We start from the raw sequence: 1,153,433 nt of genomic DNA, 5'->3' as shown, positions 1-1,153,433 counted from the left end.
GGGACAGTAGCAGAGCAGCAGTCTGACTTCCTGCTGTGGCTGAGTTTTCCTAGCAAGAGGTGTTCCAAGGTGACTTCTTTTTTTTTTTTAAGTTTTTATTTTTATTTTCCAAAGTTAAAGACAGTGAGATACATGCAATCTATATTGTCAATACAGAAAAAGGAGGGCTATGCTCTTCATTTAATACATTTGGTTCCCTGTTTCAATCCCCTTTGTATTATTTTCTTAAATAGTTCAGGTAAGGGCCCCATTGTTCTTGAAAGGCCTCTTCTGTTTTTCCGTTAATTATCAGTGTCAGTTTAGCCATCTTGGCAAAGTCAGCTAGTTTATTCAGCCAGTCTTCTGTCGAGGGTAGTTCTTGCGTTTTCCATTTCTTGGCCAATTCTAGTCTTGCTGCCGTCGTCGCGTAGAAGAAGAAGCCCAAGGTGACTTCTTGTTGCCTACCTCAGGTTAGTAGCAACCCTGGGCTTCCTTGGTGGTCTCCCATTCCAATGCTGACCAGGGCCAACCCTGCTTAACTTCCTGAAGAAAACTACAACTTCAGAAGGTGGGCTGCTGAGCTCCTTCCCCTCCTCAGACACTGTCTTTCCCAGGCTCCACCTCTGATCTCTAGGAATTTCTTAACCCAGGGTTGGCAACCCTTCCCCAAAAGTCTCCATCTTTGGGAGGCTGGAAATGCCTACTCCTGACCATGGGATTTTCCATTGTTTGCCTGCCTGCCCCCCCCCTCTCTGTAATTCTCCCTAATGAATACTCAAAGTGGCTTTACAAATGCCTTATACAAAGAACTTATATATTTTTCTAGACTAATATGTGGCTGCTTCACAACAACCAAAAAAGAAGTGTAGGCAATATAGTGTGTTTTCATTTTGCAGTAACACCAGGAAAGGCACTAGAGATGTGGCCTGAGAGCCAAGGTGGTGGTAGCCTGCAAAGGTTTGGGAACCACTGGCCTAAAACATCCTTGGTAAGTATCTGTCCAGCCACTGCTTGAAGACTGCGAGTGAGGGGGAGCTCTCCACTTCCTTGGGCAGACAATTCCACTGCTGAACTACTCTGACTGTGCATTCCCTCCTCCCCGATGTCTAGTCAGTACTATCCTACACATAGTTTAAACCCAGCACTTCGAGTCCTATCCTCTGCTGCCAACAGGAACCTTTCCCTGCCCTCCTCTAAGTGGCAACCTTTTGCATTCTTACAGTAATATCAGATCATTTATCCAAGAAGAAATGTTTAGGCTGGTGCTCAAGAAAGAAGAAGGAGTGCTTTCATAATTATGACTGCAAGGTTTACAGAATTAAAGGCATATAAGAACCAACTCCTCCTCCTCCTCCTCCTCCTCCTAATATGTACAGTGTTGAATGTATTTTTATAGTTAACAATGTACTATCAACTTCTGCTCAATGAAACTGACCTAAGCCAATGACCCCTTATTCATCCCCATCTTACTTGTTCCTCACATCCCCTAAAAGGATGCAACCAGGCTACGATATGTCGGTGCATGGTTTGCTTAAGACTTCCTCGTATCAGTTTCTGGTATGCTGATCAGCAGCCTAGACAGCAAGGTGTCATTTTGCAAATGTACATAAATAGTGGAATTGGATATTTTTGTGTTTTATGGAAGCCAAACATTGATTCTTCTGCCTTTCAGTTCAACGCCTACATATACATTTCTGAATTTTAAAATGCCAATACAAAAAATGGGACAACCGCAGTATTGCACACACAGGAGAGGAAGGAAGAATGCAAAGTCAGGTTTCAAAATGAGACAAACACTAAGACCGAAACTTCATTCTACAATCATTGAGATATAAATAAGCTTCATATAATATTGATTCAAATGTGGTAACCATTTAAAAATATATAATTTACTTGTCTTTATTTTTTCAAAGTATGTCCCATGTTATATTTTTCATAGTTCTGTTAGCAAAAATTAGGAAACACAATTTACTCTTGAAACAGATAACTTGCTGGGGAAAGTTGTCTTCATCATTGCCTCATGTGATGCTGCTAAAAATGCCTCTTTTACTATGAACTGGTGATTAGAAGTCACAGTTTTGTGTGGGGCAGGAATATACTCTATTATTTCTGATGTATCAGCAGTATTTATTTCTCTTTTTCTACCTGTTTTACATCTCAAGGAGAAATCCCACATTCTATCTCGCGTATCTTCGGCAGACCTAGGTGTAAACTGATCCGGAGTGACCCTACCTTTATTGTGCGATATCTTAGAGTGCTTTTAACCCTCAATATTTAAAGGCTCTTCTGAATCTGGGCTCTCCTCTGTGGTAGAGGACCCATGATTGGCCACAGGTGGTCATGTGACAACCTTGCCTTAAAGGAGAAGCCCCTAATTTCTCTCAACTTCTGTCTTGGATTTTTTTTCTGCCTTCTTCGATCCCCCCCCCCCCTTCAAGAAAAGAAAGGATTTTTTCCTTCCTCCACTGACTTCTTTGATCCTGTCCCCCCTTCAAGAAAACAAAGAAAGAGTCTCCATTTGCCTCCCCCTTCTTCTGAACTACCCTAACCATGTGTTTCCTGTTTCAATGGCGGGGGGGAGAGGAAGACTCGAGTTCAAATTGATCTAAATTCAACAGGATTGACAATGGAATAAACAAAGTAAGTGCAGACTCTGCCGTAGCCTTCCAATCAAGAACCCAGGCTTGGTGTCTCACAATGAGGAGAGTGCCTCATAGGGGCGTAGCTCGCTCTGGGCCACTGGCAGGACAAGAAATAGGGTGAATCACCTCCAGGGCCACTGCTGCTGACAACTGGGTCAAAACCAAACTCATACCCAGTTGACAGCAGCACAGAAGAAAATATATACCTTGCTTGGCTCAACAAATATCTTGAGTTAGCCCTGATCAACAAATTAAAAGATGTCAAGTTTGATAGTTAGAAAAGACTCTTGCTTAACACTTGAGAAACTGCCCTACTATTAGAGGTCATAGAGCTGGATTAAATGGGCTAGTGGACTAAAATCTGTATAAGGCAGATACAATGAAATGGCACCTAGCACTGCAGAGAAATAACCTCTAATCTGGAGAATGTGTTTGATTCCCCACTCCTCCATGTGCAGCCAACTGTGTGACCTTGAGCCAATCACAGTTCTTTCAGAGCTTGCTTAGCTCCACCTACCTCATAGGTTATCTGTTGTGGGAAGAGAAAGGAAGGGAAGGTGACTGTAAGTCACCCTGAGACTCCTTTGAGTTGTGAAAAGCAGGGTATAAAAACCAAGCCTTTTTCTGGGTGCCCTGGACTTTGAGAATCTCAGAGAAAGAAGGATGTAGAAATATTTTAAATATATAAATAACTGGCAGTCACTGTTAACAGGAAGTAACTGACAAGACAATGGAGCAGAACCCATTTTGCCACAATGGTTTCATGTCTTTCCAAAGACCAATCTAGGTGATAACCAACTATGAGTAGTTTCTATATAAGTCTTGCCAAGATAATGTAAATGGGGACTATATAACAACTTGACTTGTGTGGCTTTAGCGCACACACGAGTCAGTAATAAACTGCTACAACTGAAGGGTGACACAATTGTAGAAAAGAGAAAGAAAACTATTTTATTGTAAATTGGTAAAAGGGTTTCTTTCTGTTTAGAATGTGAAAACTTTTTGAACTTGAAAGTTAATTGGCCTCAGGGCTATAGTCATGTTCTGATTAAAATCTGTAGAAGAAAGAAAGATACAATCCACCATCATTTGCATCTAATTTTGTGGCTCAAAATGTCAGTTACTGAACATCAAAAGTTTGAGAAATTTGGCTTAGACTCAGTGTAGAATTACTGTTTTGCTTTTAAAAGAAAAATTATTCCAACCATTTTGGCAATAAATAAGGCCTATAGGCCTATGTTTTCTGTTGAAACAGACTCGTATCACCTTACATCTGCAGATCCATTTTGTACCCTTTTATGGCTAGATGGACAGGAAACTGTTAATCTCTGCAGGATGAAAATATCCAAAATCAAAAATCTACAAGCATGAATTAAAATCAATAAGTGGAACGGCTAAAAAACTGTACTAAACATAAGTCGGTATTTTGTTGCTCCTTAATTTCTTTCTCCCTTTTTGCAATGAAATATTTTTTACCAATATCTTATAAAGTGAAATTCAAGAGAAATGTTATAGGCTCTCTATAGCTACAAAACCACAATGCAGCAGAGAGACTATGTGTGGAAACATACACACCAAACAACTTGGAATGAAGTAACAAGGAAAGTGTGAACAGACTGCAATTTTAGATTTAATGATTTTTCCTCATTATTGAAACACCATATTAAGCAGGACCCAGATAAATGGTTCCATAGGAAAAAACACACATACCTTTTTGGGGGGGTGAGGGTGGTTAAGATTTACATTTCCTTTGCCAGCATTGGTAGCTGTGAGGAAACAAAAGTATGCATAGGAAGCTATACAGGGAGGCTGGGCCCCATTCAATATATGTACTTACATTGAAAAAAATCTGCTCTGCAAAGAGAGAAGCATTAGAAAAGTAATAATAGTGCTAGTCTGCATCATTAATATAACTTGTTGGGAAGCACAGGGTTTTGTTTTTTTAAATCTCTCTTTTATATCTTCCTCTGGCAAGCTGCCCATATAGATTCTGTAATTAGCTACGAATCTTTGCAGATAAGCTGGAATGTGCTTTTTTCCAAAAAGCATTATAATTAATAATAGAAGAGCCATGTGTTAAATACAGCTGTTGATTGCCAAGTGAAGGCTAGGAGGTTAATTGATGAAACTTTCAGGATATATGCAAGATAATTATTTGACAACGAGGAAAGTTTGAACTTCGATGTAACTGGTGAACAACTGATTGCATCGTGTATTTCACTAGCATGCTGATTATTGTACTGACAAAACATCTGCTATAATATATTGGTGGTATTGCAAACAATGGGGATGTGTGTATTCCTACAAGAATGAATGAAAAATAAACCAGTATGATTTTCAGATTTAGGTGGAACATTGAAACTCTGGGGTTCCCAAAGCAATCTGCCATTTCTTAGAGGTAGTTCTGTGATGGGAAGAGGGTCAGTCTGAGTTTTTTATACAGTCTGAGGGACAGGGGGGACATGGACACAGAGAAATCCACATCAGCCTCCCTGAAGCTGCACAGAGCGGCTGTCAAATGGAGAGGAAACACTGAGGTCCCTTTGTTTCTCCTCCCCCATTCTAAGCCGCAGCCTCCTCCTACAGTGTGGGCTCAGATCAGGGAATCAAGGAGACATCAGTGCTTCCCCTATGCCAGTCCGAGCTACAGCTGCCTCCAATGGCATAGCTCAGTTCGGGGAAGCAAGGGAACCTTGGCACTTCCCCTTCCGCAATCCCAGCCGCAGCAATCTCCTGCAGCGTAGGCTTGGATCAGGGAAGCAAAGGGACCTCAGCACATCCCCTACCCCAGCCACAGCCACTGATACCTCCTGAGATGTGGGATCATATCGGAGAAGGAAGAGCATCTCAGTGCTCCCTCTCCCCCAATCCCGGCTGCAGCCGCCTCTTGTGGCATGGGCTCCTATTGGGGAAACAAGGAAACACCACTTTTTCCTGTTGTATAAATGTGTTTGGGTGAAATGGCACAAGATAATAACCCACCTTTTTGTATCCCTTCTTGTGTGTTATAACACAATTGGGATGATTTTTAAAAAAACACAAAATTATTTCAGACTTGTTGCCATCCTAGTTCAAAGGCAACAAAATGGCACTGGCAGATGATTGGTTGTTTTTGTCACGTGACAAAGATGTACAAGTTAAAAGAGAAGACTGCCTCGGCTTCAGTGCAGAAAGAAATGGTGGTTCGATTTGGGGGCAAAAAGAAGGGAAAGAGGGGCAAACACTCTCAACGTGGAACTCAGAAACAGTCCAGGGTGCAATCCCAAACCTTAAAAAGAGGAATCATTGTGAAATGAGAGCTGGGTGACTCCTCAGTGCAGAAACCGTCTGAGCTAAACAAGAGAATAAGTATCCATTTGGAGGAAAATATAAAATTGTCTGGGTCAACCCTGAGTCTGTTGCAAAAGATGAATACAAAGCCAAAAAACTGCCTAATACTTTCTGCACTAGATTCATTAACAGGAATGCCACTCCTTGTTGACTTATAACACTGGTCAACTGAAACATCTTTCCACCATCTCATTCTTTTTTTTCTTTTCCTGATGAAAAGCATAATGCAAACTATCCATAGAAGGTGGATTGCTGGGTGTAGGCAGATATATATGATCTGAAAATAGAAGCAGCTGATCCAATGACCGGTATTTCCTATAAGCAGAGTCACTGTCTCTGTGTTGTGTCTTCTTATCTGTTGCCATGGATTTCTCACCTCTACTGGCTTAATATTTAACTTTTCCAGCTCATTAGGCAGAAAAGTATTGTATGGTACCGGTCAACATTGTGATACAAAGTATGCTTGTGTAGGAATGGTAAAATATTTTCTTCCATCTGTTCTCTCATTTCCATTGGATTCAGTTTCTTGAAGTGGAAATATGTCAAGTTCCCAGAGCAGATGAGAATGTCTCCCTAACATCTTTGTCCTCATTGGACCACATCACTCCCAGTCAGTACCATATGATGTGCACCCCATCTCTTGGATTGTCATCACTGGCTATCTTATGAGGGTCTTCGTGTTTGCTTTTCTTCCTCATCATTTAAACAAATATGCTATGATCCCACTAGAGGCAGAAGTGACCATTCCATAGCAAACAACTGCAAAAAAAGAAGAAGAAAATAAACAGTTTTTGTACTGTGTTTAGTGATGCTTACTGTGAGCAGAGGTTGAGAACTCCGTAAGAAGCTTCTGATAGCTCATGGTCACTGCACTAGTTCATTGGCTGCAGCATGGCATCACAGCACATAGTCACATGAACAATTTGTTGCCTTTTTCTATGTTCCGTCAACAGCACGCCAAGCCTAGGGCACTTTTATTTATTTTAAATAAATAAAAATCAGATAAAACAAGTAAAATTTGAACATAAAGATAAAATCAATAACCTATAATATCACAGATAGAATTGCTGCTAGCATCCACAGTAATAACTGAGGTTAATAGCAATTCCAGACAGTAAGGTATTAAATGTAGGGAAGAATTGGAGGGAAAGGACAGAAGGAAGGACAGGAAGGAGGCTCAGAATCTTGATGCAGCTATTTTCTGGCTTGCCTGAACCTACCATAAGACTGGGAAAAGAGCTCCGTCTTACAGGCTCTGTGGGACTTAGCAAGTTTGGAGAGGGTCCTGATCTCCCTCAGGAGCTCATTCCACCAGGCAGAAGCCAGATCCAAAAAGGCTGTGACTCTGGTTGAATCAGATGTATTTCCTTGGGGCCAGGGATCCTTAGCAGATTGTTGTTTCTATATCAAAGTGCTCTCTGAGGAATGTATTCAGAGAGGTGGTCCCTCAGATACGCAGGGACAAGACCATGTAAGGCCTTAAAGGTTAAAACCAAAACCTTGAATCTATCTCGAATTCATCCGCAAGCCAATGCAACTGCCACAACACCAGCCTTTTGTTTAGGGAGAAGATTTTCCTCAAAATTTCTAAAAGCTCTCAAGAGTGTTTGTCATCATCGTCATCATCATCATCATCATCATCTATTGTCACAGTCAGATATTTACCTGGTTAATGGTGTTCTGCATTTCAAGACCCATCTACATTCTTGGGAATTGCAGGTATTCTCAGGATTAGTACAGTTCCAAACAATGCTGTCTTCTGCAGCTGAGCTGGTATTCTTTGCTGAATGCCCAGAATGTCCAGGAGCTCTTGATGTTTCTCTGCACTGCTCCAAAGACTCCAATTGACAAGTGGCATGATGGTCACTATTCATATTTCATGGTCTTCTCCTGCTCTTTTTTTTCTATTCTTTTGTCTCCTGGGATTACAGCGTCAATTATCTAAACTCTGTTTTTACCCCCCCCCCCCACACACACACACACATAAAATTGTGATATCATGGTTATTATGCTCCAGGTGTTTATCTGTGTGCAAACAGAGGTCCCAAAGATTTTTTTATTTCATCATTCTCCATAATCTTGTCTGGTTTGCATTCCCATGATTTTCTGACTGATGGTAAGATCTACTTTTTGAAAAGATTCCAAGACAACTTCTTTATAGTCAGTCTGAGTAACTTTAATGCAAGCATTGACCATGAATTGATTTTTGCTATATATTCCCTGTCATATAAAAAGATTATAGTCTGACGAAGAGTGCTTGCACTCGAAAGCTCATGCCCTGAATAAATCTTTGTTGGTCTTCAAGGTGCTACTGGACTCTGATTTTATTGTGCTACTTCAGACCAACATGGCTACCTCTTTGAATCTATCCTTATAAAGTGAATGGGACACGTATGAATACCTGCAGGTTCCACTTCTGCCGTCTTTGTGAGCTGCAAACTTCCTAACCAGAACAACTGTTTTTCATTCCTTCATCCTTGAAAGGCCCAACTACTACAACAGCCTCATCCTTGCTGCATAACAATTGGCAAAGTTTAAATACAGAAATGTGTTAAGCACTAGCTGCTTTTATATATATACCTTCATATATATGAAGGTAAAGATAAAGGTATCCCCTGTGCAAGCACTGGGTCATGTCTGACCCTTGGGGTGACACCCTCTAGCGTGTGTGTGTGTGTGTGTACACACACACACACACATACATGTAAAGAGGAGAAACAACATTGTAGGTTAGAGCGGAGAGATACCATCCTAATGGTTTATCAGAATAATTGTGGTGCTTCTGGAGGCAATCAGGGAGGAAGTATGCTTCAAGGAGCCAGAAATCTCCGAGTCAATCAGGACACTGGAGATTATTTGAAGAATACTAGGAGGCTCCTTATCTAAATATACAAACTGCACATCTCCTTCAATGCCCCCTGTAGGATATTCTTCATATATGCTGTTAAATTATGCACACTACAGATCTTGCATATTCCGACAACAACTGCTCTGCTAGGCAGGCAATCAAAATGTGTGGATCACTCACAAATCATATCAATTAGTCATCAATAAATGTTATAAAAGAATCTTACCCTTTGATGTTCATCTAAGGAATTCTTAGTGACACTAACATCTGCCAATCAGTTGAATCTGCAGCATCTTCATGCATATGTTTTGCAAAAACTCTGTGCAAACTGGTTCAGAGCACTCAAAAATCATATCACTCCATCATGAATAAAAGTGGTGTTTCAACAAAATCCTACCCTTTGATGTTCATCTAAGTAGACCTTCATGATGATAAGGGCTGCCAATCAATTTGAATCATCAGTAATTTTTTTGTATTTGCAATTTTAGTAAAACCTGCTTAAAGTGGTTTGGCAAGCAATTGCTGCTGGTTAACATGAACCAAACAGACTGAATGCTCACAACTGATAGATGTCTTCAAACATGGTAAGTTCAACTAACTAATATGTCTGCAGTGAAATTTGCAGCATCCCTAGTCATGTGTAGTGCAGACTGAGCCCACAGAGGGTTCTGAAGAGGAGGAAACTCTTAAATGTTATTACTAAGGAAATAGTGTTTATCACTGAAGCTCTCAAGTAATAACTATATGGTGTCTCATTATAAAATAAAAACCTGTACCCACCAACCTGCACTCACATTTTAACAATGCCATCTTAAACAGACTTTTGCCCTTCTAAGTCCATTGACTTCAACTGACTTAAAAGGGTGTGATTCTTCTACGGATGGCACTCATATGTAGATGAGTGTGTGGGGGGGGGGATGACTGATATTCAATACTTTGGAGGCACAGTTGACCAAGATGTTTCCCCCCCAAAAAAATCCCAGTGACATATAGAAGACAGCCTTGCTGAATCAGACTAGTGGTCCATCTAGACCAATATCTTGTCCCACATATTGACTATCCACTAATTCAAGCAATTATCCCAGTGGTCAAGCCTGGAATTTTTACACAGGGTGGTGAGTACAACTACAAAGTGACTGCCACAGGAAGTTGAGCCTGTCATAAAATGTCTGATGCAGGAGGGAGAACCAACTGCAAAATCTCAGAGGACTTTTCTGCAGTAACTAAAAACTTGGCAGCAGCACCCATAAAGCTCCACGGAATTTTATTACTTTCAAACTAAAGTCTCCTGATTCAAGTGCAGTGCCAAGTGTGCTCCCTGTTGGTGCATGTTTTGTGAATCCTGAGAAAAGGTGAGTTCCCCCCTCCTCTGGGGAGAGAATTCACAGAATTCACAGAGATGCAGCACTGGTTGGATCTCAAACAACATCATTTTGAGACAGGATTCAGTAGAAGGAGCTCAAAAGTCACACTGGCTTCTTCCACTGATTCCTGCCTCAAAATGATGTTGTTCGAGAGCCAACCAATGCAGCATCTCTGTCCACTCCAATTCCTCCACACCCTGCTGTATTTTTAATTTTTTAACAGAATTGTGTTAGAATGCGGTTCCAAAGTAGCATGAATACAGAACACACACTGCCTCCCCATCTCCCCTTCAGCAAGACTGAACATTCAGCATAACGCTCTTTGTCAATTTCATGAAGAGAAAGGGAGCTGTGGTCAGATTCAGGCAGGGGCCTCCCATGGCTTTCCCCAAGTACAAAAAAACCTTCTTTGTTTTACAACATAGGGACATCCTAATGTAATAATTTTTTAAAATAATAACATGCACTATATTAAGGGGAGGTGGGAGGAAATTGATCATACAGGATGCTTGCCTGAAGCTGCACACTTAAAATAGAGGTCCAATCAGGCACCATTTTTCCCAAGCTGCTTTTCAATTTGCATTACTCCCATAAAGGCTTTGGGGGAGGGGGATGAGCCACACAATATATGGAAAAGGGTAACACTTGGGCACTTTTCCCATGGGAGGGGAAGAGAGGCTGATGACGAGAGCAAGACATGAGAACAAGTTTGGGGGGGATTATGCCATTACGTTATTGCACATGCTCAGATTTTTTTTTTTAGGGGAAGGGAGGCAAGGCAGGAGCCAGGAATGCCTACTCTCCTGACAGAAGTGTAAAATGAAAGCCGCAAATGGACTCCTGGAAGACGCCAGAGAAACCCACAAATGTAGAATGCCAGGCACAATGCCAGGGTCGGCACCAGAAGTCAATGCAGCGAGAACACACCAGCAAATAACAACTGCAGAAAAAGCCAGACAGTGAGGTTATGCATAATTCTTATAGTAATTATTCAACATTTTGGGACAGAATAACAGAATACCTTTAAAATGAACTTGTTTTAAAATAGCTTCTTGCATACTGTCAAGGACTCCTCTGGCAGCTCATCTGAGGAGGGAAAAGAGTTTCTGGAAGAAAGAGCTCAGACCAGCAGTCAGCTGAAACACCTGCAATTGGGGATGCCTTGGATACTGACAATCTACAGCTGGAAAATAGGAATAGACCAGTGACTCAGAGCATTCAGAATGCTCAACCTCCATGATCCAGCACTGCAGGAAAACACTTAAAGAAGTTTTGCATGAGAAAAGGAGATCTGTGATGTGAACCTGGAGGCTTTTGACCTTGCACTGGATCTCATAGAATCATAGAATCATAGAATCATAGAATCCTAGAGTTGGAAGGGGCCATACAGGCCATCTAGTCCAACCCCCTGCTCAACGCAGGATTAGCCCTAAGCATCCTATAGCATCCAAGAAAAGTGTGTATCCAACCTTTGCTTGAATGTAGTCTCATGACTACATATCTGGAATTCATCTGCCTGACTTATCCTGCCTGCCAATTCCTGCGCTGAATTTACAAGGCTTCCTCCTGGGCACTGCTGCTTGGCTCTGATTACCCGGTATGAGTACAGGACTCTGACTCTGTGATGTTTGGCTGCAGGAGCCCAGGTTCCCATTCCTCCCTTGGACTCAGATGTTGTCTAGCTAGATCTCATCCCTGAACCAGCTATGTGCCATAGACACACCCCACCAGCACACTTATTAAAAAGCAAGGGTGTAATAGTACCTTAAAGACTAACAACATTTGTAGCAGGGGATGAGCTTTCATGAGTCACTGCTCACTTCTTCAGGTACTGCTCATACTCTGCCACCAATTTTAGTAGTTTTTTAACTGCTACTGGACTCTTGCTCTTTTTTACAGACAGACTAATATGGCTACCCATATTGCAGACACACAGTTTACCTTGTGCATTGCTGCAAATCAGAACAAAATCAGAAGTCCTGCTGGGCAGAAGCCTTGCCTTACACCACTCAGTTTCTAAAAACATTGCGGGTTACCAGAAAAGTGTCTGCAGATGGCATGGCGCCCACACACTTCACACTGGGTTCCCCAAGATCATTTTTCCTCTTCTCTTGATAAATTTCAATGGAATTGATTTTTAATTAGATTTATTACCAGTTTGTTGAGCACCTTGATGTGAACTGGGAAACAAAGTCTGCTAATTATCCAGAGTCCTGCTTCTTTCTGATCAGCCCAGCCAGCAATTTCATTGACCAAATGATGGAAGAACCTATAAGAGGCTCAACCATACTCAAGTTAATATTGACCAACAGATAAGAGCTGGTGGATGGGGTAAAGGAGGGGGACTCTGGGTGGGGATGTGACCACTAGAATGCCTTTTGAGATGGACGTTTGTAGGAAGTGTATAGTCAGATGTGTATGTCCTTTATAAGGCAGTATTCAATAAAGTCAGAGACATGATAAGTATCATCCAGTGGACAAGAATGCTGGAAGAGAAAGGAGCAAATGATGGGTGGGCTATTGCATGCTCAAGTCATGACTATTCTGGAAATATGGAAACATGATAGGGGATCCAAGAGGCCTATTTGGATGAACAGAGACCTTCAGGAAGAGCTAAGGAAGCATAAGGAAATTTTCAAGAAATGGAAGGAAGGACAGACATCTGAGGATAGTATCTGCAGGTTACAAGACATTGTATGTCTTGGAGGACTGGAGATGTGCCAGAAGACTGGAGAGAGTGAATATTAGCTCTGGCATGCATCCCATTTCTCCAGGGAGGGTGAAGGGAACTGCTCTGTGTGAAGATGAACTGTAATTCATGTTCATTCCCATCATCTCCTGCCTGGAGGGTGGTATCTGTATGCTAGAGATCTCTGCCTCCTTTCCCTGCTTCATTGAAGTTCCCATTTCCATCTTCTCCATGGCCTGAGGAGGTGGGGGTTTGAGTTGGAGGCTCCAAACATTCAGTGTAGCTTGAAGACCCTCTTCTCTAAGGACTCCCCAAGTTTCAAAAGGATTGGACTGGGGGGAGGGTCCAAAAGAGGGTGTTCCCAAATCCAGCCCCATTGTATCCAATGGAGCAAGACAAAAACAGAGAGTCTATTTTCCCATCAATGGGGCTGGATGGGTACACCACAGAGCAGTTCCCTTCACAGAGCAGTGGACAAACACATCTATACCCTAGCAAGGCCTATCTGTGTGACTACACACATGCCAACAGCTCGGAAGCACACTGCCTGACCAGCCCATCATGAAGTCTGGTGTGCAAAAAGACAATCCATTTGCCCTGGGCAAACCTCAAGAAAGAGGGGTGTCTTCCTTCTCCTCTCTCAGCAGGATCAGTGCTTACACCAACCCTCATTGCCCCAGTGGAGGAGCTCTGGGGGGCTTGAGCTCTGTATCCATACTCCCATCATCACAGGCTCTCCTATCCATGCTTCTTTGGGTGCCCCTAGAATTGGACTCCCTGGTCCAAACATCTTGAGAACAGCATTCTGAAGCCACACAAAGTTTGGAGCCTCTAACTCAACTCCCCACCCTCCCAGGCCTCAGAGAATGCAGAAATGGGAAGATGCCCATCGACTTTAATGGCACCATTGACTTTAATGGCCAGAATGTTTCACTCATGTCCAAATCCCATTTCGAGCAGCCATGTTCCAGCCACTGAAAACATTGGCAATTCTTGTTTCATACCATTTTGTGCCTGAAACAAGCCTGTTTGGGGTCATTTTCAGTCAGAAAGCTCCAAAACACACGTGCCTAATTGATCCTGTATTGAGCAGGGTGTTGGACTAGATGGCCTGTATGGCCCTTTCCAATTCTATGCATGTATAATTCTATAAAACATTCTAAAAATACAGTATTAACTTCTTCCCCTCTGCCTTCCTAGTAGTATATTTATTCTGTCCTGCTACTATCCAGAGCTAGAACGTATGCTAATTGTACCCATTCTGTAGTCACTCCATGACTATCAATTACTTGTTTGATTCATTGCACATAAAGACCCCTTAATGGTCTTGAACTTCATATCTGCTTGCTCTGCCACAACAATTCAAGTCATCTGAGCAAAACCTTCTAAAAATGCCACTCTGCAAATGGATAAAATCATTGTGGTCACCTTGTGAAATGCCCTGCCTGAGGAGGTCAGAAAGGCACCGGCACTTCTGTTATTCTGCAGACTATGTAAAACAATTGCGCAGGAGGGCATTTTTACAAAGGCCATAGGGCTTTGGAATGGTTCAGGATGGTCATTTTATGAAAGGAATAGGATTATAGTCAGTACAACTGTGTAGGGTATTAATTTCAGTGAGAAAGACAAACTATAAAGTAAGTAAAATAAAATGTATCACATCCTCTTCTGAAGTTATTTGATTCTGCAATGGCAGCTGCTGGGTGGGGCACGCTCTTCCTCCCAGTCCAGGAAAAAATCCTTCTTCCCTCTCAGGATATTATAGATGAGCCAGGTTGCCTCAGGTTTTATTCCAGCTGTGTCTTTGCTTACTCAAATGACCCATAATTGTGCCATATCGAAATAATGTTGCAATGTGACTATGTGATGCAAATCCCAATTAGACTGTGCCATTTATATTCTGCATCATTTGTAAGATTGTAAGATTTGTAAGACTGTCACTCTCAAAAAGGTGGCCTAATATTTCTTGCAGAATTCCCCTTTATTTTTATTTAATATTTGAGAAGGTATACTGAAAAGGATGCACACAAACACACAATTCAACATATAAACAAGGAGGAAGGTATTTATGACTAAGAGAGCTTCTGCATGATAGATGCAGTGAGGAGACAATTAAAGGGCACTTCGCATTGCCCCAAAACATTATTTGGAAGATAATGTACTAATTAACATAGCAGTGTAGAATTAAATGATTAAGGCCCTAAGCCATGAAAAGTGTTACCTGCACAAATTCTACTCATTTCATCTGGAATTATTTTAAGAGAGCAGTTAGGAGCTCTAAATCAAACAATGCAAGATCTAATTCTCATTGATTGCAATGGGAGATTTAAAGACATGCTTAAGTGTTCCATTGAAATCAATGGGGCTTAAATGGTGGCTGAAAATTACATTCAAATGTACCTCAATCCAGATTTATGAGCCATCAGGTCATCAGCCTTGTGCAGCAAATCCCCCAAGAGATTGGTAAAGCTTCTGTTTATGCTGTCTGGGAACAAGAAGGTTGCCAATGCAGGCTTGGTAGATTACAAATGGCACAATTTTAAATAACCACTGAACAAAGGAAGGAAATCACCAAGTCGGTTTCTCTTATACTATGATAAAGGTAAGCCCTTAGGGCATCTTTACATCAGACTTCCAGTTTTTGTTCTAAGCAATACTTCCAATTGTTGGAAGAGTTTAAATATGCAAAGAGGTTCCTTTTACATGTGCCAGCTACTGACTGCAGTTCAGAGGGTGCCCTCCTGCCTCAGGTGACACCAGCAGCTCCAAATCATCCCCCAATGTTGCCTTTAGCTTTGCCCTTCAGTGTCTAGTCCAGATTTGGGGGGGGGGGTATTCCCTTCTGGCATTCCCTTCAAGGGTTTTCTTGCAGGGGAGTCTGTTTCTTTGATGATGGCTTGGCTAGTCATCTGGCAGGCTGCAGTGGAGGCCATCAAATGCAGCACATGCTGTTGCCAGTGCATCCCCTCCCCTTTCCTCTTCTTATGCTTTGTGCCTGTGTGTGTGAATGTTATGCTCAAAATTATGTTCAAAATCCTACAAGCTAGGCTCCAGCAATATGTTGACCGAGAACTTCCAGAAGTACAGACAGGATTTCGAAGAGGCAGAGAAACTAGAGATCAAATTGCCAACATACGCTGGATCGTGGAGAAAGCTAGGGAGCCCCAGAAGAACATCTGCTTCTGCTTCATTGACTATGCTAAAGCCTTTTTGTGTGGAACACAACAAATTGTGGCAAGTTCTTAAAGAGATGGGAATACCAGAGCATCTTATTTGTCTCTTGAGAAACTTATATGCAGGTCAAGAAGCAACAGTGAGAACTGAACATGGAATCACGGATTGGTTCAAAATTGAGAAAGGAGTTCAGCAAGGCTGTATACTGTCATCTTGCCTATTTAACTTGTATGCAGAGCACATCATGAGAAAGGTGGGATTAGAGGAGTCACAAATTGGGATCAAGATTGCAGGGAGAAATATCAACAACCTCAGATATGCAGATGATACCACTCTAATGGCAGAAATTGAAGAGGAACTAAAGAGCCTCTTGATGCGGGTGAAGGAGGAGAGTGCAAAAGTTGGCTTGAAACTCAACATCAAGAAAACAAAGATCATGGCATCCGGCCCTCTCAATTCCTGGCAAATAGATGGGGAAGAAATGGAGATAGTGACAGATTTTATTTTTCTGGGCTCCAAGATCACTGCAGATGGGGACTGCAGCAAAGAAATTAAAAGACGCTTGCTCCTGGGGAGGAAAGCTATGGCAAATCTAGACAATATCCTAAAAAGCAGAGACATCACTCTGCCAACAAAAGTTCGTTTAGTCAAGGCTATGGTATTCCCAGTTGCAATGTATAGCTGCGAAAGTTGGACCATAAGGAAGGCCGAGCATCAAAGAATTGAGGCTTTTGAACTCTGGTGCTGGAGAAGATTCTTGTGAGTCCCTTGGACTGCAAGGCGAACAAACCGGTCAGTCCTAGAGGAGATCAGCCCTGACTGCTCCTTATAAGGCCAGATCCTGAAGATGAAACTTAAATACTTTGGCCACCTCATAAGAAGGAAGGACTCCCTGGAGAAGAGCCTAATGCTGGGAGCGATTGAGGGCAAAAGAAGAAGGGGACGACAGAGAATGAGGTGTCTGGATGGAGTCACTGAAGCAATAGGTGCAAACTTAAATGGACTCCGGGGAATGGTAGAGGACAGGAAGGCCTGGAGGATCATTGTCCATGGGGTCGTGATGGGTCGGACATGACTTCGCACCTAACAAACAAACAAGTGTGAATGTAGTAAAATGGATAGCAAAGAGATTAGGAGTGGAGGGAAACCCTTAACTTTTCCCTTAACTTTCAATTCCTACGAGCTGCAATAAAGAAGTTGGGTTCTGCAATGCCTGTGAGTACATAGATTTATTCTCCTCCCTCCAATTACAAAAGTGAAACTCTGGGATTCTTCTGGGGTCTTAGCTGAAACCCAGCTTTCCTGTAGAGCTCCCTCCCAATCCCCACACTTTTGTATTTGGAAGCTGGAGCAGCTTCTGCTGGGGCCCGGCTTGGACATGTGCTAGAAGTATGGATGTTTTGTATGTTTTGCAAGTCCAGGTGTTGCTGAGGTGAAAGGGGAGCGCCTAAAGAAGGGGTGGGGGGAGGACTTCTTACAAAATGAAGGATGTAAAGCCCATCTTCTGCAACATTGCAATGAACAGGTTTATCAGTGCTGTGGCAAGCCCAGGGTCACCCAGCTGGCTGCATGTGGGGAAGCAGGGAATCAAACCCAGCTTGCCAGATTAGAAGATGGTGCTCCTAATCACTATACCAAGCTGGCTCTCCCAGCTTGTAAATACAAGGCTGGAAAGAACATGGAATGGATCTGTAATAGTATTTCTATAGGTGGGGAACTTGCAAGGACCCCAATGATGGAACCAATTTGAGAATTACATATATTGATGTTTTTGTGTGACTAAATGCAACACAATCAAAGATCAAAATTAACTATTGCTAAGTCACATGGTTCACATTGGAAATCTTAGACGTGCTCAACTCTTTTGTTCCAACTTGTAAGACTGACAACATTTAGCTTTGCCTACTGAATATTGTTTGAAGTTTTCTGTGATTCTATCCTTGTGAGAGGCTGCTTGGTATAGTGGTTAGGAATGTGGACTTCTAATCTGGCAAACTGGGTTTGATTCTGTGCTCCCCCATGTAGAACCAGCTGGGTGACCTTGGACTCACCACAGCATTGATAAAGCTGTTCTGACCGAGCAGTAATATCAGGGCTGTCTCAGCCTCACCTACCTCTCAGGATGTCTGCTGTGGGGAGAGGAAACAGAAAGCAAATGTAAGCATCCTTTGGGTATAGAAAAGCCACACATAAGAACCAACTCTTCTTCAAAAGTAAAAGGTGAACAACCTACCTCCAACACTGATGCTGTGCAATGCCAAGTTGATGAACAACACAGCCTCCACTTTGCAAGCCTATTTTACAGAGCAGGGGGTGGACCTGGCATGTATGATTGAAATCTGGACCAGGGAAGGTAAAACAGTCACCCTTAAAGAACTAGCCCCTGCTGGATTCTCCATCCACCATCAGTCAAGGACTGTGGGACGGGGAGGGAGAGTAGCAATCTTAATCTGTGAGAATTTCTCCTTCAGGACCCTCCCTACACTATCAATTGCAGGAATTGAAAGTGTTGGCCTTGGGTGGTACAACCAAGAGCATGTTCATCTGGCTGATGTTCCACCCACCCAATGCACCTCCAGAGGCCCTGCCTGCTGGAGGTGCATTGGAGGCAGTCACTGCCTGGACACTACAGTTCCCTAGATTATTAATTCTGGAGGACTTTAACATCCATGCAGAGATGCTGTCCTCTGAAAATGGAACAGATCTAATGTCAGCCATGGCAACACTAGGGTCTCGCAATTCGATGTTGGCCCTACCTACCAAGCAGGTTACACCCTGGACCTCATTTTTGGTGCAGAGTTGAACATGGATCCAATCATGACTAATGCATTTCATGGTTGGACCACTATGCTCTGAAGACCCAGCTCAGTATGCCACCTTCCTCCCAGTTGGGCATCGAGCAGATTTTAGCTTGCCCATGGAGAATTATGGTTCCATTTGGATTCCTGAACATTCTGTGGAGCCCAAGCCTTCCAGTACTTCTCTTAATGGACTGGTCAGTGACTGGCACAACAGAATGCTCGCCACCATCAATAAGAGAGCTCCCTAATGTCCTCTCCTCCCCTGCATCAAACAGACTCCCTGGTATATTGAGGAGCTCCACAGGAAGAAACAGGGACTGAGATAACTAGAGTGAGTTTGGAGGAAGATACATAACAAAGAATCAAGAACATCCTATCAAATGCACATGAAAGCCTATGGGTGGTGAAGTCAGTAAAACACCATTTTTACTTGAATAACATCATGTCTGCAGACTCATGCCCAGCACAATTACTGAGGATAGTTCGATCTCTCACTGCCCTGGTTATTCAGATCAGATGATCAGTGGATAGGAGGCCCTTTGAGGGAAATTGTGAACCTCTCCCTAGCATCGGGAGAATTCCCCGAGGGCTTAAGGAGGCAGTGGTTCACCCTTTACTGAAAAAACCATCACTGGACCTGCGAGACCCTGCCAACTACCACTTGGTTTCACATCTTGTGTTTTTGAGTAAGGTAGTGGAGCGGGTCACAGCGGATGAGCTCCTAACATTCTTGAAGGAAACTTCGTCCCTTGATACATATCAGTCTGGCTTCAGTCCTGGCCAATCAGGTATCAGCTGTGAAGCACTTGCAAGTTATTTTGCAGACAAAGTTTTGACTCTCCGCCATGAACTCCCTCCAACCTTAGATACAGAAAGTGAACTAGAGGCCTCTTGGCCATCTCTGGATAGAACATTGAGTTACTTCAGATTATCCTTATCAGCTGAAGTGGACAGGATGCTAGGTGTAATGAGGCCAGCATTATGCCCACTAGACCCATGCCCATCATGTCTCCTAAAAACAAATGACATAAGAATCGGGGGGCCCTTTGGGAAATAATCATCCTCTCCCTCTCAATAAGAGAATTCCCGGACCAAAAGAAGCAGTGATGCGCCCATTGTTGAAAAAACCATCTCTAGGCCCATAGCAGCCTAACAACTACCGAACTGTCTCACAGCATTTCTGGGTAAGTTGATTGATTCCCATAATTCCACAGGGCCTGCAAAAGGGAGCTCTTCCACCAGGCATTTAGTTGAGGCTGACCAACCCAACATCATCTGCTAGTTCCCCTCCCCAGACACCCCCTTACATGACCTGAACCAAACTGACCTCCTTAGGGGCTCTTGTTAAAGTTGTTCTTGTTATAGTTGTTGTTCAATTGAATCTGAGTAAAACTCTGCTACATTTGGAACCACTGTTGTGATTGCTGTTGATGTGTTGTGTTGCAATTGTGATGTATGGCCTTGACATTTTATTTAAACCGCCCTGAACCTTATGGGAGGGCGGTATAGAAATCCAAGAAATAAAATATAAATAAATAAATAAAATAAAAACAAAATAATGAAAGGAATATTTTGGCCCCTTCCCAATCAGCTGTTTAACATGACTGAGTTAAAATAAAGATTTCACAAGATTTTCAGGTAAATGAATATAAGTTCTTATCAGAAACTTGGCATTCAATGACTGGGCAAAAATACGAAAGGTTGCATGCGTCAGGAGTAGAAAAAGAGACCATCTGGACTATATAAAATCTTGTGCCAGCAGGGCCTTGGGCGCAGTGTGGTGAAAGAAACAAATTAACTGAATGACACATTAAGTGGGGGGAGAGATGCATTTCACTTCTGTGTAAGATTTTGTTCTGGGTTACCTGTGCAGTAGGGATGGAGTTTGTAGGCTGTGTTACTGAAGAAAAATTGTAATAGCTGAAAGAAGTAATGCAGTGGTCAGTAAAACATAAATTGTCATTCTCATAATACTGGATTCAATTTTTTTGTGAATAGGTTTTAAAATAGACATGTACTCTCATACAGATTGTACGTATAGTACTGATTTTGTAATAAAGTTTGCCACAATTTCTCTTAACTGAATGGAATATCTGCTCAAAAATATCAATTATATGTCATTCTTTAGAACCCACAAAGCTACAGTTTTGCCTACTGAAGGACAAGCTAAGGCCATATTCTAACAAGGCTAAAGCCCTTGCTATTTCAAGATAACTAAAGCTACCTAGGCTAATGCCATAGTCTTGATCTCAAAGGCTAAAAACATTTGCCTGTATATTATTGTGTACTGTCAGCAGTGAAGCAAGACAATTCCAGTAACTGGCAGTGGAAAGAGGATGTGGTACAGGGAAGACAGTTAGAAAGCTAAGACAGATGAGAAAAGGGGAACTGGAAAGTCTCCATTGCCAGGCTAAGAATTATGGCTAATAAAGAGCGGCAAAGACTTACCTATAGCCGCCATTGACGTGGCGGAGGAGCGGGCGGCGGAAAGGCACGCTGGGGGGAGGTCCTATGGTGGCAGAAAAGGCGGGCACTGCACAAGAACAGCGCAACCGCACCGTTGGCGCCTGGGCGGGGGCTCGGGGTGCTTTATAAGGCACCACGTGGAGGAGCCCTGCCTCTTGGCGCCAGGCTTGACGCCCGAGCAGCTTCCCTCCCACCCACCCTGTTTTGTTGGTGGTTAAGCTTATGTCTATATGGCCACTGGATGATGTCTATATATTGCATTTTGTCACAGCTGGCGGTTTTGGCATGGGATGGAGCCTGTTTGGGGGGAGTTTGGTCTGCGCATCAGACTCCCCAGGTTGGGGACCTCCCTACGAGGTGGCAGGTCTGCGAGCAGGGCCAACCCAGCTGGGGAGGCTTGGGGCTCGCAGGGCCAGGTAGCCTGGGGTGGGACCAAGAAGGAGGTGGGCACCTCTCCTTGGCACCCCAGGGCTTACAGTGCTGGGTGGCCTGGGGTGGGGCCGAGGGAAGTGTGCGCTTCCTGTTGGCACCCCAGGTGGACACTTCCCTATGGTGGGAATCCAGCTGCAAGGGGACCCGCGTTCCTGGTGGGGGAACCGGGTGGGCCCCAGGGTGCCGCTGCCTCTTCCCGTGGGTAGAATCCCAGCAGCAAGGAGACATGTGTTCCTAGTGAGGATCTGGAAGGGCTCCAGGGTGCTGCTGGGGTCTGGGTTCTTGTGGTCTTCTGACTGCAAGTTAGGCTCCCTCTCCCATGCCATGCCAACACTCCTGTGGAGTATTAATAAAGCTGTGGCCTTGTTTAAGCCAACTTAAATGTGTGCGTGTCTTTCTTGAGCCCAAAATGCCCTCCTGCAAGTCAATGGGAAGAGTTAGGGCATTTCCGCATGCCATACATGTAGCTTAATGCTTACCTGACCCCTTCTGACCCCTTCACTATATTCTGACCCCTTCACATGATGTTGCCCACATCCAGCATCTAGCATGCTGACTGTACACTACAAAAGTGCTTATCTGGGAGTCCCAAAAAGTAGATTCACCACCCTAAAAAGTACTAGCTTACAGAGAGCAACCAGCAGGCAACCAGCAGAAAAAAGGTATGGAGGCCCAAATGTGCTAAAATCTGCAATGTCCTTGCTCCCACTTCCCTCTCCCTTGTTCCCAGGGAGGGGAATTACTTTTTAAAAAATGGCAGACTTCCTGGAGCAACAAATAGGCAGACACGTGTGTAGGCAATGCTAGTAATAAAAGAATATTTCATTCAACAAAGCATGGCTCTTGAAAGTTTTCTCTCCCCCGCAAAATCAGGAATGATATTAATTTACAAATTTATAATTTATAAAAGGACTCAGCTGCCTCAGCTTTAGTGCCCATGAAAGTCAGTGGTGCCATAGATTGTAATGGGAATTTTATTGAATTTTGCCGAATCAGGCCCTTCGTGCACAAGCCTACTCGTGATCCCATAAGGGGTGGTGTTCAAAAGCATTATGCATCTATGATTATATGCATAGGCATTGTAATGGAGAAGTATGATTTTTAAAAGAAATGAACAGGCATCGCGGGACATTTAAATTCTGCCAGAATATGGAGAAAGGAGATCTGTTGCCTGAACTGATTGACTGGTGGAAGTGCAACGCCTTTAAGGCACGGTGCTCTCTTTCACCTCTTCCAGCAACAGGTGAGGAGGATAAGGCATGCAAAAAGAAGGCAGACCAAGGTGAGAGAGCAAAAAGATGAGGAGGGCAGGGGGCATGCAATATAATGTTGCACTTTGTCATTCCACGGGCATGACACTATTTTTACTAATGTGCAGAAATGCCCTTAATTTCTACAAAATCAATTGGGTAACAACATATCTAACGTAAAACTTATATCATGAGTCTGCACAGATTCAATGTGATATGATTCACTGAAAAGCATAATAAACCAATGCTTGTGTCAGTCAAGTGGACCCCTTGGGTTCTTGCTGCCTGAAGGCCCCTTCATTCTGAATAAAGTCCTGCCTGCTTTCAGAATCTACCTGTTCTGTCCTTGACTCAGTGCTAAGCAGAAGAAAAGAATTTCAAGCTGGTGATGGCAAAGTGATTTATTCCAGTGAAAACAATGTTCAAAACAATTTCAAAACAGATTCCTAGGTATGGTCCATTTTTGATGTCTTCATCAGTGATATTCTCAATATTGTTAATAACTGAATCTTCCCTAAGTGTATTCTTTTGGGAGATGAAATTATAGAAAATATCTTAGTCTCTGGTAATATTTTGCTTTGTGTAGTTCAATACCAAAATGGTCATGCAATATCCAAATTTGTAGGGGACTACTAATATGAATATCACAGTGTGTAATCACTCTTCAGCAGTGACCCAGTGCTGGCAGACAAAGCAATCAACCCCATTGGTGTACTGTCCACTATCACTGTGTTACTAATTTTCAGTTTTATTTCAATGTAAAATACAATGTAATTTTGTATGTAGATGGTCATTTTTTTCTGACCAACTTATATTTTAGGAATTAATTTTATGTGTGTATTAATAGATTTTTATGATTTTAGTACAGATTGCAGAAAACAAAAACAAATTACAGAATAAGGAACAAAGAACAGATATCTTATATCACTTACTATTTCTATTTATATCACTTACTAGTTCCACTTAATATTTCTGGTAAGGCCTAGGAGGAGGAGCTGGTCTCATGGCTTAAGTACCACACAATGCTTGATACCCACTTGGTGGCTGTCCTGCCCGTGAGAGCCTCCTCCTCCAACCAGCTTGCCTGTCTGTCCAGTGGCCATCCAGTTGCCTTCCGACCCCCACACCTGATCACCCCTCCTCCTTCCACTTCTTTCTGAGGCTCAGAGTCTGCAGAGTCCCTACTTCATGAGAGCTGCCCCAGCCGGTGAGTTTCCTGCCTTGGGGCCTCCACCCTGCAGCCTTTCCAGGTCCTGTGGGGAGGGAGAGGACATTTGCAGAGTTCTTCCACCAACCCCCAATCTAGCACCCATTGAGTTCCTGAATGCAATGGGATTTGTCCCTAGTTGCTTTATAAGATTGCACACTTATTAATAGTATTAATATTAATGTTATTATTTTTTAACTTCTCCATCTCCCATATTGTCAAACATTAACCATAAACTGTACATTCCATTCTTATTATATCATACATATCTTTTATCATATTCACGGCTACATTTACATTCTTTAATCTTTCAGAACCACAGGTCATCCAATCCTTTCATTCTTTTTTCTGTAAGAAATCAATTAAAGATTTCCATTGCATCATAAATGAAGTTGTTTTTTTTCTCTAACCATAGCTGTTAAGTTAGGCTGTTTGGGGTTCTAATAGTTTAACAATCCAGTCTCCTATTGTAGACAAATTTGTAGTTTTCCAATTCTAAGCATATTGAAGTCTTCCAGACTTTACAATGTTTCTAAAGAAGATACCATGATGAATTTTCAGATCATATCAATTATGTCCAACAGGAATGCTTCTGATCTCAGTTCTGTATTAGTCTTTTAAATCATTTGCATGAAAATATGTATTTGTGTTCAAAATTTCCAAGCTCTACTATACCACATATTTGTTTGTTTGTTTGTTTGTTTGGATTTTTATACTGCCCATTCTTTACGGCTCTGGTCTGAAACTATGTTCCTGGTTGCTGCTCATATTTCCAACTATTGTGGTATATTTTATTCAATTTCTCTGGTGTCATACAAAACATCATTTTGTAAAAGTTTTATACTTTAGGAATTATTTATTCCTTCTTTCCCTTATGGAATTTAAGGATTTATAGATTTGGCTTCTCAACCATTGTTATACCAAACACTTAAAAGCAAATTCCCTGCTCCAAAAAATTGATTGTGTGCAAAGGTTCCATCATTCATATCAAACAAAAAGAACATGTGTATGAGTGGTAATTGGCAATGACAGGTCACTGGAAATACCATGTTCAGAAGCAGTATAACTCTGCGTGTTAGGCACTGAGATCAAACCCTCTTGGCTGTCAAACCAATGGCTGTCATCTTCACATATTAGTTGTCAGATCGAAGAGGTATCTAATCAGCTGCTCCTAGGCTGCCCCAGCCTAGAAGGGCTGGTATAAATGGACCTTGGATTAATCCAGTAAATCAATTCTTACATTCCACCTGTTGCAATCATGAAATGGCCTTCTTTGTAGAAGTAAATGGGCAGCCCACATATACAGGACTCTGTGTGCAATCTGAAATGTGCAAAAGACTTAGAGTGGAGTTAGCATTCTAATATGTATGCAGGAAATATGTCAAGATGCCCCTAATACCATCCTCAGGCCAATCTTAATTCCATGTGTATGGCCTTCAGTAATGTATTTGTACCATTTTTTGCTTTTAAAAAATCACAATTACATCTTGAACACTGGTGAACTACTATTGGTTGTCATAGAGATAGTCTTCTCATTTATAATCAAGATATGGCAAAATCATTTCATGCGATGAGGGATGAGAGTTGTGGCCTAGGATCACTGTATAGTCCATAAACACCTAAGTTTCTTTAAATGAAACCAAATCTTCTGGACCTGATTAATTGTATCCAAGGGTACTAAAAGAACTTGTAATTTCTGAGCCTCTGTCCATTATTTTTGACAATTCTTGAAGAACAGGTGAGGTGCCAGAAGATTGGAGGTGGGCAAATGTTGTCCCCATCTTCAAGAAGGAAGGAAAGCAGGGTCCAGGTAACTACTGACTCGTCAGCTTGACATCTATAGCTGGCAAAATTTTAGAACAAATCATCAAAACAGTTGGTCCTTGAACAGCTAGAGTGGATGACTACAATTACTAAGAGTCTGCATGGCTTTCTCAGGAACAAGTCATGTCAGACTAACCTTATCTCTTTTTTGAGAAAGTTACTCACTTGCTAGATCTGGGGAATGCTGTGATCGTTGTTTATCTTGATTTCAGTAAAGCTTTTGATAAGGTATTGCATGATAGGGCTAATCCTGTGTTAAGCAAGGGGTTGGACTAGATGGCCTGTATGGCCCCTTCCAACTCTATGATTCTATGATTCTATGATTCTATGATATTATTATTGGTAGGTTGGTAAAATGTGTTATGTATCCTATTACTGTTAGGTGGATCAAGAACTAGTTGACAGATCGCACCCAAAGGTTGCTTGTAAACAGTTCATCATCTTCTTGGAGAGAAGTGACAAGTGGAGTGCCTAAGGGATCTGTCCTGGGCCCTGTGTTATTCAACATAATCATAAATGATTTGGATGAAGGTATAAAAGGGGTGCTTATTAAATTTGCAGATGATACTATACTGGGAAAGGTAGCAAACACAGCAGAAGACAGAATCAGGATACAGGATGATCGTGACAGGCTAGAAAACTGGGCTAAAAGGAATAAAATGAATTTTAATAGTGAAAAATGTAAAGTTCTACATTTAGATAGGAAAAATCAAATGCATTAGTATAGGATGGGTGAGACTTGTCTTGGCAGTAGTACATGTGAAAAGGATATGGGGGGTCCTAGTAGAACATGAGTCAGCAGTGTGACTTGGTAGGTAAAAAGGCAAATGGGATTTTGGACTGTATTAAAAAAAGTAAAGTGCCAGATCATGTGAGATGATATTACCACTTTACTCCGCTCTGGCTAGACCTTACTTGGAGTACTTTGTTCAGTTTTGGGCACCACAAATGAAGAAAGATGTAGAGAAACTGGAGCATGTCCAGAGGAAGGCTACAAAGATGGTTAGAGGTTTGGAGACCAAGAAGTATAAGGAAAGGTTGAAGGAGCTTTGTCTGTTTAGCCTGGAGAGAAGACAACTAAGAGGTGATATGATAACCATCTTCAAATGTGTGAAGGGCTGTCATATAGAAGATGGAGCAGAGTTGTTTTCTGCTGCCCTAGTAGGTCAGACCAGAACCAATGGGTTGAAATTAATTCAAATGAATTTTCGGCTAAACATCCGGAAGAAGTTCGTTATAGTTAGAGTGGTTCCTCAGTGGAAAAGGCTTCCTGAGGAGGTGGTGAGTTCTCCTTCTTTGGAAATTTTCAAGCAGAGGATAGTCATCTGACAGAAATGCTGATTTTATGAACATAGGCAGATTGTGAGTGTGTGGACAGGAAGGGATGAGACATTATTTGTCTCTTGTGGCCCTTCATTGCATACCCAGGGAAATGCTAATTGCTGCTGTGGGATGGTAGGTGAATTTCCTCCAGACCAGGCTAGATTCTGGTGATTTTAGGTGTGTGTGGGGATCAGAGATGGCAGCCCAACCCTGAGCTGAGGTAAGTTCCAGGACATGGCTGGAAAGGGAGGGATCACCCCCCAGCTGCCCACTTTGTTAAAAGACAATCACAAGTCAGAAGAGAGGAGGAGGAGCACTGAAAAGAGAGCAGAAGGGCAGCACCAGCTGGGAGGAAGTGCTGGTCATAAACAAGGTTGCACGCCTACCTCCACCTGAGGAAGCACACAGAAACCAGGGGAGATAGTTGGAAATCATAAGCTGAAAGCTTCAGAAACTGGCTGGGAGCCAGCTCAGAAAGAGCCAGCAAGAGTAAGGAGAAGTATGGCTCTCAAGAAAATCTTAAAAGCACTCTGTGATGGCCTGTCCCGGCTGGGCTGGAACTGAAGGCTATTTTCCTGGGGAGGCCTGGAGATGCTGTCTGGGCTTGGCCTTGTGCTGGCCTTGGAACTGGTGGAGTTCCTGGCTGTGGTGTTATCAGTCCTGGCTGGAGGCCAACAGCACAGTGCAGGAATGTTACACAGTTTCAGCCAGGAGATGGAATCTTTAGACCGCCCGTGGCGCCGCGGGCGCCACGGACTAAATAAAAGGCTAAGGGGTTCTAGGGCGGGATGTGTCCGTGATGAGGAAGGGTCTGGATTGGACCCTTCCTCTGGACAGACAATCGGAGGGACCAATTGGCAGGCGTGCAGCGCCTGCCGATTGGTCCCTCCGATTCCCAGCCCCAGCAACTGCACTTGCTCCCTTTGCCGGTGCACTTGCTCCCTTTGCGGCGGAGCGCAGCTGCCGGGGGCTCCCTGCCTGCCGGCTTGACGCAGTTCGCCGTGTCAGGCTGCCAACCGAGCGAGCCCGGGACCCCCGCCGAGCCACAGCACCATCCCGCGCCACCTGCAAAAGGGAACCGCGGCGGCCTCCCTCCTTTCCTCCCTCGCTGCGCTCTTGGCCCACGTGCGGCGCCGGCGGGCTGGCTGGCTCACAGGCTGTGTGCCGCTCCACCTGGCCGGTTCGAGGCGGAGAGCTCCCGCGCCACCAGTCGGGACGGGCAGCGAAGGAAGCCGCTGGGAGCCGCCACCGCCACCGCGAAAGGACGCAGACAAGCGGGGAGACGAGCTGCGTTGGAGCCCACAGGGACGGCCGTCTGGCCAAGCGTGGCGTGGCTCGCTTCCCCGGGGACCCTCCAGCCCGGCCGCCTGGCGCGCTTCGGTGAGCGATCCTCTCCGCCCGCAAAGCGCCTCCCGATCCGCCCCCCTCTGCGCTCCGAAACAGCCCGCCGCCCGCCACCATTACCTGCAAGCCTTGCAAGGCCGCAGGTCACCGATGCCGCTACCAACACATCGCCCCCCGTCCCAGCCAGCCAGCAGCGGCCAGCGGGGGATGCTTCGGGACCGCCACCGGCACTGACATGACCCACCACGGAGCGCCAGCCGCCCAGCTCCCATGACGCCGGCTGAGGCTGCTCCCGCCTGCCGCGCATACGCAGGACGCCCCGCTGCCGCCCATCAGTACTCGCCCACCGGACCCGCCCACCAGCAGCGGCCGGTGGAGGATGCTTCGGGGCACCCGGCGGCGCCGGCGGCGCACTCCACCACGCGGCCCAAGCTGCCCACCTCCAGCGCCGCCACATGCAGCCGCTCATGCCTGCCACCCAAGCGCCGCCCGCGCCGCCGCCCACCGGACACAGCCTGAGTGCCCAGCCAGCTTCCCAGCCACAGCCCGTCTACTTCCTCCTGCCCTCCAGCTTGCTCGCCACTCGCCCCCCAGGACACCAGGTAGGCCGCGAGGTCCCACCCCTCCCGGATGACCCCGGACTTTCAAAGCCCCGCCGCACAGCCCTGACGCCCTCATCGCGCGCCCTGCTAGTGGCCGCTGCATTTTGCCTGCAGCGGGCTTATTTTCTAGTACACACATAATCCAGGCAGTCTTTTGCCAGTCAGAATAGATAGAAGGTAAGTTGGTACATGGTCCAAAATCAAGAGGGAGGCGACAAGGCAGTGTAGTCATAAGACGGTCCTAGGGTTGATATAGGCAGCAGTCACTGAAGAATTCAGATCAGGACCATGCAGAAGATCAGGTGGGACAAGTATCCAGATATACACGTGTGAGTTAGGCAGCAGGCTCACTCATTATACCCAGACTAAGCACTCAGTGCCTCAGCCTCAAATAGGCATGGCCAGAGCATGAGGACAGCATCTACAAGGAGGGAAGCTAGGTCTTTCAGTACTCATCCTTCAAGGACTCAGATACATCAGGTAGCAAGCAGCCAGCTGGGCACTTAGGTCTCAGCCCCTCCACCATTGCTTGAGAGGTTCATTACTCCCCCATGTCTCCCTCCTGTTCAAGGCTTCTTAGCTGGTGCTCGGCTGAGGCACCTCTTCCTTCTCCGCCTCATCATCAGCCTCAGGCACAGGAGCAAGCTGAGAGAAGTAGCAAGGTCTGGTGATCTCTGGTGGCCATCCAGCCACTGGGCAATTGGGGCACAGAGCGGTGACGCAGCACAAGAGCAAGGAGCATCTGATGGGCCCAGAGGCCAAGGAGGAACCTGGTAGGGATTATGGTTGCAAATTGAGCAAAGGGCCCTCTTGTCTGAGGCTATGGATGTCTGTAATAAGATGTTTTAATAGTTTCATTGTGTTGAGGTTTAGTTTTGCTTTTATACTTTTGGGCAAACATAGGACAGTAAAGATTTACTTCTTAAATACCATGCATTCCAAATTAATATCAATGAATGACACATCCCATTTACTGAAAGTTTGATCCTACAGTTTTCCTAAAACGTCTATCATGGTATTCTTGCTTGTACCTTTGCAGACTAATCAATATATCCTTTTTCTTGCCATTCTGTCTTTCAATCCATTTGCACAGATGCTGGGATACTGTTTGCTTACCTGTAATTTATTTGAGGCATATAGCTGAAGCAACTGTGGCATAACAGTTATTGTGCCTTGCTTGCTGGTTTCCGAGAAACATCTTACTGGCCACTATGACAACTTAGATGATGGGCTAGTTAGACAATTGGTCTGAACTTTCCTATTGTGTTCTGCTTCATTGTATATGATAGTGAGGAGGGGTGGCAAGGATCTAATTCTGCAAAAATATATTAATTTCTTATCTCTCTCTTCTTTGACAGCTGACTAAAGAACTCTGCTACACAAAGTTTCTACTGATAAATTTCAGGCAGTATGCATCTGCCTGTCAAGTATTATATTTAGATGTTAGACTTTAATCTGTTTACCCTTCTATTTCCATGAATCAATGTAGCAGCAATTAAATACCTTGTCTACAAGGCAATCATCTATATATAGCCAGTGAAAACCAAGGTAATAAAAGGTCACCTGCTGTAGCTGGTACTCTAGCTTGTTTAGAGAAGTCTCTCTAATTGGAACTCTACTGTTGGAGTGTTCACACTTCATCCCACGAAGAATAACAGTATGAACAACTCAGAGGTTGACCTGGCTAATTTTAGGGATGCTACTGAATTTTACAGCCCCAATTTTCTGGTTCTAAGATTGATTCCAAGAGTGTTTTCATGCCATTTTCTGTTTCCTTCTGCTGCACCTGTGTGGAATTTAAACATTATTTTGCTAAATGGAATATAACATGTAAATAGTGTAAGCATTTATAAAAACTGCATAAAACATAATCATTAAAACAAATCAGGAACACCAGCACTTAAATTAAAAAATTAAAAAGCTAATAATGACAGTAGCTATAAACAATGAAAAGGACATATTTATATATTGTCAAATACGGTACTTTTAAAATAAGGATTTATTTTTAAGTATCATGTCTAATTTCCTAAGAAGTTAAGAGATTATCATATTTATATCTTCAGGGTAATAATATTGCATGGACAGTCCAGAATCATTGGTAACCATTAGGATTTTGCCACTGTTTTCAGAAATACATAGACTGCATCCTTAGGCCATGATCTGTCATGCAGTTAGAATGCTTCACACATGACATGTATCCCACATAAATATCAATTCTATGGAAGAAGCATCAGAGCTCAATCCATACCAGTTGGGCTTTCATCCTGGCCATGGGGTGGAGATGGTATTATTCACCTTGACAGATGACCTACAGCACCAGTCAGATAGGGGCAGTTCAGCTGTTCTCGTGAAGTTAGACCTGCAGGGGCAGACTAGGAAGCTCTTGCCCAGTCTGGCTGGGGTGAAGCTTAACATCTTGCCCTTTGCCAGGAACCTGGGCATAACCCTTGACACCTTCTTTTCAATAGAGGTGCAGGTCACTAATGTAGCCCACATGGCATTTTTAAATCTTAGCCAGGCAAAACTACTACAGACCAACCTGTCCCCAGAGCACCTAGCCATGGTGATCCATGCAACTGTCACCTCCAGGATTGATTTCTGTAACTCGCTCTATGTAGGCCTTTCCTTGTCCTTGACCTGGAAATTGCAGCTGGTGCAAAATGCAGCTACTAGGGTCCCTACTGGAACACCTCGGAGGGCCCATATCCAGCAAGTGCTGAGGCAGCTGCATTGGTTACCAGTTACAGCCTGGATCAAGTTCAAGGTTTTGGTTTTAACCTTTGAGGCTCTTCACATTCCGGAACCCACATATATGAGGGACTGCCTGTCACTTTAAGCCCCCCACAGTGCCTTGTGTTCTGTGCTTACAAATTTGCTAATGCTTCCTAGATCACAGAAGGTACACCTGGCCTCAACCAGGGCCAGGGCCTATTCAGTCCGGGCCCCAACCTGATGAATGAGCTCCTGGATGAGCTGAAGGCCCTGCAGGAACTTTCTTGGTTCTGCAGAGCTTGCAAGACAGAGCTCTTCCGCCAGGTCTTTGGTTGAGTCCAGTGCAAGAATGATCTAGGGCTCCTTTTCATTCAACAGCAGGTCTCCCCGGACACCTGAGATGGTGCATGGGAAGTTGTGGAGCAGGTAGGGGTGGGTTTTTAGTTCACCACCAAGCTATTGTAGGTTTAATGTTGGGTTTTACTGTTGTAACCCACTGCACGATGGTTCTTCCGATAGTGGTGGGTAAGAAACCCAAGTAATAAATAAAAAACAATATGATGAAAACACACATTGAATGTGTACAAAATCCCAATCAGCAATGCATTCCTCTTCCAAAGTGACCTTACTGTAAATACACAGTATATGCAGTATCTTGTTTAGAACAGGGTTTTTTCTTTATTAAAAATATTTTTTATTTCAAACAACTTAACAAAATGAATTCCAACATACATAAAATCAAATAGAATTTATTTGCAAAAATTATGAACTTTTCTAGAACATTGGAAAATTAGTAATATAAGTGAGAAAGCTACAAGTACTCCCCCCTCTCCTACTAATTCCTTTCCTTTCCCTGAAATCCCTTACAGCAGGCTTACTCAACCAGGGTTTCATGAAATCCTGGGGTTTCTTGACAGCCCTGGAAGGGTTTCCCGAATGAGTAGGCGTTAATTTTTTATATACATATATATTTAAATTGTTAAACATTTATTGGGGGATATGACCATATTTGTTCATGTCATGAATATCCTCCCCTCCCAAATGGTCAATGATGGGCCTGGAGTGGGTGGGAAGCGGAGGGGCCCCAGGTGGGCATATAAACAGTTGTGTTTCCCAACCATATTCTGCCCTATTATGCCACTTCTGGGTTTCTTGAAGCCAGGGGTTTCTCAACAGTAAAAAAGATAAGAAAGGCTGCCCTACAGTCTCTCCCTTTTTCTTGCCTGAAGAATCATAGAATCATAGAGTTGGAAGGGGCCACACAGGCCATCTAGTCCAACCCCCTGCTCCTAAAGCATCCAAGAAAAGTGTATATCCAACTTTTGCTTGAAGACTGCCAGTGAAGAAGAAGAAGAAGAGTTGGTTCTTATATGTGGCTTTTCACTACCTGAAGGAATTTCAAAGACATTTGTCTTCCCTTTCCTCTCCCCACAACAGACACCCTGTGGGGTGGGTGAGGCTGAGAGAGCCCTGATATCACTGCCCGGTCAGAACAGTTTTATCAGTGCCGTGGTGAGCCCAAGGTCATCCAGCTGGCTGCATGTGGAGAAGCAGGGAATCAAATTTGGTTTGCCAGATCAGAAGTCCGCACTCCTAACCACTACACCAAGCTGACTCTTGAGAGTGTGTGACTGGCCTAAGGCTACCCAGCAAGGTCCCATGGCAAAGTGTGGGTTTGAAACTGGGTCTCTCATATTTCAATCCAGCATTCTAATCATGGACAATAAAGCTACCCTTCTATACCCCTTTGCAACATTATGAGCAGTTTAAATATATAATTCTGTGTTTAATGGTTTAATGCTTAACATTAAATTTAATATTAATTAATTAAAATTTTAATTTATATATATTTTATATTATTGTAATCCACCCTGAGTTTCTGAAGAAATGGTGGAATATACATTCCAGTATAAATAATGAAGAAGAAGAAGAAGAAGGAGAAGGAGAAGGAGAAGGAGAAGGAGAAGGAGAAGGAGAAGGAGAAGGAGAAGGAGAAGGAGAAGGAGAAGGAGAAGGAGAGTTGGTTCTTATATGCCGCTTTTCCCTACCTGAAGGAGGCTCAAAGCGGCTTACAGTCGCCTTCCCTTTCCTCTCTCCACAACAGACACCCTGTGAGGTGGGTGAGGCTGAGAGAGCCCTGATATCACTGCTCGGTCAGAACAGTTTTATCAATGCTGTGGCGAGCCCAAGGTCACCTAGCTGGTTGCATGTGGGGGAGCGCAGAATCGAACCCGGCATGCCAGATTAGAAGTCCGCACTCCTAACCACTACACCAAACTGGCTCTCTAATAAATTAGTAAAAATAAATAGCTTTAAAAAATAAGACTAGAATGGGGAAGGGAATATGCAGATCTGCATTGTGAAAAGCCAGAGCCTGTTAATGTTAAAATAAGATTATAGCTGACATGCAGCATGGTTGCCAAGGCTCTTTCAAATGTCTTGCATAGGAATTACTTCTAGGTTCACTGGTACAGGATGCTCTATACAACTTGACATCTTTAGGAGCAAGGAATTAGATTCTCCTTAACATACAATATGGCACTTTATACTCACAAGTAGAGTCATATTAATGTCTAGTCTAGTTCCTTACAATTCAGATGATACCTAGCCTGGAGAAGCAAAGGTGATTGATGTTGATCTAAAAAGGCTGCATTTTGGAGAAGGAAATGAAAGGTGAGATTATTGTGCTTTTCAAGTATCTAGTTAGCGTGAGCTTCCACCACGCACAAAAAGTACTAATTAAATGCATGCTTCCAGCAACAGTGTTCAGCAAGTGATCCTTTTTAGACTAAATCTAAAGAGCTATGTTTCCACTGCTATTGGCAACATGTAAAAGGCCATAGATATGATTATCTTAAAGATGTGACAGACCTGTTATCAGTAGCCCTTTCTTTTCTCTTTAAATAGCCCAAAATGAGAAGAATGCATGGTTAAAACAACAAAGTGGCAGGTAGGCCAGTTTTCTTCGTTGAATGATTGGAATCAACTATATAAAGTGCTTAAATGTGGATATGAGATTTTATTACAGTCACTAATTTCTTAGAATCCTAGAGTTGGAAGGGACCTCCAGGGTATCTAGTCCAACCCCCTACACAATGCAGGAACTCACAACTACCTGTCTACCCACAGTAATCCCAATTTTGTGCCCAAGCTATCCCTCCATCAAAAATCTCTAGAATCCAGCCTGGCTTGGAGGAAATTCACCTACGACTCCACAGTGGCGCTCAGCAATTCCCTGAGTATGCAAGGAAGGGCCACAAGAGACAAACACTGGAACATCCCTTCCTGCCCACCCACTCACAATCTGCCTAAGTCCATAAAAATCAGCATTTCTGTCAGATGACTATCTAGCCTCTGCTTAAAAACTTCCAAAGAAAAACCAAAGGAAGTCTGTTGCTTTAAAACTACTAAACCACTAAAATAACTACGATTGCTTTAAAACAACAGTCACATGGTCAGCAAATAACCACATTTAAGAATTAATAACTAGCTGATATAATGATTCAAAACATAGTTTGGACCATTAACTTCCCTCAGTAGGTTACCAGTCCCCCAGAAAATATTTTTTGTTCTAATCAGCATTGCTGTGTTCTTCTGGATTACTGACCTTAGATTCACAAGTGGCCATGAATACAACATATCAACTGCTGTAATAGATCAACTCCTACTAGTTTAGAGCATGCTTTGCATTTCAAAATTATTCAAAGAATGAAGAACATGAATATAGGTTGTGAAATGTAACACTGGTTTGGATTTGTTGTTGCAAACAAGAAAGATGCCTGTACTCATATATAAGGTTGTGTTGATGTGTTGATTTATCTGGTGATAAAAGAGAATCCAAACAGGTTTCAAGAGGAGCTGCAAATGTCTTCTTTTAAAGACAGGTGCATAGGAAAGGGGGAGAGAACCATAGAGCGCATGGGCAGCATTCCTGTGTACATCTAATGTTTCTTCTCAGACATAATTTAGGTATTTAGTACAAGAATTTAAAACAAGTGTGGCCTCACCATTAACACTGGCCACTAGATTGCAGCTCTGGAGGCATGAGAGGATAGAGAGCCAGCCAGCTGTGGGAGGCCCTACATGGGAGCAGAACTGATCTTGGGCACCACAAATCTGGCATGGCCAACCCCACACCATGGGGGGACCTAGGAGCACTGCGCTCAGCCCTTCCTATTTAAGAGGCTGGGCCTATATGCTCAGGCTCTTCCTCTCAGTGGTTCAACAGCCAAGCTTCCCATCTGCCCGCCCTTTAATTTCCTTCATCTCAGCGTCTTAGTTGCCATTAGTGCCCTCATGCTTTGCATATTGCTTTGTGTCTTAAAATCTTGTCACAGCTGGTGGTCTGGGCATGGGTGGAGCTGTTTGGGGGGCAGTTCTTGTCTGCACACTGAACATGCCCATCATGGGGCCCTCCATAAGAGGCTGTGTGGATGTGGAGCCAAGGTCCTGCCTCAGCCAGAGCAGCCTGGGTGGCATGCATTTCCAGGTGGCAGAGGATTGCCACTTAAAGGCTTGTACCTGCAGTGTACCTAAGTGCCTGCTACCTCCCGGGATTGATCTCAGCTGGCCAGGGGTGAATTATGCTCTAGGCAGACTGAGGGCCTTGGCTGCATAGGGAGGCTACTAAGATAGGTGCTTCCTGACAGTTCACTTACCACTGGATGGCAGCTCCACCCATGCCACTCTATGTCCTGCTTGGGTATATAATAAAGCTGTAGCCTTATTTATTCCACAGACCACATTTGAGTACTCTTCATCAGCCTCCTCCATGCCCTCCCCTAACACTTATTCTATTGACTCTGCAATATTCTCTCCTCCCTGCCTCCCCTAGATTTCCCTTCGAAGAGTAAAGGCTTTATTAGACAGTTTTAAAAAAACTGGCATTTCTGAGCTATACTTGGAATGCTTTCTAAACAAACTCCTGTGAAACCTCCATGTGTGCATGGAGATGCTGCGGGTGCATCCCTGGGGATCACTGCCAGGGTGTTCTTTTAAGAGGAGACACACTTGAAATGGAATATCCTATTTTAACACTGATGGGCACTACGAAGCAAAATGTCTTCTGCTTTGAGGTATTCTCTTACCTGGAAATGTGCTTCATTGCTGCATAGAGGGGATAAGGAGGAGAAGAATCCATTCTCCGGTTTCATGCTGTCTGTGGAAGTCATTTTACAGTTAGCCTTGTGATCTTTTGTAAGAACCTGATACAGCTTTTCTTTGCACAGAGGGTATTCTAAAGGTTACAGTAGCAGAGAAGTAGTTTTGCTAGAAGTATGCTGTACAGAATAACCTTCTCTTTGCTTGTGCAGGCTTGTCCACATCACATAGATTTTTCAAAGCACACTATGAAACCTCTGAAACTATCAAAGGTATGAGCATCACAGAAACAAAAGCCACTTGCTTTTCTCTGAACTGCTGAAGAACCAGAATAGCATCTGCAGTGAAGGTCCCATGTCACCTTGTTCCAGTTATTTTATCATACCGTCTTTGCACAATGCTACCTCATTCCTGCTACATCTCTTCATGTTCTATCTTGCTGGCACAGCACCTGTAGTAGAACATAAGGACTTTGAAGCACTATTGCCATCTGTCAGTTATTACAAAGTTTTGGCTTCACCATTCCTCATGCTTGGCCACAGGGGTGATACTGGTTCATGTCAATAGCCGTGACAGGCAGAGATGACTAGACAAGGACACTGCTAAATCAGATTCAACTGGACCATATGTCATTTAAGGAAACTGTCACTGATATGATCTAGTGCTCCAGATGAATCTTCCAGTAGAAGTTTTAAACAGGAACATGGAAATATACCACTAAAAATAGATAAGAAAGGGGAAAAAATCTTTGAGATAAAAATGAATTTTCTGGACTCTTTCAGCACAATCCAGCAAAATTTAAGCATACCTAAGAAGCATTGACGTTGATGACCGAAGCATGCTGCTAAGCTTCTAAATCCTATTAAATTCAGGGAAATGAAGCACTCCACTTTTTCTCTGGGTTGTGCTCTTTGACCAGAGAACAGGCCTAGTTTAGGAAAGAAAGAAATCTAGTATTAATCAGTCTCTTAACCTATAGCATGAGAAATTCTGCAGTAATGGCAAATCGATATTATTGACATGGGGCATGGCTCTCTTGCCACTTGACAACTCTGCAGCAGTTTTCCAGTGTAGGTATTTACATCTTGAGAAAGGCAGGTTTATTGGGGGGGGCGAGGGGGGTTTACTGGCCAATCATTCCATCAAAATTTGTGAGTTTAGCTACTAGTGACAGATGTATATGCTATGCCCAAAGCATAGCTTGTAAAGAACAGATATAGGCTGGGAACAGGCAGGCAGACACAAAATGTTTTTCTTTTGACAGAATAAAAAACTATAGGTCATGTCACATTTCCAAAAGATGATGTTCCTGCCAAAGAAAAATAAGGATTTATATTTCAGAGTTGACAGTGCTATGACAGAACCATCATGCAGTCTAATTTGTTTTGCTCAGGTATTACAAATGCATACAGGTTAAGGGACAATCTAGTCAAATCAGGGACAGGGTCACAGGGAGAAACAGCCACACGAAGGAACCTGGCTGTGTGTCCCTGTGTTCATTCTAGCCTCCCTTGACTTGTGCTGTCTAACTGAATCCGGGAACAAAACCAAAGACTAACTTCTATACAAAACTTATTATTCATAACATCTGGATGTTGAAGCCTCCAGGGTAACTTCCTATAAGTGTAGTACACAAAAAGTAAATGAAACGCCAGCTTTATTTGGAAAGAAAAGGAAGAAATGGGATCAGAATGCAGCATGGATAGAAACAAAAATGAATGCTCCTAAGGGCACAAACCTATACTCAAGAAGTCAAACAGGAAAATCAAAACTACTAGTGCCCAGTGCTAAAGCCGGGGTAGGGTGGGGGTGGGGTTCAAAATTTACAAAGTCATCTTAAGTTGGCATTGGTCACATGACTCTGGATAACCAAAAATCAGAAATCACAACCTCTTGGCATATACTATACTAGAGCTTCAAAGAAACAACCAACACAGTTTTCTAAAAGAAACTTTTACAAAACATCATATTGGAACTAAATTACCCACTCAATGAGGTCAAGAAACAGATCAACAGACTTCCAAGCTTGGGTGGAGACAGATGGGACTAGCAACAAGTCTCTTTTAATTACTCAGAATAATAGAATCATAGAGTTGGAAGGGGCCATACAGGCCATCTAGTCCAACCCCCTGCTCAACACAGGATCATCCCAAAGCATCCTAAAGCATCCAAGAAAAGTGTGTATCCAACCTTTGCTTGAAGATTGCCAGTGAGGGGGAGGTCACCACCTCCTTAGGCAGCCTATTCCACTGCTGAACTGCTCTGACTGTAAAAAAATTTTTCCTGATATCTAGCCTATATCGTTGGACTTGTAGTTTAAACCCATTACTTCGTGTCCTTTCCTCTGCAGCCAACGGAAACAGCATCCTGCCCTCCTCCAAATGACAACCTTTCAAATACTTAAAGAGGGCTATCATGTCCCCTCTAAGCCTCCTTTTCTCCAGGCTGAACATTCCCAAGTCCCTCAACCTATCTTCATAGGGCTTGGTCCCTTGGCCCCAGATCATTCTCGTCGCTCTCCTCTGTACCCTTTCAATTTTATCTACGTCCTTCTTGAAGTGAGGCCTCCAGAACTGCACACAAATAATATCTAGGTCCTTCTTGAAGTGAGGCCTCCTCACTTACATGATTTTTTACATTCCACTTCATTCTGCCATTCATCATAGCTGCAGCAGTTATACTTCACCTACTCTTCCTTCATGAAACAGGATCTTCTAACCCAACAGGACTTAACTCAAATACAGACAAAGTCCCATTCCACCCATACTACACACATAAAGACCTACTAGGAGTTACAATTTTAATCACATCGATACTACTACTAGTTCTCTTCACCCCGACAATACTAAGCGACCCAGAAAACTTTACCCCAGCCAACCCACTAATAACCCCACCCCACATTATACCAGAGTGATACTTCCTTTTCGCCTATGCAATCCTACGCTCTATCCCTAACAAGTTAGGAGGAGTCCTGGCCCTAGCACTCTCTGTCTTTATCCTACTAATTATCCCAACACTACACACAGCTAAACAGCAAAGCAGTTATTTCCGACCGCTCACTCAAGTCGTCCTGTAATTCCTAGCAGTTAATATTACTATCTTGACATGAATCGGCGGACAGCCAGTAGAAGCTCCATTTATCCTGATTGGACAACTAGCAACTACTGCCTATTTCACTACACTACTTATCCTACTTCCACTAACAGCGAAACTAGAAAATAAACTAATCAACTGATAGTCCTGCATAGCTTAACTATCAAAGCACCGGTTTTGTAACCCGAAGATGGAACTTACTCCTCAGGACATCAAAAAAGGGGGCTTAGGCTCCCCCTCTCTAGTCCCCAAAACTAGTATTTTTACTAAACTATTTTTTGTACTAGGACATACACCTACTAGCCCCATGAATAGTATAGGGTACATTATATTAATGCTCTAGGACATACTATGAATATCATGCGTACATCTACTAGCCCCATGAATATTATAGGGTGCATTATATTAATGCTCTAGGACATACTATGTATATCGTGCATATATAGAACCTGCATGTACCTATGTGCTCCTGTTTTATGAAACAGCCAATGTGCTTCCACTTTCTAAATGAAACCAGCGACTGGTACCTGAACGAATGCGAAATTTCACATTCTTCTGTACATGTATTTATTTAGTCAATATATTGATAGTCTGCCTTTCTCACTGAGATTCAAATGAATTACACAGTGTAAGTTGATATAATTAATATGATGAGACATCTAGTAAGCAAGGTACTAGAATTTCAGATTAAAGAAATTTGAACATGCGTAAAGTTTTAGACATGGCACAGATTGTTGTTGTTGTTGTTGTTGTTGTTGTTGTATGGCTTAGCATAGCCAGGAGATCCTGTTTGGCTGCCAGGCTAGAGATGTTTGGTGGTGGATCCAAGCGGGCAGCCATGTTGGTCTGAAGCAGCAGAACAAATTTAGAATCCAGTGGCACTGTATCGGAAGAAGTGTATGTGCACACAAAAGCTCATGCCTTGAATAAAAGTTTGTTGCTCTTAAAGGTGCCACTGGGTCATAACAAACAAACAAACAAACAAACAATCTGGCAGTTTGCAGTTGCCTGCCTCCATCAGGTTGAGAGAAATGTGACTGGTCCAGGGTTCCATCCAGCAGACTTCATAGCACAAGTAGGCATTTGAACCCAGATCTTGTAGTTGACACTTTAACCACTATACCACACTGGTTCCGTCATAATGCAGAATGCCATTCTAATGTAGAAAAATGATCGTACTGCAATAGGGGAAAATCCCAGTGCAGTGACAGTATAATAATACATAAGCCAACAGATAATATGTCCTATACCCAGTGGCATATTTCACAATCCCTTTCCCTTTACGAGGCATCTTTCTGAACCAGCCTCTTGTAGTTATGGAGATGCCTTCCTGAACAATTTTGTTTTACATATTGTGCAGAATGACAGAAGCAACAGAGCCATCCTCCTAACCACAGGCAGGCTTTCCACAAGGAAAGGGCTACAACAGAGAATACACATGTGAGGGCAGTTGTTGATCTTGTCCATTTGCAGAAGGCTCTGAATAGCTGTGTGAAGCTGTCATTGGTGGAACATGGGAATAGAGGTGGACTGGCAGATATGAGGTTCCATGAGAATTGCACACTTGCATGTAAAATGAGAAATCATTTACACTGCACGAGGACTCGACGTGTGTTTCACTGTAACTTATGAACAGAGATACCTGTTAAACAAAGATGGAATTAGTGGTGTGGCAACGATAAACCGGGAGCTTCTGGCATTCTGCAAAGCTTGCAAAATAGAGCTCTTTCACCAGGTCTATGGTTGAGGATGGGCAGCTAGGTAGATCTGGGCCCCTCCCATACAAGCAGCTGTGGCAAATTCCATTGGCACCCTCTTCCCTCCTCCCTCCCTCAGATACTGGCTTATGTTAGTGTTGGGTGAGTTTTTACTGCTGTATCTTAAATCTTTAAAAAAATCTTTAAAATCTTTTTTAAAAACCCATTTTTAATGGGTTTTTAATAGGATTGTCGGACAATTGTAACCCACTGTAAGCCTTCGAGGAGCGGTGGACTATAAATTGAATAAATAAACAAACCAAAATAGACAAATACAAAAAGGAAGCTTCACATGCGCACATTCCTCAGAAGACAGCCAGGGTAGAAACTACAAAGGGGGAAGCTTCTGGTACTCAGAAAAGATGGCACTGCTCAAGGTAGCTGATGAAAGCTTAAAAGCCAGGTAACAAAAGATGCATTTCATGACACTTGTAGCTCAAACCAAAAACCAGTCCTGACCGGTATGATTTTATAGGAGTCACTGGCCCAGCATTGCCCTGTGTATCTGTGATCAGGTGTCTTTTTTACTTTTTACATCCTACACTTTCTTTGGACAGAACAGTGAGACCCAAGAGAGGTGGGTTTTGGAGGCAGCCAGCAGAGCTGAATGGCAACAAGACCTGATACCATGTTGAATTGCCAGTGCATTTTATTTAGGCTGATGATGAGCCATCCTTTCTTGTTCTCCGAATCTTTCACAGCAGACTATTTTTTATCCTTTGGAAAATTCTATGTGACCTTTACATGAACTTTCACCAACCCTTCTCTGAGATGGCTGCCATATTATTTTAGATACTTGTCCATATGGCTCATCTTCATTATGTGTTTACAAATCATGCAGCAAAACGTCTTCCAAGAGGTGAGGTTTCAGTTACATGTTTTCCAAACTTACCAGGAAAGCAATCCATTTAAACCAGAAATGTTTAATGGCCCAGCAGCAGGAGCCATGATGCAAAAGTACATACAAAGGGCTGTAATTTCTCTGAAGCTGGAAATGAACGACCATCTTTAAGGGAAACAGGACCCTTTCAGCTGAATTGCTTTTCTTAGGTCTTTATTTGACAGTGCAGAAAAGAACCAAACATGATATGTGCAAGGTCAGTTGCAAAGAAATACTTGTAGTTCAATCCTATACATTCTTACATTCTTCTAACTGCATTGAAGGCAATGGTCTAATATGGACATAACATTGTTAAAACTGCATTGTTAATCATAGGCACTTTTTAGTTGTAACTAATAATGCTATTTAAATCTCGTAATTATTAAACATTCAGTGGATCTCAGATATTTACACCCCCCCCCAGTTTCTAATAACTTTAAACATCCACAAAACAGTATGCTTATAATTATAACATTATCTTTCCCTTTTCTTCTCTCTTTTGCTTCTTACAAGCAAACACAGAATTGGGAATAGATAGACTTAACTATTTTTGGTTCCTCTTTATGAAAAGACTGCCATAAGATGAGTATTAACAGTAGTAACAGTTGATACTAATAAAATCAAGGTGACTGTAGTAAAGTGGTAATCTATCAACTAACTGTTCTAAAACTTCAAAGAAATTAAATCAAACTTGTGCGTGGTTACACAAGCATGCAAGAAAAGCTATATTGAATCAGGCCAGTGGTCCATCCAGGGCCTTATGATACTGGCTGATTTGTTTCCAATACTGTTCTTAACAATTCCCAGGAGAGTATTGGCTGTTATGACTCAGATTGAACCTCATTTGCAGCATTGATGCCCATTTGCCCAGCCTTGATAGGTCCCTCTGGAGCTCCTCACAGGCCTTCATGGCCCGGAACTACTTGGTGCCATCCCCAAGCTTAGCAATTTCACAAGCTTAGCAATTTTATATTAAACTTGTTTGTGTGTGTGTGTGCATGCACATATGTGTCACTACTATCTCTTTGCAGATCTTCTAAAGTCACCTGTTTATTCCCTTGCTCCAGGCACTGTGTCAGTGAAGCTGGGACACTTTGTCATTGAAGCGGGGACTGCTACCTTGCAAAGTTCATGATCTAGTTAAGGCTTAATGGTTAATTATCTACGAAACACCTAGTAATTGTGCATCGAATAATATGTATCAATGATGGTTTGGAATTAAGACTCAGGATTTTAATACAACTCTGATGACAGCCTTAAAAGAAACATGACGACCTGCTGTAGACACTATTATTGTACAACTTTTCAAGTCCGCATCTGTCTGAATCAGATGAGCCATGATCCAAATTGGTTGACTACCTAAGGGATCCCCAGTGAACAAACTTCAACACAGTGCTTTTATCCTGATTTCTGGTCTTGTACATTTCATATATATGACTTAAGGGTTAAACTCTGTCAGCATAGAAGCTTTGCCGGGGGCTGCAAGGGCTTAGTTAAGTTTCCTTTGCTAGAGTCTCTCCCAGGTCCTATATAAAATGTGACTGTATTAGCTGAAATGTATGCCTTAGATCAGTTGCCCAGAAGCAGTCATCCATTAACTGCTATTGAGTGGAGGTCAGTCCCTGTGAGGTCTGCCTTAGTGTCCTATAGCCCCATCCTTGTCTAATTAGAACTCAACAACCCAGCATGATTTCTTCAGCACATTTCCATCAGGGTTGCTGGATGAAGTCAAACATAATTTATGCTAATGCTGTAGCTTTAGTGACAACTTATCTAATGCATCTCATGCTCAATTGTTGGACAACATTGCTTCATCAGTCTCCTGAGCAATTGGACACAGTGAACCACTTTTTTGGAGTGTACACACATGATTGGTTCAGTGGCTTCTGCTATGCAAATGCTTGGATGATGAAACATGGAAATATAGATAAAGATGCAGATAACCAAACCCAATTATGCTGCATTGTTTTCACGCTATTGACTTCAGCACTTATAATTGTTTTTCAGTCATAAATTATACATGATAAAGGCCAACATGAACATGAATTATACCGTGTCATGTTGCTCTTGCATGCTTCGAAACTGGTTTGTCAGCATTTCTCATAAACAGTAGCTGTATCAAGGTATCATATGGAATGAGGCTTTTCCTACTTTTTAAAGTTAAAAAGCCTGTTTTAGGATTTTGAAACCAATAGCTCTGAGCAAACAGTACTGCAAAGTTTTTTTAATGCTATAATCACTCCAGTCTTATTTTAGCAACAGCAATGTTTACATTAATCATGTCTATATTCAAAGACAAAAGTAGATTATATGAATGAAGTTAGGTCTCTTGCCATACAGAAAGTGTAGTAATTATGGAAAGTAAGCATGTTTGATGTTCACTAGACAAATAGCTGGTAACTTGAGTATTTGAGTTGCTATCCTCAGTTTTAAAATCATAGTGCCTGTGACTCTCAGTATGCTAGCTATTCTAGATAAATGAAGTGCAGACATTTGATCTAATGCATGTGCATTTCAACAAAATTTGCCTTTTCTTTAAAGCATTCAGGAACTGACAATGAATCATTTCCCCTATTCTGATTTCTGTTTATATATGGCCACTTCAGAAATTAATGTTCCATTTCTTCCCAGCACACTTAGATGACTTTTTGCCATCTTGACAGTATGAGATCTATAGTAGAAAAAGAAAAACACAGCCCCTTAGCTACTAAGCCAACAAACACACAAATATAACAAATGGGCCACTTCAATATGATTAGAATTAGGTGTCCAAGTTGCATGTTTAATTGTGTTTTGATAGTTGCAGGGCTCTATTCAAGTCTCTAGAAAGTAGGGAAATCGCTGTCCGTGTCAGCAGGTATTTGAAAGTGAATTTAGCTGTTGCTTAACCATTTCTATCAGTATTATTTTTCAATACATACACTTTCCTTTTCACTCCTTTCTCCTCAGATTTGAAGTTGACATGTCATTGTCCCAAATAGACTGTCATCTGGTTGAAAGCAGACTGAATATAAAGCCTACCCTAGTTTTCTTTTCCAACACACACTGCAGTTTTATTGCAAAAAGGATGATACACTCTGTATGTTTGCCTTATTCAAATTTTTAGTGCTCTAAAGGGATTCAGTGAGTCAAATAACAGAGCTCACAATTCATTTTCATCCATTGCAGCAAGTACTTAAGTTCGAACATTCAAAATAATCTCAAATATTAGTTCCAACCCGTCTACCTGATAGCCAGTGTGGCGTAGTGGTTAAGAGTGGCAGACTCGAATCTGGAGAACTGCACTACGCCAAATGCAGCCATCTGGGCCAGTCACAGTTCTCTCAGAGCTCACGCAGCCCCAGCTACTTCACAGGGTGACTGTTGTGGAGAGAAGGAGGGAAAGTAATTGTAAGCTGCTTTGTGATCCCTTTGAGTAGTGAAAGAAAACCTCTTCTCACCTTGCAGGTTCTGACTAAAAGATATCATGGCTAGTAGTCAGTAATAAAAAAAATAACTCCTCCTCCTCCTCCTCCTCCTCTTCTTCCTCTTCCTGTGATACCAGGACCGTATCATTGCATTGCATAATTCTTTCTGATCCTGGAACAGTCCAGTTGTTTTCCTCTTGCTATAAACTGATTAAAAGATTTGTGTGCTGGCACTGCTAACCTTAGAAGACTACAATACACTTTAAAAAAAATCTCTTTTTCCATATTATTCTACTAGTTTCCATTTTGTATATACACATACGGAAGTCTTTTTTGTTGCCTGACATTGTTACATATAGGCATCTATAACCAAATCATTGCACAATCCTCCCACTGATTCACAAAAATAAGCTCACATAGCTGAATCATACTTACTGCATTGCTTGCTTGTTTATTCCCTGCTGCCCTGTAATTGAAATAAAACAACTAAAACTGTTCTGTTGCCAGAAAAATTAGTCTGTACCACTATGGAGAATAGTGATTCATAACCTTGACCATTTCTGCATGGAGGCAGAAAATGCGCACTGCCTTCTGCTTGCAGAAGTGTGATGGTAAACCATGTGTTTGGCCACTTCATGACTGAAGTTCCCTCCTGCGGAATCCAACTGCCTCATTGGGCCTTTTCCCTTCCCAACAAAACAGCAGAGAAGCTGGAAGCATGGACAACCCGCACTACCCCTCCACTCCTTGGGTTGTCAATCAAAAAAAAGCCACCAATCCCCTCTCAGCAGTTGTTTGGGGGACTCAAGTGCCCCACCCAAAATTCCCAAAATTATTATTTAAAAAAAAAAACAGAAACATCTGCATTGCAATGGGGACCTGCTGCAGCAATAAAACATCCCCCTTGATTTCTTTTAGGAATTCTTTTTATGGTGGTCTTGATTAATGTTTCAGTACCTGTATTCTACCTAGTGACACTTGCTGATTGGCAGAGCGGAACTCCATACTCTGACCACTCCCCAAGTGACCTTCAGGAATCTTCCTCACAGCACACCTACCCACCATCTCCCTTGTTCTTAGAGAGGGGTCATTTCAGGCATCTGTGGAAATGGAGGATCACAGGGTGATGGCCATGCTGGCTCAGGTGGGTGCCATCATCAACCTGATCTCTGCCGCCTTGATGGCCATTGAGCAGGAAAAACACATTACCTAAGGTGCATGCTCCATAGTAGGCACCAGGGGATAGTGTGCTGGCCCTTCTCCAAGGGTTCCCAGCACTGCCAGTACATCCAGATCTCCCTAAGGGCAAGGCAAGCCGCCAGGCATCTGTGGTTCAAGCTTACCATGTTGTGCTTTCCAAAACAAATTTGGGTGAAGAGAAGCACTGACTGGTGGGAGAACTTGTTCCTGTCTGCAAGGAGTGATGACCAGTGGATCTCAAACTTCAGGATAACCCAAGGGACCTTTGAGGAATTGGTCTCCACACTCCGAGGGAGGCTGAAGCAGCAGACCACTGACATGTATTGACCCATCCCAATAGCGAAGAGGGTGGCCACACCTCTCTGGTACCTGGTAAACAGCATCCTGTACAGACTGGTCTCTGAGCAATTTGGACTCAACACCAGTGGGAGAAGTTGAACATGGGCTGGCATTTCCCTCCCCAGATGAAGAGGTTGAGTAGGTTGGTGACCCAGTAGCAGGTGAAGTGGAAGAGGATGTCCCTGATGACCTCTCCCATAGCCTAGGTATGTGCCCGTCATGTTCCACTACCTGTCCAGTGAACCTTTCTGGTGGCTCCCACCACAATGAGTGGAGCTATTGTGTATAGGGGCTCACTTTGACAAGTGTCTCCCTCTGATGCAGGCCACATCTTGCCACCCCAGGAGGAACAGGTGCAGCAGATGGGGAATGGGGTGAGCAACCTGTATTGGACACATTTGTGGAGGAGCTCCTACAGGCTAGTGCTAGGCTGCAAGAACTTACCATGTCAGCCAGTAAGTGACATCTCACCATGGGGGGAAGTCCCAGGGTTGTGGATGCTCTGTGGGCATGGGGATTAAGTGGATGTGTCAATTCAATGCACTTCCTCCCACCCCCACAGTGCTTGCCCAAAATGAGAGGCTGGAGGCCCAGGAGTGTTGGAGGAGGAGGGCAGGGAGGCTACTCTGGCTGCATACCCAAAACTCAGAGAGGAGAATGTGAGGTTCCAGTGGACTGAATCTCGCATGGGGATGGAGAGGGAGGGGAAATAGAAAATAAAATCCCATAAAAAACATTAAAACGTAATTAAAACACAATATCACAATGGCGGATAATAAATATACAACCCACTCCCCTCCCTCCATCCAGCAAAGGTCTATTACTCTCTATCTGGAAGTGAGGGACTTAGGATTGCCTGGCAATGACTCCCACCATGTTGTGTAGCACATTGTGTGGGATATATACCCCTGGGCCCCTCATGGCATGTTGCCCACTCATTCCTCTTGGCCAGAGTTGCAGGCTGCTCCTCTTGAGGCACTGGTAGGATGTAATCTGGAGAATTAAAAGTAGTGAGAAATTAGAAGCAGTTCACAGAAAGCAATATGGAGCACAATCAAAGTTGTGTCAAGTCTTCCATTCAAATCAAAGACTTCCCCAGAACAGTGAATCCTCCATTGTACACCTTCTGCCTTGTGATAGGAAGACCAGGAGAACCAACATCACTTTCCCCCATTGAGGAAAGGCAGTGGGCACCAGTACCTACCTAACTGGGTGGCTGAGGAGTCACTGACCTCCAAGTCCTCTCTACGTGGTGACATCTCCTGAGAATCAGGCAGGGCTGGCTCCAGGGGAGGATGTGCTGTGAATAGTAAGCAGAGATTGTGGCCAGCATGCCAGATTACTTCCCTGGCCTGGCATCTGGACACACAGAGGTGAGGAAGGATAGGAAACATGAGGGGGACAGTCTCAGGTGACCAACTGCACACCTTGAAATGGAGGAGCCTCAATTGGCAAGGGACTTCTCTGAAAGCCTGCCCAGTTTAAATGCTGCAATGCAGCCATCTATAGCTGCAGGGGAGATTTAAGGGCCCACCACCCCAATCCTGATCCAGCCATACCTGACTCACCTGAATGTATAGGCATAGAGCATCGAGGGCCCTGGATGTTCTCTGTCCTGATTTGCACCAGATCCAGGGTGAAGAACTCGGCACTGGGGTCCCTCTCTATGGTGGCAGGTTACTGTGGAAACTTGTGGCAAGTCAGGGGTACTTTCTCCATGGTTGCAGCCACAGGCAGAAACTCATGCAGCTGCTTCTGGCTGGACTCTTGCATGCCTTGCTTCCTCACCTTTAAATTACGAGCTACACATTTGGGGTGAGTGCTTCCATTCCCCTCCCCATAGATCTCCTGCAGCTCACTGAAGTATGGGCAAGTCCCCTGGGTTACTCCAGAGCCTTTATTGTAGGTTACCACCCGGTGGTACTCCTGGTGGAGGCTTTTGGTCTTTGTATGGCACTCCACTCTCAAACGGATGTAGTCATAAGCCCTCATCTGCCTGACTACATTCTTGAAGCCCTCGCAGTTCCTATGTGGGCTATTCAGAGCCTTATGGACCTTCACATCTGAGAAGATAGCCAGGAGGTCTCTTACTTCATTGTCCTTCCATGATGGACTCCTTGTGCGGAGGAAGCGGAGGAAGCCGATGAGGGCAGCTCTTCACTTGAAAGTGCCAGCAGGCTGTGAAAGTAATCTTTCTGTTCCCACCTCACTCTGCCCAAGGGGAATCTAGACTTTTGATAGGCTTGAGAGTCTTGCTGGCCATAGTGATTGGGCCCCAAAGATCATGCAATTGCATTCTTTGTTCCCAGCAACATTTCTCCCCTCAATGGAGCACGCAGCTGCTGCCATTTCAGGGAACCAAAGCAATGTGTCCGCATAATTACAACCATTGAAGTCAAAAAGCCTGTCTGTTCAGAATAAAAATCCAGAATACTGACACCATGCTAATAAGATGTCTCCAACGTAAAATGTCCCCCCATCCCCATTCATCGCCTCCCACCAGAAGAAAAAGACATGACTGTGTCTTAGATGAGGTGGTTGGCCACTCCCAATCTATAAATGCGCACTTTGAAGAGAACATGACAGTACATTCATTTTATTTCCACTGGTACACGGGCACATAGGTTTGCATTCACGTAGCAATGCCGACTGCTCCATTTTAAAATTTATTTGATCCAGAAATGGGGAGAAGAACATGGGTGCAAGGGTGGGCACAAAACTACCAAAATTGTTGTGTGTTTTTCCTTTCAGACAGGCTTGCCCTGGTTTGCACCCCATTTTGCACCACAACAAGAAAGGGGGAGTGGATTTATGCACTTTCCCTCATCACTAAGCAAACTGGATGAAACCTTTCGCCAACCCCTGCACACACGTGGGTTGCTGCTGATGTCATGAGGAAGCAGCAATAAAACCTGAGAGCAATGAGAGGCTGTGCAGGGGCAAATTCCTTGTACGGAAATGGTTCCTCAATCCACTGCTACCCACCACGTACTTCATACTATCACTGAATGCTCCCCCAGCCATCTCAGGATGGGGGTAAATAATATAAAAGAACTTTTCTTCGGCAGCTGTCAGTCATGGTGGGAGAAGGGACTGCTTAAATCCTAAATGCACATCCACATGTGATGCTACAAGTTCCAGTGTTTCATGCTCCTCCCTTACAACCACATAGAGGAGTTGCAATTCCAACTGGAAAATATATGATACCCGAGCTGCCATGTTTACTGTAGAATCCTTGTCTTGTGACTCTGCTATGTTGCCCATTGTTGTTGGTTGAATTTTTTAGATTGACTGTTTTAGATTCAGTGGTTGTCTGTAAGGGTAGAAGAAGTCATGTACCAGTCAAGGCATATGAGAAACAGATGTCCTGGAGCTGGGCTATGCCTTGCCTTAACAGGATAGTAGAGGGACCCAGGAGCCACACTGACAGCCAGACTGCTGCAAATGAAGCACTGTTCGCTCCAGTGATGCTGCAGCCAGGACAGGCCCACAGATGGTGAGGCCAGACCTCATCAGCCAGACCAGCCAAGAAAGGGATGGCCCAGCAAGGGATTGGTAGCAGAAGGCTTGTTCTGGCAGTAAGCCATAGGCAGGGAGAATCCAGCTGAGCTTTTGGGGTTGCTCATACTGTCCTGCAGGACTTCTTGGTTGAGGGGAGGGCAGAAGAAGCAAAGGAGGCTGGGGTCTTTTCAATATGCTGGTTGGGGAAGATGGTGCTATCTTTCTTTGGTGTACTTGAGAGTCATGGCCAGCACACGGGAGGAGGAATCAGGTGGTGCAACAATCCTCTCCTTGTTTATTTATTATTTGTCTATTCTCGGATTTCTATTCTGCCCTACCTTTAGGAACCCAGGGCCACAGCAAGAAGTGGAAGGGGATATCATAACAGATTGTCCAAGAGGCGCTACATACTGCATAGGAGAGTTAAAAAAACAAAAACAACAAAACTCCTCACCTCAGTGTGACAAGTTGTAACTGCTGACATTTCCTCTTCTATGCAGCTATTACAAATTCAGTAGCTTTGTTGCCTTCAGTGTCTGCTCACCTCTCTGGCAGACTGAATCTGCCCAGAGCTTAACCGGCTCCACGGCTGCTGTGTCAGGAAGCTGATTCCGGGGCATCAGAAAATACAAAGGCTCAAAAGCAACCTTTATATGACATTAATTGTTTGTTTATTTATTTATTTCCTGTATTTATATACCGTCCTCCCCTGAGGCTCAGGGCAGTTTACATATAATGTAGAACAGTACAACGAACTTAGATTTTTCATCATGTATGGATAACCACAACAATAAGAATTAACTGTAACAGTGCAAACAGGTCCAGGGGCAGAACACATGAATGTGTTTCTGGGAGGGAGGGAGGGAGGGAGGGAGGGAGCAGGGGCCCTGTAGATGTTGCTGGTTCTGCTCGGCCTCAAAGTATGCATTGCGCATAAGTGGGAATTGAACAAATGCTGTCTGTCACAAAATGGGCCGTCAGATGTGAGATTGTTACAGTCATGAGAAATGTAATGGAACAGGTCATATAGCAAGAGGTTTCCCGAAAAGAAAGGTGAGTGAATAGGGGTAAAAGGAAAGGGCTGTAATGACTGCTGTTTGGATTGAAAAGGTCCCATTGAGTCAGGCTGCTGCCTCTTCCTGCCCAAACTACCAAAGAATTCCTCTATGAAACCAATTTATTTTTCTCATTCAGGCCTGCAGTTAAAATGACGTACGCAGCAGTCCATCAATAGTGGCTGGTAATAAACGGGAAAGGCAAGGCAGAAATGGCTCTGATTTCTTAAGAGAATGACTACAATGGCAGACAAGGCAAGTTCTGGTGTGCTGTGCTCTGAGTGCTATAGAAAGGCCACCCTGCCCTTCACAACCTCCTCTCCACCCAGCAAATATTAATGCTGACTGGCAAGCAGACAAGCAACGTGATCAAACACCTCCTATGATGTGCCAAGTAGCAGGCATTGCTCCATGCTTGTTGCTATTCTGCTTCCTATGCAGGATTTTATTTTAAAAAAATCAAATGTCATTTGTTTGACTCTGGCTGGGCTGTTATTTCACATCTTAGTTGTGACTCTTTTTTCATCTCCCATGTATCGAGTGCATTTCTAGCGGCAACAACAAGCAAGCCTGCTGGGGAGCAGCATGAGAGAGCACAGTGTGAGGCAAGTTTCCACATAGCAGCCTGTAACGGGGTCCCCGGGGGCCTGGCCCTGAGCATATTGGGACTCTCTTGCAAGGTAGAGTTTCCCGCAAAGCAACAGCTCACCCTTTAAAATGGGTAAACAGACTGAGGGGGAAATCTCTGCCATTTACATTCAGTCGCTCCTCGGAAATCTACATATTGCTCATGAAAACCCCCTATCAGCTAAGTAAATAGCAGCACTACATATTGCCTTTAGATGTTATTTGCCCTTTAAAAAGTGTATTTCCATTGCTTCCCTCCCAATTTAATTGGTTTCTGTGTGTGTGTGTGTTCTGCATCTCTCAGTCTCTTTCTCTGTCTGTGCACACATATGTGTATACAAACATCAACATTACATACAGTCGTTTGGGTGTCGGCGGGTTATGTATTTTTCATTCACAGTGGAGGCAGTTCACTTCAGACAACAGTAGCTGACTCCTGCTGATTAGGTGGCGAGGAGCCAGGACACATTCATTTCTGCAACGGCTTAAAAAAAGAGAGTAGTAAATCCTGCTAAAAACAGCAGCAGGGGTAGAGTAGCATTTGGAAGCAGGATAACCTGCGGAGATATCGGCACTGTCCTCTGGATGACATTCATATCCAGGATGGAAATCTGTCATGTTCAGAAGATGATTTACAGTTAAGCAATTGAGAGAGGGAGACAGCATGACACGGTGCCCAGAGAGGAGGTACATTTCATTTTTGTAAAAATTTTAAAAAGCTACCCGCATTTATAACTAGGAAACAAAGCATGGCCATTTACATTTGGGCACTATGAAATGAATACTCTGCACAACCAATTTTCTAGGCTTTAATGGGGATGCACATGACAGAACTCCAAGAAAATAGTTGTGAAGCATTCAGATTTATGTTTAGTCAGTGGGAGACAGCATGCTTAGCATGTAGGTCCTTCCAGGTTCTCTCTAATGACCCCACTGGAGTTTGCTAGGACTAGGCTTCAGTTTTGCATGCTCAACTGCTGCAATCCAACTCTCAGCTATGGCTTGAGAGTTCTTCTCCAGCTTATATTATAATCAGACCTCCTCCTTCCCTGGCCTGCTGACCTGTTCCCTTCTCCCGTTGCCTGGTGGTGACAGGGGAGGCCAGCAGCAGCAAGATCTCTCTGCAGGTCTCTGAGGATGGCCTCCCTCCCTCAGATCAGTTTCTTATATTCTGCCACAGCAGTCAGTATCCCACATGCAAGGAGCCCTGGGAAACTCAATGCCTGAGTCAGTTAGAGAACTGTGTTTCCAGCTTTCCTAGTTTACTAGGCTGTCTGATGCCTGGGATGCTGCTATTGCAGTATTCTAGGTGCCAGAGAAAGAGGGAGGGGGAGAATGCGCAGAGGCCTCCACAGAGGAGTCTTGCTTCCATCAGATGTTCGAAGAAACAGGAGGGGACTGTAGGACAAGGTTCAATGACTCACTGGGGACAGAGAGATGGCAGGAGCTGAGGCAGGGTTACCTGCGCTCTGTATGATCGGGTTTCTAAGTTCACAGCTTGGCTCAGAAGATATTGAACTACTTCTGACTATGTGGTGGTGGTGGGGGGGGGATAGGTTTGCCAACCCAGATTCTAAATGAAGCTAAGCAGAGTTTGTCCATTATTAGTTCAATCCTTGGCATTTTTAAGAAAAAAAGGTTGCAGATAATAGGGCTGGGAAAGATCTCTGTTTGAAACATGAAGAGACAAAAATTGACCTCTGATGAAGATCTATTTGATCGAAGCATGTTAGGTCAAGGTAAAAAAAATATTTGGCATTATCAGTGTACATACTTAGATGTTTTGTGTGACAAATAAACATTATTTTATGGTTTTAAAACGTCTGAGCTCCTATAATAAACAGTTTATATTTTTCTAAAATTGATTTTATCCCCATGGGGAAAGGCTACAGGAAGCTTCTTGAGAGGATTCTAATGTAAAGAACAGGTGTTGAGAGCCATCGATATACTGTTGTTATAGTATCGAACTAAGATCTGAGAAACTCAGATTGAATTCTTACTCTGCCATGGAGTTTTGCTGCAAGATCTTTGGTTGCTCAAAGAGCTGCAGACCCCACTCAGCTAAGAACTTCAATAGGCTGCATAAGAGGGTACCACTTTCTGCTGTTATTCTGCATCAAAAAAAATCAGAGGCTTTTGACCCTTGCCACTCACCGTCATAGAATCATAGAATCATAGAATCATAGAGTTGGAAGGGGCCATACAGGCCATCTAGTCCAACCCCCTGCTCAACGCAGGATTAGCCCTAAGCATCCTAAAGCATCCAAGAAAAGTGTGTATCCAACCTTTGCTTGAAGACTTCCAGTGAGGGGGAGCTCACCACCTCCTTAGCCAGCCTATTCCACTGCTGAACTACTCTGACTGTGAAAAACTTTTTCCTGATATCTAGCCTATATCGTTGTACTTGAAGTTTAAACCCATTACTGCGTGTCCTCTCCTCTGCAGCCAGCAGAAACAGCATCCTGCCCTCCTCCAAGTGACAACCTTTCAAATACTTAAAGAGGGCTATCATGTCCCCTCTCAACCTCCTTTTCTCCAGGCTGAACATTCCCAAGTCCCTCAACCTATCTTCATAGGGCTTGGTCCCTTGGCCCCAGATCATCTTCGTCGCTCTCCTCTGTACCCTTTCAATTTTATCTATGTCCTTCTTGAAGTGAGGCCTCCAGAACTGCACACAGTACTCCAGGTGTGGTCTGACCAGTGCCGTATACAATGGGACTATGACATCTTGTGATTTTGATGTGATGCCTCTGTTGATACAGCCCAAAATGGCATTTGCCTTTTTTACCGCTGCATCACACTGCCTGCTCATGTTTAGTTTACAATCCACAAGTACCCCAAGGTCTCGTTCACACACAGTGCTACCTAGAAGCGTATCCCCCATCCAGTAGGCATGCTTTTCATTTTTCTGACCCAGATGCAGAACTTTACACTTATCTTTATTAAATTGCATCTTGTTCTCATTTGCCCATTTTTCCATTGTGTTCAGATCTCGTTGAACTCTATCTCTATCTTCCGGAGTATTTGCCAGTCCTCCCAATTTGGTCCTCAACCACTGAAGGCATACATGCCCTTAAAAGGCCCAAGGTGTCCACTCTTCACTCCCAACTTACTTCAAATGGTGTCCCCTGCTTCATGGTGCTGCACTGTTCTCATTTATGAAGCTACACCTCTAGCTGAGTATACTCAGGCCCATTCCACAAAAGGACCAATGTTGCCAATTGGTTTCACAAAGCAATAACGCTATTTTAAATAGTGGAATCTTGGTGTTCCGCATATCTTCATTTGTAGTGGAATCCAGTAGCGTTTCTTTCATTCCCCACCGGTTTCCGGTCTCGCAGGAATCGCTAGAAAGGAAGCGATTTTTTCTGTGCTTGTTCCCGTCCCTGGCCGTCAATCAAATGAACAGCCAATGGGCGGTTGTTATCATGCTATCAAAAAGCCCCTTTCCTTTTAAGTACAGTTTTAAAAACACACACACACAAGTTTCAACGAATATGCCTTGATTCTTCCTAACGTAGAGACCCATCTGCTGGTGAGTCATCGTTACCACGCTCCCCCGAGTGGAACCCCCCCCCACCCGCACAGGCGCGATTTTTGGCCGAAATTAAAGGGAACTGGCAAACAGGGGGCTGTGTTGTGCTTGGGGACTTAGGGGAGCTTTAAAGCACTTCTGTGGAGGGACTGCAGCCGGAGAAGCCTCGCTGGGTGAATAAAGCCTCGCTGGTTCGTTGCTTTCCCTGCTCGCTCCGAGGGGAAAAAATGGTGATCGCTTCGCCGGAAGTTCGGAGGAGAGCCAGGGGGAGGGACTTTGTTGCAACCGCTACATTGAGAATGCACAGGTCTTTTTCGCAAGTGTTGCAGGTTGTTGGCAGGAGTGTAGCGATTTTCTGAGTGTGAACCCACTTTTCTGGATTCTTCGGAAATCGCTACAACGAAGCGATTTTCATGCTAGTGTTGCAGGAGTGTTGCAGATTGCTCACGACGTCATGCGGTACATAGTTTTAGTGGTGAAAACAAAATGCAAGACTAGTGCTATATTAAAGTCATGCGGAATGGACCTCATACTTACCCTGTTCCTTCCTTCCATTTCCTCCTCTTTGGCGCGTCTACCCCGGGGCTTGCCCAGCGTCTTAAAGCCCCGCCGCCGCCTTAAAAACGCTGGGCAAGCCCCGGGGAAGGTGCTCCGCGGCTCCAGGAGCCGCGGAGCGCCTTCCCCGGGGCTTGCCCAGCGTCTTAAAGCCCCCCACCGCCTTAAAAACGCTGGGCAAGCCCCGGGGAAGGCGCTCCCCGGGGCTTGGCCAGCGTCTTAAAGCCCTCCCCTCGCCTTTAAAATGCTCGCCAAGCCCTGGGGCCTGGGGAACATTTTGCTACATGAGCGTGAGGGGAAGCAAACCCTCCCCTAGGGCCCGCTGTATTTTTTTGACAGCGGGCTCTACTGCTAGTTATATTATATTATATTATATTATATTATATTATATTATATTATATTATATTATATTATATTATATTATATTATATTATATTATATTATATTATATTATATTATATTATATTATATTATATTATATTATATTATATTATATTATATTATATTATATATTATTTATTTCTTCCTAGAGGAGACTATTAATTTTCCAGAAAGAAAGGAAGAACCCTGTTCCCTCCTACCTCAGCAATTAGCAATAAAGCCCTGGTTGCTGAGCAGCAAACAGATGGCAACCTCCATCTCTGATCATCCAACTCTACTCTCCCCAGAGCCTAGGTTTCTGCATTCCCTTTTAAGGGATTGTGCCCATTAGGCCTCACATTGGTGAGACTGGGCAGCTCTGATGGAAGTACAGACCACAGTCATCCAAACCAAAAGTTCAGGCAGAAATGGGCAGGGTCATATCCTAACAGCTGGCACTGCCTACTTGTACTTTTCCTTCCATGTTATGGCCAGTGAAGCTGTGAGATTTACAGTGACACCAAGGGAGAGGTGATAAGATGGAGGTCCATTCCGCACAAGTTTAATGTAGCAGAAGGGTTGCAAATTGTAATCGCTACTAATATGCAGTTATGCACGATGTCATACACAATCTGCCACACTCCTGAAACAGTCCTACTAAAAGCACTTCGTTGTAGTGCTTCCAGGGAAATCCCAAAAAGTGATTCACCCTTTGGAAAGCGCTACACTCTTGCAAACAATCTGCAACAGTTTCGAAAAAGTTCTGTGCGTTACCATTGTTGCAGTTTCAGCAAAGTCCCTCCCCCTGGCTCTCTCCTCTGAACTTCCAGTGAAGCGATCACCATTTTTTTTTCTCGGAGCGAGTGAAGAGCAATGAGCCGGCGAGCCTTCATTCACCCAGCGAGGCTTCTCAGGCTGCAGTCCCTCCACAGAACTGCTTTAAAGCTCCCCTCAAGTCACCAAGCACAACACAGTCCCGTTTGCAAGTTCCCTTTATTTTCGGCCGAAAATCGCACCCGTGCACGGGGGGGGGGGGTTTCACTCGGGGGAGTGTGGCAACGATGAAACGGCAGCTCACATGCCAGCTGCCAGCTAGATGGGTCTCTACGTTAGGAAGAAGCAAGGAATCAAGGAATCAAGGCATATTCGTTGCAACGTGTGTTTTTCTTTTTTAAAAAAACCTATTCTTAAAGGGAAATGGGCTTTTCCGGAGCTTGGTAACAACCGCCCATTTGCTGCTCGTTTGATTGACGGCCAGGGGCGGGACAAAGCATGAAAAAAACCGCTTCCTTTCTAGCAATTTTTAGCGAGACCGGAAACCTGTGGGAAATGATTGAAATGCAACTGGATTCCACTACAAAGGCAGGTATGCGTTACGCTGAATTCCACTATTTTAAATTCCGTTTTTTCTTTCCGTAAGCAATTTGATACATTGATCCTTGTGCGGAATGGGCCAGAGAGTTTCACCATACATGGCTCCATATTCCGGTCTCTCCCCTTCCCTCCCTGCCGCCCCTCCCCCCCATATTAGGCTGTGTTAGCCTCAGTTATTTACTTATTTTTAGATATTATTTATTAGATTGTATTTATTGCAGAATTTTTATTTTTGTATTAACAAAAAAAAAATTTCCCTAAAAAGCACAACCTGGTGAAACAACTTTACAAGTAAAGTTAAGGTGGCCTAGTAGTGACTGAAGTTCCTTCCATGTATATATTTTAACTGCCTATGACCTTGGAGAGCAGAGCAATGAGATTGGTAAGATTCTCCTCTGGGAGGCTAGAAGTGCCATGTACTTAATCCAGTTGTCAACTATGTGGCCAGGTCCTCAGTCTTCTCCCGTGCAAGTGGGCCTTCTACCACAGCCGCAAGGGCTTGAAAAGTAGGCTGGCACATGCTGATGAGCTGGTGTGGCCCACAAATAAAAAAATCACCCATGTAGTGAGTAATGTGTGCACAGCCTGTGCAGTCCTTAACTGCCCATTCCAGGAAAGTGTTGAAGGTTTTGAGCACCACACAACAATGGAGCACTCCATGGACATGGCCTTATCAATATATTAGCTATTACCAAATTTAAATCCCAGCAAGCTGAAATCCCCAAGGTGAATGGGCAGCAAGCTGAAGGCTGACTGGATATCTATTTGGCCAACAGCACCTCAGGGCCACAGGACCTAATTAGGTTAACTGCATGATCAAAAGGAACTTAATACAGAAAGTATAACTAATGTGCAACAGTGTCTTTAACCAAGGCCCCTTTGAGGTAGGGTAGGTGATTAATTAAATGGAATTCACAAGGGGCTTTCTTTGAAACAACACCCAGAGGGGAAACCCAGAGATTAGGAAACAGGAGCGCAACAAATTGGGCCAGCTACCCTACCTGCCTGGCAATTTTTAGTGACCTTACGGGCAATTGTGTCCAAAAGCTCCCTAACATTGTAAATTAGCACAGCCCATCAGGAACTTTCAAACAGTATACAGATAAACCCTTCTTGTAGATATTTGGTTGCAACCTTCTTAAGGTTATTTATATAACATAGGTGCCAAAGACCTGAGGCAAACAGGGGTTATCACCCGGTGCATGTTCAAAAACTGAAACCTTTTAGGGCTTTTTGGATGAAAAAGAGGCTTTGAATTGGCAGCCCCCAACATTCTTTCTTTCTTGCCCTACACTAGAGTAAGGGCTAGATCCCTGAAAAGGCTGTTGTGTGCTGCCTCCTCGGAGCCAAGATGGCCTGGGGTAGAAGCCAAAGCATAAATCACAGCAGTGATCATTGGGGGTGGGGGGGTTGGCACCTGCCTTGATTTTATTCCCAGAAAACCCACCAGATTAAGGCATGTTTGAACAGGGTTTTTCCTTTGCTAGAGTCAGGCTGGGGCTTTATATGTGGGACAACAATTACCAGCTAAATTTTATAATTGAGGCAGTCCCAACAGGAATGCTTGCTGTGTGATACCTATTTTCAAAACGCCTCATCATATTCAATAGCAGGGGCATCACCCACCAACCATCCAGCCTTGAGGATATTCCCTATGTGATTAGCAAGGTGTCAGCCACACTCTGGATATGCAGAAGCAACCCCATGAGCCAGTTTTGAATAGAGCACTCCATGCTGTCTCTGGTGGACACTTTTTCCTCTTGCTTGGGGCCTGCTTTGTCAGAATTACCCTTTGGTTTGAGAAGTGGGGGAATCCCCAAAATATTAACCAACATCCTGCTCATGAAGCTTTCATAATAAATGGATACCAGGAGGGTCCTCAAAATGAGATACTGAAGGGAAACCCTGGTGCCAGGGTGATGCTTACTGGCCCACATATTGCCAGGATTGGACATCCCACCCTGCATCTGCACACTCAAGGAGGAAGCCCAGGAATAATAGCCTCTTTCCAATATTTTCCATCTAAATGTGCCAAGTCCTCATTAGAGGATGACTCAACCGGAAATGCCCTGCTACAGGACACTGACTTCCAAGAATTTTTCCACTTGGCCTGCTTGAGTCCCTATGGTGGGGGCTCTTAGCTGTGGTTTCCCTAGAAGCACTGTATGAGGTTTTCTTCTCTTCCCATGAGCAGGGGCAGTGGAAGACCCTGGTGAGTTTGCATAGAAATCCAGGTGGTCCATCTGCTCTGATAATTGTAGCCACATCTGTGATATGTCCTGTAAGATAGCAATATTGTAAACTAAAGTGGGCAGCAAGAAGGCTGGTGTAAGTTCATTTCCCCTGTGGTGGCCTGTGGCATATCCCCATTTTGGGTGGGATCATTGTTCCCTGGAGCATGACTATCACCACGTGGCCAAAGAGGAGGCCTGTGATTTTCCCTCAGTGGCTTAGTTGAGTTGGCTACAACAGGCTGGGAACAAGCCTTTTTAGGAGGGAGACTTCCTAGGAGGCATGACCAAACAAAAATATATATTGATGATGATAGCTATTCAGTTGAGTCTGACTCTTGGCTCTGCCGCCATAATTTCTGATCCTGCACCACTTCTTTTAGCTGTATAATGTTCTGGCTGGTGTTCATTTTGATCACATCTAACCACCGTGCCCTTTATTGGCCTCGTTTCCTTTTTCCATTGAGCAATCCTAGCACAATTGCTTTTTCCATTGATTTGGACTGCATGATATGACCAAAGTAAGTGAGCCAGAGTTTTGTAATTTTGCGTACCAATGATATATCAGACTTTATGCACTGTGTTTATGACTTTTGCTGTCCATGGAACCTTCTCCAACACCAGAGTTCAACTGAATTGATTCTTCTTTTGTCCGATTTTTTCATCATCCAACTTTCACATCCATAAATGGCTATTGGAAATATGATAGCTCTAACTAATCTGCATTTGGTAGTCAGGCTTACATCCTTGGTTTTCCATGTTTGGTTCAAGCTGATCATTGCTGAGCGACACAGAGCAATTCGATGTTTTATTTCCATACTGCAATCACCACTCATATCAATTTGTGATCTAAGAAAATGAATTCTTGAACGCATTCGATCTCTTCACCATCAATTGTCATTGTGACATGTATGTTTTTTGCAGTGGTCGTTATTTTTGTCTTTTTAGCATTTAAGAAAAGGCCAAATTTCTTGTTTACTTCATTGCCCTTTATAATCAGCTGTTTTAGGCCTTCCTTAATTTCTGATAGGAGGGTAGTGTCATCAGCATACCAAAGATTATTTATACTCCTTGCTCCAACAATGCCCCCTGCAGGTGCCCTAGTTCTATCACAGATGTACTGTGTATGGGGGGACAACTCCAAATTAAACACAAACCCTAAGATATAAGGTTGTGCAATAACTAACAATGCAACCATTGTATTTGTAACAAATCACTGCTGCTTTATGAAATGTGAATTATTAAATGCTATCAAACAACAAACAAGATCATTTACCAGAATACCAAACACACCCACTCCAGTCATGTCAGTTTATGCAGCAGGACAATCCATGCAGCTAACCTCACCTCCACAGCTTGTGAGGCTGCAAGCCATGCTTCCCTGGCTTTGCCCACCTCCCAGACTGCAATGAGTATCTCCCAGTGAATCAGCGCTATATTTCTGGCTTTGGGTTCCTCCTTCCTTATCTCATAAGCACTTCTTGGATTGTCTACTGTTTCCCACAAAAGTCTGTTTGCTATCTCCTGTGGTCATCTCAGAGTTGGTAGCTGCTGGCAGACCCCAGAAACTGACAGATCAGAGTGCATTTTGTTTGCAAACCATATGTTGTGTAATCCCAAAATATGGTAATGGACAGAATTCAGTGCACAATTATGTTTGCCTACAATGCATGCATAAATGCTCAGTGGGAGAACAAGTAACAATGTGCTGGACTATAGCCAGCTATGTAGAACAACTCAACTGCATTTCTTGAATACTACATTAGGTATTTTTTTTAACAGAAAGCAATTTTTTATTTCAAATGTTCAGTATTGGAAAATATTAATGAAACGGCCAAACAGATGGCAGCTGGTGAGTTATTTTTAAACTATACTGTATTGGCACTTTGTATTTTGTATTCAGGGTATCAGATGCTGACATTCAGTACAGAGTACTTTTATGTATTGATTATAGCACCTTTAAGACCAACAAAGTTCCATTCAAGATATAAGCTTCTGCATTCAAGTACATTTCTTCAGATATCTCAATACACATGCCAAGTCACTCAGGAATCATTTATATGCAGAAACTTAACTTGTGGGGTGTCGGAGGGAAACCTTTGGGCTCACATTCAGTTCCCACTTCTGTTGTTTATTCCTTTACCAGGGGCAAAGCCCACTGCAAGTGGAAATATAACAGGTGCAGCTCTGTCTGTGAGAAGGGCCAGCTCCTGCAGTGCCCCAGAGTGGGTCCAACCCTCCTTCTCCTGCTCCCCAGTGGGCAGGAAGCCTAGGGCAGAGTGGAGGTCGCAGTTGCCACTGCAGGGCTGGCAAGCGGGCCTGGTGGTTTTCCCTCCCCCCTGCTCCCCCTGGTCTTGGCAGGGCACAGAAGATGGGGTAGCTGCTGCAGGGCTGGTGAGGGGGCCTGGTAGGTTTCCCCTCACCCCACCTCCCATCTCAGGCAGGCAAGTGTAGAGGCTGTGATCACTGCTGCAGGTCTGGTGAGCAGGTTTGGTGGCTTCCCTCCTACCCCTGCTCTTTGGCAGGTGCAGAGGCCATGCTTCCTGCTGAAGGGCTGATGAGCAGACCTGGTGGCTTTCCCCCCACATCACCCCCAGTCACAGGTGGGCACAGAAAATGCACTCACCTCTGCAAGGATAGCAAGTGGGTCTAGTCTCTTTCCTTCCCCACCCCCATCCGGCCACTCTCTGGAGGCTGGGAGGGTGAGGGACAGGACTCACCCAGCCTGGAGTAAGGCCACAGGCTGTCAGACCATTCCGCAGCTGAGAGAGCCCTTCCTTCCCTCCCTCTCTTCCTCCCACCCATCCTGCCACTCTCTGAAGACTGGGAGGGCAGGGGAGATCACTTGCCCAGTGAGGCAAAGAATGAGGTTGTGCTGTCAGTCTGTTAGGCCACCCTCTCTCTATTATATGTATGGCTGAGAATTGTGCCTGCATATGAAAACTTATACCCAGAATTAAACTTAGTTGGTCTTAAAGGTGCCCTGGAATCAAATTTTGGTCTGCTCCAACATGGCTATATACATGAATCTTGCACCATAGAAACTTTCATGGATTTGGTTTGCTTGGTGCTATCTATGCAAATATTTCATGGAATGAAGTATATTTCATGGAATGTGCAGTATATATATAGTAACAAAGTTAACAAATGTATATACATATTTCATAACCGCATAAAATGTCATGGACTATATGTTGGGATCCAAAGTGTAAGCTTTTTTCTTCCTTCCCTCAGGATAGAGGACACATTCTGCCCCCAGACTTGGAACAAAGGTGACAATTCCTGCCATGCAGCAGCTCCCACGGAACTTCCCTCCCTTTAAGATCCTGAGCGTGGGTCCATGATTACACCCTTACCCTTTAAAATCTCATCTGCCCTCGAGGAGCTTCCATCCTCCAGGCATCCAAAATATAACTGGTCTTCAGACATCAGTTCCCCTGCAGGAAGTGGCAGCTGCCAAGGACAGACTCTGTGGAACTGCATCCCTGCTTGTGAACAGCTAGAATGAATTCTGCCTCTATGGAAATGTACCTTTGCACAAGAGCAGGCACCGGGAACAAATACTGTGAGAGCCAAGATTGAGAAGACCAGTGACCTGTAATAATATTTATCAAAACTGCCTGAGTAAATGGAATATCTGGTTGATAATGAATGGAGAAGAAATTAGAACAGTTAATATCAAATGAGGAAGTTTCCAAGGAGACTCACTATTACTGCTGCTTTTTGTCAGTGCCCTAATACCACTCACAATCATTCCCAACAATACAAGACTAGGTTATAAGCTTTCAAAGACAGGCCCAATGATTTAATATGTATTGTATATATGGATGACTTGAAAACATGGAAAATCATCGTCAGAGACTGATTCTTTACTAAATACAGCTTGAATATGGAATTTGGCCTTGACAAATGTGCAGCATTAGCACTGAACAGAGGAAAGTTCATTGAACAAGAAGAAATCAACATGCCCAACAACAATATCAAGACACAGAGCTTTGAAGAAAACTACAAATCTTGGGAGTTTGGAAGCTAACAGCATCAAATATACACTTATTAAGAAAAATACAGCCAAGGAGCATTACCAATAAGTTAAAAAAATATATTGTGAACAAAATTAAATGGAGGCAACATGATCAAGGTAGTTAATACATGGGAAGTCCCAGTTTTAAGATACATGGCTGGCATTATCAATTGGAAACAAGCTGAATTAGAAGCAATAAATCACAAACCTCACAGGATAATGACAATGCATTATCTTCTACACCCTGGAAGTGATGCTGATCATCTTTACTTACCAAGGCTGGTGACCTTGGACCAGCCACATACTCTCACCCTAACCTATCTCACAGTCTTGATAGTGAGACAGATAAAATGGAGGAGATGACAACAATGTAAGCTGCTTGGGGTCCTTGCTAAGAAGGAAGGAAGGAAGGGAAGGGAAGAAGGAAGGAAAGAGTTCAAAGCAAAAAAAAAAAATCTATAAGCAGCTTCTAGTCATTTTTGTTTTGAATCACTTTTCCCTAAGAGTCAAAACAGAAAAGACACTCCAAAATCCATGAATAAATTGTAACTTGCTTTCATTGCTAAAAGTAACCCAGAAGGGGGGGGGGGGGCAGGTAGATTTCATGTGGAGTCATGGCACAGGGGAAGCAGTAGCGGTTCAGTTTTTTCCCTTGTGCCATTTTCAAACTTTCAATGGCCTGTGGGGAGCTGTGTGCCCCACTGTGGGAAGCAACAGTTTCCCTGTGCATAGACTGTATGTTTTCCCCAATGGAACAATTAGCAGTTCTGGGACAGGGAACATTTGAAGTCAGGAAAACCATGTATGGGGGAGGGGAGAGTTATACTCAGTCTCTCCTTGTTGTGTGATTTCCAGTTTGAATCCCCACTGTGTGAACTGATCAATAAGAAACCTGCAGGAGATTGGTTTCTGCCCTGACTGGTGCTAGGTTGGCAAAATGTGGACCTAAAAACAAAAATCGCATCTATTTCTGCTTGCCTTTCTATTTCTCTACCAGCTGTAATGATATACTGTTCCATGAGATTCTGGCTGAAGAGCTTAAAAGTTGCAAGTTTTTAGGTTGCCTTCTGGAAGCCTTCAACTTCCATTCCCAACAATGGTCTTTGAAAATCCCTTGAATATCCTTTTATCCTGTCTTTCTCCCAAGGAGCTCACAGCAGCATACCTGTTACAAGGCTTATCATCTTTGGGCTGCAGCCTGATATTCCAAGACAGAGAAGTTGATTACATGCTGATCAGTTCCCCTGATAGCACCAAAGGCTGCTTAAGAGGGAATAAAAAATCCACTGCCAATGAATAAACAGACAATCCAGCACTGTATGGCCTACTATGCACGGCCGCTGAAATGGCGGCATGGAGAACACAGAGGAGGAAGAAGCAAAGCAAACCGCTTACGCACGGGACGGAACGCAACGGCGGCAAAACCCAGGGTATCCGATTATGCACGTGGCTACTCCAGAGCCGCTTCTGGTCAAAGGAAGCTAACACGGCTTTTTCGGCGGCATACGTTGACTCTGCGCCCAGTTGCCGCCTGCAGCGTGCATAATTGGTGATTTTAGCCGCCGCCATTCCACCCCGAATGCGGACCTTCCACTCCATACATAATGGGCCTATGTATGCACCACATAATTTGGGATTAATGTGGAGGGCTAGATTTTGGTAGCTCTATGTAGTCACAGGGTGTCTCACCAATAATTGCCATTACATTCCCAGTGTCCAATGATGCCTCAGTTTACATATAAGAGCACTATGGGGCAGGGACGGATGAGAAACATTCTCAAAGCATGCCAACCCCTACCTGCCTAGCCTGGTCCCATCACCAGCTTCATCCACACAGTAAGCAAAGAGGGGAGCTGGAAGAAAAGGAAAGAAAAGTGCATAACAAAAACTGAATGGAGGAAAAATCATAAAACAAGTGAAACAGTTTTTAAAAATTTAAATGAATCCCAAAGCTCCTAGGCTCTCTGGTGAAGAGGAATTCTTTCTGGAATGGCAAAGGAATTAAGCAAGGTCTGATAAGTTCAGCGGTAGAAGGCCTAACAGATGTGGATCTACTATAGATATGAATCTCCTTGCACCATGTTTACTTTCCAGCTTCAATGAGGTCTTAATAACCCTGAAGGTATACAGAAGCCATTAAGGCCTAAGCATTATTTCTTTGAGCCTGATAAAACTTGTAGCAAAAGTTCTCTAGCACACAAATGATCCATTAAATAAATTGTCTATATAATTTCTGAAATAACATAAATAGAACATATCCTGGTAAATGCTTGACAGCCTGGTCTGGGATCTGTTGAACAAATTTCATTATCAAGGGTTGCCAGTCCCTGGAGATTTGGGCTGTGGCTTGAGGAGGGCAGGGTTTCTGGAGTCCTCAGCAGGCATAATGCCATAGAGTCCATCCTCCAAAGCAGCCCCTTTCTTCAGGGGACCCTATTGCTGTCATCTGGAGACCAATTTTAATTCCAGAAGAGCTCCAGGTTCCACCTAGAAGTTGGCATATCTGAGCCATGCAAAGCATTGGTACATGTGCATCAGATGCCTCACAGGTCTCCATCCTGAAAAATAATAATGTGAGAAAGCTGAGATTTCTGGGCTCCTGAAACACACATGATATTGTCATGATGAATGGAGATGCTAGATGTGTCTGACGGGTTCAATTAAGCAGCCCAAAACTAGCTTGGTGTAGTGGTTTGGAGTGCTGACTTCTAATCTGGCGAGCCGGATTTGATTCCTCGCTCCTCCTCCACATGCAACCAGCTGGGTGCCCTTGGGCTCACCACAGCACTGATAAAGCTGACCGAGCAGCAATATCAGGGTGCTTGTTGTAGGGTGAGGAAAGGGAAGGCAAATCTAAGCCGCTTTGAGACTCCTTTGGGTATATATGAACTAACTCTTCTTCTTCTTCTTCTTCTTCTTCTTTAGTGATTTTTAAAAAGCTATGCTTTTACTGTGCACATAGAAAACACAACAGCATTGCTTTACCCTGTGTTTATTTCCAGATAAAATATAATGAAGACATGTCTTTAAAAAAGAATTTATTCAGATGGCAATTTTCTTTTGAAATACATGATACTAACTTTATTTACTGTTATGGTCAAGACAGCAGGAACATCTGTATAGCATGAAATAGAATTCTAAAAAGCCACAATATACTGCGAAATTATTTGATAGAAATGGGAGAAGGTCCTATTGAAAAATATCCATAAAGGACAGTTTCTAAACATGACCGTATTTTTGGTGGGGTTTTTTTTAAAGAGAGACAAACCACTGTTTATCAAGGTGGCACCAATGAGCAATAAATACTCAGTGTTTTGATACTTCCTAAGACTAAAACAACCAAATGTTTTTAAAGATCAGTTCTAAGCCCCAAATGCTGTCTCCTCTGTTATGCTAACATGGTGCCAACCTTGCTAGATGGTATCCTATGTTAGATCAGAAAAGAAATGTCAAAAATAAATAAATAAGAATATCTGGCCTCAGAGAACAGGCAGTTTCCACTGCTTGTCCCTGAGACTCTGATCCTGCACAGAAAAAGGGATAATGATTGCTAACAGTGGCAATGATTAGGGAGGCTGGTAGCCACCTAAAAAAAAATATGTTTGTGTTCCATTTCCTCACTCATGTGTGGGGTTATCCTGGCATGAAATTGTAGTGATACACTGCCAGTTTACCTCCAGATGGGAGCACTGTTCTGCACTATGTGCTGGGCTGCTAGGTGGATTAATAATTGTTGAGCCAATACAGTGCAGGTGTAGCACAGCCTTTCTCAATCTTTTTATTATTGAGAAACCTCTGAAAAAGTCTTCAGACTTCAAGAAACTCTGCCATGTCATCTCCCTGCCATGTCCCAGAATATGTGACATCACCCTTATACTCCCACCAGATGTGACATCACACTCTGTCACTCACCCCCCCCCCATGCCACTAACAGCCCAGTGGCCTACTCCACTGGCCCAGGAATGGGGTTGGGGTGGGCATCCTCTGCACCATTGCCCCCTGCCACCCACCCTCCAGAGAAGATAAGTTAATATGGGAGCACTTACCTACCGGGACTGCAGTCGCTACCTCATGTAAGAAGCTTCAGCCTCAATAAGAATTTTTATGGCAGGGGCCCCTCCCCTTTCTCGCCCATCCAGGCCCATCCTTAACCATTTGGGAGGAGGGAGGATTGACATAATGATATATATAGTCAAATCACCTGCTAATTTTAAATATATATATATAAAATATTAATTAACTCCGACTCAATTGGCAAACCCCTTCCAGGACTGTTGAGAAACCCCTGTTGAGAAAGCCTGGTGTAGAGGAATGACATGTACTTACCTGCATATAGTACGTTGTCCTTGCCTGTGTAGTGTAGTGGTTAAGAGTGGCGACTCTAATCTGGGAAACTAGGTTTGATTCTCTGCTCCTCCACATGCAGCCAGCTGAGTGACCTTGGACTAAAAGTTCTGTTAGAGCTATTATTTCAGAGCAGTTCTGTCAGAGCTCTCTCAGTCCCACCTACCTCACAGGGTATCTGTTGTGGGGAGAGGAGGGGAAGGTGATTGATTGTGAGCCACTCTGAGACTCGTTTGGAGAGTGAACGCAGGGTATAGAAACTAGCTCTTCTTCTTGAATTCTTCTTGAATTTCTAGCTGCTACACTGCTAACTTTAGTTTACCAGCTGTATTCAGAGGTGGAAAACCTGTTGGAGTTCTCAGCAGAGTAGTGTGAGCAATGTGTTGAAACATTTGTTCTCACCACTGGCTGTCTAGGAAAAGTGCCACTTTTTTCGGGGGGGGGGAGGGCAAAGTGGCTACTAGAGTAACCATCACCAAAGTGTCTCCATTTTTTAATTAATTTCCATTTGTTGTAGGTATAATACCTCAAGTCCTACTGTTTTTAGAAAATTTAAGTAATGATACATATAAATATGTACAGCTTAATTACTAAATAAAATTCTAAAACAAAATATATCTATAATTATCTTTGATTAAAGACAGACAGGTAAATTTACATAATCTGTTCCATACATCTGAAAGAAAATTACCAGATAAGTTGAATGATTGTTAAATTCTCATTTTGGGGGGTAATGCAGATACCAATGTTTGTTTTAAATGTGGTTGACATGGGGCCAGAGAGATGTACCCCCATGCTGCAGGTCCTATAATCTAAGAATTGGGTTTCCTGATTGAGACTGTTTCCGCACTATGAATCTGCCCCTGGAGAGCCTTTCGTTTCTCTTGGGTTTTAGAGCCCCTGAGGCTGTCCAGGGGCTGGCTTGAGTTTTGCCCAGATTTGCCTCATGATGAGGGAAATCGCAAAAAGTGGATTTGCCACTTTTTATCTCGCATCCCATCAGTGAGCAACCAGAGGCAACCCTGTAAGGAGGGGGAAAGGCACGAGAGTCTTGGCAGCATTGTCCCGCCCTCACACCCACCTGTCTCTTCCTGGTTCCTGACTATATGTGCAACAAGGTGTACAAGCATCTGTGCACATGCGAAATGGCAAATTAAAAATAATTTCAAAATTACAGTAGTACACATAGTGAACATTTATACATTCCAGTGTAAATAAGATGAATTTACAGCCATCTTCTCATTTAATGCTTAGAACTTGCAAAGCTTTGTTTTACGATGGCTATGGCAATACCTATGCATTGCTCTGACACGACATGAAATGGTGGCAGCCGCGTGCTCCATAGAGGTGAGAAACATTTCCTAGGACAAAGAAAGCCAACACATGATCCTTGTGCCCAATCAACGTGTCCCGCGAGGCTCTCAATCCAAACAGAAGTTGAGAATCCCCTTGGGTGGAGTGAGGTGTGAAGAGAGAAGAGCCTACAAGCTCTGCTTGCTGGTCATTTTCTGCAAGCAGCTGCCCAGCCAAGATGGATTGCAACTTGCAGGCTTCAGCCTTCTCCTCAGCCTCGCAGACTGCTTCCTTCCCCTTGACCTCTCAGGCTTCTTCCCTGCCCTCTACCACTGGCACGATGGGACCCACATGGAAAGACAAGGTAAGAGACCGCCTAGTCATCTTTGCTGATGGGAGGGTCCAGGAAGCTATCAACTGGGAGGTTTTCGAGGAGGTGGCGAAGCAGATGAGGGCTCCTGGGCACAACCAGACAGGGCTTGAATGCCGGACAAAGACCAAGAGCCTCAGGCAGAAGTTATTTCATTGTGTGAACCACAACAAGGTCTCCAGAGCAGCACCAGTGACTTGCTCTTACTTCAATGAGCTCCAGGGCATCTAAAGAGCAGGGGATGGCACCAGTCACCACAAATGTGTGGTTTGCAGCCTGAAGTTAAATGTCAGGAAGTAGGGTTGGGTCCTTTGGCATCCGAGGTGGCCGTTTGTGCCCGAAGCAGCCAGTGCCGCCCTCAGGAAGGTAGGAGGGGGAGGCCTGGGCATCGGCATGCCAGCAGGCACACACAAGCAGGTGCAGAGCTCTGTGCCTGCATGCGTGCATCCACCGGTGTGTCAACATCCACACCTCCCCACACCTATCAGGAAGACTGCCACCAAAGAAAGCAGCCAACAGCAGCCAGAGGACATGGATGAGGAGCCCTGAAAGCCCTGAGAGCCACCATGGAGTCAAGCTGCCTTGGAGAGTTCATCAACCATGGCTGTTGGTGCTTGACATCTCTCATTGCAGGTAAGCTGGGAGCCCCAGGGTCAGAATTGGTGTGTCCAGACCCTTTGACAGATGCCCAGTGTCCCTATGTGGCTTCATTGCTGGGTTGAGAGGGGACACTGAAGGAGGAGCCCCTGCCCGTCCGGGGTTCCTCCATCTCCAGCCCTGCCATGGAAGGGCTAATCTCTGCAGCAGGAATAGGCCTGCTGATAGGCAGAGGCAGGTGCTGAGTGGCAACATGAAGAGCATTGGTGGGGATAATTATATTCACTGACCCTCCCCCTTTTCCCCTTTATTCAGGCGCTAACTCAGGAGAGGAGACAGAAGAGGAGGCTGCTGAGCATCACCTGGAGCAGCCTCTTGGTGGGCAGTTGGCCAAGGAGTGGCTGTAGAGGGAAAGGAGGAGGCAGAGGTGCATCTCCCTCCTCACTGCCCTGGGGTACAGACTCCTGGAGCAGGGGGAAGAGAACATATGCCAGGCCAGGGCTCTGGGGGAGGCAATGGTCCAACAAGAAAGAGAGCTCTTCACCAGGTGCCAGGAGAACAACAGAGAGTAGGCCAGGTCGGACAGGGAGGTCTTCAGTGCCTGCATGAAGGCGAGCAACAGTCCTTATGGGGGCTGTCAAGTCCCTCAACAGGATGGGGAGAGAATGTTTTACCATGTGGTGGGGGGGGGAGGGAGAACTCCAACCCTACCACTCTGGAGCACCCCACAGCATCTGCTGGCACCCTCATGTTGCAACACTGTTGTGGTTTCCTAGCAACAGGCACTGGAGTTTTTCTTTTCTCAAAACTACAAGTATTTTTCCTATCACTTGGGGAGTGATATCATTTCCTATCACTTGGGGAGTTAAACCACTCCAGGTGGGTTTTTTTTTTTTTAAGATTTCAGGTTTTTATGTAAACCTGGGGTTTATCTTAGGTTTGTAGAAAGATCTGTCTTGTTTGTTCATGGCCCCAATTTAAGTACCCACAGTAGGGGCCATGTTGAGAATTAAATATATTAATGTGAACGAATGTAGATTTAGCTATGGCTATCTTGGAAGAAGATTGGGGAGGGGGACAGCATTTTTGTTCCCACTGAAATCAGTGTGAGAGTTTATAGTTACACCAGTGCTTCTACTGGCATAATATTAAATTGATGGGCATAGATTCCAGACAGAGAGGGTTAGTTAAACATCTAAGCCCCTCTCCCAGCATGCTCCACTGCAGCCCATTTTTGGCCCCTGCCCAATACATCCACACTGTCACCAGTTTTCCTCCATGACATCTGGCATATTGGTATACTGGATAAGAACAGTATCCTCTAATCTAGATAGTGGGTTTGATTCCCCACTCTCCCACATGCCTCACCTGTTGTTATTATTATTAAAATAATAATAATTAATAATAATAATAATAAATGTATATACCACCCTTCCATATTGGCTCAGAGTGGTATACATCAGTAAGAATAATAAGTAAATTAATTAATTAATATTAAAGCATAAAAACATTTTAAATTGCATCGCATAATTAAATTTTCATTCAGCAGGGTCATCAGTATAGTCACAATTATTTTTAACATAGAAACATATTTGATGTTCTCCATGGAGGTTTTCTGCTGGGTAGCCAATTTGATGTTACCCCCAATAGACAGCTTCAGAGGTTATCTGTTGTGGGGAGAGGAAGTGTAGGCAATTGTAAGCTGCTTCGAGACTACTTTTGGTAGTAAAAAGCGGGATACAAAAAGCCTCTGTATTTGGCCCAGTGTGGCAAACATTACCTCTCTGAGACATTTCAGATTGGGAAAACATCACCAAAAAAAAAAAGAGGATTAAAGTTCTCTTCCATTCCTGCCCCCAAAGTCCCAATCTTCAATGGAATTCTGCACACCTGATGTTTAAAAGCAATGTTTAGGAGTTTTATATTTGGAACTCCCAGCATCTTGTCTGATTTTGCCCTAAGTCAATATATATGTCAAGCACATTACATTTCACTGATACAAGAAAATGTACATAAACCAGAAATGACAGTTCTGAAGCCCAAAGACAATGAGTGGACCTTTGAGGATGGACAATGCAGGCTTACATGGTTCTTTCATGAAGTCATGCCACTCTTAAGTGAACAATTAACGGAACATGACAACAGTCTAGAGAAAGATGACAATGACTGTGATGTGGAGAGACAAGCTCATGAAACAATTTAACTTGTCAAATGATGGCAATAATGACCAAGGGTCCTCATAATATAACAATAAAAGCCCTTTGCCTTTGTAGTAAAGTCAGTGTAAACCTTTGTTTATTAAACGTTGCTAATATTTCATTATCCATTTGAGAGTTACTGTTAGAACTAAATATACTTAGTTATTACTATGTCCATGTGCATTTTCCAATGAAACATAATGTTTGCCCAAAGAGTTAGAATCTGAATTCTAAATTCTCTTCCTGTAAGAAAGAGGCCGTATAATAATGATAATGATAATTGTTATTGTTATTATTATTGTTGTTGTTGTTATAGGAATAAAGCCCATTGTAGTGAGAATACAATGGGTGCTAGCAGGCGGCGCGGCTTTCTGTGGGGTGCTGGCAGGGGTCCGGGGAAGCGGCCTTGTAGCAGCAGGGCGAAGTAAGCGAGGGGTCCCGGAGGCAGAGCGAGGAAGAGGCGAGGAAAGGTGGCGAAAGGGAGGACAGCGTAGAGGGCAGCGTGAGGTGTACCTGAGGGAGCAGCCATCTTGGGGTGCAGGCGGTGGCCCGGCGGCATCCTCGTTGTGCCGTTGGGCGGCAGGAGGACGTGCGAAGGGAGGCCTTGCCGTGTTGGGGCGGCTCGTCACCGGCATCCTCGTGCTGGCAGCCAGCTTGGTGCGTGGGCGGTGGCCCGTCTTCTCCCTCGTCGTCTGTGCGGCCATCTTGTAGTCCGGGGCGGCAGCGAAGTGTAGGAGAGGAGGGGAAGCGGGTAAGGGGGGCTAGTCGGGGGCGTGGGGGCGTCGGCGGCGGTTAAGCTCGGGGACAGCGGAGAGGTACAAGTGGGGTGGGGGGTGGGGGGAAAGTGTGGGCACAGCGGCAGCCGTGGCAGAACGTTGGGGATCGGGGTGGAGGACAGGGATGGGTGTCCGGGGTATGGGTGGGAAGGGTGGGTTCGTCGCAGGGCGGGCAGGTGGAGGACAATCGCGCACGGTTGGCAAAGAAGGGCATTCCGTGGGTGGAGGGAAAGCGATGTTCCCAAAGCCCAGGGAAGTGGGGCGAGGCTCCTCCCTGGCGGCCATCCGTGCAGGATGGCAGCTCAGGTGGAGTGGAGTCTGTGACGCGGCGGCTGGGAGATGGGCCAAGTGTCCAACAGGAAGGCACGCTTTGCGCGCCTCCCAATTGGACACTTGGTCCTGGATTGCCACTCAGGGGAGCGAATCAGGAGCCGCAAAGTGGCTCCTGATTCGCTCCTCCGAGTTTTTATCCCGGACTGAGCCTGCCCTAACTCCTCCCCAACAGCCCTTACTCCTTTATTTAATCCGCTCCGCAGGAGTGGATTAAAGATTAAGAATGGTCATGGTCATATTTGACTGGTAGATGGTGTTCTGCGATTCAAGATCTAGCCAAGTTCTTGGGAATGCCAGATGTATCTTCACAGGATTCTTGCCTTTCCATTGTCTTCTGAAACTGAGATCATGGTATTTGCACAATGCCCAGAATAACCAGGTGTTTCTTGACACTTCTAGACACTGTTCCAAGGGTGCCAGTGATAACTGGCACAATGGTAACCTTTTTGTCCCAGAGACAGTTTAACTCTATTTGTAGCTCCTGGTATTTCTCAAGACCATTTTTCCCCCCAAAATAACTGGTTTTCCAGTAGCTGATCAGTTCCCTGCTCTGGTGGCTTTAAATAAGATCCTGCTCCCAGTAGCATATTAGGCTCACTGAGAAGTGTGTTTGCCTAAACTGAATGGTGTGCACCCTCCACCAGGAACTTGGGTGTGATCCGAGATGCTTCCCACTCAATGGAGGCTCAGGTCATAAGAGTAGCACAGCTGACATTGTACCATCTTCACCAAGCCAAACTAGTAGCCTATTTGGCCCCGGAACACCTAGCCACAGTGATCATGACCGTCACCTCTAGACTGGACTTCTGCCACTCGCTCTACACAGGCCTTCCCTTAACCTTGTTCCAGAAGCTACAGCTAGTTCAGAATACAATGGCCAGGGTCCTCACAGCAACACCATGGAGGTCCCACCTCTGGCCCATTTTCCAATAAAAGCTCTGGTTACCAGTCAAATTCCAGATCAGGATTAAGGTTCTGATAATCACCCTCAAGGCTATATGCAGTCTGGGACCAGTATACCTGAGGGACTGCCTCTCTGCCTACACCCCTCAAAGAGCTTTGTACTCTGCCACCTCCAACTGGCTAGTGATTCCTGGCCCCAAGGAAGCCTGTTTGACCTCAACCGGGGCCAGAGCCCCTTCTCTGTTTAGGCCCTCAGTTGGTGTAATGAGCTCCTACAGGAGATCAGTGTCCTACCAGAACTAAAACAATTCTGCAAGGCCTGCACAAGGGAGCTCTTCTACCAGGCATTTTTTTGAAGTAGATCAAAACTAACAACATCGACTGGGCCCCTGAACCTCCCTCCCATGAAACCATATGCCTGACTTACTAAACATGGGTCTGTTAGATTCTTATTCTGTTAGAATTTTATTCTCTGTTTATTGCTACTATTATTATTGTTACTACAGTGCCTGATGTTCATTCCTGTTCCTTACTTTTCATGTGAACTACTCTGAGCCTCAGGGGAGGACGGTATATAAATGGAAGGAAGGAAGGAAGGAAGGAAGGAAGGAAGGAAGGAAGGAAGGAAGGAAGGAAGGAAGGAAGGAATATAACTAGTGTTGTTGTTGTTAAGTGCCAAGTTGTTTCTGACCCATCGCAACCCCATGGACAATGATCCTCCAGGCCTTCCTGTCCTCTACCATTCCCCGGAGTCCATTTAAGTTTGCACCTACTGCTTCAGCGACTCCATCCAGCCACCTCATTCTCTGTCGTCTCCTTCTTCTTTTGCCCTCAATCGCTCCCAGCATTAGGCTTTCAGGGAGTCCATCCTTCTCATGAGGTGGCCAAAGTATTTAAGTTTTAATATAACTAGTAGCAATATAACTAGTAGCAATTTGAAAATGGGGCTATAGAAGGATGGGAGGGCCAGCTGGAACACCCTTCTCTGCAGGAGCCCTCTAGTCCCTTGCCTCCTGCTGCTGCCTTGGTATGTGTGGCCTAGTATGCTGGCTGAGCCACTCTACTCTGCAGGAGCACTGCAGCTCCTCATACTTTCAGCTCTGCTCCTGTAGAGCAGGGTGGGCCAGCCAGTGAGGTTGCTGGTCATAAGAAAGCAAAGACAGGAGGTCAGAGGGTGAAGGGCAGGAGGGTCCTGCAAAGCAGGGCAGCCCAGTCACAGAGCTGGTAGATCATGACCGGCCAGCCTTCTGCATCCCATGGCAAGTAGGGGGGCTCGGAGCACAATGGCCCAACCAGGTGAACTGGACCACCTGAGCCGATGCTGGGCCTGTGGCAGAGTGCGACCAGCCTCCTCTTCCACCACCTTCCAAGTGCTGGGAAGTGGCATGGAGGAAGATGATAGGTCCTCAATGGGCAACCACATTCTCCCTTCTGGGGATATGTCTCCTACTGAGGGCCAGTCATTGGAAGGATGGTAATCTTTTTTTATATTTGGTATAATGATGTCTTAAACATAATGCGGGTCAATGCAAAGAACTATTTTCTTATAAGAATATCAAAGTATTCTGAGGTATCATCATACCTCTAGGAGAAATTTAAAGAAAAGCACCAGCACACAAACTGAATCTGGAAACTGCAGCCCCATGTAGAACATATTAGTCTAGCCTCAAGATTACTGTAGCACGATTCAATATAACCTGGTCAGCTATGCTGAAGATTTCCCATGCAAGTTGAAACTAGAATAAAGCAACTTTCCCACTTGTATTCTAACTGGAGGGAACAATCTAACAAAAACTTTTAACTGATTCTGCCAGAGATAGGCTAACTCTGTCAATAGTAGGGAGCGTAATGCCTCCTGCATAAGCATAATCTCCATCTTGTCTGGATTCACCTCCAGCTTCTTTTGGCAAAATCCACTTGACAATGGCAGTTGGCTAAGGAGTTAACATATCAATGACACACAATTCCAAGGCTGTGGATGATCTCACAGAGAGATTTCATAAATAAAGAAATTGTGAGAGAGTACTGAGCCCTGTAGCACCCCGCAGGATAAATCCAAGGAAACTGATTCTAAATCTTCCATCATTATCCTTTATATTTTAAGGAAATCTAAATTATGCTTTTATATTTTAAATTTTACAAAATATTGGATTATATTGTTTTACCTGTTGTAACCTGCCCTGAACCTATGGGGAAGGGGAGACTAAAAGTATGATTATAAATTAATTAATTTAAATATTTCATATTACATTTTCAAAGTATATTCTTCCAAATAAATGTTATGTGAAATGGTAAACAGAGATTTTAAGCAGCATGCAAGTTCTTGTTTGCCTCACCACCACAGAAGCAGATCCAAAGCAATAATAACTTTATACACAAATATTCAAAGAAGCTAATATAAGCACATTTTACTAAACAATCTGATATCTGACAGATAAGCTTGCGAGGTCACCACTGGGGATAAAGTATCCCCCACCCTGGGGCCTTTCTCCTGCTGCTGATCACCTGACTGGCAGGGGGACTTACTGGCAGCAAAGAAAGTGCTAGCCACTATCACAAACAGCAACACTAATAGTGGAGTCTCATGGATAGTCATTCTTATACTGGACGATTCCAAATCAATCTTCGGATCCATCATACAAATCCTCATATTTGTTGGGGAACACGACAAAGACTTTGTTTCATACTTGCAATGAGAATTTTATGTCTCCCAGACACACACTGACTTTGTCCTGTTTCTACGAGAGCATGCAAGGGGTAGTGACCGTTGCTTGTCTCCTTCTCTCTGTTCTTTGCCTGTCTGCAAACCCCCCACAGAGAAGCTAATGGCACTCTTGAGAAATTTGACTGTAGCAAGTAACATGATTTTTACAACAGACCAGGTCCATGGGGCAGACAGCAAACACTAAAAGAGTGTGATGGGGTGGCTAAAACCATCTCACCATGCATGTTGTGATCACAAACAGAAGACAGCTGATACTTGTCTGAAAGGCATACAACTCCCACTACACATGTGATACAAAGTTGTCATGTTGCAATATGTACACAAAAGCCATTTAATCACTACTCATCTGGGAGTATGAGTCGACCACATTCTAAAGCAGGTGCTCCCCCGCCTTTCCCCTATATCATGCCTTAATGTACTTGGCCACAAACTATTCCCAGCTTTACAGAGAAAGCAGGAACTAGTCACTTCCATCGACCTGGGGGTGGCATTCTCACATGGTTACTGTGCCTGAAAAAGTGGACAAATTCTGGACACCTACCCCTGTCTAAAACAGCCTGCTTTCTTTCTACCCCCCCCCCCAAGTCCTTGGGCGTGACAAGGAGGCATGAACAACTGACATCACTTCTGAAGCCTGAAAAATATTTCAGGGGCTCCTCCATGTTCAAGAGGTTGAAAAGGGCTGCTGTAAAGACACTAATTAAAATGGAAGGGTTGTAAGAAAAGGAGAGAGACTGCCAAGTGAAAACTATGTTTCTGAAGAAGGGAAATCTAATCCATGAATGTTTGTTAGACTTTTTTAAATTTAGTCTTTCAGTTTCACAAGATTTCTGCTTAAGGTAGTTTTGCTAGCATGGTTGAACATTTGGGAAAGACATCACAGAACTTTCCAGAGTTGTCCTTGTGGGAGGGCCTGCCTCGAAACAGGCTCTCCTGGAAACTCCCTACATACAGTCCTGGAGTGGTGGACAGCACAAAACAGTATGACCCTTGGCTGTTATATACCACCTAGTTGACTAGGACATTCAATCGAACAAACATGCTCTCAGAGGTATTTCTGCCTAATATCGATCACTGGACTAGTTCGGAAGCTTGTATTTGGTAATATTTGGCTCTGTTGGCAAACATCAATGATGTTCCCTACAAGTAGGGGCCAAGCCTACTTCTTTAATGAAATAAGCCAGGGGAGAACCCATTTGCTAGTGGCAATAAACTCAAATTAATCTGTATTCTCTCTTTGCCTGCCAGTGCTGCAGCCTGCAGCTTTGTTTGGAGCAACCTAATTGTATTCAGACAAGAGTGTTCTACAGATTGAACTGTACATACTCCAATTAGCTTGAAGCCTCATAGGAAGAAATATGCAGCATGACATGAAATTAGGACCACCGCTCTGTGTCAGGAAATAGTGAGATAATAACACAAGTCATCACGGTGTTTGTCAATTCTGTGGTCTGGTGTCTGGATGCAGTGCTCCTAAAATTGGGACAAAGAGCCAGATGAGAGACTGTCTCAGAAACGAGTTATGAAAAGCCTGTTGATTTGAGACAGTTCGAGTTATTTTGAAGAAGGCATTGTGCTGAAGCAAAGGTATGCTCTCTATTTTTTAAACTAAACAGTATTTTGTTGTTAGACCTTCAACTTCTCAATCACAATGTTATGAAATTTGCAGTGTTGCATGATTAAAGGAAAAGCCAATAGATTAAATGACATTGGAAAACAAATGTGGCCTTCAGGTGCCTGGGTAGAATCTTCCCTTTCTGACTCTTCACCTTATGTACAGTATGAGATCTGTCTTTTGATGTATGCCGTGCTTCAGGAGAAGGATGTATTCCATTGCTTCTCCCAAGCCACTAGTGTAGGCATGATGCTGGACTGGATGGATGGCCCATAGTAACAATGCTACTAATCACTACCACACACTGTCTGAGAAGAACAGTGTGAGATCTTTCTTAATGCCCCTGTCCTTTTTGTATCTGCTTTAATGGCATTTCTCTCACAGATATGTGGACTAAGGGAATTTGGTTAAAACTTCTGTCCACTTGTGAAATTTACTGGCTGGCCTTGAATAAGCCAGCATAGCCTAAACAGCAGAGGTAACAGTCAATATTCAGTCTTCTGTTGTGTTCAAATATTTCTGCTTATCTTTTTTTAAAATAAACTTTGTTTGTTAGCCTTTTAATAATGCAAAAAGAAAAAGTTACAAATGCTCATCCTTGTTTTCATAGTGATATGGTATGATAGTGTTGGATGGGATTTCCAGGGTCATCTAGTCTAACCCCTTGTAGAATACAGGAAACTCACAACTACCTGCCTACTCACAGTGGTCCCAATTTCATGCCCAGATGATGCTCCCTCAAAAAAAAGAAAAGAAAAACAGAATCCCTGGCCAGTTAAGCCTGTAAGAAATTCGCCTCCTGAATCGAAAGTGGCAATCGGCATTTCCCTGGGCATGCAAGAGAGACCACAAAAGCCAAGTAGCAACACAATCCCTTCTGCCCACCCACTTACAATCTGCCTAAGTTCACAGAATCCACATTTATGTCAGATGGCTATCTAGCCTCTGCTTTAAAACATACAAAGAAGGAGAACCTCCCAAGGAAGCCTGTTCCACTGAGGAACTGTCCTAAGTGTCCAGAGGAGGGCAACAAAGATGGTGAGGGGTTTGGAGACCAAGACATATGAGGAAAGGTTGGGGGGGCTTGGTCTGTTTAGCCTGGAGAGGAGACGACTGAGAGGGGATCTGATAACCATCTTCAAGTATTTAAAAGGCTGCCATATGGAGGATGGAGCAAAATTGCTCTCTCTTGCTCCAGAGGGACAGACCAGAACAAATGGGATGAAATTAATTCAAAAGAAATTCCATCTAAACACTCGGAAGAAGTTCCTGACAGTTAGAGTGGTTTCTCAGTGGAACAGGCTTCCTTGGGAGGTGGTGGGTTCTCCATCTTTGGAAATTTTTTAATAGAGGCTAGATAGCCATCTGATGAAGAAGCTGATTCTGTGAAGGCAAAGGGGTGTCAGGTTACAGTAGATGTGATTGGGATGTGAGTGTGCTGCATAGTGCATGGGGTTGGACTAGATGACCCATGAGGTGCCTTCCAACTCTATTATTCTATCATTCTATGAAGTGTCAGGAACTTCTTCCAGATGTTTAGCCAAAATTCATTTCAACCCATTGGTTCTGTTCTGACCTTCTAGACCAACAGAAAAAACTCTGCTCCATTCTCTATATCAGTGGTCCGCAACCTTTTTCAGCCTGCGGACTGGGGGGGAGGGTAATCTGGTCGCCGCACATGCGCGGCAGCCCATGCACAAATGTGCATGCATGGCAGGTCCGTGCATGCACGTTTGCGCCATGTGCGACCGCAAATGTGCATGCGCTGCAATTTTGCACATGCGTGGCAGGTGCAGACGTGCATGTGCGGACCTGCCACGCATGCGCATTTGCGCCAGCGGCCGCACTTCCCTCTCCCCCCCCCAAAAGAAGCTTGCCGTGTTGCAAGCTAATCGGCCACTTTGGCGGCCGATTTGCTTGTGGCCTGGGAAGTTTCTCACTGCGGGGGGGGGGGGAGGGAGCTGCAGCCCGGTGCCGGGGCCTTTGCGGCCCAGCACCGGGCAGCGGCCCAGTGGTTGGGAACCACTGCTCTATATGACATCCTTTCAGGTACCTGACGATGACTATCAAACTATGTGGAGAATGATATCGGTTAGATAACAGGAAACATTTTTTCACAGTCATAGTATTTCAGCAGTGGAATCAATGGCCTAAGGAGGTGGTGAGCTCCCCCTCATTGAAAGTCTTCAAATAGCAGCTGGACAGATACATATCCTGAATGCTTTAGGCCGACCTGCAATGAACAGGGCTAAATGGCTTGTATGACTCCTTCCAGCTCTATGGTTCTATGATTCTATCACCTCTTAGTCATCTTCTCTCCAGGCTAAACAGACCAAACTCCCTGAACCTTTCCTCATATAACTTGGTCTCCAAACCCCACACCGTCTTCATTGCCTTCCTCTGGATGTCCTCCAATTTATCTACATCCTTCTTCAATTTTGGTACCCAAAACTGAACACAGTACTCGAAATGAGGTCTAACCCGAATAGAATAAAGCAGTACCATCATCCCCACAAGATCTTGACACTATACTTCTTTTGATACAGCCCAAAATCCCATTTGTCTTTTTAGCCACTGTCATACTGCTGAGTCAAGTTCAGTGTATGGTTCACTAAGATCCCTAGATCCTTTTCACACATACTAGTGCCAAACAAGTCTCACCCATCCTATAGAGATGCAGTTAATTTTTCCTACCTAAATGTAGAACTTTACATTTATCATTATTGAAATTTGTTTTCTTCATTTAAGCCCAGTTTTCCAGCCTGTCAATATCTTCCTGTATCCTGATCCTGACTTCTGCTGTGTTTGCTACTCCTTCCAGTTTAATATCATCTGCAAATTTAATAAGTACCTCCTCTATTCCTCCAACCAAATCATTTATAAATATGTCAAACAACATAGAGACAGATCCCTGAGGCACTTCACTCATCACTCATCTCCAAGAGTATGACAAACCATTAACAAGCACCCTTTGGGGGTAATTTGTCAACCAATTATTGAGCCACCTAACAGTAATAGAATCCATGCCACATTTTACCTACTTGCTAAAAAGAATATCATTGGAATCTTAGCAGAAGGTCACACATAATATAAGCAGGTTTTATAACAATTACCATAGTTAAAAGACCATCTTTTAATCCTAGAAACTTCACTTTATAGCAAGACAATTAAACTCAAAACATTGTAAACATTGTAAACATTGTAAACATGTGGCTGCATCCTGCTCCAAATCATGATTTCAGTTTCCCATAATACCGGATTTTTAAATGTAATTTTTATTGCCTAATCATAGAATCATAGGGTTGGAAGGGGCCATATAGGCCATCTAGTCCAACCCCCTGCTCAACGCAGGATCCGCCCAAAGCATCCTAAAGCATCCAAGAAAAGTGTGTATCCAACCTTTGCTTGAAGACTGCCAGTGCTAATGCAGCATGTATACTAAAGATAAAATCTTAAGCACAATTGTTTGGTAATTCGGTTTCTCACTCTGCAAGAGTTGTGAAAGGTAGGTTAGGCTGAGAAAGAATCACTGGCCTGAGGTCATCCTGTAATCTTCATGATCAGATCAGGAATTGAACCAAGGTCTCTACAGTCCATCACTCTGACCACATCAATATGATGGCTCCAGTCTATGCTAGATGACCAGAACTGGAATGAACAGTGAATTGATTTGTTTCTTATTTCATTCATGCTATTCATATGCATTTTTAAAAAGTTATTCAGTCACCCATTTTCCCTGTTTGGGTGGGAGGGAATAAGTGTTTTCTGTGCCCATACACTCTTTTAAACCTTTCCATTTGTTCCTCCCATCTTCTTTTCTTTCTTCATTCACTAATGTTTGGTTGTTTTGTGCCTTCTTCCCCCCCCCCCCCAAACTGTTCACTTTTTAAGCACCAAACCAATCTTGCTTTGCAGCTTTGGATCTGTTACTGAAAGCCAAATGCTGCATTCTCATACTAATTGTAAGATGAAATAGTGATGAATCTGTGTTCAGAAACAGGAAACCACAACATGTGTTACTTTTAAAATCTGGTCTCTTAACAGGGAAGGACACTGTTGGAATCTATCTAGTATTTATAACTGGCAGCTGCCTCAAACCCTGAACAGCATTTTCTCTGGCTGTTGTCAAACATGTTTGATGACTTGCCATACAGGAAGCTTGGAGGAGGAACAGTCACTTAACCCTCTGCCAGCCCTGCAGAAGCAAGTTTATACACTGAAAGGAGAATCCATCTTAGTTGGCTAGTCAGTAATCCTGTTAATTTTTGTCCTGAATTTGATAAGAGTCTATAATTGGAACACATGCTGTCTTTCTCTCACACAAGCCTGCAATAGGGAAACACATTATTTACAACACTGCCTTTTTCAAGACAATTTCAGACAGTCTGCTGGAATTAAACATACTAAGCACCCACCCTGTTTGTAAACTTTAACTGTACTCATATTTTCCACTAAAGAAGAGTTACAAATAGTTCCTTGGCTTCTGCCCAAGAAGAAAAAAGGCATGGTAGATGGTTTGTTTACATTCTGATAATGCAGCTTGACCCTATGCATATTTATTTAGAAACAAGTCCAATTGAGTTCAGTGTGAATTACTCCCGTTATTGCCCACAGGACTGCAGCCCTGGTAGCAAACCTTCTGCTCCGATGCCTTGGCCAATTAACATGCAACAGTAGCACATCACAAACATGTATACTCAGAAGTAAATCCCCTTGAGTTCAATTGGACACTCCCTAGTAAATGCACTTAAGACAGTAGTCTTAGTAATTAGCATCTGTGTCAATTTTTTTAAAACTATTTTACAATGCTATCTTATGTGGAATTATTCCAGTTTATAAGTTCACTGAAGTCAATAGTCACTGCACAAGATTTCAGTGTCAGGAGCATGGAGGTTTTCATACTCTGTAATGGTGGTGCTTGTATAGTTTAATATCCTATCTGAAAGTCATCATTCTAGTCTTGATCTGAAGAAGAAGAGTGGGTTTTTATATCCTGCTTTTCACTACCCGAAGGAGCCTCAAAGCAGCTTAAAAATGTCTTCCCTTCTTCTCCCCACAACAGACACCCTGCGAGGTAGGTGGGACTGAGAAAGCTCTGACAGAACTGCTTTGTGAGAACAGCTCTAACAGGACGGTGGGTCGCCATAGGTCACCCAGCTGGCTGCATGTGGAGGAGTGGGGAATCAAAGCCAGCTCTCGAGATTAGAAGCCACTGCTCTTAACCAGTATACCAAGCTGGTTCTGATTTTATCTTTAATGGAACACAGAAAAGGAGGATATGGTCATTAAGAAAACATAGACAATCTTGTAGAGTGCCATATTTTGAGGGGTACAAAAAACACAATAGATACATTCTTGACTTAAAGGGGCACTTGGTGTTAACTGGCTTCAATTCTGATCTTTTAAAGCTGCCACAATGCAACATCCATGGCCTTTGAAGAGATTGCCTATTTTTATTTTCAAGTTGTTCATTTTCAATAGCCAGTTACTAAAACATCTAGACTTGTCACATTTCTCTCTATTGAATGGGGGTAGGGGTGCCAAAGTTGTAGTTTGCCTAGGACAGAAAAAGAAACAAACAAAATACCCTTGAACTAGCAGCAGATACCTAGTTCATTAAGAATCTACTTCCGCAAACAGAATGCTTCACAATGCCTTTTCATAGGGTTGCTAGATCATCCCTGATCACTGGTGAGGGTAGGTTTGCTAGCTCCAGGTCGGGAAAGCTATAGATCATATCTAATTAAGACTGTAGACCTAAGCACAGATGCATTTAAACCAAGGGAAGTTTCACCTAAACTGATGGATCCCATGAGAAAGGAAACTTAACCTAGATTGATTTGCCCAACCAACAAATGAAGCTGATCCAGGGTTGGATGCCTCCTAGGGTCATTTGTCAAGAGATCTGGAAGCAAAAGAAGGTGTGTGATGTAACTCTGAGACAGTCTCAGTAGGGCAGGGAACCAGTGCTGACAGGGCCAGTAAGCTGCCACCAGAATAAAATTTGACCTCGAATCATAGAAACATAGAATCATAGAGTTGGAAGGGGGCATACAGGCCATCTAATCCAACCCCCTGCTCAACGCAGGATCAGCCCAAAGCATCCTAAAGCATCCAATAAAAGTGTGTATCCAACCTTTGCTTGAAGACTGCCAGTGAGGGGGAGCTCACCACCTCCTTAGGCAGCCAATTCCACTGCTGAACTACTCTGACTGTGAAATTTTTTTTCCTGATATCTAGCCTATATCGTTGTACTTGTAGTTTAAACCCATTACTGCACGTCCTTTCCTCTGCAGCCAACAGAAACAGCATCCTGCCCTCCTCCAAGTGACAACCTTTCAAATACTTAAAGAAGGCTATCATGTCTCCTCTCAACCTCCTTTTCTCCAGGCTGAACATTCCCAAGTTCCTCAACCTATCTTCATAGGGCTTGGTCCCTTGGCCCCAGATCATCCTCGTCGCTCTCCCCGGTACCCTTTCAATTTTATCTACATCCTTCTTGAAGTGAGGCCTCCAGAACTGCACACAGTACTCCAGGTGTGGTCTGACCAGTGCCGTATACAATGGGACTATGACATCTTGTGATTTTGATGTGATGCCTCTGTTGATACAGCCCAAAATGGCACTATATGTTCCCCAACCTGAAAGGGACAGATCTGTTGTGATAGAAATGTACTCAGGGAACTCAGAAGGGCCCAATAACTCTAATTACTGATCTGGGGCTTTGGAGTTCCTCTGTGAGCATCTCAATATAGGGGAGGACACTATCCCATAGGAAACACTGGTACCCTGCATTAACAGGGAACTGTAATCCTCTCCAAGCCCATTTTAAGTATTTGCGGGGCACGTAGCACCAGAGCCTAGCAGAGCACAACTGGTGCTGTTCTTTGTTCGGCACAAGTAACAATGGGGCACCCTTCCCAGGGATAGTTTGGAACTTTGGAAGCAACTGATGCCTTCACTTTGCTGAAAACGTTCACTAGTCTTATCCTGAACTCTAAACTCCCTTAGAATAAAAAAGAAAACCACCTAATATTTTAAATTCTTTGAGGACTGTAATTCCAGTTCCAAAGCATTAAGGGATCCTTTTACATGTGCCAGCTACTGACTGCAGTTCAGAGGGTGCCCTCCTGCCTCAGGTGACACCAGCAGCTCCAAGCTCTCCACAGCCACACACACACACACACACACCGTGCTGCCTTCAGCTTTGCCCTTCAGTAGCTATTCAAGATTGGGTGAGGGATCTGGCATTTCCGTCAAGGGTTTTCGTGCAGGGGGAGTCTGTTTCTTTAGGGGTGGGTTGCCTTGTCACTTGGGAGGCTCCTGTGGAGGCCATCTAGCACAGCACATGCTGCCTCCAGAGCATCCCCCCCCCCCATTCCTCCTCTTGTGCTTTGTGCCTGTATGTGTGAAATAGTAAAATGGATATCAAACAGTTAATGGATAGCAAAGAGATTGGGAATGAAGGGAAACCCCACGAATTTGTTCTTTTTCCTTAGCTTTCAGTTCCTTTGGGTTGCAATTAAAATTTGTATTCTGCAGCTCCTGTGGGTACGTAGATTTATTGCCCTCCCTCTGATTACAAAAGTGAACCTCTGGGATTCTTCTTCTGGAATCTTAGCTGAAACCAGGCTTTCTTGTGGGACTGAGGTAAAAAGGTAGCATCTAAAGATGGGGGGGGGGGGAGATGGGGGACATGAACTTCTTGCAAAGGGAAGGCTGCAAAGCCCACCTTCTGCAATATTGCAATGAACAAATCCCTTCAAAGTGTTTAATGGGATGGAATCCAAAAACTGCCCCAGATCTGGCCAGCTGACACACCCCCTCCCCACTGCCTCTTCCTCTCTAACTCCTCTGCTGCTTGATGATCCAATGAGGCTCCTTGACTCAGTTGAAGCCAATGGGGCAGCAGAGCGCCAGATATACACACGTAAGCTTTCTGCATGTGCGCTCTCTGGCAAGCTGTCTGTCACTCAATTCAGGGGCTTTGCGAGCAAAGCAACCTTGAGGCGAGAGGCCTGTAGCATGTACTATCCTATATCATTTTAAGGTGGCATTATACTCCTATTTTGTTTAGCTCAAATAAAACTGATGTTTATTTTTTTATATATCTGCAAATATTTGTTGTGTGCAAAGTTCAATATAAGAGGAGATTGCATTGTGGTATCCATTGTTGGTCTAGATAATTTTGGCCAACATGCTGGAAATGAAGGCTGCCTTCACTTCAATGTGGTTTACACTAATAGAGATAATCCATGATCTGAACTACTGGAGCACCAGAAACAAGGGTACAATTAAAGATTTCAGCAGGACAGGTGGAGAAAGATTTCAGAGGACATGATTTACCACCGTGTCTAAAGTCCTGCTTTTGAGTACATTCATTTTTTTTAAACTGCCATGGTTCTCCATGTGCATTTTTTGCATGGTTAGCTGCTTAATCAAATTTCCACATTCAATTATTTATAACAATAATTGGTTTGTCATGTGGCCACAGATGGAGGTGCTCCTAACAAGTACTCACAGGGAGTGCCTAAGCAGAGTTACGTATATCCTTCTAGGTCCATTAAAAGTCAACAGGCTAAGAAGTATGTAACTCTGGTTAGGACTCTGAAATGGGTTAGAGAGGACTTATACCCAGCCCTAGACGTCCTAAATGGCACCAGTGACTAAAAGAAATCTCAGTCTGTTACATCCATTATAGTGTAGTGCTGTTTCCCTGAGGAACTGATGGAATATCCATCATTGGTACTCTCTAAGCTAATTTCGTCAAAACAATGGAATACCAACAATCTGGTGGCAACATGCATGAATGAATAAGCTGCTTCTCTCCAAACTGATTAATTAGAGTATTGGAAATATAGGAACGTTAGCAGAATAAGATGAATAGCTATAATACATTTTGCCTCTCCTTTGACACTCCCATCTTTTTTTTTTTTTTTTAAATCTTATTTCTGCTTTCAAGGAACTTGTATGAAACGCTGGGTTTAGAACAGATGGCTGCTTGTATTGCATAAATCTAGTATTTTAATTATCTTATCACTTTATATTATACTAAAAGTATTTTATTTATTCTAATTATATTTTAGACCCAGCACTACTAGTTACCTCAAAATCAAATGCAAAATCACAGAAGAAAACAATGGAAGAGGGAAGTGAGACAGCTAGAGTGCGTGTGGCAGAAAACCCATGATGAAGTAGCAAGAACATCTTATCACTCACTTATGAGGGCATATGAGATGGCAGTGAAGGTGTCGAAATGGGAATTTTTCACTGCTGAAATCACATCCGCTAGCTCTCACCCAGCAAACTATTTAGGGTAGTTTGATCTCTTACCGCAAGGGCGCCAAATGATAGGAAACTGGATTTGAGCTGTGAGGCATTATTGAGTTTTTTTGCGGGTGAAGTCCTGTTGCTCTGCCAAGACCTTCTTGCTGTGTTTGATACACCATGTGAACTGGGAGCTCCATGGACATTGTGGGAGATGTTGTTTGGTAGCTTCACGTGGCTTTCTTTAACTGAAGTGGACAAATTGCTGAGGTCAGCGAAGGCAACCACTTGCCTCCTTGATCCCTGTCCGTTGTGGTTACTCAAATCAGGTGACCGTCGGATAGGAGGTCACTTGAGGGACATTGTCAACCTCTCCCTGACATTGGAAGAGTTCCCCAAGGGTCTTAAGGAGGCAGTGGTCCACCCTCTTCTGAAAAAAACCTTGCTGGATCCACTGGACCCTGCCAGCTACCGCCCGGTATCGCATCTAGCATTCCTGGGAAAGGTGATTGAAAGAGCTGCTGCAGACCAGCTCCTGGCATTCTTGGAGGAAACTTCAGCTCTTGATCCATACCAGTCAGGTTTCTGCCATGGCCACAGGGTGGAGACTGCACTGGTCGCCCTGACAGATGATCTCTGGTGCCAGCTAGATTGTGGCGGTTTGGCTATCCTCATGCTTTTAGACCTCTCAGCAGCGTTTGATGTTGGTGATCACAAATTGCTAGCCCACCGCCTTGCCAGCATGGGGACTAGGGAGATGGCCTTGCAATGGCTCATCTTCTTTCTCCAGAACTGGATGCAGAGAGTTGCAGTGGGAGAAGAGTTGTCTGCCCCTTTGTGCTCCCTTGTAGTGTGCAGCAGGGGGGGGGATACTCTCCCACACACTTTTTAACATCTATTTGTGTCCTCTGGCACAGCTTGCCAGGTGTTTTGGACTGGGTTGTCATCAGTATGCAGATGACACCCAACTCTATCTCCTGATGGATGGCCTCCTCCCAGGAAACATTTGCCACTTGTTTGGAAGCAGTGTCTGGATGGCTCAGGAAGAGTGGCCTGAAACTTAACCCCTCCAAGATGGAAGTCCTTTGGCTGGGCATGCTCTCATGAATGGGACAGGTCTCATAATGGAATAGCTGTGTTGTAACTGTAAAGATTTCATGGAGTACATACAAACTCAGCTTCTTCAAACTTAAAAACATTTGCCAGCAGTAAGTGTTTTGATTAATATTTCCTTGAGTCACTACAGCTAAATAGAATATCTTGAGGGGTAGGATTTGACCCAGAGGCCAGCAACCCCACCAATCATATTGGTTCTCATGTCCATTTACAATATTTACCTACCCTTATAAGGAATGTACCAAAGTCAGGTACCAGTGGGAGAACAAGTGAAAACCAGTGGAAGCAATAGATAAAGGTGCAAGGAGAAGGGATTCATGAGAAAGGTTGCAGGGACTTGATTGGCTTGAGAAGTTGAAGGAACTTATGTATGTACTAGGTTCGCAGCCCGTTGGTCAGAACCTGCTTTGAAAGGCCCCCCTTCCCACCGTGGCCACCCAGAACACCTGGCGGCCCAGCAAGGCGGTAGGCATGCTGGGCGAGCACAGGGAATCCATCCCCGGCCCCTCCCCATGGGTATATGAGATGGCAAGGTGGCGGGTGTGCTTGGTGAGCCCCGTGGAAGCCATCCGTGGCCTGCTCCCTGCCGGCGAGCCCGCGGCTTCCCTGGGGCCCACTGAGCACACCTACTGCCTCTACGAGGTGGCAGGTGTGCTTGGCAGGCCCCTTGGAAGCCCCCTGTGGGGAGGGAAGACGGGTCAGCCTCCTGGCTGGCTAGAACTCTGTCCTGTCCTGGTGAGGGCCCGCCCACTCTTCGCTTTGCGCCTTCCGATTGGGCTCTCACCCAACTGGCTAGAACTCTGGCCTGTCTTGGTGAGGGCCCGCCCACTCTCCGCCCACCAGGCCCTTAACGAAATATGATACCGCTCACCGAGCGGTTACAGATGAAGATCATCTAATGATCGGTGTCATGGCCCCATCTCCAGAGGGTGCCTCTGCACCACTGCCTGAGCTCATTCTGCCAGCTAACTCAGAGGAAGAAGTGGAGGAGCTGGAGCAAAGCAGCAGGGTGCTGCTTAGAGAGGCAAGTCCTGATAGGGAGCCACCACCAGGTTCCAGCCAGACAAGCACCATACCCTCTGCACCAGCATTACCTCAGCCTGTAGCAACACCCCTGAACAGCCCAGACTAATCTCCAGAGCGCAGGAGGGAATGCAGGAGGACAATGTTGGCAACACGCAGGCAAAGTGCTCGGCTTAGACTACAGCAACAGGCTAGGTTGGGCTCAGGTGGGGCTCATTCATAGGAGGAAGGCTGAGTGCCAGGTGCAGCCACTTGGTGTGACAGCTCAGCTTGTTCTTAAGCACAGCAGAAGTGCTTCCCAGTGTGGCTGCAACTTTGTGCACATGTCCACCCGTTGCCTTGACTGGTTTCCTGCTCCCCAACGCTTTGGCGAAGCTCTGTTTGACTGATTCCCAGCTTGACCTTGGTAAAGATAAATGACAACTCTTTCGGTTCTCCTTTGGACTTCGTCAGCTAACAATTCCTGATAAGACCTGGACTGCACTTTTGACTACTCTCTGGTACGCGCTTTGAACTTGCTTGACTCGGTAACCGTGCTTGCCCGTGCACTAACCCTGCATGTGCCTGGCTAGGGCAGCACAACAGGGAACTATACTGATTGTGGCTCTTAATTTTCCCCTTGTTCATAAATTGAATATGTTAAGAAAATAAAATATTGCTTAAAATTATTATAAGCCATCTGTTAGATTCAACATGTAAATTCTGGGACTATCATTTGGAGTGAGAATTTAGGGAGGCATTGCAAATTATCTATGAGAAGATATTTTTAGAGTTGCAGAATATCCTCCTACACTGCTAGGGAAGCCTGTCAAAAGCACTTTCTGATTTGTTCTGATGGTCCAATTCATGGTTGTTTGCAGTAATGATATTTATTGACCAAAGGGGGTGGTGGAGGTTCTTGGCAATAGTCTCCGCTGATGTGAGATTAAAAATGCATCACATCTTCCTGCAAAGTTTTCTGAAAGTTACAAATGGTGTGCCCTCTCCTCAAGAAGCCATCCCTGGACCCACATGACTTTGCAAGCTACCGCCCAGTAGCGCATTTAGTGTTCCTGGGTAAGGTGGTAGAAAGGGCTGCGGCAGACCAGCTCCTAGTGTTCCTGGAAGATACTTCGGCACTCGATCCATACTAGTCTGGCTTCCACCCTGGTCATGGGGTGGAGACTGTGTTAGTCTCCTTGTTGGATGACCTCCGTCAACAGTTTGACCGAGGTGGCTCTGCTGTGCTAGTTCTTTTAGATCTGTTGGCCGCGTTTGACGTGGTCGATCACAAGCTGCTAGCGAGCCGCCTCGCCAGTACGGGGATAAGGGGTATAGCATTACGCTGGATACGCTCCTTCCTCCAAAACCGGACACAGAGGGTAGCCGTAGGAGAGGAAGTATCAGGCCCTTACCGGCTCCCTTGTGGGGTCCCACAGGGCTCGGTGCTCTCTCCTACATTATTTATCTTTATGCGCCCTCTGGCTCAACTGGTACGGAGCTATGGGCTGGGTTGCCACCAGTACGCTGATGACACCCAGCTCTTTCTCCTCATGGGTGGCCACCCGGCCTCCCCCCCAGATCCATTTGCCAGATGTTTGGAAGCCGTAGCTGGATGGCTCGAGCAGAGTCGCCTGAAACTGAAACTCCACCCCTCCAAGATGGAGGTTCTGTGGTTGGGCCGTAGGGGGGCAGATCAGGAAGCGCGCTTACCCTTTCTGGCCGGGATGCAACTTAATATCGTGCCTCAGGCCAGGAATTTAGGGGTGACCATTGATGCCTCACTAACACTCGAGACACAGATTAAACAGGTAGCTAGCCGGGCATTTTTCTATCTTCACTAGGCTCGGCTACTAGCACCCTATCTGTCCTCTGAACATCTGGCCACAGTGATCCATGCGACGGTCACCTCTAGACTAGATTTCTGTAACTCGCTCTACACCAGCCTGCCTCTGGGCTTGATCTGGAAACTGCAACTCATCCAAAATGCGGCTGCTAGAGTCCTCACAGCTACACCATGGATGGCTCACATCCAGCCAGTTCTGAGGCAGCTGCATTGGTTACCGGTCGCCTTCCGGATCAGGTTCAAGGTTTTGGTTTTGACCTTCAAGGCCATCCGTGGTCTAGGCCCAGCATATATGAGGGACCGCCTTTCACCCTATATCCCCCGCAGGGCTTTACGCTCTGCGGGGGCTAACCTATTGGTCGTTCCCGGCCCCAAGGAAGCACGCCTGGCCTCGACCAGGGCCAGGGCCTTTTTGGTCCTGGCCCCAACCTGGTGGAATGAGCTCCCAGAAGAGCTGAGGGCCCTGCGGGAATTACCAGCATTCCTCAGGGCCTGTAAGACGGAGCTCTTCCACCAGGCTTATAACTGAGGCCGGGCGGAAAGAAGATCAGCCCCCCCCTCACAAACTGGTGGTAGAGAGTGTCACCCCCCTCCTGTAGTTGAGGATGCGGAGACCAAATGAGCAGATTACACCATTGCTGTTGCCATTACTGTAAATTATCGGATCTTATTGTTATTTTATGGTTTTAGGGGACGAGGTTATGTAAGCCGCCTCAAGCCTTCGGGGGGAGGCGGGGTATAAATATAATAATAATAATAATAATAATAATAATAATAATAATAATAATAATAATAATAATAATAGAGAAGAAAGGATGAAATACAAATAATATCAGGATAAATAGTAAGAATCAATGTATTTATTATATTTTTATCCTGCCTTTCCTCCAAAGAGCATAGGGCAGCATAAATGGTTCTCCCCTCCAACCTTTTATCCTCCTCAAAAGATTGTGAACTAGGTTAGGCTGAAAAAGTGAATGGTCTAGGGTTGAATCTTTACCACGCGGGAAGCTCTGTGCCATGCTGCCTCCTGGTGTTTGTTCCACCTCTTCCCATTCCCACATGGGGGAACATTTGGCCCACTACACCCCATCTCTAATAGGAGGAGGGTGGGTGCACTTGATAGAAAGGAAAAGGGAGGGAATGGGGAAGTTTTAGGGAAGGGATATATGGCCTGAAATCCTTGGCTTCAGTTCTGGAGAGGTCCAAGGAGCAGACCTTGGAGACAGCTAAGCAAGGGGGTCCAAAATGTAAAGTTTTAATCTCATTGTCTAGTTTACTTTGGCTGTCAAACTTTGACGGGGGAAGTGTGAAAAATGCTTTGATTAGGCTATTGTGAGCCAAATCTGCATGGGCACAAAGAGCCTGGGTGAGGCAACATGATTAATGTACTTTAATTAGGCCAAATTGAGCCAGATCTGCATTGACATAGAAGTTTGGATGTGTCAAGATGGTTCCTGAAACAGGATGGAGCATAAATTAATACTCCATCCTGTGCCCTTCTTGATTTAGAAAAGAAAAGAAAAGAAAAGAAAAGAAAAGAAAAGAAAAGAAAAGAAAAGAAAAGAAAAGAAAAGAAAAGAAAAGAAAAGAACTAGCCAGTCTCTAATGTAATAGCAACTCCATGTGCTGGGCAGAAACCTCTGGGATATGCCAGATTATTCCAGTGTTGAAAAGTCTCTGGTTATTGAGAATGAAGTGAAATCTTATTGCTATTATAAGAACCCAGAGCTATGGGTGGAATGCTGAATAGGACTAATTCACATGACTTGCCAGATCATGATTAGTTTACTATATTCTATCTGGTTTGGCTGTTTACATCTGTTTGGATTCTGGCATGCCCCTGGTGAAATGGTCACCTGATTCCTCTGTTTCTGGTATAAACAAAGGCTCAGCATGCTGCTGCTTGGCAGAAATTATTATGTATTTTTGCTGTGATATTGAATGGAATTATTGCTTTTTACAGTGTTTTTGGATGACTGCTTTACCTAGAACATGTTAGCTGCCCCCAAACTTCGGTAAGGCCATTTCCACATTAGGAAACATTGTTTCAGCCTCGCTATGGATTCCCTTCGGATGCTGTAAGTCGACTTTAAGCTTTCTACATTTGAGCTTTCCTCCCCTCATTTCCTAGGCTGAAATTTGCAGTATGCTTTTTGCATCTGAGTCTGATGGAGGCAGCCTCCCATCATGCTTTGCTCCCTTCCCTTTTTCAGTTTTCTCCTGCACAACATAGTTCCTCCTCACATCTTTCCTTTCATTGTACCCTGTAATTTCCTCATTCTGTGCCCTTGATTGCCTTCCCCATTTCATCCCAAGTATACTGTTTGTTTATTTTTTTTAAATGTGAGTTATCACGTTACAACACTGCTGCAGGAAGACTGCTGCTATTTTTTATTGCTAGAAATAGCGTTGTAACCCATGTGTTTTTTTTTAAGTCAGATTTTTGGGATGGAGAGGAAGGAGGGAGGGTTTTTGACAAACAATTCAAATGGTGGGTGCGGGAAAAAACTCAAATGCATGCATTTCTCCATTGGGCAGCCTCAAATCAGATTGCACCATGACCAATGAAATCGCTATAACAGAGAATTTCCAAAATGTTTGCTAAATCAGAGGGCTATTTGAGTCTGCGCGTGGAAAGTGAATTTCAATGGAGAAATGGATGGAAAAATTGGTCCTTTAAAAATGCAAATCTGAACGATATCGCTAGTGTAGAAACAGTCTGAGAAAGGGGTAGCCTATAAATCCAATACACAATAATTAATTAGTTAATAATTTTGTGATGCCAACACACTCTTTTCCTCCTATGTCATAGCAGAACCCAGGTGTCTTTATGAGACTCTCCTGATTTCAGGTACTCATGACACTTCTGTAGTAAAAGGTGGTACCTATTAAAATAAACTAAGTCCAAAATAAGATGGGGATCCTATTAACCAAGGGAGTCCCTCACAGCACAGTGAACTAGAAGCCAGTGCATATGAAATGACACACAAAATTGTACTGGGAAGCTGCTATTCAAGTCCTATGCAGTGGATAAAACTAAAGAGCTCACCAATGCTTACTATGCTGTGCTGAAGAGGATGAGTACAAGAACTAATTCACATGACCTGTCAGATCATGATTAGTTTACTATATTCTATCTGGTTTGGCTGTTTATGTCAGTTTGGATTCTGGCATGCCCCTGGTGAAATGGTCATCTGATTCCTCTGTGTCTGGTATAAACAAAGATTCAGCATGCTGCTGCTTGACAGAAATTATTACTCATTTTTTGCTGTGATATTGAATGGAATTTGTGCTTATGACAGTGTTTTTGGATGACTGCTTTACCAAGAGCATACTCGAATCCAGGCAGATGAAAATGTCAGCCTAGAAAGAGAAGAAGTGGCTGGCAACATGCCCCAAAGGTTGTGTGAATTAGCCCTGAGAGCACCCCTAATTATCAAACTATTGTCAAGTTCAATCAATCTCTCAAGACTGCAGTAGAAACAGTGCAAGATAAACCCATGTAAGCAAATTTTCAGGAAGCTAGTTCCGGGGCTCATCCAGAGGGCTCAAGGCTAGGAGACTGATAGCATAAAGAAAATTAGATACAATTGATCCTGGGGTCGGTTTAGTGTTACAACTAGGAATGTGTAATGTACGCCTGAGAGTCCCCCATTCAAATTTTACCTTAGCCTGGAATTTACTAGGAAACCTTAAACACATAACCATCTCCCAGCCCTGTATCACCACAACGAGGTTACCGATACTGACATAGGTCAGATAACCATGTGTTACCATGTGTTAATTGTATCCTCCCTGTTTTCTGTAAACCGCCCTGACCTCTCAGGGAGGGCAGTAAACAAACAAACAAACAAACAAACAAATAAATAAATGTAAATTGAAGCTTTCAAATACTATATTTAGAACAAGGTACATGATAAGAATTGTAAACATTATATAGTCTAAATCATTACACACTAGAGAAGCTAAGGATTCTTCATGTTCTTCCAAATAATACTGAAAACCTAGCTAGCCTTCTAATTGGGGCTATAGTAGTTGGCATTTGGTGGAACTCACACATTCTCTAAGGACAGAGTAATGAATACACAATAAATGCTTTTCATGACCAACAGAATCTTCCATAACCCCCTCACCAAGCCCAAATATATGCATGTTGTATGTTAATCTACATACTGTTAGTATAAAACAGATTCTCTCAACCAGGGTTTTGTGAAACCCTGTGGTTTCTTGAAAGCCCAGGAAGGGTTACCCAAATGAATGGAAGTTAATTATTTTTAACATATTTTTAAAATTTGTTAAACATTTATTGGGTGATATGACTGTATATGGTCATGTTGATCCCCTCCCCTCCCAAAGTGTCCAATGATGGGTTTGGGATGGGTGGGAAGGTGAAGTGACCTGGTGGGCATGTCCACAGCTATTCTTCCCAACCATATTCTGCATGATGGCACCACTTCTGAGGTTTCTCAAAGCTTGAATAATGTTTAAGGAGTTTAAAAAAGTGGTAAAAAAGTTGAGGAAGGCTGGTATAAGCTAAATAAAAACTGCTATTTTTAAAGATAGATTTTACTTATAATGGATCTTCTTTAGTATAGCTTTTATAAAAAGCATAACTCTTAAAAGACACTATCATATTTGCAACTATTAAAACTAAATTGGAGTACTTGGGATAACTTAAGCTTCATAAGAATAAAAATGAAAAATCCACACTGATACAAGACAAAATTAGATTGACACACTCAAGTGGATAGCCATGTTGGTCTGAAGTAGCACAACAAAATTTTAGTCCAATAGCACCTTTAGGACCAACACAAAATTGTTCAAGGCGTGAGCTTTTATGTGCAATGCATTGTCTCAGGAAGTGTGCATACACACAAAAGCTCACACCTTGAATAAATCTTTGTTGGTCTTAGGGGTGCCATTGGACTGAAATTTAGTTTGACACTGTTAGATATGTCATGTTGAAGGAGTTTGGGTTTTAACATTTTGAGGACATCAGCAGTAATTGATCTTTTAATCAGAATTTGTAATATTTTAAAACCAAGCTCTCATTTTTTTTAATGTCATAACCAATCAAATTTAGGGCAAATCAGTGTCCCAGGTGGGATGTGGCACTCACAGGCCAATCATGGCTATATCCATTGCCAGCATCGACAGTGTATGCTAAAGCCCACCCCTGATGTGAAAGAACTGTGTATGTTTTTCTCACACATCAAATTTCACATCTCAGTAGAGTGGAGAATGGCAGCTTTATTGCTTAATGGTGATGGATGCTAAACTCTCACAGAAGCCAAGGGACAATTTGCTAACTCTGTACATAGATATTCCCCCTCTCTTTGCTAATAACAAGTCAGTGGACATCAAAGATGATTTTTTGGAATTTTTGCATGGAAAAGTATTGTGTTCTGGAGCAGGGGTAGTCAACCTGTGGTCCTCCAGATGTTCATGGAATACAATTCCCATGGGAATTGTAGTCCTTGAACATCTGGAGGATCACAGGTTGACTACCCCTGTTCTAGAGGGTGATAGAAAAGTATGGGTTGTTGGTGTGTAATACTTGTGACCAATGCTATGATAATAGTTCCACAGAAGTGGAAGACATTTTTCTAAGGGGGGGGGGTATGATCGCGTTTTCTTTGTACCATTTTCTTACAGCTGGAATCTTGGTGCATGGTACAGAGAGTTCTGGTAAGGAATTTTTTGTAATATTCCATTGCATTTATTTATGGGGGGAGGAATATTTTGAAATGTCCCTATAGTATTTGCCAGAAGCTCTGTCTCAGACATCATGGAATGCTACATGTTAAAAAAAATAAAATAATAAACTATTTTAAAAATAATACACATGTATAAATCCAACACTGGAAGATTTGGCTTGTGATGTTTGAGTATTAAATTAGCAATATAAAAGATGTAACACTTGGTTTAAAAAACTGAATGATACATTTCACAGTATTAAAATACTTCCTCCCCACTCCTTGTATTAGTTTTCTTTCATCCGGTGTTGAATGATAAAATTAAGTTCCCTTCTCTCTGTCATAAGGTTCCACGAGAAAATCTCCAGTATGTTGAGTTGTTTAGTTACTTAAGCTTTCTGGAATGCCCCCCAAGGAGGAATAATTCCCCCCAAAGGAAGAATATTCCACCACATGTCATATGTGGTGTTCAGCTGTTCCCTGACTCCCTGACTCTTCAAGTAGGTGGTGGGTTGGTTGCCACTTTCTCTTGGTACTTGTAATTTAATTATTGGTTTTAGGAGTTTTAGGGGATTGTATTGTTTCTTAACTTGTAATCCGCCACGAGCCGGCATTGCCGAGAGTGGCAGATAAGAAATCCAATAATGATGATGATGATGATGATGAAACTTTTCTGCAGACTCTTAGACCAAAGCTCCTCCAGAACAATATTTGTATTGCTTTTACACAAATGATGCCAATTTTATTGACTCCTGCTCCAAATAAAATGTACATTTCTACCAGGTATAGCTACTTGCACCCTACGTCTCAGAACCTGACCCAGCCTCTGTGATCCATACAGCAGTAACCTCCAGATTAGACTTCTGTAACTCATTCTACATGGGACTGCCCTTGAGAACTCTCCAGAAATTCCAACTGGTCCAGAATTCAGCAGCTCAGGTCCTTATGAGGACCCAGGGGAGAGCACACATTACGCCTGTCCTTTCCCAAGCAAACTGACTCCAAGTTGGAGACCAAAACATCCAAAGCCCTAAACAGACTGGGACACATGTATATGCAGCTGCCTGAAATAAATCAGGCAACCTACCATTGCTTAGGTGGGGGACACTGGAGCAAAAAGAAGACCAGCTTGTTCCTGCATCAAAGAAATTTCTCAGGAACAAGCTGCCATGACACCTGGGACAGGTGTGAAACAGGGGTGGGGCATGCTGCACAGGTCAGCTATTTAAGAAGGTCAGCTCAGGTGAGCGGCCTCTTGCTTTTTCCCACACTACTGGAGACTTTTTGCCAGACTCCACCTGCTTACCTTTTAGGTGAGCATGTGTCTGCTAATTCGGATGCATCTCTTGCGCTGCAAGATCATCGCCAACTTCCTCCACTTCTAGCAAGCACATGCCTGCTTAGTTGGATTCATCCGTTGTGCTGCATATTCATCAGTAGCTCCCTCCATTTAAAAGCAAAAAAGAGTGAGCCTGCCTTTCTTATTTGGGGGAAACCTCTTTTGTGTGATGGCTTCCTCAAAGGTGCAGACAGGGAGGGAAAGTAGACAGAAGGCTGGAAGTTCTGATGCACTGGACAGGGGTGAGGTGCTTGAGGTTGGAATCATGCTCATCTCCATCAGGAACATGGGCCACACGATGTGCAACACATCTAAGAGGAGGCAAAAAGTCATGAGTTTGCAGAGACTGGTGGCTTTGCCTTCTGCTCCCGTGGTGCCGGTGCCCTTAAGTGGGATGAAGTACTGGGATAAAGATGAGCTCATAGAATCATAGAATCATAGAATCATAGAATCATAGAATCATAGAATCATAGAGTTGGAAGGGGCCATACAGGCCATCTAGTCCAACCCTCTGCTCAACGCAGGATCAGCCCAAAGCATCCTAAAGCATCCAAGAAAAGTGTATATCCAGCCTTTGCTTGAAGACTGCCAGTGAGGGGGAGTTCACCACCTCCTTAGGCAGCCTATTCCACTGCTGAACTACTCTGAACTACTCTGACTTTCTGGCTGGCTCTCAGAGTGTGTTTGAAAAGGCAATGGTGTCTCTCATGGAGTGGGCTCAATTGTGGGCCACAAAAGCTCCCATATGGAGCTCAATCTTCTGGGAGTCACTCTTGGGAACACTCCAAGAGGATCCACAGGTTCTTTGTCTTAGACCTGGGGTCCTGTTGAATCTAAGGTCCATATCCTAATTGGCTGTGGGCCAGGGGACTGTGGGCTGGGTGGGCCTTCAGTCTCGCCTTTTTTGGATTCTATGCCTAGGATTGGGACCCTGTTTTTGTGTGCAGGTGGTGCAGGGCTTGTGTTAGCCGCTCCTCCAGTGATAAGTCCCCTGAGACCAGGCATGTATCAAGGGTGCCTCATCACCACTATCATTTTTATCCAACTCATCCTCCAATAACTGCCTCTCTCCATATGTCTCACAGAATAGATTTAACCTCCAGAATAGATTTTTGTAACTAGTTCTATGTGGGCCTACCCTTGTCCTTGATCCGGAGACTCTAGCTGGTGCAAAACACAGCTGCTAGGGTCTTCACAGAAACTTCATGGAGGGCACATATCCAGCCGGTGCTGAGGCAACTGCACTGACTGCCAGTTGCAGTTCAGATCCGATTCAAGGTTCTGGTTTTAACCTTCAAGGCCTTACACGGGTTGGGACGCACATATGTGAGGGACCGCCTATCACTCTATGCTCCTCACAGGGCCCTATGCTTTGCGGGTGACAATTTATTGGTTGTTCCTGGCCCCAGGGAAGCATGCCTGGCCTCGAACAGGGCCAGGGCTTTGTCAGTCTGGCCCTGATGTGGTGGAATGAGCTCCCGGGTGAGCTGTGGGCCCTGTGGGACCTTGCGGTATTCTGCAGGGCTTGCAAAATGGAGCTCTTCCACCAGGTCTGTGGTTGAGGCTGGAGGAGTCCCTCCTTCCTTTCCCCTCTAAAGGTATGGATGGGCGGGGGGATGGGGGTGTTCTGCCATATTGTCTGTTTTAATGTATTTTGTGTCCATTTTAGTGGGGCTTTGATGGGCTTTTAATTGGATGTTCTGTAACCCGCCACAAGCTGGTTCTGGAGTGGTGGGTAATAAATTGAATAATAATAACAGAGAACCTTAACATCCATCCAGTAGTAAGAATTTACTTAGGGTCTCTGGTCCAAACAAGTAAAAATGACCTTAACTAGGGCCAGAGCTATTTTGGCTCTGACCCCAGACTGGTGGAATGTTTTGCCTGTTGAGATCAGGATCCAATGGGATCTCAAACAATTCTGTAGGGCCTGTGAGACAGAGCTGTTCCACCAGACGTATGGCTGAGACTAGGAAATAAGACTAATCAGATGCTGCCCTCCCTAATTATCTGGAATCTCCATCTGGAAATCCATCCATCAAAACATGAAAATTCCTTCAGCACAATGACACCTTTGGGATTTCAGTTTTAATTGTAAATAAGAGGCTTATTTTTAAAAAAAATCTAGATCAACTAATATATATATTGATTGTTTTGACTTGTTTATGCTACTTTGAATGTTTAAGACTTGTTACTTCCCTGGGCCACACAGGGAAGGGTGGGCTACACAAATAAAGTTGCTGTTGTTGTTAAAATAATGAAAGGCATATATTCTTCTTTCTGGTTTTATATTGAAGTAATGCAAAAAACTAAGAAAATTTTATTTATTTAGTCTATGCCCCACCCCTCCCTTCTAATCCCCTACTTGAGGAGGGCAGGGATGTTCTGCTGGCTCTCCCTCTCTCCTGGAACTCCAGACCCTGTGGTCTGACCCTATGGAGTCCTACCCAGACACCTTCGCTCACCCCAGGATATGCATATCCCACTGGACGGGTTGTTGGCAGTGGTCCCAGGCAAAGAGTAAGCAAATAGAAATGGGAGTGGCTGAAGGAGAAAAGATAGGGCCCAAAGGGAGGGACGAAAAGGAAAGAATGTGATGAGAACCCAAGTATAAAGGGAGCCCATTTGTACTTTATCGCCCAGGGCCCAAGCAAATCTGGAACCTGCCTGACTACAGTAAATAAGAAATGTTTTTGTATCCTGGCATTCCATATAGACATGTTTTTAAAGCCTTTTCAGTGGCATGCATTTCTGGAGGCCACTATTGCTGGCATGATGATTCCCTACATAATAATAACAGGACATGTAGTAAGAAGTATATACACATTGCAGCATTAGACAGAAGCTGTTTTCTACATTGCTGGGGAGAAAAAGGAAATTGTGATAAAGGGTTGTTTTTAGTTACAACAGTGGGTGAAAAGGACACAAAATGTGAAATCTGATCAGGCAATACTAAATCCTCACATTTCAGTTTGGACACACACAATATTATATTTTAATGGACTTGATAGTATGCACATTGCCCGTCAGAATTACAAAACTCTTCATCTGAAGATGGCAGAAAAGAAAACATTAGTAACAATGCCATCCTAAACATAGTTACAACCTTCTAAGTCTATTGAAATTAATGGGCTGTTAACTCTGTTTAGGATAGCAATGAAACAATATAATGCTAAGAACACTCCCATGGGAGTAACCACACTTAATAGACCTTAATGAGATTCTGAGTAGACCTGCTTAGGAGTGTTCTTTTCAATAATAAGATATCCCTTAGTGAAACAGCACTGATGTGTTTTTTATTTAAGATGGCCTTAAACCTGTAAAATATATTACTGTGTCCAATCTACAGAATCTTAATTAGAATTTGATCACAGATTTCAGACTGTACTTCAGAAGAGATGTCAGTCTTACTTTGGAATACAAGACAACAGACACCTTGAAGGAAATATAGCCAGAGAGAAAGGCAGTTGCCCATTTGAGGTTTCATGCTATGCTGACTGCAGTTTGCCATGGTTGATTCCTGCATGTCCCTACATCTGATCATCTTTGTATTTGTGACATGGAGGCAACTGAAAACAGTATTCATTATATTTTGGACTGTATTCTGTATAACAACCCGAGAACTAAATACATTAAGAAACTTTTGCCCACTATTTGGGGCATATTAAAATCTGAGTTTTTAATCCTGTTGTTATCAGATATCGATCCACATATCTTTTGTTTTGCTTTTGCTGCTAAGAAAATTAGGTCTAACTATGTAAACAAATTATGTTGTCCTAATAGTTTTAACTCTGACTCTGTATCTATTAGTCAATTTTAGTCTTGTGATATTCAAATTTAACTTTTATTTCATCTTATTTTTTGTATACACTGTAGATTTGACAGCATTGTGATGGTCAATGGTTAATAAAACAAAAAATCTATCTACTATGGAACACAAGACAAGAGACACCTTTTAAGAAAATATAGCCAGACAGATGTACGCTTCTGTTGCTTCATTTCGGTAGAAGTAAACCTATTTTCAAAAAAATCTGAGTACGCAACATCCTATGTGGCATGATAAACATTTTGAAAACTTTTAACAAAGAAAATATCACTTTAATGATCCTAGGTTGCACTAATTAAATATGTGAAAAAGGGATTTCTTTCCTGCTTTGTTACACTGAATTCCATTTGCTGTTTAGTTTGCCTATTTACACAGTGAAATTACCTGTCTGAAGAGTTCAGGAAAATTCCTACTCTCCTGGCTTTCTACAAACTATCAAAAATTGAGTTATTTAATATGTCTTTTCTATGCAAGCAATAGGACAGTTCTGTGCAAAATAGTACAGTTTCCTGGGTCCATTCCATACACATTGGATAATGCTCTTTCAGTATGCTTTTGCAGTTGGATTTTCTTGTGCAGAACAAGATAATCTACTTCTAAAGTGCATTATCCAATGTTTGCATAATGGGCCCTGGATTAATTATTAAGGTCTATGGTCTATACTACTGTGCATAGTTTTCTGTAAATTATATTTCCAGGGGAGTAGGGCTAACCAGTGCCACATGTATGTTTATCTTTCTCCAACTAGGTGGAAAACATGGGTGCATGCTTGTCGTGTGGACCTCATGGCTCTCAGGGAGTGGGGTTGTTCCCTTGAGGCTAAGGTTGTCAACTGGGAAAAGCTGAAGCAAAGAAACAGAATTGGAGGACAGAACTTACCAGAACAGACCCAGTCCTGTGCTGACAGCTTTTCTGCTGTTGCAGAGAGAGTTTTGAGGCTTCAGTCTGAGGAGGAGGGAAGTGATCCCTTAGAAGGGTCCCCTTCCTTTGGCAATGTACTGATATTCTCTTGTACCAAAGGTACCCTTGGAAGACTGGGGGGAGATGGGTAAGAGTTTATACTTCTTCTACTGAGAAGGTGCTACTGGGCAATTGCTACTGGGAAACAGTGTCTCCCCTATCCACAAGTCCCCATGGAACTTCTGTGCTCCCTCTTCTGTTTCCCCAATTTCCATGCCATTGGTCTCAAATTTGCTTTGTTGTGATGGTCTTGGAAAGATTGCATCAAGACCAAAGTGTATCCATATGGCAGGGGAAAGTCTACATCCTCCCAGTCCCATCCAAGAAGAGTTGTTTTTTATATCTTGCTTTTCACTTCCCAAAGGAATCACAGAGTGGCTTATAATCACCTTCTCTTCCCCTCCCCACAACAGACACCCTGTGAGGTAGGTGAGGCTGAGAGAACTCTTGAGAGAAACTGCTCTGTGAGAACAGTTTCTAACAGGACTGTTATTACCCCAAGGTCACCCAACATGTGGAGGTGCAGGGAATCAAATCCAGCTTGTTTCATTAGAAGCTGCTGATCTTAACCACTACATCATGCTGTACAAATTGCAATTGCCTTAAAAAGATGATGAAGCTACAAGAACATCTTATCGCACGCTTATGAGGGTGTATGAGATGGCGGTGAAAGTGGAAAAATGGGATTTTTTTGCCACGGAAATCGCGTCCGCAAGCTCTCACACAGCCCAATTATTTCGGGTAGTTAGGTCGCTTACCGCCCTTGATGGGCACCAAAATGTTAGTCAATTGGAACTTGGCTGTGAGGCATTAGCGAGCTATTTTGCAGACAAAGTCTTGTCACTCTGCCGCAACCTTCCTGCTACAATTAATACAGTTAATGAACTGGAGGCCTGTTGGCCGTCTTTGGCAGTGAGGTTTGATGGCTTCAGACGGCTCTCTTCTTCCAAAGTGGACAAGTTGCTGGGGTCAGTCAGGGTGACCACCTGCCCCCTTGATCCCTGTCCTTCATGGCTCCTGAAGGGAGGGGGCTAGGGGATAGGAGGCCAGCTCAGGGACATCATTAACCTCTCCCTGGGTTCTGGGGAGTTCCCTGAGCGGCTGAAGGAGGCAGTCGTTCTCCCTCTCCTGAAAAAACTAATGCTGGAGCCGCAGGACCCTGCCAGCTACTGCCCAGTGTCGCATTTGGCATTCCTGGGTAAGGTGCTGGAAAGTGGCGGACCAGCTCCTGGCATTCTTGGAAGAAACTTTGGCACTCGATCCATATCCGTCTGGCTTCCATCCTGGCCACGGGGTAGAGACAGTGTTGGTCACCCTACTGGATGACCTCTGTCGCCAGCTGGATAGAGGTGGGTCAGCCATGCTGGTTCTTTTGAACCTGACGGTGGCTTTTGACATTGTGGACCATGAACTGCTGGTCCACCGCCTCGCCAGCAAGGGGATAGGGGGCACAGCCTTGCGCTGGATACGCTCCTTTCTCCAGAACCAGAACCAGAGGGTGGCAGTGGGGGATGAGTTCTCGCATCCCTATAGACTTCCTTGTGGGGTCCCACAGGGTGCGGTTCTCTCCTCCACATTGTTCAACATCTTTATGCGCCCTCTGGCACAGCTGGCGCAGAGCTTTGGACTGGGTTGCCATCAGTACACTGATGCCACCCAGCTCTATCGCCTTATGGACGGCCATCCTGACTCTCTCCCAGAACCATTTTCCAAGTGTTGGAAGCGGTGACTGAATGGTTCAAGCAGAGGCACCTGAATCTCAACCCCTCCAAGACGGAGATCCTGTGGTTGGGAAGTAGGGGGCGGGATTAGGAAGTACGTTTACCCACCCAGGCAGGAGCGCAACTTACCATCCTGCCCCAGGCCAGGAATTTGGGTGTGACCATTGATGCTTCCCTGACTATGGAGGCACAGGTCAAAAGAGTAGCGGGTCAGGCAACCTAAAAGCACTTACTTATCCTAAAAAATGGATTTAGAAACATGTGATCTGTTAGGAATTAATGGTTGTAATTTTTTTTCAATGAAAATAATTAGGGGAAGCATTTCCTCATAGAGCTATCAGAGTACTTGTTAGGAAAAAAAACCCATTTCACAGTGCATGTCTACTAATTAATTTGTTATCAGCCTAGACTTTGATAAGCATTCTGAAAATTCTGCAAAGATCAAACAAATTTTCTGTTCCCAGGAGTAGCTTTTTATTGAGGTCCAGGTGAAATTACTGCATACATTTCAGCTGCCTTTTGGAATTCTAGTACAAATAGCAATAAGATTTTAAATGTCAGATACTGTATTTGCAAAAATTCACATTTAGCTAAATTTAAATTAGTTCCCTAATACATGCATACAGAAACTTCAGCAGTGCCTTTTCCTATTTATATTAGTTTGCAATCTAGTACTTCTCTAACCGTGTTATTCAGAAGGATATAAATGTGTTTTTTTTTCATAGAAAAGTATTCTCATCTTGGAAAGTCATTTCAGAGTCCAAAAGGTATAAGGCCAGGGGGAGTGAGACAAGTATTCTCTAGGTGAGCCATGTCTCCCAAAATAAAGACTAACTGAATAATACCTGCTTTTTGACATTAGGAAGAGATGCTTTTCTGGAATTTATTCCAGTTGCAGAACTTGAAGAAGAGCAGCCCAGATTCACCCGGGTGGCTTTTGCTGTTGCGGGGGATTTGCGGCATGAGGCGGACTCCTGCTCGTAAGCTCCAGCTGCGGTTTCCCCAGAGCGTGAGCAAGGGAATCACCACTTTCCTTTATAAGGGAGTGCCGAGCAAAAGTCTGCCTCTTCCCTACTTTGCTGCCTGGCCCTTATGAACTGTCCTGCCCACCCAATATGTTTTGGTTTGCTTTGTTAATTGTTATGAGTTAACGAGGTTTCCTTGTTTCAATCATTGTCACAGCTTGTGGGATTAGGCATGGGAAGTATTGTTAGGGGATGGCCAAAGGCTTGCGCGTTGACCTCCCCAGGGTGTAGGGGCACCCATAAGGGGTTGCGTGAATGTGGAGCCATGAGGCACTCTCACATCGCTGTGTGTGTGTGTGTGTGTGTGTGTGTGTGTGTGTGTAAGAGTTGGTTCGCAATTTCCAGCGGGATTTGGAGCCTGACAGAGGCTGACGCCCCTCGGGCTCCATTTGGAACTGCCTTGCTTAAGATAGCAGGCCTTGTGGGTCCTGGGTGCTTGTCGGGCTCACCAGCAAGACTGGGATAGCAGCCTGATGTCTGACTGCCTTGTGGTTGGATGGCCACTAGTTGGCAGACGTCCTTCCCATGCAATGCCTCACTCCACTGAATAAAGCTGTGGTCATTTTATGCCAAATATTGGTGTCTGAGTCCTTATTGTGACACGTAGAATATCCCTCTGCCTAAACAATTCACTTTAGAATGTACCATTAAAGTATACATGACCACTTTAAGATTATATTACTTTGTATACTGCAGAGAATGATATAACAGTGATAATGGGGTTTCCCCCAAAATCTAATACATTATGATCTTATTTGTTAATCATACTGAATATATTTTGCTTTTTGCCTCATCAGCAATTGGATTGCTATCCAGAAAAGCATGCTTATGAACAATATATAGAGCTTCCAGATTGTTTCTAATGGATGAATTTCCCACCATTTTATATTGAGACAGCTTTTGCTATGTTTTGTCCTATACTGTTTTTTTTAATGTTAGGAGAAGAGGGGCAGGGTGTCATTTTATACTGCTTTTTATATAGTTTTAAAGTGTTTACTAAGTTCTGAGAATGTTACTTAGAGCAAGGTGCTAACAGTATTTAGGAAACAATAGGAAAGAATGCTCACTTTTTGGTTCTAATACACATTTTAAAAGAATCAAGTACAGGCAGAAAGGTAGAAATTAAACTTAGATGTAATTGAAGGCACAGTGGTAGAACTAGTAGCTTTGCTTGGTGTAGATGGTAAAATTCCAGCTGTGATACTCTACTGATCTAAGCCTCCATAGATAAGAGGGAGTTGAAGATCATGTCCAAATTCCTAGCAGACTGTGCAGCTGTAAACTGGACAACATCTAAGGTGGGCAAGTGTGCAAACATCTGAGGGGGTGAGCCTAGTTGGCCATCTATTAGGATGTAGAGTTGGGTGTCACTAGCATATTGGTGGCACCCTGGACCAGCAGGGCAAGAGGGCACATAATGATGTTGAGTAGTGTGGGGGACAGAACTATGCCCTGTGGGATCCCATAAGGGAACTTGCAGCAACTCTCGGTCCATGGCCCTGGAAAAAGGAGATCAGCCATTGAATAGCTGTCCCCCAAATTTCAGGATCAGTAAGATGGTAAGCCAGAAGCTCATGGTTTACTATGTCAAACACTGCCACGAGATCTAACAACACAAACAAAGCTGATCTGCCCTGATCCAGCTAGCATCAGAAGTCATTCATTCATTAGGGAGACCAAAACTGTCTTCACTCCATGGTCGGGCTAGAAGATGAACTGGTAAGGACTGAGGACTGAAGCTTCATCTGGGTATACTAGACGTTGGTCCATGGTGGCCTTTTCAATCACCTTCCCCAGAAATGCAAGATGTGAACCAGGGAGGTTGTTGGCCAGATCTTGCAGATCCAACTATGGTTTATTCAGTAATGGCTGAACCACTGCCTCCTTCAGCTTCTCCAAGAACACTCCTGTTGATAGGGAGAGATTTAGAATCCCAGAGGGCGGCCTCTATCCTCTCGTCACTCGCCCTGAGCAACCAAGAAGGTCAAGTGGGTTCAGCAACCTATCTACTTCGTAAATCTAGGGTGTGGTCCAATTGATGGGTAGCACTGGCAACAAATATTGAAAGCCCTATCATCACCATGGACAACACCAGGTCTGAACCTGAACAGAAGTTGGGAGGTACATGTGGACACTGAAGTCCCACAGAACGACTGAGAATGTGGGGGGCCAAGCTCTTCTAAGGTGACCATTTTGCCTTTTCTCACCTGAGTCTCAGTCATGCATACCAGGTCTACCTCATGCTCTGCAAAATATGCCTGCAGAGGACTTGTTGGTCGACCTGGTGTTACACAACATCAGTGTCGCAGATGGGTTTACTCTCCTAGCCTCCATTCCCACATCCCTGGAGTTTGGCCACAGTGCTTGCTTACTTAATTAGAAAATACTAAACATGTATATGTCCATTATTATATTAGTTTGCTTACTGGACAGAAAGGGAAAATACTGGACTTCCCAATTTAAAACTGAATACCTGGCAATCCTACCCTTATGAAGTCAGTTCAGTTAAATCCCATGAAGTCTTGCAAGAACTAGCAGTTTTGAGAGCACATGGAGAGGGGCATCTTGGGCTGCATCTTTGGCCTCTGTCCCCCTGCCATTGTCCTGGATGGACTAAGCTGCCAGCAGCCACTGACAATTATTGAAGTGGAGTCTTAAAGGACCTATGCTGTGTTGTTGCTGTTGTCCTGGTGGGCTTCCCTTTTGCTTGCATGCTGAAGTACCAGTAGAGCATCCTGTGGCTACTGGGTAAGGTGAGGAAAAGATCTTGCAACAAAAGTAGTCCTGTTTCTTGACAGAAATTGACAAGGAAAAAAATGTAATGAAATAAGCACTCTCATTGCATTGCTTCCGGGATTGTATATCCTTGGCTTCGTTTGTTTTTTAGGTTCCCTCCAAATTATTATTTTTTTGGTAACTAGAGGTGGTGAGGCTTCAGATTACCTGGATATCTGCCTCCTCAGTCCTTGGATGTTTTACACCATAGTACTTTTTCTGCATAAAAAGGGTCTGGAATTTTAATCTGTCTAAACTGTATGTCCCTTTGGCCCTAATTCCAGATTTGGGATATGCAGGAAACAGGTTTTACAGAGATTATTCACTGGTAAGTAAATAGCATTTTGCCCATGTTCAGAGGCACACATTGCTTCATGAAGAAAAACTGCAGCAAGATGGCATGCAATGAATTACTAAAGACAGATACCAGGCTTGGTAAGGCTGGACGGTCATTTTTGTTCTTCTACCCACTGCCCAGCCCAATATCTTCCTGAGGCAAATTTTCCGTTTCAGACCTATCACTAGAGAGGTCATGCAGATCTTCTTCTCAGTGCTTTCACTTGTCACAGCTGACATTACGAGGTTGAGAGGAAGCAAGCAAAAAAAGGGGGGGCAAGTAATAAAAGATCATGAAACAGGACAGGGACGATCTTGTGAACTATCCTGCAAATTCATCTCCTTTGTGGGGCACTAGATGGAATCATGCATGTGTATTCTTTTTTCATATTTGTCAGGAAAAGCCTGGAGACTTATTTTTATAAAATGACATAAAAGCTAGGTAGGCAGAAGGGTAGTGTATTTCTCAGAGGGCCATGCCTCCTCAGGCCTTCCTATAGTAAAGGGCTTGGAGCTGGATGGATGAGCTAGCAAAACTTCCGCAATGTAAAAGTAATGTGTAAGTTACCCTCCACTGAGGTTTTTCCTTCATGGTGTACATAATGTAAAATAAAATAATTTATAACACTACAAGGAAAGTAAAAGAATTCAAAATGATACATAGTTCCACTGTGTTTATTCTTAAATACAGATGCTCTCCATTACATGACAGATACAAAGAAATCATCTTTTTTATGGAGAACTAACCAAAGTGCTGGGTCTGAGTCAGAATAAGAACAAAGGCAGTGCATTTTTTTACTGAAGGATCCTCAGACTCAGAATGTGCTTTCTCAGTTAATCCACTAGAGCCTGCATTTATTGACCTTCAGGTTATATTGCACAGCTCATCTCCTTCCCAGACTTTCCTGTAGCCAAAAGGCTGCATTAAAAACAGCGCATTTCAGAGTATCATTGAGTTGTAAGGAAGATTAATATTTGGTCCACTTTGCTTATTTGTTCCATTTCAGTGCACATGCTTGAAGAATAAAGTAAAACAATGTTGAAAATGTTGAAAATTTTTTTTACAACCCTATAAGGGGGGGGGGGTTCTCTTCTTTCACCATTTGCTTAAGAGCTTGATTCAATGATCTGTTTCTCAGTGTTATCAGAATAAAATCAGGCTACTGTTACCAGTGTACAGATCTACCATTTCTTGCTCAGGCAAATGGAGAAGGTCAGACACTCCAGAATCATCATGCTGGGCCTGTGGGTATGGGGAATCTTTTCACTGCACAGCATTAGACTTTGCCACTCATCATCTGTGCATGGTGTGTGCACGCAGTGAAATATTTCCATATTGGCTGTTACAAGTACGAAGATCAACAATACAAGTTTTCATGCTTGATTTCTGAATGGGAAACTCATGTCTGAAGAAGCTTTTAGACCCATACCACTCTAAAGCAGGAGTTTTTATGAACAATACTAGTATAAAAGACCACTGCAATCAGGAATACAGCGGGCGCTAGTGGAGTAGTAGAGGGGGGAGACAGGCAGAGAGAAAGAACGATACAGATAGAAAGAAAGACAGAGAGAAAGACAGGAAAGAGGGAAGGAAGGAAAGAAGGAAGAAAAGAAAGGCAACCCCCTCCTCGCCTTTCTTGTCAGTTTGCAATGGTGCCATGGCCAAGACCCGGCTCCTGCCAGTGGCGCCATCGCAAAATGAAAGTGCGGGGGGGGGGGAAAGCGTCCCTCCTCCCCCTGGACCAAGGGGGAATGGAAGGACCCCTCTCCATCTGCAAGGCGGCATGAGGGCTTCCCGGTCCAATGAGAATGGAGGCCCCCAACCCCACGGCACTTACATGTGTCCTGGGGAGTGTCCAAGGGTAAACTGCTGGCAATGCCGGCTGAAAGCTCCTGGCAAAGTGCATCCAAATTGGGTGCTGCCTCAGACAGGCCACACCCACTCTCCATTCACTTAGCCCTTAGTGAGTTATTTTGACAGCGAACCCACTGCTAAAGATAGTGTGTTATTTTCTTGATGTATTTATGGCTACTGAAGACTGGAGTATGAATCAACCATCCCTTCTCACCATTTCATAATTTTTTTTCTCCATAATATAAAATATATGAAAAGGTTCATTCTCTTTCATCATTTCAAATATGCAACCACTTACCTGAGTGAGCTTCCTAGGCCTTGTTAAGGCCAAATATACTTCCTTGGGGCCAGGAACCACCAACCAGTTTGAATTTACAGAGTGGAATGCTCTTTGGGTGACATCCAGTGATAGACTTATTTTCCTTGAATTTGTCCAGTCTTTTTTCAAATCCTCCAAGCTAGTGTCCATTACTACATCAATTGGCAGTGAATTTCAGAAGTAAATTATTCTAATTTATCCATGTCACACATTATCTTAACCTAACTTCTCTCAAAGAATTGTGATGATGAATATAAGCTGCCCTGTGCTTTTTGTAGGAAAAGTGTGATACAAATGTATTTATTTATTTATGGCATGTGTGTAATATGTCCAGGAGATCCTAAGATTACCTAGCTGCCAGGCAAGAGATATTTGGATGTGGTTTGTCATAGCCTACCCTCACATCATGACCCTTGGAGTTTGCCCTTCAAGTCCTAGCCAAGGCCAACACTGCTTAGCTCCTAAGATCTGATGAGATCGGGCTTCCTGGGCTATCCAGGTCAAATTTGCAAATATAATAAAGATGCTTGAAATAGAGGTATTCATATACTTAACGTACTAGGTATTCCTAGTCCTAACTACTTTTAATATCAAGGAGGCCCCACTCATTTCAAGAACTTCCTTTGGGCAGGAGTGCATGGCACCTTAAAGACTTACAAAGTTATTGTAGTAAGAGATACTTCATAAAATATATATGAAGACCTACATTCATTTATATATTTGAGATAATATTGTCAAGATACAAACTGGTGTGATTGACAGGTTATTAGCTTGCGTGCATTTGGAGGCAAACAAGTTAGCAAAAAAATCTGCATTTACTTGCAAGGTATTATTTCTGCAGTTGAGTTATAGCAAAGCTTATATTCCAAAGGTCTTTGATGAGGTTTAATGTAACCTCCAGTTAAACGTTCATGAAATATAATGAAGATTAATGAACAAAAATTATTTGACAAAAACAGAGCCAAAAGTAACTGTCACCACAGTTATGATAACAATAATTAATTTTAAGGGGATTCTATATTCCAATAATCCATTTATATACTGAAAACATAGTCTCCCTGTCCACTGAAATGATGCACAAAGAGGTTCACAAAACAAAAGTTTGAAAAACTCCAGTCAATTACAAGCTATAACTAAAATAAACTTTAAAAAATCCCTAAGACAGCAAATAAACCAAAACTGCAGCTAACATAGCAACAGCAACTTAAAGCAAATGGTAACACTTTAAAATTTAAGCATTCTTCTGACAATCACAGGCATATGGCAATGAGCGGAGACTACTCAATCATTTACATGTGCTCTGAATCTGCTTGGGAATCTAGTTTAAGGGGCATTAGTTACATTAGTTTTATTGTAAATGTTTTAATCTTTTAAAATTTGTATGTCATTTTAATGTTGTTACCTGCTTTCAATGATGCAGAAAGGCAGGATATAAATAAACATTATTATTATTGCTTTGCAGGCATTCACTTTAATATTGCATTAGGTTCTAATACTGAATTAGTTGGATATTATGTTGGATTTTAAATTCAAAATTGCAAATGTTAAAACCTCAGAGGAGAAGCAGCCTTAAACTTATTGTGTCTGATGTCCATAAAGTTGGAAGATGCGACCTGTGTGATGTCTCTTGCATCTTCTCCTGCAGGAGAAGATTGCTTACCATAGTGTCAGAGAGATAAGTAGGAACACTGACCACTCACCCGTCTGTTTGATGCTGTCCCTTTAAGAATAGACTTATGCTCTCTGGAACAACTTCCTGTTGTCTGCTTTCTCTTTCTCTCCGTCTTATCTGGATGAAGTAAGTTGGGTTTAGAGATGCCTCCTGAATGAAGTTTTCTAATAAATGGCTGTTATATTATTTAATAGCACAATGAGAGTCTCTACATTGTTTTGTTTTATGAGGTCTGCGTGCATTCAGTAAGCAAAGCTGTGCATATTAGTTCAATTAAGCTCTCTCCTAACATGGATATTGCAGACCCATACCTCAGATCCTACCATTCAATATCCATCACATAATAGGGAGGTGGAAAGGCAAAATTCCAGATCAGACTCAAGGTTCTGGTAATTACCTTTAAGGCCATACATAGTCTGGGCCCAATGTACCTGAGGGATCGTCTATCCACTTACACCCCCCAAAGAGTCTTACGCTCCAGCACCTCCAACTTTATAGTGATCCCCGGCCCCAGGGAAACTCACTTGACCTCAACTAGGGCCAGAGCTTTCTCTATCCTGGCCCCCACCTAGTGGAACAAGCTCCCAGAGGAGATGAGGGCCCTGACAGAATTTAAACAGTTCTTCAGGGCCTGCAAAAGGGAGCTCCTCCACCAGGCATTTGGTTGAGGTCAGCCTGAACCACCATTTCCCACGGGCCCTCCCCCTGAGCCTCCTTCCCATGGCACCCACTACATTTCTGCCTAACCCACTTGGCTATCCGGCTATCAAAAAGCATTATTTTAATGTTCTTTATGTTTTTCTACTGTTCTATGTTGTTTGTTATCATTTTATTATTGTAAAAATAAATTACCTATATTGTTTCAGTTTTATACACACACACACACACACATGCTGGGTAACGGATGATTGATTTATTATAGAGTACCTATGCATATCACCATGCAAACTTTGTCAGGGGAATCTATAAAAATACAATTTTACATTTCATACAGATAATAGAAAGAGCACTTAAGAAAAGTTATACCAAAGTTATTAAAATAGTATTGTAAATATAGGATTAAAATTATTTTCAAATATAGATACCATTTGGTCAATAGACAATGTAAGATAAATCCTACATTGGACATGCAACAAGACCATGAAAATATAATATATAAAGTAAATACCAGAACATTCAACTAGTATCCACAGCAATTAGATTCTTGTACAGTATACACCGATTTTACACATGCAGCAATTAGCTGAGCAAGTCCAAGATCAGAGTTTAATCCATGAGGGGTCAAGGTATGCAACCTTGAAGTCCATTCCATTCCTATTTCAGCAAGACTTTTTGATTATGATCATAAAATTCATATATCCCCCCAAATCTGAAGTCAGGAGGGTCCTTGTTCTTTTTCTATAAAATGCTTTATAAAGGTGCACCAATTATTTTCTGAATTATGTTGCTCCTATGTTCTATATATCTTTAATTTTCTAGAGGACTTCCCTATATATATTTTATTGCAAGGATATCTGATGGCGTATCAAAGTATCAAAGTTATTGTTGAAGTGCTGTTCTAATTGTTCCAGTTGGTGTGTTGTTGTTATTGTTATACTGTTATATTGATTTTGATAGTGTTCTATGTAAATGTTCCAAAATGTTTTATGTAAACCACCCAGAGCTGTAGGGAAGGGCGGTATAACAATTGAAACAAACAAACAAACAAACAAAAATATATACAACCATTTCTGAATTGCATGTTGTGAAGTTATTCAGAACATATTCTATTTTGTCATTGATTAAACTTTTCATATTTTGAGTTAAGTTACATTATTTGTTGTATCTATATTTAAAATGACCTTTGGGCTAACCTGCACCTTTGTAGATTTATGGGAATAAAAGTGTTGCTATGGACCAATTTGTCTTTTAAATTGGGTGTTCTTTTAAAAGAGATTGTTTTTTATCACAAAGCAGAACATAATACACCATATTTCAGTTTTATATATGCTGCTTTCAAATTATATTCTGATCATATAGCAGAGTTACACACAGGAAACATATCATCATCATATATCATCCTTATCCATCCATGGTTCCTCTATATATTTGTGAAACAGCCTGGGGGGGGGGGTGGAACGTGTCTGGGTGTCTGAGTTGGAATAGGGCCCTGCCCCTACAGCTCCTGCCATCCCTCCTTGGATGCTAGCTACGTTCCTTTCAGACACGCCAGAGACACAGAGAGAGACACAGAGCCCTGCCAGACCTGAACACGAGCCCTCATTCCCTCCTATCGCTCCTGCTGCAAGGGAGGCAGAGAGAACACAGAGAGAGCTGCCCCAAGCTGCTGACCAGTCCTGCTTCCCTCCTAATAACGAGCCCTAATTACCTGCTATGGCTCCTGCTGCCATGGAGAGACAGAGAGAGAGCTGCCCCTGCTGCGACGGAGGGAGAATGACAGAGAGAGCTGCCCCAAACAGCACACCAGCCCTGCTTTACTCTTACAAACCAACCCCGATTACCTGCTGTGCCTCTTGCTGTGAGGCAAACTGAGAGACACACAGGGAGAGGGGAAGAAAGAGACACACAGAGAGATCTGCACCTCCGGTGTCTCCTGGGTCCTAGCACCCATTGCATTCCTGGTGGCAATGGGCTTTCTTGCTAGTATATATATAATAAAATATGTGATGGGTACTTCCACTGATGTACCAGCCCTCTGACTGGCCCTCACTGAGAGAGGCCCCCTGAGGGCCACTCAGAGGGGCTGGCATGCTGTCAGGAAGCACAGGGAGCCTCTGATTAGCCCTCACTGGGAGGGTCCTCCCCCACTGTGGGCCAATCAGGAGCTCTTCCCCAGCCCTCTCTGCCGCGACCAGCACACCTCCACTGCACCACTGCTAAATTGTGGCAGCCTCTGCTGTGGGGTCTCACAGTCCTCCCTGGCCTCCCATCCACTGTCACAGAGTCCTGCACTCCTTCCTGGCCTCCCTGCCTCCATGCAGGATCAGGAGCACTGATAGCCTCCACTGTGGGAGCCCACCATCCTGCCCTGCTTCTGAGCTGACTTGCAGTGCCAGGAGTGCCGTTGGCTTCCACCACGGCCCTCCCACACCCATGGCCCTCTTGGTTTCTGGGGCAGGGAGTGGGAAACCGCACGCATACCCTGCCACTCCTGCTGACCTCCAGAGAAGCAACTCAGGAACTGCTTTACCCCCAATCTGCACACACATTGCCTTCCTGGATACCAAGAGAGCTGGGGGAGCACCAGACCCCCCCCTACCCATTTTTTAAAGTTGCTTCCCTACTAGTAATAATATAAAATATGTAACCATTGATACAATGGGAATACACACTGATTGGGCAATCCCCCTAAATGCTAAAAATTCAATCCACCTCATCACAGCTGGGGAGAGTTCATAGAGCTCCATCACATCTTCTGGAAAAGCACAACAGTATTCTATTAGTGGATAAATGTCTGATTCCCTTAAAATTCCCGGTCTGTACTTCAACAACTCAAATGGCTTCCAATTGAATTCTGGATCAGGCTTAAGGTTTTGGTTCTTACCTTCAAAGCCATACGAAGTCTGGGCCCAGTATACCTAAGAGACCATCTCTCCGCTTATAGCCCCAAAAGAGTATTATGCTCTGCCAATGCCAACTGGCTAGTGATCCCTGGCCCCAAAGAAGCATGTCGGTCTTCAACGAGGGCCAGAACCTTTTCTGTCCTGGCCACCACCTGGTGGAACCAGCTCCCTGAAGAGATCAGGGCCCTCTCTGAACTCCCAAAATTCTGCAGGGCCTGCAAAAGGGAGCTCCTCAACCAGGCATTTGCCTGAGACTGTCAAAAAGTCTCCCCTCAGACATCCCTCCATGGCCTGAACCAGTCTGTCCTCTCTGGGGGCTTTGGCTGGGTTCCATTCCTGTTGTATTGTTTATGATCACTGAAATTGCATTATTGGATTGTTGTTGTTGCTGCATTTGTTTATGTTATGTATTAATTTGTTCCATGTATCCCCCATGTTGTATGTAAACCTCCCTGAGCCATATGGAAGGGCGGTATAGAAATCAAATCAAATCAAATCAAATCAATCAATCAATATAAATATAAATTTAAAAACTTGTATGAAGGCCCATCCTTAACTGATATCAACTATGGCAAATGCTTATTAGCTTTGTCATGTCCTACAAGAGTAGTTGTCTCATGTACTTAATAAGTGGAGCTTGCTGTCCTTAGTAAAGACTCCTTAGTAAACAGTGGCAATGTAAGGATTCAGTACTTCATACACTTAAGGTGCACCATACACCTCTGGATGGATTAAATAATATATTTTATTGATTTTGGTTTCCCAAAATAACACGGCATAGCTCAGATGCTCAGTTTTTCTTAAACTGCTTAATGAGCTCATGATCTACTGTTCCTTTGTTCTGTGAGCACGAAGCAGCTCACACTGATCTTGGCCACTCAAAAGGACATCCAGCCAGTTAACCCCTTCTAGCAATATGCTGTACACAGCTTATCTTCCTGACATTTTTCATAGCCAACAGTATCCTTACTGACTATGGCACAAATGCATCGTTTGTCAAGAACGCTCTTGTGGTAATACATTTCAGTTGTTAAGTACTGATTGTATGTATATGTGTGTGTGTGTGTGTGTGTGTGTGTGTGTGTGTGAGTAAAGTGTCATCAAGCCACAGACTTATGGTGAAACCAGCAAGCGGGTTTAAATAAAAGTGATTAAGCTTAAGTGGTTTCCCATTGTTTCCCTCTGCAGAGTCTTCCTCTGAGTTCTCCTATAGAATCACTGACTCTGCTTAGCTTCTGAAATCTAACAAGATAAGGCTATACAATGCCATTCTATATCGCAAGTACTGATCATAGATGGTGACATACTTAGCCTATTTGGTGCCTGGGGCAGGTGGATGATCAAGGCTTGGTGACATTAGGTTGGGGCTCAAACCCCATAGCTACCATGAGTAATGTGTGCCCACTCCCGGGCCCACCTGTCACTTAACTTCCTGCTGCCTTCCCTGTGCGTGGTGGCAAATACATGCTGTGGACTGCTGTGGGGCTAGTGCTGCTGCTGCAGCAGTATGGCTGCAGGAGTGAGTAGAGGCGACCTTCACAGGCTCCTCTGCACAGCAGCAGGCGGGCATCAGCGGTGAATGTTGTGGGCATGGGTGGAGGCACTTGGGCCCCCCTGTGGGCCTTCCATGTGCACAGCAGGCCCTTGCCAGTGGTGGGCATGGGTTGCAGCCTCCGTGGCTCCCTCCTGTGCCCCCCAATCAAATGGCACCTTGGGCACGTGTCCTGGCTGCCACACACTAGATATGCTTCTGCATATAGATAATGATAAGGTGAACTAGCTCTTCCATGATGTTTTGATGTATAAAGTTCAATATTATTTTCACATGTAAAATGGAGAACAGTAATAACAGTTTAGGAATTGTAAACTAAGGAGCTACTGGTTTACTGTTTCAGTTCATGTTCAGCTGCTGTGCTGCAATTTCCATATTTGTGATCAGGAACTCCTGCTGCTTTCTTTACCCAACTCACAACTGAGTCTCTGGTTGCTATGTGACTTCATTTCATTAATATCCTGTCCTTGTATCATTTTCTAGTTTGTATTACTTGCAGTCACAACTTTAATGCGGCACCATAATATATATTATTAATATTACACAGAAATTCCATTGGTATTTGTTTTATGGAAGACTATTGTTGCAATATGTCAACATACACTGACATATGCCATTAGACAGTTCCAGTGAAATGTGTTGCAATTGCAGTGAGAATAATAGAAATGCTGGAGTCTCTTTTTACTATGTTAGTTGTCATTTACAATAAATCACTGATGAATTATTACCTGGAATTGTACAATTTGTGTGAAATAAGATGAATATTGCAACAGGTGCCTTTGAAATCAAGCACTATAACCATTTAGACACAGATTAATCAGAGAATTGTGCTATATATTTGCTTATTCCATTACAGCCTTTTTTGGCAGATATATCACATTGATTATGACAATTTTGATATTTAATGAAGATGTATCACATTTATTATCTATGTACAATTCTGGGGCCATAAGGAACTGTGTAGAAGGAAGAGGTTAGAAGTTGGCCTCAAATGGCACGAGACTGCTGACTTCAAGGCTGTCCTCAGACCCTAGCTGTGGGAAGCCTACAGGATGGACAAGAATCAGAACACAATGAAACAACCCAGGAAGTTTGGATATCCCAAGCTCCCTGCAAGGTGGTCTGCCACCACTACTGAATAGTTCCTTAATCTCTAAAACCAAGTGGCAGCTCTGAAGACTATCAGGGACTTTCAATCTAGAGCAGAGAGACCCAAACAGACTAAAGGTAAAGTGGCAAAGAAAAGGCACAGGGTTCTCACTAGGCTTGTTCAAGAAACAGACAACTTGTAAACATTGTTTTGATTTTATGAAAGGTGTGCAAAGGTAAATTTAATACTAACAGTGAGTAAATAAAAATGTTGTTTAATATATCTGGTAAGCACAATGTACTTATGAGCAATTGCAAGTGAATTGCAGAGTTCAGACGCATAAAGAATTCAAAGTCCAAAGTTTCAAACTGGTCAAACCCAATAGATTCAGCTCAAGAGGGTAAGACAAGGCAAATAAGACCCATAGGTCAGACAAGACAGGTAAAACAAAGGCATATTACAAATTACAAAACTCCTTATGGATAAGTCCCACATGGGATTTTCAAAACAAAACCAATGACATCAATTTGCCAATTAATTAATAATACCAATGGGATTCCTAAAGCTAGGGTGGAAGACTTTAGAGAAAACCGATCAAAACTTAGGTAGAAAATGCTGATATTATTAGAGTTTAACTCAGCAACAGGTCTGTTCTCATAACAATTAATGGCTTGCATCTGGGAGAACATCTTCAGTCGTAGGAAGCTCATTTTCTTAATTTAAAAAATTACAATTAATATTTTTCTTGCCTATCTAAGAAGGCCTTCTCTTGTAGGGACAGGCATGAATCAGTTAATGGCCCTAAATTCCTCATGAATTTGGTCAGTTTGTAACCCCCTGAACATTTCCAGGACCTTTTCAACTTAGTAGTGGAGCAGGATAATCTGCACATTTAAATGGTTCCATTTTGCTTCCTCCTTTCCAAATGGTGCACCTATCTGCTCTGAAAAAGCTGCAAAAGGGCGGGAAGTGAAACAGAGGGTATAAGTGGCTGCCAGTCATGAGCAGCCCTGTCAACTCTTAGATTTAAATGGCTCCAAGCAATTTCAGCAATGTTTCACTTCACTCTGTTGGGAAGAGGGAGAGGAAGCGAAACGGACTGGCCCAAAATGGTTGGTTCGTTTATGAGCTTTTGGTTCAGTTTGGTTTGGGAATTTTCCAGTTTGTGCTCATCTTTATTCCAAAGCCTTTCTATTCTCTGTGAGGGGCCCCATTTTACTTCCCTACTGATCAGTGCTCAACCAAGAAGTTACGGTTATTAGAAAGCACAGAGGACTTCCAGGGGGCATCCCATATCCCCTCCCATGCTATTCCTCTATCCCTTTCCTGAAAGCCCCCATAGTTTCTTCCCCTTTGCTGCTTTCTTCTCTCCTTACCACCTAACAGCCAAGTTAAGTTTAGCAGCCCCCCTCCACAGATTTACCTCCCCTTAGCAGCCTTTACTTGGAAAAAGTGTGGCCAAGTTTAAGATGCAGCTGGGCCCAAATACATAGTGAGGATCCCACAAGCACATGCAAGGAGTAACCTCACTTTCCTTTGTAGCTCTCTCCCCACACTGTTTCCTGGAGCTGCTGTCTGCTTCTTTTTCCTTGGAAACTGTCTTTGCTCATTTCTAGACCAAAAAGTGCTACTGGACTCTGGTTTTATTGTGCTACTTCAGACCAACATAACTACCCATTTGAATCTTCCTGCAGGTAAGTTTTCTTTCCTTGTAGCCTTCTTTTCTAGCAGTTCTTCCTCCCCCTACTTCCCAGCTGGGCCTAGTTCCAGTCTGGGGGAAGGGAGGCCACCCCACCCACTGCAACCCCACTTTTAAATTCAGCTGGGCTGGCAGTGGTGCCAGGCCCAAATGTGGCTGTTCTTTCAAACAGCAAAGAATGGCCTTGGGAATGGGGAAGAAATAAATAATTTGAGAATTATGTTTGCACATTTTCCCTTCCAAGGCATCATATACTGTGGGGAACTAGAGGAATTAAACTTCCTGTCTCCTTCCCTTGCTCCATCCTTAACTGATTCACAATTGCTCACAGATTAAGGGCTCAACTAGACAGTAGCTGTGACATGACATGGCATCTCATAGCAGGACAATCAGGCCAGCCCTACAGTCATTTTGGCTTCAGAAAACAGTGCAGGAGAGAAGGTTGAAGCCATCCCTCCTCCTACAACAGTACTTGTCAGTCCAATCCAACTCAACAGCACTTGGGGATGTTAGTATTGTCTATTACTTGATCTCTAACTTGTAAGGTGCCTGGGAAAAGAACTAGAATTCTCCATCATTCCAGGTTCCAATGCTTTTAAATTTGACAGGCTTCAAGCTAGTCTCTATTTGCACATTAAATTGCCATAAAATCAAGGACAAGGATATATATATATATATATAAAGGTGTGGTATGTGGTGAACTTATTGCACTTGAATTCACAATCATATCATCAATTGTGAATTGATTTCTGGGCCAGTTCAGTCTCAAATGCCACCCAAGACCAACCACCATTGCACCCCACCCCCCCTCCATTGCCACCACTGCCTCTTTGCAGGAACCAGAACAGCATCTTCCTTGTTCTCTCCACAAGGCTTCTTCCTTTTGTGAGAGATGCCCACCATTTCGGGTTGTCTGGGCAATCAGAATGGTGGCTGAAGTTTCACAAATGAAATCTTATGACTGTTCAAGACAACTTTTAGGACTTGTGTGATATATGTGGTCCTTTTAAAGAGGTCTTGTGTATTGAGGATGTGGTGCTCTGGCTTCCAGGTTAAGGGAGAGTGAGATTGAGAAGACATAGGCAGGTGGGACAGACAGCTGACAATGATCGAATGGGCCCTTGCCTGGTCCAATCCACCATCTGGAGCTACTGTCTCAGTTCGCCTTGTGTAGAGCTGGTCCTGATTAATTTAAACTAGATGTTATGTCTTCATCTGACTGCCCAGGACAGGATACAATAATCAAGCAACAAAATTATCTCTGGCAAATGGAAAGGCAAAGATAAAACTACGTGGAATTTATGTGGAATGTGAAATTTAGAAGCTAAGTTACTGCACCCAGCTTTCCATATTCAGGATTCTTAAACAATTCTTATACAACAATCTTTCTTTGTCTTCTTCTGTATGTGTATAAATAAACTGGATTACTAGAAGAGTAACTTATATCATTTGGAAAACGTACTTCCTCAAAATCTGGAGAACACAGTACCAGTTTTGGGGAAACCAGACTCTTTTGGAAGAGGATTCATATAACACTGAGTTCATCTGTTGTACATTTTGATAACTGACATTTTAATGTGATAAAATCAACTCTCAAACAGGTAATATAACTGCAACTTTCAAACTCAACTTTCTTCTAGACAATTGGGGATTATTTTTAAGAAGTGTAAAATTGAATGATACAACCCTCACAACTGATAAAGGAATAAAGTATCTCAATTGGGGAGGGACATACTGAAGGGCATATCTGGACCCTGCTGAAGATAGTGGCAAAACTTCTATTATCTTTTCCTGGGGACAGGACAGGATCTAGATCCCCTGAAGAAGCTGTCCTTGTCAATTGCAAGCTGGCCAAAGCTGATATTTAGTGGAACACAGACTTAGCAAGCAGAACTCAATGGACTATGTGAACAAAAGGAAAGGAAACAGAGTACTGTGCATTTTTAGACTGTAGGAAGGAAATTAATTAAGTCCTTGCACTGGCCAAAAGAAGATTAGGATAAGCAGAAAAATAAATTACTCCTTCTAACATTGATAGAATTACAGGAATGGTCAGAGTCAAACCTCAGGGAATTCATTGCAAAGGCAATCAAGCTTAAATACTGGAGAAAACACTAAAAATAAGGAAGGCATTGAATAAAGATTTGAATATAAACATGCTGTCCATTTCTTCACGCTGGCCCATGTACTATCATCAGAAAAGGACTTTGGGGACTGGGGGGAGAGGACAGTAAGTCCTCACTGTTCTGGCAATTGAGTTAAAAACAAGGCACCTAAATAGGATGCCCATGAAGCAAATATACCTTTGGACTAGGCCATTCACCAGGCTCTTCTTATACTTTTAAAATTTTCCAGTGTATCCAGAAAATGCTCTCCCATTTTATCTCCTTCCATTGCTAATTTTGGCGCATGATGAACAATTACCAATAATTTCAGATTCAGAGATTAGAGAGGCTGTACAGGTTGTGTGAACTAACTGTATGTACATCAATGGGAGGGGATTAAGATCAGTGAGGCCTTTTAGCAGCCAGAATCTCAAGAAAAGTGAGCTACTTTCCTGCCCCTCTCTTAAACTTCAGGTGTTTTGTTTTCAGAATAAATGTTGTAATTTGCAAAACAAGTTCAATTTAAACCCCCACCCCCTCTTAGATGTGATGGCAAACCATTGTCACAATACCAGTGTTATCCTGGGCTCAAGAAATGAAGTCGCTGTTGTGCTACTGTTTCACTGCAGTTTATGATACTCTGTGAGGTACTATAAATAAACAGCAGTACCAGTCTATGATGTCATATCCACACTGACTCCTTGACATGCTCATGGCATAGAGTAACACTGAGATTGTGATGGCTTACATAGCAAGCATTGTCTTGTAATGTTTTGCCAGTGCAGTAGCTCTTGGTAAATCCTATTTTTTAAAGCTGATGAAATGTACTACAGAATTATGAAGCTTTAACATTATGTCATGCAAGTATATAAATTATATAGGTCTAAGAATAACACCTTCCTGTAAAATATACAGTGTTGGCCTACATTGGGTACACCACTGACAGTCCACTGCTAGACTGATTTTGTATAAGGCAGCTTCATGTGAGCTTCATAGAACCATTCTTGACTTTCATTGGCTAATGTACCCTTATTTCTAGGGTTCTGTAGGGTGCAACTAAAGCTGTTTTCCTAGGCAAACTTATCTGAGAACAAGCCCCACTACAGGACATACTTTTGAATATGTATGCCTTGGACTATGACATTCTCTAGATTGGGAACTACTAAGAAGTTTGAGAATGGACGAACCAGAAATGGTGGAAGCTATTTTTCCCTGATAATTTGACAGGGCTTAACTTTTGCAAAGACTTTTCACCAGCTCACGTTGAGGTAAACATGTTCTGCTCTTATGCTAGCAAGGGTGGGGAGTAGTGTGTTTTTATGCTTTATTTGTGTGCTGTCTTTTGCATCTTCTTAAATATTTTTCTGAGTCCATGCAAGCTTTGCCTGATTCAAAGCGGCATCTACACTATCCCCTTTAAGCCACGAACCACTTGGTCTCATGCTTTAAAAGAAGTTTAATTTTATTAGCAGCTGGGTTAGGAGCCCCAATGACTTAGGATAAAAGTACCTGGCCACCTCCTTGGCCCATTTGGTGTCTACACCAATGTGTCAGATGGCATTTTGAGAGGAGGCTTGGGAGTGGGGATGCCCCATTTGTGGAATTCTCTTTTCTTGGAAGTTTTCCAAGCACATAATAAAATAATACATTTTTATTTGTATCCCACTCTTCCACAACACTCAGGGCAGGTAACAGCATTAAAACAACATCTATAGCAGTGGTCCCCAACCTTTTTATCACTGGGGACCGGTCAACTTGACAATTTTACTGAGGTCCGGGGGGGGGGGGGTAATCTTTTGCCGAGGGATGTCATCGCTGCTGCCAGAGCCTCTGCTCTGCTTGCTTTTCTGCCGGCGCCCCTGACTTCCCGCCGCCCACTGGGGGGTCCTAACAGCAGCAGCTGCGCAGTGCCACACCTAGGGGGAGCCCCAGCCATGGCGGCCGCTGGAGAACACCAAAGGTGAGCCAGCAGCAGAATGGCAGGGCAGCCCCCGAGGCAGCAGCCGGGGAGGAGGACGAGGAGGAGCAGTGACCCGGTACCAACTGATCCACGGACTGGTACCGGTCCCTAGACCGGGGGTTGGGCACCACTGATCTATAGTATAGATTCTAGTTCAAGAAGTTTTTATTTGCCCAATGTTTTTTCTCGGTCTTTCCTTCCTGATAATATTTTGAGTACTTTAAAAAAATTGGCTAATGTATATTTGATCATTTGTCTCATCATAACTATGTACTATTTTGGAATGTTTGCATATGTATTGCTTTTGCTGTAACTATGCTGATATGTTTTGTTTTCAATTGGCACTTTTCTAGGTTGGATTCTGTGTTTACTGGTGCTTAGTTATCACGATGGTTGACTGTTTTTATATTTTCATTTTTGCTCTGGTATTTAGTGTGAACTGCTTGTCTGTTTTAGCAGAAAAAATATAAGAAACAAGAAATAGTATTACAGGGTTAAAAATGGCTACGTAGTGTTCATAAATTCAGATGTCAGTTACAACAAGACAGTTCAACAAGACCATAAACCAATGCAGTATTAAGTATACTTGAAAACCACTTGTTTAAACCCATATAAATTGGATTGTGACCTGTCTCCAAAGTCACTTGAGTGTAGAAGAAAAGTTTTGGAAGCATAAGCCTCAGCCATATCACAGACTGAAGGTCTTGCTTTAAATCATGAGAATAAGGCAGACACTAGCTGGAATGTATATTCCATTTTTCTTCCAAATTCTTTCTAAATTAACAGCATCCATACAGACACAAGGGTATTTGAAATGTACTTCATGCAGACTATGCATATTTATTTGGAATCCTACTGTGTTTGCTTACTCCAAGATTCTGTGTCTGCTTAGGCTGTTTGTACTCACAAAATGGGTCTAACAATAATTTTGAATCATCCCTACAGAAATGTCTAATGCTATTCTTGTTTGTCATAGAAACAAGTATCATTAGTCATTCCTATCATTTAATCTTCATATTCCTGCTTTACATTAAACAACAAAATACTTTTACTAATTTACATACAGATCGATCTCAAGCTGAGCCAAATATTCCCCCTTGACATCAGATGGTGTTGCCAATAAACATAATGGAACTGTACCATTCTCAATAACTTTTGCAGTACTTTTCAATGTACAAAGATGTTACACAAGTGTTCAATCTTTCTCAGGTTAGGTATCTGGAGACAACGACTCTGATAAGGCTAAGGAAAATGCCATAGGTAAAATTGTTTTAAACTTAGGTCTCTCACTTCCAAGACCTCTCTTCCACATTCTCTTATTTTGCTTCACAGTAGCAGGGATCCATGGTGGGGGGATTATTTTGGCATTAGCACTACATCTGTCTTCACTGCTTCCTACAGAAGACTTCCCTCGACTTTTATATAATACATCTTTTGAAAAAGAAACTTCCAAAACGATATCCTTTCAAACAAACACCAGTGACACCATTTATTTGGTTTGCATTGCTTCTTTTAGTCCAGTTGGCTCACTGAACCTAAAGGGTAAAAAGTGGTGGTGATAGAGGGAAAGAGATACATATTTCCTCTCCTGCACAAGTTTTGAGGCAAGACCTCCCCTGTGAGGGCTGTTCTGTGCATACTTGATTCACTCCCCTCGCCCCTCCCCCCCATCAGTTTTATAAATTACCAGGATCTCGCTTAAAACCACCACTGTTGCCTCTAGCACACAACTGGCATGATGAAACAGAATACACTAAATCAACCGTGGCGGCGGCGGCATCTATACCCAGAAATCTTCAGATTATCAGTGAAACTGACTGAAATTCTTGGAATGCCTGTAGTTCGAAGGATGTGTAGCTCCAATCCTGCCGAAAAGCAGCGCGACGCTCAGCACTGTTTACAAACCATGCAGTCCGAAAGCCTATGCATCCCCCCTTTTTTTAATCCCCTGGAGATTAAATCCCACTCTGCACGCAAATAAGCGGGTACAGGATCGCACACCCGCAACTCCCTGTCTACCCCACCGACCAGGTCTAGGTATTCAAGAGGAGGAGGAAGCGAGTGAGCAAGGGGGGCAAAAGCAGTGACATCCGGGTGCCGCTGCGAAGGCCTGGGAGCGCGCATGCTCCACGCTACTCACTCCGGCTTGCCGCCACCACCACTGCCACCAGTTTAAGGAGGCAGCAGCAGCAGCAGCAGCAGCAGCTGCCACAGCGGCGGCGAAGAGGAGGACGGCGGCGGTGCCGCCTTCTCGCGGCCAGGGCTGTGTTTCCGCGCCGTCAGGCATGGGCATGGAAGCCGCCGTAGCAGCCCTGCAAGAGGATGGCCGTGGGGGCGTGTGACAGGCGGCGGCACCTCCTCAGCCAGCGCCACCCCCAAGTGCCGCCGGTGACACTCCCGGGGCAGGAGCCGCACTGAGCCGGAGCCGCGGCTGGGGGAGGCGCCCTCCGCTCGTCAGTGCCCGGCGGGGGGATTGTTGCAGCGGCGTCCGAAGCACCGAGGCCCGGAGAGACCGAGCAGAGGGGCTCCTGGGGGCACATGGCGGGATGACAGCGGCTGCTCCCGCTATGCCAGACTGGCAGGGAAGGAAAGGGGTGGGCAGCTGAGGCTGGCGTCGCTGGCCCTTCAGGGTCCGTAGCCGCTCGGAGAGAACTGTGTGTGCCTGTGTGTGTGTGTGTGGCGGTGGAGGGAAGAGCTCCGGAGCCCCGCGGGGAGGCAGACACAGACTCGGCTCGCTCGCTAGACACGCAGCAGCGGGAGGCGGGGGCAGGGCCTGAGCCAGTGGCGAAGCCGGCCCCGCCAGGGCGAAGGAGGGCTCGGGCCAGCAGGCGCAGTGAGGCAGAGCAGAAGGAGAAGCCTGCGGGAGCCTGGGAAAGGTTGCTCGAGGCCTCCCAGGAGCCCTGAGGAAGGGGGGCGGCGGCGGCGGCAGAGATACCGGTAGGGGGTTTGCCAGCGCTGAAGCGGTCTTCCCCCCGGCTTTGCTCACTTGCTTGAGCGCGCCACAGGAGAAGGAGGAAGCGGTGTCACTGCGTTAATCCCTCTGTATATTTATTTACTTCTTGCTCCCTCCCTCCGTTCCCTTCCTGTCAGGCTCTTTCCTCTTCCTTTACGAGGTCCACTCCCTCCCTTACCTGAGAAGGGTGTCTGGCTCTCGGAGGCGCCTAGCAGCCTCTCGCCAATTGTTATTATATATATATATCTTCTTTATATATATATATATATATATATATATATATATTTAAAAACATGATTGTTATCGCTTTTGGATGAAGAGGAAAGGGAGCCCCCTCCTCCCCCCTGGCCGGCGCACGCACCGCTCTCTGCCTCGCCAGCCTCCTTCCCTCGCTCTGCTGTGGTTTGTTTGAGGTGTGTGAGAGAGAGGGAGAGAGGGAGAGAGGGCGGGAGCAGGAGCCACGGCAAAAGGGGGGGCGGCGGCGGCGGCGGCGGCGGGGGGGAGGAGGGGAGAACAGGGTGCGCCTCCGAGGAGACCATGAGGAAATTTAACATCAGGAAGGTGTTGGACGGCCTGACAGCGGGCTCGTCGTCGTCCTCTTCGGCTTCCTCTTCCTCGCAACAGCAGCAGGCTGCGAACCGGGAAAACGACATCCTCGAGACCCTCCAGTCTGAGCATTTCCAACTCTGCAAGGTGAATGCTGCAGCCGTTAACAGCCGGTTGGGAAGAAATGGGGAAGGGGGGGGGCAGAGAGGAGTGATGATGATGATGTAGCCATGATGGGTTCTGCAGGCTCTAGACTTCTAGGCTTTTAAAGCTGTCAATTCGCGTAATGTTCTCTCTTTCCCCTCCCCCCTCCAATTTTTGTACTAAGCGGTAGTTGGTGATGACGCTATGAAAGACTTTAGGCTTTTATTAATACATAATAATACGGCTTTATTTATTTTTTTACTAAAACGATTTTTTTTGCATTATGGGATGTTCTGTGATATATGTTTATAATTTTTCTGGGGTGGTGATGGTGGAGGACTGAATTCCGGGAATACAATGATGGACTGAACAGAGATAAAAGCCGATTTTGATAGGATCAGGGGATAAGGCACTAAAGCCTCTGCATTTTTGGGTGGTATGGGCTTTCTGTGGGCATTTAATTCCCCCCTTCAGTTCATGAAGTAGACATTAGGAATATCACTTTTTAAAGGATGTAATGTGAGTGGGAGGAAGACTTATAATAATAATAATGTCCATATTCAGATGAGGTACAATAAATGCAGTCAAAGAGTAAATTCTAAAAGGATGATGCAGCGAATTAATGCACCAGCTGTGCCAAGTTGAAAAGCAAAATGATGTGCATGTTGATTCTCATTTCTACCTGTACAACACCTGTGGCCTAAACTGAGCTTAACATGCTTGTAGGTTGGCAGCTTTCTAAATATCTGAAGGTGGGAGTGGGTATGAAGCTCCTTGTTGCCTAATGGATATCCTTGTTTAATAGTAATACAGGTATCTCCCCCATTATTAGTTAGAAGAATGGAAGGATAAAATATGACCCATGTATTTTATCAGAAAAAGTGGCTTTATATATGAGGTTTTGCTACACACATATTTCCAATGTCGCAAAATACTGAATTAGATATTTATTTCTCTAAGGCGCACTTGAGATCAAAGTTAAGTAGTTAAATTTGTCTTGTTAAATTCTGTGACTCACATTTTAAAACAAAAAAGGCTTCCATTTCCACTTCATAGTTGCAGAATACTGTGTGTGTATAAGAGGTTTCTTAAAAGCTGCGATGGAGTAGCAGGTTTATGTCATCAACGGCCTGTTTCAAAGAAATAGCAATGACTCTCTAAAGAGCCATTTTCATAATTAGTGGTCATTTAATTTACATGACTGGTTGTATCATCACATTTCCCAGTGACTCTTGGATTTTAATTCACATATATCCTGACCATAGCTGTTTAGAGGGGAAAATTTCTGATTAGGCTACAAATACATTACCTGTGAGAGATGAATGAGTGAATTGTTTTGTTCACAAATAAGGATCAAATTGAAGTTTCATTTAATATTTTCATTGAGGTTTGAATAAATTCTGCATCTAATTGTTTCTCTGATAACGCCAATTTAAAGTTTGATACTCTCTTGAAAACTTAAGAATAATTTGCATGAAACCACTTTGCTAATATGCTCTTTTGATTCTGTTTTTTGCCTGTTGCCTGATCACCATTGCTTTACTGCTCTGACTTGCCAGACTGTACGCCATGGTTTCCCTTATCAGCCTTCGTCCTTGGCTTTTGATCCCGTTCAGAAGATACTGGCCATTGGGACTCAGACTGGAGCTTTAAGGCTGTATCCTTTCTTATTATGTTCTTAAAAGCAAATTACAAAGAAGACTGCCCTTGTCTACTTTGAAATATTGGAGTTACTGAGATAAAACACCCTGGAACTCAGGTATGCGTTTGGATGGAGAAAAAACTTGTACTTTTGTCTAGGTTTCTGTAGTGTTCTGGGAAATCGTACTAGTTGTTTATCTGTACATGAGTATAAACTGATTAGTGATCTGTAAGGTATATTTGGAATACTGTATTTTTAGGGAGCATAATGCAATTAGGTTAATGCTCTATCCTGAGACCTAAATAAACTTTTTGTGTTTGTTATTTTTATAATGCTATCCTTCTTGTTTCAAACAAATAATGTTTTGGCTACAAAATAATGTCTGCATAACATTAAAAAAAATATGTGGAAACACAATTTGAATTATCTTCTGTTTAGGAGAAAGCAGAGTTTCTATCATGCATTTAGCTAAACAGGTGTTTTTATTACAAATCATTAGGATGACTGGAAGTAAAAGATAGCTGTGTTAATGCTGGTTCATGCTACTGCTGTACAAAACATGAAATGGATTGTGTGCCTTTATGAATGTTGAAAACAATGGTAAACATCATTCATTTTTTGTAGTCATCTAATTTATTCAAAAATATTTGAACTGGAGGCTGAAGGTGAGAGAACAGAAATACCCTATAGTGTTGCTACAAGTATGGATGAAATGTTTATTTTCAAGTTGTTTGGAACTAGGAATATTTGTGGCACTTTCTATTTTCTATTCATTGAAATATTGCTATAAGGGTTTAAGGTTATGTATATAATTGGTTTGATGTAGTGGAAAAACATAGGTGAGCTTGTGAATAGGGATAATTTGAGAACTGTCTAATAAATGGTGCTATTTGGTTAATAGAAGCTGGTGGTAATAAAGTTAATAGAAGCTGGTGTCTAATAAATGGTGCTATTTGGTTAATAGAAGCTGGTGGTAAGGTTATAAGAAAAGCAGTTCATTTGGAGCTATGGAGGAAAGAAATAATATGCAGTGATACTGTCTTGTCTTGCGGAAAGACCTACAAACATAGAGTTTGCAAGTGCATGCAGACTGGCCTGAATATAATGTTCAAATCATATTGAGTAAACATGAATAGAATTGGACTATGTAACTAGCATGAAATGTAAGTATTAAAATGTGTTCTTGTTGAGCCTATTCCTAAAGAGTATTTAATTCTGCACCTTGTTAGTTGCCACTTTATGGTCCCAGTACTTTATTTTCTTTATAGTGTACTGAATTTTACATTTGTCTCACATTACTAGTTTGGAGGAGCTGCCATACCCTGTCGTTTTTCTGTCATAAGTATAGTGCTTTCTCTCTTTCTTGTATATTTAATAGACCTTGCTCCTTGTTTACTCTGGCAAAATAATGCATTTGCCTAATGGGGAGAGTAGCCATGAAGTTTAACTGCTTTAAAAAAAATTTTGTACTGAGGAATGGTTGATGTGTTAAAGTTGTTGTTTGATCACAGTGCAAAGCAATCTTTAATTAAGCCTGTTTTTGAAAATTCTCCTTTTATATTAGCATTGTTTTCATTGCAAGATAATTTGTTCCCTTCTAAAGAGAGGATGACTGAAATTTGCATGTGTCTAAAAGTGTCCTCAGGTCACAGATTACTTATGGCAGTCCTATAGGGTTTTCAAGGCAAGAGAGGGATGAAGGTGGTTTGCCATTGCTTCATTCTTCATAGCAAACCTAGATCTTCCTGGTGGTCTCTCATCCAGATGTTAACCAGGGTTCACCCTGCTTAACTTCTGAAATCTGATGAGATAAGACTAGTCTGGGCCATCTAGGTCAGGGCCATCATGACATATAACTGAAATATAGGGGGCTTATCAGTAAGGGAGAACTGGTGGGGATCGGTATTTGAGGATGAAGTGAGGCAACATGTAACCTGCCTGCTGTAAGCTCTGCTACTGGACCTTGAAATATTCTACACTCTGTTTATTGTCAGACTTTGCTCCATTGGACACAAAGTGTCACACTGCAAAGTGTTACACTGCACATTCTAGTAGTTAGTGCTTATGGTTTGCTCTGATGGCTGAAGAAGAGATGTACAGATAGGTGTCATAGGTACTTATAAAGATAGTAAGCACTAATGCCATCCATATATGCAGAAAAATAGTTGTATTCTTTGCGAGGAGTCCTTCTATGCTTTCTAGATCCACTTAAATGACATATTGTAAGAGAACATGTTCAGATTTGGGACTTCGTTTTGTAAGTGATGGAAAGGAGTCTTGACATCTCAGCTACATTACTAAGATAAGGGGCATACAGCAAATCTACTAAATAAAAACCTGTCAAGAACTTTCTGCAAGAAGGCTCACAACTCTGTAGGAAGCCTGGTGTAGCTGCTTATTTTCCCAGATCCCTAAAGGAAGGAAGAGAATGAAAAACAGAAGTTGAAAGAGAACACTAATGTTCTTGCAATCCTCCCCTTTTCTAAATTCAAAACTAAAGACTGCATGGAATGATCAAAACATGTTCCTGTTTTTCAGATATCTGGGCTGTGTGCATGTATGTAACTGTTCATGCTCTAGGGTTGCCAGGTCCCTCCAAGCAAGCAGTGGGGGATGGGAAGGGGACTTACCAGGAGCAGCAGGAAGGCCCATCCAACTGAAGTGATGTCTCTACATCACTGCCCATGTGACCTGAATGTGATGTTGCCACTTCTGGGATGCTGCACCAATGCTGTGGTATTTGGGCAAAACCCCATGGTATATTTGGCTTCTAAACTGTGTTGGTTTATGCTGTCTCTTCCAGAATAGATTCATCAATGTTTTTTGGACAGGTAGTCTAGTCAGTTTGTTCCATAAGTGATCCTCCATGTCAAAAGTGCCTCAAGCATTTCAAGTGACATAGCAGTTCTTCCTTGTGTCGTTTTGGTTGAAAATCAAACCAGTCTTTCCCAACATGTTCCAAATCAGGCTGCTTGCTCAGTAGTGTACTGCAGGTAACCCACCGTGCTTTTAAAACGTTGCTACAGCTTGGTGTAGTGGTTGAGCAGCAGCTTCTAATCTGGGGTGCCGGGTTTGATTCCTTGCTTCTCCACGTGCAGCCAGTTGGATGACTTTGGACTCATCACAGCTGTGATAGTGTTGTTCTCACAGAGCTGTAATATCAGGGTTCTCTTAGCCCAACTTACCACAAAGGGTGCCTGTTTTGGGGAGGGGAAGAGAAGGATACAGTAAACCACTTTGAGACTCTTTCTGGTAGAGAAAAGTGGGGTGTAAGCAACCAACTCTTATACTTTTCCATCTCCCAAATCTTGATCAGTTTTCTTAGTTTTGAGCATTACCGAAATATATGCTTTTTTTGAATCTTCATGTAGCAACAAACATTCTCATTGCCAACAGACAAATCTTTTACCACCATCTTAGGTAAGTCGGCTCAGAAATAAGATTCCCTAAGGTCATTGATGCTTATTCCTGGACAATTATGAGTAGGAATCACCTTTAACACCTGAATCTGAAATAAGTTCCACATGTATTCCTTGGTTCACTGCACAAGGAAAAAAAATAAATGTGTACTCCCCCCCATCCCCAAGCTATTATTATCTTTATATCCAAGTTGTTCAAACTTTCAAGAATCTATACTAGAATTGCTACCTCTTTTCCTGGTTGTGCCTAATACTACTTGCTTACTGTGTCACAAAATCCTCACTTCCATACTTTTCATATGCTTCATGTTGATATTCTCTAGTTTGGGGAATCTGTTTTGTTGAACTATGGATCCAACACATAGCCGAACCATCTTCCATAATCCTTAGATGTCATCTGTGCCATAGTGGGTTCGATTTACTAGAACAGTTTGTGGGAAGTGTTAGCAAAACAGAGTTTCCCTTTTCCTCAAGCATCCTGCTTTGTCCTAAGGCTCCTTTCTGATAATTGACTGAGGAGAATATGCAGCATGATGGGGGTAGGGTGGTGAAATGAAGAAAAATTGCCTATTTTTCTCTTCTGGAGATGCAAGTTGTAACCAAAAGAATTTTTAAAAGGTGAAATTTTATTTGATTTACTTCATTAATTTTGGGGAAAATAGTGGGCTGCTTGGGGAAGTGGAAAGCAGGTAAAGATCACATCCGTAAACTCCTAAGAAACTTTCCAGTAATCCTGATGCAGTATTTTTCTAGTTTGTTAGAATTAATCTTTCATTCACACACGTCCTTAAGCATCAAAAATATGGTGCAGTAGTTAAATTAAATGTTTATCATAGCTGTAAGCAAAAAGGGGTTGGCAGGGAAAAAGTGTAGTCATTCAGAGTCCTTGGTTCTGTTTTTTGGGGCAAAGTCTAGTGTTTCTTTCATTTCTAAGCCTTAGTCTTAACAACAGATGCAGCAACGGATTTTGATAGAAGATGACAGTAGTATTATTATCTGATTGGCAGAACTGGGTGAGAGTATTAAGCAGTAGAACTCAGATTTGGCCCAGTTAGTAAACATTAAGTGATGCATCATCCCATGCATAAGGAAGTGCATCAAACTCTGCTGTTGGTGACAATGATAGTAGATTCCATGTATGGATTAAAAAAAGTATACATGAGTGACCATTTTCATATGGTCTTTGCCTTGCAAAGACAGCACTGTTACAGAATAACTCTTTTAAAGCTTCCCACGAAATGCTAATTTGTAACCAAGAAGGGTTTTAACTTGGCAAGTGAGGTCAGTCTAATTTGCAGGGTAATCAGAGTATTTATCTTCCTTTTATTCTGTGGGAATTGAACTATCTCTTTCACATTGTATCCTTCTTTCTAGAGTTTCCCCATTGTATTAATAGTTTACTGATAGGAGGCATTCTGGAGGCTTTGCAACGTGATCTTGATTGTCCTCATTGTAGTCCATGTCTGTCTTCATGTTTATGGATATTTGTGGTTCTTGAACCACTGTAAGCTTCAGTGTCCTTAAACTTCCTTCTTGGACTGTCTTTACTCTCAGTAATTTATAATAGTACTGTGGCTGTCTGCCATGATTAGAGATCTATTGAGGATTTAGTGGTATTGATACCAGTAATTTTAAAAGTGAAGTTAAACTTCAGTCATCATCTACTTAGCCATTAGGGTCATCACAGGATATTTACTGTTCGCTCTTAGTGTTACTTTGTTCATTCTGAGACACATGTTGTAGTAAACCAGTCATTCTAATTAACTAGCTTACATTTGTACTTTAGTGATCTATATTATCATACTTAGACAGTGCTCTTTATAAAGTAATTCAGGTATTCAAGGATGGGAGTCTAGCTCAGCAGAAAAACCTCTGGTTGGCATGCAGAAAGACCCAGCTTCAGTGCCCAGCATCTCCGGTTTAAAAAGCAGTGAAAATCCTCTACTTGAAACCCTGGGAAACTGCTGCCAGTCTTAGTAGACAACAGTGATCTTGATGGACCAAAGGTCTGATTCAGCATAACGAAGTGTCTTGTGTAAGTGTGATCTTGATGTGCAGTCTCCCTTTGGAAGAACCTCTGGTATCTTCCTTTCATCATTGCCATTCATTCTGCCACTGAATTTTAGTACTATCAAGATTCTCTTTGGTATTTGAACACAAACCTACAAGGGTTCCCATATACTTAAAACTGTTTGGATCTCACAGGCATAGTACCATAGATCAGTGGTTCTCAACCTTCTTAATGTTACGACCCTTTCATACAGTTCCTCATGTTGTGATGACCCCCAACAATAAAATTATGCAAGTGTTCTTTCACAGGAATTTAACCAAAGCTGACCAATGGCATGAAGATCCATTGTTCATGATTGTGTATAAATTGTTTTTTTTATTCTGGGTATCTCAGTTCTGCCTCTTGTCCCACCATACCGATCTTCCTCTTTTCTGCCTGCAGGAGGAGTGGCCATATTGGTGGCAGCGTCCTCCCCCCCAGCCAAGCTGCTCACCCTGCAGCGACCCCTGTGAAAGGGTCGTTCGACCCCCAGGTTGAGAACCACTGCCATAGATTAATCATAGAGTTTTATGGGGCCATACAGGTCATCTAGTCCAACCCCCTGCTCAATGCAATCCAACCCCCTGCTAAAGCATCCATTAAATGATGATTCTATGATTTTCATATGATGGTATCTTTATAATACTCTCTTGCTAATTCTCTCTAAATCATACAGTTGGCAGTCAGGTGTGTTATATATTTGAATGTCTAAGTGAATCAGCACTTATGTTTCACTTGGTTGCATGTTACGTTGAATCTGTTGTTTAATTTCTGTATTAGCTTTACTTGTTGCTGCTATGTTTTAGTAAAATTGTTAGTTGCCAATTTGGCCTTGTGTGAGAGTATTCATGGAATATTTTGCTATCATTGCAAATAGGGTTGCCAGCTCAGGATTGGGAAATATTGGGGGTAGAGCTGAGAGTGGTTGGGATTCGGGGGCTGGGAGGGACCTGGGTGTTGTATAATGCAATGTAGTCCACCCACCAAAACAGCCATTTTCTCAAGAGAAAATGATTTTATTAGTCTGGAGAAGACCTGTAATTCCAGGGGATCCCCAGGTCCAATCTGGGGATTCATATCTCTAATTGCAGATATCCTCCAGCATGGATCCTACCATTCCACTGACAAAAATTTGGAGCCTTCCTGTAACTAAAGTGACTTTTCTTTCAATGAAAACCCACTTAAATCAAGGGAAGATTGGATCCACACTGTTCAGAAACAAAATATTTTCATTTGCTTTAAATTCATTTAAAGCTTTTAAAACACAAAACAATGTCTTCTGACAGTTCTGTTTTGTATACAATACAAATGTGAGCCAAATACTTCTGTTGTTCTGGGATAGCTGATTGATCTCATTTCAGATTGCTCACATTTGCTTCTCTAGAACTTTTAAAAATGACTCTATTCTGCCATCAGTTCACTGCATGGGCAGCCTGTGGTCCCATGACAGTGGCTTTATAGATAATTACTCTAGAAAGCTTGTTTCTTAAATGCAAACTTGCTTTATTTGCAAATTCTAACAACTGTAACTAAAATTTAAGCCAGTCCTGGAAATAGCTGCCAGTTGTGAACAGCGGGGTCATACCAACAGAAGGCACTTTGGCCTTCAGATTGTCTGAATCAGGTATAGTATTAATCAGCATGTTCCTGAAAAGGCTCACAGTTGCTTATCAATGTAGCTGAGTTTATTTTAGATAATAGCCATTTATTTATTGAAAAATAAAACAAAACCGATGATTAAAGAAATATAGCCTATTTCTGGCACAGTGGAGTAAATCTTATAAACATAGTATTTGGTAATAGGGTATTTTCCACATGAGGACAGACTTCTGTAGTTTTCCCACTGCACTTGTGACTGGTGATACGGTATATTATTGGGGCTTCTGTATGGCAGCCTTCCCTGCTTCAGTCCCCCGGCAAAAGTCCATCCTCACCATGGATGTTCAGGTGGCTTTTTTAAATGGCAGTTGCATATCATAATAATTGTCTATCAGATACTATGAAATTGGAACTTGCAATTTTAAAAAAGCCACTAGCCCTTTATATCGCAAACATGTGTCTTTCCCCTTATGTCTCCACAGTGAAAGGAAATAGATTTTTTTTAAGAGGGCATTCAGAGGACCTGATACAGTTACAACATATGTAGATAGAACAATATTCACTTGCCAGTTAAAAAAACTGAAAAAAGCTAATCAAAGTCCTGTAGTCTCATGCAAAAGAACAAATGTTGTCCAAAGAATAAAAGTGGCTTTTCTTCACCAGAAATGGTGTCTTTAAAAAACTGAACAAACACTGGAATTTTTAGAGCTCTGGTTAAAGGTAAAGCACCAAGTCATGTCTGACCCTTGAGGTGACGCCCTCTAGCGTTTTCTTGGCAGACTCAATATGGGGTGGTTTGCCAGTGCCTTCCCCAGTCATTACCGTTTACCCCCCAGCAAGCTGGGTACTCATTTTACCGACCTCGGAAGGATGGAAGGCTGAGTCAACCTTGAGCCGGCTGCTGGGATTGAACTCCCAGCCTCATGGGCAGAGCTTTCAGACTGCATTTCTGCTGCCTTACCACGCTGTGCCACAAGAGGCTCTTTTCATAATAGCTCTGGTTACAAGGTGACAATAAACCCATTAAAAGGAAATGTGTTTTCCCACATTTTAATTATTTTAATTGTTTTTGTTTGTTCTGTACTGGTGTACTCTTGCAGAAAGGCAAAGTAAAACATTATTCAGAGGAGAAAAATACAATGGGATTCAGCTGCAGAATCTGCTATTTGACATCTAAATTCTGCTTGGTGGAAGACAAATGGAGGAGGACCTATGGGATAATGTACCCATGGGATAACAGCTAAGTGGAATCTGCTCATTTTTCTTCTGTTAGTATGAGATCTATAAAGATGAACTGGAATACTTGCTAGAGTATGGGGCAGTAGCTACAATGTTGGCTTTTACTAAAGAGGCTTGGATTCAATTTTTTTTTTACTTCTTCCTCCCCAATGAAATTCACTAGGTCAATTGTATTTGAAGATTCTGATATTTCAATTTAAAGGGGAGGAGAGAACCATGCAAGCTCTAGTGAAGGCTAGGTTATAAATAATATTGTATTCTGCATTGTTAAAGCTTCATGAAATATCTATATTTGGTTTTTGTCAGGAAGAGAGCAGGCAGGAATAGAGCACTGCCAGTATAATCCTAGATTTGGATCTGGCCAGATTTTTTCCTTAACCCCACCCAGTTCCCCTCTGCACTACAGCCTCCAGTGATACGGTTTTTGTATAACCTCTGAAGTGTTCGAAAGGAACCCCTCTTTTTCATGATCTAATCCATTGCTCTTCCTAACTTTAGAAGTGTGCTTATGCAAAATGATTTTTTAATGTGATGATTGGCTTTGCATCTTCTAAATGTCTATATTTGATAATATGGAATGGTCTAGAATTCCACACACCACTGGGAACTACTTCTGTTGATGCAGATTAGGGATTGCGGGTATTATTTTGAATGACTGCTCAAAGTACTATGTTCCAAGTGCTGTGTATTTAAACTAACAGAAACCCAATTTTGATGTGAAAATATAACTTATTAGGAATATATATGCCTTGGAGAAGAAGCTGAGAAAAGTCTCCCAACAGCAATCTTCTGCAGCAATATGCTCCAAATACAGTGGAATGTTTAGGAAGCTCTCTTTTGTTAAAGCACAGGATAATTCACATTCTGTGTATTAGTTATAAACATACGTGCCCTGTTTCTAAAATAATGCTGACACTCAGGCGTATTCATTTAAATAAGCATGTGCAGGTCCTATAGTTTCCCTCTGAAGCATTCCTAGATACTTCCTAGACAAAAGCTAAGCTAGAAGATGCAATATAATTTGAGGTGGGGCTGAGGAGTTAAAGATGCTATGCAGGAGTGAATTGTGTTAAAAAAATAATAACTGAAAGGGGAGGTCTTCACAAATACTGGGATTGAAGACAAGAAAAGAGACTATAATTGGAAACAAACGTTTAGATTAGATGGAGGTTGATGCTTGTTCCATTGAGAGAAAGGCACATGGAGGCCAAAAGAAGAGTGATTATGCCTTGCCTTTGTATTGATTTCTACAGTCTGTGTCCCTTTTTAACAATCTAAACCCGAGTGGCTATGAAGGGCAAGTATCCCATTGCATTTAGAATCTTGCATGAAACCAGATTTTTCAGGAGCTCTAAGCCTTCTTTTGGATTGTTTCTGAAGCTATCTGAAAAGGCTGGGAAGGCTTTAAAAACTAACTGGTTTATGCCAAACTGCTAATGGGATTGCTAGCTTCGTGAATCACTGCCTACAAAACTTTGTCCATAATTTCTTTTATGTGTGTTCTCCTCCTTATGGTTTTTCCTGTGAGCAAATGAATAATGCATTTTGGTTTATGTAGAAACTCAGTTATTCTTTATTTATGACAACCTTATTCTGTTAGTCCTAGAAAATCTTGATCTAACTTTGGTATGCAAGTAATAATTGATCTATTCATAGTGTAACATAGTGAAACTAGATTTTACAATACTTACAATTAGCACAATGTAAGAGCCTCTTGTGGTGCAGAGTGGTAAGGCAGCGAAAATGCTGTCTGAAGCTGTCTGTCCATGAGGTTGGGAGTTCAATCCCAGCAGCTGGCTCAAGGTTGACTCAGCCTTCCATCCTTCCGAAGTCGGTAAAATGAGTACCCAGCTTGCTGGGGGGTAAACGGTAATGACTGGGGAAGGCACTGGCAAACCACCCCGTATTGAGTCTGCCATGAAAACGCTAGAGGGCGTCACCCCAAGGGTCAGATATGACCTGGTGCTTGCACAGGGGATACCTTTACTTTTACCTTTTTTAAATATTTTTTTTCCATCAGGAGTCTTTTGAGAAACCTTATAAGGAGGTCTCTTTAAATTCCTGACTTTGTTATTTTGGTTAAGGTTGATAGGAATTATATCCAATGAGCTGTTACTTTATAACTTTTATAAAGGAGTTATGAATTATGGATATGGTTGTGTCATTCTCAAGGCTGGTCCAAGGCTGCTTAGCCTAACAGTTACATTTTTTATTTCTGGAAAGATTGTACATTTTATTGAAAGTGGCTAAGATTCTGGGTATTAAAAGATATTTGTGCATCATTGGAAACTGTCCCTACAACAAGCAAGTCTCTTTAAATTACTGACTTTGTTCTTTGGTGCAGGGTGATAGGAATTATATCCAATGAGCTGTTACTTTATAACTTTCTTAAAGGAGTCGTGGATGTGGTTGCTTCACTCTCAAGGATGATATGAGGCTGCTTAGCCTAACAATTAGTTATACTTTTCCTTGCTCGAAAGAATATGCATTTTATTGAAAGTGGCTAAGTTCCTGCGTGTTGAAAGATATCTGTGCATCACTGGAAATTATAATGTTTTTCATGCTTTTCTTTGATTCCCTTTATGAGTGATGCCTGTAAAGGCATCTCTCTGTAGTATACTGAGGTGCTCTGTGTTATGCTGCCTCCTTGCCTTCCTTATTTTTGTTGCCACCAAAAGATCTCACCTTAGTATTCTTAGTGAGACCCAAAGAACAGGATGATGTAGCAGTATATGGTAGATTGGCAGAATAATCAGCACTTGGGGGTGGCTCTGAGGTAAAGGGATATCCTTTACTCTAAAGTAAAGTGTTGTTTTTTGTAAACATGATTAGAATTTATGTGTGTGGTTAATAAGCTTAATGGTTCCAGAAAAGTACAATAGCATTATAGTTCCTTAAATAGATCTAGCCATGCAAGCTTATTTTCTCACTTGCCACTCAGGCCAACAAAGTACACAAAGCTTTACTTCCCACCTTGCCACACAAACTAATAACTTCCAAACAAAGCACAATTTCTCTCATACTCTATAGCACCTCACTTAATATCCTTCCTCCCCACACACAGTGTGTCCATGTGTGGGGAGGAAGGATATTGAGTGAGGTGCTTCACAGTATGAGAGAAATCATGTTTTGCTTGGAAGTTATTGGAATAGAGTACTGCTACCATCCAATCATAGAGCACTTCAATCATGTATCCAGCCCCCTTTCTTATTCTACAACCCTACATTTTAGATCATTGTAACATGCATTTAAAACTCCACATTAAAACATAAAAATAGAACATACTGTTGTTTACATAGCAAAATGCCACAGGAATGATGTCCTGGTACTGACATTTTCAAGTGCATGAAAGGGTTTTAATGAAAAATGACCAATAGATGATTTGTGGATAAATACATGAATGTTTCTATGAACATATATGTTTCTATGGCCTTGCCTGAGTTCATTCTAATCCTTTTGTGTGGTAATTTGGTTTAAACAGGCTATGAGAATGAATGAAGGATCAAGGTGTTTATTCTATTATGTTCTCCAACTCTGATGTTCTCTCTTTATAGTTTACTTGATTCACACTAATCAGTACTGTGTGTGTAATATACACCTGATTGGGGAAAACAACTATAACTCTGCTAAAGAGCCAACTTGATGTAATGGTTAAGAGTGGTGGCTTCTAACCTGGAGAGCCAGGTTTGATTCCCCACTCCTCACGGTCCTGTCAGAGCTGTTCTCACAGAGCAGTTTCGGTCAGAGTTCTCTCAGCCTCACCTACCTCACAGGGTGTTTATTGTGGGGAGAGGAAAGGGATAAGCCCCTTTGAGACTCCTTCGGGTAGTGAAAAGCAGGGTATAAAAACCAACTCTTCAGATAGTTCATCTGTTCTTAATTTAGCAAGGCCATACTTTCTGTTATGCAAAAGGTGGTGAGGGGAAATGCCTGCTAAGATGCTTAGCAGGAGTCTTAATGTCTGAAGGCTATCAGTTTCAAGACAAAAATGTATTTGCTTTATTCTATGCTGTAGTCCTGCTGACCTTTCATTATTTGTCGCATGAGATGATTGTGCATTTTCTGTATTTGACAAGTCATGTTGATTTAACTTAAACAGAAGATGCTGCATAAGCAAGTATCGCTTATCTACAAATAGATAGATGAAATGTATCAGTATATACTTGCATGAGGAATCAATATATCCTTGTGGATAAACCGGTTTGTGCCACTGCATGTTGTGGTGCAACTTGTAATAGTTTCTAATAATGTCTTTGGTCAAGCAGTTCACCTATTTAATTTTCCTGTTTCTTAATTAAGGCTACAGTAGTACATGTTGTACATGTATCTGTGCTGGGGTCAAGGTCAGAGAAGTTTGAATCCCCACTCTAACATGGATGCCTGTCACTGTTGTTCAGCCTGGTTTACCTCACAGGGTTACCAATAGATAAAGTGGAGGAGGCAGAATGATGACAGTTGCTTGGGTCTTTTTTGGGGACATAATAAATATGCATAACAAAATTAACTTAATTTTGTTTAGTAAACTACATACTTGCAAATGAATGCCATTGGCCAGTGATATTTATTTTTATTAAGCCCTTATACTGGCACTAAGCTATAAGGAAAAGACCAGATCTTGTCTCTTCCTTAAATTAAATTGAAATTTAATCTTCTTCAAATTTAAAATTATTTAAAAAATTAATTCAATAGGGGGAAGAATTAGTAAAGAGGAGGGAGGAGTTAGTAAGGACTTAAAATATGGGAAGAAGGTTTGTGGACGTGAAGTAGTTAGTGATAACACAGGAAGAGATAGAAGTTAGTTGGATGTGGACTACAGTGGTTAGTGAATAGAGAGGAGATGTAGAAAGTTCAGCAGGAATTGCGAAGTATTGGGAGGGTACATTAGGAATTGAGGGATAAGGATCATTGGAACTTTGGATTATTCTTGGGCAATTGATAGTGATGTCTAACTTTTGTGCACAATCCCAGACTCTTTTTAGAGGCAGAGATGAACGTGGGGGCGGGCCTATTGGGGTCAGATATCCCAACCATTGGGGGATATGGCCGATATAGTGGTGGGAGGAGGCTAGACAAGAGAAAGCGCGGGAGATATGGATATGTTTGCAACCCTTCTAACCTCCAACTCATCCCTTGATACACAGTGGAGGCTAGGGTTTATAACCTGACTCTGATGTTGGGCAACGCCAGGTCAATCAACAACAAGGCCTTTACTCTGCAAGCTTACTTTGCAGAGTATGACGTGGACCTTGATGGAGGGCATCAATATATTAGCCAATTGAATATGTGAGGCAATTGTGAGCTTTTTTGCCGATAAATGTCGATAATCCGCTGTGATCTCTCCCAACTACTGAAACAGAAAGGGAACTAAAGGCCCCTTGGCTTCCTTTGAAAGGAATATTTGATGGCTTCAGCCAGCTTATGCTGACCAAAGTGGATAGGTTGTTAGCTTCGGTAAGGCCAGCCATGTGTCCTCTGGAACTCTGTCCCTCATGGCTCCTTAAAAGGATAGGAGGCTCCCTTTGGGAAATAATTAACCAATGGGAGAGTTCCCAGGAGGGCTTAAGGAGGCAGTGGTTTGTCCCTTGTTGAAAAAAAAATCCCTGGACCCATGCAACCAGCCTACTGCTGTCATTTCTTGGAAAGATGGTTGAAAGGGCTGCTGTGGGCCAGTTATTGGCATACCTAGAGGAAGCTTCAGTTTTAAATCTGTTTTGGTCTGGCTTCCTGTGGGGTGGAGACAGCATTGGTTGCCCTGATGGATGACTTCCAACAAAAGCTGGATCGAGGCTGGTCAGTGTTGCTCATGATGTTCGACCTCACAGCAGCATTAGACATAGTCAGCCATGAGATTTCGGCTCACCACCTTGCTGACACAGGGATACAGGGTACAGCTCTACAGTGTCTTATCGCCTTTCTCCAAGGCCATGGATAGAAGGTTACACTTGGGGAGAACGTACCATTCTGCTCCCAACTGCCTTGTGGAGTTTCACAGGACGCAGTCCTCTCCCCAACTCTATTTAACATCTTTATGCACCCTCTTGCTCAGCTCATGAGAAGGTGTGGACTGGAGTGTCATCACTACTGGAGTGTTATCACTCCCAGTTCTACCTCCTGGTGCATGGCCACCCAGAACCAGCCCCATAGTAATTCACAAAATGTCTGGAAGCAGTGGTGGAATGGATTAAGTAGAGTTGCCTGAAACTCAACCCTTCAAAAACAGAGGTCCTGTAACTGGGTAGGAAAGGTCTGTATGCGGAAGTGCGATTACCCAGCCTTCATGGGGTGCAGTTTATACCTATGCAGTTAGCCAGAAATCTGGATGTGATCTTTGATGCCTTCCTTACTATGGAGGTGCAGATTATGAGAGTAGCGCAGCTGGCATTTTCCATCTTCATCAGGCTAAACTACTAGCACCCTGTTTGGCCCTGGAACACCTACCCATTCAATGGTCAGCTCTAGATTGGATTTCTGTAATTCGCTATATGTTGGCCTTCCCCCTGGAAACTACAGTTGGTCCAGAATACACCTGCCCAGGACTTCACAGGAACACCTTGGAGAGCCCACATCTGGCCCATGCTTTGGCAGCTGCACTGCCTTCTGATTGAATTCCAGTTCAAGTTTAAGGCTTTGGTACTTACCTTCATTGCCATCTGCAGTCTGGGTCCGGCATACCTGAGGGACCACCTCTCTGTCCCCTGAATTCGCTGTGTGAATTCAGACTCATTGGTGGTCCTTGGACCCAAGGAAGCATGTTTGGCCTCAACCACGGCCAGGACATTTTCAGTTCTGACCCCTTCTTGGTGGAATGAGCTCATGGAGGAGATTGGGGCCCTGTCGGAGGTGATAACAGTTCCTCAGGGCCTGCAAAATGGAGTTCTTCCACAAAGCTTTTTGTTGGGGCCAATGACTTGATAACATCTATGGCCCTCCCCTGCAAACTACTCCTACAGAGAAAGATCTAGTTTAGAGTCTTATGAGGCTTTTATTTTGATATGCTAATTATGTTTTATTACATTTTTATACTGTTATTGTGATATAATTATGCGGATTTTAAATTGCTGGGGCAAATTGGGAAGACAGTATAGAAATAATAATAACAATAACAACAACAGTAATAAATATTATTATTATTTCTTAGGATCTAAAAATATTGATATGGACATAGAATGGTAAGTAGGGCTGCTCTACTTGTTCTCATGGAAGAAGTTGTTAGCACAGCTGAATTTCTGAATAGCTACTTAGAAGATTGAGCTATGTTTTCAAGCTGTTGCATAGAATTGACTAACCTTTGGAACCATAGCCAACAGGTTGACATTGTTATAGTTAGTGTTACAATTGTTATAGAAAAAGTTACTGAACTGTTATTGAAGCCACTGTTCTGTTATATTTGTTTGAATTATTGAATTATACTGTATTATTCCTATTATATGTAAACCGCCCTGAGCTGCAAGGGAGGATGGTATATAAATATAATAGTAATAATAATATCTGCTGTTTGTACCTCGTTCAGAGCTCTTGTTACTACATCCTTGCAAAGAACAAAACTTTTATTATCTTCCCAAATGTTTGTGGATGGTGGTGATAGTAATACCATGGTAGGAATAGCTGTAGCAATTATCAAAAAGTTCCTTTCAAACATCCGAATTGAGGGAGGGAGAATGAGCAATGCTTCCTTACCACACTGTCTTGGGAACATTGCAGAACAGTGTGAAATACATATAGATCTGATTAGATAATTTCTGAGATTCCTTATATTTCAACATCAGTGAGACCTTGTATCCCTAAACCATTACCCATTTAAAACTGCAGCACCCTAATAAATTAACTTTTGAAACAAATTGTTTAATTTGCCCATCACGCAAAAATTGATGCAGAACTGCATAAGCAATGCAAATGGATTTGGGGCTTTCTCTATGTCTTTTGGCATTATTTTTCAGATTTTGAGGGCTATTCTTGTCATCCATAACTGTAAACTGGAATGCAATATGTATAACTAAAGGAATTCCCATATATGGTGCAATATAGGGATTGCTTGTGAAATTGCATAAAGCACATTGTAATACTTTTGCGTGAAACTAAATGTGACTCAATTCATATGTACTTCAAAGTAATGAAATCTTGTAGTAACTGTAGTGAATATAAATGGTGAAGGACAGAAGAGAGATGAATTTTGCTAACATAACAATGTTGAGATTTAATTTAATTAGTCATCTCTTGTGTATAAGCAAGCCTATAGAACTAAATATTTTAAAAGGTGTTTTGGGTAACTTTTCTGTAACTTTTTATATTTTTTATAATTTATATATTTTAGAATACTCATATTAGAAGTTTGTGGTAGATTTTTAATTTCTCTTTTCTTTTTCCCCGCTTTGCAAGCATAGCAGAGTTTGCATAAAGACAGTAAACCAACATTCCTATAGTTTCACTATGTAACACCTGAGCTAAAGGGAAGAAGAATCATTCAGTCAGAGTTTATCTGATAGAAGAGGTGGGATGGGCAATTTGATTCTCTACTCTATGCTCACTATAACGTTCTGGTTTGTGTGGCTGTTTATAGGAGGTTGTTGCAAGACTGTGAATAAACTTTCCTGGGATTAAAAGGACTACTGGGATGAGGAAATGGAGCAAAGATTCCTAGCTGTCTATAACCTCCATTGACAGATTATATCAGTGGAGATATTAGAGTGTTATTATTGAAGACAAACTCTTAATTTGAACTTGACCTGCTGGCTATATTTGTGGTGCAAATTTGCATCAACACTGTGACACCTAAGAAATGCTGAGTAAATACCTGTAATAAGAAGTGTGTTATTGAAAAACACACACAAGCAGCTTTTGGGCAAGTTCTTTTTGCTTTCGAATGATTCTACTGTGCATTGACTATAATCAGTAGGGAATACACCCTTACATTTGGGGACTAGAGATTACATCAATCTTTGTTTTTATGTTTTAACTAGGGGCAAAGCCCATTGTATCCAAGAATACAACAGGCGCTAGAGCTTGGCAATGGGAAGAGGAAGGGGAAGAGTTGTCCAGTCTGTAAGGGCATGGGGTTGAATGTGTGTGTTGTGTGGGAGGTTGTGGTGGCATGGTGGCAAATGAGGGCATGGGTGTGGTGATACGGGTGTCAAGAATCTGTGGTTTGCAATGTTTGTTGAGTGTGGGAGAGGACTGACCTTTGGGAATTGTGGCATAGTGGTTACAGATAAGCTTTCCAGATAAGCTTCATATATGTGAAGGGAAAATCAGATGGAGACTCTTCTTAGGGGAAGATTACATGGCAACCAATTCTTCCCAGTGTCTGTGGCCTAATTCACACAGGAAGGGAAATGTGTCATTAGGCCACAGACACCAAAATGTCCCCCGCCCTAATACACACGGGGTAGTCACAGTACACAGGTGTCCACTCTGTTCCTTCTGTCTCCATTTTTTCACTGTTGATAAAATGTTATGTGCCCACATGCTTCTTTTATGGTTGCTCTTTAGAAGAAGAACTGGATTTTTGTACCCTGTTGTTTACTACCCAAAGGAGTCTCAAAGCGGTTTACAAACATCTTTTCCCTTCGTCTCCCCACAACAGACAACCTGTGAAGGATGTGGGGCTGTGAGAGGTCTGAGAGAACTGGAATGGGCTGCAGTGACCCAGCAGGCCTCAGGTGTCTCAAAGCATTCTCTCAAAGCATTTTCCAATCGTCTTCCCTTCCTCTCCCCATAGCAGACTCCCCATGAAGGAGGTGGGGTAGAGAACCTCACATGTAAGCTGGCAACCCTAAGAGGAAGTCTCTCTATGCACAGCAGTATTGACCTTAGTAAGGTTTTTTATACTGGTTTTTTATTTGCCAGGCCAAGGTTGGAAAAAAGAACACAGTTCGCATGTGTCTCCAGCCATTTACTTGTTCACTATTTACAGTTTCAGGCTCTAAATATTTATTTAGATCTTCCTGCACTTTCCAGACTCACAGGACTGATGCTGGTCTGTCTGTCTGCCCACCAGAATACAAACAGTTGCTGGTAAAGGCTGGCCATAGCCCATAGCCCAGGAGGGACACACTTACACCACTGCCTCCCAACTGCAGGGATAAAGTGGCTCCTTTAAAGTCTGGACTCTGAGGCATTGTATGATTTTGAAGTCCCACCTCCAAACCTCCAGAAATATTTCCAACCCAGGAGTAGCCAACCTCCAGGTGGGGCCTGGAGAGCTCCTGGAATTACAGCTCACCTGCAGAGTATAAAGATCTGTTCCACAGGCAGAAATGGCTACTTTGGATAGGGCTGTTGTAGAGAAGAAACATTTAAAGGCTACCACACAGGTTGTTGTTGAATTGAAAGATTTGAGGCCTACTGCACTGGGTTGTTGTGCAGATGAAACAGGAGACAAAAGAACCTCCAGAACAGCATCCAGTTTCGTCTGCAGAGTAACGCTGTGCAGTAGGCCTCAAACCTGCAGAGAGTTGTGAAGAAGAAATACACATGGCTTGGCTGTGTCTAACCCCCGGCCAGATCAGTATTTTAAGTGAGAAGGGGCTTTTCTGTGGCTTCCCTGTCAGCGAACTGTTTGGCAGAAGGGGAAAGTCCCCCTCCCTCAAAAGGCTCCCCTGCATTGCTCTCTGAAGGAAAATGCCTCCCTCCCCTCAGTCAGGGCCTGTCAGAGGCTCCTTCGCAGCAGGCCTGAAGGGAGGGGGAGGGGGAGCACTCTGCAGCCTCCTGCCAGCTCTGTCAGGGTTCTGAGGCAATTTGCAGTTGGACATGACAGTTAGGATAGCCTTGGAGTGAAAAGAGCTGGCACAGCCTGTCCAAACCTCCGTTCTCATCCCCCTTGACAGCCCTACTGACCTCCACTCCCTGCGGTTGTCAGGAGCTGACTGGCAGAGATGTTTCCAGATTGCCCCGGGCTGGGTGGGCGGGTCAGGAGGCGCGAACTCTGGTCTGTCCTCAACCAGATTGGTTCTGCCCACTGTCCGCCCACTTAGGCCTTAGCCTTTTATGTTTATACAGCGAGAGCTATATAAAGATTATATTATTATATATAAAATATATATGATTCAGTGAAATGCTTAGGACATATGGAATGCTTAGGACATTTTGGTGCTAAGTAGAAAAGCATGTTGCTAGGATAGTCAGGACAGTATATGGAAATTTACGTGGTAAGATCAAGCTATGAAGCTTCCATGAGGGTCCAAGGTTAACTAATTAAATTTTGCATGCCTGACAGATTCAGTTGTCATAAATTTAGTTGGAAATATAATGTAATAACTATGATCCCTTTGAATAGGAAATCAAATCAATTTCTACATAGTTCAGTTAGATTTGTAACACTGTTGCCTGGTTTCTTCTTGCTTCTTGGTGTAGTGGTTAAAAGTGGCAGCTTCTAATCTGGCAAGTTGGGTTTGATTCCCCTCCTCCACCTGCAGCCAGCTGGGTGACATTGGGCTAGTCACAGTCCTGTTAGAAGCTGTTGTCACAAAGTAGTTTCTCTCTGATCTCTCAGCCTCACCTACCTCCATTGTGGGGAGGGGAAGGGAAGAAAATTGCATGCCATTTTGAGATTCCTTTCGGCATTGAAAAGTGAAGTATATAAACCAATGCTTCTTTTTCATGAGCCATGTGTGCAAGACCCAGTTCTGTTCATTTGAGGAAATAAAACTTAACATTGCTAAAAAAGAAAGATACTCCTACTTGAAGGTTGTTCTCAAATAAATGGATTGAGTATTATAACATCAACTTAGTAGTTGAGCCGAGAAGACAAAGAAAGTGAAAATATTCCCTCACTCCGTTGGTTTGCTGTTATATAGGTGCAGCTGTATATTGCTGTTTAAGTGAAACTGTATCAGTATTTTAATAAATAAAAAAGCCTGCTGTTAAACTCATGCTCTCCAGGATACTCTAACTAAAAGCCCTGTCCTCCTGTGACTACGGGTGTCTCTCACTGGGGTAAATGGGTTGTTCTATATGGCAGTGTTCCCCAACCTTTTTGAGGCTGGGGACTGGCAGGTCATCAGGCCGCGCCTGTGCAGACCACGCCCGCGCAGCAGGCCGCGCCCACGGGCCATGCCCGCACATCGGGCCACGCCCGCACGGGCCGCGCATGCGCAATGCATGGCCTGGCCCTGATTCCTTCTCCCCGCCCTCCCGCAGTAAGAAGTTTCCCAGGCCACAAGCTTGTGGTCTGGGAAGTTTTTTACTGTGGGGGGGGCAGGGAGAGGGAGCCGCGGCCCGGCGCCATGGCCTTTGCGGCCCGGCACCGGGCCGCGGCCCGCAGGTTGGGGACCACTGCTATATGGGACATAGAATTTGTGTTCTGGAAGTATTCTGTAGCCTTGTCCTGGCTGTCTGGTATGACAGCAAGGCATGTTGGGTTTATGAAAATGTATGGTTTGGTTCAGTGACAGTTTTGGTGGCCACACCTCTGCCAAGATGTGGAAGTTTACATTTGGGGTTGTCCTTTGTGTGCTACTACCAAGCAACAAATTGGGAAGCCACAAGGTCCCCTGAAGTCCTTAGAGACACCCCCTCCCCCAATGCCAGTGGATTGTGATATCCATGGACTTAATCACCAATCTCCCCCTGAGTAGCAGAATTATGGTGATTTGGGTGGTGGTAGATCTTTCAAAGCAAACCCATTTTGCACCTTGTGCCACATTGCCCACTGCTCAGCGCCTGGTGAAGATGTTTGAGCAACACACATGTCTCCATTCCTTTCCTGATAAGATAAGCTCTCCTTGTGAGGCCCAGTTTATTGTGAAGTTCTGGGGGGGTGTGTGCTCAAGTTGGTGGGGGTCAGCCAGTATCTCAGCCAGGCTAACTTCCCCACCACCAATGGACAAATGGAGCAAGTAAATTGGATCCTGGATCAGTATTTCCACTGCTTCATCAACTATCAGCAGGATTATTCGGTTATGATGCTCCCCCTGGCCAAATATGCATACAGTAATGCCCCTGGCATCTCCCCCTTTAAGGTTATCTATGGCTATACGTTATAACACTGGAGCCCCCACCTGTGGCCTTGACTATGCCCCTTCAGGGGTGGACAAGTAGGTGGCTAAAGTGTGGGAGTCATGGGAGGGAGTGGTTGAGTCCCTGAAGGGTGCCAAAATATCCTACAAGAAATGGTCAAACTGGAAATGGTCTTCCAAACCCGAGTTTCAGGCAGAGGACATGGTGTTCATTTCTTCAAAGCATCTGAAAAACTGGTACCCCAGCAAAAAGCTTAAACAATTGCTATGGTTAATGACGTGGCTGCCCAGGGGGATTAGCCCTCTTTTTGTAAGGTCCACCCCATTTTTCATGCCAGGCTCCTGAAGAAAGCCATGGCCCCCAATAAGTGGCATCTGAAGAATCTTCCTCCTCCCATCATGGCGGGGAAGGACGGCCGCTATGAACTTTCTGACATTCTGGACTTGAGCATGTATAGTGGGCGTTTGAAGTATTTGGTTTCTTGGAAAGGCTTTTCTGACTTTACATGTTATTGGGTAGATGCAGAGGATGTCTCTGCTGCTCGGCTGACTTGCAGTTTTCACGAGGCTTACCCTGGAAAGCTTTGCCCTCAGCCTTCATGATCTGGTATCCGTGAGACGCATGATTGTGCAGAATATATTTGGGAAGTATGGCTGTGTACATACCCATCTGTGGCCCCTTCCCTTCTTACCCAATCGAGGCCCATCATTGGTCACTTGGGGAGGAGTGGATAGGTCAGCATGACTGTGTATGTTTATGTATATATATATATATACACACACACACACATATCGTATTTGCCGGCATATAAGACGACTGGGCGTATAAGACGACCCCCCAACATTCCCACTCAAAATACAGTACTATGGGCCACTGGGTAGCTATGTCTATCCCAACTGAAGTGCACCCGGTGTATAGGATGACCCCCCCACTTGGAGGCATGTTTTTCAGGGGGGAAAAGTAGTCTTATATGCCAGCAAATACTGTGTGTGTGTGTGTGTATATACACATACACACACACATACATACACACACACTAGAAATTAAGCCTGCTGTAAACACAATACAGCAGGCGCTAGCCCCCACATCCCTCGGGTCGCAGCCATTCCCAGGCGGGCGGCCAGGGTGATCGGTGGCTCTCTGAGCCGGTGATCGCCCTGTCTGGCCAGCTGGGAAGGACCCCCCCCCCCCGGGCAGCCGCCTTTCCCAGCTAGCCGGGCAGGGCGATCGGCAGCTCTCAGAGCCGGCTCTCTTCCCCCCTACCCGGGCAGGTGAGGAACCTGCTTTGGAGCTGGGGAAGAGTCAGGGTCAGGGCGCTTCCCTCCCCACCTCCCGGCCAAGGCCCGCCCCTACCTGCTGTGTCGGCGGATAGGCGGGTAATGGTGGCCATGGGCGGATCATGCCTTTGTGCCTCCGATTGTCTGTCCGGCAGAAGGGTTCAAAGGGCACCCTTCCTCATCCCAGACAGGGCCCACCCTAAGGGCCCTTACTCTTTTATTCATCCCGATCCCGCGGAGTGGTTAAAAATAAATTAACTCCCACCCATTTGGGAAACCCTTCCAAGGTGATCAAGAAACCCCAGGGTTTCATGAAACCCTGGTTCAGAAAGCCTGCTATAGACATATATAACTCATGAATTCAAAATTCATTTCTGCACCTAAACTTACACCTAATGTTCATGATGGGAGCATGTAGAAATTTCATTGCTTCTCCACTGTTGCATGTTTTCTGTTGTTCTTTTTACCAGACCATTCCCTTTTTGTTGACTTTTTAATCTCTCCCTCAAACCATTGTGACTCATATACCCAAAGACTGAATAGCAAATAATTTATTGGGGCAAGGTAGCATAGATGCATCAGTTTGCAGCTTCCTTTCAAGCATGGGTATACTTGCAATTCTGTTTGCAGAAAACTAAAACATTTATAACTTTAATTCCATAACTGTCTGAAATATTGCAATATTATATACTAAGTAAGTTATAAATGATGTATTTTATGTTTGGGCTTGATAGATCAGTAAGTGTTGCATACATTTAAATTTCCCCTGTAACTTTAAAATTTCAAAATTTTACATCTCTATCCCACATGCACACCCAATTTTGATATAACTTGATACAAGTTCATCAGTGAAAGATTTGTGGTCAGTAACTTAATTTTAATGGTAGAATTATTACATTTCAGTGAACAGGATTCTTTTTTTGTCCTTAGTTTGCTTTGACCTAAATTTTAAAATCTGATTATATTCTTAGACTTTATTGCTTACGTTACAATTATTTTTTTTGCCCATTGATGTTTTCTTTAAACCTACCAATGTATATAAGAGTTGAATTACTGAAGTCATCTTTGATACATTTTATGAAAAAATACTAATGGAAAAGCCTATTTTAAAAATGGGCAGGAGACAGGGTGTACCCCCTGGCATCACTCTCCCTGTGGGTGCATTGTAGAACATGGAGACAGGGGTTTCTTCACTGACCGCCAGTGGGCCTGAGTCCAGGCAAAGTGGTAGGGCTGTGGCGGAGGATGTGGAGGACCTTTCAGCCCCCTGTGCTGCAATAACATTGTGGAGAGGGGTGGGATGGCAATGGGGCATGCGGGCATCCTTCCACACTGCTCACAGTCACGTCAGCATCAGAGGGGTCATCATGCCCACCCTAATGCTCCCCATGGCAAGGACAGCATGGAGAGTTGGGGAAGTGGGCGCAGAGAGTGCAGGCTGGCTGTACTGCTGTTGCCGATGGAGAGGATGCAGGCGAGAAATGGAGGGCCATGCTCGTTGCCATGGGGGGGCAGGATGGGATGATCTGGCCATCTGCGGTGGACGTGGAAGGGGCCTCGCAGCCCCTGCTGACGTCAAGGAGGTAGGGCAGGTTCACTGGAGGCGGAGGAAGCAGCTGACATTCTCAGCTGCCATGGGCCAGGAGGAGGTGGCAGATACCAGTGCTGGGTACACAGAGAAGATGGCTAGTCCACACAGCTCTTGGCATCAGTAAGGAGGCATGCTGGTTGGTCATGGAGCCATACAACTTTCCTCCTGCTGGTTCTGCATGCTTCAAGTGGGAGGAGGAGGGAGTAGGGAAGACCCTCTGACTGGCTCTCAGTGGATGAGGGCCTCCCAGTGAGGGTCAATGAGAGGCCTTCCTGTGCTTCTGCACACCAGCCCCTCTGAGGAATACTTCCCCCCCCCAAGGGCCTAACTGAGGGCTGGCACGTTGTCAGAAGTACCCTTCAAATTTTATGATGATGATAATTTACATTAAATGTACAGCTTGATGCTAAGTAGTTCAATGAAAATTTATAATAGTTCAGTATGGCTTTTAAGACATAAACATTGTTTTAACAACAGCATATATGAAAGTTCAGAAGTGAATGGGTAGCCTCTGCAATATCAAATCGAATTTTGTATATAGTCTAAAGTTTAGGACTTACACTCTTGATTTGTGCCATTGCAAAGATTGTCCTGAACACAATAAAATATTCTTTTCATATACCCGCTTTCTTGTTTTTATTTAAGAACAATTTAAGCATATCAGAACTATTATACATTCAAACATCATGGAAGCTGGAAATTGAATGGCATTAATTTCCTTTGTTGATTCTCTGCATATTGTCCACATTTGGTGTGATATTTTCATAACCTGGTTGGCAACTGTATATGCTAAAATAGTTTTGTATCTAATAAGTATAAAAAGTGTGGTTTATAGTGTTGGTTCCAGTGATCTGCAGACAAACATAGATGGACTTAGCACAGTTCCTGTTCAAGATCTTTTGCAACGTCTAGCTCTTTCCTCCTTGTGTATGATAGTTCTCAGAAACTGATTGCTCAGTGTGTTGCGGAAGTGAAGATACAATATATTTCACTTAATACTGGTATCTATTATGGCCTTTAGATTTGTGTTAATTCAGCAATCATTTTGTTAAAGTTGTTGTTTCAGTTTCATTTAAACTGATTCCATCTGTGGAGAATTTCATAGTATAAGCAATGGTGCACTATAAAGAAGAGGCGTGCACTTCAAGAAATCTTGTTTTTATTTAGTTTTAGAAAGGGCATATTTTTATTATCTTTTAAAGAATGTCAAAACTGTTGTGGAAATATGCTGGAGACATTATTCTGTTTCAGGAGTATTGGCACTTTAAATCATGCACTGGGAAATAAACACTAATTTTGAGGGATCAGAATTGCACAACTCCCAAGGCACCAGGAATGGCTTTAACTTTTGGGTTGTGGCACTGATATTGCTGTGGACCTTTAAACCTTAAATTCCTGGGTGGTAGACCTGATCTCTGAGTGCTGCCACTCTCTGGTATCAACAAGTGGTAGACCTGGCATCCAGACTTGGAGGCTAGCTCTCCCACCCACTAACAGTAGAAGTTTGAAGTGATGTGGCATAACAGCTTGTTTTTAATACTGTGGTCTGGTTTTAAGTAATCTCAAACAGAACACTGAAGCAGTCTAGAAATATAAATAAAAGCCATGGTGGCGGGAGCTAAATTAGCTGTCTCCCTCAAAGGCAATAGGAGATGTGAGGGAGAGATTATTTACATGCTAGCTGAGCTGTTGCAAAAATTCAAATGGGTAGCCATGTAGGTCTGAAGTAGCACAATAAAATCAGAGTGCAGTAGGACCTTTACGACCAACAAAGATTTATTCAAGGCGTGAGCTTTCGAAAGCTCACGCCTTGAATAAATCTTCGTTGGTCTTAAAGGTGCTACTGCACTCTGATTTTACTGTGGCATCAATGTCACTGTGGCCCTTTAAGCAAGCCTTTAAACTTCCACTGTTTTCATTGGGCAGTCCAAAGCATGATAGATATGGTGTCCAGGCCACAGCCCATTATTCCCATATCGGATAATGAACTTTCCAGGCATTTTAGAAAATACATGCACATAGGAAAATCCAGCTGCAAAAGCACATTGAAAGTGCATTATCCAACATGTGCATAATAATTTACCAACCTGTAATTCTTCAAACAGTATTTAAAGGCTTACAGCCACATCAGTGCCATATTCTTTCTCCCTCTTCCCATAATGCTCTGCCTTTTGCTGTATTCCATAGATCCAAACATTCTTTATCTTCAAGAGGAAAAAATGTTGAGATTGCTTTTTGTTTGTTTGGGGTATCTATTCAGCCTAATTTGGGCATCATTTCAGTTTGTGAATATCCAAATGCGCAGAAATACTATATAACACATCTACAATAAAAACTGGGATTTCTGTTTTTCAGTTATTGCATGACTGGGTATGAAATATTCTGCAAATAATTTCTCATGCCTTCAGTCTCTATATTTAAGTATCAACATATGGGGGCCATGTTAGGAACTGGGTATATTGATGCAAAACTGTGTTTCCATTGGCAACTCTTATTCCTTAATGAAATTAATAATAGTTTTGGTCGGCCAGGAGTTGAATGCTACTGCCAGCATGACAGTGGAGCAGCTGTAATCCAGCTTCAGTTCCTGATAAATGAGGTTAGTGAGTTTATCACACACAGTGCTACTTTGTCAAATTTGTCAACTTTGTGTTTTGAATTAAAGTATTTAAAACTTGGGACGACAACTTATTTATGCAGTTGGCTACATTAGAAATGTGTTTTAGTGGCCACTGAATGGCCATGTGCTTTGCAAAAATGACTTTTGGCGGGAGGAAATAGAAATCATTGGTAACCAATTGTACAATGAGTTGTAGAATATTTATTTTTACATATTATGGACCTAATGAGCTACGGCCCACTATTGATCCGTGGATCATCGGTAGGATCTAGTTGCCATGACAGAAAAGGATAATTTATATAGTATTACTATTTATAGTTTTATGGCAGTGAAATATTGTTCTTTTGAGAGATAAAACTGAGTACATTTTAAATTCTCTTGAAAACCTTTATGTTCTTATAAGGGAGCCCTTGTGAGTGCCTTGGCTGATGATACCTTGCACTTATGGAACCTGCGTCAGAAGAGGCCTGCTATACTGCACTCCCTAAAATTCAACAGAGAAAGGTAAGAATTGGTTGTTTCATCTTAAACAGTGTTACTCAAATATTGCACAAGAAGTGCTTATTCTAATGAAAAAGTATAAAACAAACTTTCAATGAACAGAAAATACTTTGATCATGTACTTTCTTGACTGCAACCTGTATTTGTACATTGCACAAATAATGTGCATACTGAGAAAAATGTAGAATGTGGTATAAGGACTAGATCAGGCTTTCTTGTTTTGTGAAAGACTGGAGTTTCTTGACAGTCTAGAAAGGGTTTCCTGAATGGGTTGGAGTTAATTAATTTTTTATGTATTTTAAAAACATTTATTGGGTGATATGACCATATATGGTCATGTCAACTCTTCCCCAAAGGGCCAGTGATGGGCCTGGAGGATGTGGATAGGGTGGGTCTGTAAAGAGTCATGTTTCCCAACTATATTCTGCACAATCATGCCACTTCGGGGTTTTTTCAAAGCCTGAAGAATGTTTCAGTGGTTTTTTAATGATAAAAAGGTGAGAAAGGCTGAACTACCGTATATACTTGCATATAAGCCGAGTTTTCCAGCACAGTTTTTAGCACTAAAAAGACCTCCTCGGCTTATACACGGGTAATTGATTAACAGCCTGCTACCGGCCAGTCAATCATAGCATTGCATTTGCAAGCTGAGCTCTTTGCACGTGAGCTAGTTGCTCCCAGTTAACCTTTGCCTTCTGCAAAGATCTTAAAAGCTAAGCTATTTGCAAGTGAGCTAATTGCTCCCAGGCAACCATTGCCTTCTGCAAAGATCTTGAAAGCTCCCCTCCTCCCCTCTGGCCGCTTGTAGGACATAACTGGTTTGACTGAGGAATTCTGATATTTCTTCCCCTTCTTTTCCTAATCACTTCTTCCAAACTATTCTTTGGTTTCTGTGGGTAGGGTGGGTTTTGGGGTGCTTTGGGGTGTACTGTTTCTTTCTCCTAGTGTTTTTTTCTTCTATTATCTGAGGGGCAGCATTGTTTGCCTTTTCTTCTTGGGGTTTCTTTTAAAAGTTCATTTTTACAGTTCTTTCTTTCAGTTTTCAGTTTTACAGTTCTTTATTTCAGTATTTTGTTCTGGGGGGGGGGGCTACTATAGCTCCCAGTTTGGTAGCTGTTGTACTTGTTGTAGTAGGTTGCCAACTTCGGGTACTGTTCTGCTCTGGTTTGTTGGCCTGGGGGGGCACTATTTGGTTCTTCTGTCAGAGCTGTTCTCACAGACAATCCCTGACAATCAGAAGCAGAATGAATAAAGTGAGCAAAAATATTAAAATATGTAATTTATGCAGAATTGAGTTTTTAAAGATACGAGTCTGATTTTTTTTAATGGTATGCAGAATCCTATTAAATCAGCTTTCACAGTCATACTTAGGTTATCTCTTTTACCAACTCTGGTTCTTGGAGAGGCCATGGCTCAGTGAAAGAGCATATCCTAGGAATGTAGAATATCCTTGGTTCAAATTCCTGCATCTCCAGCTAGGAGGATCACATATAGATGATATGGAAGACTTTTCTCTGACAGTCTGATTTACAGTCTGAATAGACAATATTGGTCTTGATGGGCTGTTTGTCTGATTCAGTATAAGGCAGATTCTTGTGTTCTCCGGTCTGTTCATAGGAGCTAAGACGATTTATGGGACTTAAGATAGGATGTCTGATTAAGTATACTGGAGTCATTAGGAAGGTGGGATTGTAAACTGTGTATCATCCTGGTTGAACTGACATTTGATTTACTTGTGGTACGTGGACATAATTCATAAAAGTTTTCAACAGAATGCAGTTGATTTTTATGTAGATTCAAATAAGTTGTTGTCATTATATTAATACAAGATTCTTGAAGTAGTTTACTATACTTTGAGATTAACATAATTTGACCATAATTGAAACTAGTATCTGGAATATCCAGTGCTAAAATTGTTGTTTGGTTACACCTCTGTATTATGTGGCAAATTATCAGTGTGAGAACACAATATGTTTGGGTACAATATGCAGTTTTAACAAAACAGAAGTCTACTAAAATGAACGGTTAAAAATCTAAGACTTGTCAAACAGAACATGGATCTTGATTACTAGATTAGAACAGTGTGATAATCCCCTTATTCTGAATGTTAAAATAGTCTGAGTATTTGAATACTTTTTAAAACTTGAAAATATTTTTAAACTTGTTGCCCTGAACTTTTCAGTATCCTTCACAAAAAATTCACAAAATTTAGTAACTTCTTATATTCTACTGCATAGCTGCCAATAGGATATAAACTTGGAATGCTAAAGTGGTGGGAGAAACGAGTTGCCCTGGAGGCTGATGAAGTTGGCAAATTATATTGTGATTTCACGTGATGTTTATGTTTGGTCTGAGGAGGTGCCAAAAGGGAACCATTGTTTTGTGGATCCATAGTGAGTCTTAGCCATGCTCTTTTGTAAAGAAAAGTAGAGACACTGGTATGAAAAAATACTGAAAGAAAAATGACACATGATCATTAATTCTTTGTACGTTTTAATAATTAAAGCACTCTTCACTGTGCAGTCGGTGTTTCCATAAGTTACTGGAATGTTAAATTTAAGATATTAAGTACAAAATCTTTTTGATATTCAAGATTGTTAAAGAAAAAATTGAGAATAAATAATATTTTAAGTTCAAGGTTTTTGTTTTAACAGAACATCAAATTTGAGTTAATGCAGCTCTCTTGTGTATAAACAGGTGAGCTCAGTTCAGACTAAATGATATTTTTGACTGGTGGCTGAAACTTCCACAAGTCATGCAAACTGTATTATAGTTGCTTTTGTATCTTTCGTTTACCATCTACTCAGCATTTATGTTTCTTCCAGAAATGAGGCAGTAGTTGTAGTTGGTTGTTGTTGTTAGGTGCGAAGTCGTGTCCGACCCATCGCGACCCCATGGACAATGATCCTCCAGGCCTTCCTGTCCTCTACCATTCCCCAGAGTCCATTTAAGTTTGCACCTACTGCTTCAGTGACTCCATCCAGCCACCTCACTCTCTGTCATCCCCTTCTTCTTTTGCCCTCGATCGCTCCCAGCATTAGGCTCTTCTCCAGGGAGTCCTTCCTTCTCATGAGGTGGCCAAAGTATTTGAGTTTCATCTTCAGGATCTGGCCTTCTAAGGAGCAGTCAGGGCTGATCTCCTCTAGGACTGACCGGTTTGTTCGCCTTGCAGTCCAAGAGACTCACAAGAGTCTTCTCCAGCACCAGAGTTCGAAAGTTTCAATTCATTGACGCTCAGCCTTCCTTATGGTCCAGCTTTCGCAGCCATACGTTGCAACTGGGAATACCATAGCCTTGACTAAACGCACTTTTGTTGGCAGGGTGATGTCTCTGCTTTTTAGGATGCTGTCTAGGTTTGCCATAGCTTTCCTCCCCAGGAGCAAGCGTCTTTTAATTTCTTTGCTGCAGTCCCCATCTGCAGTGATCTTGGAGCCCAGGAAAATAAAATCTGTCACTATCATTTCTTCCCCATCTATTTGCCAGGAACTGAGAGAGCCGGATGCCATGATCTTTGTTTTCTTGATGTTGAGTTTCAAGCCAACTTTTGCACTCTCCTCCTTCACCCGCATCAACAGGCTCTATAGTTCCTCTTCACTTTCTGCCATTAGAGTGGTATCATCTGCATATCTGAGGTTGTTGATATTTCTCCCTGCAATCTTGATCCCAATTTGTGACTCCTCTAATCCCACCTTTCTCATGATGTGCTCCATATACAGCCTTGCCAAACTTCTTTCTCAATTTTGAACCAATCAGTGATTCCATATTCAGTTTTCACTGTTGCTTCTTGACCTGCATATAAGTTTTTCAAGAGACAATAAGATGCTCTGGTATTCCCATCTCTTTAAGAACTTGCCACAGTCTGTTGTGCTCCACACAATCAAAGGCTTTAGCATAGTCAATGAAGCAGAAGTAGATGTTCTTCTGGAACTCCCTAGCTTTCTCCATGATCCAGCGTATGTTGGCAATTTGATCTCTAGTTCCTCTTCCTTTTCAAAATCCTGCCTGTTGTAGTTACGGTTTGTTAATTCAGACATCATGCCAAACCATAGTTATGGCTAAGGAATTTGGTATGATGTTTGCTTTTGCTGAGTAATGTTTCTTAGTGAATGTGATTGTGTTTAATACCTAAGTTTCAGATATTCCCTAAATTGTTGCCTAAGATGCAGTTTTATACATGTTTATATTTCCAAACTCCTTCAACAGCTTTGTTGATAGAAGAGGGGTGATTATGTCTGATTTCCACTGTCTCACTGCAGAGTTAGGATGTTAATGGATTCTTGTACTCATGAGTCCTGTGTTCAGCTATTTATGGTCAAAAGTTGCTGCTGGGGAAACGGAAATGCAGGGGAGATCTGCATTCAGTAAGCTGACGGGATTCACAGTGTTAAAATACAAACTTTACTAAGGTAGTCTGTAATATCCTCACCTGGTTTAAGTCTGAAAACAAGACCATTTGAAATCCAGAGATAATATTGACCAGTTGGCCAAGAGTGTTAAGAGCACTAGCTGCAGTTCTATTGAAACGGTGTAATGTCAACTGGTTTGTTTCATAATGATAAAAAATGTACACATTCTGACCTATTAGGTAGATGTGTTTCTGTCTTCAATGTAAAACTTCAGAAGAAGTTGTTTGGGGTGATGAGAACCAGGGAGGATTATAAGGTGCTTTTGAGAGATCTGTTGAGGCTGGATGAGTGGGCATCAGTGTGGCAAAGTAAGTTCAACATGGGCAAATTAAAAGTAATGTCATTGAAGCAAAACATATGTTGCTGGGGTCTGAACATTGACCAGGACAGAGATCTTGGATTTGCTATAGATAACACAATGAAGATGTTAATTCAGTGTGCAACTATAATTAAAAAGGTAAATGCAATGCTGAGGATTATTAGGAAGGAGATTGAAAACAAATCAGTCAGTCTCATATTGCCCCTGCATAAATTTATGGTATGGCCTCATTTGCAATGCTGTCAAAAAGATATTATACATTGGAAGAGCTGAAGAAAATTGTAACTGAAATGATTAAGAATCCAGTGGTCAGAAAAACTTAAGGAGATGGGAGTTCAAAAGGGATGGGAGTTTCTTCAAAGTGAAATACTGAAGGCACAATCATAAACAGTTTCCTTGAGAAGGAAAAATGGGAGGAGCCCTTATGGCTCCATAAACAGCTTTCAAAAGATTTGAGTAATAATAAAGACTCATTTAGGAAATGGAAGGAGGACCTTATAACCAAGGACAAATATAAGCAAATAACTGATGCTTGTAGGGAGAGTGTTATAGAAGCTAAAGCTCTGTATGAGCTTAGGCTAAGGAGAAATGCTAAACACAACAAAAAAAGATTCTTTAGTTATGTTCAAAGTAAGGAAAAAAGTAAGGACATGGCAGGACCATTGCAGGGGCAAGAAAGTGAAATTGTAGCAGGTGATGGAGAGATGGCTTAACTGCTCAATGCTTCTCAGACTTCTCCTGTAAGGGAAATCATGCTCAGCATAGCATAATCATATCACGTGATGAAGGATGGGAGTTGCAGCCTAGGATCACTGTAGGGGTAGTCCGTAAATACCTAGTTTCTTTAAATGAAACTAAGTTGTCTGGGTCAGATGAATTGCATACAAGGATACTCAAAGAGCTTGTGGATGTAATTTCTGAACTTCTGAGAACAAGTGAAATGCCAGATGATTGAATGTGGACAAATGTTGTCCCCATCTTCAAGACGTAAAAAGAGGAGGATCCGGGTAACTACCAAATTGTCAGCTTGATGTCTATAGATGGCAAAATTTTAGAACAAATCATCAGGCGATCCTTAATTAGCTAGAGCAGATGGCTGTAATTACTAAGTCAGCATGGCTTTCTCAAGAACAAGTCATGACAGACTAAGTATCTCTTTTTTTTTGGGGGGGGGGGAAGTTACTGCCTTGCTGGATCAGGGGAATTGTTGTTGTTGTTTCCCACCACTCCCAAGGCTGGCTTGTGGCAGGTTACGAATGTCCAATGAAATACAGTGAATACAGTTTACTTTGATTTCAATAAAGTTTTTGACAAGGTTCCACTTGACATTCTTGTTGACAAGTTGGTAAAATGTGGTATAGATCCTATTACCAAAGGCTGCTTGTTAATGGTTAGTCATCTTCTTGGAAAAGAGTGATAAGTGGAATGCCTCAGGGATTGGTCCTCAGCTCTGTGTTGTTCAACATATTCATAAATGATCTGGATTATTTGCAGGTTATTAAGTTTGAAGATGATACTAAACTGGGAAGGGTAGAAAACACAACAGAAGACAAAATCAGAATACAGGATGATCTTGACAGACTGGAAAACAAAGAAGTATAGTGTCAAGATCATGTGGGGATGATGGTACTGCTTTATTCTACTCGGGTTAGACCTCATTTCGAGTACTGTGTTCAGTTTTGGGTACCAAAATTGAAGAAGGATGTAGACAAACTGGAGGACATCCAGAGGACGGCAATGAAGACGGTGTGGGGTTTGGAGACCAAGTTATATGAGGAAAGGTTCAGGGAGTTTGGTCTGTTTAGCCTGAAGAGAAGATGAGTAAGAGGTGATAGAATCATAAAAGGAAGGAGTTGGAAGGAGCCATACAAGCCATTTAGTCCAACCCCCTGTTCAATGCAGGTCGGGCTAAAGCATCCAGGATAGGTATCTGTCCAGCCTGTATTGGAAGACTTTCAGTGAAGGAGAGCTCACCACCTCCTTAGGCCATTGATTCCACTGCTGAACTACTATGACTGCGAAAAAAATGTTTCCTGGTATCTAGCCGATATCATTCTCCACATAGTTTGATAGTCATCGTCAAGTACTTGAAATAATGTCATATAGAGAATGGAGCAGAGTTTTCTGTAGGGTCAGACCAGAACTACTGAGATGAAATTAATTGAAAAGAATTTTGGCTAAACATCTGGAAGAAGTTCCTGACAGTTAGGGCAGTTCCTCAGTGACACAGGCTTCCTTGGGAGGTGGTAGGTTCTCCTTCTTTATAAGTTTTTAAGCCAAGGCTAGATAGCAATCTGAAAAAAATGCTGATTCTGTGAATTTAGGCAGATTGTGAGTGGGTGGGCAGAAGGAATTGTGTTGCTGCTTGGCTCTTGTGGCCCTTTCTTGAATGGCCAGAGATATGCCATTGCCACTTTGGTGTTGGGAGACAAATTTCTTCCAGGCTTGACTGGCCAGTGAAATTGGGGTCACTGTGGTAGACAGGTAGTTGTGAATTTTCTGCATTCTGCAAGGGATTGAACTAGATGACCCCGGAAGTCCCTTCCAACTCTATGATTCTAGAAGGTGGAGAAAGAAGTCTCCTGTAGTTGGTGCATAACTGCCAGGTGTCATCTTTTTGGCAAACAGCACCAATGCTGCCAGGCTGGACCTCACTGGCCAGATGAATTCCTGGGTGAGGATTTTGTCAATGAACTGCCAGATCCCTACCATTTCATTTGGGCTTAAGGGGTACAGCCTGGCCATTGGCAGTGGCTCTCCTTGTTTCAGTTCTATAGAACAGTCCAACTTGTGATAGGGGGTACCTTATCACATTCCTTCTCTTCAAAAACCTCACTCCCTATAACCATAGGAAGCATGGCTAACCCCTCCCCATGTGGCCCCATGGCTGGCAGAGTGACTTCCTTGGTGTGGGCAGGACCTGCTGCCCCTGTACAGCAGTGACCTTGGAATTCTGGGTTACGAAACGATAGGACCTGGATTCTCCAGTCCACCCCAGCATTATGTTGTCCAACCAGTTCAGCCCCAGCATGAGTGGGATCACTATCACCAATGCCACCCAATGTCTAATTCCATGGGTTCTGTTTGGTGGATCACCACTCCACCCCTGCTGGATTCCCATCCCTTTGGGCAAAAGCCCTTAGGGCTTCCAGCTCCTGGACCGTGGCCAGTTCAATATAGTCCATTTGCACCTGGGATCTGAGTTCCTGTGCAACCATAACCTGAGCCCTTGGTGGGCATTCCCCAAAGGCGCTGGAACTAGGATTAGGGGGAAGGAGGCATTCACCAGAGTTGCGTCTGTGTCCCATTGAGGGCCCTGCCACTGGGCGCTTCTCACAGCAAGTCACTGCTTTTTCCTGGAAAGTGGCTTGTTTTCTTCCTCCGAGAATTCATCAGGGGTGACTTAGGCATTGAATTCCAAGGCCAGGCCAGGAGCACTTTGGCAGGGTGGGTTCTTGACTTGCGCTGACTTTTTCCTTCAAGTGTGCAACAACTATTTGCTATTTAAAAATTATGAAACTATATATACGATCAGAATTTTTTGGCCACTTTGGTTTTCGGTGCACTGCTTCTTAAATATTTGGCCATCTACAGTTGCCTTTAGTTATAGGATATTTAAAACTAAAACATATTTTTTTTGTTATCTTGGCTGTTGGGATACTAAAGATGAGTTCAGACACTTGTAAAATTACACTATGTGCAACATTTAATTTTGAATTATCTCCTGCTTTTCTTCTCGACCAGGAACTAAAGTGGTATACACTCCCCTCCCCTTTGCTTTATCCTCACAACTACTACTTGTGAGGAACATTAGGCTGAGAGAAGATAACTGGTTCAAGGATACAAAGCAAGCTTCATTGACAGAGTTGAAGGTTCACACCTATTATAGTTACAACTGCACATTTATGATACTGCATGTTGACAAATAGCAACTAAGAAGCAGAAATGATTTTATTGACTAAAATACTACTTCCTTTGTGCAATTCAGAGCCTGGTTTTGGATTGCTTCATGTGGATGGGGTTTCTGACAGCTGAGCTATTTTATAATTTTATTTGAGGAAAAGAATAAGCTAGGGAATTCTGAATTAACTTCTGAGTTTTCTGGCACATTAATTTGATCTTATGTTTTGTGGTATATCAAAAGTGCCAGACCTTGGAATTCCAATCTGATCTGTGTCTGTCTGCTTTGTATGTATGCGTGTGTGTTTGGTTGGTTGGTTGGTTGTTTAGGCTGCTGCTTCAAGCAGCTATCTCACAGCAGCTAACAACATGCATAAAAATTACAGTATCAAATCAATCAAATATTCAGTTAACCCCCTCCTCGTCCACCATCTCACCACCCTCAACTCCCCCCCTCCAGCCACCAATTTCCTGTTGACTGCATCCAGGGTGATTTAACAATGGCAGGGCACTGGAGGCGGGACTAGATCATCTTCCATTTGGCCTTAATCAAATGCCTGGTGGAAGAGCTCCATCTTGCAGGCCCTGTGGAACTCAGTTTCACTTGGGCCCTCAGCTATTGTGGTTGTTCATTCCACCAGACAAGAGCTGGAGCCAGGTGCAACTCATGAGGGCCAGGGCTTTCCCTACACTAGATACTTCCTAAATTATGATACTACATGTGGGGGATCCATATGGACTTGTAGGAAGGTATCTCATTTTTCCTGTACTGATTCCACTGTTTCATAGCCTATTCCCCTTTCTTGTTTCCTTTTCTCATTTCCAGGCACCAGCCAACCTACCATTATCTGCCCGTTTTCAGCTTTCTCTCCTTCCCCAGCAGCAGCAGCAGCAGCAGCTACTGCTGCTGCTGCTATTATTATTATTATTATTATTATTATTATTATTATTATTATTATTATTATTATTATTATTATTATTGGATTTATTACCCACCACTCCCAGACAAGCTGGCTCATTGCAGGTTACATATAAAATACAAATCATAATACAATTTCCAATTAAACCCCCCATTAAAACCCTCATAAAATTAGAGAAAAATACAAAACCCATATGGCAGAAATAATGCAGAGCGAGTTACGAAAATCAGTTCTGGAGGTGACTGTCACATAGATTACCATGGCTAAATGTTCAGGGGATAGGTAGGGTGTTAGTAGCCAAGCTTGGTGAAGATGGAAGAATGCCTGGCGGCTTACTGTCTTAACCAAAGAGAGAATGCAAGTGGATAGTTTTGCTTCTTGACTAGAACTCAGTGTTTTGAGATTTCATAATAAAGCATTTTTAGGGGACAAATGCTGTTTAATTGTTATGCATTACGCAAAGTTTTACAGATCATGATAAAGGTTTTGCCTAAGTAGCTTTGACAGTTTTATCAAAGGAGACATATGGCCTACAACTAGCAAAGGATTTCCTTTGCGAGAATCTGCAAATTGTCTCTCAAGTGACCTTGTTTCACTATTAATACATTTACGTAAGTAATTATGCAAATTGCATCTAAGCTCAATAGGAGTTTAGTAATGTTAGCCTGGATTAGTGCTACACCATGGCAGCTCTTTTTGAACTCTTTGTCCTTTGTACAGGTTTTCTAGTCAGGGCCATGCTCAGGAACACCAAGATAACTTGTCTTTCATCTAAATGTGAAGGTGGTGGGTAATACTTGGAACCCGGTATTTTATTCGCTTGCTGTTTCTGTGTCACCATAATGAAAAATTAGATAAATGTTGAATGATATGTCTTGTTCATCACAACTAGAACTCTGAAACGAAAGAAACGAAATATTTCCAGTATTTTAATTGCGAAGGGATTGCCCATTGTGCTGTAAAAGAGCACTAGTTTCTCTTTTTTTGATAATTTTAGTAAAGAATGTTTTGATAAATATAAACACTAAATTATGTTTCTTACTTGCTTTGGATTCATACTTGTTTTGGATTCTCTCAGTTGTTGTTTCATGTCTTGTTTCATGTAGTTAAAACAGGGAGACCTAATATAATTGTCATTGTTCCTGACTAGTATTTTAGTAATGACACTACTACTTACATGTTTGCATTTAGTAGAAATACATATTCTTATCCTTCTCCATGTATATAAAAATAAAAACTGTCCTGGGAATGAGATTTGGGTACATATCTTTAATTGAGTCCTGTTTGGGAAAAGCTGGCTTTTAAATGCCATAAATAAAATTATATGTGGATCCCTGTTGAAAATTATAAACTTATCTTTCTGGTTGGCTTCTTTCAGGTTATTTGTGTTTAACATTGAGGTGTGTGTACAAAATAGTTTTCAAATAACTGTTCAGTATAGATGAAGTATGAAATTGCCCTGACAAAATGAAGGTAAAGTATAACTGATTAAGATCACCTGAACAAATACATGGAGTATAAATGACTGTGAAAAAGATAAACATCCCACTTTGTGTGCCAGGTTTCAATGGAAAAGAGATACACAAGCAATGTCTATATAACTATGGAATCTGCATATCCCATTTTACTATGTTCTACCTAGCAAGTATTAAGTTAGTCATTTCAAATTACCCCAACTAAGGAGACTTTTTTGTCTTCCGGTCCTTTCCCCCATCCAATAAATGTATTACATAATATTCCCAGGCTTCCTCCCCTTTGCTGCTTATGTTTAGTTTTTCTAGCAAGTAGTCATTGTAACAACTAAATAGTATGTGCTGCAAGCCTTCCTGTGTTCAATACCCCAACTTATAGTAAGTGTAGAGGCTGTAGAACAAATTCTGGGGACCTGAGCCTGCCTATATCCAGAAAGGTATTTCTTCTGTTTCCTTCAACTTCCTAGTAAGCATGAATCAAGAAAAGCAGTTTTCTGGGTGAAAACAGATCACAAATACAGATATTTGAAAAGTCTCCCTCCCTTTTAACACATAATTAAAAATACAGATCATAAAAGGGGAAAAATTCCTAACAGCAGTTGAACTTAGATAAATGAGCTGTTCTCTTAACTTATGAAGTTGGGAGAAAATATCTTTATCTTACTTTTTTCAGCCAACCCATAAGAGTGTTTTTATGTTGCTTCTTTCTCTGATCTTCACAAAGATGTTAAATTTCTCCCATCTGTCACATTATACATCTCCCACCTATTGGAAATTTGGATATCTTTTACTTATACAACCTGCTTTATAATTTTTTTTCTGAGTAGTTCATTTCCCCAATTTGGATCATTTCCCCAACTATTTTCATAGCAGTTGTTCTGCCTTGAGAGTCACTTTTCAAGGAAGTATTTGAACATAAGCAGGGTACAAATTTCACTGCAGATAGGGACAGCAGCAAAGAAATTAAAAGATGCTCTTGCTCCTGGGGAGGAAAGCTATGGCAAATCTAGACAGCATCCTAAAAAGCAGAGATATCACCCTGCCAACAAAAGTGCATCTAGTCAAGGCTATGGGTGTTTCCGCACAAGGACCAATGTTGCCAATTGGTTCCACAAAGTGGAAATGCTATTTTAAATAGTGGAATCTTGGTGTTACGCATACCTGCATTTGTTGTGGAATCCAGTAGCGTTTCATTCGTTCCCCACAGGTTTCTGGTCTCGTAGGAATCGCTAGAAAGGAAGCAATTTTTTCTGTGCTTGGTCCCGCCCCTGGCTGTCAATCAAACAAAGCCAATGGGCGGTTGTTATCATGCTCCGGAAAAGCCCCTTTCCCTTTAAGCAGAGGCTTAAAAAAAACACGTTGCAACGAATATGTGTTGATTTGTTGTAACGGAGAGATCCATCTAGCTGGCATGTGAGCTGGTGATTCATCATTACCATTACTTTTTGGAGGGTGAATCCACTTTTCCCAATTTCCCTAGAAGCGCTACAACGAATCGCTTTTCACTGAACTGTTGCTGGTGTGTTGCAGATTGTGTGCAACGTCTTGCGGAACTGCAAATTAGTAGTGTTTACAATATGAAAGCCTTCTGCTACATTAAACTCGTGTGGAATAGCCCTATGTTATTCCCAGTTGCAATGTATGGCTACAAAAGTTGGACCATAAAGTGGAAGGGAGGGGGGGAGTTGAGCTGCCATTCTTGCCATGCCGGCAATATTGGCAATGTTATTATTGTTTTATGGGGTTTTAATGGGGAATTGCGATATTGTTACCCGCCACGAGCCGCAAGGGAGTGGCGGGCTATAAATCTAATAATAATAATAATAATAATAATAATAAAGAAGGCCGAGCGTCAAAGAATTGAGGCTTTTGAACTCGGGTGCTGGAGAAGACTCTTGCGAGTCCCTTGGACTGCAAGGCGAACAAACCGGTCAGTCCTAGAGGAGATCAGCCCTGACTGCTCCTTAGAAGGCCAGATCCTGAAGATGAAACTCAAATACTTTGGCCACCTCATGAGAAGGAAGGACTCCCTGGAGAAGAGCCTAATGCCGGGAGCGATTGAGGGCAAAAGAAGAAGGGGACGACAGAGAATGAGGTGGCTGGATGGAGTCACTGAAGCAGTAGGTGCAAACTTAAATGGACTCCGGGGAATGGTAGAGGACAGGAAGGCCTGGAGGATCATTGTCCATGGAGTCGACAACGACTTCGCACCTAACAACAACAACAAGGGTACAAATTAGAAAATTTCCTGAATAATTATGGGTTTGAAAGGTTACATAAACATGAATCCATTTCACCTACTTCATGTCATCATCATATATAAGGTTAGCTAAAGATAGATTTTTTGTTAGACAATTGATTTTTTGTTAGACAATTAAATTGTCTGAGAATAGATTATATAAAAAGTGAATTTCACCTATATTTCGTGGCTGGAATTAATGACTTGGGGGAGAATTAAATAGGTGTGGGTATATGTGAGATAATCCTTCATGATTTTGCCATTTGGATTTTGGATTTAGAGAAGTTGTCTTTAATTCCATTTTTAATATGTTCTCTTACAGGATAACATTTTGCCATCTGCCTTTCCAAAGTAAATGGCTATATGTGGGCACTGAAAGAGGAAATATACACATTGTCAATGTGGAGTCCTTCACTCTCTCAGGCTATGTCATCATGTGGAATAAAGCCATTGAACTGTAAGTTTAGCTTTGGTCAAATGAAATACATTTCTTTTGGACATTATTTTCTTATTTCCTAAGGTGCTCATTATTGATTTTTGTGTAGGAGAGTGAGAGCAATAAATATGTGTTAACTTGTTTTTATTGTAGTAAACCCTTACATACTGACTTGTTGAAGTATATATCTGTATACAATTATGCCAGTGGCCATTACAAAGATATATACAATATTGGAATAGGTTGGGGATTACATTTAGTGAAAGAGATACATTAGTCATATGTCATTATATCAAATCAGTTTCACAATGCTAGTAGAATAATTTTGTAGGCAGAATTTACTATATAGTTTGGTGAAAGCTATTTAATACAAAGTAGACTGTTCAGCCACACCCTGTATGTAGCTACTTATTACCTTGCCAAGTGTATTTAGGTCAGGATGTTTCTTTTTCTTTTTCTTTTCTTTTTTGTTTTTGTTTTTGGTGTAGACTTTAAGTTTCTGAATGTTCTGAATGATCAAGAAAAAAATTTTCTGTCACACACCTCTCCTGACATCCAGAAATCTAATCAGATTGCCAGTTTTATGGCTGAGTATGGATGGATTATGCTACTATTAAAACTAGATTGTTCCACAGTGTATGAATATGAAGAATTAAAACAGCCGTTACAATTGTACTTTGTAAATATCTCCTGTCCATCAGGGTCTTCCTGAAAATATTGTGAGTTTGAGTTTGATTACTGCTTTTACTACTCCTTTCATGGCTAGTCCCCCACTTATAAAGTGTCTTCTTGAAATGTATATTAGATAAGATGCAGCTAGTACCTGTTATGACACTTTAAGAATCTAGCCTCTGTATCTAATATATTGTGAAAGCCATTAAAGGGATCCATGGCAAGCAGGAATTGTCTCCTTTGTACTTCCTGTATAGAATACTTGTGATGGAATTAATGGCTGCCTTTGTCTCTATGATATTGTGTCTGATTTTGCTACAAGTATTTAAGGAGTCCAGAAAATAATGGGGGGAAATCCTAGCTATTGGCCCAGCTAAAGAAGTTCTAAGAACCATCGTAAACGTGTCAGTCCTGTGCATCTTTAGTACAAGATTAGTATGTTTACAAAGTTGTCATGCTGAATAACATACTGGTATAGCTTTTTCAGAGTATTGGATCAGAGAAATTTTCCAGTTCTTTGTTTTTAATTTGTTAAGGTTCAGTGTTTTATAAAATTATAACAGTTTATGCCATTGCAGAAAGTGCAAAAGCAGGATTATAGCTGAACATCAAGAAGACAAAAATAATGACTACTGGGGAATTATACATCTTTAAGAGTGGCAGTGGAATGATTGAAATTGTTCAGAATGTTCTTCCTTGGCTCATTCAACAGCCAAAATAATGGAACCAAGAAATCAGAAGGAGATTGAGATTAGGAAGGGCTAGATAAGATTCAGTGTAAGGATGTGTTGCTGGTAACCAAAATAATTCATACTGTGGTATTCCTTGTAACTATGTCTGAGTCAGACAGCTGGGCAATGAAGAAAGCTGTCACTGAGGACAGTTTTATGAGTTTTATGGATTCTGTTATCCTCCAAAAAGACAAATAAGTAGGTTCTAGATCAAGTCAAGCCTAAACTCTCCCTAGAAGCTGAAATAACTGGACTACTCTGATCGCATTAAAAGAATCACTGAAAAAGACAATAATGCCAGGAAAAGTTGAAGGAATTCGGAAAAGAGGAAACCAACATTATATGAGTTGAGTCAATAAAGGAAGCCACTGCTTTCAGTTTGCATGAGCTGAGCAAGGATGTTAATGACAGCAAGTTTTGGAGGTCAGAAGCAACCTGATGGCATTTAACACACACATATGTAGGATGCTTGATATAATAAACCTTTGGCTTGTCTTATTTGAGGGATGTTGTATTGATTGCTTCTTAAATCTGGTAAAAATTTAAATCCTGTCCAACATATTGGACTTTCAGAGCACTTTGCCGTAATAGCTCGTTGCCTGAAAATGCAGGTACTTTATCTTTGACTTCTTGTTTCAGTGCTGACATTCCATTTCCAGTACTTTATAAGAGTTCTTTTTTACCTATTATGAAGCAGGTACTGGAGTGTCAATAGAATTCAGATGCACATCTATAAAGAATACTCAACACAACCAGCTGACTGGTTGGATGTGTATCAGTTTCAAAGATGATGCAACTGGATTTCTACCAGTACAAATACCTTAACGCTATTAATTTTTATAGACACAAGATTTTCTTAACTCATTAAATATCTTTTTTTTGTGATTTATTATGACAATTTATCAAAGTGTAACACTACCATACTGTGAATCAGTCCTCTCCATTAACCAGCAGTGATAATTAATCAACAAATGTTATAATTTTAGTTTTAGTTTTAGTAAATATAAATTATTTGACTTATCACAATGAATGAGCAAACAGAAGGTATTTTTCTAAAACCAGGCGATTTTTCTAACGAGTTTGATCGCATGATGTGTCCAAAGTAAGTGAGCTTTAGCCATAATATTAGAAGGGAAGATATTATGGCTAAAGCTCACTTACTTTGGACACATCATGCGATCAAACTCGTTAGAAAAATCATTAATGCTCAGCATGGTCAATAGCAAAAGGAAACGTGGTCAGTAGCCAAAGGATCAGCTGGTTCGACATGATCAAAGCTGACACAGGGATGACCATGAACCAACTAGAAGGTCATTGACAGAGATGCATGGTGGAAAGTTTCTTCCAAAAGCGCCAGGAGCTGGTCCACCATGCCCCTTTCAACTACTTTGCCCAGGAACTCAAGATGTGAGACTGGGTGGTAGCTGGTGGGTTCCCACAGGTCTAGAGATGGCTTCTTCAGAAGAGGGCAAACCACTGATGCCTTGAGCCACTGAGGGAACTCTCCCTTTGATAGGGAGAGGTTCACAATCTTCCTCAGTAGGTTCACTATCCATCAGTTGCCCAACTTGAGCAGCCATGACAGAAAGGGAGCAAGGGCGCAAGTGGTTGCCCTCACTGACCTTAGCAATTTGTCCACTTTGGATATAGAGAGTCATTTGAAGCCATCAAAATCAATACCCCATGATGGCCATGGAGCTTCCAGTTCACATTCTGTATCAACCTAAACAGGCTAGTTTCTCCCTACATTATGAACACTCATAATTGTCAGAATTCTTTTCATTTGATCTAGTTGGTAGTTTTTGGCAAGAAGTTGGACAAGGTAGCCTTGCGCAAATATCATAAATCTTCACCAGTTTCCTTTAACTCCAGCAATTCCTTCTGACAAAACTGATTTCTAGGGTTGAGGAACCTGTCTGGAGTAATAGCCATATAGATTAGTAGGCTTCACTAACAAAGGGGAAGAGGTTAAAGCACTTCTGTATTTTATCAGGAAGCTATGCTGATAGTTCCCATGACCCTGCATATTTGTTTCTTGGGGTTGGAAGGGACCGTTGGTAGAAAGTGAAAACAGGGAAAATCTGTGATTGTCACTTGACAGATCACTGGGCCCAGCGCTCAGTCTAGCTGTGTGGCATGTTGCTGATTGAATCATGACTGAGTATATGGGAAGCTCTAGTTGTGTCTGTGGCCTGGGTCTTCTAGGCAGCAGATGAGGTGGTAAATCTGTATTGTGCTATAGGCACATTTGTCAAAAAGTGTTTCTGTTTTCAAAAGCCTCCATTAGAATTACAGAATCATAGAGTTGGCAGGAATCTCCAGGTTTTTGTGCACATTTCTCCCACAAGCACAAAAAAGGCTTGAAGTTGTGATGAGTTTCTCACTGCATATACCATTGGACCAATAAATAGTGTCTGACTATTTCTAAGACAAAATCTCTCTACTTATGACCCCTTTGTTCATTCAGTTAATTCACATAAAGCAGGAACAGGCACAAGCATGCAGGCTCTGCATCATTGTTGGCTGATTAGTATCGCACGTACATATAGAAGACACAAATCACCTATGCTCCCTCATCATTATTGCAGAGTCTTCAGATATTTTTCATCACAGGTTAAGCACACATGGTGAAGATAAAAGCTTACATGAATAGATATCTAGGCTTACAAGCTGGTGATCATATGGTAGCAAGAGCTGGGGCTGTCATCCTTATAGCTGTTCCTCTTTTCCATATGTTGACTGAATGCATATTCAGGGGTTATATGTAGAAGGCTAGAGTGAGTAGATTGCATATTACTTTGTCATGCAACCTGGAATTCAGGAGGTGCGTCCAGGGCCCAGTCTATGACCCTTTGCTCATTAATCCAGACCTCTCATTGCCCTCAAACATACATACACTTTACCTGGATATCTACCTCCCTTTACACCATCTGAACATATAATTAAAATGGTAAAAGTGTGCTGGGAGGAGTTGGGACTCATCGCCTACCAATCAGGCAGGCTGTCTTGGCTGTTCCAACCGTGATGGGCCATCCATCCAATGAATGACCAATCAGGAGGGATGCCCCTCTCCTGGCCACATACCCCTCCAACTTCTTCCATCTGGAAGAAGTACCAGCCTAGTAAGTGGGATCTAGGCAGTGGGCCTGGGACTGCAGGTCTGTTGGGGGAGGGAAGGCGCCCTCACCAGTACTTGCTCCTGCCCCGAGCAGCCCCAACCTCGGCCTTGCCAGACCTCGGCAGGGCTGCCTGGGGCAGGGAGAGCCTAGCATCCATTGTATTTTTGGATTCAACAGGCTTTTTTGCTAGTCTGGAAATAATCCCATGAACCTGTACCATCCATTCCTCTGATTCAGGCATTTGTCTGGACATCTGAACACATATTAGTACATCTTTTATTTTCTGATCTAGATGCTGTTTTTGTAAATTTGTCCCAACCTGCACTTTTGCTAACTCCAAATTGTCGGTGTGCAGTAGCGAAGCCAGCATGGTGTAGTGGCTAGGAATGTGGACTTCTAATCTGGCGAGCTGGGTTTGTTTCTGCGTTCCCCCAAATGCAACAAGCTGGATGACCTTGAGCTCACCACAGCACTGATAAAGCTGTTCTGCCCAAGCAGTAGTATCAGGGCTCTCTCAGCCTTACCTACCTCACAGGGTGTCTGTTGTGGGGAGAGGAAAGGGAAGGTGAATGTAAGCCGCTTTGAGACTCCTTCGGGTAGAGAAAAGTGGCATATAAGAACCAACTCTTCTTCTATTATTGACACATGAAATTTGCCCCTGCTTTTCTTTCCTTTTTTAGAATTATTTGATGCCCAGTTGCTTAGATCCCTGGCTTTGGAATTGAAACTTGGGTTGGACCTGCGTGGATCGGTAGTTGTAGCAAGTGCTGTCTTCACTGTCTTGCTTTACCTTTAGCCACTTCTTATTGAATAGGCTAACATTTTAGGTGTGTGAATATTTGAAGGAGCTGGGTATGGTGTCTGATATATGGTATTACTGTGAATTCTTTATATTATTTTTATATATGCTTGGAGTGTACTTATCTCCCTAAGTTTTTTTTTTTTTTTTGGACTGTCCAAATTCTCATTATTCGATCTAGCTGACTACTTATCACTTTAAGGACCTTTTTAGCCACTACGTATGCAGCTTCTGGGGACTGGGGGTATTTCTTTAAACTTGATATAGTTCTGCTGTCTGCTCTTTTTAGTTGAGGATACAGAGGCAGTGGAGTCTGCTGCTCCTTTGCACACTAAGTATGAATTTGGGCATAGATTGGAAAGTGAGCCCCGTTTACACTGACACATGTCTTCTGACCGTACATAGTAATGGGTCATTTTTGTGCCATTTGTTGCATGGAACAGAATTTGTCTCACGTTTAAATGATGGTACTGTGCTCTTGAGGGCTGCTTTATACACTGGGAATCTGTATCTTCTACAGTAGGAGTATATTTTAAGCTTATTCACAATTAAGGAAACATTGGTTAACATTTGCTTTTGTTAGTTGCAAGGAACATTCAATCAATAAATGCTTTCATTTATAGACCTCATAAAATTCCCTTACTGGACATATTCTGTTCTCTTTAATAATTCTGGGCTTTTTCTTTACATAGGGACCAATGTCAAAAAAATTGAAAACTCATTTTTGTGATACAGCCGTGTATATATTATAGTAACTGTTACTGTTAATATAATTAATATTTTGATTTATTGTGAATAGATAATGTTTCTATTTTCAGGTCATCCAAGTCTCATCCAGGACCTGTTGTCCATATTAGTGACAATCCAATGGATGAAGGCAAGGTATGATAATTCTGAAACAAGTTAAATAGAAAAATAAATTAAACAACCCTTTAGCGTGTCATCAGTTTTTGGAGTTATAATATTGCAATTAAAACTTTTGAAATAATAACTTGTAAAAAGGGAATTAACAGGGTTGTGTCTGTGAAAAATAATTATATTTAGAAATATAAAACGATAGCAAGTGACACACCACAATTATGTAATCGTGTGTGTGCATGTATGTGTGCATGCAGTCAAAAATTCATCTAAGAGAACATGTGATCTGCATGTGTAAAGCTAGGGAGAAAGCAGTTTGGGTGACTGAACAGAAAAATATCGGGCAGAGAAAAAGTTAATTATTTCTCTACCTTGTTTCTGTTTCACTGTAAGTTCATCTTCCTGGAATTTCATTGTTCTTAAAAAACAGTCACAGCCAACTTATGGCAAACCCGTTATATGTTTGAGGCAAGAGTCTAACATAGTCTACCAAGAGTCTAACATTTCCTTCTTCTGTATAGCAACTCTTGAATTCCTAGTGGTCTCTTTCCAAATGCTTACTACAGTCAACCATTCTTTGCTTAGGAAATCTGACTAGCCATGTGCAAAGCCCCCCCCCTCCCAAAAATAGAAACCCCACATTTTGGGGACTGTTTTAGATTCAGTTCAAATCCAAAGCACCTGAATTGCACTCCTCTTGCTCAGATTTAGCTGGATTGATTCGGCACCATTAAAGTCAATGGACCCATTAAAGTCAACAGGAAAATTTTCCTTTCCATCTATTCTGTAGCACGAGGAGGGTAGAAGTTTGAATTAGAGGCACCAAATTTACAATGTAGCTGAGGTAGCCTCTCCTCCCAAGAACCCCCTAATTTAAAAAAAAAATCGATGAAGGGATCCAATTCCATGGGCACCCAAAGAGCGTGCTCCCATCTGACCTCCATAGTATCTATTGGTGAGGAAAAAAAGATTAATCTTCATTACTTTTATGCAGTCCCACTATGCTGAGGAGCTAGTGAGTTTTTCTCATAGAATTTACCTCCCAGGAGTGCTACCCCTCCACTTTCTGAGGAGGATAGTCACGTGATAAGGGCGGGGCTAGCACTCCTCTCTCAGTCCTTTTTTTGCCGCTGTTGAGAAAGGACATTGTACAACAAGCTGTTACTTCTCTACTTACTTCAGAAAATTTCAGGAACAACTATTGTCAAGCTACACACAAAAACACACATTGCATCCTCCTGACTTCATACTGGTCCAAACAGAAATGGATGCTGGTAAGGGGGCACATTATCTCCCTTTCAAGCATACCAGTTCTGTCCGTAGGTCCACATCTCCACCCAGATGTAGGTCATCTATCCCTAGCAGCTTGGCTGATTTTACCAGACACTCATTGCTAACTGAGGTCTTGGAAGTGATTTATAGCAGCCTGGAAACCATCATAAAATTGTGCTACCAGAATAAATGGAAATGTTTCCAAATTTGGTTTCAGAATCGAAGGTTGGACCCAGTCTCCTGCAACTTCAGTTTGAATACCTGCTTTGTTTAAAACATGTAGTTTTATCTACCATGTCTGTGAAGGTGCATTTGGCAGCTATTTTGCCTGTTCATTAACCTATTGCTGGGGGGGTTGGTGTTTGCTTCCCAGGAAGCGAAGAAATTTATGAAAGGGTTACTGAACATGTATCCCCCTACCATTCCCCCAATACTTCAATGGCGCTTATCCCTGGTTCTTTCCATGTTTATACATAAACCCTTTGAACTATTGGCTATCATATACTTGATGTTTGTTTATTATAAGACTTTTTTTTTAGTAGCTATTGCATCTGCTCAGAGAGTCAGTGAATTAGCTCTCAAGTGAACCTACCTTCACACAATTCCACTTAGGGTCATACTTCACCCATCCATGGGCTCTACCCAAGGTAGTCTCCAGATACTATTTGGGGCAGTCCATCTTCCTACATGTTTTCTTATCTATTCCATCCTCAGACCAGGAATGTCACTATCTTGGTTTAGTCGTTAGAGCGGTGACATCCAGTTTGGTGAGCTGGGTTTGATTCCCTGCTCCCCCACATAAGGTCAGCTGTGGGAACTTGGCCTCCTCACACCACTGATAGAGCTGTTCTAACCATGCAGTAATATCAGGGCTCTCTCAGTCTCATCTACCTCACAGGGTGTCTGTTGTGAGGAGAGGGGAAGGTGATTGTAAGCCACTTTTAGACACCTAGTAGAGAAAAGTGGCATATAAAAACCAGCTCTTCTTCCTTACATACCATGGCTGTTCAGCAAGCACTGCTCTTCTACCTAGAAAGAGTCAAACAATTCAGAGTTGACAACCATCTCTCTATGTGTTTCAAGGGTCCCAACAAGAGAAGAAAGGCTTCCCCACAGGTATTCTCTTGGTGTATAGTATCTGCAATTCAGGTAGCAAATACCCAAGCTAAGGCTACATTTTTGGTTGGTCTTCCACTTGGTGATATCTGCAAGGCTGTTACATGGTCAATGCTTTCAACATTTATAAAATATTACTCTTGACATCAACTCGATAAGTGAAGCTGCAGTAGGGAAAGTGATGTTACCGTAATTCTTCTAACTATGCCTACACTAGGGTTGGGTGCTTTGGATGCTGAAGTGCCCAATACTAGCCTACACCCTCCTACATGGTGAGTGATCTTGCTATTCTTCTCTGTGGATCTGCACAGAAGCCACCAAGGTGAAAACAGGATTGCACTTAATTGTAACTGTTGTTCACTGAGTAGTCTTCTGTGCAGGCACACATCCCTCCCTCTTGCTGTGGGCTCTGTGAATTATTCTATGGATTCAGTAGACCAGTGGCAGGATAGGAGAACTGAGGGAGGAGTGCTAGCTCCTCTGTCATCATTTTGTGCAAGAAATTTCCCATCCTCCTCTGAGAGGGGAGGGGTAGCACTCCTGGAAGCTGAATTAAACGTTTAAAGCTTGCTAGCTTCTCTCTATGGCAGGCCTGAGGAAACGTAGACCCCATGTGTTCCTGAACAGAAGATCATTCAGTGATCAACAGTTACACGTACTTGCAACCCTGTGTTTTCTGTTCTTGACTCACCTTTGGAAACAATGGAGGTTAAATGGGGAACCCTCTTTGGATGCCTGTAGAATTGGTCACATGGTCCAATAATTTTGAAACTTGGGGGTTCTTTTGAGGGAGACGCTCTTGCAGTACCCACCTAGAACAAAGAATAGACAGGAAAGGAAAGTCCCTTTAAGCTGCCCAATCTCCACATGTATGGTTTGCGCCTGAATTGCTGCTTGGCCATTTGACCAAGGCTACTTCGGGCAGCTTAACTTCAGGGAAAGGTTGATTCAGACTGGATTAGTTCAGAAAGTGTCCGAATCAAGATTGATTCAGGTACTATATCCAAACAGAACTGCACATGGTTAGAGCTAACAAGATTAGCCTAGTCTGAGCCATCCAGGTCAGAGCTCCAAATAGCTGCATGTACAGCCATTTTTCTTAAATAACAACTTACCCTGCCACATGACAATTTTCTTTCAAACTGTAGAGACCTTCAAAAGCACTTTGTGAAATAGCAGACTCATGTCTGCTGTTTTGCAGTTTAAAGGAATAGAAAAAGCTTGGAGTAGCTTTTTGCATTCTTGTTATAATAAATAAGTATTTACAGTTATTGCTTGTAAGGAGTGTGGGTGTTTCGAAATATTTTCTGCAATTTGGTGTATCACTATTGAGAGTATGTAGGAGTTACTTTTGTAAGGTTCCTAGTACAGGCTCTTCTAGAATATACTTTCTTTATATGCAAGAGGCCTTTGTAAAAAATGTAACAGCCCATATAATGGAAAAGGATTGTAGTCTATGGCAATGATTATTATAGGCAACATCTTGCTTTTATTGCATTATTTTATACCTTGCAACGCAAGGTATGCATTGGTATGCCTTGCGTTAGTTTGTTTGCTTTGTTCCCTGGTTCTGTAAACCCTGATCCTATTGCAGTGTCTGTTGGTTGTCTTATGCTTTCTGTTATCACTGCTATCTCCTATAATCTGCCTTGATTCTCAGCAAGAAGCTCCCTTGTGTGTGTAAAACCAGTCTAGTCTCATCCCTCACATACTGTTTTCTGCACACAGGTTATGTATTATGTGCAACAGAATTTATATATACAATAGTGTACCAGTAGACAGTTTACATTTTCTGGGATGTATTGAAACAAGTGCTTTTTATGCACATCTGATTTGGCTGTTTAATCTTCTTTGCCCTTGTTAGCAGCAAGTGAATAATTTAGCACTAAAACTAAATCTTAATCCAATTGTGAGGTGAAAGTACTGCAGATGACGCTTAGTGCTCTAAGATGAAAAGTAAACAGACCAGGATAGGGAAGAGGATAGTGGAGCACCAGATGTGCACCGATCAACTATGCAGATCAGCTTCTGCCATATTTGGAACTCTTCAGAGTAATAAATCAAATTATACCTTGTAAACTATCTGGAAAATCCAGTTTCATACATGGAATCTAGGTGTGGCTTGTAAACAAATGTTAAGTGGCAGCAGCATACTTTGTATTGGCTTTTAGTGCTAGTATTTTACATGATTATATTTACATCACTGTTGAGATAGTGGGGGGAGACTCCCAGGTAAGACAGAAATGTCATGTGTTACACATACGTACACACATACCAATAAGTAAGTAAAATGCCAAGCAGTTGTTCACAAACTTCATATTTTGGCATGGAGAACTTCCCATCTTGCTGTGTCCTACCTCTGAAGATACCAGCCACAGTTACTAGCAAAACATCAGTGACTAAAACTAGCAGACCATAGCCACACAACCCTGAAAACCCACAACAACCAGATTGACTCTGGCCATGAAAGCCTTCAACAATTCATTTTGATTAGTTTAATTTTCAAAAAAGGAGAAATATGGTGGTAGCTTGTATAATTACTAATGCTAAAGGTAAAGGTATCCCTTGTGCAAACACTGGGTCATGTCTGACTCTTGGGGTGACGCCCTCTAGCGTTTTCATGGCACACTCAATACAGGGTGGTTTGCCAGTGCCTTCCCCAGTCATTACCGTTTACCCCTCAGCAAGCTGGGTACTCATTTTACCGACCTCGGAAGGATGGAAGGCTGAGTCAACCTTGAGCCGGATGCTGGGATTGAACTCCCAGCCTCATGGTCAGAGCTTTCAGACTGCACGTCTGCTGCCTTACCACTCTGCGCCACAAGAGACCCTAATGCTGAGTCCATGAGAATTAGGAGAAAACTTAAGTTTGTTTCTGTTTTACTTTGTCATGTGTCCAGGCTCTGTAAATTCCCTAGCTTCAGCATATAAAAATGAGATCTCTCATTTCATCGTGTGTCTCACTGTGCAGCCCCACATTGGGACTGTGCATGCACAGGCCAGCTGCGGAACATTTTTTCTAGCCTAAAAGCTCCAAAGGAGGCACTCACTGATCTGATCACACATGTGCAGGCTTCCCTACTGATCAGGTCACCTGACTTAAGGGCTGAGCACTCCCATCCCTCAGTTACTTTTTTGCTGCAGCAAAGAGTGGGTGTATTTTTAGTTGCTCCAGCTAGTTGCAGACTTTGTTTTTTCTTTTCTTGAGATGGCTTCCAAAATTGTCTTTAAGAAATGTTGTCCGTGTGCGGTGAAAATGCTACACTCTGACGAGCATGATAGATGCCCCCTATACTTGGGAGAAGGATTTAACATCTCCTTGTGTCCCGTGTGCCAAAAATTTGCCTACCCAGACTCCTGCCACTAGTCAGTCAGAGCAGAGGTCCATGTTGGAGCCTTTGTTAAAGAAGGTTTGCAAGTTGAAACATAAGGAGAAGTCAGATCACAAGAGGACCACTGCTTTATCTTAACCAGTAGGCATTTCTGTATGAGTACCACCCATAGTACTAGCTACACCTCTACCACATACAGTTCCTGTAAATGCCTGTGTGCTGGATGAAAAAGCCAGAGTTGAACCCAGTGATTCGAAGACTAGCATCCCAATCCCCCTGTTCTCAATCAGCAAGCTATGGGAGACTGGAACAACACGATTTGAGATTATGAGTTCATGCTGACTGTTGACTTTGGTGAGGACCTCTCAGTTCTGGGATTGATCCACACCCAATATGAAGACAGAAGACAAACTGTCAGATCCTGTCAGAGACAGTTGAGAATCTGCCTCAGATCTCTCCAATGATGACACTATTGCTGAACCAGCCTCAGTGTTGCCAAGTGAAGAAACAAGAGAAAAGGTTGAAAATCTCTCATTTGAGAAAACAAATTTATTTGTCCATTCTACGGACAAGTTCTTGTTGACACTTAAAAAGAACAGATAATCCGATCGCTACGTCAACTCCTTTGGTAGTCAAAATTTTTCAGGTTCCTATAGACTCTGACATCAAACTCCATCATCTTTCCAGTATCCTTCTAGATAGCACCAGGGGACTTTTCATAGGCAGAAGCACCAGCAATGCCGAAGACCACCAGCACAAGCCCCCCAACAGGGAATCTCAGGCCTCCTCTCAAAAATTCTGATTCATAGAACCAAGAGGCACTCCAGAATGCAGTTCCAGGACAGGCTTTCCCATTTTGTTGCCACTTGTTACGAACTTGTGGTACGTTTGATCATCTATTCCAGTTACAAATTTCAGTTTAATTCAGTTCATGTATTAGAAGATTGTTTGCCAATGATAACCTGTTCCCTAACTTGGCTCTCCAGCTTCAGGATCCCCTTTCTAAAGGGGCTATGGAGCCTGTTCCTGAAGATTTGAACTTGTTCGTTTTTTGTTTGAGATATTTCTTAGTGGATAAAAAGGATGGATATTTACATCCTGTTTTGGTCCCTGTGGTTTAAATAAATGCTTAATGATTTAAACATTCCATGTGGAACTTTCCCATGGAACTTGATTTGTGGTTTTAGACCTTAAAGGTGTCTATTTCTGTATTTCTATCCATAGGCACTATAAAAATTTTCTTAGGTTAAGTTACGGGCACCAGATTTTCCAAAACTCAGTCCTTCCCTTTGGTCTGGCCATGGCCCTCCTCAATCTTCACTAAATGCATGGCAGTAGTAGTGGCTGACTTCAGACTGCACCTCAGACATACCCATATTTAGAAGACTGGTTCCTGGTGGGTGCCTCTCCTGGCAAACTTTCAGAGCAAGTTCAGTTTACACTTGCCCTTTGTGACAAGTTGGGTTTGATTGTTAACCTAGTTGACATGATTAGAACCGACCCAATCAGCTGATTTTATTGGTGCCTTGTTCAATTCAGTTCAGGATCAGTTATTCCTTCTTCCAACCTGAGTCAAGTCAATCCAGATCATGGTTTGGTCGTTTCTTTGGAACTGATGGCAGTCAGCATCTTCCATACAGTGTCGCCTGGGCCTCGGCCTCTCCGCCATGAGCCCTCACACCTGTTTATGTATGAAATCACTTCAGCAGTGGTTTTTTCAAGTGTTTGAGCCCTTTTAGCATCAGCCCTACTGTCATTTTGCAGCCCCAAGGTTAATCCTGAGATTCCTATACTAGTGGTTGAATGCAGCCCATTTGTTGGTTGGTATCCCATTTGGCCAGTGGTCACCTAGGATCATCCTCATCATGGATGCCTCCTTGGAGGGCTGGGGTGTACATTGTGAAGGAAGAGAGTCCCAAGGCCATTGGTTACCACATTAGTCTTTTGAGCATATAAATTTGCTTGACTTAAGAGCAGTTCGTTTAGCCTTAACAGATTTGGGCAAGAGAAGAAACTTTTATGAAACACTATGCATTGGATCTTCAGACTATAGATGATACACATTTTGGGACCGCAGTGCTTCACTCACTGTTCAAATGAGGGACTCTACACCCTTTCTTCAGGTATATCAGCTTGCTATGATCTGAATGTGGGCTGCACAGCAAGACAGACGATGAAATGAGAGTTGCTTACCTGTAACTGTTGTTCATTGACGTCTTGTGTGCAGACACACATTCCCTCTCTTCCTACCCTGTTGGGAGCCCTCAATTGTTGTTCGAAATTTTTAAAACTTATTTGGGTTTATGATGGCAGTGGAAACTGAGGGATGAGGGCAGGTGACCTGATGGGCAGGAATGTCAGCGCATGCATGATCAGGTCGGCAGGCACCACCTTCGGAACTTTTAATTTAGAAAAAATGTTCCGCAGCTGGCCTGTGCACACAATGTGTGTCAACGTACAAGATGTTGATGAACAACACTTACAGGCAATCAATACGGTTTTTGCAATGCTAGAGTATTGTTAGGAATAGTATATTGTGCTTAGGTGGTTATCCTCAGCACTTCTATACTAAGGCAGCAAACCTAGAATTAGGCCACATATTTTGAAGTGACTTTATTCAAAGATTAATATTTTCTGTGTTTTTTCTTTTTATTTATTTATTTTTAAATGTATTTAATTTTTTTTAACACAGAAATTGACAACATACACAAAACCGCCACCCTGAAACTTCAATTAGCTATTTCAGTTGTTTATTTCTTTTACCTAACCTACTATGACAACTCAACTCCTTTAGCTCTAGTCCCTGGCGTCTAATACATCAGTAGTCTACACATATTACAATACGGAACATTTGTCAGATAATTCATCAGATCAAGCCAAATTATAATCTTCCTTCTTTTCCCCCTTTAAGTACTTTAATGTTGTTAGTTAATTTTTCCAAAAACATAACCTGCTTTAACTTATTTTGCCAGTTATCCACTGAAATGCTTTCTGCATTCTTCCAATTTGTGGCAATCACCATCCTGGCTGCTGCAATAAGAAAATTTACCATAATTTTGTGTTTACACTGAGTGTTACCATCCATGAGCATATTAAGTGGAGGAAATTGAACTGAAGGCATTAATTTCTCTTTTATATTTTTTCCAATTTCTATAAAAATTATTTCTAAAACAATGTTTTTACAGGGCATTCCCATCACATGTGAATAATATTTTCTTTTTACAGCTGCTGATTGGTTTTGAATCTGGAACAGTAGCATTATGGGACCTCAAGTCAAAGAAGGCAGATTACAGATACACACATGATGAGGTAAGAGAAATCAAGCTGCTTTTTTCTTTGTTCGTGCTATCATAATTACATTGACATGATTGGAATGAATGCAGTTTAGTTTCAGAAATACAATCTTAACCTGACATTTGGGCTCTAAAGGCCCACTAAATGATTATGGTAAGAAACCTAATATTTGTGTGTCAGTAACTTGTAGAGCCTCTTGTGTAGCCTCTTGTGTAGAGCCTTCTGTGGCGCAAACCGGTAAGGCAGCAGACTTGCAGTCTGAAAGCTCTGCCCATGAGGCTGGGAGTTCAATCCCAGCAGCCGGCTCAAGGTTGACTCAGCCTTCCATCCTTCCAAGGTCAGTAAAATGAGTACCCAGCTTGCTGGGGGGTAAACGGTAATGACTGGGGAAGGCACTGGCAAACCACCCCGTATTGAGTCTGCCATGAAAACGCTAGAGGGCGTCACCCCAAGGGTCAGGCATGACTCGGTGCTTGCACAGGGGATACCTTTACCTTTACCTTGCTCATGTTTATATAAAATATATGAGACTGAGAATACAGTTCTCTCAGACAGCTTGCTCTGCAGCTGTTCTAGAATCAGTGAAAGAGGGAAGTGAGTACAAATTTTCCAAGTTCTTCTCCTTTGTATCTGTCAGTGTTACATAGAATTTTGTCCTTAATGCTTTTTCCAACCCTTAGCAGTTCTTTGTGGCCCCAGGCTGCTGGATTGGGAGAGAAAAGAAAGATCTCCTTCTGGTTCATATGACCCAGGACTATGTTTGGTGCTTGCTGCAATACATTGTGATGTGTATTGGTGCTGGCCATATGCCATAAACCCATAACCATATATGCTTAATAGACCTTGAACCACTTCCATTCCTGTTTATGATGGGAAATACACATATTTGTATTATCTTAAATTACTTATTTATGCATCTCTTGTGATTGTGAACTCATAGCTGAAGAATTCCTGGAGTATTAGCAGTCGTGCTCGGGGAAGGGAATGACCTCAGCAGGATATAATGCCATATAGTCCACCCCCAAAGCAGTCATTTTCTTCAGGGGAACTGATTATTCTAGTTTGCAGATCACTTGTAATTCTGGGAGATATCCAGGCCCCTCCATCCTCCCCAGAAGGTGGCAGCCGTAGCACCTCTTCAGTAATACCATGTTCCGTCTTCTTATTCCAAATATACCTTGGGCAAATCACATGTACTCAGTCTAACCTACCTTACAATGGTTTTTTTTGGGCGGGGGGATAACATGGAAGAAGAGAGAATGTTATAAACTTTAGTGAGTCTCCATTGGGGAGAAAAATGGGAATAAATGGGATTTATTTAAATAAATAAATCACACTTTCCAAACAAGTCATACCAGTGAAATAGTCACAGATTCAAGTAATCCATGATGTAAATCTCACAGCTTTTGATTGCCAGGAAAACTGGCACTTTCTTTTCTATATGCTTCTAAATCCTCAGAGAAGATTGCACAAACAGTGATTCAGGTATTTCCCAATCCCAGCTCCTATTTCTGATGTATTTGGGACACTTTAATTCTTCCCACAGATTTGGAAAAGGGTCACGCATAATGAGTCTTTGAAATTTCCCCTCAGTGGTTCATATAAAAAGGGTGGAAGTCACAGTTGACGTTGTGTCTTTTCTGTGGAAAAGCACCTTCTCTGGCTATAATTGTTAAGAGATTTTGTTTGGGAATCAGGATTCTCATGTTCAAAATTGAGAAGGGAGGAAACTGATGCAAAAGTGATATAGCCATATAGTAGTATATCTTCATATTTCTGTCATCATACATTCTTCAGTATTCATTTAGTTGCAAGATACAACACTTTATGCACTTTACAGTTAAAGTCTTGTGATGGGGACCATTGCTAAGACTGCTTTTAAATTATCCTTCCCATGTAAAAATTAAAAAAAGTATGTTTTAATGACTTTGCCACTTTTCTTATGTTCTAATCCAAATGTATATCTCTTGATCATGAATGTCCCACTTAACATAGTCATTCTAAGTTGCAATAGTAAGCAAGCTGCGGAGGATTGTTCTTGGAGAATATGAGGTTGACTGGATTCCAGGGAGCTGTATAATACTTAGACACTGCTTTAAATGTCATTCTACCAGACAGCTAATAGAACTGTGAAGTAGATGCTTATCCTTAGTAATTGATAGGATGACCTCTGTCAGTGGTCAAAAACAGATGTAGAAGTGTTGCTTAAAGCACGTCCAAACAGATTAGGCTTCTTTAAGGCTGTGCACCAAGCTGTATTCCCCTCTGTAATTCTGTATACAAAGTGCTGTGCAGTTGAATTGTTTTTAGTTAATTTTGGGTCATTGCTTAATGACTGAAGTACATTCTCTTCACAGAGATCCATTTGATAAATCGTTATCGTTGTTTGCTCAATTTGGAACATTGTACTGAAATTATATAGTTATAATAGAGTTATAACTGTATATGGGATTGGTTTGGAAGGCTGCTTGCGACCAGCTTGTCAACTGAATTCATATCCTTTTAGGATAATGAAGCCATGGATTAACTGTATATTTATTATTACTTGAATGTTGAGTGAGACAGATATTACTCTCATTGTTGTATCTATCACATTTTATTTCTTTTCTTCCTTCTCTCTTGTCCCGTTAATCCCTACAACTAGGGATGCTCAGAGTTGTCTTATTTCAGCTCAGGTCCCATTTGCTGAATTTTTTAAAATGATGACATTTATTTCAGCCTGTTCATGGCTGTCTGGTGGGTTGTTTCCCTGTACTCCTGGATATTTGGCAACTGTGGCCACCATTTCCCCTGTATTTCCAATTGAAATTGGTAATTGTAATGTTTAAATTGGTAATTCTAATGTTGAAAGCCCCCTCATGGATGCTGCACACCTTAATGTTGTGAGGGGGGTTGTTGGCCATGGAAGGATTTCCTGAATAGGTGGGTGTTAATTAATTTTGTAATTCATGTTTTAAATTTGTTAAACATTTATTGGGTGATATGACCATATATGATTATATTGATCCCCCCCCCACCCAAAATGGCCAATGATGGGCCTGGAGGGGATGGGGAGGGGCCCTCAGTGGGCATGTATGCAGCTATGCTTCCCAACTATATTCTGCACCACACCACTTCTGAGGTTTCTCAAAGCCTGAAGAATATTTAATGGGTTTCTTAATGATACAAAAGTTGAGAAAGGCTGTTGTAAGGAGTTTAAACTTTCTCAATTGACTGTACTCCTAATAAAGTTACTGAAGGATAGTTACTCAGCTAGTCACAGCTGAGAACTAGACTAAGATGCATCCACCCCCTTCAAGAATCAACAGCCACATCAGCAGAAGAAAATGGACAGTTCTGATGGGTGTTGGAGGAATTCTTGAAGGATAGCTATGGAGCAGTAACAGTAGTATAAGGTGACACTGGTGGAGGATCAGTCATAGATAAAGACAGTGACCCTTCAGCTAGCCATGGATAGTACTGCATTGTACTGCATAGAAGAAGGCAATGGTAATCCACTTTGTACCTAGTCTTGATGAAAGATCCAAATTCAAAAAGTTACACTGCTGGAAGACAGGACCTCCAGATCAGATAGTATAAGTAGTACCACTTCTGATAATCTCATACTTTGAAAACCCTATGATGAGACAATACAAAATGAAGAAAAATATAATGGATGGCACTCAATTACCTACTGGGGAAGAGCAGAGGACAAGTACGAATAATGCTATTCTTAATGAAGCAATAATATTAAAACCAAAAGAACATTCAGTCATTGATGTGAATGGATACAAAAGGAATGTCCAATGCTGTTTGATTCCTTTACTGGGAACAAGGAATGTAAGAAGTATAAATCAAGGTAAGCTTAGAATTGTTAAATGAAAATAATTAAAGTGGACTAAATTAGGACATTTTTAATCAAAAAAATTCAAAGTGTTTTACTGGGGAAATGGCAAACACAGAAGAAATGGATTCACCTGAATAGTGAGGCAAGATGTCTCACAAGCCATCAGGGGCTATAATATCAGTCAGACATCATGGAAAGCCTATCAAAATAGCCATCATTCAAGTTTATGTCCCAGCTACAGATTATGAAGATCAAGAAATTGAATACTTCTATGCAAGTGTCCAGGAAGAAATTGACCACACTCCTAAACAAGATGTTCTGATAATCATAGGTGACTGGAACACGAAAGTGAGGAAAACCAGAATAAAACATTGTTGGGAAATCTGGGCTGGAAGCATGAAATGAAGCAGAAGAACAACTTACAGAATTCTGTGAAGACAACAATTTGTTCATGTTGACCACATTTCAGGGAGTCAACCAAATGATTGTCTATGTGGACATTGCCAGATGGCCAATGTGAAAATCAGATAGGTTACATAATTTGAAACCGACCAGAAGCTTATTGTACTGCAGTTCATGGATTGTTAATTTCAACAATTAGAATCATGCTGACAAAATTTACCAAATTTACCAAAATTTACCAAAACATTCATAGTGCAATAGTGCCATAGTGCATAGTGCCAAAGTGCAATCTAAACTACATTTCTGAAGTTTAAAGACCATGTAAAGAACAGGTTTGCATTACTAACGTAAAGTGAGCAGAAATCAGTAGAATTAGAGATTGAACCCAGAAAGAATGCACAAAAACTATTCTTGTAGCCAAAAGAAATGAAAAGCCTTGATTGATGACTGACGAACCCTTAAAATGACTAAAGACAGATGAGAAGCAAAAGTTAAAGGTGGCAAAAATAGAACTAGAAATCTAAATGCAGCATCCCAATGACTTCTGGTTCCATAGATTATAACAATGATCATTGACAGTGTGGATTGTGAAAAGCTGTGGTTGGTTTTAAAGAAATGCATGTGCCACAACTTCTGATTGTTTTGATGCACAACCTGTACTCTAGACAAAAGGTTACTGTTAAGGCAGCAAGTGAACAAACAGAATGGTTTCCTTTCTGCAGAGGTGTCGAACTGGGATGTATTTTATCTCCCTATCTTTTCAATCTATATACAGAACATATCATAAGGAAAGCTGGATTAGATTTAGATGAAATTGGAGTGAAAATTGGTGGAAAGCACAGTAAAGTTTGAGATTTAATTATTATTTAAACTTCTATTCCACCCTCTCTTAACAGACTGCAGATGCAGATGACACCATAATATTGGCAGAAAATAGTGAAGAAACAACAGTGAATGAAGTTAAACAGAAAGTGCCAAAACAGGATTACAGCTGACCATCAAGACAACAAAAGTAATAACTACTGAGAAATTAAACAACTTTAAAGTTCATGATAAAGAAATTGAAGATGTTCAACATTTTATGCTCCTTGCCTCAATCAACATCAAAAAACAAGACGGCAATCAGGAAATCAGAAGGAGATTGAGAAGGTGCTATTAACGATCAGCTGGCAACCAAGATCAATATAATTCATATTATAGTGTTCTCCATTACTAAGTATGAGTCTGAAAGCTAGACAGTGAAGGCAGCTCCAATTCCAAAGTTTCAAAGAACTTTCAAGCTACTAACTATAGTTAGAAGTATGACACAGGACATGGCCACGAACAAGAGAAGTCTGAGACAGTAAACTGAAAAGCCACTACATGAAAGGAAAAAAGTGATACATTTGAAATGTGGTGTTGGAGAGTTTTACATATACTATGGACTGTCAAAAAGATAAATAAGCCTGAACTCTCTGCCTAAAAAACGAAACCAAAAAAATCCTTCTTTGGTCACATTCTGGGAAGACACCAGTCACTGTAAAAGACAGTAATGCTAGGAAAAGTTGGATTGATTAAATAAAAGGAAGCCTTAGTTTGCAAGACCTGAACAAGGCTGTTAGTGATAAGACATTTTGGAGGTCATTAATTCATAGTGTCACAATGACTAAGAAGCAACTTGATGGCACTTAACACACTGAATTACTGACGTCTGGGACCAACATTCTATTTCCATGATGTCTGAATTCCAGCTTTTTAAAAATGTCTCATTTTCTTATGAGAGCTGTAAAAGTGAAATTGAGGTGTACATCCTTATCCATGGTTATATATTATATAATCTATATATTTGTGAAACAGCCTGAGGGGTGGAACGTGTTCGGCTGTCCAAGTTGGAATAGGGCAATGCTGGCTGCACCCTGATTGGCCCTGCCCCTGCAGCTCACAACCTCTGTCCATGAACTGTAGCCTCGTTGCTTTCAGACATGCCTCAGTGCTTGGAGCCAGCAGCAGGTAAGGGGAGGGGGCCCTGGGCAAAGGGTAATAGTGGAGGGCCTGCTAACGAGGGCCTCCTGGCCTTCTATGCAGGACCTACTAATAAGGGCTTCTTGGCCTGCTAGGCTGGGCCTGTTAATGAGGGCCTCCAGTCCTGCTGACTGCCTGCGAAGGAGCCCCCACCTGCCCCACTTGATCTGGCTGTGAGCTGTGGCCCAAAGCCACCTTAAGCTGCCTGGCCAGGGGAGGGGACCCTTTCAAGGCCTGTTCATAGGAACGGGCTTTGAAGCTCGTTTCCTTTATAATTCTGGAAGGAAAAAGGCTAGAGAGCTTTTAAAATAAAAGTTGGGACTTCAGGAATCATGACCATTAGAACATTAGTACATAATTCCAACAGTTGCAATTACCAATTCTTTCAAAAAGCTCTCCAGTGCCATGCCATGTAAGAATGCAGATTTTCTGAGTTGAATACAGCCATGGACATTAAATCATTCAGAAATCATATAAGACCATAATAAATAAATGTTGTGTTAAAAATGTTGAAGCCTGTCTAATCAGTCCTCACTAATGCTAGTGGCTCTTGATCTGTTTGGATTTGCAGTGCTCAGCTAAAAAAATAAAATCTGATTTAAGCTTGTTTGGCAAGAGAATTAATTGTTCAGTGTGAACCAAAGAGATCAGATGATTGATGGGCATCTGATCTTTATCTTTGAACATAAGTTTGACTATAGAACATCCTTGATCCAGCATTTGCAGCATCCATATTTGTAACAGTCTGGTGAGGTGATTATGGTGAGAAAAGGTTACTAACCCAAGGTCATCCAGTTTGCTTCACAATGAGGGAGAATTTGAATCTGAGACCTCCAGGTCTTAAACTGATACTAACTGTGCACCAGAAATATGCCCTTTGTTAACACTCTAAATGGCTCATCAGGTTTATATCCCCTTGTTAGCTGCAACCCCACAATTCTAAAGTAATTTTAGGAGATACAAATGGACAGCTAGTTGGGGATCCATGGGACAAAATGTAGGGCAATTTATTAAAAAATTGATCTAAAAGTAACAGCACTTTGTAGAGGAGAAGTAGACATAATAGCCTGTTCTCAACCTGAAAGTTTATGAGACAAAATAGTGACTGAGATTATAGTTAAGGACACATTAATCTTTAAATTGTCAATATTATTTAACAAAAACACTACATTGTATAAAATTAGTACACAGAGCAAAACTTTAGGGAATAATTGATATGATTTTATTACTGTTATTTCTTCATGAGGATACAGAAGACCATATCCTATTTTAGGAAAGAGAGATAAGATAGCACATAAAAATGCAGGTTAGTCTATGGAACTGTAATTTATATTCTGAAACTGGTTCTATATCAATGTAAATATATTTTTGTAATACTCATTTGGTGCATAATACCAGACAACCCTATTGTAAACTAGAGCAGTAAAATAAAACCTTACAGCTGATATTTATTAGGGTGTATGTGACTTTTACTATTGGATTTGGTGTAGAAGATTTGGTGTCCCTGTTCTCTACCAAAGGAACTGCCTTTGAACTTAAAATTGTTATCAAAACACAAGCCCAATGTAACTGTATTGAAACTATTATGGCTACCAAGAAAGTAAATAATACTCAGCTTGTTTTAACCAAATGTCACCTAAAGATGGAAAACAGTTGGTAGTTTTTATAAAGATACTTCGCTGGTAGCCATGGTAACTCCAAAACAAGGAGCATATTAGATACTTAAGGCAGCATTCAGTAAAAGAGAGAAAATATTTTCCTTTTTTAGGGCATCTCATGACAAGAGTCTTCAGTCCACTCAGGAGGCAGATGCCTATTTTTGGTGTGTGATGTCACTAATATGGCCTTCTGCAGTACCCCAAGACTGGAATTTGTCCTACACCCAAAGGTTAGTGAGTAATACTAGGTTAGGAATTCATAGTACTGAAATAAATCTTTAGTATCCTGATCAAAGCATATATGCAGTTCTCAGGATTAGATTTTTCCAAAAGTTTTTTCCAATTTATATATTTGAAAGAGATAAGTGGAAAAAATGAATTTAATTATGAGTCCATGTAATACAAGTTGGAGTTTGCTCTAGTATTGTACAGAATTTTAAAAGACAGCAAAAAGTAACTATTCATGTAGTGTACCTCTTATCTGAAGCTCTCATGAGTTTAATAAGTAAAATTAAGTTGGCAGATGCTAAAATATTCAGGCCCACAATCCTAAAATAATGTATAATTTACTAGATATGGGTTAGGAAATAGGAACAAAATTTAGGTGATTATTCTCAACTTGAATAATTTTCAGTAAGAAATGAAGAGGAGGGGGCTGTGAAGATATGGAGAAGGCAAAGTACATTTCTTTACTAGCTTATCTTGGGTTCCAGCTCACTGTCTCCTTCTAGAGCTGCCAGCCAGCTCCTCTTTGTGTTAGCTGCCTGACCACTACCAATTTTTATATACAGTTTTTTTATTGCTATGATAACGCCAAATACTGTCTGAAATCTAGCAGTTTGCTTTCTGAATGTCTGTGTCACTGGTAAAGTTTTAGGAGATTAATCCTAAAATTAGTCTTCCTTCTGAAAGTCATAATTTTTAGCAAAGCTGGAGATTTTCTTACATTTACAGAGCCTTACATCAAGATTGAGACTGGCTCCCTTGAGTGAATATGGTTATCCATATAGGGAAAAGCACATTGCTATTATATATCAGAAGATATCTGGAGAGGTGCTATTTATAAATAGCGAGCATAACATATAAGACTAGCACAGAAATGAATATTTTGAAAAAAAATTAAGGTTGTATTTAAGGAATACTGACGGATACACTTTCCGTGTGGGTGGGTGGTATGAAAAGTCTTAGTTTTTGGTGGAGAAAGATACCCTTATTGATTTTCAGTTGATGTGACCATCAGCAGATAGCAGAAATCAGTTGTAAGTTGGATTCTTCTGATCTCTCGGACTGCTTTGTTTGCCACATCTCTGCAAGGCAGATTTGGGGAGAAGAGAATCAGAAGTTCATATGATTGCTCTTTTTCCCCTCCTTATCCCAAATTGTCATCTTGGGCTGCAGCTGAAGCTGTAGGACTTGGATGAGAAGAACATAATTTTTTTTTCTTCACCTAAAACAGTTTGGGAGGTGAAAAGATGAGTAATCTGTTTTTATCCTTGGCATTCCTAGCTGAATGCTTGGAGTGTGGGTGGAGAATAGGACTAGATATCCTTCACAACTGACTGAGCTTGGAGTGATCTGCTTCTGTTCTCTGAAAAACCAAACTGTAAGGTTGTGGTCTGAGGGTCGAAGAAGGGAATAACTTCTCCACCTCCCCCCATTTTGACTAAAGAAAATAGAAGTTAATCATTCCTGTTCTCTTCATAGCTTAGGTCACCAACTCATTTTGTCAGGGCCATTCCGCACCGGGATCCATGTAGCAAATTGTTTGCTGAACATAAAATCGCCATTTTAAATAGTGGAATTCGTCGTTATGCATACCTGCCTTTGTAGTGGAATACAGTTGTGTTTCTATCGTTTCCCACAGGGTTCCGGTCTCGGCAAAAATCGCTAGAAAGGAAGCGCTATTGCTGAGCTGTGTCCCACCCCTGGCCGTCAAGCAGCCAATGGGCGGCCGTTATCATGCTCCCAAACAGCCCCTTTCCCTTTAAGGAAGGTTTTTTTTTAAAAAAAACACCCGTTGCAATGAATACGCGTTGATTCGTTGTAACGGAGAGACCCATCCAGCTAGTAGGTGATGTTTGAGCTGCCGTTTCATTGTTGCCACGCTCCCCCCCGAGTGAACCCCCCCCATCACGGGCGTGATTTTTGGCCGAAAACAGTGTGAAAAATAAAGTGAAAATAAACCAGCAAATGGGCCTCTGTGTTGCTTGTGCTTTGTGACTTTAAACAGAGGGACTGCAGCCGGGGAAGCCTCACTGGGTAAACGAAGGCTTGCTGGTGCGTTGATCTCCGCTCGCTCGGAGAAAAAAAAATGGCGATCGCTTAGCCGGAAGATCAGAGGAGAGAGCCAGGGGGAGGGACTTTGCAGAAACTGCAACAACGGTAACGCAAAGAACTTTCCCGCTAGTGTTGCAGATTGGTTGCAGGAGTGTAGCGCTTTCCGGAGGGTGAATCCACTTTTTGGGATTTCCCTGAAAGCGCTACAACGAAGCGCTTTTTGCGGATCGGTTTCAGGAGTATTGCAGATTGTCAACGACGTTGTGCATAACGGCAAAACTGTAGCGATTTCAATTAGTAACCATTGTGCTATTTTGGACGAATGCGGAACGGCCCTCAGTTTTGAGTGGAGAGGGGAAATGTTTCTTTCATTTCCACCCCAAACTGAACTACAGTGAGCAGCAGATTGGGCCTAAATCAGCTTGGGCAGCAGAGGGGCACAGAGGGGTAAAGAAGCTGATCTCTCCCCACTGCGGACTTCTCCTTGGCTTCCTGCCTTGCTAGAACAGAGAGAGAAGAAGTGGAAAACAGATGGGGAAGCTCAACTGAGAGCTGACATGATGTTAGCCTCCATACGTCTTGCTAGGTCCCTTGCAAGGCAAGGGACAGGAAAGAAATTTGGGAAGCTATTTCTGTTCAGCAGCTATTCAAGTTTGTTCAGGAGCTGAACAGGCTCAGTGGTCAGCTCACAACTCTGGAACAGCTGAACACAGTTTGGTTATGGAATATGTTCACCTTAAAATTTATACAGTCTAGAATTATTCTACTGTTAAGTTGCTAGATATTTTTTGTTTTCCTTATAAATGTCTTTTCCTCTAGTAAAGCTTTCTTAAAATATCAGCAAGGAATTTAGCATATGATTATATAACTAAGTTGTAATTTGCATGTCATAATTCAGAAATAAATGATATCAGAAAGAATTGGAAAGCTATCTGCACATTATGTATATAACTAGATATTAAGCCCGCTGTGGCCAAAATACAGTGAGCCGTAGCATGATGGATGGGTGGAGGGATGGGGTGAAGGAAGGAGGAAAAGGAGAAAGAGAGACAGAAAGATAGAAAGAAAGGGAGGAAGATAGAGACAGAAGAAGAGGGAGAGAAACAGGTAGCCAGAAAGAGGCAGATGGAAGAGAGGGAGGAAGGGAGAAAGGGAAAAACAAAGGGAATGCTGGGAGGAAGGGAAGGAGAAAGGGAATGCTGGGAGGAAGGGAGGAACAGAGTAAGGTAGGTGGCCTTGGGACCTTCTGCTGGGCCCAGGGGCAGGCTTGGCTGCCCCAGGGCCCGGCAGAAGCCTCGGGACGGGGGCGGTGGGCTCTGCGGCCTACTGCCGGGCCTAAGAGTAGGCTCGGCTGCTCCAGGGCCTGGCAGAAGGCTCGGGACGGGGGCGGTGGGCTCCGCGGCCTATTGTCAGGCCTAGGAGCAGGCTCGGCTGCTCCAGGGCCTGGTAGAAGGCTCGGGACGGGGGCGGTGGGCTCCGCGGCCTACTGCCGGGCCTAAGAGTAGGCTCGGCTGCTCCAGGGCCTGGCAGAAGGCTCGGGACGGGGGCGGTGGGCTCCGCGGCCTATTGTCAGGCCTAGGAGCAGGCTCGGCTGCTCCAGGGCCTGGTAGAAGGCTCGGGACGGGGGCGGTGGGCTCCGCGGCCTACTGTCAGGCCTAGGAGCAGTCTCGGCTGCTCCAGGGCCTGGCAGAAGGCTCGGGACTTTGGGAGTGGGCTTTGTGGCCTTCTGGCGGGCCCAAGGGCAGGCGAGCCTGCCCCAGGGCCGGGCAGAAGGCTCCCTGGGCGAGGGGAAGCCAGCCGGAGAACTTACCGCTGGGGAAGGCTTCTTCCTCTGAGCGGCAACTCCCCGGTCGGCCCAGGCGAGGCTGGGCCAACCAGCCAATGGGGAGCCGCTCTTTGCGTGGCTCACCATTGGCTGCTTGGCCCCTGAGTGACACTCGGAGGGCCCAATTAGGAGCTGCGAAGCGTCTCCTGATTGGGCCCTCCAAGTTTTTATCACGGACAGGGCCCGCCCTAACTCCTCCCCACTTGCCCTTACTCCTTTATTCCTCCCGCTCCTCCGGAGCGGGGGGGAGGTTTAAAGATAGCAGAATTGTGAAATTAATTTTACAGGCTAGAAGAATCATAGAATGAAGTACATTGGAGGTCCAAAATAGCGTCCCAGACCACTATAAGAATTACATAAATATTTTATCAACACTGTAGGCAAATAAACCATACTTAGCCACAAAAAAGTTGGTATACGAAGAAGAATAAGAATTGTTTTTTATAATGATGACTAGAGGCAAAATCAGTTGCACCCAGAAATACAATGGGCACTAGCACATACATCTGCACTGTGACCTTCTTGGGTTCTACTCCCCCCCCCCCACACACACACACACTAGTGCAATCGTGAGATCCAGTTTGGTAAAGTAGTTAAAGAGAAACAGACTCAAATCTCAAGAGATGGGTTTCATTCCTGACTCCTCCTCTATATGCAGCCATCTGAGTTGCCAACCACCAGGTGGGGGCCTGGAGACCTTCAGGAATAAAAGGGCCAGCTAGTTCTGGGAGCGGCAGCATGTAAATCAGATAAACTGATCTCCAAGAAAGAAGGAGAACTGATAAGGAAGGGAGGGAGGGAGGGACAGAAAAACAATGTCCAGGCGGGGACTTTGGGGTAGCCGAAAATACTTACCTCGAAACGAAGGAGGCCAAAGGGGACTGTCAGCGGTCATCGCCGAGCGACGGCCGAACAATGGGCAAAGGATGATGCTGCGAAAGAGAACAACACAGGCGTGATGAGTTGAGTGTGGAGAGAGTCGATGTCAGGCGAAACCAGCTGAGCGTAGAAACAGTCGAAGGCAAATTTGAGGACCTGCCCGGACTTCAAACAGGACGTGGAGAGAAGACGGAAGACAAGGGCCGTAGAAGGGACTGGCTGGGGGAGAAAGGGAACGGGGCCGATACTTACCTACGGGAAAGGGTTGGTCAAATGATGGCGCTGCCTCCGCGGGGAAGGGCCAGGCCACGCATACGCCAGCCTCATAGTAGAGGCGGAGACAGGACGCTGAGAAAAGGGCTGGAATGTGGAAGGATGTGGGAAACGCCCAAGACCGGAAGTGGGGTAGGAATGGGCGGGGTTTTTTGAAAGGTTGGAGGGGTGGAGCCGGAGAGATATAAGGACGGCTTGAGAGAAAGCTGGTGTGGAGAGCTGGAGAGACGCAGACACAGAGCAGAGACGGGGTTGAAGAGTTGTGGACGGTGAATAAAGCAAACTTACCTGAGCTCATGTTCCGTTGTGGTGGTGTTGTCGGGCGTAGCAAGCAGGAAACCTGGAAAAGAGAGAAGAAGAAGGGTTAACCTATGGAGAAGTAAGGGGGCCTTTCACAAACAAAGAAAGGAAGGAGGAGAGGGAGATATGAAGGGAGAAAGAGAGAGAGGAAGGAAAGAAGAAAAGAAAGGGAGAGATAGAGTGGTAGAGAGAGAGAGAAACAAAGAGGAAAAAGAAAGATAGAGAAAGATAAAGAGGGAGAAGGAGAAAGCAAGAGAAAGGAAGGAAAGACAATAAAGAAGGGAAAGGGAGAAAGAGAAACAGACAGAAGGGAGGGAGAGGGAAGGGAGGAAGAAAGGTGGGCATCCGAAGCGTCCATTTGTGCCCGAAGCAGCCAGCAACTCGGGGGGAAGGGGAGACGTGGCCGGTGGCGTGCTGGTGGGCGCACACACACAGGTACAGAGCTCTGCACCTGCGTGTTTGTACCTGCTTGCGTGCCGCCACCCACGCTTCCCCCCCGCGCCGTGGTGTTAGATGCTTCGGGTGCAAACGGCCTCTTTGGACATTGAAGCGCCCAATCCTAGTAACCACAGTACTTACCTTCCCATCCAACCACACATATTCCAAAGGCCAGACTGGGCAGGTCATGAAGGGGTGGGTTGCCACCTTCCTGCCCCCCCTTCTCTGAAAGGTCAGAATGGCTGGGGAAGGCCCTGGGGGTGGGCTGCCTCCATCCTACCCCCATCCTACATCTTCCATAGGCCAGGCTGGGTGGGATAGGCCATGGGTTATGGGTAGGTTGCCTCTTTCCCAGATACCCCCACGTCTCTCAAAGGCCAGACTGCCTGGGGTCTGTTTTCTACTTCTTCCTGGGACCTGGGGGGGTGGGGGTTTCAGTTACAGCCTCCAAACATTCAGGGTAGCTCCAGGAGGCTCTTTCCTCCCTAAATTTCACAATGATTGGACCACAGTGCCCACGTTCAGGGGTTCTGAAAGAGGGTACCCCCATCTTCTCCATTCTATCCAATGGGATGGACTCTCCCGATGCTATCCACTACTTCACACTGTCTCTCAGTTTTACCTTTTTCCTAACCCCTAGCAGCCTCTCCCTAGAAAAAATCTGACGAGGTGCAAAGGTAGTGAGATCAGTTAGAAATTGGATTCCAACAATAGCAAGGTGCTCTTAAATGGTAGCCACTTCCAGCCCCATCCAAATCAAACAATTTGAGTAGAGGCTGCTGCTGAGCCTCAGCAAACTGTGTGGCATCAAGCCATAGCTACCACTGCATCTTGATGAATTTTGCAAATTGCATGGCAGCTGCAGGGTATGTTCCTAAGGAGTTCTCCACCCAAAGTCTGAGAAAGGAAAGAAGCAGCAGATTGCCCTGGAATTACTCCTGCATCCTTCCTTGCCTTTTATTCACAGAAACCAAGTCCTGAAGGCTAGTAATAATATTATAGTTACCTAGCAATTCCCATAGCAACCACCGATATCTTAGAGGGCAACTATTTCTTAAATATATTGTTCTTTACATTCCATGTGAACTGCCCTGAGCCTCAGGGGAGGGCAGTATACAAATGTAATAAATAAACAAATAATACAAGTGCAGGTGCTGCTTCTTTTATTTTTCAGGTTCTAATTTCTAACTTTTTAGATTGCAATTTTTTCTGCATATCTGGGGTGTTTCTCAGATTTGTCAGACCTGTCTTGTTTGTTCATGGCTCCAAGCTCTGACTTTTAGTAACCATAGAGGTAAGGTATGTGGTGTTAATTTTATAACTAACTCAATAAGGTTCTCTGGCAAAGCAGAGTTCATGGCTAAGCAATGTTGTATTATTATGTTAACATTTTAAGTAAAACTAGTCCTTGCAACAGAGCAGCAGATTGGGCATAAACAACTGCTAAGTGGAACAGTATTGCAGATTTAAACATATAATACCTCTGTTAAACTAATCATTCAACAACCCTTTCATCTCACTCTAACTCACCAAATATTAACTCCAGCTCCTCAAACCACAGTTTCTATTGACTGGTTCAAAGTACCACTCACATTGCTTTTTTGGTTGCTGGAGTAGTTTTCACTGCTACATCTGTGACAGGATTGTTTTTAATTGTGTCTATTAATATTATGAATAAATTGTAATTTTTTTCCATGTACAGGCAATCCATTCTGTAGCTTGGCACCATGAAGGAAAGCAATTTATTTGTAGTCATTCAGATGGCACTTTGACTATATGGAATGTAAAGAATCCTACCAAGCCATTGCAGACAATCACTCCGCATGGTAAGTGCAAACCAATTTGTAAGCAGGGCAGAGCATTTGTTTTCAGTGCAGTGTTCCAACTCTTCACAGATGCCAGCCTCTCCGGCTGGGGGACTGTCTTCAACTAGAAAACAGTTCAGGGGGTTTGGTCTGAGAGGGTGAGGACTCTCCCAATCGATGTTTTAGTGCTTTGGACAATTTGCATAGGCCTCCTACATTTCAGGGACATTATTTTTCAGTCCAACCTATTAGTAAGGACGGACAATATAGCAGCAAGTGCCTACCTAAACAATCAGGGCAGCTCGAGATCAATGGCTCTCCGCAGGGAGACCAAGCTGGTTCTCTCTTGGGCAGAGACCAACTTAAGCTCAGTCTGGGCAAAACATGTCAGGGGTGTTCTGAATGTCCAAGTGGACTGACTTAGTTGCCAACAGATATTGGGTGGGGAGTGGTCCCTCAATCCTCAGGTATTTCAATTGATAACAGAGTGGTTGGAAGTACCAGTCGTGGACCTGTTCATAACTCACCTGAACAGACAGGTGGACTGGTTCAATTCGAGGTTCTTCCATCTGCGGACAGAACTGACGGATGCTCTGAACTCACCTTAGCCTCCAGGCCTCCTTTATGCCTTTTCCCGATTGCTGTTATTCTACAGGTACTCAGATGGATCCAACTCCTACAAGTGGAGGTAATTCTTGTAACACCCAGGTGGCCACGCAAACCTTGGTATTCTACAATTCTACAGTTGACTGCTAGCCAACCCCTCACACTTCCAGTCACTCCAGACTTGCTGTGTCAGGGACACATTTGGAACCCTCGACCACAGTGGTACTGTCTGACCACATGGTGATTGAGAGGGAAGGCTAGAGGTTATTCCTCAGAGGTAGTCAATATTATGTTGGAATCCAGAAGGGCATCCACTGCCAGACTTTATAACTGCACCTGGAAGACATTTGTCCGATGGTGCAGAAGAAAGCATGGACCTAGAATCCGTCAATTTAGTACTGGATTTCTTAGCAGAGGGTCATTCTAGAGGTCTTTGCTCATCCACCTTGCGCAGGCAAGTGGCTGCTCTTGCCATGGTTATTCAAACACTTCAGGGGTTCCCTTTGGCTAGACCCCCCCACATATCTAGATTCCTTAAGGAGACAGCTACAAGGGATCCTCCCGATCATTACCACTTTCCAACGTGGAGACTGCACACAGCACTCTCAGCTTTAACAAGGGTACCTTTTGAACCAATTCAATCCATTCCATTAAGGTTCCTTAGAATGAAAATGCTGTTCTTGGTGGCTATCACATCGGCCCACAGGGTCTCTGAACTTGGAGCTCTGTCTACCAAGAAGGAGCTATGCATCTTTCATAAGGATAAGGTGGTTCTCAGGATGGACCCATCCTTTATTCCTAAGGTTAATACTCCTTTTCACACTAGTCAAGAAATAGTTTTACCTTCCTTTTGTCCTAACCCAGTCCTTCCTAAGGAAAAAGAGTAGTACACACTAGGTGTGCAAAGGTTTCTGAAGGCCTTTTTGATTAGGACTGAGGGTCTGAGGAAGTCAGAATCTATTTTCATATCCATTTTCTCCCCCAGGCTGGGAAAGCATCTGTCTAAACTGGCGATTGGCAGGTATCTCAAAGCTTGTATAATTGAAGTCCACAAGGCGCAGGGTTGCCCAGTTACACAGGGTATCCCAGCTCATTCAGTTAGGTCAGTGACGACTAATGCGGCCTTTAGTAATAGGGTCTCGGTGGAGGACATTTGTAAGGCTGCTAATTGGTCTTCCATTTCTACATTTGTGAAACACTATAAATTGAATGCCTATAGCTCTGCTGCTGCAGCATATGGCAGAAGGGTTCTCCAACATATTCTGGAAGTGGATGGAGATGTCCTGCCTGGAGTTTGACCATTGCTCTGGGAATTCCCAGCAAGATGCCCTCTGCATCAGAAAGAAAACGACCATTGATTACTTACTGAAAAGGGTCCTTCTCTTTTGAGGTAAAGAGGGCATCTTGTCCCTCCCAGTATATCTCCGTTTTATGTGCAGAATCAGTATTCCTTTGAATTACAATTGTTGGTTAGTTCAGAGCACAGCCTAGCACCTTTTATTCTCAAATATTCAACTTTCTGCTTCTCCTGCCTGATATTTCTGCATGTTCAGAGTGTTGCTTTGTGCATGTTCTTTATCTTGTTACTTGAGAGTTTTCCCTTCAGCTCTCTAAATATAAAACTGGCTAGTTGGAGGGTTCTTCCCCTTAAGGAAACAGGAAGTTGTAGAAGCTTTGTCCTGCCTTCCTTAAAAAATATCATAACAATTATCAGTATTAATAGAATAATATGATAGTGGTAAACATTATGATGGTTAGAGATAAGGTTTAGAAGAACTTAGCCTTTTCATAAGACTCAACAACATAACTTTGGATAAATTGGGTTATAGATTGCATGGCAGGAGGACATGGTTCGAGGCCTTGAAGGATAATGCTGACACAATCTTTTGGGAATAATTATTGGTCACAGCTTTTTTGGCAAACAGGCACAGAATGTTGGCACAGCATGGGTGGATCCTGCCATCTTGTGGTCAGCAGCCACAAAGCCTTGCCTGGAGTCATTGAGCTATCCCATCTTTGTTTGAAAAAGAGCTCCAATTCCTGCTGGCTTGAACCTTGAGGGTGGCAGGCACTAGGGAACCCATGTGGGTGCAGGCTTCTACCTGGTTCTCCCTGCCACCCGGAGATGTGAGCCAGCCGGGCAACCCCTGGCTGGGGATGCTGCTATGGCTCACCATCCACACAGCCTCTTGTGAAGGCCCCTGCTATGGGGGAGTTCAGTGCAATTGCTTGGTCTCTCCCCAAAAGGATTCTTCCCAATAGGCAGGAACTGTCACTGAGTGAGGCCCAAGACATGCTCCTGCCAATACTCCTAAGGCTACAGTGCACCAGACCTTGCTCCGCTTGCCACTTCCAACCAGCAAGCAGATGATCCAGGCCTCATGGCAACGAAGCATCTCAAAAACTGATGAGTACCCCATACCTAAAACAGAAACAGGGCTGGCATGCATCAGAAGTATGCATAATGGCTCTTAGCCATGCCATTCCAGTTGCCCAAGGATCTAATGCCACCACTCAGACTTCTGCATGGCCACCCCTCTCCCTCAGGTCAGGCACATCCGCACCCCTCTGGACATGCCACTTCATTGACTTAGGCCACAACCCAGGGTCTTCAAAACACCCCTGCCTAGCCTCCAGGGAGCCCTAGAAGCATTACAGTGGGCTTGAACTCGTGAGCTAACAAGTCCAAATCCCAAGTGGACAGCAATGACAGCTGGTGTATCCATGAGAAACATGCACAGTGGCTGTGGCGAAGAAGCCAGCCCTTCTCATGCCATGCTAACCAGACTGCCCCAGGATCCTGAAGGCCAGCTGGGTGAAGGCAGGCCTCCAGGGTCTATGTGTAAAGCTGCCAGGGATTTACCACTTCAGAAGATGCATAGAGACCAAGATAAAACCTTCTCAGGAGAGAGTACTCCAGTAACACATAGTGAACTTCTGTTCATTTCTGTGTGAAGCTCTGCTGCCTCGGTGATGTGATAGGCCTCTCAAAGACTCAACCCTGACAGTCATGTCACCAACAGGTCAGTTTTTTTCACCAATATTGTTGATCAATGTTCTTTTTGTTTTTATGTGGCTTCATGGTTTTTATTGTAAATCGCCATGAGCCGGCTGAGTTCAGGAGTGATGGTTGATAAATACATGTATAAATAAATAAAAATAAACAAACAAGTATGAAGATTGCAACAGCAGGCTGAAATGGAAGCCTTAGCTGAAACATAGTTCTAGAAGAGATGTCCATCTCCTGCTGCACTGGCATGAATACATGACATACAGGCATTCCCCCCCCAGTCTAAGATTAGTGTCCCTACCAGGTCTGGTATAGATTCACTGGCCCAGTAAATGATAAAGTGCCCTGCTAGTTAGATCACCTAAGATCCATGCCTGGTGTTGCCATATGATGTGCAGAAGCTGGCCACACCCTCCAAAGGGTGTGGGGTGGCACTAATTAGGAAGGAGAGTATCCCCCAGTTCATGTGTGAGGAAGCCTAGCTGTGTGCTGCCCACCCACAGAATGCAGGTGGGCAGCTGGAATACCCCTAGAACATGAGCCCTTGTAGAGTTATCATCTTTCAACCAGCGGGTGCTGTGCACAAGACACATCCTCAGGAGCTTCCACTTGACTGCATCAACCCTGTTGGTAGGCCTGGACTGGGCAGGTTCCTGCATGGACAGTGCTACCCCTCAGCTGCCCTATGGACAGAGCAAAGAAAGAAGTAGTTTCCTTTTAAAACAAGTAGTTTCCTTTTAAAACAAACTTATATCACCCTAAGCCAGCTTGGGTCCCCTAAATCAGTGGTCCCCAACCCGCGGGCCGCAGCCTGGTGCCGGGCCGCGAAGGCCTTGGCGCTGGGCAGCGGCTCCTTCCCTCCCCCCCTGAAGCGAGAAGCTCGCCAGGCCGTGAGCAATTCGGCCGCCAAAGCGGCCAAAGCGGCCAATTAGCTCGCGGCCTGGCAAGCTTCTTATTTCGGGAGGGGAGGGAAGAGAAGCTTGCCGAGCCTCAAGCTAATCGGCCGCTTTAGCAGCCGATTTGCTGGCGGCCCGGAGGGGCCGGGAGGGGAAGCCGCGGCTGCCGGCATGGCGGCGGCGCAAACGCACATGCGCAGACTGCCGTGCACGTGCGTTTGCGCCCCTGCTGGGCACAAACGTGCGTGCACGGCAGTCTGTGCATGCGCATTTGCGCTGGGCCCCCGGGCCGCCCTCTCCCCCCACTACGCCTCAGCGGTCCGCAGCGGGCAAAAGCTTGCGGACCGCTGCCCTAAATGGACCTGCTGCCATGAGAATATGATCTAGTAGAGAAAGAAAAGAATCATAGGGAGTTGTTGGGGACACTGGTAGTCATCACATGGCCTGGTTGCCATGTACTCAGGGAGTTAGGGTATAAAATAAATAATATAAACTGGTGACTAGAGAAAACATAATGTACTGTTCCGCTGTTCCTGTGAACTGTCAGGTTCCCAAGCATCACACACCGGAGGTGACTCTGCTGAATGGGATCCTGCACCCAAGTAGCCTTAGCTGCTGCCAGTGCTCCCATAATCCTCTAGGTAGCTGTCCAGGGGGTATTATGCACAATCTGGTTTTCACCAGTCTGTTCATTGTCCCTTTTAAATCATCCTTTTAAAATTTCCCATTTATGCATGTGCTCTGATAATGCCACTTTGGCACATGCTGCTGGCAGGGCCTCATGGGAATTGTAATTCATGGACATGGAGACCTCAACAAGAAATTTCCATGTAAATTTCCATGGGGGCACACAGCCTTTTGAGTGCCATCACTACAACCTTTCCCTCACAGAGATATGCTGTTCCTCATAGAGAGTGCACCTTGGCACAGGGGGGAAGATGAAAACACGCTAACATTAATGCATGCAAAAACAGGCTTCTCCAACACCATCGTAAAAGAAAAGTCATAGTAAAGCTAGTTCCAAATACTGTGTGGAAACCCCACAGAAACGGCGTCCTCACCACTGTTAGGGAGGAGGACAATACAGAATAAAAAATAACTGTGGTGAGTTTTCCATGGCAAAACCATGCAGAATAAAAAGAGATGTCTTTTTTTTTACAAGGTGTCTTGCCATTCATAATTCCCCCAGGTGGTAGCCTTACTATGGGATCCCTCCTAGTGAAACTGTGACATGGAAACCACTATGCTGATGCTGTTATCTGCAATAAACCCTGCTAAAAGTGACATGTTAGCCAGCCAACCCCATAAGACAAAATTGAGCTCACCCAGTTCAAGATGTTCATAGATTTACTGGTGCCTGTAATACCATGCCATGTAATACCATGTAATACCATGTAATACCATGCTGAAAATGAGGTGTTAAAGCCTGAGTGTTGCAGATCCATGAGCTGCTCTTAGCTCCTTGCTATGAGAGTATGTAATAGAAAATAAGAAATCATGATGTATACCATTCTGCCGTAGAGTACTAGGAGACACCAGCACCTGGGATCTGGATCTACCCTGGTGTTGGGGAAGAAAGCCTCCAGGTCACTGCAGATCCATAGCAATCCCACAGAGCTCCCTCAGACTCCTGTGGAAGCATTACATCCAACTGGAGGGAAGTGAAAATGAGGTTTTAAATGGCTGGCACCCATTTAAAAAATCCATTTCACTTCCTCACTTCCACATGAAGGGAAACAAAATAGAGATTTTAAATGGCTGCCAGCCATTTCGGTCTCAGAGCGGACAAGTGCGCTCTTTGCTGTGAGGCTGAAGTGGCTGGCAGCATTTTGGTGTTCTGTTTCCCTTCCCCCCATTTCTTGGCAGCTTCGTTTTGGGGCTTCTGGGTCATTTTGGTTTGGAGGTTTGTTTTGGAAACACCCTGAAGCAAACCAGAATTTTCTGGTTTGTGCCCCTCACTAAAGAGCTTTTAAGCCTAATGAAGCAAGATCTCTAGACAGGAGACATCTCCTCTTCCATCCCTTTGTTGGAACATTTATTGGGTATTTTTTATGGTTTCTCACTTTGTTCCTTTTTATATTTACTTTGAAATAAATTATATCTAGTTACCCACAGCTAGAGTGCACAGGACTACTTCTATTCCAGAAAAAATAACTATTTGTGTCAAATTCTGTTTGAATCCTTAAGTTTGTAATACATACGTTTTATAACTGATGATGATAATATTCCTAAGGTTTTGATGTGGTGTTCTAGATCAAAAATTATGTTTAAATGTAAATAAGAAAATCTTTTGTTTTAGGGAAGCAGGTGAAAGATGGAAAGAAGCCAGAGCCTTGTAAACCTATTCTTAAAGTGGAATATAAAACAACAAGAGTTGGGTAAGAGCCATGATTCTATTTTTTTTATTTCTATTGTGGTTGCTTTCAGTAAATAAAAAAATACTTTCATATCTTATTTTTCATACGGACAAAGATATCTACACTGTAAAGATTTCACTTGTTATAATGAAAAGGCAACTAAAATTACAGTAGTGCTTGTAATACAATGTTATACAACCTAGATTACTGTTTCTAAAAATAAAATGGGTGGTGCTGTGCCAGTTAGTAGGGTTGCAAAATGTGGTATCCAAAAATAGATGGTGGAAATTCTGCTTAGCAGGTTAGTCTGTTATACAGGAAAATATTGTTTGTTATTTTTGTTACTGTACCCTTCTTTTGGGCCAGATTGGCTGCCAAAGTGTGTTACAACTAAAATTTGTAACCCTATACACAATGTAAGTAATGCCAACAATTTTTGTTAGTGAAGAATTCTTTCAGATGGAGCAGTTGTATCTCTCACAAAAAATGAATATTTCTTCTGTTGTTTTTGGTAAGATCTGTTGTTGATCTATTGGAAATAGATAAAAGATTATTAAATGGTGCCACTTTTGCTTCCACTGCAAATATTTCATTTCTGATATTCTTCCAAAACCAGTTATACTGGTACTGGTCTTCCCTATCTATACAATTGTCTTGATCAGTTTATGAATTCAGTATAGGTGAAGTTAAATAAAAATAGGAAAACATCAGTGTTGATTAAATTAACTGGACTGAGTAACTGATATCTTGAAATGTAGGGAGGCTGGGGTTTGGAGTTGGAGATGCAAACCTCACAGCATCCAACCCAAATCCCACTTTCTCCTTTAGTCAAAACATTTAATGACATTGTTGTCTCATAACATTGTCTTCCTTCATAATGTGTTTGGGTGAGGAAAATAATTGCTGTTGAAAGCATTTGACCACCAGAATAATTATCTTCCCACCACTGAATTCAAAGAAAGCAAAAGCATTAAAAGCTTAAAGTATCTGAGAATAGGGAGAGGGGAGATGCCATTAATTTCCAGTATATGTCCCCAGTTACTCCTAAACACTTCCTTGTAGCACTGAGGGATGAAGCTTGAAAAAGGAGAAGAAAAACTGTCCTTGGCGCTGTCAAGAGGCACTGTAGGCCTCCAGACAAAGATTCCATTGGGGCCTCCCTGTATGACGTTGAGGCACAATTGATATAATAACAAAACAAATCACTTGCATTCCTGAAGTGCACTGTACATTACATATAGATAAAGCACCAAATACCTGGGAAGTATACCTCTTTGAATGAAATGAGGCTTCAGACTCTCTCAAAAAGTATTCAGCAGAAAAAACAGACTTCAAAATATTTCTATTCCTCCAAAACAAACAAAAAAAATCAACCTCATGCCAGTATTCTTGTACAACATATTATTCAACCTTTGTGTAAAGCCCTAAACAGGCTGGGTCCATCATACTTGTGGGATCACCTCTCCCTGTAGTTCTCTGAAAGAGCTTTTATCTGCAGATGAAAATCTGTTCAGGATATGCAGCCCCAAGGAGATCAGATTGGCCTCAACAAGGGCTTTTTTCAGCCCTGGTCTGGTAGAATGTTCTACTAAATGAGATCAGAGTCCTATGGGTCTTTTTTTGATTCCACAGGAGTTGAAAAAATGAAACTGTTCCACCAGGCCTATGGTTGAGACTGAAATAACATCTGAAAGTGCTGCCCTCCCTGCTGGAAATACCCCAAATTAAACTAAATTTACTCTAACTAAAGGGTCTTAAGATCCTCCTCCTGCCCCTTTTTTCAAGACAGAGAAAATTCAGCAATACTTTGTAATAGCTTACTGTTTTTAATTATTTAACTAAATTTTATATTTTATCCTATATTTGCATTTTGTTTTGTTGTAACCTGTTTACACTGTTTTGGTAGATCATGTCAACTGTGAACTAGGCTGTTTAAAATAACAGAAGCTTGCTGCTGTACTGTTGGATGTTTTAACTTCCCAGCCAGAATAATTATGATAAAGAATGAGATCAAAATTTGAAAATAAAAAGTGTGTGGGTGGGTCTTGTCTTGGCTCAGTAATAGCTTGGCAGCACCTCAGGATAGGCAAGAATTACTGTAGTTTGCCTCAGCCTCTGATGACTTCCACATGATTTCTGCTTTAGCTTCAATGCTGTTAGAAAGAATGGTTTTTTCATGGTACATATGTGTACCTCCCAGGGGTTCTCTGGTCTTGCAAACCTGCTTGCTCTGAAGTTTTGGGAAACATTACAATAAAGCCTGGATGGCTGCTGTTTGGGTGGGAAAACATCAGATTCAGGTCTCGTTCACACACAGTGTTACCTAGAAGCGTATCCCCCATCCAGTAGGCATGCTTTTCATTTTTCTGACACTGATGCAGAACTTTACACTTATCTTTATTAAATTGCATCATGTTCTCATTTGCCCATTTTTCCATTGTGTTCAGATCTCGTTGAACTCTGTCTCTATCTTCCAGAGTATTTGCCAGTCCTCCCAACTTGGTGTCATCTGCAAACTTGATGAGTAGTCCCTCCACCCCCTCATCTAGATCATTAATAAATACGTTAAAAAGTACTGGGCCGAGCCCCGAGCCCTGAGGTACCCCGCTACTCACCTCTCTCCAGTCTGATGAAACACCATTGACAACAACTCTTTGAGTGCGGTTCTCTAACCAATGCCCTATCCACCTGACTATCTGAAAATCCAGATTGCAGTCCTTCAACTTATCGATCAGAACATCATGGGGAACCTTGTCAAAAGCTTTACTAAAATCCAAGTAAATGACATCAACCGAATTTCCATGATCCAGCAAACCTGTTACTTGGTCAAAAAAGGAAACTAGATTGGTCTGGCAAGACCTGTTGGGGACAAATCCATGCTGACTTCCTTGGATCACCAAATTGTCCTCCAGATGTTTGCAGATCGCTCCCTTTAATATCTGCTCCATTATCTTCCCCACAACAGAGGTCAGACTCACTGGTCTGTAGTTTCCCGGGTCATCCTTCCTCCCTTTTTTGAAGATTGGAATAATGTTTGCTCTCTTCCAGTCCTCCAGGACATCTCCAGTCCTTAAAGAGGTCCTGAAGATGATGGACAAGGGTTGTGCAAGTTCTCTGGAAACTCTCGGGTGCATTTCATCCAGCCCAGGGGATTTGAGCACTCTCGGGTGCATTTCATCCAGCCCAGGGGATTTGAACTCATCCAGTGCAACTAAATGCCTCTCGACAACCTCTCTATCCATGTTAACCTGCCACCCAGACACTATCTCTTGGCTACTGCCACCCAGACACTATCTCTTGGCTACTGCCATCTCTAGATGTGCCTAAACCCTTTGACCTGTGGGAAAAAACAGATGTAAAATAGGCACTAAGCCTTTCTGCTTTCTTTGCATCTTCCGTTAGAGTTTGTCCATCCGCACCCAACAGTGGGCCTATTGCCTCCTTTACTTTACGTTTGCTCCTCACATAACTGAAAAGTCTTGTTACAATGGGCTTCCCTGGCCAATCTTAGCTCACTCTCAGCTTTGAAATTTCTGATGATTGATCTACAGTGCCTAGTAACCTGTAGGTACTCTGCTTTAGAGCTCTGTCCTTCCCTCCATTTCCTGAACATTTTCCTTTTCTTTCTTAGTTCCTCTTGAAGTTCTCTGTTCATCCAAACAGGCTTCTTAGAGCTCCTGCAGTGTTTTCGCCTTTCTGGGATAGTCATTGATTGAGCATGCAATAGCTCTTGTTTGAGTACTGGCCACCCTTCACATGCTCCCTTCCCTTCCAGCATTCTCGTCCATGGTATGACACTCATCATGTCTCTGAGTTTATTAAAGTTTGCCCTACGAAAATCCAACATCCGCGTCTGGCTACAAGCTTCCTTGGCTCCCCATCTCAAAAGGAATTCTATGAGGACATGGTCACTTCCCCCTAGGGTCCCCACCTCCTTCACCTCATCCACCAACTCTTGCCTGTTGGTCAGTATTAAGTCCAGTATGGCTGAACCTCTTGTGGGTTCATCTACCATTTGATAAATGAAATTGTCAGCCAGGCAGGTCAGAAACTTGCATGACTGAGGACGCTTCGCAGAGTTTGTTTCCCACCACACATCTGGAAAATTGAAGTCACCCATGATGACAAGGTCCTGCTACTTGGATATTTTCTCAAGCTGCTCACAAAGTGCAGCATCCACATCCTCTCGTTGGTCAGGCGGTCGGTAGTAGACACCAACCACCACACTGTTTGTTTTCCCCTCGCTTATTTTCACCCAGATGCTTTCCACTGTAGACATGCTCTCCTTCACTAGCATTTCCTGACAGGTAAGCCCTTTCCTCACATACAGTGCCACTCCTCCACCTCTTTGATCTGTTCTGTTTTTTCTGAACAGTTCATATCCATCCACCATTACATTCCAGTCATGAGAATCATTCCACCAAGTTTCTGTGATGCCAACTAGATCATACATTTCCATCAGCATGAGAAGTTCCAGCTCTTCATTCTTGTTGCCCGTGCTTCGGGCGTTAGTATAAAGACATCTGAATCCTTTTACTTTTGGTTCCCTATGAGCTGGCCTTGCCGGTTGGGCTGCCCCTGATCGTTCTCCTTCCTTACACTCCCCATGTTGATCGTCTCCTTCCCCTTGTGGCTTCAGTTCAAAGCTCTCCTGATGAATCTCCCCAGGTTCCTGCCAAACACATTCTTCCCCAGCTTTGATAAGTGCAGTCCATCAGGTGCTAGTAGGCCTTCCTCAAGAAAGCCTATCCCATGGTCCCAGAAACCAAATCTCTCCTGCCGGCACCAACTACGCAACCACTGATTCACCTCCATTATCTTCCTCTCCCGACACATTCCTCTTCCCTTGACAGGCAAGATTGAAGAGAATACCACTTGTGCCCCCATTTGCTTGAGCTTCCTCCCCAGATCTTGATAGTCTTTTTTAATAGGAGCGATGGTATTCAGGGACATGTCATTCGTTCCCACATGGACCATCACAAATGGGTAGTGATCTGTAGATTTGAGGAGTTTGGGCAGCCATTCTGAAACGTCTTTAATTTTCGCTCCTGGCAAGCAACACACCTCTTGGGTTAGGGGGTCGGGCCCAGCTACATGGCGATCCATTCCCCTTAGCAGGGAGTCTCCAATTACCAGTACTCTCCTTTTTTTTTTCTTCTCAACTCCATTTCCTTCTATCCCCGTGGCCTCTTCACTTAGACTTTGTTTTGGGACCTCTTCCCTTGTTGACCCTTGCACCTCCTCTGCAAGGGTCTGAAATCTATTCTGGAGCTCCAAAGGTCCCGAGAACCGTCACGCTCTACACCGTTGAGTCTTTTTCCGAACTGTCTGCAGAGGCTCCGTAGTGAGGTCAATCTCCTTATCCTCTTCAGGACTGGTTGTATCCTCTTTATTCCGAGTTGCATGGCTGTGGTCTATGAACTCCTCCCCTTTCTTACTTTAGGTCAGGGTAATAATACTGTCTTCTAATCCCCTAATCCTTTCCTCCAAAAGTCTTACCAGTTTACACTTGAGGCAGATGAAGTCCATCTTGTCTTCTGGGAGGAGGGCAATCATGTCACACTCACTGCAGATGATGGGATGAGTGTCCTGGAGGTCCATTGTAAGTTCTAGGCAGTGCAAGTACTAGGGAAATATAATCTACTGATTCTAATTACTCGGCCAAGAACCCCAGGCTAAGTTCAAGGTTTTGGTTCTGAGGGACCGCTTGTCTCCTAATGCCCTCCATAGGGCTGTTTGTTCTGCAGGTTTGAATCTGAAGAAGAGTTGGTTCTTCTGTGCCATTTTTCTCTACCCTAAGGAGTCTCAAAGGCTTATTATGCACGGCCGCTGAAATGGCGGCATGGAGAATGTAGAGGAGGAAGAAGTGAAGCAAACAGCTTACGCATGGGACGGAACGCAACGGTGGCAAAACCCAGAGTATCCAATTATGCACGCGGCTACTCGGAGCCGCTTCTGGTTGCACCCTGGTCCTGGGAACCTCCACTTTATTTCGCATGTCGCTAATGTGGCTTTTTCAGTGGCATACGTTGACTCTGTGCCCGGTTGCCGCCTGCAGCATGCATAATTGGTGATTTTAGCCGCCGCCATTCCACCCCAAATGTGAACCTTCCACTCCGTGCATAATGGGCCAAAGTGGCTCACAATCTCCTTCCCTTTCCTCTCCCCACAACAGACACCCTGTAAGGTAGGTGAGGCTGAGAGGGCCCTGATATTACTGCTAGGTCAGAACACTGTATTAGTGCTGTGCTGAGCCCAAGGTCATGGTTGCATGTGGGGTATCATGAAATCAAACCCAGCTCACCAGATTAGAAGTCCGCACTCCTAACCACTACACCAAATTGCTGGTTGTTCCCGGCCCTCAGGAGGTGTGCCTGGCCTTGACCAGGATTAGGGCTTTTTTGGTCCTGGCCCCGACCTGGTGGAATGAGCTCCCAGAAGAGCTGAGGGCCCCGACAAAGCTGTTTCACTTCCATAGGGCCTGTAAGATGGAGCTTTTCTGCCTAATATTTGTTTGAGAACAGGCTAAGGAAGATCAGATGCCTCCCTACAGAGGCCCATGTGCTGCTCCATCTGAGCACTTACCTCTCCGGGAGTGGCAGTTTGCTGCTGTCATTGGGGGTGGAAGAGAGGGAGGCTGTAGATGGGGTTTTGCTGTGGGTTCCAACTGCCCCCCCTCTTCCCACCTCCCTCTATGAGATTTTTATTGGGGGAATGGATAGTGTTTTGAATTGTTTTTTCCGCTGTACCTCTTTTTTGTATTGTGATTACTGGATCTATGTGGTTTTTTGTCTGGGGTTTTAATGGGGGAGTTATTGAGGATTTTATTCAGACTATTGTAAACCGCCATGAGCCACTTGGGAGTGGTGAGTAATAAATTGAGATGATGATGATGATGATGATGATGATGATGATGATGATGATATTGGAATATGTCTTTTTATTGACTGATTTGTTTTATGGATTTTATTGTAAACTGCCACAAGCTGGCAGGATCGGGAATGGCGGTTAATAAGTACGAAGATGGATGGAGGAATAGATGGATTTTACTGAAAGACAGAAATTCAGACATCCCAATAGACACATGCTGTGTAATTTTTCCCCATCCCCCCATTTCATTCCAGATTGTCTCTACTTTTGGCCTCACTTTGAAAATATCTGTCAAAATAATGTTTTACAGTTTCAGCAGTTTTACACATTTAAAAGTGTACAGATGAGATGGGACCACACAATATTAAATTTACCATTAAATCAGAATTCAGGCAAAAAGATGAGTTTGCTGGACTAGAACTAAGGAGGCCCAAGTTCAAATCTCCATTTACCATGGGATTTATTTGGTGACTTTGGGTCAATCACATTTTCTGAACTTTACCTACCACTCTGAGCTGCTTTAACAACAAAAAAGAAGAACAGAGGATATAAAAATTGTGACGTAATAATATGCCATCTTCTGATTCCATGGTTAAGTAGTCGATGAGAAAAATTTCCATTTTACTTTTGAAATGAAACTTGGATGTCTTATGACAATATAACCGACTAACAACATTTCTCAGGAGGCCTTCACATCTACATATCTAGATAACTTCTCTGAATTAGATGTGTCAAATAGAGGAAGAATTGGTTCTTATATGCTGCTTTTCTTTACCTGAAGGAGTCTCAAAGTGACTTACATCCGCCTTCCCTTTCCTCTCCTCACAACAGACAACCTGTGAGGGAGGTGAGGCTAAGAGAGCCCAGATATTACTGCTCGGACAGAACAGCTCTATCAGTTCTGTGACGAGTCTACGGTCACCCAGCTGGCTGCCTGTGAGGGAGTGGGGAATCAAACCCAGCTGGCCAGATTAGAAGCTGCGTCTCTTAACCACTATACCAAGCTGTCTTTGCTGAGCTTGTAATGAACAGGCAGCTTTTAATTTTGTTTCTATTTAATAATTTTTTAGATAAACACATTGATATGTTTTAATTGTGCATTAGTTCATCTTCATAGTCTCTGTGCTGGCACAAATAGGACCATGCTTGTGCAGGGACTCTACAGAGATCTATTTTGTAAAGCTTTCTAGACCATCTGGAGAACTCAGCCTCTCCCTTTACAGTCCGGTTCTTTCTCACCGAGCCAACACATGATGAAATTAAGTGTGTGCTCCTTCCCTCAGTTCGTTCTTCTCTACCATGAAGATTAGACATCTTTGCTTTCTTTCTCTTTGCAGGTTTTTTCTCTAGTGATTTGTTCCTTTTCTTCATTCTTCTTCACTTCATCCTGCTCCATTCCTACAAATGGGGATAAGAAGGAGGACTTGATTTTTGAGCTATGGCTCTATTTAAAAAATGTGTCAAATGCATGCTAAGAAAGTCTCAGTTGTACAACCATGCTTGCTGCCTCCTATTCCTGAATGAGGCCCACAACATTTCTGCCTGCTCTATTTGCAAGCAGTTCACTCCAAAGGCTTGCTTGAATTAGACTTTGGGAAAAGACTTTAGCAGCTTCAAGCAAAGATCAAAACCCTTCTATGGAGCCGTAACCCCTGGACTCATTCCCCCCTCCCTTTGGGGTCAATGCTGTCAAGATGACTGTTGTAACCAGAGCCACTATTGGCTCCAAAGAAATCCTTGGTGGCACGCAGTACCTCAGAACCACCACTGTAACAGAAAATAATTGAAATCAAAGCATAAGACTTCTGATCCCTCTGCCACCCAAACAGGAGCACATCCCATCCCACACTTAGCAAACCTGGATCCCCTCTCTCCAGGAGGGTTACTGTCTCCTTCCAATGCTCCCCAGTTTCCCCTGGAAACGGAAGTTTCCTCAGATAAGCAGTGTTGTAGAACTCCAGGAAACTCTCTGGCCCTTGCAGTATTGGAGACCATGACCTCTGCAATGGTTCTAGTATGCTCTACCATCCATGCACTGGCCTATTCAGTGGAAGCAATAGCTACCAATTTCTGTGGAACAGAGCTCCCAGCCATCCCATACTCCCCCATTAGCTCTATTTGCTATGGATCTGAGTCTCTTAGAATTGGATGTGGAGAAGCTTCCATCCTTCGGTGGTACTGGTGCTTCCTCAGAACTGTCACCTGATGAATGTATCACACATCTGTTGCCTGTTTTCCCAATGGAGGACCTCAGTCTCTATTCTGAACAACTGATTTGAATGGCTAAATTTCTTAATATCAACGTAATTCATTTGGAACCGACTTCATCTTACCACATTTTGAAGGTTCTTTACCCATCAAACACATGCTTAATTGCTTTCCTAATGGTACAGAGATATTTGGACAAGCCAAAACCTGTTATCCTCACTGCCAAGAAAATTGACCACATAAACAATGTTTTAGGGGAAGACTGTGATTTCCTTTTTGCCCACCCCCCCTGCTAACCCAATCAGGACAGAGATCATCCTAGCCAAGCAACACTGTGGGCTTCATTCTTCATCATTTCACTGAGAAGGATGTAAGCTTTGATGGCCTTGGCTGCAAGATCTACACATCACTGGCCCTAACTTGACACAGGGCAAACTTTTATGGGGTGCTAGCAGATATTCCTATGGGAAACAATGACTACATTTGATTCATTCATTCCCAGAATCCACTCCCAGAATCACTCCAAGAACACAGGTGGAGGGCTTCAAGCTTGGGAAGCAGCAACTAAATGCCACATGACATATCACAGACTCATGCAATACATCCGTCGCTTCCTCTATAGTCCAGCAATACCACTCCTGGCTCCATTGCACCAACCTTTCCAATGATACTAAGGTGAGAATTGAGGATGCCCCCTTTGAGGGAAGGAATCTATTTAGCTCCCAGACAGATGGTATCCTAAGCTGGATGAAAAATAATAAGATCACTGCAAGGTCCCTGGCCATTACTGGTTTGCCCACCCAGACCCACAAATCTTGCTATTACGTGAGACACATGACTCACTCACAGTCATTGCAATTCTATTAGTACCAGCCTTCCTACTTTAATTCTTTGTTGCACCCTTTGTTTCAGGAGGATGACAATGACAGGTTTGTGGTAAATATCCTATCCTGGACCTAAGTTCTTGATTCTTAAATTTCTCATGACCAAATTTTAGACCACATTTGCCAGAATTGTCCTTAAAGATGCTTTCCATGTTATCTGAACACCCCAGATCCAGGAAGTTTCTTGGTTTCCAGTGTGGCCCTGTCTACTACCAGTATGCTGCTCTTCCCTTTGGCTTCACCAGTGCCCTCAGGGTATTTACCAAGTTCACGTCTGCAATAATTCCTCACCTATGCTTAAGGGGTTGCATTGTCTACCTCTACTTGAATTATTGGCTTTTTTCCTGGTGCCCCAGAGGGTTAAAATTAATTCAAAAGAATTTTCAGCTAAACATCCAGAAGAAATTCTTGACAGTTTCTTACTGTTTTTAATTTTTTTTTCTTCCTGAAGAACCTTTCATCATTTTGTTAGGTGACTTGACATATGGCACTGTAGGAAGACATTTCCCACTCGATCCTAGAGCTCACTTAGCCAGGTCTCAATCTTCCTCTGCAGCCTTCCTTCATAGCATCACTTTGGACGGTCACTGGTCCTCCCTGTCAACATTCATCAAGCATTGTGCAATTGATGCTGATTCCAGATGGAATGCAGCTGTGGTGAAAGTGGTTCTTCAGTCCTTATTTTTCTGAGAATCCCACTCCCACCTCATTCCAAAAAGTCAGCTTTCTATTCTCCCATGTGGGACTGCAAAGAAGCCACACAGATGAAAACAAGATTGCACTTACCTACAACAATTGTTAATAGAGTGGTCTTCTGCGCAAGCACACATCCTTCCCTCCTTCCCCCAAGGTGAAATCATTTTGCTTTTGAGGTCCTTCCATGGAGATAAGAAAGGACTGACTGAAGGAGTACTCACCTCATCCCATCACATGTCTGCTGTGCAGGAAGGAGCTGGCCCACGAGGGGAGGAGGCTGAGCTCTCTGAACATTGTAGAGAGCTTTAGGAAAGAGATCTCTGTGGAAACCTGCACAAGCATGGTCCCACAGAAGACCACTTGATGATCAACTTTTATATGTAAGTGCAACCTTGTTTGAAATTAATTAATTTGAATGAGGCCCTGAATATAACAAGTTTCTTATTAATTGTTCCAATACATATATTAGTGCTCCTGTTTTGTTTCTTAATATCAAGTAGTTAGACAGTAAAAGTAATACTGCAAAATAAAAAATCACATCCACCCTTCTTACTGTTTATTTTTCTTTCCAGAGAACCTTTCATCATTTTGTCAGGTGGCTTGTCATATGACACTGTAGGAAGAAGACCCTGTTTAACAGTCATGCATGGAAAGAGCACTGCTGTTTTAGAGATGGATTATTCAATAGTTGATTTTCTAACCCTCTGCGAAACTCCATACCCTAATGGTAGGTTCTGAGAAGATTCATTATATCTTTTGGGCGAGTTCATATTAATTCCATGCTACTACTGTTATGGAATTCTGTGTCTTTATTTTATGAATGGCAAACCTTAGTCCAATCTAGATATGCAGCCAAGTCAGTTTCAGGGATCTGGAGCATGCCACTGGATGTTGTGTACTTTCTTATCTTTATGGCTTCTGTGCAGTCTCACATCGGACTGCGTATGCACAGACTGGTCACAGAGAGGAATTCTACAGATTTCTAGAACTTTCTAAGCTTTAGAGAGCGTTCATCTCTGTCCCATCTGGAGTTGATGTTTCCCACATGAACCAGCATATGAGTAGGAGGGAGGAGCAGTCTTCCCTGAGTTTTCTCTTTGCTGCCCTAAGGAGATCTGTGTCTGTGAACTGTTTCCTAGCTTTCTGTGGTTCTTCTGAGTGCTTTGAGCATGGCCTTATTTTTAAAAATGTTTAGACTGACCCAGTCTGATGAGCACTCTTTGTGCTTGCTCTGCTTGGTGAAGTTGCACTGCCTGAAAGCACTGCCACCAGTCTGCACCCAAGGCAAAGCACGAGAGGGAATTCTGGCTGAAGGAAGGCCTTTGGGAAAAGGCACTAGGAGCCCAAGTGCAACAGCTTGAAAAATGTCAGACTCCCATGGAAAAATAAACCCAAACACCTTCCTTGGTGTTAGTGCCCTCCTCAGTTTCAGATCTGACCACCAAGAAGGCTCTGAAGACATCATCAGTGCCAAGGTGCACATCATTACTGTCAGCCAAGGGAAAAAAAGAAGGCCAAAAACTTTTGCACTCAACACTGACCACTGTTGCTGTTGAGAGGTTTGCTGTCCCCTTGGCACCAAATCACCTCTCTGCCATTGATCCAGTCACTGATTTCATCAGAATCAGTAAGGCAGGAATCAAGGCACAGAATAACCTCACCATTACTAAGGATAAGGGGAATGCTATCTTCATTATAGGATGAGGTTTTCAAAGTATTGGGTCCATCTCTGGCTTCATCTCCTTCATATTTAAAAGTGTTGAGACCACTGACACTGGACTTATTCTCCCAGTACTCACAGTGAGGACCCCCTCAACCCCTGGTTCCCATGGTATTGTCTCAGCTGGATTTCATGGTCTCAGCTGTTTCAGTGAGACATGCTTCCAAGGCCACCTGTTTCTGAGAGGCATCATCTGCCCCACCATCAATGAGCCCAACATCCAGTGTTTCCCTTGGAATAGTTGGACTCAGACTCTGAGGAATCAGCATTACACAGATCTAATGTCCAAAGTCCTCCTCCCCCTTCCTACACCAAATTATGCTTTGCGGTACTACTCTCAAATTATATTCCGAATGACTCATTTGAATGGCTAAACTCCTGGATCTTGATGTGGACCCCACAGATCCAAAACTTTTGAATCTGTTCTTAAGGAATAACATGGTACCTGTTGCCTTCCTTATGCTCCATGGCCTTTTGGGCATGGCCCTTGGCATCTGATCAAAACCAGCATCCATCCCTGCTGCTGCCCTGAAGCTAGAGAACCTCTAAAGGGTTAAAGATGGCAGATGTGGCATAACACCCCCCCCCCAACAAACTCTATAGTGGTGGAGGTCCTCCCTCTAAGCAAAGGGTGGGAGCTCATGCATCACTCCTTGACAAGGAGGGGCATAAGATGGATTCCTATAGGAAGGAAGATATATAAATCTGGTGCTATGGGCCTTTGAGTGACCAATTTTACCAGATGTTCCTCTGGGAGTAGATGGGGCAATATCTGAGTCCTCTCTTTTATTCTTATTTCACACAAGTCCCGGCGCGTTTCGCCTTACAGACGACTCTATATAAGTCCAATTTGGATATTTTATTGCCATATTGGTTTCCCAGTGTGCCTGTATTTTTCTATATTTGTTTCTTCACTAGGACCCAACCCTCCATTATTTTTGCTTCTGCATATTTGGGTAATGAAAACTCTATGGACAGTTCCAAAAGGCAAAATGATATGACGGTGGAAGATGAGCCCCTCAGGTCAGAAGGTGTCCAATATGCTACTAGGGATGAGCAGACGGCTAGTATGAGTAGCACCAGAATGAATGAAGCTACTGGGACAAAGCCGAAAGGACGCTCAGTTGTGGAGGGAACTGGAGGTGAAAAGACAGTCCAATGCTGTAAAGACTTTTATTCCATAGGAACCTGGAACGTCAGATCCATGAATCAAGCCAAGCTGGGCATGGTCAAACAAAAGATGACAAGACTGAACATTGACATTTTAGGAATGAGTAAACTCAAATGGACAGGAACGGGTGAATTTAATTCAGATGACCATCAGGTATACTACTGTGGGCAAGAATCTCTCAGAAGAAATGGAGTAGCCTTCATAATCAATAAAAGAGTAGGAAAAGCAGTATTGGGATACAATCCCCAAAATGACAGAATGATCTCAGTTTGAATCCAAGGCAAACCATTCAACATCACAGTAATCCAGGTCTATGCCCTAACCACTGCTGCTGAAGAGGATGAAGTTGACCAGTTCTATGAAGCCCTACAACACCTTCTGGAAGCAACGCCAAAAAATGATGTGCTTATCATCATGGGGGATTGGAATGCTAAAGTAGGAGGCCAAAAGATAACCGGGATGACAGGCAAGTTTGGCCTTGGAGTACAAAATGAAGCAGGGCACCGGCTGGTAGAATTTTGTCAAGAGAATACAATAGCCATAACATACACTCTTTTCCAACAACCCAAGAGACAACTCTGCACATGGACAACACCAGACGGTCAACACAGAAATCAGATTGACTATGTGCTCTGCAGCCAAAGATGGAGAAGTTCTATATGAAGAAGAAGAAGAGTTGGTTCTTATATGCTGCTTTTCCCTACCCGAAGGAGGCTCAAAGCGGCTTACAGTCGCCTTCACATTCCTCTCCCCACAACAGACACCATGTGGGGTGGGTGAGGCTGAGAGAGCCCTGATATCACTGCTCGGTCAGAACAATTTTATCAGTGCCGTGGTGAGCCCAAGGTCACCCAGCTGGATGCATGTGGGGGAGCGCAGAATCGAACCCGGCTCGCCAGATTAGAAGTCCGCACTCCTAACCACTACACCAAACTGGCTCTATAGTCAGTAAAAACAAGACCAGGAGCCAATTGTGGTTCAGATCATCAGCTTCTTGTTACAAAATTTAAGCTTAAATTGAAGAAAGTAGGGAAAAGGACTAGGCCAGTAGTCCCCAACCTTTATTAGGCTGGGGACCGGCAGGGCATTGGGCCGCGCCCGCAGGGACAGCGCGGGCCACGCCCACGAGCCGCGCCCGGCTGCGCCCGCGGGCCGCACCCGCGAATCGGGCCGCGCCCGCGGATCGGGCCGCACGGGCGCGGCCCGGCCCTGATTCCCTCTCCCCGCCCTCCCCGCAGTAAGAAGCTTCCCAGGCCGCAAGCTTGCGGCCTGGGAAGTTTTTTCCTGCTGGGGGGGCGGGGAGAGGGAGCCGCGGCCCGGGGCCATGGCCCGCAGGTTGGGGACCACTGGACTAGGCCACTCAGGTATGAACTAAATCATATCCCTGACGAATATACAGTAGAGGTAACAAATAGATTTAAGGACTTAGATCTGATAGACAGAGTGCCTGAAGAACTATGGACGAAGGTTTGCAACATTGTACAAGAGGTAGCAACAAAAACCATCCCAAAGAAAAAGAAATGCAAGAAAGCACAATGGCTCTCTGAGGATGCTTTATAAATAACTGAGGAGAGAAGGGAAGTGAAAGGCAAGGAAGAAAGAGAAAGATACACCCAACTGAACACAGAGTTCCAGAGAATAGCTAGAAGAGATAAGAATGCCTTCTTAAATGAACAGTGCAAACAAATAGAAGAAAACAATAGAATAGGGAGGACCAGAGATCTCTTCAAGAAAATTGGAGATACGAAGAGACCGTTTTATGCAAAGATGGGTATGATAAAGGACCAAAATGGCAGAGACCTAACAGAAGCAGAAGAGATTTTTAAAAGGTGGCAAAATTAAACAGAAGAACTACACAAGAGTGAGCTTAACATCCCTGGTAATCACAATGGGGTAGTCACTGACCTGGAGCCAGACATCCTGGATTGTGAAGTCAAATGGGCCTTAAGAAGTCTGAGCAACAATAAAGCTAGTGGAGATGATGGAATTCCAGTTGAATTATTCAAAATCTTAAAAGATGATGCAGTAAAAGTGCCACACTCAATATGCCAGCAAATTTGGAAAACTCAACAGTGGACACAGGATTGGAAAAGTTTAGTTTACATTCCAATCCCAAAGAAGGGCAATGCCAAATAATGTTCAATCTACCGCACTATTACACCATTTCTCATGCTAGCAAAGTTATGCTCAAAATCATACAAGCTAGGCTCCAGCAATATGTGGACCGAGAACTTCCAGAAGTACAGGCAGGATTTCGAAGAGGCAGAGGAACTAGAGATCAAATTGCCAGCATGTGCTGGATCATGGAGAAAGCTAGGGAGTTCCAGAAAAATATCTACTTCTGCTTCATTGATTATGCTAAAGCCTTTGATTATATGGAGCACAACAAATTGTGGCAAGTTCTTAAAGAGATGGGAATACCAGAGCATCTTATCTGTCTCTTGAGAAACCTATATTCAGGTCAAAAAGCAACAGTGAGAACCGGGCATGGAATCACGGATTGGTTCAAAATTGAGAAAGGAGTTTGGCAAGGCTGTATACTGTCGCCTTGTCCATTTAACTTGTATGCGGAACACATCATGAGAAAGGTGGGGTTAGATGAGTCACAAATTGGAAATAAGATTGCAGGGAGAAATATCAACAACCTCAGATATGCAGAGGTTAAGACTCTAATAGTAGAACGCAAAGAGGAACTAAAGAGCCTCTTGATACAGGTGAAGGAGGAGAGTGCAGAAGTTGGCTTGAAACTCAGCATCAAGAAAACTAAGATCATGGCATCTGGCCCGCTCAATTCCTGGCAAATAGATGGGGAAAAAATATGGAAGTAGTGACAGATTTTATTTTCCTGGACTCCAAGATCACTGCAGATGGGGACTGCAGCCAAGAAATTAAAAGACGCTTGCTCCTGGGGAGGAAAGCTATGGCAAATCTAGACAGCATCCTAAAAAGCAAAGACATCACTCTGCTAACAAAAGTGCATCTAGTCAAGGATATGGTCTTCCTAGTTGCAATGTATGGCTGTGAAAGTTGTACCATAAGGAAGGCCAAGCATCAAAGAATTGAGGCTTTTGAACACTGGTGCTGGAGAAGACTCCTGTGAGTCCCTTGGACTGCAAGGCGAACAAACCAGTCAGTCCTAGAGATCAGCCCTGACTGCTCCTTAGAAAGCCAGATCCTGAAAGTGAAACTCAAATACTTTGGCCACCTCATGAGAAGGAAGGACTCCCTGCAGAAGAGCCTAATGCTGGGAGCGATTGAGGCCAAAAGAAGAAGGGGACGACAGAGAATGAGGTGGCTGGATGGAGTCACTGAAGCAGTCGATGCAAACTTAAATGGACTCGGGGGAACGGTAGAGGACAGGAAGGCATGGAGGATCATTGTCCATGGGGTCGTGATGGGTCGGACACGACTTTGCACCCAACGGCAACAACAACAACAACAACATGCATTCAGGGCCTTTTCCTCATGTTGGTGAAAAAAAGATTGCTCCCTCTCTCCTCATTATGTGTGGCTTTGAGCTGGAAATGCTGGCTCCAGGTGGGAGGGGAGACCTCTTTAAAGCTCAGGAAGCTCTAGAAATCTGTAGAACGTCTCTTTAAGTCCCATATAGTCCCATGTATGCTTGCACAGAAGACCACTCTTCAAAAATCAGTTACATGTAAGTGGAACTATGTTATCTGTTCTGTCTTTTTCACAAATATCCCGATCTTAAATGTTGCTTGTTACTGTGACCACTCAATGTTAAAATGAAACTAATCCAAAATACATCTTGAGAAGCTGCCTCAGTTGGTGGTGGCTTCATTGTTGAAACAATGCAAAGTAGGGCAGGGTTGATTTGTGCATGAAAAGGGAATGTCCAGTTTCTACAGCTTACTCCATCTTCCTAAAACCCGAACGAGACCCATATTTTACAGTCACACAATTGACTACCAATTAGTCCCAGGCTCAGTTCAAGGGACCGGTTATCACCTAAAGTCTTGGACCCTCATACTTGCAAGAAACTCACCTGCTGTGGTCTGCTGTGACACACCACAGTGGGGTAAGATTGGCAACTGCCCATTCACATACATTCCCTGTGGTGACTCTCAACTTGTGGAACAGCCTGCCTGAGAAGGTCAGTAAGGCTCTCACACTCATCATTTCACACAATGCTCAAAATAGAAATATTACAGAGGGCATTTTTATAGAATATGGCCTCCCTCTGCTTCCCGTCATCTCATGTTCTTCTCCAGCTATGCTGGTTACTCCCCATACTTCAAGAGACTCCCACCATTGGCTCTGAATTGGTTCTGAATAGAATGGCCAGGGGAGCTAAGGGAGAACAGCAATGTGTCAGTTTTAAACGTTTATATTTTAAAGATGTTTTTAGCTATAGTTATATGTTGTAAGCTGTGCCAAACATCCTTGTGGGGAAAGGGCGACCTATACATGTAATAATAATAAATAATAATAATAAATAATAAAAATAGCAGAATGGAACAATCCAGGAGAATACCTTTCTATTGGGACAGGACTGTAGTCTAGTCTATTGCAGTGGTCTACTGCATTGTCTTCTAGTTCTGTGTTGTTTGCAGTAAATCTTGCCTTAGACAGATTTTGTCCACATGGTTCATTTTTATAATTAAAAAAAAAATTCCAAGAAGAAATAGGCAAATAGAAAATGGGGGGGGGGGGAGATAAAAGAAAAGGCTGTACATAAAAATTTAAGGACTATGGTACATTATATATTTTGTAATAATATAATATTTTTGAATCCTAATCCTATGGCATTGTTTGTTGGATGTCTGCTTTTGTACCAACACTAGCCAAAGCATCACAAAATCATGATCATAAGCTTTGCCAGACTGGATGTTTAGATACACACTAACCCCCAAAGAAGGTGCCCTCATCCTCCATTGCTTCCAATGGATTAAAGTAAAACCAGAGAAACTGTGCAGAAGAAACTAAAGGAGGGGCATTTTGTAAGCCCAGCAGAACCATGCTATGTATATCCAGAAGTGTGAATGCAATCACAGCAGAACTCCTTGTAGCAATGCCAGCTCGACAGCACTGATGTGGAACTCAGAATCAAAGTCTAAGCAAACAAGGATTGAAAACCCAGCAGAATCAGTGCAATGTGCAGAGGCTAACAAACCTAGCACCATTGTTGCAAGCCAGCTGATGTCAAGCACAGGATCACAGTCCAAGCAGGGGGGGGGGTGTTGGAAGTCCAGCAGAACCAGCACATCCAATGCATTCTGTTCAAAATATTAACAAAGTTTTGCTACTGTACTATTCTTAAATACATTCTGTCATCAAGCAGGATAGTGATGAGAAGGTTTTTAGAGCAAGAACTGAAAGGGGAGGGGCAGGAAAGTTAGGTGAAAGGAGAGAAAAAGGAATGAAAAATATGTGGGGGAAAAGGAGAGAATGATAGAATCATAGAGTTGGAAGGGACCATACAGGTCATCTAATCCAACCCCCTGCTCAACGCAGGATCAGCCCAAAGCATCCTAAAGCGTCCAAGAAAAGTGTGTATCCAACCTTTGCTTGAAGACTGCCAGTGCGGGGGAGTTCACCACCTCCTTAGGCAGCCTATTCCACTGCTGAACTACTCTGACTGTGAAATTTTTCCCCCTGATATCTAGCCTATATCGTTGTACTTGTAGTTTAAACCCATTACTGCGTGTCCTTTCCTCTGCAGCCAGTGGAACAGCATCCTGCCCTCCTCCAAATGACAACCTTTCAAATACTTAAAGACGGCTATCATGTCCCCTCTCAACCTCCTTTTCTCCAGGCTGAACATTCCCAAGTCCCTCAACCTATCTTCATAGGGCTTGGTCCCTTGGCCCCAGATCATCCTCGTCGCTCTCCTCTGTACCCTTTCAATTTTATCTACGTCCTTCTTGAAGTCAGGCCTCCAGAACTGCACACAGTACTCCAGGTGTGGTCTGACCAGTGCCGTATACAATGGGACTATGACATCTTGTGATTTTGATGTGATGCCCCTGTTGATACAGCCCAAAATGGCATTCGCCTTTTTTACCGCTGCATCACACTGCCTGCTCATGTTTAGTTTACAATCCACAAGTATCCCAAGGTCTCATTCACACACAGTGTTACCTAGAAGCGTATCCCCCATCCAGTAGGCATGCTTTTCATTTTTCTGACACTGATGCAGAACTTTACACTTATCTTTATTAAATTGCATCTTGTTCTCATTTGCCCATTTTCCCATTGTGTTCAGATCTCGTTGAACTCTGTCTCTATCTTCTGGAGTATTTGCCAGTCTTCCCAATTTGGTGTCGTCTGCAAACTTGATGAGTAGTCCTTCCACCCCCTCATCTAGATCATTAATAAATATGTTAAAAAGTACCAGACCGAGCCCCGAGCCCTGAAGTACCCCGCTACTCACCTCCCTCCAGTCTGATGAAACACCATTGACAACAACTCTTTGAGTGCGGTTCTCTAACCAATTTCCTATCTACCTAACTATCTGAAAATCCAGATTGCAGTCCTTCAATTTATCCATCAGAACATCATGGGGAACCGTGTCAAAAGCTTTACTAAATTCCAAGAAAACGACATCAACCGTATTTCCACAATCCAGCAAACCTGTCACCTGGAAACCAGGTTGGTCTGACAGGACCTCTTGGAGACAAATCCATGCTGACTTCCTTGGATCACCAAATTGTCCTCCAGATGTTTGCAGATCGTTCCCTTTAATATCTGCTCCATTATTTTACCCACAACAGAGGTCAGACTCACTGGTCTATAGTTTCCCGGGTCATCCTTCCTCCCTTTTTTGAAGTTCGGAATAACGTTTGTTCTCTTCCAGTCCTCCGGGACATCTCCAGTCCTTACAGAGGTCCCGAAGATGATGGACAAGGGAAAGTTCTTTGAGCACTCTCGGGTGCATTTCATCCAGCCCAGGGGATTTGAACTCATCCAGTGCAGCTAAATGCCTCTCAACAACCTCTCTGTCCATGTCAACCTGCCACCCAGACATTATCTTTTGGCTACTGCCATCTCTATATGTGCCTAAACCCTTTGACCTGCGGGAAAAAACAGATGTAAAATAGTCGCTGAGCCTTTCTGCTTTCTCTGCATCCTCCGTTAGGGTTTGTCCTTCCGCACCCAACAGTGGGCCTATTGCCTCCTTTACGTTTGCTCCTCACATAACTGAAAAATCTTTTCTTGTTACAGTGAGCTTCCCTGGCCAATCTTAGCTCACTCTCAGCTTTGGCCTTTCTGATGATTGATCTACAGTGCCTAGTAACCTGTAGGTACTCTTCTTTAGAGCTCTGTCCTTCCCTCCATTTCCTGAACATTTTCCTTTTCTTTCTTAGTTCCTCTTGAAGTTCTCTGTTCATCCGAATAGGCTTCTTAGAGCTCCTGCAGTGTTTTAGTCTTTCTGGGATAGTCATGGATTGAGCATGCAATAGCTCTTGTTTGAGTAGCGCCCACCCTTCACATGCTCCCTTCCCTTCCAGCATTCTCGTCCATGGTATGACACTCATCATGTCTCTGAGTTTATTAAAGTTTGCCCTACGAAAATCCAACATCCGCGTCTGGCTACAAGCTTCCTTGCCTCCCTATCTCAAAAGGAATTCTATGAGGACACGGTCACTTCCCCCTAGAATCCCCACCTCCTTCACCTCATCCACCAGCTCTTGCCTGAGAAACTGAGAAACTATCTTGCTGCAGCACCCTACCAACTGCTTTGAAAGATCTGGCTGAGCTGGGTACAAGGAAAGGAAGAAAGAAAGGCTAGATAGAGTATTGGAAAAAAATGACCTGCAGCTTGGCAATTACTGTAGCAACTATCATTGTGCTGACTCAGCTATTGTTAAGCTAATTTGCTTTAGTCATGAAACAAGGGAAGTTTAACCATCCTAGAGTGTTTTTTGCTGCACTCAGACTCCCTTGTGCCCCTATTGGTTGCAATGAGAACTGCATTTCAAAAAGGAAAGGAAAAATGTTTGTCTGGCTTCAAAATGCTGGCTTCAAGGGTCTCCTTCAAAGCCCTTCCTCAAGTAATGCCTGTGGTGAACCACACCTTGCACCCTGCCCTTGGTATGATTTAGGTAAATAGTGTTTATGGCATCCAGAGGATGATTAAGGGAATCCACATGACACAGGAAAGGACAGAGAAGCGCTATAAGTTTTTTGGCTACTTGTGATTCTTCAATATTTTTTGAGTATCATAGAAAAGTAGCACCGTCATTTGAAAGCAGTAAGTTGTCTTTGGAGTTTCACAGAAAATAAATGCAGGCTATATATTAAAAAGAGAAAAAGAAATTTTCTTGACAGAAGACACTGTAGAAGCTCAATCTGCAGTAATGAGAGGATTCACACATTATAAAATCCATGTGATTGTCATAAGGACTTTGGATCCTGGAGTTGCCTGCTCAAGTGTACACTGGCCAGTTGGCTTTGGGATCATGGTCACAGTGGAAAAGGAACTTAAACCTTTCCCCCCTGCACTGCTTTCTGGCCCTGAAGCAACCCTTAGGAGCCAGTGTTTTCCATATTGGAAACTTGTTTAAAAATGAAGGCTATGCATAACAGAGCAAATAGTTTCTCCCTGGGTTCAAAAATGGTACAACAATGCAAAACCGTGAGTCCATTCAGTGTGTTTATTATCCAAATCAAGTCTACAAGTGCATGTATGTTGACAGATCACATGTCTGTCAGTTGGGCTTCATGAGGTGTGCATTGGCCTTAATCAGATCAGACTCTGCTAAATGCAAAAGATCATAGGCTTCATTGAGGTATACTGGCAATAAAAATACTATTTAGCAGATCTCTGTTAAAACCACAATGAAAATGTTTTTAGTAGCCTTTTCTCGTAAAACTTTTTGGAGCTTTCTATGTAAGAGCTCCTGCTTTCTATTCCGTTAAATGGGTTTTATTGTTATTGTTTTCCCCCCTGAGTTTTTCAACATTTGCCATGGACAACTTCATCTAAAACAATATCTTGGATGCCATATTTTTACTACTTAAATGCCTATACTGGTTTGTTGCATGTAACTTCAAAAAAATACAAAGTAATAGATTTATATTTAGCAAAAGCCACTTAAATATTGTTTCTTCCTTTTTTTAGATTTCCAAGAGCCATATGCAGTGGTTGTCCTTCTAGAAAAAGATTTAGTTCTTATTGATCTTGCACAAAATGGGTAAGAATTTAGGATATAATGGAATTTCATGCTGGGGTCTCTGTTCCATACGTGCTGTTATATATATAGTTCCATGAATGTTGTTGTCAAAAACTCTGAGTCTTCTATTGTATTCTTGCTTGATACTGGCCTGCTGAACCCATTTTAAAATACTGCTAAAAGAACAGGTGAAGAGTGTCTTTAATTTTGTTGTTACTTTTCTGGATTGAAGAATTTTGAATACATTCCTACCCCCTTCTACCCAGCCATAGGACCTCTGTTTTAGAGGGGTGAATTTCAGGCGACTCTGCTCAAGCCATCTAGCCACTGCTTCCATACATCTGGCAAATGGTTCCGGCGGGAGTCTGTTTGTCTATCCATAAGGACATCACACACAACTGTTCTCTAGAGTTTTAGAGAGTAACCCTACTCAGAACCATGCTCGTGTCTTTTCAGTGGGTTTTACTTCCAGAAAATTATTTGTAGGATTGCACTCTTATTGAATGAATTCTTTATGGAATGTATTAACTATATTACACTGAAGTGCTTTGTTTCTTTCATATATTTGTACAGTGTGTATTGGCCACGCTCAGTAGGTTAGATAACCTGGACAAGGCCAACCATTTCTTCATTCTTGTATTCCAAGAAAATTGTACTAAAAACATAAACTAATATTTCAATAGTGCATTGTACATATTTAGAGTTTTTTCCTTGTCTGTTTAAAGTATAATTTGCATCTAGTTACTAAACTTTGTATTAATTCTGTTTATGTTTTCATGGTGGTGAGATAACCTTAGTCTAGAAAATAATTTAAAATTTAAATAAAATTGCCCTAATTTTTACTCTCTTTTGTTTAAGGTATCCTATATTTGAGAATCCTTATCCCTTGAGTATACATGAATCTCCAGTCACCTGTTGTGAATACTTTGCTGATTGTCCAGTAGACCTTATTCCAGCACTTTATTCAGCTGGGGCTCGTCAGAAGCGTCAAGGATATAGTAAAAAGGTACTAAGAGGAATTAAAATTCTTACTCCATAATAGTTATGTTAAGCATTATTTAATTTAATCTATTGGTTTGTTTACTTAGGAATGGCCTATCAATGGGGGAAACTGGGGTTTGGTTACCCAGAGTTACCCAGAGATCATTATTACTGGGTAAGTAGCAAGATAACTTTAAATGGTGACAGTTCTGATTTGATGGTTTAACTGTTGTATTGAATTTTATTTTTATTGATTTATAGAATTTTAGCCTCTTCAGACAGAGCAAATTTTGAAAAATAGTCTACACATTTATAAATAGAATATTTTTTTAGTTTTCTGTATTTTATTATCTGTTCAATAAATAATGTTCCCAGCATTTACTTTGATTCTTCAAGCATCAAGCATTGATGTCCATGAACTTGAAAGCATGTAACTCTGCATAGTGTCTCTGGTCCATAAAAATATATTCTAAATTCAAAACAGTTTCAGTAAGAGATCCTTTTACATTCTTTGTATTGTCAGAAAGAAAAATGCCACAAAATTTGGTTATGTTTATGTTCATGAGACATGAAGCAGCCTTGTACCAAATCAAATCTTTGGTCCATCAGGACCACTATTCTCAACACAAACTGGTAATGGCTCTCCAAAGCTTTAAGTATAGGTACTCCATATCGGTGGTCCCCAACCACCGGGCCGTGGCTGGTGCCGGGCCGTGAAGGCCCTGGCACTGGGCCACGGCTCCCTCTCCCCGCCCCCCCCCGCAGTAAGAAACTTCCCAGGCCGCAAGCTTGAGGCCCGGCAAGCTTCTTACTGTGGGAGGGGGGGGAGAGGGAAGCAGGGCCGTGCCGCGCATGTTCGTTTTTGGCTGCGCATGGCGCATGCATGCATGCGCGGCATGCACGGCTGGGCAAGCGCCCTCCCTGCTGCCGCCGGTCCCCAGCCTGAAAAACGTTGGGGACCACTGCTCCATATGATCTGCTACTTGATCCTTGAACCCTGAGGGAAGGCACAGTATAATTGTTTTAATAAATAAATTTTAACTAGAGATGCAGGGAACTGAACTTGGAAACCTTTGCATGTCAAGCAGATACCCTACCACTAGGACATAGCCCCTTTGTTGAAGTACATAGGGCTGGTTCAGTTATCAGTTGCTCACCTTTAGTACTGTGAAACAAAATAAACATATTGTATTCCAGTACACAGTTTAATGGTATTTTACGGAGGGAAAGAAATGTGACATTTATCCCATATTTACTATGGCAAAAGATGATCTTTAGAATGCATGTTAAAGAAGATCTCAAGTGTAGTGTTTTAATCCTGTCAAAGTTATCATTGACTTTTACTGATGAAAATAAAGCATTGACTAGCAACAATGTGAAACTCTTGTGGATGTGAAATATCTCTGTATTCATGTTGTACCTCAGGACTCACTGCATTATTCAAGACCGTCTTGAGATTTTGTTTTATTTAGAGAATTCATTTGCTGTCTCTCCAAAGACCTGCTCAGAGGAACTTATAAGTAAAAACGGTACCATAAAATCATAAAAATAGTATAACCTATTTATTAAAATAAGTCAGAGCAGAAAAACACCCTAATGCTACCCTCTGTCCACGATTCCAGAGAAAGGAGATCAGCCATTGAAGGGCGGTCCCTCTGATCCCAGCATCTTCAAGGCAGTGAGCTAAAAGCACATGGTTGGCCGTGTCAAATGCTGATGAAAAATCTAGTAATATAAGCAGTGACGTCCTGCCCCAGTCCAACTGGCGACAGAGGTCATCCATCAGGGCAACTAGTGCTAGCTCTACCCCATGGCCAGGCCAGAAACCTGACTGGGATTGGTCTAGGACCAAAGCTTCTTCCAAGTATACCGATAGTTGGACTGTGGCAGCTTTTTCAAGCATCTTCCCCAGGAACACTAAGTGCAAGATGGAGCGGTAGTTGGATGGCTGTTGGGGGTCCAGGGAAGGTTTTTTGAATAGTAGGTGAACAACTGCCTCTTTTAGTCCCTCCGGGAATTCTCCTGCTGAAAGGGAGAGGTTGATTATCTCCCGGAGGGGGGTTACTATTCTTGTGCCTGATGTTTTTAGTATCCATGATGGACATAGATCTAGAGAGCAGGTGGTTGGTTTCACTGCCTTTAGCAACTTTAGCATAGATCATCATGGCCAGTCTGTGCTTTCTGAGAAATGGCCATAGCTGGCATAACAGTCAAAATGAATAAAGGCACGACATGAAACAGAGGAGCACAAAGCCGTCAGCTATATCCTTCAGCACATTCCCAAGCTATGAAGCTGCTCCAGGACAGACCAATTCTTTAGTCCTCAAGTGATTTTGTCATTGACCAATGGTATGTTTTTCTTGTTTAGGCTGTTTATTGTCTGTCTTCCATCCCATTTACCTTCTCTAAGCACCTATTCATGTCCTTCATACACAAACCTCGTTCAGATGATAGGGCAATAAAAAGCAGGGCATCATCAGCATATTGAGGGACTGCTTATCTCCAGTCAATCTATCCCATCTGAGGCTTGAGAAACATGATGGACAATCAGCCTGTAAAGTGAACATACAACTTACAAAAATAAAGATTTAGTCAAGGTGTTCACATTTAGAATAAGAAAAAAAATGAAAAACTTAAAATCTATTGTTTTAAATAATTTTGCCGGTGATATAACAATGCTAGGAAACAAATGAACTACATAGGGATATTTTAAATATTGGTTTAATCTGGGACTATTGCTTTCTATTTCTAAGAATAGTTTTTAAAACTCTTCTGTTTCATAGGCATGCAGATGGTTCAATCAAGTTTTGGGATGCTTCTGCAAGTGAGTATTTTGCCAAGTTTTGTAAGGTTCTTATAGAAAACACTGTCTAAGCATATTTGCTAGTATAAACGTATTGTGTTATTAGTATTGTGTCATCATTCCACTTCATTAACATGATTGTTAAAATCTTAAACCAGCTAATATTAGTGGTATTGACAGCTGTTCAAATCAATTTGATTTAAGTCAGAACTTTTCCCATTAATGTTATTAGGATGTAATGACAACCAATTTTAATAGAATTGGAGCAAAAAAAAAAAAAGTGGAGAGCACTAGGAGATAGCCAGTTTGGTGTAATTAGAGGTCATGAACAACGCTTGTGAAAGTTCTTATTTTTCATTTTTTCATGCAACCTAAAAAAAAGCATACACCTTTAAAGATAAATTTAAGCTATACAATCTAAGCTATACAATTTATTTTACTGATTTAAATTAAAGCTATACAATTTATTTTACTGATAATCGAGAATTAAGGCTGTGATCTTTCTGTGGAAGTAGAGGTTGAAAAATTCCCATGTGTCTGTGGCCCTTTGAACTGTAGCTGAAATGTAAAATTACCAGGACCCAGAGGATTAGTACAGTATTCTGCATATGTACCCCAGAGGAATGGGAAGGCGACTGTAAGCCGCTTTGAGCCTCCTTCGGGTAGGGAAAAGCGGCATATAAGAACCAACTCTTCTTCTTCTTCTTCTACCCAAACTCTGCTTGATCACATTCTTGATACACTGTCCCTGAGGGATAAGGAGAACCTTTTGGAGGGCTGGATATAGGTATTGTAAATAAATTATATGTTACAAAAAGCATGCAGTGATATAGGAACAATCTCTGAAGCTTATACTTGTTCAGAAGTGCTTTTCAGACATGGGACGCCTTGGATTCTTCAGGGGGGGACCAAACTGTAGCTCTTCAGATGTTCATGGACTACGATTACCATGAACCCCTGCAGCATGGTGCTGGAAGGGGCTCAGGGAAATTGTAGTCCATGGACACCTGGGAAGTCTCAGTTTGGCCACTCCTGCAATAGAGAATGAATTGTACATAGTGTATAACATTCACTCAGCACTGTTAGAACTATAGTATAAAGGGAGAGGGGATTTTCCAAACAATGGTACATATTTGTTCAATAATTATTTTTGCTTATTTCTAGTAACACTGCAAGTGCTATACAAGCTAAAAACATCTAAAGTCTTTGAAAAGTCAAAAAATAAAGATGACAGACCAAGCACAGACATTGTAGATGAAGACCCCTATGCCATTCAGATCATTTCATGGTGCCCAGAAAGTAGAATGCTTTGTGTAGCTGGAGTTTCTGCACATGTCATTGTTTACAGATTCAGTAAACAAGAAATTACAACAGAAATTATTCCAGTAAGTGGCATTTTACTTATTTATTTATTATTTACATTTATATCCTGCCCCTATCAAACTGTTCGTCTCATGGGGGTTTACAGGTGTTTAATATATTGGGTAAAAGCTCTGAACGTAGACAATAATCGCACATTCTGATGACTCCCCCCATCATCTTTGCAGACACCAGCTTTGCCTCCTAAGCTATTTTTGAAGTTTTACTGATCTCCCAAGAACCATATTTCATGAGATTCAGTGATCAATGTGTAGTTGTTGCTTCCCCCTTTACGAAAACTTACATATCCATAAGTCTTCTCGAATTATGAACAGTTGGATATTGTAGGCTATAATCTGATGTATGCTTTACTTGGTAAAAACCATCAAAATCAGTAGAACTTCTTTATAACAAATATAGTTTTAAACTAATTTGAAGGTGTGTTGAGCAAGTTACAATTTTCTTGACTTAGTCATATTAGAAACTAGCTCTTCTTTGAAGCTTCATTTGAAACATTTTTTCTAATGGTCTTTTATGAAGACTTTGTGCAATTTGCAAGAATTGTTCTCTGTTTTGTTCTGTGTTCCTTGATTAGGTTATAAGTTAGTTCACTTACTTCCTGGTTTAGTTTGTCCTTTTCTCTTTCTGACTCTTGCCTGCTGTTGCTTTGCTGGCTCTCTGCCAGAGCTGCATAGTGATTTGATACTGGTATTTTGTTAAGGTGGGAGTCTTTATTTGGAAAATAATCATCAATCTTCTTTTGTTTGCTGGCTGGCAATAACTCTTCCTCCTTAGAGTCGCCATTTCTTCTTCGTTTGTTTCCACCCGTCTTTATCATTTTAATGACGACTTTACTAAGCAGCCACAAAAAAAATACTATGTTCCAATAATTGTGCCTAGTTTCAGGTGTGCCAAAACAAGGTTTGAAGATGTAACTTCTTGTCTGTGAGTTCTAATTAAGGAGGGTTGGGATGTTGCTATGTTCCACAGCTGGACGGGACGAGGCGAAATCACAAGCTGTTTGCTGATTTTTGTGTGCTGGCAGATTACCTCAAGAACCGCACACCAATTAAGACTCCCAGATGACCATTACAGTAGCATGAAAGAGAAGTTCCTTGATTAGGAAACAGGGAGAGTAACAGAGAACTTTAGGATTTAAAACAGAGACCACCTTGATTACACTATTTCATAGTGGTCATCAAGAGTTAAAAAGGGAAGTGTTTGAGCACAATTTGATATTAGAGAATATCATTTTCTTCTGGACCACCTGAGATAATTGAAAGTTTGGTCATTTTCCAGTGCTCTTATTCCTGTCGTGTAAGTTGCTGCAAGAGGGCAGCACTGGATCACTTCATCTGTATAGCCCAGAGTTTCGTGAAACCCTGGGGTTTCTTTACAGCACTGAAAGGGTTTCTTGAATTAGTGGAAGTTAATTAATTGTTAATATATTTTTCAAATTTGTTAAACATTTATCGGTTGATTTAATCATATATGGTCATGTTGACCCGTTTCCTCCCTCCCAAAATTGCCAATGATGGGCCTGGAGAAGGGTGGAAAGGGTAGGGTCCCTAGGTTAGCATGTACACAGCTATGCTTCCCAACCATGTGGAGACATGACTAGATTTTTAGATCCAAAGAAGGATAGATCTAGAAATCATAAATGTAAGAAATTACAAAAAATGTATTTGGAAATGTTGAAATTAGAAGGTACCTGGAGGATCAAACATCCAAAAGGTATAGATTTCACTTTTTTTTCCTGATAGACATTCACATATTCAAGGATAGAAAATTCTGACAATGAATCTAGATAAAGTAGCTATTCAACTGAAAATGTTTGCAGACCATAACTTTATAGAAGTAGTTTGGCAATGCAACAGAAAACCAAGAATAAGGTGGAGAATGAATTATGCTCTTCTACTAAAAGATGAGTTCAAACAGCTGATTCCAAAACAAAAGATTGATTATTATGTTGGATTCATGTTATTATTTCAGTTAGAAACAGAAGAAAAGCAAGAGAGAAAATGTATGATTAAGTGGAAGCAGAATTTTAGAGAGCAAATACCTATACACTTATGGGAACAGTTATGGGGAAAAGAAATTAAGTTCAGAGCCAGTCAGACATTAAGAGAAAATTGGTATAAAATGATTTCCAGTTATTTTACCCCCCAAGGATCTTGATAAAGTAGATAAAAATGCAAAGTAAAATGTTGGAAATGCCAAGATTTAGACTGAACATTTTAACATGTAGTAGATGTGAAAAAAGAAGAATGATATTGATAGGAAATGCATTTAAAATGCAGAATATATTAAAACTTCAATTCACTATGGAAGCTAAGAATATGCTATTAGGAATATTGCCTAACAAATTACCAAAAAATTTGCCCAGCCTCTCATTGTTAGAAGGTTTTAATGCTGCTGCTTCACGATAACAGCAGCAACCCATAGCTTTCCAGGAGTTGGTGTGAGTTTTCGTCCCTGTTTCCCGCAACAAGGGAAAGCGGATAAATCAGCTTCCCCTTTCTTATTGCAGCACATGAGGCAAATACCAGGGCAAGCATGTCTGTAAGAGGAAACGTGCAACAGTCCCAGTTGCATTTTGCCCGCCCTCGCAATCACCCTCCCCTCTCCATTTCTGGAATGCAAAGTTGTTGTTGTTTTTTTAATGGCACGGTCCACGTTGCTACAGGAATGCAAACCGACATACCCTTGTATCTGTGGAAATAAAATGTACTGTCATGTTCTCTTCAGTGTGCACAGTATAATATTGGGAGCAGCCAGTAGCCCTATCTTTAAAAAAAAACATACCTGGCTTTGTTTTCTGGTGGGAGGACATCAACAGGGAAAGAGGGATGTGTATGTTATGAAGCAGACCTCTCCCTATTAGCATGGCGTCTGTGTTCTGTTTTTTATTCTGCATTGTGAACACACAAGACATTTTTTTTTTACTTCAATGGCTGTAGCTATGCAGACACATAGCTTTGGTTGTCTAAAATGGTGGCCACTGCATACTCCATGGAGGAGAGAAATGTTGGCAAGCAAAACGAATGAATGAATGATCCTCAGGGTCCCATCACCGTGGCCAGCATAATTCTCAAACCTACCAGACATAGCAAGATTCTCATAAAGAAATCAAGGAGAAGGTTGTGTTGTTGTGGTGGGTCCCTGTAGCAATGTGGAAGTTTAATTTTATTTTAAAATAATTTTGGGACTCAAGTAGGATGTTTGTGTCCCCAAAACCGCCGCTGTGAGGGGATTGGTGGCTTATGTTGATTGACAACCTGTGAAGTGGGGCGAAACCAGTGGGTTGTTCATGCTTCTGGCTTCTCCACCACTTTGTTGGGAAGGGAAAAGTCACAAGAAGATGGTGGGATAAGTGTCCCGTCAGGAAGCAGCCAAATGCGCAATTTACTATCGCACTTTTACAAGCAAGAGGTGGCGCACATTGTCCACCTTTGTGCAGATACAGTCTGGGTGACACATCTGCTCTATATGCAAGAGGATAACCATGTTGATATGAAGTAGTGCAACAAAATTTGATTCCAATGGCACCTTAAAGACCAACAAAGATCTATTTGAGGAAGTGCACATGCATACAAAAGCTGACATCTTGACTAAATCTTTGTTGGTCTTAAATGTGCCATTGGACTCAAATTTTGTTGCACATCTGCTCTAGATTCCTTTGTATCAGGATGAGTTATGGCACAGAAACTGCACTGGTAACATGTGCAGATGCTGATCCTTGCACTGTGCAGATGCTGTGCAGATGCTGATCCTTGCACAATATCTTGAATTTCCCCTTAAGCTGTAAAACTGCCAAGAACTATTGGTACCAACTTTAAGTAGCCATCTTAAATTCTCCAGCACTTGTATTATTCAGGAGAACAAGAAAAATTATCATGGATGATGAAGCTTCGGGCCCAGCAGATTGAGCTATTCCAGTCTTCTTATGCTGCTGAATGATAATTGTTATCTCAAATTGTTATCTGTATTTTTATGCATAGAATAATATAATTCAGCTTTTAAATTTTCCTACCTAAATTATGATATACTGGCATAGCTTGGGATCCAAGTGGCATGATTTGTTGTTATTAGCTACTCTAGGATTCTGTATGATTTTGTTTCACTTCACTGTTACTTACAGATGCTTGAAGTAAGACTCTTGTATGAAGTAAACTATATAGAATCTCCTGATCCTGAACAAGTGCCGCCATTGCCTACTCCAGGCACAGGTTCCAATCCTCAATCCATTGTTCCCCAGTCTCATCCATCCACTAGTAGCAGCTCATCTGATGGGCTTCGGGATAATGTCCCATGTTTAAAGTAAGTATATATATATATATATATAGTACACTTCTAAAGTTGTATCTTGCTTTAATAGACTATTTAAACTGGTTTATGCAGTGCCTTTAATGCTTTTGGATACCACTTTGGGACTGTGAGTTGGAACCTGGCATTCTGCTCAGTTTCCTGTGGAAACTTCCTCCAGCAGAAGGAACCTTATGCTCAGATGGATAGGATCCATCCTACAGTGATCTATATTTTTTCGTAGTATGTGGTATTACACAGCTGCAGTCAGACTGGGGTAACAATACATGAAGTTCTAGGACTATTGGACTACTGAAAATTGATCAGATCCAGATGACATACACCAGTGGATTCATTAGGATCTCAAATGTGTCTCAAATGTTAACTGTTCTATGAGCTAGGATATGTAATGTTGCTAAAATCACTTTATCTAGAACAGGAAAGGAAAGTGGAAATGTCACACTGATTCTTAAAAAAGGACTTTAGAGTATCTACAACATAGCCTAACATCTAACAAATATGGAGATCACAGGTAGATAGATCCAGGAGGGCCCTTGCTGATCAGACCTGTGACTGCCTAACTATTATAGCAGAATTTAAGTATAAATGAGTCCTACCAGGTGTTTAGAGTTCCAAGCTCGGATGTAAAGACACAGGGTAAATCAGGTGGCACCGACGATAATACAAGCAACTCAAACAAGCTCCAGGAGTTAATTAGAAAAGAAAATGCGTAGGAGAGCCTCTAGAAACGCTGCTACTGCTCCGTCGCCATCTTGCCTAACTATTAGCAATTCTAAAGGAAAGGGATTTTTAAAGGATATACCTTTTTTATTTTACTGTGAAGAACCAGCTTTTGATTAATAAAACTGAGTGGGAATTAAAGGAATTGATTGGGAATTTAAATCCTTTCACCCTGTGCCATGCCATCTAAATTGAAGCCGTTGCATGCATAATTTACCTTATGGTGTTGGAGAACCAGGCTTGATTCCCTACTCTTCCAGATGCAGCCAGCTGGGGTGACCTTGGTCTGGCCACAGTTCTCTCAGAGCTCTCTCACCTACCTCACAGGGTATCTGTTGTAGGAAGAGGAAGGGTAGGTCATCTTCAGATAATAAAAAGTGGGTAAAAAAACAGCTCTTCTTCTTTAACAGATGTCATGTCTGTCAATTTAGAATTCAGAAGGCTCATCAATTATCTTCTGAAGTAAACCTGTAAAGCTCACAGCTGCACTCATTTCTGTTAACAAATATAAAACATACCCTTAGTTAGCTTAATAAAATCTTATTAAGTTTCACCAGATTCTCATGAGGATGAATAGAGGGCAAAATGGTCATATTGCATATATAAAAAGTAATAAGCATATATTACATTTATGTTTCAGAGTTAAAAACTCTTCCCTGAAAGAGTCTCCAGGCTATCAGATTGAACTGGTTATTCAGTTAGTGTGGGTGAGTGGAGAACCTCCTCAGCAGATAACTAGCCTTGCAATCAACTCTGCCTATGGCTTGTAAGTAGATTCTATATTACATTGTATCTTTCAAAAAATATTGTCCTTTTAACAGAGGTTGTTTACAATGATTAAAAAACAACTGAATCTGTAGTATTTGGATGAGGCATTTGTATCCACTATAGCAAATAACTGCTGTAAACAGCCTTGCACACAGTTGGTCAAAATGTGCTTAAATCATGTCTTAGCTTTTTGCTCCACTCCATTGTAGCCTTTCCTGGAAACCCTTTTTTCAGTCACAATAATACCGAATATATACATTAGGTGGGAAATCAGTCAACTCTAAACAGTGTAAATCTGCTTAGGCTTGTACATATGACTTCAAATGTTTTCAGAGTGTGGAGGAGATAGTGATGGAAGATTGTCCTATGATCCCATTGTATAGATGCAGAAATGTACTCATGAGTACAGGAAGGTGCTTTATACTGAATTAGACAGTTGATTTACAATTTTCGGTAGTATTTACTCAGTCTTGCAGCAATTTCCCAGGTTTTGGAGCTACCAGATCATGTACCATAGTTTAACACCACAAACATAGGCAAGCATAACTCAGAAGGCCAGCTGTTGCAGCTGCACAGCTACAAAGCCATAATCTTGGTCTGATGGAGTCAGAGGTTTGCAGTTTAATGAAGATAAGCATCAAATTGAGTTATGTACTCAGCAGCCTTTAGTAAAGCAAATTGTTTTTTAATGCAGAATTTGTGTGTGAGTTTAGTTTGTATTCTTAAGGATTTGTTACAGACTTATTAGATAACTATTTTTAAAAGTTCTGTGGTGGTCAGTTATTAATTAATATAAGAATATATTTGTGCTAGCAACCTTCACTGGAATTATATTCTTCTCAACAAATGTTCTTTCAGAGTAGTTTTTGGCAACTGTAATGGTATTGCAATGGTTGATTACCTACAAAAGACTACGCTGTTAAACCTTGGCACCATTGAATTGTATGGTTCTAATGATCCGTATAGGAGGGAGCCTCGATCTCCACGTAAAAGCAGACAACCTTCTGGAGGTAAGATTCCAGCACTGTAAAGTTTAGCAGCAGAAGTTATACTGCTATACAATCAGATAAGTGGCAAATTGGGACAATTATAAACATCTAGATTTTTCTTTGAAAACAAGGGCTATATGTGTTTAGCACTGTCATTCTCTAGTTTTCTGATTTTCTTTTTGTAGAAGACCTCTCTAATCTGATGATGGTAGGTCAGTTTTCTTGTTTGTAAACATGCACAATGACTGCTGTTCTGGGGCAGTTGTCATTATCTTCTGTGGTCCATCACCCTTTGTTCCTGCTTAGTATTCTGTATTTGGTTTTCCAATTAATTATTTGTACTACATTATTGGCTCTGCATTATTGGTATGGATAGAAATGGCTTGCTATTCCATCTAGTCCTTTCTTCATTTGAGGATTTTTACTTTTATGGATGCTAAATTTATGGTATTTCATCCATGTAACCTTTCTCTATTGAGATAATTTTTTTTAACTAGCTACTTTGCTTTCTCATTCAGCATCCCCCTACCTTTTTTGGACACACTTTGCAGCATGATGCATTCAATGTATTGCAGCATATACTGACAAGCAAGTGCAGTTATTCAAATGAAGCAGTGTTTGGGAGGAGTGAGTGAGAACTAAAGGTCAAAATTTTGAACAGAGGAAGTGCATATAAATATAAACAAGCAATTTTATACAACAGCTCTTGTTACCCAAATGTTTCACAGGTGTTTGTAGTGGTAAATAAATGCAAATAGGAAGATGTGCCCCAGGGAATCAGTCACAGATTGCTGTGTTGCCAGATCATACTCACAATAACAGTCATCGGAGAAACACCTGTGTCACCAGGCTGATGCACAGTTTGTAAAACGTCTTTGTGCTGGGGTGGTGAGAGACAAAAATGAGATCAGTCATGCCAACAGTGCTTTCCTGAGCCAACCTAAAGCAAGATCATACATCTTGTTGGAGGTTCATGACAGAGTATCAAAAATAGCTCGGTAGGCAGAGTTATACACATTCAACCAGGATCTCTTTAAGTAACATAAAGGCTATTTTGTGACTGTAAAACCTAATTTATGACTATAGAAAATACAGAAGCTTTGGCTTTTTACATGTTCTGTTCTTCAGTATTATAAATAGTTCCACTAAAAATGTCAGGTTAATGGGTGGGATTCTGCTGATGCTGACAGTTCTGGTTTGGTCCTGTGTCACTAGGGCAGTCTTCCATTGCCAAATTTGAATGTTGTAATAACTTGTAGACCCAAATAAAAAAGTATTCTATCTCCATACCAGTTATAAGAAGGAATTCGGTTAAAATGGAATTTCTTGGTGATAAGTGAATGCAGCCATAGTGTGCAAATTGTGCAGCAATTGTTTGTGTCCAAACTTGGTGTCTATGTCTTTCCTTTCTCGTTGCTTCATTAAGGCATGCTGGCTGTGGCTTCTTGTATGTGTGGCTTTTCTAACTTATATTCAGAGTTTGTGAAAAATCTTCGCACCTCTTATATAAGTAAGTCATCTCATAACAGCTAATAATGTGTCTATATTAATTTGGGGTTGATTATGTTTTTGTTCATTCTGAAATTTTGTTTTACACTAGCCTGTTATTTTAAGTTTGTCACTAATAATCAGTGGTAGAAAGTGATTATGTTTTTTGTCAAGTTAAGTACTTTTATATAAAATGCCATTAGTATAAGATCCTGACTACAGTACAAACTTTAATCTATTTTTTAAGTAAAAGTGGACTGTAACATTGATAATTAATGAAATTAAAGCCTCTTTGCTACCAGCTCTTTATTCCATATATGGAAAGTGTACACTTGCAGAAGAGTGAGTAAATTTTTTATTGCTGGTTCCCATCTGTTTTTTTTCATCCATCACAAATTTTTATCGAGGTTTACCGAAGTTTTGTTTAAACATAATGGCATGTAATATTACTTCATATACTGTAGATCCACATGACTTAAACAGTCTAATTAGTTCAAACATTGTAATAGATTTTTCCTTGCACTTAGTGCAGCTCTTAGGCTATGACAAATGCAGAGCCATAACTGAGGAAACCTTTTAAATAGCTGAAATGTCTTGCTTTAATCCCTGGAAGCTGGTATATGTGATTCTTCTACATAAGTTTTGTATAGTTGCTTAACAGCTGGATGATAGCTACAATTTAAAGTGCAATCCCAAGAACACTTTTTCTGGAATAAATGCCCTTTGAATAAACCTGAGTAGGCGTCTAAGTAAACTTACTTAGAGTTACTATCTAATAGTGCAGTCCTCAAATCAGCTACTTAGAATTCCAATAAGGTTTATTTCAGTGGAGCTTTCTACAAGGATAAGAGCCTCCGCCGCCCTAAGAGCCCAGTGGCCATTGCGGAGGCGAGGAGGCTCCCTGGACAAAGGATCCTGATGCTACGGGAGTGTGTCAGGTCGGGGAACGCCCGAACAATGCACGCAACACCTGAGGGAGGTGGGGCAGGGCGGCGGGCATAAAGAGGGGCCACTTGAACCATGTGGCCTCTTTCTCCACCACACTTGTTGCAGGCAGGCCTGCTAAGGGCCTCCACCCCCCCCCCTTCCTTAGAGACTGCCGCCTGCAGGCTGCATCAGAGAGGGGGCAGTGGTGGATCCACCCCTCACCGTGGGTGTGCTGACACTCATGGCTGGAGTTGTATATATGTTTAATAAAAGCTGTGGCCCTGTTTGCCAAAAGATTAAAGTCTCATGTCTGTCTTTGGGAAGGATTGTACTGGCTGTTTGCCTCTGTCATAACAGGAAGAGCTGAGAAGTTGCTGAGTGCCCAAAGTGGTTTGATACTAAGCACATGACTTGTAGTTTGTATAGTCAGGTCACTTAACTTTGGTAATCTGATGTCAGAAGTGGCAGATTTATTACTTGTATACCACTTCAAAGCAAACGCTCTTAAGGATATATTAGTAGCTCTATGGGTTTCTGGTGCTCCAAAATAAAATCTGATGCTGTACAGGGTTCTGACATTTACAAATGTTAATGTAACAAATTCCTCTACATCAGTCTGGCAGATGTAGCCAAAGTTACACCTCTTATCCTACTAGGTTGTTTCTTGATATCTATCAGTTGGCCTGGATTATTTCTGAACCAAACAAGGATATTAATGTATTCATTAATTGTGCAAACCTGATGAAGTAGCCTGCAGCATACACTACTAACACAAAATACTTTCCAGCCTAGTGAAGTGTCTTTTGCTAATGGTACCTAGAGCAGTTTGATCTTTTGTCCAGATTTTTCATTAGTTTTTTCTAAGCTTGAACAACATACCTTTTGTCATTGCTTTTATGGCTTCTCGTTGCTTTTATTTCGTTGCTTTTATGGCTTCTCGTGAATAAATTGCTTTGCAGTGCACTGGAAAATGTGCTATTCCTGTGCATTCTCAGATTTTATCAGGTATTTCTATACCTTACACAAGTTAAACTTCATAGCTATTTTTAATGCAGTATTAAATGCTGTGCTTACATTACATTTGTTATACAGTATATCCTGTATAAAATGTTGAACCTGCCCCTTTGCAGATTGATATATCCGTGGAATAAGAATATTCTCAACTAGAGGATATTATTGTGCAGACTTGAGGAATTCCAACTTTGCAGAAAATTGAGAGGGGTAAAAAAAAGAAGCTTAAATCCCAGTTGAAAGGGGAAGTTTTTGTGCATAAACAGAGAGCCTAATGGAGCATTCCATTAAAGGTGGGCTAAATGTAAGTTGGATATGAGAAAGAGCCACTGCTGCATGTGACAGGCAGAGAGGACTGTTTGGCAGGGAAGAGGAGGGGAGAGCCAGAGATAATGCTGTATTGAACCAGGCAAGCAGATGTAGCAGTGCTGTGAGTGGGTGGACTGGTTGGCAAGTGGGAAGCTCACCATTAAATAAAAAGGAGGAGATTCTCTCCCATGAATCCCATGGGTTTTCACTTGTCATTATATCTAATTCTCAACATAGAGCTAGCTGCCAATTCCTAAATCTGGAGGTTGGATCCATGTACCAAAAAAGGATATTGTCATGCACTTCTGGGGAGGGGGTCTAGATTTACAGAATGTATAAACATTTAGGAAAAAATATATTTCTTTAAGGCTTTTAACCAAATTTATTTAAATTGTTTGTTGTACACTGCCTTGAGCTGAATGGGAAGGCAGTATATAAATTAAATTATTAATATTAGTAGTAGTCGTAGTAGTATTTTATCCCTCACTTCCTAAGCAGAGGAATGTTTTCTGAGGTGAAGGTTCTCTGAGCAGACAACATTCATATTTATTTTTTGTTTGTTTGTTTGTTTGACTTTTATCCTGCAACTCCCAGACATGCTGGCTCATGGCGAATCACAATGTATAAATATAAAACCCATAAAATACAATAAAACAGATAAAAACAACACAGATGAACACATAATTCCATATTAGGCCCTAGTCTCCGATCTTTTGTTCCTAATTAGATTTAAATTGGGGGTGATGGTAAGGTCCCTTCCAGATTGTACAAGGATGGGGAAGGACCCACTGTTATCACCCGGTATTCAGCCTGGCCTCAACCAAAAGCTTGGTGGAAGAGGTCCATTTTCCAGGCCCTGCAGAACCCAGAGAGTTCTGACAGGGCCTTCAACTTTTCTGGGAGCTCATTCCACCAGGCAGGGACCAGGACTGAAAAGGTTGAGGCCAGGCATGCTTCCTGGGGGCCCAAGACCCTCAACAGATTCATACCTGCAGAGCAAAGTGCCCTGCGGAGGGCATAAGGTGACAACTTTTCCCACAGATAGGTAGAACCCAAACCGTGTATAACTTTAAAGGTCAGAACCAATACCTTGAACTTGATTCAGAAACAGACGAGTAACCAGTGCAGTTGTTTCAGCAATGACTGGACATGGTTCCTCCAAGATGACCCAGTGAGGACCCTTGTCGCCGGATTTTGTACCAGCTGTCATTTCCGAGTCAGGGACAAGGATAGACCTGTGTCGAGTGAGTTACAGAAGTCTAATCTGGAGGTGTTTCGAGGACAGGTAGGGCACTAGTAACCGTACTTGGTGCAGATGGAAAAACGGCAACCAGGCTACTTTCGTAATCAGAGCCTCCATAGATAAAGAGGCATCAAAAATCACGCTCAAATTCTTGCAGATGTAAGTTGCACCCCATCCTGGCTCCTTCAACCCAGCCACAGGACCTCTGTCTTGGAGGGGTTGAGTTTCAGAGGGCTCTGCCTGATTCATCCAGCCACAGCTTCCAAACAACTGGCAAAGGTATCTGGAGGGAGATCCAGCTGGCCGTCCATCAGGAGATAAAGCTGGGTGTCATCTGCATACTGGTGACACTCCTGCCCATAACTCCTGACCAGCTGAGTCAGAGGGTGCATATAGATATTGAAAGGTTCTTTCCCCACCACAACCCTGTATGACCAGTTCGTAAGAAAGGATGTCAGCCATTTCAAGGCTGTTCTTCTTAATCCCTGTGTCCTCTTGGTGGCGTGCCATTAACTCATGAATGACCACATCAAATGCAGCTAATAGATCTAATAAAATTAGTATGGCTGATCCGCCCCGGTCCAGCTGGTGTCAATCATCCATCAGAGCAACCAGCACAGTGTTCACCCAGTGGTCCAGATGGAAGCCAGACTAGTATGGGTCAAGGGCTGAAGTTTCTTTCAAAAATGCCAGGAGCTGGTCCGCTGTGGCCCTCTCAACCACTTTGCCAAGGAACACAAGATGTGACACTGGGTGGTAGTTAGCAGGGTCCCGTGGGTCCAGCAATGGTTTCTTCAGTAAGGGACGAACCACAGCTGCCTTAAGCTCCTGTGTGAATTCTCCCGATAAAAGGGAGAGGTTCGCAATCTCCCTCAGGGCTTCGTATCCACCTATTGCTGCCCTTCAACAGCCATAATGGGCAGGGATCTAAGGGGCAGGTGGTTGCGTTCACTGACTGTAGGAATTTGTCCACTTCGGTTAAAGAGAGCCATCTGATGCCATCAACCGTATCCCTTGCAGTGGCCACGAAGCTGCCAGTTCACAATCTGTATCAATCGTGGCAGTAAGGTCACGGTGGAGCAACAAAATTTTATCCAACAAAAAGCTTGCTAATGCCTCACAGTGTAAGTCCAATTTACTACTATTTGGGCGCCCTACCTCGAGGGCAGTAAGTGATCAAACTACCCTAAACAATTGTGCCAGGCAAGAGCTTGTGGATGGAATTTCTGCAGTGAAGAAATCATGCTTCACCACTTTCACAGCCATCTCTTACACCTTCATAAGCAAGCAGTAAGATGTTCTTGCTGCCTCATCACAAGTCTTCCGCCACACCTGCTGTAGCCATCTCACTTCCCTCTTCCTTTCCTGAAGCTCCTGGGAGTACCAAGAAGCCTGTCTGAGGCAAGAGTGAAGAGGGCATCTAGGAGCTTCAGGATAGCAATAGCAGTCATCAGGTGGGACTGCCAGACCTCCACCAAGGCTGTTAATGAGATGCTGGAAGGCATCGGGTCCTGCAGAGCAGTGGTCCCCAACCTTTTTATCACTGGGGACCAGTCAACACTTGACAATTTTACTGAGGCCCGGGGGAAGGATAGTCTTTTGCTGAGGGATGTCGCTGCCACCTGAGCCCCTGCTCTACTTGCTTTCCCACCGGCGCCCCTGACTTCCCACTGCCTGCTGGGGGGGTACTGCCAGCAGCAGCTGCACGGTACCATGCTGAGGGGGAGCCCCAGCCATGGCGGCTGCTGGAGAGCACCAAGGGTGAGCTAGTGGCAGGGCAGCCCCCGAGGCAGCAGCTGGGGAGGAGGATGAGGAGGAGCCGTGGCCCGGTACCAACTGATCCCCGGACCGGGGGTTGGGGACCACTGCTGCAGAGCATTCAGGAATCTCTCAGATTCCATAAGTCTCTGTGGTCAGACCAAAATACATCTGTCACCGAATGGGGAGGGGGTGGTAACCTCAGTCGGGTCTTCAAGGCATGGTGGTCTGACCATGGGATGGTGTTGTTTGCCACCAGATCTAACTTTACCCCTGCACCAAAGATCAGATCAAGGCCAACCTGATGGGTGGGACCAGCAACAAATTGCAAGAACCCTACTGTACCCATGCCTGACATTAGATCCAGGCCATGTCCTGGGGACAATGAGTCTGCATGAATATGGAAGTCTCCCCAGAATCAGAAGTCTAGGGAACTGCAATGCCCAGGCAGCTGCCGCTTCCAGGAGCCCTGACAGGGCATCCTGGGGTGAAATGGGTGAATGATACACCACCCAAATGGGCACATACTCGACCGATTCCCACCCTAGGCTGACACACTCAATCCCCACAATCGATGTTGCCAGTAGAGCCCTGAAGGGATTAGTCTCCTGAACCAGGACCATCACCACCTTTCTCCTACCATGGAGTTGAGGCTGATGCAGGACCAAAACCCCAGGCTGCACTAGATCTTTCAGGGCAAGGGGAGGGGAGGGGAGGGCATTGGTTTTTCATCTCTTCTTGTCATGTGTCACTGCCAGTGGTGGAGGTAGAGTTGCTCCTCCTTTGCGTGTGAGGCAAGAAGCTGTTGGTGACAATATTGCATATAGGCAGGAGAGTGAGAGTGGAAGCTGTCATGCATTAATGCATGAATAAGGCAGCATTAGTTGTACAGCAGGTAGTCAGATTGAACAATGAATGAGTGACTCAGCAAGGGAACAAGGTGGAGACAAAAAGCTTGGCATTCTTATGGGGTTGTTGTTTATACAGCTCTGGCAACAAATGGTAGTAGAATCATGGGATGTTTAATTGTGGGTAGATATGTCAGCAATTGCAAGCTTAAATGGACTCCGGGGAATGTTAGAGGATAAGAAGGCCTAGAGGATCATTGTCCATGGGGTCGCGATGGATCAGACACGACTTCGCAACTAACAACAACAATGTAAGCGATACACATTGAAGGAATATTATTTCACTCAAAGAATAACATTCTGTTGCAGGAGAAATGTGATTTTTCTTTCTATCCCATGGATTCTTAATTTATCTGTAAGGGAGTACCTAGGCACTAACATGGTTTCATTCTTTAAGGTAATCTATTCTTCATATTAGTTGACCCTATTACACACATTTCTTTGTTTAGAAAACTTTCTTCACGTGTTCGAAAGTGTTCTCAGCAATAAAATGAAACCAAGCATACAGTAAAAACATTTTTTAAAAACCCATAGCAATAATAACAGCTAATAAAAGCAATCTAGAACAAAATCATACCACATAAAAAACATACAGTCTTTCTAATGAGGTGTTGGACCTCTGATTGGTGCACACTGGGGAACATGCCCCCAATAGGGTTACGGGACTGCCCCACTGATGGCCAATCAGAGGCTCTTCCCCGCAACCGTCCTCCTCGATGCCACTTCTGGCACTCGGCGTGAGTGCCAGAACCAGCAGGAGATAGGTTGGTGAGCCATGTATGCATGCTTCACAATGCCCATGCCATGCTCCCTGCCCTCCTCACTGCTGGGCTGTTCATGCATCCCACCATGGCCATGCTGCATTCTCAAGCGTCCTGGCTCCTGGGAAAGCTGGGGGGGGGGGCTGTCTCCCCTCACTCCACCATGTCAGCCCGGGTGGCCCACCTCACTGACAGGCCTGCCGTGGTCTGCGAGGGACCCTCCAACCTCCATTTGCCTTTCTTCAGCCCATTTTTAAAATGGGCTTTCATCCTAGTAGTATATAAAACATAGTTTAAAAGGACATTGACAAAACATTTCTGTATCTAAGAGTAGGCCATAAAACATCTGAAAGGTAAAGTCCCATAGTTAACAGTTTGGCTAAAAAGAAATGTTCTGGTGCCAATAGGAAAGTAATTCTCAAGGGAGATGGCATTACAGAGATGAAGTGCCACCTCCAAAAAAGCCTTGTCTCTGGTGCCAACCTTGTCTTACAGCCAGGGCACAGATAGCAGGGCTGGAGAACAGAGTCTCAGTTGGTAGGGTGAACAATATGAGACTGGCTGTTCCCCTCTCCCTTCAGAAACTCTGTACACTAACACACAACTACTGAGAGGAGGTAGACAGCTCTCTAAAGGAAAACGGCCTCAGTGACTCCCGGAGAGAAAGAAGAATAAATAGCAGTCTCCATAGCTCCTTAAGTATTGATGAAACAAATCATATGGTACAGGAAATCTCATAGACTTTGAAATGCCACAAGACTCCTTTTTGTACTTTCTGCAGCATACTAATATGGCTATCCCTCTGAAATCTATAAGTTGCCAAAGGAAATAAGACAAAGATGCCAAACTTCTTTGGAAGAAGTCCATATGATGAGCAAAAATTGTATGGAGTATTCAGCAGTGCTTACAGTTACTGCAAATGAACAGTGTTCAGCTCTGTGTGCCCCAAAGGAAAGAACATAGCATTAGAATTGAAGCAGGGAATTGTAGAGCCCCTCTTTTCATATACAGTCTCATGTCAGTCACTGTCGCAACTCACTAAGCGAAAATTTTGGCGTGCTTCAGCCCAAAGCTCACGGTTTGCTCGTTCTTGGTTTGCAGTTTTTGCCCTGTTCCATGATTAGCTGGCTCTTTGAGTTTCTATGCTGTTCTTCCTATTGCTGCTTTTCCTGCTTCTCCTCCTGCTTTTAGGTTGAGAGACTTCTTTAAAAAGGAAGTTAAAGATGGCAGTAGAGATATTGTTGCACATGGTAGGAATACGTCCCCCCACTATTTAGCTCTTTTGGCAGGTTTAGCAGGTTTTTGCAGTGCTTCAAAACTCTGCTAAAATATGCTTGACTAGACCAATCATTTCCAGCAGAGGGTCCCTGGACCCCCAGGGGTCCACAGGGAGTCTGGAAGTGGTCTGTGGCCTTTCCCCTCCTGCCTTAATGGACACAGCTCTAAGTGCTGCAAAGTTGGCAGGCTCGCTGGGCTTTCCATCATTCTTGGCTGGTGCTTTCCCATTGGTAAGTTTGCAATTCAAGGTCTCTTGGGACTTGTAGCTCCCTTGTTCTTCCCAGTAGCAGTTTATTCTATGTAGCACATGCTATCAACCCCACAATTTTAGGAGCCTTGCATGCTACTTTCCCAGCAAAGCCCCTGAATTGGATGACAGGCAACCTGCCAGTGAGCATAGGTGCAGTGAGCTTGCATGCATACTTCTGGTGCTGAAAGGACCTGGATGTGGCAGTGTACTCTGCCCTACCGCCTTCAACTCAGGCAAGGAGCCATGCTGCCTGGTCAAGTAGCAGAGAGAGGTGAGTGACTACCAGAGAAGGTGATGGCAGCAGAATGGGAGTGAGTTGGATGGCCAGATTCAGGGCAGGGTGTGTGTGTATATGTGTGAGTGAGAGAGGGAGAAAATCAGTGGTTGGGGCTGTCTCAGGTTCTGGCATCGCTCCCCCCATGCCCAGGATCATGCTTCAGATGTGTGGGGGTATTAAATGCAGGTAGCAAGACCACTTGCAGGATGCTTTCCCCTTCCCATGCTGGGCACAAAAGGATTCCATTGATCTGATCTGAGAGCTCACAGCATGCCTCCGCATCTCTCCCCCACACTATGCTCTTTGCTGGGAGGAGTGGGGGAAGTGAGGTGGAGGTGTAACTGCCTATAAATTTTTTTCTCCCTGCCCCCAAATACAGGGGCAGCATGGCATCTGGGAAGGATCAGTGCTTCTAAAACAACCCCCACCCACAAAAGAAAACCCTGGAAAAGCACACCAGAGGGGAGCCAGTGGGCGGTGTGAGCAACGTATCCAAGGTCCATCCAGTCCAAAACTGTCACACAGAGCCCAAAACCCAGGTACCAACAGGCGATCCATCAGCAGGGCCAGAACTCCAGCAGCTATCCCATTGTGCTCCCACCTAAGCACCAAGAATACAGAGCATCATTGCCCTATCCATAAGATCATAAGAGAAGCCATGTTGGATCAGGTCAAAGGCCCAGCCAGTCACACAGAGGCCAAAATCCAGGTACAATAAGGTCTACCAGCAGGGCAGGAACTGTAGTAGCCCTTCCACTGTGGCCCCCCAAGCAGCAGGTATACAGAGTATCACTGCCCCAAACATCAGACCATAAGAGAAGACATATTGTGTCAGGCCAGTGGCCCACTCAGTCCAACACTTTGTGTCACACAATGCCCAAATCCCAGAAGTCATCAGTAGGTTCCCCAGTAGGGCTAGAACTCCAGACCCCATTGATCCGTTTCCAGCACATAGCCTCTGGGGACTTGCAGTTCATGGTGCCTTCCCTGTGCAGCAAACGGGCCTTTGAGATTTGACTTCTGTGTGACACAGAGTGGCAGATTGGATGGGTCACTGGCCTGGACCAACATGGCATCTTTTTTGTTCTCATGACTAGGGCAGTGATGCTCTTATTCTTGGGGACAACATAGTGTGGGCTTATGGAATTCTGGCCCTGCTGATGAACCTCTTGATGATCCCTGGGATTTGGTGACTCTGTGACTGATGCAACATGGCCTCTCTCATGTGCTTATGGCTAGCTGACCATCTGGTGAATATTACCATTCAGGAACAGGGCTGGCTTCTGCAAGGCTATGCTGCAGGGAGACAAGGAAGAAGAAGCTGTGGCCAGGCTTTAGGCTTCTGGCAGAAGGAGGATGCCTTATTCTACCTCAGAGAGTTCCAACTCCCTCACTCAGGCTTCACCCACAGCCTCTCACATCAACCTCAGGCACCTTTTCCCTGAAGAAGAGCTAACAGTCAGCCAGCCCAGAGTGCAGTTATTGTTCTGTTCTTGGAGCCAAGTTTGTACTTCTTTGAGATCTTCAGGCTCCTTGGAGACTGGCATCTCTAGCAATGTCAATAAGACAAATATAGGTGGGGGTGGAGTGGGTCTAATGGACATGTCAGTTCTGGTGACACAGGAAGAGAGGAAGAGGCTTGGCAACCCTGCTTCCTGTGATGTGGGAGTGGTCTGGGGATGTCACATCTGGTAGGAGTGTCTGGGTGATGTCACTTCTGGTGACATGACTTCTGAGGATGTGGCCACCTGTGGTCCTTGAAGCCTGAAGAATATTTCAGGGGGTCCTCCACAGTAAAAGGCAGAAAAAACTCTGGACTGTACCATAATGTAGGACAAACTTTATGGCCTGGATCCTACGAATCTACTCAATAAAACCTGAAGACTTCCTCAGAAACCTTCCAAAAAATTAAGTAGCTCTTAAGATGACTAAGTAGCTCTTAAGATGACAAAGAGGTGATTTGATAGCCATCGTCAAATACTTGAAGGGCTGTCACATAGAGGATGGAGAAGATATACACAGAAATTGCTGTTTCAGGTGATTACTATGATTTCCTGGAATAGTATTAAGCATCTGGGATTGTTAGTGAAACAAAAGTACCCTTTCCAAAGAAATCCAGGTTGCTTTCAGGTGCTGTTAGGTAGCTACAGAATGTGCTTGTGTTAGCAATGACATTTATTTCTATCACCTGGATCCTTGCAATAGAGGAGCACAAAGCACTTCCAACCAATAACTTTTGGCAACAAGCTGCACTTGTAGAGAGCTGCACTTCTCCCCCCCGCCTTTCATTTGTGGGATGCAGCCCTGCCAAGGACTGAGTTTGATGTCGGAGTCAGGAGTGAGACCCACAGCCTCTGATTGCTTCTCTGTGGGGGCCAGTGGATTCAAACAGCCTAGCCACAGCCCAATTGGCCAGCTAGCAGTAGGATCCTCCAGGGATTCAATCAGTTTAAACATTCATGTAACTGTAACCAATCACCTGCAGCTGTGGGTGATATACTTTTATGTAGATATTGGGAGGCGGGTTGTTGTGGGGTATTTCAGTGCAGTCGTGGTACTATTTGTATCATGTTCTGGCACCAATCAAGAGCTGCAACGATTCCAGTGTCTGTATGTTTCTGAACTCACAGGTTCAACAAGAACCTTTTTGTTCTTTGGATAGAGAGTCGGGGCAGCTTGTTCAGGGGCATATGGAATTTGCCCCTGTTGTCCAATTTGCTTGAAACTCAGACAGGTGGCATTCCTCTGCAATTTTGGCTTTCATTTCATTGAAAACCTGCCTCTGAACAGACACTCATGGGGCATAATTATGAGCTATAAGAGTAGGGAAATATAGACAACATTTTTGTGTGTGTGTGGGGTGGGGGGTTAATGCCATGGATGGCTGGATCTCTTCCACTGCTGATTGACTGCTGTTGGTAGGAATCATTTAAGAGAACTCAGTATTGAGAAGTATCTACTTTGGGGGTCTGTTCACTATAAAATGGGCAGAAGTTCTTCAGATTAAAGGGAGGAATGTGTTATGTGGAAATTTGATGCCATTATCTTTATAAACAGCTGCCCAGACTCTCATATATATTTCCCATTGAAAACAATGGTCATAAACTCTGGAACCACACACATTTGAATCATGAATCAATAGTGTCCTATCCAGAAACGAGCAGTCATGGTAAAAAAAAAAAAAACCCACACACTCCAAAGCCTGGATCTGAAGTCATAATAAATATTTTGCCAGTTCACACCCCTAGCATAAATCATTGGGTCACTGCCTAAGGCATGCCAACTTCAGCTCTCAAAGGAAAAACAAACCGAACTATAACTAGCAGTTTATGTCTTCTTTTCTCAGGTATACCATTTTGTGCTCTTAGATGGGCCATAGTAGCAATAGAAAGAAAGAGGATCAGATTGGAGCAGTCATGATAGTGCTCAAGATAGAATCATAGAATCATATAGAATCATAGAGTTGGAAGGGGCCATACAGGCCATCTAGTCCAACCCCCTGCTCAACGCAGGATCATCCCAAAGCATCCTAAAGCATCCAAGAAAAGTGTGCATCCAACCTTTGCTTGAAGACTGCCAGTGAGGGGGAGCTCACCACCTCCTTAGGCAGCTTATTCCACTGCTGAACTACTCTGACTGAATATTTTTTCCTGATATCTAGCTTATATCATTGTACTTGTAGTTTAAACCCATTACTGCATGTCCTCTCCTCTGCAGCCAACAGAAACAGCATCCTGCCCTCCTCCAAGTGACAACCTTTCAAATACTTAAAGACGGCTATCATGTCCCCTCTCAACATCCTTTTCTCCAGCTGAACATTCCCAAGTCCCTCAACCTATCTTCATAGGGCTTGGTGTCTTGGCCCCAGATCATCTTTGTCGCTCTCCTCTGTACCCTTTCAATTTTATCTACGTCCTTCTTGAAGTGAGGCCTCCAGAACTGCACACAGTACTCCAAGTGTGGTCTGACCAGTGCCGTATACAATGGGACTATGACATCTTGTGATTTTGATGTGATGCCCCTGTTGATACAGCCCAAAATGGCATTCGCCTTTTTTACTACTGCATCACACTGCCTGCTCATGTTTAGTTTACAATCCACAAGTACCCCAAGGTCTCGTTCACACACAGTGTTAGCTAGAAGCATATCCCCCATCCAGTAGGCATGCTTTTCATTTTTCTGACCCAGATGCAGAACTTTACACTTATCTTTATTAAATTGCATCTTGTTTTCATTTGCCCATTTTTCCATTGTGTTCAGATACTCTTCTTTAGAGCTCTGTCCTTCCCTCCATTTCCTGAACATCTCCCTTTTCTTTCTTAGTTCCTCTTGAAGTTCTCTGTTCATCCAAATAGGCTTCTTAGAGCTCCTGCAGTGTTTTCATCTTTCTGGGATAGTCATGGATTGAGCATGCAATAGCTCTTGTTTGAGTACCGCCCACCCTTCACATGCTCCCTTCCCTTCCAGCATTCTCGTCCATGGTATGATATTCATCATGTCTCTGAGTTTATTAAAGTTTGCCCTATGAAAATCCAACATCCGCGTCTGGCTACAAGCTTCCTTGGCTCCCCATCTCAAAAGGAATTCTCTGAGGACATGGTCACTTCCCCCTAGGGTCCCCACCTCATTCACCTCATCTACCACCTATACTTTGTATCACTTTTTAATTTGGGTTTTGCCCTTAAGCCAAAAACTGTATTTCATTTAAGATTTATAACCTCTGATATCCAATACAGTTCAGCGTAGGGTAAGGTGACCAGATTTTAACATTGGTAAAGCGGGACACCATTGACTGGGGGGGTCTTGATAAAAAATTTGGTCTGTATGGAGCAACAAAAAGTTTCATTGAACGCATAGAACGCAAAAAATAGTATTGTAATATATATACAAATTGTACTTATGTTGAAACTATATATATATATATATATATATATATATATATATATATATATATATATATATATATATATATATATATATATATATATATATATATATATATATATATATATATATATATATATATATATTTATTTATTTAATTTCAACATAAGTACAATTTGCCAGGTATCCCCAGATGTCTGTCCAAAAGTGGGACAATCTGATCACCTTAGTGTAGGGGTCCATTACAGTACTAATGATTTGTATTTTTTGAGGGGGATCTGGCTGCAACATCTGTAACCCTATTGATCACCAGAGTTAATTCAGCTGATTTGTATTTTATATTGATGGTAGTAGCTGGCAAGTAGATTATATGGGTGGTCTGTTTCTTTAAAGATAAATGTTTACATCATAAGTTCCCTGGGGGCACAAATGTAGGCTTCAGCAATAATGAAATATTTTGTGCTTAATTTTACAAGTTAAATTTGGATATCATATTCAGCAAACAGATGGTATGTCTGAACCTTCCTGCCTCCATTCCTTTGATTGCAGCCACTAAACTTCCTGGAGGACAAGACGCTCAAAGACAGCATGAAGGGAAAATCTGGGTGTACAGTGGGAGGGAGGAGTCAACAAAACCCGCTGCTTCATCTGTTGTTGGAAAATGACCATAGATTAACCCTATAGTTTTGGCTTGTTTTTTAAATGTTGGGAATGGGGTTTGCACTTTGTAGTCTAATCATTTTTGTAATAGGTCATTCTTTAAATTATAATATTTAGTTATCTCATATATACTGATACTCGTTACTACCTTTGTAACATGCATCATTTTTCTTCTGAATCTCTGAAGTACAATTTTAAAAATCACATGTATAAATTTACTATCACTCCAAAACCTATAGTGGAAATTTACTATCACACATAACATTTACAATCCCTGCATTTTCCTAATTTTGGAATTTTAATCATCCTACTATGTTTAATATTACAGCAAAAATTTCACTGTTTATCAAATCTGTTCTCTCCTCCCAAAAAGCCCAGTGGAAGGTATACTTAGCGTTTAGTGATACAAATTCTTAACAGCCATCTTTTTTAAAAAACCACTAAAATAATTCCATATTTTACAGCTGGTCTTTGCGACATTAATGAAGGCACTACAGTACAAGAAGATCGTTGCAAGTCGCCCACCTCAGGTAATTAACTGTTTGCATAAACATTTTAAAACTAGATTGTGCTTTGAAACATTTTGACACAGGGTCTTCTTCTGTGTTTTCACTGTGATTTATTTATAGTCCTGCTTGAGCTGGCTTAAAAATAAAAACAAGACCATCTTGTTCTTACTGTTTATAATGCTACTAAAGGTTACAATGGATTTCTGAATGCGCAGTTTTAACGTGGTTATACTCCTGAAAACAGAGCTAATTGTAGCTCTTTCACAATAGGTAGTGATGACACTGGATCTAATGTGGATGTGTTTAAAATATCACAATTTCTTAAATTGTGAGGCCTGTGGCTGCCTTTTCCATCAACACTGTGGTTCTTCCAGGGACCCCGTTCCTCAGCTGATCTTGCAGATGGCGTCCTGCAATATTCTGTCTTTTTTGTCCTATTCATATTAATGTCCAGGGTTGCTGATCACCAAGCATGAAGAGTTCTATAATGAAATTACTTTGTATGTAGTAGGGAATATCTTGATTATTTGTTACAAATTTCATCTGGAGTATAAAGTCCATCCATCCATTCTTGCAGATTTATTGTTCATTGTGTTTATAAACTGCCTTTCCAATAGACATTTTAGTGCAAAGCATTATATTTAAGAAAATAATATTCTTATTTCTTTAAATTCCCAGATTAAGGGAAGATATTATTTACTGTAAAAACATAGATCATATTTTTGTTAGTTTTAATTGCAAATATAAATTTATAAAGTCATTTTTCCCTCTGATACTTCTTTTAATGCTTGGGGCATTTTATTTAATGGGAGATTTTGTAGAAAGGGCTGTTTTTCATGTATTAATTAATTTTTATAGTAAAATGTTACATTACATAAATTTCTAAAAAATAACACTGACTAATAAAATAACACTGACTAAGTGACCTGAAAGTTTAATAAAATTAAAGGAATATGGAATATGTTTTGGCAAATTGATGTCAATTTAATGTTCTTGATTAGAGAACTGTCTAGGTCTTACTATTGCTGGTAATCTCTATAGCTGCTAACTACCTTGAGTCTGTGTATTCATGGAAGAAGGCTCACCCATATATCAGGACTCGATTATTCACCTGGATAGTGCCTGGCTGATATTTCTGTGACTGGACAGAGCTCATACAATGGTCTGGCTTGCAACTATATATATGCAGTGTTCTTTCAAGTGACCTTTTTGTGCCTAGAGACTTCTAGGCTTCTGGCTGCATCCATAGTGGTTGTACATGCCAAACATCACATGAGATCTCTTCAGGCTTGGTAGAACTGCATCCTGAGCCCACTGCAAAACTCCTTTCAACACTGTTTGCAGAAGTCTAATATAGCAGATATAATTTATTTATTTATGCATGCTTTGATTTATAACCTGCCACTCTTAACAATGTCATCTCGTGGTGGCTCACAATATAAAATCACAATACAAAATGCCCACAGAACTCCCCTTAAAACATTAAAACTAACAGTAAAATACCAAATATCAATAATCTCAAGATGACGGTATAACTCTAACAGGCCCAGAGACCAAACTCCACTGTCCCAGCCAAGCTGATGACATGGCTCCAAAATGATGGAATGTGAGGGTTCTATCATCAATGCCAACCAGCAGCTTCAAAGTAGGGCGGTACCCACTGATCAAACTTTGGTCACCCCCCCCCCCCAGCCTCAACCAAATGCCTGGCGGAAGAGCTCCGTCTTGCAGGCCCTGCAGAAACTGGATAGCTCCATCAGGGCTCTCAGCTCTTCCAGGAGCTAATTCCACCAGGTTGGGGCCAAAGCCCAAAAACTTCTGGCCCTGGACGAGGCCAGGCAGATGTCCTGGGGTCCCGGGACAACCAGCAAATTCATACCTGCAGAGTGAAGAGCCCTGCAGGGGGCATAGGTAGATAAGCAGTCCCTCAGATAGGTAGGACACAGGCCGCGTATAGCCTTAAATGTTAAAACCAAAACCTTGAACTTGATCTGGAAGTAAACCGGTAACCAATGGAGCTGCTGCAGCACTGGCTGGATGTGGGTCCTCCAAGATGTCCTAGTGAGGACCCTTGCAGCTGCATTTTGTAATATCAAAGCTAAGAGTAGGCCTGCATAGAGCGAGTTACAGAAGTCTAGCCTGGAAGTGACAGTTGCATGGATCACTGTGACCAAGTGTTCTAAGGACAGGTAGGACGCTAGTAACTGTGCTTGGTGCAGGTGGAAAAATGTTGTCTTCAACAGAGCCCTTTACGACCACCACCACTGGGTGTCCGTAACAAAAAATGCCTCTAGGTAGAGATGAGGTGCAGGCTACAACTACTACATTGTCTATGGCTGCAAAAGAAAAATGCTTCTGGTAGTTCACATATCACTCTGTGCTTTTCTCCTAAAGCTGCAGGACAAAGTGGCAGCCAAGTAATCTGTCAGCAAGCAAAATGACACAGCATCAGTAATTCTGTTTTGTCTCACCTGCACCTTCTGAGATGCATCTGTTACCTTGCATGCAATATTACATTTTGCTAATTAAGACAATACTGTTGCAGACTCCAATCACCAAAGGATAAGGACTCATGCCTTTCTGCAGGTCTCTTATCTCCACTATTCAATAGATGGGCATGCAGCAGCATAGGAACAGCAATTCACTCCATAGTTGATGACTTTCCAGTCAATTGAATGATACAGCTTTTTTATATCTTCCACTTATCAGCAAGGTGGTCAGCAAAAGTTCAGATTTGGTTCATGAACTAGCCTTCTGATTTATATAAATTCATGGTTTGATTCATAGGTCAAAACAAAAAGGAGAAAATATCCTGACCCAAGTCAAGACCCCCCCCCAAAAAAAGTGTCAAAATAAGGAAAATGTGTTCAAGCCTCTATGTTGTAAAATGTAATGTAAAACTGAATATTAATATTTATTAAAATTAAAAACCCAAGGCTTTAAATATAGCCTCATTACAATCCAAGTGTACATTCATACTAATGCCTCCACTGACCATAGTTCAACCACAAACCAAATTACAAAAACGTGGTTCATGCTCATCCCTAGTTAGGAGTACACTGCCATTTGATCTCAACAGGATAGCCCCACTCCAGGAAACACTCTGCCAATTCATTGTGTTATTGACAAGCAACAAAAAGTCTCTTTACAGCACATCAATCGCCGCATGTTTAACCATAATGAAGACCTGCTACAAGCTGGTTTGTAAGCCACTGCCCTAGACTAGATCCTTGTATCATTGAAACAATAAAATATATTACTAAACTGATAGCTCAAGGATTTCTTGAACCAGAATCAGTTCCTTGATAAATCAAGTTTCTGTGAACCTTTACACAACTGAAAATAAGCTTTCTTGTATTTCATGTTATTCTTCTTTATTATTTAGTTTGTATATTTGTAAACATGCTGTAGAAGAGCGAGAAATCTGAAGCACATAAGAGGATTTAAGAGTTATGCATGCTTAACTCTAGATTGTCTTACATAGTTGCTAGGAATAAAGGGCAGTCATTGCTATATTTAAAAACCATAGCTTATAAATAATTCTAATCACTGTTTTGAACAGATTTTATCAGGTTCTTCCAAGAGTCAGGTTTTTCCACTGCAATTATTTTCAACATTGTTTTTGGGAGAATGGAAAATGTTTTCCATTATTCCCTTTATTCCATGACTTCATATCTCCAGTTATCCATTATGGACCACCCTTCTCTTTTTACCATATCAATGAACATGCTAGTTTTTGTTTATCTTCCTGATGGTTTGTACAGTTCCCTCACAGGAACTGTATGTGTGCAGGCCAGCAGCAGAGATAAGGAATTCATTTTTCTTCTAGTGCAAGGTGCTATCTTCTCTCTTCCAGACTTTTCCCCTACCTTCCAGCACAAAATAGTTTTAATATGTAAATTGATATTGTAAACTGGCCTGAGCACACTTGCAGGAAGGGGCAGTCTAGAAATCAATTTTTAAATGAAATAAATAAGACAGAAAAGGGGAAAAAATACCTCATTTTTTGCCCACATGGTCTTTTCCTTGTTGCATATGATTTGTGTGTTTTTCTTTTCCTGCCAGCCTCAAGGAACAAAAAGATTTTTTTATGTGCATGAAATGTGAGGAAATATGGCTGAGGCTGATCATCATTCCCTTTGTCTTTTATGTTTGGATGATGATGATGTCTATGATACCACTTGATGCCCAGCTTGTAAGTAAATTATTCCAAAGGCAAGGAACAATAGGCTGTTGTGCATTTTCTCACTTTTAAAATCCATTATTTGGTGTGTGTGAAAATACCCTAAAGATGGTCCTGTAGGAGGACGTGTTAGTAGACTCTAAAGGGAACACTTGGTTATCCATCTGTGTGCTAGCTTCAGCAGCAGAAAAACAGTTCTGAGAAATTCAGAAACCTGGAAAAAATTAATATCATACAGCTGTTTGGTATTTGGGAATACCAATACTAATATTTTGGGAGAGGAAGATCCAATGTACCCAAAGCCAAAAAATAACGTTGTTATTTACACAACCTCCTCAACAGTCTGATCTTGGAGAACATTTCTACAGCTGCTCTAAGAATTCTTTGCCTGATCCCTCTAAAGTGCTGCACTTATTATGATGAGTGGGTGCCTCAGTTAAATGCCAGGCTGTGCTTCCATGATTCCCTGGGGTATGACCCCTATCACAGGGAGAATATGATCAATACTGTGGTATTCTGTATTTTGGACATAAGCCTCATCACTTTGCAAAATTACATGGTTCCAAACCAATTGGTGTCGCAGGTCCAGTGTCCTACATCAACAGCCCAGTGCTTGGTGTGTGGCTGCAAGACATCAAAACCTACTTTATTATACTCTAAGGAGGTCAGAGACTTGGATTCAGAATTTGAAATGTCTCAAAATGAGAGATTTCGACCGTTTATACACTGGGAAATTCACTGCCCCATCTTCCATGCAGGAGCACAAATCCGGGGCAGATGAGGTGCACCGGGCCAAATGCTCCCCTGTGTGGGTGCAGGAAGAGGTCGGCCAACCTGCCACAACTAAAACTCCAGCCTGCAGCCTGGCATGAAACTTCCAGTGCATAAAGGGTCTTCCTCAGAGCTATTACCAGATGGTGCAGGGATGGAGTCTTCTCTGAGTTTTGAACTGAGATCAAACACCGAACATGTTCTGCATGGCTAAATCGGATCTGATATTAAAGGCCTTATGTCCAGAACCAATGTGTCCGGTAGTATTTCTTATACAACATGAATGTAATTCCAGAGCCCAGGGCTGATCTAGCTTCAGTTACTCCTATAGTTGGGAAAATAGAACCTATGTACAAAAGTGGTTGGACTGCATAGTCACCACAAAGATTAAAACATAGTTGTGCTTAGCTATAATTGATGTTCATCAGGTGGTGGGCTGTGTAGTCACACACCTCTCCCTTCCAGCAGTGAGCTCCTCTTTTTCTATGGTTATATATTCTTTGGCAGTATCTCTAGAAATTGAAGGATGGGTGCAAGCAGCCTACTTTATCACTTGCCAGTGCTGAGAAAAACCCTGGGGGTGGCATGAGAGTGCTTTGTGCTAGAAGAAAAATTAGTTCCTTATTTCTGTGGTTGGCCTGCATGCACACGGACAGTTCTCATGTATGACTGAACAATCTACTATTTGATGAACATCAGTTACAGGTAAGTGCAATCTGGTTTTTATCAGGATATATTGCATTTGGAAGCCAGCTTCTTGCTCAGTAGAATAAAATGCCCTTTATAGATACTAGGATAATACCACTGTATTCACACTGTATTTAATACAATACCACTGAATTCACACAAAGCAAACAATCACAAAAAAATAAGGCACAGTTTTTGAATCCAAAACTTCATCAGCATACAGAATACAGAAGTTGAGTACAAAATAGAGGGAGTTGTTTGGATACATGTGGGAGGAGTCCAAATTCTGCAGATTGTAACTTTTTAATATGGATACAGGGAGGTGTTACAGACTAATTAGATCACATGATGATGGTTGGAAGATGGATTTCAATATGTATGAGAGACTCCTAGGTTGGAAAAGGATGAGAAAGCAAAAAATTATAAAGGAAGGAGTCCCTTCCCTTTGATATACTGCTGTTTTATTTATTTTCAAAGGGAGACTATAAATTGGCATATTGGAAAACCTGAGATTGATTTGGATAGCTTTAAAATCTGTTAAAGAAATAATACATATTATTTGCATATTAGTTGTAAAATAATATAAGAATTGCCCTATTCAAAGTTGTAATCCAGTCCAGCACATTTTCCCCTGAACTGATCAATCAGGTTTTCCTGATAAATCTTAAGCAAAACAAGATAAGAAAAATCATGCCCAATTGTTTGCCCATGACAACTGGTAAGCAAAGGAATGCTGTTTCTGTGCATGGTAAAGGACAAAATTCTACTAGCTATAATTTCTAATAGTAATCTACTCCCATTTGTAGTCCCATTTTGCTTTTAGCTGGTTTGTGAGGTTGAAGACATGAGGCAATGACTAATAGTCATTTCCCCTTCATATTCTCCTTCCTGTGAATATTTCAAAAGCAGGTGAAATGTTAATACAGCAAAGCAGGGATCTCTTTAGAGGAAAAGTGACACTGTACAGGTGAAACAAAGCGCATTTATTTAGTGTTTTCCCTATGAAATAGATTAATCATATGAAAATTATCAAAATTTGAATTATCATTAAGTCTCTTAAAGCTAATTTGGTCCCTTAAACCAGTGGTCCCCAACCTTTCTGAGGCTGGGGACTGGCAGGGCATCAGGCCGCGCCCGCGCGGGCCACGCCTGCACATCAGGGCCACGCATGCGCTATGCGCGGCCCGGCCCTGATTCCCTCTCCCCACTCTCCCGCAGTAAGAAGCTTCCCGGGCCGCAAGCTTGCGGCCTGGGAAGTTTTTTACTGCGGGGGGGGCGGGGAGAGGGAGCCGTGGCCCGGCGCCATGGCCTTCACGGCCCGGCACCGGACCGCGGCCTGCAGGTTGGGGACCACTGCCTTAAACTTTTTAATTAAATGGACAAGTACATTCTTAGCACAACACATTATGTTTCCAAAAGTCAGAAGTAAATATTCTCTGGCGTTTCTTCCTGGTTGCATTATCTTCACTAGAAAATGGTGAGATTAGGATTCACAGTGTGAAAGCAAACCATGTACTGCTGTTTATGGTGATGCCCCATAGATATGGAAGAGTCAGATATCTATCTGTGTACAGGTAGATGTGGCCATGACACTCTGAGGGTGTCAAATTGGAAAGTAGAGGAAAGGATTTCTGCTGACAGAAATTCTTTATTTTTTGACTAACAAAAAGGATTTAATTGATTAATTATGATTACTATCTGAAGTTTTTTGTTGATTGTAGTTGAGGATGGTGCTATCATGGTATATTTTTTATTTTGGAATTTAGATTTCATCCTATCTTCAGAAACCAGTTACATCCATAGCATCTTATTAAATGCAGTGATCTATCATAATTCTTCATGTTTATGTTTTGTATGCATTCCTTTTGTGTAAATATCCATTTTCTATGTCTATTTCATTTTTGTTTTCACTCATGTAGGTTCTGGTTCTCCCATCAATTCTGATGATGATCAAAAAATGAATAATTTTATAGAAAAGGGTACAGTATTTTTATTTTTAAGAGAATATTCTTTTCATTAGTTCATCTTTTAGTATACTATAGATTGACATTTTGTATCAAAATATTATTTGCAGTGAAGACCAAAAGCAGAAAGTTTTCCAAGATGGTAGCCAGTGATATAGGTAGGAACTAGAAAATTATCCTTTCCTCCTTATCCAGTAACTTACTGTACACAGTGCTTAACCCAGCGGTGAAACAAGGCCAGCTGCATTGCATTCTTTGTTAAATTAACATTCTCCTAACCAATGTGGTGATCCTTTGGGCTGCTTCTCTGCAAATATACTAGACTCAATGATTAACACGCTCAAGCAGACTGGGGTTTTAATTTTCTCTAATTGTATATATGTATCCCTCGATAAAGGGTTTGAGTTCTATGGCATTTAAAGGGTTCAATCCTGTATGCAAATAGATTTTAACACTTAAAGAACCTTGTTTTGCTAAAGTGAATTATGAGAGATTTTTACTTACTAGGAAAAAACATTCACAAAAAACATTTATTCATAATATATCTGTATTAGTAGTGTTCCTAACTAACCTATGGTGCTTGAAAAGTTCAAAATGATTTGTTGAACATATGCAAATTTGCAGTGTATGCACAAAGTGGATTGAATCCTTCTATGGCAAGAACATAAATTTGGTGGATGATGAATTAATACATAGAACACTAAGGAATTTCTTGCTTGGTTATCGTTAATCTGTTAGAATATAATATTTGTTGTAGAAATTAGATTTTGTTGATGTTTTTCTGTTTACCGCTACTGTTAGGAATACACGTTAACATTTCCTATAGATGTAAAAATATATATTTACAAAATAATGGTGGCCTGTTTCCCTATTGGCTTGGCTTATTTACAGCATGTTATGTAATAAAGCAATATTTTCTTGATCACATTTCTGCTTTAATAATCCTCATTTAATTTGCCACCATATTGTAAGTGTCAAAAGACATTTTGTACATTTAGTTGTAAATATAAAATTTATCAACAGGCTTGGTAATTTAAAGCTATAGTAAAGGACTTACAGGAAAATGTTGTGTTTGTGCACTATTGATTTTTATGAGCCTAGAGCTAAGCAGAGTATCTATAATAATTCGTATTACAACAGGCATTTCAAGGACCTTACCTTTAAATTTAAATTAGGCCATGTAGATCATTAACCTCCTAGAATTGTACTTCATATAAATCTGTAATGAATAAAAACATGCTTCAGTACCCAAAGCAATTAGACTAATTAATGTTATACCACACATAAATACATTATCTTAGATCATTAAGACCAATTCATATTATCAGTCTGTTGTGATTCCCATTTCTTTCTGATGGGATCCCATTGTACTCTGGTAACTTTGGATACAGTCATATGGGCTGGAGAATGATATGGGAAATTTTCCACTACCAGGATCACTAGCTCACAGGGAGACTAGGAACTAACATGAATACTTCTCCAGTGAAGTCTGTTCCATATGGTTTAGTAATTCCACTGTTAACAGAACAGTGAAGGATTCAGATGCAAAGGACTAGCATTCATGCTGTTTTGTTATGATGTGGGACTGAAGACATTAAGAAAGTAAAAGATAATCAAACTGAAAACTTGCCATGTAGTAAGTATAGTCTTCTACTGTGGAGGAGGATAATTACTCCAATAGGACCTGAAGTCAGGGTTTAGCACCAATGTTCTTTCTCCTGTGGTGAGAGGGAATCCCACTCAGTTCACTTTCCGCCTCACCATGAAAATCAGTGTGTTACGGAAGTTCTGATAGTAATTTACCATTTTATCCTCTTATTTCTTGACACAAACATCCTAGAACTCACCAAATCCAATGTTAAGAGAATAAAAGAACCTATATCTAGCATCAACCTTATTTTCCACTTCCTCTTTCCATTTAAAGACTATTGGAAATTAGTGACTTTTTAGGGAAAGGCCAGATAAATAAGTTTTACTCTCCTTACTCCCATTAGTTTTTGATTCTGAAATGAAAAGAGAGTGGGTACTCTACTGGTGAAAAAAATCCATGTCAGGGCTTGTCAAGAAATGCCATGCAGCAATCAGCACAACAACCACAAGTCATAAAACAAGTTTCACCCCTTTAATTACTGCAGAGGTCTCTTTGGATTGCAAACAAAACAGAGTCTTTAATAGGACTATTTCACAGCATCCTAATTAATCTCACTTCATCTGAAGTTATCAACACAGCAGTTGATGCCAAGCAACTCCATGTGGGCCAGTTTCATCTTTTCTAGGTTACATGTATCCTGTCCTCCGAGCAGCACTAGATCAGAGACCACATCCAAAGAGATTATTCCAGAGAATTTACAAGTATTTCTTCAAGGAGGCATATTCCATTTCCAAAGTCAAGCTAACTAAAACAACACCAATCAGCCCTGGACATTATTAAGCACCCAAGAAACATAATGTATCATTTATTAGAACACTTCTATGTCACCTCTCCATTGAAACAGCTCACTGGTATTAGGGGCTGGAAGCTGCTTAAGCCTTTGCGTCTTTCAAGTTTTCTACAGTTTCAAATGTCTTGACCTTACTGAAGGGATTCTCTCTATTTTGGGAGGCAGGTAGTTTGAGATAAGCCCCTCTTCCAGATCCAGTGGGATAAGTCATGTGTAGTAAGTCCAATGTTCAATCTTCTTGATTTCAAATCATGCACGGATAACATTTGAGTAATATGTACTGCTCATGTTTCCAGCGTGATACATTCTGATAAAAGGGAATTGGGGCATGTACTGTTAAGTTAAAGCTACTTACTGCTTTAGCTCTGTAGTTTGGGAATTATAACTGATAATAGATTCACATAGGGTTGCCAGACCCCTTGGTCCAAGTGGGAGTCCTCCAGAGCTAGCCCCCCCCCAGCAATCAGCTGGCTGGCAGGGAGGGACCTATCTTGAAAAATAGGGACATTTTTCCTACCTACAATGATGTGCCTGATGTGCCCATGTGATCCAGAAGTGACACTATCCTTTCTAGGATCTTGGGGTGATATACTGGTATTTGGGCAAAACCGATGGTAGAAGCCAAATTTACCACAGAGCTTTTTGCCCAGAAGATTGTCCCGGCATCCCAGGAGTGGTAGCATCACTTCTGGGCCACATGAGCAGTAACAGACACATAGTTGAATGGGCCTCTCTGCTGTTCCATCACATTATCTACCAGCTGCCAGGAGGGATCTGGCAACCCTAGATCTACATGAGCCATCAAATGTTTCCAAGAGTAGATTAAATGACACTAAAAAGCTAAAAAGAAGTGGAATGGTATAGTATAGCCTGATCTTGTTGGCACTTAGAAGTTAAGAATGATTGAGAGATAAGAACACCGAGGAAGATTTTGCCGAGGAAGACAATGGCAAACCATTTCTGTTTAATCACTTGACTTAAAAACCCTATGAGGTTGTCATAACTTGGCTGTGTCTTGATGGCACCTTTACACACAGAGAGAAAGCTAGTAGTTTACTACAAACGTTGTATGACTTCCAGAACAACTGAGCAATATTTTGTAGTCTTCTGCATGAAATGCCACCACAAGGTTTAGTGAAGTATTATTTCTATCGTACTCTCCACTCAAAGATGAAATCTTGTCATTGTTAATCCTCACCAACAACAAGGAAGATATGAATTCTGTAGTCTTCTCAGCATGCACTAGCTCCAAGCAAAACCAGTTTCCCTAACTGCAGAGTAAGAGTTGGACTAAATGCAAAACAAAAATATCACAATGGGATACAAATGACTGCACCTCCTGTACAACAGTGAGAGAAAACATCAGACACCTGTAAGAGGTCAGATGGCTTTCTACATGTGATGCAATTTGACAGAGGAGAAATATCTCCTTTTCCATCTTTACCACTACAGACTACTGTATAGTTGCTAAAGTGGTCTGTATGCCATTCTCCAATTATATTTAGCACACTTGTTGTTATTTGCATTCTAACAGTCTTTTATGATATCTCAACAATCCTGATGTCTCAGCAGTTCTCTTTTGTGCTGAAAAGGGCATGTGTGGAAAAGAATTGTTTAGGATTATTTTTGTCTAATAACTATTAGTACCAACTCCACTTTTGTGCAGTGTACAGTCTGTATCAGAGACGATAACTTAAAAGTACTTATATTTTTTCACAGGTAGATGATGCAAATAGGAAAGTGTATGAAATACAAATTATCATTTCTCTTCTGGAAAACTTGTCAATTATTACAAAATTGTATGGCAAGCTCTAGGTTCAAGACAAATTTTTTGGTTTATCTATAGGCTATTTTGGAAGGAATTAAAGTAGCTAAGTGTGCCATACTATTGTTGTTGATGTAACTGATGAACGCTTTGTTTATATTTGCCCATCCAGCTAACCAAGCACCATTGACTGGGTCAAAGTGACAATTCTGCTGTGAAAGAACCACTCCACTTATTTGATATTTTAAATGATATTTTATTCAGCATTGTGACAGCTGATTTTTGCTAGGCTTGTGCAAATGAGAAATGGGTACCAAGATAACTGGGGGATATTCCTCAATTTAGATTTTAGCACTAAACAGATATACAGAGTTTGTGTATATAAACAAATTATTAATAACTGATGTTTAGAAAATACAAGAAAGCAATCTCAAGGACTTGAATTCAAGCTTCTCCCAAGAGAGATGAGAGTAGAGCCAATCAACACCTGCAAAAAGCAGGAGATAGAAAGCCTAAAGGTAAGGGAGCCCATGGAGGATCTTCGTTGATCTCTAATGTCTCATGTAACTTTCTACAACATTAGAAGAGTAGCTGGATACTGTGTGTTTGTAGGCTGCTGAATGAGGGTTGGTTATACTAAACCCATGTTAAAGCTCCTCTATACTAAATTGTGGAAACTAGTTGCATCTTTTTCTTGCATACTTAGTCTACTCTATGGAAACTTGTGATTCTCTCTCCCCTTTTAGCTCTCAAGTCACAGGTGACTTATGGCAACCCCATCAGGTTTTCAAGGCAAGGACTATTCAGAGGTGGTTTGACATTGCTGGCCTCTGTGTCACAACCCTGGACTTTGGGTGCTTTCCACTCCAAATACTAACCGGGATTGACCTTGCCTAGCTTCTGAGATATAACAATATCAGTTTGGGCTATCCAGGTCAGGCCATCCCCATTCCTAGTCTAGAATGTTTAGATTGTTATACTAGAATTTTATGTCTAATTTTAATAGTACTTTCTGTTAAGAAGATAGTATTCTGAAAAGTCATATATAGTACATTTGTTCTGCCTTTGGATTTAAAATGGAAGATAGAGAGCCTTGTTGCCTCCATAGTGCAATATTGTTTGCTGCAGTACAGGCAAAGCTGCAAAGAATAAGATAGGATAATTGACATTATTGATCAGAGCCTGGATAACTTGTAACTCACAAAGCTGAACTCAGCCTCTATGAACACTCTCTCTCTCTCTCTCTCTCTCTCTCTCTCTCTCTCTCTTTCACACACACACATTATATTTACAAATCCTAGACAGGCCATGTTTAACTTGAGTGAAAACAATGCAGGCCATGCTTAGGAGGAAAGGGGGAGTGTCATGGATACGATAGAATAAAATTTGAGTCCAAGTAGCACCTTAAAGATCAACAGAAATTTTCCAAAATATAAGCTTTTGTGAGTCAAGGTTTACTTTGTTATATGTAGGATATATATATGGTACTGTCTTTGAATTTCCCATATGCTGTGTCCACTTGGTTTGGTTTCTTTGTATGTTTACTGATATATTCAGATTCTAATACACTAAGACATTACTTTCTTTTCATTTTCTTTATAAATGATGATATGTGTTGAATAATAATGCAAGTCCATAATAATACTTACTAACATAATATAATCCAGTGGTTTTGATGCACATGCTTAGACTGCCTGCTCACAGATAAGAGTTGTTAGTGGGATTGCTGTTTAAATTACTCCTGTTTTATGATCTATATAGGGTAGTGATACCAAATGGTATATGTTTAGATTGTCTATAATGTCTGAATCCACCAAGATCCCTGTTGAGTATAATCTTCTGGGTGAAACAAATGATATATTAAATATTGAATAATGGTCTTAATTTAAAAAAAAATAATTTCTGTTCCGCTTCACTTAATGTGGCCTGGAACTCTGTTGTTTTGGGGTTTCAGTGTTGCAAGGTCAAATTCCCTCACAACACATTGTGTTTTACTGTGCTTACTGTCACAGCCATGGGCAGATATAGTCTTTTCCTACCAGATTATAACCTGTGCTTTTAAAACAGGTTAAAACCTGTGTGATGCCTTCAGGCTCATCTGATCTGTTTATTCTTGCTGTAAATAGCTACAGTATTTGCAGGCGTATAAGACTACTTTACCCCCTGAAAAACATGCCTCCATGTGGGGGGGTCGTCCTATACGCCAGGTGCACTTCAGTTGGGATAGACATAGCTGCCCATAGTGGCCCATAGTACTGTATTTTGAGTGGAAATGTTGGGGGTCGTATTATACGCCCAGACGTCTTATACGCCGGCAAATACGGTATTTGCTGGTGAATTTATGCTGCCTTCCCTATAATCCAGTGGCTGAATACTGAATGAGACAATATAATCAAAATGATGCATTATTTATTTGGTTATTTTATTTATTTATTTATCTTTATTTTTATATACCGCTACTCCCAGAGATGTTGGCTTGTGGCCGTTTACATATAATGAATAAAATTACAGTATTTGCTGGCGTATAAGACTACTTTTCCCCCCTGAAAAACATGCCTCCAAGTGGTGGGGTTGTCCTATACGCTGGGTGCACTTGTTGGGATAGACATAGCTGCCCGTAGTGGTCCGTAGTACTGTAATGTAATGTAACAAACTCTATATTTTGAGTGGAAATGTTGGGGGGGGGTCGTCTTATACACCCAGTCATCTTATATGCCGGCAAATACGGTATATAAAATTATTATAAAGTGCTAATTGAGGTTTATGGAGTGTCATTTGTGATTTATTACTATGGCAGTTATTTATCAATTACTTTTAATAAAAATACATTTAAAAGATGATTGCAAAAATAAATTGCAATTTGCATCTGAATCTGTTTCTCCCCATCTGCTCATTGAATCAATATTTGATGTACGGGACTTCTAATGGATTGTCTGAGCTTCTCCCATCTCCACCCAATCCTGTATCCTTGGAGTCAAAATAATTGTTCAATTGACATAGATTGATGCTTCACAGTCTTGAAATTCAGAGATCATTGGGGAATAAACACATTCAGGTATTTACTAAGGTTTCCTAGTGTGTAGAAGTGTGATGCTGGAGAGGCAAATATCTGTATGGTTCCTGGCTACACATTTCCACAGCTTGCAGATCATTAGAAATACACACCCAGAGATCTTGTCTCTAATATGACATAGGGAGATTCATTTGCAATGAGAGGGGTGAATTATTACATGATGGCTCACATAAAGAAATGTGATTCTTAACAGTATTGAGAATGCAATTGAGTATTTTATTTTAAATTGAAGTACAATTACAAGTTAACCACTGGTTAGTCATTATAGGTTACAATTGAAACTCAGATTGTATTGCAACTCTGTAGAAATTTAACACTTTGAAATTTCTGTTTTGAATAAGAATCTTAGTTTAAGAATCTTAAAAATGAATTGAATATTTGATTTTAAACTTTCTAAATAAAATGAAATTTTATTGAATGTTGATCAGTATAACATGATATTTGCATATGTTTTCTCTGTGCTTTGTGCTTAAATTTACTGTAAGGCATTTAAATAAGCATTTGTTACTAAACCCCACAATAACATTGTTTTTCAGCAAAAATGTCTAGAAAATTAAGCTTACCAACTGAACTGAAGCCTGAGTTAGGTAAGTTTTTTTGTATCTGATAATGATATTTAGAATGTTGGAAGGCTGTTGAGAGGGGAGAAATATGCACCATTAACATCTTGACTTTGACCTTTAACCCCTCATTAGGAAAAGATGCTGTCTTCCATTATCAAGTGCCAGGATTTGTTTATAGTTGTAATACATATTTACAAATTGTTTTGGCCTTGTGTTGCTGCTCTTAAAAGCTTGGAGAACCTCATATAAAGGAAGAATATGTTTTTGTGCCTAGGTTGCTAAAAGAAAATAAGAACTCTGTATGACAAGGAAGAATAGTAAAATGAAATTTTATTTGGCTTAGATAATTGAACTGGAGAGTTCTCATCCTGTAAAGCACACATGAAAGGTACATACAAACTGAAACCCAGAGGCAGAATTCAAAAAGGTCATACTCAGTCCCTAATATCCATTAGTTATATTTATTTTATTTATTTATTTATAGTTACATTTATTTGCCACTCACTCTCCAGGGACTCAGGGTGGCTCACAACAGAACAAATTATATAAACAGAATAAAACACAGATCTAGGAATTTAAATTAAATTAATAGATTTTAAAATATTAAAACTAGAAATTAAGCACTAAATTGCCCGATTCTCTCTATCATGTGAGAGAAGGCAGAGGGGAAGTTCACAAGAACCCTATAACTTGAGTCTAACTTGGTAGGTTTCTGGCAGTTAGGCCCACAGTATTAGATGTTGTTTCAACCTCAAGCATAGGCCTGGCAGAACAGATCTGTCCTACAAGCCCTTCAGAACTGATAAAGGTCATGCAGTTTTCCAATCTCATTTGGCAGAATATTCCACCAGACCGGGACTCTAGTTGAGGCCAATTTTATCTCCTTGGGGCTGGAGAGTCGGGTTGTAGCAATCCAAGCCAGCCCACTCATAGGATTTCCATCTTGGCTGGATTTAACTTCAGCCAACTCCACGTGAGCCAGTCTGCCACAGTGACCAAACATTTGGCCAGAGAGACTGAGTTACAGTAGATCAGGGATTCCCAACTAGGGGTCCGTGGATGGAAGTCCATGGGAGCTCTGAAGTGGTGTGTTATGGGGAACGGGTGGGGGGGGGGGTCTGGACTGCCTTCTCAGTTCCTACTCTTCTTTTTGGTGTACATGAGGCAGAGCCACCATAATAGTAGTAAGGGCAGGGCGAGGGAGCAAAAGGAGAACTAAGAGTGTGAGTAATGATGTCACTTCTGGGAGTGTGGCCAGGGGTGTGGCCAGTTGACATCACTTCCAAGGCTCCTTGAACTCTGAAAAACTATTTCAGGGGTTGCTCCACAGTCAAAAGGTTCAAAAAGGCTAGATGGTTGTCCATCAATAGATATATGCTGCTGACACCCAAAACTCTGGATTAGTTGGGCAAGGGAATGCATATAGATCTTAAACAACATTGGGGAGAGGATAGCTCCCTGCAGAACCCCACATATTAGGGCATGTCACTGGGAAGTGCTCTCCCCTGATGTCACCCTGTGTCCCTGAACCTGGAGGGAATATTGCAGCCATTTAAGGGTAGTACCATGAATACCCACATTGGCTAGGCAGTGGGTTGACTGTGTCATAGTTGACATGCCAAATGCCACTGCTACATCTAGTAATAACAGAGGTGCTGACCTTCCTAGATACAATTTTCTCCAGAGATCATCTTTGAGGGCACCCAGAGTCATCCACCCTATCGCCAGGTAGGTTAACAGTCAAATCATAGTAGACCAATGAGATTTTGTCCACAAAAAGGATTGCAAATGCCTCACAGCTAGAGTCCAATATTTAAATTTTGTATGCTCCTGTAGCTAGGGACTTCAGGAATCTAATAGTTTAAAAAATAGTGCTAGGCATGAGCTGGTGGAGGCCTGTTTGAGGCAGCAGAAGGAAGAGCAGAGTCCAGGACAGCGCTTCCTGCCATCACCCTGAAAACCCTGCCAAGGCCTAGGCAGCGGAGCAGAGTCCTCGCCAGGGCTTCCCACCACCATGGTGAGAATGCTTGCTGAAGCCTGCAGAGGCCTCAACATGCCTTTTCAGGAAGATGTGGAGTCCCTACCGGAACTTCCTCTACCCTAACCCATAAATGCCCACCCAGGCCTCTCCAGACCTCGGCTTGCATCCCCAAGGTGGGAGGGGGGCCTCCAATGCCTGTTTTTAAATATAAGGGTAGGTTTGCTGGTAGTTAATATTTCAAGTTCTGGTGTTAGAATTAGATTTCAAGCTTTCTTTTTAAGAATTAACCATGTTCGGTAAAGAATTACTGGGTCATTTTGATCACCATTTCAATTAACGCTGTCTGAATATTATTTGTAAAATGCCCCAAGCTCATCCAGTAGGTACACTTGTTATCTTCCTCACGGGATGAGCATTGTATTTTTCTATTTGGTCATTTTTAACCCATTTCCCCCCCCCCTGCTTAATGTGGGCTCAAAGTGGCTTTGCAAGGTTTTTTTTTTTTAGAAAACCCACACACATACAACAATAATCAGTTTCACAAAACTCAAGTTATCAAACAATGAAACAATCAGCTACCAATAAGGTAGCACCAATAAGATAGAAAGTGGACTGCATTATGTAGTAAGTAACAGCTCTCCTCTTGATGGAACCAGTCTCTTTTTTAAACAGGCTGGCAGCCAATCCTTTTCTTCTTGCCATGAAGCAGCTTATTTTTATGCTTCTATGATCTGTATGATTGGTGGAACAGGCAGTAACAGTTCTGCCCTTTATGGAAGCAGTTTTTCTCCTCAAGTAGGCATGCAAACACTCACCTCCTCACTCACCATTGCCCAGGTATAGAGGGTAGAGGTGGCTAATGCTAAGTAGGCCTCTCTACCCCAACAACATAGGCCCATAAATAGATCCAGCTTAGTGCCTTGATATTCATGATATATCTCAGGCTCTTTGGCCATCACAAAATTTTGAAACAGTGTATTAAAGACTTAATAAATAGCTCATTCTCTTTCTATTGGATTTTTTTAAAACAATGCATTTATTTAAAAATCTATAGTAAAAATAATACATTTCATCACATTGAACATCATCACAGCATTAGGAAGAAGCTCAGAACATATGAGCAATAATGTATCATGTAACAACTGAACTGAGGAGTCATTTCTAACATTACATGGCACTTGAATTGTACATGTTTCTTTTTTTTTTATAATGATTTTTTTTATTTTCATAAAGATAGAAATATAATCATCATTTGAGAATATACGACCCCACATTGACTCCACAGTGATATAAACTTTTGCCCAAAACTCTAAGAGCCATGAGTCTAAGAGCCATCCACATTTCCACTACATTAAAAAAAAAGGCCTGTTTAGATATACAAAAGAAAAGTTATTATTAATCAACTTACTTGTGAGATCGTAGACCTCACATTAACTGCTTGATACAATCTAAGAGCTATCCTAGCAGATATTTCTAGGTTTGAGTTAGATGCTTAACATTAAACATTTCTTATAGCACAGTATGAGTTTTGGCCCTGTATCAATACCCTGATGAAGGGAGAGGAAAGTAGGGCTTTGCCTTAAAGATGTACAAAGAAAAAAAAATCACAAAAGGATTTCATAATTTCTCCTCATCCTTAATACAGATACATCTACAAACCATTTATACTTGACCCATTCTAAGAGCCATCCTGACAGGTATAAGTTGAGAGCTTTGCATTTTCTACAGATCAATATGAGCTTTGGCCCTATAACAATACACCAATAAAAAAAAATAATAATAAGGGGGGAAAGCCCCATTTTATATTTCCAACGCTAACGATTATATTACCTATATGCCTACTAAGAAAAAGAAACAAGAGAGAAAAAAGGCACTGCTTCCCCTTTTTCATAAAAATAGCAATGTAGGATACAGTATATGTTGTTAATACAGGGAATAATAAGATTTCCAGGTTTAGATTAAATGCTTAACATTAAACATAGAACAATATAAGCTTTCAGTCTTCTATAGCTTCTCCTTATCCTTGGTTCTGATACATCTACAAAACAATTTATGCTTGACCCATTCTAAGAACCATCCTGACAGATATATTTTCAGATTTAAGTTGAAAGCTTAACATTAAACATTTTCTACAAGTCAGTGTAGGCTTTAGTCCTAGGACAATACCCTAATAGAAGAAAGAAAAAATAAGGGGGGGGAACCCCATTTTACATTTTCAGCACTAATGATTATATTACCTATATGCCTACAAAAGAAAAGAGACAAAAAAAAAACAAGAGAGAAAGAGACACTGCTTCCCCTTTTTCATAAAAATGGAAATATAGAATACAGTATAACATTAAACATAAAACAATATGAGCTTTCGGTCTTCTTAAGGGGGTCTCATCTCGAGGCTTGCTACATCTTGTCGTTCCCGTAAAATTATATTCTGTCCCATTGGCCTTTGGCGTAGAAAGTGCAGTTGTACTCTTTCCCGCAGAATATGCATCGATAAATCTTGAGGCCGTTGCACCTCCTGGACTCCAGTATCAATACAATTTTCCCCCCAGAGAGATCCTTTAAATCGGTTACTTTCACTGCAGATCCATATTTCTTTTGATTGATTTTTATACACTGTTGCTTTGAGATGGCTGTATGTCTTTTTAAAAAGGGTGTCCTTATCTGGGCTGCAGAACTCCGGCATCCCATTTTCCGTCTCCAGAATTTCAGATTTCTCTTCTACTGTTGGTTTTCCACCTTGTTTAGAGCTGTCATCAGCCACTGTTATTGATCCATTATTCCTGTTAAAGACGTCTTCCTTGGCATCTTGGATCTCCTTGAAGATATGAATTTCAGATTTCTCTTCTGCTGTTGGTTTTCCACCTTGTTTAAAGCTGTCATCAGTCACTGTTATTGATCCATCATTCCTATTGAAGACTTCTTCCTTGCCATCTTGGATCTCCTTGGAGATATTTTTGATCAATCCATCTAAAAATACTTTGTAATCTTGGGTTTGTATCTCTATTAGATGAGCCAATCTTTTTAACATAGACATGATTTTGACTTTAAAAAAACCCGGCCCCAAACAATTTTACAAGTGGCCAGTAGAGGTCCTCTGTTTTATCCTCTAATGTTCCGGCACAGGCATGTGACGTATTGAAGGCAGAGATTCTCGTGCTGGCACAGAGTTCTTGTGAGATTTTCCCATTCACAGCTTATCTTATCTTCGAAAACCAAAACAATTACAATAAGAGCTTTTGCCAATTAATTCGAGTTGATTTGAGTCCTTCTTCTGCTTAGTTAGGAGAATTAGCCTGCCTCTTAACGAGGTGGCTTCGGGCAGAGCAGAGTAAGAGGAGGGGGGAAACAAAGGGCTTTGATGCAGGAAGAGAGACGGAGAAAAAAAAAAGCGAGAGATACTTGCAGTAAATGATGTTTTGGAACTCAGCCGATGTCCTCCCCTCAATTCAAAGCGTTCATTTGTGGTAAATCATCATGTAGGGTTGAAGCAGATACTTTAAGATTAAAGAAAGAAAAGAAAGTCCAAGGTAGAAAATGGCAGTCGTCCTCTGGACCTGGAACGCTGACAGCCTATAATCCAGGGAGATATACTCCCTAAAGGATTGGAGACGGCCCCAAGAACTTCCTGGGTAGAAAGGTGAGGTGGGGTTTGCGTACCCCTCCTCTTTTCTGCCAATTGCTTGCACAATTGACCCCTGTCAGGCTTCAGAGATAGCAGAGCAGATGCCCTGCCACCCTCTCAGGACGACATCTTTAGCCACACCCATTGTACATGTTTCTTAATCTTTCTCATTCACATCTTTAAGTTGACAGCTAATAACTTTTAAAATGCATTGTACAAAACAGCTTTAATATTAGTGAAGTTAATTTTTAGAGATACCATGTAGTGAAACATTTTTTGCTAGGTGGTAAGTGTGGGCTGTAAAACTATTACATATGTCTATTAATATTAAAATTTTTCAGATGTAAGAGACAACTCATTCAGCAGATCTAGGAGTTCCAGTGTGACCAGCATTGATAAAGAATCTCGAGAGGCAATTTCAGCTCTTCACTTCTGTGAGACTTTCACACGGAAAGCTGATACAGCTCCCTCACCGTGCTTGTGGGTTGGGACAACTTTGGGCACAGTTCTAGTCATTGCCTTGAATTTACCCCCAGGAGGAGAGCAAAGATTATTACAACCTGTAATTGTATCCCCCAGTGGTATGTATTATATAACCAATATACAACAGTTATTTCATAAAATAAAACCCATAATATGAGCCAACTGGGAAGGGCTGGCTATAAAAATTATTACTATTGTGGTTGTTATTTTTACATGTATTTGTAATTCTTAAATGTGTTGTACTGTTATTAGATTTAAGTATAATAATATGCATAAGTATAGCCAGAATTATTGAGCAATAAAATACTGTGTTCACATAAAGTTTGGCCAGAATAGTTAAAATACTTATTTGGGGCGTCTCCTGCTAAACCAGATAATATATTCACCATGTTATTTTTCAATCTGAACCAGATCTAAATTCAGTATGACATTCTGTTAAGCTATATTTACATTTTATATTATACAGAATTAGGATATGTAAAATAAATATATCTTATTTGTTTATATTATTTGTTGTCCACTTTCTAGCTGAGACTCCAGATGGATTACCTAGCGTGAATCAATACAGTCAATAGGATGAGGAGGCATATAATAATGTAATATGACTTGTATTTCAGAAATCTGAATCAAAGCATAGAGTATTAGATGTTTTAAGCAGTGAAAGAAACATCATTGGGTAAATAGAAATATAGTACAATGAGAGCAAAATAAAATTTTCGAAAGCAGACAGGCAGGCAGTTGTTGATCTGTCCCATTTGCAAAGTGACACCAGTAGAAGGTCCTGTTCAGATGAGTGAAGGTATTATGGAGGGGCATAGGAGGAAAGGTCTAAGACCATGAAGGACTTTGTATGTGATGGCCAGTACCTTGAACTGAACCTAGTAACTATTGGGCATCCAACAGAGTGATTGCAGATTGGAATGAATGCCCAAATTACATAAATTACATTGCAATCCTAAACAGAGCTCTACTCTTTTAAACTCAATTACTTTAATGAACTTGAATGCTATAATCTTTCTAGGATTGCCTTGCTTGTGTTTTAAATTAGTTTATAAAACAAACTGACAATGCAAATTATGCTTAAATTTCAGAAATACAGCATCTCTGTAAAATGTTACATTTAAACAGCTGCATTGAAAGACACATTCTTCATGAGCTATGCGATCTCTAATCAGTGTCCAAATGCATTATGCTTCATTTAAATGCCTCTGTAAGCTTGAGTAAAAGGTCATTTTGAGAAGCTGTACATCAATGGGGATTGTTCAACATTACATTTTCAATAGCTATCTGAAATTCTTCTTGAAAAAAAACTATTATAAATGATTATGACTTTGATACAATATTTTTTTTCTTCATTGATTTTAAGATTCAAAACCGAGGTTTATGCAATTACGCAATTTTGTGATATGAGATAGCTATCTGAGTCATTGTGAAGTAACATAGCATCCCCAAACTATGAGGTATATTTTAGTTTGTAATGAATCACTATTTAATTCCCATTTCCAAGAACATTTGTTAGAAATAGATCCTGGTGAATCTGAAGGAGCAAACCAAAGATTGAATCCAGTTGCACTCTTAAACCGAACTGTTTAATCCAAGGCATAAACTTTCCTGTGGATGCATACTTCTTCAGATTCAGTGAAATGGAAGTTACCAGTCCATACATTTAGGTAGAGTGTGAACATTAAATCGGAATACAACATAATGAACATGTTGATTCAAGGACAAAACAGGAATACCCAGCCTAGTTTATATGGTTACTATTTGTTTGATTTCATTTGGGGGGGGGAGTGAAATTAGATATAGATATAGATATAGATATAGATATAGATATAGATATAGATATAGATATAGATATAGATATAGATATAACTTGTCCAAGTTAGGACAAGGTCAAGAAAGAAAAATGAAACTGATATTCTTATTAGAGATGCTATTTAAACTTTAGAGGGCTGTTTTTTATAAATGATTTTATTACAGAAATGTACTTTTTATGGCTTCTCCAGTTTGATCTTTGTTTAACACTACAGATGGGTCCCTTACATGTACTTTTCAGACAGTTCAGGAATAGTGCATGAATATATGAAACATGTGCTACTGAAATCATTCATTTAAATGCATACACAAGTTCTTTTAAAATTAGTACTGAATCTAATGATGGAGTAAAATAGATCTCAGAATAGCTGCAAAATATTCCTGACCAACCAGAATCGAATTGAAGAGAAATTTAGTAATGTTCTCAACTTCTGTATCTTAGGAACCATACTGAGACTTAAAGGAGCAATCCTAAGAATGGCTTTTCTGGATACTACAGGATCATTAGTTCCACCAGCATATGAAGCCTGGAGAGAACCCAATGTTCTTGAAGACAAGGATGAAAAGGATAAGTCAAAAAAACGACGGCCTGTCTCTGTGTCTCCGTCATCCTCTCAGGAAATCAGTGAAAATCAATATGCAGTGATATGTTCTGAAAAACAAGCAAAAGTTATTTCACTGCCTTCACAGAACTGTACTTATAAGCAAAATATAACAGAGACTTCATTTGTCCTTCGTGGGGACATAGTGGCACTGAGCAATGGTATCTGCCTTGCTTGTTTCTGTGCCAATGGACACATAATGACGTTTAGGTAAGGCATTAAATGCTAGAAGGAAAAGTCCTTCTAGCATACATGTATTTGCTGGAAATGGATTACTCTATCTAGAGTCCTGGAAAACAAATCAAATGTATCTAGATGAATAAGAGCACAACTACTTAACAAAAATTACCTTGAGGAGTGGCTTTTAATATGATCTTTTAGATACTTAAACTGTAGGTGTATGACTAATTATTTTGATTATAGTCTGCTTTTCTTACTTTGATGAGCAAGGTTTATTTCCTTCATATGCAGCCTAAACTCTGCTGTATGTAAGCCAATCCAGTTTATGTGATCTAATGCAATTGCATGATAGTAAAACCCAATATTGTCCTTTCTTCATTGCATGCAATTTCATTATTTTGGCTTTGATTTGCATGTTCTTTGGATTGTACTCCATAACTGTTAAAGTCAGTTTTATTTTGATATGCTCTTTGCCACTGGCACCAAAAAACAGTTTGTGCTAAGCTTAGTTCAGGCTCCAAATAATGGCTTGAGCTTCCAAAAATTTGGGCAAACTGTAGTTTAGAATTTTTTGCTTGCTTTCATTTTCTTTCCATTCAGGAGTGCAGTTGCTTTTGAGCAATAGCTACAGCTTTTGATTGCCAATTGAGATGTTTTGTTGAACAACCATTAGCACAAATTTTGATTTGCAAATCCATTTCAAATTTGGTTTCTAATTCTACTTTGTGGAAGTAGACTATCTGAAACAATGCTTTTAGAGTTCAGACATCAAACTAAAGCATGGTTAAGCTTCCTTAACTGTATTTTGGCGTGATGTCTGATGCCATAATGGTTTGGATGCACACTCCTATCTATGTAGTTCAAGCAATCCCCGTTCCTGCTACAGTCATAGGTGTGGACATGCATATACCTGAATCACTACTAAGTTTTAGGATAATAGTTGTGGTGCCAAAGAAGAATTAATTCCATCTTTAATACTCCATTAAAAAACTTCCTAGGAAGTCACTAAATATATTTCTGATGTGTCTTCCTTATTTATATCCAGAATGTCATCAACATAATTCAGTACATAAATGTAATTGACATCTTGCTTACTTTAAGCAAACATTATTGCTCATTGTTTCCCTACTTTGTGGCAGTCTGCAGCCTACCTCTGGTGTGTTTTCTACAGTAACCAAAATATTGTGATGCAATGCAGTTTGATTGATATTGTGTTCCTTATAAAATCATACTCTTTATCTTACCACAAGGAACAGTTGCTTAGTAATTCCTTTTATGCACTATGTCCAATGAAGTATAATACCAGGATTTAGTGGGCACAATTTTCTATTATTTTTCAGTACTGCCATCTACTTTAAATATTTCAATGTAGTGTTCATCTGTTAGGAGACAGACTGCTCCTGTCTTTCCTTAGATGTAGTTTTGGAACATTTATAAATGTTACCCCAGTTTTATGTGCCATAGAAATGTTATGGGGGAATCCCAAATACTGCATCACTACTTCCACATGCCCAGTGCAGTTTGGGACATGAATCCACTTAATATATAAACATTGAGGCTTTAGTCCTGGCAAGCAGATTCAGCAGTTACCATGGCCAGCAACAAGGAAACCAAAGTTTTTCTCCTTTTCCATCCAATATCCTAAAAAATATATAAACCAAAAACCCCAGACATATTCAATGTGATTTAATTCCCATTCCTAGAGACTTTTATATACTGCTTGGACAATAAATCACTGTTGATTTTTAGACTGTTATTATGTTCAAATTCCAAACATTTTAGATTGTTAACATAAATTAACAACAGAAGTCACTATGTATTTTTGCTTGTCAAGCAGGCTGAATTTCTATGGCAAGGGACCTAGAGGAAACTCTGGTCTTAATGTCAGCCTAAAAAGATAAAGAGAAGAGAGCTTACTGCACTGTATCAAGTTAAAAAACAACAATGATAAGAACTTTTATTTCATGTTAACAATCTTTTAATTCTATTCTCAAGTTTGCCAAGTTTAAGGCCGCTGTTGGATGTTTATTACTTGCCACTTACCAATATGCGAATAGCCAGAACATTTTGCTTCACCAACAACGGGCAGGCATTGTACCTTGTCTCACCTACAGAAATTCAGAGAATCACCTACAGTCAAGAAACATGTGAAAATCTACAGGTAAAGTCTGAAATACTGCATTCCTTTTTAGTGATGATAGAGAAGACAAACTATTTTATTCATCTAGAAGACAAACTATTTCATTTTGTGACTGTGATCATAGCGTATCTAGACATACAGATTGAATAGGTACAGAATAGGTTTATCTGGATAGCATAGAAAGCAGATATCTGGAAAAGCTATATTTACTTTAAAATGTATTTGTATAGCAGGAAAGCAGATATAGTGGCCTACAAAGAGGAGGCTCACACTGAGGTACTTCTTTGGCATAAATAAGTCCACAGCTTTATTAACCTCCAGCAGGAGCTTTGGTGCAGTATGGGAAGGATCCACTCTCTTATGGTCAGCAGACTGCAAACAAACCAGTATTCAAGTGGTGACCCAGACCTGCCAAGAGCACACAGTCTCGTATGGAGCCTGGCTCCCCCAGACAGCTGGATTCCCCCAAGGGCATTCAATGGGAGAACCCCACAGGCGTGAGCCTCTTATTCGGTTCCCCCTACCACCTGGAAATGCGAACCTGCTTCCTCCCCCCCCAGCAGGAGTTGTGCTGCAGCAGCTGGAAGCCCCCATGATGGCAAGTCTGGTGCGCAGACAGACTGGCCCCCAAAGGATCTGCCCCATGCACTAAAACAGTCCAGGAGGGGAAAAGAGGCTGGATGCCTTGTGCACAATCCCTATAAGGGTACTCAGGCTGCAGCCTCCCTGCCCCCCCCCGCCCAATAAGGATCATGCTGCTGCATTGGTTGCCCAGTGCCCCTGGGCAGCCCCAGCATGTCCTGCACTCCTTCCTACAGCACCCCATCTTCTCCTGCAGAATGACGTGCCTCCGTTGCTGCAATCTGATAGCCTTTTTAATGTTGTGGCTGCGTTTGCATAGCAGGAGGGCAGATACAGAGGCCTACAAAGAGGACGCTCACACCGAGGTACTTTTTTTGGTATAAATAAGCATCAGCACAGCGTATTCTGTGGCCCTGGGTGCCTCCTCTGCTGCAATCTGGCAGCCTTTGTTAATGTCACAGCTGCGTTTGCCTAAAATTATAGATAATCACAAACTATATTCAGTTTGGTGGAAACAAAAAGTTTATAAGCTCCTGATTTGGCTTCTGAGAGGAAAGTAGAATCAGGATAAACCTGTGAGCAATGCACTTTTTAGTTTTTACAGAAAATTCTTTCCCATTTTGACCAGCATCATCAATTATAATAATCAGTGAGAAGAAGTGAACAAGTTGACACTCTACCTTGTATTAAGCTTCAGAGTACTGGCAACCATTTGTCCAGGTGGCTGGTTGTATTGTCCAAGTATTGGTTCTGCAGTTAACAGCTCATGTTCAAGTTCATTCAGTTTCTGCAGTTCACCAGTGCTGAATTGTGTGGACAGTGAATTATTAGATCTTAAATACATGTGAGAATTTCTCAAAAACTCTTTTATCTTTTGATGTGAAATCCAAATATAATTTTGGGGGATGGCTGAAAATGATTTTTTCCCATTTGTCTAAAGGAAATGTTAGGTGAACTCTTCACACCAGTAGAAACACCAGAGGCACCAAATAGGGGATTTTTCAAAGGCTTGTTTGGTGGTGGAGCACAGTCACTTGACAGAGAAGAACTTTGTAAGTTGTAGCATTTAAAAATAAGTATAGTTTCATGTGAAAAAGTGAGATAATATAATTCAAATCGTAAAACTGAGCATGCAAAAGAATAAATACCAAAATTGTATGTGATTATGGGGATCATTTTTGAAAAAGCAACCACATTGGGGGTGGATTGGGGACAGGAATTAAGGGTTAGTCCTTTCCTACCCTCTCAAATAATTTCTCTAATCTATTAACTTCTTTAAGTCACATGTGGGGAAAATGTTTATATGTTGTAAACTTGTCATTTTTCCTTCTTAAGCTTAAAGCAGCAGGGGTAGTCACTTCTTATCATGAAAAAAGATTTAACCCCCAGACATGTACTATGTCTTGCTTAGAAACACATGCCTGGAAGAGCCATTTATTAACTCCATATGTTTGTATGGCTTGGGCTCATCATGCACAGACATCTTACTACAGATTTTCAGAGCAGTAAACCTGTAATCCAAATTCTGTGCCTGCCTTATGCACCATTCTTTTTCCTCCAATGTATTTATTCTGCAGCTACAATTTTAAAATCACAATTTTCTCAATTGGGGTTGAATGTCCCTTGTGATGCTGGGAGTTGTCCAAAATTTTTTAAACAAATTATGCAATTGTCCTATCGCAACTGCACTCTTCTTCAAAATGAATCAGTCCACAGTGATTCCCAAGCAGAAGGTCCATGTGACTCAACTGCCATTTTATTAGATTTCCAGAGACTGTCCAAATGCGCCCCCCCCAATTTTGTTCACTAGAGCAACAAAGGGGGGGGGGGAAACCCAGAGCTTTAGGCTTCCCATTCCCCCCTCTCTTTAAATCTCATGTAACGTTAATTCAATATTGACACACACAGCTTTATGTTGATTAGGCAGCACTATTTTTTTTTTTTTTGCACTGGGGATGCTACCATTGATTGCCCTTTCAAGTCAATACCAGCAGGAAACAAAATCTTTTAAACTTTCCCTCACCATTTTAATTTTTTTTATTCAGCAGTCCAAAATTAGTGATAGTTTCATAATGCTGAATTCATGCCACTTGTCAAAAAATCTTTAAAATTAAAACAACAAGGTAATAGAGCTTGTACACCATTGTAAGGCGGAGGATGACAGAAGGTGCAGAGTGGGCGGAATTACCCTTGATATGTACAGGAAGTGACCTCGAGGGGTTGCAAAATTGTGGGGTGGACAAAAGAAATCTGTACGCTTTTTAATTACCTCCTGCTTGAAAGTGAAACTAGGGGGAAATTGGCACAAAAGCACTCTCAAAAAACCTAAGGTAACAGTGCACAGAAAGCAAACTGAGTACTAAAGAAAGGGGACGTAGGTATAGAATGATAAAGAAAAGCTGATGGACATGCATGGTAAAAGCAAGGGAAAGATTCATGCATAATAGGAGTTGGTCTAGAAGCTACTGCAGCACTTTCTCTGTGATTACTGGTAATTAATTAGAGTTACGCATTATTGGATCAAATATTTTTTATAGTATTCATGACCATTTCTAGCAAAATCCACATACTTGCACTTACCATTATACATATTTCCTGAGTACCAGCTGGCTCTAGTCCATTGGATTTACTTAATTTAGGTTCACCTAGCTTTGCATAGGATTAGACTGCTAAACCATAGTTCAATTATATACTAAGCATACTTTAAATCGTACATTGAAAGCCCAGAAATATGATCCCTTAAGTAATTCAAAAACATGGGTTGGATCCAGTGATCCAACACCAGAAGGCACTGGTATTTGCAGATATTCCACATATTATCCCTTCCTCCAAGCAGTGCTTTCTAGTGCCATGAAAATTTATTCTGAGGATTGCAGGACTCATATTGACTAATAGCCATGTGGGAGACTGCAGTGCGGATGGGGAAGGAGGCAAAATTGCCCTGCCTTGCCTTTTCAGTCAGCACAGCTCCAAGATTTAACCTCCTCTCCTCTACAATTTCTGAATGGCTGTTATTCTGTTGGGATCTTACAAACCCAATGATAATTTTTTCCAGGGTCAGAAAGAACTGCTTGGGAAAGGTGGGATCTGTGGATTGTTTATTATTTACCATATTTGCCGGCGTTTAAGACGACTGGGCGTATAAGACGACCCCCCCAACATTTCCAAAATATTCAAAATATGCACTATGGGCAACTATGTCTATCCCAACTGAAGTGCACCCGGCGTATAAGACGACCCCCCCCTACTTGGAGGCATGTTTTTCAGGGGGGGGGGGAAGTAGTCTTATACGCCAGCAAATACTGTACTTATTTCATTTATACCTAGTTTCCCCCAGTGACCAAAGTGGCTTATGTTGTTGTCTTCTCTATTTTATCCTCACAACAGTGCTGTGACATAAATTAGCATGAGAGGGTGTGAATATTCACATCAGAAGGGGTATTCAAACTTGGGCTGGATTAATTCCACATTAAATCTGGAAAATACATTCATTTCAGTCAATTTTATAAAGTATCCAGACAGTATTATTGTGTCATTTCATCATGTTCTGTTTTTTCCCCATCATTTTTTCAGGCTGATTTTTAAAAATAGCAATTGCCGTGCCACCAGTCTGTAAGAGGACTAACAATGTGTTATTGAGGTTTCCCTGCGCTGTTGTTCCTTAAATCTTCATCTTTCTCTCTATTTCAGTTTCTTAGTTTAATTAATTGTCTCTTTGGAGTGTTGTGGTATCCTGCATAAACCCTTAATTGATCCTTGTCAGGGGCATTATTAATTTTCTTAATTGCATCATTACAGAATTACAATCATAAAAAATTACTAAACAATATGATTTACTCAGAGAGAAATTTAGTAATTAAAGCATCTTTGCCTCTCCCCCAAGGGAATGTTGTACAAGTGATCAGGAACCAAATAATTAAGCACAGTGAAGCAGAAGTGGCTATGGAATGAAAATGAGTAACAGTCTCTAAAGAACTACTATGACCAGTAGGACTTTTGCTAATGGGATTTCCCCCCAAGTATAACCAAAAGTAGGATCTTCTGTGTGAGGATCAATGTTGCCAGATTTTTAAGAGGAACATCGTACTTTCTGGAAGCACCATCTCAGTTCTACTTGTAGCTGCTTGTGTGAAAGCAATATTCAGTAGCACAAAAGATCACAGTATGGAAGCAAATGAAAGAGAGCTGCACCAATACAGAATCAATGATGAGAAGAAAAACCAGGAGTCCTTCAGGAAACAAACCTGTCACCCAAAGATCCCTGGAGGACTCACATGCAACTTCGTTAGGGGATCTGTAAGGCTGTATTGTTCATGTGACTATATACCTAGTGATGATGGCTATCTGTTCTAGAGTCTTGTCCTTCTGGGAACACAGAGATGGTTGTGTTACAGATCCTCTGACAGATTTGCACGTGAAACATATAGGGATCTTTGAGGGAAAATAATATTTATTTTCCTGCTGCGCCATTGTTTTTCCTTCTTTCCCTTAATTCTGCATAGAATGGAAACATTTTTTTTCTTTTAGAAAAAAAATCATTTGGCTACAATTGGTATACTTTGCCCCATCACAATGCATGCATCTTTCCCCCCATTCTATAGCCTCTATGGCCAAATACATTTAGCAACAATAACCTCTGTGTCCATTTTTTATAAGCCTTTAGATTAGGACATCAAATTCAAATTTAAAAACCTTTCATGGAATATAAAGATAACGTCTACATAGAAATAATTAATTAGTAATTAACAACGATTACATAGTCTAAGATAAAACAAATAAATGAAGTAAAATAAGTAATAACCAATTATATTTCAACTTCTAACCCTCTGAAACCAAAGGAAAGTTGGGTCAGCCATCTTTTTGTGGCCATGCTTACATACATTTTTCTATCATATGATGGATATTTTTTCTAATTCATTATAAATTCTACAAGAAATGCAGGTCAAGCTTATTGGTCACTACTTATTGGTCACTACTTCTTTTGGCTCGATGTCTCTGTTGAGGATGTATTTGTCAGGGATAACTCATAGATGGTATGAGGTCATTGGCCCCAACTTGGGGGAAGAGCTCCATCTTGCAGGCCCTGCGCATCTGTGTCAACTCCAACAGGGCCCGGATCTCCTCTGGGAGTTCATTTCACCAGACTGAGAGGTCGAACCTACCAAGAGAGTATGTTATTGTTGTTATATTGATACTGATACTGTTCCATGTAAATGTTCCAAAATGTTTTCTGTAAACCGTCCAGAGCCGTAGGGAAGGGCGGTATAAACATCTAAATAAATAAATAATAAATAAGTGTAATAAATGTTACCTGAGTTTCAAACACTCTTGATTAAGCACATGTATTTGATAAGAATTCATCAATTAGTTTTATCACTAAAATGTGTTCTATTTTCCAAGTTACTAGTTAACAGTTTTTAATCGTTATATTTGGGGGTTATTTTCCTGTCTCACGACCAGTTGGAGAATCGGCTGCTGGAAAGGCATCAAGGAGCCTTGCTCAGCACATTCCAGGACCTGGTGGCATCGAAGGGGTCAAAGGAGCAGCCTCTGGAATTGTTTGTGAATTAGCACGAGCAAGGCTAGCATTAGATGAAAGAGGACAGAAGTTGGGAGAACTTGAGGAACGAACAGCAGCTATGTTAGCCAGTGCTGATTCTTTCTCCAAGCATGCTCATGAGGTAAGTCATTCTAGGGTATCTTCCTGTGTCTTTACTATAGAGAAATTTAGCTGTAAGGTTCCCTCCCTTTCGTTTTCTCACATAAACTTGTATCTGGTAGCATGGGAATTGATTCTGTGGGGAACTATTCCACGTGAGGGGAGTGAGTTGCATGGAGGGCTGGCTTTCTGATGCAGGCTTGTGGAGTGCTGGTCATATGTGAAAGATATTAACTGGATTTTATATTGTTGTGGGAAGAGGGCAAGAAAGCTTATTAAGTATTGGCTTATATTCATGTGTTTGTGTGCCTGTAATCTCACACATTTAACTCTTCATTACTTTTGTAATGACATTATTTCTATAATGGGTTACATACCTATTCTTTAAGATGGGCAGCCATGTTGTTTGAAGCGGCAGAATAAAGTTTGAGTTCAGTGACACCTTTAAGACCAACAAAGTTTTATTCAAGGTATAAGTTTCTGTGTGATGAAGTATGCATGTACACAAAAGCTTATCCTTATCCATGGTTCCTCTATATATTTGTGAAACAGCCTGGGGAGTGGGACATATCCGGCTGTCTAAGTTGGTGCTGACAGCGACACAGAGGCCCATTATGCACGGCCGCCAAAACGGCGATTTCGGGTCACATGGAAAACGTGGAGGGGGAAGACGCGAAGCAAAGCACTTATGCATGGGACGCAACGGTGGCAAAACCCAGAGTGACCGATTATGCATGCAGCGACCCTGGCGTCGCTTCTGGTTGCGCCCCGGTCACCCGGAAGCTGCGCTTTCTTCCGCGTTTCACTAACGCAGCTTTTTTGGCGGCATGCACCGAATCTGCGGCCGGTTGCAGCCGGCTTCGTGCGTTATCGGTGATTTTAGTCGCCGCCATTCCACCCCGAATGCGCGCTATCCCCCCCGTGCAAAATGGGCAAGAGAGAGCCGCCCCTGCTGCAACAGAGGGAGAGAGAGACAGAGAGAGCTACCCCAAACTGCACATCAGCCCTCCTTCTCTCCTAAGAACAAGCCCTAATTACCTGCTATGCCTCCTGCTGCGAGGCACACCAAGACATGTGGGGAGAGGGAGAGAGAGAAACACACCCACATAGAGAGATCTTCACCTCCCGGTGTCCCCTGGGTCCTAGCGCCCATTGCATTCCTGCTTGCAATGGGCTTTCTTGCTAGTACCTTGAATAAAATTTCATTGGTCTTAAAGATGCCACTGAACTCAAACTTTATTCTTACCTATTCTTTAATATGTTTGCTCTTTCACAGAATTAAACTGTTCTGTATACACAGTCATATGCATGACTGAGTTGTATTTCTTATGTTTTGTTTATAGATGATGCTGAAATGCAAAGATAAGAAATGGTACCAGTTCTGACAACGCATTTCCAAATGCATCTATATAACTTTACCTTGAAGAAAAAATCTCCTTTCCATTCACTTCTGCAGGACCAGCAGAATTGGAAGGGTGTCAGCCAATGGATACTGTTGTTTCCTAGCACAAATTATATACTGTTTTACCTCAGTCACACAGCTTTAACTGAGGATCATTATATTTAAAACTGACACCTGCACAGTCACACAATGTGGGAGTTCATCTTACCTGTGGGCTGACTGGGAGCCTGGGAACTGAGCTGGTAACAAAGAAAAAGTGGTGGACAAAAGGGAAAATTGGTATCACAGGATGAGCAGGGGCAATGCAGGATCTGTCCTGTGTTAATATTCATATGCCAAAAGTTTTTGTGCTATTGTTGTTGCTGCCAGTGTTTCACCCTCCCATGGGAGGTTGCAATAAATCAGGGGTCCAAGAGCTAGAATAAAGTTATTCATTTTACGGGACTATCAGTAGCTGATCTAACCTACCCTCCTTAGAGCACGACATTATAGTTGTTCCTGGAAATGACTTATTTCTCTACCACCTCTCTGATCTGACAAGCTGGAAGTGTGTGAGCTCCCTCCTGAATCTTTACATAGATAACATGCACATAGTCTTTTCTTGGACCCCTGATCTAGTATTCTTGTCTTTGCATCATCATACTATGTCAAGTGCAAAACAAGACGATAAGTTACTTTTACGTTGTTTAAAAAAAGGTGAATTATATGATTGAACTGCACATCATGCTGGAAATTTGTGTTTATGGCTGTGTAGTGTGAAAAGTAAAAACATTTATTACAATGAGAAAAAAAACTATTTGTCATCTTTCAGCCAGTTATTTTTATTTCCCTGCCAATACTGTCGGGTCAGTTTCCTAAAATATTTTAATTGGTTATCAGTTTAGTTCATGTTGTGCATTTTCTTTTGTGTGCTTAACAGAATGTATTTGTACAATCAATTAAAATCAGTCATTTATAGCTAGTTTATGAGCCCAGCCAGAACTGAAGCGCCATATGAAATGGTTTAGAGTTCCAGCATTATTGAACAATGAATTTCTTATAAATTCCTTAAGATTAGAAATCCCTAAAGAAATTTGTCCAAACTAATCCAGTTCAAAGAATTTTCACTAAGTCAAAACTCTCAGTGAAAAAATGGCCACCAGAATTCTTTGCACACTTAACCTGGAAGTAATTTCTCTTGATCAGAACGGGACTTTTCTTCCATGTAAGTGTCTGTAAGTTCACTACATGAACCTCAAAATGAAGCTAGTAGGAATGACTTTTTCCCCTAAAACATAACAAAAAATGGAACCAGTGTTGGTATCACTTCAGGAATTTGTAGATTGCTACTTAGATTCTTGTGAGAAAATGGATTTATGATGTGCCAAATTTAAGCAGTATATTTTAGCTAATAAAGGTCATAATGTCATAAGAGCAAATGGATTTATTTTTTAAAAATTAGGAAAATGCATAATAAAGATCCTTATTGATATATATTAAGCTGGAAATAGTGACTAACTTGCTATCATTCACAAACAGCCTTAATTAGTGTAAGGTTTATTAGTGAGCAAGAATCAGTGTACTTTCAGAGGTTTGAGGGAATTTTTTTCTTCAACCTTGACTGTGCTGTGCACACATTGAGTGAGCACAGCCTGCAGGTTGGTACAAATATGTTGGTGTTCATTGGTGTGGCAAATCAAGATCTTAATGCTCCTCCAAACAATTTGATTTGAGCATAACTCTATGTGTTTGTGTGTGTGTGCATAGTTCAATAAAGGCTGAAAAAGTTAATTGGTCATGCATAGTGCAGTCTTTTAAATTAATTTTCTTTATATATAAATGTGTTTAGGGTCAGTTTTAAAACCCTTTGAACCTTAGTAAGGCTCTACAATAGCTTGGGTACAAGCAAAAGTTGCTTCTAGGGATGGTACTACATGCAGCTGCAGAAATATTTGAATATGCTTGTCAGGGTTGTTAGATCTTGTTATGGATACTCCATATCCAAACTCCTGTGTAGTAGATATTTTCCATGGGATCCAGTTGACTACATGGGAAGCAGACTCAGATATTTCTGCAAACATATGAAGCCCCTGCCTACAGAAATAATTTTGGACAGTAGTCAAAATACTGCAGCAACAAATGAATTAGGTTTAAGGCAGCTTGCTAAGGGGCTACAATTATTAACTGCTTTTCTTCTTTCTGATGCTTGAAATTATCTAGGTTTTTTATGTAGAATTATCTGAGTTGCATTTAGGTATATGTGAATATATTGAATGAGACACATAGGCCAAATAGTGAAAAAATAACTGATGCAACATTAAAATGCCAATAGTAATACAAGGATTTTCATCATGGTGACACAAATGATCTTCCCAGGAAACTTCTATGTGCATTAGCAGATTTGGTTTCATTGCTAATTTAAATCCAAGGCATATAATCCAGTCAGAGTTAAGGCCCATTGAACTAGCTCAAGTTCAGTAAGTCCTTTTTGCTGAGTTTTCCTTCAGAAAAAAAATTTTAGTGGAAGGGACTCATTGCATCCAAGCCACAAATTTCAATGTAAGACATTAAAGTATGTGCTTAATCCTCTCACTGACATCCAATGGGTTTCATTGGGCTGACCGTTGCCCAACATTTATTAAATTTGCATTTGTAGTTAGAAGCACATTGTGGTAGTATTTTTAAAAACAGGGTGAGGGGGGATCTCCCTTTCCCCAATGAGTTAAAAAATTCAGAAGAGAGTTGCCCTCTATAGAAATGTCCAGAAAGTACTGGCAGCAGTGTTTCTTCCTGTGGGAAATTCTGGCAATGGTGTGTTCCTTGTGAAAGATGAAATATCATTTTGAAATTAAGAGTTGTGAGACTAAGTTGCTTAGCCCTGCAAATATCTGAAACTATGGCTTATGATGAAAAACAAGAGAATGAGGCTCATACCAACGCAAAAGTGTTGGGGCACATCTATGACAGTTTCCCAAATGAGTGTATGTTTTCACATTTCATAAATAAATGAACTTATTTGCCTATGAAAATATTTCTTTAATAGTTCTTGAAAATAGTTCTTTAGTCAATTCATATATCATCTGACCAATTTTACCAGCTCTTCAACAGTGTCAATTCCAGAGAATCAGGGCAGAGCTGTACTAGTAGAGACTACAAAATTTCTAGAGATCTTATATGTTTAATATTATGGGGAAATTACCAGTATTCTTTTCATTTTAATTTGATTGTTCAGATCTGTTCAGGGATAAGGCTGTGTACAGATAATAGCTTTTAGAGGGCTGTAGAATGTGTTTAATCCCCTGATACATGTTCGTTTTTTTTAAAGCCAACCATAGTACCTATAGGTTTTTCTTACTGTTGTGCTGAATTTTCTCAGGGTTCAATTTGTGGTGAGAAATACAGTAATTCAGGGAGAGGTAAATTTCCCCAAAGCCCCTTCTAAATCTTATTTGTTTTCATCCCTGGTCACCTGCTAATTTAGCTCTTTTCTGTTGGCCTTTTCTGTTCTGTGAATTGTGATGGTATCTTGAATTCAATCAAGTTTGGCTAAATTATGGCAAAGGGAAAGGAAGCTATTCAGTGTGAGGATATTTGTTTACCCTTTTGTTACATATACTTTCATTTTCTAGGAAGGCAATTATCAGGATTGTGAACAGTCTGCTGGGAAAATTCTAACACTTGGAAAGAGTGTTGTTGTTTCAGGGGACAACACTTTTACCTGCTTTTGGGTGCCACTATCAACCCCCCCCCCTCAAAAAAAGAGATAAAAATATAATGGGATGATCTTTGCAAACTAAGATGTTTGCAAAATATCTTCTCCCCAACCTCCTATCTCTGCTGAGATTTTTCTAGCTTTTAAAACCGTACCATAGAAAAACCTCATGAACAATCCCTCAGGCATTACGAGTGCTGCTGCAGTACACACATTTTGGTCAGGTGCTCTGATCACTTACTGGCTAATTGTGCGATGAATAATTTCTGTTTCTCACACTCACACCCCAATACCTAGATCACTTTAGGAACTGTTATTGAACGTTTTATTTAGTACATCAAAGGACAGAATCCACATATGCTCATTTAGCCTTTTAAAAGAGTGTGGTGTAATTTCCTTAGTGATGTGCCTAGATCAGAAGCAGCTTGTGTTTCTTATTAATTCCACCACTTCCTTTACTTGAATGGGATTAGGGGAACAGAATGATGAAAACAGTGAGAACAAGCTCACTCCCAAGAAGGCCCCCTCCTTCCCCAATTGTATAGCTATCAAGTTGCTGATACTGGGCTAATGCTCTGTCCTGTCTTCAGAGAAAAAAGCATCTGTACACAGCCTAAATGAACTTTTTTAATATTGATAAAATGCAAATGAACTGCTGCTGTTTGTCTTTCATGTAATGTTACCAAGTTTATTATAAACTGAAGATATGTTTCTTTAGTTTGGAAAACTGCCAAATTATAACTTCTGAATGTTATTTTATGTATATATTTTGTGTATTTCAAGTAAGTCCAAAAGTTTGACACCATCAGCATTTCCAAAAAAAAAATCATTTTCTCACATTAGATATCAAGTATACTAAGCTGATTTTACATCTGTATATCTTGTATTATTTTGTTAAACTTTTTTGCTTGAGGTATGCCTCATGAGACAATTTTACATTAGAAAGCTATAGCCAAAGGTATTGCTTTGATGCAGTGACTCTTCCTTTCCTTTTCTTTTTTTGCTTTCTACAGCACTGATCTAATATGAAATATAAACTTGAATTTATTTTCCCTGCACTTTAACAGTGCAATGGTATGCAGTTACTCCAGTATAAAAATCATTGTTTTCAGTGGGCTTAAACTGGAGTAACACTGTATAGGATTGCAACCTTGAATCATTTTACATATATTTACAGTTTAAATTAATCTGTACATAAGAAGTATAATATAACAAACTGAAACAAACATCTGTGCATCTTCTGATGCACATATAGATTGGTTGTAGACGGGGATTTTCCTACTTCATTCCAGTTAAAGTAACAGAGCTAGATCTGCTTCTTCAGGGAAACGTAAGTGTAAACTGGAGCTCTGGGACAAAAACAGATCATTCATCAGGGCAATTCAGCTTTAGCACTCTAGATAATTTCTCTGCCTTTTTATTATTATTTTTTAATTGATGAAATTCTTTCAAATTTGTTTAATAATCACACAAACTGCAATCTAGTCTACAATAAAGTGCTGTTTAGTTCTATGGAAATCATGAGGGTAAAGCACCGAAGTTGTGGCTGGATTGCAACCAGAGTTATATTTATACATAATGCTCTAAGAATTTACTTTATCAAAATTTGTATATGTAAAGTCTGTCCTTTCATTTAAATAAAATTGGTGTTATGAAAGAAAATGTGTACATTACATTATAATTTTAGAAATATCAAAGCAAGATAAATTGCAGATTAGCCATCTTGATTTAGCTTTAAAAAATTGCAGAAATTAACCTAAAACATTCTTATTACCAAATTTAAGTAAATGCTCATAGGGGACCGTAAAATATGTTTTACACACATAACATATAAAATAGAAAACATTTTGGATTAATTGCAGTTTATTGACAGATATTTACATAACTTTTTTTAAATGAGAATAAAAATTCTAGATTTTCAGGTGCTCAGCATTTTAAAGTAAATTTCCAAAATTAATGTTTCATGTATTTTTGTCAATTTAAAAGCTTTCTTTTTGTATTTTGAAACTGGTTTTTACATATTTTATACCCACTGATTGTTGTTCTCAGAATTTTTTTTAATGCATATTCTTGTGGCTGGAGAAGCATCCTAGTATTGTTCTGTATATGACATGACTTCACTTGCAGGCTAGTTTGAAAAAAAATTCCCATTAGTTGTAGCTGCACTTGTACCCTCCATTCAGAATATGTTTTCTGCAGTTTGCGAATTTTAATTTCCTATGAATGTTAGTGATCTAGCTGCCTGACATACACACAAACAAATGAATTATGGACAGAAAATATGGGGAAACAAATTCTACTACATGTGAATTATCTGAACACAACCATTGTTCAACATACATTGAAAACCAAATCTAGAAAAATGTCTAGATTCTGTTCATCTTGTGTTTTAAGAAAGTTGTGTTTGAAAGTTCACAGTTGTATATAATTTTTATTTATCCAAGTAATTTGAGCTATGGTGTTTATTATAAAAATCAAATATTCCACTGAATCAATATTGCTGTTTAATGGCAAGCATTCTAATTTATATTTCTGATTTCAAATAATTGATTCTTCTTGTCCATTAATATTTTTAAGTACAAGGTTGATTTCAAATAAAAAGTCATGTCATCATCCATGGAATATCTATTGATAATGGGTAATGCAAAATGGGAAATTTCAGTACTTAAACCACCCCTTTTAAAACGTGTAAATAAGCTGTATGTTAATTTAGACTCATGCACCACGATTCATATTGGTTAGAACTAGAATCATGCTGCTTTCTTATCATGCTGCTGTTTCATTGTACAAACATTGCAGGGGGGAAATGAAGAACATCAGTAAATGTTTCTAACTTTACTCATTGGGTAAGCATGCTTGATATAGAACTTCTAGCTTATATGTATCTTAGTCTTGGTATGTGTGTGTCCTTCATACTATTTTTTCCTCATTTCCAGTTACTTAATTACAGTCTTGCGGAGCCCCACTACATGTTCTGAAGATGAAACTTGGAAATACATTTTAGGATAGGGTTGCAAATTCATCTGTCTACAAATATCATTTCATAATAACACAAACCATACCATTACAAATGAAAATGTTAGATTGTGTAGTTATTTTACTTAATGTACTTGATCCTAAATTATGTCACAAACATTAAGATTAAGTATGGAATATTTTTGTAAATAAAAATACCCGTGCAGCTGGTATTTTAAAAGGAAAAAAATGTACTATAATGTTTCAGAAAAAAATGTTCATATGTGTATATGAATGTGTCATTATGCTGAAGGGCTCTGATTGGGCAAAATAAACTATTCAATTCTCTCCTGAAACAAAACAAACCTAGTTTTTGTTTCATATATCAGCTTCTCCCTAATATGAGTTATAATAGGGGAGGGGGTCTTGCTGCCTTTCTTTGTGTGACAGGACACACATTGATAGTTGGATGCTTTTTAGACCCAGAAGTTTAATGTGTACAATTGATTTAGAGTTCTTAATCAAGGCTCTTTAATGTGGTTGTTTCTAAAGCCAGATTGTTAGTGGTGGCTTCAACCCATGAGCACAAGATCATTGTCTTCCTATTAAGAGTTTTAACCCACATTTTTCATTACCTGTTTTGACACAGGGGTGATGGGGGGGGGGGTTGGGTGGCAATTTTGAATGGTCTAACATGCTTTCCCAGGAGCCACTCTTCTTTTTCATGTTTTCCCCCCTTTGGTTGTTTTCCTGCCTTTTGTGTGTGTGTGTATTCCATCAAGAGCCTCTTGTGGCGCAGAGTGGTAAGGCAGCAGAAATGCTGTCTGAAGCTGTCTGCCCATGAGGCTGGGAGTTCAGTCCCAGCAGCCGGCTCAAGGTTGACTCAGCCTTCCATCCTTCCAAGGTCAGTAAAATGAGTACCCAGCTTGCTGGGGGGTAAAACGGTAATGACTGGGGAAGGGAATGGCAAACCACCCTGTATTGAGTCTGCCATGAATACGGTAGAGGGCGTCACTCCAAGGGTCAGACATGACTCGGTGCTTGCACAGGGGATACCTTTACCTTATTCCATCATATCAATATACCACTATTTTTAGATATGTGTTGTCTCTCTCACACACAAATACTCCCTCCAGCGAGTGTTCAATTCTGGCTTCTGTGGTGTTGATGAAATTTCTTCCACACTTATCCTCACTGTATTTCTAATTACCTACTTGTTAATAGTAGGGTTTTACTCTTTTACACTTCTCCAGTGAGTCATCCCACATGCTGATATGCATCCCTAAATTTCCATCCAGTTAAAGGATAGATCAGCAATAAAAGATTATGGTTTGTTGATTTAATTGGATGGCCCAGGCTAGCCCACTCATGTTAAATCTCATAAGCTGAGCAGGATCAACCCTAGTTAGTACTTGGATGGAAGATCATCAAGGAAATATCAGGTTGCAGAGTCTAGTACTGGCAAACCACCACTGAATGTCTCTTGCCTTGAAAACCCTATGGGGTATCCACAAGTCTGGTACGACTTAAGGGCAAAAAAACCCAGTTCTCTTTAAATTGGATCACCATCCAATGGGTTCATCTTCTTTTAATCATGTTGCAACAGTATACAGCCAACAAGGCACAAAGGATGTGGAGGAGAAACTTTCATCTTTATAAATTAGAACAAAGTTTTAGCAAAACAAAAAGATGAGTGCTGCAGAAAAATGTGCCATCTGAAAGCTACAGATGGATTTCCTGGCTTTCTGAAAAGAAACATTCTTGCCTCACTTGAACAACACAAAGGGCAGAAAGAGATACAAACTGTGGTAAGGTTGCAGTGTGAAAGGGACCTTAATTTTTCATGTTTCATGTATATTCTTCCTTATTGAGATTCAAGGTGGATGACTCCATTATAAACAATGCAATATGAACAGTATAATAGCAAGCAATACAATATAATGGATTACACAATTGGAGATCAATGCAGTAGAACTGTATATTACATAAATACAGCAAGGAATCTAATTATGCCATTATAATGTTTCCCCGGTTGCCTGTTTTTTACTCTTAGTCTGAGCAGTCCTTCTTTGTTTCGCTGTCTGACATACCCAGTTTAAATATCTATAGATATGAGCTGACCCAGTTCATTTGTATATGTCTGATAAGGGCATATGAGAGGCTGATGGTAATTCAAAACAAGCTGCTTTATTATACTTTTGAAGAAGAAATGGTCAGGTAGGTATCAGGTTTGGAAGTTGGCAGATGAACAGGCAACAGGAACGGGGTAATTGTATCTAATTATAAATGTTGTTAGGTGCAAAGTCGTGTCTGACCCATCGTGACCCCATGGACAATGATCTTCCATGCCTTCCTGTCCTGTACCATTCATCAAAGTCCATTTAAGTTTGCACCAACTGCTTCAGTGACTCCATCCAGCCACCTTATTCTCTGTCGTCCCCTTCTTCTTTTGCCTTCAATCGCTCCCAGCATTAGGCTCTTCTCCAGGGAGTCTTTCCTTCTCTTGAAGGCCCATTATGCACGGCCACCGAAACGGCGATTTCGGGTCACATGGAAAATGCGGAGGGGGAAGAAACGAAGCAAACCGCTTATGCACAGGACTGGATGCAACGGCGGCAAAACCCAGAGTAACCGATTATGCACGCAGCAACCCCGGCACTGCTTTCGGTCACCCGGAAGCTGCGCTTTCTTCCGCATTTCGCTGACGCGGCTTTTTCAGCAGCATGCACCAAATCTGCGGCCGGTTGCAGCCAGCACCGTGCGTTATCGGTGATTTTAGTCGCCGCCATTCCACCCCGAATGTGCATTATTCCTTCCGTGTATAATGGGTCGAAGTGGCCAAAATATTTGAGTTTCATCTTATAAATAGTTTGTCACAGTAAGGAAGCATACAAACATCTTTAAATTGGTGGAGAGAGCTCTCTTTGCATTTATTGCTTAAGTAAACAGGCATAAGCAAAATTTCTTACACCTGTGAAGGGCAGACAAGTTCCAATTTTACTTCCCTTCACCCATTTAACTTCCCTCAGGGAGGACTATATGTCCCACTACTCTAATTCAGGATCCTCAATCCTTTAATTCTGTTTAACTGGACTTCAATGTAGTAACTGCCTCTCTTTAACTACCACTCTCAACTGTAGAACTGCATTCGAAACTCCCATCAATCAAGATTCTTAAATCAGGTTAGAGTATTTACTGTCATTTACATGTCACCCTTTTTCTCATGGTTTCAGGGGAGGTTCTTGCAAACTTTCCCCATGCTGTGGGGTATACTAGGTGTTGCATGACATCATTTTAAATTCCAGCAGGTCAAACTTCTGATATATAACTACCGTATATACTTGCATATAAGCCAATTTTTCCAGCACTGTTTTTAGTACTTAAAAGACCTCCTTGGCTTATACGCGGGTAATTGATTAACAGCCTGCCCCCAGCCAGCCATTCACAGCACTGCATCTGCAACCTGAGCAAGTGAGCTAGTGGCCTCCAGTTAACTTTTGCCTTCTGCAAAGATCTTAAAAACTAAGCTCTTTGCAAGTGAGCTAGTGGCTTCCAGTTAACCTTTGCCTTCTGCAAAGATCTTGAAAGCTTACTCTGCCAGCTTGTAGAACATCAATGGTTTGACTGAGGGATTCTGATATTTCCCTCCCTTCTTTTCCTAAATTACTTCTTCCAAACTATTCTTTTAGTTTCTGGGGGTGGGGTGAGGTGGGTTTTGGGGGTGCTTTGGGATTTACTGTTTTTTCAGTGTTTCTTCTTTTATCTGAGGGGCAGCATTGTTTGCCTTTTCTTCTTGGGGTTGTGTTTCTTTTAAAAGTTCATTTTTATAGTTCTTTCTTTTTGTGTTTTGTTCTGGGGGGCACTGTAGCCCCCAGTTTGGTAGCTGTTGTACTTGTAGTAGGTTACCAACTTTGGGTACTATTGTTCTGCTCTGGTTTGCTGGTCTGGAGGGCACTATTTGGTTCTTCTGTCAGAGCTGTTCTCACAGAGCAGTGCTCTCTCAGGTTGTCTGGCATCAAGAAAAGAAGGGAAGGCAATTGTAAGACGCTTTGAGACTCCTTTGGTTAGTGAAAAGTGGGGTACAAAAACCCAGAAGCTATTCATCCTCTTGACTTTTTTGTATTTGTTGGGAGGGAGGCTGGATGGAAAAGCCTGTGATGATTGAGCATGGATTAAGCGCTTAGGCCATCCTGTAAATTTACCAGTAGCCTGCTGCATTTCCCATCCTCGGCTTATATGAGAGTCAATAAGTTTGCCCAGATTTTGTGATAAAATTAAGCACCTCGGCTTATATGCGGGTTGGTTTATATGCGAGTATATACGGCATATAAAATTGACACCACCGGTTTATAATTTTACAATCTGTACCTTCAGATATTTTTGGATATTGTATTGGCTAGGACATTATATTTCCCTCTTACATGCACAATGTAAAAGTTAAAGGTAAAGGTATCCCCTGTGCAAGCACCGGGTCATGTCTGACCCTTGGGGTGACGCCCTCTAGCGTTTTCATGGCAGACTCAATACGGGGTGGTTTGCCAGTGCCTTCCCCAGTCATTACCGTTTACCCCCCAGCAAGCTGGGCACTCATTTTACCGACCTCGGAAGGATGGAAGGCTGAGTCAACCTTAAGCCGGCTGCTGGGATTGGACTCCCAGCCTTATGGGCAAAGCTTTCAGACTGCTGCCTTACCACTCTGCGCCACAAGAGGCTCTCTGTAAAAGTTAAAATCCTGTAATAGAAACAGGTAGAAACCTCAGATCTACACTGACCAAATAGTTTACAATTTTAAAAGGTCCTTGTCCCACTTCATCCAGGGATGTAATCTGGGAATTTTATTGAGTAATACATAATTGTCAATATGTCTTTATTCCCACAATGAATTGCTCTAAATATGGGCCCTACAATAGGTTTTCCAGTTTTTAAGAATGTTCCAGCCACAAGTGGAATGGGTCCTTTTATTTTGTCCTAAGTGTTGCCCACCAGCAGCACATTTTCTCCTCATAAACACTCTATCGGGGTGGCCGAATTGTGGCTCTCCAGATGTCCATGCACTATAATTACCATGAACCCCTGCTCTATACAGTCTCTGGTCCATGACTGTAGACAAACAAGGCTTTTCTACTGTTACCTCTTGGGAGGAGGCCTCAGATTGTTGCCAAAACTCCTGTAAAGGTTCATCTTTCCTTTGTTCAGGTAGAAAGTGTACAGCATCAAAGTTTCAGGTTCATTCACACTTGGTTCTACCTGAATGGTCTGAGTTGCTGCAGTCTATTTATGTAGTAATTTCTCTAGCTTCTGGCAGGCAATTCTGAAGCTTGAATTTGAGGCCTATTCTGGGTCAATACATTAACTAATCTGGTTTGTGAGGCCAAGTCATTTCCTAAAAGTATTGTTGTTGTTGTTAGGTGCAAAATCGTGTCTGACCCATTGCGACCCCATGGACAATGATCCTCCAGGCCTTCCTGTCCTCTACCACTCCCCGGAGTCCATATATGTTCACAGCCACTGCTTCAGTGACTCCATCCAGACACCTCATTCTCTGTTGTCCCCTTCTTCTTTTGCCCTCAATCGGTCCCAGCATTAGGCTCTTCTCCAGGGAGTCCTTCCTTCTCATGAGGTGGCCAAAGTATTTGAGTTTCACCTTCCTGATCTGGCCTTCTAAGGAGCAGGCAGGGCTGATGTCCTCTAGGACTGACCGGTTTGTTTGCCTTGCAATCCAAGGGACTCGCAAGAGTCTTCTCCAGCACCAGAGTTCAAAAGCCTCAATTCTTTGATGCTCGGCCTTCCTTATGGTCCAACTTTCACAGCCATACATTGCAACTGGGAATACCATAGCCTTGACTAAACGCACTTTTGTTGGCAGGGTGATGTCTCTACTTTTTAGGATGCTCTCTAGATTTGCCATAGCTTTCCTCCCCAGGAGCAAGCGTCTTTTAATTTCTTTGCTGCAGTCCCCATCTGCAGTGATCTTGGAGCCCAGGAAAATAAAATCTGTCACTATCTCCATTTCTTCCCCATCTGTTTGCCAGGAATTGAGCGGGCTGAATGCCATGATCTTCGTGTTCTTGATGTTGAGTTTCAAGCCAACTTTTGCACTCTCCTCCTTCACCCGCATCAACAGGCTCTTTAGTTCCTCTTCACTTTCTGCCATTAGAGTGGTATCATCTGCATATCTGAGGTTGTTGATATTTCTCCCTGCAATCCTGATCCCAATTTGTGACTCTCTAACCCCGCCTTTCTCATGATGTGCTCCGCATACAAGTTCAATAGGCAAGGCGACAGAGTATACAGCCTTGCCAAACTCCTTTCTCAATTTTGAACCAATCAGTGATTCCATGCCCAGTTCTCACTGTTGCTTCTTGACCAAGACACAAATAAGATGCTCTGGTATTCCCATCTCTTTAAGAACTTGCCACAATTTGTTGTGCTCCACACAATCAAAGGCTTTAGCATAATCAATGAAGCAGAAGTAGACATTCTTCTGGAACTCCCTAGCTTTCTCCATGATCCAGCGTATGTTGGCAATTTGATCTCTAGTTCCTCTGCCTCTTCGAAATCCTGCCTGTACTTCTGGAAGTTCTCGGTCCTAAAAGTCTAAAGGTAAAGGTATCCTCCGTGCAAGCACCGAGTCATGTCTGACCCTTGGGGTGATGCCCTCCAGCGTTTTCATGGCAGACTCAATACGGGGTGGTTTGCTAGTGCCTTCCCCAGTCATTACCGTTTACCCCCCAGCAAGCTTAGGCACTGACAAATCTCCCCACGTTCTGATTAACCACCTTCCCTGGAAACCTTTGTATTTGACTGGTATTTCAGCTAAGTCTCCATCAAATTCTGGGCCACTCACTTATTTTTATATGTTTTGATGATAGGAAAGTACTGCTTTTTCTTCACATGAGTCCCAACCTCTCCCAAACTTATATATTTAGAGACCATCTGTACTATCAAATTCTGGGAACAAACAAATGATATTGGACATCTTCACATTATACTTGAAAGTTCCTAGAGAGCTGGTCAACAGGTGACTGAAGCAGATCAATCTTCTGCCTGAACTAGTATGTCAGTTTAGTTTTTAACTGCATAGCAGGGAAGGAATGTTCTGTGTTTATTACATTTGTAGCCTATTTTTCTTTCATCCTGCACCTCAAGATAACTTTCATAAAGTTGGCAAGAATTTTCCAATTCAGAATAACCGGATCCAGACCTGTAAGGTGTCAACATACCATATGCTTTTACCAATACAGTAGAATTTGTTGCATGTGTTACAAAATGTGCCATCAGCTGAAGTTCAGTTCATACAAGTTCCTTTACTGGAATGTACCATTACAAAACATTATGCAGCCACCAATTTGAACCCCCCCACACACACTTTTGTGCTGTTGGTAGCCTTTTGGTATCATATGTTACCATGATACTGTGGCTGGGAAAGCCTGCTCTAAGCTACTACTTGTCTCTTAGAGGAGGTCTGTTGGCCAAGTGATGCAACTACCAGTCAGTTTGGCGTAGTGGTTAGGAGTGCAGATTTCTAATCTGGCAAGCTGGGTTTGATTCTGCGCTCCCCCAGGTGGAACCAGCTGGGCTCACCACAGCATTGATCAAGCTGATCATACTGTTTCAGATTCAGCCAGAAATGATTCCAGCCAAATCTGAACTGCACGAATATCCCTTTACTTTTTTGGGTTAAGCCTAATCTAGTAGGATGAATCTGAAACGTTGTATGAGGTTTTTAGCCATCTTCAAGTATTTAAAAGGCTGCCATATAGAGAATGGGGCAGAGTTGTTTTCTCTTGCTCTAGAGGTATGGACCAGAACCAATGGGATGAAATTAATTCAAAAGAAATTCCATCTCAACATCCAGAAGAAGTTCCTGACAGAGCGGTTTCTCAGTGGAACAGGCTTCCTCGGGAGGTGGTGGGTTCTCCATCTTTGGAAATTTTTAAACAGAGGCAGGATAGCCATCTGATGGAGAGGCTGATTCTGTGAAGATTCAAGGGGGTTGCAGGTTACAGTGGATGAGCGATAGGGTTGTGAGTGTCCTATATGGTCAGGGGGTTGGACTAGATGACCCAGGAGATCCCTTCCAACTCTATGATTCTATGAATGGTGCAGATGCATCAGTTGTTGCTTAGTCATATAAAAATAAAATATTGCATTCCATAATTTCCTGTATCTTCTATGAAGCAGCATAATCTTTTAATATATCTTCAGTCTTAGTCCTACTTCTGAGATCATGATTAGAAGTTGCTGGAATAAACAGTGCATGTAAGTAAAGTCCCCATATATCATAGCCTGTAAATCTATCAACCTCCAAAATATATCTTGAAGAACATTTGCTAAACCCTCAGATTCATGGCTGAACAAGAATATGCTTCTATGCCTGTAATCCATTCATTCATACTTACTAAAAGACTAATCTCCATGGCAACGTTAGACTTATTTCAGAGGCTCAGCTTGTCACTGTAGCTGATCCTTTCATATTTCTGTTTACTGTTTTGAAGTTTTATTTTGGTAACATACCTCACAAATTTGTTTTGAGAAGCAGGGTAAAAATATTTTAAATAATAATAATAACCCTTAATTTCACTTCAGAGACGTCTGCTGAGTATCCATGGACATGTAGTATTGATTTATCTAGGTATTCTTTAAAGGATTACTAGCAGTTTTGCCTTGAAAATCACTCCTGGAGATACAGTATGTAAGGTTGGCAGCTAGTCTACTGCATAGCTAGAAGAAGAGTTGGTTCTTATATGCCGCTTTTCTCTACCCGAAAGAGGCTCAAAACGGCTTACAGTCACCTTCCCTTTCCTCTCCCCACAACAGACACCCTGTGAGGGAGGTGAAGCTGAGAGAGTCCCGATATTACTGCTCAGTCATGTGTACCTATCAGAGTGGGGAATGGACACATGGCGTTATGGGATTTGTGATGGTTTACAGGTTAGCTGTAGGTGTAAGAGCATTAGTGGGAGTGGGGAGATGCTTTGCTCTGTGGCAGTTTTGAGTATCAGGATGGATCCTTTTGGAGGAAGGCCATGCTTGCATCCCCACCTCTCCTGCATTTTGGGAACTCTCTTTGAAGGGTTCTTGGGATAGAGCCATTTAGCTGCATGCCCAGCCAGGTGCTGCTAGCTAGCTTCCAACACCAGGGGCAAAGGGACCATGTGAAGGCTGGTACCCACATGGACTCCAAGTTTTGCCACTCCATAGTCTTATCTTCCAGCAGGGGGTGTGGTTATTGGATAGCAGGGAGTGCCTGATGTTGGATCTATCCCCATGCTGTGCCAGTCCTCCTTCGACTATCCTTATCCATTGTTGTTCCTCTATATATTTGTGAAATAGCCTAGGGGGTGGGACATGTCCGACTGTCCAAGTTGGAATATGGCCAATCAGGGTGCAGGCAGCTTTGCCATGATTGGCCCTGCCCCTGCAACTCCCGCCCTCCATTCCCAGACTCTAGCCTCTTTGCTCTCAGACGCCTCAGTGCCTGGAGCCAGCAGCAGGTAAGGGGAGAGGGCCCTGGGCAAAGGATCGTGGTGGAGGGCTTGCTAACGAGAGCCTCTTGGCCTGCTAGGCTGGGCATACTGACGAGAGCCTCCCAGCCTGCTGACCACCTGCTAAGGAGCTCTGTTTGGGCCCTGCTAATGAGCAGCCCAGCCCCTGCCCGCCCCACTTGATCTGGCTGCGAGCTGTGGCCCAAAGCCACCTTAGGCTGGCCACGGGCCAGGGAAGGGGACCCTTTCAAGGCCCGTTCTTAGGAACGGGCTTTGAAGCTAGTATTCAATAAAGCTGTGTCTATGTGTTCACCAAAAGTCTAAGTCTCCATGTGGTTTCCTTCTGCTGTATCATATCCTATTCTCCCTGAGCCTGAAAATAGCTTTCCTGTTTTAGCAAGCTTTTGAGAACGGCTGGATCAAATTGTTCTACTATAATGTACTGTTCTAAGATTCTGAAGACAGTGAAGTTGGGTTCAGTCCAAGGAGTTTAGAGGTTTTGATTTTACAATTTTGTATTTATGTTGGATAACATTGGGGCTTTAAAAGGGTGCGTGTGTGAATTCAGTTTCCTTCTTTCAATGAAAGCAAAATTACAGAGACATGGATTGGTTTTGAACAGTGGGAAAAAAACATCTACACAGTCATTGTTTAAAAGATTCTAAAATCATTTATAAAAGAAAGTCCTAGCACTGTCTCTAAAAACCAGAAAAGAGCCTTAAAACCATATTGCAAATTGGTTACCTTTTATTTTCCTAAATTTCCATCCTAATTTTTTGTGGGCTAAATACACCTTGTGCAACACATTTATTTTTGTTTCTCCATCCTCCTATAAAATAGGTAAGGAGGATTTGTTATTATATTAAACTGTACTTGTAACAAAATTGAAGTCCAACTACCCACCTGAATTTATAATGTGCAAGTGCAATTAATATTTTTGCCACAAGATGGCAATACTACATCACATTTTACTTCTTGGGCTCTACATGAGCAATTTGTGCATCATGAATTGCCATCCTCCTAATCCTTCAGAAAAGAAGACTCTATGGATTCATTTCCTGCAGTGTTTTCAATGCCACCCTGGATATTTACACTGAATTACTTTTGTTACCCTGCCCACCCTGAAGAAAGCAGCAGGCAGCAACTCTTGCAAGTTCAGCCACGGCAAAAGAGATGCCATGAGCAGCCTCGAACGATCCTGACATAATCAAGGCAGATGACAAAGATGTGACATACTGTCATTATGGACACTAGAATATATACAGGAGGCTGAGAGGCCTCTTTAGTGGTGCCACATTTCACTAACTATGATCTTCAGGCAGGAACAAATTTGTATGGAAAACTCCAGAAAACACAGCAATACACAATCTACTACTTCAAAATTCACACATCTGGCAACCCAGGATGCCCCATTGTCCCTTTGAGGGGTCTGGTTCGTGGACACCACCCCCAGGCCCTCTGCCATCAGTTCCCAATTACTTGTGTGATACTACTGACTTGAGGAAGCTAATCCATTGGCAGTCTCCCAAATATACCATTTTACCTGTTACGTATGTTGGCTCTACATATAGACACCCCCACAATGTTAGACTACAAGCCACCAGGAACAGTATCCCTGACTGTTCCACAGCAAACATTACTATCAAGCTCTGCCATTTTGCGTCACCTAAAGTTATACATCTGACCACCTTGAAATATCTTTAGACTACTGGATTATCCATGAGTACTTACACAGCACCAAAATCTGCAAACTGCTTCATGGCCAATGTAGTGCAGAAATTCCACATTACTTACTAAGTCCTCCCCTGTACCTGAGATTTATCCATGGCAATTTTATCTTTTGGCTACATAGAACGGAAGCTCAGTCCACAAAACTTGTATATTTTCTAGATTTCACTATACAATAACACACAAGAAACCCTTTATATTAGAAACTCTCTGAGCACCATGCAGCCGCACATTTCAGCTAACACCTAAAGCCTACCAAACAATCCATTGTCTACAATCAAGTACTATGAACTATCTTAAAAAAGGACTCTCACCACCAAAGAAGGGGAAAAAAGCAGACAGACAAATCCTGCTATCACCTCCATTAAGACTGGGCTAAAGGAAATAACAGAACATCCCAGTGTATTATCCTGTCATGGACAATGGTATTTTTCTCACACTGACATTGCACAGTAGGTCTTTTCTTGCTTACAGGTGTCACTTTGGCCCCCAATTGTGCCCCCTGGTACAAAACAAAATAGATTTCAGACCCTAATTCCATGTAGTTTGGAATCAGATACCATCACTTCTGCTGAAATAGCAGTGATACAACAGAAGCATCTTTAACCCGCTCCTAGCGGAGCGGATTAAATAATTCGGTAAGGGCCCCCAGGGCAGGCCCTGTCCGTGATGAGGAAGGGTGCCCATAGGCCCCTTCCTCTGGACTGAAAATCGGCTCGCAATTGGTCCCTTGGCGCAGGACTGACTAATCGGGAGGCGCTTTGCCCCCCTTCCACCTTGCCGATTGCGCCCCGCCGCCGCCATTACCGCATTGCCCTTCCAGCCGCGCGGTTGCTACATCACCGCCCAATCACTCAGGGCTGCCCGTCATCATCCTCACCTGGCCTCCAGCCACCTCCAGATTTACATGCGCCCAGGGATGGCCGCCTGCCGTCGTCCTTGCGCCGCCTCCAGCCGCGCCCACAAAGCCTTAACAGCTGGCTCCTCGCCTGCTCCATCTCCTCCTCTGCCAATGCTATGGTACGCCACGCCGCGGGGAGGGTGTTTTGACATTTGACATGACTGGACGAGCCGCTCCTCGCCTTCCGGCCCTGTCCCGCCACGACCTGCGCGACTCCCTTGCCCTGCTAGCGCCCGCTGCATTCAGCCTGCAGTGGGCTTAATTACGAGTCTGTAAATACTTGGAAAGGACCTCTTAATGTCAAAACAAAACTGTTGTTCGGAGGAGCAGCTGGTTCAAATGGTCCCTGCATCCAGATACCTCCATCTGTGTTTGGCTTTATAGAATACTGTGGTGTTGAGAAAAGCATAGTTGCTGGACTTTTGATATTATTTTGAGATTATTATTCCAGTAGCTTCAGAAGATTATGCAAATTAAGTTGAAAGAACACAGATGTGGTTATATCAGCTATGCCAACTGAGTTAAGGTAAACAGCTGTTGAAATACCAAGGGCCATTTCGCACGGCTTCAAAATAGCACAATGGTTGCTAATTGAAAACGCTACTAATTTGCCTTAACGCACGACGTCGCAGACAATCTGCAACACTCCTGAAACCAATCAGCAAAAAGCGCTTCGTTGTAGCGCTTTCAGGGGAATCCAGAAAAGTGGATTCACCCTCCGGATAGCGATACACTCCTGCAACCAATCTGCAACACTAGCGCTAAAGACCTGTGCGTTACCATTGTTGCGGGTTCTTCAAAGTCCCTCCTCCTGAGCCTGTCCTCCAAACTTCCGGCGAAGCGATCGCCATTTTTTTTTCTCCGAGCGAGCGGGGATAAACGCACCAGCGAGCCTCTTTCTGTTTAGAGGCTTCCCTGGCTTCAGTCCTTCACCTTTAGTCACTAAGCACAAACCACATAAAAGCCCGTTTGCTGAAATAAAGTCCCTTTATTTTTTACACATTAATTCAGCCGAAAATCAGGCCCGTGAGAGGGGGGGGGATTTTTTTTTTATCACTCGAGGCAGCGTGCCAACAATCATACAATCAAACGACAGCTCACATTAGGCAGCTGGATGGGTCTCTCCGTTGCAACGAATCTACCTAGATTCGTTGCTATGGGTCTGGGTTTTTTAAAAAAAAAACTTTCTTAAAGGGAAAGGGGCTGTTTGGGAGCATGCTAATGGCTGCCCATTGGCTGCTTGACGGCCAGGGGCGGGACGAGCTTGGCAATAGCGCTTCCTTTCTAGCGATTTCTGCCGAGACCGGAAGCCTGTGGGAAATGCTAAAAAACGCAACTGATTCCACTACAAAGGCAGGTATGCATAACGACGAATTCCACTATTTTAAATGGCGATTTTTCATTCCGCAAACAATTTGCAACAAAGATCCCCGTGCGAAAAGGCCCCAAGAGAAGGCTATAGGTCCCTGACATAATAGAAACTACTGCTATAGGCAACCAGACTGTACAGGAACAGGCCCCGTACAGAAACAGGACACCCAGAACTGTTTGCAGACACAACTGTGCTGTATGGAGATATCCTTCCTTGGTCCCCAGCATGAAAATTTTCATTTGATACCCCCACAATGCACTGCTGATTGCCAAGGAAGCAGAAAGCCCCTGTGACTCAGAAGCATCCCCAGAACTCTGATTAAAAAAAACAGTATTATAATAGAAGCAACAGGTGCTAGCAGCGGGAGCCCATGATGGCCACACCGACGCCCTACCTGGCTTCTAGTCCTTAGGAGTCAGAAGTTAAGAGACCCATAGAATAGCTGATATGCATTAAATTTGTTCTCAGGTTTGCAACCTTCTGTTGCAATGCATAGAGGTTTATGGTTCATCATTTGGTTATGCTTATTCACTGCCTGTTTCTGTTTTGTGTAGTAGTATACATTTTTCTAAAGTTTCTTCGTAACTTCTACCATTTATTAATACAGAATGTATTTGATTCAATTTGCTCATGCAGTGTATTCTGCTACAGTGCCTTCTAATAAACTGTGTGATTTGTATCAGTAACAACATGGAGTCTGTGTCTCTTGTACCCACAGGGGTGGTATGAAGCTGTCATGGCAGAGGCTTTCTGCTTTTAAGGAGACCTAATTAATAACAGACAGTCCCAACCCAAAGCAATGTTTCACTTGCATCCCAGTCATGAATTTTAGAGACACACAGAGACTGTGGAACACCCCTAGATGCCAACTTCGTACTCACATACACTCAAGCAAAAGGATCACACAATCTAAAAATAACGCCTTGGGCTCATTTCCATGTTCATCATATAATGTACTATATTCCATCACCTATCAGTAATCTCCCTTGGACAATTACTACTATTATCTCCATTGGACAAAGAGGTCAGTCCCTATGCAAAAGAATGACTAGACAAAATTAAATCCCTCCATTTTCAGAAAACTGTGGGTGAACATTTTAATCTTCGATAGCATTCTGAGGCTATTCTAAAAGTTGTTTTTCTCCTAGGCCCATTATGCACGGCCACCGAAACAGCGATTTCGGATCACATGGAAAACGCGGAGGGGTAAGAAGCGAAGCAAACCGCTTATGCATGGGACAGGACGCAACAGCGGCAAAACCCAGAGTAACCGATTATGCACGCAGCGACCCCGGTACCGCTTCTGGTTGCGCCCCGGTCACCCGGAATCTGCGCTTTCTTCCACGTTTCACTAACGCGGCTTTTTCGGCAGCATGCACTAAATCTGTGGCCGGTTGCAGCCGGCACCGTGCATTATCAGTGATTTTAGTCGCTACCATTCCACCCCGAATGTGCGTTATTCCCCCATGCATCCTACAAGGGGGTCCTACAAGGGATTTTCAAAGGGAGAATCAGGTTAAAGACTATCCTTCCCCATTGCAGCTTTAACATGGACTTAGGCTTCATTATGTCTTCTGTGCAGCCAGGAGATAATGGGGGGGGGGGAATGCAGAGGTCCTGCTATACAGTCCCTTGGGCTGCTTTTAAAAGATCTCTCTACGTTATAAAAGGTAAAGGTCAAGGTACCCCCTGTGCAAACACCGAGTCATGTCTGACCCTTGGGGTGATGCCCTCTAGTGTTTTCATGGCAGACTCAATACGGGGTGGTTTGCCAGTGCCTTCCCCAGTCATTACCGTTTACCCCCCAGCAATCTGGGTATTCATTTTACTGACCTCGGAAGGATGGAAGGCTGAGCCGGCTGCTGGGATCGAACTCCCAGCCTCATGGTCAGAGCTACAGACAGCATGTCAGCTGCTTTTCCATCCTGCACCACAACACATAATGCTTTAGGATGCTTTGGGCTGATCCTGCGTTGAGCAGGGGGTTGGACTAGATGGCCTCTATGGCCCCTTCCAACTCTATGATTCTAGGTAATACTTCCCAGTAATTCAGGAACTTTGAACCCAGGTATGTTTGGCACTCATGACCACATAACAAGTCTGCCCTGGATTTTGGAAAAGTCATGGGAATATCAGAAGGATGTCTACATCTGCTTTATTAAGGTGACCAGATTATCCCACTTTTGGAGGGACATCTGGGGGCACCTGGCAAATTGTACTTACGTTGCAAGTAAGAAATATATATTACAATACTATTTTTGCGTTCTATGAAAAATGTTGTTGCTCTATATAGACCAAATTTTTAATCAAGAACTCCCTCCCCCCGGTCAATGGTGTCCCACTTTACCAATGTTAAAATCTGGTCACTTTAGCTACAGGAGAGCTTTTGATTTTGTAGATTACAACAAATTATGGAAAGCCCTGAAAAATTTGGGGGTGACATTGCATCTGATCAAACTGATGCAGTCAATCTACAAACCAAGAAGTCAGTGTATGTACATCATTTGGTGACACTGACTGGTTCAAATAGAGAAAGGAGTGTGTTCTTTCCCCCTTAATTTGTATACTGAGATCATTATGAGAGAGGCTGAACTCAAAGAATCAAACACTGGAATTAAGACTGGAGGAAGGAATATAAATAATCTTCAGTATGCTGATGACAATACCCCCCTGCCAGAAACTAAGGAGGGCCTAGAACAACTGATTACAAAGGTCAATGAAGTAAGAAATTTTTTTGGCCTTTTCTTAAACACTAAAAAGACAAAAATAATGACTGAAAAAAAACCCAGACATGTCACAATAACAACTGATAGGAAGGGATCAAATGCATTTAAGAATTCATTTTTCTTGGATCACAAATCGATGTGAGTGGTGATTGCAGTATGGAAATAAAACATCATATTGCTCTGGGTCGCTCAGCAATGATGAGCTTGCACCAAACATGGAAAAGCAAGGACATAAACCTGACTACCAAATGTAGATTAGTTTGAACTATCATATTTCCAATAGCCACAAGTTGGATGATGAAAAAAATGGACACAAAGAGAATTGATTCATTTGAACTCTGATCTCAGAGAAGGAGTCTGTGGATTCCATAGACAGTAAAAGTCACAAACAAGGAAATAAAGTCTGATTTACCACTGGTAGGCAAAATCACAAATCTCTTGCTCATTTACTTTGGCCATATCATACAATCCAATTAAATGGAGAAAGCAATTATGCTAGGATTGGTCAGTGGTAAAAGGAAACTGGCTAACAAATAATGTGGTGATTAGATACCATCAAAATGGACATCGGCCATAACATACAACTAAAACAAGTGGTGCAAGATTTAAAATTGTGGTGACAGTTGAGCCATAGGATTGCCGGAGTCAGATTTGACTGAACAGCTAACAGCATCATTTCCCCAGACAAATTCAACAGTATCTGTTTGGGAAGACCCATAGGTTCCAACCCACCCGGAGTCAACAATGCTACCATTCCTCCTTCAACTCTCAGGCCCAATCTAAATGCCAACAGCCTAAGCAAAGGGAACAACAGGAATCAATCTCCAAGGGGTCCCTCACCTAAAGCAAGGGCAAGGGCTTCTTAATGACTAGAGATATTCCCACAGTTTTGTGATAGAACTGAGGGAAGGGTGCTCCCTCCACCCCTCAACACAGAATCATTTGGGTGGGAACAGAGCTTGAAGCTCTGGTGTGCCAAGGTGAGGGGGAACATTCAGCTGTACATTTTAGAAGTATTTAGAAAATTCCTCCATGGTAGGCCTGCTTTGAATCAGTCCTGCACTAGGCATGGACAATTAGATTTGATTCGGCTGAACAATACCCAGATCAGACCAGATTTGTGCATGAATCAGCTGGATTGAATCTGAATCTCCATTCTGCCACTAGTTTAAATGGCCAAATAGAGCCGGTATGATTCGCTGAATTGTGATTCAGCACGAAATGGACAAGTTGTTTAACATTTAAAAGGAAACAAGAAGAGAAAGGGAAACACTCTTACATTTCTCACTCTTGCTTTCCCAGCTTTCTTGGACGGGAGGCACCCTTAGTGGGAGCTTAGCCGATCATTTTTGCAAATGCCCTGCAATGAGGACTTGCAGCATGCAAAGCTTTTTACATCTCTAAGCCCAATTTTGAGGGAAGGAGGAAGCTTTGGGGGAAGTTTTCAGCCAATAGGCATTGTGCTTGGGGGGGGGGCTGCCCTTGGCCAATCACTGTAGGTTTTTCCATTCTGAAACCCTTCTATGCATGGTCAAAGTGTATAAAAGGAAGGGACTTACTTGACCCCATCGTTTGCCTGCTGAGCTGCTCTAATGGAGAGGAGACTTGCTGCATCTTACTACCAGAGATTTTGTTTGCCGGCTGACAGTGCGGTGCAATGGTTAAGAGTGGCTTTCTCTAATCTGGAGTACCAGGTTTGATTCCACAGTCCTCCACCTGCGTGCAATTAGTCACAGTTTTCACCTCCCTCACAGGTGCCTGTTGTGGGGAGAGGAAGGTGATTATAAGCTGCTTTGACTCTCTCTGAGACCAGCTCTTCTTCTGAGGTTGACTGCTGGAGGATCCTTCCTGATTTCACAGATTGTTATAGTGGTTTGGTGTTTTCAGTTTATTGATTAGGTTACCTGCTTTTTGAATACTAGCTTGCAGCTGTGGTTTAAGGGGGGAGGAGCACTTTAGGTTTAGTAATGTTGCTTAAATAGGCTTTAGACCAAAAGGGACTCTTGTAGACATTTTAGTTATTTTTAATAAAACTTCAGGATAGCACTCTAGTTTAGGCTGCATTGTTAGGAATCAAAAAAGAAGAGGTAACTTTAAAATTGGGTAGAGTCAAATAGATTTTAAAAATAGGCTGTGCATCTTTTCCATTGAAAACTAGCTTTTTAAAAAGGGATTTAAAATACTTGGTCAACTTAGTATTTCAAATTCTAGGGAGAGAGTGATCCCCAGAGCCCAGAACAGACAAAAAGGAGAAAATCCGCATTGATTTGAATGGCACCATTTGTTTCAATGGTGCCAAATCAATTTGGACACATCCAAATCAATTGGGACAAACCAATACTATACTGTGGGTGATTCAGACAAATCAAAATTAGTCTGATTCACCTTTTCCTTGCACATGCCTAATCTGCACATAAGACACTCAATGAATATCAGGTACAGGTAAATATAGCCTTACCAATTGTAGTTTATTTTTATTTATTATATATATCTACCCCACTTGTCTCCATGGGTAAAGGCAGCTATAAGCACTAATCTAATGCATATCCCACCCGTTACATATGCCAGTTTGTTAAGCTATACCATTACGATTACTCTACTCTTGTACTAGATTTTGTTACTTCTGTTTTACCTATTTAACAATTGCCCCCCGCCCCAGACTGACAAGTCAGGAGCCGCGCCATGCCTCTCGACCCACCCACACCTCCACACCCCACAATGTTTGCTGCCTTCGTCCAACTGCCGGGAACATGCCAGGTAGGTGCCTGGGTGGGGGAGCCTCCTGTGCAGGCCTCGGAGCTCTGAGGCTCATGTGGAAGCCAGGGGACCACCAGGAAGGGGGCGGCCGGGGAAGGCTTCCCGTGGGCCTTGGAGCATGCTTCAAGGCGCGCAAGGAGGGGGGCAGGTGGTGGGTGCTTATGGATGGGCTTTGAAGCCTAGTATATTATAAATTGTGGCCAAAAGGACACTAGCAAACTCAAGTTCACTAGGGTTAAACTATTTTAGTTCACTAAATTAAAGTCTTTTATGTCAGTAGTGGGCAAAAAAGGAAAATTATTGTATATTTTAATCCTGACTCCAAACAGATTGGTGCTCTAGAAACTTTCACCTCTTTCTCTTATATAGTGCAGCCTCATCTGACTCATCCTGGGATCCTGGCTTAGGGGGAAAGAAGGCTAGCAACACACCTGGGGAACCTCTACTGGTGCTGTTGAGGGATCGATGTACACTGATAGGGTACATGTCGGTTTCCACAACAGGGCAAATAGCATCTCCCCTGGGTCATTTCAAGTTGGAAAAATGGCATTGGAGACAGCCTCCTCTCCCTGTAAGCCATGGCCTTGACCCAGATCAGGCTCTGGAAACTGAATTCCTTTTCAGGCACTTGCAGCAAGAGCATAATAGAAAGCTCTGGTGGTGGACTGAGATTGTTCTCCCAGTGTGGGACACGACATGCCAACCCTTTATTTAGAAGTTTCCACACAATGACATGCTCTTTCCAAGCATGACTTGAAGGGCACCAGGGGTTTTCCTTTTAAACTGGAGCAAACAAAGTTGCTATTTGCTCTGATGTAGTGCTTGCTACAAGCAAAGCCTCCACATGAAAGCTCTCTACTTTCAATCTGGAGTGGTACAGAGTTTATCACTGTCTTCATAATGGCAATAGTTGTGCCCCCCTCCCAGTGCTGTAACAGGGTTTAAATAAACAACAGCTGAAGCTCAGCTGTTGCTGGGAGGGGAGGCTGCCGGACTGTGGGAGCCAGGTGGCAGCCTGTTTCAAGTTAATGCTTCTGTACCAACCTAATGAGCAGGAATGAGTACAGAGGAGTGGTGCCAGCCTGGGGGGGGGGAGGGTTGATGGGGTAAATGAAAGCCCTCCCTGTGCAACTCATTCACTCTGCTGCTTGCCCACTGGCGGCAGCTTCTCCTAACCCTGTGTGAGAGCAGCTCCAGACTTAACATTTGGTTTTGCAACACAATTAACATTCCAGAGGACATCCCTCTTTAGCACAACTCATTGTTTGTCAAAGTAATGGCATGGTGCTGGCAAGAACACAGGGTACACTTCAGCAGAACATTGCAACACACATATGAAGGGTTATTGGAATGGAGGAATGGCCTCCCACACTGAAGAATGTTCCAGACCAGACAGGCAATTTCTGCTGATACCCACTTCCTGCTGCAGACTGCCCTCAGGATCCCTCAGAATCCCCCCATTCCATAGAAGCAGCCTTTCAGGGAGATTAGTGGGCTGCTGGGGTACTAGGGAGGCAGAACAGTTCTATTTTGCCACTGGAAAATTTATTCCGGATCCAACCTACAGTGAGGAGTTATTATGTATGACAAGGAAAAGGAAAGAAAACAAAATAATTCCTGCCACAGCAATTTTTGTTTTCCAGATAAAAAGAAAATAGGACTTTTGAGTTCATAATAAATAATTTCATTGTTGTGAAACATATTGATTTAGTACAGGCCAAACGTCTCTCCCAAGAGATACTGCTTTCAGAAAAATAATTTGAGGTGCAGCTAGTTATGGGAGCAAAGAAGAACGTTATCTTCAAACTATCCATGGCGATAATCATCTAAGCCATGATTCTCAAGACCACTTTTGTGTAAACTACAGTGAGTATTTTATGTGTTTGGTGTGAATTGTGAAGAACGAATTTAAAAGGTTATAATCTATGCTTGGGTGAAAATACGTCTCCATGGGACTAACTTCTGAGTAAACATGTATAGGATTAGGACACCAAGTAGAATCATACCTTCATACCTACAGTTAACAGACAGCCAAATTTATTGAAATAGTTATGTTTAACGAAACTTAATTGTCAATAGTAATTTATTTAGCAGGTGGTACCTTTACATCCCATTTGCACCAGTCCGGCAATAAAAAATTAGCCCAAATTAATCCAGCTACTCTGAACCATGCTTCATCCTAAAATATTCTCTAAGGCATCCTCTTCACATAGGTTTTAAAGAGTCTCCTGCAAATCTTTCCATCTTTAACACCTTTTTGCTTTTAACAGGTCTTTAGAGTTCCATTAAACATCCAGCACTAATTAAATAGTGTTGTCAAATTATGCCAAGCACTTTCCTGAAAACTAAAAGCATCTAATTAGTTAAACTAGAGATTACATCTATTAATGATAATTTCAAGTAAACAGTGGCTTAATGTGCCATAATGTGACAATTTTAAAAGATCTGATGAAAGTCTGGTTTCCCTTTCCCTGCTGCTGCACTGAAGGTAGATACCATTGCAATATATTCATGACTTGCAGCATTGAAAGTGTAAATGCTTCTCCTGGAGGAAAAAAGGAATTAAGTGTGGCTGTCAAACTATCCCTTTAAAAAATTCCTGTTGAGATGCTACTGTGCTACTTTTGTCTTCTCACCTACCAGTATTCAGAATTTTTTATTCCTAATTTGGGGTGCGGCTAGTAGGTTAAAAATAATTAAGGCTGTTTCCCTGAGGCATGTTTTTATAGCAACACAGTTTTAGACTGTGAAAAAGTCTAAAAATCTGAGCCAGCCCCCAGGACAGTTTAGTTTAAACAGAACCACAACAAAATCAGAGTCCAGTAGCACCTTTTAGACCAACAAAGATTTATTCAGGGTGTGAGCTTTCGAGTGCAAGCACTTTTCAGCTCACACCCTGAATAAATCTTTGTTCATCTTAAAGGTGCTACTGGACTCTGATTTCATTGTGCTACTTTAGACCAACACTGCTACCCATTTGAATTTAAACAGAACCAGTTTATATGGAGTGAAACTGATCAAATCATTTTCAGAAGTGATACTAGCAGGGACTTGTAGTGTTTGGGTTTCTTTTTCTCTTTTGGGCTTTAACAGCATTTCCTCCTTGATGAAAGCTACGGAATTTATTGTGGCATTTCATACGATTCATGAAGTTCATCCTCAATCAGGAGATACACATGGGCACGGGGGGGGGGGGATGTTGTAAACAGTGTGGGCATAAGGAAATAAAATGCAATGTGAAAGGCTGTAAAATTTCTCTGCAAGTTTCAAGTAGTGACGTTTTTATACCATCTGTAGCTGGTGGTTACACAGGATTCCCAGAAATTCTAAGGTTATGAAAGGACTTTTAAGTGAGATATGATTCCACTGCCTTCACTGAGGACTAATGATACACTGTCACATTTCCTGATTAATTCTAAAATTCAGCACCTTCATACTTAAGACTTTTTTGTTGATGTTTTGTTGAAAAATTATGGCTTTAAGTCAGCAGTAGAACAGAAAAAGTTTTCCAATGTGTTATGAGTGGGTACATCATATTAAAATAATGCCTGTCTCACACACAAGCCTTGGGTGGCAGACCAGAAGTACAAAGTTAATGGAATAGGTATATTTTATGGAAAGCATTTGCCGTATTTTTAAAAATAATTCTACAATTTAAAAAATGTTATCATGGCTGCTTTTCAGCTCTCCATGATTATAATTTGCCTTGAACATTGCTAAGGTATTATTTACTAAATAAATACATTTAAATCTAGAGGTATTATTTACTAAATAAATACATTTAAATCTAGAGGTATTATTTACTAAATAAATACATTTAAATCTATCAGTAATGTTTTTAGCTATACAAATGTATCTTCGTAATACAGTGTAGCTGCATAGCTTTGTATAAATGTCCACAAAACAGCTTTGTATTATTCAATATACTAGTTTATTCTATATACTAGGGGCCAATCTCACTGTATTCAAGAATACAACGGGCGCTAGATTAAGGAGGATGGAGTAGAAGAACTCTGCAGATGCCTCCCACCCCCACCCCCACCTGAAAAGGCTGCAGGCAGCTGTTATGGACCTCACCGGCAGGGACAGCTCTCTCATACAACAGGGATCTGCAGCCTCCAAGCCTCAGAGGGAAGTGGAAGGAGGAGGGGGTGGTCAGGGGTGGGGGGGACAGAAGGTAATTAGCTGGCCACTGGACAGACAGGCAAGCCGGTTGGAGGTGGAGGCACTCAGGAGCTGCCCTGAGTGGGTGTTAAGTGCTGAGTGGCACTAAATCCATGAGACACGCTCCTCCTCCAAGGCCTTAACAGAAATATTAAGTGGAACATATCAGCTTCCTCAACCCTCAATTTAGTGGAATGCTATCAGAAACAGTAGGTCAAATATACATATATTACCAATTTGATAACTGTTGCTGTAATTTGTTAACCTGAATGTGTATTGTCAGTCTCATTCACTTTGTGATAGGAAGAGTGGGTGAACGTGAGAACTCATAATTGCCTATATGTGTGGATCAGCCACAGTGAATGTTTGAATCTTCCTCAACATTTATTTATTTATTTTTGGATATATATCGTGCCACTTCTCCAGAGACTCATGGTGGCTTACAAAATAAAACTTCATAGATTAATAAAACCCCAATAACACCCCCTAACTAACCCTCCAAGAATGGCAGACAGAAAATACCCTCTATCTCCTGAGCAGACTAACCTAGGGGTGGGATGCAAAGATGTAAATGCCCAGCCTGAGGAGGGGCCACATTGATCTTATCACTGGTCCCAAGAGCTCCCCAAGACCTAGAGGAAAAGCTCCATTTTACAGGCCCTTTGGAACTGTGATAGCTCCATCAAGGCCCTCATCTCTCTCGGGAGCTCATTCCACCAGGTCTGGGCCTTGGCCCTCATAGAGGTCAGGTGTACTTCATTAAGTCCAGGAATTAGTTTGCATTTGTTTTCTGCTGGTCAGGTTGATCTATTGGTTTTCAGCTCTGCAGAACAATTCCAGCAACACACCAGGGACAATTTAAGTAATCAGTATCTTAGACCCCCTGCTTTGGAAAAATAAAAGTTTATGCCGAAGGGCAAAGTAATAGGTGCCCAATAGAATTTAATTTATATTATGCTTCAGTCAATTTACTCTAGTATATCCTCCAGAATGCAGCAGGGACTGAAATTGCTTTTTGGATATTAGCATAGCTGAATATGTAAAGTAGATACAATCACACTGGTCCAGCAAGTGCACATACTGAAAGCGTAAGAACTGCAGGACGCTACAGGTTTCTAAGAAGTGTATCCATTGGCACTAGGACTTAAGGAGCCCAATAGATTCTGCCTCTAGTGCAAATGATTTATTCCTTTACTATAAATTACTCATTAATATTTAATTTGACTGATAGTAACAAAATGAAGAAATGGGAGACAAATTTTTATATTGTATCTTTAGAAGAGCAATATTTGATATGAAAAATAGCACTTAAAATTTAATACTGGTAGAAATAAGAAATAAATTTTAAGTGATGTTTCAGTTGTATCATCAATATATATAATTCTCAACATGGCTACACCTGGGGATACCTAAAGACTGGCCCCATGAACAGCTGAGACAGATCTTTCTAGAAGCCTGAAAAACACCCTAAGTTTGCAAGAAAATTAGGAATCTAAAAACCTGAAAAATTGAAGTTAAAATCCCCAAATAATGGAAGTAGTGCCTACAGTTTTAAGAAATACATACCCTTGGTGTGTTGCTAGGCAACCACAACAGTATTGTTAGCATTCAAACTTTTGTTTCAAGGATATTTTGGCCTCTGAAGGCCTGGTAGCAACCACTTAGCAACTTCAAACCATACAAAATGCCTGATTCATCCAGGCCCAGCAGCTACCCTAAAATGGCTAGTTTGATGCAGTGGTATGACTTTCAGATTAAGTTCTCTAAGACCCAGGTTTGAATTACCACTCTGCTATGGAACCTCATGGGCAGGTCACATGTGCTCAATTTTATCTTACAGGGTTGCTGTGCAGATAAAAGGAGAAGAGAATGATGTAAGCTGATTTGGGTCTTCAACATGGAGAAAGGTGGAGTATTAATGAAATAAATGAAATAGCTGAAGAACGGGAACTGATAAAAGTTAGGTTGGTTGATGTGTGTGAAGGAAAGAACAATGCAGGGAAAAGTGAGGATATGTGGGTTTCTGGTAGAATGGAAATAAAAAAAATACTAAGTGCTCCCCTTGAAGTCCTTGTTGGGTCTCCACCATGCAACTGGGCCTAGTTCAGAGGCCAACACTGTGATAAATGGGCCATTGTTTCCCCAGGTAGTGGCTGCCAAAAGGAGAGATGGAGGGAAGGCTGAAGAAAGGAAGGCAGATAAAGGGGAGACTGAAAATGGTAGGTAGGTTGGCAGGTGGGAAGGAGAGAAGGAAGGAGAAAAGATGTGATATGAAGGCTTTCAGAATAAAGAATGAGGAAATAGTGGGGGGCAGGATGAGATGTCTCACTGAAGTCCTTATAGGTCTCCTGTTTGTTTTAATCTATCAGCCAACACATGTTTATAGACATTGATGTGTATTAATGTCCACAAACTGACTTGCTTATCTTTTGGAGCTGTATTTATATTCAATTTATATAAATAAATATAACGTTGGCCTATTATCACAGTATTGGCCTCTGTCCTGAGCCCAGTTGCATGGTGGGGTACCGACAAGGAATTTTTTTTGGGGGGGGAGACTTAATATTTCCTCTTTCAATTCTACCAGCATTATATATATACTAGCAGAAAAGCCCATTGTATAAAAAAATCTAATGGGTGATAGCCTTCCATGCCCCCGGCCCAGGCAGCCCTGCCAAGGTCAGGGTGGGGCTGCTTGGGGGGCGGGGAGTGCTGGAGGGGCCCCCTTCTTCCCCCTGACACAGGCAGCCCCAGCAAGGCCTGACGAGGCCACAGCGGGGCTGCTTAGGGCAGGGGGAGCGATGGCAGGGCCTCCCTCCACCCTGACCTGGGGGGTCCCAGGCCCTTCCCTCCCAGCTCATGTTCACTGGCTGCCTTACCTCTTGCAGTCAGTCCAGTAGAGTGGGCTAGAACTTCTTCCATGTGGAAGATATTGGAGGGGGATGCAGCCAGGGGTGGGACAGCCTACATGGTTGGCTGTTCATTGGATGGAAAGCCAATCAGGTAGGCAATGAGTCCCAACTCCTCCCACCACCTTTATTTATGTAAGTTAATATAATGAGACCATTGAATGCAATTGTCTGGAGCTTGTCTGGGAGTTATCTATATGCAGATAACACCCAGATCTCCATCCAGAATTCCCAATGTGCCCATCTTAATTCTGAACTGCTGCTTTAAGTTAGTGCTCAGGTAGCTGAGGCAGAACAAACAAAAGCTGAATCTAGACAAGACACAGGGCCATTCCGCACTCGTCCAAAATAGCACAATGGTTACAAATTGAAATCGCTACAGTTTTGCCATCCGGCCCTCTCAATTCCTGGCAAATAGATGGGGAAGAAATGGAGATAGTGACAGATTTTATTTTCCTGGGCTCCAAGATCACTGCAGATGGAGACTGCAGCAAAGAAATTAAAAGACGCTTGCTCCTGGGGAGGAAAGCTATGGCAAATCTAGACAGCATCCTAAAAAGCAGAGACATCACCCTGCCAACAAAAGTGCGTTTAGTCAAGGCTATGGTATTCCCAGTTGCAATGTATGGCTGCGAAAGTTGGACCATAAGGAAGGCCGAGTGTCAAAGAATTGAGGCTTTTGAACTCTGGTGCTGGAGAAGACTCTTGCGAGTCCCTTGGACTGCAAGGCGAACAAACCGGTCAGTCCTAGAGGAGATCAACCCTGACTGCTCTTTAGAAGGCCAGATCCTGAAGATGAAACTCAAATACTTTGGCCACCTCATGAGAAGGAAGGACTCCCTGGAGAAGAGCCTAATGCTGGGAGCGATCGAGGGCAAAAGAAGAAGGGGACGACAGAGAATGAGGTGGCTGGATGGAGTCACTGAAGCAGTAGGTGCAAACTTAAATGGACTCCGGGGAATGGTAGAGGACAGGAAGGCCTGGAGGATCATTGTCCATGGGGTCGCGATGGGTCGGACACGACTTCGCACATAACAACAACAACAACAACAACAGTTTTGCCATTATGCACAACGTCGTTGACAATCTGCAACACTCCTGAAACTGATCTGCAAAAAGCGCTTCGTTGTAGCGCTTTCAGGGAAATCCCAAAAAGTGGATTCACCCTCCGGAAAGCGCTACACTCCTGCAACCAATCTGCAACACTAGCGAAAAAGTTCTGTGCATTACCATTGTTGCGGTTTCTGCAAAGTCCCTCCCCCTGGCTCTCTCCTCTGATCTTCCGGCGAAGCGATCGCCATTTTTTTTTCTCCGAGCGAGCAGAGATCAACACACCGGCAAGCTTTCGTTTACCCAGCGAGACTTCCCCAGCTGCAGTCCCTCTGTTTAAAGTCACCAAGCACAAGCAACACAGAGGCCCGTTTGCTGGTTTATTTTCCCTTTATTTTTCACACTATTTTTGGCCAAAAATCGCGCCCACTCGGGGGAGCGTGGCAATGATGAAACGGCAGCTCAAACACCACCTGCTAGCTGGATGGGTCTCTGTTGCAACGAATCAACGCAGATTTGTTGCAACGTGTGTGTTTTAAAAAACCTTCCTTAAAGGGAAAGAGGCTGTTTGGGAGCATGATAACGGCCGCCCACTGGCTGCTTGATGGCCAGGGGCGGGACACAGCTCGGCAATATCGCTTCCTGGCTAGCGATTTTTGCTGAGACCGGAAACCTGTGGGAAATGATAGAAACGCAACTGGATTCCACTACAAAGGCAGTATGCATAATGACCAATTCCACTATTTAAAATGGCGATTTTTCGTTCCGCAACCAATTTGCAACATGGATCCCGGTGCGGAATGGCCCACAGATAATGCTGCTGGGAAGGCTGATGTTCTAGAAGGGCTGAATCCACTTGTTCCAAATTAAATGATGTTGGCTTTTTCAGAGTGTGCTAGGGGCTCGGGATGCTCATGGACCTTTGCTTGATTATTTGAAAAGTAGCTTTGCATAGTGACCAAGAGGGCCTTATGTCAGTTGCATCTGATTCACAAACTGTCTCATTACCTAAACTCCACTTATCTGGCCATGCTGATCCATATTTCTGCAACTTCATGAAGTGTGTTTTTTGTGGCACTTCCCTTAAACCCAACCCAGATACACTACTCGTCCAGAATGTGGCAGCCCAACTATTATTAGGGGCTATCTGCTGAGGATGTTTGTTGGCCATTTTGAAAAGGCTGCATTGGCTGCCACTCTGTTTCTAGTTCTACTCAGTGTGCTGGTTATGACCTTTAAGCTCTACCTGACCTAGGACCCACATATCTGAAGGATTACCACATGTCCCTGTGCACCAACTATAATTGTGAGGTAGCCAGTTGTGGCAAAGCTGGTGCTAACCAAAGCTTGGGCCTTTCTCATTGTGGTTCCTGCTTTGTAGAATGGACTCCCTGAGGAGGTGAGGGAGCCCCCTTCTTGGAGATCTTGCCAGGGCTTCTGAAGGAAGTTGTTCAGCAGGCACCTTTTTTTTTGTGGGAGGAGGGGTTAGGACTTGGAATTTTATTTTTGGTTTCCACTGAAAATGATTTTAACTATTATGAACTTTCTTGAATCGCAAGGAGAGGTGGGATATAAATGTTTTAATAAATAATAAATACAAAATAAATGCAAGCTATGCCCCAAACCTCTGCATTAGTTAGACACCTAATCAGTGTATGTCTCTAACTTTACAAGTGTTTGTGGCTCTACCATTACACAACAGTGGGATTAAAGTCCCAAAACTGCAAAATGCCAACATGTTCTCACCTGTTGCCTTTTAGGATTGCTGTAAAAATGAAGCAGAGGGTGGACGTGGGAGCAAAATAAAAACAAGGTTACCGTGATATCTCACACAATAGGAAGTCTAAGCTAATCTTCCTGACACATAGTATTTTTTTTAATGTCCAGGGGATTTGTTTTTGTTTGTTTAAGAGCCCCAATTGCAGGTGGAAGTGATACAGCCAATCACTCCAGTGACCTTTAAAAATGAGCTCTAGTCCTGTATGTGTCCACAGCAGCCAATTGTACTTATATGTTAGCTTCATGAAGGAAGTGCTATATTCATATCCCTTGGTTTAAATGCATGCATGTTCCATTTTCTACACAGTTTTCAGCCCCCCCCCCCCCAAAGAACTGCAAAGCCGTCTTACTGGGCGGATAAAGTCTATTTGGAAAAGAAAGCCAGGCAGTTTCTGCAGAGATCGTCAGAGGGCGCAGCGAATCCAAGATGGGAAGAGAAAGATTTGTGCTAAAGAACTGTAGGGACGGAGCGGAGGGCCAGAAGTGATGCCACTACTGCTTGCTTTTTATTTCTCTGCCTACTGGTCCAGAGAGGACTTTGACATTAACAGCTGAAGACCACCTCGGCTTTTATGAGTCTCGCTCTGCATCCTCTAAAAGCCTTCCTATACGGACACTCACACACCCCGCTGCCAATCCGCTTACTCCTCCCCCACAGAGAGGTATTTTCCAGACCACCCCCACCCCCACCCCCACCCCCACCCCCACCCCCACCCCCACCCAGGGTGCAGCATCCTCTGGCGGATTCCCTGCAGATGCTGTTGGCCTTGAAACTCCTATTCTTTGCATGGGGGTGGAGGGTGGGGGAAGGAAGCAGCCAAGTCACACCTTGCAGTTTGTGCTTTCAAGGACGGGAAAGGTGTGGCTTCACATGAGTTTTCCAGAGGAGGATAAAATCATGCCGGAAGAACTAGAGCGAAGTTAGAAACACAAAGCGATTCACAAGGACAGACCGGGGCAAGGACCAAGAACCGGCTAGAGAGAAAAGAGGCGCCCCCAGGTCTTCTCCTTGCCGGCCGCACACTGGGGGAGGGCGCACAGACAGGTGACCCTCTACGCGGCGGCAGCCTAGCGCGCGTGCTTCCCCCCCCCCCCCATCTGATCCTGCACATTTAGCTCCTTGGAGAGAAGTTAAGATGATTAAAGGAGAGGCACAGAAGCCAGGGGAAATGTGCTCTTCTCGCGCCTCCCCTCCCCCGGCCACTGAGGGGAAACCCCTTTTCCCTGAGGCGTGATGAGGCAGGTGGGATTATTCCCTGCGAGAAAAGCGGGAGGCAGCAAAACTGTTGGATGACCGGGCTTGGCTCGCCCCAGCGGCAAGCGCCCGCTCATCGCCGCCTGCTGCTCCCGGCAAGTGCCTCTCACGGAGCCGGGGCAATAGGAGTTACTGGGCGGACTCGAGGAGGGAAGGCTGAAGCGAGCGAGAACGGCCAGGTCAGGCGGAGGCAGGCGCGGGTGTTGCGCACACAGGCGAGCGCCAGGCAGGCAGGCAGGCAGGCAATCAAGCAAGCGTGTGGAAGTCCTCCCTCCTTCATTAACATGGTGCTGGATTAAAATCCCGGCGCGCGCGCCCACAGCGCAGCGCTCCGTCAACTGATGCATCGCGAAGAGGGAACGAAGCAAGGCAAGCCGCGGGGGAGCCGAGTGAAGCCGGGGCGGCAGCAGGAGACGGGAGATGTGGCGATGGGGCCAGAGGAGAGATGGCCGCTGGAGTGACCGCTCCTGAGGGGGCAGAGGCGAAGAGGGGCTGAGCCAGCGGTCCCCGTTTGCTGCAGCTTTGGGATTTAATTTTCGCTCTCCCCAGGCGAAGGTGCGGGACTGACCGTGGGTTTCTCTGTTGATTTCGCTCCCACGGGCTTCTTTGGCATCCGACGAGCTGCGGTTTGTGCGTGTGCGTAAAAAGTTGCAGTTTCTTCCTAATTCTCCCGCCCGTCCCCCAGCCTTAATTGCGCTGGGATTTTGCTGCCGGGGGCTCCTGTTGCCCCCGAGGAGCTGCAGGGTGTGCGTGTGTGTGAAAAGTTGCAGTTTCTTCCTAATTCTCCCGCTCGTCCCCCGGCCTTTCTTCCGTCATGTGTGCCAACATCGTCTACGAGTGGCTGAAGACCCTGAAGCTGTCTCAGTACGCCGAGTCCTTTGTGGATAATGGTTATGACGACCTGGAAGTGTGCAAGCAAATTGGAGACCCGGATCTGGATGCTATTGGGGTCTCCGTGCCACAGCATCGGCGGCGGATCCATGAAGCTGTCCAAAGGCTCAGGGAGGAGGATGAAACCACAGCTGGGCTTTACTTCACCTTGGAACCTCAGCAGCAGGACTCCCCTTCGCCAGAAATCTACACCAGTCACCTGGTGGAGCAGTACGAGGCCAAAACTTGGAGGGAGCCACCTGCTCAGCATCTTCATGGGAAAGTAGTAACTCGCAACAAGGAGCCAGTTACTTATCCCAAACTCCGACTGAAAATAATGATTAGGGATAAACTCCTCCGAGATGGAATCAACCTTAGCAAGCCTCCTTACTCCAACAAGGTAAGGTGATATTTCTTTCTTGAGTCCTCCCTACTCCAAGACTTGGGTTGAGGAGAATGATACATCCTAAATAGATAAAGTTTTGCAAAGATGCTCTAGAACTCTTCTGTATAGTCACAGGTTGGAGTTTGCTTGTTCTGAATTTCTCTGCAGTCAAGGCATCTTCTTTCTCCCCCAAGGGCTTTCCTCCTTTGCCACCCTGACAGGTGCAAGGCTAGGTGCACACACAGTTCCCTTCTATAGGGCTCAGCAACTGTGGCATGGGTGTAGGGAGAGTGCTTGTGTTGCTCCTGCTGATTTGGCACACCAGTTAACTGCCTTCTGTAGCACTCAGTGGCCTTGTTGGTGTGGACTTTGGAAGTGTGACTTTGTCTTGCCACTGTGCTGTTTTGGGTGTGTTCTGATGGTGGTGGCAATAATTGCTGTGATAAGTGAGGGCAGAATATGTCTTCCACAGTGAGTTAAAGTTTGGAGTCTTGACTGCAAAGCTTGTTTTCAGTGTAGATCATTTTCTCCACGAACGCTATGCCTTTTCCACATTGGTCGAGTGACTTTTGGTGCCTAGTGCTGGAACATTTGTGAAACAGTATGACATCTTAATGATAACACTGATTTCTGTCTTACTATTTTCATTTAAGTCTTGGAGGACAGGGAGGCATCTGTGAAGAAATTATGCTCTCTGAAAAGCCCTTGAAAAATTTTGCCTTAATTCCATGATCCACTGGCTATGGTAGAATACAAATAGTGCTAGAGGTGTGAAATTACTGCAGGAAATTAAAAGCAGTACAGGAAAAATCTGTTTGGGTTTTTGAATTTTGGAAGGTCACTTCTGGGGAAAAAAACGTAATGTCAAATAGAAGTAACTATGGAAACAAGATAAACGTTTTACTGAGAAATTTCAGTTGTTCCTTAACTGAATGCTAGATTACAACCTGATATAGCTCATGATGTTTATACCGCCCTGAGCCTCAGTGGAGGGCAGTATAGAAATGAAATAAATAAGAACAAAATAAATTCCTACTAAATGCACTTGGTCAAGTGTGTGTGTGTAGGATCCCAACCCAAGTGTCATGGCCTTTGTGCTTTCTCTCATGAGGAAAGATGTCATCATCAGGTGTCCAGAAGAATCTTTATAGTGAGAGCCAATACCTGCGTTAATGAGTTTTTAAAATAAGAAATGCCAAGCACAAGCAACTTTTCCACCCAGTTCAGTAATTGCCTTGAATTCTTAGTCTTCATGCTTTTACAAGAGGAGCAGTAGACAACAGCTTAATGGGGTTTTCTGATTATCAGAGTAGCATTGTAGAGAAATTTCAGACTAATTTATTTTCACTGCAGAATTGGTTTATATGGATGACAGGTGGAATTGGTGTCTGTAATCTGGTAACTGTAATGTAATTCAATAATGGTCTCAGCTTTTCATAGATGGGCTTTGAGCTCACAGGAAAATATTTCACAGTCACAGTGGGCACAGTGGATGATGACTGGCCAGCATGCAGCAAAAACAGTTCTAAATGCAAATAGATGATGAATGCATTTGGAAGTAAAAATGTGTAGGAAATAATACACTGTCAACCTATCAAACAGTGATATAATCCTAGCAGTTTTATGTTGTGAAAGTTGTGGATTTTTTAAAAAGGTGTTAAATAAGGGTCATATTGACTGCCAAATATGCATCAAAACAAATACATATATATAAAATATAAATAACCAAACTTCCTAAATAAGAAAGTTCTCAAAGAGAGGAAATTTTGCAAATATTTATGAAATTGAGCCAGAATACTTGTGTGTCTATGCCTGTTTCTAATAGGAACTGGATATCATAATATAAAACGATGCAATGGTCTGAGAGCAAAGATTTTTCTTTCATACCATGTAAAGTATTGCAAATATTGGTTTTGTCAGGGAGTAGCTACTGGCAGCGGCAATAATGCTCATTCAGTGGACTGAGAGCTTAATATGTATTGGCAAAGAATGTGAAATCTTCCATCCTCTTCAAATAAATCATCTTCTGAACAAATTAACAGTAACCTACTATAACACCATTTTTTTAAAGGCATATTTACTGTACATGGCTTTATGGTTTTAAACAACCCTCCAGCCCAGTTTACAAAAAGAAACACAACCTTCCTCTTGCATTCAGTTTTCAGAGAGGTACAGAAACTGTCTACTTCCTTGATGACAATTTGCTGTTTGCTATGACTAGAGAGTATAAAGACATTTACAGGTCAGATTTGTATTTTTCAAGTGAATGTCTCATACGCTAATTTCCTGCAATGATGATGATAAATCACTGTGACATATTTGGACAACATCCAGAAAATTAGAGAAACGTTGTTGTTGCTTCTTTAAAATGTTATTTACATTTTCCTACGGAGAACACTGAACTTACAATATTAGTAATTCATTTTTCATTTATGCAAGATGTCTAATTATGTTGCTCTGGTAACTAAACCAAGGTATGTTTTGCATATGAGCAGGGTATGTTAGCATGCTGAACATAAATTGAGGTGCTTTGATATCTCTTCAACTTCTGATTTTTTTTTTGTTTGTTTGCAGTAATAATGGATAATAATGCTTAACAGGGCACATTCCAAGTGTTCAAAGCTCTCTCTCAGCAATCCCTACCGGGTCACATGTTAATGAGACCCCGATTGCCCATATATAGCAGATAGTTGTTTTCTCCATGCTGTTGTTTTTTAAGTGTAGTGAGGCATCTATAATTGGGGAGGAATTTTCCTTATTGATGCCTGAATCACAAACAGCATGACAGACAATTTGAAGCCATAAAGGGACAAGGTAAAACAACAAGATCAGTAGGGGTCAAAGCAGGTGAGGGAATAATGTGCCTGAGACTAGGTATAAGGACAGGGCAGGTTACACTGTCAGCTGATGGGAGTAACTACCTAAACCCACTGGAAGGTAAGCAGAAGAAAGGGGCAGCCCTGGACTGAAGAATGGTTTAGCTAGGAAGCATGATTTTTTTTGTGGTGGTGGTGGAGGAAGATCAGGATCCACCATTCTCGCAAGCATTGGAAACCATAGCAACATTATCACTAGTCACAGATTGGTATAGAGAGGCCTAAGAAGATGTTACACCATATGGATCTAGGCTGAGGAATCTGTCCATGCCCACTGACTGAGAGCTAGAAAGACTGTGGTGAAAGTGCTGGGAACCGGGGAACAAGGCACATATAACATGTCTAAAGTCCATTGTTCATTACCTGTCTGCAGTTATCTTCCAAAGAGAGTTAGTAAAAATTCTCCACATAATATGCATCTGAGATTCATTATAGTTTGACCCAGTCAGTGGACGTGGGCAGATTCCTCAGCCGAGATTCATACGATATAACATCTTTCTAGGCCACTTGGATTAATTGGGTTAATGCCTGTTGCTAATCATCCTAGCATCCCTTGTTCTTTGTTCTTCCTCTAAGTCATATAGCCTGTTTGGTTATTGTACCTGGATGGATGGTGTAGGGGTATTGGGTACTGCGAACAGCCTACCCCTTACCCCTGGAAGAGCAAAACTGTCCAGACAGTGGGCGATCTTTGAAGCCTCATCTCAGTAAGACTGCTAACTTTAAAGCTCCTGAGGTTAGTGCATTTTTCTATGCTTTTGTTATTGATTCTTTTTACCAACATATGTAGGATCTGGGATACACATGTATAAAACAAAATTTATAGACATCATTTGTGAGAAAACTTTCTCTGAACTTTTTGAAAAGGCTACTGTTTTTCCAAAATTGTTAAGGAACATATTTGATACCTTGAAATGCAAATAATGTTACATTCATGGGAATTAAGAAATTAGTTAAATGTGTAGGTAACTTCTAATTAAAATATCATTAGAACATCTCTCTACTAGAAGTACCCAAAAGTGTTGCCAACTGAACCATTCTTGCTGAACTTGGTCAGCAACTTTTGGCCTTAAAAGCATGGCTACTTGACCTTTCAGTGTTGGCTGAGAATCCATTTCTCTGCCACTTTGGGCAGCTTATTAAGTGATCTATTAAGTGATTCTTATGTCTCGAGCTGGTACAACAGAATTTTTACTCATACTGAAAAGTATTGGGTTAGGCATTGTTTGGCTTTTGGGTTTGAGTGTAACAGACATACTAAAGTTAATTTTGCAAAGATTGGAGGACATAGAAACTCAAATGTTGTTCTCTAGTCCATACAACACTTGCTCCCCCCCCCCTGGGATATTTTCTCAAAATACAAAACTTGCCATCATACTATTTTTACTGGACTCCCACATATCTAGGAGGGACCCTCTTACTAGCAAGAATCATAGAATCATAGCCCTCTTACTAGCAAGAGTAAACTCACCTCTAATATGACTTGGGGGAAGGTTTCACAAAATATCTGCATCTGAAAGTTACTGCTTACATGGCCGTGAAGTCTCGGATGCTCTAATGCATATTGTGTTGGATTACCCAGCTCTTCCAGCCCAGTGAGCTGCTATTCATTGCTGTTTGGCAGATCTATAAAGTGCAGTTCCAAATCCCTCCTTATAAAATCATTGTTACCTGAACAAGATCCTTCAAAACTTGCCAGGTTTGCGGGAATATGCTGAAAACAAATAACCAATGGGTGTTGAAGCAGAAATGTGGCTTTGTATAAATTTTCTTCGATATTGGGTTTTTGTTCTCTCTGGATTGTGGTTTGTTATGCCAATAAAGGTTTCTGATACCCATATATCATTAAAACATCTAAAATTACTGTTTCCCTAAAAAATTCTGGAGACCTGTGCATAACCACAGTAAAAACAAAGAATATAGATATAAGTAACACAGAATTACAGCTAAGAGGAAAATCTCCCCAGAAGTTTAAACAACAAATGTTTAAACCCTGCATATCAGCATAAACTAGCTGCTGAGGAAATAAGAAATAGGTATTTTCTAGGATTAGGATGTGGCTTCTTTTAATTCAGTGAGCATGGCTCTGTTGGCCTCAGGGACAGATAGATAAATTTAATGGAACCTGTTTTCTCTGTTCTGTTGGGCTTTTATGTGGCATCAGATTCAGGCTGTGACTGAAATCTGTTTTGGCTGAGTCATTAGGTTGATAGAGGTACTTGCCTCAGAGGCACTGAGTGGGCCCAGAATGTATTACCAGATTTTCAGTTACAGCTGTGGTCACTTTTTAATGCCAAATTATGGCACAAACATTTCAAGAAACAAATTAGGGGAATAAGGATTCTGCTTCAGCGGCATGTGAATTAAATGGAAACGAGTGTCTCTTTTTCTACCACAGTGTAGAAAATATGGGAGACAAAGTACCCATATTAAAGAAGATGGGAACAAGTCTCAGCCATTTAGGTATGCTGAGCTCAATTTTATTTTAGACCATACTGGACTATATTGTATTGAATACTATTAATAATAGGAATGTGCCCAATGTAATGAATTATTAATTATACAGCTAATAAAGAATTACCAGAATGGCTGACACTAAATCCCATTAACACTAAATGAAAATGGGAGTTTATAATGTTAAGTATAAGGATATCAGGGTTGCATAACTGTGGGACGTGTCAAGAGGAATTAGGCATTCTATTTATCTCACATTTGGACTAACTGGTATCTAATAGTTCAGTGAAATTTCATTACTGCTGGTAATTGAAATAAATGACCTGACCTGACCCATACTTTAGGGACTTTATTCAATTTTTCTTCCATGGAGAATTGTGTAGAGTACTATTGAAGCAAAATAAAACAATTAAAACACACATATAAACATTAAATAAACTCATCTCTGTTAAGTTTATTTGCTTGGCTTCAATAAACATATTAATGGAGATTTCTGCATTTATTAAAGACACATCCTATAGATATATGAGCTGTGAAACATGCATAAGGGAGAATTTACTTGCATTCACATTGTTCACAAATGGTTATGATAGCTTTGAAAGTACCCACAGCAGACTTTTGTAAGTCATAAACCTTGAAATACATGCAAACAGAAAAAAGGGAAAGAAATGCTGGCCCTTCAGGCATCTGCATTTCCAGACCACCATATTCAACTAAAAGTCAACTAATAGTATCTATATCAGGTGTGTTGCAAATAAAAAGTTTGAGATTCTATATAAGGAATTTCATGTCTCTGCATAGGATTGTACTGTAAGCAGCTCTGTTCCTTCAGTTTAGCTTCTGTATTTTATTAAGCCTAGCACCTTTCTCTCAGGATGTATGATGACTAACAGGGTACCAGCAGAAGCTGATCTTATCTTCCCAAACTAGTGCTTGCATGCTGTTTATAGTTCCATTAGCAGCAAAGCCTGTTGTATATGACAATACAATGGGACAGACCTCGGGGAGCAACTTGTGGGGCTGTCAAAGCGGCAGTAGGGAGCCCTCCCCTCCCGCCACTCCCCACAAAGCTCCTGCCGAAGCCTGCAGGGCGCGAGGGGGAAATGCAGTCAGGGACCCCTCCCCTCCTGCTGCCACCAGCAATGTGCCTGCCAAAACCTGCATTTGGTGGGCGGAGGGGAAGCACCCTGCCCCTGCTGCCACAGACCAGCTGAAGCCCCCCAGGGAGCTCGACAGACATTTGGTGATGCAGGATGGGAAGGGCCAGTGGTCAATTTAACATCAGCCTGAATTCCCTAATTTTGTTTGAATGAAAACTGGCACAGGTTTTCTGTATAAATGACAACAATGAAGTTTAAAAGGGCATTAAAAGGCTGAAAAATAAACAACAAAGGCAGGAAGCTTGTAAAGAAAATAGGCAGAATGAAAACAGAACAAATATGTTTAAAGACAAATGGAAACTGATAGGTTTTATATCTGTAATGTTATTTTGGAAGGGATGAAGTATAACCTGATCTCACTGCCAGGGAAGATTCTGCAGAAGGCAATAGCAAACTACCTCTGCTTTTCCCTTGTCTTGAAAGCCCCTTGCCAGGGTCTCTATAGGTCTACTGCAATTCAAATGCACTTTACACACATAGGTATGGGGATACCGGTCTGTATTGACAATGTGAGCCTGTGGCCATCATCATCATCATCCTCACCCTCCTCCTCCTCGAAAACTGATATCACCTGGATTCCATTTTGACAGAAGTCCTACAGAATAAAGAAATAAGGAAAACTACAAAAAAGGACACTTTTCTTTCTTTTATGAATATATTTATTGTATTGCCATTGGATAGGTCTGTTCCTGTCCCTTCATCTGCAAACCACCAGTCTATGCCAACCCCCCTATGTCTTTGCCAACCCCCCTCATAGTCACTGTTTGAAAAACACAAACCCATTGGATGGTGGTGGCAGCACGGCCAGCCACTCTGCTACATTGGCTATGCCAGTACTAGCTGAGCTGCTGTTGGAGGAGGTGGGAGCGGAAAAAATCTTTCTCCACCTTCATTGGCATTCCCACACCCTATTTAACCTCAGCCTCCTAGCCCCTCCCCCTAGCCATTTCCTTTCTGTTTCTTGACAGCTTTGATTACACGTGCCACACTGAGTAGCCTCCTGCCTTCCCTTCCATTACCAGTTGCTCATGGGCTGGATAAGAGCTTGCATTTCCATCCTGTGGTCCACATGTTTGACACCCCTGCATTATACTTCCCCTGAGAAATGCCGAGAGATACGTACACTGTTGAAACTACTAAGGACCACAGTGAAAGTTCTAGGTGACTTGATACCAGTGATTTGTTGGGCCCTGCATTAAGCCTTTATTAAAAGTGCAGGACATTTATCCCAGGCTGTTGGCAACCCTACTGCACATAGAACTGTAAATGTTATACATGCTAATAAGATATATGCATACATTTCAAAATATGGCACCTAAGAAAACACGCAGTTTCCCCTTCCTCTTACTATTCCCTTCCAAGAGTAAGGACATTATCACATCAAGAAAGGACTGTTTTAAAGATCAAACTACTCTGGATGGATTAAGAAGAAATTGAAATATTTTCTTTGCAAATTATGAAATTACCTCTGTTTCATGCCAAGAGAGAGCTGTAAAATTGAATTCAGTTGAATCTCCCCATTAACTGAAGACCTCTAAAAAAATTCTGAATCTCTATAGAAACTTTAAAGTATGAGGCAGATACGTTGTTCCAGTTTCCAAGGTCAAATTGGTGCTTGCATTTGTAGCAAGAGGTATAATAAAATCCACAGGAGCTAGTTTTTCCTCAAGAACAAAATGATCAAAAGGCACAATAGTATCTTGAAGAATAATTATGTTAGCCAGACATATCCGCTATTCTGATTCCATTTTAGAAAAATCTCTCTTTCTCTGCACATGTTTCCAATAGAGTTTATGAATGCTTTTGAATACATCTAAACATTGAACATGAGGATGCTGTTGACATGAGAGCTGCAGTTTCTTGTATTAACATAATTTTACCTGTTCTTATGTAAGCTATATCTTATGCATGAAGAAAGGTTGGGGAGCTTGGTCTGTTTAGCCTGGAGAGGAGATGACTAAGAGGGGATTTAATAACCATCTTCAAGTATTTTAAAAGGCTGCCATATCGAGGATGGAGAAGAGTTGTTTTCTCTTTCCCCAGAGGGACAGACCAGAATCAATGGGATGAAATTAATTCAAAAGAAATTCCGTCTCAACATCCGGAAGAAGTTCCTGACAGAGAGGTTTCTCAGTGGAACAGGCTTCCTCGGGAGGTGGTGGGTTCTCCATCATTGGAAATTTTTAAACAGAGGCTAGATAGCCATCTGATGAAGAGGCTGATTCTGTGAAGGCAAAGGGGTGGCAGGTTACAGTGGATGAGTGATTGGGATGTGAGTGTCCTGCATAATGCAGGGGGTTGGACTAGATGACCCAAGAGGTCCCTTCCAACTCTTATTCTATGATTCTAGTTACCGTATTTGCCGGCGTATAAGACGGCTTTTTTCCTCTGAAAAACATGCCTCCAAGTGGGGGGGCCGTCTTATACGCCGGGTGCTCTTCTGGCGAGCAGCAAGCGGCGGCGAGCGGCGGTGGGCGGCGGCGAGCGGCGAGCGGCTCCCCCCCACTGGGTGAGCTGCGCCGGCGGGCGGGGAGCGGCGAGCGGGGAGCAGCGGCGGGGAGCGGCGAGCGGCTCCCCCCCACTGGGTGAGCTGCGCCGGCGGGCGGCAAGCGGCGAGCGGCGGCGGGGAGCGGCGAGCGGCGGCGAGCGGCGGCGAGCGGCTCCCCCCCACTGGGTGAGCAGCGCCGCGGGTGGCGGCGAGCGGCGAGCGGCAGGCAGCGAGCGGCTCCCCCCCCCCACTGGGCTCACTCAATATTTTGAGTTGAAATGTTGGGGGGTCGTCTTATACGCCCAGTCGCCTTGTACGCCGACAAATACGGTAGGTTCATTGCTTGGGGGTGCTCCTAGACTGGGTCCTTGTGAGGACAGTATGCTGCCTTGCACTTACACAAACACATCAAAGGTCAGGGGAAGATGACAACTCCTGACAATATATCTTTATCGATACTGCCCAGTGACATTCCTGGTCAGATTTCTGATAACATTAAGATAGCCTTGCATTTTTTGCACCTGGCGGTGATAGCAGCAATCTGGTCCTTGCTAGCTTGTCTTAATTGCTCCGACTCTGATACATCAAATAATTTTGCACAAGTGTAAGATATTTTTGTAGAGACATAGGACTCCTGGAATATGCTCATCTCCCAGATATGGGAGACGACTATGAGAAACAAGGCTTTTTTCCTCTGAACACTGTCACACTGCTTTTTTACTTGCCTTGCTACCTTATACCATTGTAGCCTTAAAATGACTTTTAATATACCTTTCTACAAACACTTGGCTCTCGTGTGATTCTTTTGGCTCTCAACATCCTGTGTAACTCACAAAAGGGGCTATTAGAGCTTAAGCTCTTCCCTGTTGTAATAGGAGGGCTTGAAAATCCTCACAGTCCTCTTGTTGGATAAACGAGTGGCAGTGGTGGCTAGAGATGCTTTTCAGCAGTTTCGAGTGGTGAGCCTTTCTGGGCAGAAAAGATCATGCTTTATGGAAGGTTTAGGATGCTTTGGGCTGATCCTGCATTGAGCAGGGGGTTGGACTAGATGGCCTGTATGGCCCCTTCCAACTCTATGATTCTATGGTGCCTACCCTGGTAACATCTTGATTAGATTACTGCAGTGCACAACATGGAACTGCCCTTAAAGACTAAAAATGCTGTTGCCAAAGTGTTGACTGCAGTGGGCAGGAGGGAAACATTTCCCTCCAGTTTTGTTCCGAGTACACTGGCTTCCATTTTGCTTCTAGGCTCAATTGAAGGTGCTTTAAAGACCTGTATGGCTGGGACCAGCATACCTTAAGGATTTCCTTCTTTTGTACAAACATACCTGCTGATTCTCGGAGGTTCTTCTTTGGTTGTCCCCACCAACTGAGGCAGAATGGGTGATGATCGAACAAAGAGCCTTCCCTGCCAGGATACTAAAACTTTGGAACTCCCTCCTCCCCAGAGAGATTCATTTGTCTCCCTCTGTGATTGTCTTTTACCAGCAGGTGAAGACATTTTTGTTTTGTCTGGCATACACCCGGTAATGGTTATTGGACCTCCTTCTATTGTTGCTTATGGGGTTTTAATTGAATTTTATAATTTTAATTGTATTTAAATTACATAACTGTTTTAATGCTTTTTTTTTGCTGCCGTGTGGAAAGGATCAGGTGGAAGGGCAACATTAAAAAGTTTTAAATAAATAAATATACTCCAAGTTATGTATTGGACTTCAATAAATGGTAATTCCTATATATACTATAGAATATTTTCAGGATTTTTGTTTAAATATAAATATTTTTGGTAACATTATTAAAGAGTTCTATTTTACATATTATAAACTTTAACATAGTACCAGAATATGGTGGTAATCCTACCCACTGTGACTGTATGACAGCATTTTCATCCAAGTAACACATCTTCTTTTGTTTACTACAGAATTTGTTTTATACCTTCGACTTTTTTCCTGTCTCCCATATGACAAAGATTAAAATACGTATGATGTCGTAGCAGATGGTGCAGCATTTTGCAACTCTTTCTAAAGTACTGGGTATGCTTATAGGAAATTAAGACAAGTTATACTTCTACATTTCATAAATATGCCAAATCATATAATTGTATATGCTATCCAAATTATAAGTGATGCATTTTATGCTATGAAATCAGTAAATAAAGCTTGGGTTTGGTAGGAATGTAATCATGACATAGATATCAGTCCCCCCATGCCTTAATCCTGGAAGTTTTACATCTTATTAATGGGGACTTAGTTGGGTTCTGTGTTTAGAGAATTAAAATGCTAAATAAGAGAATATGTAAAGGTATATAGTCTAAAAATAAAAGCCTGGTAATTATGTCCTTGATTCCACAGGGTAATTTTCCCCCTCCAGATAATATTCGTATCTTAAAGCAGGAAGGGAGGATGTCATTATTATTTCAGTTTGAATCTTTTTAGCAAGGGACATATTTCTTCATGTGGAATATTCAGAATAACTAAATACAGAGAAATCAGCTCAAATATACTTGATTTACATCTCTAGTTATGTTTTTGTAAAGTAAATGATGTCCACTAGCAGACTGGTTGAAGAAATCTTTGGTAGGATTGTCTTTCCAGTTCTCTGAAGTCTATTAGGGACCAAAGGTGAAATCTTGGATGAAAGATCTGCCCATTGTAAATCTTTGCATGTAATTCATATTAAATGATATATTGCAATTCAATAGCTACATAGCAAAAAACAAAACAAAACAAAAACACCACACTATTTGAAGGAACTTGTCTCCTATAGTTTGGGCTGATTTCACACTAAAGAAAATTATGCAAAACTCAAATGGGGCCAGAACTATTTCTGGAGAAGATCCAATATTTCCTGCTTTCTGTACGTGTTTCAGCGATAAAATAAGATGAGTGTAGTATGTCTTATGATCATTGTCTAGTCTGTGATCCCTTACATCCCTAGAGGCCTCTAAGAAAGGTGCAGGATTGTTCTCACATAATACTGCCCAAATGGAAATATCTCTGTATTTCACATTAATGCTCTGATTATAAATACATTTACTCAGAAGTAAGTTACACTGATTTCAATCCAAGTATGCCTGTTAAGGATTTGCAGCCTTTATTAAAATGCTAATTTAAGATTCAATTAATTTTTTCATTTAGTTCTAGCCTCTAGGTGCTGCGAAAATTGCAAGGGGCTATATGAATAGAGATTTATAATAGAAAAGCATAGCAAAAGATTCTTTCAGAGGCAAAGATTACTTTGAACTGCTGCATGACAGAAGTTCCAGAGGAAAAGTCTTTTCTGAGAATGGACATGCAGTAATACAATGCTTCAGCTGTGGGCATCAGCCTGTTATGCAGCTGCCAACTATAAGTGCATCCTTAGCAAAACCTGCAAATTGATTCTGTAAAAAATCAGATGGCTCAAGTGAGCCACTCAAAGCACCTCAGAGCAATGAGGGAAAGGAAGCACATAAGGTAACCCTGGAAACCAGTGAAAACTTTCCAGGTGAAAGGGAAAGGTGAAGGATAAAGGAAGATGAAGGATCTTTTAAAAGCCATCTTAGTGTGGTTTCCCACCTGTGTGCAGATGTTTCTTTCCATGATGTGCAGCTTTTCCACTGCATTTTTTTCCTAAAAATCGGTATCTTCATAAAGCAATCTGCATAAAGATCATGTAGGCAGTGTTGTATCATGCATCTAGTCAGATTTGGCTATGAGACAGTGATACCTTTGTTGCCCTTGAACTGTTGGGAAAGTTTCAGGCTCTAAAAGTTCTGATCCTTCTTGGCAAATACTAAGCAGCAGTAAGTAGAAGCAATGGGTGGGAAATCTGAATAGCTGGTGTAATGGAGTTTGAGCCAGAGATTAGATGAATTTAGGAGAAGTGGGCTCCTGTTTCTTGAGTCCTTTCCAAACACCTATCTTGCTTGTTGTTTGTGTTCAAATGGTTTCCCACTTTGCTGATGTTATTCTTCATATTTTCTTCCAGTAGTACCTGAAGCACCTAGCGAAACATCTGGAACTATTTGACTCATGGTACCAAATGGTTTATCAGCAAGGTGAACCTCTTGCTCATAAACCATTCAGTACATTGTACCTGAGATTCAGTCAGCACCCATATAAACAGTATGATTGGGAATGGGAATCTGCCAGGGCCCTTTGCCAGCTGGAGTAGTTTTCTGGGTGAACATTTTCCTGCTCTTTCCCCCCTGTAGCACTGCCAATGTTTCTACCACAGTACAACCTCTTCTTCCAGTGTGGTTCACATAGTCCTACCCAAGTATAATCTGTTTTGAAGTCAGTTACTTAAGACTAACCTCTTAAAATATAATGGACTGTTTTCATTAATATCTGGTGAAACTTGACCGTCATCTTTTCAGTTATTAACCATCTGACATGTAATCTATTGGGCCTTGTTATAAAAAATGTAGTCTGGATGTCTTCTTCTGTCTTTTAAACTGCGGCACAAAACTTCAGCAATGATGTGGGACACTGAATGGAAATCAAACTTGCTCACTCATGTTAAACATAAGCCTAGATACAAATCAACCAGATTATTTGTGCACTTCTAGTTTATCAAAACATGAAAATGTAATACAGTTTCTGCTGCCACAACCACTTTGAAAGACAAAGTAAATGTTTTCAAAGTCATATCTACGCAGCCACAAGTCCCAGTATCAAAATAACTTTGAATATTGGTAAGTGAATTTATGTATTTCAATTACAGCTTGTACTGCATCATAATTCCAGGTTTATATGCTATGAAGCTCAGTGTTTTTGATTTTAATGGGTCTTGAGCAGTAACCATAAAAGTGATTCAGAATGCAGCTAGTAATTATAGATATTAGCTGTTGCTTTTGCATTAAAAGTGATGATGAGTTATGTTTTTAAAAACATGTGACCTATGGTTGTAGTAACAGTATTTTTTTTGAAAGTACAGTGCTTATTTAGTTACGGTCAACTGATTTAAAGTTTAAGAGGTACACATTAGAAAGCTATAAAATTATTTATTCTTTAATAGGCAATAAATTGGAGACAGATGCTATATTAATTACAATCTTGCATATTAGATAATACAAATGTATGCTTTTGCAAGTCCTTTTGTTATTTGAAATTAATTGAAAATGAAAAGATGGATTTGTAACAACCAGGATGATATGCACCATATTCTTCTATGATTTTTTCCCATTTTTAAAATGCTAACATTGACCCAAACAATATTTTTATGACAAGTTTGTTTTTGTGGGTTTATAGTCCTTACCCCTCATTATTCCAGAATTTTGGATATTTGAAATTAATGTAGTAAACTTTAATAATCTATTGTATCTTTAAAAGGCCTATCAACTGCCATATGCTGAATATGGGCTAACATGAATAAGATTTTTACAAGATATTGGGTGAGCTCAGATTGCTTCCATGTTCTAGCAAATAGAATGTTATACTATCAGAAGACATGGGATGCCACCATAACAGATCTTTCAGCTCATTAGGAGATGATCACAAGCATAACAGTTAACACTAGCAAGATTTCACTAGTGCAAAGGTTTGGAGCCTGATGGGGGAAAACAGAAGTTATGGTTCACTGTTTACTCATGGTAGCAACATAAAATAATATGTGTGACTGCATTGGCATGTAGAATACCTGTCACTGGGTACCATTTTTGCTGCTAGCACCTGGAGCACCCCACTGAACATATGGAACTATTTGGCCTCTCTCTGCCAGCAAAAAAGGTACCCAAAGGAGTACATGATGGGATGTCGGGAAGCAATGAGGAAGAATGACACGGAGAAGGATTTCCTGCGAAAGACCTCTCGAACAGAGGGGGATCCTTTATTTATACATACACGTAAATCATTTCAAATAATCCCGCGAGGTAGCATGGAGCAAACTGATAGGCTTCAAGTAATCCTGTGAGGTAGCGTGGAGCAAACTGATAGGCTTAAAGTAATCTTTTTTACATATAAGGCAATTGCTGTGCTGTAGTATCCTGATTGGTCTAGGTTAGATGCAGAGGTGCAGCCTTAGAGAGCGTGGTTTGCCAACGCCCTCAGGCCGAATCTCTACATCTCCCCCTTTTTTGTTTTAAGGCAATGATAAGCCCGATACATGTTTCGGCGCTGAAAAGTTTCATGGGATTGGCAACACATTACCCATATTTTATCACTGTGATTTTTGGGTGTCCGATTATGAAATGCCGAATTTTTTGCATGACAACAAAAACAGACACCTGGCATTGTGTGCTGATATCGAAATTGTTGAAAGCGCTTAACTTGTGAAAAGTTCCCCGCAAATAACTTTGATTTGTCTACATTTTGTAATTCAGCCAGCACCATCTCAGGTGAATTAAAGGGAGTGGGGATAAATGACATAGAAGCTACCGACAGAGGGGATTCATAGATTAAAGACACATTTTTCCCATGAAATTGAAACATATAAGCAGCATGGCGGACCCAGTGGTTAGGCGCAGACATATAATGCGGAGTGGCAACCCCACTTGGTAAAAACCCACACATACAACATAACCAAATAACAACAGAATTAAAATGTAAGGCTGTTATAACAGCAGCAAGAAAGTTTTCCAGAGTTTCTGGAAGTCCTTGGTCCTTGAGTTGCTGCTCGGCTTGATCAGACAGACCCTTTATTGCACCCCAAGTCACTGGGGGGTTTGGATGTCTTCCCTCCCCGTTTTCTCTTGACCACGGGCTCCATCTCCTGCAGCTGCAGGTTGAACTGAGGAATTGGGTTGCTTAACCCCTGATGCCAACCATTAAGTGCAGGGCGGACACAACAAGCAGGAACCCACCCAGAGGGAAGGGCAACTGCTGCGTAGCCCCAGCCCCAGGTAATCAATGGGACTGGCCCGTACCACCTCGGGTCTGGTAAACGACGGTATTGATCCTGGGGCCGAGGAAGAGGGACGTCAGTCTGGAAATGATGCTGAGTCCTAGCTAAAAATTGAGAATTAAAAGAAATAAGATTAAGATGATTTAGAGTAAACAAAGTACTTGAAAGCAGGGATTCCTTGTCTAAAAGGGAAATCCCAATTCCCCCTTTTTGTTTTAGTTTGTCGAGCATGCGTTTCAGGGTCCCATTGGCACGCTCTACAATAGCTTGACCCGTGGAATTATAGGGAATTCCAAAGACATGTTTGATGTTCCATTGCACACAAAATTGAGCGAATGCTGTGGAGCAATAAGCGGGACCATTATCGGTTTTGAGCGCGGAAGGAGTGCCCATGACCGCCATTGCACGGGTAAGGTGAGCGCGCACATGCTTCTGTGTTTCCCCTTTTTGAGGGGAGGCATATATATAACCAGAATACGTATCAACACAAACATGAACATATTTCCACGGAGAAAACGGGGGAAATTGTGTAACATCCATCTGCCAGATTTGGTTGGCCCCGTACCCACGGGGGCTCACACCAATGGAGGGGTGAGACGCCTGATTAGCGCATAGTGGACATTAGCTTGTACTTCTGCCAAAGGAAGGTGGAATTCCTTGTCTAATGCCTTTGCATTTTGATGATGCAAGGCATGACTCTCAATTGGAGACTGAACAACAAATGAAACAAGAGAATCAGCTCAAGCATTTCCTTCAGTGAGAAAGCCAGGAAAAGGCTTTTCACATGAGCTACATACATTGGAGCTGTTCACTGTTACAGTGATTTTTGTACAGCTAAAAACACACTTAATAGTTGTTCATCACATACTGGAGACAAATATGAATATTCAATTACAGATAAAAGATTACAGAGATACAAACTATCAGAATTTAAATTAAATTAAATTAAATAGTTGAGACTCAGAAAGACCAGGGCCAACACTGCTGCTGCCAGTTCCAACCGGTGGCTGATTATCTGCGGACCTGTAAACTTACTGTACCATATACCATCTGGTTGTTGCCAGGTTAAGACTCCTGGTGAGGGAGATCCATCGGTAAACACCGTTAGGCCATCTACTGGGACATCAGTAATAACCCTTTTCAAAGAAAATGACAACTGAAAACGTTAGAAACAAGATAGAGCAAATACTCATTTGGAAGGAAACCTGGAGGCTTAGAGCTTTCATAGTGATCAAACATTTGACCAATCAAATTCAAAGAACAGAAAGGACTCCATGAGTCATCTCATCTGTTGAGGGCTGGAATGGCTGGAGCGCCAAGAGAGAGAGCTAATCTCCACATATTCCTGTGACAAAACAAACAATTGACCTGTGAAAGATTAGGGCTGTCTGATATAAATCAGGTAGCCTGAGTTAAAACAAAATGTAGGTCCTCCTTTAAATAGACAACCCAAAAAGAATTTGACCAAAAGAAAAAATTCTAACTGCTAATTACACATTAAAAATTGATGTAATAAAAACTGTGGACACATTCCCCAAAGAGGTTCTGTGCCTTGTTTTTACCCAAAAGGTAGCAAAACATAAAATAAAGACAAAAGGATTTTGTCTTATATAAAAATTTCTACCTCCATCGTAGCCAGGCATTTCACTGACCTATAAATATTACGCAGCTAGACAGCTCTGACTGATAAAGCTCTATTGAGGCATAGCAGCGTTTCAGTGAGCATACTTCCTAACTGCTGACCAAAAATTTTAAGACAGAACTCCACTCCCCCCCTTCTTCCTTGAAGCGGGGGTCAGGAAACAAAAGCTAGAGTTCTTCCTGGGCTGTAAACAAAGGATCATTCCTGTGCTACGGAAAACCTTTTAGTTGTGTAGATTAGTGGGTGATAGGTAAGAAAGCAAGATAAGTTTCTAACTAAGCTCCTAGCGTAGGAACTGGAAAAAGAGAGCCTGATTCCAAATCGCTAAACAGCACTCCTGCTACTGCAGCTGGAGGCTCTATCAATTACAGCCAAATGTTAAATTTTAAAATTTCTTTAGGTGGCTAATCATCAAACCCATGAAAACATCCTTTGATACATTTTATAAGCCAATTGAAAACAACTGAGAAGATCCTTTCTCAGGCTGCCACCCATCTAACCTCAGATGGTGAGGGTGCTCGAGCAAGTACCCTAAAATACTAATGCAGATTGTGGTTTAATGCATATCACTTCTAAAAATGCTTGCTTATAAGAACAAGACCATATAAATCTGTAGAGAGATGGAAAAAACCTGTTCTACAAAATCTTTCCAAAGCACGTTGTAGAAGAGAAGAAAGCTGAAAAACTAGAGAAAATACATACTTTGTAAGAGGAACAGAAATTTTAATAAGGTCAGTTACTAAGAATTAGTGATCCCTGATAAAGATCGTTGCAAGCATCTGGAGAATGTACAATATTTCCGAGGGCTTTACCCTGAGTCAAAAGAAGCTTGGTAGTCACCTATGCCAAAATCCCAGTGAGATTTTATCATGCTTGCAATATCTGGATCACGGCCCAAATCCTGAATAATGCATCTATTTTCTGAAATACAGTTTTCTTTAGCTAATTTCTTGAGCAATTCAGCTTGGGCTTCCTGATTATTAATCTGTGCCTCTGTAAGGTGCTTGATGAAATCAAGAAAGAATTCAGAGACTTTCTGCCTAACATTAGTGATCCCCTCTATCATTCCTTGAAAATAAGAGGATTGTAAACCATTTTCCTTTATAGCCTTGTTCAACTCACGCAGAATTGAATAGGGAATGGCTTCCCACGTTAACGGGATCTGCCTGTTTTCCTCTTCCCCACGTGGTTCCCCCCTCGTTAAAGGAAAGAACGCTGGGGTTTCTCCCTCCCAGTCCTCAGAGAGATCGAGCTGACCGGCCTGACGGGCAGCTTGAATCGCGTTAACGATCTGGGAGTGGCCCCCAGTCCTTAATGGCTGCGAGGCGACAGGTTTGGGAGTGGTCGGTGTAACGGCCACTGGTAAGAGAGTGGGATAGGGAAGGGGTGAAGGTGCAATATCTTTCAATAGCAGATTTCCAGCTTCTGGATTCATGACTTCCAGCTCTTTGTGTACTTTCTGCCATGTCAATAAGATCAGCATGGGAGCATGGGGCTCTGCCTTTAACTCCCTCCCTATTTTTTCCCAGTCTCCTAGTCTTCTGGTCCCCGCTAAAGGGTACCACGGGCACTGGCAAGATACTTCTTGTATCAGTTCCCGGAGGTCCTTCACCGAAATCGCCTCTCCTGTGCACTGTCTCACTGCCTGTTGCAATTCGTCAGCATGCTTTACCTGTTCCTTAGACAATGATTCCCCCATACTCACCAGGGAGCCGTAGCTGATCGTGCACGAAGACTCTTTTTCTGGTCGCGGTGAGCACAGGGTCTGGAATCACGTCGGGCTCAACCACTTGTCGGGAAGCAATGAGGAAGAATGACATGGAGAAGGATTTCCTGCGAAAGACCTCTCGAACAGAGGGGGATCCTTTATTTATACATACACGTAAATCATTTCAAATAATCCCGCGAGGTAGCGTGGAGCAAACTGATAGGCTTCAAGTAATCCTGTGAGGTAGCGTGGAGCAAACTGATAGGCTTAAAGTAATCCTTTTTACATATAAGGCAATTGCTGTGCTGTAGTATCCTGATTGGTCTAGGTTAGATGCAGAGGTGCAGCCTTAGAGAGCGTGGTTTGCCAACGCCCTCAGGCCGAATCTCTACAATGGGATGTCCAATCGGCAGTGACAGGAGCTGCCCCAGCTTCCATGCTGGGAGTGCCCAGCTGCCCATAGCTCCACTCCCCAATGGGGAGACAGAAAAAACAGTGGAGTCCTTCTGCTTCCACACACACAGACATTCTATGGGTTTGCCTGCTTGCAGTGACAGTCATCCACACCCACTCCATCTGAGGGTCTGGCAGTCCGCTCAGCAGCAGCTGATGGTACCCACTAAGCCTCAGATGGTCCCCTCATGCATGGAGGGGACCATATTTTGCTTGGTCCCAGAGTGGGCAGTATTCTGGGGACCCATCTTGGACTTTTGCCCAGGGCCTCAGAATCACTAAGACCAACCCTCAGTACACAGCAAATATTTCAAAGTACACATCACACCTACATCACTATTGCATGTTTCCATTGCTGCTATCATTGCAGCCATCCTCTCATCTAGCTGCTGGGTCTCTTGCAGACATAGCCCATATTGTGTCCTACTAAAGGAGAGAATCCCTGATACTACACTGACATGTGCTTATCCCCTAATGTTAAATTAGTGCCGATGCCCCTGGCATTCTTCCCATTTGTCCTTGGATGATAGTGCCATCACATTCATATCCATAGTTGGTCCCTGAGTAACAATGGAAAGATGGCACTGCTGGGCCTGTTCTCGTGAAAGGCTTCAGTTTGGAGAGGGAAAGGAAAGGAAGAAGGAAAGGCCTGACCAGCACAAATCTGCTTTGTCAGGTTTGATGTACAACTAGTGTAAATGCAAGCCTGGTGCTGCACCTTGCTTCCCAATAGCAACATCTTCAGCAATGCATATGTATAGAGCCATTACACAGAGGACTGGATCCAGCACAAAATTCCACTTACTCTAGAGCTCTTCTGCAGGTGGAAATGAAAGGAAAAGACCATGGTAGCCACTTGTACTAAATCAACCTTATTATATTTCCACTTGCTCGAGATACTGTGCAGCTAGTTTCTGAGCACAATTTACAATCACCTTCCCTTCCTCTCCTCATAACAAACACCCTGTGAGGGAGGTAGAGTGAGAGAGCTCTGAGAGAAATGGGACTACTTGAAGGTCACCCGGCCGGCTGCCTGTGGGGAATCAAACCTGGCTCTCCAGGTTAGAGTCCGCTGTTCTTTAACTGTTGGCCCACAACGGCTCTCAGAGACAAATGCTAGAGTTACTCTTCTCCCTCCCCCAGCTGTTTCATCCTGCCAAAACAGGTCCAACATTAAAATATTTGGCAAGGAATCATCAAATCACCCCCAACCAGGGGGATTTCCCCTCAGAATTCCCACAGCACACGGGGGCCAGGCCTTAGAGGGCTCTCTCTCCGATTGGCTGACTCTCCTTTCCCCACATTCTCATTGGCTCTGGTCGCCATCTGTTGTAGGGACCCTCACTAGCATCCAGGGTTTTAAAGGGCCCTTCAAGCTTCTTAGGCGCACGTTGAGAATGGACCATTTTTATTCTATTGAGGCCACTTCTTTGGATGGCTCCTTACTGGGCAGTCCTTCTGTGTAGGAAGCATGAAAAAATTAGACCCCAGAAAGTTCAAGGGGACGAGAAGGGCCAGAAGTACAGACGGTGGGGATTATGAAAAGTCCATATTTTATCAGGAAAAGTACAGAGAATATTTGCTAACGTATCACAAAACTTGCTGACATCTTTGTTAGAACAGCTTTGGATCTCTAATGGCCCCTGAGACCTGGTTTGTGCTCGCAGAACAGGCGGGAGAGCCCTGAGTGAGGAGAATAGATTAGTCCAACCCGAAGGGCCGCAAACAACCCTGGTAGCTCACTCACCAGGCACCTGCCAGCTCAGTCAGCGGTCTGAGGCAAAGTGAGTGAAGTTGTCGGACTTAACGGTTAGGGGCAGGAGATGCAGTATTTTGGGGTGGGCAGTAACTCAGGTGGCAGGAGGACATAGGCAGGAGCAAAAGGTCATTGTGAGGCGGTCATTAGGCCTTTTATTATAGTTACAGATAATAAACTCTTATTCTTCCTGAATGTTTTTTTTTCACTTATGGAAAAGAAATATCATAATCTAGTATTTTCTTTGTATCTCATTAGACAGTTCCTCTGAAGAATGTCTGTTCATGTATAACCAGCAAATTGTGTCGCTTTTTGTCAATGATGATGCAATATTTTGAAGAAGGCTTAGGATGGTAATGCATATGTCTGCAGTCTACGGAAAGTGGCAGGATAAAAATTTATAGAAATAAATATTACCCCAAGAAAGTCTACTCAGAATCCTATTCAGATTTATTTAATGCAGCTATTTTCAGGAAACTGTCATTAGGTTTGAACTGTTATTCTGTAACATTAATTCCTCTAACAAGATGGGTGGATATGTTCCATCCAGTCTTCTCCAACCTTTTAAAATTTTAAAATTACATGTATACAAAAAGCCAAAATTTGGATTTTAAATAATGTTGAATGTAATTTATTGGTAGAATAAGAGAAGCCTTAAACTGCTTTGCTACATCTCTGAATATGAATCACACATATTTTAAGGTGTTTATGTCTCCCAAGACATTAAAAAACAGCATGCTGTAGAAGATTATTATAAACTATCTTGTCTAGATTCTTGGTCATCTCAATTTATATGGCCATTTCTGATAAAAACTGGGTTTTTAGACTACTGCAGTACTTAGAAACCATGGCTTCAAAGTACTATTTAATGTTCCAGTGGTCACATTTCAGGGGATTTGAAAAAGAGGTTGTTCCAAGTTAATTAGTTTCATGGCTTTTAAATTCTATGCAATCATGTTTTTGAAGCTCAAAGATTCACAAATTGCTGCAATTACTTTTCTATTTTACTTGATAAAAATAAGTTTTTTCCAGGCAATATACAAATAGGTTTGAAATCAAACTGTTTACAGTGAAATTGCACTTTTCTAAGTTTGAGGTTTTTAATACTAGTAGCTTGTTTTAAAGTAATTATATCAGGAATTATTCTCCCAGCGGCTCATAGAGCACTCTTCACTATTTCTTCTGTACCACTGGATAAGTTGCTGAACCAATTAAGAAGACACATTAGACTCTTTCAGGCTGTGACTGAAATATGAATGGTAAGGGGCCGGTCTTCCAATATTTTAATTTTAGCAATGACTATATAACTACATCTAAAATTAAGGCTCTGCATACATGCATGTGTGTGAGCAAACAGTTCATGCCAAAGTATCTTGATTAAAATTTATCAGCTCTCCCTTCAAGGCTAAGGTAATTACCAATAATATACTTAAAAATCTGCAAATGTTTCTTGAGAAAATGTGCTGTCCCAATTTACAGCTAAAACAAAATGTAACACATTTGTATATTCATATCAACTTTTTGTTTTTAAAATACCTCTAGGATTCCTCATAGTCATTGTCAGATCTCCACTAATGTATTGAGAAAGATGCAACTTAAGCATCTAACTGCCTTCCATTCTAGTCAACTAGTTATTTCAGGCCCCAACCATAAGCCTGGTGAAACTGCTCTGTCTTACAGGCCCTGTGGAACTGATTGAGGCCCTGCATAAGAAAGATAAAACAAAAGACTCTTCACCATTGCGTATCGTAGCAAGTGTTAAGAGCACAGCGGTGACCAACAATGGCAGAATCCTCAGACAATATAGCACAACCCACTCTAGACTCAATGGAGGAGAACCTGCAAAGCACCAAAGCGATGCCAGCCATACCCACATTAGACCAAGGCCTGCAGAATGCATCAGTCCCATCATTAGAAGGTGGTGCAAAGCCAAAGATGGCGCCCTACTCCTTGAGGGAAACCAGACCTCTTACAGCCACTATGAAAAGGCACCTGCTGGAGGAGGTGTACAAGCCTGATGCATGCCATGAGTCGCCACGGCTGACATTAGAAAGCAGGAACTTTCACTGCAGGAACCACTTCTGGCGTTAAAGAAGCGTTAGAAGAGCATTTCAAGAATGGGAAGTGGCTGGAAGGGAAAGTACTCTCAATCTTGTGGTGACTGAATGACCCAGATGCACACAAGGATGTAGAAGACATACAAACAAGGAATTGCAAACGTACAAATGTTTATGAGAAGGCCTTCGAAGACCCTCTTTGCAGACATGGATCTAGTAGCTCTTCCACATCAGAGCTTAGCTGAAGCACACGTAAAGGAGTGAGCTAAAAGCACATCACCCTTGACATCCGGTCTTTGCACACTAGCATCAAAAGTACCCTTGCATCACTTGTTGCCGAGAGCCACATCTCATCATTCAAAGCACACATCCTCGCATCCTTATCCAAGTGCTTTGATTGTGAAAGTTGCATGTCTTGCAGTTCCAGGATCTCATTCTTGGCAGACGAGGTGGCACTGGGCAGGGTTGATGCCGCCGTAGCCACAGTGATAGCTCAAAAAGCACAGGAAGAAGAGGCCCTTCAGGCAGAGTTAGTCACAGTGAAAGCCCAAAAGGAACAGGAAGAGGAGACCCTTCAGGCAAAGCTAGAAACATTCAAATGTGAGCAAGAAAGTGCAGAGCAGATTGTTCGTGTCATGACCCTAGACAAGGAGCTCCCAAAAAGGAATCCCATTTTTGACCCCTCAGAAATAGCAGCAGAAGAGTCAGAGGTTCGTATCTGAGTGTATGTGCAGGTTCAGAAACTTCTTAAGGACAAAAATGAGACGAAAATATCATCACCTCCAGCCAGCCAAGCTCAGATGACTGTTCCTGTCACCTTGCTTCCAACTGAGGCGCAGCAAAACTCAGCAGCCCAGCTCCATGCAAATGCCAAGGAGTTCACACCAAGAACTACAGAGATTTCCCGACCTCCAATACCACAAGTTTCATCTGATGCTGTGGCACACACATGGATGCATCCCTACCCTGCACCCAACCAGAGTGTTTTTGCATCTACATATTCTGTGGTAGCTGTGACTCTCCAATTGATTGGGTTATCATCGCAGGCACCTACAGTCTTCCTCCGTCATCATTCATTCATGTGCTAGCGACTGCTCTACTGCCAGCCACATGTGAATAACTCCTATGAGGCCATGCAATAAATCTATGCTCTGAGACAGAACAAAGATTACTCACAGGTAAGTGCTTAAGATTACAAGTTGACCTTTCTTTCTCCAAACTTTCTTCCATTTCCCCACAAAATCTCAAATATCCATGAGCTGAATTTCCATGTACAAAATAGTGATATATAGAATTAAAATGGGGACCTATAAGGGACAGATCCCATCTTTTTGTGACCTCCCCCCTCCAAGGTGCCCACTTGTTTCTCTCTTTCCTCTGTAGAGTTTCTGCAAATAAGGCTGTGTTGGTGGTTCCAGCTTTCTTCCTCCTTTCTTCACTTCCCTGCTGCCCAGAAGGGGGATCGTGCAACTTCCAGGTTGAAGAATTCCATCTCCCCTCCTTTTAGTGGGCCAGCCACTCGTCAGCCATCTTATCTCGCACGATGGCTACTCCTGTTCTCCCACTAGCATGCCTACCCTCGCTGCCCACCCACAGTTTTACACCCTTGTCAGTGGAGGTAGGAATTGCACTGATTATGCATGGGGCTTGTACCGGAGGGCCACGGATGGTGCCTGCAGTATCACAGGGACTGTGGGCGTTCCTGCATTCGCATACCATGGGCTGTCCGGGGCACTGCGCAGGGGTAGGCTTGTGATGGCAGCAGCATTATGCATAATTGGGGATTAGCCCCGCTGCCCTGCTGTCGTCACCCTAGATTACCCACCCTGTGCATAATAGGTCATACAGAAGTAAAACATCTTTTTTTTACTAAGCATGATTGGCAGATGTCAGTTTTAATATGCTTGCCATTTGTCTTTATTTTGCTCATGCTTTTTCCTTTCCTCCATCTCTCAGGAAAATGTCAAGAGGTACCACAACAGAAATTTCTTAAGGATTGGATTTCAGGCTTGACAGATGGGCAGTAAATGTCATACTCCTGCTTGCATTCATTTTGGCAGGGATCATGGTTCCAATAAGGATGGTTAAAACTATCACCACGACTGATGTTAGAAGACCAATGCCCAAGATTGACATTCACTACAGTGCCGATGAAATCCCCAGGCTGTCTGCATTTCAAGGAATCCTGTTAATCCTGTTCAGACCTTTACAACAAAGCATATTTATTTATTTAAGAGGCTTCAAAATCATATATCTAATTAGTTATGAGTGCCTGTACAAGAAAAAAATGGATTAAAAAGTATTTAAAATCTAAGCAAATATGCCTTCCTGTGGTTCTTAATTCTTGTTCTTGCTTTTCTTGCCGTCATGGGAATGAAATCCTTCTTTAATAAAATCAGTCTTACACTGGCTTTAGTAAAGAACACAAGTTAGTTCCATATACCATCCTTTTGGATCCTTAACAGCAGAGATAGAATGCTTTGTCCATCTTCCTTATTAGAATGGACTACTTTCAGATGGTAGCCTGAAAGGGAGGGGGGGTAAGCTTTTGAAAGTCAGGGCCATTTCGCACGGCTTCAAAATAGCACAATGGTTGCTAATAGAAAACGCTATTAATTTGGCATAACGCACGACGTCGTAGACAATCTGCAACACTCCTGAAACCGACCCGCAAAAAGCGCTTCGTTGTAGCGCTTCTAGGGGAATCCAGAAAAGTGGATTCACCCTCCGGATAGCGATACACTCCTGCAACCAATCTGCGACAATAGCGCTAAAGACCTGTGCGTTACCATTGTTGTGGGTTCTTCAAAGTCCCTCCTCCCGAGCCTTTCCTCCAAACTTCCGGCGAACTTTTCGCCATTTTTTTTTCTCGGACCGAGCACAGATCAACGAGGCAACGAGACAGCGACTGGCTTTCTAGCACGATCACTTTCGGAAATTCTGCCCGGACACCACAAGAGTATTTCAAAAGCACAGGAGCACACACCGTCACGTTCCCAAAATTTGCCCAAAGCTTAAAACCCCGTCTACCTTCGGCCAGTACTAGCGGAGTCAACATACAGGGAGCATTTTAAAAAACTTTCCTCTGAGCGTGCCAACGAACATTCGCCGCTCGCAGTCTCCTGTTTAGATTAGAGGGGTTCAATAGATATGATTCGAGGTGATACCATGAGGGGCGGTTTATGTGTAGTGGGTCTTTGTGTGGTTCCAGGTACGTGGTTGTGCTTGGGTGCGGACAACCCCTTCCATCGGCGGCTAGACCTCCGGCAAGCGGAGTCGCCGTCCACCGTTCATTTTAAAAAACTTTCCTCTGAGCGTGCCAACGAACGTTCGCCGCTCGCAGTCTCCTGTTTAGCTTAGAGGGGTTCAATAGAAATGATTCGAGGTGATATCATGAGGGGCGGTTTATGTGTAGTGTGTCTTTGTGTGGTTCCGGGTGCATGGTTGTGCTTGGGTGCGGACAACCCCTTCCATCGGCGGCTAGACCTCCGGAAAGCGGAGTCGCCGTCCACCATTCATTTTAAAAAACTTTCCTCAGAGCGTGCCAACGAACGTTCGCCAGTAACATGTCATTGATTTATGCTTTGGCTGGTGAATATTATCGGGGAACTGTCGAGTACCGCTGCGCTTGCTCTCGGTTGAACACCGGCATGCGTTTTCGTAATGGCGGACATTTCAGTAAAATGGCTCCCGCTGCATGTACAAACTTCTCTTCTCGCGTGTAAACGAATCAGCGCATGCGAGAAGTCAAACAACAAGAGCGCCAATCTGGCCATTAGGGGCAGATCCTGTTCCCGCGCGAGGAGTTTTGAACGTGACATGTGACCTCATGTGGCCAATGTGCGTGTCCCCTACTGCCCACCACCAATCAGGAGCCGGCTAGTCCCTTTGTCTTTGTGTGCGGGAAGGTATATGATCCGTTGCACCCTGCACCTCGCACCTCCATTTTGCTCAGCTACTCGCGAAGGCAGCATGGAATCTTCTTCACAGTCGTCGTCCGTCCAGGCAACCGGCAGGGGGCCAACATGGAGGGACGCGGAGATCAGGGACCTGATCGCGATTTTTTCGGAAGAGAAAATCCAGGACGCCTTCCAGTCCTCGCACAGGAATCGGGAGGTGTTTGAGCAGACCAAGCAATGGCAGGTCCGGACGGGCACGGGAGGCCAGAAGCGCTAAAAAGGGACCTCCTTTGTAGCGATAAGACGGAGACCGGAAGCCTGTGGGTTACGAAAGTGACGAGAAGTGAAAGTGCTAAATTCCGCAAAAACCGCAGCTGTGCGTTACGGGCACAGCTAGTTACATTTCGCTAGTTAAAGTAGCGATTTCGCAAACAGCAACCAAATAGCCACTTTGAGCTCTGTGCGAAATGGCCCTCAAAGTTCCCTTTGTCCAGAATCTCTTCAACCCCTGCAGGGACACCGCGTGCTCCTTCCAGCTCTGTGGAGGCACGGAGCTGGATGGGGCGTTTCTCCACCCATCCTCAGCAAGTCACAAGGAAGGACAACTTTTGACTGTGAAGTCATAGCTGACTTATGGTAACCTTGTAGGGTTTTCAAGGCAAGAGACATTCAGTGGTGGTTTGTCATTGCCTGCCTCTGCGTAATTACCCCACTATTCCTTGGTAGTCTGCCATTCAACTATTGACCAGGGCCAATCCTGCTTAACTTATGAGATCTGAAGAGACAACCCCCCCCCCCGGCTTCACTGGAGTATCTAAGTCAGACCTAGAAGTAATAAAATCTGATAGCTGTTGAATGCTGTAAATTTGTTTATCTTGACTTCCTCCTAGGTGACTTTAAGGCCCCAGTCCATGCCACTGTTACTGTCAACTAAATATATTGTTACTGCCTTGAAGAACACAACATTAAAATGTGTATAATTATTAATAAAGTTGATTAAATTGATGTATGTTGCAAAGATACCTGTTACTAAAAACTGGAATATTAAAATGCTATTGTGATGAGCTGAGCTGAAGACTGAATGCTTTTTGAATATTTTCAGAAACTTCAGATTTGAGAGAACTATATTTACCAAAATGATTCTAATTTACTTCAGGAATCTGTGTTTAAAAATCTATAAATTGGAGGGAATAGTATTTTCAATGTTCATCAACAATGTCTGTCAGATGTACCTTATTAGTACTAGCTCTAAATGTAAAAATATCTGGAAATAAATTGCACATTTTACTAAATGAACCTTAGATCCATGAAACGTGCTGAACCAATGCTTTATACAACATTATTTTGTAATTTAATTTCCCCAAAATGTATCTTTTAAATTTATGTCACATCACTAACTATTGGCATTATATTAGATTCAAACTACATAGGCAGTGTTCTAGATTTTAGTAAGCTGGAAGTCCTCAGGGGATAAATTAATTATCTTAAATTTCTCTAAGGAATCTTTCAAGGACTTAAACTTGGGTTGGGAAGATGGGTTGTGGATTTCACTGTTCAGAAAGAAAAGTTCAAATTGTGAAAAAATATAGTTTATTTTAAAAACAAGCATTTGTTGTAAAATATATCTTAAAGAGGTTTTTTTTTTCAAGGCCACATAAATACATAAAGACTACCCTAGTTTCTTTAGGAATATACCAAGAAAAACATCTCTTTTCCCTTTGCATTCTCAGATAACCAAGTTTGGGTCCCTCTGAGCCACCACCTCTTGGATGAGCAAGCTGTGCTCAGAGCTGTGGGTCCTCAATGCTATACACACATAAGAAACCACACCATGGTAAAATATATGAAGATTTATACAATATGTTAAAGAATAAGATATTACTAGGCAACACAGTCTCTGCAATCCTGCAGCAAGAAAGTAAGAAAGCTAATTTTCTAATACATCAATACCTGGTATTAAATGGCACACCTTTTAGGACATTCACCTTCTAGGCCCATTATGCATGGAGTGGAAAGTCCACATTCAGGGTGGAATGACGGCAGATAAAATCACCAATTATGCACACTGCAGGCGGCTACCAGGCGTAGAGTCAACGTATGCCGCTGAAAAAGCCGCGTTAGTGAGATGCGGAAGAAAGTGGAGCTTCCCGGGACCAGGGCACAACCAGAAGCGGCTCCGGAGTATCCACGTGCATAATCGGATACTCTGGGTTTTGCTGCCGTTGCGTTCTGTCCCGTGCGTAATCGGTTTGCTTCGCTTCTTCCTCCTCTGTGTTCTCCATGCCGCCGTTTCAGCGGCCGTGCATAATAGGCCCAAGTCAGGTGCTCAAGCATTGCTGACACAGCAGTTCATTGCAATGGTGGTTGGCATAGGCAAAGCCACTGTCCAATCAAATAATAAAGGTAGCATGGCTTCTCTTTGTCTATTCTTAATTATAGTCGGTTGCCATCTAGCACCAGGTGGTCTTCCAAATCCAGTCAGGAAACTTATTTGATGGCACCACTCCTGCTTCCTCCATCCCATATAGTTATAAAACTGAACACAGGTTCCCATGATGAACCAGTTACAACATTCTCAAATGTGGCCTTGAAAGAGATATGGATGATATAGATAAAGGTAAAGGTATCCCCTGTGCAAGCACTGAGTCATGTCTGACCCTTGGGGTGATGCCCTCTAGTGTTTTCATGGCAGACTCAATACGGGGTGGTTTGCCAGTGCAGGCTCAATTAAAGACGCGTTCAAGCTGGAGCAGGCCTACTAATACTCACATTAACTCTTGGGAGGCTCTTCTTTTTCACTTACTTTCTTTGACATTTTTATTACTAAATTCAAACCATCTTAGTCTTGTTGATTAAATGATTACTTACAGTGAGTACATGCCCTATATTCCTGTTTCTCAGAGAAACTCTTCAAGGTATAGTTATTAAAATGTCTTCAAATTTAATCTGCTTATACTGGTGTTGTTACGTAGATGGATGGGTGGTTATTGTGTTTGAAGAAATACATTGTTGATGCTTCTGCCAATATTTTAGTCTATACCTTGCATATGGGAACACTGCATATTAGAGACAAGCTCATGTGCAGCTGAACCATTAAGGGAGGGAAATGAGTGGTTTGAGGCAAACTGACAGATTCTTCTTAACAAATATTTTATTAACATCTATTATTGTTTGGAGTTTGCAAAGAGAAATAATAAAATTGTTCAATGAAACATAAGAAATATGTTTTATAAATTACTTTATATGGATTAGTCATTGGCAAATATTTATGCCAGTAAACACCAAAAAGAGGGATTCCAAATAGATCTTTCGAGGAAGGGATATTTTATTAATAGTAATATGCATCTGTATTATAAAATGAAATAATGTCTACAAATAGGTTACAATCTACTACTTGGTACTATGCCAAAAATCATTTCATGTAAATAAGAAAATATACATTTAAATAAAATGTGAGAGTGAAAAGGTATTTGCGATGGGGTTTTCGCTATGACTTTTAGTAATGCATCCTATGATTGCGAAATTTACAGAGATCTTGAAAATCCTTTCTGAATTTTAGGAAGAATAAAGTAGCTTTAATTGGACATTATCTAGCTATGTGTTTCAGATTTCCACTAGGAGCCAAGCCCATTGCATTCAGAAATAAAATGGGTGGAAGATTGGGGGGGAAGAACTCTGTAGACGGCCTCTCCCTCCCCCCATGACCCAGAAAGCTGCAGGCAGCTGTTATGGAACTCACTGGCAGGGGCAGCTCTTACAGAGCAAAGATTTGCAGCCTCAAAGCCTCAGAGGGAAGTGGAAGGAGAGGGGTGGTGGTCAGGGGTGGGAGATGGAAGGCGATTGGCTGACCACTGGACAGACAGGATAGCCAATTGGAGGAGGAGGCACTCGGGGCAAGATAGCTGCCCTGAGTGTGTATTAAATGCTGAGTGGCACTTAAGCCATGGACATGCTCCTCCTCCAAGCCCTTAAAAGAAATATATTATGTAGAACAGATTGCAATCAATAACAGCTTCTTTGCTGTGGCTAGACATGTATGTATTTCTATAATTTTTTTTATAGTTGGACCTGTGTTGTGGACAGAAAAGTAGTTTGAGTGTAAGGGCATGGAAGTCAGAAAATCGTTTGCTTTTTTCTGGTAATATTATTTAGAATAAAGTATATTTGAACTACTGCTAGTCAGAGTGAATCACACAGTTACTCCAGTAAGGAAGTTGACCAGTATTAGATACATCATGGGTTCCCAATGTGGTACCAATGGGCTCCATGGTACTTGCTGACAAATTTCTTGGTGCCCATCAGGTCTTATTTAGAAAGTAAGTGAGGCGGGGGTGGGGGGGAGGCTTTTGCCAACAAGTCTTCTGATTGCTGACTGGAAAACTTTTGCTGTGCAATTTTTTTTTAATTCCTTCAGTGGCAGCTGCTAACACCGCACAAGGATTCTCATTTGTGATTGAAGGTAAGCTGTGTGTAAGCAAGAAAATATTTTAAATAATAATGTTGAAAGGCATCTGTGATAAACAGAACTATAACAGTAAGGTTCCAAGTGCTGAATTAACAGCAATAAGCAAGTGAAGAGATACAATTCTCAACTAAGAAAGAGAGCTTGAGCAACAGTAGGTCCAAGCACTCTCACTGGCTAGCAACAGCTGAGAGGGAATTTAAATAGAAGCTGTATGCTGGATGGAAATCATTCTGGTTCAGAGAGAGAGATTTCTTTAAATTTGTGTGAGATAAGGCTTGCTTCATACTCCTCAGAAGGCAGAGCTCAGGAGAGTTCATGGGAACTCAATAGATAAAAAGACAAGAAAAACAATGTGTTTTGGATACACACACTAACCAAAGTATTTGAGAGTAAAAGAATCTCAACATCTAAAATAAAGCTTAAGAAACCTCTAATACAGCATGTAATGTAAGAACTTCTAACTGTAAAATATCTGATTTGTCAATAAAAACTTCAATTGCGTTTTAAAATGCCTCTTAATATGTTTTCTTTTTTAAAAGATAAACATATGTTCACTAAGTATATATTAATAAATAGGTATTTATGCAAAAACTCTTCTTTTATTTCCAATTAGATTATTTATTTTGCTAGATACCGGTATGATGCAGTGATTCTGGTTTTGGACTTTGACTAGGAAGATCTGAATTAGAATCTCTAATTAGCTGAAAACCTTACTGAATATCTGTGAGCTCAATTGCTCATCTCTAACATACTTCACAGGGGTGATTTTGTAAAGTAAATGTTAAAGGGGATCCATATATCCCTAATAATCTCCTTGTAGTAACAGTTGGATAAATTCATGTTAATGTATTATTTAATTGCCCTGTGAAATAAATAATCAGTTGAAATATACCAATCACAATTAGTTTCTTCCTTTTGCAGTTATTTGACTCAGCAATGGCCCAAGGTTAGGATGCTCAATCATCAGACAATACTATTTGTATGATGGTGAAGGAGGAAACACTGCACAGTGCACATATATTGTCATGTATGGATGCATTGTCCCATAGGGATCCAGGTTTAATTTCTGCCTTTAATTGCCCTGAGAAAAATGGGGGGGGGCATGAAAATCTGGCCTATAGACACATATGAACTTCACACTTTACTTGGGGGAAAGGTAGGTAGGAGTGCCATAGAAACTTGGGAGAAGGAAATAATGGGGGGGGGGATGCAGAGGTCCTGCTATACAGTCCCTTGGGCTGCTTTTAAAGCAGTTGTCCCCAACCCGCGGGCCTATTCTGACTGATAGGAAGGCTGAGTCAACCTTGAGCCGGCTACTGGGATTGAACTCCTAGCCTCATGGGCAGAGCTTTCAGACTGCATGTCTGCTGCCTTACCACTCTGCGCCACAAGAGGCTCTACATTATGGCCACACATAAATGTATCATAAGAACCAAATCACAAGATTGAAAATTGTGCTCTATCACTATGTTATAATTAATTTCTAATATGAATAGAAGGTGGCTAAATTAGCTGTGGCTTATACAGTGTTGTACTTCCTCCAAAGTATCTTGTTGTGGAAGGACAATGATCTTCCTGTTTAGGAAATGGAATATATTTAGGGTTAGGGATGCCAGCTCAGTGCTGGCATCCAGCAGGAGATTGCAGGGAGAGGGATCCTACCTGATTGCTGTAGGAGTCACCCAAAACACTATGGTTAAACAATAGGATTCTGGGTAAATCCTAGAGCAGTGTGCCAACATAACTTATAGTTCATGCCAGAAGTGACATCATAACATTATTGTAACACCAAGTACCCCTCCATTTCCTCACCGACTCCTGTGTTGAATGGTAGTTGGGAATGAAAAGAGACTTGGCTGCCATACTATGTATTGCTTATCTGAGCAAGAAGGTTTGAAAAAAAGAATACAGAAATGTTATGCCTATATAAAAAAGCAACTAAATATTCCACCGAAGATTACAAATATCTAACATCATTTTCTCCTTAAATCAGAAAGATATCAATAGGGTCTAAAACTTAACACATTTTGTTTTACATATGCAGTTTACCAAGCTGGTAATGGATCTGGAACCCGAGGAGAATTAAGGAAAGACTGATTGTGATTGCTTTATACATCCCTATTCTTTGCTCATCCTGAAGAACCACAATGCTGAATATATCCTGCTATGTAAAATAATCTCTAGCAATCATACTTAGGGTGTTTCAAGTCTTTTCTGTGTGGATGCATCTTCAGCTTCTTAAATGGAGCCTGAGTTTTTACATTAAATCCAAGGCCTCTATTCCTGCCATTTAGCCTGTATTTTAATCAGCAATAATGAGTTTATTGTGATTTAACTTACATGTCCCATATTTGCAGCAAGTTAAAACATGCCACATTCATTTTCCATCATTTTCTTATGAGGGTATCAGTAAGTGTGCCTATTTGAATTATGAGATATGCCAAACTCGATTATTTTCTCAACTGAAATACAATAAAAAGAGAAAGAAGATCACATTCTGTTGAAACAACCTTCTTACTTTTAACTGAAAAAGTCAAACTAATGTAGTCATCTAATAGAACTTCCAGGAAGTTGTGTGAATTTAGAAACTTATTAACATTTATACTAAAGACTCTCTCAAACTGAATATTTCAGATTTTTGAAATTGTGGTTGCCTGAGTCTGCATGAAGAAAAGCCCATGTTCCCTAATTAGACTTAATTTGTCACAAAACTGCCAGGAATCTGTGTTGGATTTCTTTTTTCTTGAGAAGGCAGCACAGTTAAGTAATAAAGTATCTGGGAAACTTTTCACCTGGGCCTATTCTGCATCTCTTGATTTTCCCGCTTTTATTCTTGCCGATCTCCGCCCGATTCGGGCTCGGGCATTATGAGTGATCTGCAACAAACATTATTTCCAAAACGAAACAGCTTTAACATACTTGCGTCATCTGCAGCACGTTAGTTTAAATCGATTCCTGACGTTCTGACGTACTTCCCACCAGAGTGCGCCTGGATATGTTTTGTTTATTACCGTATTTGTACACTTTTCCATTTCTGTGCTGTCTCAAACAATCTAAGCTCTCAAAACAGAGCTGAACAGTGTATTTACCCGTGAAACAATTATTCCCCCTTTCTTTCGACTCCGCGAGTCGACCAATCAGCAGGAGATAAACACGTTTAGTCAGCATTGGAAAGGGGGGGGGGTTGTCGACCAATCAGCAAGAGAGAACCACGCAGCGGCAGCATTGGAAACACGGGGGTTGACCAATCAGCAAAAGACAGTTCCGTAAAGTCACCATTGGGGAGGAGCGGGGGGAGGAATGCCGATTAATCTGAGTGCCGAGGACATCTGCACGTGGATCCCTTGGTGCATCCAGCACGAATTGGGGGATATTCCGGAAAATAAGCGCTCCCTGATATTCCGAGGGAAAGGTACGGTGAATGCGGGTCGAGGCATGACGGTTGCAGATGGAAAATTTCCATCGATGGAAATCAAACTGGAAATCGATTTCAGTGTAGATGGGAGGGACTGAATCGACCTGGGAGTGGAATAAAAGCTCTGTGCAGTTTACACCCTAGTTTTCTGTTCTGTATTCCACCCCCAAATAACAATCTTGGTCTTAGCATGTTTCATAATTCTCATAGAATTTAGTGGAACTTGATCACTTGACTTGACTTACAACAACCTCAGCAAGGGGCTTTCAAGGCAAGGAGCAGAGGTGGCTTGCAATTGCATTCCTCTTCAGAATTGATTTTGGTGGTCTCCCTCCTAGACCTATTTACCTTCCTCGTCACTTGACGCAATAATTTAACAGCTTAATAACCCTCTGTTCTACTGATTATCAGAATGGTAAATCAAAATCAAGTTTCAGTTTCCAGAACTGAAAACTCATCAACAAAAGCACTGCTTGTACTTACAAGTTAGTTGCAACCAACTTTCTTTAGGTTTGTGCCATTGACTTCAGTGAGATGTCACCAGCCTGTGTGGAATTACAGTGGTACCTTGCTGTGAAATATCCACCACAATTTTGATATAAAGAGCAATAATTTTCAAAAGCAAAGCAATTCAGGTCCTTTGTCAAAAGGTAATATAAGGAAAATGAAATACAGGTATACAAGAAAAACATCCCAATTATGCAAATAGTTCAGGGCTAAGTATATAAAAAACCAAATAGGTGACTCCTGTAGATCCCCTCCCTGTTTCACTACAGAGTCAACCTTCCAAAGCTACTATTTATTCCAAGGGAATTGGTTCTCTAGTCTGGTAATTAGAATTCTGGGAGATACCCAGACCAACCTGTGATAGGGTTGCCAGCTTTGTAAGAGAGCCAGCATGGTGCAGTGGGGAAGAGCCAGTGCGGTATAGTGGCTTTTAATCTGGTGAGCCAGGTTTGATTCCCCATTTTTCTACATACAGCCAGCTGTGTGATCTTGGGCTTGTCACAGCCCTGATTTTGCTATTCTGACTGAGCAGTCCTGTCAGAAGCTCTCTCAGGCTCACCTACCTCACAGGGTGTTTCTTGTGGGGAGTGGATAGGAAGGTGATTGTAACTCACTTTGAGACTCCTTCAAGCAGTGAAAAGTGATGTATAAATCCAATTCTCCTTTTTGAGCATCTCCACACCTCCCATATTTGTTCAGTAGTGAAATCATGCACAGTTGTTGTTGTTGTTGTTGTTATGTGCGAAGTCGTGTCCGACCCAACGCGACCCCATGGACAATGATCCTCCAGGCCTTCCTGTCCTCTACCATTCCCTGGAGTCCATTTAAGTTTGCACCTACTGCTTCAGTGACTCCATCCAGCCACCTCATTCTCTGTCGTCCCCTTCTTCTTTTGCCCTCGATCGCTCCCAGCATTAGGCTCTTCTCCAGGGAGTCCTTCCTTCTCATGAGGTGGCCAAAGTATTTGAGTTTCATCTTCAGGATCCGGCCCTCTAAAGAGCAGTCAGGGCTGATCTCCTCTAGGACTGACCGGTTTGTTCGCCTTGCAGTCCAAGGGACTCGCAAGAGTCTTCTCCAGCACCAGAGTTCAAAAGCCTCAATTCTTTGACGCTCGGCCTTCCTTATGGTCCAACTTTCGCAGCCATACATTGCAACTGGGAATACCATAGCCTTGACTAAACGCACTTTTACCCCATCCTAAACCCATGATTTCTGTGGGCTTAAATGAGTGACCATGATGTTAGTTGCACATATTTTGAATTACCTTTTTCAGTTATTGGCTGCCTAGATATCAGACTTGTGCCCTGCCTAAAGCAGTCAGACTTCTACCAGGCATCCATTAGTAGGTTTATCTATTGTCTATTATCTATTTATCCCTGTTTTACCCTACTGCTCTATCTCCTTGGTCTCTTAACTGTCCTTTCTTAGATGGAGCACATTATAACTATTTGTGTAGTGACAGTGGACTGATATAGAACCTAAACTAACAGTGCATTTAGCATGGTGTGAAATATAATGAAAGAAAAGTTTCTTCCTTTAAGTGCTGGTTGCTTTTCTGGTGATTTGGGCTAAAAATTATCAAGTGAGCCACATTCAGCCCACTGTAAACTCTTCCTTTTCTAGGCTACACTTCATAATCTGTTTGATCTGGAATCATCATAGTATATTCCCCTCCCCAAATTCTGATTATCCTTAGTAAGTGATTTGTGGACTTCATTTATCACTTCCCGGGTTAGGTTGTTTTATAATTCTGCTGAAACTGAATAGCAAGAAATAAAGCTGAGTGAGTAATTAGGACAATATTTCACTTCACATTGCATTATAATTTACACTTTGTTATTAAAGTAATCTTTTCAAACTTCCTTTAAAAATACAATTTGGTCTGTTCCAGATAAAATGATAAAGAATGTTAATTAAGAAGATGAAAATGGTGTTAATGGATTAGTATGATAATCCTGTGATTTGATTGCAGTCAGCAGTCATAGAGGAATAACCCAGCTAGTGATTCTTGCCTGATGCACTTAATAGGGGCAGAGTCCCACTTCTAATAGTTATATGTGTACAGACTGAATTTTAGAAGGTGAAAATTGCTTGATTTGATTTTTCATACATGCAGTTAAGACAGTAGATAATTCACCTGGTTGCCAGAAATGTTTCAGACCGAATTTCATAAATTAATGAATGGAGAAATGCAAACAGGTGCATGTCAAGGGAAAATGTCACAAGGATAGTCAACTCTCTTCAAATACTACAATTAGTACAGAACTAGAGATGATAAAGCCTGAACAGTTAGGCGTGATACAACTTTGAAGGTTGGAAAAAATGAAGTACATGTTTATCCGTGTTCCATTTATGTTAGCATTAACTGGGCTCATCCTAGGTATGTACTTACTCTAACTCTATCATAGTTAAGTAACTGTTAATCTTTCACTTCATCTATACAATGGAAACACACTTATGCAGGGGTGGTGCTGTTAGTAAGTTGTTTGCATGATAAAAGTCCCACGTTCAGTCCCTGATATCAGTCCCCTAAAAACTGCTGCCACTCAGAGTTAGTAGACAGTATTGACCTTGATAGCCTAATGACCTAACTCTGTAAATGACAATTTTAAATATTTATTAGAATCATAGAATCATAGAGTTGGAAGGGACCTCATGGCTCATCTAGTTCAACCCCCTGCACTATGCAGGACACACACAACCCTATCGCTCATCCACTGTACCCTGCCACCCCCTTGAGCCTTCCCAGAATCAGCCTCTCCGTCAGATGGCTATCTAGCCTCTGTTTAAAAATTTCCAAAGATGGAGAACCCAACACCTCCCGAGGAAGCCTGTTCCACTGAGAAACTGCACTAACTGTCAGGAACTTCTTCTGGATGTTGAGACGGAATTTCTTTTGAATTAATTTCATCCCATTGGTTCTGGTCTGTCCCTCCGGGGCAATTGGATAACTGGAGCTTTTGGGTTGATCTTACATACTCTGTGTGGAAGTGCCTTTGATTAAAACAATGTTGTTTCCGTGGCAATTGCAATCACAGTGTTAAATTTCATTCTCCCTCCTGTTTCCTTGTGCATTATTAAAATTATCAGTCTCTCCTATACTTGGACTGGGAGGAATCCTTCAGTGGTCATTTTGTTGTTGGCTGTACATTCTCTGTCCACCAATTCCTGTGTCAGATTCCAAAGGTGTCCACAAGTTAAAAAAATGTTGTGGATCCCTGGTAGGTCTGCACTTCTCTGGATCTTCCTGGTATTAGTTCCCTCCATCTGACTAGGAAGAGAACTGATATCTCAATACATTGCATATTTCATTAAGTAGCCTTTAAGTTTCATAACTGAACTAATGGATATTCTCAAGTGAATACCAGCTATTCTCTGTGACTTTATTTTTGAATTCCAAGGTCTTTTCCTTTTCACATCTATTTGATAAATTACCTTTTAAAAAGAGTTGTGCACTGTTGTGATGAAGACATATACAAAGCAATTTCTGTGTTTCTCCAGTGCTGCTTTTACATTCGCATAGAGCAGAGAAGGAGAAAAATGACAGCATGTTAACTTTATTATTATGTAAAGTAATCAAAGTTAAATGCATCCAGTGAGATATTAATCTGCTTTGATTGTATAGATCAATCAAGATTGGATCAGTTCAAGTTATTCACTGAGTTTTTGATTGATTAACATGACTATAGAACTTGCCAAAGATCAAAGTAGGACAGCAAGGCTCAAGAACTATGTCATATCAGTCATTGTTAGATGTCAGACAGAGATAAATTTGGTACCTAGAAGAAGGTGGTTGAGGGTAAATGGGAACATGGGAGTCATTATCATTCAGCTAAGAAGACTGTTTCAATACATGAACTCAATAAGGATATAATTCCAAGTACGTTGACCCACCTCTTAGTCTTTGCTCTCATATTATATTTCACTTGATATTGTGTGTGTGAGGGAGTAGTCTGAACAACATGGAGGAAGAACCCTATATGATCAATCTGAAGATCTGAATACCCCTGGATAAGTGGTAGGTGCTGGTGATTGTGTGGAAGAGGTGCTGAGAAAAAATATGCTTATTTATTTTGTGTTCTGATTTCTATTTGAATAATTTAATTCTCTAAAAATTTAGAGAGTGGAGTCTTCAAGTGAATTGGAATAGTTAATGAACCTTTAATCATTCAAAAAGTATAGCAAAGCTTTCTGCTGTGTCACAGATTAAAATTCCAACAGACCAATTTATTGTGAATTTTAGAAGAAATTTAAAGTTAATATGCACCAAGTATGTTCTTGAAATAATTATTTTAAGCCTATGACCAATATAAAAAAATGTTCAAAAGAGGAAATAGTCTATTCCTCTTTAAATGAAATGAAAAGTCTGTGGCAAGTGGAATACTTGATTAGAAATATCCTCTGAGGAGTCAGACTACAGCAAACTATATGTCTTTAATGGAAAAAATATGAATCCTTCTCCTTGCATCTAAAATACATAAGAATGGCCAGCAGGAAAAAGCCTTACAATGATTAAATAAAGTTAAACCACCTTTCAAAGTGACTGATATGGAAAAGTATTTCTTATGTACAACTTGATCCTTATATACAATAATTATAATGTAAGCTTAATTATCATTATAACAATTACTTTTATCAGTGCATATTAATAAGTGACTAGATATATGGAGCTGTGTAGTTCAACTAACAGCCTGATTTGAAACATGTTTCCATGAAATTCAGATCTATTGGTAGGCCTGCTAACAGATTTTTTTTAAAAAATGGCCTGTCAGACTGCTCCTCACTATTTAGTAACCTCTGAACAGCCCTTGCATGAAATATAGTGCTGGACAGGGCCAAAGGAAAGCAAAGTGGCAAGCCTTTAATAATGGAAGCACTAAAGTCCTTTGTCTCTGGAGGGCAGGAAACATATAAATTCCCCATTAATTGAGGCTGCTAAGCTAAGTTGTCAATCAATTGGTTATAAGCCAACTGTGTTAGAAAGCGTAGATGTTTTGGCTGTTTTGCCACAGTGATCATAGAATTGCAGCCAGCACTCTTTCACAACTGCTGTTAGCAGCACTTGACATGCTGGCATGCCTCTGTAATTCTGGGCAAGCAGCCCATTTTTCTTCTCAACTTGGAGGTGGAGGGAGACAAGACATTCATTTCCAGAAACAACTTTTTAAAAAGATGCATTTTAAAATATCTTCCAAACTGAATGATCCAGAATGTTTCTACACTTTTTGTCTCGTCATGAAACCTATACAAACAATAAAAATAAAATAAAATAAAATATAAAAGATGAATATTTTTATATAAGCCTTGAAGGTCGAAGGAACATTTGAGCAACATTATAGATACACAAGCATTGTGTTATACTTCGCATAGCTTCCATAATGACAATTGCATTGTTGATATTTAGATGTTGCTTACACAATCCTTAAGATGTAGTCAATCTCCCATATAGCTCTACATTTCTAATGTATTAGCGATAATACTGAATGACTATTGTAATTAACTTTTTTTGCAAACTAGCCAATTAGCTTGTCAGTTTTATGTTATTTTAAAATATTTTAAATTAATCATTGACTCTAGTTAGACTGTGATACAGCTATTGAATTATTTGCACATTCTTGAGATAAAAGAAGGGCATTTACATCCCAAAGGCTTTGTCTGTGTGAAAGATTAGCTGTAGCAGTGCATATAGATATTTTGTTCGATTTTTGCTTCATGGGAATTTAAAGTTGGGACTCTTACAGAATTTTAAATGCAATTGATTGGAGACACAAAATGAACATAGCCTGATTTTGAACTACCAGTCTATATAGATGTTTCAGAGTTTACTCCTAATACCTGAATTCTGACCTTTAATTTTTATCGGGAGTAGAAGATATGAAGGCAAAATTCAGCTTAATATTATATTCTTGGCACAGGGACTTTCTCCTTGTTTTTAAATAATTTTGCAGAAATTGATACAACTTTCTATTATAAGGGAAAAGGCACATCTCTGCAAAAGAAGTCTCTGCTAGAGGGGTTCTTTAAATGAAAGCTGGGAGTTTGCAGAACCTATCACAGGTATTGTTATAATGGTATATTGATATAATATGATATAACTAGGGGCAAATCCCGTTGTGTCCAGAAATACAATGGGTGCTAGAGTTTGGTGATGAGAAGAGGAAGGGGAGGAGTTGTTCAGTCTGTAAGGGCAAGGGGTTGAATGTCTGTATTGTGTGGGAGGTTGTGGTGGCGTGGTGACAAATGAGGGCATGGGTGTGGAGAGATGGGTGTCAAGAACCTGTGGTTTGGAATATTCATTGAGTGTGGCAGAGGACTGACCTTTGGGAATTATGGCATAGTGGTTTCCAGAGCCATGTCTTCAGATATGTGAAGGGAAAATCAGACTGGACACTAATCTTAGGAGGAGACCAGTTCTGCATTGTTTCCCTTGTTGTGTGAATTAGGCCACAGACACCGAAATGTCCCCCTGCCCTAATACACATGGGGTAGTCACAGTACACAGATGTCCACCCTGTTCCTTCTCCATTTTTACACTGTTGATAAAATGTTATGTGCCCACATGCTTCTTTCATGGTTGCTCCTTAGAAGAAGAAGTGCTGGTTTTTCTGTACCCTGTTGTTTACTACTCAAAGGAGCACCTTTTCCCTTTGTCTCCCCTCAATAGACAACCTAGGAGGGATGTGGGGCTGTGAGAGGTCTGAGAGAACTGGAAATGGGCCACAGTGACCCAGCAGGCCTCAGGTTTCTCAAAGCAGTTTCCAATCATCTTCCCTTCCTTTCTCCAGAGCAGACTCCCCGTGATGGAGATAGGATAGAGAGCCTCACATGAAAACTGGCAACCCTAAGAGGAAGTATCTTTGTGCACAGCAGTCTTGACCTTAGTAAGATTTTGTATACTGTTTTTTATTTGCCAGGCGAAGCTTGAAAAAAGTCACTTCAGTTCCCATGTCTCTCCAGCCATTTACTTGTTCACTATTTACAGTTTCAGGCTGTAAATATTATTTATTTAGATCTTCCTGTACTTTCCAGACTCACAGGACTGATGCTGGTCTGTCTGACTGTCTGTTTGTGCCCCAGAATACAAACAGTTGCTGGTAAGAGCTGGCCATAGTCCATATCCCAGGAGGGACACACCTGCACAACTCCCCCCCCCCACCCACCCAACTGTAGTCTGCAAGCCTCTACCATAGTATCTAGATTGCTGCTCAACTCTAGAGTATAATGATCAGCTCTGCATGCAAAAATGGCTACTTGGGAGGCCAGACTCTGAGGCATTGTATGATTTTGATGGAATATGTCTAACCCAGGGGTAGCCAACCTCCAGGTGGGGCCTAGAGAGCTCCTGGAATTACAGCTCATCTTCAGAGTATAAAGATCAGCCCCCCCCCCCCCCAGGCAGAAAGGGCTACTTTGGACAGGGTTGTGGTAGAGAAGAAACATTTGTTGTTGAATTGAAAGACTTGAGGCCTACTGCACAGGGTTGTTGTGTAGATGAAACAGGAGCCAAAAGAACTTCTGCAACAGCATCCAGTTTCGTCTGTAGAATAATGCTGAGCAGTAGGCTTCAAATCTGCAGCGAGTTGTAAAGAAGAAATTCACATGTCTTGGCTGTGTCTATTCCCCGGCCAGAGCAGTATTTTAAATGAGAAGGGGCTTTTCTGTGGGCTCCCTGTCAGCCAGCTGTTTGGCAGAAGGGGATAGATCCCTCCTTCAAAAGGAATGCCCACCCCCATGGCCTGAGGCTCCCTTGCATTTTTCTTGGAAATACCTCCCTCCCCTCAGTCAGGGCCTGTCAGAGGCTCCTTGGCAGCAGGTTCTGAGGCAATTTGCAGTTGGACATGACAGTTAGGACAGCCTTGGGGTGAAAAGGGCTGGCACAGCCTCTGTTCTCATCCCCCTTGACAGCCCTACTGACCTCCACTCCCTGTAGATGTCATGGTCTGACTGGCAGTGATGTCTCCAGATTGCCCGTGGTTGGGCCGGGTGGGCAGGCCCTGTCAGAACTTTGTCCCAATGATTGGGCCAACTGGCCACCTAGCTCTTAGGCTCCATGGCTGGGGGCAGGAGACGCAAAGCACCTCCTGACTGGGTAGAACTCTGTCCTGTCCTGGTGAGGGCCAGACTCGCTAGAACTGTGGCCTGCCCTGGTGAGGGCCCAATCGGAAGGTGCTTTGCGCCTTTTGATTGGGCCCTCACCCGGACTGGCCCCACCCAGTCTCTGCCCTCCAGGCCCTTAACTAAATATGATACTGCTCACTGAGAGGTTATAGATATGAATTCTCAAAAGTCTTAGTGGTCCAGAAAAGTGTCATATAGGGATTAGAGTGTTCGATAAGGATCTGGAAGATGCAGGTTTCAATTTCCACTGTGCAAAGGAAGCTCACAGTATCTCTCAGCCTAACCCTCCCTCACGAGGTGTTTGTTATGACAGAAAAATGAAGGGGAGGAGAATGATTGTAAGCTGCTTCAGTTCTCACTGGGGAGAAAAGCAGGGTATAAGTATATTCTAAATAAATAATAATCTTGAAGCCTGGTTTAGGCCTCTAGATTCCCAGATCCTGGTAAAGGACACCCGTATTGCCTTCTCCCGATTTTGGCCTTAGCTTACAATAAAATAGCAAATAGTACAAAACCTTCAAGTGTGTACATAGCCTAATGGATTGGTAATATCTACTTAGGCAGAAATACTAGTGATACAGTAATTTGCATTTGCAAACACTCTAAAATCCCATGAAGCTGAAGAGAGGCTGCTGCACAGCTGATCTGAAGTCTTCGTATGAAAATTAATTTATTCAGGTTTCCAACTCAGCCCCTAGGGTTCAAGCAAGGAAACATTCAGAAATGTGGGGAAAGATTATGAGAGGAAAATATGCTGTTTATATCGTCTATTGAAAAACTACAGTCAACAAATCCTGTTAGGGTACCTTCATGTTATGGATCATATAGTGTAAAATTTACAAGACCACAACAAAAACAGCTAAGCAGCAAGAGGATTTATTTAGGATACATGTTTGCAAGCATGGAGAGAAAGCTAATTGGAGCATTCTCTGAAGTCTGCATCAGTGCAGCTCATTTTTAAGACCTTGATAGGTCATCATGAGGTATCCTGACGCTCATTCCCTCACTGTCCCTTTGACCAATCAGGTCAACGACGAAGGGCGTACAATCTGACCTATCACGGATGGCTATATATCTTATTACAATTTTCTCGCTCTATGTTTCAAAGAATACATTCCTTTATATGGAGGGATGCTACATTCAGGAGCTATCTGCTTTTGACAAACTCAAGGTTACTTTGAGAGACAAAGAAATAACTATACACATAGTGCCACAATGAACTCAAGATACATTCTGCCTGACCTAAAAATAAACCATAGACAGACTGTGTCTAAAGTGTGTTCCACAAATCTGTATTTGTGTTCTCAATTGTGTTCCACAAATCTATATAATCTATATCAATTCCCCCCCTTTTATTTTTTTAACTCTTCTTTGTGGAACACATTAACATTTTTCTTCTATCATGGTTTCTCCTTCAGTTGAATCTGTGTTGGAGAGTGGTTTGTATTCTTACAGGGCTAATATTTTGGCCTCTGTTTGTCTGGAGATTATTCTGCACATACCACCACCACACACATTTGCAGCAAGCAAATAATTTAAAGCCAAGTGATTTTGATAAATTGCACTGTTAAACTTAATTTGCTTTTATGTTATTAGGTTTAAAACCTTTGCAGTTTAAGTGGCCCATGAATTGAGTTTTGTCTTTCTTAGACTTTGGATTACTCTTTTTAGGCCTTTAAATTCAGTATTCATAGAATCATAGAATATGATTTGGAAGGGGCCATACAGGTCATCCAGTCCAACCCCCTGCTCAACACAGGATCAGCCCTAAGCATCCTAAAGCATTCAAGAAAAGTGTGCATCCAACCTTTGCTTGAAGACTGCCAGTGAGGGGGAGCTCACCACCTCCTTAGGCAGCCTATTCCACTGCTGAACTACTCTAACTGTGAAAAACTTTTTCCTGATATCTAGCCTAAATCGTTGTACTTGAAGTTTAAACCCATTACTACGTGTCCTCTCCTCTGCAGCCAACAGAAACAGCATCCTGCCCTCCTCCAAGTGACAACCTTTCAAATACTTAAAGAGGGCTATCATGTCCCCTCTCAACCTCCTTTTCTCCAGGCTGAACATTCCCAAGTCCCTCAACCTATCTTCATAGGGCTTGGTCCCTTGGCCCCAGATCATCTGTCCCACCAGAGAGGTGTATCCCAAGAAAGTACAAAATAATTATTTTTATATACATATCTCTTTGTATGTTTTACCCAACCTTTTGTATCTCCCATGTATTTATCATTGTGCATGTAAGTCAATTCTCATGTTAATTCTTTACATATTCATCCACCTCCATTCAAGTTAGAAACAGGGGCATCCAGGTAATTATAGTTCTGTTAATCAGTGTTCCCCATTGATGAGTTTTGCATATCTCAAGCCAATACCTTTTGGGGCTTGATGTCTGGGTTGTAACAGAAAATCTGGAAATTTCCCTGGAATCTAGAATATAGTGTTCTATTATTCACTAAAGGGGGAGGTACACTGATAGTGTTGTATACAAAAGGATCTGGTTGATTCGCTTGTAATCTTATGGAAAATAGTATCAGATATCCCAAAAAGTACCACCCAGGGTAAAACAAATTTCTAATTAATTTGTTTGCTTTCATTGTGTACGTTCCTGTAAAAATAAAATCTTACCTTCCACTTCTGGTGAAGATGTGTTTAAAGAAAGAAAAACAACCCTTCCCCAATAAGTGTAAATAGCTGGGTCTCTCTTGTAGTCTTTCTAGATTTTCCCAAAAAAGAAAGAACAGAAGGTACCCTCCTAAATCAATTATAGCCCATAAAGAAATGATAAATAAACAATTTTCAAAAGCTCCTGCAAAGATAACATAACGAGTCTCTGGGTCCCAAATAGGATCATCCCCTTGATGACTCCTCATGAGTTCTGTGTTACTTGACTGAAAGGTAGTTCTGGAGATGGGTGGTTTCTGTTGTTTATAATTCCTGCCATCCCAAGTTTGCACTAGCACGTGCGTTAAAGTTTTTATTAGGCAGCAATTTGTTCTTCAGCCTCAAAAGATATTGCAGCAGCTCACATACGGTAAAATGGACCCATTGTCTCTGGAATCTATTTTGACACTCATTATCACCAGTCAACAAGATTTGGAAAGGAATTTCCACTTCATCATCAGTTTTAATAATCTGGTTTCTCAGGACTTCATCCATACTTGGTTACCTGGTTAAGAAATAAACTGGAAAGTCATAGGGCAAAAGTCAATTTATAATTAACTGTGTCCTAGATCTTTAAAGAATTCTTGACAAATCCCCTAGTAATTTCCAATTGTTTTTCACGCTCACACACCTAAGCTGACAAGAGCTATGGAAAGCTCGTATCATTTTTTCTAAGGGAAATATTACTCATTTTCCCTTTGAGTTATTAACATAGAATCATCAAATCACAGAACAATAAAACCATAGAATCACATAATTGGAAGGGACCTCCTGAGATCCAGTCCAACTCCCTTGTTAGAATGTTTTTGCCACATTTAACTTCAATCCAAACATTTAGCTTCAATCCAAACATCCCCTCACAAAAGATGACTGAGGAATAGTTCGGCCCACTCTGCTTTCTGGGAAATTAAGCTATTGACAAAACAAGTCAAGAAATTATTAAAGTTTACATTTTTAACAGAGTTAGTCTTTCAGCAGATTTATTATCACCTAAAACATTTTATATTATTTATCTATCTATTATCTCACCTCTGTTGCAATATATCTAACCAAATCCTAAATTACTGTTTCTTTTTATGTATAGACTAGAAGAACTCAGAGCAGTATAAAACAAAACAAACACGTACCTTATAGGTATAATTTTTACCAGCCAGTGTCTAGATCCAAACACCATCCAATTTCTTTCTCCTCCTGTTTTATTAATTTCTTTATATTTAGTGAGGTACACTTTATGCCTAATTTAAGGCATTTAAAAATCATTTTGTTGCCTTGCATTCTGGTTTCTTTTGGCCTTTTTTTTGTCTGGTGCCTGGTGTTGGCCCTTACTCAGATCACGGCCACTTCTTCAAAGTGTTCCATAGCCTGGAATAACTTTTAACAAAATCTTGATAATTCAGCCTCATTTGATGTGAGGGACCCCTTTTGCTATAAGTTTTTATTTGAACTTATTAACCTATGTCCATACTTTGAGTCTATATAAATATTTTTCTTCTTACCTTTTTCTCAGGTGTAAGGCTTATATGAGAGCCTAAACCTCTGTGGTCTGAGCTGATCATGCAGGTGGGAGAGGGCTGACTTCCAGAATGTCATTGCTTGTGACAACATCATAGTTTGTGATCCACTCTCCATTTCTTTAGATCCAGCCTGACCTTGGTGTTCACATCAATCCTATACCATCTTAATCAGGGGTCAGTTCTGTCTCCAAGGAAAACACTGTGGCTGGGTTTAGCCAGTTGTTACAGCAAGATACTTTCATACTCCAACAGTCTCGAATTGATTAATCACTGCCATATGGACAGTAGACATGGAGGGGCTGTTCCAAGATACTTTTGAGCCCCCTCCATCAAGGTAACTGCAATGGCCCTTGAATCTTGAGGCCATCCTCTAGCCATGAGATTTATCTTGACTAGCAGGTCCAGTCTTACCATCAGAACTAGGGTTGCCAGGATTACCAGTCAGATCTTTGTCTCCAGGGAGACCAGGTTCACCTGGGCATCCAGCTTCACCGGGAGATCCTTTGGATCCAGCAGGGCCAAGAGATCCACGTTCACCAGGGGGATCCTTGAGTCCAGCAATGACATCTGAGCCAGGGAAACCATAGCCTCTGGGAACATCATGTTTGCCAGCTGGTCCAGGCAATCCCATCACACCCGCCTGACCTCTTGCACCATGAGGAACAGCAGGTCTAGTGCGTCCATCTGCTTGGAAAAGCAAGCAATAGGTTGCGCCTTACCTTTCCATGGGTGAGTCCAGAGTCCTGCAGCATTGCTTTGGTGTCTATAGACAAACAATAAGAAAATCTGGTGGGCCCCGGGTTGGTGCTTGTTATAAATCTCTTGTTTCAGTTTTTTTTTTAAGGTTTTGATTTCTTCTGGATTCCTCACAGGGTTTTCTTGTGTTTCTGTAACACACTTAACATAAAGCAGTCTGGCCTTTCCTTTAAAATCGTAAAATCTCTTTTGTTTCACAATTTTTTAAAACAAACTTACAGTTGCTTGAATGCTGGAATCACATATTTTGTAGACAAAACCTTTTTCCATGGGTCCTGTTTCTGTAAACAGCTGCTCAAAAATAAATTGAAAATCAACAAATCCTTGGGACAACATGGTCTACCTGTTGTAAATCTTGATACCTGTTCATTAGGTATTTCCATCTGAAAGCAAACAGTTTCTTGAAACAAGATTGTGTAAGAGAGAATGAGAAAAACGCCCTCCTGGGATTTTGGTTTCCAGGCAGGTGGTTTGAAAAATATATGGATCTGACAAATTAATATTACCTTAGCTCTGAGATTCTACACCAGTCTATACATTACCTGTATTTATTTTATACAATGATCAATATTGGAACATTATAAAATAAAATTACGAGGCTCTTTCTATCGAAATGGTACGAGCCCAAGCTCCTATATACCTGGTAACAAGCCCAATCCTCTCTTCAAAGACATACAATTCTAACCATTTTCCTTTTCTCTCACTGGCCTTCCTTGTCTTCTTCTTCTCAAACTTTCTTATCTACATACAATAACCCATCTCTCCTTTTCAGAGTTACCCCCTTTAGTAAAAATACATAAGCATGTAATTTACTCAATAAATCTTTTCCAATCAGCACCAAAAAACAGTCAGGTATCAGCAAGAACGAACAATTTATTTCATTCTCCCAGAAATCTACACTGTCCAGGGTTACCTCCAACCCTCAATACTAACATCTTGACTCCCACAAACCTCTTTCCATTTTCCCTCTGCCTGTTTTCCAGCTCTGCCTGTTTTCCAGCCTGTTTTCCCTTCAACAAATATCACTCTGTTTATCAAGACCCATCATCATTTTAACAGCATTTAGACATTTTCCCAGTACTTCCAAATTTCCTCTGCCATTTCCCCACAACTTTCCCACAACAGGGTAATGTCCAGTTTAAAATGTCAGAGGAAGATGGAGGCTTATACAAATTAAGTCCCTGTTTTGAGACTAAGCATTTATTTAAAAAGCATTACATTAAAAGACTTCAGTTTAAAACAGTTCTCATAGGGTGAAAACTTAAAAACCTTTAGATAACAGTTTCATTTGATCCCATTTATATTGTGCTCAGCTTTCACTTAATCAAAACATATTTAAACCCATAAAGACCATAGGTTATTTTAGCCCATGCCAGAGCTAATGTGCTTCTGAAAAACGCTGATATTCCCCATTCTCCCCCCTCTCTTGGGCAGAACTTTCTTTCTCTCTCTCCTTTTTTTTTTTTTTCTACCAGAGAAAGGGGGAGGGTTGGGTGACCAAAAAAAGAATTCCTGTGACGTGATAAGCCCCTGGTTGTTATCTCCCGCCCAGGATTATTTTAAAACAATAAAAAAGAAACTTTCACATTACAAAATTTATCTAAAAACAAGTTGCTTTTGGTTATATCCAACCTAATTTACAATATACAGATACCTTCATTTCTTAGTTGTCAAACATAAACAAACCAAACCTGAACAGACATAGTTCAAAGCAGATGATTCAATTTTAAAACCCCGAACATTTTACTTTCTAATAAAAAAAGAAGTTTCATTGCAAAGACCATTTTTCAATCCCCCGTTCTCCCCCCATTGTCAGATTTTAAAATGCGTCTCATAGACACAGAAACCTTGAGATTCCATTCCATTGCTGGACAAAAACAGAGAGGGGGAAAGAAAGCCTATTTTGGCTTCACTGAGCCTAATAATTTTTACTCCATTTACAAAATTAGGGTTTCTCATATCTTATGGAAGCCAACTCTTTGGAGATTTAAGAAACTCCCATGAAACCCACTGACTTATATAGTGGAAACTAACAAAGGGCAAACAAGAACTGTGAGGGGAGGGGGAGAACAATCTTGTCTCCCAGCCGCCTTTCATTTAGCACACACATAAAATTATCTCTTTGCACCCAAAATAAAAAAAACACATTTAGTTCTTACCAATGGAAATACACATACTATTTACCGCATTCAATATAGAGCACACTTGTTCTCTAACCAGAGATTCTCATAAAAGCCAAAAACTTTTTAAATAACATGATGATATGAATAACTTCAAGACTTATCATGTAGAGGCAGAGGTAGAATAAACATTGCTCAGTTAATAACACCTTTAACACATCAATACATTATTTCATTTGGTTTCTTGTAATACTACAGGAATCACAAAGGGTGATATGTTAACAGAAGGAAAACCTATCAATTTTCCCATATTTCAATACAAATATAATTTTTTCTCACTTACCAATTATGGATTTTAAATCCTGTCCAGGGTATACTCCTTTTAGCCTGCCTAGATATTTATGAACCCGAAAAAAACATAAAAGCAACAGAACATACCGATCTCTGATTCCGCCACCCCTCTTTCGGTTTTCTCTCACTTTCTCTTTTAGCCTGCTTTGCTTGGGACAAGTCCGGACTCTGTCTCATGCTTTCCCAGCCAAAACCCTTTCATTTTGTCCCTTTCACACTCCTTTACCAGTACAGTAACTCTTGTACTGTTTATATAATCAACTGTACCTTTAATTTCTCCTTTTCTACATCCCTCCTTCTCATTACCTTTATTTACCAGACTCCTTGGTTGCCTTGCTCCTCTTTCAATCCAAACTCTCCTAGCCTATTCTATGCCACTATTAACCACCCCTGCCAAAATGTTGAATTTCAGTAGGTGTGAAAAAGGAAGGTCCCAAAAACCAATCTAAATTTTTCTGGGTCCTCCTGAATTTTGGAAGATGCCCCCTCATTCCCCGATTATCAGCAGAAGTAAGGGGCACCTCAACATAGCCAATCTGGTTATTTCCTTGCGGAACCTGGCGGAGAGGGAACTCGGCAGCCACGTTAAATTTCGGGGCAGAAGCCTTCACATCAATAGCTGGCTGTCCCAAGGCTGCCTGCATTGTTCCATCTCCCCAATATTCAGTTTGATCATAAAGATCCCTAAGCTCTGCCAGCCCAATGATGTGTGCAGAGGAAGGGTTACTTCTCCCTGTAGGCTCCAGAGCGGGGAGAAAACCAGGGTCAACTTCCCCGCCCTGGATCCTCTTCCTCATGCACAGGACCATCGGGACGAGGGGGTTGATAGGGAGGGGGAGGAGAACAAATGAGCGGATCCCATGTTTTATTATTCTGCTTGGAGGGAGCAGAGGGTTTGACTATTTTGTTTCTTACTGCCATACAAGAGATGGCCATTTTACATTTTCCACTCTGCATTATTTCACTCCACAGCAGAACAGAAGGGATTCCCTCCCCTGCCTCCAGTGACCCTCCTCCTTCAAACAAATAAACACACAAAAGATAACAAACATACAAAAGATAACAAGAGCCCAAAGGGGGCACTTATAATTATTTTTCAAAGCATATTCTGGCCACAGTTTCATGGATCCATCTCCTTTAAATTTATTATCCCATATTTCACACACCTGTCCCACTGGACCATCCTTAGGAATTCTTATCTGACTGTTCGCAGAAAGACCGGGACTCTTGCGCAGTCTGACTGCCAGTAGACGGGGCGTCCCCCACAGAAAACCTATTATTAGACGTCTTACTCCCCATTGTACAATGTTTCCTTCCAGAGCCTGTCGTCTGAGTCTTTCGGGACTGCAGTCCCACGGCTGGCAGCCTAATGCTTCTTAGTAGCCAGTCAGATGCCCATTGAAATAAACCACCCAACAAAATCTTTGGTGTTCTTCCAGAGCCTGTCATCTGAGTCTTTTGGGACCACAGTCCCACGGCTGGCAGCCTAATGCTTCTTACTTGCCAGTCAGACACCCGTTAAAAATCACACCCAAATATATTATTGGAGCAGTGTTCTTATTTAACCAATCTACTCACCAAGAAATCCTTGCCTGTTGCTGCTGGGTTCTTGACTCACTGGCTGCGAAGCAATGGAACTCATCCAGGGCTAGTCAAAAGAAGACCAGGGCGCCTCCCTGAAATTGAGACCAATAAGTTCTTCAGCCAGAGAGTCAAAATGATCCAAAAGCGGATCCCACTTCTGACACCAAATTGTTATGGATCATACAGTGTAAAATTTACAAGACCACAACAAAAACAGCTAAGCAGCAAGAGGATTTATTTAGGATACATGTTTGCAAGCATGGAGAGAAAGCTAATTGGAGCATTCTCTGAAGTCTGCATCAGTGCAGCTCATTTTTAAGACCTTGATACGTCATCATGAGGTATCCTGACGCTCATTCCCTCACTGTCCCTTTGACCAATCAGGTCAACGACGAAGGGCGTACAATCTGACCTATCACGGATGGCTATATATCTTATTACAATTTTCTCGCTCTATGTTTCAAAGAATACATTCCTTTATATGGAGGGATGCTACATTCAGGAGCTATCTGCTTTTGACAAACTCAAGGTTACTTTGAGAGACAAAGAAATAACTATACACATAGTGCCACAATGAACTCAAGATACATTCTGCCTGACCTAAAAATAAACCATAGACAGACTGTGTCTAAAGTGTGTTCCACAAATCTGTATTTGTGTTCTCAATTGTGTTCCACAAATCTATATAATCTATATCATTCAGATGTCCAAAGGGGCTAATGGAAGAAGCAATCTTGGAGTGATCTAGCATCACTAACCAGTTTCCCCAGCTATTAACTGACTTCTCCTCTGACAGGCAGCATTGTCAACATTTGTACTGATTCCTCTTCTTCAAACAGGAAAAGCAATCCTATGTGGTCTAACCCCATGGCAAATTGTGTATGTTTGCGTTTGATTATTCCATTTTAATTAAATACTGGTGCATTGTTAACAGGTCAGGACAGAAGACATTGAGGTTTTACTTTCAGTAGATTAATATTTGTTTGTAGTTTTTATAACTAGAAAATTAATTATTTCATGTGGGAGACAGCAAATATAAAGATGATTTCTAGCTTGATAAAAAATGGTTGGTTGTTTAGAGGGGTGGTTCCCAACCACCGGGCCGCAAAGGCCCTGGCACCGGGCCAGGGCTCCCTCTCCCCCCCGCAGTAAGAAACTTCCCAGGCCGCAAGCTTGTGGCCTGGCAAGCTTCTTACTGTGGGAGGGGGGGAGAGGAAAGCTGGCCGCGCACACGCAAGTGCAACCGAAAGCGCGCATGCATGGTTTCAGACGCACATGGCGCATGCGCAATCGCCCTCCCTGCTGCCGCCGGTCCCCAGCCTGAAAAAGGTTGGGGACCACTGGTTTAGAGAATTTATATATTGCCTCTCCAGAGACCTGTTTAAGTCTGCTCAGAAGTAAAAATAATATGATACAATTATAAAAACAACATAAATTGTCATTATTAAAAACAAGCCATTAAAAATAAGCCATGGGCATGAAACATTGACCAGCTTAAAGAAAATCGGAAGAACAGTCTTCAGGTTTAAAATTATTCATAAAACAGCTATGAAGATTTTAATGCCATGAGTAAAAAGACATGTTTTGGCCTGGTACAGTGGCTTGCAAAAGTATTCAACCCTCTCAGCATTTGTCCTGTTTTATCATATAACAGCTTGTAACTAAGTTGGGGCAGGGGGGTTGGCACCATTTGATTCTCACAACATGCCTACCACTTTAAAGGTGCAAAGTGTTTTTTTTTAATTGTCACACAAACCGTACTTAAGATGAGAAAAAAAGAAATGACTGTGTATAATATTCACTGCCCTTGCTATGACAACCCTAAATAAGACCTGGTCTAACCATTTAACTTCTGAAATCACAGAATTAGTTAATTAGGATCCACCAGTATGCAATCCCAGTGGCATACCATCTGCCATAGGTTGTCTGTTCTGAAAGGCCCCTGACTCTGCAGCACCCCCAAGCAAGCAACATAAAGACCAAAAAGCACTCTGAACAGATAAGAGACAGAGTTGTGGAGAAGTATAGATCAGGGATGGGTAATAAATTAATGTCCTAAACTCTAAATACCCCACAGAGCACCATTAAACCCATTATAACCAAATGAAAAGACTATGTTACCACTACAAACTTGCCCAGAGAAGGCCAGAACTAACAGATTGGGCAAGGAGATGCGTCATCAGAGATGCAACAGAGATACCAAGGATTACACTGAAGGAGCTGCAAAGATCTGTAGTGGAGATGGGAGTATCGGTCTATAAAATGACAATGGTGCTAGCCCAGCCCCCTCCAGCCCTGGCTCGCTTTAGGGCCTCTGATGGCCCATGGCAAAGGAACACTGATTGTTCAGCATTCCCTGTTTTGCCATGGCTACCATCAGAGGCTGGGCCAGGCCTGTGCATATGGGCCCAGACCTTCCTGGTGCAGCCAATACCATGCATAATCAGTCAGAGTGAGGCTTTATGGGGGCGTGGCCAGAAAAAAGCTCATTGCTTAAAGAAAAGAATTAAAAGACATGTTTGGAGTTTGCCCAACTGCATACGGGGTGGGCTCCTCAAACACATGGAAGAAGATTCTCTGGTCAGATGAGACAAAAAATGAACATTTTGGATAGCATGGGAAACACCATATGTGGCATAAACCTAACACTTCCCATCAACCCCCAAAACACCATTCCCACAATGCAACATCATGCTGTGGGGATGTTCTTCATTAGCAGGGAGAGGACAACTGGTCAGGATTGAACAGAAAATGGATGGCATTAAATACAGGGAAATTCTTGAGGAGAACCTGTTTCAGTCTTCCAGAGATATGAGACTAGGATGAAGGGACACATTCCAGCAGGACAATGATGATAATCATATTTATTTATTATTAATTATATTTATATACCGCCCTCCCCGGAGACATTTGGAGACATCACCCTGCCAACAAAAGTGTGTTTAGTCAAGGCTATGGTCTTCCCAGTTGCAATGTATGGCTGCGAAAGTTGGACAATAAGGAAGGCCGAGCATCAAATAATTGAGGCTTTTGAACTCTGGTGCTGGAGAAGACTCTTGCGAGTCCCTTGGACTGCAAGGCGAACAAACCGGTCAGTCCTAGAGGAGATCAGCCCTGACTGCTCTTTAGAAGGCCAGATCCTGAAGATGAAACTCAAATACTTTGGCCACCTCATGAGAAGGAAGGACTCCCTGGAGAAGAGCCTAATGCTGGGAGCGATCGAGGGCAAAAGAAGAAGGGGACGACAGAGAATGAGGTGGCTGGATGGAGTCACTGAAGCAGTAGGTGCAAACTTAAATGGACTCCGGGGAATGGTAGAGGACAGGAAGGCCTGGAGGATCATTGTCCATGGGGTCGCGATGGGTCGGACACGACTTCGCACATAACAACAACAACCGCCCTCCCCGGAGGCTAAAGCTACACTGGAATGGTTTAAAGGGGAAAATGTTAATGTCTTGAAATGGCCTAGTCAAAGCCCAGGCCTCAATCCAATTGAGAATCTGTGACATGACTTGAAGATTGCTGTATACCAATGCTACTCATTGAACTTGAAGGAGATAAAACTGCTTTGCTTTAAGGAATTAGTTAAAACCCCAGTGGCTAGATGTGCTAGGATGATAGAGACATACCCCAAGAAATGTGCAGCTATAATTGCAGCAAAAGATGATTCTACAGAGTATTGACTTTGGGGGATGAATACTTTTGTACAGCCATAATTGATTTTTTTCTTGTCTTGAGTACTGTTTGTGTCAAAATAAAAAAAGAATACTTTGCACCTTCAAACAGCTGTTCTAAATATCTTGCTGAGGTGCACCAAGAATGGTAGATGGTGACAGGAAATACTTTGGCAGCTTTTAAAATAGATAAGATAAACTTATCTTATCCTGGTGTTCTCTTAGCATCCTCTGCTTGCTGCTTTTCAAGGACGATGGGGCGATACTGTTGGAATTCGGACACACTTTGCACCTTCAAAGTAGTAGGCATATTATGAGAATCAAATGGTGCTAACCTGCAACAACCCAACTTATTTCCAGGTTGTAATGCAACAAAACAGGACAAACATTTTTTTTGGGTGGAGGTTAATTCTTTTTGAACCCACTGTATAGATAGACAGCTGGTAATCCTCAACTAGGAGGGCACCAATGAGATGTGACCAATGAAAAAATCCCTGTATTTAGTTTCACGTCACCTCAGCAACTGGAAGCACACAAAATAGGGCTTGGTAGGTATATTTTAGGTGGCGGGCTAGACAATGTAGAAAAAAGTAGTCCTAGCTGTTCATGTCCTTAAAGAGAAAAATCAGCACTGTTACTGGAATCAGACGAAAACCCAATGTAAATCTTTTATAGGGTTGCCAGGTCCTGTTAAGCAAAATGTTCTGTTATCCCAAAATGTTCTTCTCAAAATTGGGGGAATCAGCTATGCAAAAAGGGGGATACTAGCAGGAACTCTTTTGCACAGTTTACAAGGTGATTAAGCCCTTCAAAAATCCAAGGCAGATGACAGATACTGTTTTAAATAATATTGTACCTTTACTTACAGAATAAGACACAGACAAACACTAAGAAATCACACTTCATGTGGCAGGGGGAAATAAGATGGGAAATCACAAGGGTTTGGGAAAGGAAAGATTATACAATTAGCTGTCTAGGAAATGGCAAAGGCAGATGGATTCAAAGCAAGCGGAACAACCCGAATCCAGTTGGGCAATCTGGCTGGATCTGTCTAGGGGGAGCTGGATACCAGAAAAGCAGTTTGGAGACCCCAGTGAAGGGTATTTATACTGTTCTCCATGGGGTGGGTATGCGGTAAAATTCAGAGGCAAAAGTGAGCTTTTGACAAAGGGTGCAGATGTCCCTTTTTGATGTGGGCCCAAAATGTTGATTGATCCAGGATGTCCAGGATCAAAATGACCAATGAAACTGATCTGGGAAACTTGAGACCTGGTTTGATATATAGAGGACCAGAAAATTCTTATGACATTTTAATAGATAGAACAGGGATTCAAAGGTAAGAAAACACTTCTGAGATCTGCCATTTACTGGGGTGGGGTAGGGAGTCAGAAAGGAAGATGCTTTTTTGAAGTTGCCAGCACTGTGTTTTCCCTTGGACTGCAAGGCAAACAAACCGGTCAGTCCTAGAGGAGATCAGCCCTGACTGCTTTTTAGAAGGCCAGATCCTGAAGGTGAAACTCAAATACTTTGGCCACCTCATGAGAAGGAAGGACTCCCTGGAGAAGAGCCTAATGCTGGGAGCGATTGAGGGCAGAAGAAGAAGGGGACGACAGAGGATGAGGTGGCTGGATGGAGTCACCGAAGCAGTCGGTGTGAACTTAAATGGACTTTGGGGAACAGAATAGGACAGGAAGGCCTGGAGGATCATTGTCCATGGGGTCGCGATGGGTCGGACACGACTTCGCACCTAGCAACAACAACAAAGGTTAGTCAGTCATTCCAAGCTTCACTGGTGCTCTGCAGAGAAAAGGTTGGCCTGACTGATTTTTGTCTAGGCCAGAGCAAATGTCCAAAGTCCAGAGTCCATAATCTTGATTGAAGAAGCATACAAGTGCTATTCTTGTCCCACAATGAGTCCTGCTGTCATAGGTGCTGATTCATAGGATACAGTCCAGAGCATCTTGTTTTCACTGGCTATAATACAGGGGCTGGTAGCACTGGTGAATATTTCAGGGGTACAGTTGCGCAGGTTACAGTCCTTCCTGGTAACATAGGTGGGATTGGGGACTTACTAGGAGAAAGAGAAGGCCCAGGCCACATTGCTGGCAATGCACTGGAAGTGACATCACCATGACAGTGATGTCCGGGTGACATTTGGTGTTTGGGTAAAAACAGATTCTGTATAGAGTCATCATGCTGTTATTTTACCACTTCCCATGTGATGCCAGTGATGTGGCTTGGTCCTTCTGTTTGTCAGTCCCCAGCTGATTGGTGGCTGAAGACTGGGCTTGTTGGCAGGGAACCTCTGCCACCACTAGGGGTCTGTCAATTTTACTATGGAATATTATCCCTGTAGATAGTTGGCAACCATAGCCTGGTTAAACCATAGCCATAGTTAAAGTTTCTGGGAAGTTATAGGCATGTTCTCCTTTATACTTAAAAGTGTTCATTTAATATTCATTATTTAAGAACAGGACCTATAAAAAACTGAAGTTCTGTGTGATTGGTGTATTAAACTACCTTGCTTGTCCAGTTTTCTAAATCTTATGAATTGCTTATTACAGGGAATGTCATTCTTAACCTTAACGTTTCAAAGGTTTCACTATATACAACAGCACAAACACTTTATTATATCCATTACAGTTCTCCTAGAAGTATTCAGTTCTCAGTTGACATATTACTAAGGGCAACAGAACTATTTTATCCTTCTTTATTGTGGTAATTAACTTGTTCCATATGCCATTGAAAGCCCTTGGCATTGCCTTACACTCCTGTTCAACAGACCAGTTATCATTTTCTAATACTCATGCTTTAATGAATTCAATTTAAGTGAATATTTTTCTTGAGACTATAAACAAATACATCAGCACTTTAAAATACCTTTCCTTTGCTGTCTATTTTGCATTGACATACAGTTAAGCCTATGGCTGCGTGTTGGTTCTCAGGCCATCAGGTTTATTGTCTGTAATATACATAGTGTACTTTAATTTAAAAATAAAAGCTTGAAAGAGTTGAAATGTAATATTAAGAAGGCATAGGTCACTAGGAACGAATACCCTTCACTTAGTGTTCATTTTGGTCTTTTTAGTATCAGGATTATCCATTAGCTTCGGAGATTTAGGCATCAAATCCAAGAACCAGTTAAACAAAACCTCAACATTTCACCGTTAGCAATTTCTTTGTGAGGTGTCTCTTGTGTCTATTTTTTGTAAGTTTCTGTACTGCCTTTCTACCCAAATGGGTTCCCCAATGCATTAAAAACTGTAAGTGTTAAAAACTTTTAAATAGAAGTGTATATACAATCTTTAAACCGCCTGTGGCGCTGCTCGCAGTTGCTCCCGGCCTGATGCGGTGAGAGGTACAAAGCGCCTCTCGCTGCGTCAGGCTGCCGCCCGAGGGAGCCCCCGGCAGTCGCGCGGAGCGCGGCTGCCGGGGGCTCCCTGCCCGGCGGCCTGACGCGGCCGAAAGACCGCCACCCAGGGCAGCCCACGCCGCATCAGGACGCCGCAGAAGAAACACCGCCGCCCGGGGCAGCCCCCCCGCCTCAGCCCACCGTCGCTGCCGAAAGCCCGCCGCTCGGGGGAGGACCCGCTGCCCGACAGAGCCCCCGCCGACAGTAAGTGCCTAACACCCGCTGTATTAATCATACAGCGGGCTTGATTACTAGTAATTCAATAAAACCATAAATAGATATAACATCAAAAACCAGGCAGCCAATAACAGTTATTGAGAGTTTGGCAAACAGAAGAAAAAAGTCTACTTACTGGTGGAAGACAACAACAGAGTGATAACAATATTATGGTGGTGTGATTTGATGTTCATTAATGATTGGCAAACTATCAGGGGGTCCCCAGCATGATGCCATGGGGAGCCAAACTGGTCTGTGGCAGCAAAAAAGTTTGATCTTAATGGTGCCACTGGATACCCTCTCTGTTTCAATGATGAGAAAAGAAACACAGAAAGTGAAACATTTGTTTCATTTAACTCCATCTGTATAATCATATCAACACACTACTCAGGAAAGCCAGCTTAGTGCAGTGCTTATCTAGGAGCTGGGAAGATCTGGTTTGAATACCCACTTGGGTCCATCACATTGCTCTCAGCCTAGCCCTGAGCTGGAGAGCCCAGGATCCTGATCTAGTCAGATCTCCGAAGCTAAGCAGGGCTGACACTGAGGCAGGCAATGGCAATCCACCTCCAAACATCTTTTGCCTTGAAAACCTTACTTGGGTTGACATAAGTCAGATATGACTTGGTGGAAAAAATATTTATCACACCACTTGTGTTCTGAGCAGACATTTGAAAAAGTTCGGAGCTAAAGTTTATGCTTATGTGCCAAAGCAAAAGCATGGGAAATTGGGAGTCATTGTAGGCTACAATCCATACAGCAAAGGATTTAAAGTTATGAATCCGAAGACTTTTGAACTTCATATAAAACATGGTGGATTTGTGGATGGAAATTGTACCAACAGTTTTCCTCATAGAATTTCTCCACAGGAAGAGAGGAATGTAGGAACAGTGAGACAAGAAGCTTCATACAATGGGTTTTTATGCCACCTACCAGAGACAATGCTCAACAACAAAGGGCAAGCTCCAGAGACAGGTTTGTGCCATTCAGTGGAGCAAATGCCAAACTACATTGCTTTACTCAGGCAGAAGGGGCAACACCATCTGCTGGTGCAAATACAGAATTGCATGATAATGTCCAACTGGAAGGGGCAACCCAAGAAGCAGATGTGGCAGCCCCATCTGCTTTATTCGAAAAGACAGAGAAGCTAAACAGCCTACTCGAGGCATAAGGATTCAAATGTGGGGCAACAGAAGCTTATCTGTACTCCAGAATTAAAGATGGAAAATATCAGTACATACTAGTTTTTGTTGATGATATGCTTTCATGTTGCAGAAACAAAGAAAAAACAAAAGAAATTGTTGAAAACTTGAAACATGTTGACCTCAAGCACTTAGGTAATACAAGTATCTACCTTGGAATAGAAGTGGAAAGGACCACAGACAGTGGATTTCTACTTAGCCAAAGACATAAAATAATGGACTTTGTTAAGACAATGCCCATTGATGAAAGAAAAGGAATTGGCACGCCACTAAATACAGCTTGTGTGGCTTTACATGTCCTTACCACGGGATAACAACAATGCTACAGAGAAGCCATTGGAAAGTTGTTAAACCTGAGTAATTTTACCAGACCTGACATTACAGCTGCAGTAAGGATCTGGAGCAGAAATGTCAACTCTCCTGATCACTTTGACTGGAATGAACCCACAAGAGGTTCAGCCATACTGGACTTAATACTGACCAACAGGCAAGAGTTGGTGGATGAGGTGAAGGAGGTGGGGACCCTAGGGGGAAGTGACCATGTCCTCATAGAATTCCTTTTGAGATGGGGAGCCAAGGAAGCTTGTAGCCAGATGCGGATGTTGGATTTTCGTAGGGCAAACTTTAATAAACTCAGAGACATGATGAGTGTCATACCATGGACGACAATGCTGGAAGGGAAGGGAGCATGTGAAGGGTGGGCGCTACTCAAACAGGAGCTATTGCATACTCAATCAATGACTATCCCAGAAAGACGAAAACACTGCAGGAGCTCTAAGAAGCCTATTTGGATGAACAGAGAACTTCAAGAGGAACTAAGAAAGAAAAGGAAAATGTTCAGGAAATGGAGGGAAGGACAGAGCTCTAAAGAAGAGTACCTACAGGTTACTAGGCACTATAGATCAATCATAAGAAAGGCCAAAGCTGAAGGTGAGCTAAGATTGGCCAGGGAAGCCCATTGTAACAAGAAAAGATTTTTCAGCTATGTGAGGAGCAAACGTAAAGTGAAGGAGGCAATAGGCCCACTGTTGGGTGCGGATGGACAAACTCTAACGGAAGATGCAGAGAAAGCAGAAAGGCTTAGTGCCTATTTTACATCTGTTTTTCCCCACAGGTCAAAGTGTTTAGGCACATCTAGAGATGGCCATAGCCAAAGGACAGTGTCTGGGTGGCAGGTTAACATGGATAGAGAGGTTGTCGAGAGGCATTTAGCTGCACTGGATGAGTTCAAATCCCCTGGTCCGGATGAAATGCACCCGAGAGTACTCAAAGAATTTTCCAGAGAACTTGCACAGCCCTTGTCCATCATCTTCGGAACCTCTTTAAGGACTGGAGATGTCCCAGAGGACTGGAAGAGAGCAAATGTTATTCCGATCTTCAAAAAAGGGAGGAAGGATGACCCGGGAAACTACAGACCAGTGAGTCTGACCTCTGTTGTGGGGAAGATAATGGAGCAGATATTAAAGGGAACGATCTGCAAACATCTGGAGGACAATTTGGTGATCCAAGGAAGTTGGCATGGATTTGTCTCCAACAGGTCCTGCCAGACCAACCTGGTTTCCTTTTTTGACCAAGTAACAGGTTTGCTGGATCGGGGAAATTCGGTTGATGTCATTTACTTGGATTTTAGTAAAGCTTTTGACAAGGTTCCCCATGATGTTCAGATGGATAAGTTGAAGGACTGCAATCTGGATTTTCAGATAGTTAGGTGGATAGGGAATTGGTTAGAGAACTGCACTCAAAGAGTTGTTGTCAATGGTGTTTCATCAGACTGGAGAGAGGTGATCGGTGCTCGGCCCGGTACCTTTTAACATATTTATTAATGATCTAGATGAGGGGGTGGAGGGACTACTCATCAAGTTTGCAGATGACAGCAAATTAGGAGGACTGGCAAATACTCCGGAAGATAGAGACAGAGTTCAACAAGATCTGAACACAATGGAAAAATGGGCAAATGAGAACAAGGTGCAATTTAATAAAGATAAGTGTAAAGTTCTGCATCTGGGTCAGAAAAATAAAAAGCATGCCTACTGGATGAGGGATACGCTTCTAGGTAGCACTGTGTGTGAACGAGACCTTGGGGTACTTGTGGACTGTAAACTAAACATGAGCAGGCAGTGTGATGCAGCGGTAAAAAAGGCAAATGCCATTTTGGGCTGTATCAACAGGGGCATCACATCAAAATCACAAGATGTCATAGTCCCATTGTATACGGCACTGGTCAGACCACACCTGGAGTACTGTGTGCAGTTCTGGAGGCCTCACTTCAAGAAGGACGTCTTTAAAATTGAAAGGGTACAGAGGAGAGCGACGAAGATGATCTGGGGCCAAGGGACCAAGCCCTATGAAGATAGGTTGAGGGACTTGGGAATGTTCAGCCTGGAGAAAAGGAGGTTGAGAGGGGACATGATAGCCCTCTTTAAGTATTTGAAAGGTTGTCACTTGGAGGAGGGCAGGATGCTGTTTCTGCTGGCTGCAGAGGAGAGGACACGCAGTAATGGGTTTAAACTTCAAGTACAACGATATAGGCTAGATATCAGGAAAAAGTTTTTCACAGTCAGAGTAGTTCAGCAGTGGAATAGGCTGCCTAAGGAGGTGGTGAGCTCCCCCTCACTGGAAGTCTTCAAGCAAAGGTTGGATACACACTTTTCTTGGATGCTTTAGGATGCTTAGGGCTAGTCCTGCGTTGAGCAGGGGGTTGGACTAGATGGCCTGTATGGCCCCTTCCAACTCTATGATTCTATGATTCTATGAATGCTGTAACTGGGATGGTGAGATATCTCAACAAAAGAGCTGACTTGAAGATATCACTATGTAAAAAACCACAGCTAATGGGTTATATGGATGTAAACTTGCATTAAGTCAAGTTTGAAAATAAATCTACAAGTGGATATTTATTCTTCTTCTTTGGAAACTTTATCAGCTGGACCAGTAAGAGTCAGTATCTGATAGCTGGATGAACAGCAGAAGAAGAAGGTCTGCAATGCACATGAATGGATAATAGGCCTACTGAAGAACTTTGGCATACATGAACGTAAGCCAGTCACAATGTATGAAGATAATGCAGTCTGTATTGTAACGATCAAAGATGAGAATATGTAAAATGGGACAAGACACATTGCGATCAAGATTGCAATTGCTAGAGAGAAGTTCAAAGAAGGACTCGTTGATATTTTGTATTCTTCTACTAAAAAGTGTCTGTGACTTACCACAGCCTGCAATTGAGGGAGCGGCCAGGTAGGCAGGAGGAGGAGGACGCCTGGAAGCAGGCAGGGCTGGTATGGCACTGATGTGCCACATCAGGGAGGGAGGGGAAGGGCATGTGGCATCCTTATAGGGTGCTATGTGCTCCTCAGCGGCCTCTTCTCCTGAGGCAACCAAAGGGGACTGTCTCCCAGCCATCCCTTTCCTATTTACCTGGCTGAAATATTTATAGAGCTCCATTGGTGAGCTATAAGAAGTTATGCTTTTCTTGTTTTATTTCCAAGTTTCCCCTACTCTGGTAGCCTAGTAAAATATGTTTTTATACTATAACACTGCCTTGTCTGGTCTCATCATTTATATATTAACTTTGCTACTACTTTTATAGAAAACTAGGGGTAAAGCCCATTGTATCCAAGAATACAATTGGCGCTAGAGCTTGGCAGTGGGAAAGGGAAGGGGAGGAGTTGTCCAGTCTGGAAGGGCATGGGGTTGATTGTGTGTGTTGTGTGGGAGGTTGTGGTCGCGTGGTGGCAAATGAGGGCATGGGTGTGGAGATATGGGTGTCAAGAACCTGTGGTTTATAATGTTCATTGAGTGTGGGAGAGGACAGACCTTTGGGAATTGTGGCATAGTGGTTACAGATGAGCTTTCCAGAGCCACGTCTTCAGATATGTGAAGGGAAAATCAGAATGGAGACTCTTCTTAGGGGAAGATTACATGGAAACCAATTCCTCCCAGGTCTGTGTCAGTTCTCTTCTTGTGCAAATTAGGCCACAGACACCAAAATGCCCCTCTGCCCTAATACACACGGGGTAGTCACAGTACACAGGTGTCCACCCTGTTCCTTCTTCTCCATTTTTTCACTGTTGATAAAATGTTATGTGCTCACATGCTTCTTTCATGGTTGCTCCTTAGAAGAAGAACGAATGTTTGTACCCTGTTGTTTACTACCCAAAGGAATCTCAAAGCGGTTTACAAACATCTTTTCGCTCCGTCTCCCAACAATAGTTAAGCTGTGAGGGATGTGGAGCTGTGAGTGATCTGAGAGAACTGGGAATGGGCCGCAGTGACCCAGCAGGCCTCAGGTGTCTCAAAGCAGTTTCCAATCATCTTCGCTTTCTCTCCCCATAGCAGACTCCCCATAAGAGAGGTGGTGTAGAGAGCCTCACATGGAAGCTGGCAAACCTAAAAGGAAGACTCTCTGTGCACAGCAGTCTTGACCTTAGTAAGGTTTTTTAAACTGTTTTTTTATTTGCCAGGCCAATCTTGAAAAAGTTATTGCAGTTCCCATGTCTCTCCAGCCATTTACTTGTTCACTATTTACAGTTTCATGCTGTAAATAGTTATTTAGATCTTCCTGCACTTTCCAGCCTCACAGGACTGATGCTGGTCTGTCTGTTTGTGCCCCAAAATACAAACAGTTGCTGGTAAGGATTGGCCATAGCCCAGGAGGGACACACCTGCACCACTCCCTCCCAACTGCAGGCAAAAATGGCTCCTTTGAAGGCTGGACTCTGAGGCATTGTACGATTTTGAAGTCCCACTTCCAAACCTCCAGGAATATTTCCAACCCAGGGGTAGCCAACCTCCGGGTGGGGCCTGGAGAGCTCCTGGAATTACAGCTCACCTGCAGAGTATAAAGATCTGTTCCACAGGCAGAAATGGCTACTTTGGATAGGGCTGTTGTAGAGAAGAAACATTTAAAGGCTACCACACAGGTTGTTTTTGAATTGAAAGACTTGATGCTTACTGCACTGGGTTGTTGTGCAGATGAAACAGGAGACAAAAAAAAAACAGTTTTGTCTGCAGAATAATGCTGTGCAGTGGCCTCAAATCTGCAGAGTTGCAAAGAAGAAAGACACATGGCTTGGCTGTGTCTAACCCCCGGCCAGAGCAGTTTTTTAAATTAGAAGGGGCTTTTATGTGGCCTCCCTGCCAGCCGTTTGGCAGCAGGAGAAATCCCCCCCCCCAAAGGAATGCCCATCCCCATGCCCTGAAGCAAAGTTATAGTTGGATGTAACAGGACAGTCTTGGGGCGAAAAGGGCTGGCACAGCCTGTCTAAGCCTCTATTCTCATCCCGTTTGGCTGCCCTACTGACCTCCTCTCCCTGCGGTGGTCAGGGGCAGACTGGCAGCGATGTCTCCAGATTGCCCCTGGCTGGGCTGGGTGGATGGCACTCTGGTCTGTCCTGGTGTGGGCCCAATCGGAAGGTGCTTTGCGCCTTCCGATTGGTCCCTCCGCTTGTCAGTCCGGGGCCAAGGTGCCAATCCAGGAGTTTTGATCATGGACTCAGCCCACCCCAACCCTCCTTACTGTTTTGTTAAGAGGGACAGATACCGAAAAGATATACCATTTCCTTTATATCTCTGCAAGGAAAAGAGCTAGAGACTTCAGGGACTTCGGGGTACCTGAGATGCATATTACTATATTGTTATTTTGAGACAACACTAATAAATTGCTAGTTTAAAATTAAAGCCCCCACTGGTGGAAGGAGGAACCTCTTGGGAGTCCAGGAGTTCACCAGCCCGCCCACCATTTTCTGGCTGTGAAGATGGGATCTATTGAGTCTGATGCCAGTATTTGGGAGACAATGACAGCATGCTAAATCTGGGAGCAGTTCCGTCCTTTCTCCTTTGAAATTTAAATGGCCATGGGTGGAAACCAGGTCTATCCAACAATCAGATAGTCAGCATATCTCTTGAGTTAAATTAAGAGAGGTGATATTTCCATGTTTCCCTATGTTTCCTATGTTTCCCTTCGCACTCCTACAGCTCCCCAAAACTCCAACAGAGACACATACCCAAATCTAGTCCAACCCCCACAGAATGCAGGAAATTCATAACTACCTGCTCACCCACAGTGACCCTAATTCTATGCCCAGATGATGCCCCTCACCCCCCCCCAAAAAAAAAAAAAACAGAATCAGTCTGGTCTGAAGGAAATTCGCCTTCTGACTCCAACATGGCAATCAGCATTCCCCTGGGCATGCAAGATAGGACCACAAGAGCCAAGCCCTGACACAATCCCTTCTGCCCACCTACTCGCTATCTCCCTAAGTTCACAGAAGCAGCATTCCTGTGAGGTGGCTATCTAGCCTCCATTTAAAAACTTCTAAAAAAGGAGAACCCACTAATTCCAGAGGAAGTCTGTTCTACTGAGGAACCACTCTGTCAGGAACTTCTTACAGATGTTTAGCCAAAAATTATTTCGAATTAATTTCACCCTATTTCATTCTGGTCTGACCCTCTGGGTTGTCCGAATCTGCTATCTACGGATGAAAGGGGTATGTGGAATACTTTTTCCTGTCTCACATGTGATTGCTCTCTCAAGAATGTTGGGGTTTTCCTTGAATAAACTATTAATATACCTATAATATTAAGTTGGTGGCAAAAGTGGCACTTTCACAGCTCAGAAAAGGTATTTCACAGCTCAAATAATTCCTTTTTTTACCTTTCTGTACATTTGGTGTGTTTGCCTTAGACTAAATTCTTTGGCGAAGAAACTATTTATTGCTTTGTTTCGGTACAGGGCTTTGTACAATAAACACCCAGTTTGTTTTGGACTTCCAGCTCAACCGCAATAAACTTGATTGATAACATGATACAAATATAAAAGAGAACCCAACATTCTAAGTTAGGAGTTAAGGGAATCTATTTTTAAAGAGCTGTATCATTGATTTATTTTTCACCAGTTTACCCACCCTGCCTGTCTTTCTGAGTTTCAGTCAGTGGTCAATCTAATGCAGGCAATACATCATTCTGTTTTCTCTTAATTCTTTTTATGCTTGTCAAAAACATTTCTGCAGGGATATTTGCTATTGCAAGAACAGTGATGAAATGCATTTATTGACTGCACTCACAGGACTCTAAGTAGGTGTCTATGTTTGTGCTGTTAAGCAATAATAAGACATTGGGGAAGGCATCCTTGCATCCATTTTCCTAAACCAAATCTGAAATTTTCCATTTCAGAATATTGGCAAAGGCAACAACGATCATCACTCTTTATAAAATGACATTTTCTATCTCACTTTGCATTTATTTTAGTTGTGTAGGGATATCATGAGCAAACAGCTTTCTACGGTTTCTGTGGTTATTAATCCTAGGTAAAGGATATATACTGTAGATTCTTTGGATTAATGTTTTTTCTTTTGTTTTCAAATACAGTGATTTCCCAGTGAGACAAAAAGAAAACCATCTCAAAGCTTGTATTTGAAATCACATTTATCCCTGCATTGCGCAACATGATTTCTTCAATGCTGTATATCTTTCTGAACAAATTTAAAGCCCAGTGGCACCTTTAAGACCAACAAAGTTTTATTCAAGGTCTTAAAGGTGCCATTGGACTCTAAATTTGTACTGCTGCTTCAGACCAACATGTCTAACTACTTGGATTTATCCTTCTGGTTTGCCTTTTTCAGTCTTGAAAAATGGATGTATCTTAATATTCAGATACTTCTTGAATATGCAAAATGCTTCACGTCAATTTATCAGTAATCCTTCTATTACCTCCTAAAGTAAATAAGCATGATGTTCTTCACAGGTTATTTGAGCCCCACATGAGTTCTTATGAGCAACCCCATTTGAACAGAGCAAGAATTAGATTATTTGACTGTATGGGAAGGTGATAATCCTGTACTACTAACCAGAATCACCATGCTTGGAAAGATTTGTATAAGCCATGTAGTTAGTCTTTTAAAATGTTTCTCCTGCCTACAGAATAATGTGTAAAGGATATCTATTATTAACCCCTACAGATGGTGTCCGTGAGGCTGTTCTGTACAACATCCAGTCCATCTTGCTGGATACCATTAAAAATATCTGAAGGATATAATACAAAGTGTGAAATTCTGACAGGAAGTAATAGTTGATCTACGTTTTATGGTGGATTGTTTATGTTTATATGCTATTGCCCCCTTAAGACTGAATCAAGTGACATTCTGTGGGGACAGGAGATGGCAGTTAGCAGATTTCAGTGCTGAAGTGATTCAGGTTCTGAAAGTGTTTTTGTTACTGTTTGGTATCTGTTTAAGAAACAAAAACCCACATTTCCCCCTGATTGGAGAGTAACAAAGAAGATAGTGTTAATGTTTCTATAAATGGCCTCTTTTGAAAAACATTTAGACTTTTAAAATGGGGGACCATTTAGATTTTAACAATGAGAGGCATCTAATTTTCCCCATCCTAAAAGTACATTGTAGTCTGTCCTCCTTTCCTGCTTTGGTTTCTCCTTCCCATGTAACAGACAACCTATCTTTATCTGTTCCCCTGTCTTTAGCTTTCCTTCCTTCCCTCCTCTTACAGCGTCTCCCTGGACAACTGGGTTTGATATCCCACTCCTCCACATGCAGCCAGTTGGGTGACCTTGGGTCAATCACAGTTCTCTCAAAGCTCTCTCAACTCTACCTACCTCATAGGGTGTCTACTGTGTGGAGAGGAAGAAAGGCAATTGTAAGCTGCCTGGAGACTCCTGTGGGCAGTGAAAGGTGGGGTATAAAAAACAATTCTTCTTCTGTTACTTGGGTGGATTTTAATGCCCCAGTGATTTCCCTTCCCAATGTTTCTGCCTATAACGAGTTTAAAAGTAGATGATATGAAAATAGATCTAAACACTTTTGCTCCGGTTTTGGGTTGCAAACCACGGGTTGTGAGAGCCACTTGCATGATCCCCTAATGACCATCTACGTGATTTCTGAGTTCAGCAGTTTGTTGTGGGGCTGGGTGTGTCAGCTGTATCCCTGTTGTCACTCAGCTCAGTCAATATGCTATTACACTTACTGTTTTTGGAAGTGAGTTGGGGGATTGACTTTTGCATCCCTGGAAGCATAAATAAGTGGGCTTCCAGAGCTGACAGGCAATCCTTGCCATCAGTCAGAGAGCTCTCATTCTACTCTATCAGAACAGATTCCTGAAGGCAGCCCCTTATCCCAGGCACCTGACAACCAGAAGAAGAAGATTAATTGCAGCTGGGATCTGAGTGGGGAGAAAGTCTGTCCTCCCACATACTCAGACATGGCCTGATTCTGCACTTACTTTGTTTTTTCCATTGTGGATCCTGCTGAATTCAGATCAATTTGAACTCGGGTCTTCCTATATCCCCCCCCCCCATTGAAACAGAAAGTGTTCTGCAATTTATTGGGGAAACTCAGAATGGGGAGGAGTGCCAAGTGCAGCAGGAGTATCTTTCTTTTCTTGACCAAGGGAGGGGGGAGGATTGGAGACAGCAGAGGAGAGGGAAATGACAAGAGTCAAATCTCTGCTGAGAGAAGTTAGGACTTGTGGGGCACAGTAACTTTAAGGCAAGCTTTGCAACCGGGAACCAGGAAGTAATTGAACTGATGCCCTGGGCAATCAGGGAAGGCTGCTTTGCTACGAGGCCTGGGGAAGGGAGTTTATTCACACAAAACAGAAATCTGCACAATTCCTGGTGGAGATTTTTCAAATATTGAAGCTTATATCCACTTCCAGATATCGCAGGGGAAAGGTACGCTCACTCTGGATCAGTCATGCATGTTGCAGAGGGAGAATTTAAAGCACCCCAAATCAAAATGGAAATTGAATTCAGTGTAGAGGGGAAGGATTCATTCAAACTGGGACTGGGTAAAAAAACTCCGTGCAGACTATACCCAGGAAGACAGCTTCTACTTCCAGAAGTCATTCTAGCAGATTGTTTCACTTCCACCTGCTTCTAAGTGGGAAGAAGAGGAACGGATCAGGCTGGAATAGAACAATTCTTTCGAAGGGTTGGGTTGTCTGGGTTCAGGGCTTCTGGAACTCCCTGAACCTTGAACTGAATCAGAATTTTCTGATTTGTGCCCATACCTAATTAACAGCACTTAGCACTGTTTATAAAAGGGAAAAAAACAAAATAGAATAAAAATTAAGACTAATTTCTCAAGTAAGGTAAAGGTAAGGGTATCCCCTGTGCAAGCACCGAGTCATGTCTGACCCTTGGGGTGACGCCCTCTAGCGTTTTCATGGCAGACTCAATATGGGGTGGTTTGTCAGTGCCTTCCCCAGTCATGACCGTTTAACAACCCAGCAGCAAGCTGGGTACTCATTTTACCGACCTCGGAAGGATGGAAGGCTGAGTCAACCTTGAGCCAGCTGCTGGGATCAAACTCCCAGCCTCATGGGCAGAGCCTCAGACAGCATGTTGGCTGCTTTACCACCCTGCGCCACAAGAGGCTCAATTTGTCAAGTAGCAGCAATCAATAATGAAAAGCAACATCGCTGAACAGGCATAAATACTAATATTTTTAAAGTTCTTAAATTAGTAAATATATAAAGCATATGCAAAAGTTCATATAATTAGCAATGTCAGGAGACTCTGCAAATAAGATGACCATGGAGTCTTTTCATGATAGCACAGTTAATAACAGATTACCAGATCAATGATAGCTGTGGGGAGGGGGCAGGTATCTTGTAGTAAGGTCCTATATTCTGGGATAGTGCTTGACATGGATATGGTTGCCAACAGAATAAAGAAAAAAATGTTCTGTCCCTTTAATAGAAGTTTGATGTGATGTTATTTATCAAATGATTTTATTGACTGCAATGCCATTGAAATCTTAAACTGCCCGTTCCTATACTATTGGAATGTAAGTTATGTACTCCAAAGAATACCTTGTTTCCCTAAGTTCACACATGGCTACATTTCTGTAAAAGCCTGACATACCCAAGGCAGAATCACTGCACAGTTGTTATGGGTCTGTTTTTGTTTGTTGAGAAGACAAAGAGTCATGATCCCTTTTAAAAGAGTTCTGCAACAGTGTTCGCATATCACAGATGGTGCTTTAAGTCACTCTATATTTTCCTAGTATGTTTGAAAATAATGATATTAAGGGTACAGATGGGTATTTAGGAAGTCAGCAGTTTCTCAGCTATAAGGTTGATAATTTTCTCTAGCATTAATTAGTAGGGTATTACTCCAACAATGACATTCTTTTCTTTCAGTACAGCTGCCTAATTAATGAATCTATTAATTAATCAGTGAGTTTTCCAGATGTCTACTAAGGTATGGTCCCTTGAGAAACAATATTAGTTAGTGGTCTTTTATGTTAAACCAACATTACCTTTTTAGAGAGTCAGTGTGTGATTTGATTTATTTTAGGAGGTTGTGTTATACCTTTTTCTTTGAGCAAAAGACTATTTTAATTATATTAATCACAGTCTTATTAATACTGACCTGGCTGTGAACACATTGGAATAAAATCAATATCTCAGATATACTCCACATTTGAAAAAAAAATACCTTGCACAAATCGTGAAATGTAATAATTTTATATTATTCCATAAGACCTACTGACCTGTGTGTGTTATTTTCAGTGGCCCAAATTGGTTCAGAGCAGATGAGGAAGTGCCTTTTATTTGGTGTACTAATTTAAAATCTGAATTTTTAAGTTACATGGGATTCTATGTCAAGACAGAGCACACCATAAAACCCATTTGCAGACTCATGAGGTGGTGGTGATGTCAGCTATAAAAGCTTATTTTCTCCACTATTACTGCATTAGCAGACTCTTGTCTAGTTCACTTGTTTAAAGTGGTTGGAGACTTCATAAGACCTAAGTCTGACCTTATCAGTAGTAATGTAGCACCTAGCTGTGAATATTCTGCTAAGAAGGATATTGAAAGAACTTGCAGATGTCATCTCTTAACCTCCGTCCATTATTTTTTAAACTTCTTGGAGAACAGGTTAGGTGCCAGATGATTGGAGGCGGGCAAATACTGTCCCCATCTTCAAGAAAGAGAAAAAGGAGGATCCAGGTAACTATTGATCTATTAGCTTGACATCTGTAGCTGGCAAAATTTTGGAACATATCAAACAGCCGGTCTTTGAGCAGCTGGAACAGAGAGCTGTGATTTCTAAGACTAGCATGGGTTTTGCAAGAACAAATCATGTCAGACCAAACATATCTCTTTTTTCGAGAAAGTGGCTACCTTGCTGGATCAGGGGAATGCTGTTGACATATTTTATCTGGATATCAGTAAAGCTTTTGATAAGGTTCCACATGATACTCTTGTTGACAAGTTGGTAAAATGTGGGAAAGATCCTAATTCTGTCAGATGGATCGATAACTGGTTGACAGATTGCACCCAAAGGGTACTCATTAATGATTCAGCATCCTCTTGGAAAAGAGTAACAAGTGGAGTGCCCCAGGGCTGTGTCCTGGGGCCTGTGTTGTTCAACATATTTATAAATGATTTGGATGAGGGATTAGAGGGGATACTTATTAAATTTGCAGATGATACTAAACTCGGAGGGGTAGCAAACACAACAGAATGCAGAATCAGAATACAGGATGATCTTGATCGCCTCAAGAACTGGTCTAAACTGAATAAAATGAAATTCAATAGGGAGAAATATAAAGTTCTGCATTTAGGTAGGAAAAACCATACACACCAATATAGGATGGGGGAGACGTCTTGGCAATAGTATTTACAAAAAGGATCTAGGAGTCTTATTAGACCATACATTGAACATGAGTCAGCAGTGTGACTCGATGGCTAAAAAGGGAAATGGGATTTTGGGCTGTATCGTGTCCAGATCACGGGAGGTGATGGTATCACTTTACTGTGCTCTGGTTCGGCCTCACTTGGATTAATGTGTTCAGTTTTGAGCACCACAGTTGAAGTGGGATGTAGACAAACTGAAGTGTGTCCAGAGGAGGGCAACAAAGATGGTGTGGGGTTTGGAGACCAAGACGTATGAAGAAATGTTGGGGGGAGCTTGGTCTGTTTAGCCTGGAGAGGAGACGACTATCTTCAAGTATTTAAAAGGGTGCCATATAGAGAGGATGGAGCAGAATTGTTCTCTCTTGCACCGGAGGGATGGACCAGATCCAATGGGATGAAATTAATTCAAAATAATTTCCGTCTAAATATCCGGAAGAATTTCCTAACAGAGTGGTTTCTCAGTGGAAATGGCTTCCTTGGGAAGTGGTAGGTTTTTCATCTTTGGAAATTTTTAAACAGAGGCTGATGGAGAGGCTGATTCTGTGAAGATTCTAAGGGGTGGCAGGTTACAGTGTCAGCAATAGGGTTGTGGGTGCCCTGCATGGTGCAGGGGGTTGGAATAGATGACCCAGGAAATACCTTCCAACACTATGATTCTAAAATGTCAGTCATCCATTCCAGTTTGTATGCCCAGCTGAGAGCATATCCTGTACCTGATGTAGCTATGGCAGTCAGATATGACAGCTGAATGGATCATCAGTATTCAGGAGCAGCTCAACTCTGACTACCATATTAGAAATGTATGAAGTGGTTCCAACAGAATAAGTAATAATCAGGTAACTGTAACATTCATGCATTACTTTTGAACTTTCAGAGGGATCTAGCAGGAGGGTCTTAGAAATAATATTCTGAGGTTAGCTCTGATCCAGCAACTCTTATTTATTTATTTATATATTTATATATTTATATATTTAGATTTTTATACCGTCCTTCCCTACAGCTCCGGGCGGTTTACATAAAACATTATAGAACATTTACATAGAACAATATCAATATTTTGGATAACAATATCAATATGACTGGAAAAACTCTAAATGAAACAACAGTATTCTTATTTTACTTGCCTTGAGACGACAGACTGTAACTCTAGGGTTGCATGATCAGTGAAATTTTACTGGTCTGAAATGTAATTACTGTGATTTTTCACAGAAAGTGTAAATTTTTCTCTCTTGCTATGGCTGCTATGGAAGACCTCACTGTGGTAGGCAATGGTGGCTGGAGTGGCGGAGCTATGGGGTTCTTTTGTGCGTTATTCTGCCATCATGTTGTTGTTTTAATGTTTGTTTTAATTGTGGATGGGGATGATTTAATTGTTGATATTGGATTGTTGTTCTTATTGTTTTATTGTGAGCCACCTCCGGCCAGCAGCTGCCAGAAAAGGCAGGATACAAATATATACACACATCCTTATCCATTGTTCCTCTTAATATTTGTGAAACAGCCCTGGGAGTGGAGAGTGTCCTGGCTGTCCAAGTTGGAATAGGGCCAATCAGGGTGCAAAGCTGGCCGCACCCTGATTAGCCCAGCACCTACAGCTTCCACCCTCCCTCCCTGGACTTTCCTCTTTGACGCTGCAGGAGCCAGCATGTGAGAGAGGGACACAGAGAGCCCTGCCAAACCGCAAACCAGCCCTGATTATCTCCTATGGCTCCTGCTGTGATGGAGAGAGAGAGAGAGAGAGAGAGAGAGAGATAGATATCTGTGCCTGCTGGTGTCCCCTGGGTCCTAGTGCCCATTGCATTCCTGGTTACAATGGGCTTTCTTGCTAGTCTTTAACCACTCCTGCGGAGCAGATAAAATAAAGTCCTAAGGGCTATTGGGGAGGAATTAGGGCAGGCTCTGTCCATGATAAAAACTATCATAGCTCTGTCCATCATAAAAATGCAAAGCGGCTCCTGATTCACCCCTCCAAGTGCCACTCAAGGGCTAAGTGGCCACTGGGAAGGCGCGCAAAGCACGCCTCCCCAGTGGCTGCTTGCCCCGGCCTCGCCCACCAGGGGACTCACCGCGCTGAAGGACACGCTACCTTTGCCCATGGTGAGTCCTCCTGCCTTCCCATCACCCTGGGGAAAGGAGCCGGGACGCCACGTCAAAGATGCGGCATCCCTACTTTCCCCCCCCACAATACACAGCCACCCGACACCAACTACCCCCGTCCATCCTCAGACCCTTCCCGCCCTGCCGCCGCTCCCCTCCCTTAAAACACCCCCCACACACTCATGCACCCGCCCGCTAACCCCCCCAACCTCTCCGCACCCCGCCGTCGCTTCCCACTCTTCGAGCACACACACACAGTCACCCTCCCAGCCACCGTCCGATCACCCCCACCCTCCCCAGACCCCTTCCCACCCCGCCGCCACTTCCCACTCTTCCAGCACCCACCCAAACACACAGTCACCCACCTGGCCACCATCTGATCACACCCCACCCTCCCCAGACCCCTTCCTGGCCTGCCCCGACAACCAGCTGCTGCCTCTCACCCACCCCCCCATCCCTGCCCATCCCCACCACCCCTTTCCTTGCTCGATCCAGCCTCCCTGACACAACGCTCACCTTGCCCCAGTCCTCCGCATCCCTGGCCCTTCCCTTCCATTTCGTATGTGCCGGACCCAGCCGGCGCGCTCTGCCCAGCTGCACCCACGGCCCTAGAATCATAGAATCATAGAATCATAGAGTTGGAAGGGGCCATACAGGCCATCTAGTCCAACCCCCTGCTCAACGCAGGATTAGCCCTAAGCATCCTAAAGCATCCAAGAAAAGTGTGTATCCAACCTTTGCTTGAAGACTGCCAGTGAGGGGGAGCTCACCACCTCCTTAGGCAGCCTATTCCACTGCTGAACTACTCTGACTGTGAAAAACTTTTTCCTGATATCTAGCCTATATCGTTGTACTTGAAGTTTAAACCCATTACTGCGTGTCCTTTCCTCTGCAGCCAGCAGAAACAGCATCCTGCCCTCCTCCAAGTGACAACCTTTCAAATACTTAAAGAGGGCTATCATGTCCCCTCTCAACCTCCTTTTCTCCAGGCTGAACATTCCCAAGTCCCTCAACCTATCTTCATAGGGCTTGGTCCCTTGGCCCCAGATCATCTTCGTCGCTCTCCTCTGTACCCTTTCAATTTTATCTACGTCCTTCTTGAAGTGAGGCCTCCAGAACTGCACACAGTACTCCAGGTGTGGTCTGACCAGTGCCGTATACAATGGGACTATGACATCTTGTGATTTTGATGTGATGCCTCTGTTGATACAGCCCAAAATGGCATTTGCCTTTTTTACCGCTGCATCACACTGCCTGCTCATGTTTAGTTTACAATCCACAAGTACCCCAAGGTCTCGTTCACACACAGTGCTACCTAGAAGCGTATCCCCCATCCAGTAGGCATGCTTTTCATTTTTCTGACCCAGATGCAGAACTTTACACTTATCTTTATTAAATTGCATCTTGTTCTCATTTGCCCATTTTTCCATTGTGTTCAGATCTCGTTGAACTCTGTCTCTATCTTCCGGAGTATTTGCCAGTCCTCCCAATTTGGTGTCATCTGCAAACTTGATGAGTAGTCCCTCCACCCCCTCATCTAGATCATTAATAAATATGTTAAAAAGTACCGGCCCGAGCACCGAACCCTGAGGTACCCCGCTACTCACCTCTCTCCAGTCTGATGAAACACCATTGACAACAACTCTTTGAGTGCGGTTCTCTAACCAATTCCCTATCCACCTAACGATCTGAAAATCCAGATTGCAGTCCTTCAACTTATCCATCAGAACATCATGGGGAACCTTGTCAAAAGCTTTACTAAAATCCAAGTAAATGACATCAACCAAATTTCCCCGATCCAGCAAACCTGTTACTTGGTCAAAAAAGGAAACTAGGTTGGTCTGGCAGGACCTGTTGGAGACAAATCCATGCTGACTTCCTTGGATCACCAAATTGTCCTCCAGATGTTTGCAGATCGCTCCCTTTAATATCTGCTCCATTATCTTCCCCACAACAGAGGTCAGACTCACTGGTCTGTAGTTTCCCGGGTCATCCTTCCTCCCTTTTTTGAAGATCGGAATAACGTTTGCTCTTTTCCAGTCCTCCGGGACATCTCCAGTCCTTAAAGAGGTTCCGAAGATGATGGACAAGGGCTGTGCAAGTTCTCTGGAAAGTTCTTTGAGTACTCTCGGGTGCATTTCATCCGGACCAGGGGATTTGAACTCATCCAGTGCAGCTAAATGGCTCTCGACCATCTCTCTATCCATGTTAACCTGCCACCCAGACACTATCCTTTGGCTACAGCCATCTCTAGATGTGCCTAAACACTTTGACCTGTGGGAAAAAACAGATGTAAAATAGGCACTAAGCCTTTCTGCTTTCTCTGCATCTTTCGTTAGAGTTTGTCCATCCGCACCCAACAGCGGGCCTATTGCCTCCTTTACTTTACGTTTGCTCCTCACGTAACTGAAAAATCTTTTCTTGTTACAATGGGCTTCCCTGGCCAATCTTAGCTCACTCTCAGCTTTGGCCTTTCTGATGATTGATCTACAATGCCTAGTAACCTGTAGGTACTCTTCTTTAGAGCTCTGTCCTTCCCTCCATTTCCTGAACATTTTCCTTTTCTTTCTTAGTTCCTCTTGAAGTTCTCTGTTCATCCAAATAGGCTTCTTAGAGCTCCTGCAGTGTTTTCGTATTTCTGGAATAGTCATTGATTGAGCATGCAATAGCTCTTGTTTGAGTAGCGCCCACCCTTCACATGCTCCCTTCCCTTCCAGCATTCTCGTCCATGGTATGACACTCATCATGTCTCTGGCCCTGAAATGAACCAGGCATGCGCGGAGTCATGCGCCTGCCTGGTTGCTGAGCCCAACACGCTGCCGCACCCCCAGCATCCCGCCCTCCCCGCTGCAGCACGTATGCCTGGAATCCCGAGCATGCGTCCTTTCCCTCCCCGTCGCCCGCTTTTATTCATTATGTCTAGTAGCCATTGACTGCCCTATCCAATGTGAATCTGTTTAACCCATTTCAGGATTACAGCACTTATATTCTTCTCAAGATGTGAACAACTCCACTCAGTAGGGAAAACAAATTAGAGGGAACATTGATCATCTAATTTATCATTTCAGCTAATAAAAGTTCATTTAGCAGCATGTACCACATTATTTCAGTTGATTATTTAATTACATTGTATATTAATATATTAAATATAACAACATTTAATATTAGGACCTTATTATGCACAACTATTAGTTGCTTTGACAGAACCAACCAACTGTTTCACCTTTCACAGGGATGTAGGAAGAATACCGTTCACTGAAACAACTCTGTTGGAAAACAAAATTTAAAAAATTTGCCAGTGAATATTGGTGAGAGTCAAAAATGTGTTAGGATTTTTTTCTCTTTATCTGCTTTGTTGCAATTCTCTCATTGAGAAATGTTGTAGACAGACTTTAAATGAAATCTGCAGAACCAGTTGGGTTTAGCACTGGCACTGATTATTCTGGGCACTATTGCACTGGTTCTGCTGTCCTTGCAAGACCTCTGTCCTTTGCTGGAATTGTGATTCTGGGCTGAAGCCATTTTGACCCCATTTACCTCATTGGGGCACTGGGTTATGCTGGTGGACATTGTAGAGTGGCATTGATTCTTCTGCCCCTGCACTTCCCTCTTGAGAGAATCTCAGATATGAACTTGTTCCTGTTGGGTTCGCACTGCCATGGTGGGACTGGTTCTGCTGCATAGTATTGCACTTGTCTTGCCACTAGGCTGGCCTTTCTAAAATTCCCCCATTCTTCACTTTCACTGCAGAGATTCTCTGGGACATTCTGCTGGGCTTGTACTGCTGCCCAGTGATTCTTCCCCATTGGAAACAATGGAGGATGGAGGCTTTTTCTTTGGGTGCCCATTAAATTGGACCCCCTGGTCCAAACATTTTGAAACTTGAGGGTTCTTTTGTGATCAGACTCCAGCATCTACACTCCAAATTTAGTGCCTCTACCTCAAATCCCATCCCCACCAGACCACTGAATAGACCCAGGCTACATTTGCTATTGACTTGATCGCCCAATAGGGTATAACAAAGCCAAAAATATTGTATTCTCGAATATTGCCGGACCCAAATACCAATCCTGGTATTGGTATTTGGGTATATTGACAAATATTGACATTTTTCAGGTCCAGTATATCTGAACAAAAACCATTATTCTTTCTTCATATCTGCATAATTACCGTAAGGTAATTCAAATGAGTAGCCGTGTTGGTCTGCATAATTACCATTAGCTTCAACCTAGCCCTGACAACTGGTATAATAATTAAAGCATACAGACCAAGAATATAATTACTATTGTCAAGATATATTTCTGAATGATCACCACTGAATAGAGTATTTATCAGGAATGTAGAATGGGTTTTTGCCTGACCTGGATAGCTCAGGTTAGCCCTATCTTGGAAGCTAAGCAACATTGACTCTGGCTGGTATTTGAATGAGAGACCTCCAAGGAATACCAGGGTTGTGATTGGGAGGCATGAAATGCCAAACCACCTCTGAATCTCTCTGCCCTTGAAAATCCTGAAGGGTGGCCACAAGTCAGCTGTGACTTGACAGCAAAATCAAACTTATAATGCATGAAAATATATACATATTTTTAAAAACATTTTAGTTCCTTGAACTGTCTCAGAGGAGGCCATTGTGGGATCTTTTATAAGTGATGCATCTTTAGAAAACAAAATTAGGTAACTTGTACAAATTTAAAATTGACTTGATTTAAGCTGAGAAACTGCAACAGCTTCTTTTTGCATCTTCGGATTTGGCCTTTAGAGCCATAGGGATTTATTTTTGAATTCTCATTTTAGGCTGTAAGTCATGATTATTACTCTTCCAGTTGAAGATGATTAGATTTAGCTTCCTACAGAAGTAGAGTATTTGCTTCTGTGTATCCTGGCAGCATTATTTTGGTCTTGCTTTTGAATAAACCTGGTCACTGTGTTAAATGTGAGACTTCAGTACTTCTCTTTAATGCAGCCAGTATATTCCTTTCCACGTTCCTGATACTAACTGCTGCTCATTGTAAATAACAGCATAATATCATAATATCATAAGGCACACTTTCCCTTGTTTCACATAAGTAGTAAATCTGGATGGTTTTAAACGAATGTTTCTGAATAATAGGAAGTCACAGCAAAAAAAATGCAAATTAAATGTACACAAATACATGAATAAACAGAATGAAAACTAATGAATTTGGCCACTGAGATCCTACTCTATGACTGTGATCTCATTTAAACAGTCTGGCTATATTTAAAATATCCTAGTTTCATTTTATGAAATGCCATGTAAACCAATGCGTTGATTTTAAAAAAAAAACTTACATCTCAATTCTATTTACTTCCAATCATTTTTTTTAGTTTCTAGGGTCTGTAGAATGTGGCCTTGCATTAATACATAGTTGCCAGTTTGTAAATTGCACCAGCATAATCCATCTCCTGTATAAGAAACATCTTCCATCAACAGCTTTTCCCTTTTTGCATCCATTTTAGCATCACTGTATTTGGCTCCTGCACAGCATATGCTTGTATTGTGATTTCTAATGCATTTGAGCTTTAGTGTTAATAATTAGTATCTTTCCTTTGTACAAGAGTGATAGGTTCTAATACATTTCTTTTCATAATACGTCTGTTTTGGCATGCAAAGGGGTTAATTTTTTAAAATGCCAATTTGAAATGTCATTCAGGTAAAATGGTGATAGGTGCTAAGTAGAATTTCATATTGCCTATATTGTCATAGTACTTCCAGTGAAGCTAATTCCATAGCAACACAACTGAATTGGGCCTTTAATGCTATTTTCATATATGACTGCATATTTAAAATGTAGATTTTGACAAGGAAATTGCTAAGTATAAAACTCCTTAATACAACTTGGTTTCAACAGAATTTCTCAGCACAATTCATGAAATACTGCTGAATAGTATAACCATGATGTTTCACAATATTTCAATCTAATTCTATGAGATCATTATCCCATTACAGTCCATTTTCAGCCTCTCACCTCCTGCTATCTGACTGCCTCTTACATCTCTATACCCACCCAAGGGCCCAAGCAACTAATGTACCTTCCCTTCTGCTTTCCCAGATATATATGAACAGAGAGCATAGCAGGCTGCAGATGCTCAGGCTTCTGAAATTATTGTGAAGGCAGAAGAAATATTAGGTAATCAGAGACAATGAACAATAGCTACTTAAAGACAAAATCCTAACTCAGTTTAACTTTAATGTGAAGAAATAACAATTTACCATACACGTTGTCACTGATACAGACTGAGAGGCTTGATTTGGGTGCAATGTGCATTTTTATCTCTCAGACGAACTTTTCATTATGCCTGACACTCATGGAATATCCTTTCTGAGGACTATACAATTGGCCATTTATTTTCCTCCATCCTCCCTTTCTTTGGAAGAAAAATGCTTATCTAAAAAGGTCAGTGCTCTGCTCAGCTGTGGTGCATTAGAATGCAACATACAAACTGGCACAGATAGGCAGATTCAGTAATTAGTTGGCCTAATGGGAAGAGCTATCTACTAGAGCGGGGGTCATCAACCCCCGGTCAGCGGCCCAGTACTGGGCCGCTAAGGCCACAGTACTGGGCCGGTGGCAGCCGCACCTGCCTCCCTCCCCCACAGCGAGAAGGAAGGGAAGAGGCAGGCACGGCCGCTGGCACGCTGGTGACGCAAACGCGCAGTTGCCGTGCATGCACGTTTGCGCCCCCTGGTGGCGAAAACATGCATGTGCGGCAACTGCACATGCGCGGCACCTGGGCCATCAGCTCTCCCCTCACCCCCAGAGGCAGTCCCTGACCTCAGAAAGGTTGGGGACCGCTGTACTAGAGTATGATTCTTTAATACTCCCCAGCATTCATAATACTTCCCAGCAAATTAAAATAATGAGAAGACTTTGAACTCTGAACTGATTAATTTACAATATTTTTCCCTCTGATGATGGGAACCACAGACGAATCAGCACCTTGGGAATTAAAAGCATGGTTCATTTCCTTTCCACTTTTTATTCCTTTGCCTTCTTTGAGTGAATTGTAACAGATCAATATACACTTACTAGCAAAAAAGCCCATTGTACGTAAAAATATGACAGGTGCTAGCCTTTCCCCAGAGTGGCCACTTTGGGCCTTTTTGGGGGCAGTGAGGAAGGTTGATGGGGACTTCCCTCCTCCCTCCCTCCTACCCCAAAAAGGCCTGGCATGGCCTCTCCAGGTGTTGGTGGGCCTGCCTGGAGTGGGGGGAAGCATTGGTGGGGACTCCCTTCCTCCTTTCCCCCTGCCCCAGACAGGTCTGCTGAGGCTGGGAGAGGACACAGTGGGCCTTTTCAGAGCAGGGGGAGCACTGGCATGGACTCCGTTCCTCCCCCCTGTCCTGGGCAGGCCCTCTGAGGCTTGGAGAGACCACGACAGGTCTTTTCAGGGCAGGGGTAGTGCTGGTGGTACTTGGTTCCTCCGCCCCCACCTGAACAGGTCTGCCATGGTCCCAGGCTCTCTGCCCTGCCTCCCATCTCAAGCTGGCTGCCTAGCTTACTGCAGGCTGGCACTTTTTCTACATGGAAGAAGTTGGACGGGGATGCAGCCAGGGGCGGAACAACCAACCTGATTAACTGTTCACCAGATGGACAGCCAATCAGGGGCAGGACAGCCTACCTGATTGGCAGTTAGGTGATGAGTCCCAACTCCTCCCACCTCCTTTCTGTTTCATTTATATATTCAGATAAGAGCCAGTATATCCCCCATTTTTCTCCCTTACAGCCTTTCATATTTTCTCCTCTTCCAATATAATTGTTTATCCTTAACACTATTTTGGTGCCTTATATTTGGCAGCCTTCTGGTAGGAGACTGTCTGGGGCCCTGTCCATCCAGGTCCACCCTGATTGGCCCTCCCCCTCTAGCTTCCACCCTCCATCGTTGCCTGCTAGAAGCCTTGTGGCTGTGGCTTCATTGTCACCCACAAGGAGAGAGGCAGTGACAGGGCTTTCTGGCCCACAGGTACACTCCTGTTGGGAGAGGGGAGTTTGCAGCCTCCCTGCAGGCCACAAAGCCCTGTCAGCACTGCTGGGGAGGAAGAGCTTCCCACTCCCTTTAGCCCAGGAAGTGCTCTCGCTACAGTGACAGCACTTGCCAGGCCAAAGGGGCCCCCCCACGGCAGCACCACCAACGGGGGGGGGCGCTTTCCACTCCCTTTAGCCCACTTTGTGGGCCAAAGGGAGCTGCTGCCACCTTCTCATGCCTTCCTGCCTGCTGCCCCTCTCAAAGCCCATTTTTAAAATACTAGTAATACTTCATATATTTTTTATTTTGTGTTTTTGTGATATCCTAATAATATGAGCCTCCATGAATAAGGAGGCATCAAAGATTGCCCCCATCCGAACTCTATTGTTTCCAGTCTTTTTAAAACTTGGCAGAGGCGCACTTACTTTGTTTATTCCATTGTCAATCCTGTTGAATTCAGATCGCTTTGAACTCGGGTCTTCCTCTCCCCCGTCCCTCCCCATTGAAACAGGAAAGTCTTCTGCACGTGGTTAGGGTAGTTCAGAAGGGGGGGGGAGCCAAACCTCTTTCTTTTCTTGAAGGGGGGGGGATAGAAGCCAAGCAGAGAGCCTCTTTCTTTTCTTGGAGGGGTGGGGGAGAAGATCGAAAAAGGTAGAGGAGGGAGGAAAAATCCAGGACCGACAGAAGTTGAGAGAAATTAGGGGCTTCTCCTTTAAGGCAAGCTTGTCACATGACCAGGTGTGGCCTATCAGAGGTTCTCTACCATGGAGCTTTCTTTCCCAATCCAGATTTGAGAAAATATTAAGCATTAAAAGCACTCTAAGATATCACACAATAAAGATAGGGTCACTCCGGATCAATCCTTCTTGCTGCAGAAGGAAAATTTAAATTGTCCCAAATCCAAACGGAAATCACATTCTGTTTAGAGGGCAGGGACTGAATCGATCTGGGGTTGGAATAAAAGCGCTGTGCAGTTTACACCCTTGAGTGTTCTTTTGAGGAGAAGCTACACTGCAAATTCAGTGCCTTTGTCTCAGTCCTCCACCCTTACCCCCACACCACAGCAGAAGGAAAAAAGAGTGAGGGGTGGAGGTGGGCAGGTGAGGAAGGTGACAATGCAGCAGGTGGGTGGAGGAAGAGAAGCAGGATGCTTAGCACCTACTGCATCCCCTCCTGATGCCAAGATGATGGATGGCTCTATGTGTGCATGAGAGATGATAGTGAATTTTAGAAGCTGCAATCAAGGTGGGCTGGAACAGTAGCAGCATGAGACGAGCAGGCAGAGAACTATGGAGTGGGAGGGGGTGTATAGTGGATTGGTGAGCAAGAGAGCAAATTGGTCCCCACTGAGATTGTCCTCCCACACAAGTTCCTCATCAGGCCTGGCATATAGCTGGTATTATTTTCTTTAGCTAAAAAGGTCACAAAATTGGACTTTAATATCTTTAGAAATAGTTTTTTACATATACTAAGTAGACAAAGAAGCTACACCTTGGCTGCTCCCATACTTTACTTTGACATTGGAATAGAAACGTGAAATTGACAATGAAAAGGGGCTGTTTAGATAATTTTATCCCAAAATACATATGTGGAGAAGATTGAAACAGATGTATTATCTATAATAATTAATACAAAAAAGTTAGTCATTTAGTACTTCAATAACATTTTATGCATACCGCTAGTTTTAATAAAGCCAATAAATTATGTTTGTGTACTTTTCATATTAATATCATCCTATATCTGAAAGGTGTTTTTAACAATCAACACCATCAACATCAACATCAACACCTGGTATTAAGAAGGCTCATGCAATCAATATATGAATATATATTTATTCAATTTTTAATACTCTGCATTCAGCCCAACGGGGACCCAAAGTAGCATGCAACATTATTTTCCCCTCCTACACTTTATCCTCACAACAACAGCTTGGAAAGGTCAGTTAGGCTGAGAGAGAGAGTGCAGCTTACCCGAGGTCAGTCATAGTACAGACCTAAATAGACATATACCTTTGTAAGCCCAATTATTTTTACATTTAGAAGGGTATTCTTTAGGGTTAAACTGACCGTAGTGAGCTTCTGTAGCTGAGTTGGGATCTGAATCTGGATCTCCATGTTCTCCCAACTCTCTTTAACCCATAACATACTGGTTCTCAGTGATAAATAACTCCCTATGTAAGCAGTATTGCCCATGTCTTCTTTTTTGAAATCAGTCTTTTGGTTTTCTTTTTCTTTCCCCCGGAAAAAATAGATACAAGCCTATTTCTGTAATATTAATCTCTATGAGCAATAGAAAATGCTATCAGTCTACTGAATGAAATAATTCATCAAACACAATTGCATTATGGGATGCCCCCTTTTTGCAGATTGCCAAATTAAGAGTAAAATGAGAATCAGCAGTAGCAATATTGACAGGCCATCTTGTAAATTCATTATAAACTTCATGGGGAAAAATAACATTATTCCCTAACAACATTTGACCTGTCATAGTTGGGCTGGATTTGGCACTTTCATATTTTTGTGAAGATGGATGTTCACTTTTATTTAAAGAAATAACATCTCCTATGCTTCACATTTTTCTTCCTATTATGCATGAATTTCCTTTGTATGCATGCTAAATATTAAAGTTGATGATGCATATAGACTCTACAGAAATTACATACATATCAATCAACTGATTTGTTACAGTCTTAGATCAGAATACAATACAATACACTACCGTAAGCTGGATGGCTGAGAGTGGTAGTTAACAAATAATGATAATAATGAAAAAATAACCCCCCCAAAAAAGTGAATTTATAAAAAGATAAAATTGTTGGTAAAATGGACAACTGAATTGTCATTCCAGCAAACACAATTGGAAATAAATGTGTATATGTATAATTCTACATAAATAATGCAAAAGTGTGCTTTTGTTCTAAATATTATTGGACACAGTTGAGTAAGATATTGTGGCAATAGTTGTAAGGAGAGTTATTTCCATTAGTTTAATTTTTGTGTCAACATGTATATTTGAGAAACTTTTCACTGAATTTCTATGTGGGGGAAATCATATGAAAATAAAAAAGTGTTTATCACTGTGATGGAGAATTATGTTTTTCAATGGTTTCCTGTATGGTTGCCAGCTCTGAGCTGGGAAATACCTGGAGACTTTGGGGGTGGAGCTGGGGATGGGAGGGATTTGGGGTGGGGAGGGACCCCAGTATAGGGATTTGGGGCAGCAAATAACATCAGTGCTCTGGAATCCACCCTCCAAAGCAGCCCTTTCCTTCAGGGAAACTGATCTCTTTAGCAAAGATGAGCTATAATTCCAAGTGGAAGAATCAAAGAGAGGCTGCTCTAGTTTTCTATGTGTATGCTGTTTTTTTCCTAATGCAAAATATTGTTCAGAATTGGAATCTCCCACAACTGTCTACCATTAACTGCGACCCCATTCTCCTGTGTAATGTTTGTGTTGTCTCCATTGGGAGAAAAGCAGGGAATAAAATGTGAATGAGGTATGAATTAAATTTTTGAATGTACTCTCTTGATATTTTCTTTGTATTGGTCAAGTCAGGGACTTCAAAATTCATAGAGTTCAGATGAAAAATAGATATAGATGTAGAAATAGATGAAAATAAATGGAAAATTGATGTACTTTTCAGTAGTAATAACAGGAAAACTGCAACTAAATTATTTCAGAGCTTTGATTTAGAGCTTTTCCACAATTTTTTCATTGGTTGTAACCATACTGCTTCAGTTTACCCTTGATTTCATTTTTGTCCCTTTAGCTTTTGTTTTCCCCCATTCTCCCCACTCCCATTCTTTTAAGGTCATTTTTACTCTGATGTTTTTCTGAAAGCTGATTTTTTCCCCCTCATAAATAATGTTTTTGTTGACTTTCTTTGTCCCATACATGCTCGCCCACCTTCAGCTCACTTTTGGACTGTCATGGTCAAACAACACCCTCTAACCCCCCCCCCCCCGAACAGTGTTTTTTTTCCTTTTTTCTTTTAAAAAACAGCACTAAAATACTGATATATCACTAGAGTGATGTAATAGTAGGTTTAGGAGGTTCTCTTAAATCTCAGCTGGACATTGTAAGAAAAGGAAATATCTTTTTGATGACGTCAACATGAATTATGCCCTTACCACCCTTGAATGGTACAAATGTAAAGCCCTACCGGGCACACACAAAGTAGTCTAAGTTGGAATGAAAATGGTATCTGGGAGCTAATGTTGTGTATAGGCAGCCTATATTGCAAGGACACTCTTCAAGGAGAATGATTGCCTGGTGCTCTTCTCCTTCATTTTCCATACAATAACTGTTCAGTGCTATAGGCAATAATAAGTTGGAACACCGGATAAAACATTGGAACCAAGATAGTTCCAGATACTAACCAGGGAAACATGAATCCAACAGTCTAGCATTTATTGTCTGGAAAGCTAGATCAAAGCCAATATAAAGAAATAGCCCTTCCAATATTTCCAAATTGAGCCAGATTTTCATAATAAATGTGTAACTGCACGTCCTTAGGTGTACAAGGTCGGGGGGGGGGGACTATTGTTGTGGCAGTGTTTCAAGTTACATTGTATTTCAGTATTATAATCCTAATTGTTTTATTTTTCACAGTTGTATTATAACTTATAGAAAATTAATTTTTCAGTAAACAAAGCCAACCCACATATTAGCCGAGGCACCTAATTTTACCACAAAATTGACTCACATATAAGCCGAGGGTGGGAAATGCAGAAGACTACTAGTAAATTTATAGGGTGGATGAATAGCTGCTGGTTTTTGTACCCCACTTTTTACCAGCTAAAGGAGTCTCAAAGCAGCTTACAATTGCCTTCCCTTCCTCTCTTGTTGCCAGACACCCTGAGAGAGCACTGACAGAACTGCTCTGTGAGAACAGCTCCGGCAGGAGAACCAAACAGTGCCCCCCAGACTAGCAAACCAGAGCAGAACAACAGTACCCAAAGTTGGCAACCTACTACAACAAGTACAACAGCTACCAAACTGTGAGCTACAGTGCCCCCAGAACAAAACACTGAAATTTTATTTATATATTTATAATTGGATTTATATAACGCCGCTCGCCAAAAGGTCTCATGGCGGTTCACAATAAAATATAAAATCAAAGTAAAATCACATAACATCCCATAAATACCCCATTATTACAATAAAAGATGGCATTCTATTCTATAACTTTCCCCACTTTCCCCGCTTGTTCAGAGAGAGGTTGGACGTTAATTCTATAAGAGAGAGAGGAGAGAAAGACTGGCCAATGGATTAGGGACCTTGGATGGAACCCGGGCTCTGCCCTGGCCTCAACCATATGCCTGGCAGAAGAACTCTGTCTTACAGGCCCTGCGGAAAGATGGTAATTCCGACAGGGCCCTAAGCTCCTCCAGGAGCTCATTCCACCAGGTTGGGGCCAGGACTGAAAAGGCCCTGGCCCTGGTTGAGGCCAGGCGAACATCCCGGGGGCCCGGGACAGTCAGTAGATTCATACCCGCAGAGTGGAGAGCCCTGCGGGGGGCATAAGCAACCAAACGGTCCTGCAGGTAAAAAGGACCCAAGATGCATATGGCCTTAAAGGTTAATACCAACACCTTAAACTTGACCCAGAAACAGACTGGTAACCAATGAAGATGACAGAGTACCAGCTGAATATGGGCCCTCCAAGGTGTCCTAGTGAGGACCCTAGCTGCCGCTTTTTGTACCAGCTGTAACTTCCGGATCAGAGTCAAGGGTAGGTCTGCGTAGAGTGAGTTACAGTAGTCTAGTCTGGAAGTGACCGTTGCATGGATCACATTGCTAGGTGTTCTGAGGACAGGTAGGGCGCTAGTAGTCGGGCCTGGCGAAGATGAAAAAAAGCCATCTGGGCTACTTTCGTGACTTGAGCCTCCATAGACAGGGAGGCATCAAAAGTCACTCCCAAGTTCCTGACCACTGGAGTAGATGTTAATTGTGCACCATTCAGGCATGGGAGGTGCACTTCCTGATCCTGCCCTCTTCTGCCCAGCCACAGGACCTCCGTCTTGGAGGGGTTGAGTTTCAGGCGACTCTGCCTGAGCCATCCAGCCACTGCTTCCAAACAACTGGCGAATGTATCTGGGGGGGGGGAGTCCGGCTGGCCGCCCATTAGGAGATAGAGCTGGGTGTCATCCGCATATTGGTGGCACCCTAGCCCATAACCCCGAACCAACTGGGCCAGAGGGCACAAATAAAGAACTGTAAAACTGAAAACTGAAAGAAAAAAACTGTAAAAATCAACTTTTAAAAGAAACACAACCCCAAAAAGAAAAAGCAAACAATGCTGCTCCTCAGATAAAAGAAGAAGAAAAAACACTAGCAGAAAGAAACAGTAAATCCCAAAGCACCCCAAAACCCACCCCACCCCACCCACACAAACCAAAAGAATAGGAAAAAAAGGGGGGGATATCAAAATCTCTTAGTCAAACCATTGATGTCCTACAAGATGCCAGAAGAAGCTCAGATTTCAAGATCTTTGCAGAAGGCAAAGTTGGCTGGGAGCAACTAGCTCACTTGCAAAAAGTTCAGCTTGCAAAGACAATGCTATGATTGGCTGGCTGGGAGCAACAACCTCTGCTTGCAACAACCTTAGCTTGCAAAAGCAATGCTTTGATTGGCTGGCTGGGAGCAGGCTGTTATTTCAATTACCCACGTATAAGCCAAGGAGGGCTTTTTAGTGCTAAAAACTGTCCTAAAAATGCGGCTTATGTGAGTATATACGGTATATGTTCAGAGAGGTATATGGTGTCTTCCTAAACACAATAAAACATAATTGTAGAAATGAGTAGTATAGGGAGATATCTGCTTCTGTCCTTCCCACAATTTTGGAAGCACTTAAATATGATAATCACTTAGAGTTTGCCTAATTTTAGCAGGGAAACAATTAAAAGAAAACAAGGAAGAAAAGTATTTTTAGGCATTTTAGTTTGGCACTGGTTCTTTTCTAGCCATTTTGCTCTTTTTTGCTTGTGTAAATTGAGGCCATTATTCAATGTGTGCTCTGTAGCCACCAGTAGCGGTGGGTAACCAAACGTGCATTACAAGACTACATTTTTGTAGTCGGATGAGAATGATCCAGAGAAGTAATGTAATGGTTTTGTAGTTGAGTGCATTTCACTGTGTAAATTATGTGTGCCCTTCATAAGTGAAAGAAGCTATAACCTGTCTTGAGCAGCTATTTTTAGACACCTTTCCTTTCCTCATGGATAAAATAGAAAGTAAAATAATTAACTTGAGGAAGAAAATACAGGAATGATTTCTAGAGCACATTTGCCTGTTCAGTCTGAGAAATGTGGCCAGTGGCAAGAGAAAGGAAAACAGTCTTGATATATTCTAAAATATATAATTGTGTTACAGCACAGACTTGCGCACCCTGTTTATGTTAAAAAAAAAAAGTGGCACAGCATGGAACATGTGATTTATCTGAAAAATTACTGAGCTGTTGAGAGGATGATATTTATATCCTGCTTTTCTCCCCCATGGGGTTTACGAGATTGGCCTCATCTCCTTCATTTTATCCTCACAACAACCCAAAGAGGTATGAATGGCCCAGGATCACCCACTAAGCTCTCACACACATTCAACCTAACCTACCTCACAGGATTGTGTCAAGGATGAAGTGGAGAACAATGTAAGATGTTTTGGGTCCCAATTTGAGAGAAAGGTACAATATAAACAAATTAAATAAAACAATGAAATGAAAGCTGGGAATTCAAAGAACCTGTTAAATATTTTGTTACAGCAGTATATTGATACAATATTCCAGTTCCATTTTTTAAAATACCTCCGTCATTTGGGGGGAATGGGGGGAAATGGTCATGGTGATGGAGCAGAGAAAATGGCTTGCATTGTTTTCCTAATCACACAGCAGCCATCTAGGATTTACTGTAATCTTTTGCAAAATTTCAGAGCAAAGCAGGTTTGAGAAAGATTAGAGAAAAGCCAGGGAAACTTCCTAATAACATTGAATTGTAGACTGACAGCCCATGTAGAAATGGGCACTACTTTGTGTCACCTCATATATTAAATGTCATGTTATTTAGCAGCAGTCCCAAAGCATGACTGAGATGGCAGGGTATATTGCAAGCAAGAAAAGTATGAGGGACCTTTTGCTATCTGTACACAGCCCGTGGCGCCACGGGCGCCACGGACTGAATAAAAGAGTAAGGGGTAGTCGGGAGGAGTTAGGGCGGGACCGGTCTGGGATAAAAACTCGGAGAACGCGGCTCCTGATTGGCCCCTCCAAGTGTCCATCCCGCCCGAAGCAGGCGCGGCTCCCCATTCCCTGCTTCACCCGCACAGCCACAGGTGAGCGGTCGGCCACGCCGCCTTCTCCCGGCCGCCGGAGCAGCTTCGCGGCATCATAGACGGCGTAAGGCCGCTCCGGCAGCCGAGATAAGGCTTGGGCGAGCTCCGGGGGCGGGTGGGCCTCGGCGGGTGGGTGCCTCCGCCGCCGCTCAAGCCTCTCTGCAAAAGATGGACGCCAGCAAGAAGACGCCGCAATGAGTAAGTAATCTTTTACTCTTCCCCAGCCTCCTAGCGCCCATTGTATTTAGGGTACAATGGGCTTTTTTACTAGTGTGGGAATAATATGCTAATAAAACCCAGCATGTTATTTGTTGTAACAAGTTTTGTATTTTGGGGTAATTTGAGGACTAACTCTCCTCATCCATTCTCATTATAGGGTAAACTCAGATAAGTGAGTGGGCAGAGAATTACTTAAAAGCCATCTAAAAGATGGTGCTCTTCTGCCAGGCCTTCGGTCAATGCTAGGGCCAAAAAATCCTTGGTCCCCCCCTCATCCCGTGCTTCCTTGGGGCATTAAGACTGATAACAGCTTCCAGCCTCAGATTGAGCTGGCTGACTAGGACTCAAGAAGGGTAGTGCTATGGGGGAATGGTTATGTCGCTATTGTTGGGTTTGTTGCTATTTTTGTCTATTTAAACTGGGGTGGGATTTTATTGTATTAGGATTTTTAATTTATAACCCATCCTGAGCCGGCCTGTTGAGAGCGACGGGAAATGTATGAATTAATCCTAAAAGTTTTTTGTATCGTCTAAATCAGTGGTCCCCAACCTGCGGGCCGCGGCCCGGCGCCGGGACGCGAAGGCCATGGCGCCGGGCCGCAGCTCCCTCTCCCCGCCCCCCCCCCGCAGTAAAAAACTTCCCATGCCGCAAGCTTGCGGCCCGGGAAGCTACTTACTGCGGGAGGGCGGGAAGAGGGAATCAGGGCCGGGCTGCGCCCGTGCAGGCCGCGCCCGCGCGGCCCGATCCGCGGGCGTGGCTCGCGGGTGCGGCCCGATCCGCGGGCGTGGCTTCCAGGCGCGGCCCGATCCGCGGGCGCGGCTCGATGCGCGGGCGCGGCCGGGCGCTGCCCGCAGGCGCGGCCAGAAGTGTGGGCGTGGCCCGATGCCCTGCCGGTCCCCAGCCTAATAAAGGTTGGGGACCACTGGTCTAAATGCAACCCTTGCTAATATGTTATAGTTAATTATTTCATAAGTAGATAAATCACAAATATATAATTTCATTCCATTTGTGTCAAAAAGTGCATAAGAAAAAACTGCCACATTTTAACAAGTATGGGAAATTTTAGCTTAAGGGTACAGAGTTAGAAGTACTAGAAGTAGGATTTTGTAATGTAAGTTCTTTTTTAACCATAACATTACCTAGAAAAGTTATCCGTAAGTCCACACATTACTGGATACACAGAGTCTTGGCTCTTTGTTGCACTACTGCAACTCTGCTGTCACTAGCCATCCTTAATGTAGTTTGTTATAGCAGTTAGATTGCTTCCTGACCAAAGTGCTGACTTGGCTTCAAGCACAAATATTTCTAACAAGTAAATTATTTTTGCTGCTTGGTTTGAAAAATTTATACAGGTTTCAGATACAATCTTTGTGAGCAGGGTTTTGATATCAAAATGAAATCTAAATAATTGGTTTGCCATTACATGATCACATATTACTGGGCAGAGTTATGCTGATGTTGAGCCAAATTAATCTTTTATTTGGAGGGGATAGCAGTCTTTCTTTCTTTCTTTCTTTCTTTCTTTCTTTCTTTCTTTCTTTCTTTCTTTCTTTCTTTCTTTCTTTCTTTCTTCCTTCCTTCCTTCCTTCCTTCCTTCCTTCCTTCCTTCCTTCCCTTGTTCCCATGATTCCCATGATTCATTTTCCTATCAGACAACCTTTATTGAAGGAAATTATATAATTTAGCAAATCCTTGGCACCATTCTCTTTACAAACTGCATGATGGAACAAAGAAATGCAGCCGTTTTATTTTGCTGGCACAGAGGGAAGTAGCCAATTTTTTTTCTCCTTGTTTGTTTCTAACAACATTGTGTTAACCAGTCTTGTCTGATATCCAAAAATATAATGGGGACTCTACGATTGTAAGGGTCAGTGTGGAGGGTGATACTTTTGAAGGTTCAGGATGCAGGGTGATACTTTTGAAAAAGGACACTATTTCCCAAACTACTAACAATATCTGATAGCATTCTTTTTGTTTATATCTGAAGGATTTAACAGAACAGTCTTCATCAGAATAATAATTGAGGAGAACAATCACTTTCTATAATAACCATGCTGACGATTTTTAGACTAATGCACATGAATTTTGAGCCCTTGTGAGAAGGCAATTATACAAAAGCAGTCTAATCACGAATGTTAAAGATTTTTCTTGACTGCAAAAAAAAAATTGATAAAGATTGTAAACCTTCATATTTCAATCTACAGATGAGGTTAGTTCAGTGAGGGCCATTCCGCACCCAATAAATATAGTGAAATACTCAACTTATGTGGATGCCATATTTTTAGCATTTTGCACGACATTGCCAACATCCAGCACCCAAACAGCAAACCGGTAGCTACATCCTCCATTTTAAAGTGCTAGCTGGGGGATCGCATAAAGTGGATTCCCCAACTAAAAAGTACAAGCCAAAGGAAAGCAACCAGGAGGCCACATGGTAAGGAAATGTGTGGAGCTGAAGTAGCGCTATCTCCACCTCCAATTCCCGCCCTTGCACCGCCTCCCTCTTCCTGAGGTTTGCCAAATTTGGTCACTGCTCTTTGCTGTTGGGCATACCCAGGCAGGAGCAGGGCCAAAAGGTCAGTCTCTGGTCTCTGTGTAATCATCAGAAAGATGGGGTCCCTGCAAATTGCTGACCTAAAGAAACCTTCCTGTATGAAGATAAGCTATACAATGTCTTGCACTGATAGCAATGGAATGTGTACATAGTCATAAGCTTTGACAAATTTCTATCTCCGCTGATGTGTTTACTGTAAAGTTTTTTCTGAGCTGTAAAACTGAATAAAACAACTTAGCCTGCTTAGGGAGAGAGAGCAAACTCCGGAGCAGGCTAGCACAGAGAGAGAAGGAAGCCTTGTGTCTGTTATCACAAACTGCCTGGAGCAATGAATAGGTGTTAAATTGTGCAGGAAAAGCAAAATAAAATTCTCCCCAGTTAATGCAACCAGCTTGGTGACCTGGGGCTCACCACAGCACTGATAAAGCTGTTCTGACAGTCATATCAGGGCTCTCTTAGCCTCACCTACCTCACAGGGTGTCTGTTGTGGGGAGAGGAAAGGAAGGCGATTGTAAGCCGCTTTGAGACTCCTTCAGGTAGGGAAAAGTGGCATATTAGAACCAACTCTTCTTCTTAAAACACAAAGCATGCCTGTCTAAAGTCCCCCCCCCCAAAAAAAATCAGGAACTAGTTTAATTTTTAAAAGATTCAAAGCTCGTGATTCCATAAGGGGTGGCATTAGAAAAAGCACTATGCATCTATGATTTGAGATGCATAGGTGTTTCAATGGAGAAGTTTTACTTTAAAAAAAGGAGGGGCCATCACGGGCCCTTTAAAACTGTCTGGGTTGATTGACAGGCAGAGAATAGTTGCATGTAAAGCATATTTTTCTCTTCCGCCATTTCAAGCAGGTGTACAGAGTCCTAAAAGTGGGAGAAGGTGACAGATGAAAGTGAGAGAGCCAGAAGGTGAGGAATGGCCGGAGGCACATTATTTTTTAGCATTACGCCATTTTGCTGGCATAACACTTTTTTTTTCAATTTGTGGAACTGCCCTGAATCTCCACAGTGTTCACATAGTGAGAGTGAGATACTTTTGTTACATCTCTGCACCAGAAATAATTGAATGCTCCAGTCACAACCAGTTCCAATACCAGTCTGTAGAGAAGGCTTCCTGTTTTTTCTCTGTAATAATTCTGCATATTTTCCCTTATTATCAGCTCACATATTCAGTGTGTGCTACCAGAAAAGATGGCAGTATGTTGGCCTAAGTATTGCCAGGTTGTTTACTGGCTCCACTCATCTGACTTTAACAGAATCATAGAATCATAGAATCATAGAGTTGGAAGGGGCCATACAGGCCATCTAGTCCAACTCCCTGCCCTATGCAGGATCAGTCCTAAGCATCCTAAAGCATCCAAAAAAAGTGTGTATCCAACCTTTGCTTGAAGACTGCCAGTGAAGGGGAGCTCACCACCTCCTTAGGCAGCCTATTCCACTGCTGAACTACTCTGACTGTGAAAATTTTTTTCCTGACATCTAGCCTATATCGTTGTACTTGTAGTTTAAATCCATTACTGTGTGTCCTCTCCTCTGCAGCCAATGGAAACAGCATCCTGCCCTCCTCCAAGTGACAACCTTTCAAATACTCAAAGAGGGCTATCATGTCCCCTCTCAACCTCCTTTTCTCCAGGCTGAACATTCCCAAATCCCTCAACCTATCTTCATAGGGCTTGGTCCCTTGGCCCCATATCATCTTCGTCGCTCTCCTCTGTACCCTTTCGATTTTATCTATGTCCTTCTTGAAGTGAGGCCTCCAGAACTGCACACAGTACTCCAGGTGTGATCTGACCAGTGTTGTATACAATGAGACTATGACATCTTGTGATTTTGATGTGAAGTCCAAAAGTATCCATATGTTTATTATGGAATCTTCAAAATAACCAAGTATACAAAAGTAACCAAAATGAGTTCCTGAGTACAATACCCGTTTCCAAAAGGAAACCTTCCTCAGCGATTACTTCCTCAATAATGATGATATATAGATTGATCTAAGACTTTTTCAACCTCTATTTGAAAAATTCTTTGAGAACTAATAGTACTTAAACTAGAGGATTAATTTTCTAAATGATAATATATTTTGTTTATTTTGAAATAGAAACTATTTGATTATACTAATAAAATCTCTCATTTACATTTTTTGCCTAGAACAGATTCATTTTTTTTTCAACTCAATTTATCTTGTGGCCACATTTTGGTTACTGACATGCAGAAGGGTCCAGGTTCAATCCCCAGCATCTTCAATGTAAAGGATGAATTAGTTGGTGATGTGAAAGACCAGTACCAAGAACCCTGCAGGTCTGAGTAGATGGTACAAAATTTGATAAACCAAAATCTGATTCAGTGTAGGTCAACTTCATGTGGCCTCTGCACTTAGCCCTAGTAAATTAAGATTAGCCATTTTGCCAAAATTTAAAACACATTGAAAATTCTGATCATGGATCTTCATTTAAATTTATGCATACTGGCATTGCGTCCATAAATACCATGCTTCTGGTTGCCTTGACTGCTCAAAGTGATGAACCGCATAATAATTCTGTGGTACTGAGGGGTTTTTTTGTGTGTGGGTAGTCTTGATCCAAAAGAGTGGTCAAGAAAGAAGACATTGTACATTCATGTGTCCCATTATCCTATCACACTGATCAGTTTATATGAAAAGGCACTGAAGTATTTTCTTTTTTCCATCTGAGATGCTACTGAGTCTATTTTGTAAATGGCTGTACAGAAGAGATGGATGGGCCACTAATATTAGGGCAGATTGTATGTTGTCAGAGAGATCCCAATACTTTCATAAACTAGATTTTGAAGATAGATAATAGATTTTCCAAAAAAACTGAAACAGAAAAGGAAGAATGCTTAACTGTAGTGGGGAAAAGCTAGCTATTGTGATGAATTAGTCTTCAGTGATATAAAAGAGCCCCACACATAGCATAGACAGATAAACAGGAACACTTGTCTGAAATATCAGTCCTGCAAAGGGTTTGCTGTTATGGCTATGGCAGCCACCAACTAGCCTCTTGGGAAATCAAGAAGAAAAGGGAGAACAATGTAGCCTTTATCACTTGAAGAGATTAATGTTTAGACCATTCTGGGAACTTTTGAGAAGTATGAAGATAGATGTTTCCTTTTGCATAGTCCCAGTAGCATGATAAGGCAAAATGTCAAGGAAAGCTTTACTAAACTGGACAGTCTACAAGAGCAATCCCAGTTTTTTCAGTGGGACTTTCTACCAGGAAAGGATTTTTATGATTGTAAAATGTGGCTACTATGTGTGATTTATGAATTAATATTTTACAGTAGTGGCTGAAATTGCTTTAGCATCTGTATCAGCCACATTATTTTTATTATCCAGCAGGTGGGCTGCATAGTGACAGGGGCACAGAATCTGATTATGAATGTACATTTGGGATTATCACTGGTGAGAAGTCTCAATTAATGAGAGGATTTGTTCCCCTGCAAATCAATTAGCAGTCTACCACACAAGTTATTTTCCCCATCTGCTTGTACATATTATTTAACATATTTACTTCAGGGAGGCCAGATTGTGGACAATTGTTTAACAATACATCTTCCAATAAGTTTTATTATATTTCATTAAATATTAAGGTGAACACAAAAATTGTGTTCATCATAATATTTAATGATTCACCAATGAAAATCTCAGCTACTCATAATTCTCAGCTACTCATGTTTCTCGGTGTCAGACATAAATCTGACAATAAAAATCACGTTAGGCAGAAAACAGTGGGACAACATTTTAATCCTCCAGGATATTACATTCTTCCAAAAACTATAAAAGTATGTAATTAAAACTAGTTGATCAAAGGATTTCCTGATTTGCACAAGTGCTTTAATACATGAACCTGTTATCCTAATCCAAAATCCCACTGAAGTCAAAAAGGGTTTTAGGGTACATAGGAGTAAGATTAAGGTTTCACTTTTTCCTGCTACTGCCCCCTGAAGTACTGCATTTTTAAAAAATTGGCCCTCTGTTATTTCTTATTTACTCATAAGCTCTAAGTGCAACTTCATGACTTGTGATAAATACTGGGATGACAAAATGGTTTACATCTTGGAAAGCAACTACAATTATTGCTAAATTAGTTATATGTGGTTAATACAAAGCAGTAAAGCATGGTTAAACATTTTTAAAAAATAGATAGGTATATGATTAATGTAATCATAGAATCATAGAATCATAGAATAATAGAGTGGGAAGGGACCTCATGGGTCATCTAGCCCAACCCACTGCACTAAGCAGGACATTCACAACCCTATCGCTCATCCACTGTAACCTGCCACCTCCTGGAACCTTCACAGAATCAGCCTCTCCGTCAGATGGCTGTACAGCCTCTGCTTAAAAATTTCCAAAGATGGAGAACCCAACACCTCCCGAGGAAGCCTGTTCCACTGAGAAACTGATCTAATTGTCAGGAACTTCTTCCTGATGTTTAGACGGAATTTCTTTTGCATTAATTTCATCCCATTGGTTCTGGTCCATCCCTCTGGGGCAAGAGAATACAACTCTGCTCCATCCTCCATAGGGCAGCCTTTTAAATATTTGAAGATGGCTATCAAATCCCCTCTCAGTTGTCTTCTCTCCAGGCTAAACAGACCAAGTTCCCCCAACCTTTCCTCATACTTCTTGGTCTCCAAACCCCTCACCATCCTTGTTGCCCTCCTCGGTACACGCTCCAGTTTGTCTACATCAGTGTTCCCCAACCTTTTTGAGGCTGCACCCAGGCATTGTGTATGTGTGCCGGGCGGTGCATGCGCACATGTGCCATGCGCGGCCAAAATCACGCATGCGCAATGCACGGGCGTGGCCCTGATTCCCTCTCCCCCCCTCCCACAGTAAGAAGCTTCTCGGGCTGTAAGCTTTTTTACTGCAGGGGGGCGGGGAGAGGGAGCCGCGGCCCGGAGCCATGGCCTTCACGGCCTGGCACCGGGCCGCGGCCCGCGGGTTGGGGACCACTGGTCTACATCCCTCTTCAACTGGGGTGCCCAAAACAGAACACAAGTGAGGCCGAACCAGAACTGAGTAAAGTGGTACCATCACCTCCCGTGATCTGGACATGATACTCCGTTTGATACAGCCTAAAATCCCATTTGCCTTTTTAGCTACTGAGTCTCACTGCTGACTCATGTTCAATGTATGGTCTACTAAGACTCCTAGATCCTTTTCGCCCATGCTACTGCTAAGACAAGTCGCCCCCATTCTATATTGGTGTGGTTGGTTTTTCCTACCTAAATGCAGAACTTTACACTTGTCCCTATTGAACTTCATTTTATTCAGTTTAGCCCACTTCTCGAGCCTATCAAGATAATCCTGTATTCTGATTCTGTCGTCGGTTGTGTTTGCTACCCCTCCCAGTTTAGTATCGTCTGCAAATTTAATAAGTGTCCCCTCTAAACCCTCATCCAAATCATTTATAATCAATAGTGGACAGGTACTTTTAGGGTACTAAAAAAACTTACAGATGTAATTTCTGAACCTCTGTCTATTATTTTTGACAATTCTTGGAGTACAGGTGAGGTGCCAGAAGATTGGAGGTGGGCAAATATCCCCATCTTCAATAAGGGGAAAAATGAGAACCGAGGTAACTACTGACCCATTAGTCTGACAATAGCTGGCAAAATTTTAGAACAAATCATCAGTCAATCCTTGAACAGCTTGAACAGATGGCTATGATTACTAAGAGTCAGCACGGCTTTCTCAAGAACAACTCATGTCAGACTAACCTTATCTCTTTTTTTTGAGAAAGTTACTGCCTTGCTGGATCAGGGAAATGCCGTGGATGTAGATTATCTCAATTTCAATAAAGCTTTTGATAATGTCCACATGATATTCTTGTTGACAGGTTGGTAAAATACAGTATGGATCCTATTACTGTAAGGTGGATCAATAACTGGTTGACATATCACACCTAAGGGGTGCTTGTTAATGGTTCATCATCCTCTTGGAGAGGAGTGACAAGTGGAGTACCTCAGCGATCTGTCTGGGGCCCCGTGTTGTTCAACATATTCATAAATGATTTGGATGAAGGAATAGAGGGAGTGCTTATAGAATTTACAGATGATACTAAACTGGGAGAGATAGCAAACACACCAGAAGAAAGAATCAGGATACAGGATGATCTTGACAGACTGGAAAACTGGGGGCCTTTCCGCACAAGGACCAATGTTGCCAATTGGTCCCGCAAAGCAGAAATGCTATTTTTAAAAGTGCAATCCCGGCGTTACGCATACCTGCTTTTTTAGTGGAATTCAGTAGCATTTCATTTGTTTCCCACAGGTTTCCGGTCTTGCAAAAATCGCTAGACAGGAAGCGATTTGTTCTGTGCTTTGTCCTGCCCCTGGCCGTCAATCAAACATACAGCCAATAGGCGGTTGTTATCATGCTCCGGGAAAGCCCCTTTCCCTTTTAGAACAGGTTTTAAAAAACACACACACACACACACGTTGCAATGAATATGCCTTGATTCTTCCTAACAAAGAGACCCATCTAGCTGGCAGCTGGCATGTGAGCTGGTGATTCATCATTACTACGCTCCCCCCGAGTGAAAAGAAAAATCCCCCCCCTGGCAGGGGCACGATTTTTGCCATAAATAAAGGGATCTTGCAAACGGGGCTGTATTGTGCTTGGGGACTTAGGGAAGCTTTAAAGCACTTCTGTGTAGGGCCTGCAGCCGGAGAAGCCTCGCTGGGTGAATGAAGGCTCGCCGGTTCATTCTGCTCTGCTTTCTGCTCGCTCCGAGAAAAAAAAATGGCAATTGCTTCGCCAGAAATTTGGAGGAGAGAGCCAGGGGGAGGGACTTTGCTGCAACCGCAACAATGGGAACACACAGGTCTTTTTCGCTATTGTTGCAGATTGTTTGCAAGAGTGTAGCACTTTTCGGAGGGTGAATCCACTTTTCTGGATTTCCCTTTAAGTGCTACAACGAAGCACTTTTCGCGGAACTGTTTCAGGAGTGTGGCAGATTGTGTGTGACGTCTTGCGGAACTGCAAATTATTAGCGTTTACAATTTGCAAGCCTCCTGCTAAATTTAAGTCATGTGGAATGGCCCTGGGTGAAGATGAAAAAAATGAATTTCAATAGGGAAAAACTTAAGTTTCTGCATTTAGGTAAGAAAAATCAAATGCACCATTATAGGTTATGAAGGAGACCTGTCTTGCAGTAGTATGTGTGAAAAAGATCTAGGGGTCTTAGTAGACCATACACTGAACATGAGTCAGCAGTGTAACTCAGTTGGTAAAAAGGCAAATGGGATATTGGGCTGTATCAAAAGGCGTATAGTGTCCAGATTGTGGGGATGATGGTACTGCTTTACTGTTGGTTAGACCTCACTTGGAGTACTGTGTTCAGTTTTGGGCCCCACAACTGAAGAAGGATGTAGACAAACTGGAGTTTGTCCAGAAGAGGGCAATGAGAATGGTGAGGGGTTTGGAGACCAAGATGTGTGAGGAAAGGTTTCAGGAACTTGGTGTATTTTTCAAAATTGTAGGGCAAGGATTACTTAGACTAACACTCAATAATGAGATTGTTTTTTTTTTTAAATACATTGTATCTAAGAGTGATTTTTATGCTTTATGATTTAACTGTCTGTAGTTGCTTCCACCAGGAGATAGTTCTCCACGTAACTCAGTACTGAAGCCTAGGCAGCTACAATAGAGTGTTCACACTGCTGTAGTCCCCTGTACCACCATTAACCACATACACCAAAGGGATTTTTAAAGCTTTTTTAGTTTTTAAAGAAGAAGCTATTGTTATTACGCAGATGCATATTACTATTCAATCTACTGTCATATTCTACTAGTATCTCTGTATGTATTGATCCAGAACAATTTTTTTTCTAAAGTTTCTAGCTAAGCACTTTTATTAGCCATAGCAATGGATAGATAGAATGCTAGTGTATATTAATACAGTAGCAATTGCCTCTTTGAAAAAAAATGACCAGCAATACTTATAAGCGTTTGTGAGCCAGAGCTCATCACTTTCTGAGATACAGTGAAAGAAAAAAAAATCTTCATTTTTATGAAGAAAATTTAGAAACAGTTGTTGAAAAAGTATCTTCGAGTTCATGACTGTGAACAAGAAGTGAGCTGAACTGTTGGGTATTTGAGCTCATCTAGAGGAAATGTATATGCAGTGTGGCACAACAGACCTCTTCTTGCTTGCAGAGGCTGTTTTAAAGGAGTATTAGATGAGAATGCTAAGAGTCCTATTTATTTTTCAGCAGGATACCCAGAAAGAGCGTTTAAGACAATTACATGGGGCCAGTGCTGAGGATTTACAAACATCAGCAGGTCTTTTGAGACTCTCCCCACCCCCATACAAGATCCTGTTTTTGATACTCCACTGCTGAATTTCAAAGGGAGCTTGAAAAGAAAGTTATAGGACTGCTGTATGACCTTAGTGCTTTCAGACTTCTAGATTTATTCATCAATATACATAGTGATAGATATTCATATTTATTTCTTGTAAAAAGTAACAAATAGATAAACCTGTCTTGGATTGACATGATAGTGTATTCCAAACCTTTTCTATAAAGATCCTCACTGAACTATTTTGCTTTTTAACGTCCGTGCTTTGAAATATAATTAGTTTAGGGATTCCTTTATAACCTGAAAACCATGTTGGTCTCTAAGGCGTTACTAGACTCAAAACTTGCTTTAAAAACCTGATAAATTATGATTCTTAGATTAACTGGTATACAGTTATATTTAAGTTTTCCCTTCTCCTAAATCCAGCTTGAAATTCAGTTCTGCCTAGCAGGGATTATTCTTAACCATTTTTGACTATTTTGAGGATCGTGTACTCACCTTACACAGTTTGAAAGCAATGGGAAATGGATGTTAGTTGTCATAGCTGGCAAGGTTAATAAATAGTGAGGATCTTGGTTTCTTTCTGCCAATCACTTCTTATGTCCATGCATGTATGTGTTTTCTTATTTGTTACACAGCATGTTATAATGAATATATAGTTTTATTAACTCGGCGAGGTAGGGTTGCCAGGTCCCGCCTGGTCACTAGCGGGAGATGGGGGTAGGGTTGCTGGCAAGAGTTTTGGAAACTCTTGGAGATTTTTGTATGGAGCCTAGATAGGAGAGGGACCTCAGTGGAATACAATGCCATAGAGTCTACCCTTCAAAGCAGCCATGCTCTATCCTATTTGGAAGGGGTGGATCTCAAGGCACAATTTAAAGTCCTTGTGTTTTAGCTTTAAACACAGAGCAGTTGTGACCATCTCCCAAATGAATGTTACTATCAGGGGCTATTCTCCAGATGGCTTCTTGTGGTGGAATGATCACTGTAGAATGGCAGCCCTGCAGGCTCTGGATGTCAGGCCCACAATCCAGCTGACCTGTCTGAAATAAAAGCAGCTATAGAAGTAATGATGAATTGACATGAAAGAGATAGAAGTGATGATGAATCTTTTCTTTCATCCCGCCACTGTATAAAGCAGCACAAGAAACTGGATCAAACTAAACCTAATGCATCCCTGTGGGAAAATAACCCTGGATTGGTCACCAATAGAAGGGGGTATGGAACTGGTAAATCCTTAAAACTGTCAAATTTGCCCTTCTTACCCAAGGACTTCTCCATTTGATGGAGTGAGAATCCTTCTTGAATGGCCTGCGAGCCAAGGTGAAAGGTTCCTATTCTGTACTGCTGATACCATAGGATACATACTTTGAGGGAAACAATGCAAGTTTGTGATCTTGGACACATGAGACTTTGATTGAAAAGTGGATAAACAATGAGTGATCCTTGTGTTGGAACCCTCTCAGTTGGTCAACTGGACCTACTTAAGGTGCCTCAAATAACAGAAATATTATATTTGTTATAGATAATTCTGGATGTTGAAATTTTGGGCTACCTCACAGAGCCAAAGAAAATTTGTCAAGGCTTAATTTGACTCAACCCTTTTTGGGGTGCTATTGTTAGTCTGGGTCCCTGCACCCAAGAGCAGAGCCAGCCATAGAACACAGGATGTTCAGTGTCCACTGACACAGAGTATGCCACATTAAAAGGATGATGAATTTGCCTGGTTCCATGGCTGTGTGCTGTTCATTTCAGTTTTCCATTAAATGACAATTTAAAGACATGCCTTAGGCTGCTAAAGGAGAAAGTTATAAAAAGAGTTTCATTAACAGTTTGAGTAACATAATTTGAAGCTGATTAGGCTGTAATCCACCCTGGGTTTTGTCTGCATTTATCATTTGCATTGCAAGTCAGAGCACATATCTAACTGATGAAAGGCTAGACTCTTAATTAAATTTATGTGACTTTGGTCTATATTATAAGCATTAAATAAAGAAACCCACAAAACAATCCTAACCTTTAAAATTCCAAATAAATCAAAATCAACATTCCGAAGTTAGAAAACCATGAACTCTGAATACTACCCAACCAACTGATTAACTTATTCTAAAGGCTCTGTTGAACAAGACAGTTTTACCTAGCTGACAGGAAAGAGACACAATAAAACAAAATTAGAGTCCAGTGGCACCTTTAAGACCAACAAAGATGTATTCAAGGCATGAATATTCATGCCTCGAATACATCTTTGTTGGTCTTAAAGGTGCCACTGGACTCTGATTTTGTTTTGTTTTGCTGCTTCAGACCAACATGACTACTCACTTGAATCTGTCTTTAAGGAAAGAGACGGTAGGTGTGGCCCAGACTTCCATTGCTAGTCATTCTAGAGCTCTGGAACTCTCCCAGGGTGGGGGTGCTTAGAATAGGCTGCCACTGTCTGCACCTCCTAAAGAAGGTGATTGGGAAAGCTGGTCCTTCAGATATGACAGCTCTATGCCATATAAATTGAAGTTTGAACTTACAACAAAATGAGGAATAAAATTATATACTGGTTCAAGGTACTGGTTTTGACCTTTAAGGCTATACCTATCTGTGGGACCACTTATTTCCTTATGTCTCCTGCAGGGCACGTTGAGGGTATGAATCTGTTGAGGGTTCCAGGCCCCTGGGAAGCATGCCTGGCCTCAACCAGGCCCAGGGCCTTTGTGGTCTGGCCCCCACCTGGTGGAATGAGCTCCGGAGCTGTGTTCTGCAGGGCCTGCAAGACTGAGCTCTTCCACCAGGCTTCTAAATACTGGGTGGTAAGAGTGGGTCCTTTCCTATCCTTGTATAATGTGGAACCCCGCCGAGAGGGGACCAACGATCGCCCCCAGATTTACATCTGATTGACATAGTCGGGAATAGATGAATTGAGAAATCGGGCCTAATAAGGGATTGTGTGATTGCCATCTATGCCATTCTTATCTGTTTTGTATCGCATTTTATGGGGGTTTTATGCCTTTATTATGTTGTGAACCACCACGAGCCCGCTTGTCTGAGAGTGGTAGGATAAAAATCTAATAATAAATAAATACTAAATATACATGGAAGATACTAGATATAAATGAAAGAAGGTACTTTTGGCAACAGTACTGACCTACCTCTCCATCAAAAGACCCCTCCCCCAAACTATTTACATGAACTCCTCAACCACTATTGGCAGCATAATTAGCCTTCATATCCATCATCTTTATTCAGTTTTAGCTTATTCTGCCTTAATCTCTTGACTACAGCATCTTAGATTAGGCCTATTTTTCAAGTACTGCTGGCTCTTCTACTTCCCGTTACAGACTGTCTTGTTCTATTACCACTGGCTCTTCCCCATTGCATTCTGGTTAGTGACTCCTTTCCTCCTATCCTAAGGTCCATTCCCATTTCCCACTGTACCTTCTGGTCCCATCCATCTCTTCTATCTGAGTTAATTTGTTCTGGCCTAGCCAAGTGGGAAGAACATAATGCAAGTTAGGTACCTAGTTTAAGTAACATCACTACACATTAGGTTGGTGCAAAACTGACTAGCTTTCATTCATTTCTGTTATATAATTACTTACTATCACAATTTTCCCTACCAGTTCTTAATTTCTAGACCATATCTAGTTACAGTAATAAAGTTACTTGCTGGTTAAGTATTTTGTTCCTTCTCCGTCTTTTCTTAGCCTGAGATTTACTGTGCCAAAATGGGGAGGTGAAGAATAATCTACATCATATTATTATACTAAACAACTCCAATCTTACTCCTTGTTTTGTATTTGGCCTGTACAGGTGTAGGGAACATACTAATGTTACAGGCTTGACAAAGGAGGGTGAATGGAAAACAAGACATAAAACTTACATTTGAGAAAGAAAGCAGAATGAGAGAGAAGAAATCATATTATCGTCTTGAAGAGGTAGGTTCCAGTGCTGTGGCCTGATTGGAGTACCTTTGGTTGTAGGATCCTGCTGGATCAAACATAGGATCCAGTCTCTGATAGGACAATGTAACTAGCATATAGAACAGGGACCACTAGATTCCCCTGGAGAAGGTAAGATCCATATGGAAACACTGATGGTGTCTGAGAGATGACCAAATGGTCCTTCCTAGGTTGATTATCCAATAGACTCTTGTGTAGAGGATATTTCAGTAGTTTGTTTATCCAGCGATGTTAGGCCATGCCTTTATAGCCTTGAAGATATGAGGAATTCTAAAAGATCAAAAGAGGTTTTGATCAATGCATTTCTGAGTGCCTTTTATGATGCCTTTCTTTTAATTTGAAAAGAAATCTATCCCCCTCACATTTCATATCCAGAGGCCCACTTTCCTGGGATTTCCCCCACTTTCCTGGGATTTAGAGGGGAGCTTTCCCTGTGGCCTATGTAAGTGAAGTGGATCTTTGAGGACACATAACTAGTCTTATTTCAGGCCAGAGAGCTAAATATCAGCTCTGTTGGGATATAGCCACCGCTAGACAGTCACAGTGTTATGCTTTACTAATCTTTTGTTTTATTATCTGTGGTACTGGTCTATGGTGTGTGTATCTGTTGGAATTGCAATCAGCAAGTAATTTGGTGGTCAGCTTTAAGCACTATTGTCAAGCTGTTTCAGCAGCTTATCAGTATCTGTGTGCTCTCTAGTGGCATCAAGTAGTCAATGAAGAAGTTGCAGGGGATTCGGAGACATGTGCTCTGAGAAGACCTTTGTTTGAGGTAGACTCTCGCCTGCTTCCTGCTTCTTCAGGAAGAGCAGATCAATGTGTGTGCTCTGCTAGCAAGGAGAAGTAGCATCTTCCATTAAGGCTGTCAGCATCTGCTGATGTATAGGCATGTAGTCTGCTTGAGCCAGCCAGAGGGGCTTGCAATGTGTTTTCTTTGTAACAAATTGGGATCACGATTGCAGGGAGAAACATCAACAACCTCAGATATGCAGATGATACCACTCTAATGGCAGAAAGCGAAGAGGAACTAAAGAGCCTCTTGATATGGGTGAAGGAAGAGAGTGCAAAAGTTGGCTTGAAAATCAACATCAAGAAAACGAAGATCATGGCATCCAGCCCTCTCAATTCCTGGCAAATAGATGGGGAAGAAATGGAGGTAGTGACAGATTTTATTTTCCTAGGCTCCAAGATCACTGCAGATGGGGACTGCAGCAAAGAAATTAAAAGACGCTTGCTCCTGGGGAGGAAAGCAATGGCAAATCTAGACAGCATCCTAAAAAGCAGAGACATCACCCTGCCAACAAAAGTGCATCTAGTCAAGGCTATGGTTTTCTCAGTTGCAATGTATGGAGCACTCTGGTGCTGGAGAAGACTCTTGCAATTCCCTTGGATTGCTAGGTGAACAAACCGGTCAGTCCTAGAGGAGATCAGCCCTAACTGTGCCTTAGAACAGTGGTCCCCAACCATTCCGAGGCTGGGGACCGGCAGGGCATCGGGCCGCGCCTGCACGGACCGGCCGCGCCCGCGGGCAGTGCCCGCGGACCGCACCCATGCATCGGGCCGCGCCCGCGCCGCGCGGGCCACGGCCACACGATGCGCGGCCCGGCCCTGATTCCCTCTCCCCGCCCTCCCGCAGTAAGAAGCTTCCTGGGCCGCAAGCTTGCGGCCTGGGAAGTTTTTTACTGCGGGGGGGCGGGGAGAGGGAGCCGCGGCCCGGCGCCATGGCCTTCACGGCCCGGCACCGGCCCGCGGCCCGCAGGTTGGGGACCACTGCCTTAGAAGGCCGGATCCTGAAGATGAAACTGAAATACTTTGGCCACCTCATGAAAAGGAAGGACTCCCTGGAGAAGAGCCTAATGCTGGTAGCGATTGAGGGCAAAAGAGGAAGGGGACGACAGAGAATGAGGTGGCTGGATGGAGTCACTGAAGCAGTGGGTGTGAACTTATATGGACTCCGGGGAATGGTAGAGGACATGAAGGCCTGAAGGCTCACTGTCCATGGGTTGCGATGGTTTGGACATGACTTCACACCTAACAACAACGGGGTTGGGGGGGTGAGAACCTAGCATACATAGTCTGCCCTTGAGTTGTACATGCACATGCACAACTCTGGGACAGAAAGTGTACATTGCACTTCACCGCGCCCAACTCTTCCTTGTACACACAGGCCTGGCCTGGCCTGGCATAGCCACCGGTGGAACCTGTATTACAAAGGGGATCACTAAAAAAATCAGCGTTCCCATAATGTGGGTCATAGAAGGCCCTAAAACGGGCCAGGGCTTTGAGAGGGCCAGGCCGGCAGTGATGTTATGCGTAAGCAGGGATTTCCCCCCATGTAATGCAGGTGCCATTCCTGCCTTTTACCCCTGTACATAATTGGTTGATCTATAACTCATCCACAAACGTAGCTAACAACTGCGTACTTTCAAAATAGTCTGTTCCCCTGCAGATGTGATTCTCTGGAGGGACTTGTCAAAACCACATTATAATTTAATTCAATATATTTAGCTAATCTATACTAGTGTACTTTGGAGGGGGGGTGTTATTTTGGAGCAACTTTCTATTTTAAAACAATTTGTTTTCCCATTATCCCCATCTGTTTTAAAGTCTACAAAGACACAAAAAGCAGTCAAAATGGTTTTCAAATCAGAATGATTTTATGGTGTCTTAATATTTTCCTGGGAAAACATTACTTTAAAAGGAAAATGAAATATCTTCTTCCTTTATGGTTTTAAAGATCTCAGAAATTTACATCAGGAAAGGATTCTTCCTTTTTCTGTCATTTTCATGTTCTAGTTATAACAGCAGCATTTAGGAGGCACACCAAATCTACATGCTGGCCTCTCTTTCTGTTTCTCTCTTTTCCTTCCTTCCTTCCTTCCTTCCTTCCTTCCTTCCTTCCTTCCTTCCTTCCTTCCTTCCTTCACCTGAAGGTTGGCATCCCAGATCATCCCAGTTGGCATCCCAGCCTCAGGAATCAAAATCACCTCTTAAGATTAGAGTCTGCTACTCTTTAACCACTTCAACACTCAGGATTTCAATATTGAACATTGAGCAGGAGTGGGGACAGCCAGAATCCAGGAAGGTGACAGTCTAGGTTCATGTGCTGGCTCCCATTGTATTCCTGGATGTAATAGGCTTTGCATCTAGCAAGGTATATTTTCAGCACATTTTTAACCCTCCATTTGTTGCACTGGGAGGAGTAAGCATTATATTCAGCTTTTCTGTAACATTTTTTTCTATGTGCAGGAGAAGTAATGATTGAATTACATTTTGATCTACTTTGTAATCAAATATACTTGATTGCTCTGCAGTTAATAATATTGCACTGAAACATGTTTCAGACAAGCAAGGCAAACACAAAGCATTTCAACTTTTAATAGCATATTTCACAGAAATCTAGATTAAATTGTTTCATAAATCCATTTAGATCCATTTGGTATCAAGCATTGAGATTACATACATTTAACCTGAATAGAAAATAAATTCTTCAAGTGTTAACCTTTGTGATACTAAATGAGAATTAGCAGTATCTAATTATTGCCCTCACAACATTTATGTAAATGTATTAATTGCAGTTTTGGTTCTCTTTTTCTTTCTAGTTTTTGTAAGATAAATAAGGTTGCTTGCAAACACCTACGTATGATGTATCAAAATAATTATTTTGCATTGTGCTCCAGCAGAAGGATTCATGAAAGGTGATGAAAACAAATAGTTGCAATTGATCTTTTAAGAACTGAGTAGGTGTATGTAGTAAATCATTTTTTTCTACATTTCTTGACTAAATGCTTGTATGTATCAGATATCAATAAGGTTGCTGAACACTGATTTATGAGGAGTAATCAGGATCTAAAAGTAGATATTTATTAATTGAGATTATATCGATGTTAAATATGATTTACCACTTAACAATGCACCCTCTTGTGCATTGATATTATCTTGCTCCCCAGCAGTCTTCCTTTCCCTTCCTATACTGTGATTTTTAAAAGAGGTGGATACCTGAGTTTGGATCTGTTATTGGAACTCCTTTTCTTAGAACAGGCTTTCCCAACACGAGAAGGGTTTCACCAATTGAGTGGAAGTTAATTTATTGTATTTTTTTAAAAAATGCATCATGCTATCATCATATATGTTTATGTCAACCTGCCCCCTTCTGGGATCATGGCAGGAAGGTATGGCCCACTGACATCACATCTACGGTTTTTCAAGGCCTGAAGAATGTTTCAGGAGTTTTTCAATGAAGAAGAAGAGTTGGTTCTCATATGATGTTTTTCTCTACCCGAAGGAGTCTCAGAGCGGCTTATATTTACCTTCCCATTCCTTTCCCCACAACAGACACCCTGTGAGGTGGATGAGGCTGAGAGAGCCCTGATATTACTGCTCCATCAGAACAGCTTTATCAGTTGCATGTGGAAGAGCACAGAATCGAACCCTGTTTACCAGATTAGAAATCTGGTAAAAAGGTTGAGAAAGGCAGCTTTAGAGCAACCTAGACTAACTCTTTCTTCTTACACATTATTTGGGGGGGGGATTCAGTAAAAGACTGTAAGGCATACTATGTATCTGGTCTACCTTTTTTGCCTGCCTTTCTGCTCAATATTGGAGTACTGAATTTGCTTTCAGATGGACCTAAGTCCAGTACTTGGAATCACCCGTTGAACAATCAGGTAGGCACTGATGTGGAAGAATTTTACCTGGCACTCAGGAGAGCTGCTGCCATTTAGAAGATTCACTATTGATCCTGATAGCTTGTAGCCTGATTTCTTGTATTTGTGAACTAAGACTGCTGAGCTCCCGCTACTACTGGAGGGGGACTTTCCTCCTCATCTTTGTCATAAAGAAGGGCAAATATTGATAAGGATGTGAGGAACAATTCTTCCTTTCTGTGATATACCCTGTATTTTTCTTCTGTATGCCTTCTAGAAAGGTAAATTAGAAAGTCTGACCAATCATGAGCCTGCTTGTTCTGGAAAAGAAGAATAAACAAGCAGGTTCACAACCACCACTCCCCTCCCCGCTCTTAGCTTCCCCGATCAAGTGCAGAAGGCTTTCTGTTTCAGTTTGGGAGATAGGAAGGAGGAAGACCCAGGTTCAAGTTGATCTGAATTCAGCAGGATCGACAGCAGAAAAACAAAGTAAGCGCAGAACCAGCCTGGCATGGCTGTATTCCTAGTGGAACCAGTTTTGCACAGACCCATGGTAAATACTGCAGAAAGAAAGAATCAGAACACATTTTTCATGATGGATTTTGATGCTTCGATGTATTATGGCCATGTTCATTCACCCAAGCTTTGAAGGAAAATTATCAGCTGCTACGTATTTATATCAGCTACATATTTATATCTGCTGCTACATTTTTCTTCCTTTTTTGTTGTAATAAAGGCCTGAAGAACTTGCATGTGAAGTTTTCCTGTTCCATACTCACACTTTGACATCCCAGGGCAAGTTCTTATTCTAAATCTGATAGTGTAGAAGCACTTAGATATGGGCATCAGTCAAATCTAGCTAATACTATCTCATTGAAGTTAATAACAGTTTTCTTTATGCAAATGGATAGTCAGGTTTGCCTTCATGCCTGTTTTATTTTCCTGCTTTAACCATTAAAAGCTGTGTGGGGATATCATACCCGTATCTAAGTAGATACACTTGGGCTTTGGCCATATACCATGAGATGAAGCTGAAAGTTAGCAGGAAGAAAGGCAGGAAATCAATAGCATTCCTTTTCTCATGTCACATGAGAATATTCATTCATTCATTCATTCATTCATTCATTCATTCATTCATTCATTCATATTTCGATTTACATACTGCCATTCCCCAGATGGGCTCATGGCGGTTTACATTAATAATAATTTTCATTACAATAATTTTCAGTAGAATAATTTTCTTGGACTTCTGCCTTCAATTTTATTACATCTTATGAAGCCACTTCAGACAAAGAAGACCACAGAGGATTGTGCTTTGGTACTTTAAAGTGAAAAGCATGATGTTTGTTAACAGCATCATTTTTTGTTCATGTTAAAAGGTTTAAACAAAGTGTGGTGCATGTCAGCACCAAGTGAAATTTATTGCAAGCTTTTACACTGTGTTGTGTTTTCCCCTGCAACCATTTGTTTTCCCCTAGTGCTCTCTGCTCAGTTTGTGCAATTCTCTTGAATTGCCTTTGGGCGTTCATGGGCTGTTGTTTTAAGAATTAGAAAAGGCCATGTTAGTTTACAGAAATAGCCCTTAAGCAAGGGTAATGGAAAAGGCAGGGTTAGCCCTTTTCATTACAATAATGACACTTGATTTCAAGGCTGTCATGAACTGACAAGTGGCTTTGTATTTCGCGTAGCACCTGCTCATTGTGACCAGAAGGATTTAGTGGAATAGGGTACTGCAGCCAGTGAAGAGGCAAGAGGATGAAATATCACACTTGATAAATCTGAATGAGGTAGATATTAGAACTCGGCACACAGGATAATCCAGAAGATGTGAGAAACAGAAGCACTGGCAGGACAGACATCGCATATTTACTGCACTTCCTTTGGAACAGCCACAAATAGCAGATGTTATAGGTGACCTGAATTTGTCCATTTGTATTTTGCAGAATATAGAACATTATAATTATTATGGCTTCAAACTATGTGATGCTTTACCAAATAATAAGGATAGTAAAGTATTATTTGCTCTAAGGAGCTCACAGTCTAGCTTTTTCAGCCATGGGGAAGACAACAGAAAGGGGAGAGGGCAAAAGAAGAAAAGATAATGTGATTAATGTATGCAAGTGATTTCTTACACATATTTAGGCTTCTATGATTCTATTATTATAATTAGGGTAAAAATTAAGAGGTGAAAGGGTTGTTCATCACCCATAGTCCACCTAGTCCCACAGCCAGTCATATAAATAAATTGTTATTTAGCTTTATCTCAGATGGTTGGGAAGCATCCCCAAGTCTGGCCCGAAATGCTTGGGGAGTGAACAGTTATCTCAGAAGCCTTACCATCAATCTTCATGAGCTTATACACAATTGTGTCTGTCTGTGACTGGTGTCCAGGATTTGGATGAAAAACAGAAATATTTTTCCTTATCATTTTTTATGTATTTAGTTGTTTATGCCCCACTTTTCTCCCAGAGAGGAATCCAGAGTGTCTTAAAACATTTGCTCTTCCTTCATTAAATACATTTCCTATTTCGTAATTCCTGAAGGCCTAAATTTCAAATTCCTGAAGGCCTAAATTTAGGGCCAAACTAAACAAGTTTCATTCCCCAGTCCCAATTCATGTTCTATCCAACCACACAGCAGCTGTGGGGAACAGCTTTTTTAAAATATAAAGAGAGCCCAAACAGGCTCAGTACAGTGCCGCAGGGAAAGAAATGGCTCCTGGCCCACCCCTTCCACCCAGTCCCCTGTACACATGAAAACTGTGCTGGGAGAGAGGAATTATTTCCTTGATTTTACTGTGGGGAAATAACCCGGACCCAACTCTTCAAAAACTGGGTAATTTGATTTGGCTGTTAGATGACAATGTTACGGCAGCAGGAACCATGGAAAATGTTCTAGATACTGCATTAATAATGGGAAGAGTTTGAAATGGTCAATTTAGAACAGGAAAGGGATTGGGACAGGATCTAAACTTGGAAAGTCCAACTTGTAATAGACTCTGTAGGGTTTGAACCTGAGTTCTTTCTAACATAACAACTCCTCACTATGGTAGTAAACTAATCTTAACATTTTATGTGCATATATACTGTTGTCTAGAGCCTCTTGTGGCACAGAGTGGTAAGGCAGCCGCCTGAAAGCTTTGCCCATGAGGTTGGGAGTTCAATCCCAGCAGCCGGCTCAAGGTCGACTCAGCCTTCCATCCTTCCGAGGTCGGTAAAATGAGTACCCAGTTTGCTGGGGGGTAAACGGTAATGACTGGGGAAGGCACTGGCAAACCACCCCGTATTGAGTCTGCCAGGAAAACGCTAGAGGGCGTCACCCCAAGGGTCAGACATGACTCGGTGCTTGCACAGGGGATACCTTTACATTTTTATACTGTTGTCTGCTTCCATCCTATGACAACCCTATAAATTAATGACCCCAAAAATAGTTAATAGCCTTGCTCAGATCTTACAAACTGATGTGTCCTAGATATTAAGCATAGACACAAATGGCATAGTGTGATCAGAGTCCAGCTCCCAGATCAAAGACAGAGTAAACAAGGTAAACAAGGTGACAAGAACAGATTCAGGGACAAGAAAAACCCAACATAGTGGAACACAATCCTTCCCCATAATGGGGATGCCTGTCGCCGGGCAGCAAAGGGCTATGTCAACAATCGTCATCAGGATGGTCAAAGATTATATGTTTCCTGAGGGGGCCCAGGCAGATCTTCCTCCTGCACTGGTCTCAACCATAGACCTGGTGGAAAAGCTCTGTCTTGCAGGCCCTGTGGAAAGTTGACAGCTCCTGCAGGGCCCGCAGCTCTTCCAGGACCTCATTTCACCAGGTAGGGGCCAGGACTAAAAAGGCTCTGGCCCTGGTCAAGGTCAAGTGCACTTCCCTAGGGCTGGAAACGACCAACAAGTTTGTGCCCGCAGAAGGGGAGGAGAAAACTTGGAGGGGCCGTGATAAAAATGGAAGGGTGAAGTGGCTCCTGATTGGCCCCTCCGAGTGTCACTCCAGGGCCAAGTGGCGCGTGGCTCCCCGTGGCTACTTGGCCCATCCTTGGCTGTGCTATCCGGGGAGACGCTGGGGAAAGAGTCTTAGCTGCCAGTGAGTCACCCGGCGGGAACACGCTTTGCCGGCGGGAAAGGAGCAGGGCCGCCGCATCAAAGACCGGCCAGCTGGCAGGCCAGCCGCTTGCAATGGGGGGTGCGGGAAAAGGAGCAGGGATGCTGCATCGAGGACGTGGCAGCCCTGCTCCTTTCCCATCGGCCAGCCAGGCGCCTGGAATGGGGGGGGCAGGAAAGGAGCAGGGCTGCCACATCAAAGACACGGTGGTCCTGCTTCTTTCCCGCTCCCCAGGCATGGGCCATGGGCAGGAAGGTTGGGGGCATGAGGGAATGGGCACAAGGCATCGGCGTTTGGGGGTGACGGGTGGCGGGAAGGAGGTGCAGAGAGGGAGAATTTTGGGGGGTAGGAAGTGAGTTGGGTAGGAAGAGCGTCGGGGTGTGGGTGGGTGTGTTGCTGGCGGGTGGCGGGGGCCAGACGTCGACCTGGTTGGGCTTGTCGTGGAGGGAAGCTGTGGAGGGGCGCAAGGCGGCTCTCCCTGGGCTGTGGGGTTAATGGCTGTGGGGCACAGGAGTCTGGCGTGGTCAGGGGAAGGTGCGTTTGGAGGCGGGGGAATCCATCGGTGGTCTCTGGGCAAGTGGTGAGGGTGCGCAGCTGGGAAGAAGCTCCTTTCCCTGGAGCGAGGCGCAGAGTCGAGGATGGGGGAATGAGGCAATGAGGAGCCAATTGGCTACTTGGGGGCCAAGTGACTGACACTTGGAGGGGCGAATCACCCCTCCTGATTCGCCTCTCCGAGTTTTTATCACAGACGGCACCCACCCCTTTCTCCTCCCAACTTGCCCTTAGGGCTTTATTTATACCGCGGAGCGGTTACAGATATTATAATTATGGATAGCCAATGAAAGATATAATTGTGAGATTTTCATTTCATTTCATTTTCCGTGCATGTGGTATTAGAAAACTAAAGAACCTGATTTGTAGATGGTTTGAGGTCTTTTCTCTGTTTTTTGTCATTGTTTGTTTTTGTTTATTTGGGGAGGTGCTTTTTATTATCATTCTTTCTCATTGGAGGGGGGATATCATGTTGTTGATGTTGTTGTTGGTGGTGTTCCACAGTTTGTTTTGTGTCTTTTTAAAAATTTCTTGATGTGTAAAATTTTCAATAATAATTAAAAAATTAAGAATGGGGAAAAAAAGATGTTAAAAAGAGTGGGGGAGAGCACTGTCCCCTGAGGAACTCCACAAGGGAGACTACAGGAGTGTGACAACTCATTCCCTACTTTCATCCGCTGGGTCCGGTTCTGGAGAAAGGAACATAGCAAATCAAGGGCTGTGCCCCGTATCCCTGTCCCCCCGAGGCGGTGAACCAATAATTCATGGTCGACCACATACAGGTTCCTTACTGTCTGGATCCAGATGTCTCTGGGCTGCTAATCATGGAATGTATCTTCTTTTTAGTATCTCATGTCAAACTCGCTTTTGTCTACATTCCAATGATTTTTGGAGACAGAGGAAGCTAGGTAGATGGTGGGATGTTTCATGATGCTGAGACATGGGGTTGAATAGCTGAGATGCTGCTATCAGGCTGTGACTTGTCAGGGCAGAAGTAGCTTTCTATAGCAAGCTGTATGTAACTGACTGCGACCTGGGACCTCCTTCACATGCCTGTTCCTCTTCTGAAGAGTCTTATACCTCTTTAGGCTTAATTGTGCCAGGCTGGCCCTGACACAAGAGCTGTGGCTTTCTTTATTGAGTCAATTCATCTTCCTCTTTTACTGTTACCTTCAACTTTTCCTAACATTGCCTTTTTCAGTCACTCTGGTCTTCTTATAATGTGAGTAAAGTACAATAGCCTCACTTGAGTCATTTTAGCTTTCAGGCTTGATTTGATTGAGAATTCACTTATTTGTCTTTTAGGCAAACTTTATTAGTAAAACTGTCTCCCAACACATTTCAAATGAATCAATCTGCTTTTTTTTTTGCATTGTCCAACTTTCACACTAATATATTTATATTCCTTCACAGTCAGCCTTAAAATCACCTAATTCCTCAGTAGTCATCACATTTGTCTTCTTATGCTTTCAGTTTGGTGCCGTGATTAAGAGCAGCAGCCTCTAATCTTTAGATTTCCCAGTCCTCCACAGTCAACTGAGTGACCCTGGGCCAGTCAGTTCTTTCAGGAGTCTCTCAGCCTTACCTACCTCACAGGGTTCTATTGGGAGAGAAAAGGTAGGCAACTGTAAAGAACTTTGAGACTCCTTTGGATAGTAAAAACTGGGTACAAAAAGCAGCATTTCTTCTCTTCTTGATTTTCAGTTGTAATCCTGCTTTGGCATTTTCTGCTAACCTTCATCAGCAGTTGGTCTGTAGATTAATTATTTTCTTAATTATTTTCTGCCATTAATGTGATAACATCTGCGTATCTCAAACTATTAATGCTTCCACAAATTTTCACTCCACCTTCATTTAAATCTAAGCCAGCTTGCCTCATGATATGTTTTGCATAAAGACTGAAGAGACATGGGGATAAAATATATCTATGTCTGACACTTTGGCCAATTAGAAATCTTTCAGATTCTCCATGTTCTGTCTCTTGTCCAGATAGTACAGATTATTCATCAAAATTCATCATTTGTTGTGCACACCCATTTCTTTTAAAACCAGCCATAATTTTCATGACCCACACAGTCAAAATCTTTGCTGAAAACTATGAAAAGCATCTGATTTTTTCCCCTGAAATTCTTTCCTATGCTCCAGTAACCAATGTAAATTTGCAGTATGATCTATAGTTTCTCTTCTTTTTCTGAATCAAGTTTTAATAACTAGCATATCTCATTCCATATATGGTAACAATCCTTGTAAGATTTTGAACATTACTTGTGTGAGAAATTAACATGATAGTCTGATATTTCCTTTTTGGGGAATTGGAATGTAGATTCAGCATTTTCCAGCCTGTGAGCCATTGTTTTGTTTTCCATGTTGGCATATTCTTGTTACGATTTTGATGGACTCCATTTCTTTCACTTGGAGTAGCTCTACTGATATCCCATCTGCTCCTGGTGATTTTTTCGTCCCAATTGCTTTCATTGTAGCTTTCGGTCTACTTTCTAAATTTGTGGGTTCTGCTTTAAAAGATTCTGCTAGGAAGGAATCTGTCATCCTTTCATCTGTTCTGTATAGTTTTTCAGCGTGTTGTTTCCCACTAAGAGGCAGTTTGGTTTAGTGGTTAAGAGACATCGACTCAGATCTGGAGAACTGGGTTTGATTCCCTATGCTGCCATATTAACTGCTGCAGTTCCACTTGGCCAAGAGAAGTGGCCAACACACAGTGAAAGCAGCAGCTGCCAAACTACCAGACTACCAGAAATTAATCAATTTACCCTGAGCTGGCTTTGTAGACCATGTCTTGCGTACTCTTCTTTAGCAGGTAATTAAATGCTGGGTTTTATATTGTAGAGAAAGATTATGTACATACAACAAAACATGGTAAACAATTTTTTTCAGTGTGTAATTTTTGTTCTGGTTGTGGAATGAATAATAATAGATTCATGTCATTTAAAAAAATATGCCGAGACACAGCCAAATGAAAAGCCTGTTGTTATCACACATGGTCATCCATATGTAAAATAACTATATTAATTTGAAGTTAGTCCCCTGAGGTTCAGCATATGCAAAAAAGGTTCAGTGGAGTGTCAACAGTGAGATGAACAAAATGTCATATATGAGAAGAAAAACCATGAAGATGCACTTATCCTGACACTTCGTCCTAATTTTCTTATATTTGTTTTATTCTTGGCATAAATAAGGTTTTAGTCAACTATTTTCCATCACATTTACAGGTTCATTATTGCACATATCCAGTTGATTCAATTAAAAGAAAGGTTGATCCATTCAACCATGAATTGTATCAGCCCACAAAGTTTCCCTAAAAACCAATTAAGCAGAATCCTGAACTTTTTAATGAAGACTTCTCTCCATCAAATATGTTATTTGCACATCTTCTCACTACAGTGATTTCTTTGTTATCTGTTTGTGCGCAATATCCTTGTATTGTTTTGCTAGCCTCCACAGAATGTCTTGGCTGTATTGTATTTCTTTAGCAGTGGGAAGTTTCTTTGTATTCTAAAAAATCTGTTGCTGAATATTTAACAAAATATGTTAATATAGAATGTAAAAAGTTGGCATACTAGGCGTACAATGCACCATGACTGAATAAATCTTTTTAAAGGTGTCTACAATTAGTTTTAGAGCCTCTTGTGGCACAGAGTGGTAACCAGCAGACATGCAATCTGAAAGCTCTGCCCACAAGGCTAGGAGTTCAATCCCAGAAGCCAACACAGCTGAGATTTTGCACCATCTAAGACAGGGGTAGTCAAACTGCGGCCCTCCAGATGTCCATGGACTACAATTCCCAGGAGCCCCCTGCCAGCATACATCTAAGACATAGTCACTCTAGGCTGCTCCTACTAATTGGCTGACCCATATGCCAATCATGTTGATTGACAAACTCATATGCACCATCACACATGCTGCAAGCTGGCTCCTATTTATCCCTATGTATCAATCAAGATACCATAAAATAGAGACTCTTGTAACACTTTTATTTACTTTGAATAAAAGCAGCGCTCTGTCCTGCCAAAGTCTGGGAATCAAGGCAGGAGCTGGATCTAACAGCATTGCAAAGATACATGGCTGTTTTATCCATATATCTTATGTAGCATGTACTATGGGCCCTGGACTTCCAAGTACCCCACACAATACCTCCCTCCATAGTTCTGAGATCCAGCCTCTCACTGACCAGGCCGTCTCTACCCCTGATTGAGGACTTTTCACAAACAATAAATAGGGTCATCAGGATAGCAGTAATGAGTGCTATTCTATTATAGCAACATACCGCCTGGTATGTGCCTCTACTCACCCGCTACTTAGGGAATGTCATTGGAATCATATCTGCTTTAGCTGGTCCTTTGTCAGTATTTCCTTAGTTTATACTGTTCTCTCCTTCATTTTATCCATACATCAACCTTTCCCTGATCAAGTAGGGATCCAGGGGTCAAGTCTCCCAGATTGTATTCTGACTTCCTAAACACTATGCAACACTGTTTTATAATGCATAAAATATCTGTGTTATTGAACCATTCCCATCCTGTAATCTCAACTGACTTATCTTTTTTTAACTTTAATAAATATTTAATAAAGGAAATATAAACAGACTAAACTAATTAGCAAATTGCAACATAATTGTATTAAATTTCAGTGGGCTATATAAAACCAATTGATGAAAACCAATTTACACTTTCCTAGAAAAGAAATTAATTAAGAAAATATGATGTGGGAGCAGATGTTGCACAAGATCCTGTCCAATTCCTTTTGCAAACACTAAGTATTTAGTTTATTGGGGGTGTTTTTTGTACATTGCTGGATCATGTCCTTAGTCAGTATCCTAAATCTCTAAGTAGGAGCTTGAGGTCATAGCAGGAGACGGATAGATATGTAGTCACTCCCAATGGCATCCATGGTGTAAAGTATGGTTAAGTCACCATTGACTTATAGCAATCCCATAGGATATTCGGGCAGGATCTAGCCAGAGGTGGTTTGCTAGTGCCTGTCCCTGCATAGCAACTCTGGACTTTCTTGGTACTCTCTCATCCAAGCACTCATTAAGGCTGATTCTGTTTAGGTCCTGAGATATAAGAAAATGGGGCTAGTGTGGGCTATCCAGGTTCATGAAATGTCGTGTATGCAGCTTTTTACAACTTTTTGCTCCTCCTTTTTCTCCTAAATTGGAAACAGTTTTACAGCAGGGTTATCACTGGCATAGCATTGTGACAGTGCTGAGGATGTGGCTGAGGCAGCTTCAGAGACTCCCTGACACATCCCTGCACAGCAGTTTGCATATTGATGCTACCATATCTCTAAAGTCCAGATAAACTGTATATCTTTGAGTTACATTGGTATATATATTCTAGTTTTAATCATCTTTTAAATTGTTTAGAAGCAGGGGTTAGGATGATGCTGTTAATCTTTCAGAGCAACCATCATTTTAAAATTATCTGATCCATCCTAAAGGGAAGGTCGGGGAGAGGTTTTTTGCCCTCTGAAAGAAAACTCTAGCTTTGATTGCATGTATTTGTTATAAGTTGATTTAGGACTTTCAACAAATGGTGGATAGATAATCTGCAATATGAAGGCAATTGTTTTAGAGAAAGCTTTTGAATTATTCAGAGATTTAAGAAATAGACAATAAATGCCTGTTTTGTTGCTCAGTGAATGTAATATTTTGATATACACAGCAGTTTTATTTATATCTTACTACAAGAAAGATCGATTTCTTCCTATTTCTATAGAGTCTCCAATCCATTTTGTTAGCAGGGAAGGTTTGTAAATTATGCTGTCAAGCATCGTTTATTAGGGAGGCAGTTTACCATGCAAAAGTGTGTCCAACAGTTAGTGTGAGACAAATAGGCAAATGACACTTTGCCCCAGCCCGTGACTGAAAAGCAATTGGGCAATGTAAACTTCATGTCACAATTTGTTTTGCCATTTGTTGGATGTAATTAAGCTAATATAGAGAAATTGTTTTTCTGCTCTTCCTTTTCTCCTGAATTGGAAACAAAATATAAAATCCAATCTCTGGGCAACATCCCTAACGTTGTTTTCACATACAAGTCCTTTCAGCTGTTGGTTGCGAACAAGAAATAGTGTTTTTGGAGGCCATTCCTACCTTGACTTGTTCATCTTGATATGTTCAGGGTAATTTATTCCAATTTAAGCCCCACCTGTTGAAATCTTGTTGAATTTAATGGGACTTCTAGACAGGATTTGGTTGAAAATATTACAATAACCTTCGCCCTTATTATATATTACTGCTATGGTAGCTACTAGTTGATCATTTTTCTACTAGTCACGTGTTTTTAAAGCAAACGTCTGAATTGACCATAACAAATCAATCCTATTCCTGCATAGCTAAACTTTCTGTAACAAATTACAAAGATAAATTCATAAATATTTGCAGCGGCTAAATTGCTTCAGAGTAGCATGTTCTCATGATGCATGGCCCTGAAGCAATAGAAAAATTGAAAGCTAGCCAAAAAAGCAAGCAAGCAATCAGCTCCCTTGCTTATGTATATGCAGATAGAACTGTCAAAAGCAGTTTGGAAAGAAAGTGGGGAGAGGAATCCAGTATGGAATTTTTAGCACACATGTTTTTTTAAAAGAATATTTCAGCTGCCAAAATATGAAGAGGTCTTGGAAAAATCAGGGAGGAGAGCATCATTCTGATATTCAAGATCAGTATGTGAGAATAAAATGGATGTATTAATGCTTACTAATACTAATCTTGCACATATGATATATCTTGAAATATGCTTATTAATTAAGACTAATATGCATTAAGAAAAATAACAGTGTACTGTACAAGAGAAAGGAAGTATAAGTCAGCAAAACTTGAAATGGTAGAATGTATAAACAGCTTGAACATTTGGCATGTTCCCAGTAGAACAATAATTTATGATGTACCGACATTCTGTGTTCTAATAAATGGTTTAAAAAGCCTCTAACAGTCCTTTTACAGAAGCAATGTGTTTGCTGCCGCTTGAGATGACTTAGAAAATAATGCCTATCAATTCTCCTCATCTTTTGTGGACATTACAGTTTTATTAAAAAGAAAATTAATCATGGATGTAACAGATGAAAACAGTATCATAAATATTTTAAGGCACATTCAGAAATGTGTAGTCATTTGCAGTTTAATTTTTTGTTTTTAAAAAGTTTTCCATTTCCCCGTATATTTTATGAAAATATGTTTAGCAGTAGCTCATCACAGATGATGAGTGGGATAGAGGAATAAAAAATTGCTCTGGAGTTGGCCACAAAGGAGTTCCTGAGGACGGACGGGGGAACAGAACTTTGACAGAACTGCAATGGGTCCAAATGACCAGCCTATTTCATATATTCCAGTTGTTCCAGGGGGTTGACTTTCCTAAAGTTCCATTTGTTTGTATAGAGTAAGTTTGATAATGGCTACTAAATAAATTCATCCATAATAATATATTTTTTTCTCAGCAAAAATTGACTACTGTTATGTGGAAACAGGTCTTGCTTAATGCGGCACAGACGTACCTGAAGCCTGCCGTTGACGCTACCGAGGAGCGGGCACAAGGGAAACACGCTCCCATTGTGGCTCGAGCAGCTGCATGGGCACGCGTGGCACACAAAGTGTTGCACATGGAGGCGAGTAGGAGGGCAGGCTCATGGCGCTCTTATAAGGACGCCACGTGCAGGAGCCCAGCTCTTTTCCCTCCACGGCAGCCAAAAAGAGCAACTTCCCACCCACCAAACCTGTTATATACTGGTTGTGTCGAGTTATTTCAGATATAGTTATGTTGGCCTGGGGTAGCAGGCTTTCATGTATGAATTTGTCACAGCTGGGGGGGCAGTTTCAGCATGGGATGGAGCCTGTTTTAGGGGGAGTTCAGTCCGGGGTATCAAACTCCTCATGGTTAGGGGCCCCCATAAAGGGCAGCTGGCTGCAAGCAGGGCTGACCAAGTGGGGGAAGGCTAATAGGCTTGCAGGGAAAGGTGGCCTGGGGTGGGTCCACTGGAGGTTTGTGCCTCTCTTTGGCACCCCAGGTAGGTACAACTACCTTGGATGGGACCCAGCGGCAAGGGGACCCATGTTCCCAGGGTTGGAACCAGGTGGCTCCCAGGGCACCACTGTGGTCAGGGTTCTCGTGATCGGTCAATCACATTTGCAGGCTCCCTTTCCCATGGCCAGCCAATACTCTGATATGCCAATAAAGCTGTGGCCTTGTTATAAGCTAACCAAAATGTGTGCATATCGTACTTAGCCCAACATGCCCTCCTGCAAGTCAAAATAAATTGTGTAAGCCAATAAAACTGTCTAAAGTTTGGCATGCTGTACTATCCACTTGGAGGGCAGTATAGAAATTAAATTAATAATAATAACAATAAGTAATAATAAACAGAGAGTTACAAAGGAAGATTGCAATAAAAATATGTGATGTTTACAGTATACTGTAATACTGTGCCTCATCTAAACAACCTCATGAGCAAACCCAGTACCCTATAGTTCTGATTCTTTAATAAAAATCTTTTCCTGAACATGTCTGTAAAGAACTAAGGGCTGTACATTGCATCTGCATTGCACTGTGTCATTCTGTCTTTCTAAAGCAGTGGTACTTTCTCCACTACTTATGGGGTGCCGGCGAGAAAGCAAGTGAAGCAGGGGCTCAGGCGGCGGCGTCCCTTGGCAGAAGACTATCCCCCGGACCTCAGTAAAATTGTTAAGCATTGACCGGTCCCCAGTGATAAAAAGGGGACCACTATGATAAAAGACTAAAATGGTAAGGACCTAACTGAAGCAGAAGAGATTTTAAAAAGGTGACAAAATTATACAGAAGAACTATACAAGAACAAGCTTAACATCCCTGATAACCACAATGGGGTAGTCACTGACCTGGAGCCAGGCATCCTGGAATGTGAAGTCAAATGGGCCTTAGGAGGTCTGAGCAACAATAAAGCTAGTGGAGGTGAAAGCATTCCATTTGAACTATTCAAAATCTTAAAAGACGATGCAGTAAAAGTGCTATACTCACTATGCCAGCAAATTTGGAAAACTCACCAGTGGCCATAGGATTGGAAAAGATCAGTTTACATTCCAATCCCGAAGAAGGGCAATGCCAAATACTGTTCAAACTACCGCACCATTGCACTCATTTCTCAAAATCCTACAAGCTAGGCTCCAGCAATATGTGGATCAGGAACTTCCAGAAGTACAGGCAGGATTTTGAAGAGGCAGCGGAACTAGAGATCAAATTGCCAACATACACTGGATCATGGAGAAAGCTGGGGAGTTCCAGAAGAACATCTATTTCTGCTTCATTGACTATGCTAAAGCCTTTGATTGTGTAGAGCACAACAAATTGTGGCAAGTTCTTAAAGAGATGGGAATACCAGAGCATCTTATCTGTCTCGTGAGAAACCTATATGCATGCCAACAAGCCACAGTGAGAACCAGACATGGAATCACTGATTGGTGTAAAATTTAGAAAGGAGTTAGGCAAGGCTGTATACTGTCGCCTTGCCTATTTAACTTGTATGCGGAGTTCATCATGAGAAAGGCGGGGTTAGATGAGTCACAAATTGGGATCAAGATTGCAGGAAGAAATATCAACAACCTCAGATATGCAGATGATACCACTCTAATGGCAGAAAACAAAGAGAAACTAAAGAGCCTGATGATGCGGGTGAAAGAGGAGAATGCAAAAGTTGGCTTGAAACTCAACATCAAGAAAACGAAGATCATGGCAAATAGATGGGGAAGAAATGGAGGTAGTGACAGATTTTATTTTCCTGGGCTCCAAGATCACTGCAGATGGGGACTGCAGCAAAGAAATTAAAAGACACTTGCTCCTGGGGAGGAAAGCTATGGCAAATCTAGACAGCAACCTAAAAAGCAGAGACATCAGCCTGCCAATGAAATTGTGTGTAGTCAAGGCTATGATCTTCTCAGTTGCAATGTATGGCTGTGAAAGTTGGACCATAAGGAAGGCCGAGCATCAAAGAATTGAGGCTTTTGAACTCTGGTGCTGAAGAAGACTCTTGCAAGACCCTTGGACTGCAAGGCGAACAAACCAGTCAGTCCTAGAGGAGATCAGCCCTGACTGCTCCTTAGAAGGCCAGATCCTGAAGATGAAACTCAAATACTTTGGCCACCTCATGAGAAGGAAGGAATCCCTGGAAGAGAGCCTAATGGTGGGAGTGATTGAGGGCAAAAGAAGAAGGTGGAGGACTCAGAATGAGGTGGCTGGATGGAGTTACTGAAGCAGTCGGTGTGAACTTAAATGGACTCTGCGGAATGGTAGAGGACTGGAAGGCCTGGAGGATCATTGTCCATGGGATTGCAATGGGTTGGACACGACTTCACACCTAACAACAACGGGGGTGGGTGGGGGGAACCTAGCAGACATAGTCTGCCCTTGAGTTGTGCGTGCACATGCACAGCTCTGTAACAGAAAGTGTACACTGCACCTCACCCCACTCAGCTCTTCCTTGTACATACAGGCCTGGCCTCGCCTGGTATATCCACCGATGGAACCTGTATTACAAAGGAGAACACTAAAAAAATCATCTTAATGTGGGTCATTGGAGGCCCTAAAATGGTCCAGGTCTGTGAGGGGGCCAGGCCAGCAGTGATGTCATGCATAAGCAGGGATTTTCCCCCGTGTCATGCAGGTGCCATCCCAACCTTTTCCCACTGTGCATAATTGGTTACTCTATAACATCCACAAAGGTAACTAACAACTGCATACTTTCAAAATGGTCTGTTCCTCTACACATGTGTTTCTCTGGAGGGACTTGTCAAAGCCACATTATAATTTAAAGGCCTGGAAGATCATTGTCCATGGGGTCGCGATGGGTCGGACATGACTTCGCAACTAACAACAACAAAATATACTTCTGAACAGCCCTGATCTGGATGATCCAACCTAACTAGATCTTCATCAGATCTTGGAAGCTAAGCAGGGTCAGCCCTTGTTAGTATTTGGATGGGGAGACCACCAAGGAAGTTAGGGGTCACTAAGCAGAGGTAGGCAGTTGCAAACCACCTCTGAATCTGTCTTGCCTAAAAAACCCTACAGGATCACCGTAAGTCAGCTTTGACTTGGTGGCACTTTTAATCACCACAACTGATTCCATATGGGAGAAAAAGGCCGGTCTGGTGTCCTTATGGCAGCAGGGCTAATCCCTGCAGCCACATGACGTTGGTGCTGGCCTGGCCTGGCCCTGGCCCACTTTAGGCCCCCCATTCTGCCATGGCAAGGGAACATGGATGTTTATGCATTCCTTGATCTGCTGCGAGGGCCAATGGGGCCTTTCCAGTTATGAGCCCATGTGGACGGTGAAGAGCTGGACCTCCCAGGCCCGGCTCCTCTCCCTCCTACAGCATCCCAGAGGGGACAGAAAATGCCCCACTAGGTTACATTGTGCTTTGCGGTGCCATGGGGCCGATTGCAGCACTTTTTTATTTGCATAAAGGTGGGATTTCATTGTAATGCAATCTCACCTTTGTACCAATAACCCCACCCCCACCCCATGTGGTGGAAACTTTATGTCCTGGCTGTTTTGCAGACACAAAAATCTGTGGTGGACAGTGTGCACCATGGAAATTGGTCTCCCGTGGGGACACAAGCAGCAGCGCTGCATGCTTCTCCACTGCAATGTTCTGGCAGTGGTTCAGAACAGCACTGCTGGTGTGGAATCGGTACACCTCTGAACATACAAGGTTGTCTTTCTTCTCCATTGCTGAAGATTAAGAGGGTTCAGACTCAGACTCATAAAACCTTTATTGGCATATACACACATATACAATCCAAGGAAACAAAATAGATTAAACAATATTACATTCCCACTCTTGCAAACATTATTTATTTATTTGGAAAAGGCTTCCAAGGGTGTCGGCTACCCTGGCAAGTTTAATGGGATCCTTTTCTGAAAGCATCAATTTGCTGATGAGGGATTTAGAATTGGCTTTGGAATTTAAATCCCTCAAATATGACTGGATTAAAGCTCGTTGGGGAGAGAAGACTGGACAATCCAAAACAATCTGTGGCAGTGTGTTTGGGACAAAGTCTTTTGAGGGCGGGAATCTGATGGAATCTTCCCCAGGACACACTTGAGGGAAAGGAGTTGACTCTGGCAAGAAGGGAGGCCCTCCCTGCCAAGTGAGAGTCCAATTGAGGTAGATAAGCTGGTAGGAGTTTATAGTTGGATAAAATGCCCCAGAATTCGGGGGAACAGGTATTACATGGGACGGAAAATAAAGTTGGCATTTCGATATCCTCTAGTCTAACAATCCCCAACCTGTGGACTGCGGACCACATATGGTCCTTTGACTAATTGGAGGTGGGCCCCGAAGGATGCCTTCCCCCCCCCCCGGCCCTTTACAACACACTTTGGGTGTCATTGTCTCCCATCACTCCCAGATGGGACTATCTCGTTGCAGAGAAACAAGCTCAGGGTTCCCATTGATTTGTCATTGTCATGAGTTAAAATTTCCATGAAAATAAAATGTTCCTTATGTTCATTCTTGTGGCGTGTCTGTATCTTATTTTGAAGGGATGTTTAAACATTACCATAGCGATCAGAGAGCGTTAGGGCAGTGGTTGAGAGTAGAGGAGTAAACTACCCCCCCACCCACCGGACCTCAGTAAAAGGCGTTGAGTGGTCCCCGGTGAGTGGTCCCCGGCGTTGAGTGGTCCCCGGTGATAAAAAGGTTGGGGACCACTGCAGTCTACGTGAAATTGCCTTGAAAATGTCTTTTTCATTCAGACCGTTAAGCCACAAAATATCGAGCCCAATGTTTTTCAGCTTAGGTAAAATTCTATTGTACCAACTAGAAATGTATGTGTCGCACAATAGGTCACATAGCAGGCTACCGGAATAGGATGAGAAATGAATTCTCACCCAATATTTGAAGGTCAATAGCCAGACTTTCAAAGCCAGGTGTTGCTGACCTAATTCCAATAAGAATGGTCCAATTTGCGACACTTTTGGGTACCTCAAGTAAGGGGAATGTAGAGACTCCAATTCGTTATTAAGGTCAAGGATCCAGACTGGAATGCCATACAGAATTTGTGGGATAAATTCCGTAGAATAAATTTTTAACGCTGCTGGAATATTTTTGTTCCACTTTTGGTGGTAAAATTTAGTCATAAGGGATGATTTCATGGTCTTGGCTATCTGTTTCCTATGTTGTTAAAGGAGAAGTTGAGACCAAGGGATTTGAAATGAGACACTTGTTCAATAATGTGCCCATCAATCCTCCATGAGAAGGTAATGATGAAGTTTGTTTAGGTTCACCACTGCTGAAACCTGCTCTGATCTAACTGGCAAAGTTGTGAAACTATTTTTGATAAGAAGCCTGTGTGTCAAGATCAGTCTTTTGTCGGGGGTCCAAAGTGCTGATCTTATTCTTCTTTGTGGCCGACTTGCTCTCTTGCTGATAGCTGCCTGTGTGCTGGAAGGATAAAGGAGAGGGGATTTACTTCCCTCCCTGTCATGAGGGCCACAACTGTCCTATCCTCCAGTCCTCTGGCAGTAGCTGCTTCAATGTGGGAGCCCACCACAAACCACAAGCCTCACGGGGAATGGCTTTGCCCATATTCCTAAGAAGAGCATGAGAGCCACTTTATGCAACAGTGTTCAGAAGAGCAACAGGTGGTACATCAAAGAGCCACATGCAGTTCCTGAGCCTCTGGGTGAGTCCTGTCTAATGCCTTTTTTAAAAAGTACCACAAAATCCCATAAAGCATTCTGGAATGCCATGTGTTCCATATGCCTTTTGGTTCTACTTAATTCTACTTAATCTCTCCATCAGATATGTGCCCTGCCCAAGTAACGATTTGACCATAGTAAAGGACTTTTGGTAATGCTTCTAAACTGTCAACTATTTGTTAGGCAATGCAAGACAAAAGACAAAATGTACGGCCTGAACATGTAAGGATATGCTGACATTGTAGGGACATCGGGTTTGCATAAATATCATAGAATCCTGAGCTGCATCTAGCAAAGTGGTCCCAGTATGAATCTGAAGTTCGCTAAAGCAGGGGTAGTCAACTTGTGGTCCTCCAGATGTCCATGGACTACAATTCCCAGGGGCTCATGGGAATTGTAGTCCATGGACATCTGGAGGAACACAGGTTGATTACCCCTGCCCTAAAGTATTTCAAAGATTATCATTCAACAAATGATGCATCTATAAGGACATGTGATCGCTATATAAAGAGTGATATTGTGTGCGTGTGGCAGAATTAAATTACTGTAGACATTCATGAATGCCTTTTACTGTACAAGATTATCTTGTTTGCATTTTACGTTTGAACGTAAATTATGCACTAAGAAGTATATATATTTCACTCCTGTTTTAAGCTATGTAACACTAAGGGTTTTTTGCCTGTAGGAGAAATGAACAGGAATTTGTCGCTACAGGGATAAAGTGGTGCCCTATTGTAACATCACTTTAGCTTTTTATTACAAGTTTTACAGCAATGTAAAATATATAGAAATTCACAGCTCTATTATTTCACAATCACTGGTAAAAGAGACGTTTCTTGTTGTTAGTAGATTAACTGCTTGTTTTAGTCCTCAGCTAAATCTTTTGCTATAATGTAATTTATAAACCTTATTATCCCCCACCACACACACACATATGTTAGAATTATAGTTAGTTGCTTTTTAGAGTTCATTCTTTTTCTATTAATGTTAACCTAACTTTCATTTCTTCTCCTGATGCTGCTGCTACTGCAGTCTGTAAAGCAAATTTCAGTCATCAAATTAAAGCATGCTGGAGGCAGAAAATGATAAGAACACACTGTTAAGCAGAGGACAGATCTTGATCTGAATGTACTTGTTAGAGCATCTGAAGTTGTTATTCATTTATTTGTTTATTTATTTGTTTGTTTGTTTATTTATTTATTTAGATTTATTTAGATCTATTGCTCATGACCTGAGCCTCCATAGACAAGGAGGCATCAAATCTCACCCCAAAATTCCTGGCCACAGGCACAGGCATAAGCTGTGGAGGTGCACTTCCTGATCCTGTCCACTTCTACCCAGCCATAGTACCTCAGTCTTGGAGGGGTTGAGTTTCAGGTGACTTCCTGAGACATCCAGAAGCAGCTTCGAAATAACTGGCAAATATTTCCAGGGGCGAGGCCAACCATCAATCCATCCATCAGGAGACAGAGCTGGGTGTCATCTTCATACTGATGAAAACCCAGTCCAAAACCTGGGACCAGCTGTGCCAGAGGGTGTGTGTATATATATATATATTAAAAAGTGTGGGGGAGAGTATTGCTGTCTGCGACAATCCACAAGGGAGTGCAGTTATGATTATGGGCATGTGAAGATGTTCAAAAGGGAGAGGGCAAGGTATGGAGTAACCCCAAGTGTGGGACTGTGGCATAGTGGTAGAGGCCATGCTCATAGTGGTAGAGGCCATACCCATCACAAGCTGTCCTGGGAATGGTGGGCTATAAATCAAATCAATCAATCATGCTATCCATTCAGAAGGTCTCAGATTCAATCCCCTTGCATTTGTTGTTAAAATGATGTGAAAGACTGTTAGGGGCTGGGGCTCAGGCTGCCCCTTTCATCCCCTTGGACAATCCCCAAGACTCTGGATGAGCATCCTTGCAACACAATTGGCTCAGATATCAGGATGCCCAACTCCTCCCTCACTCCCTCTCTCCCTCTGCTTTCCAGAAGCCCTTGCCTTTCCCCTTTCAACTGAAGAAGGGGTGGTGCTCACTTAGCATCTCAGGCCCAACTTGTTCCTCTCCTGATGGCCAGGGCTTTTCCCTTCTTCCGCTTCAGCAAATGGCTGAGTGTCATTGGCCCTATCTGTTGTTTGGTTGTCAGTTCTTTCAGCCAGTCATCTGTTTATCTCCTTCCCCCTGTGTGCATCCTGTCAGTATGTTTTCACTCTCTCCCCATGGAAGGAGCTGGGTGTGGGGTGAAGGTGTCTGAGGGCTCTGTATGAGTCAAGGGAAAGGAACCCTGACAAAGACCATTGCCTGAAATCCCAGAAACTGATAGACCTAGTGGAAGGCAGCTTATTCAGTGGAAGGCAGCTTAATAAATTCTGAATTAAGAAACACCTTTTTTCAGCAATTTGTTTATTTAAGTAGATGCTAATTATTTCCTGTGAATGTAACTGTTTTAATTCAACTAATATACTTCTGATGCTAGCAATTCATAGACACTAAAATACACATAGATGTTTGGGCTTGGTAACAGAATTATACAAGTGTCACTTTGTTTTGTGGAAATCTTCAATTTTCCTTTCAGGTCCTGGAAATATGGCAGCTCCCCTGCCCCCCATAGAGAGGTAGACAGGTTATGGCCCTGGAATATCAACTGTCAGTTCCATTTAAATGAATCTTGAAGAAAGCACATGAAACTTCAGCAAAAATCTCACCTGGATTGAAACTTTCAGTTCCTGATTGTTTATTTGTGCAGATGACAGTCTAAAAGAAAGCAAAGTAATTTCATCTCTACATGTTAACATGCTTGACTTTTCATTCTGTTAGCCTCCATTTTGTCTATATTTTGCATCGGTTTAAAAAGTAGATATATGTTCCTGCTTCTGGTACAGATCCAATTTTTAAAAATATAGCCATTACCAAATACATCTTACATGTGACTAGTTGCGTATGTTCAGAGTATATAACTGTTTTCAAAACAAAATCTAATAATGCTATTTACTTTTCCTGCTTTATATTTACTTAGGATCAGCAGGTAAGTCCTATACACACGTAATGAAAAACAAATTGCATTGTCTTATTTGATAAGTTTTCTTTGGGAGTTCAGTTAAGTCTGATAACACAACATCTACACAGAAAATGTTGTCACAAAACTCACTGTGGTCACAGCTTGAATACCCTTTGACCTAATTGACTTCTAGAAGGATTACGTAAGAGTTTATGTGATTGTCCCTCTTATCTACGTTTTTCTTCCTGTGTCCTTCCTTCATGTCTCTCCATTGTAATGGAAATTCAATGAGGGATAAGAGTATAGTGGTGTACAATCTTTCACCTCTGACAACATGTACTGTAAGCTGCGCACAGCTGTCATGATAATGACAAGTCTAGTGCACCAGGATAATTGGGTACTTGAGGAAGATTCATAATGCAATATGCTGCACAGCAATGTGTTAAGCCCTGGGGCAAGGGGGAAAAGAGAGAGGGTACTAGACAGGGTTGGAAATCTGCTCTTGATAAATAATAATCTAGTTATACAATGCAGTGATGTGATTTTGTTTGTCTGCAAAGTAGCTTTCCTTGTACTCTTTCTTGATGTAGAATTATTTTTAAGGGTTCCGAAGCTGTCTTGTACTACCTATAAAATCAGATTCAATTTTACAAGCAATGGAATCAAATATCCCAGTGGAAGGACTCTCGTCCCTATTAGATGCCTTCAGAGATGAAGAAATTTGACATCTAAGCAAAATCTGTAAGACTATCACCTGACAGCTCGTTATTAAGAAACAGGAAGGGTGACTTTATCTGTGTGGCATATTGTTGTCTCATTGGCAAATTAGTATCTTTTGTTCACTTGTCACAAGTTCAGTCTGATTTTGAGGAATCTGTCATAGGAAGCTAAAGGCAATCACATTTTGTGAGTGTCATGTGAACTATATTAAGTGTATGATCCGTTTCCCTCTTAGTCACTGCTTAGTTTTATTGAAGATATTTGTTACAAACAATCGTGCCATTTCCAAATTATGCCTTTTTCTTTGTGGTTACCAATCATTTCTAAAAGACTGCCACACATTAATTTTAGAAAAGGAAGGATTGGAAAGTCACTCAAGAACCATTGAGAACTGTGCACTTAAATCAGTGCAGCATTGAAATATGGCTTTGATTCAGAGACTCATAAGTTTAGTTTGCTGAGGAAATCTTTGCTGCAACACTCTATGTTGTGATATATGTGGCATGAGGAGGAAGCATAGGAAGAGATAATCGGCAGAAATCACAACTCCTGATATTGTTTGAGTGGAATTAGTTTCTAAGTATTCTTTTTAAAAGATACAATGTGTTACTGAATTCATCTCATCACTCATCTGTAGTAAATACTATACTTTCATAGCATGTCGTTACACTGGATTGCTTAAATGTATGAAATAAAATGGTATTTTTAAAATGCAAAACTAAAGCTGTATAGGAATGGGAGCAATTGAAGCAGGAGACCATTTACTTTTACCTAAGAAAAGGTCATATGCTTGAGTAAGTATTCTAGCATTATAGATTTGCAGTATTACAGAAAAGAAACTTGTATTAAAGCAGTCTGTTCCCCTTGAGACTAATGAGGTTGACATGCTCCATAAACTACAGGAGCACTTCTAAAAACGCCTAAATGGGGAAGTGGACCATTCTCTCTTTAACCTTCATAAAAGGTACAAGCACTTCTACAGCTTACTGTGCAAAACTGAACCATCTTCTTGCAACCCTGTTAAAAGATGTAGTAGAAACGGTTCGTAATAAATGATTATTTTTTCATTCCCTGATTACCAAATACGAATGGAGTAACTACTTAACGTTCTAAATGTTCTGATTTTCTAAACACCCTCCATGTTTTGAAGAAATTAATCCATAGCTATTTTATTAGTTCTGTCTGTTGTATTCTTTTCTCTCAGTAACTGAGAAGGAGCCATTGATTTTCATATTCATGGGGAAATATATATGTGTATTTATATTTACAAGTTCTACCTAGGGCATAAAAATATTTCTTGACACTTCAGATAAAAATAAATTAATGGATGTTTGTCAGTCACTGACTGCAACATCATATGATCTGCAATATCATATTGTATAACCTTAATAAAACATTTATCTTTAATGAAATGTTCCATGGAAAATGGATTTGTGGTAGGGAATTTAGTTCATAAATTAACATGAATATAATGGCAATAATTTCCAGTCCTATAGGACAGAATAAAAGCTGATTAATTTTATTTCTAAATATGTACATAAAGTATTTACAATTCTGCTGTAGAAACAATAATTTCTAATTAACATGAGAGCATTGCAATTGATTTATCAGTTGATTGATATTAATAATAGACTTCTTTCTTATTCCTACCCTTTATATAAGAGTTGTGTGTTTCCAAGCAAATTTTACTTATAACTGACCTAATATAACTTGGAACCCTAAATGTTAATATAAAGGTTATTAATTTGCTTCTTGTCCTTATTCGTTATGTTACATTTTTAACCCTTTATCATAAAACCTAATAAAGACAAAAAAGGACTACACCAAGATGACTCACAGCTTACCCGACTGGCCCTCACAACGTCACTTCCCCTGGAGGGCCAATCAGGAAGGTTATGCATCATTCCCGACTGCCTCTGTCTCCTCCTGGACCCACCAGGGCATCACTTGCCCAGGGGAAGAAGGGCCCTCTCCTCTGAGGGCTACTCAGAGAAGCTAGCCTGCCATCAGTCACCAGCTGATGGTCTTCCCTATTGGGGGCCAATCAGAGGCTCTTCCTGCCCCCTGCCTTGGCCAGGGAGCACCACAACCCTCCAACATAGGCTGATGCTCACCCTTCTACTCACCCTCCTCATGGACTGAGCATTGCAGCAAGCCATGGCCACCTACCACCAAAACTGCTGGGGGGGGGGCCTGCTGCAGGCTTCCAGCCCCATACTTGTCTACTGCGAGTCTTTTTAGTGGATCATCACTCACCCTTCTCCTTAGCGTCACCGCGGGGCATACAGCACTCCTGCCCACTGTCACAGCTGATCATTGGATCAGCTGCTGGGTCCCTGGCCCAAGCAAGCCAAGGGGCCCCACAAGCCTCTGCAGTTGTCCACCATCTGCCCTTCTTCCTAGCCTCCACCCTGTCCCAGGACAGACTCTGCAGCAAACCCCTGGCCACTCTCCTGCCCACCCAGCACATTGGACATCCAATGATTCCCAGCTTCCTGCCCTGAGAGCTGTTAAAGGAAGTCTTGTTAAAGGAAGAAGAGTACTTGTTAAAGAAGAGTAGTTAAAGAAAGTCTCCTTAGAATTGAAGGAAGCCCTCACTTTGTCAAATGGGAGTACTAAAATACCCCATGGTGATTTCCAGAGTATAAGGCAGGTCTATCCAGATATATGTAAACAATTGTTGACCCTCTACAAATACCTTATTGTGACACTGAAACCAGCCTCAGCCTCACAGAAACTGTGATACTAATGTCAAGAAAAAAAGCCCTTCTTTCACTAGTTCCAACTTGAGTAGGTATGGTTGAACACATATAAATTTGGCTCATGTCCTGTTCTCTGCTTACTGTTTGTGGACATATTTGTGATTTGTTCAGCAGGTTTCTTCACTGTGTACCGTTCTAACTGTAGCACTTCAGAACTGGTTTTTCAGTCATGAACATTCTTACACAGCCGGGTTGTATTATGTTACCCCTATCTTTACAATGTAACATCTTTCTTCAGCAGCAGTTGTTTAAAAAACATCAGGCATATACAGTCATTAAAATGCTTTATTTTAATACAATCTTACCCTCCGGTGTTCATCTAGGTAGTCCTCGGTTATACTAATAGCTTTCTGTAGGTTTGAGTCAGCCATGGTTTTGTGTTTATGCAATTTTGCAAAATCCAGATTCATATTTGTTCAGTACAAACCAAATGGCTGGGTGATTGGCTTATGTCTGACTGACTCCTTCAAACATGCTAAGTTTGACTGTCAAGTACGTATGTGGCAAAATTCAGAGCATCTCTAGTCTTGATTCATTGACTTAGCATGAAACTGGGGAAGTGAAGGCTGGTTTTAATGTTATTGTGCTTAGGTTGTAAACATGTGAAGTCACTGAAAAATACTGTGGTCTTGTTGCTCCATGCAGTCAGTATGCTGGCCAGTATACATGCAGTTTTTGAATTCTAGACAGCTACAACACAAGTACACATACTATGCACATGCATGTGTTACTGTGCTAGAAGTTGATTGGTTTTAAAACATTGTTTTTCTATGAGGACTGCCAGCACAGGCCAATATTTTAGGGCAGGCACCACATATGGGCCATAAAGTTATACAGGGCTTCTGAAGAGTTTGTCTTGAGTTTGGTCATTTTTACTATTCATGTACAAACCTCTTTTTTAACAGCTGAGCAGACTTCTTCCTTTAGTCTTCCAAAAAACCCTAGGATAACTCTCTGGTTTGTATTTGCCATATAGTTAAAGGCTATGCTGGTACTGACTAGATATCATGTATCTCCCTTCCATCCCTCTGGCCGTGGTATTCTACCCCACCATTTCTAGAATACAATATAGACATGTTTTAAGCTGATAGTCTGTTTCAGGCTTCTGTTATGGTAGCAGGAGGAATGAACCATTTATTTCTTGATTTAGGAAGGAATAGAACCACTACTGCAAAATAATAGAGGGCAGATTGGTAAGTGAGACAGAAGATGACACAATCTGTTTCATCATGTTGGCGCTGGATGGAAGAGTACTTTTAAGTGAGACAAAATGAGGTGTTTTGGGAAGTAATATTTTTGGAAATGATTGTGATAAATGTGGTTTCCTGGTGGTAAATTGAAATAACTGATTACATTAGGCTGCATCTCTGGCTAATAGATTCACTGAGAGAACAGCCCAGTGAATTGTGAGAACAGCACAGCCCTAAGGCACAAATGAAAGTTATGTAATAGATCAGTAGAGCTGGAAGCAAGCAGATTGCTAATTTGTTTGAGAGGGATAGTTTCCAGCTTGTGGGAAAACTACCTTGACTCTGCTCTGCTCTGCTTTATGAAGCAACTTTGGCTTGGGATTCCTTTACCAATCAGAATTTTATATTGTTTTACTAATACTTACTGGTGAACTGAAAGAAACAGGAAGTGGGATTGCTGCAGGATATAAAACAATATACGGTTTATTTTTATATAACTGTAAAATTGTTTGTTTTTATATAATCAAGTGAGCTTTAAAAGGAAATAGCCAGGAGCCCCAGAAGCCACAGTGGCTAAGGAAGAGCCAAACAAATGGAGCTCTGTAATACAATTGCCAGAGCTTAAACCATCTCTTCTGCTAGTTTAGGAGATTCTTATAGGAGTCTGAGCCTTTTGTGGCGCAGAGTGGTAAGGCAGCAGACATGCAGTCTGAAAGCTCTGCCCATGAGGTTGGGAGTTCAATCCCAGCAGCCGGTTCAAGGTTGACTCAGCCTTCCATCCTTCTGAGGTCGGTAAAATGAGCACCCAGCTTGCTGGGGGGTAAACGGTAATGACTGGGGAAGGCACTGGCAAACCACCCCGTATTGAGTCTGCCATGAAAAGGCTAGAGGGCGTCACCCCAAGGGTCAGACATGACCCGGTGCTTGCACAGGGGATACCTTTACCTTTACCTTTTATAGGAATTTGCAAAATGACAAAACATAAAGCTTCTCTTTGCCTTCCCTTCAGGAGGCTATCTGAGGATCTTGGAGGTGTTTTTCAAAGTTTAAAACATCTTGTGGGTCTGCATGAATAGGCGATAGATAAGCCATATTGCAGCAATGATGAACAGTTCATGGACTGTGCCCCAGATTAATGTTCATCCTGGACTTTCTGGGAGCACGTTTACCCTGTTCATCCATTCACTCAAATGACATTCAACAGTTACCAAAGACTTAGCATTTTGCAAGTGCAGGATCTACGTTTTTGTTGACTATGCAAAATGATCCTTATACTTGTAACTAGCATACATTTGCAAACAGTAATTATTTATTGAAAACATTTGTGTGTCATCTTTGTATGCAACGTAGGGTCCCGAAGATGGAGAATCAAAACATTAAAGCGGTGTTTCAGAGACAGATAAATATGTATAAAATATTTATTTAAAATAAATAAAATGTGTAAACACTTAAATGCAGACACAGAAACATGGAGGACAGTCAATAGGTCTTTGTGAAGGAATGCCAAACAAAATTAAAAACTTGAGCCTTGCTTTGTTTTATACTCATGAATTTGCAAAGCCATGAGCTTGGTGGGGAGATTTGCTCTCTTGCAGTTCTTCTCACATTGGTTTTCCCAGAACTGTGGCTGCCTGTAAAATTTTACTTGCAAACTGTTCAGAATAATACAGCACAGAAATGTTTATTTCCCTTGTCAGTTCATGGAGAAGATCCTCAAGAAAGGGATATACCATTTGGAGTTCCTGATATTTATCATCAGGATAAGTTTTGCAAAACGGATACACTAGAGCAGTGGTCCGCAACCTTTTTAAGGCTGCGGACCGGCGGTGGTCAGGAGGGCAATCGCCCGGCCAAGCATGCAGTGCATGCGCGTTTGCGCCATTCACAGGCGCAAATGCGTAGGCGCGGCACTCCTGTGCATGTGTGTTTGCGGCCGCACATGGCGCAAATGCGCACGCGCGGCCCTGCTTCCCTCTCCCCCCCTCCCACAAAAAGGGCCGCAAGCTTGCCGGGCCGCAAGCTAATCGGCCGCTTTTGCAAAACTGCCCTCAGCTGGCCATTGTTCCTCTGGGTCTAATTGGTAGATATAAGAAATGATCCTTGCCAACTATCCTTTCACTGAATGTGAAGCTTTCTACATTTCTTTGCATTCCTGTAGCCCTTCTGAACACTGGAAAGATAATTCCCAGTGTAGCAGGAACTGTATAGAAGAAAGACATGCCTGAAACGTAAATCAGTGAGTAGTTTCATCACTGTAACATCTTAACACAGCCCGCGGCGCCTCTGGCGCCATAAGGGCTTTGTGGGAGGAGTTAGGGCGGGCTCTGTCCGGGATGAGGAAGGGTGCCGATTGGCCCCTTCCTCCAGACAGACCTTCACGCCTGCCGATTGGCCCGGCCGATTCCCACCCTGCCGACAAGGGAGCAAGTGCGAGCCGTGCGGAGGAGGGAGCCCCCGCCAGCCGCACTCTGCGTGGCTGCCAGGGGCTCCCTGCGGGGAAAGGCTAGCACCCATTGTATTTAGACATACAATGGGCTTTGCCTCTAGTAATCATATAATATCATCTGTAATAGTGGGCTCGCTGTTATATAATAATTCGCTAAGGACTAAGTGGGCAGAGAGTGGGATTGGGCCCTGCCTCAGACAGGTCACACCCAGTCAGGACACTAACAGGGCCCGCCCACACAACCCCGCCAGGGACAATCTGGAGACGTCACTGCCAGTCTGCCCCTGACCACCTCAGGGAGAGGAGGTCAGTAGGGCTGCCGAGGGAGATGAAAACAGAGGCTTGGACAGGCTGCGCCAGCCCTTTTCACCACAAGGCTGTCCTAACTGCCATGTCTAACTGCAAATGTCCTCAGAACCCTGACAGAGCTGGCAGGAGGCTGCAGAGTATGCTCCCTCCCCCCTCCCTCCCTTCAGGCCTGCTGCGAAGAAGCCTCCCGGCAAAGGAGCAACTGCGAGCCACGCTGCGCGCGGCTCATAGTTGCTCCGGTGGGGAATCAGAGGGACCAATCGGCAGGCGCTTCTCGCCTGCCGATTGGTCCCTCCAATAGTCTGTCCGGAGGAAGGGGCCAATCGGCACCCTTCCTCATCCCGGCCACATCCCGCCTCCCAAGGGCTTACTCTTTTATTTAGTCTGCGGCGCCGCGGGCTTGTGTTAAGATGTTAATTATGGTTACATAACCAAGAGCGAAATCGTAAACAGTTCATACTCATATTCATATCTATTTAGTAGGATTTAATAGGTTTTGTATATTTATAGTACTATGGCCTGATAGCAGGCTCTCTACAGGCACTGAGGAAAATTTTTGACAGAATGTGGCCTGGAAGGAAGGTGAGAAAGCTATAACAAAAAAGTGTATTTATTTTTAATACAAAATATTGAATTTGATTGTTTGTTCTTTGATGGTCAGCAGAAACAAAGTTTATAGTGGTGTTATTTTGGATTTGGGTGAATATTCCAAATAGCTCTAGCTGCTTTGCTATTCATGGTCTTTCTGTAGATTAAACTTCACATATAAATATTAATGTTAGGAAAGGCTGCTACAAGCTTAGTTCAAGTTCAGCAATAATCCCTATAGTGTTTGGATTTTATTGCCCTTAAATCAGAACATAGACAGCCATATGTCCCATGTAAAGTACTATGAAGGAAAAAATTGTTATTGCAGTAATTGTTATATTTGAATAAAGTAACAAATAACTCTGCACATGACAGACAGTGAAAAGTGCCATCTTTCAGATTTGGTACAGTGAGTTTTCAAATTCTGAGGCAGCTGGAAGCACTGAACAAGAAAGAAAAGGCCTCGTTCTAAAAAGCTGAAGGAGCAGAGGTTTGGCATGAAAGAAAGAAAAGCAAGCAAACAAGATTTTTTCTTTCTCTTTCAGTGCAAAGCCTATGGAAAAAAAAACCCGTGGGCTGCTTTTACTGAGACAGCCATGCCCTCTACGCTTGGGAGTGACTGCCTGAGGTATCACGATAACCTTATGGAGTCACTTTGCCTGCCATGTTGAACTTGGCACATCTGCTAAGCAGATTCTGCTCAGCACTTCTGGGATCCTCACCAAGTCTGTTTAGCTTTTGGCACTGACAGGTCTGTAATGGACATGGAATCTTTGTGTTCCCTCGTGTCCTAGTGTTCATGGGATTCCCTTCAGATTATCATCAGACTTCTGATGGAATCAAAACTTTACACCTTAGTTTGGCAGAGAGAAAAGAGAAAAGCAATACTTATATTACTAAAATATTGAAAAGTAATTGGCTTGTATCCTTTGCATTACAAGTAGCAGGTATGCCAAGATTAATTTTGTGTTAATCAGTCAGAATGGAAAAACAAATAAATCCCGTACAAAACAAAATATATTCCTATGGGAGAGTCTGTGAAATTGCCTGGTTTTGATGCTGCATAATACAGCTGCCCCGTTATTGATTGAAGTTTAATTATATGCTGTCAGTTGTTTTAATTTGCACCTGCATGTGAATGATTTTAGAACTTAGTGAAGATGACTAGGATCATAATTCAGGGAAGAATTTGATTTTATCCGTGAGATTGGTGATGAAAAGAAAGACACTGGTTCTAGACACTTTATTATGTTACAGTCTTTTAATGTGACTCACCCCCTCTATCATAAAAGGGCTTCAACAATAAATACTGACAGTAGCATTACATGTTAAAGCGATATATAATAATGGTGTGAAGGGAAGCCTGATGCAGTTACGCTGGAGCTCAACCCTAGCTCAGTGACTCTACTGGAAGTGATGTCAGACAGATATTATAATCCTGGATCCTTACATTTAAGGCTTTATCTGGCTTGATTTTTTTTACCATTGAGAAGCCATTGAAACATTCTTCAGGCTTCAAGAAACCCCAGAAGAGTCAGGATCATGTAGAATATGGTTGGGTAGCAAAGCTGTGTGCATGCCTACCTGTGGCCCCTTCTCTTCTCATCCCCTCCAGGCGCATCAATGGCCATTTTGGGAGGTGAGTCAACATGACCATATATGGTCATGATAAATGTTTAACAAATTAAAAATATATTTAAAAATTCCAACCCATTCAGGAAACCCTTCCAGGACCATGAAGAAACCTCAGGGTTTTGCTGAAAAAGCCTGATTTAAACAGTCAGCTGTTGGCACTGAAACTGAGAAGAGTTCTAGACCTCTGAAATGAAAACTTGGAAGCAGCTCCTTTAGAGGGAGCTCCCTGCACCCAGCTGCAGCAAGAAGGGAAGGCATAAAGTGGTGTAACTCCCACTGGCATCCCAAGATCCCTGAGTGTCAACATTCCAAAGACCTTTATGGGAAGACATAATATATACACCTGGATCTTGGGGATATTTCTTGTCTATTGAGAGGAGTAAGTTATCTGGTACAGGAGAAATTTGAGTGCCAGCAGGCCACATGGCAAAGGCTTGGGGGCTATTTCCACTGTGGTCACAAGGTCTGTTAGGATCAGATTGCATATATCTTCCTTTTAAACGTCATGTTTAGACAGCTATAGTTTGATTTCAGGATACAATCAGGGTCATTTACCATATGAAAATAATATATATTATTTTAATAGCCAAACACATTATAAAATAAAAACAAAACAATTAGTAAAGTAGAACCACCTATCATTAGGCACTGATCTTCAACAATTGTTTCATGTATTGTTTATATGTTTTCTGTAAACCGCGGTATATAAATATTATATAATAAATAAGCAAGCAAGCAAGCAAGCAAGCAAATAAGTAAATAAATAAATAAATAAATAAATTGTATGTCACATGATGTCATAACCTGAAACAAAACAGATCCTGTGCTAATCATTACCAATGAAGAACTTTATATATATTGCCTTTTGCTCCAAGTGAAATCTATGTAATTTTAGTTTTATGTGCTCCTTTTCTCCTCAGTAGGGACCTGTGCTGCTCTGCCTGGTCGAATGCAGTAACTTAGTGCACCCTCTCCTGGGATACCAAGGCATGACCTGGAATCAGAATTCAAGAGCCAGGCTAAGAGTTCAAGCCAGGGAGGTCAATCCACGAAAGGGAATGGGGTGAGGATGGAGTCAAGGTTACCAGATCCACTACTGGTAAGGTCCAAAACCAAACTAAGGTCAGGAACCAGAGTGAAATCCAATGCTGAGCCAAAGTCAGGGACTGGTAAAGGTAAAGATATCCTCTGTGCAAGCACCGGGTCATGTCTGACCCTTGGGGGTGACACCCTCTAGCGTTTTCATGGCAGACTCAATATGGGGTGGTTTGCCAGTGCCTTCCCCAGTCATTACAGTTTACCCCTCAGCAAGCTGGTGTCCAAAGCTGAACTGGGAGAAGGCTGAAGTCAAGCCAAAGTAAGGAACCAGAATGAAGTCCAACAGAGTTTCACTAAGAAGTACAGAAATTGAATGTCCAGGCAGATAGTCAGGAAACGCACACGTGCCCACAGAAAAGCCTGGCTAAAGCTTCTTCTTAAATATCCTGGTGCTTGCAGCTGGGCTCAATCCTCATCAAAGAAAAGGCCTTCAGCTGCATGCCATCTGAAGCTGCTACCAAGTTGACAGCCTTGCAGTTTGCTGGTGAGCAGCCAACAGGCTCACCTTTGTTGCCTCTGGCATTCCGGCAAGCCATCCTGGCTGGACATAACTGGTATTGTAGGCCCCAGTGTAACCAACATGAAGGACTGAGTCATCTCTTAACTGGAACCAGGCAGATCTTCATCGGTCAAGTCTGGCTGGCCCCGATCCTCATCTGGATCCTTGGTGGTCGAATCTGCACCTGCCTGACCCAGGTCCAGACGTGCCAGGCCAAGGACCACACTTCAAGGGTAACACAGATCTTTGCACACTCCCTAATGGCACATACAGAAGTGTCAGTGGCACGGTCATGTCATGGTCCATGATGGCTTACAATACAAAAACAATATGAATAAACAAAAAGGAAAGAGACAAAACCAAAAATGCTGCTGGACAGCTCTCTCTCTCTCTCTCTCTCTCTCTCTCTCTCTCTCTCTCTCTCTCTCTCTCTCTCTCTCTCTCTCTCTCTCTCTCACTGGATCTTCCTCCCATCTCTATAGTATGTCTCTCAGGTGAAGAGCCAAAGACTAACTGCTTAATTTTTATTAAAATTTTTAGCCATCACAGTTGAAAACCCTACTGTGCATAATGGATTCACCAGAAGACTTTATGGAAGGGGTTGGTGGAACAGATCTCTGCTCTGCTTTCTTCTTCCCTCAAGCAGCCTGCATTTTATCACAAAAGCAGGTCTCTGGATAGCCATAATGTACATACTTCTGCCAGGCTGATGGCTGAAGCCATGCTTAGTGGGAATGATATGGGCCTCACTCCTTCACCCTTGACTCCCTCCCACATTTAACTCCCTCCCTCCCACATTTAAGGCTCTCTTAATCTGGTTATCCTGGTGGAGGGCAACTGTGGGAGCAGATGGATATCGGTTTTATTTGTAGTACTAGCCAAAAAGCCCATTGCAACTGGTGGAGGGCAACTGTGGGGGCAGATGGATATCAGTTTTATTTGTAGTACTAGCCAAAAAGCCCATTGCAACCAGCAATGCAATGGGCGCTAGGACCCAGGGGACACTGTGAGGTGCAGATCTCTCTCTGTGTGACTTTCTCTCCCTCTTGCTGCATGGCCCTTGATGTGCCTCGCAGTAGGAGGCATAGCAGGTAATCAGGACCCCTTCTTAGGAGGGAAGCAGGGCTGATCAGCAGCTTGGGGCAGCTCTCTCTGGGCCTCCCTCGCAGCGGGAGCAATAGAAGGGAATAAGGGCTCATGTTCGGTCTGGCGGGACTCTGTGTGTCTCTCTCTGTCTCTGGTGCGGCTGAGAGGAACATGGCTAGCATCCAGGGAGGGAGGGAGGGAGCTGTAGGGGCAGGGCCAATCAGTTGCTGGCTGTACCCTGATTGGCCCTATTCCAACTTGGACAGCTGGACACATTCCACCCCGCAGGGTGTTTCGCAAATATTTAGAGGAACTATGGATAAGGATTATTTACTGTAAAGCAATCGTGGCCTATTTGCAGGGTGGAGCAATATAGAAATCATGTAAATAAATAAATAAATTTTATATAAACATTAGTAATAAAGTCCATTGCATACTGTAATGCAACAGGCACTAGGTCATGGTTTGGGGGTGTGTTTAGTGCCTCACTTGGAAGTGGGCAACCCTAAGAGAAGTGTTTCATCTCCACTGGAGTGTATAGCAAGGAAGGTTCAAGCACACCTAAGAAGTGTGGAATTCCAGAACATGAACCTACACCTATCTGGTAACTATACCTCGTCTCTGCAATGTTTTCTTGACCTGAAATAGACTGATTTGTGGATGGGTGGCTGTGGAGGAATTATACCCTTTTGAGACCCTACTTTCAAACCTCAAGGAATATTTCCAACCCGGGGGTAGCCAATATCCTGGAAATACTGCTCATCTCCAGACTATAAAGATCAGCTTCCAAGGCAGAAATGGCTCCTCTGGAGGGTGGACTCTGAAGCATTGAAATCCCACTTCCAAACCTTGCTTTCACTGGGCTTAGCTAGCACAGTATGTTGCTTAGCTGGTGATGTCTGCACTTCTGAAGCCTGAGGCCTGCTGCTGAAGTTCCTTTAGTTGTCTGCAAAGCTAAATTGTTGCCTAATAAAACTGGTTCCCCCCAAAGTCTCACTGCCTACTTTCCAAACCCTTTCTTGTACTATCCAGACTCATGGGACCCTTGCTGGTATGTCTCTTTGCAGGCAAAAATACAAACAGTTGCTGGTGAGAGCTGGTCAGAGCCCACAGTCCAGGTGGAACACACCTGCACCACTCCACCCAAACCTCAATGTGTAAGCCTCTGCCATCATCAATACTAATTAGCTGGTATGTTTGCACCCAAAAATGCAAACTGATGATGGTAAGGGACTCCTCTACCATTGTATCTAATATAATTGTTCATCTCTAGACTATAAAGATCAGCTATGCAGCAAAGAATGCTGCTTTGGAGGATGGACTTTGAGGCATGGTACCATTTTGAGGCCCTACCTCCAAACCTCTAGGAATATTTCCAGCTCTGGGGTAGCCAGCCTCCAGTTGGAGCCAGGAGAGATCCTGTAATTACAGCTCATCTCCAGACTATAAAGATCAGCTCCCCAGGCAGAAATGGCTGCTTTGGGGGGAGAACAGGGCTGTTATGCAAAAAAAAAAACAGTTGAGGCCCCCCACACAGGTTATTGTGGAGATGAAACGCTTGAGGCTTACTGCAGAGGGTTGTTGTGCAGATGAAACAGGAGGCAAAAGAACCTCCACAACAGCATGCAGTTTCACCTTCACAACAACCTCATGCAGTAGGCCTCCAATGTTCAGAGAGTGGAGAAGAGACATGCAAGGCTTGGATGTGTCTTCCCCCCCAGCAGTGAGGCTGGCCACAGCAGTATTTTAAGTGAGAAGGGGCTTTTCTGTGGCTTCACTGTCAGCCAACTGTTAGGCAGAAGAAGAAAACTTTCCCCCCTCAAAACGAATGCATGGGCATGTCCATAGAGTCCCCTGCATTGTTCTTGGAAAGGTGTTCCTTGCCTCAATCAGGGGCTGTTAGAAGTTCCCTTCACAGCAGGCCTGAAGGGAAGGTTTTTTTAAAGGGGGGGGGGTCTTTCTTTTCTGTTTTTTGTGGAATCCTGAGCGGGAGCAGCAATTGGTCCTGACGGGGAGATTCCACTGATAGGAGGCTTCGGAACCTTCAGCATTTAGTTATGGTGTATGGTCATGATTTTATGCATATACTAGTTGTAAAGCCTGTTGCATGCAGGAATGCAGCGGGCACTAGTGTGAGCAAGGTGTAAGGGGGAATCAGGCCTGGGGAGGTGTGGAGAGGGCTCACAGCTGCTTGGCCATTGTCCCCTCCCCAGGCAGCAGGTCGGAGGTGTGTTGGCCTCCGCCAGCAGTGCAGGCTCCTCTTGAGGTCTGGCAATATCAGGACCTACCTTCTGATGGTGGCGGGTCCACAGCCACCTGGCACTCTGTGGCGTGGGGGTCTCACTGCCCCCGTGGCTTTGCCATCGCCGCTGCCTCATTCACGGTGCCAGAGATGGTGCTGGTGTTTGGCTGCCACCACCTTGTTCCTGGTGCATTCCTGGTGCCACCTTTTTTTGCCCACTGCGGCCTCCTCTTTCTGGTGGCAATGCCTTTTTACCACCACGGCCTCTTCCGTGCCGGCCCCCTGTCCACCACCACCATGTTCTCCCCGTCATCTCCTTTGCAGCTGTGCCGCATCTTCCTTCACCGCCACCACCTTCCTGCTCTGGCCAGTGCCTCCTTCCTGCCACCGCCGCTTTGTTTGCCACTGCTCCATCCTCGTAGTCAGGGCCATTCATGTAGGGGCAGGCCTAATCACAGTCTTCACTTTCCGCACCTTGATTGGGCCGGATTCAAGTCCAGACATTGTCTGGGGGCTGGACATGTTCCACCCCCCGGGCAGTTTCCCAAATATACAGAGGAACCATGGACATGGCTACATGAATTGATAAGTTTTTCTGCTGTCCTATCAAGTCTCCAGAAGGGACAGCGAACCAAGCATGCACTCCAGAGGGGTTGCCTTGCATTGAGTGGGGCATTAATTTTACTTGAGAGAGATTGCATTCTGAGCTACTCAGGCTGAGTTTCCTCAGTATAACTAACTGCAATCATGCACAGCCATTAAAATGAGACTGCCTCACTTACTTTCCAATAATGTCATCTTCAGCATCTAAGCTATAAATTCTAAACATGCACCTCAAATAACAAAACACTTCAGAAAATGTGGATATTATGTAGTTCCAGAACATTTAGGACACTTTGCTTTGAAATTGCTTACACATTTCATTAAAATGTAATTGTTGTTTCTGGAATATCTTGCAGCAATTACAGTTCAAGTTATTAATTAGAAAGGAAGGCAGATGTAAGCACTAAAAGATAATTTCACAGTGAAAACCTCTCTCAACCTTCTAGAGAAGGGCAGTCAAGCAAGAAGTCATTTGTGAGAAATCTCTGCTGACAAGATTAAGCAAAAAACATGAACACATCCATACTAGTACCAGTGTCATGTTTTGTTTCAGTTTGGTGCTGTGGCAATGTGCTCCACAATTCTGGGACTAAGGTTAACATGTTTTCCTATAAATGAACATCTTTTCAACCAAATGCAAGTTGATTTGATTTCCACTTTCTCTTAAATAATACTGGATTTGTTTAAATGTATTGATGGAGCCATACACACTCAAATCTGATTGAATGTGTTGTTCCAAACCTGGAATGAACCCATAAAAGAGGTGACTTTTACTTCTGTGAAAATTTAGATTTGCCGGCAGGCTTTGAGAAAAAATGTATTGACCCTCTAGAGATCCTTAATATGTAGAAATGGATAAGTGAAGCTTTTCAGGCATGGAGGTAATTAAAAAAAACATTAAGCCTCTTTGTATAATGCTTAAGAGTGGCAGCTTCTAATCCAGAGAGCCAGGTTTGATACCCCAATCTTCCATATGTAGGCCGCTGGGTGTCATTGGGCTAGACAGTTCTCCCAGAGTTCTCTCAGCCTCACCTACCTTACACAGTGTCTGTTGTGAGAAGAGCAAGGGTAGCAAGCCACTTAGTAGTAGTAAAAAGTGGGGTACAAAAAACCAACTCTTTTTCTTAAAGAGACAGGATTTTTTTCTAGGCAGTTGGTGACTTTTGCAAAAGTGACAAGCAAACTGAGTTGAGATAACCACACAAGCACCTAAAAAAAAGAAAAGAAAAAAGAGTGGGTTTTAATTCTAGTCATATAGCCAATCCACTTCCTCTAAACATCAATGTAATGTTGAACATATAAGGCCATCAGAGATCACAGTATGCTAACTAGTTGGTATTGATGAATGATCACAAATAGTTATAGTCCTCAGTGAAGATGCACATTTGGTAAGACTGAAAATTCTGTCTTTATGAAAAGCAACAGCGCTCCACTACCATCACTTTCAACTTATGGTTAATAGCTTATCCTACTTAAAATAAATTGGGTTAGCCTTAGAAGTGCCAGGCTTAAATCATATATATCATGGTATACAATTGTCTTTAATCTGTAAACCGCTCCACAGGAGTGGTAGTAATAAAAGGCTAAGGGCAATGTGGGAGGAGAAAGGGGTGGGGCGAGTCCAGGATAAAAACTTGAAGGGAGGTGAGGGGGCCATGGGAAGAGCCTTCCTGCCGGCCCCCTTAACACAGCGGCCCTGCTCCTATCAGCTAGAGAGGAAAGGGGGCCGGGAGAAGAGCCTTCGCCACCGGGAAAGGAGCAGGGATGCCGCATTTTTGATGCGGTGACCCTGCTCCTTTCCTGGTGGCGAAGATGGGGCATTGGGGGGAGGGTGGGGGAAAGGCTTACGCATGATGAAAGTCGCCACCCACAAGCCGGAACCTCGGGGGAGGAGAAGGGTGGGGAAAAGGCTTCAACCCAGGGAAAGGAGGAGGCCTGCCCCATCAGAGATGCAGCAGGCCTACTCTTTTCCTTGGGACGAAGCCATGGCCTCAGGGGAGAGGAGCGTGTGGGAAAGGCGTTGTTCCAAGAAAAGGAGCAGGCCCGCCGCGTCAGAGACATGGCAGGCCTCCTCCTTTCCCCGGGACGAATCCGCGGCCTTGGGGGGGAGGGGGGGAAAAGGCTTTCTGGGAGGAAACCGGGCCCTTGGGGGGGTGGAGGGGCCCTCCTGCCCACAGCCACATGCCTGGTAGTGCCCACTGAATTGGGCCTATAGCAGGCCTTAAATCTAGTTTGCCATATTTTGTATATAGACTAGAATTTGCTAAGCACTGAACCTCCACAGAATAAACAGGTCTAAATAGTCCAGTACTTTCAAATCTTGTACAGGTATTTTTATTCTATACAGTTTATATTACTTTCAATAGGAACCATACAGGAGATTATCTTCATGGATTATGCCAATTTCATCATCTGTTAATTCTGAATATTCATATCCTGCCTTTCTCTTAAGACAAAGTAGAACTTAATGTAGGTAACAAGATAACTTAAACTACAATAAGATAAAAAATACAGTTATTTAAAAACACAACAATGAAGGAAGGCCAATATGACATTGCTTACCACTTTTACTGATATTGGAATTGACTTTAGGTATCTCAGAGCATTCTTTGGAATCTGGCATTCTCAGAAATAGAAAAGGTGAGATATCATATCACCAATAAGGCAGGTAACACTCTGTCCTGCTCACTTCTGCCAGCCATTTGTCATACTAGTGCTGGTCACACCAAATAGTCAGAGACCCTTGGTGTCCCTTCCCCACAGGAGACCTGAAGACATGCTTAATGGAACAACTCTCCTCTTGGCTGGCTAGCAGCTTCATGGGCACCCCATCAGCATCTCTCTCCCCCTTAAAAATGTCACTATGGAATTACAGAATAAAAGTGGTTGAGACAGCAGCAACTCAAGAGTGATTGCCATCTCTTCATCTTGTTCCACCTCCATACTCTCCTTCTTCTCCTCAGACAGTTTTTGGATAGGGGTGGGTATTAACTAGAAAATGCATTTTGGTTCGACAGTGATCCTGGAGAAGTGTAGAGGTTTACCAGGAGTTGAACTATAGGTGCTAATGTTTCTTGATGACCCTTGAATTACTGGAAAGTTACCTGGTTTTGTCTAATTATGATAAATGGGTGCAGGGGAATTGAGACTGCAAAATGATGTGATTAGTCACAAGTTCTTGGGAAACCTATTGTCCTAAGTTATGCATCTCCCTGGGGTGGAAAGGAGGTTGTAGGAGAGTCAACCACTCTTTCACATACATTCTAAATTATGTGTCCAGATTGGTCTCTGGATGCTTGTATCTGACTGGCATCCAATTCTGAATCGTGTTGGGCCAGACAATGCATTTGCACTTATTATCTAGCTGATATCTATTTCTCTGTCATTTTTCACTAGGCAGTGCATTGCAATTAATATTTGAAATGATACTGAAGGAAGGATGCTTATGATTTTTAATGTATAAACTGTCCCTCAATGAGAGGATGGATCTGACCACTAGTATTACTTTTCACTTACTTACCGTTAATTTATAGAGAGTTTCAATGTATCTCTGTGAGGTACATTGTCCTTGCATCCCCAGGTTGAGGAATAGAGATTCTAATTTGTTTTTTGTCCTCAGATGGGGTTCCTTTAAGGATTCTGAGGAAAGCAATGCTACTTTAGATCCATGGTATATTTAAGCTATTTGTGCAAAGTGCCTTTCCTCTACTGTTTCCATAATCAGTCTCCATATTTATCTTCTAAGAATGTCCAACATAAGGCCATAGAAATATAGCTGCATGTGCTGTCATCTGAGCTATGAATGTCATAGTTAGAAGAGAGACTAAAACAAAGGTTTTCATGATGTTAGCCTGGTAAGTATCTGATCTTTTGTAATGATTGTGGGCTTGCAGGTTTACATAAATTAATTTGAATTTTCTGGCTAGAAATGCAGATCACAGGTACACTTGAAGAGCATTTTATTTAAAAAATAATAAAATACTAAGGTAAATCCTGAAGAAAGATGAATTTGAAATTATGGCAATCAGATAGAAAGCAATTATTTGAACTCTAGTGGAATGTAATATTGCTGAAAGCAATGTTGAATTGGAGGAGGGAGAGCTTGTAGCAGATGTAGCCTATTTTGCTTTGTAATTGAAATTTCTGGAGCATCTGAACCAATTCTGTGACCCTTTAGAAGTTAATTAGTGATTGCAATCATATCCAGATAATCAAACCTCCTGTAATGAACAGTATTTGAAAGTCTACCATGTATGCAGGATGTTTCAGTTGGCTTCTAAAATTTCCTTGCACATTCCCACACAATGGCTTAGGATAACAGGTTTGCTAATATTCTCTAATCTCATTTAAATGGAGTATAGCAATTTAGAGGAAGGAGGTCCTTAGGAATGGAATGATATTGCTGAATTCCAAGAGCCACAATTCTTATTAGGTGAATTGAATTCTATATGTTGTTCTGACATAAGAAACAAACAGAAAAAAATGTATGAGCCAATATGTTATTGCAGCTTTTGAGTTAATACTCTAAAAGGAATACCTAAAGATCATGCTCATGGAAGAGGAGTTCATGTTAGATAGGAATGTTTATTTATGAGTTTCCTGTGTGAGGCATTGTAATTCTAATTTTGTAAAATTAAATCTCTTCATATTCATGGGAAACTGATAGCCCAAAGGGAGAAATAACTTCTAAATAGCCTAAAGCAAGTTAAGAACAGTAAATAATTGAATTTTAAGCTATGGGTTGCCAAGTACTTACTCAGTTCAATGACTGGAAAAAGAATGAGAGGGAAATGGGTGCGCGATCGCCATGTCCCAGGTATATGACTTAGGTGCAGCCTCTTTCCTCTAATGTAGAAAATATGTAGTGATGGAAACATGGATGGTCAATACACAGAAGCCCCTTTTGAGAAAATCTACTAGGCAGACAAAAGGTAGGCGAATAGATGTGTGTCCTCTGGAATATTCTAGTTACATTTATCCTCCTTGGCCCTATTGGACCATGTTTTGAATCGTGTGCAATCAAGCAGGCTAATATTGGTTGAATACAAATCAAGTTGTAGGGAGCTGTAGTTGTAGATATAGATACATTAAGACAGCTGTTCCGTTTTGTGAACAATGTGAAGCAAGTCTGCTCAAAAGTAAGTCAGATGTTAATCAGTGGTGCTTACTGCCAGGTAATCAGTGGTGCTTACTGCCATGTTTTTAGGATTGCAGCCCTGGGGCAAACAGAGCTTTAAAGGTATTATTTAGCACTCAGTGCTGAAATAATTTCACTTTGGTCCTTTTTTCCCCTCACTTGACTGATCAGAATGATTTTCGGTCATTTTATACAGGGCTAGACTCCCAGAGGTGAAATATCAGTGAATAATCCATTTAGCCATCAGACTCCCCTAGTGGAATTTTGAATGCCATTAACAATTATTGTATTCTCTGTTCTCTCATCATAGTGTTCATATACTTACAGTCTATCAGAATTTACATTTTTGTAGATGCCCAGAAATCTCTAGGTGCTGTAATTTGAAATAACAAGATATGCTTTTTAAATGGGTATATAACATTTGGGTTGCTCTGTGTTTTCCTCTTCCCCCAAGAACTATGTTCTTTCCCCAAGGTTTCTGACCTAGTGAAGTCAGAGGCTCGGGTGAATCCATCTTTCTGATATCATCAGTCTCTTGATTAAGGCATGTATTTCTCAAAGACTTTTCAAGAGAATTAAGTGTTAAGAGGTCTGGGGCACATAACCTCAGGCTCTTTTTGTGAAAATGAGTAATGACCTATGTTTGCAGATCTTAGAGTCTCCCTCACATTTAGACAGTTCTGGAAATCTAATCAACAACCTTGGAAGAGCGTTCTACCCATCTCCTGACCACTACCAGTGAGGTACACACACCACCAAAATTATCTCAATTTTTAGCAACCTTATGTACCTCCTGTTCTCAATACCAAGGTGAATCCCTTGCTAGAACCCTTTACAATAGATGGTTAGTTATCTTGTCACACACAGCTCAGATTCTGACCTTTCCTTCAATGAGCCTCAGATCCTAAATTTCCACCAGTGCCAGTTTTACCATTGAATAACCAGGTTCTGAACTTTAGCCCTATGAGATCAAGAATCCTAATTCTACTCTGATCTTAGCTAATGGCCGTGCTTACTATATCCAGCCCCTTGCAAATTCTACTCTGATCTTAGCTAATGGCCGTGCTTACTATATCCAGCTCCTTGCAAATCCAGTACATTAAAAGGAGATGCTAAATCCTTCTTTATGTAGCTGGCTCTGTTTAATCACTCAGGTTCCAAAGTTGATATCACCTCTAAACCATCTTCTAATGATCCTTTTGATGATCCTCCTGAGCAGTTACCTAGTGAGGATCTACAACGAACAGCTGATCAGGATGCCAAAGTGTTAACTTCATTTGTTTGATAAATACACAGGGCCTTACCTTTCTATCTATATAGAGCCAGAGTGTAGAAAATATGTGGATTTATTCATTGCTTACTTGGGTTCAAAGAAAGGATTTAAGTTCCTGTTATAGGCCTTTTCTTGTTGGATTATGTCCACTATTAAGCTTTGCTATGAATTGTCTCAAGTTGGTTGTCCTTTCCCAGTCCATGTACATTTTACAGGTGCCAGGCTACATCAGCAGACTACCATACTGGTATCTCTGTTAATTTACTCTATCTATAGGGCCCATTAAAAAATCTGCAATAACTGTACCAACAATTATGATCCAAGTTCTCTGCTAAGCTAGCCTCTGTCATGAACCAGGCAGAAGACACCACTGCAAAATCACTAGAATAATCCTTATTCAGGATACTAAGGCAAACAGGCATCAACAGGAATAGTTTGATGAACAAACTCTTTGGCAGAGACAAAGGACCAATATTACCTAAGAGGTTTTATACCTAGGGAAGGATAGGGGGTGGAAAGGCCAGATGGATTCTCAAGGCAGGAAAAGCAACAGTTCTCAAGGGAGCGATTGGGAGTACACTTTGATCTAAAAGTTACAAGTGTTGAGACTTCGCAGAGCCCTGCAAAATCAGGAAGCTATAAGGGCACGCTGGCGGGGAGACACTTTGGAATGCAAAGGGAGGTGGAAAGGCATCAGGGGGATTTATGATTTTATGGGCATGAGGCCAGAAAGGGGACCAACATCCCGGGAGCGCTGGGAGACAACCTCCTAAATCTGGGTCAGGAACCGGGGTTCATGACAGCCTCTAGTTACTTTGAAGATGATGTCAGCTCATTTTGGCAGAAAAGGAACATAACCATGCCTTAATGTAATGGTCTCAATTATTGAAGGCAGTTCAATCAAGAAATATTGAAGACTTCTGGGCAGAGGTATCATCATGTTTAAATAGTTCACTCAATGTGGCCTACTCTTTATTTTCGGAACTGGTATCAACAGAGGCTTCTGAGGTCCTTCAGATTCCATCGAATGTACCCCTCTGGCCTCTTGTCTCCCAAGAAGAGATCTGTGACCTTATGGCCTCAGGTTCTGATGGCATTCCCACTGATTAAAAACAATCTTGATTGGTGGTCAAAACCATTTTCTCATCTATTTACTTTAATTGATAAATTTGGAGTTTTACCTGATTCATGGCTGAACTAATATAGTTCCAATTTTTTAAAAAGGTAATGTCAACATCCCTAGCAATTATCACCCCATAGCTTATTATCAATCCTGGGGAAGCTATAGTCAAAGCTACATTGCAAATTGTCACTCTGCGGGGAAAAAGAAAGTTGACCTATAAAGCTGGGCAAACAGTATTTACTAGAGCCCTTGGATTGGCTGAATTGGAAACCAGATTCAAATGGAGTTCCATCTCTGATTCATTAGTAGCCAGTTTGTCTAATTCATACATCATGGCAAGCTAGGGGGGAAGAGACAGGAGAGAGCATACAGTTCCAAGATACTGCTCCAACAACCAAACCACAAGCTGATTGTCATATCTGCAGCATGCTTCTGAATCAACAATTTTTGAAAGATCATCAAAATAATTATATTAAATTGGATACTGAGCAACAAACACAAATAAGCAAGCTATTATATTTACTATTAATATGCTAGTGAAACATTACTTCCTTTATGACATGATACATAACCACTGTATCATCCACTGAAATTAGTACCCAGAAGGTTTAAGACACACAAAAGCAATGATTGCGCCATGACTCTTTTATTTTTGAGAGGATGCTTTGCTTTATAATGTGAATGCCACTTTGTCTTTGAAAAAAGTATCATATAATTACAAGGAGGAGAGGTTTATTGGTGTCCATTAGCCATTAGAGCAACTTCCATGCTCCTTCTCAGTATGGATATTGGGCACTAGCTATATGTTTGTAAAGTGCAGTCAAGTTGCAGCTGATTTATGATGACCCAGCGCGCTGCCTCTTTGCTGCCCCGAGACTTCTGGCGGCAGAGAGCATGTTCTGAAAGCAAGACTGAATCATTTGCATAATTTTTTAAAACTTGGTTTTTGTGTTGCATTTGTATGTGTGTATGAAATGGTATGAAACAACCCACTTCTTTGTGTTATCACCATTTTGCATTGTAACATGATTGGGTTTATTTTTTTAAGAATGATTTCAGGCATGGAAGGGGGTATTCACAGGCAACAAAATTATGCTGGCAGATGATTGGTTGTTCTTGCCATGTGATGAAGATAAAATATCCAATTGGGAGATTTGTTTAAAGTGAAGCGAACACACACATTTCAGAAAATTGCTAAATATTACTAAAACAGGCTTCCATCATTTACCTTAGAATCATTAAAGGTTTTAGAGTTATTTTAAGAGATCAAAGGAACTTTGATTATTTGTAAGTTGACAAACTTTGATCAATATCCAATTATTACTTTCTTAATTAATAGATGATTGCTTGTCTATAATTAGCATTGGCTGTACACTGATGTCTTTCTGTTTTGTTTTACTTGATGTAAGTGACTACAGGAACGTTTCCTTTAGAAAGAAAGAAAGAAAGAAAGAAAGAAAGAAAGAAAGAAAGAAAGAAAGAAAGAAAGAAAGAAAGAAAGAAAGAAAGAAGAGGGGGAGGGAAGGGAGAGAGGAAGGAGAAGAAGGATGAAAGAGAAAGAAAAAAGTGTGAGAAAGAGGGGAGGGGATAAAGGGAAGGAGAAAGGGAAAAGGAAGAAGGGAGGAAAGGAAGAGAAAGGGAGAAATGGATGAAGGAAGGAGAGGAAGGAGGGAGGATGAAAGAAAGAAAAAGGGAGGAAGGGAGAAAGGAAGCACAAAAGAATATGGAATAGAGAAAGACAGGATGAAAGAGAGAAAGAGACAGAGAAAAAAGAGAGAAAGAAATGGAGAGAGGGAAGGGAGGCATCAGTTCTCCTGGAGAAAACAGCTGCTTTGGAGGGCCACTGACACTTCTACCCTCCCCATAAAACAATATTTATGGAGGTCACTACTGTACCTACCTTCCCATCCAGCCCCATATCTTCCAAAGGCCGGGCAGGCCGTGGAGAGGTAGGTTGCTACCTTCCCACCACCCCACATCTTCCAAAGGCCAGGCCTACCTGGCTCATCTGTGTCAATTAAGCAATGCTAGCTATGTGCCAGAAGAGAGCTCCAGGCACTATAATATGTTAGCAAGATGGTTGCTGACTGTTGAAGTGAGGACTGAGAGACTACTGTTAGTCTATATTAACTTGGGGCTTGGAACCCTGGATTATGGACACAATCTGTGACCTTCTGCTTCTAGTGATGCCCTTGGACTACCTGAATGAACCCTCAACTCACTGGACTGGGTCAAGACATTCATTGTCTTCTGTCTGTCACTGGGTATTTTGTTTTTGAAATATTGACTCTGTGCCTTCCTGTGAGGTCGGCTGTGTTTCCTTTCAGCAGAGAGCTAAAACCTAAGACCAACGGAGGTGGCAAGGGAAGCAGCTGGCTTCCCTTCTTAGCCTGAGGGAGATGAAGGGTAGGAAGATGCTGAGGGTGGGGCAACTTACCAGCAGCACGGCCTGCTAGTCGCAGGAAGAGGAAGACATTTAAGCCCCACGATTGGCCTCATTCGGAGAGTGGTCTCTTCCTATTCATGGCACACCCCAGGGAGGGCCAATCAGGGAGAAAGGGAGTTGTTTGTAAATTGGCTCTTGTTGGGAGAGTGCACTCAGTCTGTTGGTGGCACACCCCCAGGAAAGGCCAATCAGGTAGGGTGTGCATGCAAATTGTCTGCACACAACTTGAACTTTATAATGGTTAAAGATGAAGCACAATCCTGTTGCTTAGTTCTTTCTCACATTGCTCCTTAGTTCAGTGGTCCCCAACCCCCGGGCTGCGGCCTGGTGCCGGGCCGCAAAGGCCTCGGCGCTGGGCCGCGGCTCCCTCTTCCCGCCCCCCCCACAGCGAGTAGCTCACCAGGCTGCGAGCAAATCGGCCACCGAAGCGGCCGATCAGCTTGCGGCCCAGCAAGCTTCTTGCTTTGGGAGGGGGCGGGAAGAGAAGCTTGCCGGGCCGCAAGCTAATTGGCCTCTTCGGCGGCCGATTTCCTTGCGGCCTGGAGAGGCGGGGAGAGGGAGCCACGGCTGCCGGCATGCCGGCGGCGCAAACGCGCACGCACAGACTTGCCGCACGTGCGCATTTGCGTCCGGCAGGGGCACAAACACGCGCACACGGCAAGTTCGCGCATGCGTGTTTGCGCCGGGGCTGCCGCACACGCACGGGGCCCCGGGTCGCCCTCTCCCCGCACGCCAGCGCAGCGGTCCGCAGACTGACAAAGGTTGCGGACCACTGCCTTAGTTGATTGATCTTGTTCCTATATAAGTCTGTTGTTAACAGACTCTTTACCTTCAGAAGAGGATGTTATATCCTAGAATTAGATCCTGCTCTTGAAAGCTCAATTACATAGGGCAAAGATACATTAATGAAAAGTTCAATGACTTGAGTAAAAGATTATTGATAGATGCAATATTTCACCTATTAAAATCTCATTTAAATTTCAATATATAATATAATACATGAGTAAATGCTGTTCCAGAATTCTCTCCATCCATCTGTGAAGAGCCTTTTCTTTTCCAATGTCTTTGAAACCATAAAGGAAATGTTGCAAGTAAACCAGCATAATCCTCTTCGCCCGATTTTGCTGACAGATAGTCTGAAATAATAGCTTTGAAGAATCTTCCAAAGTGCAGATGGATTATATGTGCAGTGTTAAAAATAATACCACTACTCATTTTAATAGAAACACATGTCTGTAGCAGAGTTTGAATAATACCCTTTTTCTTTCAGCCACCCTCACTACCAATATGACCCCTCCTTATTGTGGATCCTTCCAGTTTTGCCTGTCATCTTTGTCCTCTGGTTATTTTAATAAAAACTTATTATGTTATTGCTTTGTCGTCTTGACATAATGAGTATGAATTAGGATGAATCTATCAAGGTCTTTTAATTTTACTTTTTTGTTATGGGCTTTGCCCACCCCCACTCCTTTTTTTACACACACACACACACACACACACACACACACACACACACACACACACACACACACACACACACACACACAGAAGAGACTCCCTGGTCTGTTATATTCTGCATGCCGAAGGTGAACAGCGAGATAAAAGGAATGCTTTTACTCATCAGAAGGCTGCTGATTGGTGACCCACAGGAGCTGCAGCAGGTTTTCAAACAGCTTTCCCACACAGTCATTCAATATCCCCATCTTTGTACAGAAGTAAACTCTTCTAATTTCTCCCTACTAATTTTTTTCCTGTGTGATTTAGCCAGGCAACACTTAATTAAACTCTATTTCCTCTCTTCACGCCTCAGGTAGTATTATGAAGCTCTTTGCAAGAGGTAATTTATGAGCTGTTTATTGAAACTGTGAACTTAATAATTTCAGCCCAATGTTACTAGACTCTAGCTGTAAAGAGATGTATTGACGAGTCTAATTAACAGAGCCCCCTCCCCGTTGCTGCCATGTAAGTATGTTATATAACTAGTGAATCAGCAGAGGCAGTGGTATGACATGCTTTTACTACATATTCCAATCCTTTCCTTAGCACATGGATATATGAGTATATAGAAAATAATCCCATTGTATTAAAAATGTTTTTGCAAAGAACTAATTATATGTTTACAGAAACAATTTCGTTTTGATTATGGGAAATTTAAATTTTCCCTCTGCAACAAGCATGATTGATTTGGAGTGACCCTACTTTTTCCCTGCAATATCCTAGAGTGGATATAACCCTCAATATTTGAAAAATCAGTGTGAGTAAGCCTGAGAAAGCATGCATAGCTCTGCCTGTTCTGAATTTGCTGCTGAGCTCCGTGGTAGAGAAGCCCTGATTGGACAAACTTCAATTCCTCGTTCCCAGGCTGCAAGCTTGCCTTAAAGGGGAAGCCGTAACTTCTCTCAGTAGATATTTGCCTCTTGTTTTTTTTCTTCCTCCTCTGCTGTCTCCAATCCTCTCCTCCCCCCCCCCCCCCTTCAAGAAAAGAAAGAAAAAGGCTCCTGCTGTGCTTGGCTCCCCATCCCCTTCTGAACTTCCCTCACCCCTTCCCTTCTCAGCTTCCCTAACCATGTGCAGAACTCTTTTCTGTTTCAAGGGGGGAGGGAAGGGGAGGGAAGGGAAGGGAAGGAAAGACCCAAATTCAAATCAATCTGCATTCAGCAGGATCTGCAACAGAATAAACAAAGTAAGTACAGATTCAGCCAAGGTCACCCAGATGGCTACATGAGGAGGAACAGGGAGTCAAACCTGGTTTGCTAAGTTGCAGTCTGCTGCTCTTAACCACTATGCCATTGGCTATAGTAAATTAGTTCCTGTCCCAAGCACCAACACAAACTCTGGTAACTACCCTGTCATTGTGTAAATCTGGTTGTTTTTTTTTAACAAAATGGAAAGAGTACATTTTTACCTATTGGTTATAAGGAATGACCTGTAGCCATTTTTCCTGAGGAGTTGAAGATTCACTGATTGGAACTAACATTTAGCACAGTGGTCTTCATATTTGTTCAGACATAGGGCCCAGTTCTTTTTCATACTGTCAGCTTTCCTTTTTTTCACTTTCTGTCTTCAATCCTCCTTTTTCTTACTGTGTTCTCACCAATTTTCTCGTCAGTTTTTTCCTGTCTCCATTTTCACTTTGGAAAAACATAAATACTATAAGGAATAAAAAGAAGAAGAGTTTGTACTTATATGCTGCTTTTGTCTACCTGAAGGAGTCTCAAAGTGGCTTACATTCACCTTCCCTTTCCTCTCTTCACAACAGACACCCTGTGAGGCAGGTGAGGCTGTCAGAGCTCTAATATTACTGCTTGGTCAAAACAGCTTTATCAGTGCTGTGGCAAGCCCAAGATCAAGCAGCTGGCTGCATGTGGGGGAGCGGGGAATCAAACTTGGCTTGCCAGATTAGAAGTCTGCACTCCTAATGACTACACCAAGCTAGCTCTCCCTCTAAGAGCTAAGACACATCCAGATCAGTCTAATTTGTTCAAAAGGGATGAAAGCAATGATCCTTCTGATTGCCCAAATGGGGATGGGGCAGATATGGAAAGCAGAATAGCAGGGCAACCAGCCAGAAGGCCCAAAGATCCCAAGTAGAAGAGACACACACTACACGTCTAGAAAGAACCACAGTGTGGAGGTGTTTCTGTGCTAATGCCAGAAGCCTCTGAGCCAAAATGGGAGGGGTGGAGTGCTTGGTTTTAAGGGAACACATAAATAGAGAAAACCAGTGGGATACATCTAACCCTGGATACAAACCATATAGGAATGAAAGGAAAGGCCATACTGGAGGGTCTGTTGCTGTATCAAACAAGCTCGAAATCATCACCATTTCCACATGAGGAATCTGCCCCTGGACAACCTCTGGTGCTGGCATGTTTTAGAGCCCCCTCCACATATCGCCTGCATCCTGAGGCTGTCTAGGGCCTGGCTTGAGTTTTGCCCAGATTTACCTCGGGATAAGTGATATCACAAAAAGTGGATTTAATACCTTTATCTCGAATCCCATCATTGAACAACCAGAGGCAAGCCCATATGGAGGGGTAAAGGCATGCTAGTTTCTGTAGCATTGTCCTTCACTCGCACCCGCCCTCCCCTCTCCATTTCTTCTTCTCCATTTCCTGCTCTGAGTATTTTTTTATGGTGTGGTCCGCATTGACTGCAAAGGTAAAATTGTCAAAGGTCTTCTAAAATCTTCTTTAAAGTGTCCATCAGCTTTTGGGGATCAGGCAGGAAAAAACACAGTCCTGTTTGTGTTTTTTGGTGCTGGGGAACGAAAGGGGAAAGGGGGGGGGTGAGCAGCTTTCTCTCAATCATCCAGGCATGCATGCCCCTTGTTTTAAAGCCTTCTGTTTACACAAAATGATTTTTTGGTCTCCAGTTTCCCACACAATTCCACCTTCCAGCAAAATCACCCCCCCCCCCGTGCAGCGGAACGTTCCTACTACCACTGTTTCCTGTGGTTTCTGTGTCAGACACCCTAACCCCGACATTTCTCCAACATTTCTGTGTCGGAGAAGATCTGGCACTGAAATGTGTCCCCCATGGGGAGCATGCAGCTCTGCAGCAATGCACTGGTGGCAGTCCAGAGTGGCACCACTGGTGTGGATTCAGCCCTTGTGACCCCGAGTTGAGCCCAAAATGATGTACAGAAGTATTTAAAATAAATAAATTAAAAGGTGACAGTGTAACACAATAGCATTATGTTACAACATTGTGCATTGCTGTAATATTAGCTAATTTGCTCATTATGGTTCTTTGTTAGTTAATATCCTGATTTAAAAAAAAAATGTCACATTAGGGCATATAATTATCATCACTGCTAAACCAAAAATAAATATAGACTGTTTCTATGACAATTTAGAACTCTCATATAAAATTAATTAACTTAGTTTTGTTTGTATGGAAATTAATGTGAAATGTTCTACACCTAAGCAGGTATGGAATTAACATATGATTAGTGAACCATTCCCCCAAACTGTCATTTGATATTTTGTACAACATGTTTCTCTTTTATTCTTTTGCCAACCTCCATATCAGGATAAATCAACACATAAGTTATACATTCTAAATAGTTCCATTTAATTTATTTTATCAAGCATATTTATTGCCTACCTTTGTCACTGAGACTCATGGTGTAAAGAATAAAGAAAGTTTTAAAAAGTCATTATACAATGGGTGATAAAATAGGACCAGGAATACAAAAAAAATCAAAAGGTATGAGAGTAACAATGAGAACAAAAAAAGTGTCTCAGGTGAAATATTGTGTGAGCAGCACACAATGTGAGCTTATAAGAATAATGCATTAAAAACTGGATGATACCAACAATAACACATGGTAACAACAATAGTCATTGCTGAGGACTACCAACCTATTCCAATATGAAGGAGTCCTTCTGGTCTCTTCCATTTTAATAGCATTCTGATTCAATTCTCCTGAATATTCTTGTGTTGCACATTTTGCGGGATAATATAACTGGGGGAGAAGTCCCCTTTGGGATTCTATCCATACAACCAACCTCAATACCTTTGTCCATATGAATATATGATTTTAAAAAATGGGTTGCTATATCCTACAAGCAGAATCAAACTACTAGTATCCCTGTGTTGGTCTATGGAGTTGATTTAGGAACAGAACTTGCAAGACAATTTAGTTAAAACAAAATTTCTCTAACTCAAAACTCTGTAACATAGAGAGCCATCCAACAATGAATTATATAAGTAAATGCATGGGCATAACAGTGAAAAAACACTTACAACAAGCAGTCTCTGTAGACTCAACTAAGCGACTAGTTCTCACGAAAACTCAGTGGTCAGCCAACGTCTTCAGTCCACCAGAAGCTATATTTTTGCAAGGGTCTCCTCTTGAGAGCCAGAATAGTGTAGTGATTAAGAGTGGCTGACTCTAATCAGGAGAACCAGGTTTGATCCCCCAAGTCTTCTGGGTGACTTTGGGCCAGTCACACTTCTCTCAGAACTCTCTCAGCCCCACCTATTTCACTTGTGAGCAGAGGAAGGGAAGGAGATTATAAGCCACTATGAAACTCCTTAAGGTTGAGAAAAGTAGGGCACAGAACCCACTTCTTCTTGCAAAATGGGTCAGGGGGGAAACCACATCAGAAGCCAGGTTATACTCTTCATCTGAAAAAAATATTGCAGTGAAATAACAGTATAATTGCAGTAATCATAGCAGTTAAAATGAACCCTCTCAACTTTCACATACAGACTTGTCAGTTATCTGATGAGAGCCCAGAAAATTTAAGCCAAGCCAACTTCCCAGCAAATAGACTCGGCAACTGCTTCTAACCTCTATTGACTAGCTCTACCCCTACTAGGTTAAACCAACTACTTCCTAGCACACAAATCCATCAATTACTGAGCATCACTTGTGGAACGCGGTTCTATGACTTCTGATCTTATATATGGTGAAAAATAAGGTTCATGATTCATAATACAATGTCACAATACAATATTTTAGTTTTTCTTTATTACTTACTAGTTTGGGTACAACTAAAATAGAAACTTGGACTGCAAGGCGAACAAACTAGTCAGTCCTAGAGGAGATCAGCCCTGACTGCTCCTTAGAAGGCCGAATCCTGAAGATGAAACTCAAATACTTTGGCCACCACATGAGAAGGAAGGACTTCCTGGAGAAGAGTCTAATACTGGGAGCGATTGAGGGCAAAAGAAGAAGGGGACGACAGAGAATGAGGTGGCTGGATGGAGTCACTGAAGCAGTCGGTGCGAATTTAAATAGACTCCGGGGAATGGTAGAGGACAGGAAGGCCTGGAAGACATGACTTCGTACCTAACAACAACAACAAAAATAGAAACTAACTTTTTAAAGTATAAAAATACTTATGGGGCTGCATAAAGTTCTGTGTGTTTTGGAGGCCATGTTATTCTGTATATTCTGAACATTTAAATAGAACAGCAAAACTATCACTGGTGGCAAAATATGCTGGGTTTTATTATTAGCAATCTGGTCCAACTATTATGTTGCTTTCTTCCATTTTAATTGTCTAGTTTTGATGTGACAATCCTTCAGAGTAAAATTGGTGACTTATTTCTCACACCCTCACTAGTTTTGTCGTACACTTCAGTGCTTGTCTAATAGCTTGATTTTACCATTGTGAGACAGATTTCTAGGACTAATACAGAACAAGCTGCTCATGCATAGGTAGAAGTAGGGGAATCTCAATGTGTTTAAACTAACTAGATGAGACGAAGCAAGCTGTAGGTCATAAAGCTTACCAGATGTTTGGAGAAAGAACCATTGAAGCAAGTGAAAAACCCTATCAGGGCTCTTTCCTCTAGGTACAAATAAGGGAGGCTTTCAGACTAGACCATGTTTATTTCACTTAATTTAAAGCTTGAATTGCAAAAGTAGTACTGTTCCATAATTTACTTTCACTGTATGTTTGTATTGTAAAGCTCACCTTTCTTACTGAAACTCAAGGCAGATTACAAAATATTTTTAAAATGCAGCATAAATAAACAGTACAATAAATCTAGGATTATAGATTCAGAAGACAATGCAATTAAACAGCTGTTTAAGGCATGTAATGAAGAAAGTGGATTACAAAGTGTATGGCAATGTAGTAAAAGCAAGATGTTTTCAGATCCCTAAAGTAAATATTGCAGTGGTTTACATTTTAGCTCTTAAAGCCAAAGTCTGAAATGGGACTAAAGACACATGTTGTTATTGTTGTTAGGTGCGAAGTCGTGTCCGACCCATCGCGACCCCGTGGACAATGATCCTCCAGGCCTTCCTGTCCTCTACCATTCCCCAGAGTCCATTTAAGTTTGCACCTACTGCTTCAGTGACTCCATCCAGCCACCTCATTCTCTGTCATCCCCAGAGTTCAAAAGCCTCAATTCTTTGATGCTCGGCCTTCCTTATGGTCCAACTTTTGCAGCCATACATTGCAACTGGGAATACCATAGCCTTGACTAAACACACTTTTGTTGGCAGGGTGATATCTCTGCTTTTTAGGATGCTGTCTAGATTTGCCATAGCTTTCCTCCCCCAGGAGCAAGCGTCTTTTAATTTCTTTGCTGCAGTCCCCATCTGCAGTGATCTTGGAGCCCAGGGAAATAAAATCTGTCACTGTCTCCATTTCTTCCCCATCTATTTGCCAGGAATTGAGAGGGCCGGATGCCATGATATTTGTTTTCTTGATGTTGACTTTCAAGCCAACTTTTGCACTCTCCTCCTTCACCCGCATCAACAGGCTCTTTAGTTCCTCTTCACTTGCTGCCATTAGAGTGGTATCATCTACATTTGTTGGCAGGGTGATGTCTCTGCTTTTTAGGATGCTGTCTAGATATGCCAGGAGCGTCTTTTACTTTGCTGCAGTCCCCATCTGCAGTGATCTTGTAGCCTAGGAAAATAAAAACTGTCACTACCTCCATTTCTTCCCCATCTATTTGCCAGGAATTCAGAGGGCTGGATGTCATGATCTTCATTTTCTTGATGTTGAGTTTCAAGCCAACTTTTGCACTCTCCTCCTTCACCCATTAGAGTGGTATCATCTGCATATCTGAGGTTGTTGATATTTCTTCCTGCAATCTTGATCCCTATTTGTGACTCTTCTAACCCCACCTTTCTCATGATGTGCTCCGCATACAAGTTAAATAGGCAAGGCGACCGTATAAAGCCTTGCCGAACTCCTTTCTCAATTTTGAACCAATCAGTGATTCCATGTTCAGTTCTCACTGTTGCTTCTTCAGCTGCATATAAGTTTCTCGCTTTAAGAACTTGCCACAATTTGTTGTGCTCCACACAATCAAAGGCTTTAGCAGAAGTAGATGTTCTTCTGGAACTCCCTAGCTTTCTCCATGATCCAGTGTATGTTGGCAATTTGATCTCTAGTTCCTCTGCCTCTTTGAAATCCTGCCTGTACTTCTGGAAGTTCTCAGTCCACATATTGCTGGAGCCTAGCTTGTAGGATTTTGAGCATAACTTTGCTAGCATGAAAAATGAGTGCAATGGTGCGGTAGTTTGAACATTCTTTGGTATTGCCCTTCTTTGGGATTGGAATGTAAACTGACCTTTTCCAATCCTGTGGCCATTGTTGAGTTTTCCAAATTTGCTGGGATATTGAGTGTAGCACTTTTACTGCATCGTCTTTTAAGATTTTGAATAGTTCAACTGGAATGCTGCCACCACCACTAGCTTTATTGATGCTCTAACTTCCTAAGGCCCATTTGACTTCACATTCCAGGATGCCTGGCTCCAGGTCAGTAACTACCCCATTGTGATTATCAGGGATGTTAAGCTCGCTCTTGTATAGTTCTTCTGTATAATTTTGCCACCTTTTTAAAATCTCTTTTTCTGTGAGGTCCCTACCATTTTGGTCCCTTATCATACCCATCTTTGCATGAAACGTTCTCTTCATATTTCCAATTTTCTTGAAAAGATCTCTGGTCCTCCCCATTCTATTGTTTTCTTCTATTTGTTTGCACTGTTCATTTAAGAAGGCATTCTTATCTCTTCTAGATTTTCTCTGGAATTCTGCATTCAATTGGGTGTATCTTTCTCTTTCTCCCTTGCCTTTCACTTCCCTTCTCTCCTTAGCTATTTGTAAAGCTTCCTCAGACAGCCATTTTGCTTTCTTGCATTCTTTTTTCTTTGGGATGGTTTTAGTTGCTACCTCTTGTACAATGTCGCAAACCTCCGTCCATAGTTCTTCAGGCACTCTGTCTATCAGATCTAATTCCTTAAATCTATTTGTCACCTCTACTGTATATTCGTCGGGGATATGATTTAGTTCATATCTGAGTGGCCTAGTGCTTTTCCCTACTTTCTTCAATTTAAGCTTAAATTTTGCAACAAGAAGCTGATGATCTGAACCACAATCAGCTCCTGGTCTTGTTTTTACTGACTGTATAGAACTTCTCCATCTTTGGCTGCAGAGCACATAGTCAATCTGATTTCTGTGTTGACAGTCTGGTGATGTCCATGTGTAGAGTCGTCTCTTGGGTTGTTGGAAAAGAGTGTTTGCTATGACCATTGTATTCTCTTGACAAAATTCTACCAGCCTGTGCCCTGCTTCATTATGTACTCCAAGGCCAAACTTGCCTGTTATCCCGGTTATCTTTTGGCTTCCTACTTTAGCATTCCAATCCCCCATAATGATAAACACATCATTTTTTGGCGTTTCTTCTAGAAGGTGTTGTAGGGCTTCATAGAACTGGTTAACTTCATCCTCTTCAGCAGCAGTGGTTGGGGCATAGACCTGGATTACTGTGAATGGTTTGCCTTGGATTCGAACTGAGATCATTCTGTCATTTTGGGGATTGTATCCCAAGGCTGCTTTTCCTACTCTCTTATTGATTATGAAGGCTACTCCATTTCTTCTGCGAAATTCTTGTCCACGGTAGTATACCTGATGGTCATCTGAATTAAATTCACCCATTCCTGTCCATTTGAGTTCACTGATTCCTAAAATGTCGATGTTCAGTCTTGTCATCTCTTGTTTAACCACGTCCAGCTTGCCTTGATTCATGGATTTGACGTTTCAGGTTCCTATGGAATAAAAATCTTTACAGCATCAAACTGTCTTTTCGCCACCAGTTACTTCCACAACTGAGCGTCCTTTCGGCTTTGTCCCAGTCGCTTCATTCATTGACCGTTTATGCACTGGCAACTTCATTGCCCCACCCCCCTGTCAGGAGCACAGATCGGGGGTGGATGAGATGCACCAGGCCACGTAGTCCCCCATGTGAGTGCAGGAAGAGGTGGGACAACCTGCCACGACTAAAACTCCAGCCTGCAACCCGGCATGAAACCTCCAGTGCGTAATCGGTCATTCTGGCGCTACTCGTACTAGTCCCCTGCCCATCCCCAGTAGCATATTAGACACCTTCTGACCTGAGGGGCTCATCTTCCGGTGTCATATCGTTTTGCCTTTTGAACTTGTCCATTGGGTTTTCATGGCAAAGATACTGGAGTGGTTTGCCATTTCCTTCTCCAGTGGATCACCTTTTGTCAGAGCTCTCAGCTATGACTTGTCTATCTTGTATATTTGCATACATAGACTCATAGAGTTGGAAGGGGCCATACAGGCCATCTAGTCCAACCCCCTGCTCAACGTAGGATCAGCCCAAAGCATCCTAAAACATCCAAAAAAAGTGTGTATCCAAACTTTGCTTGAAAACTACATGTGATCTCCTCTGTGCTATCTCAGTGATGTTTGTCCCTGAGTAGACGGACAATGACGATTTCTTAATAGTGACCTATATTCCAACACATTCTGAAGATTCAAGGGCATGTAGACAGCAATTTCTACCAATTTATCCCTTCTTATTAACCCTCCCACTAGATCATTCCTGAAGACATGTTGAATGCCAGGGAACAAAATTTCAACAGAAGTCATTGCCCCTTCTTAATAAGACATAAATTACATTTTCTTAACTATGCATTTGGATGCAGGCTAGCATCCTCATTATATTCTAAGCATGCTAAACTTTTTCATTTTTTGTTTGTTTTTGCTGTCATGTCACAGCTGATTTACAGCCACCCCATGGGGTTTTCGCAGCAAGAGACATTCTGAGGTGGTTTGCCCTTGCCTGCCTCCACATTGTGACCTTGAACACCTTTGGTGGTCTCCCTTTCAAATACTGACCAGGGCTGACCCTGCTTAGCTTTCAAAAACTGACAAGATTAGGCTAGCTTGGGCTATCCAGCCCTTTAATTTAAAGTTTTTAATTAAACTCCTGGCTCTTCTAAAGTTCTTTGTCTGGTTATGGCACAAACAATTCCTCCTATTTATAAATATCTGTTCCGCAGTATAAATAAAAAGGTGTGGGGGTGGGCTCAGTCTGTGATGGGGGGGCAACAATTGGCCCTTGGCCTCAGACTGACAATATTTATACTAAAATCATTATAATGAGTGTATCTCATCTGCGTCAGAAAAAAAGCTCTCAGCACAGAATTATAAAATAGCGAAGAGTGGTGACCCTTGGCTTATGTCATAGGAGGTGGTCTACAAAAAGGCTAAAATTTACATATATTGGTTGGAGCCATAATTTACAGATCCCATTCAACCACTCAGCTACACTTTATAATGAGTTTAGTATAAATATATTTTATATAGAGTGTATTGTCATAGTTCTGACCACTGAGGAAGACCCAGTAGGGTCAAAATGCGTTTGGCCTTATGTGCTGTTAGTTCTGTATAGTTTTTATGTAGTTTTTATTCTGTTTTTAATTGTGCACTATAATAAATAAGAAAGATTTTGAAGAAATACTATATTTGGTTGCAAAGTGATTTATAACATCTTGGCTAGGATGTTTGGTGTTTATATGGAACTGTCAGAACTGGATACAAAGCATGAAGAAAATTTGCATAAGAAATAAAATTCAAGAAAAGAAGTAAGTTGTTTTTATTTTGGCCATCTGCTTGGTTTCGGCATCTAATTGCATTCAGTACACCAGACATACTTTTATATTCTGTGCATGTTTAACTGCCTTAAAATTAATTATCCAGCTCTGCAAATACTCACTTGTTTAAATTTGATAAAACATACAGTAGAAATAAAATTAACATAGAGCAATAGCTTTTTAAGATATGTGATTTAGCTCTGCTTCAAATAGAAGTTTATTCTTTAATTCATGGATAAGGCTAATTTTTCAGTTTAATTAAATGTATTAATAGTTTAATATTAATTCAGCAGTGAGGCATTTGTATGTATTTCTCAGTAGAAATTTCCTAAACCTGAGAGAGAATAGATTTAGTTAGGTAGCTATGTTGGTCTGAAGCAGTAGAACAAAGTTTGAGGACTTTTAAGAACAACAAAGTATTATTCAAGGTATAAGCTTTTGTTCACACCTTTGTTGTTGTTGTTAGGTGCAAAGTCATGTCCGACCCATCGCAACCACATGGACAATGATCCTCCAGGCTTTCCTGTCCTCTACCATTCCCCGGAGTCCATTTAAGCTCACACCGACTGTTTCAGTGACTTCATCCAGCCATCTCATTTTCTGTTGTCCCCTTCTTCTTTTGCCCTCAATTGTTCCCAGCATTCCTTCTCAAGAGGTAGCCAAAGTATTTCAGTTTCATCTTCAGGATCTGGCCTTCTAAGGAGCAGTCAGGGCTGATCTCCTCTAGGACTGACCGGTTTGTTTGCCTTGCAGTCCAAGAGACTCGCAAGAGTCTTCTCCAGCACCAGTGTTCAAAAGCCTCAATTCTTTGACGCTCGGCCTTCCTTATGGTCCAACTTTCACAGCCATACATTGCACCTGGGGAGACCATAGCCTTTACTAGATGCATTTTTGTTGGCAGGGTGATGTCTCTCCTTTTTAGGATGCTGTCTAGATATGCCAGGAGCGTCTTTTACATTCTTTGCTGCAGTCCCCATCTGCAGTGATCTTGAAGCCTAGGAAAATAAAATCTGTCACTACCTCCATTTCTTCCCCATCTATTTGCCAGGAATTCAGAGGGCTGGATGTCATGATCTTCATTTTCTTGATGTTGAGTTTCAAGCCAACTTTTGCACTCTCCTCCTTCACCCGCATCAACAGGCTCTTTAGTTCCTCTTCACTTTCTGCCATTAGAGTGGTATCATCTGCATATCTGAGGTTGTTGATATTTCTCCCTGCAATCTTGATCCCAATTTGTGACTCTTCTAACCCCACCTTTCTCATGATGTGCTCCGCATCCAAGTTAAATAGGCAAGGCAACCGTATACAGCCTTGCCAAACTCCTTTCTCAATTTTGAACCAATCAGTGATTCCCTGTTCAGTTCTCACTGTTGCTTCTTCACCTGCATATAAGTTTCTCAAGAGACAAATAAGATGCTCTGGTATTCCCATCTCTTTAAGAACTTGCCACAATTTGTTGTGCTCCACACAATCAAAGGCTTTAGCATAGTCAATGAAGCAGAAGTAGATGTTCTTCTGGAACTCCCTAGCTTTCTCCATGATCCAGCGTATGTTGGCAATTTGATCTCTAGTTCCTCTACCTCTTCGAAATCCTGCCTGTACTTCTGGAAGTTCTCTAACCTTGTTTTGCATCTGGATGTGTGTTTGATCTCTCTGGAAGCTCGTTCATAGATTCTCTGGACTAATTACTGGTTAAAGGTTATTTTTCTCCTGTGGGTCTGGCACCCTTGATGTTAATGGACACCTTTCAGTCAAAATGGAAAAGGTCCCTCTCAGATAAATTACAATTTATTAGATATTCCCCCCCCTCCTTACCTTGGAGTGTAATGATCTGGGGTAGTCAAAAGCTAAATTAGAAATTAAGCAAAGAATCTGGGATATCACACTCCAGCACCACTTAAAATTCACTGCAAAACGCCAGCATCTTAGGAACAAGAAGTAGGGGCTGTCAAATTGATTTGCTAATCTATTAATCCCCAAGCAGAATACGTTTCACTTTGGCCAATTATAATGCTTTCCCACCTGCCTTATTAGAAGGGAAGTACTGCAGTATTCTCCCACAAGCATTTATGCACCTGTGTTACTGAAGAAGTTGAAATAGTTGGACACGTATTGCTGCATTGCCTGTTTTATGATGATCTCAGATACACTTTTATTCAGGCTGTTCTCCATAAAATTCTAGAAATATTTGAGGAATTGTACGATTCCTTTCTTCTAGCTGATCTTGATCGTGGAGCTTTGAACACAGTCACAAGTTTCTGTGCAGCTGCCAGAGTTTACCGAAGTACAGTGCTGGTTTAATGCACCACTTTTTCTAATTTTGTATTTTTATTGGGTGTGTGTATTTAGAAGTGTCTTGTCAGTATGTCTTGTTGGTATGTGTAGTTGTTTGATTGTGTATATCTGATTCTTCTGGTCTTTGACTGTCATAGACTACACTGAAACTGAACTGAACTGATATGCTCAGTCATTGACAGAGTGGCTGCTACTCTTTTGCCCTTGTTAAACAATTCCACTGCATCCTAAAGCTTCATTATATAGGTGAAGAAATATTTATAGTTGGTTTCCTGAACCCTTATTAGCTGAACAGAAAATGAACTTCAGTTGGCACACCTACTAGCATTTCTTATTTTACTCAGTTATAAAAGGTACACTGTTTAACTGTTTGGGCTAATTCTTATTTGGAATGATAATTAGGGCTTGCAGCATTTGGTCCTAAACATTACAAGTATTCAGTTGGAGAAGTCTGGTACTGCTTTTTTTTAATAAGAAGAAAGCCCTGAAAAAGTATAAAAGTAGGTAGAGAGAGAGGTAGTGTGGAGGTAGGGCTACCAGGTAGGAATCCCGCACCCCCAGTAGCTGTTTCCCTTCTGCTGCATGGAATATCAGTTGGAGAAAAAATTAAATGGCCATCAGACCAACAGCATGATGTCACTTCCTGGAAAACCAGGAGATGATATCAGTCCTCTCTGGAAACACTACAGTTTTGCCAAATAGTTTCTAGTGATTCCTAGATAGGTGTGACATTTCTAGTTTTTCTCAGAAGTGACTTCACACCATCTACAACCACTGTTGCCCACTGTTGCTGAGCCAGCTGTTATAGATCAACCAGATCTGTCAGAACACAGAGCGGTCTCTGAATGTGCAGCAGGAGAAAACAGCACAAGTCAGCCAGGCCCTTCCCAAGAGGCATCTTTAGGACAGCTACAAAGGCTCTCAAGTCTGGACAGCTCACCTGAAAGGCACAGAAGGTGGAGAAGAATGGATTTCACTGAACGCCGAAGGAGCCAAAGATTGCAGGCACGCTGTCTGAGTAGATAAGGTCCAGCTGGGACAGTTCCTAGGGAGGATGAGTGAGTCCTTCTCCAGGGGCAGGCAATTAGCTCAGATGCTTTTAGGCAAGACAGCAGCAACTACTCTGCGTGGATGCAATCTATGCAGAAACCGTCCCGTCTGGCTTGGATTCCTTTGGCTCTGTAAACTCCTATCGGCTTCCCTGACTTCTGGCAAACGGCTTTTGACTATGCACCTGGTAATTGGACTGGCTTTGTTGACTAATTGTTTATCTGGACTATGACCTTGGCTTTCTCTTGACTACTCTTCGCCTCGCCCGTAACTTTGCTTGTTTCGGTACCTAATGACCCGGACTGAAAACTGACCTTGCTCTGGTGTGGATTTTGGCTAGGCCATGCTGCCCAGGCACCTCCCGCCCAGCTGCCACTGGGTGTGGCCAGATAGGGCAGCATACCCCCCCCCATCTCAAGCGGGCTGTGAAGCCTAAAGTATCAACTCTATTTGTAGGCAGCTCCATGCAGCTTTGTCTCTATAGCAGGATACAGTGGTCACTGTCAGACAGATACTTCATGTGGTATCTTTTGATGGCCATTTCAGGACAAAGATTCAGTTCTATAGAAGTTGACATATCAGAACACCAAGTCCCTGTGCTCAGAGTATAGCTATGACCTAATAGTAGATCACAGGAAACAGTTTCCATGCCAGCTTTTCCATCCTGCTTTCAGGAGCCTGGTCTACTTTACATCATTCTAAGGCTCCCCCCATACAATATATTATTGTGGAGGATGTTCTTTGGGATCTCTCAAATCTAGCCCACATAGCATCCTACACTGTTCTTCCAAGAAGCAGCAGCATCTGGAATATGCTGCAATTGATGCAGTCCGCTAATGGGTGGGGCTTAAGCAGGGCTTGTAGTAGTAAGGTTTCTGAAGAGCACCACCTAAATCTGATTTCATATAATTTCCTAATTGCCACCTGGCACCGATGACATTCTATAACGTCTTGAACCTAGGACACCTGCGCAGAGTCTGCAGTTACTTTGTTTATTCCATTGTCAATCCTGTTGAATTCAAATCGATTTGAACTCAAAAACTACAAAAAACTACAAAAACTACAAAAAACTCAGGTCTACCCCCCCTCATTGAAACAGGAAAGTGTTCTGCATGTGGTTAGGGCAGTTCAGAAGGGGGGGGAGCCAAGCCTCTTTCTTTCTTTTCTTGAAGGGGGGGAGAAGAGGAGCCAAGCAGGGAGTCTCTTTCTTTTCTTGGAGGGGGGGGGAGAGGATCAAAGAAGGCAGAGGAGAGGGGGAATACAAGATCGACAGAAGTTGAGAGAAATTAGGGGCTTCTCCTTTAAGGCAAGCTTGTCACATGACCACCTTTGGCCAATCAGGGGTTCTCTACCATGGAGCAAAGCCCAGATTCAAAACAGCCTGCTTTCTCAATTCGGATTTTAAAAATATTGAGCATTAAAAGCACTCTAAGATATTGCACAATAAAGGGGTCACTTCGGATCATTCCTTCTTGCTGCAGAAGGAAAATTTAAATCACCCAAAATCAAAACGGAAATTGCATTCTGTGTAGATAGCAAGGACTGAATTGACCTGGGATTCGAGTAAAAGCTCCATACAGTTTACACCCTGGTTTAAAATAGTTGTCCAGCAAAAAAAAAAAAAAAAGTTATCAAGTGACACCAAGCTAGCTTCTTACCCACAAAATGGGAATGTTAGCAGCCTGTATCACACAGGGATTGTACTGGGGACAAGCCTAATGCAGCTTGGTGTAGTGGTTAAGAGCAGTGATGGTTAGGCAGATTGTAGGACCACGAATGGCAATGCATTGGGTTCCGTGAAGCCTGAATCTCAGTCACTGTCTGCAAAGTTTGAGAGGATCTTTGGTAGCATGTGCCCTCATTAAACTTTTCTAAAATGATGATAATTTAAGAAATAATGAATTTTATTGTAACAATGATACAGAGTGCTTCTGTTCTCTCTTCCCTCAATCCCTGTTGCTCTGAACCTGATTTCGAAGCAATAATGGCAGCACTGTTGGTGAACAGGGAAAATGATAATTATAGTATTGGACAAATGATAGTCTAAAATATGTTCTTTGGAAAATATGCAAATTATGGTTCTGAAATTTCTTCAGTGTAACACTCTCATTATACTATTTACCCAAAAAGAGATATTATTTCTGATTGCAGTAGAAACAATACTAAAATTTAACTGTATAGCATCCTTTTTGTGGTGATGCAGTATTGGCCTTGGCAAAGAATGGCGCCTGTGGTAAACCTCACAACTGAAGTACTTATCCTGAAAAGGCTTGATTCAATAGAAGATATGAAGTTTTGTAACATTTATGTAGAATTTAGGCTTGCGGTGTGTCTGGTAGTGGTAAGGATGAGGCTCAGCAGGTCTTAAGCATAACTAGTTTATTCATTCAAAACAACCAGTGACAGAGAACAGGAACTGCCACTCACTTTAGTCACTCCCCTAAGCTACAGTCCCCGAAAAGGTCCAAACAATCCATATTAAAAGGCAAATTTCTGCCTAAACATATAAAAGCTTGTTGTAACAGCAATAAACTGTGTGTACAAAAAGTCCCTTCAAGTAGTCTTCCTGCCAGATTGCACTGAATAGAAAAATGTTGGAATGCCTTCCTTTGGCTTTTAAATTTAAAGAGGACTTCAGGTTCTTGAAATGTAATTTAGTTGTTGCTAAGAGAACTAAAGCTCAGACTTGTTTATCGGCTGCCAACATAATAAAACATTCTGTGCCAGACTGAAGATGACCTAAGGGAACTTATATGTCACCATAAACTATATCCTTGTGCTGTCATTCCCTGTTCAAACCAATAGATAATTCTAGGGTGATAAAGCCACTGTGATTACACTTATGAATTCAAAGAGTGGGAGGTAAGAATTCAGAGAGAGGGAATAGGGAATTCCAGGGACCCTAACCTTATCAGTACTACTGAGAGCACAGTAAGTATATCTTGGGATCAAAATTATTTGAGCTGATCCTTTCATTTAACAATTCAGTATGATGGAAAGGATAGTTAATGTTTTTTTGTGTGTGAATTGAGGCTTGTATGCATCAACATTATGAGATTCCATAGCTAATATGAACCACTGAACTATATATATCTTGGAATTTAAAGGCAAAACAGACCACTGTTGTCTTGTGAGCCAGATGTATTTTCTTTTTATTTTGGAGCTTGCACTTTGATAGAGCATTTGCAAAAGAAAAGGTGATTTGGGAAGCAGTCCCTATGAGCAGTGTCCGACAGGGAAATGGATCATGCTTATTAACATACAGTATGCTACAAACATAATTTTATTGTGTGTGTATAAAAAACAGTTATTTTCAAGATATCTGTTTCTTCCTGTGGAAAAAAATCAACTGCCAATCTAACTCTCAGAGGGTATGTGGGAAACATACCTGCTCTAGGGCTATTTGATCAGAGCCCCTCCGTCCCTCACAAACTCACAAACTGAGACATCCAGAGACTCCCTTCCCTCCTCCATTTCCCCCTCTCTTATCTGTTGGTTTCTCAACCTCCTCCTTGGTTTCTCCTCCTTAGTCACAAACAGACAGACACACAGAGACTCCCTTCCCTTTTCCCCTCCCATTGCCCCCTTTACCTATTGGGTTCCTAATCTCCCTGCAGAATCCCTGCAATGAAAGTAAAGGGGTGGGGCTTTTTGCAAGACCACCCCAGCAGCAGGACCAGTGCAATACTGACCAGCAGAACCAGTGCCACTGCGGGAGTGACAACCCAACAGGATCAAGTTCATATCAGAGAATCTCCAGAGTAGAAACTGAGGGGGAAGGGACATTTCTCCAGGGACAGCAGAACCACTAGTATAGTCAATGAGTGTACTAGTGCCCAGTGCCCAGCAACTAAACCCGATGCCACTAGTGCCCAGAAGCAGAACACAGTGCCCCATTGTGACAAATGCCAGCTCAATAGGGCTGTAGAACAGAATCACAAACCTGGGCAGCAAGACCACTGCAATACTGCCCAGAATTGTGATTCTGGGCTGGTTATGCTGGGAAGTACTGCTGCTGGGCTGATCTTGTAAAAACGCCCTCCTTGATTTTCACTGCAGATATTCTCTTGGACGTTCAGCTGGCCTTGCATTGCCTTGATTACCCCCCCCCCACACACACACACACACACCAGGAAACAATGGAGGATGGGAGCACCTTCTTTTGGTGCCTGTAGAATTGTGCCTCCTGGTCCAATATTTTTGAAACTTTGGAGTTCTTTTGGAAAGAAGCTTCAGCAGCTATGCTGCAAATTTTGTGTCTCTATGTCTACCTCTGCCTTCACTACACCATTGAATCGAGAGACAGGCTAGATTTCCCATAATCATTAATGGCTCCATAGGTTATAATGGAGCTGATTTGTTTCGGAACCCAAATCTTGCGAAACCTGGACCCCTATGTCTATAATGGGATTCAGGTGATTTGAGCCAAATAACAAATAAGCCACTTTTTATATGTACATCCCTATACTTTACAGCATGAATGCATTGAATCAGAAATGTAGTAAAAAACCTGAAAATCGTGGACAGAGGGAGAGAGCTCATCACCAACTGGCTTGTGGAGTCCCCCAGGGGGCAATTCTCTTACCAACTCTATTTAACATCTTTATGTGCCCTCTTGCCCAACTGGTGCGGAGGTTTGGACTGGGTTGTCACCAATATGCGGATGACACCCAGCTCTTCCTGCCAATGGATGGCTGCCCTGATTCTCCCCCAACTCCCTGTCCCTCCTATTACAACTGCCACTCATCTGCCTAACCCACTGGGTCCCAGTAAGAGTTGAGCTGAGGATCCTTTGCAGTTCTATCATATTATTATTGCTGTTATCATGTTAAGGTTATTGTTGTTTAATGTTATTGCTGTTATCACATGTGTTATTGTATGTTATCTGTATCTGTTTCCTGTTTTATCTGTATCAGTTTTATTTATTTATGTTTATATACCGCCCTCCCCCGAAGGCTCAGGGTGGTATATAAACATAAATAAAATAAATAAATAAATAAATAAATAAAAAGGGAGAATTTTGTTGGTATGGATTTTATACAGCATGATATGGCATCAAGACTTCCTTATGGCAGCCACAGACCCCAACATCGTTTTGTAGGGGGAAATTACATTCAAAATTACCAGTGTGTTTATGGCCATCATGTCATTTCCAGAGGTGAACTTGGAAGTGATGTAATACCATCAGCATGATACTCTAGCGTTCACCAGAAACTTTGTGATAACCATAGAGCTTCCAGTGAATGGTAGAGTGCTTCAGTGATATATTATTTATAGGTTCATTTCTGAGAACCAGCTTGGAGTAGATTGAGGGACTCTTATTTGGAGAACCAGGTTTGATTCCTTATTCCTCCACAAGAAGTCAGCTGGGTGACTTTGGGCCAGTCACAGTTCTCTCAAAGCTCACCTACCTCACTGGGTGTATGTTGTGGGGAGAGGATGGACAAAGAACTGTAAGCTGTTTAAGATGCCTTCATGTAGTAAAAAAGTAGGCTACAAAAAAAAGGTTGTTGTCATCTTCTTCTATGAATGATATCACACCATTGACATTAGTCAACTGCTAGGTATTGGCTGTTGGTAGACAATCTTCCATGCTGTCCACACCAGCTCCATAGCACCTATGATAAGCATAACTTCAGTGTAATTGTAGGACTGGGGAAACAGAACTATTGCATCTCAATACATCTTGCAGATATTCCTTTGTATGCCAGTCCTAACAAGGCAAAAGCTAGTTAAGGTATTTTCCACATGGGGAAGGTTTATGATTTCCTGATTGCTGCTGTGGTTGTCAGTGTAGTTATGTGGAAGGCTTCCCACAGTTTCCCCTCCCCTATTCCCCACAGTGACCATTCCCCTCCTTACCAATGGAAGCTTTTTCAGTTTTTTAAATCAGCAATTATGGTGTTAAAACATTATAACAATGTGTTAATATGAGTTCCCAGTTTTCATTTTTTTTAAATTTAACTCTCTAGCCTCTTTCACTGGAAAGATATAATAGGAAAAACATATATGCACATTAAATAGGATTAGAGATTCATGTTTCATGTGTGAAAATTTCCTTAAAGTGGAAATATCAAGTACAGTATATTTCCCAGAACAACCAAACATTTAAGAACCCAGTTAACAAACTAAATCTAAACAAACAAACAAACAAATAAACAAACAAATAAATAAATAAACCTAATCACCTAACTAAACTAAAACTAATTAAAATGAAAATTGTTTGTTTGTTTGTTAATCTGCATCTTATAATTTTTTATTAGTAGTATAAATTGTATGCAATGATGCACATCAATTTCTATGCTACTATGTTTTTCAGGAGTCTTGCTGTGTGACAGGTTTATATAACAGTTATAATTTATAGTCATTAATATGAAGATGTAATATCTAATACCTAACCAGCAATACCCTGTAGAAATTTATATCCTTTAGTTATTAAAAAGTGATGACTATCTTAAATTAGTTATTGAAAGAAAGGAGTTCAATAGTGGAGATTAATCACTGTCATGTCCCAGATGAGTGGCTGGAGGATGAAATGCATTTGTTTTGAAAAGGAAAAATATTGTTATGATTTCCTTAATGGAAAGAGACAATCATAGAAATCTTAATTTAAAAGATACCAAGTAGTCATAAATCACACTGGAATATGCTGCAAAGCAAGTAAAGCTTCATAACAGTGGCACAGGGAGGATATACCATGGTCTGGGCATGAAGTTGCTACTACTTTTTATTTATTAGTGCCATCAGTGGTGTAACTGATTTCCATAAAGAAAAATATTTATAACATTCTTTATCATAAAATAGAAATTTATTTGAAGCATATCTGTTTTATCTTTTTGCAGATATCACGCCTTTTTTAGTATCTATTAGTGCTTGCAATATACAATAGTATACAAATAGCATTTGAATTTACCCAAACTATTAAGTTCAGGAAAATTCTTCCTATGTTGAGTGTTCTGTGGTGGCAGTGAGATTGTTTAAAGTAATTAATTTATCTTGGCTCTGCTGCTGTACAACTTACTGGAAATAATTACGAAATCTTCTTTTGTGAAAAGGGCACTTCTATCCTCTATGCAGAAGGATCTAAACATCATAAAAATGTTTTCAATCTACAACTAATCTTTGAGCAACCTTATTTATAAACTACTATCAAAGCCCATTTTAAAAATATACAATGGAGCGAAATAGTGTTAAGGATAAAATAAATAAATATATTTATATTTAACTTAAAGTCTACAACTTGAACTCAAAAGAAGAGAATCAGAGTCCAGTAGCACCTACTCATTTGAACCAAAAGAAGAGAGACATTCCCCAAAAGTACATTGATCCCCTCACTTATACTTTTAGATAATGTTGCATTATTTGTCATTATCATCATCATGTTCATCCTAGAATGCAGCATAAAAAAATTAGTTTAGCCCAATGGGTTTTAGTCTAAGATAATTTCCGCATTAGGAGAAGTGCATAGTTTTAGCCTCGCTTTGGATTTCCTTTGGATTTCCTTTGGATGCTGCAAGTCGACTCTAGCCTTTCCGCATTTGAGCTTTCCTCTCCTTATTTCCCAGGCTGAAATTCACAGTATGCTTTCTGCACTTGAGTCTGATAAAGGCAGCCTCCCATCATGTTTTACTCCCTTGCTCTTTTCAAAAATGTGGGGGGTTTTGTTTTGCAAAATGTTTCCTGTTTGCACCATTGTTTTCATTGTGCCCCTTAATCCAACCATTCTGCATCTTTCATTGCCTCCCCTCTTCCCCCAAAATATATAATATAATGTTTTTTTAATATAATATAATGTCAATATAAAGTTTTTTAAACCCATGGTTATAATATTATAATGATGCTGTACAAGGCTGCTTTTTTAAACTTAGAAAATGTGTCTCCTCTCCTCTAAGGACAGAAAAAAGAAGCCTTTTTTGAAAGGTAGATTGATTGAAAGGTAGATCCTCTCCCTTCTGTCCTGAGAAACCCCAGCCATTTGGATGTATGTGAGCTTTTTCATTTGAAAGTCAAACGGAGCACAGACACACAGCTGGGAGCCGAAGGGAAGGTTTTATCTATGTCAGGCTGGAGAAAGACAGAACAGGAATAGGAAACAAAATAGGCTTTTTCCCCTTCTATGCAAAATACATCAGGGGAGTTGGGGTGGGTGGGTATAGGACACAACATGGGTTTCTCCCCTCATACACTCTGTGCAAAACATATTTCTCCTGAAAAATCATACTTGTAGAAATGGCAGCAATTATTTCAATTTTCCCAAATTGCCCTGCATCCCCCAGCAGAAATTGTTCAGGGAGAGGGGAGCAATGCTATAGGAGAAAGTAAGCAAATGATACATTTTAACTCCCGCCCCTAGCAATCTCATTGGTTGGTAGTGGCCACCATTTTGCCAGGAATTTGAAGGGAAGCCCTTAAGGGGTGGTGCCCTTGACCAGGAAATTAATGTATACAGCTAACACTAGATTCAAATGAGTAGCCATGTTGGTCTGAAGTAGCACAATAAAATCAGAGTCCAGTAGCACCTTTAAGACCGACAGCTAACACTGTTTCTTCCTAACCTCTGCTAAAGTGTTCATTTGCCACATTTCACTGCCTCCCCTCCCCCACCAACAGGAAAAGATTAGATATAGCCTCATCTCTTCCCTGTGCTTGTAAAAGTGAGGGGAGGGAGTAGTAAAAATGCTTTGAAATAACTCCCTGGCCACGTCTAAATTAATCCACTGCCCTATGCCCACAGGTGAAAATCAACTTCCCATAGATCTTTAGTTTAATACCCACCGCCAACATCTAGTTACTCACAAGTAAGCCCCTGCGGGCACTGGAAATGAATACAGCTTGCTTACCAGGAATCATATTTGGGCCAAGGAGCTGGTGAGAAAAAACAGAAAGGCAGGCTACACAACTTCCCCCAAATTCTCTTCCCTTTCCCCAAAGTGTCCTGAATGTATTTTTTTAATGCAGAGTTATAACATTATCATGCTGCTGTGCAAGACTGCTTTTTCCCAACTTAAAAACCAGTATTGTAACATGATTTCACCTTTTTAAAAATTCACATTTTTTGGAACAGAAGGAGGGAGGGGGAGGGAAGAAAGCAATGAGGAAAGGAGCATGCCCAAACGACTCAAAATGGTGGGTGTGAGGAAAAACCTGAATACACACATTTCAGCATTGGGCAGCCCTGAATTTGACCCCGTTAGACCCCATTTGAAAAGGGGAAAACCAGTTTTCTGGGGGCTCCTTTGCTGTGGGGCATCTGAAGGGGCAGCTCAGGACTGTGCCTGAAGAAGCCAATTTTAGTGTGGAAATGGACAAAAAAGTTGACCCTTTATAAATGTAAATCAAAATGATATCACTAGTGTGGAAACAGTCTAACAGAAAATGATTGTAGGATGAATATAAATTAAGCAAGCTAGAATGAGCTATAATTGTGTTGTGACTGGGGTCTAATTTTGATGTTACGTTTAGTGAATACATGTAATGTAATATGAGAACTGTTTGGTTAAATTTATTTCCCAGTTTGTAGGCCTTTTTGATTGGCTTACAAATTGGCATAGTTTGAAGCATTCTGATGGAATCATTCTTATGTTGTTTTTGTCACATCTAAGAAACTATTAAAATGTTTAAGTAAGTTTACATGGAATTTCATCCTACTCACCCTACTTGAAGTGTCTTCAGGATATAATGAGGCTTACCATGAATGCTATGGTAGTGGAAAATTGAAGGAGAGAGAATGAAGGGAAAAGAGAGAAAGGTAGAACATGGAAACATGAGAGTGATAGGGCATGATACACAAATAGACAGGAGAGAAGGGCAGGGGGGGAAGATGGGCAGCATTAGGATTATGCATCATGTATGCAGTGTGGACGAAGGCTGTGCCTATTGGAATTTACTAGCTAGAATACTGGATGCATGCTTCTAATGCTCCAATAACAGCAAGCTCCCTCATGAAAAAAATCAAGTGGTTTCCAGGGGTACTGGTTTCCAGGGGGAGTTTCTTGAACCTTTTGTGAAATTGGCAACTAAAGATTCATTCTGAAATAACTGGGAGATTATAGTTTATTAAATTTGGACTTGCAGGGTACCACAAACAGAATAAACTACTGGAAAATTCTCTCCACTTCTAGTGCAGATAGCATGTCACTATTGATGTCCATGTCCAGAAAGACAGCTTTCTGTTCACCTAGCCCTGGACCTCAGCAGTCTAATTTAATCAGGGGTGGGCACAAAACAGCTTAAACTAAACTTCATGATGAATTTTGGCCAGTTCATTGTTCACAAACTGAAGAACATGCCAGGTCAGCCAGCAGTTTGTGTCAGTTTCCAAATGGATATATTTTCAGACAGTTTCCACTCAATCAAAATGTTTACCAAACTTAAAAGGCAGGGTGATGTTCCCTGTGCATTTGGGTGAGTAACTTGCAGGAGGTCCATTCTAAACCCCAGCTTTTGTCAACTTTTGATGGTTGGGAAAATCCTGAAACATTCTTCAGGCTTTGAGAAACCCCAGAAGTGGTGTGATCATGCAGAATATGGCTGGAAAGCATAGGTGTGCACATCCCTCCCTGGGGCCCCTTCCCTTCACACCTCCTCCAGGCTCATCATTGGCCATATTGGGAGAGGGAGCAGGTTGACAAGACCATATATGATTATATCACCCAATAAATGTTTAGTAAATTTTAAAAATATATTAAAATTAATTAACTCCCTCCCATTTGGGAAACTTTTTCAGTGCCATCAAGAAACCCCGGAGTTTCATGAAAGCTTGATTGAGAAAGCCTGCTATACACTTTGCCTGACATTGCCACCCCAAAACACTTTCCTGAGAGCATCTTCGGGGGGGGGGTGTCACACCACTAAATTCAATCTGCACATAACTTGAAGGGTATGTAGAGGAGCAACAGGGAGAAGTCCCCTGCAAGTTTGATGTCTCTAGCTTGTATTTTGTAACTATGCTAGAAAATATTACTAGTTTTTTAATTAACCTCTCAACCATGAAATGGTCTAAATGTTTTCTAGGAGGTATTGAATGTTGATAACAGGTGAGCATGAGTAAAAAATGATGTCTCCTGAACCTGTGACTGTCATTTCCCCAGAAAGCCTGTTCCTAGGCATCTTCTTGGAGGGGACTATAACTTGAACTCTGTAACTCCAAACCTCACTAATCATGGAGGGCAGGTACAGGAGAGTCTGCCAGAGATTCCCAGTGAGTTTGGTATCTTTAGCACACATGGGAGCCATTCTACTGCATCATGAACTGAACTGGTTTGTTTGGCACCTAAATGTCTGTGACAGTGTGTGGCTCACAAACGAAGCCAACCATTAATCAAAATGAACTACATTTTCCTGGTTCATGTCCATCCCTAGTTTTACTACAACTGCTTTATGGCTCTAGATCTCTGAGCTTCACAAGTAGGTGAGCAGAAATCTTAGCAGTACAGTACAAAAATTGCATATTTTTTATCCACTTATAAGCAACATGGATGCATCCCACACCTTATTTTCATTTCTAATTTCAGCATAACTGTTATGGGCCTTGTCCCCTCTGTAGAGTGAAGAGTCCTTGAAAAGGAGGGAGTATGATTAATTAGTACTGAATATCTTTTCCTCTATATCTAATTAATTATCCCAATTGGACTTTTTAACTTACAAAGTAGCTAACACTTTAAAGCAGTGGTCGCCAACCTTTTTATCACTGGAGACCGGTCAACGCTTGACAATTTTACTGAGGAGGAGTAGTCTTTTGCCAAGGGACATCGCAGCCACCGCCTGAGCCCCTGCTCTACTTGCTTTCCCGCCGGCACCCCTGACTTCCGGCCTCCTGCTGGGAGGCGCTGCCAGCAGCAGCTGTGCAGTGCTATGCCAAGGGGGAGCCCCAGCCATGGTGGCCGCTGGAAAGCACCAAAGGTGAGCCAGCAGCAGGGCAGCCCCCGAGGCAACAGCCGGGGAGGCGGATGAGAAGGAGTCACGGCCCAGTACCGACTGATCCACGGACCGGTACCGGTCCCCGGACCACGGGTTGGGCACCACTGCTTTAAAGGCTTATATTATCCTGAGGGGGGGGGAATTAAGATTGGTGGGGGAATCTTTCACAGTGTGTATCACCTTAACCTTCATTTGTTCCCCAACTTAGTATCAATATTTAGGAAGTTCAAGCAGACCGATGTATCCCTTCTGTCAATCAGTTTGAATTCTATTTTTTTTTTTACTGATTCTCATCTGTTCTAGACATTCAGTACCTCCTCGAAAGTACTCAAACCATTGAATTTATGGGGGATGGGGGTGTCAAAAACCAATAATATTTTTCTGCATGCTTATAATGCCCCCCTATTAGGCATACCTTTGGGATCTGTAGTCTTTTGAACTGGGTATTGCTTCTGCTTTGTGTGTCTTTAGTGTTCAAAATTTAGTTTTTATTATTTTTATAAACAGAGATGATTTTAATTATGGTTGCAGTAAACTCCAAGAATAAGATGAAGTATACTTATTTTACAAAGATTTGTTATCTTTTTCCAGCAAGCTTGGTGTAGTGGTGAAGAACAGTGGACTCTAATCCCACTCCTCCACATGCAACCAGTCAAAATTCTCTCAGCCCCTCCAAGTCACAGGGTGTTTGTTGTGGGGAAAGGATGGCAAAACAATTGTAAGGTGCTTTGAGACTTCTTTGGGTAGTAAAAAGCAGGGTACAGAAAAACTACCTCTTCCCCGTTCTCTATTATTCCAAAATTAACTCTCATGCATTATCAAAACAACTGAATTAATTTAAATATATATGAACTGGATATAAATATTTTGAATAAACATAAAATAAAATATATATCAATTGTATTTCACAGGCTTATTGGTTGAATAGATTATGGGTGATGAAATGAATTATACTGTTTGTATCTATGGTGAAGAGAAAATGCATTTGTTCCTGGAGCTAGACTCTTATTGGAAGACTTTGGATTAATAAAAGATAGCACTGTGGCAGGCTGTATGAGGTATTTCCAGAAGAGAGATAGCAGAGTTTCTGATTTAGGTTTACCATTGACTGAAACACCATGGGGGGATTTGTGAAACAGTGATATGCCCTAATCATTGCATCATTTAGGTTTCCAGAGTTCACAAGTGGTGTGTACCAAAATCTGTCTGAAATATTGCTTCAGTTGGTAGATGAAGGGGCCAGAGGAAGGAATCTGAGGAAGGCAGGTAGTAAAAACTTAGATTATATCAAAGCTCAGTGAAACGCAATAACAGCTTAATGGTCCTCTAAACAGCGGCCCCCTGGACACCAGTTTCTTAGACTTAAGACAGGCAGGGGAGCTTACTATAGATTTTCTCTCTTTACTGCCATTCTCGTTTTTATTTACAACAGTGCTTAGTAAAACACAGCAGACAACATTTTTTTTACTTGGATCATTATTCTATCCTTATGAAGGATCCTGTAAAGCTGCAGCAAGCAACACAGTTTTCTTGTAAGGTTTTATTTCACTAATAATATATTGGGGGAGGGAATCTAGCGTCAAAATAATAAGCAAGAGAGTTTTGTCATGGTGAAAAATCAGGGGGCACATTTTATTCTGGATTATTTTATGATTAGTCATTTCTTCTTTTGTAGCTCTCTCTATCTGATAATTAATTGTACTGGATACTTGACAGAAGTGTACAGTTGCCAGTCTATTTCCATAATTTTGCATTTACAGATAGTTTAAGAACTAGGCTTTTGTGAAAACCTATTATAACATAAGTTTTGTGTATATGCAGTAATGAACATACCACAGCTGCAAAACATAATATGGGTAAGTGTAAAATTCTCAGTTAAGGACTCCTGTGTATTTAAAGTTTATATATTATTTTGCCATGTGCTAAAGCATTTCTTGTTAGAGAAGGTCCAGATGCCAACATTTACCTTATAGAGCTCCAGGACCCAAAAAAATAATAAATGCATTTAGCACAGTTCCATTTGTGAAAGCAATAGCAAAAGTTATGCAATACAGTTTTAATGGAATAACAGTGCATATGTAGAACAATGAAATGTACAGCAGATATGTTACATTATCTTATTTGGTTTAATTTTTTTTGAAAATGTATCAGAAGTAGTACGTTGCGCTATATGTTGTACATACAGAAAAGTTAGTCAGGATACAGTTACTGTCATTTAGTGCAGCCAGTGAGGATTAATTTAAATGCTTATGAAGTTCAGCTTGCAGCCTTAAGATGCAACAATTATTTGTGGTTTGGTGGAGGAAGAAGACTTTGAAAAGTTGTACCTCACTTTGACTCAGGCCAGTTCAGCATGGGCTGAAAGGGCTGGTAGGGCGGCCATGTGGAAATGGGGCTGATCCCTGCTTCCACATGACGTTGCTGCTGGGCTGGCCCCTCCTGGGCCTGGTGGGCATTAGGCAACAATTGCCCGACTTTAAGGGAATGTGGATGTTTCCCACATTCCCTTAAGCCAATGGGGCCTAGCCCAGCAGAGGCCTGTGTGGATGGGAAAAGCCAGCTCCTTCCCATCCAGTGGAGGCCTGGAGGAGGCAAAAAATACCACACTTGGCGCCACGGCACTTTGTGATGCTGTGGGTTATAATGGGGCTTTATTTTTATTTTTCTGCAGGAAGGTGGGATTGCATTCTCACACAACTTCCCCTCCCCCATGTGGTGCAACCTTTCCACCACAGCTGCATCCCCTCAGGGACACATTTCAGTGGCAGATCCGGTCTGCCACTGAAATGTGTCCTCTGAGGGGATGGAGAAAGCAGTGGGCCAGCTACATCACCAATATGTGTCCCCCATGGGGACACAAGAAGGGGCGGAGCATACTGCTCTGCAGCAGTGTTCTGGTGGCAGCCCAGGCAAGCCACCACCATGCGGAATGGCCCTCATTGAAGTGATTGACATGCTGCTTCCTGCAGCCTGTTATATAGGGGAGGGGAGGGGAGGGACTCTAATTGTCAGGCTTCAGTTTGGTTTGCACTACATGTTAAAAAGAAGGAGCTTGAGGCAGTCTAGTCATTCAGAGTTGTGGCACTGGGATGTCACATGCTATTTAAATTTTAACAAAAAGGTTGCTTGACAGAAGACTGAGATCAAGATGCTTATTTACAGCCATTTAGGCCAGTATTATATTCAGCATCACAGCTCAAAAATGTAAGGCAATTTGATTCAGCAATGTAAAATATATATCATATAGAGAAAGTTTGGAAACTATTAAAAACATTATTGATGATTACTAAAAGGATTTAAAATTCCATCGCCAGAATGGTATAGTGGTTAAGAGTGGTGACCTATTATCTGACGAGCTGGGTTTGATCCTCTGCTCCTCCACATGCAGCCATGAACCTTCGGCTCATCAAAGCTCTGATAGTGCTGTTCTGACTGACAAGTCCTGTCAGAGCTCTCTCAGCCTCACATACCTCACAGAGTGTCTGTTGTTGGGAGAGAAAAGAGAAAGGCGATTGTAAGCTGCTTTGAGACTCCTTTGGGCAGTGAAAAGTACATTATAAAAACAAACTCCTCCTCCTCCTCCCCCTCCCCCTCCCCCTCTTCTTCTTCTTCTTCTTCTTCTTCTTCTTCTTCTTCTTCTTCTTCTTCTTCTTCTTCTTCTTCTTCTAACTACCACAATGCAGTCTAAAATCTATATGAAATGAAAAAAAAACTTATTTAGCCTTTAATATAAGGTGACCAGATTGTCCCACTTTTGGGGGGACATCTGTGGGTACCTGGAAAATTGTACTTATGTTGAAATTAAAATATATATACTACACTACTATTTTTGCGTTCTATGCGTTCTATGAAACTTTTTGTTGCTCCATATAGACCAAATTTTTAATCAAGAACCCCCCTCCCCCGGTCAATGGTGTCCCGCTTTACCAATGTCAAAATCTGGTCACCTTACTTTAATGGAGCAGTGTATCTTAATAGCAGTGCCATAGTATTTAGCAAAATAAACAGTTGTATGGCTTAAGGTGACCAGATTTTAACATTGGTAAAGCAGGACACTGATAGCCCAGGGCCTGGTCTGGGCATTCTGTGATCATTTGCCTAGTGTGCAGCACCCAAACAGAGTGACCACTAGACTGGAAAACCTTTTAATAATTTTATTCAACTGCAGCAGAACAAAGTGACACAGGGGGGTTGTCCCAAAAAAGCCTGTGTGTCGAACAAAGGATTACATGAGATTTTATAATATTTCATTGAAGGCAGGGAAAAATGATGGTTTTCAGGTCAAACCAATAACCTGGGGTCTCCACCCCCTTGCATGTCCCACAGGACCACCCATTGCCATTATGCTAAGTCACCGGAAAAAGGTAACAAAAGGCAATTTCCCATTCTTTCTCAATCCTCTGGTAACATAAACAATGGCATGTCTCTGGCCTTGAGAACATACCAGCCTTGGTATCAGCCTTGGTAACGTTCCAAAATACAATCAAGAACAAGAATAAGTTTTCTGGGCCTTCTTTTACAAAACAGTCTGGTACACTAAGCTTTTCTTTACCGAACAATAATATTAAAAAATATTATTTCAAGCTCCTCTACATCAACACCATTGACTGGGGGGGTTCTTGATTAAAATTTGGTCTATATGGAGCAACAAAAATATATATATGCGCATTATACATTAAGTACAATTTGCCAGGTACCCTCAGATGTCCCTACAAAAGTGGGACAATCTGGTCACCTTTCCTCTACCACTTAGCAGGTTGCTTGACACAAGTATTTGCATCAGTTGAGAATAATGTATTACCAAAAGTGTATCTATTTGGTAGCTGATATCCTTCTTTTCATAACTGAAGTATACATTTGCTAATTGTTTGTGTATGAGTTATTTACTATAACAAAATCTGGAGCAGTGATACAATTTGAAATGTGCTATAGCATTTTGATATGATGTCATGGTCCAGAGCATTTGACCTTATTACTGACTAGTGAAATCTTCAATAATTTATATAGAATTCTGAGTCATTATGAGTTTGGAACCAGATGAGGCAAATTGTGGAAATGTCACATTTCATTCACACTCCTTGGCTAATGGGTCATTTCTAACTGCATTCTGGCTGCAGGACAATATGTTCTGTTTTGCCTTTCAGAGAATGTAGAATTATATTATAGTAAGGCCATAGGCTCTTTACTTTCTTCTGCTTCAACAGGATGTACAAAAAGCAATTCAATCATGTCAGGTCTTCCTTCCAATTATTTTACTGATTGCTTGTAATATGGAAAATGGGCTGTTATCTTCCACTTTTTAGATGCTTTGTGGTTCGAGTTTATCATTCATTTTACAGTGGTGTACTCTTTACAGGTTGAAACTTCTTCCCTGTATTTGTTCTCTCCGTGTAAGCATATGTATTATGAGTCGCTGTGTTTATTTGGTATTACAACATAATCTTCTCCCTAGAAATGTCCTTTATGATTTTGAAGATATAGAATAGCTATTTATGAATTATTTCTTATGTATGTCTGATAAGGACTCAGTCCAGTGTTATGCTCTAACATTGACTTGCAGAAGTACATAAAAAGGTTTCACTGCTGAAAATCTCTTGGCATTCAAATGGTTTTCATTGCTAATCTGATGTTTTCTGTTGTTCTTTCATATTTGAAAGATCACTTAAAATTGATTAGTTACTCATGGCATTACTTAACTATATGTAACATTGAAGATTAAAAATCCCACATGAAGTTAAAGTAATGGATGCATTTGAAAATATACTTAATATTTTTGTGGTAATTTGAGAGTAAATTAATAACATGGGATGCAGAGGAACAACCTTGTTTATTGACTGTTTGTTTATATATATATTAGGGGAAAGCCGGCTGTATCCAGGAATACAACGGGCACTAGAGCTTGACAATGGGAAGAGGAAGGGGAGGAGTTGTCCAGTCTGTAAGGGCATGGGGTTGAATGTGTGTGTTGAGTGGGAGGTTGTGGTGGCAAATGAGAGCATGGGTGTGGAGATATGGGTGTCAAGAACCTGTGGTGTGGAATGTTGGTTGACTGTGGGAGAGGACTGACCTTTGGGAATTGTGGCATAGTGGTTACAGATGAGCTTTCCAGAGCCATGTCTTCAGATCTGTGAAGGGAAAATCAGACTGGAGACTCTTCTTAGAGGAAGATTACAAGATAACCAATTCCTCGCAGTTCTGCGTCATTTCCCTTCTTGTGTAAATTAGGCCACAGACACCGAAATGTCCCCCTGCCCAAATAAACATGGGGTCACAGTACACAGGTTTCCACCCTGTTCCTTATGTATCCATTTTTTCACTGTTGATAAAATGTTATGTGCCTACATGCTTCTTTCATGGTTGCTCCTTAGAAGAATAGTACCCTGCTATTTACTACCCAAAGGAGTCTCAAAGCAGTTTTCAAACACCTTTTCCCTTTGTCTCCCCACAGTACTCAACCTGTCAGGGCTGTGGAGCTGTGAGAGGTCTGAGAGAACTGGGAATGGGCCGCAGTGACCCAGCAGGCCTCATGTGTTTCAAAGCATTTTCCAATCGTTTTCCCTTCCTCTCCCCATAGCAGACTCCCCATGAGGGAGGTGGGGTAGAGAGCCTCACATGGAAGCTGGCAATCCTAAGAGGAAGACTCTATGTGCACAGCAGTCTTGACCTTAGTAAGGTTTTTATACTGTTTTTTTACTTGTCAGGCCAAAGTTGAAAAAAGTCATTTTAGTTCCCATGACTCTCCAGCCATTTCACTATTTACAGTTTCAGGCTGTAAATATTTATTTAGATTTTCCTGCACTCTCCAGACTCACAGGACTCACAGAATACAAACAGTTGCTGGTAAGGGCTGGCCATAGCCGAGGAGGGACACACCTGCACCACTCCCTCCCAACTGCAGGAAAAAATGGCTCCTTTGAAAGCTTGACTCTGAGGCATTGTACAATTTTGAAATCCCACCTCCAAACCTCCAGGAATATTTCCAACCCAGGGGTAGCCAACCTCCAGGTGGGGCCTGGAGAGCTCCAGGAATTACAGCTCACATGCAGAGTATAAAGATGAGCTCCCCATGCAGAAAGGGCTACTTTGGACAGGGATGGGCTAGAGAAGAAACATTTAAGGTCTTCCACACAGGTTGTTGTTGAATTTAAAGACTTGAGGCCTACTGCACAAGGTTGTTTTGCAGATGAAGCAGAAGACAAAAGAAACTATGCAACAGCATCCAGTTTCATCTTCAGAATAATGCTGTGCAATAGCCCTCAAATCTGCAGAGAGTTGCAAAGAAGAAAGACACATGGCTTGGCTGTGTCTCACCCTCGGCCAGACCAGTATTTTAAGTGAGAAGGGGCTTTTCTGTGGCCTCCCTGTCAGCCAACTGTTTGACAGAAGGGGAAAGTTCCCCCCTCAAAAGGAATGCCCTCAGGCTCCCCTGCATTGCTCTTGGAAATACCTCCCTCCCCTCAGTCAGGGCCTGTCAGAGGCTCCTTGGCAGCAGGCCTGAAGGGAGGGGGAGGGAGCGCACTCTCCAGCCTCCTGCCAGCTATGTCAGGGTTCTGAGGCAATTTGCAGTTGGACATGACAGTTAGGGCAGCCTTGGGGTGAAAAGGGCTGGTGCATCCTGTCCAAGTCTCCGTTCTCATCCCCCTTGGCAGCCCTGCTATCCTCCTCTCCCTGCGGTGGTCAGGAGCAGACTGGCAGCCATATTTCCTAATTGCCCTGGAACTCTGGTCTGTCCTGGTGAGGGCCCAATCGGAAGGCGCTTTGCGCCTTCCGATTGGCTCCTCAGCTTGTCAGTCCGGGACCAAGGGGCCAATCAGGGAGTTTTGATCACGGACACAGCCCACCCCAACCCTCCTTACTGTTTTATTAAGAGGGACAGATACTGCTTGTTTGAAAACAGTAATTATTTGAAATGGCTTCCATACATATCTTTAGCATAACAAAGAGAAATTAAAAGCTTCACAATTAGCAACCGAATTTAAAAAAACACTATCCAGGCCAGCAAGTAACTGCAGCAACAGCGAGCTACAAAAAGTATTTTAAGCAATGTAGCTTAGCCCCATTTGCTAAATACTGACAAAGATTATGTAGATATTTTCTATTTGAAAGGAGTAGGACCATCATGAAGATAGCCCAAGTTTATGCAAGAATCTTGATGCTGTGACTGTCAGTATCCCCTGTTACTATGAGCATAGCTCTCTCAAGTGCTCATACTGGGAGCAGATGGCCAACTAGTATGTAGGTATCAGGATGTTAAGGGCTTTAAAGTTCAAACCCAGCATCTTGAATTAGATTTAGAAATTAACTGTGTAGATGCTGCTGTTAGATGGCTGGATTTACCCTCTCCCCAGCAATAGTCTGGTGGCTGCATTCTACACTGACTGAACTTTCTGAGCTTTAAAGGCATCTCTACATAAATGCATTTGTTATGCTAAAAGTAGTTGTCACAAAGATCCTGCAGAACATTGTTATTAAGATATTAGTTATTGGCCAATGTAGTCTTGGGAGATCAAGTCTGAAAGAACCACAACCACCTTGTCAGATAAAATCTTTGAAAACTTCATTTACTATGTATACATTGGTTAATCTAGTCCAGTGATTCCCAGCCAGGGTTCCAGAGAATCCCAGGGTTACATGAGGGGTTATGCAGCCTTCCCAAGAAGTTTGGATGTCTGCTGACATCAGTTGGTCACTGGAGCCTACTTCCCCTGTTGCCCTAAAAACCTAGTCACTTCCTCCATAGCTGTAAATGATATTTGATTGATTGGCAGGCCTGCATCTTATATCTGTGCCCAATTCTCTGAAAGGGCATGTCACCACTTCCAGCATTCCTCAAAGCCTGAAAGGTTGAGAAAGGCTAATAGTCACTGCAAAAACAAAGAGTAACATTTTAAAATCTCACAGATTATCCCTCAGGAAAGAAAATCATGTTATTAAACAATACCAGATAGTTTTACTGTAAGATGTAAGTGCTTAATGAATTCAGGTCACTAGAGTTATACTGGGACAGTCAGTGCTATGTTATTATCTTCAGTTTATTAAAGTTTCTTGTTGTTAAAATAATATTATTTTCTATAGCATTTCTAAGAGTACAAAATGCTTTGTAATTCTTGTAATCTCAACTGACAGACTATTTTCATGTACAATACATTGGGGTGTGTGTGTTTCCCATTAATTATTTTACTTTTGTTAAAAATGTTCACCATAGTTTCTGAAACAAGGAGGCATACAGTAGGACTTATTTTTTTTTTAAACTGTAGTCAGTTGCATTCCTTTGTCATGACTTTCCCCACAAAGTGTGTGGATATGCTTAAAAGTGCTATTTGAAGTGAAAGATGCCATAGTGGGAATGGCATGTCCACATTTAACTACAGTGTGGATTATAGCACAATAAAACGGTAATCCATCTCCTCTCTGATGGTTCTAAATTTAATTCTAACGGTGGCACGACTTATGATGCTGTTTATCTTGTGCTTTCATATTGTCATGGATGTGATAGCTGTAAAATTGGCAGATGGCAACTGATGCTTTATCAGTAACATTCATATCAGTCTTAGTGATTAAAATAACTGCTGATTTGTTTCTGTGAAAAGATTAATAGCTGGCAGCAAAGGCTTTGTTTTAAAAAAAATCCATGTTGCATAATTCAGTAAAAAGACAAAAAGGTGGACGGGAACTAATCCAGTGTTAGGACTGCCTTTTACTATGTTTTCCTGATTCAGCAGTTGTTCACTTCCTGACAGGAGTCTGAAGCAGCAAATAAACTGCTACATCACATACACACACTGTATAATGGCCACTCTATAAAAGAAACTACAAATAAAGCAAAACTTTCTCACAATTATACTGTTTAATCGCATTGAGGTCATTAGGAATGGATCCATTCAAATCCTGTTATTTCTGCTTAACTTGATTTGTGAACTGGCATGCTACAAGGATATTAATACACTTGCATAATTGTGAACATTATGCAGGATTCTGGAATGGTGTATTAGAGCTTGTTCACACTTGGTAGATGGCTGCATATAGTTGTCTTTAGAATACATTATGTCCTTCCCAAGGCCATACTGAGGGTTTTCATTCATTGCCAACAGTATGGTACAGTAGCCTCAAGTGGGTGGTATGTGTATAATGTTTGAGATTTCCAGGATGGTAGCTGCACACTTGATTCACTATACCTGCACATGTTTGGGTGCTGTGTATTTAAATAAATTGCATGCTGGTTTATACAAATGTTACCTCCACTGAAATCTGGATCATTCATAATCACCTCCTTTCATGTACTCCTTAAGTGATCACATGATGACAACTATGTGTAAAGTAGCCTATGAATTCTGTCTGTGAATTTAGTCAGAGGTTTTTATCCTTTTTGTGTTGCTTAATCAAGTAGTTGCTGTCTTTGGAAGTACCTTAAATAAAATAATCTATGGCAATGTATTCAAGATGCATTGTATTAGAAATCACACATATTTGAAGATACATATAATGTATCTATTCATGTAATCAGAATATATGGCTTCAGGACACCCCCCCCCCAAGTATAGTCAAAAAGTTGTTAAAATTGTAACAAGAATAAGGAAGATGGTGCAGTGTAATTTCTTTATTTAGAAAATGTGTGTGCTTCCTCTCCTCCAGAGATCTGTATGAGGTGACTTACAAAAACAAACAATTGTTCACTTGCCATGGTTGTCCTCCAGTAGCTTTCTAGCCCAACAGGTGCCTCACCTCTCTAGACCATGATGTTACTATCAAATCTGAACAGAAGTGGGCAGAAGTCAAGGTGCATTCATAGGTTGAGAACAAGAGAACAAGATGCAATTTAATAAAGATAAGTGTAAGGTTCTGCATCTGGGTCAGAAAAATGAAAAGCATGCCTAATGGATGGGATATACACTTCTAGGTAACACTGTGTGTGAATGAGACCTCAGGGTACTTGTGGATTGTAAACTAAACATGAGTAGGCAGTGTGATGCAGCGTAAAAAAGGCAAATGCCATTTTGGACTGTATCAACAGGGGCATCACATCAAAATCACAAGGTGTCATAGTCCCATTGTATACGGCGTTGGTCAGACCACACCTGGAGTACTGTGTGCAGTTCTGGAGGCCTCACTTCAAGAAGGATGTAGATAAAATTGAAAGGGTACAGAGAAGAGCAACGAAGATGATCTGGAGCCAAGGGACCAAGCCCTATGAAGATAGGCTGAGGGACTTGGGAATGTTCAGCCTGGAGAAAAGGAGGTTGAGAGGGGATATGATAGCTCTCTTTAAGTATTTGAAAGGTTGTTACTTGGAGGAGGGCAGGATGCTGTTTCTATTGGCTGCAGAGGAGAGGACACGCAGTACTGGGTTTAAACTACAAGTACAACGATATAGGCTAGATATCAGGAAAAAAATTTCACAGTCAGAGTAGTTCAGCAGTGGAATAGGCTGCCTAAGGAGGTGGTGAGCTCCCCCTCACTGGCAGTCTTCAAGCAAAGGTTGGATACATACTTTTCTTGGATGCTTTAGGATGCTTAGGGCTGATCCTGCGTTGAGCAGGGGGTTGGACTAGATAGCCTGTATGGCCCCTTCCAATTCTATGATTCTGTGATTCTGTTTATGTATTGATCTCCTCCAGGATAATCTATGATGGGGGAAAGGAAGAGTGTAGACCCTGGCTTGTTTAGCACAGGACATTTTCAGTGAGTTAAGAGATTCCCATCAGCAGAACAGACCTTTACTTCCCACTTGCCTCTGTAGATCAAATGCTGCTCTTGGGGTACAGGTGATAGGTCCATCTTGGGAAGGATGAAATTAGGGAAAACTACCTCCTCCATTCCATCAGCAGAAATTATAGATGCCAGTCCCCAGGTGGAACCCCCAGAATTACAGCTCCTCTCAAGATGACAGAGATCAGTTCCTCGGGAGGAAATGGCAGGTTAGGAGGATGGAGTCCATAGCATTATACTGTACTGAGGTCCCTCCCAGCCCCCAATGCCATCCATTTCTGGTTCCACCCCCAAAGTCTCCAGGGATTTCCCAGCCCAGGGCTGGCAACCCTAGCAGAAATCCTTCTAGGGTTGCTCACTTGTAAATGCTGCCATTATTTATGTGACTTGTGATAGTGCATCCAGGTAAGTCATTGTTCAATGTATTTTACAATCGACACAAAAGTAACATAAAAAAGGGCAAGCAGTTGAAACCCAGAGAAAAAGCTGATTCTCTTTTTCTGTCTTTATCAGAGGCAAAGGAGAACTGAAACAGAATGGAGTCCTGTAGTTACAGTATAATAGCTTGATGTAAGGCAGCATTTCATTAACCTTCAGTGGGAGGCATTAATCTAATATAAACAGTGTATGCTATAGTTATTTTCCAGAAGCCAAGATATATAATTGTCTAGTACCTGCATGATTTGTGTCTGTGTGTGTATGTACACACAGAAATGCAGCATTTCCCTTAGGAAAATGAATCTGTGCATATTAAATTCTGCATGGTGATAGAAACCTTCCAAATTTATGGATGACTGCTTTATCAGGTTGTAAATATGGCAGTTATAACAGTTTTCTAATACAATAAACTGTATTAGAAAATAAACACATACACACATGCAATGTATTTTTGTGTTATGTACAATCTACCCAAATGTGGTGCCTTGTAACTTCCAGCCCATGCAGTCCCCTTTGTCTGCCCAGAAGCAGTGAAGTATTAGAGCTCCGAAGGTTGCATCCATTTTTTTCTTGGCTCGGAAAACTGTTCATAATTCTGGCCCCTTTACCCTGCAACATATGATAAGCAATCATGACCAGATGCAGCAATGTTGGCTAATGAGGATAGAAACTGACAATAAAATACAATGTCAAAATATGTAAATTTATAAATATGTAAATGTACTTAAAAATCAACATCAAGACTTGATTATGTACGAGAACGATAAGCAGGGCCAGCACTCACAGAGCAGACGAGCAAATTCCTGCTGACATACAACGTTGGCATCAGTCTGGCCCCCTCCCGGCTCTGGCCTGCTTTTGTGCCTCTGATGCCCCAAGTTAAAGGAATGCTGATTTTTCAGCATTCCCTTTTGTAATGCAGGAGCTATCACCGACCATGATGGGCCAGCCCATGCATCCAACATCCCAGCAGGGACACACAATGCCCTGTTTGGCTTCATGGAGCCAAATGGAACATTTTTTTTTCATACCACAGTGGTGGGATACCATTGTGATACTTTGTGAACACCCTCCCCCCTGCTGCCGCTACTGTCATGGTGAGGCACAGCAGGACCTTTCTGCCCCTGCTTCATGTGCGCACAGGAAAAGCTGGGGGGGACCATGTCTGGCAGGGGAAATGTTCCCCCATCAGTGCACAAGATGGGGCAGGGCATGCTGCCCTGCCGCCAAAGATCAGTGGCGGCCTGGTACAGCCACTGCCATGCATAACTGGTCTTAGTGAGCAAGCCTGGAATATAAGGGAGCTAATCCATGCATCTTTACCTTCTAGCTTGACTGAAATAATCACTTGCACGATAGGTATCTGTGTAAAAAATGCAGATTTTACATTTTTTGTTTGTATTCTATTCATGCACAGATTTGGATTTAAAATGACTTTCAAGGGTAGTGAAAAGTTTACAGATCAATTTGGGGAGAGTTGATTTAGAAGAGAATGGATGAGAACATATTTTAGATTCAGGGAAAGAGCATTGTCCTTATCATTCATTTGACGTTCTCTCAGACAATTCTTTTCAGAGATATATGCTCGAATCACAAACAGAATGAGATGCCAGTTTTGTCACAGTGATAGTGAAAATCAATGTTTGTTTGCCTGTTGGGTTGATTGGACAAACATGTGGGGGAGGAGATAGCCAAGGCAGTATATTCAAAATATACCAGGCTACAAGAAAAATAGAAACTGTATAAATGTGTAAAATGTTGCAGCTGTCTTATAATGACACCAACAAAGGGCTTTCAAGTCAAGTGAGAAGCAGAGGTGGTTTCTAAATGCCATCCTCTGCAGAGTCTTCCCTGGTTTCCAAACCTTTTCCAGATTGCTGCAGCAGTTTCATAGATGCAATCAGTGAAAATCCAAGCTAGCATAAAGCTTTTCCATCATAGGCCCAGATATAGTTTTTGGCCTAGTGGGGGGCAGAGTCAGGTGATCAGTTGGACCAATCAGAGGCCATTCATGGTGGAATTCTCTAGAACATTAACTCATCTCTCTCCCTTCATCGAACTCCAAGTTCTCATAGAACTAATTGTACCAGTGTCCTTGAGAATGAAGAGAGCTAGGCTCTAATTGTGAACACCTGTGAGTTGGAACCTTTCTATATACCACACAGTAACCCTTGGGAAGAAGAGTTAAGGTTGCTTTGCCTGACACTGCTTTTCCTCCAAAAAGAGAAATTAGGTGTACTTCTAATTACATCATGCTTGATCCTTTGTCCTGCGGCAAATGCAGGAGCAAGTCTTGAAGCTCTTAATCTCTAAGGCCAGAAGGAGAGGCAGTCAATCTTGTAACAATGGAGCTTCACATGAAATGCACATACACAGAGAAAAATACATTTAAATACTGCTTGCTGATTTAATCAAAGAAAAGTAGCCTTGGAAAACTGAAGTTTTGAGCACAAAAGTGGGAATTTAAAGGGAAGCTAAAGGTTTTCCCTTTTCAATTTGTTTTTTCTTACCCCAAATTGATCCACAGCCATGTATAGAAGCATAAACACACATCTGTAATGCCTCAAGGGTGAAAACTATCTAGGAAAGGCAATTTTGAGCAAAAAAATTGCTGGTGGGAATATAGTTAAGCATAGCCCCTAGCTCCACTTCACCACTGAAAACTGAAGTACCTCAAAGCTTATCTTCCTTATTAAAACCAGATGTTGAGTTTCTGTAAAATGTGTGAGATTCTGTAATATCTAATTAATCTTTCAGTCTTCTGTTGCTCTGTTTGGCTTCATTACAGAAAAGTAGTGAGTGGGAAAGGCACTGTGCATCTTGGCCAATGAGTGAGAAAATTAGTTTGCCACTTGGTTGTTGCTTGGGTTTGTTACTGGAATGATACCTGCACCTATAATAAATGTGTACTTTTTTTCCTTCTGGCACCTCCTAGGAAAATTTATGTATTTAGCTGTTTTTTTACAATTGCTATTCCTGGATGACATAGCTTCCTTTGACTCATTGTTGGATTATTGCCAAGATTTGTTGAAATGTTGGCCTTATACTATAGTATACTTCAATTATTCTATGGAATATAGTTGTATAACAGGAAGATAAACTTTTTATAACATTGATGAAAGCTGCATAAATTATACAGTTGATAAGAGAGTTGTTGTCATGCATTCTACTAAACTGATTACTCTGTATGAACATACCTGGAAAACTATATTTTGTAACCAATATGTCATTTGTTGATTCGTTCAAGATATTTCTAAGACCACCATTCTCTCAATACAGTTGATAACCAAGATAGTCAACCTAGTTGCCTGTGCAAAACCAAAAAGGGAAACCAAAACCCAACCTAACCAGAAAAGTTAGGAACCAAAAGGTTGAGCTGCAAAAATAATTTTTAAAATTAAAAAAATTACATAAAGTCCACTAATTCATCACGTTAAAAACATAGTCATCATAATTTAAAAACATCACATTACTAAACTACACATGGAATAGACCAACACAGAATAGACCAAATGTGTTTTGATCCTGAGGGGTCTTCCTCAGTGGTCAAATTATTGTGAGAAATGTAATGTATAAAATCAACATCAAAAGGCTTGCTGGGTGGCAAAGAAAAATTGGTTAGGTGCTGTTCCAACTAGCCTTTCTAATGTAAAGATATCTGATTTGTCATGTTTCCCTGACCCACGTGGGAATGCACTGGTGACATCCCTGTAGTTGTTCTGCCATGTTGTTGTTAGGTGCGAAGTCGTGTCCGACTCATCGCGGCCCCATGGACAATGATCCTCCAGGCCTTCCTGTCCTCTACCATTCCCCAGAGTCCATTTAAGTTTGCACCTACTGCTTCAGTGACTTCATCCAGCCACCTCATTCTTTTGCCCTCAATCGCTCCCAGCATTAGGCTCTTCTCCAGGGAGTCCTTCCTTCTCATGAGGTAGCCAAAGTATTTGAGTTTCATCTTCAGGATCTGGCCTTCTAAGGAGCAGTCAGGGCTGATCTCCTCTAGGACTGACCGGTTTGTTCTCCTTGCAGTCCAAGGGACTCGCAAGAGTCTTCTCCAGCACCACAGTTCAAAAGCCTCAATTCTTTGATGCTCAGCTTTCCTTATGGTCCAACTTTCACAGCCATACATTGCAACTGGGAATACCGTAGCCTTGACTAGACACACTTTCCTCCCCAGGAGCAAGCGTCTTTTAATTTCTTTGCTGCAGTCCCCATCTGCAGTGATCTTGGAGCCCAGGAAAATAAAATCTGTCACTACCTCCATTTCTTCCCCATCTATTTGCCAGGATGTTCTGCCATAGCCCATTCAATTGGTTTCCCCCAAAAGACAAATTGGGGTCAGGGTTCTGATTGGCTAGCACTTGCAAGTTCCTTGAAAGCTTTATAAACTATGGTCTGATGACTGCCTCATTTAATGGTTTAAGGGAAGACCCCTTCTATCAAGGAGACATTAAGAAATTGACTTGTTGTCCCACTGGGTATGGCATTATGTACTGAAGTGATCATTTCTTCTTAGCAGTGTTTCAGTAGCTAGGCAGGACATGGATCTAAACTACATATAATGCCATTCCTACTCCCCAGGAACCTGTCTACATCAAACAGAGAGATCAAGCTGAAATGATCCAAACATCTGTGACCAGATGGTGCTGCAGACACCTTTACCACATGATTTATTGTTAAATTGGTATTAAAGTTGCAGTTTATCTGAGAAACCGTACTGGTGAAGAAACATGCAAAAACATCACAGCTAACTGTAATACTTGGCTTCAAAATAATTTCAGTGGATCTACAGAGCCCAGTTTTTCTGTCTCCCCCACCCATAGTATCTGAAAATGCCCCTGAAATTTTGTTTCTGGGGGATATTTTGGGCTGCTGGGGAAAAATGTAAGAATAATAAAATGGAAGAACTTTGAAATACATAACTGTGTGTGTGTGTGTGTGCGCTTGCATGTGTGTGTTAAGTGCCATCAAGTCACTTCTCAATTCCAACTTATGTATGAGTGTGATATGATGAAACTTGGACAATGAAGAAAGCTGACAGGAAGAAAGTTGGTTCATTTTAAATGTGGTATTCGAGGAGAGTTTTATAGATAACGTGGACTGCCAGAAAGACAAATAAGTGGGTTCCAGATCAAATCAAGCCTGAACGCTCTCTAGAAGCTATAATGGCTAAACTGAGGCTATTTTACTTTGGTCATATCATGAGAAGACTAGAGACACTGGAAATGCTTGGGAAACTTGAAGGCAGCAGGAAAAGAGGAAGATTAGGATTACCAGTTTCCAGGTGGTAGCTAAAGATCTCTCAGTATTACAACCGATTTCCAGGAGACAGAGATCATTTCACCAGGAGAAAATGGCCACTATGGGAGGCAGAAGCTATGGCATTGTACCCCAACCCTCCTCAGGTTCCTCCCACAAAATCTCCAGATACTTCCCTGGAGCAGGAAACCCGAAGGAAGAACCAACATGAGGTAGATTGTTTCAACCAAGGAAGTCAAGACCTGCATTTTGTAAGACTTGAACAAGGCTGTTAACAGTAGAAAATTTGGAGATCATTAATTCATAGGGTAACTAAAATAAGCTATTGCAGTGATCTGGGATTAGCAGAAGCTGAGTGCTAACACCTTTCACTTGGAATATTAAGGGGTTTAGGACCCAAATTTGCTTGGGTCCAATATACTTTGACCACTGAAAGCTACTCTGGACAAGTTCAAGATAATGAAAGTGCAATGTAAAGCAGAATTACATCCTTCTAAGTATATTTGCCAATCTATAGGCGGTGTCTGGAGATCCATGGAGGCCCAGGTCACTAAGGTAGCCCGGACGGCGTTTCTCCATCTACGCCAAGCTCGGCTACTAGCGCCCTACCTGCCCCCGGAACACCTGGCCACTGTGATCCATGCAACGGTTACTTCTAGATTAGACTTCTGTAACTCGCTCTACGCGGGCCTACCCTTGTCTCTAACCCGGAAGTTACAGCTGGTACAGAATGCAGCTGCACGGGTCCTCACTAAATCATCTTGGAGGTCCCATGTTCAGCCTCTGCTGAAGCAGCTGCACTGGTTGCCAGTTTGTTTCCGGATCAGGTTCAAGGTTTTGGTACTAACCTTTAAGACTATACGCGGCTTGGGTCCTGCATACTTGAGGGACCGCCTATCTCCTTATGCCCCCCGCAGGGCACTTCGCTCTGCGGGTAAGAATCTGCTGATGATCCCAGGACCCCGGGAGGCACGCCTGGCCTCGACAAGGGCCAGGGCCTTTTCGGTCCTGGCCCCTACCTGGTGGAATGAGCTCCCTGAAGAGCTGCGGGCCCTGTCGGAGCTCTCTGAGTTCCGCAGAGCCTGCAAAACGGAGCTCTTCCGCCAGGCGTTTGTCTAAGGCCGGGTGATGGCCCGGGGCTAAGATCGGACCCCTCTCCCCGGAGGGGGGAGGCCAGTACTAAACTGACCTGGTTCCCCAGAGTGTTCCATCCTATGCCCAATTATCCTCCGTTCCTTTCTGCTCATCCAGTGGGCCTGTACGGGAATAGTTTTAATCGCCATCATTGTGACTTAGTCATTGTTTTAATGGGGTTTTAATGGGGAATTTTAATGGTTAATATATTGTATTTGTATTAAAATGTTGTGAACCGCCGCGAGCCGGTTTCCGAGAGCGGCGGTCATACAAATCAAATAAATAATAATAATAATAATAATGACAGAGAGCAGTCCAGCTGGAGAAAATGGCTGCTTTGGAAGATGGTTTCTGTGGCATTATAGCCTGCTGAAATCCCTTCCCTTCCCAGACTCTACTCTCCAAATCTCCAGGAATTTCCCAATCTATAGCTGGCAACCCTACTTCTTAGTGTATCGCTTCATTGGTGTAACTCTGCTTAGAATGGCACTGTAAATCACCCATTGCCTCCTTCCATCTCACTGCCTGCCAGTGTTTGGTGTAGTGGTTAGAAGTGCTTTTAGAGTTTTAGAGCTTCTCTGTATCCCTATGGAGCTGTTAAAGCCTCCTGTCTTTCCTGAAAAACAAAAAACTGAAAAAGCCACACAATCTGATGTAAGAGCCAGTTTGGTGTAGTGGTTAGGAGTGTGGACTTCTAATCTGACGTGCCAAGTTTGATTCTGCGCTCCCCCACATGCAACCAGCTGGGTGACCTTGGGCTCCCCACAGCACTGATAAAGGTGTTCCGGCAGAGCAGTGATATCAGGGCTCTCTCAGCCACACCTACCCCACAGGGTGTCTGTTGTGGGGAGAGGAAAGCAAATGCGACCGTAAGCCGCTTTGAGCCTCCTTCGGGTAGAGAAAAGCGGCATATAAGAACCAACTCTTCTTCTTCTTCTTCAATGGTAGTGCGCTCCAGGATATAATGGCCTTTGCTGATCACAGTGCCAATGGCTAGGAACAAGCTGAACCACAATTGTATGTCTTTACCTTCCTCATCGCCCCAGCAGTAGACTCGAGCAAAGAATTCTCTCTGTAGAAACTCTTGAGATGTTCTGGTGATTATTGTCCATCCTTAACTTTTAGCCTCTCCTGTCTCAGCACCGTTGAAGCCCTACTGCTTGCTTTTTCAGATAATCTTTGCACTCAGAAACAAGTAGTGATAGTACTTTGTCCTGGCTCTCATGCATTTTAGGCATTTTTTTCTAATTAAGAAATCTGCAGAAAGTAAAGGACCTATGTAAAATGTCACATTGCTAGGCATTTCGGTAAATTAAAATGTGAAATACTATTTATATGAAAAAGAACATCCAGCTACTTAAAATATATTTAGCATGCTTAAGCGCTATTTCTATACTTAATGTAGAAAATGGCACACAGGCTTCTAATGAATACTTAAGCATTAGTTTAAGTCACTAGTTTCCAACACCACATATGCTGTATAAGGACTCGGTACAATGTAAGACACATGCTTTTTCCTCTGACTTTAATAAGAATGGGATTGTTATGTTAGTGTGGCTGTTCCAGGTAAAGTTTCATAATGTATTAATGAAAATATGTGGTAATAAATTAACAGATTTATTTTTCTGTGAATAAAATTCTACCATTTAATATCTGAGCATCAGCTATAAACAGGCGATTTAAAAGAAATGTATACTATAGTTAGATTAAACTAGATTTCTGTCAAACATCCCTGATGAAAATGAAGTAACAAAATGCATAAGAGCCTGCCTGGAAGAACGGGATCGCAAAACAGAAAAGCAAACAATATTCCGTCTCCTCAGTTGAAAAAACAAACAAACATTGTAAGGATTTCTAAAAAGTATAGTATGAATCTTGCATTGTGGTGATTTCCCAAACTGAATTTAGTTGAGCAGTAGTCTTCATTACAGGGAAAGGTTGGCGGCAGCCAAGAACAAATGAACATGAACAAGAATTAAAGAGTTGTAAGATATATATTACATATAAGAAGCGCAACTCTCAGAAGCCACAGTTAGATTGAGTCTTGAATTGTCATTGATGGTTTTCTCAATCTTGCCAGTAATGATGGTCTCCCATGGTGCCTCGAAACTGCAAACAATTTTCTGCAATCGCTGCTGCAACCAGATTGTATTAAGATGAACTGTTGTCATGAGACAAATTCTCCTTGGCTCCGCCACATATAAACAGCTTAAAGAACAAGTTTCCCCTTGATGAAGCAGAGAGTTCATTCCTTGAAACTGTACTAAAAGCAAAGGTTTTCGTGCTTTATTGTGCCTTTATCTGTCAACTATGTGATTTTTATTTTGCTTTTCCTTATTGATTTAAAATATCTTGAAACCATTTTAATGCTGCCTTTCCACCCAATCAGAGTCTGCAAATAATATTAAAACATTTAAACAATTTAAAATACAGTTAAAATTATAAAATAATTTAATTAAAACACTAGGGGGAGGATCAGTAACTTTTATTAGAGGTATGCCGGATTAAACAAAAAAATGATGTAGTGGGGTGTGGCTAAAGATGTCGTCCTGAGAGGGTGGCAGGGCATCTGCTCTGCTATCTCTGAAGCCTGACAGGGGTCAATTGCGCAAGCAATTGGCAGAAAAGAGGAGGGGTATGCAAACCCCACCTCACCTTTCTACCCAGGAAGTTCTTGGGGCCGTCTCCAATCCTTTAGGGAGTATACCTCCCCGGATTATAGGCTGTCAGCGTTCCAGGTCCAGAGGACGACTGCTATTTTCTATCTCGGACTTTCTTTTCTTTCTTTAATCTTAAAGTATCTGCTTCAACCCTACACGATGATTTACCACAAATGAACGTTTTGAACTGAGGGGAGGACATCGGCTGAGTTCCAAAACATCATTTACTGCAAGTATCTCTCGCTTTTTTTTTTCTCCGTCTCTCTTCCTGCATCAAAGCCCTTTGTTTCCCCCCTCCTCTTACTCTGCTCTGCCCGAAGCCACCTCGTTATGAGGCAGGCTAATTCTCCTAACTAAGCAGAAGAAGGACTCAAATCAACTCGAATTAATTGGCAAAAGCTCTTATTGTAATTGTTTTGGTTTTCGGAAATAAGAGATAAGAGCTGTGAATGGGAAGATCTCACGAGAATTCTGTGCCAGCACGAGAATACCTGCCTTAACTGACTTCAATACGTCACATGCCAGAGGATAAAACAGAGGACCTCTACTGGCCACTTGTAAAATTGTTTGAGGCCGTTTTTTTTTTAAGTCAAAACATGTCTATGTTAAAAAGATTGGCTCATCTAATAGAGATACAAACCCAAGATTACAAAGTATTTATAGATGGATTGGTCAAAAATATCTCCAAGGAGATCCAAGATGGCAAGGAAGAAGTCTCCAATAGGAATGATGGATCAATAACAGTGACTGATGACAGCTTTAAACAAGGTGGAAAACCAACAGCAGAAGAGAAATCTGAAATTCATATCTTCAAGGAGATCCAAGATGCCAAGGAAGAAGTCTTTAACAGGAATGATGGATCAATAACAGTGGCTGATGACAGCTCTAAACAAGGTGGAAAACCAACAGCCGAAGAGAAATCTGAAATTCATATCTTCAAGGAGATCCACGATGCCAAGGAAGAAGTCTTTAACAGGAATGATGGATCAATAACAGTGGCTGATGACAGCTCTAAACAAGGTGGAAAACCAACAGTAGAAGAGAAATCTGAAATTCTGGAGACGGAAAATGGGATGCCGGAGTTCTGCAGCCCAGATAAGGACACCCTTTTTAAAAAGACATACAGCCATCTCAAAGCAACGGTGTACAAAAATCAATCAAAAGAAATATGGATCTGCAGTGAACGTAATCGATTTAAAGGAGCTCTTTGGGGAAAAAATTGTATTGATACTGGAGTCCAGGAGGTGCAACGGCCTCAAGATTTATCGATGCATATTCTGCGGGAAAGAGTACAACTGCACTTTCTACGCCAAAGGCCAATGGGACAGAATATAAGTCTACGGGAACGACAAGATGTAGCAAGCCTCGAGATGAGACCCCCTTAAGAAGACCGAAAGCTCATATTGTTTTATGTTTAATGTTATACTGTATTCTATATTTCTATTTTTATGAAAAAGGGGAAGCAGTGTCTCTTTCTCTCTTGTTTCTTGTTTCTTTTCCTTTGTAGGCATATAGGTAATATAATCATTAGTGTTGGAAATATAAAATGGGGTTCTCCCCCCTTATTTTTTCTTTCTTCTATTAGTGTATTGTTCTAGGACCAAAGACTACACTGACCTGTAGAAAATGTTTAATGTTAAGCTTTCAATTTAAATCTGAAAATATACCTGTCAGGATGGCTCTTAGAATGGGTCAAGTATAAATTGTTTTGTAGATGTATAAGAATTAAGGATAAGAAGAAGCTATAGAAGACTGAAAGCTTATATTGTTCTAAGCATTTAATCTAAACCTGGAAATCTTATTTTTCTCTGTATTAACAACATATACTGTATCCTACATTGCTATTTTTATGAAAAAGGGGAAGCAGTGCCTTTTTTCTCTCTTGTTTCTTTTCCTTAGTAGGCATATAGGTAATATAATCGTTAGTGTTGGAAATATAAAATGGGGCTTTCCCCCCTTATTTTTTTTTTTTTTATTGGTGTATTGTTATAGGGCCAAAGCTCATATTGATCTGTAGAAAATGCAAAGCTCTCAACTTATACCTGTCAGGATGGCTCTTAGAATGGGTCAAGTATAAATGGTTTGTAGATGTATCTGTATTAAGGATAAGGAGAAATTATGAAATCCTTTTGTAATTTTTTTTCTTTGTACATCTTTAAGGTAAAGCCCTACTTTCCTCTCCCTTCATCAGGGTATTGATACAGGGCCAAAACTTATACTGTTCTATAAGAAATGTTTAATGTTAAGCATCTAACTTAAACCTAGAAATATCTGCCAGGATAGCTCTTAGATTGTATCAAGCAGTTAACGATCTCTCAAATAAGTTGATTAATAACAACTTTTCTTTTGTATATCTAAACAGGCCTCTTTTTTAAAATGTAGTGGAAATGTGGATGGCTCTTAGACTCATGGCTTTTAGAGTTTTGGGCAAAAGTTTATATCACTGTGGAGTCTATGTGGGGTCGTATATTTTCAAATGATGATTATATTTTATTTACTGCTTTTTGTATCAATAACTCGTGTTGCATCTTATATTTCTATCTTTATGAAAATAAAAAAAAATCATTACAATAAAAAAAAAGATCACCCTGAAAAAAAAAATGATGTAGTTAAAAGACACCAAGAGAGGGAGACAGATGGATCTCTCTGGGAAGGGAGTTCCAAAGTTTTAGTGCTACAACCAAGAAGGTTGACTCCCTCTGACCCATTATGCTGGACTGCTGCCAGGTCCTTACGCTGGGGTGGCATTCCCACATATGCACGGGGGAGGTAATCCCCTGGTGTGCTCAGACTGCCCTGGCATAGTGCGTGAGTGTGCACTATGGTGGGACTGGAAGAGCCCGGTGTGCTGCCTGGCGGCAGGGGGGAGTGGGAGGGCAGGGGGCGCCCACTGCACAATGGCAGGGGAGTGGCATACCGCTTTACCGCCAAGGTGGGGGTTAAGGAGCTGACAGGGGCAAGCACTGTCACTGCAGGGACACCAAAGGTTGGGGATGGAGCCAGGCCCAAAGGCACAGCTCTTCCAATTATGGATGAGGCTGGTGCTGGAGGGCCGTGGATGGCGCCCGCGGTATCGCAGGGAATGCGGGAGTTCCCACATTTGAATACCGTGGGCATTCTGGGGTGCTGCACTGGGCCAGGGCTGGGATGGTCATGCACAATTGGGTCTGCCCAGCTGCTGCTGCCACCCCAGATTAGCCGCCCCATGCATAATCGGTCATTGAGGTTCATATGTTAGGGGCAACCAAAGCAGGACCTCTGAAGATAACTAGAATAGGCTCATAGTAAGATAGGTGCTTAACAGAATAAATGTGAGAGTGTGTAAGCACATAAAGAGTTAGGCTAGGATACCAGTCATTCACCTTTGAGTAGTACAAATCACCTGCTTTTATACCAAACTCAATCTCTCTAACAACAGGAGAATTCCCGGAGGGTTTGAAAGAGGCTGTGGTACGTCCACTACTGAAATAAAATCTCTAAACCCACAAGAGCCTAACAACTACAGGCCCGTCTCGCACTTAGCGTTTCTGGGCAAGAAAGGGCAGTCGCAAACCAACTGACAGAATACCTGGAAGAAGCTTCGGTCCTAGACCCATCCCAGTCAGGCTTACAGCCTGGCCATCGGGTAGAGACAGCGCTAGTTGCCCTGACGGACGACCTCCGTCGCCATTTGGATCGATGCGGGTCAGCACTGCTGATATTACTAGACCTCTCAGCAGCGTTCGACACAGTCGATCACGAGCTCCTAGCTCGCTGCCTCATCGATGCTGGAATACAAGGGACAGCCCTTCAATGGCTGATCTCCTTCCTCCAGGATCGTGGACAGAGGGTTGCAATAGGAGAGAAAACATCAGGCTGCCGGCAACTTACTTGTGGAGTCCCACAAGGAGCGGTCCTCTCTCCTATCCTATTCAACATCTTCATGCGCCCTCTCGCACAGCTGGTACGGAAGTTTGGGCTGGGTTGCCATCAATATACAGATGACACCCAGCTCTTCCTCCTGATGGATGGCCGCCCTGACTCTCCCCCAGAAGCATTAGCCAGCTGCCTGGAAGCAGTGATGAGATGGCTGAAGCAGAGTCATCTGAAGCTCAATCCTTCAAAGACTGAGGTCTTGTGGCTAGGTAGGAAGGGCCCATGCGAGGAAGCGCGCCTGCCTACCCTGGATGGCGTGCAGCTTTCTACGGCTCACTCCACCAGGAACCTAGGCGTGATTCTGGACGCCTCCTTCACAATGGAGGCCCAGATCACAAAGGTAGCGCGGCTGGCATTCTACTATCTCTGCCAAGCCAAACTACTAGCGCCCTACCTGGCCCCGGAACACCTAGCCACAGTGATCCATGCGACGGTCACCTTTAGATTGGACTTTTGTAACTCGCTCTACGCAGGCCTGCCCTTAGCTCTGACCCGGAAACTACAACTAGTTCAAAATGCAGCAGCCAGGATCCTCACGGCAACACCGTGGAGGTCCCATATCCAGCCTATTCTCCATCAGCTGCAATGGTTACCAGTTGAAATCCGGATCAGACTAAAGGTTCTGGTAATTACCTTCAAGGCCATACGCGGTCAGGGCCCAGTGTACCTGAGGGACCGCCTCCCCGCCTATGCCCCCAAAAGAGCTCTACGCTCTACTGCCTCCAATCAGCTAAGGATCCCTGGCCCTAAAGAAGTCCGTCTGGTCTCGACCAGGGCCAGAGCATTCTCTGTTCTGGCCCCTACCTGGTGGAACGAGCTCCCAGAGGAGATCAGGGCCCTGACGGAGCTTAAACAGTTCCGCAGGACCTGCAAAAAGGAGCTCCTCCACCAGGCATTTGGCCAAGACTAGGCGTAATCTACAGCAACCAAGGGCCCCTGCTCCCCCCTCCACCCCCCCTCAGAATTCAGTCAATAAGCCACCCCCCTCAGAATCCCATCAACAAGCCCTGGACTTGTTGTATTATGATTATTTACTGTTATACTGTTATGTTTGGTTGCAATTGTTGGTTATCGATGTACATGTTCTACAGACTGTTCTATGTATGGTTCTCTGTTGTAATGTAAACCGTCCTGAGACTCCGGGGAGGGCGGTATAGAAGTATGATAAATAAATAAATAAATTAATTAATAAAATAAATCTTAGTAGTAACAAGACTTTTACAAAATACATGATGTTTTTTTTAATAATTTTATTATTTATTATTATATGAAGCATTTACAGAAAAATTAAGAAAAAAGCGACCAGCTGATATGGTTTGCCATCCTCTTTTAACATACATATTCAGTTCCCATCACATATTATTCCTAATCTAGAAGTTTTTACTATTTTTCTTAGCAAAGTGAGTGTTAGTACATATGAGAATATGATCTATTATAAGAATATATTCTGTTATTATCTTAAATGATATAAGGTCAGTCCCCTTCATAAATTGGCCCTGACCTAAGAGTTACTGCTGCCGTCTTTTTAATACCTATGAAGTATAGTTTGTCATCCTCTTTTAGCATACATATTGGCATACATATTCAGTTCCCATCACATATTGATCCTGATCTAGAAGTTATTGCCATCTTTCTTAGCAGAGTAGTTGTTAATACATATGAGAGTATAATCTATTATAAGGATATATTCTATTATTGCCTTAGATGATATAAAGTCAGTTCCCTTCATATATTGGTCCTGTCCTAAAAGTTACTGCTGCTGTCTTTCCCACAGGAAGCCAGGAAAATACTCCATTGTTCAACTCATCCTTCAGGTGGTCGCAGCAAATGAAATTGTGTTTTTTTCCATAGTAGAGTGTTTCTGATTGTCCTTCTGTCAGGGCCAAAGAAGTCTCTTACTTGATTCTTGCTTGCAGTCGCCTTTGAGTAGGCTCTGTATACTTTATCTATCTGGATCTCTTCCTCTGGTCGCTCAGAAATATCTCCTGATAGCTTCCTGGGTGCTGTCGCTTTTGAATAGACTCTTTTTATTTTGCTGATCCAAATCACTTCCTGCTCTAAATAGACTTCCAGGTTTTCGGTGCTTTCCTTCCTTAAATTTGTTTTCCCAAGTTCTTCAAAGGTACTTTGAGTTTTTACATCTCTAGCTCTCTCCCCCTCCTGTTGATTAACTTCCAAACATTGAAGTTTCGTTTGATTTATTGTTGGCTGAGCTGCGTCATCAGCTGGTCTCTCCAGACCATGGGCTCCGTCCAAAAGCTCCCCCTTAATCCCACGGATTTCCTTTTCCAGCTTATTGACTGCTTTCAGTATCTTTGAGTTTCCTTCGCATAACAAATGGAAAAGCTGTGTCTTAGTTAATTCTTCCATAGTTCTAGGCAGTCACAAACTATAAACAGAAAGTCTCGTGAGGTCTCGCGGGAGCACGAGCGATCCCAAATTATCAGTTTGTCGATCTCCGTATCAAGTCAGTTTCCCCCACTGAACTTTCACCAACAAATCTTCAAAGCTCTCTCTTTGTTTGGTTAGTGGGTATAATTAGCTGGGAGTCTCTCACTCGACGAAAGAGGGAATTCACTTGTAAATTGGTTGAGGGGGGGGGGGAAGAGCTTGTGGGAAAAGAAAAGGAAAAGCCAGAAAGCTTTCAATCCTTACTGTTGTAAACTTCAGCTCCTGTCAGTCTGGTAAAAGATGGTCTGGGAAGAATGTAGGGTCAGCTGGTCATTTCAAGCTTAGAGAGTTGTTTGCGACAAGGGCGCCATCGTGACCTTGAGCACACGCCGCTGTTGATCTGGAGAGTTCGGTCTCCCTACCTCCCCATGGATCTGTAGGACCCTCAGGATGCCGTTCCCAGTTCCTGGGGCGACCGGCGAGCAGATTTGCGTATCTGCTCAGGTCTGCCAGATGCAGATGCTCCTGACCCTTGGCATGGCTTAAGAGCTGGTTAGAAGTCCAGCAATATGGCACCATCTTCAGTCGACTCTTATCTCCAAAATACATGATGTTGAATTTAAGTCTCTACTCTGCAACATCAAGATCTGCTTCAGAAACCAAGATAATATTTAACTGCTGTTTGAAGGTGACCTATGGCTATATGGATATTAGGGAGTAATGGCAGTTCTAAGAAGACATAAAAGCACCTGTCTTCCAGGAATAAGTGTGTGATAGCAGTTAACAGGATTCCCTGGTTTATCTGGAAGGAGGCTTCTTTAGCACTTGTGGAGCTAAGCTGTCATCATTTCACGTGTCTGCCATTTTACCCTTGCTGCTGGACTTCCAGGGAACACCAATCCAAATCAAAATGCCACCTGATGAATACCCTATTTTTACGTGCCGTTCGCCTGTGGGGGAATTTATTTGAAGTTGTCTGCATTACAATCAGATTTTGGGTGATAGACAAGGATGCAGTTAAAGACCTAGCTTTCATTTCTGCCAGCCTTGATTCCACTGAGCAGTGGAACAGTCTAGGCTAGAGCATACATTAATCTTATGGTGTGGTGGTCCGTGGGCTTCCTTCTGGGACTCCAACGTGCTTTTAGCCTCATTATTTATTTACTTTATGTCTTCTTCATTCATCTCATCAGTAGGAGCCTAAGTTGCCTTATATTGTTATCTTATTCTCCATTTTATCCTCATATCGATCAGACTTCGAGTACGTGACTAATGGATAATTGGCTGACTTTGGACCAACTAGTATGGTTGGCTGCCACTTGCTTCTGCAGATAACTTAGAATGCTTCTTAACTATTTGTGCATTAAGAGCAAGAGAAATGCATTTCTGTATCAAACTATGTCTAGAGCATCTAATCCTACATCTTGCTTCTTACAATGGCCCAACAATGTGGCCGTGAAAGCCCATGATCAAGACCTTTTCTGACTGATAATCACATTGCCATATGCTCGATGTGCCACCCCACTGTATAGACATGTACAGGAATATAAACATTTTAATATTAAATATAGAACTATAATGTTTTAGATTACTTTTTAATTACTTCTGTGCATTTGGCATTGTCTAGCTGCACCACTGAATCTTGTGTACCCAGAGTGAAAGGAAAAGCGCTCTCTCTCAGTATGAGGCACAGCAACTAAGGCAGGTAAGATTGTCAAAGCACCTGGAGGAAAGCAATCTGGTCATGAAGAAAAGTGATAAAACAAGCACCACCCCACTGTAGCCACCTTGCTCTTAACTGGGAAAGTTGCTTTTTCTTCATTTCCAATTCCAGTTAATATTTGTAGGATTTTAAGCAAGTTGAGTTTTTAATACTTTTGGTTGACTACTGAACTTTCTAATTTCAGGAGAGATGTTGGTTTGTTATTTTTTCCCTCCCTTCTCTCTGCTGTTGCTTCTGACAGATGCCTGCATCAAGGTGTGAGGGGGGGGGGGCTCTATATATAGGGCAGATAGTAGTTTAGTTTGTTTTCTGTTATCTGTGAGAAACAGCTGCTGCTATCACTGTGAGAGCAGTGTGCGTATGAAGGCAGAAAGCTGGTATAGTGTAGTTGTTTGAATGATGGACAAGGACCATGGTGATATGGGTTCTGGAGCTCCTTGAAGGAACAGCAAGATAAAAGCATGATTTATATTTATATTTATTTATATTTATAATGAAAACTAAACACTTTTAACTACTCCATCATTTTTGTCTAAGTATAGACATGCCTGCTTTGTATTTTCTCACAACAGTATGCCCCTTCAAGGGACTGATTTAATCAATGGTCTGGAATGCTTACACAATCAAGAGGAAGAGGGGTGGTTGGTTCCTCCTTGATACATGCTTGGTGAGAACAGTGTATGTTAGGCATGCCAGTCCCAAGGTGAAATCTGGGAATCCTCCAGTTTTACAGTTCATCTCCAGGCAACAGATATCACTTCCCCTGGGGAAAATGGCTGCTTTGGAGGATGGACTCAATTACATACTACACTGAAGTCCCTCCCTGCCCAAATCCCACCCTATCCTAAATTTATCCCCAAAGTGTCCAGGTATTTCCCAACCCAGAGCTGGTAACCCTATATATGATGTTTCAAAAGAAGAAGGCCAGGCAGTAAACAGGAGAAGCTAACTAATGCTGCTGTAATTGTGGTGCCAAAAAAGGTCAGACAGTGGTGTCAGATAATTGTTATGGTGTCATAACAATATCTCTTTCTTTTCCTCTGTTGCCCAATAAACAACTACTTGTCTATTCATGATGCTAAGCAAGCTGTTTCATTTTTGTATGATATTTAGTATGGATCTTTATCCAGGTTGGCTCTTGACAACCCTTGTTTTTATTCTGGCTATGTAGCATCATCACAATTCAGTCTGGTTTGGCTACATGATGGTGTCACCAAGCATAGTGAGGGCCTGAGATGTTTACTTCTTTTCTGTGGATGCTGGAAGAAGAATGGAGCTTGGTTGTGGTGTCCTGAACCACCTGAGCTGCTAGAATGGTGGTGTGGCTAGTACTTTGGCCCTGTTGACAGGGCTGCTCCAGAATAAATCCTTTTTTATAGTTCATGAATAGGGCAAATTTGGGGAGGTGGTTTAAGCTCATTCTTATTTGCATTGGTGCCTAGTTCAGAATTGATGAATGATTTTCATACAATAATCAATATAATGAAAATGTTACATTTTATTAGGGGTCCTATAATAATAAAGACACTTCCTTTAGTGTTTCATAAAGTGACTTAATAGTAATCCAATCATCTGATTTCGTGCAGAATTTCTTGTTGAAACTATAGTCTGAAAGCGCAAACATGATTTCCCGAAGCTACACATATAGAACATTGAATCTTACGGACAGGTGAATGTAAAAATGATTAACAGAGATATAAAATCTGTCTGCAGGATTTTAAAAATAATCTGTCCAGCTTTTAAAATATCACCTGCCATAACTTCTCAAAATATTACAATTGAAGGAATTTGTTGTTGCTGACAAAGGGAAAGTCCCTGTTTTTCCTTGTTGCGGCCAGGACTAGAAGGGGAAAGGTAATTATGTGTGGTGAATAAATAGTGCAGTGATGTTGTGTGAAGCATTTTTATTATTTAAGAGATTCTCTCATTTGCAAATTAAGTACTTGATTAACATGTAGGAAAAAGTAAAAGGATGACACAAGGAATACTAAATCAGTTTTAAAACATTTGCAGTAAATTCCAAACTAATCAATTTCACTATGCTTTTCTTATTGGCACACTTTAATTGGAAAGTGCAAATTCACCCAATTATTTACCCATTCACAGCTACTTCAGTTGATTCAGAATCTATAAGAGTTATCTATAAAGTCTGCTTACTAAAATTAGATAGCTTCACCAAAATCCTGAAATCAGTATATGTTTCCAGAGTTCAAGTTCAGTTAGTGAAATGTACATTCTGTATTGCTCTTTAAAGTAGAGTGCTAATCCCTGCACATAGGACTGTATGCACACTGCCCACCATTTAGATGAAAGGGAAAACTAGTCCAGACCAAGGTTTTTGTGCCGTCATTTGAGCTTGGCACACAAGGGTGAAATTACATGTAAGGAAGGAAGATGAGAATATCTTTCTAGAGGCTCCTAAGTATAACCTTGACTAAGTTTGTTTCTTCTCTGCTTACAGGTATGAAGCCTGGGCATGGAGGAAAAAAGTGGGATAACAATACATCTTAAATATATAAATGAATGGCTTCACATTGAGTGACAGACTGGTCCTATTAATCCTTTTCAGTTTTATTATCAAAAAGCAGCAGCAAGGATCCCTGCAACTTCAGTTACCTTTCTCCTCTATATCTGGCCAGTTCTACTAAAAAGGAATTAATACAAGTTTAAACTTCTATTTTGCTGGAATTAGAGATTAATGATGGACAGTCTCCATCTCATTATTCCCAAGTTTTCTACTGGCATGGTCCAGCCCATCAGCCCTTGTCACACAGTAGCCAAATTCCAAGGGCCATCGGGAGCCTTGTGGCACACAGGGGAGGCTGTGTGAATTTTAAGTCCCCAAAGTCCCTGCACTGGAGACCAACCAATGGGGAAGTGCTTCTGGAGTTCTGGCCCTGCTGGTGAGCCTCCTGATGGTCCCAGGGGTTTGGCCAATGTGTGACACAGAGTGCTGGACTGGATGGGCCACTGGCCTGATCCAACATGACTTCTCTTATGTTTTTATGTCTGGATCAGGGATGCTCTGTATTCTTAATAGTTGGGAGTCCAGCGAGTATAAATACACTGACAAGGCTTTATATTTGGCAGGATATCCCAGAACAGGGGAGAGGAAGTGTTAACATAGGGTAGAGTTCAGCATTTGATCCAGAACACAGCTGCACAGGTCTTCTCAAGGACCCCATCGAGTGCACAAATATGACCAGTTCTACAGCTGCACTGGTTGCTGATTGAGTTCCAGAGAAGGTTTAAGGTGCTGGTTCTAGCCTTATGCAGTCTGGATCCTGTGTACCTGAGGGACTGTCTCTCTGAATACATCCCCTGGAGCAGCGATCCCCAACCTGTGGGCTGCGGACCACATGTGGTCCTTCAACTAATTGGAGGTGGGCCCTGAAGGACGCCTTCTCCCCCCCCCCCCCCGTCCCTTTACTTCATCCCCCCCAGCCCTTTACAACACACTTCATTGTTGTGGCGTGTCTGTATCTTATTTTAAAGGGATGTTTAAATATTACCATAGCGATCAGAGAGCATTAGGGCAGTGGTTGAGAGTAGAGGAGTAAACTCCTCCCCCCACCGGGCCTCAGTAAAAGGTGTTGAGTGGTCCCTGGTGAGTGGTCCCAAGCGTTGAGTGGTCCCCGGTGATAAAAAGGTTGGGGATCACTGCCCTAGAGGGCTCTGCATTCACCTAACGCAGGAAAGTTCTGGCCCAACAAAAATCTCTTAATATATTTAGTTCTTGGCTCCAAGTATAGTGGACAATCTAAAACATAATTATAAAGGTCTTCAACAGCAGGTTCTCCACAAATACATATGCAAAGGTTATCAGGTATATAAGTGCAAGCCAGTTTGGTGTAGTGGTTAGGAGTGCGGACTTCTAATCTGGCATGCCGGGTCGATTCTGCACTCCCCCACATGCAACCATCTGGGTGACCTTGGGCTCGTCACGGCTCTGATAAAACTGTTCTGACCAAGCAGTGATATCAGGGCTCTCTCAGCCTCACCCACCCCACAGGGTGTCTGTTGTGGGGAGAGGAATGGGAAGGCGACTGTAAGCCACTTTGAGCCTCCTTCGGGTAGGGAAAAGCGGCATATAAGAACCAACTCCTCTTCCTCTTCCTCTTCCTCTTCCTCTTCCTCTTCCTCTTCCTCTTCCTCTTCCTCTTCCTCTTCCTCTTCCTCTTCCTCTTCCTCCTCCTCCTCCTCCTCCTCCTCCTCCTCCTCCTCCTCCTCCTCCTCCTCCTCCTCTTCCTCTTCCTCTTCCTCTTCCTCTTCCTCTTCCTCCTCCTCCTCCTCCTCCTCTTCCTCTTCTTCTTCTGTTGGCTGGGCAGGAGGAAAGAAGCAGGGCCACATCGAAGACACGGCGGCCCTGTTTCTTTCCCCCCAGTGAAGCCTTTTAAGGAGCAGGAGCGCAGAGGCGAGGACGTGTGCCTCACTGGAGCTGAGCCAAGGATGGGCCAAGAAGCCAATGGGGAGCCGCGCTTTGTGCAGCTCCCTATTGGCCACTTGGCCCCCGAGTGACACTCTGAGTTTTTATCATGGATGGTTCCCGCCCTTTCTTCTCTCAACTTGCCCTTAGCGCTTTATTAATACCGTTCCGCAGGAGCGGTTACAGATTAACTGAGATGTATTTCATTATATTGCTATTATGGTTCAGAAAACATAGTGCAATTTTTGTGTGTGGATATTGATGGATCATGTATGCTTTTATAGCTGTTCTGTAGCTGGTCTTCCAGTATCTTATCATATAGTGGTTGAGCAATTTACAACATAAATTGCATATTTCAACCACTTGGCCTGCTGTGATGAATTTCCTGCATGGCCATGTCCTTGAGTCATAGGCAATCAATGAAGCACGGTAGTGGGAAATTATATTAGCACACAAGAGAAACCTTGAGGAAGAGATTTTTTCAGCCGTTTGCTTTTATAAGGAGAAAGATGGTAGTTTGAACTGCAGTTCATGAACCTAGGAACTAGTTTTATGCCATTATGTTTACAACAAATAGTGCTTATGTGAATAAAAGTGATTGCCATCATGTACATTTGTCTCAAAAAGCAGATGCCTAGGTTTTCTGTCCTAGTAAGTTTGCTTCCTAGAAATGAGGTGACACCTCTCTAGGACGAACGACAACATCTTGACGATGAGCAGAGAAAGTCCTACTGAGCCTCACAGAGACTTATTCTTATCAGCAGAATTTTGTAGTTTTAAAATTCTAGACACAGACATATAAGTCTATATACTGGATACATAGAAAAGGTACAGTGTATACACACACTGTTCTCCTGTGTTTATTGTTTCCAGCCAAAGGCCATTAGAATACCACGCAATATCATAGTGGCTGGTATCAAACGATTAAACAATTAAAACAATATATACAACGTAACAAAACAATAAGAATTCACATCTCTAACTCTCTGGTGGCATAAATGTGGCTCGAATTTTCCTTGCTGCTAATGCAAATTATGATACATTATAACTGATTAGGGGATTGGTATCCAATAATAAAATCATTTTGTCTATATTCGAAGGAAAGTTCTCTCAACAAAAATCTCTTAATATATTTAGTTCTTGGCTCCAAGTATAGTGGACAATCTAAAACATAATTATAAAGGTCTTCAACAGCAGGTTCTCCACAAATACATAGGCAAAGGTTATCAGGTACATTAGTGACTACCTTCTTACATTTGGTTCATCTTTTTAGAGAATGCAGAACTTAGTTATCTTGATCCCTGAAGATATAATTTACCTGAGGCTTTGTGCATAACACCAGTGTTTTCTGAAGTTACATTGGCTGTCAATTTTCTTTCTCTGTCATTTCAGGATTATAGTTGTGGCCTTTCATTAAGGTGACCAGATTTTAACATTGGTAAAGCGGGACACCATTGACAGGGGGTGGGGGTTCTTGATTAAAAATTTGATCCATATGGAACAACAAAAATTTTCATAGAACACATAGAATGCAAAAATAGTATTGTAATATAAATTTCAACATAAGTACAATTTGCCAGGTGCCCCCAGATATCCCTCCAAAAGTGGGACAATCTGGTCACCTTATTTTCATGTTCTAATGGTTTGGGTTCTGTGTGTCAGGGATAAACACACTTCAGAATTCAAATATATATACAGCACCATCCTAAGCAGTTACATACTTCTCAGTACTTAGATTTCAGGGTATTTTGAAGTCTATATCTTTGCTTGATATTAGGGCTGCCAGCTGTAGTTTGGGAAGTATGTGAATATTTAGGGATGGAGCCTGAAGAGGTCAGAGAAAGGGAGGGGCCCCGCCCACTCTCTTTACATTATTTTCTGACTGCCTGCTAAGGTGGATGAGGATCAGCCAGTGCACTGATCAGCTGATCATGACAGGGCCCTGCCAGTTCCCTGTAAACTGATTTGGGTACTTTTCAGTTTATCTGAGTCAAACGGCCCATGCCTATTGGCAACCATATGGGGGATGGGTGTGTTATATGAATTGCTGCTCTGCATTCTTTTAGGAAAATTATATACTGAAAATGTGAAGGCCTAATAAAAAAGGGGGGATTTTTTTTTAAAGACCTGAATGAGTCTGAACAGAATTAATGAAAATTTTGATGATCTCTAAAGAAATGTTAAGAAATATCTTCTCTTTTGAAATGGCTGAAAGACAAGATTTTACCCACTTAATGCATATACTCTGAAAACTTTATGTAAGGCAATCTAGAATACAGCTTGAGTATGCCTGGATTCACTGTAGATATATACAATATTTTCAAAAATATGTTTATTGTTTAGATGTAGTTAATTTTGTCTATAATCTCAATGTGTATGTTACTGTCTTGTGTGCAGTTCCCTCCTTCAATTAGATGACACAGTGAAAGGTAGTACTATAAATTGCATTAATTAATAAATAAATATGGCGCTTAAGCAGGAAATTTGTGCTTAAAGGATACCATGCTCACAAGCAGAGTCCCACTAGATCAAATGAGTCTTCTGTTGCTATCCAGACCCCTAAATGCCAGTCTGAAAAGTAAAAGAAGTCTGAGGATGAACAGTTTCTGTGCTGAGTGGGCTTGATAGCAGGCATACTAGGGCGACAGATGGGAAATGTAAGTCTCTGTTACTGTCTCAATGACTGTATCATTGGCTCTTTAGCAAAACTAGATGCAAATTAGGGCAGTATAATTCCAAGATATCTCCAGGAGAATCCTTGCAGTATAGTAATGATTACATGTATATTCTGAATATATAAATATATATATATGAGCCTCTTGTGGTGCAGGGTAGTAAGGCAGCCAACATGCTGTCTGAAGCTCTGACCATAAGGCTGGGAGTTCAATCCCAGCAGCTGGCTCAAGGTCTTCCATCCTTCCGAGGTCGGTAAAATGAGTACCCAGCTTGCTGGGGGTTAAACGATAATGACTGAGGAAGGGAATTGCAAACCACCCCGTATTGAGTCTGCCAAGAAAACGCTAGAGGGCGTCACCCCAAGGGTCAGACATGACTCGGTGCTTGCACAGGGGATACCTTTACACACATACACACACACACACAGGCTCCAGCAATATGTGGACCCAGAACTTCCAGAAGTACAGGCACGATTTCGAAGAGGCAGATCAAATTGCCAACATACGCTGCATCATGGAGAAAGCTAGGGAGTTCCAGAAAAACATCTACTTCTGCTTCATTGACTATGCTAAATCCTTTGATTGTGTGGAGCACAACAAATTGTGGCAAGTTCTTAAAGAGATGGGAATGCCAGAGCATCTTATTTGTATCTTGAGAAACCTATATGCAGGTCAAGAAGCAACAGTGAGAACCGGGCATGGAATCACTGATTGGTTCAAAATTGAGAAAGGAGTTCGGCAAGGCCGTATACTGTCATCTTATTTAACTTGTATGCGGAGCACATCATGAGAAAGGTGGAATTAGAGGAGTCACAAATTGGGATCACGATTGCAGGGAGAAACATCAACAACCTCAGATATGCAGATGATACCACTCTAATGGCAGAAAGCGAAGAGGAACTAAAGAGCCTCTTGATGCGGGTGAAGGAGGAGAGTGCAAAAGTTGGCTTGAAACTCAACATCAAGAAAACAAAGATCATGGCATCCAGCCCTCTCAATTCCTGGCAAATAGATGGGGAAGAAATGGAGGTAGTGAAACTTATTTCTTTGAGATACTATAGGATACCATTAATTTCACATAAGAATAATGTGTTAGTTTTCTTTAAATACTCCCTCCACCTCAATATCACAATGTGCAGCTTAACATCTGCCTGGAAATGCATTAAAAGCCAACAGCTCAATGTCATTTTGGTCTGACTTTATGGCATTGCCTGCTTGATTAAAGTTCTTGCTGGGAGAGTAGAACGTTTTGATATCATCCAACCCCCCTGAGAACAATTCAGACCAGCTGGTTTACTATATATTGCATAATTACCCAGCACATGGTGCAGTTTGGAATCCTTAAGAGTCATTGGGGGCCTACTTCTGAAAATATTTACAGCCGTTTCTTCTTCTTAAAACAATCATTTACATATTAAACCTAGTATACGTAGATTTGTCTTATTTTTACTTCATTAAAAAAAAGAAACTTACCCCCTAACAGATTATTTTCAGTAGATGACAGGCCAAAGTAAAATGTCAGTAGGCAAGTTTTATATGTTGTGATCAAAATTCTATTTTCCTAGACAGAAAAAAACATTCATGTAAGCAGAAGTAATAATTTCAAAATAATTTGTGTTTCTTCAATAATATCCCAGCGTACCTTGGATCTGGTCATGCTAGGACTACATATTCATGAAACCAACCCCCATTTCCCAACTGTTGGAGGGAGGGGCTGCACAGTCTTTTAAAAAAGCAGAGAGACAGCAGAGTGCTTCATTCAGTCTCTGTTTAAATCAGTGGTTCTCAACCGGGGGGTCAGGACCCCTTTGGGGGTTGAACGACCCTTTCACAGAGGTTGCGGCAGGGCAAGCAGCTTGGCCGAGGGGGGGGGGGGTCATTGCTACTGTTGCTGCTCCTCCTGCAGACACCCATGCAGCTCAGTGGGACAAGAGGCAGGACTGAAATGAGAAACCCCACAATAAAAAAACAATTTATATCCAATCATGAACAATGGATCTTCACGGCATTGTTCAATTTAGGTTTAATTTCTGTGAAAGAACACTTGCATAATTTTATGGTTGGGGTTTGCCACAACATGAGGAACTGTATTAAAGGGTCACGGCATTAGGAAGGTTGAGAACAACTGGTTTAAATTATTTTTACCCTTCAGTTTGTACCCATAATGCCTCTCCATAATCTAGGAGAGATAAGAGTTGTTATATTTGAGCTATATGCTATATGCTTAGTAGAAACCTTGATACATACTTTTAGTTATTTTTGAAGAAAGCTCTTGCGCTTAAGTAGTTGAATATATCTTTTAAGGTGGCATCTGCCTTGAGCCTAGAGAATAACAAGGCCTGGAAATCTAAATGTTGTGGTTTTTATGTTTATCTTGTGGGGATGTATTTTATGATATATCCCGCTGCAAGATGACTTTCTCAATAGCGGCGGGTAATAAACAGAACAAATAAATAAATTGATCAACATATGAAAGTTACTGTCCATGCATGTGTAAACATACTGTAAGTGTAAACATACTGTAAGAAATCATACCACTCTGGAAAAAATGTCAAGTGCGGAGGGCTGTATTAGTTTCAGACACTGGCTTATTTCATGATATTGCATTTTACTGCATTGAGTACACTTTACACGGCTCCTCTGAAGGCCAGCACCGAAAGCCAGAGGATGGTTCTGGTGCAAGATTCTCTCAGGAATGGTCATATGATTCAGTATGAACATGCTTAGAAACTATAGCCTCTGTCCACGTACACCTCCAAGGTTCAATTGAATTGATATCATGGATGATGTGGGTACAATCTTTCATATTCAGGCATCTTCTTGTGATTGAGTCAGTGTTCATACCTGAATAGGAAACATGGAAACTTTGTAAACTATACATTCCAAATTCAAGTACCTTTTCCTCTTTGTTTGATATGATTGGAGTGCATTAACCTGTGTTTAGTGGCACAACATTGACCATATGGTAAGGACTTTCCTTTTCTGCAAGAAATGATTTAGAAACTGGCCCCACAATGGTATACAAAGGTTTGAAAATGCCTGAATCCAGATAATAACTTTTCTGGGCATCTGGCAACTCTAGCCAGGATTCATCTGTGTCTTGTGGGTACTTTGTAACTAGATTCTTAGTCTGTCAGTAGTGAGAGATAGAGCTGAGAATAGATTTCATTATGTCACCTTTGTCTGGGAATTCATTACTTATATCATTATTTTAAAATAAAGGTATATGAGTAGCTCACCTGGGACTGCACAAAGAAAGAAAGCATATTAACAATCTGGAGAGACTCCAGATGGTAGTACAAGATTTGATTATCATGCCAAGAAACTGAAGGTTGGAAGAGCGAGAGATTAGCCTGATGTTTTGATTCAGACAGTGTCCGGCTTCCTAGTAGAATCATGGGAGAACCTTTCAGGCTAAGCTATAAAAACAAGGAGTGATTTGAGGAAGGGATCAGATTTATCATGAACATCCCTGGCAGGAGGAAAAAAGCCCTGTAAGCTCCCCTGAAAAGGAGCAACAGTTCAAGAAAAAGTAAATTTGTGATGACAGAACTGGGGGAGGGGCCATGGCTCACTGGTAGAGCATCTCCTTAGCCTGTAGAAGGTCTAGACTCACTCTCCAGTTATAAGCACCAGGCAGTAGCTGAAGTGAAAAACTTTATCCTGTGACCCTGGAGAGCTGCTGACAGTCTGAGTAGATAATACTGACCTTGATTGAACAAGGATTTGCTTCTGTATAAGGCAGCTTTATGTATTGTTCATGTGACAAGGTGGTGGTGGGGGTAAGGCAGCCAAGCTATCCAGTCATACTTGGGAGAATTTTTATAGACCAAATATTGCGTCTCACATAACTCATGCTGAAACACTGATTGCGAGAGTTTGTGCCATTCCTAGTTTATGTCCAGAGAAAGAATGCTATAAATTAGCCCTTGCCAGAATAGAGTAGAGCGGCGGTCCCCAACTTCAGGTCTGTGGACCGGGACCAGACTCGGTCCTGGTCCCAGTCCGTGGATCAGTCAGTACTGAGCCACAGCTCCTCCTCGTCCTCCTCCCTGGCTGCTGCCTTGGGGGCTGCCCTGCCACTCTGCCGCCAGCTCACTTTTGGTGCTCTCCAGCGGCCGCCATGGCTGGGGCTTCCCCTCAGCATGGCAGTGTGCAGGAAGTCAGGTGCGCCGATGGGAAAGCAAGTTGATCAGGAGCTCAGGCGGCGGTGACGTCCCTTGGCAAAAGACTCCCTCCCCCCCGGGCCTCAGTAAAATTGTCAAGCATTGACCAGTCCCCGGTGATAAAAAGGTTGGGGACCACTGGAGTAGAGTATAAGCAGCTGTTTGTGAAAAGTAGAGAGTAGAACGTTATAGATGAAGAAATAAAAAATGAAGATGACCGCACTCCTCATCTGTGCTCTAAGCTTTTCTTCACAATTATGCTGACAGATAAATATGAGCCGGATAATGGGTTAGTACTCCTCTCCCTTCCTGCCCTTGAGCCTCTTCCTTCACTGGGAAAAATGATAAAGTACCTTGCAGCTGGGTTCCTGAGGCAGGACATTTACCTATTTTAGGTCTCCTTTTTGGATATTTTGCTAAGTTTTCCTGGCAAAATGAGGAAGTAGAACCCACTGTGAATGATCTGACTGTCTGGGCCATATGGTAAGGACTGAGTGGTCTAATGTCCACTTCTGTTACATCCTTTTAGGAGCATAGCTAACCACAAAACCAACTATACAACTGTTACAACTATACAAAAATGAAACATTATCTGTATGGACAATCAGTTGTATCTCATGCAAAAAAATGGGGCGGGATTTCCATAAATGGTGTGGGGCTTCTCTGCTTTCTCCCACCCCCTGCATCCTAAAATGCCCCTAAGTAAATACTTCTGCTTAGGAACAAGGGACCCCCCCCAAAAAGAGTGCAAGGGATGCATTTTGGTCTGAAGTGGGAGGGAGAAATTGAGGAAAATCTTATCCCTTTACTCCATTAGTAGAAATTTCTGCTGCATCAGCTCATTAGCTGGTATTTCACTTTGACCCGTCAGGCCTAAATCAGGACTTATCAACAAATTCAGACTTGCCTCTTTAACATTTGAGCAAAATACTATTAATCTAAATTATTGTCCTCCAAAGTTTTAAAAAGAATTTGGCAGCAATGACCCTGCCTTATTCTGTTTTGTTCATGTTGGCTATTAGTAGGGCTGCCAGATGACTTTAACAAAAATATTGAATACACTTGATAAACATTTTCCAACTTTACATGCACACACATACATATGATATTTATTTATTTACTGAAGCCTAGAAAAACATTGGAATCTTATTGATGCCGATCTACATCGGATCTTATATTTTAGAAGAAGAAGAGTTGATTCTTATGTGCCGTTTTACTCTACCCAAAGGAGTCTCAAAGAAGCTTACATTCGCCTTCCCTTTCCTCTCCCCACAACAGACACCCTGCGAGATGGGTGAGGCTGAGAGAGCCCTGATATTACTTCTTGATCAGAACAGCCTTATCAGTGCCGTGGCAAGCCCAGGGTCACCCAGCTGGCTGCATATGGGGGAGTGCAGAATAAAACCCGGCATGTCAGATTAGAAGTCCGCACTCCTAACCACTACACCAAGCTGGCTCTTACATCAGATTGTGTGGCTTTTTCAGTTTTTTGTTTTTCAGTAAAGACAGGAGGCTTTAACAGCTCCATAGGGATCCAGAGAAGCTCTAAAACTTGTCTGAGAAAATGCATAATTTGGTATTAAAACAGGAAACTTTTGATAATGTTGAAGGAATCTGCAGCTGACCTGCAGGCTCCTGATTTGAAATCACTTTTAATAAGTAAGTACATAAGTACTATAAGCTGTCTCTTCTCTGCTTTTCTAGTTCTAGATTGGGTTTAACCAATGTGCTTGGCATGCTGCACGGAGAGAAACTGTTAGTCTGTTGGAGGCAAAATTAAACAGGAGTTGAGTGGCACCTCATTGTATTCCAGTGAAACTTTTCATGGGTCAGAGCTGACATCATCAGCGGACAGGAACCAGACAAAATTAGCTCTGCCTCCCAGTGAGTCTTAAAGTATCATTCCCATCCTTCTGCATTTTAATCTCAGAACAGTGAGAAAGGTCAGGATGAGGGAGATCAATCCCAATTATTAGTACTTTAGAAGAGGGAGAAGAACTTCCCTCTCCCCCATATTATGCATAATTTTATAATCTTCCACCAGACTAAATACCTTCAAATGAAAAATACTCTTTAAAAAAAGCCTTCTTTGCCAGGAAAGGTGTCCAATCCCTTTTCCATGTCTCTGAATCTGAAAAGCTCACTAAGAACTGGTGCCATTTGATTTTTCTTCCATCTCCCTCCAACCCAGAAATGTTCAATTCAGATGTACAGAAAACTCATGCTTGAGCTCATTATGGAAAATCCATTCCTACTGCTGAAGACAGGAAAATCTGGCAGCTCCACAGCCCATGCTAGACACATATCTCAAAGCCGCAGGCTTGCAGCCACACAAGCTCACAAAACTGTAGTTTTGCCTCTATGCTCCTCTTGCCTGGCATTCCACTCACTGCCCCAAACCTGCCCTTTGATCACCAGCTCAGCCTATGCATGGAGAAGCTCCGCAGCAGGAAAGCAGCAAGTCAGGGAGTAGTGATATTTTCTTTGCATAGTGACAAATATTAAACAGCTTTGAACTTTAAATAGTTTAAATTATTTTTCTTCTCATCTTCATAGTATAAGGAAATATTCATCCTTGGACATAATTCTCCTTTGAATTATATTGCTCTTCAATGGAAAACACGTGTCCCCTTTTTTGTGATAATTGTTCTTATCAGCCTGACTCAGTAGAAAAGATAAGGAGATTAACATGCTCCTGGGGTTAACTTGACTTGGACACAGTATTATTTCAGTGAAACATCTTCATATTATCTCTATGTCATGTGATAATTCCTCAGGAGCACCTGTATCTCTGAGTGCTTTGTGGACTGTGGTTTACACGGACCGATATACACAATATGTATACCCCTGGCCCAAATTCTGTCACTTCAGAAAAGACAGGCTAGAGACATACTGTTGATAACTGTGCTGAATGTAAGAGAAGAGAGTATTAGCTAAAACAGATAATGTAACTAGAGTTTATTTTTAGGGAAAATGCCAGTGTCAAGAAGAGTCTTTCTGCCAAGATGTACTTTGATTTATTGCCAAAGAGTCCTAATTAAGCATCTGAAAACAAACAGATGGAGCTGCCTTGGACTGAATCAGACCATTGGTCTTATCAAGGTCTGTATTGTCTGCTCTGACTTGTAGTAGCTTTCCCATCACCTCCTACCTGATCTGTCTAATTAGGGATGCCAGCAATTGAATCTGGGAGCTTTTGCATGCCAAGCAGATGCTGTACCACTGATTTATGGTCCTTTCCTGAACTTCATTGCTTAAGTAGCTATCTATTTTGGTTTGTCTATTTCCAGAATGTTTTCTTTACTCCTATTGTACTCCCTCTCTGCCTTTGTGCTACCTTATGGAGTTTGAAATCAGCTTACAATCACCAACAATCACCAACCCCTCCTCTCCCCACAAGAGTCACCATGTGAGGTAGGTGGGGATGAGAGAGCTCAGAGAGCTATGACTGACCAGAGGTCATCCAGCAGGCCTTCATGGGTGGAAGTGAGGAATCAAACCCAGGCCTTCAGAATCAAGGCCGCCACTATTAACTATACCAACCTGGATAAGCTAACTATAAAATTAAGACAGGATAAAGGCTAGTAGAGAGTTCAATCCCAGCAGCCGGCTAGTACTCCCACTAGTAGAAAGGCTAGTAGGCGTTCAATCCCAGCAGCCAGCTCAAGGTTGACTCAGCCTTCCATCCTTCCGAGGTCGGTAAAATGAGTACCCAGCTTGCTGGGTGGTAAACGGTAATGACTGGGGAAGGCACTGGCAAACCACCCCGTATTGAGTCTGCCATGAAAACGCTAGAGGGTGTCACCCCAAGGGTCAGACATGACTTGGTGCTTGCACAGGGGATACCTTTACCTTTTAAAGGCTAGTACAAGCTTGATAGCAACAGTATATTATTATGCTATTAATTGTGCTTGATGGGTGGGGTGAACACATGAAAATATCACACTAAATCAGAACCTTAGTTCATTGAGGTATATATTATCTATTCAGACCAGCAGTGGCTTTTGAGGACCATTGCACACCTCTAAAAATCACAATTGCTTAACGCTATTAAAAATGCACCCCCCCAATTTCTCACCTCCTTGTTCTCTCGCTTTCGTCTCCCACTTTCTGACGCTTCCAGACACTCTGCATGGCTGATTAAAATGGCTGCGGAGAGGAACCTGCAATACCAGCAAGTCTCGCCCTGCCTGTCAATCAAGGCAACCAGCCAATCAGCTTTCTCCTAGCTTTGAAGGGAAAGTTATCTTTTTAAAAAAGTAAAACTTCGCCATTGCTATGCCTATATGCATATAATTATAGATGCATAGTGCATAGTTTAATGCCAGGCCATTTTGGAAGTTTTGACACTTGAAGATGAACAAAAGTAATCTTTTTCCTGATTTTTTTTTTTGGGGGGGTGAGAGGCATGCTTTGTGTGCCAACTGGTGAGTAGGATTTTTTATTGTTCTGCGTCTATGGAGCAACGTGTATTCATTGCTCCAGGAAACTTGCTACAAAAGGAAAGCCCTGTTCCAGGGAGAAGGAAAAGGGAGGTGGGCACTGGCCAATGGTTACGCACAGCCCTTTCGCTAGTGGTTGTTGGTTGCTCTCCTCCCGCTCACACAATATAGTTGCGCTAGTGTTTTAAAATGGAGGATGTAGGTGCCAGTTTGCTGCTGGAACGCTTGATGCTGATGACATCATGTAAAACATCAAAAAAAAGTGTCTGCAAGAGTTAATCCTTTCACTACATTTTCTGGGTGTGGAAGTGTTTCACACAGTGGTCTCTCTCATAACTTACTGCCCAGTCCTTTTAACTAGATGTGCTGGAAATTGAATCAGGAAGCTTTTGGATATCAAGTGGATCCTATACTACTGAGCCAAAGGCCACAGCAAATCCCTGATTATGCCCAATGTTGTCGCCATCCCAGGTGCCACCAAGCCCTGGCCTGATACAGGCACTTGGAAGGCCAATGGTAAGTGAACATGGATTCTTCTGCATTTCTGGAGCTTCCGTGGGCACCAACAAGGGCTAGGTCAGGCCAGCTTCATGCATAATTGGAGAAGCCAGACCTTTGGCCCAGCTCCTCCTCCAACCTACGATGTCTTTGCAGGGATGCCTCTTGCCCCTGTCAGCTCCACAGAGCTGCAAAGCTGAATGGGGAATCCCCCACCACCATGCCCCCCAATCCCCCCACTGCTGCTGCCTCTGGGCTTTCCAGCTGGGGCAGTCCACATACGCTGGTGGATTTCCTTACCCGTGCACATGTGGAATGCGCCGAGGCATGTTGCTCCAGCACGATGCCCGGCAGCAGCCTGACATGGCTGCTGCCTTGCATAATGGGTATCTGTGAGGTAGTCTTCTTAATATCCCAGTGATATGCTTGAACATTCATCATTTCATAAAAAGCTCCTGCAAAAGGAAAAGGGGATTAGAAATTAACTTTTACTTTATCATTTGAGCTACTGAAGATCGTGTTCAAGTTCAGCTTTCGTAATAGCTTTTACTCTAAAACAAATGAAACAGGGACTCCCAAACTGACACAGGCCAGGCTTTCTGCCTGCATGTCATCCATTGATGTCAACTCCCATTTTATAGTTTTGCCTGTACCAGAACCACTATTCCTGACCTGCAATAAATAATTTTTGTCTATCATCCTTGTTTTATTACTGTACTATCAGCCTTTATATCTATCCCCATCTATCAGTGAGTGTTCTATTCTTGCTGCCAGTATTTGGGCACATTATTACTTCCAAGCATTGTTAGCTGGCTCTGTACCAGCCACTGTTGTTACCAGCTGTATGAAGCCTGACTGCATTATGCTTTATTATTAATATATATTAAAGTCTTGTCAATCTTTTTCAGCTATCTAAAAGTACAAAAGAATTTTTTAACCAGCATTGTGTGGCTTGTACAGGAGATTTGATCAAATTATCTCCCTTAGGCAGAAAGAATGCCACGACTAGAAGAAGTCTTGAGTCTGATTTTTATTACTTTACTGAATTTATTAGGAGTATGAAATGCTAAAGTAAATCCACAAAGCCAGATTGTGCTGGTCCACATAAGCAGAACATTGTGAGAAGCTCTCCCATGGAAACTAGAATCATAGAATCATATAGTTGGAAGGGGCCATACAGGCCATCTAGTCCAACCCCCTGCTCAACGCAGGATCAGCCCAAAGCATCCTAAAGCATCCAAGAAAAGTTTGTATCCAACCTTTGCTTGAAGACTGCAAGTGAGGGGGAGCTCACCACCTCCTTAGGCAGCCTATTCCACTGCTGAACTACTCTGACTGTGAAAGTTTTTTTCCTGATATCGAGCCTATATCGTTGTACTTGAAGTTTAAACCCATTACTGCGTGTCCTCTCCTCTGCAGCTAACAGAAACGGCATCCTGCCCTCCTCCAAGTGACAACCTTTCAAATACTTAAAGAGGGCTATCATGTCCCCTCTCAACCTCCTTTTCTCCAGGCTGAACATTCCCAAGTCCCTCAACCTATCTTCATAGGGCTTGGTCCCTTGGCCCCAGATCATCTTCGTCGCTCTCCTCTGTACCCTTTCAATTTTATCTACGTCCTTCTTGAAGTGAGGCCTCCAGAACTGCACACAGTACTCCAGGTGTGGTCTGACCAGTTCCGTATACCAGTGGTCCCCAACCCGCGGGCTGCAGCCTGGTGCCGGGCCGCGAAGGCCTTGGTGCTGGGCTGCAGCTCCTTCTTCCCTCCCCCCCCGAAGCGAGAAGCTCGCCAGGCCGCGAGCAAATCGGCCGCCAAAGCGGCCGATTAGCTCGCAGCCCAGCAAGCTTCTTATTTTGGGAGGGAAGGGAAGAGAAGCTTGCCGAGCCGCAAGCTAATTGGCCGCTTTAGCAGCTGATTTGCCGGCGGCCCAGAGGGAGGGGGAGCCACGGCCGCCGGCGGCGCAAACGTGCGTGCGCGGAGAGCCACGCACATGCGTTTGCGCTGGGGCTGCCACGCGTGCGCGGGCCCCCGGGCCGCCCTCTCCCCCCACCTTGCCGCAGTGGTCCGCAGTGGGAAAAAGCTTGCGGACCGCTGCCGTATACAATGGGACTATGACAACTTGTGATTTTGATGTGATGCCCCTGTTGATACAGCCCAAAATGGCATGTGCCTTTTTTACCGCTGCATCACACTGCCTGCTCATGTTTAGTTTACAATCCACAAGTACCCCAAAGTCTCGTTCACAAACAGTGTTACCTAGAAGCGTATCCCCCATCCAGTAGGCATGCTTTTTATTTTTCTGACCCAGATGCAGAACTTTACACTTATCTTTATTAAATTGCATCTTGTTCTCATTTGCCCATTTTTCCATTGTGTTAAGATCTTGTTGAACTCTGTCTCTATCTTCCAGAGTATTTGCCAGTCCTCCCAATTTGGTGTCATCTGCAAACTTGATGAGTAGTCCCTCCACCTCCTCATCTAGATCATTAATAAATACGTTAAAAAGTACCGGGCCGAGCACCGAGCCCTGAGGTACCCCGCTACTCACCTCCCTCCAGTCTGATTAAACACCATTGACAACAACTCTTTGAGTGCAGTTCTCTAACCAATTCCCTATCCAACTAACTATCTGAAAATCCAGATAGCAGTCCTTCAACTTATCCATCAGAACATCATGGGGAACCTTGTCAAAAGCTTTACTAAAATCCAAGTAAATGACTAGTGTGGGACCATAGAAAAGAAACTTAGTAGAGCAGTATATATAGCTTTCATAATATGTAGCTTGACCAAAGTTTATAGAGACCAGAAAGCCTGGAACAGTCATAAACGGGAGGGTCATATATGCTGTTTGAATTCCACTTACACAGGATAAAGAAACAAAAGGCTTATTGCTATCTCCTTGGAATATTATCAAATAACCAGTCCATATAGGAGGACTGTTAGAAAAGCTAAATATCACTATGAGCTTAGCCTATCAAGAAAAGCTAAAAACAAAACAAAAAGAGAGGGTTCTTTAGTTACATTCAAAGTAAGGAAAAGAATAGGGACATGGTGGGACCTTTGCAGGGACAAGAAAGTGACATTGTAATAGGTGATGAAGAGAGAGTTGAACTGCTCAATTTCTACTTCTCCTCTGCCTTCTCTTGTGAGGGGAATCATGCTCAACATGGCAAAACTAGGTTCCGCCGAGACGACTGAAGATGGCGCCGTACTAGCCGGGCTTGTGCCGGGCTCTTAAGCCATGCTGAGGGTCAGGAGCAAATGCACCTGGCAGACCTGAGCAGATACGCAAATCTTGTTCGCCGGTCGCCCCAGGAACCGGGAACGGCATCCTGAGGGTCCTACAGATCCGTGGAGACTGAGTTCTCCGGATCACCACAGCATGTGCTCAAGGTCATGATGGCACCCTTGTCGTAAATAACTTTCTAAGCTTGAAACAACCAGCTGACCCTACATTCTTCCCAGATCATCTTTTACCAGACTGACAGGAGCCGGAGTCTGCAACAGTAAAGACTGTGAGTTTTCTGGTTTTTCCTTTTTTTTCCCCACAAGCTCTTCCCCCCCTCCTCAACCAATTTACAAGTGAATCCTTTCATTGAGTGGGAGGCTCCCAGCTAAATACTCTCATTAATCAAACAAAGAGAGAGCTTAAAGAAAAGAGAGACTTTAAAGATTTGTTGGAGAGAGTCCAGTTGGGGATGCTGACTTGATATGGAGATCGACAAACTGATAATTTTGGATCACTCGAGTTCCCGCGAGACTTCACGAGACTTTCTGTTTATAATCTATGACTGCCTAGAACTATGGAAAAATTAACTAAGGCACAGCTTTTCCATTTGTTATGTGAAGGGAACTCAAAGATACTGAAAGCAGTCAACAAGGTGGAAAAGGAAATCCAAAAGACTAAGAAAGAGCTTTTAGACAGAACTGACGGTTTGAAAAAAAACAGCTGATGAAAACACAACTCAGCCAACAATACATCAAATGAGAATTCAATGTCCGGAAGTTAATCAACAGGAGGGGGAGAGAGCTAGGGACGTTAAAATCAAAAGCACCTTGGAAGAACTTGGGAAAACAGATTTAAGGAAGGAAAGCACCAAAAACCTGGAAGTCTATTTAGAGCAGGAAGTGATTTGGATCAACAAAATAAACAGAGTCTATTCAAAGGCGACAGCACGCAGGAATCTATCAGGAGATATCTCTGTGCGACTAGAGGAAGAGATCCGGATTGACAAAGTATACAGAGCCTACTTAAAGGCGACTGCAAGCAAGAATCAAGCAAGAGACTTCTTTGGCCCTGACAGAAAGGCAACCAGAAATACTCTTTGCAGGAATCATCAGGTGACATTATGGAAAAGAATTCAATTTCATTTTCTGCGACCACCTGAAGAATGTGATGAACAGTGGAGCACTCTCTTGGTTTCCTGTGGGAAAGACAGCAGCAGTAACTCTTAGGTCAGGGCCAATATATGAAGGGAACTGACTTTATATTACCTAAAACAATAATAGAATATATTCTTATAATAGATTATATGTATCAACAATTACTCTGCTAAGAAAGATGGTAATAACTTCTAGATCAGGATCAATATGTGATGGGAACTGAATATGTATGCTAATATGTATGCTAAAAGAGGATGGTAAACTATACTTCATATGTATTAACAAGACAGCAGCAGTAACTCTTAGGTCAGGGCCAATATATGAAGGGGACTGACTTTATATCACCTAAGATAATAATAGAATATACTCTTATAACAGATTATACTCTCATATGTATTAACAATTATTTCACTAAGAAAGATGGTAAAAACTTCTAGATTAGGATTAATATGTGATGGGAACTGAATATGTATGTTAAAAGAGGATGGCAAACCATATCAGCTGGTCGCTTTTTCTCTTTTACTTTCTGTAAATGCTTTATATAATAATAAATAATAAAATTATTTAAAAAAACACCCTGAGATTTTAGGAGGGGAGAATGCTTCTGTGAGTTTCCAGGATGTTGAATAAAAGCCATCTGTCTATTGGCTAACAAAAAAAAACATTGCAAAACTATTTCACGTGAGGAGGGATAGGAGATGCAACCTAGGATCACTGTAGAGTTAGTCCAAAAACACCTAGTTTCTTTAAATGAAACCAAATCCTCTGGTCCAGATGAATTGCATCCAAGGGTACTAAAAGAACTTGCAGATGGAATTTCTGAGCCTCTGTCTTTTATTATTGACAATTTTTGGTGAATCGCCAGAAGGTTGGTGGCAGGAAAATGTCCTCATCTTCAAGAAAGGAAAACAGGTGGATCAAAGTAACTACCAACCTGTCAGCTTGACATCTATAGCTGGCAGAATTTTAGAACAAATCATCAAACAGTTAGTCCTTGAGCAGCTAGAATGGATGGCTGTACTTACTAGGAGTTAACATGGCTTTCTTAGCTTGTACCCAAAGGGTGCTTGTAAATGTTTCATCATCTTCTTATTGATTGATTGATTGTATTTCCATACCGCCCTCCCCGAAGGCTCAGGGCAGTTTACAAGAAACAACAAAATAGAGGAGTGACAAATAGAGTGTCTCAGGGATCTGTCCTGGGCCCTATTTTGTTCAACATATTTATAAATGATTTGGATGAAGGAATAGAGGGGGTTCTTATTAAATTTGCAGATGACACTAAACTGGGGAGGGTAGCAAACATACCAGAAGACAGAATGAGAATACAAGATGATCTTGACAGGCTAGAAAAGTGGGCTAAAATTAATAAAATGAATTTCAATAGTGATAAAGTTCTTCATTTAGGTCGGAAGAATCATGCATCCCTATAGGATGGGAGAGTTTTCTTGGCAGTAGTACAAGTGAAGAGGATCTGGGGCCCTTAGTACACCAGACAATGAATATGAGTCAGCAGTGTTGTTGCATGGGTTGAGAATGTTGAATGGGCCAATGGAAATGTATAAACTATAAAACAAAAAAAGTTGGGAATGTTATGAAAGATCCATGCCAGCCTTGCTGGAATGGAGATCTGTATTTCAGCTCCGTTGCTATGATCTTCTTATTTTAACAAATACATTTTTATCTCTCGCTTCGTCCGAGATTTTTCATCTGATTATTTGAATTACTGATTTTATTGGTTTTCCTTTGGCTCTCACAAAGAACTTAGCTTTTCACTAGTATTGTTCTCTTCTTTTTATATTGCAAGGTATATATTTTTTTACTGACACTGCATTGAACTAGTCTGATATCTCCAGTGGTTTTGTTTATCCACCAAACAAGTTAGCACAAGTATTGCCATGAAAATGCTACTTACATAATATTCCCAGTACATCTTAAATTATTTTTTCAGGGTGAGGAATGCTGTAAAGCTGCATGACACAAATATTTATGAACTAGTAATAACTTAATTAGCCTCTTGTGGCGCAGAGTAGTAAGGCAGCTGTCTGAAAGCTTTGCCCATAAGGCTGGGAGTTCAATCCCAGCAGCCAGCTCACGGTTGACTCAGCCTTCCATCCTTCCAAGGTCGGTAAAATGAGCACCCAGCTTGCTGGGGGGTAAACGGTAATGACTGGGGAAGGCACTGGCAAACCACCCTGTATTGAGTCTGCCAAGAAAACACTAGAGGGCGTCACCCCAAGGGTCAGACATGACCTGGTGCTTGCACAGGGGATACCTTTACCTTTACCTTAATAACTTAATTACTAACAACAGCAACACCCTAAATATTAGCTCTTTTAATAATTGCTCTTTGGGGTTTGGGTTTTTTTTTATTCTTTAGATAGTTTTTGGTTATAATATTTTCTTCTTCCAGTTAACAGATATATATTTTGGAAGTGGCTGAATCTTTCATCTTTCTTTCATGTACATTGCTAAATGGCATTCATCAGTATGTTTTTAGCTACCCACTAAATAGATTGTATTAGGTGGTGGGGAAAATCTATACTTCATTACAAGACAAGTGGTCCTTCTTTAAATTATTTTCCTCTTACTGTGAGCACAATTGAAAATGATCTTCTCATACACATACTCCATTGCAATGAATGGTAGCTGTAGATGGGCATGATTTAACACTAATACTTTAATTTTAATGAAACTTAAGCAGTAAATGTACTATGTGAATTATAGAAGTAAAGTTGATTTTTATAACCTGATTTTCACTACCCAAAAGAGCCTCAAAGTGGTTTACAATCACCTTCCCTTCCTCTTCCCACAACAGGTGCCCTGTGAGATATGTGCGGCTGAGAAAGCCCTGACATTACTGCTCTGTGACAACAGCTCTCACAGGACTGTGATGAGCCCTAGGTCACCCAACTGTCTGCATGTGGAGGAGTGGGGAATCAATTCCAGCTTGCCAGATTAGAAGCCATTGCTCTTTACTACAACACCAGACATGATTTCTATTTTTAGTTGATAATTTGACTGTTATCAGCATTCTTATGCAAAATGTAGTGAATATGCAAATCTCAAGATGGTATTTATTTGAAGAATACACAGTTGTATACAAACTATTTATGTGCTTCTAAGGAACATACAATAGCTTCTCTTAAGCTGTTGCCCCACTCCTTGCAACCTGGACACAATTTGTCTAGCAGTTCTGAGTTAATTTACACTCGGTTTGCTATAGCTCACCCCTGATATCACTTGAACGTATCCATTACCAGACAACAACAACAAACAACAGTGGCTAGTCAAGCAATAGATAACAAAGGTCTTGAAGGTTCCTTATTGGAGGAGCAAGTCTTGGGAGTATCTTGATATAATCTTAAGAATATCTTAATGTAAAGTGGCAGATTTTCTCAAATATCCTATGTCCAGATAAGAAACTCCTACCACCACCATTATTTTGACATGTCATGTTATTAGGAACATTCAGTCATGAAAGTTGAAAGATCAATGCTTTCTCTCGGGCTGTTTTTTTCTATGTACAATTGAGAATTCAAGCATCATCTTATTATTTAGATAAATACATGAATCTGCCTTATACTGAATGGCCCTTGGTCCATCAAGGTGAGTATTGTCTTCTCAGGCTTGCAGCAGTTTTCCATATTCTCAGACATGGGCTTTCACATCATATACTGTCAGATCCTTTAACTGTAAGTGTTGAAGATTAGATCTGGGACCTTTGGAAAACCAAGTGTATGCTCTGCCACTGAGTCACAGCCCCTTCTAGCCCTATACTACTTTAGGCCCCCTGAAACACTTCTAATGCCCTGTGTTGTGATGACATTGTTTTCAGTCCTGCAACAGAATGCTTCTGAATGCTTCTGAATGCATGCTACCATAGCTACTTGCATGTATCCCAGGGTTGTTAATACCTTTAACAGGTTGTGGCTTTCAAGCCAGTTTGGGTCTTCTAATTCATCTCTCTTTAGAAATCAAGCATAGCTGCTTGTGTAATGGTAAAGGAATCTGCTGGCTGCTTCTACAGTCCATAAAAATAAACTCCAAATGCAGGAAGTATCATTACTTTTATCTGAAGAACAAAGTAAATTAGAGCAATATCTGAATGATCCAAGATTATTACTTTTTTGCTGTGCCAGATTTGTTAAAATAAAAGGCTCCACTTAAAACTGAAATAGCAGTCACTGGAAATAGCAATAAAAGGAAACGAGTTATATAAACCAAGAGTTAGTCTGACATTTTTTTGTATTTTTCACACACAAATGTTAATAAATATTGCTTTTTATTTTAATTGGATTTTTTAATTATTTTACCTGTTTGACACTTATATTCTCTGTGAAAGTCAACTTTTAAAATGGACTGGTTTTAACCAATGTTAGATTTACATCATTATTTTTACTCTGGCCTATTGGCTACCTTCTTTGTACGATATCACTCGTATGATATCGTATACTTGTACGATCACCCTGCATCTCCAAAAACGGGAATATAGAGAGATTACTTAAAACAGACAGTTGCCTATCCACAAGGTTCTGGCTGATAGAGGCAAATCCAGATTAAGATTCTGACATCCTGCAACAGAATCATAGAATCATAGAGTTGGAACTCCATGGTCATCTAGTCCAATGCCCTGCAGAATGCAGGAAATTCACAACTACCTGTCCACCCACAGTGACCCCTATTCTATGCGCTGATGATGCTCCTTCCAAAATAAACCAAAATCCCTGGCCAATCTGGTCTGGAGGGAATCCGCCTCCTAACTCCAAAGTGCAATTAGCATTTCCATGGTCATGCAAGAAAGGACCGCAAGAGTCAAGCGCCAACACAATCCCTTCTGCCCACCCACTTACAATCTGCATAAATTCACAAAATCAGCATTTCTGTCAGATAGCTATTTAGCCTCTGCTTTAAAACTTTCAAAGGAGGAGAACCTACCACCTCCTGAGGAAACTTATTCCACTGAGGAACCACTCTAACTGTCAGGAACTTCTTCTGGATCTTTAGTCAAAAATTCTTTTGAATTAATTTCATCCCATTGGTTCTCTGCGGTATCGAGTTGTCTTCTCTTGATACTAAACAGAGAAGGCTCCCTCAATCTTTCCTCATATATCTTGGTTTCCAAACCCCCTCACCATTTTCATAGCCCTCCTCTGAGCATACACACCTACTTCAGCTTTAAGCCATCTGTCTATCCCCACTCAGTCCTCCTCGGTCCTGCCTGTTAACATGGGTGGTGATATAACTTTTCGGAATGTGTCACTTCTGGGGGCATGGCAGGGAGGCGTGGCCAGATGACACCCCTTATGGGGATTCTTGAAGCCTGAAAAATTATTTCAGGTGCTCCTCTATGGAAAAAAGATTTTAAAAGGCTGGGATAAGCTGTTTGGTAGCTTTAAATGCCTCCCCCCCCCCCAACCATCCCAGACAGTCTTTTAAAAGACACCAAACAGCTGATCTCTTAGGAAAAATTGTTTTCCGTCTCTTCCCTCTTCTCTGACTCTTCCCAGGAGGGATGAGGCGTTTAAATAGCTGCTAAACACCTTGGAGCGAGCCACCTTGATGGAAGTGGTGAGATCTAATCAAGAGAAGCCAAGTCTGATTCCCCACTCCTCCACCCATAGCCATAGGTGTCCTTGGGCTCATCACAATCCTGTTAGAGCTGTTCTCAGAGCAGTTCTGACAGAGCTTTCTAAGCCCCACCAACCTCACAGGGTGTCTGTTATGGGGAGAAGAAGGGAAGGAGATTGTAAGATGCTTTGAGACTCCTTTGAGTAGTGAAAAGTGGAGTATAAAAACCAACTCTTCTTTTCTTTAAAGACCTGCCAAACATCTGATCTGCTGCTTGGGACAGGTCTGGGGGGAAGGGAGATGCATTTTAAAAGCCCTTAAAGCTGATTCTAAGGCATCATCTGTTTGATGGGTTCTTCTCAATGCTCAACTCTTGAACTCGCCAAATCACACCTTAATCATTTTAGGCTTCTGTGATTCAGCTGGTTTAAATTGATGGGATGTTTGATTTGGGTCAGATAAGCCCTAAAAGTACTTTCAGGCTTTGTGACTATTCAGCTTCCTGTCCCTCCCCTCACCTATGTGTTAATATACACTGGTTGATGGAATATGGCTTTCCATTTTTAAAGCTTTTTTAAATACTTAAAACAATTCTGGGTGAAAATACACTGGTATTTCCCTATGCATTTATTGCCCTGGCTGGACATAAAGCTATAGGTAAGTTCCAAGTAAGTAATTTCCCAACTTTTTTGACAGCAGAGAAGAGCAATGGGCAGCATAATAGGGTCAATTTCATGCTGTCGAAGCAATCCACAACCTGCCTCCCCAGGATAGGCAATATATCATTTTTCTTATTATTTAAGCAGTTTAGAGAGTGTTGGCTAGTAAAGCCTGACTGAGCAGATGATCTCAGTAGGCATACAGAGGCTACTGTGTGGACTGGTTTTGAAAGACAAAATGGGGCAGGGACACTATACTGATAGGCATGGGCTCAGTTGTCAACACCACCTCTTGTGCTCTGTCCCTTATTTGGTTCATTTATACCTTGTCTTTCTTCCCAACAGCTTCCACCATTCTCTCCTTTAATGTATCCTCACAACAATCCTGTGAAGTAGGTTCAATCAAGGAGTAAAGATTTGAACTTGCTTCTCTCAGATCCTAGTGTGATCTACTGTGAGTTGATCTACTGTTTTATAAATGTAGTGGACACCTAGAGGCTTTTGGGTCATTTATAAGATAGTTATCTTAATGAACCTTTGATATTAATAGACCCAAATGATATGGCTTAAAATATAAGGCATATTTAACATATGTTCTTTAATAATTTCCTTTCTGATGTAAGATTTTTTTGATATAGAATGTATGTATTTGTTTCCATAATTAGGTAGTAGCTTGAAGTCTTTGTTTGTATCCCTGAAAAAAAAAACAATTAAGAAATAAGGTAGAAAACTATTTTAATTACATAAAATTAATATGTTATATAAGGTCTGCATGAAGACATGATATGCTTTGATTTTGTTACAGTTTACTGAGGAAGTAAAATACGAAAACGAGGTTTTATACCTAGGAACTCATTCTGAATAAAGCTTTTTGCCATCACCAGCTTGGAAATTTCTGTTTATTCTCTCAGATCATAGTCTGATACTTTACTATAGTGGCTAAACAAGCTGCAAGCTGTAATTGCAGGACAAAGCAAAGACAAAATCTGTTCCAGGAAACTGATGCATGAGAGGAAGGTCTGGTCCCCACCCCAATACATGTATTTTTTCTTCTATCAGGGAATAAACACTATACTTGAAGAAATCGACACAGTGAGCTAAAATCTTTTCAGTATGCTTCTTTGTGCTGTTTTGAGGACTTCTTTCACCTCAGTACATCATAATGGCATGCAAATTTAAATTATTAAGAATTATTTAGTAATTTTCTTGGGGACATAGGAAATAACACATATTTATACCGTAGGATCTCTTGAATCCATCCAATGCATTTTCCAGTGGGAAAAGAATACTCATATGACATCTATACAAAATTAATCATGATATAAACAGATGAAATATCAGCAAATGTAAATATGTACTTTTCATTCTTCATATTTTTTGTTTTGCTGGTGGTATGTCTATAGCTATTGTAACATATATGTTTGGCAAGATGTATTTAAAAATATTGTGACAATATTCATTAAATGAATGCTTTTTCCTGGTTTTTATAGCATGATTTGTAAAATTTTATTCCTAGCAGCAGTTAAATGTCTTATTTTAAGATCTTGTTCATAAGTAATGGCTTGTGTTGTTTCCCTACCTATTACTTCATTCAAGTATGGCAAAAGGACAAACTGCATAAAACTGCATTAACACTTATGAGTTCACAGAGAGAAATAAGAGGCAATGAGTAGCAGTATTTGAATCGAGATCCTGTTTTATATTTAGTCCTTTACACATACCATGATTGTAAGGACTAATAATGTTCTGCTTTATTTTTCTGGAAAAAATATTGTTATTAGACCATTAATGCTGATAAAAAGGAATCACAGTTTCCACTTCACAGTAATGACATGAAATATTTAAAGCCTCTAGTTGCATAGAAATAAAACTCTGCCTGTAGTTAAAGTGTATACTTAAGATTTTTCAATTTAACTGTAAAAAGCACAATGCAATACCCTTTTTTTGTTTTCAAAAAATAACATGTGTTTAATAGAGAAACCAAGAAAAGAAGCCATTATTTTTACTGGACAACTAATCATTACACTGTTGAATAGGTAAACATGCATTTTGCTCAAGTTAGCTGTGTTATATCTTAAAATATTCTCGTTTCAGCAAGTGTATTTTATGCTGAGCATGATAAAATTTAATACAGAGGTAATGTTTTATTGACGCTTATTTTTGGTGACCTTTTACGTCTTGCATTAGTGACATATTGGTCCTCTGTCTCCCATACTATAGGATTCTAATGGCTAGAATAGAATGGGTCAGATAATGAAAGTCTCTGGTACATTAACTTTCAATTTCATGAATGTCTGAATACAGTATGGAAGATAAATAACAGGCGTTTTCTTGCTTGTACATGTACATTTTATAAGCTGGTTATATTCTTTGTTGTATCACCAAACAACAGGCTATATGTTATGATAGTAAAATGAGTATGTATAGTCTTGACAATGATAGGATTGCATAATAGCATGTAACTTTTAAAGAGGTTGTCACTGACAGAATATGCTGAGTAAGATGTAATAAAATGTGTTTCGTTTTGCTTCATGGGTGTAAACCATCCTTTAATCTATTGATTTGCACTAGGGTTTTTCTTTGCTTGAGCTTTTTATTTGTTTGATCTTACTCTAATGGTTCAGAAGAATAATCCTCATTGAACTCAGTAGGTTTCATTCTGAACTGGCCCAGGGTTGAGCTGTAATGGCTTTTGCCATTTCCTACAGCACATTTTAAGATAATCCTAGGAACAGCAACCAAAAGAAGAGGAATAGCCCTGGTTAGTATTTGGATGGGAGAGCACCAAGGAAGTCCAGGATTGATATTAATAAGAAAGCAATGACAAATCATCTTTGAATGTCACTTGCCTTGAAATTCCTGTGGGGTTGCCATAAACTGGCTGCAAATTGATGACACTGTACATACACGGCAGGATACCACGAAGACAGATTCAGGTACCCACGTTGGTCTGAATAAGAGTAACAAGAAAGTCCATAATCAAGTCACAAGCTGCAGGTCAGGCAGGGAAGCAGGATCCAAGAAGTCAAGAACAGGCTCTGGAGGTACAGGTACAGAAGGAACAACATTGTCAGCACAAATGGGCTTTTGCATTCACCAGTTTTAAACCTGAGATGCAGCTAATCATCCACAGCTGACTCTGGGAGGCCAGATCTTCCTTGAGCAATTAACCATGCACTTCTCTGCCTTTCCTGCAAAGCAAAGCATTGTTTTTTATGTCATTGCTCTCTAGGTTCAGGAGACAAGGGGGGGTGGGAGCCACCTGTTGCTGGGCCTCAGCAACAGAGTTGGTGTCCAAAGGCTGGAGATGCTGGGTACTTGGACCTGACTATGGTTCATTCTCTGGGCTGGGTTCCAAAGGCAGCCCTGGTGCTTCTGTGTCTGAGGCTGGGCAGTGGCTGAAGGCCAGGGGCTGATCCCAGCCAGACTTAATGGTCAATTAAGTCAGCATTAATGGTCAATAATAAGACCCTTGACCTGGATGGTCCAGGATAGCCCAGTTTCATCAGCTCTCACAAGCTAAACACAGTCACCTGAAAGGGAGACCATCAAGGGATTGCAGGGTCCCTATGAAGAGGAAGGCAATGGCAAAAAACCTCTGTTAATCTCTTGCCTTGAAAACCCATGGGGTCGCCATAAATGGACAGCAACTTAACAGCAGCATTTTACATATACACAGTGACTGTTTACACACTGGGAACTTCACTGCCCCAGCTCCTGTGCAGGAGCACAAATCAGGGGTGGATGATGTGCACCAGGCCAAATGCTCCCCCGTGTGGGTGCAGGAAGAGGTGGAGCAACCTGCCACACCAACCTGCCTGCAGCCTGGCATGAAACCTCCAGTGCGTAAACCGTCAGTAAAAAGACAGAGATATCCATTATTTACCAGTCTTTCCCATTGTATTGGAAGTCCCTAGGGATGGTTTTGTTTAGAGAAGTGTTGTGGGAGTGAAAGAGTTAAACCTATTTACAATGAAAATCCCTTTATATTCCTAGGCATTTTCTTATATTCAAAACATAATTTTCCTATGTAATATGGCCTTCTCCTCTATAAGTTAACTCCCAAGAAATATACATCACATTCTGCCAATATCCTTGCCCAGAAACTGTCATGTAAATAACTGAGAAGAAAATTCTTTGTCTGAGAAAGTGTGAAAATACCCTCCTGTTTTCCAAAACCGATACCTATCAGTTCCACAAGTGGGAAATGTCAACAGCCCACCAAGGTGACCTTCCCCTAATCCTAAGGGCATGAGCTTTAAACTCTTAGAACAAAGGAACTTCTGTCCTTATATCATCTGGAGCACAAAAAATTATTGGGGGAAGAAGATTTGAAAAGGCCACAAATAGAGGAAATTAGATTTGACAGAACTCAGCATGTTTAGCCACATTAGGACTTATTTTTGTTTTGTTATTTATTTCCCAACAAAGTTGTTTTCTTCCATATAATTCTTGTCTGGCACTTTTTTTTTTTTTTTGCTTTACATTTACAGAAGTTATGCACCTTTGTTTGGGAATCAGTGATTTCTAGGTGACAGGAAGTGTCTCTACTGTCTGGGGAAATGACCCCTTTTGATAGACTGGTGTGCTGCAGCAATCCTTTTTTCCTGGATGCATTAGTCTCACAAAAGCATGCATAAGTGAAAGAGAATGGTTCCAGGAAAGTAGGGACCAGCTCAGGTTCACATTGGCTGGGAAGCCTCTGGGGAAAACATTTGTCACCTTTTGCCAATTGTTACACTCCCTTTCCCAGCACTGTGGCTTCCATCCAATTAATGGTGGCTGACAGTCCTAACTGATACACCATTCTAAGTCCTTTGAAATAAATTCTGCTTAAAATGGCATTCTAAGGTCATTCAGCTCAAGTGGTTTATCTCTCAATGTCAATGTGAGCTTCATCATCATCAGTATTCCTTATATGTAAGCAAACAGCATATCCAGTGAATATTTATTTTGGCCCTTTAAAATATTACTGAAAACCAAACTTTAAGTGTTTTAATTTCAATGGTTTGAGCTGGTTTGTTGATTGCCTTTACTTACTATTGCCATGTGCATTTTTCCTACATCTTGGGGATGGTCACATTCAAGATTAAATAAACATTCTATGATTACACATCAATTATTGTCTAGCAGTTAATCATGCAAAATGTTTTCCCAAGTAAATCATTCTGTAGTTTATTCTCAGCGGTCAGAAGGATTACAAAAAAACATTTTAAATCTTGCAAATTTTGAGAAACCACATCTGGAGGCATCTGAGATTTTTCTTTTTATCCAGCACCAAATAGACAGTCAATATTAAATAATATTGTCATTGCACAGTCATCAAAATCCTCCTTCTTAGAACAGTATTTTACTAAGATGAGAAGTCAATTTATGTGAAAAAGGAAGTTCTGCTGTATTCATTACAGCTTCATTCAGGAGTTGCGTCTGGAAAAAAACCCTATGCTGCATGGAAAGTGATTAGCATCAGAACTAGTTTCATCCTTTGAGCTTGATAGATCTAAATGAATAGGATATTTAACAAGTTGGGAATCTGGCCAACATGTAGTGTCTAAATAGAAATTGGAGTTGACTTCCTTATTACAGTGAGGTCTTAAGTTTCTTTTGCATATTTTGAAACTGATCCAACGTGATCCAATTTCTAACATTTTTAAAAAAGAAACATCGAAAGACTTATATTAAATGAGATTTTTTTCTGCAAGAAGGTGTGAAACATGATACCAACAGCAGGGTCATTCACTTTAGGAACGTTACATCATTTTATGGTGGCAGCCACTGAGTCAGTTTGCTGTGCATCTTTGAGATAAATTATGTCAGATTTTTTTCAGTTCATAGTTTTTGGCATTATTTATGAGGCTATAAGTGAATTCCAGGCATTCTGAAGCTGGTTAGAAACTGATGCTCCTAGCAGCAGCCAATTCGCTTTTCTAAAAGTTTTTTTTTTTTTTTGCATAGGCTTGATTTAGAAATATATAGTACACTAGGGACACAGCTGTTGCATTCAGGAATACAATGGGTGCTAGATTGGGGTGGGATGGAAGAACTCTACAGATAGCCTCTCCCTCCCTGCAGGCTGGAGCCCCTGGACAGGGAATTCACTGGCAGGGGCAGCCAGGTGTGCTCTGTGGGGTGCAGGGAAGCAATCCACAGCCCCGGCACTCACTCCCCCCCCAGCAAGGCTTGAGCTTACCCGACCATGTGGCCTCCTCACCGGAGGGCCTGCATGGTGTCCGGGTTGGTCGGCTGGCTGCTGGATGAGGGCGCTCCAGGGGCCGGCCCAATCCGGACGTGCCCAGCTTTGCTGGGCGCATCCGGATTGGCCTGCTGGGGTGGTGTCCGGGCCCGGACAGGGCCAGCTACATGGCCCTTTTTCTTTTATTTATAGGGCCAATGGTTAGTATAATAAATGAACTTAGAGCTCCTCTATGGTTCACAGTTCTACATTTGTAAAGTGAAGAGGTAATTACTGACATTAAAGGATTTTCACTGAGGACAAACCTATCAAAATAACAACATTAGCACAAAACTATTGCAAGAAAATAATCAGCAGTTTATTCTATAGTTGTTTTTACAAAGTAGAGACAATTGCATTACTTCACTAAAATTGCAAAAGAATGGTCATATTTTGTTTCGGATGACTATTTTTTAAAGATTTTAAAATGGAGGGGGGAGAACCATTATCCTAGACAGCTATATGTTCCGACAGCAGAGATATGTATAACCAATCAGCCATTTTTAATGTCTTTTACAGCAATCAGTCATCTGTCTTAACAGGCAAGCCAGTTTTAAATTAAAAAATGGGTTCCCTGCTCTGTAAGGCCATTGGCTACAGTGAAAACTTTTAAAACATTTTCTGTTATCTGCATAATTTTCCATGGCTTGGCCTTATGGCTACCTGGGATTGCAGTGTGATGTGAGTCATTAGGAAGAACTGCAGACTTCAGCAACTAGGTCTCCATATCAAAAGTTCACTGCCCAGTCTTCATACCAAATTGAAAAGTATAACTAATGCCATTATTTGTGACTGATGGCATTTCACACAGGCAAGAATTCAAATTCAGGCAAATGAAATGAGAACTGAAGCATCACCTCCAGTGAATTTGATCCTATTTGCATTTAAACTGTTGAGTGTCACATGTTACATTACTCAGCTTTAACCTATTCTTAGCATTTGTAAAGAACATAAATTATATTTAACATATTGAACACACATACACAGGAAGCTGCCAATACTGAACCAGACCATTGATCTGTCAAAGTCAGTAGCATCTCCTCTGGCTGACACCAGTTCTCTGTGGTTTCAGTGGTATTTTGTTTTAACTACAACTGGAGCCTTTACAGTGACCATAAATCAAGGACATTCTACATGCAAAACAGATGCTTTCCCACTAAGACATGACCCCTGCTTGATTTCATTCCTGTTATTGGAATTTGGAGGTGACATGTATCAACATCTCATCAGCACTTTGCTTGCTCCCTTCAATTCCAACTGTTGGGATCAGCACCTGAGCCATGCCACTGAAAAGGTGTGGATGCCACTGAAGAGGCCATCTGAACCAAACCTGAACTCAGGGTAGGCCCATTATGCACGGCCGTCGAAACGGCGATTTCAGGTCACATGGAAAACATGGAGGGGGGAGACGCGAAGCAAACCGGTTATGCACGGGACGGGGCGCGATGGCGGCAAAACCCGGAGCGGCGGGTGTCGAGGCGTCGATGTGGAGCCAAGGGGAAGCGAGGTGAGCGCGCCGCTGCGTTGGCAAGCATTAGAGGCGGAGACCAGAAAGAGCGGAAGCAGCCTGCACAGGCGCAGCCCTGCCGGGTTTGTCGGGCACGGAGGGGGAGGGAGCATGTTTCCCCTTCCCCTTAGTTTACTCCCAGTTCGCCTCTCCCCTTCTTTGTTGCCCCGGTTCCTCTGCCCCATAGGTTTCCCCTTTATATTGTTTCCCCTACTTTAAGCTTTGTTTTGTATATTTGTGCTTTGTTCGTTTACACTGTTTGATAAAGTTTTTGTATTTTCTTAGAGACCTCGCCTCCGTACTCGTTTGTGGTTGGGGTGTGTGTTTGGGAATGGGTGGGAGGTGGGTGGCCAGCCTCTCTGTCATCCTTAGCCGTGGCTATCCCCTAGCCCCCTCCACTGTGAGCTCTCCGGCCACCTTTCCGTCCGTGTTCCCTTGGGTTTCCCCCGACCTGCGCCGCCATTCATTCCAGCAGCCGCTTGAGCGGTCACACCACCTCCGACCCTCCAGCCTCCCCGATAATGCACGCGGTCAATTCGTCGCCGCCTCCAGTTGCGCCCTGGTTGCTCGGAAAGCTGTACTTTCTTCTGTGTTCCGCTAACACGGCTTTATCGGCGGCGTGCACCGAATCTGCAGCCGGTTGCGGCCAACTCCGTGTGTGATCGGTGATTTTAGTCTCCGCCATTCCACCCCGAACGCGCGCTAAAACCCCTGTGCATAATGGGTCGTAGTGTGCCACCACCACAGCACCTCCAGTTGCATGTTTTTACAGTACAAAGACTGGAGGAGATTATCTCTAGCCTTCCTCATCTGGGCATATGTGAGTGATGGACATTGGACTTACCCTTCCAGGCAACCTTGTCTCCTATCACTTTCCTCTGTGTTTCTCCCAGCCCTTGGGGTGGAGCTGTCTTTCAGGGTTGTCAGTAGTTTTTAGGCATTTCTCTATCCAAAGAATACTTAAGAAGTAACATATCAAAAAGGAACTATAGCTAGATTCACAAGAGAAACAAACATAAAAGCAGTGCAATCTACAGTTCTCTTACAATCTGCTGAACATTCCCCCAGCCCTCCCTGCCTGAGAAGAAGTGGGCCAGCCCCCTGCACTCCATTATGTAAGTTTACTGAGACCCCACTCTCACAAGGGTTCCAGGACTAGGCAAAAGGAACATTTTTGCATTTGCTTTTTCAGTTTTTATACACTGAGCGTTTTTCCTTATTAGAACCAATGCCAGTGCCAGTGCCTGCCACAAGCCTATTTACCAACAATAGTACCAATTACCAGTCAGAATTTTGCTGGCCTAATCCCCACCCCAGTTTGGTATGGGGCAATTCTGGCTTTTGGTGCTCAAGGTGTAAACAGGATCTTCCAACAGAGAAAAGATGTCTGCTAGTAAAGGCTTCACAGCCCCTGCCCTGGCTCTCCTTACACTAAAAGTGTTACTTTTCTCCTGTAGTGCAGCTGCTGACCTGACAACAAATGATCATTTTAGAATCACAATAACTCCCTTTCATACCTGGAGTCACAAAACTCCTTAATCACTGAAAGAATTACTGAAATACTTAAAATAATTTTATTGTTTTTAACACTTTTTTTTCAATCAAGAGGCTAAACAAAATTATATTTATTTACCAAACCTGTTTCTATCCTTCTTTTCTGGTCATAGATGGTAACTTGAGGCATCCTACAAAGCCAGCCAAAGCTAGCATTTAAGACATAAAATCTGAAATTTTCTCAAAACTTAAAACATCAAAAATAGCCCACCATATTCACAATCTGCCATGCAACCCAAGGCCCATCTGAAAATAACAGCTTTACATTGTCCGGAGAACTTGAGTGAAGGAGGGGCCTTTGACATTCCAAAGAGTTGGGGCTGCGATTATTTTTTAAATATTTCTTAGATTTTTAGCCCACCACTTTCTGGAGACTTTTGAGGGGGTACAATATAACCTCCCCCATAAAACATGATAACAGAACATAGCTAAAAAAAAAAGATAAAACAAGATTAGTGGTATAGTCCCTCCCCTCATCTTTGCAGCCGTCCACCCCCCATAGGAGCAAGCCTAGGAGATGGCCACATGGATAGGTTTCAAAGAGGCTCTGTCAGCAGGACCTCACATTGAGAAGATCTGAAGTAGTGCAAAGGTTCCTCTCAGGTGTTGCAATCCTTCAGGTAGCCAGATCCCAGGTCATATAAGACTGCACCCTCTGATTCCTGCCTGCCCTGCTGGAGGCAGTGGCTGCCTGGGCATTGCAGTACCCTAAAGTTATTATTTTGGGGGACTTCAACATCCATGCAGACATGTTGGCTCCAGGACTTGAAGCAGATCTGGTGTTGTCCATGGTGACAGTAGAGTTCTCACAGTTTGTTTCTGGACCCACCCATCAGGCGGGACATACCCTCAACCTGATCTTTGGTGCGGGCATAAAGGTGGATCTGGTGACAAGTAACATTGTCCCAAGGTCAGACCACCATGCCCTGAAAGCCTGACTGAGGATGCCACCCCCTCCCTGTTTGGGTGACAGGCGTATTTCAGCCCGCCCACAGACAATTATGGAATCCGAGAGATTCCTGAATGCTCTGTGGGACTTAATTCCCTCTGGTGTCTCATTGGCACCCATGGTGGAGGACTGGCAGTCTCGCCTGTCAGCTGCTATCAACAAAATTGCTTCTTGATGCCCTCCCTGCCTTCACCTCAAATGGTCTCCTTGTATTCCCAGGAGCTTCGGGAGAGGAAGAAGGAAGTGAGACAGCTAGAGTGAGTGAGGCGGAAGAGTTGTGACAAGGACATCTCATCGCACGCTTATGAGGGCATATGAGAATGCGATGAAAGTGGTGAAGCATGACTTCTTCACAATTATTTAGAACAATTAGATATCTTACCACCCTAAATGATGGGTGCCAAAATTGGATCTGAGCTGTGAGGCTTTATTGAGCTTTTTCGCAGACAAAGTCCTGTCTCTCAGCCGCGACCCTCCTGCCACAATTGATACTGTTCGCGAACTTGAGGCTCCATGGCGGTCGCAGGATATTGTGTTTGAAGGCTTCAGTTGGCTCTCATTATCTGAAGGGGACAAACTGCTGGGCTCACTGAGGGCGACCACCTGCCTCCTAGACCCGTCCCAGCTCCTTAAACCAAGTGCCAGGTGGATTGGAGGCTGGCTAGCACATCTGACTGCCAGTTGTTAAACCATATGCCATTATTGGTGGGATATGGGGGGCGGGCTAGGAGTTGGAGAGTTATTTTGGTTTTTTTACCACCTTCTTGCTCTTGTTTTGGGGGTTGATTGTCCTTATGTTTTAACTGGGGAGGGTTATTGATTTTTGATTTCATTGTTTTATTGTATTGGGCTCTTGTGCCTCTGTTTGTAAGCCACCCCAAGCCAACTTGTTGGGAAGGGCGGGGTATATATTTAATAATAAAATAAATGTTTAAAAAGTTAAGTACTAGCACATTTCACCAACATATAGACAGCCATTTTCTGTATTGACTAATGCTTCAAATTTTCAAGGGTAGTCCCATGTAAGGTGCTTTGCAGTAATCTGGCAATGAATTTTAGAGGAGTTAGAAATGTTTAATATCTCTGAATATAAATGTGGAAAGACAGAAAAAGTGATTGTCACAACATTCTGTAAGCATCATGCTGTATATTAGAAAACATCATGTTGTATATTGCAAAAAGGTATTTTGATGACTGATTTGTCCTTCATGCCATAAATAAACGTGGCATGTTGCTACCCAGTTTTGCCCTTTAATTAAAGTGTGTTAAATTGAGAAGATAGCGGCATTTTTTCTCATGTTGTTTAAAGGTTCTACTTGACCAAATTAATGTGTCAAACTAATTGGGATGGCTACAATAAATGAGGCCATCAACAATAAACATCAACAAATAGCAATAAAATGAGACAGAACAGTTTAGGATGTACTAAAGAAAATTTACAATGGATGTATAATCGATGTTTTCAGCATTATTGATTTATTGTAATAATTACTTATGAAATCCCTGTTCATAAAGCTGTCAAAACAAGCAATTATTTATGATATAAAACTGCTAGACCTACCTAGAAATTATTTATTTACTTTTGCAAGGTTCAATATGATAGCGATGATAACTCTAAGTAAAGTACGTTGTACAGCTCCCTTGATAGCTGTCATCAACTTATGTAATATGTCCAGAGGTGGATTAGAAAAGGGAATAAACAATTCCAGACAGATAGAAACATTTTGGTTGGATTTAATAGGATGGCACTCAAGAATAGGACTATAGTTGTAGTCTCTTGTAGTCAGATTTTCAAGAAAAGCTTAATAAGAGACAACCATACTTACTGTTATTTTTGTAGGTTTCCTCCATCTTTTAAAAAGAACATCTTATGTGTCATTCTTGTACTTTAGTATGTGTACTTCTCTTACCCAAACATTTCATTAAAAATATGTTGATCTTTGAGGAAAAAATATTCTTGATAGTGTTTGCTTCTCTTTGAACTTAAATTGATACTGCATTATTTTATATTTTGAAATGAACAAATCACAATATAGGTTGATTACAAATGAAATAAGGGGCTCATGTATTTATTTATTGTTTGTTACAATGCAGGTAGTAACATGCTGCTTTCATTTTTGGTGTACAGTGTATGAAGTCTACCTGATATCCAGTGGGTTTTTCCCCTTTACAAATAAACATCTGATTAAAATCCCTCAACTTTCCCTCAATTTTGTGTGTTGTAATTTATACAATTAACATTTATGTTATGCACAATAAGATTCTTTAAAGTTCTCACCATTTAAGAATTGGAGGGCATGGAAGGTAACAGTATCTTCCAGTGATAATTTAGAAATTGTGAAAAAATTTATGTTATGTTACCATTTTTTCATCTCAGTACATATCACAAAATCGTTAGCATTGATTAAGCCGATAAAAATCACACAGCATATGACAATATGACACAGACTACTTAATGGTGAGGGGCATAGATATTCAGCCAGTATCTTCCTGCAGCAGCACTTATACAGTATGCTACTCACAAAGATCTTGGAACTGTGAATTCTATATTCATTAGATGTCAACAGAGCCAGCCAGCATCAACGTTAAGCATGAGTGGACAGATGCCAGGGCCTCAGGAGGGTACATTGTTGACCTCTGTCTAAGAGGAGAGAACTTTAATGAGTGCATGCTGAAATGGACTGTGACATCACACTCTATTCCAGCCACTTGTTTCTGCCATCATAATTTTTGGTACAATCTGATTAAAGAAATACTAGTCAATTAAAGTTAAAGTCAGTTAATTACATTTGCAAATATGTATATATTAAATAAAAATTTCATAACTGATAAATCAAAAGATGCATCTTCAAGGTTATATGGGTATGCTGTGAACATAAATGGAGGATGAGAGGAAGGGGAAGAAATAACAATGTAATAAATAAAACATAACTTTTATCCAGTTAATAAAACATATTTAAGCTGGCACCACTAATTTTTAGTCTTTTTAGTAACACTTTCATTTTTGCCTTTTAAATTTTATTTCTACCTTATTGATATTTTTCTGGCTATTCTTTCAGCCAAATACAGATTGGCGTTGAAATGTGCGCCACCCCCCCCAAAAAAAAAAATCCCAAAAATATTCAGGATTTTTTTGTCCAGATAGTCAAATTTAAAGAGCCTGGAGATGTGGAATTACAAGTGATCTCCAGGTGACAGAGATTGGTTCCCCTACAGCAGTTGTCCCCAATCTTTTTATCACCGGGGTCCGGTCAATCCTTGACAATTTTACTGAGGCCCGGGGGGGGGGAGTAGTCTTTTGCCAAGGAACGTTGCCACTACCGCCTGAGCCCCTACTCCACTTGCTTTCCCACCGGCACCCCTGACTTCCTGCCACTCAATGGGGGGGGCGCTGCCAGCAGCAGCTGCACAGTGCCATGCCGATGGTGAGCCCCAGCCATGGCGGCCGCTGGAGAGCACCAAAGGTGAGCCGGTGACAGAGTGTCAGGGCAGCCCCCAAAGCAGCAGCCAGGGAAGAGAATGAGGAGGAGCCATGGCCCGGTACTGACTGATCCATGGACCGGTGCCGGTCCCTGGACCAGGGGTTGGGGACCCCTGCCCTAGAGGAAATGGCTGCATTGGAGAGTGGACCCTATAGCATTATAGCCCACAGATGTCCTACTCCTCCCGAAACCCTTCCTTCCCCAATCTCCATCCCCCAAATCTCCATGTATTTCCCAGCCCAGAGTTGGCAGCCTAACACACGCTGCAGATTTCCCTTATCTGCCTTCTCCAAAACTGCCATTTCAGCAAGAGTAGAAATATTTTACACTGTTTATTGGTGCAGCAGCAATTTTAGCTACAGACAGAAGAAAAGGAAAGGGAGGAAAATAAGAAAGGCTGGTGTGGCATTTAGAATCAAAGAGTTGGAAGGGGCCATACAGGCCATCTAGTCCAACCTCCTGCTCAATGCAGCATCAGCCCAAAGCATCCTAAAGCATCCAAGAAAAGTGTGTATCCAACCTTTGCTTGAAGACTGCCAGTGAGGGGGAGCTCACCACCTCCTTAGGCAGCCTATTCCACTGCTGAACTACTCTGACTGTGAAAACTTTTTTCCTGATATCTAGCCTATATTGTTGTACTTGTAGTTTAAACCCATTACTGCGTGTCCTCTCCTCTGCAGCCAACAGAAACAGCATCCTGCTCTCCTGGGGATTTCTGGGGATGTTTTGCCCTTTTCCTGCAGAGGAAGGGGACAATGGAATAACAAGGAAAGATTTAACTTTTGTTACTCCTCCCTACTGCTGGCTTACCATAAATTACTACTATTGATGACAAAGGTAGATTGTGTGGCAGGAATGGGCATGGGTCCTGCTCTGAAACCATGAACAAATGCTCTGCAGCATCAGCTAGAGAGCTTTGCGCATACAATGGCTCTAATGTTACATCATCACTCCCATGCTATTTTTAAAAATCTAGCTTGTTTGGATAAGTGAGCAAGAAGAAGAAGAGTTGCCTTTTATATCCTGCTTTGCACTAACCAAAGGAGTCTCAATGTGGCATACAATCTCCCTCCCTTCCTCTCCCCACAACACACACCCTGTGAGGTAGATGAGGCTGAGAGAGCTCTGAGAGAAACTGTTCTGTGAGAACAGCTCTAACAGAACTGTGACTAGCCCAAGGTCACCCACCAGGCTGCATGTGGTAGAGTGGGGACTCAAACCTGATTTTCCAGATTAGAAGGCACCACTCTTAATGACTATACCAAGTGGTGTGACTATGCAACAATCACAAAAGTTAATGAAATGGAGGTAACATGGTTATAAGGACATTAATTTTAATCAAATATTAATCAATTGTACTGATCTGTTTATTTAAAGTGGCACCAGGCTTTCTGATTGTCTCTGTCTCTCTCTTATTCCATACAACAGCGGCCATGTCAGGCCTCCACTGGGAGTTTGCTATGGGGCCATTTGCCCTGCCACTTCCTGTGCCCCCATGCGGGACCATTTTCAGCAGCAGACACTGTCTGCCCTGGATTTCTGCCTCCACATGAGGCAGCTGGGGCGGAAGGATTCCACCATGAGAGAAGGCAGTGGGGGAGGGGTTATTTTCACAAAGGTGGGATTATGTAACAACGCAATCCCACCTTTGTGAAAAAAATGTTTTTAATGCCCCAGTCAGTTTCCCACTGCCACGAAGCACCATGGAGCCAACTGGAGCATTTTCTGTCCCTTCCAGGATTCTGTAGAGGGGGAGGAGCTGGGCCTGGAAGGCCCAACTCTTCTCCTTCCACATGGGCCTACACTGGGATAGGCTCCAATGGCCCCTGGCACAAAAAAGGGAACACAGAAATATCAGTTGAGAGCCAGAAGTGGCCCAGGGTTGACATGAAGCTGGGCTGGTGCCAACGTCTTGTGGGAAGCAGGGATTAGCCCTGCTGCCAGACAAACACTGGTCCAGCTTTTTCTCCTTGTGCAGAAAAGTGATCTTAGAGCTGCCTTATTGCCTTTTTCTTCAGAGACCCACACATCCCTATCAATCCTCTGGATGTGTGTGTTACCAATTCCAAATTGTAGTAGGTAAATCATCCAAACATACAGATTCTCTACCTGGCGTGAAACCAACGACTAATATTTAGTTCCCATCAATGAGATATTTATTGCCCATTCTGTACTAAACCAAGCAAAGAATGGCTCATGGCTACAAAGGTATTATTTATAGATTGCCCTAAAGCTGTACCTCCAGTCTTGAAAACTTTCTCAAATAATTTGCTGTACATTGCCATTTTACAGAAAAATAGTAAAGTTAATTCAAAGAGATAAAAGAGAAAAGGAAAACATTTTCATTTCTCACTTCTGAGACAGTGCAGCTTATAATTAACATTCCGTCAATGATAAATAATTCGCAGGAGACTTTAATGATCAAAGAGAGCATTAAAGTTGCTTCAGTGATCAGCAGTTTCTCCCTACATGTATCTGAATATGGTTCTGCTTTATAAAGAATATTTTTCCATTGAAGGGAAATGTAATAAGATTTTAAGTGGCCATATCCCAGTAAGATGTTTGAAGTTCCATTTGCTCACAAGAAGGATAAGACAATTATTCCTTTCAGGAGGGAAATGCATTTGTTTCATCTGCCATCTACCCTTCCCCAAAATAAAATAATAGAAAAGCAGAAATAGAATATCACCAGCAATTGTGGTGGACAGCCGTCATAAGACTTCTTTGTTTTAATAGTCAAGCCTTATTTCTACAGTTGAGTTATCCATGTGTGGCGTCTTGACAGGGCCACTACCCTGGAGAATTAGTGAAGTCAGGAGCAAGCCCAGCCAAGACCTAGGAGCTCTCCTAAAGCAGCAGAGCAGCTCAGCTGAGACTTAGAGCCATCTGCGCTGCGCATTGGCTCAACCATTGCATTCTCTTGCACCATCACTGTTAGAGGTTGAGCCAATGCCTATTGGTGTTTCTTGCCTGGTTTGAGCCAGACAGCATTGATTTGTAGAGCCTCAGGGTCTCCTCAGCTTGCATTTTAACTTCAGAGTTCACTACTAAAGGTAGCCACTAGTTGATGTCTTTTATCCCCCTGTTAATCTATACTGCTGCTTTTCCTACTGGGTTTCCAGTATACAGGTTTGCAATAGCCTATGGGCTGGACATATGTTTGTAATTCCTAAAGGTTAAAATTATATAAATATACTACATTTATGACATTACTAAAACATAAAAACCCATCCCCCATACAACGCCCCCTCCACTGCCATTCCCAAGTAGATGTTACATATTAAATAATTGGATGTTGGAGGAGGGGCCCAAGATCTTCCCTTATTTTAGAAGAATAGTTCTCAGGCATGTACATAAATAAGAGTTTTTACTTGGGCTTTTACTGATGCTCATGGGCTTTGAAAGTGCCATCACAAAATCAGAAGTGTTCTTTGTCTAATTTCCACAGTATTTTTGTTTAGAAAACTTATATATTGCATCTGTACAATACAATAATAAACCATTAAAACAACATAAAATAAAGCATTGATGTTTATATAGTCTTCTTCAGGCTAGAGTTAGGACATAAAACAGTTCCGGAGCCACGTAGGCAGAATACAAGGAGGATCCCTTGTGGAACCCCTGAGTTAAAAGCCTATTAAAATGTTTTGGTGTGAGACCCAAAGAAAAGGATAGTAGGTAGTAAGCAAGCCCCAAGGGAGAGGTCATTCCAGAGTTGAGGTGCTACCAATGAAAACTCTGTCACTGCTTGTCAGCCTCCTTAGCTCTGCAGGTGCAGACACAGAAAATTGGGCTCCAGAGGATCCTGAAAGTTGGGTTGGACAAGGTGGGAGGAAGACAGAAGACAATCCTTCAAATGCTCCAGCCCCCACGTTGTTATAACTGAAAATGTATGAATCAATGCTTTGCTGTGCAGCTAGAAAAAGATGGGTAGCCACTGCCAGTATAGACACCTTGGACATGAATTATAGTAGGGATAGTAGATGTTCCACAAAGAAAAAAAATACAGGAATAATGGTTGAGTATAAATTAACTGTTGAAAAATTGGTAGTGAAAAAGATAGGGATTATGAGTTGAACAGCTTCATAAATATTCATTATCTTAAATATTCACTAATAGCACTAAAGAAGAAAAATGCTAATTCATAATCAATAACAGAATATCCTTGAGAATTTTACACATCAAGAATTCATTTGAGTCCTGGTATATGTTGGCCTCTTGGATGATAAGTGTTAATTAGTTTACACTTCCAGAAATACTGCCAGAAACATCTGTTTGGGGAATATTATACTTATACTATTATGAATATAGTCTTCTCGGTTGCATATAGTAACTAGCAAACTGTCAATGCTAAGAAAAATGTTAACTGATAGTTGTAATTGTACTAAGAAATATTTCCACACCAAAAGTCAGGAAATGTTGCTGTTGATATTGTTGAAAATACAGGGCATTCCTAATTTTTCAAGGCTTTGACAACCATAATCTCAGTAACATTTGTAAAAACCATCTTAGAGGTTGGTCAGTAGCAGTATTCTTATATTGCAGGGAGCTAAGGGTGAAAAGACCTTGTTTAAATAACCCTACTGAGTTCATGGCTCAAGTGAGATTTAAACCCCAGTGAAATTTGAGATCTGAACTCAAACGATACATGAACCCGCATTACATTTTAACTGTACTATTTCTTTTATGAAACCGGTTGCCAATAAGGAAGCTTTTAAAATATTCTTCTGCCAGTCAAATAATGTACATGTCAAATGTTCCAAACTTTCTGAATGAACTTTACTGATTAGCAATGTTTTAAAGACATAGGAATATTGTTTTTAAAGGCCAATGGATTTATTCTAGCAGGCTATCAATTTCTTTGAAGTCCTGGGAATTAGCACTGAGGCTGAGCAGGGGAAATTGAACAGGAAAGGATGGATTAATTGTGGGCAAAGGATATGGAGGATCTGTGGTTCCTCTGGACAGGCCTGTGATGAATCCTGAAGCTTGGTGCAGAGTCTCATTAGCCATGTGCCAATCACTTTCAATCACCAGAAAAGGAGTTTGATGCAATTGCCTCCAGCACAGCACAGAAGGTCAGCTTGGGCCAATACCCTCAGCTAACAGAAATGTAAAAAGTTCAGAGAGCCTGCATGACAGCTAGATCCAATAATCCATTCCTGATTCTTGCATCCAGATGAGTTGCATCTGTTGGAGAAGGCTTATTGTCAGCTGCTGCCTGAAGCACTTGCCATTTAAACTCCTGGAGCGATTTGATTTGATTATTAGCTGACATTTCTATGATATCCTACATGACTTAGCATTATTTAAGTAAAAAGTAAGATTCAATTAGAAGGTTTTAAAGCAAATGGATTGTCTGCAAGGGTATGAGAATTCTTTTGGGAGTTTCTGAATGCATTGTTACTCCTAATGCTCTATTGTCATTTCATTTATGCCCGCATAGAAGGGAACAGAATTCTACTTTATGGTTAGATAAAAGGATTTTTTCTAGAACTGACAGCATTGCTGTATTTATTTCCTTTGAAGTTAACATTATGGCTGTAGTAAAAATGTAATCCCAAATTGCTTATTTATAAATATTTATTGAGAAAGGTAAATTTTTGAACTCAAATATAGACTCTTGTGCATGCATTGGACACCCCTAGGGGTCTAGAGGAGGCAGCCCTGTCCAGTGCATAATACTTTGTAGTCTAGATCAGTGGTCCCCAACCTTTTTATCATCGGGGACCACTCAACGCCGGGGACCACTCACCGGGGACCACTCAACGCTTTTTACTGAGGCCCGGTGGGAGGGGGGTAGTTTACTCCTATACTCTCAACCACTGCCCTGGCGCTCTCTGATCACTATGGTAATGTTTAAACATCCCTTCAAAATAACATACAGACATGCCACAACAATGAAGTGTGTTGTAAAGGGCTGGGGGGATGAACTAAAGGGCCGGGGGAGGGGAGAAGGCGTCCTTCGGGGCCCACCTCCAATTATCTCTCTTCCCGCCCTGACCTGGGCTGAATCTGCACGGAGCTTTTATTGCAATCCCAGGTCGAATCAGTCCCTGCCATCTACACAGAATGCAATTTTCATTTTGATTTTGGGCAATTTAAATTTTCCCTCTGCAACAAGCATGATTGATTTGGAGTGACCCTACCTTTCCCCTGCAATATCCTGGAGTGGATATAACCCTAGATATTTGAAAAATTGGTATGAGTAAAGGTGCAGCTCTCTGCTTTCCTCTGCTTTTCCCTGAACTAATTTGATTGTCCAGGGTGTCAGTTCAAAAGCTTCCTGGTTGGAAAACTTTCCTCCTGAGATTTATTTTTTCTCTTTGTTTTCCTCTGGAATCTGTTTTAAAGTGTCTTTGCTCCAGAACCAGTAGAGATTTGCCTCATTCTCTGAGAGGCTGCTGCTGCTGGCTGGTTGACTGCTTGCTCCCCCCCCCCCCAGCTTGTTTGAGAAAGAGCCTCATGCTGCACTAGGCTAGGAGAAATAAAATGCCAGCTGGACTTCCTCTCCCCTCTCAGCTCCCCAAATCCAGTGTGGAACACTTTATTTCAAGTCGGGGGAAAGTAATGAGGAAGACCCACATTCAAATCAATCTGAAATCAACAGGATTGACAATGGAATAAACAAAGTAAGTGCAGATTCAGCCCTGGGTAGTCCAAGCAAGCCCAATCTTGTCAGATCTCAGAGGTTAAGCAGGGTTAACCTGTGAGGACCCAAGAGGCTGCCTAGGGTTCCTGTGCCCTCCTCTGACCATACTTCTCCTTTCCATGGTTCTTCTGCTGGCCTCTAGTTCTCTCCCCTCTTCACTTCCTCCAACCTCTCCTCTCTTTCTTCCTTCCTCTGCTTGTCAGTTGTTTCACATTGCCTCTTAGTAAATCGATCTTCTCCCCTGCATCTGACCCTGAGTGCTTCTCCCTGCCTTCCTTTTATGCTTTGTCCAATTATCATGGCTTCTTCCATGCCCCTCACCTAAGGTTTTATGAAGTCCTTCTGTGAACACCCCTTCCTTCTGTCCCAGTGCTTAACTGGCCACCCTCCTTGCCTGGGCAGAAATGGCACTGAGGCCTGCAGGCCAGCTATGCCAGGCTCCTTTCAGGGCCAAGTGTTGCTACAGAGCAGGTCACACAGCCCACTGGCTCTTTGCCAAGCTCCAGAAGTGGATTGCAGGATCAGTAGGGTGTGACATCCTCTCCCCAATTTCCCTGCTAATATGAGAGGCTAGTGGTGGCATCTGGCTTGGCTGCAGCTTTGGCATGGCAGCAGGGTGCTGCTGCTTCTGCGGTGCCATCTGTTTTCCTGCCTTCAGGGGGTTGCAGTTTAAGGCAGCCCCTCTTGTCAGTAGATTGGCATGGCTCAGCATGTGGGTCTGAACAGAGTCCCCATGAGTCAGGCCAACATAGCCTTCCCCATTGGGGGCCCTGGCTAATATTTGGATGGGAGACCTCCAAGAAACATTAAGGTCGTGACATTGAGTCAGGCAATGGCAAACCATCTCAAAATGTTTCTTGCCAGGCTTTAGGCAATCCTAGGATCTCCTGGCTATACTACACATATGTTGTACAATAAATAATCTCTTCCCACATTTCATATAGCAAGGTTTAATCTTTTAAAATACAAACCCTTCCTAGAATCTTTCCATTTAATCTGTAGTACAATATAGAGGTACGCACTCATGAGCAAAAGACATGCTGCAGACTGTCAAGGATTTGGTACCATTACATCACATGTTACTATGTGCTGGGTGGTGAGCTCAGTCTCAAAGAAAGCTCTGCTTGATTACTTTCTGTTCAACTGTGAGATTATTTAAAGGAAGATAATTACACAAAATTAAGCTTGCAGAATAATATTTCATCAAGTTGATGCTATTACTTTTTCAGTGATATTTCTCATCATTTGTTTATAGAGTTGAAATCCCAGTCTTTTCAAGGAACTTCCCATTATCATTTGCCTGCAAAAGCTCAGTGCAGTGTGAAAAATAGTCATGGTTAGCACAATCCCCCTGATTGATTAAGCCTTGATTATTATGGGATTTAGGTAATGACTTGATCACTAGCTTGAATCTTTTGAATATGTATGCCTAGAATTTGTTTCTCAACATTTCAGTGGTTCCACATTTCTTACGCTCTTTGAATTGTTAACTTGCCTGAGTTACCTTTAGTTTGAGACTACATTTCATAGAATGAGGAAAACCAACCATGTTGTGCATCAAGAAATAGAGCACACTAAAACCACTGCCTAATATTCACAGATGTTAGAATCATAGAATCATAGAATCATAGAGTTGGAAGGGGCCATACAGGCCATCTAGTCCAACCCCCTGCTCAACGCAGGATCAGCCCAAAGCATCCTAAAGCAACCAAGAAAAGTGTGTATCCAACCTTTGCTTGAAGACTGCCAGTGAGGGGGAGCTCACCACCTCCTTAGGCAGCCTATTCCACTGCTGAACTACTCTTGACTGTGAAAAGTATAGGCGAGTAAACATTGATTTTTAAAAAAACTTCCAAGTCAGAACATTTATCCCTCTCAAGTTATCAAAGGGACACCTAAGATAAAGGGAACACTTTGGAATAATAGCACTTTGGGACTTCCTTCTGATTCTGATCTTAACATTCTTCTGCTATACTGATCAAACTGAAATTTCCATTGTAAAAAAAACTATTTCAAAACACAAAACTCTAGGCAATCTTTTCTTCACTTTGAGAGCTTGACCTTGAATTTCCAAATTGAATTACTACTAATAATGGTTGTAAGTTTTAACTTTATTTTTATTGACACCTTAGAGAAATTTTATATGTTGGAGCTTTATTATGCCTAACTACCGAGACCTTTTCCAAAACTGAACTCTTGAACAAATTAGAGCTTACATACAATTTTGATGTGGCATCGAAATTAAATTTTCCCTGCTGCATAGGATATTCCTTGTTCCCTCCTTCATCAGAATTCCCCTTGGGTTAGTGGGGTCCCTATCTTATTTTGGGCTTAGGCTATAAAAGGGAGTGCCAATTAAAACAACTAAGTACCAGGGGATCTGAAACTTAGGGAATCTTATAAAAATGCCTGGGTTCTGCGTCAGAAAAAGCACATGAGATTACACTCTGAGTACAGAACTTAATGATAGCGAAGAGTGGTGACTTTAGGGACATAACAAAGGAATTGGTCTCCAAAAAGGATTACATTTATATATTACAGATCCCACTCAACCATTCAGCTACACACTATAGAGAGTTCTGTATAGGTATATATAGAGTGTATTATTATAATCTTGACCACTGAGGAAGACCCGGAAGGGTCGAAATGCGTTTGGTCCTTGGTTCTATGTGCTGTTAGTTCGGTATAGTTTTTAAGAAGTTTTTATTCTGTTTTTAATTGTGCACTATAATAAATAATTACATGATTTTTTATTGTTCAGCTCAATTTTTGAGTTCCTACCTGTTAAGGTTGGGTTTTGTTTCTTTTTTGGTTTAGTATTTTATTTTCCTCCCAGTAAGCCATAGAGTGTCCCCATTCATGTTTTAGAATAGTTGTACTTCCCAATAGCTCACAAGCCGTAGAATTCCCTGTGACTGGGATTTTAGCACACTTGAATAGAGCAGTAGCTATGTCTTCCCCCTCATAAGCTGTAGTGTCCTTGAGTAGGTTTCAAATACCAATGGTTTTAGAATACTGAGTGCATACTGGATTGGGCTGTGGCTCATTTGTTGAGGATCTGAATCACAGAATCACAGAGTTGGAAGGGGCCATACAAGCCATCTAGTCCAACCCCCTGCTCAATGCAGGATCAGCCCAAAGCATCCTAAAGCATCCAAGAAAAGTGTGTATCCAACCTTTGCTTGAAGACTGCCAGTGAGGGGGAGCTCACCACCTCCTTAGGCAGCCTATTCCACTGCTGAACTACTCTGACTGTGAAAAATTTATTCCTGATATCTAGCCTATATCATTGTACTTGTAGTTTAAACCTATTACTGTGTGTCCTTTGCTCTGCAACGAAGGGGAGCAGCATCCTGCCCTCCTCCAAATGACAACCTTTCAAATACTTAAAGAGGGCTATCATTTACCCTCTCAACCTCCTTTTCTCCAGGCTGAACATTCCCAATTCCCTCAACCTATCTTCATATGACTTGGTCCCTTGGCCCCAGATCATCCTCGTCTGTATCCTTTCAATTTTATCTATGTCCTTCTTGATGTGAGGCCTCCAGAACTACACACAGTACTCCAGGTGTGGTCTGACCAGTGCCGTATACAATGGGACTATGACATCTTGTGATTTTGATGCGATGCCCCTGTTGATACAGCCCAAAATGGCATTTGCCTTTTTACCGCTGCATCACACAGCCTGCTCATGTTTAGTTTACAATCCACAAGTACCCCAAGGTCTCGTTCACACACAGTGTTACCTAGAAACGTATCCCCCATCCAATAGGTATGCTTTTCATTTTTCTGACCCAGATGCAGAACTTTACACTTATCTTTATTAAATTGCATCTTGTTCTTATTTTCCCATTTTTCCATTGTATTCAGATCTCGTTGAACTCTGTCGCTATCTTCTGGAGTATTTGCCAGTCCTCCCAATTTGGTGTCATCTGCAAACTTGATGAGTAGTCCCTCCACCCCCTCATCTAGATCATTAATAAATATGTTAAAAAGTACCAGACCGAGCACCGAGCCCTGAGGTACCCCGCTACTCACCTCCCTTTAGTCTGATGAAACAACATTGACAACAACTCTTTGAGTGCGGTTCTCTAACCAATTCCCTATCCACCTAACTATCTGAAAATCCAGATAGCAGTCCTTCAATTTATCCATCAGAACATCATGGGGAACCTTATCAAAAGCTTTACTAAAATCCAAGTAAACGACATCAACCGAATTTCCACGATCCAGCAAACCTGTTACTAGGTCAAAAAAGGAAACCAGGGCAGAGTCTGCATTTACTTTGTGTATTCCATTGTCAATCCTGTTGAATTCAGATCGCTTTGAACTCGGATCTTCCTCTCCCCCCCTCCTCCCCATTGAAACAGGAAAGTCTTCTGCACATAGTTAGAGTAGTTCAGAAGGGGGGGGGAGCCAAGCTTCTTTCTTTTCTTGAAGGGTGCGGAGAGGAGCCAAGCAGGGAACCGCTTTCTTTTCTTGGGGGGGGGGGGATGATCGAAAAAGGCAGAGAAGGGGGGAAAAAATCCAGGACCGACAGAAGTTGAGAGAAATTCGGGGCTTCTCCTTTAAGGCAAATTTGTCACATGACCTCTACCATAGAGTAGAGCCCCGATTCAAAACAATGCGATTTTATAATATATTCAGGATTAAAAGCACTCTAAGATATCACACAATAAAGGAAGGGTCACTCCGGATCAATCCTTAGAATCATAGGTCTCTTTTTCCTCATATAACTGTAGATCAAGTGATGGTAAAGTATGAGTGTTTTGTACAGCTTAGGTATGTACAAGGTACCTAGACTCTTCTCTTTAAAAGGCATGAATTAAGAAAGCATTTTCATAGAACCATAGAATCATAGAGTTCGAAGGCGCCATACAGGCCATCTAGTCCAACCCCCTGCTCAATGTAGGATCAGCCCAAAGCATCCTAAAGCATCTAAGAAAAGTGTGTACCCAACCTTTGCTTGAAGACTGCCAGTGAGGGGGAGCTCACCACCTCCTTAGGCAGCCTATTCCACTGCTGAACTACTCTGACTGTGAACAATTTTTTTCTGATATCTAGCCTATATCGTTGTACTTGAAGTTTAAACCCATTACTGCGTGTCCTCTCCTCTGCAGCCAACAGAAACAGCATCCTGCCCTCCTCCAAATGACAACTTTTCAAATACTTAAAGAGGGCTATCATGTTCCCTCTCAACCTCCTTTTCTCCAGGCTGAACATTCCCAAGTCCCTCAACCTATCTTCATAGGGCTTGGTCCCTTGGCCCCAGATCATCTTCGTCGCTCTCCTCTGTACCCTTTCAATTTTATCTATGTCCTTCTTGAAGTGAGGCCTCCAGAACTGCACACAGTACTCCAGGTGTGGTCTGACCAGTGCCGTATACAATGGGACTATGACATCTTGTGATTTTGATGTGATGCCCCTGTTGATACAGCCCAAAATGGCATTCGCCTTTTTTACCGCATCACACTGCCTGCTCATGTTTAGTTTACAATCCACAAGTACCCCAAGGTCTCGTTCATACACAGTGTTACCTAGAAGCGTTTCCCCATCCAGTAGGCATGCTTTTCATTTTTCTGACCCAGATGCAGAACTTTACACTTCTCTTTATTAATCTGCATCATGTTCTCATTTGCCCAATTTTCCCTCCTTCTTGCTACAGAAGGAAATTTTAAATCTCCCCAAATCCAAACAGAAATCGCATTCTGTGTAGAGGGCAGGGACTGAATCGATCTGGGGTTGGAATTAAAGCTCCATACAGTTTACACCCAGGTTGGTCTGACTGGACCTGTTGGAGACAGATCCATGCTGACTTCTCTGGATCACCAAATTGTTCTCCAGATGTTTGCAGATATCTGCTCCATTTAATATCTGCTCCTTTAATATCTGCTCCATTATCTTCCCCACAACCGAGGTCAGACTCACTGGTCTGTAGTTTCCCGGGTCATCCTTCCTCCCTTTTTTGAAGATCGGAATAACATTTGCTCTCTTCCAGTCCTCTGGGACATCTCCAGTCCTTAAAGAAGTCCCGAGGATGATGGACAAGGGTTGTGCAAGTTCTCCGAAAAGTTCTTTTGAGCACTCTCGGGTGCATTTCATCTGGCCCAGGGGATTTGAACTCCCCTGGAGTTTTTGCAGTAAGTGCTGCAAAAGACCTCTACCTAGATCATGGAGAGCCGCTGCTACTCTGAGTACACAGTACAGACTTCTGATAAACTAAGAGTCTGATTCAGCATAAGATTTTCATGTGATTTCACATGAAAACCATGATCACATTCAATGAAATGTGATCTAGATAAGCTAGAGAAATTACTCATTTAAAAGGATCAGAACCCCTGGGAAGAAGGCTCATCTTAAAAAAAAAAAAAGATCCCTCACAAAGAGATATATTTTTCAGAACATTTGTGAGACTTCCAAACCATTCAGCTCTGAGAAAGAGACTTATGCCTTATGGGACTTGTGGGGCTTGTGAGTCGCATTAAATAATTTCATGACCTTTGCCAATCATCTGCAGGAATTATATGAGGACACAACTACAATGTTAGAAAATGGTGTAAGTGAAATATATGTTATTAGTAGGAAAATTTGGAATTGAAAAAGATCCTCTTTCAAACTCCCTTAACCAAGTAAAGGAAGAACTTGAAAAGGAAAGATCTGAAGAATTGGCATTGTCTTTAGAAGCCAGATTAGATCAAGCAAGGCAAGCTGCCCAATGTCTAGCTGCTCAGGCAAAAAGTAAATCAACAGTGTTGTCATGATGAGATTCATTCACTAAAACAGCAGCTAGGCCTGCACAGGGCACTCAGTGCATCTGTGCACCCTGAGACACTTCCAGAAATGCCAGATAGCCTTCATCAATCTGATCTCCCAGAAGAAGCTATTCCTGCTTCCCTGTATTCCAGAGTTGTGTGATGAGACATTAACCTCAGTAGCTCCTGTTAGAACTAAAGCAGTAGAAAAATTGCCACAGAACAAACAGAAAAAGTTGCAGGAAATTAAGGAAACAATAAGCTAATTTCCCCTTCTCTAGCTCCAGTTTGGGTTATACATTTAATATCTACATGAAGCCACTGAGAGAGATCATCAAGAAGTTTAGGCTGTGTTTAGGCCAGTTTGGTGTAGTGGTTAGGAGTGCGGACTTCTAATCTGGCATGCCAGGTTCGATTCTGCGCTCCCCCACATGCAACCAGCTGGGTGACCTTGGGCTCGCCACGGCACTGATAAAACTGTTCTGACCGGGCAGTGATATCAGCGCTCTCTCAGCCTCACCTACCTCACAGGGTGTCTGTTGTGGGGAGAGGAATGGGAAGGCGACTGTAAGCCGCTTTGAGCCTCCTTCGGGTAGGGAAAAGCGGCATATAAGAACCAGCTCCTCCTTCCTTCCTTCCTCCTTTTCATCTGTGGATAATATCCTTCTCTAACTTTCTTTTCCACCTAATTCTGATGAATCTATTGATGTTCTAAACTGATGCTCAGAATTACTACTGGTGAACAGAGGTGCTCCGGGTTAGCAGAAAGGCAGACTAGGGACTTGAGATCTTCCCTGTCTTGGGTGGGGACGTGCTTCCCTTGAAAAGTCAGGTTTACAGCTTAGGAGTGTTGTTCAACACTGGGGGATGGGGGGATCCAGTGGCCTTCCCCGCCCAACTTGGCCTCTGGGAGATGTGGGGGAATGGGAAGGAGGCAGCCCACCCACGGCCTTACCTGTCCAGCATGTCCTTGGAAGATGTGTGTGGAAAAGAAACAGCCCCCTGCAACCATTCCTGCCCAGCCTGGCCTTTGGGAGATGGGGGTGGGAAGGAGGCAGTCCACCCCCCATGGGCTTCCCGAGCAGCCTGACCTTTGGAAGATGTAGGGGTGGGTGGGAAAGAAGCAGCCCATCTACCCCCAACAGCCTTCCCCACCCAGCCTGGCCTTTAGTAGATGTGGAGGAAGGGGCAGGGAGGAGATAGCTCATCCCCCATGGCTTTTTCCACCCAGCCTGACCTTTGGGAGACGTGGAGAAGTGGGTGGGAAGGAGGCAGTCCCCCACAGCCTTCCCTCCTTTGCCCAGCCTTTGGGAGATGTGGGGGAGCAGGAAGGTGGCAGCCCGCCCACCCCCTGAAGCCTTCCTGGCCTGGCCTTTGGAATATGTGGGGGAACGTTGACAGCCCACCCTGGTACAACCTGTCCAGCCTGGCCTTTGGAAGATGTGGGGTGAGAAGGTGGGGACAGTAGTAACCTCTGCAGACATTGTTGTATGGGGAGGGTAGGAAGGACTGTGGAGAACTTTTTTGTCCAGGAGAACTGATGCTTTCCTTCCCTCCCCCCATTTCTATCTCTTTGTCTTCTCTGACCGTTTACGCACTGGGAACTTCACTGCCCCAGCTCTCTTGCAGGAGTACAAATCGGGAGCAGATGAGGTGCACTGGGCCAAATGCTCCCCGTGTGGGTGCAGGAAGAAGTGGGGCAACCTACCACGACTAAAACTTCAGCCTACAGCCCGGCATGAAACCTCCAGTGCATAAACGGTCAACGTCTTTCTGTCTCTTTCATCCTGTCTTTCTCTCTTCCATCTTTTTTCATCCTTCCTTCCTTCCTCCCTTCCTTCTTTTTTCTTTCTTTCATCTTCCTCCTCCTTCCTTTCTCCTAATTCCATTTCTCCCTTTCTTTTTTCTTTCCTCCTGCCGCCTTTTCTCCTTCCTTTCTTCTCCCTTCCCTCCCTCCCCTCTTTTATCTCTCTTTCTCACACACTCTTTCTCTTTCCTCCTTTCTTTCATTCTTCATTTCCCTTTCCTTCCTTTCTCCTTCCTCCCTTCCATACCTGTCTTTGTTTCTTTTTCATCCTCTTTCTCTCACTCTTTCTCCTGCTCTCTTTCTCCCTCCCCTTCCTTCCTCTCTGTCTTTCTGTCTTTCTGTCTTTCTGTCTTTCTGTCTTTCTTTCTTTCTTTCTTTCTTTCTTTCTTTCTTTCTTTCTCTCTCTCTCTCTCTCTCTCTCTCTCTCTCTCTCTCTCTCTCTCTCTCTCTCTTCCTCCCTCCCTCCCTCCCTCCCTTCCAGATCAGTTTTCCTTCTTCCTTGCAGATCAGTTGTTATTCCTAAAGATCTCCAGGCCCTCACCTGGAGGTTGGCAACCCAGCTGGCTGAATCTGGAGGAGAAGTCAGGAATCAAACTCATCTCTTAAGATTAGAGTTTGCTACTCTTTAACCACTTCATCACACTGGCTCTCAATATTGAGCAGGGAGTGTGGGGGACGTAGGAAAGGCGCAGTGCAGGTGTATCTGCTAGCACCCATAATATTCCTGGGTGCAATGGATTTTGCCTCTAGTACCTTGAATAAAATTTCATTGCTCTTAAAGGTGCTACTGGACTCATACTTTGTGCTATGGCCTGAGGCTGGGCTATCTGACAATGTTCTCCCATGTGGTCCCGCCTGGGAACTATTGCCTGTCCTGTTGACCAGTTCATATTGTGGGTGCATGAGAGAAGGCCTTTTCACCTTATGGTTGTGGAACAACCTACCTAAGGATGTGGGCCAAACTCCTTCTCAGTCGTTAGGACGCAACTGAAAATAGTTTGACAGTATTTGATTAGTTCTGCCTGCCGGCAATTTTAAATTATCACTTGTAACCATTGGTTTTAATGTTGTTAATGTATTTTATTATAATTTATATCATAAACTGCTGTGAGTTCACTTAACATAGAAAAGCCGCTAACACATTTTCAGGTTAAAAAATAATGTTTTGTCTATTTCTGGAAATGAGGTATTCCAGCTCAGAGTAAAAGAAGTGCATAGGATGAAAGTGTAACTCTTAAACTTGTTAGATTAGGGTGTTTTATCTGTTTATGGAATGAATATTTTTGATATTGATTTATACTGCCTTGTACCTTCCTGAGAAACATGAGGTATAAATCACGTAAATTAAAATAAATATTTAGTAGCACTATAACACTTTACTTAATGTGTTTGGTTTTATTTTTCATATTTTATATGAGTGTCATTGAGTATTCCCTGATGTTCTGTATAATTCTGGACTGCTGTAGACAGGATATTATGAATTCTAGGACTGTGACAGGATTCTTTTTCTATTATATTGTTGACTGCTATTATGAAGTTTACTTTGTGTCCTAAATTTCAACTATTAGACATGAAAACATCCCATTTTCATTTTGAAAATCATGTCATATCAGCATGTCACAAGGTGTTTCATTATTTTTGGTGAAGTCGAACAGAGATGAAAACTAGCCAAAGGCTAAAGTAAATAGATCACAGGAAAACTCCTGTTTGGTTTGGTTTTTTTTAAAAGGTCAGACAGCTGTGTTAGGCCACAATCATATTGGAAACAAATGCTAGACGACAAGGTGCTTAAGCCTGTGCATTTTTCCACGCTAAATTGTCTTCAGAAGATGATATTAGGTCTATGGAGGAGACCAAAAGGTACCTGCATGTTTTTCTAATGTACGCAAACAGCTTAAGAGTAAGACAATACAGGGAAAATAGAAGGCATAAGGGTCACATCCTCCCTATGACTACTTCTGACCTTTAAAGATTTCCTATCTTATACAAAATACAAAATTCCCTATCTCATGTGTAAATTTGGCTCTTAAAATAATCTGGAAACATAATGGTCGTATTTTCAGTACTGTTATTGACATTCAAAATGGTCAACATGGATACCATAATACTAATATTACTATTTAGCATATTCTGGGACCAGTAGAAAGGAATGGTAATGTTGAGAAAATGATTGGCAATACTCAGGCAGTTTTTAGTTTACAAATCATCCTTGGGATATGGAGGATAAAATCCAAGCAACAATTAATATTTTTTCATTATTCCTATCTTGATTAAGCCATCACGTAATCAAAAAAATGCAAACTAACTTTGGAACTGAGAGATGATAAATATCCTTTGTTATATAATTTATACTTGACAGGATGGCAGCCCCTCCCCCTCCTTCATAGGCAAGCTTTTCCATCCATTTTTCTTTCCCTTTACTGATTGAGCCATCCTAGTTATGTGCGTTTTCTTTGCTGCAGAATTCTAGCTGTTCTGCCCTTTCACAAAATGATACTTTGTTGTTAGACAGGAACCTGAGGGAAGGATCACGAGCCTACTTTAATTTAAACAACTTAAATGGTACTCAAGATATTCTGAAATTCAAAAATTACAGAATATTTAATTCCACATAGAAGGAAATGTCAGGGGATATCAGGCGTTGAAAATATCTGAGGTAACAGTATAGATAACTCTGAAGTAAAATCAGGACATGCACACACTTCAGTTCTTATGTTTCAAGCTAATGAGAGTTTCTTAAGCATTTCACTGTGACTTAAATCCTTATGAGAGGCTTTTGTTCCAGTGTTCTCCCCAAACAGTTCAGTTTCTTTGAATATTCTTTCCAGAAGGCTAGTACACTCCAGTATCCTAACCCCTTTCTTTTGAAACACTGGTACTTAGCTTCAGTTTTTAACTGACTCTTAAGATCTTTAAAGATAGTTTCTGACCGCAGAGATCTTTATATGTTTCTGAGCTATTACTCTAATTAAATTGGGTATGGAAATCCCTCCTTTCTCTCAATGATCTATTCCCTTTCCTTGGCCCAAATGGGAGTCTCCATCTAGCTACCCACTCATCCTTGCCAAAATTCCCCAGTTCTCCTGTTTTAAACGGCTTGCAGTTAGGGTTGCATTCCAAATGAATTTTCCTTCTCAGCTTTGAGCTCTAAATCTCTCTCTGCTCTGCTGATATTAACCAACCAGATTGCTTGGAATAGCCTGTGATTCAAAGCTCTCTGTTTCTGTGAAGAATTAACTCTAAACCATCCTTTATCTCTTTACATAGTACTTATAAGCTTTTTAAAAGTGCAGTCCATCACAGACACTCATATTTTTTTCGTTTAAATGGGATGTCATAATTGATATCAAGAATATGATATACAATATACCAATATACATAATTTTTATTGTATAAATTTCATCTGAGGTCATTGGGTGGATAATTTGTTACTTAGTAAAGTAGTTTGTCAGGTTACAAGACATTAATCTTCCAATAGGTTTTTAATTAGTACATATGAACTAAATAATTCATTGCACGACTTGGCCTGAAAACATTTATAATACTCAATTATACAATTTTACATGCAATGACAAATTGTTTTTTGTGTAGTGTGGAAACAGTGGGACATAATTAATTACCTTCAAGGTTCTGGACATCTGCTCTGGTCATTTTAAATGTATTAGATTGGACATTCAAGATGGCTAAAAATAGAGTTTAGGCCCTCAGGATAGAAAAGGGGGAAGAGCTATTCTAAGAAGGAAATGTATGCCATCCTGGGGTAAAAATCATAAAGCAGCTAAGCAGAAATAATGTGCCCTGCTTCTCTCATCTGTTGCACAAACCAGAGGTGGAAGAGGTCTAGCAGTGCTTGATGTAATTAGGGAAATTATTAGTTAGATTTTTTTCCAACCAGCTGCTGCACATCTAGTGTTCTGTTTAGTGTATCTGGTTCATCAGGTCAGCAAAATGAGGGTTGTAGGTCATAAATAAACACTGAATAAGCATGACACAATAGGAAACAGGACAGATTTACAAATGTAAATAAGTAAATGGGTATAAACCATAAGAATGAAGTAAATGTGAAACATTTATATACTGAGAAGAAAATAAATAATACATTCACAGATATGAAGAAAAATTCAAATGCACACAGTGGCAGCTGGAAATACCAGCCCAACACTAACTACTCTCATTTTATTAACTCTAGCTTGCTAATAGAAACATCCTATAAATTGTGACATTGATCAAACATATACTTCTGTGTACAAGGTCAAATGGTGTCTGAACCCCAAATTCCTTTGTTTATTTCCTAGTATATATATATATATATACAGTATACATTAAAACAATACTATAAATACATTAAAATAAATCCATAGAAGCTAGCAGCACAGTTGTTATTTGAATTAGTGGACAGGTTGCTGGGGAAGACGAGGGCTACCATTTGCTCCCTTGATCCCTGCCCATCTTGGCTGCTAAAGGGAGGTGGCCTATGGATAGGAAACTAGCTCATGGACATTATCAACTGCTCCCTGATGTTAGGGAAGTTTCCTGAGCTGCTTAAGGAGGCGGTAGTTTGCCCTCTCCTTAAGAAAACATCGCTGGACCCACAGGACATGGCCAGCTATCGACCAGTTTCACATTTAGCGTTTCTGGGTAAGGTAGTTGAAAGGGCTGTGGCAGACCAGCTCCTGGCATTCCTGGAAGAAACGTCAATGCTCAATCCATATAATTCTAGCTTCTGTCCTGGCCACGGGGTAGAGACGGTGCTGGTCGCCCTGATGGATGATTTCTGTCGCCAGTGGGATTTGGGCCGCTGAGCCTTGCTGGTTCTATTAGATCTCTTGGCCATGTTTGACATGGTCGATCATGAACTGCTAGCCTGCCGCCTCACCGGGATGGGGATATGGAGCACAGCTCCTTCCTCCATATGGTTACGCTCCTTCCTCCATAACTGGACCCAGATGGTATTGAGTCTGTATCAACTCCCTTGTGAGGTCCCTCAGGGCTCAGTTCTCTCCCCCATGCTATTTAACATCTTTATGTGCCCTCTGGCCCAACTAGTGCAGAGTTTCAGTTTAGGGTGTCATCAATATGCAGATGGAACCCAGCTGTATCTCCTTATAGACAGCCTCCCTGACTCTCCCCCGGAATCATTTGCCAGATGTTTGGAAGCCGTGGCTGAATGGTTAAAGCATAGTGGCCTGAAACTCAAACCCTCCAAGACAGAGGTCCTGTGGCTGGGGGGGAGGGGGGCGGCTCAGGAAGCGCGCCTTCCCACCTTGGCAGGAACACAACTGACCATCACTTCCCAGGCCAGGAATTTGGTAGTAAACTTTGATGCCTCCCTAACTTTGGAAGCTCAGGTAAAAAGGTAGCCGGCCAGGCATTTTTCCGTCTTTGCCAAGCTTGGCTCCTAGTGCCCTACCTGTCCCCTGAACACCTGGCCATGGTTATCCATGTGACGGTCACCTCCAGAATAGATTTCTGTAACTCGCTGTATGCTGGCCTGCCCTTGGGCTTGACCCGGAAATTGCAGCTGGTCCAAAACATAGTAGCTAGGGTCCTCACAGGAACACCATGGAGGTCCCATATCCAGCCAGTGCTGAGGCAGCTTCATTGGTTACCAGTTGCGACCCGGATCTGGTTCAAGGTTCTGGTACTAACCTTTAATGCCCTACGCGGTCTGGGACCCACATATCTGAGTGACCGCCTGTCATCCTATGCCCCCTGCAGGGCCTTGCACTCTGTGAGCGCAAATTTGTTGGTCATATCTGGCCCTCGGGAAGTGTGTCTGGCCTCAATTAGGGGCAGGAGATTTTTGGTCCTGGCCTCTACCTGGTGGAATGAGCTCCCGGAGGAGCTACAAGCCCTGCAGGAGCTCCCAGCATTTCACAGGACCTGTAAGACAGAGCGCTTCCACCAGGTCTATGGTTGAGGCCAGCACACTAAGGAAGATCTGTTTGACCCACCCTCAGGACTAATAGGTACTGTCATTATGAGACTGGTGGACTTGGGCTCCATCTGTCCCTTTTTTCCCTCCCTTGTTGGGTAGAACTGGGATTTATATGGATTTTCACCACATATTCTTGCTATTATGTTTTTTATGTCTGTGGTTTTATTGGGATTTTTATGCAGACATTTTGTGACCCACCATGAGCTGTTTGGGAGTGGTGGGCAAGAAATCTAATAAATAAAATAAAATAAAATAAAATAAAATAAAATAAAATAAAATAAAATAAAATAAAATAAAATAAAATAAAATAAAATAAAATAAAATAAACAGAGACAGTACCAATTGTCACCTGACTAATAGGAGGAGAAATTCCTCCAGGAATCAGAAGACTGAATCAGGATACAAGATGATCTTGACAGTCTGGAAAATTGGGCTAAAATGAATAATATGAATTTCAATAGTGAAAAATGTAAAGTTCTGCATTTAGATAGGAAAAATCAAATGCATCACTATAGGATGGGTGAGACTTGTCTTGGCAGTAGTATATGTGAAAAGTATCTGGGGTTCATAGTATACCATACACTGAAGATGATTCAGAAGTGACTCGATAGCTTAAAAAGTCAAATGGGATTTGGGGCTGTATTAAAAGAAGTATAGTGTCCAGAGGTGATGTTACCGCTTTACTCCACTCTGGTAAGACCTTACTTGGAGTACTGTATTCAGTTTTGGGCACCACAACTGAAGAAAGGAGGGCTACAAAGTTGGTGAGGGGCTTGGAGACCAAGATATATGAGGAAAGGTTGAGGCAGCATAGTCTGTTTAGCCTGGAGAGAAGACGACTAAGGGCTGCCATACAGAAGACAGAGTACAGTTGCTTTCTGTTTCCACAGTGGGTCAGACCAGAACCAATGGGTTGAAATTAATTCAAAAGAATTTCCAGCTAAACATCCAGAAGAAGTTCCTGACAGAGTGTTTCCTCAGTGGAACAGGCTTCCTCGGGAGGTGGTGAGTCCTCCTTTGGAAGTTTTTAAGCAAAGGCTAGATTGTCATCTCACAGAAATGTTAATTTTATGAACTTAGGCAGATTGTCAGTAGGGTGGGCAAGAAGAGATGTGCCAGTGTTTGTCCCTTGTGGCCCTTCCTTGCATACCTAGAAAATTGCTAATTGCCACTGTGAGTAGGGACATGCATGATGATGATGTCATCCATTCAGTCGTGTCTGACCCTCAGGGATTCTATAGGAAAGTTTCTGCCACATGTCTCTGTCAATGACTGCTTGTTTCAGTTGGTTCATGGTCATCCCTGTGTCAGCTTTGATCATGTCGAGTCAGCAGATCCTTTGGCGACCACCTTTCCTTTTGCTGCTGAACATGCCGAGCAATAATTGTTTTTCTAACAAGTTTGATTGCATGATGTGTCCAAAGTAAGTGAGCTTTAGCCATAATATCTTGCCTCCTAATGACATAGTTGGTTTGTTCCTCTCTAAAACTGTCTTGTTGGTAACTTTGGCTATCCGTGGTATTCGCAGCATTCATCTCTAAAACCATAATTTGAAAATATCTATTTTCCTCCTGTCTTCTTTCTTGAGGGCCCAACTTCCACATCCATAGCTTGTTATGGGCACGACAATGGCATTGACTAGCCGGCATTTTGCATTAAGGCTGATATCTTTACTTTTCCATATTTGGTTCATGCGTAACATTGCATTCTGGCCCAGTGTTATTCGCCATTTGATTTCACGGCTACATCCAACACTTTGAGTGATCATAGAGCCAAGAAAGATGAAATCATCAATACATTCAATGTTCTCATTGTCAATCGTGACTTTGGTGCTGCTGCAAGTAGTTGTCGTAACCTTGGTCTTTTTATTTATTATTAATTAATTTATTTATTATATTTATATACCGCCCTCCCCGGAGGCTCAGGGCGGTTTACATTGAACTTACAAACAATACATGAAACTGTATTTTTGATATTTAGGTATAGTCTCATCTTTTCACTTTCTTCTTTTAGTCTCTTTATCAAGATCTTCAGATCACGCTCCATTTAGCAAGGAGTGTTGTATCATTTGCATAGCAGAGCTTATTGATGTTACGACCTCCAATTTTGATTCCAATCATAGATTCTTCCAGATTAAGCTTCCGCATAATTACCTCTACATAAAGCTTCCCAAACTTTTTGGCATAATGATGTAATTGCTGCTGGTAGAACAGACCTTAGTAGTTCCACTGGCATGGTATCTATGCCAGGAGCCTTATTATTTGGGAGCTGTTTCAGAGCCAAGATCACTTCTTTTTTATATTTTGCTGGTGCATAATATGAACACCCCTCCTGGCCCTGAGTGATCTAAATCAGTGTTCCCCAACCTTTTTATCACCGGGGACGAGTCAATGCTTGACAATTTTACTGAGACCCGGGGGCGGTAGTCTTTTGCCGAGGGATGTTGCCGCCGCCTGAGCCCCTGCTCTGCTTGCTTTCCTGCCGGCGCCCCTGACTTCCCGCTGTCTGCTGGGGGGCACTGCCAACAGCAGCTGCGCAGTGCCATGCCGAGGGGGAGCCCCAGCCATGGCGGCCGCTGGAGAGCACCAAAGGTGAGCCGGCGGCAGAGTGGCAGAGCAGCCCCCGAGGCAGCAGTCAGGGAGGAGGACGAGGAGGAGCTCCAGCTCAGTGCTGACTAATCTACGGACCGGTACTGGTCCGTAGACCAGAGGTTGGGGACTACTGATCTAAATAATTATCACCCTGTGGTTTACAATGCATTCTTGTGCAAGATGCTTGAGTGGGTGGGGGCTACATGGCCAAATCAGGATAAAGTAACATCAGAGAAAGATAAATGATGAGTATTATTGTATTTGTTATGAATGAAAAGCAAAAAATAAAAATAAAGGGAAAACCTATGGCTGAGTATTATATTGATGTTACTCCTCTGGGTCATTTGATATTTGACATATGATATTTGATATTCAATGTCAACCACGTGCCCCCTTGACCCATGCCTCTAATGGCTTCAGAAGACTTGTGGTGAAGAAATTCAGGTTCTTCTCCAGGAGATTGTAGATCTGAGCCCTAAACAATCTGGGGCCTTCATATCTAAGGGGCCACCTCTTCTATTATGTCTCCCAAAGAATGTTAGATTTTAGTGAACAACATCTGCTTAGGATCCCCAGCCCCAAGGAAGTTGGAGCTGTATCATTTGCTACACTGTGTGAGCTAATGCAATAAAAGTTTGAAACTGAAGTGATCTTCAAGAGGTGTGGGTTTTCCATAAAAATACAGATTTTTTAAAGCTGTCTTTTGAAAGGAGCCATCTGATTCACGTTGTGAGTTTTAATAAGGTGACCAGATTGTCCCACTTTTGGAGGAACATCTACTGGCACCTGGCAAATTGTACTTATGTTGAAATTTAAAAATATATATTACAATTCTATTTTTGCATTCTATGTGTTCTATGAAACTTTTTGTTGCTCCATATAGACCAAATTTTTAATCAAGAACCACCCCTCCCCCGGTCAATGGTGTCCCACTTTACCAATGTTAAAATCCAGTCACCTTAGTTTTAAACAACTTCCTATATGAGGTTGACAACTGCCACATGGAGCATTTTTGAGAGGCCTCTTCAAAGGTCTATCAAAAGACCTGAAATGCCAAAATGTATTAATTGAAATATTACCTTAAACTAGCATATTATCTTGAACTGTAAATTATTATTCCATTTGTGCTGACAGAGGTAATGCTGCTTTATCTAATAACCATCAGTATATAACTATTTGAAAATTGTTCTGATAAAACACGGAAAATATGTAGGAGCACTAGAATGAGAGAACATGAAATAGCCAACTCAGGGGAATACATAAAGGTCATAAAATGGCAAAAGAGATTTAGCCAACACAAGAATATGAAATATGGGGTATCAGCAGAAGTTAAAAAATCCAAATGCTACAGACATGTGGAGGGTTATTGATTTTCTCAGTCCTGACTGATAGGGGGTCCATGTTGAGCTGTATATTGTCTGTCCTGTGCAGACTGAATCAGAATTTCTTATGGTGCAGTGGCTTATGTCAACAACATGCCATTTTTCAGAGCTAAAGGGAGAGATTTCATATAACCTGCCATCCAGTAAACCTTTATTGGTCTGATATTTATTGGTAAAAATGCATACTCAGCCTTGGTGGAATGAGCTCCCAGAAGAGCTACAGCCCTGCAGGAACTAATGCAGTTCCTCGGGGTCTTCAAGACAGAGCTTTTCTGCCAGGCTTTTGGGAGGCCAGGCTCTCCTTCTCTAAGGTTTCCCATATCCCACATTTGGGTAACATCTACTTTTAATTCGGGATTAGGGGAATTCCTATCACTTTTAATGCCTTATTAATTTTAGAGTTGTATTTGGAATTTTGATGTTAACCGCCATGAGCCAGCTGACTCGGGAGTGGTGGCCTATAAATATGGATGGACTAGAAATCAAGCCCGCTGTATGCTTAATACAGTGGGCACTAGGAGCACTAGTGGGGCCCCTCTGCCACCAGCACAGCGGTGCCCCATCTTCCTCCCCCCGGGACCCTGGCCTGGGGGAAGGAGCATGGTCCCTGCTCCTCTCCGAGGCTGTGGCGGGCCCGAAGCTCCCCCGCTCGCCTCCCGAGTGACCCTGGGGCTTTGGGGCCAACAAAGAGACAGCCCCGCCACATCTGCGACATGGCGGGGCTGTCCCTTCAGTGGGCCCAAAGCCCCCCCACCTGCCTCCCGGGCAAACCCGGGGCTTTGGGGCCGGCAAAGAGACAGCCCCACCATGTCGCAGACGTGGGGGGGGCTGTCCCTTCACCAGCCCCGAAGCTCCCCCACCCACCTCCCGGCCAAGGCCCACAGGGCAGTCTGGGCCGGCCAGCTGTCTACCTGCTGTGTTGCCGGACAGGGGGTGGGCCCAGTCTGGGGCCAAGGGGCCAATCGGCGCCCTTCCCCATCCCGGACTGGGCCCATCCCAACCCCCCTTACTGCTTTATTTATACCACTCCCGCGGAGCGGTTAAAGATGTATGGATAATAGTAATGTGAGTCAACCCATTATATAATATTGACATGCCATGTACGCAGCGTTTGGGATTGTAAAAAAACTGCAAGTGAAATCAAGTAACAAAAGTTATTGTTTTCACCTTTCCCTTCCCATTGCAACTCCCCGTGTTTCTCTGGAGAACATGTGGAGCCTTGGAAACAGCGCACGGTATAGCATACCCTGTCTGAAACCAGAAAAGAGAATCAGCAAAAATTCATCTTTTCATCATATGAACTACTTTGAAATTTGGACAAGGGAGTGTGCAGGATTTCAGGCTATCCCCCCTGTTAACTGCAGCTGCAGCACCAGAAACTCTGCTGTTCTGGGCAGTTCCATGCTTTTCAGAGGCAGAAGGAGATGCACTGGGAAGAGAAAAGATATGTGATCTTAGTTTTGATATATATTTAGATATAAACAAGATACATAATGGTCATCAGTACCACAGATGAAAAATAGTAAAGGATCAAGGTGGAGGAGATAAATCTGAGAGGGAAATAAGCCAGAAGCAAAATATATACTGTTGTTGTTGTTGTTGTTGTTGTTGTTAGGTGCAAAGTCATGTCCGACCCATCGCGACCCCATGGACAATGATCCTCCAGGCCTTCCTGTCCTCTACCATTCCCCGGATCCATTTAAGTTTCTACTTACTGCTTCAGTGACTCCATCCAGCCACCTCATACTCTATCGTCCCCTTCTTCTTTTGCCCTCGATCGCTCCCAGCATTAGGCTCTTCTCCAGGGAGTCCTTCTTTCTCATGAGGTGGCCAAAGTATTTCAGTTTCATCTTCAGGTTCTGGCCTTCTAAGGAACAGTCAGGGCTGATCTCTAGGACTGACTGGTTTGTTCTCCTTGCAGTCCAAGGGACTCGCAAGAGTCTTCTCCAGCACCAGAGTTCAAAAGCCTAAATTCTTTGACGCTCAGCCTTCCTTATGGTCCAACGTCTGCAGCCATATATACTGTGGATGTTACTATATTATTGAGGTGACAGGATTACACCAACATAGCTATTGCAAGCAAAGTTTAATTAGTGTGAAATTATTTTTCCTGGAAATTTGTAACAGGAATATTTCACAAACTATTTAGAAGCCAGTTCCCACTATAGAACATTCTCCAAATATTCTTTCATGCTGTAGTTTCACCAAGGAGTCAGCCATAGATCAAAACTAGATAGAGGGATGAAGCTTTGGAAATAGGAACAAGCTTAATGCTCAGTTGAGTCAGGAAGCAGGCTTAACACCAACTCCAACATAGACCCAAGATGCACCCCTTTCTCCCATACAGGTAAACTGTTGCTGTTTCATTTATGCTTCATTTAGGGAAACTTAGAGGGAGAACACTCTCACAGCTGCAAACCATTTCTGTAAAATGCTTTGCTTGAAAAGGTGGGGGTATTTAAAGGGAGCATGCTGCCCCATTACAGCTGATCAAGACAGCATTGTTGCTGGGAGGGGGGGAATCCAGCAGCCATTAAAGGCCGGGATCATTTAAAGGAACCCCCCACCACACACATTACAGCTCATTCTGACAGCTCTGTGGATGTCATGATCACCTGTTAGGCATCCCAAGGTTTCTTTCTATACCCCCCCCCCAACCTTAACAGGCTGGGAGGAGTATTGAGATGGAACACTGGCTGTGTTTTTTGTACAACAGGCTTTAGTACTAGTAGAATAATAGAGTTGGAAGGGGCCATGCAGGCTATCTAGTCCAACTCTTGCTCAATGTAGGATCAGTCTAAAGCATCCATGAAAAATATCGGTCCAGCCACTGCTTAAAGACTGCCAGTGAGGGGGAGCTCACCACCATATCTCCTTTGCATGTTTAAAATATCAAAAATATGCAGCATTGACAATAATTTAGAAATACAAACTTTGTTGTTGTTAGGTGCGAAGTCATGTCTGACCCATCGCAACCCCATGGACAATGATCCTCCAGGCCTTCCTGTACTCTACCATTCCCCAGAGTCCATTTAAGTTTGCACCTACTGCTTCAGTTACTCCATCCAGCCACCTCATTCTCTGTCATCCCCTTCCTCTTTTGCCCTCGATCGCTCCCAGCATTAGGCTCTCCTCCAGGGAGTCCTTCCTTCTCATGAGGTGGCCAAAGTATTTGAGTTTCATCATCAGGATCTGGCCTTCTAAGGCGCAGTCAGGGCTGATCTCCTCTAGGACAGACCGGTTTGTTCGCCTTGCAGTCCAAGGGACTCGCAAGAGTCTTCTCCAGGATCAGAGTTCAAAAGCCTCAATTCTTTGACACTCGGCCTTTCTTATCGCCCAACTTTCGCAGCCATACATTGTAACTGGGAATACCATAGCCTTGACTAAACACACTTTTGTTGGCAGGATGATGTCTCTGCTTTTTAGGATGCTGTCTAGATTTGCCATAGCTTTCCTCCCCAGGAGCAAGCGTCTTTTAATTTCTTTGCTGCAGTCCCCATCTGCAGTGATCTTGGAGCCCAGGAAAATAAAATCTGTCACTATCTCCATTTCTTCCCCATCTATTTGCCAGGAACTGAGAGGGCCGGATGCCATGATCTTTGTTTTCTTGATGTTGAGTTTCAAGCCAACTTTTGCACTCTCCTCCTTCACCTGCATCAACAGGCTCTTTAGTTCCTCTTCACTTTCTGCCATTAGAGTGGTATCATCTGCATATCTGAGGTTGTTGATATTTCTCCCTGCAATCTTGATCCCAATTTGTGACTCCTCTAATCCCGCCTTTCTCATGATGTGCTCCGCATACAAGTTAAATAGGCAAGGTGACAGTATACAGACTTGCCGAACTCCTTTCTCAATTTTGAACCAATCAGTGATTCCATGTTCAGTTTTCACTGTTGCTTCTTGACCTGCATATAAGTTTCTCAAGAGACAAATAAGATGGTCTGGTATTCCCATCTCTTTAAGAACTTGCCACAATTTGTTGTGCTCCACACAATCAAAGGCTTTAGCATAGTCAATGAAGCAGAAGAACATGTTCTTCTGGAACTCCCTAGGTTTCTCCATGATCCAGCGTATGTTGGCAATTTGATCTCTAATTCCCCTGCCTCTTCGAAATCCTGCCTGTACTTCTGGAAGTTCTCGGTCCACATATTGCTGGAGCCTAGCTTGTAAAATTTTGAGCATAACTTTGCTAGCATGAGAAATGAGTGCAATGGTGCGGTAGTTTGAACATTCTTTGGCATTGCCCTTCTTTGGGATTGGAATGTAAACTGACCTTTTCCAATCCTGTGGCCATTGTTGAGTTTTTCAAATTTGCTGGCATATTGAGTGTAGCACTTTTACTGCACAGTCTTTTAAGATTTTGAATAGTTCAACTGGAATGCTGTCACCACCACTAGCTTTATTGTTGCTCAGACTTCCTAAGGCCCATTTGACTTCACATTCCAGGATGTCTGGCTCCAGGTCAGTAACTACCCCATCGTGGTTATCAGGGATGTTAAGCTCGCTCTTGTATAGTTCTTCTGTATAATTTTAGCACCTTATTAAAATATCTTCTTCTTCTGTGAGGTCCCTACCATTTTGGTCCCTTATCATACCCATCTTTGCATAAAACGTTCTCTTCATATCTCCAATTTTCTTGAAAGGATCTCTGGTCCTCCTCATCCATTTCTTCTATTTGTTTGCACTGTTCATTTAAGAAGGCATTCTTATCTCTTCTAGCTTTTCTCTGGAATTCTGCATTCAGTTGGGTGTATCTTTCTCTTTCTCCCTTGCCTTTCACTTCCCTTCTCTCCTTAGCTATTTGTAAAGCTTCCTCAGACAGCCATTTTGATTTCTTGCATTTCTTTTTCTTTGGGATGGTTTTAGTTGCTACATTGTGCAATATTGCAAACCTCCGTCCATAGTTCTTCAGGCACTGTCTATGAGATCTAATTCCTTAAATCTATTTGTCACCTCTACTGTATATTCATCGGGGATATGATTTAGTTCATACCTGAGTGGCCTAGTGCTTTTCCCTTCTTTCTTCAATTTAAGCTAAATTTTGCAACAAGAAGCTGATGATCTGAACCACAATCAGATCCTGGTCTTGTTTTTACTGACTGTATAGAACTTCTCCATCTTTGGCTGCAGAGCACAAATACATAGAAATACAAACTAGAACCCTAAATATAAGACAGCCCCCTCCTCCCAGGTTATTTTAAAAGTCTTCAGTATTGGGCATAATTGTAAGATGCCTTCCTGTTTTTCTGATGACATAACTGTAAAAAGACTAGCCTTGAATTTGGGTACATTGTTAGAATGGCCAAGGCCAACTAAAATTTAACCCATTTGGAAACATTAAAATGGCTGATCATAAAAATCATATTCTACTGTGCTTGTATCCTAGAGTGCTACAGCTGTTGGAATTTGTTGAACAACTGAAATCTTTCAGGGTAAGTCAGCTTTAAACGGTCTGAGGTGAACAGACTTGAACTCCATAGAATTACTCCTACTGGGCTGAATTTCTCTCCTGATGATAATTACGCTAGCTAACATCTCTTATGTGGATTACATTTTCCAGGGTAATTCTTCCCATTGGGAAAACATTTGCTGTACTGCTGTTTTGTTTTGAGTATGATAAATTAGAAACTGTCTTGAAAATGTTACTCTTTTTTCTGGTTATATATCTTTGTTATTCTCCAGTGGGCACTGAATTGAAAAAAATAATGGCCAGTTTCCAACATGGTATAATAATATTTTGCTTTATCTTATTTTCCAAATCACTGATCAGATAAACATAGCCATACAGGTGTATGATACAAGTCAACAGCTACATTTAAAATAAAATATATTATAGAAATAAATTCTGATTTAGTGTAGTGGAAGTTGGTATTGCTTTTCCCACTCCTCTACATGCAGCCAGCTGGGTGACCTTGGACTAGTCACAGTCTTGTCAGAGCACTTTCTGCCCCCCCTACCTCACAGGATATCTGTTGTGAGGAGAGGAAGGGAAGGAGATTGTAAGCCACATTTAGATTCGTTCAAGTAGAAAACCAACTCTTCTTCTTTCAAAAGTCACATGCAAAAATAACTAAGGTGTTCTCAAAAAGCCTTTTTTCACCTTATTTATTTTATATTAGTTTTTGTTAACCACTGTTTTGTTAACCACAGACCAACCAGTTCGCCACGGTTTACACTCAGTATAAAAAAAAACAGCAAAATACAATAACATTACAATAAGACATGAGCAATGAGATCCCCTCACCTGCTCACCCCATCCATACATGGCAACAACCCCTACCACTGTCCTAACCTTAAATATTGCTTCCTTTAAAGTTTAGAGTAGGGATGGGTGATTTAATTCAGATAAGCCAAAAGCTTTGTTGTTGCTGTTGTCAGGCATTCTGTCATGTCCAACTCTTGATGATCCCATGGCACAGCTGTTCTCACAATTCTCAATGCTGCACCGCCTCCCTCAGCTGTGCAATGTTCTGGCCAGTGTCCATTTCGATCACATCCAAACACTGCTATTTGCCAGCCTGGGTATAAACTGCACAGAGCTTTTATTCCAACCCCAGACCGATTCATTCCCTGCCCTCTACACAGAATGCGATTTCCGTTTGGATTTGGGGTGATTTAAATTTTCCTTCTGCAGCAAGAAGGATTGATCCGGAGTGACCCTACCTTTATTCTGCGATATCTTAGAGTGCTTTTAATCCTGAATATATTATAAAATCACATTGTTTCAATTGGGACTCTCCTCCGTGGTAGAGGACCTGTGATTGGCCACAGGTGGTCATGTGACGAATTTGCCTTAAAGGAGAAGCCCCTAATTTCTCTCAACTTCTGTCGGTCCTGGATTATTTCTCCCTTCTCTGCCTTTTACGATCTTCTCCCCGTCCCCTCCAAGAACAGAAAGAGGCTCCCTGCTTGGCTCCTCTCCCCCCACCCTTCAAGAAAAGAAAGAAAGAGGCTTGGCTTCCCCCCCCCTTCTGAACTACCCTAACCACGTGCAGAAGACTTTCCTGTTTCAATGGGGGGGGGGGGAGAGGAAGATCCAAGTTCAAAGTGATCTGAATTCAACAGGATTGAGAATGGAATAAACAAAGTAAGTGCAGACTCTGCCCTGGTTTCTTTCTCCACAGGCCCATCCTAGCATAATTGGGGCCATTCTGCACAGCTGGTAGAAATCTGTAATCAACACTGAATATTCCATTGCTGTGTAATGAATATTCCATTGCTGTGTAATGAATATTCCATTGCTGTGTAATGGAAAACTCAGTTTTCCTAGCGGAACTGTTTCTCCTCCAGCATGGCTGGCATGGGGGAGGCTCTTGGGGGAGTCCGGAATCTGGTAGACCAGCTCCATGTACATGTGTATCATTCCAAAATAAGTGAGCCAGAATTTCATGATTTTGCCTACCAATGATATATCAGACTTTATATGCTGTAATATTTCATTGTTTGTGACTTTTGCTCCACGTGCTGATTGTGGTTCAGATCATGAACTGGTACTGGCTAAAATCAAAACAAAACTCTGCAACATCAAGAGAAAATCATGCTTAAGGAAGTTCAATGTAAATAAAATTCTGCTAACATATGCAGTGGAGGTGAAAAATCAATTTCAACTGTTGGACACAACAGAGAAGATGCCTGATGAACTGTGGCAGGAAATTCAATCAGCTGTTGTTGAAACAGCAGCTAAACACATACCACACAAGAATCAAAAGGTGCCCAAAGCTATATTGATTTTGGTAGTTTTCAGACCTATCCAAGCCAACTTGCCCATCTGAATTAGCAGTGGCCAAATCATGATTTGGCCATGATTTGGCCAGTTTAAGAGAGCATGCCAAGCAGCTGATATGATCAGCAGCCTTTGGGGCCCTATAAATGCCTCCCCACAGCCTTCTCAGGCAGCAAGATGCTGCCGGAAGAGGTTAGGAAGGGAGAGGTATTTAAAGGGCCCACCTAGCAGCTGATCATGACATAAACTGCTTGGTGTGTCCTTTATATGCCTCTTCCTACTTTCTCGGGTAGCTTTCTACCTTGGTTTCATCAGACTATCCACCGTGGAAGTGTTGAAGTACTGTTGATGGCATTGTGGTAAAGAAAATGACTTTGGTTCTTACCAGGCCTGTTCCTCTCTGAAATGTAGTATTTGATAAGCTTTCTCACAAAAGCAAAGTTTATGTTATAGCTGAAGTCTATCCTTACCTCAAGGCTAAAGAGATGGAAGAAGTGTGTGTTACTATTGCTTATGTGAACAATTGGAGGTTGAGGGTGGGGGGCGGAAGCATGCGAGCAGCTTTTTGGACCTGTCAGCAGTTCCTGGAAGGCTGGTGTAAATGCTGTAGTGTGTTCCCAGGAGGTGGAGTGGGGAGGCAGAGCTCTCAGGCTATCGACTCATCCTGCAAGGGGCAGCATCTTTCCCAGCCTCCAAGGAAAGGATATTTAACACTATGTAATCCTATCGTTTTCTGCGCAGATTTGGGAACTCCTCCATGTCTATATTTCTTCTGCATAAAAATATAAAAAAGGTTTTTCCCTCAGTGTGATTAATTGGGGGCTAGGCAAAAGAATCTTAATTAGGCCATTTGTCTATCAGTGTTGAAAGCAGACTCAGTTCCTCCTTTGGCAGACTACTTTGAATAGACTAAGGTCCTAGAATAATGTTGCCAGTGTTCTTGGTTTGATACCTCCAGTGTCTGAAGATCTAAAGAAAGCTTGGCTGTCAGCTCAGTAAAAGGTTCCCTTAGACCAGTGGTTCTCAACCTTCCTAATGCCACAACCCTTTAATACAGTTCCTCCTGTTGTGGTGACCCCCAACCATAAAAATATGCCAGTGTTCTTTCACAGAAATTAAACTGAAACTGACCAATGGCGTGAAGATTATGATTGTATGTAAATTGTTCCCCCCCCCCCCGGGGTTTCTCAGTTCACTTCTGCCTCTTGTCCAACCATACTGATCTTGCTCTTTTCCGCTGCTCCAGACAGATGAACACTCTATCTTAATCTACCCCACAAGGCTGTTGTCAAAATTGTATTTTAAGAGATTGGCCTATTTATTTAATTTTAGTAGAATTTGTGACAAAACCTTGTCTATTTGGAACCATTTCCATAAAGTAAGTCTTCTGACCCACACACGCTAAGGAAGGTATGATTGATAGAGAGGAGATCCTCAGTCAGCAGAAATCCCATACCTAATAAAGTATTCTATAATCTATAATCTTGGTTATCCCAGGTTTTATTTCTTTACTAACTGTTTTAATTAAAAATAAGACTTTATTCTATAAAAAATAATACCTTTACCTAGATGAAATTCTAAGCAGATCTGTACCCTTCTAAATCTATTGAAGTAGGTGGCTTCAAATGGTGAAACTGCTTTGTATGGCAATGCAAATTACTCCCATGTTACCCTTTGATTGCTTTGGGGGTGATTTTGCAGTTATATAAAAATACATATAATGATAAGAAAATAGGGATCACTTCCTGATTTCTAAAGACCCATTGATTGTCATGTCTTTAAAACTGAGACTTGTGCCACTTACTGTTTATCAATCTGGACTGTGCAGATTTGAACATAATTTTTACAGTATATTCTAAACACACTGAAAAGAAAAATAATGAAATGTCATCAGTGTATGATTGTACATCCCTTTGTTCTGGTGAAAGAGAAAAAATCACATCCCCAAGTTTTAATAATCTGTATATCAAGTCTTTCTCTGGTTATGATTTTGAATGAGAAAGATTTTATAAGATATAAATTGTATGCAGAGGTTCTGTGCTTTAAGAACATATTTCTATGTCAACAAAAGGTTTAATTCTATCTCAGAGCATTTTCTCTTTCTAACTATCACAGCTTCTTTTTTTGCATTTCATTTGGAAAGATAGGCAGGAGTTATAGAGCAAATCTTGCATGTGAATTTCTTCTGTGTATGAACTTGAGCTGTAGTGAAAGGAAAATGTTGTGGCTATCTGTGCTTTTATTTAATCCTTTTATGTGTGGCTGCAACTGATTTCTAATTCAGTGGAATCAAAATACAGCTGTACAATTGTAATGTGAATTGTGTTAAACTATAATATATTAAGCCATACTGTCAGAGATGCAGCAGGGCTGTGGTATCTGCAGCTAAGTTTCTCATATTGTCCAGAGAAGATGAAGTAGAACAATTTTTATTCCCCACTTATCATTAACTGGAGCCTCAAAGCAGCTTCCATTTGCCTTCCCTTCCTCTCCCCACAACAGACACCCTGTGCGGTAGGTGGGGCTGAGAGAGCTCTGACAGGACTGCTCTGTGAAAACATCACTATCAGAGTATGAGGAGCCCAAGGTCACCCAGCTGGCAGCCTGTGAGGGAGTGGGGAATCAAATCCAGCTTGCCAGATTAGAAGCCACCACTCTTAACCATTAAAACACACTGACACTACACCACGAAATGCAAAGAAGCAATGAAAACTGGTAATCAGAAATCATAAGTTAAAAATAACATGATGAAATGGCTTTTGTCACACCATGTAATAGTTTTCTTTATCTGCCTTTTACAGTTTATAGTCGGTTCTCTCCAGGAAAATGATGGCTTACAATCTTTTCTGGTATATAGCTTTCATCCCTGGAACATCCAGAGTTCCTTGATATATGAACTGTGACTGTAATTAAGAGTTCACACATTGTAAATTACTCATATAATTGTAGGAAGATAGGAGGGGAAATATTTTGCTACATGTATTCTGACCTACATTCATCTGCACATGATACTATGCTTTCATGCAAAACTGGATTTTCAGCTTTGTTATTAACATTACATTATTATTCATGGTATATGAACTATTCTCTGCAATGTTGAAGGAACATGCACTATTGCACCTCTAACCAAAAAGGAATAATTGACTTGAACTCCCAGTTGCTAAAAAAAACCCCGAAACATTTAAATGCAGTGATCTGAAGCTATGGGGGGAGCTCTCTCAATGTCACTGAAACAGTATTACAATCGCCTTCCTATTAATATTGTTACAGCAATATCTACATGTATGTTAAAGAGAGAATGTAAAGGAAATCTCATGGACCACTATAATAATGCTTCATTCCCCATAGGAGTAAGGAATGCTTTTGAGAAACATCTGGCACATAACATCGACAGATATGGTTTTCTGACTTATTCCATTTGTACTACTTTTATTGCAATCTTTTTTTATGTAACAATTTAACAAGGGTTTTTAAAAAGTCCAAGTAAATACTATCCATAGATAAATTTTCCAAGTTTTTTCACATGTCCTTGTGCAGTACCTCAGAACCAAGATTCAATGACAAGATTCTATTTTGAATGTGTGTATGTGGTGTTTTTTTTTAATCTCCCTCATGACTTCAGCCCCACTGAACAGGTAATATTTAGTGGCATTCCGCATCAGTGCATTCTTCATTTGGGGCCCTGAAATTGATTTTCACCATCTGGGAATGTGAAATTTTAGTATTCTTCCTGTACAGCCACCTGCAAGTTGTAGCATACCCAGCGCAGCGGTAGAAACGGTGAAGGCAGATGCTTTGGGCCTTCAGGAGTGGTGCTCTCAGCATGAGCAGTCTGTGCAAAGTCAGCTGATCCATATGTTGGCTTTGGGAGGCCAGGGATGTTATTATACACTGAGCTGTGAGGCATCATGTACCTTTGGTAAGGAATGCCTTGAAGTAGAAATCCTGCTTTGGCCCTGTGTATTTCAGCCCCTAAATAAAAGAAAAACCTATGGAACTGTACATGAAAGAAATTCATGCTTAAATACACAGAAGCCTGAGGTTATTCTTACATGCCAGATGCTAGGTACATGGTGTTTGTTATTTTAGCTGGCATCATAAACATTGGCAGCTAGCTCAAGCTTTCTTTTGTCAATCCTGTTTATAAAGCTCAGGAGGCCATAAATGACACTAAATTTCATGATTCCTTATAAAGTCAGGAATAGAAAGATGGAACCCTGTTAAGAGTTCCATGTATTTTGAGTTGTCTTGAAATCCTGCACTTATTCATGTCGTTGGTCTCTCATTTTAAACAAGGTCTGCTTGTTAGTGGACATACAGTTCACAAAAATGCCAGTTACTATACATCACACACAAGTAATCTTTGGTCATCGTTAAGTTCTTTATTTTGTTGTTGCTTGGCAGTGGAAGCCAGTTATATGGATAAAATAGTAGTTGTTCTGGGAATCAGACTGGAAACAGCACTATGATTCTGAATTGCAGGAAAGCTCTGGTTCAATTTGATGGTTCATTTTGTTTATGGTATCCTCATGCTCAAGACAAAATTATACTTGCCCTTTCCCCCATCTGCATTAAAACTTGATAGAAATATCGCTGTTTATTCTGCTGTATGTGTTCGCATCACTTGTGTATAAATGGTGCATAAGTGACATATAAAAATGGCATATGAGAATCAAAAAGAAAATGGAACATTTGTCAGTGAAAACCAGGCAGAATCAAAACTTGTCTTTTCAATCATCCATAAAAATAAGTATCCTGGGTACTGCGGTTCTGATCATATTTTACAGGTCCATAGCCCATATCTATCCCTAGTTATGGGATTCTGGTTAACAGCTAGCAGCCCCATATGGGTTGTTATCTCCAAAAGCATTCAAAGTTATAACCAGACAGTTTGATAGGACCCAAATGACTATTATGATGCAGATGAAGATGTTCATCATCCACATATGCATCAGCATCTGGATCAGCTACACATGGCTGAATCAGGACATGTATTTTCTGTATCGCTTGAAGGAACGATGCATGCATACAAATATACAGAAAACGCAAATCATGGAAGCCCTGATTAGTTTAGACTACCAGTGATTTTTCCTCTGTGGCTGGATATTTAACAAGCACATTACTAAAAATTTATGGTTAACATGTGAAAAAGAGGTTTTATTATTATTCGTCTTTTATTTGCAGTGTGACACGTCTGACATTAATAGTCCTCACTGAATTGCTGGAAATTGCTGAAAACTTCCAGTGCACTCTACTTCAGCCTGTACTTTTGATAGGAAATTATTTTAAAATACATTTTCTCTTCTTCACACCATTGAAATGTTTTCTTCTTCTTTCCCAAGGAGGAATCTGAAATATCAGATTGTTTTCCTCTTGTGAACAGCCTTTTTAGGAGCTCAGTCCAAGTTCTGAGCACTGTAACTTTTAAAATCTATTTATTTAAGGAGTCATTCAGTTTGCCCCAAACAGGACATTTGGGAAACGAACCAGTACTTTAAAAAATTTAAACCACCCATATAATGTTGTTGGGAATTATTGAAATGCCAATTTATTGTTACGAATTAACTCTTATTAAAGCCCTGAGACCAAGGGATGATCAGGCCACTGTTCTTAAGGAAGAAGTGCCCTGCTAGAGAAGAACAAATACTATAGCCCATAGTTAACTTTTAGAATTTGGTTTTAAATCAACAGGGTAAAGTTGCATTTTAATTAACCTGCAGCATACATTGCCTGGACTCACAAGATCTACTGTAGCTAGATATGAGGCAGCTTTGAGTCTGGGCCCTCTCATTGCTGGCTTTCACCAACCAGGAGAGGCACAGAGCAAGTGGTGGGCTGTCAGAGCTTTTTAGAAGTAGGGATTGGTTTTGGCTAGGATAAACCTGAAAATAAGTACTTTTCAGGCTTATCTGAGCCTAATCAAACCTATCAGTCTAAACCAACTGAATCACAGAAGCCACAATCAATTGCGGCTTGATTCCACTGGTTCAAGATTTATGCATGGAAGTGGACCAGCCTTTTTTCAACTTTTGGATAGCTCTTTATCATCTTGTTTTTTAATGAATCATTCTGGAAAACTCCAGCAATTTCCCACCCCAGAGTTGGCAATCTTATTCCTGGGATACCAGCCAGCTATATCCTGTGCTCATTGAAGCCATCAAAGTATTCTATATAATTGCTGACATAAAGGAATTAAGATCATGACCTGCAGGCAGAAGCAGTTTATCCTAGTAGCTCATGTAGCATATGCTATAGGCCCTTTGCTTCCAGCCCCCGCCCCCCAGTGCTGTATGGGTTGGGGCCTTCTCACTGTGATTATTAGGGGTCTTCATACTTATGCAACTTGTGGACCACAAGAATGCAAAAAAGGATGACATGTATACTCTGTTAGTACCTCAGTATTGCGGATCAATCAGTAAGCATGCATGTGGACCACAAGCTGCATAAGTGTGAAGGCCCCCATAGTTATTGGGACATGGCACTTGTGCATCCCACCAAGGTTCGAGAAATGTTTTCAGCAAAGTGAAGCTGCCAGTTGCTTCTGAAAGTTCCCACTGTCCCTGGGAAGGGTGCCCTGCACCTCCTTGTGCAGCACAAGTAACTGCACCAGCTGTGCTCTGCTGAGGCCCCACAGATTTTTTAACTGACTCTCGCGCTACAGGCCCTGTGAATCCTTAAACTGGGCCTGCCTGTAAGGTCTTTTTTCCTTCCCCTCTACCTTTCACTTCAAGTCTGATGAAAAGTTCTGAAGGCAGGCACTCAAAAGCAGGCACAGCATGGTGTATATAATAATAAAAAAAGTATTGCATGGTTTTTGCTTTTGGACTTCTATAATGGGATTTATTTCAGACTTCTCTGGATTTAGATGCAATCCCAAGGCATATATGCCTTTTAAAATTAATAATACAGCTGTTTGAAATAACAAAAGCAGCATATAAATCAGATGTTTCTGGTTAATAGGTGTCAGCACTTTGTTTTCCAATAATGTAATTGCTAGGGTTAATACATTCATTTATGTTTTTATTTGCTTTTAAATCCCATGTCCTAACTTTCTGTTTCTTCCAAAAATGCCTTTGTTGAATTGCTGAAGAATGATTTAAGAACTATTTTGTTTTGGTGTTGTTGCTGCTGTTGCTATGACCATCCCAGAGGACCTTTAACTAAAATGTATTCAGGTTTTCCTGTTTCTTTGTCTCACATAAATGTATTCTTGTCAGGGCTGCCCACATAGTGACTCCGTGGAATGAAAAATGAGGATGAGAATGAAAATAGAATCTGCGGCTGGTGCATGTTTGTTAAAAGCAATGAGAAAGACATTTCCAGCATTGAGTATGAAAGAAGAAAGGGCAGGCCAAGATATGATATTGTGTCTGGCCTCTTTGGCACCTTACATATACCTATCATTATCTTGGTGCTATGAAACTCTGCAGATAGTAGTAATAAATGGAATGTATTTTTTATTCTCCCTTGGATTGTCTGTGAATCACTGATAGAAAATGGGGGAGGGGGTCATGGTGACCTGAACACTGGAGATTTCAGAGACTGAATAAAAGGTTATGATTGATTTGACCTTGTACATATTACAAAATCAAGTTGAAAAGGAGGCTGTTACAGTACTGCCATATATCCTATTGAATCCGTTTAGATTAGTTAAACTCTGGGTTTTTATCTGCGTTGCAATATGACTAGAATTATAAATACTGAATATATATTATTCAATTCTGAAGAAACTATTTAAAATGTTGGCAGGTATATGTTAGAATAATTTTATTGCAACAAATTCAAGAGGGGTAGTCAAAATAACAAATAGTTTTGTTGCATTTTATTCACTAATGAATTTGTCATGACAAACTTTCAAGAGCTACTTATTCAGATATATGGTTGTTGTTATTATTATTATCATTATCATCATCATTATTACCCACTTTCTATCAAATAGGGACTCAAAACAACTTGAAATTTCATTCTCCCCTGCGCTGTTTTAACCTCAGAGGAACCCAATTGATAGATTGGGGATTTGAATCTGGATCTGTGAACAATGAGAGGGAGGGAGGTTTACAAAAAGCTAGCTGTAACAGCCCTGTTAAAGGAAGAAGAAGAAGAAAAGGCTTGCTTTTCAGCCAGTAACCATGAACCCAGCTGAGCACAGAGGAACAATATATATCATAGAGCATGAAGAATCCCACCAGATCAACCATTGGCACTAGCTCAGACAACTGAGAGCACATGGAGAGAGCTACTGCGGAGTGTTGCTGCTGACCAGGTGAGGCTATTGTGCTGACTGGGTGAGGTGATTGCTGGGTGATTGCTGGGAGAATTAAAAAGGGCTGCTCCTTGCCAGAGGCACGAGCCTTTGGCGCGAGCCGAAGGGCGAGAGCCAAGGGGCTCTTGGCCTGTGGCTCTTGGCCTAGCAATTAGACGCAGTAGATTATATTTCCCTAGTAGTTGCACTACCTACAAATTTCAGTGGACCTCCAGGACACCCATCCCATCATCTGCAGTGAGTGTGACATGATTGCCTTCCTCCCTGAAGACAAGATCGACTACATCTGCCCCAAGTGTAAGCTGGTAAGACTTTTGGAGGAAAGGATTAGGGGCATAGAAGAGAGGAATATTACCCTGACCCAAATTAAGAAAGGGGAGGAGTTCATAGACCGGAGCTGTGCAACTCGGAATAAAGAGCATGCAACCAGTCTTGAAGAGGATAAGGGGATTGACCTCATTAAGGAACCTCTGCAGACAGGAAAAAGACTCAACGGCGTAGAGCGAGATGGTTCTCGGGGCCTTTGGAGCTCCAGAATAGATTTCAGGCCCTTGCAGAGGAGGTGCAAGGGTCAACGAGGGAAGAGGTCCCAAAACAAAGTCTAAGACAAAGTGAAGAGGACATGGGGATAGAAGGAAATGGAGTTGAGAAGAAGAAAAAAAGGAGAGTACTGGTAATTGGAGACTCCCTGCTAAGAGGAATGGATCGCCATGTGGCTGGGCCTGACCCCCTAACCCGAGAGGTGTGTTGCTTGCCAGGGGCGAAAATTAAAGATGTTTCAGAACGGCTGCCCAAACTCCTCAAATCTACGGATCGCTACCCATTTGTGATGGTCCATGTGGGAACGAATGACATGTCCATGAATACCATCGCTCCTATTAAAGAAGACTATCAAGATCTGGGGAGGAAGCTCAAGCAAACGGGGGCACAAGTGGTATTCTCTTCAATCTTGCCTGTCAAGGGAAGAGGAATGTGTCGGGAGAGGAAGATAATGGAGGTGAATCAGTGGCTGCGTAGTTGGTGCCGGCAGGAGAGATTTGGTTTCTGGGACCATGGGATAGGCTTATTTGAGGAAGGCCTACTAGCACCTGATGGACTGCACTTATCGAAGCTGGGGAAGAATGTGTTTGGCAGGAACCTGGGGAGATTCATCAGGAGAGCTTTAAACTGAAGCCACAAGGGGAAGGAGACAATCAACATAGGGAGTGTAAGGAAGGAGAACGATCAGCGGCAGCCCAACCGGCAAGGCCAGCTCAAAGGGAACCAAAAGTAAAAGTTTTCAGATGCCTTTATACTAACGCCTGAAGCATGGGCAATAAGAAGGAAGAGCTGGAACTTCTCATGCTGATGGAAAGATATGATCTAGGCATCACAGAAACTTGGTGGAATGATTCTCATGACTGGAATGTAATGGTGGATGGATATGAACTGTTCAGAAAAAAACAGAATAGATCTAAGAGGTGGAGGAGTGGCACTGTATGTGAGGAAAGGGCTTACCTGTCAGGAAATTCTAGTGAAGGAGAGCATGTCTACAGTGGAAAGCATCTGGGTGAAAATAAGCGAGGGGAAAACAAACAGTGTGGTGGTTGGTGTCTGCTACCGACCACCTGACCAACAAGAGGATGTGGATGCTGCACTTTGTGAGCAGCTTGAGAAAATATCCAAGTGGCAGGACCTTGTCATCATGGGTGACTTCAATTTCCCAGATGTGTGCTGGGAAATAAACTCTGCAAAACGTCCTGCAAAACATCCTGAGGTCAACTTTCTGACCTGCCTGGCTGACAGTTTCATTTATCAAATGGTAGATGAACCCACAAGAGGTTCAGCCATACTGGACTTAATACTGACCAACAGGCAAGAGTTGGTGGATGAGGTGAAGGAGGTGGGGACCCTAGGGGGAAGTGACCATGTCCTCAGAGAATTCCTTTTGAGATGGGGAGGCAAGGAAGCTTGTAGCCAGACGCAGAGGTTGGATTTTCGTAGGGCAAACTTTAATAAACTCAGAGACATGATGAGTGTCATACCATGGACGAGAATGATGGAAGGGAAGGGAGCATGTGAAGGGTGGGCGCTACTCAAACAAGAGCTATTGCATGCTCAATCAATGACTATCCCAGAAAGACAAAAACACTGCAGGAGCTCTAAGAAGCCTATTTGGATGAACAGAGAACTTCAAGGGGAACTAAGAAAGAAAAGAAAAATGTTCAGGAAATGGAGGGAAGGATAGAGCTCTAAAGAAGAGTATCTACAGGTCTACAGGTTACTACAGGTTACTAGGCACTGCAGATCAGTCATCAGAAAGGCCAAAGCTGAGAGTGAGCTAAGATTGGTCAGGGAAGCCCATTGTAACAAGAAAGGATTTTTCAGTTATGTGAGGAGCAAACGTAAAGTAAAGGAGGCAATAGGCCCACTGTTGGGTGCGGATGGACAAACTCTAACGGAAGATGCAGAGAAAGCAGAGAAAGGCTTAGTGCCTATTTTACATCTGTTTTCCCCACAGGTCAAAGTGTTTAGGCACATCTAGAGATGGCCATAGCCAAAGGACAGTGTCTGGGTGGCAGGTTAACATGGATAGAGAGGTTGTCGAGAGGCATTTAGCTGCACTGGATGAGTTCAAATCCCCTGGGCCGGATGAAATGCACCCGAGAGTGCTCAAAGAACTTTCCAGAGAACTTGCACAGCCCTTGTCAATCATCTTCGGGGCCCCTTTAAGGACTGGAGATGTCCCGGAGAACTGGAAGAGAGCAAACGTTATTCTAATCTTCAAAAAAGGGAGGAAGGATGACCCGGGAAACTACAGACCAGTGAGTCTGACCTCTGTTGTGGGGAAGATAATGGAGCAGATATTAAAGGGAGCGATCTGCAAACATCTGGAGGACAATTTGGTGATCCAAGGAAGTCAGCATGGATTTGTCTCCAACAGGTCCTGCCAGACCAACCTGGTTTCCTTTTTTGATCAAGTAACAGGTTTGCTGGATCGTGGAAATTCGGTTGAGCTCCTCCTCACTGGCAGTCTTCAAACAAAGGTTGGATACACACTTTTCTTGGATGCTTTAGGATGCTTAGGGCTGATCCTGCGTTGAGCAGGGGGTTGGACTAGATGGCCTGTATGGCCCCTTCCAACTCCATGATTCTATGATTCTATACCCAAGGCATTGATGACTGTAGAGAATGACATAGTACAGTAGAAATGTACAGGCCAATTTACCCAAAAGTCCCAGTTTCAAGGCTTGAATTGGAATAACTACCAGACACCACGAACAGAGATTTTCTGCTCTCACACATACTCACTTGGGGTGAGCCACTCATGCTGATTCGCTTCTCTGCATGCTGACCATTTTGGTTGGTAAGCCTGCATTGCTTTATTGGTTCCTACTTTATTGCAGTAACCCTTGTGCTCCATTGCTCCTACCTCACCGTCATGCAGACTGTAGCTATCTCCCCATCTTCCTTCAGCAATTCTGTTATTCTTTGATTATCCAAAGGCTGAAGTGCTTCTCTGATTGCTTTAGTGCTCTGGTTATATTTAAAGGGATATTTATTGTTTGTCTTGAAGCTTTTAGTAAGGCACTCCACAAATTATTTTTTTCTATGCCTAATCATTAACTCATTTTTCTTTTGTGACAGCCATTGGTCCCTTCTGTTCAATGGACTGGCACAAACCTTCCACTTTTTAAAATAAGACATTTTGCTTTTTATCGCTTCCTTAACCTGCTTTGTTAACCACACAGGTTTTTAGACTTGTTAGTTCCTTTCCCAACCTAGACAATGCATTCTGTCTAGGCTTCAGCATTATTGTAAAGTCCCCTCTTCTTTTGAAACCAGATGTTATACTTTTGGACCATATTTTGCATGATCTTGACACTTCTGGGGTTTCTTGAAGCCTAAAGGGGTTTCTCAATGGTAAAAAAGTTGAGAAAGGCTGTATCTAGGGTAAACTGTGTCGCACAGATTTTCCTCATTTCACCATATTTCAGAGATGCTCACTATATTGGAATTCTGAATTCACACCAAGCACTCCAGTTCCCCCACTTAAGCTCAGGGACTTACAGATACTTTTAACACATTTTCCTCTCTAACAACACTCATCTTCCATGACCCCTTTGTCTACTTTGCCATCTTGACCTCATTCCCAAATTCGATTGTTTTTATATCACTATTACCCTGGATGTTTACACTATGATCCCTTTGGACTGACTTGTCCCAAACTGGAAAATCCTCAGTTCTTGGGAGGGCAATCATGAGAACTTTGCAACAGTATTGCATGGGGACGGAGAGGATCATTTGACATGGTGGTCACTTCCATGTGAAGACTCAAAAGTGACATCACTGTGTTAAGTAATACCCTAACAATTCTTAGATTGAGGCAGTGATGTTTCCCTCACCATGTTGGCTCCCATTACTTCATCGACTGGTGGCAAGAGACAAAAGTGAGGGGTAAGAGGCTGACTACTAAAGAAAAAAGCTTAGCCACCCTAAGTGAGCTAAAGTCCAGCAGAATGATGCATGGTCTGACCAACCTGTGGCTGTAAGAATTCTTGTCAGTATGAAGTACTGGGAATTCAGGTGACAAAAATCTTACATCCAAGCAGCTGTTCCTGGCCATCACCTCCAGAATGTTACTGAATGCTGCTGCCATTGTGTAATGATGGCAACCTGTGCAAGCCTGGCAGAACACAAGTGAAGTTCTGTTAGAAAAATGATGTGCATACTCCAGTGCAACCAGAATAATAACTTTTTGCGTCCAACTATTTGTGTCTCCTAGAATGACCAGGCTGTTCCACATGGAACAATTCATAAATGTTAAACCAGTATTAATGTATCTATTCTTCTGGAGAAAGAAAGCTTGTTAAATCATCCTCAGTTTAAACCCTACTCCCCCTAGTTTCCAATTTGAGTAGTAGAAGGCTGGCATAAATTTAAGTAGAATGTTTTGGAAATAAAAGGCATCTATCCTTCTAAAATTATAAGGCATCTTTAGGACATAGAATAATGAATGGGGTAAGTTGGGATAAGTGAGATTTTATTGGCTCCTGTTTGGTATGTTTATTGTGAAAAAAAGTCTAATAATGAAAGGTTTTTAAAGACAAGTTAAAGATTAAACTACTATTTAGAGACTCCATAAGCACCAAATAGCAATTAGGATGCAGTTTTATTGCATCATTAGAGATTTAATTCTTATAAACTCAATACATGTGGAAAAGCTCAAAGAACAGTTTGTTTGAAATTAATTTCTGTTACAAACCATGGTCCTTTTTCTACTTTTATTTTCTTTAAATAATAATTAAGCATGCCTTTGAAAACCATTTGAATTTCTACTTAACTTAAAGCTATACCTATTTGAGTACCATAAAATGTATTCAACAAGTAATTCAGAATGTGAAGGAAGATCTTTTAAAAAAAAGAACATGGGTCAGGCGCCCTTATTTTTATGACCTCCATGATAATAAATCACCTGTCATGAATAATTCAGCCTTCTCTGTAGAGAGGAATGGTTCTGCTTCTCAAGGAAGTCCTTTTCAACAATATGCTCTCATAGAGGCTACAAATATGCATCTGTTCTTTATATTGATGATAATAATAATACAAAGTACATTATTATTTTCATTGACCTGTTCTGGGATATATGTGTATATTGTCCCTAATTAGGGCTTAGGGTTGCCAACTTTAAGGTGACTGGTGATCTCCTGGGATTGCAATTTATCTCCAGATGACAGAGATCAGTTCCCCTAGTGAAAATAGCTGGTTTGGAAGGGGGACTCTATGGTACTACACCTCCAATGAAGTCTCTCCCCTCTGCAACCCCCCTCCCCAGGTTCCACTCCCCCCCCCACTAAATCCAGGTATTTCCCAACCCAGAACTGACAATTCTATTCAGGATGCTGCTGAATTCTGCCTAATGCTGATTTGAAGTAAAATTTAGGTTCAGACTGCCAAAGAGATTGGTTGAACTGGTTATCTTCTTAGAAGAATTGTCTCTGTCCAAACCATTGTGCTACCATATTTTTTTACCTTAATAAATTGTTATGGCCCTGAACATGTCAAACAGCAAGTTGAAACTGAAATATTTCTTAAAATGTACCAATACAAACTGTTAACTCTGTGGAAATCAGCTTGCCTATAAGCTCCACAATATGAGGAGAGCACTAAGTCTTATTCCTAAATCACAAAGAAATACCAGAGAAGGAATATGTTAAAACTCACCTAAAAATATGATCATCAGCAAGTTACAGTCACAATATGTTTGATGGAGAAAATGTTTGATTTTGGGATGGATGCCCAAAATCCAGCCCTAGTCTAATACCAGGTCAGGGAACCAGGGCAGAGGGGAGACTCAATCTTACACCCTGGGGCCTCCACCTGATCTCAACCAAATGCCTGGGGGAAGAGCTCTGTTTTGCAGGCCTAGTGTAACCCTAAAAGCTCCATCAGGGCCCGCAGCTCTTCCAGGAGCTGATTCCACCAGGTAGGGGTCAGGACTGAAAAACCCTGGTTGAGGCCAGGCGCATCTTCCGGGGTCCCAGGACCATCAGCAAATTCATACCCACAGAGCGAAGAGCCCTGTGAGGGGCATTAGGAGGCAAGCAGTCCTGCAAGTAGGTAGGGCCCAAGCTGCAGATGGCCTTAAAGGTCAAAAACAATACCTTGAACCCGATCCAGAAGCAAATTGGCAACCAATGCAACTGCCTCAGCAACAGCTGGACACGGGCCATCCAAGATGACTTAATGAGGACCCAAGCAGCCACATTTTGCACCAATTACAATTTCTGGGTCAGAGATAAGGGTAGGCCCACGTAGCACAACTTACAGAAGTCTAACTTGGAAGTGACTGTTGCATGGAGCACAGTGGCCAGGTGTTCCAAGGACAGGTAGGGTGATAGTAGCCATATCTGGTGCAGATGAAAAAATGCCATCCAGGCAACTTGCATGATCTGGACCTCCATAGATAACCAGGCATCCAAGATCACCCCCAAATTCCTGGCCAGAGGTGAAGATGTCAGTTGGAACCAGTCCAGGCATGGGAAGTGCACTTCCTGGTCCTGTCCCTTCCGACCCAGCCACAGGACCTTTGTTTTGAAGGGGTTGAGTTTCAGGCAACTTTTCCTGATCCATCCAGCTACTGCTTCCAAACAACTGGCAAATAATTCTGGGAATATATCTGTATGTACGTCCATTAGGAGATAGAACTGGGTATCATCCGCATACTGGTAACACCCTAGCCCATAACTCTGAACTAACTGAGCAAGAGGGTACATGAAGATGTTAAAGAGTGTATGGGAGAGCACTGCTCCCTGTGGCATGCCACATGGCATTGCAAAGGAGTCAGAAAAACCCTCCTCCACAGCAACCCTCTATGACCTGTTAAGAAAGGAGGTCAGCCACTTAAGGGCAGTTCCTCCTTCTGCCTCGATCAAGTTGGCGCTGGAGATCATCCATCAAGGTGACCAGCACAGTTTCCACCCCATAGAAGAAGAGGAAGAAGAAGAAGAGTTGGTTCTTATATGCCGTTTTCCCCAACCCGAAGGAGGCTCAAAGCGACTTACAGTCGCCTTCCCATTCCTCTCCCCACAACAGACACCCTATGGGGTGGGTGAGGCTGAGAGAGCGCTGATATCACTGCTCGGTCAGAACAGTTTTATCAGTGCTGTGGCGAGCCCAAGGTCACCCAGCTGGTTGCATGTGGAAGAGCACAGAATCGAATCTGGCATGCCAGATTAGAAATCCGCACTCCTAACCACTACACCAAACTGGCTCTCTAGCCAGGAGAGAAGCCAGACTGATATGGATACAGGGCCGAAGTTTCCTCCCAAAATGCCAGGAGCTGGTATGCAGCGGCCCTTTCAACTACCTTACCCAGGAACACAAGATGCAATACTGGGAGGTAGTTGGCCAGGTCCCGCGGATTCAAACTGAAGCCTCCTGAATTCAAGAATTTCACAAAATAAGTAAATTGATTTATTGACTGCCTGCTGGTCCACAGCCTTTCTTTTAAAATAAAAAAAAACAGTGAGGATAAAAATAGCAAAGCTGTGAGTTGAAACAAAGTACATTAACAAATACTGTCTCAAGATGAAAATATTACCAAAAAGACTGAGTCCAATAAGGCTCTAAAGACCAAAACAATGTTCCAAAGACAGCTGTAATCCATACTCAGGGCAAGACTAAAATGAAAAACTTTATGCCCAATAACCTGCCCAATAACCAATCAAACATATAGCAAATAATATCATTTGACCATCAGGCCTATTGCTAACCATGGGTCCTGGCAATGGATTTACCCATTAACCCAAATGCCCTACAATGACATTGGGTTCAACTGAACATACACCTGCCCCCACCCATGACCTCAGGCCCTAACAAGATGGAATGCACCTTCCTAGATTCTTGAGTTCTTTAATCTAACAGGCCTAATTTGTGACTGGCAGTTGGGTTACATCCCATCTTCCTTCTTTGAAGATACAAGAAGCTTGAGTTATAGTTCAAAGAAAGAAGCTTTCACCTTTTCAAGACCTCATCTTGAACCATATTTTTAATATGGTTAAAGACACTGCTGAAAACAGTGTCTTTTACTTTCAGGGAACTCCCCATCCCAGTGATGCCTGGAATTAAGAGTGTTGGTATAGTGTGGGATATGGTGGAATTTTGCTATCTGTTTGGTAGACCAATTGCCTACTGCCCCAATAGATGCCCTGCTGAATTTCCTGGAGCTGGTGGCATGGTGGGCCTTGCAGTACCCGAGAATTTGGACCTAGTGTCTGCCATGGCAATGCTGGGACTCTCCCAATTTGTTACCAGCCCAACACTAAGTGAGCAACACCCTGGAGTTGATCTTTGGAATGGGGATCCATATTGGCCTGGTACAACCAATTAGGGTGTCATGGTCAGACCATTTTGCCCTTAAGGCTTGGACTGATACCATGCTGTTTCCCTCTATAAGCAGAGACCAGTTTTATGCTCACCCAAGGAGATGTATGGATCCAATTGGTTTCCAGAATGTACTGTGGATCTGATACCCTCTGATGACTCAGTAGATGTGCTGGTGGAAGCCTGGATGTGGACTGAAAGAAAAAAACTGCCAGGGAAAAGGGCTCTACTTCCTTATCCAACTTGCTGGCTTCACCCCACACCCAAGGAGGGAGAGATAAAGAAGGAGCCTTCTTGCCCAGTGCCTTGTGTAGCTCAGTCCCTCCTTTCCTAGGTCAAACACTGCCTTTGTCAATCAAGTTGAGGGACAGGCTCCTCAGTTGTCATGACTACATTCTTCTGGCACAAGCAACTACCTTTGATTTACCTTCCTATGTTTTTTTCCTCTTTCTTATTTAAAAGAACCATCTGCTTTGCAAGAATATCTAATATCCAATAGTCCTGAACTAATGTAAATGACTTTAAATATATAGTTCTCTCACTTGTGTACCATAAAAGATAATTAAATTAAGAGTGAAATATACCAGCTGTACTTCAAATGCAGACTATTGAAAACCACACAGTTGAGATTTTATCTCCAGCAACTTGCTCTGCCAGTGATGGGCTTTAAGAGACCTCCCAGCAGTATCCACATAAAGGTGCATGTGGTTTATTGCCATCCTTTTCACAATGGCTTTTTATTGTAATTTAGAGGAAATTCTTTTCATCTTCACATGTTACTATAAAGGAGTACTATATAAGAAAAGATGAATGGGATAAAACTGAAATAATATATAGCATTTTTAAAACTTGTTAGTTCTTTTGATTCAAAAACCCTTGACAGATTTCTCCCAGTCAACTATAAATTTAGGGATGAAAGAAGGAGTGACTCTTTTTGACCACAGAAAATTCAATGCACAACACTTATAGGATCCGCATTGACCAAAGCCATGCAGATTGGGAGCTATACCTCATCAGACAAGGGTACAGAATACATGGTAGTATCCAGCTGTATGGTTATTCTAAATGTATTTATTTGTTTGCTTATATTTTAATTTAATATGCAAACACTAGGCAGGACCCAACTAAAAATATGTCTTTTAAGGTTTTTGATTTTTGTGGGCAAAAAAAAAAGGATGACTTTATTTATTTTATTTATATTTATTATTTGATTTATTACCCGCCACTCTCAGACTAGCCAGCTCATGGCAGGTTACAATAAAAATCCCCAAAATAAAACATAAAACCCCCAATCCTTAAAATTAATAACAATGGCAGCAATCTGATCCCTGAGCCACCACTCACCACCCAGCCTCAGCAGACTTCTTTCATATCCTGTGCATTGGGGGGATAAGTGGGGAGACAGCATGATATTACAGCTCTGGTGAGGTACAGTATTACAGTACTTCAATTCTGGAACCAAATTTGAGCAGCACTGTGAGCCTGTTGCATCAAAACCCAAAAAAGACTTGAGTTACCTTAAAGTTACCTAAACAGATTTATTCAAGCGTAAATTATAATGGTTAAAAATTGCCAGATCTGTGGATATTTAATTTCAGAGACTGGAAACAGGAACAACTGTAGCCTTTAGAAATGAATGACCATTGCTAGGCAGCCACAATAGTATTGCCAATCATCAGTCTGTCTGTAACAGGTAGGGGGAAGGAGGCAGGGCACTTTTCAGGGCTGTTTTGGCCTTTAAAGGAGGAATTATTGAAGTCAGGCCTAGCAGAACCAATCAGGTGACTTGCTATTGTGTAACTTCAATGAATTACCCATGATCGGTTGCTACTGAGCAACAGTAGCTGCCCCACAGAAGTCAGTGGGGTATAGTGATTAAAGTTTCAAACTAGATTCTGGGAAACCCAGGTGTGAATCACCACTCTGCTGTGGAAGCTTACTGGGTAACCTGAGGCCAGTTACAGCTTCTCACAATGCCAGGGCTGGGAGAGACTGGTGTGCTGTGCAGTGGCAGCGGCAGCAGAGGGGAGTTGTGGTGCCCCCACTGCACAATGGCGGGGGAACAGCATGCCACTCTCTCACCAAGGTAGGGGTGGAGGAACACTCCGTCCAGCTCTCCAATTGCATGGAGCTGACACTGGCGTATGGTATCAAATGGTTACGCACTGGGCCGGTCCAGGATATAATGTGATGGGTAAATTGGTTATCATCCTGCTATGTTTTAAAACTAGACATTTTGGAAGGAATTATTTGATCATTATGCAATGGGCCAGCCCAGGAGGGCCACAGATGGTGCCTGTGGTATTGCGGTGAATGCGGGAGTTTCGGCTTTTGCATACTGCGGGCCATCTGGGATGCTACGCAAGGCCAGTGCTGGGATGGTGGCAGTGTCATACAGAATCGGGGATTAGCCCCTCTGCCCTTCTGCCACCACCCTGGATGACCTGCCCCATGCATAATTAGTCATTGTCTGGTTTCTAGAGGCAGTTACTTAGAATGCAGTGAACTGCAATCGATTTATATGTTGAAGTTATTAAACATTCAGGATGAGTTACAGTGTCTTATTTATCTCCTTTTTAACCTCATTAGAGCTCTGTGAGATAAGACTCTAAATCTTCTGAGATGGCAAGTATTCTAAGGTGAAATCTGGTCTATTTCAGAATAAATGTCACCAAGATATTATCAGTGGAGAAGTAGCAGTGCGTTTTGAAGAAACATGGAAGTGAAGTAAACATTTCTTTGATAAAGTATTTCTGATCCAAACATAGTATTCTCTATTTAAAATGATCCTATCTTCAACACATTCCACTAATACAAATCCTGTTCATTTCAGTGGCTCATTCTTTTCAGTGGTTCTTAAAGCAGTGCAAAGATAAGCTACTTTTTTTCCCCTTCAAAAGTTCAACAGGGCTGGCAGATAGTAGAAGTATAATTGCAAGGATGCCTTTAAAGAAAAAGGGTTTGAATGAAATGCTTATTTACATGACCTGAAAACTGAGACTTGCGGAATGTTACCCAAATTGCTTGAACACGTGTCCTAAAAACACGTATCTTTGAGCTTGTGGGGAAGATTAGCCCAAATGCTGCGAGAGGGGGGTAACTTAGCGTTATCGGATCGTTACCTATCTCTACGAGGGTTTATTACACCCGTGGGAACTCAAGGCAAACACAGATTTAAAGGTAAAATATTAATATAAGCTTTTATTGAAAGGAAAATAACAAAAGTACACACAAATAGCTAACACACATACAAGCAGTCATATAGAGAAGGGGGAGGAAGAGTGGAAGGCTTGATAGTTACCTGTCCGAGGAGTGGTGGGTCAGAGGAAGGAGCACGAACCAGCGTGGGAGGTCCCGGGTTGGAAGACACTCAGAGTGGCTGTGTGAAGCCACAGTTTTTATAGGATTTTGGGAAGGGGGCTATGTGACAAGGCTCAGGTAAGCATGTGCTGGAAGTTTCCAGGGTCCCCAGAGATTAGGACAATACCTGGCCAAGTGGGGGGGGGGGGTGATGGCTGTAAATGGATTTGGATAAAGGTATTAATGGCTCTGAGGAAGAGAGCCATCAGGTCTCGCTGGCAGGATGTGGGGGAAATATCCCCTGGCAGAGGGGCCAAGTGTGAAAAATGTTGCAAGACAAAGGATTTTCCTAGGAGCCTTTAGGCAAACAGGAGGAAGCCAGTCCACTCACTTAGAAATACAATGGGGGGGGGGTCGAGAGTAGGGCATGGAGGCACCTGGATTTCCAAACCTGAGGCAGAGAGCAAGATTTCTAAGATGGAGTCTGGCCTGGCTTGGCTGACCCTAGCAGTGTCATGGCTTTAGCTTAAGCCTAGACTATTGTGGGGTGCCATTGGTTATAGAAGACAGTGTGCCAAGGCATAAGGCAGGGATCCTGCCATGCGTAACAGGAAAGTGCAAAAAAGAGATGACTATTTCAGATTTTTTGTTGTAAGCTCCTTATCCTGTCAGGTTTGGCTGTGTCAAAACTTCTTGTTTGAAGCTGTGGCTAAAAACAAATAACACATGTTGAAAAACAATGGACACATCTCCAGGTTTGTTTCTTTTGTTTTTTATGTTGGTCATATTTTGCCCCTAGAAACCACAAAGAATAACTTAGCAAGATCCTAAATCTTCCTCTTCTGTTAATTGATGTCAATCTGAGGGTTTGCCCAATGTCCAAGCACTCATGATCTGAGCTATTACTGCCCAAACTTCCACAATTCCGCAGGGCCTGCAAAAGGGAGCTCCTCCACCAGGCATTTGCGTGAGGCCAACTGGCTCAAAACATCTGCTGTCCCCCTCCCCCTCAGACGCCCTTCCATGACTGAACAATCTGACCAGCCCAGAGATTGTCATTGTTATTGTTCTGTTAATAATACTGTTCTGGTTGTAATGTTATGATTATGTTATGCCATGTTATATTATGATTGTTATTTATTGCATTATTATAATACTAGCAGATAAGCCCATTTTAAAGGGGAATAAAATGGGCACTAGGGCAGGCGGGAGAAGGCTGCGCAGCCCGCCCCCCCACCGGCAGAAGCCAGAGAAAGGCAGCAGTGGGCAGGGGAAGCTTCTGGCGGGCCCGGGCGCTCCTCCGCTGCGGCGGAGGAGCGCCCGGTCCGGCAGAAGCCGAAGAGAGGCAGCGGTGGGCGGGGGAAGCTTCTGCCGGGCCCTGGCCCTCCTCCGCTGCCACGGAGGAGCGCCCGGGTCCGGCAGAAGCCGGAAAATGGCGGCGGTGGGAAAGAAACAGGGACGCCGCGTCTTTGACGCGGCGTTCTTGCTCCTTTCCCTAGTGGGAGGAGGGCGGCTGGAGGACTCACCGGGCAGGCAGCGTCTTCTGTCTGTCTGGTGACTCCCCAGCCAGGGCAAGCGAGGCTTGGGCAAGCGGCCAATGGGGAGCCGCACTCCGCGCGGCTCCCTATTGGCTGCTTGGCCTTGGATGGACACTCGGGGCCCCCCCCGAGTTTTTATCCCGGACATGCCCTTAGTCTTTTATTCCTCCCGCTCCTCTGGAGCGGGGGGAGGGGTTTAAAGATTCTATGTAATCATGCTACAACATTTAATGTAAACAGCCCATAGCCGTATGGAAGGGCAGTATAGAAATCAAAATAAATAAATAAAATAAAATAAACAAATATTAAGTATTAGCTTTCAAAGTGAGTGTAAACTGGGTTATAAATCATTTCTCTTTAGATCTTGTAGATCTCACTTAATCATCACAATAAAGTTTAGTGCAATAGTTTCTCTGTCCATCAACTTTCTGATTGTAAATGACTCAATAACATTTCCTTGAACTGTGCCTGGAAACCTGAACATTGTTTGAAGGGCCTCTAAATTAATACACTGATTCTCAACTTAAAGACAGAGTTCATATGAATGGAAGTCTTGATCATGCTTTGAAATTCTAACAAGAGGTGGTAGGTGCAGCGGTGACCCTGCGGGGGTTACTCTACTTTATAGTAAGCTCTTTTGTAGATATAATTGCCTCTGATGAGTTCGTGCGGTGCTATAACCTAATCCATCGACCAGTTCTTCTCTCCTCTCTGTCTTATGGAACTAACGTCTGACCTCTTTCTGAACAAGCAGGGAGAGTCACAGAATAGAATGCCATCTTTTAATTGTAATAATGGATATTTATGGGGTTTTATGTGATTTTTATGTGATCTATGAGCCTCTTGTGGCGCAGAGTGGTAAGGCAGCGATATGCTGTCTGGAGCTGTCTGCCCATGAGGTTGGGAGTTCAATCCCAGCAGCCGGCTCAAGGTTGACTCAGCCTTCCATCCTTCCAAGGTCGGTAAAATGAGTACCCAGCTTGCTGGGGGGTAAACGGTAATGACTGGGGAAGGCACTGGCAAACCACCCCGTATTGAGTCTGCCATGAAAACGCTAGAGGGCGTCACCCCAAGGGTCAGACATGACTCGGTGCTTGCACAGGGGATACCTTTACCTTTTATGTGATTTTACAGCGATTTTATATTTTATTGTGAACCGCCGTGATACCTTTTGGCGAACGACTGTATATAAATCTAACTATAAATAAATAAAAATAAATAAATAAAGACATATAGTAGATGCTCTGCTGCTGTTTTTGAGCCCCTTACAGCCTTGCTGTGCTGCACAGCCTCCAAAGGTCTGTGGTAAGAGTAGAGGGGCTGCAGTGTTCAGAAAGGCTGTGGGCCAGCAGGCACGTCATTTGGCCTCCTCCAGGGCTCGGATTTTCCCTCCAGCCTCTAGGACCCTCCATTCCTGCAGCGAGACTTGGGACATCTGCTCCAGCCTCATGCATGGCCTAGAGGGGTTCAGGCAAGTCTGATCTCCCAGGCTGGAGCTTCAGGAGGGAAAGCGCCCTCCGGTGGGCAGTGGGAAGTCAGGGGCGCTGGCGGGAAAGCAAGCAGAACAGGGGTTCAGGCGGCGACAGCAATGTCACTTGGCAAAAGACTACCCCCCCCCCCGGGCCTCAGTAAAATTGTCAAGTGTTGACCGGTCCCCAATGATAAAAAGGTTGGGGACCACTGCCTTAAACCACCTGCAAAGATTAATATGCTTGCTTTTTGAAATGTATCAATTTAATTTGGAAAGAATATCTGTTAAGTTTCAGATTTATTTCAGTTTGACTTAACTGCATAACAGAATGTTGGTTACGTAAAAATTGGCTATGACAATCTTAAGCTTGTTCTACTCTAACCTCTTTTTTAGTCTGAAAATAAAAGTCAATGCTTTGCTTCATCTGGATCTGCTTTATGGGCTTCGCAAGTCAAGGTTCTGAGGAGACATGATACTGGCAGGAATTTAAACTTTCTATTACTTCCCCCCTGAAGATGAAACTCAAATACTTTGGCTACCTCATGAGAAGGAAGGACTCCCTGGAGAAGACCCTAATGCTGGGAACGATTAAGGGCAAAAGAAGAAGGGGACGACAGAGAATGAGGTGGCTTGATGGAGTCACTGAAGCAGTCGGTGCAAACTTAAATGGACTTCGTGGAATGGTAGAGGACAGGAAGGCCTGGAGGATCATTGTCCATGGGGTCGTGATGGCTCGGATGCGACTTCGCACCTAACAACAACAAATTACTTCCCCCCACTTGGAGGGGCAGAGAAAAATGCTGGGTTTGAGTGGCCGCTGGTCATTTAAACTATTAAATTTCAGTCGTCCATTTTGCTTCCCCTGTTTTGTTTATTTGTTTGTTTGTATTCAGTTGGGTTCAGAGTTTTGATCTGGGAACACCCTCTATTTTCCCCCAGGTACTGTTCACAGAATAAATTCATAACTTTAAGGCCTCAAAGGCTTGGGGCCAGGATATTGGAAGACCTAGCTCTTCCCATACTGTCCAGTTGCTAGCTAAGTTCGTACAAGTCCTGTTCTCTGTGTTCCCATCTTGAAAAATGAGGGAGGAAGCAACCAGAGGTGTTTTTTTTTTCAGTGGTAGTACCTTATCTGTGAAATGCATTTTTCCATGAGGCTTGTCCAGCAGTTATGTAAGGTCGCCAGCCCTTGTTCAACTGAGTGATGAGGGTTACAGAACATGGAACTCACTTCCTGTTTCAGAAAAGGAAGTTATGTCATCTTCTACAAAAAAATTAAAAATCTCTATGCTAAATATTTATGAAATTCCTAGAATATGATGACATAAATTCCCATTTCAAACTAGGAAGTGACTTCCAAGAAGTATCTGCCGACCTCCCAATGATCTCAGGGATTACTAGCTAAAGGCTGGTATCCCTAAACTTAAGATACTGTTTATTCTTATCTGCTAGGCCAGAATACTTCTTTTTTATCCAGGCTTTCAATTGGGGAGTTGCTCTTTAACACCATTTTAATAGTATGTTTTTAGCTTGGAAACTGCTTTGTGTTTTATGTTTTTATGCTCTGGGTGGGTTTTTATTAACAACTTCATGGTGTCTTATGCTTTTGTTATATTTTATTTTGTAAGCTGCATCAGTCAGTTTCTCTGGACAGATGGCATGAGAATTTTCTAAATTAATAATTTAAAAAATGAGAATGTTTGTGCATGAGTGAGGTTTAAGCACAGCACAGAGAGTAAGTGTAACTAGGATTGTAATTCAGGAATGTACCAAAATACCATAAAATGTGTCCTTGCGTATTTATGGGTTTCCAATGAATTACTGTGGTTTTATAGGGTAAGTAATTACAGTTGCCAGGTGACATATGACATCTTTTCTCTAAGTTTCCCTCATTTTCATGATCCCAATGAGCCAGTTCTTTACTTGGGCAAGGATTCTGGGGTAATGTCAGAGATCCTGATCACCAGCTTAGTGATAACTTTTTAGCTAAATGTATGACAAACCAACTATTTACTGATGCAATAAATTAATATCGGCTCTTCTAAGTCTTCTGGTAACATGATTGTGTGTACAAACTGGATAGTTCAAACAATCTGACAAAACAAAGTGGTACCCTATGCAGTGATTTCCAGAAGAGTATGCAATTGGGTTCTTTACAATTGCATATTAGAACAGTTAAACAGTTGCTGTGTTATAGAAAAGTCAACAGTGGGTGCCTTGGTTTTGTACATGTCACTGCCCCCCTCATCTTTTTAGTAGTGATAGCAAGTGAAATGACAAGTTTCACAACATGCCAGAAATTTGATGATCTTGTGTTTTTTTCTTCTTTTAAAGTCAGCTCTTCTCTTGCAGCAGGCAGTCCATGCCACTCAAATCTGAAGGAAGATGCTAAAGCATTTTGCAGAGAATACAGTGTCATGAAAAATTCCTGGGGGAGCTATATCAGGCTTTAAGGCACAGATAAAGCCATTAGTTCCATATATCATCATGCATCCAATGGGCAAAAATGGTTAGTTCTCAATTGACAAACAGTTGAACAGGCATCTTTATTATAGGGGCTATGTGCGGCCAGTTGTTTTACATTAGTTTACCATTGTATTCTCTGTTCATTGTTTAAGTATACAAATGTTTGTTCTCTGATTATTTGAACTTGTAGTGTGATCCTATGCATGCATAACTGCAATGTGTTCCTCAGAGCTTGCCCCAAAATAAGTGTGCATGGGATCTCAGCCTTTGTTTTTCTGGTCTTCTCTGTCCGTTGACCTGCTCTAAAAATTGTTTTCAAGAAATCTCCTGCTTGTTGTTTGGTTTTTGTTTTACTTTGCTGTTTGGAGTACCTTGATGTTAAATGCACTGTGACCTTCAAAAAGGCACGTGGATTGGAGACATTACCTTCTAACACCATATGCACCAAGACAGTATTAGAATGGTGCACTGCAATGACTAAAAGGTATCCCCTGTGCAAGCACCGGGTCATGTCTGACCCTTGGGGTGACGCCCTCTAGCGTTTTCATGGCAGACTCAATACGGGGTGGTTGGCCAGTGCCTTCTGAGCTACAAATCAGGAAGGTTTAAATTCTCATCTGTCATGAACTCACTAGGCAGCCTTAGACAGCCTTGTGTCTATCTGCCTCATCTCATCTACACTAAGATGGTCATATATCAACATATAATAAGAATAATAAGATAGTATGCATATCATTTGAACTAGTTAAAAGTGTTAAATAAACACTGGTGTTACTGTAGTAGATATTTACATAATAACTTTCTGCTCCATAAAACATAACATAAATACATAATAATGACATTGATTAAGTGGGTCTTTTTGCAAACCCAATTTGCCAGATTAGAAGTCTGCACTTCTAACCACTACACCAAATGGGCAGAAGTAATTGAGTCTGGCAATATGCAAACACCCACAGCATGAAAAAGCACTTTTAGGTGAGGCTGAGAGAGGTCACCCAGCTGGTTGCATATGGAGGATCATGGAATCAAACCCAGCTCGCCAGATTAGAAGTCTACATGCCTAACCACTACACCAAGCTGGCTTTTGTTCTCCTTCTGCTCCTTTTATGTGCATAGATATAATTAGTTATTGCATTCCAGCTGTGGATTTTGCACTCCTCTGGGTGCTATGGTGATCCTATTTTCATGTTAATTTGTGTACTTTGATACGTGTGCTGTTATGTATTAAGCTAAACCAGAACAGTTGTGGTTAATTGTTGTAACTGGGGTTCCTGTGTGAGGGAAGTTTGGACGGGAAAGTTGCCTATAAAAAGGTAAGGAGTTGCCTGTATGGTTGCCAGCTGCAAGATGGAGCTTGGAGTGAATAAAAGTTGTGTGTTGAGATGATTGCTGGCATGGCCTTTTCTGTCAGTACAAAGTAGCATCAAGGAAGGTGGAATGACGACTCAGGGGCATATAGAAGAGTTCAACACAAGCTGCTGGGAGAATTATGCAGCAAGCCGCTTGGAGAATTCCATGCCACGGCTAATGTCATAGAGGACCCCAACAGGAAATGGGCTGTGTTCCTGAGCGTGTGCAGGTCCCAAGTATCTGATCTTGTGAAGGCACTGCTGGCTCTGGTGCCACTGGAAATAATGGCTGTGACTGACATTTGGGCAGCATTTACAAACCATTTTGTGCCGAAGCACTCTGAGATAGTACACTGCCATGTATTCTATCTAAGAAGCCAGAGTCTAGGTGAGAGCCTGGCATCTTTTGTTGCAGTACTTTGTCAACTCACACAACAGTGTAACTTCCCAAATCTTGAAGACATGCTTTGGGATCAGTTAGTGTGTGGGTTTTGTGATGAAGCCACAGAGAAAAAACTTTGCCCATGAACCACTGACCTTTGTCATTGTGTTGAAGGAAGTGCTAGCAGCTGATGTAGCCAAGGCTAGTATGAAGGACATTGTATCCTGAGGGGGACCCCAAGTGCAGTGTCGGGGGATGGGCTCCACTGCCTGAGGACAATGGGAGGACCTGACTGGTCAATTCCGTCTGAGCAGCCTCAGAGTTCTGCGGGCAGCAACATGAAATGTCCCAGTTGTGGTGACCAGCATGATCGGCAGTTGTGCCATTTTTGAGATGTTCGATGTTGGGCCTGTAAGAGATAATAATAATAATAATAATAATAATAATAATAATAATAATAATAATAATAATAATAATAATAATAATAATAATAATAATAATAATAATAATAATGGAGCCACATTGAGTGAGCCTGTATTACCAAGAAGACCAAGATCCTGACTGGTAGGGCACAGGTGCACTCCACTGGCCCCACAGGTACAAAGGAAATCTTGGATGTGCCCAGCGCTATGTCTGAAGGTGACGAGCCAGATTCAGAGGCATTGGTGCAGAACATCCACATGGCAGGTGGACAGAAGATGGCGGTTGGAAGTGTGGATCCAGGGCATTCTCCTGACAATGGAGATCACCTCTGGATCATTGTATTTTATTGTGTCTGAGGTGGCGTTCCAGAACATTCAGGACAACAGTGGCCCAGACCTCACTGCTTTGATTAAGCTGTTGACAGATTTTTAATGTAACCCAGTCCTGGTGTTGAGCAGTGGATTGTTCATGGTGGAGCTCTAGATATTTAAGAGCCCATTGCCACTGCTGGTTGTACAAGGGAACAGAATTAATCTGTTGAGCCTGAATTGGTTTGGCAGACTGAGAATCGCTGTAACAGGAGTGAACCGTGTGTGTGTGTGTGGGGGGGGCTTTCAAGTCACTTTGTCAAAAGTTCCATATTGTTTTTGATGGAAAACTGGGGCAATACATTGTACCTACCATATCACTGGACTCAGATTCTAATGTGGCATGGATCCCTCTTAAACTGCAGTGCTTGCCATCTGCCCTTCAGCATTGAATTGATTGTGAATTGGACAAGCTGGTGGCCCAGGGGTGTTGGAGCCGATATTGCACACATGCTGGGAGACACTTATTGTGACTATAAGTGCACAATTAATAAAGCACTACAACCGCATGCATTCCCAGTACTGGTCATCAGCCACTTCCTGATGTCCTAGTCCAGGAGATGTGTATTCACCAAATTGGATTAAGCAGAGACCTATCAGTAGCTGTCTGTAGACAAAGCAGCTCCTGAGGCTCAGAGTAATGAAACTAGCATTCAGCGTCCACAGATTGCAATTTGGGGTGAAGACGGCCCCTAGTATTTTCCAGTGTTTTATGGAAGACTTGTGAAAATGTCTGCTGTGGGTTGTCCTCTATTTTAATGATATGTTGATCATGGGGGACTCCCCCACAGAATTGACTCTTCAGGTGGCCAAGGTAATTAGCTGTTTCATGGCTGCAGGGTTGAGGATAAAAAAGGAAAAAAATGTATGTTCTGGGTTCCCCAGGTGTAGCTCTTGGGTTCCTAATAGATGTCATGGGAATTCAACCAACCCCGATAAATTACAGGTCAGCCATGAAGCCTCAATGCTGGGGTTGAATCAAGAGCTCCAGGCATTCCCGGGGCTTCTCAATTTCTACCACTCATCCCTCCCATAGATGCCAGGTCAAAGTGGCTGGAAGTGAACCCAGTCGCCTTCATGACAGTGAAAATCGTGATTCAGGAACTCTGCTGTTCGTTTGCCATCCATGGGATCATGAACATCGTGGTATCTGATAATGGCACACAATTTATGTCATCTGAGTTTAATCGTTTTTGGCTAATGGGTTGATTTGCCACATAACATCCGCACCATTCCATCCATTGTCAAATGGACAGGTGGAGAAAATGGTATGCACAACAAAGGAAGCACTATCTCACATTGTGGTGGGAGAGTGGGGACAGCAGTTGGCTGTTTTTTTGTTGTCCCAACATGTTGCCCCAGATATCACTACAGGCAAAAGCCCAGCAGAGCTCTTGATGCATCATCATTTAACAACATTGCTAAACAGGTTGCATCCCATCTTGGTGACAGAAGCCATGGACCACCTGAATCAAGAGGGAAGGGAGGCAAGAGTTTTCCAGGCAGCTAATACCATCTATAATAGAAATTATTGAATGGGCCCAGCATGGGTCCCAGGGAAGTGGAGGCTGCCATGAGCCCCATATCATATTGGATTATCATGGCAGATGGTTGGGTCATCCAGCATCATATTGACCAAATACATCAGCAGGGGCTCCTAGTAACCCTTAGACAAGTAGACTCAGTCACCGTCCAGACTGTGGATGGCAGTGGTGAAACCCCCAGAGATCCTGTAAAGCTAGGGGTTGGATGCGACATGGACATCCCCACAGAAATCTCATGGGTGGGGATGATCTGGGGCCTGTAGAACTGTCACTGGTTGTTTTACAGCAATCACAAAGAGTGAGGAACACACCAGCTTACCTGAACAATTATATGGAACAAGGGAGAAGGGGTATTATATATTAAGCTACAGTGGAATGGAAGGGGTTAATTGTTGTATCTGACGTTGCTATGTGCAGGAAGTTTGGGTCGGAAAGTTGCCTATAAAAGATGAGGAGTTACTTGTCTTGTTGCCAATTGCTGAGTGGAGTTTGGAGTGAATAAAAGTTGCGTGCTGACATAATCCTTGGTGTGGCCTTTTCTATCAATACTAAGCATGTGTTATCCGTTTAATGTGGCAGCTGACCTGAAGGATGTAAATATAAATCTTGCATTGTGCAGTGCAAAGTCCACGTACCTACGTAAGTGCAATGTGGAAACTAACTGTCTTGTACCAGAACAAGGTGAGAGGTGGGCTGCAAGTGAAGATTGGTAATTTCCCAGTGGTAGTGACTTGCATTTGAAATATCCTCTCCCTCAAGCCTTGCTTGGTGGCTACTTTACTTGTTTTTTCAGGCAGCAGATAATAAAACATTAGCTTTTATATCTGTGGATTTATGCTTTTATAATTCAATGGTTTTTTACCTTGTGAAGTGTCTCAAGCAAGTCTCTGTAGATGCATCATATACTGAACGTATCTAAAGGAATAAATCACCAAATGTGCATGCTCATGGAGGACTTGGTGGAGTATAGGATTACAATGTCAAATAATGGTTACAGATTATTTTTAAAAATGTTCCCTTGCAGAGCTGGGCATAAAGATTTGTTTGTTTTAAGTAACATGAATATGTTTTAGTGGCAATGAATATAAACCAACGCATTTATGTTAACAAACACAAACTACTTATGTTGACAAAATGCTCCTTACCTGAGGGTTTATACAATGTTTATGCAAGATGTATGAGAATACTCTGCTAGAACACTTGCCATGTCTGTGTTATGCTTTCCCATATAATCGCATAAATGATAAAACTAGTTATGGGATGGAAAACCTAGCAACAGAAATGAAAAGGCATGCTGCTTATGCTGGCACTGCCTCTATGGAACTCATTACAATCTCTCTGTAAACTGATGAAAGCACCAACAAGATGAGTTGAACCACAATTTATCTCCTAATCTGTCCATCAAGTTCACCTTCATACTAATGTTGTCACTGGTCTACAAAGGTTATTGAAAATTCAGTATTGCAGAGAACTTCTAGATATGGAAAGAAAATCATTAGTGTGTGCATGCTAGATATAACAAGAAAATTTGGCAGTCCTTGGATACAGATATGTGCCTAATGTTATGTGAGTAGATGGAACTTTGTGGACATGATGGGCCCAATGATCTTAGTGCATTGATTAATGAACTACAGCATAACAGCAATATTTATTTTCTAGCATAAATCAGTTAGGGAAGCCAATCTCTATGTTGGGCCTGGATATGTCCTGGAAAAATAATTGATCGCCAGACTATAAGGGTCAGTTCCCCTGGAGAAAATGATGGCTTTGGTGAGTGGACTTTTTGTCCTTTTCCTCCCCAAACTTCTTCTTCTCTATCTAGGTTCCACCTACAAATCTCCAGGAATTTCTCTACTAACAGCTGGCAACCTTCATCAATAGAGGCCGCAATCCAAAGAGCTACTTCAGATATATGCAACCCAACCTGGATTACCCAGGCCTCTCAGATCTCAGAAGCTAAGCAGGGTTGGCCCTAGCTAGCATTAGGAAAGGTGATCTCCATGGAATACCAGAGTCATGACATGGGGGCAGGCAATGGAAAATCAACTCTGAACATCTCTTGTCTGGCACTCAGACTGTCTTAGGTTCTCAGGCCATATAAGATGCATGCCATATGATAAATAATTTAATAAGTATAGATAAAGTTTTGTGTACACCTAGTGGGATTTCTGATGTTTTTGAAAAACAGGATACTTCTTTAGCACAAATCTTTAACTGATCCTCGCGGAGCGGAATAAATAAAGCCGTAAGGGCCCCAAGGGCGGGCCCTGTCCGGGATGAGAAAGGGTGCCGATAGGCCCCCTGGACTGACAAGCGGAGGGCCCAATCAGGAGGTGCGAAGCGCCTCCCGATTGGCCCCTCCGCTTGTCAGTCCACCCCCAAACAGCCAATCAGCAGCCGTGCACAGCATGGCTGCTGATTGGCTGCTTGCTCAGCCAACAACCAATTGGGAGGCACGAAGCGCCTCCCAACCCACCCCACCCCCCACCAGAGCTTTCCTTCGTTCCACAGCGGCCATTACTTTGCTGGCTGCCAAGAGCGAAGGTAGGCTCGCTCGCCCCACCCCGACAACGGCTCCCCAGACCCCAGGGAGCCCGCTGGCCGGCTCACTGAGCCACCCAGTGCCCTCCCCGGGGCCTGGGGAGCGTTTTTCAATGTCGCCCAGGGAGCCAAAACGCTCCCCAGGCCTCGGGGAAGGCAATCTGTGGCTCCGTGAGCCACGGATCGCCTTCCCCGGGGCCTGGGAAGCATTTTCCTACCTCGACCACCACCAAAAAACGCTCCCCAGGCCCCGGGGAAGGCGAGCCGCAGCTCAGCGAGCCACGGGTCGCCTTCCCCGGGGCCTGGGGAGTGTTTTGCTACATGGGGGGGGGAGGAAAACCGTCCCCCAGTACCCTAAGGCCCGCTGTATTTTTTTTACAGCGGGCTTTACTGCTAGTATTTCAATATTTGTCCTGAGTATGGTACTGTTGGTCAAGAAACAATTATAATATCCTGTTGGGCATATGAGACTTGTTAGATGGATTCCCAGATTGTTTACCAAAAAGTTAGGAGAGCCATATGATACAAGAGACTCTATTCATTGCCAGGCACTGCAAATTCCAGTGCAATGGTAGCAAAGATGAGCCCTTGCTGTTCTCTGGGCTTCTATGTATTCATTACTTAGGCATGACTCTGAAGGATCACACAAGATCAGAAATAAACTCCCACCATATCCGGATTTTTTGCTGAAGTCACTCAACAGCTTTTTAGAAAAACATTGCATAATAAGCAAGTAATAACTGGTATTAGTTATTGGGAACAAGTTTTATTCCTGTTTTATTGGTATGCTAGTTCAACAGAAAATATCTTCATGCAATACATTTTGCTTTCTCCAGAGGCACCCCATTTAAGGAGAAGTCTTCCACCCAAGCATTGCAGAAGTGCACCTCAGTCGGTTGATAAATTCCTGAATGTGGTGCCTGTTGGCCCCATAGGCATAGGGCACATGGACGCTTTTCCTGGTTCCCATCAAGTGTTTTCAGGAAGTGTACAGAGTCAGGCACGGCTTTTGCCCACCTGATTTCTAAGAAGATGCTTGATCTGCAGTTGTCACTGTAGCACTAGGATTTTCACTGTATGATTGAAGGTAAGTTCTGTATACACAATAATTTTAAAAACATTTTTAAAAATCCTGTTCAACAGAACTTCTGCCTGAAATGTTGAAAAGTTATTATTACAATTATGCATGACCTTACTCCCTGAGATTTTGTGGTTGGCTGTGCCTCTTGTAGAAGCCATTTCATAGCTGACTCTCCATCTTGTGGAAGCTATTTTGTAGCAGCACCCATCATCCAGTGTCAGAATTCCAAAGGTGCCTACAGGCTCAGGTTGAGGACCACTAGATTATACAATTTATTATTCCAGTTCAGGCAATAGTACAATACAGGGAATATAAAATTAAAAATGTCAACAGTTATTTTGAGATCTATGTTGAAGCTATTTTATTTTTCTTTAATCAAGTACATTGGACATGGAAGTGCATTTATTCCTGATATAGAAGGATTGTGGTTGGTTGCATGGGAAGAATCTTTCACAGGGAGATAAAATCTGCCAATCAGTATTACTGTAATTAATGTAGAATTTGAAGCAGAGACTACAGGCAGTCAATGATGTGTTCAATAACTCGTGTAGAGTTCTATTTCTCAGTAATGCTTATTTTTCCAAGGAGCATAGTTGATTTCTGCAGTAGTCTGTAAATTATTACAGAAATTACAGATCTGCCAGAAAATCAATACAACTAATTGTAAATTAATAGATTTCTAAGTGTGAAGGAGTGTGTAATAATGTAGATGAGTTCTTCCAGGCACATGCAAGCCCAGGGCTGAGGGACTGGAAGCTTCCAGCTGCTTTATGTGACATCTTCAAGTGTAAACACATTTCCTTTTCTTCCCCCACTGATTTAGTCTGCCACAGCAATGAACAGCATTTCCATTAGCCTCCTACTGTTAAATCTCAGAGTAACTATAATCACAAAAACATCCAGCATGCAAACAAACTAATAGAGCAGCAACTGAGGTCATCATCCATTTTCATTGCACAGACATACCTTTAGGTTCATCCAGGGTTTGATTTGAAATTATTTCTCCACTTTTAAATTGTATTTAATGGATGGGACTGAATGTTAATGTTATGCAATGATAAACACTGGGTGTTTTTGCCATATGAAAGTATTTCACATCCAGATGTTTGTTCATTTTGTTGCATTGAGGCTATAAATTATTCAGGGGGAAATCCATGTTGAATTTTCCCTTTCCCAAAATTAAACCGTCTTTAAAATGAGAAGTTCTAGTTTTAAACAAATGAACTATAACATTTTATTTTAGTGTTGGTTTATTTCCCCATCATTCCCAGAACATATGCTCTTTTGTTTGAGTATATGGCAAGCAGCAGAAGTGAGTCTAAAAACAGCTCATTTGGACTTATTTATAGCATCTGCAATTTGTGCTCCAACATCTTTTGGTCCAAGGGTGAATGTTCATGTTAACATTTTTATATGGTGGCTATGAGGAAGACTTCATAACTAGAATGTATGAAACTCTTACAGATTCTTATAATTTGTTTATTGCTGAAGTGATGAAGACTGTGCGTAATATTCTCCTCACATAAATCTCACATTTAGAGGGATTTTTCTGCAAATAGAAGAATTCCCCCAAACTACTACTGTTTAAGTCTGTCTTTGATATATATGTGACAACTATTTCATCAAAATTAATCTGAACATTAAAACAAGGAACAAAATATTTTATGGCAGACGTTACTACATGGAATGAGTCTTGGTGCATAATGCTTTGGTAGCAGTAATGGGCTTCACATGATGTAGGAAACAGTGGGCTACTCCTTTTCTGCCGCTTGTGCCTGAAGTAAAGAGTTATGCAATGGGAATCAAGCTGCCACCCCCTTTAAAGTCTGCCATTTTTTCCTTCCTCCATAACAGATCATCCATAGTTAATGGTTAAAAACATGATGAAAGTGTAGGAAAGGGGGGAGAAGAGCATAGCTGTAGGCTGAGTATCTACACAGACCTAAAGTCAGCTGCTTGTCTCCTCTTTGAGTTGGAACAAAGAGGGTAGTTTTTCTACTCTCCATTGAAGGGGGGGGAGGAGAAAGCCACAGGAGCCAAAACATGCTTGGAATGAGCATGAAGTCATGCAGTTGGGGAACAGAAAGTGAAGCAAAAGCTTTGCGTGGAAGGCATGGCGCATTACTTTTTCTCTTTCCATCTCCCAGCTGATTTATACAGTCCTTATATTATGCTACAGGGAAGATCATCACTATGCATGATTGCTGACAAAATGCGTTCAAGGAGATATTGGTGCAGTAGTAAAGCATATTTCACAGAAAATGAATGTACATTGTAAAATAGCATCCTGCCTTCGTCCCATGTAATAACACTGATCCAGTCACAGCTAAATCCTTTAAAGTCTCTTTATTTGAATAGGAGTTTGAAGGTTATGCTTAAATATTTTCTATGAATATCAGTGAGACAGTACTAGATTTTCTCTGCTACCCATAAGATTTTAATTTTCAATGGATAACCTAATGAAATGAGTAGTGCTTTGCAGAGTTTTCTAGAGTTGTGTTCTATCAATCAAACTCCATCACTAGAGCGTATACTGAAGTGAACAGGGCACCAGGCATGGCTTCATTATAATCTATTAGAAAAAAACCCAAATCAAACAAAATTAGTTGACATTTCATAAAAAAATCAGAGTATTCTTTGATGGGTGACAAACTTTTACTGTTTGATTGAGCTGTGTATGCAGACAAACATAACTATGTCTTTACACAACCAAATGCAGCCAAGTGCTACAGAAAAATGCCCTGAATAATCCCCTCACCCGTAAGTCGTTCCCTTGCCCCAGTTCCTGACTCCAGTATCCACACCACTTCTTCCATTTCAGAAAACCATGTTTCCTAGTAAATTATTTCAAGTATTTAACAGATCATTGCTTTTTCGTTAGCCCATGCTACTGTGTGCTGTAATTACTCCTACTTCAAGGACCAGGCCAATCATTAGACAAATGGATCATTTGTCCTGGCTGCCGGCCAAGGGGTGCTTCTCAATCACTCTGAGAATTACTTTTATTATCTCAGGAGGGCCAAATTGTAATATTAACTTTGAAAAGGCTCTTTTGTCATATTTTAAATCTAGTGTTTCCTTTTAAATCCATTTTGTTAACGCTATTTTATTTCTTTGAGCCTGCATCTCTCAGCGTCTCCTAATTTTTTCTTCTTCCCCCAACTGGGACTTTCTGGGACTTACCTGTTAATGTAACCTAACATCACATTAATTAATTAATTAATTAATTAATTAATTAATTAATTTGCAACTGCATCATACTGACAGCTCAGTTTGTGATCAACTTGAACCCTGGTTGTATATGTACATTTGGTTCTTTTTGCCTAAATCTAAAAAGTCAAGCATGTCTGTGGAATTTTGCTTTGTTTGTTTCAGCCTAGCTTTCCAACTATGCTTTTGTGAAACCTACAAAAGGTTTGTTGAAGAACCAACTGTCCTTGGTCCACAACAAATAGCATTAGTGTCACCTAGTGTTATCTAGCGGCAACTAGTGTTACCTAAAGAGGCAGTCTCCTAAATAGTTTGTGGAGTTAGCTTTAAGAAAACTGAACGAGAGAGGGTAACTGGAAGTTCCATCTATGTTCACAGGGATATTTCCCTTATGAGAATTGTCAAACCAGACAGATGCTCACTTGGAAAGGGCCTGTTGAGGGTAGTTCGGTCATTCACCACCCTGGAGAAAGGGCGTCAAAATATTAGTCAGTTGGATTTTGTCTGTGAGGCATTAGCAAGCTATTTTGTGGATAAAGTCTGGTCACTCCACCATGGTTTTCCGGTCATGGTTGATACAGTAAATGAACTGGAGGCCTGTTGGCTGCCTTTGGGGATGCTGTTTGTTGGCTTCAGGCAGCTCTCTTTACCCAAAGTGGACCAGTTGCTGGCATCAGTTAGGGATACCACTTGCTCCCTTGCTCCCTGCCCATCCTGGCTCCTCAAAGGAGGTGGCCAGTGGATAGGAAGTCAACTCAGGGACATTGTCAAATTCTCCCTGGCTACTGGGTAGTTCCCTGAGCTGCTAAAGGAGGCAGTGGTTTGCCGTCTCTTTAATAAACCATCTCTGGACCCATGGGACCTGGCTAGCTACCACCCAGTGTTGCATTTGGCATTTCCCGGGAAAGATGGTTGAAAGGCCAGGGCATGGTTCTCTCCCCCACACTCTTTAACATCTTTATACACCCTCTGACACAGCTGATATGGAGTTTTGGGCTGGGCTGTCATCAATATGCTGATGACACCCAGCTCTATCTCCTCATGGAAGACCATCTGGACTCCCCCGGAACCATTTTCCAGATGTTTGGAAGCCATTACTGGATGGTTAGAGCAGAGTCGCCTGAAGCTCAAACCCTCCAAAATGGAGGTCCTGTGGCTGGGTGGTAGGGGGTGGGTCAGGAAGTGCATCTACCCACCCTGGCTGGAATGCAACTTACAACAATGCTCCTGGCCAGGAATTTAGGAGTAACCATTGATGTTCCACTTACCTTAGAGGCACAGGTCAAGAAGGTAGCTAGCCAGGCATTTTTCCATCTCTGCGAGGCATGGCTACTAACACCCTACCTATCCTCTGAACACCTGGCCACGATAATTCATGTGATAGTCACCTCCAGAATAGATTTCTTTCACTCGTTCTATACGGGCCTTCCCTTGGCCTTGATCTGGAAATTGTGGCTGGTGCAGAATGCAAATGCTAGGGTCCTTATGGGAACATCTTGGAGGGCCCATATCCAGCCTGTGGTTGCCAGTTGCTGCCCAGATCCAGTTCAAGGTTCTGGTTGTGACCTTCAAGGCCCTTTGCGGTCTAGGTCCCACATATCTCTGAGGGGCTGCCTTTTGCCCAAGGCCCCCCGCAGAGCTTTGTGCTCTGCGGATACACATCTATTGGTCATTCCTGGTCCAGGAAGGCATGCCTGGTCTTAACCAGGGCCAGGGCCCTTTTGTCCTCTGACAGGCCATGCCCAGTCACTGCCCACCCACCCCTTAGACTGTTATTTTAACAGTGAAGTGCTGTTAAAAATACATAATTCTCTTGAGAAAATGTTCTACTGATCAAAACATGGTGGCTGTTTTTTTGTTTTTTTTCCAAAATGAATTTATTGGTCAGCTGGACAATGATTTAGCGTGCTGTTATCATAACTGGTTACAGAGGGGTTGTTAAATGTCAGTATATTTCATATTTTATGGCATTTATTAAATTTATATCCTCTCTGAGTTATTTATTTCCTGTTTTCCTTGACCTTTTGGTTGCCTGACCAGTTAGGTTGAGTCTTCTCTCCCCTAATCCTCTGTACCATCCCTTCCCCAAAAAAGCAGGGTATAAATATCTAAATCAATAAGTAGAGAACATAATACAGTTTCTTGCCCTTTCCCTCTAACGGTGATGGATTTGTGTAGGGCGACCAATTTTACTACTAATAATTTTTTTGTAGTTCTGTATTTAATTTTGTAGTTTTGTATTTAACTCACCTTGGATTTTAATATATGTTTTCAGGAACAGGTAATATTTAGGGATAAGTTATAATCAAAGTGATTTGATTATAGGCAGGGGGAGAAATGGCAGTGAAGAGTTGGAGAAGGCATATGAGAAGAGGGTCAGACATAAGAACTGTCCCCTCCTCCATTCTTTTCCACCTCAACACATTTTTTCTGTCAAAACACCTTCAAGTACAAGGATGCTGTTTTCAATGCTCAATTCTCAAGGTCAGCCCCTGCAAAAACAGCCAGGAGGGATGGTGGTGGTGGGAAGCACTATCAAATCACGCTGATTTATGGTGACCCTGTGGGATTTTCAAAGCAAGAAATGGTTTGCATTGCCTGCCTCCACATCATGCCCCTGTATTACTTAGAGATTTCCCATCAAAATACTAACCAGGGCCAACCCTGCTTAGATTCTGAAATCTGGCTAACTTTGCCTACCCAGATAGCAAAACAGCAAAACAACTATTAATATTCAGTAATTAAGAGCATTACCCCCCCCCCCATTCTTTACTATATCATCAATAGAACCCTTTGTGAATGGTTGTGGAAGGGGTAGAAGGCCTTTTCTCATTTCTTTCTGCAATCTGGAGGTGTACGCTTTTAAAGATCAGGGATTTTATGGGCTTTTACGGGCTATTATATAATCCACCTTGAGTTCCACCAAGGAGAAAGGCGGACTATAAATAACTAAACAAATAAATAAATAAAGTTCAAAAATTAATCCTGTGCGACAGCACTGGCCTGGACTGAATAACTGTGACATATATCATGAGATCTGGCAGTTGGTCATTCTTGTTGTGGCCTCCCAGGTTATTTGTGTTGCACCAGTACAAGGAGAGAACTATGGGCTGTCAGAATTTCAGCTCCCTCTTGTGGTTATCTGCCTAGAGAGTCCCCCTTTCTGAGCAGTAATAGGTGAAGTTTGGTAATGGGAACATTGCATATTCTGATGGTGCCTACTGATCTCGCAACCTAATCTTCTGGTTGGTTCAGAGCATAGTAATATCTATATTAAAAGTCCTGACAGTCTGACTCTCAGAGCATATGTGAAACACATAACTGCTTTGAGGTGACTTGGTCAGGGCTCCCTCCCTCCCTTGGGAAAAAACCACACACAGACTCCCTTCCCTCCCTCCCTCCCTCCTTACCTGTTGGTTTCCCAACCTTCTCCTTGGTTCCTCCCCCCTTCATCACTCACAAACACACACACAGAATCCCTTCCCTTCCCTCTTCCCATTTCCCCCATTTTCCCCCTTACCTGTTTGTTTCCCAAGTGCCTCCTTAGTTCCTCCCCCTTCCTTACCTTCCTCCCTCTCTTGCAAGCAAACACACACATACAGAGAGAGATTCCTTTCCCTTCCCCCCTTGTTTCCTATTTCCCTTCTTACCCTTGGGCTTCTGCCAGTGCCGTTGCAACCTCTGCCACTGCATTGGCCCCCGGCTGGGGGTGCAGGTGCTGGCTGGGCTCCCAGGGGTGGTGTGGTCATGGCCCCAGCAGTGCAGCCACTGCTGGGGGCCCTGCTGGTGGTGCCTTGGGGGAGGTACAGTCACTGCCTTGGGGGGCCACAGCCACTGTCTTGGATGTGGAGCAGCCACTGCCTTGGCCTTGTGGGTGGTGTGGCTGCTGCCACAGTCTTCAGCTCTGTTGTGGCTACTGTCTGCATCCCCAGAGGTGATGGTCCTGGCTGGTCCTCCGGCAGCAGCACAATGGGACACTGCCTTGGCCTCCTCTGCCTATGCCTCTTCTGGCGTGCTCCCTGGGGCAGGACTACAGATATCTGTAGTCATATCCATTTGAGAAGATGCACCAGAAGATTTATTCCACATCAGTAATGTAATTCAAGGGACATTTACTGCAATTTAAAGGATAAGTAAGCTTAAATTGAAAAAAAATTAAACCAAAAACATTTTAAATCCAGTACTACATGATAACAATTCTCAAGGTTTAAAGCAAAGCCTTAATTTCTTGAGCAATAATACAAATAATACATCTGACATCACTGAAGGGAGCATTTAATACTGTATGCCTTTCCCCAGTGATGTCTAAGAAATATAACAAATAATTCATAAATTATTAGGGCATGCGTTCTAGGGCAAAAATTATCAGGGCACTTTTGTGGAAGTAAGCCCAACTGAATAACATAATACTTGTGTTTTGATGGAATGCCTAGGGATTGCTCCCCTTTTTTCTTGGAGCTCCTATTCTATGATGATGGTTTCAGAAAAAATAGTAAAAAAGAATGTACATTTTAGTCAGACCTGCTAGTCTTGAAGAAACCCACAACCACCATTCTATGTTGGAGTATGTGAAAAAGATGTCCAAACAGTTTAGAAAAGCAGGCATCTACAGTATTTGCTGGCGTATAAGACTACTTTCCCCCCCTGAAAAACATGCCTCCAAGTGGGGGGGTCGTCTTATACGCCGGGTGCACTTCAGTTGGGATAGACATAGCTGCCCATAGTAGCCCATAGTACTATAATGTAATGTAACAAACTCTATATTTTGAGTGGAAATGTTGGGGAGTCGTCTTATACGCCCAGTCGTCTTATACGCTGGCAAATACGGTAATCAAGAACACTGCTGTGCCAATTCCATGGGAAAGAAATAAAGTAATAACACATTTTAAAATTACTTTGTGTGGAAACTACTTTATAAATTGTTGGATTTCACATAGACTTTGAATAATGAAAGCTATTAATTTAATATTTGAACCTATAATAATTATTATAATATTACCCACTGCACAGTAATCAATGGTTATGTCATACTGCCACTGTGGAAATATTCTGCTAATTGAAATTGAAGGACCAAAGTGTTTTTCAAAAGTTTGTAACTGGATTTTTCAGAAACGAACCGAAGTGATTCTATGTCCTCCCATCTTTGAATCTTTGGACACTAAATTAAAAAGTTCCCAGTTTACTATATATTTATGGGGTATTGGGGGATGAAATAATTCAAACTGTTATACTTGCTGGATATCGTGCCTATCTGACGACATCTGATGGAAATTTTTAATTAATTATAAAATGGCCTATTCATATTAACAATGCATTGGGTTACACTTTTCGTTTAATTTGTGTCATCATACATAGCTTTTATGTTCGTTTTATGATACTAACAATCCATGTGTGACTTGCTATTATCATTGAACACTCAATTAGGATGAAATAATAAGGCTGAAGTTTATCTGAATTGTTGGGTTTTAAGTTAACATTCGGTTATTGAATACAATGCCAAAAACATTAACAGGTTATAAATATCTGCTACTTTCTAATCAAATCTGTTACTTTCTTTTACGAACTATTTCTTTGTACGGAGTTTCACTGAAAAATGGCCACATATATATACTGAATATTATTTAGATTCGGTTAATCTCAGAGATATTTAGATGGGACTTCTGTTTAATATTTAAATGTATAAAAATTCCCTACTTATAATTTAATTTTCTTTTTTGAGCACAACACATTTCAATCAGACTAGGGACTCATTTATTGATAGTGCTTTTAAAAATCTTTAAGGAATCATTTGAACATAATACATGGAAGCAGTTTACTCACGACCCATCCCTTTGCATGATTAAGGAATGCACAGACAAAAGCCATACCGATGTTTATAAAATGACGGCCGAAGGATGTTGTTGGCTTTCAGAAATAGAGCTGGATGGGAAAAGCCATCTTATAACTTGCCAAAGCCTTCATAACAATCTGAGTGACAGGTGAAGAACAAAGACAGATAGACATAGTTTATGTGTAGAAAATAGCTTCCAGAGTGTTACTACATTGATCCAGTAATTTCAGGCCTAAAAGCTCCCCATGGAAAGGTGGTTAACTGAAACTGTGTGAAACTGCTAACCTTGTTCTGTTGAGGGACTTAGCCCTTGAAACTCTAATCATACTAGAGCATATGGTGACACTTTAAATTCATCTTCCTCCTTGTTTTGTAATGAGATACAGGGACAGAATCACATACTGAGGAACTGAAATTCTTGTATGTTTTGAAATAATAGGGCTTTTGTTGCTTTTTAAACAGTCATTCAAAGCATGTTATGAAAGTTTACAATAGATAAGTGCACCTATTTAATATTATGTAAAAGCTTCTGAATGGAAAGACTTTTAAAAAATTAAAGTAGAAATATTATGCAGGGAATGCATTGTCTCTGTTCTGATAGCTTTACAAGATTCATATTTAATTGTAGAAACAATTCTCTTGAATTGAAAATATGTTAAATATATGCTAACAAGCTAAACACAAAGCATTACAGCTAATAAAAATAACATCACTTGAAAATGGTGGTCTTGCAAAAAAGATTTACTGTATATTGTTACACTTTAAATCTTTTTTGCAAGACCACCATTTTCAAGTGATGTATATTGTTACACTTAGTTAAAAGTGTTCACCTATACAGTATATATTTGTGCAACTCAAATCAATCATCAATAATATAGCTTCCAATATGATTAATATAATACTGGCATTTTTAACCTAAGATTGCAACATCTTCATTGTTAATCAATATTATTAACCTTATTAAATGATTGTTGTGAGACTTTTTAATTGCCTTTTGCATAGCTTATTTCTTTAAAATATCAGAATTTATAATCAGACTAGTTTGTATATCATATTGAGCTATGTTCTTATTATATTTACTGGAAAACAATTTCCATTATCTAACTCTATATTACACAGAAGGAATTATATTCTCGTGAATACATAAAAGGAAGAACTTTTTTGAAAAAAAATCAGATATATTTGTTTGAAAAGACATGGTATAAATGGAATATATGACTTCCTTAGTTTTCAGGAAAAAGTATATTCATATTCATAAGAACTAATATATATGCTCTCATACAGTAAGGGTACAATTTTGCCACCTTTTGCATCATATTAAAGTAAGATTGATTTTGCAGTTGTTGTAACTGTGAAATCAGGATTAGACCTAAGTAGTGACTTCCCTGTGCTCCTATGAAATGTGTAATATAGGAGTCACTCCCATGTCTGTTTCCAAGGAAACAACAAAATGTGTTAGATAGTAATTCACAGACTTCAGCTGCTATAATTTTTGTGATCTATGAATGCATGTATTATGGCATTCTCCAAGGCTGATATCACATACATGAACAACTCAAATTTCTGTCCCCAAGGGATATGTACAACACCAGACTTTCTTGATTTCTATAGTATCTACATCATCCCAGTAAAGAATTGTACATCTGTGCTTTGGGGTCAAGTTCTGACTCTTGTTTAAACTTCACATGCTTGTTTTGTCACCCTGCTTTTCTATTGACTTTTTCATTACATGCAAACAAAGCTCTGTATGATTCAGAGAGACTCAATAAACTGTGGGCAGTAAGCTGTGACAAGGAAGAGTTTCTGTTAATCATGCGGTACTTAGAAAGCCTAATTGTCTATATTTAGTGTTGTCCCATACCCACGGAGGTACTTCAACTAAGCATTGACAAAAGGTAGATCCACTCAAGAGTTTCTCCATCATGTTTGTGTTTAGTATCATGCTTGAAAAATTTATTTTAAAATGTACTTTTCAGTACTTTTGTCTGTATCCAGGTTATGTGTATACCTGCCAGCATTGTTGTCACATTTTTCCTTTCTATTCTATATAATTATTTTTTTTAAATTATAACCCAGCTGTTCCTTATATCAAGTGCAAAACCAGGAATCCTTCATAGTCAGTTGTGAACTTCCAGTATACAGTCTGGCCTGAAAGGACCTCAGTACTGAACCTGATTTCAGCACCACCAATTGTAAAGTCTGTGGTGGACAGCTCCCTATTGAACTAAAGATTCCTGTAGGAAGGAAAGGATTTTAAATTTTAGATGTTAACACTCCTCTCCACCCCCACCCCCCATTCCCCTCTCTGGTCAAACGGGACTTAGTGCTCAAATAAGATTTTCAGGGCTGGGGAGAGTAAACTTCCTTCTTCGCTAGGACACAAAGACCATGTTGATATTCTTAGAAAGATGCTTTTGGTTCATATTCTGCATTCATTATTGAGAATTTTTTCCTCTGGCTAACCAAGGGTTGGAAGTAAACAGGTCATAATTCGTGATTAACAACAATGAACTGTTTTTTTTGCTGTTCTATCCTATGCAGCTGCAGGGGATTTGGATAAGGGGGGGGGGATGTGTAATGTCACAGTAGTAAAAACTTCTAAAAGGTTAAATGTCTTCCATTCAGCCCTGATGCTGGGAAGTGCCTTTGGTTCGATTTAGAATCATAGGAACCTTTTAAATGTTTCATAGTTGAAATGTTACTTTTGAAAAGCTAGTTTTTAAAAAGAAATTTTCTTGTTCTTGTTTCTTTTTCAGGTAAGTGGAAGTTTCTTCATTCATTGCTACTGTGAGAGTGTTTGATTACTGTGGTAAGTGCTCTTCATGGAGTGATTATACTGATCTGCTGCTCTTTACAAATTAGTGCTATCTGGGGAGCCCAGTTAGTTACAGCTTACTGAATCTCTTTGTCTGTGCTAGCATTTCACTTTCCAGATTTTATCTTTCTTTAGGTGAATGGGGTTGGAGGGGGGGGTCAAATTTGGCAAATATCATTCACCACAATAGGTCCTTAAAGATTTTCTGAGCATAAAAGAAAAATAGGATCGCGTGAATTGTATTAGTTATGTTAAAGGGACACTTCTTAACATTTCGTTCTCTGCATGTGGAATATTGTTCTCAGCACTGCTGAATTTTACCAGCAACAAGCAAGCACGGATTGTTGATGGTTAATATTAGGTTTCTTTGGATCTCCTGATTTTAGTTGACTATATATTGCCTGCTTTTGAATGCTTGGATTATAGTTTGTTGTCTGGAAATAGTATCTATTTAATTATAATACTGAGTGTATTATAAATGTCACACTTCAGGCTTCATTGAGTCCTAGCCTATGTTATTTTGTGGCGGTACATTATTATTCATTAGATGCACTGACAGATTTTGCTCTGTGTATTTAATACATTTGGCTTAATGTATAAATTATGTGCTGTAGATGCAAGAAGGTAAAAAAAGATAAACAGCAAGACTCCGCTTAGCTGAACTTAAATGCTGGTTGGAATTCATTTTACCTGCTTATAAATGCATGTGTTAAACAAGTAAGTTATGACAGAATTTTCTTTCTTGAAACATGTGAGAAGGAAAGAGTTATTACCAACAGAGTTTATTTAACATCATGGCTGACAGAAGTTCCTTGGCCTGGGACACACAGGTGCACTGGCTAGTCATAGGATTTGACCTGTCCAGCTGGCTATTAGGACTGTCAACGAGCCATTTAGTAGGGACCTGTGAACCATCAAGTATTTCTTCCCATGGCACAATTCTCACATGACTCTGTCTGCCTGGATTTTATTTGTTGACTCACAATAAATAAAAAACTGAATAATCTGAAACAAACCTTGAAACTATTGTTTATTGTTGTGTGTGGAAAGAGATGTGATTAAAGTGACCGGCAGAGGGACTTATTTTCCAAAAGGAGAGAAAGGGGTGAAGTGTTCTGCATACTGCTACACAGCATCTTTACTCCTCCCACCATGGTCTTTGCTCCTCATCTCTACAGAGCAGCCATTCTCCACCTTTTTTTGGCCATGACCCATTTAGGAGCTCTTCTCAGGTTTCAGGGCCTCCCTGCAGTAGACTGGACATTTGCACAATGAGGTAGGCTAATAAAGGCCAAAGCTGAGACTGAACTAACTATATACAATGTATAGTTGCATATATGTATATATGCATATATGCAAGACAGATTTCTAGAACATTCAACCAAAGAGAAGCATTTTTTTCTTGAATATATTAATTCAAGCATACGGAATGGATTACATTATTTCTTTTTCTTTCCTTTGACAAAGGTTGAACTATCTAGCAATTAATGATGTCATATGTGACAAAAAAGGTATTTCATCAGTTACTGGGCCAGCCCCCTCAAAAAAAACCTTTGGGCTCCCCTCCTCATATTTTCCAGTCTCTGTGGCCCCCTTCAAATGTGCCAGGGCCCCCCCTAAGGGGGCCATGTGGCCACCGTTGAGAATGGTTGCTCTAAAGCACAATCTGCAGTGGGATAGATTTAGGCCTTTTTGGTACCCGCCCAATATCTGTGAAAAAGTGTCTCAAAAAAGATATCGTGGGATGTCTTCCCTCCTGGCTGTTTGGTAAGGATGTAAAATGGAATTATTCCATAGAGCTTGGGTAGAAAAATCAGTGTTCTCTACGAGACAGGATTGCCTGTTTCTGCTGAACTGTGACTGTGTGGAAACTAGCTGTTCCTTTCCAGCCAAGCCCCTGCCCCCCCTCCCCCACCTGAGCAATGTCGGCCACGTGCTGAATGCTACCACTGCACTTTTATTAGTTGTGCATGATGATGCAAAGTGCATGCAAAGCCATATTGGAGGCATTAGCACACCGTTTGAATTCTGGATGCAATTTCTTTAATGAGTCTGCCTAGATTTGGAATAGATCCTGAGACTGGTCCAGAGGAAGCTCATAGGTTTTCCCCACTGAGAACTGTTCTGGAGTCACTTTCCAACTCATAAACATTTAATGTCTAACAAAGAGCACTTTTCTAAGCTTTAATTTTGTTTCACTACTTTCCTTACTGCCCAGTGAACAGAGAGCTTTCAGAATGTGGCAGTCTTAGAAGCTAAAATTGGTACTTTTGATCCTGCCAATGATACTAAATATTTTGAAGGGCAAACTGGTATAACACCTCCACCCAAAATGTATTACCCATCTGTCCCTTAAAGCTAGGGAAGCACAAACCATTTTTATTATCACTATTTGTGCCTCATTAAGTTAGAATGAAGAGAAATGACATTTCAATGAATTAATAAGACGAGCTACACCTTTCATTTATCCTGGTAAATAATAGTAAAGTAGATTTACATTGAAATGATTCCTGTCATATTTATGAAGTGTGTTGCACTGTGACAGAAACTAGATTTTAAATAGAGTTTTGCTCTAATTTCTCATATTTTGATGAGAAATCCTATCAGTACTTATTCATTTCTTAATACATGACAAAAGTTTCAGAGAATAAAGTGAAAGAACTAAACATTTTAGAAACATGATAACAGATGAAGTATATCTCAAACCAGTTGAAATGGTTGCATTAAAGTATTTCACATTTCTTGTGCTATAATTAATTCCTTTACAGGCTGCACATCACCAGGTGGGTGTAGACTGTGGGGCCCAGAGGCTATTGAAACAACACCGATGTTGGCCTCAGCCTCTGCCCTTGGCTATCAGCTTTCCCACCCATTTGCTCATGTAGTTTGGCTTGTTGCATGTATATTTGTTGATTTTGCTTTTTTGTTACAGTTCAGCAGTTTGGACATAGGGACAGATCCTTTAGCAGGGAGGTTGAGCATGCATGGCTGCCTCCCCCATTATGGGGGCTGCCATATAACTGCATGCCCAGGTGGGGGGTGCCAGCTGGTTTACACCACCAGGTCCCCTACACCATGTGTCCCTTTGTCTCATCCACTCAGCAGGAAGGATGGGGATGGGGCTCATCAGGCAGCCATTGGGTTGCCCAAAGCTGTGATACATTCCTATGCTGTGCCATCACTCCTTGTGTGTATGCAGTAAAATAAGCTGTGTCCATTCCTTTTACCAAGAATTGTGCTTATTCCTTCATACCTTACCTACTGTTACTTCTTGGACTTTTTTATATTGATACAAAGGTACCTATTACTTGTTCTCTAAATTCTAACACTGATAAAAACGAGTTTGTCTCTGTTTTAGTCTTACCCATTTTGCCTGCTGGACACTTAGCTGATGGGAGCATTCGGGTCCAGATTGTAATTACTTGTGGATGGAAACTGCTTTGCCATGGCTATCTCTGCCCCTATCTATCTAATTTAAAATATTTTATTTCTATTTCACCCTTCTTTGAAGGAACTCCAGGAGGCCTTTACCCTTTTTTATTTTATCATTACTACAACCCTGTGAAGTAGGCTAGGCTGAGAGTGAGTGGCTAGCACAAAATCACAGCAAGCTTCATGAGTGAGTGGGAATTTGAACCTGGGTCTCCACTAGGTCACTAATACAGAACACTGGCTTACAAAAGAAACTCGTATGTACATTCCAAGCCAGCTTGTTGTAGTGGTTCGGTGTGCGGATTTCTAATCTGGTGAGCCGAGTTTGATTCTTTGCTCCCCCACGTGCAACCAGCTGGGTGACCTTGGGCTCGCCACAGCACTGATAAAGCTGTTCTGGCCAAGCAGTGATATCATGGTTCTCTCAGCCTCACCTCCCTCACAGGGTGTCTGTTGTGGGGAGAGGAAAGCGAAGGCAATTGTAAGCTGCTTCGAGACTCCTTTGGGTAGAGAAAAGCCAACTCTTCTTCTTCATTCCTGATGGGGTCCAAACAAGTGTCATATCTTGTCTTTCTGTTAACTTTTTTTGTTTTGTTTGGCTGAATGAAACCATTGGGTGTGCCCATTTTGAGTGTTCTGAACTGGACAAAACTATGTTACATATCCTTGCATCATGAAGCTCAGAATGGCTTGTCTAAGGTCATAGTGAATTCATGGCAGTGTTGAGATTTGGATTTGGACTCCCTGATTCAGAAGTTAACTGGTTCATTACACCTTTAATCTACATCTGTGCTTAGATTTATCTTCTCCAGTTAACACAAGAAATCATTTCCCTTTTTGATATTGTATTGCTAAACAACCTGAATCAATGAACGGTATCCTCCTCTCTCTTTTGAGTCTATCACCCTTAAAACGTATTACATTAGTCTGACAAAATCTTTAACAATCTTCTATTGCTAATGATTCTTTTCTATCACACCTAAATTTTCTTTAACCTATTCTACAGTAGCTTAATTTTCTCTCTTAATGGATTCAGGGTTTTTTTAAATACTATTATTTTCCCAGCTATTTTGAATTATGTTTGACTTTAGTAATTTATTCACACATTTTTTTACTTTTAAATTAACCTAATTAAGTCTCTATTTTCTGCTTTCAATCCAGTATTAAATTATTGCTGTGATTTTTGCACATGCATGTATTCTATCAACACATGTCTTTATTGCCTATAGTCCATGACCTCACCTTCCCCTCATCACTTTTTTCTTGGTGGGGGAATTAGCCTGAATCACATCCCATAAAGCAAAAAGCATATTAGTTGCATTCATTTGTGAAGTCACATCCAGAGGGATTGAGGTCAGAAAGCTTATCACTGTACTCTGTAGACCGGTAAATCTAATATAAAAGGATTTATAATAAGCTTAGCTTCCATTTTTTTTGCCCTCACCAAGTAGGTCTTAATTTTTTGCAAGGAAATGGCCACCATAATCCAAAGGAAAGAGTGCAGACAACCTGTGGGATATGGTTTGCACCTTCATACTATGTAGTATAGAGCCAATATGGACAGAAACAATATTGAGCTACTGCTTGATATATTTTAGATTAGCTTGTGATACTTGTCTTGTTTAATGTCTCTTGGATAAAGTTGTGTGGTAAACTGGCAATCTCACATTGTCTTGCTAAATAGCAGAATTAAGAGTCAATTCGGTTTCTATTGAGAGTGCTTAGCATTCACCTTCTCCAATTTGTACAAATGAAAGTATCATTGTGATATCCTGAAATTACATGTTTTCAGGTCATATCTATTAGGGTTGCTGTCCTAAACTGAAAATATTTTATTATGTCTTAACATAAAATCATAAGCCTATTCTGCATTATAGCCTGTTGTCTTAAACCCAATTGAAACAAGTATTGTGTCATATTAGGAAATGGGCTTAACATTTTAGAGCCAGGATAGTGTTCATCCCTAGAAAATAAATCCAGATCTCACCTCTCTTAAGTGAAGTTGACCATTTATTCCTTGCCCTCACTAGTATTTGTGTTTATGGGCTGAGCTGAATGCCCTACTGAGACACATATCCTTCCCCTCATTGTAATCCTATGGACCAATTCTTAGGCTAGAAGAAGGCTCTTTGAAAAATGGTCCGCTACAACAGCCATTCAGTTCTCTAAAGCGGTGATCCCCAACCAGCGAGCTGCAGCCCGGTGCCGGGCCACAAAAGCCCTGGCACCGGGCCACGGCTCCCTCTCCCCCACCCCCCACAGTAAGAAACTTCCCAGGCCGCAAGCAAATCGGCCACAAAAGCAGCCGATTAGCTTGAGGCCCGGCAAGCTTCTTTTTGTGGGATGGGGGGAGAGGGAAGCAGGGCTGCACATGTGCAATGCGCATGTGCAGCCGGTCTGCGCATGCACGTTTGCACCATGTGCAGCCGCAAATGCACATGTGCGGCACTTTTGCTCATGCATGGAAGTGCCACACATGCACGTTTGCGGCTGCACATAGTGCAAACACACACGCGCAGCTGCGCATGCCATGCATGCACGGCCGCGAGATCGCCCTCCCCACCACTGCCGGTCTGCAGCCTTAAAAAGGTTGTGGACCTCTGCTCTAAAGGGTTTGTGGGAAAATTTATGACATTCTGGTAAAGTGTCCACTTTCATATGGGGCTGTGGTATGGGATGGGAAGGAGAAGCTTTAATCCTTCCCTTTTCACCATTTTTCTGACCGTAATTATTAGCTATTTACTCTTCAGGGGAGAAATATATGGTATTTGTCTAACCTTTCTGAGAGCAAATACTCTAGGTAGGGGTAATAAAGCTAGGTAAAATGCTGTGTCAGGAAAAAGTAAATGTTTTGCTTACTATTTACATCTGTAAACCGCTCAGGGAGTAGTATAAATAAAACAGTAAGGCTAAGGGGGGTGGGCTGAGTCCAGGATAGAAACAGGGACCAACGATTGGCCCCTTGGCCCCGGACTGACAAGAATTCCAGCCAGTCGAGTGAGGAGCCAATCGGAAGGCACAAAGCGCCTTCCGATTGGGCCCTCACCAGGACATACCAGAGTTCCATCCAGCGCCTCCCGACCTGTCCACTCAGCCCAGCCAGGGGCAATCTGGAGACATCGCTGCCAGTCTGCTCCTGACCACTGCAGGGAGAGGAGGTCAGGAGGGCTGCCAAGGGGGATGAGAACAGAGGCTTGGAGAGGATGCACCAGAACTTTTCACCCCAAGGCTGCCCTAACTGTCATGTCCAACTTTAAATTGCCTCAGAACCCTGACAGAGCTGGCAGGAGGCTGGTGAGTGTGCTCCCTCCCCCTCCCTCCCTTCAGGCCTGCTGCAAAGGAGTCTATGACAGGCCCTGACTGAGGGGAGGGAGGTGTTTCCAAGAGCAACGCAGGGGAGTCTGGGCATTCCTTTTGAGGGCGGGGAACTTTCTCTTTCTGCCAGACAGTTGGCTGACAGGGAGGCCACAGAAAAGCCCCTTCTCACTTAAAATACTGCTGTGACCAGGGGTTAGACACAGCCAAGCCATGTGTATTTCTTCTTTGCAACTCTCTGCAGATTTGAGGCCACTGTACAGCATTATTCTGCAGACAAAACTTGATGCTGTTGCGGAGGTTCTTTTGTCTCCTGTTTCTTCTGTACAACAACCCTGAGCAGTAGGCCTCAAGTCTTTAGGCCTCAAGTCTTTCAATTCAACAACAACCTGTGTGGGAGGCCTTAAATTGTTCTTCTTTACCACAACCCTGTCCAAAGTAGCCCTTTCTGCCTGGGGAGCTGATCTCTATACTCTGCAGGTGAGCTGTAATTCCAGGAACTCTCCAGGCACCACCTGGAGGTTGGCTACCTCTGGGTTGGAAATACTCCTCAAAATTTGGAGGTGGGACTTCAAAATCATACAAGCCTTTGTAGAGATTGAGAGTGTTCCAGCCTTTGAGGAGGCTGCGGGTGTGCTTCGGGGCCGTGGGGGGGGGGGGAGGAAGCCTTCCCCCCAGCCCTAAAAGCACACCTAGCACCCATTGTATTTACAAGGCTTGGTCTCTAGTTATAAAATATATCAGGAGCCTATACACAGATCTCCCAAGGTTTCATCAGTCTTAGCCTATGATATACTGTGGGCCCTTCTGCACCCCAGAAATAAAGTGAAATGCTTACCTTATACAGATGCCATATTTTTGGCATTTTGCATGACATCACCAACATCCAGTGTCCAGCAAGAAGTGCTACCTGGGGCATCGCATAAAGTGGATTTCCCAAACTATGTAGTACTAGCCAGAGGAGAGCAACCAGCAAGCCACAAACAAAGGAAATGTGTGGAGCCAAAGTAGCACTATCTCCGCCTCCAGTGCCCGCCCTTGCACTCACCTCCCTTTCCTCCTGGGGATGGTTATTTTTTAAAGCAAACTGCCTGGAGCAATGAATAGGTGTTAAATTGTGCAGGCAAAGCAAAATTAATCATGCAGGCAAAGCAAAATTAATCTTGTTCTCTCCCCAGTTAAAACACAAAGCATGCCCCTCTAAATCCCCCCCAACAAAAAATTGGGAACAAGATTAATTTTTAAAAGATTCAATGCTCATGATTTCAAAAGAGGTGGCATTGAAAGGCACCACACATCTATGATTAGATGTGTGGTGTTTTACTTACTGTTTTACGGAGTTTTACTTACTGTTAACTTATCCTTTCTTCTTTTGTTTGGCTGAATAAAAGCATTGGGTATTGCCATAAGAACCAACTCTTCTTCTTTTCCTTCAAAGATAAACATGAAGTCCTGAATTTAATTGAAAAAAACAGTGTATGTCTGTTAGGAATGCTAGGGAAAAGTGTATAAAGGATATCTGCATTTGTAGAAAATTAATATATGGTTAAAACACTTAATTGCAAATTCAATCCCACATAACAAAGTGAGTTTCATTTTCAGAGAAATGCTATTGGGAATGTATCCTCCTAAAATAGTAGGATAGGAAGAAAGCCAAATTCAACTAAACTGGCTTCCTGTTCTTCAGTACTGTTTTATATGTTCACACTCTTCCACAGATGACTTCATAACATCTGGAATAGTAGATGCATATAACTACAATTAGTGAAAACCTATTTGGATTACTCAAACAGATCTTGCCATAAATTCATGTAGTGGTCTGTGGGGGAGTCCAGGATCCATTCCGCACATCTGCCAGTGTTGCTGGATGTCTGCAGCAGCCCGAACCGCTACAATTTGAAGTGGAATTTTGACATTTCACACAGTGCAAATTGTAGTGCAATATTCATGCACCTGTAGCACTTTTTTGGTAAAGCACATGTTTCCGGTCTTGCAGGAATTGCAAATAAGGCATTCTAAATTTGTGGTGCTTCTACCTGCCTGAACTCGTCAATCAAACTGAAGAGCAAACCAAACGGATCGCCCTCATGGCTCCAAAATGCCCCTTTCCCTTTAAATTTTATTTTTTAAAAATCCAAAAATATATGTGGCAATGAATATGTGTTAATTCATTGCTTCTTTGCTTTACATGAAACTGTCATTTCATTGTAATTCCCTCCCCCCAATGGCTTTTTACACAAGGCTAAACTAGGGGGGAGGTATTAATTGGAGATGAATTACTAGGCACTGTAGATCAATCATCAGAAAGGCCAAAGCTGAGAGTGAGCTAAGATTGGCCAGTGAAGCCCACTGTAACAAGAAAAGATTTTCCAGTTATGTGAGGAGCAAACGTAAAGTAAAGGAGGCAATAGGCCCACTGTTGGGTGCGGATGGACAAACTCTAACGGAGGATGCAGAGAAAGCAGAAAGGGTCAGTGCCTATTTTACATCTGTTTTTTCCCCACAGGTTTAGGCACATCTAGAGATGGCAGTAGCCAAGAGATAGTGTCTGGGTGGCAGGTTGACATGGACAGAGAGGTTGTCGAGAGGCATTTAGCTGCATTGGATGAGTTCAAATACCCTGGGCCAGATGAAATGCACCCAAGAGTGCTCAAAGAACTTTCCGGAGAACTTGCACAACCCTTGTCCATCATCTTCGGGACCTCTTTAAGGACTGGAGATATCCCGGAGGACTGGAAGAGAGCAAACGTTATTCCGATCTTCAAAAAAGGGAGGAAAAATGACCCGGGAAACTACAGATCAGTGAGTCTGACCTCTGTTGTGGGTAAGATAATGGAGCAGATATTAAAGGGAGTGAACTGCAAACATCTGGAGTTCAATTTGGTGATCCAAGGAAGTCAGCATGGATTTGTCTCCAACAGGTCCTGTCAGACCAACCTGGTTTCCTTTTTTGACCAAGTGACAGGTTTGCTGGATCGTGGAAATTCGGTCGATGTCGTTTACTTGGATTTTAGTATAGTTTTTGATAAGGTTCCCCATGATGTTCTGATGGATAAGTTGAAGGACTGCAATCTGAATTTTCAGATAGTTAGGTGGATAGGGAATTGGTTAGAGAACCGCACTCAAAGAGTTGTTGTCAATGATGTTTCATCAGACTGGAGGAAGGTGAGTAGCGGGGTACCTCAAGGCTCGGTGCTTGGCCCGGTACTTTTTAATATATTTATTAATGAGCTAGATGAGGGGGTGGAGGGACTACTCATCAAATTTGCAGATGACACCAAATTGGGAGGACTGGCAAATACTCCAGAAGATAGAGACAGAGTTCAACGAGATCTGAACACAATGGAAACATGGGCAAATGAGAACAAGATGCAATTTAATAAAGATAAGTGTAAAGTTCTGCATCGGGGTCAGAAAAATGAAAAGCATGCCTACTGGATGGGGGATACACTTCTAGGTAACACTGTGTGTGAACGAGACCTTGGGGTACTTGTGGATTGTAAACTAAACATGAGCAGGCAGTGTGATACAGCGGTAAAAAAGGCGAATGCCATTCTGGGCTGTATCAACAGGGGCATCACATAAAAATCACAAGATGTCATAGTCCCATTGTATACGGCACTGGTCAGACCACACCTGGAGTACTGTGTGCAGTTCTGGAGGCCTCACTTCAAGAAGGACGTAGATAAAATTGAAAGGGTACAGAGGAGAGCGACAAGGATGATCTGGGGCCAAGGGACCAAGCCCTATGAAGATAGGTTGAAGGACCTGGGAATGTTCAGCCTGGAGAAAAGGAGGTTGAGAGGGGATATGATAGCCCTCTTTAAGTATTTGAAAGGTTGTCATTTGGAGGAGGGCAGGATGCTGTTTCTGTTGGCTGCAGAGGAAAGGACGCACAGTAATGAGTTTAAACTACAAGTACAACGATATACGCTAGATATCAGGAAAAAATTTTCACAGTCAGAGTAGTTCAGCAGTGGAATAGGCTGCCTAAGGTGGTGGTGAGCTCCCCCTCACTGGCAGTCTTCAAGCAAAGGTTGGATACACACTTTTCTTGGATGCTTTAGGATGCTTTGGGCTGATCCTGCGTTGAGCAGGGGGCTGGACTAGATGGCCTGTATGGCCCCTTCCAACTCTATGATTCTATGAGATGGAAAAAAGCCCTCTGAGGGAGCTTTCACAGTTCCTTCATCCATGCCAATTAATACAGTCTGCTGGCGGACATGCGTGTAATCGTTGACACACGTCTCCAAGAAAAAAAATAATAACATACAATGCATGTTAGTGCAGGCAGGGCAACATTCAGGCACACAGTGAGCAAGGGACTCTGTGATGTTATGATGCTCACTTTGAAAGTTTAAAGTTTAAAACCTTCTGTCAGACGAAAAGTGTGCTTGCTTGCTTTATATGGTTTGTAGGGGGGGAAAGGCAGTCCCATCTCCCCGAAGCTTGGGGGCGGGAGCGGAGGAGGGGCCTTCTTCCTAATGCTATTTTGAGAATGCACATATCTTTTGCTGATGTGTTGCAGGTTGTTCTCAGGAGTCAAGCACTTTTTAAAGGGGGAATCCACTTTTTTCAATTCCCCCCAAAGCACTATAAAAAAAGCAAATGTTGCAGGAGTGTTGCTGGAGTGGTTTGTGCATGATGTCATGCATAATTTCAAAAATGTAGCATTTACAAAATGTTACAATTCAGCTACATTTAAGTTGTGCGGAATGGACCCAGGTATTTAGTCTAGGAAGAGAAAAATAGCGAGCACTTGAAATTACTCTAGAAACTTCAACAGGTCCAGAATGTGGCAGCACGGGTCCTCAGAGGCAGGGGTAGTCAACCTGTGGTCCTCCAGATGTTCATGGACTACAATTTCCATGAGCCCTTGCCAGCAAATACTGGCAAGGGCTCATGGGAATTGTAGTCCATTAACATCTGGAGGACCACAGGTTGACTACCCCTGCTCAGAAGGACCCAATGGAAAACACACATTCAACTTGTGTTCTTCCAACTGCACTGGCTCCATATTGAAGACCAGATTAGGTTCAAGATTTTGGTTCTTACCTTCTTGCATTCAAAGCCCTAAATGGTGGGGAACCTTTGCAGGACTGCCTCTTCCAATAGCCCACCCCCCCCAAGAATACTGAGATCTACCAAGCAGAATACTTTGGCCACCTCATGAGAAGGAAGGACTCCCTGGAAAAGAGCCTAATGCTGGGAGTGATCGAGGACAAAAGAAGAAGGGGACAACAGAGAATGAGGTGGCTGGATGGAGTCACTGAAGCAGTAGGTGCAAACTTAAATGGACTCCGGGGAATGGTAGAGGACCGGAAGGCCTGGAGGATCATTGTCCATGGGGTCACGGTGGGTCGGACGCGACTTCACACCTAACAACAACAACCAAGCAGAATCTGCCCAGGATCCCCAGCACCAAAGGGGTTAAACTGACCCCCCCTGGCCTGGTGGGACAGTCCCTTCCCCCCACAGTTCTTATCAAAAGATGGATCAGCACCGCCAGCATTAGATGGATTGCTCTCTCCTCCCTAGTGTATGAAATGTCATATGTATGAAATGTCATCCATGGGAGAAAAGAGGGGGAAATTAGTGAAATAGCCTTTCCTACCTCTTCTACCAGCAGTCCTTTCTCCAAGAGGCTCTGTTACAGCAGACTTTTGCTTGATTTTTCTTCTTCAGTACATTCATCCATCTTGAACAGATTTTCATTTATAGGTGTTTCCTTATACTCGGAATCACCTTTTTGATGCTTATGGAAAGCTGCTGAAGGAAGACGAAAGCAGGAAATATTTAGCAGCATCTTCCACAGGTAATAGGATACAACCCCAAGTCTTTCTCTCTGTCAGATCCATACTTCTACCAATGGAATAAACATTTAACAGAATCACCCAGTGTGGTATAGTAGTTAATAGTGTTGAACTAATATCTCGGAGACGCAGATCTGAATCCTCACTCGTGCCATGAAAGCACATTGGGTGGCCTTAGGCCAGCCACACCTTCTCAGCCTAACCTACCTCACAGGATTGTTGTGAGGATGAAATAGAGGAGAAGAGAACGATGCAAGCCACTTTTGGTCCAAGTTGGGAAGGACGTTCGGGTACAAAGGAATTAAATAAAATAAATAGTGCAAATAAGATATTCTAGTAGTGGTATGGGCTAATTACACTGTTTTCCATTTACCATTATCAGTGAGTATTTTATTTTCATAATAGTGATGATTAAGTAGAGCTATTTCTCATACAGTATGTTGTCCTTAATCTAGAACACAATATCTTGCTGTGATGACGTGAGTAAAATTAACTCTTGATTTCTTCAGATAATTATTTTCATTTCCTTTGCAGGGATCAAGTACTTTGCTTTTAACAAATGCAGAAAAATCTATTTGTCAATATATAGTAACCCTGTGAACTACTACTGCATTAACTGTTTGCTCCATGGGACTGAACAAAATACTAACCTAATTTGGGCCATATCAGAAAAATATATTACAGCCTTTAGCACCAGAGTCAAAATTAGACATGGCCTCCTGGTCTTTACTTTCCCTTGATGGCTTCTTTGGCATGTTTCCTGACAGTAATTATATTCCCAAGTTATAAAGCTCTCCATTGAGACTTAATGACAGTGAGAAGTCTTACGAGGTTTACTGGGTAGCGATTTGACCTTTTTCCTGTTAATTTGTTTGTTGATAATAATACTGTACTTTCAGCTCAGTAGATGCTCATAAAAAGCATGTTTTCTAAATCAAGCTGTTTTAGCACGCAAAAAGCATAGACTGTAGACTCTGAATGGTTGTGCAAGCATGGGAAAACCAACCTAACCTTCCTCACAAGATTGCTGTAAGGACAATGCTAGATAACTTCTATACCTCCTAATATACCTCCTTGAACTCCTTGGAGGATACAGATGGTCACTACTCAGCCATGATCAGAATGTGCATAGTCCCTTTCCACACTCAGTAATGGCAGCTGGGCCTGGTGGAACCCTTTTGCTATCTTCTATAAAACTCCCCCCCCCCCCCGTTTGCTATGGTTCCTGTCTTCATTCAGACTGAAGATTGTTATGACAGAAAATTAGCTTCCTCTTTTTTTAATTCTAATTTCTCTTCTCTCTAAAACGAAAAGTCTAGTAGTTAAACTTTTTTTTTTTGCCTTTTCAGCCAATATCCAAATAGTACAGCTAACTGACAGCTAATGGGAAAGTATTTCCATGCTGTGGGAGGAACTGTGACTTAGAGCATCTGCTTGGCATTCAGAAAGTCTCAGGGTCAACCCTTGGGCTCTCCAGTGGAAAAGGTCATATAGCAGCTAATGAGAAACCTCTGCCTGAGATCCTGGAGAGCCGTTGCCAGTGTGAGATATTGAGGTTTATTTGTTCCAGATTCAAAGTGAGGATCTTGAATTTTCCAGCCAAGGAACAGCCCATATATTAATTAAAATGTTATATTGTGCAACTTCATTGTGTAACTGTTTTGCTTAGGGGTCAAAATTCATCTAGCTGATTCTGGCATTCAGCTGTGAATCAGCTTTGACCAACAGAGAGTTGCAAACTTGTTAAGCAGCTGTTTTAAGCTGCCTGACACAATCCAAACATATCCCTGATTGATTACTGAGGAGGGCCGTATTGATGATTCCCCACCCAATGACCTCAACTGATTGCCTGGTGGAAGAGCTCTGTTTTGTTACAGTTCCTGTAGGGCCTGCAGTTCTTCTGGAAGCTCATTCCACCAGGTCAGGCCCAGGACTGAGAACGCCCTGGCCCTGGTTGAAGCCAAGCATATATCTCTCAGGCCAGGAATCACCAGCCTGTTTGGGTTGGTAGAGCACAGTGCTCTCCAGGACCGTTTATGCACTGGGAACTTCACTGCCCCAGCTCCCGTGCTGGAGCACTAATCGGGGGCAGATGAGGTGCACTGGGCCAAATGCTCCCCCGTGTGGGTGCAGGAAGAGATGGGGCAACCTGCCACGACTAAAACTCCAGCCTGCAGCCCGGCATGAAACTCAAGTGCATAAACGGTCCTGAAGATCTTGTTAGTTAGGCAGTCCTTCAGGTATGTTGAGCCCATATCATGGATGGCCTTAAAGGTCAATACCAGTACCTTGAACCTGATCCAGAATTCAGTCAGAAGCCAGTGCAGCTCCCTCAATGCAGGTCAAATATAGGCCCTCAACAACCTAAAATTATACTCATAAAACAATACTCAAGCTAAAAGCAGCCCCTAAAACAGCTTTAAAAGATGGACATAAAAGATTTGATCAAGCACTTAAAGGAAATTAAGTTAAGTGTCAGGTGAGCCCCAAGAGGATGGACATTCAAAGACAAGGTGCCAACTTTGAAAATGCCTGTCTCTGGTTGCCATCCTTCTGCAGAAAGGGACACCAAAAGCAGGGCTGAAGAGGATCGTTATTGGTAGTTGAACAAAAGCCCACCTGTATTATCTCTGCTTTTTCTGCTTTAACTGGCCACATGTAGTGCCTGTGTTTTTAGGAATAATGCAAATAATAACACATGTAGGTGCAGTTCAAATTGGAACTAATTTTTGCATATTTTAGGAGACATAGGTATCATGTATCCTGGAGTATATCTCAGGATTCTCAAAGAAATAAACTATTCATTTTAGGACAGTACCTGGATTGGGGAGACATTTACAATACATTATAGTGTATCTGCTGTGCACTAAAACAGCATCAATTGACTTTGTGGTGTATATTTGTTTTTTTTGCCATCAGAATACAGCTATTATGCATGGAACCATAAATCATTTAGCACAAAACCTAATGATCTGTAAAGAATTTATTATTCAGACCACAAAAATGAGCTGTTTCAGAAATGTTTCATGTCCTTGAATGACAACATCATTTCAAAGATTGGACTTTGGTTACCACATTAGCATATAATTAATATTCTCAGCCTTCCATTTATAATAGAGAATGTGTTTCCATGCTGTTACACAGGAGTACTTTCTGTGCATGTGAATATTTTAAGCTGAAATAAATTATCATGTTCTTCCAAATCTTGCTAGAATTTACACAGCATAACTTTAGTAAACATAGCTTTATTCTGGGTATAAGCCTTTATGCACACAAAGAAGTGTGCATGCACACAAATGCTTAGACCCAGAATAAAACTTTGTTGGTCTAAAATGGTGTCCCTGGATGCCAACTTTTTCCTGCTGCTTCAGACCAACATGGCTACCCACCTGAATCTACTGTAAAAAAAAATATTGAAACACAGGAGGGGGAGGGGTGTGTGTGCTGTGCCACTGAGAACAGATGGCTCCCTGCAGGCTGGGTGTGCCTTGTGCTGGCTTCTTCTGCAGTCTGATTTAAACCAGACTGCAGGAGAAGGGAGCCCAGTCAGGACTGGCTGTGCCATGTGGAACAATGTGCAAGCAAGCATAATACAAGCACAAAACCTACAGACTACTTGTTCTAGGTTACATTCAAATCTGATAGATGGTGAAATAATTGGATTGAGAAAAGAAGCTGAATTGATTTTGGAATTAAAAACCCTACACCCCAATGAGATAGATGCTAATATAGATAAGGGGCAGAAAAAGTCTGGACTGCTCACTTTGTTCTATTGATCTAAAATAGAATGCACAGAATGTGCAGAACTAAAATAATCTGAAAGGCTGGCATGATTTGATAGTATCCAAAATAGCAATTTATATTGCAAATTCTTTCTAAACATGCAATATATCGTCTGTCAATGTTTTCTTAATAACAACTTAAGAATTGCATTCTGCAAATGCCCTATGAAAATGTCCTGTGTTTTATCATTTTTTTAAATAGCAAATCTGTCCTGTTTTTTATTATTTAATTGGATTTCCCCTGATGAAGCTGCACACAAAATGTGTAGGGGCTGTATAATTATTAAAGGGTCATTATCTTCTCCACCATTCTGTTTCTTTATTTTGAAGAAAGCCAACTGTAGGTCAAAGTCAAAGTCTGCCATTACTTGTCTCATGGAAGAAACTCTGTGTGCAACAAGATGCAGCTTTTAGGAAGTAATATTTTCATTAAGAACCTGTTTTTTTGTTCTCTGCTGCTTACTACCTGAAGGAGTCCCAAAGCAGCTTACAATCGCCTTCCCTTCCTCTCCCCACAATAGACACCCTGTGAGGTAGCTGAGGCTGAGGAAGCTCTGAGAGAACCGGGACTGGCCCAAGGTCACCCAGCTTATTGCATGTGAAGGAGTGGGGAATCCAAACCCGGTTCTCCACAGCTCTTAACCACTACACCAAACGGACTCTCTTGTCATGGCAGGAAATCTGCATAATATTCTCTGGTTCTTAGATTTCACATTATTTCTGTTGCTCAAGCACTAATAAAGTCTGACTCAGAGACCAGCAAATGCTACTCCTGTTAATATTGCTTGTTCACAGGAGACACAATAGCAATGGGAGCAAGTCACAGAGATTCTTCAGACTAGGAATGTGGTGAAGCAACAAATTAATGAGAGGATCTTTCTTGGAATGCATGCCCACGTGTATTAGCATTTTTGAAACAGAAAAAAACACATTGCGGTTCCATAGCACCATGGTCTAAATGTGTTGCAGGGGCAGGGAAATCTAAGCTTCTAGGGAGTAAATAACTCATCGATCACTGGCATGAATGACATTTGGTCTAAGTATGATGAATAAGCGTTAGTATAAATCAAGTGACAGCAGTGATGGTGTCTGGAGGTCTCTTAAGTGAATATTTCTAAAATGATTAAATCTGTTACAGGCAAATGTGTTAGCCTTGCCAAATGGAAAGTTGCATTTAGCTGCTGTATTAATTGAAATGTTCTCTTTGCGGGGAAAATCTCCCCAATTTTTACAACATCCTACTATTTAATTCAGTATGTGCCATATGCATAAAAAGATCTGAAAGTTCGTAGTAAAGACCACAGTGTGTGTGCACATATAACTATCTCACTCATACTTGCAAAATGTATCAGCTGGATATATGTGTATTAAGAACATTTTAATTTTTTTTCTATACGGCAGTTAGTGCTTTTGGCCCATCTAAGATTATGACTCTCAAAGCTGCAAATGAATGATGTGTACTCACTATAGAGTTTCAATAACACATAAACAATATTAGGATGAGGACTAATGCAATCTAGCATCCTGTATCATCACAAACTATTCAGATATTTCTGAGACGCCTATGAACAAGCTTGTAATGGCAACAAAGTGTGCTGTCTCTGAATACAGAATTAATTATCACGACTCATAGAAAGACAATCCGTTAGCCACTTAAAATTAGAGGAACTAAGAAAGTTCCTCTTTTTTTTTCTTGTAGGGTAGTTGGAGTCACCCCAATAGTTGGATGTAACGTTGTCCCATGATTCTTTATTAAACCTGTGAAGCTTGGTAAAAGTTTCCTTCCTAGAGCTTGTGTTTTCTATGGAGTATTGGAGTAGTTTTGTATTTTTTCTCTCCTAAGGCCAATTGTCACTTTTTAAACATTGTATTTAAACATAATTCTGCTTAGCTTATTCTACAGCAGTCATTCTGAATGAGAGAGAAAAGAAAGTCTGTTTTTGTACTCACCTAACAATGAGATAAGAGCATATAGGTAAAAAAAACACAGTTTTCATGTTTCAAGATATTCCCCATATTTCAGACTTCTCAGCTGGGCTTGAAAGATGGAGGAAATGGAATTCGAGACTCTTGTGTGCTGACAATTTTTTAAAATTGGACAGAGGAAAGGCATGATCTGAGGATGCCAAGAAGTGTGGATTCTTAAATTCTTTCCCCAAAATGCCTGTCCTAATTGGCTCCCAAGTGACTTAGATGCACACTACACCACTGTGCACAATCTTCTTTCTAGTATCTATCAGCCATGTTTTGGCATGTGTGCCTAATTTTGGTCTAATTTTAATCTATGATGGAAGCAGACTATAGTGAGGAATGTTGATGATACAAAGAAAGACTCTCCTTCTCCCATGTTGAGTTCTCCCAGTTTAATGGGTATTTTGTAAGACAGGAACAGAGAATAGAATCAACCCATTACAAGTCTAGACTAAATTTTCTGTTACTGGAAGGTTGTTCAGCAGAACAAAATTTTCTTCCTCCCACTGCTGCTCCTATGGGAGAAAGGACCATGTATGTATGTATGTATGTATGCATGCATGCATGTATGTATGTATGTATGTATGTATGTATGTATGTATGTATGTATGTATGTATGTATGTATGTATGTATGTATGTATGTATACACACACACATATACATACACACACACACACACAACTGAGGCTATTGCTGCCTTTTCAGCTTGTCCTGGTAAGGTGTGCACTAAACTAGGCTGACTGTCAGTTATTCTTTCTTCTCATACATTTCCCAATGGTTTAGATGTCTGATGAATACATATGAGCTAGGGTACCCCTCATTGGGAAGAGAAGACTCCTGTGCCGGTCTCCTGCCTGGCATAGCCTGGCTGGTCTAAGCCTTGAAAAACTAAGCCAGGTTCTGCTGATTTGGCAACACTGTTAAAAGTTCACATGACTTCAGTACTAGGTCCAGAATGCATCACTAGAGAATAAAGAGAAAGGAGGAATAAAAATGCAACTAATAATAAAAGTAATTTAAACAAATACAATTTTAAGTACAATTGAATGTTTTTATAAAGACTTGCAGATGTGAAAATCCTTCATATCTCTGCGTGATCATTACAAATGTGTCAATAACTGATACATGAATCATGCCCATAGTCAGAACTGAAGTACACTAGAGATCATCCCTAGAGAAAGATCTTCCTGGGTACTAAAAGACAACTGAGTGGAAAATTGTAAAGACAGAAGCAGAACTTTAGTTTGAAAATAGAAGGAAAGAAAAGGTAATGAAGATGAGTATACTTGCCTTCAGTACTGTGGTGCATAACAATAAGGATGAATATACTTGTCCCCTGTGATTAAGGATTTTGCTGTAAACTTCCCCTTTTCTGAGTCCAGAAAACTAGGTCTGTTGGTAGGTTTTTCTTAAACCTCACCACACTCTATTCATTTTGGATGCATGTATTTAGCAGTCTGCTAAATTTGTTGGCATTGATTAGCAGTGTTTTCACACGTTTGGCTTACTGTGGAAACCTGTTAAGATATGGCACTAAAGTGCTATTTAATTAAGTATTAATTAGCCTCTTAGAACAGTGACAGTATTTGATGTAGCGTAATTTTATAATCGGTCTTTAGATGGCAGTGGGTTCTGTGGTTGTCTGAGAAGCAAAGTTGTCCCTGTATTGAGGAGTCGAAATTATTTTCATCTTATAATTTTTGTCCTGTCTTTTAATTATCATGTAACCTTAAAAATACCTTAAAGGTGAACTGCTTAGTCTTTCCTTAGTGGCACAATTGGCTTAAATTCTTCCTAAAGGTCTCTTCTCCCATATTTTTATATCACCTTCATTGATTTTTTTTAAACCTTCTGACCTATGAAGGGCCAAATTAAAGGTGTTGCTGGGGATCAATTATCACATTCCCAGATTCACATTTCAACTGCAAAAAGCAGATTCATTACAATTGGAGAATTGGTATGTGCATTCTTTGGAGGGGTTAAATTAATTTCCAGGCAGTGAAATGATATCCTAATTTCCCAGCATGGTAGCCCTGGCCTATGTATACCCAGCATCATCTTTGGAATTCCCATCACCCTAAATGTTAAAATAAAATTGCTAGACATTTGTTTATTAGTATTATGTATTCACAAAATTTCTTTCTCATGTCATCAGAAAAAGATGGGATAAAAATCAAACAAATAATGGTATAAAAACAATTATTAAATAGAATAAGTATGTGGCAATCAGGTTGGTCCCACAGAGCCCCATTGGTAGGAGACAACTGCCATCAGCCTAGGCCAAAGAAAGAATGTTTGGTCCATCAGTTATTGGCTGCCATGGGAGGAGGGATGGGGCTAACACCCCCAGAACTTTAAAAGCTGATCAAGCCAAGGATGATGGAAAGTCTGCAAGAGGGGATTGAAGCAGCACAGAACCTGAGACCCCCAAGGAAGAGTTTGCATACATTAACTTTATAGCAGTCCAAGAGATAATCTTGTAAAATAGGCCAGCCTAAACCTCATAGTGCAGATGGAGTGTTGAAGTTGAGAAATAGCAGCCTGTCTACTGCTACACCAGCCTGTTTGGTGTAGTAGTTAGAAGTGCAACTTGTAATCTGGAGTGCCAGGTTTGATTCCCCACTCCCCCACATGCAGTCAGCTGGGTGACCTTGGGCTTACCACAGCACTGATAAAGCTGTTCTGACCAAGTAGTAATATCTGGGCTCTCTCAACCTCAACAGGGGAGAGGAAAGGGAAGGCGATTGTAAGCCACTTTGAGATACCTTCTGGTAGAGAAAAGTGGCATATAAGAACCACCTCTTCTTCTTCCTTTTTTCATAATGTGACAAGGGTAACTATTGAGTTAGAAATCTCTGATTAAAAGCTCAGGCTATTAGTTAGTACATTGAACTTAATGTATGTATTAATATAATCAAATTATGTTTAAAGGGCACACAAGTATTTGCATTTGGACAACTACTTAACATCTGTTGTTACTACTCCTTTCATCTTCTTTCTTCCTACAACTACTGCTTTACTTTCTTCCACAGCTTGCAGCATTATTCCATGCATTTTCTAGTCACTAAGCTGGCCTTTCACAACTTTTTGACCATTGAGAAACTCCTGAAACATTTTTCAAGCTTTGAGAAACCCACACCCTCCAGAACCATCCCAGACTCCTCCAGAGCCATGTTTTTTTATGACCATATATATTAGAAATTAAGCCCGCTGTACTCAAAATACAGTGGAAGCTAGCGGGGTGGGTGGCTGGAGGGGCAGAAGGAAGGGAGGAAGAGAGAGAGAGAGAGAGAGAGAAAGAAAGAAAGAAAGAAAGAAAGAAAGAAAGAAAGAAAGAAAGAAAGAAAGAAAGAAAGAAAGAAAGAAAGAGATGAAGGCAGAGGGGTAGAAAGTCAGTAAGGAAGGAAGGAAGAAGGAAGGAAGGAATGGAGGATGAAGCGACCGGTGGGAGGAAGGAAGCAGCGTGGGGGTGGAGAACACAGGGCAGGCAAGTGGCGGCAGTGGCGAGCAGGGAGGGGGGACGTGGAAGAGGCGGCAGAGTATGGAGAAGGCGGGGTGGAGAAGTGTCTGCGGAGGTGTGCGAACATGGGGAAGGTTTGGGAGTGGGTGGGAGAACACAGAGGTGAGCGGGGATGGGGAGGGCTTGAAAGTGGGGGGGGGGAGAACGCGTGGCGGCAAGTGGCAGCAGAGGTGAGCAGGCGGCAGAGGTGAGCAGGCGGCTGCCTACCTGGCTCGTCGGGTCCCAGCTGAAGTTGGGCCGCAGTGGGCCCAGCACTCCCTGCGACACAGTTGAGGGTAGGGCAGGCGGCCAGGCTTGAGATGACGGCCTGCAGGTGAAGCCAGGCTCTGGTGGAGGGTGGGTGGTTCTGGAGGCGGCCGGCTGCCTAAGCGGCTTGTCAGGTCCGAGGGGAAGTCGAGCCATGGTGGGGCCGGCGCTCCCCGGCCGGCATTGGAGGGTACGGTGGGTGGCCGCTGATGTGCCTCGCTGGCTTCCAGGTGTGACTGTGCGGCTCGCAGGCAAAGGCAGGCTCTGGTGCTGAGTAGGCGGTTTGGGAGCTACAGGCCTGCCTAACCGCCTCACCGGGTCCCAGGCGAAGTCAGGCTGTGGCGGGGTAGGGCGGCCGGGCAGCGACATGCCTCGCCAGCTGCCAGGCTTGAAATGGTGGCCGGCAGGCGAAGGCAGGCTCCGGTGGAGGATGGGCGGTCCGGGAGGCGGGCTGTCAAGTGGAGGGCCCAATTGGCTGGTGCGAAGCCCAATCGATTGGGTCCTCCACTTGTCAGTTCGGGGGCAAGAGCCCAATTGGTGGCCTTACTCATGGCAGACTGACTCCTCCCACAGAGTGCTTACTCCTTTATTTTTACCGTGGAGCCATCAAGAAACCCCAGGTTTTCGCAAAACCCTGGTGGAGAAAGCCTGCACTAGGCAGTCAGAAGTCTGTTACTATCCTCCTCCATACTCCATACTCTTAATTGTTTTACGAGAACTGCTTTGAGGAATTGTAAATATCATGTGTGGCCAGCACAATCTGTCTTGTATGTATGAATATATGTTAAATGTTACAGTAAGAAGCCTGAAGGCAATAGATGCTTCATCCCATACAGCTCTCTGAGATAGATGGGAGACAGGATAAGCAGGGATTTGAACTTGGTTTCCCTATGTCCAAGCTCTACACTTCATAGCTTGCTTGCTCTCTTTCTCATACTGTTCAAGAAGCACCTTGGGATTGCTCACAAGTAGCTTATGCTTTCTGAGTCACAATTTTCTATCTTTGTGAATTAGTTTATACAATCAGCAGAATCTACTGGTAAAACCTTCCTGGAATTATACCTTATTTATTTATTTGTTTGTTTGTTTGTTTGTTTGTTATATTTATATACCGCCCTCCCTGGGGGCTCTCAGGCTGAGGTGAAGAGTTGTATATTTAAATTGTTCACCAAAATTGGTATACTAGTAAGAAGTCTTTTTAGCAAGGTCTTGAGTCTGATATTGTTTTATTATACAAGAACAGTCCAACCACTTATCTCTTCCCCTGTAGCCTGAAGTGATTTTGTTATGGCAAAAGATGAACTGCTACTTTCAGATGGTTGTATAAATTGGCCATTTATTTGGCCACTGTAGTCAAAGTAGTGGTCCTTCCAGTCATGCTCAAAAGACAGTAATTTAGTCTGCAGTATGGGAGGCAAGCTTTTCACAGTGGGCAGAACTTTATTTCTTTCTTCTGGCAGAGAGAGTTCTGATTTAATAGGCTGTTCACCACCTGGAATGATCCAGTGGCTGGCCCTTTTGAGATACAATAGCAGTGGAATAGAAAGCTTTCAAAATTTATTATTATATTTTATCCACTAGCTTCAACTATTTTATTAGAGTTGTAATCTATAAAAGATAAAGTTCAAAACGATTATGTGAAAAGAATAAAAAGGTAGAAAAAGAATATAATTTTAGTTAAATACATTATTTTGGCAAAAATAGAATTGGTATTATTAATTCAGTTGTCCCCAAATGTGTAGTATGGGTACTTTGACAGAAGAATTGAAAGATTACTTGCTAAGTATCTTTGTTGCAGATTAGTATTTTTTGTATTCTCATTGGAAGACCTATAAATCCTAGAGTAAGATACTGCTGTAAATTACAGTAGATTTACAATATTCAGATAATGATAAGAAGTCATAGAAACATAGAATAGGACAGCAAAATTGTTACTATAAATATTTAATGTTATACTTTCCATTGCAGTGAATTGACCAGAATTACGATCTGCGGGTCCTGCCCTCTTCTGTGCTTTGCATACTTAATGTGTAAGATCAGGACCAGTAAACATTCTATTAAGATCTTGACTTGGTCCTTGGTTGGGACTAGCTGAGTTAGATTGGGAGAAACTGTTGCACCGCCATCTTTATGACTGCTGATTTTATGATGAATGTATTATATTTTAATGGGATTTTATGGATTATGGTTTTTATGGTTTTATTTTGTAAGCCACTTCAAGGCGACTTTGTCAAGAGAGGCGGGATATAAATTCAAAAATAAATAAAAATAAATACTATGCCAACATATTTTATTTAGGAAACTAGAGGCAAAGCCCATTGTACCCAGGAATACTGGGTACTTACTCATGAATAAACATTCCCAAGGCAGGGGCCATGTCTTACTCATGAGTACACATTTCCAGGTTAGAGGCTTTTCCTGGCTGTCTACATGTAATTTGATCTGATTGGCCCTCATTGGCAGAGTGCTCTCTCCCTACTGGAAGAATATTTCAAGAGAGAGCAGTCAAGTAGGGAGTGAGTTGGCTGCATGCAAGTTCAACTTTATAATTTTTAGTAATATGGGAGAAAACAAACAGAATCTAGAGGGTCGTAAAATGTATAAAGCACTGGGTAAATGCAATTCTGTAAATTCTGTAAAATATCTAATTCCGCATTGGAGAATAGAGTAATGAATCTGCAAAATGGAGTGAGAAACAGACAAGAGGGATCTCTTTACAAACCTAGGTCCTAGGTTTTCAGAAAACTGTGAAGCCTAAAAAATGCAGTGAGATTGAAACAGTCTGTAGCTTTAATAAAATAATGCCCACTGATCTCTCAGTTGCCATTATTCAGGATGTTAGGGAGCCACTGTAGTGATGCTGAACTTGCCAAATATTGATTTATTTAAAGTAAAGCTATGAGAGAAATTGGGGTGGACTTAGAGGACAAAATAGCTCTATATATGGTCCTGTCTTTCTCCCTTGACATGTCTCCTGATCGAGAAGGACTTGCTTGCACAGGCCCACCACTGACCACCAGAGATCCATTATTCACCTGGCCATGCCATGTAGTGGCCACCACACAACTTGAATTGTCTGCTCTGCCCTGTTAGTGGCTACTGTACAACTGGACTGGGATTTTGCTAGGAAGAAACTAGCAAGGAGAGGAAAGGAAGGAAAGCATAAGGCAGGAGTAGACAAAGGTAGGTTGGCTGGTTGGAGGAAAGCGGGAAGGAATCATGTCAAGAGGTTATGGGAGCTACCAGGAAAGGGAAGAGGGAATAATGAGGAGGGTACAATGGGATGGCCCCCATAAGTTCTTGTGGGTTTCATGCCTGTAGAAATCTAGTCAAGAAATATATAGAGACCAGTCACTAGTTTTGTACTAGTAATATGGGAGGAGTCACAAGTCCTAGGAGGTTTGACTCCTGAACGTGCCCATGCCATCCTATTGCTGTCCTGAAAGCCACCATTCTCCAACAAAAGAATTTCAAAGGGGAAACCCAACATTATACTGCTGACCTGTAACTTCCCATCCACTATATATGGAAAACTAGTGACTGGTCTTTTTGATGTGGAAGCATCTTATATGGCACCCCTATGAAGTGTACTATGGCAGTCCCATCCACAATGTGAGGGTAGCTCCACTAGAGTGGCACTCACCCAGTGTGGCCTGCTTGGCCAGGCCTCCCAGAAGACTCTGGAACACAGCCTGCAGCAGGATGGCAAAGGCCCATAAGTAGACTAGGGGAAGAGACCTGCTAAAAGATTCTCCATCTATCCCCCCCCCCAACCTCTCCATGGCTTTTTTTATCTTGCAGCATGCTGGGCAACATCAGAAGTGTGGCCCATGGATATTGTCTCCTTGGGCAGTCTGCAGAAGGAACAGCCAAGCCGATCAGTTCTGTCTGCTCCTTCTGAGGCAACCAGGGCAGGAAACCGTCCTTTGATCCAAGCAGAGAGAAGCAGGCAGGTGGTGAGGCTGAGCAGAACCTTTCCACCTGTTGGGACTGCCAGTCTGGCCTCACCTCCCCAGCCTGGGTGACCAAGGTATCAGGGCAGGCAGGGTATGCAGTGATAAATTTCATCCTATACTTGCTGCACTTTACGTCTCCAGATTCTGATGTTTATTTGTTTGTTCATTTCCATACTTAGTTATGGGGGCATTATATGAAAACTGGAAGCTGCCTTATATTGACTCACACATTAGTCTGTATTCAGTATTGGCTGTGCAGACTGGCAGCGACTCTCTGAAGCCTTAGACAGAGGTCTCACATCATCTGATACTTTAAACTGGAAATACTGAATTTGGACCTTCTTCATACAAAGCAAATATTCTGCAACCAAGCCATAGCCTTTCTGCTGATTGCACTGATTGCATCTGAAGGAGGTTATAGTACAGTGTACTATTCCATGTCTTGTTTCCTTTTTAAAAAAAATTTATTAGTAATTTTATTAATAATAAAGGTAAAGGTAAAGGTATCCCCTGTGCAAGCACCGGGTCATGTCTGACCCTTGGGGTGACGCCCTCTAGCGTTTTCATGGCAGACTCAATACGGGGTGGTTTGCCAGTGCCTTCCCCAGTCATGACCATTTACCCCCCAGCAAGCTGGGTACTCATTAATATTATTAATAATTATTATTATTAATAATATTATTATTAATATAATAATATATATTATTATTATATTAATATAAATATTATTATTAATAATAATTATTAATAATACATTTCCATAATAACGTAATTCTTGTAGTCTTCCAATATAACATGGTTAAACTTCCAGTAACACTTTATACAACATATTGTATAATTTTTGTACACTGAGACAAATGCAAATAAACAAATTCTGAACCTCCTATTTAAATCTCAACTGAGGATTCCCACTCCAAATTTATATATGTTTTCCCCATATAATTCCAAAATGGTCTCCATTGATTTTTATACTTTTCTAAGTCTGTGTCCTTAAACAACGCTGTGAGTCTAGCCATTTTTGAAAAATCCAATAGTTTCCAATCCTCCAGCGATGGGGTCTCCTTTGTTTTCCAAACTTTTGCTACCACCATTCTGGCTGCTGTTAAGGCATACAATAACAATGTATTCAATTCTTTAGGTATTTCATCTCTCGTTGTACCTAATAGAAATAGTTCTGGTTTCTTTTTGAAGTTAACACCCAGCATTTTCTCAAGTTCTTGTTTCCCATGATTTATCACCAGCTTATATTTGCTTTACCTCTGTGCTTGTGCTCGTTCTTGGTTTCCCCCTTTGGCCAATATATTAATGTTTTAAAAGAAAGCCTTTTTGTCCTTTATGGTCTTTTTAACTACTTGTTAAACCAAGTCAGTGTACCTTAGATTTGGTGGTACATTTTATAATTGTGGTTTGAGTTCTGTAACTGAAACTCAGATTTTATAAAATACTTGTCTATCCTTGAAAAGAAGAAGAGTTGGGTTTTTTATTCTCCGCTTTTCACTACCTGAGGGAGTCTCAAGGCATCTTACAATTGCCTTCCCTTCCCTTTCCCACAACAGGCACTCTGACAGTACTGCTCTGTGAGAACAGAATTATCAGGACTGTGAATAGCCCAAAGTCACCCAGCTGGCTGCATGCGGAGGAGTGGAGAATCAAACCCAGCTTGCCAGATTAGAAGCCACCACTCTTAAGCAGTACACCACTCAGGTTGTAGCCATGTGTCATCTTCTGGAGTCTACTGTCTGAAGCATGTAGCTTAACTGTGAAATAGCCCAATGCTAAGATAATCATTGAAGAGCTATCCAAATTCTGCAGTCATGTTTGGAATACCATCACAATTTGTTAACATACATCTTTGTTTTATTTTTAATTAATGTGCTTCAAAAGTATACATAATAAACGTTCAGGTTAAAGTTCTTTGTCTGGTGCCACATCTGTGAGTTAACTGAGTATGAAATGGCAGTTCCAGCCTTTCTTGGCTCTGAACTATTGTAACTGTAGCACCAGTTCAACCATGGAACAAGGGAAATTGCAAGGTTGCAGAATTTCTTTCAGCTGTCAGATCCAATTCCTAATAAGCTGAGAGTGAGATAGCAATACAAAACATTCTATTGCCAGAATTGTCTCTTATTATGCCCTTCACTGAAAAAGCCTGACCATCAGAATTGAATGTGGTTTTGTTTCTTCCAGCATTCCAGGTCACCAGGATCTACATGACCCTTTCTCTTGAATTTGTTAAGGTGACCAGATTTTAACATTGGTAAAGCGGGACACCATTATCTAGGGGGGTTCTTGATTAAAAATTTCGTCTATATGAAGCAACAAAAATTTTCATAGAATGCATAGAATGCAAAAATAGTATTGTAATATATATTTTTAATTTCAACGTAAGTACAATTTGCCAGGTAACCCCAGATATCCCTCCAAAAGTGGAACAATCTGGTCACCTTAGAATTTGTGCCTGGGCTAAACTACTTCTTATATATTTCACTGCCTCCTGCCTCTCTTCCCTGATTTTGTTGTGTCGCTGTCCTGATCTTGATTCCATTCCAAATCTTTCCCTACCAAAGATTACTTTCCTGCCCTGGATTCTGCAAAAACCATAAATGGTTAGCTATCTGCAATCTTAATCTTATAGTAGTGTCTGAGTTCCATCTGAGTTTAATGGGAAAAGGAGTGCATAAGAATGGCAAAACTATCTTTTCCTAGATCATCAACAAGTCCACCGTAGTCCAGAGGATTTTAGTGTAATTCCTTATTCTATATGTATAAGGACAGGCAAGACTGACACTTGTAGCAACTGAAGAGGGATGTTGAGTATTTGGAGTCTGATATGGTTACCACAGCCTTCCTCCTTCAGTGGAGAGGAGAAAATCCTTTCCACTGTGCAGTAAATAGGCATTAGTGATCTTGCATTGCTTGGGTATAAGTGCACTCTGAGGAGTGCTGGAGCTGTCACACATTTCTTTGAAAAGCAAATATGATCTTAAAGCAACAAACGATAGGCATGAAATCTCTCTGCTCTGAGTCACAGGGGGGAATAACTTAGCAGACAAATTAATATCTAAATGCTTCTGGAAAAGAATGCATAAAATGGTAGTCATATGATCTTGAGAAGTGCAAAAGATTGCCTCAGACTCTCTATGTCCTATAGCTCTACAATTTAATTTCTAAGATAATTTTATAAAATATAATGTAACCCAGTAACCTTTTGCCCCAGTCATTTTGGGGAATAAAGACTAATAAGTAGATATCTGCATCATCAATTTCCTCTACAAATTCAAACCTAACTTTCACTTTTTACCAAGATAATTTGTGCTTGTTCTGAAAGGTTCTTTTTTTTTCAAATATATTGTTATCTAGCATAAATTACAAGATTGTAATCTGGTGAATATACTTAAATTAATATAATGATTCTCATGCTGGTTAGTGCATCTGCAGCAGTTGGGTGGGATTTTTAGACCCTGAATCCAGGCACTCTACTGGTCTTCCCCTGCACCTCCTATTCCTTTCTATAGAAACCAACCGTATGATTGTAAAACTACATTTAGCTTTAATTGTATATCCCGCCTTCCCATCTTTCTTGCCTTGCTGTTTGCATATCCATGGAATGCAAACTCCACCATAAAGCTTTCCGCCATATTTTGTTTGCTGGTTGTTAACAAAGCCTATGTGCCATTCTGACAAAGGTTTTAAGAAATGTGGGCACTTATAACCTTCCAGAAAAGTTCCAGGGTTCAGTAAAACCAAGAAGTCTGTCAGTGACTAGGGTTGCCAGCTCTGGCTTGGGAAATACCTGGAGACTTTTGGGGTGGAGCCAGGAATGGACAAGATTTAGGGGGGAGCAGGACCTCAGTGGAGTATAATGCTATGGCGTCCACCCTCCAAAGCAGACATTTTCTCCAGGGGAACTGGAGGTGTAAAACCAGGGGATCCCCAGGTCCCACCTAGGGACTGGCATCCTTATGTGACAGAGTAGGAGAGTCAGCTTTATTTAATAACTATAAGAAACCACACTATAAGGGCAGCTCAGTCTCCGAGGGAACATTTTATTTTGGAGGAAAATTTTACCTCAGAGTGTGTGTCTGTGTGTGTGTGTGGGGGGGGGGGGTCATCATCCCTTTCTTATATGCCATAATAATTAGCAAGCAAATGTTATAATTATAAAATGTAACCAAGGAAGAAGATTTAAGTAGTTTACAGACCTAATCTGCTCTTAGCTGCCATATCTGAATAATCAAAGTATCCACAAGAGTATGCAACAAGAGTTCTTGTTTAAATATGGCACTAGATGTGGACTTCCTTTTCTATACATCTTCCTTGAATAATTACATTATCAAAGATGTGCAGAACTTGAACTCCTTCTCTCCCATTATTTCCAGAATTTCTTCATTACTTTCAGAATTTCTTCACACATTTCATTTTAATGGGTATATCTGTGCCATTAAAAGTATGGCATTTGATCTGCAGGCACAAATCTTTTCTCCATTTTTAAACCCTCACTGTAGGAACTTACTGCAAAGAACTATAATTGGCCCTGGTGTTTGCTTCTCCTGCTCAGAAAAGATTTGTATGCATTCCTGATATTACTGGGTTTTGCATATACACATGTAACTGCGTAGATATTTGAACCCCCCCCCCCTTTTATTGCAGCCCTTTATTGACAACGAAAAAAGTTTAAGTCCTGGGGATCACTAAAAAAGGATTTTTTTTCATTTGGAATGACTTGAAATTATTTTTTAAGAGAGGGTTTTACTCACTCAATGTGTAGTATAAAATTTTTATGTGGAACAACCTAATACATATGTTCAAACTTCTACTTATTGTTTAAATATGAATGGCGCTGTCCACAAATATATGCATGTCTGCTATACTATTTAATAGTTATGTATTTTCTATGATTTAAATATCCAATACAGCTAGCTCTACACACTTTTTCCTGTAAAATATCTTTTCTATTTTCATTTTTACTTGTCTCTCAGTCAGAAAGTATTAAGATACATAGACCAAGGTAGTATGCTTTTCTTGCTTTTTCGTGAGTATTTCATTTCAGGTGGATAGCTGCGTTGGTTTGAAGTGGCAGAACAAAGTTTGAATCCTCCGTTCCTCTAGACTCAAACTTTGTTCCTTTGGATATTTAATGTTAGCATGTCTTTAATATTCTACAATTTGCTTATAGAAAATGAAGGCATTTATTCTTTTAAATTCCACATGTAAGCTAAATACTACCATTTTACATAGTAGGTATGTTCTAAATCAGAGGTAGCCAACCTGTGGTCCTCCAGATGTTCATGAACTACAATTCCCATGAGCCCTTGACAGCAAACTCTGGCAGGGGAGCATGGGAATTGTAGTCCATGGACATCTGGAGGACCACAGGTTGACTACCCCTGTTCTAAATGATACTTTTTAATGTTGGAGCTGCAAGCAGAGTTTGCATAGGGTGTTGATGAGACACAGCTATTAGCCAAATAGCCAAATTAGGGTTCTTTTGCCCATCTCCAATGAATCACAATGAAAAAAATCTTTTTATATTTTTACTGCAGAAGAAATATAGATATAGTGGAGTTCCCAAATCTTTGTGTAGAACAATACAATTACATGAGATTAAATAACTTCCCATTGGAGGCAGGGAAATAGGCATGGTCAAGCCAATAACCTGAGGTCTCCACCCCTGGACATCCCAAGGGACCACCCCTGTTGCCATCATGCCAGCTCCCCAGAAAGGTCCCCAAAACGCAACTTCCATTCCTTCCCCCTCCCTGACAGCCTCCAATGGTTTACATAAACAATTTCAGATTCTTCCTCTGGCCTTGAGAATAGGCCCGTTTGACATATCAGCATTGGCAATATTTCAAGAGATTGCCAAGTAGAAGCTGGGCCTTCTGATTAAGAAAACAGTTTTCCTTACCGAGCAAAAGTTAAAGAGATTTGTTTAACCCCTCACTGCATCACAGCTGCTGTCAGAGAAAACACACAAAGATGTATGAAAACAGCTACAGATTTGGTGCACTCAGGAAAGAAGCCTCTACTTTTATTGAGGGAGAGCAGCGATAACTGGACTCCACTGTGAAGAGGGGGAGACTGATGAATTTTGTATCTCCAAATAAAGAGCAGTGGGGCCAAATGTTATAAAGCTGGGAAATAAAACTTTGACAGGCTTCTTAGAGACTCAGCTCTTGATTTTAGATTAGAACGTGAAGCATGGACAAAAACTGCAGTGCTTGTACATGTTCCAAGCTTGAAGGGTGTGACTTTCCTCCAAATCTTTCTCAGTTCCTAGCTGTCTTAAAGCAAGTGAAAGAAGGAGGTAGAGTGTAGAAAATCCACCCAGTATGGGATCATTACAGCACATGTTTTAACTTTCTCCACACTTTTTTTCCTGATAAATAAATGGAAGAATCCCAATTTCCGTGGTAGAGAACCTCTGATAGGCCACACCTGGTCATATGACAAGCTTGCCTTAAAGGAGAAACCCCTAATTTCTCTCAACTTCTGTCGGTCCTGGATTTTTCCTCCCTCCTCTGCCTTTTTTGATCCTCTCCCCTGCCCCTCCTCCAAGAAAAGAATGAGGCTCCCTGCTTGGCTCCTCTTCCCCCCCCTTCAAGAAAAGAAAGAAGGAGCCTTGACCCCCCCCCTTCTGAACTACCCTAACCACGTGCAGAACACTTTCCTGTTTCAAAGGGGAGGGAGGGAGAGGAAGACCCAAGTTCAAAGCTATCTGAGTTCAACAGGATTGACAATGGAATAAACAAAGTAAGTGCAGACTCTGCCCTACTCTGACATTAGGTTAGAGTAAGAAGTACTATGCAGTTCTCTCCTGGTAGTTAATTACCTTCCTAGCTATTTATGTTCTCTCTTATATCTTACTAGTGGCAAAGCCCATTCATAAGAACGGGCTTTGAAAGGGTCATACTCTGGGCAGCAGTGAGGCCTTTCCAGGCTTTTGGGAAGCACTCCCTCTCCCTCCATCCCTCTCGGCTGGATGGCTTCCCAAAGGCCTTGAAAGCACACCCGGGCCCTCTGTGAGGCCTTTGTAGGCCTTTGGGAAGTACTCCCTCTCCCCCCCTCCTCAGCTGGATGGCTTCCCAAAGGCCTTGAAAGCACACCAGGGGCATCTGTGAGGCCTTTCCAGGCCTTTGGGAAGTGCTCCCCTCCCCCGGCCAGGCCTCTTACCTGGGGCCCTGCAGGTGGAGTGGAGGAGTCACCGACTGGCTGGCCTTAGCAGCCAAGCATGTCTGTGAGGCGAGGGGTGAGGGAGGACGGGAGCCGTAGGGGCAGGGCCAATCAGGGTACAACTGGCTGCACCCTGATTGGCCCTGGAGAGGCCAGACAGACCATTCCCCAAGGCTGTTTCACAATTATTAAGAGGCACCAAATGGATAAGATAAGGAAGGAGATTTTAGAAATAAGAAATATAATCACACAATCCCATGGCAGGGCCAATTTTGAGAAACAATGATCAATATGAATAAAGAAATGAACCTTTGAAATTAAGTTGTGAGTCCACAGAAGGAATTTCTGGATTCTCAGTTTGGTCTTAATATTCCATTTGTCACATTGTCATCTAACCATTCCTATGCTAAAGAATGTGTATTCTGAGCCTTCTCTTTGCCCTACTCCCATATTATTTATTTGATTATTTTTAACCCGCTGCTTTTGAAAATTGTCCCATGGTAGGTCACAATTAAATAGTAATACATAAACATTAAAACCATAAAAAATAGTTAACAACATGCTCCAGTGGCGAGAAAGTAACCCCCCTCCCCGATCTTCCCATATTCTCCCCATTCCAGTGCCTCAGGGCTCAGATTCTGAAGGGTGCCGATTGAACTTAACATGATCTTGATGCTATTCTTCATTGTTATAGAGTAGTGTAGTGGGCCCCTTGATCTCCCGCACCCTGGTCTCAGTCAAAGACCTGGTGGAAGAGCTGCATTTTACAGGCCCTGAGAAACTGCAAAAGCTCTTGAAGGGCCCTCAGCTCTTTCAGGAGCTCATCCCACCAGGTCAGGGCTAGGACTGAAAAAGCCCTGGCTCTGGCCCCGGTCAAGATCAGTTAAACCTTCCATGGACCAGGAATGACCAACAGGTAAGTACCCACAGTGAGCAAGGCCCTGCAGGAAGCAAAAGGTGATAGGTGGTACCTTAAACCAGTGGTCCCCAACCCTTGGTCTGGGGACCAGTACCGGTCCATGGATCAGTTGGTACCGGGCCACAGCTCCTCCTCCTCCTCCTCCCCAGATGCTGCCTCAGGGGCTGCCCTGCCACTCTGCTGCCAGCTCACCTTTTGTACTCTCCAGAGGCCGCCACGGCTGGGGCTCCCCCTCAATGTGGCACTGTGCAGCTGCTGCTGGCAGCGTGCCCCAGCGGGTGGCGGGAAGTCAGGGGCACTGGCGGGAAAGCAAGTGGAGCAGGAGCTCAGGCAACGACGATGTCCCTTGGCAAAAGACTACCCCCCCCGGGCCTCAATAAAATTGTCAAGCATTGACTGGTCCCCGGTGATAAAAAAGGTTGGGGACCACTGCCTTAAACCATGACCGAGACTTTCATGCACCATAATTTACAGTTCAGGATGGGGAAGAGGCTGGAAGAAAGGCATTCTGCCTACCTCATGGTGCCCTCAGGCTAGGAAGGGTCAGGACGGCTGCTTCCTCATCAGCCAGCCATGTCAATCAAGTTGGCCTCTGGAGGGCAGGATGCCCCAGTGACTATTTAAACATCCCACAATGGTCAGCTCACCTTTTGAATTTTCTCTCACCAGCTTACCCATTCTTTAATTTTTGTTTCATTTGTTACAGGCTGAATTCTTAGTATATATTTTAATCTGTTCTCTCTTTTCTCACAGCTTAGATAGTTTGGGCAATTGGACATATCTTGTGCGGGGGAGGCCATGTCTATGTGCGACCTATCCCAATTTTAAATGGTTTTGGGGGGGGTGTACCCAGTTGGGGGCTTCCGGTGGCTTCTGCCACCAGGTGTCTTGGGGACTAGGCAGCAGCCAGTCCCCAAATGGATTCCAGGTCTTGCCACTCCACAGTTTACCCCTCAGAATGTGGGCTGGGGGTGGGTTACCAGGGTGCAGACAGATCATCTAACGTTGGAGTCATCCCCAGCCTATGCCAGTGCCCCTTCAACTATATACAGTGAAATAAGCTGTGGTCATGTTTTCACCAAAAGATTGTGTTTTCTGTGTGCTATTCCTTCCATCACCTTGTCCCTTATCCCTCCTTGAACCTTGCAAATGGCAAGAAGGGGAGGTATGTTAAAACTGGCCCTCAGACCAATGTCCAACTAAACCAGTGCAGTATATAAAAGAGGGCATCAATTCAGTTCTCTCAGTTTCTCAGCCAGAGGATTTTCTGAGTTTCTTTAACTATAAATACTGGAAGCTGAATCTAAATCTTCCTATGTTTGTGCTGGTACTGAACTAATTTGTCTGTTGTCTTTTTGACTAATTTGCCTGGGGATAGTTAGAGCTTAGCTAAAGAATCCTGTTATCTATAATTATTTCTTTAGCCTTGGAGCCAAAATATGTCTGTTTTGAGCTTCCTCTGTCTCCTGGAACAAGTGTTATAATGATTTTGTTGAGGTCGTATGTCTGTAGAAGGTTTATTGATCTATATATTTTTATTCATTCATTCACTTACATCCTACCTTCCTCCCCAATGGGGACCCAAAGCAGCTTAAATTATTCTCGTCTCCTCCATTCTACCCTGACAACAATCTTGTGAGGTAGGTTAGGCTGAAAACATGGGACTAGCTCAAAGTCACCCAGAAACTTCCCATTGCAGAGTAAGGATTCAAACCCAGGTCTCTGAGATCCTACTCCAACAATCTAACCAGTACACAACACCAGCTCTAAATAAATATATAAATAAATAAAACTATACCTATGTTACTTAAAAATATAATTTTTGTCTTTTCAGATACCTTGAAATGTGCTGAATTTGCTTTCTGCTTCATTGGTTTCACCTTATACTCCCTATTTACTATCTGACTTGTAATTGTCTGTCTTTGCCATTATTTATGTTTGCCATTTCAAAAGCTACCAAAAGAGTCATAGCCACAGGAGGGAGTGTAAACAACAAATAAAATTGCCTTTTATCACAGGAAACTGTATCAACCTGCCACATAAAATGGAGCTATTCAGGGTCACTTAGAATCAGTGACCCTTCTTCAAAACTATTTCTATTCTATGCACGAGATCTAGTATTTTGGGGGTGTACTTTCATTTTTAGTCTTCAAAAATTTCAAGTGGAATCCAAATTGTATTGTGGCAATTGTAACATTTATGATTTTGTTTCCGTGGGTTGCCTCTCAGCATTATCCCCATGACTTTGTGCACCTGAATATGGCTTGTCAGCATGCATCATACATACCATTTGATAGAATACAGCCTATTCACAATTCCAGATGTGATCTCACAAAATTGTCTTGGAGTAAGAAGTACATATTACTCAATCCCATAAAGCAATTTCATACACATGCATTCACAACACACGTTCCAGGGTCATTATGTGGCTGGACTTATGTTATTGAAAGAGAAGAAAAGTATTAATATCTTCTCAGGGATATCTGTGTTGCTTTCAATTTTCTTTTTCTATGGCTACAATTCATATTTTCAATGACTTCTTGTCAAATAATGGCAGAAGGAAGATGAAAGAGAGCACCTTCTAATGCTAACAACATCTTTTCATTTCTTCTTGACTGACTTGTTGGGATAGAGGTGATTTTAAAATCAAACACCTGGTCTGCAATATATTTTAATTACTAATCAAAGGAATAATTAAAATTGGAAATCTTTTATCGTCCTGCTGGTCAAAAGCTATATATCAAAACTGGCCATAAACTGACTTATACTGAAGGTGACCTAAAGGTTGCATTAACACTGGATTGTCAGTCTGTTTTTATCCTTTGTACACAGAATCACAGCTGGGAGCATTTACAATCTTCACGCCGAGGGAGCATTCTCAGCACAGGTCCTTGTTCTTGTTGTTATAGACAGATTGTAAGACCTATTATGTCTTTTACGTGCTTGAAAGGAAGTGGAGAACAGGTCAACGGGGGCATCACACTAAAAGCATCAAAGCCCAAGGCAGCAGGACATTTCAGCACAGAAAAATAGGCAGGATTAAAGTTGTAGGGAAAGCAAAGTAAGTCCAGAATTAAGGCTGACACTCTGCCATTATTTCCTTGTATTGCTCCATGTGTTTGATACACATTAAATATTTGAGAGAAAGGAGAGAGAGAGAGAGAGAGTTCAGGCGCTGATTCTATGGTTTGTGGGATAAAGAGTCACACTCTTCGTACTATTAATACATTGTTTTGAAATGCTAATCTCTCCTTTTCCACAGGATTTTTTTCTGGGCTTTTAAAAAATGAACAGTGAAATGGATGACAGCTGACACTTGGCATGTAGTGATTTCAAAATCCGCTGTCTGCCCCTTGATGTCTTCATCTGACAACATCTATATGTTGCCTGGTTCCCATGGCAACTAAGCATTCTAGTAATTGCAACCCTGGAAAGATAATTATTTCACTCAAAACACAGTGTACGTTTAACCTGTCTGAAGTTTCAACAATCCATCTTTTAATGACAAGTGTTTTGAAAGGTCTAATTCAGGCTGCTGCTTTGGTGCTACATTTACATGGTTGTTAACTTGTTTGTTTAACTAATCAGGTAGGTAGCCTTTTTATTCTGTTGGTTTCTTAGCCCATTTATTTTATAATGTATACCTGATGTGGCACTATGGGTTTACATCTAACAGATGGAAGCATTGGGGTTTACCATTCAGTTCTACGTTATCCCAGTTTCTACTAATGTGATCTGCTTAAAGATTCAGTGTAGAATGCCCCCTAGTCCCATGATTGGTTTGGGTGGAATAGTATTCAATTAAATATTATTTGGCTGGGATGTAAAATTACATTTTGATTTGAACTCAGGATTTGGAGACCTTTAGTAAAGGTAAAGGTAAAGGTATCCCCTGTGCAAGCACCGAGTCATGTCTGACCCTTGGGGTGACGCCCTCCAGCGTTTTCATGGCAGACTCAATACGGGGTGGTTTGCCAGTGCCTTCCCCAGTCATGACCGTTTACCCCCCAGCAAGCTGGGTACTCATTTTACCGACCTCGGAAGGATGGAAGGCTGAGTCAACCTTGAGCCGGCTGCTGGGATTGAACTCCCAGCCTGATGGGCAAAGCTTTCAGACGGCTGCCTTACCACTCTGCGCCACAAGAGGCTCATCGGAGACCTTTAGTACTTAAGTTAATTCTGGTTTTTCTCTTATGAGTTAATGTCAGGGTTGGCACCAAGATTTTCTGCTGTCTCAAAATAAGGCACTTATGCTACAGACTCCTACCATTGGAAAGCAACCCAGTATCTGTAATATTCCAATGCATTCAAAGGCATATTCCCTAACCGGTCTACTTCATTAGCTCATCTAAAATAGCCCAAAGAAGCTCATCTAAAATGGCCCGAAGAATCAGCCATTTAGGTTACTTGTACCTCAGAAAAATAGCATTACGTTCCAGATGTAGCTCATTCCACAATTCTTCCATCCAAAATGTTAAGTATATCAAAGCAAAGAGACAGCTGGCCAATAAACTGAATATGATGTTATATAATGCCATGGGTTCTGGTTGACAAAAGCTTATCAGTAACCGCTCCGCGGGAACGGTATAAATTAAACAGTAAAGGTTTGGGGGGTGGGCGCTGTCCAGGACCGGCAACGATTGGCCCTTGGCCCAGGACTGACAAGTGGAGGGCCCAGTCAGAAGGCGCAAAGCCCCAGGACTGACCAGTTGGGAGTTGCAAAGCACCTCCCAACCTCCCCCCCAACATGGCTCACTTTTGCCTCATGGCCACCATTCCCCTGCTGATTGCCAAGAGGGAAGGCCCTGGCGTCCAGCGGGATCCGGGCAGGTGGGGGGCCTTGGCCTGGCCAAAGAGACAGGCCCACCGTGTCACAAACGCAACGGGGCTGTCCCTTGCCCCCCCAAGGTTGGGTTGGAGCCGGCCGGGGGGGGCTTTGCCCCTGGCCCAAGGGACAGCCTCGCCGCATCGCAGACATGGTGGGGCTGTCCCTGGGTCCGTATTGATGCCCCAAGCTCACCTGGGCACCGGACAGGGGTGGGGGTTCTGCTGGACCCTGGCACAGCCTTGCCGCCTTGCTGACACGGCAGGGCTATCCCTGGGCCCGGCAGAAGCCCTGGGAGCCAGATGGGGGTGGGGGTGGGCGCTTCTGCCGGGCCCAGGGGCAGCCTCGCCACACCGCAGATGTGTCTGGGCTGTCCCTGGGCCTGGCAGAAGCCCTGAGGTAGCCAGGGAACTGGCCGGGGGCAGGGGCTTCTGCCGGGTCCAGGTACAGCCTCGCCAGGTCGCACACGCTGTATTTTTTCTACAGCGGGCTTAATTTCTAGTTTCACAAAAAAGGAATAATCCTGATCAGGTCTGCTCAGAAGTAAGCCCCTTGTTATTTAGTGGGGGTCAAATTCATAGAATCATAGAGTTGGAAGGAACCTCCAGGGTCATCTAGTCCAACCTCCTGCACAATCCAACCTCCTGCACAATCCAGGAACTCTCATCTGAATTCCCCTGAAACTATAGGAAATTGTCACACTGCTCCATGGTCTTGCAAATCAGTAGGAATAATGGGTGCCTGGCCACCAGTAGCATATCTTTGAGTAGAGTGGCTGGACTATCATTTTTTTTCTATGCCCACAATTTCCCGTGTCATGATTACTATGGCACGGGATCATGTTGCTTGTATGATTTAATACAGTCAGCATATGCGTCCTGACCCTCATCTGCACTATATTCACTTACTGATCGATTATACATGGCAGCATCTATGCAGGATCGTTGCCGGTGCCTTGCAGTGAGGTAGAATGTCCTGCCTCTTCCCAAGGACACACTGGGGAAGGAATCCCCCAGCGCATGCAAACAGCCCTGATGTTGTGCATCCACACACATAATGCCGGGGCTGGAAGAGCCCATCGTGTCACGTGGTAGTGGGGGCGTGGAGGCCCCTCCACACAATGGCAGGAGAGCAGCTTGCCACAACCCACCATCATGGGAGTGGGAAACTGCCTTGTTCTGCTCTGCAGCGCTGCAAAGCTGAACGAGGCATTTGGTGTCCCTGCAGGGACACCATAGGCTGGGGAGGAGCTGGGCCCAAAGGCTCAGCTCTTAAATTATGCACGGGTCTATGGATGGCCACTGCGGCATCACAGGAGCTTACCGCAGGCCATCCAGGACCCTGAATCAGGACAGGGCTGGGAGGCAGCCAGGATGGCGCCGATGTCATACATAATCAGGAATTAGGCCCACAGCCCTGTTGCTGCCAGCTCAGCCCTTCCGCCCCATGCATAATCGTTCCTCATGAGCAACAGTTGAGTGGTAATGGAAGATTGATGGTGTAATATAGAGTAGGCATGTTCGAAGCTATTACCACTTAAATCAGTTTCCTTCTCCCTTGGTCACATAAAATTCAATGACCTTACATCTCCATCTGGATAAATGGAAGATCCTATTGTTTAAGTACTGTAATGGAGCATTTGTAAGGGTCCAGCGGAAAGCAGGGTTAGACAAATGCTATAACAATGTGTTTTTTTCCCTCGGATGGTTTTTCATGTTCAAGTGTACAAAGTGACATTCCCCACATGTGTTCTAAGTGTGTATCGCATGAAGCCATCTGAACACTGGGTATCCTAACTGAGCTTCCCCTCCCAAAATGGGAGGTAACAGGGTGCTTTTTCTCAATTGCATTAGCTTCTATGGGATGTTGTAAGGATATGCCAAAGTGTTTGATGGTATAACATTTCACTGGTGTTGTGGGTATGCCTGGGACTGTAGAATGTTTAGGACTCTGAGTAAGCCCCACTCTGTCTATTACACTCCTTTGATACCATCTAACCATTTGCATTCACCCACTTAGGCTGTCAGACAACCGGTATTCTGCATATAGGAAGGTCAAGTATGCTCCTGATACAGTTTGTCATTGTAATAGTAGTTCTCACTGCTAGTCTAGACATCTATGATTATTTCAGAAGTACAACATCTGAAATGTTTAGCAATGAAAGACTGTCAGCTTTGTTGTGCCTGAATCTTTTTTTCTCCTACCACATTCGCAATATTTTCATCTTCTTTGTCAATTCTTTGCTTGGTTTGCTTAAATGGAAATAAGATTGAAATGATAAGATCATTTAACTGAGACACTGTGAAATTAGTTTCATATATGCTTTTTTCATTTTCATGCATGTTTGAAATGAATATTTGCAGGCTGTCTTTTCCCCATTTCCCCCCTTTTATGTTATTACTAGAAATTAAGCCCGCTGCAGGGTAAATGCAGTGGGCGCTAGCGGGCCGGGTGAGTTGGGTGGGGCATCTCTGGGGTGTTTTCACCCCACACCCGCACCCGAGGCTGTCCGTAGGCCATCCCGTGAGGCGGCGGCAGCTCCCCTGCCCCCCCGCTCACTGGCTACCTATGTAGCGTTCGACCGGTCTTCTTCTGGCATCGTCTGCCCCGTCGCTGTGGCCGTGGGTACTGGCTGCACTGTGGCCAGTGCCTGAGGCATCAGCGCCGGCCGCTCCTGGCAGCGTGGGCCGGTGGGTGACGTGTGTTGTGAGCAGGCAGGGTGGCAGGCGGCAGCAGCAGCACTGGAGCATGCGCATGCACTGGCAGCCGCCGCTCGCAGAGCTGGGACCGCCGGCCGCTGCTGACTGTGTGGGATGGCAGTGGCGGTGGTTTTGAAGTGGTGCCGGCACCACTGCCGCTGACGTGTGCCCCAGCACCGGCTGGCTCTGTCGGGCGCTCCAGCATGCATGGGGCAGTGGCAAGGTGTCCCGTTCGCGGGCGCAGCCGGCGATAGCGCCACTGCCGCCGTCGGTGGGCCCTCCGACGTGGCAACCTGTTCTGTGCAAGGTGAGGCAGGAAATGGGGCTGCCAGCTGGCTGCGGGCGAACGCGGAGGGGGGGAGGATTGGGAGGCGCTTTGCTCCTCCTGATTCATCAGCCCGGGGGAGGGGCCTACCGGCACCCTTCCTCATCCCGGACAGGGCCCACCAACGGAGCCCTCACTGTTTTATTTTATCTGCTCCGCAAGGAGCGGTTAAAGATTATAACATTAATACATTTTCTCCCATGGGGGGGGGGGGGGTCATGGGAAGATGGCTGCCAGTTGTTGTTCATATTCATGCTGAGTGTTCTAGGTACTTAAAGCATGAGCATGGCCAGAGGTGTGAGCCCTTAGCCATGAACTGAAAAGCTCTTGGCACGTAGCCTCTGGCTTAGATGACCCAGCCTGATGGAAATTAAATCAGCTCAGGATGTTTTGTGTTTTCTTTGTGCATCTTTACACTATATTTTGTTTGTCTACATTTTAAAAATTATGCTAGTCTCTTTGAGCACCACATTGGGGGCCCACTGGCAAAAAAGCAGGATAAGGAATATGCTAAATAAATACATACATTTCTTTGGTCATACATACAAAAACAAACTTCAGTTTTAACTGCAATGTTTTTGTTAAATTTTGTTCATATGGTCTGAAAAAAAGATAGCTACAATATCTTCCCATGAAATTACAGAAACCATAGAAGTAACAATCTTTTGCATTTAAAAAACTGTGTTTGGATTTCCCCCCCTACAGAAATGCTGTTGAGAAATTCTATGCTGTTTAGGTGACACCATCCGATCCCCTAGAGCAGGGGTAGTCAACCTGTGGTCCTCCAGATATCCATGGACTACAATTCCCATGAGCCCCTGCCAGCAAATTCTGGCAGGGGCTCATGGGAATTGTAGTCCACGAACATCTGGAGGACCACAGGTTGACTACCCCTGCCCTAGAGGTCCGTGTTTCTTGTCCTGAACAACTGAAATGAAGTGCTCTGTTTGCAGATTTACCGCAGCTTACATGCTTTAATATGGCTTAGAAAACATTTTCTCTTTAAAAACAGCCTTTGAAAGTTTCAGCAGGCAAGAGGGTTCCTGCAGAGCACCCAGTTCATGAACAGGGTGGTGCTGTGGGCCTCCCCCACTTTGTGGCGGCCAGGAGGCCTGGGAGCTCAGTTGGGCTGCCATGGTTAGTACTGTGCCAATGATCGAGCACAGTCTCCCCCACTTGGGGAGGCAGCTGGGTCTTCTCCCACCCTGCTCACTGTCTTAAAGTAGCAATAAGGAGAAGGACAGGAAGTAGGAGGGTCGGGTAAGCTGTTGATTGGCCCTCAGTGTAGCAGTGCCCTCTCCCTATTGGAGGCATATCTACCACTTGAGGGCCAATCCAGTAGTGGCAAACCACCCTGTATTGAGTCTACCAAGAAAATGCTAGAGGGCAGTCACCCCAAGGGTCAGACATGACTTGGTGCTTGCACAGGGGCTGCCTTTTCCTTTACCTTTATAGTAATTCAATAAAACCTATCAACATATAACACCAAAACCAGCAAAGAAGGCCTGTTTGGGAGCATGCCAGATGAAATGAAAAAGAGCATGTTTGATGCACAGATCTGCCTCAGCTTCCCTTCCTTTTTCAGGTTTTCTCTCCATGCTCCCCAGCTGAGTCCTGTAATGTTCAGTTGGAAGCATATGGGCAGTTACTGTTCAAAGCTGATATGAAGGCAGTTAGATGTCTGACAGCTGTAGGCATAACATCAGCAGTGCATAACAGTGCCTTTGCTCTTCCAAGTTTATAGAATGAATCACCAGTCATGGCTGGTCCTACCCACCATATTGCATGACAATTTTTGCTGCTGTTGCTGCTGAGAGCAGGATCAGCCTCTCCTTTATAAAGGAAGCTGTGAATCTCAAAACTTTATACCTTAATAATCTTGTTAGTCTTTAAGGACTCAAATCTTACACTTCTACTGTAGATCAATACAGTTACCTACTTGAAACTGTTTTTAGAATGGCACTGATAGTTCTTTCAGTTTGTGTAAAAGCTGGGTTGCTTGGGAGATTGTCTCCTGCTAATTTCTGTATCAGTCTAATACACTTCTCATATAAGACATACCTACAGAATATAAAACTAGGTGAGAACGCTGAGATAACATTTTCCCCTGCTTAATCACTGTGGTTTGCTTGTGCAAATATAACCAGAAGGAAACGAAAACGAAGTTAACTAAAAGATGAATTGCTGGTAAAACTTGAGGTCAGTCAGAGGAAGCCAATCAATGTTCCTGTTCATGGTTTCCCACATTTAAGTTACATTGATTTTGATGAAATATGTGTTTAAATAAGTTTTTTGTAATGTATCTGCCTTATTAGTTAATGAATCATTCTCTGAAAAGGGCTAATAATTATTCTGAAAATGTTTACAGCTTTGAGAAATGTTTCAGATCTAGGTATGACTTTCAATAAAATCCTTTCCTATACTAAAGCTGGATGCTACTCAAGTTATTTAACGGTAATATGTGCATTAATTATTCATAATTATCTAGGCAGTAAACAAGTAATATGTAAACAAAAAGCTGCAAAAATCAGTGATTAAACTTTTGAAAAGAAAGGTTTCATTGTAAATATTTTTTAAAATTATTTGTGTATGGTTTTCCCTGCACATGATCTATAGCAGGACAACATAAGCCACCAGATTTTCCAAACTTATGCTTTTATAATTTAGAGAATGGAGTCTTGGAGATAACAATAAGATTTTTTCAATTAAAAACAAAGGAAGGAATGAGCATAAAGGCAAGGGATAAGAACCATGACTTTTTGTATTTCTATATCTAAGGCTTTGTTTTGTTTGCAAATGTTACAGACTCATGAAAGAAACATCATAAAATGGTTTGAAGGAGATATAATACTTTTAATAATTCCATGGTAAAATAGATACCGTACTTTAGTTCTAAAAACTACAGGAGCCTCTTCAGAGTATATGAATATTGTTTCGCTATGGAAGAAACAAAACAAGGTATCCCATAGAGACGCCATTTCTGGATGAGGTCTGCCCAGCAGGCTGATGTATACCCAAAAGATTGGCTTCATCTACAGAAACCTGTTTTTGAACTACACTCACTGCATACAGAAATAAAAATACCACAACCTAAATAATCATGCTGGAGGATTTTGAACTCAGTTATATACAGTTTTAAGTATGAGTCACATTCTTTGTTGTTTTTGAATACTGGAAACAAGTTAATCATGTAGAAAATCAATTTGACAGAATTTCCATTAGTTTCATTCTCATCACCATATTAATTGGGATGTAATTCTCAACTGCACAATTCTCCCTAACAACTTTCAAACTTGTAAGAAAGGGAGGAAGAAACAGTTTGAGGTAAAGATGGCTCGTCTTTACTTCTTTTGATATTAATGCTTATCACATCACTTAAGGGGAAAGCATTACAATGGAACCACCAGAAGTTAAAGTGGTTGCTTCTGATGGAAACAAACCAATCAGCAGAGGCCAATCTACACTTGAAACAAAGGGAGGCGGGAGAAAAAAGTCTCTGCAATCATTCATGCAGAGACTATGTCAGCCCGTGTGAATTCTGGGGGCCATTACGCACAGAAAAAATAGCAGGCCAGCAAAATGGTTTAACACACACAAAAAAGTACGTGCCTCCCAGAATTCCTCACCTCTAGCTCCTCTGCTGCCATTTAGTGCTTCCTGCCATGTCACATACTTGCTTGAAATGGTGGAAGAGGGGAACGTGCTATACATGCTCCTCTCTTCCCCCTTGTCAATCAAGACAGGTAGCCAGTCACCATTCTCTCTCCTTTAAAGGGACTGCGGGCTATTTTTTTTAATGGCTTATTCATTTAAATGCATAGGGCTCCTTTTACTGCAAGCCCTCCTCCAATCCGGAGCCTTGAAGTTTCCCCCCAAAATTGGGGGGGGGCAATTTTTCTTTCTTTTTTTTTTGGGTGGGGAAGAGGCATGTTTTATGGTGATTTTTTGGTGACCATATGTTTTATGGTCCATGCTGAGCTACTATCCTCTAGAACTGGACAGGACCTAGTGTCATCCATGGCAACACTAGGGCTCTCGCAATTTGTTGTTGGCCCCACCCATCAAGCAGGTCACACCCTGGATCTTATTTTCGGTGCAGGTTTGGATGTGGATCTGGTCACAACAACAGCCGTGCCATGGTCAGACCACTATGCTCTAAAGGCTCGGCTAAGGCTCCCACCACCTCCTCAGTTGGGCGCCGAGCAAATTTTAGCTCGCCCATGGAGACTTATGGATCCAATAGGATTCCGGAATGCTCTACGGGAACCAATGCCTCCCAGCACTTCTCTCAATGGCCTGGTCAGTGACTGGCATAACAGACTGCTGACTGCCATTGATGAGATAGCTCCCCGACGCCCTCTCCAGCCCCGTCTCAAGTGAGCTCCCTGGTACACCGAGGAGCTTCGCGACAAGAAACAGGAACTGAGACGGCTAGAGCAAGTTTGGAGGAAGACTCGTGACGAAGCCTCGATAACATCTTATAGAATGCAGATGAAAGCCTATGAGATGGCGGTGAAGTCAGTAAAGCGCAATTTTTACTCGGCTACCATCGCATCTGCAGACTCACGCCCAGCTCAATTGTTTAAGGTAGTTCGATCCCTCACTGCCCTGATTGAAGGGCAACAAAACAGTAGCCAATTGGACATCAGCTGTGAGACATTTGCGAGTCATTTTGCGGACAAAATCTCGACACTCCGCCACGACCTCCCTCCAACCATAGATACAAAAAGTGAACTAGAGGCCCCTTGGCCGTCTTTGGAGAAAACTATGAGTAACTTCAGACGACTCACGCTGACCAAAGTGGACAGGATTCTAGCGACAACAAGACCAACTACATGCCCACTAGATCCTTGCCCATCCTGGCTCTTGAAAACAGCTGGCATAAAGATAATGGGCCCCCTCCGGGAGATAATCAACCCATCTCTAACAACAGGAGAATTCCCGGAGGGTTTGAATGAGGCTGTGGTACGTCCACTGTTGAAAAAAACATCTCTAAACCCACAAGAGCCTAACAACTACAGGCCTGTCTCGCACTTAGCGTTTCTGGGCAAGAAAGGGGAGTCGCAAACCAACTGACAGAATACCTGGAAGAAGCTTCGGTCCTAGACCCATCCCAGTCAGGCTTCCAGCCTGGCCATGGGGTAGAGACAGCGCTAGTCGCCCTGACGGATGACCTCCGTCGCCAGTTGGATCGAGGCGGGTCGGCACTGCTGATATTATTAGACCTCTCAGCAGCTTTTGACACAGTCGATCACGAGCTTCTAGCTCGCCGCCTCATCGATGCTGGAATACAAGGGACAGCCCTTCAATGGCTGATCTCCTTCCTCCAGGATCGTGGACAGAGGGTTGCAATAGGAGAGAAAACATCAGGCTGCCGGCAACTTACTTGTGGAGTCCCACAAGGAGCGGTCCTCTCTCCTATCCTATTCAACATCTTCATGCGCCCTCTCACACAGCTGATACAGAAGTTTGGGCTGGGTTGCCATCAATATGCAGATGACACCCAGCTCTTCCTCCTGATGGATGGCCGCCCTGACTCTCCCCCAGAAGCATTAGCCAGCTGCCTGGAAGCAGTGACAAGATGGCTCAATCCTTCAAAGACGGAGGTCCTGTGGCTAGGTAGGAAGGGCCCATGCGAGGAAGCGCGCCTGCCTACCCTGGATGGCATGCACCTCTCTACGGCTCACTCTGCCAGGAACCTAGGCGTGATTCTGGACGCCTCCCTCACAATGGAGGCCCAGATCACAAAGGTAGCGCGGCTGGCATTCTACCATCTCCGCCAAGCCAAACTACTAGCGCCCTACCTGGCCCCGGAACACCTAGCCACAGTGATCCATGCGACGGTCACCTCTAGACTGGACTTTTGTAACTCGCTCTACGCAAGCCTGCCCTTAGCCCTGACCCGTAAACTACAACTAGTTCAAAATGCAGCAGCCAGGATCCTCACGGCAACACCGTGGAGGTCCCATATCCAGCCTATTCTCCATCAGCTGCAATGGTTACCAGTTGAATTCCGGATCAGACTAAAGGTTCTGATTATTACCTTCAAGGCCATACGCGGTCACGGCCCAGTGTACCTGAGGGACCGCCTCCCCGACTATGCCCCCAAAAGAGCTCTACGCTCTACTGCCTCCAATCAGCTAAGGATCCCTGGCCCTAAAGAAGTCCGTCTGGTCTCGACCAGGGCCAGAGCATTCTCTGTTCTGGCCCCTACCTAGTGGAACGAGCCCCCAGAGGAGATCAGGGCCCTGACGGAGCTTAAACAGTTCCGCAGGGCCTGCAAAAAGGAGCTCCTCCACCAGGCATTTGGCCGAGACCAGACGTAATCTACAGCAACCAAGGGCCCCTGCTCCCCCCAACCCCCCCCTCAGAATTCAATCAATAAGCCACCCCCCTCAGAATCCCATCAACAAGCCCTGGACCTGTTGTATTATGATTGTTTACTGTTATACTGTGTTATGTTTGGTTGCAATTGTTGGTTATCGATGTACATGTTCTACAGGCTGTTTTATGTATGGTTCTCTGTTATAATGTAAACCGCCCTGAGCCTCCAGGGAGGGCGGTATAGAAGTATGATAGATAAATAAATAAAATAAATAAATAAATGGTCAAACTGGTGGGGAAAAGTTTATTTTGTGCTCCGCTTGGGTAACTGTGTATCTATTTGTTGTTCCAGGCAGTGTTTTTTTTTAAAGAAAGCCTGTTCCAGGCTAAGAAAGAGGGAAGAGGGCTTGAGAGCAAGCACTGGAGCTGGAGATCTCGCTACTTCAGCCACTTTGGTAATGCACGTGTCTTGTACGACTGTCTTACTGGCTGCTCTCATCATACTAGCATTACATTGAAAGGGTAATCCAGTTTTGTGGATTCCCCTGCAAGTGCTTTAAAATGGAGGGTGTAGCTGTCGGTTTGCAGATGTAATGTTGGATGTTTATGACATTGTGCAAAATTGCAAAATTATGATGTTTGCAAATGGTAAGCCTTTCACTTTTTAAATCGGGTACAGAATGGCCCTAGTTTTTCCAGTTTCAGGGAGAAGAGACCTATTCGGGTGCAGATTACAGTACCTAGGTGAAGGCTGTTTCAAGTTGTGGGAAATGATTGTTGCAGATCTCTGGCAAGATCTGGGTCTGAATTTTACAGAAATCGCAGGACCAAGACCAAAAAAAAAAAAAAAAGCATGTGAGTGCAGACTGTACCCTGGACAGGATCAGTATGGTTGACTGTGCGGGGAGGTGTCTTTAATTCTTAAAACTGATGACTTATTTGGTTTACAGAAGTTGATATAAACTAGATCTGCATAAACACAATGTGTGATTTTTAGAAATGCATGTTCATCCGGTTGGATTCTCTGACATTTTCTTTTTCACGATAGGGAATGTCATTATAGCTGAATTAAGTATTTTATAGTGTTGTTTTAAACTGAGTTCACCCTTCTAAACCCACTGGAGTCATTGTATGCTTATCATCAAAGCATTATTGCAAAAAACTATTTGTATAAAGATCACTCATCACTCTCCCACTGCTGTTGCTCTGCTTGCCTCAGCCACAGTAGGCATGAGTCAGCTGGGTGAAAAGGAGCTGGGGGGGGGGGGCAGGAACAGCCACTTTCTATGTCAATTTCCTTGTGGCTTGCCCATGCAGCAGCAATGCATTAAGCTCAGGAGAGTAGGAATCGGTTGTTGCAGCTACTGCAGCCCCTTGGCAGCAGAAATGCCCATGGTGGAAAGTGGTATGGGAGATGGCTGTCCCCAGCCCCTGGAGCTCCTCATCATCCAGCTGGCTCATGCTTACAGTGGCTGAGGTGGAACAGAGTGATGGCAGTGGGAGTAGTTAGCAAGGATCTGACTTTTCTGGAGGTGTGGGAGCCAATCACCCTTCAATTCCTCTTTGCTCTCTCCCCCTCCTCACTCTCTCTCTCACACACACACACACTCACACTCACACCGTGGGTTGACCTTTTCTCAGCCATGCTGGCTGAGGGCTGCTATGCCACTTGGCTAGAGTGGGGAGGCATGAGAGTGTTGTAAATCTAGCCAACCCAGTGGAAATTATTTCTGTTTATGTGTTTGTGTCTAGAAGAACTAGGTAGTCATAGCTGGTGGTGAATGAGTACTTTCCCACAGAAATGAAGTAAGTCATGCTAAGATGTGTGCAACTTGATTTTGTGCGAGCTTAGAAGAATAGATAGGACTGCTGCGCTTCAAGTAATGCAGAGTATGTAGAAATTCCACTCATTCTTTACATGGCAAGAGAACATCTGAATCTACATCTATTTTATCCTAAACATCTTGGTGAAACACAAGAGAAAAAGTCAGAATGGATTTGGAATAAAGACATAGCTGTGCTGGTCAGCAGCTCCTCTCATTCATTCACCCTCAGTTTGCAGCTTCATTTGACTCTGCCAAGAGAACATCTGTTAACTCTTCTCTCCTATAAATAGGTAAATGCATTTTTAAAGCTCATGTCATTTAAGGCGATTTAGAATTTCTGCCAAAGAAAAAGCAGACAGCAGATGCATTATTTCTTAAATGCTATTAAATCTATGGTAATTGCAAGTCTACAAAGTCGTTTCTGTGAGAATACACAACTGTTCACAGAAATCATAAATTTAACTCCTTTGCTGAACTGGAAAAAATAGTGGGCATATGAAGATTAGAAAATTGGAGTGGGCTTAGTAATGTTTTTAAACATGGAGTGATATCCTGATGTTTCTAAATAAAATGATCAGAGATTAAGCTTGGAAAATAGCAAGCCTTGGCTTTGGCAAGTGTACAGACTGCTATAATTGTCAGCATTTTTATATGCTTTGATGCATGCATGAAGTAGTTTAAACTCCCAGTGACTGGTCCTTAATGCCATCATAAAATCAAAGGTGGGCAAAATTGTTTTCTGCAATACAGTCTTATAATAAGGGTCATATGTCCTGCTTAGACATGAATTCATAGTCATGAAAATATAATCATAATGTTTAGTGATGAGTACCACCATCAACAATAAATGTTGGAACTGCAAAAAATACTACTTGTTCTTAAAATACCTGCAAGGGAAGAATGGTTTGTATAGCAAATGCTAGTTGACTGTGGTTATTAAGTAGCAAGTAGACAACTGTGTCTAAACTTTCAGAGACATTGTTCTTCATTGAACTGCAGTGGTGGGAGCCATGTAACCAAGCAATTTTTGCATGCATTTAGATGACTGGTGTCTATTGGGGAGAAAATTCTTCACAAGTGCCAAAATAGATTTTACCATGCTTTCCGTTTCTGGGAATCTACCAAGACCTCAATGAAGTTGATTGACTGAATGGGTGAAAGGTGAGATTTCTCCCAGTTATATATTTAAAAAACCACCTGTGATTGGATAGTGTATATGGTCAAATTTGAGCAGTTAGGTGGTCTACCTGGTGAGTCATTGATGAAGGTCCAGTTATCTAGCTAAGGGCATACTGTACATCCCTGTAACCTGAAGTGATCTATGACCTCTGCTACATACTTAGTAAATACTCTAGGAATTGTTGCAACCCAAAGGGGAGCACTATATATTCATAGGTGGTATCAGAATAGATCAACCTCAAGTATTTCCTGCTGTTTTTATTATGGTCAATACCCCGCCATCAACTGTAATCTGGCATAATTTATAGAAGAATCTGGACAACCTGTCTGTCCAGACACCCCAATTCTGGAAGCCTTCCCAGGGCTCCAGGTCAGGAGGCCAGGCACCTTTCCCTCCTTCAGGAAGTCAAGTGTGAGTCCCTCACCACCCCTTCTGAGGGAAAGCTGCAAGGACTGGGTAGACCACCATGAGGGGAAGCACAGCACCTGCCAAGGAGCTGCCAAGCTGCCACAACCCCAGCGCAATAACCTGGGTGCTGACAAAGGCATCCTCCACCCCCCCCCCCACCTGCCAGAACCACCTGAAGGTAGGGAGCAGCCTGGTGCAAAGAGCCCAAGCCATCCACTGACAGTTCCATTTTCCTACAACTCACTGGGCCTGATAAGAGAGGTGAGGGAAAGACTGCTGGTTAAGTGGCAGGGGCACCCTAGGAACTCTGAGGCAACTCAGATGCACTGCCCCTGGATGCATGCCTGGTTGGGAAGGAGAATATGCAGTCATAGGGCATGACTAAAAAAACCTCAGCCAATCTTGATAAGGGGGATGATTGAGGAGAGCCAGGAAGAATTAAGGAAGAAGGGGGAGCACGCGGGGGAGGGGGAGATGGACACATAGAATTAATGGAAGGAGTGGAGAAGCAGAGTGGGGACAGAGCAGGTTGACAGCCAGGGAGATGGGTGCTGGAGAAGGAAAGGAGGTGGAGTACAGGGGAAGCCAACAGCTGGGAGGAAGAAAACAGGAGCAGTTCAGAGGAGGCCTTGAGCAGCACAAGGGATAGTGAGGGGGGAAAGATAGGACCCACTCCCTTCTTTCTTTCCTGCGCACACCTTACTTACACTGGCAGTCTTCAAGCAAAGGTTGGATACACACTTTTCTTGGATGCTTTAGGATGCTTAGGGCTGATCCTGCGTTGAGCAGGATAATCATAATGGAGATGGCCTGTATAGCCCTTTCCAACTCTATGATTCTATGATTCTAAAATAAAGCTTGGTGACGCCAGGGGACACATCACCAACAACTGTTATCCTACTCCTTCTTCAAAGCCATAACTGAAGGCCTTGACCCCCAGTGGGTGCTCTCCAAGCCTTACACTGTCTGAAAACCAAAGATCCTAGTCAGGCTGATGAGGCATTTCTGGAGTGTTGGTCCTTAGAGGATTGAGGAAGATTCCTTCTCTTTTGGCTTCCCTTTCTCTTGGGATGGGATTGTTGGATGTAAGGTGGCCTAAAACCATGCTGAAAGGATGGAGAGAACTGGTATATATAGCCCTGTGACCTTTAGCACATCCCTTGTTAGATGACTGTGGGAGGTAGGAGGGACCTGGCTATCTTGGTACCTTGAGAGTTATATGGGTTATGGGGGATTATGGAATTTTATAGAATTTACATTTTTATGTAACCTGCCTTGAGTCTTTGAAGAAAGTGGGCAATAAATAAATAAATAAATAAATAAATAAGTAAGTAAATAAGTAAATAAGTAAATAAGTAAATAAGTAAATAAGTAAGTAAATAAGTAAATAAGTAAATAAGTAAATAAGTAAATAAGTAAATAAGTAAATAAATAACTCTTTAGAGGTTCTATAATTTCTTTGATAATGCTGGTGCTGAGGTTGGTTTAATCCAGATGCCAAACCTATAAAGTCAGGAGTGTATAGGATCTTCAATATAGGGTTGGATGGCTAAGGTTCTGACACACTGAACCCCAAACAGATAACAGATACAGAACCCCAAACTTAAGGTTTTTCCCATTTGGAATAATTGTTCTGAGTGCATCTTTATATCCTCCATAGGTGAAGGAGTTTATGGGTTAGCAATTGTATCATCAGGAGATGACATAAAAGTGCTCTTTGACAGTGTGTCCTTTAGGTCAGAACCATGACAGGGGCAGTCAATTCTGTTGTCACTTCCTCCTGGAACTCGTGGGATCTTTTGTAGGTTACCATGGGTATGGGGTTTGTAAGGATGCACATTGTGCCCACTTTAGTGGCATCATGAATGGAAACAGACTCCATGTCTGTTTGGTCTTTATCTTTTTGCATGAGTGGGTCCCTTGAAGGTATCTCAAAAACCTTATCATCCAAGGAATCTGGGCACATAATTGTTACTGTTGTTGTTAGGTGCAAAGTCATATCCGACCCATCGCGACCCCATGGACAATGATCCTCCAGGCCTTCCTGTCCTCTACCATTCCCTGGAGTCCATTTAAGTTTGCACCTACTGCTTCAGCGACTCCATCCAGCCACCTCATTCTCTGTCGTCCCCTTCTTCTTTTGCCCTCGATCGCTCCCAGCATTAGGCTCATAATACTGTTCTCAATTCAAATGGATAGGTATGTTGGCCCAAAATAGTACGATAAAATTTGAGTTCAGTGGCACCTTTAAGACCAACAAGGATTTATTCAAGGCTTGAGCTTTTGAGTGTATGCACACTTCAGTGTGCATGCACACAAAAGCTCAAGCCATGAATAAATCCTTGTTGGTCTTAAAGATGTTATTGAACTGAAATTTTGTTGTACTGTTCTCAATGGTGAGGGAGTCTTTGGATGAGAAAATAAGTTGTCATCAAGCCTTCATGTCAAATTCTGGCATCAATGAGACTTTGATGATTGTTGGTGTTGAAGTTCAGTTCTGAGGAGAACCCAGCCATAGAACCAGTGTGGGGAAGATTGACCATCTTGTGTCAAGGAGCAAGTCTGTGGAGAAGGAAATCATCAGTTTCTGATGGAAACCTGAGTGATGTTGGGTCAATTGCGATCAGACCAGACTGTCTTTGTAGGTGCTTGGCTCCCTTTTTAGCCTTTTTCTGAAGCAGTTCCAATGCCAGCCTCAGGTTAGAGGCATATGATTGTGGTTCTGATAATAAGGGTGTCAATGCCAAAGTCACTGAATGGGCCCTCACATGCTTGTCCATCTGGATTCAGTTTTCCTCACATAGGCCTAGGGCACACAGGGCTTTTTCTCACAGCATGGTTTTAAGTCTTACCACTCTCCCTTTACACACCTTGGGAGTAAGGTATCTACAGGCTGGGCACATGGCTATATTGTGGCCCTCTCCCAGGCATAAGAGGCATGAAGAAAGGTCATAATTCTGAACCATTTTTGTGCTGCACTCCTCACATTTCTTAAATAAATCTATCTTACCAATTTGTAGCTTGAAAATCTTCAAAATATTCTGTGGAAAAAAATTGTCTAATTTTGAGGCCCCATGAAGCAGCATATAGAAGCATGTCTTCTCATGATGGCAAGGAGAAAACTGAGGGAAGGAGTGCTCAATCCACCTCTGTCCTGTGATCCTTTGTTTGGGAAAAAGGAAAAGTGAAGGGGAGCACTCCTCAGCTTAGAAGCCTCTTTAAAAAAACAAAAGGGAAGCTCTTCTCTACACCTGGTCTGAAATCATGCAGTGCCATGTGTGCCTGCATAGAACTTACAAAGATGAATACCATATTTTTTACAAAGCTGTTTTTTAAAGTAAAACCTACTAGTAAACATTCAAAATTGTTTGAAGCATTTATAATACTTCTCCCAAGGTTATCAAGAGTTGCCTTGTAAGATTCAGACCAATGATCCATCTAGACCAGGACTGTCAACAGCTTTCTAGGGAGGGAGGCTGCACCAGAGATATTTCCCAGGCCTGTTCCCAAGACTCATCAACTGGAACTGGCAGTGACTTAACCTGGGACCTCATATATGAAAGAAAAGAAATGCATTTTGTCATTGAAGCACAGTTATTCCTTCTTAGTATGCTGCTAAAACAGTCTGCATTACCATCTGCTCCCATGTCACAAGTGAAAAATAGACAAGTATTTTATGAAAATTGGTTGTGAATGTTGCCACAACATCAGTCACTTTATATGCAAGCAAAATTCCTGTCTGAGCAGCGACCTATGGAAATGGGGGCAAAAAGTATATAAAGGGAGAGATCAATAGCAGTAACACTCTTCCTGTCTTGGGAATGGCTTTTTGAGAGTAATTTATTTCAAACAAGCAAAATCACCTTGTTTTATGACAAAGTAGTAATCTCAAGGTTCGTGTATTAAGGTTCCCCCTCCTTATTAAGAAAAACATTCAGAAGTCATATAAAATATCTTGACTTGTTAAAACAACCCAATGACTAAAGCCTGTTTTCAAACATTGTATTGTAAATCACGATTTGTTATATTTCTTGTGATCAGCATTCTCTACAGCAAATTAATCTTTTCAACTAACATATTCGTTTTATGGCTTTTCTTTTCATACATTATGTTGTTTTACCGCTCTAGTCTATATCTAGATTTAAACCACTTTTTAACTCCTTTAGTTGCATATATTATTCACATAATCTGTTTTATAGCAGTAAAAGCTCTGAAGGGAATTAAAGAGGATTCCATTAATCTTGCATCTTTTAGGTTAGAATAGCCCACACATTTTTGTGTGTGTGTACGCGAGGTGTCCCAATTATCATGGTTTAGTGCAGAATTACTTCTGTTTTTGTTGACCAGGTTTTAGTATTAGAGTTTTTACAACCTATTTTACATTAATCTAATTGTGTTTTAAACTATGGGTATCTAGCCTCTCAGAGGTTCAGGAGTTCACATTTAAATTTGTTAACAAATGTAAAAATGTGTGCAAAATAAGATATTATCTAAGGGATTATTTTTTGGCATTTATGGAGTATGTCATGGAAATTATGACTTACCTAGAATGTGTGTAAAGCAGTATTAATGTTACATAAATATTCTCTGTTATTAAGTCCAGAAAAAAGAAAAAGCCACAAGACTCTGCAAGTACTTTTGCAATCCATGATTATAATTTCAGAGTTACTTAAATGTATTGCAGTTCCTCCGTGTATCATTTTATGCTATTTTAGCTGTGGGAGATTCTATATCTTTCAGTTCTTTTATGTGATATTTCCTGTATTCTTTCTTAGTTTCAGGAAGGGATCTATTCTGAAGTAGTGTTTAGGAGTGTGGACTTCTAGTCTGGCAAGCCAGGTTTGATTCCACAATCTCCCGCATGCCACCTGCTGGGTGACTTTGGGCTCGCCACAGCCATGATAAAGCTCTGACCGAGCTTTAATATGAGGGCTCTCTCAGTATCACCTAACAGTGCTTTTTAAAGCTGTGGATGTTTTCATATTGCCAGACTCAATGGCTTCTGCAAGCTTGGTTTAGTGGTTAGGACTTTTAATCTGGCAATCTGGGTTTGATTCCCCGCTCCCCCACATGCAACCAGCTGGGGGACCTTGGGCCTGCTACAGCCCTGATAAAGCTGATCTGACAGGGCAGTAATATCAGGGCTCTCTCAGGCCTCTTATGTACGGCGGCAGCTACTACACGCTGCTGCCATCCCGTTGTGCCGGGCCAGGATGCCCCGCTGTTCCCTGTGTATGCACAGGGGCGGGGCATGCTGGGCTGCTCCGACGTAGCACGCGTGAGCGTGCTGAACGCCGGGGCCAGAAGGTAAGCTGGCGCGGTGGGGGCGGGTTGAAGTTTGGACAGCCCGGGGAGGAAGTGGGGGGGCAGGCCCCCTCCGCAAGCCCAGGTGGGGGCAGTGGATCACCCCTGCCAGCTCTGTGGCTCTGCAGAGCCCGCAGGGTCACGCGATGTCCCTACAGGCACACCATGGGGTCGGGGCTGGGTGGGCCGACAAGCCTGGCGCTGGCGATTACGCACAGCACCAGCCCACCTCAGTCCCGACTTACCCAGGAAGCTGCGGATGATCCCGCAGTCACTTACCACAGGCCTTCCGTAGCCCTGGGCCGGGAGGTGCCCGCACTGGCAGCAGCAGCAGCGAGCATTATTGGTGATTTTAACCAAAGTGCTCCTGCTGACAGCATGGGCATTCTGGCCTGTGCACAAAAGGCCTCAGCCTCACCCACCTCACAGGGTGTCTGTTTCGGGGAGAGGAAAGCGAAAGTGACTGTAAGCCACTTTGAGACTCCTTCTGGTAGAGAAAAGTGGCATATAAGAACCAACTCTTCTTCTTCCTTTAAGCATCAGGCTGCTTAAAGAATAAAATAGTTTTATTGTTAAGAGAAACAACTTTGTGTAGAAAGCAAAGTGAAAGACTAGCTATCTAGCGAGTTCTTGTCAGCAGACATTCTTTCATTCAGGAACTGTTCTTGAGGCAAGCAGGAAGGGAGAGTGCTCAAAAAATAGTAAGGGTTCTGTTGAGCCAATCAGGACACTGGAGGAGATAATTTTAATATCAAGAAACGCCTATCCTATCTATGCTAAATATACATCTCCTCTAAAGCAGGACACCCTGTATATTCTGCTCAGTTATGCATGCTGCAGATCTTGCATATTCCAGCACTATATTATAGGATTTCCAAAGTGCATTGAAACTTCACTGAAAGTGCATTATTCAATATCTGTGATGCAGCCATAGTTAGGCTCAGGAGGAGTTACAAATGTAGTCATGTAGCTCACAGGCCTTGCAACACCTTGCTTCCTATCTTTCTAGTTTTCTAATGAAGTAAAGGCTATCTGAATGCAACAGTGCAGATCTCTGGAAATTTGAGATTGGACATTGTGCACTAATCTTCATTCCTGATTTTAAAAAAATACTGTGGAATTTCTTCTGGATTTTGAAAATGTGGAATGAATGCATTTCTGCCTCTGCTATATTTGGCTGAGTTAACTCCTTATCTTTGTTGTTCCATATCACACCCCTTGTATCAGAGTGTTTGTATTGTACAGGGTGTATGTGTGTGTAGCATGTGGTTTTAAATTTTCAAATAATGCTCCTATTATTTATACTTGTCACATACCAAGACATGACTACATAAATATCCCAGAATAAGAATTTCCTTTATTTGCACTGTTACTGTTACTGATGCATTTCTGTACTTAGAATGTAAACGCTAAACATGCTTACAATACTTCTGCAGCATATTTTGAAAATGATGGAGAAACTTCAGTACAAAATCTGAAACAAATAAATAGATGTTTTCCTTTATGAATTTTGAAGGGCCATGCAGCAGGGAAAAGCCCTCCATACTTTATGCTTGTGAGGTTCCCATGTCATTAAATCATTGCTATTTATGAGCTCTGTTTCTCCAAATGTATTAATTACTGAGACTTCATGTACTTGAGAAGAAAAAAATATAATTCTCATCTGAATCCACATGAGATTGTACTGAGAGTCAGCCAGCACAGGAAGTGTAAATTATGCAAACAGCAAATCCCTACTGTGCACCGTTTACCAGAACAACAAGCTCAACTTTAATTAATTGAGGGCCTAAGACCCTTTGCCAAGTTTCTTTCAAGATAGATTTTACAGTTCACAGAGCAACATCCTTTTTGTCTCACCTCTACACTAGAATCTTATTAAACCCTCAAGAATCTGTCTATAGGATTTGGAATTCACGTCTTGTCAAGAGCTCAGAAGACTGTGGGTTTATTATATAGAAATATTTATTCTAATTATGTAGGCTAAAGAGTTTTGTTTCTATTTTTCAGAGAGGCAAGTCTGTTAACATTTGTATCACAAATACCTAATGATTCACAGAACCTGTTTGCTGCAGTCTGAATATTAAGCCTGTGAGATCATTGCCTTCTAACATCAGGCTGCAAGGATTTCACAGAGGCTACCTAAAGAGCACTCAAGGGAGTTAGAAATGTGATCAACTCTCACAATTCACTGTGCAATCATGAAACATAATCATGAAAAATGAACACATGTGTTCACTGGGAGAACTGCACATTCCTGGAGGGCTAGATTTAACTGTAGCCAGATGGAACATGTATCCAAGTCCATCAGCATTTCTGTAGAAAAACTCCCTGTGCAGATATTCAGCTTAGGCAACCCATGCCCCCCTGTACATAAACATTTTGTGAGATGTTCGTTCCATTGTGGGATAGTATATGAAAATGTGGCCATAAATTTGGCCATAAGTCAGGTAAACACCAGACTCCATTTCAGTCACCACCAGGCTTTACCCCTTCTTTCTTCCACTGGATCTAAGCTTCCCTCCTTCTCTCTAAACCTTTTCTCTATCCATGTACAGTCATACCTAAAATCCTTGCTGCCTTTCCCGCTTCCTTTTATTTATTTATTCAAAGTATTTATAAAACTGCCCTTCTGCCCAACATGAATCACAATACAATAAAACTGTGTAACAACATAAAATATATAAATTCAATAGAAACCTTACTTTTAAAATACACGGTGCATGTATTTCCAGCAGCCCAGGTTCAGGAAGGTCCAAACATTCTGTGGAATAGTTCTGATTAACTTCCTCATTGAAAAGTCAGAAGAGACTGTTCTATAAGTAGGAAGCCACTGAAAAATACAAGGCTGAGCTGTTACAGATGGATTCCAAATTGGGAAACATACGTCATTTTAGCCTTGCTTTGGATTTCCTTTGGATGCTATGAGTTGACATTTAGGCTTGCCCCCATACTGAAATCCACCATATGCATTCCGCATTTTAGTCTGATGGATGCAGCCTCCCATGATGCTTTCCTCCCTTCCCCTTTTCCAAAAATGTTTTTTTTTCCAAATGGTGTTTGCCTACACCTTTCATTTCATTGTATCCCTTAATTCTATCACCTCCCTCCTTACCCCCTAAATACACTGGAAGTTTTTTTAAGTAGGTTATCATGTTACAAAGGTGCAAACTTAAATGGATTCCGGGGAATGGTAGAGGACAGGAAGGCCTGGAGGATCATTGTCCATGGGGTCGCAATGGGTTGGACACGACTTCGCACCTAACAACATGTTACAAAGCTGCTGCAGTGGAACATGGTAGATTGCAACTTTTTTCATTGCTAGAAACAGTGTTGTAAAGCAATAACCAACTTTTTAAAAAAGGCTTATGTTTTGGGACAGCGGGAAGGTGGGGGAGGAAGGAAAGAGGGAGGAAAGATGGTAATGAGGAAAGGGGTGTATACAAATGACTCAAAATTATGGATGTCGGGAAATACCCAAATTCACCCATTTCTCTATTGGGCAGTCCTGAATTAGGCTCTGGCTTGACTGATGAAATCACTGTAACCGGGAATTTCCTAAATGTGCAGTAAGTCAGAGGGCTATTTGGAAAACTCGGCCCTTTAAAAATGCAAATCTGAACAATATCACTAATGTAGAAATGGTCAGAACATACCTTAGACCAGGGGTAGTCAAACTGCGGCGTTCGCTGGCAGGAGCTCATGGGAATTGTAGTCCATGGACATCTGGAGGGCCGCAGTTTGACTACCCCTGCCTTAGACAGTGGGGAATGATCAACAGGCCCTTCTTAGGGAAGCAAAGCTGCCATAGAAGAAAATACAGGGAGTGACAATCCTTCAGATGTTTGGGTACCAGGAATCATAAACTAATACATTTTAAATTTTGAGAGCCAGTTTGGTGTAGTGAGAGCTAGTTTAGTATACAGGTTAGGAATGCAGACTTCTAATCTGGTGAGCGGGATTTGATACTGCAGTCCACCACGTGCAGCCAGCTGGGTGACCCTGGGCTCGGCATGGTGCCGATAAAGCTGTTCTGACTGAGCAGTGATATCAGGGCTCTCTCAGCCTCACCCACCTCACAGGGTGTCCGTTGTGGGGAGAGGAAAGGGAAGGCAACTGTAAGCCGCTTTGAGACTCCTTCGGATACAGAAAAGTGACACAGAAGAACAAACTCTTCTTCTTAAGCCAAACTTGATTGTGTCAGTATCCTTTGGAAGGTCCACACCATGTCCCCTGTGGAATGCAAGATTTGGACCATCAGATTTTGCACCAGCTGAGATTCTGTATCATCTTCCAAGGCAGACCCACAGTGTGAGTGCACACAGGATGTATCCCCAGCTACACTGCCTCCCAATGACTGGAGATACTGGTATCTGAATGCTGCAAATCACAGGGAGTGAGCTCATGTGCAAAGCAGACTCTTCCTCTGTGCACAGGTGCCAGGCAAAGGCAACTCCCTTGTGTCTACTTTCCATCACTATATGTTCAGTAAGCAGGGCTACACAGGACTAGCATCTTTCAGCAAAAGTTATATTCCATTTAATGTGGGAATAAAATCCTATTTGAAGCAATGGTCCTTTACTTTGTCTTAACCAAATTCATTTTCTGTTTCTTCTTCCACTGGCCCATCACATCCAGGCAACAAGCCAGGATGGAAAGAGCTGCAGCCTGGGACTTTTTCTGAGTCATATGTATCTGAGTGTCATTAATGTCTTGATGACATCCCTTTCCATGTCTTGAAAATCTCATTAAGGGGGTCCTACATAGATATTAAACAGCATGGGGAAGAATATAGCACTCCCCTCATGCCACGCCCAAGGTGCTGATTCTTCTCCTCCTATTGCAACATATTTGTGATCAGTGAAGTTAAAAGGACTGAAACTATCTTAACACTGCCCTGTCCAGGCCCACCTCCTGGTCTAGGCATTTTGGAAATGTGGTAGTCATATTTAACTTATCTCTGTTGCCTTGCTTGTAAAAGGTCCACAAAATGGTGGACCTTTACATGACCTCTACATGAAAATACAGCCAAAAGTTCCTGCATAAGAAATCAATTGTTTTAATTTTGTGCCACCTTGTACTTTTCTATTGACTGGAAATCCAAAGGAAGAAGTACATGGTTAAATTAGCGTCATCAAATGTGCATGCACTAAAGATATATGCCAGTAAGTTTCCTTATGGTAAATAGTTTTGTGTAGCCACCTATGATGAGAAATCCAATTATGACGTATTGTGTCTGTGGAAACTCAGACCAGGAATAGAGAATAGAAACTGAGATCCTAAACCCATGTCTAGGATTCACTGGTTCCCAGTGTGTAGCTATCAGTGAACAGATTTAAGGTCCAATCATGTTTGTCTGTTAATGGCCAATCACACATCTTGGTGGGGATCCTGAATGTGTATATAAGTTCCCCAGTTCTGGTTATCTGTGCTCAATATTTTCTGGTTCAAGTAAAGTATTTGATTGTTGGAACTCAATGTCCATGACTTACTGAACCCAAGGATTTATTAGGATGTACTTTTTAAAAGGACAACAGAGAATGGGGTGGCTGGATGGAATCACTGAAGCAGTCGGTGTGAGTTTAAATGGATTCCGGGGAATGGTAGAGGACAGGAAGGCGTGGAGGATCATTGTCCATGGGGTCGCAATGGGTCGGACACGACTTCACACCTAACAACAACAACAGCAACAACAACAACAACAACAACAACAACAACAACTTTTTAAAAATGCTCAGCTTGATTACTGTTAACATATTTTGGCTATGGCCCCAGCCTGGTGGAATGAGCTGCCAGTCGAAACCTGGACCCTGAGGGAACTACCCATGTTCCATAGGGCCTTCAAAATGACACTCTTCCACCAGGCCTCCAGTTGAGGCCAGAACAAACTAATGCCCAATAAAATCTACGGGTCTCTCTCCGTCCATCTTTGGGTTTCTCTTTACCAAGTTAAAATCCAATCAAAAGAGCATACTGTCTGTAAAATGGACCACGAGGCAGATTGACAAACTGAGCAGAGGTAATGGAGCACCATAAGTTTTTAATAATGATTTTAATTGTGATTTTATAGATGATGACTGTGACATGTGTGGTAAAATGCCCCAAGGCTGTTTGCAGGGGGAGCAGTATATTAAAACCAATGAATGAATGAATGAATGAATGAATGAATGAATGAATGAATGAATGAATGAATGAATGAATTTTAGTTGTAGTTGCTCTTGAAAATGATCCAAAAACTCAGCCAGTACAAAATGTGCTAGCCCATTTGTTATCAGGAGCCAAGCACTCATTCCTATTTCAAATTATATTCATCGACAATCTATTCATTTCTGGGCCCCATTCAAGATACTGACACTATCTTTTAAAGCCATTTTTGATGTTGGATCCATATACCTGGACTGCCACTTCCTGTGTTCTTGTATGGCAGAGATACATTAGATAATGTCTATACATTACATAGAGCCTCTTGTGGAACAGAGTGGTAAGAGGCAGAAATGCTGTCTGAAGCTGTCTGTTCATGAGGTTGGGAGTTCGATTCCAGCAGCCAGCTCAAGGTTGACTCAGCCTTCCATCCTTCCGAGGTCGGTAAAATGAGTACCCAGCTTGCTGGGGGTTAAAACGGTAATGACTGGGGAAGGCACTGGCAAGGCCACCCTGTATTGAGTCTGCCATGAAAACGCTGAAGGGCATCACCCCAAGGGTCAGATATGACTCGGTGCTTGCACAGGGGATACCTTTACCTTTATGCATTATATATACACTGAAATATAATAATTATTATTCTCATCTTGCCTCTTTGTGATTTATAGAGAGAATTAATTTGTATACAATCTGAAGATAGTGCAATTCCTTAAATCAAAATATTTTTGCTTTCTAAAGTCTATTGCCAACGGGAAAACAGCTGTTGTTTTACCACAAAGTAAAAATGGCAGCATAAAAATATGCTCATCTGAAAACCTCACCTGCTTTCTCCTCAGAAGCTCTTGGTAAAAAACTCATACTTGATTGGATGGGTTTAGGACAGTTCAAAACTAATTTATTTCCATCTGTTAACATAATAAGCTGTTCTGTGATACTTGCCGTTTTAACATAAGCAACAACAACAACAATATTTATAACCTGTCCTTCCCTGAGGGCTCAGGGCAGTAACAAGAAGCATACTAAGTAATAAATAACACAATATAATTAAACCATAACATTAAAATCATCAATTAATTTATGTTACAGTATAAAACAAATTAATTCCAAATGCCGCCTTCTTCCCTCTGATGAGAGTGATATAGACATAAATGTAACAATTTGGTGATGGATAAGCTGAAGTTTTGGATAGGGAGGCCAAAATGTTATTATTTCCAGCCTCAGCTGTAGGCTTGACAGAACAGTTCCATTTTTCAGGCCTTGCAGAACTGTTCTAGGCAGGTCTCGTGAAAGCAAAAAATGCCTAGCACCAGAGGCAGCCCAATCCACAATGGAAGCATATACAGAAAGCACAGAACACATTTCTTTCTTCCCCTACACCTTCTCAGCTTATATCCCTTCAAGATAAACTGTCTTTAGGGTTACCATTGTCCAGGTGGGGTCTGGAGATCTCCCACTATTACAAGATCTCCAAACAATAGAGATCAGTTCCTCTGGATAAAATGACTGGTTAAGAGATGGCCTTTATGCCATTGTAGACTGCTGAGGTCTCTCCCCCCTCCAGGTTCCAGAGCGGGCAACCCTTGCTATTCTACTCAGTTTTGCCTATTGTAGTCCACCTTTGGATTCTCTTTTCATGCCTGTGCCTTTGCCTATTGATACACTATTTTATATACCCCTTTTTATTTATCTTCTTTCTCTTTGTTAATGTCTCTTTGCAGAATTTGTTTCTTGAGCCAAACACTTTGGATGCCATTAGATTCACTTTCCATGTTTGGTTTTTTCGATATGATTATTCTCCAAGGTGCTTCCCTCTCAGCTGGACAGCAGCTGGGCAGTAAATGGGAGGAGATCCCTTTCATTTAGTATTGGTAAGTTTCTTCAGAAGAGGGCAGATCTTCCCACCATTTTACATACAGGAGTATGTATGTTCTTGCTGAGGGTGAAAGTTCATTTCCCAAGTCATCCTGATTAGGGAAGTTCCTGCCTCCCCTATGAAGACGTTCGCATTTCCTGCACTTTGTAGTTATCCCCCATTCCTGAAACAGTGAAGCCTGTTAAGTTGAATGGAGGGAGGGATCTGCCATTGATCTTATCTGCTTAATATCGGTGACAATGCAACAATGACTTTTAAGAAAAACACTGTTATTTCACACTGCCTTAGTCCTAAAAAAAATAACGCCCACTGTCAATAATATTTTACATCGATTGCGCTGTGAAATATCTTTTTTGGAAAGAAAATTTCAAATATACTGGGTAGAGTCTGTTGTTGTAACCTTTAACCTTAAGTATATTATGGAATTTGTATTAGCATAAATATTAAGCAAATGCCATTTCTGTTATGTATAGGTTTCCTTCAGCTAATCAGTTTTTCATGCATTTAAATAGGAATATTAGGATGGTGGTAATTACTCCTTTCCACATTTTAATATTGACTTTCACAGTATATCATTGTACAGCACAATGGGGACAGAATTAAATTATTATCAATATTTGCTTCAACTGCTGTGTTGACAGCATTCATCTTGGCAATGTTTAATAATAGCTTTAGTTTTCAATAGAAATAATATAATTGTATAGAAGACCTTTTGTTGTTAGGGAAGCTATAGCTCTTAAGAATTACATTATAGTCTGAAGTTTTTAATGAAATACCCTGCATTTGTTAAGCATTCTGAGTAAAAAAATATAGAGTCAAGGACAGACAGTGAGGAGCTACAGGCAGAGCAGTTTCAAGAAAATGGCATAAGATTTCAAGGACTGAGCTTGTCAGTGAAGCTGCAGTGGTGAGATGAATATAAGCCTCTATCTTGGGTTGCAGAAGCAGTTGAGTAATAGTATAGAAGGTCTGTGGTGCGTTTCTATAGATTGAGGACTATGTTTATCGTTCAGTAAGCAAGGTGAAATATTGCTGCTGTGCGTAAACATTGTGGGTGGTTTAAAAGTGTCCCTAATAGAAGACTCATAACAGCAGTAATCATTTTCAGTGGGCACTGGAAGAATCATGCATTGCAAATACTTGTTAAGCTGAGATAAAAGTGTTTTGGGTAACTGAGAGGTTGATAAAGGTTGGGTGTTCAGTGCATAAGTCTGTGTATTGCTTTGTTTTAAGTCACAATACTTCTGTTTTCCCCCAATTTCCCCAATTCTTTAGTAGGATCCATTATCCAAAGGCTAATAACAAAAATTATCCCAATTTCCAACAAATAAAAGTACATTTATTATGAAGAATGGGATTTTTTAGCCAAAACTTGTCACTCATTGCCTCTTCTGTGAAAACTGGATTGTTGGGTTTATCTGTGTCTATGCTGACACATGTTTCAGTGTAGAGCAAACTCTTCTGGCCAGTTGCCAACATGACACGAGAACACTGCATGATCACCTGATGTTTTAACCTTCAGAACTATGGACAATAGGGATTTGTAGCTAACATGATGTGATTACCGTGAGAATCTAACCTTGAAACACCAGACAATAGAGGCTTGTTATTGACAATATATCTTCATACAGCTGCACAAAGAACCATCCTTTGTGTAACTATGCACATGTGCAATGATGAATTTTATGTTTCAATAAAAACTCTGGCCTCCTGGAAAGATGAGGAGAGTGGGAGTTGGAGTTGGCTGGACCTGCGCTTTGTATGTATGCATCTTTCCAACACTGGATCAGCCTGTGAAGAATAAATCAAGTTGGGTGTCAATACAAAGCATCACCATTTTGCCTACCTCATATCATTGTTGCATTATACTTGCAACTTGGAAAAAGCTTAAGTAGATATTGACTCTTTTTGCCAATATTAAGATTTATTGGCTCAAGAAGTATTGATTGAGACATATTTAACATATTATTAGGTCACAAGGACTAATAAATTATAATAGTAACCAAACACAAAAATCAATAATGTTTTGTTTTAAAGATATGCAGATTCCCCCAAAGAGCCATAAACAATATTTATATTCAAGAGAATTGTTGATATATTGAGAATGAAATCTAATATTCCCCAATTATTAGCATGATGTATTATTTATAATATCTATATGCATAAAGAGTGATTCATACTTCTGACAACATGCTGAAGGTTCCAAAGACTCCTATTGGTGGAATCCCCCAGGGCCAACTGATGCTCTTGCTCAGGATTCCACATCCCTTCCTCCCTTCAGGCCTGCTGTGAAGGGAGCCTCTAACAGCCCCTGACTGAGGCACTGGATGCGTTTCTGAGAGCAACGCAGGAGAGTCTGAGGGCATGGGCATGCATTCCCTTTGAGGGGGGAAAGCTCACAGGGAGGTCACAGAAAAGCCCCTTCTCACTTAAAATACTGCTGTGGCCAGCCTTACTGTTCAAGGGCAAATGCAGCCATGTGTGTCTCTTCTCCACCACTCTCTGAACATTTGAGGCCTACTGTGCAAGGTCGTTGTGCAGATGAAACTGGATGCTGTTGCAGATGTTCTTTTCCCTTCTGTTCATTTGCACAACAACCCAATTCCCGGTTTGTGATTGGAAACAGCATGTGAGATGAACCAAGAGGATCCCAAGTACTTTCCTTCAACCAGCTTTATGAAAGTGAATTGCACATAAAGCTTCCCTTTGAGTTTAATGAACTTTAGATAAATTCCTGAATTATGAAACAAGAAAATGGATTAGATTTCTATCAACTGAGAAAGAGCAACTGCCACCTATGCCAATAGCCCTTTTAAAATTATACCTAAACACACTAGGAATTATCATATATAATATTAAAGCATCCTTAACAGAACAGGAAAAAAGGCCAGATCCATGTTTTGTGAAATCATAGAAATTCAAGAATTTAAGAAACTAGAAATTATATTTGACAAAGAAACTAGAAATTATATTTGATATATTTATAAATTATATTTGACAAAGAAAAATGCCTAGTTGACAAAACGTGAAAATTATTTTACAGTTTTCATGAATTTATTCTTAAACATGCATATTCATTTTTCCAGAAATGATTTGTATAATGTGATCTGTGTAGGCATGCATATTCAACAGAGTTAACACATCTGAAACATTGAGGAACCATAATTTTAGTTTATCATACAAAAACAACTAAATAACTGCAACTGAAATTTACTGAAATCCAAAGGTCAAAGAAATTCCACAGAAATACGCCAACAAAATTATGTATGCGGGCAGACAGTTGGAGGGAAGGATCACAAGATACCATGTCTTAAGTTTAATATTGCTTTCAATTCCATTTCATGCTCAGTAAAGCAAGAATAACTGAACCTTTCACTGATTCTGCCGCCAGATGAACAGCTTTTGTTTTGAAAGCTCCAGTTGCAATTCCTTATCATTGTCAACAATTAAGGTCTACTGCTGGGGTCATACTGGTGTATTTCAGTGATATATTCAAAACCTGGCAAATGGATCAGTCCAATGACAGATACTCATTTTCTTCCTCTGTCAAACTCAAGCAAGCGGGGAGGGGTATACTTTGTTGTTCATTTCCAAGGGGATAATGTACTCACTGGATTCCCCTGTCATCTGTAGCCTTTTCCTAAAAAGATAGTGTTTGTAAACTGGCATCAGGTTGAAATGGCTGTTAGACTAAGGCAAGCACAATACTGCGTTAATAGCAAAAAGAAGCATGGCATCTATACTCATTGTATGTTAGAATGTTCTATGAAAAGGTTAATGTTATTTCTGTCCTCAATGTCTGCCTAAAGGAAAATATACTTTCCAATGTAGCCAAGTAAGCCTTTTATGCAGCTGGTGCAAAATCAAATTGTACCATTTTTCCTGGACTTTAGCGTAAATTAGAGTTGCATCTTTAAAAGAGCTTCATTTTTTAAAAAACCCAAAACCTCATTGTGCATAGAAAACCATTCTATTAAGGCAAAGGCTTCTACTTTTACAATCTTCTGCTATTTTTCTGCATGCAGGCAGTTTGACCATGTGGCAACATCCTACCATGCAACATCCCCACCCCCGCCTAAATTTTAATAGTACATATCAGGAAACATTTTGCCATGATTCCACTGCACATGTAAAATGTGTCAAGTCAGAACAAACAATGATTAAAAACAAGCATTACAAATCCTACTTTTAAGGATTTGACTGTTTCAGAATTGTCATACTCACACAATACTAAGTGGTTTAAGCTCACCATCCTGTCCTCCGCAGGACCCACCCCAAATATCAAGGACTTTTCCATGATCAAAGCCAATACAGGGATGACCATGAACCAACTAAAGCAGTCAGGGACAGAGGCGCATGGCGAAGACTTTCCTATAGAATCACTGAGGGTCGGACATGACTGAACAGATGACATCATCATCATTCCAACCCAGGACCATTCTGCACAACGACCAATGTTGCTAAATGTTTGCAGTATGCAGAAACGCTATATTTAATAGTGGAATTTCATCATTCTACACATCTTCAATTCTAGCAGAATATTGAAGTCCCATATCATACATTCCCCACAGGTTTCCGGTCTCACCGGAATCGCAACAAAGGAGGCAATATTTTTCTGCACTTCTTCCCGCCCCTGGTCATTCAAACAGAACAGCCAGTGAACTGTTGTGTTCATGCTCCCGAAAAGCCCCTTTCCCTTTAAAAACTGTTTTTTTAAAAACCCGAAAATACCAGTGGCAACGAATATTTGTTCATTCAGTGTCTCAGAAGGACCTTTTTAGCTGGTGTAGGAGCTGGCGCTTAATTGTTTACATGCTCTTCAAGTAAAAAAAAATCCCCCCCCCCAATAGGTACAATTTCTGGCCGAAATTACGGGCAGCGTCAAACAGGGGGCTGTATTGTGCTCGGAAACTTTAAAGACAATTGCAGAAGGGAACTTTGTTTTACTGTTAAGCATTTCTGAATTGCTCACAGAGGGACTTCAGCCAAAGAAGCCTTGCTTGTTCACTGCTTTCACCGGTTTAAGGGGGGGAAAGTGGTGATCGCGACTCCGGAAGCTCGGGGGCAAGAGCTAGGGAGGGACATTCTTTCTACCGCTATTTTGAAAACACACATGTCTTTCACTTATGTGCTGCGTTTTGTGCTCAGAAGAGTAGCGTTTTTTTCGGGGGAATCCACTTTTCTGGGTTTTCCCCTAAGCGCTATAAAATTCCGATTGTTGCTGGAGTTTGGCGGGAGTTTTGCAGTTTGTTTACGACGTCATGTGGAATGTTAAATTAATAGCATTTACAAAAGGTAAGACTTCAACTACATTTAAGTTGTGTGGAATGGCCCCCAGAGTTAGCATTCCTAAATAAGACCCACTAAACTCAGTGTGACTTTCTTTTGAGTAAACAAGTTTAGTACTTCATTGCTCATGCTATCATTAGTCTCCTACCATGATTGAGAAAGGAGTTCACCTTGCCTATTTAACTTGTATGCGGAGCACATCATGAAAAAGGCGGGGTTAGATGAATCACAGATTGGGATCAAGATTGCAGGGAGAAATATCAACAACCTCAGATATGCAGATGATACCACTCTAATGGCAGAAAGTGAAGAGGAATTAAAGAGCCTCTTGATGCGGGTGAAGGAGGAGAGTGCAAAAGTTGGCTTAAAACTCAACAACAAGAAAACGAAGATCATGGCATCCGGCCCTCTCAATTCCTGGGAAGTAGATGGGGAAGAAATGGAGGTAGTGACAGAAATTAAAAGACGCTTGCTCCTGGGGAGGAAAGCTATGGCAAATCTAGACAGCCTCCTAAAAAGCAGAGACATCGCCCTAGCCAACAAAAGTGCGTTTAGTCAAGACTATGGCATTCCCAGTTGCAATGTATGGCTGTGAAAGTTGGACCATAAAGAAGGCCGAGCGTCAAACTCAAATACTTTGGCCACCCCATGAGAAGGAAGGACTCCCTGGAGAAGAGCCTAAGGCTGGGAGCAATTGAGGGCAAAAGAAGAAGGGGATGACAGAGAATGAGGTGGCTGGATGGAGTCACTGAAGCAGCTGGTGCAAATTTAAATGGACTTTGAGGAATGGTTGAGAACAGGAAGGCCTGAAGGATCATTGTCCGCGGGGTCGCAATGGGTCGGACACGACTTTGCACCTAACAACAACAACCATGACTTTGAGATCACCCAGCTAATAGCTGATGACAGGTCCTTAAAAATTCCTAATTGTTATACAGCTGTATAGGAATCTGTTAGGGTCCTGCTTAGAGAGCAATTAAAACATAAACCTCTGTCCTGCTCAAGCTGAAGCTGTGGACAGAAAACATGTCACTCAGATGCAAAAGGTTTCAACTCAGCCTCAAAGCAACCAGCTCATGACTACAAAGCATAATCAAATGATGGATGTGGGTGGGTGGGTTACGGCTTCTAGTATGAGAAAGATGAGGGGCACAGCACTCAGAGGAGGAAACCCCCTCCAGGACTCCTCTGTATGCTGCATGCATCTGCACATGGAGAATGTTTGTTTTCTGGATGTCCATTAATCTTGTTTGTCCTTTCCAGTAACTCAAAAATCTAAAAAATACCAAAAATCTAAAATCCACAGCTATAAAACATGCATACTAGCTGAAGCCTAATATAGACAGCTTATATGCTTTATAGCCAATCCTGTAATTTTCCACGGAATATGTAGGATTAGACCCGTTACATTTCCTCTTTTGATCATTTAAAAATACCTTTCTTTTTCTTTTAATACAGCTGTTTTTTCTTTTCTTTTTGAGGAGAATGGCATGTGGGAGAGCAAACGTTTAGATTTTTTTTACCTTACTCTTCGTACTGAAGAAGGAAAAACACTAGTAGTAATCAGACAGGAGAGGAAAAGCTGAACTTCCCCATTGCTGTTCTTCCTGTCAGCAAAGTAGCACTAGTTTCTACATTTAAAAAGAATTTAAACTATTTAGAAATGACCACTGGAAAAATATGCCCTCAGCCTCAGACCCCTGTAGACCCTAATGCTTGTAAAGAACACCAGTGCAGGCCCTGAGCAGGTATATGTTCCACGGACCCTGTGACAGTCAGACTCTCACTAGATTTTTTATTTGTTTGTTCAATTCTGGGACAAAACCATAGTGAAGGATATAAATCTGTCAAAATTGGGGGGAAGTAGGCAGAGATGATCAATTGAGACCTCTGTCACCATGATCCATCTGTCTACTCTCAAGCATGGAGGTGTCTTTGAAGTGGGGCAGTTGGCTGCATAGAGTTGTCTCCCATGTCCCCAGAACAGAAAAACACTTAGAATTCTAAATGTAGTAGAATTACAATCTACTATCCAATTCTATTCTTCCAAATAAGATATGAAATAAAATAACGAGGATATATGGCCCTGCTGGGGAATTGTTAGGAATGCCAATGTATGGGCTCAATGAGGTTGCATATGTAGTCAGATAAGAAACCAAGATCCCTGTGGAGTCTTGGATATTCCATGGTTTTGAGTGTTGTAATAGCTTGCAACTGACCAAACTCTAGAACCCTCTTGCAGAATCTACCAGCATATTTTTAGATCTTATAAATGTGATAATAATAAATATACATATTATTTTAAAAGGTATAATTTTTTAAATTAACAATGAAAGTAGTGAAAAATGCACAATACAAACATAGTGGCTTGAAGGGACAATCTCCAAACACCATCTACTCTTTAAGAATGCAGAAATAATTGGCAGGAGCGAATCCACTGTAAGAAAAAAAGAAGAACACCTGGAAGATCAACTGTCCTGCTGATGAATTAGCTTTCCAACAGGACAGTTGTCACGATGAGCATGGGAAACTACACATTTCACCACAATAAGGACATAATACGGACCCGCTCCTTTGTTTCTTGATTTATGGAGAGGTCAACTTCCCAACTACTGCTTATGCTGGTCTCTGTGACTAGATAAGATACATAAGACAGCCGGAACTGGAAAATTCATACCTTTTAGTAAGAAAAACACATACCGTTTTGCAGTGCTGAACTGCATCTGAGTTTCCTGTTCTAGTAAACTGAGAGCATTTAAAATATAATAGTTCTGTTAAAGGGAAACCTTTTAGAGCCCCCCCCCCCAATAAAAAACAACACTGGCCATATGTCAGAAAGATTCTAAGGAGATTTTGTCACTCTTAGCCTCTGCTTGTCATTTGTTACTAAACGTGCCCCTGGACATTGCCTTTAACACTGTGATATTATCACATTTCACTCCACTATGCTGTGATTTAACATTTAATGTACATCAAAATAAAGTCTAGGATATAAATGCCCCAACATAGAGATTTCTATTTTGTGAGAAATAGCTCTTATCTCTAATCAGTTGCTAAGAAGAGGTACTTGGAGAATTCCTGTTCATTTCAAAGCAACACAATCTACAGATTAGTTTGTATTTTACTGCAAGAATATTAGAAGGGATTGCATAGGCTCAGATTTTGGCCATTTGAACATTATGATTTTACACAATAACACGGAAGCTTTTTTGTGCCCTTTTTGATATTAGATGGGGGAAAATACTTGCTATAATGCCATAGTGATGATTTGAAAATCAGCACAAAGACTTTCTGGATATAAAATGACTTTTCTCTCTCCTAGGAGCCCTCTTGTCATTTTTAGCATTTAACATTCTAAGCACAGGATTTTGGACAGGGAAAAATGGACATCATACATAAACCTTCCTTCCTTCCCGATAGCTGCAATCTATCATGCTAGATAACCTCTTCCCTGTAACAACTGGTTCCTTTAAACATATTTGGAGAGATTGCACAATTTTTAGAGAATTGAAAAGGCTTTTGTTTTTTAATACAATAATAGTTTGCTGCACCATTACCTTATTGGTTCAATATTTGTAGTTTCTAACTATTAGAACAGAGTACAAAGTAAGACTAAAACCATTACTGCTGAATAAGTGGCAGTCAATTCTGATGCTATGAGAAAATTTTCAATTTAGGCTCAATCTGGGCAGCAGAGATCACTTTCTTAGGGTCAAGCCAGCAAATGCAGGGCAAGTAAAACCAGACTAAAAATTACAGTTTCAATGAACTGAAACAGGACTATGCATCAGATCTTATCTGAACATATAAATTAAAGACCCCTGATTGGGAATCCCTGGCCTATTTTTTGAGACTTCAGGCACATAGCACATGGCTAGAGGCTACATTTTAGCTATTAAAAACCCAGCTTCAACCCCAATTTTCTGCTTAGTGATGAGCCCACCTGGATTTACTACTGGCTGCAGATGCACCCTCGCCTGTCATGCTACTGGTCACATGTCAGTTTCCTCAGCTCCTCAACACTTCTGGACAGGTACATATACTCTGAATGCGCATGTTTTCCTCCCTTCATTTTTTAGGAACTTGCATGTTTTTGTTTGAGTGTAAGTTTTGAATATATCCCAATATTTCCTCCAAATACATCTTCTTGAGTATAAGCTAAATTGTCATTGTTATTCAAAAAGGTGCTTTCCCTGAGAAAAGGACCAAATAATCATTGGTAAAAATATCCTGCAGTTACCCAGCCTCCTGCTATATATTCAAATTCCTCATAATTCCCTTTGTGGGAACCATTTTAGGTAATAATTGTCCACATTGTCAGACCACGCCAATTGAAGATTATCTACACAGCTGCAACTAGTCTAGACCCTAATATTGATATTGACTTCTAGAATAGAAGGTAATGGCACTTAAAAACAGTTATTTGTGAAATATTTGTAAATTACTCACAGCAAGCTTTAGAATTATCAAGGTTAAATCATTAGTATCCAAATGTAAAATCTCTTTCAGGTGATTCCATTTATTGTGGTAAAGCAATGCTGCCTCTATCCTATGCCCCCCGCAGGGCTCTGCACTCTGCGAGTGAGAATCTTCTGGTTGTTTCTGGCCCTAGGGAAGCATGCCTAGCCTCGACCAGGGCCAGGGCCTTTTCGGTCCTGGCCCCCACCTGGTGGAATGAGCTCCCGGGTGAGCTGCGGGCCCTGCGGGACCCTTTAACGTTCCGCAGGGCCTGCAAGACGGAGCTCTTCTGCCAGGTCTATGGTTGAGGCTGGGGCTGCCGGGGTACATCGACTGCTCTCCCCCGGGCTTCTTGAACATCGTTGACCTCCTTCTCCTCCACCCCCCCTTTTTTAGGAATGGGGGTAGGAAGGGGATCTTATTATTGTGCTGCCATGTTGTGACATTTTAAAGTCTTTTAATGGGAGTTTTAATGGGTTTTTTAAGACATTGTAACCCGCCGCGAGCCATTTGGGAGTGGCGGGAAATAAATCGAAATAATAATAATAATAATAATAATAATAATAATAACAATAATAATAATAATAATAATAATAATAATAATATTTTCATCATTCCTCTGTATTTGTATTTGTAATATTTAATTTATTGTAAGACATTTATTAGTAGCTTATAAATACAGGAGAAGAAGCATTCAAAGTCTTTATTAATATGATCATAGACGAATATAAGACTCAGCAAAATGTCTGATTACCACAATGGGTAAGAGAAAATTTAAAATTAACTCTCGCACATAATTTTAAAGGAAAGCACAAGTTAAATAAAATGATGGATAAAACTATTAAAATGTTATAATATGTACTTGTAAAAACTTAAGCCTTCAGTATCTGGCAGTATTTACATGCTGTCAAATAAAACTTCACCGTATGTGTTGAAACCAGTGTTTTTTCTTCTATAAGTAGCATTCAAGCACACACCAAATTTGATCGACTAGGATATCCTGTTAAGGATAAACTTAGATAAACGTAGAGTGAACCTCTTGACGTAAGGAGCAATAAAGTTGGATATGTTCCATCGTTTCAGTCTCCCCTGAACCACAGGGACATAGGCTGTTTTCCTTTGGAATCTTTTTATATCACCCATCCAAAACCAATTCCTTGATATCTAGCAAGGGAAAATGATTTCCTGTGACTGAAAATCTTCATTTGGAAGATATAAGTGGCCATGGCAACTAGAAGACACAAAAGTCAGTGACCTTTCTAGGTCTGCCTGCCATTCAGTATCCATCACCCTTTGCTTTAAAACTTGCTTTGCTTGTCCGTAACCCATTTCTAAGACATAGTGAAGGGAAAAGTCCAAATTCTCCAGCTTGATCATAACTGCCTTTAAACACATAGATTCATAACTATATCAAATAATCATGGAAGTTAAGCTTTGAGGACAGAAATTTAAGTTTAGCCAAAGATTAAAGAGCCAGCTTGGTGTAGTGGTTAGGATTGCGGACTTCTAATCTGGTGAGCCGGGTTTGAATCTGCACTCCCCCAAATGCAACCAGCTGGGTGACCTTGAGCTCTCCACAGCACTGAGAAAACTGCTCTGACCGAGCAGGAATATCAGGGCTCTCTCAGCCTCACCCACCTCACAGGGAAGAGGAAAGGGAAGGCGATTGTAAGCTACTTTGAGCTTCCTTCGGGTAGAGAAAAGCTGCATATAAGAACCAATTCTTCTTCTTCTTCTTCTTCTTCTTCTTCTTCTTCTTCTTCTTCTTCTTCTTCTTCTAAGGGAGGCAAGGCACACCCTAGCCTCAACTTTTCCTATGTGTGTCTCCATACACACATTTGTATTTGAAACATAGAGGGATAGTTGAAGGCCTGCTCTCAGAGGTATAAAACAAGACAGAGTTCCAATTATGAAGGCAACATAGATTGAAACCAAACTTTTAGATTAATATTTTCTATTAGATGCTATAGGATCAGTCAATGGTCTATATTGGCTCTTCCCCCTAATTTTGACCAATTCCACACAGAGGCATAAAACGCATGCTGCCTCCGGCTTGCAAATGCGCAATGGGAAACCACAAATTTGCACGCTTCCTGATGGGAGACCCCTCCCGGGTTATCCTGCTGCCTCGTTGGGGCTTTTTCCTTCCTGAGAGGTGGTGGAGAAGACTAAAGCATGGACAACCTGCAATTCTCCCCCTGCTCCTTGGGTTGTCAATCAACACAAGTCACCAATCCCTTCACAGCGGTTGTTTTGGGGACTCGAACTTCCATCCCCCCAGTGTTCAAAAATTAATTTTAAAAAATACACTTCCATGTTGCTATGGGGAAATGCCACAACTGTAAAACATTTTTAAAAAAATCTTTCACTTCCACCTAGCTACAGAATCACACAACAGCAATCAAACATGTCCTTTGATCCCTTTTTGGGATACTGTGTTTAATAGTCTCTGACCAGGTAGGCTGGCCATGGTGACTGGACCTCGATGATTGTGTGTTCACAATAAAGATTTAAAACACAGAGCACGGATGCCAAGCTAATAGGGAGATGGCACCTTCATCACACGTCCCCCCTTCTTTTCTCGTTCATACCCCACTGACAGAAAACAGAAACAGGAATATGTTTTAGCTGCCCGATCCCAATATTACCATGCACAATGAAGATAACATTTTATTTGTACTGAGGACACATCAATTTGCGGTTCCATAGCAACATGGACTCTCATCATTTTTTAAAATAATTTTGATCTGGAAATGGAGAGGGGTGGGCAGGTGCGAGGGCAGGCAAAATGCTACCAAGACTGTCAAGCATTTCTCCCTTTCGACGGGCTTGCCCTTGTTTGCACTTCAATTTGCAGCGCAACAAGAAAGGGAAATTGGGTTTGGCGATTTCACAACTATCTGCCCATGACAGTGACCCCAATTCCATGCCCAGATGATGCTCTGCCCCAAACCAGAATCCCTCCTGATCCCAAAGTGGCAATCAGTATTTCCCTGGGCATGTAAGGGTCACAAGAAAGGGCAAGACGTTTCCAGTTGTTCTAGAGTACAGAATAATGAGAGATTTTGACTTTAGGTTATATTGTAGTAGTCCAAAGGTAAGAATCATAGAATCATAGACTCATAGAGTTGGAAGGGACTTCCTGGATCATCTACTCCAACCCCCTGTACTATGCAGGACACTCACAACCCTATCACTCATCTATTGTAACCTACCACCCCCTTGAGTCTTCCCAGAATCAGCCTCTCCATCAGATGGCTATCTAGCCTCTGTTTAGAAATGTCCAAAGATGGAGAACTCACCAACTCCTGAGGAAGCCTGAGAAACCGCTCGAACTGTCAGGAACATCTTCTTGATGTTTAGATGGAATTTCTTTGAATTAATTTCATCTCATTCATTCTGGTCCGTCCCCCTGGGGCAAGAGAGAACAACTCTGCTCCATCCTCCATATGGCAGCCTTCTTTAAAAACTGGGGTAAAAGTGTATGAGGAGATAGCTTGGTGCAGTGATTAATAGCGGTGGCTTCTAATCTGGCAAGTTGGATTTGATTCCCCAGTCCTGCACATGCAGTCTGCAAGGTGACCTTGGGCTCTTCAGAGCCCTGATAGTGCTGTTCGCACAAAGCACTCCTGTCAGGGCTGTCTCAGTCTCACTACAGGATGTCTGCTTTGGGGAGAGGAAAGGAAGGCAATTGCAAGCCGCTTTGAGACTCCTCCTGGTATTGAAAAGTGGAGTATAAAAAACAACTTTTCATTGCAACTTGGGTCTGAAAAGAAAGTGGAATATGCTCATGCATATTTAAAATGAAATAATACTGATTAATAAATTAATTTGAATTTTTCCAGTTCAGTGTATATAGACTTCTTGCTGCTATGGTCATATATCTAAACAGAGTGCCATGACTATATGCTTGTTTTTCCAGCATTTATTAGATCTTTTGGAACAATTTGCTAAGTGTCCCTGGTATCATATACCATCTGTACAACATTTTATTTAAAAATTCTTTTAAATTTGAAAGTAAATTTAATACTTTTTTCACACTTTCCCCCATTGCTCTATTATTTTGAAGGCATGCAAAAGAATGTCTTTAGTATAACAGAACAAAAGATGGATGAAACAGGGTTAATGTAATTTCCAGTTTCTATGTAATGCCTACTGTTCAAATATGAAAGTTAATGTCCTGTCCTTTCATTTCAGTAAGAGTGGTATCTAGCTTATTATCTATTTTCCTTGTTAATTATATGCTCAAATAAATTATTGAAAAGATGGAAAAAATAATCTTGGAAAATCTCACAAACTGCAAAGGAGAAAATAAGATGGAAATTGAATGTTGTATTATAAATAGCCTTAAAGCAAGAACACATTTGAATGATATTAAAGATTTTATCAGCTGTGTTATTTTCAGTATTCTCTGATTTTTTTTCCTGTGCTATGAGACTATCTGGACATGAAGAGACCTATCTTGTGCCTCAGCTTCATTCTCAGACTTTCAAAATTCATACCCCAAAACCCAGAAGCACTGTAATTACCATTAAAAGCAATACTTCTGCTTGAAATAGTAAAATGTCAGCAGAAATCAGTAGCTCAAAGGAGCAGAGAGAGAATTGATTCCAAATTGTTGCTGTGATGGACAGATGTAGAAGCTAGGATTCAAATCTTTGTTTAACTAGTTTTGTGCATCTCCAGGAAGTTTTAAAAGATGAGAAAAGATTTATAGTCATGGGTTCTTCAGGCACAAGGATTTTTGCTCACAGAGAATGATTTTCCCCCAAATCCTATTTCTAAAAGCAAAATAGAACTTAAATAAACATTTTGAGCTGCTGTTGGCAGGGGAGGTGGTACATGCATGCTTAGCACTAGGGTAATACGAAGGGTGCTAGCTCATGTTTTGGTGTGGTTTTGGTGATTCAGTTGGAAGCTGGCAAAAGGAGAGGTCTATCTGTGTACAGCAGTCTTGACCCAAGTCAGGTTCAAGCACACCTAGGAAGCGTCAAATTCAGAACATGAACCTACACAGGTCTGGCAACCTTACCCTCTCTCTGAAGTGTTTTCTTGACCAGGGGGCAGTATGTGGCTGGTTATGTGGCTGCAGAGGCATTACACACTTTTGAGGCACCACTTCCAAACCTCAAGGAATATTTCCAGATTAGGGACAGCCAACATCCAGGTGAGGCCTGGAGATTTCCTGGAATTGCTGCTCATCTCCAGACTGTAACGGTCAGCTCCCCAGCCAAAAAATGGCTACACTGGAGGGGCATTGTATCCCACTGAGGTTTGGGATGCCAGCCTCCAGGTGGGGTCTGAGAATCCCCTGGAATTAGAGCTCATCTCCAGACAGTATTTTAAATGATAATTTTATGTGATGAGGCTTTTCTGTGGCCTCCCTGTCAGCGGACCCTCTGCCAAAACACTGTGAAACTATGATATTTGTGGAAACCCTCAATAGTTCAAAACAGCTTCTACCATGACAGATTGGATTAGAGATCTATTGAAAAGAAGTTTGAAATTAAAAAAAAATGGGTTCAGTTCAAAATGTACATAATTTACTATGCCCAGTTAAAAAGAAATAAAAAACTGGACAATATCAGATATAGATTTTATAAGATATGGGAAAAATATGAAGAAAGAATTAGTCCGAAAGTCTTGACTTCAAAAATTGTCATTGGAAGGAGAACAAGAAATCATCAGATTAATGACTTTTTTACATATTCAAAATTTTGTCGACAAAGAGAGAAAAATGAAAAGCTGGCAGCAGATAGAGCAAGAAGAAAAAGGAGCAGACTGGTTTACCTACATGCAGTGGACGTCCAAGGTGAAAGAAGAGCTAAAAGACCCTTTAGGAACTCTGAGAAAGCAGACTGGATTTCAAAAGATTATTATGCAAGACAAACCACATCTCTTGTGTCCAGATTGAATTGGCAGTTTCCAACAATTCATCCTTCCCAATTCAGACCCTCCTTAAGATTTCCCTTGCTCTCCTGTCTCCCAAGAGCAGCATTTTGTGGAGATTAGAAAGATGCACAGCGAGAAGGAAAGTTCCATTCTACCATAGGAACATTTAGTCTGGAGTATACTCAATAAAAAAAATATATCAAGTTAACAAAAACATAGTCACTTTATTTAACACCAGATCACTGTTTAATACCTTGAAAATCTGGAGAGTGTTAATTTCTGGCTACGACACCTGACCATCCTAAGCGTACTTTAAGCAATCATTTTAAAGTAAGGTTTTTGTGGTCAGAATAATCATTTTGGCCAATTTGATGTGATATTTTGTAGGCAAACAAGGCACCAGCTACTAAAGAAGGGTGCACAATTTGTGGACACCATGCTCAATGCTGCCTACTAGACATGTAGGCTATTTCAGTAGTGGCTGAAGATGCTGATTTTGTTTTCCTCCTGAGAATGCAACAAGAGAAGTGGTTATCAAGTACATGGCAGGCCATCATATAGGGCTGGTCTCTGGCTTGGTACACATGACTTACATGTATAGGTTCTATGGACTTCATTGGTTTTGTTTTTATTAAATCTACTACACTAGGTCTGTGCATTAAAACCAGTGTTTTCAAAACCAGTGTTTGCAGTCAAGGGCCTCTACTAACCATACACAGCTTTGTATGCTGGTGACAGACTCTTCTGCCATTCCCTTTGGCTTTCAACAATCTTCAGTGCTGAACAGCTGCTGTACTTAGCCCTTCAAAGGCTGAACCTTCCAAAGTGAGCAGGCTGTTTGGCACAATGGGAAAGAGGGACTGTAAATCGACATTTGCTATGCATATTTTGTTGTCAGAGGGAAATCTGCCGCAGCGATGCCAGATTTGCCATTACAGAGATGCCTATTCATTTTGTGTTTTCTTTTGTGGTTGTATGTGTGCAAAACGGGGAAAGGGGAATGCCATTGTTTCATTGCATCTAAGTGTTTGGCTTCACGTTTAGTAAGATGTATGCCTGTCTGTTGCCGTGATACTCTGAGTTGCCTTGAACTATGAAGGAAAGACAAGGGATGATGAAATGGATTGTCTATATGAGTGTGAGTATGTGTGCCCATGTTGTTACCTGAGTTTAGCTTTAGTCTGGCTCCTAAATAGAATAATCAATGCCATTATCTCTTCCTCTCTTATCTAAATCACATCAGGACTCTATAGTAGATCAATAGCTACAACAAAGAAGGCTGGGGGTTTCATTCCACTGGGACTCATTACTCTGCTGCCTAAGATCTAGATATAGATTCTCAGCAAGGTTATCTAGTGTTCCATGGTAGTTAAGAACAACTGGCAGTTATTAATACTGCACTGCGACCCCAAGTTTACAGTACAGGAGCTGATAACAGGGAATGCTTAACAAAATGGAAAAGGCTTTGTTGTGTTTTTTCCATGAGTCTTTTTGCTTTTTCTTCTCTCCCCCCTCCCCCCCAAGCTCTAATATATCTTCCTTCTATTCTCTGTTTTCATTCTAATGTGGCGTCTATAATTGAAGCTTCATTGAAATTCTTTGCAAGTGCAGGTTTGTCTTTAAACAGACTAACATCTGCTGCAGCATTACAAAGCCTAATTAGAATAAATTCAGATCTTAAATTAGCCTTCTCTGTAACATTTATTACAAAAATCCATTGAGTGATAAAATACATATGATAGCATGGAAGGGAAAATAGTTTGTATACTTTTATCCAGTCCCCTATGCAAAAAAAATAACCCTAAAAGAAAGCATGACATTTGCAATTCCATAACTTTCATGTGAAGTGAGCATAAATCACCTCGTAGTTTCCTCAGTGTTATTCTGTTGTGTTAAAAGAAAAAAACTATTTCAGTAGGTGAAAAGCAACTTTTTTCTCATCAGTGGGGACAGCTTTTATCCTTCTGATCAAAAGCAGGCACCCAGTTCCCATGGGCTAGGCAAATGCTGGGGCATATTACTTAGATGTTATGTTTCAAATCTTCATTTCATCTTTCAGAGCTAAATTCCTGTAGATACTATGTGTTTCTGTTTTCATATATTTTTCTAAACCATGGGCATAACATTGTTCATTAAAATCTATGAGGTCAAAGAAACCTGTCAAAGACCGATTATGCATGGGCCAGGAAAGGCGAGCTGGCACCTACAAGCCAGCAGGGCTAACCCCTGTTTACGCATGATGCCAGCACTGTCCAGGCCACCTCCCAACTGTAGCCCCTGGTAGGGCCTCTGGTGGCTATCAGCAAGGGAACATGCATTCTTTCACATTCCCTGTCTTGCTGTGTGGCCAGCAGAGGCTCATCCAGGGCAGGCCTGTGCACAAGGGAAGGGACACCGCATTCAGGCTTTGTGGTGCTGCAGAACCAAGCAGGTGAAATTTGGACAACCCCCACAATGATGGGATAGTGGCATGCCACGATCCTACCATCTTGTGGTGTGACACCCATGTCCCCCAGCTCCTCTGCTTCTGCCACAAGGCGCAGCAAACCCTTCCTGTCCCAGAGATGTGTATGCACACATATGACTCCGGGGCGCACTGTGTGTGCCAGGGATTTTATCCCCCATGCATATGCAGAGGAATCAGCGGTCGCCCGATACTCCCGGCTGCATACATAATCTTTCAATATGACACTATGTCATATGTCAACTGTATGTCAACAATATGTCAACTGTAGCTGAAAAGTCAAAAAAATACAAAAAAGCAATAGCTGCCTGGATCTCTGGGAGTATTTGGCAATTTCTGGTTGAGGTGGTCACCAACATGTGGTCACCAATTCAGGAAAGCATGTGGTTAGATTTGCTGATTCAGGGAAGCTTCTGGTCACAGTCAACACCATACTTTCCAAAGAGCAGATAGCTTTAAAATGTGTTGGTGTAATGCAGCTTATAATGCTGATCTGATTGCACAGTCCTATCAGAGCTCTCTCAGCCTCCCCTATCTCACAGAGTGTCTGTTGTAGGGAGAGGGAAGGAAGGTGATTGTAAGCTGCTTTGAGACACCTTCGGGCAGTGAAAAGTGGGGTCTAAAAACCAACTCCTTCAAGAGTTAATAAATACAGGCTAAAATCTCTGTTCCATAGATCATAGTTCTCTAAGTGGTGATACATTCTAGGGTCCAGCACTTACTCAGATAAAGGAGACAGCTATATTGCAATGGTATCATTACAGTATTTACTTGATTTAGGTAGAGCACAGGGGGCATCCCTATATGGTACCACTATCCCACCCAAAGAGCTTCCACACACTCTTCAGCTCACTTCTCCGCAATGGCCACCAGCTTTTCTCTCTGTCTCTCCTTTTACAAACTCATGTGCTGCCCCTTCTTCTCACACAGAAGCTCATTTGTTCCTCCCCTTTGCCAGGCAAGAAGGCCATTTCCTTCAAGCCTAATAGCTTCTTGACTAAGGGCATTAACATAACCCCAGTCTTGTAGGACAGCCTGCTCCTAGGCTCCTTACAATAAACCTTCACCACAATTATAATTTAATGTTACTAGAGTCTGAATATAATTCATTGGCTGTAGATAAAATAATGTAGGGGGAACAATAATAAAAGTTGAAGGGTGCAAGAATACTGATGTTACAATTTAGGTGATAGCTATCTATATGGACTACTAACACAATTGACCTCTAGATAGCCTCTGTCCAAAGATAGCTTTTACTTCAACTATGTGCTCTATAATTATGGTTGAAAGTTAAGCAATGGAATGATATCAGGTAGCTTTGGGATGCTTCTAGTATGCTATGATAGCAGCCTCCTCTTCAAAACTGGTATATTTTACAAATTTGGCAAGGAAGAAGGGACCAAAGAAGCAGAGTTTCCATTAAAGGCTATTTTCTACTCATAGCCTGGAATGAAAGCCATTACAGAACATGACAAGAAAACAAAATACCATAACTAGAAATAATGGGATGAAATTGAGCAAAAGAAAAAGTAGGCCATTTCTTCATGGTGGGATCTATTAGAGGATGAAATAGACAAGTTTCCCATGGGAAGTGGTAGACAACATACAAGCATTTGAGTAATTTAAAAGCTATACAGAAGTTCCTGAATATTTTCTGTAGAGAAACATGTAGTGTGAGCAAAAGCAAAGAAAAAGTGAATGCTGACATATTAATAAGGAAAATGAGTATAGGTATCATCAGTTTAAACAACTAGTGCTAGGTTTTTAAAAAAACAAATACTAAAAGTATATAGATTGTCCAAGAAAGAGCCTCAAGAAATGAACAAAAACTAGAATAATAGAATTACAGAGTTGGTAGGGACCTCCAAGGTCATCTAGCCCAACCCCTTGCAGAATGCTGGAAATTCACAAATACATGCCCACCACAGTGACTTCAATTCCATGTCCAGATGATACCCCCTCACCAAAAAAAACCCCAGAATCTCTGGCCAATGTAGCCTGGAGAAATTTGCCTCCCAACTGCAAAGTGGTGATCAGCATTTCCCTTGGTATGTAAAAATGAACCACAAGATCCAAGCACTGACACAATCTTTTCTGCCCAGCCACTTATAATCTGCCTATATTTGGCAGCGGGCCACAGCTCCCTCTCCCCTCCCCCCCTGCAGCGAGAAGCTTGCCAGGCTGTGAGCAAAGCGGCCGCCGAAGCAGCCGATTAGCTCGTGGCCCAGCAAGCTTCTTGCTGTGGGAGGGGGGGAGAGGGAAGCGTGGCTGGCGGCATGCCAGCGGTGCAAACACACATGAACGGCAGGTCTGCGCATGCGTGTCTGCACCTGGCGGGGCCACAAAGGTGCGCATGTGGCAGGTCCACGCATACGTGTTTGTGCGGACCCCGGGTCACCCTCTCCCCCAGCTCTTGGCAGCGGTCCGCAACAGGAAAAAGGTTGCGGACCGCTGCCATAGAGGGCTGCAGTCCTTGTGTATGCAGAGCATACAGATATTCATTGTGTCTACCTAGGAACCCTATACTATATCAATATTGGCTCTCCTCCCCTACCCATGATATCATTTTACTAGTATCTGAATGAAAGCAAGAGAGGAGTATGAGCAAAAACCAAAACTTCTTAGTTTGTTGGTAGTGCCAATACTTTGAGAGAGAAGTGTAAGAGTGGAGGTACAGGAGCCTTTTCAGGAATATAGAGGCTGGAGGCCTAGATTAACTAAATGAGATCCTCATTCCCAAGGTGCAGAAATAAGTGCTTGCAAGCATGATGTGGTCTGCTCTGGGTCACCATTTCGAACAACAGTGGGATACAAATGAAGTGAAATAAATGAATGCAATTCAAAATTCAAAAGATTTATTAGACAATTGTTACTAGACACTAGACACTATACTTGAACTACCAAAAACAGTTAATAAAATGCCTAACTAGTCAATGTATAAGAGGGCATATAGTTTCATAGATGGGCAACTGATTAAAAACAGGAAGCAGGGAGTAGAAATTAAGTGGACGTTTTTTTGCAGCAGGGAAGTGAACAATAGGATCTTGTCAGAGTTGAAACTGGTACAGGGGTGGGACAGTACTGACACACAAAGGATACACAAGCACATATGAATTTAGTTTGGCATGACTGAGGCCACAGTTTTTATTGTTATACAAATGAGCATAGGCAAACCAAATGTGAGAGAGCGGATCCATCAGAGCACTCCTCCCCATCTTGTAGACAGCAGACCATAGTTCCTTGGGGAGGAAAACCCACTGACAGGTCCATCCATGTGGTCTGAGCAATGTGCCTGTCAAGTTCCCCCTACCTATCAGGCCTACATGCCGGCCTGCCAGAAAGGGGAAGCTAAGGAGAAGCCCACAGGCAACCACCTCTATTGGGGTCCCCTGATCCACCTTGCCATGTGCAGCAGCTGGCTCCCCATCTGGGAAGACATTGCTGCATATGCACATGTACAACCTCATAAGGAGACTCCCAAACTAGATAGAGTCCAGCCAAAGGCCTGGGTTCACACCCCAAAGGATCTGGCCCCAAGTGGGAGAAAAGAGCACAGCACCTGCCCATGCTTCTACCAATGCTCATTCCCAATATAGCTCACCAAATCCACCCTGATACCATCCAATCCTCAATCTAGACCTGTTACAACAAGTGAAAACCACCGGCCCGAAACAGGGCCTCCTATCAGAAGATGATGCCAGAATGCCACAACATGTTCTATTAAGCAAGAGGCAGCAACAGCCTTGCTGACTTTCCACCTGGCTGAGATGATACTTCTGGGGGTAGATCCAAAATGCCAGCCCTCCCCATCCTGCAGCCCGCAGACTACAGTCCCATGGGGAGGGCAACCTCTACTATCAGGACCACCTGCGGAGTCCAAGCAACATGCCTGTCAATCTCCCCCAACCCATCAGGCCCACCAGTTCCCAGGACAGTGAAGCCGGAGAGGTCCATGGGTGCCAGCCTCTATTGGAATCCCCAATAGTCACCTTGCCATGTGTGGCCGCCAGCTCCCTGTGCGAAGGTGCTGCTTCCCGGGCGCATCATAAGGAGGCTCCCGCAACTGAGCGGAACCCAGCATGTAGGCGCAGGCTCCAACACCGGGATACAAATGAAGTAAAATAGATGAATACAATTCAAAATATGTATTAGACAATTGTTACACACATAGAACAATGAACCATTCATCGGTATGACTCTTCTAAATCCTGTTTAGAGAGTGTGAATAAAAATAGATAGGATTGACATACTAGACACTATATACTTGAACTACCAAAAACAATTAATAAAATGCCTAACTAGTCAATGCATAAGAGGGCATATAGTTTCAACTGATTAAAAACAGGACGCAGGGAGTAGAAATTAAGTGGACAGTTTTTTGTAGGGGGAAGGTAAACTGTTGAAACTGGTAAAAATTTCATAATGACCTGGAAATGGGTCTGAAGAATGAGGTAGAAAAAGTTATAGATACTACCCAGGTGTTCATGATGGTTGAAACAGAAGGGGATTGGGAGACAACAGGACATCTTCAGATTGGGTGAATGAGCAATGAAATGAAAATGAAATTGCTGAGATAGGAAAAATCTATGGAAAGGAACAGCAGACTTCCAGGCTTATAAATCTTGCTGTATGAACTGAATATTTATGCTGAATGTCTCCATTAGTGCCTCTGACCCTTCGAGACTATCAGCCATGTACTCTTTCTGAAATGCCTGTCAGAGATGGGCCTGATTGATGTTGTGCTGCCCTTTCTGGAAGACAATTTTCATAATTGCTGCCAAGAAACGGATGCTGGACCCTTTGGCCATTGGACTGTGGAATCCCACAAGGTTCCATCTTGTTTCCTCTGCTTTCTAACACTCACAAGGAATTTCTGTGAGAAATAATTTGGTAATTCTGCATCAGTTGTCACCACCGTGCAGATGACACTTAGTTGAGATGACACTCAGTTTAGTTCCAATCAAGATCTAGGGAAGCAGTTATGAGCTCATCTGGTGGTTGGAGGCTATAAGGGGCAGAATGAGGGAGGACAAAATGAAAATAAATCAAAATAAAACAAAAGATGATGGAAGTTAGAGGTAAAGCTGATTAAGAAATAAGTTGTTGCCCCGCACCAGATAGGCATATGCTTCCCTTGAAGGAATACCATAAGTTTGCCGTTCATATGTGCCCTTAAATGCCTCAGTGATTTTGCAGATCCTGGTTACAGAAGTAGCCAGAACTGCATTTTTTCAGTTTCAATTCATATTACAGTTGCCGTTTTTTCTGCAAAAGGTAGACCTGCCCACAGTCATGTATACTGGACTACAGTAACATGCTTTCATGGGGTTTCAAAATTTTGACTGGTTTACAGCACATTGATCAGGGTACCTATATAGGCTCACTACAGTGAGCACTTCACTCTCATCCTGTGCTAATTACATTCGTTGCCAGTGTGCTCCTGGGCTTAGTAGGATAAGACTTGTGTTAACCTAAATGGCTAAAGCTGAAAATACCTATTGGACGATCACCACCCCATAAAAATTGACTCAAACTCTGAGGGGAAAGCTTTTTGTTGGCAAAGCATGTTGGCAAAATCTGATCAGAGTTTCCTCATCAGTGCATCTCCTTTTTGGATCTCACATCCCTTTGTGCTTTCCAAGGTCAGCAGATTTTGTTGTTGTTGTTCCAGAAGGTCTGTTTAAATTAAATTTTGTCTCAGGACATATAAGTCTTAATGACTGCACTTACCTATGTTTTTTAACTGTGGAGTATGTTCATTATTTTAAGCTGAATTTGGAATTTTAAAAAGAAAAGGTGGTATATAAATCATATAGTAAAAATAAATAAAAAGGAGGAAGTTATGTCATTTAAATGGCCTGTAGTATCTAAATACTACAGATTTTTATTTGACTTCTGAGTTTGCCAAGGAAAGCATCTTCAGATTTTGAATACATTTCTTCAGCACAGAGGGTTTTAATTATACCTATTATTTTTCTAGTTGTAACAGATCAGAGTATTGCATGTTACCTCACAGATGTTATTTCAGATTAAAATGTGGGCTGTTGAGTGAAAGTGGCATGCATTTGTCTGTCATCTGATGAAATTACACTTCCTAACAATTATTTGTAGGGCAACAGTGCTTGCATAACAAGCAAGCTTATCTGATCTGTTCTAGACTACAGTGTCAAAATGTATTATGCTGTTGTCTTGCAGAATTTTAAAAAAAATATAGAAAAAGGAGTTATTGTTGGCAGGCAATTCATTTCAAGTAACAAAGAATCTTTTAAGTATTCTGTAAGTGCTTCAAACACCCTGGGTTGCTCAAGAACAGGAAGGGGAAGTGTTGATTTTTATACCCCACTTTTCCCTACCAGAAGGAGTCTCAAAGCGGCTTATAATTGCCTTCCCCTCCCCACAACAGACACCCTGTGAGGTAGATGGGGCTGAGAGAGCTCTGATATTACAGAAGAAGAAGAGTTGGTTCTTATATGTCACTTTTCTCTACCCAAAGGAGTCTCAAAGTGGCTTATATTCTCCTTCCCCTCCTCTCCCCACAATATTCTCCTTCCCCTCCTCTCCCCACAACCTGTGAGGGAAGTGAGGCTGAGAGAGCCCTGATATTACTGAAGAAGAAAAGTTGGTTCTTATATGCCACTTTTCTCTACCTGAAGGAGCCTCAAAGTGGCTTATAATTGCCTTCCCCGCAACCTGTGAGGTAGATGGGGCTGAGAGAGCTCTGAGAACTGTGACTAATCCAGCTGGCTGTATGGGGAGAAGTGGGGAATCAAACCCATCTCTCCATATTAGAGGCTGCCACTCTTAGCTACTACAGCACATACAAACTCTCAAGAGTTCCATGTCCTAACATTTAGTTTTAGCAAACTGACATTTAGTTTTCAATTATGTTTTCTGTAATTCTTTCTATGCAATTCTTACAATTTCTTACTGTTTTCTGAATATAGGAGGTCATACAATCATTCTCCTTCAGTCAGGAAGTCATTCAAGCTGGTTAGCTCACATTTCTGCTCACTCAGGTAGGACTATACAAAATTTTGGGGGGCCCTTGTTGGAGAGATCATAGGTTGACCCTCTAGTTTGTATAGCCCTACAGCTCAGTTAGGAGGCTCAAGCTTTGCTCAAGCATGCCAGACTTTAGAGACTTGAAACATTTTCTCTACCTCTTGGAGATTTCAGTCAATGAACTTAGCAAGCCATGGAACCTGAACTAGCTGGAGCACCCACAGCAGCACCAGCCAAGAAACTGCTCATGGTGGCAAAAAAGAGGAAGAAAGCCAAGGAAAGCCCCTCTCTCTGCCCAAAGCTTTGAGTGGCAAAGAGGTGGCAAAGGAAGTCCCAGCCCCTGGCCAAATCTTCACAAAGGTGGTGAAACCAACCATGAAGGGAGAGCAATCCGAAGCTTCAGGTTACAGCCTCCCCACTATGCCAAGCAAAGAAAGAGTGAGTGCACTCAAGAGGATAGCATCTTGCCACTAGCAGACTCATGCCACCACAGTGCAGCTTCATAGCACATGGGAGACCTCCATGGGATGATCCTTGGGCCAGAACGCCTACTCAGTGAGATCTCACCCTGCAGATACGGCCTGTGGAAACATAGCCTGGCTGACACCCAACCTAGCTCAGAGGGCATGAGGCAGTGCAAGAACAAGCTTTCAGTGAGGTCATACACCTCCCTTTCCCCAGATGCCAGACCCAAACATGGCTCATGTGCCATTGTTTCCTTCATTATTTCCTTTGGGCTGGAATAGATTAAACACAAGGGAGCCCCTTACAACAAAGAAGTTAACAAAGCAATGCTGGCCTGGCTACAGGGGAACACAGTGGTGTGTGGGAGCCAGAAGAAGGAGGCAAGGCAGCAGGAATTGCCATAGGAGACCTTTTCCTTCACCCCCTACTCCTTAGTACCTTTGGAGTTAGCACTCTTTCTACCACCATGATCCAAAAGGGCCATGGCCCTCTGCCGGGATCGAGCATGCAGTTCCACATTGCTCAGAGGCCTCTCAGAATCAGGCCCAGCCCCATAGATACCCAAACCATCACAAAAGGACCAGAGCACAGGAGTTGACATCTGAACTGGGAGACTGGCACGGTTCTCACCTTCCCCAGTATCAGGAAGTGGAAAGCCATCCTCGATTATAGATTCAGTTGAGAGCAACTCAGAGAAGAAGGAGAAATAGTTGGAGGAGAAAGCAGAGGCACAAGAGCATTTCCAACATTGTCTGAACAATGTGATTAACTGTCATCTTGAGGCTCCGGAAAGACAAAAGTCATCAATGTCTGCCAACCTGGACAGTAGAGGTTGTGAAAGATGGTCTCCCGCTTCCCTGACTTCTTCAGTGACATCATCAAAATATAATGGCTGGCAGTGGCAACTCCTTATATTTGATTGCCAAAAGTGCTACAGATTACTAGATGACACTATGGAGGATCTAAAAAGTCCCACTGGAAGTAGCCCTGCATTTTGGGGCTGTATTACCCAAGGATGGAGAGAATGACCTTAAAGCAGGGGGGGGGGAAATGAAAGCACACAAGGTGACATCTCTGGCAACTAAGGCCATGGCATTCTTCTTAAATTTCACACGTGCCATCGTCAAGAAGAAGAAGGCAACAGAATTTGCCTCTGATGCCTCCCAGGACATGATCCAACTTGGCAAGCAGTGAATATAATAAGAAGAAGCAACATCTGGTTTAAGCTATGAAAAGTGGACCCTTTATCCAAGGCTGAATCTGTTTATTCCGTTGTGGATCCTGCTGAATCCAAATCAATTTGAACTTGGTCTTTCTCTTCCCCACTCCCCATTGAAACAGAAAAGTGTTCTTCATATGCTTAGGGAGGCTCAGAAGGGGAGGGGGGAGCCAAGTGCAGCAGGAGCCTCTTTCTATCTTTTCTTGAAGCGGGGATGGGGGAGCAGAGGAGGGAGGGAAAAACACACGAGGAAAATCTCTACCCTCAGAAGTTAGGGCTTCTAGAGCTTAAGTTGAGAGAAAATTGGGGCTTCCCCTTTAAAAAAAGCTTACAGCCTTGGCCAGTCAGGGCTTCTCTACCACAGAGTCAGCCCTGGCCAATCAGGGCTTCTCTACCACAGAGCTTCGGCAACAAATGCAAAGCAGCTAAAGATCCACATGGTTTCTCATGCTTTCTCAATCCGATTCTGAGAATATTGAGGGTTATTTCCACTCCTAAATATTGCAGGATAAAGGTAGGGTCACTCCGGATCATGCTTGTTGCAGAGGGAAAATTTAAATCGGACAAAATCAAAATGGAAATCGTATTCAGTGGAGATGGCAGGGACTGAATCGACCTGGGATTGGAATAAATGCTCCATGCAGACTCCACCCAAGAGTAATCTTTCATCAGAGAAATTCTCTAACAGGATCCTCTTTAGGGAATCCAATCTTGATAAGCTCCTAGTCATGACAAAATAAGAGAAGGCAATGGCTTCAGCCTCAGCTAGCAGGAATAAAGACTCAATCAAGATCACATTAGATTTTTCACAGTTTCAAAAAATCTGGTGAGGAAGGAACATGGAGGACTGCACAGCCTTTCAATCCTGCAAAGACAGATCCAGGAACCATCAAAGACTACCAGCAGAAAGGACAAAAAACAAGACTAGACCTATTACAACAGGGGCCAAAGTTTCTGCCATGGAAGGTAGTCTTCCTGGTAGTGGTAACCTTATCCAGGAGTGTGTCAGAAATGGCAGCATTACCATCCAGAAAGGATTTATGCATCTTCCAGACGGACTCGGTAACATTGAGAACAGACCCCTCCTTCATATCCAAAGTTGATTCAGAATTCCACCTCAACCAGCCGCTGATATTGTCCAAACCCAAGGTATTCAAAAGAAAAACCTGGCACAAGCTAGGCATTTGCAGAGCTCTCTGCATTTACCTGCGCAGAACAATTGTTTTCAAACTCTCGGATTCTTTGTCACGCTACACAGCCTTCAAAATTTGGACAAAGGAGTATCAAAATTCACCATCGTGGCTCAGATGAAGCAGTTAATATTCATGCATATGAAGCGAACATGTCCAGCAGGATTATGGGGCACTCAACTGGAGCCACAGTGGCTACAGCAGACTTCTACACAAAAGCATCAGTTGTGGAGATTAGCAAAGCAGCCACTTGGGCATCCTTTTCAATTTTCATCAAGCATTATAGGGGAAGCAGCCTTTGGCAGAATGATCCTGCAGCAGGTAGACCTTGGAAGGAATCCACCTGGAAGTACAGTTTCAGTTTGGTGTAGTGGTTAGGAGTGCGAACTTCTAATCTGGCAAACCGGGTTTGATTCCGCACTCCCCCACATGCAGCCAGCTTTCTGACCTTGGGCTCGCCACAGCACTGATAAAGCTGTTCTGACCAAGCAAGCAATATCAGATTTCTTTCAGCCTCACCCATCTTACAGGGTGTCTGTTGTGGGGAGAGGAAAGGGAAGGCAACTGTAAACCTCTTTGAGAATCCTTCAGGTAGGGAAAAGTGGCATATAAGAACCAACTCTTCTTCTTCTTCTTCTTCTTCTTCTTCTTCTTCTTCTTCTTCTTCTTCTAGATGACTTCCCCCTACTGAAGGAGAACAAAACGTTGTAACTTATTTGAAGTCTTCTTCTCTTCAGTGGGGCAAAGAGCATCAAGGTATGCAATCACAGCAAGGAAGAGTAAGGAAAATAACATAGAGAATATTTGTAGCAGGACTTAGATATGCCTGGAGGGCCAGCCTACACTATCTCCAGTAGGGGTCCACACAAAATTTGCAAATCCCCACCTGAGCAAGTGGAGGCATGACCTAGCCAGCTAGGATGACTTTCCCCCCCATTGAAGTGAAGAAACCTTTAGATAATTTCAAGTGTTTCATTTTTATTGTAAGACATCTTGAGCAGTACTCTGAAATAGTGAGGGGTAGTATATAAATTGGATAGGGTTGCCAGCCTCCATGTAGGGTTTTAACTTCTTCCTGAATTACAGTCTGACAATTTCCAGGCTACAATTCCCCTGGAGAAAATGGCTGCTCTGAAGGGTGGACTCTATGGCATCATACCCACTGCAGTCCCTCCCTTCCTCACTACAATATCCAGGAATTTCTCATCCTGGAGTTAACAACTGTATTCTAAAGAAATCATAGAATCATAGAGTTGGAAGGGGCCATACAGGCCATCTAGTCCAACCCCCTGCTCAACGCAGGATTAGCCCTAAGCATCCTAAAGCATCCAAGAAAAGTGTGTATCCAACCTTTGCTTGAAGACTTCCAGTGAGGGGGAGCTCACCACCTCCTTAGGCAGCCTATTCCACTGCTGAACTACTCTGACTGTGAAAACTTTTTTCCTGATATCTAGCCTATATTGTTGTACTTGTAGTTTAAATCCATTCCTCTCCTCTGCAGCCAACAGAAACAACATCCTGCCCTCCTCCAAGTGACAACCTTTCAAATATTTAAAGAGGGCTATCATGTCCCCTCTCAACCTCCTTTTCTCCAAGCTGAATATTCCCAAGTCCCTCAACCTATCTTCATAGGGCTTGGTCCCTTGGCCCCAGATCATCCTCGTCGCTCTCCTCTGTACCCTTTCAATTTTATCTACGTCCTTCTTGAAGTGAGGCCTCCAGAACTGCACACAGTACTCCAGGTGTGGTCTGACCAGTGCCGTATACAATGGGACTATGACATCTTGTGATTTTGATGTGATGCCCCTGTTGATACAGCCCAAAATGGCATTTGCCTTTTTTACCACTGCATCACACTGCCTGCTCATGTTTAGCTTGCAATCCACGTACCCCAAGGTCTCGTTCACACACAGTGTTACCTAGAAGCATATCCCCCATCCAGTAGGCATGCTTTTCATTTTTCTGACCCAGATGCAGAACTTTACACTTATCTTTATTAAATTGCATCTTGTTCATTTGCCCATTTTTCCATTGGCACAGAAATGGCACAGAAACATTACGATATTGTTGCAATCAAATGAGGTATAACAGAGTCCAAGACAATCCAACAAAGCATTTCAGTCAAAACCCTAAGCTAGGTTTCCCCCAGTGTGGTGTCCATGGGCATCATGGCACATGCTTCATGTTTTTAGAAGTGGGCAGGACCTAAGGATGCCAGCTCTGGATGGGAAATACTTGGAGATTTGGGAGCCAGAGCCTGAGGATGGCTGGACTTGGTGAGGGGATAGACTTCAATGAAGTATAGTTCACTTTCCAAAGCAGCCATTTCATTCAGGCGTACTGATCTCTGTTGCCTCTGTTGTAATCCCAGGAGATCTCCAGCCACCACCTGAATATTAGCAACCCTGGTAGAACCAGATGAAGGTCTGCCTAGCAAAGCTTTTGACTGGCCACTGGAGATATGGTCAGCTTTGCAGATATTTAAAAACATTGCTTTGGCAGCAGATGCCACCAGAGCACAATGAACTATGCCCTGTGTGACTAAAGGTAGGCTACCCAGGCATTTTGGGGCTAGCTTCATCTCTTGTGGCAGGCATTTTGTGGCTGTGTCAAGGTTCTGAAGGTACCTGCAGGCTCAAAAAGGTTGCAGTACCCTGCCCTAATCAGATGCACCTAAAATTGCCTGTTTTAAAAAGTTGAGAAGGTTCTTCTTTCATTCAAGATTCACATAAAAATTGTATAATTTAATATATATATATTTCAAGCTGAGTCTAGTGGTCATAAGTCTTTCCATCTCTCTTAAAGGTTCCAGGAGTTAGTTATAGTGAAGAGCTGTCAGCCTTGGTCATTTAGAGAGTGTTAAGGTTCAACAATCACCTCAGCCATCTCACCCCACAGATAGCTCCGACAGCTATGATGAAATATGTAAATTATCAGATAAATTGCATTCAGGCTTAGTTTGCAAGGGTCAAGATTTTATTAATATGCATAGAGTGATTATAGAACAGAAACTGCATGTCATTATTTTGAAGGAGCTAGCATTGACTCCTGAAAAGGGCTTTGACCTTCCAAAATGCTGTGACCAGTCTCATATATATTTTTCCAGTAACATCTGTCACAATTACACTTTTAAATAATAATTTTGCCTACTGTTGGGGAACAAACAAATTCAGGTAGTGTCTCCAAAGCTGACTAGATAAAAAATTATTTTTTCCCCATAAACATTGAAGACTCTGATATTCTCCCAAGCAAGAGATTCTACTAAGGAAGTGAAGGACTGTTTGTACATGGAGATAGCATTTGAAGGGGCCAGGAGACAGCAGAGCTGAGATATATGGAATAGGGTCTTTGGATGTCACTGAATGGCAGTGTGGCAGAGCGCCCTGAGTGACCTACAGGACCTGGTCCAGTTCATTCCTCCAAGGCATCTATCCACCAGCAGGTATCTCCAATTCGTGTCTGCTAATGTGTCACTCTCCTAGTTTACCTAACTCTGAGGGGTTATCTCACTCTTTTCCAAGCAAGAGATTCTACTAAGTGAAGGGCTGTTTGTACATGGAGATAGCATTTGTAGGGGCCAGGAGACAGCAGAGCTGAGATATATGGAGCAGGGTCTTTGGATGTCACTGAATGGCAGTGTGGCAGAACACCCCGAGTGACCTACAGCAGAGATAGTCAACCTGTGGTCCTCCAGATGTTCGTGGACTGCAATTCCCATGAGCCCCTGCCAGCATTTGCTGGCAGGGGCTCATGGGAATTGTAGTCCATTAACATCTGGAGGACCACAGGTTGACTACCCCTGATCTACATGACCTGGTCCAGTTCATTCCTCCAAGGCATCTATCCACCAGCAGGTATCTCCAATTCGTGTCTGGTAATGTGCCACTCTCCTAGCTTACCTAACTCTGAGGGGTTATCTCACTCTTTTCCTTTGGTACACTGGTCAATTTCAGAATTACTCATCAAGGTGGCCAACCCTCCCATCTTCCTTTCCATGTTGCCAATTGAAGTCTCCACCTAATGCCCACCTCTCCCACTAGTCAGTTTCTGGTTACTGCATGTGCACACTCCTAACAGAATTTGTAATCTAGCCCCAATCCCCCTCCTTTTCCTTTGCACTCATTTTGAGTAGCATGCTTGAATGGCTGAGGCCTGAGTGGTATGCAAAATGGCCTTCAGCTTTCTTTCTTTCTTTCTTGCTTGCTAGCCTGCCATTCCATTCCTGCAAATGGCTTGTGGCAGGTACCAATGTTCATGTGCCCTGGATAAAAATTAATGGGCTGAAACTCCCTCCCCGGACCCAAAATTAATTTTTAAAGGCATTTCTGCATTGCTATGCAGTAATGCCACAACACCAATGCATTTTTAATAGAAATCAACACTGCCCCATTGCTATGGAGAAGTGCCAGAATGATATAGCACCCCCCTTTTGGAATTCATTTTCTTTTGCAGTTTATTTCTGTCTAGATAGATTTCTGAGATGCTGAACATGGTCCCTGGAGCCCAAAAAGACATTTTGTGCTAATGGTTGGGTTCAAAACAAGCTGCTCAGACCCCTGTATGATCTGGAGGAGGCTGCCAGATCACTCTCCCTCCCTCTTTCCCAGTTCATTCCCCACCTCCAGAAATCAGAAAAGGGGTTGTGTTTTGCATGCTTGAGCCCAAAAAGACTGTGGACACTTGAAATATTATTTTATTTCACCTTTAACAATGTACGTTGCAGTTGAACTGCAACATGGAATGTACCATTTAAAAAAAATTACTCTGAGCAGGAAATTGAGAGGGGAGGGCAGGTGCAAGTGTAGGACAAAGCTGGCCAGACTATTTCCCCCTCCATACGGTCTTATTCCTGGTTGCTCACTGGTTACTCATTGATGGAATACATGATTTAGGGTGGTAAATCCAGTTTTCTTTATTCTTTATTCCTGAAATCACAATTTAAAAATGGCCAATTCACAACCCGGCCTTGGGATGTTGGCGACGTCATGTGGAGGGGATCTGTATGCTGCCAACATGCAAAAGCTGTCCGGGAATATTTTCCTAATGCAGAAATGGCCCTTGTTTTACAGATCATGCTGAAAACATTATGGTTGCTCATTGGTTTTCATCACTTAATCAAAGACAAAGGCAATGTTAGAATTTAGGCAATAGATTAATAGACTGCAGGTCATCTACCTAATCCACAAGAGTCATAACCATGTAGAAGATTCAGTGCGCACATGCAGCTGTTGCTTGAGAAGCAATTTCCCTCTTGTCTTAAAAATTTGGAACAGCTCGGATTCAATGTTCTTCAACAATCAAATCAGTGCAGAAGTTCAGTGTGTTACTTGGAGCACACCAAGAGCTTTGGATCAGTGCTGCGAACTTCAATTTGACCCAAAGACAAACTAAATTAAAATATTAAAGTTGGAGTGGGAGGAATTCTTTGTTCAAAAGAAAATTATTTTTAGGCCACCAAAGCAATGCTAGGTCACAGGAGACACATAACCATAATTTAACAATTTACAATTGTACATTAGTGCTTAAAACTGTTTTATATAAGGAACAGATGAGAGTATGTGACAGGTCTCATTATCATAGTGATAATGGCATCTGTACAGAAAAAGCTCCTGCCTTTTAGTAGCAATCTTTCAAAGCAAGGTTTGCTAAACAGCTGGAAACTGGCAACATATAACAAAATAAAAAGCCCTAGAATGCCTTCAAGGATTCTAGCAATAATGCAGTATGATTCATTTCTAGCTAACTGTTGCCATTAAGCATCATCATGGTCTGTTAAAATTAATTGGCTGTGCAAAGGTGTTGAATGTGTCTGAAATGTCATTATGACAAATAGCAGTATTATTTTTAATCATGTGCAAGATTATCAGTGTGAAAAGACAGAGACATGAATAAGCCAGTATTGTGAACATTCTGTTCATCGAGGACTTTATAGTAATCTTATGTACTTTGTTGAATCTACTTGAAAGTAGTTTGGATACTGCAATAAAAAGACATAAAAGGGGTTCTGCAGTTGACACATGAGGCAATGAAAAATTTTAATGTGACTTATTGAATTTATATATTAAACCATTACTACAGTACTGGTTCCACTTGGAACAGCAGCATGCAATTTTTTTTAATGTATATATTTTGAAAAGTATATCTGTACTGTCCAGCTTTTAAATCAGGAATAATGGAGAGAAGGAGTCTCCTGATAATTCAACAGTGGTTCTGCAAAGTAAAGCAAAGGGTCAGAAGGCATATTGAGATATCATTGTTATACTACTTTTGAGAAGTAAAAAAAAACCCTATAAGATCAAATTTGGAGCAATAAATTTTATTATTTTTTCTGGTTGCATGTTACCAGTTGCCCCATCAGCCTTACTCTTTTCTGCTTCTTGATCTCTAGCTGCACATATATTACATGATATTTAATCTGACCATTGTCCCCTATCTGGATAACCCAGGCTAGTCTGATCTTGATAGATCTTGGAAGCAAGTCAGTAGTTGGATGGGAAACCACCAAGGAATACCAGAGTATGCGGAGACAGCCAATAGCAAACTTCCTCTGATGACCATCCCTTGCCTTGAAAACCACATAGAATGGCCCGAGTCAGCTGTGACTTGAGGGCAAAAAAACATTTTACTGTGGCCTATCTTTGATTAATTTTTCCTCCCAAAGCAAGTTGATGTAGGTACCCAAGCAAGATAAATCAGATAGCTTGCTTAACTACCAATTCATCTATTTTGGATGCAGATGCCTTTATAAGTAATTGCTGCCAGGGAGAGATCGTCACTAGTAGAGCATCTGCATGGCTTGCAGAAAGTCCCAGATTCAATCCCTGGCAAAAGACTTTCAAAAAAGTCCTCTTCTATCTAAGAAACTAGAGTTTCTGCCTGTCAGAGCAGACAGTATTGACCTTGCTATACCAGTGGTTTAAGTCAATAGAAGCAAATTCCCTGTGTTCAAACCATTTGTCTAATGAGTAGTCATATGGATAGATATCAGTCACAAAAATTTAGTATCCATGAGTTACACAATTCAAATTAATTCAGCTCTAGAAATCTGGTCTTAATTCTAGCCTAATGTTGAATGTCTTATTAGCTATTAACTCTGTTAATTCTATGTATTAACTATTAACTCTGTTTCCCCAGGACAAAAGACATGACAAGTAGAACTCATTAAAGATAATCACTTACTCTATTCCAGTGAAAGAAATCTACATTAAGCATAGAAGTCTATTATTTTTAATGTAGATGTATTTTTAATGTATCATCTTTCCAGATCATGTGCGCTGAGCATAAAAGTTGCTGTGCTAAGAAGAGGAGCCACATCTGTAACCAAAGATTACCAAAGATAGAATCATAGAATCATAGAGCTGGAAGGGGCCATACAGGCCATCTAGTCCAACCCCCTGCTCAACGCAGGATCAGCCCAAAAGCATCCTAAAGCATTACATATGAATACCAATCTCTTTTTGGGGTGATTAGAAAACCATTTCTGGGCATTCCCTTTCTGGTCCCCTGATAATGGTTAGTAAAAGTTATTCCAGATTGTGAAGAGATTGTTATGTCATCACCAATACCACCAACCTCTGAAAATTGTATGATTGTCCGTCTGTTTAAGATAGCAGTTTTCAAACTATAGCAACCTGAGAATTTCTATTAAGATTTTAATTTTTTGTGAAATCCCAAGCCCTCTGCTGTCCCCTCATTTGCACCCACCAGATACTGGACCACCCCCTGTTCAAAGCATGTGTGATCACCTGCACATATGCTATGCCAATCTCTAATCTCTTGTGTCCTCAAAACAATACATGGAGAACCATATTAGTTACACTTTAAAAGCAAGTGTAAGGATGTGTTTATCATCTGAACATGACCTACAAGGTCAGACCTCAAAAGACAGATTATTATCTACTGACATCATTCAAAAGACTTCAGCAATCTCACCCTCTAATTGGAATAGTATTGGGAAGCAACAAGAAGCTTACTTATTGGCTAATATTTTTTGTCTAGAAGCCAGCTGAATAGGTGAGGGAAAGGAGCTGAGAAAAAGTAAGCAGCTCATAGAAACAGAAAAAAAAAATCAGCACTGCAAAAATTGAACTGCCATAGGTTTTTATTGTTTAAATGTGTAGATGAGAGTTGCCAACCTCTAGGTGGTATAATACAAGAGAAAAAAACCTGTCCCAAGGCTACAATAGATGTAGTAAAATTATACAGAATAAATGAAATAAAAGGTTCTTCGTTCTTGTTTATTCTTGAATACTGGGAGCAGTTGGTATACTGGGAGCAGCTGGTATTACTAGCATCACCATATTGAAGAGCCAAAGGCTGATATATATATTATTCAATAGAGGTTGAATTTAACAATTTGAACATTCATAACATTCACATTCAAGTGAGGACAACCATTGAGGAAGATTATTATTTGAAAATGGGACATATCTAGATACCGCTCTGATTGGATCCTATACAAGAATAAACAAGAACGAAAAACTTTTAATTCATGTATTCTGTATAATTTTACTACATCTATAGTAGCCTTGGGATAGGTTTTTTCTCTTGTATTGTATTCACTACTAACCGTCCCACTTGTCTATATCTAACCTCTAGGTGGTGGCTGGAGATCTCCTGGGATTACAATTGATCTCCAGGAGACAGAGATCAGTTCACTTGGAGAAAATGGTGGCTTTGGAGAGTGAACTCTATGACATTATACCCCATTGGAGTGCCTCCCATAACCAAATCCTGCCCTCCACAGGCTTCATTGCCCAAATCTCCAGGTATTTCCTGAGAGCTGGCAGCCCTAGACCAGAGATCCCATCATATTCTAGTCTAGAGATTATAGGTGGTTTTATGTGCTTTCTTCAGTCCAGCTATTCTCTTAGCTTAGATGCATACTACATGGCAGCAGTGTGTAACAGTATACCAATATACCAAAATATACCAGTATACCGACAAAGGGTAGGCTGTCATTTTGGGCATAAGAGGGCATAAGGGAGTAGGAGAACAGTGGGCATAATGGGCTAGGATTGGGTTGGGAGGGACTGTGAGAGTGATAATTTGGGTGGGGGTGGGTTGTGTTCTATGCAGCTAGTTAGTCTGTGGCTAGGAGAAGAAGAAGAAGAAGAAGAAGAAGAAGAAGAAGAAGAAGAAGAAGAAGAAGAAGAAGAAGAAGAAGAAGAAGAAGAAGAAGAAGAAGAAGAAGAAGAAGAAGAAGAAGAAGAAGAAGAGTTGGTTCTTATATGCTGCTTTTCCCTACCCGAAGGAGGCTCAAAGCGGCTTACAGTTGCCTTCCCATTCCTCTCCCCTACGCTAGGGCGTAGTGAGTTAGGTTGTTGGAGTCCTTCTGAGAGAGCATGCTGGGGGAAGGGGGATGCTGTGGAGGAGCTCCTCCTGGACCTGGGATCCCAATGATAATGGGCCAAGGGAGATATCACAGTGGGAGGAGGCTTGACAAGAGAACAGCAGGAAGCTACAAGGGTCTGTGTAGGACCAGGCCATGGGAATCTCACGGCCAGGTGCCTAGACACACTCACTGCCCTTCTAACCTCTGTCCCATCACAAGATGTGTGAGGGTAGAGGCTAGGGAGGAACCAACACTGATGTTGTCCAACATCAAATAGTTGGCGGTGCTAGTGGAAGACTGGCAGTCCCAGATGACAGCTGCCATTGACAAGATCACTCCTAGGTGCCCTCACCTCAAACTGCCTTTATGGCACACTGTGGAGCTGTGGGAGAGGAAGAAGGAAGTGAGATGGCTAGAATGAGTGTGGAGGAAGATCGCAACAAGGGGGCAAGAACATCTTATTGCATGCTTATGAAGGCATATGAGATGGCAGTTAAAGTAGCTAAGCGTGATATCTATGTGACCTCTGTTGTGTCCACAAGCTCTCACCTGGCACAATTTTTAGGGCCACTTGGTCACTTACCGCCTTCAATGGAGGGCACCAAAACTCTCCCAGGAGCTCATTCAACAAGATCAAGGCCAAGACCAAAAAGGTCCTGGTCGAGGGGCAGGAAAAGCTCTCTGGGGCCTGGGATGCTTGACTGGTATGGATTGAGCACTGACGCTTCCTTCAATAAGGAAGGCATTTGAACCACCTTGCTCAGAAGTGCGAGACTGGATGGTAGTTGGCCAGGTCCCGTGGATCCAGCTATGGTTTCTTCAGTAAGGGACAGACCACTGCTCCTTTCAGCACCTCTGAGAACTCCCCTGTAGACAGAGAGAGGTTGACAATATCTTTCAGAGGGCCTCCTATATCTCAGTTTGATATTAGTAAGTCTCCCCCACTTCCTGCCAGTTGCCAGGGGTACATAGCGACCCTAGGCCTGTTTTAGTTAACTGATAGAAAGTCAGAAATGGCTGGCTAGTTGTCTGGCTGGCTTGCTTGCTTGCTTTATTTATTTATTTATGGATTTATATACTGCCCCTCTCAGTAAACTGTCTTAAAACTGATTAAAACCACATTTGTCATTATCGCATCAGCGCTAGTAATAATGTCTGGCCACCAGATGTTGACAATTAGGGGGACCCTAGGGAAAAGCAGTCAGAAAAAGGCAGGATGGAGACCTGAGCTTTGGATATAATGTTGTTTATTGTCCAGTCAACCTTGACCATAGGCTCAGTGGAAGAGCTCCATCTTACAGGCCCCACAGAACTCAGAGTCCCAACAGGGCCCTGGTCTCTTTAGAGAGCTCATTCTACCAAGCAGGACTTGAGAGTGGACAAGAACTTTTGACAATAACAAGTTATAATGTGATTGCAAAGGAAAAGCAATACAGCTATACCGGTTTATCCCTTGTATCAAATTCAAGGTATCACTGATAGCACTAGTATTCTGTTTACTGTTTCAGCTACAGTGTTGTTAAGTGATTCAGAGCAACAGCTGGGTTTGATTCCCCATTTGTCCACAAGCAGCCAGCTGGTGACCTTGGGCTAATCACAGTTCTTTTTTTTTCAATATAGGGACTCTCAGTTTTTGAGAAACAGCATGAGAGAACCCTCATCACCATATTTACATGTTATTTTCATGTAATTAATAATAAATAATAAAACAAAATGTATTCCAGTTAACATTAGAAGAGCTGGGGTCTTGTATCTTGCTTTTTACAACCCAAAGGAGTCCCAAGATGGCTTACAATTGACTACACTTCTTCTCCCCACAATAGACACCCGGTGAGGTAGGTGAGGTTGAGAGAGCCATGACTAGCCCAAGGCTGCGCATGGAGGAGTGGTTCTTAATCTTAAATACCTGGTTCTTCAGATTAAGAGGCCACTGCTCTTAACCACTACACCAAGCTGGCATTAAATATGTAGAACTGAACTAGCATAGATAGGAGTGATATGCAATAAGAATAAGTGGAAATGAGACGTGACAAAACTTGGGGTGGTGGAGGAAGAAAGTCACAAATGTTGAAAAGATAAAGAAGGCACCAGGATAGTACCTTTGTTGGTTCCAAATCCATAAACAAGCCTCCAACAGGTCTTGCCAGACCAACCTAGTTTCTTTTTTTGACCAAGTAACAGGTTTGCTGGATCGGGGAAATTCGGTTGATGTCATTTACTTGGATTTTAGTAAAGCTTTTGACAAGGTTCCCCATGATGTTCTGATGGATAAGTTGAAGGACTGCAATATGGATTTTCAGATAGTTAGGTGGATAGGGAATTGGTTAGAGAACCGCACTCAAAGAGTTGTTGTCAATGGTGTTTCATCAGACTGGAGAGAGGTGAGTAGCGGGGTACCTCAGGGTTCGGTGCTCGGCCCAGTACTTTTTAACATATTTATTAATGATCTAGATGAGGGGGTGGAGGGACTACTCATCAAGTTTGCAGATGACACCAAATTGGGAGAACTGGCAAATACTCCGGAAGATAGAGACAGAGTTCAACGAGATCTGAACACAATGGAAAAATGAGCAAATGAGAACAAGATGCAATTTAATAAAGATAAATGTAAAGTTTTGCATCTGGGTCAGAAAAATGAAAAGCATGCCTACTGGATGGGGGATACGCTTCTAGGTAACACTGTGTGTGAACGAGACCTTGGGGTACTTGTGGATTGTAAACTAAACATGAGCAGGCAGTGTGATGCAGCGGTAAAAAAGGCAAATGCCATTTTGGGCTGTATCAACAGAGGCATCACATCAAAATCACAAGATGTCATAGTCCCATTGTATACGGCACTGGTCAGACCACACCTGGAGTACTGTGTGCAGTTCTGGAGGCCTCACTTCAAGAAGGACGTAGATAAAATTGAAAGGGTACAGAGGAGAGCGACGAAGATGATCTGGGGCCAAGGGAACAAGCCCTATGAAGATAGTTTGAGGGACTTGTTTGAGGGAATGTTCAGCCTGGAGAAAAGGAGGTTGAGAGGGGACATGATAGCCCTCTTTAAGTATTTGAAAGGTTGTCACTTGGAGGAGGGCAGGATGCTGTTTCTGCTGGCTGCAGAGGAGAGGACACGCAGTAATGGGTTTAAACTTCAAGTACAACGATATAGGCTAGATATCAGGAAAAAGTTTTTCACAGTCAGAGTAGTTCAGCAGTGGAATAGGCTGCCTAAGGAGGTGGTGAGCTCCCCCTCACTGGAAGTCTTCAAGCAAAGGTTGGATACACACTTTTCTTGGATGCTTTAGGATGCTTAGGGCTAATCCTGCGTTGAGCAGGGGGTTGGACTAGATGGCCTGTATGGCCCCTTCCAACTCTATGATTCTATGATTCTATAAGCCAAAAATGGAAAGCTTTCATTAGGAATTTCAGAAGCTGTTATCCATCCATTTCTTAAACGTGCAACTGTATTTACTAACTTCCTCCTTCACATTCATAACTTGCTTGCAGTAAAAGTATATAATGGTGGAGAAATGTGTGCATATAAATACAAATCCCCAGGGTGCTCCACATTACAAGTTTTCATTGGGTCAAACCGCTGATCGGTGTGTAGAAAGGCACATGGGGGGTATTCATGATCAAAAGACAAGGTTAGCTGTGTCTGCTAGGTCCCTGAAACAGACGGAAAGCTTGCAATTTCACATCTTCAGCTGCAGTTTGTCCTTGTTTGCCACTTTCAAATATGAAATAGCAATAAAGCATCCATCTACCTGACATCGTTTTATGTTCACTTTCAATCATGGACCACAAAATGTTTCTTTTCAGGTTTACTCTGATTTGGCAGCTCTGTTATTGCCTATCACTTTAGAGAAGTTGAAAGGCTGAGGACAAATTTCATTTACTTTCAGCCAGCAAGAATGTTTGTTGTTGCTAAAAAAAAAATGAACTGGTTTTTCTCTCAGTTTGCTTTCAGCCGAGTTGATGCTAGTTATTTGCCTTTTAGAATTCTGCAAAGAATTATGTTTCTGGGAGTAAAACATACATTTGTGTGAGTACTTAGATCTATTAGATTTTTTCCCCAATGAGATGATGAGCACTATGAGTTATTGGGTCTTGAATTCATGACATAACATGCTTTGGCTATTGATATAACTCTTAAGCATGTTTCTATGGAGGAACACCCTAGTGATCTGAATGGCCTTGCACCCAATTTTCATTTTTCATACTTGTCAAAATCTTTGTAACTCAATCAGCATGAGTTAAACTATGTTATTTTTCCTGATTATACAGGTTTTACTTGAAAATATTATTTCTATTACAGACTGACCTACAATTAGTACAACAGCATTATTACAGAACTCCATAAAAGGTTCTTCCATAGTTGTTTGTCACACTAAATTGTATAAGTATGAAGTATGAATATGAATTATGCATGCAGTATATTGAAGAAACAAGATCCAACATATTCATGGATATAGTAGTTAGAGTTTTGGATCAGGATCTGAGAGACCCAGATGCAAATCCTCACTCTGCAGTGGAAGTTTACTGAGTGACCTTCGGCCTGTTACACACTCACAGCCTGTCTGGGCTTGAACCTCCCACCCCCTTTCTTTCCAAGGCCTCCAAACCATACCAAGAAAACTGTCCAGGGAGGACAATATGATACCACAGGATCGACTCCCCAGCTTACCACATCGGGGCCAGTAGCAGAAACATGATGCAACAAGAGTGGCAGAAAACCAGTAGAGTCTACTTCCTGTGCAAGCAAGAAAGGCTTCTTCGGAAGGGCAAGGCAGGAAAAAGGGTGTGGTGACTGCCTTAGATCATCAGGGGGCAGAGGAGAAGCCTTATAAAACTTCCCATGGGGGAGGGGCAAGGGAAATGGTATCCCGCGCAGGTAACTGCTTATTGGGCCAAGGACCCACTACTGCTATAGGCTCCAGGATAGGGCGGTGGGTGAGGCCAGAATTGTTCCATGCCCAAGATGTACCCTGGGTGAACTGAGGAGGAGTGGTCAGATCTCATGTAAGGCAACCAGAGAGAGATTATGAGTTGGAGCTCTGAAGGAACCCTAGAGAAGGAGACAGCCCTAGACTTCAGCCCAACACCAGAGCCTGATACCTACCTGACAGGAGTTTTGTGAAGATAAAATGGAGGAGAGAAGAGCAATATAAGCCACTTTGACTCCCAGTTGAGGAGAAAGTAAATGAAGTAAAATAAATTCAGGAAAACTTCAGTGTTTAATATTGAATTAAAACCTTTATTCTGGTAGAAATAATATTACTAAGGCCCCTTTTATATTACCATTTTAAACTGGATGTTATCTGTTGTTGGCCCTGAGCAAAGTGATATAGGGATAGAAGTTTCATAGAGTGAATTTCATTCCATTAATGAGCCATCTCAGAAGAAATCTGGCCATTTCAAACATTGCTGTGCTGTATTTCTCCTGCATTTTTTGCCACATGATCCTCCTTGGAAAAAGTTGGAAAAGCCCCTCATGATAACAGTAATGTTGTTCTACCTATGAACACCCAACCAACCGGTGATCCGTGGCCCAAGGAAGCAGGTCTGGCCTCAACCTGGGCCAGGTTGTTCTCTGTCCTGGCCGGCACTTGTTGGAATGAGCTCCCAGAGAAGATCAGGGCCCTACCAGAGCTGGCTTTGCAAACAGACTCACCCTTTGCCCATGAAGGGGTCTGGGTACTAACAATATAACTAGGATGAATATAAACAAATAGCCTGTGTTTGTATGCAGAGTGTTAGAAAAACTAAATCTCAGTATGAACTTAGGCTAGCAAGAGATGCTAAATATAACCATAAAGGGGTTCCTTAGTTATGCTCAGAATGAGAATAAGACCAAGGTCGATTTTGGGAAGAGGACAGTGAAATTTTAACTGGCAATGAAAAGAGAGCAGAACTGCTCAATTCCTATTTTGCTTCAGTCTTTTCTTGCAAGGGAACCAGTGTTCAACCTGGCAAAAAAAAAAAAAAAAGAACTCATGATGAGGAAACGAAGTTGCAGTTTAGGATAGGTATAGGTGTAGTACATAAGTAACTAGTTTCTTTAAATGGAGTTAAATCCTCAGGATCAGATTAATTCCATCTGGGAGTACTAAAGGAACTTCTTGATGGAATTTTGGAGCCTTTGTCAATTATTGTTCAGAATGTGATTGAGGGATGTGATTTATTTTATTGGAGTTTGTTTCTGCTTTGTGTAAAAGAGAATCCAGGTAACTACTAACCCATCAGTTCTTCTAGGCCAGTTTAACCCAGGGCTCCTGGATGCTCCCCCCCCCCCTTTGTTCTGTGCATAGAGCAAGAGTCACTTAGGGAGTGGGGGGTAGTTGTGAATTTTCTGCACTGGGCTGGTTTTCTAACATTAATTTAACTGTATAACCAAGGAGGTCTTCAGTGGCCAGTGAGAAGCCCTGCTGGGCAGGAGCCAAACCTATTCCCATCCACTTTCTAAAAATACTTAGTAGACACCAGGAAAAGTTTTGGCAGTTACCATGATATCCACAGGCATCCAGTTTTATAGCTTTTTTTAGGGAGGGGTGTAGATTTGCTCATTTTTCACAAGGATGGTGTTTCAGTTCTTATGGTAATTTGATGACATAATGCACTAACCATTTAGTCTTTGAGAGGCATTGTATTTTCCAAATATGGGGTAGATATTTAATGCAAGTTGTTCTTTCAATGAGCTTTTCACTTTTTAAGTTATGCACATACATACTAGAGTTTCATTTCCAGGAGGAAAATGGGAATCCATTATAAAAGGGGGAGGGGGTAGAGATATTTGTTAATAAAACATCAAGAGAAGTCCATGCTGTAGAGACATCTCCTGTCTGCATAAAGTCAGCTGCAGGATGCCAAGAACATAGATTTTAATTACTGAGTATTTTAAAGTCATTTTTGAAAAAAAGAAATGTTCTAGTAGTCATATATACACTTTGGGTATATATATATTCCAAGCCTGAAGGCTACACTCAAAAATTAATTTTAAAAAACAAGGGTAGTAGAAGAAAGAGTGTGATGGTGGTCTCCTTTCCTCTGCAGGGAAGCCACATTATAATATTCTATTAATGAAGACAGGAAACTATTGTAAGAAGTGAAGAATGCCAAGATGATTCAGGAGCCAGCATGTGGATAAAATTCCCTACTGTGCTCACTCAACTAGAATAAACTTTATTGTGGAACTTACTTTTCAGTAAATATGTGTTGTTTTATCGACTTAGGCTCTGAATAGTTGATATTCCAGTCTCTAAAGGCCTGATAATCTACCCCCTGCAGCACTGCGGTTGTCTCTCTCCAAATGCTACCCTTTGCCCAGAACCCCAGAGAAAGGAGATGAGCCATTGGAAGACTGTTCCCCGTAACTTGGCAGCAGTGAGGCAGCGAGCTAAAAGCTTATGACTGACTATGTCAAATTGTTCCATAAGATTGAGCAATATGAGCAGTGCTGACCTCCCCAATCCAGCTGGTGCCAGAGGTTAGGGCAACCAACACTGTTTCCATCCCATATTCAGGCCAGAGGCCTGACTGCGGCTGGTTCTGCACTCACTTTTTTCTGTTGTTGATCCTGCTGAATTAAGATCAATCTGAACACGAGTCTTCTGCCTTTGTTTTTCTCAAATTGAGACAGATGTTGGCTTCTACACTTAATTGTGTGGCTGCTCTCTCCTTCCTGCTTGATTGGGGAAGCTAAGAGGGGAAAAGGAGCAATGGTCACGAAGCTCCTGCCAGCATCAAAGGAGCACAAAAGGCTGGAGAGGGGTTTATTTCCTGCCGTTTGTCTCCTCTACAGCCAAATCCAGCGTGTGGGGGGGGGGGAGTTGGAGCTTGAGGCTGCTTTTTTATTTTTATTTTTCTGAGCGACCCGGGGGGGAGAAGACAATCCGAAAAGCAAATCTTGGCACATAGAAGCGTGGGCTTGGAGCACAGTCACTTTAGAAATGAAGGCAAAAATAAGTCTTGCAAGGGAATGGCAACTGGAAACCAGGCAGTCTTTGAGCTGATTCCCTGACCAATCAGCAGCAGAGCATTGGAGGTGTGGAGGAGGGAGAGGAAGTTAATCTGTCAAAATGCAGAGATCTGCACTGAATACTGGGGCTTTTGGAGTAGTTTTCTCAAATGTAGCGAGTTATATTCACTCCTGGATATCGCAGGGGGAAGATAGTGTCATCGCGGATCAATCATAGATGTTACAGAGGGAAGAAGTAAAGCGCTAAATATCAGAATGGAAACCAAATAAGGTGTAGATGAGTCATTTTTAATTCAGGGTCACTGGGCATAAAATGCAGATTCTGCCCTGCCAGATCTAGTACTGAAGCTTCAGCCAGGAATGCTGATAGTTGGTCCATTGCAGTTCTTTCCACCACCTTCCCCAGAAACGCTAAATGCGCAACATGGCAGTAATTAGCAGGCTCCTGTGGATTCAAAAATCATTTCTTTAGCAGCAGATGCATCACTGGCTCCTTCAGCCCCTCTGGGAATTCTCCCATCAAGAGGGAGAGCTTGATTATCTCCTGGGAGGGGATCCTATCATCTCATTGGCCATTTTAAGTAGCCATGAGGGACAAGATTCTAGTGGGTATGTGGTCAGCCTCACTGAAGCTAGCACCCAACAGTGTGAGCCATCTGAAGCCATCAAATACATGCTCAAAAGGTGGCCAAGGGGCCTCTAGTTCCCTCTCTGTATCAATAGTTCGGTGAAGGTTCTGGCGGAGTGCTGAGATTTTATCCACAAAGTAGTTTACAAATGCCTCGCTACTATTATTTTGGTGCCTTTCTTCCAGGGCAGTAAGTCACTTATTGTGCCAGGCATGAGCTCGCAGACACAAAATTGGTCCTTTTTGACTTTGAACAACATGGTGCAACAGAAATCTAAAACGTGCTGCTTAATAAGTGGCACAATAATCATGTCTCTTCCAGTGCTCAGTAGTTAGCTAAAATCTGAGATGTCTGTGTTTTACAGAAAAACTGATATGGCCACCATTGCTAAATTTAGAAAATGTAAACCATAGGAATTTATGGGAGTTTAATTAATGGTATCCACTGTAAATAAACCAAATTTTTGTGTTACAAAGTGATCATACAATGATCCACAGTAAAAGCCAGAGACAATAGCCGTGTAATACCCTTTTTTAAGGACAACTAAAATAACATCATAATGTGTAAGCATAATATATTGAACTCTTCATAAGGAAGAGTTGGTCTTAATAAAAGGTATTAAAAAGAAAGGATCTCTCAGACCAAGGTCTCTTCTTTAGCGTTTTTGCTGGTTTCACTGGGCATAGGGTGTGCTACCCTGAGTGTTTTGATTGGCATCAAAGAGACATTTGATCACTTACTGGCTATGTTTTCATTAGGATGGCATTCATTTCACTTTATTCCTGTTCTCAACATACCAAGTGTTGATACAAACCACATTCTGTGCCCATTGAAGTTAGTAAAGCATCCTGCATAGGGGAATGACAAAGATACCTCAATTTCATGGTCTGGAATATCTTTTCCCCAGCCTGCCTCCTTTTTTTTTTAACATCCAGCCTGATGAAGAATTCTGGAAAACTTGAAAGCTTGCACACTATGTTGTATTATTTGCATTAATATTAATAAAAGCTATCTAAATGTCATTTGTTTTATTATTTGTTGATCATTATGATTTTCAATTTGTTCATTATATTTTCTAACATTCCTTTTATTAGGTTAATTAAATCTCTTTCTATTTTCCTTCATATAAAATGTGTATGAATGTTCTTCTATGCAAGTGTCTTGTAAATTATTAATCAAGAAGGATTTTTTCTGTATTATTGTTGCTGCTTTTTTTCCTTAGGAGAAATGACCCTGCATTATTGTCATGACTGTTGTTTTAAAACTATAGTGGAGGGAGGGGGTCTGTAAACTCCAGGTCTCCTCCTTATACCTCAGCTCTAGAAGTAGCTTTCATGGCCTTTGGCTGATTGCTTTTGGGGAGGAAGGGCAACTTGATAGTACCTCGGCTGCTTTATTATACTTCAGCAGGATTAGAAGGCTTCCTGAAGCACGTAACTGAAGTAATCTCTTCTTACTATCATATCAATATCTTACGAATTCTGGATTAAATATTTTTTTAAAAAGTGGATAACTGCCTTAATAAACACAAGATTAATCTGGTGGTGGTGGTGGGGGGGGGATACAGAGAATATTTACTGGTTCAAAAGGAGGGGGTTTCCAGAAGAAGAAGAAGAAGCCTGTCATGCATGTTGGGTTTCATACAAGGTAGAACCCAGTATGGAAATGGAGAACACTTGTCTCTGCTCTCTTTTTGTAGTAAATCGGCACATCAGGGCTAGTGGCAGGGAGGCCTAAAACAAAGCCTTGAGGTAATCAGGAAGGCAATGTCAAAGAAGAAGACCTAGATTCTGATAATGAAACTGACAGGCCACTTAGGGGTATCCAGAGTCAGTGAAAGACTTTGGAAGAGTCCCTATGATGCAGGGGGAGGATGAGGCGCACTAGGCCCAATGCTCCCCCGTGTGTGTGCAGGAAGAGGTGGGGCAATCTGCCACGACTAAAACTCCAGCCTGCAGCCTGGCATGAAACCTCCAGTGCGTAAATGGTCTAGGAGTGACTTCTTTTTCATTCTCGTTGGGAGGTGTGAGGACTCTCTGCTAATGGGAGTTTCATGTGCCAGTTACTAAAGATCAAAGGAAGCTGTCAGAAGCCCAGGAAGAGAAATTAAGCTAGAACAATAAAGAATAGTTAATTAGATTTGCCGCTGGTTCAGATGTGGTCTTCTTTGTCTTGGTGAACCTCGGGTGGAGATGAATTCCTGCCCTGTCCTTTTGTGCAAATGATTGTCCTGTGACCAGACAGGAGTCTTCATTGAGGACCCTTTCACATAGAGTCTGCCAGTTGACGTATTTCTGACATACACCAAGGCCTTGTGGGCCCTGGCCTGTGTTTGCTCATCTGAAACAAAGCTACTTTTTCCTGACTTTCACATCAAAGGGCCTACCTGGGGCTTATCACTATATCCTAGTGGATTTGGCTGCACTTCTAGCCCAGTTCCAGGGCTCCTCGGAGTCTGAAAAATATTTCAGGAGCTCCTCCACAGTCAAAAAGCTGAAAAAGGCTGAGTACAGGGATCATGTATGTGCTAGTGAGCCATAAAAATTTCTACAGCTAAAAAGCAGGCCATCTACTCATCCTGTCCGCCCACAGCAAGATTTGAGCAGTGGAAGTGGATAAAGGAGGGGGGAACTCATCAGCAAGTCCCCATGTAGCTACTCTTTTTTTTCCTTGGCTTCTACAGATCTGGAAAGTTGGTTGCAAATCAATATAACTGAGTGTTGTCACAAATTACTTCTTGAGCAACAAATAGTGGGTCTTAGTTAAGTTTTGTTTATTGTGGGATATCAATCTGTTGCAGTCTCTGTCCACTATTTTGTCCACTTCTTGGTCACTGCCAACACTTTGGGTAAAACCCAGCCACTCTCTCTCTAGCCTGGTTGCCTGAAGTCAGTCTCTCAGAGATATCATTTGGTAGCATGCAAAGGAGCCAGACGTGTGGGTAAGGACTTCTGCAGACCCTTGCAAGTCAAACAAAACTTTATTTCTCCAGGACACAGAATATTTGGAAGGCCAGGATCTAGGCACATGAAGGAAAATAAACAAAAAGGCATGTTCCAACTTAAGTTGTGTTGCATTTGGTGTGGGTGCTACTCCCATCTCCCTTTCATGTCATACCCCTCTGTCATCTTTCATGGAAAATCATATGCTTCCCAGTGTTCCCAATTTAGGAGGGGTCAAAAAGGAAGCCAAGAAGAAAGGAGCTACTCCCTTTTCAGACCCCATCTCCACATGTGATTTGGGTGCTAATCCTTGGGAGGGCCCTGCCCTCTCCAATAAAGAGGTTGGCATACTTTGTCTCTCATCTGGGAAGGATGCCCCGATCGGGCAAAGAACACCTTTCCCTTGCCCATGAAGATGCCTAGACACCTCTCTATCATCAGACCTGTTCAAACTTCTCCTCTTCCCCTGCCATCTCAGTATACCATCACAAATTTCTCTTTCCATTCCAGGGTATCTCCCATTTGAGAACATATTTGTGCGAAAGCTAGGACACACTATTATATGTGAACTGACAATCACATTTACAATATGCACAGGAACTATGATTATGATTAATTCATTTCCCAAGATTACAACAGTGTGCTAAAACTTACCTTGAGGCTTTTCTTTTGGTGTGAAATATTAAAGATTCAGCATTTATATCAGTTCACATTATTCATATTGCAGATCCCATGAGTTTGAAGAGAAGCTTACATATATTAAGCAATCTCCAAAGCTGGTTTGTTAAATATTTATCAAAGCTTCTACTCTATCTAGAGAATTTCAGAGTACAAAAAAGTTTCATTTTGGAGGACAGCAGAGGAGGGAAGTTGTGTTTGTCACAATGCAAATGAGAAGCAAAAAAATGCATGGTTTAAAAGCATAAATTGCCAATGTGCGTTATTTTTTTTAAAGTCGTGATGCTCTCTATTTAATGTAGACTCTACCTTCTGCTTCCAGCTAAATGCCTTCTTGTCTTAATGTGAGAAACTGTAGTTCTGTTCATGGAAAGTTTTTCTGATGTAGCATTGAAAAACAGTGAGATGCATTTTCTTACCTCAGCGATGACATGCAAACTATTGAGAGGCCTTTTGTGTTAGCTTGTTAGAAAGAAAATGGAGGCAGTAGATCAATTTGCCAGCATGGGGTCAAGGGTAGGCATCTTTTCTCCCAAATTACTAGTCAAGTTTTTTTTCCCCTGATCCATAGTTCTGCCTGTCAGCTCATAATCTTTTTAAAAATATGATTCCAAAACTCTATTTCACTCCATCAAATGCTGAACTTGCACACTGAGATGAAAATGTGCTGTTTTCTTATAATCAAGAGAAAGCACTACTGTTTCCCTTCTATGTAGCTAGGTGGCTCAAGGAGAGCCACCTGAAAATCAACCCCTCCAAGACAGAGATCCTATGGCTAGAAAGGTACAGGGTGGGTCAGGAAGTGCGTTTACCAACTCTGGCCAGGACACAACACACCCCTGGACAGAAATCTGGAGGCTAATCTGGATGCCTCACTATCCATGGAGGATCACGAGATTATCCTGCCAGGCCTTTTACCATCTTTGCCAAGTGAGGCTACTAGTGCCTTACCTAGCCATGATGATCCATGCGATGATCACCTCCAAAATTGACTTTGTAACTCGCTCTGCATGGGCCTACCCTTGTCTCTGACCCGGAAATTGCAGCTGGGGCAAAATGCAGCAGCTAGGGTCCTCACAGGAACATCTTAGAGGGCCCACATCTAGCCTGTGCTGTGGCAGTTGCATTGGTTACTGGTTGCAGCCCGGATAAGGTTCAAGGTCCTGGTTTAGACCTTTATGGCTCCTTGTGGTCTGAGATCCACATATCAGAGGGACCACCTTTTTGCCTGTGCCCCCCGTAGAGCTTTATGCTCTGTGGGTTCCAACTTGTTGGTGCTCCCTGGACCCTGGGAAGACCACCTGACCTTGACCAGGGCCAGGGCCTTTTGGGTCCTGGCCCAAACCTGGTGGAAGGAGCTCTCGGAAGGGATGAGGACCCTGCTGGAGCTCCCTGCATTCTACAGGGCCAGTAAAACAGAACTCCTTTGCCGGGTTTATGATTGAGGCCATGGCATTGAAGATTATGGGCTCCCCAGGAGAGAGATTGCATCAAGCCAGACCATCGCCTGTGGCAAAATATCAGCATCCATAGACTCCCTCCATGGCATGCCGAGAGGGGGTAATAATTGCGAGGGTAGGAGGATAGGGGTTTTTTGCCACCAGGGTTTATATTTTAATGGGGTTATAATGATTGTTTTATGTGGGGTTTTATTCTGTAACCTGCCATGAGATGGTTCATTGATAGCAGTGGGTAACTAATAATAGCAATCCTTAACACTATTTCGCTCCCTTATATATTTGGGAAATAGCCTCCTGGGAGGAGACTGTCCAGGGCCCTGTCCATCCAGGTCCACCCTGATTGGCCCTCCCCCTCCAGCTTCCACTTTCTCTCCTTGCCTGCTAGAAGCCTTGTGGCTGCGGCCACCATTGTCACCCACGAGGAGAGAGGCAGCAACAGGGCTTTGCAGCCCGCAGGTACGCTCCTGCTGGGAGGGAGCTGGGGGGGGGGGAATTTGAAGCCTTCCTGTGGGCCGCAAAGCCCTGTTGCTGCTGGCGGGGGGGGGCTTTCCACTCCCTTTAGCCCGCTTTGCGGGCCAAAGAGAGCCACGACCACCCTCTCATGCCCTCCTGCCTGCCGCCCTTTTCAAAGCCAATTTTTTAAATGGACTTTGATACTAGTAATATAATATGTATTTGGTCCTTTCCTTTCTGCTGTTTACTGACACAAAAGAATACATCTTTCTCTCTGAATCCTAGAGTTGAGATGTCTACTGACTCTAACGCCTACTTCAGACTTTTCCTCTTCTGCTTGAAGCTACATCTGTGGATGTGGATAAAAGCATCCTCTTCCAGGCCAATCAGGGTCGGAGACATAACAGCTGCATCACTGTTCATACCCCATTCCCCTTCTTGCTGCCTGGGAACCTGAATCAAGACAATCAGACATTGGAATAATCATCTGAATATTTTCTGTTGTTACCACATTTCAGGAATTCTTGCAGCTGGATTAGCTACTTACTGTATAAAAGAACAGGCATAATTTGGGTTGGATTTTGATTAGTCATTATCCAAATGCAAATCTCCACTAAGCATTAGCATTGCAAATGCTTCGGCCACGAACTCCATTTTCTAATTTTCTGCTCAACACTCATGCAGTGGTGATTTTCATCATCTTCGTCTATGGGGCTATACGCAGCATTTCGCTCTCCTTTCTACATTCTAGTGTCATTATAATTTCAGCCTCCAGACGCTTGCTTGAGAGATGTGATTATGATATCGAGGCAAGATAACGCCTGAATTGCATGATCATTCTACTCTAATCCCTTCTTGTCTATTCCACACTGTTCTTATTCTAACAGGAGCTGATAAATGTAAGACTCAGTTATTAATTTAGATACAGGCCTGATACTGTAATGAAAGAGTTCTCCTTGTTCACATGTTTTAATATGTGCTGCTTCAAAAGTCTGCTGGCGGTTTCAGCCAACAATCTAAAGTAAAACGCCATAGCATAGCTGACAGTCACAAGTATTTAACAATAAAGGATTCAAAAGTCCATTAAAAGTTGTCTTTTATTCAAGTTGCATGGGGTTTTCTTTAATTGATGTGCAACAAGATTCTGGTATTAAATACCTTGCTTCACCTCAACTATCACAGCATATTATTTCAGGACAGACAAAAGGGATGGTTCCCAAGCAGTATAATAACCTGCAGAACATGGATTCAATCTGTTGCAGTGTTTTTTTCTTTGAAACTAATTCCTGTGGCTTCTTATATTTGCTTGTATCTCCTCACAGTTTATTCCAGAACTATTATTAAAAGTGATTAATTATTTTATTAATTATCAATAAATATTTTAATTTATCCAGACTTCTTTTGTTCTTTAAAAAAATAAAGAATAAGACACCAATAAGGAAGGTACAGGGCTATGTTTCAAGAATTGTTATGCTTGGTGCCATATCTATTTCCCTTGAATCTAATGATTAATTTTGGGGTTACTTGAAGCACCCAGCAGCAGAATTTAAGAGTTGAACTAGATATGATATACTATTGCCAATCAGTCTAATTTTGGGATTGAACTTTTGCTCTAGGGATGTGAAGATTCAGGTGAGACCTGGGGATCTCCCAGAATTATAGCTCATCCCCAGTCTACAGAAACCAGTTCTTTTGGAGAATATGCATGCTTTGCAGTATGGACTCTATGGCCTGGTCCTAGAAGCCCACCCTCTCCCCAGTCTCCAGGTATTTTCCAAACTGGGGCTGGCAGTCCTACTTCTCCACATCTAAACCAGTGGCCATGAGAACCTGGGCAACCTCACTCCCCTTCCGTCTTGATTGCAGGGTTCATCTCCTGGGGAACAGGCATGGGGTGGGAGAAGGGGGGCCAGTCCCCAGGGTCCCCCAATTATAGTTCAAAGTACAGAGATCAGTCTCCCTGGAGAAATGGCTGCTTTGGAGGGTGGACTCCATAGCATTATATTCCACTAAGGTCTCTCCCTGCCCCAAATTCTTCCCTTCTGGCTCCACCCTCAAAGTCTCCAGGTAGTTTCCCTATGCAGCTCAATTAACCCAACCAGATTTCATTCCACGACATAGATGTTAGATGTAATTTAATAGGATGTTCAAGATATTCAAGATATTCAAAATGTAAAGATTTGGAGATTTGGAGGAGGAGCCATATAGATCTTCTGTGTTCTGGTCTCATCCAAAGCCTGGTGAAAGATCTCCATCTTGCAGGCCCTGTGGAACTGTAATAGTTCTGGCAGGGCCCTCAGCTTTTCTGGGAGCTCATTCCACCAGCTAGGGGCCAGAGCCAAAAAGGCCCTGGCCCTGGTCAAGGATAAGCATACCTCATGTGGACCAGGGATCACCAACCTATTTAAACAAAGAGCAAAGAGCTCTGTGAGGGGCATAGTGAGTTCAGCTGTGGCCCAGATATGCTGGGCCCAGACCATAAATGGCGTTAAACATCAAGACCAAAACCTTGAACTTGATCCAGAATTCCACTGGCAACCAATATAGCTGCCTCGGCACCAGCTTCATATGTGCTGTCCAAGCTGTGAGAACCCTAGCAGCTGCATTCTGCACCAGCCCCAGTTTCCAGGTTAGGGACATGGGCAGGCTCACATAAAGTGAGTTACAGAAGTCTAATCTAGAAGTGACCATCTTATGGATCACTGTGGCTAGGAATTCCAGGGTGAAATATGGCACTAATAGCCTCACCTGACAAAGATGGAAAAATGTCAGTTGGACAACCCTCATAATCTGTGCCTCTATAGACAAGAAGGCATCAATGATCACCCTCAAATTCCTGGCTGAGGGTAAGATCTCTAGTTGTACCATGTCCAGGCATGGGAGACATGTTTCCTGATTGGGACCCTTCCTGACCAGCCACAGGACCTCCTTCCCGGAAGTGTTGGGTTTCAGGCGACTCTACTTGAGTCAGACCATCACCATGTTTCTGCATGCCGGCTAGGCTCCAGCCCATGAAAGCTTACGCTGCAATAAAATTGTTAGTCTTTAATGTGCCACAAGACCCTGTACATTTTTCTGCAACAGATTGGAATAAGTATTTCGGTGGTATCATAAGCAGCACCTTCTGATCAATTTGTTAATGGACTGTCTGAATCTGCCTTTTATCTTCTAATTATCTGAATGTATGGTATCGCTTCCTATGTAGATTTAACTGCAAGCCTGTGTAGTTATAATTTACATTTTTTTCTATTTTTAAAATGTTTTGAATGTTTTTTGCATCACTCATTCAGATAAGGATGAACCGTGTTCTTCACTTGCAAGATGTGTATATGATTTGTAATTATACAGGGAAAATGTGTTAATTAAATAAATGTTACATATTCCCTTCTCATTCCTCCTAACTGAATTTAATTAATATCAGTATGCACCATGATAAATATTCAGTGAGAAATCTTAAACAAGCCTACTCACAATCCTACTCAAGTCTCTTTAATGGGACTTACTTACACTAAGAATTTTAACTTGGAATTCATGAGCTTCAGAACAAGATCAGGATCAGTGCATCTGGATGCATGAGTTCTAAGGAAAACAATATTATTCACTTTACTGCTGTTTAACCATTTCTGTCTGAACACTTTCAAATACTTTCTAGGAAATCCTTATGAACAGACATGAACAGCCCCTTCCTTCCTTCCTTCCTTCCTTCCTTCCTTCCTTCCTTCCTTCCTTCCTTCCTTCCTTCCTTCCTTCCTTCCTTCCTTCCTTCCTTCCTCCTTCCCTCCCTCCCTCCATTCATTCATTCATGCATTCATTCATCTGGAACCACTCGGTGAGTGGTATCATAATTGGTTAAGGGGTAAGTGGGCGGAGAGTGGGAGGGGCTGGTCCAGGTGAGGGGAGCTCCAGCTAGTCGGGTGAGGGGCCAGTCGGAAGGCACTTTGCCTCACCAGGACAGACCAGAATTCCCGCCCACCCAGCCGAGTCAGGGGCAATCTGGAGACATTGCTGCCAGTCTGCTCCTGACCACTGCAGGGAGATGAGGTCAGTAGGGCTGCCAAGGGAGAAGAGAAGCTTGGACAGGCTGCAACAGTCCTTTTCACCCCACGGTTGTCCTAACTGTCATGTAAATTGCCTCATAACCTTGCAACTGTAAATTGCCTCAGAACCCTGACAGAACTGGCAGGAGGCTGGTGAGTGCTCTCCTTCCCTCCCCCCTCCCTTCAGGCCTGCTGCGAAGGAGGCTCTGACAGCCCCTGACTGGTCACTTCCAGATTAGACTTCTGTAACTCGCTCTACGCGGGTCTTCCCTTGTCTTTGACTCGGAAGTTACAGCTGGTCCAAAATGCGGCTGCCAGGGTCCTCACTAGAACACCTTTGAGGGCCCACATTCAGCCGGTGCTTCGTCATCTGCACTGGTTATCAGTTTGTTTCCGAATCAGATTCAAGGTATTGGTATTGACCTTTAAGGCTATACGCGGCCTGGGTCCCGTCTACCTGCGGGACCGCTTGGTTGCTTATGCCCCCCGCAGGGCACTCCGCTCTGCGGGTATGAATTTACTGGTTGTCCCGGGCCCACGGGATGCTCGCCTGGCCTCGACCCGGGCCAGGGCCTTTTCAGTCCTGGCCCCAACCTGGTGGAACGAGCTCCCAGAAGAGCTAAGGGCCCTGCAGGATCTACCAGCTTTCCGCAGGGCCTGTAAGACAGAGCTCTTCCGCCAGGCATATGGTTGAGGCCAGGGCAGCTCTCCCACTAATCCATCAGAGGATCCCCTCCAATATTGAGATCTCTAACACAGAGATCATGGTTAGATGTATTGTATTGGTGCCACCATCTTCTGAACTTTTTTTTTTCCACCAGGCTGAACTAAGATCAGAATTGTGACCACCGCCGCTATATGTTATGTGATATGTTATATGTAACTTTTAATTGGGGTTTTTATGGGGATTTTATTGTGTTTTAACTATTTATGTTGTAAACCGCCCTGAGACCTATTGGGAGAAGGGCGGTCTAAAAATTAAATAATAATAATAATAATAATAATAATAATAATAATAATAATAATAATAATAATAATAATAATAATAATAATAATAATAATAAACTGTGACAACCCCATGTGTATTATGGCAGGGAGACATTTCAGTGTCTGTGGCCTAATTCACACAAGAAGGGAAATGATGCAGAACTGGGAGGAATCAGTTGCCATGTAATCTTCTCCTAAGAAGAGTCTTCAGTCTGATTTTCCCTTCACATATCTGAAGACATGGCTCTGGAAAGCTCATCTGTAACCACTATGCCACAGTCCTCTCCCACACTCCCAGGGAGGGGGAGGGTGTAAGGAGGCCTTCCCCTCGGGCACAAAAGCACACCCGCGGCCTCAAGGAGGCTGCGGGTGCACTTCTGGGCCCAGGGGGAAGGCCGCGCTGCTGCTGGGGGGGGAGGAAGCCTTCTCCTCAGCCCCAAAAGCACACCTAGCACCCGGTGTATTTACAAGTACAACGGGCTTTAAATCTAGTTCATTCATAAAGTTTTGGATAACCTGTCATTATCTGGCAAAACCAATTACTAGCTAAGTCTCAGAAAACACAGATTTTTTATCTGTTCCATAGCTTTTGAAGGTGTGCAATCTTTTTACAATCATCTGTTCTTTTCATTTGCTCTATATTTTCTGTACTGGAAAACACCCCTGAATAGTCTCAGAAATGTGTGTTATATTCCTCTGATACTTCTCCAGTGGATTATACTCTGTGTTTGATTATCAGCTCTTTTCTTAGCATCTTGAATACGGTTGTCTTGGCAACCAGTGAGAGACAGGGAGGGGACATAAGGAGTGGGAAAACCCAGAAATGACATCATGTGGCTCTAGGATTGGCTGCAAATACGAGGTCAAGGTCAATTATGCAAAATATATTATTACTCAGTTTAAGTCTCCAATTCCCTATGTATTGCACCAAAAGGCTTAATTGGAGGAATCTTTAATCCATAATATAATAATATAATAACAATTCTGAATTTACATAAGTATGATTAAAATTACATAAAGGGATACTGTGTTAAAAGTTAAAAACCCAAGTTTTAATATATCAAATAGCATTGTCATTTGCCTGCTGCTGTTATTCAGCATCTAAAATCACTCCACTCCCCAAGATGTAAGGACAAATGGACTCACATTTAAGCAGCAGCTGAAGAAGTCAGCAGTGACTCATGGAAGCTCCTACCCTGCCACAATTTTTGTTTGTCTTTATGGTGGTACTGGACTACTGTTCTTTCCTACTGCTACTGACAAACACAGCTATCCATCTTGATCTGTGCCAAAGAAAAGTTATTTGGGGATAATGAGATTGATTCTAACAAGAGCAACCCATGTTCCAGATTGTCTCCTTGCCATGGGCTTCTGTGCCTTTTGAAACTTGTCTGCCGAGCCCCCAGCAACAGCTTAGTAGTTGATGGAATGTGAGGCAGTTCTGATTCATCCTAATATTTGATTTGATATTTTTCAGTGGTGTGGTTTCAGGTGTCCACACTCATAATTACATTACAGAAGAGGGCAACCAAGATAATGAAGGGGTTGGAGCACTTTTCAAATGTGGAATGGCTGGAGACCTTGGAATTCTTTAGGCTAGAAAAAAGTTTGATAAAGAAGGACCATGGTAAAGGTTTATAAAGCTATCCAAGGGGCTAAGCAGATCGACTGAGATAGCACGGGAGCACAAAAGGGTCAGCTAACTCCTCCCCCACAGTAACCCTCTGTGTCCGGTTGTTAAGGAAAGAGACCAGTGACTGTATGACTGCCCCCCCATACCTGTCCCAGTAAGATGGTGAGCTAGCAGGTCAACCACACCAAATGCAGCTGACAGATCTAAAATTAGGAGGATAGGCGAACCACCCCAATCCAGCTGGCACCAGAGATCATCCATCAGAGCAACCAGTGCGGTCTCCACCCTGTGGTCAGTATGGAAGCCAGACTAGCATGGATCTAGGGCCAAAGTTTCCTCCAAAACTGCCAGAAACTGGTCTGCGGCAGCCCTCTCAAACTCCTTCCCCAGGAAAACAAGATGCAAAACCAGGCAGCAGCTGGCAGGGTCCTGCAGTTCCATTGATGATTTTTTCAGAATGGGACAAACCACTGCCACCTTTAGCCATTCAGGAAACTTGCCCAATGTTAGGGAGAGGTTAACAATCTCCCTTAAAAGCCTCCTATCAGTTGATCGCCCGATTTGAGCAACCATGATGGACGGGATCCAGGGGACAAGTGGTCACCCTCACTGATCCCAGCAATTTGTCCACTTGGGTTAAAGAGAGCCATCTGAAGACATCAAACATTATCACCGCAATGACCATGGAGCTCCCAGCTCACGTTCTGTATCTTTTGTGGCAGAACGGTCCCAGTGGAGCAACAAGACTTTGTCCACAAAAAAGCTCAATAATGGCTCACAGGTCATGTCCAATTTATTATTATTTTGGCACCCTTTCTGGAGGGCGATAAGAGATCAAACTACCCTAAATTATTGTGCTGGGTGAGAGCTAGCAGACGTGATTTTGGTGGTGAAGAATTCATGCTTCGCTACTTTCACCTCCATCTCATATGCCCTCATAAGCGTGTGATGAGATGTCTTGCTGCCTCATCGCAAGTCCTCCACCTCACTCACTCTAGCGATCTCAGTTCTCTCTTCCTCTCTCTTACCATGGAACCTGCTTGAGGCGAGGGCAGAGAGAGTGCCTAGGAGCAATCTTGTCAATAGCAGCTGTAAGGCAGAACTGCCAGTCCTCTGTCACCAAGGCTGCCAACGAGACACCGGAGGACATCAGGTCCCATAGAACATTCAGGAATCCTTCAGATTCCATAAGTCTGTGGGCAGACTAAAATACATCTGTCATCCAAACAGGGAAGGGGTGTTATTCTCAGGTGGGCCTTCAGGGTGTGATAGTCTGACCATGGGATGAGATTACTCGCCACCAGATCCACCTCTACCCCAACACCAAAGATCAAATCAAAGGTATTGCCAACCTGATGGGTGGGGGCAGCAACAAATTCCGAGAACCCCCATGTTGCCATGGCCAACACCAAGTCCAAGCCAAGTCCAGGGCATAGCAAGTCAATTTGTAGCAAGGGAACTACAACATCCATGTGGCTGCCTCCTCCAGCAGTCCTGACAGGGTATCTGGAGGTGCAGTGGGTGAATGGTACACCACCCAGATGGCCATGTTCTCAACCAATTCCCATCCCCCAGGATCAATGGTGCTGGAACAGCCCTAAAGGAGTAAGCTTCCCAAATCAGGACTGCTATCCCCCTTCCCTACTATGGAGCCGAGGTTGAAGGCCCCAGGTGGGGCCAGATCTTTCAGGAGGCATTCCACCCCACCTGCCTGCAAAGGGGAATATTTAAAGGGAGTGTGTTGCCACATTACAGCTGTAGTACAGGGGTCTCCTCCCTTTAAACGCTCCCCATCTGCCTTTACAAGTTGGACTGGGGTGTTTAAACAGACTACCCCCTCATATTAAAACTGATTATGACAGTCTAATTCTACATGACAGAAATGTCTCACTGTGTTTTTACTTCAACTGTAGTATGGTGCTTCTCTAAACAGTGTTCAAGCCACATATCCCCATCAAGTCCAATAAAAATGGGTCTGCAGAGAAATATGTACTTATCAGGGATCTGTAAATCACTGTATCTTCTCTCAAAGGTGATCAAAGAATTTTTGCTGGTATGTGTGAAATCTTTCTGGTATGTGTGAAAGCTCTACAGCTCAATGTGTAGCCTGCAACAATTTAGTTGTACACACCATATAAATAGACTGGCTTGGGTTGCTTCAATCTCATCTGCTCTTAACTTGAGAAATTCCTACCCATGTCTCCTCTGAACTTCTTTTATCCAGAATAATGAAAGAACAAATATTCAGGTGAAAAGAAAATCATGTATTCCTACTATCATGTCTCATATATCCCTATCCTGTTTTCTGCATGTTCAAAGATACTATTCATGGTTACATGACAAAAACAAACTGATCAACATAGGGCTCATGACAAACATTTTCCACATCTGAAGATTCAAGGAACTCAGTGTGGCCTGGATTTCAATGTGTTTAGTATTTCTGCTGCTGAATTCTTTTACTTATTCTACAATTTCCAACAAAATTGTTAAAGGCCAAGTGATCCCTCAGATCCTTCAGAGACTTTTGCAGCTCTTAATATCAGTTCCCTCAATGCCTTCAGAGACTTTTACAACTCTTAATGTCAGTTCTCCAGCTCTCGTTTCTGCATCATTGATTTTATTAAGGGCAATTTGAAACTGTATTTCTGGTGCCATTTGTATTTAAACCCACTGTGTGGAAAATATCTTCTAAATCTCAAACTTGCTAATCCATATCAGAATGTGGGCCTGATAGCTCATTAAAGGCATCTTCTCTTATAGTGAGGATTCCATCAATTATTATTTTGTTTATTTAATTTTCTACCCCTCATAGGGTAAAATATCATTTTTAAGGTCTGTTAAAGAACCTGAAAAGAGAATATAATTTTACTGTAACTGCTACCCTATAGATTCTCCCTTTTGCCTTATGGATAAGATTGTATGGAACTTGACTTTCCACACACAGAATATCACAAAAGTTTTCATCTCACTCATTCTGAGGGCTGAATTAACTATTTCAACCGTCAAAAGCAAACTGGTAACTAGTAGTAGTACAACAAATGTCCACTTTCCTTTGCTAAATTTGAATTATCATATTACCAGTATAAATCTGGAATGCACATATTTTTAATATCTAATTGTTGTATTATAACTATTTCTTAATTAAAAAGCAGTTGAAGTAAATGTGATGTGTTCAGGCATGCATTACGTATATGCCTAAAAATAAAGAGGTCAAAATATTTTGTGTGACTCTGTTTTCTTACATGGTAGTCACTGGTGAAAACTGTTCACTGGTAAAAACTGTACTAGTAATCAAGCCCGCTGTAATTTAAATACAGCCGGTGCTAGGGCAGGGAGCCCCCGGCAGTCGCAAGGAGCGCGGCTGCCGGGGGCTCCCTTTGCCAGCGGGCTGATGCGGCGAGAGGCGCTTTGCGCCTCCCGATGCGTCAGGCCGCTGGCAAGGGAGTAACTGTGAGCCGCGCTCTGCGCGGCTCGCAGTTGCTTCCTTGTCGGCAGGGCAGGAATTGGCCGGGTCAATCGGCAGGTGCAAAGCACCTGCCGATTGGCCCAGCCGATGGTCTGTCCGGAGGAAGGGGACAATCAGGCCCCTTCCTCATCACGGACAAAGCCCGCCCTAACTCCTCCCACCAAGCTCTTAGCGGATTATTTAGGATGCTCAGTAAAAGTATTGATACATCTACTCTGCGGGGAAGGCACTGGCCAACCACCCCGTATAGAGTCTGCCATGAAAACGCTAGAGGGCGTCACCCCAAGGGTCAGACATGACTCGGTGCTTGCACAGGGGATGTTGTTGTTGTTATGTGCGAAGTCGTGTCCGACCCATCGCGACCCCATGGACAATGATCCTCCAGGCCTTCCTGTCCTCTACCATTCCCCGGAGTCCATTTAAGTTTGCACCTACTGCTTCAGTGACTCCATCCAGCCACCTCATTCTTTGTCGTCCCCTTCTTCTTTTGCCCTCAATCGCTCCCAGCATTAGGCTCTTCTCCAGGGAGTCCTTCCTTCTCATGAGGTGGCCAAAGTATTTGAGTTTCATCTTCAGGATCTGGCCTTCTAAAGAGCAGTCAGGGTTGATCTCCTCTAGGACTGACCAGTTTGTTCGCCTTGCAGTCCAAGGGACTCGCAAGAGTCTTCTCCAGCACCAGAGTTCAAAAGCGTCAATTCTTTGACGCTCGGCCTTCATTATGGTCCAACTTTCGCAGCCATACATTGCAACTGGGAATACCATAGCCTTGACTAAACGCATTTTTGTTGGCAGGGTGATGTCTCTGCTTTTTAGGATGCTGTCTAGATTTGCCATAGCTTTCCTCCCCAGGAGCAAGCGTCTTTTAATTTCTTTGCTGCAGTCCCCATCTGCAGTGATCTTGGAGCACAGGGGATACCTTTACCTTTACCTTACAGCAGCAGTTCTCTAAGATCTCAAGTCAAGAAAGTTCTTTGCCAGATATCCTTTGATGGTAGATTATGGGGTCTGAATCCAACCTTCTGCATGCAAAATATGTACTCTTGCACTGAACTTCTCCCCAACAGACCCAGAGCCAACACACAATAATGGATAAAGCAAAAAGAATTTTATAGCTCAGTATTCACATTTGCAGTTCTACACTGCTGGCAGTAGGAACCTCAAGGAACCATGATTTAGAATTATGCCTCAGAAAGGCGTAACTCAGAAAGGCCAAAGCTGAGACTGAGCTAAGATTGGCCAGGGAAGCCCATTGTAACAAGAAAAGATTTTTCAGTTATGTGAGGAGCAAACGTAAAGTAAAGGAAACAATAGGCCCACTGTTGGGTGCGGATGGACAAACTCTGTTGGGGGCAGATCGCTACCCATATGTGATGGTCCACGTGGGAACGAATGACATGTCCCTGAATACCATTGCTCCTATTAAAAAAGACTATCAAGATCTGGGGAGGAAGCTCAAGCAAATGGGGGCTCAAGTGGTATTCTCTTCAAACTTGCCTGTCAAGGGAAGAGGAATGCGTCAGGAGAGGAAGATAATGGAGGTGAATCACTGGCTGCGTAGTTGGTGCCGGCAGGAGAGATTTGTTTTCTGGGACCATGGGATAGGCTTTCTTGAGGAAGGCCTACTAGCACCTGATGGACTGCACTTATCGAAACTGGGGAAGAATGTGTTTGGCAGGAACCTGGGGAGATACATCAGGAGAGCTTTAAACTAAAGCCACTAGGGGAAGGAGACGATCAACATAGGGAGTGTATGGAAGGAAAACGATCGGCGGCAGCCCAACCGGCAAGGCCAGCTCATAGGGAACCAAAAATAAAAGGATTCAGATGTCTTTATACTAACGCCCGAAGCATGGGCAATAAAAAGGAAGAGCTGGAACTTCTCATGCTGATGGAAAGGTATGATCTAGTAGGCATCACAGAAACTTGGTGGAATGATTCTCATGACTGGAATGTAATGGTGGATGGATATGAACTGTTCAGAAAAAACAGAATAGATCGAAGAGGTGGAGGAGTGGCACTGTATGTGAGGAAAGGGCTTACCTGTCAGGAAATTCTAGTGAAGGAGAGCATATCTACAGTGGAAAGCATCTGGGTGAAAATAAGCGAGGGGAAAACAAACAGTGTGGTGGTTGGTGTCTGCTACCGACCGCCTGACCAATGAGAGGATGTGGATGCTGCACTTTGTGAGCAGCTTGAGAAAATATCCAAGTGGCAGGACCTTGTCATCATGGGTGACTTCAATTTCCCAGATGTGTGCTGGGAAACAAACTCTGCGAAGCGTCCTCAGTCATGCAAGTTTCTGACCTGCCTGGCTGACAATTTCATTTATCAAATGGTAGATGAACCCACAAGAGGTTCAGCCATACTGGACTTAATACTGACCAACAGGCAAGAGTTGGTGGATGAGGTGAAGGAGGTGGGGACCCTAGGGGGAAGTGACCATGTCCTCATAGAATTCCTTTTGAGATGGGGAGCCAAGGAAGCTTGTAGCCAGACGCGGATGTTGGATTTTCGTAGGGCAAACTTTAATAAACTCAGAGACATGATGAGTGTCAGACCATGGACGAGAATGCTGGAAGGAAAGGGTGGGCGCTACTCAAACAGGAGCTATTGCATGCTCAATCAATGACTATCCCAGAAAGACAAAAACACTGCAGGAGCTCTAAGAAGCCTATTTGGATGAACAGAGAACTTCAAGAGGAACTAAGAAAGAAAAGGAAAATGTTCAGGAAATGGAGGGAAGGACAGAGCTCTAAAGAAGAGTACCTCCAGGCACTGTAGATCAATCATAAGAAAGGCCAAAGCTGAGAGTGAGCTAAGATTGGCCAGGGAAGCCCATTGTAACAAGAAAAGATTTTTCAGTTATGTGAGGAGCAAACGTAAAGTAAAGGAGGCAATAGGCCCACTGTTGGGTGCGGATGGACAAACTCTAACGGAAGATGCAGAGAAAGCAGAAAGGCTTAGTGCCTATTTTACATCTGTTTTTTCCCACAGGTTTAGGCACATCTAGAGATGGCCGTAGCCAAAGGACAGTGTCTGGCTGGCAGGTTAACATGGATAGAGAGGTTGTCGATAGGCATTTAGCTAGACTGGATGAGTTCAAATCCCCTGGTCCGGATGAAATGCACCCGAGAGTACTCAAAGAACTTTCCAGAGAACTTGCACAGCCCTTGTCCATCATCTTCGGAACCTCTTTAAGGACTGGAGATGTCCCGGAGGACTGGAAGACAGCAAATGTTATTCCGATCTTCAAAAAAGGGAGGAAGGATGACCCGGGAAACTACAAACCAGTGAGTCTGACCTCGGTTGTGGGGGAAATAATGGAGCAGATATTAAAGGGAGCGATCTGCAAACATCTGGAGGACAATTTGATGATCCAAGGAAGTCAGCATGGATTTGTCTCCAACAGGTCCTGCCAGACCAACCTGGTTTCCTTTTTTGACCAAGTAACAGGTTTGCTGGATTGCGGAAATTCGGTTGATGTCATTTACTTGGATTTTAGTAAAGCTTTTGACAAGGTTCCCCATGATGTTCTGATGGATAAATTTAAGGATTGCAATCTGAATTTTCAAATAGTTAGGTAGATAGGGAATTGGTTAGAGAACCGCACTCAAAGAGTTGTTGTCAATGGTGTTTCATCAGACTGGAGTGAGGTGAGTAGCGGGGTACCTCAGGGCTCGGTGCTCGGCCCGGTACTTTTTAACATATTTATTAATGATCTAGATGAGGGACTACTCATCAAGTTTGCAGATGACACCAAATTGGGAGGACTGGCAAATACTCCGGAAGATAGAGACAGAGTTCAACGAGATCTGAACACAATGGAAAAATGGGCAAATGAGAACAAGATGCAATTTAATAAAGATAAGTGTAAAGTTCTGCATCTGGGTCAGAAAAATGAAAAGCATGCCTACTGGATAGGGGATATGCTTCTAGGTAACACTGTGTATGAACGAGATCTTGAGGTACTTGTGGATTGTAAACTAAACATGAGCAGGCAGTGTGATGCAGCGGTAAAAAAGGCAAATGCCATTTTGGGCTGTATCAACAGGGGCATCACATCAAAATCACAAGATGTCATAGTCCCATTGTATATGGCACTGGTCAGACCACACCTGGAGTACTGTGTGCAGTTCTGGAGGCCTCACTTCAAGAAGGACGTAGATAAAATTGAAAGGATACAGAGGAGAGCGACGAAGATGATCTGGGGCCAAGGGACCAAGCCCTATGAAGATAGGTTGAGTTACTTGGGAATGTTCAGCCTGGAGAAAAGGAGGTTGAGAGGGGACATGATAGCCCTCTTTAAATATTTTAAAGGTTGTCATTTGGAGGAGGGCAGGATGTTGTTTCTGTTGGCTGCAGAGGAGAGGACACGCAGTAATGGGTTTAAACTTCAAGTACAACGATATAGGCTAGATATCAGGGGGGAAAAATTCACAGTCAGAGTAGTTCAGCAGTGGAATAGGCTGCCTAAGGAGGTGGTGAGCTCCCCCTCACTGGCAGTCTTCAAGCAAAGGTTGGATACACACTTTTCTTGGATGCTTTAGGATGCTTAGGGCCGATGCTGCGTTGAGCAGGGTGTTGGACTAGATGGCCTGTATGGCCCCTTCCAACTCTATGATTCTATGATTCTAGAAACACTGATTTGAATCTAAAGATTTTGCTGTGTGAACATTCTTTTGTGTTAGCGGCAACTAATCCCATATCCACATCCCATATAAATTGATTGGATTGCAAGACCTTCCAAAACATGAGAATAGGGTTGAAGAAAGATGGAAATTAGTCCCCAAAATCCTCATGTAAATTTAGTTTACGGATTCAGAATATTATTGGGGTGAGGGATTAGAGGGGATACTTATTAAATTTGCAGATGATACTAAACTGGGAGGGGTAGCAAACACAACTGAAGACAGCAACAGAATACAGGATGATCTTGATGGGCTCGAGAAGTGGGCTAAACTGAATAAAATTAAGTTCAATAGGGACAAATGTAAAGTTCTGCATTTAGGTAGAAAAAACCAAATATACCAATATAGAATGGGGAAGACTTGTCTTGGCAGTAGCATGTGTGAAAAGGATCTAGGAGTCTTAGTAGACCATACATTGAACATGAGTCAGCAGTGTGACTCAGTGGCTAAAAAGGCAAATGGGATTTTGGGCTGTATCAAATGGAGTATTGTGTCCAGATCACAGGAGGTGATGGTGCCGCTTTACTCTGCTCTGGTTCGGCCTCACTTGGAGTTTTGGGCACCCCAATTGAAGAGGGATGTTGACAAACTGGAACGTGACCAGAGGAGGGCAACAAAGATGGTGAGGGGTTCGGAGACCAAGACATAAGAAGAAAGGTTGGGGGAGCTTGGTCTGTTTAGCCTAGAGAGGAGGCGACTGAGAGGGGATCTGATAACCATTTTCAAGTATTTAAAAGGGTGCCATATGGAGGATGGAGCAGAATTCTCTCTTGCCCCAGAGGGACAGACCAGAACTAATGGGATGAAATTAATTCAAAAGAAATTCCATCTTAAAATCCGGAAGAAGTTACTGGCAGTTAGAGTGGTTTCTCAGTGGAATAGACTTCCTTGGGAGGTGGTGGGTTCTCCATCTTTGGACATTTTTAAACAGGGGCTAGATAGCCATCTGACTGAGAGGTGGATTCTGTGAAGGCAAAGGGGTGGCAGGTTACAGTAGATGAGTGATTGGGATTTGAGTGCCCTGCATAGTGCAGGGGGTTGGACTAGATGACCCATAAGATCCCTTCCAACTCTATTATTCTATGATTCTAGGAATCATTCCAAAAATTCAGGTTTATTGGAAATTGCTGCAGGAAGAATGGAGGTTCTTTGCAGGCTAGATTCAAGTAAATTTTATCCTGAATTTGGGACCAATGTACCTGTTTAGTTTAGTTGTAGATCATGATGCTTTAATTCATATACAAAGCTGAAATGAATGCTGTCTACAGTACCATACATTTAAAACATAATATTTCAAGAAAAAAGATTGACTATACTTCTTTGGAAACAGACATCTTTATGATCTAATCTTTAACATATCGTCATAGCCATTTAGCAAAATGCACTGGTCAGTGCTTTATGCACTTTTCATTTAATTATATTTAAATGAGCCAGTGGTCCAATATTGGTATTTTCCAGTGTGGATGTGTGATTAATATTAATGAGATTTCGGGTTTTTTGTGTAATGAATTTTTATATATCCCCTCATCTAAGGACACCATCATGCAATTTTCACACAATATATTATGTGCAAAGATTGTATTTTGACTTTGAATTCATAGTGAAAAGTCTCCTGCTGTGAGATAGCTAACAAAACATCTACTTGGCAGAAAATAAAGCTATGGGTATTCTTAGATGCTCTACTAAATTGGATATAGGTTTTTCTGCAATGCTTTAGTGATCTTGTAAATTGAATTCTCTCTTAAAACAGTAGCTGAATCAAATTTTTGAAATGTAATAAATTTAGAATTTTAAAAGCCTGTTTTTGACTCTGTTTTTGCTGCTGCTGTTGATGAAATTTATTCAGGAGCCTTTACAGATGGACGGCTTTTACACAGGAGGGGCAAGGTGAATTAAAGAAGCTCACAATGCTTGTTTATACTTCCCTATCACATCAGCTGAAGTCTTCTGATCATACTATTATAAGCTCATTATTGGGAGAGTATGTCTGTATTGAACACATAGTATCACTGGCTCAGTCCCTTGGTATGCCCTTTCAGGAATGCTCATATAAATGCGTGACATGGTTCTTTGGAATCAGCAGGAAACAACATGAACCATCTTGCCTGAGTATGTGAAAACACTCTATTTGCTGCAATTCTCATCACTGGCAATATAGATTAAAGTTTGTGTGTGCGTGTGTGTGTGTGTGTGTGTGTGTGTGTGTGTGTGCGTGTGTGCAGGGGAAACAGCCTAAAGCTGGTGTGCAAATTAAATGCCACTAAGGATTTTTACGGGGAACGGGGGGAATCCTTCTAAAGTTACACACAAAAAGTCAAACATGGACTATTATATTTCCTTAAAACAGGATGGGGGGGGGGATCAAGTTAGGTTAGCTGGTCTCAAGTAAGAATATCTCCAGCTGTTTTTAAGAATAACTCCAAATAACACTTTTTAGTATGCTGGATGCTTTTCAACTCTAACCTGTATCTCAATCTAACATATTGTCCAGTGCACCCAGATTTGTTTATTGTACCTCAATTGATGAAAAATAAATTAATTAAAAATAAATAAATCTTACTAATAATTCTTTTTAAAGAAAAAAAATAGGAAAAAGAAAATGCTCCCCAAGAGTCAGAAACAGAAACCCAAACAGGATAAACATAAGAATCTATAAACATTCGAAATACAGCTAAGTATTACATTATTATTATTAATAATAATAATAAATTGGCAGAATTACACACAAGAAGCATATAATATAATATAATATAATATAATATAATATAATATAATATAATATAATATAATATAATATAATATAATATAATATAATATAATATAATATAATATAATATAATATAATATAAATGTAAACAAGTTGATACAACACATATGCAAACTGATTGGGCAATCCCCCTAAATACTAATATCTATTCATTTTCAGCTGGAGAGAGTTCAAAGAGCTTCATCACATCTCCCTAAAAAGTATGATGTTCACATTCCTGTGACAGATGGAAAATAGTTTGAGGTTAGCATGGCTGGCATTCTACCACCTTCGCCAAACCAAACTACTAGCGCCCTAAAGGTAAAAGTAAAGTTATCCCCTGTGCAAGCACTGGGTCATGTCTGACCCTTGGGGTGACGCCCTCTAGCGTTTTCATGGCAGACTCAATACGGGTTGGTTTGCCAGTGCCTTTCCCAGTCATTACCTTCCCCCCCCCCCCAGCAAGATGAGTATACATTTTACTGGCCTCGGAAGGATGGAAGGCCGAGTCAACCTTGAACCGGCTGCTGGGATCGAACTCCCAGCCTCATAGGCAGAGCTTTCAGACTGCATGTCTGCTGCCTTACCACTCTGCGCCACAAGAAGCTCTAATTAGCCCCTACTTGGCCCCAGAATACCTAGCCACAGTGATCCATGTCATGGTCACCTCTAAACTGACTTCTGCGACTCACTCTATGCAGGCCTGCCCTTAGCCTTGATCCAGAAACTACAGCTGGTCCAAAACATAGCAGCCAGGGTCCTCACAGTAACACCATGGAAGTCCCACATCCGGCCCATCCTCCACCAACCACAGTGGCTACCAGTAGAATTCCGGATCAGGCTAAAGGTTTTGGTAATCACCTTCAAGGCCATACAGAGTCAGGGCCCAATGTACCTGAGGGATCACCTTTCTGCCTATGCCCTTTAAAGAACCTTACGCTCTGCCACCACCAACTGGCTAGTGATCCCTGGCTCAAAAGAAGCCCGCTTAACCTCAACCAGAGCCAGAGCCTACTCTGTCCTGGCGCACACCTGGTGAAATGAGCTCCTAGAGAAGATCAGGGCCCTGACGGAATTAAAGTAGTCCCGCAAAAGGGAGCTTTTCCGCCAGGTATTTGGTTGAGGTCAGTTGGAATTAGCAAAACCCTGAACCTCCCTCTCAGGAATCCATATATCCGGATCTAAACCATGGACCTGTTTGATTACTATTCTGTTAAACTGTTATCTTCTGTTACTGTTATTATTGCTACCACTGCTATATTCCAGTTTAATGACAAAACTGAGTTCAATGTACAGTTCTCTTCGTTCCATGTAAACCGCCCTGAGCCTCTGGGGAGTGTGGTATATAAATGTAATGAATAAACAAACAAACAAATAAATGTGTGGATCCAGGAGATCCTGTGATTGTCTGGCAGCCAGAAGTTGTAGCTCTTTAGTGCTATCCAGGACGCACCATGAGGAAGAGAGCTAGAATTGTACCCTTAAATATTTTCTGTCTGTCTCTCTCTCCCCCCTCTCTCTGTGTTTGTGTGTGTGTATGTGGGTGAGTAGAGGGGAGTATCACACAGCCCTCTGTCCCCATCCCAAACAGGCCTTTCCTCCAGGGGAACTGATCTCTGCAGTCTGGAGAGGAACTTTCATTCTGGGGGTTCTCCAGGTCCCACCTGGAGGCTGGCACCCGACCAATGGCGAAGATGCTAGCCTCCAGCTGGGCCCTAGAAATCCCACTTCTCAAAACCTGAAGAATCTTTCAGGGGTTTCTCAATGGTAAAAAAGTTGAGAAAAGCTGACACAGAGACAGCTTTTACCCTCTGTAAATTCTTTGCCAACCAATGTTTCATGTTTGATTGTAACATTTATTCTGCTATTGAACTGAACTGAAGAAAGGTGTTCAGTTCTTTAAACAAATTTTGCTATCAATTAAATATTTTAATTAAAGGAAGAAACAATGATAAGTTTATGAATTATTTGATGTTTTTTGTTATTAGCAATTAATGCCACCTAGCATTTCTCTTTGTTTCCCACTTGGAGCCTGACATCCCTGCACCTCCATGGGATCCAAAGCCAGGGCTTTTCTTCAGGGGGACTGATCTCTGTTGCCTGGAAATGACCTGCAATTCCAACAAATCTCCAGGTCCCAACCATTCCCATCCTGTAACCTCTCAGCCACAGAGTTCCCCGCTCCCAAGCAAGTCCTTTCATCTCCAGGAGCCTGGAGATGAGTTGTCATTGTAGAGTTCACCCCCTCCAAAGTAGCCATTTTCCCCTGGGGAGTTGATCTCTGTAGTCCAATTTCAGGAGGCCACAGCTGGAGTTTGGTGAACCCTGGTCAGAAATGTTCCTTCAGGTTTGGAGGCGGGGCGTCAAGAGTCCAAGCGTGGGCAGGAGCTTTTGCCATGTAGCCAGCCCCCCAGGAAGGCCACATTGCAGGCGCGTATCCCAGCACCTGGGTACCATAGGCTTTGCCTCTAGTAATAACAAGAAAAAGCAGAGTTAAAATACATTAAAAAAACAAATGTTGGGCAGGAAGGAGTGTTCACCGAGAGAATGCCAAGTAAAACAAAAGAAGCCTTAACCCACTGATGGTAGACATCAAAACTAGACAAACTTCCTTAGGAAGAGAGTTACAGAATTTTGGTACCAAGTCCCAGTCTGCTTGCCTAATTTCAGAAGTGGCCGCGTAATTTCATATGGGAGAAGGCAGCTTTCAGATACATTGGTCCTAAAGCATATATGGCTTTAAAGATCAACTTGGGAGCAGTGAAAATGAACCATGACTGAAGAGGTATGGTCCCTACAACTCACTCCACCAATTCTGCATCAATTGTAGTTTCTGAATGCTTACCAAGAACAGCCCATGTAAAGCTACTGCAGTATTTTAATCTCGGTGTGACCAGGGCATGCATACCATGGCTAAAAAGTCTCTGCTTAGGAATGGCAGCAGCTGGCTAAAAAGTTGAAGAAGGTAAAGGCACTTCTGGCCACAGCTGCCATCTGCTTATCCATCAGGAGGCCTATGCCCAAACCAGGGGTAGTCAAACTACTCCTCCAGATGTTCATGGACTACAATTTCCATGAGCCCCTGCCAGCTGGCAGGGGCTCATAGGAATTGTAGTCCATGGACATCTGAAGGGCTGCAGTTTGACTACCCCTGCCCAAGAGCATCCCCAGACTAGGAGCCTGTTCTTACAAGGTTGCTGATTGTTGTCACTGTCAACTGGCTTTGAGTTTTATGTTGAGTTTATATTTTTATGTAAACCGCCACTAACTGACTGGGCTGAGAGTGGCAGTCTATTAATCTAATAAATGAATAAATAAGTGCAACCGTGCCCAGAACAGAACGCAAAGCTATACAACTGCCAAAGATGCCCTTTCTTATGTTACCATCCTGTCTTTCCTCAGATGGCAGAGTCTCCTGAAGCAGGGCCCCCAAAGTTTTAAAATATTTATTGATTTTAGTTTTGAGGTGAAATTGTGCTTATGTTTTTATTCAGATTTGTAACTGTACATTTTTACTAGTATGTAAATCATCCTCCGCGATTAATAAATTACATTTAATGAATGTAAAAATAAATAAATACCCAAAGTCAGATCTTTCACCTGCAGGTAGCCCTTCCATTTTGTCTGAATTAAGCTTCTTGTCTGAATTAACCCACATCCACTTCAGAATTTTCTCCAGGTGCTGGTTCAGGGTTTCTACAGCCTCCCTCAGATCAGTTGGAAGCACAAGAAAGAGCTGAGTGTCACTAACCAAACCAAATCTTTGGATGATTCCCCAGTGGTTTCATGTAGATGTTAAAGAATGTCAACTGTAATTGCATTCTCTTCTGTACAGATAAATGGGGTGTGGATTAGTACTGTGTAGTCAGTCTCAGACATGGTGCAGATAGTTTGGATGAAGGGTAATTGAAGCTCAATCCAGAGCAGACTAATCATTGAGGTCAATGGGGAAAGTTCCAGCAAGGCGAGAAGTGCCTTCCATGGGGTGGCCTTGTGCAAGGTAGGCTGGAGCTGCAACAACCATGAGCCAGCAGTTGCTACCAAGAATAAGAAGGTACAAATCACCAGTGCAAGTCAACAGCCCCTGCCTCATACAAGGCAGACAGGAGCCGCCATGACCGCTGCTGCTGCTGCTACAGGTTGCTGACCCTATCTGGGGGGGGGGGAGGTGGAAATAATTTAGCATATCTCACCCTGCACAAAGTAGGCAGTCTGTCCTCCCTCCATCAAGTGGATGGGGTAGGGGCAGATTGAGCACTTCTTCCTCCTAATCTGCTCAATCCACAGACTATAGAGCCAGGCTGGTAATCTAATCTGGTGAGCTGGGTTTGATTCCTTGGTCCGCCTCCACATGCAGCCGCAGGGTGACCTTGGGCTCAATGGAGCACTGATAAAGATGTTCACCTACCTCACAGGGTGTCTTTTTTTGGGGGGGGGGAAAGTGAAGGAGATTGTAAACCACTTTGAGACTCCTTCTAGTAGGAGGAAAGCATCATATAAGAACCAGCTCTTCTTCTTCTATTCATAAAGCATTTTTCAGACCTGGACCCATTCTGCACACATTGGATGTGCTTTTGCAGCTGGATTTTCCTGTGCAAAACAGGAAAGTTTACTGCTAGAGGACATTGAAAGTTCATTATTTAACATGTGTGGAATGGTCCTGGTTAGTAGCATATTGCCTGTTCTGAATGAAAGATCAGGGTGTTTTAAGATCATTTGGTGACCAGATGGCTTACATGGCTTGAAGCATCTGTTATCAACAATGGCTGCTATGTCCAGTCTTTGTTCCCTGAAAAGTAATGACCTTACTGTAGTTAGCCACGTACTGGACTCATGCAACAAAGTCAGATTATTGCAATGTGGAACCTTTGAATAAATTGCTGTTGGTTCAAACACTACTGCAAGGGAAGTGGTTAGTTCCTAAATGCAATTCACAGTGCTGGTTTGGACTCCTGAAAGAGTCTCAGCCCAGAGTATATGATAGACTGCCTTCTTCCATTTGAATCTGCCTGATCACTGAGATCTTTTGCCAATGTCAGTGCCTTGGTACTCTTTCCAATAGAAGTGGTGAGTAGAGATGGGGTGTTTTCAGTTGTGACTGAATCTTGGGAATCTTTTCCCCAAAAGGGGCCTTGTGCCTCCACTGTTGATTTATAGATACCATGCAAAGATGTTTTTAAAACGTCGTAATTTATCTTGAGCTTTGTGATATATTTACTAATGGCCTTTTCCCTTCTGCTTTAATTTAACTTATTGCATTTACTGTATTGGTAGCTGCTTTAAACAATTCATTTTATAAAATCTGGATATGAATTATTTAAAAGTAAGTTTCATGGAGTTCACTGGAGAATATTCCAGAGTAAAGAACAAGATCACAACATGTGGCATGCAGTAAGCAACTTGTTTCAGTGTAAATTGATGTAGACAAAAGTAATGTACATTTGTATAATTCTTTGGCCTCAGAAAACATTCTTTGTCAGCAAAACCTGGAAGACTAAACCATCTTCATTAGGAGATATTGCTTCATGAATGCATGTTCTCATTCAGTTGCTTTGATACAAATGGCTTGGGGAAAAATATTGCTTGTTTGTGACTGCTGTGCTGTTCTACATTCCTCAGTGGGTAAATGGAATCACAGGGCCTGCCCATTAATAAAAATCTGCCAATTAGAAGGATCTTCCAATGACACATGCATATTCCCCACTGGAACTTCTGCTATGTGAACACCAAATGAATCCCATTGAAAATAATGGCCAGCAGTTAAATAAGAATCAAATGTACTCAAATGTCACCATGAATAATGACTTGGTAAAGTGATTAACTAACTGTGTAGCTGGCTAGTTCGTCCTATATGGATTTTGGCCAGAGAACTATTGATGATTTCTGGCTGGCCAAAAAATAATAATAAACTGAAGCAAAGTAGATTTGCTGACATTATGCCCTATACTAAATACATTGTGTCATGTTCCTTCACATTTAGGATGATGTATTACCAGTACACTTTATTTCTGAAAGGAAACTGTGTTCCAAATAAAAATGCCATAGTTTCCTACCATGAATTTTCTTCAAAACTGAAATTGGGGGAATGGTACATGTTATATAGAAGGAGCTACATAGAGGACATTTGTAGGAATGTGTTTGAAAAGCACAGAGTGCATAGTGAAGCACATGGAATCATAGAGCAGGATGGATCAAAATATGATGTCCTCCAGAGCAATCTTTAGATCAATCCAGGGGAGCTATGAGTTGTTAATTGTAGAATGAAGATTCTCATATCACTTACCAGCCAGAGAACACCTAAAGGAGGAAGAAGAAGAAGTAGTAGAAGTTGTTTTCCCTCCACCCCTGTAGACCCCAATATGATGCTTAGTGCTGGTCCTAGCAAGCCATTGAAAATGAGAGGAGTGTTTTGGGAAGCACAGTGGCATGGAGCAGAAGGGAGGGTAGTAAAGTTCTGTGCCCTGCTCACAATCCTTCAGATGTAGTCCCAAAAGAGGAGGTGAGGAGGTACCTATTCCAAACATGAGAGGACCTTGAAATACCATGACTATCAGCACAACTGGTCTGCAGTAGGACAGCTAGATTCCAGTCCAGGAGCACTTCGGGACCAACAAGATTTTGGTGGGCATATGAGCTTTTGGGAGTCGAGCCCAGAGAAATCTTGATGGTCTCTGTGCTACTGGTCTGGAATCTAGCTGTCCCACTGCAGACCTGCATAGCCACACTCTGAAATCGTTTTCCTTGAACGTCGGTGCCATTGATGCCAACTATATTTACAAATCGTGTTGTGTAAACTTCATGGCTCTTAATGGAACTTCAACATGAATAACTGTAAGCAGGATAAAGGTATCGTTAGAGCCTTAGTTCCTATGCAAAAGATAATAATTGTGTACTGACATTATCAGGAAGTATCCTAGAAATAGGATATATCACATGATTTCTGGGTGTTTTGCTTTAATTTCCCTTGCCTTATGGACATCATAATTGAATCTATTCCTACATATAAACATGAACAAAGGGGGAAAGAGTGGCATAACCAGGTTACCAAGAGAAGTCTAAATGCTCCACTGTGTCTTTCTCTCATCGTTTTAATTGATTCATTATATTTTAGCCAAGGTAGAAAACATTGCGACTGTGCAACAGATGGTGCTGTTTTGGCTCGGACATGAGACAATAAAGATAACGGAGCTGCAGCCAAGAGATTCAGATAGAACGAATATACTGCATGAAAAGAAAAGCAGAGTATGTGGCAATGAATGAAAAGATGAAAGGGGAAATGGAGATGTTCAGCACTGTAAGCCCTAGGTCTTAGTGGAGCTGCTGCCTGTGCTGTTTTTTGTGCTATTTAGGGAAACATGGTGACAGCAGAACCTGGGGAATAATAAAGAGCAAGGGAGGCAGAAAAAAGCTGTGGGGTGCTGGCGGTTTCAAATGACAGCCAGAAGTCTTGTTTACTCTTTCCTCCAATGCATAGGAGAGTATTATATGGGATATGTTTAGGAATATATATTGTACTTGGCAGAGGCACTGCCTCTTGACAGAGAGTGCACTGAGCATAATATATACTAATCTGATGATACTGGAATAAAAAATAAGTTAAGGTTATTACGATTCCAAGACAGCCAATTTCAGAAACAAATGTTAAATCAATAGATGTAATATTGTGGGGCAACGTGAATGGCTATGCTTGTGTGAACAGAGGAAGAAAGAGGCACAGATAATGTACTACAGCTGATGAAAAACTGCATTCTGCGGTATTTGGTTTGAATAAAAGAACTCCACCAAGTCTTGAATAATATATTAACAGGGTTTTTAATGTGTCTTGTCCTGTTCATTTAAGAACATAGCTGTAACAGCTGTTTAAATAAATGCATACAGACTGTTATTTCTTTTTCATTGATATAGCACCTTATTGGAGAAAAAAAAGCATTACAATTTTCTGGTTCATATATTTTTGCAAATATTTATGACACTCATGGTTTTTGAAGGTTGTGCCCCTCGAGCCATCCATAGAATTTTAATTTTAGGAAGGCAGCCATGTTGGGTGCTTCGGCGCCCAAAGCAGCCAGTCTCTCCCAACGCAGCCAGCACCATGCCACAGGGGGTGGGAAGGCAGGGGGCGTGGGCATGAGTATGATGGCGGGCACAGACACGCACCTCCCCTCCCGCCCTATGGTGCACTGCTGGCTGTGCCATGAGAGACTAGCCGCTTTGGACTAGCCCCTTCTGAATTACCCTAACCATGTGCAGAACACTTTCCTGTTTCAATGGGGAAAGAGGAAGACCCGAATTCAAATCGATCTGAATTCAACAGGATTGACAATGGGATAAACAAAGTAAGTGCAGACTCTGCCCTAAATTTGAGTCCAGTAGCACCTTAAAGACCAGCAGGATTTCCTGAGCATGCGGTTTCATGAGTCAAAGCTCCCTTCATCAATTATTATGTGATGAAGGGAATGTTGACTCTGAAAAGCTTATACCCTATAAGTCTTTTTGGTCTTTAACATGCTGCCAGACTCAAATCTTGCTCTTCTTTCATGAACTGTCATCCCCCAAGGGGACCAAAGCACATGTTTTCTAAGCTTCTGGTTGGCTGTAGGAACATAAAGCCCAGGGGCTGAGAGTTTGACAGGCTTATAACTTTTCAGTGTTAGTAGCAGAAGTATAAAATCTGTCAGGTAGCTGGAGGGGATGGTTTCCTCTCGGATGACATTCCCTTCTCGTTTTGGATCCCTGGTTCCTTTTGGTTTATTAGTTTCAGCATTATAAAAGTCCAGCTGTCTTTCACTGTGGTCTTGAGTGGAATTAGGTCAGCCCCTTTCCTGTTGACTTTGTATTGGTCTGACTTTTCTAATTAATGTAGATCTTGTGTTTTCCGGCGACAAAATTTGCTGACTGATATGTGTGTCTAGGCAAAGGTATCATGAATTATTCTGAGAGGTAAACATAAGAAGGAGCAGATGGATCAAGTGCTTCATTTTACAAGGGAAAGTGTGGGTTTAATGAACTTCTTGGTTTTCAGTTTCAAGAGAAAATTGAGGTGTTATTGTTAAGTTATTTTGAAATTGAAAGACGTGATTTTTCTACAGACCCAGGTCTAATTTGTGAAGTTATTTATTTGACATTAGAACTTCTCATCTCAGTCCAGTTTTTATTTCATAAGACAAACAAAAGGAAAGGGGAAAGCAAAAGACCCTGGATGATCACAGGTTCTTCCTTATTTTAATTTCCAGTTAAAGTAAGAAATTGTAGTACCAGCCATTATTATAGCCATGGTGTGTGAATAGACATTATCTTTCTTCATCCATGGTTGCCAAATTTGGGTTGGAAAGTATCTGAAGATTTTTGGAGTAGAGCCTGGGGAGGGCAGAGTTTGGGGAGGGGAGGGACCTCAGCATGGCACAAGGCCCTACAGTCCACTATCCAAAGCTGCTGTTTTCTCGCAAGGAATGGATCTCTACCATCTGAAGTTCTCCAGACCTCTGGCAATTCTCTCTTCACTCACATACACAGTAGGAAAAACTTGTGATAACCTTGTACTTCAAAATCAATTAAGATTATCTATGTCTAATTAAAAATATATGGGAAGTCTTTATAACAAGGAGATTTAGAGGGAAATAAAGGATGTTCAGTTTAGTTGCATGTACTGAGGGTTTGCTTCAGTGAGTGATAAGGGCTATGGAGTTAAGCAAAAGGCTTTATGGAGAAGTTGGAAGGAAGGGGACATCATGTAGGTGCCCTGCAAGAGAATTCCTGTCATGAGGGGCAACAAAGGAGAAAACGACAGTTAAGGGAGTGAGAAAGCTTGGGATAGCTGGGATTGGTAGAACTGCATAAGCAATAGTAAAAGGGAGGAATAAAAGGAACAAGTGGGGACCTGCAAGGAACTTGTGGGAAGAGGGCATTACCCCCAACTTTGTGTTCTTCCATCTTCCCCTGCTTTTCCTTTCATTTTCTCCCTAAGTCAACCTTTCTCAATATTTTATTGTTAAGAAACCCCTGAAACATTCTTCAGGCTTCGAAAAACTCCAGTAGTGGAATGATCATGCAGAATATTATTGGGAGGCACAGCTGTGTACATACCCACCTGGGGCCACTCCCCTTCCCGCCCCCTCCAGGCACATCATTGTCCATTTTGGGACTGGGAACAACATGATCATATATGGCCATATCACCCAATAAATGCATAACAAATTTTTAAAATATATTAAAAATTAATTAACTTTCACCTATTCAGGAAACCCTTCCAGGGCCATCAGGAAAACCCAGGATTTCATGAAACCCTGGTTGAGAAAGTCTGCCCTAAGCAATCCCCTTTCTGGTTATTTCCCTCTGAAGCCAATCTCCTTCCCTTCCCTTCCCTTCCCTTCCCTTCCCTTCCCTTCCCTTCCCTTCCCTTCCCTTCCCTTCCCTTCCCTTCCCTTCCCTTCCCTTCCCTTCCCTTCCCTTCCCTTCCCTCCTTCCTTCCTTCCTTCCTTCTGCAGCAATACTTCTACAGTTACAAGATTATCATTTTGCAAGTGTTGTAATACATGTAACTGATGACATGACTGAGTTTTCGATGAGTTAATTTTTTTTGCTTCATCCCGGTGTTCCTAATTTGTCTTTCATACACACCAAAAGGCAAGACAGAGTGGCTTTTCCTAAGATAAGCAATTTGAGGGAAAGCACATTTCAACTATCTGTTGGCTTGGACAGTCTTTCAGTTACAATGACATCCCACGCTTTCGCTGCATTGTAAAGTATTCCTGGCAGCAAGCTGAAAATAAGGTGTGAGATTTTCATTCCATGTGTGACAATTAAAGTAACACTGGAAGCTGCCCATCTGCTCAGTGACTGATACCACCTATTGAAAAGGTGCAAATAGACTTCAGAGACTCAGCAGAATAATAGTATTATTTTAGCTGGTCAAAAATATTTTGGAATGTCGTTTTTATCCCGATTAGTTATGAAGATATTTTAAAGAGCTGGCCATGGGGTGGAAATGGATCTGGTTGCTCTAAGGCCCATTATGCACGGAGTGGAAAGTCTGCATTCGGGGTGGAATGGCGGTGGCTAAAATCACCAATTATGCACGCTGCAGGCAGCAACCGGGTGCAGAGTCAACTTATGCCGCCAAAAAAGCCTGATTAGCGAGATGCAGAAGAATGTGGAGCTTCCTGGGACCAGGGCGCAACCAGAAGCGGCTCCGGAGTAGCCCTGTGCATAATCGGATACTCTGGGTTTTGCCGCCGTTGTGTTCTGTCCCGTGCATAATCGGTTTGCTTCGCTTCTTCCTCCTCCTCGTTCTCCATGCCACCGTTTCAGCGGCCGTGCATAATAGGCCTAAGAGATGTCCTCCAAAGGCAGCTAGACCAAGGCAGGTCAGCGTTACTTGTGTTATTAGATATCATGGCAGCATTTGACATAGTAGATCACAATCTTTTAGCTCAGCACCTCACTGATTGATTTTGTAATGGCTGGTCTCCTTTCTCCAAGGTTGGGGACAAAGGGTTGCTATCAGGGAGGGACAGTCACACTCCAGCGTGGGGTACTGCAGGGTGTGATTCTCTCCCCGATACTATTTATATACCCTCTGGTATATAAGGGTGATACGGTATGGTGATAAGGGCTAGGGTATCACCGGTATGAGGATAACACCCAGCTCTACCATGACAGCACTCTGCCCTCAAAACTTGTTGCCAGTGCAACCCATCAAGCAGGTCACACCCTGGATTTGATCTTTGGTGTGGAGTTGGAGGTGGATCTGATAGCCAACAATGCAGCAGCCTTGACCATTTACGCGCTGGGAACTTCACTGCCCCAGCTCCCAGGCAGGAACACAAATCAGGGGTGGATGAAGTGCACCCAGCCAAATGCTCCCCTGTGTGGGTGCAGGAAGAGGTGGGGCAACCTGCCATGACTAAAACTCCAGCTTGCAGCCTGGCATGAAGCCTCCAGTGCATAAATGGGCCTTGTCAAACCACTATACTCTCAAGGACCAGCCCATGCTTCCATCTCCTCCCCCAGAAGGCAGAGGGCACATTTATGCCCACCACTGATATTTATGGATCCTGATGGATTTCTGAATGCTCTGTGGGATCTGAAATCTCCTAGCAGATCACCAGATGTTGGAATAGCATATATCAGGAGCCATCCCTTAAGTAGAATCCAACTCCTTCCCCCAAGATAGTGAGCAGCAAAGTAATTGTTGTACCTTACTTAATCGTTACATAATAAATATGATAATCAAAACCTGGACATCTAATGTTCCTTTTTATCATATTTATTACAATTTGTCAAAACTAAATAAATAACAGCAGTTAGCAATATTAAAAGATCTTCAGGCATGTCTGTTATTCTGACTCCTGGCTGACTTTTAGTTCATAGAGGAAAAGTGAGTGCAGAAAGTAAGATATTTAACTGACAGGAATGTTATCCATTTACCTACAGTTCATGCCTGTGCATAGAATTGTGCAGATAGGTCTATTGTTCCAAATCATTGGTTATGTCAATTACATTGCTACTCAATACCTTGGAGAGGGGTTGGATGTTACTTGAGTGATGGCTCCTGATATATGCTGTTCCATTCCCTGGCTAGAAATATTATTCTAGCATACTTTGGCATGTAGGCAGTGCTGCAAACTGGGCAATATTAAGGTTAATTATATATTTATATGTGCACATACACACCAATCTATATTCAGAAAGAGAAAGGCAAACATTTTACTTGTAACTCTGTGACCAAAGTCACTCATGTTGATTAGGAGGGAGAATAATTGGTTCTTATCCCATCTCTCAATAACATCTTCTCCCAATAATATGGGTGCACTGCAGTCAGCAATACACAGTGAGATTGTAGCATTCCAGAATGATCAGTTGTATGAAAGGACATTGCGAAGTTCAAAGGATAAGTGTGCCCTGTCTATCTGTAACATAGATCATGCACTAAGGCTACCTACTTAATCTCTATCACAAACCTAGGCACAAAGCCAGATTGAGATGTACATGGAAAGAAGAAATGTTGTGCTATCATATCTTGCTCAAAAAGGCAGATCATTTACTAGTCTAAAACTGGGCAGGTCATTAGTTGGTTGGTTGGTTGGTTGGTTGGTTGGTTGGTGTGTGTGTGTATATGTGTGTGTGTGTGTGTGTGTGTGTGTGTGTGTGTGTGAGAGAGAGAGAGAGAGAGAGAGAGAGAGAGAGAAATGCAGTCAAGTCACTTCTGACTTATGGTGGCCCTCAGGAATTTTGTGGGCCCTAGGAATCTTCATGGGCCCTCCTACCATAATCCTATCATATTTTTAAAAAATTGATATGACTTTAAATACTTCAACATTTTTCCTGTTTTAGGCAAAATGTATTGGATTTTTGTGGGCCCTAAAATTTCATATTTTTTTTCAGATGTGAGAAAGAACTTCAACATTTTCTTCTACCCTAAAAGTCCATGTTTTTCTTATGTTTTTAAAATAAATTAAAACATTTTGGGTGCCCTTAAAAGTATTGTGGGCCCAAAGCACTGTGCCTACTGTGCCTAACTGATAGGTTGGCCATGGCAACCCTATACATTTATTCCCTTATCCAATTAAAACCAAAGTAGCACATTTTCCACTTTTAACACTGGCAGCGGCCTACTTTCTCCATAGAGGCATTAATAAACCTGTCCTCGAAATTTACCAGGCAAAGGAGAAAGGGGAAACAAGCTCAACACAACTTTTACTGTAAAAGCTGCAAAGATTGAGCTATAGAGAATAAAATAATATCATAACAAATATTTATTATATGGTGTACACCGCTGTAAAATTAAAATCATAGAGCCTGACTATCAGGCTGCATTAAGAATCAGAACAAGCTTTATATAAGCTGTAGTAATTTCCCATACAAATTGGATGAACATGTCAAATGACCAACATAATACCATCCACGTTTTGGTTTCAAGGGTCTTCCTCAGTTTTCAATAACACATAATTTAAAAAATGTCCAGAAAATAATATACATCAGTCCTGACCAGGTGGTGTTTTTTCATACATTGTGTAGTGTGATGTAAGTTTACAAAGCATAGATCTCTTCACACTGTAACCAATTTCAATTGCTGGTTGGTGGCACACACATCCAGAAACATGGGAAACTTTATGCCACATTTTAACCAATGAAGATTTATGTGTGAGAGCAGTTTTTAATTTTAGTGTTTCATTTTACTACTATTTACTATTGTGTACACCATATAATAAACATTTATTTTGATATTATTGTATTTACTGTAGCTTGGCCCTTCTTGAATTTATCAACCTTTGATGGCTTGGTTTCAAAATAAAAACTGACCAGGAAGGGCAAGATTCTAATTTTAGTCTTTAACAGTATTTAGCAAAGTGATGGGCATGAATGCGAGTAATAAAATATCCAAACTACTTTTTCTCTTTATTCAAAGGGATCCAATAGATTGCATTTTCATTTATAAAGAGATAGGAGCATGGAGAGAGGAAATTAATAGCAGGGCAGGGTAAGGTGCAACGTAATCAAGAGAAGCATCCAACTCCCAAGTCCTTCATCTTCTGCATGATGAGCTCTAAGATCAAGAATTTGTCACACACAAACACAAAATTATTATCTCTTCCAAATAGAAGATGCTGTGCCTGTTCAGCTCTCCTTCTCCTGCTTACAGCCCTTCCCGTGCCATGATCATAACAATAGATTTGAACTGATTTTCTATTCAGAGGCAATCAGTGAAGGAGAAAGAGCAAAGAACACTAATAAGATGCCCTATCTGACCTTCAAGAAAATTATGGTCTCACTGATTTTTCCTCTCCCCTTTCTTTCTCTCTTCCTTAGACAGAAACACATTGAAGCTTTCCATTTTAAAACAGGTGCCTAGATGGGAACTGTCTGCTATAGACATATAATTGATTGAGGACAGTAATGCCCTTAATCCCAGAGCTCCTTTTGTTGCTTTTGCCACCCTTTTGTATGAGTGAATCTGAAAATAACTGTTACTACTCATTCACCTATGTAAAAAAAAAAAATATTGGGGAAATGTTGCTTCTTGGATACCAGCATATGCCAGTAGAGATTGCTTTGAAAAAAACATTTGTGGTTTATTCCACCACCACCACCCCACCCCAACACACACAAACATTTCTCCCAGTGGTAATAAACCAAAAAGAAAGTAAACATGTGAAGGCTTCAGCTGCATTAGTGATGATATATTTTATGATAATGTCTGGCTTTTTTTTCCTGTTCACACAAATTTTAATTTTAACAAAGAATAGAATAGAAATTATTATTATATTATTTTAGACTAAGAATGCCTTCCTGGGAATATTCAGTTTCCTATCTGATTCAAGCCATGCTCTACACAGATGGGTCCATCCCCCCCAACACACACACATTCTTTGAGAGGGAATAGATCAGTTTTACTGTAGATGGGGAATTCCAAGGATTTCTAAACACAAACGGAACAGTTTTTCATACTCTAGACAAGCTGCTCTAATTGTCTGCCTTGCTTGTCATTATAAATCAGTGCAGAATTCAGGAGCAAAACACACACACACACACACACACAGAGAGAGAGAGAGAGAGAGAGAGAGAGAGAGAGAGAGAGAGAGAGAGAGAATTATATACAAAATCTATAATAGGAGATTCCAGGGGAGTGCTTGAGTAGGAGCAGTAGTCCATTGACATCTTAAGCCCCTTCCCTCAGCCCATGTCCAAGTGCCAATGAAAATGCTGGTGTCAGTGTAAATACTCCAGTTGAAAAACAAAGTTCTCTATCTGCCCTATCAGGTTCTTATTTGGCATACTACAGGCTTCTGAACCATGTTTCCTTTGTTTGGTCCCTTGATCTGTTCTATGACTAGACAGGGCATAGTGATGCTAGTGCTGAGCTGACATGCTTTGATTAGCTGTTTTTGTGTACTGCCTACATGAGTAAGTGACCAGATTTCAACATTGGTAAAGTGGGACACCATTGACCGGGGGGGGGGGGGGTTCTTGATTAAACTTGATTTGGTCTATATGGAGCACCAAAATTTTCATAGAACGCATAGAACGCAAAAATAGTATTGTAATATATATTTTTAATTTCAACATAAGTACAATTTGCCAGGTGCCCCCAGATGTCCCTCCAAAAGTGGGACAATCTGGTCACCTCATGAGGGCAGTGTAAGCATAAGCATGCTGCTTACACTGCCCTCATAGGAATAGGGAGAGGAATGTGAGAGGAATGGGAAGGTGATTGTAAGCCGCTTTGAGCCTCCCTTGGGTAGGGAAAAGCGGCATATAAGAATCAACTCTTCTTCTTCTGTGAATGGTAGGTGAGGAGGGTGCCACTATGTACACCAGTGTAGTTACTGTGCACTCAGATATTTGAAGTTTGGTCTTTTGGGGTATTTCTTTTATTTATTTTAGAAGCTTATGATATCCACTAACTACACCAGTGCAGTCGGAACACACTGAAGAATGGCCTCATCTCACTCTAGCCCTGCTCTCTTAAGTCTACCTGTACCTGCCACAAAAGGGAGGGGAGGAAGAGGTAGCCCATAAAACCAGTACAGGTTTAAGGATCCGTGGGGTCTTAACAGAGCACGACTGATGGTGTTACTTATGCTGCACAAGGAACTACAGGGCATCCTTTCCAGGGATAGTTGGAACTTTGGAAGCAACTGATGCCTTCACTTTGCTGAAAACGTTTACTAGTCTTATCCTGAATTTAAACTCCCTTAGCATACAAAAGAAAACAACCCCAACATTTTATTTGAGTACACTTTTATTAAAATCTATTTACATAATTCACATTCACATGAAATGTTTGCAATACTGGGCAACAGAAAAATCCTCATTTATCCTCGACATGTTCATTTCTCAAAGTAATTCATGTTCAATACTCATCAAAGAGAGATGGGTCAGTCATGCTTGGCGCATACCGGCTGGTACTATGCTCTTGATTTGTTTCAGTTTTGAAAAAAGAGCATTTACCACTGTAGTTGGTAAGAGTGAGGAAATCTTAATGCAATCTTGATATTAAGAAAACAGGAGCTGAAAGAATTAGCTATAAAATTATACCATCTCAATTCATGAATATTTTGTTCAGATTGAGAAACTGTATCAGCTAAGTCAGTTTTCAGGAATCCAGTGAACGGGATCGATTCAGCTTCAGACTCACTTTCCTCATCTTTGAGGTATGCATGGATCAGTTTTGATTTACCAGCCCAGATTTCTTTGAGGATAAGTTTTGGTAGGTGCTGATGATCCCCAAATGTATCAACTTAATTTATGCCCTGTGTCTTTTTTACAGAGCAGCAACCAAAGTGTCAACAATAACCAAAAAAGTTCCAGTTCTCAATGTTTCAGATGGCTCCATGTATTCTACATTGTTGTCATCTGCGGTAGATTTGTAGAAGTCATCACATTTGCAATTTCTTTTTATTTTCCATGAAACATCCTTGCAATATTGATGACAATTAGTGAACATTTAGGTCTTCTCCTCAATAACCACAAAGGTTGGTCAGATTACTTCAACAAGTTGTGGCAAAGATTCATACATTGCACAGGCAGAATTCAGGTCTTGATGTGATTATTGCAATAAAGCACTGGTAATTTGATACCTCTTAAGAATCTGATCCTACAGGACAACTAGAATTCCTGCCTCCAATGTTTTCACAGTTCACAAGAGTCCTCTGGTTTGTTGTCTGCACTCAGCATTGACATCGGTATCCTTAACAATGTCTTCCAACACATTCAGAATAGCCCTGCTCAAACACAACATCTACCAACATTGTGAGATTCACAATTTTAAAATGCATTGTGAGGAGTCCCCATTGCTAAGTAGCAGCATGGAAGAACATGGAAAGATTTTCAAGGAAGGTTAAAAAAACAGATGGCTTCTGGGCATCAACCATAGAATTATAGTGTTGGAAGGTACTTCCAGGGTCATCTAGTCCAACCCTCTGTAGAATGCAGGAAATACACAACTATTTGCCAGTGACGCCAATTCCATGCCCAGATGATGCCCCTCCCCCCAAAAAAACTAGAATCCCTGGCCAGTCTAACTCAGAAGAAATTCGACCCTGAAGTGATGATTGGCATTTCCCTGGGCAGCACATTTTCCAATCAACTCAGAGAATGACTGTATTCAGGGACTGTATTCAGCAAAGAATGCAGCAAACTGATCCTTCATTTTGCCCTGAGGTCCATTGTATTTCCCACTCATGTTACTGGCATAATCATAACTCTGCCCTCAATGATCTTCGATGTCAAGCCTACTTTCTTTTAGAAAGTTCAGAAAGCTCTCAGCAAGCTGAGAACTTCTATTTCTAAAAACTTGATAAATCTTTCAATAGATCCAGAAGGTAAAACATATTGCACAATCAAAGTAAAATCTATTTTACTAGGCTTATACCTAGGCAAGTGATCCAGAAGGATTAACTCTTGAGAATCTTTTCCATGTTTGCTGGCTTTCACAGGCTTTCAGCAGGACTGGCTATTCCAGTGCATGGTATCCAATTTCTTTTTAGTATATGTTAACCAACAGTCCATTACAAATTATATGATCTTTTTATGGATTGTCATTAAAACTGAATGATGTCGTGATTCATTTTTCTTAGATTAACCCCTTCCATGGTTATGTTAAATGTTTAGATCTAGATTTGGCAGAGACTGACGTTTACATTTTTAATTGTATAAGACAAAATAGAATGATACATTATAACCAGAGTAAGCTAAAAAGTTAGCATTTATTCACTCATAACTAATAAGTGCAAAACCAGACTATGGTCTATAATTAGTTCTTTCTATCAGCCACTGCATTGGTTAAATAAATTAGCATAGCGGAATTTTTAAGGACCAGACAGTTTACATTTATATCTTTGTAAAGCACCGTAACTATTTTATTGCATTATTAAAATAAAATAAAAGATGTCAACATATTACTTGATGGCTAAACTGCACATTGTATACCTACCAAGGATGGGAGAACTGGACTGTGTCTTATAGAAGGCAATCTGATTCTTTGGAATAAATTATGCTGTACTTTCATAAAACTTTGTTTGAAACCTCTTTATTCTCATTCTTTTGAAGTTTTGAAGCAGAGGCTAGATATGGTCATCTGACAGAAATGCTAATTTTATGAATTTAGGCAGATTGTGATTGGGTGGGCAGGAAGGGATGTCCCAGTGTTTGCCTCTTGCGGCCTTTCCTTGTGTACCCAGGGAATTGCTGATTGCCACTGTGGGATGGCAGGTGAATTCGGCCAGGCTGGATCCTGGAGATTTTTGATGGGGGGGAGGATCACTTGGGCATGAAATTGGAGTCACTGTGGGTGGGTGGGCAGGTAGTTGTGAGTTCCTGCATTGTGCAGGAGGTTGGACTTGATGAACCTGGAGGTACCTTCCCACTCTATGATTCTATGATTCCTTAATTCTAAATCAAATTCTGGTTCTTTTTTGACAATTGTAGTTACCTTAATCTTCTAAAGTGGAAACTTACTTCTGATTTTAGTGGATGGGAAATTATGTCTCAAAGGACTGTAGGAAAAATATAACGTTCTATTTTGTCACATAGCTAAATGTGTTTCAGTCTTACTGAAATTAGTGGGATTTAAGTTCACAATTAGACCTCAGTTTAAGTGATACTCATACAATATGTCTCCCTTAGGGGAGGAGCCATAGCTCAGATGTAGGTAGAACTTCTTCTTTGCAACACAAAAAAAGGCCCCATGTTCAATGCCTCCAGTTAAAAGGATGTGGTAGAAGAGATGTGAAACACTTTTACCACAGCCCCTGGAGAACCTCTAGAATTGAGGTTAAAGCAGCTCCATTTTAAAATTGCAGATGGTTTATAAATGGATTGCTGATGTTTATGTATTATAATATAAATGAAGAATCAAGGCTTTTCACTCTGAGTCACAGAAACACAAAACATTGTATAATCTGAATGTACAGATACGGGATATTCAATAAAAGAAGGTTTTTATTTGCATTCAATTCATACTTTTTAAAGGCCTTTCTGATAAAAGATGTGCAGCAGTAGTAGCATTGTAAAAACCACCAGTTCAGAAACATTTGCAAAACAGCAAGATGCTGAAGAAAACAATATAGGCACTGGATAAACCGCACATGTGGGTAAATTAGTTTTGCAGATGGCTAGACATCAATGTAATTCTAATGGTAGATAAAAAGAATAATGAATAGATTCAAAGCAGAAAAATAAGAAAATATGCCTAACCACCTCAGTAAAGTATTACAGAGTATAAGGTTATAGTCAAATTTAATGAGTGTACTTTATTGGCAAAAAATGCAAATTCTGGGATACGAAACGGGTCATTCAGTAACTCTTGAGGGGGAGAACATAGTGACTGATTCCACATGGAGGCCTTAAACTTCTCATCATGAGGCAAATCTGACCAAAATTTGCACTAGCCACTGCACTAGCCACAGCCTCAGGTTGCTACCGACATCACTAAACCCCACCACAACGAGAGGTTGTCAGGGGCAAAATCCTCATGCAGAATTGGTCATTGAAATAACCTTGCCACATATTTAAATATGAGTATGGTTGTGGGACTGGAATTGCTACAAGCAGCCTGGCATACATAAAAGACTTCAGTACCAACTTTGTGTTCAGGAATTCCTAGTTAGCTGGGGATGGTGTTTGGGTTGGGTAGCGTTTGGGTAGCCGGATCTGCCCAGTGGGGATCCATTGGTGTGGGGCCAGCTTGTTGTAGTGGTTAAGTGCAGGAGCTTGTAATATGGTGAGCCAGGTTTGATTCCTCACTCCTCCACATGCAGCCAGCTGGGTGAGCTTATGCTCATCACAGTCTTGTTGGAGCTGTTCTCACAGAGCAGTCCTGTCAGAGCTCTTTCAGTCCCACCTACCTTACAGGATGTCTGTTGTGGGGAGAGGAAGGGAAGGGAAGAGGATTGTAAGCTGCTTTGAAACTCCTTCAGGCAGTGAAAAGGAGGGTATAAAAAACAACTCTTCTTCTGATTCCTCAGAGGGGGAGATGGTAGCAGCTACCTGGTCCATGATAGTGACTCAGAAACACCATGAAAATGGCTCTGTGCTTGAGGAAAGTCACTTTATCACTGCAGGGTTGGTTTTCTCATCTGTGATATGCAAACAGAATTGCATGTGTGTACATATGAGGATCCATATGTCAAAGTCATGCTGTAAATGAACTAGATTAATGTCTAAGCTGGATTCCTATTTCCTTTTCAGCAACAATAGCAATCCTTTTTGGGTGCAGAAGGAATCCAGTCCATCATTCCTGTTGTTTGTTATTACTGAATAATTTTGAATAGCTCCAGCAGCATTACCTGCCTATCGTTAGATTGAAACTAGAAATATTGAGATCTTTACCCTAAACATGTTCAGATGAACAAATTGTTTTTGAAAGCTGCAATTACAAAAGTGCCAAGAATCAGATTTCTTTACCTCACAGTTGAGTAAGTGGTGAGCCAAATAGCTTTGTGACTGCAAAGCAGTTGTTGCTAACTTTTATTTGTTTGTTTATACAGTCACAGATCAGAATATAAAAATTAGACATAGAACGTTTGAGGCCTTTTGATACCTGAGCAGTAGGGAATGTAAATCCTCCCCAATTAGGGTAAGTTTGCCAGCCTCCAAGTGGGGCCTAGAATGTTCCACGAATCTTTAACACTTAGCTCTATTATATATTTGTGAAAAGCCCTCCTGGGTGGAAACTGTCCAGGCCCTGTCTGGCCCTGTCCGGGCCCTGCATGCATCCGGATTGGCCCAGCCCCACTGGCACCTGTCCCCAACAGCCCAACCAGCCCAATCAGGCTGCATCTCCTGCCCAATCAGGCTGTGTCTCCCGGCCCTAACTGTCACGTCCAAGAATTCCACTCACTTTGCCTCAGACCACTGACAGAGCTTGCAGGTAGCTGATGAGTGTGCTTTCTCCCCCCTCTTCTCAGGCCTGCTGTGAAGGGAGCCCCTAACAGCCCCTAACTGAGGGGAGGGAAGCATTTCCGAGAGCCACGCAGAGGAGTCTGTGGGGGTACTTGTGGTTTCCTTTGGGGGGGACCTTTCTCCTGCCTAACAGTTGGCTGACAGGGAGGCCATATAAAGGCCCCCTTCTCGCTTAAAATACTGATGTGACCAGCCTCGCTGCTGGAGGGAAGATGCAGGCAAGCAACTCTCTGTAGATTTGAGGCCTACCACACAGGGTTGTTGTGTAGATAAAACTGGATGCTGTTGTGGCGGTTCTTTTGCCTCCTGTTTCATCTGCACAACAACCCTGTAGAGTAGGCCTCAAATCTGCAGAGAGTTGCGGAGAAGAAATACACATGGCTTGGCTGCATCTTCCCTCCAGCAGCAAGCCCAGCCAGAGCAGAACTTTAAGTGAGAAGGGGCTTTTCTGTCAGGCCCTCCTCAAAACAGAAGCACAAGTGGCCCCACAGACTCCTGTGCATTGCTTTCAGAAATGCCTCCCTCCCCTCAGTCAGGATCTGTTAGAGGCTTCCTTCACAGCATGCCTGAAGGGAGGGGGGAGGAAGAACACTCATCAGCGGTCTGAGGCAAAGTTAGGAAAGTTGTTGGATGTGACGTGCACTTACAAACTGAGCAACACCTCCCCTTCCTCTTCCCAATACCAAGTTATCTCTGTCTTAATCACTCTCTTCCTTTCTACCTCCCACTTTCTCTTTCCTATTTTCCTCCTCCCCCCTTCTAGCGCCCATTGTATCAGCTACAATGGGCTTTAATTCTAGTTACAAAATAAGAAAGAGAAAGAAAGAAAGAAAGAAAGAAAGAAAGAAAGAAAGAAAGAAAGAAAGAAAGAAAGAAAGAAAGAAAGAAAGAAAGAAAGAAAGAAAGAAAGAAAGAAAGAAATCACAGACAGACCACTTCATTCATTCTTTATGTCAACAGTTGGCTGCACAGCAACGCAATGATGACAATGATGGGAGGGAGACTACAACTTTCATTGAACTGCATGAGGTGGTCCATGTGTGAAGGAGTCTCAACTGCACTGTACTCTACCATTTAGAGTCAAAGAAAGTAGCCCACTGAACAGGACTGAGCAATTCACAAATTGCCCAGTGAAAGTCAGCTCACTGCTTATGAGGGGAAAAGAGATAAGGGCTGAAACAGTGGGTACTCAAACATCCATAATTGGAACATTATATCCTGCTGAAAATTAAGACTTGCCACTTCAAGTTTTGAAGGCCTTTTTATTGTAGATGTTCCTTTAAATATATAATATGAATTATTATGCTAATTTCCTTAGTTTAATCTTCTAGCCTAACTAATTTGTTGTTAGTAGTTCTATTTAAAAGTTTTTGCATGCTCAAAGATTTATTCTCTAGCTGTAAATGTAAGAGAGAAGCAAGAATTGCTTTGTTTAAAACCCACAAAAGCCAGCAGAAGAATCCTAATTAATCTCCAGAGACACAGAATGGCTCTTCATTGGTTATGTCTGAATGCTTTCGAAATAAATATTGGTTGGAAGGTTAAAAAACAAGCACATTCTCATCTTTGTAGAAACAGTTTGATCCTCCAGCACAGAATACTACAGTGAATCTTTGAGTATTCAAAGAAAAATGTTTTTTTTTTAAATAAGTGGAAAGGTAGCTTCCATATGCTTCCATTTCACAATTCAGAATTAATTGGTTCCCCTGTTTTGTAGGGAGTTGCTAGTGTTTAAGGTTTTGTGTCACAATATATACCTTGCTGACTGTTATGAATATCAGCAATGTACAAGAGCTGGACAACTGAATCCTAAAATCTCAGGTGCTGGCACATCACTCAAACTGATGCAGCTGTCCTGGAATACCTAATTGCTATCCTCACTTATTGCAGTTATTGATCCAATGCTTATGGATCCCTAGGGAGTTACATTGTATGGTGTCTGCAGTTTATGTTTCAGCTGCTCCATGGGGCTCAAGGCCATTCTAGACATGATGGCTGAAAATGAAGAATTCAGAAATCTTGGGAGGGCCCTACCCCAACCAGGCCTACAGGGCAGCAGGATGAGGTGCTCTTGCCCCCTCTGCCACACATGCCTTTTCAAGGGCCATAACAGCCATGGTGGGAAGCTTGGCTGTTTCAGGATGAGGGCAAATAGAGCATCTTGTCTCACCGTGCTTGGGACAACATCAGGAGGGTGCCCTTGTGGCATTTTTAGGACCTTACATTTCAGTACTTAGTAGCAGCATCCCCATGTCAGACATTGGGGTGTTGCTGCATCTACTTTGGCCCTCAAATCCAACAAAATTAAAGGTAGCATGGGTGTTTAGTCAGCAGCAGTTGTAGTAGCTGGTAGTCATCCAGAAATGCAGTTATGTTCCTATTTCTCATGCTTGAAGACAGATTAAACTTTCATGACATCACATCAACATTCTGCTAGCATCTGGGGGACAGGTGGGGGAGGAACAGGAAGGATTTCTGCATTGTGCATATTTACCCTGTGTGAGACACACTGCCATCAGCTGTTGAAGGAGTAAAAGCTGTGGAGTCAAGACACGGTAGGTACGTATTGTGTGGGAGGCAGCTGTGCTAGCAGTATGAAGTAACAACATCTGTTCTTGCCTTTAATGTGCAAATAACCTTTTCTCTAGAAGGCTGGTCATCAAAACCAGTCTCTATGTAAGCTAAAAATCTGTACAGCATAAGGCCAGAGAAATGTGGCCACATTCTCTATTACCTGAGATATCCTGGCTGAGGGTTCTGTTATGCATAGAAGAGCTGTAATTGGCTAGAGATGTTGGGTCCTATTACTGACTTCCACGAAATTAACTGCTATAATTGCCTATTTCCAACTATTTCCAGGGCCCACTATGCACACCTTGGATAATGCACTTTCAATGCACTTTAGAAGTAGATTATCCTGTTCCACATAGGACAATCCAGGGCAGAGTCTGCACTTACTTTCTTTATTCCATTGTCAATCCTGTTGAATTCAGATCGCTTTGAACTCGGGTCTTCTTCTCCCCCCCCCTCCCCATTGAAACAGGAAAGTCTTCTGCACGTGGTTAGGGAGGCTCAGAAGGGGGGGAGGCAAGCCTCTTTCTTTTCTTGAAGGGGGGAGGGAGAGGAGCCAGGCAGGGAGCCTCTTTCTTTTCTTGGAGGGGTGGGGGAGAGGATCGAAAAAGGCAGAGGGAGGAAAAATCCAGGACCAACAGAAGTTGAGAGAAATTAGGGGCTTCTTCTTTAAGGCAAGCGTGTCATATGACCAGGTGTAGCCTATCAGAGGTTCTCTACCACGGAGCTTTCTTTCCCAAATGGATATTCAGGATTAACAGCAGTCTGAGAGATTGCACAATAAAGGTAGGGTCACTCCGAATCAATCCTTCTTGCTGCAGAAGGAAAATTTAAATCGCCCCAAATCCAAACGGAAATCGCATTCTGTGTAGAGGGCAGGGACTGAATCGATCTGGGGTTGGAATAAAAGCTCCGTGCAGTTTACACCCAGCTGCAAAAGCACATTGAAAGTGCATTATCCAACATGTGCATAAAAAACCCAAGTCTATTCCATGACATTGTAACTAAGGAAGTGTGCATGCGCATGAAAGCTCATGCCTTGAATAAAACTTTTTTGTCTTAAAGATGTCATAGGACTCTAAACCTGTTCTATTTCCAACATAAATACTTATTTCAACAAATTCAGGATGTTCTTTATCAGAAAAAGTCATTTCACATTGGAGGAATTTTTCTGATAAAGGAAGGCATAGAGGAAGAAAGTAATAGGATTCAGCTTCCAAAAGACTCATGGGATCCAATCTCCTATTGATATCCTAATCTGCACCACTGCTATGTAGCATGGAAAACAATGTGGGGGGGGGGACTTTTTCCCACCCACACTGAATTCAGTGGGAGTTCTTATACTTACCCTCACATTTTGCTGGCATGATTTGTAAGCAGTCTGCTGCCCTTGGAACTGTGCATTCATAGTTACGGTCTCATTTATTCTTCATCCTCACAACAGATCTGTACATTGTTGAGGGTGGAGAAATTGACTAGAAAATCTGGTAGTTGTCCTGCACCCAAACCCATAATCACATGTTCCAGATTCTACTCTTGTTTTCACACTGTCCTAATATTACCAACATGTTAATAGAATAATGGACTAGCTGAACAATGTGGTCAATAAGACTCAATCAAATGAGCTTGTTGATACATCAAGACTCACAAAGTGTGACAAGTTGGCAGCAAAATGTAGTGGTTAATTCCTTGAAAACGTTGAGGTCATAAGAGTCGATTAACTCCTAAGCAAAATGAGAAAATAAGAGGTGATTTATGTAAAGCCAGTTTGGTGTAGTGGTTAGGAGTGCAGACTTCTAATCTGGCATGCCGGATTCGATTCTGTGCTCCCCCACATGCAACCAGCTGGGTGACCTTGGGCTCGCCACGACACTGATAAAACTGTTCTGACCGAGCAATGATATCAGGGCTCTCTCAGCCTCACCCACCCCACAGGGTGTCTGTTGTGGGGAGAGGAATGGGAAGGCGACTATAAGCCGCTTTGAGCCTTCTTTGGGTAGGGAAAAGCGGCATATAAGAACCAACTCTTCTTCTAAAAGGATGCCAATCTGCCATTATTTTATGTGTTGGTAGTTTAACAGTTTCCACACTGAGAAAACTGATACATTTTAGAACAGATCTGACGGGGGGGAGGGGGGAATTATTTGTTTGTCATTCATCCCAACCCACCAAATTCCACTTCTTTGATCTGAACTGCCAGGTTCTGCAGCATTATCACTACCCTAGACCTTAAAGTCTGTATTATATATAATGCTAAAGTCGACATATATCATGCTAAGGTCTGTAATAGCTAAACTCAAGGCAACTCAGAGTATGACTGTGTACAAGGTCTGCGCTTGCATTGCATCCTATATTCACACACTGTCAAAGCACTTAATGGATGGCAATATCAGGAAGTCAAGGAGCTTGAGACTGGGAAATAGGACATGCTTCTGACAGGCATACATTTAGTCATCTGAATTTGCACTGGCAAATACAAAGGCCAATACAGGTCACTACAGGAAAGTGGTCTTCTATGCCGTGTCTCTGGGTGCTTTCAGAATGCAACCCCCACCTCCAGCACTACATACATCCCAGGGTTGACATCCGTAATGTACAGAAGCACTAAGTACACATTTACTTCTTCATTGCTAGTGGTAGTGATTGAAGGCAGGTGGGACAGGTTGAAAGTCTGAGAATGACTGAGAAAAGGATTTGTAATAAGCAGCAAATATTCAAACATTACAGAAATCAGTGGAGCATTCAGTTATAATACTGTGTAAGTCATTTCAAAAAAGAAAAACGAAATCAAGGAAAGGGCTATTAAATCAATTGGAGGTGTGGATAACTTTCCAAACAAATAAAAGCTAGATCTGTGGAGGCCATTTGGCCCAGGACAAATTATTTTTGAGAAGACGTGATATGACAGGTTAACAAAACAAAGCATGGCATAAAAATGATTGGTAACCATAATGCGTTCTCCAGATATTAGAATCCAGAGTTATCGACTGGTATACAGGAAGTATAACTGGATGAAAAGGAAGCGTCCTCTCACACAAAATCAATGATTAACCTGATGATGGGATTCTGACAAAATTTTAAACAGTTTAATTCACTAGAGCAGGGGTGTGAAACATACAGCCTGGGGGCTGATAGCTCCCCCTCCCATGTGCAAGGCTTGTATCCAGACCATGAGCAAGCAGCTCTTCCAGTCAACCGCCTCCTTTCCCTCATTGGCAGAGGTCTCCACCCTAAACTTGGCAGAAAAGACAGGAGAAGGAAAGAGTAGCCACAGAAGGAGGGGAGGGAGACTCCAGCTGCATTGGTATGCTCCTCGTGGCTGTTCTTGGGAGCCAGGCAAGAGGCCTGAAGGCCATGGGTTTATGATCCACGTGTGAGAAAAGAATCTTCCCACCTGCAGCTGCCTCCAAATCACCCAGAGGCAGGCAGGGTCACCTTGCTCATGGCCCCAGATGCGCTTGTTTTGAGAACTGGGGGGCGATGGCAACCCCATGGGCTTGGCTCTCCTCAATGAAGCTGAGTGGTGTTCTCTCACTGAGCAGTGCAGTAGATAAGGGCACCAGGTTGGCCTCGCTTGCGGGAGGGGGCTGTGGGGTCTGGGTGAGTGTGGTTGACAGACCCTCTGGCCCTCCTTGTTGCACCTCCTTCTCCTTCATAAACTGCACTTAGTGTCAGAGAATCAAGTGAGGGGAAGAAAGTCTCTTGTTCTTCTTTGTAAACAGCATTTTAACTTGATGGTATGGTTGAATTCTCTCCCCCCACCCACCACACCCCTTTGTATCTGCAGCTCAGAAAGGCCCATTATGCACGGCCGCCGAAACGGCGATTTCGGGTCACATGGAAAACGCAGAGGGGGAAGACGCGAAGCAAAGCACTTATGCACAGGATGGGGCGCGACGGCGGCAAAACCCAGAGTAACCGATTATGCACGCGGCGATCCGGGCGCCGCTTCTGGTTGTGCCCCGGTCACCCGGAAGCTGCGCTTTCTTCCGCGTTTCGCTAACGCGGCTTTTTTGGCGGCATGCACCGAAGCTGCGGACGGTTGCAGCCGGCACCGTGCGTTATCAGTTATTTTAGTTGCCGCCATTCCACCCCGAATGTGCGCTAAAACCCCCGTGCATAATGGGTCAAATAGAGCATCTTCTTGGCATGGGCCCAGATTCAGGCCCCGGAATCTCCAGTGAAAAGGATCAGGGTAGCCACTGCCAGTCTGAGTAGGCAAGGCTGACTTCAGTGGACCAGGGGTCTGACTCAGTATAGGGCAGCTTCATGTGAGGGAGGAGGGATTCTTCTGAGAAGCACAATTTACACTGAGATTGCCCTGCTCTGCTCCTTCACTTTGAGACCTGATTAGTATATGGCTCAACTGGTTACACAGATGCAGGTTAAAAGAAAGGAACTCAAAGAGATGCCTTAGGATAAGGAGAATTGAAAGATAATTATTTTGGTTCATCCTGAAAGGCTGTGCTTTTGTTTGGTTTTAGATTACATTACTCTATGTCCATCTGGGATTTTATTTTCATTCAGAAATACCCTGATTAGGAATTACAAGACCTAGACTGGATTGCATTGTTGAATGTGTGGAAGTACGTCTTCCTCTCTCCCAACCCACCTGACTAGCTGCCTTTCCTCACACTAACACACACACCTTTGCTTTTTTATTATCATTATCATCGTTAGCACTGAATGAATTTTGCCCAGGCTGGAATAAACACACTATTTCACTTGGAGAAATCATTATTAGAAGAAAAGAGTGAGAGTCCAGTAGGACCTTAAAGACTAACAAAAATGTGTGGCTGGGCACGAGCTTTCATGCTCCCTTCTTCAGATACAGCTACAGTGTGAACCTGTCTGTCCTAAGTATGGGCAAGTAGAGTGATTTCAGATTCGCATCTCCTCCAGCTCCTCAGACACAGGCTTCCAAAATCACCTTTATAAAGTTTATATTTCAGGTACCTGGCATTACATTTTATGGTACACATTGTCTGGTTTCACAAAGTGACATTTGTGTCAGATCCAGCCCTGAAAACAAGTGAATTTGATATCTCTGCACAAGAGGATAGGATTACTGGCAGTTAAAACAGCCTGGTTTGTTTATTTGTTTCCTTCATTTAGACCCCACTTTTCTTCTCAATGGAGACCCAAAAAGGCTGTCTGATGAAAGGCAGCTTCCATGGACAAATCTGACAAGCACAATTTATATTGAGATTCTACTATTTGCAGATTATCAAGGAGGAGACGTATTGTCCCCATGCCTTATTTGTGAATTTTTGTATCATTTGTGTGAATCAAATACCTCTATAGATTTTGGCTGTTTATTTTAAAAGGCTTCTACTGGAGCGTCTTCCTGCCAAGAATGACCCAAGGCAGTTTGCAATGTAAGATACACCTAACAAACAGTACAATGCCATAAAACCAATAATAAAAATCACTCACATATATGACCTGTCAGGCCAGGGCGTCTGAGAGGCAGCAGGGGAAAGCAGGCTAAAAAGCTGATATGTGGCTGCCATAGGAAGGGAAATCCTCTTTCCCATGGATAAAAAGCAGAGCTACAGAGATCATTGTTCTCACCCAGCAGTCTTGTTACTTTTACTAAATTTGCCCTTCTGGTTTCCACTTTGATCATATTATTTGAAGATTGTCATTTTGCTTTCCCCCCCTCTTTCCTTTTGATGTTTTGTTCTTTTACTCCTATATCGTCATGTGTATGCAGTGGCTTTAATTATGGTTTCTATAGCTAGACTATAGATGCAAAAATCATACTATTGGCACTAGGTCAGCTGGGAGCCATGAAAAATTACAGCATAGAGGAGTAGTCTGTACTGTATACCTGTATGGTGGTCTCTGCTTCTGGAGGTGCGAGGAGACTAATTGTTGGGCAGGAAAGTTCACCATTCTGATCAGCCATATTTTTATACAAGATTGAGGGAAGGCTTCTACTTCAGGAAATTCTCCTATAGATTTTCCCTGTCCCCCTTTGATGGCCACCTTCTGAAACCAGTTCCCTTAAGTCCTTCTCTCTGCTTAAAGATCCATTGGGAAGGATTGGCCTTGGAGAGGTGTCTAGAACAAAGGAACCAAATAGCAGTCCATCCTCATAATAATGCACAGGTGTATGAAATCATGAAAACAAGCCAATTTTGATGCTTGGCAATAGTAAAAAAAAGGCAATCATTCTTTTTACATGTACTCAAAACTATCCATCCAATGTGAAAATCCATCCAATTCACTAAGTTCTCTCAAAACTGGGTATCCACCCCTGTGTAAGGATGCATATTGAAAATTGTTTTTAATATTTAATTTATATGATTAATAATTTATTATAGATGTAATTGATTATTGTATTGTTTTAAAGTTGTTGTGAGCTGCCTGGAGCCAGTCTGGGAAGGGCAACCTACAAAAATGAAATAATAATAATTACAATGATGATTATTGAATCTTTTGATAGCCAGCTTGGTGTAGTGGTTAGGAGTGCAGGTTAGGAGTGCAGGAGTGTAGTGGTTAGGAGTGCAGTGGTTAGGAGTGCTCTGGTGAGCTGGGTTTGATTCCCTGCCCCTCTCCCACATGCAGCCAGCTGGGTGACCTTGGGCTCACCACAGCACTGATGAAGCTGTTCTGACTGAGCAGTGATATCAGGGCTCTCTCAGCCTCACCTATTTCACAGGGTGTCTGTGTGTGGGGAGAGATATGGGAAGGTGACTGTAAGCCACTGAGGCCCATTATGCACGGAGGGAATAGCGCACATTCGGGGTGGAATGGCGGCGACTAAAATCACCGATAACGCACGGAGCCAGCTGCAACCAGCCGCAGATTCAGTGCATGCCGCCGAAAAAGCTGTGTTAGCGAAACGCAGACGAAAGCGCAGCTTCTGGGTGACCGGGGCGCAACCAGAAGTGGCGCTGGGGTCACCGCATGCATAATCGGTTACTCTGGGTTTTGCCGTGCATAATGGGCTTTAAGGACCCCCTCTGGTAGAGAAAAGTGGCATATAACAACCAACTCCTTCTTCCTCTTAAATGGTAGTTCTATAAATAAATCTTCTAAGAGTTCATTATTATAAATGAACAATCCTGATAAATTTTCACTTTAGTTTAACAGTAGAACAGTTAAGCAGTAGAACTGAAGATGGAAGACTTAACTGTAACCCTGCAGAGTAATAAATGCTCACATTGTCACTATGGTTTAGTACTAGCAAAGCTCTTTTAACTATAAACCTGCTTTTAACATTCTTCGAAGTATGAAGAGTATACATTAAAATAAATATTTATTGACTTATCAAGAGCAAGATGAATGCCCCTTCTCATATATTTGACAGAATCAACAATGCCCCTTCAAAAGCCCAAAAGGGAGCCTCCGACACAAGCTATAATGAAGCAGATTATCTTTATCGTCTTGGAATATCTGCCAACATCACAGAGCACAGTATGATGATATGTTTCTTGAGCATCATACATTATTCATACCATTTTAATATACATCTAAATTTGAAATGTTTGCGAGCCTCTTTGTGAGCACCTTTGTAGGATGTTTTCCTTTTTTCCTAAAGCAATAGGATTTTGCATTTAATACAACTTCAGAGAATAAGCCATTTTATAGGAATGCAGAGGCAATATGAACAGCTGGGTTGTGGCTTCGTTGCCGCTAAGCAACTGATCATGCCAAAAATGAATCAGTGTGTGGTAGTGGCTACAATATTGAACTGAGGCCAGGGAGACCAGTGTTTCATCCCCACTTACTGAATGCTTGGGCCACTCATTCTCTCTTATTCTAATATCTAACTTGTTGCAAGGACAAAAAAGGAAGAAAGAGAACTGCCCTGAGCTCACTGGAAGAAGGGCAAGATCAAAATGCACTGGATAGATAAACAATGCATTGGCATTTCTTTATCACCTCTCCTAATCATCATTAACTGGAATAATACCCATGTTTTTTTTTTAATTTGAGCAATGCTTTCCAATGTTCTACCACTTCGGCAAAGAAACTGAAGGCTTTGGAGGAAACATTTCACTTTAGAGTAGGAAGTGTCTTTATACTCTTCAGCCCAAAAAGCTTTCTTGAAGTTAGAGATTATTGATTATAGTGAAGGATGGGATGAATGAGGGGTACTGGATTGGTGGGACAGAGTTTGAAGTGGGAGAGACTAAGTAGAAGCAGGAACACTTGATCCCTGCACAAATGGTTTCTTCTCATAGAACTACAAGTCGGTGTGCAATCTAGACTGAACCAGAAGATGGCATGCATACCACTGTTGGATGTAAGGGAAGAAAATGTTTTGCTCACCGTTCTACTTGTGGAGGGAAGCAGTTTAAGGATTCGCAGGGGCCATAGCACCAGAACCAGTTTAAAGATTCACAGGGCCCTAGCAGATTACAATTGCAGCAGGAGCAACCAGACTGGGGGAAGAGCATCCCTCAGTGTAGCGATCCCCAACCTGTGGGCCACGGACCACATGTGGTCCTTCGACTAATTGGAGGTGGGCCCCGAAGGACGCCTTTCCCCCCCCCCGGCCCTTTACGTCATCCCCCCCCCAGCCCTTTACAACACACTTCATTGTTGTGGCGTGTCTGTATCTTATTTTGAAGGGATGTTTAAACATTACCATAGCGATCAGAGAGTGCTAGGGCAGTGGTTGAGAGTAGAGGAGTAAACTACCCCCCCCCACCGGGCCTCAGTAAAAGGCGTTGAGTGGTCCCTGGTGATAAAAAGGTTGGGGACCACTGCCTCAGTGGAAAGGGTTGTCACTATGCCCATTATGCATGGGGGGAATAACGCACATTCGGGGTGGAATGGCGGCGACTAAAATCACCGATAACGCATGGTGCCGGCTGCAACCGGCTGCAGCTTTGGTGCATGCCGCCAAAAAAGCCGCATTAGCGAAACACGGAAGAAAGCGCAGCTTCCGGGTGACCAGGGCGCAACCAGAAGCGGCGACGGGATCGCCGCGTGCAAAATCGGTTACTCTGGGTTTTGCCGCCATCGCACCCCGTCCCGTGCATAACTGGTGTGCTTCGTGTCTTCCCCCTCCGCGTTTTCCATGTGACCCGAAATCGCCGTTTCGGCGGCCATGCATAATGGGCCTCAGAGTACCCCTAAAGAGGGGAAAGGGGAGAGGAAAGAGGCTACAGCCCTGATCCATAGGGGGGAAGGCACAGTGCGGGGCCCCTGGAACTGGGAGCTTCCATGTGCTACATGCTACATGTGCTGCATAGATAAACTGGCCCTGCTACTTGTATCAACCAAGGAGCTCATCAAAACCAGCTAAATTTTCAAGTGTAATCTGAATACATGTACATGCAATATGTTTAGTAAAATCAAAGAATGAAGGTACTTGAAGATACACATCAAACAACCATGAGGGACTTTTTGCATTTTCCATCAGTCTCAGTCAGAATTCAGCCATATGGTGCTCGGTGAGAGATGTCCACCTAGTGTTCTCAGACTCATTCTTCTGCTTTCCTCAACTGTTACAGTCCCTTAGCTATGCCCAGGTCAACTAGAAGGCACTATAATTTAATAAGAAGTTTATAAAAGCTCAGTTTTGCTATGCAAGCATTTTATAATTTGTATTGAAGCAAGCTCAGTTGTTTTGTGTCGGCCTCAAGATTTCGAGAAAATGGTAGCATCCATTTGGCTGAAAATATTGGTTCCATGATGTCAACAAAGGCCTTCACTTGAAGCCAGGTTACTTCACACACATTAAGCATTTTAATAAAATCAGAAAGCAAAGACTTTCCATCTATGTGTATTCTATGTATGTAACTTTCAAGGGGAAAATTCAAATGAGTAGCCCTGTTGCTCTGAAGTAGCACAATAAAATCAGAGCAATAGCACCTTTAAGACCAACAATAAATCTTTGTTGGTCTCAAAGTTGCTACTGGACTCTGATTTCAAGGAAAAGAGAGCCTTTTGCCCAATTATGTGCACAGCAACATTTAAGGAAGTACTCACCATACATTCTGCTTTTGATTAGATTTAAACTGTCTTTTAAAAATATATAATCAGCAATATATTTCTCACTCTGTAGCTATAATATGCAGTTGTTAAAAACAGGTGTTTTATAGTGTTCAACATTTTCAGTTTGTTAAAAAAAGCCAATCCATTGATGAGTACGGCTGTCAGATGCACAATGAAGGTAATCAAGCACTTTTCTATAGCCTCATTTGAAGTCATTAGAAATGACAAATAGGTATCCAAGCACAAAATTTTAAAAAACAGAGAGGATTGTACTATTTCTTGATAGCCTATATTAAAAGAGGAAAGGAATAAATACTGCTATGAGTCCTCCATCGGAGTAATTGAACATTTTTATTAATTTGCTTATTAAAGTATTTCTACCCTGCCTTTCTTTCTGTCCTGATTCAAAACAGCCTCCAAACGCAATGCCAAGTTGCCACAGTAATAGGAATGCAGTTGGCACATGGGAAGAGTCATATTAACTTAATTGGCCTCTACTGACTCCATAGACATGCTGTGGCACCTTAAAGACTAACGTATTCATGCTGATGTGCCCTTCTATAAGCCTGAGTCCACTATGTCAAATATATGTAATGCAAGAGGTTCTGATGTTCTGAATGTTATGTGGCAATAAACACACTAGTCTTTTAGGTGTTCCAAAAAACTGCTGTGGGCTGCAGCAGGCGATCACAGCTCTGAAACAACAAGGGAGATCTTTTTATCAAATATCAGGAATTCTGTTGAAAGATGTGTTATCTTTAATCTAGACTTTAAAAATCCTTCTTGTTACCATCCTAAATAACCATTCCACGCCCAATACTTGAACTGTATTTTAATTTCATGCTCAGTGTATTGAACCGTGTTCAGTAAGGCATTCAAGAATATTCAAGGAAGAAGCTGGCCCTGGCTCCTGCCTTGCTTCCCGGGGTTCATCCAGATTAATTAAACTTCAGGATGCCAAGGCCTATTTTACATTGGCAGACTGCCAATGTAAACAATACTGGGTTAGATGGATCAGTGGTTTGGTATAAGGCAGCTTTGTAGGTTTATACCTTGAGTGGGACTGAGAAACTTAGAAAGAGAACTGGCATACTATTTCCACACGAGGAATTTGCCCCTGCCCAGCCTCTCATTGTTCACGTGTTTTAATGCTGCTGCTTCAAAATGACAGCAGCAACCTGTAGCTCCCCAGTTGTTGGCATGAGTTTTCACCTCCTTTGCCTCATGATGAGGGAAAGAAGTAGAATCCACTTTCCCTTTCTTGTCATGGCACACAGCGAGGTGCAAACAGGGGCTAGCCTGTCTGGAAGAAGAAACGTGCAACAGTCACACTAGCATTTTGCCTGCCCTCTTACCTGCCCTCCCGTCTCCATTTCTGGATCACTATTTTTTTTTAAAAAAATGGTGCAGTCCGTAATGCTACAGGACAGCAAAGCAACGTGCCCATGTATCTTCAGTGGAAATAAAATGTACTGTTGTGTTCTCTTCAGTAGCAATCCCCAACCTGTGGGCTGCGGACCACATGTGGTCCTTCGACTAATTGGAGGTGGGCCCTGAAGGATGCCTTCCCCCACCCCCGGCCCTTTACTTCATCCCCCCTGGCCCTTTACAACACACTTCGGGTGTCATTGTCTCCCATCACTCCCAGATGGGACCCTCTTAAATATTACCATAGCAATCAGAGAGTGTTAGGGCGGTGGTTGAGAGTAGAGGAGTAAACTACCCCCCCCCCACCGGGCCTCAGTAAAAGGCATTGAGTGGTCCCCGGTGAGTGGTCCCCGGCGTTGAGTGGTCCCCGGTGATAAAAAGGTTGGGGACCACTGCTCTTCAATGTGTACAGTAATATTGCAAGAAGGCAGCAACCCTATCTAAAACACATTCATGCTTTTGTTTTCTGGTGGTAGGGCATGAACAGGGAAAGGGGGGGGCATGTGATGAAGCAGACCTCTCCCTATTAGCATGGTACCCGTGTTCTGTATTTTTAATCTTTATTGTGCACACACAATCATCAGGGTACAGTTACCATGGCCAGCCTATCAAAAAGTTACCCAAACATAAATCGAGACCATTATACAAGGAATCCCAAAAAGAAATCTTGAAAAATGTTTTACTGTTGGGGTGTGATCCAGTAGCAATGCAGAAGTATATTTTTTAACATTAATTTTGGGACTTGGCCAGGGGGAGGAAGTTTGAGTCCCTAAACCACCACTGTGAGGGGATTGGGGGCTTGCATTGATAGACAACCTGAGGAGCGGGGAGGAAACCTGTGGGTTGTCCACGCTTCTGTCTTCTCCGCCACCTAATTAGAAAGGCAAAAGCTGCAATGAGATGGTGGGGTTTCCCATCAGGAAATGGCCAAACACACAATTTACAATTGTCTGTTTGAAAGCAGGAGGCGGAGCACACTGTCCGCCTCAATGAGGAAATGGTCACAGTGTGACTCCCCCTGACACCATAGACTGCAGGGGAGAAAGAGAATATCATTTGGCTGTAGGAGAGGCAAATGCTCTGGTTTTGGATGACATGAAGGAATTTGTATACAGTTCTGAGGTTTTGGAACTAACCCCCGTTCTGTCACAAAATCCTTCATGTGCATAAATGCAAGTAGAAATGGTCTTGTAAATAGAATGTGCAATATTTACAGCTTTCTACTAACGTGCTATGTAAACATAATTTAATAATCCATTAACCTTTAAAGATTGTGAAGAACAAATTCCGTTTTGTATGTTTTTGTTTATGAGCTTTTTCCTTGCTTTTTTTTTTTTAAGAACTTAATAAACGTTTACTGCCATCTAGTGGAGAGTCATAAATTCTCCAGTCTCTTGAAGTAAGCTGTTGGGGCAGCTGTTTGTTATAGCCGCCTTTTGAGCACTGGGGTCATATTCTCTGTAATTAGCTAAATGAAATGTTCATTGCTGAGGTTATATGCTAGCAAAACCCGTCAACCTGCATCCAAAAGAGTTGCAAAATGTGAAAAGCATTTGCATACAAATTGCTGTTATTTTTGCCCTTATAGCTTGAATATGCTCATAAGGTTGTAGCTAATATAGAACACAAACTCTATTTTCTAATTAAGTTTCAGCTGGTAAGAGGATATTTCACTGCTGTTTCAGAATCTGTCCCTGCTCTTCAGAGTTTCAGAGCATAGTCATGTTGTTCTGCAGTAGACGAGCTAGATTCAAGTCCACCTTAGAGTTGAACAAAATTCGGAGGGTATACACTTTGGAGACTCAAACCTTCCTTCATCAAACACAAGTAGAAATGAAGCTCTCTGGGCCGTTATATCCCATCAGAAGGTACCCTTCATGGGTACCTTCCGACTCAGCCCTGATCTCTAAGCCTTCCTTAGCATAGACTCTGGAGAGTCCAGCCTTTTCTGCACACACAGAGGGACATGATTTCCTTCAATTCCATTTACGTTTAGCCAGAACTTGTGCAAGGATCCTCCTGATCTGTGTTCTGACACCCACTTGCAATAAATCACAAGAAGAAACAATGTTTATTGTGCACTGGCAGGCAACCCACTGGCTTCTCTGGCCCTGGCTTACCTTCATCTGGACAGCAGACAGACTCTGGCCTGTTTGCGGCTTCTGGGCATTGTCTAGTTATCTCTGCCTGACCATCCCATTTGTCTGAAGCTACTGCTATCCCTGTCTGCCACATTCCTTGTCTACCTACCTTTCTTCCTGTCTGCAGCTTCCCTGAATCCTTGTGCCAGTTCCATTCAATCCCTCCTCCCCTGGTATTCAATTGACTCTTGTTTCTGCACTCACTGCCTATGCTGCCTTGGCACAAAACTGCTTTCTGAGCTCTCTGTAAGCCCTCCTGTTCAATTCTTCAGCCTGACCTTAGACCAGTTAGTTACCACCTGCCTAGGGGGGAGGGGGGAGAGTCCTGTCACTAATAGAGGCTTAATGAGATGTTATTTACCAGGTGATATTATTTACCTCCAAGCCATGAGAAGCTGCAGCTGTGCATTTCCATAAATTACATCTTTATTTAAGGAAGAGGACATTTTCACCTCCAGGCAGTTGGCAATCCTAGTTCCAAATACTACTGGAATTCATAGATTCTGTTCTCAGAACTACCCAAGCATTGACAATCTATTGGACCAGGCCTAAGTTGCTCTCCACAGAAGCAAGACCCATTTTATTGAATGAGTCTTACTCCCAGGATTGCCGTATGTGACAAAGCATGGTGTAGTGGTTAAGAGCAGTGGCCTCTAATTTGGTGAGACAGGTTTGATTCTGCTTAGGTTGCTTAGGTGACCTTGGGCCAGTCGTAGTTCTCTCAGAGCTCTCTCAGCCTCACTTGCCTCACAGGATGTCTCTTGAGGGGAGTGGAAGGGAAGGCAATTTGATACTCCTTAGAGCAGTGAAAAGTGGGGTACAAATAACCAGCTATTCTTCAAATCAGTACAAGTTGTCCTATAGACAGGCTTCTTGCTTAATCTCTCACAATAACCAAGCATCGTATGGATGGAAGCACTGTAAAGAGTCCCTATTTGGGTTGGTTTTCAGGGGCCATTACACACAAGCTATGACAAGAGGCTGTGAAGAGTTGTCTGCTTTGTTTCATTTTCATTTTGGGAGAACTGCTGTGGCCTGTCCTGAATCATGAAAACAACTATGATTGACAGCGTTTTTGCCCTGCATTTTCTGATCCATTAATTTGTGTTAATTGAAAAGTGTTCAATTAGGATGCTGGTTTCTGCCAGTGTGGCTAACAGGGCAGTGTAAGAGAGGCAAGTGAAACAGAATCATCTGTAAGCTACTTGACAGTTGCAAACCATTGCTCTTGATTAGCACCTGTTCTCGGGATGTACAGGTGTGCTGATATGGCTTTAAACAAAAACACAAGCTACTTTTCCAATGAATCATTCACAGTAGTGCCCTTTGCCACACAAAGTAAAAAATGTAGTTAATTGGAAAGTGTTCAAAAAGTATCAGTGTTCAAACAGAAGAATAAAATTAAGTGAAGAAGTGATTAGACCTCAGAGGCTATGCTGTAACACTGACAGGTCCCTATGCTGATTCAATTACTTAGGTCAATTTATTGTGTCAGCAAGAATCCCCCAACTGTGATTTTTGTACTGCTACAGCTATCCTTGAATCATGCATTCTGGCCTAGGACTAGCTCTGAATATCAGACAATAATTCCTCCTCACTCTAAATAGTCTGGCTGAATGCATTCATGTATGTATAAGGGGCCAGTGTTTCTATCTGTATTGTGCCATTTACATTATGTGATGAGAACAGAAAGTCTTTTTTTCCCCTACAGGAATCACGTATTCAGTTCAAGAGGTAAATCAGCTGGATTTGCATTCAGAAGCACAGCAAATTCAGAAGAATCTATTTCACTGCCTGATTTTATTCTGCAGTCATGTAAAATGTGATACTTTAAGATTTCGTGAGGAATTATGAAAATATATGTCAGCAAACCTCTGCCTAATAGAGTGAAATACCTATCCAGTTTTACCAGAAAGTTATTATCCTAATATAAATCATTCTCAATATGGCCAAATGCTGTGAAAAATGTGGAGGCTGGGGCCATGAACAGACAAAACAGATATTTCTACAAACCTGACAAATACTCAGGTTTACAGGAAAATCTGAATAATAATAATAATAATAATAATAATAATAATAATAATAATAATAATAATAATAATAATAATAGAAAGTGTGACAGTGCCTGTAAAAGATGAATGTCTTCTGAAATCAGAGTAACAGTACAAGCATTCAGCTTGGATTCTGTCACTAAATGGTCAGGGGGGAGGGCCCTTTCCATGGTTATTTTCACCTCCCAATCCACTCCTGCTTTTCTCCCTCCTGAGCAAGTTGTCTGGACCCATTAGAGACCATCATACAACTCACCAGAGTGATCTGCTACCACAGGACGTCTTTGTCACCCAGATTTTCCCAGGGAGAGGCTGCTAGGATAAGGGAAGGAAGGAAAGCTGGCAGCTATTGTGGGATTGTAGGTAGATTTTTGTTCTTTTTTGTCCTTGCAATTAGAAATAGTAAGTCAAAGTAAAGGGGTTGGGGCTAGGACCAGAGAGATCTGGGTTCATATTTATTTTTTCCATTCTGGGAGAAATCTGTGGGCCATATTTCAAGTTTGTTTGTTTTAGATGCTGCTCACCCAAATGGTCTCAGGGCAACACAAATCATTAAAATCATCATGATAAAATTTAAACAACATAAAACAGATAAACATAAAATATTAACATTAAAATTTTCAATTTTTAAAACATGGGGCCATTAACCCAAACATGTGGATTTAACTCCAAAGGCTAACCTAAACAATGCATCCTCGTGGAAACTGGCAGGGCATAGTTATCACCCAAGAGTGCATTCCATGGTGGAGAGACCACAACTAAAAAGACTCTACCCCTGGTGACAACTAACTGAGCCATCATGGGCATGGGTACACACCTGCAAGAGGCCCCTGGAAGATGATCAATGGGGGGGGGGTTGTAACAGGAAAAGTGATACCATATGTATGAGGGTCTCAGATAGGTATAGATATGACCACGAAACAATATACATGATGAATTTTATACCATTTGTATTTCACAAGCAGGTTAGTGATGGTCTACCATCACAAACTTCCACATACTTTTAGAGCACATTTTTCATGATTCATGAATGGAGCAGAAAGCCTCAAAAACAGCTAAGTGGTGGGGAGCTATTTCATTGTGTTTTGTGCACGCCCTTTAAAATTTAGAGGGACTGCATAAGACAGGCTCAAAAACAGCTGAGCAGCAGGGAACACCTCTCTACCATGCAGCTGTTTTTCAGGCTGTCTTCTGCAGTACTTTTAAATTTTAAAGGGATTGTACAAGACAGCTAAAACTACAATTTTTCAGGCTTTCAGCAAACCCTGTTTAAAAGGACTATGATCTGGTTTGGTTCACAAACCAACCTCCTAGTTCAGTTCCAGATTCAGCTACAAACAACAAACCAAACTGTTTCCTGGTTCATATCCATCCCTAGTCCCAGACCATTAAAGGCTTTAAAGGTTAACACCAACACCTTGAATTGGATCCAGAGACTAATTGATGGTGCAGTTGCTGCAAAATTAGAGTAATATGAGTTTACCATGATTTTCTAGTCAGCAACCTGGCAGCTGCATTCTGGTCTACCTGCAGTCTCCAAAGCCTTTTGAAGGGTAGTCCTATGTAAAAAAAATTACAGTAGTCCAATTTGGAAGTGATTGTTGCATAGATCAATGTGGCAAGGTCTGACCCAGACAAATAAGGAACCAGCTAGCAAGCCTAGCCATAGGGGGAAAATGTTGACCTTGCTATTGTGGACACTTGTTTATCCAATGTTTATCCAGCCACAACCTGAGGCTCTTTACAGACTCTACAACTGTCAGTTGGACAACATTAAGTTTCTGGAATTCCTCCCCACCCCCAGGCATTAGTTTTTCTAAGGCTCATGACCTCCATCTTGGATGGATTCAGTTTGAGCCAGCTTGCTCTTAACCATTGGACTACCACATCCAAGCACTGGGATATTTCTAGGAACCCTGCCACCAGCTGCTTATGCAGTAGCAGGAAGAACTGAATGTCACTAGCAAATTGGTTGCACCCATCTCCAAATCTCCTGACAATCCTGTGAGAATTCAGATCTCACCAGGTAGGGACCCTCTTACCCCATAGATGTCATTCAACAACAAATGCTATTTCTGACTTGTCTCTCCTTTCTCCTCTCTCTTGTAGAAGGGTAAGGGGAGGTTGAGGGTTCCGCCATCTTGCTGCTGTGATTGTTGTTGTGGATGTTGTGATAGTCCATTTTAATGGGGGTCTTAATGGATTTTTATCAGACTTTTATAAACTGCCACAAGCCACTCAGGAGTGGTGGTTAATAAATTAAATACATAATAATAATAATAATAATAATAATAATAATAATAATAATAATAATAATAATAATAAATCATAATAGCAACTCTCCAATAATAGCAACTCCCTGAAGAAATGAGAATCGGCTAAGGATTGATGGTACCCCTTAATTGGGATCTAATGGTCAACTGTATTGAAGGCTCCAAAAGGAGCAACTGTATCAACATGCAGATGTAAATAGATATCATCAATCAGAGTGACCAGAGCTGTCTCAGTCCCAAAGCCAGGCCTGAAGCCCAATTGAAAAGTGTCCAGGTTAGACATTCAGGAAAACCTGGAGTTGCTCAGCTAGGTTGCTGAGATCTGTAAATTATTACTAGTTAGCCAAGTGGGCAGAAAAAAACTGTGTTCTGTATTTAAGAGCCTTCAAGTAAATGGCATGAATGGGGGCATGGTTGCCCATGGCTCTAGTGAAAAAAAAGTCCTCCTATCCTTTTTTTACAGCATGAAGGTAAATAACAGCACATAGCCATCAACATCCCATTAGGCCTCTGTTTGAGAGTTACAGCTCCCACACATGTAGGAATGGAGATCCCAGACTTCTTATATCCCAGTCAGAAGGTAGAAGGAAGGTGTTGTGAAAAAAATACGAAGGTACAATGCAAAAGGTAGTAAACATGATTAGAGCGAGGGACAAATCCTTAGGGCAGAAAATTAGCATCTGTAGTGAGATAAGAATCTCATGTCCATATTCAGCCCTTTGGGATTTCTATTGTTTTGAGTTTGTGAATGAACTCAGGTTCAGCAATCTCACATTGTGTGTGTGACTGATAGTATGAGACAATGAGATTATTCTTGTCCAGAAGGTAAACAATAAAACATTCCTCTCTGATAGTACAGTATCTACCCTACATGTTGTATTTTATGAGAAACAATTGACTCTTTTTCTGACCTCAATTTCTTGTTTCCAAAAACAACTAGAGTAAAAGTATTAAAATTGGGCATACAGTAATGCTTTTACGTTTTAGGATGTATCAAGCAGGCAGTTTGACTGAAAAATAATCATGGAGTCTCTAAGATAAGCAAGAGGAAAACTGGCTACCAAAAATAATGGAACAATCAGGAATACTGGCTCAGAGATAGGCCAGTTTTATTATTAAGAACAGCATCAGACATATTCCCTAAATTGTAACATGCTGCTTTGTGCTCTGAAGAATATCATCATGAAAACTATTGCTTGGGCTGCTCATAGAACTAGGCTTATATTGCCCCTTAGTGAGGCTAACAGTTACATGTTTTTCTACTCATCCATAACTGATCCATAGCAAAATGTTCCCTGATCCTATACGGGACAATACAGGACACTGAGCAGTTAGGAATCAGATGCTGGGATAAGGGGGTAGTGAGGGAGGGATTGAGGGGATGCAATCATACAGAAAATTGCTATATTTGTTTTTTGTATTTTTCCTGTTGACAGTCCATGTGACAGTCACCTGTAACTCGCTTGATGAGGGCCTTCCTTTATCCCTTATCCCTGACCCAGAACTTACAACTGGTTCAGAATGCAGATGCCCAGTTACTTACAAGGACCATGTGGAGAGCCCATATTCGACCTGTTCTCCAGTAGCTGCCCTGGCTGCTGGTCAAGTTCTGGATCAGGTTTAAGTTTCTGGTTTTAACCTTTAAGGGCCTTAAGCAGTATGGGATCTGCATACCTTAGGGACCGCCTCTCCAGATATGCCCCCCAAGGAGCACTTTGCTCAGCAAATTCCCACTTGCTGGTGGTCTCCAACCCCAGAAAAGTGTGTTTGACCTTGACCAGAGCCAGGGCCTTTTCAGTCCTGGCTCTAGACTGGTGGAATGAACTGCCAGGGCCTTGCACAACCTGCAAAATGTCGCTCTTCCACCAGGCATTTGGTTGAGGCCAAGGGCTGTACTCTTACCAGCTGAATATCCCCCCATCTGGGCCCCACTCCCTCCATCGGAGCCTCTTTAAATACTGGAGATCCATCTATTGTGATCCCAGGCTAGTCAGGGAGGGTAAATTTACAGAGCGTGCACGGTTTATCATTCTTAATTTATTATTTTTTTAGGATTTTATTGTATTTATTTATGGAGTTTTTATTTTCAAAACTGTTGTAAGCCACCCTAAGACCATCTTGGAGAGGGGTGACCTAGAAGCCCAACAAACAAATAAACAAATACATCTTTCTATGTATATGACTTGGCCTTATTTTGACAGCATAGTCGTATTAAACCCATCCTTTTTGTTTCAGCTATGCAGTGTAAACATCTACTTGATGGGTATGAGAGCCAGGTTGGTGTAGTGGTTAGGAGTGCGGACTTCTAATCTAGCATGCCGGGTTTGATTTCACGGTCTCCCACATGCAGCCAGCTGGGTGACCTGGGTGGGCTCGCCACAGCACTGATAAAACTGTTCTGACTGAGCAGTGATATCAGGGCTCTCTCAGCCTCACCTACCCCACAGGATGTCTGTTGTGGGGAGAGGAAAGGGAAGGTAACTGAAAGCCACTTTGAGCCTCCTTCAGGTAGAGAAAAGCAGCATATAAGAACCAACTCTTCTTCTAATCATGGCAAGTTTCTCCCATGACGGACTGAGAAAACAGTGTTTTCAATATTATCACATTAAGAGACTGTGGACTTATTTTATTTTTTTAAAGATTTCATCCCAAAGTCAAAGGTACCTATTTATGCTTCCTGACAGAAAGCATCTCTTGACGATAAACTGCTTTCATTTCTGTGATCAAGGGCACATCTGGACATACTTAATGACATGGAAAGGAACAAACCAAGTGGGATAGGGTGCTACTTGCACAAAAAGGAAAACTCCTTATCTCTTTGAGAATCCATTTTTAACAGTTCTTTGCAGGAATTGGGTATAGCCCGGGAGTCTTGGAGTGTTTTCTGTTATCTTTCAGGATAGAAAGATCATAGATATGGGCATCCACAGATCCAGTTTTCCTTTTGTCACCAAGAAACCTTTCTAAACATGCTCCTTTGATTCTACAATGACAAGATTACAGAATGGCATAACTTTCTATATTTGGTACCACACAGCAGAAATTTTCTAAGAACGAGCACACACACCCCATCTCACAATCATAAAGCTGCAGAACTGTAAACTATGGGGATTTTCGCACCCTTTAAAAATAGTGAGATACTTACCTTTCGTTGTTGTTATATTCCGGCCCCTCCACATGATGTAGCCAACATGCAGTGTCTGGGCAGCCAGCTACATCCTCCATTTTAAAGCATTAGTTGGTGAATCCCAAAAAGTGGATTCACTAACATATGTAGAGCAACCAGCAGTCCACCAGCAAAAAAAATGTCTGGAGGCGAAGAAGCGCTATCTCTGCCTCCAATGTCCCACACTCGCACCCACCTCCCTCTTCCTTCTCTCAAGGATGGGAGTTTTTGTTTCTTTAACTGAACTGCCAGGAGCAATGAATAGGCATTCAATCATGCAGACAAAGGCAAAAAAAATTTCTCCCACAGTTGTAGCACAAAACATGTCTCTCTAAGCTTCCCCCCCCCCCGAAAAAAAAATCAGGAATGAGATTTATATTTAAAAGAAGCAAGTCTTGTGATTCCGTAAGGGGTGGCAATAAAGAAGCACTATGCATAGGCGTTTCAATTGAGAACTATTGATTTAAAAAAATTAGCAGGCATCGTGGGCCCTTTAAAACATGGAGAAAGGGGATTGGCTGCTTGGCTTGATTGACAGGTGGAAGAAAGTCACGTATAAATCGTGTTCCGCCATTTCCAGCAGCACTTGTGGGGGGAAAGAAATATGAAATGGCAGCTGAGAAGAGCGAGACAGAAAAAAAGGTGAGGGGTCAGGAGGCGCGTTTATATGTAGCATTACACCATTAAGTTGGTGTAACACTATTTTTAACGATGTGCAGAAATGCCCTATGGATCATACACACACAAGACTTTTCTTAATTTCCATGTCTGTTAGATGGGTGAGAAGGTATACAATTAATTCTATATGTTGCAAAACACCGACATAAATTTTATGAAATTCCATTCTTGCAATATAAAATCAAGAAGAGAATTCAAGTGTCATGTAAGCGCAGAACGATCTGTCACATTTCAAAGTAAGGTAAATTGACCTTAATTTGCACTGAAAGGACCTTTCCCCTAGTATTACAAATGTTAAACACTCCTAGGGATTTAGTTTAAAGTACCACTGAGGTGGGTATGGTCAGAAATATTGATGTGGTGTGCAAACTGTTCAAATCTCTTTTTGTGAGCAAATCGATAAAGAACTAGTACAGAAATGGTACATAAAGATGATTTATTTCCTAGCTTCTGCTACTTTTCTGCAAAAGGCAGCAATTGAACTTCAAACTATTCTCTAAATTACTTTACCTCTTTCATGGTAAGCATAAAAAAGATTTTTGATGGATGGGTTATTGTGATTTTAAGGCATGATTCTCTTGCCTCATCAGAGAAACATGGAGTTGAAAGGGAAATCCGGAGATTTAGGGGATCTATTTTTAGTTTTTCTTTAACCTTTAATTAGCTCTTTTAGATCTCCCATAAAGACAGCTTTTGGACTTGTATGCGTTATGTTGTGCCAACACAAGACTTTCTTAGGCTCTCTTGCTTCGTGTTCATCTAAATTTCTCTAATGCTAAGCACAGTGGAAACAGTGCACGTTACAAACAAAGCACAGATCTTTTTATCCCTCACAACAAAAGTGTGTTCCTGTTTAAAGCATAGCTGTTTACTTTTTCTAAACGTAATTACTAATGTTTTGCAGAAACCCAATATTCCATTCATTTAAAGGACAGAAGGCAAGGTATAATACAAGAACTATTGTTCTGTTTGATAGAGTGATGGGGATACAAATTATTGGAGACTGAGCTCGCAAGCTGAAAGGAAATATTTTAAACTCTTTGGCTTACATTCACCCTGTTTGAAACAATAAATAAAGCTCTCAAGACATCCTGACTGTAATTGGCAAGGCCAGAGGGTTCACAGTTCCATGCAAACAGACAATGTTGTCTGTGTTTTACAAAATGTGAGGACAAATAAGAGATATTCAGTTGCTTGGCTGCCAATTTCAAGGGGGGAGGGGGATAAGAAAGATGCATTTCCTGATAAGCTGCTGCATTTCAGTATTTTTGCAAATGTTGCTGAAACCTCTTATAAATATGTGGCTGTTCGTTGAGAACAATTAAGAGATTTACAGCATGATGACCCTTTAGCTGTTTCAGAGCAAGCAGAGACTTGTGCCACATAGAACATAACCCTTTTCCAAGCAAGTGTGCCAAAAATCTATGGCTATTGCATCCCTGCCTTGAAAAGACTACTAAAACCTCTTGTGATAATTTTACAACAGCACACCGTCATGCCTGCCGGCAAGAGATACAACCTCTCCAGTAGGCCTTTCATGCAGGATGCCACCATTCCATGTTGTGCAGATGTCAATTAACACTCCAGTAATTCTTAGTTGCCCTGGTTGGCTTCATGGTGTTTTGCCGCACTGTGGAGTGGACCAGGGAATTTGTTTCTTTTTGCAAAATAAAGGACACCCCCCCACACACCCTGCAGAACGAATCCACTGTTGTTTTGTTTCTTGGGTGGTGCTGCAGAGCATGCAGCTCCACAGCAATGCACCGGCAGTGGCCTGGTGCAGCCGCCACCATGCAGAATCAACCTATGTGTTGCATGCAAAGTTCAATATTCCTTATAAAGAGATCTGATAAGAGCTGTGTTTATAGGGATGCTAGTCCCCAGGTGGGATCTGGTGGATCTTTTGGTATTATAGCTCCTCTCCAGGGGACAGGGATCAGTTAACCTGGAGAAAATGTCTGCTGGGGGGGGTGGACTCCATAGCATGATATTCCACTGAGGTTCCTTCCTGTCCTAAAGCACACCCACTCCTGGCTGTAGGTATTTCTCCAGGTATTTCTCAACAAAGAGCAGGCAACCCTAGTTGTATATCATTGCTATCATTAAATATCTAAATAGAAAGAATTTCTAATTGTAAGCCTCTGTTTTGAAGTTTGTTTTCCTTCAGTTTCCTTCCACAACACACCCACGGAGGCTGGACTTGGCATGTCTTTTCTTCCTTTTTTTGTGTTTAGGAGTGGCAGAGTAAAATGACACATAGTAACCTGAGCTGCAAAAATTTCAAATGGTGATATTGCTAGAGGATGTGGAGCTTCTCTCTTCCTTTTTACCTCCTTATTACATGTTTTGCAAGCATTCATTCAAGTGAGACATACTTAACATTTGAATCACCAAATAAAATGCCACTACCCAGATCATTCTAAACTCATTTGCCACTGAGCTCCTTTGTGTTCAGAAGTGCTCAGCAGATTCGGTTCATAATTCTCTTCTGGCAGAAAAAAAATGTCCCCTTTCTAACAAGGAAAAGATCAATTGCATTCTCTCTTCATTATGGATCATTTTGCAAGCGAGGCTCTCTTTGGGAGAGAAGTGGTGAGTAAAATGGATATTGAATAAAACAGTGTTTTCTTCCCCTGTTTAACGTGCAAGTTTTAGAAATCTCAAATGAGAGGAGTTATGGTATTTAGGCTTCAGGGAGTTTCTGACCGTTGAAGGCCATATCTGTATTCCAGTGTTTGAAACTCTATTGGGCATAAAATGCTGCAACTGATTTTAATAGTTGCTAATGTTGTGGTTGGTTTTAAGACACTAAGCAGATTTTTAAAAATGAAGAAAGTGTTTTCTCATCTGCTCTTGTACTGACTGAAATCCAAAACCAAGATGTGTCTTTGTTGCAATGGCATTTTAATTTAGCAGTCTGGATGAGAAACATTGTTTCCTTAAACTGCCTTTTTTCTTTCAAATAAAAACTTATTTCTTTGGCAGTTCGAGTCTGACAATAAAACTAATAATTTGAGAATGCAAAAAGAGTTTGTTACTGCCTGGTTTTTCTATCTTAGCAAGGTGGGGTGTTGATGGTAATAGACAGTATGTCATTCCAATGACCCGTGATAAGGTGTCTTGTTCTTACTGAAGCTGAATTAAATATTTTGCCAAGTAACAAGAAGATTATGAGCTAAATGGTCAACAGGTCTACTCTGAAGTAAGTGTGATGTGATTTTATTCAGTGGGGCTTACATTTGGGAAGGTGTTCTCCAGATTTCAACCTATGAAGCCACTTGCTCTGATACTGAGGTTTTAAAAATATATAACTGATTAGTAGATAGCAGATGCAGAAACTTAGATGATAATCTTAAATCAATTTAAGGGGTAAGCAGAAGCAAACTGGCATTATTTGGGGGGCAAAATATATTTATTTCTAATCATTTTAGAAGCAAAAATAATTTAGACACCCAAACATTTTAAAATGGAATTGTAGTGGTATACTTACTAGACATTCAGCTCAATTAAAAAAATATTTGTCGATGAATTATATAAAGTTGCATGTGATTAAACGGAAGTTTTCTGGATACAAAATGATTTCTTATCATCATAATCAATGGCTATCATTCTTTGCTGGGTCTATGAAAAAGGAGAAGGAAAACATCATAAGCATCGTAAAACTGTAATTCTCTGTCTGTTAGAAAGCTGGGGGTTGAACGCTCTATATAAACTGGTGGTAGGTGAAGGTCTTTAAAGCCCACCAGCACTTCCACTTTGTTCTGAGACCCTTTCATATTTCCGTCCCTTCACCTTTACCAATTTTCTCTTCTTGCATTGTTCAGCTACCAACCACCTGGAGGGGAAAGAAATCTTCTGTCCGTTTAACAGAGGCTTAATGGGATGTTATGTACCAGAGCATTAACCTCCATGCTATGAAAAGCTTCAGTTACCTATTTCTACTCATTAAGTCCCTCATTAAGAACAGGGCATATTTTCTTCTTTTCCAGACATTTCTCTTTCTTCCTCACTTGCCTTCTTTCAGAGGTTGGATTTTCTTTATCCAGTGGAAGCTGATCTGGGCTCTATCATGTTATATGACTGCACATAGTGACAAATGTTCTGTTCCATTTTAAGGTGGCATTTTAAAATGCTAAACAAAATTCTCCTTTTTTAACTCACAAAAACAGTCATAAGAAAACATTATATACCTTAAAGCTATGATACTGTGTGTACTTTCTTTAGAGTAAAGCCATTGAGCTCAGCAGTCATTATCTCTGATGAACTCTGCACATATAGGGCTACATGAACATGCCATATATTGTAATTAGTAATAAAGCCCATTTTATTTTTTAATAAAATGGGCGCTAGGGGCGACATTAGAGGGAAGGCCTGAAAGGCGGAAGGCTTCCCTGGGGTCTTGGATGGAGGGGAGAGAGCGGGTGGGAGCTCGGGGAGATGGAGGCTGCAGGCGAATGGTGGCGCGTGCCTCGCTGGGGCGGCTGTCGGCTACCGGTCGGTGGCTGGGCTTGGCGGCAACTTACGCGGCTTGGGGTGGCGGCAAGAAGAGGATCTCAGGCAGCGAAGCGTCGGCGTGTCTGCGGAGAGGGCCGGCGGCAGCAAGTAGTCATCGGGCGCCATATGGGGGCCTGGAGCGGCTTGCCGGCGCGCAACCGCTGCTGCCGGCCATTTTGCGGATTGTGAGCGAGGCGGTGCAGCGCCGTCCTCTTGGTGGGCTGAAGTCCTGGAGAGGGGGCGAAGCTGGAAAGCGCCCTCAGGAGCTCGGTGGCGGCGGCAAAAGCAGCAGAGAGGAAGGCAAGAGGTTCGGGAAGGGCGTGCGTGGCAGCCGGCGGCAGCGGACAGTCAGGGTGGGGGTGGGAAGGGCGCGGGTTGCGCGAGCGGGAAGTGGGGGTTTAGGGGGGTGGGAAGGGGCGGACGGCGGGGGGGACGGACACTGAGGGTGGGGTGGGAAGTTCGCGGCTCTTGTCGTGTGGTGTGGTGAAGGGCTGGCGCTGGGTGAAGGGGAAGGAGTGTTCCCCGAGACCGGCGGCGTGGTGCAAGGGTCCTCCCTGGCGGCCATCCGTGGAGGATGGCAGCTTGGGAGGAGTGGAGTCAGTGGCGCGGAGTCTGGGAGACGTGCCAAGTGTCCAACAGGGAGGCGCGCTTTGCGCGCCTCCCAATTGGACACTTGGCCCTGGAGTGCCACTCGGAGGAGCAAATCAGGAGCTGCTTCGCAGCTCCTGATTCACTCCTCCGAGTTTTTATCCCGGACAGGGCCCGCCCTAACTCCTCCCCACCAGCCCTTACTCTTTTATTTAGTCCGTGGTGCCCGCGGCGCCATGGGTGGTTTAAAGATTAGCTCTACACTTAACAGTCTGTCTGAGACATTATCACATGAAAGCAGGTGCCAGACACTGCATGTCAAATGGAAGGAGGTAGGAACAATCTTTATGGCCAAAGAATTTACCATCCTGATTAATTTTTGTCTTTCGTTTCTGTCTCCTGTCTCAGCGAAACAGTGAGAGATCCTGGCTCTCTATTTAAGGAAGGTGCTTTGCTCCCTTTCCTATATAAACCTCTGTGTGTCCTTAGACCCTGACAATAGTTTTTCCTGATATTTGCCAAATTCATACTGCCATAGCAAGATATTGGGTTGCCAACCTCTAGGTGGCACATGGAGACTACTATTACAACTGATGTCCAAGATCTTTTCCCCTGGAGAAAATGGCTGCTTTCGAGGGTGGAGTCTATGGCATTCTGCCCTCCTGAGGTCCCTTCGGGGGTTCTCCTGGGCTCAATGAGGGCCAAGGCATTTTTGATCCTGCCCCCAGCCTGGTGGAATGAGCTCCTGGAATAGCTGAGGGCCCTGCCAGAACTTCTGCAGTCCACATGGACTGCAAGATGGAGCTCTTCTATCAGGTGTTTGGTTGAGGCTAGGTCGTATAAGATCTTCTGGGCACATATGGCACAATTCTGGTGGCTTGGTAAGAGGGGGAGTTCTGTAGGGAGAGTTAGGCTGGGTAGGTGGGGATTTTTATTGTTGTTGATTTGACTGTTTTAATTTTTGTTGTAAGCCAGTGTGGGCTAGCAGAACAGCAGCCTAAAAGTCTAACAAACAAACAAATTAAAAAAGAGTTTATTGTATGATGAGGTTGGATCCTGTGGAGCCTTTCCAGGATCTTCTGTAAAGCAAAGATACTGTTTTCCAGTGGACATTTTTTTCTAATAGAGTATTTTATGTTGGTGGAAGGGAGTGATAGAATCTGAGTAGCAGGGGGTCTTAAAACACAACTCTTGGTGATATTGATATTTTTTGCAAAGTATTCTTCTGCAATCTTCTTTGATAAGAGGATAGGGAAGGGCTGTATTTTAAACAAGTTAAAAATGAATAACTTTGCAAGCAGGCAAATACAAAAAGAAGAGGGCAGATTGCAGTAGAAGAGAGAAGGCTTTGTAGGGCAGCAATCAAGTAGTGAAGGTGGGTAGCCCAGTCTTATCAAATCTCAGAAGTTAAGTAGGATCCGTACTCAGATTGGCAACTACCAAGGAAGACTATTCAGAAGAAGGCAGCTCCATTAGCCCTTTGGTGATATATTATGTCAGTTGCAGCCTGATGGCACATACGTATATAGCTAAGCACGGCAGGATACAAATAAGGATTTATGAATGCAACGGATGGTTTATTATATTTATTTTCAAATTTATACTAGTACAACTCATTTTAAGGGATTGGCAAGAAAATTATGTCAGAATGAAATACTTTAACATAGGCTGAGTCCTATCTGAATGTTTATTTTTAATCAAGTTTTGTGTTTTAAAAACTTCTGTCTTTAAATGAATACAAAGAAAGTCTCTTTTTCATGTAAAAGTTATTTCAGATAAATAGTCTCCTGGTACTCCAGTTGTTATACTCAAACTTGTCTGCAACTCCACATTTCCTTAATTACTGTTAATATGATTTATTCATTAAAAAATACAGAGCACTAGGGATGATAAACTGGATTATTCTGTACAACAATTAACAAGCAGTGTTTTCAAAAACATGTGGCGGAACTTGTCTACACACCTAACACTAACATTCCATCACCAGATAATGCCACTGTGATTTGATGCAGGGTCATCCATGACTCCCTGGGGATAATAGGCATCAAGTGCTCCCAGATCAAAAGAAAGAGAAAAATTGTTCAGTGAGACATTTTTTGAGAGCTCTTATGGTATTTAGGTAGAACAGGTTTGTTCAACCAGGGTTTCATGAAACCCTGGGGTTTTGTGACAGCCCCAAAGGGTTTGGGGTGATATCACCATATACAGTCATGTTGACCAGTCCCTCTCCCTTACAGTGGCCGATAATGGATCTGGAAGGGGTGAGAAGGGGAGGGGCCCCAGCCATAAAAATCCTTGCTGGCCAAGACTCATCACTCGTGGTAGTGACTGGAGTATAGAGAGATAAATACTATGAGGGCATTTCCACACATTAGTAAAAATAGAGTCATGCCCGCGGAATGGCAAAGTGCGATATTATATCGCCCCCCTCCCCAGGGTCTCCTTGCCCATTTGCTGCCTCACCTTTGTCTGCCTTCTTTTTGCATGTCTTACCCTCTTCACCTGCTGCTGGAAGAAGTGGAAGAGAGCAATGCACCTTATATGTGTCTCACTCCCACCTGTCAATCGATTCAGGCAACTAATCCCCTTCCTCCATATTCTGATGCAATTTAAAGGTCCTGCAATGCCTGTTAATATATATTTTTTAAATCATACTTCTCCGTTGCAGTGGCTATGCATATAATCATAGATGCATAGTGCTTTTGAACACTACCCCTTATGGGATCACAAGTAGGCTTGTGCACGAAGGGCCTGATTCAGCTGCCTCGGCTTCAGCACTAATGAAAGTCAATGGCACCATAGACTATAATGGGAATTTCAGCATTCCTACCTTTCCCAGGGCCCAGGGGGTGGGGTTTTGAGGTACAGCCATAAAACCTTCAGGGTAGCTCTGAGAGGCTCTTCCCTGACTCCGCTCCAAATTTCAAAATGATTGGTCCAAGGAATCCATTTCTAGGTGCTCCTGAAGAGGGTGCCCCCATCCCTTTATTATATCCAGTGGAGAGTCCACTCCAAAAGGTATAATGGAGTGGATGGTGGCACCCTCTTTAGGAATCCCTAAACATTGACCCCTTGGAACAATTATTTTGAACTTTGGACGGAAGTCAGGCAAGAGCCTCCTGAAGTTACTCTGAAAGTTTGGAGGTTGTACCTCAAGCCCCCTCCCCCAGGCCTGGGGAAATCCCGATTATAGTCTATGGCGCCATTGACTTCCATGGGCCCCAAAGCAGAGATGGCTGAGTAAATTAATATAATTTCTGATTTTGGGCTGTGGGAGAAAACTTTCAAGAGGCACATTTTGTTGAATGAAATATCTTTTATTTCTAGCATTGTCTACATGTGTGTCCGCCTATTTGTTGCTCCAGGAAGTGAGATATTTTTTAAAAAGTAATTCTCCTCCCCAGGAACAGGGGAAAGGGAGGCGGGAGCAAGGGCAGGATGCCACAAATGACTTTAGTGTGTTTGAGCCTCCATACCTTCCTACTGCTGGTTGCCTGCTGGCTGCTCTCCATAAGCTAGTGCTTTTTTTCGGTGGTGAATCCACTTTTTAGGATTCCCAGAGAAGCACTTTAAAATGGAGGATGCAGCAAGCAGTTTGCTGTCCAGATGCAGGATGTAGAGGAGCTGAATATAGTGGCTTTCTTAGGTAAGCATTAAGCTACATTTATAGTGTGTGGAAATGCCCTCATTTTTACTTAACTACAGGTGGAAGGGGAATGGATGATCATAGGCCTGCTCCAACACTGTTGGAGCTAGAGTATAATTACCAGAGGCAGTCTACAACCCAGTGGGATGAGTCTTTTGAATAGACCTCCCCAAACCTGAGAGCCAAAGGCCACATATATATAATATAATTTAAAGGTAAGACTTGGCCCTTTAGTATAATTTTTATAATTTTTATAAGTTTTACGATAATAGCCAAAAAGCTGGCTTTTGATTTATATATATATATTAAAGAAACAATGACTGTATGTTTATAAAAATTATAGGAGGTATGTACTATTGTAGACTAGAATAATGACTATGTTCAGTTAAATATGTTCTGTTTTGTAAAAATGGTTGATAAGCCTGTATTAATTGTATGCTTTTGTATTTTAGAAGGACAACCACTGAGGAAAACAAAATTGAAAACGGTTTAATCTAGAGGCCGTTCTGGTTGTGCTTATACACATAAATATATAAGAAGAGATAAGAAACGTTTATTTGTATTTATTGTGGAATTGTTTAATATAGCCCGGGATAGGTTCTGTTTTCTGTTACAATAATTTTGAACCGTCCCTTTCTTTTCGTGGTGTACTCCAACACTGTTTCCGGCATGGCAGAGTAGAGGTGGCAGAGTGGCCTAGGCCTTCCCCATCCCTCTTTCTGGTGTTGGGGGGGGGAGGCGGCATAGGCCTCCACAGGCTCTGTTTCTGGTGTTTGGGGTGGGGCAATGGATCGACATAGGCCTGCTCCCTTTGGTGGAAAAGAGCAAACTGATAGCCAGCCCAGAGTGCAAGTATGGTTGTATTCACAAATCATCTGAAAAAATTTATGTGCTGTTCTTTCCTGTGCTGTGGAAGTGGCCTGGTGATATCACATCCAGTCTGTATGATGTCAGTTCTGGTGATGTGACTTCTTGGGGCATAGCAGGAAGGTGTGGCCTGATGACATCACTTCTAGGGTTTCTCAAAGCCTGAAGAATCTTTCAGGGGGTTTTCAATGGTAAAAATGTTGAGGAAGTCTGACTTGAATCATGAGCTATGCTCATTTGCTTTATTTTTTTAAAAAATCTGGGTACTTGTCCTCCTGTTTTGGTGCACTAAATAGAGGCTTAATATATGGGAAGGGTATTTGAAGTTTTTTCTGGCATGAAAGCAAATCATCTAGTACATTACAGTTCTCAACCCTAGGAAGCACAAAAGCAAAAATGTGTTACATCGTGAAAGCATACTTCAGAAGGCTTCTCCCCAGCTGCCTATCTCTGGGAAATGAGCAGTGATGCTGAGGAAATTCTGCCTAAATAGCACCTTCCATTTCCCTACAAATTAGCCTTCAACTTCCACTCAAACCAGCAAAGGCACAGAAGGAGAAAATGTATAGAGTCACTTGATGACTACTGATGCTTCACCTTTTTTGGACTACTGCCAGATAAGAACCTCCCCTACATTAGGTCTGTCTTTGTCTAGCCTTCCCAGGCAGTTTGTTTTCCTCTCTTCTTCCTGGAAAGATGTACCACCATTTACTTGTGAGGCAAAGATCTGTTAGGGATCATTGACTGTTCATTATAGCTAAGTGTGTGAGAAGGACATGTTGCTTGGCTGCAGTTCAAAAGAAAGATAATTTTGGTTTGAAGCATTCTGCTTTGTTTGCCATTTTCCATTGGTTTCAACATGAACCACATTTATCTCGAATTTTGAGTGACATGTTCTAGGATTTGTACCTTTTGCCTAAGAGAACATGCTCATTGGCAACATTTCAGATAGCTAGAGAAAGGGTCCCCATGTTCTGAACAATTAGAGGCAAAATGCAACATCTTCTTTTACAACCAACTGTGATGACGTTTGGAGGGATTCTCCCCTTTCTCCAATGAATGTTGGCAGCCAAATTGGAGAGCTGTTCCATTTGATAAGCAACTAAAATTCTTGACACTGGGAGTCTCTGGGTAAACATATTGTTTGCACCCCCAGGAAGGCAGACAACAGTTAAACCCACTGAGTACAGTTGACATTTTATAACTTCAAGAGAGCAGACTGTTACATTTGGCAGCCTCTTGCCTTGGCTTCTCCAGCAGAGGCAAGAACAGCTTTCTGTTGCTTATTCATGTAAATGCTGTAGAAAGATCACGTTTTGTGAATACTTGATGAAAACCTTTTTCATAGGAACATGTAGTTATGAATCCCATTTTCTTTCCTTCCTCCTGAATCTGATCTTAGCTTGAACTCCAGAAACTGGACAACCATCCACCAAGGAACCAAAAGGGAATTTGTGATGTTTCATTTGTTTTTGTTGTAATGTTTTCTCATTTAGTTTCTTAGTTTAGTTCCCATAACTGTTTAAAGTTAAATTCATGTTCTATAGCAAATTAGAAGGGGCTCAAGTCCTTGTGATGCAGGAGGGCAGTTTCTGGCACACAAAGAACACACACAGAGACGTATAGATAGTTTTGGCATAATAGGGCCACAGCTTTTATTGTTATTTAAATGAGCATGAGCACACTGAAGGTGAGGGGGCAGATCCAAAACTGCCCCTCCCCATGATGCAGCCAGCAGACCACAACCCCAGGGGAAGGAAACCACCTCTAATGCACTTACATCCACAGGTCCCCTTTACCCTAGTGAGGAAACAGTTTTGGCAATTATTTGGCCTGGTTAGGGAGCCAATGGCCACAGTATTATAGTGAATCTCATTGTACATACAGAGAGTGACTTCATTGTTATAGGCATGATAAAACCAATAATATTTTGGGCCAATATGCCTTTTTTAATGATCAGCTGCTCAGCACACCTCTGGTACATCAGATTAGCTATCTAAAATGCACATGGTAAATACAGATTAGATAAATAGTGAACACCTTTGACTTTTTAACTCAAATTTTGTGTGGAATTTGTTTGTTTGTTGGACTTGATTACCACCTCTCCCAGCAAGCTGGCTTGTGGTGGTTCACAAAAAAGAAACAATGTACAACAAGTCACATCTAAAACATATCATAAAACAATCTCCGATAATCCTAAAAACAATCTCCAACATCATAAAATGGCGATATACACTATTTCCTATAAAAACCTCTACTTATACATTGGCCCATCGGGGCCCGTGCAGATGATAATATTGACTGGCAGTTTATAATAAGATGACATAGGGTCCCTAATGCCATCTAATACCGCACACAGAGACCAAAGTGAGGGGAGAGGGTCCAGATCTCACACCCTGGGATCATCACCCAGTCCTAACCAAACGCCTGGCAGAACAGCTCCATTTTGCATGCCCTGCAGAACTCAGGAAGTCCCTTGAGGACCCGCAGCTCTTCCAGGAACTCATTCCACCAGGTTGGTACCAGGACCCAAAGGGCCCTGGCCCTGGTCGAGGCCAGGCATGCCACCTGGGGCTCCAGGACCCTCAGCAAATTCATACCCACAGAGCAAAGTGTCCTGTGGGGGGCATAAGGAGGTAGGCAGTCCCGTAGGTAATCTTTCCTATGATTTATCTAAATTGTTTCTTTGAAAAGCACTGATACACATGCACCCCAATCAGACTGCTTTTGTATCACTCATCTCAAATTAAGACTTTGTATTGTCTTCTGATGCAAAAGCAAAAGCAAAAAAAAAAAAAAAACCAGCTAGTATCACTCTTGGCTAATATACTTTACAGTCTTTGTTTTCATGGGGTCATGAAACTGCTAGGGTGCCCTTGAGGATGTGTAAATATACTGAAACAGAAAAAGTGTCAAATTGGTCCTACTGGTTTCCCATATAAAAGCCTTTGTAGGATCTGTTTGGGGCATTATGTAGGGGAAGATCATGTAGTGGTACAGAAATGCAGTTCAAGAAAAGACTCAATAAAATCTGAGGTAGGGTTTATTTGTTTTTGGTGAGTGGTTTTTGTTCCTGTTTTGTTTGTTTGTTTTTTGCTGACAGTGTAAGATTGGAAGATGTAGGAACAAATTCAAGGTTTCAGCCCTCTCTCCCTTTAATTAGCTTTCATGGTGCAGGAAGGAGGGGCAGAGTCAGACCTGGAAATTACAGACACCCATTCAGTGACATGCCTTGCAGGGCCTTTAATTTTCCACCCAGAATACTTTTTTTCAGAAATGGCAAAAGAACTCTAGGTAGAAAATTAAGGGCGGTTTTCAGAAAAATATCTATGAGGGGAAAATACAAAAATGTTCTTTCTTATTTTGTCTGTTTTCACTTGAAAGATAGGTACCGTTAAGTTAAATGCTTCAGATAAGAATTGCTGCAGGGGCCACTGGAATGTTTGCCTTAGTCAAAATAGGTTTTTCAAGGATATGTGCCTGTAGAAAGAAAATTAATAAATTTTCATATTATACTTGTTCTGTTGCATATTCATTCATTTTGAAAAGTTTGTAGCCAGAATCAGGAATGCTGTGATATCTTTGGGACTTGGAACTCTGTGATGCATTGGGCTCCTTTCCTGCGCAGTAGGAGACTATTGGCATATGTGCACACACATCCATTCTGCTAGATTGTAGCCCAAGATGGGAAGGAGGGGAGCGAAGATTTCTGGCAAGACTGTATTACCAGAGGGTGAGTGGAAGAATGTAGCATTGCTGTGCCAGCATTTTTTTTCTTGAATATCTTACCTACTACTATACCAGACAGCAGAGGGCAGCAGCAAGGTGAGAGATAAAAAGTCACCCATTATAGTGATAGATCTGGTAGTGGGAGATCTGATCCCCATAATTTCTTGGAACCAATCAGAATAGTGCACTGGAAATGTCAAACTTTTCCTCTGACTCCTGAGCTTTATCTTGTTTTCTTGTTTTCAGGCTCTCAAGTTTTGCACTAGATACTAAGTAGTACAGCTGTAGAACTGTTGAATTAGTGAAGTTTAGCACATCCCTGGATATAAGAAGAGTGTTTTTGGTGTGAAAGCCTTTATAGGCTCCCTGCCTTTGTAGTAGATTAGGGGAAGGCTGTAGTTCTATGCAAGGTGAGTCCTAGGAAATAAAGCCCATTAACTTCAGAGTAAACTATGGCTTTGTGTTATAAACTGAATTTGTGCCCTTTTCTGTATAGTTTTGCCGCCAGGATTTAATGAGGATTTTAATGGGGATGTTATGTTTTTATGTGGGATTTTACCTTGTAACCCGCCACAAGACGGCTTGCCGTGAATGGCGGGACATAAATATAATTAATTAATTTAATAAGAATAATAAATCAGACAGGGAAAGAAGAGAATGTGTGACTCTGGTTACGGTAAAAGAAATACTGACAAGGAAGTGGGAATATACCATGATTGACATAAAACCAGAAAGAGCATAACAATGCCATTGGCAGAGGGATCCACTGGGAACCGATACTAATGGGATGCTAACCACAATGAAAGGTGAATGTGTAAAGTGACTTTTCTTTAGGGTAAAGTGACTTTTCTTTTTAACTGGCAAAATTAGACCAAATATTATATTGTTCCCCAAGGAAAAGACAATATGTTGATCTATTTATACTTTGCAATAATAATATTTGCTTATGATAACATAGTTGGGGTTTCCTTGGAGTACCATATGCTGTATTACTATTCTCAGTCCAAACAGTAACAGCTGTTGCAGTTATGTGATGAGTTTTCCCAAATTTGAGATGTTCAAGACTAGCAGATGATGGAGCTGTGTATCTGCATTTATTCCAAACAGAATAACTGTCAGCTGCCATTCTATCTAACATCATCTACTTTTGTACATGTTTTAGTGTAGTGTACTTTTTATATTGGATATAAATATAAATACCCAGAGATTTGTGAGGAAAACAAAGAACTTTGACTGAATATTTTTGAGGAAAGAATGTGGAGTGTTTCTCACAACTAAAATAAACATTTTCAGTAGCATGGGAATGTAGTGCCTAATCCTGAATATATGTCTTAAATCCTGCTTTTTTCAGCAGGACTCATTCACCAATATTTACTTTTTACTTTCCCTGAAAGTCCTAATAGGCTCTCCCCTTTTCTTGCCTCTTTCTCTCCTTCTCATTCATGAGCCAGCCTACCACTATCTGCCCACTCCTGTACTCAGTTTCTTACTTTTTCTTTCGTCTTTCCTCTTGGCAGCCTCTCCAGAGGGAAAATTGGCTGCTTGAACCAGGCCAGGCTCAGATGCGTATACAGTGAGTCTTCAGTGGTCAACACTGATCTGATCCCCTGCAAGTCCTCCTCCATGAGAGAACTTGGCAGAGGAGGGGTAACTTTCCAGAGATGTTTTGATCAACAAAGGGCTCTCCCCATCCCAATGGCTTACTTTTGCTGAAAATAAGGCTTAGAAGTCTCAACAATAATGACAAGATAGTGGACATTCTTTTTGGAGAAGTTTAATTCCCTGATTTTTAAAATAAGATTCCAGATTTTGCAGTAAACCTGCATGTTTGTAAACAATTCCCCCACTTCATTTTGTGGATCTATTGATGCATATTCTATGGCCCAGTTCCTAATTATATATATCTAATTATATATATAATTAGGAAAAATGTTTTTGATATGATGCAGCTGTGATATAAATTAATACCTTTACATCTTAGAAAAACATAGTAGCAGTATTTCAAAATGCCGCAGGAAATCATTTTTTTCTTTTTCTCCCTGGAAGGAAACCCAAACTCCTGTATATAGTATGACCTCTCTCAGCCTTTTTACTGATGAGAAACCCCTGAAGCATTCCTCAGGCTTTGAGAAATCACCAAAGTAGTATCAGCAGACTCCACCTCCCTGCCCTGCTCCCAGAAATCACATGTCATTAGAAGTGACATCACCCAGACACTCCCACTAGTTGTGACATTACATGCCACCTTGCCCCATCCTACCCCCCAGCACCAGGAACGACTCAGCAACCTACTCCGCTGGGCCGGGAACAGGGGCGGGACAGGCATCTGCTTCTCTTTTGCCCCCTGCCACCACCACCCCACTGCAGTTAAGTTAAAATGAGAGTACTTACCTCTCTGGATTCCAGTCACTACCATGTGCAATAAGCCTTGGCCAGCAAGGATTTTTATGACAGGGGCCTCTCCCCTTTCCACCTCCTCCAGGCCCATCATTGGCCATTGCTGGGGTGTGTGTGACATATATATCATCATATCACCCAAGAATTCTTTTAAAAATAATATATATAAAAATTAACTCTCACTCAATCAGAGAACCCCTACCACAGCTCATGAGAAATCCCATGGTTTCACAAAACCCAGTTAAGGAGGTCTGGCATAGTACGTAAGCTGGGGAGCAGACAAAAATACAGGATTCTTGGAATCTGCTACATTTCTACTGCCAGGATTAAATATGTTCAATCAGTTGCATTTTGAAGTAGTACAGTTCCAAAGGAAATATGTGCTCTTTTTAGAACATTAGATTGGTCCATTGGACCCAGCTAAAGTTAGTCATGTGATATGATGCGATGTGAGGGAACTTATATTAGTTGTATCTAACCTCTTCCATTGTACAGGAGCTTAAATCAGTAGTACTTAGGGATAGCTTGCAGTACTAGTTCCTCGTGATTATTGACTTGCTGACTATCGCAACAGCATGATTACTATGATCTTGTGACATCCAGTCCATGATCATAATGTAATTTTGAACGTCTCACTTGAAAGTCCATCTCAAAAATCTAAGGGGGGAAATGGTCATCTTGCATATATTTCAGTTTTGCCCAACATTTCCATACTTTTTTTCTGAAACATAAGGGGAAATTTTTTTTAACATTTAAGGATTCGATATTTCAAGATATTTTCCTATGCCAGCCTAGCTCCACACAGGATATATATAAGTTGAAAGAAAGAGAGATTCTATATGGCCCTCTTGATAGCCCAGGGCATGGTCTGGATGTTTTGGGATCATTTGCCTAGTGTGCAGTACCCAAACAAAGTGACCACTAGACTGGAAAACCTTTTATGATTTTATTCAACTGCAGAAGAACAAAATGACACAGGTGGGTTGGTCCCAAAAGAGCCTGTGCATCAAACAATAGAGATACATTAGATTAAATAACTTTCCATTGGAGGTGGGTAAAGGTGATGCCCTTACGGGTCAAGCCAATAACCTAAGATCTCCACCCTTTGCACATCCCACCCAGAGCACCCCCCAGACCACCCATTGCTGATTTGCAAAGTCACCGGAAAGGCCCCAAAAGGCAATGTTCCGTTCCTCTCAGCCCCCCACCCAACTCCAATGGTTTAATATCAACAATTCTTGTTGCTTCCACTGGCCTTGGAAATAGGCCAGCCCGGTACATAAACATTGGCACTATTTGGCAGTATTTCAAGAGATGGTTAAGTACATCCTCCTCACAAGGCCTTCTGATTAAGACATAGTTCCAGAGGTTAAGTTACAGAGCCAAGTTACAAAGACAAAACATTACAGAACTTTGCATTGTCACAAACAATGTTTAACCATTGAATGGGCACCTTAAGAAGTTACAGCATTTCATAACACAATAAAAGTGAAAAGTGAATTACAGCATTTAATAGTAAAATAAAAATGAAAAATTCAACCCCTGCTCCATCACTCTTAGTCTGAATTATGCAGAAGATCCTGGAATGCCAGTAGCAAATTAGTTTCATTTTTAGCATAATTTCTTAGGCAGTCTTTGTTTTGTAATTGAATGCTTCAATAAATACCTGAATTTTCATATCAGCCATATTAATGAGGTGATTTATCAATGCCACTCAGCTCCTACAGTATCAAGAGATTCCTCAAATGCTTTATAGAATTGTTTCATATTCTTGGCATTTAAATCCAAGCCTCATATTGGAAGTGGCATTGAAGCTTGTCATTTCAGCACCTCTCAGGAGCTCTAGGCACCATTGTTCCCTCATCTTTGCTCTGTATTGTTTACATACCTGCCCCTTCACAATTGGTTAGGTTGTTGAAACACTGAATTCATTAGGACTTATCTCAGCAAAACATATTCCAAAGAGAATGGCATGTTTATAGGAATGGTTTCAAGAGGTGTTTGTCAGCCACCAAAATTGAACAAAAAATCCAGTGCAGGTTTGCGGTACTTCTGTGGTCATAATGAATGCAACCTGGTAGGTGGGTGTTTTTATAGTCTGTTCCTAAAAGCCAGAGTGTTAAGACAGAGGTTGAAACTGTATCGGGCATCCGGTTTCTGGCGCAACTGAGAAGGGAAGCTTGTCTCCTTGCATTAACAACATCATTATTTCAGTAGCTTTTTCAATGCTCCCACATTGGTACTCTCCACACGTGCACATATTACCTCAGAGTAAAGGCCATATTCCTTTACTCATTTATTTCTTTCAAAAACAAACAAACAACAAGGGGGAAATTCAAATTCCAGCAACTGAACAGAATTAAAAAAAAAAACATGCAAGTCTTTCTTCCCAACGATCTTAACAGTTTTTCTGTTTTTAAACTACTGATGTATCTGTTTTCTTTTAATGTACCATCTTTGGGGAGATGGACAAAAAAAGACAGGGCCTGAAAACTCTATCTGAATGGCCCAGCAAGACTACGGAGTGGGAAGAGTAGCAAGGCTGTCCTAAGCCCATCTTTTTAAATTTGCTGAACTCAGTAGGCTAGTTCACTAGACTTAGATGGGTGCAACAGCTCTTAGGGAGGAACTGCAAGAGTCAAATCCCCATTCAGCCATGAAGCTCACCAGTTACTCCCTTCTCAGTTTAGTTTACCTCATGAGGGGTTTGTAAGAGTAAAATAGAAAAGAAAATAATCATGTATGTCACCCTGAGCTCCTTAAAGTAAGGGTATAAAAACAAAATGTGATAAATAGGTAGGGTTGGCTGTAGGGCAGTCATTTTCCAGGTAGGGCCTGGACATCTTCCAGAATTACACCTGATTTTTGGACTACAGAGATCAGTTCCCCTGTAGAAAATGACTACTTTAAAGGGTTCATCAATAGCATTATGACACAAAGCATCCTGTTTCTTCCTATGGGTTATTGTTAATATACTAGTGGGTCTATTCCAGCTTTGCAGGTGTCCGTAATTAATCCATAATCTCTAGATTCTCTAATTTCTTGCAAGGCTAGAACGACCAATGTGGCAATTAGTTCCTCCTGAAAATATCTGATCTGCAAGATGGGAGGAAGGCAGCAGGAGTAATGATGCAATCTTCTAGAGAATTCCTGTGAAGGTGGGCCCTGTTTGGATGTAGAGTATCATTTGATGCCAGGGGGCCAGAAATTATAACTGAGCTAGAGATTAAGGGAAGAAGACTGCTGACTTGGTGATTTTACTGAACAGGGGTATAAACTATACTGAACTGTAGAAGAACATTTAAGCCTCTGTTGTTTTTAACTCAAATTCTGTGATGGTGCCATCTAATGCCAGGTATTAATGTGCTAGACAGAAAAGTCATCTTAATTTTTTTATGCTTTTTAATCATGCAGACTGTGTTGCCTAATGGAATTCCTTTTTTGTTTATATAATAAACTTTCTCCTATTCAGTTAATAAAAGGCCTGTTCCTTGTGTGCTTCAGGGACCCACAGGACTGAACACTGCTAGCTTGTTAGAGGGGCGGTAGGCCAGATATCTTGACATGATAGCAGGGAGAGGAGGCCTTGTGCACCAGTGAACCTATGGTTGTTATTTTGAATAGTTATAGTTGTTAGGTAAGATGGCACTTTTAAAACCTGCCAGTCCCAAAATTTCTAGTATAATTGACTGGTGTAATGCTTACCCATCACACTAAGCAGACTGGGCACTAATTAAAAGAGTCTGATTTCACCCATTTTTAATATATTGTGATGATGTTGGCCAAACTCCAGACTCTGGAAATCTGTACAGTTTGGTCAACATAGGTGAAAATAGTGACAAAGACTAGTGCCCATCATTCAATGTCTGTTTTGATCAACTTTGGAGAGATTAGTCCCTGGGGCCATCCCCAACCTTAGCTGGGCTACAAGCCTCTTGACTTCTGCAGCTGAGACTGGAGGCCAGGGTGTGAGGATTTTTATATTAATAGGTGGACTGGCTCTGTGGCATAGGGTGCATAAAAATGAGTATCCTGATTTTTTGCAGATATCTCACAGGTGGGTTTTGAAGTATCTGATTGGAATACTGGGACAATTTTCCAAAAGAGTGAGACGTCTTTGAATTTGGCTTGTTTCTCTCTCTTTTTAAATTAGCTATATTTGGTTGTTCTCAAATATATAAATCTGAAAGAAATATACAGAGTTCTGTGATTTAAACTGCGTTAACTTGTCTATCAATTGATTTTTGCTGATAAACATTCTTGCTCTAACCATGGTTATGTGGGGTATCTTAGGGCTCACATGTGGATTTGTTATTAGTAAATAGTTCTTACAATTCATTAAATATTTGTAGCTAACACTCATAAATTTGCTGCAGAGTGTATGCCATTGATAATTTTGTTGCAGACCTGATAGATCTTCTTTGAGCTGATGAGTTGCTTATTTACATTTTTTGGAACATTTGATTTTTTAATAACCCAATGCATGAGTTAGCTCTGCATCATATTTCTCAGGTGAACTGTTAAATTTTGAATCTTTAATGTTAAGGTGATTGGAAAGTGGTCAGTATCTTGTTATCTACATAATCTAAAAGTTTGTGTGAAGGTAGGACAAAATCAATAGTAGTAGCTGCTCGGCTTGACCAAAATGTGTACTCAAGTGGAATCACATCCTTGAAAAAACCATTCAAAATAAACAAATCTAATCTGCTAGTTAATTGTGCTAAGTGGAACTCTTTCCACTTCGATTTACTATCCTTGGATTGCCTGGAAACAAGGGGGCAGCATGGTTGCTCAAGTATAAAAGTGAATCAGAGGGGCCAGCTGTGGGCCAGCTGAGATTCCTACAGTTAGAGAAAAGCAGTATATAAGAACCAATTCTTCTTCTTCTTCTTCTTCTTCTTCAGTAAGAGCATCAGGAAACTTCAATAGGAGACTAGTTATGTAGTTTTCAAGATTTCTCTGGATGTCCTGTAGCCTTAGTTTATTATCTTGAAGGGCTATGTATACATTAATGAATGGGCAAAATCTATTGAATTGTACAGCTACAGCATGTAGCCCTAATTCTACTACTGTGGCCTGAAGTTTCATAGAAACAAGAATAGCTTGGGTCTGCCCTTTCTCTCTACAGCTGAGGGAAATAGTTCATGCATGGAAAATCCATCTGCTGTCATGGGCACTTAAGTCCAGGATGCCTGAAGAATAACAATGCCAAACAAGGATAGGTATTCCAGAAAGAAAGGATCAGTTCTCTTGGATGGCCAGCCAGCAATGTTTCAGGAGATTATTTGAATGTTACCAAAAAGATGCAATTGTAAATCTGAGTTTTTCCTCTCTAGCAAGGAACACAGAACATCAACCACATCATGTAGTAAATCGTTCATGAGAATCATGTTAAGTGGATGTAGAGGTTCCAGTGATGTCTTTGTAATCCAGGAAGGATGAGTGCCTCAAGATCTGATGAAGTACTGAAGAGGAAAACTATAGCCACTGCCTCATTATTATTGAAAATAGGATTGGACTGATTTAACTCTTCCGCAGGAGCCATGGATTCATCATTTGGTCATGGCAGGTTGCCCCACCTCTTCCTGTACCCACACGGGGGAGAATTTGGCCCAGTGTGCCTCATCCCCCCCCCAATTTGTGCTCCTGCATGGGAGCTGGGACAGTGAAGTTCCCAGTGTGTAAATGGTCTAGGAGAAATAAATTAAGTGGTCCATTTTGTGGAGCAAAAAAAAAAAATAACAGAATCCATGGCCAGGTTGACCTGGAGAAAATGCAATCAGCATGCAAGGAAGGGCCACAAGAGCCAAGCACTGACACAATCCCTTCTGCTCACCCACTTACATTTAAATTCACAGAATTAGCATTTCTGTCAGATGGCTATCTGGCCTCTGATTAAAAACTTAGAGATAGTTGGAGTTTCACTCCCTTGTCAAAGATTGCTTATTTTCCTACTTTGAGCACTGAATGCATGGTTAAGCATGTCAAGCTTGTTAGAAATATAATTAAGCTTTTGAAAAATAGTTATTACTGTTTCACCTGTGAATAGGCAGCAATCACCTATGAACTTCAGCAAGAAATCTTTTTGAAGTAGAATGCCTGGCCCCTCACCCTCCAAAGGAATTCCTTTTCTAGGAGGAGAAGCCAGCTGAGAGGCTGTCATCCCCATTGTATTGGCGAATTTATCTCCATTAGACGGAGGGTGTTCTGGCTACAGATGTTTAATAGCTCCTCCTCTATATTCTGTGCATTAAACTAATTTAGAGAGGAATAAGAAGAAATGTCACTTACTAGCTCTTTCAATAAAAGGTCATCAGTGTTTAACTGTTCAGCTGACTTCAGAGGACAGTGTGAAACTGAATGCCTTCTAGGTCACTTTTCTTTGCCCATTTTGGCTCTGTATGTCTTTCAGAATAGGATATATACAGCTCTTGAACGAACAGCTGTTGTATTGTCCAGAAGCTAAACAATACAGCGAGTATTGGGAGTATGAAACAGTCCAAAATCTGGTGGTTTAAATCCAAATCAGTTAGGTTGTTCAGATAAGGTATCTTAAACTACTAAAAGTGCAGAAAAAGCTGAGTCTGCAGAATGACTGAAGGACCAAGTCTGTCTGTCACCATCTCAAGCTTCTGGATGAACAAGAAAAGTTCTTGTGGATTCAAAAGGCAGAGATGGAAGAGGAGGTTAGAAAGGCAAAGGAAGAACACAAGGTTATACTTTCTGAAGTACTCGCTTCTCTGATGAATCTCATTCGTGCAAAAGAAGAGAAAATAATAACTATTTCTATTAAAATTGATACCCCAAGCAGCCAATAAAGGATGAGAAGGATAGAACAGATACTATCTCCAGACAACTTAAATGACATCCCTGTGCATCAGACTGAAGTATAGAACAATGGTGCCATAGGAGGAAGCCAACTAGGAGATTGCCATGGTATTCTCATGTCCTTCATGGAATCACTGATTGATTCAAAATTGAGAAAGGAGTTTGGCAAGGCTGTATACTGTCACCTTGCCTATTTAACTTGTATGCGGAGCACATCATGAGAAAGGCGGGGTTAGATGAGTCACAAATTGGGATCAAGATTGCAGGGAGAAATATCAACAACCTCAGATATGCAGATGATACCACTCTAAAGGCAGAAAGTGAAGAGGAACTAAAGAGCCTGTTGATGCGGGTGAAGGAGGAGAGTGCAAAAGTTGGTTTGAAACTCAACATCAAGAAAACAAAGATCATAGCATCCGGCCCTCTCAATTCCTGGAAAATAGATGGAGAAGAAATGGAGGTAGTGACAGATTTTACTTTCCTGGACTGCAAAATCACTGCAGATGGGGACTGCAGCAAAGAAATTAAAAGACGCTTGCTCCTGGGGAGGAAAGCTATGGCAAATCTAGACAGCATCCTAAAAAGCAGAGGCATCACCCTGCCAACGAAAGTGTGTCTAGTCAAGGCTATGGTCTTCCCAGTTGCAATGTATGGCTGTGAAGGTTGGACCATAAAGAAGGCCGAGTGTCAAAGAATTGAGGCTGTTGAACTCTGGTGCTGGAGAAGACCCTTGCGAGTCCCTTGGACTGCAAGGTGAACAAACCGGTCAGTGCTAGAGAAGATCAGCCCTGACTGCTCCTTTGAAGGCCAGATCCTGAAGATGAAACTCAAATACTTTGGCCACCTCATGAGAAGGAAGGACTCCCTGGAGAAGAGCCTAATGCTGGGAGCGATAGAGGGCAAAAGAAGAAGGGGATGACAGAGGATGAGGTGGCTGGATGGAGTCACTGAAACAGTTGGTGCACACTTGTTGACGATGTCAGAAAATAGTTGGTTATTCTTTCATACGTGGTGGAATTGTAAGAAAATTAAAAAATTGGACAAAAATTCATAGTGTTTTAGAAAAAATGGGAGATATTAAATTTCCCAAGTACCCTGATTATATTTTATTAAGTATAATGCCAGGGTTTATGTCCCAAAAGGCAGAAGAATTTTTTCCCACGCAACCACGCCAGCAAGAATTGTAACAGCAAGGTATTGAAAACAACAGATCTCCTCAGGTGAGGTATCGGACTGGTTAGACAAACTTGGAGAACTATCCAGAATGGATAAGCTGACAAGTCTAGTCAATAGAAGACCCGCAGAAGAATTTTAAGAGTAGTGGCACTTCTATACAGACTATATAGATAAGTAGCTTATAGGTGTAATATTTAAGGAAGAAAATGAAATTTTGACGCTTGTTTTTAATCATTTAATGTACTATGCTGTCTTGTCTTTTCTATTATTTTTATATATATTAAAATCAATAAATCTGAGGGGGGGGGGAAGAGCTCTGCAGAGGGCCATGGCCAAAAAGAAGGTTGAGAATGGGTGATCTAATAAACTTTTTCCTATTCCTTTAAGAAAAGGTCTGGTTTCTTGTGTGCATGAACCTTCAAGGGCCCACAGGACTGAACACTGCTGGCTTGTTAGAGGGGGAGTGGCTCAGGGGGGCCCAGGGCTGAGTCTTGACAAGTGTTATCCCGTGCAGAGATCCCTTCTCTCCCCAAACTCTGCCCTCCCCAGGCTCCACCACCGCTGATCTCCAGGAATTTCACAGCATAGACTTGGCAATGCTAGTTGGCTCAGACAAGACCCCGAGAACCACCCATTACTTGTTCAGATTCACCAGTTATAGTAATTGACACTGCTAAAGCTAGCCAGAGAACCCTTCCTTGGTGAATATTCTTTTAGGCCATGAGATACAAGCAAAACATAGGGTCTGGCTCATATGTTGAATTAATATAACTAAACATCACCTGGCTGATGTAAGGAAGATGCAAGGGAAATTAACTGACAGTAACAACAACAAACTAAACAGGGAGTTTTAGAACAACAAGCATGAACTGTGTCCTTTAACCTTTCTAGTTTTCTACAATCCCAGTATCCCTGTAATTTTCTTTCTTAGCATTATCTCTCAATAGTATGTTCTTGTAGTGTCTGGTTAGGTTGATGTGGCATCATGCTATTACTACCCCAACTGGATTTTCTATTTTATGAACAAAATGTCTCCCTTTGTGCCCAGAGCATTTCTGATGCCATTAACATGAAAAGCCTGTTCTTTCTGAGATACTATTCCCATAAAAAGAGGAATTCACAGGATGAGGTTAGCATTCTGCCACCAGGGAAGGTTAAGGTTTTTAACTTGGGCACTGTTTGTATTGTTTATTCTTGATTGGGGGGGGGACACGTTTACTGTTGTAACTCGCCATGAGCCATCAATGCTGAAAGTGGCAGGTAAGAAATCGAATGAATGAATGAATGAATGAATGAATGAATGAATGAATGAATGAATGAATGAATGAATGAATGAAGTGGCATACATATAGGTGGGATATTGGCATGTTCTAGTCTAGAAGAATCAGGCAGGAAATGTCAAGCACTGAGGCTAGTCAGTCAGATAAAAATACTTTTTGTCTGCAGCTCCATCTCAGTAATATCCTGCATTTGCTTATTCGACAAAGGAGTATAAGTCCTGCTGAGCAGGAGTTCAGAACTTGCATGGGGAAGACTCTGACATGACACAATAATACTACTTTCTTCACTGGCCTACCAATGTGAATACATGGGTTGCAAACTATCGGTGCAAGGAAGTATTGCAGGCATTGGGAAGTCCCTGTGCACCATATCTATACAAGTTTTGTAAACTGCATGTTGTACATTTTAGGGCTGTTTTTTATTCCGCAGTACCAACTCAACAGGACCAAATTCACATCAGAGAATCTCTGGAGTAGAAACTGAGGGGGAGGGGAGATTGTCTCAAGGACAGCAGAAAAACTGCTAGCAACGAATGTACTAGTACCCAGTGTCGAGCAGCTCTGGCCCTGCTGCCCAGGGTTGTGATTCTATACTGCAGCCTTGTGAAACTGGCATTTGCCACAGTGGGGCATTGTGTGGTGCTGTTGGAAGCTAGTACATTCATTGTTGGCAGTGGTTCGGCTGTCCCTGCAGAAACGCCCCCCTCCCCCAAGTTTCTCCTCAAGATATTCTCTGATGTGAACGTGATCCTGTTGGGATGGTACTGACCCAGTGGCCCTGGTTCTGCTGGATAGTATTGCACTGGCCCTGTAGCTGGACTGGCCTTGCAAAAATGCCCCCCCCCTTTCACTTTCACTGCAGAATTCTTTGGATCATTCTGATGGCCTTGCATTGTATTGCTATATCTTGCTCTTTGGAAATAATGGAGAATGGGGGCACATTCTTTAGATGCCCATAAAATTAGAGCTTCTGGTCCAATCTTTTTGAAACTTGAGGGTTCTTTTGAGGACAGGTTTCTAATAAGCCTGGGGTTCGGTAGGCACAGACTAGATGTTCTCAGTAATCAACAGCTTAATCAACAGTAATTCAGTCAAACTCCAACTCCAAACTCCAAACAGGGAACATGGGAAGAATACAGACTTACATACAGTTCGGTTGGCCCGACAAAGAATCTGATTGGTCCTAAGTGGGAGCAGTTCATTGGTTCTTGTATTGAGAGCCTCTGCCTGGCTAAGTTACAATCCTTTATTTGCATCAGAGGCCAAAACAGTAGCAGCAGCAGCAGTATTGAATCCACATACATAACAGTTTAATCAGCTATGCTGCAAATTTGGTACCGCTACCTCAATCCCTGCCCCCCCCCCCAAACCACTAAATAGGATATTTTTCTCAATGATTTTATTGGCACCATAGGTTATAATCAGGCCAAATTGATTCAGGAAAAATGAAACTGGAATCAATCCAGGTTTTAGTGATTCATCTCATGATTTGAATGGGGAAATTGTGATTTGGCTTAGGAAATCCCCCCCCCCCAAAAAAAAACCTTGTAGCAGCACTGTCATCTTATTTTGGGCTCAGCTGAACTGAATCCCACACCCCTAGTGAGACAAGTAAATAGCAAGACCTAGAGAAAGATCTAAATGGGGATATGGAAGGCATCAAAAACATTCAAATTTCCATACTGTTAAGTGTTTGTTCTTCTGCCCAGAAATTGGTAAAAGCATAGAGAAACAGGACTTGGTTGAGGGACTTCTCTATCCTGTACCTTTAGTCAATTGGATTGAATAAAATGTGTTACTATTACTTGTAATTTAAGTCTTAGAGATTTGTACACAGCTTGCATTTCACTTCTTGGTGATTGTAATACTTCTTGGCTGCAGAGGAGAGGACACGCAGTAATGGGTTTAAACTACAAGTACAACGATATAGGCTAGATATCAGGAAAAACATTTTCACAGTCAGAGTAGTTCAGCAGTGGAATAGGCTGCCTAAGGAGGTGGTGAGCTCCCCCTCACTGGCAGTCTTCAAGCAAAGGTTGGATACACACTTTTCTTGGATGCTTTAGGATGCTTTGGGCTGATCCTGTGTTGAGCAGGGGGTTGGACTAGATGGCCTGTATGGCCCCTTCCAACTCTATGATTCTATGATTTTTTGTAGACACCATGTTCAAGTTTTTTCAAATCACCTTATAAGTCGTTGGTCAGGACAGGCTGAACTGTTTGCAGATGAACACAGCATAAGAAGAGCTGGTACCATTTGCTGAGGCAATCAAGGGCCAACTTTGTTTATTGAATTGAAAGTAGCCATGGGCAACACTCACTCCATATGCAATCCCAGTACAGGTAGCTGATGGGATGCTCAAAAGAGTAAGGCTTTGTATGTCTGCACATTCCTGTCTCCTGGGGAAGGCCAATCCTTGGCCTGATCTTTGAACAGTCAAGTTGTATACTATCAAGTCTCCCCCCTGCCAAATATTTACTTGCAAATTTTTCAAGGGAAGAATGTCACACTCTTTCTTTCTGATCTATTTGTCTGCAGTTATTTGCCCTACAATCACAAAAAGGGGCTTGTAGTGGCAGAATAAGCATGTTCGTGATGAGCCACTGAAGAAGGTCACAATGGTAGCTCCATGTAGCAACAGGGTGCTATTTACATGCTGTTTGCAGTGTGTAAACCAGCTCTAAACCATTGAGCAAGAGAATTAACTAGAGGCAAATATAAATTTCTAGACTAAAGGTGAAAATGGTATCCTGCTTCCAACTTGAGAACAAATAGCAACTACAGAGAAAACATTACAAAAATGTAATGTGTGCTTAGCCTTCAAGCTCTCTTGAGTGGCCTTCAGCCAATTACTAAATACCGGTTTAAACTACTGATATAGTGAACACTGATATGGACAGATAGGCCAGAAACAGGAGAATTTGCTTCGTGTGGGTTGATTTGCAGAACAAATCTATGTAGTACAAGTTGCACTTAATAAACGTTATATGATTAATTTCATTGTAGTTCTTCAAAGGGGAAAAATAGTTTACTGTGTCCCATTGTGGTGGTCAGTTCACAGTAGCTATAAAGACTGCTGGTGTAACCATTGTTTTAAAAACCTGTTTCCTTATGATTATACAGTTTCTTCCAGATAAAAAAATCTTCCCCTCTCCCTCTCCCCATGAGTACAGCACATGGTGATAAAATTATCTCGGGAGAGTCTGCAAATGATGAATATAAAAACTGTGTTCATTATTAGTCCAGACAAATAATAATTTTGCTTTCAGGAATTCTGGAAGTACTCTTTTTAAAAGATCATTACCACTACAACTCATTTATTTTCCTATTCAAAGGCATGTTGATAAGGTGGCATCTCTGAGCAGAATGGATGGCATTTTCCTGTATAATTGAAAAATGATATATGTTCGGTAGTAAAGCCAGTATTACAATTCTATATTAAATAGATCAAATAAATTAACACTTTTAACTCACTAATAGTCAGGATAACTAAACAAATAAGGAAAAATATGTATTATGTGGACTCTATTTTTATACTTATATATGTATCCTGCCATTCCCATATCCATTCTTTTGCCAGGAGATCATCTTGCTTTTTCTTCTGTTAATCTGGCCTAGACCTCCATTTTTTATGGAACCTTTTAATTTTAGATTCATTCAGTGTACTCCGGTTATTGCCTTTTCCTCTCCAGCACATTTTCTGTCATATTTTTCAGACCCTTCCAGCTCTCTTCATTCTTTGTCCTGCCTTTATTATTTAGGGAAATTTCTATCTGTGCTTGAAAAATCACTGGACTTACTCCCAGTAAAGTATCAAAGTTGAAATGCCCTTCTGCTCAATACAAATATCTTCCTTTTCCCTTTACATTATTGATTATAATGGATATTAAATAGTAGCAATAGTACGGTATGAACTTTAAAATGAAATACATTCCCACATGTAAAGAAAATGTGATCCTCTATCATTTTAACCATGCCTAAATTTAATGATGAAATAATATTCCAGCATTCAAGTACTTATGCTCATAGAAATACTAAAAAAACTAAGATGAATTTTAAGTGTGGCTGCTTGCTTTTGTTATAAAGAAGTAGTGCCACATTATGTGACAGCATCAGTTAACACTCATCTTGGATCCACGCAGTCTTCATTCTAGGCACGTGGTTCGCTTATGTCTAGGCATGTTAAAGTCACAGGATGTTAAATGCATATTGACTTATCTGACACAGTTTGTGTACTTCTCATCAAGGTTAAGATACTTTTTGCCCTTTTCTAGTCCTACATATAGTTAAATAGAGGACAATTTCCTCCACCATCAATTAATATGTATATCTATTGTAATGATTCTAATGACAAGCAAATAAAGTTGTGGCAGTATTTTATTTATGTGCAATCAAGTATTCTATTTTTTTTTTTACAGTACAGCCTCTCAAGTGAGTCTGAGAGTAAATGTGCAAGGAACACACATTTATGTTCTTAGTTTGAGGGTAATGAACTGTAGCTAAGCCTGCTGGCTGTGCCAGAGTCACTTGACCACCACTTCTCTATTATGTCTGAGGTAGGGCCCAGTTCAGAGTGATAATCCACATCTAGCCAACTAATGACACTGTTATGGTTTAAGAAAATGTGGGGTCTTTGGTAGATGCCAAAGGTCTCAACAAAGAGCCAACTTAGTGTAGTGGTTAAGAGTAGTGGTTAAAAGGTTCCATAAAGGAGTCCCAAAACAGCTTTCAAACTCTTTTCCCTTCCTTTCCCCACAACAGATCCTGTGATGCAGGTGGGGCTGAGAAAGCCCTGAGAGAACTGTGACTGGCTTAAAGTCATCCAGCTGGCTGCATGTGGAGCATTTGTTACGTCTTCCCCTGACCCTAGTTTATAATTAGCTTACAAGGGGCTATTTTATTTGTGGTCCTAAACTAAAAACAATATCAGTTTCCTGTATTATGAAATTGACACAGGAAATGTGTCAGTTTCTCATTAAAAAGCAGGCTGACCTTTTAAGGCAGGGGTAGTCAACCTGTGGTCCTCCAGATGTTCACGGACTACAATTCCCATAAGCATTTGCTGGCAGGGGCTCATGGGAATTGTAGTCCATGAACATCTGGAGGACCACAGGTTGACTACCCCTGTTTTAAGGGACCCAATGAGCATCCCTACACTTGAGTTGTAGCTACTTGCCAAAAGATTAATCAGTACATCAACTAGTAAGAATCAAGGTATTCTTACTAGTTCAGGGTACTCTAGGTTAATTTGTAATTTATTTATTATATCCCGGCCTGCTTTAAACACCTCACTCATAATGTATTTTAGATTAACACCACCCCCATTTTTGTCCTGGCTTTTCCCCTTCTCATATCCTAATCTAGGAGCACTGTCACAATGCTATAATAAAATCAGAGTCTAGTAGCACCTTTAAGACCAAGAAAGAATTATTCAAGGCGTGAGCTTTGGAGTGCAAGCACTCTTTATCAGACTAAGAACTGACCATCATAACAGTAGGAATATATAAGCAAAAGTTAATCCTGTTACATTTGTAAACTGTGTCACAGCATCCACACACAGCCACATGATAACTCCTTGCCAAACCAGCCAATCAAACTCCTCGAACCCATTTGTAGTTCACAAAGACATATCAGAAATAAAACTGTCAAAGCCAGTGATCCATGGCTCACACCCTACTATTTACTGCCGGCCCCATCTGTCTCCATACCAGTGTGAAACTTTCTTACAAGTAGAAGCTAAACTAGCAGCTATGACACAGCTATGCTGTGACACAGTTTACTAATGTAACAAGATTAACTTTGGCTTTTATATGCCTACTGTTATGATGGTCAGTTCTTAGTCTGATGAAGAGTGCTTGCACTCAAAAGCTCACACCTTGAATAAATCTTTGTTGGTCGTAAAGGTGCTACTGGACTCTGATTTTATTGTACTACTTCAGACCAACACAGCTACTCATTTGAATTTGTCACAATGCTAGAACTTGATTTAAGAGGTTTGTGGAATTAATTACTTTGCTGATGTCAATAAATCCTTAGCAGGGTACTGGCTCAACTGTCCCTGGTGCTGGAGCATCACCAACACTGTAACAGGAAGCCATACTTCCCATAGCATGCTTTCCATCGCAATCTCCTTTCTTTGAAGCCCGTCTCTGGTATTTTCAAGACTTTGGACTTTGATGGGACATTTTTCATGAAACTGTGTGTGTGCAGGGGTATAATGTATTGGCCCTCTCAGCCTGCCATACTAGGAAGAACTAGGGGCAATTTTGTACATTTAAAATAAACAGCGTTAAGCCAGCGAAATGGAGGCGGGTGCGAGGGCGGGACATTGGATAGCAAGATAGCATTATTTCATCCCTATACATTTCCGTAGTGTGTGGCTTGCTGGTTGCTCTCTGTAGCTCCCGCTACATAGGATGGAAAATCCACTTTATGCAATTCCCCAGCTTGCTCTTTAAAATGGAGGATGTTGCTTGAAGTTATCTGGATGGACACGGAAAGTTACCGATGTTGTGCAAGATGCCAAAAATATGGCGTCTTCATAAGGTAAGTATTTCATTATATTTATCAGGTGCGGAATGGCCCTAGAGCTGAACATCTAAGCAAGAGCAGTGTCACTTTTCAATTCAGTTTGGCTCCTTCTAGAAATCATTTTAATTTGGTATTTTCTCTTAATGTTTCTTTGTGCTTAAATAAATTGGGTCCTTGTAATTTAGGAAAAAATGATATCATAATAATAGGTGTGGTCACTTTTACTGGTTCACTGAAACAATATGTTCCCCACCCATGTGAGCAAGAGCCTTCTTCATTCCAAGAAGTGTACTTTTCTCTAGATAGCAGAAGGAAAATTGGGGGGGGGATCACATGAGCCATGATGTCACTTCCAGTAAAAACCTGACATTCCCCAAATCTCTACGGGGTGGCTGTGATGTTATTTGCCAGATGGGATTTCACAGTGCTTTCCCCCCAAATATCTGTGATATTTGCTTGTGCCAGTCTTATTTTGTCAGTCAGCCTGGTACTAGTGTTAGAAAAAACAGGATGTGGCTGTTATGACACATATACATACATCCCTGAAACAAACTATACAGAGGAACTTAAATAAACAAAGATTCCATGCTTTATGTGCATGTACACACACACACACACATTTGGTGATGGTGAAAAGTGCCATCAATTCACTGCTGACTTATGGTGGCCCTATGGGGTTGTCAGGGCAAGGGACTTTCAGAGGTGATTTGCCATTGCCTGTGTCTGCATCATGACTCTGTTATTCCCTGAAGGTCTCTCATCCAAATACTTGCCAGTGCTGGCCCTGCTTAGCTTCTGATGAGATCGGACTAGTCTGGGCTATGCAGGTCATGTTTGAAGATCTATATGCGAACTTGTTTGGCACCTACAGTTGTATGTGTGTGTTTCTTGCTGTCATTGTAATTTGTGGTTCTGCCTTCAATAGTCAAAAAACAAATAACAAATATAGGGTTCTTAGGCTTGATTCTTTTTACTTCAATCAGTGCTGTTAGTGAAGATAGTCTCAGCAGAAACAACAAAGACTGCAAAGCACATCTTTTACAATTTAAAAAGTAGTGTAAATTCCAGGCATTCATTTTTAATTCTATGCTACTAATTTATTACAGGAGAAAAAATATCACCATTTTATTTGGCCAAGTATCAGAACTTTATTTCCAGTGAAATCGAGTTTCAGGATAGGTCTTCACAGGCCTTGAAATATGTGTTTATGACATCAAGCATGGTACTCTCTGAAGGAATGTAATCACTTTGGCTTTGAAAATATAGCTTTTACATGCACAGCATAAAACTACAAAATGCCTAGCCTTATTTGAATATTGCTGAAAGCATTTTTTTAACCTTAAGCAGAATTTTCATTTCTGAACAATCCAACTACTGCAGCTTCCTTTACCAGATTATAAGTGAGTATGTCCTGTTCAGAAATTACATTTGAGAAAGAAATTCATTTTAGTCTCTTTACTTGAAAGAGTATAAATTATGCTTTCTGGAAAAGTCCCTTGAGAAACAAATAGGCAATGGAACCTACAGATCATCTTTCACTTTCGTAAAGTATAAAATGGAAGTGTTTGAGGAAAATGGATTTTCACTGCAGATATTAAAAAGAAAGAATTTATTCAAACTTAAGTAGCATTTTTTCATCTTTACAGCCTAATCTTATTTTTCCATCAGCCTGACAATGACTTTTGCCTTCATTTGAATTCCTTTCTTTTTCATTTGAATCAGCTTTTTAAAACATGTGCATATCAGTCAAGATTTAATTTGCAAGATCCTTTTAATGTAACTGTTATTATTTCAGTTTAGCCACCTAGGTCCTTTTCCCATCAGTGAGCAACAAGCTTCATTTCAGTGTTTTGTTTTGGCTTCCACAGAAGACTATAAAATACAGAGATAAGATATTTATCTATTAGAGCTACGAACTTATGCAATACTGTCCTAGGAACTGCCATTGGAACCAGACAATAAGATCCATTTTGTGTCTTGTAGTGGTTGTAAACTGGAGTAATGAACCATGTTGGTGTATCTTAAAACAGTGATGATCTTACAAAAAGAACCTAGGCAAGCTCCTGTCAGTCCCCGACCCCTTCCTGTAATGCCAGGTGGATAATACCGGCTTATTTTACAAGATTGTTTGGATTACTGACATAATGATTATGTAATTGTAAATACTCTCGAATGATATCTGTATTTCTATCTGTCCATCCCTCCTACTATCCATCTGTCCATCCGTCCATCTATACTAGGGGCAAAGCCTGGTGCACCCAGGAATGCACCAGGCGCTAGGACACAGTCTTGCAATGTGTTTTTCCTGGGTGCTGGCCCTCCTCCCCGTGTTCAGTCTTGAGACCCTGCATGGTGAAGCGGACAAAGATTAGCAGACCGGAGTAGCAAGAGCCAGATTTGATACCACCACTCCTCCTCCACACACAGCCAGCTGGTTTGCCAACCTCCAGGTGTGGGAGGGAGGGAGGGAACTTGGACAGGCAGGCAGCCTTAGAGGCTGCACTGGCCTCCCTGGGGCTGGCCTGAAGCCCAGCCCAGCCTCTTTACTTGGAGACAGCTGCCAGGAGTATGTAATGCCAATATTACAGCTATTATACTGGTTACTGATCCACTCTTAAGCCTAATTGAAGTTGCTGGTTTTGACTTTTAAACTCCTACATGGCTTGGGACCAGGGTCTCTGAAGGACCATCTTACCCCACGATGTTCCTGCACATGAATCAAGATCACAGGGAGAGGCCCTCTTGACTGTCCCATCCATTAAAGAAGGTCATTTGGTGGGTACATGAGAGAGGGCTTTTTCAATGGAAGCCCCACAATAGTGGAACAATCATGCAAGGGAGGGCCACCTGGCCCCCTCACTATCTATCTTTAGAAGATAGCTGAAGATGGTTTTATTTAGGACTGCATTTGATTAAGTTTAGTAGCAGTCCTGAGGAGTTACTTAAAATTTTGGTATTATGTTCTTAATATATTCTACCCTATGTGTATTATCTATATTTGTAAGCTGCCTTTAGTTCCGTAAGATAGAAAGACTGCTAATAAATGTTTTTTAAAAATAAAATAAATGCCATACTACTGGTTGGCACTAACTGCAAGTGTCCTATTGCCACCACAGTAACAAATAGGATGAGAGGAACTACCATTCTGCCCAGGGCCAAGATTCAGTCCTGAGTGTGCACATCCTAATGCATAAACCAAAACGAAGTGGTTCTTGACCACTTTGATTTTTGATTGTGAGCTCTATGTCTGAAATTATTATTATATGTATTGTTGGGAGCTTCACATTTTATGATTCTTATGCCACCGACCAGATTGCATTGTAATATTTTACTATTATATGTGTGCATCTAGTTTATTTGACCACTGATAAAGACCCTCAGGATTGAAAAGCATTTGTTCTCTGGTCATACCATGTGCAACCATTGAAACTCTATGTGCAATATGGCACAGACTGTGTCTTTGGTTTTAATATTCTTTTGAATCTTCCTAATGTTCACTTAATAATAAATATTTGTATTTTAATTTATATATATATTTGCTGTTCAACCTGAAGGCTGTTTTCTTAGTTTGGGTTTTTGGTCTCTTTATGTTTTTCCCTCTGCTTTCTTTACTTCATCAATAGCCAACAATACTCAAGGAGAAGGAGAAAGGACAAGGCTCTTTGAATCAGCCTGACTAACTAGCAGTCTCCCTAAGAACCACCTCTAAGAGCCAAAGTAAGCAATACCATATTCCCAAGTCTGCCTTAGGCTCATGGCTCTATTTGAAGGATTTTTAAAAATCACTATAGGTGCCATATCCTACCAAGGATTATGTCATGGGGAGATCAGGAATTCTGTCTGTCCCCCTCCCGCCACCCACATGTCAACTGTCCCCATGACTTATCCCCTGTACTATGGTCCACAGCCGGACCCCCCCTCCCCCCAAATATTTTAAAATATATATATTTAAAAGGCTCTAAAACAGCAGTACTCCATGGCAGACTCAGGAACACAGTATCATCTAATTGGACTCTAAAACCAACAGCCAGCCACTCTGCAGGAGAATAAGTGGCAGTTCCTTCCATTGATCAGCTTGTAGTTTTTATCTGTACTTGTTGGCTTCCTTGGTTTTTTTCTTTTTATAGAAAGGCTGGATATAAATGAATCAATTAAATAGGTAAAATTAAATATAAGCAGCTTATATTTCTAATGTTGGAAGTGGCATAGGGAGCACCTTTTTATCCCTACAATATACTCTTCACGTTTCCCCTTCAGTGTGGAAGATGGTAACATATAAGACATACATATCCTAATGTAGTAGCAAAATCTATTAGATTTATTGTAGTCCATCCAAGTCTACATCTTAGAGCAGAATAAGCAATAAAGAGCCAGGAACCTATGACACATGCTTAGTTGCTCAAAGTTTTGCCCTTAGCAATGTTCAGCCTATCATGGGATGGATTTATTAATATTATTATTTCATTCTGAGCTTATTTTTCACCAAGCATCACATGTTAAATTGATTCTCTAGTGTATAATTTGAAAAGAATGCATTCACCATTGGATTTACACAGTCTGACTGAAAACCAACTCGGCAATTTTCATCATATAATTCAGGCCGTTTCCCACCATCCCCCACAACTGTTTCATATTTTAATGAGTTAACTGTAGCTTCGCTCAACTACTAATTTCAACCCACTTGTCCAAAGGAATAGGCAAAAACATGCAATTTTACAGCAATTACAATCAGGAGAAAATGCTGAGTAGCAATGGCAGGCAGAAGAATCAATGGACAGTCACAAATTTAAATCAGCATTTGCCACTTTTTCTGCTTCATGTTCAATAAGACTTTAACAGTCATCTTTAAATCTAGCACAATAACTTGAGAAAGCTGGTTTTCTACACAGCTGTGCTTCAGCACAATTAACCATGTTTGTATTTTGATCTACAAGCACACAAATACATAAGCACTTGTAACATTACCTGTATTCTGCAAAACATGGATGTATTCTTCCTACCACTAGACATTTTCCCGCTTCCAATATGAAATGTGGATTTTTTTGTTCTAGATTAAATCAAGCCCAACTGCTCCCTGGAAGCAAATATTACCAAACTGAGGCTATCCAACTTTGGTGATATTATGAGAAGACAAGAGTAACTGTAAAAAACAATCGCATCAGGAAAAGGTGAAAGTGCAGAAAAAGCAGAAGACTCAACATGAGATCGACTGAGCAGAGTCATGAAGCTTTCTGACTTGCCTGGCAGACAATTTCACTTATCAAAAAGTGGAAGAACCTATGAAAGGCTCGGCCATACTTAATACTGATCAACAGGCAAGAGCTAGTGGATGGCGTGAAGGGGGTGGAGACCCTGGGGGGGGGGGAGTAACTATGACCTCCTAGAATTACTTCTGAGGAAGGGGGCCAAAGATCTTTGTAGTCAGGCGTGTCTGTTAGACTTTCATAGGGCAGACTTTAATAAACTTAGAGACATGATGAGGGTCATCCTGTGGATAAGAATACTCGAAGAAAGGGGGCAAGTGAGAGAAGGGAACTCTTTAAACAACAGCTATTACGTACTCAAGCCATGACTATTCCAGCAAGACAGAAATCCTATTTGGATGAACAGAAAACTTCAAGAGGAGCTATGGAAGCGTTCAAGAAATGGAGGGAAGGGCAGACCTCTAACCCTGGATCTGCAGGTTACCAGGCACTGTAGATCAGAGAAGCCAAAACTAGCAGTGAGCTGAGACTGGCCAGGGAAGCCCACTATAACAAGAAAAGCTTTCACAGATATGTGAGGAGCAAATGTAAGTTAAACAAGGCAATAGGTCCACTGGACCTGGGTTCTGATTGTACATCTGAACTTTGGCCTCAGAACTGTACCAAAAGATTTTTCATTAAAATTGTTAATATTGTTAAAAGATCTTGAATGTAATGAGAACACTGTGTTAATGAAATGAAGTCCATAACGGCAGTGCACAAAGCGTTAAAGCACTGCATTTTCAGACTCTGTTCATATTGTGCAGTCTTTTTTATATTCAGGCTTTAGGGTTAAAGTCAAAGTAAGTGCAAATCCATAAATACCATTTTCATGGTGTAATTACTGATTAGCATAATTATGTCCTAATGTAATTTCTTTAATTTATATCTTGGCAGATTGGCAGAAAGTTGCTTTCTTCTTGAGCTGTTTAGAATGTGGCTATTAGATGAGGTCGTTGATCTACAATTAAGTAATTTTTCCCCTATAGCACTAATATTAATGGAGCCCTTCATCATGGAAAGGGCATCTTGGCTCTCTGGTGAAAGGAGGGGGGCCGTCTGGTGGCAACTGAGCTTCCCTTTCTGCCATCAAAGGTGGAAAAGGCAGCTGTTAGAAGTGTTAATTGGCACAAATAGACCATAGTTTTATTAGTATTCCTGAACGGAAATATTTTCAATGCTGCAATGCTACTGTGTTCACTGTGTTAAATGTACAAAATGTATTTGTTTAACAGCTTTGAAATTAATTGCTTAACCTCTCTTCCACTTCCTGTGCTGTTCATCCCCATCATCTCTTATCATTGCAGTTTCTTCTCACAGTTGCTTTCTTCCTTACCGCAGGGGGGGGGGGGTGTGCGTCCCAAATACCTTTGCTGGACAAAAATGCATAATGAACATGGTTTCATTTCTTCAGCTTCCATCTCTCTTCTCTCTATTCATAAATAAGACAGTGGCTTATTCTTACCTCTGAAAGCCAAGATACCTTCAAGTCCATTGTTTTGCCTCCTAATTTGACAGGGCAGTTCTACATATCTATGCATTTTGTTTTAATTTCTTGGTCTTTCAAAATAGATATCAGGGGGGGAATTTTTTTTGCTGTCAGAATAGTTTAGCAGTGGAATTGACTGCCTAAGGAGGTGGTGAGCTCCCACTCATTGACAATCTTCAAGCAGCAGCTGAACATAGTTACCCTGGGTGCTTTAAGATGAACCTGCATTAAAGAAGGAAGGCGGAGCCATGGCACTTGGATAGCTCGAATACTTCGAGCTCCTGTTCCACTGAGGGTCAATCGCTGCTGTGATTGACAGAATTGGGTTTTGGGTACGCTAACCCACCCATAAATCTTCTCAGGAATTCCTTGTGAATCTCTGGGGCCTCTCTGTTCCGCAGGGAAATTAATCTCCCACTGGAACGTAAGCTCAGTGTGCACAGGGTCCAGCAAGCGCCGTCCGCCATCTTAAAATCTTTTTTCCTTTTCTTCCTTTTTCAACTCTGCAATCTACAAAGCTTATTTTAATCTACAAAGCTAATTGGATACCTCCCAGCAAGACCTTCGACTCACCACAACTCCGGAGTGAAAACATCTGGCAGACATCAGATCGAGCCTGCAAACAGTGAGTGGGGTTTCCCTCGGCACCTTCTTCCCTGGAATGAACTCTCGGCGTGGAGAGTTGCTCTCGCTAATCCAAACAAGCCAGAGTGACAGAGTGACAGGACTGTTTGTTACTACTGAGGGGGGTGAAGTTGCCAGATTTCAAGATACTGAGTCATTAATCAACGCAGAGATGCAAGTGCTTTTCCGCTTCTCCGTCTTTACTTTCCCCCCCGTTTCTGGCTCTGCTTGATGCCACCTCATTTTGAGGCAGGCTAATTTTCTTTTCTAAGCAGAAGAAAATCAACTCAAACTAATAAGTAACAGTTCTTATTATATCTGTTTTTTTGTCTTCGAAGATAAGAGAGATTAGAGCCGTGGAATCTCGCGAGAACTAAGCTTTAGAGACATTCCTTTAATTAAAAACAGACTGTTGCTTTCGTTAGGACTCTGTAGGACCTCTACTGGCTATTTGCAAAATTGCAAATATATTTTGGAAACAACATATGCATAATTGATTTAGTCTAACAAAATTCCAAACTTGGAACATGTTTTCGTTTAAAAAATTTGCATATCTTCTAGACAAACAAACACAAGACCTGAAAGAATCTTTAAATGGTTCACTTAAAAATATGCTCATGGAGTTCAAAGGCATTAAGGAAGAAGTCTCTAACAGGAATGATGAACCAATAGTAGTGGCTGATGATAGCTCTAAACAAGATGGAAAATTACCAGCAGAAGAGGAATCTGAAATTATGGAGATGGAAAAGGGGATGTCAGAGTCTTGCAGCTCAGATAAGGACACCCTACCTGAGAAGATATACAGCCACTCCAAAGCAACAATACACAAGAAAGACATATGGATCTGCGGTGAAAGCAATCGATTGAAAGGAGCTTCATGGAAAAACATCTGTACTGATATTGGAGTCCAGGAGGTACAACTGCTTCAAGATTTATCGATGTATACTCCGAGGGAAAGACTACAACTATACTTTCCCAGCCAAAGACCAATAGGACAGAACATTAGTCAACGGGAGCCACAAGACGTAATAAGCCTCGAAATGAGACCTCCCTAAGAAGCTTGGGGAATGGAAATGCAATACAGTGGTCGAAATTCCTTTCCTCTTTTACCTCCTTTATGTAGTCATATAGGCATTATAACTAGTTAAGAAGTTAATCTGGGATCTAAGATCTTTTAAGTAAGCTGAATTTGTATTATTAAACCTAATTTCGCAGTGGCTACCAGCCCAAAATCAAAGCATAACTAAAAGGAGACACCTAATGGAATGGGCTTACATTATAGTGTGGGGTTTTAGATTTCCTATGATAGCTGAATTTGAATTATCTAGCATATCTGTGTAGTGACTTTTAGCTTAAATTTAAAGCATAACTAAAGGAAGGTTTCTAGCTGAGGAGGTGTATATATAACTAACGAAAAATCTTTTTTATTAATTAATGAAGACTCCATTTTATTATTTTTGGTATTAACAATGTATACTTATATATATTTGTTTCTCTTCTTTCCGTACAACTAAGTAGGCTTATTTTTTTTTTTTCTCCTTTTTCCCCTTTTCTAGTGAAAATGTGGAGGGCTCTAGGACTATGTTAAGTATAAGCTGTTTATGATTGTTAAAATTATCAGAAACTATGCAAACAAATGTTGAAATGATGGTAACAAAGTAGACTTCTCTTTTTAAATGTGGTGCAAACGTGAAAAAGTCTATAAAAAGTCTGTAAGCTTTGGGTAAAAGTTCATAATATTGTAGCCAGTCTATAATCTTAAATGGAGAGAAGAGGGTTTGTAAGATTGAAACAGGGAACCAAAATGTTTTTCCACAGTGCTTCCTAACCCACATACAGAGCTTCTTCTACTATGCGACGACGGCAACAAAACTAGAATTGGCCAAGAAATGGAAAACGTAAGAACTAACTCCGACAGAAGACTGGGTGAATAAACTAGCTGATCTTACCAAGATAGCCAAACTGACACTAAGAGGCCTTTCAAGAATAATGGGGCCCTTACCTGAACTATTTACAAAAGGGATTAAAAATGGGGAACCAAGTGTATCAAATGAAGAGTATAGCTCTCCTTTTCTATATTAACAATGTAGATTGCATGTATCTCACTGTTTTTAACTCTGGAAAATAAAATAAAAACTTTCTATTAAAAAAAAAAGAAAACTGCACTCAAAAAAAAAAAAAAGATGAACCTGCATTGAGCAGGGGGTTGGACTAGATGGGATGCATGGCCCCTTACAACTCTATGATTCTATGATAAATAATTATTTAAACCTCAAAGAGAAAATAAGAGAGCCACATGTGCATACAAAAGAAAATACTAAAGAACTGTTAAAGAGTCTCCAGTGAAGTTGTTGGTGTAGTTATAGCAGTTGTGACTATTCATCTGGTTAAGAGGAGGTAATCATCACTCTCCACAAAGAACAGGTAAACCACAAAGTATTATGGCAAAGAAAAACAAAATTGCTGTTCTACCTCAGACTTGGGTCTGCTATCATTTTTCCAATGCAATTTACTGTGGTTGCTATCTATATCAATTTATACTTTATTCATGTACTTGTACCTATATAATATTAGTCATTTGTAGCCACATGGAGGCTAGAGAGATTTTTCTGTGCATTTATTTTTATTTATTTATTTTATTATTTATTAGTTGAATTTGTATACTGCCACTCCCAGAAAGCTGGCTCGCGGTGCTTCACAGTGATCTGTAACATTTTGCGCTCTTAAAATAATTGAGCCAGGGGTAGGTGAGTAGAGAGTGGGCAGGGACTATCCAGACTTTGGGCACGTTCCAATTGGCCTGAAGTCCAGCTAGTCCCCACCCCCAACAGCCCAGTCAGGAGCAATCTGGCACAATCGCTGCCAGTCTGCCCCTGACCACCACCAGGAGAGGTCAGTAGAGCTGCTGGGGGGGGGGGAGGAAATAGAGGTTTGGACAGGTTATCCTAACTGTCATGTCCAACAACTTCCTTCACTTTGCCTCAGACCAATGACAGAGCTGGCAGGTGGCTGGTGAGTGCTCTCCCTCCTCCCTCCCTTCAGGCCTGCTGTGAAGGAGCCTCTGACAGCCCCTGACTGAGGGAAGGGAGGCGTTTCCGAAAGCAGCGCAGGGGAGTCTCTGGGCCTACTTGTGCTTTCCTTTGGGGGGGGGCAAGCTTTCCCATTTTGCCAAACAGTTGGCTATGGCCTTCTATGAGAGGCCATAGAAAAGCCCCTTCTCACTTAAAATACTACTCTGGCCGGCCTCACTGCCGGAGAGAAGATGCAGCCAAGTTATATGTATTTCTTCTTTGCGACTCTCTGCAGATTTGAGGCCTACTGCACAGGGTTGTTCTGCAGACAAAACTGGATGCTGTTCTGGAGGTTCTTTTTTCTCCTGTTTCATCTGTACAACAGCCCTGTGCAGTAGGCCTCAAGTATTTCAACTCCACAACAACTTGTGTGGGAGGCCTTAAATGTTTCTTCTACACAACAACCCTGTCCAAACTCCAAAGCAGCCCTTTTTGCCTGGGGAGTTGATCTTTATAGTCTGCAGATGAGCTGTAATTCCAGGAGCTCTCCAGGCCCCACCTGGAGGTTGGCCTCCCCTGAGTTGGAAATATTCCTAGAGGTTTGGAGGTTGGACTTCAAAATGGTACAATGCCTCAGAGTCCAGCCTCCACAGTAGCAATTTTGGCCTGCAGAGCTGATCATTATAATCTAGAGATGAGCAGTGATCTAGAGACAATAGTAGAGGCTTGCAGACTGCAGTTGGGGTGGAATGGTGTGGGTGTGTCCCTCCTGGGCTTTGGCCAGCCCTTACCAGCAACTGTTTGTCTTTTGGGGCACAGACAGACAGACCAGCATCGGCCCTGTGAGTCTGAAAAGTGCAGGAAGATCTAAATAAAGAATATGTACTGCCTGAAACTGTAAATAGTGAACAAGTAAATGTCTGAAGAGACATGGGAACTGAAGTGACTTTTTTCAAGCTTGGCCTGGTAAATAAAAAACAGTATTTGCCAGGAAGGTCCCATGAACTCAAAGGCATAAGTGGCCCAGAATTTCAAGCGGAGTTAGCTTTACAGGAAAGTAGACAGTGGGACTTTGGGGAAAACTAGGTGATCCACTTTTATTAGGCTATGACTTGGCCTTGTGGACAACAACAGAGACTGCAACAGTAGTCTTCAGAAGGGCAGATATCACCAGCCAGGCAACAGACTGTGATAGCCAAGGAGTGTCTGGGGCCACCTGCAATCCTTTTGAAGGGGCACATGTGAGCGGGAAGAGCTTTCCGTTCAGCCTAACCTCCTGGAGATGAGCTGTACTTCCAGGGGATTATCAGACCCCACCTGGTAGCTGGCACCCCTAAACCTCAGTGGGACACAATGCTCCACAGTCACCCCTCCAAAGCAGCCATTTTGGCCTAGGGATCTTTATAGTCTAGAGATGAGCAGCAGTTCCAGGAGATCTCCAGGCCCCACCTGGAAGTTGGCAGTCCCTGGTTTGAACATATTCCTTGAAGTCTGGAACTGGGACCTCAAAAGTGTGTAATGCCCCCGCAGTTACCTAGCACCCTCCTGACCTATTTCAGGTCAAGAAAACTTTGCAAAGAGGAGGTAAGGTTGCCAGATTGGTATAGTTTCATGTTCTGGAATTCCACACTAGCTAGGTGTACATAAACCTGATTAAGGTCAAGACTGCTGTGCACAGAGAGACCTCCTCTTAGGGTTGCCATCTTCCAAGTGAGGCTCTCTACGGTGTGTGGGTAGTTCATTGATTTTGAATATATATCAGCAGCAAGAATTATTTACAAATGAAATGACTTTGTGTTGGCACTGGAATTTTAGTATATAGTAGCTGCATGCAAATTATTTGAAAAGAATCTTCTCCTACAGTGAATCCTTACAATAGCTGTATAATCTATAGCATGACAAGTGGTTTCTTGATACATATGAGAGCAATCCCCTAGGCTCATTTCTGTCATGGGCATTTTAGCGAATATTAAAATTGATTACCTATGTCCATCTGATCTCAGACCCGTTGAGGGAATATATGGGACAGCAGATAAGTATTATTCAGAAGACTATCTGCTTTCAAGATTCTATTATCAGCTGTGTACGGCCACATGGGGCTTGAAGCAAAGCCTTTAAGCAGAATAGAATATTCCACAGTATGGAAAAGTTGATAAAAGCTAGACACACTAATGTGGCATTTCAGTAGCGTGGAACATTCTACACTGCTTAAAGACTTTGATTCAAGTCCTATAGAACAGTAGAGCCTCTTGTGGCGCAGAGTGGTAAGGCAGCCGTCTGAAAGCTTTGCCCATGAGGCTGGGAGTTCAATCCCAGCAGCCGGCTCAAGGTTGACTCAGCCTTCCATCCTTCCGAGGTCGGTAAAATGAGTACCCAGCTTGCTGGGGGGTAAACGGTAATGACTGGGGAAGGCACTGGCAAACCACCCCGTATTGAGTCTGCCATGAAAACGCTAGAGGGCGTCACCCCAAGGGTCAGACATGACTCGGTGCTTGCACAGGGGATACCTTTACCTTTACCTTTAGAACAGTGCCCCCCAACCTCTGGTCTGGGAACTGGGATCGGGGCGTAGATCAGTCAGTACTGGGCCACAGCTCCTGCTTGTCCTCCTCCCCAGCTGCTGCCTTGGGGGCTGCCCTGCTACTCTGCCGCCAGCTCACCTTTGGTGCTCTCCGGGAGCCGACATGGCTGGGGGTCCCCCTCAGCGTGGCACTGCACAGCTGCTGCTGACAGCACCCCCAGCAGGCAGTGGAAAGACAGGGGCACCAGTGGGAAAGCAAGTGGAGCAGGGGCTCAGGTGGCAGCAGCAACAGTCCCCGGTGATAAAAAGGTTGGGGACTACTGCTAGAACATTTAAGGAGGGCAGGTGGTAGGCTGCCTCCAAGTAGTACTTTTATGTGCATAATTATATTTCTGTGGAATTATCAATGGAAAATTAATGCAAATGGAATACCTGATATATGACATGTATTTTCAAGGAAGTTAACCGGTGCTTCTTCTTGGGGCTATTGGAAATACTGCAGCAAAGCTGAAAGTTTTAAGACTTTGAGAGAAGGAAATGCATATCTGCCACATAGCAAAGGGAGAGGGGACAAAGAAAAATTGTTAAAGGCGCCCAGATAGTTCTTGAATTATTTGGTGTTCCTTGCTTTATTCTGAATGAGTATTTAACTGTTGGTCTTATGGATTATTCATGTCCATGTAGAGGATACTTCTGCAGAACGTGCTTGAACAATGTCCTGCCTCACTATCCTTCTGTGCCTATGAGTGAAAGAGTAGTTTTCTGCAGCACATTTGAAAAAGGTAAAAAAACAAACCAATGGGTTAAATAGATTACCTTTCCAACTGGGAACTGGAGCCGTTCTTATAACTTTTTGTCTGAGACCCAAGGACAGTTGTGGCTGCTTTGTGATAAGAGAGAATTATTCATGCATCCTTACTGGCTGGCAGATTGTATCCTTTTATGTCAAACTGCTGAAGGAGATAAAAGAACTACCAAATGGGGAAAAAAATTAGAAATCTCAAACGCTAACATAATTGTATGATTCCATGTTGGACTTTTTTCTGATTGTTTAGGATGCACTCAATAGGGCTGCTCCAGAAAACAAATAACTTGAAGATTTCAATCTGTTCCTATGGAAGTATGATGAAAATAAATAGAAGATGAATCTTATAAAATTAACCCCATGGGCACTTTACTACTCTTTACTAAGCAGCATTCAAGGCTTGTAACTACTGTTAAATCTAGTAGCTGGTGACAAAGGCAGATCAACTTTATTGCATTCTGTTTCAGTTTGCTTTTAACCATTCTGCCTTCAGCAAACACTTTCCATTTCTCCAACCAATGTTTTCGGCTTTGCTGAAAAAAATTCTTCACATTGCACTGGAATCTGGAACATATTGTAGGATTTGCATTCAGTTCATATAAGACAGTGTTGGGCCTTACCATCTCACACTACGAACTGTCTCTCAGAATACAGGCAACATTATCCGATGTGCAAGTTTTATTAGGATTAAAGGCACGGTTTCCCAGTACCTATCAAGAGGAGCCCCCTATCAGACCATACTAATGCCTTCTCAAATAGCACTCCCACCAACAATTTTCTCCTCCCCCACACAGATGAACCTACAGACAGCAAGCACCATCAACCTTCAATGTGGTGGCATTTGGACTGACTAGTAGAGGTTAGAGGGGTTTTAGTAAACACACAATAGGATTGCCAACCGCCAGGCCGTGTCTGGAGAGCTCCCACAATTTCTCAGCTAGAAAGCTGAGCAAGGAGAAGTTGCCAGGTGGCCAAGATAGCATGGCAAGCAACAGGGTATCAAGAGAGCCAAGATATGCATCAGGAGTATACTGGGTAAAGGCTCCGTAGCTGCTGGTAGGTACATTTCTTCACGGAACTGATGGCCCTCATAGGCTGAGAATAAGGTTATCAGTTCTGAGTTGGGAAATACTTGGAAATCGGTGGTGCCTGAAGAGGGCAAGATTTGGGGAAGGGAGGGGGAGGGTCCTCTGTATAATACAATGCCATAGAGTCCACCCTTCAAAATAGTCATTTTCTTCAGGGGAATTGACCTATGTAGTCTGAAGATCAGTTGTAAAAGCAGATCTCCAGACCCCAACTGGAAGCTGGTAATGGTAGCTGAAGGATACACCTTATTTACCAATCAGGGAAATCATCAGATCAGTAGACAATGCGGCTAGATATTCCCCTTCCAATGGAAAGTCTGTCATAAGACTTCCTTAGAAGGACAGGCACGAGGGTGGGGGGGTGCCTGTCATTCTAGAAGCATTAACCGGAGACTCTCCATACCCACATCAAGCCCTTCCTCCTTTTAAAGGAGAGCCCCACTGCAATCTACATACTTTAAAGCCTCTAGATCAATGTGGTGTAGAAGTTAGAGTATTAGACTTTAAGTAGGGTAGCCCAGGTTCCTATTTCTCTTCAGCTCTCAGCTTGACTGTGCAGACTGTGGCCCCAGCAGGGGGCAGCAGGACATCATAAGTGTCTTGCAAGGTCAACTGTTGCTTATTAATGTCCTCTTTTTTTGCCAAGAATGGCATTCCAATGAGCATGGCTCCTCTGGCTTCAGCTCTTTAAAACCTCAGGGTAGGGAGGGGGGAGGTGAACCAAGCCTCTGCAATGGGACAATTTCACCTGGCCTGCCCAGGTTTGGAGTTTTATCTTGCCCAAGCCTCCAGGTTCTTCTTGCTTTCCTCTCTATGCCTTTTCAGCCTTTCCCAGCCAGCTTGACTCCTTCCCCTTCCCCCCTTCCCCCCCCCTTCCTCCCCCCTTCCCCCCCCCTCATCTTGGCATTTCCCTCTTTATCCCTGGGGCTCCATCTGTACTGGCCCAACCCAGTATTGCTCATCCTTTCTCTGAGGCTTGTTAATCTCTTAACCCCTTCATTGCCTTGCACCCAATTGGGTTTGTATATAGGGCGAGAGAGAGGCTCTTCCTTCCCACTGTGCCTCCAGCTGACACCCTGGGCTGACCAACCTCCTGATCTGTTGCTGTGCTCAGAAGCTGCTTGAGGGCACATCCTCACTCCTGCTGGGGCCATCAGGTTGCTTCTGCCTTCCCAAGCAGTCCTTCACCCTACCCTGGCAGCATCAGTAGTGGGAGCCTGTGCAGCTCTCCACGGCCACCTCTGTGCCACACAGTGTCTGCACCCTCTTAAATTTTATAAATCTTGACCATATTCACTTACATCCTGGAGTTGACAGTCTTGCAAAACAACCATAGTACATATCTTAATGCTGGCTGTTAAATATTGCAACAGAACTACTTCAGAACTGGGAAATTCTGAAAAATGAAAGCAAAGCATTTGTCATGCCGTCAAAATTAAAGCCATTTATTTTTAAATCACATCTTAGTCACTTTTGCTATTATATGGTGATATAAATCTGGAGCTGAAGAGCAGGGAAGATTTTTCCCCCACCACAGGATGCATTTTTGAGCTTCAGCTTAGGAACAAGTAACCAAGGGGACTTGAGCTTATCCGTATCTTATTGTGGCCCTGACCGTTTTTCTGCCCTGACATTATTTGATGGCTGTTCTGTAGTTGTGGTGAATATTAAATAGCATTTCATTTTCTAAAAAAATCTTATACATTTTACTGATAACACATAATGGCATGTTATTTGGCAGCTGATATTTCTGAAGTCTGATAGAATCAAGAGATGTTTAACAAGCCTCATCTGGGTTTTTAGTTCAAGACTGAACATTCAGGATAAAAGACCCAACCTAACATTTATGGATTGTCAGTTCAGATCTAATTTTTTGATGATTTGTCAGGGAGATGGATGCTTTTATGTAGAAGATGAAGATGTGCCAGCATGGTATAGTGCAGGGGTAGTCAAGCTGTGGTCCTCCAGATGTTCATGGACTACAATTCCCATGAGCCCCTGCCAGCATATGCTGGCAGGGGCTCATAGAAATTGTAGTCCATGAACATCTGGAGGACCTCAGCTTGACTACCTCTGGTATAGTGGATGAACCAGCATGGCATAGTGGTTAAGAGTGGGGGCTTCCAGTGTGGAGAATCAAACCTGATTAGGGGACCTTGGACTATTCACAGTTCTCTCAGAGCTCTCTCAGTCCCACTTACCTCACAGGGTGTCTCTTATTCGGGCGAGAAAGGGAAGGCAGTGGTAAGCCACTTTGAGACTCCTTTGGGTAGAGAAAAGCAGCATAACAAAAAACATCTCTTCTATAAGCAAGCATGACAGAATTAAGTGGGGAAAAGGAACCCGCCTAAAGAATAGTCATCATAAAGAGAAGGTTAAGCTATTCCAAAGCCTGCATACCTTCTAAAAGATTGATCCTTTTTTGAGGCTGTAAATGATCACTGATATCTTTAAGAAAAACGGGGGGGGGGGGGGAACAACCAATACTGTCTCTTGTTTATTGTTTTGCATTTGCCTGCAGTCTAGCTGCCCCGCCTTCTTGTTCTTCTTCTCTTTCTTCTCTAGCTGACTGTATGTGTCAGGGGAAACAGAAGGCTGTGCTTGAGTTCGCTGAGCTGGAACAGCATATTGATACACAGACCAGGAATCTGCTCAAAGAGTTATGCACTTGGCAGTAAGCAGCACATTGAGTTCAGGCAGAAAGCACATCTGTGCCTCATTGATAATGTAATAACCTTCATTACATTTTTGGCTGTGAGCACCTGTGCACAACCCTAAGAAGTCAGCCCAGGGCAGCCATTTTGATTGAGGCGATATTAACAGCTCTCATTAAAACTGATGACTATGGTGGATGCCCAGCGGCCCTGCTGTAGTGAGGCGTCTGCTGGTATTTCAGTTACCGTCCTCTATTTTCATGAGTTCATAACCCAGCAATAAAAAAGTTTGCTCAACTCTTCTGTAAAACTGCAATACAACTTTTTTTAAAAAAGTAGAATTGTTTGGCATGAATCACTCAAACTACTGTTCATTGTGATGCTCCCTTAAATTTATCCTATCCTGGGCTTGAGTGAGGTGATCATTTATAATGGATCCGCTTCTGATGAAAGAAGCATGTACAAACACTTGGCAGGAGTTTCACTTTACAGGAGGCCTGAAAGGGACAGTGAGATGACATCTGTGTAGAGGTGAAGTAAGTGCTTTAAAACTAAGGTTCTACCATTCTACCAGTGTCCTCAAAAGGTGAAGTATGCCCTTCAGACTTCATTGGCTTTAGTCAATTTAGAAGGGAATAACTCTGAGTGAAATGACGCCACCTTGTAGGCCCTGTGGAACCACATTATTTCTGTCAGGACCCGCAGGTCTTCCGGGAGCTCATTCCACCAGACGGGGCCAAGGCCAAAAAAGCCCTGGCCCTGGGTGAGGCCATGCAAACATTGTACAGGCCAGGCATCTCCAGCCTATTAGCATTTGCAGAGCTGGGAGCTCTGCATGGGGCATAGGGAGTTAGACATTCCATCAGAAAATAAACTAAGGAATGTGGCCGCCTGCATAGGGTATGTATCTTTGGGTGAGCCTTCAGTTTATTGAGAGCCAGCTTGATGTAGTGGTTATGGGTAGTGACCTCTCATCTGGAGAACTGGGTTTGATTCCCCACTCCTCCACATTGGTGTGACCTTGGGCCTGTCACAGTTTTCTCAGAACTCTCTCAGACTCACCTACCTAAGATTGTTTCCATATTAGGAGACAAACCTTGTGTTAGCTTTACTTTGGATTCCCTTTGGATGCTGTGAGTTGATTCTAGTCTTTCTGCACTTGGGTTTTCCTCCCCTCATTTCCCAGGCTGAAATTCACAACATGTTTTCCACACTAAGTCCAATGGAATCAACCTCCCATCGTGCTTTGCTCCCTTCCCCTTTTCAAAAAATGTGTTTTTTTGCAAAATGATGCCTACTTGCACCTTTGTTTTCATTACACCCCTTAATCCCACCACTCTGTGCCACTGATTGCCTCCAAAGTGTCCCAAATGTAATTTTAAAAACAAATTTTGAATTGTAACATTACACTGCTGTGTAAGACCTCAGGACTGCTTTTTTAAAGACTTAGAAACAGTGTTGTAATGTGATTATCCCTTTAAAAAAAGGCAGATTTTTTTCAGAGTGGAGGGGGGAGGGAGGGAGGGAGAGGGTGGCAAGCATGGGGGGGGGAACCTGATTGCATGCATTTCCTCATTTGGCAGCCTCATTTTGGCGGCCCCGAATTACACCTTGTTAGTCCCCAGTTTAAAAAAAAATGAAAACTGGTTTTCTGGGCATTCCTTTGCTGTGGGGTGAGGGGCGATTCAGGTCTGTGCCCAAAGAGATGTCTTTCAGTGCATAAATCAGACAAAAAAACAGTGTCACAGGGTGTTTATTGTGGGGAGAGGAAGGGTAGGCAATTGTAAGTCACTTTGGGACTCCTTCGGGTAGTAAAAAACCAGCTGTTCTTCTATTCTGCATCATATTTGACTGCCATTTGTTTGTTTGTTTGTTTGTTTGTTTGTTAGTTATTTGGACTTATTGCCCGCCACTCTCGTGACTGGCTCGTGGCGGGTTACAGTTTGTCTGTATTAAAACCCCATTAAATCCCATTAAAACCATCAGACATATCTCCAAGTACAATAGACTCCTAAAAACATTTAAAAGACCATGGTGGACTGCGCCCCATTAACCCCTCAAAAAGAAAACTAATACAGGAGCAGGGGTGAGAAGAGGGAGCGCAGATTGACTAGTGAGTGCTATGCTCTTAATACTGGGAGGGGGGGGCATCAGATATTCCTTGCCACACTGGCCTCAACCATAGACCTGGAGGAAGAGCTCCATTTTGCAGGCTCTGCAGTGCTGAAAGCTCCTCCAGGGCCTGCAGCTCCTCCAGGAGCTCATTCCACCAGGTACGGGCCAGGACCGAGAAGGCCCTGGCCCTGGTTGATGTCAGGCATGCTTCCCTGGGACCAGGAATGACCAGTAAATTAGTACCCGCAGAGTGTAAAGCCCTGCGGGGAGCATAGGGCGAAAGGCGGTTTCTCAGATATGTGGGACCCAGACCGTGAAGGGCCTTGAAATTCAAAAACAGAACCTTGAACCAGATCCAGGCAGCAACTGGCAGCCAATACAGCTACCTCAGGATAGGCTGGATGTGGGTCCTCCAAGATGCCCTCATGAGAATCCTAGCAGCTGCATTCTTCATCAGCTGCAATTTCCGGATCAAGACCAAAGGAAGGCCCACGTAGAGCGAGTTACAGAAATCTATTCTGGAGGTGACTGTCACATGGATCAATGTGGCCAAATGTTCAGAGGATAGCTAGGGTGCTAGTAGCCGTAACCGCTCTAAAGTCAGTGATGGTCACTCTCAAATTTCTAGCCATGGGCGCAGTTGTAAGTTGCACCCTGGCTAGGATGGGTAAGCTCGCTTCCTGACCCCTATCCCCCAGCCACAGGACCCCCTTCTTTGAGGGGCCGAATTTCAGGCAGCTCTGCTCCATCCACCCAGCAATGGCTTCCAAAAATCTGGTGAATGGTTCCGAGGAGGAGTCCAGATGGCTGTCCATGAGGAGATAGAGCTGAGTGTCATTGGCATATTGATGACAGCCCAGCCCAAAGCTCCATACCAGCTGAGACAAGGACACATAAATATGTTAAGAAGCATGGGGGAGAGACCTGTGCCCTGTGGGACCCCACAAGAGATTCAGTAAGAGCACCATCAGTCCTTGGTAATTATTATATCTGATGACTAGCCCTCATCAAAGATTCTCAGTTTGAAAAAAACAACTCCTTACACCATAGTATATCCATTGTTGCCTGGATCATGCCACATGGAGAGAAAGCTTAATTGTATTAGAGACTTCCAGTAAGAAGAATGCAATGAAAAACAAGTCCTTCAAACTCACAAATATTAGTGGCAAGCTATGATCTTTGCCAAGCACACATCTGAAGAAGTCATTATTCCAATAGCAAGAAGCTAGAGGAGAATACTTATCTAGCATGTTAAACTAGTATTTTCTTTTTCTAATGTCCTGTTTCTAATTACAATTACAGCTGTATGTTTCAGCTTATACATTGTTAAGAAATGCTTAAGAAATTTCTTAAGAAAAAGGAACGTCATGATTTACTGTTCCCTAAAGTAATAATTTCAGAAGGATCAAGAAACTACTTTGTTATTACAAAAATAATCAGGAACCTAGCGGCACCTTAGGTAGTATGATTCCTGAACAGAGGTGACAGTGTCCCAGAGACAAGCCAAAGCATTTGCTTTTCAACTTTCATTCAGATGTGTAGGTAAATGTGACTGTCACCATGCCCCAAATATAACAATGTTAAATAAAATAATAAAAATTATAAGCTGTCACTATATTTTAAATTGCATACTGATTGATATACAGGAAATTATGATTCCTTGTATTAATTTAATAAAACATAGAGATTCTTATGACATTTTTATTATGTAAGTTAGGATTTTAGGATTTGTTATAAGATCATTCTAAGAAAAAAGTGTACCGTATGTGTTACATGTTAAAATGCTATATCTTTAACAATATTTTGCTCCTTTATATATTTGGAGAACAGCCTCCTGGGAAGAGACTGTCCAGGGCCAAGTCCATCCAGGTCCGCCCTGATTGGCCCTCCCCCTCCAGCTTCCACCCTCCCTCTTTGCCTGCTAGAAGCCTTGTGGCTGCGTCTTCCATTGTCGCCCACAAGGAGAGAGGCAGCAACAGGGCTTTGCAGCACGCAGGTACGCTCCTGCTGGGAGGGTGCCAGGGGGGAGTTTGCAGCCTCCCTGTGGGCCACAAAGCCCTGTCGCTGCCGGCAGGGGGGGCTTCCACTCCCTTTAGCCCAGGAACCGCTCTAGCCGCAGCAAGAGCGATTGCTGGGCTGAAGGGAGCCTCCTGCAGCAATGCCACTACCGGGGGGAGAGCTTTCCACTCCCTTTAGCCCACTTTGCGGGCCAAAGGGAGCCGCGGACACCCAATTGTAAGTCACTTTGGGACTCCTTCGGGTAGTAAAAAACCAGCTGTTCTTCTATTCTGCATCATATTTGACTGCCATTTGTGTACCGTATGTGTTACATGTTAAAATGCTATATCTTTAACAATATTTTGCTCCTTTATATATTTGGAGAACAGCCTCTTCCCTGCTGCCCCTTTCAAAGCCCATTTTTTAAATTTTTTAAATGGGCTTTGATGCTAATATGTCTTATAAATATTAAAATCATCTTGGAGAAAAGAAAAACCCAACATTAGATTATAGAAGGCTTGTCCAAAAGGTGCTTGCTATGAGGTAAACTGCTAAATTCAAGGGACCTGATTTTTTTAGCAAGTATGTTTAAAGTTAAAGTGTTGCTTTTCTCATGCTGTGAGTGGCAGCCTGGAAAGCCTCTGTAAAATTCGATCTAAGACCTTTGGCTGGAATCTGTTTAGTTTAGGAGGCAGAAAACATTTTTGTTAAATTAATACCAAAAGGCATGAGGGCCAATAGTATTATTTCAGAAAATGGAATTTCTTGTCCAGAGTGAATGGTTGGTTGATCTTGGGGTGATATTCTGTGTGTCCACCGAATTCAATGGAAGGCTTACTAGAATGTCACCTATGAGAAGAATTCCACCAGAAATTCAAGAGATCATTAGTTTACTTATTCAAACTCTAATGTTCTTGAATGGTGTCTTCTTTATTTACATTATCTTTTGCTTTTAGACTGTGTATTATTGTATGCACAAACAATGACCAATTTATGGTAATAGTTTATAAACAGGAATGTTTTTGACAGCCCTCACACAGCAGGAGCCATCTCTAGATTTTTAAATTCCAGTGACCATGTTCTTTTGTGTGTCAGTATTTATGGTTTGCTTTCGTTTCAATTGATCTCCTTGTACAATCTCCTAATTGTCTTCTATATGCTGAACTCAACATGAACAATATCTATTGTTTATTAGATTTCCATAGTCTAATTATTGAAAATTCATAGCTAAAAAAATCAAGATGAAAATAAAGATAACTAACACGGCTTTCACAACTATATGAGAAACAATGCATGTAAATAGCATAACAAAGTTGGAAGGTGCCATAGAGGCTATTTAGTCCAACTTCCTGCTCAATGTAGGCTCAGTCTAAAGCATCTAGGATAAGTATCTGACCAGCCACTGCTTAAAGACTTCTAGTGAACTCACTACCTCCTTAGGCAGCCCATTCCACTGATGAACCACTCTGACTGTGAAATTTTTTTCCTGCTATCTAGATAGTACCATTCTACATGTAGTTTAAGCCCATTACTTTGGGTCCTATCCTCTGCTGCCAACAGGAACTGCTCCCTGCCCTCGTCTAAGGCCCATTATGCACGGCCGCCGAAACAGCGATTTCGGGTCACATGGAACACGCGGAGGGGGAAGAAGCGAAGCAAACCGCTTATGCACGGGACGAGACGCAACGGCGGCAAAACCCAGAGTAACAGATTATGCACGTGGCGACCCCAGTGCCGCTTCTGGTTGTGCCCCGGTCACCCGGAAGCTGCGCTCTCTTCCGCGTTCTGCTAACACGGCTTTTTTGGTGGCATGCACCAAATCTACGGCCAGTTACAGCCGGCTCCGTGCATTATCGGTGATTTTAGCCGCCGCGATTCCACCTGGAATGTGCGCTATCCCCCCCCTGTGCATAATGGGCCTAAGTGACAACCTTTCAAGTACTTAAAGAGAGCAATCAAGTCCCTTCTCAGCTCTTCTCCAGCTGAACATTAACTTGAACCATAAATAGACTTGAACCTTAGGCCAATGTTTACATATGGTCAGATCTATGGATGTGATAATGTGCTTTCTGTAAACAAAAGCCTTTTTATTAGGATCAGCCAAAGTTAACCTAAACTGTATGCAAGCTTTCAACTTCCCCAACATTAAGGTAAGTATTAAAAAATAAAGGGGGAATGAAAAAAAAAAGATGCCTCAAGACTTGCTCTTAAGGAACTCTTGTGACAGCTTGAAACTGCTTTTTTGTGGCGCTTGATTTTACAGCTTTGGCTTTGGGCCAGTGTGGCTACTTGCAACCTCTGTCTGTAGTGTGCTTTGTTTCTTTTATTTGTTCAAGCACTCAAAAGCATTGTGCAGACATTGTAAACATTGTAGGCAACCTGTTGCACACTTCCTTGCTGCAATGATAAGGAAGCAGAACCAAAGCACAGATGAGAATTCTCCAGAGCATATCATAGAGAGAAGGAGTGGAATGAAAGGACTGTCTAACCTAATTCCCCACCCCTATTCTGGTGATAGTGGTAGACATAAATCTACATATGTTGGTAGATTGTTTTAGATATAGTCATAGATAGCACACTGAGGATGTGACCAACATTTCGTTCAAGTCTAAAGGTACAAGTTCATTTGATGGATATGCATTTATCTTAGATATCTTGCTTCTGTCCATGTGCATTCTCCATGGGCACAAATCCAGCTAAACTGTGTTCAACTGAAATGCACTGTATGTCCATGTGAGAGCTGAGTATATGAAGTTGCTTTATGTTGAGTTAGGCCAATACTATCTATCAAGATAGTATTGTCTGCTCTCTGGAAGCAGCTCTCCAGACTCCCAGGCAGAGATCTTGTACATTGTCTGCTAACTGAGCCTTCAAAGCAGATGCTCTATCACTGAGCCATGGCCCCTTGCTTGTTAAAAATGCCCAAGACAAAAGCATTCACATTCCTGTGTAAACACGTCCACATTCCTGCTGAAAACAAGAATATTTTTTAATGTTTCAATGAGGTTGCTTTACTCATGCCTTATTAAATTGAGTTAATTGTAACTTTTAACAGAGAGAATCATCTTCGTAGGAAAATACCTTGTAACAATTTTTCTGAGGCCTATGATCATGAAAATGACAAAGAAGTCAAGAATAGTCCAAGTTCATGTAGAGTAATAGTATCCAGCATGTCAAATTTCATATGAACTTTGCAGAGATCCTTTAGTTCAGCTCCCCAGGGATGTATGCAAATCGGCTGCTGTACTGTGGAACATTGGATTTTGCCAATTAAATACTTATGGCAGCCATGTATATGATAGGATAGGATCTGGAAGGAGGAGTTATCACATTCAGTTATTCTTTACAGTTGCAATCCACTCCCTGCCTCCACTGAAACATTATTCTTATGAATATGGAAACTAATAAAGTGTGTGTAGAACAGGCTTTCATAACCAGTGTTTCGTGAAACCCAGGGGTTTCTTGATGGAAAGGTTTCCTGAATGGGTGGGGGTTAATTAATGTTTTATATAGATTTTAAATGTGTTAAACATTTATCAGGTGATGTGACCATATATGCTCATATTGACCCAACCCCTTTGCCAAAATGGCCAATAATGGGCCTGGAGAGGGGGGGGAAGGGGAGGGGGCCCAGATGGGCATGCACACGGCTATGCTTCTCAGCCATATTCTGCACGATTGCACCACTTCTGTGGTTTCTCAAAGCCTGAAGGATGTTTCAGGGGTTTCTCAAGGGCAAAAAAGTTAAGAGAGGCCACTGTAGAGAAACTGTGCAATGTAGTGTTACTCCACTCTAAACCAGTTGACATCTGTGAGTTTAGACTGGAGTAATTCTGTATAGGATTAGACTGTTAGTTAGTCACTTTGGACTTATTTCTACTATCTCTACTGAATTTAGTCCTGTGTTTGGCTTTTCTCTTTCTTATAAAATATTTCAGGAGGGAAATATTGTTTTTTTAAATGAAATGCATTGCTGTTGGAATGAATATTATGAATCACAGGCTCGAGTAAAAATAGATCAAAACGGGGAACTGACTTGCCGTGTAGTAATTATTCCTCTCAGATTGCCCTGGAAAACAAGATAGTAAAAGTACTGGAAAAATCATGAAAATATGTGAACCTGTCTTGTACTAATCCAGATCTTGTTCTGCTTTGATCAGTATTGTCTCCTATGACTGGCAGTGGTTGACTGGTGTGGTCAAGATTCAATATGCTCCAAAAATGCACATTTTATTTTTTAAATGTGCCGAATTGTAATTTAAAATTATATGGACAGCTATTTTGATACCATATGATTTTTGTGGGTTCAGGCCCTTTGGCATTTTATAGATCATGAAGTTTACATGCTGGATCTACTTGGCAAGGAGAGTTTAAGTTTTACTAACAGCCCTCCATGATATCGCTGGCTTATATTATTAATACAGTAGAAGTTCCATTTGCTTCATTGTGTAGTTTTCCCATATTAAGTGCAGAAGTCTCTTTTTTTTTTTTTACTTAGAAGTCTTGGATTCCGCTCACTTGGCCCAGGATACAGTGAGCTACTGAGAAGGGGTGTTTACCACTGTGTACCCTGGCATCTCTCTTCTTCCTTTGCAGCTGCTATTTACCAGACAGTGTTTGGACTGAATGTTGCTGGCAGAGAACTTGATCTAGTAATGCTGAGAAGGGCTGAGAAAATTTTCACACCAGGCCTGCTGCTGACAACTTAGAACATTCATTTTGGTGGTAATTTTACAGCAGCACTGCATTGTGCTCAGCTCACATGAAGACATTCATTTCAATATCAACTGTGAGTGTGGAAATGGATACAGAACAGAATACAAAATGCCTTTATTGGCACAATGAATGATAAAACAGTAATAATATATATAAACCTTCAGTGATATATAAAGCAATAGGCGCTAAATTGCGAGGTGGTCACAGAATTTTGTTGTTTTGCCAATATAGTGTTCAGATGTAAGTGGTTTACCCTTAGTATTGTTGATAATACCTTAGCCACTTTTTGGATACAATAATATTCTTAAATTTTAGTAGTTGTTGGCACAGGAGTGTGTGTATTCCCAAATGTAAATATTGTATTTACAATAAAGCTAGAACAAATACGGACCTCATAGCCAGCAGGGATAAAACTAAAGAAGCAATCAATACTTCCCAAAGACTGGATAAGTAAAAATATTTTTTTAAGAATGGGAAGGAAAGGCAAAATACATATTTTACAAAAATGCCTGTGGTGGGTCTGTGTGCCACCAAAGGAAGAGCCCTGTTCCCAATAGCCATCCATGTGACTGCTGAACATGGAGGTATTATGAGCAGGGCCTTAGCAGATTTTAGGGCAATTTATACAGTATTCCTTATAATTTGTTTTAAAGAAAAGCTATATCACACCCGGATGTGCATATTTTATACCTGCCCCTACGTAGTACCAACATATACATAAAATGTATTACTAACTCTATATCTATTGTTCTTTGAGGACAATACTGTCCATTATTTATGTATATATTATATGGATACTAGCTTCAAAGCCCATTTTTTAAAAAGGGCTTTGAAAGGGGAGAAGGGGTAAGGAGAAGGGAAGGAGAAGGGGGTAGCCCCCCCCCCCCGCAGCCTACCCTTCTCCTCGCATCCCAGGCTCATTGTTGGCTTTTGGAGCTGGAGAGCTGCTCTTGTGAGAGGGGCAGCAGAGAGCCCCCTAGCTGTGGTGGCAGAGAGTTGCCCCTGGGTCCGGGAAGGCCTCTCACCATGACGAAAGGCCTCGCTGGACCCAGGCGCAGTGGAAAGGCCCCTCCCCACCGGGTGCGCTGGCGGAGAGCTGCTCCTGGGTCTGGGAAGGCCTTTTGCTACGTCTGCAAAAGGACTTCCTGTGCCCAGGGGCAGCTGGGTGGGTGCTGTTCAGGGCAGGCCAATCATGGCCCTATTCCATTTCAGACAGCCGGACTGGCTCCACCCCAAGGCCAGTTTCATAAATATAAAGAAGAACATGGATAAGGATTATAGGTAAGATAGAAGGTGTCAAACATATTGCTTTTGGTGTGAAATCAGTACCATGTTAACTGGTGTGGTAATCATTGTATCATAGAGTTGGAAGGGGCCATACAGGCCATCTAGTCCAACCTTCTGCTCAATGCAGGATCAGCCTTAAGCATTCATGATAAGTATCTGTACAACTGCTGCTTAAGGAGCTGCTGCTTAAGGAGCAGTGAGGGGGAGCTCGCCACCTCCAATTCCACTGTTGAACTACTCTTTCTATCTATCTAGTACTGTTCTACACGTATTTTAAGCCATTACTGTGGGTCCTATCCTCTGCTACCAACAATAACCTTTCCTTGCCCTCCTCTAAGTGACAACCTTTCAAATACTTAAAAAGAGCAATCATGTCCCCTCTTAGCCTCTTCTTCTCCAGGCTGAACATTCCCAAGTCCCTCAGCCTTTCCTCATAGGGCTGGGTCCAGAGGCCCTGGATCTACCTTGTTGATCTCCTCTGAACCCTCGCAATTTTGTTCACAACCTCTTTGAAGCGAGGCCTCCAGACTGCACACAGTAGTCCAAGTAAGATCTGACCAGTGTGATGTACAGTGGGACTATGACATATTGTGATTTTGATGTGATGCTGCTCAAAGAACAGTTATGTCTACTGAGGACTTACTGCCAGAAAAGTATTCTTAAGCTTGCACTGTTAGCATTCCACTGTCTAGACTCTAGCTGATGTTAGCACCAAGAGGATGGAAATTGTAGGAGTCTAGGCTTGGGATTTTTTTCTTTCTTGCAGGCAGAAATAAGGAAATATCAGGTTGTTAGTGGCAGTTTATAACATCTGTCTCTGAAATACATATTTAAAAGATGGGGTAAGGTTGCCACCAGCAGGAGATGGGAGGGTCCAGGTTGCCAGATCCAGGTTGGGGAACTCCTGAAGTTTTAGAATGGAGTCTGAGGAGGACAGGAACCACATGGAATACAATGCTATAGAGTTCACCCTCCAAAACATCAATTTTTTCCATGGGCAACCCCAAGTCTCACCAGGAGGCTGGCATCCTAAGGTAGGGACCTTTTTCATTTATGAAATAAAGATAATCTTGCAAATAATGTGGGAGTCGTTATGGAATCTCAAGCAGGTCTCCTCAGAAATGAATCCTACTGAATCCTACTGCTCAGTCGAGGTTACTTCCAGGATATAGCTAAAGTTGCTAAGTTCCATGTGGGGTCTGGAGATCTCCTGGAATTACAACTGATTTTCAGACAAGAAAATGGCTGCTTGGGAGGGCGAACTCTATGGCATATACTCAGCTGAGGTCCTTGTCCTCCCCAAGCCCCACACTCCCTAGGGAGAGCGAGGCTCAGGCCTATTGTAGCTGTAGCCAGGTGTTTTTTCCCCTTGAGACTATACCTTCTTGTGCATGCTTAGAGAAAGAATTTGAACTCTTTGACAAATCTGTTGACAGTTGTGCCTGCTTACAGATTCAATGCAGTCTTGGTTGTTTCAAGTTACTCTATGCTCACTGGGGATAAATTTTGAAATGAAGTTCACTGAAAAGGAAGGATAGCGTGCCACCTTTTGAATTCAATGCTTTTGTGCTACAGTAGAAAAGAGTACTTTACACAATAGAGCACCTGCTTTCTTTTGAACGTTTTCAGTAACATTTCTCTGTGTTGACATTTCTACCTACATCAACTATGACTGATTGAACCCTGAGTGCCTTTTTAAAAATCAGGATTACAACTCAACAACGTCACAACCAGTAGCTTTGCCAAGGGTGCGTGTGTGTGTTTCTGTGCGTGTGCACTTGTGCACGTTTCTTCATTATTCCTGTTATATGCAGTTGTCTTATACTTACAATTACACATTGTGTGACACATAGAGGAGCAAGAGAATCTCTGTGCACAGCACACATTAACATTCCCAGGACTGTAGCCTTGTTTCTAAAGTGGGGAGACCAGCACAGCCATGAAACAGCTGAAGCAAACAAATGAACAATAAAAGCATTTTTTGTACAGAATAGATTCTTTATTCTTTCTGATAGCAGGATTCTGATTGTCAGCTTGAGTTCTTCTTAGCATTGTGTGTTTTTTAAAAATGCAGAAGAGAGAACAAGGCATCATGTAGCTCAGGAAAGCTTTGAACGTGTCTGCCATTGGGTAGAAGTGCTTTTGCACTACACGTTTGCACCAGTACATAACAGTGAATCAGTAACCAAACAAATGCACACCCAGTGTGGTAGTGATTTAAATGCTAAGTTACCCACTACATTCATTACAATGTTTTTCCAAGTAAATATGCTTAGGACTGCTGTTGTTGTTGCTTTAATAAAGAGGCAGTCATCAAATACTTTTGTGACCCAGATTGATCTCCCTGGGGAAAAACATCTGAACATACTTTTTCCTAAAGATTTTGGATCTAAAAGTACTATTTTAACAATGAAAAAATAACTGTGTAATAAAACGTGTATACATGAGTGACATTACAGTTACTCTTTCACCTTTGCTAGCCCAACATAAATTGTGGCAGAAATTTAATAAAATATTTTACTCATAAAAAATGAAGCAGCCTTTTAAAATTGTTTCTTTTTTTTCCCTTTAAAAGTACTGGTCCAGTTCTGCCCATCCTAGCCAACAAGAGACTGATAAGAAGAGCAAAGGAGGCAAAAGATTATGAAGTAATAAGAAAATAGATTATTCCTAAAAATGGTAGCAAAGAGTGAGAATGGGCAAGATGCAATCTGAAGTGGTATATTTCTGATTGGTTTTAGTGGGAAGTAAAAGGAGGAATGAAAGAACAATTTGATTTTGCTAAAGATTTTGTCAGTTAGCCAGATAACCATATTTCTGCCATTCATACAAACTGCATTTGTTTATTAAGCAAGTTAAGCAGGAAATAACACTTTGATTCTGCGGGGTGTGGGTGGGGGAATGTATTAAAGGAAAAGCCAAGAGACTGCACTACAGCAGGGAGGTCCTGCCTTCCTTTGAAGTTTTAACCAGAGGTGCCAGCAAGCTCTGGCATAGCTACTATTTCTCCTTGAAAATATATGAAATGTCAGTTCAGCATTTCTGAATGCTATGCACTTGGAGATTTATTTTTCCTGGTTTAATTATTTCTGAGCACCGAACATTTTTCTTGCAAATGGAGTTTATAGAATAAAGTGCAACTAATTTTGAGGCTGGCTGTATACCACAGGTAGCATACAGGATTCAATAAGGATTCAATACTAAGGATTCAATAAGGTTACAGATTTGAAAAAATATAATTGTCACTGTTCATTGTCCATTTTTCTGTTGAATGTGAAAAGAAAATGTTTGTGTAGTTTACTAGTTGCACAGTAAAGAAACATAAAAGCTACTCTAATTGTAAGTCACATTGATTACATGGATTAGATTCTCCTGAAACTGTGTTTAAATCACAGTGTAAAATATCTATAATTGTGGGGTAATTTTAACACCTAGTTACTTAAAAACTGTATAAGCATTTTTTCATGGAAGTGGATCTTAATAGTTGGTTTCATAGGGGGGGAAAGTATAGTGGCATTTTAAAACTTTGCTTTAAATAGTTCTAAATGTATAGGCTTTCTTTTTCTAGTATTATAAGTGTTTTATTTCTTTTGAGTCTTATTTGCTTTTAGACTGCAGTCCTAAGTAAGGAAGCTCACTTGGGAACAATTAATTGCATTCTGTGTAAATATATTTTAGACTAAAGGAAAACCTTTAGACTGACCTTTGCCCATTTTTGGATAGTAAATAATGTGCATGTCTCTTAACTGCAGAAGAAGAAGAGTTGGCTTCTCTACAAGAAGGAGTCTCTAAGTGGCATACAGTCGCCTTCCCTTTCTTCTCCCCACAACAGACACCCTGTGAGGTGGGTGAGGCTGAGAGAGCCCTGATATTACTGCTCGGTCAGAGCAGTTTTCTCAGTGCTGTGGTGAGCCCAAGGTCACCCAGCTGGCTGCATGTGGGGGAGCGCGGAATCAAACCTGGCTCACCAGATTAGAAGTCTGCACTCCTAACCACTACACCATTCCAACATACATTTGTGTAAAGTGCTGTCTAGTCACAAATTATGGTGACCCAAGCCAGCAGCTTTCAAAGCCACTGAGGAGCAAAGGTGGTGATTTGCCATTGCCTTCATCTACAGAGTCTTCTTTGGTGTTCCCCCATTCAAGTACTGACCCTGAGTAGCTTCTGAGATCTGACAAGATCAGGCTACACCATGTTGCCTTCCCCCCTCCCCATGCAAGAAACAAAGAAGGATATAATTCAGAAGTCGGTTGAAAGAAGCCCCCCAAAATAAGCTGCCTAGAGTACATTTAGGCCACCCCTTGTAAATCTTGTTGAGAATAGCATAAGATATAAAAACTTAGTTAAATGTTTTAATTTCACTTAAACGTTACACCTAAGTCTACCCTTTTGCCTGCAAAATGGGAAGGCAGAGTTCAATTCAAAACATTCACTCAACATGTGTGTAAAAGAGCTGGGACTTAGAAAGGGTAGCCTTTCTGGGCATGGAGAAACTTGTATTAGTGTCATGGAATTCCAGGGGATGGGCCGGTAGAAGTAGTAACCCGGAAGTTCTTACTTTTCTTACTAAATCTGATATCATTATGCTCCAGGAGACTTGGCTTTTGCTCCCATAATATCTGCCTGGCTATAAAACATTTGATCTCCCTGCAGAACCCTCTCTCCATGGAAGATCTAAGGGGGGTTGGCTATTTCAGTGTCCACTCAACTGATGATGAAATCAGAAGCTCTACCAAATTATTGGCAGTCATCTATGTTTGTGGCTATCTCATTTCAACATGCATGCTACCTCCTGGTCAACTTCTATTGTCCCCCGGGAGGAACTAAAGCATATATAGAGTCCTTCTTGGAGGGCTTTGAGATATATTTAGAGGATCTTTTGATCAAATACCCATCAGCATTCCTCATATTAGGAGGGGATTGTAATGCCAGGATGGGTTACGACGACTATACTCTTTTCACTAGCTACAACTTACATACTCCTGACTCTGAGATTTTAACTTCACTACATAGAAGATCCTTCAAAGATAGTACCTCCTGTACTCAACATTTTCATTCACTCAGTCACTTGAAGGCTAACTACATTCTACTGGTGGCCTATTTGACCTCCCATGCCAGGTACAATTGGTGGTCCATAGTGTTGTAGGGTTGACAAACTTCTGACAAATTTCTGGAATTACAATTAATCTATAGGCTACAGAGATCAGTTCACCAGAAGCAACTGCCTGCTTTGGAGGGAGGACTGTATGGCATTATGCACTGCTGAAGACCCTCTCCTGGCTGTACCTCCAAATCTTCAGGAATTTCCCAACCCAGAATTGGCAACCCTACAGTGTTGCATCAGCTTTTCCCACAGAGAAAAATACGGAAGGCAAATGTGAGAATACACTTGAGAACCATGATATAATAAAAAGCATAAATTTCACTTCCTGTAGACAAAATGGCAGCTTTGAACAATGGACTCCATGGCACTACCTCCCCAGGCTCCATCCCCAAATATCCAGGCATTTCCTAGCCCAGAGTTGTCAAGCTTTAGAACAGAGTGCTTATTTCTGTGTCCTCTTCAAACAGGTATTTTAAAAAATAACTTAGGTAAGTCTTACCTGTCGGCAATCCTACAACAGTGACAACAAAAAGAGGGCTCTGAAATTACTTTGGAGCAAATTTCTATCTATAGTTTTATAAAATATTATTAGAAATTTAGTCTAGCTTGTTTACTTAGAGGAAAACTTTAACTTGCATGTTAAAAATAAACACCAGAATAAAAATTGAGTTGAGCATAAATAAGCACAGTGAGTCTCAAAATAAATCAAATCTGGTAAGATTTGTCATGTGGAGGTTCACAAGTTCACCTAGCTAATTGGCTAGAAAAGCCAATCATGCTGATTAAACATGACAAATGTTAACACAGGAGATTGATGGGCTTGTTTTTCTTATGAGGCGTGTGGGGTAATCGTTTTCCTGTCAATTAAATTTCCGTTGTACTGCCAACTAAATAATACAAATCTCTTTTTGCGTCATTGGATTTCATGTAGAATTCACACAGAATCCCTTTAGCAAAGCATTTTAGTTCTCCAGCTTAAATAGTGGCTTTCATAGAATGAATGGCATGTGGATATTTTACAAGTCAGGACTGTCAGCAACCCCCAGAAGGAGATGCAAGATAGATGCTCTAGCATTTTATGAAGACTCAATGCTGACTTCCAGTTTTTCTGGAAGTGACGTAGTTATACCAGGCTTGCCGTCATTTCCTGCCAGCAGTGCCCAAGTTACTGGTGGGCAACAAGGCAAGATGCCAGGAGGCTTCCCATTATAGCAAGATGCTTGGCAATGACATCCCTACAGGTGATTTGAAGATCAGGAGCAGAAACTCCTGCTAGTCCAGAATGCAGCTACATAGGTTCTTCCAGGGAAAGACACATATGAGACCTGTGCTCTCCCAGCTGCACTGGCTCTAGATTGGAGACCAAATCAGATTCAAGGTTAATGACCTTTGAAGCCCTAAACTGCCTGGGACCATTGTACCTGCAAGACTGCCTCTCCCCACATGTTCCCCAGAAAGCTTTCAGATCTAGCAAGCAAAGCATGCTCATGATTGACCTCAACTTGGGCCAGGGCTTACCCCCTCCCTCAAGCCTGGTGGAACCTTCTTCCGAATGAGCTTAGAGCCCTGCAAGACCATGAATGGTTCCACAGGGTTTGTAAAACAGAGCTGTTCTGCCAAACATATGACAGAGGCCCAAAGTAACACCTAAATTATGCTGGCCTCTCCACCAAGGCCTTATTTATATGTCAGCTAGGGCTGGGAAGATCCTCCCTACCCTTCTCTCCTTTCCTAGTGTGAAAAGAACTACCAGATAGATTGCTGAATTTTAATGTAGTTTACATATTACTGCTATATTTTACTTTGATGCGATTTTATTGTGATGGAATCCACTCTGAGTCACATGAGATACGGTGGAAAATAAACTGTAGTAATATTAATAACCTTCAAGAATTCTTGTGCTCCTTCTGAAATTGATCCTTCTGCAAGGCCTGCAAAATGGAGCTCTTCCGCAAGGTTTATGGTTGAGGCCAGTGCCTCAACGGTAGATAGGACCCCCCCCCCGGATTACTCTGGAGGCGTTTCGTTTACTCCTCCCCTTGGAATATAGATTGGGTTGTGTAGTCTAGCCACCACTTGGATTGGTTCGGGTTAGGTTGGATTTGCTTGGTTTTTAGGTGGGATTTTATTGTATTAGGGAGTTTTTACAGGGATTTTATTGAATGTGACCCGCCACGAACCTCACAGAAGTGGTGGGCTACAAGTCAAATAAATAAATAAACAAACAAACAAACAATAGATCGATTATTGCTTGTTTTTGTTTTTTAGACTGAGGATAAACCATGGTGTTTCCATCAGAGTCTTTCTGTAATTTTTGTTTTGTTTTCTGAAGTAATTTTAAAATTATTTCTGTCTTTCTATGTTTATTTACTTTATGCCACTTGAGTAGAAACAAAAAAAGGGGGTGGTGTTATTTAAAAAACAACAACAGCTAATATTTTAGTTCAGATGTTTCCTAACTTATATGACTGACCATATGGGGGAAAGGGTAGCCATTAGGTACACTTTGGGTAGCACAGGAACAACCAATTCACTGTAGCGTAACTAATTTTAAATTTCTTGAATTGATCAAAACTCCTTGAATTGAAATATTTCTTGAACTGATCAATTTCGTGAATTGATCTAAACTCCTTGAAGATGAAGAGAAAGTTGGTGTCATTGTCAATGCAAGAAAACTGTAACAAAGTCAGCAGCTACAAAGTGCTGTCTAAAGAAGGATTCTATTATAATCTATATAAGTCATACAACACTGCTGTTCTGTATGAGAGCCATGAGGTGAAGGGAATAGCCGTGCTTATGGGGGAGGGGGCACATGCTGGCACCCTCCCCAGGGCTATTTACCTCCCAGTGCTAAGGGTGAGGAAGATAAATGAAGCCAGCTGGGCTGCTGCCCTCTATAAACTAATTTCTGCAGTGGTTGATAGGGGACAACACAAACAGACAGCCCGCCCTGCTTTACTGCCTTCAGCTTCTGTTTGGATGTAGTGGGGGGGGGGGGGGCAGGAATTCTTGGCTTCCTTGTTGCTCCCTTGTTTCTGTGTGCAGGAGATTTCAGAGCGGCACCAGTTTCTTCCTCCAGCACATACCTTTCATCTCCCCAGCTCGTGTCTGCTTGGAGACAGCGCAGCATGAACATACACACATTTATGATTTGCACTGTCCTAGGAAGCAATAACAAGAGGCCAAGTTTCAGTAAGGCTTTTGAAAAGATTCCCCATGATGTTCTGATGGTAAACTGGAGGCTGGATTTTCAGATAGTTAGGTGGATAGGGAACTGGCTAGAAAACCACATCCAAATAATTGTTTTCAATGGTATTTCATCAGAGTGGAGAGAGGCAAGCAGCGGTGTGCCACAGGGCTCGGTACTTCATTCCAAAGTACCTCTCTTGTGCTGAAAAGGGCTTTAGTTATTTGGATTTTAGATAAAAGCCCTTTGATGGTAAGTTTCAAAGTCAATAATTTTTCCCTGCATCTGATGAAGTGTGCAGGCACACGAAAGGTTCCACCTTGAATAAAATTTTGTTGGTGTGAAAGGTGCTATATGTTTCTTTGTCCTAGCTTATTCTGTCACATGTTGAAGAATGCAGTGTGATGCTAAGCATGTTTGCCTGTACATTCAGTGGTACCTACAGCCAAGTTAATGTTGGTAGGTTGTTGGTCTTAAGGACATGTGGATTGACCTTACAAAAATTAAAGAAATGAGTGCAGACAGAGCTGGATGATGGCTCTGATACTTTTGGGCCCCACAAATCCTTAAACTGAGCTTGGGGAGGGGACATTTAGCACTTCAACACTGCTTGTTCTCTGTAATAACGGCTGAGGAAGGGGGCTGTTCTGTTATTAGTCCTGTAAAGGAAAAAAAAGACCTTCAGGAAAATGAGACTGAATATGGTGAATTATATTCACCCTTATAAAAACCTTGAAAGCTTTAGTTCTGAGGACAAAGTTGTTTTGCAATTACAAACTTTAAGAACAGGCTTATGAACCATTTAATTGAGTCTTACTCCTTAGAGATCAAACCTTTTTTCAACATTGGAATATATGAAGTAAACATTTTTGAATGACTTTTAAATCATTAGTCTTTTAACACTTTACTGATTACTCAATTGTGTTTAGCACATTAACATTCTTGTATGAGCCTCTTGTGGCGCAGAGTGGTAAGGCAGCAGACATGCAGCCTGAAAGCTCTGCCCATGAGGCTGGGAGATCTATCTATCTATCTATCTATCTATCTATCTATCTATCTATCTATCTATCTATCTATCTATCTATCTATCTATCTATCTATTGTGAGATTTATTGATTACCACTCTTGGCCAAGCCAGATAGTGGTGGCTTATAGTAAAAACAAGAACATTACAATGATCTAACATTAAAATCCCACGTAAAAACCCACAATACAACCCCTGTTGATCACAGAAGTCACCTAGCAGATGTTCCAGGATGAATACTAGATAGTGTTACAGATAAAGGATGGACGGGTGGAGATGGAAGTCGTCAAGGTAAATGAAGGGGTTGGGGCAACAATGCTCCAAGCCCTGGCCCTGACCAGATGCCTGGTGGAATAGCTCCCACTTGCAGGCCCTGTGGAACTGTGCCAACTCTGTCAGGGCCCTCACCTTGTCTGGGAACGTATAGCTCAGGAAACCCAAACCTCTAAAGGCTGTTCATAACATGAGTGGTAAAGTAAATAGGGGAGTTTTCTGGCCCATATTTTCTGCTTTACTTGCAATCTTACTAAATTGAAGGAAGTAATTTTCCAGTTGTATGAGTAGAGAGACAGTAAGGAGGACCCTCATTGGCTGAATTATAGTAACTGTGCTGTTTTCAGTCCGTTCTCAGTTCTCCTTCTTGGCTAAGCTAAGCACATTTTATGTGCCTGTCCAAACCAACTTTATCAGTATGGAGACCCACCTAACAGTTGCGTTGAAAACCTGGATGGTTATATTCTGTGTTCTCAGCTCTGGAATGGATTGTATTCTCCTTAATTCCCATACAGTGTGTCCTTTACAACTCTGTGGCATCATAGAAACTTGACAGGGATTCTTTAATTTTATATTCTTGTAGCCAAGTTAGTGCAAACTTAAATGGACTCTGGGGAGTGGTAGAGGACAAGAAGGCCTGGAGGATCATTGTCCATGGGGTCGTGATGGGTCGGACACGACTTCGCACTTAACAACAACAACAAAAAGCCCACAAGACTTATCTAAGGGGGCCATTGCTGCTGCGGGGGAGGAACACCGACAGGGACCTGGCTGGTTGGAGACATTGCCCAGCCCTGGCATTCTCTGAGCAGTATGTGTGTTGGCATGGCAACAGGGGGTGTGGCTGAACTGGGCGTCAGTTAAACGGATGGCCTGATATTCTTTGGCCTCTTTCCCCCCTTCAGGGCGCCCAAAGACGCATCGCTTGGTGGAAGGAGCCTTTTTCCTGGCCCAACCGCCTCGCGATGTCAGGGAAGCCCAGCAATTTTATTTCATTTTACTTTTTGAGGGAAAACGGATGCTAGATATGCTGCAGGGCATTGTTGGTTTATTTGTTTTTTAGACTAACAAACAACTAAGCCTCTCACAGGCCGTTTTGGCAGGAGCGTTCGCCCCTTCAGAAAAGGAAGGTGAGGGAGAGAGGAACAAGTGACCATGGCGCCGAAAAAGGATGCCAGTGGGGGGAAGCCCCAACTGCCCATGAACTGTGCTGTGCTGGTGGCAGCTGCTGGTTCCAGGGCCTTGGGACCAAGTGATGGGACAGGCACATTTCATGATGCAGCGGCAGCAGGTTCCTCTGAAATTCATGGGATGCTGGGGGCATTAAGATGCCTAGCAGTGGGATCATCCACCGTGATAGAGAAAGGGGGGGTCTAGGTGGGAGAGGTGAGGCTTCTGCCCCCCATTCCCTTCTAACAATTATGCAGGGGGTGTTTTTACTCTGCAACATGCGGGCCCATCATTTGGGGGTGTGGTAGATCCTGGCTGCAGTTGTACAATTGGGGCAGGACTGGGGCAGGTTGCTGTGGGCCTATCTTGGTGGCAGGGATCATCTGGACCACCAGCCATGGGGAAGGGAACATCCATGGTTTTCCTCTAAGAGGATTTGTACAACCAAGCCCGTCAGAGGTGGTTTAGGTTCTCGTGCGTCTAACCACTGTGGAATTGGCAGTTTCTCATCTTGCTCACCTGTGGCTCCATGGGGTTCAGGATACCAACAACCCCCTTTGTGGCCAGGGGGCCATCAGGATTTGTCTGCTGGGCCTGTGGGCCAACACTTGGCTGACTATCAAGCTTGAGTTTATGCTGTAGGACTGCAGACATGGATGGGCCAGGAGGCAATGCCTGGGTGAAGCTGGCAGCAACCTGGCCCTACGATGACTGGGTGGTATGGACAGGGCTGGCCAGCTCCACATCAAGGTATGCAGACTATACACATGGGCATTGACCCTATAGCAATTGCTATAGCAGCACATCAGGGACAGGCCAGTGTAGGTGCGGTTAGTATTCCTAGCTCCTCCAGGAATGTTCAACAGGGAGGAACAGAGCAACAAGAGACAACTGGGCATAAGAGTATAATGTATGGAGGAAAGTACTCCAGGGCCTGGCAGGCTGCCGGTACCTCGGGTGAGTCCTTTTCTCTGAAGGCCAACAGGATGGGACCTATTGGCATCAGGATTCTTTGGTTTTGTGTATCTGATCTGGATGATGAATCAGCTGCATTCTTTGCATATTTATTATAAAGATAAGGCGGGGATGGGTTAGTCCACGAAATCCCCTTTGGGTTATGTATCTGGGGAAAACCCACCTGGTACCTTACTAGGAAATCAAGAGGGCCCATGATGGGTATTATGTTGACATATTTAACAGGTTGTGACCAGACAGAGATGTCCCAAAAATAGGGTTCAAAGGGGATTTAAAAACAAAAACAAAAACAACTTTACAGTGGGATATAACAATCACTCCTTCACTAACTGGTTAAGGGGGTAAACAGATTTTCTACGCTTTGTGGCTGATGCTCTCCCAGAAGGGAGTTAGCACTTGGAGAATCATTTAACAAATGTTTTGGAGGCCAAAGCACTTTTTGGGGATGCAGAGGCCATGGTGCATAATGATTAGGCTCACAAGTGATCTTCAAACAACATCCAGACAAGGTGGGACTTAAAGGACCATGACACCCAGAATATGAAAGTGAGCCCATATGTCAGGAGGACAGAACAAGACAGATGTAAGCCCATGTATAGGAATGATGGTTGGGGCACCTGTTGGGAATTCAATATAAGCATGTGCCAATACTTTGAGCACTGCTGAGAGGCTTAAGGTGGAGCCCACTTGAAGAAGAGACGTGACAAGCCAGTGGTTACAAAAATGCCTTTTTGTGGGGATCAGCCCTCTTCCAAAAAAAAAAAAAAAAAAAAAAGGGGAGAAGGTTGGGATCCAACAGTGGAGCTACAACCAACTACAGTTTTTGCAAGGGCACGTAGCTGGCAGAGACCTCATTGGGTCATCTAGTCCAACCCCATGCTGTACGCCATGGGCACTGTTTGCATAAGCAGAGTTGGCAGGGATCTCCAGGGTCATTTAGTCTAACCCCCTGCTTCTGTAGCAGTCTCGGTTTGTATGAGCAGTCAGTCAGTAACCTTTTATTTGCATAAAGGTTTGTATGAGCAAAGAGCTGCAGGTACCTTTCAAGGTCATCTAGTCCAACCCCATGCTTCTGACAGCAGTCTTGGTTTGTATGAGCGAGGAGTTGGCAAGTACCTCTCAGGGTTGTCTAGTCCAGCCCCCTGCTTCAGGCAACGGTCTTGGTTTGCAGGAGTGCAGAGTTGGCGGGGAACTCTGGGGGTCATCCAGTCCAACCCCTTGCCTCATGCTGAGGCAGGCTGCTGTGCACCAGCTCGGAAGGTCTCCAGGGAAATCTGAGGGGACTTACAGCCATGGGGAACAATGGCATCTTCGACAGCAGATGGTGAGCACTGTCCACTGGCCTGGCTGCTGGTCCCTGGCTCAGGTGGGTAGGAAGGCACCCACCCCATGGGTGGGGAATGGAGCACCCAGTGGCCCTCAGCTGGCCACTGGTGTCTGGTGGCCACTGGCCAGGGCTACACCGTTGTCTTCGCCAGGCAATACATGCCCATCAGACAGGCAGTGGGTGCCAGCATTGGGGGAACGGGGGTGCCATGTACTCTGGGTCTTGGGGCATCATTGGATGCCACTGGTGGGCCTCAGCCAGTGGCATTGTGATGCATGATGGGCCCTACAAGGGCCAGTTTACAGGGGGCACCAACCCAAAGGCTAATCCAGGGGAGAATATCATTGCAAAAGGGGAGGTGGCTCCCTGGTGGCCGGGTCAACCTGCAGCAGTGGCCGGACATCACCTGTTGGCTTCAGGCAAGACACGCCTTCTGTAAATGGTATCAGAGTCATCACCTGGTCTTGTTTTGCAGGGCGGCCAATCCAAGGTTATTTGAAGTTAATGGGCCTGCCTGGCTTGGAGGGATGTGTGTCTCATTACAGGTCCAGTATGGAAGTGCTGTTGGTGTGGATGGGCGAGCAATGCCAAGAGCTTCCCAGGGCTTGAGCTGGAATGTGCTTGGCACAGGAAGTGGCTGCTTAGGACCACACAAGGTATGCAAGGTGCTGCACCCTAGAAGCCGGTGGAGATCTTTGGCCAAGGAAATGAAGTTAAGGCACCCACATAGTAAGGTACAATGCTCTAAGGGAGCATTCATCTGGTTATATAGTCTCAGTTATGATAGACTGCAGGTGTGTCAACAACTGGTAGATCACTCTGATGCAGGTGCCTCTTCATCCCATTCAGGAATTCCCTAGCTTCATATTTATGCCAGCGTTATTTGGCTCCCCATCACGTGATGCCAATGCTGTTTCCAGCTGGAGGGAGCAGGGGCAGACTACATATTAAGTTCTGCAGATCAATCCCTCAAACCTCTTCACTTCTATGCATCCGATCTGTTTGGATGGCCTCATTGATCATCTGAGCTTTGCGTTGCAGCCCAGGTCTGGAGATATATGAGATACTGTCTGACCAGGCCAGCCTTGTGGGAGGAGGTGGCTGCAAACCTGTCACCTGTCCTCACCAACTCCCCACATAGCGTGGGGGCCTGGGGTTGCTCAGATTCCAGTTCTAGGAGTGATGGGGCCTCTTTTGACTAGAGAGACCAATTTTGTCCTTCAGGGAGGTTGCTTAAATTATGTCTGGGGCTGGGACAAACAAGTGGTTTAGGGAGAAGTGTCACATGGCCAGCATGGGTTCAGGGAGCTGTCTTGGGACTGCATAGACTCCAACCTGGGAAAGTGGCATGGGCCCCATCTGCCTGTGCATTGTAGACTAAGCATATTGCAGGTTCAGGAGGATGTTTCATGGCTGGGCTACTAGCAGATCCAGTCAGGTCTCAATATGCTGGCATATGGGGTTACCCCGGTATGACATCCGTGGATCAGAAGGTGTATGTACATTAGTGGTGGTTCACAATGTCACCACGGACTGCAACCTGTAGGACTTAGGGAACCAAAGGTGGGCTGGGCTTCAGTGCTCAAGAGGAACATGTCCAGGGCTTTGGCAAGGTATGCAGTAGATGCAGAGCAGGGCATTGGCCAAGGGAGGTCTGCCCAGGTTGGGTGGCACAGTACTAAGGGCTTTGCCAGGGCATGCAGTACAATGTTTTCCCACAGATCACAACCTGTAGGGCCTAGAGCCCAATAGGGTTCTGGTACTTGGTGCTCAGGGGAAACATCTCTAGGGCTCCTGCAGGGTATTCAGTATGCAGAGCGGGGTATTGGCTGAGAGCGGCTGGCCCAGGGCGAGCATGGGACCGTGGCCAGTGTCAATCAGTGTGCGAGGGTGCTCATGTAACTCTTTTCCAGTAACAACCTTTTGGTTTCCTTCAGAGTGGCAGCCAACGGGGGTGCCTGATGCTGGTTACAGAGAATGGCACCATGCGGCAGATGGAATGGCATGCTATAAGACCTGGAAGTGATCCACTGGAGGTCTGAAGGCATCACCTGGCTCGGACATTGTTTGGATGCAGCTGCCTTCCTGGACATTGCTGCGATGGCAGACTTCCTGTTCAAGCGTGACAGTGGGAGTCCGTATTCCTCAAAGCATTGGCTGACCATCATGGGACGTTGGCTTAGCTATAGTTGTGAATGTTGAGCTGAGCTCCAGGAAACATTGTTGCAGTAATTGCCATATGACACTTTGCCAGCATTGGCAGGGGCAATGGTGTTGGCCCCTGGTAACTTCAAGGGACAGTTATGGTCTGGGCTGAGTGGCTAGGATGCCATGTTGCTAAAAGCTATGTCTCACAAGAAACCCCACTGGGCACAGTGGACAATCACTAAGGAATGGTCCCTGGTGGCGAATGACCCTTTCACCTGTCGCCCAGAGTTCTGTGATCTCAGGTGGAGCTAAAGCCTGGGTATCTAGCTGTATTGGGATGTGTATTACTCATTGGGGGCCCCATGGTATGGCATTTGCAGTTCTGGGCCCTTTATAAGCGTGATGGGGTGCACTTGGGGTGCACTTGTTGGAGCGGGGCATGGACATCTGGCTCCATGGGATCCAACATGTTATTTTGAATTGGCTGCAAAATTGAGCGGTGGCGGGAGCTCGAAGAGGTATATACCTATTCGGGCTCAGTGGCGGAAGTGGAGCATGGGAAGGATCAATTTTGGGGAGGCCAAGCTTGCGCGCTGTCCTCCCCTAGATTTGGGGGGCCCTTTAAAGGGCTGTGTGGATGCAGAGCCTGATTGAAGGCTAGCATTTCCGGGGGGCAGGAGAACCCAACAGAGGCTGGTGCCCAGAGGGGTCACTCCATGGTGCCTCCCCCCCCCTGTTTCAGCCTGCCATTATGTCCGGGTTTTGGGGCTGGATAGCCAAGGCAACCCGTTGAGGGGCAGGCTGTGGTGGGCTTCCTTGTGGTAGGGTAACCACAAGATGGCATGATTCTCTTCCCATGCTTGCCACGCTCAATGTTGAATAAAGGCTGTGGCCAAATATTTTATGCCAAAATTATGGTTGTCAGTGTCCTCATTAGGTGGTCAATATCCCCCTGCAAGGCAAAAAGCCCACAAGACTTATCTAAGGGGGCCATTGCTGCTGCGGGGGAGGAACACCGACAGGGACCTGGCTGGTTGGAGACATTGCCCAGCCCTGGCATTCTCTGAGCAGTATGTGTGTTGGCATGGCAACAGGGGGTGTGGCTGAACTGGGCGTCAGTTAAACGGATGGCCTGATATTCTTTGGCCTCTTTCCCCCCTTCAGGGCGCCCAAAGACGCAAAACCCACCCTCCCTCCCTGTTTATGAATTGTTTGACTTTTGTTAGAAGTTGGGTTATATTATTGATTAATTGTCACAGCCTGCGGAAGTGGAGCATGGGAAGGATCAATTTTGGGGAGGCCAAGCTTGCGCGCTGTCCTCCCCTAGATTTGGGGGGCCCTTTAAAGGGCTGTGTGGATGCAGAGCCTGATTGAAGGCTAGCATTTCCGGGGGGCAGGAGAACCCAACAGAGGCTGGTGCCCAGAGGGGTCACTCCATGGTGCCTCCCCCCCCCTGTTTCAGCCTGCCATTATGTCCGGGTTTTGGGGCTGGATAGCCAAGGCAACCCGTTGAGGGGCAGGCTGTGGTGGGCTTCCTTGTGGTAGGGTAACCACAAGATGGCATGATTCTCTTCCCATGCTTGCCACGCTCAATGTTGAATAAAGGCTGTGGCCAAATATTTTATGCCAAAATTATGGTTGTCAGTGTCCTCATTAGGTGGTCAATATCCCCCTGCAAGGCAATCCAAGTTAGCCAAATCTTTGGAAGCTTAAGCCCCATGACTGGAGCTGTGATCAGGCAAAAAATCAGACAGCTTAAAAAAAATTCAAAAATGATAAAAGGAGCACCTCCAATGTTAAAATGGATTGCTAGGCAACCGCAGCATTCCAGGCTTCAGTTTCTGTGGGTAAAATCCAGGGAAAGGGGCAGGGCCCTTTCCTAGCCTATTTTGGCCTTAAGATTGACTGTTGTAGTGGAAGGGAAATCTGAATCTGTTGTCAAAATTCCAAAACTACTGCTAAGAAAACAGCAAAGACGTTAAGTATTTGGCCAGCTATCCTAGATTGAAGAAATACTCCCACTGCTGGCATGAACAGCATCCCAATGCAAATAGAAAGTCAAAGAGAATATTTTCCCTAGCACCTACAGTTCATGAATTATTATGCCTCAAGTTGCAGGAAAAAAAAACAGTCACAGGAAACCCTTATACAGTAAAGCCAAAGTTTACTATGATAAAAATATTAAAGAGCTACCACAGATACACCTTGGAAATTCAATGCATGCCAGGTTTGTTGTTGTTATGTGCGATGTCGTGTCCGACCCATCGCGACCCCATGGACAATGATCCTCCAGGCCTTCCTGTCCTCTACCATTCCCCGGAGTCCATTTAAGTTTGCACCTACTGCTTCAGTGACTCCATCCAGCCACCTCATTCTCTGTCGCCCCCTTCTTCTTTTGCCCTCGATCGCTCCCAGCATTAGGCTCTTCTCCAGGGAGTCCTTCCTTCTCATGAGGTGGCCAAAGTATTTGAGTTTCATCTTCAAGATCTGGCCTTCTAAAGAGCAGTCAGGGTTGATCTCCTCTAGGACTGACCGGTTTGTTCGCCTTGCAGTCCAAGGAACTCGCAAGAGTCTTCTCCAGCACCAGAGTTCAAAAGCCTCAATTCTTTGACGCTCGGCCTTCCTTATGGTCCAACTTTCGCAGCCATACATTGCAACTGGGAATACCATTGCCTTGACTAAACGCACTTTTGTTGGCAGGGTGATGTCTCTGCTTTTTAGGATGCTGTCTAGATTTGCCATAGCTTTCCTCCCCAGGAGCAAGCGTCTTTTAATTTCTTTGCTGCAGTCCCCATCTGCAGTGATCTTGGAGCCCAGGAAAATAAAATCTGTCACTATCTCCATTTCTTCCCCATCTATTTGCCAGGAATTGAGAGGGCCGGATGCCATGATCTTTGTTTTCTTGATGTTGAGTTTCAAGCCAACTTTTGCACTCTCCTCCTTCACCCGCATCAACAGGCTCTTTAGTTCCTCTTCACTTTCTGCCATTAGAGTGGTATCATCTGCATATCTGAGGTTGTTGATATTTCTCCCTGCAATCTTGATCCCAATTTGTGACTCCTCTACTCCCGCATTTCTCATGATGTGCTCTGCATATAAGTTAAATAGGCAAGGCGACAGTATACAGCCTTGCCGAACTCCTTTCTCAATTTTGAACCAGTCAGTGATTCCATGTTCAGTTCTCACTGTTGCTTCTTGACTTGCATATAAATTTCTCAAGAGACAAATAAGATGCTCTGGTATTCCCATCTCTTTAAGAACTTGCCACAATTTGTTGTGCTCCACACAATCAAAGGCTTTAGCATAGTCAATGAAGCAGAAGTAGACGTTCTTCTGGTACTCCCTAGCTTTCTCCATGATCCAGCGTATGTTGGCAATTTGATCTCTAGTTCCTCTGCCTCTTCGAAATCCTGCCTGTACTTCTGGAAGTTCTCGGTCCACATATTGCTGGAGCCTAGCTTGTAGGATTTTGAGCATAACTTTGCTAGCATGAGAAATTAGTGCAATGGTGCGGTAGTTTGAACATTCTTTGGCATTGCCCTTCTTTGGGATTGGAATGTAAACTGACCTTTTCCAATCCTGTGGCCATTGTTGAGTTTTCCAAATTTGCTGGCATATTGAGTGTAGCACTTTTACTGCATCGTCCTTTAAGATTTTGAATAGTTCAACTGGAATGCTGTCACCGCCACTAGCTTTATTGTTGCTCAGACTTCCTAAGGCCCATTTGACTTCACATTCCAGGATGTCTGGCTCCAGGTCAGTAACTACCCCACCGTGGTCATCAGGGATGTTAAGCTCACTCTTGTATAGTTCTTCTGTATAATTTTGCCACCTTTGTTTAATCTCTTCTGCTTCTGTGAGGTCCCTACCATTTTGGTCCCTTATCATACCCAACTTTGCATGAAACGTTCTCTTCATATCTCCAATTTTCTTGAAAAGATCTCTGGTCCTCCCCATTCTATTGTTTTCTTCTATTTGTTTGCACTGTTCATTTAAGAAGGCATTCTTATCTCTTCTAGCTTTTCTCTGGAATTCTGCATTCAATTGGGTGTATCTTTCTCTTTCTCCCTTGCCTTTCACTTCCCTTCTCTCCTTAGCTATTTGTAAAGCTTCCTCAGACAGCCATTTTGATTTCTTGCATTTCTTTTTCTTTGGGATGGTTTTAGTTGCTACCTCTTGTACAATGTTGCGAACCTCCGTCCATAGTTCTTCAGGCACTCTGTCTATCAGATCTAATTCCTTAAATCTATTTGTCACCTCTCCTGTGTATTCGTCGGGGATATGATTTAGTTCATACCTGAGTGGCCTAGTGCTTTTCCCTACTTTCTTCAATTTAAGCCTAAATTTTGCAACAAGAAGCTCATGATCTGAACCACAATCAGCTCCTGGTCTTGTTTTTATTGACTGGATAGAACTTTTCCATCTTTGGCTGCAGAGCACATAGTCAATCTGATTTCTGTGTTGACCGTCTGGTGATGTCCATGTGTAGAGTCGTCTCTTGGGTTGTTGGAAAAGAGTGTTTGCTATGACCATTGTATTCTCTTGACAAAATTCTACCAGCCTGTGCCCTGCTTCATTTTGTACTCCAAGGCCAAACTTGCCTGTTATCCCGGTTATCTTTTGACTTCCTACTTTAGCATTCCAATCCCCCATGATGATAAGCACATCATTTTTTGGCGTTGCTTCTAGAAGGTGTTGTAGGGCTTCATAGAACTGATCAACTTCATCCTCTTCAGCAGCAGTGGTTGGGGCGTAGACCTGGATCACTGTGATGTTGAATGGTTTGCCTTGGATTCGAACTGAGATAATTCTGTCATTTTGGGGATTGTATCCCAAGACTGCTTTTCCTACTCTCTTATTGATTATGAAGGCTACTCCATTTCTTCTGCGAGATTCTTGTCCACAGTAGTATACCTGATGGTCATCTGAATTAAATTCACCCATTCCTGTCCATTTTAGTTCACTGATTCCTAAAATGTCGATGTTCAGTCTTGTCATTTCTTGTTTGACCACGTCCAGCTTGCCTTGATTCATGGATCTGACGTTCCAGGTTCCTATGGAATAAAAATCTTTACAGCATCGGACTGTCTTTTCGCCACCAGTTACTTCCACAACTGAGCGTCCTTTCGGCTTTGGCCCAGTCGCTTCATTCATTCTGGCGCTACTCGTACTAGCCGTCTGCTCATCCCCAGTAGCATATTGGACACCTTCCGACCTGAGGGGCTCATCTTCCAGCGTCATATCGTTATGCCTATTGGAACTGTCCATAGAGTTTTCATGGCAAAGATACTGGAGTGGTTTGCCATTTCCTTCTCCAGTGGATCACCTTTTGTCAGAGCTCTCAGCTATGACCTGTCCGTCTTGGGTGGCCCTGCACGGTATAGCTCATAGCTTCACTGAACTACGCAAGCCCCCTTGCCACAACAAGGCAGCGATCCTTGAAGGGGGCATGCCAGGTTATCTCCTCCAAATAGGATATGCTTACTGGTAAAAGGAATTTCCATAGGGCAAGTAGACCCCTGCATAAGTACTGACTGTTGCAGTTAATGAGCACATACAGACAAAATCGTGTTAATTTATCCAGTGATGCCTAAGTGAAATTTTTATAGCAACTATTGTCTGCTTTTCTGAAGAAGATTCAAGATGGATTCCACAAATATTTGAAAAAATAACACTAATAAATATTTAAAACTAATTATAATTAAAATCTATTAAGCCATCTTTTCTCAACTTTTTTATCATTGAGAAACTTTGAGATGTTCTTCAGGCTTCGAGAAACCCTAGAAGTGGCACGAACATGCAGAATATGGTTGGGAAGCATAGCTGTGTACATGCCCACCTGGGGTCATTACTCTTCCCACCCCCTACCCCCCAGGACCAACATTGGCCATTGGGGGGGGGGTTGGCATGACCATATATGGTCATATCACCCCATAAATGTTTAACACAATTTAAAAATATATTTTAAAATTAATTAATTCCCACCCATTCAGGAAACACTAACTGGGTCATCAAAAAACCTCAGGGTTTCATGAAATCCTAGTTGAGAAAGCCTGTATTAAGCAATATTCGCTATAGCTGAACTGGGAGATCTCCCACTCAGGACCTCACCATTTGGCACCCTTGTGTAAAGGGCTCTGTGAAGATGGGCTATTTGAAAGCTGCTGCCCCAAAACATCCTTTGATAGTTTTTCTAACCAGACAGGCCTTGACCAGAAGGTTATGTAGATGTGACAGATCTTAACTAAAATGCGGTGTCAGAAGAACGATTAGAGCTGGCCGAGAAATCAAAATTCTTCCTCATTCAAACATTAGATTGTTTCTGAGATTGAATGAAAAAACACTAGACAAACAAGTTAGAAAATACCACAGGGCTATGCAACTTTGCTCAATTTGAGGAAATGAAAAATAGAATAAGCTATAAGAATTTTTCAAGATCACCTTGGGGGGGCTCTAAAAACCACAAGTCACATAGGGCCTTTCCGCACCAGGATCTATGTGGAAAATTGGTTGCGGGACGAAAAAACGCCATTTTAAATAGTGGAATTCGTCGTTATGCATACCTGGCTTTGTGGTGGAATCCAGTTGTGTTTCTATCGTTTTCCACAGGTTTCCGGTCTCGGCAAAAATCGCTAGCCAGGAAGCGATATTGCCGAGCTCATCCCGCCCCTGGCCGTCAAGCAGCCAATGGGCGGCCGTTATCATGATCCCAAAAATCCCCTTTCCCTTTAAGGAAGTTTAAAAAAAAAACACGTTGCAATGAATCTGCATTGATTCGTTGCAACGGAGAGACCCATCTAGGTAGCAGGTGGTGTTTGAGCTGCTGTTTCATCGTTACCCCGCTCCCCCCGAGTGAAAAAAAAAATAACACACCCCCCCAGCACGGGCGCGATTTTCGGCTGAAAATACCGTAAAAAATAAAGGGAAAATAAACCAGCAAACGGGGCTGTGTGTTGTTTCGTGCTTGGTTACTTAAAACATTTCTGCAGCCAGGGAAGCCTCGCTGGGTAAACAAAGGCTCGCCGGTGCGTTGATCTCCGCTTGCTTGGAGAAAAAAAAATGGCGATCGCTTCGCCGGAAGATCAGAGGAGAGAGCTAGGGGGCGGGACTTTGCAGAAACCACAACAATGGTAACGCACAGAACTTTCCCGCTAGTGTTGCTGATTGGTTGCAAGAGTGTAGCGCTTTCCGGAGGGTGAATCCACTTTTTGGGATTTCCCTGAAAGCGCTACAACGAAGCGCTTTTTGCGGATCGGTTTCAGGAGTGTTGCAGATTGTCAACAACATTGTGCATAATGGCAAAACTGTAGCGATTTCAATTTGTAACCATTGTGCTATTTTGGACGAGTGCGGAATGGCCCTGAGTCTCCTCTCCCCTCCACTTTTGAGGCAGCAGCCTAAGAAATGCAGAGTACTGTCTTCCAATGTTTTAGAATCTTTATATTTCAAGTAACCATTAAATCCTGTGAATACCAAACTATATTCTGATAAAAATAGGACTTCCTGCCATTCTGCTTTTTGGTAGTTTAAAATTCTAAACCAAACGTTCCCAATAAACTTGTTTGGGAGAAGAGGGATCTCTCTGTGGCCACTATGCAAACTTAACAAGCCCTATTAAAAGTAATCTAGGAAAAAAACTCAAGAATGAACTTCATATGACCATTTATTATTTTGTGCTTCTGAAATAAGTTACCAGCTATGAAGTATTCAGGCCCTACTAGGACTTCATATCTGCACAACTGGCTAGGAAGAGTTATATAAAGACTGTTTTACTCACATGATTAAATTCTTTGGTAGAAATATTCCAAAACTTTCCAAGGCTGCTGCTGTGGTAAATGCTAACACAAGAGTTGCTTTGTATTATTGGAAAATTCAAACCTGTAGCAGAGGCTTTCCTCTTTCCCCACCCTAAGCAGGTGCCAAAGGGATTTTGCCATTTGTTGAGCAGATGGGATGCCACTTAATACTGAACTACCCATGCCTAAAATCATCTGGACATTTGAAGTAAATTCTTTTCAAAGTCTTTTTACTGGGGAGTAATATCCTGTCAACAGGCTTGCCAGGGATAATTTCTGTGCTATGACCTATATTTTGTTCCCTTTCGTCTCAGTATTTTTAGTCTTGACATCGCACAGGAAACAGTTGTTATTTAAGCACGTTTGTTTCTAAAAAGAAGTAAATAAAGTGTAGGTATTCTAGATTTTACAAAATAAAATTGGTTGGCATGTCACCTTCCCACAAATGCTCAATTGGAGCCAAGCCATTGTTCTGTTCACAAAGTTGGATTAATGCAGGAAGTTTTGGGTAGTAGGGCCAGAAAGTTTAACTTTTTGATTCCTGCATGTTCTGCAGCCACAGAAATGTTGCATAAATGTGGCTCTGCTTCCTATCAGTCAGCAAATGTGTTGAAACAGTCATAATTAGAAGACTTACCAACCTCCAGGTGGGGCCTGGAGATTTGGAATCAAAACTGATCTTCAGGTTACAGAGACCAGTTCCCGTGGAGAAAAGGGCTCCTTTGCTAGGTGGACTGGATGACATTATATGCCCTGAGCGTCCCCCCTCCCCAACTCCTCCCCTTTCCAAGCTATCCCTCCAGTCATTTCCCAACCAGCAGTTGGCAACCCCAATACATATGGATATTATAATAATTATGTTATATACATTTGTAATCTTTTATCATTTGTGTATAGATAATAGAGAGAATTTGTCGTTTCCCCTTTCCATTTGGCAAACTGAAGCCAAGGCCACACAGACTGTGTTTGAACAGGATTTTGAACCCAGGCCTGAGCCAAAGACACCACATTCTGGACTGCACAGTGTGAATATTTAACACTGTATTTAGTTGACCTCATAACTAATATAATCATACATGTGAGTTATTGAAATACAGGCCAATTTGCCTGCTTACATTGTGCAAAGAAATGCAGTGTGTTAAATAAACGTTCCTCTGAATACAGAGCAAAGCATGTCTCTGTGTGGGATAAGTAGGCATATTGCTCGTGCCCTCCCAAAGAATCGTGCCCTCCCAAAGAATCAGGTAAGAATTTCATAACTGCGGAGCTGCCACTGAAAGCATCCATGGACAGAATGAATAGCGTTGCTTAGTATTAGCTTTTGGCTTTAGAGATCACAATATGACTCTGTCATAGAACACGGAAATGGGTGGTGCTATGTCAAACAGGCCTTGAATGTATTTTATCTGCATCATGTGCTTGATCTGACCACAAATCCACCATACCCAGCAACTTTGTGGATCCTTCCCTCTTGAAATGAAGCATGAGATTTCGGCTTCGTCGAGCTTCTGGCTGTCCCTCCAGCAACTGTCATCCACAGTTATATCAGTTACACACACCAGATTCATCCCAGTATCTTGACTTAACACTGACTGTCTAATACTGTGGCCTGTGCAGAACCAGCTGTGGCTTGTTTTTCTAAACAACCTACACAAAATGTAGTGCTGTACATGCATGCATGCATACACACAGATACACTCCTACAGCTGTTTCTTTTATTTCTTTTGTAGTACAAAGAAATATATTCAAAAACTCACTTCATGGTTCATCATGCCCTGAAACATATACTACAGATGTGTTCGAATATGCCATAACTTGTACAGATAAAGCCCTAAGGGGATCACTAGTTAATGCTTGTTGGTGGGGTGCTAGCAAACAACCCAATATACAGTATAGCTATGCTGAATTGCTAGAGTTTGAAATGGCTGGTACAGTGCTAAATACACATCACTGAAACAGAGTCACCTTCCAGACCTGCACACCCTGGGCAGCATCAGCATTGCATATCTCACCCTGAGCAAGTTGTACGTGCACAGGTTTTGTACACACAGAAGGGAATCATTACATTTGGCAGCTTGCCTTGCCACCACAATGCCCCCTCAAGGTATCAGTGCTGCTTGTTCCCTGCTGCTATGAAAATTGAATAGAACACAATTAATTGGAATCCATGCAAGAATTAATTTTAGGATTTTATTTTAGGTTTTACAGCTCTGTTAGCTTAAAGGTTGGTTTTTAATTGGATTGTTAAGATTTTGGAGAGACCTACAGACCAATCTGTAGCCTAACTGAAATAATTTTGAGAACACTTTGCATTTTGTGTAAATCTCCTAGGTACATGTGCCATTAATGTTTATATCTTTGATCTTTTACAATTGGTTCTCTTGGCATTAATATATTTTGTTAGCCCTTTGCTGATATAGGTTTTGTGCACCTTCCTCTTCCCACTCATTCTGTGGGATGATTCACATGATCACCAGCAGGAGTGTGTGTGCTCATTGTCCAGATGTTGATGATCTTGTCCAAGCTCTGCATTGCATCACAGGCCCAAAGCCCAAATTAGTGTGCTACTATAGTGTCTAATCTTTTAAAATTATTTGTAATGTATCTAAATTGGGAAATGTAGACTATTTCCACACACAGGTGTGCAATGTGCATCGCCTCCTGCTTGCAAACATGCGATTATAAACGGCGTGTTTGGCCGCTTCCTGATGGGAGACCCCTCCCGCATTATCCCACCATCTCACCGTGGCTTTTCCTCTACCAATGAGGCGGCGGAGAAGATGGAAGCATGGGCAACCCACAGGTCCCCCCCCACTCTTCAGGTTGTCAATCAACACGAGCCACCAATCCCCTCACAGTGGTGGTTTGGGTACTCAAACTTCCATCCCCCTCGCCCGAGTCCTGAAATTAATTCTTAAAAAATATACTTCCGTGTTGCTACAAGATCACACCACAACAATGAATCAGTTTTCAAGATTTATTTTTGGGATTCTTTGTATAATGGTCTTGATTTATGTTCAGGTAGATTTTTGATATGCTGGCCATGGTAATTTGGAACCCAATGATTGTGTGTCGTAATAAACAAAAATACAGAACACAGATATCATGCTAATAGGGAAAGGTCTGGATCATCACGTGCCCCCCCCCTCCCTGTTCATGCCCAACTGCCAGGAAACAAAAGCATGAATGTGTTTTAGATAGGGTTACTGTCCTCTCCCAATATTACTGTGCGCACTGATGAGAACATGACAGTACATTTTTTCCCACTGATACACGGGCACATCGCTTTGTGGTCCCATAGCAATGCAGACTCCGCCATTTAAAAAAATAATTAGAAATCCAGAAATGGAGATGGGAGGGCAGGTGAGAGGGAGGGCAAAATGCTAGCAAGACTGTTGTACATTTCTCCTTTCAGACAGGCTTGTCCCTGTTTGTGCCACATTGTGCACTGTGACAAAAAAGGGGAAGTGGATTCTTCTGCATTCCCTCATCATGGGGCAATGGGGATGAAAACTCACAACAATCACTGGAGAGATACAGTTTGCTTCCCAAGTCATGAGGAAGCAACATTAAGACCCACAAACAATGAGAGCCTGGGCAGGGGCAAATCCCTTGCGTGGAAATAGTTGTACAAATGCTCTTTTCCCAAATCCCACTTCATCTGGGATGACAAACAAAGCTGCCAAATATGAGGAGATAGATTTGAGTCCCATAGCACTCTCAAGACCACCAAGATTTTCAGACTGACAGCTTTCAAGAGACAAAGCTCCCTTTATCAGATAGGCACTTCTTATTTGTTGTGTGGCCAGCTCTGGGTTGAGAAATACCTGGGGAGGGGAGCCTAAGGAGGCTGGTGTTTGGGGAGGAGAGAGTCATTAATGGAGTAAATACCATTGAATTTACCTTCTAAAGTGACCATTTTCTCCAGGGCAACCGGTTTCTGTTGCTAGAGATTGTTTGTACGCCCAGGAGAGACCCAGTTACAACCTGGAGGCTGACAGCCTTAGATATCGGACTAAAATCTAGCTCTTCTATAGCAGACCAAAACAGCTACCCTCTGAAACCATATATAAAAAATACGTTTTTTAAAACCTAATGGTTTGAACTAGCTTTGCGTCAAGAGCATTAAAATATTTCTTTCACACAAGCTGATGCTTTAGATTTAGCCCCTATACACCTCACACATTTTTCCTCCTTCAGCATCCATGCTACATGCATAAAATAGCATTTATTTTTCACAAGACTCAGATTTTTAATTTATCAAAGGAAAAAGGCTGACAGAAGAGTAACAAAATAGGAGGAATTTTTTTGCCCTTTCTAAAACTACCCTGCAGCTTTTCACTATCCGTGTACATTCAATGTCTCCCCAGTAATGAAGTTGGAAGGAGACAAGAAGAAGAGTGGGGAGTTTAGCAGTGGGTCATGTGGGTGCAGCATATTGTGCACACAGCATTAGGAGGCACAGTTGGAGAATTGGTCTGGTGAGAAGATGTAAGATGACAGGACTGGAAGTCACCCAAAGATGTCCATATATTGTAGAATACAGTAAGTATCATGACTGAAGTCTTGAGGTGAAAAAAACAATGCTAGTTCTTTAAAAAAATAGTTTTGTGGAAAATTGTGCTTAATTGCAGGATTAAAATTAGATACAAGGTAAGGTAGTCATGCCTCTTTAACATGGCACCAGCCAAGCACAGGGCAAGTATTAAAAGGTCTGTGCAAGCACAGCATCATAGAATCATAGAATCATAGAGTTGGAAGGGGCCATACAGGCCATCTAGTCCAACCCCCTGATCAACGCAGGATTAGCCCTAAGCATCCTAAAGCAGTGGTCCGCAACCTTTCTTAGGCTGCGGACCGCTGTGCAGGGGTGCGGGGAGAGAGCGACCCGGGGCCCCGCACGTGCGCGGCAGCCCCGCCGCAAACGCACATGCGCAGACTTGCCATGCGTTCGTGTTTGCGCCCCCGGACGCAAACGTGCATGCACGGCAAGTCTGGCGTGCACGTTTGCGCCGCCAGCATGCCGGCCCTCCAGGCCACAAGGAAATCAGCCGCCAAAGCAGCCGATAAGCTTGCGTCCCGGCAAGCTTCTCTTCCAGCCCCCTCCCAAAGCAAGAAGCTTGCCGGGCTGCAAGCTGATTGGCCGCTTTGGCGGCCGATTTGCTCGCAGCCTGGCAAGCTTCTCGCTGTGGGATGGGCGGGAAGAGGGAGCTGCGGCCCAGCGCCGAGGCCTTCGCAGGCCGGCACTGGGCCGCAGACCGGGGGTTGGGGACCACTGTCCTAAAGCATCCAAGAAAAGTGTGTATCCAACCTTTGCTTTAAGACTGCCAGTGAGGTGGAGCTCACCACCTCCTTAGGCAGCCTATTCCACTGCTGAACTACTCTGACTGTGAAAAACTTTTTCCTGATATCTAGCCTATATCGTTGTACTTGAAGTTTAAACCGGTGATAAAAAGGTTGGGGACCACTGGTTTAAACCCATTACTGTGTATCCTTTCCTCTGCAGCCAATGGGAACAGCATCCTGCCCTCCTCCAAGTGACAACCTTTCAAATAAAGACAGCTATCATGTCCCCTCTCAACCTCCTTTTCTCCAGGCTGAACATTCCCAAGTCCCTCAACCTATCTTCATAGGGCTTGGTCCCTTGGCCCCAGATCATCTTCGTCACTCTCCTCTGAACCCTTTCAATTTTATCTACATCCTTCTTGAAGTGAGGCCTCCAGAACTGCACACAGTACTCTAGGTGTGGTCTGACCAGTGCCGTATACAATGGGACTATGACATCTTGTGATTTTGAGGTGATGCCTCTGTTGATACAGCCCAAAATGGCATTTGCCTTTTTTACCGCTGCATCACACTGCCTGCTCATGTTTAGTTTACAATCCCCAAGTACCCCAAGGTCTCGTTCACACACAGTGTTACCTAGAAGCGTATCCCCCATCCAGTAGGCATGCTTTTCATTTTTCTGACCCAGATGCAGAACTTTATACTTATCTTTATTAAATTGCATCTTGTTCTCATTTGCCCATTTTTCCATTGTGTTCAGATCTCGTTGAACTCTGTCTCTATCTTCCGGAGTATTTGCCAGTCCTCCCAATTTGGTGTCATCTGCAAACTTGATGAGTAGTCCCTCCATCCCCTCATCTAGATCATTAATAAATATGTTAAAAAGTACCGGGCCGAGCACCGAGCCCTGAGGTACCCCGCTACTCACCTCTCTCCAGTCTGATGAAACACCATTGACAACAACTCTTTGAGTGCGGTTCTCTAACCAATTCCCTATCCACCTAACTATCTGAAAATCCAGATTGCAGTCCTTCAACTTATCCATCAGAACATCATGGGGAACCTTGTCAAAAGCTTTACTAAAATCCAAGTAAATGACATCAACCGAATTTCCCCGATCCAGCAAACCTGTTACTTGCTCGCGCCTCTGGCGAGGAGCAGCCCTTTTTAAGCCTCCCAACAATTACCCAGCAATCACCTCACCCAGGCAGAACAATAGCCTCACCTGGTCAGCAGCAACTCTCCCCAGTAGCTCTCTCCACGTGCTCTCAGTTGTCCGAGCTCATGACACGTCAGCTTAAGAACAGCTTTCAGTGTCTTGAGGGTAGCTGTTTGCATATCCCTAAATTTCCTGTGTCCTAAGAATATCAAATAGTCTATTTGAGGAATAACTTGATCATTTAAATGCATACATTTTGTCTTCTTTATTAGAAAGGAAAACTGACAAACAGGAGCAACTGAGACCGAAAAACATTCTATAACTTCTGAGTTAAACAAACTGAACTCTCATTGCCATTAATGTCTACCTTTTTTCCTTTCACATCTGTAGTGCCTGAAACCTAATTAGGTTGGCACATATGTATTAGAAATAGCTTATGGTTGTTGGCTTTTCTTGGAATTAAGGAGATGAAATTATGTCAGTCAAATTATTTGGGGATCACAGTGTTACATCCTTATAATGAATGGTCTTGATTTAATTCTAGACATGCTTACAGTGTCATTTATCATATATTGACTATTAGCCACTTGTGACCTCCGCTGCAGATAGCTAAATCTGTGGGTTGGGCCACTCAGAGGCTAAACAGATTTTCCAGCACAAAATCTGAAAATTAAAAAACTGTGGGGGGGGGGGGGGATTAAATCCCTCAAAAAGTAAAGTAGTTCTCTCTGCTTGTGCAGACTCCAGACGGTCAGCAGTGGGGCAGGTGAGCTATGCTGATTTCAGCAGCAGTAGTACAGCTAGGGAAGCCTCACTGGGCTTAGTGGCAGCAGCCACAAAACCCAGGAGCCCACTAGGCCCAAAAGGAGCCATTCCAGCCCAGCTTGGCAATAGAAGCATGCTAAGTCCAGCCATGATGGAGGAGGAGGCTGCTGTAGCAGAGGAGGCCAGCAACCCCACTGAGCCTGGCTGCAACAGAGGAAGAGGAAATAGTGTGAGGAGGGGTCTACAGGGAAAAGTGAGGTGCCACTCCACAAGTCCTTCAGGGTCTCCAACCATGCAACTGTGCTTGGTACAACACTACTGGGCCACAGATTTCCTAGATAGAGGCTGTGGGGGGGGGGGAGCTTAAGAAAGAGGCACAGATAAAAGTGGGTTGTCTGTTGGATAGGAAGATGATAATTTTGCCAACTCCAGGTTATTAAATTCCTAGAGATTTTTGAGAGGTATAAACTGGAGAGGGTGGGATTTGAGGAGGGGAGGTATAAAATATATGGGTTCATCAGAAAGAACATCAGGCTCTTGGGTAAACAAACAGCTCTTTATTGATCTCAGTAGTGAGTACATATTGAAGTAAGCAACAAGAACAATAGCTTCCGATGCAAATTCCTTCTTTGAATTTATTTAATCTAATAATGGTGGTAAATTTTGTTTTGTTTTGGAGTAGGGATGAGGGTAGAAATAGCAGCAGATTTTCTCTAAAAGTAAAATAAAACTTCCCCCTTAAAATGTTGATTTATACACAAGTTCTCAGTCCTCAAAAGTTGTTGTATTTCCACTGATGCATTTGACTGGTTCTGAAGAGAAAAATTCCTGCTTATCCTTTCCCCCTGATAATATTCCTTCTGTTCACTAACTTCTTAAAATATTAATTCTGAAAATAGCTTGGAGACATATTTGAAACCTGTACTCACTTGCTTTTGTCTCTCTTTGAAACAAATCTGAAGAGTTGATTGGCCAGTCTTGAAAATCCACGGTTTGTGATATAAGGCCTCTCCTTGCTTTAATTACTGCTTGACAGGCGCATTTACTTTCCAGCTGAGCTGTCCTGACTGGAAGCAGCTACTTTTCTAAATTACTCCCCATTCCAAGCACCTACCTTAAATATTTTCAGGATATGGTATATGTGTTTGGACTTTACAATCTCACTAGATTTATGACAGTTAAAATGCCATGTTCTAGTATTATGGCATGGGTCCACACATGAAGTCTTCCTTCTCATTTTTGAAGCTTGAAGGAGTCATAAATATGCTTCTTGATGTTTATCTATTTTTCATTTTATATGGGTTACTGTCAAATATCTGCAATATTCTAAGTTATACTAGATAGAGGAATGCATATGCTTCATGCATTTATCTTGCTCTCTTCATTGTCTTGAGGAGTAGCCAACCATTGTTAAAATAGAGTAGCACAAAGAAAATCACAAGCTCAATTCTGAATTAAATCTATATATTTAGGGTTGCAAACTCTGGCCTGGGAAGTACCTGGAGATTTTGGACAATGGAGATTGACAGTGCCTGTGGAAAACAGAAGTTTGGAAAGGATTTCATTTAGAAGTGATGTATAGAGTTTTCCCTCTGAAGCTGCCATTTTATCCTATGGAAGTGTCACCTGTAGTCCAGAGATCAGTAGTAATTCTGGGAGGACAGTAGGACCCACTTGCAAGTTGGTAACCATAGGTACAGTGCAAATGCCACAGGTTTGATGAGGGCTCATGGGAATTGTAGTCCATGAACATCTGGAGGACCACAGGTTGACTACCCCTGATCTAAACCTTATCATAGTCTTCTGGGAGGGAAATGATCATGCATAGAGCACGGTAATGCTAAATTCCTCATTTTGCTGTTAATTCAAGCTTAGATTCAAATGTTTCTGATATCTTCTCTGATAATTAAAAAGAAGAATGTTGATATTCTCTCTCTTAAGATGTTTGCATTAGGAAAACATTAGTTTCTGTTGTGAATTTCTAGTTAATCTTTTGGTGTTTATAAATGGTAAAACTATTTATATTTGTTCTCTAGAAGGGGACATTTATTTCTTGTTCACAAGGTAACAAGAGGTAGCACAGAGGCTCAAGCTATTAATCCTGTTGCAGAAACAGATGTAATTGAGGGAGAACTGAATTAGAAATATTGAGCTACTGTGTATTGATTTTATGGCTCCATGCTGAGTTATTAACATAAGCTATAATATGGTAAATGCAATGTGTTAAAATGAATGGCTCTTTGCTTGAACATAAAGGGAAATAGATAAGTTGAAATGGAAAAATAATTATAATTGATTTGTTTTAACTGTTCCTTTTAAAATTAGTACATTTTATCTATGAAATCTGTGCTATCAGTTTTAAATATAACTTCTATCTGTAAAAAAAAAGATCAAACAAAATGCCCCATTTAAAGAACTTTTCTCAATATATTTTTATTGTATACACAAGTAGGCACGAGAACTCATTACTGACCAATACCAAATAATTTCAGTATTTAAGTTTATGCCCTGGGTTTAGTAGCATAAACCTTGTTAATGCATTTAGTCTAGATTACAGATACACACTTCATTATCCAAGCATACACAAAGCAAAATCATAAGCTCTGTCTGACTTCCTGAACTGTGCCTGCTAGACTGATGACCCATCTTGGCTACCACTACTTGCCACTTCCCACTACTTCCCACTGATATGGTTGCATATCAGGAAGATGCTTGTCTTCACCTTTGCAGTATCTGCTGAATGGAAAGTAAGATGGAAAGTGAACGGTTCACTATGCTGCTGAAGAGATAACACAGTTGCTAATTGGATGTCAACACTAATTGATCTTTCCTGTAAAAAAACTAGGGGATTTTATTCATCAAACTACTGGAATAAAAAGTGCTGGCCCTCTCACTGGCCCTCAGCAGGAAGGCCTTCCCTCTGATTGGCCCTCATGGGGGAGTCTTCCTCCCAAGGCCACCCACAGGAGCTGGTGCACCATCATGAAGCACTGAGGAGCCTCCAATTTGCCCTCACGGGGACCAAGGAGCACTGGTGGCCTCATTCCGGGGTTTGGTGCTCCTCCACAGGACTCCAAACTTCCATGCAAGGCCAGGAGACCACGGCCCCCATGCCTTCTGGCCTGACCGCTGGGAAGCCAGGTGTGCACTCTGATCCAGCCCCGCTATGCCACTTGCCCTCCTGCTTCTGCACCAGGGCCAGAGTTCCTGCCACCATGCCAGTTTTCGTGGCAGCCTTTGCCAACACTTCCTCCACCCTGCTCTCGCCACTCTCTCCACACTCCCACAGTGAGCGGGCAGAGGGTCACTACGGCCTGTTCCAACCCCGCTTTTCAGGCAGCCTACCACGCTGCCTTCTCTACCCCACGCTCCAGCAGTGGGCACTGGGGTTTGGTGGCTGGTTGCATCTGCCTTTAAAGCAGCCTTCGCCATGACCCCATCTGACCCACTGTCCCTGTGCTTGCCAGTTTACAAGCCAGCTTGACACACATGCTGCTGTGCTTCCTACTTTACATGGACTTTGGGAGGATGCCTCTGCTTGTGCTCCACCATGCCCCACTACTATTCCTGACCCAATTGCCCTTCCTGCCCTCAAGGCCTTTGATGCATGCAGTGGGGCTGGGGTACAGAATGTGCTTGCCTTCCTGTCACCTGGCCAAGTCCAGGTAGCTGAGGCAGGGGGTAACCCTGGCTAGGAGCATACCCTTGCACTCCTGCTGCCTGCAGCACATGCCTGGAGGTCAGAGAGCATGGCGGGGGCCCTACTTCCTACTTGGGCAGGGGATGCATGACCACCTCCTTCTCCACACTCTCCCGGCTACCCCAGCCTGCTTGCTACTGGTGGCAAAAGTGGCTGCCTCTGTTTTCACCCCCCTCCAAGACACGTCCGGTGGTGGGGGGTGGGCTGCTGCCAGCTATGTGCCCTGAGTGCCCATGACTCAGGGCACATAGGGAGGGTTCCTGATTGTTCCCAGCCCACAATGCAAGACCTCCCAAGATGGGGGTAATTCTTCCAGGCTCCCTGCCCCCACTTGCCACCAGAGCTGCCAGGAGGGCTACCCCCAGCTCCCACTTCCTGTAGTGACAGCAGGTTAAGGGGGGCCATCCCCTCCCCCTCCTTCCTGCCTGCTTATTATTATTATTATTATTATTATTATTATTATTATTATTATTATTATTATTATTATTATTATTTTAGATTTATTTCCCGCCTCTCCCGACAGGCTCGAGGTGGGTCACAATAACTAACCCCATTAAAATTCCCATTAAAACATCAATCTACTAACATGACGGCTAAAAATCCCATCCCTCCCCCAATTATCAAAGAGGTGAAGAGGAAAGGATAGGGGAGTAGCGTGCACTCCAACTCCTGGGGGGGAGCGATGTCCCTTTTAAAGTGGTCTTAATTGCTAGTATATATATAATTGTTATATAACCCCCCCTTTCTCTTTTTGTATACTATTACTCTGTTATCCATAATTTTATATTGTCATCCAGGTTGCAGTAGGTTGTGGCCTTGACAGAGTCTGCTCAGGAGCATCATATTCAATGGCAAAAGCCAGTCCAGCTAAGTTTCTATGAGTGAGGACCCAGGGCATCTCAGATGGGGATCAGGAACAGCAGGTATCAGCCAGCTCTTTAAAGTTCAGGGAAAATGGGTCTTTTACTAATCGAAGTCAAGTATTCATTGGCCTAGGGGCTGTCCTGGAACATGCTAGACAGGTCAGAGTCCAGCTTTCAAGTCAAATACAAGCAGTTGGGCAGCAAGAACAGGTTTGGGAACAAATCCAGAAGTCAGAGCCCAGGCATAATCCAAAAGGTCAGACTCATGAGTTAGTAGTGGTGAGGTCTGGAGTAAGATGATGCATTGCTTCCACAGCCAGTTTCCCCCCTTTGCTGACATTTCTAACAGATGCTTGTCTTGCAGCTTGATTGCATCATGTAGGTGCATGCACACTTACCCTTACTGTATCCAGGTTCTCTGGGCTGCTAATCACATACTCTGCCTTCTTTCAAGCACCATATGTCAAACCCTCCTCTGTCTACGTTCCATCTGTTTTTGGAGATGGGGGAGGTGAGGTGGATGGTGGGATGCTTCCTAATTCTGAAACATGAAGCCAAACAGCTGAGATGCTGCTATCAGGCTATGAATTGTTGTCAGGGCAGAAGTAGCTTTCTGTAGCAGGCTGTCTGTAACTGACTGTGAGCTCGGACCTCCTTCACATGCCTACTCCTCTTCTGAAAAGTCCTATAACTCTTCATGGTTAATAGTGCCTGGCTGACCCACAACAGGAGCCTTACCATTCCCTGGGGCTGGTTTGAGAAGAGAGGTCTAGCTTAGCCTAGGGTAGGCCCTCCCTTGTGAAAGCATTTAAATCATATGTCCAGGAACAGCCCAGAGGAAGAGCATGACCCGTTTCCTAGCAAACCCTTTCTCAACTTTTTAACCCTTGAGAAACCCCTGAAACAGTGGTCCCCAACCCCTGGTCCAAAGACTGGTATCGGTCCATGGATCAGTCGGTACCAGGCCACGGATCCTCCTTGTCCTCCTCCCCGGCTGCTGCCTCGGGGGCTGCCTTGCCACTCTGCCGCCAGCTCACCTTTAGTGCTCTCCAGCGGCTGCCATGGCTGGGGCTCCCCCTTGGCGTGGCACTCCGCAGCTGCTGCTGGCAGTGCCCCCCCCCAGCGGGCGGTGGGAAGTCAGGGGCGCCAGCAGGAAAGCAAGTAGAGCAGGGGCTCAGGCGGCGGTGACGTCCCTCAGCAAAATGCTACCCCCCCCCCCAGGCCTCAGTAAAATTGTCAAGCACTTACCGGTCCCCGGTGATAAAAAGGTTGGGGACCACTGCGCTGAAACAGTCTTCAGGCTTTGAGAAACCCCCAAAGTCATGCAAGCATGCAGAATATGGTTGGGAAGCATGGCTGTGTACATGCCCACCCAGGACCCTCCCCTTTCCACCCCCTCTAGGCCCATTATTGGTCATTTTGGGAGGGGAGGAGGGTCAATGTGACCATATATGGTCATATCACCCGTTAAATGTTTAACACATTTTTAAACTATACTAAAGTTAATTAACTCCCACCCATTCAGGAAACCCTTCCAGGGCCATAAAGAAACTCCAGAGTTTCACGAAACTGTTTGAGAAAGTCTGCCCTAGCAGGTGGGAACAGGTAATTGGCAGAGCAGTGTGAGGAAATTAGACATTCTATTCTATTGGTATGTCCAACAACAACAACAACAAAAAACCATGTAGGGTAAGATACCTCTGGACCCAGACTTGGCTTTAGGAGATCCTATCACGTGTATTTATCCATTCAGCACAAGGGTAGTTAAAGTCACCCGTTATTACACATCCTTCTCCTTTGCCTCCTTGATTTCATTTTCCATCTCAAAATAGCACATTCAAGGTACTGAATTACTTTTGAGGTCCAGTATTGTCAACTGCAACAGTGGTTTCTAGTTTGTTAGACATTATGCCCTTCTTGAAGTTCATTGCAAGTTGCAACACCTCCTCTGGTATGGCTTTCCCTGTCATTCACATAGAGTTTGTACTCAAGGACAAGCATATCCCACAGTTTCTCTCCCTTCCAACAGGTTACTGTTATGCTGCATTGTTGAAACACAACAATCAGCCATATTTATTATGTACTGCTATGATTTAGCTAATTGTTTGTCATAAATATGGTTTATGACATAGTTCATGAACACATCACATGACTGAATAACTAATAATTTGGGGGTAAAAATTAATCTTTTGCTAGGATCAGAACTTTGTTGGAAAGCATGAACACTACTTTCAAAATATATTGATGGTTGCCAGTGAAAAGGACAGTATTTTAGTTTTCGATTTAGTTTATTACATTGTTTCAAAATGATAAAACCGGGTTTTAAAACAATGCTTATAGGCTCCTGAGGCTTGAGGAAGCACAGTGAAAGGAAACATAATTATGATTCTTAGATTGACACTAAACCCACGAAGCTAGATTTTTAGTTCAGAAAGATGCTGGGTAGTTCTGGGTAACACTTAATGGGGCTATTTCCTAAGTAATGTATTCCTGTAACTGCAACTGTAAAGAAAATCTGTAGTCAGAACAAAAGGATATGACCCTTTCCTTTTCCCTTCTGGCTCAGGAAAATGAAATCATCTTTAAGTTTCTATGTTTAGAATTGGGTAAATGCTATGAGATGACTGTTTTTGCCTTGGTACACTCAGTCCAGCCACACCTTAAGAGCAGTACAATATTGGCATAATTGCTTTCTTGGGTGGAAGTTGATTTTTGTGAAGCAAAAAGAGGATGTATTTTTAAAATTTTGGGGCTGTTTCCACATGAGGAATCTGCCCCTGGACAGCCTCTGGTTGCTGGCAGTTTTTAGAGCCCCCTCCACATGACATCACCTGCATCCCAAGACTATCCAGGAGCTGGCTCAAGTTTTGCCCAGATTTGCCTCTGGATGAGGGATATTGCAAAAAGTGGATTTGCCACTTTTTATCTTGCATCCCATCAGTGAGCAACCAGAGGCAACCCCATGTGGAGTGACAAAGGCACAATAGTCTCTGTAGTGTTGTCCTGCCCTCACACCCACCCTCCCCTCTATATTTCCTGCTCCGAGTATTATTTATTTTTTAAATAGCACAGTCTGCCTTGCTGTGGGACTGCAAAGCTACGTTGTCAAGGGTAAAATAAAGTCTTCTTTAAAGTGTCGACAGTCTTTTTGGGATCAAGCAGGCAAAACACAGTCCTGTTTCTCTTTTCTGGAGGTGGGGAAAGAATGGGAGGGGGGGTGTGCATGATCAAGCAGCCTTCTCCTGATCATCCAGGCATGCATGCATTCAGGCATTTACACAAAATTACTTTGGGGCTCCAGGTACCATGTCCAGCCTCTCACAAATCAGGCAGGCAAAACACATTTGTGTTTTCTGGAGGTGGGGAATGAACATGGAGGGAGAAGAGTTGGTTCTTATATATGCTGCTTTTCTCTACCTGAAGGAGTCTCAAAGTGGCTTACATTCACCTTCCCTTTCCTCTCCTCACAACAGACACCCTGTGAAGTGGGGGAGGCTGAGAGAGCCCTGATATCCCTGCTCAGTCAGAGGAGTTTTCTCAGTGCTGTGGCAAGCCTAAGGTCACCCAGCTGGCTGCATGTGGCGGAGTGCAGAATCAAACCCGGCTGGCCAGATTAGAAGTCCGTTTTCCTAACCTCTACACCAAGGAAGGGTAGAATAAAAATGAATTGTGGGAGAGGGGGGAATAATTTTCCTTAAACCAGTAGTCTTTAAAACTTAAAAACTTTGCCTTAAAAATCCTGGGGTTTCTCAAAAAAAAAAAAAAAAAAAGCCTGGCATGTGAAAAACATGATAAGATTCACATATGATTATATTGGTATGTGCAACTGTGCATTTGACTGTTGTTTACATGATGATGATAATAATAATTTTTATTTTTATAGACTGTCCTTCCCGGTTGGCTTATCCTTGGAAGAAATATCCTGATTTTGTTGAAATTGCAATCAGCAAGAAATTTGGCGAAGATGCTTAAGCAGCTGAGTTGTGCTTGTGTGCTCACTGATGGCTTCAAATGGTCATTGGTGAATTTTAGGGAATTCTGAGCCATGTGCTCTGAAAATTCTTTTTTTAAAACTGGGCTCCTGCCCACTTTCTCTCTCTTCATGAAGAGCAGTTCAGTGTGCTTTGCAGAAGCAAGGAGCAGCTCTTTCCATCTGCTGATGTGTGGGCATGCAGTCTGCTCACAGCCCAGCCAAAGGGGCTTGCAATGTGCGGCTTTTGTAACTACTCTTTAAGCTTTGTTCTCTGCTTCAGCAAGGAGACTAAAGCACACGAATATAATATAGATTTGTAAATAATCTTTCCCAGTAAAGATTACTATCTTTTAAACCTCAAAGCATTGTGCCTCATCCACAAAGGTAACTAATAACTGCAAACTTTCAAAACAGTATGTTACTCTGCAGATCTATTTCTTTGGAGGGATTCAGGACCAAGCCAAGTCCTAAAGTCCCAACATTTTTGCCATTTTTGAGACAATGCGGGCTATGTTAGTTATAAGGCAGAATTGTGCCATGAAATGTAAGAAGTTTTATGATAAGGTGCTGAAAGACCAGATTTTGCTCCATAAGATTACTTCATTGGAGAAATATTCATGACATGATCTTGGTGAAAAATAGTTCCTCTTTACTATGTCCACCTATATTTTGTATAATGGTAAGCTCAATACTTTTATAAAACTTGTAAATCATTTTACTTTCATGAATACAGGATATTTAACCCCAGTCCCATTTTGCAACCCATTTTTGTATCAAGGAAATATGGTCAGCCTACCTATATCTGTCTTCATATAGCTTCTAAGAATTGGACATATGACTGTGTTTCCTGAGGTTCATTGCTACTGATCACTTCTCAAATGGTATGGTATTTCTTCCATTTACATTCCTGAAATCAGGGGTGTTAAAGAACCTCAGCATATGAGAAACAGGATAGGTAATCTTCTTACACGAATTAATATTGGAGTAGAGCAGTTTGTTTAGGGCTCACCTCAATATGTATGGCCTAATGATTTAGCTAGTGTTGAGTCACCAGATTTGAGCTTTCCTCTAGGACTTAATGGAACTACTGAAAGTAAAAATCCATACATTACTGTCTTCTCCATGGGAAGTAATTTTGAAACCAGTCATACTATCTACAAGTACTCACCATGTGGACTGACACCATATATTGTGAGTCATAACATCCTACAATTTCACATTTGCATCAGCCTCAGGGGAAATCATGGTGATTGCTAGATGTCAAGTTGTGAAGGCGAGGGCTTAGAATTAGGAGCCATTTGGGGAGGATGTGTGGACGGATACACCATGATATGTACTTGGGTGACATCGACAAATTAGATGATATATACCCATGCATATAGATTTCAGCATGCTTAGATTATAATTACATGTAGCTGGAGCCTGTGTACACTGGGTTCATATATTCCTGCATGGCATTGTGAATGTCACTCACCAGAGATAGCAGCTGGTTTACCTGATTACTTATCTTGGGGCAAAAATAAATAAATACATTCCTCAGTATTTTCATAGGCGGTTGCATTCTGTGTCCTTTTTAAATCTTTATTTAAATCAGAGATAAATCATAGTGTGCAAGAATGATTATGCAAATATGCCACCCAATATACTGGTATCTGGTACTCAGAACAGGATCAGCCAGCCAATTCACTGCTTTGCATATAGGTCTGCATCAAGCAACACTTTCAACTTTCGAGTGTAGGCTGAAGAGGTACGCCTAAAATGAAGTTTAAATGCAAGAGACACATTTGCAAATATGTATATCATGCAGATACTGTCATGGGGGACTGAAGACTGGTTCTGTTTCCCTTTTGAGCACTGTATTTGGTCTATACTCTGTTGAGTATACATTTTGTAGCAAGCAAGGGTTTGCTTCTGGACAATGTGTGAAATAGATTTTACTATATTTAAAAATACATAGAGTCCAACTCTTGCATTCCAGGCAACCACTAGCCTGCTCTGAAGCTGAACGTGAGAGACGGAGTGTGCCTGGGCTGAGAAAAGCAAGACATCATGGCAGTCAGACAAAAGTGGAAGGATTAAGTTTTCAAAGCCTGTTTTCCTAGGGGGGAGTGGAAATTGAGGTAAACTTGAGGTAGCAGGCCCAGGGAAGGGAGGCTGGGATGGCTTAAACATTAACCCCGTTGGGTGGTAGTCGCTTTAAGTGAACATCTTTGTAGCGTGGCTCGAAACTGGGGCCCACCAGGAACTTCAGCGAGGCTGCGCTTTCAACAGGCGATTTGTTCGCCTGTCTGGGGCTCATTGCCATGCAAAGGGGCTGACATCAGAGCACCTTTTGTTGCTAAAAGCTTTCTCTGGAGAGAGACAGAGAGGGCAGTCATGTGGAGCTGGGCGAGCCCATTCGGGAAAGGGAGGAGGAATATGAGGATAAGTTTGCTGCCTAAGAGTTGAAATCAAAGCCCAGGCGCCTGTTTTGATCAGCAGAAACTTCTTAAAGAGAGCTTTACCAGCAAAAGCTTTTTCTGCCTGCTGAGAGGGGCGGGATTTTCCCGAAGAGGCATCGGTGTCTCTTCTGAGCTCCCCCGCGGGGGGGAACAGTGGTTCCGACCTGTCTCGTTTGCCACCCTGTTGCTTACCGCTCCGAGCAGGCAAAGTTTGTGCGGGGCATGGCAGGTCCTGGACGGGTCGGGGTTTGAGCGAGGGGCGCCGGAGGAGGTGGCCGCTGAGGGGAGGGGGCGGCGGCGGAGGCATGGTGAGGGGGCCGAGGGAGGGGTCTGGTTTGCAGGGGCTGCGCTGCTGGCCGGTCTCGAGGGCTTGAGGAAGGGTCGGCTGCGGGCAGGCAGGAGGTCGGGCTTGTCTTGGGCGTCCGCCGCGCGTTGCGCTCCGCTTGCCGAGGCGATGGAGGAAGAGCGAGCCGCCGGAGCCCCAGGCGCGGAGCCCCAGGCGGAGAGCACCATGCCCGAGAGTATCTCCAGGCTCTGGACGGATGTCATGGGGATCTTGGTGAGTGCCCTTTGGGGGGAACCAGCTGACGGGGACGGAGCCACAGGGCTGCATGGGCGGAGGGAGCCTGGCCTGAAGGGGCGCTCCCTCGGCGCCGAGGCTGATGATGGCTTTGACACCTCCGCTCGGGGGCCCAGAGCGATTTCCAAAGGACAACACTTTCGCAGGAATGCAAGAAATAGTTTCGCGTTCTGGTCGTTGCTTTCTTGCTTGCAAAGGGGCTTCCGTGTGGTTTACCAAGCCCGTGCCTCGTAGTAAGTCTTGACGACTCCGGTTGCCCCTTTTGAACAGCACCTGTTGTTAAAAGCGTGTCCGCCTGGTGGGATAAGCGACACAGAATCAGAATAAAACGTTGTCGATCTTAAAGGTGCCACTAAACTCAGCCGTCGTAGTACTGGATGCCTAGTGACTAGCCTGCTCTTGTTCGGTTTGCTTATCTCGGTCATCCTTTAGGATGAGATATTTTTAGTTGAAAGATATGAAGACACCATATTCAATCAGGGCTGGCTATACTAAGACTTTGATGATCCTCAGCACCTGCCTTTAGCCATTCAAATCCAGTTCTACAATAGTTCTGAATAGTTTTAGCATAGAGTTTGGACACATATACGTAGTTTTTAAGCTATCTTCTTTGGGGCGGAGTGTAAACATACCACCCTACACGCTCTGCAGCATGATACATGATAACTAAGGAAGGACTGGATTATTACACTTGAGCATTGAATGTAAAAATTTCAGGTTTGACTGCAGCACATGTGGTTTGACTCTGAGGAATTTGGATTGGCACTCTGGTTTTACAGAGAACTGTAGGCTGATTCATCAAGTCTTCATAAGGCACTCAATTATGAAGTATGCAGGGAGTTAAATATTTGTAATACTCCTTTCCTGTTACTGATTCCTCCTCCCTTCCCTGAGGTTCAATAATTCAGTGGCTAAGGCAGATCAGAAATATTCAGCTTCACCATACATGCCCAGACTTTAATTAGTTCAGCACTACAACTACACCAGTTGCATACCAGGGCAGAGCTGGCTAATGGCATGCTTTACTCTTCCACCAATTTTTAAATGTCTACTGGTGGATAGCGAATACAAGAGTAGAACTTCTGTGATTTCTACACTTTAAAATAATCAGATATATTTTAATTAAATGTTAACTTGTAAATATTTGGGATAGTATTCATCCTTGTGACCTCATTCCAGGATTATTAATGGGCAAGAAGCATTCTCAGTTCAATGGTATGAAGATTTTAGAAGGGTGAACTCAGGTCAATCAGTGTTACTGGGTGGTTTTTGTTTGTTTTAAAAGCAGCTTCTATTTTAGATGAAACTAGTCCAGAAAACTATCACCATCATCATCACTGTTTATAAAAGGGACAGTTGCATTAAATCATTGGCTGGTACAAGGAAAAGATAAAGCTGGTTTATGCACACTTTGCTGCTGAACTTAGAAAGGATGAAGTTCCTTATAGCTGTGCTTGGTTTGCATCAATTTCAATTTCTAGTAATCATAGAACTCTGCCTTAGTGACCTTTAGAAATTCTGTTTGGAGAAAGTAGGAAGAATGCAAACAGTATGACCTAGTAATAGTTTAAAAACATTTAAAAAGAAAAATGAGTGAAATTTCCTTCAATACTATTCCATTTCATTTTCATAAAAATGCCTACAGCATTCTGGATTCTATTCAGAAAGAAGAGGGAGACAAGCTGTGTGTTAACCCCAACACAGAACGGGAAAAGGATCTCAGATCTCTAAATATAAACATTTCATCGGTTTTATTCCTTACATCCCATGTCTTTGGAGCATGCATTCTTATGCTGAACTGTGCCAAGAGTACTAGGGTACTCTTGCTGTTCAGTTGATGGAAGCAGTGCTAATTTGCAAGTATGTGTGAAGTATACTGTCTGGCACACATTACCACTGTGTTGAATGAATTAGGGGGAATATGTAGGGTGTCCAAGTTAAACAAGGTGAATTAAATTGATTTTAAAAGGGTATCTGAAGAAAGCTAATACGTCAGAGACAATGCTGGCATTAGTCATTCCAGTTTCATAATGCTGTTGTGTGGGTAAAATTACCATTGTAGCTGGTAATTCAGTGTGAAATTATGTGGTTGGCTTCAGCATTATAGTAATGGAATAACTAAGCATTCCTTTTGCAGTGCTTTTAAGACTTGGAAAAGGAGTGGTTAAGGAAGTGTTTATGCCTACATCTGTGAGAGCATCCAGGGTGGCATAAGGAATGGTGGGAAAGTGTTTTCCTTTTCAGCAGACAATGTGGGTTAGAGTTGACTGACATTTATTACTGGACTGAATGTTAAATGAGAATTTTGCATAGAGTGAAGAGTATTTAGTAGAAACCCTGTACTTCCTTAGGAGATTGTTGTGAATTTTATTCTTAATTTTGGCTTGTGCTAAAACTCTTTTGGGGCTTTGTAAAAAATCCTGTAATAGTAAAATAAGGATTAATGATAGGATTCAGTTGGAATGAAGTTTTGAGAAAGCATTAAGAATATAGCTGCCAATGTACAGATGCAATGTATTTCTCAACTTAGCTTTCTAGTATATTTTTTTAAAAAACATAGGTAAAATATTTTTTGTAAATCATGCAATATTTAGTTATTTCCATGATTGGAATCTGGAGTACAGCTGTTAGAACTGGCTAATTTAGGTGAACTGTCTAATTTGGGTGCTCTAAATTTATTTAATTTCAAAATAATTTCTATTTATGTCATTAGGAGTAGAATACTATCTAAACGCTTCCTTGTAATTCCCTCAATTCTGACTGAGAGTCCTACTGCTACTCCTTCATATTTCCAGATTTACCAAGTCAATGGATAGTGGTGGTTAAGGGGAAAATTCCAGTAATTCTGGAGATGTAGCCAAACTTTATTTTTGGTTGTTATGTTCACATTGGAGCATTGGAGTTCCCCTGGAGAAAATTGATGATATGGAGGGTGGACTATGTGGCACTCTACCCTTCCCCAGGTCCCTGTCCTCCCCAGGCACCATCCTCAAATCTCCAGGAGTTTCCTAACCTGGATCTGGCAATCCAACTCCCCAATCCCCTGCCAGTTCCTGGGAGGGGGCAGACACCTGGCAACCCTAATTTCTATTATTGTTTACATATAACATTTATTGAAACTTAAATACTTTTGAGAAGGGAGGACTCCCTGGAGAAGAACCGCTGGGAGCTATTGAGGGCAAAAGAAGAAGGGGACGACAGAGCATGAGGTGGCTGGATGGAGTCACTGAAGAAATTGGTGTGAATGTCAATGGACTCCAGGGAATGGTAGAGGACAGGAAGGATCATTGTCCATGGGGTTGCGATGGGTCGGACATGACTTTGCACCTAACAACGATTACATAACATTTATATACCTGGGTACTTTGCAGTACTTAGAGTTTAGATTGTTCCTTGAAGTTAGAAGAAAGTTATTTAGCCTTACTTTTTCTGTACTAGAGCAATCCTATTGATACCACAGACACACAGAGAGAGCACAGACACACAGAGAGAGCAAACTTTATTTGGATCAGCTAATGTTTCCAACGTTGGAAGTACATTTGGTTCATAAGCCTTTTCATCATGCTAGATGTTAAAAAGAAACATAGATGTTGCTTTGCCATGTCAGAAATTATCCATTCACTACTACATTCTTCTGAGCCCAAAGAGAGAAACTTGAAGCCAACAAAATACAAGATTATGTGTAAGTCATAGTGGAAAAGTTTTGAGTTACAAAGAAGAGACACATATATGAGGTTTTTTTGAGAGAATCAGATGTGTGGCTGGCACTTTCTAAACAGAGAATGCATATATTCCAATTTGAATGTAAGGACTTAGGGTAAAGTTGATAAATAGTTCAAGAATAATTTGCATGGCAGCAAAAAGCAAAACACTGGGAACCATTCCACTGCTGTTAAGCTGAGGGATTTAGCAGGAACCACGGGGTTCTGATTACACACTTTAAAGCAGAAGTTTAACTATCATACTCCAGAGTCTTCAGTTTCCTGAACTGTACGGGAAGCTCTTGCAAGTTAGAAAGAATGTTTTTGAAAATCAGTCATGCGGAAAAAGTGTTGTGCTAGTGTTGTTATCTGACTAATGATCTCATGTTCCTATCCCTCTTGAACAATATGGTGCTACCCTGAAATATTTGCCTCTGATGATTCCACTGTGATCACATTTTGCCAGCGCTCACTGTTTTTTAAGTGTTCATAACCAGCTAATGCTTTCATGGTTCTACCTCTACTTCCACTGCTCACTGGCTTCGTTAGATATTTATCCCAGAATATATTAATTAGCCAACTGCCAGCACAGGTCCCTTTATCCAAATCTAGCCCTACATGTCTGGGTCATTAATTCTTTCAGTAAGTCTTAAAAAAAATTGGAACAGTAATAGTGATGATAATTAATGGGACATTGTAGTATTCTAATAAGATAGTTGACTCTATCATCTGCAGACATATCTGAGAAGCATTTCTTTTGATGCCACTCCTACTGCAGCTGTACTTGGATTTGTCAATTTGGAAATGACTGTCATGCTGCTTGTCATTCCTAATTACAGTATTTGCTGGCGTATAAGACTACTTTTTCCCCCCTGAAAAACATGCCTCCAAGTGGGGGGGGGGATCGTCTTATACGCCGGGTGCACTTCAGTTGGGATAGACATAGCTGCCCATAGTGGCCCATAGTACTGTATTTTGAGTGGAAATGTTGGGGGGTCGTCTTATACGCCCAGTCGTTTTATACGCCGGCAAATACGGTAACCCTCATGAAATGCTTCTTCATTAGTCATTAGGGTAAGAGCCTAGAAATCTTCCTGTTAATAATTAGTCCAATAGTATATTTTGGAAACCTCCTGCTTTAGTATCTCCATAATTACAATCTAGTATTTCTAAGATGCTACACAAGGACTTTGGGGTGGGGGGAGACTGTACTATACATACATGTATTTTTATAGTTAACGCTATCATTTGTTTAGTTGAAGTTTAAAGATGAGAAAACTTACCGTTGTAAATCAGAATTTCATGTTTCACTGATACTTGTTTTCATGAATGGACTGAAAGTGCAGACAAGCACTGTGTGCTGACTCATTTTGATGTGATATGGGCAGTAAAACAAGGAGTACTAAAATATTTAGTTCATACCAGTGTGGATCTTGGAAAGCAAAAACAACAATTTTGAACAAAATACCACGAGACACAGGGAACTACAGTGACAAGGAGAAAAATCACCCCTTCTTACTCTTGTGCCCATGACAAGTTTACTCTGCCGTGCTATCTTCTACTGGCCGAAGGAAAGAAGTGGGGACAGTTTTGCCTGTTGCCAAAGGGGAAATCAGTGTCTGCTGATAGAAGTGCCCTGTACTCATGCACTTTAGATCCCAGTTACTTGATGGAAGTTCAGTTAATTCATTCATTTTGTTCACATTACTTAAATCAGTGAGATTTATTATGATGAACACAAACATTTGTATGCAATAAAAATAAATGTACCATACCAAAGACACAATAGACTCAGAGTCCAGTAGGACCTTTAAGACCAACAAAGTATTCAAATTTTATTTTAATACAGCACTGCGGCCAGATAAAACAGATAGCAAGAAAAAACAAAGATTTATTCAAGGCGTGAGCTTTCGAATGCAAGCACTCTTTGTCAGACTAAGAAATGACCATCATAACAGTAGGAATATATAAGCAAAAGTTAATCCTGTTACATTATTAAACTGTGTCACAGCATCCAAACACAGCCACATTAGAACTCCCTGCCAAAGACGGTTATATGAAGTAGCTTATTTGATGCAATTATAGATTTATTTTATAAAGTAATGTTAAGCAATGCCATTACCTGTAATTGTGCTGATTATGCTGTGAAGTGTGGGTAGGTCAGAGTTTATTTAGGTGTTAGTGGAAAGTGTCTGTTAAGTTACAATTGACTTATGGCAACTCTTTTCACGGCAGGTGAAGTGATTTGCCATTGCCTGTCGCTGTGTAGCAAGCCTGGCTTTCCTTGGTTGTTTCTTGTCCAAGTCGTACCAGGGTTGATGTTAGCTTCCAAGAGATGATGAGATGAGGCTTGCCTGGAACACCTGGATCTGGGCCACAAACTTAGCATCATTTACCTCTTTCCAAAGAAAGATGATTCCTTCTTTGTAGCATTATTGTGGTTTTCTAGACATTTTATGTTTGTGTGTTTACCATTTTCTTTCCAGTAAAACAAACATTTTCTATAAAATTAAAGCTTTAAAAAAGCTTTTATGCAGATTAGAGTAATCTAAAGTCAATGAAAATGTCTTGTTGAGTTTGCGGAGTTCAAAATAATCTGTTTTCCCCACTTCCTTCCTTTACTGATGTACTGAATTTTGGTTTTGGTCTTCTGGAATGTTGGATTCTCCTGTACTATCCAGCTGTACAATTATGTGCGTGCCTGGATACCAGTAATGAATGAAATTATCACTTTATGTTGTAACCCCAGTGCTACCATGTGTAGACTCAAACTCACTCTGTCATCAGAGACATAGAGACAGTGCACAGAAACTGGCAACAGCAGAATGGGAACAAAAAGGAAGGCAAGCATTCAGATCCAGGGAGTATATTCACTTCTCAGCACTCATTTTCATGGCTTCTCTAATCTCTTTGTAGGTTGAGATGTTCAATACAAGCCTTTCCTTCCATTTCATTTTGCATAACACACATCTCTATGAAACATCACTTCAGCAGTAACTTTCTGCTGCCTGTTGCACTTCTCATTATGGCCCTTCTGAGTGGCTTTACAATTTCCTGTGAGAGAAGAACGAGCAGAGTAGTACTCCAGCAAAATAACAACAAAACAAATTGCTATTTTTAGATTCTCATCAGACTGTAAAATGTTGCTACTATTTATTTTCAGACATGCCTTGAATGGGTTTTGAACATCAAAGGGTAGTGAATTAAATTCTCTTAAATTAGATGGGGTGAATTTTAAAAAACCCACAAAGATGCTGCTATGGCTATTTTGCAGACGATACATTCCTTTGTATTACCACTCTGGATACAGAAATGCCAGATACTGCTTGTAGCCTGACCTGCTTGTTTGTTATTTTTCTCCTTGTCAGCCTTTATTCTTTCCATTAGGCTAGAATATATCAATTTCACCTTGCTAAGTTCAGGTCAGAATTGTTAATGTGGCATAAACAGTAGAAGTTTACAGTGGCATCCTAAGCAAAGTTGCATCTTTTGAAGTCAATTGAACCTTTTTAAAGGTGTAAGTAACTTCGCTTAGAATGGCACTGGCATCCTAAGAGTCAGTTCCTCACTTTGCTCTAAAGCTCAGTTGATGACTTTGGACCAGTCACTGGCTGTCCCTTAGAATAGCGATCCCCAACCTGTGGGCTGCGGACCACATGTGGTCCTTCGACTAATTGGAGGTAGGCCCCGAAGGACACCTCCCCCCCCCCCGGCCCTTTACGTCATCCCCCCCAGCCCTTTACAACACACTTCATTGTTGTGGTGTGTCTGTATCTTATTTTGAAGGGATGTTTAAACATTACCATAGCAATCAGAGATTGCTAGGGCAGTGGTTGAGAGTAGAGGAGTAAACTACCCCCCCCCACCGGGCCTCAGTAAAAGGCGTTGAGTGGTCCCCGGCGTTGAGTTGTCCCCGGTGATAAAAAGGTTGGGGACCACTGCCTCAGAATAACCATTTGATGGAGTTGTTGAGATGTTAAAATGGGAGGTAGAGCCAACTAGGGCTCCTTGGAGTAGGGGTAAAAGGTAAAGGTATCCCTTGTGCAAGCACTGGGTCATGTCTGACTCTTGGGGTGATGCTCTCTAGCATTTTCATGGCAGACTCGATACGGGGTGGTTTGCCAGTGCCTTCCCCAGTCATTACCATTTACCCCCCAGCAACCTGGAGTAGGGGTAAGAAGGTCAAATACATCAAGATGTGAAGATAAAGCATGTCATCATAAGAATGAGGGGAAAGGGTGATGAAGCTGTGACAATAGTAGAATGGCACAAATAGCAGTAAGTGTAAAAAAGTGAGAAATTATTATTTAGTCTTAAAAAGAGTGAAACTTTTTGGATAGCTGCCAGTGACATCTTATTTGCTATTTTAAAAAGGAGGGAAGGCTAATATACCAAAAGGGTATTTCCTGATGTGAACTGATGTGCAAATGGTCTCTGTTCATTATAAGCAATCTTGTCTTATGAACACCGTCACGGTGTCTGTATTATTTGAGGAATAGACAAGAATGTTTACTTTGAAAAACTTTAAACTTTTAAACTTTTAAAAGGGCTAACCAATAATGAAGCAATATTTTTAAATAGTAGAAATGTGTCAACGGACATTACATTTCAAACCAATTTGGTTTCAATAGCTCATATCATAAAGTTAAATAGTTATTTCTAAACTAAAAAGCACAACTTGTGCTTCCAAAATATGCAATAGTATGTCCAGATGAGTATATGCGGCTTAACTTTCTTGGATTTGGAGTAGCATATTTTCCTTGTTTAGTGTACCTGAATTAAAAAAGCTCAGTTGCTATTCAATGGAAGTTAAAATATGGTCTCTCCCACCCACACACATCTAATGGGAAACTGATATATAATCTAACAACATTTGTTGTAATTTTATTATCGTTGGATAAAACGGTTGGAACTAGTGACAGACTTTTCATTGTAACCACCCAGAAAATACATTTTCAAGTAGGGTATGACAGGAAAACAGGGTACTTGTATGATATTTTTGGGAACCATTTTTGGGAAGCTTGAGGACATATGAAAAATCATATTTATGTATATTTTAAAGCCTTATAATGTAAGTTTGGAACTGTGAATAATCTTTATGCTTCTGTGTGATGTGTATTTGTTCTTGGCTTGTAGACAAGTATCTGAGGTCCTTCTATTCATAAGAATTTGTTTATGAAATTACGAAGTTAAAGCTACAATGAGAGACATGTTATAAAAAGATAATTTGCAACAGGTTTCTCAGTCATGATGCAAGTTGGGCTTTCTTCTAATTTTACATAACTTTGAACGGCAGACATACATACCCAACACATCCTGTGTTGGTTCAGCTGTGAATCTTGCATGTGCTTCCATGCATGGCATTGATAGTCTATGCATTACTTAAAAATGTTATGTGAATGTTCAGACTTGTTGTTTAAAAACATAAAAACTTATTTTAAGAACGGGTGTGTGTGTTTATACCACTCCCCGAGTGGTGACAGATGTTACATAGCCTTCACTATTGTTGAATATCACAATATCATATCACTCTGTATTTAATTATTATTTGTTTGTGTGTGTATAGAATGTGTGATTCACTCTCTTGATAGTGTAATATCATTTCTGTGTTATTTTAATTGTTCCTCATGGCATAGTGACAACATTTCTATGTGCCTGTCTATCCTACAGCTGGCTTCTTAGAATTTTCCAGCACTGCTGCTTTACAGGCTGTTTGACTGGTTGAACTGCAGACCAGAGTGCCACAGCCATTTGCACATGAGATAACCTTTGTTAGTTTGATGGTTTTATATACAAAGGCTCTGCAAAGAATCACTGGCAAACAACTTAGAAATCTGATCCCCGCCCCAAATCTCCCCCTCAAGGGCTCTATTAACGAATAAATGAATATCAACATTGTGACAAAGCCAAACATTGTGACTATCAGTATACTAACAAAACCACATGTGAGAAATTCAATTAAGATGGGTAAATATGGATAAAGGAAGGAGCTTGTAGGGGAAGGAAATTCCCATTCCTTTCCTCGTTAGTCCGTTTTATTTCCTCTTGCTTCACTTGATGTCTTCCTTCATCCTCTCCTCCCAGTCATCTGCCCTCCCAATATCTTTTATCTTACCATTACCTTCTTTCCTCTCTCCTTTCCACTCCCCTTGTTAGCTCTCTCCTCTCCATAGTACTTTTCTTACCACTTATCTTCTCATTCTTGTACCATAACCTACTCACTTCATTTTATTGCCTAGCAATTTTGCCATGCCAGAGGGATTTGTGTGTCGCTGTTATTGTTTGGTTTCTTTGTGGTTTGTTTTGTTTGTTTGTTTTAACTTCTCTGATTATTTTGAGCCACTGTGGTTGGCAAACAACAACAAAACAGCGTATGAGTATTCGTTTTACACATTTAGGGTACCCCCTGGGTTTCCAGAAACGAAAATCTGTGTGACTCCCCTTTAGCTTTCACTGGTAAATTCAAGAGTAGAAAGTGTAATAGCTGAAAATGCTGATAAAAAAATAAAGGATCCTGCTTACCTGGCTTCTTCTGATGAAGAAACCATATCCCTTTGCTTCTTTAAAAATGAAGGATGTCTTATGTGGGGAATCCATACAGTTATCTATGTTTACAAGATCCGTGCAAGTGAACAATGAGCTGGATGCTTCAAATATCTGAAATGCATTACAGCCTTCTTGCTTTTTTTTAATTGGTTGCCTTGGCCTGTCTCTACTTCCTTTTTCATCAAGCTTCTTCCTGCACCTTTTATTTACTTAAATTCCTTCCTCATCAGGACTTCTTGCCCGGGGAGACCTTGCCACCAAAGCTGAGTTTTGCTACCTGCTCAGCCCTCCCGTCTAGTAAATCTGATACTAGGGATGCCAGTCCCCAGTGGTACTGGAATTATAGCTCATCTCCAGACTAAAGACATCTGTTCCCTGGGAGAAAATGGCTTGTTTTGGAAGGTAGGTTCCATAGCATTATACTCTACTGAGGCCCCTACCAGCCCCAAATTCTGCCTACTCCAAGCTCTATCCCAAAAGTCTCCAGGTATTTCTAAGACCATCCCTAGTTGGTACAGTATTTTTAATTAATATTTGATGTTGACGTTATAATAGGATGTTGCATATTTTTAGCACCTCGAGTGTTTTTTGAACAGAAAGGCAGGTAATAAATAAGTGGATTCCTGTTTCTCAATTTTTCTTTACCTCTTTTATTTAGAGTTTTGTTCTGTACTCCTCACCAGTTTACTTTCTACCTCAAAGTTCTCTTCAGTCCTGAGCCTGTTCTGTAAAGTTTTTGCCCTTCAAAACTGTGTAAGGTTTTAATCCCAAACAAACTGATAAATTTCTGTTCCATCACAGAAAATGGACTACAGATAATAGGGTATCCTTGGTCCTCAAGCATTTAGTCTGTCTGTGAATACTGCTGTTGCAGTAGCTCAGCCAACTAGTGTCAGCAGTTTAACCCACTCAGTCTCAGCCCAGAAGCTGCTGTTGCTTCAAAATGGTTTTCAAGGGCAGCCCCATGTAAAGCACACAACAGTTATCAGCCCAAAAGGTTACAGAGGGTGGATGAAGCTTGTTAGCGTCCACCTGGTCCAGAAAACGCTTAAAATATGCAAATATTTTGCTGGCTGGTGGACAAGTGATTATAGATGCACAGAGCTGGGCTGGTGCAAACTGGTAAGCAACTTGGCTGTCTTGTTGCATGACTATTGGTTATGAGATGGTCAATGAAAGTTGATTCTTATGAGTCTTTCTTACATCATGGCATGGGCAATGAATGGCATGACCATACTGAAAAAGTATCCACAGAAAATATGAATGATGTGACTTACATTGAGGCTCTTCCCTATGCAAAGGAGTCAGTGTAGTGTAGAAGTTGGAGTTTCAGACTAGGATCTGGAAACCAGGGTGTAAACTGCACGGAGCTTTTATTCCAGCCCCAGATCGATTCAGTCCCTGCCCTCTACACAGAATGCGATTTCCGTTTGGATTTGGGGCGATTTTAATTTTCCTTCTGCAGCAAGAAGGATTGATTCGGAGTGACTCTACCTTTATTGTGCCATATTTCAGAGTGCTGAAAATCCTCAATATCCATTTAGAAAAGAACCTCTGATAGGCCACACCTGGTCATGTGACACGCTTGCCTTAAAGGAGAAGCTCCTAATTTCTCTCAAATTCTGTCGGTCCTGGATTTTTCCTCCCTCCTCTGCCTTTTTCAATCCTCTCACCCTCCCCTCCAAGAAAAGAAAGAGGCTCCCTGCTTGGCTCTTTTCCCCCCACCCCCTTCAAGAAAAGAAAGAAAGAGGCTTGGCTCCCCCACACACACCTTCTGAGCCTCCCTAACCACGTGCAGAAGACTCTCCTGTTTCAATGGGCGGGGGGGGGGGAAGAATCGAGTTCAAAGCGATCTGAATTCAACAGGATTGACAATGGAATAAAAACAGTAAGTGCAGACTCTGCCCAGGATTCAAATCCCCACTTTGCTGTGAAGGCTTGCTAGGTAGCCTTGGACTAGTTATACACTCTTAGCCCAACATACCATACAGCAGGTAGGAGAAAGTTGAAAGTCATTTTGTGTGTCAATTGAGGATAAAAGTGAGATATTAATGAGGTGAAAGAAAAGCCCAGAAGTGATATCACGTCCCTCTAGAAACCATGATTTCAGCAATTGCTAGAGTGATGGGACTTCACTTCCAGTTTTCCCAGAAATGATATCACGGCATGTCTACTACTGGTGCTGCTCATGTATCCCTACCTCTCCATCTCCTGCCAGTTGCTAGCCATCAGCTGGACCTTGCATTACACTAAGTCTGATAAATGGAATCCATCAGCCATATCCAACTCCCACGTGGATTCAAGGTTTCCCTTGTCTTCTCTCATTCTGAAATCTTAAGTACCTGTGCAGATGGATTCATGCCATGCAAGCAAGGAAATTATCCAGTTGTCCTCTTGCTATTTTTGAATCATAGTACTTGGGGGTGGGGGAAAAGACAGAATGATGCTTGAATTTAGTCAGAGATGTTAGGTTTTAGGAAGGTTTTAGGAAGCAGGGTGAGACAATCTTTCAGAATTCGTGGAGTGGCCCAGGTGTATGTTAGTCTATAGTGCCACCTATTGTCATCAAGCAGGTTTGTTTTTTGTGTAACAAGCCAATGAAAATGTTTTCTGCTAGTGAGTAGAATGAGACATTAAATACTGTTTACTTGAGAAAACAAGCTGTTTAGCCTCATCAGCAGGCACTTGGGCAATGATGAAACAATATGGGTATATAAGATCATAAAGGAAAGAGAAACACCAGATTCAAGAGTTGAAAGGCTTGTAAGCTGGCAAGACATAAAGTTTTTATTAGCAAGCTGATATTCCCTATCCCTAATTGATATAAACATGAAGCTCTGTACAGTTTCCAATATGTAGAAGATACGCATCTGAATAATATTTAAATGGGTCTTCACAGTTTAAAGCCCACAGGAGGGTGATTGTACTTGGTTTAATTAAATGAGCTGAACCCCCCTGATAACTTTGTGTTATTGCTTCTAAATAAAATAGTCATTGCGCATAAGCCTCTTTGTGCTTAGCTGCAACAATAATAAGCCAGGTCGTGGCATTATGGAGCATACTGTGAGCAGTTTTTTAAAAATTATTTAGCAAATTTACCTTGCTATGAAAATATATATGATAACTGCTGTTATGGATTCAAGAAGTGAAGTGCAATTTCTGTGGTTCATTTCACCACCTAGGTTTCGGTGATAGCAATGAAAGAAAGCATCTCAGAGCTCTTTTCAAGAGTTACCCCCATGTACTAGGAGTCTGGCAGCTGTTGCATATCTAGAGTGCATGCTACCTGCTGTGCTTTTGATGCATGCAGTTGTCATGTTGACTAACAGGGGAATGTGATGTATTTTGGCTGGGTGTACAGCTTCAGAATGCACAAACCAGAACTCATAATCCAGTAGTCAGTTCAAATGTGTACCAAATCTGTACACTCTCATAAAATCTACATGTTCCCCTGTTCAGAAAATATGATTGCATGTAGAAGGAAGAGTGTGGGCAGTGCTAGCTTCCGATATGTGCACGTGGATGTAACAGATGTAACATCTGAAAAGAGCTCGTATTCTGCACAGATATTCAGTAGCATTCTTCTATACTGAATTTCAGTAAAAGGGAGCAATTGTGATCATGAGGTTAAGCTTCAGATGACTCTGCTGAGTCACCTCATCACTGTTTCCAGGCAGCTGGCTAATACTTCTAGGAGAGAATCAGGGCAGCCATCCATCAGGAGGAAGAGCTGGGTGTCATCTCCATATTGGTGACATCTCAGCTCAAACTTCTGTACCAGCTGAGCAAGAGGGCACATGAAGATGTTAAATAGCTGGCAATGGTTTGATAATCTCTCTCCCCTATTGCCACTGAAGGGCTGTCCCCTGTATCCCAGCATCGGCGAGGCAGTAAGCTTAGAAGCGCATGATTGACTGTGTCGAACACTGCTGAGAGTTCTAGCAACAGAAGCAGTGTCAATGTGTCTCAGTCCAACTGATGATGGAGGTTGTTCATCAGAGTGCTGCTTCTGCCCCATGGCCAGGCCGGAAATCTCGCTGGGATGGTCTAGGGCCCATTCTGCACATGCTAGATAATGTGCTTTCAATGCACTTTCGAAGTAGATTTTCCTGTTCTGCACAGAAAAATTCAGCTGCAAAAGCACACTGCAAGTGCATTCTCCAGTGTGTGCGGAATGGGCCCAGGACTGAAGCTTCTTCCAGGAATGCTGATATTTGGTCCACGACTGCCCTGAGAGTCCTCTAAGAGCAGTAGTCCAATGGAAGCATATAAACTCTTCACTCTTATTCTGACCAATGGGTTTGGTATGTGTAACAAAACAGGCACGAAAAAGCTAGTTACTGATCAAGGATTCATGCCCCCTCCTCTGTGTCTCTACTTCAGTCATCTCATCCTTCAGTAAAAACAAATCTGAAATTGAAGCAAGGAAATTGACATATGTTAAGCATTTAAGCAAATCTCAGGGAAGCTACTTTTGCTCACTTTTGTGACGGAGATGCTGACTATGGTCACTGTATGATCTTGTTACATGCGTCAGGTCCCTAAAGAATATCAAACTCTTAACTAATGTACTAATCATTGTCAGAATTTTTGAGCTACAATACTAAAGCTTTCTGACTACACTGAAATGCTGCACTTTATCTGTGTATTGCCAGAAATGTTTAGCCTCCTTGACCCTATAAACTGAACTGCTAAACAGAGTGTCATTGTGTATATCCTTTAGGCAGTGACACCCAATAATGTAGCAGTAAGGATTTCCGCAGGAACTGTTTCTGGAAATGGGTGGAGTGCATCTAGTAATACAGAGTTCTAGTCTGTATGCCCTTTCTGTTCTGTTAAAAAAAAGTGACGTGGATTATGGGAGTAAAAGAAACCAAAGACTGTTGCTTCTGAAAGCATGTGAAGGTGGCAATTTTATCATTTTAAGAAAACATATATGTTCTTTCCACATAGATATCAAAGATATACAACATTTATTAAAAGATCACATCATAAATTAAAATGGCATGAGAATAAAAGGGGGATCTATTTCTTTAGGGATCAATTTTAAAACTCAGTGTGGCTGACTCAGTGGGTAAACTTCCAGTCCAGCATTATTTTGCATGCATGAAAAAAAACATATTTGGACCCACAGGAGCCTGACAACTACCATCCAGCCTTGCACTTAGCATTTCTGGGGTAGCTGACTGAAAGGGCTGCTGCAGATCAAATAACATTCCCGGAAGAAATGTCAGCCCTTGATCCATTCCAGTCTGGTTTCCGGCCTGGCCATGGGGTAGAAACAGCACTAGTCACCCTGATGGACTACCTTCGCCATCAGCTAGACCAAGGTGGATCAGCACTGCTTGTACTATTAGATCTTTCAGCAGCATTTGACACAGTCAACCATGAGCTGTTAGCTCACCACCTCGCTGATGCTGGGATGCGGGGGATAGCTCTCAAATGGCTGATCTCCATTCTTTGGGGTCGTGGACAGAGGGTAGCTAAAAGGGACAAAATTTCTAACCGCCAGCAGCCCACATGGAGCAGTCCTCTCTCATATTCTATTTAATATCTGCATGCACCCTCTTGCTCAGCTGGTGTGGAAATTTGGGCTGGGATGTCACCAATACACAGATGACATCCAGCTCTTCTTCCTGATAGATTGCCGTCCTGATTCTCAACCCTTCAAAGATGGAGGTCCTGTGGCTGGGCAGGAAAGGTCCAAGTGAAGAAGCATGCCTACCCAACCTGGTTAGAGTGCAACTATGAATAGGTCACTCCACCAGGAACCTGGGTGCGAATCTTGATGTCTCCCTTTCCATGGAGGCACAGGTCACGAGAGTAGCAAGGCAGGCTTTCTACTACCTGTGCCAGGCCAAGCTACTAGCACCCTACATGGCGCCAGAACATTTAGCCAAGTGATCCATGTGACTGTCATCTCTAGACTGGACTTCTATAACTCACTCTTCGCTTAACCTTGATCGGGAAACTGCATTTGATCCAAAATTCAGCAGCCAGGATCCTCACAAACACACCGTGGAGATCTCACAAACTGGCCCATCAAGAACTTCACTGGCTCCCAGTTGAATTCTGGATCAGGCTTAAGGTTCTGGTAATCACCTTCAAGGCCATATGCAGTCTGGGCCCAGTGTTTCTGAGAGACCTATACCCCCCAAGAACATTATGTCCAGGCACCACCAACTGTCTGAGGATCCCTGGCCCCAAAGAAGCACAGCGGGCCTCAACTAGGGCCAGAGCCTTCTTGGTTCTGTCCTCCACCTCGTGGAATGAGCTCCCTGAAGAGATCAGGGCCCTTCCACAATTCCAAAGAGCCTGTAAAAGGGAGCTCCTCCGCCAGGCATTCGACTGAGGCTGACAGACCTAACACAATTCAGCTGCCCCCCTAGACATCACAGACAACCTCCACATCCTGAACCCAACTGACTCCCCACAGTTTCTGTTTGAAAAGGTCTATTGAATTGCTGTTATGCTATTGTTGATCAATATTGGTTCTTACTGTTTCTGTTAGGATTATTGTTATTATGATGTACTCCCCTATGTTTTATGTAAACCGCCCTGAGCCTTACAGGAGGGTGGGATGGATGGATGGATGGATAGATGGATAAATGGATAGATACTGGAAACACAACTGAATTAGGGTCATCTGCATGGTGCAATCTAGCATCAATGGACCATACCAAAAACTGCTGACGTTTGTAAATACTCTAAACTACAATTTCTGAGATAATTATTTAAATATATGCCTGTTTATTTTTTTCTAGCTGATTGCTGAGCTTATACTTCCTGGTGCTTGTTTATGTGCATAAATCAATAGAAATATTTCTTGAGTTCATAATATGCTCAGCATGGAGCTCTGTAACCAGGACAACAAATTTCTGTAACTGTGTACTAAATGGGGGAGAAAAATGGAATTGCTGCATTAAAAAAAATACAGCAAGCTGTTAGATGAGAACTGCAAAATGAGAGGTTGGAGTAATGGCAGAAATGCCAGCATCACTTTTTCCTTGATGAAGAAATTATACTGTCTGAATGCATGAATGTACATACAGATTTTCCTACGCGTTCCCTGCCTGGATGAATCATAGCTTTTTCAAACCTTATATTATGCTATTATGCACACTTTTTCCTCACTTTTCCTTGCTTCCTTTTTCCGTTCCCCCCCACCAATCAGTCAACCCTTTTATCTGCTCCCCCTTCAACTGTAGTTATTTATTAACTTATTTGATACTCCTGTTCTCATTGTGAACCCAGAGCAACTTACATCATTCTGGTTACCTGCATTTTATCCTAACAGCAACTCTGGGTGGTTGGTTCGATGGAAAATGTGCCCAGAGTCACCTAGCGAGTTTGCATGGCAGGATGGGGATCCTAGCCTGAAACTCTAACCACTTCATCACACTGGCTTTCATAGGTTGGCCTGACTCTGATGAATCCTCCCTCAAATATCAGAACAGCCCTGGAAAAGGCACTGTCCCTTCCCCTTGCTATTTACTGAAACCAAGGCTTCAACTGACAATACTATTGTGGTTGCTTAGCACTGGCCACAGAGAGCATTTTTCCTTATTTTGTGGGTTTTATAACCCATTTTTTGAAACATTGTTTTCTGCAAACCTGGGGCTGGAAAGATGTCTTGTCTGTTCCTGGCTGCAGTTTCTAAATTTTCTGAGAATTAGAAATATTGATAGACTCCCCTCTAAAGTCTATATTAAGTTAAATTAAATGTAACAAAAAAGAGTTTTAAAAGAATTCCTTGCTTTTTTCTACCTTAAGGAGTCTCAAAGCAGCTTACAATTTCTTTCCCTTCGTCTCCCAGTCTTGTGAGGTAGTTTTTCTAGCTGCGTCCTCACTGATGGTTTGAAGCCAGCCTCCTTTGTGTACTAGCGTCTTTTGAAGCAGAAACCGGAGGTCATTTTATAATGTGCTGTTGCTGTGCCCTTTCACTGTACTTTAGAAATTATATACTAAATCACAATCTTCAAACCTCAGTCAGCTTTGTTTGACATTGTAAAGGACAACTTCTTCATGTAAATGACGGTCAAGGTATAACCTGTAAAAAACGTGAACCTTGAATCTAATAAAATTCTTCTTCATTATAAAGGAAGCTACCATGCCAATTTATTAACATGTGCTGTCTATAATCGTCACACTGAATTTGTATTGATTTGGCATATTGAAGAAGATGTCTCAGTCAAGTTTTACAATAGAACAACTTCCTGTAACTGTGTTGAAAGATGATATGGATCACAAGTATTTCATTTCATGACCAAGGACTGAAAATGATCAGTCTCTACATCCTGAGAACTAGTCAAAGATTTCTACTTATTTAAATTCAGTGGATTTAAAGAATCCAGGAATTGTTTCTCCCCCAAATCAGACTACGATCCATCTGTTTTAGCATTCCTGTTCCCTTATATCTTTCTGGGAAATTCATAAGCATCAAGCAAGAGACTTCTCTTGTTTGTCCCCAAAATGTGTTCCCAAGAACTATACAGCCCCTGCACTTAGAGATTACGTATAGGTAGAATAGGTAATAGCTGGAGATAATTCTGCATCCACGAGTTTCTAATGCTTTGGGGGGGAAAAGTCCAAGTTAGCATCACAATATTTTGTGGTAGTGAATTCCCTTATCTAATTACCCATTAAGTGAATAAATGTTTATTTTGTCAGCCCTGAAACTGCCACTGAGTTCCATATGGTGTTCCCATAATCTAGTATTAAGAAAGAAGAATGATTCCCTCTTCCGACAGCTTTCATAATTTTACAGATCTGCAGCGTCTGCTCAATGCTTGTTTAGTTTCTCAGTGTTCCCCAAGTGTATTCAGAGGTTAAAAAGAAAAAGCTGGAACTCATCATCAGTTACAATGTGTGGAATAGTTGTCCAACTCCCTTAGACATGTCCTCTGTATAGGTTACCCTTGCTGTCCTATTGTTAGAAGACAGGATATTGGGATATAAAGATTCTCATTCTGCAGTAAACTTTTGTGTGTGTGTGTAGAACTGCTAACCCAGCTGCTCCTGAACAGGCGAGGAACAAGAACTAGTGAGCAGGTGGAACAGCTGTTAAAAGCAAAAAAGGTATTCAGGGTATGCCTAAATTTCCCAGATGTCTTTTTAAAAAATTGCTCCATCACATGCAGTGTCACAAGAACTCTGTATTTCAGAGCACACTTCAAATGTTTGTTCTTCTTTCTTAGAATTTTAATCAGCAACTCTGGGTTTGTCACTTGGTACAAAAGTTGTAGTGGACAGAGGCTTTTGTGCCCCTATCAGATAGTCTGGCTGCATTCAGACACACTGAGCAATCTGAAGCTTGTTCGTGGCAGACTGAAAAACAAACAGTATTTCCCTTTGACTACTCAAGGGGATTACTCCATAGGAGCCTTGAATTTTAAATCCCCTACTCCGATGCTTATCTTGTTTTTCAATTTTTTTCCTGTCATTTTTGTGCTATTTTTATTGTTGCTCCTTGATTACCTGGGAGTAAATCAGGCTTATCAGTGCCTGAAAGAAATAAAAATATGAAATTCTTAATTTTTGACATTTTCTGCTTGATCATCTCCCTTCAGTCCCTTGCTTGGTGTGTCAAGATTGAAGACAGAGGTCCTAAACTGTGGTTAAGAATTCTTCCTAGTTAGAAACAAACAAACCTCAGTTCACTTCAATTCAGATACCACAACAAATTGTACTTTGCTCAAGATTTCCATCTTCAGTCCTTTTGTGCTCTGTCTGGGGAGGAGGGGGAGGGAGAAGCTCAACAGTCAACTAAATTGATGCCCGTTATAAACACACTCTGCTTTATTTGTGAGATCTAAGTTCAGTCTGTGTGTTTCAGTCTCAGTCTCCGTTCTGTAGTGTTACTGTAGAGGTACTCGCAGGTACAGATGCTGCCAAGTGTCTCTTCCATGCAACAATTCATCTTTCCCCCACTCTACTCTGGATATTGTTTTGTATTGGCTTCCTTCTAACCTTAAATGCCAGAGAGTTTTGGTGGATAATTGCCTTTCTTTCACCCCAAATCTTCAGATATTTCCCTACACATAGCTAGCCACTCTACATTAAAGTAGGTGGTCTTTTGGGGTTTCCTTATTGGTTTCTGCTTTATTGGAATATCAAATACTGATCCCTGAAATTATATATTTTTGGATATGGCACTGTTTGTCAAATGTAATTTTAAGTATCTGTTCCCCTTTTTTAAAGACAAATACATAAACACTTGTTCAAAATATGAGAGAACTTCCTCAGTGTTAAAAAGTGGAGTCCTTAGTACACAACAGTCAAAACTCTATTTTTTTTTCAAATAAAAATGTATATTGGACGAAGGCTCTTTAGGCTAGAGGAATACTTATGAAGTTGCTGAGTGAAGTAGTAGGGCCCGGACTATTAAAAAGATAATTTCTGACCCCTGAGATCAAATATACATGGAATGATGGAGCCAGGTAATGAGTTATGAATACTAGCAAGTAATAAGTGCATCAGATAGTCTAGTACAGGGGTAGTGAAACTGCGGCCCTCCAGATGTCAATGGACTACAATTCCCATGAGCCCCTGCCAGCAAATGTATTTGCTGGCAGGGTAGTCCATGAACATCTGGAAGGCCGCAGTTACTTTCAAATTCTCCTGCCATGTCTTTTAGATCAGCTGTATTGTGTATCATATTCATGCAGGGTCTGAGCTCCATAAAATTATACACAAACTGTTTATGCTTCAAGAAAGATTTCTGAGATTAAATCACAACTAATTTTGTAAGTTACATACAGGTGTCCTCAGTTCTTTGCCGTTTGAAAAAATACCATTTTAAGTATTTTCAGAGTATGAGATTACATTCCACATTGTTTTCTTGGCTGTCTTTTCTGTTTCAATGAAAATCTGAATGATAAGCTGATGACTTTCTACACAGTAACTCTTGTGTTCAGTGATTTCAAATGGCATATTTTTTCTATTTGTGTTTTTTCTGTTTTGCTAAACAGCCAAAAATTAACATGTGAAACAGGAGAGAAAACCTTTTGATATTTTATGGTTACACTTTTATTGAGTGTATTTTGTTTTGCTTTTTTTTACCTTTCAGCTCAGACAAACATTGTGACTCAGCAGAGGCAGCTGCACAGCTGGCTGTGGGGGGAAAATCTGAGCCTCCGTTATTACAGCCTAAGTATGCCTTGACCCAGGCTGTTCCAATCTCATTAGATCTCTGGGGGATCACCAAGGATTGCTAAGGTTAAAATGCAAAGACAGGCAATGTAGACCACCTCTGAATGTTTCTTCCTTTGAAAACCCTGTGGGGTCACCATGCATTGGCTGCTTGATTGCGCTTCCTACCATCCGCATACATGTTTTCTAGATTTATAATAGTATTATAATGGTAAAAATAGGTGGAAGTTTTCCTATGCAAGAAAGCCTTTGGGAAGCTAAAATTGGCTTGTTAGAGCCAAGTCCACACACCATCTCTGAATATAACATAAGGCAAGCATAAATGTTTCAGGGCAGCATAGTCATAGAATCATAGAATCATAGAATCATAGAATCATAGAGTTGGAAGGGGCCATACAGGCCATCTAGTCCAACCCCCTGATCAACGCAGGATCAGCCCAAAGCATCCTAAACCATCCAAGAAAATGTGTATCCAGCCTTTGCTTGAAGACTGCCAGTGAGGGAGTCCTCTTGCCCTTAGTCCAGTCCATTGAGACTTCTTTTGAGTACTGACTGCCTGAATTGCATCCTGGAGCTCTGCTATTCTTTTTTGTGCTTGTTAAAGTGCAGTTCTTGCCTTTCTATACCATCTTCCTAACATATATGTTGTGCCCTTGTGCCCATGTGGTCCAATAACAAATCATTATGCATAGAAGGTAAATTTCCCCCCTCACTCATATTTACAGTGCAGCAACAGTACTCATGACATTTTAATTCTATTTGAAGGAATGTTCTGAACTACACTTGCTGCACTCTGGTTTAGTTTACACTCAGAACCGAGCGTGCAAAAGAGTTCCCTTTTTAAAGGAAGAACTGGCAAAAGAGTCTCACTGCATTCCCTCAAATGCTTTGATCTCAACTGTTTGCAACTTGTTCAGCACCAACTGTAACACAGACCTGAGGAATCAGATAAGGCATTGAAGTGTTCCCACTTAATATCCAGTCTTCAAACTTGCGCCAGTCTAGGTGTGGGTGTATTTTCTTGTAAACTATAATCTGGATTCAAAGGCTGTGCTTCTAGTCATAATATAGGGCATGTTCAGAAATGCTTTCATGAGTACTAAAGAAAAAATAATCTGACCTAAAGACCCTTTCTCCCTCCTGTAGGGTATATTTCATTAACTTAATCAAGGTGTCAGACAGAATGCTGCTTCCTCTTACCCTTAAGATGAAGTAGAATCATATTTCCAGCACATTCATGGAGCTGGTGTGTTGTGGCCAATACATTTAATGCAGTAAGTGCCAGAGCATTCTGATCTGTCTTTGTTATTCCCTCCATTAACATCAATCATGATGGATGCTTTCTGTATTCTTTTACTATTAGGTAATTCTCGTGGAATTTCATGGTAATTTATCATTTATACTATGTGTTGTTATCCTGCCAAATAATCTTAAATATGTGTATCCATAAAAAGGGAGTATTGCTGTGTACAAGGCAATATCTAACAGAAGTCTTGGACAACTGCTGTCCTGGAATGTCTTAAGTGTGTGACTTTTCTTACGGTTTTGGTCTTCCCCCACTTACAAGTATTAAAATATTTTTCTCTGTTGATTGAAAATGCCTTTAGTAGATTTAAATTGATAACACATTTTACAATAACATTTTCTTTCATTAGAATTTAATTTATTTGATTCAAGAAAAGGATTCATTATGAAGTCTACTTAGCCCATTGGCTTTTAGACATAAGTAATATAAAGTTAAAATACCAGGAGAAGCAATATCACTCTTGAATTTGAAAGAAAAAAAGATATCACAAATTTTAAAATAGGATACATTAAAACTCACTGAAAAGTCAATAGGCATGCTTCTTGATTATCCTAACACTGATTTAAAGTTATACTGTTCAGCTTTGGGAGAAATCCCTGGCAGTGGAATATCTGCAGTGTGAATTTACAAGACAACAGTACTGATGTTAGCAATCATTTTCAAGATAATGTTTACATGGCTTTAGTGTCCTGGAATCATAGAATCATAGAATAATAGAGTTGGAAGGGACCTCCTGGATCATCTAGTCCAACCCACTGCACTATGCAGGACATTCACATCCCAATCGCTCATCTACTGTAACCTGCCACCCCTTTGCCTTCACAGAAATAGCCTCTCCGTCAGATGGCTATCTAGCCTCTAGATAACTATAATGTTAGTGCCATTATTTTGTTTTCAAAATGGTGAAGGTAGCTTTAAGTGGGCTTTTAAAAAGGCAAAAGATTTAATATCAGTTTAGTAACTGTGTAGGATATTAGTGTTATTAAAACATGTATTTTGTGTTTTATTTGTATATAGTAGTTGAGAGGTTTTATTATGAGCTGTCTTGAGCCTGGATTCAAATTTCAAAAATAAAGGATATTATCTAACATCGGTTAAGCTTGTTTAAGTCCCATTGACTTCAGGAAAAATCTCATGGTGTGATTTAAGCATGGGTTTAATTCATCTGTTTGGGTTTCAGTTCTTAATTTGGCTGGATTATGCCCATTGTAATTGTAAATGCTAAATTTGATCTACGAATAAGAAACCTTAGTGGTCACAATCACTCATGATGAAAATTATCTAAATTGATTATATTGGTATTGTTTCTTATTTAATTTTGTAGCAATTCCAATTGAACTGAAAAGAATATATTGTTACCAGCTGGACAGCTGCTTCTTCATGCAAGAATCTCCTGATGTAAAGTTTTGTAAATAGGATAACATTTTTAGATCTAGTCAAGGGTGTAATGTCATAGTGATTACCAGTTTACAATAATTTGGTATATGATGCATAATTTGGTGTATTAATTGGAGCTTGATGGGACTTGCCATTTCATTTTATTTGGAGATGCTGTCTTAAAGTGCATTAGCAGAAAGCTGCATATTCAGGAGAAGATCTTCAATATGCTTGGATAACTTGGTTGAGAACTACACATTTAAAAACAATGTGGTAAAATAAGTATACCTTACCTGGGTGGGCCAGCCTACAAGATATCCTGTCATATCAGAAAATAAGCAGAGTCAGCCCTGGTTAGCATTTGGATGAGAGACCACCAATGAATTCCATAGTCACTATGTGGAGACAGGCAATGGCAAAGCACTATTGTTAGCCTTTTGAATTGAAAACTCTGCAGAGTTACCATAAGTTGACTGCAATTTGATGGCACTTCAAACACGCAAAAATATGCATTGAGAACATGAAACATTTGAACCCTAATTGCTACCCACTTTTTTCTGTGCAGCATACTTATTTCTAGGGCCCATAGTGGACATCAGTTGTGCTCCATTCTCGTCGCCTTTGAGTATAGGGGTGGGAGTGGGTTGTTTTGCCCGCCATGTTGTGTGATTTTAGAATCTTTAATGGGAGTTTTTAATGGGTTTTAAGACTGCTGTTACCCGCCACAAGCCTGCTGGGGAGTGGCGGGATATAAATTGAACAACAACAACAACAACAGAGTTCCAATGCCTATTCTGTAGGAGATCCATGATTATGATTTCCTGAGTTTCCTTGAAACTAATTGGCAGGCCCAAGATGCTACTTTGAAAATCTGGGATGTTGCAAAGGAGAAAAGTGTTTAATCCTTTGCTGTTTCCTTGATGTAGATTTTCTTCTCCTCTTCCCAGCTGCAAAGCTGCAGTTAGCTCCATGTGGGGAAAACTACTACTGCAGCAGTTCTTCCAACCCCCAAAGCTAATTGCAGCTGGGGACAGAAGATTTAAATAGGGGAAATAGCCACAATAAATGGGTTAATCCCCTCTCCAACCCTGTTTCCCAGATTCTCCAAGCTACCCATTGGGTTGCTAATTAATTTTAAAGATGATGTGAGACAATAATTACAGATATGATATATTTCATCTAGTTTTGACCTTAAAGGAGTAATGCTGTGGAGTAATTGTAATCATGGCTATCGAAGAATTTGGCAGGAATCCAGTAGTGAAGATCATAGAATAATTACGTAACAGAACCAGTTAAACTCACTTAGCAAAGAGGCAAAATTAAGGGTAATCACTAGCCTGGATAGCCCAGGTGAGTTTAATCACATCAGATCTCTGAAGCTAAGCAGGGTTGGTTAGTATTGAGGTGCCAAGGAAGTCCAGGGAGTTGGTATTAGGAGGGGTTTTTTTGGAAGGGGGGTTAACTTTTTTATGTTGCCGCATATGTCTTGGATACTGGGTAGGATATTATGGATTGTAATTGGGAATTTTATTGGGAATTTTTATCTGATCTAACCCACCATGAGTCTTCTTGGGAGTGGCGGACTAAAAATCAAATAAATAAATAAATAAATAAATAAATAAATAAATAAATAGGGTTGTTTTTCAGAGGCAGGCAATGGCAAACCACCTCTAAATGTCTCTTGTCTTGAAATCCCTATGGGGTCACCGTAAGGCAGCTGTGACTTGAGAACAGCCCCCCCCAACAGATTAGAGCAGGTAATATGGAGTGAAATATTCCTACAGTGAGTTCCTATGTCTGCTTCCTTAATTAAATGTCATTTAAATTGGTGCTCCCTAACCACCGGGCTGTGGCCCGGTACTGGGCCGTGGAGGCAGGGGGGAGGCACGGGCGGGAGGTGGTGCCTGCACCTCCCCCCGTAGTGCGCTCCCAGTGCAGCGAGCGTTGCGCCATGGTGGGGAAGGGAGGCGCGCCTGCTGGTTTGCTGGTGCCGGCACACCAGCGCTTGCACCTCCCTCTCCCCCTCGGTCCGCGGTTCTCCCTCTCCGTTCCCCTGTCCCCAGCCTGGAAAAGGTTGGGGACCACTGATTTAAACAACCAGTGCTCTACTTCTGAAATATACAATCTGGCAAGGGTGGTATGTCTCAGAATCATGGATTGGTTTATCAGAGATGAGAGGTGTCAGGGAAGTCTCATTCTTTTGTTGTCAGTGTCCTCAGAGATAGGACTTGTATTTCAAGAAGCTTCTGTAAAGAGGAATTGCTTCTGTGACTGCTTCCTGAAATGGCCTGAGGAAAGGATGTTCCCTTGATGTCCCACCTCTCTCCTATTGGTCCAACTGAGGCACAACATCCATCTTTTAAAAGAGTATATTTTAGTTTGCGGAAATTAATTGGGATTAGTAACTTCAGGTAATACTTGTTATCTTAGTTTAATCTTAAATATGTTCTTCATCCTGAAAGAACTTCATTATGTTCTTTCTGTGCCTGATTTAATGTGTTGACTGCTCATAACATTGGATATGTATTTTGCTTAAGATCCATTATTTCTTAAAGTATGTACAGCTAAGAAATATTTATAATTACATTAGTTTCTTTTCACTTATAAAATGTTGATGTTTAGCAAGTTCAAATATAGTACAGGATTAAAAAATAACTATCTTCTTATACAGTTTATGTATTCACTAGGCTTTCAGTTTCCATTACACTGGCTCTATTTCTTTTTTTCAGCCTCTAATTTTCTTAAGTGGTTCCCTACAACATGTTTTGTACACTGTTAATGCAGGAGATTATTGCTGATAAAGTGATGCCTTGTGCCAATAAAAATATCGTTCTATAATACCTTGGAGTATATTTTCATTATACATTCTACAGATTCAATATTGATAGAATAGTATGTACCTGAAATCTTCTGTGTATTAATTTGAGGTTGGTATTTCCAGCTTTATTGATCTTTATAGTAGAGATTACAAACAAGTACTGAAGAAGACTCTGTGCTGCTTCTTTTTTACATTAACTGGCAAATTCTGATTAGGCATATAATGAAAGAGGAGCTCCTTTAAATGTTTGTAAGAATTATTTGCATGTTAGTCTAAATTTCATAAAGCCAGAATGGTACTAGCTTTAATCTGTAAGTATGGCATTTAAGACTGGGCATCATGGATCAGATTGAACATGTTTGGCAATGACAACATGAAAGAAAGGCAAGCCCTTTTTATCTGCAGCAATAGATGTTGTTTCTGAATAAGACTAATAACATTTTAGACATACTAAACTGCATCTCTGACATTCAAAGGTTTTGAATGAAGATATTTTTCTTGCATACTTAATCTACCAACATTATTGTAGTAATTAAGCCTTATTATCCCATCTGTATCTTTTCTGTAGGATGGGTCTTTGGGCAACATTGATGACCTGGCTCAACAGTATGCAGATTATTATAATACTTGCTTTACTGATGTATGTGAGAGAATGGAAGAGTTACGCAAACGGAGAGTTTCTCAAGACCTTGATGTGGTAAGTCAATAAAAACAGTGCCAATTTTGAAATTCCATAGTCATTCTAAGAGCTCAGAAAAATTGTCTTGGATCTAGGAACATATATTCAAGATCAACCTTCATGTTTATCAAAAGACATAAACCTACACTTGTAAATTGGACCAATCTTCGTATTAAATGCCATTTACAGTGATAGAGAAAAAGGTTTACTGTGACTTAGCTCAAGCTGAATACAAGACTGAAAAAACAGTCAAAAACATATTGCTTGTGCAGGGGAATATTGTTTATGTCGTAATAAGGGCTCTGACACCTTATATTTGGCAAAACTTGGCCACAGCTTTATTTATTTTCCTGCTGAGAGGGGAAGAGGAAGTGTTCTACTGGGCACTCCCTTATAAAGGTAAGTGTCTGGCCCTGCCCATTCACTCACGCGCCAATGTGCGCCTGTCTGCCGTCTCACTGAGGGGATGCTGCAGCCAGGAGCTACCAGCCCGTGTGCCAAGTCCACTTCCTACTGCGCATCCCCTGTGGCAGCTAAAACCACAATTGGGTGAGTTCGTGTGGCTCTTATCGTTGTCCAGGGGTTGTCTGTTTACTTGGTCTGCAAATGTCATACCTACTCTTGAGGTGTTTAGCCATTTAGGTTGTGGTGTTTAGACGTTTTTGTAAACATCCTGCAGTTTGGGCTTATCTATTTGAAATAAATGTTGAATACTAAAGTCAGTAGAGTTTTACTTTATTGAGGTCTAAATCAATGGCGATTTTCACATGGAGGGGTAAAACGCTAGTGGCTTCCTACCTAAAAATGTGGGATGGTAAATCTCGCGTTTGCAGCCCTCCTCACAGGGAGACTTCTCACATTTTCCCTCTGCCCTGCCATGGCTATTTGCCTTCTGATGAGGCTGCAAGAGAAAATAACATGAACTTCTCTCTCCGCTCCTTGGCTTGGCAATCACAGCAAGCTACCAATCACAACACAGCAGTTCTCTCGTGGACTGAAACTTTCTTCCCTCCCCAGCCTCCAAATTAATTTTTTTAATATAAAAGGTACTTCTTTGTTGCTATGTGGTAATGCCACAACACAGAATCACAGAATTATAGAGTTGGAAGGGGTCATACAAGCCATCTAGTCCAACCCCCTGCTCAACGCAGGATCAGCCTAAAGCAGTGGTCCCCAACCCGCGGGCTGCGAAGGCCTCGGTGCCGGGCCGCGGCTCCTTCTTCCCTCCCCCCCGAAGCGAGAAGCTCGCCAGGCCGCAAGCAAATCGGCCGCCAAAGTGGCCGATTAGCTCGCGGCCCGGCAAGCTTCTCGCTTCAGGAGGGGAGGGAAGAGAAGCTTGCCGAACTGCAAGCTAATCGGCCGCTTTAGCTTTAGCGGCCGATTTGCTCGCAGCCCGGTGGGGCCGGGAGGGAGAGCTGCGGCCGGTGGCATGGCGGCGGCGCAAACGCGCATGTGCGGACTGCCGCGCACGCGCGTTTGCACCCCTGCCGGGCGCAAACGCGCATGCACGGCAGTCCGCACATGCGCGTTTGCGCTGGGGCTGCCGTGCGGGTCCCCGGGCCGCCCTCTCCACCCACTACGCCGCAGCGGTCCGCAGCAAGCAAAAGCTTGTGGACCGCTGGCCTAAAGCATCCTAAACACAGATGTATTTTTAATAGAAATCAACACTGCCTTGTTGCTATGGAGAAGTGCCAGAACGATATAGCATCCTCCACCCCCGTTTTTGGAATTCATGTTCATTTTCACTTTATTTCTGTCTGAGTGGATTTCTGAGACCCTGAACATGATAACTAGAGCCCAAAAAGACATTTTGTACTAATGGTTGGCTTTAAAACAAGATGCTCAGACCCCTATCTGATCGGGAGAAGGCTGCTGGATCACCTGCTTCCCTCCCCTTTCTCAGCTCATTTCCCACCTCCAGAGAACACATACAGGGCTGTTTTTGCCTGCCCTACTTATTAGAAGGCTGTACAGGTATCTGAAGCCAAAAAAGACATTTTGTGCTAATGACTGGCTTTAAAACAAGGTGCTCAGACTGCTGTATGATCAGGAGAAGGCAGCTAATCACCCCCCCCCCCCTTTTCCAGTTAATTCCACGACTCCAGAAAACAGAAAAGGGGTGTGTTTTGCCTGCCTGATACCAAAAAGATCATGGACACTTTAAAGAATATTTTATTTCTTCTTTGACAATGCACTGCAACATGGACCTTGCCATTTAAAAAAAATTACTTAGAGCAGAAAATGGAAAGAGGAGGACAGGTGTGAGGGCAGGACAAAGCTGCCAGGACTATCACACGTTTTCTCCCTCCATATGGTCTTATCCCTGGTTGCTCACTGGTAGTTCTCACGATTTAGGGTGTTCTCACGATTTAGTTCTCATGATTTAGTTCTCACGATTTAGAGAGCCAGTTTGGTGTAGTGGTTAGGAGTGCGGACTTCTAATCTAGCATGCCAGGTTCGATTCTGCAATCCCCCACATGCAGCCAGCTGGGTGTGACCTTGGGCTTGCCACAAAACTGATAAAACTGTTCTGACCAAGCAGTGATATCAGCGCTCTCTTAACCTCACCCACCCCACAGGGTGTCTGTTGTGGGGAGAGGAATGGGATGGCGACTGTGCCGCTTTGAGCCTCCTTCAAGTAGGGAAAAGTGGCATATAAGAACCAACTCTTCTTCTTCTTCTTCTTCTTCTTCTTCTTCTAAATCCAGTTTTCTGGGTTCCCGAAATCACAACTTGAAAATGGTGACTCAGCCTCAGTATGTTGGCAACATCATGTTGAGGGGACTCTATATACCGCCAAAATGTGAACACTGTCCAGGAACATTTTCCTTGTGCGGAAATGGCCAGTATCTTGTAACGATCACAGGATGACATTTGTTATACTTTAAAACAATGTCATCTTTGGCAGGATCTAAAAATAGCTGAATTTACGTGTCTGGACAGCTGGGACCACTGTACTTAGAGCTGGAGAGAGGAGAACAGACCAAATTAATTAAATGATAGACAGACTTTCTCCAGAGGAATAACTACTTAAATTCCCAAGAAATAAATTGGCTAATAAAAGTATACATGTTATGACTAGGTAGAAAGGCAGTATTGTTGAGTGGCAATACAAAATAATGTTTATATTAGTAAAGACGGAAGTTTAAAATAAATCAAGTTTAAAGTTTTTTGCGTTATCTAATGTTGGTAGTATTAGCGAAGGGGCTTATCAAACTAATAGTGTTTGCTAATGTGATCTTGTAAATATCCCCTAGGGACAGAGCACAAAGCATTATTTAACTCTTTTATATGGAATGTATTAATTATTCTGTGTGACTGAGGAAGAGACTGCACCATTGTTGTGAGTCATGGGGTTTATGACAGACTTTTAATTGTTCCTTGAGTCACTGCACTACTTATTATTATCTGCTTATACAAATTTACATTCAGAAATTGACACAATATAAGATGCCAGATATATGTATACTGATCTGGCCTTTTGCTCATCTTGGGCCAGTTCCCCACGCAGCAACAAGAGTACTGTCAAACACTTAGAAACTCATAGCTGACATCTTCATAGGAAAAAGTCTGTCTACATAGATAAGAGATTTTTCAAAGACCAAAAACACATATGAAAGAGACTTGTACATTGCTTCTGATGGCACAAAGTATAAATGCAACCCAAAAAGAGCTATAATAGAAGTCTCAAAGTGGCACTGTCATTCCATATTACATATAAGCTATGTAATAAATGGATTACAAGTTTCTTATGTACTACTTTTAGCTTGGTTGCAATTCTTTGTAAGTTGGCTCTGCCTCTTTGTGACATTCAGTGCATACATTTCAGTCTTCTCTGATCTGTCCATTTTTTGTCAGAAGACATTAATGTTATTATGAGAGCCCTGCCGAGCTATCTGTTCTAATGCCAAAATGCAAACAAAATTTGGATTTGGCAGAGATTGAACACTTTGATCTGTTAAAAAACAGGAGATGATTGTGGTGGTAGTTTATTCACTTTTTAAACTGTGGTATGAAGATGAAGCTCTCTGGGGCCTGGGATCTAGCTCTGCACATGTAGTAATGACACTTACTCATGCTTTGTTCTAGGAGAGCGCTGTCCATGGGCAGGTCACACAGCTTAATGCATTAGTGCCTCGTTCAGCCCCCTCTCCTGGCAGCTCCCTGGGATGACTCCCAATGCACAAAACAGGTGTGTGGGGTTCTTGTCCATCTGCAGTTGCGCTCCTGCCCCCCACCCCCACCCCAGGGGAAGATTGCTGTTGTTGCCCAAGGGAACTGCTGCTGTTGGCCAAAGGAAATGAGAGTTGGGTAAAGAGTTCCTTGCTCACCTGTTCATCTGCAGCTGCTTCTTGGGATGCCTATGAACAAGCTGCTGTACCTGTGGGTCCCGAAACCCAGCCACAAAGTATAGACTTTGTTCACCAGTAGTGTCTTCCCAAGTTCTCGCTCAATGTTACCAGGTGCCCCGTTTATGTTTTACCCACCACTGAGATTCATGTGCATTAGCTCTAAATCTGCATGGCAGGGAGCTGTTAGATTCCTGGAGTTGTGATGCTACCACAACAAGCTGAGAGCCAGCTTGGTGTAGTAGTTAGGAGCGCCAACTTCTAATCTGGCGACCCGGATTTGATTTCCTACTCCTCTACATGCAGCCAGCTGGGTGACCTTGGGCTTGCCATGGCATGATAAAGCTGTTCTGACTGAGCTTCTGCCCTAGCTTGACCTAAATGTCCTTTACACCAGCATAAGTTATGCCTATACTGGAGTCAGTGAGCTACCTATTCTGATCCCTCCCACCAGCATCCCCACCCCCCATATTAAAATAGTATTAAACAGAATTATGACTATGGAACAATTTGACAGTTCAATCCTAAAGAGTTGCACCATTCTAAGCCTATTGGCTTCGATGACCAGAAGAATATAACTGTTTAGAATTGTACTGTAAGATTTCCAAGGAAAGCTAAATGACTGATAGAAACCACCTGAAGTCTGTAGAATTTCACGATAGTCTGGAATGGATGGAATGAATTGCAGTTCTGTCGATTTCTTTGATACTGTTTTATCTACAAACTGCAGCATATTGGCTAGACCTCCTGATAATGACTGACAGCAATAAAATCGTGTGACTAACGCTCAGGAATTTTGAAAGGCGGCTCCTGGCAACTTCTGTGCCAGTTAGCGAAGCATGGGTTTATGGCTGGAGAACTCCCTTTCATTTAAACACATGGGCCTAATTTAGCTGTTTTCATTGCACAGTTGAGGAAGGTGGTCTAGAATAAACCATGTGAACTGAATTAACTCACATCAAAGGTAGAGATGTGAGCCAATGCAAGTCAGAGCCGCAGCTGATTTGATAACCTTTCCTTGGGAGAGGAAAAGAGGAGAAGTGATATGGGGAGAAATGGCAAATTTGGGCATATTTCCATCTCCTCATTATATGAACTTTTTATTGCTAGTTTATGGAAGTCTGTGGCTCTTATTACTTTCAGAGTTTTGGCAACACAATCTGTTTTTGTGGAAATGTGGAATTCAAAAGTGTGGCTCAATGTTTCCATTGCCTAATTACTTTGATGATATCTGAAGCATAAAAACTGCATTAAAAACTTATGGTTGGATCTTATTGATGTGTGAATGATGTATGAATGTGAAGGAGTTTATGCAAGAGGATCTTCTGTGCAGTCCCTTATGTGTTTTGAAAGATATTAGGCATTCATAAAATACAATTTACTGTGCCACAGGGTTGCAGAGTAGAGGGGGAATTGGTCCAAACAGAAATATAATACCATCCAAGAAGAAGAGAAGGAGGAGTTGGCTTTTATATGCCGCTTTTCTCTACCAGAGGTCTCAAAGCAGCTTTCTGCATTCTGAATTCTCTTGGTAATTTAGCATACATATCTGCGGTGAAATAAAATAAATATCTGCGGTGAATAAAATATTAATCTGGGCATTCCCATATTTTGCTTATTCATGAAGGCATTTTTAGGTGTTTGATGAGTTTCCAGTGTAGTAGTCCTTGAAAAAAACAGAAGTTTGCTTGAAATGCACAAGAATCATCTGTAGTTACAGTCTTTGGGATTATGAAGGAAGCATATGGTTCATAATCAAGTTCAGGTTCAAAAGCAGATTTGAAACACACCATGAAATATTTGTGAACATCTGGATATATTTGGGGTTATGGTTCTAAAAAGCAGAGGTATGTGGTTTCCCCCAAATCCCCCTTAAACAGACAGTTGGGTTGCAACTGAGAATTCAGAGTGATCTAACTTTGCTCACTACACTTACAATGTAAGTCATGATGCCATGGAACGTATAGCCCCTTTATATCTTTTACAGCATTTTTTAGCATGATGCAAGTTCTTAATTTCTACACGATAGCTTGAAGACCATTGAGGTCTGGGACAGTTTATTTTCTAAAATATGTATGTTTTTAAATTTTAAATGAAGTACTTAGAGGAGTAATAACCATAACCAAAATGAATAAAAAAGAGAGCACCATAGGGAGCACTTTCCATTAGACATTCCTAAAAGTCATATGTAAGCTAATGATTTTAGACTTCTGGGGTCATCATGGCAAAGTGACCGGGGGGGGGGGGGTTCTCCTCTCCACTTCCAGGTGAAAAAAGAACCTAAACTGGGCTATGGTAGACAGGCTTAGGATGCACATTCCCTCCCCTCAGTCTCCCCCCAGCAGCTTTTTAGCACTGGTGGTTCTCAACTCAAACCACCAGGATCAGAGGTGAATCTACGCACCAATGAGGTCGTCTGTGCACTGGGCCCTGACTCTGCCTCCCTCCCCCCACACATAACTTTTCCTTTTCTTTTTGCTCCTTGCATCTCTGCATTTCACCAGCCTTACGCTTTATGATCTAGCCTCCAAAAGAGAGTGATTAGACTTTATAACTTTCTTCTTTGTTCAAAACACCCTGAGCTAAAAATAGTTATTTTGAAATCAAGCCAAGATCTATAGGGTTCTGGCAATTCCAACAAGAAATAGAGCATTTATTTTATAGCATATCATAGGGTGAGCATGCAACTGTAAGTAAAGAGCCTATGTCTACTGTGCTTCTGAGAGGCATGCTTATTATATAGGATTGAGACTGTTGGGACTTTTGTCCCTGAATAGAAGACTTTTGTCCCAGAAGACTGAATAGAAAATGCCATCTTACTTCTGTTTCTGAGGAATTTGATGACAGTGATTATGATCTGTTTTTGCCTCATATCTCCATTCACCTACCAAAGTGCATAAGAAGCTGCCGAGTAAGATATGGAGATATGAAGCAATGCATCCTTGCTTTGTTTCATGCCCAATTTGATTGTTCCTTATCTGAACTTTTTGTATTGTGATCTAATTTAAAGCTCTTCCTGATTTCATATAGGTACTAAATAGCAGTATATTTTACATTAGATTGTTGGTTGAGTCAACATATGAGAACTAGGAAAAGAGAACATGAAATGGAATGAATTGGGTTGGGCAAAGGTGTGGCAATTCTATGCCTCTTCTTTCATACAATTCCTACATTGTTGTCACACTTTGGCATACAAGGTGTTGTTGAATTCTTAATTTCACCCTCGAACACGAAGATGCAAAGCAGGTTACAAATATTCCCATTTTACTGACAGGAAATTAATGCCGAATGTAATCTCGCAGTTGCTCTGGGCTGGAAATCGGAGGGACCAGTCCGCAGGCGCTTTGCGCCTGCCGATTGGTCCCTCTGATTGTCTGTCCGGAGGAAGGGTCCAATCCGGACCCTTCCTCATCCCGGACACATCCCGCCCCAGAACCCCTTACCCTTTTATTTAGTCCGCTGTGCCCGTGGCGCCACGGGCAGTGTTAAGATAATGACTGACCCATATTTAACCAGTTTATTTAACCGCATTGTGTACCTGTATCCTGCACCTTCCGTTGGTACCACGTTGTGTTTACCTAGAGGGTAAATTCTTGAGAGAGGAAGCGAACTTTCTTCCTAGGTCGTGAAATTTAAAAATAAATTTTTCTTCCTAGCACAGGCAGGAGCCAGCAAACTTTAGTTATCTGTCTTTTAATTTTTTAAAAAAATGTATTTCAGTTTTAATTTACATACTTATAAACATAAAACCTCTACTATAATAATTTGTATTCAAAATAATATATTTTTAATAACTTTGGGAGTTATATATCACCTAAAGCAGGGGTAGTCAACCTGTGTCCTCCATATGTTCATGGACTACAATTCCCATGAGCCCTTGTCAGCAAATGCTGGCAGCATTTGCTGGCAGGGGCTCATGGGAATTGTAGTCCATGGACATCTGGAGGACCACTGGTTGACTACCCTTGAGTCCTAAAGAATATATTATACCAGTTATCCCTTAAGGTTTGACATACTGAGAACAAAATATTCTTGTATGTTTTTCTGTATATCTAAAACATAAATGTTTGCTCTCCTAATTACTTCAGGAAATATTTCAGAAAAAATCGAGACCATATTTTGGTAGTCAGGCTATTATGTCATTTACTATCTTAAACCTGTGATCCATAAGTGGGGCCTAGTGTTAAAAACATGCCACCTATTGATCTATTCTAATTTTATTGACAGTGTTGATGAAGCCAGTGCAGCTGAGCCCCCGACAAGCTGCGTGTATATCCTTCTAGACTTTGAGATTAATGACTCCATTGTGAAGCAAATCTGTTGAAGACTGATGCCCTGTTGCTGACACTGAGCAATAGGTTGATGGGCTTTGACGTTCATACATAAAGACCATTCATTGCCTTAAGTAAAGTGTTTTCTCTAAGCTCATTAAATCCAGTAACCTATTTCCACTTGTGTGGATCAGGGCTGATCATGTTTACCTTCTGAGGTCTGACAAGATCAGGCTAGCTTATCCTACCCAGGTCAGGGCCTTTCTAGGGATACTGAATAGGAGGAAGAAGAAAAAGAAGAGCTGGTATTTGTGCCCTAATTTTCTCTACCAGGAGTCTCAAAGCGTTTGACAATCTCCTTCCTTTCCTCTTCCCACAGCAACTACCCTGTGAGGGTAGTTGGGCTGTATCAAACGGAGTATCGTGTCCAGATCACGGGAGGTGATGGTACAGCTTTACTCTGCTCTGGTTCGGCCTCACTTGGAGTACTGTGTTCAGTTCTGGGCACCCCAGTTGAAGAGGGATGTAGACAAACTGGAGCATGTCCAGAGGAGGACAACACAGATGGTGAGGGGTTTGGAGACCAAGACATATGAAGGTCTGTTTAGCCTGGGGAGGAGGCGACTGAGAGGGGATTTGATAATCATCTTCAAGTATTTAAAAGGCTGCCATATAGAGGATGGAGCAGAGTTGTTCTCTCTTGCCCCAGAGGGATGAACCAGAATGATTGGGATGAAATTAATACAAAAGAATTTCCGTCTCAACATCTGGAAGAAGTTCCTGACAGAGCGGTTTCTCAGTGGAACAGGCTTCATCGGGAAATGGTGCGTTGTCCATCTTTGGAAATTTTTAAATAGAGGCTGGATAGCCATCTGACAGGCTGATTCTGTGAAGGCTCAAGGGGGTGGCAGGTTACAGTGGATGAGCAATAGGGTTGTGAGTGTCCTGCATAGTGCAGGGGGTTGGACTAGATGACCCATGAGGTACCTTCCAACTATTATTCTATGATTCTATGATTCTAGGTGGGGCTGAGAGAGCCCTGATATTACTGCTTTGTGAGAACAGAACTATTAGGGCTGTGACAAGCCGAAGGTCACCCAGTTGGCTGTATGTGAAGGAGCCGGAACCCAACCCAGTTTGGCAGATTAGAAGCTGCTGTTCTTAACCACTACACCACACTGGCTCCTTTGAGTCCTTCCAAACTGAGATGCTTTAGGGGAAAAAAATTGTTTGTGTTGATAACCAGAATCCAAAGGGTCTCTTGTGTAAAGTACTTCTTCATTTTCATTTCTGTTTGTCTCTACTTACTGAATACCACACCATAGGGTTTCAAACGTTCAGGACTGGCTTATGCAGCCAGCTGGGTGACCTTGGACTTGCCACAGCACTGATAAAGCTGTTCTGACTGAGCAGTGATATCAGGGCTCTCTCAGCCTCACCCAACTCACAGGGTGTCTGTTGTGGGGAGAGGAAAGGGAAGGCAATTGGAAGCCACTTTGAGACAACTTCGGGTAGAGAAAAGCAGTATTTAAGAACCAACTCTTCTTCTCCTTATGGTAGGAAGTAAAGAACTTCAGTGAGAGTTGATATCTCGTAAAGTGCTTTGCATCGTCATATTGATGTTTCTTAAACAGCATAGAGCATCATTGCCATGTATGCCAGAGGTCCTCAGTGTGGCACCCACTGAGTGTTTTTAGAAAGTGGACATGATGCTTTTGCCCAGCAAATGATGTTTTTGCCCAGCAGGGCTTCTAAATGGCAGTTGGTGATCTGATTTTTGGTGCAGATTTTTAAAAATATAGCTTTGCTGGCGCTACAACACAAAGATTTTCATGTGTGTATGCAAGAAAATATCTTTAAATAATATGTTCATTTCAAAAGGCATCCTGTTATACAGGGTGAAACTCTAAAGTGTTAATATTAGATTTATGCATAACCTTACTCCCTAATATTCTGTCATTGGCTCTGCGTCCTGTAACAGTCATTTTCTGATTGGCTCTACCTTTTGTGGCAGGCGTTCTGTGGTTGTTCTCATCACTCTGTGTTGGAATTCCAAAGTTGCCTGCAGGCTCAGAAAGGTTGGGGACCCTGATGTTTATTTGCATCTAGCCACAGCTGACTTACAGCGATGCTGTAGGGCAGTGGTCCCCAACCTTTCTGAGGCTGGGGACTGGCAGGGCATCGGGCCACGCCCGCACATCGGGCCGTGCATTGCACCTGCGCAAATGCGCGGCCCGGCCCTGATTCCCTCTCCCCGCCCTCCCGCAGTAAGAAGCTTCCCGGGCCGCAAGCTTGCGGCCTGGGAAGTTTTTTACTGCAGGGGGGGCGGGGAGAGGGAGCTGCGGCCCGGCGCCAAGGCCTTCGCGGCCCGGTGCCATGGCCTTCGCGGCCCGGTGCCATGGCCTTCGCGGCCCGGCGCCATGGCCTTCGCGGCCCGGCACCGGGCCGCGGCCCACAGGTTGGGGACCACTGCTGTAGGGTTTTCAGGGCAAGAGATATTCAAAGGTGGTTTGCTCTTACCTACTTCTGCAAAGCAATCCTAGACTTCCTTGGTTGCCTCCAATCTACGTACTCTCCAGGGCAGACCCTGCTTAGCTTCCAGGACCTGATGAGATTGGGCTATCTTGTTTCAGTGTCCCCTGGCATATGGACTGTACTTTGATACCTGATGCTACATGAGTCCTGAAATATTTCATGGTAAATATCACATTAAGTAATAGAATATCCAACATTGCTGAAGAAAGTAGGTAATTTCAGGTAGTTTCATCTAGTGTTTACCAAAGGAAATCAGAGTAAGCTGGTTTCCTCGAAATTTTAGTACACAAATAATTTATGCACTGTAAAAAAGACACTTTTCATTGCTTTGCTTTCCACTTCCCACATTCTAACTCAGTAACTAAAAGTTCTATCAATGAGTGGCAAGCAAAGCAAAGTCTTTATTATTTTGCTTATCGGCTTTGCACAGAAACTGGCAATTTGCTCAAAGTTAGGGGAACCCCAGATTAGAAATACTTCATGGATGGCTGAATGTAATTTGCATATGAATATCATTTGGGGGAATGCAATAGGCATTGGGCTATATCTTCAGCCACATGGAAAGGCTGTACCTTTAGTACAGATACTTCTAATGGATTCAATAATAATTGTGAATATTTTAACCAGGAAAGGGTGTTATTAAGAAACTCAGTATGATTTTGAAAATTAGAATCTGAAAACAATAAATCTGTGGGTGTTTATGGCCTTTGTCATTGGTAAGAAGCACATGTGATGTTTCAAGAATATCTGCTACTTAGAAAAAACAGGAGGTTGTTGAGAATTTCAGGATGCAAGAAGACCTTGCAATCAGCTTCAAGGCTGTTTGTTGCTCATCACTGTATGATTTGTGGACTGCGTGTTTGTCTCTTCTGCTGCCCCATAAACAAACCAGTAAAAAACAAAAAATCTAATCAGTGTTTTGCAGACTGCAATGACATTTCAGTGGGATTTGTGAGAGCTGTCCCTTCTGTGAGTCTTGCAGCCACCATGAAATTACCTGAATGTATTCCAGCAGCAGTAGTGACTAGATTTTCTTTTGTGGCTGAGTTTTGATGGATCAGAATATATCAGCCTGGGTATATATACTATCAAAATCCTTTCTTACAATTAAAGTGTGCCATTTTAAAGATCAAGATTTTGGCTGCTCTCCCCCCCCCCCCCCCCGGGCACGCACACAACTATGAAGGGCATCTGTAAAATAAGTAAGTGAAAGTTATCAAGGAATATTGATCAATAAAATACAGAATTAGCCTGTAAATGTCTATATTCAATACCAGCGTAAATTCACGAAATGCTTCATAAATGGGTGCAGCTGTTTTGAGAATGCATGCATCACTACGAGAACTGAAAAAATAAAATAGCAAGTATTTCTGTGTAATAATTTCTTGTATATCATGAAGAGATCTTAGTGATAAATCTTCCACATTCTGATTTATTGTTATTCCAAATAATCATTTTAGGGGGTTCTCTGCTCTTTTTGAAATACCATCACAAAATTCTGATGGGAAAATACATGAGAGGGAAAGAACAGTTTTTCAGTGCAGTTTGCTTTGCATGTTGGCAGGTATACTCTGCAGTTCAGAATATCAACGGTGAATGCCATGAACTATAGCTGGTTGTTTCTGAGCCATGCATACTTCTTGGACATTTTCAACCCTGCCACATTCTTTAAGTAGACTTGAGTAAGCATGTTTTTCTACCCCTTCTGACTCTAATATTCAGATTTATTTGGAAGCTTGCTGTTCAGCAATCTGAAAAGCTTATTATGATGCTAAGATGCTGTGTTATATCATCAAGCAGCATGTACTTTTCCGCAAGTATGGCCCTTTAACACCAACTTTTCCAGCAACGTGTCTGATCCTGCTTGAATCAGATATATGATGCATAACAACCAATCTGTATGTTAAGAAAAACCTCATGGTACAATTACAAAATTACATGATTGACTGTCTTTGGAAAATCTGCATGTGAGGGATGAATGTTCTATTCTAACCTTCTGCACAGCATGCTGCTTTCCTGGATCCAGAGTGGGTTAAATTTTAACCAATGTACAACCCTTTTATTTTTCAAGTACAGCACCAGAAATGGTCGCACTATGCAGTTTTTCTCCATCAGTAGATTACTTCTACAGTTATTAGTCTCTAGGGACTCCTCTCTCATTGTCTGATTGAGAGAAGTTTTGTGTGCACAGCAATTTTCTGTGCATGTAGACCACATGATAAATACTCATTTATGTTTCCTCTTTCTCTATTGATGCCTCGATGGAGTCGTGGGATACTGGGAAAATACATGTCAACACCAAATATTCACTGCTAGTTGTTAATGGAGCCCAAATATGGAAACAAGGGATTTAAAACATTTAACAAACTTCATCTTGCTGCTCTAGTATCTTTGTGCTTTATCTACATCAGCTTTGGGCACAAATTTCAAACAATAAAGTAATTCGTCATCAAAGACAAAACAGAAAATATAAAAGTGACATAATGTATTTGTGTTACTGAAAGGTTTTTTTCTGTTAGGTACATTTAGTCCTGTGATATACTGTTTTATTTTCTTTGGCACTCCTGAACCAGTGCTGTTCAGTGTTTGAAATGTCACACTAGGTACCTGAAACTGATTCTACATGGGCGGAAAAGTCCAGGCCGGCGTCCATATGGCAGTGAGGCTAATCCCGGTGGTCACATTATGTCGGCACCTGCCCAGCACTAGCCCGGGCTTGGCGCACTTTAGCTGCACTTTCTGTTGCCCTGTGGGGTCTGCTGTGGGGACCAATGGAGCCTATTCAGCCACAGGCCTGTGTGGACAGAGAAGAGCCGGCCTTCCGGGCCTGAATCCTCCCCCTCCTACGTAATAAACCCAAACCAAAAGGAGATCTGTAGGCTAAATAAATTTTCTAAAGTATTTATCCGTGTGTTTCTTCTTTCCTCCTCCTCCTACAACATCCCAGGAGGTACAAAAAATGCTGCAATTTGGCTCCATGTGATTGTATTTATTTCACCAATTTTCAATAGGCATTTCTTTATTTACAAAATTTGCCTTTGTGTCTTTACAGGGGGCACCAAAGCAGGCTTGGCAAAGTAGATCATTATACATGTTTGGTTTTTTTTTAGCAGTGTGTTATTGGGATGACTTTTTCATAGTTATATAACACTGTTAATTCTTAATGGATGGTGGCATTGCCTTGCAGGCCTTTTTTCCTTTCTAATGGAACAAGACAACACTTTCCACTCTCACCTTTCCTATTTAATCTCATAACATATATACTGTAGCAGTAATGGCAGATGTAAGGCAAGATTCAGCTGTCCAGTAATTTACATCTAAATGCTAATGCTTTTTGATTTTTTAAAGAATGTTTGGATTTTAAAAGATTTCAGATTATTATCAAGTTTTCTTGAATTTGCAACCTAAAAACTCAGATTTTTTAAAAATAATTTTATTATTTATTATTATATAAAGCATTCACAGAAAAGTAAAAGAGAAAAAAAGCGACCAGCTGATATGGTTTGCCATTCTCTTTTAACATACATATTCAGTTCCCATCACATATTAATCCTAATCTAAAAGTTTTTACCATCTTTCTTAGTGAAATGATTGTTAATACACATGAGAGTATAATCTGTTATAAGAATATATTCTATTATTATCTTAAGTGATATAAAGTCGGTCCCCTTCATATATTGGCCCTGACCTAAGAGTTACTACTGCTGTCTTGTTAATACATATGAAGTATAGTTTGCCGTCCTCTTTTAGCATACATATTAGCATACATATTCAGTTCCCATCACATATTGATCCTGATCTAGAAGTTATTACCATCTTTCTTAGCAGAGTAATTGTTGATACATATGAGAGTATAATCTATTATAAGAATATATTCTATTATTGTCTTAGGTAATATAAAATCAGTTCCCTTCATATATTGGCCCTGACCTAAAAGTTACTGCTGCTGTCTTTTCCACAGGAAACCAGGAGAATGCTCCACTGTTCATCACATCCTTCAGGTGGTCGCAGAAAATGAAATTGTATTTTTTTCCATAGTGTCGCCTGATGATTCCTGTATAGAGTATTTCTGGTGGCCCATCTGTCGTGGCCAAAGAAGTCTCTTGCGTGATTCTTGCTTGCAGTCGCCTTTAAGTAGGCTCTGTATACTTTGTCCATCCGGATCTCTTCCTCTGGTCGCACAGAGATATCTCCTGATAGCTTCCTGCATGCTGTCGCCTTTGAATAGAATCTATTTATTTTGTTATTTATTTATTTTGTTATTTTATTTATCACTTCCTGCTCTAAATAGACTTCCAGGTTTTCGGTGCTTTCCTTCCTTAAATCTGTTTTCCCAAGTTCTTCCAAGGTGCTTTTGATTTTTACGTCCCTAGCTCTCTCCCCCTCCTGTTGATTAACTTCCAGACATTGAATTCTCGTTTGAAGTATTGTTGGCCGAGTTGTGTTTTCATCAGCTGTTTTTTCCAAACCGTCGATTCTGTCTAAAAGCTCTTTCTTAGTCTTTTGGATTTCCTTTTCCTCCTTGTTGACTGCTTTCAGTATCTTTGAGTTCCCTTCGCATAACAAATGGAAAAGCTGTGCCTTAGTTAATTTTTCCATAGTTCTAGGCAGTCACAAATTATAAACAGAAAGTCTCGTGAGGTCTCGCGGGAGCTCGAGCGATCCAAAATTATCAGTTTGTCGATCTCCGTATAAAGTCAGCGTCCCCCACTGAACTCTCTCCAACAAATCTTTAAAGTCTCTTTTTTCTTTAAGCTCTCTCTTTGTTTGATTAATGAGTGTGATTAGCTGGGAGCCTCCCACTTAACGAAAGGATTCACTTGTAAATTGGTTGAGGAGGGGGGGAAGAGCTTGTGGGGGGGGGGAAAGGAAAAACCAGAAAACTCACAGTCTTTACTGTTGCAGACTGTTGCAGACTCCGGCTCCTGTCAGTCTGGTAAAAGATGATCTGGGAAGAATGTAGGGTCAGCTGGTCGTTTCAGGCTTAGAAAGTTATTTACGACAAGGGCGCCATCATGACCTTGAGCACATGCCGCGGGGATCCGGAGAACTCAGTCTCCACGGATCTGTAGGACCCTCAGGATGCCGTTCCCGGTTCCTGGGGCGACCGGCAAGCAAGATTTGCGTATCTGCCAAAACTCAGATTTTATTTACCGTATTTGCCGGTGTATTAGACGACTGGGCATATAAGACGACCCCCCAACATTTCCACTCAAAATATAGAGTCTGTCACCATTGTATGGCCGCAGTGCAACCACAGCGCCTCCGGCCCGCCCCTGCATCTCCCTGTGACCGGCACTAGTGCGCTTGTGCGTGCTCTGTGTAGACAAGGGGCGGGCCGGAGCGCCGCTGCTTCCCGCTGAGCAGAATGAGCCGGTCATGCCAAAAAGCCTGGCACCCCTGTCTCACTGCTGATGCTCGCCGCAGCCATGCTGATGACCCGCCGCGGCCATGCTGGATACCGTGCAATACTGGATGGTATGTAGAATGAGGTGTGTGAGCATCGGGAGGCTGCTATGGGCACCGGGCGAGCATTGGGAGGCCATTATGAGCAGCTATGTCTATCCCAACTGAAGTGCACCCAGCGTATAGGACAACCCCCCCACTTGGAGGCATGTTTTTCAAGGGGGGAAAGTAGTCTTATACGCCAGCAAATACTGCATTTAATTTACTTTATATCATACCTTGCTCTCCAATGGGTACCTAGTGTAGCTTACATCATTCTCCTCTCCTCCATTTTTATCCTTACAACCACCCTGTGAAGTAGGTTTGGCTGGAAAAGTGTGGGCCCAAAGTCACCCAGCAAACTTCCATGGCAGAATGAGAAATCAAATATCAGCAACTTTATAATCTACATGCCCTTCACCTATTGATGCAGGAAAGAATTCCCCAGTTTTACATCCTGGTTACAGAGGGCTGCTTATATTAAGGCAAAGGGTGTTTTATTAAACCTGTCAGTTTTCCTCATTGATTATCTTTTTGTTGTGGAGCTTTCTACATGAGTTGTTTCTGTTTCTGTTCTGAATGTAACATTTATTGTTCATTATATTAAAATAGCAGAGAGTTTTGTGCCCCACTGGTAAATTTATGCATTGTTGCTTTATTTATTTATTTATTTATTTATATTCCTTGTTTTCTTTTAATAGCTTTTCATAATTTTTTGTGTGAATAAAAAATCCTCTGAGCTATGCCTGCTATTTCAGGGTGGGAGTGTGTTTGTATGCAGCCCTTGTTTCCTTAATTTGAAGAATAAATATTTAAAAACTTAGTGAGAACTAAATGATTTAGAACATTCTGAAATAATAAAGTAAACTTAACTGGTACTTTCACAGAACTGTGCATAGATTTCTCCAAGTCATGGAACGTAGCTTCTAAGGAAGAGGATTCTGCGGTCTGAGTTCTGGCAGGATTATTCTGATGGGACATCAGGAGCAGAGCTGTCAGTTCTCTGTAAAACTCCTCACTTTGGGATCTAATCTCTGTGGTCTTTCATATCTCTCTGATTTCCTGCTCCTATTCCTGAATCTGTGGACACACCTCTTAACTGGAAGGACGCCTGGGGACCTGAGTCCAGTCCACCACAACTATATTCCCACATTGTGTCTGGGACAAGGACACAAAGTTTCCTTACTTATCTGTTGCTTGTGAGAAGTAGGAAAGGTAGCAAAATAAAAGTCAGTATGGCGTGCATGGAGAAAAAGAAAGGCCTATCAGCGATAGTGATCTTTGGTGACAGGCAAAGGAAAAAGGATACTATAGGGCAGGGGTTGCCAACCCCCAGGCTGCAGACCGGTACCGGGCTGCGAAACCCTCAGTACCGGGCAGCAGAGAGGAGGGAGGCACCTCCCTCTATCCCCCTCGCAGTGCTGCACTCGCTGCACCAACAAAGTGGCCAGTCGCTCTAGTGTATCGAGCTTTGCGGGGGGGAGAGGGAGGCGCAAATGCGCAGGCGTGGCAGCTCCGCACAGGCACATTTGCACGGCAGCTCCTTGCGTGTGCGTTTGCCCTCACCAATGCACAGGTGCCTGGGCCTCCCTCTCCCCCCCCCCCCCCCCGCAGACCAGGCCCCTGCCCGAAAATGGTTGGGGCCACTGCTGTAGAGTACAGAAGGAAAAAAAGAGTATGGTAGATTGTGAAGAGTGGGGAGAGAGAAAGGGGATAAATGAGTTGGGCATTCAGGGAAGAAGAAAGTGAGTATATAAAAATTACGTTTTAGCTTTCAGAACAAGGCAGCTTACAATGTCTATAAAACCATGATGATTAAATTAACAATACATAAAAGACAACAATTTTAAATCTCCAATTAGAACTACCAATAAATAAAAACTAAATTAATTGAATGTAGGCCTAAATAGCAAGAGCCTCTTGTGGTGCAGAGTGGTAAGCGGCAGAAATGCTGTCTGAAGCTGTTTGTCCATGAGGTTAGGATCCCCAGCAGCCGGCTCAAGGTTGACTCAGCCTTCCACCCTTCCGAGGTCGGTAAAATAAGTACCCAGCTTGCTGGGGGGTAAACGTTAATGACTGGGGAAGGCACTGACAAGGTCACCCTGTATTGAGTCTGCTATGAAAATGCTGGAGGGTGTCACCCCAAGGATCAGACATGACTCGGTGCTTGCACAGGGGATACGTTTACCTTTAGCTTTTTAGTCCTAAATAAAGCCATCTTCAACTGCCTTCTGAGGATAGAAAGTGAGAGGTCCAGGTGTGCCTACCTGGAAGGTTGTTCCATAATTGTGGAACTGTCACCAAAAAAAGCCGTCTCTCATTTGCCCACCAAATTAGTTTGATTGGTGAGACAGTTAGGAAGGCCTCTCTGTGTGATCTCAATTCCCAGATTAAGAGGCCGTATAATTACTGTACTGTCAGAGTCATATAGAATCATCTTTAACCGCTCCTCGCGGAGCGGAATAAATAATGCAGTAAGGGCCCCAAGGGCGGGCCCTGTTCCGGATGAGGAAGGGTGCCGATAGGCCCCTTCCCCTGGACTGACAAGCGGAGGGCCCAATCGGGAGGAGTGAAGCGCCTCCCGATTGGCCCCTGATTGGCTGCTTCCCCGGCCAACAACCAATTGGGAGGCGCAAAGCACCTCCGAACCCGCCCCACCCCCCACCAGAGCTTTCCTTCGCTCCACGGCGGCCATTACTCTGCTGGCCGCCGAGAGCAAAGGTAGGCTCGCTGGCCCCCACCCGGACAACAGTGCACCAGACCCCGGGGAGCCCGCTGGCCGGCTCGCTGAACCGCCCAGCACCCTCCCCGGGGCCTGGGAAGCGTTTTTCCAAGTCGGGGAGGGAGCCAAAACGCTCCCCAGCCCCCGTTTTCCTACATCGGCCGGCTAAGAAAAACGCTCCCCAGGCCCCGGGGAAGGCGAGCCGAAGCTCTGGGGAGCATTTTCCTACTTCGAACAGCGCAGAAAAACGCTCTCCAGACCCCGGGGAGCATTTGACTACATCGGGGGGAGAGGAAAAATGTCCCCTAGGGCCGGCTTTACTGCTAGTAGAATTATATAGAGTTGGAAGGGGCCATACAGGCCATCTAGTCCAACCCCCTGCTCAACGCAGGTTCAACCCAAAGCATCCTAAAGCATCCAAGAAAAGTGTGTATCCAACCTTTGCTTGAAGACTGCCAGTGAGGGGGAGTTCACCACCTCCTTAGGCAGCCTATTCCACTGCTGAACTACTCTGACTGTGAACATTTTTTTCCTGATATCTAGCCTATATCGTTGTATTTGTAGTTTAAACCCATTATTGCACGTCCTTTCCTCTGCAGCCAATGGGAACAGCATCCTGCCCTCCTCCAAGTATCCTTTCAAATACTTAAAGAGGGGTATCATGTCCCCTCTCAACCTCCTTTTCTCCAGGCTGAACATTCCCAAGTCCCTCAACCTATCTTCATAGGGCTTGGTCCCTTGGCCCCAGATCATCTTCGTCGCTCTCCTCTGTACCCTTTCAGGATTAAGTTTTACATATGCTCCTGATAGCTGGCCCCAACCAGCAATTTAACTTCATCGTTCTGTACTAGCTGCAGCTTCCAAATATTCTTGAAGTATTTCTTCCAAATACCCTTCAAGTAGAGTGCGGTAAAGTATTCCAGTCTAGATATAACTAAAGCATGGATCACTGTTGCTAGATCTGATGGAACAGATACAGCTGACGTGCAAAAAAAAAAAAAACGCTCTATATCACTGCAGCCACCAGATTTTCTGAGGTGACTGCTGGGTTAAGCAGTATTCCCAAACTGCAAGCTTGAATTTCTGTCTTGTCAGGATTAAGTTTCACATTGGTCAGCTTCACCCAGCCTGTTATTGGCTCCCAAGTAGCAGTTCAGGCCATCAATACAATTCTTAAAAGAAGGGGGGAAAGAAAGCTAGAATTGGGAAACGTCCATTTATTGGTGACTCCACAACCCATAGTTTCAAATGGGTTGGTCTGAAGTAGCACAATAAAATCAGAGTCCAGTAGCACCTTTAAGACCAGCAAAGATTTATTCAAGGCATGACCTTTTGAGTGCAAGCACTTGAAAGCTCACACCTTGAATAAATCTGTGTTGGTCGTAAAGGTGCTACTGGACTCTGATTTTATAGTTTCACAACCCATACTTTCTAATGATAGCAGGGGGGATAAAATCCAACCCTACAGAATCCCACAGGTCAGTAGGCATGATATGGGCATGATGTTGGATATGCATGAGGAACATGTGGAAAAGTAATTTGAGAAAATGGGCCAACCATGAGTGGAGAAACAGAAAAGGATTTAATTACAGACAGAACAGAACTTGTCACAGTGGAGGAAAAAACTAGTGTGTTTAGGGAAGGTTGGAAACAAGGAACACTATTGAGTAGAGAGGGAGAAAAGAAGGCTTATCAGGAGGGAGGGATTCAGCAAGGCCTGTGGTAGAGCAAAGATATAAGAGACAACAGGGCACTTTGAGAAAAAGAGGATTAACAGAGAATGTGTTGAGAGAAAAAAAAACTATGAATTAAAATAGTAACCATTCCCATTTTTCCAATTACGGTAGCAATCCTTGTGTCTTAAAATATAAAAGTGACCTGTTTGGAGGAGTTTGGTGGATTGCAATTGGAAGTGGGGAAGTCCCAGTTTTCTCCATTCTCCATTGAAATTTTGAATTCAGCTTCATATTTTTGACTCTGTGTAAATATTATTTCTTTTGGGGAGCAAAACAGATAAGAAAAATGGTTCTGCCTCATTTATTTTTTTCCTTATATCTGGGAGAAATTATGATGTGATGACTGCAAGGAAACAGCTTGTTCAAAAAGTATGGTTCTCACTTAATTGCCCCCCCCCCCCAGTTGCTTTACCTACAAAGCTGTTAATTTGCTCTGAAAATTAAAGAGCCAGCAAACATAAGGGCCAAACAAAAACATAGCTCTGGAGCACAATGTGCCTTACTCAGCAAGAGACAGCTAGATTGCATCTATATGGCCTCTGCTGACTGCTGGCTTCAGTGAGCCTTTATCACATAAATCCCGTGTTTCCATCATTCTGTTGTGGGTGAGATAGATAGCTCTGCTGAGAGATAATGCTGGCTATTTAAAATGTGTCTGGATATATAGAGTTTGTGGTTACAACTTATGACTTTGTTTTGAACAATCTTTTTTGACCTTTAAATTTTTATAGAAGCAAAAGTAGGAATAAATTGTGTTTTCAGTGATTTCATTATAGCTTAAATGTAAGTAATGGTGGAGGATCAGTGTTCACACAGGCTGATGTGAAACCTCTTTGAAATGTGTTAATTCATCAGGCTTTTCTGTCATTCTACATTTTATCAGCATCACTGCTTATATTTAGTAGGAGACAAAAAAGAATGGATTGTTACTGTGGCTTTGAAAATACATCATCAAGTAGAAATGAATACCTATTGTTAGGTGTTGTGGTGTCCATATTCTTTTGCTTCTGTGTTGTTCCTCACAACAGGATGCAGAGGTCATGCTCCAAGTCAAAAGGTCTAATCATGGCTGAACTCAGTTAAATCACTTCAAATTTACTCTTTGTGTATATATGTGTATGTTTTAGTGTGTATTTACTAAAATATAGTGGTATGAGATTTCCCTTAGCTACGGGAGATTGCAAATGTGGTTCACAAAGATGGAATGTACTTTCTCAGAAAATAACTTCAGTTACCTTTTCCTGTACTGATAATGATCAAGTGGAGAGGAGAATTTGTATTGGATGAGTACCTGCTTCACCTTGGATCCCATTCTGGTATCATCTTCACACACATACACACATGTCATACTAATGTATGATAAGAGGAAGATTCTAGTCTGGTGGTGATCTTTCGGACTGTTGAAGACTCAGGGTAATCCTGTCACACAACTGTTCTGTTAATCCTCCATTGATAGAACAGGCTAGAACTCTGTTTAATTCAGAAGTATTTTGAGTAGCACATAGCCAGATGCCTTAGAAGCAAGATATGATACAGCCAACCATTCTGTATTCATCCACTGACTCCCCATAAAAGAACCAGGAGTTGTATTTGCTATAGTGGCTGTTAAATTTTAGAGCAGGTTCATGCAGATTGCATGCACTCAAGTAAAAATTTAACATAATCCCTCAAGGTAAAAAATGAAACAGTGACAAGATTATGGCTACTCATGTTCTCTTGATGAGAGTTCAGGTTTTAAAGAACAATGCTAGATTAAGATATATCTAAGAAGTAGTCTGTGTCCTGTATATCTTGTTCAGGTGTTTTATGATAGATAGAGGCGGATCAGCTTGCAGGTTGGAGAGACTACAGGACAAATAGATGACAAGGCTAATAGGAGAGTAGACAATTCTAATTAATATCACCTGTTATTGGTACTTACATTATTTCTCATTGGTGAAATCTGCGTATTTCCACAATCACCATTTCTGCTTTTGTTTTATTTCACCATCCTAAGAAAAGGCTTGTTTTGTATTTTGAGCAGAATATTATACTTTTCATTTCAGGATACTGAATTACCTATGCTGTGAGCATTTTGTTACTTTATAATGAGAGTGGACAAAAATTGACCATAGCTACTTACCATTTTTATGAGAGATCCTGGGTTACTTTTATTTAGGTTTCAGATGCCAGGAAGAACTATGTCAGAATACACCTAAGATATTGAAAAAGCACTCGGGAACTGGATAACTTCAGTATGCATCAGTCATGCAGTTCAGTGCAAGACCAGTTGTACATAGATGAGACAAAACCCTGATTGATAAATTACCCAGTGACTTACTGTGGATGAGATGGAAGCCTTAAAATAAAAGGGTATATGACTTTGCCTTCAGCTGACAGTGTAAGGTGGAATTAGAAATAAACTGTGCTGCTTTTCACCTGCAGGTTTTTTAACATGTAGATAAATTTCTTTAAGTATTTTTTCTCCCACATAATATTTGCCCAAGCTGTTAGCAGCAAGGATCAAGGCTAGAGAAGAACATATGTCTGAATTTTGAGTCACCGAGCTTATTGTTTTGTTCTGTTTCCCTTGAATAGGCTAGTAGCTAGAAATTTGACATCAAGGAGCTGTGAATACAATGCTGGATCGGATAGGGTCTCTGTCACTCTATATTCTGAGACAAATTGGGCAAGCGAGAACCAAAAAGGTTAGGGATAAAATCAATTTTAGAAAAAATATAAACAGTTTATTATAGGAGCTCAAATGTTTAAAAACCATACAAGAATATCTATTTGGCACACATAAAACATATAAGTACGTATACCAACAATGCCTAATAATTCTTTGACCTTGACCTAATGCATTTTGATCAAATAGATCTAGATCAGAGGTCAATTGTACAAATGCACACAGATATAATAAACAAATTTTTACAATTTTCAACAGGGGGTGAAAAAAACACTTGTTCGTTCTGGCTAGTTCTGATCCTGCAAGGTGTTCATAACAGCAATATCCTCAGCGCGATGTGTGCTTCTCTCAGGACAGGTCCAAAATGTTCTCAGAGAAGCACACAGTAGGATTCTCCAATAGTCAGGGGAGGAACAAGATATATTTGAGACCGGGACTCCCATGAGGAAGTGGAAAACTTCACGGCAACTGGACACAGATTGAAAAATGAGCAGCAGCACACCTTGGCAGCCTCCGTGTAGAAAAGGTCAGGGTGTCTGTTGTGAGGAGAGGAAAGGAAGGGGATTGTAAACCACTTTGAGACTCTGTAGAGTAGAGAAAAGCGAACCTTAAAAAACAAATTTTCTTCTGCTCCTAACAGTGTTTTATATTCAATCTTGTTAATAAGTGTCCATAAAATTGCAGTCTGTATTTTACCAGAGACACTATATTCAGAGAGGAAAGGGTGGAGAAGGGGAGAGGAAAAGGGAATTCACAACCAGATTAGCTTTCTGCCTTCAAGTAATTTTCTTCTATAACCTTAACCCAAAAAATGGCCAGATTTGTTAATACAGTAAAATTTGTTGAAAGTAAAAAAGAATTCATGAAGGAATAACTTTCCATATGCTAGAATAAAGAAAGTTGCTTGCCATAAAAGCTAGTGCCTCTCTTGGGTTTTCTGTTTCAGTGCATACAAAATGCTAGGCTTATTTCTGTCTTCAAGATCTGAGATGACAGAAGGGGTTAGCTGAAAAACAGAGCATTCATCAGTGTAACTGAAACTGAAGACGTGCAAGGAAAGCAGATCCATTCGCTAACAAGCAACCAAGGCCATCAGTGCTCTAACAGTTTTATTGTAGATATCCTGCAAAGCCCGCTGAGGGTTTTAGAGTAGGAGTGATCAACTTGAGATAACTTCACATATTTTGGTTTCCAAACAACAGCAGTAGTGTGTGAATTCTGTGTAGAGACTTAAAAGCTTTGTCAGAGACATGGTAGCAAAAGAATAGCAAGACTTTGTCCTTGAAGTTATAAAACACGTGCTATCATGTTTTGCTAAACTGGTTTCACAATCCAGAGGTATCTCAAGGATGGCAAGAGAATGGGAGAAGAAGGCCTAACAGAAAACCCTAAACAATGAAACTGATTTCATTTACCAAGACAGATTATGTTCAGTGTACCTTCAAGATGCTGCAGTTTTAAATACACTAACTTCTGAAGTTTAAATAGGCCTTGAGACAAACGAGCTTAAGATTTATTATTGAATTCAAATTGTGCTATAGAATGTTGACACTGGCCGCAATTATTTGGGCACATGCAATTTAAGTGAGGTCAGCGGTGGATAGAAGCATATTGCTGCCAAGACTGTCTAGTGCCTATAAGGCTGAAGGACGAATAAAGAATGGTGATTGTGTTGAGACATGTGAGTATCACCCTGTGCAAGGAACATGCCTTTGATTTTTGCTACCATAGTTGCCTTTTTTTTAAATTTGTAGGCTGGAGCCTGGACATCTCCCAGAATTACCCCTGATCTCTGATGACAATTGTGATCAATTCACCTGGAGAAAATGGCTGCTTTGGGGTGGACACAATGACATTCTACGGTCCTTCCCCAAACCATGTCCTCTGGCTGCACCCCTAAATTTCCCAACCTCAGGTTGACAACCCTACCAATTTACATTCTACCTGTTTTGGGTTGTGAGCATAATTCCTTAAGATTAGTTTTGTCATAATGGGAGTACCAGTACCTTGTAGCCAGTGTAGCTTTAACATCTGAATTTCAGAACTGCAGAAAAAACATTAAATATCATTTGTGAAACAAGCTTTCTAATACATTCTACTATGCTTATCTGCTATATATAACATATTAAATTATTGTTACTGATTGACCAGAAGATACCAATCTGCAGGTGTCAAAATTGTCGGCATATTTTCTCAGCAGTCAGAAACTTGTAATCTGGTACAGGAACCCCTGATTAGTGTAAAATGTGACAATGGTGTATTATACTCGTCTCCCTCCAGTGGGGGGGGCACCTCATAAAGGGTTAAGGTATGTACTTGCTTAAAAATAAAAGGAGATAAGGGGTAAAGCATCTCTCTCTTTAAACCCATAAAACATAAATGCTTCCTTGTTATACAGTGTCAGCTTGAATCCCCCCCTCCCCAGTATTTTTCAGTTGAGATCAACTGGACTTGAAAATTGTTTAGTATTTTTGGAAAACCCCAGATCTCAATACCAGATGCATTCAGATGCAGGATTTTTCTTTATCTCATTTTTTTTCCAGGTACAATAGGCCTAAGAAGAAAAATACTGGCTTTTTGAAAAGTCATCCCAATCCTGGAGCTGGCTTGGCTTCTTCTGCAGCCTGTTTTAAACCAGGCTGTATGAGAAGTCAGTCCCAAGCTCAGCCAGTGGGAGCCTTCTGTTCCCCCGGCATAGCTGATCCTCAGACAGTCTTCTTTAAAGGGACTGCAGTAGAAGCCCAGCAAAAAACTGAAAGGTGACAGTGATATGCTCCTTCCTTTCCCCTGCTTGGGGTCTACTTGTAATTCTAGAAATTAGAATTTTCTCGAATATAACTAGGATTCCCCCCGCCCCCCTAGAAAATCTGGATACATGCAGGAAGCTGAAATGTTCCTGAAAATACCAATATTTCATTTCTCAGGTATATTTTGGGTTCAGATAGACCCAAATGAACACCCCTACTGACACAATGAAATATACTTAAAACTATTTACTTAAACTATTGATAATGTTCGTATAGCTTACTGGAAGAAAGTGTGCATCAGTTGATGATATTCAGAAGTTCTCTCACCAGAAATTCACTCACCAGAAAGTCTCTGATCATTTTGATAGCAGAATTTCTTTGAATAAGTCTGGTGTGGAAGCTCATTTGATGCCTGTTTGAAATGTTTAAGTGGCCAACAAGCTCAGTAGTTACTGGCAGTGCTTCAGTAGTGAATAGGATATATATATTCCCAAAGATTCCATTGTTGGCAACGGTTAAGACTATATATACTATCTACAGGTCTCACTTGTCATTCTCGTAATCTTGCAAGTGTTATTCACCTCTTATACAACCTACAGAGTCATTAGGAAATGCTTTGTTAACAATGATACCTGATATCTGTCCCAAGGGCATCAACAATTGGAGGCAGGAGGCATGAATCATATTGCATCTATTCTGTGGTCTTTGCATTGGTTGCTTATTGGTTTCTGAATCCAGTTCATGTGGCCACTTCTTACCATTAAAGCTCTCCAGGATGTGGGCTCACAGACCTGAAAGATTGCCTCTCCTGGTATGATCCTGTGAAATCTTTGCTTGGTGCAGCAGTGCCTTTTGATCATTCCACCCACTTCTGAGATTTTTCCATGAATGTTACAGTGATTTGGAATAGTCTTCTAGAGAAAATTAGAAGGTCTACATCTTCCTTGCGGTTTTGGAGGGCCTGAAAGATGGAACGCTGATCTTCAAGACAATTACTGTGTGGGTTAAGCTTTTAAGATTGGTATAATGGTTAAGAACAACGGCTTCTAATCTGGAGAACACAGTTTGATTCCTCACTCTTTCACTTGAAGCCAGCTGGGTGACCTTGAGCCCATCAGTTCTCCCAGAGCACTCACCTACTTAACAAGTTGCCTGTTGTGGGGAGAGGAAGGGAAGATGATTGTCAGCCTCTTTGAGACTCCTTCAGGTATTAAGAAGTGGCGTTCTTCTGATGGTTGTATTTTTAAGAGGATACTGCTTCTGTTGTTATTTTACCCCTTGAGTTTCAGATATTTGGGAGAAAGGTATGTTTATAAATAAGGGAGAGGGGAGCTCGGATGTATTTCATGCTAATGAGAATGTGGACTGCATAATGCTATCTAACACACCCCTCCTATACTGCCAGTATCTGTTCTGTAGTCTGTTATTCCTCAGGACAGCTCTCAACAGTAGGTGGCATTTTCATAGTGATGTACTTCTCTACCAGTTTGTCTTTTCCGCTTTGACATGTTCAGTCTCAAAAGATAACAAGATCAATGTGAATTCATTCCGCAGGAAAGGAGGGGGTAAAACCCTACTGAGATCACACAGGCTTTATCTGTATGTGGAGGCTACTGTAGGCTAGAATTTTTTCCCCCTCCCCCCCTCCCTATAACAAAGTTTAAGGAAACAGAACACAGGGCTGCTAGTTCTGTGATTTAGAGCTCCCTGTTTTCATTCTTACACAAGAAAGCATTCTAAAGTGTCATTTCCAAAGACGGTATCTTCAAATAAAGATATGTATATCAGTGTGATAGAGGTGAAATAGTTAATGTTCCCTGTCATGGGAATGGGATTATGAGTGCCACAAGGAGTAAAATGGGGTAAAAATGTAGTATATGCATAGTTCCACTATGCTGCCATCACTTGTTGGAGAAAACAGTCTTATCTCTGTCAGGTTTCCTTTATTTTCCCCTTTCCATCATCCTGTATTTTTTTATGTCTGGCTAGAGATCTTTTAGAATGCTATAAGATTGCTCGAGTACCAGATGCTCAAGGTCACATTCATCTTCTCTGCAATAATAAATCTGAATAAAGCACTGGGCTGTACTGAGAGTTGCTTTCCCATTTTACTTATAAGGATGTGCTTAAAGGATGAGAAAGTCTGTTCTTGAACAATCTGGGTTGCAAGCACAATAAAGTATAGAACTAACTGGCACTAAAATGAAGCTTATCTCTGTTAAGTGATACTGAGGATGGGTTATAGTTATGGTAATTTGATAATTCATTGCTTCCTGTTCAGTGCATCTTCCCACTGTAATATGGATAGCCGGTTGGTATATTAAATGGCTTTCAGCCATTTTGATATCTTCCTGTCTGGATTGTCAGTACTAGACAAGTCTCACCTTGAACTGGTAGGTGTTTGGAGAGAGTAGGTGGTTTGAAATCATTTAATAAAATATTCCATCTTTCAATAATGAGTTGAAAAGGAAATACATGGGGCTGAGGGGAAGATATACTGGCCAATCTAGAGAGGGTCCAAAATTTGCTCATGAGAAGAATTCTGGCTTTATCAGTGGGGTTATCTGCAGCACTTATGGGAGACGAGTTAGAACTACCTTCTCTGGGTGCTCGGGAGGGGGGGGTTAAGGTAATTATACTTAACTATTGGATGAAATTCACTCTCAGTGACACAGACTCTCTCAATAGAAAGAGTTTGCTGATTGTATTAGAACAAGATGATGAAGAAGAAGAATTGGTTATTATATGCCGCTTTTCTCTACCCAAAGGAATCTCAAGGGCTGATCCTGCGTTGAGCAGGGGCTTGGACTAGATGGCCTGTATGGCCCCTTCCAACTCTGTGATTCTGTGATTCAAAGCAGCTTACAGTCACCTTCCCTTTCCTCTCCCCACAACAGACACCCTGTGGGGTAGGTGAGGCTGAGAGAGCCCTGATATCACTGCTCGGTCAGAACAGCTTTATCAGTGTTCTGGTGAGTCTAAGGTCACCCAGCTGCCTGCAGATGGAAGGAATAAAACTGAGCTTGCCAGATTAGAAGTCCACAGTCCTAACCACTACACCAAGCCCATTCTAAATTTCTCATTCAACTCGAGCTCAATATTCTATCCCTGATGATCTACTGAGATCCAGAAATGATCTACGAGATTGGATTTTCCATATGGATACAGTAATTGACAGCAGTGTAATAGCCCAATCTAAAGTATCCCCCTTTAAATCATTTTAAAAGAGATCACTATATATCCCCATACTTAGCAACCTTAACAACTTTAACACTAAGAATGGCGCTTACCTATTTGAGGTGCCATGCAATGTCGATAGCAGTTCGTACTGGTCCATTTCCCCATGTCTTTTCACCTTTGCCTATGTGGCAAAGAGGTAATTGAGGACTTTATACATTACATTTTGACTGTCCTCTGTATGATGATCTGAGAGCCAAATACATCAAGAAACTACTACCCATTGCTTGGGGCACAGTGAAGTCTAAGAATCTGATTTTGCTGTTATCAGATACCCATCCCCATATTTCTAACAGAGTTGCTGCTAAGAAAATTATGCTGAACTATGTAAACAAAATTGTGTTGCCTTAATAATTTTAACTCTGGTTTTGTTTCTATTATTCAGTCTTAACTTTTGTTGATTTTAGAATGTTATGATTTTATTTTATGTCTTTTGTATATTTGGTATTTTGGTAGGATTGTGATTGCCAATGGCTAATGCAATAAAAATGTTCTGGGTTCAGAAAAGGAAATGCACACTTACACTATAATGGCTCATTTTCAGTCTCTGAATGAATTAGGTGGTAAAGTTCTCTCTGTATATGTATATTGTACATTTTGTTCTCTTAGCTCCTTGAATGTGCTCTTTGGCTACTTAGTAATCCTTGGCTGTGATGACAAGTTAAACATGAAAAAATAGCAAAGTGTAGGGTTGGGCGCTTTGGTGCCCGAAGCAGCTGGTCTCTCCCGGCGCAGCAAGCGCCACGCCATGATGCAGGGGGGAGGGAGGGAGGGAGCCACGGGCATTAGCACACTGGCGGGTGCACCCATGCAGCCGTGAAGCTCTGTGCCTGTATGTGTGTGCCTGCTGGCGCTCCAATGCCCTCCCCCCCGTGGTGCGGCCCTGGCTGCGCTAGAAGAGACCGGCCGCTTTGGGCACCGAAGCACCCAACCCTAGAAGAAACTACTTAAATTTAGTCCTTATGGAAATTGACTGTTATTTGCATTTGTTTCATCCTGCACAATTAAGTTCCCAGTGAGTAGGCGGACAAGGATTTTTCCCTTTGTGAACTGGGCATGACTCATGAACTCATTGTTTCTCTCTTTAAAGAGAACTGTAGGTTGGCTGTGACTGGAGCGCCTATTTGGATGGGCCGCCCATAGCTTCTACCAGGAGAGATGGAGATGGATGTAAACTCTGCTTTCAAACTGTCGTGGAGTAGTTTGCCTCCACAGGCCATTCTTGTCCCTTTTTTAGCTCTTTGAAGGGTATTGCCCATTTCCTGCCAAACTGTGCTATATTGTTACAACATTGCTGAGTAGGGAATGGGATTGTGACTAAAAAGAGAGTCTCTGGGCTTGGATGTATCCTGGTGAAACTGCTGTTTTTTCATAAATCCAACCAAATAAAAGGAGGAAAGCCTGCAGCTGCTGTGGTATAAGCACGCATTTGTACTCTGTCTGGAAGCAGCCAAGCTTTTCAATCTTTTTCAGATGCAGTAAGGCACGTTGAATTGCCAGCTTTCTGTTCAGTTTCCATATATTGCTGACTACTGTAATGGGACCTGTGGTGATTTCTGAAAGGATGACGAAGTCTGACTGTCACTCTCTCACTAGAGAGGGGCTTTATCTTTTTGTAATGTTAATTGCAATTACTTTTTTAAAACAACAAAATCACATACATTCTCTGCAAGTTTGTGTGCTATGTGAGACCCGGCAGAGGTTGCCCAAAGGTGAGGAACAGAATGCTAATATTCTAGAGGAAGTGAATTTGCTGTCTTAGATGCTGTGACATTCAGTTTTTCAGAGCATGTTAGCAGACTAGGGTACTCATGGACCTTCCCTTGCCCTTTGAAAATCAGGTTGGCATAGTGACTAGGAGTGCTTTCTGTCAGCTGCATCTGATTTGCCATCTCTCTTGTTAGACTAAGCTGATTTGGCTTCTGTAACCTTATGGTTGGATTACTACAATGTGCTCCATATGGGGTTGCCCTTGAAAGACAACTGGAAACTAAAACTGCAGCAAAATGCTGCCATTTAAGGAGTCCCAGCCCAATTCAAACCTGCTTGGGATGTTCAGAGATTCTGTCTTCTCCTGAGTGCCAGGCCTTCCATGGCATTTCAGTATGAACAAAAATTCCCAGACAGTATTAGCACTGCCATATCTGGACCCAACTTCAGCTTATTCTGCCTTAGCCTCCTGACTAGCATCAAACGCTGATTCAGAACCAAGACAGATGTATCTGGTGGCTTGGATAATGAACAAAGCTCTGGACAGTCTCATCCAGGAGCCTCATACTATATTAAAGATTGTGCATGGAAGAATAGAACCCTGAGGCACTCCATAATACAATTTTCACCCAGTTGATTCTGCACTTTCCATGGGCATATACGGTAAAACTAAAGAAAGCGTCACAACCTCTGGATTTAAACTTCTATGTGTCAAATCAGCAAAGCATCAATCATCATCAATCAATAAAAAAATACATAAAACAAGAAGTCACTAATAAACCTTAAAGGCCTATAAGACAGAGCTGTTCTGCCAGACCTATGTATGAGGCCTAGAAAAAACTTTCTATCTTGCTGGCCTCCCTGTCTACAACCCATCCAACTAAATATTAACTGAATGAACTTATTCTTTTTTCACTTTGGAAAGGAGGTGATTGGAAACTGGTTTAGCTATTTTATATTTTATCCTTAACAATATCGCTCCCTTATATATTTGGGAAACAGCCTCCTGGGAGGAGACTGTCCGGGGCCCTGTCCATCCAGGTCCACCCTGATTGGCCCTCACTCTCCAGCTCCCACCCTCCCTCCTCACCTGCTGGAAGCGTTGTGGCTGCGGCCTCCATTGTCACCCATGAGGAGAGAGGCAGCGACAGGGCTTTGCCACCCGCAGGTACGCTCCTGCTGGGAAGGAGCTGGGGTGGGGGTGGGGGAGTTTGCAACCTCCCTGTCGCCACTGGCGGCGGGGGGGGAGGCTTTCAACTCCCTTTAGCCTGCTTTGTGGCCAAAGGGAGCCACGGCCACCCTCTCACGCCCTCCTGCCTGTCGCCCCTTTCAAAGCCCATTTTTAAAATGGGCTTTGATACTAGTTATTATATTTAGAAAAATTAAAAACCTAATATTTAATGTTTCATTCTTACCTATTTTAATCCTTTTGAAAGCTGCCCTGAACCTCTGGGGAAAGGCAGGACATAAATGCAATAAATACATTTCATGCAAGTTATTTCCCCCTCTTATTGCTATATTTCTAGGTTTCTAGAAAAATAGCAAAAATAGGGGAAAGTAAACTACATTCCCTCTGAGAATGAACTGCCTTCTTCTTCCAGAGACTGGTGATCTCAACTCAAAATGAAAGTGTTAATTTGCCATTTTTTGGACTAACTCTGAACCTTTAGCTTGGTATCGTAAAATTCAGTGGGTGATTGTTTTCTTATCAGTTGTAATGTGATGGGGGGAAATGATGCCTGTTTAGTTTTGATGAATGTCAGTCTTCTTTTAAATAAACAAGGGCAAGGTAAGGAATCATGCAATGCCCTTATGTGATATTACATACAAACCAAGTTAGCTGATTGAGGCAGAAGGGGCTGCCGTGCTGGAAAAGGATGTTAGCATGGCCAGATGTTTGGATGGGGATCTACAAGCCTCAGTAATTCCTGTGTGCCACTGGTTCCAGCCATTACACTGCATCGGTCCTTGGTCTGTCTTTCGCCTTCTCTGGGCCAAGCAGCTACCCATCCTGCCGCTGTATATTTAGGTGCCATTGGGTGTTACTTTACCCTTTGGTGCCCCACTTTTGGAGATGGCTCTATTTTCTGTGTGTTTTGAAGATGGTGTTATCACACCTGGCAGTTGTGAGATATGGGGAAGGATCCTTATTGGGGGAGGCTGAGCCTGTGCACTGGGCTACTGAAGGGGTTGTGTGGATGCTAAATCACAATGCCACCCCTTCCCCAGCTGGGGGAGTAGCCCCTTTCCCAATGCCCAACAGTTACCCAACACACCTGCCACCTCTTGTGGACTCATCAGGGCCAGAGATGCAGGCAAGGGGATTCCTTGCAGTCAGCTGGCTGCCAACTAGCAGGATCTGCCCATGCGGTGCCTATGCTCATTTACCTATTAATATTTTTGCCAAAATATGTTTTGGTGTGTATTCAGGCCTGGGAACATGCCCCCTTGCCATACAAACCCATCTTACATTATTCCTTCTGGAAGGAAAGCTACTTCTAGAATGGATCAGGGAAACATTAGAAAGGAACTTTGAATAGCTTATGGGGTGACTTCAGTGAGAAAATGGTTAGAAAATACTACCTTTCCTCCTGATTGCTTCTCTACTGCCATCATCAGGGAATCTGTTTTCCTGTTTTAAAAAAAAGGTTGTTGTTGTTGTTGTTGTTGTTGTTGTTAATAGTAATTAGTAGTAGTAGTAGAAGTTTAGTATACCACCCTCCCAAATGAGGGTAGTATACTCAGGGTAGTAGTAAATAGTCAGCATTCATTCATTCTATTATACTTCTATACTGCCCTCTCTTTCGGCTCAGGGCAGTTTACACTATACATCCTATAGTTTACACTATACATCCACTATACTATACACTATACATCCTGAATAAATAACCCAAATAGGTTTGGTTAATTTTACTAAAACTGGAGAGGGAATCATAATTGAGTGGAATATCAGTTCCTTTGCATGCAAAAGGCTCCAGGTTAAATCACTGCTCCCCAGGGAAACTATCTCAGGCAGAAGGGTTCGGAAAGATTTTTATCACCCAAAACTCTGCAGACAGCTGTCAAGCGGAGCAGACAGTACTGAACTACCTGGATCAGTGAGACAGCTTCGCATGGTTATATGTATGACCAATCATAAAATTGTGCCTTTTAATATTAGGATATCCGGTTCTGCAATCAAAGGAATGTACAGGTAATGGTATTTTTACATAGTAGTTTCAAATTTGGGATACATAAATGTATCAAAATGTATTTTGATTAGAACATTTCGGAATTTCAGTTATTTCCATGGAGCATTCAGCTACAAGCTCAGAAACTGTGACTGTTGTCTTGTAATAGTCATATTGCTATATCGGTCATGCTTATGAACATTAGGAGAATATTTGGACTAATGTTTCTTCAAGGGAAAACACAAATCGTTTACAAGAAAACTCAATTTTAACTACTCCTCTATGGCTCCCTCCTCCCCAAACTCATTTCATGTTGTATTTAACACTATGTTTCCATTTAATATACAGCATACAAATTCTGACTGTTGCATGCAAGAGTAATGGAGCAGAAAATTTCCCATGTCTTACCATAATAGCTGAAAAGGGCAGTTTGGCAAAGTGCAACTGCAAACTTAAAATGGTTGATTGCTAGTCTGAGCTACTGAATAATCTCTGGTCTGATTAATTTTCTCCAAGGTGCTCATATATGCACATTTGGTAGATATAGAAGTGGTTCTGCTGGTGACTTTTATGTTTTGAATCACTGAGATGTGCCTTGGAACTAGTTGTATGGTACAGGACGCCTTGTGAACACATCAGCTCACGATCAAAGAAGCACCCATTCCAGCCTATATTCTACATATAGTGAGTTATTTAAGACCTCTGTCTTCATATATGGTTTCACCATTCAGATGTACCACAAACCCATGTTACATGAGATGCATTTTATAGAAAAGGCAAGCAGCTTTCTCTTCCATGGCCTTGTGTTTGTGTGTATGCACATGAAGTTTTTATAGAGGTTATTACCAGAGCTAAACAAATGGTTCTGATTTGGGATGTCTGTGGGATTTCTCTAACTCAGCAGCCCTTCACAACACTAGGCGTTGCTATGGGGTGGGGCAAAGTAATTTTTCTAAATATGCCTCTCTACCCTGGCAGCCTCTTGCACGTCCACTTTTGCTTTGTGCGTGGACACTTCTGTTGAATCAGAAATTCCATACCTGGGATGTATTTCCACAGGGAGAATTTTTGAGCGACCCCAGTGTTGTAAGCAGGGTACTCCCCTGCATATCAAATTAAGATGACCTTTCAGGAAGAAAATCCCAGTTGGTTTGCAGCCCTGTAAACACATGGATGCACATGGATAAATTTTCAGCCGTTGTGAGCTGTGCTAGCATTTTAACTTTTGATGTTGCTCAGTGAATATGCATTTCATACTGCCTGCTTTTAACCTTCCTTCAAATGACCAACCTAAGTTAGCATTGAGTTTTGAGTCAGAAATTCCTGAAAGTTTTTTTACAAGAGTGACAAGAACCAAAGTCTCTTCTCTTGAAATAATTTGCCAGTCAAATTGCATTTGTCAAAAATGGGGAGAGAACACTTTAAACGAATGTTATTTATTTATTTTATACCCATTGTGGCGGAACATCCCTGCTCTAATCTGGAGGCCCTATTCCGCCACACTTTTTGAGTTTCTTGGGTGATTGTCTGAGGTCTTTACCTGGCACATGCCGCCAACCTGGAGAGGCTTTTCTCTTCTTCTCTCCCTTTCTCAGTTCAACTGCTGCCATCACCTGGCCTTTGTTGGAACTGCTCACTGAGCGGACCACTATTTAGAATCATAGAATAATAGAATCATAGAGTTGGAAGGGGCCATACAGGCCATCTAGTCCAGCCCCTGCTCAACGCAGGATCAGCCCAAAGCATCCTAAAGCATCCAAGAAAAGTGTGTATCCAACCTTTGCTTGAAGACTGCCAGTGAGGGGGAGCTCACCACCTCCTTAGGCAGCCTATTCCACTGCTGAACTACTCTGACTGTGAAAATTTTTTTCCTGATATCTAGCCTATATCGTTGTACTTGAAGTTTAAACCCATTACTGTGCGTCCTCTCCTCTGCAGCCAGCAGAAACAGCATCCTGCCCTCCTCCAAGTGACAACCTTTCAAATACTTAAAGAGGGCTATCATGTCCCCTCTCAACCTCCTTTTCTCCAGGCTGAACATTCCCAAGTCCCTCAACCTATCTTCATAGGACTTGGTCCCTTGACCCCAGATCATCTTTGTCGCTCTCCTCTGTACCCTTTAAATTTTATCTACGTCCTTCTTGAAGTGAGGCCTCCAGAACTGCACACAGTACTCCAGGTACTTCCAGCTGCCCTTCCCAGTTCTTGGTTGTCTCTCGTTGTCTGGTGTCTGATTACCATGGGAACAGCTTACTGCCTTGTGTGCCACTGGGGGAGTAGTCACTTTCTGACAGACTACCCCTCCCCTTCTTCCTGGCGCTCCTTTTAAAATAGCATTTCCAGAGCGATGGAGGTCTTCACAGAGAACTGCTACCAGCATTAAAAAACTATAAAGGATTTATGTCCACAAGTTTCCTCGCAACATAGCCAACATAGTGAGCAAGGGATCCAAAATAAAAGAGTAAAATGCAGTTTCTCTGTCCCTCTTTATGTACATTCCCTAACAGATGTCAGCCTAAGGCAGGGATAAGAGAAGTGAGGCAAGTAGCTTAAAATAGAATTTGTTCTAAAGTTGTTCCTTACCTTGAAGCCTTTTCCTAGTGCAGGTCAGTACATGAATATTGCTGCCTATCAGCAACCACAGATAAAAGTTCTGCTTGCCTAGATTGAATCAGCACAAAAAAGTGCCTTCTCTTCACTCCCAGGAGTTTATCATCGCTCTATCTCCTCCTGACCAGGTCAGGCCAAGTTAAAGAAGCTTTTCCTGAGGTCAGCAGGAAACATTTTCAGAAATCTCTCATGCACATGATTCCTCCAAATCTCAGACCCTGCTAGATATCACCTGTCTAGCTGGCAATGGGGGGTGGAGGGATCTGAACCATCCCATTGTCTCTTGCTAGACCCATTATAATAGGTCTACCTAGAGGGTGGCTGGAGTGAGGCTGGAAAGCAACTGAATTTACTTCCTCCCTCCAGAGAGCCAGCATGGTTTAGTGGTTAAGACTGGCAGACTCTAATCTGGAGAACCAGGTTTGATTCCCCACTCCTCAACATGCAGCCAGCTAGGTGACCTTGGGCCTGTCACAGTTCTCTTAGAGTTCTCTCAGCCCCACCTGCCTCACGGGGTGTCTGATGTGGCGAGAGGGCAGGGAAGATGATTGTAAGACACTCTGAGACTCCTTCAGGTAGAGAAAAGGGGGATATAAAAACTGTTACTTTCTGAAGTAAAAGAAAAGACTGTTCTTAATACTAGTAAGCAAACAGTAGTAAAACGGTTAGACTTACATCACTTTGCAACATTATTCATAGGAGGCAGAACTGATTGTTCTTTGTTCAGTCAAATGAACCTCGTCCAGTATGGGTAATTAAGACTCCACATCAATAATAAGCTGTAGTACAGAAAATGCGACATAGGCTATTTAAAAAGTTAATATGCTTTAGGATAACAGAACTTTGACACCATTTGTAAAATGCTTGTTTCATATTTATACTACAAAGGTTGGCTCATAGGCTTCAAATATAGATCCCCTAAAAACTTCTGGCAAGAATAAATCCTAAATTTGTTTACACACTGAAACTTCCATAGGTGGACTTTGTCAGGATTCTATACAATTAACCTTCATTTACAGAAAGCAGTTCTGTTGCTACATTCACATCCCAAGCATTTAAATAGGATCAAACCTAAACGTAACTGCAGCTCATTGGTCCAGACTTCTTAACAATGCTTTTACTTATTTGTCAACAAACTGTGATTTGTTTGAAATTCTAAATGAAGATGTTGATTGCTTTTCCCCTTTAAAGTTTCCAAGGAACAGGGTGGCTTTTTATATGCAGGATAAGAGAAGCTGCTCATAGCATAAATAAGAGAAGTGAGGCGAGTAGAATCTGGATTTTGTTAAACACAGGATGCAGCTGGTACTCTCCCTAAGAGAATTCGGGATGGGGGGGCACTCTTTCCACCTTCCATTGACAATGGAATCTACTGTGTATATTCTTGTTTCACAGTCAGCTTGGGTAACCAGATTATCCCTTAAAAGAGATGAAAAGGGAAGAGTTTCTAAACATGTATTTGCAGCACAACTTTTCTTTAAATATCAAATGACTAAGGCAAAGCTAAATATTTACTGATCCAACACCATGAAACAAAATTTTGTGTAGTACCCTGCAGGTTCTGGTCTCTGTTTTGCAGGCAGCTTTACAATTTGGTGACTGGTAAAATGTTCCCTGTCTTTCCTTGGACAGGGTAGGAAAAGCTGGCACCATTGAGCTATATTCTGCCGAGGTACATGACTGCTTCCTTCCTTTCTGGCCTTCGTGTCATGAAGCATGCTCATGGGAGAATCGTACAGCGTTCCTGTTGCCTTTCCAGCTGGAAAGCTCATTTGGCTTTTGGTTTAGTCAGACTAATGAAGGAAGAGGGGCTTGCATACATCTGTTTTATATGGAAAATAACTGTGCTGGAAAGGAGATGGCAGAATGAATAGAGAGGCTGGACCGATGTTTTGCCTCCTAAAGTTTTCATACGTTCTTCATTCCCATCTGAGAGGATGGAATGAAATTGTCTTATCTTGTATTTCATAGCACTGTGCAGGCTGCTTTGCTTTCTTCCTGCAAATTCATTGAAGTCAAGCTGACCAATGTACAAAATTCAAAGTGGAAAATAACAAACCACAAGAGGTTGTTTGCCCAGGAAGATCCTGATACTGAGGAAGAGACAATAATGGTATCTAGCTCATGTTTTGAAAAACGCCTCAAGCAAATAAGCTCTAGATACCATGATATAGACCAGTATTAAATAAATCAATTCATCGGATTCTCAGCATGGCCGAATCTGTGGATATGTAAATCCAGAGATTGCCACTATGCACAGACAAAACAGAAATTTCTGCAAACCCGAAAAATGCCCTAGGTTTGCAGAAACATCTGAAAATGAGAAGCAGCAGTCTCTGTAGCTGTAGTAAGAACTGAATGCACTCAGTAGTCGTGGTTGGGCAGCCCCATCAGTACTGCCAGCCTCTAGGCCTGGATTTCTGTCAGTCAAAGTGAGGCGGAGGAGCAGGACCATTCCCAGGGCTAATTTAGTCTTTGAAGGAGGACCCAATGGGATCAGGCCAGAAGACTTGCTGCTACCCTACTTGCATGACTCACCCAGGCCTAACTCCTTGTTACTGTTCAACAGGCGCTCCCCACGTTCGTAAAATGCTCTTCTGTTGTCCCGACAGCATCCGCTCCCCTCGCCACAGGGGGAGACATCGGAGGACATGTCATGGCTGTCCCTCTGCCACGGCTCTCCATGGAGCAGCAGGAAAGAGGATGGACTGGCAGGCAGAGGAGTGGAAGGACAGTTGATGGGGGTGGCCAGCAGAGTGGTCAGACTTGTGGAAATGGCAAGTGGACAGGGGGAGGAGGGGGAGGATGAGTGAGATTCCCCTGCCTGTGAGTTTGCCTGGGGGGAAGGAGTAGAAATCTGACCTGCTGCATTAGGAGGCAGTGGAGTCAAGGGTAGGCAAGCAAAGTAGGGGAGGGACAGAATCCCCTCCCCACGCGTCATGTGGTTCTCTGCTTATTTTCTGTAGTAGTGACAGGCATCAGTGCTTGTCTGTTTGCCTGTTTCTTCCTTTACAGCATGTCATCAGTGCAAACAGGAGAGATGTCTAAAGCTGAAAATGAGGGGATAATGATCTATTTTAGTTGAGGAAGCTGCACCAATTCACTTAAAAGACAACTTCCAAATGTCCTTCCCCATACACAGAGAAAATGTAGCATGCTTTGTGATAGACGCCAGTTTCGCCTTTCAACTCTGACTACATGGAAGGGGCCACAAAGGTCTGAGCTAAGGGCCTGAGCTAATGGCTGCTCATGTCAAAGAGGCACTGTGCGTCTTCCCTCTATGTCTAGAAACCACACTAAGCAATTATTGTGGTTATACAGCTATAATGGTGGGCTATTGCCTGCTGAGAACTGGACACAAGAGGGCAAAGGGGCATTGACTTTGGCCGGGATTGCAGCTGAGGCAGGAGACGGAGAGGAAGCAGCTGCTGGGCAGCATGCTAATAATAATGCTAATGATATCTGTCATTTATAAGGTGATTAAAGCAGTTTATATATTTAAGACATCATCATCATGTTTTAATAATATGTAATTCAGAATTGAAAGAGTGAATTCTCAAACTGCAAATCATGTTACAGGCAGTAAAAGGAGGGGTTAGACAGTGTAAGTACAACGTTGTGCTTCCATCTATGTTGGCTGTGAGTTTTCAGTTTCTTTGACCTTTTTATTTTTTAATCAGAGCATTCATCTTGTAGGCGGAATCAGGGAAGGGAGGGAGGGTTACCAAGGCAGAAGGAAACAATCTCTCTCTTCTACAAACAGAACTTAACCCAAGTGATGGTGAAAATAGTTTCATGCCAAGGGGACTTCAATGCAGAACAGCTCTGTTTGGCCATCTTTACCCTTCTCTACCATTGATAGAGGCAGTGCAGGAGAGCACATAGAGCCATCTAGTGGTAATTTCAACACATTGCATGATAGTTTGCATTCCTACTTCCTGGAAAATACAAGCCAATAGTTAGAAATACTTTGAAAAAGAAAATAGAGTTTGGCAATCCTAAAGAAATGTTACATAGTATGCATTGATATTTCCACCAGGAATGTAGACTCACCTTATGCTTTCCTTTAAATTAGTTTAGAGTTTGGTTTTGTGAAGTGATTTCCAGACAATTCCTTAGCCCACTCAGAGTGACACCAGTGTTTCTCTAACTGTTCCTATTGCCTGTTCTAATCCTCTTTTCTCTTGCTGTTTGCTTGTCAGTGCTGCCAGACTTATGATGTTACATTAACTTGACATCTGTTCCTTTCTAGGAGAAATGTGATGCCAGCTCTACATCTCTACAGCTGCGATCCCAGATTGAAGTAAGCACAATGGGGGCAATGATCTATTTTGGGTTTTGCCATCATTTTGGTATTCTCTATCAGCCAGATAACAAAGCCCGTTGTTGTTCATTCTGAACTCAGAGTTCCACATCTTCTCTTACAGGAATCACTTGGCTTCAGCAGTGTTGTGTCAACCCCAGAAACAGAAAGAAAGTAAGTCTTTATCTCTCATTGTGAACTAAATATTACATAGAAGTATTAATACACATCAAATTATTTTATTTTCACATATTTCTATACAATTTTTTAAAGAAACAGCATCAAATTTTCTTTGTCCTTCCTCCGTATTAAGTCTCTTTTGCATTTATCATATTGTTTCCTATTCTGTCATTTTGTGTTTTTGTGTGTATGTGAGTAATCATGGAAGGTGTACGACTGATCAGAGTAAGACTTACAGTTTTACACTAAGGAATAAACTCTCCTATAGAAAGTAAGTAAAAATGGCAGCTCACGTCTGGTCTTTAAATTCAGACTCTTGCAAGTAAATCCCAACAATACCTTGATGTAACAGTAGTAGTTGTAAAAAGAAGTGCAGATAGATGGATTTCCCTGTAACTGTGGGAAATACCCTTAAGGCCGCTAAATAGGAGAATATTGTCTAAGGAGGGCAAGTCATTTAAAAACCATCCAAGGTTATGAGCAGTTCATGCCAGGCTGAGGACTTGAAACATGATTTAGACTTTCACTTGTCAAATGTGACATTTTTATTGATTACTGCTAGCCTTATTCCCTAGATTACTGTCTAGCTACTTATGTACTCTAGAATCTTGTAAAAATCTGTGTGCAAAAGTGTTTTTATTTTCTGCCTATTTTCTAGAACTATGGAACCCCCATTTTCTTTCTTAGAGCAAATAAATTGGAGTCTTCTAAAATTTTTTGTTCTATGCATTCTACATCTGAACAATGTGTTTTCAAGTACTCTGATTGACTTCAGGTGGGGGGAAGTACCTTTAATATTTGTAGGATACTTTGGGTGTCATTGGAAGCTTAGGTGCAGTGGGCATTCCAGATTGAAGGCCCTCAACGCACCCCACAAGTGCCTTCCAGGGCACTTGTCTTGGATCAGAAAGAAGACTTTAAAAACCTAAGTATACCTAACTAAACCAAAATGAACTAAGCGATTTCCATGGCAGAAGCAGCTCTCTGTAGTTCATACAATTTAACATAGAGGCAGTAGCCAGGACATTGGATTCAAGACTGGGGAAACTCAGCTTTAAATCTCTGCTCAGCTCACTGGGTGACTTTAGGGCAGTCCCTCTCTTTCAATTAGACCACATTACACTTATTGTGAGGGTAAAATTAGAGAGAGAGAATAATGCATGCCTCCCTGAACTCCTTAAAGAATAGTGGGATTAAAATGTAATAATACTAATGTCTAAGGCCCTGTAAAAATAGATGGCTTTTTTATGATGGGACCTTACAAAAATGGGATTGTAAAATCCAAATTCAGATCTGTCGATAGTGTGTCTGAGAGTAAATGTGAAGATAAACTTCATTCTTCCCTGTCTTAAGTGGTCACATTGAAATAGGCACTCATCAGGATATTACAACAGTGTTTGTCAGATTGTACAGATTCCATACTCCTCCCACCCCAAGAGTCTTTGGCTTCCAGACTATATCCTAGGAGGTCTTTGTCAAAGTATTCCTTAGAGAATCAATAGATCACCACAAAAAAAATCAGTAATAGCTTTTGTTCCCCATGCAGCTGTGAGCGGGATAGGAAAGGGCTATAACTGGGATGGGAAGGAGATATGAGATCACAGCAAAGTGGAGAATAATTGTAATGTGGATGTAGCCTAAGACTCGGTTTCATTCTTTTGAGGAGATAAAAGTTCTGTTCACAAGTTTTGAAGTTTTCACAGTAAAGGTTTTAAAAGGAGTTGTCTCTAAAAGCATAGCTAAGTATTAGGCATCTACATTTGTCATTATGCTTTTAGACCTAAGAATGTGGTGTATTGTAGAAGTTGTGTGGTAATTAATGGAATTTTAGAGATTCAAGCACATGCTGCCAAATTCCTTTCACGGACTTCAAAGATTCCAGCTGCCCCAGGATTGTTAAAGAGGTGATGGAATGTTGGTTACTTGAAACTGATTTGTTTGTATGTGATTTTGTGTATCACCAAGAAGAGGGTTCAAAAAAGAGCTGTTTTTTTCTTGTGTGTTGGCATTAAGAGCCAGCAGTTTGCCATGCTTTGTGGTTGGATGTTGCACATCTGTGCATCAGCATGCCAGTAAACACAGGATTCTGCCTGACTCAGGGTTGCTGCCATCTGTTCCTATTTCATGAGAAATGAGTTGGTGGTCTTGGTCCAATTTCCAGTGGGCAAGTACTGTAAAAGGTACCATAACACTTGGCATTAAACTAAGGGGGGAATATTAAATATCTACTGTAAAGCACTGTTAAATAGATTAAATTATCTGAAAGAGTGCCCCCTTCCAGTGTCTTGATGAGCATTGCAAGCTTCTGTTGTTATAATGACTAATGCAGTTGTCCTCTTAATGAGAAATGTAGGGGTAGCTTAGGTACCCAGGATCCCCCTTCTGGTATCCTGGACCTGATGTCCACTTTCCTTGAATTGTTTACTCAGACACAAGATGGAGAGATCTGATGCTCCCTGTGTGTTCAGCAGGAAATCCAGGTCAAACTAAGTTTCCTTCTGCATCCTGTATTTTCATCCTGTTTATAACAGAGAAAACAGGCATTTTGGGATTTTCCCACTTTGGGGGGTTGCAGCTTTCTTTTGGTCTGTTTCAAAGTAGGACTAGTTTTAAGGCAGGCTGTCTAATGAAGCCGCTCATACTGAAGGTATTATATGCAGTGACAATAGAAGAGCTAGGCTAAGACCTGTTGCATTGGTGTTGATCTTTCTGGACTCTGCCAAAGCCAAAAGAATTAAAGAGATAATAACAGTCTTTTCTTGTTTGTCATATTTCTGCTAAGTCTTTTAACTGTGTCATCTAATGTCTCTGTGTGTTTATTTTAAATTTGTAACTTACCTTATGACTTTAGAACATCTGCAGGGTGGCTATTAACAATCACGCTGGTTAAAATATATAAACAGAATTAAATCCGTAACAGAACTAAGCAAGGTAATAAGACAAATGAGCCAGAAATCAGTATACAGGACAAATAAATCTAGCTGGTAATCCCAAAGGCTATCCTGGTACATATAGACCAAAAGTGGACAAGTAGAGCAAATTTCTCTTAGACGTCCACACAGACTGATTGTCAGATTAAATTACTTTGGGTAATTTTGGCTATAGATTGTTTATTGGAGAACTACATGTGTGTGGAGAGTCCATGCTCTGCACAGTATACCACGTCTGAAAAGCTCTGCATTAAAAATACTGTTTTCTCAGCAGTTATGAAATTTACCCAAAGCTACAGTTGTTTGCCAAGTGTTAAATGCTTGATCACAGTGTGCGTTGATCTCATGCATGTCTCATGATGAACTGGTCAGTCTGAGTGCATGTCTTATGATCAGATCTCTGGCCAAAAAAGAATTTTTATTGTTATGATTGCATTTATAAGTGATTTGGTTCCTATATTAGTTCCAAAGTTCCTAGCAATGTGATGGTGTAGTAAAATTCAAGTATAGGCTAATGGGGCTTGAACTTGCTGAGACTGAGAAGGATAAAGATCTTGGGGTCATAGTGGGTAGCTCAGAGAAAGTGTTAACCAATGAGCTGCAGCAGTGAAAAAGGCAAGCTCTGTGTTAGGGATTATTAGGAAAGGATTTGAGAATAAAATGGCCAGTATTGTAGTGCCTCCATGCAGATCTATGGTGCAGCCTCATTTGGAATACTGTGTACAGTTCTAATCACTGTATCTCCAAAAGAACATGGCAGAGCTGGAAAAAGTACAAAGAATGGCAGCAAAGATGATAAGGGGGCTGGAGCACTTTCTCTATGAAGAAAGGCTGAAGAGTTTGGGATTTTTCAGTTTAGAAAAGAGAAGGCTAAAGAGGGACAAGATAGAGGTTTCTAAAATTATGCAAGAGGTGGAAAGACTCGACAAAGATAATTTTTTCCTCCCTCTCTCAAAATACTAGAACTTGAGGGCATCCAATGAAATTGATGGGCATTATGTTCAGGACTTTACACAGAGAGTGATTACATTGTGGAAGTCACTGCCAGATGATCTAGTGATGACCACAGGAATAAAGAGCTTTAAAAGGGGATTAGAGAGATTCATGGAGTCTAGCAATGGCTACTAGTCATGGCAGCCGAGGGGAAGCTCCACATTCAGAGGCACTAATCCTCTGAATCCCCGTGCCAGGAGGCAACATCAGGAGAAAGCCTCAGCCTGTAAGCCCTGTTGTTGGCCCTCCAGAGGAACTAGTTGGCCACTGTGTGATAGTCTACATCAGTGGTCCCCAACCTTTCTGAGGCTGGGGACCGGCAGGGCAACTGCCCCGCCTGCCCATTGCGCATCCGTGGCACTTTCGTGCATGCGCAAAGTGTTGTGCATGCGCAATTTCAGCCGCGCATGCGCGATGTGCGGCCCGGCCCTGATTCCCTCTCCCCGCCCTCCCGCACTAAGAAGCTTCCCGGGCCGCAAGCTTGCGGCCTGGGAAGTTTTTTACTGCGGGGAGAGGGAGCCGCGGCCCAGCGCCATGGCCTTCGCAGCCCGGCACCGGGCCGCAGCCCGCAGTTTGAAGTTCTCTAAGCATTACATTCAGAGCAATATTGTGTGAGGAACCTGCATATGGAAAGGAAATCAAGTAACTAAGCTTGCACAGAAACCCTTTCTGCTTCTCCTTCACAAAGATGTTTTGATCCCAGTCTAAATCCCCATATTAGAAATTTAGGTGACATTCATTGTTTGGTTACTGTTTGAAATAAGTATGTATCATCCTGTGCACATATATTTTAGATAAATCACAGTTTGTATGGCAAAAAGAATGGGCTCCCCAAAATTCAGTCTAAAGCAAAGACTAAAGCTCTTATCACAGTGACTGTCTGGACTACAGTGCTAATCCAGAAGGACGCTGAATTGGCACTCCGTGTCACATTATCTTGTGGGTGGTTTTAAGTACTGTCATATTTGATTCCAGCAGAGCAACTGAGAAACCAGATTAACTGTGGCAGGTTGCAATGAGCTCATCTGTAATGAGACAGAAGGGCTATAGTAATGAGAACAGCAAAGCTGGAAAAGGCTGAAAACGAAGCAAGAAAAGCAGAGAAGAAAGAAACTAGGGTTCTTAACTGATGTATGGAATGAATGTTTGTGACTGGCTGTGTTAACTACTCTAAGATAGGTTTAAAACCATAATACGAAGAGGAGCATTGTCTTCCAAACTTCCCCCATTCTTAATCATACTTCTGAGCAAATTTAACAAATCCATGCATGTGTACAAGAGAAAGGGAGAGAATTCTGAGGTTTGCAACTAGTTTAACTGGCAGCCAAATTATTCATGCTGCCTGCAAATAGTTTCCCTGAGAGAAGTAGGGCAGGAAACTCCCACAATAACACAATGGGAATGAGAAGGCAGCCAAATAGTGCTTGTGGCATGGGATGAGCCAGGCCAGTGTGCCTCTGAGCTGCTGAGGGAATATTTCTTCCTGGCAATTGTTCTAGAAGGAATGACGCTTTGTCATGACCAAAACACATTTCTACGTGGTGACATGCTGTAAGCATCATGCCAAGTTGGCCTTTTCTGCCTTTGTGTTTTCAAACCCCAAATCCCGTTTTGCTCGTGACTGTCTCAGTTCTAGCTTTTACTAAAAATAGAACAAGCTCTCATTCTTACAGTTTCCTGCTTGTACCTCATACATCTTGAAAAGAGGGCACACATGCGAGTTTTACCAGATAGACTAATGTATAGCAATGTATGTGTATACAATAAAACAGACAACGCTGTGTCTTGTGTACTTGTGTCTTCTATGTGTACATTTGATCTGCAGCATGTAAGTTCATTGTAAACAGCCTTAGTGTGATATATTTCTAGAACTATTCGATGTAGCAAATCATGTGATCAGTTAATTAGACAACACTTCTTGCCCAGCATCGGCGGAAGGGGACAGTCTTTATTCAGGATAATGCTAGCAGCTACCAGCTACACTTTTTCTCTCCGTCTCCAATTTTGACAAGTCCTTTAGCCTTTCTATCAATAGACCGAAAGATTTATGACAGATTGAGACAGGAGCAGGAAATGCTTATTGCTGAGAGGTGTAAAAAGTCTGTATTTTGCTGTTCGATAGCAAAATAATAATAAATATGACAGGTGAACAGAAGTCATATTGCACAGCGAGCCATAGTTGGAGGCTTGGGAATCATGGAGTAGACAAGAGAACAAATGTGATAGTAATATGGGGGTTTCTTTTTTCTGTGTACGCAGTGAGAACAATCAGCACATAGGATCATTCTATATTGCCTGTGGTTTCCTTGGGATTTTACAGGTGTTTCTTTTCAGAAAATACATACAATTATGTATTTCACAAGAGGTAGAATGTTTTCTTTTTAATTAATGACAAAATGAAGCCCAACTTTAAAACAAACAAAAGAAGAAGACTGATGTATTTTTCTCCCTCTCGTTCATCCTTATCTTCTGTTCAATTAGGCAACCCTAGGCATGGATGGATTCACTCTGAGATCATCTCCAAGGAACAGGACAGGGAAAATTCAGGAGAGGTTCTCCAGCCAGATATTGTTTGTTCCAGAGTGATGGCATAGTGTTTTCCAGAATCTGAGCTTACTCTCTGCTGCTAGTTTAATGCTTGAGGAGCCTGTAACGGAGTAATTGGAATTGATGGCTGCCATATTGATGAAAGAGGTACCAAAAGTAAGAACGTCCTGTAGGTTTCTCCTGACCCTTACTTTCCAGTTGGAAGTGCATGGGTTCACCCAAAGACCAGAGTATTAGGAACATGGTTTCCCAGAATCCAAAAGCAGAAATTGTGCTTATTTAAGGGAACATGGGGCAAATTTATCATCGTCAGTGTCATCTCTTGTGGCATCACCATAAGTAAGGGTCAGGAGAAACCTACAGGACGTTCTTACTTTTGGTACCTCTTTCATCAATACTATCATAGTTCCTGTATTGGGTAAGGAAGAGGAAAGAACAAAAAATGATGGTTCTGTCCTTTCATCTTTTCTATGTCATATTGTGGCATCTCCAGTTTCAGCAGGGGCTGCTCCCATAGTTTACCTGCTTGACTCCTTGGTGCAAAGTAGTATAGTCAAGATGACACTCCCAGCATTCAATCTTCCACTGATAGTTTTGATTCCCCTCCTCAGTCTGTGTCTTCAGATACTTTAAGAACTTTGGAAATCAAGTGCACCAGAATGCCTTGGTTGGCACTCAACAGTCACAGAGAGTAAATAGCACCTAGGGTGCAGGAATAGATAAAATATTGATTCAAGAGTCATTTTGAGCAGCAAGATACAAGGTTGCCTCTGATGTGCTTTAAATTTTATTAAAGGTTTTCACATCAAGGTACCCACAACTTTCCTTAATCCTGCTTGTCCCCAGGTACTGTGAAGGCCTTCTGAGATTCTTCTCACCTGGCTGCTAAAATCTCACTCCACACAATTGACCAGTTAAACTAAAGAAGAATAAGTGCAGCTTTATAGGTCTGAGCCAGCACTATGTGCCTTGCAAATAGGCATCCATCCAAAAAGACCTTGCAGGGTTACTTTCTGCCCCTGCCATTTCGCCTAGACCAGAGGGACTTCCTGGTACGATCAGTGCATCCTCCCGTTTCTGATGAAAACAGAGACATATTGAGAAAATTCCTTAGAGATATGCTGGATGTAGAAGGCAATACATTGCAAGGCAGTTTCTGTGCTTTGTTACTGCATTGAGAATAAAGTAAACCCTTCCCTTGTCCTGTGTAGCAAATGCATTCAACATGGCAGTAGCATGTGGGGGAGGGCAAGAGAAAGCAGAAGGGGAGTGGCAGTGTTGTTACTGCTGAGAAAGTTTTGACCTGCTCAGGGAGCCATTGCTATGGAGACATAATGAACAGATAATTGAATGGAACCCCTCTGCCTCCCATCTTTCTCACACTGATGCCAGCAAGGTCAGAACCTCTCAGCCTTCAGGTTCATGCAAATCTTGATAGGAACACTGAAGGCCCATTTTACTCAGAATGTCATCCTCCCTTAAATAATTTGTTTCCTAGACAGCCTAGCCATAAAGGTGTCAGCTTCACAGTAGCTGGATTTAGACCAGTGTTTAATGTGCAGGCAGATAAACAAACAACCTGAAAAGGAAAGGAAGCAAGCAAAAGGCTTTTGTATTGGGGTATTCAGAGATTCTAATCAACTGAATGGTTTTCTACCGGCTATCTGCTACATAGTTTGTAAGTAGTCTTTTACAGCCAGTTTTTAGTAGCCATTATTTAATTTTTATGACTTCAATATGTACCTGTGCATTTTGAATTCAGTAAATGAGATTTTCATATATTTAAGGCACATCTGCATTTATGATTCTCGTAGCAAAATAAAAATCAGGATAATCTCATTGATTGACTGGCTGACTGTTTGACTGATTGTTGAGTTTCTAGGCCACCCCTTTCCACAAAGGTCTCGGAGCAGCTTGCAAGAAATATTGATAAAATTCCCATACAATAACATTCTTAAAAATCCTAAAAATTGGTCTATTTAAATGTATAGATAGATATAGATGCTCTGTCCTGTAATGAAAGTTGGAATTCCAGTTATCTCAGCCTGACTCAGACTCTGTGTACACAGAAGCCCAGGCGAAGGACTAGGCAGGGGGGGCCACTCAGCTGGAAAGAGTGCACCCTTGGCCTCAACCAAATGCCTGATGGAAGAGCACAGTTCTTTGAAAGTTCCATAAGGGCCCAGGTCTCTACTGGCAGCTCATTCCACCAGACTGGAGCCAAGACCCAAAAGGGGACCATGAGCAATTAGGAGTTTGCTGAGTTAAATGCTCTTCAGGAGGCATATATTGGAGAGGCAGTCCCTCAGGTACACAGGTCCTAGACTGCATAAAGCCCTAAAGGTTAAAACCAATACCTTAAACCTGATCCAGAACTCGACCAGTAACCAGTGTAACTGCTAAAGGACTGCTCTCTACGGGGTCCTTTTAAAGACCTGGGCAGCCTCATTCTGTACTAGCTGTAGTTTCCAGGATAGGGATAAGGGACGGGCCACTTAGAGCAAATTACAGTAATCCAGCCTGGAGGTGATTGTCGCATGGACCACTGTGGCTAGGAGTTCTGGGACCAGGTAGGACGTTAGTACCTTTCCTTGACACAGGTGGAAAAACACCTGGCAAGCTGCTCTGGTGACCTGCACCTCCATAGTCAGGGAGGCATCGAGGATCACTGCCAAATTCTTGACATCCCATTAAGACAAGGGAGAAGCACGTCCTCATCTGGTCCTTTCCTGACCAGCCACAGAACCTCTCTCTTCAGACAGTTTTGCTGGAGCCATTCCATCATGGCTCTCAGACTCCTGGCCAGAGAGTGGGATGGAGAGTTTGGCCGGCTGCTCATTAACAGGTAGAGATGGGTATCTCTTTGTTTTGCTGGGGAAAATGTGGTCACTGGTACATTTGTAAAAGTGGCATTAGGCAATGTTTTACTGTAGTGTATATTGCACCAGTTCAAGCCCATTTACATTCTAGGGGACAAATGGACTTGTAAAATCAGCCTCTGCATATGCAAAATGAGCCCCCAAATGTCTTTAGCAGAAGCAAGAATTATGTAAGATCTGATAACATTCCCCCCCCCCAGTGGAAGAGAAGCGACAAACTTGTTTCTGAAATGAGCAGTGCATTTTGCTATCAGAATTGTCAGGGCTTTAAAAGGGGGAGAACAGGTGCCTGCAGCAGTGACGCGGCATCATCCTGTTGTACTATGGAAGGGTAGATTTCTGAGACAGCCAAAACAGTCATTATTTCAAAGCAAAAACAAAAATTCACACTTTCATCTAAATTGAACTTTACAGAAAAAGACTCCATCCAAGGATAAGTTTGCAAAATTATTCCCACTCACAATATTGCTCTATGTGCTCTCTGTAAACGTGGCAGTGGTCCCCAAAGGATATAAAACTGGAAGTGAATTACTGGCTAACAACCGTATTGTTTTCTTTTCTAATGTTTGACTGTGATTAGGAAGAAACACATATAGTTCACTGCATACGGATACAGCAGCTTGGCAGGCTTGTACAGTGGGATTTTGTAAATACACTGTTTGCATCCTTGGTTATACTGTCAGTGTTCCTGAACAACCAACTGTATTGCCACATATTAACTGAACAACCAACTAACTGTATTGCCACACGTACTGCTTATTTCATCATCTCATATTTCCTTCACCAAGTTTTTAGGCATAGATCTAGAAGTAGTATTGACAGAAAACAAACATTAAAGTTTTGGACATTTAAAAATGGCATTCATTTTCTGTCAGGGCAGGATTTGATAGCAAACTGGCCTCTTTCCTCATGGTCCGTAATCAGCCATGTATTCTATTTCTTTCTTCCACATGTGAGATTTTGTCTGCTGAGTCCTTTTACAATGTGCTTTGGAGTGCATTTCATTTGGAAGCCTGCTAATGAAGCTGTACATCAGAGCATAGCAAAACTAAAAGACCAAAGCTATGGAGTAATGGCATTTGGCTGCTTTTCAGACATCAGCGCTGAAACTTCTGCCAAGTGTCACTGCATCATTAAGTTTCAGGAGGAGTTGTCGGTCTATGAATGGAAAAGCACAAATCATGCCCAGCGCGCATTCACAGAGATGCTGCAGGTTCAGTAGAGTCAAAACAGCATAATAGTCAAACAAGAAGACTATTCTCAGCCAACATAAATTCATTCTTCAGCATATATTTAAGAAATCCAGTACTTGAACATTCATAGAACTCAAAGGCAAAAACCTACTTTTCTAGAAAGCTCAGCCGACGCGTGATACCTGCCTCACTTTATTTTAGTCCTATTAGCACCAAATACCACCATACACAATTTGTGATGAAAGAGGATTTTGTATCTGGCGAATCCTTTGGTGCTTGCAAAATTCATACCTCTCTTTCAGATGTTGTTTTCTTGAGTATTACCAGTGGACCTCTGCAACAGTGAATGAAGCATCAGTATAATACAGCAGCTAGGAAACTGACTTGATAATCCAGAAATTCCTGGTGCAGAATTTGTTTCTTGCCACAAATTCACAATGTAACCTTATGTAGCAACAGTCTCTAATCCCCTCCCACTCAGTAATACAGGCATAATAATACTGACCTACCCTATATAGGAAGCTTTAAGGGCTACCAACGTAATGTTCAGTAAGTGCTTTTTAAATTGCTGTTGTTGTTATGCTTCATGACACTCAGATATAAACATGAATCCCTATATCCATTGGTTCTGGCAAGAAAGAGGGGCAGTAAAAGAGAAACACTGGTCATTTTGCAGTTTTGGATTTGGATTGTGCAGCATATGCAGGAATAACAGCTGGAGGCAAAGAGAAGAAGAGTACCTAAAATCTAGAGTTCTTTTAGAAGCAGCATTAACTATCTCTTCCAGCTTCCTTGACAGCAATAATACTATGCATGGTTGCTTAGAAATATGTCTTGCTCACAGGATGTTGTACCCCCAAGTATCTCCAAATAATGATTGATACATTCCTCCCCCCTCCACACACACACACTATTTTTTCTACTAGAGATTTTTATACATATTAAAAAGAGGAAAAGGGAAGGAAGCACAAATAAGAGAAGAGGGAAAACAGAACAAAGAACAAACATTTCAAATCCATCCATTACAATAAATGTTGGTCTCCAGTCAACTAGATCAGTGGTCCCCAACCCCCGGTCCATTGATCAGTCAGTACCGGGCTGCGGCTTCTCCTCCCTGGCTGCTGCCTCGGAGGCTGCCCTGCCACTCTGCCGCTGGCTCACCTTTGGTGTTCTCCAGCGGCCGACATGGCTGGGGCTCCCCCTCGGTGTGGCACTGCTCAGCTGCTGCTCTCAGTGCCCCCCAGCAGGCAGTGGGAAGTTAGGGGCGCCGGCAGGAAAGCAAGTGGAGCAGGGGCTCAGGCGGCAGCAACATCCCTCGGCAAAAGACTACCCCCCCCCCCGGGCCTCAGTAAAATTGTCAAGCATTGACCGGTCCCTGGTGATAAAAAGGTTGGGGACCACTGAACTAGATCATAAATGTAAACAGCTCATTTACATCAGATTTCCCAATTTCTACCAAGCTCTCTTTTTAAGATTATAATTAAAATTAATTCTACATTTGCTTTCTTTAAAACCACAAGTCATTCAACCATTTTTTCCTCTGTCCTGCAAGAAGTCAATAAGCAGCTTCCAATTAGTCGTTAAGGAAATTGTTGTATTTCCTCTATTTAATTATATAAGTTGAGCCATTTCAGCCAATTCTAAGAATTTCCTCTATTTCAGGTAGTTTTGTATTTTTCCAGTTCTGAGCATATCAAAGCCCCACAGCCATTATAATATATGTAAACAAGGTACCATGGCTATTTTCCAGCTTTTTTCTATCAAACCCAACAGAAATGCTTTTGGTCTTGTTTGTAGATTATCCTTTTACATTTTTTGCATGTAACCATATAATTATATCCAAAATTTGCATGCTCTACTGCAAGTACAGCGCATATGGTAAAATGTTCCTGTTAATAGTTCACATTTCTAGCATTTATTAGATGTATTTTTATGCATGGAATGGCATCATATGGAATGGCTTTTGACCCATTCCAGTCGGGCTTCCTCTGGTGTCGCAGAGTGGTAAGGCAGCCGTCTGAAAGCTCTGCCCATGAGGCTGGGAGTTCAATCCCAGCAGCCCTCCATCCTTCCGAGGTCGGTAAAATGAGTACCCAGCTTGCTGGGGGGTAAACGGAAATGACTGGGAAAGGCACTGGCAAACCACCCCATATTGAGTCTGCCAAGAAAACGCTGGAGGGCATCACCCCAAGGGTCAGATATGACTCTGTGCTTGTACAGGGGATACCTTTACCTTTACCTTTTAGTCAGGCTTCCATCCTGGCCATGGGGTGGAGAATGTTCTGATTGCCCTGATGGACAATCTCTGGAGCCAGCTGGATAGAGATGGTTGAACACTCCTCATGCTGTTAGGTATATCAGCAGCATTTGATGTTGTTGACCACAAGCTGTTAGTCCACTGCCTTCCTCAGGCTGGAATCCAGCTTAGTGTAGTGGTTAAGAGTGAAAAGTCCTAATTTGGCGAGCCGGGTTTGATTCCGTGTTCCCCCACATGCAGCCACATGTAGGATGAGAAATGTGGTAAGAACCAACTCTTCTTCTTCTTCAATGGCCGGTCTCCTTTCTCCAGAACCGAAGACAAAGGGTGGCAGTAGGGGAGAATTAGTCACAGTGTTACCAACTGCCTTGTGGAATTCCACAAGGTGCGATACTCTCCTCCAGTCGTTTTAACGTTTTTATGAGTCCTCTAACCCAGCTGGTCTGGACTTTGGACTGGGTTGCCATTAGTACAATGATGATCTCCAAATGGATAGCTGCCCCGACTCCCCCCCCCCCAAAAAAAAAAACATTTGCCAGATGTTTAGAAGCAGTGACGGTCTGGCGCAGACAAAGTGGCCTGGAACTCAAGCCCGTCAAGACAGAGGTTCTGTGGCTGGATAGGAAACGACCAGAACAGGAAGTGCACCTGTCCTGCCTGCATTGAAGGCCTTATACTCGGCCAGGAATCTGGGCATGGCCTTTGATGCCTCCCTTTCTGCAGAGGCACAGGTCAGCAGAGTAGCTCAGCTGGCATTTTACCATCTATGCCAGGCGAGGCTACTAGCACCCTATCATGCCCTGGAGCACCTAAGCCACAGTGATCTATGTGATGGTCATCTCCAGACTAGACTTCTGTAACTCACTCTACACTGACCTGCCCTTGTCCCTGACCTGGAAACTGCAACTGGTGCAGAATGCAGGTGCTAGGATTCTCACTAGAACACCTTGAAGAGCCCATATCCAGCCTGTCTTGAGGCAGCTGTATTGGTTGCCTGTTGAATTCCAGATCCGGTTCAAAGGTCTCGTTCTGACCTTCAAGACCATTCACAGTCTGAACCCAACATATCTGAGGGACTGCCTAAATCCTTAGGCACTTTATGAAATCCCCAGATAATTAGGAGCATTTTGCCAATGTGATACTACAACTACTACAACTACTACTATGACAGTATATTGGAAGAGCAACCACTGATGAAGATAAAACAGAAAGCGGGTCACTTAACCTAGGATCCCGTTTTGGTTGACTATGTTTGACCATTTAGACTTTATGTTACAACTTTTTCACTTATAAACATAGATAAGACTACTGTATCATTGTGCCTCATGATTTCCTTTTTTCTTCTGAGTCCACATTTAGGAATCCACGGTTCTATACTTGATTGGTGACCTCAGCCAGGGCCAGAGCCTTTTTTGTCCTGGCCCCCACCTGGTGGAATAAACTCCCAGAGGAGATCAGGGCCCTAACAGAACTAGAACATATTTATTAATGATCTAGATGAGGGGGTGGAGGGACTGCTCATCAAGTTTGCGGATGACACCAAACTGGGAGGACTGGCAAATGCTCCGGAAGATAGAGACCGAGTTCAACGAGATCTGAACACAATGGAAAAATGGGCAAATGAGAACAAGATGCAATTTAATAAAGATAAGTGTAAAGTTCTGCATCTGGGTCAGAAAAATGAAAAGTATGCCTACTGGATGGGGGATACGCTTCTAGGTAACACTGTGTGTGAACGAGACCTTGGGGTACTTGTGGATTGTAAACTAAACATGAGCAGGCAGTGTGATGCAACGTTAAAAAAGGCGAATGCCGTTTTGGGCTGTATCAACAGGGGCACCACATCAAAATCACAAGATGTCATAGTCCCATTGTATACAGCACTGGTCAGACCACACCTGGAGTACTGTGTGCAGTTCTGGAGGCCTCACTTCAAGAAGGATGTAGATAAAATCGAAAGGGTACAGAGGAGAGCGACGAAGATGATATGGGGCCAAGGGACCAAGCCCTATGAAGATAGGTTGAGGGACAGGAATGTTCAGCCTGGAGAAAAGGAGGTTGAGAGGGGACATGATAGCCCTCTTTAAGTATTTGAAAGGTTGTCACTTGGAGGAGGACAGGATGCTGTTTCTGTTGGCTGCAGAGGAGAGGACACGCTGTAATGGGTTTAAACTTCAAGTACAACGATATAGGCTAGATATCAGGGGGGAAATTGTTCACAGTCAGAGTAGTTCAGCAGTGGAATAGGCTGCCTAAGGAGGTGGTGAACTCCCCCTCACTGGCAGTCTTCAAGCAAAGGCTGGATACACACTTTTCTTGGATGGTTTAGGATGCTTAGGGCTGATCCTGCATTGAGCAGGGGGTTGGACTAGATGGCCTGTATGGCCCCTTCCAACTCTATGATTCTATGATTCTAGAACAATTCCTCAGGGCCTACAAAAGAGAGATCCTTAGCCAAGCATTTGGTTGAGGTTGACCAGAACCAACACCTTCCACTTGGCCCCCGAACATCGCTCCCATGAAATTCAGCATCTGAACCGACCAATCATAGGTCCATCAGTATGCTACAGTTATGAATTCACTGTTATCGCTGTTTACTATTGTTCTGTTGTTATTTAATTGTTATTTATGTTTACTGATGATTTCTATGTACTGTTCCTGTTCCTCTATGTTTCATATGAACTGCCCTGAGCCTTAGGGGAGAGTGGTATGTAAAACTCTGGTTGACAAAACCTGGGGGCTTTACGCACCGGGATCTTTGTTGCAAATTGGTCACTGAATGAAAAATCGCCATTTAAAATAGTGGAATTCGTCTTTATGCATACCTGCCTTTGTAGTGGTATCCAGTTGCGTTTTGTAGCGTTTCCCACAGGCTTCCGGTCTCGGCAGAAATTGCTAGAAAGGAAGCGCTATTGCCGAGCTCGTCCCGCCCCTGGCCGTCAAGCAGCCAATGGGCAGCCGTTAGCATGCTCCCAAACAGCCCCTTTCCCTTTAAGAAAGGTTTTTTAAAAAAAAAAAAACACACCCATTGTAACGAATCTGTGTAGATTCGTTGCAACGGAGAGACCCATCCAGCTGCCTAATGTGTTTGAGCTGTCGTTTGATCGTATGATCGTTGCCACGCTGCCTCGAGTGAAAAGAAAAAAAACCCCCCTCCCCCCCTCTCACGGGCCCGATTTTCGGCTGAATGACTGTGTTAAATGTGTGTGCTTAGTGACTGAAGGGGAGGGACTGAAGCCGGGGAAGCCTCTGTTTGAGCTGTCATTTGATCGTGGCCACGCTGCCTCCGAGTGGGAAAAAAAATCCCCCCTCCCCCCCCTCTCACGGGCCGATTTTCGGCTGAATGACTGTGTTAAATGTGTGTGCTTAGTGACTGAAGGAGAGGGACTGAAGCCGGGGAAGCCTCTGTTTGAGCTGTCATTTGATCGTGGCCACGCTGCCTCGGAGTGGGGGAAAAAAATCCCCCCCTCCCCCCCCTCTCACGGGCCGATTTTCGGCTGAATGACTGTGTTAAATGTGTGTGCTTAGTGACTGAAGGGGAGGGACTGAAGCCAGGGAAGCCTCTAAACTGAAAGAGGCTCGCTGGTGCGTTTATCCCCGCTCGCTCGGAGAAAAAAAAATGGCGATCGCTTCACCGGAAGTTTGGAGGACAGGCTCAGGAGGAGGGACTTTGAAGAAACCGCAACAATGTTAACGCACAGGTCTTTATCGCTAGTGTTACAGATTGTTTGCAAGAGTGTAGCGCTTTCCGGAGGGTGAATCCACTTTTTGGGATTCCCCTGAAAGCGCTACAACGAAGCGCTTTTTGCTGATCGGTTTCAGGAGTGTTGCAGATTGTCTACGACGTCGTGCGTTAAGGCAAATCAATAGCGTTTCCAATTAGCAACCATTGTGCGATTTTGAAGCCGTGCAAAAAGCCCCCTGGTCTATGGCTATTTGTGCATGTGTGTAAATGCTTCCCAAGTATAATAACAAAACATATGCAGTGAATTTGTGGTGTGGATCAGTGTTCTAGGTCTACATAAAGAGTTAACTGGTGTGAATGTTTACAAAGTAACCCTATTCTTTATATGTATATACCCTCCAAATAATGTTTCAAATGCTGCTTTCAGGACCCAGGCCCAATAAGGAGAGAGATGTTTTGTTCTTCCGTGTTTGCTCTTTGAGCTTCTTTTGTGCAATCAGGCACTTGGCTGCTAGTGCTGTGAGCCCACCCAAGCCATTAATTTTCTTTTTACAAGCTGTCCCAAGTGTAAGCTGCATGAGTGAGGAAAGTAGTGGTGGCCTTCTTCTAGCATACACCTGGGGCAGCCCACATCTGGAATTTGGTTGTATCAGTTGGCTGCCTGGCTGGCTGCTCTGGATTACATTTCTAATCAGACTGAAGAAGAAAGATGATTTGCCATGTCGAAGCACTGCTGTTACTGCCTCTGCTTGGATGAGTTCACTGAATCAAAATTAAACTTCATACTATCATTTCCCCTTTCATGATGTGTCTGCAAATTGATGATTATGTTTTTCATGCTTATAAACTGTTGGCCTCTAATGACTTGGATCATTTACATTGTGCACTGATCTAAAACAAAATACAGTTTGGTGTCATTTCAAAGTAGATGATTAAAAAAAACTCTGCAATGCCCTCTGCTGCTAATCCTAGAAAATGCAGAGCATATGGTATTTTTTATTCTGAAAGACAGAGCATACATCAGGGTGTAGTGGAATTTATTATTTTAAAAATAATCATCTTTTTTCTGACTGTGTGCTTACAGTTCAAAACTTTATAGTACTTTGTTAATGCAGTTTGTTAATGCTTTGAATCTGAACTTTCTCCACTGGTCTCAAAGTAACTTTAAAAAAACTTCTTGAGTAGTACATCATAATTATTTTACAGGAATGCATTTAGAAACAAGTTTATTTAAACTGCATTTTTCTCAGCTTGCTTATAAATTCTTGCTGCTGTGTAGAATTTCAGTACATTACAAAATAGCATAGAAACACAAGAGGGAATAAAGCCAGAGCATCCTAGTGCTTTGTTTAAATACATGGGGGAGGCAGTTTTTATGTCTTCTGTGACACATTGTTTTCCCGTTCCTCTGCCTTTTGTCAGAACATCTCTGTTTTCAGAGGAACAAATCCTAATGCCTTTTTCAAGTACAAACTGAGGATAGAGGAGAGGGAAACAGGAGTGGAATCTCCTAACAGGAGGATATAGCCCAGACATCGAAAGCCGTCCTGCATGATATACCTGGCACTTCCCCTGGCATGTATGGCATCCAACTTCTGGATATGACTGGAGTACGTTTCATGCTGTGTAGCTCTAAATGAGTGAAATGGGTTGTCTGAGCACAAGTTAGGAATAAGAGTCTGCAAGGCATGCAGTAGCCGTGCTTTTTTTAAAGGCAGGCCAGCTGGCTGTAAGCCCTTTTCTCTTTCGTGGGAGGGAAAGGCTCCGATCATCTGCCATTGTAGGGTGAAGGAGGGGGGGAAAGCAGTCCAAGGAAAGGAGCCAAGAGCACCTGTTTCATGGGCCTGGATGCTCCCGTTCTTTCTCCAAGCCATTATACTTCCTATATAATTTGCTGAGGTAGGGGTAGGGGAAGAGGAGGGAGGCTCTCCAATATTGGTTCTCCAATAAAATAATATAATTGTAATTATTTTATTGTATTAAACTAACAATTTATAATATTCAGTATATTGGTAATCAACTTTTGCTGTACCTGCTTATATAATTTCAGTATTCAGCATCTGATTTTAAACTCCATGTAATAAATGGATAATTTCAGACACACATTATTGTGGCTCTTGCAGAAAGAAAGGACTCCTGACATAGGAGCTAAATGCAGAGCTCAGTGTGTAGTGTAGATTCTGTAGAATATAGCACCACAGCCTTTTTTTGGAGAAGTAGTTCTGCTCTTTTTCTGTGAGGCTAATCAGAAGGAGACGGAAGGGGAGAGTAAAGGACATTCTTCCACACATTCGCCTTTGACCCTATAACTTTAACTCTTTTGTCCTCTATACATATTTTTCTGTATCAGTCACAAGAAGCTTATTTCAGAGCTTTCAAACTGGAGCTGAGCTAATGCCTTTGTATAAGCATGGCTGAAGCACAGAGACTCTTGCTGGCTGTAGTGTGCATTCATAAGAAAAGGAGAAGGGGGGTACTCTTGATGCTCCAAATCCTGACTTACTGTACCCAGACAACTCCCATGGGACATGCGAAGTTTATTTGCTGCAATCATTCCGTTTCTCTTTGTGTTTTAGGCTCTCCCTCCATAAATCAAGTTCTGAAGAAAGCTCTGTAGGTTAGTATACTTCATCTGATTTAGTACTTTTTGCTCTTTTGAAGACCATTGTGAGTGGTGACCTATCTCATTGTTTTCAATCCCCTTAAAATAGTCTAATTTATCTTCCTGCTCCAGGGTTTTTTTTCCCTCACAAAAGATGTTCTTTTTGATCTGTAAGGATTATTGTGCTAGTATATCCCTTTTAAATAGCATGTCCTTGGGCATCTCTTGCTAGCTGGACAGATAAAGTTGGGAGGGAGAGGGGTTTAAACTCTGAAGATGTTCTATTGCTCCTGTAAATGTAACAGGCAAACCACCCTGTTCTTCTCCCTCCACCCATTAGAACACTCCTCTCATTGACAGAGTGAAATCGTCTTCACCCGACTTATTCTGTTGCTTTATTTTACCTTCATATTCCGCCTTTACTTTAAATATGGGTAGCTAGAAAATGCGCAAATAATTTGAATCTCAAATGTAGTCTGGCAACACCCCTTAGCTCCCTCTCATAGGAAAAATAAACGTTCAGGAAATGCTTTTATATTAATAATAAATTCATAATAAAATTTTATTTATATTCTGCTCTTCCAACACTCTGGGCTGGTTTTGTAGGTTTTGACTTTGGCTTTAATAGTTACATTAACAATGGCATCCCTTGCAAGTTGGATTCAGAAAAAGACAAATATCTAAAAAAAGGGAAAGTGTAGATAAGAAATGGGTTTATTTTCTATCCTTAAACAAGTAAAAATGTTTGTTTCTTCTGTATTTCTCCATAGGTAAAGCAGATTGGAAAAAGAAGAATAAGTATTTCTGGCAAAATTTCCGAAAGAATCAGAAGGGACTAATGAGGCAGTCTTCGAGAGGTATACCTTTTAAAATGTTGATTTGCTATAAGTCCATGTTTTAATGAGCCTATAACTACGATGTTTACTAATAAAATGCAATAACTTTACAGGAACAGTCTCAATTCTTGATGGTGCTTTTTTGTCCAGTAATATTTCTGCAGTGCTTAAAAGTTGATGCATTTGCTATGGCTTTCTAAACCTTTTCCAAAGCTATGGAACTATTCGTAGCTATTCCATACTAAGCTCGAGTTCAGTTGGGGCTGAAAATAGTGTTCAGTGTGTTTTCACCATTCATAGAGCTGAATTGTATAGGTATATAAAAACAGTTTCAGTTCTGACTGTTCTTATTTTTTTAATACTATTTCTAAAGTTAAACTTAATTATGTTTAAAATTAAAGTTGTAGACTGAAATCCTATATGCAACCATGGTAAAAGGAACCCTGGTGGACTTCATTAGGCTTACAGTACATTTACAAGTACAGTTTTAGCGATGCCATTTTGAAAAACAATATATATCAATTTATAGTATAGATACAAATGTCTACTTCTTAACTATGAACTCTCAGGACTTGGGATCTCTTAGATGCCAGTTTTTGTCTGATGCTTATTGGTAATGAGCTGAAAAGCCAGATTGTGGCGCACTGCCTGCAGCATGAATTTTGAGTCATCCAAACAGTTATGTATATATAAATGTCCTCTCCATTTCTCTGCTTCTGTCCCAGTTTAATGCACCCATACAAAACACTATAGAACTTGTCAGCATCAAGGAATGTATTTGGTGCAATTTGCTTTTCTGACTTTATCTGAATATCGGCTGTCTTAAATTTTAAATGGCTTCACATTTCATTAAAACGTATTTGGGTGATTTGAAATATCTCCAGCATTATTTGGATAATGTTAATAGTATGCATTTTCTGAACCCTGCATGGATGGTGTTCTATTATATAAATGTTTAAATATTATCTAAATGTGCTATAGTGTGCATATTAGTTGATCAAAATAGCTCAGAATTTCAGGAAAAATAAGAATCTTCTCACAATACAAATTTTCCCCCAACAATATATTGGAGATTTTGACACACTCTGATATATAAACCAAGTGATCCTTGAGTTATCTGATCTGATCTAATAATTGAAAACCTGGATAAATTAGCTGTGTGGCTTTCCAATGTTATTTAAATTAATAGAGTTTTATGGCATGCACATTTATACTCACTGTTGCAGAAGCAAATTATATGTGTGTTTTCTTTTGTCAATAATATGGTGATAACTTGGATGGAAGTTAACTGATTCAGGTTGGGCTAAATAATATGAAAGAAAATTTCTGCATTTCTAGCATTGGTCAAGTTATATACTTCCATCCCCAGTAATTATGAAGGTTGTATGTGCATTATCACTGAGACCTTGAACTTTTCCTGATAAATTAAAAGGTTTGCATGTGATATATATAAAAATACAGTGCTCAGTGTATGTCTGTTTGCTGAAATATAATTAAAATCATTAAAGTAATCATTATCAAGCCTATGGTAGTAGCTTGCTGTTGTTCTATGAGTGCGAGCTGAGCAACAATTGACTATATTAAAATGTAGCAATTCTTTTATCTTAAGCTCAAGGTTTAGGTAAAGTGCCATTTTATGCCATCACTATTTGCTGTATTATCCTGTCAAAGACAGATACTTTCTAAGACATGAGAGATTCAAAATATAGCATTACAACGACAGAAACAGATTTACAATGCAAAGAAGCTTTTAAAATTACTGGTATGGTTTAAATAAACATTTCTTTTTCTGTTCTGCCATTTTCTGTAAAGATTTTGAGGCATAATAAGTGTATTCCAGGCCATACCTTTTTCCATCCCTAAGCTGTATTGATTTGAGAAAGCAAAAGAGGTCACTGGAGACAAATGTGTTTATTATTGTTCCTGTCTTCATGTAAAAATATTGGCATTTCCCTCAAAATTTAGATCAGTGTTAACCTGGATAATTTCACTAACCTGGAAACCAAGATCAGAACACAGGGGAGATTGTGATTCAGTAGTGTCTTGATATGGCTTTTGCTTTGTAAAATAGTTATTCTTCCCTTTTCTCCCATCTGCCTTCAGGAGAAGATGTTGGTTACGTGGCCAGTGAGATCACAATGAGTGATGAGGAGCGGATCCAGTTAATGATGATGGTCAAGGAAAAGATGATCACAATTGAGGAAGCACTTGCAAGGGTATGTGCTGGAAAGCCTTGTATTTATCTTTACTAGATTCAAAGCTCGTTCATCAGGACAGGCTTTGAAAGCCCGCCTCCCCGCCACGGCCTCCTCGCCCTCTCCCTCCCAGCCGCAAGGCTGCAGGTGTGCTTCTAGGACCGGGGGGAAGGCCTCCTTCCCCTGGGCCCAGAAGCACACCCGCAGCCTCGCCTCTGGACCCATGGGGGGAGGCCTCCTTCCCACCCCCCCACCCCCCCACAGCTGTAGCCTCCTTCTCTGTTCACGCTGTCGTGCCGCTTCTCCGGAAGCCACAGATGGGCTCGGATGAGGGCCCAATCGGAAGGCGCAATTGGGCCCTCACCCGACTGAGTAGAAGTCTTGTCAGTCCTGGTGAGGGCCCTGCCCACTCTCCGCCCACTTAGGCCTTAGCCTTTTATTTAACAGCAACCCAATGTTTAAGATGTGGGTAAGCTGACATATTTACTGGTAACCGAGCAACATGGGAGATTCTGGTTGGTGGATTTCATGTATTTAGGGCCTAAGGAGAAATAAGGTCATAAAACATATAACTTTTTGGACTTGTTGTGAAAAGGAGACTAGAATATGCTCATGATCTGCCCTTTCTGACCAAGCATAACGCTCTGAAGTAAGGCAGATTTGTGATGAGTCACTGTTATGTTCTTTTACTCATCAACTGAGTAGTACCCACACACAGAGACATGTCTGTTTTGGGCATAAGATCCACTGAATAACATGGGAATTTTTCTGAGTAGATTCTCTTGGAATTGTTCCCTGAGGTTCTGCCCCCCCCCCCCCTTCATATCTACATCTTTGTTCCTGTTAAACTTTCTGGAAAATGGGAAGCAGATACTGTCACAATAACAGTCCATAATATAAACAGACTGAAATGCATAGTTTTGGTAGATCACTTAATTTTTACGATAATTATCTGTTGAAAAAGATGCACATTAAGAAATAGAATGAGATAAAATGAATTGGTTAATGTATGTGATTTTAATTTCAGCTTAAGGAATATGAAGCACAACATCGGCAGTCAGGCAGCATGGACTCTTCTGACTGGCCTGATGGTCCTTACCCAACTCTTGATGGTTCTTCCAATTGTAATGTAAGTAACCCATCCTGTGATGCTATCAAATAATGATGCTAATATGTTAAAGGCACATGTATATGACTTTCAAAAGCTAACCAGATGTATTTAAAGTGCTGAAGAAGGTTACCCTAGTGAACAGGGTTATTTTATTAAATCTGAAATTGGAAAGTGCCTTCCTTACAACCCTTCTCATCTGGGCATCAGTGGCTGTCAGATATAATATTAGTGTTCTTTTTGGCTACAGCTCAATAAACACTGTTTTCTTAAACCCCTTTTCTAAATGGAGGGCAGCTTTCCTTACTAAGCAGCTGTTGTTGTTTTTTTTTACCCAGAAGGAATTAGTGAAGCTTCTGTTGCTATTTCTCATAAATAACTGGTAGGTACATTGTAAAGTGACCCATTTTCTTACCATTTTCTTAGACAGTGTTTCTCAGACTAGGGATTGGGACCCCTTTGGTGGTCGAACGACCCTTTCACATGGGTTGCCGCAGGGTGAACAGCTTGGCGGGGGGTGCACTTCCACTGCTGCCCTACTGGACACGTGCCCCAGCCCGGCCCAGACACAATGAGAAACTCTGCTCTCGGGCCCGCCTGTGTTGCCTCCCCCAAATCATAGGTTTTCTTGGTTTCTCCCCCACCTTTCTCTCCAAGGGGGACCCAAAGTGTCCCACATCCCTTTACCGAATAAATCTTTGTTTGTCTTAAAGGTGCCCCTGGACTCAATTTTTGTTCTTGCAAATCATTAGTTTTCGTTACACGGTTTGTACCCCGCCTTTCTCTCCAAGGGGGTCCCAAAGTGGCTGACATTGCTCCTCTTCCATTTCGTCCACACAACAGCCTTGCGGGGTAGATCAAGATAGAGCGTTTGTCTGCCTGGTGCAGTGGAAAAGAGCGAGATCGGCATGGTGGGACAAGAGGCAGAACTAAACTGAGAAATCTCGGGGGGGAAAACTATTTATATACAGTCATGAACAATGGATCTTCACGCCATTGGTCAGTTTTGGTTTAATTTCTGTGAAAGAACACTTGCATAATTTTATGGTTGGGGGTCATCACAACATGAGGAACTGTATTAAAGGGTCGCATTGCCATGAAGGCAAACAATTAGTGCATGTTGACTTCCACGCTACGTAAATTTGTAAAACAAGTTACTTGTAAACATTGTGATCATTTAAACTGTTAAATATATAATCATATATCTGTTTTGTGAGGGTATGTGTAAAAGAAAGCTAGTAACATTTACCAGGTAAAGGTTAGGGACAATTAGTTTCTCATGGCCGTCTGTACGTTAATAACATGCAGGTACCATCCACCAAGCAGAATTTAAAATATATATTGAATATTGTGTTTATGCCCACATTCTTTTTTCTTAAATAAGAGAAAAACAGATTTACATATATATAGCTGAGCACCTCATTTTAAAAGACGATTGCTGCTAGTTGAGAAGTGTCACGCTGTAAGGATTTAATTTCTATTGATCTCGCTCCTTCCCCTCAACTCCCTGTCATTTACACTTTTTTTCCGATGGCAAATTGAGATGTTCGATCCCTCACTGAGCTGAAGTATAGAAACAATTAGTAAAGGACAAGGTGCAGTATCCTCTGTGTATGTAGAAAGGCTGCCCTCTGTTGTCACCGGGTTGCTAATTCTAGGCTCGGTTTAGAGCCCCATTTATTCTTTTTTAATCAGCTAAATCAGCAGCTGTGTTGGGTTTATGCCAGATGTATGCTCATTAACATTTAGTCTTTTCATTGTTATGTATCCATTCCATACTATAGTAAGTAGGTATTATTATTTACCATTCCAGTCATGCCTGTCCCTTCTGGGACGAAGCTGATGTTCCTATATAAGGCCTGGATGTTTGCTTCTCTTTTGCTGCCTGAAACACACACATACACACAGGAGATATGAATTTGGGGAGGGGGGAGTGAGGATGAGGGGCTGTTCTTGTTAGGCCTTTTCAGAAGATTTCTGAGCTGTCACTTGGAGAATGAAATCCTTGTACTATATTTCTCAGTGCTTGCTTGGTGTAGTGGTTAGGGGCACCGACTTCTAAGCTGGCGAGGCAGATTTCAGTCTGCACTCCCCCACATGCAGCCAGCTGGGTGACCTTGGGCTCGCCACAGCATTGATAAAGCTGTTCTAACTCAGTAGGTTTGTTAGAGCACCCCACCTACCTCACAGGATGTCTGTTTGGGGAGAGGAAAGGGAAGGCAATTGTAAACTGCTCTGAGACTTTTCTTCTTCTTCCTTCTTTGTATAGCATGGTTAGAATCTGTCAGTGACCCACCACATAGTTTTGGCTTCTTGAAAACTTCATAAGTAATATCTAGCCCTTATCTTATTCCCCAGCAGTATCTCTGACATGATCTACTTCCCCCTAAGAGTTCTCACTGAAAAACGGATTCCGCCAGAGCAAGAGAGATGTTTAGACTTCAGTGAGGTGAGGCATCAAGAGAGGCTTATGTTTGAAAGTACTGTCATTTCAGCAATGCTCACTTGTGTTACAGCACTGAGCCTTTCATCTCTACAGGGAGATAACACAGGCGTGGAAATGGGATACATTAGAAGGGACTTACCAATCACTTTTAGGATAATGTGCATCAATAATTATTTGGTGAGATGCTGGATTCCCCACCCCATTTTTTGAATGATTTTTGTACCCAGCCTACTAACTCCATATCCAGTTAAGATTTGTGTCAGGGCCTTGGATGATTTGGGTCACTTCAGCACAGTAGAGTTGTACAAAAAAATGTTGGTAGTTCTGACTGTTGTTCAGATCTCATTATTATGAACCATCCATTACAGGTATAAACGTTCCCCACCAGATTAAACACCCAAATCAACATGTATATACTTTCCCCCCCTCTCTGGGCACAGGAGGATTCTGCCTAAAGTTAGTTTGGAAGGATTGGAGTATGTTACCTTAAGTTACTTTGCAAGTACAAGATTGTACTTTTATCTATTGCTTGTCAATTGCTCCTACATCACTAAAAAGAAAAAGAAAGAAAGAAAGAAAGAAAGAAAGAAAGAAAGAAAGAAAGAAAGAAAGAAAGAAAGAAAGAAAGAAAGAAAGAAAGAAAGAAAGAAAGAAAGAAAGAAAGAGTAATAACCATCCTTATTCTCTTACCACCATTATTGCTTCATTCTCCACCTGCCTGAAATTGAAACCCAGGTGGGCTTGAATTGTTATCCACCAGAAATTTCATCTACTTGTGCTAGGGAGCTGTTTGATAATGTGCCACCAGTCTGTCAAGTGGCGATGGGAGAAGAGATACTTGCCAACAGGACTTACAGAAATGGAATTGGAGTCTACTAGATGTTCAGATTACATTTGTACAGCACCATCTCTAACTGTTCTCCAGATAAGAAGCTGTTGGACAGAATGGTGAGGCTTCATTAACATGTCCTTCATTCTTTCTTAACACATTGCCACATATTTCCTTCTGCATTCCCGAAGTGTGACAGCTGCCTAATTTCTTATTTTATATTCAGTGGAAATATGATAATTAACAAGTTTCTTTTGTTGAATATGCTTTCTTATCATGAATCTGCTAACAAGGGAAGCTATAAAAGTAATAAGTCCCTTGGTCTCTGCCACATGTTACAACCACACCCTGAATCAAACATGGTTTCATCTTGAAACTCATGTGATTCATTGGTTTTTTAGGTAGGGAGACACCTTTTTATCACAGCACAAAGGACAATTTTAAATAACCCCCCATTTCTTTGAGACTAGCTGTTGGCTTTTCCTTGTGTTGCCTATTATGGTGGCTACTAGTTCTTTTCATGAAAAATATTTGACCAAGGAATGGTACTTATTGTCTTTATAACAGGACTGTTGTCCAATTAAAGATAATCAGGTGCATTTTAAAGAATTGACTAAATCTGCTTGAATGCTGCGTAATGTCTTTTTAAAAGATTTTGTGTGCTCAAGTCAAAGCCGACAAAATCTTAATGGTTAGGTTCAATTTGCACGTGACCATGTGCAACAAAACGTTATTCTGCAGAAGAAGCTGTTTCAATAAGGAGCAGTTTAGGGATGAGCATTGCCTAAAGAGAGGGGGTGTTTAATAATTTCCATGCCTACCGCTTTTCTACTCGAACATATATACCTACACTACCTTTTCATTCCAGGTTCCAAGGCTTGCGTTTACGATCCTGGATGGCCTTTTGTAAACAAAATACATGGTATTTGACATATCATAACCTTCACTGTTTGGTCTAAATAGAAAGCTGGTAATCTAGAGTAGCATCAGTAATGAGGAAAAGATCCCATGTAGTCTTGTTGCAGTTCTGTAGTCCCTCTAGAAATAGAGCAATCTTGCTATGATTGATAATACTATGCTCCTTCATTCTTAGAACTGTAATTTCTAGGGGACTGTAGGTTTCTGAAGCTAATACAAAAGAGCGCCATATACTGAGTAGGTTATCAAAGCTCTGTCCAGCACATGACATTCAGTGTTTGAGGAATGATGGGCAGAGACCATGGAAAAACATCAAAGCAACTGAGTGAATTGCAAGGAAGATGTAGTATCCAAATAGAATGAATGGACTAGTGATGTAACACCAAGCATGACTTGAGTAGGCCTGTTGAGTAGCCTGAGAATATCTGATTCTGTATCTTTGTGGATGTTAATTGAGCATGGGGATTAGTGCATAGGAGTAAACAATTGGGAACCACTTGAGTTGAAAAAATTTAAGAGTGGAATGAAAGCCAACTCAAGAAATATTTTCCTATTCATGTAGCTCTCACAGGGTGACTTGTTTGTGAGATGAGGGGAGAAATGTAGTACAGTTTGTGAGTATAAAAGTAATCCATTCTCTTTCTTCCAATAGGCTTTTCTTGTTTTCTGTTATTCTATCAATTATGTTCAACTTTTCAATAAAAACCTCAGTGCAATTTTCAACAAAATGAGATTTTGATTAAAGTATCCATTCGATGTGAATAATACAAATGGAAACCCACAAGGGTTCATAGAGGAGGAGACATCACATCTACACACCCCACCACAGGGATGGCTCAGTTTCTACATGGCCTGATTACATGCTGTTGTTTGCTCCATCTTTCCCATTCTCTTCCTACTCTGTCTGCCACTGTTCCCTCTTCCCACTTCTCTATCTGATTTCTTTCTCCCTTTCCTGCTGTTACTTGCTCCATTTTCTAGCCTTCATTTTCATAATGCTGGTGGCCAACCTCATTGTCTTGTCAGATCTCGATTGACTTTCTCAAAGAACATACTTGTCATTAGCAGTAAAAGCAGTTTATTGAGGTAGCGATACAAAATTCATGATTATTCTTGCTAAAAGTAAATTAATGGCCAATACAGTGATCAATATAACCCCAAATGGGCCATCCCGAGACACACATAAAAATGCTCCAACTAGGAAAAGGTGGGCTTCCCTTGTTCCCAGGGAGAAGCAGATGAACTAGTCCTGCCCCCAAGTGTACATTATATCATTCTTGCAAGACTTCCCTGAGTCTTCATGATTATATTCAGATATTGGTGCCAGGTGAGAAGAGGTTTTTTATTCTTCTGTTGGCTACCCTAGTATTGTATAAATTGGCATCCTGGCACCCTGGCGAAGAAAGGCTGTATAGAAAAGCTTGATCGGCAACCTTCTATGCACCTATTAGATTAATGTGTAGGGATGCTCATGAACTGACCCAATTTCTAAAGTTCATGATAAATTTTAGCCAGTTTGTGGTTTGCAAAGTGAAGTTCATGGCATGTCAACCAGCACGAACTTTGAAGTTGTTAATGGAGGTTCATGCCGGTTCATAAACAAATATATCTGAGGTTCTAAATCAATGAAATGTCCAACAGTCCCAATTTCTGTCTCAATGTAATAGTTAGAGGTCTTATTGTATATATGTGTACTATGTATGTATGGAGGAGAAACTTAGAGATGTTTTTTATATATGAAAAAATAATGTATAAGAATATCTGTAGTGGATTAGACAAGAAATCTAATCTACACATGTCTGTAAAGTGCAGTCAAGTTGCAGCTGATTTATGGCAACTCTGTAGAGTTTTCAACGTTAACAGTTGGTTTGCCATTGCCTTCTTCTGCATAGTGATCTTGGTATTCCTTGGTGGTCTCCCATCCAAATACTAACCACTGCCAGCCCTGCTTAAAGTTCCAAGATCTAATGACATCAAGCTACTCTTGGCTATCCAGGTCAGGTTAATCCATCCATATAGTCCCATTGTATACGACACTGGTCAGACCACACCTGGAGTACTGTGTGCAGTTCTAGAGGCCTCACTTCAAGAAGGATGTTGATAAAATTGAAAGTGTACAGAGGAGAGCAACAAGGATGACCTGGGGCCAAGGGACCAAGCCCTATGAAGATAGGTTGAGGGACTTGGGAATGTTCAGCCTGGAGAAAAGGAGGTTGAGAGGGAACATGATAGCCCTCTTTAAGTATTTGAAAGGTTGTCACTTGGAGGAGGGCAGGATGCTGTTTCTGTTGGCTGCAGAGGAAAGGACACGCATTAATGGATTTAAACTACAAGTACAATGATATAGGCTAGATATCAGGAAAAAGATTTTCACAGTAAGAGTAGTTCAGCAGTGGAATACACTGCCTAAGGAGGTGGTGAGCTCCCTCTCAGTGGCAATCTTCAAGCAAAGGCTGGATACACACTTTTCTTGGGTGCTTTAGGATGCTTTGGGCTGATCTTGCGTAGAGCTGGGGGTTGGACTAGATGGCCTGTATGGCCCCTTCCAACTCTATGATTCTACGATTCTATAGCTGTATCATAAATAAAGCTAGACAGGGATGTTGGGAGGAGTTGGGCCTCATCGCGTACCTGATTGACTGTCCGTCCAATGAGTGGCCAATAAGGTAGACTGTCCTGCCCCTAGCCATAACTCTGTACACTGCCAGCCTGTTCCACTTGATTGCCTGTGAGAGGTAAGGCAGCCAGTGAACATGAGCTGGGAAGAGGGGGGGAGGGCCTTGGACCACAGCCAGGACTGGGGCATGAAAGTGAAGGGAGGTAAGCCCTGGTCTCACTGGTGCGTGTGCATGGAGGGGCGGGGAAGGCTGCAGCCTCCGCCAGCGCTTTCCCCCACCCCAGAAAGTCCTGTTGCAGCCTCTCCAGCTTTGGCGGGCCTGGCATGGGGAAGGAAAAGGCGGGTTCCCACCAGTTCTCTCCCCCCACCCCAAGTAGGCCTGTTACAGCCTCTCTAGGCCTTGGCGGGTCTGCCCAGGATGGGGGGGAGGAAGAGGTGAGTCTCCACCATCACTCTCCCCCGCCCCAAGAAAGCCCACCACAGCCTCTCCAGGGCATGGTGGGCCTGCTTGTGGGAGGGAGGAGGCAAGTCCTTGCCTGTGTTCCCCCCTGACCCAAGAAGGCCTACCGCAGCTTCTCCAGGCCATGGCAGGCATGCCCGGGACAGGGGGAGAGAAGGCTAGTGCCGTTGTATTTTAAATTACAATGGGCTATTTTGCTAGTATGTATATATGTATTTTATTTTTACTTGAATATAATTTTGATATATTTTAATTTCATAGAATCATAAAGTTGGAAGGGGCCATACAGGCCATCTAGTCCAACCCCTTGCTCAACGCAGGATTAGCCCTAAGCATCCTAAAGCATCCAAGAAAAGTGTGTATCCAACCTTTGCTTGAAGACCAGTATGGCTGAACCTCTTGTGGGTTCATCTACCATTTGATAAATGAAATTGTCAGCCAGGCAGGTCAGAAAGTTACATGACTGAGGACGCTTTGCAGAGTTTGTTTCCCAGCACACATCTGGGAAATTGAAGTCACCCATGATGACAAGGTCCTGCCACTTGGATATTTTCTCAAGCTGCTCACAAAGTGCAGCATCCACATCCTCTCGTTGGTCAGGCGGTCGGTAGCAGACACCAACCACCACACTGTTTGTTTTCCCCTCACTTATTTTCACCCAGATGCTTTCCACTGTAGATATGCTCTCCTTCACTAGAATTTCCTGACAGGTAAGCCCTTTCCTCACATACAGTGCCACTCCTCCACCTCTTCGATCTATTCTGTTTTTTCTGAACAGCTCATATCCATCCACCATTACATTCCAGTCATGAGAATCATTCCACCAAGTTTTTGTGATGCCTACTAGATCATACCTTTCCATTAGCATGAGAAGTTCCAGCTCTTCCTTTTTATTGCCCATGCTTCAGGCGTTAGTATAAAGACATCTGAATCCTTTTACTTTTGGTTCCCTATGAGCTGGCCTTGCCGGTTGGGCTGCCTCCGATCGTTTTCCTTCCATACACTCCCTATGTTGATCGTCTCCTTCCCCTAGTGGCTTTAGTTTAAAGCTCTCCTGATGAATCTCCCCAGGTTCCTGCCAAACACATTCTTCCCCAGTTTCGATAAGTGCAATTTAAAAGCTAATGATTAATTTACATAATAGAAGAAGAAGATTTAATTGTTCTATGCCACTTTTCTCTACTAGGAGTCTCAAAGTGGCTTACAATTACCTTCCCTTTCCTCTCCCCACAATAGACACCCTGTGAAGTAGGTGAGGCTGAGAGAGCCCTGATATTACTGCTTGGTCAGAACAGCTCTGTCTCTGCTGCGACAAGCTCCAGGTCACCCAGCTCGCTGCATGTGGAGGAGGAGCAGGGAATCAAACCCAGCTCGCCAGATTAAAAGCCACCATTCTTAACCACTACACTTCTTGTTACTTTGTAAACGAATAAAACTGAGTGTTTATAAAAGGATAGGAAGTATGGAGACCCTTGAATTAATTCACATCAACAGGTCTTCAGCCCATGTCCCAGGACTCCAGGAATGTAGATTAACATCTGCTGTGTAACCTGGATAGCCCAGGCTACCCTGGTTTTATCAGATTGTTGAAGCCAAGCAGGGTTGGCTCTGGTCAGGAATATCATGGTCACTTTGCAGAGACAGGCAAAGGCCACTTCTGAATGTCTTAAAAACTATACAGGGTTGTCATATGTCAGTTACGACTTAATGTGGGGGGAAATGTCAGAAAAGCCCACAGAGGCCCCCATTTGGGCTGCCTTTTGGATGTAGTTGTTGCTGGTATGAATAACCAAGAGAATAACCTATAACCAACCCTCCTCTCCTTTGCATTTCCACCTATATGTACATTGAGAACAGGAACAGGACAGCAAAGTAGAGTCACTCACTGGTAGAGGCTTTGCCTGTTGGCTTGTTCTTCACTGGAGCATCCATCCTGGTATAAGAAGAGTTGGTTTATATACCCTGCTTTTCACTACCTGAAGGAGTCTCAAAGTGGCTGACAATTGCCTTTCCCTCCCCAAAGCAGATACCTTGTGAGGTAGATGGGACTGAGAGAGCTCTGACAGAACTGCTCTGTGAAAACACTCTAGAAGGACTGTGAGTAGCCCAAGGTCACCCAGCCAACTGCATGTGGAGAAGTAGGGAATCAAACCCAGCTTTCCAAATTGAAAGCCATTGCTTTTAAGCTAGCTCACTGCCTCACCAACTCCAGGATACAGGGGACAGCCCTTAAATGCCTGATCTCCTTCCTCCGGGGCCACACACAGAGGGTAGTAATAGGAAAGAGTATCCAACCACCATCAGCTTACTTGTGGAGTCCCACAGGGAGCAGTCCTCTCTTCTATTTTATTTAACATCTTCATGCTGGTGCGGAGGCTTGGGCTGGGTAGCACCAATATGCAGCTCTTCCTCCTGATGGGTGACCACCCTGATTCTCCCCCAGAATCCTTAGCCGGATGCCTGGAAGCACTGACAATGTGGCTCAAGCAGAGTCGTCTGAAGCTCAGCCCTTCAAAGACAGAGTTCCTGTGGCTGGGTAGGAAGGGACCAAGCGAGGAAGCATGCTTGCCCAACCTGGAAGGAGTGCATCTAGCAGTTGCCTACTTCACCAGAAACCTGGGTGTGATCCTCAATGCCTCCCTCTCCATAGAGGCACAGGTCACGAGATTAGCACAGCTGTCTTTCTGCCACCTACACCAAGCCCAGCTACTAGTGCCCTACTTGGCACCAGAACACCTAGCCACAGTGATGCATGTGATGGTCACCTCTAGACTGGACTTCTGCAACTCGCTCTGTGTGAGCCTACCCTTATCCTTTATCTGGAAATTACAACTGGTGCAGAACACTTCAGCCAGGATTCCCACTAATACACCATGGAGATCAGGCTTAAGGTTTTGGTTCTCACCTTCAAGGCCATATGCACGTTGGGCCCAGTGTACCTGAGAGATCGTCTCTCGGTCTATACCCCCAAAAGAGCACTGTGCTCCGCCACCACCAACCAGCTGGTGATCCATGGCTCCAGAGAAGCACATTGGTCCCCCCCACCTGGTGAAATGAGCTCCCTGAAGAGATTAGGGCCCTGCCTGAACTCCCACAATTCCGCAGGGCCTGCAAAAGGGAGCTCCTCCACCAGGCATTTACTTGAGTCCGACCGACCCAACAAGATCTGCAGGTCCCCCCTCAGATACCCCCTCCATAACCTGAAGCAGCCTGACCTCCCTGAGGGTTTGTCCAAATTATCATTCTGTTTGAAGCCACTGTTAGCTCATTACTGAGGTGTTATTTACAACTGTGTTATGTGTTTAGAGAGTTCTATTTATTACTCCTGCAGTGTTTTCTGTAAATCACCCTGCGCCGTATGGGAGGGCGGTATAAAAATATAATAAATAAATAAATAAAACAGCTACTGCTCCAAGATGGCTCTCTTAGGTTGCCATGGAAATTCTTACAAATTGTCTTGTGATGAATTGAGCTAAAAACATGATCTGGAGAAGGGATGTATTACATAGTGCTTCTTCCCTTTGTTCCTGTGGTGACAATAGTGTTTGATGGCTTATTCACCCTTTTCCTCCATTTCCCCCATCTTTTCTTTCACTGAAATTCCATTGGCTATAATTAAGAAACTGGGGGTCAACAAGAGGTCAGTTAGCCTCTGATAGTGAAACTAGGAATTGTTTCCCATGTACAACACTCCCTTTTTCTCCCATGTGGGGAACAGATTTACTTGGAATTGATGACTCTTGCCTTCCTTGCAAGTTATGCAGTTAGAGAGGGGACTGGGGATGAGCAGGGCAGGAGGGAGATAATTGTGTGAGCACAGCAACCAATTAATACTTTGATTCTCTCTCTCCCACCCACCCCCTACCCCCAGGGGTACATACCAAGTAGCAGAACTTACAGCTGGTCATACATTTGATAATGCATCTCATGAAAACAGGCATTTTGTGTATGTGGTAGAATTCCAATGTATTTTTGAAGAAATGCTTTAAGAGTTTCAGAGCTGAGAAAGGAAACTTGCAGCACTCAAGGGAGGATTATTCAGAACAGAGTGCTAGACCTACTAAATGCCAGGACTGGTAAGTCATCCAGCACGTGGCACAGAGGAGAGGTGGAGGGAAGAGAGGATGCCTGAAGGGTGCATTTAACTTTGTCAAAGCATGCTTGGTTTTTCTTTTTAACCATTCTCAGGTTTTATAGATTCTTTTCTGTAATTCTTTTTTCTAAAATCACCCCAGCGTGATCAGGATGGGTTCTTTGAGTTCATGTGAATCTTCTTTTAAAGCAAATAAGAGGCAAACGGAATGAATAAAGCAGGAAGTATGGGAATATTCTAGGTCAGATATTTAGCCCAGAAAAATTGTATTTGGTACATGCAACCGGTGTCACTAAAAGCAAGTCCTTAGTCTGTCAAGCTGATCAGTTCCTAGAATGGGACATAAGGTCCACAGTGCAGACACACAATCACATTTGCCTTCTATCACTACTGTTATTTGATAAAGAACGCTGCCCTGACTTAAAAGAATGTGTTATTGCTGCCCCCATTATCACCATTCAAGCTGCATAAGCTTTAGAATGAGGTAGATTTAAATAGAAATGAGAAATTATATGATGAAATGTAGCTTAAGGTGTTTTTCAGATGAGTTGCCAAATGGGCATTTTGGTACACCTGTTACTTTGGTACACCGGCCTACATATTGGAAGCAATATGATAGTACTGATTTAGATAACATTGCATTCCTGCCCCTACTTCATTCACATACAGTGGCAGGAACCTGGGGAGGTTCATCAGGAGAGCTTTAAACTGAAGCCACAAGGGGAAGGAGACATTCAACATAGGGAGTGTAAGGAAGGAGAACGATCGGGGGCAGCCCAACCAGGAAGGCCAGCTCATAGGGAACCAAAAGTAAAAGGATTCAGATGTCTTTATACTAACGCCTGAAGCATGGGCAATAAAAAGGAAGAGCTGGAACTTCTCATGCTAATGGAAAGGTATGATCTAGTAGGCATCACAAAAACTTGGTGGAATGATTCTCATGACTGGAATGTAATGGTGGATGGATATGAGCTGTTCAGAAAAAACAAAATAGATCGAAGAGGTGGAGGAGTGGCACTGTATGTGGGGAAAGGGCTTACCTGTCTGAAAATTCTAGTGAAGGAGAATATATCTACAGTGGAAAGCATCTGGGTGAAAATAAGCGAGGGGAAAACAAACAGTGTGGTGGTTGGTGTCTGCTACCGACCGCCTGACCAACGAGAGGATGTGGATGCTGCACTTTGTGAGAAGCTTGAGAAAATATCCAAGCGGCAGGACCTTGTCATCATGGGTGACTTCAAATTCTCAAATGTGCGCTGGGAAACAAACTCTGCGAAGCATCCTCAGTCATGCAACTTTGTGACCTGCCTGGCTGACAATTTCATTTATCAAATGGTAGATGAACCCACAAGAGGTTCAGCCATACTGGACTTAATACTGACCAACAGGCAAGAGTTGGTGGATGAGGTGAAGGAGGTGGGGACCCTAGGGGGAAGTGACCATGTCCTCATAGAATTCCTTTTGAGATGGGGAGGCAAGGAAGCTTGTAGCCAGACGCGGATGTTGGATTTTTGTAGGGCAAACTTTAATAAACTCAGAGACATGATGAGTGTCATACCATGAAGGAGAATGCTGGAAGGGAAGGGAGCATGTGAAGGGTGGGCGCTACTCAAACAAGAGCTATTGCGTGCTCAATCAATGACTATCCCAGAAAGATGAAAACATTGCAGGAGCTCTAAGAAGCCTATTTGGATGAACAGAGAACTTCAAGAAGAACTAAGAAAGAAAAGGAAAATGTTCAGGAAATGGAGGGAAGGACAGAGCTCTAAAGAAGAGTACCTACAGGTTACTAGGCACTGTAGATCAATCATCAGAAAGGCCAAAACTGAGAGTGAGCTAAGATTGGCCAGGGAAGCCCATTGTAACAAGAAAAGATTTTTCAGTTATGTGAGGAACAAACGTAAAGTAAAGGAGGCAATAGGCCCACTGTTGGGTGCGGATGGACAAACTCTAACGGAGGATGCAGAGAAAGCAGAAAGGCTCAGCGCCTATTTTACATCTGTTTTTTCCCCACAGGTCAAAGGGTTTAGGCACATCTAGAGATGGCAGTAGCCAAGAGATAGTGTCTGGGTGGCAGGTTGACATAGACAGAGAGGTTGTCGAGAGGCATTTAGTTGCACTGGATGAGTTCAAATCCCCTGGGCCGGATGAAATGCACCTGAGAGTGCTCAAAGAACTTTCCAGATAACTTGCACAGCCCTTGTCCATCATCTTCGGGACCTCTTTAAGGACTGGAGATGTCCCAGAGGACTGGAAGAGAGCAAATGTTATTCCGATCTTCAAAAAAGGGAGGAAGGATAACCCGGGAAACTACAGACCAGTGAGTCTGACCTCTGTTGTAGGTAAGATAATGGAGCAGATATTAAAGGGAGCGATCTGCAAATATCTGGAGGACAATTTGGTGATCCAAGGAAGTCAGCATGGATTTGTCTCCAATAGGTCCTGTCAGACCAACCTGGTTTGCTTTTTTGACCAAGTAACAGGTTTGCTGGATTGGGGAAATTCGGTTGATGTCATTTACTTGGATTTTAGTATAGCTTTTCATAAGGTTCCCCATGATGTTCTGATGGATAAATTGATGTACTGCAATCTGGATTTTCAGATAGTTAGGTGAATAGGGAATTGGTTAGAGAACCGCATTCAAAGAGTTGTTGTCAATGGTGTTTCATCAGACTGGAGGGAGGTGAGTACCTCGGGGCTCGGTCCGGTACTTTTTAACATATTTATTAATGATCTAGATGAGGGGGTGGAGGGACTACTCATCAAGTTTGCAGATTACACCAAATTGGGAGGACTGGCAAATACTCCAGAAGATAGAGACAGAGTTCAACGAGATCTGAACACAATGGAAAAATGGGCAAATGAGAACAAGATACAATTTAATAAAGATAAGTGTAAAGTTCTGCATCTGGGTCAGAAAAATGAAAAGCATGCCTACTGGATGAGGGATACGCTTCTAGGTAACACTGTGTGTGAACGAGACCTTGGGGTACTTGTGGATTGTAAACTAAACATGAGCAGGCAGTGTGATGCAGCAGTAAAAAAGGCAAATGCCATTTTGGGCTGTATCAACAGGGGCATCACATCAAAATCACAAGATGTCATAGTCCCATTGTATACGGCACTGGTCAGACCATACCTGGAGTACTGTGTGCAGTTCTGGAGGCCTCACTTCAAGAAGGACGTAGATAAAATTTAAAGGGTACAGAGGAGAGCGACAAGGATGATCTGGGGCCAAGGGACCAAGCCCTATGAAGATAGGTTGAGGGACTTGGGAATGTTCAGCCTGGAGAAAAAGAGGTTGAGAGGGGACATGATAGCCCTCTTTAAGTATTTGAAAGGTTGTTATTTGGAGGAGGGCAGGATGCTGTTCCCATTGGCTGCAGAGGAAAGGATACACAGTAATGGGTTTAAACTACAAGTACAACGATATAGGCTAGATATCAGGAAAAAAATTTTCACAGTCAGAGTAGTTCAGCAGTGGAATAGGCTGCCTAAGAAGGTGGTGAGCTCCCCCTCACCGGCAGTCTTCAAGCAAAGGTTGGATGCTTTAGGATGCTTTGGGCTGATCCTGTGTTGAGCAGAGGGTTGGACTAGATGGCCTGTATGGCCCCTTCGAATTCTATGATTCTTGTGTTTCTCACTGGTAGTGCATTGAATCGTTAAAACTACAAATCTGGATTAGATTGTTAGAATGCAAAATTATATTTCAAGGTTTGCCTCATTTATCCATATGGTTATACTTATGTGGAGCAAAATATATAGTCTATATTTTTTGATGTGGAAACACATTTACTGGCACATCTCCTGTAATAGATATGAATACACCTATTAGGTCCATTTGTCCTGCCCCTGCCTGTGACAGGGAGTGTGCCAATAGAAAGGGGCGGCAACACAAGCAGGGGTGATCAAAACAAAGTGGAAAATGGGCTTTGCTACCAAGACAAAGGGGCCGGGGGCAGGTCCAGCCGTGGAAGGTGGGCTGGCAGTGGCGACTGACAAGCTGCGGTGCCACTGCTGCCCTGCAAGTGCCAGACACAATGAGGAGCCCTCCAGGGACTTGCCCACAGCTCTGTGCCCTGGCTCATGGCAATTCCTGGGGCAGTTGCTGCTACACTCCCTTGCTGTCCCCTCAGTCAGAGAACCAACTGAGCCCTCCTCCCCACTCCTGAGTGCCAGAGAGGGGGACACAGAGTGGCAATGGCTATGGCAAGGGACCATAGCCCCAGCTCCACCTTTCTCGAAGATGGGGATTTGGAAAGGAGAGGGGAGGGGAGGGGAGGGGGAGGGGAGCCATGGTGGGAGCTGGGAGGTAGGTAGACTCCTTCTTGAGGAGGCCACAAGGGGAGGATTGAAAGCCAGCTGGCAGATTTCTCTTCCTTCCCACTGGTGTGGCCAATGTGACCGAGGCAGTAAGAGGGCTGTTTTGAGCTGGCTGCTGCAAGAATCAAATTGTGGCCAATTATGTGTTTTCACATAATTTGATAGTTTCCTTTGCCTAGGGACTGACTTAATGTGGCTAAATGTAATGCTGATGGACATATAACCTAATCTAGATGAGCCTTGAGAAGGTAGTAGCTATATTTAGTGTGAATTAGTCTGACTTGTACCTACTAGATATATCTTACATATCAAAAAAATAAAAAATATGATAAAGATAAGAATGAGAAATGCAAGTAGATCTTTTTTGTTTTCATAAAGCTGAGTTCCATTAGTCTGTGAATGCTGTTCTCTATTATTGAGAATCATTGGAAATGAGCTCTGAGGCAACTTAGGAAATGATGAGGATAAGAACAAGTAGAAATACTGTACAACTTTTCAGTAGGATGTGTTGGGGGCCATTGCAGTTCTGACTTATAGTCACATTTGCATTTTTTTCTAGAAGCACAAGTGAAGGGCTGCCAAAGCAGCAGTAACAGCTGGAGTTTAGAGTTTTTGGACCATCTGAGGAATGGTTGTTTCACTTTACTGCATGTAGTTGGTTAACTGCAGATGCTGTTGATTTTGTTCCTGGTTCCCCTGAGCTTCCTCGTGCAGTTGTATAATAGAATGACCCAAACTGGCCCGATTTTTATCCAGCATTAGAACATTGTTGATGTGTCAAAGATGTGCACTTGTTCCAAGAGAAGCAGAGAAAGAGACCTCGCCTGAGTACATTTGCCAAAAAGTGGGCTCTGCTGGACTCACTGTATTCCATTTGTGGCTGAATGGTGTTCTATCTCTTTAAAGCAAGTATAATTTTCTGAACTGGCTTGGTCAATTTGTTATGGTTTAAAACTGTGGAGCCAGCTGTCTGCAATCCGATGTAATGTTGCCATGGAAACTAGAAACGAAACACTTAAGCATTCACTACAAAATTCTGCATCCAGCGTTAGCCAAAATAATTAAGACTTTAGCCATTAGTGGCTTTGGGGAGAGAGAGGGAGAGAGAGAGAGAGAGGGGGGGGGGGAAACCTGGTGCAATTATGGACGAGATTCAAGATGTTCCTGTTTACAGCGGTGCAAATACATGACTATCCAGTGAGGTCTTTTCATATAACTAGAGAGATAATTATGCATAGTATGGATTTCAGAATTTTGGCACTGCCCTATTAGCTATGATGAAATATATTGCAACAAGATATCCATGTGCTTTACAACAGATTACCATATGCACACTAAAGTAAAGCATTCAGAATGGTTGGATTGTAAGAAGCTGAGTAGGTAGGTTACTCAGAATCTACCTGTGTGTAAAATGTCCCTTTTCTGACCAAAAAAAACAAACATTTTCCTACTGAGAATCATTGAGTAGAAAAGAGATTGTACATCTGTATTGCCAAGAGAATTGACATGTGAAATTTTCCCACCCTACCTTGAGGTATATACAAACAGTATATTTATTACATCCAACTTTTGTGGTCTCGACAAATATTTTCAAGTAAAATCCAGAACATTTTCTTATTAAATGTGAAGTTATATCCTGTTGCTATTTACTGAAGTTGATAAAAAATGTATGTCAAACATCAGGCATATAGAAGGCACTCTGTAAATATTTAGGTGTAGCATTTCCTGTTAGTTAGTATGCATGCAAGCTCTGAAAATAATCTATAATCTCTGAAAATAATCATGCAGTTGTAAATTGCCAACTTAAATAGCACATTATTTCTCAGATGTAGACAGTCCAGGCCTACATAGATCCAGTGTCTGGGTAGAACACAATGAGGTATATCTGCATATTTTATTTGCTTAAGTATTCGGTGAACTTCTCTTGATGAAAATAGTGGTCTTCTTTTTAATTGCTGTTGTATGACCTCAAAAGAAGAAATGAAAGATACTGTATTATTGTCTGTGTTGACTGGATCTAATTGTTTGATGTATATATGAAGGGTCTCCAGTGTAATAAAGGGTTGAATCTATGGTGCCATAAGTAGTGTGAAGTTCTCTGACTCCTTGCCCCCAGCATCAATTATATTCTTGGGAACAGCATGGGGGATTGCAGGTAATTGGTAAAAATCACCCCACCAAAGTCATGCTGTTTTTCTAGTCCACAAAGGGTGATTACACCAGCAGAATAACACCTTTTGGTCCAAACCATAATGGATTGTTTTAGGAGATTGCTTTAAAAATATATTCAACTTTGCAAATAAACCAGGCTGAGTATGTCCAAAGTATTGGCCCTGTCTTCACCCATATAATCAGCAAGGTTTACGTGTTTTTAGAAATCATTAATTTATTATAAAAGTAACGTCTATTTTGTCAGACTTAAAACAGAAATAAGTGGTACATTCCAATATGGATACTTAGTTGACCTGAAGTTCACTGACAGGAAGTTCCTTTGAGATTTCTGAGCTGGACGTTGGGAATGTGATGAATTGGTCAGGGCTGTACATGAAGGCAAAGTAAGGGATACAGTCTTTGCAGATTTCCAGCTGGAATGCTCCTTGGAATGTATTGTGTACAGTGGCAGTTCTGTGCTGTAAAAGCAAAGAGAGACCCGCTTTTTCTTCCTCCCCTCCCCTTCCCCCTTTTCCACACTCTCACTCAGAGATTCTGAACAGGGTGAAACAGAGGAAATAGTATATTGAACATTGGATCCAGTTTGAAAATAGGAGCTCTGATTTGGTTTACAAGGAATGGATTGTTTCAGCTCTGTGGTGTCGCTGCTGCTAGAGAGGGTGGATTTTTTTGGTCTCTGTAATGTTTGATACTTGAGGGAAAACAGCTGGAACTGAGCATACTGCATCAGATGTGAGACAAAATGAGATGTTGGGGAATATGGACTATACAGCCTGTAAAGGTCAGAGTTTTCCTTTGGTCAGTTCTAGAGGAATGCTGTGTCTGTCTTAGCTCCAGCCTTGAGAATCTTCAGTGTGTCGAGCTCTGAACCAGGGAAGGAGAAGATCTTTCCATGTCTCTTTGTAGCTCATAAAACAAACTGGAGAAGACGAGATCTCCCATTTCCTTTCCTCCCCCCCCCCCCTTTCATTTTTGCTGCTGCTGTTTTTGATTTACTGAGAAGCCTGGAAAAAAGGAGTCAATGATAGAGTTTCAATTCAGTTTTGAGGAGCTGTTTATAACTGGTTTTTTAAACCTTAAGTTCCTCTAGGCCAGACAAGACCAGTGCCTGACCCAAACCACAGGAGCTTAACTAGCAAAGCTAAAAGAGTCCTGCCTGAAATGTTCTCAGAGACAACGTGGAAATAGCTATTATTACACAATGTGCGGAGAGGAGGACCAGGGCTGGAGTGGATTTTGGTGCCTGAACCCTTACCTTGTGCTAACTTCGTAGTAAAAATGGTATGTCTTGCTCTTTTTAAAGTAGCTGGTAATTTGTCTATTTCTTTTTCTTTTTTCTAGCTTGAAAATAACAGCTTTAAGTTACAGAACGTGGCTCATCCTGGAGAAAGTGGCTGAGATTTGGAACAATTTCTTTATTAACTTTTCCTTTCGTTTTATGGCTAGTCAAGAGAGCAATCGGATGATGAATCGGAAGAATCGGTAAAGTTTAAGAGACTGCATAAGTTGGTCAACTCTACACGCAGGGTCAGGAAGAAATTAATAAGAGTAGAAGAAAATAAAAAAAACAGCTCTGAAGGTAAGAACCTAGCTAATCATGCTAGAACTGCATGGAGACAGGGTGGGGCAGGCACTGTATTTCTCTATTAAAATGTGCAAGGAAAAATGTAAAAGTGAGGGCTATCCTGGGAAAGAATACTGAGAACTGTGTCTGGTTGCAGTCATATGTAATCTCATGTACTATATTAAAACTAAAGGGTTTGACGCAAAGAGCTGTTTTGTGAGTGGAAGATTGGCTGATTACACACTTACCTTCTAGCTATACCTTCTGTATTATATCTTGTTCTGTTCTGTAAGGTCATCTAAACATCTGGAAGAAGTCCCTGACAGTAAAAGCAATTCCTCAGTGGGACAGGCTTCCTTGGGAGGTGGTGGGGGTTGGAAGTTTTAAAGCAGAGGCTGGGTAGCCATCTGACAGAAATGCTGATTCTGTCAACTTAGGCAGATTGGGAGTGGGTCGGCAGAAGGGACTGAATTGGTGCTTGGCTCTTGTGGCCCTTTTTTGCATGTCCAGGGAAATGCCAATCACCACTTCAGGAACAAAAGGCAAATTTCTTCCAGGCCAGACTGGCCAGGGAGTCTAGTTGGGGGAGGGGGGGCATTATCTGGGCATGGAATTGGGGTCACTGTGGTAGGCAGGTAGTTGTGAATTTCCTACATTATGCAGGGGGTTGGACGAGATGACCCCTCCATGTTTGCGATTCTGTTATTCTAACCATCCTGAGTAGCTTTTGGGGGAGGGGCATGGCACTGAAGCAGAAACCTCCATTCAGTGAGCAGGATTCTCCTCACTGGTGCTTGGATCCAAACCAAGGAGCTTTTATATTTTATGAGGAGGGAAGGGGTCGCTCTGGTGTATAGATTTTTACGGCTGACTTGATTAGCACATTTAGTTCTGCATCAAGGAAATGCAGTTTTCTTCTGCTGCATATACTTATGGAGACTGAAAGAAAATACCAGAGATTCATGCTCTGTTCATGCTCTGATTATGCTGTGGTGATCTTCGCTTCCAAGGTCATCTCCCAGTGATGAAGCATAGTACTGAGTATAGGCTCAAGGGGATCATAGCATTTGGTAGACATAGAGGATGGCATCATGTTTTCTGGTAAACCCAAATCATTTCCTGTAATACAGTGTTGAGGGTTAACTGGTGCTTTGTATCTCTCATGTTTCTTTTCGTCAAGTTTAGGAAAGAGTCCAGCCACAGAGTGACTCTTGAATGCTGTGCTGGTAGGGGGAGGAGCATAAGGCAAAATGCAAGGGAGGGGGCTTGTCCTATAGGTTAGAAGCCAGGCGGTTTCTCATGGGATACTGAAGCATCTGCCTGACTACTGAGCCACTCCCTCCAATGAGGCTTTTGCTAGGGAATGATGTGCCTGCCAGGAAATGCATGTGGTTTACTTGGGTGGAAGTGGGAGGACATCATGGTTTCTTCTACATCAGAGTATGATTTAACCTTTCACAGCAAAATGCACTGGAAATGAGATTTTACTTCCTTTGAACGATTATGTTTTGTTAACCTTCTCTATCCCCCAAAACACAAAAAGCATACATAGCTCTTTGTATACAGTGAGAGAAATACAGTTTTGGCCACCAAATGCATTTTAAGGAGAGTGGAAATGCATTAACCATACAAAGATGATTGATCTCTGTGTCTGGGTAATATTCCATGTGATCACTGTAGCCCAGGAATGGTTCCATCTGATCACTGTCTTGGAAGGCACTTGAGAGAATAAAGTATGAGAGGCTGGTGCCAGAAATCTGATGTGTCTTTAAGGACAGTAGAAATGCATGAAGAGTCCTGTCAGTCTTCCAAGCTGTTGTCACTAAAGGATAGGGACACTGGAGGCAGTCCCACGTGCTATTTTTATATGTGCTTATTAAATCTATAGTCTTTCATTTTTAAAAAACGGAGTCTTTGATTCCAGTGAAACTTCCTTCTAAGTAGTCATATAGACCGTTTATGGACTCGGAACTTCACTGCCCCAGCTCCTGTGCTGGAGCACAAATCAGGGGTGGATGAGGTGCACCAGGCTAAATGCCTAGAATTGGGCTGTCTATTAATTACAATGGGTGTAACTTGTCTTATGTTTGCATAATGAGAATTACATGTGGCTTCTTATTGACAATGCTGTGTCTTCAAAAGACATTTACAGTATTTGCTGGCCTATAAGACTACTTTCCCCCCCTGAAAAACATGCCTCCAAGTGGGGGGGGGGGTCGTCCTGTACGCCGGGTGCACTTCAGTTGGGATAGACATAGCTGCCCATAGTGGCCCATAGTACTGTATTTTGAGTGGAAATGTTGGGGGTCGTCTTATACACCCAGTCGTCTTATACGCCGGCAAATATGGTACTTCATACTATTTGCCAGCAATGGAATTTCATGTGAGTCTCTGTTGCAACCTTTTGTAGTACAGCATACACATTTTTTGTAAATGATGAGGAACAATACATATGTTCTAAAACTTTATTATAAAATGGTTTCAATAAATGTATTGAATCCCAGTGGGAATTGTATTCTATTACACTGAGAAGAAAAAATGATCAACTGAACACATAGTTAACATGTTGAAAATCTGACTCTAAAATCACGATATCTGGAACTTGCAGGCTTAAAATTATGTTTTATCTGACTATTCTTTTTTGTTCTAATTCTGTTCAATTAAAACAGATGATGATGATGTGATATGCAATTTCCACCCACTCCATCCATAATACAAGAAAGGAAATAGAAACTCCAGCTTTCCAAACCTAGGCTAGTGAAGATTGTATTTAACCCTCAACATTTCCTTTCATTCTTGGGTTTCAATATCTTCCGCCTGGCAGCTTCTATATACAGGAAAATGAATTGTTTTACCAAGCATTGTGTTTAATTCTGACAGTCCATACAGCAGGAAAAGACCTCATGAACTCTGCAGTCACAAACCCTTCTTACCTTGAACAATGTATATGATATCTAAAGCATCTTCAATGGATGTCTGTCACAGACTAGTCTCCCCACACCCTAGCTCAACTTCCAGTTCTTCTAGTTTAAATGGTTCTTTGGCTTGGTTCATAATTGCTGGTGCCCCTCAAGTATATGTCTGGGAGACTAGAAATGCAGCTACTGTAATTCCTAGGCAGGAATCCTTTGAATCCTTTCCTGAGTAGATTAATTGGGTCTTTCTTTCTGACAAGCTTAGAAATACTTGAAAATGGTAACCAACTTCTCCTTTTATTCTACACTAGCTTCAAAGCCCATTCATAAGAACCGGCTTTAAAAGGGTCCTCCCCGTCAGCATCCAGGCTGTTTTCCAGGCCACCGGGAAGCGCTGAGGGCGAGGGGGGTAAGGGTAAGAGGGAGGGCTTCCCTGGGGCCTGGCAAGCACACCCGGAGCCTCTGCGAGGCCCCAGGTGTGCTTTCCAGGCATTTGGGAAGCACTCCCTCTTTCCCCCCCCCCCCACGGCTAGATGACCTCCCGAGGGCTTGGAAAGCATACCCTCTGTGAAGCCCCTGGCGTGCTTTCCAGGCCTTTAAGAAGCGCTCCCTCTCCCCCACCCACCTCCCGTGGCTGGATAGCTTCCCGGGGGCCTGGAAGGCTCACCCGTAGCCTCTGAGGCCTTTGGGAAGAGCTCCCTTTCCCCCACCCACCCCCGTGGCTGGATGGCTTCCCGGGGGCCTGGAAAGCACCCCCCTGCGGCCTCTCACCTTGGGCCCTGGATTGGAGCGGTGGAGTCACAGACATGCCTGGCTCTAACAGCCAGGCATGTATGTGAGGCAAGGGGGTGAGGGCTTGGTGAGGGAGGGCAGGAGCTGCAGGGGCAGGGCCAATCACGGTGCAGCTGGCCGGACTGTTCATCCCCCAAGGCTGTTTTACAATTATTAAGAGGCACCAAATGGATAAGATTAGTGATGCCTACTGCCTTTGCTCATACAACTTGCCTTCTTCCCTCTGTATTACTTTCAGATTATCTCTTTTCTAATTTTGCAAATTGTTTGCTGTTCATATATTATATAGCCAAATTAGTCTATTTATTCTTGCATATTAAGTAGGATGAAGATGCCTTGATTTTTGTTGCTTCAGCTCTTTTGCATTGTACTAATCATAATTTTGGAGAAATGTTTTACTATGGAGTGTTGTTATTCCTTTCAAAGTGGCTAACTGAGGTTTTGTCACAAAATTGTCAAGTGCCACAGCATCTTTTCTTAACAGTCTGCATTTTTCTAAGTTTATCCTCTGCATTTTTCTTTCGAATTATCGAATTTTAGATTCTATAACCTGCTCCAAGATGGTATGTCTTAGACGGGTGTTATATAAATCCCTAAACAGGGCGTCTCTGGGTGCCCTGAAGGGGGGAAAGAGGCCAAGCAACGTCAGGCCATCTGTTTAACAGACGCCCGGTTCGGCTACACCCCCTGTTGCCATGCCAACACACACCCTGCCCAGAGAATGCCAGGGCTGGGAGATCTCTCCAACCAGCCAGGTCCCTCTCGGTGTTCCTCCCCCGCAGCAGCAATGGCCCCCTTAGATAAGTCTTGGGGGCTTTTTTGCAGATCGTTCTGTTTTTCAGAAAATACACCCACACAACACACACGCACACATATTTTGGTTGAAGATACAAACATTTTCCTTCCATGATGTGCATTTTTTGTGATTTTTATTCAAGTTTGAGTAGCATAAGAACAAAAGTTGATGTGATGGTTTGTTCCATTTTTAGGTGTGGAAGAGCATTCACTTGACAACTCTCCAGTACCAGATGACAGATCAGCACTTTACTCTGGAGTTCAAAAGAAGCAATGCTACTTGGATAGCTCTTCTGAGAAGCAACCAGATGATGACTCAGAGTCACTCACCACATCTCCTTCATCTAGCAGCCTAGACACTTGGGCTACTAATAAGAAGTTGCTCAAGACCTTTGGGAAATCTGACAGCCGTGGCCTTATTAAGCCACCAAAGAAGATTGGGACATTCTTCTCCTATCCAGAAGAGGAAAAAATTCCCAAAGTTTGTCGCTCTTTGACAGATGGGGAGATGAAGAAGAACCTTGGCTCTCTGAGCCACGGGGTAAGTAAAGAAAGTGTTTGCTTCTATGACAACCGGCGCAAACACCATGTCCTGGTTTCCTTTGAGGAAATTCAGAGTGTCAGGAAACATATCAGGCTGAAGAAAACAGATTCTAACTACTCATGTTCTAGAGCTTTTTTCTGCCAGCGTCCTGCTAGGAAAAGTATATCCCCTTCCATTTGTGACCTGCAACTGCTTCGTCACAAAGCCAAAGCGGGAGGAGGAGGAGGAGGAGGAGGAGGAGGCTGTGGCTTCCCAAGCAGAAGGCTTCGAGGGCGCAATTCGGTCAGTGAGTTCAATATCACATACGTGGTGGAAAGAAGCCTGTACAGTCACCTCAATCTGTCACATCTGGTGCGGCCTGTTACTGACCGGACGCTGAGCAAAGCCGAAGAGCAGGATTTGAGACGATGCCTGCTGGAGGAAGAGGAGGAGGCGAAGAGAAAGTGGGCTGCCACAGTGGACCGCTGTACTAAAAGGGTTCTCTTAAGAATCCACCAAAAGTCTGTGAGTCCAAGAATTGTTGCTGAAGGTGGTCTACCAGTTCCCATTAGGTTGCAGTCAGCATCGTTTGCTTTTCTATCATATTTTTAAAAAGAACTTTTCTTTTCCCTCCCCCCACCCCAATTCCTTGCCAACATGAAGTTCTAGTAAGTGCTTGGTTACAACATTCTCATTCCCAGTGTCAAAACTGGCAAAATTCTAAGAAGCAGCTTATTGCATCTTCTAATCAAGACAACTAAAAGTACAAAAAAACATGTTAATGCAGAAAAATATTATGGAAATTTATATTTCAAAGAATCCTTCTTTAGAAGATTTCACATAGTGTCCATTAGCACAATCCCCCTGCCAAAATATTTAGCACTTGCAAATAGTTTTTATGTCCCTGAGGACAGTTGAGGTTTGGATAGTGAAAGCTATACACCAACAGTAATAACAAGAGAAAAAGGAAAGAGATGGAGATAAGAAGAATCCCTGCACTTTGTGTTCTGTACAAAGGTATAGCGACTAAAGCTAGATCCAGCCTGATGTATTCAGATACATAACAGAGAGAGGGACAACTGTAGAAACTTTTCCTAACCATAATAATAGAAATTTCTATCTCTGAATTGTCAGGGTAGTCTATGGTCCTATCTTGGTGACTCTTGTAGTCTCTGAGATGTTCTTTTTAAAAAATCAGCTTTCGTGTTCCCCCTTTCATTTCTGCTGTTCCCTTATACTATGTAAAAGGTTATACAGTTTATTACATTAATTCTCATAACAATCCTGTAAAGTGTGAGCATTTTGTTCAAGTTTTAAACATTGGTAACAGGCTGAAAGTTAGTGACTTTTCAAAGGCAAATTCATGGCTTTGGAATTTGGATCATATCCGATTGGATATGATAGATAAACAGAACTTCCATGCTCACAGGCCAGTTATGGGGTTGCAGGAACAAATAGGGGAGGCACTGGCCTCTGTACTCTGGCATGTGGTCCTTCTGGGACATCTTGGTTGGCTGCTATAGAGTGCTGGACTAGATCAACCATTGTTCTGGTGCTACACAATTGCTTTATATCTTCTAAGTTAGCGATCCCCAACCTGTGGGCCGCGGACCACATGTGGTCCTTCGACTAATTGGAGGTGGGCCCCGAAGGACACCTTCTCCCCCCCAGGCCCTTTACTTCACCCCCCCCCAGCCCTTTACAACACACTTCATTGTCGTGGCATGTCTGTATCTTATTTTGAAGGGATGTTTAAACATTACCATAGCGATCAGAGAGCGCTAGGGCAGTGGTTGAGAGTAGAGGAGTAAACTACCCCCCCCACCGGACCTCAGTAAAAGGCGTTGAGTGGTCCCCGGCGTTGAGTGGTCCCCAGTGATAAAAAGGTTGGGGACCACTGTTCTAAGGCATGCAGTCATACTGTTTAGGTTTTACAATAAAATCCAGTGGTCCAGTGGCTAGCCTATACTGGATAAGGTTGGAGTTCTTAGTCTGAGGAAGAGTGCTTGCACTTGAAAGCTCACGCCTTGGATAAATCTTTGTTGGTCTTAAAGGTGCTACTGGACTCTGATTTTATTGTGCTACTTCAGACCAAAACAGCTACCCATTTGAATCTGTTTGGGTTTTAGTAAGTAAAGAACATTTTATACGAAGGCACTTTAGCTAAGATTTCATAAGAATTAAGGGAGATATCGGTGAAAAAACAGCACAGTGAGAGTTCTAGTGGTCTTACTGTAGTAAATAAAAGAACTACATAATCTTTCTAGCTAATTTGTAACTAGCTTGGTAGCAGTATATGGAACAGTGGCCAGTGCAGAATATGTTGATTTCTACCCAGAACAATCATATATTAGATAAATTGAATTTGAGTATTCATTATATATATAAAACTAAGTAGGTTGACATTCTGTTCCCTTTCAGGAACTTCTAATTTTGTCCCATGAATTCTTCTGTTGCAATTCCATAGAATGTATGGTTTTGTCCTGATGTGCTACTTAGGATATGTTTAGCTTGTTAAAGTAGGTCTGTTCCCTTTTTCAGATGGAGCCTCTGATTAACAGCTTCCTGTGGCTTTCCTCCTAAAAAACAAACAAACGAAAACACCTCTGCACCCTCTCCTCCATGCTTACTGCAACCTCAGGGAACTGTGATAGCCCTGTCATGTTCAGTGGAACTGGTTACTTTGTCTCGTCTTAACTTTTTTTTTCCTTTTTTTGGCATCAATATTTGTTTTGGTGCCCAAGGCATGCATAGATCTTTCAAAACGTGCACCAACACATTTTTGTGTTTGTATTATTGCATGACAGTTCCATTGAAAAGTCCTCCGTTGTTTTCTCCACAGATTCTAGTTGGCATGTTATTCATAAAACAAGTAGAAGTTATACAATTTATTTGTAAAAGCCATTTTTTGGGCTACGAATAATGCCAGAAATTTAACAATATTGGTACAAACCTTAAAATGGTACTAGTACTGTTTTCATTTGTCGTTTTGTGCCATGTTGCTGGAACTCTCCTTTTAGCTTTGACTCTATAGGTTGGGTGCCTAGCACTGCGAATGCCAAAACTCTTAATTGCCCACCAGAATGATTCAGTGTGTTTATTTTATCTTCAGACTTTCAGACTTAGTTTGTCTCTAAGGCTGTTGTACTGATTTTGTTTTTAAGAAAGTAAATTGTGCTCTTGATGGTTGGAGAACAGCTGCTAGAATTTCAGTTTTCTTAGCTTGTTATAACATCCTCAGATATTCAGATGCAGCTTATTAGTCAGTGTCTAGCAGTCTGCAAGCTGGCATATTTTTTTAAAGTTGGTATTTCCTATTTTGCAATGCATTGTTGATGCCATAGAGAATAGTAATTAATTCTCTTATTTTTATTTTATAGTCCTCATATGATGTGGGGGGGGGGATAGAAATGACAGGTGCCTCTACTTCTAGAGAATGGAAACAGTTCCATTTGTGGAACTGTAAGGCTGCTGTGGAGCCCTACGGGGTTCAAAGCAATGCCCCTTTTCAATTAATGAAAATGCTTCGAAAAGGACTATTAGCTGCAGCCGAGAACGTTGTGCCTTGCTATGGAAATGTGGCTTTGCTTTGAGTGCTTATTAGCCCTTGTGAGCAGGTAGTGTTGTAATGCTGACGTGTTCAGGCAGGCAAAACTATCACAGTCAGCATCAGTTGGGGTATGCTTGTTTTGGGCTTTGAGCTGGAGCTCTGAGAGTGACTCATTCCACTGTAAATATAACCTACTTTCCTCACAGCAGTAACAATGCTGCTTTGTGCCATGGGAAAGCTGGTGAGAAGCGTAGAGCCAGTGCTTTCCAGGAATGAAACCCCTATTAAGGCATCTCTTGAAAGCTCAGGCAAATGGCCATTTTGGCCAAGGTGCCGAGGATGTCTATGAGAAGCCCCCAAACCTATTTCTTTTGAAATAGGCTTTGGACTGCAGGATGGTTACCTGCTTCCCAGAGTTCTGTTGCACTTTATAGGATTGACTCATAGAGGTTTCTGTTACTGCTCTGGATCCCTGTGACAAAAAGTGAAAGTGGGGTGATGTTTACATGAATCAGTTCTTCAGATTCTAATCTTGACTTTGGAGAAGCTTAAATCCTCGTTTATGGAGGAACAATCCAGTCAGTGTGAAATTAGGAAAAATAGATTATCTGGAAGGCCAGGAAAGAAGCAGCATAGTGCATGAAATGTACCACCAGTTCTTTTAAGTTTCACATATTTTCCCCATTATCATAATTTGTACATTTTTACTGGTATCTTCTTGCACCTGAAAATGTTTAATTCCATGTATTGATTTAGTTGTAATGCGATAAGTTGCTTAAACCTGTTTTATTTCACAGAGGACCTGCAGCTTTGGTGGATTTGACTTGACAAATCGCTCATTACATATTGGAAACAATTTGGATCAGATGGTGAGTATGAGATAAAAGTCCAAATATTAAAATGCATGAGACCTTTTATTCGTGCTGCAATATGGCATATTTTAAGAGACTAATTTTTTCCCCATTTGCCATAATTCTTTTTACAAGAACCAGCAATATAGTGTCAATTAGATGTTGTTTATCAGATTTTGAACTACATTGACACATCGTATATCTTTACTATGAATAAGTGCTTATACACAATGTATAATTGTTTTAACTTCCAGGGATTACAAGGGGGAGTAGGGTAGACCAGGAGGCCAGTAATGGAAAGCATCTATCATCAACCACCAAAACAACTCAGTTCTACAAACTAATAAATAATAAATAAACAAATAAATAAATAAGTCCCACGGGGTCCAGAGTGTTCCACCAGGTTGGAGCCATGGGAGAAAAGTCACGGCCCTAGTTGATGAAAGGTGCACTTGTTTTGGACCAAGAACCACCAGGAGGTTCTCTGTTCAAGAACATAAAGCTCTAATGGGGGTATATTGGGAGTGGTTACCTAACTTTCAAAAGGTTCAGAATTAAATCCATGCACAAAGAAAGCTTGTTGAAAATCAGTATAAGACAGTGTTGGGGTGGTGCAAGTAGTATAAGAATTTGTTACATTGTGACCATTTATTTCCAAGACCATATATTTTGGAATAATTCTCACAGATGAAAAGTTGTGTCAGATTTGGCCACTTATTGAAGAAAGTAGAATGGAAGAAAGTAGACTAGAAGCGGGGAGGTATTTAGCATCCCAATCAATGACTCCTGTCTAAAAACAAACATAGATGACCAGTTCTAATATACTTGTCATACAAGAGACATGTATTCCTCTATGAGAACTAGAGTTTCCACATTGTTGGAAACTGCCTATCTTGTTGAGGGAGTAGGATTCATAGGTGTACCCTGGCAACTAGTAAGAGGGCTGTGGGACAGGGACATGAGGAGAGGTATCTAATGTTGGCAATGTCAACTATGTCAATACATCACTTTTGTGTACAGGCCAGAAATAACAATGGTTACCTCTAGATATTGCTAGCACTTCCTAGAACTACCCATTGCCACTTCTGGGTTGCACCTGGAAGTGATGTAGCATATTTGCAGCATATTTAGGGCAACAGCAGTGATTAGCGGGAGGCCACCTACCATAGTCTGGCAACCCTCTGAGGAATGTATGCAGAATCTTTCTTTGGAGAGTCTTCAAAACTTCTACTATCCTTACATGTTATGTCTCCTTCAGATGTTTTGTGTGTGAAGATTCCAGAGAACGATCAAACTATGCACCTTCTTTTGAACCTTCTTTCATTTTACAGGGCAAAGATAGTGACTTTGTTTACAAAGAAGTGATCAAATCCCCTTCTACTTCCCGCATATCCCTTGGCAAAAAGGTGAAATCGGTAAAAGAAACTATGAAGAAACGAATGTCCAAAAAATATAGCAGTTCTTTGTCAGAGCAGGTATGCAAGTTGGTTCTTAATGGAATTTCTAGAGTAAATGATGTAAGGGCTGTTGATACTTATGTTTCAGGGCATCATTGGAAAGTATACAATGGCATCACTAAAGAAGCGCCTCAAGGGTCTAATGTAGTAAAGAAATTCCAAGGCTCCTTCAAAACTATTTACTGTGAAAAGAGCTTGAGTAAAAGGGGAGTTTGAATTGAGTTAGACCAGTCAAGTATCTGATTTCATTTTATATGTTCTGGTAGTTCTACAGCAGTAAAGAATAAATGGTTTATATTCCCCTTGAGCTAATCCTCTAGCGACCTACATCTCAGAGTGCCCCAGTACATGTTCCAAGTTACACTGCAACTTGCACATTACCACTTACCCCAATTTTTTAAAGCCACAACAAATTCTTTCAAATAAGAATTTTTGTCTAAAAATACTTCTACCCTATTTCCTCTTTGAAATAAACATAAATAAAGCAATCACCCTCTTGCCATTCAAACTGTGAATAAAACGGCATTTTAAAGCAAGCAGTGGGTATTAAAATATGAATACTGTTTTTTAAAAAAAGTATAAACCAATAAAATTTATCAAAATTGTTACAGAAACTGGTCTCTAGTTCACTTTGGACAGAAAACAGGAAAGTCCCGTACCACCTCCAAGATTTGCTGGGTAGCTTGTTTCCCTTCATTGTTTTCTTAATTGCTTGAAAGCAAACTTTCTACAAGAGCCTTATAGTTATTTGTTTTATTATACACAAGTCCTATTAAAATCCTTTTATGGAATTAACAATGTCTTTTTCTTCTATTTCACTATTCCTTATGAATGCGATAAATTTATATTAATATAATGGATGCAAATAAAAACAACCATGAAAAATATTGCTGAAATTTCTCACTTATTTCAGCAATCATATAACATATGTTCGGGTTTCAGGAGGCTTTCAGGGCAAATAACCACAGTAGCAGGAATCAGGCATGCTAGGACTCCCCTATATTCTCTGGCTCTTTGTCTTTCTTAGACAGGCCAGTGGAAAAAATTTCCAGGTTTATCCAGAAAACTTTGCCAATGGACATGGGTGTGCTGTCATGCATGGACATTTTTCTTCATAGCATATTTAATTCTCTCATCATGGAGTTCTATATACTTGATCCGTAAAATTAACTCTAAAATATATTCTTTTAAAGCTGCTTTTTCAGTTTCCTCTGGCCAAAATCACTCTGTTTTTGCAAGCATGTAGTGTTTGGCAGACTTCATCCCATTTGGTTTGGTAGGTTGTCAAAATAGCCAGCACTTAAAAAAAAAATTTTTTTTCATCAGTCTTTCCACTTGAACTGTAAGCATAACAAGCAATTGCTGGCAAGACCAGGCATTGGCATCAGCCATGGATATTGTTTCCACTGAATAAAGATTGCCCTCTAGAGGACTGTAGTAGAATCAAGCTCACAGTATCTCTTTATGATATGCTTAGGGGCTAATGGCTGGTATTTGATTAGCAAAAGAGAATAGCATATGTTTATCTTTGTGTCCTCCTTGACATGTTGGAATAATACTACCAGGTGAAATTCAGATCTCCAGTCCCTGTATTTTACTGTTCTTTACACTTACCTCCAGTGTGGTGGGACTACATTATATAGCAAGAAGTCCTGCAAGGAGGGTCTGTCACTTCTGTTGCATGTTTGGTTGTTGCCCCACAATGGACCTGAAGCCCACTTTATGCTATTTTATGCTGTTGCTCCAAATGAATTTTTTTAGTGGGCCCTTCTGCAGCTAATATTTGTCTTTAGAAATGTTTCCGGACTTGAGCCCTGTCTGCAAACACTTCAGTGTAATGTGTAATCTTTTAGAAAACCTAATATTTACCTGTTTAGAAATGTTAAGTGAATCGCAGTTTCAGATATCTTGTTCAGCACCAAAAACCAGTTATGAACTAGAGAGAATTAGAATATTTTGGTACCATAACAGCTTAATCTTAAAATCAGATTGTAGTTATAATGTGGCTATGGAATTGCCAGTCCCAAGTGAACACTTGTTCACAAATCTCATATAAGTGGTTTGATGGCAACAATTCCTGCACTTCTTTGCTTTTACCAATATCATATAGCAACAAACAGATATTTGTTTGTTGCCATATGGTGGAATTAGCTCCTCACGGCTGGCAAGATGGAGCTTTCACCAGGCATTTCATAGAATCATAGAATAATAGACTTGGAAAGGACCTCATGGGTCATCTAGTCCAACCCCCTGTATTATGCTGGACACTCACAACCCTATTGCTCATCCACTATAACCTGCAACCCCCTTGAATCTTCACAGAATCAGCCTCTCCATCAGATGGCTATCCAGCCTCTGTTTAAAAAAAGATCGAGAACCCACCACATGCCGAGGAAGCCTGTTCCACTAAGAAATCACTGTCAGGGACTTCTTCCGGATGTTTAGACGAAATTTTTTTTGAATTAATTTGATCCCAATGGTTCTGGTCCATCCCTCCAGGCCAAGAGAGAACAACTCTTCTCCATCCTCTAAATGGAATCCTTTTAAATACTTGAAGATAGTTATCAGATCCCGTCTCAGTTGTCTCCTCTCCAGGCTAAACAGACCAAACTCCCCCAACCTTTCCTCATACTTCTTGGTCTCCAAATCCCTCACCATCTTTGTTGCCCTCCTCTGGACACGCTCGAGTTTGTCTACATCCCTCTTCAACTGGGGTGCCCAAAACTGAACACAGTACTCCAAGTGAGGCTGAACCAGAGCAGAGCAAAGCGGTACCATCACCTCCCATGATCTGGGCATGATACTCCACTTGATACAGCCCAAAATCCCATTTGCCTTTTTAGCCACCAAGTCACACTGTTGACTCATGTTCAATGTATGGTCTACTAAGACTCCTAGATCCTTTTTGCCCATGCTACTGCCAGGTCTCCCCCATTCTATATTGGTGTCTAGGGTTTTCCTACCTAAATGCAGAACTTTACATTTATCCCTATTGAATTTCATTTTATTCAGTTTAGCCCAGTTGTCAAGCCTATCAAGATTATGCTGTATTCTGATTCTATCTTCTGTTGTGTTTGCTACCCCTCCCAGTTTAGTATCATCTGCAAATTTAATAAATACCGAATCTAATCCTTCATCCAAATCATTTATAAATATGTTGAACAACACAGGCCCCAGGAGAGATCCCTGAGGCATTCTACTTGTCACTCTTCTTCAAGAGGATGCTGAACCATTAACAAGCACCCTTTGAGTACGATCTATCAACCATTTGGTTGAGGCTGGGGTGTGGAAGTTTGAGGGTCCCTCCTCAGGTTGCCCTAAACATCTAGGGTAGATAGTCCTCCTCTCCCAAGGTGGACTAACAGTGGTTGTGGGGTACTGGACTGTGGGAGGGAGGGAATCAGATGGGTTATGCTGCCTGGAAATTTATTTTTATTGATGTTTTATTTATTTATTATTTAAATTTATTACACGCCTCCCTCCGGAGGCTTGAGGCGAGTTACAACATTAAAAACCCCAATAAAAACTCCTTTAACAACATAAAAACAACAATACAAATATATTCAACCCCCATTGGGGGAAAAGATGTGGCAGTAAAACACAACCCCTACCTACAACCATCCCCGAAGAAACCATTCTAGAGGGGAGGGTGACAGAGGATGCTGTTGAAATTCGCTACTGCCCCTCTGATCACTCCTGTAGGGGGGCCCTGATCTTCCTTGCCGCCTGACCTCAACCATAGACCTGGCAGAAGAGCTCCGTTTTGCAGGCCCTGCAGAATGTCGAAAGCTCCCGCAGGGCTTGCAGCTCCTTTGGGAGCTCATTCCATCAGGTCAGGGCCAGGACTGAAAAGACCCTGTCTCTGGGCAAGGGCCAGGGATGACCAATAGATTAGTGCCCGCAGAGAGTAATGCCCTGTGGGGGGCATAGGGCAACAGGCAGTCCCTCAGATACGTTGGACCCAAACTGTATATTGGGGTTTTATTGTGAACTGTCGTGAGCTGGCTCAGTTCAGGAGTGGCTGTCAATAAATATAAATATAAATAAATATTTTTAAAATGAGATGAAATCCATATGGGCAAATCCAGTGTAGTTCATCCATAGTCATCCACTGTAGTTCTACTTGCTCCTATCATTTTTGTAACAAATAGATTGACAACCCATTAGTCACTTAAATGGCCCAATCCTGTGATGGGATATTTTATACTTAGGATAATTTGCACTAGTTGTTGCACCAGCATAACCTCTCAAGAAAAAAAAAACATGATTTATAAAAATAGCATGGGCAAAGTAACAAGCAGACAAATCAATAAAAATGTCCAAAGCCAGAGTACAAGAAATGCAGAAAATTAGAAAAGCAAAAGGCAATTTATATTAGCAATATGTGTTTTTTCATGAGATGTGCTTGATTTGTGGGAAGATGTTTCTTGATGACTCTGCAGCACGCAAATAACAGGCTTTGTTGAGAGGGTTTGTGATTGTATGTCTATGGAATAACCCACCAGTTCTCATATATCATCAGGCTTCTTTTAATTTCGGGCTGTGGATAGTCTTGAATTTTACACTTTTTATTATAATTTATCAAACAAAATATTATATTTGCTGCATGATTTACATGTGACTGAACCCTTCCCTCCCAACATGTCTCAGAAATAAAAAGCTGTTTTATCCAATAGGCTGTCAAAATGAATATGGATGAGAGCCTTTTGAAGTGAAAAAAATGGCCATTACATTTCATATAAAGGATTTTTGCTTTGTTTACAGTTTTTGTATACTTGAGTTGCATGCTCAGGCTAATTCATTTTAATATCATGCATATGAAAAATAAGTTAGTTATCCATTCTAGACTGTAAAATTTCCATTACGGGTCTGCCATTTCATTTACACTATGTTAAGTTTTTATTACCATCTTCAGCAAATCATGTATAAAGAGCTTGATTCTAAGATTTATGACAGCCGGAAAATTGACATAAATTAAAAAACAACATCACATGCTGATACTAAAGATAAAGATGCTGACATCAAATAAGACTTTTAATTAATTGGCTCATTTGCCTAGGAATATTTAAAAGTTGGATATATCTGTTAAAAGTAGTTTGAAATATGAATTTGTATATTTAGGCAAATAACTTTGAGACAAAACTAATTATTTCACTAATAGCTTCATGTAAACATTAAGTTAAAGAAGCCACAGTGAATAGTGATGTTACAAGTGCGGACATGCAAAAAAATTGTGGGAATGGCTGTCCCCTTCCCCCCACCTTTGTTTCCTCCCCTCTCTCCTTACTTCTCTCACACCTTTTCTCCCTCCTGCCACTTCTTATTCTCTTTGTCCTCCATGTTTGTTCTTGTCTCTTTCTACCCCCCCCCCACTCCACCACTCTCTCTTCCTTTTTCTACTCCATCTCATCATTCTCTCACTTTCTACCCCACATCACTATCCCAGCCTCCTCTCTCCAGCAGTAGCAGAGTTGCCAACTCTGTCTCCTTCCCTCCCAAACACCAACCTGCCTTTGTATGCCCCTCTATCTTCAGTTTTCCATCTCCTCCCCACATAGCCTCTGCCTAGGCAGTTTATGTTCTTTCTTCACAGTGGGAACCAAAGCAACTCACATTATTCTCCTATTGTCCTTTTTATCCACAGAACAACCCTGTGAGTTTAGGTTAAATTGAAATTATTTAAACTACAAGTACAACAATATAGGCTAGATATCATTAAAAAATGTTTCACAGTCAGAGTAGTTCAGCAGTGGAATAGGCTGCCTAAGGAGGTGGTGAGCTCCCCCTCACTGGCAGTCTTCAAGCAAAGGCTGGATATGCACTTTTCTTGGGTGCTTTAGGATGCTTTGGGCTGATCCTGCGTTGAGCAGGGGGTTGGACTTGATGACCTGTATGGCCCCTTCCAGCTCTATGATTCTAACTGATACATAATCACCCATTGAGCTGCCACAACAAGATGGGAATTCAAACCTGGGCCTCCCAGACTGTACTTTGAAGTCCACACTGGTTTTCATAGGGTGCTTGTCATTGAACTGTAGCAAGCAGCCATACCTAATTGTGTCATGCCAATTGGGTGGTGTCAAGTCACTCAGAGGTTGCTGTCAGGCCTAGAGACTTCACGGAATTACAACTGAACTCCAGATGACAGAGATCTTTCCCTCTGGAGAAAATGGCTGGTTTGGAAGGTGGACTGTGTGTCATCATATCCAGCTGATGAGGTCCCTCCCATCTCCAAACCCTCAGGCCACAAAATCTTCAGGAACTTCCTGAACTGGAGTTGGCAGTCCCAGTCAGGCTTGGGCCTAATGAGTCTTCTCTCAAAGGTCAAAGCATGCCTGAAAAGGACCCTGCCTCCACACCTTTTTTTATATTGACCAAACCCAGCCTGGAATACTGTGGTTGCCTAGTAACCACATAGAGAATCGTTTTGTTTTTTTCTAAATTGAGATTTTTCTACAAACCTGGGGCCTTTTGAAGATTTGTAAAAAGATATGCATTGCCCATTCACAGTCATTGGAATTAAGTATCCAAAGATTGGCTGATTTTACTATTAAAATATAAGATTTTGATGTATCCTACCAAAGCTGGTAGAAGCTGTACTGCTGCTCCTTTGATGCAAAAAAATCTGATTCCGAAAGTCCCCAGACTCACATGGAGAAAAAGTCATATAGGATAGAGAGGAGAATTGGGTGAAATTTATCCCCTCATATGCACATACACTTCTGCCAGAAAAGCCTCATAAGCTCCAAAAAGGCAAGAGAAGGGAGTGGATAGTATTACCCTCTTCATTTCAGCTGCTGACTCACATGTCTTTTTGACCACATATGTATCCCTTAAATCCAACATCAACATTTCATAGTTCAAAAGGGGCTGCTCTTGTTAATGATGTATCTAAAATTGCTGAGTGCTGTGCAAAATTTGGAAAATGAAATATGCCCTGCTGCCAACTTACAATTTATGAGTAAAGAAAAATTGAATGGAAAAGAAAGCCAGTGAGAAGTCATAGTAAAAAGCTGAGGTACAAATGGGGGGGGGGGGTCAAATCAAGGAAGTCACACAGAAAGGTTTTCCAGTGCAGTGGTGAACAGGCAGGGTTAACTACAAGATTAGTATCTTGAGGAGGCTCATGTAGTTAAAAAAGTAGAGGATATATTGAGAGGAGCTAGACAATAAAGACATTTGAACACAAATACAAGAAGCTTAAGGGAAAGACAAAACGAGAGGGGGAGGCCAGAGAACAGGATGATACAAAGGTGTTATATGAAGTTTAATTTAAAGTTGTAAGCCATGTTGAACCACGAGGGAAAGATAGGGTATTAATTAATATTGTATAGACAATAAAATATATCAAACAAGTGACGGTATATAAATCAGAGTAGAAGCAAGGAGACCATAAAGGCTAAAGAATAAGCTTTCTGTATCAGTTCAAAGAAACATTCTAGATATGGGAATAAATGGAGATACAATTATACAAATTGGCAAGATTTCTAAAGGAGGTTTGTATACCTGCGGTATTCTCAGTGTATAAGTCTAAGGTAGGAGCTGAGCTGATATTTGGTACCCAGAACTGGATATTTGGTTGCCATGACCAGCTTGATACCTTTTCCACTAGATTCTTGCAAAGAATCATGGCACTTCACATTGTATAGCAGGAATTTATTGAGAGCTGAATTAGGCATATATTCTCTTGAGGCAAGGGCCTGGGCATCTGCCTTTAGATCATTGGCTCAAGCTAATTTTTACCTCTTTGGAAATCTCCACACCCCCCCCCCCCCCATTTAAGGATAGATGCCTATAAAACTCCTGCCTGGTTTGGCTGGGGATTTCCCCTAGTGATACCAATTGTCTCAGTCTGACTTCTATTAAAAATCTGATTTTGAGATGCCTTTTTGCTCTAGATCAGTAACACCAGAATTTGGACTGTCAGAATTTGTTCTGATCTATTTGGAATTGGCATATCCAAAATCTAGCCCAGTGTATCTTAACTACCTGATGGTTCCTAAATACCAACCAGACTTTTTATTGGCTTGTCTCATCTCACTCCCAGTGGCAGAACTTTCTGGCCATTTTGGAAGGATTCCAGTAGCTGATGGATTTTGTAGCTGAGACACAATGACTCTTGTTACCCTGTTCCATTGTTTACTGGACTGCCCATTGTTTACTGGTGTCATAGACACCAAACTGTGTTTATTCCTACCCTTTTTAAATATGTGGTTTTTCTTCCAGCCCATAGTAAACTACCGATTTTTCTAGATGGAAGTGATCACTCTGGCAGTAGCCATTCCCCCCCCCCCCCATGTAATTAAATAAAATAGGTGGTTAGAGCTGGACAATTTGGTGTTCTGGTTGTTATGGTTTTATTAGTAGTTATTATTACCATTCTTTGTTGCTATTAGTATCATGGTTTCTTTATTGATGAATTGTGATGCTCAAGACTGCAGTTGTAAGAGCAAAATAAAGAACAAACTAACATCCATGGGAATCTGAGATTAAATTGTGCAGTACTTTCTTTCAGGACTCCAGCCTGGATGTAATGCCAGAATCCCCTCAGTCACCACAGCCAGATACTGATTGTCTAGATAAACCAAAGCTGAAAGCTGGTGGTTCAGTAGAAAGTTTGAGAAGCTCCTTAAGTGGTCAGAGTTCAATGAGTAAGTGACAACATTCAATACAAGTTTCACATGATTTTAATGTTGCTTGAAATCCTGATTCTTTTAAAAATAATAAGAAAATGCAAAGGCTCATACAAATAATCAGTGCTGGACACCATACCCATTGGTATTTAGAAACTGAAGTACTTCTGCTCTTATCTTGTCTAGACAGACTGCATGAGCCCAAAAATGTCTGGGGTATTTTCACCTGCAGTCTTCTCAGACTCAAAGTAACGCCTTTGTTTGAGGTAGCATGGTTCAGACTAACTGTCAGATTTCTACTGAGTGGTGCTTAATACTTTGTGAAAACCCAGGACTATCCTTTACTGCTGTTTTTACGAGAAGCTGGGTATTCCCACTTGGTAACCAATGGAAAATATAAAATAACTACCGTTTTAAATGAGTGAAAGCTTAGTGGATGTTTGGTATGTAAGAATCTGGCTGATACATTAATGCAGTAGAGGCAAAGAGACAGCCAGCAGGCCTAGTGTGATCATAAAATCAAACACTAACAAAGGATCTTACATTTTGTATTGAAAATAACTATTTCAAAAATAAAATCCACAACTGAATTTAAAAGTGCTTGAACCTCTAGTTCTGGAATCATAGTATCCTCCTCTTTCAAAGTAGGATGGAGATAAAACTGAGGTACCTATGGAGCTGTGTGTTTCCACATGCCCAACAGAACTGGGTTCCCCCCATTAGGGATGACAAAAACTGCTCAACAGACAAGTTAGGGTCTCTACATGAGGTATACAGAAAAATAGTAGTTGGTGAATTAACTAAAAAGGAAAGGTGAAGCACACCTTAAATAAGCTAATGAAGACAGAAAATATTCCAGAAGGGCAATAACATTCTCAAACCCCTGAGATGGTAGATGATCCAGGAGGGAAAGATTGGGGTGGGGGACAGTATTTCTAATGTATCCTCTCAATGGTTTCTTGTGTTATGTGTGTTTACAGATCCTGGGGTGCAGATGCAGTTATTTAAAAAATTAACGTGAAAAGCAGCTCTTTTACTAAACTAAAATGAGCCTATGATTATATCTAAGGCAGTCTCCTTTGACTGTTCTCATTTTTATTTCTGATTGGCATAGAAAACCATCCTTTCAGTCAAAAGTGGCTCAGTAACATTGAGGCTCAATCACATGTCAGGGTTTAGTCTTAACACTTCTGCAGGCTTATAGGGCTTGATGCTTCCAGTGTTTCAGCATGTGATGTAACAAGCTATTCAGAGAAAGAGCTTCAGCAAAAGCAAATGGATCTCTGGGGAGCTACTAAGTGCAGAATGTTATTTAATCAGTACTAATGTTAAAAGATGCCATGTGTCTTGATAAACAAATAGAAAAAATCAGTGGGATGCATGGCCTGCTGTGTATGTTGTCTTAGCTTTTTCATAATGGTGACAGAAATAAATGGCTCTCAAAATTCGTTCTCTTAGCAAATTACAGGATTTCCTTCTGTAAACAGGTGGACAGACAATAAGCACAACAGATTCCTCGGCCAGCAACAGAGAGAGTGTGAAGTCTGAAGATGGTGATGATGAAGAGCTTCCATACAGAGGACCTTTCTGTGGCCGTGCCAGGGTTCACACTGACTTTACCCCCAGCCCATATGACACTGACTCCCTGAAGCTGAAGGTAACAGTTCTCTCTCTTAATGCTAGGGTATACTAGCGGGGAAATGCAAGTTTTTCTTCAAATTCAAGTCTATTAGAACCTAAAAGTATTAGCAGTTCCTGATATTCCTGAATCTCAATGCCGGTATATTTTTATTTGATAATATTCAGGAATCTCGAAATTTTGGAGGTCCCTTATGCCCTATGGGGACCAATAATAGCAAATATCTCCTGGAATATATTCAGTGGTCCAGGGGGTGGGGGGGAGTTGGAGGTAGAGGCACCAAATCTGCAGTGCAGCTGCTGGAGTCTCTCCTGAAAAGAACTCCCAAGTTTTTAAAAAAAAAATTGACTTGGGGTCCAATTCTATGGGAACCCAAAGAAGGTGCCCTTGTCCTCCATTATTTTCATGAGGGGGTGGGATAGTAGCAAGGCAATACAATTCCAGCAGAATGCCCCAGAGAATCTTTGCAGTAGACAGTACCGGGGGGGGGGCATTTTTGCAAGGCCAGCAGCAGAACCAGGCCCACTGTGGTAGTGCCAAAACCCAACAATACTAAGGTCAAATCTGAGAATCTCTGAAGTAGAAACTGGGAGGGCGCAATTTTTGCAAGGATAGTAGGACCATTGCCCTGTAGCAAAACCCAGTGTCATGGTTGCATATGCCAGCTCAACAGGACAGGTGTCAAGCACAGAATCACCATTTAAGCAAGAGGGAAGGTAAAGGCAAGGGAAAAAAACAGTTAAAATAGAAAAGAAAGCAAGTAGAGCTTAACCCAAATGTCCCTACACACACATGCACATACCAGACCAAAAAAAGAAAGGGGTGGGAAGCAGAGGAAACATTCAACATAGCCTCACCCTCAAACTCCCAAAGAAGAGAAAATTAAGAAAAACAGCAAAGGATGGTGAAGGAGAGAGGGGGGGATCAAGCAAAATAAAAGATAATTTTTAAAAGCAAGCAACTTCCCCCCCCCAAAAAAAAAGCACAGAAAAGAAAACAAGAGCTAAAATGAATAACTTAACCAAATTTTAAACCAACTCCAAAGAATCAAAGCAGAAGGAAGGAACCCTTAGTCCTCTCTCTCTCTCTCTCTCTCTCTCTCTCTCTCACCCACACACACACACACACACAGACACACACACACACAACTTACCAGCAGGCCCAAACAACAAGAGAACTCCACAGAAATAACTGGAAGTCACAAAACCAGAAGAAACTAAAGCTTAAGAATAAAACCAAAGGGAACAAACAAACAAAAAAAGCCTTTAGCCTAACCCTCCTCTCTACAACTTACCACTCACCAAGCCCAAAGCACAACTAACTGTTAATTAAGAAAACTTTAAAAAAAAATGATGTTCAGTCAAACCAGTCACTGTCTTCACTCTTCTCCAAGCAGGCAAGATCTGATCCAAAGTCCACAGCAGAGTTCTTGGGCAACAGGAGTTCATAGTTGAGGAATTATCCAAACAGCAGCTGAAGTCAAAACCAGTGCACACTCTCCAAACTTCTTTCAGCCATAGAGTCTAGCCTTGCTTTTATGCTCTTTCCCCATGCACAGAATTTTAAAAAAGAACAAACTTCTGTGATTATCTAAAGAGCTGTGTTCCCCCTAACCTGAAATCTGATAGGCCAAATCACCACTGCTCCTTTCTTTTTCCTGCGTGTATCCTGGGAAATGGGTGAGGAGAACAAGGTAGTTACTTAGTTGGACTTCATTTTTGAAGGAAACAGCCTTGCAAGTTGCAAACTTGCAGTTCAGTGCCATTTGCAAAAGCATTGCAACCATTGATTCTAAGGCACTACAGGTCCTCCTAAGGTGCTTTTGCCATTGAGCTGCAGAGATGTCTGTTCCCCTACCTCTTGTCCTGGAAACCAGAGCAAAAAGTGGGGGAAAGCCCGAGAGGAGGGCTTTGTATGCTTTTAAACCTTTCCTCCACCAGATATTCGGCACAGACAAATATATCCAAAAAAGGTTTGGGGAAATTGGCTTTATTCTAGAACAGGTATAACAGTAACCAGTCAGAATTTCTGTTCTGTATTCAGCTTTAAAAATCGCAAATAAATTACTGGAAATTGTTTTTCAGCTCAGATGCAGCTGAATGCACACCCCTCATTAATACCATAGCTGAGGAATTATCCTTACAAGGTTTCTTTATCTCCTCTACTGCATTTGTTGTAGACCTTGAGATCTTATTGGTTTCTTGCTGGTCCCTTTGTATTTCTCCTTAGTATTATAAATTGCCTTCTGTATGATTTGAACTAAAAAGAAAAAAGCTGTCCAAAAATAATTATATGCATTTTGTGCTCTGTCAGTGTCATGATGGGTCAGGGGAGAAAGGGCAGGTAGAAACCAGAGATAGAGGATCTTGCCTCAGCCTCCTTGAGGCCGTTTATCTATTGTTTACTCCTGAAATAGTAGTCTGCACCCTCTCAACAGGTACCGTCCATCAGTCTGCCCATTTAAATCTTAGGCAGAACTTGCAGGCTAAATTCTGCCTCAGTCACACAGCAAGAATATTGCTGTGTAATATTCAGTCTGCAACCCTGCAACTGGCTAGAATGTATCTGCCATGACATCAGTTAGATTTGCACCAATTTGGCTCTGGCACTCTAAATAGGGCTGCTTCTGAAGAGTATTTGGAACTACTAAGGATGGAAAATGCTTCAGGGTTGAATATTACCTGTTCTGTTTTTATTGTTTGCTTGATAAGTGTTTATTTATTGTAACATAGGACTTATAATGTTATGTTTTTAAATAATTGTAATCCTTTCAGAGCCTCTTGTGGCGCAGGGTGGTAAGGCAGCAGAAATGCTGTCTGAAGCTGTCTGCCCATGAGGCTGGGAGTTCAATCCCAGCAGCTGGCTCAGGGTTGACTCAGCCTTCCATCCTTCCAAGGTCGGTAAAATGAGTACCCAGCTTGCTGGGGGATAAATGGTAATGGCTGGGGAAGGCACTGGCAAACCACCCCATATTGAGTCTGCCATGAAAACGCTAGAGGGTGTCACCCCAAGGGTCAGACATGACCCAGTGCTTGCACAGGGGATACCTTTACCTTTTTACCTTTAATCCTTTCAAAGAATATGCTAAGCATGATAAAAATAGAAAATGAAAAACATCATCCTTAACACTATTTCGCTCCCTTATATTTGGGAAACAGGCTCCTGGGAGGAGATTGTCCGGGACCCGGTCCATCCAGGTCCACTGTGATTGGCCCTCCCCCTCCAGCTCCCACCCTCCCTCCTTGGCTGCTAGTAGCCTTGTGGCTGCAGCCTCCATTGTCGTCCACGAGGAGAGAGGCAGCGACAGGCCTTTGCAGCCTGCAGGTATGCTCCTGCTGGGATGGAGGGGGGGGGAGTTTGGAGCCTCCAGCTCCCACCCTCCCTCCTTGCCTGCTAGAAGCCTTGTGGCTGTTTCCTCCATTGTTGCCCATGAGGAGAGAGCCAGTGATAGGGCTCTGAGGCCCGCAGGTACACTTCTGTTGGGAGTGAGCTGGGGGGGGGGGAGTTTGGAGCCTCCAGCTCCCACCCTCCCTCCTTGGCTGCTAGAAGCCTTGTTTTAAAATGGGCTTTGATACTAGTAACACTATATAAAATGGAGGTGGTATAAGGACAACTCATCACCTAGAAATGGACAATCAGGTAGGCTGTCCTGCCCCTGGCTTCCTCCCACTCCTACTTCTTCCCACAGGGAAGACAATCCGCCTGCTTTAATGACCTACCTCCAGGCAGAGAGCGGGGGCTCGGAGGCGGGGAGAGCCAGGGACACAGCTTGGCCCCAACCTTGGCGCCACCAATAGGGAGGGAGCAGGAAGACCCCGCAAATGTCCTGTGCTTCCCTGACCAGGGCAATGCTGGTGTGCAGTGTTTGTGGAGCCTCAGAGGGCTACTGCCCCTCAAATCAGCCTGTGCATGCTGGCGCCACCCTGCTTGAGGTAGCGTGAAGTCTTTGTGGGGCCTCAGAGTGGTGCATGCTGGTACTGCCCTGAACGGGCCACCACCACTAGTAGCCATTGTATGCCTCCATACAATGAGTTTTATGGCTAGTATTTAGTAAATCCAAAACATTTCAATTTACCTGAAAAGTCCACTGGAGAGGCAGAGACATAAGTAGTGATCTGAAAATAAAATAATAATTATAAAGTTGGACATCAGTGTTACAGCATGGTCTAGTGGTTAAAGAGTGGCGGACTCTAATCTGGAGAACCAGGTTTGATTCCCCACTCCTCCACATGCAGCCAGGTAGGTGGCATTGGGTTAGTCATTGTTCTCTTAGGGCTGTTTTCACAGAAGTTGTCTTAGAACTCTCTCAGAACATTTTCGCTTTAGGAGACATACCTTGTTTTAGCCTGACTGTAGATTTCCTTTGGATGCTGCAAGTCAACTTGAAAAAGTACCTCACCACAATAGGAATAACACAAAAGAAAATTAATTCAGCAATTAGAACAAGTATACAGCTGATTTTACAATTAAAGGAGGTATACAAAAAGTACACAGTAAACAATCTTGCAATTTCTTTATACAAAATTCAATATAATATGTAATACAACAGTAACTCCCACTTTGTGGAAACTCCCAACAGGTCCTAAGAGCTCAGTCTGTTTCCACGCAGCTTCTGCTGGGGAGTAGACAGCTACAAAGAATAATAATGAAACCCAGTTATATTCAGAGTAACATAGAACAACATAATATTAAAGATTATAATATTAAAACACCAGGAAAATGGGAAAATGGGCAAATGAGAACAAGATGCAGTTTAATAAAGATAAGTGTAAAGTTCTGCATCTGGGTCAGAAAAATGAAAAGCATGCCTACTGGATGGGGGATACGCTTCTAGGTAACACTGAGTGTGAACGAGACCTCGGGGTACTTGTGGATTGTAAACTAAACATGAGCAGGCAGTGTGATGCAGCAGTAAAAAAGGCGAATGCCATTTTGGGCTGTATCAACAGGAGCATCACATCAAAATCACAAGATGTCATAGTCCCATTGTATACGGCACTGGTCAGACCACACCTGGAGTACTGTGTGCAGTTCTGGAGGCCTCACTTCAAGAAGGACGTAGATAAAATTTAAAGGGTACAGAGGAGAGCGACAAGGATGATCTGGTGCCAAGGGACCAAGCCCTATGAAGATAGGTTGAGGGACTTGGGAATGTTCAGCCTGGAGAAAAGGAGGTTGAGAGGGGACATGATAGCCCTCTTTAAGTATTTGAAAGGTTGCCACTTGGAGAAGGGCAGGATGCTGTTCCCGTTGGCTGCAGAAGAAAGGATGCGGAGTAATGGGTTTAAACTACAAGTACAACGTTATAGGCTAGATATCAGGAAAAAAATTTTCACAGTCAGAGTAGTTCAGCAGTGGAATAGGCTGCCTAAGGAGATGGTGAGCTCCCCCTCACTCGCAGTCTTCAAGCAAAGGTTGTATACACACTTTTCTTGGATGCTTTAGATCAGTGGTCCCCAACCCGCGGGCCACGGCCCGGTGCTGGGCCGTGAAGGCCTTGGTGCCGGGCCGCGGCTCCTTCTTCCCTCCCCCCCCCCGAAGCGAGAAGCTCGCCAGGCCGCGAGCAAATCGGCCGCCAAAGCGGCCAATTAGCTCGCGGCCCGGCAAGCTTCTTGTTTCGGGAGGGGGGGGGAGAGAAGCTTGGCGGCCGATTTGCTGGCGGCTCGGAGGGGCCGGGAGGGAGAGCCACGGGCGCAAACGCGTGCACGGACTGCCGCACACGCGCGTTTGCGCCTGGCAGGGGCGCAAATGCGCGTGCGCAGCAGTCCACACATACGCATTTGCGTTGGGGCTGCCGCGCGTGCGCGGGCCCTCAGACCGCCCTCTCGCCCCATTCCTGAGCAGCGGTCCGCGGCAGCCGAAAGGTTGCGGACCGCTGCTTTAGATGTTTTGGGCTAATCCTGAGTTGAGCAGGGGGTTGGACTAGATGGCCTGTATGGCCCCTTCCAACTCTATGATTCTATGATCTTTACCCCAACTTTCAGTAGTGAATAATTAGACTAGCCTATCTTAAAGGCATGTTGCACTGATCACATCAAGATAGATTCAGGTGGGTAGCTGTGCTAGTCTGAAGCAGCACAACAAAACAGACCAGTGGCAACTTTAAGAACAACAAAGATTTATTTAAGGCATGAGCTTTCGAGTGCAAGCACTCTTAGTCTGAGGAAGAGTGTTTGCACTCGAAAGCGCACACCTTGAATAAATCTTTATTGGTCTTAGTGCCACTGGACTCTGATTTTGTTTTGTTGATCACATCAAGTTAATCTGTGTGAAGCAATTTGGACAGTGAAAAGCCACATATATAAATGTGTATTATTATCATTATTTTCTACATAAGATACACAACAGTTTGAAAGTGAAAGTCAATGTGGAGATTTCATCTAGATGTACTTTTTCTCTTCTATGCAGAAGGGTGATATCATTGATATAATCAGCAAACCTCCCATGGGTACCTGGATGGGCTTGTTGAACAATAAAGTGGGTACTTTCAAATTCATCTACGTTGATGTCTTAAATGAGGATGAAGAGAAGCCAAAAAGGCCAACAAGAAGACGACGAAAGGGAAAACTTCTCCAGCCCAAATCTGTTGAGGATCTCCTTGATCGCATCAATTTAAAGGTTGGTTTCCATCTTCTTTCCCTTTGTGCGAGGGGTCCCCAACATAGTGCCTGTGAGCTTCATGGCACCCACACTTGCTTCTTCTTCCTACAGCACAGTCCTTCACTTCATGGGATCAAGAAGTGTTTTAAAGGAACCCAGAGGAGCAATGGCTTTACCTGCCTTTTTCACAAAAATGTGCTTTTTATAACCTCTTAACAGCTTTTAAAATAGCACTTTGATCATGCCCTTTCACTTGCCAAAATCTTTAATTGAATATTTTCTGTAAGACATTTTTTATGTCAGAACACATGTCTTGGCAACAAGATGGAGATTAGGACATTAAATTTGTTACTTCACTGGTATCTTTTATTTATTATATCATCTTTTAATTATTACATCAGCTTCTGCAGCTCCCCGAGGCTTTCCCGGCTCACGGAAAGCAGCGTCTTCTCCCCCTTCCCTCCTCCAGGGTAGCCCCTCCCAGCAAGGGCTCTCTGCAGGCTGGGGAAACCTTGGGGGCCGCTTAAGCATTCCCTACTCCCCTCCCTGCATCCTTCCCCAAAGACCACTGACCTGTTACCCTGTCTGGACTGTGTGCCACCCGATTGGGCCAAAGTCCCACCTACCCCTTAGTTTTTTATTTTAACAGCGCAAGCTGTTCCAGATATATTTTAAAGGTCATTTTTGTCTATTTTCTTTCTATGGATTTGCTTCCAATATTTTTATTGGGGGAAAAACTCCCAAAATAATGAAGATGCTTCTAAGATTTGAAGGAAATTCAGCCAGCATATATAAAAGATAGCACAACACTGAGCAGGGGGAAATTAATATTAAATATTAAAACCTACAGCCAAATTACAAGATTTCTTAAAGAGGGAGGTGCTAAAAAAAAGTTTGTCTTGATGTTTTCCTGTTCTTATTCTTTTTCACTTATGGCTGTGAAAGGGAAAATAATCCTGGTGTAGGTTTGCTGTTAGCAAGTTTCTGGAATCCAGTTGCCACTTCCTGTCTTTTTGTTGCAAGCCTTGTCCTTCATCTGACACCACAGCAGTTGTGGTCACCTGCTGCTTCCAGCTGAGTTTAGACCATAATATGGATCTAGTAAAGACTCTTTCAATAACTGGCTTTTGAAACATTCCTCCACACATGCATGCAAGCACACACACACACCTGTTAAAGTATGCTTATTTTCCTTACCCCAGTATGTGTATGAACAAAAATATATAAACAAAAAAGTTGTGTTTTAGATAATAAGAAACTAAGTTCCTAAATCAGTTTTGTTAAAGACAAGTTTTAATTGTTATCTGAATACTGTGGTTGTCACTGTCACATGATTCTCCAGAGTGATGCAGATGTACATGGAGTAGAAGTATTATGTATTCAGAGAGCAGAATGGAACCAGCCCAGCTGTAACGTCACCATATTGCCAGTGCTTAAATTTAGGTTTAGACTTCTTAGAAAGTACAGTAGCCTCTTCCCCTAATCTTCAGAAAGTTTGATGAATGGTTGGGTGAGATCTGACACAAAGAGTCAAACTGTCAATATCTGAAAAATCTATTCCTACAGAATTTGCCTTTATATGTAGATCATGTATGGCCATACACTCATTGAGGACTAGGAGACTAAGTTGTCCCAAAAACCTCAATTATAAAAATAAATATTTAAAAACATCTGTAGGGTGTGAAATTTAAGTCCCCAGTTTATAGGTCTGAAGACAGTGTGTCATCATGCATGCATGTAGCAATTTGCACCCATTTGAAAGTTGGAAGAAGCAATGCTGCACCTGATTATGGAAGGTATTCCAGAGCCTTGGGCCAACTACAGTAAAGGTTCTGCTCTTAACAATTAACTAGGATTGCCAGCCTCCAGGTAGTGGCTGGAGATCTCCCAGGATTACTTCTGATCTTTAGAGATCATTACCTCTGAAGAAAATTCCTGCTTTGGAGGGTGAACTGTATGGCATTAAACCCTGCTGTGGTCCCTTCCATTTACAAACCCTGACCTCCCCACCCTCCATCCCCCATATCTCCTGGTATTTCTCAAGCAGGAGTTGGCAACCCTACAACTAACTGATGTTCTTCCCTCTTAGAGCAGCTGTCCCCAACCCCCGGACTGGGGATCGGTACCAGTCCGAAGATCAGTTGGCACCGGGCCGCAGCTCTTCCTCCTCCTCCTCCCCTGCTGCTGCCTCAGGGGCTGCCGTGCCACTCTGCTGCCAGCTCACCTTTGGTGCTCTCCAGCGGCCGCCATGGCTGGGGCTCCCCCTCGGCATGGCACTGTGCAGCTGCTGCTGGCAGTGCCCCCCAGTGGATGGCAGGAAGTCAGGGGCGCTGGCGGGAAAGCAAGTGGAGCAGGGGCTCAGGCGGTGGCGTCCCTTGGCAAAAGACTACCCCCCCCCCGGGCCTCAGTAAAATTGTCAAACATTGACCAGGCCCTGCTGATAAAAAGGTTGGGGACCACTGTCTTAGAGTACGACCTGACCAGCTGAATTAACAGCTGTTGTAGTGAAGAATTGCCAGTTGCTGAAGCTTTTTATGCATGGATGTAAATAACATCACCTGATAAATAATGTCTGGTTAAGGGTAGAGGGCATTTTTCTCCAAGACAGTCAGTAATCCCACTTATAACTTAAAAGTCAACATTATACCTCCTTAATATGACAGAGAAAAAGTGCATTTGATGCAAGTCGCCTTAATTTTGGGGCTGCCTTATAGGTTCTAAAAAAAGAAAAAAGTCAAGGCCTGGATTATGGTCATAGAATCATAGAGTTGGAAAAGAACTCCAGGGCCATTTAGTCCAACCCCCTGCACAGCGCAGGAACTCACAACTACCTGCCATCCCACAAATATCTCCAGAATCCAGCTTGTCCTGCAAGAAATTCACCTACCATCCCACAGTGGCTATCAGCAATTCCCTGGGTATGCAAAGAAGGGTCACAAGAGACAAACACTGACACATCTTTCCTGCCCACCCACTCGCAATCTGCCTAAATTCATAAAATCAGCACTGAGGGACCACGCTAACTGGCAGGAACTTCTTCCGGATGTTTAGCCGAAAATTCTTTTGAATTAATTTCAACTCATTGATTCTGGTCCAACCAGAAAACAACTCTGCTCCATCTTGTATATGAGTCCTTCAAGTATTTGAAGATGGCTATCATATCACTTCTTAGTCACCTTTTCCTGGCTAAACAGACCAAGCTTCCTCAACTTTTTCTCATACAACTTGGTCTCCAAACCCCATACCATCTTTGTAGCCCTCCTCTGGATACTCTCCAGTTTGTCTACATCTTTCTTCAGTTGTGGTGCCCAAAACTGAACACAGTACTCCAAGTGAGGTCTAACCAGAGCAGAGTAAAGTGGTAACATGAGCTTGCATGATCTAGACCCTATACTTCTTTTAATACAGCCCAAATCCCATTTGCCTTTTTAGCTACTGAGTCACACTGCTGATTCGTGTTCAGTATGGTCTACTAAGACCCCCAGATCCTTTTCACCCATACTACTGCCAAGACAAGTCTCACCCATCCTATAGTGATGCATTTTATTTTTCCTACCTAAATGAAGAACTTTACATGTATCATTTTATTCATTTTAGCCCAGTTTTGTAGCCTGTCAAGATCATCTTGTATTCTGATTCTGTCTTCTGATGTGTTTGCTACTCCTCTCAGTTTAGTGTCATCTGCAAATTTAATAAGTGCCCCCTCTATTCCGTCATCTAAATCATTCATAAATATAATGAATAACAATAATCATAATCAGTGGTTAGGAGGGAGGAGCTGGAAGCATCAGAGGTGGTCCTTTTTCTGAGTTGGTGATCTGTTGCTGTGTTCTGTACTGTCATTCCATTATTTTTTCTTCTCCACCAACTGCTTTCTTACTTTACCTCAGGAACACATGCCCACTTTTCTATTTAATGGCTATGAAGACTTAGACACCTTTAAGCTTTTGGAAGAAGAAGACTTGGATGAGCTCAACATTCGGGACCCTGAGCACAGAGCAATTCTCTTGACAGCAGTGGAATTGCTACAGGAATACGACAGTGAGTAAAGCCTTGATTTTCTAGATGTTGAACAGAAAAATATTAAGACAGAATATCATAATTAAACAAACACTATGTGCAGTATGCAATTACAGCAGGAGACAAAATTCAACAAGGTGCTAGGCTTGGGTTATAAGATCTTAGAAAATATAGCTTTTAATTTTTTTTAAAAGGCAAAAATACTTGAAAATGTGGGCTACCAGCCCACTAACAAAGTGGAGGATAGGGTTGTCTTTGATCACAGGGAGAACTTTCCTTTTTGCTCTGTAATGTATGCAAGACAGGAGAGAGGGAAATTTTCTTTCTTTCTTTCTTTCTTTCTTTCTTTCTTTCTTTCTTTCTTTCTTTCTTTCTTTCTTTCTTTCTTTCTTTCTTTCTTTCTTTCTTTCTTTCTTCACATTCACCCAGAGGAATTTTTTTTTGGGGGGGGGGGCAGTGTGGTGTAGTGCTTAAGAGTGCAGACACTAATGTGGAGAACTAGTTTTTATTCCCCACTCCTCTCCATTTCTTGTATATCACATGCTAATGTCTACTTTTTCTTCATCCTCCAGGTAACAGTGATCAGTCAGGCTCTCAGGAGAAACTTCTCACAGATGGCCAGAGTCTAAGTGGATGCTCCCCCCGGGATTCGGGCTGCTATGAAAGCAGTGAAAACCTGGAGAATGGTAATAAATAATACATATCCAGAGGGGGGGGGAGAGCGGTGCTGACAGTGCCATACTAAGAAGGAGTCAGATTCAGATTTATTTATAATACCACTCCAAGCCAGATACAAACACAGTTGAAAATCCAGAACAACATTAAAATCACTACAGGTTATTACAAACTACCTCTTCATCAAAATTGGGAATCAAAAATAATATTGAACATAATTATAAATATTGTTTTTAGTTTACCAATATTTATAACTACCGTATACCGCACATAAGCTGAGTTTTTCAGCCCTTTTTTAAAGCGGAAAAAGTCTCCCTCGACTTATGTGCGGGTGTTAAAAAAGCAGCTTCCAGACAAGACTGGAGGGTGGGGGTGAGAGACAAGTATACTTACCTGCAGAAGCAAAGGCAGGAACAGCAGAGACGCAGCAAGCCTGGGAGGGAAAGAGCAGTCTCCACTTCCCCCTCTCTCCCTGCCTTAACGAGGCTAGCACATGTTGCAGGAAGCTCTGAAGCCTCTGTCTCAGAGGGAGAGCAGAGAGCAGAAGGAGGAAGGAATAAAGGCAAGATGGGTCAGTGGGAAAGAGGAGGGAGGGAAGAAAATGGGGAAAAAATCCTGCCCAAAACAGGGGGGAGGGGAAGGGGAGGAAAGGAGAAAAGGCCACTATCCAAACACCACCCTCGGCTTATATGCAAGTCAAGTTTTTCCATCATTTTGTAGTGTAATTAGGTGCCTTGGCTTATATGCGGGTCAACTTATATTCAAGTATATACGGTAATTTCTGGTACTAACGTATACTTGATGCAACTTGTAAGCTTTGGCACAATATTTGGCTACCCGTTTAGAGATGTTTAGAAATTCAGAGCCAAAGAGGGACAATGATGTTATTATAGTTTACTGTATAGGGTGGGCAGCTAAAGGGAACATGCCCAGAGGTCTCCAATTCTGTTGACCTACATACGCATAATCTGTCAGCCTTTGGGATCTTTTTCTATCACCCCTATAACATTGCAGATGGCATAACATACTTGATTTTCCTCCTCATTTTTGGTAGGGACTGGCCCTTTGCATTCATCAACAAATGAAAAGAATAATTGACAAGCTTTTCACCAATATCCTTCAGTTGCACTGATTGCTTTTCAGACCCAAAAAAACTGCTTGTGTGGTTAATGTTCTGCCTAGGAAATACCATTTTTCCAGGTTTAAAATAAATCCAATTTTGTGCATGTGTGTGGAAAATATTGCCTGTGCATAATTAAAGGACAACAATATGTGGAAGCAGCCCAGTAATAGAAACTGCCTCCATGTCTCATACTTTCTTCATACTCCCTAATACAAACAGATCTAGGTATATTACAAATAGAAAAAGAAAAAGCAGAACTTTTCTGTACCCCACTTTTTACTACGCAAAGGAGTCTCCTACCCTTCCTCTCCCCACAACAGACACCCTGTGAGGTCGGCAGGGCTGAGGGAGCTGGCTACATGTGGAGAAGTTGGGATCAAACCCAGTTCTCCAGATTAGAGACTGCTGCTCTTAACAACTACACCAAGCTGACTCTCCATTTGCATACTTAACTTGCATTAAGCCTTCACAAAGACTGTTCATTGTTTGAGGAGTGGGGGCGGGATTGTGCCTTTTTATTCAAGAGGCATGTTGCATCCTTACTTACTCAACGGACTGCCTTGGCAAAGCTGCTTATAGAATCATTGGCATGAAGCTCAGAGTGACAAGTTAACCAAGTACAGGCTGCAAAAATCACCTGCTATGGCTTCTCACTGATCAGAGCTTCTCTCAGAACAGATATGATTGCACAAGAGTATGCACAATGAGTTAGGCAGTAGAGTGAATGAGGGTTGGTGGGAATCTTTCTAGTTGTAATGAGTGAACCGTGTCTCTTCTTATTTAGCACGTTAGCAACTGGTTCTTATTTTGACTGAGATTGTTGATGATTTCTTCTTTCTCTGCCAAAAAATGTAGTTATTATACAGCCAGAGCATTGTCTATGTTCTGCTTATGCACCATATGCAAATCGCCTGATATCCTGTTTGACTCCCATAGGATTTGTTTTTGGGGAAAAGGACATTTCTAGGCATCATGATGTGGAAGAAATTCTCAAATCAACTCCAAAAGATATGCAGAAAATTAAAAACCCAATATCTCTGAACAAGGCTTTTACAGAGCAGTACTTCATTGCCTTTCTAAACTACACACCTGACTCACTTATACGGAGGGGGTAATTTGGGGGGCTATTTTGTATAAGTATTTCAATGGAAATGCTTTAGGCTTCAGATCCATAGTGCTAGTGTAGAAAAAACTCTGAAAGAAGTTCCTTACAAGTAAGTCTGTTCTGTATGTGGTGCTCAGAAGGCCATAGTTGAATAGCTAGAACATTCATTAGGCTTGATCCAGTCCACAGCAAGTGTAGTGCACAGAGGTGCCTGCATAGAGCACAATGGGCTCTTGTACTGCCATCTCTTTTCATGGTATGTGATGAATGGGCATGTTTGCAGGCATTGTAGTAGGTATCAAGCCCATCCAATGTCTTCTGTACAAATCATTAGTATCAAAATGAGTGCAGCTTTTTATACAGTGAGCAGACCCTACAGAATGGAAGACCATTTTAAACCTCAGTACCACCAAGGGTGAAGAATTACTGGAATATGATTGTTTGGCAATTTCAGTTGTTAATTGAAATCTCTGAGGAGTGGTCAACATCCCTCTTTAGCAAATGAAGCTGTTACAAATTTGAGTTTCTCAGTTTCTCAGTTGCATTTCTGTTTTGAAATACTGCAATATATATACTAAAATCAGCCTTATCCGTCTGTAAGCTCAGTTTAACCTTCTTAGAACAAAAAATGTATTTTTTTCTCTTTTACAAATTTCACATACAAAAAAAATAATATTCTGTACATCTCTTTGGTTTCCTTTCAGCTAAGAGTCAAAAACCTTGTCTTCTACCCTCAAAATTAGCTAATGAATACAATTTTAAGGATTTCCACAGAAATCCACGGTCTACTCTGCCATTGATGAAATCAATAGATGGCTTTCAGGAAGGAGAAAAGACACAACTTAGCTGCACACACCATGTTAAAAAGAGTTGCCTCAAGCCCACTGCAGTCATGTCTCTGAAGAAGAACCGCAGAAGTTTACCAGTTGGCATCTGTCAGAGCTGTGGGACTCCAGACAGCAACCAGAGGATGCTTTTGTGGCCAAGATCTCATTCTTTGGGGGACCTCCAGGGAGAAATTGACACCAAGATAGAAGACTTGGAAAAGAAGGTGGATGGTTTCCCTCAAGGTGCACTAGACTTAACAAAAAAGTCAATTAGTTTTGATGGTAGTGGGCAGGTGACAGAACAGTTGGTGGCTAAAAATAAAGCTGGTGCTATTTCTCTTAAGGGCAAAGCAAAGGAACTGCATTTTCCAACAGCCAGTGGAACATTTCCTCTATTCCTACCCCAGAATAGTGAAGCTCAGTCATCTTTATTTTCACATGACATAACATGGACAGCCCTTGAAACCCATAAAAAAGGTAGTTCTGATGTTGGAAGGACTGATCATTCTCTAGTCCTCAAAGAAATTACAGAAGCTGAACAGAAGGATGTGGGTGAGGCAAGAATACAGCCAAAAATCGCCTCACAACCACCACCAGTCCCTGCAAAAAAAAGCAGAGAACGTCTTTCTAATGGACATTGTCATCTCCCTTCAACCCCTTGTAGTCCAGATGTGCCATCTTTACCAGCAAAAAAGATCACCTCATCTTGCCCTATTGATGCCCATGTACAGCCCTTTTGTAAATCATCTCCTGAACAGGAACCCAGTAGCCCTTCATGTGTACGGCCTCCTTGGTTTTCAGATCTTCCAGAGACTTCTAGCATCCAGCAACACGTCCTAAAACTAGGTCCTTCTTCAGCAAGGAAAACCTCCTGTAATAGAGGGCTGGATCTGGAAATGTTGATAGAAAATAAGCTGCATTGTGAAGGTATTGATCTCACTGAAGACCCTTATTCTGACAAGGTAAGGGGGGAAGATATGGAAGCTTCTGCACATTAATTCTCTGTCCTGGGGTCCCTTGAGCCCCAAGAAAAAGCAGGATATAAATATGTTAATAAATGAATAAATAAATGTTATTAAATATGCAAACAACACCAAATTGGGCAGGATAGTGAACACTCCAGAAGACAGAGATAAAATACAATCAGACCTGGATACATTGGAAGAATGAGATGTGAACAAGTTGGGATTTAATAGAGATATTTATAAGGTTTTGCATCAGAATCATAAAAATAATATGCACACATACTGGATGAGACATACTGTTCCGTGAATGGGATATTGGGATTTTGGTAGACTATAAATGGAATATGAATAGCTAGTGTGATACAGCAGCAAAGAAGAGAAATGTCATCTTAGAGTGTATCAACAAACACACAGCATCTAAGACATGAAATGTGACAGTACCCCTATGTACTACATTGGTCAGACCACATTTGGAGTATTGTGTCTAGTTCTAGGGCAGTGGTTCTCAACCTTGGGGACACGATCCCATTTGGGGCTGCTGGGCCCCTTTCCCGGGGTTGCCAGGTTCCTGGCCGCTGTGGTGGGCAGCGGGTGGTGGCAGTGGCAGGCAGAGGAGGCAGAGCCATGGCAATGGCCGCCTCCATTGTTGTGCACTTGTGCGCACATACGCACACGCACTTGCGCATGCCACTGCCGCCACCACCAAAGTTGGGGTCGGGGCAAAGGTAAAGTTGAGAACTGCTGTTCTAAAGGCTTTTTAATAGAAAACACATAGAAATATTTCAGTGGGTGCAGAGGAGAGGGATAAGGATGATTAAGGGTTTGAAGAAAGGCTTAGGATTGTTTAGTATGGAGAAAAGGAGGTTGAGGAGAGAAAAGATTACTCTTTTTAAATATTTGAAGACCAGTATTTAAAGGAGGGTAGGAGGTTATTTCAGTTAGTAGTTAAGGTTAGGACTTATAATAATGGGTTTAACTTATGGATGGGGAGATATCAGTTGGATATTAGGACAAACATTTGATGTGGAATATACTGGCGTGCTCCCTCCAACGGAAGTTTATGGACATGACATCTGTAGTTCCTGCCACCAGGGGCCATGCCAGTAGATGGACCATGGCAGCAGCATCAGAGCACTGAGGCACGCTCATTGCTCTGGTGTCATCGCTACCCCTGCCAGTCTTCCAATGCCACTCCTACCCTCCGGAGAGTGGGGGCAGCCTCAGGAAACTGGTGGGGGCAGGGCCAGTCCAGTATGACACACTGCTGTGTGTCACTGGGCTGGCCTCGCCCCTGCCAGTCTCGCAAGGCTACCTTAGAGACATAGTAGAGGTAGCCCCAGCCCAGCAACACACAGCACTGTGTTGCGCTCAGCTGGCCCCAGCCCTACCAGCAGACATGCCAGCAGGTAAGGAGGGAGGGGGGGAGGGAGGGGGCAGGGAGCAAGGATTCTTACCCCTTATGTAGATGTTCCACATAAGCGGCAAGAATCCTTGTCGCTTGATTTATTTAACAATAAGGACAGTTTATTAGTGGAACTGGATGCCCAGGAATGTTGTAGGTTTTCCCTCCACTTATGTGTTGAAGCAACAGTTTGTCAGAGATACTTTAGGTCATCCTGCATGGTTGGTCACTGAGCCCCTTCCAAGTTTTTAATTCTGTGATTCTGTAGTAGATTATTAACTCTCCAGTTTAAAATGTACGTAAATATGTGCTATCAAGTTGTGGAAATTTAAAGTTTAATCACACCACTGCTAAGTGCAATACAGATGGTATGCTCCTCTGGGCAGTCTTGCCTTGACGGTAGCATCTTTCCATGTTTTATCTTTTATCTTTCCTTGGTCCTTGAACCAATGAATTGTTCATGTCCTGCTGGAACACCTGTGGGCATTTTCAGAATTTTGAAATCAATGTGGGATGTTACTGCAAAATCACTGTAATGCTTTCCTAAATGTAGCATGTGAAGCTGCCTTCCTCACCCACTTTGGCACGCCATTGCAAAGGACTGGGCTCACCACAGTATAGCCAGGAGGGGCATCTGATCTGATGGAGAATAATCTCTGCAGTTCATCACTGGTGCAGAGGATAAACTTACAATTAAAATTGTCCTCTATTAATAGTCACTCATCAAGAATGGGTTTTAACAATATTTCCTGAATATTAAATTAATCAAAGATTATCAGTTATAAAAACATAAAAGAATGTTAGTCCCTTATCCAAGATTGCCTGGTGCCTTGAGTTTGAATGTCATAAATATATAAATATGTGTAACTGTATATGCTTGGTTGTTACCTGCCCTGAGCCAATCCAGAAGGGCAAACTATAAACGTATTATTATTAATTATGTTTCATTGACTTAAATAAGTCTTTAAAGTGCCAGCACAACATCTTTTCTCCTCAAGGTTTTCTAAAAGCTAGCCCAAGTATTGAAGTAATACTAAAACTCCATTAGAAAATTGTATTCTCTCAATATGAGTTTTTCCAGCCATTCTAAAAAAAATGTTCACATATTGCTAGAAAGGACGATGATTCCTGTGACTCATTTTTCAAAATTATATTTCTTTCAAACTGGAAGAAGTATATATAGACTGAAACCATTCTTAAGATACAGGGGTCAATCATTTGTTCTTAATATTTGTTAATTGCTAGATTAACCCTTTTAGAAAGGAACTTAATATTTAATTAATAGTTTGTTTCTTTATCTCTTGCTTTCCTTTCTGGTTGACTGCAATTTCCAGCATGGCCGCTGTGGGATTCCTGAAGCTTTGGTGCAAAGATACTCTGAAGACCTCGAGCAGCCGGAAAAGGAAGTTGCTGCCAACATGGACCAGATCAGGGTGAAGCAGCTGAGGAAGCAACACCGTATGGCAGTATGTTTCCACTAATGAGGCTTTATTTCAAAAGCAAATAGAATATGAGAAAACACTTCAGGAAGCAGATCAGCAATTGCATTTTTGAATGTTCTGTCAAAGTAAGATCTACCTATAGGAAATTAATACATCAGAGATTTAGATTCTAACCTAGTTCTCTGGAATATGCAGCCTGCACAGGATCCCCTGCTTGTAGACTGAAGAGTTCAGTACCAGAAAAACTTCAATAAAACTATGCAATAGAACGGGCAGATCAACCTTTTGGTACATTGAGGCCACTATGTCCTTGAGGTTTTCCTGGATTTCCAGCCAATGTCCTCTGTTAACTGAGATGCTTTCAGTTGGACACAGTAGAAAAATTCACAGCAGTTGGCAGCATGCCTTTCTCCATTTTTCCTTCCTCTCAGATGGATAGGAAAGTCTCATAAAGAAAAGACACTACAACACTAGAGCTGCAAGTATTGCCTCTCTAGCTCTTTCCAAGCTGGATCAACTCTAATTCCAGAATTTGAATTCCAAACATAGATAATGCAGGTTCTATCAGTTGTTTCCAAGAACTTCCAGAGGAGACAAGGGCCCTGCTGGAACTTACCTGATTCCACAGGGCCTGCAAGATGGAGCTCTTCCACCAGGTTGAGGCTGGGCTGCCAGTAACATCTAAGAAGCACCCCCCCCCCCCAAGACAACACTCTCCCTTGTATTATCTATACCCTGGTATGTGAGAGAAGCTGCTAGCAGGATGCAGGGGTGATTCTATTGTTATTTTATGGTGTTTTTATTACTTATTTTACTTTTCTTTTTTTTTTTACATGATGTACACCACCCCAGCACTGCTGTGCTGAGAGGGGTGGTCATAAAAGTCTAATTATAAATAAAATAAATATAAGAAGTTTTTCTTAACAATAAAAGGCAGCCGTTATTTTCCAAAGTGAATGCAGTCTTCAACCCCATCCTCAGTCATCCAACTCCCAAGCTCAGGTTTCAAGGGAATGAACACTCAGTTCTGATCTCAGACCCTGCTAGGGACTCCAGTAAGATTACACAAAATTATGTCAGCAGATGGTCCACTCCAAAGAATGGTGTTTGTGCAAGAAGCTTTCTCATCTGATTGCACCCACAGCTTTTTATTCAGGAGTACTAATCTACAGGACTAACGTTGGTGAATTAATTGAGGCACTGAGGTGTAGCAGATTAGTGCTTTTGAACTAAATGTTTATAATCTTTCTTTTAAAAAATACAGATTGTCACATTATGATCATAGTGCAGACCTGTATCTGTTTATTCAGAAGCAAGTCCCATTTCGTTCAATGGTTCATTTCGTTCAATGGTTCGTTCATAGTGTTTTAGTCATAATATATAGTTACACTACAGGAAAACACAGTGGGATCCTTGTAATCTCAATTATTAATAGGAATTATTTTATTTTATTACAGTTATATTATATACCACCCTCCAGTACAGTACAAAGAAAGTGTCATGAACACTTGCATAAGTGTCATGAACACTTGTATAACTTGCAACATTTTAATCTGTAGAACCTTTAAACTTTACAACTGAGTAATTTTTAACAGTATAGCTGTAGAGTCAGTTCTTCTAGGAGTGCTTGCAGTTACTGATGGGAGGGACCTCTGAGTTCTAGTTGGTGGCTGTTTCATTGGCCTTGACCAAAGGCCTGGTGGAAGAGCTCCATTTTACAGGCCTTGTGGAATTGTTTTAGTTCCATCAGGGCACTGATCTCTTCGGGGAGCTCATTCCACCAAGTAGGGGCCAGGAGCAAAAAAGCCCTCGCTCTAGTCAAGGCCAGATGGGCCTCCCTGGGGCCAGGGATCACCAGCTTGTTGGGATTTGTCAAGCGCAGTGCTCTTTGGGGAGGCATAGGCAGAGAGGCTGCCATGTATGGCTTTGAAGGTGATTACCAGAACCTTAAACCTGATCTGGAATTCAACTGGTAGCCAGTGCAGCTGTTGGAGTACGAGACGGACATGGACCCTCCAAGGTGTTCTCGTAAGAAACCTGGCTGCTGCATTCTGCACCAGTTGTAGTTTCCAGATCAGGGATAAGGGCAGACCCACATAGGGGAGTTGCAAAAATATAGCCTAGAGGTGACCATCGCTTGAATCACTGTGGCTAGGTGTTCTGGGGCCAGGTAGGGTGCTAGTAGCTTAGCTTGGCACAGATGGAAGAATGCTAGCTGTACTACTATTGTGACCTGTTCCTCCATGGAGAGGGAAGTGGCCAAGTGTGCTACTAGTAGTTCCACCCCATCCAGGTAGGGAGTTGCGTGGATATTAAAGTCCTCCCGGATCAATAGTCTGGGAAATTGTAGTGCCCAGGCTCCCCCCACCTCCAGCATGGATGTCGGCGGCTCTGGCAGCTGAGTATGCTGAGGTTGTGCATTCAGTGGTTGGGCAGGAGGCTGGTGGCACCCAGGTGGTTCTTTAATTCTCTAGGAAGTCTCAGTGGTTAGCTGCTCTGCGATTGGTTGGCTGTGGTCCAAGGCTGACATTGGGCCCTGGCTCTTGGGTTTGTAAAGGGAGCCTGTAGGTGGTGAGGGAGTCACAATGGTAAGCGGGTTAGGAATGGCCTGTCCAGGTTTCTTCCTCTTCAATCTTCTGTTTTTTTCCTTTACTTTCCTTTTTATTGCTATGTTTCCTTTCGTTGTCTTCCTTTTTCCGCAATCTCTTCTTCTTCAGTTACTTTCTTAGTAACATGCAAGTATGTTGTATTCTACTATCAAGCTGTCATAAAGCACATAAAAATATTCGGTACAAAGCTACAGGGATAGAAAATTAACAAGTATGTTTACATAATATTTGTCATGTTTGTAAGAAATAAAAGGGAGAGGAAAATAGCATAGGTGATCTAAATAAGCATCATATAGTTTTCATTAGGAATGTAATGATGGATTTGGGGGATTTTTGTAAGGTGGGTCATGGTGGCTTTCTAATGTAATTAAAATAATCACAAGATTCCAGTAACATATAGTTCCTCATTTCTAATCTTGTGTATTTTGTCTGATCTGCCTTTCTCTTGTGCTACCAATGGTAAAGTGCACAGATGACACCACAGGTTATATTGTCTAATAGGGAACGAGCATTTGCTTCTACCTTCACTCAGTCTGCAGTGTTACCTGTCTATATACCAAGCATGCCTCATGTGTGGCAGATGCATCCCAAAACAGAGCAAACAAGAGGCACTGTTCTTTTGAGAACATTTATTCCTACAGTTGCATGAGCCACATGGAATAATAGCCACCTAGGTTGGAAGGCAGCACTGGGTAGGATGCCTGTTGCATATGCAAACTGCAGAGATTTCATTGCACTCCGACTGCACTCAGCCTGTGCTGCTGTTACTCCCATGGGTCCTGGAACATTGCAGAAGCATTCCACTCTTGACCCACACAATCTTGTTGGAAGAGCAATCAGCAAATATATCAGCAGAAATGAACTGGAAAAATAACATACCTCTCTGGGGAGAAAAAAGAATCCTAGTAAACAAGCAGTATGCACCAAACTCTTCAATGAAAAACGTAAATTTGGATTTAAAACAGAGTATTTTGCTCAGACATATTATAAATACTACATCCTGTCAACTTAATAAATAGAATTTAATGCTCATGTGGCCAAGCAGACTTACAAGACTCCAAGCAAATTCAGGGGGGAGGGGTTTGAAATGAGCAGATATCTGCTATCTCACAGTAGTAACACTGGAGTTTAAGATTTATGTAATTGAACTCACAAACAGGGGTATGTGCACAGGATTTATTGTTATAACATAGGCTAGGATAATTCCCATTGAAATAAGTGGGCCAGCTCTGAGACACATAAAATCTGTGTGTGTCTTTTTCACTAACAGCTGAGCAAAGTAGGGTTTTTTCCTTTAAAATGGAGGGCAAATGGCTTGAACAAATTGCATTTTTCCCATCTTGTTTCAGATTCCAAGTGGTGGCCTCACTGAAATCTACCGAAAACCTGTGTCTCCTGGACATATCACTTCTATAGCTGATTGGCTGGTTTCTATTGGCCTCCCAATGTACTCAAGCTCCCTCATGGCGGCAGGAGTTAATGACCTAAGCAAAGTGCCTTCTCTATCACAAACTTGCCTTCAGGAGGCTGGCATCCAAGAAGAAAGGCACATCAGCAAACTTCTGGCAGCAGCAAGACTCTTCAATTCTGAGACCATTTAACATCAGGAGGCAGACACTACATTCCAGGGGATGTCTACACTTCCTTCAAGAATCTACACTTCCTTCAATATCCATTTCATCTATAATTTCTTCAGAGGACCAAGCAAAACAGATTCCCAAGGAAGAATGAATCTCTTATCTATAGACGCAGCTGTTAACCACAGAGGAAACAGTACTTTTTAATTCTAGTCCTCTCTTCTTGGACAGAAGACACAAGAAATTATTGTAGTTTCTTAAAACACTCTGGGATTGTTGGGACTGTCTGTGTCAATTGCAAAAAACGTGATCTTTCTACTTACTAAAATATTTAAAAACTAGGCCATATAAACCCTAGGAATTTGGAAGAGAGAGTGGAAAGTGATTAGTGTCAGGCCTTTGGATGCTTGGGGTTATTTCACAGGTAAAAAAAGGTAATTCACGGATCACCAATCATGGCTACAGTCCTAAATCACCAGACAAATAACTGTATCCTATAGGAAGTGGGAACACCTCCATGAGCAGACTCGCCATAGATGTATTAATCAGGGCTCTCCACATACTCTTTTAGTTCTAGCAATCAGATGTGCAAAAAATAAGTGTCACCTTCCTGTTGAATACTCTTGGGGTAGTTTCACAGGCTGCCTAACCTCTAGACAGATACCCCAAAACAGATGAAAACAATAGGCAAAAAGTGGTATCTTCTTGAAATTAATGCAGTCCTAGGTTATAAACCCGACCTCTGTGGCAGTGAAACATACCAGGCCAACTCAGAAAATTCCTTGGCTGTATAAAATTAAAGTCACTTTTGTAACTGCTTTTTAGTCCTCCAGTTTTTATTTGCCTTAATATATGCTTTTAAGCAGTTCACTTAGCAGCATCTATGTTTTGGAAAACTTTCCATCTAAAGCAGTTTCGGTAGATTATTTCTTGGAAATATCTGTTTTGTACAATTGCTGCTTTTTGAAATCAAGGTTTAGTTCTCAGGCTAACTATTTGTTTATGGCAGTCCACATTGCTGGTGTTACTAGAAGGCTAAAAGATATTTTGTCTTGCGTATGTACATATATATGTATACATATATATATATAAACCCTCTGCTTTTCATTTTTATTGAAATTTGACGTACTGTGTTATATTGTCAAATGCTGTACTGCAGCTTTGACTTGGTATCCTGACCAGATCAGTGGGAAACACTGGTTTCTTAAAAGGGAAAGGGTATGCAGGGAAAGTAAACTGAACTAAATAAAGTATGTCTCATGCACAGCCCTATAACAATAGCTATATCCCATTTTTGATGGGAAAGAGTTTGTGTGCAACTGTCAACACATTGTTGCAGCTGGTTGAAGGGTGCAGTGCTATGCGTGGTTACCTGAGAGTAACCACTACTGGATGCAGCCGTAGTTATTTCTGAGGTGACATTCATAGCATTATACTGGAAATAACTTGTTTGCGCTAAAAAAAATCATCAGTCTGCACTGCTTAAGCCGTCAGTTCTTTCTCCATATTACTACATTTTTGTTTTCTCAAACTATTAAAAATATAAACTCTTCTCACTTGTGTGAATATAAAGTTTATTTTTGTACATGAAGACCAGACATTTTGTATACCAAATAGTTCAGTTAAGTTATAGTATACTGATCACTCCATTGTATCTATAAACAAATTTGCTTCCTTTTCATTTTACAATTTTTCAGAATAGACAAACAAGTAGAATATGTAACCAACTCAGCAGGCCACTGGGAACTCAAAAATCTTCTTCTGGCCAGCTCTGTAACAGCAAGCTATTTGCCTTTCTGTGCCTCCCTTACTCTACCTAGAAAGTTTTAAAAAATGGCTTATTCAGCTTCTTAAAATGCATTTAAAATATAAACAGAAAATTATGCTATACATGCAAAAGGCTATTGTCTACCCTGAAACTGCTTTGGACTTTAGGCATTACACTGTTCAAAAAAAATGACCTAAAATTGTTGTGTCCAAAGCTGTTCTGGATTTTCCTTCCTTTTGGAAGCATGACACAGTAGTAAGTTCTAACAGGACGGCAATGGAAAATGTAATACATAATTGAATGTGAGAATTTTTTAAAGAAAGCTAACGTCATAAAAATTTTGAAAAGTGGCTTCAACTGTAAGCTTTAATCCCAAGCAGTTAGTTGGAAGTTCATGGTTTTAAACGCAGAGGAATGAAATCTGAAGATACGTGCCACAGAACTTCCATTCCCTGAACAGAACTACGCTCTGGTCCCAATCACATTACAAAGAAGCAAGTCTTGAAGAAACTGGTCACCAGCTAGCTGAAACTGGGTGTTTTGAAGTTCCTTGGGATTGAACAGGGATTTTGAGCACACAATGGTTGTGGAGCATCATAGTGCTTAATTTTGGCTGTATGATGTTCAGTATATATATTTTTAGGCTAGGTTTTAATTGTATAATAACACTTGTCTGCTGTAGCCAGAAACATGGGTAAGCCTAAGATTATTTAGTGCCGGAACAAGTTAAATTGTTGTTGTATGAACAAGACTTGAAGATTTGGGTTTTTCTTAAATGTCTTCCTCACCACAATAGCCTCCCAATTAGCTTGGCTTCAAGAGTGTCTATTTTAATGTAAAATTGCTTTGCATTTCCTCCAGTCCTTATATGTAGCATGTGTACCTGATGCAGGTGAGCCCTCACTAAAATAACTTATTTTCCAAAGAATTTCCACACTGGGAATAGTTTTTCCATTCATGTGAACTGAAAGAGATAGCAAATGCATATTCTTCAGCATATACAGATATGCTCTTTCCATTGAACTGAATAGAGCAGCACATATACAAAGGATGCTGAAGAGTTGTGTCATGCAAATCTGTGGGATGTGAATTCAGTCAATCCTTTAGTGAATGGAGCTGGAAACAACTGTAATCTGTTAATAGCTGAGATGGAATTTTTAAAAAAAATCAATGCCCTTATCCAATTGCTTTTTTAAAAATGAGCACTTTTATGGTATTATCCTAAACAGAGTAATATCCTTCTAATCCCCTTGATTTCAGTGGCTTTAGAAGGTATAACATTGTATTATTCTCATGATTTCATTGTAGGAGACTCAGCGGGTACTGGATATCAAAAACATATAAGATAATAGATCTGTTAGGCTGTTGAAGCAAATGTTCGTTTGAGTTTGAGGAATTACGTAAAAAGAAAATTTTGTATTCTTTCTGCTCAAGGTAAGCGAAGGTATTATTTCACTAGTCTTTAAAGAATTGCAGGAAAAAGATAACCAAGAAAGAATTCTAAAACTGCATGGCAAAAGGGTGTAATCCTATGTACACTTACTCATGTGTAAGCTCCACTGGACTTACTGGGACTTTTTGCTGAACAAACATGCATAGTATTGTATCAAAGTGTTTGTAATCCCTGTGCCCAGTCATGTAATTCAGTGGCTCCCAACCTTTTTATCACCGGGGACCGGTCAACACTTGACAATTATACTGAGGCCCGGGGGGAGGGGTAAACTTTTGCCGAGGGATGCCACTGCCTGAGCCCCTGCTCCACTTGCTTTCCCGCCGGTGCCTCTGACTTCCCGCTGCCCACTGGGGGGCGCTGCCAGCAGCAGCTGCACAGTGCAGGGCCGAGGGGGAGCCCCAGCCATGCCGGCCACCAGGGAGCACCAAAGGTGAGCCAGCGGCAGAGTGGCAGGGCAGCCCCTGAGGCAGCAGCCGGGGAGGAGGATGAGGAGGAGCTCTGGCCCGTTACTGACTGATCCACGGACCGGTACCGGTCACTGGACTGGGGGTTGGGGGCCACTGATGTAATTAACTAAGAATCCAATATTGTTTTGTTTTTATACATTGTGCATACGTTTTTTAAGTTGTTCAGTCTTTTACTTTTGCATATAGTTTGAATAGTTTATTGTTTATTTAGGAGTCAGCCATTTCAGTAGAATATATATTGAAAAGCCTTAAAAATTATGTACCTCTTCCTGCTGAGAAATCCCCAGTGTTGTATGGAGATCAGTGTTGACAATATTATGATATTTACTATTTGCTCCTGACATGCACACCAGTATTGGAGACTACAGGAATACACCAAACCAGAATTTAATTAATATATTATTTCAGCTGTCTAAACAAAGAGTTAGACTCAAGTGCTCCTGATGAACAGTTTAACTGGAATCAGTAATTTGTAAGGCAGGCAATAGTCAGTCTCAAATTCAGCGAGATAGGTTTAACTATCCTGACCACTGTGCTAATTTGTAAACCTGACTTTGGGTTCTAGGCGGCTGTGTTGGAAATGTGTTATTAGAGCCCATATACTTGCTGTTCCTATTCACCCTGTCCTAGGAGCAGCAATAAGGGTCAATTCACCAAGTCATAGCTGTACATCTGTATTGTAATATTTTTAAGCTAATTACAAGCTAACTTTTATCCATAAATGAGACCTCTTTTTTGGAAAACAAAAACTTAAAGCAAGTTATGTAACAACTAACAAAAGTTGCACTTTCTGTATATGAAATCAATATTTAAATAACTTATTTTTCTCCATTTGCTGTTCTTAAATAATGTAAGTAGCTGTAATATACCAGTACCAATATGTCCTTGCATTTTGCTTCAACCTGAGACACCTGTGTATAGTTTTTAAAAAAGGAGGGGGGAAAAACAACTTATGAATGTGTAAAGATTGTGTGCTCTGTTTCACGTAGTAGAAAGGGGCAACTAAAGGATTTTTCCTGTATGAAAACTTCTCTATAATGATGTCCTATTAATAGGGGAAAAAGTAAATAAAATACCTTCAGTCTTATATATTTTCTTTTTGGTATTAATTGTTTGTGTTGCATTGGGGTGGGAAGGCAGACAGCCACTCACTTCACTTTATATTATAGTAGGTTTTTGTAGACAGTAGAAACTTTTACATTGTGTGTGTACTCATACGTACATATATACTGCGCACTGTATATAATCTGTAATCTTTAACTGCCCCTGCGGAGCGGATAAAATAAAACCCTAAGGGCCATTGGGGAGGAGTTAGGACGGGCTCTGTCATTGATAAAAACTCGGAGGGGCCTCCGAGTGCCACTCAAGGGCCAAGCGGCCAATGGGGAGGCGCGCAAAGCGCACCTCCCCATTGGCTGCTTGGCCCAGCCTTGCCCGCCAGGGGACTCGTCACGGCGTCCCTGCTCCTATCCCACCCCCCAACACCATGCAGCTGCCACACTCCTACTACCCCCCTCCATCCCCAGACCCCTTCCCGCCCTGCCGCCGCTTCCCGAGACACAAACACCCCCACACACACACGCTCGAGCACCCGCCGTCCGCTGACCTCCACCTTCCCCACATCACTTCCCGCCCCGCCGCCGCTTCCTGAGACACTAACACCCCCACACACACACACCCAGTGTCCGTTGACTCCCCCACCATCCCCAGACCCCTTCCTGCCCTACCGCTGCTTCCCGAGACACAAACACCCCCACACACACACACACACTCGGGCACCCACCCACCGTCCGGTGACCCCCCAAACCTCCCCAGACCCCTTCCACCCCGCCACGATGTCCCGACACCCACCCGCCGCCTCTCCCCCAGACCCCGTCCCCACACTTCCTAACCCCACCCCGACCCCCCTTCCCCCACCTGATCGCCGCTCGCCGACACCACACTCACCTTACGCCGGTCCTAATACTTGCTACCCCTTTCCTCTCCTTTTTTCGCCGCCGCCGCCAGCCAATGCACCCTGCGCCGCTGGCAGCACACCTAAGGGATGAACCAGGCATGCGCGGACTCATGTGTATGCCTGGTTGCAGATGCCCCCCCCAAACCCTACCCCCGAGTTCCAGCACGCATGCCCATACTCCCGAGCATGTGTGCTTCCCCTCCCCGTCGCCTGCGCCACCCCCCCAGCCCAAGCCGCGCTGCTTCCAAGCCTTCTGCCGACAGCTCCGGCCCACCGGTAAGAGGGCCTCGCCCAATCACCGAACTCTGCCCATTTTCACAAATGGGCTTTTTTCCTAGTCATTAATAAAGCCAGTAAGGCATGCTAGGAGGAGCTGGGACTCACCGCCTAACCACCAGTCAGGAAGCATGTCCCGCCCCTGGTCAATCCCCCTCCAACTTCTTTCATTGGAAGACGTTCCAGCCGGGTAAGCAGGAGCTGGGAGAGAGGGCGAAGGGCTGTAGGCCAGTGGGGGAAGGATTGTTGTGCAGATGAAACTGGATGGTGTTGCAGCAGTTGTTTTGCCTCCTGTTTCATCTGCACAACCACCTTGTGTGGTAGACCTCAAATGTTTCTTCTGCCCAACAACTGTATGCAGTAGGCTTCAAGTGTTTAATTTCCACAACAATAACCTTCCAAAGCAGCCATTTTCATATGCAGAACTGATCTTTATAGTCTGGAGATGAGCTGTAATTCTGTTTGTTTGTTTGTTTGTTTGCTTGCTTGCTTGCTTGCTTGCTTGCTTGCTTGCTTGCTTGCTTGCTTGCTTGCTTGCTTGCTTGCTTGCTTGCTTGCTTGCATGCTGTCCCTTTCTGTTACCTGTCTCGGGGTGGTTTACATGGTCTAAAAACTCAATAAAACAGTAGTATGTAAGATAAACCAGATTAAAATTATATGAACCAGATTTGAACTGTTGCATCGATTTAGTTATTAAAGTCAGGTTGTGGACAGCAGATGTTAACTTATAGGGAGGGGAGAGCAGGGGAGAAAAAGGAGGGCAGAAGGGGCAGGAGAGGGGCCATGAGATCCCCAGACCCCACCTGGAGATTGGCTATTCCTGAGGTGAACGTGTTCCTTCAGGGGCCTCATAAGAATGCCATGCCAGCTTCCAAAGCAGCCATTTTTGTTTGGGGAACTGATCTTTATAGTATGGAGATGAGCAGCAAGAGCAGAGACAGAAGGCGGTCTGCAGGCTGAGGCAGGGGCAGAGTGGTACATGTGTGTCCCGCCTGAGTAATGGGCTCTGGGCAGCCCTTAACAGCCTGTTATATTTACTTGCACAACAGGCTATAATGCTAGTAATATGTAGTAGAATACAGGAACTGCCAGAAAGCCAGTCACTTAATGCATTCCAAAACATCCAAAGTTATTTCCAAAAATTCCTGAACACATTTCAGTGCTATATTCTGTTTTCTCACCTATTTATGAATGCTGTGAATTTCCATTGTTACTTGCCAAAATCAATAACTGATTCTCTTGCTGCCTCTTTGTTTGTTTATTTGTTTTCTTTATAGCCTGTCTTTTTGGCTGAGGTTCAAGGTAAATCTCACACAGTACAGAACAATGTGATCAGACAGCCTAAGACATTAAGTAAACAATGCAATAGTATTAGTATTATAAAGTTATTAGAATAATGGGGGGTGGAAGGAATGAGAAAAGTAAAAGACTGCAGTAAAAGCAGGATAAGCTATACAATGAACATCAGCATACACTACAGCCCTGGTCCTTTAATAAAGTGCCTTCTTGAGCCATTCTATTATACTCTGTTCCCTTTAGAAAACGGCCTTCTGAATTGTTTTATTAATCTGCAGACTGATCAAAGTGTGGGGGCCTTCCAGGCCTTCCTGGGCAGCCACAACAAAGAATGCACATCTAAGGGCAGCTCTCAGTCTTACCCATGTGCATGGTCAGATAGCCTCTATTTGTTTCCGGAGGTAAGACAGAAGCTCCATTTAGCTGTTGCTAGGTCTATCCCCTGTTAACTGTTCTAGTAGTTTTTAAATGATCTAAACACGAAGTCACTCTGTCCACCCGAGGCAGCGAAGCTTCCATAACACATGCAGTGCTTATTTGAGAGCCAGTTTGGTGTAGTGGTTAGGAGTGCGGACTTCTAATCTGGCATGCCAGGTTCAATTCTGCACTCCCCCACATGCAACCAGCTGGGTGACCTTGGGCTCGCCCCGGCACTGATAAAGCTGTTCTGTCCGGGCAGTGATATCAGGGCTCTCTCAGCCTCACCCACCCCACAGGGTGTCTGTTGTGGGGAGAGGAAAGGGAAGGCGACTGTAAGCCGCTTTGAGCCTCCTTTGGGTAGGGAAAAGCGGCATATAAGAACCAACTCTTCTTTATAACACCTGTCTCCACCAGGCTGACTCTGTCATCTGTTCCCACCAGAGGGCGTTCACTGACTCAAAAGAGAAGACCTGGTTTTCCTGGCAGGAATTATGATGAGTTACGGAGGCCGGCTGTTTCCAAGATACTTTTGAGCAACAAAACAGAAATAAAAACAAAGCCAACATGACAGCAGCCCCAAAAGCGTTTCCTGCATTCCAGCAACTGGAAAGAGTGACATTTTCCAAGGCGGCTGCAGCTTAAATAATTTTGGGTCCCCGTCATAGACCATTCCTAGAAGGATTCCTGTTGGGGGAGGGGGAGGCAAGAAGGAAAGAAAGGCTTAATCTTCAATTAACATGGAACTCAAACGCTCTTATAACAATAGATTTTAGGAAGTAATCTACAAACAATAAGAGGGAACACGAGTTACCATTGTTTTCTTTCTATTTCCCCAATGGCATACTGCTTTATGCTGGGGACTGTTATCATCTGCTTCATTATGACCTAAATGTTTGTTCATAAGCCTGTAACCTGCATTCATGATGTAGCTCTACTTCTTTGTCCAGGGTAAGTATCACACCATGTTCTTCATTCATAGGCAGCAGGGAGCAACCTTAATGGCTTTTTCTTTATGCCTTCTGTATGATGTGGCTTTTTTCACACCTTTATAATTATATGGAATTTGCATCGTTATCTTCAAATTACTATGGGAAAATATACTGAAGCCTTACAGGTGTGGAGCCTGGAAATGGTAATATTTACTGTCAACATGACTATAAGCATTCCTTGTATCCATTTGCTCAATAGATTGCTAGGGCTTGCAGTTGTTCTGGTTCAGTCTATTCCAACTGCCTTGCTTTATTCTATGAATCCAGAAGCGTTTCTCAGAATCAGTGTCCTCATCTACACAATCATTTACAAGGATACACTTATTAAGTGAAAACATATCAATGATGAGTCTAAAGCTTAAACAAGTGTGCAATAGTGTCTGCAGGCATTATTACCTCTACCCATGAAGAATATGTGACATCCACATTCCAAAGGAATCTTTAGAAGTCCCTCTGTCAAATACAGTGTGATCTGGAGGCACATGATTCAGTGATCTTGCCAAAACAAAACAAGTCTGGGTCTATGTGAGGCCTGGGTAGGAGGCCAACTGGGAACCCAGTGTGTGTGTGTTTGTGTGTGGGGGGGGGGGAACGGGACAGATTATAGAAATGGACTAAGCAATATTGACACAAATCCTTTTCTGTGCAAGATCTAAATGCAATGAATTAGAAAACATGGACAATATTAGACATTTCATTTGTGGGAATTAGCATGGTTCCAGGTTAACTCTTAATGATTAGGTAATAGGGTTGCCAGCTCAAGGTTGGGAAACTCTTAGAGAGTTGGGGGTGGAGCTCGGAGAGGATGATGTTTGGTAAGGGAAGGACCTTTCATAAAGTTGGTAGGAACCTCCAGTGTTATCTAGTCCAACCCCTTGCAGAATGCAGCAAAAGAAGAGTTGTTTCCCCCACACACACACTTTTCTCTACCCTAAGGAGGATCAAAACAGCTTACCTGTGATTACCTTCCCTTTCTCTTCCTACCACAGTCACCTGTGATGCTCATTGGGCACATGGCTCTCTACTTCCATAGTTATTTCCATTGTTTTTCACACACCCCAGTGCCACAAAAGATGTGTTTCCACATCGGAAATGAAATAACGCCCACCTATTTGGGATACCCTTCCAGGGCTGTCAAGAAACTCCTAGTTTTCACGAAACCCTGGCTGAGAAAACTTGACTTGTTAATCACTAAACCATCGTGACTCTGCAGAATACCATATAGCCCACCCTCCAAAGCAGCCAGTTCCAGGGAAACTGATCTTGGTCATCTGGAGATCAGTGGTAATTCTGGGAGATCTCCAGACCCCACCTGGAGTATGGCAACCCTACAAGGGAAGAGTAAAGTAAAAACACTAGGCCATCTTAATTAAATGCACAGCAACTGCAATCTCAAAAAGGCCAAATAAGACAAGCCCATCCTTCCGGAACTGATACTAGGAGAAATTGACATCCTCCCAGGGATTAGTTTAAGTGGTCTAGATTTTATGTAGCCTACATTTTTTCTTTTTGCAGACATGCAAAAATTAATCCTTGATATAATTTTAGCTTCCTATAGTCACCTCTAGGTTCTCTTACCAGTCCATGGGGGTGAAAACCTGTTGGTCGTTCCCGGCCCTAGGGAAGCACGCCTGGCCTCTACCAGGGCCAGGGCCTTTTCGGTCCTGGCCCCGACCTGGTGGAATGAGCTCCCGGGAGAGCTGAGGGCCCTGCGGGATCTTTCAACGTTCCGCAGGGCCTGCAAGACGGAGCTCTTCCGCCAGGTTTATGGTTGAGGCCGGGGCTGATAATAGATCTATGCCTCCCCCGGGGACTCGGGTTCTGGACCCGAAGCAAAACATCATCAGGACCTCCTCTCCACCCGCTAGTAGTGGGAGGGAGGGGGGGAGTTGAGCTGCCATTCTTGCCATGCCGGCAATATTGGCAATGTTATTATTGTTTTATGGGGTTTTAATGGGGATTTGCGATATTGTTACCCGCCATGAGCCGCAAGGGAGTGGCGGGCTATAAATCTAATAATAATAATAATAATAATAATAATAATAATAATAATAATAATAATAATAATAATAATAATAATAATAATGGTGGTCTGCTGGGGTTGGGAGATTGTAGTGGTGAGACTTCAGAGGAATGACTCATAAACTTGTTGCTCATGCTTTAGAACAGGAGTGGGCAAACTGTGGCCCTGTAGATTTCCATGGACTACAATTCCCATGAGCTCCTCCCAGTATTTGCTGGTAGGGGCTCATGGGTATTATAGTCCATGGACATCTGCAGAGCCACAGTTTGCCCACCCCTGATTTAGAACATGTCCTTAACTACTCCTTGGATGAAAAGATCTGAGAAGAGCTAAAGAAAGAAGGCATCAGGATGGAGAGATTATAATTAATTTCACATTCCTGTTTCTTTTACCTCCAATGGTTTGTAATGAGTCTTTTCAGCTAAGCAGTTGCTGTGCCATAGTAATTTTGATAGCTTGAGCTATCGTTTACTTTGGCCTGTGTGACAGAAGATGGACACTATGTTTGTTGTATGGTCCACAGCGTGTTTTTCCACCTTCAACGTTGTGGCATCTGAAATCCTCCTATATGGTTTATTTTTGGACTTGGACAAGGACAGTCATGAAAGGGCCTGACGCCAGTGTTTACAGGATGTGTATATTTAAATAAGCTTCAATTTATTTGGCACTTTACTAAAGTCTTCTGTCCAAAGATGATGAGGAATGGAGTTCTTCCACATGTACTGACTTGAAGTCAGGATGTTTACTTGGCCAATTTACTTACTCGGTTTAGGGTTTAATGTTATATATGTCTTTGTAACAGGAAAGAGACTGATATAATATGGGTTTTGTATTTTAAAAGAAAAGTAATTTAATAAGGCAAAGTTCAATATCACTCAGGTTTGTCCTCTGTTTTAGGATGCATGACAAATTTTGTGTTGAGACTCTCAAGAAAAAAATGGCCAAATATGAAATGAGAACAGAAACATTAAGAGATTAGATAGCATGATTGCTTTCTTTATAAACATCAAGTTGCCCCATCTAATGTGAGTTGAAAGAGCTATGCTCCATCTGGTGACAGTGAAATATTTTAACCATATGTGAGCCCACACCACACCTGCAGAAGCTTGTACAATTCTCTAGCAGAAGCTGCCCACAGCACCAAGTCTAAAAGCACTATAAATCCCTTAATTCCATAGGCAACTAAAGAAGTTTGCTATGGGAAGGTGCTCTTTGTGTGAAACAGAGGCTTAAAAATCAGAAGCAGGAACGTATCTTTCATATTTGCACGAGGCTCAGTCTACAAGGAAGAGCCCTTGCACATGCTCCACTGAAGTGGATGTGAAAGCTTTTATTCAATTGATCTTACACTGGTGGTTGTTGGTGACATTTGTACTTAATCACATTTCATTGGTTAGCTCCTATAACAGTTCCCCTACAAGCATTCATGGATTCCATACTTCACAACTAGGCCCAGCAGGGTCAGCACAACACAACTGGTACAACCTAGTGGCTAACACCACACAATTGGGCTGGAATATTCCCAGGAAAAGGCTGCCAGGGGAGGGAAGGCTGAAGATGTGGGAGCAGCTAAAGGTTAGCTAGTCAATGGGGTGTAGAAAAGAAAATAGAAAAAGGAGAAAAGCTATGGGGGGTTTTAGAAAAGGGAAATGGGGGTAGAGATATAAAATGTCCCTTGCAGTTTGAGGAAAGAAGAAATAGTGGGGAATAGAAAAATAAGATGGTCTTCACAAATCCTTGGTGGTCCTCTGCTTATCTTATCCATTTGGTGCCTCTTAATAATTGTGAAACAGCCTCAGGGGGTCCAGTCTCTCCAGGGCCAATCAGGGTGCAGCCAACCGCACCCTGATTGGCCCTGCCCCTACAGCTCCCGCCCTCCCTGTCCAAGTTGGAATAGGGCCAATCAGGGTGCAGCCAGCTGCACCCTGATTGGCTCTGCCCCAAAAGCTCCCACCCGCCCTCACCAAGCCCTCCCCCCTTGCCTCACATATGTGCCTGGCTGTTAGAACCAGGCATGTGTGTGACTCCACTGCTCCACTTGCAGGGCCCCAGGTAAGAGGCCGCAGGGGGGGGGGGAGGGGGCGCTTCCCAAAGGCCTGGAAAGCACACCACAGGCCTTGCAGAGGCCCCGAGTGTGCTTTCCTAGCCCCCGGGAAGTCATCCGGCAGTGGGGGGAGAGGGGGCTGACGCTGATGGGGAGGACCCTTATAAAGCCTTTGAAGGACCCTTATAAAGCCTTTGAAGCTAGTTATCTCTAATTCTTAAAAAATGGTTTCTGAGCATGGATTTAAACGTCTGCATAATGAGGCCATGTTCAGACAGGGGACATTTTTTCTACAAATTTGGTTTTAGAAAAATAATCTAAAATTGTAGAAACAATGTTTGGCTCTCTAAGAAAAAAAGACTATATTGTGAGATGTTGACAGGCCACACACCCAGCCAACATTGCCAAGGATTCAAGGCCTTAGAGTCAGCACATAGAAGTAATAGAAAATGGTGGAAGATATGAAGAAGCAAAGCTAATGCTGGAAGGGGGGAGAAGCTAAAAATAGTAAAAATGGTAGGGGAGGGGAGCAAAAAAGAAATCAGTGTGGCCAATTCCACACAGGCAGAAAAGACCAGGGCAGTGCCAGTATGGACCCAGAGCTAGTCCCCAACGGGGCCTATCCTGTGGCAGACACATGTGGAGTGGAAGGGGGTTTGCAGAGGGCAAAACATGCCCTGGTTAGCTTTGTGGCGCTTCACAGTACCACAGGGCAGACCAGGGCTTTGTTTTTTATTTTGCAGGAAGATGCACTGGGTATCTCACTGAAATGTGTTCCCTGCAGGGTACATATCAGCGCTGGAGAAGATCCGGCACTGAAATGTGTCCCCCATGGGGACAGAGCAAGCTGCAGAGCATGCAGCTCTGCAGCAAATCCACCGTTGGCAGCCCAGAGTGGCACCACTGGGGTGGAATTGGCCCGTGAGATTAAATGTCGTGATAATGTCACACTCCTTTTCCTTTATTATCACATGACAAATTCAGTATTCAATCAGGAAAAATGTTAGGTGTTCCCCTTCTCCTGTTCACAATAGCTCAGTTGCTCTCCTGTGCTCAAGTGCTTTATATGTATTATCTTCTTACTACATACAACAAGTCTGTAAAGTTGGTTAGAGCTTACTGAAAGCCCTGGTGCCTTGTGCCAATATTCAACAGTGTGGTTTTTGGCAGAATGGTTCATAAGCAGCATTACTGTGTATTCAAATAGCTTTGCAGTCTTCATGCATTGTGAGCAAGATACAAATACAATTGCTGTTTTCACTTAAATGACACAGGAGAAGGTATCCACCGCCAAGCTGGAATAAGGTGTTTTGTTCTTTGGCTATATCAATTAAGTTTCCCTTTTTAGAATTAGTAGTTCCTTATTTAGGCATGCAGGTATCTCAGATGTTGGCTTTTCTACTTACAGGCCATGTTCTCACGTATTTATTCACATAACCTCATAGTGCCCTGGGAATCTACAGGGCTGCTTCAAAACTGCCAATACTTTCAGCCTCATAGCCCAAACATTAAAAATGGGCATTACATCTAAATAATGTGGGTCAACACACCCAAGTGTCCTTAGTTCAAAAGGCAAGTGAAAAGTACTCTGATCTCCACTCCTTGAAAAATTGCTTATCACCATTTTACAATATGATGAATGGTTGACAATAAGCTGACATGGCCTAAAGTAAATTATTCATTATTTCTATTATGAATAAATTATTCATTATTTCTATTATGCTATTTGAAGCCCCAATTGATTGCTTCGAAACCCTGTAAGGATCAAGGTGCAATTTTCCTCCTGCTTCTTTTAGAATCCTTTATGCATCATTTTTTTACTTGGGAGAGTCAATTATGTGCTTTTATCATAACAGCTCAAAGAAGAAGAAGAAGAAATATCCCATGGAATCAGAAATGTGATCATCCAGGACAGTGGAGCTTTGCTAGATGCTGTAAAGTTGTCTGAATGCAAAATTAAACAGCTTAGAAGGGTCCTAAAACATTGCCACACAATGGGCCTTTGGGAGTTTTCAAAGATTAATTATATAATATGCTTCTGCACTTAAGTTAAGTGATACTGAACTAGACCCTTAGAGTTAAGTGATACTGAACTAGACCCTTAGAGCAAAACTAGAACATGAGGTGGACACAAACAGATTTTATTGGTAAAGAAGCCAAAATGACAAGTGACAGCAGCCATGGCTCCATCCTGTGGCCACTGATGTCATTTTAAAAGCATTTGTAGTGCCTTAAAAATTCATGCAAGGCACTGGAGTCTTGAGACAACTTTTAAGCACTAAAATGCATCTAAATTGGCATTGGTGGCTATGGAATGGGCCCATGGCTGCCATCACTAGTTTGGGTCTTTAAAAAATCTATCAAATCTAATTGTTGTCAAGTTCTGTGCATTCCATTTGAGATTATTCTGTCAATAATGCTTTGGCCTTCCATATCCCATGCTTTTTTGTAGTCCTGTTTCCCAGTAACAGGAACTATTTGTTACATATAATAATCATTTTTCTAGGGTTCCTCTCTGCACTAAGACTTGTTTCTCTGCCTTCTTTGGTGTGATCACTCTAGCTACGGATTGGCAATGATTATAATTTACGTTTTGATGTAGCTATTAATTTCCACCTGTTAGTGCTTTAGGACAGGGGTAGTCAACCTGTGGTCCTCCAGATGTCCATGGACTACAATTCCCATGAGCCCCTGCCAGCATTTGCTGGCAGGGGCTCATGGGAATTGTAGTCCATGGACATCTGGAGGACCACAGGTTGACTACCCATGCTTTAGGACACATGGTTTCCCAGCAGGTCACATGAGGGACGATGGCAGCACATGGACAGCTTCACCTGAAGTGAGGCAATGACCTCTCGGCAACATTCTGCTTTTGCAAGTGGAGTTCACAGCAACTCCTTGCTATGACTGTTTATGCACTGGGAATTTCACTGCCCCAGCTCCCATGCAGGGGCACAAACTGGGGGTGGACAAGGTGCACCAATTCAAGTGCTTCCCTATGTGGGTGCAGAAAGAGGTGGGGCAAACTGCAGCCTGCAGCCCAGCATGAAACATCCAGTGCGTAAACAGTCTATGTAGAGCAACAGTTTGGTCCATTCTGCACGACTTCAATGTTGCAAAAGGCTTCCAAATTGTAAACGCTACTAATTTGCAGTTACGCATGACGTCGCACACAATCTGCCACACTCCTGAGACAGTCCCGCAAAAAGCGATTCGTTGTAGCATTTAAAGGGAAATCCAGAAAAATGGATTCACCCTCTGAAAAGCGCTATACTCTTGCAAACAATCTGCTAGATGGGTCTTTACGTTAGGAAGAATCAAGGCATATTCGTTGCAACGTGTGTTTTCCTTTTTTAAAAAACCTGTTCTTAAAAGGAAAGGGGCTTTTCGGGAGCATGATAACAGCCGCCCATTGGCTGTTCGTTTGATTGACGGCCAGGGGCGAGACAAAGCACAGAAAAAATCGCTTCCTGTATAGTGATTTTTGCGAGACCAGAAACCTGTGGGAAACAATTGAAACGCTACTGGATTCCATTACAAAGGCAGGTATGCGTAATGCTGAGACAGCACTATTAAAAATAGTGTTTCCAATATCAGGAACCAATTGGCAACATTGGTCCTTGTGCGGAATGGGCCTTTGTATTCATACCTGACCAAAGAGGGATTATTGGCCTTGGACTTATCCAGGTCTGCATATGCAGACAGCATTTTTGTGTACAGTTCATTAGACAAACAGGCCACCGCCATGCAGAAAGGGGAAAGTCACATGTTCCAAGCAGTGGATAATTTGCAAGGACTGGAAAGGTGGTCAGCACACAGACTGTGTTACTTTTCTGTGGTGTTGTATGCATACTTTGAAGTGCTTAGCTGCTACTTCAGACCTCTGTATTATAGAGCTCCTTGTGGCCACTTGCACTGAATAATTTTGTGATAACTAGACCATCTCAAGAACTGTGCTGGGCATAATTTAAAAGAATGATGATATGTCCAGATTGTAAGATTTTTAAATAGTGACACGTTGAATTGGAAAGTTCTGCCCTTTGTAATAGTGTGCTACAAAAGATTTGTACCATAATACTACATGTGGTGGGGATGATGTTCTATTGAACAACGTAAACAACTTTTACTACCTTAATTCTCAGTGTAGCTCAATATATAGGCAGTACTTTACAACAGTCACAATATGTTTTGAAGGTCTAAAGCAGGGGTGGACAAACTTACTCAACGTAAGAGCCACATAGACCAAACTTCAGAGGTTTAAGAGCCACAAGACATGAGCAACTACTGCAAACACATTTTTATTGTCAAATGCACATATTGTTAGAATCTTTTATTATAAATATTATGAAAACATGCATGTAATAATTTTAAATAATATTCAATAATAAAATAAGTGTGTAATTTTTATCAACCAAGTGAGACTGACAAACAATAATAACAAAAGGACTAAAAACAGATATTGCAAATGATACTTCTTTGTTCTAAATAACATGGGGAAAATATGTACATTCGAGATAATCATGCCAGAAGGTAAATGTCGATTGATATGGATGACTTCTCTAAGAGTAGAAACAAAAGAGGAGAAAATGCAACAAAGGAAAAAATATATAACCTCTGGTTATCTTTATGTGTTCTTTGATCAGGTTCTGTTAGAAAGAGTTATTTTTATGTTAGAACAAAGAATCATTAAGGTCAAGAAATAATATTTCAATAAGTTTCTTTACTGCCTGAATCCTGTACTGATCATTTCAGGACAAAAGCAACCTTCCAGAGCTATTTTCCATTGCTGTTCTGTTGAGTAGTAATGTAAGTATCTGTGCATTATCTTTGGAAAGACTGCTTTGGTTTCGTTGGGCTTTCCCCTTCTCCTGTCTCAGCAAAACCACTTACACTGAAGGATGCTCAATGGTATCTGCAAATCAGATCTGCCATGTGAGCCTTCGGTCAAAGAAAGACTGTCCCCATATTTGCTTCACCTGCACAAGATTGCACAGAAAAGCTTATGTGTTGAATAAAACTTTGTTGTTCTTAAAGGTGCCACTGGACCCAAACTTTATTTAGCTGCTTCAAATTCAGCTCCCCACCTGAAGCTATCTTCAACTAGAATTCTAGGCACGTAAGAGGTATCATAAATGGGACTTCTGTTTGGAGCTACATAAAGGCTTAAACACTTGTGTCCCAGTCTCTTGCAAATGCACCCTATGCTGTGCAAAGAACATCCAGTGCAAGAGCTAAGAAATTCATCCCTTGGGATACAAATGACACTCCAAATTTCCAAAGAGTCCCTTTCCAAAGCCCAGTTAACATGGGGAGAAGGCAGCTCTCTCCATGCTTTCTACCCTCTTGCCCTTTCTTTAGGTGCCTGCACCATGTGCATGCTTGCATGCTCACCCAACCCCCTTAAGCAATTATAGAGACTGCCCCAGTACGCCTCTCATGCACCCAGCCCTGTAGGACCCTTTGTCTCTGTTTTGCCAACCAACTTGGTAATGGTTCTTTGATTAGGATTTGGAAACAATAAACACATCAGTGCATTGGAAAAATTGCTAGATTTTATTAAATATAATTAGCAGGCAGTTGTGATATAGATGTTACAATATAGCATTTATACATACCAAGCAAAGATATCTCTACTCAGCTACCGGGCCCCCCAATATGGTAGCAGACATATGGATCCCAAGCCCAAAGGTATGTAGCACTCGGCCAGCCTACACCAAAGCCCCCTATGCTGAGCTGATATCTCAATTTTTATGCTTGAACTTAAGTGGTAAACAACGTTGATGGATTACACCTGTCTCTCACTTCTCATTCCAGGGATGCGTCATCCCTGGAATGTTAACTTATTAGGAGAGACAAGAGCATGTGAATTTTCCCAATTATAAAATCACACCTGGGCTCTCATCTCATTAATAGAGATGAGAGCAAGTAAATCCTAGCTAACTCAGGACCCTCCTTCCCCAACTACAAAGGGTTTAGATAAGCATGTTTTTGTGAGCAGTACTTCTTCCTTATCAGTGTGATTCAGCAAGAGAAACAAAACACAAGGGAATGGAAGAAATACATCTATATGATATGAGAAAAGACAAGGCCTGTCCCTAAAACTCCTCAACACAATATCTTCCGCATCACTGCTCATACAGTCTCTGAGCTGGGATGATGTCATGCTCAGCCTTGAACTCTGCCTTCCTCCAGCACCCAAAGTTTCTAGTTCCAAGGGCAGCACTTTGCAGATTACACCCCCCCTTCCCATGACAGGCAGGAGAATAGTTGGACCACATGGGCCCAAGCATCTTTGACTATATTAACCACTCATTCTGTGGGCTCCAGCCACACTCCCCTGACGTGGTGTCCCCTTCTGGCTCTTCTGCCTCAGCTAGGTGTTGACACATCCACTTACTGTCTATGCTCTGTCTTGGTGGAGAAGGCTCTATGTTTGGCAATACTGGGGGCCTTTCCGCACAAGGACCAATGTTGCCAATTGGTCCCACAAAGCGGAAACGCTATTTTTAAAAGTGCAATCCCGGTATTACGCATACCTGCTTTTTTAGTGGAATCCCCTTTCCCTTTAAGAAAAGTTTTTAAAAAAACACGTTGCAATGAATATGCGTTAATTCGTTGCAACTGAGAGACCAACTAGCTGGCAGCTGGCATGTGAGCTGGCGATTCATCGTTAGCATGCTCCCCTGAGTGAAAAGAAAAATCCCCCCTGCACGGGCGAGATTTACGGCCAAAAATAAAGGGAACTTGCAAACGGAGCTGTGTTGTGCTTGGGGACTTAGGGGAGCTTTAAAGCACTTCTGTGGAGGGACTGCAGCCGGAGAAGCCTCGCTGGGTGAATGAAGGCTTGCTGGTTTGTTGCTTTCTGCTTGCTCTGAGAAAAAAAAATGGCGATCACTTTGCCGGAAATTCAGAGGAGAGAGCCAGGGGGAGGGACTATGTTGGAACCGCAACAATGGGAACACACAGGTCTTTTTCACTAGTGTTGCAGATTGTTTGCAAGAGTTTAGCGCTTTTGGAAAGGTGAATCCACTTTTCCCGATTTCCCTTTAAGCGCTACAATGAATTGTTTTTTGCGGGACTGTTGCAGGAGTGTGGCAGATTGTGTGTGATGTCTTTCGGAACTGCAAATTAGTAGCGTTTACAATTTGCAAGCCTTCTGCTAAATTTAAGTCGTGCGGAATGGCCCTGGAGATGCTTCAGGAAGTTCCATCTGTCTGATGGAATCTGCCTGTATCATTTCCACGGGGCTATTTAGGCCCTGTGCAAGGTGCTTGGGCTAGCTCTCCAGGACAAAGCTCCTATCCCCCAGGTAATCTCTGTTCTACAGAAAATCCTGCCCTCTCTTAGGTTCCTGGCCACTGGATCCATCCACAGAGGTTCTTGAAATGCCCCAGTCCTTTGCAGGCTGTTCTCTGTTATGCTGACTAGTTTACAAGAGCATGTGGGCTTCCCCGCAGAAGATACAGAGGTGGCACCAATCTGGGCAAAGTTCATGGCATTCATAGACTTCTCCAAAATGGTGGGGGTTATGACTTGCACCCACATTGCCCTCATGACCTCCTTCCATGGCCAAATTTCTGGGTAGTGTCCAAGATTCACAGAGTTTTGTGGCATCTGAACTCACCTGCCTGATGACTACCTGGACAGTGGGTTGTCAAAGGCAGACAGACTCACAACTAGGCTTCTCGATTAATAGAAAACTTTATTGGAAGTAGTTCTGAACACTGTAACGTCTGAAGTCAAAACTAATTGATACATGGCCAGCAAGCAGTTATCAATGCATTTCTCCCGCCCAAATGTCTCTACTTTCCCAGGGTGGAAAGTTACCCCCCCCCAGCTTCCGGGTGCCATCCTGGGCTTCCTGCCAGACCGTCACTGGCTCTGGCGTCCTTGGTAGAATCGGCACCCTTCTTTGTAGATAACAAAGTACAGAGCAACATTTGCAACTAAATGTCACAGCAGGAGAGAATACAACAGGAGAGAATTGCAGTGTGAAATAGCTCAGGGTCATAAAAAAGGTTACAAAGGTTCTACAAACACACATTCTACAAAAGATGGAGTCTCTCTGGTTAATCTCAAAACATGGCAGAGTTCAGGGGACTGATCCTGACATGGGTAAATAATGATTTCTGGGTCAGTTGTATGGGAGACCAAGGACTGGTGCAACATGTAGGGGCTTCATTCCTGACAGGTATCATTCCATCCAGACTAAGTGACCATGGATACTCCATCTTACCATATTTGCTGACATCATATCCTGAGGATGACCCACCAGACCACACAGCCTACAACCAAGCCCACTGCCAAACACACATAATGATCAAGCAAACCAACTAAAGATGCAGTTCTGTTGCCTCCACCAAATGAGATGGCAATGGCCAAGCTCTTCATCATATGTGCAATGCTCCACAACATGGACATGCACCAATGTCTCCCACCATCCAATGAAGGGGGCCTGACAGGTTTCTGGATTGGGGACAGGCCAATGACCAGTTGGAGGAGGCAAGGCAAGACATCAGGGGGCATATTGAGCAGGAGCTCAATGGCAATACATCTGGTACAGAAGGCACCCTGCCATCCTTTTGGGGCCCTAAACCTCTTGGTGGCCTTGAGCAGGGACATCTGGCACAACTTTGCACCTCTTTTGGGGGTGTTCTCAGGCTGAAAGAGCTTCAATATGCCCACCTATCAGCCCACACCACTGCTGGCACAGAGGCCTGTGCCAGAGTTGTGCTGGTGCGCAACCACAGAGCTGCACCAGTAGATGAGATCAGCACAGTGGTATATGGGTTGGTTGTTAGCCATTTGACCCCCCCCCCCGATTGCTCTATAAATCAATTAAATCCTAAACAATAGAAAACAGAGAAAAACAGAGCTAAAGCTACTGAAGCAAAGCATCCTCCTTTCAATAGCAATCAATCATAGCCATATTTTTCTTCATTGGTGGGAACAAATGAAAGATGAGATGGGTCTGTTTCCTCTGCATGCATAAACCAAACGGCTATCTGCATATTCTGCTTTCTGGCACCAGATCCAAACAGGTTAGGGGTTAAATAAAAGTTGAGAATTCTAACCAGCCAATGAACCAAACTGAAATTGGTAGGCTCCAGATAAAACTTAGTCAACCAAGCCATGTGGTATATTTCTTGCATAACACAGAAAGATCATATAAAGCACAAGGATATATTTTTAAAATCTTCTCCAGTTGCAAAATCTGAATAATCTGTAAAATATCTGCAGAAAATAATAGAAATTGTTCCATTGGATCTGTAGACTTTTGTCATGAGGCGTTTTAAAGCAAATTAGCAAAAATTGCAGGGGTTTTGTTTGTTTGTTTGTTTGTTTCCAGAGCCAAGCATTATCAGATTGTATCTGCAGACCAAAATAAGCAACAGGTGTCTTAACAGGGGTTTAACTGGTCAGTCCTTTGACGAATGGAAAGGTGGGGCTGCAATCCCTCCATGGGAACAAGAAGGGGACACAAGGCTTAGCTATGGTACCAGAAGCAAGGCTGGTGGTTAGTGCAGCTACATGACCAGGCCTCTTCAGGGTACTAAAAGCAGGTAGTAAATTGGCTTCAAGACCTGGCTGGACACAAACCAAAGTCCAAGGCAGCCTGATGGGATCAGACCAGAAAAGTGGCTAGAACAAATTTGGCCAAGAGAGGGTGCAGACCATTCCCAAACCTTTCCAGGGATGTTTGAAAATCTTGGGTGGTTATGCAGGCACTGTTTACTCCAAATTTTGAATGGAGTGGATTTGGTGTCAAGCAATCTGGGAGATCTGCATGCATTCTGCATGTTATAACTCTGGGGTTTCCAGTGGGAATGAGGATTATATGTTTCTGTGTTTCATGGGAATAATTGATTTTTTCATGTTCAGCCATTTTCTTTTCTGCAGAGACAGGCCTACATTGGTCTCTGGACTGGTAACTTTACAGGGAGTATGTGAATTGTGATCGCCAATCCAAAAAGCAAAGGCATTCTGTGAGTACCAGGCTTAATCTGCTCAATAAAACCTGCCTAACTGGTTATGCTGCTTTGCTTTAAAAAGGAATCCCTATGGGTCTACCAAGCACAATCTCAATGAAGAATCTACTTTCCTAGGGTACACAGAAAGCATCATGTGGAGGCTATGCTGCTAACACCCAATGTCAACTGCACAAGATGTGGGGGTGTTTATCTGGAGACTGTCAGCCAAGCTGCAAAACTTGCCTCTGGTTTCTTCTTAATTTGTGTAGGTGGAATGTCTCAGATGCATTGAAATAAGGTGCTCCCAAATCTTACTTATTAGTTAGAGAAACGCTGGTGGGGAGGAACCCCTGCAGGAACAGTTGACAACAGTTAAAAGTTTACCTTTTAAATTTAACATCCCATACATTCCACATGTATACTAAGAGTTGAGGCTCTCTTCTTCATTCTTTCACTGACCATGTACCACAGGTAAAAAACAAAACCAAGTGAACCTTGTTATCTAAATGCAAAAGAGCAGCTTTTTGCTGTGCTCACCACATTTAGAAAAATATAGATACACTGCAGAACCAAGATGGCAATAAAATATCCAAAATTGACTTATATAGAGTCTTCTCTCTTCAGTAATTTTTCACAGTCAGAGTAGTTCAGCAGTGGAATAGGCTGCCTAAGGAGGTGGTGAGCTCCCCCTCACTGGCAGTCTTCAAGCAAAGGTTGGATGCACACTTTTCTTGGATGCTTTAGGATGCTTTGGGCTGATCCTGCGTTGAGCAGGGGGTTGGACTAGATGGCCTGTATGGCCCCTTCCAACTCTATGATTCTATGATTCTAATTCTTTATTCTTTACAATTTCACACAAGTCCCAATGCATTAATCTGTTAATATATATGTAATTATTATTGTTGAACAACCACTAATTTTACCTTTGTATTTTCCAATAACCATTGTCCCTTGAAAAGGTTGTAAGGCGAAACACATCGGGACTTTTGTGAAATTGTAAAGAATAAAGAATTACTGAAGAGAGAAGACTCTATATAAGTCTATTTTTGATATTTTATTGCCATATTGGTTCCCCAGTACAACTATATTTTTCTAAAGTTGTTTCTTCACTGGGACCCACCCCTCCCAGTTCATTATTTGTGCTCACCACATTAGCAGCCAATGGGAACAGCATCCTGCCCTCCTCTGATTGACAACCTTTCAAATACTTAAAGAGGGCTATCATGTCCCCTCTCAACCTCCTTTTCTCCAGGCTGAACATTCCCAAGTCCCTCAACCTATCTTCATAGGAGTTGGTCCCTTGGCCCCAGATCATCTTCGTTGCTCTCCTCTGTACCCTTTCAATTTTATCTACGTCCTTCTTGAAGTGAGGCCTCCAGAACTGCACACAGTACTCCAGGTGTGGTCTGACCAGTGCCGTATACAATGGGACTATGACATCTTGTGATTTTGATGTGATGCCCCTGTTGATACAGCCCAAAATGGCATTCGCCTTTTTACCGCTGCATCACACTGCCTGCTCATGTTTAGTTTAAGTCCACTTAAGTTTGCACCAACTGCTTCAGTAACTCCATCCAGCCACCTCACTCTCTGTTGTTAGCATTAGTGCTAACCAAAATTTTAGAAGCACCTCCCAGGAACTAAACATGCCTTTGCGCCCTACAAAGTGAGACACCAGCAGGACTGTTTCAACTTCCTGCTCCATTGGCACCATATAGTTAAGTTTCCATGGCATGCTTCAGCACTCCCTGGTGGTCACTGGGGAGTGTTAATGAAGATGATGTATTGGCATGTTTTGAAACAGAATGGGGAAGGAAGCCTTTTGGGTTGTCCCCAGAGAAGTGTTGCTGAGATGTTAGTGATTTGTGGACTTGTACATGCAAAGAAAAATGCACACATAAAACTGATTCCCCCCCCCCCAGGAGCCAGTATTGGAGAATTCTATAATATTGACATTTAAATAATCAATTTTAATAAGGGTGGGAGTCTGCCCCTTGCATCCTCCTTGGTGTTCTGAAGAGCTTTCCCCCTTCTTTCAGTTGACCCAATATATGCTGACCAGATATATTTTTGTCAAAATTGTGCAGTGCCAATGGCCAATCTCCTGGTGATCCTGGTGACTAACCAGCATGTACACTAAAATCTCCCCCTAGAAAAAAATTATTTCAAAATGCAGCAGTGTGCCGGTACTGGTGATGGTACACCAAAGAATGTGGGATGGCTGAAGGCACACACCAAGCATGAAGCAAGGGATCATCCTCCCATGAGCAAATGAAGTGTGGGGGTAGAAAAAAAAACAGCAGAACATTTCTGCTTTTAAAATTTTGAAAATTTCACCTCAGGTCCAAAGAAATTAAAAAAAAAACAGTTCCAAATAATGCAGAAAAAACATGAAGGAAATGTGTACTCAGCTCTGAAGTGAGGAAGCACAATACAGTCTTTAGAAATGGAGGGGCACCCACTCACATGTGGAAGAAGAAAAAACTCGAGGGAACTTCACAGTGGAAACAAAGGAATCCTCTTTTGCATAATCACCCCTTGAAAATCAAGAGTGCATTATATAAATGTGTTAAGAAAACAGATTCTCTTCATATGTCCTACCAATTGTAAAATCCCCAAACATAAGAATAAAATTTTAACTCATTACAGGCTTGCTTGGACAGAACTTTTTCTACCTTTCATTAGTAAGACCTAGGTGACCACCAGTGGTTGGGCAGGCCTATTTTGAAGCAAGTTCATATCAACTATGAGATCTGGAAAGCAAAATAACAGGAATCCAAAGAAAATAATTGCCAAGCCTTTGAAGACCAAGGTTTGCTGGTTTGTGTGGGTCAATAATTATCTGATCCTGCATGCATGTAATATATCACTGGATTTGAAAATACAACCCATTTCTAGACCAGTGAGGTCAAGTCTTATACTTTAAATATTCTAAAGTTGATTTTTGTGGGCTTATTTCTCATTTTCCCTTCCAATCAGGATGTTGCTAAGTTCCATGCAGCTTTTCCTCTGAACGGTGCCTGCAATGATTAATTATGAGTGCGAATGCAAGTTCCTTCCAAGGATTGAGCAATCCATCTGGCAGAAGTCTTCAGCACTGTGAAATCTATTACTGTGGTGCACACCCAAGAGCCATGAGCTTTTTTTAACATTAGTCATCAAGCAGTTGTCCCACTGATCTTGGATCTCGTTGAGAAATTTTGACCTCACATGTTCCTAGCTGTTTTCGTTTGATCGCTGAGGCCATTTTTATTCATGGTCCTGACCTGTATAAGAGTCTAAAGATTATCCTGATATACTGCCACATATTCTGAACAAAATCTATTGATGCCTGAAGTTTATAAACAATATCCATTATTCACACTTTACAACAGGATCTCACTCGTAGCTCACCCTGCTATGAGATAGGGTATTTTATGTATAAAAAGACATAGGTAATTGCATGAATTACACAACAAAAGCCATGAAATACCTTTTATTAGTACAAAAAAAAAAAACAACCATGACACAGCATATAACTTTTAAAGTTCTCAAAGTTTGATGGGATGAAACAAAATTCGGGAATAGGATGAGAAAAAAGATCTTTTTAGCCATGACCTTAAAGTTTCTTGAGTCCACTGCTATATTAACTCCAGCAGGTTCTAGGTGTAGGAGTAGCCAAGATTCAAACAAGATGCTAAGCAATGGAAAGCATGAAGAGAAGTTGCTCAAATATCTCTCCAACACCAGACAAAATGCACAAAAGGAAATGAATAGATACATTCATATTAAGCATACCAGAAATTAATCCTATCAGGTGCACTAATTATCCCTAAGCTCTTTGGCCCCACCTCCCTGAGTCCAGCTGAACAGCTTTCCAATTGCAGGCAGCCCAGGGAAAGATTGTGGAAACACAGTGACCAGCTCACCAAATATTTCCACTTATGTGAGCATGTCAGTGAAATGACTGGCCAGACACACCATGCAAAGCAGCCCAGCCAAGAGAGAAAAGGGGTGCAAATGCATGTAAACACCAAGTGCTGGGAGTGGAGGAGGCCTGCTGAGTTAGGTGAACCAGAGCCTGCTAGCCCCCTAACCCAAATATGCATGGCTCCTCTCCTGCCTCCCTCCCTTGACACTGCAGGGAGAATTAGATAAGAGGTAAAGCTGACCACACCTATGCTCCCTGGTCTCCAGGCACACAAGCACTGCCTTCTGTAACAGTCTGAATGTAAGCCAGGAAAGGCAGGAGCAGGCATTCACAAAGACACACTGGGTTTGCACATGGCAGAGGCAGGCATTAGATGTATGTTTGTGCAATTGTACATGGGGAGTAATATTTTGGATGGCTCGATAATATTGTGGAGCACGCAGGAAATAGAAGTCTTGAAGATTGCTTGTGATGATGGGGAGCGTTCCAGTTCCCCTGTGGTTCAAGCTTGCTGCTGAATTTGGGACTTTGACAGAGGGAGGTGTGGGATTGTATGACTGCATCACCTTATCCCCTCCTCAGTGTGGTGTGACAGCCAGCGTGGTGCAGTGGTTAAGAACAGTGGACTCTAGTCTGGAGAGTCGGGTTTGATTCCTCACTTCTCCACATGTGGGGCCTTGAGAGAGGAAGGGAAAGATGTTCATAAGCCACTTTGAGAATCCTTTGGGTTGTAAAAAGCAGGAATAAAAAACAGCCCTCCTTCTTCTCAGAGCCTTATGACTGCAGCCATTTCTTTAATGCAGAGCTTGTTGAGTTGCTCTGGTTGATGCCATTTGGCCACCTGTCTTTGGCTGCTCACCTGTGGCAACAGAATGCAGCTCTTCATGCTCCAGCTCATCTAAAGCTTCTGAAATATGTTTAAAGAGCCATGAAAATCTCTGGTTGTTGCACCTTGGGTGTGAGCAGGGTGGGTTCCCTCCAGATCCAACACTACACCTGCCGCTCATTGACAATGCAGCTCCCATCAAAGCTGCTCTGACACTGCCCAACCACAAATCAAGTCCCCATTCAGACAGATGAAACAAGGCCTCCTGTCAGAAGACAATACCCAGATGAGCCAACACTGCACAGCAATCAGGAATATGGGAGTTCACCATCAACGTGCAAACTTTCCACCTGGACAAGTTGACCTTCCTCGGAGCCAGACCCCCCCCTCCCGCCTGCTCCAAGCACACTGCTCCAACAGATCAACCCCAAAAACAAGAGAGCCTAAGCACCTGCATTGCAAGATGAGCAAGTCTTGCATAACTGACATGGCCAAATTCAGCCCCAAGAAAGCAGGCAAGTCATTCCACCTAAGCTGTATGACAGTGACTGCCAGGAGACCATACTTCACCAGCAGCTGATCACTAAAGGACACTAAAGCTGACCACCACATCCTCTGGATCCCATGCCAATATATGATGAAGTTGCTCCCAAGTCCCAGGTTGCTCCTCCACCCAGATTCCAAAGTATACTTTGTGGCCCAGAAATCAATACCTTGGCTTACAATAAGCATCTGCTTCCATTGGCCAGCAGTCACTGACACATATGAAAGTCACACAGATGAGTAAAAAGCATCAGAACACCGGCACCCAAAGGCATGTATGTATGCCAAACCTGTTGACCATGGCTTGTGTGGCCACCTTGATACAGAATGAATGAGAGCAGTAGCCATTAGTGGGCAAGCCCAGCTCCTGCAAGCAAAGCTGCCAAACTGCTGAAAATTGGAACCTTGACAGACAGGCGCCATCCTGGTGTATCAAAAAGAGACCCAAAGCCTTAGGACATATACCCAAATAGTCAGACACAGATCTCACTGTGCAGGGAGAGCACCCTCCCCCAGGAAGACAAAAGCACAAGTGCCCCCTCCACCAATGGTCAGACATAAATAAAGCAGTATGCATAAAATACAGGAACAGACATGTTAAATATACAGTTGGCTCCTTTACATACAGTGTTATAATATGTTAACTATGTAAGACACTAAATACCTTAATTGATTCTATGGACCAAAAGGCCAGATGCATTTTTGAGGCCTCTTATGTTTCTAAAGCAGGCCCTGATCCAGATGAGCACTTCCAATGTACAGTGAGTGTCCTACAGGAGCCAGCATACTTTGGAGAAAGGCTAGCTCCTTGTATAGTGTGCAGTGGACCAGAATATGGCATTTTGCCTCCACAACATTATGACATAAACGGAGTCTCAAGTGCGGCTGCTGATACTGCCCAAACAATACTGCAGATGGAAGTGTGTCCATCCTTGTTCTGGAAAAGGGCCATCTATAGTTGGAATTATCAATGGACCCTAGATACGGGTCTATGGCAATATTTGTCCATGATTTTCATCTAGAGTAAGAAGCTAGTGATAAGTGAGTCTCCTTTTGGAACACACTTAACCAGTAAGACTGCTAGGACTCTTTCTGTCCACTTCTCTTTGCAAAGTTGTTTCAGTTCTTCAAGAGTTCAGTGCTTTGTTCCTTTGCATATTTGAACTCTGCCAATAGTTTCAGAAAATCCAAACTGTGTTACTGGAAACTTCATTCTCCTTGAACTATATCCCACAGATCTTAAGAGCTATTCCAGTGCTAGTCTATCGTGTAAGGAAAAGACGGATCTTGTTTTCCCATACAAAGTATGACTTTGTTACAAGTTCAAGATTGCTGAAAAAATGACATATTGAAACCTTACAAGTACTGGCTTGGCTTACTCAGGACTTGGGGGTTTGGAAGCTCCTCATCCTGCCAATGAAACCCATTATTTCCTGCTCACAAATCAAACGGTACACTTCAAATATATCTGTAAGGTACCTTTCTTAGCTGGGATTATAGGTGACCATACATATTCTAGAGAGAACAAAGCGCGTCTTTCAAATCTCAGGGCTCGCATGTTAAGAGAAAACCTTTGGTGTGGAAATTACTGGAACAGAACAGTAGTCATAGAGTGGCAAAGTACATCCTAAAAATAAAAGTTGCAGTTAGAGGCCCTGGAATGTCACAGAAATGGTATGTCTGAGTAATATTTCTGCAGATAGAGAAACATCAGTGTAAATTGACGATTTACATTTTCTATACATCCTGTAGTCAGATAGTTTTATATTTTACTCTTCTCTTCAGCTTCTGTGTTTTGATTGTCTATCATGCTGTGCTTAAAATAATTTTTCGGAGATCATGATGAATACCTATCATGTGATCATGACGATAGCTTCTCTTACTTTTGCATACGTTGTATGCCAAAAGACGTATATCTGGAGGTACGTCAAGCTATTTTGTTCCTGAGGCTGATCTGCCTCTGAATACGAGGAGACTGGACAGACATGATGCAATCCTATGCAGTAGCTCTAATCTAAGCCCTAAAACTGGTGTAACTTTGCACAGGATTCCACCATGAAACATGCAAGCACTTCTGAGTAGGAAGGAGGCCAGTTTTTGAAATCTGGATCATTTAATCTGAATGTCCTCATTTCAAATTCTATTTCCCTCCTTTCATAAATTAACCAGTATATCTTTATTTTTTCCCAGTGTCTACTTCCTTATGCCAAGAAAGTTCAAAGTCATTAAAATCAATGTATTATTCAACCTTATTGTGGTTATCTGAGCAGCCCTGCAGGGACCAAGTGACATGGAAACACTAGTCTTGGCCCAGTTGAAAGGGGTGATGGTCAGCCAGCAAGGACACTGAGATGCTGGAGGAAGGACAGGGCACACAGGAGGAGCCTTGTGAGTAATAATGATAGCAGGGAAGCCACAAAAGGAAGGATCAGGCAAAACTAGATATCTGGGAGTATGTGTCAAACCAGCCAAGTAAGGTGCAACCTACAAAGCAGACCCCAGAGGTTTCAGTATGTGCCAATGTAGCAGGGACTGGGAGAAAGCCCAAGTAATGAGTGGCAGAAGGGGGCCTGTGGGCTGGAGGTTGTTGTTGTTATGTGCGAAGTCGTGTCCGACCCATCGCGTCCCCATGGACAATGATCCTCCAGGCCTTCCTGTCCTCCACCATTCCCCGGAGTCCATTTAAGTTTGCACCTACTGCTTCAGTGACTCCATCCAGCCACCTCATTCTCTGTCGTCCCCTTCTTCTTTTGCCCTCGATCGCTCCCAGCATTAGGCTCTTCTCCAGGGAGTCCTTCCTTCTCATGAGGTGGCCAAAGTATTTGAGTTTCATCTTCAGGATCTGGCCTTCTAAAGAGCAGTCAGGGTTGATCTCCTCTAGGACTGACCGGTTTGTTCGCCTTGCAGTCCAAGGGACTCGCAAGAGTCTTCTCCAGCACCAGAGTTCAAAAGCCTCAATTCTTTGACGCTCGGCTTTCCTTATGGTCCAACTTTCGCAGCCATACATTGCAACTGGGAAGACCATAGCCTTGACTAAACGCACTTTTGTTGGCAGGGTGATGTCTCTGCTTTTTAGGATGCTGTCTAGATTTGCCATAGCTTTCCTCCCCAGGAGCAAGCGTCTTTTAATTTCTTTGCTGCAGTCCCCATCTGCAGTGATCTTGGAGCCCAGGAAAATAAAATCTGTCACTATCTCCATTTCTTCCCCATCTATTTGCCATGAATTGAGAGGGCCGGATGCCATGATCTTTGTTTTCTTGATGTTGAGTTTCAAGCCAACTTTTGCACTCTCCTCCTTCACCCGCATCAACAGGCTCTTTAGTTCCTCTTCAGTTTCTGCCATTAGAGTGGTATCATCTGCATATCTGAGGTTGTTGATATTTCTCCCTGCAATCTTGATCCCAATTTGTGACTCCTCTAATCCCGCATTTCTCATGATGTGCTCTGCATACAAGTTAAATAGGCAAGGCGACAGTATACAGCCTTGCCGAACTCCTTTCTCAATTTTGAACCAGTCAGTGATTCCATGTTCAGTTCTCACTGTTGCTTCTTGACCTGCATATAAATTTCTCAAGAGACAAATAAGATGCTCTGGTATTCCCATCTCTTTAAGAACTTGCCACAATTTGTTGTGCTCCACACAATCAAAGGCTTTAGCATAGTCAATGAAGCAGAAGTAGACGTTCTTCTGGTACTCCCTAGCTTTCTCCATGATCCAGCGTATGTTGGCAATTTGATCTCTAGTTCCTCTGCCTCTTCGAAATCCTGCCTGTACTTCTGGAAGTTCTCGGTCCACATATTGCTGGAGCCTAGCTTGTAGGATTTTGAGCATAACTTTGCTAGCATGAGAAATTAGTGCAATGGTGCGGTAGTTTGAACATTCTTTGGCATTGCCCTTCTTTGGGATTGGAATGTAAACTGACCTTTTCCAATCCTGTGGCCATTGTTGAGTTTTCCAAATTTGCTGGCATATTGAGTGTAGCACTTTTACTGCATCGTCTTTTAAGATTTTGAATAGTTCAACTGGAATGCTGTCACCACCACTAGCTTTATTGTTGCTCAGACTCCCTAAGGCCCATTTGACTTCACATTCCAGGATGTCTGGCTCCAGGTCAGTAACTACCCCACTGTGGTCATCAGGGATGTTAAGCTCGCTCTTGTATAGTTGTTCTGTATAATTTTGCCACCTTTCTTTAATCTCTTCTGCTTCTGTGAGGTCCCTACCATTTTGGTCCCTTATCATACCCAACTTTGCATGAAATGTTCTCTTCATATCTCCAATTTTCTTGAAAAGATCTCTGGTCCTCCCCATTCTATTGTTTTCTTCTATTTGTTTGCACTGTTCATTTAAGAAGGCATTCTTATCTCTTCTAGCTTTTCTCTGAAATTCTGCATTCAATTGGGTGTATCTTTCTCTTTCTCCCTTGCCTTTCACTTCCCTTCTCTCCTTAGCTATTTGTAAAGCTTCCTCAGACAGCCATTTTGATTTCTTGCATTTCTTTTTCTTTGGGATGGTTTTAGTTGCTACCTCTTGTACAATGTTGCGAACCTCAGTCCATAGTTCTTCAGGCACTCTGTCTATCAGATCTAATTCCTTAAATCTATTTGTCACCTCTACTGTGTATTCGTCGGGGATATGATTTAGTTCATACCTGAGTGGCCTAGTGCTTTTCCCTACTTTCTTCAATTTAAGCCTAAATTTTGCAACAAGAAGCTCATGATCTGAACCACAATCAGCTCCTGGTCTTGTTTTTATTGACTGGATAGAACTTTTCCATCTTTGGCTGCAGAGCACATAGTCAATCTGATTTCTGTGTTGACCGTCTGGTGATGTCCATGTGTAGAGTCGTCTCTTGGGTTGTTGGAAAAGAGTGTTTGCTATGACCATTGTATTCTCTTGACAAAATTCTACCAGCCTGTGCCCTGCTTCATTTTGTACTCCAAGGCCAAACTTGCCTGTTATCCCAGTTATCTTTTGGCTTCCTACTTTAGCATTCCAATCCCCCATGATGATAAGCACATCATTTTTTGGTGTTGCTTCTAGAAGGTGTTGTAGGGCTTCATAGAACTGATCAACTTCATCCTCTTCAGCAGCAGTGGTTGGGGCATAGACCTGGATCACTGTGATGTTGAATGGTTTGCCTTGGATTCAAACTGAGATCATTCTGTCATTTTGGGGATTGTATCCCAAGACTGCTTTTCCTACTCTCTTATTGATTATGAAGGCTACTCCATTTCTTCTGCGAGATTCTTGTCCACAGTAGTATACCTGATGGTCATCTGAATTAAATTCACCCATTCCTGTCCATTTTAGTTCACTGATTCCTAAAATGTCGATGTTCAGTCTTGACATTTCTTGTTTGACCACGTCCAGCTTACCTTGATTCATGGATCTGACGTTCCAGGTTCCTATGGAATAAAAATCTTTACAGCATCGGACTGTCTTTTCGCCACCAGTTACTTCCACAACTGAGCGTCCTTTCGGCTTTGGCCCAGTCGCTTCATTCATTCTGGCTCTACTCGTACTAGCCGTCTGCTCATCCCCAGTAGCATATTGGACACCTTCCGACCTGAGGGGCTCATCTTCCAGCGTCATATCGTTATGCCTATTGGAACTGTCCATAGAGTTTTCATGGCAAAGATACTGGAGTGGTTTGCCATTTCCTTCTCCAGTGGATCACCTTTTGTCAGAGCTCTCAGCTATGACCTGTCCGTCTTGGGTGGCCCTGCACGGTATAGCTCATAGCTTCACTGAACTACGCAAGCCCCCTTGCCACAACAAGGCAGCGATCCTTGAAGGGGGGGGCTGGAGGTATCCTGGGGCAAATAGCTCTTCCAGTAAGGGTGGGCAACTCTGGGAGGTAGAGGGGAGAGGTGTGAGGGTAACTGATACGGGGAACAGGAGTGACAACTAGTTATTAATTCTCTGCAAGCCAAGGTGGAACTCAAGGATCGAGGAACCAAGGCCCTATAACTGCCCTGCTGAATCCAGTAATCTGCTCATGCAGGGATCCCAGATCTTCCCCCCTTATCTCCTCCAGTTAGGAGTCCTTTCCAGCTCCAGGAAACTTGGTTCCTGAGGGTGCAGGACTTAACTGTGTCAGTGGCCTACACTGAAGGGAAGGGGGCAAAATGGAAAATAGAAGAGGCAAGAAAGACAATTATCCTCCTTACTACAGCCCACCAACTCACATGGCTATTACCATCCATAGGTCCTGAGACCCTGGAATCAGCTTTCCCAGGGTTAGAAGAGGCTGCCATAGGAAGGGGGAAGATCCATGTCCACCAGAGTCATTCTCTTTTGGATCATGGGATTCAAATGAATGTGATTTGTTTTCAGATGATGCTTGGGATCATGGGATTCAAATGAACGTGATTTGTTTTCAGATGATGCTTGGGTTCATTTTAGATGATATGGACCAATAATGGATTTTAAAGTAATTCATGCTGGGATTTCAAAAACTGTAATTTCAGAAACGCACATTTCCAGCTGAACCAGAGCAGGATAATTTTGTGACCCATCTCCCTGGGAGAAATTATGGGCATCAAAGTGGGGTAGGGCTTTGGGAGGAGTAGCTGCCGCATTTTGGGGCTGTAGCCAATCAGGAACTGAGAAGGCAAGGCTATTACAGCCACCCTGCCTCCAAGTGGAGTGCTTTGGCAGCTGAGTTCCCATCCTTCTCTTTCTGTGACAACAACATGGTACGGTTCAGTGGTTTCAGGACTGAGCAAGAATTTTATTCTGGTTTGGAGAGGAATCTTTCCCACCACCACCCTACACACATGCTTCACATTATTGAGGTGGGCTAGGCAGTGGTCCCCAACCTTTTTATCACCGGGGACCACTCAACGCTTGACAATTTTACTGAGGCCCGGGGGGGGGGGGTTGCCATTGGCAATCAAGTGAGCGCTCCTAAGCGCTGGGATTCCGGAGGGCGGGGAAGCCAAGGCAGTGCTTCTGCTGAGGGAGGCGGGGTGGCTGGGGCGGGGGAGGGAGGCACAGCCGTCGGCATGCCAGCGAGCGCAGGCGTGGAGCTCTGATGAAGTAAAGGGCCGGGGGGGGGGGGGGGAGAAGTCATCCGCAGCCCACCTCCAATTAGTCAACAGACCACCTGTGGTCCGCATGCCCACAGGTTGGGGATCGCTAGGCTAGAGCATATAGTTAGGCCTGATTCTGATCAGTTTGTTAGGCCCTAAGTAGGGTTGGCATTATTTGTGTGCGTTAGGTACTTGTTATTAATTTTAGACTGGCAATCACTTTCAGGTATTCAGAGACAGAGGAGAAACTCAAACAAGCTGCATTACACTGTACGGGGGACTATTCATAACACCGAGTTTCTGAAGCCTCCTCTAACCTTGTTTATATTGGAAAGTCACTGTATTGGAAAGTCACTTGACATGGAAAGCCTGTTCCAGCAACAGCCTGCCTCAGAATTCAGCCTTGGTCACCCTGGTAGATGACCTGTTCTGGGAGATGGTCAGAAGAAATGCAACTGTTGATTCTCCTGGATTTCTCAGTGGCTTTTGATACCATAGAATCATATAGTTGGAAGGGAACTCCCGGGTCATCTATTACAACCCCCTGCACAAGGCAGGAACTCACAACTACTCGGCCACCCACAATGACCCCATTACAAATCTCCAGAATCCAGCCTGGCCTGGAGGAAATTCATGTACCATCGCACAGTGGTGATCAGCAATTCTCTGGGTATGCACTTTCATACGTATGCAAGGAAGGGCCATAAGAGACAAACATTTGCACATCCCTTCCTGCCCACCCACTCACAATCTACCTAAGTTCATAAAATCAGAATTTCTGTCAGATGACTATCTAGCCTCTGCTTAAAAACTTCCAAAGGAGAACCCACCATCTCCCAAAGAAGCCTGGTTCACTGAGGAACTGCTCTGTCAGGAACTTCTTCTCGATGTTTAGCCAATTAATTAATTTCAACCCATTGGTTCTAGTCCAACCCCCTGGGGCAACAGAAAACAACTCTGCTCCATCCTCTCAGGGTTAGTCAACTTGTGGTCCTCCAGATGTTCGTGGATTACAATTCCCATGAGAATTGTAGGAATTGTAGGGAATTGTAGTCCATGGACATCTGGAGGACCACAGGTTGACTACTGCTGCTCTATATGACAGCCTTTCAAGTACTTGGTTATCATATCACCTCTTAGTCATCTCCTCTCCAAGTTAAACAGACCAAGCTCTCTCAACATTTCCTCATACAACTTGGTCTCCAAACTCCTCACCATCTTAGTAGCCCTTCTCTGGACACACTCCAGTTTCTCTACATCTTTCCTCAGTTGTGCTACCCAAAACTGAACACAGTACTCAAAACTGAACAGCTGTATCAGCTGCTTGGGACAAACAACCAGATTGTCTCTATCATGCCATGCTTGTTTTCCAGTGGCATCTAACTAGCCACAGTTAGAATCTGAACACAGAATTTGTTGTTGTTATGTGCGAAGTCGTGTCCGACCAATCGCGACCCCATGGACAATGATCCTCCAGGCCTTCCTGTACTCTACCATTCCCTGGAGTCCATTTAAGTTTGCACCTACTGCTTCAGTGACTCCATCCAGCCACCTCATTCTCTGTCATCCCCTTCTTCTTTTGCCCTCGATCGCTCCCAGCATTAGGCTCTTCTCCAGGGAGTCCTTCCTTCTCATGAGGTGGCCAAAATATTTGAGTTTCATCTTCAGGATCTGGCCTTCTAAAGAGCAGTCAGGGCTGATCTCCTCTAGGACTGACCGGTTTGTTCGCCTTGCAGTCCAAGGGACTCGCAAGAGTCTTCTCCAGCACCAGAGTTCAAAAGCCGCAATTCTTTGACGCTCGGCCTTCCTTATGGTCCAACTTTCGCAGCCATACATTGCAACTGGGAAGACCATAGCCTTGACTAAACGCACTTTTGTTGGCAGGGTGATGTCTCTGCTTTTTAGGATGCTGTCTAGATTTGCCATAGCTTTCCTCCCCAGGAGCAAGCGTCTTTTAATTTCTTTGCTGCAGTCCCCATCTGCAGTGATCTTGGAGCCCAGGAAAATAAAATCTGTCACTATCTCCATTTCTTCCCCTTCTATTTGCCATGAATTGAGAGGGCCAGATGCCATGATCTTTGTTTTCTTGATGTTGAGTTTCAAGCCAACTTTTGCACTCTCCTCCTTCACCCGCATCAACAGGCTCTTTAGGTCCTCTTCACTTTCTGCCATTAGAGTGGTATCATCTGCATATCTGAGGTTGTTGATATTTCTCCCTGCAATCTTGATCCCAATTTGTGACTCCTCTAATCCCGCATTTCTCATGATGTGCTCTGCATACAAGTTAAATAGGCAAAGCGACAGTATACAGCCTTGCCGAACTCCTTTCTCAATTTTGAACCAGTCAGTGATTCCATGTTCAGTTCTCACTGTTGCTTCTTGACCTGCATATAAATTTCTCAAGAGACAAATAAGATGCTCTGGTATTCCCATCTCTTTAAGAACTTGCCACAATTTGTTGTGTTCCACACAATCAAAGGCTTTAGCATAGTCAATGAAGCAGAAGTAGACGTTCTTCTGGTACTCCCTAGCTTTCTCCATGATCCAGCGTATGTTGGCAATTTGATCTCTAGTTCCTCTGCCTCTTCGAAATCCTGCCTGTACTTCTGGAAGTTCTCGGTCCACATATTGCTGGAGCCTAGCTTGTAGGATTTTGAGCATAACTTTGCTAGCATGAGAAATTAGTGCAATGGTGCGGTAGTTTGAACATTCTTTGGCATTGCCCTTCTTTGGAATTGGAATGTAAACTGACCTTTTCCAATCCTGTGGCCATTGTTGAGTTTTCCAAATTTGCTGGCATATTGAGTGTAGCACTTTTACTGCATCGTCCTTTAAGATTTTGAATAGTTCAACTGGAATGCTGTCACCACCACTAGCTTTATTGTTACTCAGACTTCCTAAGGCCCATTTGACTTCACATTCCAGGATGTCTGGCTCCAGGTCAGTAATTACCCCATTGTGGTCATCAGGGATGTTAAGCTCGCTCTTGTATAGTTCTTCTGTATAATTTTGCCACCTTTGTTTAATCTCTTCTGCTTCTGTGAGGTCCCTACCATTTTGGTCCCTTATCATACCCATCTTTGCATGAAACGTTCTCTTCATATCTCCAATTTTCTTGAAAAGATCTCTGGTCCTCCCGATTCTATTGTTTTCTTCTATTTGTTTGCACTGTTCATTTAAGAAGGCATTCTTATCTCTTCTAGCTTTTCTCTGGAATTCTGCATTCAGTTGGGTGTATCTTTCTCTTTCTCCCTTGCCTTTCAGAAGCTCATGATCTGAACCACAATCAGCTCCTGGTCTTGTTTTTATTGACTGGATAGAACTTTTCCATCTTTGGCTGCAGAGCACATAGTCAATCTGATTTCTGTGTTGACTGTCTGGTGATGTCCATGTGTAGAGTCGTCTCTTGGGTTGCTGGAAAAGAGTGTTTGCTATGACCATTGTATTCTCTTGACAAAATTCTACCAGCCTGTGCCCTGCTTCATTTTGTACTCCAAGGCCAAACTTGCCTGTTATCCCGGTTATCTTTTGGCTTCCTACTTTAGCATTCCAATCCCCCATGATGATAAGCACATCATTTTTGGGCGTTGCTTCTAGAAGGTGTTGTAGGGCTTCATAGAACTGATCAACTTCATCCTCTTCAGCAGCAGTGGTTGGGGCATAGACCTGGATCACTGTGATGTTGAATGGTTTGCCTTGGATTCGAACTGAGATCATTCTGTCATTTTGGGGATTGTATCCCAAGACTGCTTTTCCTACTCTCTTATTGATTATGAAGGCTATTCCATTTCTTCTGCGAGATTCTTGTCCACAGTAGTATACCTGATGGTCATCTGAATTAAATTCACCCATTCCTGTCCATTTTAGTTCACTGATTCCTAAAATGTCGATGTTCAGTCTTGTCATTTCTTGTTTAACCACGTCCAGCTTGCCTTGATTCATGGATCTGACGTTCCAGGTTCCTATGGAATAAAAATCTTTACAGCATCGGACTGTCTTTTCGCCACCAGTTACTTCCACAACTGAGCGTCCTTTCGGCTTTGGCCCAGCCGCTTCATTCATTCTGGCGCTACTCGTACTAGCCGTCTGCTCATCCCCAGTAGCATATTGGACACCTTCCGACCTGAGGGGCTCATCTTCCAGCGTCATATCGTTATGCCTATTGGAACTGTCCATAGAGTTTTCATGGCAAAGATACTGGAGTGGTTTGCCATTTCCTTCTCCAGTGGATCACCTTTTGTCAGAGCTCTCAGCTATGACCTGTCCGTCTTGGGTGGCCCTGCACGGCATAGCTCATAGCTTCAGTGAACTACGCAAGCCCCCTTGCCACAACAAGGCAGCGATCCTTGAAGGGGGGAACACAGAATACAGTACCTCATTAACTCCTATCATTCTGTATCCTGTTAACAACACCATTACCTCTCTTTCTGTACTTAGCTCTATTCTGCAAAATCAACTTTATGGTACTTCAGTATGGGTATAATTTCTCTATGACTATCTTATAACTTAGATCTCAAAGACTTAGTTCCAGTCAATGCAAACATTTACTCACATGAGTAACCTCAATGAAATGAAGAACCTTATTCATATATCTGGATTTAAGTACAAATTTCAGCATTTTGCTAGAGAGCACATATTGTGAGATTCATAATGAAAGAAAAAAATTCATAGTTTGGTTATGTCGTTGAAATATGCTTATTTGCAGATAGCTCTACATTTTTATTCATTTTCAAAGTTTGTTTTAAATTTTTCTCAATTAAAAGAAATGCGGCAGAGACACGGGCCCTTATGGAGATCTCAAAGTTTGGAAGAGCCTGCAAAATGGTGCTCTTCCACCAGGTCTTTCATGCTCCATCCTGTTTCAGGAGCTATCTTGATTCACCCAAACCTTTGTGTCAATGTAGATTTGGCTCACTTTAGTCTAACTAAAGTAATCTAACTAAACCATGGTTCCTCATCCAGGTTCCCAGCAGCATAATCAAGGTGTTTTCCCCACTTTTCCCAGCCAAATTTGACAGTAATTCATTTTCAACCAGCCAGTGAGATTCAAACTTTTTATCTTGACCCAATCAAAAGCCAGGATGGTCCATATTCCACATACTCAGGAGATCCTAAAAGAGGGATCCTATGCCTGAGCAAATTGTCCCTCAGATCCCTGTTCCATATCTCCACTGGTTAGGATGCCGCTTTCCTGCTGAGATGTCAATTATGACATCTGTGTGAATGTGTATCCAAGTTGTGTTTTGTTTTTGTCTTTTAAATGTATGCAATTGCCCTATTGCAGCAACTTTAGCCAGGATGGAATCCGGGGGAGGGGGGGGGCAGCACACATCTAGGTAGGAAGGGTGTCCTGAGTAACATCTCCACATACTCACAGAAAAAGATAGGAGAAGGGACCATTTCTTTCTCTAAGGTAGGGCCACCAGGACATAGTAATAATGCAGTTATTAGCATCATCCCTGTGATTCAAGCCATAATTCTCTTATCCATTACTTACATCAGATCATTTCAGCAGGTAAGCACCTGCAGTGAAACTTAAGATATGAGTCCAGTATAAAATGCTGAGACATGACGTTCTCTTAGAGATCAGCAAGATTTGTGGGGTATAAAATGTCTCTGTCAGCTTTGATTCTCCAAGGTTTGTAGTCCAAAAATCTTGCTGGTCTCTAAGGTGCTACTGGGCTCTAATCTGGTTGTGCTGACACAGAGTTGTGTTGCAGGCGACAGGAAGCACATTCTTCAGTCCAACCACTGAGGCCTCCTGACTGCCAGATGGATTCATCTTTCTGTTCTTCCTCCCATGCGTTCTCTCTCTCTTGTTTCTTCACAGAGAGTAAAGGCATGAATACGCCAGGATATCTCGGCAGCAGCTCATTTGGCACCCATGCATGGCCTGTTGCCTGATCTCAAAACCCAGCCCCCAAAGCCATCCAGGCAGTTTGCTAATATTAATTTGTAAATTTCTCTTCCTGATATGAAACTGATCATTCATTGGGAAGTTTCTTTTAGTTTTATTAGTATTTCTACTCAGTGGATTTCCATTAGGTTCCCCATCTCAGCTGCCAACCTGTTCTTCTACTGCCAACCCACCAAATATTTTTGTATTTGTGCAGCATGATTTGATCTCAAAATAATGTTGGGGTTTGTTTTGCTGCTTCATAAGTACCTTGTGTCAGTCTGTAAGGCAAACTAGTCAATGAATGCAATGAACCGCTTACAGTTTATGTTAAAACTAAGCACAGCCCTGGGAGGCTTCCATTTTGAACAGATGGCAGGAGCAGAAGGTGGATGCTTAGCCTTTGCCCTGCCAGCTGATTCTATGCTTAAAATCTCTGCCATAGCTGTACTAGGACAAAACCAAAACGAAATATAATCACGAACCAAGATTTCTCAAGGAAAAGCAAAATATTTGTTTTTATTTTATTTACTTCACGTAAACCTTGCCTTTTGGCTTCCATCATTCTCCTCCATTTCATCCTCACAACAACCCTGTGAGGCAGGCTGGGCTGAGAAAGGGTGGCTGGCCCAAGGTCACCCAGCAAGCTTCCATGGCAGACTAGAGATTCAAACCTGGGTCTCCCAGTTCCTAGTCTCTTTGATGTTGTCCATCCATTTCCTTGCTTGTAAAACTAAATATCTCGTATAACACATTTCATATTCCGTCTTCTGCCAGGTAAGAATTTATTACTATGGCTGTTCTTTCAAGCCAACGGCAAGTAATAAGTGCCCTTTGCACTGAAGGCAGCCATAGAAACTGCCGCTACAGTACAGTCTCTGACTGTTGCATCCTTCAGATTCTTTAGTGGTTGGAATTGTTTTCCTGGAGAGAGGCCATACCACCACCTTTAAAGAACAACCTTTCCCTACCATTACTGGGGTAAAGGCTGCCAACTTTTATATCCACCAAGAGAGAAAATATTTAAATGAATAAGCAAGTTCCAATATCATAGTTTGAACAGCTTCTTGTAAGAGGGCAGAACTTAAACTGCTTGCTTACATGTAGTCCGCACTCCCAATATATTTTCCTTCAATTAGATTTCACTCAACAGGATTCAACTTCCTTAAATTATTTCTTTGAGGAATAAAGTAACAGATTTTGCAAACTAAGGTGCCGGGTAACTTTCTTGTGATTTCGCTTCATTTTAAACACTTGAACAAGTCAGCTTGCTGACAGTGACTTCAGATGGTACATGTACTTTTGAAACAATTCTAAAATTACATGTTCATGAGACCTTTTACTAATGGTCTGCTCATGTGGACAGATATTTATCATGGATGCTTTAGGCTGATTCTACATTAAGAAGGGGATTGGACTAGATGGCCTGTATGACCCCTTCAAACTCTATGATTCTATGATCTGTCATCCTTATTTATTTGTTTGTTTATTTTTGAGATTTCTAACCCACCTCTTTCCAAAATTGGTCTCTGGGCTGGGAATATCAGTAAAAAAATACAAATTATAATAAATTACATAGAAATCTGGATACAATTCTTAAAAATTGCCTAAAACTAATATCCCTTGCTCCTATCCTGCTGCTATCCTGCTTCATTCTGGACAAGACAAACCAGCGGGCCAGGTCACAAGTTGGAATAAATATCAAAGATACCGGACCTGATAAGGGGATGCCCATCCAACAATCACCCCCCGACAAAGTGGGAGTAGGCAGGGGGCCCAGATGGATAGTTGAAGTACAGCCTGACCTCAACCAGATGCCTGGTAGGAGAGCACAGTTTTGTGGGCCCTCTGGAACATTGGGAGCTCCATAAGGGCCTGTGTTTCTGCCAGCAGCTCATTCCACCAGGCTGGAAAGACTGTGCCGCATAAAGCTATACACTGTCATAACAAGGAAGGCACGCTTACTCATCTGGACCCTTCCTATCCAGTCACAGGACCTCCATCTTCAGGGAAATCAGCTTCAGGCGGCTTTGCTGGAGTCAGTTCGTTACAGCTCACAAACATTTAGCCAATGAATCATGGGAGCAGACGGCTGGCTGCTCATCAACAGATAGAAATGGGTGTCATCCACATAGGCCCATTATGCATGGAGTGGAAGATCCGCATTCGGGGTGGAATGGCGGCAGCTAAAATCACCAATTATGCACGCTGCAGGTGGCAACTGGGCACAGAGTCAACGTATGCCGCCGAAAAAGCCGTGTTAGCGAGATGCGGAAGAAAGTGGAGCTTCCCGGGACCAGGGCGCAACCAGAAGCAGCCCTGGAGTAGCTGCATGCATAATCGGATACTCTGGGTTTTGCCGTCGTTGTGTTCTGTCCCGTGCGTAAGCGGTTTGCTTCGCTTCTTCCTCCTCTGTGTTCTCCATGCCGCCGTTTCAGCGGCCGTGCATAATAGGCCATACTGGTGACAGCCTAGCCCAAACCCCTGGACAAGCTGCCTTAGAGGGCACATGAAGATGTTAAAGAATCCTAGGGAGAGGATCATGCCTTGAGAAACTTCTCATAGTAGCTCACAGCAGCATGACTGTTTCTCCCTGAAAGCAACCCTCTGTCCCCAGCCTTGGAAGAAGGAAATCAGCCATTGAAGGGCTGGCCCCCATGTCCTTGAGGTGGCAAGCTTACACCTCGTTATCGACAATATGGTACATTGCAGTAATTTCTAATACCACCAGCAGCATGATCTGCCTCAGTCCAGCTGTCTACAGAGGTCTCCACCCCAAGGTCTTCAAAAATACTTTTGGCATCCACATAGTAAGATACCTCAATTTTCCTTTCATCACTATTGTAAATTCAGAGCAAATCACAGTGCCAGAAGAATGTCCACATAGAATATTTGTATATATTTTCCTAGAAATACCCTTACCAGTTCCAATTTACCCCTTACACCACCAGTGGCTTTTCAAAAAAAAAAATCAATAATAGCTACTGCTCTGTATTGGAGAAAGGGATATTTGACACTTGAAAACTTATTCCCCCCCCCCCCAATTTCAGCTGGATTATGTCAGACAGCAACTGGAGACTTGACTTCACTTGAGTTCACTTCACTTCATTGGTTCCCACACCACTCCACCTGAGGTTGCCCCCTCCTTGCACAGCAGGATCAAGGCAGCTTACCTCATAAAGTTTGCATGATGATTAAAACCATAACATGCAACTCACCAATCCACCTACCATTTGTTGATTTTTAAATTTAGAGTTCGTACAGCAGAGTTGCGCATAAGAAGCAAACCTCCATCTAAAACATGCAGCCTAGTATGTACAAGGGTCATGCCGACAGTCCAGCCAAATCCCTCCTCAGTACTAATATCTCGGTCAGCAATCCACTCAAACGCATCTCAGAAGAGTGCAGAGAGGCCGCTTATGTCTCTCATGGCTGGTGACTTTAAGCTACTTGGAAAGGAAAGTGAGTTGCTACAGACCAACTGTTCTTTGCATTCCACTAGCCCATCCAGGGAACAGGACTGACCTACCCTTGTCTCTGATGGAAATGGTGGGGGGGGGGGGGGGAGAGGAAGACCTGGCCTCTGGGAAACAGGTCTTCCTGTCAGATCACTCCAGCTGAAGCGGGCATCATCTGACCCTCCCCCAGTGCATTCCACCTCAGCAGCTGAGAGAACTGGTGCACATCAGGGGATCTGACTGTTTAATTAAAACAAAGCTTCACAAAGGCATGTGGTGGGTGTTCATATAATGTGATTTCTGCTCAATGCTCCGAATTCAAGTAATACAATTCAATGAAGCATGGGTAAATGGCAGGAATAAGGATGACATGGGAGTAACTATGACTCTCTTATGTTACTGAGGTAGAACAATAGTTTGGAATCACTACCTCCATGTGGCCCCACCAGTAACAGGATTATTCCCTGGCCAAGTGTGGTTCCTGCTGCCTCCTTCTCAAAAGAGCTTTCTAGGTGCGGGCAGATAGTTGCCATATTGCTAGTGTCTGCAAATATGACAGCCTTGAGCACTATAGATCATTTCAAATTGTTTATCCCTTGTTGCCTTTACATTCATACGTAGAGTTCCATACTCTCCCTTGAGTGGGGGGGGGGAGGAACGAGTGACAAATTCAGACAAATTTTCCTCTATAAGGTGACTGAGACTAAACGTTCAGTTGAAATTCAGGTGCTTAGTGGAGTTGTTTATACCCTCTCTGATTGTCTAAGGGCAATCCCCCCCCCCAAAAAAAAGCAATGCCTACTGGCTAAAACCTACCCCAAACCTTCCCCCTCCCCTTCAAGTTGGGCTTAAGCATGCAAAAAGCTTTGCATACTGCAAGATCACATTGCAATGAAAGGCTAAGTTCCCTCTACTTTAATGAAAGGCAATGATCAGATCATCTGCTACCTTTAACCATCTTTATTTTTATCTTTTATTTAACCATCTTTCCTTTATCTTCTTTAACCATCTTTTCTTTATTCTTTTCATAATTAAGTTCAAATTGCGTGATAGACAACTACCAGATTGGCCCTCAGGAGTGTCCACTCTCTCTGCCCTGCTCTCAGCCTCCACACTGGCAGTATTGATTTTGATGTTGGAAATATATTTAAATGCTTTTCAAAAGTATGCCATTACATCTTGCCTTGAACTACATTTTATCTCACTTCCAGGTTCTGTAACATGACATCATTTCTAGATCATTTACAGGTCAATTTTATATTCATTCAGGAATGCAATCTTCTTGCACGTTTAAATCATCCTTAATTGGCTTTTACCAATATTAATCCATATTCACCTATGTTGCCCAAAACTGAACACAGTACTCAGCCTCACTTGGAGTTCAGTTTTGGTCACCCCAATTGAAGAGGGATGTAGACCTAGACCCATTATGCACGGGGGTTTTAGCGCACATTCGGGGTGGAATGGCGGCGACTAAAATCACGGATAACGCACGGAGCCGGCTGCAACTGGCTGCAGCTTCGGTGCATGCCGCCGAAAAAGCCGCGTCAGTGAAACGCGGAAGAAAGCGCAGCTTCCGGGTGAGCGGGGCGCAACCAGAAGCGGCGCCCGGATCGGCGCGTGCATAATCGGTTACTCTGGGTTTTGCCGCCGTCGCGCCCCGCCCCGTGCATAACCGGTATGCGTCGCGTCTTCCCCCTCCGCGTTTTCCATGTGACCCGAAATCGCCGTTTCGGCAGCCGTGCATAATGGGCCAAACTGAAGCATGTTCAGAGAAGGGCAACAAAGATGGTGAGGGGTTTGGAGACCAAGACTTATGAAGAAATGTTGGGAGAGCTTGGTCTGTTTAGCCTGGAGAGGAGACAACTGAGAGGGGATCTGATCTTCAAGTATTTCAAAAGGTGCCATACAGAGGATGGAGCAGAGTTGTTCTCTCTTGCCCCGGAGGGACAGACCAGAACAAATGGGATGAAATTAATTCAAAAGAAATTCTGTCTAAACACCTGGAAGAAGTTCCTGACAGTTAGAGCGGTTTCTCAGTGGAACAGGCTTCCTCAGGAGGTGGTGAGTTCTCCATCTTTGGAAATTTTTAAGCAGAGGCTAGATAGCCATCTGACGGAGAGGCTGATTCTGTGAAGGCTCAAGGGGGTGGCAGGTTACAGTGGATGAGCGATAGGGTTGTGAGTGTCCTGCATAGTGCAGGGGGTTGGACTAGATGATCCAAGAGATCCCTTCCAAACTCTCTGATTCTATTATTCTAACGCAGATAGCCTATTCATTAGTCTAGGCTTCATTTTTCACTGCTAACTTCTGTACAGTTCCTTTAAAAATGTCTTTCCTTTCTTTCATTATGTTAAATTTGTCTTCATAAGGGCTTATTACAATTTTTGGCTGTGGATACACTGCCATGTTTAGGCTGAGCCCAATAGAGTGCAAACATGTGTTTTCTGTTTTCTTGTCATTTCATGCATTGATTCCTGGACATTCAGATTGGAAACTTCCTCAGGAGAATTTGTTACACACATGGCTTTGGGTTTTGTTCAGCAAATTTCTTCACTGCCTTCATTGTAGCCTGTTGGTTCTTGTTAATTCACTGTTCTGAGCTATCTTTGTTCTTCAGTTCATGAACTATTAATTTTGAACAACACTGGTTGCCATTTGAACACCATACAAAGGATTTTGTTGTGAAACTTGATCCACTGTTCAAACTTTACAATACTTAAAAAAAAAAAAAGATCTAGCTCTTACAAGCCTTGGTGATATATTGGGCTACTAGAACTGAAACTGATTTAAACTTATGGAGTCAATGACTCAAAATTGGCTTTAAGCAGTTCTTAAATTAACTGGTTAATCAAGATTTTAATTTGGTGTATCATGTAAATAAAGCTTGTATATATTATTTCATATTGTATAATGCTATTGTGTTTCATTTTGTTGTATGCTTCATCATGCTTAGAAGTTGGAAGAAAGAAAGAGATGGAAAATAAAATGCAGCCGATTTCTTAGGAAAACAGCAAAAACAAGAATAGCAATGAACCCACAGGGATTTTCAGTAAGCTCTGATAAGTGTATTCATCCATTTTGGAATATAAATCTCAACAGAATGCTGGAAAAATCAGCTAAGTGACCCTGGGATTTCTCTTGTAGCAAACCAAAGGTAAGTGGGTCTTATGTGGCTTACTGCTCTAAGCACACCCATTTTAAACAGCAGGCCGTATAGGATTGTATATTTTTGCAAGCATTTTAATATAGATTACGCAACCGAATTATATCTTTGCTTGATTTATTGTGTTAGGTAGCCATCATTGATTTATGTTACCATATAAAGGTAAAAATGGTAAAGGTATCCCCTGTGCAAGCACCGAGTCATGTCTGGGGTGCTGCCCTCTAGCATTTTCATGGCAGACTCAATACGGGGTGGTTTGCCAGTGCCTTCCCCAGTCATTACTGTTTTACCCCCCAGCAAGCTGGGTACTCATTTTACCGACCTCGAAAGGATGGAAGGCTGAATCAACCTTGAGCCGGCTGCTGGGATTGAACTCCCAGCCTCATGGGCAGAGCTTTCAGACTGCATGTCTGCTGCCTTACCACTCTGCGCCACAAGAGGCTCTCATGCTACCATATACGAACTGGAAAAACTTCCCCAACTTGTTCTATATAATCTCTAGCCTCAGGTCAGGGGACACCACCTCTTCACAGTGTCTCTAAACCTGGAACACTGTAAAAGAATAATTTCATTCAGTGGGGTGCTAACAATGTGCATGGTCCAGCCTAAATTAAGCATTTTTAAAGTGATATTTACTTACATCTCTCATCCTTATCCATTGTTCCTCTTTATATTTGTGAAACAGTCCAGGGGGTGGAGAGTGTCCTGGCTGTCCAAGATGGAAAAGGGCCAATGAGGGTGATTGGCCCTCACTCTCTGGCTCCCATCCTCCCTCCTTGCCCGCTCGTCACTTTGCATGCAGACGCGCCGGGCTGCCCGACCCAGCACGTCTGCTGTGGCCCCTCCTGCAGGACTTTCCTGCTCTCCTCTCTGTGCTCCTCCAGAGAGGGCTTTGCTGGGCACAGGAAGGCAGCTGTGGCGCTGGCGGGGTGGGGTGGGAAGATTTCCTTCCCTTTGGCAAGAGAGCTCTGTCGGCCAAAGGGAAGCAGCCGTGGCGACATTGGCCCGGGGGGGATGAGGTGGCGAGAGTGCTTTGCCTCGCAAAGGGAGGTGGCTGCAGCACCGGCGGGGCAGGGGAGGACATTCCCTTCCCTTCCCTCGCAAAACGCTCTTGCCACCTCACAGAGCTGGGCAAAGGAAAGCAGACGCGGCACCGGTGGGGCATGGGGGGAAGATTCCCTTCTCTTTCACCTGTGAAGCACTCTCACCACCTCCCAGGGCTGGTGAGAAGGCTTTGCGCCCCAAAGGGAAGCCTTTCAAAGCCTGTTTTTTAAATGGGCTTTGCTACTAGTGCTGGAATAAAGAGCTTAATTTTGGCTGGATCCCATTGTCCCCTGCAACCCTACCAAGTGTATGATAGTAATAAGAACTCATTATCAGTAAATGTTTTGGGAACTGAGGATTTACATCAAAACTAGTATGCACAAAGCAATTAACCATTTATTTGAAACAAAAATAGCAACCGG

At 42.3% G+C, this 1,153,433-nt stretch overlaps 3 protein-coding genes and 1 pseudogene across 17 annotated transcripts; 3 read left to right on the top strand and 1 right to left on the bottom strand.

The window, feature by feature from the left end:
• Positions 1–29,140: 29,140 nt before the first annotated feature.
• Positions 29,141–40,322, top strand: LOC143824194 (cytochrome b-like; annotated as a pseudogene).
• An 88,742-nt stretch (positions 40,323–129,064) lies between these two features.
• Positions 129,065–297,459, top strand: STXBP5 (syntaxin binding protein 5). 4 transcript variants are annotated; one of them, XM_077350439.1, is made up of 28 exons: positions 129,065–130,549; positions 132,106–132,203; positions 158,835–158,916; positions 159,341–159,441; positions 173,017–173,151; positions 179,270–179,333; positions 188,255–188,338; positions 203,905–204,028; positions 210,819–210,897; positions 222,107–222,261; positions 233,511–233,583; positions 234,421–234,568; positions 234,651–234,718; positions 237,327–237,367; positions 238,511–238,731; positions 242,847–243,025; positions 244,392–244,517; positions 245,378–245,529; positions 261,727–261,792; positions 269,332–269,391; positions 269,487–269,534; positions 277,192–277,242; positions 283,163–283,402; positions 285,562–285,931; positions 287,897–288,062; positions 289,564–289,675; positions 294,084–294,304; positions 295,626–297,459. In XM_077350439.1, the coding sequence occupies exons 1-28, from the start codon at positions 130,394–130,396 to the stop codon at positions 295,665–295,667; spliced, it is 3,462 nt and encodes a 1,153-aa protein (XP_077206554.1). In that variant the 5' UTR covers positions 129,065–130,393; the 3' UTR covers positions 295,668–297,459. The 4 variants fall into 4 exon arrangements, with proteins under 4 accessions (XP_077206554.1, XP_077206563.1, XP_077206570.1 ...); XM_077350448.1 differs by lacking the exon at positions 269,487–269,534; XM_077350455.1 differs by lacking the exons at positions 269,332–269,391; positions 269,487–269,534.
• Positions 297,460–332,392: 34,933 nt separating this feature from the next.
• On the top strand, positions 332,393–1,109,241 carry SASH1 (SAM and SH3 domain containing 1). 7 transcript variants are annotated; one of them, XM_077350372.1, is made up of 20 exons: positions 332,393–333,729; positions 976,526–976,654; positions 1,018,089–1,018,139; positions 1,018,264–1,018,313; positions 1,037,380–1,037,420; positions 1,038,176–1,038,262; positions 1,040,345–1,040,457; positions 1,041,464–1,041,565; positions 1,060,849–1,060,981; positions 1,065,663–1,066,516; positions 1,070,339–1,070,410; positions 1,071,724–1,071,867; positions 1,080,365–1,080,500; positions 1,081,970–1,082,139; positions 1,088,530–1,088,739; positions 1,092,612–1,092,762; positions 1,093,314–1,093,427; positions 1,096,349–1,097,433; positions 1,100,173–1,100,304; positions 1,104,239–1,109,241. In XM_077350372.1, the coding sequence occupies exons 1-20, from the start codon at positions 333,274–333,276 to the stop codon at positions 1,104,488–1,104,490; spliced, it is 4,482 nt and encodes a 1,493-aa protein (XP_077206487.1). In that variant the 5' UTR covers positions 332,393–333,273; the 3' UTR covers positions 1,104,491–1,109,241. The 7 variants fall into 7 exon arrangements, with proteins under 7 accessions (XP_077206487.1, XP_077206514.1, XP_077206504.1 ...); XM_077350399.1 differs by having other exon boundaries at positions 332,404–333,729; positions 1,065,663–1,066,009; XM_077350389.1 differs by lacking the exon at positions 332,393–333,729 and adding an exon at positions 850,732–850,788.
• On the bottom strand, positions 998,357–1,012,876 carry LOC143843753 (uncharacterized). 6 transcript variants are annotated; one of them, XM_077350352.1, is made up of 6 exons: positions 1,012,267–1,012,450; positions 1,010,640–1,010,688; positions 1,006,400–1,006,470; positions 1,003,452–1,003,521; positions 1,002,369–1,002,406; positions 998,357–1,000,898 (listed from the first exon to the last, which is right to left on the bottom strand). In XM_077350352.1, the coding sequence occupies exons 1-5, from the start codon at positions 1,012,395–1,012,397 to the stop codon at positions 1,002,401–1,002,403; spliced, it is 327 nt and encodes a 108-aa protein (XP_077206467.1). In that variant the 5' UTR covers positions 1,012,398–1,012,450; the 3' UTR covers positions 998,357–1,000,898; positions 1,002,369–1,002,400. The 6 variants fall into 6 exon arrangements, 3 of the variants coding, with proteins under 3 accessions (XP_077206467.1, XP_077206449.1, XP_077206458.1); XR_013233684.1 differs by lacking the exon at positions 1,012,267–1,012,450 and adding an exon at positions 1,012,767–1,012,876 and having other exon boundaries at positions 1,003,452–1,006,470; XR_013233683.1 differs by lacking the exons at positions 1,003,452–1,003,521; positions 1,012,267–1,012,450 and adding an exon at positions 1,012,767–1,012,876.
• Positions 1,109,242–1,153,433: the final 44,192 nt, after the last annotated feature.

This window comes from Paroedura picta, chromosome 1 (assembly GCF_049243985.1).
Source record: "Paroedura picta isolate Pp20150507F chromosome 1, Ppicta_v3.0, whole genome shotgun sequence".
In the NCBI taxonomy this organism is placed as follows: Eukaryota; Metazoa; Chordata; class Lepidosauria; order Squamata; family Gekkonidae; genus Paroedura; species Paroedura picta.
This window is presented reverse-complemented; position numbering and strand designations above follow the sequence as displayed.

What these genes read in the sequence shown, in the direction of transcription:
- SASH1 (XM_077350372.1), top strand. Translation starts at nt 333,274, where the DNA reads ATGTGTGCCAACATCGTCTACGAGTGGCTGAAGACCCTGAAGCTGTCT. An exon ending in TAAGAATCCACCAAAAGTCT is followed by an intron (nt 1,066,517 to 1,070,338) that starts GTGAGTCCAAGA and finishes TTTATTTCACAG; the next exon opens with AGGACCTGCAGCTTTGGTGG. An exon ending in AAGACCCTTATTCTGACAAG is followed by an intron (nt 1,097,434 to 1,100,172) that starts GTAAGGGGGGAA and finishes TGCAATTTCCAG; the next exon opens with CATGGCCGCTGTGGGATTCC.
- STXBP5 (XM_077350439.1), top strand. Translation starts at nt 130,394, where the DNA reads ATGAGGAAATTTAACATCAGGAAGGTGTTGGACGGCCTGACAGCGGGC. An exon ending in GTCAAGGATATAGTAAAAAG is followed by an intron (nt 234,569 to 234,650) that starts GTACTAAGAGGA and finishes TTGTTTACTTAG; the next exon opens with GAATGGCCTATCAATGGGGG. An exon ending in TTACAACAGAAATTATTCCA is followed by an intron (nt 238,732 to 242,846) that starts GTAAGTGGCATT and finishes TGTTACTTACAG; the next exon opens with ATGCTTGAAGTAAGACTCTT.
- LOC143843753 (XM_077350334.1), bottom strand. Translation starts at nt 1,012,397, where the DNA reads ATGTGTTTACAGGGCTGCAAACCAACTGGGATTTTCTTCCTGAAAGGT. An exon ending in AGAAGCAATCAGGAGGAAAG is followed by an intron (nt 1,006,471 to 1,010,639) that starts GTAGTATTTTCT and finishes TTTGCCACATAG; the next exon opens with GCAAAGGTGAAAAGACATGG. An exon ending in TTGCATGGCACCTCAAATAG is followed by an intron (nt 1,002,407 to 1,006,399) that starts GTAAGCGCCATT and finishes TTTTTTCTGCAG; the next exon opens with TTCTGAAATTCAGATGTTAA.